The sequence below is a fragment of the Balaenoptera musculus genome, chromosome 13, assembly GCF_009873245.2.
Source record: "Balaenoptera musculus isolate JJ_BM4_2016_0621 chromosome 13, mBalMus1.pri.v3, whole genome shotgun sequence".
NCBI classification, from domain to species: domain Eukaryota; kingdom Metazoa; phylum Chordata; class Mammalia; order Artiodactyla; family Balaenopteridae; genus Balaenoptera; species Balaenoptera musculus.
Window position 1 is genome coordinate 27,711,741 of NC_045797.1, and position 1,153,433 is coordinate 28,865,173.

The 1,153,433-nt window shown below is 39.5% G+C and overlaps 2 protein-coding genes and 2 pseudogenes across 3 annotated transcripts; 2 read left to right on the forward strand and 2 right to left on the reverse strand.

The window, feature by feature from the left end:
• The first annotated feature begins 45,345 nt into the window (after window positions 1–45,345).
• Window positions 45,346–760,191, forward strand: EXOC6B (exocyst complex component 6B). Of its 2 annotated transcripts, XM_036873122.1 has the most exons (22): window positions 45,346–45,645; window positions 138,994–139,159; window positions 143,307–143,354; window positions 145,028–145,118; window positions 145,231–145,276; window positions 158,067–158,271; window positions 319,098–319,274; window positions 341,705–341,773; window positions 399,245–399,328; window positions 399,683–399,729; window positions 401,093–401,213; window positions 414,571–414,642; window positions 415,344–415,441; window positions 417,042–417,147; window positions 418,015–418,124; window positions 448,383–448,494; window positions 463,510–463,644; window positions 477,364–477,543; window positions 561,477–561,618; window positions 589,367–589,440; window positions 752,263–752,375; window positions 756,807–760,191. In XM_036873122.1, exons 1-22 carry the CDS (start codon window positions 45,533–45,535, stop codon window positions 756,931–756,933), a joined length of 2,436 nt encoding a protein of 811 aa, XP_036729017.1. In that variant the 5' UTR covers window positions 45,346–45,532; the 3' UTR covers window positions 756,934–760,191. The 2 variants fall into 2 exon arrangements, with proteins under 2 accessions (XP_036729017.1, XP_036729019.1); XM_036873124.1 differs by lacking the exons at window positions 752,263–752,375; window positions 756,807–760,191 and adding an exon at window positions 626,249–626,421 and having other exon boundaries at window positions 45,361–45,645.
• LOC118905988 lies at window positions 108,851–110,166 on the reverse strand (annotated as a pseudogene).
• Window positions 172,515–173,877, reverse strand: LOC118905989 (annotated as a pseudogene).
• Window positions 760,192–786,315: 26,124 nt separating the features above from the next.
• Window positions 786,316–806,781, forward strand: LOC118906118 (cytochrome P450 26B1). Its single transcript, XM_036873416.1, has 7 exons — window positions 786,316–786,455; window positions 787,528–787,932; window positions 791,434–791,658; window positions 800,468–800,743; window positions 801,015–801,170; window positions 802,635–802,919; window positions 803,302–806,781. Exons 2-7 carry the CDS (start codon window positions 787,729–787,731, stop codon window positions 803,692–803,694), a joined length of 1,539 nt encoding a protein of 512 aa, XP_036729311.1. The 5' UTR covers window positions 786,316–786,455; window positions 787,528–787,728; the 3' UTR covers window positions 803,695–806,781.
• Window positions 806,782–1,153,433: the final 346,652 nt, after the last annotated feature.

Sequence of the window (1,153,433 nt, forward strand, 5' to 3'; positions counted from 1 at the left end):
AAATAAATTTTAAGCCAAAAAATTAAATGTGCCTATATTCGCAGGAGCAATTCCCTTTGAAAATGCTAGCCACTGTGACTCAGGGAGCCCCTCCAGCCCTGTCTCCTGTTTGCTGCTTTGAATACTTGGGCTCTTGTAGGGTCTTCCCACCTCCTTCAGGCGTCTGTTTCTCTCTCCCTTCCACTTCCTTCCCTTGGGCGTTAGGGTTGGGTGGGTAGGCGGGTTGGGGTTGGGTCTTGCTCCTGTCTCTGCTGCCTTGGTTCCTGCCATCTCCACCTGTCTGGGAAGGGGGAATCAGATATTTACAAACAGGGGCTATTACCACTTTTCCGGTGCCTACAGCGTGTGTGGAGTTGTTAGGGGAAACACTGACTGAAACCGCCCGCCCTGGACAAGCAAGATAGTAGCCACTTGCATGAGTTCTCTCACAACAGGAGGTCCTGGTAAGGAACACAGAACTAACAAGCTACCACCAACTGGAAGAATTCCGGAAAGGTCAAAAGGAGAAAGGAGGGACTTCCCTGGTGGGCCAGTGGGTAAGACTCTGCACTCCCAACACAGGGGGCCCGGGTTCGATCCCTGGTCAGGGAACTAGATCCCACATGTATGCCGCAACTAAGGAATCCGCATGCCACAACAAAGATCCCGCGTGCCACAACTAAGACCCGGTGCAGCCAAAATATATAAATAAAATTTAAAAAAAAAAAAAAAAAAAAGGAGAAAGGAGACGCCAGTCCACATGTCCTACCAACCTCCTGGAATCCTTCTCGCTGAAATCCATCTTGGCTGAGTGCTGCACGCGCCACCAGGAAGAACCCCGAGTCAGAATGACTGGCCAGAGACAACCAGGAAACTAATCCCATCACCATAAAACCCAAGACTGCGAGCCATGTGGCAGAGCAGTCCTCCTGGGTTCCCTTACCCTCCTGCTCTCTTCCCGGGCCCCCCTTCCCAATAAAGTCTCTTGCTTTGTCAGGACGAGTGTCCTAGGACAATTCATTTCCGAGTGTTAGACAAGAGCCCACTCTCGGGCTCTGGAAGGGGTCCCCCTTCCAGCAACAGAGCGATGATGAGGAAAACCCCACAGTAACAAGCTTGCACCACAGTGTGAATTACAATATAGAGCAATGTGATGAATGTTTGCTACTCTCTAAGGGCCGAGGTGGGGATTAAAGTTATCTTTTTTGGTAGGGTCGGGGAAAGGCCAGGTGGTGAAGACACAGGCCACCTTATTTTTGGAAACTGGCAAGTGGAAGGTGGTGTCCTCAGTATTCTTGGTGCCCAGTGTCCCAGATCACCCAACAAAGCAGGCGCCATCTAACTGGGCAGATTCTGGGAAGACCGTAGCTCTCTGAGGTGTCCCAGGCAGGTGGAGGATCATTTGCCACAGCGCCATCATCCCAAGCAGGGTTTAAGCCCGGCCTGTCACACCACCACCAGGTGGTGCCAAAGCGCCAGCAGACCTGGTGGATTTGGATCCAGCAGCCTCACACTCGACATGTCGGTAAAGCAGAACCAGACACTGCTCTAGGTCTCTTGAGAAAGGGCCCTCCCTGCCCTCTGCCCGCAGCCCCCAGGGTCGGAACTCCCCTTAAGGGGATATGAACACCCCCTCCCCTTGCAGCCCCCTGTTAGGGATCTGAGATCCAAAAGTGGAGATTCTCTGGGTAGAACAGGGAGGCAGCAAGTCTTGCATAAATGAGTCCAGGCAGCCTGGCAAGGTATCAAGATTGTCAAAGGACTAGAGAACCTGAGAATGCAAAGGTTCCACAAAGGTGGCTGGGAGAGGGCTGGCAGAATGGAAGTGGCCTTGAGGTCTGGGCCAGAAATGTATGTACCAAAACTGCAAAGTGTGGGAAACAGGCCACTAAGCTAATGTCTGCATAGTCTGTGGCAGGTGACAGGCTTGGGAAGGGAAGTCGATGTACATCTCAAGGGATGCCAAAGTGGGCAGGTGATGAACAGAGCATTCAGATGACCCTCCCTTAATGCTACAGAAGTTCCCTCTGACTTAGATGCAACCCCCTGTAAGAAGGTGGGAAGGGGAAAATTATAATTGATTGGGAAAATCCTGAAAAAGCAGAAATGGCTGAGTTTACCTGGAAATGACAAATATTTATGTGTGGTTGGTGGGTTTTTTTTTTTTTCATGGCCATTAGGAGTAATAGATAATTGAAAATAGAGGAAAAGTTCTGTAACATAAAAAGTTACATATTGTTTTACCAAACCTGAATCTGCCTGTGAAATGCATATCAGCTACAAATATTCATAAAAATTGATTGCATAAAAAAAACCTTGGGCTTCCCTGGTGGCGCAGTGGTTGAGAATCCGCCTGCCAATGCAGGGGACACGGGTTCGAGCCCTGGTCTGGGAAGATCCCACATGTCGCGGAGCAGCTGGGCCCGTGAGCCACAATTACTGAGCCTGCGCGTCTGGAGCCTGTGCTCCGTAACAAGAGAGGCCGCGATAGTGAGAGGCCCGCGCACCGTGATGAAGAGTGGCCCATGCTTGCCACAACTAGAGAAAGCCCTCGCACAGAAACGAAGACCCAACACAGCCAAAAATAAATAAATAAATAAATTAATTAATTTAAAAAAAAAAACCTTGATACATTCCAAAAGCAGAAATTGTATAGACTGAATTCTGTAGCCACACTGTAACCAATAAACACATCAAAACAAAACAAGAAAATCCAGCCACTTGGAAATCGTAAAAGGGGGAAAATATCCTAAACAGCACCAGAGTCATAGAGAAATCAAGATGACAATATAAGATTTTTTAGAGAAAGAATAAGTAAGAAAGCACAACATAATAAGTCTAAGTATGTGGACAAAGTTGTGTTTTCGCATATAAATTTGTAGTTTTAAATGCTTTTGTTAGCTGAGAGAGTCAACTAAATATTCCACTTAGAATTTTAGAAAAACAAAAAGTCATTTAAAAAGGAGTAAAGAAATAACTACAGAAATAAATTAATCAGAAAAAAGTACAGAGTTAAGTTTAAAAAAAAACAATAGACAAATTACACTAAGAGAAATGCAAAATACACACCTCCTACTTACCTTGTCCTTCAGAAAACACTGAGCCATCCAAGGGCCCTTTCGTCCCTCCAATTTGCCCACTTTGCCCCTCGAAGGAGAGTCACAGTACACCCTTCCTTGTAGGTTAGAGCTTGCTCCCACAAGGTTTAAAGTAACCTTTAAAATCCCAAAGTTCCCACACCTACAGAGCCCAGCTGAGACAAGGAACAGTCCTCCTGCAGGATGACAGCAGGATGATGGGAGTTTCCAGTTGGAAAGTGCTTACAACTTTGTGTGTGTGTACAAGTGTGTGTGGTTTACTTTCAATTCTAGAATTATTCTAAATTGTTGAATCCAGATAGTCTCTAAGCATCCAATCCCAACACAAAAGTACATTTTTTATGTGTCCCATGACCAGTGATGAACATGCATTATAAACCAAGGATTTTGATCAATTCAAATTGTGCACCCAAAATTTTTTTAAAAAGACTCCCAGAAAGGAACTATCCTGATTTCCTTGGCTACCTATAATCAATCATCTGTAGCAACTGAGCACCATATACTAAGGACTCAGTGCCAAACAATCATTATATCAGCTAACCTCTTATCATGCAGGAGATACTATTATTATTACCATGCAATACATAGGGTTCACGCATGGGTTAAAGTGACTTGCCCTGCATCACATAGCTAGCCCAATGTCAAGCCTAAATGAGGTTTGTATGGCTCTAAAGATACTGGTCTTATCATTATGCTACAAAAAGTATTATAAGTATTTTTATAATAAAAGTACTTTTAAAGTATTTTTCTCTCATGCTTTTAAAAGTGTTTTTTCTCCATTCTTGTTGTATGCATATACAAAATAATATGTATGTCTGCCTCGGACGTTTTGGCCCTAAAATCAGGAGGCCCAGCACAAGAGCTGGGACACCGTGTTGTGGTCTGACCGCCATAAGGTGGCAGCAGAATCTGAAGCTTTTTCACTGACATGCAGTCCAGCCCCTTCTTGCCCTACAGGAATCTGCCCAGGTAGAGGAGCCCTCCTTGCCCTCATTATCCTTTGATCACTAGCCTGGCTTCAAAATTTGCTTTTCATCATCCCACTGCGCTGCTCCTCACAAGTGAGCAAACACAGAACTGGCTTGCATTAAAACACCACTGTTGGACTTCCCTGGTGGTGCAGTGGTTAACAATCCTCCTGCTAATGCAGGGGACACCAGTTCGAGCCCTGGTCCGGAAAGATCCCACATGCCGCGGAGCAACTAAGCCCGTGAGCCACAATTACAGAGCCTGTGCTCTAAAGCCCGTGAGCCACAGCTACTGAAGCCCGTGCACCTAGAGCCCGTGCTCCGCAACAAGAGAAGCCACTGCAATGAGAAGCCTGTGCACTGCATCAAAGAGTAAAGCCTGCGTGCAGCAACGAAGATCCAACGCAGCCAAAAAGAAAAAAAAAAAAAATAGACACCACTGTTGCTAACACACAGTGAATTTTCTGTACTTGAGTCCTATTCAAGATGTAACTTGTATAAAACCAAGGGACTTGGTTTTACCCTGGGACTTCCCTGGTGGTCCAGTGGTTAAGAATCCGCCTTTCAATGCAGGGGGCACAGGTTCAATCCTTAGTCGGGGAACTAAGATCCCATACGCTGCGTGGCACGGCCAAAAAATTTAGAAGATAAATAAATAAAAGAAGCCGTATTGAGGACTGCTAGTCAGAACATCCTTTTAACACACAATGAAGATGAACCTTTGACAGTCCTGTGGAACAGCGAGATTCTGAATTTGAAGGTTCCTGGAGCTGGCACCAGGGGCAGTGGAATGTTCCCCCTCCTCCATCCTTCCCCACTGTGCTCAGTTCTCACCATCTTCATGAAGGCAATGAGCTCTGGCTAGATACAAGTGCCTGTGGCTCTGGAAAAGACTCTCAGGAGTGTAGCCCCAGAAGGAAAAGAAGCCAGAAGGGTCATCTAGACTGTTTCCAAAAAATTCTGCTGCTTCTCCTATGTTCGGTTAGGGCAGAGGGTGAGTCTCCTTGTGGCCCTTTCTCACCCATGGTGCTCTTTCTGACCAGGGCTCCTTTGGGTCTCTGCTTCTGACCACAATGCTCTTCCATAGCTGGGTGAAGCCCCACCCTACAAAGGTCCTTGCTGTCAATGCAACCACCCTCTCGTGACATCTCAGACAAACAGTTGGGAAATTATGCTCTTGCAGTGCAGGCTGGACAGAGAGGGGGTGACCCGACTTTGAAGGAGGGGGGCCTCACTGTGGTAGCCCCTCCTACTACCATCATCTCCCCATAGCTGATGGTCCCAGCCCTTGACAAGCTCTAGGGTTTTTTCCCCTCTGAATTTGACTGTTGAGGGAAATGACCCCAAAAATGTTACATTCATTTAATAGACCCCTTAGTTGGTCTGAAGGATGAAGGGGAGTGAAGAGATAGGTGTTGCAGTGGAGGGAGAAGCACCCCCGGGTAAGGGGCCAGCGTGAGGGACAGCTGAGATGGCTGGAACTTGGACGGTGAGGAGCAAGCAGCGCAAGATAAGATCAGGGGTTGATGGGGTTAAAATTTTTGATCTTTATCATGACAGTGATGGAGAGCCATTCAAGAGTTTGAGAGAGATTAGTGATATAATCTGATGTGTGTTTTCAAAGATTATCTGTCTGCAAAATAATCTGGAGCGGGGTAAGCATGTTAGAAAGATATAGCTGTGGCCTAAGTGAGAGATGATGGTGGCATGAGGGTGGTGGCAGCCTGGATGGAGAGAAGACCTATTTAGAATCTGGGGGGAGAGGAATGAAAGATGCGTTTACAACACAAAGATAAGGTTATTTTCCTGGGACCATGCTTACTCTTCCATACACACTCACACCTACATTTTATACTTTCTCTCCACCTTGGAGGGAAGATTTTCTCTGTCATTCATCTCAGAGGGAGAACTCAGGGACCTGGTGGCTTTGGGTAAGGAGATAAACATACCATAGGAGAGATGAGAAGAGTGAGATCCCAAGGTGTGGGTCACTCTGGGTCAACAAATCTATTCAACTTCGTCTATCCAGGCCCTCCCTAAGAACCCTGGAGAAAAGCTAGCCAGCTGCTTCCCAGGAGACCAAGCAGCTCCCTGAGTCCTGGTCCCTAGAGACAGCAACAGCGGTCATGTGACACACGTAGGCCCCCACCTCCATGTCCCCAAGGACCCGGTGCACCACAGTTGGAAGGAGGTTTGGGAGCAGGACCCAAACCTCCTCACGCAGGGCCTCTTAATTGTCTTGGTGACAGACACAGCTGAGGTGTGGTGTTTTCTTAATTTAGCTCTCCACAAGGGGCTAATCTAGCCCAGCCAGAGGGAAGGGTTTAGGGGGGGCTACAGGCCAAAGGACAGGAAAAGCTGGAAGCCATGGAGGAAGAAGCCAGGTGCCAAGAGAGGGAGGTTGGCCACTGGCTTCCAGGCAATAGAATCGAAAGTAAGAAAGTGCTCAAAAAACAACAGGATGGGGGCATATCAAAAGGACACAGGAACTGACCAGAAGGAGCTCCCAGTGGTCAAAGCTGGAACAATTTGAGCAATAAAATAAATAATATAGTATTGGATTATTATCCAAACATGAAATAAACATACATGTGTTCATAGTGATAAAAATATATGTTTGAATACATAAGTAAATGTGGGCAGGAGAGACATCTTCCCCCCAAAAATTCATTTATCATACGCCAGTTGTCCCTTCTCTAGGAGGCAGAGCTTAGTTCCCCTTCCACACCTGAGGGTGGACTTGACACTGACTGTATGCCAAAGAATAGAGTTTGGAAAGGGAAAAATAGTAACGTTACTATCAGTGGAGGAACCTGGCAAACACTGCCTTAATCATGTGATCAAAGTAAACATCATGGGTGATGTGTGGATTTATATGTCCCCTACTGTGATGCAATGAGAAGCGACTTCACCACTGTGGTATTCTTTCCAGAAACTCATAACCCCAGTCTAGTCATGAGAAAAACATCAGCGAAACCTTAATTGAGTGGTATCCTATGAAATACCTGACCGGTATTGCTCCTCAAAACCACCAAGGTCATGAAAAACAAGGAGAGCCTGAAAAACTGTCACAGATTGAAAAAGACTAAGAGACCTGATGACTAAATGCTATGTGGTGTCCTGGATTGGATTCTGGAGCAGAAAGAGGTCATTAATGGAAAAACCCAGTGAAATCTAAATGAAGTCTGGAGTTTAGTTAGCAGAAATGTCCCAATATTGGTTTCTTAGTTTTGACAATGTACTATGTAATGTAAGATGATAACATTAGGAGAAACTGAAACTGAGTGAGGAATACACAGGAACTCTCTGCACAATTTTCACAATTTTTCTGTAAATCTAAAATTATTCTAAAGTTAAAAGTTTATTAAAAATATGTATCTCAGTACATAGAGAGCTTCTTCATTTGTTTTTACTACTGTATAGTCTCCATTGATGGATTTACTGTAATTTATTTACCCATTTCTCTACTGATGGACATTTAGGTTTTTTCCAATCTGTTTGCTATTACAAACAATGGTACATGAATGATATCACACTTACACATGTGCAACAATATCTGTAGGATGAATTCCTGGAAGTGCTATTGTTAGAATAAAAATATTGGGGAAACAGGAGGGAAGGGGGCAGGGCACAACCTTTAAAAGAATGACATAGCCGTAGGACTTCCCTGGTGGCGCAGTGGTTAAGAATCCGCCTGCCAATGCAGGAGACACTGGTTCGAGCCCTGGTCTGGGAAGATCCCATATGCTGTGGAGCAACTAAGCCTGTGAGCCACAACTACTGAGTCTGCGCTCTAGAGCCCACAAGCCACAACTACAGAAGCCTGTGCCTAGAGCCTGTGCTCTGCAACAAAGAGAAGCCATCGCAATGAGTACCCCACACGCTGCAACTCGGGAAATCCTGCGTATAGCAATGAAGACCCAGTGCAACCAAAAATAAAATAAATAGATTTATTAAAAAAAAAAAAAGAATGACATAGCCACAGTACATGATGAAAATTAGTGAGAACCAACTAGGTCCAAGAAGGTGGAAGATTCAACTTCCAGTAGACCTTGAGCCTCATTCATTGTACGCTCATTGTAATACATTGGCATGCTAAATGACACACCCACATGCTCCATGACAGTTTTGAGGCCAACCATAAAAGGTCAAAAAGTGGGCAGTGACCCAATTCCTGGAAATCCCTGTCCCTTCCCCCAAATAGTTGGAATAATCCTCCCACTCATTAGCCTATGAAATTATCCAGCCCATAAAAACTAACCATGCCATATTTCAAAGCCTCTGAGATGGCCTGCACTCTGCCTGTGGAGTGTTTCTACCAAGCTCTCTCACCTTCCGAGATGGCACACACTCTGTCTGTGGAGTGTGCTTCTCTCTAAATAAATTTGATTTTTACCTATCACTTTGTCTCCAAATTCTTTTGTGATGAAGAAAGAACCTTAAATTCACTGGCAGCGTTGGCACTTGTCATTTTGATCAATACAGTGAAATTGCCTTCTCTAGAGGTTGAACCAATTTATACTCCAGCCAGCAATGTAGGAAATGCCTCTTTCCCCACATCCTCCCAACATTTGTTATAATCAAACCAGCTATAGATCAGAGGTTCCCATAACCCCCTCCTCAATTAATTTGCTAGGGCAGCTCACAGAACTCAGGAAATCAGTCTACTTACTAGATTACCAGTTTGTCGCAAGGGATATTAAAGGATACAAATGAAGAGATACACAGGAGCTTCCACCCCAGTGGAGTTTGGGGTGCACCACCCTCTTGGCACATGGATGCATTCTGGTTCACTAACCTGGAAGCTCTCCAAACCCCATAGTTCAGGTATTTTTATGGAGGTTTCATTAGGTATGATCAATGAAATCATTGGCCATTGGTGATTGAACTGTCTCCAGCCTTTCTGTCCTCCCTGGAGGTCAGAGGGTGGGGCTGAAAGTTCTAACCTTGTAATCACATGCTTGGCTCCTCTGGCTACCAGACTTTATCCTTAGGTTGCCTGGAGAACCTTCTAATAGTCACCTTTTAACATGAACTCAGGTGTGGTTAAAAGAGCTTGTTATGAATAATAAGACATCAATTTCACATTTATGTTTCAGGAACTGAGGACAAAAGACCAAATATTATCACAAAAGATGATGCCATTGTTCCAATCGTTTAGGAAATTCTAAGGATTTTGGGAGCTGTGAGCCAGGAACCATGGTGGAAGACCAAAATGTATATTTATTATAAATCACAATATTACAGGTTTATAATAGTGTGTGGTATGCAGAATAGTGGCCTCCAAAGATGTCCATGTCCTAATCCCTAGAATCTGTGAATGTTATCTTATGTGACAAAAGGGACTTTGTAGATGTTATTAAGGATCTTAGATAGGAGATTGCCCAACATGTCGTAGGTGGGACCAATGTGAAGCTGAAACTGAGCAGGATCCTGTGGAGCCTTCCTGGGTATGAAACCCCCTCTGAGTCTCCCATTTCTTGTCGGTAGGAAAAAGACTTTAGCTTCCTGGGTCTTTTCTGAGTTCCAAAGATCAGGCACACAGGCAGTTACTAATTAGGGAAGTGAGGGAATGCAGAAACAAAGGAAAAGCAGTTAATCAAGAAAGGTAATGACAATAGTTCAGCAATAAGACAGAGTCCTAGTTCCTCCTCAAGGGATATACATAACAATCTGACACAAATCTTCAAGATGTTCTGTAGGAATTAAGACCCCCCCCTCCAACCCATGCAGGTGGAGGATGGTGACATCATGCTGAGCACAAGCACTAGACCCCAGACTAGTTGGAATGAGAAGGTTGATGATTAAGATTCCTGAAACATTACCCTGTTACCTCGCCACCAGCCAACCAGAAGAAAGTCATGTATCCTGCAGCCCTCACCCCAAATGTTGTCTTTGAAAACGCTTCTCTGAAATCCATCAGGTTGTTTGGGGCTTTTGAGCATGAGCTTCCCATTCTCCTTACTTGGTGCCTGCAATAAACGCTGTACTTTCCTTCACCACAATCTGGTGCCAGTAAATTGGCTTTGCTGCCTGGTGGGTGAGTGGACCTAAGTTCAATTCAGTGACTTGACCCAAGTTCAACACGGTGACTTATAAGGGGCTTTATTGTAACAGGGAAGAGCCAATTCTGACTCCATGTTAGATCTGTTTCTTTTACTTTATCCTTTGCTTTTCATTGTTTTTGTTATTATAATCACTGTCTATAGCTGTAAGCATACATAATGGCCTGCCGCAGGGGACCCTGCCCCTCTGCCTGACTGTTAAACTAAAAAACCTTTGTTTAGCTTACAGAGAGACATTTTGATCCTGCCCACCTGTGAATGGCTGCAGAAAGGAAGAAGTTAACACATCCCCTCCTATTTTGCAAGATAAATGGCCTTTTTACTTTACTTCCTCACCTCCTCCCTGTCTCTGTTCTATAAAAGAAACTGGCATCCAGACCCTGATATGGGGACCCTAGTCCACCATCTTCTTGGTCTGCCTGCTTTCCAAATAAAGTTGCTATTCCTTGCCTCAGCACCTCGTCTCCAAATTTATTGGCCTGTCATGTGGCAAGCAGAGCAAGCTTGGTCTTGGTAACAAATTGTGTTTCTACCTTAGGACTTTGCACTCTCTGTACCCTTTGCCTGTACTGCTTCCCCTTCACCCACAATCTTTACATGGCTGGCTTTTTCTTGTCATTCAGAGCTCAGCTTAAGTGTCACTTCCTCAGAGATACCTTCTCTAACGATCAATGTAGAAATTACCTGTGTGGCCTCTATTGTGTCATTCCACTTAAAAATATATTTATTTATTTTTATTGTAAAATATACATAACACAAAATCTACCATTTTAACCATTTTTAAGTGTGTAATTCAGTGACATTAAGCACATTTACATTGTTGTGTAACCTTCACCACCATCCATCTCTAGAACTTTTTCATCTTCTTAAACTCTGTGTCCATCATAAAAAAGGTCTCCATTCCTCCTGCACCCCCAGCCCCTGGCAACCACTATTTAATTTTTGTCTCTATGAATTTGCTTATTTTAGGTACCTCATATAAGTGGAATCATACAACATTTGTCCTTTTGTGTCAGCTTATTTCAGTTATCATGTCTTCAAGTTTCAGCCATGTTGTAGAGCATGTGTCAGAATCCCATTCTTTTTAAGGCTGAATAATATTCATATATATAATATATATATGTTATATATATATATGTAAAACAGATAAATGGAAAAATAAAATGTGATACATTTTGCTTATCCATTCATCTGTTGATGAACATTTGGGTAGGTTCCATCTTTTGGTTAATGTTAATAATGTGGCTATGAACATGGCAAGTATCTGTTTGAGTTCTTGGTTTCAATTCTTTTGGGTATATACCCAGAAGTGGAATTGCTGGGTCATATGGTAATTCTATGCTTAATTTTTTGAGGAAATGTTATACTGGTTTCCACAGTGGCTGCACCATTTTCCATTCCCATCAACAGTCACAAGTGTCCCAATTTCTCTGCATCCACACCAACCCTTGTTATTTTTTGTTTTTTGGTAATAACCATACTAATGTGTGTGAAGTGGTATATTATTCCATTTCAGTTCTCTACATAGCCCTTGTAACTAGCTGAGATTTTATACACACATACATTTTTACCTCCACCAACTATGTTGTAATCTCCATAAGAACAGGGATCTTGTTTACCACTGTACTACCAGCACCTAAGAGTGCCTGGCAAGTAATATGAACAATAACAATAATGACAATAGCTACAACAAATAAAATAGCCAACATTATTATGTGCTAGGCACTGTTTTATAACAATATAACAGTTCTATAGGAGAGGTATTATTATTATTATCCTGATTTTACAGATAGGAAAATTGGGGCACAGGGAATTAAGCAACTTGCTCAAGGTCACACAGTGTCACTTTAGTTGCTCAAAATATATTTTTTGAATAGAAGAGTAAAGGAATGAATGATGGGGAAGGAAGATTTTAGGAAAATAAGTTGGTAGACTATTGTAAAAGTCCTGGCACAAGTTGTTAAACCTTGACTTCTGGTACTAGCAGTGGTGATAGACAAAGGGTGGGCGGACGCAGGCCACTGCGGAAGGAGAATAAATGACAAGTATCATGGTGTAAATGTGTACTCAGGAATGTCTCTCTAATGTACAAGAAAATTAGATTGTCTGGGATAGGCACATAGGTTGTGAGAGGAGGCTTAGAGACAGACCTCAAGGAGGTGAAGGGAAAACTAACCCCAAACACTCCTGATGACACCATACATTTTAGTACTTGGTTATTTTCAATTTAGCACATTGTTGTATTCTGTCTTTGTGAATTTTCCTATTTGATGTAGAGCAGAATAATGTAATCGAGCTTCTACTTTGTCTTTCATTCTTCTGATTTCCTTCTCCCATTCCTAGGGGGCAGTCTGGTTTTGGGTACCATTGCCTCAGAGCCATTTGTATGTCAAGACAGAAATGAAAGTAGTCAGAGGGAAGTTTAAGATCCTTGATGGTTGATACTAGACTACAGAAAGAGGGAGCATGTTAGTGTCTGAAGGGATAAAGCTAAAGTGGAGAGGGCAGAGGGGAAGGAAGAGTTCTGCAAGATTTGGGGGCTAACTTAGAGGTTCTTAAACATGTAAGAGCCCTGTCCCATTGGGGCATCTTGCAGAGGTGGTGAAACAGTAGAAAGGAATAGCACACAGTGCACCCCAGACTCCAGGGTTGCCAGCCCCACAATGCTTCCTAAGGCAAAAGGTGGTCTGGAGACTGTGGAGCTACTTCACAGGTCCCCCAGGGCTGGAACAATGAGCATCTCAGTGCTGCTCCCAGAAGGCCCCCTGGACCTTTGCTCAAGACTGGATTGAGATTGAATTTTCACTAACCAGAAGGTTCAGAATTTGGAAGTAGATTTAATTTGACTGAAGGGAATTAAATTAATACACTATTTCTTGCATACCCAGTTTGTAAAGCAAAATTTATGCCTGCTTTAGGTGTGCTAGTCAGCTTCCCCAAATAGAAGAGACACTCTCTAAATGCAAGGATCACTTTTTATCGTTCATTTGGTCAACAAAGATTTATTGAGCACCTTCTATGTGGTAGGCAGTGATCTAGGTACCAGGTATACATTAAACAATTCAGACATGGTCCTTGCCCCCTTGGATTTACAGCCTAGTGAGGGAGAAAGAAAATAAACAAAGAAACAAACAAACAAGTATATAAGTATAAATTGGAATGAATTCTATGAAGGAAAAGAACAGGGTCTTCATCTTGGTAGCAGAGTATCTAACATAGAAGCCGGCCCCGAAGCCAGCGCTGTCAGGGAGAAGAACTTGATGCAGTAATGTCGCCCATGCATCAGCTCCTCTGCTGGAGCAGCACCTCGACCGAACTCCAAGTCCTCGGGACTGATGCTGCTTTTTGCAATGGACAGACCTGCCAGATATTTTCAGTTTGAACTTTTAATACTCAAACACCATGCCCAAGTCATCAGTCACATTCTGTTTGCTACTCTCTCTGAGGGGTAACTAACCTAAGACTTACTAACTCTGACTCATCCTGCAGGTCTCAAACATAAATTGCAAACCCTGAAGTGGTCAAGGTTTTGGTGTGTTTGAGGGACTGAATGATGGCTGATGGCACTGGAGGGGTTGAACACAGGAAGAACAGGGCAAGATAAAGCTGGGGTAGTCAGGGGGAGGTGTCCTGGGCCATGGTTTAAGTTCGAATTTTTTTCTAAGTGCAATGGAAACAATGTGAGGATTTTAACCTGACGAGTGCCTATCTAATTTTTCTTTTAAACCATATCCCATAGTGCTAAGTATTAGGGGAAATGACTGTCTATTTTGTTGTCTGATGATTCCTTGCCAAATTGAATTAAACTAGGGGTTGGTAGATGGAGGGAAAGAATCCCTTTACGGAGATGGCTTCCTTATGGCTAGCAAAGACCGGGAAGTTAAAAACCCAAAAGTTCAGTGTTGAAGCCCTTTTACGTTTCCAAGCCTGTGAGAGTCAGAGCCTGGAAAATTTGACAAGTTGCTCTAATTTTCTCTTCCGCAACTTTTCAATTTTCCAGTCTGAAAAAACCACTGAGGAGTGTTGTTGTTGTTGTTCTTTTTGGATAATTCACTGTGTTTCCTGATTTATATTGGTGTGTCAGAGATTCCAGGCAGTGTGTGTGTGTGTGTGTGTGTGTGTGTGTGTATAGCAAAGTGCTGAGTGAAGCTTACAGCTTTAGGGGCAGGCAAGTTATGGTGAAAAACAAAAAGGAAAGCTGTCCATACACAGAAAGAGACTTCTGGGCAAAGAAAAGGATCCCCAAAATCATGGTTAAAAGTTGTCTTAGGCAGGGACATGTGGGTCTGAGTTCCTATGAAGCCCCATGGAACCAAGGGTGACGTCAGTGCGATTATGGCCTTTGGGGCCTGGCAGAGTAAGAAGGTGACAACACCGCCCAGGGGATCCAGTGAGCTAAGACTCCAGGGAGGCCTCCTCACAGTCCCCGAAGATGCTGGAGCAGCAAACATGACCAAGGGGACCCGGGGGACTGAGCTGCTTTCATCTGCTGTGCAATTATTATCCTCTTCCTTCATGCTTCCACCAGTATAGAAGCCTACCTCAGCACTGGTGAGGGAGAAAGAAGGAAGGAGCATTGATGCTCTGCTCCCTGTAAATTTTAGACCTTATGGGGAGACGTACTTTTTTCCCTTAAGAGAGCCATCTGCTGGGACAGGTTCCTGCCCACAAGGAGCTCATGGTATAGGTGATGAGACAGACTTGAAAACTAATAAAAGCAATAAAAGAAAGTGTATGAGCTTTGAGGTTAGGCCTGGCTACTAACCTCAGTCTGTCAATTAGTGATTAGCCCTTTGACCTTGGGCAAGTTATTTAACCACACTGGGCTTCAGTTTCTTCATCAATAAAATGGAGACAACAATTTTTGTCCTACAGCAGGGTAACTGTGAAGATGAAATGAGAGAAATTGTATTATGTTCCTGGAACCCAGCAGGTATTAATAAACGGTAGCTGTTATTATTGCCACTACTCAAGGTCACACCGTGTGACAGGGACAATGTAGAGTCATCTATTAATACAAGATAGAGATGTTGACAAAGGATCCATTGTTCGACTGCCTGTGTTAGGAAGGGAAGGCTTCTCTTCACAGAAGAAGGTCACACAAGCTGGATCTTGAAGAATGATTTCAGCAAGTGAGCAAGGAGGAAGAAGGGGAAGTGTATTTCATATAGAAGGAACAGAACTGCATATACAAAAACTGAAAAAAAGGACAAGCAGCTCAGTTCAGTTCAGTTCAGGTCCACTCAAGCTACATGAGCTAAGTGTCTTCTATTCCAAGTTCCAAGCACTTAAAAAAAATTGTTTTATTGGAGTATAGTTGATTTACAATGTTGTGTTCGTTTTACGTGTACAGCAAAGTGAATCAGTCATACATATACATATATCCACTCGTTTTTAGATTATTTTCCCATACAGGCCATTACACAGTATTGAGTAGAGTTCCCTGTACTATACAGCAGGTCCTTATTAGTTATCTATTTTATATAAAGTAGTGTGTATATGTAAATCTCAATCTTCCAGTTTATCCCTCCTCCCCTTACCCCTGGTAACCATAAGTTTGTTTTCTACATCCGTAACTCTATTTCTGTTTTGTAGATAAGTTCATTTGTACCTGTTTTTAAGATCCCACATATAAGCAATATCATATGGTATTTGTCCTTCTCTGTCTGACTTACGTCGCTCAGTATGACAATCTCTAGATCCATCCATATTGCTGTAAATGGCATTATTTCATTCTTTTTGATGACTGAGTAATATTCCATTGTATGTATGTACCACATCGTCTTTATCCATTCCTCTGTTGATGGAGTTTGCTTCCATATCCTGGCTATTGTAAATAGTGTTGCAATGAACACTGGGGTGCATGTATCATTTCAAATTATGGTTTTCTCTGGATATAAGCCCAGGAGTGGGATTGCTGGATCATATGGTAGCTCTATTTTTAGTTTTTTAAGGAACCTCCGTACTGTTCTCCATAGTGGTTGTACCAGTTTACATTCCCACCAACAGTGTAGGAGGGTTCCCTTTTCTCCACATCCTCTCCAGCATTTATTGTTTGTAGATTTTTTTTTAACATCTTTATTGGAGTATAATTGCTTTACAATGGTGTATTAGTTTCTGCTTTATAACAAAGTGAATCAGATATACATATACATATATCCCCATATCTCCTCCCTCTTGTGTCTCCATCCCACCCTCCCATCCCACCCCTCTAGGTGTTCACAAAGCACCGAGCTGATCTCCCTGTGCTATGTGGCTACTTCCCACTAGCTATTTATTTTACATTTGGTAGTGTATATACGTCCATGCCACTCTCTCACTTTGTCCCAGCTTCCCCTTCCCCGTGTCCTCAAGTCCATTCTCTAGTAGGTCTGCGTCTTTATTCCTGTCTTGCCCCTAGGTTCTTCATGACCATTTTTTTTTTTTTTTTTAGATTCCATATATATGTGTTAGCATACGGTATTTGTTTTTCTCTTTCTGACTTACTTCACTCTGTATGACAGACTCTATGTCCATCCACCTCACTACAAATAACTCAGTTTTGTTTCTTTTTATGGCTGAGTAATATTCCATTGTATATATGTGCCACATCTTCTTTATCCATTCATCTGTTGATGGACACATAGGTTGCTTCCATGTCCTGGCTCTTGTAAATAGAGCTGCAATGAACATTGTGGTTCATGACTCTTTTTGAATTATGGTTTTCTCAGGGTATATGCCCAGTAGTGAGATTGCTGGATCGCACGGTAGTTCTATTTTTAGTTTTTTAAGGAAACTCCATACTGTTCTCCATAGTGGCTGTATCAATTTACATTCCCACCAACAGTGCAAGAGTGTTCCCTTTTCTCCACACCCTCTCCAGCATTTATTGTTTGTAGATTTTTTGATGATGGCCATTCGGACAAGTGTGAGATGATATCTCATTGCAGTTTTGATGTGCATTTCTCTAATGATTAATGATGTTGAGCATTCTTTCATGTGTTTGTTGGCAATCTGTATATCTTCTTTGGAGAAATGTCTATTTAGGTCTTCTGCCCATTTTTGGATTGGGTTGTTTGTTTTTTTGATATTGAGCTGCATGTGCTGCTTGTAAATTTTGGAGATTAATCCTTTGTCAGTTGCTTCATTTGCAAATATTTTCTCCCATTCTTTTCATCTTCTTTATGGTTTCCTTTGCTGTGCAAAAGCTTTTAAGTTTCATTAGGTCCCATTTGTTTATTTGTGTTTTTATTTCCATTTCTCTAGGAGCTAGGTCAAAAAGGATCTTGTTGTGATTTATGTCATAGAGTGTTCTGCCTATGTTTTCCTCTAAGAGTTTGATAGTGTCTGGCCTTACATTTAGGTCTTTAATCCATTTGGAGTTTATTTTTGTGTATGGTGTTAGGGAGTGTTCTAATTTCATACTTTTACATGTACCTGTCCAGTTTTCCCAGCACCACTTATTGAAGAGACTGTCTTTTCTCCACTGTATATGCTTGCCTCCTTTATCAAAGATAAGGTGACCGTATGTGCGTGGGTTTATCTCTGGGCTTTCTATCCTGTTCCATTGATCTATATTTCTGTTTTTGTGCCAGTACCAAACTGTCTTGATTACTGTAGCTTTGTAGTATAGTCTGAAGTCAGGGAGCCTGATTCCTCCAGCTCCATTTTTCGTTCTCAAGATTGCTTTGGCTATTCGGGGTCTTTTGTGTTTCCATACAAATTGTGAAATTTTTTGTTCTAGTTCTGTGAAAAATGCCAGTGGTAGTTTGATAGGGATTGCATTGAATCTGTAGATTGCTTTGGGTAGTAGAGTCATTTTCACAATGTTGATTCTTCCAATCCAGGAACATGGTATATCTCTCCATCTATTTGTATCATCTTTAATTTCTTTCATCAGTGTCTTATAATTTTCTGCATACAGGTCTTTTGTCTCCTTAGGTAGGTTTATTCCTAGATATTTTATTCTTTTTGTTGCAATGGTAAACGGGAGTGTTTTCTTAATTTCACTTTCAGATTTTTCGTCATTAGTGTATAGAAATGCAAGAGATTTCTGTGCATTAATTTTGTATCCTGCTACTTTACCAAATTCATTGATTAGCTCTAGGAGTTTTCTGGTAGCATCTTTAGGATTCTCTATGTATAGTATCATGTCATCTGCAAATAGTGACAGCTTTACTTCTTCTTTTCCGATTTGGATTCCTTTTATTTCTTTGTCTTCTCTGATTGCTGTGGCTAACACTTCCAAAACTATGTTGAATAATAGTGGTGAGAGTGGGCAACCTTGTCTTGTTCCTGACCTTAGTGGAAATGGTTTCAGTTTTTCACCATTGAGGACGATGTTGGCTGTGGGTTTGTCATATATGGCCTTTATTATGTTGAGGAAAGTTCCCTCTATGCCTACTTTCTGCAGGGCTTTTATCATAAATGGGTGTTGAATTTTGTCGAAAGCTTTCTCTGCATCTATTGAGATGATCATATGGTTTTTCTCCTTCAATTTGTTAATATGGTGTATCACATTGATTGATTTGCGTATATTGAAGAGTCCTTGCATTCCCGGGATAAACCCCACTTGATCATGGTGTATGATCCTTTTAATGTGCTGTTGGATTCTGTTTGCTAGTATTTTGTTGAGGATTTTTGCATCTATGTTCATCAGTGATATTGGCCTGTAGTTTTCTTTCTTTGTGACATCTTTGTCTGGTTTTGGTATCAGGGTGATGGTGGCCTCGTAGAATGAGTTTGGGAGTGTTCCTCCCTCTGCAATATTTTGGAAGAGTTTGAGAAGGATAGGTGTTAGCTCTTCTCTAAATGTTTGATAGAATTCACCTGTGAAGCCATCTGGTCCTGGGCTTTTGTTTGTTGGAAGGTTTTTAATCACAGTTTCAATTTCAGTGCTTGTGATTGGTCTGTTCATATTTTCTATTTCTTCCTGGTTCAGTCTTGGCAGTTTGTGCATTTCTAAGAATCTGTCCATTTCTTCCAGGTTGTCCATTTTATTGACATATAGTTGCTTTTAGTAATCTCTCATAATCCTTTGTATTTCTGCAGTGTCTGTTGTTACTTCTCCTTTTTCATTTCTAATTCTATTGAATTGAGTCTTCTCCCTTTTTTTCTTGATGAGTCTGGCTAATGGCTTATCAATTTTGTTTATCTTCTCAAAGAACCAGCTTTTAGTTTTATTGATCTTTGCTATTGTTTCCTTCATTTCTTTTTCATGTATTTCTGATCTGATTTTATGACTTCTTTCCTTCTGCTAACTTTGGGGTTTTTTTGTTCTTCTTTCTCTAATTATTTTAGGTGTAAGGTTAGGTTGTTTATTTGAGATGTTTCTTGTTTCTTAAGGTAGGATGGCATTGCTATAAACTTCCCTCTTAGAACTGCTTTTGCTGCATCCCATAGGTTTGGGGTCGTTGTGTTTTCATTGTCATTTCTTACTAGGTATTTTTTTATTTCCTTTTTGATTTCTTCAGTGATCTCTTGGTTATTTAGTAGTGTATTGTTTAGCCTCCATGTGTTTGTATTTTTTACAATTTTTTCCTGTAATTGATATCTAGTCTCATAGCGTTGTGGTCGGAAAAGATACTTGATATGATTTCAATTTTCTTAAATTTACCAAGGCTTGATTTGTGACCCAAGATATGATCTATCCTGGAGAAGGTTCCATGAGCACTTGAGAAGAAAGTGTATTCTGTTGTTTTTGGATGGAATGTCATATAAATATCAATTAAGTCCATCTTGTTTAATGTATCATTTAAAGCTTGTGTTTCCTTATTTATTTTCATTTTGGATGATCTGTCCATTGGTGAAAGTGGGGCGTTAAAGTCCCCTACTATTATCGTGTTACTGTCCATTTCCCCTTTTATGGCTGTTAGTATTTGCCTTATGTATTGAGATGCTCCTGTGTTGGGTTCATAAATATTTTAAATTGTTATATCTTCTTCTTGGATTGATCCCTTGATCATTATGTAGTGTCCTTCTTTGTCTCTTATAATAGTCTTTGTTTTAAAGCCTATTTTGTCTGATATGAGAATTGCTACTCCAGCTTTCTTTTGATTTCCATTTGCATGGAATATCCTTTTCCATCCCCTCACTTTCAGTCTGTATGTGTCCCTAGGTCTGAAGTGGGTCTCTTGTAGACAGCATACATACAGGTCTTGTTTTTGTATCTATTCAGCCAGTCTATGTCTTTTGGTGGGAGCATTTAATCCATTTACATTTAAGGTAATTATCGATATGTATGTTCCTATTACCATTTTCTTAATTGTTTTGGGTTTATTATTGTAGGTCTTTTCCTTCTCTTGTGTTTCCTGCCTAGAGAAGTTCCTTTAGCATTTGTTGTAAAGCTGGTTTGGTGGTTCTGAATTCTCTTAGCTTTTGCTTGTCTGTAAAGCTTTTAATTTCTCTGTCAAATCTGAATGAGATCCTAGCTGGGTAGAGTAATCTTGGTTGTAGATTTTTCTCCTTCATCACTTTAAATATGTCCTGCCACTCCCATCTGGCTTGTAGAATTTCTGCTGAAAGATCCGCTGTTAACCTTATGGGGATTCCCTTGTGTGTTTTTTGTTGCTTTTCCCTTGCTGCTTTTAATATTTTTCTTTGTATTTAATTTTTGATAGTTTGATTAATATGTGTCTTGGCATGTTTCTCCTTGGATTTATCCTGTATGGGACTCTCTGTGCTTCCTGGAGTTGATTGACTGATTCCTTTCCAATATTAGGGAAGTTTTCAGCTATAATCTCTTCAAATATTTTCTCAGTCCCTTTCTTTTTCTCTTCTTCTTTTGGGACCCCTATAATTCGAATCCTGGTGCATTTGATGTTGTCCCAGATGTCTGTGAGACTGTCCTCAATTCTTTTCATTCTTTTTTCTTTATTCTGCTCTGTAGAAGTTGTTTCCACTATTTTATCTTCCAGGTCACTTATCCGTTCTTCTGCCTCAGTTATTCTGCTATTGATCCCTTCTAGAGAATTTTTAATTTCATTTATTGTGTTGTTCATCACTGTTTGTTTGCTCTTTAGATCTTCTAGCTCCTTGTTAAATGTTTCTTGTATTTTCTCCATTGTATTCCCAGGATTTTGGATCATCTTTACTATCATTATTCTGAATTCTTTTTCAGATGGACTGCCTATTTCCTCTTCATTTGTTAGGTCTGGTGGGTTTTTACCTTGCTGCTCCGTCTGCTGTGTGTTTCTCTGTCTTCTCATTTTGCTTAAGTTACTGTGTTTGGGGTCTCTTTTTCGCAGGCTGCAGGTTCGTAGTTCCCATTGTTTTTGGAGTCTGCCCCAAGTGGGTAAGATTGATTCAGTGGGTTGTGTAGGCTTCCTGGTGGATGGGACTAATGACTGTGTTCTGGTGGATGAGCCTGGATCTTGTCTTTCTGGTTGGCAGGTCCACGTTTGGTGTTGTGTTTTTGGGTGTCTGTGACCTTATTATGATTTTAAGCAGCATCTCTGCAAATGGGTGGGATTGTGTTCCTGTCTTGCTTGTTGTTTGGCATAGGGTGTCCAGCACTGTTGCTTGCTGGTTTTTGAGTGAAGCTGGGTCTTGGCATTGAGATTGGGATCTCTGGGAGATTTTCAGCATTTGATATTACGTGGAGCTGGGAGGTCTCTGGTGGACCAATGTCCTGAACTTGGCTCTCCCATCTCAGAGGCCCAGCCCTGATGCCTGGCCGGAGCACCAAGAGCCTGTTATCCACACGGCTCAGAATAAAATGGAGCAAGAAAGAAAGAAAGGAATAAAAAGATAAAATGAAATAAAATAAAGTAAAATAAAGTTACTAAAATAAAAAATAAAATGTAATTATTAAAAAAACTTATAAAGTAAGTAAAAAAAGAAAGAAAGAAAGAAGAGAGCAACCAAACCAAAAAATAAATCCACCAATGATAACAAGTGCTAAAAACTATACTAAAAAAAAGAGAAAAAAAAACCCAAAACGCACAGAGAGAACCCTAGGACAAACGGTAAAAGCAAAGCTATACAGACAAAATCACACACAGAAGCATATACATACACAGTCACATAAAGAGAAAAAGGGGGAAAAAATATATCATTGCTCCCAAAATCCAACACCTCAATTTTGGGATGATTCGTTGTCTGTTCAGGTATTCCACAGATGCAGGGTACATCAAGTTGATTGTGGAGATTTAATCCACTGCTCCTGAGGCTGCTGGGAGATATTTCCCTTTCTCTTCTTTGTTCGCACAGCTCCTGGGGTTCAGCTTTGGATTTGGTCCTGCCTCTGCGTGTAGGTCCCATGAGGGCGTCTGTTCTTTGCTCAGACAAGATGGGGTTAAAGAAGCAGCTGATTAGGGGGCTCCGGCTCACTCAGGCCGGGGGGGAGGGGTATGGAATGCAGGGCACGCCTGCGGCGGCAGAGGCCAACATGATGTTTCACCAGCCTGAGGCGTGATCTTTCACCAGCCTGAGGCGTGCTGTGTTTTCTCTCGGGGAAGTTGTCCCTGAATCACGGGACCCTGGCAGTGGCAGGCTGCACAGGCTCCTGGGAGGGGAGGTGTGGATAGTGACCTGTGCTTGCACACAGGCTTCTTGGTGGCAGCAGCAGCAGCAGCCTTAGCATCTCATGCCCATCTCTGGAGTCCGTGCTGATAGCCGCGGCTCACGCCCATCTCTGGAACTCCTTTCTGCAGTGCTCTTAATCCCCTCTCCTCGCGCACCAGGAAACAAAGAGGCAAGAAAAAGTCTCTTGCCTCTTCAGCAGCTCCAGACCTTTTCCCGGACTCCCTCCCGGCTAGCCGTGGCGCACTAGCCCCCTTCAGGCTGTGTTCATGCAGCCAACCCCAGTCCTCTCCCTGGGATCTGACCGAAGCAGGAGCCTCAGCTCCCAGCCCCGACCTGTCCCTGCGGGTGAGCAGACAAGCCTCTCGGGCTGGCGAGTGCTGGTTTGCACCGATCCTCTGTGCAGGAATCTCTCTGCTTTGCCCTCTGCACCCCTGTTGCTACACTCTCCTCCGTGGCTCCGAACCTTCCCCGCTTCAGCACCCGCAGTCCCCGCCCGCGAAGGGGCTTCCTAGTGTGTGGAAACCTTTCCTCCTTCACAGCTCCCTCCCACTGGTGCAGGTCCTGTCCCTATTCTTTTGTCTCTGTTTTTTATTTTTTCTTTTGCCCTACCCAGGTACGTGGGGAGTTTCTTGCCTTTTGGGAGGTCTGAGGTCTTCTGCCAGCATTTGGTAGGTGTTCTGTAGGGGTTGTTCCACATGTAGATGTATTTGTGATATTTTTTGGGGGAGGAAGGTGATCTCCACATCTTACTCCTCCGCCATCTTGAATCCCCTCCCCCTGTAGATTTTTTTAATGATGGCCATTCTGACAGGTGTGAGAGGATACCTCATTTTAGTTTTGATTTGCATTTCTCTAATAATTAATGATGTTGAGCACCTTTTCATGTGTTTTTAGCCATCTGTCTTCTTTGGAGAAAAGTCTGTTTAGATCTCCTGCCCATTTTTTGATTGGGTTATTTTTTATTATTATTATTTTTTAATTGAGCTGCATGAGCTGTTTGTATATTTTGGAGATTAATCTCTTGTCGGTTGCTTCATTTTCAAATATTTTCTCCCATTCTGAGGACTGTCTTTTCATTTTTTTATGGTTTCTCTGCTGTGCAAAAGCTTTTAAGTTTAATTAAGTCCCATTTGTTTGTTTTTGTTTTTATTTTCATTACTCTAGGAGGCGGATTGAAAAAGATATCACTGCAATTTATGTCAAAGAGTGTTCTGCCTATGTTTTCCTCTAAGAGTTTTATAGTAGCTGGCCTTACATTTAGGTCTTTAATCCATTTTAAATTTATTTTTGCATATGGTGTTAGAGAGTGCTCTAATCTACAGATTCAATGCAGTCCCTATCAAATTACCAATGGCATTTTTCACAGAATTAGAACAAAAATCTTTAGAATTTGTATGGAAACACAAAAGACCACATATAGCCAAAGCAATCTTGAGAAAGAAAAATGGAGCTGGAGGAATCAGGCTTCCTGACTTCAGACTATACTACAAAGCTACAGTAATCAAAACAGTATGGTAGTGGCACAAAAACAGAAATGTACATCAATGCAACTGGATAGAAAGTCTAGAGATAAACCCACACACCTATGGTCACCTAATCTATAACAAAGGAGGCAAGGATATACAATGGAGAAAAGACAGTCTCTTCAATAAGTGGTGTGGGAAAACTGGACAGCTACATGTAAAAGAATGAAGTTAGAACACTACCTAACACCATACACAAAAATAAATCCAAGTGCTTTGCTGAACTGCTGGAGTCCCAGGGGTGAATAATAGTATGAATATTAATACTTATTTTAAGTGCTTTGTATATATTAATTAATTTTAACTCCATGAGGTAGGTACTATTATGTTCCTCACGTTATGGATGAGGAAACTGTGGCATAGAAAGATGAATAATTTGCCAATCACACAGCTAGAAACAGGTAGAGTCAGGATTTTAATCTATACTGTCTGACTCTAGAGTGTCCTAATTACTCTGCTATAAGAGACTGAGTTATCCTGAGGGGAATAAATGGTAAAATCATGTGGTAACTCTTGGGACTGACAAATACACAGGAGGCTGAGAGCTCAAATGGAGGGATGAGATCATATAACAAACACTCGCCATAGGAGAAGGTGACTCTGGAGTTAAGTCTTAAAGAATGAATGTGTTGTTCCTGGTAGAATGAACAACATTAGCAAGAATGGGGGCAATTAGACTGGCAATAATAGTCCTGATATGAGGTGCAAGGACCTGAATTATGTAGGGCAAGGATAGATGCAATAAAGAGAAGTGAACAGATGAGTAAAATTAGCAGGGCTTGGTGGTCTATTGGATGTAAGATATGAGGGGAAAGAAGGAATCTAGAATGACTCCTTAGTTTCTGGTGTGAGCACCTACTGCCATTAACTGAGATGGATTTGAGAAGGAAGAGAGTATAAAATCAGTTTTGAACAAATTGAGTTTGAAGCATGTGGGAGATATTTAAGATCAAATATCTATTCAACAATAATAGTTGGAGGCTTCATTTCCCTACTTTCAATAATGGATAGAACAGCTAGAAATAAGGGAAAAGAAAACTTGAACAACAGCAGAATACACATTTTTCTCAAGTGCACATGGAACACTCTATAAGATAGACTATCAATAAATGTAAGAGGAAATAATACAAGGTATGTTTTCTGTACCGTAATGGAATTAAATTAGAAAATCAATTTGGGAATTCACAAATATGTGAAAATTAGACAGCATATTCTTAATAACCAGTGGGTCAAAAAATCTCATAGGAAATTAGAAAATATTTCAAGATGAAAAGAAATGAAAGCACAACTTACCAAAACTTATGGGTGCAGCTAAAACAGCACTAAGAGGGAAATTTATAGCTATAAATGCCTATATTGGAAATGAAGAAAGTTTTCAAATCAATAACTTGAACTTTCACCTTAAGAAACTAGAAAAAAGAAGAGCAGACTAGATCTAAATCAAGCAGAAGGGAGGAAATAAAACTTAGAGTAGAAATAAATGAAATAGAGAATAGAAAAATGATTGAGACAATCAATAAACCAAAAGTTGGTTCAAACATTCAGTAAAATTGAAAAACTTTTAGCTAGACTGACCTCTCCCCTCCCTGCAAAACAAAGAGAAGTTCCAAATAAAAAAGAATAAAATACTTAAGAATAAATTTAGTAAAAGAAGTGTAAGACTTGTCCATGAAAACTACAAAACGTTGTTGAAAGAAATTTAGAAAGACCTAAATAAATGGAAAGATATCCCATGTTCATGGGTCAGAAAAGTTAAAATTGTTAAGATGGCAATACTCCCCAAATTGAACTATAGATTCACAAATTCCAATGAAAAGCCTAGCTGCCTTTTTTTTTTTTTTCTGCAGAAGTTGACAAGTTTATCCTAAAATTCAGTTAGAAATGTAGGGACTGGAATAGCCAAACAACCTTGAATAAAACAAAGTTGGAGGACTCACTCACCCTTCCTAAAATCAAAATTTATTACAAAGATATAGTAACAAAGACAATGCTGTAGTGTCATAAGGCTGGACCTATGGATCAATGGAATATAATTGAGAGTCTAGAAATAATTTATGGTCAATTGATTTTTAAGAAGAGTGCCAATACAATTCAATAGGGAAAGAATAGTCTTTTTTATACATGGTTCTGGGACAACTGGATAACCACAGACAAAAGAATGAAGTTGGAGCCCTACCTCACACCATTTACAAAAATTAACTCAAACTAGATCCAGACCTAAATAAAAGAGCTAATACTATAAAACTCTTAGATGAAAACATAGGGTAAGTATTTATTACCTTGGGTTAGGCATGGTTGTTAAATATGATATCAGAAGCATGAATAAAAAAAGAATAAATAGATAAATTGGACATCTTTGAAATTAAAAACTTTTGTTCTTCAAAGAACACTATAATGAAAGTGAAAAGACAATCCACAGAATGGGAGAAAATATTTACAAATCATATGTGATAAAGAATTTATATCCAGAATGTATAAAAAACTTTTACAACTCAATAACAACAAAAAAATGTAAATAAACTAATGGAAATATGGGTAAAGGACATGAATAGACATAGCTTTAAAGAAGATGTACAAATGACCAATAAGCACATGAAAAGAAATTCAACATCACTGGTCATTAGGGAAATGTAAATCAAAACCATAACAAGATGCTACTTCACGCCGACTAGGATTGCTAAAACGAAAAAGATATACAAAAACAAATGTTGGCAAGAATATGGAGAAGTTGGAACTCTCATATACTGCTGGTGGGAATGTAACGTGGTGCAAACACTTTGGAAAATAAACTGACAGTTCCTAAAAATGTTAAACATAGGGTTACCATATGACCCAACAACCCTGCTCCTGGGTATATACCCAAGAGAATTGAAAACATATGTCTGCACAAAAACATTTACATAAATGTTCATAGCAGCATTATTCATAATAGTTAAAAAATGGAAACCATCAGATGTTTATCAACTGATGAATGGATAAACACAAGTGGTATGGCTATATAATGGAATATTATTTGGCTAAAAAAAGGGACGAAGTGCTGATATACGCTCCAACATAGATGAACCTTGGAAAAATTATGCTAAGTAAAAAAAGCCAGCCACAAAAGACTACATACTGTATGACTCCATTTATATGAAATGTCCCATTAGGCAAATCTATAGAGGGAGAAAGTAGATTAGTGGTTGTCCAGGGCTGGGGAGGTTTGGGTGAAATGTGGATTATTGCTCATGGGCACAGGGTTTCTGTTTGAGGTGATAAAAATGTTCTAAAATTAATTGTGCTGATTGTTGCACAATTCTTTGAATATACCAAAACCACTGAATCAAGGAATCTGTGAGAGTAAGAAAACTGTTGTTTTATACTGTTTTGTAACATAGCAATAGTAAATGGAACAAAGCAGTTCTAACCTAATAATGTCTTTTATTACCATATTTTTTAATGGAGGTGAGTTGTGGCAATCGTGTGTGTATGTGTGTGTGTGTGTGTGTGTGTGTGTGTAGTGTAGTTTTAGGGATTGAGCAGATTATTGAAGCGGCAAATGATTGCTTAAGAAAATGTGAGAATTGACTAAGGATAGGTAAAAGGCAATTGCGGGGTGAGGGGCAGGCAACTCAGAGATCTTTGCTGAGATTGGTACTTTGGGTTGGTGGCAACAACAGTTTGCATGTTCGCACTCTTTTCTCTAGTTGCCCTTGGCACTTCAGGTATAGGAATGAAGGGTGATTGATTCACAGTTGGGGTTTGTAAGGCAGTACAGTGGACGGACGAGAGCCAGGCATGGAAGAATAGGATGGAAGAATAGGACTGTCAACCTTGCCTCAGGAAGGCTATAAGGAAAGTAGTGTCCTCAGAGGGAAGTCAAAGCTTATTTAAGGCAGGAACTGGCAGGACTGTTCTGGGAAAACGTGAGGGAGTCTGGCTTAAAGTAGAGGTCAGCACTGGGTAAGAATTCTAGAACGGTAAGGGAGTGAGACAGTCTGAGGGTTATGCAATTTGAATAGTAGTCAAGAGTGATTAGGATCGAAAGCAAAGAAGAAATTGTTCTGGTTCTACTCTCTAAATGAAGCTCAGAGAGTAAACTTCTGGAGGCTGATCTCTGACCCAATCATGCTGGCAGAAGACATCCAATCTGTGGGTCACCTTAGGTGCAGCTATTCACCCCAGGTGTCCTTGGCTTTGTCAGGAGTGAGATGGACCTATACAAGTTTATAGGTATTGATTAAATAGTGGGTGGTTTTGTTATCTGTCAGAGGGAAGGTGAGAAAGAGTAAGAGCTGATTTTATCAAGAACTTTAGAAATTTGTTTAAAATATTGAGTTTGAAGCGGTAGGAAGATATTAAACAGCAATATCCAGAAGGTAACCATAAATCTGGGTCTGAAGTTTAGAGGAGAGCATTAGGAGTCAATAGCAGAGATTATATTTGATCCTTGAGGATTAAATGAGATCACTCAGAGAGAGAGTGTGAAAGGAGGTTGAGAAGGGTACCAAGAGGATACATAGAATAAAAAAAATTGGTGAAGAAGATTAAGAAAATGCAAGGACAGTAAGAGTGAGCCAGGAGAGTTAAGTGTCCTACAAACTAATGGAGGAGACACTTTTATGAAGGAAGGTAGGGTGTATTACATAGCTATTGTCTCAATAAAGCTCTGTAACCACCCAACCCAAAAGGCATGGCACACAACAAAAAGTATTTATTTCTCACTTATGAGTTTGTGGTCAGCTGCAGTGGCTCTGTTTCAGGCTGCAGTGTGTAGATTAGCTGGGTAGCTCTGTTCTATATGTCTTTCTTTCTTCCTGGACCAGTGGGCTTTTAAGGCATGCTTTTCTCATAGTCATGCCAGAAAGGCAAGAGGGTAAGCCAACCATGTAAGTACATTTTAAGCCTCTGCTTATCACTTGTTTATCCCATTGGCCAAATCAAGTCCCATGGCTGAGCCCAAAGTCAAGGATCAGGGAAACACACTCTACCTGTAGTGGGAGGAATTGCAAAGTTACATGGAAAAGTGAAGCATTGGGAAGAATAGTGCAATGAACTACATACAAGTATTCAACTAGGCCTGCTCCCTAATATTTTGTGAAGACCTGAGATAAGGGTTTGAAAGGAAGTCTACTCTCCTCTCTTTCTATTTCCTGGCTCCACTCAGCACCTGGGGTCAACATTGTCAAATAACGGATAGAGACCAGGTAGGATGAAGGCTGGAAAAAGTCTTTGGATTTGGCAATTAGAAAGTTTACGATTTCCTTTGAAAAGCTATTTTCCAGGAATGATTCAAGACATTAAGGATAAGGGGGAAGTGGAGAGAAAGAGTGAATGTAAAATACATTTCCAAGTAGTAAAGGAAATGGAGGAACTGGAGTAGCTCAGGGATGCAGGACTGAAGGGAGAGACTTTCTTTTTAATTTTAATTTTTCTTCCAGCTTTATTGAGATATAACATTGTGTAAGCTTAAGGTGTACAAAGTGATGGTTTGATACACTTGTATATTACAAAATGATTACCACCATAGCTTTAACCAGTAACTGAATCATGTCACGTGATTACCATTTCTTTTTTGCCATGAGAACATTTAAAATCTACTCTCTTAGCAACTTTCAGATATACAATATAGTACTATTGTTATCAAGTCCAAGCTCGTTCTGCTCGCCACATGACAGGCTGATACATTGGGAGACAAGGTGTTGGAACAAGGAATAATGACTTTATTCGGAAAAGCCAGCAGACTGAGAAGATGGCAGACTAATGTCTCAAAGAACCATCTTCCCCCAGTCAGAATTTAGGCTTTTTTAATAAAAGAAAAGGGATGGGAGGGGGTGTGGTTGGTTGTTGCAAACTTCTTGGTGCAGAAATCCTTGTTCTTGTAACTGTTCATGTAGGTCAGGTCATGGTCAGGTCACGATGTTCCTGTAAACCTCCAACAAAATAAATGTTATTCTCTGTTCTGCACTTTTTAATCTAAAAGTGTAATACTTTTAAAGGTCATAGCCTTGAGAATAGGCTATCCAGTATATTGCAAGCTATAGGCAGCATTCTTTTGCAAAAGATACAGAGCCAACAAGGCTAAACACAGGTGACAGAAGACAAAGTTTAAAGTAAGGTTAAAATAAAAAGAACAGGTCTAGTGTTGAGTCAGATTTATTCTTCCCTATTACATTATTAATTGTAATCACCATGCTGTACATACTCAGAACTTATTCATCTTATAAACAGCAACTTTGTACCCTTTCACCAACATCACCTCATTTTCCCCATCTCCCATCCCATCTCTGTTTCTATGAATTTTTATGAATTTGGCTTTTTAGATTCCACATATAAGTGATATCATATAGTATTTGTCTTTCTCTGTCTGACTTACTTCGCTTAGCATAATGCCCTCAAGTTTTATCCATGTTGCTGCAAGTGGCAGGAGTTCTTTCTTTCTCATGGCTGAATTATGTATATATATATATAGATAGATATAGGTATAGGTATATATATAATAATATATAGATATAGATATAGATATATCTTCTTTATCCATTCATCTATTTCCAGACACTTAGGTTGCTGTTTCCATGTCTTGGCTATTGTGAACAATGCTGCAAAGAACATGGGAGTGTAGATATCTCTTTGAGATCCTCTTTTTATTTCCTTTGGATAAATACACAAAAGTGGGATTGCTGTATCATATGGTAGTTTTATTTTTAATTTTTTGAGGAACCTCTATACTGTTTTCCTTAAAGGTCATACCAATTTCCATACAAACTAACAGTGCACAAATATTCCCTTTTCGCTACATCCTTGCCAACACTTGTTATTCATTGCCTTTTTAATGATAGAAATTCTAACAGTGTGAAGTTATATCTCATTGTGGTTTTGATTTGCATTTTCCTGATGATTAGTGATGTTGAGTGCCTTTTCATATATCTCTTGGCCATTTGTCTGTCTTCTTTGAAAAAAATGTCTATTCAGAGTGGACTGGCCAATATGACAGAGTAGGAAGACCCTGAGCTCACCTCCTCCCAGATGAGCACAGCAAAATTACAACTATTTATAGAGCAACTATTGAAGAGAGAAACTGGAAGACCAGCAGAAAAGATCTTCTACAACAAAAGATACAAAGAAGGAACCACAATGAGATGGGTAGTAGGGGCAGAGTTATGATCTACTTAAGACTCATACTCCTGGGAGGGTGACCCCAAAATGGGAGGATATTTACAATTGCAGAGGTTCTCCCCAAGGAGTGAGGGGTCCAGGCCCCACATTGGGCTCCCCAGCACAGGGGACCTGCTGTAGGAAGACAAATACCCAGAAAGTTTTGCTTTGGAGGCCAGTGGGGCTTAGTTTTCAGAGAGCCATACAACTGAAGGAAACAGAGACTCCATTCCTAAAGGGTGCACACAAAATCTCACATGCTCTAGGACCCAGGGCAGAAGCAGTAATTTGAAAGAAGCCTGGGCAGACCCACCTGCTTATCTTAGAGAACCTCCTGGAGAGGTAGGAGGCAACTGGAACTCACTCTGGGGACATAGACATTGGTGGCAGCCAATTTGGGGAGCTCATTCTATCATGTGGACACTGGTGCTGGCAAGTGCCATTTTCGGACCCTCCCTCTAGCTTATTAGCTCCAAGCGCCCCGCCCCGCCCACCAGCCTGTCACCACCAGTATTGGGATGCCTCAGACCAAGCAACTAGCAGGCAGGAGACACAGCCCCATCCACTAGCAGGCCTGCTGCCTTAAGTCTCCCTGAGCTGACCACCACCCCATGACTGGGCCCTGTCCACCAGAGGACCCAGGACCTGTCCCCGTACAACAGTGTGCTTGCACTAGCCCCAGAACCCCCAGGGCCCTGTAGCCAGAGGCCCTGGGACCCATCTCCACCCACCAATGGACCAGCACTAGCCCCATGACCAGCCTCACCCACCAGCCTCAGGACCCCTGGGCCTTAGCCCCACCCACCAGTGTGCAGGCACAAGCCCCAGGACCCCTGGGCCCTGGCTCTGCACACCAGCAGGCCAATGCCAGCTCTGGGACATTTTGGGTCCCTCAGCCAGCTGCCCCAGGATCCGGCCCCACCCACCCACCAGTGGGGCTGACACCAGATTTGGGACACATTAGACCCCACAGCCAGCCCTGTTAGGAATTGGCCCTGCCCACCAGCGGGATCTGGGATTTCTAGGGAACTGCAACCAGAGACCTGGAAACATAGATCTACCCACCAGTGAGCTGGCTGGAACCTCCAGATGTCCTTGTTCCTGGCCGTGCCTACCAGCAGGCCAACACCAGCCCTGGGACCTCCCCCCATCCTAAGCCCTGCCCACCAGCCTGCTGAAACCAGCTCTGAGACACTTTGGACCACTCAGCTGGCCAACATCAGATTTGGGAAATACTAGACCCCACAGCCAACCATGACATCTATGCCTACCAGCATGCTGACACTAGATCTGGTACCACCAGTCATGCAACTACCCACTCCAGAACCCAGCTCTGCCTATCAGTGGGCCGCCAGCACCAGTGCTGGGACACCTGGGACCCTTCAGCCAGCAGCTTTATGACCCAGCACTGCCTACCAGTGGCTACCAGCTTTAGCATGATACAAGGTTTGGCAACCAACTGGACTGGGAACTAACCACACCTACCAGACCACTCATAGTAGTCAGCCTACCACAACAGAAACCACACAACTCAAGTAGGGGTCACCCCTAGAGCATATAGCTATGGTGACCAGAGGAGAGTGCACTGCTGGGACACACAGGACATTTCCTACAAAAGACTACTGCTCAAAGGTTGGGAAACATAACCAACTTACCACATACGTAGAGTGAAAACAGCAAATTAGGCAAAATGAGGCAACAGAGGAATATGTTCCAAATGAAGGAACAAGAAAAAAAAACCCAGAAGAAGAACTAAGTGAAGTGGAGATATGTAATCTACCTGATAAAAAGTTCAAGGTAATGATCATGAAGATGTTCAAAGGACTTGGGAGAAGATTGGATGAACAGATTGAGAAGTTAAACGTTTTAAACAAAGAGTTAGAAAACATAAAGAAGAACCAAACAGAGATGAAGAATACAATAACTGAAATGATAAAAGAATCAACTAGAAAGAATCAACAGTAGATCAGATAATACAGAGAAACAGATCAGTGAGCTGGAAAACAGAGTCATAGAGATCACTGAAGCTGAATGGAAAAAAGATAAAGACTAAAAAGAAATGAAGACAGTTTAAGAGACCTCTGAGACAACATCAAGTTTACTAACATTCACATTGCGGGGTCCTAGAAGGGGGAGAGAGAGAGAAAGGGGCAGAGAACATATTTGAAGATACAATAGCTGAAAAATTCCCTAACCTGAGAAAGGAGACAGACATCCAGGTCCAGAAAGTACAGAGAGTCCCCCAAAAATCAACCCAAAGAGGACCAACCAAGATACATTGTAATTAACATGGCAAAAATGAAAGATAAAGAGAGATAAAAGCAGCACGGGAAAAGCAACAAGTTATGTACTAGGGAACTCCCATAAAGCTATCAGTTAAATTTTCAGCAGAAATTCTGCAGGTCAGAAGGGAGTAGTATGATATATTTAAAATGATGAAAGGGAAAAATCTATAATCAAGAATGCTCTACCTGGCAAGAATTCCATTCAGATTCAATGGAAAGATTAAAAGTTTTACAGATGAGCAAAATCTAAAAGAGTTCAGCACCACCAAACCAGACTTACAAGAAATGTTAAAGGGACTTCTCTAAGCAAAAAACAAAAGGCACCAACTAGAAAAATGAAAAGTATGAAAGGTAAAATCTCATTGTAAAGGCAAATACACAGTAAAGGTAGTAAGTCAACCATGTATAAAGCTAGTAGGTAGGTTAAAAGACAAAAGTAGTACAATCATTTATACCTGCAATAAGTAGTTAAGGGATATACAAAACAAAAAGATGTAAAATACAGTGTCAAAGACAATAAACATGGGGGGGGGGAGTAAAAATGAAAGGTTGTTAAAATGTATTTGAAATTAAAAGATCAATAACTTAAAATAATCATGTAGATAGATAAATAGGTATGGATATACATATAGATAAATAGATAGGAAGATAGCTATGTATAAACCTCATGGTAACCACAAACTAAAAATCTATAATAGATACACACACAGGGCTTCTCTGGTGGTGCAGTGGCTGGGAATCCGCCTGCCAATGCAGGGGACACGGGTTTGGGCCCTGGTCTGGGAAGATCCCACATGCCACAGAGCAACAAACCCTGTGAGCCACAACTACTGAAGTCCAGGTGCCTAGAGCTCATGCTCCACAACAAAGAGAAGCCACCACGATGAGAAGCCTGTGCACCGCAACAAAGAGTAGCTCACTCGCTGCAACTAGAGAAAGCCCGTGTGCAGCAACGAAGACCCAATGTAGCCAAAAATAATATAAATTAATTAAAAAAAATAGATACACACACAGATAAAAGAAAGGAATCCAAACATAGCACTAAAGATAGTCATCAAATCACCAGGGAAGAGAACAAAGGAGACAAAAGGAACAAAAAAGGAACTACAAAAACAACCCCAAAACAGTGAAAAAAATGACAATAAGTACATACTTATCAATAATTACTTCAAATGTAAATGGATTAAATGTTCCAATCAGAAGACATAGAGTGGCTGAAGAGATATAAAAACAAGACCCATATATATGCTGCCTACAAAAGACTCACTTCACATCTAAAGACACACACAGACTGAAAGTGAGTTGCTGGAAAAAGGTATTCCATGAAAATGGAAATCAAAAGAAAGGTGGGGTAGCAATACTTATACCAGACAAAATAGACTTTAGCACAAAGACTATAATGAGAGACAAATAAGGACATTACATAATGATCAAGGGATCAATTCAATAAGAAGACATAACAATTGTAAACATATATGCACCAAACATAGGAGCACCTAAATACATAAAGCAAATATTAAGAAACATAAAAGGAGAAATTGACCATAATACAATAATAGTAAGGGATGTTAACACCTCACTTACATCAATGGACAGATAATCCAGACGGAAAATCAGTAAGGAAGCACTGGCTTTAAATGACATATTAGACCATGTTGCTTAGTAGATATATATAGAACATTCCATGCAAAAGCAGCAGAATACACATTCTTTTCAAGTGCTACGGAACATTCTCCAGGATAGATCACATGCTGGGCCACAAAACAAGTCTCAATAAATTTAAGAAAATTGAAATCATATCAAGCATCTTTTGTGACTACAAAGCTATGAGACTAGAAATCAACCATAAGGAAAAAAAGGGGACTTCTCTGGTGGCGCAGTGACTAAGAATCTGCCGGCCAATGCAGGGGATATGGGTTCGATCCCTGGTCTGGGAAGATCCCACATGCTGTGGAGCAACTAAACCCATGTGCCACAGCTACTGAGACTGTGCTCTAGAGCCCACAAGCCACAATTACTGAGTCCACGTGCCACAACTACTGAAGCCCGCATGCCTAGAACCTGTGCTCCGCAACAGGAGAAACCACCACAATGAGAAGGCTGTGCACCGCAATGAAGAGTAGCCCCTGCTGGCCAAAACTAGAGAAAGCTCATGCACAGCAATGAAGACCCAGCACAGCCAAAAATAAATTAATTAATTTATTAAAAAAAAAGAAAAGAAAAACACAAAAAAACACAAAGATGTGGAGGCTAAACACTATGCTACAACCAATGAATCACTGAGGAAATCAAATAGGAAATTAAAAAATACCTGGAGACAAATGAAAATGAAAATGCAATGATCCAAAATCTATGGGATGCAACAAAAGCAGTTCTAAGGGGGAAGTTTATAGTGATACAAGCCTACCAAAGGAAACAAGAAAAATTTCAGATAAATAACCTAACCTTACACCTAAAGGAATTAGAAAGAGAAGAACAAATAAAACCTAATGTTAGTAGCAGGAAAGAAATCATAAAGATCAGAGCAGAAATAAAAGAAACAGAGACTAAAAAAAATAGAAAAGGTTAATGAACCAGACAAAGATATCACAAAAAAAGAAAATTACAGGTCAATATCACTGATGAACATACATTCAAAAATCCTCAACAAAATATTAGCAAACCAAATTAAACAATACATTAAAAGGATCATACCATGATCCAGTGGGATTTATCCCAGGGATGCAAGGATGGTTCAATATCTGCAATGTTAATGTGATATACCACATTAACTATTTGAAAATAAAAATCGTGTATCATCTCAATAGGTGCAGAAAAAGCTTTTGACAAAATTCAACTTGCATTTATGATAAAAACTCTCAACAAAGTGAGTATAGAGGGAACATACCTCAACATAATAAAGGCCATATATGATAAGCCCACAGCTAACATCATGCTCAATGGTGAAAAGTTGAAAGCATTTCCTCTAAGATCAGGAACAAGACTAGGAGGCCCCGTCTCACTACTTTTATTCAACATAGTATTGGAAGTCTTAGCCATAGCAATCACTGTTTGCAGATGACATGATACTATACATAGAACATTCTTAAGACAGTACCAACAAACTACTAGAGCTCATCTATGAATTTGGTAAAGTTGCAGGATAGAAAATTAATATACAGAAATCTGTTGTGTTTCTATACACTAACAACAAACTATCAGAAAGGAAAATTAAGAAAGCAGTCTCTTTTACAATTGCATCACATAGAATAAAATACCTAGGAATAAATCTAACTAAGGTAGTAAAAGACCTGCACTCAAAAAACTGTAAGACACTGGTGAAAGAAATTGAAGACAACACAAACTGATAAAAAGATATATCATGTTCATGGATTGGAATACTTAATAATGCTAAAATGACTGTACTACCCAAGGCAATCTACAGGTTCAATGCAATCCCTATCAAAATACCAACAGCATTTTCCACAGAACTAGAAATAATTATAAAATTTGTATGGAAACACAAAGGACCCCAAATAGCCAAAACAATCTTGAGAAAGAAGAACAAAGCTGGAGATATCATGCGCCCTGATTTTAAACTATACTACAAAGCTGCAGTCATCAAAACCATATGGTACTGGCACAAAAGCAAACACACAGATCAATGGAACTGAATAGAGAGCCCAGAAATGAGCCCAAAGTTATATGGGCAATTAACCTACAATCGAGGATGAAAGAATATACAATGGGTAAATGACATCCTCTTTAATAAATGGTTTTGGGAAAACTGGACAGCTACATGCAAAAGAATCAAACTGGACTACTCTTTCATACCATGAACAAAAATAAATTCAAAATGGATTAGACTTAAATGTAAGACCTGAAACCATAAAACGTCTAGAAGAAAAAACATAGGCAGTACTCCCTTTGACAGCTTACTAATATTTTTTTGATATGTCTCTTCAGGCAAGGGACTCAAAGACAAAAAAAAAAAAAAAAAAAAAAAAAAGAAAAGAAAAAAACAAGTGGGACTAAAAAACTTTTGCACAGCAAAGAAAACTATCAAAAAACCCAAAAGGCCACCTACTGAATGGGAGAAGATATTTGCAAAAGGTATATTAAATAAGGGGTTAATATCCAAAAGATACAAGAAACTCATATAAGTCAACATCAAAAGAACAAACAACTGGATTAAAAAACGTGCAGAGGATCTGAATAGACATTTTTCCAAAGAAGACATACAGATGGCACATGGCCAACAAGCACATGAAAAAATGGTGAACATCACTAGTCATCAAGGAAATCCAAATCAAAACCGCAAATGAAATATCACTTCACACTTGTCAGAATGGCTATTATCAAAAAGACAAGAAATAACATGTGTTGGCAATGGTGTGGAGAAAAGAGAACCATTGTACACTCTGATGGGAATGTAAATTGGTACAGCCACTGTGCAAAACAGTATGTAGATTCCTCAAAAAATCAAAAAATAGCAATTTCACTCCTGGGTATTTATCTGAAGAAAACAAAAACAGTGATTAGAAAAGTTATATGCACACCTATGTTCATTGCAGCATTGTTTACAATAGCCAAGATGTGGCAGAAACCCATGTGCCCATGAATAGATGAATGGATAAAGAAGATGTGGTGTATATATATATATATATATATATGAATAATAAAAAAGACATACACATATATATAATAAACACACACATATATATAATAAAATAGAATGAAATCTTGCCATTTGTGACAACATGGATGGACCTAGAGTATTATGCTAAGTGACATAGGTCAGACAAAGACAAATACTGTATGATTTTACTTATATGTGGAATCTGAAAAATAAAACAAATGAACAAACATAAGAAAACAGAAACAGACTCATAGATACAGAGAAGAAACATGTTGCTGCCAGAGGGGAGGGGTATGAGGGAGGAAAGAAATAGATGAGGGAGATTAAGAGGTACAAACTTCCAGCTGCAAAATAAATGAGTCACAGGTATAAAATGTACAGTGTAGGGAATATAGCCAATAATTTTAGTATGTTTTTATAATGACATAGTGCAACTAGACTTACTGCTGTGATCATTTTGAGAAGTATAAAAACACCAAATCACTATGTTGTTAAACAGGAACTAAAATAGTGTTGTAAATCAATTATACTTCAAAACCAACCAACCAAACAAACTCATATTAAAGGCGATTAGATATGCGGTTCCCAGAAGCAGGGGATAGGGGGAGGGGGAATTGGATGAAGGTTGTCAAATAGTACAAACTTCCAGTTATAAGATAAACAAAAGATATGTAATGTAAAACATAATAAATGTAATTAACATTGCTGTATGTTATATATGAAAGTTGTTAAGAGAGTAAATCCAAGAGTTCTCATCACAAGAAAAAAGTTTTTTTCTTATTTCTTTAATTTTGTATCTATATGGTATGATGGATATTCACTAATCTTATTGTGGTAATCATTTCATGATGAATGTAAGTTAAATCACTATGCTGTACACCTTCAACTTATACAGTGTTGTATGTCCATTATATCTCAATAAAACTGGAAGAAAAAAAGAAAAAATGTCTGTTCAGATCTGCCCATTTTTCAATTGGTTTTTTTAATTGTTTTTTTTGTTTTGTTATTGAGTTGTATGAGTTCTTTATTTTGGATATTAACCCCTTATCAGATATATGATTTGCAAATATTTTCTACCATTTGGTATGTTACCTTTTCATTTCAATGATAGTTTTGTTTTTGTTTTTGTTCTGCTTTTTTTTTTTTCTTTTTTTTCTGGGCAGAGACTTTTTAGTTTGATGTAGTCCCACTAGTTTATTTTTGCTTGTTTTGCTTGCACTTTTGGCACCACATCCAAAAAAAATTGTTACGAAGACCAATTACTCTGTGTTTTCTTCTAGTAGTTTTACAGTTTCTAGTCTTACCTTTAGGTCTTTAATCCATCTTGAGTCAATTTTTGTGTCTGATGTAAGATAAGGGTCCAATTTCATTCTTCTGCATTTGGTTATCCAGTTTGAAAGGAGAGATTTTTATTTGGAAAGACTCAAGCATATGTTTACTGATCAAGATAAAGAAAAGAAGGAATGTCTGAAGCTGTAAGAGGGAAGGTAAATAGTTGTGGGAACTTTTCCCAGAGGTGAAGTTGACTTCAGCAGGTGACAGTGATCCCCATTTCTCTTACACAGGAGATGAGGAGGAATTGGATGAAAAGATGGTGAACAGTAGGGAAGTTGAAGTTTTCATAATGAATGGTCATCATTTCAGTGAAGTGGGAGGCAAATGTCTTTTCTAAGAGCAGGAAGGATAGAAGCAGGTCTAGGATTTTAAGTAGAGAAGAAAGGATTATAAATGGGTGCTGTGAGCGGAAATAGAAGTCAAAGGATGGTTGAACAGCCTTGAGGGTCCAAATGATACTGAGCAACACAAATGTGCTGTGGTGCTAGTTGCCATGGTCACAACCTTTTGTCCCCATGACAGTAGAAGGGGGAGGAATTGACAGTGTTGGTATGATGAAGATCAAGATGTTAAAGGAAGCTAAAGATTTAGAAATGGTTTAGTCAAATTGGTGGCACATGGAGGTATGGAAACATGGGGTGAGTAGCTTCTAACATTTATTCTGCCAAGCCCTGTGCTGGGCCCCTTACATTAAGTATTCTTAATGCTTACAAATGCCTAAGGTAGATATTATAAACTCCATTTTATACCTGAGAAAACTGTAGCTTATGGAAACCACATAACTTACTCAAACTCACCTGCTGATTAATGGAGAAGCCAGGGATCAAACTCAGATCTCTCTGAATTGGAAGCTTGGATAGAAGAAAATTCAGGATAGAAGGGGAAAATGCCAACAGGTTTTATAAAAATCAGAAATGAAGACAAGGATTAGAGTAATGTGTAGGCCCCATGGAAATTAGGCAGAGGAAGAGGTGGATGGAAAGGGGGCACAGAGAGGAATTTCAGAGCTTGTAGTCTTGCCGATAGAGCAATGTTAATAGAATGTAAAGGAAAAAGTGAGGCTGTGAATGCGTTGCCTACGTGGCATGAGGAACATGGTTGGCATAGTTGGGATCCATGAAGTCAAGGTATTGGGTGGGTTATCCATGTTGATGTTGAAGTGCCTCAGGATGATGGCAGAGAATGAGGTGGATAGGGAATCTGTGAGCCAAGCGGTTAAATTTCTGAGGAACATGACCACAGCTCAACCTGGTGCCCTACTTCATCAGGAGGGTTGAGAAATTAGGGGGTCAGAAGAACAGTTCAAACGTGGCAGTGCAGAGAATTGAGAGGCTGTAAATCTACTGAGGCAGGAGATGAAAAATCGGTTCATTTAAAGTGAATAAGGGGAAAGAGGTTGTTCTTTGAAGAGGGCTTCAAAGTGATTTGGAAGGGGTCTGAGAAATGATACAATCCGTTATACTAATGTGGAAGCAGATGCAGAGAAGCAGAATGATTTGCTTAAGTTCACACAATAAATGAGTGGCAATGGAGGGGGTGGGTGGGACAGTATGGTTGAATGGTCAGGAAATAGAGCTTGTAATGAGATTGACTTGAGTTTGAGTATCAGTGTGATCACTTACACTGTGAGGCTTGAGGTATTACCTAATCTCTCAGCTTTCTCATGTGTAAAATGAGATATATAATATCTATAGCAAAGGATTGTTGTAAGGACTTAATGATGAATATGAAGTGCTTACTTTCTGTATCGTGCTTGGCACCAGAAAGTGCCCAATACATTTTAACTACTAAACTGGAACTGAACTAAAGGGCCCCAACTCAGTCTAGTACTTTTCTGGTCATTCCACACTGACCTGACGTTCTATTTAGAGGGGATTCATGTTAGGTCATCTTCATTGGAGTTTCCTATACTAGTCACTCCAAACTCACACACCCTTGCTGGTAAGAACTCATGTGAGATCTCTGGCCTCTGAGGGGGCTAAAAAACCCCTGCTGACAGTGGCAGAAGCTAGTTTAACCACTACTATACATTTCTGGTCTACATACCCGTCTTCTTCCTGTGATGTACAAAAAGCTTTTTGCTGAGTGAGATGCTAAAATTGGTGATTGAAGGGATCTTCTCTCATATATTTCAAGAGATCTTTAGAAATATGGAAGGCTCCAAACTCTCCCTACCTCTATTAAGTCTGTCTGAAATTGTTTAAGCATGAGTAATGAAACAAGGTGAGGACAGCCAGAGGTTATCTAGAAACAGACAGGTTTAGCCACTTGCTCAGTTCCTCGCAAACCAGGACTTGTAACCCATTCTCCTCACTACTGATTTATTTTTAAAATGTGTTTTAAATTAATAACTACAATTAAAAAAAATCAGTACATACATGAGGGAAAGAATTCCAAAAGTGCATACATAGTAAAAATTATCCTCCTCCTACTTCAGGTCTCTTCGTCCCAATCTCTCTCCTGGCTGCCACTACTGTTGACAGTTTCTTGGACATCCTTTCAGAAATATTCTATCTGTGTAGTATTTTATGTATATATAAGCATATATATGAATTTTTTCTTTGTGATTTTTAAAAAAATATTTACTTATTTATTTATTTGGCTGCCCTGGGTCTTAGTTGTGGCACTTGGGATCTTCATTGTGGCATGTGGGATCTTTAGTTGTGGCATGCAGGATCTTTAGTTGCAGCATGTGGGCTCTTAGTTGAGGCATGTGGGATCTAGTTCCCTGACCAGGGATCGAACCCGGGCCCCCTGCATTGGGAGTGTGGAGTCTTAACCTCTGGACCACCAGGGAAGTCCCGTGGTTTTTAAATTGAGGTATAAATGACATACAACATTAGTAATTTCTGGTGTACAACATAATGATTTGATATTTGTATAATTTGTGAAATAAGTGTAGTTAACATCCATCACCATACATAGTTACAGAACTTTTTTTTTCTTGTGGTGAGAATTTTTAAGATCTAGTCACTTAGCTACTTTCAATTATGCGATACAGTATTCTTTTTGGTTTTTTCTTTTTTTTCCAACAAATATATCTGTTCAGTTTTTTATTCAACCAAACAAAAAGATTCTACAATCAATCCCACTTGCATTTTTTTCCTTGAAATATAGTTGATTTACAATGTTGTGTTAATTACTGCTGTACAGCATATATACATTCTTTTTTTAAAAAAATAAATTTATTTATTTATTTATTTATGGCTGTGCTGGGTACTCGTTGCTGTGCGTGGGCTTCCTCTAGTTGCGGCGAGTGGGGGCCACTCTTCGTTGCGGTGCGCGGGCCTCTCACTGTCGTGGCCTCTCCTGCTGCGGAGCACGCGCCCCAGGTATGCAGGCTTCAGTAGTTGTGGCACGTGGGCCCAGCAGTTGTGGCTCGCGGGCTCTAGAGTGGAGGCTCAGTAGCTGTGGTGCACGGGCTCTGCTGCTCCGCGGCATGTGGGATCCTCCCGGGCCAGGGCTTGAACCCATGTCCCCTGCATTGGCAGGCAGACTCCCAACCACTGCGCCACCAGGGAAGCTCTTACATTCTTTTTTTTAATATTCTTTTCCATTATGGTTTATCATAGGATATTGAATATAGTCCTCTGTGCTATACAGTATGACCTTGTTGTTTATCTCCTTTTCTCTTTTTCTTGAAGTATAGTTGATGTACAATATTATATAAGTTTCAGGTGTACAACAAAGTGATTTACAATTTTTAAAGGTTATATCCCATTTATAGTTATTATAAAATATTGGTTATATTCCCTGTGCTGTACAATATATCCTTGTATCTTATTCATTTTATACATAGTAGTTTGTACCTCTTAATCTCCTCCCCCTATCTTGCCCCTCCCCACTTCCCTCTCCCAACTTGTAACCACTAGTTTGTTCTCTATATCTGTGAGTCTGTTTCTTTTTTCTTGTATTCACTAGTTATTTTATTTTTTTAGATTCCACATATAAGTGATACCATACAATATTTGTCTTTCTCTGTCTGACTTATTTCACTTAGCATAATACCCACCAGGTCCATCATCCATGCTGTTGCTAATGGCAACATTTCATTCTTTTTTATGGCTGAGTAGTATTCCATTGTGTGTGTGTGTTTGTGTGTGTGTGTGTGTGGTGTGTGTTTGTGTGTGTGTGTATACCACATCTTCTTTATGCATTCATCTGCTGATGGACACTTAGGTTGCTTGAATTTTTTTTTTTAAATGAAAACATGCTCTATATACTGTTTCATGCATTTTTTTTTCACTCAACCCTACAATTTGAAGACAGTTTCATATCTGAATATAGAGTCTTTTCTCTTTCTCCTTAAAGATTGCATAATTATCCATGGCATAAATTATTTAGCCTCAACTTCCAGTTTGGTTCTTACGTGCCTTTTTTTGTTGATGGCAACACCATTCTCCCGGCTACTCTGCTCCAAACCTTGGAGTAATACCCAACATCCTCCTTCCCCATACCTAGTAAATCATGTCAATTCTGCTCTTACAATGCTTTTCCTACTTGTCCATTCTTTTTCATTCTCATTGCCACTTCCCTGGTTTAGGCCTTAACATTTTCTATAGCATTTTCCTGTCTCCAGATTTTCTATTTCTGTCCACCTTGCACACTTGCTTTAGATCAAGTTTCCTAAGGCCAAGATTTGGTTTGTGTCACTACTCTTCTTAAAAACCTTCAGTGGGGGCTTCCCTGGTGGCGCAGTGGTTGAGGGTCCGCCTGCCGATGCGGGGGACGCGGGTTCGAGCCCTGGTCTGGGAGGATCCCACGTGCCGCGGAGCGGCTGGGCCCGTGAGCCATGATTACTGAGCCTGCGCGTCCGGAGCCTGTGCTCCGCAACAAGAGAGGCCGCGATGGTGGGAGGCCCGGGCACCGCGATGAAGAGTGGCCCCCGCTTGCCGCGGCTGGAGAAAGCCCTCGCACAGAGGCGAAGACCCAACACAGCCATAAATAAATAAATAAATAATTTAAAAAATAAAAAAGATATCTTAAAAAAAAAAACCAAAACACAGCTTTAAAAAAAAAACAAAAAACAAAAAACAAAAACCTTCAGTGGATTCCCAGTCATTGTGTTATATTTTAAAACACAAGCAGTGATCAATAAATATGATTTAAAAATTCTAATCTGGTGCATTTATGAAATGCAGATGCCTGGATAAGAATGTCCATATGTAGGACCTTTGGTCTGTATTAAAAAAAAGGATCCAAGGTGCTTTTGATGCAGTTGGTTGTTGGACCAGTGGAGCCATTAGAATAAAGTACAAATTTCTCTTCCCGGTATTCCTTTTCCAAGATGCTTTTCCAGCCCCATCTCTTGCTACTACTTCTCTACACACCAGTGCAAATGAAGTTTTTGTTGGCTTTCTGGGTGCTCCTCACACCTTCCAATCACATCTTTTAAAAATGTTCCGGCTTAGTCTCTCAATGAATCCTTCGCAGCCAGAAGTGATCGCTGTGCTCGATTCTCTGAACTGGCTTACAGGTACATTATGCCTTACCTCTTAGTTTCGGGTTTCTTAGTTTTGAGCTTTTCCTCCTTGTTAACTTGTAAGATCGCTGTCCGCAGAAACCTAGTTAGTCCTTTCTTAATATTCGTCCCTATAGAGGCTTTTGTACTTTGAGGCAAGGGTCTTAAGAATTTGTAGGTTTAGTGCCATTGCCGGACTTAATCTCCGTTGCGTATGAAGTCGTTAACTGTTCCTGCCTTATAGTGGAGCTTTTAACACGTGTTTGGGGATTCAATGAATAACGTGTGGCACCCTATCTCCCAGAGAACTACAATCCCAGCGGGCATTGCGCGGAACGTCGGCGGACGTGGTGACGCTAGGGGGCGTGCCGCATCTGAGGGAGGGGTCGTCCTGCGGGTAGCAGGAGGCTTAGGAGGCTCTGGAGACTGGGGTGAGAGAGAGGAGAGAGAGAGAGAGAGAGAGCGAGAGAGAGGGAGAGAGAGAGGGAGAGAGAGAGAGCGCGAGCGAGCGAAAGGTGAGCCGAGCTGAAGGAGGGCACGCGCTGCCGGGCACCCCCAGTCTATGGAGCGGGGTAAGATGGCGGAGGCGGAGAGCCTGGAGACAGCGGCGGAGCACGAGCGGATCCTCCGAGAGATCGAGAGCACCGACACGGCCTGCATCGGGCCCACGCTCAGGTACCCTGGGTACCGGGGCCACAGATGGGCGGGCATGGGCGGGACCCGGGGGCAGGCTCCCTCGGGGCTGTGCGCCCGGCCGGCCACCCGCAGGGCCAGCGCCGGCCCCTCCCTTCGGAGAACCAGGCGAGCGACCTCCACCCTCGGCGAGGCGGGTCCCCCTCCGCAGTCCCGCCGTGGGGTCCCTTCCCGACCGTCGGCGCCGGCAGCCCCGTTACTCTGTAGGCTCCTCCTGCCTCCCTCGGGGCTGGGGCAGCCGTCGTTCTCCCTCCGAGGCTAGACCGGCCCGCGCCCGGCAGGTGGTGGCTTTTAGCAGAGCTTCCCCCTGAGTACATCACCCTTCTGCCTCCGACTCAAACCCCGTCCTGCCCTAGACCCAAGTCCTGCTCCTCAGGCAAAACAGAATTCACCCCACGGTCTGTTGCTCGGAAATCAAACTCTTGCCTCAAAATCACAGCCACTTCTCAGAATCGAGTTCTTGAAAATCCTAGGCCTGGAAAGAGGGAAGTTTCCTTCAACCTCTCCTGTGAGCGGGTGCTCGCTGAGCCCTGTCAGGAGGACGACCTCCCCAAATGTGCAGCCTCCTGGTACTCCTCACCGAAGACACGTTATCCCCCCTCCGTTCCCTGTGACCATTACTTTGCCCACACACCCTCATTTTATTTGGAGTTGTCAAAACAAGCCGCCACCCACCTCAACTTATTTAACAAAACTTAGGTACCACTTACTATGTAAAGTGCAAGACATTTATTAAGCGATTTACAAGTATAACTTATTCAAACCGCACAACAGCCCTATTAGGAAGGTACTATTATTGCCCTCATTTTACAGATGAAGCACAGAGAGGTTCAGTGACTTGCCCAAGGTCACAGAGAAAATAAAGTAGGAGAGTCGTGATTCCTGCTCATGCATTTTGGATCCAGAGTCTGCATTCTTAATCTCTGTTTTTCTGCCTCAATTGGGGATCACCATCTACCAGTACTTTATGTTAATTACTCACCAAGCGGAATTTCAAACTACCTTTTTCTTTCCCCTCAGTTTATTAGTGCCCTAGAACTAGCTTATTTTCGTCCTTCCTGTGGCACCTTCTGATCTCCATGCAGCCAACAGAGAGAATTATCTTACCCACCTTGTACAGTCTTGGGTCGCTGTTCCTCCCTTCAAAAAAGTTATTACTCACTGCTTGTTTTTTCGTGGGGAGAGTTGCCTCATGAAAGTGTTTGAAGGAGGGGCAGGCTGGAGACTTGACTCCTCATTTCCACCTGCACAGCTTCCTTCTCCAGGGCATATTGTTAGCACAGTTCTACCAGTGCCATCCCTGGACATGGGACATGACCATCCTTAGTAGTTTGCTTTTTGTCCCTTACTGCATTATGATCATGACCGTCATGCTCCTCTCTTTTCACGTTTTCTTGAGTTCTTAGGGGTGAATGACCCTCATTTCATTATCTTTACTTTTATAAAAACTGAGGACTACTTACTGGTATTCTATATGCATTATTAATGGTTATTCATATTTGGTTTTCATGAAACAAAATGTTATTAGAGTTACTGAGGATGCTGTTTCAGTATTCTACTAAGAAATTTGGCTGCTGAGCTATATAGTTGGCAGCCAAGCAAAGCTCCTGCTGGAACAGTTGGGATTACCAGAGTTTTTAGGAAGGATTCTTCATCAGAACACCATCAATGTTGTCTTGAGTTGGTTGTGGTTTTTAATTGCTGTCGTTCTTGGTTTATAGGATAAATGACTTAATTTAGTGTTATCAATTTAGTTTGTTGTGATTTATTATGTTAGCTCTCCACTGAATAGTAGTTGAATAATAATGCATATTTGTTCAACTGAATTTTGGCCTGTAATTTTCCATTATCTTGTCTGAAGAGTATATATATTATGTTTAAAATACGTTACCCATTCTCCTGCAGATTTGCCTCATTGTTATCACTGAGTTCTTTATTCACTGGAAAGTCAGGTTTTGTTGGGGTAGATGGATTAGGGATCTTTTGTCCTAAGGGGACATGGTAAAAAAAAAAAAAAAGTTTTGAAAACCGCTGCACTATCCTACTACTTTCAGTTGCTTTTCCTGACTCCCTTTTATCATTATTAGGGGCTTTTCATTTTTGGCCTTGTCTGGTCTTTGGTGGATAACCCTAAATTTTACTATCGGACCCAAGATTCAATCACTAGAACATCCTATAATACAAGTAGTATCCGCTGTCTTTGTCTTTAGTCTAGCTTGTTCTTCCCATATTCACAGGGGATGATCTCATCTTTCTTCCTTATTCAATTCAGAGGCAGCAGCATGCACAGACTTGATGTTTCACATCTCATGCTTTACCCTGGGTGCACTTCCATAATCATTATCTCCTGGTTTTCCATCACAGTTATTAAACAGGTTTCATAAAGGCAGTAGGCTCTCTTCCCTAACTTTACCCTTAATTGTAAATCCCAAACTCTATCCCTCTTCATAGTCTTTCCTATTTCTTTTTTTTTTTTAATATTTTTATTCTTGGCTGTGTTGCGTCTTCGTTTCTGTGCAAGGGCCTGCTCCAGTTGCGGGAAGCGGGGGCCACTCTTCATCGCGGTGCGCGGGCCTCTCACTATCGCGGCCTCTCTTGTTGCGGAGCACAGGCTCCAGACGCCCAGGCTCAGTAGCTGTGGCTCACGGGCCCAGTTGCTCCGCGGCACGTGGGATCTTCCCAGACCAGGGCTCGAACCCATGTCCCCTGCATTAGCAGGCAGATTCTCAACCACTGCGCCACCAGGGCAGCCCTCCTATTTCTTTTGAGGTAGCATTTTTAAGGCGCTGGGTTCTTAGCTGTTCCTGAGAAAGGTTTTGTAAGTGAAGAGGAACTAGATAATAATAATTTGTGGTACCAAATTATTCTTCCAGTTTTACCCCTTTTTGTTTGAGGAGCCATAGTGGCTTGACTTTTTCATTATATAACTAACCTTATTTAAGTGAACAGTAAATGCAATGTTAGTTGATTCCCATGTATCATAAGGAGTGCCTTTCCTTACTTACTGTAATTCTGAAAGTCCCAAGCTTATCCATGCATATAGAGGCTGTTGCCTAGCAAATTCTTTTGGGAAAGCAGCCATCTCTTTCTTCTCTGTCTTCATCTCAAAAATTATTTGTTAACTACAAGTCCTGATTTTGCAGATGAGGAAAGAGGCCCATAAGATGTTAGGGCATGTCTTGTTTTTAAAATAATATTGATTCTTGCCTTGTAGTGCTAATACTAAAATAGTGATCACAAATCACTCATGAACAATAGCTTCATATTTTCATTTTTCAAGTCACATTTACATATCTCTAGTCTTCTTTCACATCAGTTATTCAGAATAAGCCATTTCCTCACTTTGCTCTCTGGGTGCTAGCAATTAACATTCAGTCTTAATTGCTATTTAGGATTTTAAAACAGACTTTTAAATTTAACAGTGAAATACATTGCCTTTAAAACAATAGCTTTATTGGGATATAATTCATATACTGTACAGTTCACCCATTTAAACAATACAATTCAGTGTTTTTTTTTAGTGTATTCACAGAGTTGTGTAACAGTCACCATAGTCTAATTTTATTTTATTTATTTATATTTTTTAACATCTTTATTGGAGTATAATTGCTTTACAATGGTGTGTTAGTTTCTGCTTTATAACAGAGTGAATCAGTTATACATATACATGTGTTCCCATATCTCTTCCCTCTTGCGTCTCCCTCCCTCCCACCCTCCCTATCCCACCCCTCTAGGTGTTCACAAAGCACCGAGCTGATCCCCCTGTGCTATGCGGCTGCTTCCCACTAGCTATCTATTTTACGTTTGGTAGTGTATATATGTCCATGCCAATCACTTTGTCACAGCTTACCCTTCCCCCTCCCCGTATCCTCAGGTCCATTCTCTAGTAGGTCTGTGTCTTTATTACCATCCTGCCCCTAGGTTCTTCATGACCTTTTTTTTTCTTAGATTCTATATATATGTGTTAGCATACGTTATTTGTTTTTCTCTTTCTGACTTACTTCACTCTGTATGACAGACTCTAGGTCCATCCACCTCACTACAAATAACTCAATTTCGTTTCTTTTTATGGCTGAGTAATATTCCATTGTATATATGTGCCACATCTTCTTTATGCATTCATCTGTTGATGGACACTTAGGTTGCTTCCATGTCCTGTCTATTGTAAATAGAGCTGCAATGAACATTTTGGTACATGACTCTTTTTGAATTATGGTTTTCTCAGGGTATATGCCCAGTAGTGGGATTGTTGGGTCGTATGGTAGTTCTATTTTTAGTTTTTTAAGGAACCTCCATACTGTTCTCCATAGTGGCTGTATCAATTTACATTCCCACCAACAGTGCAAGAGGGTTCCCTTTTCTCCACACCCTCTCCAGCATTTATTGTTTCTAGATTTTTTGATGATGGCCATTCTGACCGGTGTGAGATGATATCTCATTGTAGTTTTGATTTGCATTTCTCTAATGATTAATGATGTTGAGCATTCTTTCATGTGTTTGTTGGCAATCTGTATATCTTCTTTGGAGAAATGCCTATTTAGGTCTTCTGCCCATTTTTGGATTGGGTTGTTTGTTTTTTTGATATTGAGTTGCATGAGCTGCTTGTAAATTTTGGAGATTAATCCTTTGTCAGTTGCTTCATTTGCAAATATTTTCTCCCATTCTGAGGGTTGTCTTTTGGTCTTGTTTATGGTTTCCTTTGCTGTGCAAAAGCTTTTTAAGTTTCATTCGGTCCCATTTGTTTATTTTTGTTTTTATTTCCATTTCTCTAGGAGGTGGGTCAAAAAGGATCTTGCTGTGATTTATGTCGTAGAGTGTTCTGCCTGTGTTTTCCTCTGAGAGTTTGATAGTGTCTGGCCTTACATTTAGGTCTTTAATCCATTTTGAGTTTATTTTTGTGTATGGTGTTAGGGAGTGTTCTAATTTCATACTTTTACATGTACCTGTCCAGTTTTCCCAGCACCACTTATTGAAGAGGCTGTCTTTTCTCCACTGTATATTCTTGCCTCCTTTATCAAAGATAAGGTGACCATATGTGCGTGGGTTTATCTCTGGGCTTTCTATCCTGTTCCATTGATCTATATTTCTGTTTTTGTGCCAGTACCATAACACAGTCTAATTTTAGAACATTTTCATCACCCCCAAAAGAAACCCCATACCCATTAGCAGTCACTCTTCATTCTGTCCCCCTTCCCAAGGCAGTCACTACTTTCTGTCTTTATGGGTTTGCCTATTCTGTTTACTTTGTATAAATGAATCATACAACATTTTGAGGAACTGCCAAATTGTTTAACAAAATGTCTGTACCATTTTGTATTCCTGCCAGCAATGTGTAAGTGTTCCAGTTTCTCCATATCCTTGTTAGCACTTGTTATTATCTTTTTTATTTTAGCCATCCTAGTGGATATGAAGTTGCATCTCACTGTCATTTTGATTTGCATTTCCCTAATGGTTAATGTTTTCATGTGCTTATTTTTTATTTGTTTATCTTTTTTGGAGCAATGTCTATTGAGATCCTTTGTTCAGTTTTTACTTGGGTTGTCTTTTTATTACTGCGTTGTAAGAGTTCTTTATATATTCTGGATATAAGTCTCTTACCACGAGTAGGATTTGCAAATACTTTCTTCCATTCTTTTGGTTTGTTTTTTCATTTTTCTTGTTGCACAAAAGTTTTAAATTTTGATGTAAGTCCAGTGTATCTAGTTTTTATTTTTTTGCTTGTGCTTTTGGTGTTGTATCTAGGAAACCTTTGCTTTACCCAAGATTATGATGATTTTTTCCTGTTTTTTTCCTGAGTTGGATAATTTTATCTTAACATTAAGGTCTGTGATCCATTTTGAGTTAATTTTGCCTATAGTGTAAGGAAGGGTGTTCAGTTTCATTCTTTTACATGTTGATATGCAGTTGTTCTAGCATCATTTGTTGATTGCCATTTTTCTTACCCAGATATATTTCTGGTTGATTTATCTTGGTCTTTTTACCATTAAATTTATATTCCTTATTTGTAGCAGAAATGTAACCTTCAAGACCCTGTCATTGTGTTTGTTTGACTTTGCTGTTCAGCTTGACGTCCCTTGTTGAGTGCTCTCACCTGGGAAGAAGTTTGCTCTAATGTTTTCAGATAAAGGTTTTCTCTTTTTTAGCTTAATTGCTGCCTTCCATTTCTGAGGTTCTTGTGTTATAAGAATGATGTGATTGCTATATTTGATCTTGGTAAAGCACTTTACTTTAGGGACTGATTCTTGTCTTACCTCATGGAATGGTTTTGTGTTATACTGCTCAGCTTTAAGATTAACATAAGGTGTATTAATGATAGAATCTTATCTATTTGATCTTTTTCACTGTTGAAACATTAAAAAAGCTATTATGTCAACATTATAAAAATTTTGGAAGCTATATTAAGAATTACTTACACTCCTATAACACTGCTGCTGTTGTTTTGGTGCATTTCCTTTTAGACCTTTGCTTTATGTATTTTGTTGTTAAAAAGCTGTATTCTTGGTGTGGTAACAATTTTCTCTCTTGCTTATTTAATTAAATTGTGTGTAAAGCTGCCTCTTACAGAAAAGAAATACGGGGAATATTTTCAAAAGCTGTTTTGCTCAGTGTCATTTGATAATTAAATATGGGGAACTGGCTTCCCCACTTACTAATTCTGTGCCTTTGGCCACATGGGTTTGTTTTCCATCCTCTGCCCTCCCCCATTACCTAAGTTGTACAGAAACCAGTTAATCATAATCCTTGGTTTATGACACTCTCTCATTATTGGTCACCACATGGACCTCTTTAAACAATTAATTAATTGTTTTTATAAGCAATTTACCACCCTAGTAGGCAAATTTTTCTCATCTTTAAAATGGGGATTATACCACCTACATTGCAGGAACAGTATCAAAAAAAAAAAAAAAAGGAGATAAAGCGTTCTTCACTATACCTGCTAGGTAGTAGTAACTCCGATAATGTGAGTCATCTGCCTTTTACCCTTGAGTTTGCTATGTGGACTTAGGTATTTCTGTTTTTGGAGTTATGTTAATTACAAAACTTAGTGTTTGGAGTGGTTCTTGACTTTTTTTTCCCCTTCCACTCATACATCTGAGGGATATAATATTCATCAATAATCAGACCCTGGAAGTGGTTACTTTGATATAGACTGGAGAATGGAGGAGGAGATGGGAAACAATCTTATAAAGGCAGTTTAGGTGACTGATACACTCCCTCCTTGACAATCAGTGAGGGGAAAGACATGATCTCCCATTGCTAATTGCTTAATTTTTAGTAGTAGCTCCCTTCTAAAAATAACATTTTTATATTTTAATTTATAAATGTAAGGTAATGACTTGTAAAAAGATAGAAGAAACAGACAACAAAAAACTTAATCCTACCACCCTGTCACAATCTTATATTTATATATTTCTTTTTATTTATTTATTTATTTATTTATTTATTTATTTATTTATTTATTTATTTTTGGCTGTGTTGGGCCTTCATTTCTGTGCGAGGGCTTCCTCCAGTTGCGGAGAGCGGGGGCCACTCTTCATCGCGGTGCGCGGGCCTCTCATTATGGCGGCCTCTCTTGTTGCGGAGCACAGGCTCCAGACGCGCAGGCTCAGTAGCTGTGGCTCACGGGCCCAGCCGCTCCGCGGCATGTGGGATCCTCCCAGACCAGGGCTCGAACCCGTGTCCCCTGCCTCAGCAGGCAGACTCTCAACCACTGCGCCACCAGGGAAGCCCTATATATTTCTTTTAAACTTTTCCCACATTCGTTTTATTACATTAGAAGAATATTATCATGTGTCTTGCCTTTTCAGTTAACATATTATATACAGTTTTATACATTGTTATATATTATATATTTATATTATTTTGGTGGCTTTATTCATGAATTAATTTATTCATTCATTCTACAAATATTTATGGAACAACTTCTATGTGTCAGGTACTCTTCCAGGCTCTGGGGTACAACAGGGAGCAAAATAGACATGTCCCTGCCCTTTTGGACCTTACATTCTAGTGGAGCACTCACAGAATAAACAAACACATAGATACATAAAATACTAGTGCTACTTAGTTGTTAGTGTTACATATGATGGGGTATTATTTTTGATTAGGTGGTTAGAAAAAGTTATTCTGGCAAAGATTTGAAAAGAGTGAAGGAGCAAGCCATATGGCTCTCTGGGGGAAGTACCTTCCAGACAGCAGGCACAGTGTGAAGACTCAGGAGAAGCATAATGGGAGGTGATGGTAGGAAATTAGTGAGGGTCCAGATAGTGTAGACTAAGAAAGAGACTGATTTTATTTCTAAGTGTTATGGTAAGGTACAAGAGAGTGTTGAGCAGGAAAGTGACATGCTCTAACTTAAGTTAAACAAAGAACATTCTGGCTGCTGTGTGAAGATTGGAGTAAGAGAAGAAACAGGAAAACCAGTCAAGGGATATTTGCAGTAATAAGAACTAAGAGATGGTTGTAGCATGCAGTAAGATGTTGGGGAGGAGATGATGAGAAGTAGTTGGATTTAGAATATATTTTGAAAGCAGAGCCAAAAATATTGAATTAGTTATAGGGGTTAAAAAAAGAGAGGAAGCAAGCATGATTCCAAGGCTCTTGGCCTAAGTAAATGGGTGAATGGTGGTGCCATTTATTAGAATAGAGAATAAAGGGGGAGGAATTTTATTTTTCTTCCTGGCACTTACTATTGCCTGACATATATAATTTTTAATTGTCTCCTCCATTAGAATGTGTTTTCCAGGAGGGGAGGAATTTTGTTCCTTTTGTTTGCTGCTGTATCCTGGGAACCTGAAAGAGTGCCTGGCATACAGTTGGTACTCAATAAATATTGAATGAATAGAAGAATAAAATAATTGTACCATGAACTGTTAATTATTTGGGGGTTAATTAACTGATTTGTAGATTAACTGTCTTAAAAAATATGACTAGACTTTGAGAAAAAATAAAACTGCTGAAAATCTTGAAAACCTCAGCGTGTTGGAAGTGTTTATTTTTGAATTACATATGATTTTAGAGTTCCTCTTTCTCTTCACCAAAAGCGTAATCTAAAATAATTGGCCTCTAATGCCTGTCATTCTTAAATATTTTTGCAGTATTGTTAAAATTTTTCAAATTTAAGCATGATAACTTTAGTGACTAAAATGTTATGATCTAAGTACACATTGTATAAATAAAGCTTAACATGTGGTAATAAGTTAAAATTTTTGTACATTTGGGAAAAAGGGGGTGGATAGTGTTAAATAAGTTTCAATTACAATATGGAATAGGATAATGAATTTTTTGTGGTTTGGTAAATAAAAGTTAGGTTTTATTTTAATAACTTCATTGACTTGTCAAGCAAATTGGAAAAATGAAAAACTGAAAAAGCCCTCTTGTAGCTGATAAGACAGTGCTGGTTTGGTTCAATCAGCAATGGGCTCCAAGTCTGATTTTATTCGAGCTAAATAAACAAAAATTTTCACTGAAGCTCTTCCAGTGGAAGGTTATTCTGGTGTGTTATCTGATCAATTAGATTCAAGCCATAGAAGAATTAGTAGTCACAGAGGGAAATTAAATGGGAGAGTAGCATTTGGCAATCACTCCTATGTTGAATTTGAAGAATTTATTAGTTATCATTAGATCAAATATATAGTGCTGGTGAAACTCATCTGGAAATTTTACCTAGTATAATTCTGAAAATAAAATATCAATGGGTAAATTATCTTTATTTGTATGGGTTTGAAATATTTAAAAAGTGGAAAGAAAATGATATAAACCATAAATCTAGTATTTTTCCCATTCCCTCTATTTCCTCATTTTATTAGTTTGTTGTTTATTCTTTCATTGTATTTTTAATGCAAATATAGGCATATATGATTTTATTTTCTCTTCCCCTTTTACAAAAGAAGTAGTGTACTGTATATGCAGTTCTGTAGCTTACTGTTTTATATTATTTCATCAATATATTTTGGAGATCTGTCCATATCAGTATGCAGAGATTTCCCTTATTCTTTTTTACACCTACATAGTGTAAATATACTATGGTTTATTCAACCAGTTCCCTATTTCTGTATACTTGGGTTATGTCCAGTCTTTTGTTGGACAAAATAATGCAGCAGTGAATAACTTTGAATGTCTGTCATTTCTTATTGGACATTTCATACTGTATCTGTAGGACTGATTCCCAGAAGTGGGATTGCTGGGTAAAATAATGAGTGTACCTGTACTTTGGTAGGTATTACTTTCTACAGGGGTTGTACCATTTTGTTCTCCTAGCTGTCTATGAGATTGCTCATTTCTCCATAGCATTTTCAACAAAGTGTGTTTTAGACTTTTGAGTTTTTGCTACTATGATAATGACATGGTATTTCAGCGTTTTTATTTGTACTGTATGAGTGAGGCTGAACATCTCTTCATATGTGTAAAGGCTGTGTATGTGTGTGTACTGTCTGTCCATGTCCTTTGATTATTTTTCTATAAGGTTGGTATTTTTCTCTTTGATTTGGGAGCATGAGTAAAGAACCTTTGATAATTATGCTTTGCTTAATGCATCAGGAGTGTACAACTAAAATGAGTTGTGACTACTAAAACAAAGAAACTATCGTTTTTATGAATGAAAGTTTCAAACCTGCCTTTCTATTGTTTTAGTTATAAAGGAACATGAATAAACACATTTTAAAAGAATTTAAAAAAAATCTTATAGCAAGAGGCTATGATAATTTGAAATCAGAAGGTTTTTTGGGGGAATGCAGTAACATTATTAGATAATGCTGCTTCACATACAAATATAGTTCTTAGCAAATCAGAGGATGTCAACATTTTAATAAATTCTTTACTTTAAAATGTTACGGTATGTATGTACATGTTTACATAATTTCCAGCATTTACCTAATTAGTATATGAATTAGTTGCCAAAAATTATTGATAAGGACAATTATTTAGTATGGTTTTGGAAGCAGTTTAGAATTTTAGAGGACATTTATGACGTAGCTTTAGTTTGGAATATGATATATATGAATATTGATTAGATCATTGAGGAAAATAAAGATATTTTGATCTTTACATCGTTGGATTTGATAGTTTTTAGTATTCGCTAATGATGTAATAATTTATTTAATCACATACAAAATCAAGCTTCCAGTTGAAAACACTTGAAGAAATAAAATTAGTGAGTAGCTTCTCTATGAAATGTGTGAATCTGGGTTGAGATGCTGAGCAACTGTGACATTTAATATTTGCTTGGGGGAGATAGCAAAAATAATGAGGGGGGGAGGAGTTAGTAAAAACTGAGTTAATAATAAAGCTGAGCTTAAACACTTTGCAACCTGATGTGACTAATAGCTTATTTCTTAGAGGTGTCTGCTATGGCTGTGGGAAAAAAAGAGTAAAGGCTTTTTTTGCAGTGTAGTAGTATCTGCTGGAGTATTTAGAAACAAAGAAGACAGTTTGCTGAGTAGCTGATGTTACATGGACTTTGTTCGAATATTTGAAGTAAGGAGAGGTCAGTTAAGAGATAGACAATGATAATGAAATATGTAATATTTTGGCTATTATAGAAAGCAATTTGTGATGTGTATCTGTAAGTTATATTTATGTTATATTTTACATTCCTAGATGTCCTTGGAATGTTAATGTTTGTCTTTTCAAATTGCGGGTAACTTAGCATTAATATTTCCTTCACATTTTGACTGATTTTTTTGAAGGGTGATTAATTTTGTCTTAAACTCTGTTTTGGGGTATTCCCAGTCTCCTTCCCCTCTTATTCTGGTTGACAATTGACTGTTTCTCTTTCTCTCTCTTTTCTCTGATTTCCTTCCCCTTGCCTTGTAGAAAGGAATTAGATGGTTTCTAAAAATCTATGTGATTTAAAAAAATACATGTAATAGATACATCAAAGGTGGTGAGCAAATTGGGCGAGGGAAAACGAGGTAGGAAAGAGAATATGAAGTCAAGAGTGAGAGCTGTTAAAAGATTATGTTTGTTAAGGTAGGCCATCAGTTTTGGCTCTAGGCTTCTGGCAGCTAGTGCAAAAACGAGATATGCTTTGTTGTTGAGTTATGGTGTAAACTTAAAAAGTAGTTACTTTGGAGAAGCACAGCTATTCTTGGTTCTGAGAACTGTTTCTCCCATATGTCCTCACCAAGAAGGCCCTGTATAATGTAACTTTAATAGCCATATAGTAAATGCAGCAATATGTGACAGGCTGTTTCTTATATTGTCCTTTAGTGAAAGCATATGGCATAAACCAAAGCACAATTTAGTAAAAGCAGTTTCTGCAGGGAGTCAAGGGAATGCAGTTGTCTGCTTGTCTTGGCTTAATCAAGGCATGGATTTTATAATACCTACAGTGGAAGTTGATGGTGCATTATCCCACTTACCCCCTTTTTTGATTATTGATCACTTTGAGAATCTTTTGAATGCTATACACCCTTCCTTAGTAAAATGCATGTGACCAGTCTTCATAATTTCTAGTCTAGAAGAGTGTATGCCTTGCAATGTACTTAGTTAATTCTTCATTACTACTACTTTTAGTAGTCAAGGTTTTGATAACTGACAAGTATCAGTGAGTTTCAAGATTATATTTTTTTGCCTTTCTTTCTGAATGTATCACTTGCATGTGTTCTAGTTAAGTAAGACCTGTATGTGCTTTAAAAGTAAACCAGCTGTGGGTTGGAATATTATTTTTTTATGAAAGTTGAAGAACCTGGATAAGCCACTCTATTCCTTCAAAAGAAGTAGGGTGAGAGAGAGTACTTAAGGATAGGGCCAAGGTTCTTTAGAAGTATTTGGGTTGTGTTCTAGAAAGAAAGAAATGCCATTAAAGCCACCATAATTTTATTCCTAACAGTCTTAAATTTGATGTTAAAGACCAACCCACCTTGGCCATTTAAAAAATTGCCAACAAATAAAGTAACCATAGATGTTTTGTCTGTGTAATTTAGAGTATACTTCCTGGAAAATGTATGCCTTATTAAGGAGGTTATTTACCTGGAATGTCTGGAACCTACCCTGTTCTGGATTTATAATTAAAAAAAAATTGAGATGTATAAGTCTCGAACACAGTGATTGATAAAATAAATTTAAGCGTGTAATATATATTTGCATAACAGTAATTTAGAACTTTAAAACATGCATCGCCCGGTTAAACATCTAAGTGAGCAAGAACTATCACAGTGCAACCAACTAGGTTACCTTAATGTGATTTGTGATGATACATATGGACTAGGACTCTGTTAAAATACATGCCTCCCATTCACAGTCTTGGAGATCATCAGGTTGACATGTATCTTGCACTGTAGTGAATTTACCTTCAGTTACTACTGTGATTTGATAAAAGCAAAAGCAAAAACAATGACAATAACAAACTTTTTAAAAGAACAATTCTATCATTTTTTGGGTATTTAGATGTTTCCAGTGTTTAGGAAGCTGGACAAATGTTCTGTTGTATATTAGATAAGTGACAAGGCCATTTGCCAAAAATGATGATTTGGATTAAAATAAGGCTCTTTTGCATATTTGTTTTTGATTAAAAAGCTGTGGAGTAACACAGGCTTTCAATTTTGATTGTGTTTTATATACTTGGAACATGACAAAGTGGGACGAAAGTGTATCTTTTGGTGCTGTGATTTTGTATAGTGGAGCACTACATCTTGTTGCATGTCAAAACCTTTGCTCTTATTGTTCTCAGTATCTCTATATTTGAAAAAGTGCTTCTTTATGTTTTTTTCCTTGCAAACTGTGGCTTTGTTTCTTTCCTCATATTTGTGCTTGCTTTTTGTATCTCCCTTCTGCTCCTGTGAACATCTAAGCAAGCAAGAATCATCGCAGTGCGACTAACTTTCACTTTCTGGGGAAGCTCTGGTGCCAATAAACAATAACATTTTAAGGGTATTGATATGAAATGTGATCTTACCAAGAAATATGAATGAATAAAAACAGCAGACATTGAGCTTGACTGAATCCATGTTATGAAACATTTTTGGTATGGAGTTTGATTTTAGGAAAGACATGTTTGTATAACACATTAAAAAAAAAAAAGGAGAGAAATAAGGGAGCTAGCCAAACATTTTGTTTTTGATGAGGTAAAGAATTACTTGACATTTGTAAGGGAGAAGTGTACAACAAAGATCTTTTGGCATTGGAATAGCAAAAGAAAGAGGAAAATGAAACGAGAAGAGCTCTGGAAATAGAAAAATAGGCTATTGGAAGCATTTTTAAATGGTAAATGTGGATCTGACTCTATACATTTATTATTTGATTTTTTTAAAATGAAACTTTGCATTTTGAGGTAATTGGAGATTCACTTGTAAGAAATTATACAGAGATCCCTTATACCCTTTACACAGTTTCCTCCACTAGCAGCATCATGAGAAACTGTAGTACAGTATATCAGGACTAAGATATTGACATTGTGACAGTCAAAATACAGAATATTTTCATCACCACAAGCATCCCTCATGTTGCCCTCTTATAAATACAACTATTTTCCTTCTGTCCCTATCTGCTCTTTAGCCCCTGAAAACCACTAAACTGTTCTCCATTTCTATAATTTTTTCATCTCAAGAATGTTATATAAATGGAATCATACAGTATGTAACATTTTGGAATTGGCTTCACTCAATGTAATTTCCTGGAGATTCATCCAAATTGTTGTGGTGTATCAATAGTTTGTTCCTTTTTATTGCAGAATGGTATTCCATGGTATAGCTGTACCACAGTTTTTTAATCATTCACCCCTTAAAGGACATCTGGCTTGTTTCCAGTTTTTGGCTATTAAAATGAAACTGCTATAAATAGTTCTGTAAAGGTTTTTGTGCGAACAGACATTTTCACTTCTCTTGGGTATATAGCTAGTGGTGGAATTGCTGGGTCATAATGGTAACTCTGTGTTTAACTTTTTGAAGAACTACTAAACTTGTTTTCTAAAGTGGTGGTACCATTTTACGTTCCCACCAGCAATGTAGGCGGGTTCCAGTTTTTCCAGATCCTTGCTAGCATTTGGTATCACTATTTTTTATTTTAGCCATTCTGATGCAGGTGTAGTAGTAATGCTGAATATCTTTTCATGTACTTACTTGCCATATGTATATCTACTTAGTTGAATTGCTTCTTCATGTGTTTTGCCCAATTTCTAATTGGATTTTTTTAACTGTTGAGTTTTGAAAATTCTTTATATTTCTAGATACTAGTCCTTTATTGGATGTGTGGCTTGTAGACATTTTCTCCCACTCTGTGGCTTGTCTTTTCACCCTCTTAACAGAGGTCCATTACAGATCAGAAGTTTTTTATTTTGATGAAGTCCAAGTTACCAATTTTTCTTTGTATGGAACATGTTTTTGATGTCAATTCTAAGAACTCTTTGCCTAGCCCTAGATCTTGAGGATTTTCCCTGGTGATTTTTTTTATCCTAAAAGTTCATAGTTTTACAAAAATGAAAAGTCTGTGATTCATTTAAAAAAAATCATTTATTTAATTTATTTTATTTTTGGCTGCGTTGGGTTTTCGTTGCTGCATGCAGGCTTTCTCTAGTTGTGGCGAGAGGGGGCTACTCTTCATTGCGGTGTGCGGGCTTCTCATTGCGGTGGCTTCCCTTGTTGCGGAGCACGGGCTCTAGGCACTCAGGCTTCAATAGTTGCAGCACGCGGGCTTGGTAGTTGTGGCTCACGGGCTCTAGAGTGCAGGCTCAGTAGTTGTGGCGCACGGGCTTAGTTGCTCCGTGGCATGTGGGATCTTCCCGGACCAGGGCTCGAACCCATGTGCCCTGCATTGGCAGGTGGATTCTTAACCACTGAGCCACCACGGAAGCCCCTGTGATTCATTTTGAAATGATTTTTGTAATTTTGTAATTTTTGTAAAAGCAATGAGACTTCAAAATTTCTCTCTTCTTTTTTTTTTTTTTTGGCCTATGGATATCCAATTGTTCCACCACCATTTATTGAAAAGGCTGTTTTTCCTCTAATGAACTGCTTTTGCACCTTCGTCAAAAGCCACTTGGGCATATTTGTGTTGGTCTGTCCTGGGGTCTCTCTTTTCTGTTGATCTGTATGTCTATCTCTCTGCCAGTATCACAGTCTTGAATACTGTAACTATATAGAATAAGTCTTGATAATGGGTAGACTGATTCCTCCCACTTTAATCTTTATCAAAATAGTTTTAGCTCATTTAGTTCCTTTGCCTTTCCATATAAATTTTAGAATAATTTTGTTTATATCTACAAAAGTATCTTGCTGAGATTTTGATAGGAGTTGTATTAAACCTGTATATCAATTTGTGGAGAATTGACATCTTTACTTCATGAGTCTTCCAGTCACAAATATGGTATGTTTATCAATTTGTTTAGCTCCCTTTTGATCTCTTTTTATCAGCACTGTGCAGTTTTTTGCCTACAAACTCAGTCCATATTTTGTTAGATTTACACCTCAGTATTTCTTTTTTAAAAAGTGATTGTAAATGGTACTGTATTTTAAATTTTGGTGTCATTATGTTCATTGCTAATATGTAGAAATACAATTAATTTTGGATGTTTATCGTATCTTTGTAACTTTATTAGTCTAGGACTTTTTTGTAGATTTTTCTATGTTGATAATAGTGTCACGTGCAATAGGGACAGTTTTAGTTTTTCTTTCCAATCTGTATGCCTTTTCTTTAACTTTGTTTCACTGGCTAGAACATTCAGGACCTATGTTGAAAAAGACTGGCAAATGTGGACATCTTTACCTTGTTCCGAGTCCCAGAGAAGCATCAGTCTTTCCCCCCATTAAGTATAGTGTTAAGTTATAGGATTTTTGCAAATGCTGTTTATCAAGTTGAGGAAGTTTCCTTATATTCCTATTTTCTGAGAGTTTTATCATGAAAAGTGTTGAATTTGTGTCCAGTGCTTTTAGTGCATTGATTGATATGATCATGTGATTTTTCTTCTTTAGTCATGTGGATTACATTGATGATTTTGAATATTGAAGAGCCTGCCTTCCTGGAATAAAGCTAACTTAGTCATTGTGTATTATTTCTTTTCATACCTTGAATTCTCCTTGCCCATATTTTTCTTAGGATTTTTGTGTTTATTTTTATGAGGATATTGTTCTGTAGTTTTATTATTTATTTATTTGCTTGTCTTGTCTGGTTTTGATGTTAGGGTTGCTTCAGAAAATGAATTGCGAGGTGTTTCCTCCCTTCTTTTCTATTGTTTTCCCTCTTCTATTTTCAAGAAGAGACTTTAGAATTAATTCATAATTAGATTAATTCTGCTTTAAACATTTTGTAGAATTCTCCAATTAACCATCTAGGCCTGGAGATTTATTTTTGGGAGATCTTACAAATTCAGTTCCTTCATAGTTCTAGGGCTATATAATTACTATTTTTCTAGTGGGTGAATTGTGATAATTTGTGATTTTGAAGAATTGGTTTATTTCATCTAAGGTGTCAAATTTATGTCAAAAGAGTTTATAGTTCTCTTTTATTATCCTTTTGATGGCTACAGGGTGGTTGTAGTGATGTCTGTGCTTTCATTCCTTATCTTGAAAATTTGTTAGATATCTGTCAATTTTATTGGTGTTTTCGAAGAATCAGACAATTTCATTGATTTTATGTATTGTTTTTCTGTTTTCTATTATACTGAATTCTACCCTCATCTTATTATTTCCTTCCTGCTGTTTGTTTTTGCTCTGTAGTTTCTTGAGGTGTATGGGGCTTCAAGATTGATTTGAGGTTTTTTTTCTCTTTTCTAATGCTATAAATATCTCTAATGCTACATATCTCTATATTTATAATGCTATAAAATAGCTCTAGTGCTATAAATATCTCTCCCAGCACTGATTTACCTGTGTCCTATAAGTTTTGATATGTTGTATTTTCATATTCATTCAGTTTAGTGTATTTTTGGATTTCCCTTTAGATTTCCTGTTTGACCCGTGAATTATTTAGAAGTGTGTTGTTTAGTTTCCAAGGGTTTGAATATTTCCTGTTATCAGTTTCTAGGTTGATTCCATTGTGAACATAACTGTGTATGATTTCAGTTCTTTTGAATTTGTTGAGGTTTGTGTTATGGCCCACAGTATGGTCTTTCTTGATATATATTCTGTGGACTCTTGAAAAGAATGTATATTCTGTTGGGTAGAGTGTTTTATGAATGTTGATTAGATTCCCATCAGTGATGGTGTTGTATTTTCTGTATCGTTGCTGACTTTCTGTCTCAGTTGTGAGAGAGGGGTGTTGAAGTCTCTTAAGTATAATTGGTGGAATTGTCTATTCTCCTTTCAGATCTGTCCACTTCTGTTTCACATGTTTAGCAACTCTGTTGTTTGGTACATATACATTTAGAATTGCTATGTCTTCTTAGTGGAATGAGCATTTCATTATATAATGACCTTTTTTGTCTCTGGTAATTTGCTATGGAATCTACTTTATCTGATGATAATATAGTTACCCCTGTTTTCCTTTGATTACTGTTTACATGATATATCATTTTCCATTCTTTTATTTTAACCTGCCTATATCATTATATTGAAGTGAATTTCTTGCTTATAGCATACAGGTGTGTTTTTTCATCTATGCTGTCAGTCTCTGTCTGGTGCAATTAGAACATTTGCATTTAATGTAGTTATTGATATGCTAAGTCTTAACTATTGTTTCATTTGTTGTTTCTGTTTATTCTCTCTTTTGTTTTTCTATTTTGTCAAAGTAATTCTTTGAATTACTTGAACATTTTTAGAGAATTCCATTTTGACTTATCTAATGTTTTTGAGTGTACCCTTTTTGGTGGTTTCTCTAGCGTTAGCGTTGTTTTTATTTAACTTCCTGCATTTTTCTAGTGTCATCATTTTCCACTTTGAGTGAAGTATAGAAACCTTACCCCCCTTGGGACTTCCCTGGTGGCACAGTGGTTAAGAATCCGCCTCCCAGTGCAAGGGACATGGGTTCGAGCCCTGGTCCAGAAAGATCCCACATGCCGTGGAGCAACTAAGCCCATGTGCCACGACTACTGAGCCTGTGCTCTAGAGCCTGTGAGCCACAACTACTGAGCCTGTGTGCCACAGCTACTGAAACTCGTGTGCCTAGAGCCTGTGCTCCACAACAAGAGAAGCCACCACAATGAGAAGCCTGTGCACTGCAACGGAGAGTAGCCCCCGCTCACCGCAACTAGAGAAAGCCTGCGTGCAGCAACGAAGACCCAATGCAGCCAAAAATAAAAAATAAATAAATAAATAAAATGTTAATTGTAAAAAAAAAAAGAAACCTTATCTCCCTTATATCCCTTTATTTATCCATATTTTTGCTTACTGTGTCCTTTTTTCCTTTCTGATGTTCCAAGCTTCTTCTTTCTGTCTCCTTTCTTTAAAAAATCATTTCCTTTCCATTAGAAAACATCCTACAGCCATTCTTTAGAGTAGGCATACTGGCAACAAATTCTCTTTACACGGGAATGGCTTAGTTTTCCTTCACATGAGAATGTTTTGATTTCCCCTTCATTCCTAAAGGATATTTCTCCTGGGTGTAGGATTCTGGTTAAAAAGTGCTGTGCTACTTCTTTTTGGCCTCCATGGTTTCTGATGAGAAATTTGCTGTCATTCAAATTATTTTTTCCTTATAGGAAAGATGTCATTTTCCTCTGGCTACTTCAAGATTTTTTCTGTCTTTAGTTTTCAGGAATTTAGTTATGATGTGTCTTGGCTTGGATTTCTTTGGGTTTTTCCTGTTTGGGATTTGCTTATCTTTTTGAATCTGGTAGGTTTATATCCCTTGCCAAATTTGGGAAGTTTTTAGCCATTATTTCTTCAAGTACTTTCTGCCTCACCCTTTTTCTACTCTCCTGGGACTTGGTTCACATGAATGTTAGATTTTTTGGTATAGTCCACAGCCCTTGAGGCTCTGTTCATTTCTTTCAGTTTATTTCTCATGTTGTTCTGATAATGTAATTTCTCCTGTTCTGTCTTTCGTTTCACTGGGTTTTTCCTCTGTCCCTCCACTCTGTTCTTGAGTCCATCCACTGAGTTTTAATTTCAGACATTGTATTTTTCAGTTCTGAACTCTACATTTGGTTGTCATTTCCTGAATTTCTTTGCTGAGGCTCTCTTTTTGTTTCAAGCATGTTCATAATTGTTTGTTGAATCATTTTATAAATGACCACTTTAAAATCTTCATCAGATAATTCTAACTCTCTGTTGTCTCGGTCTTGGCACCTAGTGATTGTCTTTTTTTCATTAGTTTGGCAACTTCTTGGTTCTTGGTATGAAGAATGATTTTTAATTGAAATCTGTACAGTTTTGTATTATGTTATGCGACTCTGGCTCTCATTTAAATCTATTCTTTTAGCTGGCTTTCTCTGACACCACTTTGGCAGGAGAAGATGTGGGTTACTGCTTCATTACTGCTCGGCGGAGGTAGGTGTCCACTTGGCTTCTGTTGACACCTGAGAGGGGCCCCTCATTACTGCTGGAGATGGCAGTTCTGACTCCATACTTGGTCTTTGCTGACACCGTGGTGTGGGAGAGGGGGTTGTAAACATCTGGTGGGGATGAAAGTCCCAGATCCCTTCTTGGCCTTCTCTGACACCCTGACTGAGGTGTTGGGTGCTTTGTTATTATCTGTGAGGGTGGAAGTCTAGGTTTTCTTTCTGCCTGTGGTGATGTGGGTATGGCGGGGCACCCCCCACCCCCACCCCCCGCTGTGGTGTTTATCTTGAATGGAAGGGTGATTGTATAAATATTTTCTGTCTTAGGCTGCCTCTTTTGTCATCTTTTGACTAGAGCGAGCAAGCTTTTTTGGGGCTTTTTTTATTTGCACCTGTTCGTGTTTCTGGGTTGCCCAGTCTCTTCAGTTCCAAGTCTGGGATATGAGGCAAAAAGAAAACAGGGGAAACTCACCATTGTGTCATCCTTTTGTCCTGAGATCCCAAGCCAGTTTGCTTGCCTTCTTTCCACCTTCAGATTTTTTAATTTTGTTTTACATATAATGTCTAGAGTTTTCAGTTATACTTATTGGGAGGGAATAGGAAAAACTATGTCTGCTGCATCTTCCAGAAGTGGAAGTCTTATTATAAGCCTTTTAATTTCAAATCATTTTTCTTTTTATACGTATGGTGCATGCTTATTAGTAAAAATAATATCATGCAATATAGAAGAGTATAAGAAGACACAAGTACATATCTGGCAGAAATCTGTTTCTGAGAAATAACCATCATTAACTTTAGGTGATCATCATTCCAGATCAACAATCACATCACACCAAATATACAAATAGAAGATGAGAAGAAGAAGAAATAATTTTCATGAAAATTGGATATACTATAATGCTATTTCTAATAAAAAGTATTACATTAATTTTACTTGAAAAGGAAACTGAAATGAAACATAGAATTATTGAATTTCAGGTAAATGTATTTTCATCACAAATAATGTTCATTTTTAAAGATCTTTTAAACTTAGAGTAAAAAGTCAGTTTCTATATTTGTGATTAAAAAATTACATTCAATTTTAGGCAGTATTAATTGATTTCCCATTATGGAAGAAAGGAAAATTAGTGCTTTTCTTTTTTCCACAAAGCTTTATTGAGATATAGTTCAACATACTATACAATTTACTCATTTAAACTGTACAATTCAGTGGTTTTAAATATATTCTCAGGCTACATAATTTCTCCAGAGAAAAATCCCCTGATACCTTGTCAGGTGTTTGGCTGCTGGAATACCCATGTATGGGGTGCATGTATAGGGGTCTGACTGTTCTGTATTAAGTCTTTCATTTAATCTGTTTGTTTTCAGTGCTTCCATTATTCTTGGCATTCTAAATCCTGACCTTCTCCATGGTTATGGCTGGTACCCAGACTCCCTTTTGGATTTCATTCCCTTGGCAAATACTCTAGGCTCTTTTTTGTACTATTCTGCTTCATCCTTACTACCTTTTGACAGCTTTTCTTCCAGAAATTTGTTGCTATATCTTGTTAGCTACAGGTTCTTTTCTTGTCCTTTTCCTTTAATAGGGTCTCAGAGGGAGGAGATAAATGCATGTGGTTGTTTCATCACACTGAAATAGAATTCTGGAAGCCAGAGTTAACTCATGCTGGCTCAAGTTGTTATCCTCTAGGCTGGAGCCGGTATACGTCAAATAGTGGATATTCACTAGAGTTTTAAAAATGAAGGAAAAGTCTAAAGAAGATTTTCCATAGCTACTAACTGCCCTGTCCTGTCCCCCATCCCTCATTTTTCAATACTGTTTTCATACGATGTGGTGACCCTCTCCCATTTATGGAACTTTCACTATCTCCTAATTTTCCTTCCACATATTTTCTGTCTTTTTTCCCTCTTCCTTTGTTTTTCACTGCTAGTCATTTCTTATCCAGTGTACCTCAGTTTTCTCTATCCATGATTATGCTGTAGAAGTCTTATTCATATATGTGTCCCAGTGTTTACATTTCTTCTTTTCTTTCATATTTTTGAAACAAACTTTTCAAAAGTTTATGGTTTAAATGGTTTTCCTTTTAAACTTTATTATTTCTATTTTATGTGAAATTATTTTATGTCATATCTGAGTGTGTGACAGCCCCTAGGCAATTCTTTTAAAATTTTCTCTTGTTAATTGAGTAACCTTATGTTCCAGGTACTTTATTATTATTATTTTTTTTACAAGGAGGTTTCGGCCAAAGTTATCTCTTTTTAAAAAATAAATTTATTTATTTATTTTTGGCTGTGTTGGGTCTTTGTTTCTGTGCGAGGGCTTTCTCCAGTTGCGGCGAGCAGGGGCCACTCTTCATTGCGGTGCGCGGGCCTCTCACCGTTGTGGCCTCTCCCGTTGCGGAGCACAGGCTCCAGACGCGCAGGCTCAGCAGTTGTGGCTCACGGGCCCAGTTGCTCTGCGGCATGTGGGATCCTCCCGGACCGGGGCACGAACCCGTGTCCCCTGCATTGGCAGGCGGACTCCCAACCACTGCGCCACCAGGGAAGCCCTTTATTTTTAAACTGTAATGGCTTTTTTTTGGCTGCATTGGGTCTTTGTTGCTGCGTGCGGGCTTTCTCTAGTTGCGGTGAGCGGGGGCTACTCTTCGTTGCAGTGAGCGGGCTTGTCATTGCAGTGGCTTCTCTTGTTGTGGAGCATGGGCTCTAGGCGCGTGGGTTTCAGTTGTTGCAGCATGCAGGCTCAGCAGTTGTGGCATGCGGGCCCTAGAGCATGCGGGCTTCAGTAGTTGTGGTGCATGGGCTCAGTAGTTGTGGCTCATGGGCTCTAGAGCACAGGCTCAGTAATTGTAATGCATGGGCTTAGTTGTTCCACGGCATGTGGGATCTTCCCGGACCAGGGCTCGAACCTGTGTCCCCTGCACTGTCAGGCACATTCTTAACCACCGTGCCACCAGGGAAGTCCTGTAATGGTTTTTAAATATTTTACAATTTTATAAGTTTATTATAAAAAAGTAACATTTTAGAAGTATATAAGTAAACTTCCCTCTCTTCCCCACTTTAAAGTTACCCCTTCAAAGCATTATTAGTAGTTTGATGAGTAGTATTCTAGACTTTTTTCTATGCTTATATAAGCATGTGTATATACATACATTTATATATACATACATAGTCTTATAGTTTTTCTTTTTAGCTGGGAATTACCATATACATTTTGATGCACATCTATTTTTTTCTACTTAACAACATATAAATATGTCAGGTATCTTTATGAATTGAAACTTCTAGCTCTACTTTTGTTCTTTTTAATGACTGCAGAATATTCTGTTGTATGGAGTTACATACTCCTCTCTTGATGGACATTTAGATGGTCTCCTTTTCCCTCCCCACATTGTTCTTACAGAAAATTTTATATTCTCATAAGTATCTATTTACATTTTGATACTGGTATTTCTGTAGGATAGATTCTTAAATGTGGGCTTGCTGAATATAAGCTTTGTAAATTTAAAACTTTGATAGGTACAGCCAATTCTTGCCCTATTCTTTTTTCTTTCCAAATTAATTTACTGTGGAAAATTTAAAACAAAATTGAGACAATAGTACAATAAATTCCTGTGTACCCTTCTCACAGTCTTAACAGTTATCAACACACAACAATCTTGTTTCATCTAATTCTGTCACTGCCTACCCCTTCTCCCCATGGCAACGTTGGCTAATTTTGAAGTAAATCCTAGACATTATATCAATTCATCCATAAACATTCAGAATCAGCTGTATTACTTCTGGAAATTTTTGCTTTAATTTACAAATATTTGCTTCATACGTACGCTCCCAGGAACTTATTTATTAAGTGAATCAGGGACTGCCTGTAGTTGGTCTGAAATTATCCTTTCTGGCAATAATTAGGCAGCAAGGTCAGTTTTCTGAGGTCACACCTAGAACTGTATAATCATATAAGATATAGCTTTTGTTTCCATTCTCTTTGGGGGTGGGGATGGGGAAGGAAAGAAAGGGGAAGAAACGCATACATTCAGCTCAACCAAGAGAGTTTTCAAATTTTTAGGGTATAAGACTAAATAACAATAAAAAAAGTCCTTATTTTTCTCACTGAAAATTATCATCTGATGTTTCAGAAGACTTTGCCTATAGTTCCCAGCTCCTGTGCCAAATTTTAGGAATAGACTCTAAGGACTTTTTTTTTTTGAGCTCATAAATTTTTTACCGAAAGTCTTAAGTAAGGGTCCATAAAAGCCTCATGCAATTGGTATTCTTTCTTATGATTCATTGCATTCATTAAGGATGCTGGCATGTAATTGTAATGGATTATTTAGTGTGTATAATACTAACGGATTATTTAGTAATGTACTGCTTTTTTTTTTTTTTCTTTACTGAGTATGAGCAAAATGTTGTTCTTTAAAATAGTGACTCAGGTCCTACTGTCCAATCAGAAAGACCATTCCTGTGGAGGAGATAAATTGGCAAAGTGGTTCTTAGATAATTCTGGAGGAAGAAAATCTTTCTAAGGCTTTATTTAGCTTGAACTTTTAAATCAGTTGTACAGTATGGGGGCCTGTGACCAGTACTTTGAAGTGGCCTCATTTCAATACACAAAGTTCTGAGAATTTATGAAGCTGGGAAAACAACCTCCCAAAGGTATACCAGATTTAAACTGTCATTGTCTCCATTACCAAATTTGGACAGCATGACCCAGAATTTGCCCTTGTTAACCAGACTTGTTAAAAAAAAAGTCAGAAGTTTATAATAAATTAATTCTTAAAAAAGTTCCCAGGTGTCCTTTTTGTGGTTTTATTTCCTATGTCATTACATAAACTTGGTTGGAAGTTTTACATTTTGCTATCTGGCAGTCTTTGACAAAGTAGGAGGACAAATTCCATGTCAGTTCTAGTTAGTATTTTTTTTTTTTTTTTTTTTTTTGGCTGCACCCTGCGGCATGCGAGATCTTAGTTCCCCAACCAGGGATAGAACCTGCGCCTCCTTCCTTGGGAGTGTGGAGTCTTAACCACTGGACCTCCAGGGAAGTCCCTCAATCAGTTTTAAATAACCACAGTTTGTTGATCGAAGAAGCAGGGAGAAATTTCTCAAGATACTTGAGGCAGAGTTGTAAAAGTAACATTGCATTACAAGTTGCTAGAAAGACTTTGAAAGACTCCCTTGATCCTTTTGGTTTTCCTCAGTTTGCTAGTCTTCTAAGGCCAATCATACATGGAGTTGGCTCTGGAATAGCTCTTTTAAGAGTTAAATGAAGAAGAAATGGTCATCTGTCTGGTCTAGGAGTAAAGTGGGGCTGCAGAATACTGCAAATTGCTGTATACCTGAGCAGATTTACTTCTGGTATTACGGTTTTGCACCATTAGGTTCTGTTCATCAAATAAAAAATTTAAAGAATATTTCATTCAAGTTAGTATGTTGTCACTAAAATAATTAGTTGCTAGTAATCAGACCACTCACTTCTCCGCGGCCTTAGGATGGGCTGTATCATCAGACCTTTGTCTATTGTGGTATTCTTGTTTTTAGAGATATAACAGACAAAATAGGCAGCCAGACCTATTAAAAAAATAGTAAATAAAAATTAAATAGACTCAGAAGCAAATGAAGAATATGAATCTGCAGCAGCATTCTCAAACTAATTTTGCTTTCCTGTGTACTAGAATCCATAGTCAAAGCAGCAGCATCCTGTTTGTTGGAAAAGCAAAGCGTCAGAGAACTACCTGCTGTGCTTTATCTGCTTGAGGCTGGAACCCCAGAGCTATATAGTTTTATCATTAGTTACTTGGAAAGATGAGGTTATAGGTTATGTGTGTAGTGGGGAGACTCCTGTCAGTCTGACCTCTGTCAGCTTTATGGTCAGACCTCTTAAAGATTTATGATTCACTATGGAGGTTCGGATATGGTCTAAATTAGGCTAATTCTTAAGCGTGTTTGCTTTGCACACTTGTGCAGGTTGTATAGTGCATAGCTGGGCCATATCAACGATGATGCCATTTATAGCATATATAATGTAGGTTTATACATTCATTAGGACAGTTTTCCAGCAGATGGCAGGCAAGTATCTTGAAGAGGGGAAAGATACCATATGGACAAATGTAGACCCTATTTTTAAGTATATAAAAATTTCTTGCAAAACTGTAAATGAGAACTCTTTTTTTAAGTTGTATTTATAGATGCAATAATTTTAAGTGCACTGTCCATATATTTAACCCCTCTTTCCTGTATTTATTATTTCTCCCACATTTTCCTTATTTTAATACTGATAGTGTTTTTTTTCCCCCCACTTCTGCTGGAGAAATGAGCTCTTAAGTGAATTTGCTGTGAAAGTGTTTCGGACTTAATTTTGATGTGTTTAGTTTGTTCATAATTAAGTAACTCTGAAGCCTTACTATGGACGTTCTTGACATTTTGAGATGACTTAATGCTTGGATCCTGTTAATAGCTCCATTGTATGTTGAATAAACCTTACATCTTTGCCAGAGGGCTGGGTATTACTCAGTTGTGATTCTATCAGTGTGTGGTCATTTGGGATTCCAAGTCCATTTGTTATTGCTTAGAGTTTTCAGAAGGTTGCCCTGGGTAGCACTAGGCTTTTGATACTATTCACCATCTGGAGCTGTTGTTTCTAATGTTGGGCTTGGAAGTTTTGCTCTGTTTGCAACAGGATTAGTCACAGCTCAGGTGGGATTGCTGCTTCATTTCTGATATTTAGAGTATTTTTCAGGCCTTTATTCCCAAATTTTATCAGCAAGAAGGCTCTCCTGGTGGAGACATCACCTCCCATTTGTTTGGATTTATGTGGCACTAACAATACCAAGAGGTGTTTAAATTGGCCTTTCAGATTGCCAGGTTTTGAGTTCATCTTAAACACTGGTTCTCAAACTGAAGAATGGATCAGAACCAACTGGATACAGATGTGGGCTCCACCCCCCAGATTTTCTAGTTCAGTATGTCTGGAGTGGGGCCTGAGATTTTGCATTTCTAACTAGTTTTAGGTGATGCTGATCAGCTGCTGGTCACTTTGAGAACCACTGCTCTAAGATAAAATTGTCTTATTCTTCTCTAAATTTATAGTACTTAGCATCTGTCATGAAAAGAAATAGGTTCAGGTCTTTGAGAAAACTATCCAAATCTTAGAATTCTATTTTTATAAGATGAAAAAGGATTTTTCTCTCTGATTTTGAAAATAATATATGTATATAGTAAAAAATTCAAACTAAAAAGAAACGTTATAGATAAAAGTAAAAAATACTTCAAATCCCATTATCAATACAGTAAACTAATTTTGGTATACTTCATTCCAGATGTTTTTCAATCCATTCATATACATTTATAATCTCACTTAAAATGATTCAGTTTATACCTGGTATCTTGTAATCTATTTCTAAAATTCAGCAATATACATAGACACAGATGTACATCAAATTCGTATTCCATTATATAGATTGCACAATTTATTTAATCAATGGTAGTGGTAAACATTTAGATTGTTTCCAATTTTCTAGCAGTTATAAGTTTTTATATTACATCTTTGTACGTATGTTTAATCATCTTATGAATTATAAGAAATGGTATTGCTAGGTCAGAGGAGATGTACATTTAAAATTTTGATACATATTGCCAAATTGCCCTCCAGTAAGGTAGTGAATTAACACTTCCAACAAGCTTCCTGGAAGCTGAAATGGTTTTGCCTGGAAACTGAAATGGTTTTAAAGATAGTAACTTACTTTATTCCAATCTTCGTATGGTAGAAAATGTTTTTCCTAAGATGGACAATGTCTATTCTTGGAGCAAATAAAAATTCTAATAGTTCTGGGATTGAGAGTCTTTAGTTTTCCATCCCTTCAAATTTCATCATAGTTCTGATAAGATTACTTAATCTTGGTGAGTGGCAAAACACTGTCCCAGATGTACCTTTATATTCATGATACCTTTATATTCATCCCCTTCTGGGATGACAACTGCATTATTTGTCCTTCATTCAAGTTTTGTTGAAAGTTTCTGAGAAGGACCTTTATTGCAGGGTAGGGACAGTCAACATGGTGCTTTAGGAATTCATCTGGTGACCAGTTAAACAACTAAAAATATCCTGAAACTTTAGGGTGTAAAAGGAAACCTTTAAAATAAAAGTCAAACCATCTTTACAGTGATGTAAAAAAAGTTTTTTTTTTTTGCTAGTTGTCTATTTTTTGACCATGTATTCCTATCAGTAAACAATGAGCACACTTACCCTCTTTAAGTATATTTATTTATAAATTATATGCAAGTACTAAAATATTGTATGTATATATTTTGTAAAACATACACAGAAAAATAGAAATTTAAAAGGATGAGATTAGGATATTGATAGTAAGGATGCTAATGTTTTCTTTCTGTACTTCTATAGAAACTGCTGCTCTCTGCAGGGTTTATTTCTTAAGCATCATTTTCTACAGAGAACAAGGGGCTTCCTGATTTGAGGCATATACCTGAACTGAATTTTTATACCTATCATAATCCTACCAAGCCCAAATACCTATTTTGATATTTTATTCCTGAACCTTATAATGCAATTTATGTTTCTTTAGCTACTTCTGAAAAACTGCAGTTACTTGTAATCACCACAAGTGGAGAATGAGAAGGAAGAGGATTTTATTTGTTCCTTTAGGTAGATGGATTTAAAATCATTGATAGAGCATATGTTACTTTGACTTTAGATCCAGTTCTATTCAGAACCATAGAGTTTATAAAAAGTATTGCAGAAATCATCTCTTCTCATTTCTCTTTATTACCTAAGTTTTAGTGTGGTGGTTTAGAACCCAGTCCCAGACTCTGGAGTTAGACTAGTTGGATTCCATTTCTAGCTCTGTTGCTTATTCACTGTGTGATCTTGGGTGAGTTACTTTCCCTTTTTGTGCCTTACTTTCCTTACCTGTAAAATGGGGCTATAAGAGCATTCATCTTATGAGGGCTATTGTGAGAAATAATGTCTATCTTGTAGTCAGAGCTTCTATTAAATGTTTGCTATTATTACTACTATTGATTCATTATTATTAAATTAACTTCAAAGTAATATGAAAAGGAATATTTAACTTAAAATCAAAACTTGACAAATTCACTTATAAATCTCCCACCAGATATTTTGGTATTTTATGACAGGCAGAATGGCATATCTTTCTGGAGTTCTACTGCTTGGGTTTGAACCCTGGCTTTATTACTTACTAGCTATATCACCTTGGTCAAATCAACTTGTGTTTGCCTCTGGTTATTCATCATTTAAGTGAGTGATAATAATAGTGCCTTAAAGTCATTATAAGAATTAAATGAACTGTTACATGTATAGAGGTTAGAAGAATGCCTGGGTATGATGAGCAATCAATGAAATCTATATATTTTATTCTTTACAGTTACTTGAAAGCATATTTGTAAATTTTAATTTTTAAAGTAAATTGTTTTATAAATTCTTTTAATGTTTTTATATTGTTATATTTATAATTTTTAATGTCTATGTAGTATTCTATAATTTTGTGATACTATGAACCCTAAACAATAATTATTTTGCTTCTTTGTTAGAAGTAAGTTGTTTTGTTTTGCTTGTCGCATTTCTTCAAAAAGAAAAAATTTTTTTTTTTTTTTTTTTTTTTTTTGGCTGTGCCACGTGGCTTGCAGGATCTTAGTTCTCCGACCAGGGATTGAACCCATGCCCCCCTGCAGTAGAAGCGTGGAGTTCTAACCACTGGACCACCAGGGAATTCCCAAGATTATTCTTTCTGTAAACACTTCAAAAATGGTTTCTTTTGGACTTCCCTGGTGGTGCAGGGGTTAAGAATCTGCCTGCCAATGTAGGGGACACGGGTTCAATCCCTGGTCCAGGAAGATCCCACATGCCACGGAGCAACTAAGTCCGTGCACCACAACTACTGAGCCTGTGCTCTAGAGCCCGTGAAGCACGTCTTCTGAGCCCGCGCACCACAACTACTGAAGCCCGAGCACACTGGGGCTCGTGTGCTGCAACTACGGGGCTCGTGTGCTGCAACTACTGAGCCTGCATGCTGCAACTACTGAAGCCCGCATGCCTAGAGCCCATGTTCTGCAACAAGAGAAGCCACTGCAATGAGAAGCCCGTGCACTGCAACGAAGAGTAGCTCCCACTTGCCACAACTAGAGGAAGCCTGTGCGCAACAACGAAGACCCAAAGCAGCCAAAAAAACAACAAAAAAAGTTTCTTCTACGTACATTTTGGCATTAAAATGCAATTTTAAACCTTAATTTAGAACACATTTCAAATGATATTGAATGCTAGGCCAAATGACTGCATAAAATAATACTTGGAAATAAATTAATTGCTGTTATTTTATTACTGTCAACTTTTTCTCATTTACCTAGTTGCATAGGCTTTTATGTTACTGTTGCTGTCCATCAGTATTGCTGCAAGTGGCAACATTTCATTCTTTCTTTATGGCTGAGTAGTATCCTATTGTATATATATGCCACATCTTCTTTATCCATTCATCTGTTGATGGACACTTAGGTTGCTTCCATATCTTGGCAGTCGTAAATACAGTAAGTCCCCTACATACAAATGAGTTCTGCTCCGAGAGCGTGTTCGTAAGTCCAGTTTGTTTGTAAGTCCAACAAAGTTAGCCTAGGTACCCAACTAACACAATAGGCTATATAGTACTGTACTGTAATAGGTTTATAATACTTTTCACACAAATAATACATTAAAAAAACAAAAAATAAAGAAAACATTTTTAATCTTACAGCACAGTACCTTGAAAAGTACAGTAGTACACTACAACAGCTGGCATACAGGGGCTGGCATCGAGTGAATAGGCAAGAAGAGTTACTGACTGGAGGAGGGAGAGTAGGTGGGAGATGGTAGAGCTGAGGGATCGTCAGCAATAGGAGACGGAGGGCAAGCTGCAATTTCACTCACGCCTGACATTGATGGCACAGGTTCTGGTTCCTTGCTGGATTCAGTTCTGTCTGCCCTCTTGAAAAATGATCTAGTGATATCTGGGTAGTAGGTCTTTTTTTCTTGTCATAAATGACATGGTAGCACTGGATTGCATTCTGAACGGCTGCTGCAACCTTCATGTACCGTTCTACGTTCAGGTCCTGTGCCTCAAAAACTAACAGTGCCTCCTCAAATAGAACTAACTTAGTGATTGGACATGCGAACACACGTTCGTGCCTTTGAAAGTTCGCAACTTGAAGGTTAGTATGTAGGGGACTTATTGTAATGCTGCTATGAACATTAGGGTGCATGTATCTTTTCGAATTAGTGTTTTTGTTTTTTTCAGATATATACTCAGGAGTGGAATTGTTGGGTCATATGGTAGTTCTATTTTTAGTTTTTTGAGCAACCTCCATACTGTTTTCCCTAGTGGCTGAACCAATTTACATTCCTACCAACAGTGTACGAGGGTTCCTTTTTCTTCAAATTCTCGCCAACATTTGTTATTTGTAGCACGTTGTTATTTTAAGTCAACATGCTACAGATCTGAGTTTAACTTTTTCAAAGTTAAAAGTATTCAATTTTTATATGCTTTTTTCTTTTGAATTTATGTAAGGTGAATTGATTCATAAATTTGTGATAAAGTTAAGAATTGTAAAAATCATATATACTTATTTTTCTTTGTTCCATAGAGTTACATAAAATGGGATTCTAATCTTTTATGTTTGTCTTTTCCAACAGGTAAATTTTTGGGGTGGAAAATGGCAAAGTTTACTAAGTTTACATCTCTAGAAGTGTTCTTTTAAATTTAATTGTTTGGTTTATAAATGTTTCTTAAATGTCTACTCTGTCAATTACTGTTAGTCCCAAGGGACATGAAGATTTTATATATATATATATATATAAATTAGAGAACATAGTTTATTGGGAATTTCTTTGGCAGATTCTTAAATTGAAAAATTACATTTGAGTAATTTTTTTATAATGTCAGAATTTTTTTTCATGGAAAACAACTGTTCACAAAATATTTTAAATATGGGAAGTAAAATTAGTTTTATCATCCTTTTTGTGGTTAGTTTTTTTCTGTTGGGGTGGGGATAAGGATGAAACAAAATTCTCCATATGCTGAAAATTAACTGAAGCTGGATGATGGGTACATGGTGAGAGATTCAGTTAATCTAGAACTTGAATCAAATGAAATATTGTTTTGGCAGATACAGTATTTTGATCCAGTTTACTATTTCTAGAAAATGTATTGGTCTAATTTGTGGTAAGTTTATTCTTTGTGATTTAGCATTTGACTCAGTTTGTGTTTTGGTAAAATTAATATTTAGTTCTGGATTAACTGAATATTGAGATGAGAAAATAGATTATTAAAAACGAACATGGAAATAATATTACTTAACATTAAGCATGTTTTCTTTTTCTTTTCAATACACAGAATATATTAAGAATTCTTCTGGTGTTTTCTAGGTAATTTTGCATTATGGAAAATTTCAAACATGCACAAAAGTAGAGAGTCTGGTGTAATACTTATCTGTTTAGCTAATAAAGGAAGGTTGAAGGGGGTTTGGCTTAATTTTGCTGGACTGTACAAATGTAAGGGGAGGCAATGCAGGCTATCAACTTGATGGCCTTATCCATAGATAATAAGAGGTAAGATGATAGTTTTAAAATCACTATATAGAGCCAGTTTTACATTTAATAAAGGCAGTGGTGGACTGTAGTATCCTTGAAGCTCATTTTAAACTCTGCATTTCATGTAAGAGAGTAAACTGAGACCCAAAGAGGTGAAGTAAATTGCTTAAGGTCCCAGAGTTTAGTTAGCTGGAGAGTTTGGATTTAAGTTTCTAGTTTCTCTAACCCAAATCTGGTGACTTTTCTTCTTAACTTTGGCTATTGGCAAAGTATATTGTTTTAGCTATACTTTGTATAGCCTTGAGTTTATGATAATTTTTCCTAGTGGTTGCTATGTTGGAATGACTCCTTGAGAGAGTCCTTAGATTTCTGTTTTTTAACTTAGTCTTTTCCCTCCAAATTCATCTCAAACTTAGTCCCGCCTCCTCCTCTAATAAAGGATTCAAATTCTAGACCATTTACCCTTCCTCTGCTTTTGTATTCTTCTATATAGAGACCTTCTCTTATCTTTTCTTGTCTATTACCCACATTGAGCTAAACAGTTTTGGGAAGTTCTTCATGTCTAGCTAGAGTATCTTCCTTTAATGAGGGAATCAGAGAAAAAAGGGACATTTTTGTCAGGACCAGGTATAGCGAGAAACTGAGATATATAAACAGCTCTTCCCTTGTCCCTTCAGATAAACCACCCTTGCTGAGGAAGAGGACAAGACTAATGCTGCTTGATTAGTATGGGAAAGGATGAACCAAAGAAAATGATGGAGTGATCAGTGGTGCTGGTGGCATCAGGCATGATGATACCAGTTTTGGGATTTCCAAAGGAAGCCATTCCTTTGACTCACTTCATTCCTCCCATTGTTTATATCTAAAGTCCCCTCCTACAATTAATTTATCCTCCCAGAAACTTAATTTATGTACTCTATACCTCTTCTCCTTAGGCTCCTTACTGTAGCCTGAGATATATTTGTACATTATTAGACATGCTTTTTTGGGAAGTTGACTCTGCAATGTAGCCTTATTCCCTTTTGGTAAATTATCTCCTCTTTATGGGTGCTCTCCTCCTGTGGTCTAAGTGAAATTGCTTCTGGTTGCAAATTGAGCTAGTTGTGTCCTCTGGCAATAAGAGAGCAGTGGGGATGCCTGGGAGACTTCTTCCTCCAAATCTTGACCATATAGAGTGGCATAGGGATTGTCCTGGTAGAAGGCCTGTATGTACTGGTAGGGGAAGGAAGAGGAATACAGAGACATGAAAGTAGGGGTGAAGAGAGAGATTCATTTGTTAAACAAATAATTATTTAGTGCCTAATACGTGTTCAGGATGGAGAGATGAATAAAATAGGTCCCTGTTCTTGAAGAGCACATTGTCTAGTGGGGAAGAGGATTATGTAAACATCTAATTATGATATAATAAGTATATGTATTTATAAGGGAGGACAGATAAAATAGTAATTAATTCTTTGAAGTAGAGGTATTTTTGAGCTGCACCTGAGATAATGAACTCAAATTATTTTTAAATAAGGAAGCATATTAATTTCCTATGGCTGCTGTAACAAATTACCACAAATTTAAAACAGCACACGTTTATTATCTTATAGCTTCTGTAGTTCAGAAGTGTGACATGAGTCTCACTGAGCTAAAATCAAGGTGTCAGCAGTTCCTTTCTGGGGGCTCCAGGGGAGAGTTCGTTTCCTTGCCTTTTCCTTCTTTTGGAGGCCATCTACATTCCCTGGCTTGTGGCCCCCTTCCTCCATATTCAAAATCAGCAACAGAACCCCTCTCTCTGACCCTGCTTCCATCCTCATACCTCTTTCTCAGAGTCTCATCTTCTTTCTCCCTCTTCCACTTTTCAAAACCCTTATAATTACATTGGGTCCACCTGGATAATACAGGTTAATCACCCTATCTCACAGCTGACTAGCAACTTCAATTCCTCCTTAGCTCCCTTTTGACATGTAGCCTAGTGTATTCATGGGCCTCTTTGGGGGGGGCCATTACACTGCTTACCACAGGAAAGGATAGATTTTATGTCATTCCCCTGTTTAAAAACTTGGTTAACCTATTGCTAACAAAAGAGATTTTTTTGGGGGGGCAGAATCCAAATGTGATGAAATGTATGATTCCTTTCACTATAATAATGATCACATAGAAACTTTGTAATAGTTTTGGGATGGCCTCTTAGAGGGCTAGTCTGGCTTTGAAGGCCTTTTCAGTCTAGCCCTAGTCTAACTCTAGCTCTCCCCTTCCTCCGACCCTATCTCCCAACCCAAGTAATCTTTCTAGCTTAGTGCTTCTCAAACCTGGCTGTACCTCAGAAACATCTGTGAAATGGTATAAAATTATGTATCCAAGACTCAGTCCCTTTCCAGCCGGGGTTGAGAATCACTGATACAGCCACACTGGACTGTTATTCCTGGAGGATTTCATCTTTTTCCTTTATTCCCCTCACCTCCACTGGATAAATTCCTAGTATTTTTTCGAGGCCCAAGTGAGATGGCGCCTCTTCTGTGATGTTTCCCTGACTCAATTCCTATTAGGACTTCTCTGTTATTTCTTTTCACTTAGATTTCACACTTTTTATTATTTGTTATAGCAATTAGCTCATTATGTTTAGTTCACATTTGTTTCCTGAGCAGGTTATGAATTCCTTGCTTCTAGCACCTACTACAGTAAATGAGTCATGTTAGGTACTCAGTGTTTATTTTGATCATTTGTCAAATAAAAGTCACTGAACTCATTCATCTGCTTATGTTTAGGTCATAACATAGCAGTACCTTCTCTAGGAAGTGAATAAAGGAAAGAGATTTATAAAGTGGTAGGAACTGATTAAAGTGTTTTTGATTATTGGTGTACTTTAAATGAATAAACTTTCTTTTTCTGTTTGTAGCTCCGCATCTCATCAAAGTATCTGGGTGACATTCCCCAAATTTCAAAATTACCTTTGGGATTGTTTGACATTGACTCTGGGGAGCTCTGGAGGGAGGATCACCTGCAAACTAGATAATCATTGCAGAGCAGCTGATACTGAGTTAGGTTAAGAGACCCATGTGACTGCCAGTTTGGAGAGTCATGTCATACATATTTAAGATGCCATACACAGAGAAACAGTAGTTTCAAATATGAGCTCCAAATCAAAGGTCAAATGATGGGTTATCTATGTTTTATCAAAATTTAGCCGCTCCTAACAAGGGCAGCTCTACATAGCGTGAGACAGGATTTCTCTGTTTATATCATGGTTAATGAGTATACTGAGCAACATGGCAGTGGTTAGTGGGAGGGCAATTAATTGTTCATAAATTAGTATTCATCTCTCATCCATAATACCAAGGAACACCTCCCTTTTGGAGTGAGATTTAGAGCAGTTCCTGCTGGTACACCATGGCTCCAGTGAAGAGACTGAGGCTGAATTTAGTTTTCTCAGCATTCCTTCTCTTCCATTTTATTAATATGCCTTACATACTATCTACCAACTTTTTGCCCATGTCATATTTGTTGTTCTAGGTACAAATTATTCAGGCATCTTGTTTTCTAGTGTACCTTTTTGTTTCTAGTACATCTTTACCTTCCCAGTGGCAAAAGGGGCTCATCTCCCAGTTGAATTATCCCCCTTTAAAATAGTTTTTTCCTGATGCTCTACCTAATGACTTCCTCTTACATCTCATTGACTTGTTTGTAAGGGTTGTCCTTTCAACCATTTTCCACCTCAAAACCATTCCTACTCTTCAAGGCCCACTTGAGGTGTGTCATCTCTTTTTTCCTGACTCCTTTAGGTAGTTAAGTAGTTCATTTTCTTTGCTTCTAAAGAACATTGTTCGTATCTCTGTTGTGGAATTTATAACATTATTCTTACCTGTCAATTCTTTCTTCCCCTCAAGACTAAACATTTTACCCTTCTGTGAGTTTTATATTTGGAGCCAATGCATCATAGTAATACGTGGGATGGGTGAGGAGTAAGCCTTTATTTTCTAAAGTTACTGTATTATAAATATAGCCTGTTCTTAGGCAGATCAGTTTTAGGAAATAGCATATATGGGTGTTAGGGTCTGAGTTGGATTCTTGAGAAACAGTATGCCCATTTACTGTTTGGAAAGTTTTTGTGTGTTCTTTGTGTACCCTTTGTGTAGGTATGTGTCTGTTTGAAGGTCACTGCCCTAAAGAAAATCTTTTGCATTTACATCAGGTTACATGTTAAGGAAATGGTTGCAGCATCAATGTATATAATAACTAAAACATGGAAATGATTCAGATGTAGAAAAACAGTAGGGTTCTTTGGTAGAACATTATATAGTAATGAAAATGGATGACTCACAGGTAAGGTAGAACAACATGGATTCAGCTCTTTATTTATGTAATATTGAAAGAAGTGGCACAAAAGAATAGTCTTATATTCCATTTGTATAATATTCAAGAATAAGCAAAACTAACCAATATTGTTTATAGGTGCATATGTATATGGTAAAATATAAAGGAGAACAAGGAAATGATTATCACAAAACTCAGGGTAATGGTTACCTTCAGGGCAAGGAATGTGAGGTAGTGATTAGGGAGGGATTCTTGGTAGGGCAAAAGTAATGATTCTAGTGACCAAGTGAATTGGGGCAAATTATCTAACCTTTTAACCTCAGTTTCTTTAACTGTAAACTGGAATACTATAACTACTTTATGAAAGTTGCAAGGATTAAGAGAGATAAACTATATAAAGCAGTTAGCTCAGTGTCTGGCTAATAGTTAACAGTGAATAAACGATAGTATTTTCCTTATTATATTTCTCTCACCATGACTTGAAGTAGATGCTGTAGGCTTTTGGTAGGGAGGATAAAGTTCAAAAAAAGTGGATGGAATTGAAATAAGAAAATCTAGAAATAATGATAAGGACAAGGAAACTATGTTTAGGTGCTACTGCTGCTTTGTGTCATATGTCTTGCTAGTTGGGTACATTATTTAATCTTCAAAATAATCCTGAGACCAAAGGTTCAGTTATAGCAGCCAGAGTTAACCCATATCTTGTGGCTTAGGTGTCATTATTACCATTTTATGTCAGATTGGTTAGGTAACTTTCCCAGGGTTCTACAACTAATAAGTGGTAGAGCTGGGATTTGAATCAAGATTTTTTTCCACTGTGCTGTTATTAATGATTAAATTTGACTTGAAAGTTGACAGAAAATTGTTGGTAGTCTACATTCATTGTACATGTAAATGCTCGCCGAAGTATTTAACGGAGATATATCCTGAGAAAGTTCTACTGAAGAACATTAGATTATATCCATTTCCAGGGAGGGACTCCATTTTTCTATGGCTATGCGGCAGAGTCTGGTTAAACTACTGTAGTTTATTCTGGGCCTCCAGGATTAATTCTCATTTAACAGGGTCCATTCTGGAATGCCAAAACTGGGATTTGAGGAAATTATTTGGAATTTTCAGTGAGTTGAAGATTACAAAGCAAAAACTTACAGGGTTGGTTGCTGAAGAACATCTCATGTTGAATTATTGTGTGCCTCACTGTCTTAGGTGTTTACTGCAGTGAAGCCAGATGTGATGGTGTGCAATCAGATTTACAGTATACTCCAAGGATTGAAAAGATGACGTCATCAAGAATTGCTTATCCTCCACTAGGTACATATCCTTTGGGTATTGACTCCTTCCCAGCTGTGTTTGTTCTCTCATCATTATTATTTCTTAATAAGCATTTATTTAGCCCTTGGTTTTAAATTTATTTTTAATTGGCCTATTTTCAGTTCAAAAAGTATGGTTAGTATTGCTTTCAATTTAAGCAGACAGATAAACTGGCTTTTAAAAACCACCCAGAGAGGTTGCAGTGATATCAATATGTACATCCCCAGCTCCAGATTGCTTTTAGTGGCAATAGTAATCCTCTGATTTTCTAGACTCTTATTTTGTTTTCTGCTGAGAAGTTTTGGATTAAAATGGGCCACTTTTGTCTTGCCTCCTACATTACTTAAGAAAGGAGCTATGAACAGTTTGTTCCCTATATTCAGCTTAAAAAATTCTGGAGACCAGAGTAAGCTGAAAGCATAGCTTTTGGTGGGACTGCTTTGGGTCCCAGAAACTATTTGAGAGACCTTTTTAAAAAAAATTTCTTTATTTCTTTCTTTATTTTTGGCTGTGTTGGGTCTTTTTTTTTTTTTTTTTTTAACATCTTTATTGGAGTATAATTGCTTTACAATTGTGTGTTAGTTTCTGCTTAATAACAAAGTGAATCAGCTGTACATATACATATATCCCCATATCTCCTCCCTCTTGTGTCTCCCTCCCTATCCCACCCCTCTAGGTGGTCACAAAGCACGGAGGTGATCTCCCTGTGCTATGCGGCTGCTTCCCACTATCTATTTTACATTTGGTGGTATATATCAGTCCATGCCACTCTCTCACTTCGTCCCAGCTTACCCTTCTCCCTCCCTGTGTCCTCAAGTCCATTCTCTACACCTGCATCATTATTCCTGTCCTGCTGGTAGGTTCTTCATAACCATTTTCTTTTTTTTTTTAGATTCCATATATATGTGTTAGCATACGGTATTTGTTTTTCTCTTTCTGACTCACTTCACTCTGTATGACAGACTCTAAGTCCATCCACCTCACTATAAATAACTCAGTTTCGTTTCTTTTTATGGCTGAGTAATATTCCATTGTATATATGTGCCACATCTTTTTTTTTTTAATTTATTTTTTTATTTTTTATTTTTTATTTTTTAGTGAACAGGCCCCAAAAATCTCTCTTTTTATTTGGAAATCAAGTTGAACAAATGTTTTTGGAATACTTTTCATACGGTTTACCTCCAAGGTACCTAATACTGTTTTTTTTCTTAAATTTAATTTTATTATTTTTTTTATACAGCAGGTTCTTATTAGTCATCCATTTTATACACATCAGTGTATACATGTCAATCCCAATCGCCCAATTCAGCACACCACCATCCCCACCCCACCGCAGTTTTCCCCCCTTGGTGTCCATATGTCTGTTTTCTACATCTGTGTCTCAACTTGCTCTGCAAACCGGCTCATCTGTACCATTTTTCTAGGTTCCACATACATGCGTTAATATATGATATTTGTTTTTCTCTTTCTGACTTACTTCACTCTGTATGACAGTCGCTAGATCGATCCACGTCTCAGCAAATGACTCAATTTAGTTCCGTTTTATGGCTGAGTAATATTCCATTGTATATATGTACCACAACATCTTTAACCATTCGTCTGTCGATGGGCATTTAGGTTGCTTCCATGACCTGGCTATTGTAAATAGTGCTGCAATGAACATTGGAGTGCATGTGTCTTTTTGAATTATGGTTTCCTCTGGGTATACGCCCAGTAGTGGGATTGCTGGATCATATGGTAAATCTATTTTTAGTTTTTTAAGGAACCTCCATACTGTTCTCCATAGTGGCTGTATCAATTTACATTCCCACCAACAGTGCAGGAGGGTTCCCTTTTCTCCACACCGTCTCCAGCATTTGTTGTTTGTAGATTTTCTGATGATGCCCATTCTAACTGGTGTGAGGTGATACCTCATTGTAGTTTTGATTTGCATTTCTCTAATAATTAGTGATGTTGAGCAGCTTTTCATGTGCTTCTTGGCCATCTGTATGTCTTCTTTGGAGAAATGTCTATTTAGGTCTTCTGCCCATTTTTGGATTGGGTTGTTTGTTTTTTTAATATTGAGCTGCATGAGCTATTTATATATTTTGGAGATTAATCCTTTGTCTGTTGATTCATTTGCAAATATTTTCTTCCATTCCAAGGGTTGTCTTTCGTCTTGTTTGTAGTTACCTTTGCTGTGCAAAAACTTTTATGTTTCATTAGGTCCCATTTGTTTATTTTTGTTTTTATTTCCATTACTCTAGGAGGTGGATCAAAAAAGATCTTGCTGTGATTTATGTCAAAGAGTGTTCTTCCTATGTTTTCCTCTAAGAGTTGTATAGTGTCCGATCTTACATTTAGGTCTCTAATCCATTTTGAGTTTATTTTTGTGTATGGTGTTAGGGAGCGTTCTAATTTCATTCTTCTACATGAAGCTGTCCAGTTCTCCCAGCACCACTTATTGAAGAGACTGTCTTTTCTCCATTGTATATCTTTGCCTCCTTTGTCATAGATTAGTTAACCATAGGTGCGTGGGTTTATCTCTGGGCTTTCTATCCTGTTCCATTGATCTGTATTTCTGTTTTTGTGCCAGTAACATATTGTCTTGATTACTGTAGTTTTGTAGTATAGTCTGAAGTCCGGGAGCCAGATTCCTACAGCTCCGTTTCTTTCCCTCAAGGCCGCTTTGGCTATTCGGGGTCTTTTGTGTCTCCATACAAATTTTAAGATTTTTTGTTCTAGTTCTGTAAAAACTACCATTGGTAATTTGATAGGGATTGCACTGAATCTGTAGGTTGCTTTGAGTAGTATAGTCATTTTCACAATATTGATTCTTCCAATCCAATAACATGGTATATCTCTCCATCTATTTGTATCATCTTTAATTTCTTTCATCAGTGTCTTATAGTTTTCTGCATACAGGTCTTTTGTCTCCCTAGGTAGGTTTTTTCCTAGGTATTTTATTCTTTTTGTTGCAATGGTAAGTGGGAGTGTTTCCTTAATTTCTCTTTCAGATTTTTCATCATTAGTGTACGGGAATGCAGGAGATTTCTGTGCATTAATTTTGTATCCTGCAACTTTACCGAATTCATTGATTAGCTCTAGTAGTTTCCTGGTGGCATCTTTAGGATTCTCCACGTACAGTATCATGTCATCTGCAAACAGTGACAGTTTTACTTCTTCTTTTCCAATTTGTATTCCTTTTATTTCTTTTTCTTCTCTGATTGCTGTGGCTAGGACTTCCAAAACTATGTTGAATAATAGTGGTGAGAGTGGGCAGCCTTGTCTTGTTCCTGATCTTAGTGGAAATGGTTTCAGTTTTTCACCATTGAGGATGATGTTGGCTGTGGGTTTGTCATATATGACCTTTATTATGTTGAGGTAAGTTCCCTCTTTGCCTACTTTCTGGAGGGTTTTTATCATAAATGGGTGTTGAATTTTGTTGAAAGCTTTCTCTGCATATATTGAGATGATCATATGGTTTTTATCCTTTAATTTGCATATATTGAAGAATCCTTGCATTCCTGGGATAAACCCCACTTGATCATGGTGTATGATCCTTTTAATGTGCTACTGGATTCTGTTTGCTAGTATTTTGTTGAGGATTTTTACATGTGTGTTCATCAGTGATATTGGCCTGTAGTTTTCTTTCTTTGTGACATCTTTGTCTGGTTTTGGTATCAGGGTGATGGTGGCTTCATAGAATGTGTTTGGGAGTGTTCCTCTCTCTGCTATATTTTGGAAGAGTTTGAGAAGGATAGGTGTTAGCTCTTCTCTAAATGTTTAATAGAATTCGCCTGTGAAGCCATCTGGTCCTGGGCTTTTGTTTGTTAGAAGATTTTTAATCACAGTTTCAATTTCAGTACTTGTGATTGGTCTGTTTATATTTTCTGTTTCTTCCTGGTTCAGTCTTGGAAGGTTGTGCTTTTCTGAGAATTTGTCCATTTCTTCCAGGTTGTGCATTTTATTGGCATATAGTTGCTTGTAGTAATGTCTCATGATCCTTTGTATTTCTGCAGTGTCCGTTGTTACTTCTCCTTTTTCATTTCTAATTCTATTGATTTGAGTCTTCTCCCTTTTTTCCTGATGAGTCTGGCTAATGGTTTATCAATTTTGTTTATCTTCTCAAAGAACCAGCTTTTTGTTTTATTGATCTTTGGTATTTCCTTCATTTCTGTTTCATTTATTTCTGCTCTGAGCTTTATGATTTCTTTCCTTCTGCTAACTTTGGGGTTTTTTTGTTCTTCTTTCTCTAATTGGTTTAGGTGTAAGGTTAGGTTGTTTATTTGAGATGTTTCTTGTTTCTTGAGGTAGGATTGTATTGCTATAAACTTCCCTCTTAGAACTGCTTTTGCTGCATCCCATAGGTTTTGGGTCATCGTGTTTTCATTGTCATTTGTTTCTAGTTGTTTTTTTGACTTCCTCTTTGATTTCTTCAGTGATCTCTTGGTCATTAAGTAGTGTATTGTTTACCTCCATGTGTTTGTAGTTTGTACAGATTTTTTCCTGTGTTTGATATCTAGTCTCATAGCATTTTGGTCAGAAAAGATACTTGATACGATTTCAGTGTTCTTAAATTTACCAGGGCTTGATTTGTGACCCAAGATATGATCTATCCTGGAGAATGTTCCATGAGCACTTGAGAAGAAAGTGTATTCTGTTGGTTTTGGATGGAATGTCCTATAAATATCAATTAAGTCCATCTTGTTTAATGTGTCATTTAAAGCTTTTGTTTCCGTATTTATTTTCATTTTGGATGATCTGTCCATTGGTGAAAGTGGGGTGTTAAAGTCCCCTACGATGATTGTGTTACTGTCGATTTCCCCTTTAATGGCTGTTAGCATTTGACTTATGTATTGAGGTGCTCCAACGATGGTTGCATAAATACTTACAATTGTTATATCTTCTTCTTGGATTGGTTCCTTGATCATTATGTAGTGTCCTTCTTTGTCTCTTGTAATAGTCTTTATTTTAAAGTCTGTTTTGTCTGATATGAGAATTCTTACTCCAGCTTTCTTTTGATTTCCATTTGCATGGAGTTTCTTTTTCCATCGCCTCACTTTCAGTCTGTATGAGTCCCTAGGTCTGAAGTGGGTCTCTTGTAGACAGCATATATACGGGTCTTGTTTTTATATCATTCAGCCAGTCTGTCTTTTGGTGGGAGCATTTAATCCATTTACGTTTAAGGTAATTATTGATATGTATGTTCCTATTACCATTTTCTTAATTGTTTTGGGTTAGTTATTGTAGGTCTTTTCTTTCTCTTGTGTTTCCTGCCTAGAGAAGTTCCTTTAGCATTTGTTGTAAAGCTGGTTTGGTGGTGCTGAATTCTCTTAGCTTTTGCTTGTGCGTAAAGGTTTTAATTTCCCCATTGAATCTGAATGAGATCCTTGCTAGATAGAGTAATCTTGGTTGTGGGCTTTTCCCTTTCATTACTTTAAATATGTCCTGCCACTCCCTTCTGGCTTGCAGTGTTTCTGCTGAAAGATCCACTGTTAACCTTATGGGGATTCCCTTGTATGTTATTTGTTGTTTTTCCCTTGCTGCTTTTTTTGTTTTTAAACTTTTGGGTTTATTTATTTTATTTATTTATTTATTTATGGCTGTGTTGGGTCTTCGTTTCTGTGCGAGGGCTTTCTCTAGTTGTGGCAAGTGGGGGCCACTCTTCATCGCGGTGCGCGGGCCTCTCACTATCGCGGCCTCTCTTGTTGCGGAGCACAGGCTCCAGACGCGCAAGCTCAGTAGTTGTGGCTCACGGGATTAGTTGCTCCGTGGCATGTGGGATCTTCCCAGACCAGGGCTCGAACCCGTGTCCCCTGCGTTGGCAGGCAGATTCTCAACCACTGCGCCACCAGGGAAGCCCCTCCCTTGCTGCTTTTAATATTTTATTTTTGTATTTAATTTTTGAAAGTTTGATTAATATGTGTCTTGGCATGTTTCTCCTTGGATTTATCCTGTATGGGACTCTCTGTGCTTCCTGGAGTTGACTGACTATTTCCTTTCCAATATTAGGGAAGTTTTCAACTATAATCTCTTCAAATATTTTCTCAGTCCCCTTCTTTTTCTCTTCTTCTTTTGGGACCCCTTTAATTCGAGTGTTGGTGCATTTAATGTTGTCCCACAGGTCTCTAAGACTGTCCTCAATTCTTGTCATTCTTTTTTCTTTATTCTGCTCTGCAGTAGTTATTTCCACTATTTTATCTTCCAGGTCACTTATCCGTTCTTCTGCCTCAGTTATTCTGCTATTGATTCCTTATAGAGAATTTTTAATTCCATTTATTGTGTTGTTCATCATTGTTTGTTTGCTCTTTAGTTCTTCTAGGTCCTTGTTTCTTGTATTTTCTCCATTCTATTTCCAAGATTTTGGATCATCTTTACTATTATTACTCTGAATTCTTTTTCAGGTAGACTACCTGTGTCCTCTTCATTTGTTTGGTCTGGTGGGTGTTTACCTTGCTCCTTCATATGCTGTGTGTTTCTCTGTCTTCTCATTTTGCTTCACTTACTGTGTCTGGGGTTTCCTTTTCGCAGGCGGCAGGTTCATAGTTCCTGTTGTTTTTGTTGCCTGTCCCCAGTGGCTAAGGTTGGTTCAGTGGGTTGTGTAGGCTTCCTGGTGGAGGGGACTGGCGCCTGTGTTTTGGTGGGTGAGGCTGGATCTTATCTTTCTGGTGGGCAGGACTGCATCCGGTGGTGTGTTTTGGGGTGTCTGTGACCTTATTATGATTTTAGGCACCCTCTCTGCTAATGGGTGGGATTGTGTTCCTGTCTTGCTTGTTGTTTGGCATAGGGTGTCCAGCACTGTAGCTTGCTGGTCGTTGAGTGGAGCTGGGTCTTAGTATTGAGATGGAGATCTCTGGGAGAGCTTTTGCCATTTAATATTACGTGGAGCTGGGGGGTCCCTGGTGGACCAATGTCTTGAACTCGGCTCTCCCACCTCAGAGGCACAGGCGTGACACCTGGCCCAAGCACCACACTGGTCAGAAGGAAAGGAAGAAAAAAAGAAAGAAAGAAAAAGGAAGTTATTAAATTAAAAAAAATTATTAAAAAGAAAGAAAAGGACTTCCCTGGTGGCACAGTGGTTGGGAATCCGTCTGCCAATGCAGGGGACACGGGTTCGAGCCCTGGTTCGGGAAGATCCCACATGCTGCGAAGCAGCTGGGCCCATGTGCCACAGCTACTGAGCCTGCGCTCCGGAGCCCATGAGGCACAACTACTGAGCCCATGGCCCACGGCTGCTGAGGCCCGCACGCCTGGAACCCTTGCTCTGCAACGGGAGAGGCCACTGCGGTGGGGGGCCCGCGCACCACAGTGAGGAGTAGCCCCCGCTCTCCTCAGCTGGAGAGGGCCCACGCGCAGCAGTGGAGACCCAATGCAACCAGAAATAAATAATAAATTAATAAATTAATTTAAAAAAATAAAGAAGATAAAAAAAGAACGAAGAGAGCAACCAAACCAAAAAACAAATCCACCAATGATAACAAGCACTAAAAACTATACTAAAAAAAACCCAAACAAACCCCCCAAAACAAAAAAAACGGACAGACCGAACCCTGGACAAATGGTAAAAGCAAAGCTATACAGACAAAATCACACAAAGAAGCATGCACATACACACTCACAAAAAAAGAAAAAGGAAAAAAATATATATATCGTTGCTCCCAAAGTCCTCCGCCTCAATTTTGGGATGATTTGTTGTCTATTCAGGTATTCCACAGATGCAGGGTACATCAAGTTGATTGTGGAGATTTAATCCGGTGCTTCTGAGGCTGCTGGGAGAAATTTCTGTTTCTCTTCTTCGTTCGCACAGCTCCCGGGGTTCAGCTTTGGATTTGGCCCCGCCTCTGCATGTAGGTGGCCTGAGGGCATCTGTTCTTCGCTGAGACAGGATGGGGTTAAAGTAGCAGCTGATTAGGGGTCTCTGGCTCACTCAGGCCGGGGGGGGGGCGGAGGGAGGGGTATGGAATGCAGGGCGAGACTGTGGCCGCAGAGGCCAGTGTGACGTTGCAACAGCCTGAGGTGCGCCGTGTGTTCTCCCCGGGAAGTTGTCCCTGGATCACGGGACCCTGGCAGTGGCGGGCTGCACAGGCTCCTGGGAGGGGAGGTGTGGATAGTGACCTGTGCTTGCACACAGGATTTTTGGTGGCTCCAGCAGCAGCCTCAGCGTTTCTTTCCCATCTCTGGGGTCTGTGCTGACAGCCGTGGTTCGCACCCGTCTCTGGAGCTCGTTTAGGCAGTGCTCTGAATCCCCTCTCCTCGTGCACCCCGAAACAATGGTCTCTTGCCTCTTAGGCAGTTCCAGACTTTTCCCCAGACTCCCTCCCACCTAGCTGTGGCGCACTAGCATCCTTCAGGGTGTGTTCACGCAGCCAACCCCAGTCCTCTCCCTGGCATCTGATCTCCGAAGAAGCCAGAGCCTTAGCTCCCAGCCCTGACCTGTCCCAGCTGGCGGGTGAGCAGACAAGCCTTTTGGGCTGGTGAGTGCTGGTCGGCATCGATCTTCTGTGTGGGAATCTCTCCGCTTTGCCCTCTGCACCCCTGTTGCTGCGCTCTCCTCCATGGCTCCGAAGCTTCCCCCCAGCCAACCCCGTCTCTACCAGTGAAGGGGCTTCCTAGTGTGTGGAAACCTTTCCTCCTTCACAGCTCCCTCCCACTGGTGCAGGTCCTGTCCCTCTTCTTTTGTCTCTGTTTTTTCTTTATTCTTTTGTCCTACCCCGGTACGTGGGGAGTTTCTTGCCTTTTGGGAAGTCTGAGGTCTTCTGCCAGCGTTCAGTAGGTGTTCTGTAGGAGTTGTTCCACATGTAGATGTATTTCTGATGTATTTGTGGGGAGGAAGGCTATCTCCCCGTCTCACTCCTCCGCCATCTTGAAGGTCTCCCTGCGTTGGGTCTTCGTTGCCGCGTGCGGGCTTTCTTTAGTTGTGTCAATTGGGGGCTACTGTTTGTTGCGGTGTGCAGCCTTCTCATTGTGGCAGCTTCTCTTGTTGCGGAGCATGGGCTCTAGGCGCGCGGGCTTCAGTAGTTGTGGCACACGGGCTTAGTTGCTCTGTGGCATGTGGGATCTTCCCGGACCAGGGCTCGAACTCTTGTCCCCTGCATTGGCAGGTGGATTCTTAACCACTGCGCTGCCAGGGAAGCCCAGTGAGAGACCTTTTAATAAGCTAATTATCAAGCTTTAAAAAAAGTTCCCATTTTCACATTATTTTTAGTTTGTTCCCTGTTTAAGAGCATAACGTGGATTAGGTCTCCTTTGAAGTTGAGGTATTGATGGGTACTAAATACACAGTTCTTTTCTTATTTCTATTTAATGGAAAAAAAATCCCTCTTGCTACTTAAAACCTACTTTGTACTTACGTTTTCTACTTACTTTTGCTGCTTACAACTTACTTTTTGTACTGTACAACCATAGAAACTCACTACTTACTGCTTCTACGTAACTGCTTTTTCTTAGGTTTATTTGATTGTACTCAGCATTTTCATTCTTGGATTTAAAAATTAAAAAAATTATCTCAGTAAAGGTTTCTAGTGCTACCTTGGAGTGGAGATGTTATTCATGCTAGAAGCTTGGGAATACACTCACCAGACCAGTCCATTTTAACTGACTGTGTTAGAGCAGATTTATGGCTGCCAGGTGGAAACTCCTTGCCCTAATTAGCCTTCTGCTGTTCCTCTGAGTGTGGCATTCTTAAGGGGGTCTATGAACATCTAGGTCGGTTGGTGTAAGATTTAATCAGGAAAAAATCAGAGAGATTTTGCTTTCTATTAATTAGATGCTATAAACAGTAATTTTTTTTTTCTCTCCCCTGAACTCTGGGAGTGTTAGTGTATGAGTGTGTCAAGTACTGCCCCTCTGTCCTCTGCTGTCCCAGCTTTTTATTCAGAAAAATTCCTAATTTACAGAAAAATAGGCCAATCACCTAGATTCAATAATTAATTATTAACATTTGCCCTTTTTACTTTATCTATACACATTTTCCTTTTTGGCTTTTTATTATATAGTTGAGAGAAAATTCAGGTTGATGTCCACCAGTTAGTAGTTCTGATTTTCACATTATTCCTGAAATGTAGAACATTTTGACTTCTGAGTCAGAAAATGGAATCAGAAAGTGAAGTTTTCTTCTTGATGTTAATCATGATACAAACATTAAACATATAATCACACCTACCTTTTAGGAACTTGGGAGGCACACCTAAAAGGAGGAAGTAGGAGATTGATATCATTAATTTACATTCAGCCCAGAAGATGTTGAGTTGTGGTCAAGAACCCCAGTGTCTCCAAGCTGTGCCTCAGCAAGTTAACCACGCACACCCATGCTAGTCTGTCCTCCAAACTTTTTCATTGTATACTCCCTGGAGGTGGGGATTAAGTAGGGAGGAGTGTAGAAAGAAACTAGCATTTATTGATTGGAGCTAGATATATTATATATCTTAGCTCATTTAATAATAATAGCAATGTTCTTATAGATATTAGCATCCGCATTTTATAGCTGAGGAGACTGAGGTTCAGATAAGTTAAATAATTTGCCCAAAGTCACATACTGGTAGGAAGTAGAGGAGGAGTATTTTTGAATTAAAAAAAAAAAAACACCTGTTATTTTTAGATCACTGTGATGACAGTATATCAGGTACATTTAAATTAGGGATCTCAGGTGAAAAATGGTTCTTTTAACATCTTGTAGTTGGATAAATTATTTGTCTCCCATGATTGGCAGTGTGGGTGGGACTTGTTAATACTGCTTCTTAGGAGATAGTTGACAATGGTCTTAGTTCCTTTGGGATTTCAGGGGACTTGATAGTGCTAAGTGAAGAACTTGTAGTCATGTTTTGTGCTTTTCCTCACCCTGATAAAGAAACAGTGGATCAAAAGTACAATGAGGAATCACCTCACACCAGTCAGAATGGCCATCATCAAAAAATCTACAAACAGTAAATGCTGGAGAGGGTGTGGAGAAAAGGAGGCCCTCTTGCACTGTTGGTGGGAATGTAAATTGATACAGCCACTATGGAGAACAATATGGAGATTCCTTAAAAAACTAAAAATAGAATTACCATATGACCCAGCAGCACGACAACTGGGCATATACCCAGAGAAAACCGTAATTCAGAAAGACACATGCACCCCAATGTTCATTGCAGCGCTATTTACAATAGCCAGGTCATAGAAGCAACCTAAATGCCCAACGACAGATGAATGGATAAAGAAGATGTGGTACATATATACAATGGAATATTACTCAGCCATAAAAAGGAACGAAATTGGGTCATTTGTAGAGACATGGATGGACCTAGAGTCTGTCATACAGAGTGAAGTAAGTCAGAAAGAGAAAAACAAATATTGTGTATTAATGTATATTTGTGGAATCTAAAAAAATGGTATAGAAGATCTAATTTGCAAAGCAGAAATAGAGACACAGACGTAGAGAACAAAGGTGAGGATACCAAGGGGGAAGGGGGGGTGGGATGTATTGGGAGATGGGGATTGACATATATACACTGTTGATACTATGTATAAAATAGGTAACTAACGAGGACCTACTGTATAGTGCACAGAACTCTACTCAATGCTCTGTGGTGACCTAAATGGGAAGGAAATCCAAAAAAGTGGGGATGTATGTATACATATAGCTGAATCAATTTGCTGTATGGTTGAAACTAACACAATATTGTAAAGCAACTATACTCCAATAGAAATTAAAAAAAATTAATTAATAAGGGCCTACATGTAAAGCATACTATGCAATTTAAAATCTTTGCTTATAATAAAGTCCAGTAATTTTTCAAAAAAAAAAAAACAGTGGAAAATTACAAGGTAAACCGGCCTAAATACAGCTGAATTCCACCACATCAGCATTCTCAGAAGAGATGATGCCAAACATGGCACCACGCCCAGAATCAGCCAGGCCCACCCCATTAAAGAGTCTAAATCAGGAATTCAGTGGAGAGGTTGTGACTCATCCCAGGATCCTAGAGAAAAAGCTGATGTTAAGATCTAAGGAAGATGGATGGACCTAGAGTCTGTCATACAGAGTGAAGTAAGTCAGAAAGAGAAAAACAAATACCGTATGCTAACACATGTATATGGAATCTAAAAAAAAAAAAAGGTCATGAAGAACCTAGGGGCAAGACGGGAATAAAGACGCAGACCTACTCGAGAATGGACTTGAGGACACGGGAAAGGGGAAGGGGAAGCTGGGACAAAGTGAGAGAGTGGCATGGACATATATACACTACCAAATGTAAAATAGCTAGCTAGTGGGGGAGATCAGCTCGGTGCTTTGTGACCACCTAGAGGGGTGGGATAGGGAGGGTGGGAGGGAGGGAGACACAAGAGGGAAGAGATATGGGGATATATGTTTATGTATATCTGATTCACTTTGTTATAAAGCAGAAACTAACACACCATTGTAAAGCAATTATACTCCAATAAAGATGTTAAAAAAAAAAAAGTGATCTAAGGAAGAAGCTCAGGCCAAGAATGTGGTTCTTGCTCCGGGCTTTGCCGGTGGTAGCATTAGTAATATGGGGCACTCCTGGTATTCCTGCAGGATGTATGTTGTTAAGAGTCTCCAGTTCCAGAACACTGCTAATATAAATGTTGATGTAAGGTAGTTTGCTAGGCTCATACACAGGCTAAATGACTAGCCTTCACATTCATCTTAATACCTATATTTGTACTAGATATTTTAAATAATAAGAGCAGTTAACATTTATTGAGTACTTACTTTGTGTGGGCCCCATTCTAAGCAGTTTTACACATATTAACTCATTTAATACAACAACCCTACGAGGTAGATAAGGAAACAAGCTCAGAGAGTAATGCAGAGATCATGGTTAGGCAAAAGAACAGGAATTTGAATCTAAGGAGCCTAGCCTAGATCTAGTGTTTTTGCTTTTGACTGCTGTGCTGTATGCAAACCGTTGTGCTATGTTAGAAAAACACTATAAGGTAGGTATTATCTTGTTTTTCTAATAAATTATTTTTTAAGGTCAAGCTTGAATAGGAAAAATGTGAATATCAAGTATTAGGAAATTCTTTTAGTCATGTCTCTCTCTCTTTTTTTTTTTTTTTAATTTTTGGGCATGCTGCGCAGCATGTGGGATCTTAGTTCCCCGACCAGGGATTGAACCCTTTTCCCCTGCATTGGAAGCACAGAGTCTTAACCACTGGACCGCCAGGGAAGTCCCTAGTCATGTCTCTCTTATCTAGCTCAGGTGGCTTGATGAGTCTTCCTTTTAGTCTTTTGAACCTGTAGTGCCAAATCTTAGAAATTAGACTAGTAGTCTCTTTCTGGATCTAAGCTAAAACCTTCTTGAAGTTTGTGTTATAATTAAAAGTAAATTAAAATCTTGAATTGCCCTTAAAACTGTTATGGAAAATAAGAAAGAAAAACACCTTAGAGATTGAGGCATGAAGGCTTTTTAAAGATCTTCTGAGATGAATTCGCAGTCGGTGCTAGTTGAGACAATCACTTTCTAATAACATGTAATATTGTCAGGTAGTTGTTCCTAGAGTTCTTTGTGAGGTATCTTTGTGACCAGATTGCTTCTTTAGTCTCTATAGCTGTTTTCTCTAAGTTCCTATAGTTCATAGGACATAGAACCTAGCATTTAAATAAAGACTAACTCAGTGTTGATGTCATACCTACCTCCCCCTGTCATTGGCCTAATTCAGGCCCTTATGTTTTTCTTGGACAACAGTTTCCTTACTGTTTCTCTGCTGCATTCTTTTTTAGTTTTTCAACAAATATATACTTAATAATGTCTGCTAAGTGTGAGATGCTGTGCTCAGCACTGAACGTATCAGCAGTAAACAAGACAGACATTGTCTTGCCCTAGCAGAATGTATAGTCTACTAATTGGTCAGTCCATTTTCCATACCATTGCCATAAACGTTTTCGAAAATTCAGATCTGATTTTTGCTGGTTCTCTTTTGCCTACCTCAGGCTTTTCATAGTCAAGTTGTAGCATACCATAACAGTTCAAATGACTTGTCCAATGAAGCCATCCTTGATCGCTCCTTAGAAGCAGAAATAATTATTTTCTTAACCTGGTTCCCATAGCCCTTTATAAAAATCCTTATCAGAGTATTTATTATATTTTATTATAGTTGTTTGTATCAGTTTCCTCTAATTGTTTGTGAATTTCTTGAGACCAGCGATAGTATTTTATTTATTATTGTTTTATCCTCAGTGTCAGATACAGACTCTGGAATGTAAGTGCTCCATAAAAGTTTAAAGTATAGTATAGTCTTAGTACTTTCTATCATGTCATGTATGCATGTTTTGTTCCTCCAACTATTAGGTTACAGACTGTCTTATAATTTCTTTGTATTCCTTCTGTTATCTAGGCTGATGCAAAGGACATCCTTAAAAAATATTTACTGATTATTATTAGTCTTTCAGTATCTTCTGCATTGTAGTTCTGTTGTTTAGAAAAGCATTTATTGGTCCCTTGTTTTACAGAATGTCTCACTATATTTAAAAAATCCAAATATTTAATTTAAAGGGGGCTTATTTCTATGATATGCCTATCTTAAGCAACAGCTCATTGATCCTGTGCCTGGTAAGATGGATCTTGCTTGCTTTCTTCTGTTTGTCTACTAGAATACTTAGAGGTAAATTTGTGGTTCACCTTCAGAAAAGATATGATACGCATCTTGTGTATCATCTTCACTTCTGGTCTTATGTTGCTGCCCTTTGTATCGATTATTGCTCTCCTGTTTTTAATTTTATTTAATGTTGTATTGTTTATATCTTTATATGCCACTTTAGATCCTTAAACTAACTAAAAGCCAGACAAAAACCTAGAAACCAGTGGTACTTTCATTTATCCTCCAAGTACTTATTGAATCCTAAGTCCTATGCCTTAAGAGATAAATAATATGTAATACCTATCCCAAGAAAATGGAATTTGTTAATGTAGAAAACACTCGATGTAAGAAAGGTTAGACAAGAGGGCTTTGGGAGGTGATGGGAGGCATAGGGTTTGGAGATTTAGGTGCTTCTGGAGAAGGTGACGTTTGAACTGAATCTTGAGAGATGGCTAGTATTTTGATTGGTAAAAAAGGAGAGATTGGGCATTCTAGTAGGTGGAAACAATAAGTGACCAAGAAAATATAATTTGTGTTATTCATTAGGGTTATCCACCCAAAATTTCTGCTTCTCTTCCCAGTCACATGTTACGATTGCATGTCCTTGCCCCTTGGAAGTTAGGTGTGGCCGTGTAAGTTGCTTTGACCAATGATGTGTGAGCTGAAGTGACCTGAGTCACTTCCAAATAGAAGATTTAAGAATCTGTGCATTCACTATGCTTTCTTTTCCTCTGCCACAGTGATCTGCAGTGCTCTGATTAGCCTGTGGGCCAAATATGGTCTGCCTGTATTTGTAAATAAAGTTTTATTGGAACATAGCCGTCGTGATTTGTTTATGTATTGTCTATGGCTGCTTTTGCACTACAACAGCAAAGTTGAATAGTTGTTACAGAGAGCATATGTCCCATAAAGCTGAATATATTTACTATCTGGCCGTTTATAGAAAAGTCTTGCAGACAACTGCTCTGGATGTTGGCTGCTTAGAATGAGGATTTTGTAGAGCAGAGACTCCTGCTGACCCACAGTGGACATATGCATATGCCATCAGCAAGAAATAAATCTTTATTCACTGATATTTTGGGGTTGTTTGTTATAGTAGTATAATCCAGCCCATCCTGACAGTCAGGCTCTTTATAGGAAAAATATTTCAGTTGCTCACAGAGGAAGAAACCTTATGGCCAGGAGTAGTGTGGAACAAAGATGGATAGGAATGTTAGGGTACTGTTGTGAAAGTACGAGACTGTTAAGCTCAGGTGTTTAGATTTTATTTAGGACCCTCAATATGGAATCAGGACTTAACGATTTTTTTCGAGGGACCGAAGAATAGTATGGTGGGAGCTTTATGGTAAAAAGTTTAATCTGCCAATAGTTATAGAAAGGCTGGAGCATTCGTTGAGTCAGGAATTTGATCTCTGTAAAACAAAAGTCCCTGGAAACTGGACTGACAGTGGTTTAAATGGAGTTTTTTTTTTTTTTAATAAGTTGCAGTGACTTAATTTCGTGTGCCATTAATGCTTAATAGCAACCTCAGATTTTTTGTAATTTGAGCTGTTTATACAAGTGAGGAAGCATCATTGTAAAGGGAGTTGTGATAGTTGAGGGCCAGTTTTTTTATTTCCTTCTTTTTTTCTTTGATTTCCTCTTTTTTAGGTAAAGCAAACACATCAGACACTGCCATCAACTCAGTGAAATTTGGTGTCAGGTAGCCTAAGGTAGTTTAAAGTGGAAAAACAGTCACTTTAGAATTGGGTCTTACTGCATCTCCTGTTACTTCATCTGCTATATATCTGCTGAAGGAAACCTTTTTCAGTTTGCCAAGTTACATGAATGCAGCTGAGAGTATATAGCAGTTCCTCAAGGTTAAAATATAATATTTTAGGGAACTGAATCCTTCAGGTTTCCTAAAGCAGTTTCATCCTACATATATGATGTTTTGAAGATACATAGAAGGAAAAAAAGAACAATAATAACAACAAAAAATGCTGTAGAAAATTCCTGTATAATCAGGTTATTTTGTAAAGTGATGGACAAACTTGTTCTTCTAATCCTTTTTGGCTCTGGTGAAAGAATGTTTTTTTTTTTTACTTGTTTTGATTTTACTGGCATAGGGACCTTTAGAAATTTGGAAAATTCATTGCATTGCAGGCTTGTTTTGTTGTTTATTAAGCTGTTAATTATTCCTTTTCTCTTGGAGTTTATATTTTAATAATACAACATAATACAACATCTCACATATAGACCATTTCTTTAAAAGAAATAAACAGTGCAGAAATATTTTTTTGCCTTTTTATCGAGTATGAAAATAATACATGTTTATATTGCTTGGGACTCTGGTTGCAAGTTATAGAAACTCTATGTGAATTAACTTTAGCAAAACAGTTTAATATATTAGCTTGCTATAAGCAGGCATCAGCAGACACAGGGTGAAGCTGGTATTAGGTAAGACTGCAACATGGGACTCTTGTGTTTTTCTCTTGGCAATGTGTTTTACATTTTTAGCAAATGTTTTCTGTGTAGTTGAAAAATGCATACAATGTGTTTATGTAACGTGTATATTTATAAAGTTATGTGTATTTTGTATTGGGGCAGCAAGTTATGTACATTTCATATATGTATATTATATATTCTTTTTAAAAAAAATAAATTTATTTATTTATTTATCTTTGGCTGCGTTGGGTCTTCGTTGCTGCACGCGGGCTCTCTCTAGTTGTGGTGAGCGGGGGCTACTCTTCGTTGCGGTGCACGGGCTTCTCATGGCAGTGGCATGTCTTGTTGTGGAGCACGGGCTCTAGGTGTGCGAGCTTCAATAGTTGTGGCACGCGGGCTCAGTAGTTGTGGCTTGTGGGCTCTAGAGTGGAGGTTCAGTAGTTGTGGTGCACGGGCTTATTTACTCCACGGCATGCGGGATCTTCCCGGAGCAGGGCTTGAACCCGTGTCCTCTGCATTGGCAGGCAGATTCTTAACTGTTGCGCCACCAGGGAAGTTCCTATATATTCTTTTTTTATGGGCAGATAGAGAAATAGATGAGTGTGGGATTCCATGTCAGTATACTTATACTTTAATCTTGGCTCTGTGACTTGGCAAGTAATTTATCTTATCTGTGAGTCAGTTTCTTTGTATGTAAAATGAAAATAATACTGTTACTCTATATCATGGGATGGCTTTGAAATTAAGCAAGATAATACATACAAAGTGTTTAGAACAGTCCTTTATAAGTAGTGAACATGGACTAAATGTTATTATAAATACTGTAATGTTTATATTATATTATTAATGTACACATGCACTATATATATATATTGTGTTATATATAGATAGATACATATGGATTTTGTATCTTGCTTTTTTCACTAATCTGTTTTCTTTATTATATTTTTGAACTTTAACACCTTTTAGAAAACTCACAAACCTAAAGGAAATAAACTTTGGAGTTCATTGGTGATCTTAACTTTCCTCTGAAACATGGCATTTTTGGAAAACCTTTGCTTGAGCATGCTAGCCTTTAACCCAAAGATGTGATGTGTTCAGAAGGAATAGGAGATGACTAATACCCATGAATGCTTGAAGGTGTTGGCTAGTGAAATTTGTATATCCCTTTCCTGAATTGAAAAGATGACTTTTTGGTATAAACAGACTAAAGATCAACCAGGGACTCTTTATCAGTATATAAAATGACAGTTTTTTCATTACTAGTATGAATCATATTATGACTAGATTTTAAGTCAGTTTTTATTATTGTGCTCTGCAGAATGGCCGATTTGTTATTTGCACTACTTGTGTGGAATTTACTATTGCTGCCTGTTTATATTTTCAGATGTAGCCTGTCGCCCTCCTAAAGATTGCCAGTACTTACAAACTTTTCTTATGGGACTGAGTGGTGATATAATGAATGTGATTTTTTGAATTGTATAATGAAATATATCAACATTTGCAAGACCTGCAAAACCCAGCGAACCAGTATTTTTCAAATGAACAATACCTGATGTTACAAAATCATACATGGGTAAAAGATTCATCAAAGTGTAAGATAGACCAATGAATTTTAATCTAAAACTCATCAAGTTTTGAGGTTGTGTCATAAATTTGTGTGTGTGTGTGTGTGTATATATATATATATATATATATATAAAGTTTTCTGAAAAGGCTTTAAAAATACTTTCTCCCTTTTCCAACTACATATGTACAAGGCTGGGTTTTCTTTATATACTGTAACCAAAACCCCACATTTTAATAGATTTAATGTAGAAGTGGTTATAGAGTCCAGATATCTTCTGCAGACATTAAAGATATTTGCACAAATGCACAAGACTCTTCCAACTATTTTTTATTTGTTTATTTCAGAATATAAAATTATTTTTCATAAAATATTCTTTAACATGTAAATATTATTGGTTGTTAATATTAATGAATTAATATTTTCTAATTTTCAGTTTTAATTTCTAATACAGTAAATATTGATATTTACTGAACCCTAAGTTCTTTAGGGTTCTTAATATTTAATAGTATAAAAATTAAAAACTGTGTTTAAAATGCTGGAGAGCTGATAGTTTGGATGAAAGGAAACTGAAGAAACATGACAGTTGAATGTAATACATGGTCCTGGGCCAGATACTCTCCAGGAGGAAATGAAAACGCTCTAAAGAACATTATTGGGACAGTTGACAGGATTGGAATATGTACTATGGATTAGATTATAATTGTATCGATGTAAATTTCTTGAATTTGATAATTGTAGTTAGATAAGAGAGGAAATACACATTGTAGTTTTTTTTTTAAAATAAATTTATTTATTTATTTTTGGCTGCGTTGGGTCTTCGTTGCTGTGCGAGGGCTTTCTCTAGTTGCGGCAAGCGGGGGCCACTCTTCATCGCGGTGCGCGGGCCTCTCACTATCGCGGCCTCTTCCGTTGCGGAGCACGGGCTCCAGACGCGCAGGCTCAGTAGTTGTGGCTCACGGGCCCAGTTGCTCCGCGGCATGTGGGATCTTCCCAGACCAGGGCTCGAACCCGTGTCCCCTGCATTGGCAGGCAGATTCTCAACCACTGCACCACCAGGGAAGCCCCACATTGTAGTTTTAAGGGTATAATACATGCAACATATTCTAAACATACATGTACATTATGTAGAAGAGAAAGTGATAAAACATGTGGCAAAAACATTACAAATTGGTGAATTCTGCATAACGGCTAAATAGGAGTTCTCTATTATTTGTACAATGTGAAGTTATTTCAAAATAAAAGTGAAAAAATTATGAAGTAATATAATGAATCTCTTAACAGATTTTACAGATTAATTGGTGAGTGTCTTTTTGTGCTTGTGAATGACTGAGAGGTTTTGAGCAGTTGATAAGTGGCTATGTAAGTCCTTTGGAGTTTTCACGGCTTTTTAGAGGACACTCCTTGTGCTCTGCTGCCCCCTAGTGACTTTTGTGCTCATCAGCAGTTCATTCTGCAAGTACAATAAGTTGGGAATTTGGATCACTGTAGTCATCGTTTAAAAATAATTTAGTATCAAGTAAAAGAATTGTTTTGGGGGGGTGGAGGAAGATACTACTGTGAAGATCTCATGATCTGTTTTTTCTTACAATTTTTAAAAAATTATATTTTTGTCCTTGTGTTTCCTTTGAATTGTATCCTCAGTCTCTCTTTTCCCCCCCCCCTCTTTTTTTTTTTTTTAAATTTTATTTATTTATTTATGGCTGTGTTGGGTCTTCGTTTCCGTGCGAGGGCTTTCTCTAGTTGCGGCGAGCGGGGGCCACTCTTCATCGCGGTGCGCGGGCCTCTCACTATCGCAGCCTCTCTTGTTGCGGAGCACAGGCTCCAGACGCGCAGGCTCAGTAATTGTGGCTCACGGGCCCAGTTACTCCGTGGCATGTGGGATCTTCCCAGACCAGGGCTCGAACCCGTGTCCCCTGCATTGGCAGGCAGATTCTCAACCACTGCGCCACCAGGGAAGCCCTGCCCCCCTCTTTTTTGAGGATAGTATTTATTGGTTCCTCATCTGACAGAAACAGTAGAATTTCCTGTATTTTCTTTCCCTCTCTTTTCTGTGACCACACATATTAGTCAATAATATTATCTTAGTGTTTTACTTTATAGTCTTAAAATGTTTAGAATTCTGCTAGCTCATAATCTCTCATTTGCAATTTGAAAATTCCAAAGGCTCTGAACCATTTGTTGTCAAAAGCTGTCTGAATTCATTTGGCAACAAAACTTGATGTGAGTTGATGTGAGATAGTGATAGTCTTTATATTTACCACTTGTGTGAATATTCCTACATTTGCTGGAGAGTTACTAATGTTACTAAACTAAACCCCAAGGGTTTTAGATTAGGGATTGTAGACTTGTACCTGATTTGCTTAGCTTTGACTCCCAGTTATGAGGTATGAAACATCACCAGCTTATACTACTTTCTATCTTTTCTCTCTTCTTTTTATTAGTTGTATAATTTTTACATACTATTGAAAAAATTTTTATTAGAGTTGATTTACAGTGTTGTGTTATCACATACTATTTTTATATACCATATTTTGTCACTCTTAATCTGATCTTTTTGTCTTAGAGTTACAGTTAAATATGTTCCCTTATTACTTCCAGTCTTTTTTGTTGAAGTTTCTCTTGTCATTTAGTTTGGTTGGAGTTTTTCTCTACCAGTTACCTTCAGAAGGACTTATATAAACAATAATTTTTGAGTTATTGTATATTCAGAATGGCTGCTCTGTAGACTGTACATTCAAAGGACAGCTTCATTGAACTTAAAACTTTTGACTCATATTTTGTTTCCCTGAGTATTGTCTTCTGGTGTTCAGTATTGTAGAAAGGTCTGATGGCTGCTGAATTTTCTTTTCCTGATTATTGACTTCTTCTTTTTTTTTCTTTTGCTGTCTTTTGGTTCTTCTTTTTCTAATCTATAGGAATTACTCTAAGGATTACCACATGCATCTTTGACTCATTAAAGTATAATATAAATTAATTCTTTTATCACTTCCTTGACACTACTAGGACCATATAACACTTTATTTTCATTTACCCTTTCCCATCTGTTAATCTATTGCTGTCATGAATTTTAATTTTACATGTCATTTAGTGCCCCCAAGACATTATATTTATTATTTTGTAGAGTCAGTGTTCATTTATGTTAACCCCTTTTTGGTTTCCTGCATTTCTGTGCTTTATTCTGAGATTACTTTCTTTTTGCATGAAGAACTCTCTTTAGCATTTCTTTGAATGCAAGCCTAATACTGACACATTCTCTTATTTTTTTGCTTGTTTGTGTGAAAAGTGTCTTTATTTTACCTTAATTCTTTTGAAATTGTGGTAAAACATACATAACAAAATTTACCATTTTAGCCATCTTTAAGTGTACAGTTTAATGGCATTAAGTATATTCACATTATTGTGCAATCGTCACCATCATCCATCTTCAGAATTTTCGTAATGTTCCCAAACTGAAACTCTGTGCCCATTAAACAATAACTTCTCATTCTCCCCTTTCCCTTCTCCTGGCAGCCACTATTCTACTTCCTGTCTCTATAAATCTGACCCTTCTGAGTACTTCATATATGTGGAGTCATACAGTATTTGTCCTTTTGTGACTGGCTTATTTCACTTAGGATAACGTCTTCAGGGTTCATCCATGTTGTAGCATGTGTCAGAATTTCCTTCTTTTTTTAAGGCTGAATAATATTCCATTGTATGTGTACCACATTTTGTTTATCCATTCATCCTTCAATGAACATTTGAATTGCTTCCTCCTTTTGGCTGTTGTGAATAATGCTGCTATGAACATAGATGTATAAATATTTCTTTGAGTCCCTGATTTCACTTTTTTTGGGTATGTACCCAGAAGTAGAATTGCTGGATTATATGGTAAATTATTTTTAATTTTTTGAGGAACTGCCAAACTGTTTTCCGTAGTGGATGTACCATTTTACATTGCCTGCCTTAATTTTTAAGGGACTTTTTTTTTTTAAACTAGTTTTAGATTCTAGGCTGGCAGTTTATTTTTTTCAGCACTTTACTGTATAATTCAGTTGTTGTTTGACATATATTTCCTGTTAAAAAGTTAGCTCTTTATCTTAACGTTGTTCCTTTAATATTTTTTACTATGTTTTTGGTTTTCTGCAGTTTTACTATGAGGTGCTTAGGTATAGTTTTCTTTGTATTTATCCGGTCGGGTTTGTAGAGCTTGAAACTGTGGATTGATGTCTTTCATTAGTTTCGGGAAATAGTTGACTATGATGTTTTAAATATTGCTATTCCCCCATTATAGAAAGACTAGACCTCTTTCTGCAGAGTCACAAATTTAAAACTATTTTCCTAGTAACACTAAGATATTGTTTTCTTCTTTTACTCACATTCTTGCAGGAGAATATAGTGAAGTACTCCAGAGGCTATATGATATGTGAAGACAGTCATTGTTTTAATGGCTAATGTAATATATGCGTGTGTATTCTTATGTTTAAATTCTTATTCAGCTTTAATTTTTAATGTGATAAATGTCAATAAATATAACCACATGTACAAAAGTTCTTGGGGAACTCCATATTTTTTAAGAGTATGAAAATATCCTTAAGCCAAACAGTTTGAGAACTGCTGGGGTAGGCATTTTGACTCTATCCCATATATTTCATATTTTTTTATAGTCTTCTATATTTTATATATTTTTATTTTCCTCTTTATGCTTTTTTTCTAAATGGGAAGAGTATTCATTTTAATTATGCTCCAAGGTGTTACAGAGCTAGATTAACAAATTTCAGTCAGTATAAAATAGATTTATTATCAATATTCAGTCATAATACAACCCAGGTAAATGAATCATTACTTTATACAAGGCTCAGATGTTTAAAATCTATCTTAACTTTACACATGTACTATAAACTGATAAATACTTAAAATGACAATGCAAGGGAAAATATTATAAAAATACAATTGTTGTAGACCCTTGTATGAAAGTTCTTTAAAGTTCTGCCTTAAGGAATAATACCATGCTGCATATCAGAACCAAAAATAAAGTATTTTCCTTGAGATTATGCTCAGCGATATACTGGATGCACTCTAAAATACCATGCCTGACAAGAATCAAAAGAGACAAGGCCTTCAATAATGTTGAGAGAAAAAAAAAGAGAGAAGAGTAATCAATTGTCATATGCTGATTTCTGCTGGAATGGCCTCTTTAAACAATTTATAGCACTGTGGAAGAACTGAAAAAGAAGGGGACCAGTCTCAGCTTTATATAAAGGATTTCCAAATCAGCACAAACTCAGACAATGTTAAAAGGTACTGTTCCTAGTACTCTCCACTCTTCAACTCTTTTGCATGGACTCCTCATCCTAAGTCCATGTTTCTTCTCTAATTTCTTCCTACGGGCTTACCAAACACACTTTCTGTTTTCTATTATCCAACATACAAACCAAAAGGCATTAAGCAAAACAATATCTGTCAGTCAAGTCAGTTCTAAAGACACCAATTTTGGTTTAGGTATTAATCATGAGATTTACGCATAACCATCCTTCTTCCACACACACTCCCACCTTCCCTTACATATTGACTCCATCCTAAACTGTGAAGCAATATGAAGTTTTAAGATTTTTTTTTTTCCTTCATCAGTGATTTGCCTGTTGCCGAGCTGCTTGGTTGGCAGCAATATCAGGAGCTGTTTGGAATGCTTGGTCAGAATAGATAAGGATGTGATCAGTGAATTACTGTAACCTATCAAAGTGAGCTTCTACAGGCAGACATGAAGAATTTACCTTTAGACTTCTCGCACTCATTTCAGAAGGGAGAAAATGTGTCTTAAAAGGGAAAGGAAAAAGATTAGTTAAAGAAATATAGCAAAATATTAATACTGTAGTAATAGGAAAGGGAATGCTTATAGCCAACCTACATCGTGGGGAAGTTTCTGGCATAAAAATCAAACTTTCTCTCCCATTACTCTTTGCACAAGATTAACAGTTGATTTACATCAAGAGGTGCAGAAAGCCACTAAACACTTTCTTCAAAGGTAGGGAATTTCTTTTTGAAATGAGCATTAGAGAAAGGAGGAAAAGGTAGGGAAAGCTCATTCAAAGAGGTCCTCAAACATGCGTTGTCCCATTGCTATGTACGCTTCCTTTCCATCTGGTGTCATTTGGGCCACCAGCTCTGGCTTCTGGCTCACTTCGCTGTAGGAGAATGGACGGCCAGCCACCATGACAGTGGGGTCGTCTGCTCCTTCCTCAAATTCATCCTCCTCCTCATCCTCTTCCCCATGATGTGCAGCCACAGCTGCCTCACGGGGTGGAGAGTCATTGTCTCACTCACTGGTCTAACTCACAGAGTCACTGCCATTGGCAGTGGTCACAGGAGCAGCTGCCCCCACTGAGCCTGCTGTGGCAGAGGGGGTCTTCTTCTCATGAATGAGCAGTGCTCGCGTGACCTCCTCATTATCATCTGGCCCCGCACGGCCTTCCTTACGCTCCTGAAACGAGTCTGTATCTAAGCTACCTTCCTTCATCTCTTCAGAACTATATGCTCCTTGGAGAGTGCTCTCTCTTAACCAAATAGTTCTCTCTTTGGCAGATTTTCCCTCCAGTGAGGCTCGATGAAGATCGTCTTGGTCATCCATGTTAATGACAACATTCTGAGTGTATAAGTCCTCATAAGAGGGGCCTTGGTGGCCCATGCTTCCTGGTGGTGCCCACCTGCCAGGCCAGCAGCTGCAGCAGCAGTTGCTGCACGGTCCTTGCTCTGTTTCAGGGCTGGTATTTCTGTGGGTTCTGGCTCAAGTATTTCATAGGCCAAGTTCACATCCTCCGTCTCTCAAAGCAAAGCATAAATGGGCTCAGTTTGTTCATTAAACCTTCCCAAAAGTGTGTGTGCATCTTTTTTGGGCATTGCTGATTCATCTTCTTCTACCTCTGTATGGCAGAAAATACAGCAGAAAGTTCCTGTCATGGGATCAAAGAGCTGATTATCTTCTAAATCTGTAAAAGTACTACTGCAGATGGGACATTTGAAGGAGGCCCAGTTGGTGAAATCTCTCTCATCAGTTTCAGTCCTCCTTCTCATGTGGTCCAATTTATATTTTACCACATTAACAAGAGTACGATAATTGATAAAGTAGTGGTTGTGGTGAGTGGTTTTCCCATATGCAGCAGTCTCCACCCTCATTCTGCACTTGATGAATTTGTCTCCCTTTAAATTATTCAAGACTGATCGAAGTTGCTTCTGATCAAACTTGAGCAGCTCCAGCATGTCCTCCTCTTTCACACAGAGGTTTCAGATCAAGATGTCCAAGGCCAAAGCATTCTCAATGCCATAAAATCCCCGGATCACATACTTGGCTAACTGCTTCAATGCTGCAGGAACCTCGGTGAGGACATCTGGATCTGCCATCTTTAGCAGCAAACTTCAACTTTAAATGTACTGGCCAAAGCACATCCTGCATGGGGAGGGCACTGTGCCACATCATTCAGCCTGTTACCTTTGCCTGAAACACCTTAGGGGACCCAGAGCGAATCCTTGAACACGCCCACTACAGCTTCACTCAGCGCCTCCACTACTGGCTTAAACGAGCCATGCCACTTGTGCGACAAAGAGAACGCCCTATTCCTGCGGCCAGCTTTAGAAACCACGTGCTACTTTCCTCTTTATGCTTTAATCTGGATGTTTTCTATTAATTTATCTTCACTAATCTCCTCTTGCTGATAAACCATCTATGGAACTCTTAATTTTAAAAATTACATTTTCACTTCTGAATTTTCTCAATTTTTAAATAGCATAGATTTCAAGGCTCTGGTGAATTTTCCATCTTTCTATTTTGTTCATCTTTTTCCTTTTTTTTTTCCTTATTAATCATAGACATTTCAAAGTCCTTTTTTCATAATTTCAATATCTGGATCATCTGTGGATCTTGATTTTCAGTTATGTGGTCCTCTCCCTTGGCATGCTTGGTAATTTTGGACTGCATGGAGATAAAAAACTCATGGAGGTTCTGGGTAACCTTCTCTTCCGTAAGAGAAGGTTAAACTCCCCCCAACCCCGTCTTTTTCGGTAAGGTGGATAGAGTGGCAGTGATCTGAATCCAGTCAGGGACAGAACTATGGCTATCTCTGGTTCAGTACAGCCTTTTGCTATAGTCCTTCACATTTTCCAAACAGCCTTGGAGTGATGATTAGGGCCCCTTTCCTCAGGTGGACACTGCATTCTAATCTTTACTCCATACCTCAAGACTACCTAAAACTCTGTTCTGCTTCTCAGAGGCTTTTTGCTTGTCGTCTTAGCCTCTTGCCTGCTGTAGGTTAAGAATTCAGTGCATGTATTGAGGGAAAAACAGAAGAGTGTTGTGTTTTTTACCATTTTTCCTCTCTAGGATCTTTACTTCTTGTCTCTAATTTATGTCACTTCAGTGCCACAAAACTGTCAAAAGCTGATTTCTCTACCTCTTCTGCTTGATTCCTATACTGGAAACTTAGCCTCTTGTGTGCAGACTTGGCAAATATCTTGGGAAAAAGTGACTAAAGAATGTTGGCACACCCCTTCTCATTCTTCCCCTGGTCTCCAGCATTTTGTTCCCTTAATTTCTGATCATCTTAGCAGCTCTGTAAGTCAACCAAGAAAGAGCATCAAAAATAGGTATGCAGAAAGCCTGGATAGGTGTCATTTCAGATTGGAGCAGGGGAAATGGGAGCATCAAGAGAGAGTTTTCCAGAAAAAGGTGGGGATTCCAATAAGAAAGGAATGGTAATCTTAGTGTACAACCTGGCTTAAAAGTGAAGAATATTTATATAGTTGAACTAATACAAATGTTGTTTATTGGTTTTAAAGACAAAATACTGGTAAACCATAAAAGACAAGTATGATTCTGGAACAGAATATATATGTTATTAACCCAACCCAGTCAATGTAAAATTCACTTCAGCAGTTGGAAGAAAGTGAGGAAAAGAAATGAAGAGAAAGTAAGGGAGAGCTAATGCCTCACTTTGCACAATTAGGGGGTCAAGGTAGTCATAGATAATGATGTAAGAAATAAAAGCATAAGTATATTATTAAGAAATAAAAGTACAGTATTAAGCATAGTATATTAAATTACAAAAATAACCTTTAGAAAAACTAAAAGTGGTGTAAGTATGTTGAGAGGAGAGGGAGGGAGAATGATATGGTATGATGAGGTAAATCTGCTCTGATTATAGGAGAAAGACAATATCTAAACTGATTTTAAAAAAAGCAATATTATTATATGTTTTACAGATATGGGCTTACCTCCACAAAATTAAGAACCAGAAACATTTTAAAAAGCTCCAAGTGGTTTTCTCTGGAATATTAAAATGGAAATCCAAGAAGCTTAAAGATCCTCAAGCAGGGTAAACACAAGCAACAAAACTACACCAAGGCACCACAAAAGGAATCACAACAATAGCTCAAAAGATGGGAAGGGGGAAATGGAAGTATACTTAATTAATTAGAAAGAAAGCAGGAAAAGAGGAAATCATTTACATTAATATAATTACCTATTTGACTAGGTTTAAGTCTGTTATCTTGCTATTTATTATTCATTTGTCCCATCTGTTCTTTGTCCCTTTTTTTCTCTTTTCTTACTCTCCTTAACTAAATTAGATTAACTGAATATATTTTAGGATTCAATTTTCCCCCACTATTGTCTTATTCAGTATACCTTTTTGTTATATATATATTTTAGTGGTTGCTGTACGGTTTACAATATGCATCTTTAACTTATTACATTTGCTATTGCCTGAATGTTTTGTGTCCCTTCAAAATTCATATGTTGATACCTTACCCCCCCCCCCCCACTCCCCCTGCCAATGTGATGATATTAGGAGGTGGGGCCTTTGGGAGTTAATTAATTCATGAGGAAGTCATGAGAGTGGAGCCCTCTTGAAAGGGATTTGTGCCCTTGTAAGAAGAGACATGAGAGCTTGCTCTCTCTCTCTCTCTCTGTTCTCTGCAATGTGAGGATACAGTGAGAAGATGACTGTCTGGTAAACCAGGAAACTGGCCCTCACCAAATGCTGGATATGCTGTGCTTTGATCTTGGACTTCTCAGCCTGCTGAACTGTGAGAAATAAATTTTTATTAAGCCACTCAGTCTATGTAATTTGTTATAGCAGCCTGAACTGATTAAGACAACAGTTTGCCTTCAAATGATATTATACCTATTCATGTATAACATAAGATCCTTGTAACAGTATACTTTCATTTCCCCCCATTGACCTTTGAGTTATAGTTAGCATGTATTTTACTTCTACATATGTTATGAATTCCACAATTCATTGCTATTATTTTTGCTTTAAACTTTCAGTTATCTTTTAGATAAATTTAAAAAATGATAAAAATCTTTATTTTATCATTTCCTATGCTCTGTATTCCCTTGTATAGATCCATATTTTGACCTGATTTTATTTCTTTTCACCTAAGGAACTTACTTTAATGTTTCTCGTAGTGCAGGCATGCTGGTAACAACTTCTCTAAGATTTTGTCTGAAAAAAAAAATCTTTGTCCTTAGGTTTTGGAGAATATGTTTGCTGGCTATAGAATTCTAGGTCTACAATTTTTCCTTCAGCACTTTGGAGATATCTTTCCATTGTCTTCTTGCTTACATAATTTGGATGACAAATCTGCAGTCATTTTGTTTGTTTGTGTTCTTTTTTCCCTCCTCTGTATCCTTTTAAGTTTTTTTTTCCTCCTTTTTTTTTTTTTAAACATCTTTATTGAAGTATAATTGCCTTACAATGGTGTGTTTGCTTCTGCTTTATAACAGAGTGAATCAGTTATACATATACAATATGTTCCCATTTCTCTTCCCTCTTGCATCTCCCTCCCTCCCACCCTCCCCATCCCACCCCTCTAGGTGGTCACAAAGCACCGAGCTGATCTCCCTGTGCTATGCGGCTGCTTCCCACTAGCTATCTATTTTACATTTGGTAGTGTATATATGTCCATGACACTCTCTTACCCTGTCACATCTCACCCCACCCCCTCCCCATATCCTCAAGTCCATTCTCTAGTAGGTCTGTGTCTTTATTCCCATCTTGCCACTAGGTTCTTCATGGCCTTTTTTTTTTTTTCCCTTAGATTCCGTATATATGTGTTAGCATACTGTATTTGTTTTTCTCTTTCTGACTTACTTCACTCTGTATGACAGACTCTAACTCCATCCACCTCATTACAAATACCTCCATTTCATTTCTTTTTATGGCTGAGTAATATTCCATTGTATATATGTGCCACATCTTCTTTATCCATTCATCTGTCGATGGACATTTAGGTTGCTTCCATGTCCTGGCTATTGTAAATAGAGCTGCAATGAACATTGTGGTACATGACACTTTTTGACCTATGGTTTTCTCAGGGTATATGCCCAGTAGTGGGATTGCTGGGTCGTATGGTAGTTCTATTTGTAGTTTTTTAAGGAACCTCCATACTGTTCTCCATAGTGGCTGTATCAATTTACATTCCCACCATCAGTGCAAGAGTGTTCCCTTTCCTCCACACCCTCTCCAGCATTTATTGTTTCTAGATTTTTTGATGATGGCCATTCTGACCGGTGTGAGATGATATCTCATTGTAGTTTTGATTTGCATTTCTCTAATGATTAATGATGTTGAGCATTCTTTCATGTGTCTGTAGGCCATCTGTATATCTTCTTTGGAGAAAAGTCTATTTAGGTCTTCTGCCCATTTTTGGATTGGGTTGTTTGTTTTTTTGTTATTGAGCTGCATGAGCTGCTTGTAAATCTTGGAGATTAATCCTTTGTCAGTTGCTTCATTTGCAAATATTTTCTCCCATTCTGATGGTTGTCTTTTGGTCTTGTTTATGGTTTCCTTTGCTGTGCAAAAGCTTTTAAGTTTCATTAGGTCCCATTTGTTTATTTGTGTTCTTATTTCCATTTCTCTGGGAGCTGGGTCAAAAAGAATCTTGCTGTGATGTATGTCATAGAGTGTTCTGCCTATGTTTTCCTCTAAGAGTTTGATAGTGTCTGGTCTTACACTTAGGTCTTTAATCCATTTTGAGTTTATTTTTGGGCATGGTGTCAGGGAGTGTTCTAATTTCATACTTTTACATGTACCTGTCCAATTTTCCCAGCACCACTTATTGAAGAGGCTGTCTTTTCTCCACTGTATATGCTTGCCTCCTTTATCAAAGATAAGGTGACCATATGTGTGTGGGTTTATCTCTGGGCTTTCTATCCTGTTCCATTGATCTATATTTCTGTTTTTGTGCCAGTACCAAACTGTCTTGATTACTGAAGCTTTGTAATATAGTCTGAAGTCAGGGAGCCTGATTCCCCCAGCTCCATTTTTCGTTCTCAAGATTGCTTTGGCTATTCGGGGTCTTTTGTGTTTCCATACAAATTGTGAAATTTTTTGTTCTAGTTCTGTGAAAAATGCCAGTGGTAGTTTGATAGGGATTGCATTGAATCTGTAGATTGCTTTGGGTAGTAGAGTCATTTTCACAATGTTGATTCTTCCAATCCAGGAACATGGTATATCTCTCCATCTATTTGTATCATCTTTAATTTCTTTCATCAGTGTCTTATAATTTTCTGCATACAGGTCTTTTGTCTCCTTAGGTAGGTTTATTCCTAGATATTTTATTCTTTTTGTTGCAATGGTAAACGGGAGTGTTTTCTTAATTTCACTTTCAGATTTTTCGTCATTAGTGTATAGAAATGCAAGAGATTTCTGTGCATTAATTTTGTATCCTGCTACTTTACCAAATTCATTGATTAGCTCTAGGAGTTTTCTGGTAGCATCTTTAGGATTCTCTATGTATAGTATCATGTCATCTGCAAATAGTGACAGCTTTACTTCTTCTTTCCGATTTGGATTCCTTTTATTTCTTTGTCTTCTCTGATTGCTGTGGCTAACACTTCCAAAACTATGTTGAATAATAGTGGTGAGAGTGGGCAACCTTGTCTTGTTCCTGATCTTAGTGGAAATGGTTTCAGTTTTTCACCATTGAGGACAATGTTGGCTGTGGGTTTGTCATATATGGCCTTTATTATGTTGAGGAAAGTTCCCTCTATGCCTACTTTCTGCAGGGCTTTTATCATAAATGGGTGTTGAATTTTGTCAAAAGCTTTCTCTGCATCTATTGAGATGATCATATGGTTTTTCTCCTTCAATTTGTTAATATGGTGTATCACATTGATTGATTTGCGTATATTGAAGAATCCTTGCATTCCTGGGATAAACCCCACTTGATCATGGTGTATGATCCTTTTAATGTGCTGTTGGATTCTGTTTGCTAGTATTTTGTTGAGGATTTTTGCATCTATGTTCATCAGTGATATTGGCCTGTAGTTTTCTTTCTTTGTGACATCTTTGTCTGGTTTTGGTATCAGGGTGATGGTGGCCTCGTAGAATGAGTTTGGGAGTGTTCCTCCCTCTGCAATATTTTGGAAGAGTTTGAGAAGGATAGGTGTTAGCTCTTCTCTAAATGTTTGATAGAATTCACCTGTGAAGCCATCTGGTCCTGGGCTTTTGTTTGTTGGAAGGTTTTAATCACAGTTTCAATTTCAGTGCTTGTGATTGGTCTGTTCATATTTTCTATTTCTTCCTGGTTCAGTCTCGGCAGTTTGTGCATTTCTAAGAATCTGTCCATTTCTTCCAGGTTGTCCATTTTATTGGCATAGAGTTGCTTGTAGTAATCTCTCATTATCTTTTGTATTTCTGCAGTGTCAGTGGTTACTTCTCCTTTTTCATTTCTAATTCTATTGATTTGAGTCTTCTCCCTTTTTCTCTTGATGAGTCTGGCTAATGGTTTATCAATTTTGTTTATCTTCTCAAAGAACCAGCTTTTAGTTTCATTGATTTTTGCTATTGTTTCCTTCATTTCTTTTTCATTTATTTCTGACCTGATCTTTATAATTTCTTTCCTTCTGCTAGCTTTGGGGTTTTTTTGTTCTTCTTTCTCTAATTGCTTTAGGTGCAAGGTTAGGTTGTTTATTCGAGATGTTTCCTGTTTCTTGAGGTAGGCTTGTATTGCTATAAACTTCCCTCTTAGCACTGCTTTTGCTGCGTCCCATAGGTTTTGGGTCGTCGTATCTCCATTGTCATTTGTTTCTAGGTATTTTTTGATTTCTCCTTTGATTTCTTCAGTGATCACTTCGTTATTAAGTAGTGTATTGTGTAGCCTCCATGTGTTTGTATTTTTTACAGATCTTTTCCTGTAATTGATATCTAGTCTCATAGCGTTGTGGTCGGAAAAGATACTTGATACTATTTCAATATTCTTAAATTTACCAAGGCTTGATTTGTGACCCAAGATATGATCTATCCTGGAGAATGTTCCATGAGCACTTGAGAAAAATGTGTATTCTGTTGTTTTTGGGTGGAATGCCCTATAAATATCAATTAAGTCCATCTTGTTTAATGTATCATTTAAAGCTTGTGTTTCCTTATTTATTTTCATTTTGGATGATCTGTCCATTGGTGAAAGTGGGGTGTTAAAGTCCCCTACTATGATTGTGTTGCTGTCGATTTCCCCTTTTATGGCTGTTAGTATTTGCCTTATGTATTGAGGTGCTCCTATGTTGGGTGCATAAATATTTACAATTGTTATACCTTCCTCTTGGATCGATCCCTTGATCATTATATAGTGTCCTTCTTTGTCTCTTGTAATAGTCTTTATTTTAAAGTCTATTTTGTCTGATATGAGAATTGCTACTCCAGCTTTCTTTTGATTTCCATTTGCATGGAATATCTTTTTCCATCCCCTCACTTTCAGTCTGTATGTGTCTCTAGGTCTGAAGTGGGTCTCTTGTAGACAGCATATATATGGGTCTTGTGTTTGTATCCATTCAGCCAGCCTGTGTCTTTTGGTGGGAGCATTTAATCCATTTACATTCAAGGTAATTATCGATATGTATGTTCCTATTCCCATTTTCTTAAATGTTTTGGGTTTGTTATTGTAGGTGTTTTCCTTCTCTTGTGTTTCTTGCCTAGAGAAGTTCCTTTAGCATTTGTTGTAAAGCTGGTTTGGTGGTGCTGAACTCTCTCAGCTTTTGCTTGTCTGTAAAGGTTTTAATTTCTCCATCACATATGAATGAGATCCTTGCTGGGTAGAGTAATCTTGGTTGTAGGTTCTTCTCCTTCATCACTTTAAGTATATCCTGCCACTCCCTTCTGGCTTGCAGAGTTTCTGCTGAAAGATCAGATGTTAACCTTATGGGGATTCCCTTGTGTGTTATTTGTTTTTTTTTCCCTTGCTGCCTTTAGTATGTTTTCCTTATATTTAATTTTTGACAGTTTGACTAATATGTGTCTTGGCGTGTTTCTCCTTGGGTTTATCCTGTATGGGACTCTCTGTGCTTCCAGGACTTGATTAACTATTTCCTTTCCCATATTAGGGAAGTTTGCAACTATAATCTCTTCAAATATTTTCTCAGTCCCTTTCTTTTTCTCTTCTTCTTCTGGGACCCCTATAATTCGAATGTTGGTGCGTTTAATGTTGTCCCAGAGGTCTCTGAGACTGTCCTCAGTTCTTTTCATTCTTTTTTCTTTATCCTGCTCTGCAGTAGGTATTTCCACCATTTTATCTTCCAGGTCACTTATCCTTTCTTCTGCCTCAGGTATTCTGCTATTGATCCCATCTAGAGTATTTTTAATTTCATTTATTGTGTTTTTCATCATTGCTTGGTTCCTCTTTAGTTCTTCTACGTCCTTGTTAAATGTTTCTTGCATTTTGTCTATTCTATTTCCAAGATTTTGGATCATCCTTACTATCATTATTCTGAATTCTTTTTCAGGTAGACTACCTATTTCCTCTTCATTTGTTAAGTCTAGTGTGTTTTGACCCTGCTCCTTCATCTGCTGTGTGTTTTTCTGTCGTCTCATTTTGCTTATCTTACTGTGTTTGGGGTCTCCTTATCACAGGTTGCAGGTTCGTAGTTCCCGTTGTTTTTGGTATCTGTCCCCAGTGGCTAAGGTTGGTTCAGTGGGTTGTGTAGGCTTCCTGGTGGAGGGAACTAGTGCCTGAGCTCTGGTGGATGAGGCTGGATCTTGTCTTTCTGGTGGGCACGTCCACGTCTGGTGGTGTATTTTGGGGTGTCTGTGGCCTTATTATGATTTTAGGCAGCCTCTCTGCTAATGGATGGGGCTGTGTTCCTGTCTTGCTAGTTGTTTGGCATAGGGTATTCAGCACTGTAGCTTGCTGGTCATTGAGTGATGCTGGGTCTTGATGTTGAGATGGAGATCTCTGACAGATTTTTGCCGTTTGGTATTACGTGGAGCTGGGAGGTCTCTTGTGGACCAGTGTCCTGAAGTTGGCTCTCCCACCTCCGAGGTATGGCCCTGATGCCTGGCTGAAGCACCAAGAGCCTTTCGTCCACACGGCTCAGAGTAAAAGGGAGAAAAAATAGAAAGAAAGAAAGAAAGAAAGAAAGAGGCTATAATATAGTGAAGTAAAATAAAGCTATTATAAAGCAAAGCTATACAGACAAAATCTCCCCCAGAAGCATATACATATACACTCACAAAAAAAAAGGAAAAGGGGAAAAATTAATATATCCTGCTCCCAAAGTCCACCTCCTGAATTTGGGATGATTCGTTGTCTATTCAGGTATTCAACAGATGCAGGCACATCAAGTTGTTTGTGGAGTTTTAATCCGCTGCTTCTGAGGCTGCTGGGAGAGATTTCCCCTCCTCGTCTCTGTTCGCACAGCTCCTGGGGATCAGCTTTGGATTTGGACCCGCCTCTGCGTGTAGGTCGCCTGAGGGCGTCTCTTCCCCGCCCAGACAGGACGGGGTTAAAGGAGCAGCTGCTTCGGGGGCTCTGGCTCACCCAGGCCACGGGGAGGGAGAGGTACGGAGGAGGCGGGGCGAGCCTGCGGCGTCAGAGGCCGGCGTGATGTTGCACCAGCCTGAGGCGTGCAGTGTGTTCTCCCGGGGAAGTTGTCCCTGGATCACGGGACGCTGGCAGTGGCGGGCTGCACGGGCTCCCGGGAGGGGCGGTGTGGAGAGTGACCTGTGCTCGCACACAGGCTTTTTGGAGGCGGCAGCAGCAGCCCCAGCGTCTCACGCCCGTCTCTGGGGTCCGCGCTGATAGCCGCGGCTCGCACCAGTCTCTGGAGTTCATTTAGGCGGCGCTCTGAATCCCCTCTCCTTGTGCGCCGCGAAACAAAGAGGCAAGAAAAAGTCTCTTGCCTCTTCGGCAGCTGTAGACTTTTTCCCGGTCTCCCTCCCAGCCAGCTGTGGTGCGCTAACCCCTTCAGGCTGTGTTCACGCCGCCAACCCCAGTCCTCTCCCTGCGATCCGACCGAAGCCCGAGCCTCAGCTCCCAGCCCCGCCCACCCCGGCGGCTGAGCAGACAAGCCTCTCGGGCTGGTGAGTGCTGGTCAGCGCCGAGCCTCCGTGCAGGAAGTGCGGGAATCTTTCCGCTTTGCCCTCCACACCCCTGTGGCTGCGCTCTCCTCCGTGGCTCCGAAGCTTCCCCCCTCTGCCACCCGCAGTCTCTGCCCACGAAGGGGCTTCCTAGTGCGTGGAAATCTTTCCTCCTTCACAGCTCCCTCCCACTGGTGCAGGTGCCGTCCCTATTCTTTTGTCTCTGTTATTTCTTTTTTCTTTTGCCCTACCCAAGTACGGGGGGAGTTTCTTGCCTTTTGGGAGGTCTGACGTTTTCTGCCAGCGTTCAGTGGGTGTTCTGTAGGAGCAGTTCCACGTGTAGATGTATTTCTACTGTATCTGTGGGAAGGAAGGTGATCTCCACGTCTTACTCTTCCGCCATCTTCTCCTGTCCCCCTCCTTTTTTTTTTTACTGGTTTTCAGCAACTCCAAGAAGTCTTTTCTGATTAATCCAATTCCACAGCGAACATTATGTTTTTATGATGCTGTACAGATTTAGGTGTACAGATTTAAGTGTACAGATTTAACCATTATATTAATTTCTATACAGATTTATAATTTATAATTACCTTCAATTGTGTTTCCTTGTGCCTTTCTTATTATAGTATGTGCTTCCTCAAAGGGAAACATTCTTGTCTTCATTTTAGTAAATTCTCAATAAATGCTTACTAAGTGAGCCTATGATGGTAAAATGTCCAAACCACCTGGTATAGCCAATTTTCTTAAGTTTCTGAGAAAACAGTTTCTGTTTAACTTGATGTGGTCATTTTATTTTATTATTTGGTTATTTTATTACTTAGTAGTCAAATTTCTCTTGCCTTTTAAAAGTTTATTTCTTCTGGTTTAGTGTATCATGAACATTTTAAAAAATTGCTCCCATTTCCCCTCATTAAGTAAACAATCAAGTTACTCCTTAGATTGGAGAACTGGAGTGTGATAGTGATATTCCATAGCTTTTGGAGAGTGACCTAAACATAACCCTCTGGAGAAGTAATTTACTGGTAAGCAATATTTGTTTCTTCAGTGATGTTTGGGGCCATATTAGATTGTCATTTTGTTGACTGAGAATTGACCTCTGTAGGGTGTCAGATTCTCCAAAGAAGTTATATGATCTAGACCAGATTAACTGATAATATATAACTGATGATAGATAAGTAATGAAAATATGCATTAGGTCTCAGGTAGATATCTAACGAATTATATAACAAACTTTAATCATAGGGTCATTTCTGAAAGGCAGGCAATTTACTTTTCCCAGTTACCCATTGTAAATTACTTAATTCCTTGTATTGAACCAATCATTTGGCTTTAGTGACCTCTGTTTTCAGAAAAATGTCTCTTAACATGTTAAGCTAGTCTGTCTCCAGTCTTTTTTTTTATGGTGTGAGTTTTGGTATCACTCATTCTGTTAAATTTTATTTTGATTGTTTTAGAACCATTTTTCCATGTAAGTCCATATAGATCAAGGTTGTTTCAGATCTTTTTTTATCTTTCAAAGTATTAAAAATAAGATCATTTTAGTGTCATTTATGTAGTTGAACATATATTTTATTTCTTGGTCTAGGTATAAAGTAAATTTATTGACTAGAGTGAATACTAAGATGACTCCATGCAGAAAGAGTTAATGACAGAAGTAAAGTCTTAATCAAAGACAATGACCAGCATTTAAACTAGCCCTATCTTGGAACACAAAGGACTGTATAGCAAGGCTGACTGTGATATGCCAGGGCAATGTTTTGGGAGTATGATCCAAATCATTGGTTCTGGATGCTGACATTTGAAAATGATTTCTTGATGGTGCATATGTGACCTTGGAATTATGAATTGTCTTAGAATTTCTTTTCAAGGGAAGGAAGCATATAAACGGGAGGGTAAACAAATATTTTGTTAATAATTTGCTGTAAAGATGGTTTATTACAGTTTAATATTAAACAGCTCAGGAGGCCTAAAATTTATCTCACTTGGTTCTGACTGGTGTTTCTTGCTGACACATGGTGTGAATCAACTGTCCTTCCAACTTGAAAAAGCAGAGAGCTCGCTGACACAACTCCTTTGTTCTAGGGAATTGTTTCCACTGTGCCTTCAAAAAGGAGGGACATTAAAAGCTTTGGCTCATAGCAAGTTCTCTCCAAGTTGGACACAGTTGGGGGGCTGAATCTTGGCTAAAGAAAGTGGGGTTGGTGATTTCTTTTGTATCCTGGATTTTTTTTTTTTGAAATTGAACATTTACTTTTTCAAGCTTTCTACTTGACCTTATGTGATTAACAGTTCTTCCTTCCCCCTTGAAATGGAACCAGAAAATCTCACATGTGCTGGTGTTTTCCAGGGTTCTCCTTTCATAGGTCCTAGAGTTGCTTGGGTTTCTGCCCTTCCTCATAGTTGAGTTTTCTTTTGTGAAAATATTCATGTACCTACTTAACAAAGCAAAACATGAACATGGAAGGTTTAATGACAAAATTATGTCTCAAAAGATCTCAGAAGACTGGAAAAAGGATTATAATTGTAATAGGTAGTAAGTAGTAGATTCAGAATATCAACTGAATGAGTATAGCAATGTATTATAAAAACAAATTAAAAGATTTTATGTGACTTTAAGCTCAATGTACAGTATGATATAACTGCCAGAAACACTAAAGCATTAGGCTGTTTTAATAAGGCCGAGTAACAAAGTTAAAGGAGATGAGTCTTATTTTCCTGGTTTGACCATGTTTGATCTGAAAATTGCTTATATTTATAGCGTACTTTCTGTGTGCCATGTACTGTTTTGAATGCTTTACTTACATTATGCCATTTAATCTTTACACAGCAACTGTATGAAATGGTTGTTATTATTATCTACATTTTATAGACGTGGAAACTAAAGTATAGAGAAGTTTAATAACTTTCCCAAGGTCACAAAATTAATAACCAACACTTGAATCCAGGAAGTTTGACTTTGAAGCCTGTGCTCTTGACTACTGTACTACACTGACTGTTTTGTTGCATTTTAAGAATGTTGACTACTAGAATGTGTCCAGAGGGTAAAAGCCTGAGTTGAAAGGCTGTATGTAGAATAGTTGAATAATTTGGATTGTTGAGTCTGGAGAAGGGAAAGGAGGGACCAAGAACTCGTTTTTGGTGGTCCTTTGAGGGCAAAAATAAGATAAATGGTGAAAATTATAGGAAGGCAAATTTTATTTTTTATAAGAACTTTGCAACAGCTATTGAAATGGGATTGGTTGCCTTGTAATGAACTTCCCTTTACCAGAGATGTTTCAGTGGAAGCTAGACAAGTATGTGATAGAAATGTTTAAAAAAAATTAAACTTGTATCTGCGAATTAAGGCCAGTCATTTCTGAGGTTCCTTTTTTCTGTACATTTCTGTATTTCCATATTAAAGAGAGATCTTTAAAATGGCCTAGTGTATACTGTCCTTAAGCAAATGCTTCTGTGAAAAAAAGGCACAGTATTGATTCCTAATGGAAACATGGTGTGAGAGGAGGGGTGGATCCTCATTTATTTTCGTCTAAAACATGAAGGGTTTTTTGTAAATAGCTTTATGATATTGGTAGGGAGTTATTTGCATATCATGTTAGTGGTATAGGAAACAACAGAAAATGGCTTACTTTTCCAATTCACAAATCAAGTTACTTAAATCGAGTAATAGATCAGAGGTTCCATGGTAATAACCATTGAGGCTCCCCTCTTCCCCTCCCATTTGAAGGATCATGAAAGAACATTAATTGGTGAGGTTCATTGCTATGTGAGTTTTCAAATAAAAAATTTCGGGGTATCAAATATATGTATGTTTTAAATACATTTTGAAGTTATGATCAGTAATGAGAAGGTTAGAATATAGAAGAGATACTGAATTTTAAAAATTCCAGAATTCCCTGGCAGTCCATTGGTTAGGACTCCACGCTTCCATTGCAGAGGGGCATGGGTTCGATCCCTGCTTGGGGAACTTATATCCCACAAGCTGCGGCAGTGTGACCAAAAAAAAAAAAAAAAATTCCGAGCAGTGGTGATTGCTTCTTGGGTTTGTAGGTGATAGATTGTGAGACGAAATTCTTCTCTATTTTTTTACATAATTGTTTTTGAATAATTATTAAAAACTAGGCCCCAGGTTACTCTGAAGTGTTTGCTCTTGTTTGGTTTTTAATTTTAATTAGTATTTTATTGAGCATCTACTATGAACCAGGTACTATTCTAGACTTTTAAAAATGCACTTCCTTTTTTCAATTATAAAAGCAATACATGTTTAAGAAAATAAAAAGTTAGAAAAGTAGAAAGAAGAAAGTCACAATTGCCTTATTCAAACATGCCATTTGTATTATTTGTATTATTTTGGTGATTTTCTCCTCTGCCTCCTCCCTCTTGTGCTCATCTTCCTCTGTCCCATTTTCCTTTTCTTCCCTCTCATCCTTTTTCTTTCATCTTTTCCTTGATATAACTGTAGCAACCTGGGGAAGGTAGATGTTTTTGTGTACTGGCAATGTCAGAAAGGTTGCTTCATGCATGAAATGATGATAATGGTAACTACTCCAGTAGGATTATTTTTGAGCAATAAGTGAGTTAGTGTATGTAAAATGTTCAGCAGAGGGCTTGGTACATTATTTTTAAAATGCTTATGTTTACTGTTGTAATTTTGAGCTGGATTTATCCTTTAATGTTCCGGGTGATATCAGTATAGTAAGATTTCCTAGACTGAGTTGCTGGGTGGTTGAATGATTGGCCTCTAATTTTCTTTGCTTTTCTTATGAGTTGGTACTATACGTAACTTTCCCCCCTCATGTTCTTGAGCCATCATTACAAACTCAGACTTGCACCTCAAGAGTTTTTTCAAAACCATGATCAGGTATAAATCAACTTAGCTGTTCCATATGATGTGTGGTAGGATTTCTCTGCATACCCCTATGATAACCATTTAATAGAACACTTGATCCAGGTCAAAATAGAGTAATGAAAAGTTGCTAAATAGCAGGACATTTAGCATTGCCCTTTGTTCAGCTCTCCGTGACTGTACATTATTGTGTCTAGTCTGGGTATGAGACTAATGTTTATCATTATGGTACAGAATTCTTGACTACTTTTATGTTCTACCAAATACAAATCTTTAACAGACTCCACCCTGCCCTCCCCCTTAAAAAAAGACAGACTTTGCCAACAAATTTTTTTCTCTCCTTTGAGAGTTAGCTTGGTAATTTGGAGCATATAACCATGATGTTTGGGAGCTGTTTCCATTGTTGCAGTCTGATTGTCCATGGTTTAATCATCAGTAGTTAAGAAGGAAAGCAAAAAATGGCTCCAGGCTGCAGAGTACCATAAAAACTTTCCACCTGGAAGCAATTTTTTTCTAAAAGCCCTTAGGGACTGCTGTCACCCTTCCCCTTCTATTGGCAACAAGGGCCAGAAATACCAGTTCCCTTCAGAGCCAGGTCTTGTTGCAATTTAATCATCTTCCTTTTCCTAGCTTCCAGAGAAGGTTTGAGGAGAGCTAGGGAAATAAATTATTCCCAGACACTTCTACAGTAGATTTCCTTGAACCTTCTAAGTTCCTTCTTCCTCTAATTCCTTCCTTTTCTATTTAGCATTTTAGCTGAAGTACAAATTATTTGCACTGCTAGAACTTGAATTTACTTTTGAAGCAAGAATGTTTATTATTAACTCTAGTGCTTGTCTTTGGAGAAAGTCTAAATGTTGAAACATTTTTGGGCACTGCTTTAGGCCCTTTGTCACTTTATAATGTCTTCTCTGTGGGAGGTGGGCATTGTTCCAGGTGTAAACCCTCAAGGAACTCATGGTCCTGTAGGGAATATAGACATGTAAATAAATCATTACTGTGTAGAGTGCTCAGTGTAGTACCCTTTCAAAAATATGAACAAATAAACATTTCAAAACAAAAGTACCAATTCAGCTTTCCATCAGTGAATGTCATTAGTGGTGGTGCCCATTAATTTCTAGGATATTATTATGCATTTGTTCAAGAACTTTAGGGCAAAACAGGATGATAGTACTTCTGGTGAAATTTACCTCAAATCACACGTGGTTTCATAGGTTCAAGGATGGTTCAGATTTGCACAGTGTCAAAATGAGAGCCAGGTGGTAAATGAGGATACTGTGACTGTAAAGGGGTACCACTTATCTTATATGACTTCTTATCAAGAGGTCTAGGTGTTTTAACAGAATTTGTTTCTTCATTTTTTTAAAATAGAATTTTAAATATATTTCTTAAAAATAGGCTATTACATGCTGTAACAGGTTTTTTTTTTTTTAAACATCTTTATTGGAGTATAATTGCTTTACAATGGTGTGTTAGTTTCTGCTTTATAACAAAATGAATTAGTTATACATATACTTATGTTCCCATATCTCTTCCCGCTTGCATCTCCCTCCCTCCCACCCTCCCTATCCCACCCCTCTAGGTGGTCACAAAGCACCGAGCTGATCCCCCTGTGCTATGCGGCTGCTTCCCACTAGCTATCGATTTTACGTTTGGTAGTGTATGTATGTCCATGCCACTCTCTCACTTTGTCACAGCTTACCCTTCCCCCTCCCCGTGTCCTCAAGTCCATTCTCTAGTAGGCCTGTGTCTTTATTCCCGTCTTGCCCCTAGGTTCTTCATGACCATTTTTTTTTCTCTTAGATTCCATATATATGTGTTAGCATACGGTATTTGTTTTTGTCTTTCTGACTTACTTCACTCTGTATGACAGACTCTGGGTCCATCCACCTCACTACAAATAACTCAATTTCGTTTCTTTTTATGGCTGAGTAATATTCCATTGTATATATGTGCCACATCTTCTTTATCCATTCATCTGTCAGCGGACACTTAGGTTGCTTCCATGTCCTGGCTACTGTAAAAATAGAGCTGTAATGAACATTGTGGTACATGACTCTTTTTGAATTATGGTTTTCTCAGGGTATATGCCCAGGAGTGGGATTGCTGGGTCGTATGGTAGTTCTATTTTTAGTTTTTTAAGGAACTTCCATGCTGTTCTCTATAGTGGCTGTATCAATTTACATTCCCACCAACAGTGCAAGAGGGTTCCCTTTTCTCCACACCCTCTCCAGCATTTATTGTTTGTAGATTTTTTGATGTAACAGGTTTTTAATGTAGTTGAAGTTGGCTTCTTTTGGGAAAAGATGCCTAATATCAGCATATCAGTAAGTAGCAGAAAAGTAACCTTCAGTATGAATATTCAAAGAATGGACTCACAATCCTATTTGATGTAAATGTCTCCAGAGAGTGCAAGCTTAAAGTCTTGCTGGTTTTATGAACAGTTTCTTAGGTTCTGCCTAGTTTGTAAGGAGGGGAGTTTCTATATCAGGGTATAGTAGTTGTAGTAGGAAGAGAGTGTTAGTAGTTTTAGTAGTAGGGGTGTGTTATGAGCTGAATCTTGAAGGATGAGGAGGAATTTCCCAGATAAAGTGATAGTAAGGAGATTGTAGGTAGAGGGACTACATAGCACACTCAAGGAACTTCAAGTAGAGTTGTAGAGTGAGTGTGGGGAGTATTCAGAGATAAATCTGTACATGGAGGGGTCTTACATACTATGCTAGGGACTTTGGACTTGATCCTGAGGCAGGACTTAACCCTAAATTGTGGTATGCGTGTGTTTGTGTGTGTGTTTCATGATCATATTTCATTTAAAGAAGATTACTGTGAGAGAAGTATCGAACATGGATTTTTAGGGAAATAAGGAGAGGGAGGTGAAAACAATTGCTTGGAGGAGAGATAATGACGCAGGGTAAGGCAGTAGCAGAGGAGGATAGAGAGGAAGAAAAGCATAGAAAAGCTATTATGGAATTAGATTGGGAGGCCTTAGTGATTGATTAGTTGGAGGGAGGTGTGAGGTGGAGTGAGGCGTCAAGGTTAACTTATGTATTTCTAGTGTTGGTAACTGGGTGGCTCTGGTTGTTTCAATTGAGATGGTAAATATAGGAGGGATGTGCAGGTTTGGGTAGAAAAGTTAATGATTTTAACCTTTGACATGCACTGTTTTGAGATGTGTTTGAGGATGAATTGTGGTTGAATATTCAGGTTTATAGGATTTGAAGGATATGCTTTGTTATTGATTTGGGAACCAAAGATGTTTAATTAACAGTGAAAGCTGAAGTATTGGTGATATCTCTGAGGGAGTATGAAGAATGAGAAGAGATGAAGTCCAAGCAGGTATTGAGGGCCAGAAGGACGAAGAATTATTGGAGACTGAGAAGGGGAATGTAATAGAAACCCTGGGAGTAGATATTTAAGAAAGAGGAGGTGGTTAGCGATGGCACATACAAAAGAGAAGTCAAGTAAATGATGAACAGAAGAATGAATATTTGATTTGACAATTAGTAGGCTTTTATTGACCTTAGCAAGAATAGGTTCACTGGGGGGATGTGGGTAAGAAACAGGCTACGCTGGATCGAAGAGCAAATCCAATTTGAGGAAATGGAGGCAGTGAGTATAGACTGCTCTTTTAAGAATCTTAACTGTGAAAGGAGAAAGAGGGAAAGACAAAGGATACCAGATTAAAATTATTGGAAGAGAGATTTTAATTTAATAGTACTTCATTTAAAAAACACAAAAAAGCGCCAAGTTATTTTGTTAAGAGGGGACATGTTTTGTTAAGAAAAAGAAGTCAGTAGAGCTGAAACATGAAAAGTACAGACATTTAAAAAAGTATTGATGGGGTACAGGAGAAAGGAGATTTTTAGAACATAGGATTAGTCTTATAAGTAAGGTAGGATGTCTGTTTTATTGAGATAGGAATGCACAAATGTAAGGGTAGATAGAGATATAGATAGACTTGTATATTGGAATGCAGGAAATTAAGAAGATTCATGCCTAATAAGCTTGTATTTTCTTTACGAAATTAGATGGCAAAAGTAAGTTGCTGGATCAAGGTTGGACTTTTAAAGAGAATGGCAGTAGTTTGGAATAAATGTTCTAGTCGTGGAAGAATGAGTTGGTAAAAGACACACCAAATGTTTGGATGCTGCTAACGGTTCATGTATTTGTGTAATTAGCTCCATCAGTGTAAGGTTCTACACACGACTGTAGTTGAGTCATTAAGAGAATGGCAGCCAGTTCTAAATGTTGGTAGATAGAGCTAAATAGAGAAGAGTGCTTTTCCTCTCTTGGGGGACTTCTTTTGGAGAGGCTTATAGGTTTGTCGTTTTATTTTGAGGATAACAACTTCCTGTATCTTTTATCAATTCTGGGAAATCCTCAGCTATTTCTCCGAATATTACGTGTTTGTTTGTTTGTTTGTTTTAATAAATTTATTTATTTATTGTATTTTTGGCTGTATTGGGTCTTCATTGCTGCATGCGGGCTTTCTCTAGTTGCGGCGAGCGGGGCTACTCTTCGTTGCGGTGCTCGGGCTTCTCATTGCGGTGGCTTCTCCTTGTTGTGGAGCATGGGCTCTAGGTGCGCGGACTTCAGTAGTTGTGGCTCGCGGGCTTTGTTGCTTCGAGGCATGTGGGATCTTCCTGGACCAGGGATTGAACCCGTACTCCCTGCATTGGCAGGCAGATGGCAGGCAGATTCTTAACCACTGCGCCACCAGGGAAGCTGTTTGTTATTTTTTACTAGAGCTCCCATTAAACCCATCCTATTCTCCATGTTCTTAACCTTTCTTTAATGTTTCCTGCTATAGGTTGAGTGTTTTGTGTCCCATCAATATTCATATGTTGACATCCTAACCCCCAAGGTGACGGTATTAAGAGGATTAAGAGGTGGGACCTTTGGGGGTGATTATGTCAAGAGAGTGGAGGCTTCATGGACAGGATTAGTTTTCTGGGCCATTATAAAGAGGCTCCAGAGAGTTTGCTTGCCCTTTCTGCCCTGTGAGGATAAAAGTTGGCTGCCCAGAAGAGGGCCCTCACCTGACCATGCTGGCACCCTGATCTCAGACTTCCAGCTCCAGCACTGTGAGAGAGAAATTTTTGTTGTTTGTGTTACCCAATCTGTGGTATTTTGTTATGGCAGCCTGACAGACTAAGACATTTTACATCTTTTGTCTCTGTGCTGCATTTTGTATAAGTTTTACGCATACTTCCTAGTTAAATATTGTCCCTTCCCATTTATTAAATTTTTAAATATCAGTAATTATAGTTTTTATTCAGAAAGTTCTATCTTTTCCAGTGTGTCTGTTTTTGTTTTGGTAATTCCCTCATGTTTCTTTAAACATATTACACGTTTATTTTTAATTTATACATATTTATTTTCAAGCAAATCTGATTCTGTTGTTTTTGTTGATTCTTGTTTATATGCTTTGTTTCCTTGTGTGTTTCATGGTTTTTGATACTTGAGTTCAGCTCAAAGGAATGTTATTATTTGTGAAAATAATTAGAACTATTGTTAAGATGTATTCCTCTAGAGAAGCTTTTCCTTTTTTTCAGTCAGTTTTCTGGGGGCACTAACAACCAGACTTTTAAAATAAATTCTCAATTTGAGATATCTCAGACCACACAGGTAATATTAAGTATGAACATGGGCCCTCCCTTTGGGTGAGAAGGCCAGTTGTGGCTTCAAATTATCCCAGGAGTCCGTCTCCCTGCTTCCCCACCCAAAACAAAGAAGTTTCCTTTCAGCCTCCTTTTATGGGGAAGAATTTTTCTACATCTTTCACTAAGGGTGTAGCCCTTGGGTGTCTTGGCTTTATTCACTTGGAGGCCTCTCATTGGACTCCCAGTCTCTTGTGGGCCCTAGGTTTTGTATCTTGTTCTCTATATAGCTATAAAATAGAAGCATTAGTTATAAGGGATTGGTAGAATCTAGATTCCTGTTCCAGTTTTGTTTTAGCCTCTGGAAATTTTCCTTATTTTCTTTTTTGCTTAGACACGCACTAAAAAAGATTTAGAAACTTAATGCAGCAGTTTTAGAAGTTTAGTAGTAGAAAGGTTTTTCATGGTATATCCAGTCTTACATATTGTTCATGGAACTTTATTCTGTTTTGCCTACTTAGTTCTCCATCATTTTTTAGGATGGAAACTATTCTGATACCTTTTATCCATCCTCCTTTCAGGGTCTTCATTGCTTATAGACTTAAAGAGTCTCAAATTGTTATCATTTTTGGCCATGGGGTGTGAAATTAGACCAGGAATTGAATGTGATGTTTTCAAGTCTGGTTCTTTCTCAGAAAATCAGAAAAGTATGTACGTGTGTGTTTGTTTCGTGCATGTGTGTGTGTATCACAGACACATACATATAGCATACACACTATATAACATACATATATGTGTATATAATGTGTACTTATGTAGGTATATACATACTATACACAACATACACATTTACAAATGACATCACATTTATTATAGTTTGATTTAGTGATTCTGGGAAACTTGGCTGGTCTAATTTTGTTAGACCCACATTAAATCTACATGCATAAGGAGACCAGGACTATTAAGTGTTTCGTTAATACCTGACCCCATTGGTTTGTTTTTCTGTATGAATACCTTTATGATCCCTGTCATTGGAACCATAATGATAATTTTAAGTGTGGAGAATCTGAAGCATTTCTTCAATTAATAGGCAGTCTTTTAAAATATTTTCATAGCTCTTCAGAGTAATTATTTAAATTAAATACTTAAATCTTTTGTAAAGGATCTTGAAGAGTTCTACTAACATACGCTAGATTCAGACACATTATGATGGTGGTAGATAGTAAGTGAATCAGTAGTTTCATTTTGTTCTAACTTTACATGTTTAAGTGTTAAACTTGACACTTTGAATTCCATGCAGTGAAACTGGAGCTAATCTACCAATGTTAATTATAACCCTCTATATACCAACTGTATTAGATTCAATCAGTATCACCAGGCTGTAGATGGAGTATTTCTTTTATTTGGCAGCAGCATCTGAAACCCAACTTTTAGCTGTCAGATTTTATGACCACCACTGAAAGCTACAATGAAATCTTATTGCACTTAATGCAAATTGATACAGAGGCCAAGATGAAGCCACTAACATATCCTGTAGTGCTTTTGTGTCTTCAATTGCCTATGCTGATTAATTGTTCTAACAGTGTGACATTATCATGGTAGTAGTTAGAGCAGTCTCCGTCTCCTTAATTTGGAGTTTTCTTGCTTTCATTAGTTTATTTCCTAATAGTCTGTTGTTGATTTGACTGATGTTTTGTGACAAGGTCCCCTTCTCCACTTTCCTGTGCTATTTAACCAATACCTGGTTTTTAGTAGGCTCTTTGGCTAGGTGCCGTTTGAAACTTCTCTACCCTGTTTTTATCCCTTTGAAAATAGCCATAATGGAAGTGTGGGGTTCCCTTCCTGCCTTGAGGGAGAGTTCCATCACAACTTCTTTTGGTTGCGTGGGCTATCTTAGTGAAGCCAGTTGGATACCTTGGTATTTGCAAAGGTGGGAAAAGGATTTGAATGTATTTGGTCTCCTGTGGCAGTCCAAAAACATTTGGGTGTAGTCTTCAGCTTAGACTTCATCAATTAGCATATGCTTCCCCTGTCATGGATGGTGATACACAGTGATCTACTTTCACGTTTTGCACTCAGAGCATCCAGATTACCATAGTAAGGTCTGAATTAAACTGATAGACAAACTGAAGTAAGGAAGGGAAGGGACTTTAAAATCCTCTTGACCTCCTGCAGTTTCTCTTTCAACATCCTGCTCAAATCTGTTTTTCCACTTTATTTTTAACTTTTGGAATAAACAGCAATACTAATGATGCTTTTATGAAGCTTAATAAGAAGAAAATGTTTCAGGACTAAAACCATGACAGAAGTTAAAAAACATATATATGAAAAAGAAAAGAACAAAAATTCTGGAATGTTTTCTTGGACTAATCAAAAACAAAAGCAAAACGTTCAGTCTTTTGTGTCTTGAAGTTCTCCTTGGTTCTGAAAACATCTCAACAGATAAACTTTGTTTGATATGATACTCTTTTGCATCCATCTTTGAGTCAGTCAGAAACCCACATGTTAGTTTCCTACCCTTCCTTCTCTTTCTCTGTCTTTAGCATACATGGTGGATCTCCTCTGTGCCAGGCTCTGTGCTATGAGCTGGAGATAAAATGGGTAAGACACAGTCTCAACACACAGAAGATTAACATTTTGGTATGGGGAAACTGACAAGTGAATGGGTAATCAGAATATAGTTAAATAGATTCTGTGATGGCATTAATAACAAAGGAGGAACACATAACAGAGTCTATGTGATTAGAGAAGGTTTCCAGAAAAAGTAAGGTGCAAGCTGAGATTTGAAGAGTGAATTGGGAGTTAACTCTTAACTAAGAAGAAAACCAGGAAGAGCAGCAGTCTAGGTCCTGGAAACAGGATTCCTTAGCCATGTTTAGACTTTGACTGGCTGCTGGTTGTTTCTTTGATTTGCCTGCTACCTTTGAAGAATGAACAGTGTTGTGCATTTAGGATACTTTCCTTTGAAAGTAGCAGACTATTGAGACAAAGTGGAAATAGGAAGTTTCCCTAAAAATAGGAAATTTATTAATGCACATAACGTGAAGGCTGGAGATAGGACTGTTTCAGGATTGGTTCATCATCAAGGACCCAGTTGTTTTCCATCTTTCCCCTTTGCAATCCTCAAATTATTGGCAATATCTCCTCTCTTCTCAGGATGGTTGCTGCATCCCTAAGCATTGTACAGGACAATGTCCAAAGTAGGAAAAGCAGTTTCTTTTCCTGCATCCTTCAGGAAAGAAACCTTTCCTTGGATCCTCACTTCCAAACTTCCATTTACTTCCATCAGTGAGTTGTGTCATCTGTTAACTGGTCACTGACAAGGGGAATGGAATTACCATGATTGGTCTAAATTAGTATTTACCCCTTGCAGTAGGATGGAAAGGTGAAATACCAGAACGAATTGGAACTCTTCCAGCAGGAAGAATGGAATAGCTGTTGTGTAGGCACAACAAATAGGCAGCTAACTCATCATAAAGTAGAAGTGTGTGTGTGTGTGTGTGTGTGTGTGTGTCTTTTTAAAAACCACTTAGCTTTGTGTCAGGCTTCACATTGCATTAGTTTTTCCTGTTTTCTTTGGGAGTCAGGCCCAGGTGTATCAGTAACAAGCAATATAATTTTGATTAAGGCATTTAACTTTTCTTGGCTTCAGTTTCCTCCATTGTACAATAAAAGCTTTGTATTCCATCCCCGAGACCTCTTTCAACTCTAACGTTTTAGAGGTCCATGTGACTTTCTTACTTTCCTTTGCTCTAAAAGGAGACAGACTGATGTACTACAGAGAACACTTTCTAGCTGTGTGGATTTGGCAAGTTACTTCATCTTCTTGGGTTTTAGGTTCCTCAGTTATAAAATGGGAGTAATGTCTAATTTATAAGATGCCTAGGATTTAAATGAGATAACACATGCTCATTACATTATTTATTTATTTTCTCTTGACAGATTGGAGCTGATGTAAGTTCTTGCAAGTGATATAATCCTGTAATGATTCAGTACTTGGGAATCATAAATATTTTTGTTGAATAGAATTCCTGCAGTGTTTTATAAATTAAAATCTCTCTCTTAATCTAGGTGGAATGTTCAGAAGTATGTGTCAGATATGGACACTAGGGTAAAACATTTTACTTTTCACAAAAACCTGTGGTTTATTTGGGATTTTTTGGAAATGAGACTCCACAAGGCAGCATTTATGTAGTTGAGTAAAAATGTAGGCTATTAAAAGTTGCTAGTTTCCAAACATATCTTCCTGTTTACCTTTCACTAGGTACCAGAATATTCTTTGGATTATCACAAATAATTAAACCAGTGGTGCAGTTTATTTTGTAGTCTTGTTTAACTGTGACATACCTATGGCACACATGTCAAAAGCATATGTTTTCAAGATCCTGCTTTCTATTAGAAACGGATGTTTAAACATTAGAGTACTTTATATAAAATATAATTTAATAACAAGTTATAAGACTTTGGCTAGCAAGTATTATAGAATATAGTTTTTAGATTTTTAAGCAGCCCCTCTTTGCTTGGTCACATCAAATTTAAGTTTCAAAGCATGTTAGAAATGGGCCATCACTAGATGGCAGTCTTTCTCCAGTTTAATCCATTTATTGTGGGGGAGGGAGACACTGTTCACGTGCAATGTTGATTACCAATATTAGGTTAATTTCAGGAGATCTCTGACTTTTCCAGAATTTAAGACTTGTTTATTTTTGTTTTTAGCATTTTATATCTGATAGCTGATTAGCACTAAGTCTGAGATACACGTGAAATGCTGATGTGAGTTGAACTGTTAGGTACTGATTTATAATTATAATTGCCTTTTCCTGTTAGGCAGTTTGAAACAAAACCTTTAAATCAGTGGTTTTTAACCCTTTGATAACCAGATGAAAACTGTGATGTGTCCCTTAAAAATTACACATATGTGCTTCTGCTTATACTCACAAAATCCACATAAAATCTGGAAATTGTGGTTTTCCAGATGCATACTCATGGAACACAGGTTAATTAAATATAGTCCAAAACTCCTGTTTTAGATATGTGGGTTTTACATTTTATTCTAACTTTTAAAATTCTCAAGATATTCAGGAGGTTCACTATAAATCTTTCATGTTATTCAACATTATTATAATTGAAGAGAATATTAGAATCATAAAGGCCCTAAAATAGGAGAAACAGGTGGGGCCTAGTGATAAGGATGTAGAGAATTCATTAACTTGTTTTGAACTACCTCTCTACACTGTTCTGAAAAATGTATGATCTTTACATTATTGCTGACTGGACTTGAAAGTGGAAGTGAATTGCAGAAATTCAGAGCTAGGCTGATGCTAAAGAGGATTTGTAATGGATTGCTTCCTGTTTTCTAATGAGAAAGCTGAGGGTGAGAGAGATTAACTGAATTGACCAAAGACTCATAGCTAGTTAATTACATTGCTAAACACCAAGGCCACGCAGTCAGGCAGCAAATATCCATTCTTCCTTTCTTTGATTTATACTTTTTTTTATAGAAAGTTCAGGGAGCTAGGATAAATTATGAATTTCTTAACTATGAGATTTTCTTCTCCTTGAGGTTATCTTTTGTCATATTAATGTAGATCTTTGGAGGGAGAAAAATAAGTTTTACATTGTAGAAGGAAGTATATTTACTACCTAACTTAAAAGTATTAATGGGTCAAGATATAACTGAATTTGAAACCAAGAGGCTTGTCTCAGTATTGAATAATAATCTTCTTATACCATTTAGACTGATGAATTTTCCGTGGTTATTCCTCTTCTTCAAATGGCAAGGAATACTGGTGCCTTTACATGGAAATCTTTCTTTTCCTTTCCTTTGGAAGGGGAAAAGTTATGCTTATTTGAGGTTAGTTGAAATGTCAATAGTAGATTCTGTCTTGTGTTTCCCAGTAGCTCTTTTAGGCAAGTGGTTATGCTATAGTATGTCTTAATTGTCAAAGCCGGGATTGTTTATAATTTATTTGAAGATCTTATCCCTTTATTTCAAATGAAGGAGAATGAATCTGGATTGCTCTGGTTTTTCTGAAGTAAGTGTTCAGAATTCTTACCGGAATCCAAACTTGTATATGTAGTTTCTATGGTTACTGCTTGAGTTCTGGGTAGTGGAACTGATCTGCTGAGGAGTGGGTGCTCTCTTATCCACAGGACCAGGGTGGTGATCTGGTACCTACAAATGATTATAGAACCAGAAAATGTTGGTAATGAGCAAATGTATATTTGTTGAATAAATGTCAGAGATCAAAGTGTTCTTAGAGATAATGTTATTCATTTACTCAACGAATGTTTACTCACTGCCTATTACCTGTCTGGCACTGTTTTAGAGGTACAGTGGTGAATATGGCAGACAAAGTTCTTGCCCCTGAGTTTACAATCTAATTGGGATGGGTTGGGGGGAAGATAGTTAACAAACTATGGATGATGAGAAGGAGAAAGTTGCTTGAAGATACAGGGGGTGAGTGTTACTAGTCTAAGAACAGTAAAAACAAAATTCTTGAGGCAGGAAGAGGCTAAAAAAAAAATCCTCTGTAGCAGGAGCATAGAGGATGGAGGAAGGCAAGGCTAGGGGGTGGGACCTAGAGAGAAACAAGGTTAGAGAGATAATCAGAGGTTAGATTATGTGGTATGTTATAGACCATGGTAAGGATTTATGATTTTTATTCCTTTTGTAAAGAGAAGGAATTGGAGCGATTTAAGCAGGAGGCTACATCTGAACTGTTGCTTCATAAAGACCATTTTTACTGCTGTTTGGAGAGTATCTGCATTGGGACAGGGAGTAGAGGGGATGAAGAGTGCAGAACGGAGACTTTTAGGAGGCTATTGCATTGATCCAGTGTGCCGATGATACAGGTTTAGACTAGGGTTTTAGTGGAAATGGTGGGATGGTGGTCAATTTTAAGATATGTTTTGGAGGTTGAGTTGTCAGGACTTACTAATGGATTGGATGGGGTGTATGATGGAAAGAGGTACATGAGGAGTGATTCCTGGATTTGCATTTTTGACTTGGGCAACTGGATAGTGCCATTAGCTGAGATGGAGTAGCTGAGTGGTGGGGAGCTTTTGGGAGAATCAAGTTTGGGAGTGGAGATAGTTTGGTGATAGATGATTTTTTTTTTTTCTGTGTTAAAATTTGAGATGGCTTTTAAAAATCCAATTGGAGTTGTTAAATTATAGCTGAGTATTTGAGTCTAGTGCTCAGGGAAGTGCTCAGAATTGAAGGTATAGATTAGGAAGTCTACCACTGTAATAGTATTATAAAGACATGGGATTAGCTGGCATTTCTTGGTGAGAGAGCATAGGTAGGGAAGAGAAGAGCTTTTACGAATATTTAGAAAAAGAATAGAGGAGGAGGAGCCCAGGAAGGAGATTGAGAAGGCATGTCAGTAAAAGGATGAAAATCACTTAGTGTGGTATCATTGAAGTCTAGAGAAAGCAGTGTTTCAAGAAGGAAGGTATATTTAAACCATAGCAAATGCTGCCTTTAGGTACAGTAGCAGGGATGCTAACTAATGGGGGCTGAGGAAGTAGAAAGAAGTTTTGCTGGGAACGGGAGCAGACAAATGAGATGGTAGCTGGAGGGAAATGTGTAGGTAAGGACAGGTTTCTTAAAGTCATGTTTAAATATCCATGAGAATGACTTAGTAGAGTGGGAGAAATATATAATACAGGATAGGGATAAAAGGGAATAACTGCAGGAGGAAAGTTCTTAGAGACAACAAGAATGACTGACTGTAGATAAGAGCTTGAAATACTTTTTCCATTGTTACAGGAGGGTGGACAGAATAGGAGTTTCAGATGTAAGTAGGTTGGTTGAGGAGAGGAATTTTTTTTTCCTGTGAAGTGCAGCTGAGAGCGAGAGAGAGGGTAGACATTTGAGGAGAGGAGAAGTAAGGTTTTCACACATTTTGGAGACTACAAAGTGATTTTTTGGTGGTGGTATTTGGCGGGATAATTTCATTATTTTTAACTAGCGGTGTCTGGCTGCCCAATTTAAATTTGTCGTCAGATAGCTAAACTGAGTCTAGCAGCACAGTTACGTTATTTCTCTCCAGCAGCGTCAGGTTCTAGGGTATAATCTTGGAGAAAATGTATAGTTAGGTTTATCCAAAATTAAGTTTTTCTAGATTGGTTTAATTGAGAAAGAAAGGTACGGAGGAATTATAATTCAGTCCTTTCATTTTATGATGAGAATTCTGTGATAAATACTGTCAAACACTTACATATTTTTCAGTAAATAAGGAAACAAAATTTTGGATTTTCCTAAAAGAAATACTCATCTAGCTTTGGGGCAACATTAATACAATTGGATTACTCTGTGGTTTATGTAACTTAAATACCTGATTTCCAAATAAATTTGCTTCTGGGTTTGTAATTCTGTTTCTCTTTCTTAGATGTAAATCTGGTATAATCTCCATGCCATTTTTTTTAAAAGGTCTGTCTACGATGGTGAGGAACATGGACGATTCATGGAGAAGCTTGAAACTCGCATCCGCAATCATGACCGAGAAATTGAGAAAATGTGCAACTTTCATTACCAGGGCTTTGTGGACTCTATAACGGAACTGCTGAAAGTAAGAGGAGAAGCCCAGAAACTCAAAGTAAGGAGACTCTAAGACTTGCTTCTCTCTGTCTTGGGGTTTTGATGAACATTAAAAGAGTGGGGAATACATTGCAGGTTACATATTTGTACTAAAAATTTTTGAATAGTAAGAAAGGAGTTTATACTGCAACATAGATAACTGGGATTATGGCTTTTAGCTGGAAAGGATACTGTTTTAAGTTAAAATTTATTTGGGATAACTATGTGTGGATGAGAACCAGTGACAAGAATCAGTTTCTTTCAAACAGAAACTCGGTTGACTCTTCATGTCATCTGTCTGCTTCCTTGCTAGATGAAAGCCATCACTGTTGGATGACAGAATTGCAAGGCATGCCTGTAGAAGTCTTTGCAGCAAGGCAATCTGAGCCAAAGGAAAAAAAAATTAGTGTTAGTTGGGGAGTGTCTTCTACCAAAGCATGAAGGTTCTTTCTTGATATGACAGATTTAAGTTCAGGAAAGAGGCTAACTATATTGGTTTTGTCCCTGGCATAGCAAATTCATGTATCTTGGGTAACTGACTTTGATACAGAAATATTACTGTATTTGATTATGGGATGCTGTCCTAGTGCCCATTGTTACATAATAAACAATATGTACCATATTATCTTTATAAAATTTCCAAAATTTTGAAGTCCAAAACACATTGGGTCCCAAGGTTTCAGATAAGAGTTTATGGACCTGTACAACAACTATCCAATCATCATAAGAAATATAATATTGCCAACAAAATTAAATCTCTCTTTTTTATCCTTCTCAGTGACTCTCTCCACCCTCGCCTCCAAAAGTAACAACTCTTCTGATTTGTTGTTAATGTTCTTTAATGCTTAACTATTATAATTGAAATTAACTTAGATTCCTTTCTCAGTCAATGTACCAAATTTAATTTCAGATGAACTAAAAAGTTAAATGTAAAAAAACCATCAAGGAACTAGTAGAAAATATAGATGAATATTTATGTGATTTTTAGGAGTGAGGGATACATTTCTAAATACAATTCCTAAGCCAGAAAGAAAATATTGATAGGTACGAAAACATTAAAATGAAAGAACTTTCTACATAGAAGTTAAAAGTGTAAAGGTAAATAATAAATAAAAATATTTACAAATACACATGACAAATGATTGATATCCTAACATAGAAAATGTCTACAAATTAATAGGAGAAATATGAACACACTAATAGAAAACTGAGAAATACATGTTAATATACAGTTTACATAAGAAATATAAGGGAACTCTACAATTTAGTATTAAAGGAATGCAAATTTAAACAATAACGTGCCACCTAATAAAATGACAAAGATGAAACAAGTATTAAGATTGGAGATGATACCTATCAACCTGGGAATGCCTGGTTGGAGTGTAGACTGTTACAACTTTTAAGGAGAGCGATTTTATTTATCAATACTGAAAACTCCACATAGTTTTAAGATTTATTCTACAGCTACAGGTGCATATACAGAGATGTTCATGTGATTTTTTATTTTTTAATGGCTAAAACTTTAAAATGTCCCTGAAAGTGATGTGCTAGAGGATTAGTAAAATAAATCATGGTGTATCCATTTAAAAGAGTAATAAACTACAATATATTGTAGAAGGATATCTGACATGGGGAAGCATTAGAAATGTTTGCTTACTGTATAAAGCAGATTAAAAAGTATGAACAATTTGATTCTATTTAAAAAGTTATACCGAGTTTTGGGGAGCTGAAAAGCGTCAGATGGACAGAAGTATCTGAAATATGTGAAAACAAAGATACGGGGCTTCTGCCAGGAGCTGTATGTGCTGTTTGTCCTCACTCAGCCATCCCAGCTTCCCATCCGTCTTCACCTTGGGCTGTTCTTGATGCCTGTATTCCAAAACCTCTCCCTCTGCTCCTCGGGCCCTTTGTCCATGATGGGCAGCGGGGTGCTCTGTGTCTGGTTACTGAAGTAGTCATGTGGTTAAGTACCTGAATATTGCCCATAATGCTCACCATTAACACCTGGGAGACTCTGCTCTAGGGGGCATACATTCAACCTGTGTTAAGAGCCTATGAAACTTAGAAATTCTTGAACTTGAGAAAAGAGTTTAGAAAATGGAAAAGGTTAAGTATTACCTACTGTAAATACTATTTGAACATAACAATGAAAAATCCTACTCTCTCTAGGATGTCCATTACTTCTTTTGATTCACAGTATGTATGTTGGTACGTGTGTGTGTGTATATATACACACACATGCATATATATGTTCTCTGAATCAACAAGTAGCATCCTAGACAGGCAGTATAGATTTCCTCTCATTGTTATGTTCAAATAGTATTGAAATAGTAATTACCTTTCTTATCAGAAGCTTTGGTTAGGCGCCTATGGATGTTTTAGAACTCTGGTTTGCATGAAATCAATTTAGTGGGCCATGATCAGTATTTTTAATAAAAATTGAAATAGAATAAAAAAGGAAACAATAAAGTGTATTACATGTAGTAAGTCTAAACATTGTTTCTTGAAAATTTTGTTTCTCTGTGTTTGTGTGTGTCTGTGTGTGTGCACACACGTGTGCATTCCCTATACTTGTGTACTGGGTTGCAATGTAAAATATATTTCTTACAATGAGTTTGAGGTAAAAAAAATTTCAGAAATGGTATCTTTATAAAGTAAACAAGTTATTTTAGTAGAAACAGTGATGCTGAATTTAGTAGTATTTATGGAAGGTTGAATTTTTTGAAATCTGTTTACACGAAAAAAAATTAATTATTCTTGAACAATGATCACTCAAGGCAACCCACCCCATTTTTATTCACATCGCTTAAAAGCTTTTTCTTGTATTGAGCTGATATTAACCCCATTTTTGAATAACATTCATTTATTGGTTTGAATAATAAACTCTTCAGTCTCACTTATTCTAGACCAAGGATCAGCAAGCTATATCTTGCAAGCCAAATCCAGCTTGCTTCCTAATTTTGTAATAAAGTTTTATTGGAACACAGCAATGCCCGTTCATTTATGTTACGTTTATGGCTGCATTTTTGCTACAATGGCAGTGCATGTGGTAATCTGCTCAGAAAGTGATAGTCCAGGTATAGTGTATAGTGTATAGTTTAGGGCAAAGTTTTCAAAGGTGTGTTCCTGAAAAACTAGTTTCTTGAGATGATCCTCAATAAAAGGATGTTACGTAAAATAAGTTGGAAAACACCGTGTGATATCTCCTTCTTGGGCTTCAGGAAGTCCTGAATAAACTAACCTGTTTAGTGGTATTTCCCATACATATTGATGTGTGTGTGTGTATACAGAGTGCAGAGTACCTTTTAACTACCATTTCTTGGTGTTCCAAGAGACATAATAGGAAATGCTGGGTTAAGGGAGTGTCTTAAAAGCGAAAGGAGTCGCAGTTATTGGTGGAAGTATAGAAAGCCTCTATTAAAGAAAGCTTTAGAAGTTAATATTGCTCATGTTTTGATAATGTTTAAGAAGGTGAGGAAATTACTATTCTATATACTTAATTTTTTTATATCTGTTGATTCTTCAAAAGTGGCTACCAAAATAAGTGGTGCCAGTTCCTTTAAATTATGAACTGTACATAATTTTAAAGCTTGTTCACCTGATTTTGACTGTCTGATGGAGAGATTAATTTAGAAAAATGGGAATGTGGAAGTGTTAGAAACTATTAAGAATTAATAATCCAAAAAATTAAGATAAAAGGTTTTCTAAAATTAGGTAAGTAGAAATATTTGACCTGAGTTAAAAAGTTCAATTTATACTCAAGTTTTCCAGGAATACATTGGTGAAGTGAGGACTATCTATGATAAAATTTGTTCTTTCTACATATAGTAGAGATGGTAAGGTTCTTTGTGGGTTATTTTTTCTATTATATTTTTTCTTTCCTTTCCAAATGAAAGTGTGATCTTTAGTTGTTATGTTATTTTAGTTTGTAATATTTCAAACTGAACATATTTTTTAGTAATTTTTTTTATTGTTCAAAAGGTCATACAAATGTTCAGTAGAAAAGTTGATATAATTTGATCCCAAGAGAACACCACTAAACCAAAATGTGGTGGCATATGGAAACAATCTGAATACCTATTCTTAGTCTTTTCATTTAAAATTTTGATCTTATCCAACTATTATCTAAGTGTTTTTTATGAGTTTAAATTGTCTTCTCTCCACAGAATCAAGTGACGGATACTAATAGAAAACTACAACATGAGGGAAAGGAAGTAAGGCCAGTTTACCTTTTGAAAAAATGTTTTCTGTTTCCTGTCATTCTCTTTGATAACTGTGTTCTTGATTTAGTGGCTTGTAAGACCATAAGCAGCATGTTGGAGGAACTTGGACATTATCATTGCTTCTCCTAATGTTTATCTGAAGTAAATGAATATAGCACTAGAAAGCTTAATGAGAGTACATAGCCTCCTTCCTTAGCTGTGTTTTTAAATCACTTAAGTAGTCATAATATGGCCAATGCTGTTTCCTCTGCCTGGAATGTTCTTTCCCAAATGTTTACCTACTTCAGATCTTTGCTCCTCACATGTTACCTCCTTCATGAGGCCTTTTCTAACCACCTTATTTAGAATTGCAGTCTCACTTTCACCCCTTGTATTCTTTTTACCTTTCCTGCTCTGTTTTTCTCCATTGCACCTATCATGCTTTGATATTATACATTTTTCCTTATATGTTTGTTTTTTGTGTCTCCTTCCATTAGAAATTAAGTTCCATGAGGTCAAGTTTTTTTTTTTTTTTTTTTAACTGCATTGCCATATCCCCTCTACCTACCTAAACAGTGACTGGCACAACATGAATATGCATAAGTATTTGTTAAAAAAAAAAAGAATCTGATTCTGTTAATTGATATACTCATCATTTAAATCATCATAGTTTATAAGATTATTTTACATCCATTTTCTCACTTAATCCTCATGGCAGACCTATGACAAAGTCAGGACTGGTATTATCACTATTTTATTGATTAGGAAACTAAAACAGATGATTTGCTAAAGTTTACATAGTAATTGGCAAGGCTGGGACTAAAACCCAAGTTTTCTGACTTATAGTCTATTACTGTTCTCTGTATCATGTACCTTCCTCATTGCCTAATACTTATTTAGTGTTTAATTTTAATAATCTTTAAGATTAGCCTTTGATCGTCTTATCAGTAACTTAATCAGGACCATTCCCTTTTTTCTTTTTTGCATAGTATCTAAGTAGATAACATTTTTAGGAAAGGGTATGGGATAAATACTATAAGAGGCCATGTAGATTATTGCTTTTTAAAAGTTTGTCTCACATATTTTAAGTTTTTGCAAAGAATGCAGTTTCTTCTAGTTTTACTGTGGTATGACTTCAGATGGAAGACTTTAAAATGCTGTGAGAAGAAGAGTGAGATACTCTTCATTTAACTGGAACTCTTGGAAAAGCCACAACTTCTAACTGTGTGGTTTATTTGTTGAAATACAGATTTAGTTGCAGATTATTTTCAAGATTCATTTGAAGCTGTATAGGAAGGACTGTTTTCCTCTAGGAGTCTAGCACTGATGACAGAAATATAGGATCTTCTTAGAAGATTGATGAAATCATAAATCATGAAGAGTCTGAATAGGGTGTGGAGCAAATCTGCACTTTTTTTCTTTTCTCCTGGATAGCCCCTGAATTTTAAGATTTCATTTCACCTAGCCTTTTCTAGTGTAGTATGTATGCATCTTGGGGAGAAAGTGGGAAACCATACAGGGATGTTTTACTGGTTGAGAAAGGCAGTTCCGTAGTCCACTTGGCAGGTCTTAGTATGAAACTGTCTGGGACTTTCTGATGAATTGAACATAGGGTGGAAAAATGTGAGTGAAAGCTTTTTATTTACAGCTGTTGGCATAATTCAGTTTTTTTCCCTCTTGCTAAGCTGGTAATAGCAATGGAAGAGCTGAAGCAGTGTCGACTACAACAGAGAAATATTTCTGCCACTGTTGATAAATTAATGCTGTGTCTTCCAGGTGAGGAACTGGAAATAGAGTAGAATTCTTGATGCAATTCCTTTAGCTTTAATTAGTCTTTTCACTTTCTCTAAATAATGCTTGTGTGCTCTTTTTCCCCTTCTCTTTCAAGTCCTGGAGATGTATAGCAAACTGAGGGACCAGATGAAAACTAAAAGGTAAGATATTTTTTTGTTGAATACTTTGTATTATCTAAAATTTCTGTTATTTAGAATTTTTTTAAAAGTCCATATTTAGCATAACTTTTCAAAAAATAATTAAGTCCATATAACATCTTCTCTCGCCTTTTGTATATCTATTGATTCATCCTGAGAGTTATTTACATATGCTGATGTATTTTGTCATGTATTATGTTTAATAAAAAACACTACACGCAGTTTGATTTTTAGAAGACCCAGCTTTTTAGGGGGAAAAGCATGTAACTGTTTTAGTGATAGTTAATTTGAGAAACATGCTTTGGTTTAGTATTATAGTAGAAAAAATAGTTACTGGTTTTGCTGGGGTGAATCAGTCAGGGTTCTCCATTGAAATAGAACCAGTGTTGTGTGTGTGTGTGTGTGTGTGTGTGTGTGTGTGCAGAGAGAGAGAGAGAGAGTGATTTTTTTAGCAAATTGGTTCACATGATTATGGAGGTCCAAATCTGCATAGTAGGCTGGTAGGCTGGTGTCAGGGAAGAGTAAATATTGTTGCCTGAGTCTGAAGGCAGTCTGCTGGCAGAATTCCGTCTTCCTCTGGGGAGTTTAGTCTTTTTCCTATCAAGGCCTTTAACTGATTTAATGAGGCCCACCCACATTATGGAGAATATTCATCTTTACTCAGTCTACTGATTTAAGTGCTAATAATCTCATGTAAAATATACCTTCACAGAAATATCCAGAATAATATTTGACCAAATCTCTGGGTACTATGGCCTAACCAAGTTGACATATAAAATTAACCATCACAAGGGGCAAGGTCAAGGTTAAGTTCAGAGGAGTCTTTTCCTGTGTGTTATTTTCATCTGGTTTTATTCCACAGGAAACTTGATAGTGACTCTTTGGCTCTTCTTCCCAAACTAGAGTAAGCACCTCCATCCTCTCTTCCCTGGAGTACCCAGTGGTATGATGGGGGTATGTGAAGCTATAAGATAAACAGGACACATCTTCCTGGAATGTTAATTTTACCTAGTTTTGAGGGAAAAAGTATGGAATTAAAATGTATTTAATACTGAAATAAGATTAAAAATATTGTGAATAAAAATGATAAATTCTCAAGAATTTTAAAGTTAAAGCATGAGGCATCAATATTTTTTGAATTTCTTTTTTTTTTTTTAACTTTGGGTTTATTTATTTATTTATTTTTATGGCTGTGTTGGGTCTTTGTTTCTGTGTGAGGGCTTTCTCTAGTTGTGGCAAGTGGGGGCCATTCTTCATCGCGGTGCGCGGGCCTCTCACTATCGCGGCCTCTCTTGTTGCGGAGCACAGGCTCCAGACGCGCAGGCTCAGTAATTGTGGCTCACGGGCCCAGTTGCTCCGCGGCATGTGGAATCTTCCCAGACCAGGGCTCGAACCCGTATTCTCTGCATTGGCAGGCAGATTCTCAACCACTGCGCCACCAGGGAAGCCTTGAATTTCTTAAGATTATTTCCCAGACTGCCTTCTCCCTGGGAGGATACATTCATATAAGAGAACATAGGTTGAACAGTATGAGAAATTCTGTTCAGTGAGATAGAAAGTAATATTATTTCCCTGATAACCTTTTTGTGAAGTTCTAAAATTATAGAAAATTACAGAGATTAAAAAAAAACTTCAGTATCAACTTCTCTGAATTAACAGATAGCAACAATTCCAGTTTTGATTCATATATATGTAAATATTTATGACATATATATAAACACATATGGACAGAAAGAGGTAAAGATGTACATTTAAAAAAATTATAGATAAAACTCATATCCCCTTCCTCAGTCCTGTCCCTTTCCCTACTCTGTTGGGGAAACTAGTATCATAAATTTGGTGTGTCCTTCTAGTCCATGTTTTTAATATCCATAAATCATATGTTGTATTTTGTGTTTTTAGAAACATTTACATGAATAGTTCTCAGTCCTTGTGTTTTTGAGATTCATTCATTCAATAAAAATGAATTGAGTACTTACTGTGTTGTTAGGCATTGCTATTAGTGCTGGGAATATAGCTCTGAACAAAATAGACAAAAATATCTGCTGTTGTGGGGCTTACGTACTAGTGGAGAGCTTTTTAAAATTTATGTATAGAGATCTAGTTCACTTATTTTAATTGCTGTATAGTAGTCTATTATATGAACAACCCACATTTCTCCTCTTAATTTGAGTGGCTGTCATAAGTACTGTTCACCAGTATTTCTAGCTCAACCTTTTTCTGGCACAAAGAGTAGGTTTATATGTCTTGGGCTCCTTTGAGCTGTATCAACACTGCACACTGAGTTGCCCTCCTATATTGTATCCTCCTTACTCTACTTGGGCTCTAATACCCTGTGTTATGCTTCTGTCTTGCCTGAATGCCCTCCTCATCCCTGTTTGGCTCTGACCCTCCATGCAATGCTGCCTTCCTATACAGACAGTCTTACCCCACTAGGTCCCTTGTATCCCATGCTGGTCCATCTTACCCCTCACCCACCAGTATGAATGCTCTCATTTATTTAGGTCTTCTTTAATATTTTTCAGCAATGTTTTTAGTTTTTAGTGAATAAGTCTTACATATCTTTCGTCATATTTATCCCTAATTATTTTGTATTTTTTGATGCTTATTTTAAGTGGTATTGCTGGGGCTTCCCTGGTGGCCCAGTGGTTAAGACTCTGCCCTTCCAATGCAGGGGGCATGTGTTTGAATTCTGGTCAGGAAACTAAGATCCCACATGCTGCAGTGGCGCAGCCAAAAAATAAAAATAAAAATAAAAAATAAATAAATGGTATTGCTTCTTAAATTTCAATTTTTAGTCATTTATTACTAGTATACTATTAAATTTGTATATTTATCTTGTATTCTGCAACCTTACTAAATCACTTACTAATTCTAGTAGCATTTTTGTGTATTCCATTGGATTTTCTATGTAGCTGATTATCTTGTCTAAAAATAAAGACAGGTATATTTCTTTCTTTCCAATTGGGATGCTTTCTTTTTGGTTTGTTTTTCTTGTTTTATTGAACTGGCTATGTTGAATAGATTATTTCCCAGACTGCCTTCTCCCTGGGAGGATACATTCATATAAGAGAACATAGGTTGAACAGTATGAGAAATTCTGTTCACTGAGATAGAAAGTAATATTATTTCCCTGGTAACCTTTTTGTGAAGTTCTAAAATTATAGAAAATTACAGAGATTAAAAAAAACTTCAGTATCAACTTGTTGAATAGAAGTAGTGAGAGTAGATATCTTTGCCCTGTTCCTGATCTTAGGGGGAAAGCATTTAACCATTAAATCATATATGTTAGATGTAGTCTTTTTGTACATGCCATTTAGAAGGCTGAAGAAGTTCCCTTCTATTTCTAGTTGTTGAAAGTTTCTATCAGGAATGAATATTGTTTTTGTCAAATGCTTTTTCTATGTCAGTGAGATGATCATATGTTTTTTAAAATTTTCTTTTTTAGTTTATTAATATGATAAATTGTATTGAATGTTAAACCAAACTTTCATTCATGGAATAAATCCCACTTGGTCATGGTAAATTATCCTTTTTAATATGATGTGGTATTTGATTTGCTAAAATTTTGTTGAGGAGTTTTGTATCTATGTTCATGAGAAATACTTGTCTGTAGTTTTCTTTTTTGTAATATCTTTGTTTTTGGTATCAGATTAATGCTGGCCTCGTGAATAACTTGGAAAGTTTTCCCTCTTTGGTTTTCCAGAAGAATTTGTGTAGTGTTGGCAATTACCTTCCTTAAATATTTGGTAGAATCTAACAGTGAAACCACTTGGCCCAGGAGATTTGTTTGTTTTTGGTGAGAAAGTTGTTAACTACAAATTTAATTTAAAAAATAAATACACGGCTGTTTGCATTTTGTGTTTCTTGAGTAAATTTTGCTTATTTGTATCTTTCAAATAATTTGTCCATTCATCCAAGTTTTTGAATTCCTTAACAATAGTTATTCATGATATTCCTGTATTATTTTAACAGTGTAGGATCTATAGTGATACTTTCTCTTTCATTGCTTATGTTGATAATTTGTCTTTTCTCTCTTTGTTTCTGTCTCTGTCTCTCTGATTATTTTGGCTAGAGGTTTGTCAATTTTATTATTTTTTTGAAAATAATAATTTAGGTTTTACTGAGCTTTTTTCCTTGTTTTTCTATTTTACTGATTTTCGCTGGTATCTTTAGTATTTCCTTTCTCCTGCTTACTTGGGGTTTAATTTGCTCTTACAAATTGAAGTATAGTTGATATACAATGTTGTGTTAGTTTCAAGTGTACATCAAAGTGATTCAGTTTTATATATATATATATATATATCTCACAATATATATCTCATATTTTCTTTATCCATTCATCTCTTGATGGACACTTGGGTTGCTTCCATGTCTTGGCTATTGTAAATAATTTGCTCTTTTTCTAGCTTTATTAGGTGGAGGCCTAGGGCATTGATTTTGGTTCTGTTTTCTAATGTAGCCATATAAAGCTGTACATTTCTCTCTAAGCAGTGCTTTGACTGCATCTTACATGTTTTATGATGTTGTGGGGGGTTTTTTACATTTATTTCAAATATTTTCTAATTTTTTTTGTAATTTTTAGAATTTCACCGACTATTTAGAAGTTCATTGGTTAATTTCTAAATATTAGGGGATTTCCCAGATTTATCAAAATTGATTTATAATTTCACTTCACTGTGTTCATAAATGTAAAATGTATGATTGCAACCTTTTATATTTTTTGAGACTTGTTTTATGCCCCAGCATATGGTCTGTTTTGGTGAAAATGACATATACACTTCAAAATAATATATATTGTTATTGAGGAGAGCATTCTTTAACTGTCATTTAGATATACTTGGTGTTGTGCAGGTTTTCTCTATCCTTATGATTTTGTATTTGTTATTTGTTGACAGAGGAGTGTTGAAGTTGCCTATTATAACTGGATTTGCATATGTCTTCTTTCTGTTCTTTTAGTTTTTGCTATGTGTATTTTGAAGCTCTCTTATTGGATGCATATACATTAAGCATTGTTGTATCTTCTTGACGAAAGGACCCATTTGTTATTATGGAAGGTTCTTCTTTATCCCTGGTAATATTCTTTTTTTCTGAAATATGTGTTGTTTGGTATTAATGCAGCCAGCCACTGCTGCTTTCTTTTTAATTTTTACATTGTCTGTTTTTAATATCCTTTTTTCTAAAATATTCTTAACAGCTTCATTGAGATACAGTTTACATACTTTTCACTTCATTCATTTAATGTATACAATTCAGTGGCTTTAGTGTAGTCAGAGTTGTGTGACCATCACCACAATCAATTGTAGAATGTTTTTATTCTTCACAAAAGAAATTCTGAGCCCCCTTGCCATCAGCACACAATTTTCTCCCTGCCCCCCTTGCTGGCTACTGGGAACTACTGATTTACTTTCTGTTTCTTCAGATTTGCCTATTCTGGACATTTCATATAAATGGAATATATATCGTTCTTTGTGATTGGCTTCTTTCATTTAACAAAATGTTTCCAAGGTTAATCCATGTTGTACCATATATCAGTACTTCATTTCTTTTTTTAATTAATTAATTAATTAACTAATTAATTTTTGGCTGCGTTGCGTCTTCATTGCTGCGCACGGGCTTTTTCTAGTTGCGGTGAGCGGGGGCTACTCTTCATTGTGGTGTGCGGGCTTCTCATTGCGATGGCTTCTCTGGTTGTGGAGCACAGGCTCTAGGAACGTGGGCTTCAATAGTTGTGGCATGTGGGCTCAGTAGTTGTGGCTTGTGGGCTCTAGAGTACAGAGTAGTTGTGGCGTACGGGCTTAGTTGCTCCGCGGCATGTGGGATCTTCCCAGACCAGGGCTCAAACCTGTGTTCCCTGCACTGGCAGGCGGATTCTTAACCGCTGCGCCACCAGGGAAGTCCCATCTCTTTAATTGCTGAATATTCCACTGTATGGATTTACCACATTTTATTTATCCATTCATTAGTTGATGAGCATTTGGGTTTACAATTTTGGGTTTTTACAAATAATGCTGCTATGCAATTTTGTTTACAGGTTGTTGTATGGACATACGTTTTCATTTCTCTTGGCTATATACACCTAGGAATGAAATTTTGCTGGATCATGGTAACTCTGTTTAACCATTTGAGGAACTGCCAGACTGTTTTCCAAAGCAGCTGTGCCATTTTACCTTCCCCCCAGCAGCATATGAGGATTTGATTTTCTGTACATCCTAGCCAATACTTATTACTGTCTGTCTTTTGATTATGGCCATCTTGGTGGGTGTGAAATGCTATCTCGTTGTTCACCTTCATTTTGAAATATATTTTTGATGGGCATATAATTCTAGGTTTATAGATTCATTAGTTCTTAAGGTATCATTTTTTTGTCTTTTGGCTTATGTAGTTTCTGAGGGAGAAGTATATGAACAGCCTTAACTTTTTTGTCACTCTACTTAATGTGTCTTTTCTTCAGCTGTTTAAAAACTTTTGTCTGTATAATTTGTTCTCAGCAATTTGATTTTGATATGCTTTGGTGTAAATATGTTTGTATGCATGAATATGTGTGTATATTTATACTGCTTGTGGTTTGTTTAGTTGCTTGTTTTTTTTTGAAATTTTCATAAATCTGGAAGATGTTCAGATATTATTTTTCCAAACATTTTTTTTGTCCTTTTTCCATCCTCATTCTGAGACTTCAGTTATATCTATGTTGGACAACTTCACATAATCCCACAGGTGACTTGAGGATCTTCTTTTTCTCCAGTCTTTTTTCTCTTTGCTTTATATGGGATAGATTTTATTGCTGTGTTCTTTCTTTTTCATTGTCTAATCTTTTAATCTCATCCAGTGAAATTTTCATTTCAGATGATATATTTTTCATCGTTAGGAGTTCCATTTGGTTTTTTATGTTTAATTTCTTTTGTTATTTTTGCATCTTTTAAAAATACCTGTAACAGAGCTCTAATTTCTGTTTTTATGTACTTCTTTGCTAGTTCTGTCACTTCTGGTATTTTGGATTTCTCTGAAGATTATTTTGTTTTTCCTAGTTACAGGTCATTTTTTTGGTTCTTATCATGTCTTGTAAGTTTTGATTGGATAATTGTCATTATATTATGTTGTTGAGTGTCTGGATTTTGGGGAGCTTTTTTTTCTTAGAGGGTGTTGGTCTTTGTTTTGGCAAACAGTTTAGTTGATTCCAGATCCACTTGATCCCAATCCCATCAGACCCCGTTTTTAAGCTTTGGGAGGCCCTCCTTCATTCCAGGGGTTGCTCGGAGTAGTATTCATCTACTTTGAAAAGCTCAGAAATCCCCAGGGACTCTTCACTTTGGCTGTTCAGTGTTCAGATGTTTCTCTGTCTTGTCTGAGCTCCTTGAGGTGTTTATCTTACATCTTGCTGCTGTCTTTCTGTCTCTCCTTCCTTGCCTTCTCTCCCTCCCTTCTCTTCCTTCTCTTCCTTCCCTCTCTTCTTTATGCCTGTTCATGCAGAATTTCACTTTTCCTGTGCCTGGCCTAGTACTTAGCAAAGACTCAAGGGAACCCTTATGTAACTTTCTGCATTGCTTCCTTTTTTTTTTTGTTTTTTGGGAATTCTGCTGCACAACCGTAAGGTGCATAAGCTTTCCTGAACTCCTATCTCTGATGCTAAGTCTGCTAAGTTGTTGGGCTCTGTTTGGGTTTTCTCTGACTGTGTCCATGATCTAGAAATCACATTCAGGCAGATAACCCAGATAACTATTTTTTATTTTATTTATTTATTTTTTGGCTGCGTTGGGTCTTTGTTGCTGCGCCCGGGATTTTTCTAGTTGTGGAGAGCAGGGGCTACTCAACGTTGCGGTGCACGGGCTTCTCATTGCAGTGGCTTCTCTTGTTGCGGAGCACGGGCTCTAGACGCATGGGCTTCAGTATTTGTGGCACGGGGGCTCAGCAGTTGTGGCTCACGGGCTCTAGAGCGCTGACTCAGTAGTTGTGGTGCCTGGGTTTTGTTGCTCAGAGGCATGTGGGATCTTCCCAGACCAGGGCTTGAACCCATGTCCCCTGCATTGGCAGGCGGATTCTTAACCACTGTGCCACCAGGGAAGCCCCCCAGATAACTATTAAATTCACCTTGTTTCCCTTTTTTCAGAGATCACAGGTCTGTGTTACTTGATGTTCACTATGTGAAAGCAGTTGTTTTATGTATTTTAGCCAGTATTTTACTTCTTAAGAGTGAGAGTTCATGTCTGTTCTTTGTTATTCCTTAATGGCTGGAAGCCTAGTTATTTTTTTTAAAGCTATAAATACTCATTATACTACTAGGTTTTATGTTCCCTGAGGAAAGATATCTGACCATCTTTCTATCTCTAGCACATAGAAGGGATTAAATATTTCTTAATGATGCTCTTTAATTAGGAAAGACACTAATATTTTCTGTGTGGAAAGCTTTTGTTTTATATTCTTATCATACTCTGAATTTAAAAAATTTCTCATGGGTAGTTGTAATCCACTTTGAAAGATTACTTATTAGAATTTAAAAAAACCATCATTGTGAACGAGTTCCATACCATGACAAAAAAGTACCAAAATTTAATTTGCCTAGAATCAACATTCTTCTTCTCAGGATTGCATTCAACCATGTCTAAGTTATTCTGACCTTAAGTTATCCAATTTTTAGGATTATTTAGACATCTTTTCCTGCCTTATTTAAAAAAATTTTTTACTTTTAATTCATTTACTTTCTTTCTGCTCACATCTCTATTAGGGAGCCTGCATGTGGTGGGGGGAGGGGAAGAGCTAGTACATTTGGCTTTTGATTCAGTTTTAATGTTTAGAGGTTGTCAAGAGTAATGTCAAAATCTTGTTTTAGATTTCCACGGCCCCTGGAAATAGAATTTTTTTCTTTTGGTGTCTGCTGTAGAGGTGTTTAATTGTCTGTCATTCTTTAACCTGTCACTGATATTGAAGTACACTAGAAATTTGAATGAATCTTATTGATCTGTTATAGTTGGAGTATGAGTATGTTAGGGAAAGGACAATGGGGAAATAAAGTAACATTCTTTATTGCCAGAAATCACTGGGTTTTGTACTAATTAGCCTTGAAAAATGTGGAGTTATTTGACAGACCAGATGTTTTCACCATGCAGCCATGTGTCTCATCAGTGAATGTGCCTTGTGTCTGCAGGCAACATTGTTAGATTTTTCTCATTCTATAAACAATGTTCCAAAATATAACTAAACCCTAAAGTGTGTTTATCTTTTTGGCTTAATTTCTAGGTTTATATCCATTCTAAAGTTTCTCTCTAGAGGAAATGCATTTTATTGCACATAGCTCTTCGTACCTAATTGTAGTATAAACACCATTCTGTTTATACTAAACCATGTGAATTTTATTGTTTGTGAGTCTGTAAAATTTTAATAAAAGCAACCATTTCAGATTAAACTATATTTGTAATTTTATTTCTTAATTTAGGGGAAATAAATCTTTCTTCCCTTCATTTATTTGGACTAAGATTTTGATTTTTGGAACACAGGAGGGAAAAACATAAACAAAGAAAACAAGTAAATCCAACCTCTAATCTTTAGTGTTTGTGGTATTACGTGCATTGGAGTAAGAAGAGTTTAAGTATCTCCCATGGAATTCATTCTTAAAACCTAAAATAGAACTATAAGTCTTTTACTTACAGGATCAAAACTGAGTTTTTCCTATACTAAATATATTATGGGAAATGTGGAAATTAGGAAGTTAAAAACATGAAGAAGAAAACTGTTACCCATAATGTTTCTATCCAAAGGAAAGAAAAATCATGGTTAACATTTTTGTATATATTTTCTTATTCATTTTCTGTGTACTTATGTTTGTGTGTGTGCTTGTATTTAGTACTGTGTAGCTCATACATACATACATATTCATAATTTATACATGTATAAGTATTTGCAATTTTGAAAAATGTTATGATCATACTTGTAATTTCAATGTTTTTGAAATAATTTTCACTCAACAATATTGTAAACACTTTGCTGTTTTATTATTCTTTGCATATACATATATACTACATGGATATATCATAATGCATTTAACCAATTCCTTGTTAATAGACTTCTAGATTAGTTTTTTATTTGTTAATATAAATAACTACAGTTCAAGAGGCTTATACATATTTTTGTACATGTAATTTTTTGTGGGGGGGCATGCAACTGTTTAGAATACTTGTTTGGTGAAATTTTTCATTGAAAACATGTATTATTAATATAAATATGTTTACCAGCAGGCTGTGAATTCTCATTTATTAAAATCCATTATTTTTTAAGAAATCGTTGGCAGTTTGAGTGACAAAATTATATTTTTTATTTTCATTTCTTCACATCAGTTCAACTTTTTTTTTTTTCATGTTTGCCTTTTTGGGGGCTCTTTTGTGACTTTTCTTTGTTCAATGCTTAAAAAAAAATCCCTCAGGTTTATATGTTACAACTAATCCTTGCCAGGTTGTTGTTTCCTCTTTATTCTTATTCTCTTTTTATGTATAACTTATTTTGCTTTTACCTGTTCAACTGTATCAATCTTAGTTTTATTTGTTCTCTTATGCTTATGGAAGCTTTCCTACCTATCAGATAAATATTGTCCCTATTATTATTATGAAATGTCCTTCTGTGTTTCCAGCAATATTTGTTGTCTTAAAATCTAATGTGTCTGATATTAATATAGCCATTCCAGCACTTTTATGGTTACTTTTGGGGTATATCTTATTCTAGCTTTTACTTCAGTCTGTTTGTATCTGTGACTCTAAAGTGGGTTTCTTGTAAGCAGCATATAGTTGGATCATGCTTTTTATTTTATTTACTTATTTTTTATTTTATTTTAGCCGCACTGTGCGGCATGCGGGATCTTAGTTCCCCGACCAAGGATTGAACCCATGCCCCCTGCGGTGGAAGCACGGAGCCTTAACCGTTGGAATGCCAGGGAAGTCCCTGGATCATGCTTTTTAAATCCTGTCTGACAGTGTCTGCCTTTTGATTTGCATGCTTATTAGTCCATTTACATTTAATATAATTATTAATATGGTTGGGTTTTGCTCTTTATTTTCTATGTTTCTCATGTCTTTTTTGTTCTTATTTATCTTTTACTCCTTTTTTGTATTAAATATTTTGTAGTATACTATTTTAATTCTTCTGTAAACCTTTTAATGTTGTATTTTTTGAGGTTTTTTTTTAGAGGTTACTCTGTGGATTATAATCTGCTTCTTCATTTGTCACAGTCTACTTCAGGTCATTGCTCATGTAGTTTTGATATAATATATAGACGTAGTTTTGCTTCAACTTAGCTCCATTTCTTCCCTCTTCTTTTGTGCTATTATTGTCATTTATATTATATCTATATATTTTATAAACCCAACAATACGGTGTTATAATCATTGCTTTAAAAAATATTGTCTTTTACTGATAGTAAAAGAAGAAAAGAGAAAAAAACCACATTTATTCAGTCTTTTATATTTAGCATATATTTACTCTTTCCTATGTTCTTCATTTTTTCCCCTCTAATTTCAAGTTACTGTCTGCTATCATTTCCTTTCTGACTTTCTTTAGTGTTTCTTGTAAGGCAGATCTGCTAGCAAGGAATTGTCTTAGTCTTTGTTTATCTGGGAGTATAATTCATTTCATTTTCATTTTTAAAGGCTAGTCATCAGCTAATGATTTGTCCTGGGTGCTCAAAGAAACTTGAGCTGAGAAAGGTGTCTACCCTTTGTTAGTGGACTTGTATGTGGGTTAGGGAGTGCATTCAAAATTCAGGCAAGTTTTCAAGTCTGCTGAGCTTTCATATTCTGCCAAGCCTTCTCCTGTGTGCAGGCCTGCAGTCTCCTAGTCAGCCAGGGATGTGTGGAGTGCTTAGGCCCTTTTAGGTGTCCCCTGCATTTGTGCACAGCTTCTCAGTCAGCTAGGGATATTCAGAGAGCTATCAGGTTATTCTGTGGGTCTCTTATTTCCAGGACTTCCCTGTTAAGTTTTTGGTTAGTCCTCCAGTCTGCTCTTTGTTCCAACCTAGATGAACTTCAGGCCAGTAGAGCTGGAGGTTCCCCCCACTCTCTTCCTTTTTTAAAATGAGTTTGCTACTTTTCCTAACAGCACCACTCCATATAGGATTTTCACCCTCTGCTCCAAATCATGTCAGCCCCTAACGGCAGAGAAGCTGCTGATTTTCCTGACAAGCCATAACCAATGATGGGTGGGGAGAAGGGAGGTGGAGAGGGTGATGGAGGTAGCCCCAGGCAAGAATACCACAGAGTCCCTTTCTATTTAGCAGTTTTCATGAATAAACCCTTCTTAATTTGTTGTTCTCCTTTCCAGAGTCCTTTCCAATTTCCAGAGTCTTGAAATGGTTGTTTGGGTCAGTTTTGTCTAGTTTATATTTGCTTTTTGGGTAGAAGATTTGCTAAGCTCTTCTGTGTGCCATAGTTGGAAGTCTATCCTTGGGTACTTTATTTTATAGGATGATTTTTGTGGCATTGATATGATCATTTTATATTTCCCTTTATTTTTTTTTTCCTAGCAATGGCCTTTATTCTTTATGTAATGAATTTCATTGGTGGATTTTCAAAGTTTTCTGTATTCTTGGGAAAAATCTTTTTTTGATTATAATTTATTAAGTCCTGTAATATATATATTGATTTTTAATAATTTGACATTAATTTTTCCATTGACGTTTTTATTGAAACTTAATCCTGGATTTGTCTTAATGTACAGTGAAAACTAATTCAGGCTAGAAATTTTGCCTGAGGAATGTATCTGTGGCCCTAAAGAAGACTGAGTTGAGCTAAAGGTCATGCAATTCCTTTTATAGGCATTATCCTGCACTGAAAACTCTGGAACATCTAGAGCATACCTATCTGCCTCAAGTAAGCCACTATCGATTCTGCAAGGTGATGGTGGACAATATCCCCAAGCTTCGAGAAGAAATTAAGGATGTTTCTATGTCTGATCTCAAAGACTTTCTGGAGAGTATCCGCAAACATTCAGACAAAATTGGAGAGACTGCCATGAAGCAAGTAGGTCTTGGGTTTATGATAGGTTGGCCAATGACTTTGCAAGTATTCTGTTAAACACAGATTTCTTTTTGCTAGATGTCTTAATTGTTTCTTGTCATTTTAGGGAAGTCCTTCATCTTTATGGGAACACATGATTTTAAAATATCTTTTATTTTCTTAGCAGAGCAATGAATTATTTACTAGTATATTGTTTTGCTCTGTGAATATTCAGTACATACTGATTGATTGTGATGGTTTATATTGGTGCTTTGAAGAGGCTTTTCTATTTTTTGAATACTTTTCTTGACTTTGGGTATGACTTGAAGCCCAAGATTTTTTTTCCCCCAGGATTTTTAAAAGTTCTCTTTCTAGTTAATGAGCTAAATTGTGCTGCAGGTACCTTTGGTTGATTATTTACTATGTAAGCAATATGTCATGTTATATATGAATATTTCTGTAATTGTTATTTCTGATATCAATGGGTATCAATGAAAAAAGGCCTTTTGGGAAATGCTGGGAATTATGATCACAGAAAGGAATTTGTTTATAGCTTATAAATTAACAATGTGTTGAAAGTGTTTCAATTTTTTTCTTTCAATATCTTCCTCTCTAAGTTATGAAAGCCACAAGGAACGTCCAGAATTACTTTGTCGTTATGAATAAAGAACAGTAGTAATTTGCAGTATTACTTGCTCTTTTGAAATTTAAGTCACACTGCTTTTATTAAAATTTCTCAGTATACCTTATGATGTAACCTATAACAATAAGTAGAAGATTCAGCTGTTTATGGAAAGTGTTTTTTGGTTCTATAAACAACTGTGTTCTTGAATAAGTCATTGGTAGTTCTTATTCTGTGAGGAATGAGGGAGTAGGTCATATTTTGGGTCATATTTTTGGTCTCAGCTAGCCTTGGTAATCTTTTAGATATGTCTTTGATTCTGCAAAAGAGATCTGCCTCTTTGGAAATCCCTTTCCTAAGGGAATACACATATTCTTTTCCCATTTCTTCTTTCTTTTTTTTTTTTAATTTTTATTGGAGTATAGTTGATTGACAATGTTGTGTTACCTGTTTTACATTTTTTTAAAAAATTTATTTATGTATTTATCTATTTATGGCTGTGTTGGGTCTTCGTTTCTGCGCGAGGGCTTTCTCCAGTTGCGGCGAGCGGGGGCCACTCTTCATCGCGGTGCGCGGGCCTCTCATTATCGCGGCCTCTCTTGTTGCGGAGCACAGGCTCCAGACGCGCAGGCTCAGTAGTTGTGGCTCACGGGCCCAGCTGCTCCGCGGCATGTGGGATCTTCCCAGACCAGGGCTCGAACCCGTGTCCCCTGCATTGGCAGGCGGACTCCCAACCGCTGCGCCACCAGGGAAGCCCCCCATTTCTTCTTTTAATTTCCTTATTGTTAAACTTTACGAAGTGGAAAGCTTAAAACTAGTTGATGATAAACCCTGATGGAAATAATCATATCATGTCATTTTTTTTAGTGGTGAAGAAACAAAATTAATCATTGAAAATATACTTTTGCCTTGCTGTGTGTATTTTGAGTACAGGAATGAAGGTATCTTGTAAGACAAGTATTGTGGTTGACAAATTTTTACTAATTTTTCAAAATATAGAAGAGTATAGTACAAAGTTGCTTTTCCTAGGCCTTTGCTTGAGAAATTACTTCCTTTTTGGTGAAAGAGAGGATTCCATGAAGAATATTATTATTTCATTTAATGTGAGATTATCTGGTCTCTCCCCTAATTATCTGAAGAAATGAAGGCCTAGGCCAGGGAAGTGATTTGCTCAAGTTCAGACAGCTTGTAAAGGTCAGATTCTGTAGTAGAATTCAGATTAGATTGAGATGAATTTGTCTGCTATGGCACTCAAAATGTGTAAACTGTTAGCTGTTGGCTGTATTTTTGTCATTTAAAGAAATGATGAAGAAACCTTTTGTGAATTCAGGACTTTTTAATGAACTGATAACCCTTTATTCCTCTTATAGCATTTTTCATCTCAAGTATAGCTCTTATTGCATGTATTACTATCCTATGCTATGGTATATATAAGATCATTGACTAAAGATATCTTACACATTTTAAAATCTTCTGTAGTACCTAAAAAGTAAGGAAAGTAGGAGGGAGAGAAACTACCATATACTTTGTACGTAGTAGGTGTTCAGTAAATATTTGTTTGAATTCATGGATGTTAGAAAAGAGGGAGAGGATATGGTTTATTTCTCACTTATGTGAAGCCCAAAATGATGTTTCTGATTTGTGATGGTTTTCTTTGCAATGGTGATTTAAGGAAAGTTTCCATTATATGGCTCTGTCATTTTTAATATGGTTTTGAAGATTGCTGCAAAAGGGGAAAGACCAAAGAGTATTGCATGTGGTAGGGTTTTTAAGGGCTAGGCCCGGATGTGACACATCGTCACTTCTTCTCTGATTTCACTGGCCAGAACTTAGTAACGTGGTCATAGCAACCGGTAAGGGATGCTGGGGAATATAATCTCACTCTGTCTAAGAGAAGAACACAGTTTTGGTGAATAGTAGCTAGTCTCTGGCACAGTCTACCCTTTTGTTCATCAAATATCTCTTCACTCTTTTTTTTTTTTTAATAAATTTATTTATTTATTTATGGCTGTGTTGGGTCTTCGTTGCTGCGTGTGAGCTTTCTCTAGTTGTGGCAAGTGGGGGCTACTCTTTGTTGCGGTGCGTGGGCTTCTCATTGTGGTGGCTTCTCTTGTTGTAGAGCACGGGCTCTAGGCGCACAGGCTCAGTAGTTGTGGCTCGCGGCCTCAGTAGCTGTGGCTCAAGGGCTTAGTTGCTCTGCTGCATGTGGGATCTTCCCGGACCAGGGCTCGAGCCCGTGTCCCCTGCAGTGGCAGGGGGATTCTTAAGCACTGTGCCATCAGGGAATTCCATATCAGTTCACTCTTCCTCTCATCCATAGAACATACTTGTCCCTTCCCTAAGGAATACAACCCAATATTCCATCTAGTTACTACATCCATCTCAAAGTATGATATCTTCCAGGGATGCTCAGTACTCTCCATCAGATCCAGATGTGGCTCTTCAATGGGCTGATGACCAGGAACTAAGATAGGTTATCTGCACCTGTGGCCCTCCCACCCTCAGTATACCATGGAGAAGCTAGAACAGAATAGCTACAACAGAAACTTCCATGTAGAAGAGGGAAGAACAGGAGATGTACAGTATTACCTGCTTCATAGCAAATCATGTAATCCTTTTGGGCCATCATTGGGAAATCTTTCTGCCTCAGTAGTAGGGGAATTTCCTTGTCTAGATGTTGATTCTGTGGAAAGAACTCCTTTGCCCATTGTTCTCCTGGGCTCTTGGCTGCATCTTAGTTTTTCTTTCCCTATTTTTTTCTGTGTACATTTCTGAAGTGTGTGCTGGGGAATATACCTTCGTTTGAAGATTTTTCTCTCTCTCTCTGTAGGTATACATATACATCTACATCTACACTTATATCTACAACCACATTTATATCTGTATATCTTTCAGTGCGTCCTTTCTGCTTCTACAAGTTTAGGAGGCCAAGGGTTGTTTTAAGGTTCTGAACAAAGTTTTATTTAGTACAGATTTGTGGGTTTTTGGCATTATAGTTACCTCAAAACTTAGTAGACCTCTGATCTGTCTCTTTCCAATAGGTTCTATTTAGATACCCACTGTTGTTTTCTAAATGTAATTTTCAGGAATGATTTTTTTTCTTCTTCCCTGTTTGGGGAGGTAGTAGAGTTGGGAGAGCATAACCCTTGCCTCATGTCTCTTTCTTACTTAGGCCCTACTTGGAGGCTATATGAAATAACGGGTAAGAAAACCATACCTGAATCTAATTTTTGCCTCAGGATTAAGTCACTTTGTTCAAGGAGGTCTTCTTTGGACTTAATTGCTCAAACTTTTACCATCTTTTTCTTTTACTATTTGGAATCTATATGTGTTCAGCTTTCTAACCCTCTGAGGCCCAAGTTTCTGGACTTGTGCTATTCCCTGTAATTTCAGTTTTCAAAGTAGGAATTTCTGTGCTCATCGTTTTTGTGTAAAACCTTGCTAAAAGCAGAAAGCAAATGCCAATATACACTATAACTCTCTCTCTACATTCACTTATAGAGCTACAGACCCAGTAGACATGCGGTGTGCCTTTTCATTTATTACAGGTTCCAGTTTTGCCAGCTGTTTTGCCACAATATCACAGGGCTTTTCAGGCCTTTGACTTGCTAAATATATATTCTTGCGGCCTACTGCCTGACCTCTAAACTGATGTCATTTATTTTAGGTTTTTTTGTTATGGCAACACCATTCTTCCAGTGCCAGTGCCTGTTTCCTTAAATAACGATGCCTGTTGTAATAGCTAAGCTCTAAAATCTCACCATAGAAATTTTATTTTTCGCTCATGTGAAGTCCAAAATGGATGTTCCTGGTTGGGTAGCTCTTCTTTAAGTGACTGTGAAGGGTTCCAGGACTCTTCCAACTTGTGGCTCTATCACTTCAACATGTGGCTTTCAGTGTTTCAGCAGTAGAGAAAAAAGTAAATAATGCCTGGAGATTTTTTTTTTTATTGACCAGGCTTGTAAGTGATACATACGACTGCTGCCAACATTACATCAGCAGAAGCTTATACACTACAAGCGAGGAGTGGAAATATAGTCTATCTGTGTGACCAGGAGAAAGAGGAAATAGGTTTGGTGAATACCTAGCTAGTCGGCTACAACCTGCTATTACAGAGCTTAGAAAAATACATATTTCCATGTCTCTTGCCTTTTTTTCTTCACAATTTCATCTCTTTGACATTTCTTCCCCATATGTTTGCCTTCTAATTTACTAATCCAGTTTTTAGCATTGTCTATGTCACTATTCAGAACTTTATCATCATCATCAGTATTAGTTCAGCAACTGCAGTTTTGGCCTTAAAAATGTGTTCTTTTCCTTAAAAAAAATTCTAAGTGGCCTTTAGAATCATACAAGAAAACAGATTTGAAAGTATCACTTAATACTGATAGTTGGTCTGGGTCCTTCTGGAAATTATGTAAATGATTGTGCTTTTTCTTGGTGGACATCTCCCGTTTTCTTCTTCCACTTACCCTATCCTGAGTTGCTGCATTGATCCATGGATGGGCTTTGTCCTTTGTACAATGAAATGATGGAGGCAGTTGGTAGATTGGCTTCTCTTTGGGATATACCAGTTAAACTACCAGAAGGACTCCACCCTAATTAGGGTTTAATGAGCAAATTTGGCTCCAAACTTTTACCTGAGATTATAATCTCAAACCGTTTGTTGTCGAATTTTATCAAGAGATTTGATGCAAAAAATACTATTTGAGGATGATGCAAAAATAGTATTTGAGGATGACCTGAAGGATATGTAGTTTATCCATTTCTCTGTATTCCAAGTATTATATTGTCTCTGGATAAAGCTTTATCTGTAGGAAGCTCTTTGCTTTGATTGCATGTGGTAGGCAGAATTCTAAGATGGTCTCCAGGATTCCTGCCCCCTGGTCTGTGCATCCTGTAAAATCCTCTCCCTTGAGCGTGTGAACCTAATATGTAAGGTGAGAACCTTTAAAAGAGGGTCTAGAGGTCAGATATAAAGTTAGAGAGATTAAAAACTGTAGCAGATGCTTTACTATTGGTCTTGAAGAAACAGAATGCCATGTTTTGGAGGGGGCCACACGGCAGGGAACTGTAGGCAGCCTTGAGTTGCTGAGAGCTATCCCCAGCCGACAGTCAGCAAGAAAATGGGGACCTGAGTCCTACAACCACAAGGAATTGGATTCTGCCAACAGAATGAGTGAACTTAGAAGACTGTGAGCTCCAGATGAAACCACAGACCTGACTGACATCATGATTTCAGCCTGGCGAGACCCTGAGCAGAAGGCCCAGCAAAAACATGTTGAACTCTTGACCCATGGAAACTTAGATAATAATTGTGTGTAGTTTCAAGTCACTAAGTTTATAGTAGTATGTTACACAGCAGTAGAAAACTAATACACTCTATTATTTTGGTCTTGAATAGAATTACTTTTTACTAAACTGTACATTTTTATTTTAATTTTGCCTTTGGGTCTAGGAAACAATGGTATAGTCAGTCTGGTTTAAAAGGTGTCAAGCTAGAAGTTTCTGAGTCTTTCACTTGTCTTCCAATATACAATACCTGGGAAGCTGCAGAAAAGTAAGAAAAATGTATAAGTATGAAAACTAGGATAGAAGTTCAATCATATAGCAGAATCTGAGGAGGAATTTAAAAATCGTCCATTCTACTGTGTTTTACCATATCGAATTTTAAGTCAAGCGGTCTTATTTTACAAAAAAACGTTTCATGTTCCTGTATATATCTTTTTAACATGGTATTGGAATGAAATCATTTAATGGACCCACCTATGAGTCTGCCATGGGAAGTAGAGCCATAGGTAAAGCAAGTAGAAAAACCCTCCCTTTTATCCTATCCCATTTTCTGTGTTGATATTCTTACAGTGTGCTTCCAAAATACTGTGTATGTCTTATTTTGGAATAATCAGTTTAGCTTGAACTGTTTTATAAAAAATGTCTAAAGTAGTTCTTTGTTAATTGTCTGCTGTTTTTTAGTTCTCTTTTTGAAATTGATTTCTGTAATTCACTTGTTATGGAATTGATTTGTGCAGGAGGGAAGTTCTGTATTTGTTACTTTGGTTAGTTTGCCTTAGGCTTTGTGGGACTAAATAACATTTGTAAGGTAAACATTCTTGGCTAGGTTGATTTCTATGTGGGGCCCTTTAACAAAGGGCAGGATTTACTTACTTTTAAAATTCTAACTTGCCTTTGCCAAATTATATAGGTTATATGACTGATGCTTAGAAAAGGAACTGGTTGCTTATAAAAGAAATGGAAGGCTCCCCAGGCATTCTTCTTTTAGTAACTAGTTTTAAAGAAACTGCTCCTTGGGTGAGATTAGCTGTCACCATGGTTCTGTCGGCCCTTGACTTTCTTTGATTAAGTCTTGACTGGAGCAAAATGTGCTGTTTTATTTATTGTGTAGAACATCTTTGACTTAGATCAGGCATAGTACTACCAACTGAGTTCACATAGGCCATGTAATGACTGCCAAGTAAAAGCAGTATTGCTGTTGAAATCTCTTTTGTGCTGGATGCTATGCAAAACTTCCACAGAATATGGCCTTTGGAGTCAAAGAAGTTGATGCTCACTTGTTTTGGTGTTCCTGGATTTACTTTTTATTTTCTTTTCTTCTTGATTTCGGTATTTTTGTGTTTGTACTAATTCTTGCCCCTTATTCTTTGATGATATGGATGGCCTGCGGGTAAGGTGGGGGAATGTGAGAGCTGTGTTATATGGGATTCTTGAGTAGGCAACAATCAGAGTAGCTTATGATAGATAGTACAATTTTAGAATCTGAGCTTATGATAGATAGTACAATTTTAGAATCTGAAGAGGATAGTAGGGATTTAGTTTACTGTTCAGTAATATGATAGTTAACAGAATAGACTTTGGAGTTTGGGTTAGACACCTAGATTTGTCATTTGTTAGCTGTATGACAGTGGGCAAGTTACTAAACATCACATTCAGTCTTCACAACTCTATAGTTGGAATTTTTAATCTTCTTTGCAAAGATGTGGAAATATTTAGGGAAATCAAGTACTTAGCTTAGTCCCAGGCTTATAATACATGTTAAATTAAAAGAAAAAAAAAAAAAAGAACCATCCTAGATGAATGGTGAATGTAAATAGATTCTAAGAGTATGGAGAAGGAGAAGATTAAAATTAGAGTTAAACTTGATGATTGAACTACTTTTAATTTTATTCCTAAAATTCAATTTTCTGTGACAATTTTCAGCCTTGAATTAGATCTCATTTTTAATCATTTTTTTCTCCTTACCATAAAAATTATTTCTATTGTATACACTTCTAAAATATTTTGAACCTGATTTCAGTTAAAAAGATGACAATTAAATTTAAAAGACCAATGACCCTTGATTCATGTTGAGTGAAAGAAGAAAGAGAATTTATTCCTTAAATCTAATTTGACGGCAATATTACAGTTTGCTTTTGAGTTTTCTTCAGGATAAAAAGGAAACTATATGGTGTGTGTATATATAATAAACATATTATTTATTTGCTTTGGCAAAGCAAAGCACACCAGCTTATCAGGAGAAATTTTCTTGTTATTAAATTTTAAGAGAAAATTGTCATATGGGTTCTCAATATAATTTGTGAACATCGATTTTTAGTGTGCTCATCCTAAAATAGACCATTACTTTAGAGGAACAGCAGCTATTGCAATACTTACACCATCTCTCGCAAATATACTACATATATGCATATATATATATGTATATATATATATATATGTATATATATATATATATGTTTCAGTTATTTTAAGATTAAATTCTTTTGAGAATATTCCTTTTACTGAGCCTTGGCTTGTACTAGAAAGCAGTAACACTTAATTTAAAACAATATGGTATCATAAGAATAAACTGCTGAGTAGAACAGAATACAAGTGCAGAAATTGACCCAAATGTATAGTATAAGAATTTAATAAGTGATAAAGGTAGTGTTATACAAGAGGCATAGACACACACAAATTAGTATTATGCCATGTAGGTATAAAGTAACTTTTCCTCAGTAAACCTTATAGGCAGAAAGGTCAGAACAGTGCATGAGAATACCATCTTCCTGTCATTTTGTGGAGGGACCTGATGGGTTCAACTTTGCTGTATAAACAGTGGGACATGCCTCAGGAGAAGGACCCTGCTCTTGTAATATTGATAAGGAAGCTGGGAGAAGGGCAAGAACATCTAGTCAGTATGTACTAGGTGGATCCTTGCTGGTCAGAGAAATGACTTGGCTAGGGGAATTTTATCAATGCCTCTTAGATTAGCTAAAGAGACTTAGTATTCTTCAGATGAGCTGACTCAGTCTACTGAACCAGTTCATTGCTAAGCTTTGAGAATGGGGAAGTAGAGAGCCACTAGGGCCCTCCAAGGTAGCATCTCATGGCACTAGGGAACGCCATTAGCATGATTGCTGCTTTACTTATCTGTCTTCCCAACCAGTTTATGGTCTTTGTAAGGACAGAGGTGTGTTTTTTACCTTTATATCTTCAGCACCTTGCTAGCATAGTGCTTGGTCATAGTAGGTAGTTAATAAATCAATTAATTACTCTTAATTGTGTATTTAATTAAATTTAATGTACCTACAGCTTCACATTTTTCAGGAAAAGCCATCCTTTTTTTAATATTCTAAGGTATATCCTCTTATTCCAATTATATTCTTAAGTATATGAAAGTATTAAAATTGCACTTTGAATGGATTTTGAAACTATCTGAAAATACTGTGGAGGTACTAAGAAGTGATCAAATTAGCTTCTTGTTAAAGATAGTGGGTCGAACACATATATTTCTATCTTCCACCTCTCTAAACTCATAAAAACAACAGCTAAGGGAATTTTTTAAAAAATCACGAGCTCCCAAACATAAAGACTATAGGAGAGCAGGTGATAGCAACATTTTTTGGAAATTGGAAAGTAAAAAGATGTGTGATAATTGTCCTGACATATCCAAGAAAACTCAGTCCTAAACCAGTAGTAGAAGAAACTGAGAACAACACAGTTTTTAGTGTTTTGCAGAACCCCTATGTTTAAGAAATTGCTGGCATCAGGGAAAGGGGGTAAAATTGATGCCCAAACAGAAAGATTGGTTGAATGTCTATTTCAGAACCAGTTAGACATCTGGATTCCTTCCCCAGCTTTTTCCTATCAGTTAACTACCTGATCCCAACTCTAGCTGAAGATCAGAGAACAATAGACACAAACTGAAAACAGTGAAAGTTTATATACTAAATACTGAGATTTATCCTAAATCTCACAGCCCTCTTTTCTGATTTGGTTCCCAGAACCAGGCTTATACCCTTCAGGTGTGAGATTGGAAGGTAATCTGAATACTCTGAATAATATGATTAGCCCAAGAGAAGTATCCTAAAGATATGTCCACTGAGTAGTCCCCAGTAAAAAGGGCAAGTCAGATCACTTTGAAGACCACAGTAGACTAGACTGATGTACATTCAGTCAGCTTTTTAGTTTCCCAATTTAAAATTTGAGCAGATGGCTAAGGATCACCAGATATTTGAGAAAAGATTCTAACATGTAAGTAGAGTCAGAACACGTACAAAGAAGCAACTTGGAGAAGATAGGGACTATGCAAGAAGAGGAAAACCTAAAAGGCAAAACAAACCAAACTATCATCAGTAGCATTAGAAAGATAAGAGAAAATAAATTACATGTAAAAAGCAAGATCAGAATGCTGCACTAAAGGAGAAGTTCAGAGAACAAAAAGAATGTTTAGAAATTAAAAATATGATAGCAGGAAACACTTAAAGGAGGGTTTGGAAAATAAAGTTAAAAAGATATTCCAGAGAGAAGAGTAAAAAGAAAAAGAGATAGAACATGGGCAATAGAAAAGATATAAGAATATTTGGGGGCAGTCTAGGTGATCCAGCATTTGAATACTAAGCATTCTAGAAAAATAAAGCAAAAATGAAGGGAAGGAATTCATCATAGAAATAATATGGGAAAATTTCCCAAAATTCTAAGACATGAACATGCAGATTAAAGGACCCACCAAGTATCCAACAAAAGGGATGAAAAGAGACTTATATCAAGGCATATTGTGAATTTTCAGAAGCCAGAGGACAAAGTGAAAATCCTAAATGTCTTTAGAGGCTAAAAACAGTATCTTAAATGGCTTGGCTATGTGTTGCATTTATACAGTTATAATAATTAAATGCTAAAAGTTAATATAGGTAATTAATCCATTGGTTTATCTCTGTTGTAGAGGGATATGTGAATGGACACTGCACAGATATTTGGTGCTGGTGTGTTAAGAATGTGAAAGAGACCTTAAACTCCCATCTTTCATGGTGGAAAGTCAATAGATAATGCTCAGAACTAAAAAACCCCACAATAGCCAAAAGGCAGAAACAACCCTAGTGTCCATTGATGGATGGATAAACAAAATGTGGTATATACATATAATGGAATATTATTTAGCCTTAAAAAAGGAAATTTGGACACATGCTGCAACATGGATGAACCTTGAAGACATTATGCTAAGTGAAATAAGCCAGGCATGAAAGGACAAATATTGTATAGTTCCACTTATCTGAGGTTCCTGAAGTAGTCAAATTCATAGAGACAGAAGGTAGAACGATGGTTTCCAGGTGCTAGCGGTAAAAGGGATGAGGAGTTAGTGTTTAATGGGTACAGAGTTTCAGCTGGGGAAGATGAAGAAGTTCTGAAGATGGGTGGTGGTGATGGTTGTACAACATGGTGAATGTACCTAATGCCACAGAACTGTACAGTTAAAAATGGTTAAAATGGAAAATTTTATGTCATAAATTTTACCACAATTAAAAAAACCTAAAGAAATAAGCAGTAGCACACATAAGCATGGTATGTAGAGATAAGGATGTAAGCATCAAAAGAGTGGTTGCTTCTGGGGAGCAGGATTTGGGGAGAAAGAGGAGAGGAGAAAATGGTTGTTTCTCATAATAAACTCTTTATGTATAACTTAACTATGCATAGTTTTGCATGTATAACTTAGGGAAGATATATTGAACAAAAAAAAAAAAGAAAAGAAACTTAAGTCAGATTAGGTGTATGTGTATAACATGGGATTTGTTGGTGGACTGGATATGAGGTAGTAAATGTTCCAACTCTCAGGGTACAGAGGAAGCGTTCCCTTATTTAAGGGACTGTTTATACCTATCTATGGCATTATTGATTTTCTTTTCTGCTTTATGTGGGTAATTGAGGAGTCTCCAGTCTTCAGATTCATAGCTGTAACAAGGTGGGAAAGGAATTATGTGTTAGTTGTAAGTTAAACTGAGGTCCATTCAAATCTCTGTTGTGTTGTGTGCCTTATTAAAGAAGTGAACAGATAAATTTGATATAATGGGCAACAAAGCAAATTAGAAAAAATATATAAAAATCTTGAAAGTGATGATAAAGGTTGCAAATTTGTGATAACCAGAATGTTCTCTTTCCCTTGCCTTGAATTCTTAAGTTAAATATTTACCATTGTTCAGAAGAGAATATGAGTTCTTCAGTACCTTCCTTTGGTTGCAAAATGTCACACTACCTCACCCCTGCCACTGTTGCAGGTTCACACTCGTTTCATACTTGGGCATGTGTTCTGGTGAGTGAGTAGTCCCTGTGCTGCTGCAGGAGAAGATGGGGAAAGAGGGTGTTAAAAGAGCAGTGAAGGAAAGTACTGCTGATAGGCTAGCCTACATATAATTTGACTTGGCCTCAGAGTTTTGTGGGAGAGAGCCAGTGTTAACTTTCTGTTAAATTTACAATAAAGGAAAATGACCTACACTATGAAGTTTTTCTTCGGTGGTTCGTACAATAACTGAACTTCATTCCATTACAATATCCTGGGATTTCCTATAGCCTCTAAGTATCATGAGTAATTGTACCACACTAATGTGGAAATGAAGTTCAGGTCACTGAACTCACTTTTGACTTGAACTTGAGACCAGCACTTTAGATCTAACTTATGAGGTGGAAATGAATTGATCTTGTTGACATAAATAAGATGCTACCTGTTTGTTTTTTTATTATATAATTTAGCCTCTGAAATATGCAAGGCTATGAAAGGTTATTTAAAATAATGCCTTAAATATAATATGTAAATATACAGCCTAAGTGCTGTTAAATATTACTATACAGGGGGCCAAGAACAACCACTTTATTGTCTTTATTATCAGATTAAGTTTATTATTATTTTTTTAAAAGCCTTTATTTTCAAAATTTATTTATTTATTTTTCACTGCATTGGGTCTTTGCTGCTGCGCACGGGCTTTCTCTAGTTGGGGTGAGCGGGTGCTACTCTTTGTTGTGGTGAGCGTGCTTCTCATTGCGGTGGCTTCTCTAGTTGCGGAGCAGGGCTTCAGGCATGTGGGCTTCAGTAGTTGTGGTGCGTGGGCTCAGCAGTTGTGGTTTGCGGGCTCTAGAGCGCAGGCTCAGTAGTTGTGGCACATGGGCTTAGTTGTTCCGTGGCATGTGGGATCTTCCTAGACCAGGGCTTGAACCCGTGTCCCCTGCATTGGCAGGCAGATTCTTAACCACTGCACCACCAGGGAAGCCCCAAACCTTTATTTACTTGCTTATTTATTTTTGGCCGCACAGCGCAGCTTGCCCAGGCCCTTGGCAGTAGAAGCGTGGAGTCCTAACCACTGGACCTCCAGGGAATTTCCATTATCAGATTAAGTTTAGATCTGGTCAGACACAGCCTCTCTCTGCCTTTCTAAATGATGAATGGAAGCAAGATGTATTTTCATCTCATTGGAATGAACCATTAAAGTTTATGTTTAATAGGTAGTGATCTCTCATTACAGGTCTGAATGAACTAGTATTCTTTTTTTTTTTTTTGCTTTGTAATCAGTGTATTAAGGAGACATTCATACATTTCAAGAATTGCTTAATTCTGATATCCAGATTTAAGCTTGTGAGCATATGCCTTTAAACATACAATTAAAGCTATTCATAATTTGCTATACTACCAACATTAAATTACAGTTTCTTTGGAGCATAAGTTAAACGGTTTAAAGTAAGCCTGTAATATACCTGCAAAACACCTTCCTAACTCATACATGCAAATTACTTCTTCATGTAAAGGTCTCATCACTCCAGCCTCTAAGTTACCCTGCTCCAGAAGTCACTACTCTAAGGCTTACTGTGGTCCAAAGAGAAGGAAAAAAAAAAAGTAACCAGGACCAATAACTAGATATATTGAAAAAAGATGGCCCAGCAGAAGGGAATGCAGCTCTACAAATGCAAGCCCTCAAGAAGCAGCATGTTATATGATAAACCCCTTCTTTAGAAAGGTATCATTTCTATCACTGATACCACAGGCTAAATTAAATTATATAGCATGCCATCTTCAGGAACAGTTGAGGCAATAGAGTAAATGCAGAGGCATCACAGTGAATCCCACTTAATACCGCTAGACAGACCAACACTTCTCTACAAATTCTTTGACTGCCAGTTAAATACAGTTTTAACTTCATGGCTGAACAATTAAGGGTCATACACTGAAGTCAATACATATACCTGGCATTTCAGTCTAAGCTATTCCATGTACATAGCTGAAATCAGTTACAAAGTATGGCCTAACAAATGCTAGGGGAAATATTTTAAAGTAGTTTTTACAAGTATTAAACTTATCTTGCACACTGAAGTCATCATACATACAGGGCAAAGTCAGCACTTTTATATTGGAGTTTATTCTTCATTTAACTTTTAAAACACTACTATAGTTGAATATTAAAACAAACAATAGCAAGTAGTGAGCATATTATGATTATAGTCCTTCACTCAATCACTACTGCAAATAAAATGCCAGCAGTGAGTGTTATTCACTGGCCCCATTAGGAGGTCTGACACTGAACACCACCCCGAGGATGATGTTCATCATGCTCGTATGCTTCTCCATTGTAATGGCGCTGTCTTTCCTGATTCGGATCAAAGTCCACTAGTTCTACCTGGTCCATTTCATCAGTCTCTTCCACTTCCTTCCTCTCAGGTTGGAGTTTTTCCAGCAAAGAGAGTTGATCAGGGGAGAGAAAGCCATTCTCAGGAAAGTTTACCTTAAATTCATTGATTATGAGACCCCTTTAATATGGTCTACGATAAATTGGCATGCCTTCATTTAGCACACACTTGATATCTCCACGCTCGACAATCTGACCTGGATGAGAAGTGATGACTATGGTGCGGTTGTCAAGAGTAGATATTGGCTTTTGGAAGCCACACAGTACCTCAACCAGCTGTATGTCCACACACATGAAAAGGTCTTCTCCTCGTCGAGTAAAAACAGCATGGTCCTTCTGATCTAAAATGATGATAATATCTCCTGGCTCCAGTCCTGGTTCTTGGTCTCCTTCACCATGGAATGTTATCTTCTGGCCATCTTTCATGCCTTTGTCAATATGAACTTCTAGAATTTTCTTCTCTCAAACTATCTTCCTTCCATTGCAGCTTTTACATCTCTCTTTAGGACTGATCTGCTCCCCATGGCCCCGGCACTCCATGCAGACAGACTGAATTTGCTGAACCATTCCAGGTCCTATTTGATGAATTCTTATTTGCATTCCAGTACCTCGGCGATTGGGACAGCACTTTACTGCTCCTTTCTTAGCACCTCGGCCTTCACATTTGTCACAAATCACATTCTTTTGCAGAGCTAGTTTTCTTGTTGCACCATTATATAAATCTTCTAAGGTTACTGTGAGTTGATGCACAACATTTTTACCTCTCCTTTCTCTTTGCATCCTGCCTCTTCCTCCAAAAAACATATCAAAGATGTCCATGGGAGAGCCCAAACCGCCACCTGCTCCACCTTCTTTAATTGCCTGCTCTCCTCCTTTTCATACAATTCCCTTTTCTTTGCGTAAGAGAGCACTTCGTAAGCTTGAGAAATCTGTTTAAACTTCTCTCCTTCATTTGGATTCTTATCAGGGTGGATACTTCAAGGCCAGTTTCCTGTAAGCCTTTTTCAGTTCTTCTTGGGTGGCATTGGGTTTGACCCCCAAAACATCATAATAAGTGGTTTCTTTCACCATTTTCTACAGCCAGTGAGATGAGTGGGCCGATGCCGGTGTGGGGGGGCGGGAAGGAGCACGTTGCTGTGCGCAGCTCAGGCAGCCGCCATTCCTCCGCCTTTTTGCGGAGCGTTCTTGAACCGGTGTTCTTGTATTATATCTAATTATAAAGTTACTATCTTACTCTGCTTGTGTATGGATGATGTTTTCTCAAGTCAGCTATAACAACTGCATGATTGAAATATGGAATATATATTTTAAAACAAAGACTTGATTCTCTTTTACTTGCATCTCTTTATATGGTTGAGGTCCCCCCCTCCATTTCCTTTCCTTTTTCTTCTCTTATTTTTTTCCTATTTATTTCTCTCTTTTTTTCTCTCTCTCTCTCTTTCTCTTCCTGTTTCCCTCTCTCTTAGTTCTAGAAATCCTGCTTGTAGGACCTGAGAATTCAGCTTCATCTTGAGCAGCCTAACATGCTGACCACCCCAGCTGGGAATCTTTATTTTAAAAAGTCAACCATGACATAAGATCTGAAACCATAATAAAGTTTAAATCAGGTTTGAGAATCATGGTATTTGCTCTCTATTATGTGTATGTTTAGCTGTGTGGATAATGGTTCTTTGGTCTAAAGAACAGTTCCAAGTTTGACATTTTTAAAGGGTTTAAATTCAAGGATAAGAACTCATCAATTCTGGTTCTTCCCAGATCCCAAATTTTCTTGATGTTCTGATATGCTTTCACTATTAATTCTAATTAGATTCTAATATCTAATCTTATATTAACACAGTGAATGTACAAAGCAAACAAGGACACTAAGGACATGTTTTAAAATGGTTGTTAAGTCTTGCATATTTTTACTTAAATGTGATTAATCCTTGGGCCCTGCCTACAGATAGTAATTTATTCTACTGTTTGAACTGCATCTTAAATTTGGCGAATGCTTTCTCACATTTCGTGCTTCTTTACCCTAAGTTTAGATCTGTTTAATATAATTTTATAAAATAGATCTCATAGAGATCTGGTCATTTCAACTGTCTTTTATTTTTTAATGCTTTCATTGGGCTAGCAGGGATCATTAATACCCAAGAAAATTGGTCTCATGTAATTGACTATAAAAATTACTGTAACATTTTATAAGTAGGAGAATTATGAGTTATAAAATGTTATAATCAAAGAGGCATTAGCACCAATCAAAGCTACTTTTACTTTAAAAGATTGAGTTTGATTATATTGGTTATAAGAACACTTAGAGATAGTGGTCTAAGAATGTAGACCCTTAAATAGGAGAAAGGAGACTGGATCCATTGCTGACTGTCTCAAGGACCATAGGCATTTACTTATTATCAACTTGGCTTGCACTAATTGCAGACAAGGAGAGGTGGTGCCTTACCTTATCTTTGTCATGCAGTTATAGTGATAATAGAGAATACAGAGCAGCAGTCAACTGTCTTTGTAATAATTTTTAGAGAAAATTAGCTCATATTCATTCCTAGTCACGTCTTTCTTGTAGAAAAATTTTTTTGTAGTGTCTTCAGTATTAAAGAACATAGGTTTGGAGTCAAGAAAGCTGGGTTGAAACTTCTCACTTATAATGGGCAAAACACTTAATCTAAGCCTTATTTTCCTCTTTTATTAATGTGTCAAATAAGATCATGTATGTAAAGTACTTAGACACACAGTAGGCACTTAATAAATATGGCATTTTTGGATGTTTTTGTTTTGAGATCTATGTGATTTTATCAGGCAAGTAGTCTTCAGTTGGGGTAGCTTGGGTATTGATAGCTTAATACCAGCTGTCTTTCTGCCTCTCCATCTTCTTATTAAATGATTGCAACTACATTTTTTTCATGAGTAGTTTTAAACAAACTGATTTGGGAAAGCATGAGCCACTACTTTTAGAGGGAAAAAAATTTTTTTAACCTGAGGGTTTTCCTTATTTTTTTCAGGCTTCAGTGTTAAGAAATGCAGGGGTTTTGTTTGTTTGTTTTGTTTTTTGTACTATATTGCAATAATTGCTTTAATGTCAGTGAGAAACCAAACCTTACATCTGCTTAAATGGGCAATTCAGACCATAGAAATTAGTGAGACTTAAATGGATATCTTTATTTTGTTGATGGAAATTGTATTTTGGGTTCTTAGTCTTTCTACAGTCTCTTGAAGTAACTTCACTATGCATGTGGTGATTGTGTTTCTCAGTTACTAGATTGAGCTATACTCTGAGCTCAGTGTATTTTCTCATCTCCTGTGCTGATGCTTCTTGGTATGAAGAAGTCAGTTTACTGGTATGCTGTACTTTCCTTTTGACAATTCTAGACGCCTGCCACGTGTGCAGAGTGTAGTGGAGCCAAGTTTGAGGTTTGGACTTAGAGCCCTCCCCAAATCCCCGTGGTGTGCCCTTTGACCTGGGGGATAGTTCTTACTGGCCCTGGAGAAATCCAGTTGAGAATTCCTAGGATTGTTGTGCTCTCAGTGAGTGCTTTATTCTTGTCCTCTGCCAGATGTTTTCTTTACTGAGCAAAAAAACTCCATCAAAATAATGATAAGGGAACTGGTATGTGAGGAAATAAAAAGAAAGGAAGAAAAAGAAATATTCAAACATATTCAGGAGGGCCAGAGATGTGGACCTAAGGATGTTCTAGAACAAGAGGAATCTATTTTCTCACGTCCTTCTAGATCTCCCTGCTAAAAAGTTTTAGCAAGTAAACCTAGAGTAGCTTTAAAATTAAAAATATTTACATACAATATATCTTTTTTTTTTGGTGTCCATAAGTTTTTAAACATGCATAGATTCAGGTAAACACTACCACAAACAGAACAATTGCATCACCTCCCCAAATTCCTTTGTGCTACCCCTTTGTAGTCAAACCTTCTCTCTATTCCTAACCCCTGGCCATTGATCATGAAGTTTATCAAAAGTATAGGTTGGGAAGCACATTGAACAGGTAATGAGGACTACCAGAAACTTCAATTAATTAATTATTGCTAATTATTATCTCACTGATTGAGAATGTGGCATTTCTCTTTTTCCCTCTTGTTTAGGATCTCAACAGAGAAATGTACCCCAAACTAAAAATGCAGAAAAATTAAATTTTTGCAATTGAATAGTGACAGATGACCACCTAAGTTGTTGCTTTTTTAGGTCTATGTGATTCTAAGCTTTAGAGACTTTATGACCTTTGAACCTGACTGTACTGGGATGGATTCTTTCTGTCTTCATTAGGAGGTGAATGGATAAATGACTGCACCAAGATGACTAGGGAATAAAACTTGGACTGGGAAGTAGGGGAAGTGGTTAGATCATTAGAGGTGAATTTTTCACTCATAGACTCTTTTCTTCTGTGTTCTTTGTGAGAGGCTATTGAACAAAGCAGTGGCAAGAGTTTATACTGTGAGCCGGAAGTTTTCAACTGGCTACATTTTATTTGTTTTGAAAGCTTGCAAAAAAGTTGTTTTGTTGACAAGTTCAGGCTACTTTACCTTCCTGACATAATTTTCTAATTGCACATCTACAGCAAATTTAGAACAGCTTTCAATTATTACTTTGTGTGTGCATGCAGAGGAGAAAATGCTCTGCAGATTGGGGCAGTTGTCTGGGGGGAAAGAAAAGGCCTTGTCATGTTGTAGTGCCTACTTGCACGTGTGTGTTTGCTTAAACTCAGAAGTCAGCGAACCATTGAGCCCTCTAGTGTGGTTAGCTATTAAAACAGAACAGTGATAATGGATCTTTATATAAATGTTTAAGTATTTGGAAATTTTTAAAATTGAGAAAATTCTGTTTTACAAATCAGGGTGGGCTGTCAGGGGAGATGATTACATCCTATACCAGTTGAGATGTTAATGAGATTGGGAAGGAAGTAGGGAATTTAAGAGCCCTTATTTTTAAAGTCTTGCAATGCCAACGCTTAAGATGTGTTCTGTGGCACACCACCATAAATCACAGAGGACTCACTTGTAGAATACTAGGTAATAAAAGGGATCTGGGACACTTGTTTGGAGGAGGGGAACCCATAGCTAGGATAGAGTTCAGGAAGTGGAACTAAGATGATAATCATTTACTGGCATTTTCTCGAGGGCGTATGTCTGAATTGGCTTCATCTTTTTGTTCCCATAGAACCTAGCACAGTGCTTTGTACAAACTAGGCATTCAGCAAATTTTTGTTATATTATACATACATACACTTTTTTTTCCTTTGGCAGGGCACTTATGCGTTTAAGGACAGAGAATTTCCATGGATATTGTAAGAGTTTTAATATTTTCCTGGTCGTCTTAGGCTCTTAATTTGCTGATGAAACCTGTAACTGTTATGTTCAATTTTGATATCTCAAGATGCAAATTATCTTTGAAGTACCAGGTGAAATTTTTTCACTTAGGTATAATTTTATCTTGATTCTCCTCCAGTGAACCTTTCTCACTTTTGTATACCAGTGCTTTTTTTTTCCTGGTAAAATATTCATAACATAAAATTTACCTTCTTAAATCATTTTAAAATGTACAGTTTTGTGGCATTAGCCAGTACATTCACACTGTTGTGCAACCATCACCACCATCCATCTTCAGGACTTTTTCATCTTCTAAAACTGAAACCCTGTAACCAGTGAATTAAAAGCTTATGATTTGTGCTCCAGTACTGATTGAACAAATAAAATCTTTTATATAGGTGTTGAGGAACTTGAGATCTCTTTCCAGGGAAGAAAAAAAGGCAAAAAGCAAAACCGGAATTCACACAATAGCTTTTCAATTTAATAAGAAATAGATTGTAGTTCTTGAATTTTATAGATAGGTTTTTCTCTTCTTCAGTTTCCTTAAGAAATTTGTTCCGAAGCAACAACTGGAGTAGCCCTTACTCTCTGAAAGTATTTCTAGTCTGTGTGTGTGTGTGTGTGTGTGTGTGTGTGTGTGTGTGTGTGTATTTTTGTAGTCTTTGTAACTCACAAGACAAATAGAAAGCTATATTTTTACCTTAGGTTTTGTTTTTAGTGTAATTACTTGCTGGCTTGAACTGTGGTGGTCTTAATCTTCTTTTGAGGCTTGTGCCCTTGAGTATGGTGATTTTATTCTGGTGTCAAAGAATTTAAGGATAAGGAGTATCTTTTTTTCGGTACTATAATCTTATTTTTTGACTTAGGCTGAAGTCTGTTATTAATTTGTACCTTTCCCTTACTTCCCATATAAGAAAACAAGCAAATGTCAAAAAATAGTACGGCCTACTTTCCAACAGAATGACTTCAGCTCTCCTCAGTTTGTTAAACATATGAATCTCTTAGCTGCCCTGATGAAGAGGCTGTGGTCTATCTGGGCATGTGTTATGTTTGTCTTTCTTGGTAAGTCTTTAAAGCAGAGTTGGTCTTTTAACAGTGGAGAGGAGAGGTATCTATAGCAGTAGTTCCTAAACATTTTAGGGACATAAACCTTTTGAGAACCCAATGAAAGTCATGAACCCTCGCCTCAGAAAAATTATTGTGTGGACACAAATTTTTCATAAAATGTCAGAGGATTTGAGTACTCTGTGAAATATATCCTTGTGGCAGCCATCTGGACTATTAAGATCCAGTATGAGTATTAGATTCAGTAGTGTATTCTGAGATGCTCCTTTTCTAGTTTCATCATGGTTTGTGAAGAATACATAGTGGAAAAGCTTGAATAAAATTATAACAGTCTCACAGTTCAATTTTACATCATTAGTGAAAATGGATGCTATTTTTACTAACACACTGACAGGTAGATTCAAGATGTTGGTAAACTTTTCTGACTTGCCCAGTTTAGATAGTAGATAGGTGTCTGAGAATACGTTGACCTGTATTGTATACTGTGAAAGTTGGATAAGGTTGTATTTCCAAACTTTGGTTTGCCTGTGATTTCTCGTGTGCTTTTGTTACTTTTTTTTCTTCTTACTTCTGTTGTATGGGTAATACAGAAGAAATAGAGAAGGGCAAAATAACAATGAAAATAAATTTTGACTTGAAATAGCTAGTGATAGCATAATATGAGTAAACTTAAAATGGCATATTCAGTATGACTTAAAATTGGTCATATTCAGTATGACATAAAAAGGCATTTTATAATACTTTGGTGAAGACTCACCTTTTTCTTCATAGAGAAAATACTCCTTTTTTCTGTACCTTAACCGATGTCATAGAGAAACAGGACTTTTAAGCAGAAACTTTCTTGGCTTTCAGCACTCTTACTGCTTAATTATATGTTTCCACCATTCTTTGTTGCTTCAATTCCAGTTTCAGAGGAAGAGGCTATTCCTCCTGTTTAAGACTGTTTCTTCCACTTGTGCTCAGTCTTATTTCTTTGTTCTGTCAAATGTTCCATCTTTCTCTTCCTTCCTTTTTTCTTCAACCTTTCCCTTTCACTGACTCCTTCCACTTTACACTTGACATGCTCAGGTCTCCCTTTCATTGGCTTTACCACTGTAATCCCTCTCCCTGTCCCCAAACCATCCAGTGCTTTTCTTCCGTATTTCCTGTCTTATTGAAAGATATCACTGTTCATCCAAGATAGAGATCTGTGCTGCTAAGGAATTTGATAATTGGGTGGTACTCTAAGTGTAGTAAGTAGCATAGTAAGTAAAATATTGTGGGATGGGGAGGAGTATACATAATGTTGTAAAGTAAAAATGCATTGTATTAGTAAAAGCAGAATATTAGAACTATGGAGATTCTTAGTTCCTGGGATAGTTTGGAGCTTGTAATGTCTGGAAATAGAGGTGGACTAAATAGCTTGATGAGGCTCTTCTTTCAACTTTTACTACATGTACTAGTGCATGACAGCTCACTAAAACTTTTCCAAAAAATTTGACACTCTTATCTTCAAAAGAAATTGAACATTTACACCCAATAGCTGTATATTTGTATTTATAAATTATATATGTATATTAATTTCAGTAGTAATACACATGGTTCTAAACTTTTTTGATTATGGACTGCCTTCAGTAAAACATTTTTGTGTATATATACCTTATATATGTATATGTTATTTATTTATAAGTGGTATACATATGTACTACTCTTATTAGCTACTGTCTCTGGGCAGGATGTATATTTAGGGAGAGAGTCATTGTTAATAATGCATTTAAATCCCCCTTTCAAATAGTCATTTTTATAATTTCAAATTTGGGGTGTTATTTTCGGTCAGATCTGCTTTGATCATCCTTATATTTGCCACATGATATATTTGACAGGGGGCTCTTACCAGGTGTATCAGTTATCTATTGCTCTTAACAAACTACCTCAAAACTTAATGGCTTAAAGATAATACTGATGTATTTTCTTCTTTTTTAAAAATATTTATTGAGTGGCATCATGGTAGAGCTGAGGCTTAGAAAAGAGGTTTGTTCATATTAATTCTTGGCTTTTCTTTTTTTTTTGGCTGTGCCATGCGGCTTGTAGGATCTTAGTTCCCCAACCAGGGATTGAACTTGCGCCATTGGCAGTGAAGGTGTGGAGTCCTAACCACTGGACCACCAGGGAATTCCCTGATGTATTTTTTCTTATGATTCTGTGCATTTGTCTGCTGTCCTCACCTGGAAGTCACTCACGTGGTTAGCTGACAGTTGGTGCCAGCTGTTGTCTTGGTTCTGTACCTGAACTCTTACCCCATAGTGGGCTAAACTGAGCTTCCTCATAGCATGGTGGTCTTCCTCATAGCATTCCTCATAGCATGGGTTCAGACAGAGAAAGAGAGCTGAAGCTGCTGGGCCTCTTAGGACCCAGAGTCCAGAATTTGGCAATGTCCATCACCTTCTGTTAGCCAAAAGCAAGTAACAAAGCCAGTCCACATTGAAGAGCATGGAGAAATGGTCTTTACCTCTTGATAGAAGCAGCAGAGTCACATTGCTAAGGGGCATGCACACAGGGAGGCTTGATTCACTGGGGACCAATATTATAATGGTCTTACCACACCAGGATGAAGACAGATGTTAACCCTATTTATTAGTATTATTTCAAACCACAGTGTATATCTAGGGAAACGTTAAAACCATTTGCCCATTTTCTACAAGTTTAACTAAAACTAGATAATATAGTCTAATTTTATTTAACTGAGCACATGTAGTCTGCAACACATCACAATAAACTGAAAGAAAATCAACAAATGAGGGTATTACTATCAACCACTCTGCACTGTTTTTCCTCAGTATATATATCGTGAATTCCATATATGGTACTTGACTCTTTGTCAGAGAGTGAGGGTGTCAGTGTCATTTCTTAAATCAAATATTAGTAACTTAGTTTCTTTGTTTGTTTTTTAAAGATGAAAACAAATATAAGTACTAATGTATTGTTTTTGCATAACCTTCCAGGTAGACACCACCCCACTCTGGAGACCATCAGTCTAACTGATGTGGAACAGTTAGTGCCACAAATCTGTGCCTGTTAGTGTCCACTCTGATAGACGTCAGTGATTCAGCATGGCAGCCTTGCCACTGTACTAGACTAAGCCTTAAGAGTCCTTCTCAGTGGACTAAGCCAGCAGTGATCTAGGCCACCTTTCACAAATGGATCATAGACGGCACGTGAGATAAAATGTGTTTGTTATTCTGGTTATAAGAGATTAATTGTACTTGTAGAAGAGGTAGAATGTTCATATATTTTGTAGTTGGCATTTGGGAAAGATCTTATCAACAGTATGTGTGTGTTTTTGGGGTTTGTATGAGGAAGTTGGGGAGATAATGGCCTTCCATCTCTGCTTTAGTAATTGTCTCTTTTGTTTAATCATCAATGGTAACTTTCCTTTGGTTTCCATATTCAAAGAAACTTTAATAATATTTTAATATATTGAATATTTTAAACTTATGTTTAGATAGGAGATGAAAACAAGTGTTTATTTCCAATATATGAGGTTTGTTTTAATCCTTTGTTTCTACAAAACTCAGCTCACAGTTGAAGTTTCCTGATGTATGAGAGTTTGCTGATGTGAGTTCTTTAGCTTTTGATATATGATTGTCCTATTGTACTGCTGGAGTTTTGTGCTTTTACTGAAGAGTTTACTGCTTGAAGAGCCTTGTTAAAATTCTGGTGTACTCACAGCTACTTCTCTTAGTGTGCTTTTCTGTGTCCTGGTGACTATGGAGAATGCTTCTTCCATGCAGCCAGCAGGATTAACAAATAGCCAAGCTGAACCTAAAGCATTCAACCTTCTTTCCTGCTTTGACCCCATAACCTGTCTTCTGGTTGGCAGTGTGCTGGTGTTGACAGTTCTCCTGGTTCAGCCAAAGGTGAAAGATAATTGCTTGTGGAGTAGCGGCTGGGATGGTATGTGTTTTTGCAGCAAGCACCCCCACCCCCCGTCCCCAGGCAAAGCTTTGGATCTGGTGCACATTTCAAAGCATGTGTTAAACTTTATGTGATACTGATTAAAATAGAGGGCTCCAGGGTGAATTGGCAGAGCCCCACAACTGCATCTGCCAAATGACATACAGAGAAATGTCTTGCTACAAATGGAAGGGCTGAATTCTATCTCAGCAATATGTAAGCCCTCAGGAGGAAAGGTGACTCTGGGCATGAATACATGCACAGCCTGTGGAGCATCCAGGATTCTTTAGTAACTCCTTTGTTCCTATGGCATTTTAACAGGAAAGAAAGCCTTTTTATTTTCCTTCTCCTTTAAACAACAACAGCAAAATCCATATGGAAATAATAGTTCATATTACCATGTCCTTCAGTTCGCCATTCCCATTGAACATTTTATTAAAAACGTAACTTGGACTAAAGACAGAGGTGGAAGAACTATCTACCTTCTGAAGCTAGATTTATGGGTCTTTGGGATGAGATCTATGAATGTCATTGTTGAAGGAAGCAAACTTTTACAAAGCAGGTAAGTTTGTGTCCAAAGGTTTTTAGGTTCAAGGTCTCCTCAGGATTTCTTTCGAAAAAGAAGTATGTATTTTTATCTTATGCATAGATCAACACTTCCCCAGAGGGAACATAAACAACATTAGTATCTCAGGTCACATTTCCTTAGACATCTTGCCCTACTTTTATGAGTTAGGATAGAGAGACCATCAGTTCTTTAAAGAGATTTAGACATTTTGTTAGGAAAAGGTAAGGAATTTAGAGGAGTAAGAAGGGTAAGTGGCACACATGCAGGAATAAAAAAGGAAGAAGGAGAAAGAATTGAAGAAATCAGTGGAAAGAGGAGGGTGAATAAAGAGATCAGTCAGGCTTCTAATTCATGGGTGAATCAGAGGGAACAAATATTAGGGATTACAAAAGGTGGAGTGGGTATGAAATATCAACAAAAAGTAGCCACAATTATATCGATTTATGGATTTAAATAACCCCACTAGACATTGATGTATTTCATCACATTCATTCCCTGCTCTAGAGAATGAAGAATTGTTGGATCCTTTGCAGTATCCTTTTGCTTTTCAGAATGGCCCAAAAGATGGCTTTGGGGACTTACTATAGGACTTTGTTATCACCCAGGTTATATTTGAGGTGGGGAAGCATAAGTTGAACAACTTCACAGGCAAAGAAAAGCACTGTGTAGAGCAGATCCTGGGTTGGGAAAACAAATACATTTTATTGTTCAGAACTTGCTTTTTATAAACTCTATATAAAAAACAAACACAAAAAAGCAAACACTATACATATGGATATATTTCAGTTTTCCAGGTGAGACCATCAGATCTGTTTTGCTTTTAAGTGTTTTCTATCATGTATTCTATTTCTTTGTTAAATTTTGTCCTCCCCTCCTCCTCATGCTTCTCCTCCTTTGTACTCTTTTGAAACAAGGGTGGAGAATATGCAGGGAACAGAAAGAGAAAATGCTGGCTGTTTGCCTACTATTTTGGAGCTTTTATTGAATTTCATACAGTTTCTTTGTTTTCCTCTGGTATTAAAGCTCAGTGTTTCAGTCATGAAGATACTTATTTCTAAAGAGTATTTTCCACAAAACTTTTGTTTAAGAGTGGTTTGGGGGTGGGAGATTGATAATCTGTTTTTCTCTTTGCTAGAGTTTTGGTAGGGTCAGATAGGATTTGCCCTGAGGATATTAGTATTGACTTCATGTAAAAGAAGTGTGAAACCTAAGATTCCACTTAGCTTCCTCTCCTGGGCTTTTGTAGCATATTTTGCACAGGGAGAAAAATGCAACTGGAATGTAGTTAGCCACCAATCTTAGTGAATGCCACTTCTTTCCAAGGATCATCTTAGAGTTTTTCGTGGGTCAGTTACTAAATGGAAGCTTCATTTTATGTAAAGTAATCTTAATTGATAAAGAATTCGATGGAAACATAAGAGGAAGATTCTACACACTTCTTTGTGTAGTCAAAGTTGTAAAACAGAAGGAAGACTAATAGAAAAGGAATTTGGAACTTGTTAGTAATCACATAGTATTCTCCTTATATAACACATTCATTTCACTATTTTGTGTGTCAAAGATTATCCTTATTTAGAAATATCTCAGAATTTGAATAGTTTTAAAAAAGTCAAGATTAATATCAAGAGCTCTTACCCAGTTCCCACAATTGTATAACGTCGAGATTAATAGCTTTACACTTCATTTATTATTTCAGTCAATAAATACCTATTGAGTGTGTATTAAAAACAAGTCAGCTTAGTTTGTCAGATGGTGATATTTGCTATGCTGAGAAATCAAGCAGGGAAGGGGGAAGGTTTAGCTGTTTATTTTGAGATTGGATAAGGTGTTCTGTCCTTTAGTGTTCTATAGCTACTTAAAAATTAATTTTTGTGTTTTCAAGATTCATTGCCTCTTCACATCAGCCAAAACTCATTATCTTGTTAGAGGTTAGGCTATCTTTGGGGGGCAGCACTTAATGCTTCTGCTTCTTCAGTAGCCCAGATTCTGACTATAAGCAACTATTTTTAAGTAAATCGGGATAAAATTTTGTATTTGTCCGTGTTTTTCATAGTACCTTTGGCTAGTGTAAAGCCAAATACAACAGCAAGTCACCAAATAATAATATTCAATTTTTAAAAAAGAAGTACTTGAAACTTTAAAGAGGTTTTTATGCATTATAAATTTACATATTAGGTGAAAAGTGGATTTGGATGTATTTCCTCTTTTTGTTGTAGTTTTTAGATAGGTTGGTAGACACGTTTATGTTGTACTATTTTATTTCAGGGCTGGAAAGTTTCAAACCAATCAGTCCTTTGGTTGATACTTGCAGTTTTTACTTTTTTACTCTGTAATAGGGTTTTTGAGATGGATTTGTTGAACCCCTTGAAGTGCCTTCAATATCTTGTCCTTGTGTGTGTATGTGCATTATCTTGGTTCCTAACTTTCATGTACTCTCATAGCAGTCTATGTGTCAGTCCAGGTTTAGTCAGAGGAGTAGAACCACTAGGAGAGTACTTACCCAGTTCCCACAATTGCATAAATCAGTCCCTAAGCAGAGCTGTTATCTTTGTGTCTGATGCTGGAGTTTGAAATCCAAAGGGAAGGTAGTCAGGAAGGGAAAGAAGATATAAAATAGGGAAGAGCAAAGACAAGCTGGAACTCACAGGTACGAGCTGGAACCCAGGAGAATGGACTGAAACCCATTAATTCTTGCTGCTTTTGATTTTGATGATCTGCATATACTGTAGGAGAAATGGTGCCCTTCATCTTGGAGCTAAACACACCTGGCCTAGGAGGAGCCGAAGGCAGGTCCGGGGGAAAGTGGAGTAACTGGCAGGTTTGGCTGCTGTCCGGTGCCAACAAGCTTAACTAGCAGATACGTGTAACGTGTGGGAGCTACAGAATGGCTGCTGCTGCCTTTCCACTCCCTACATCTTGCACAGGAATATCTCTTGTGCCTCACCTTAACTAGAACACATAGGGAGGGGAACTGTGGGACATGTAGTTCGGCCTAGCCAAGTCGACTCATTACAACTGTGTCTGTTTCCAGGACAATTAAGAACCATTACTCTATAGCAGGGGTTGGAACTACAGCGTATGGGTGGACCACCTGTTTTTTTAAGTAGAGCTTAATTGGAACACAGCCTTGCTAATTTGTTTACATGTTGCCTACTTTTGTGTTGCCAAGGCAAAGTTGAATAGTTGCAGTAGCCACTGTATGGCCTGCAAAGCCTAAACTATTTACTATCTGGCTCTTTAGGAGCAAGTTTACTGACCCTCATTCTGTGGGAACTAAGAGATTCTTTGGATCCCAGAGGACTCATATCTAGAAACACTTCTCAGAAGCTCTAGAACATTGTATTTATCCCTAGGAAGCCTTGCTAGTTTATATTTTCTTTTTGCAAGCATTCCTGTTAAAATTTTGTTTATCTTTACCCTTGCATTTTTAAGTTGTCTGAAATGTTAATCAGAAATAGAATAAAAGTTATTTATAACATATTATCGATTGACATTCTTTTTAGAGCTCTATACATTTAACTGCATATTCATCATAGTTTTTCTATAAGTCTTATAGCTAAACTGTATTGTGTGTTAATTTTCTTTTTCTTTTAAATGTGATCCCTCAGTTTATAGTTAAATTTCTTAAGGTAGGTGTATTAGTTTCCTAGAGCTGTTGTAACAAAGTAACACAAATAAGGTGGCTTTAAAAAAAACAAATTCTTTCTCTCACAGTTCTGGAGGCTAGATGTCTGAAATCAAGGTGTAGGCAGGGTTGGTTAATTCCTTCTCCAGGACTTAGAGAATCTGTTTCATGCCTCTCCTAGTTTTTGGTAGTTGCCAGAAATCCTTGGCATTCCTTGGCTTGTGGCAGTATAACTCCAATTTCTGCATCCTTCATCACATGGCATTCTCCCTGTGTGTCTGTGTCCCTTTTCCTTTTCTTATAAGGACACCAGTCATATTGGATTAAGGCCCACCCTGATGGTCTCATCTTAACTTGATTATGTCTGCAAAGAGACATTTTCCAAATAAGATTATATTTACAGGTTCTGGGAGTTAGGACTTCAACATGTATTTTGGGGGGACACAATTTAACCCACGACAGTAGAATTTAAGTAGATTGAGTGCCTGGCATGCCCTTCTTAGCAGCTTTCTCCGTATTGTCATGCCACAAGGAAAATGTAGAAATGAGCTCTAAACACCCCAGAAATTTTTAGCATAAGAAACTTTGTACTTTATGAAAAACTGATAAAAACTAAGTAGGTATAACAGGCTCTATATTCAGAAACTCAGGCTAATACAGTACACCCAAAGATGCCAAATTGATTAAAAAGACTGATTCATGATTTGTTACTAGTGTTCGTCAACAAATCAATAGTGGTTAGTCATTGACATTTTCTGTGTGACCATTAAGTACAAGGACTTATATTAGGTACTGTCAAAAGACTCAAAAGAAAGAATCCCTTGAGAACCTTTTCAGGGAAGGTGAATTGATGTATGATCAACTAATAAAACTGTTGAGGCAACTTGGGAATAAAGGAATGATTAGGTTAGTTTAATTTAGAAAATAAGATATTCCTCTTTATTTCTTGTCTCATGGAAATGAAATTACTGGAATATGCATGGGGATATGAAGAAAGCCATTTGTTAATTTGTCATTAGTTAATTATAATGTTGCTCTTCTTGGCTATCATGTACCCAGATGGTACTCACATGATGAAAAGTTTTCTGATGATATGAAACATCTGTTTAGAGGTTACTGTTGACTATTTTCGTGAAGAAGGTCAGTGTTTTTTCCTCCTTTGCCTTAGGCTGTGAGGAAAAGCAACTTCTCTGGGCAGGCTGGCTATAGAACTTGATAATAAACTGATTTGAATTGAAGGTTTAATTCCTGGGTTTTAATAAACCACCTCTGCCCCCCTGTCGCGAAGATTTCAAACTTGTATAACAGGTTGTCTTGGCAGAGTCAGAGCTAGAATGAGAAGTTAGGCAATATTCCCTTGGATGTCTTATATGTGTTTTGGGCAGACATTCTGTTTAAGACTGTCCCAGAAATCTCAGGGACACTTAAGCAGCACCTAGCTATGTCCCCTATTTGTCTGGTACATTATGGACCACATGTGCACAATTGTGCATACTTAAACTGAGATAAGGTGATCAGATTGCAAGGAGAGACATTGGAGCCCCTCAGAGAAACAAGCATGTGCATAAGGATCCTGGCACAGTGAGCCAGACTTTGGCACAGGACCTGAATATTAGAAAGGAGCATTGATCCAACCATTCTGACCTAGTCTTCTTCCTAACCTCGCTCTAGAGCCAAGCAGTTGTATACCTTAGGATATGAAACTTTAAGATTATATCATTAGGATTCCCAGTTCTTGGTACCCATCTTTAAACAAACTAGGCATTAAAAGAGAAGGCATTTCTATAAAGAATAGAGAGACTCCTACCAAGTGGACTGTGAGTGAGAGTATGAGTGGCCACTGAAGTCTAGCCACTTTGATAAGTGAAGTTTTTGAGCCAGTGGGTGTAGAGATATAATATTTTTAGAATAGCCTAGTAGGATACTTCAGTTAATGGGCTTAGGGGACATTCAGATTGCATTTACCTTTCAGAGTTTTAATGTTGCAGCCAAGGTATACTTTTTAGTTTTGGTTACTTAATTGTGAACTAAAGTAATGTACCTTTCTGGCCAGCTGCTCTGGGCTAAAATTCTTAGAGCTGGGAATTGGCATAATGTGAATGTGAAAGTTAGCAGGCAGTATGTTTTGAAAGTTTAAAATGGGTGCCATGAGTTTAGCTTTTAATTTCACCTTAATTTACTTTTGGACCTTAACTTAAATTTGGATCTTAAATTTCACCTTAATTTACTTTTCGACCTAATGTATCACATTGTTGGTTTAGACTCATTTTCTTGTTGGTGAAGTAGGGGTGGTTAATGGTTACCATACAGAGTGATGAGGTTAGTATCATTAACCAAAATAATGTACAGCTTTGACTAGATAATTTTGTAAAAGTGCTTGATAATTTTGGGACCCCTATCACTTACTACTAAGTTATTAGCTTTCTAAAAGACAGTTAAGAAAAGGATTCAAGAGTAAACCTCCAAGAGACAGTGTTTTACGTTGGATAAGATAGTGACACAAATAAGCTCAGTTATCATGATGGATGTAGCAAATGCAGTTGTGCCCTGTTTATATCCCTTTAGACCTTACCCTTTCAGTGTGTGCCTACTGAACCTCCAATTCCAGCACCTGCATTTCTTTGCCTAAGGGTTTTCTTTGGATGCCAGAGACAGGGAATTAAGGCCACTCCCCCCACCCCAACGTCCTTGGTCCCAGTAGCCCTCAATCAATAACTGATGGAAGTTGGTGTGTAAATACCTCAGCTCCCTTGCCCATCAGGTGGGAGGATGGTATAGAATACTTCTGAGGCAAGTATTCTATACTATTTCCAAGTACTCCATGGAATTAAGTTTCAGTTGACCTAACTTGCTTGATAATAGACCCTTTATTGGCTTCTTTCTTTTCATTGTCTCACTTCTTCATGTCCCTACTAATCCTTCCTGGGGTCTTCTCCCAAATAAATTCCTTGGACTGAAAAGCTTGCCTCTGGGGGATCTTAAAATAAGACAATAATCAATAGCAATGAGAAGTCTGGACCCTGTTTCTATACGTACTTAGCAATAAATGTGAGTTTCTAGTAGATCCAAGACAAAGCATACTTACATAGCCACTTAACTCCAACTCCCATTGAAGTTATTCCCTCTTCTGTTCCCCCCACCTGTAGGGTGATCTGGATGGACAGTTTCTCTGGGGAGAAACTTCCTTTGTCAGTATCTTTTGGTGATTTTTTTTTTTTCGGGGGGCGGCTGGTCAAATTATCCCAAGTAGGAGCTTCTAGAATCCTTCTTGCTTGCCAGCATTTTAAGGAGTCTAAGTGGGAGGAAAAGATTGGGGATCTCAACATTTAGCAAGTAAACTCTCATGCTTAATCTCCCATTTTCAGAATGATTCTTATGTTCTCAATTGTGACAGCTATTCCCCAGTCCAGGGACTTTCTAGCCTTTTGCTGTGATGAGGGAAGGATAGGTAGTGCCCAGATGAATTTAGAAAGGGGAATCTGAGAGTCTAATTGCTTCTTAAGCATACTTTCAACTAAGCCTATTCAAGCTTCATTTTCTGCTCTCCCTTCCAGAGATACCTAGTGCTACTGATATGGTGCAAGTCAGGCTGCCACTTGGTTCTCCCCATTACTTGCTTTGTCTGGTTACCAACTGGGCCCTCTACTTTCCAGCTTCCAGCATTTTGTTGCTGTTGGTTCTTCTGTACTCTTTGATTTTTGTAGGTTTATGCCTTTTAAAAAAAAGGCTGTTCAGTTTTATTTTAGTGGAGTTTTGAGGAAGGAGTTTAGCTCAGTGCACATGCTCAACCTGCCATCATAGAAGTTAGTTTTCACTAAAGAAAATATAATAAAAGAAGGCTGTACAGCCAGCAGTATTGAATAAAATGGTAGGTTGTGTATAGTGCCCCAGTAGTTAACAAATTATATATTTCTGAGCATCTGAGGGAAAACATTCCAAGCGATTATTTCTTTTCGGACTGTTCATAAAATGCTCTTGAGTAAGAAAAACACAGAAGTGAAAGTTGGGGAAGAAACTAAGATCTTACGATTTTATTGGCATGGGATATGTATTCTCTATTTGTGTAGGATATTTGTGCTGAGTTTCATTGTTTGGAATGTACTTACGTATATTGTACAGGGCTTCTTTTATAGTCGGAAGAAATGACTATAGCAATAGTACTTATTTACTGTTGCGTATATGAGAAATTCAAAGTCTTTAAACATAAATAACTTAGAAAGTTTGGTTAATTTTATTGATGGGGTGAATAAAGAATTCAGAATCTTGCTTTGGTTACACAGAAGTCTCCAAACAGGTTACACAAAAGTCTCTAATCCTTCATTTCTGAAACCTGGACTTTTTCAGATACTACTCCTTGGCAAAAAAAATCTATGCCATATGCATAAATTGTTTTACTTTAGTAGGATTATCAGATCATAATTGTACTTTCTAAGATACCTGTTGACTAGTAATTTTTCCCTAAGAGAATATCTTTCTCCCATCACCCATGGTATTGTCTGTTTTATTCTATTTTAGGCTATATTAACTCAGTGAATTTTGTATGTGGCATATTAAGTTACAGAATTCTGTGGGTGGTTTTTCTATCATGACTCTTTTGCCTCTTAGACTTAAAAGCCTGAGCCTTCCTCAGGAAACCCACTTTCCAAAACTCCAGCTTCACGTATGATGGAACTTAAAGAAAAACTCTTGGCTGAGTTTGAATGCTGAGAACCAGTTAAGTGGTTTTCTCTGTCTGGAGAAAATTGGAAAAAGGGAATTATTAAGCCCAGCAAATGTAGTTGTTGATGGAAATGCCGACAGACTGGTCCTGCTTGGTGCCACTGTTGTAAGAAGTCAATCAATATTAGATGTATTGTAAGAGCTGCTGCTTATGTACAAGTTGTGTCTTGTAGACCTTGTCACACATAAATAAACCCCTTCAAAAAATGTTAAGTGATCTCTATAAAAAACATTTATTTTGTTCTCCGTCTTAAGCCAAATTCTTGTTGTTTATGGCTTCCTGTACCCAACAGTTCCTGATTGTCTCAAAAAGCAAAACATGTCCTGTGTGGATTAAGCTGCTGAAATGCCTTTCAGGCATTGTTTATGAGTCTGTGCTCTTTATTTTCAGAGAGAAAGTGAATACTTTAATGTCTTCCATATTCCATAAATCTGTCCCATGCTGCAATTCAAAGCTGTGTGTGTTTTTGTTAGAAGGTACTTCTGGTTGTACTTAGGGAAGAAAAGCTGCCTAAGAACGTTAGTGAATATTTGGGTGGTGGTGGCAGACTCCCCTAAAGAGGATTTGTACTGGTTGAAAGTGCTCTTGATTTTTTAGCTCAAGAAAGAAGTCACCAAAGGTGCTGTTACAGTGAGAAGTAGTGTAGAAGCTCGTTGATTGCTTTGCACCAGTGAGTTTCCTGTTTGGCTCATCCTTTGGGACTGGTCTTCCCTCCAGGCAGGCTTGCTGATGTACCACTTTGACTCCACTACTAAGTAGCATATTGAGTGTGCCTGTCTAATGGTCTCAGTAGAGGGAAATTGGACTTTACTTGCCCCCAAATAAGGCTGTCTATCTCTGGAGACTGAGCAAAAAGTAATTTGAGTTGCAGGTCAAAGTTTACTTTTTTCTTAACATTTTATTTTGAAAAATTTCACACATGCAGAAAAGCTGGAAGAATTGTACAGTTAACACCCATATTTACCCACCACCTAGATTCTACAGTTAACATTCTACAATACTTGTTTTGTCATCTATCTGTTATTCCTCAACCCATCACGTCTTTTTTTATGCATTTCAAAGTAAGTTTGAGACATCAGTACGCTTAATCTCTAAATACTTCAGAATGCATAACATTAGCTAGAGTTCAGTATTCATTTGATTATTCTTTTTGAGGTAAATTTAAAATACCATAATATGCACAAATTTGAAGTGAGTTTTTGATAAGTATATCCACCTGTTTAACCTAACCCCTGTCAAGATATAGAACATTACCATCTCCCTAGAAAGTTCTCTCATGCACCTTTCTGTTCGGTCCTCTACTCTTTTCTCCCCAGAGACAACCACTTTTTCCACTGTAGATTACTTTTGCCTGTTGTAGAACTTGATATAAATGGATTCATACAATATGTACTCTTTTATATAAGGCTTCTTTCACATATAATGATTTTGAGATGCATTTATATTGTTACATGTTTAAGTACTTTCTTTTTCATTGCTGAATTTTATTCTTTTACATCAATTGAACAGTGTTTATTCATTCTCCTATGGATGGACGCTCAAGATGTTTCTGTTTTTGGCTATTATGAATAAAGGTACTCTGAACACTCTTATAAGTCTTTTGTGGACATGTTTCATTTCCCAGGGTAAATATACCTGGGAGTGGAATTCTGGGTCACAATTTTATGAGAGACTGCCAAACCTTTTTGCAAAGTGGTTGTTCCATTTTACATTCTATTAATATGTGAAAGTTTCAATTGCTCTACCTCCTTGCTAACATTTGTTGTTGCCAGTCTTTTTAATTTTAGTCATTCTGATGGGTGTATAGTGTTCTCATTGTGTTCAACATTTATTTTTGTTTTAATGTGGGAATGATAAATAAGAGATGGAAGGGACATAAAACCGAATTGTAACAAATTGTACTAGCTTACCTAGTGAATTTTCTGCCCTGCTGTTGGATGTGGATGGAGCTGTGAGTGAAGAAAACACAAAGAACAGTAAGACAGAAAGGTAGAGTGATAAGGCAGGTGACAAAGGACCTGAGGGCTACCAGGGCTGAAGTCACTTCAGGGATTTGGGAAAAAGAATAGTAGTTAGCTTAGAGAGTTAAATTTAGTTGACTTTTTTTTCCAACGTAAAAACATTTTAATTGTTTTGATATCCATGGGAGAGATTACTATTCATTATTTAAAAATTTCATATACTCTATAATGATGTATGTGACCAGGAATGTGAGAATCATTCAAAAATCCCACTACTCACAGGTTATCTTTTGGTGAAAAGATTTTAGATTTTTAATCTATGGATAAATGAGAATCATTTGTGTAATACATATACATGTGAGTATACACATATTTGCAAAAATGAACTTAAGCTATATATACAAACTATATAGCCTTTTCATTCACATCTTAGACATAATGTCCATAAGTATACCAAATCATTTAAAATATTTTATATAGTATTTATATAATTATATAATAACTATACAGTTAAATACTTATTACATAATTATATAAATACCATAATATAACTTTTCCTCTGTTTCTGGACATTGGGTTGTTTCTAATATTTTTAAAGTAGCGTTTTTTGTTTTTTGTTTTTAATGTGCAAAGCTTTATACTAGGCACGGGGTGGGCAAGGTTAAGGAAGGCAGAGAATCGAAAATGAAAAAGACACAGTTCTGCCTTCTAGGAACTCATAAGCCAGTGAAACTGAATCAGATGCTAAAAGCTCTCAAAGTAAGTGTTTTTCTTACTTTGAGTGTGTGGTGGTTTGTGCAAAAACTCTTTAAGTTAGGTTTAATATGACTATTGCTTTTCAGTCCTTTGTTGATATACTTGGGCAGAAAGATTGCCAAATTTTGATAGAGTTTGGTATTCTAAGAAGTATTGTAAACTAGTTGCAGTTAGGAGTAAAAAACTGTTCCTGTGGTTTTCATATGTGGTTCCACAGAACCCTAGAATTGCATGAGAACTTTATGGGGGTTCATTGAAAGAAAGAACAATTTTAGAGGGTGTGTCTTTTCCAGTGTTTACATGTGATCCCACGATAGTATTTGAAGATCTAGGTTATAAAACAATACCACAGAATAGCTTCATAGCCTTTCTACTTTAACTAATATGGAATCAAGATGGATTTCTTCCTTATAGTTTTCTTCGGTAGTTATGTTTATAAAGTCAGAACAAAACCAGTTCAAATATTACTATTTGGTAACTTTGTTACCAGATCACGTAAGTCTTTTAAAATCATTGAGTAAGTGAACAGTTGGTTTTCTCCTGTGCTTTCTCCTTATCTCTTATGGTTACCCTGTGGTTTATTTTCGGGCCCATCATCTCTCCTTTCAAAAGTACTCCAAAACATGTTTTCTTCCAAGAATCTTCTTACAGAGTTTTCTTACAGAAGGGATAGCAAATGAGGTGGAGAAAATAATATAAATAGAAAAACAATAAAATATGTCTAGGAGTTTGTGCATTTCTAACCTTACTACTGTCTGAATTTTATCTGGTTTAAATTGTGATCTTCAACTCCAGGGATCTTGTTTCTTGAATGGAATAAATAATGTCAGCCTGTCCATTTGTGAAAAAGGAATCTTAGGAAGAAAGAGCAGATGGTTGGAGCCATTGTGTTTCTTACCCAGCTGGGAAGAATACTATTTTCAAATGTTATTTCCATTGTGTTTAATACAGCTCAAGGGCCTATTTCCAGCACCTTTTTTATTTGGCCATGTGTTTTGCCCAACTCATTGTGCAAAAAGAACTCTGGTCAAGACTTTGATTATAGGAATTAACCAGGCATTGTGACTAGCAAGATTAGAAGGCTTTGCAGACAAATTGTGTTAGTTTTCTTTTTTTAGATACTCTAGTTTTAGAAATAACTTTATGAACTGAAATTAGGCCATCCTGTTTCATTGCTAGTGGAGAGAAGGGACTTAGAAAGTTGTCATCTTATATGGTGTATGCCTCTGGCAGCAAAAGCATTTTCAATTATTAATGTTGTTTTTAATAAATTAAGAGCTCAATATTGTTTTACTGGTGTATATTAGGAAATCAGTGAACATGTTTTTAGGGGAAATGCCCTTTCTTACCAAACTACACTGCCATCTACTTTTTCTGAGATCTTGAGGCATGGAGCTGGTTTTTAAAGATGGAAACTTGCGTGGCTAACATTTTATATACTTGGTTAAAAGTATAGATTTTATTTAAACATTAGCCCTCTGCTTTGGACAAATGCTTTCATATGCTACTCAATAGATTATCTTATGTCTATGACATACTGGAATTTCTTGTCAAGATTCTTATCAAGAGATTCATTCACTCAACACTAATTGAAAGCCTATATTATATCAGGTTTTGTGCTTGGAATTCAAAGACTTAAAATACATAGCTCTTGCCGCTAAGAAGCTTAAATTTTTTTTTTTTTTGGCCACGCCACGGCTTGTGGGATCTTAGTTCCCTGGCCAGGGATCGAACCTGGGTCCCCTGCAATGGAAGCACAGAGTCCTAACCTTGGGACTGCCAGGGAATTCCCACCCCTAAGAAGCTTAGAACCTAATGAGCATGATAGACTCATCAGTGATTATAGTATGATACCGTGGTGGAGGTGTGCATGTAGGGTTTTGCATACTCAGAGAGGCATCTACATCATACTGAGATAAGTTTTGAGAGTGAATATGAGTTGGTTAGATGAATAAGGGTGAGGTCCTGTTCTAGGCAGAAAAATATCATCTGTTTTAGGGATTGAAGGTTTGTATTCAGAGAACTACGCTGAGGCCTGAGTGAAGGGTATATTTGTGGAAGTGTGTTGAGAGATGAGAACAAAGAGGTATGCTGTAACTAAATCATTATGGGCTTTATATAATAAGTTAAAGGAGTTACAATTTTATTTAAAGCTAATATTGAAGATTTTAAGGACGGTATCAACTTATCAGAGTTGTATGTATAAAGAATTACATGTATAAAAAACCCGCTTGACAGCCATCAGAGAATAGGTTAAAGAATGACCAGCCTGGAGACAGGGAGCCCACACAAAGGATCAATAACCTTGAAGCTAAAGATGAAAAACCATGACTTTTCCCACTGTTTGTTTCTTTTTTTCTGTAATTAGCTTAGTCTAAGGCAGAGAGTGGTGGGCTGAAATGGGGCAGGAATAAGAATGATGTTTGGAAAGGAATGATAACAACAATAGTGATTAAGATTTGAGTGCTTCTTATTTGTCAGATACTGTTCTAATAAACACTTTACATGAATTATTTCATTATCATTTTATTCTTTACAACAACTTGAGGTAGTAGTATATTAATCCCTACTTTACAAATGAGGAAACAGAAGCAGAGACAAAGTTAAAAAACTTACTTGTCTAATGTCACATAGTGAGTGGCAGAGCCAGAATTTGAACCTAGACAGCCACGCTCAGAGCACATATTTTAAAATACTTTTTAAAGTAATTTCAGACTTGAAAAGTTACAGAAGTTGTACAAATAAGTATATATACACTTCATCCAGATTGCCCAAATGTTTTCATTTTACCATATTTGCTCTACCCATCTCTCTCTACATATAATTATACATATTATTAGTTTTTTCCAAACGATTAGTTACAGACATAACTCCTCCTCTAAAAATGCATTCTCTTATATAATATATATATCTCTTATATCTATTCTCTTTTATAATCACATTATCAAAATCAGGGAATTAATATTCATATTATCCAATCTACAAACCTTATTCAATTAAAAAATTTTACAGATCTTATTGGGTTTATTCAGCGATTTCATGAATCAGGCAGCATCCAATCTAGCAGATAGACAGGAGCTCTCTAAAATTTTATAAAAGAAAAACATTTGTTTTGGCCCCAAATCCAGTCCACAATCACCTGTTCAGAGTTTGTGCTCTTAACCTCTATACTGTACAGCCTTCCCACGCGCTGTTCACCATTGCTAGTACTATCAGAATCATTGTCTCCAGCCAAATATTGATTATATTCCATTTTTCTTTTGAAATCTTCTGCCACCATTTATATCAATTCAAAGATTAAATAATATAAAGGTTTTGGTTTTCTCTTTTTCAGAATTTTTTTCTCCAATTATAAATGTAAACTTTACCTTTTCCGTCACTTTCTCCCACATTTTACAGCTTTTATACCATCAGTGAAGTCCCATGAAATTACCAATGTTTTAATGTTAGAAATTTTATTCTTTCTCCTGAACTTCCTTTCTTCTCTCCTTGAAAATACACTTTTAAAAACATAATCTTAACAGATTACAACTAAGAGACCCACATTTCCTTTGTTTACCTTAAAATGTCTTTTTTTTAGAACTGGAATTCTTTTTTTTTTTAATTGAAGTATAGTTAATTTACAGTGTTTTGCCAATCTCTGCTGTACAGCAAATTGACTAAGTTATACACCTATATACATTTTTTTATATTCTTTTCCATTATGGTTTATCACAGGATATTGAATATAGTTCCCTGTGCTATACATTAGGACCTTGTTGTTTATCCATTCTAAATGTAATAGCTTGCATCTACTAACCTCAGACTCCCAGTCCATCCCTCTCCGTCCCCTCCTCACCCTTGGCAATCACAAGTTTGTTCTCTATGTCTGTGAGTCTGCTTTTGTTTTGTAGATAGGTTCATTTGTGCCGTATTTTAGATTCCACATATAAGTGATATCATACAGTATTTATCTTTCTCTTTCTGACTTCACTTAGTATGATGATCTCTAGTTGCATCCATGTTGCTGCACATGGCATTATGTTGTTCTTTTTCATGGCTGAGTAGTATTCCATTACACACACACACACACACACACACACACACACACACACACACACACACACACACCCACATCTTCTTTATCTGTTCATCTGTCAATGGACATTTAGGTAGTTTCCATGTTTTGGCTATTGTGAATAGTGCTGCTATAAGCATAGAGGTGCATGTATCTTTTTGAATTATAGTTTTGTCCGGGTATATTCCCAGGAGTGGGTTGCTGGATCATATGATAATTCTATTTTTAGTTTTCTGAGGAACCTCCGTACTGTCTTCCATAGTGTCTGTACCAAGTTACATTCCCACCAACAGTGTAGGAGGGTTCCCTTTTCTCCACACCCTCTCCAGCATTTGTTATTTGTAGACTTTTTAATGATGGCCATTCTGACTGGTGGTACCTTGTTGTTTTGATTTGCATTTCTTTGAAAGTTAGTGATGTTGAGCATCTTTTCATGTGCCTACTGGAATCTTAATCTGTGGTCCATGATCTGTAGGTCCATTAACCCTCTGCAATATTATATGTATTTGCAAATAACTTCTGGACAGAGTGATCTTACCTTTCATTGGGGTTTTAAAGTAGTTGATAGCCCAGAAAGATTTTAAGAATTGTCCTGTTAGTTTGTTAACTTCTAGAGGAGAGAAATTACATCTTTAGGGTTTTTGTGTGTGTGTGTGTCTTACGAAATCCTAGTAGACAACAAAACAGTAGGACCTAGCAAATTTTAATCAAGTGCACTTTTTGAGAATTCATACTGCATGCCAATTTGATAAGTACACATGCACGTTAGTATATCTATGTTCCTAATTTAAACAGACTGCTATTGTGTATGTTTTAGCTATTAGCCTGCTTCAGTTCCTTAATAAGCAGCCCTTTCTCCTTCTCATTGCCACCTCTTCCAGGGAACCAGTGCCCATCCAGCCACACTGTTTTACTACTGGGCAGTGAAATCAGATTGTACACTAGTGGCAGCAGCATTTATAGGCATTGAAACAGAAATTGGTAATTGTGTTACAAATGTTCAGCAAGCCACATTTCATGACCAGCTTTACAAGAAAAAATTGAAAGTGTGAACAGCTGTTGGTGCATTGCATTTGCATTTCTAAAATTTCAAGTGAAGATAAAACATTAGCAGCTGTGATAGATAGATTCCTGCATTTGACCTAGTGCCTCAGGGTGTATAATACATTGATGTCATCAGGCTGTCAGGGTCCTGGTGAGAAGTATGGAGAGAGGGAGAAACTAAGAGATGAAAATAGGTTTGTTATTCCTTTAAGTTTTTTTTTTTTTTTTTTTAAATCTAGATCGACCTACTGGAATCTAGCAATTCCCATAGTCAGTGAAAGAGCTTTTGATATAGAAATTCCAATAGTTGATTGTTCTCAGACCATGTATGCCTTAAAAATATTAAAGTAGTTATCTCTCTCATGGATTGCCCATTTTAAAATTTTGTCTATTCTGGATTGTATGCCTTTATGAGATTTTAATTCTCCTTTGAATGTGTTTGGGTTTCCTCCTCTGTCTTCACTTAAGGCACTGTTGAGGAACTCTTTTATGAGATCCAAATGCTTGAGGGCAGAATGAAACTTTATTGATGAAATTACTTTAAGCCCACTTCTCATAATATTTATTAATAAATTATATTTTCTTTCTCCTCTAGGAATTATGAAGTAAACTGTCAAGGAATATACCACTGTTTGACTTTTGGGCCCACTGAAGCTCAATGTGTGCTCAATGTGTAATGCTTTGGAGAGGGTCCAGATAAAACTGTTAAACAGGATTAAAAGTGTGAAGAGTAGGCTTGAAGGTGTTGAGTGCCTGAAGCTGTAAAAGAAGGAATTGGGGAGGGGCTGGAAAGGATCAGTTATCAGTGTTATAAGGATCTATTTCTTATAAGTTTGAAGGTACTTAGTTATTCTTTACTGTTGTGCACTCATTGTCCCCACTTTGCTGAACTACAGAAAGGAAGGTGAAGGGTTTGTGCTCTGATAGTTGAGAATCAGGTTAGAGATTAGGGCTGTATGGATTCTGAAACACTGGAATATATTCCAAAAGTTAGCAGATTTTTGGTCCAGGGATATTAATAAGAAAGGTAAATTTAATGTTTTGTCTGGAATGGTTTTATTTTAGAAGATCCTTGAAGATCTTTTAGTCCAAGATTCTATGTATTTTGATATTCTGGTACTAAGACTTCTGGTACTAAGTGGACCTTATGGTAAGAACAGTAAGTCATTTGAATTTTTTTGGTTTGTTTGTTTCTGGCTCATTTGGATCCAAAGCAAAACTCTGATGTGTCATAATGTGGGCTAACTCAGAACTTCTTTGTTTTGGGATTATGTTTTGTTTTGTTTTGGTTTTTTTTTTTTTTTTTTTTTTGTATAGTTCTTTCCCTGTTTGAGAACCACTATAGTTTTGCAGTCAGTGGTAGTATCTTTTTCAGTTGTCTAGGAGGCAGAAGATCTTGTGATCTGATTGTTTCTCAAGAATACAGTTGACATCTGATTAGATAAGGATGCTTTTTCTTGCCTTCCTTTAGTTAGAGCTATTGCCTCTGTTTTGGAAATAGCATTTGGTAGTTCCCCTTTTTACTCTCAACCACTAGACCTGTTAATCTTATTGAAGACTTGAGATTTTATGTGCAGCCTGTGCAGGTAGCCAGATGCCATATGCTGTTAATTTCTGATTCCATGAAGGCCAGATCATACAGCTGGAAATGATTGGAAGGAAAAGCCTGTTCTTTTGTTTAACAAGACAAAGCCTATTGTGTACTCTGCTTCTGATGCTTAAAAGATGTATTTTTTTTTCTTACTGCATAGTATGTAGGGCTAAAAGTTTTGAACTCTTCACTTCAGAAATTACTTTTCCAGACAAAAGAGCAAAACAATGTTTGTTTAAATTGTTCTCTGGAACATGACTGATAGTGTTTACAACATTTCTATGACATTTTGATCCAGTGGGGAGTACTTGGAGAGGTATTTAAAGTGCTTTTCACTAAATCAGATGCTTTGTAGTGTTTGAACCTTTTAAAAAAAATTATTTGAAAGGTTGAGTTGAGAGACAGAAAATGGCCAGGGCATTCTCTAAAGACTAAGAATGGCTTAATCATAAGCAAAGCTAATTTTTTCCCTCAAAAATAGAAAACCTACTTTTTTTTTTAACTAGAATGAGATGAATACATATTGATTCAGAGCTTTGTTTATTCATGTCAGCCCTTTCATAAGGGTTGTTTTCCAGAGTCTACCTTCTAGTCAATGAGAATTTCTTTGGAAAAAGCCATTGAAGGTGTGTGTGTGTGTGTGTGTGTGTGTGTGTGTGTGTGTTTGTGTTTAAATTCTACTGCAGAGGAAGTTATAGCTTGATTCAGGTACCAGGGACATATTAGTAGAACATAGAGGAAAGCACTATGTAGGTGTCTGTATTGAGCCAAAGATAGAGTATACGTAGAGAAATTTGTGTTTTGCACATTGTTTTTTCTGATCCTCATGTTTGACATGTGAGTTGAAGGCATTTAGCTGCTTGAAACTGCCTCAGGGGAGCTTATGAGCTATAAAAATTCCACAACATAAGTATTTAAGTAATTGACTCATTTTGCATAATCAGTTACTTATAGAGAATACCAGCTTTTTTTTTTTCTTTTTTTTAGAATCCCAGCTTTTAATGGTGGATTTTTTAGGACATCAGACTAGTGGAATGTTTAAATGCTATCTTTAAACTGGGAGAGATCATGTTCAGCTTTTAATTTTATTTTATTCTATCTATTTAACTTTTTAATCAGCTATAGATATTTTGCATTATGGAATTCCAGGTATGAAAGTCAAAACAAAGTTCAAAGAACCAGTTAGTGATATGCCCTGATCATATGACATTTATCAATAACACTCCTCAGGATTGGACTATGCTCTGTACATATCTGTATAAATTATGGCAGAGCAAGATATTTTAGTTTTGCCTGTTTTGAGTGGTATATAAAGAAACATGGTCAACCTGATTTTGTAGATGGGATATACAACTGAAGTGGCTATTAACCTAAAGATATGAAAGGAATATATTTAAGCATTCAAATATCATCATTAAACACATTTATTGTTGTGTATTGGGCAATTTAGATAGTTAAATTGACACTGTCTGTTCTCTAGGCCTTTGTAAGCTAAAACAGATAAACATTGTTTAATGTTGGTTTTCAGTCAGATGCACAGCCATTTTAAAGGTACATGAATCATTACTATTGGATAGATATAAGTGATTGAAATAAATGGGCATCTGTAGAAATGCATCTTTGTGTGTACAAGAGTGTGAAAAGTAAGTGAAGAACATTGGACGTTGAGATAACACTGGTTCCAAGGCTATTAATTAATGAAATGCTTTGGGACTCTGCATTTGAAAGAATATTGAAGATGGAGAGCTTGATCGTCTATAAAAGATAGGACTTTCCTAATTATAGAGCAAGATCTGAGAGAAATCTCAGAAGAAGGGTGATGTTGTTGAAGGGAGATTGGGAATATGCTTGATTGATAGAGGTACAAAGGACCAAACTAGGGAAATAGGGAACTGGGTTAACTGGGACTTCCTAGTAAAACTCACTGAAATAAAGGAGTCATAGTTTCATAAAATCAAAGTGGTAAAGGATATCCTTTAAGTCATATAATCTAAACTTTCTGCCAATGCAAAAGTCCTTCTTCAGTATTACTAATGATTGAAGGGAAGTTTTAAATGTTTAAAAAAAAAAAACTCTTTTGGTCAGTCAATAAAGACTTGTTGAGTGTCTGCTATGTGTCAGACACTGTACTATTAATGTAGGTGTGAAGGAAATAGTCTTCTGCTCATGAATTTTACTGTCTAATTGGGTGTTGATGGTGTAGAAAGAATAATCTTTAGGGACTTAAAAACTAAATACATGCTTATAATTTTGTGAGAAGAATTATTTTCTTTTTTTCTTAAATTTATTTATTTTATTTATTTACTTTTGGCTGCGTTGGGTCCTCATTGCTGCGCGCGGGCTTTCTCTAGTTGCGGCGAGTGAAGGTTACTCTTCGTTGTGGTGTGCAGGCTTCTCATTGTGGTGGCTTCTCTTGTTGCAGAGCACGGGCTGTAGGTGCACAGACTTCAGTAGTTGTGGCACGCAGGTTCAGTAGTTGTGGCTTGCAGGCTCTAGAGCGCAGCCTCAGTAGTTGTGGCGCATGGGCTTAGTTGCCCCGCGGCATGTGGGATCTTCCCAGACCAGGGCTCGAATCCCTGTCCCCTGCATTGGCAGGCGGATTCTTAACCACTGCGCCACCAGGGAAGTCCCAAGAAGTATTTTCTTTCCAGTAATAGAGAACTAACTCTAATTACCTTCACCAAAAAAAAGACCAGGGGGAGGAATTTACTGGTGTACATAGTTGAAAGTTCCAGGAATGGATCCACAGATGGATCTAATGTGCTAATTATATCTGCTTTTCTTTGTGATGACTTAAGGAGATTTTTTTCTACCAGGTGGCAAAGATGGCTGCACTCGGTCTTAAACTATGACCAGAAGAATGGGGTACTCTGGCTAGCCAGTGTCATATGGGCACCGCTGGGGTGGGGAAGACAGAGCAAGCATATCACTGACAGTCACTTCATTCATTCCATAAATACCAATACCCTACACTCCAGACCAGTTGAACCTGAATCACTGAGGATGGGGCCAGGGCAATGGTATATTTTAAAAGCTTCTCAACTGATTCTAAGTATCCAGTCTTGATTAATGCTGATGTAGGCCTTGAAAGTTAGTATAAAGACTTACTTTTGAGTGAGAAGGAAGCCCTTGGAGGGTTTTGACCAGGAAAGAATTGATCACTTTTTTGACCCTTGGATACATCACTCTCACTGCTGTGTGGAATATAGACAGAGAGGGTAAAAGTAGAATAAGAAGACCAGGTAGGAGGCAATTTCAATACTGAAGGCATGAGAGGACTGTAGCTTAGATAAGACTATAGTGGTGGAGAAGGCTTATACTCTGGATTTAGTATATTTTGAGTGTAGAACCAGTAGGTGGATTAAGTAGGGTTGTAGCATAGAGAGGTATCACGAATGGCTTTTGTTTTGAATAGCTCAAAGAATGGAATCGCTCTTCACCAAGATGGAGAAGAATGTGGGTGGAGTAGGTTTTTGATGGGGGAGGAGGAGTTGGGAGAGGGAGTCAAGAGTTTGATTTTGGGTATGTTAAGTTTGAGATGCCTGTAAGACTTGCGAGTACACATGTTGAGTAGGGTGATTGGATTTATGAGTCTGCGGTTCAGGAGAGAGGCCTCAGCTTGTAATATAATTTTGAGACTCATCACAGAACTGGATGGAATCACCTAGAAGGGGAAGTGTTGATAAAGAAGACGTCTAAGGACTAAGCACAGGAACCTCTCCAAAACTGAGAGGATGAGGAAAGGAGGTGAAGCTAGCAAAACAGATTAACTATAGCATTCAATAAAGAAGTAGGAGAGCCAGAAGAGATAGGTGTTACAGGTTCTTTTATAATGAAGAAAGTTTTCAGTATGAGGGGAGAGAGAGAAAGTTCCTACAGAGAAATATTGTTGGGCAAATAATAGTGTCATATTATATAGGGTCTTGAATGCCATTTTGAGGAATTTGGGCTTTTTCCTTTAGCCCTATAAAATGTTTATAAACATCAGAGGGGCATGACCACTTTTGTGTTTTGGGTAGGCTTGTCGGTAAGCAGTGTGATGGCCAGGTTAAACGAAAAAGGAGAGACTTGCAGAATTTCAAGGGAGAGGTGATATAGTTTAATGTACTGGTTCAACTCTGTCAGAGCTAATGCTGCCTTTTTATAAGTAATATTTTGTAATGCCCCCTTTACAGTTCTTAAGAAAATAAGTAGATAATATAATCTACCTCTGTACATAATTCAAAAACTAATATAATACCCTAACTGTAATATAAAGGAGAAATAAAAGGAAAGTAACTTATAATAAAATATTATCATAACATAAAAATTGTATTATGATTTAACTTATTGACTTGTAAAGTGTTTTTTTTACAGCCCATCCAGGTGTGCATGAGTGAGTCTGAAGCAGGCACCATTAAGACTGTATAAATTCCTACAGATGTGAATCTGAGCCTGTGTATTTTAAAAAATCTTTATTAAGCAGTTTACTCCAGTGGGGCTCCTACCAGACATCTCTCCATTTTGTCTCTTCTGACACTACAACCTTGAGGAAACAATTAGTAATTGGGAGTTGAGTGTTTATAAAATGAGGGTAGGAAGTATTACTGTGGTGGATCCTGGTCATCCCTCTGTGAGATCTTTGCCTCAGGGATGGGGATCTTATTTTTATCCCAGCAATCTGAAGCTGTTTCCTTTTCTTAGGTCTGTTATATATTGTTTTTATAAAATATTATGGATTCTGGACATGTTTGTAAAAGAATTGCTTAAGATTTGTATAAAGTGTTGTTTATGGATCTTCTAATGAATAAACACAAAAAATTCCATAGGGGAAAAATTATGTATTCTATCTAAAAATGCTTGAAGACATAATGGAATATATTGAAGGCACGATGAAATGGTTAGATACTTGTTAACCTTGTATATTATATCTATAAATGCAGACTCATACCAGCACACTGTGTGTGCAACTTAAATACCATAAGCAACATTACTATTGATGCTTAATTTTCTGAATTAGAGAACAACTCTTTGTGAAGTTCTGGACAAACCACAGAACACAGTTTTCCCTTAATTTACATGGTCATTGCATTTGTGAAAGTTCAGTGTGTATTAAAGCTGTTTAAAACCTTCAAGTTATGGGTTCTGATAACTAATTACGGTTTTTGCTTACATGAATGTGATTGGGACCGCAGACATTCCTTTTGTAGGACTATTTGACACATTCAGAATGTCTAGCATCTCTGACCCTGCTCACTGACGGCCAGTAGTGTCTGGCTATAGTGATAACCAGACCTCCTCCACATATTTCTTAAATGCCTCATCCTCAACACACACACAGCATGGAGATCGCTAGTTTAAGGCATAATAGCATGGTTGATTTCTTTGTGTCTGGTGCTCCTCTTGTTAAAGAACTTTGAGGAGAAAGTTATGGTGAATTATAGTGTCATGTTGGAACTTTTTATGAGTCATCAGGAAATGGTACTGTTTGGTTTGGTGTTTCTATAATTGTATAGATATACAGTTAAATAGTTTCTGATCCCGGGGTTAATGATATATTTATTGTAGTATTAATTCCTCATATTTTTTTTTGAGCTCTGAAACATGTAAAAACAAATTGATGAAAACAGTACCCACTCCCTTTATAAATCAGAATCATTTCTTTGACTTAGTTTTTATCCCTTATTTTATTAAAAATTGAATGGCCTTTATCTTAGATTACAGTTACATTTTGGGTAAGAGAAGCTTGACAATGAACCTCCCACTTGTTTCTTGAGCATTGTGAGGATTTCTTGGCCACTTGCAGTGGTTGGAACTTTTGCCTGCTGCATTGTTCTTGATCACTCATGTTCCCAGGATTTATAACTGTTTTTCTGTATTCGAATAATGTGTGGCTTCTTCTCTTTTTTCTATTTTAAAATAAATTAATAGACTTTATTTTTAAGAGCAGTTTTAGGTTTACTGAAAATTTGAACAGAAAGTACAGAGAGCTCCCATATACTCCGTAAATTCCATCATGCATTAGTGTGGTACTTTTTTTTTTTTTTTTACAATTGATGAGCCAAATTTATACATTATTATTAACTAAAGTCCATAGTTTACATTCGTGTCACTCTTTGTGTTGTATATTCTATGGCTTTTTTCTTTAACAGTATAAATAACACATATATAATGACATGTATCCATCATTCACTATCATACAGAAGAGTTTCACTGCCCTAACAATCTCTTGTGCGCCACCTGTTCATCCCTCTTTCACTCCCTCTTCCAGCCTCTGGTAACCACTGATCTGTTTACTGTCCCCATAGTTTTGCCTTTTCCATAATGTCATGAATTTGGAATCATATAGCAATAAACTTCCCTGTAAGCACTACTTTTTCTGCAGCATACAAATTTTGATAAGTTATATTTTCATTTTCATTTAGTACAAAATATTTTTTAGTTTCTCTTGAGAGTTCCTCTTTGACCCATATGTTATTTAGACGTGTGTTTTTTAATCTCCAATTATTTTGGGATTTTTCCATTTATCTTTCTGTTACTGATTTCTAAAACTCCCTTGTGATGTTCTTTTATAGTCCTCCCCCGAGAGCACTATAGTTTTATCTCTTTGAGAATGTCATATAAATGGTATCATACATATGTACACTTTTGAGACTAGCATATTTCATTCAGCATAATGTCTTTGATATTCATCCAAATTGTTGCGTGTGTCAGTAGTTCACTCCTATTTATTGTTGAATATTACCCCAATTGTATGGATGTACCACAAGTAGTTTAGTCAACTTTTGAAAGAACTTGGGTTGTTTTCATTTTTTAAATAGAGCTGCTATAAACAGTTATGTACAGGATTTTATATGAACATAAGTTTTCTAGGGTAAATCTAGGAAAAATGCTGTAGAATGAGATTGCTGGATTATAGGGTAGGTGTATGTTTAACTGCTTAAGAAATGGTCAAACGGTTTTTAGAATATGCCCCACCAGCAATGTCTGAAAATTCCATTTTCTCTACATCCTCCACAGCACTTGGTATTGTCAGCTCCCCCTGCACCCCACCCCCACCCTCATAAGTCTTAGAAATATAGTGATACGTTATGGTTAAATTTGCCTGTCTGTACTGGCTAATGATCTTGAATATCTTTTCATGACATCCAGGTGATTTTTGTTTTGTTTGGTTTGGTTTGGTGAAGTGTCTGCTCAAATATTTTGCCCATTTTTAAATTGGGTTGTTTGTTTTCTTATTTTGGATTTTGGGAGTTCTTTACGTATTCTGGATACAAGTTCTTTGTCAGATACATGACTTGCAGATATCTTCTCCCAGTCTGTAGCTCGTTTAAAAGTTTTTTTTTTTTTTAACAGTGTGTTTCACACAGCAAAAGTTTTTAATATTGATGAAGTTCAGTTTTTCAGATTAAACAAATGGATCATGATTTTGGTGTCATGTCTAAGAACTCTAGGCCGTGAATATTTTCTTCTATAAAACATTTCATAGTTTTAGGTTTTGCAATTAGGACTATGATTCATTTTTAAGTTTTGTATAGGGTAAAAAGTTCAAAGCTTTTTTTTGGGGGGGGCGGGGTGCATATGAATGTCCAGGAGTTCCAGCACCAGTTGATGAAAAGACTATGTTTTTCTCCAGTGAATTGTTTCTGCACCTTTTTCAAAAGTCAAATGGCCATATTGATATGAGTCTATTTCTGTCATTTCTGTTCCATTGATGTTTGTGTGTATCCCTGCACCGATAATATACTGTCTTGATTACTGTAGCTTTAAAGTAAGTCTTAAAAACCAGGTAGTATAGTTCTTCTCACTTCACTCTTCTTTTTCCAAAATAAAAAAATATTCTAGTTTGCCTTTCTACATAAATTTTAGAATCAGCTTATCTAATAGCTACAAAAAAATCCCACTGGGATTTTAGTTGTAATTGCATTAAATCTGTGGTTCAATTTGGGAAGGATTGGCATCTTTATATTGTTGGCTCTTTTAATACATGGATATGGTATGTCTCTCCATTTATGTAGGTCTACTTTGATTTCTTTTGTTAGCATTTTATAGTTTTCAACATGCAGAGCCTGTATATATTTTGTTAGATTTATACAAGTTACTTCATATTTCCTTTAAGCTATTGTAAGTGATATTAAATTTTTTGTTCTCCAATTATTTATTGATAGTTTATAGAAGTACAGTTGATGTTTGTGTGTTGATATTACATTCTCCAAGCTTGCCAAACGCACTTTTTTGTCGTAGGATTTTTTTTTTTTTAAGGATTCTTTGATGTTTTCTAGGTAGATTATCATGTCACCTGTGAATAGCAACAGTTTTTTTTTTCTTTCTAATCTGTATGCTTTTAATTTCCCATTCTTGTTTTATTGCATTGACTAGGTATTTTTCAGTTCCCTGGCTTTTTTTTTTTAATCCTCTAGCTAGAAAGCTGGGGCTTTTGTTGTGGGACTTCCCCACCTGCCCTCGCATCCTGAGCCAAACAGTGGGAAGACAGAGAGAAAGAAAAAAGCACTGGATTTGGCCCCACCCTCTAAGAACCACAGCTCCACTGTATGGAGGGAAAGGTTCTTCTCGCTTAAGAGTTTTAGCTCCGGTAGGATCTCATTAGTGACCAGTGCCACTATTGTTTAGAAATTGCTTACAGGCTATGGTGGGATGGAGAAAAGAAAGAGAAAAAAGATGGGATATTTCTGTACTCTCTGAACTTTAGGTAGTCCCTTTCCTGTTTCTTGGGCCAAAATCAGAGGGCAGGTCCTGAAGCTTCATGGCCTACTTCCAAGTTTATGGTACATTGAGTTCAGGCTAGGAGATAACAGAAGGAAAAAAAAAAAAAAAGTAAATTTACTGTCAGTTTGGTGGTACTTCAAATTCTGGTCGTCTTCTCCAGTCAGCCTGCTACTATTTACTTTTCAGAGTCCTCAAATAGCTGCTGCATGCCTTCTGTCCATATTTTATAGCTATATTCAAGTAGGAGAGATATGTTTGAATATGTTTACTCCATTTTACCTGGAACTGGACTCCATTAATGGAATTTTACAGAGATTGAGCTAAGCCATCTCTCCTGTGTATAGACTAAATAATCAAGAATGAACAAACTCATGATGTTGCCATAGTTATAACAAAATATTCTGTGATAGATCAATTAATAGGCAAATACATTGATGGAGACAATGTTGTTGTTAGAAGACATTGGATCAGAATAACATTTGTACATTGCTCCTGAGGGGAATTTCAAGGATACTGTAGATAATTCATCTTTGTTGTGCCATTAGGAAGAGCTACGTTTCTGTAATTTTTAAAAAAGATTTATTTATTTATTTTATTTATTTTTGGCTGCGTCGGGTCTTAGTTGTGGCATGCAGGATCTTCGTTGAGGCACACGGGATATTTCGCTGTGGTATGTGGGCTCTTCGTTGTGGTGTGCGGACTTCTCTCTAGTTGTGGCTTGCGGGTTTTCTGTTCTTCTCTAATTGTGGTGCACAGGCTCCAGTGCGCGTGGGCTCTGTAGTTGTGGCGCGTGGGCTTAGTTGCCCCACGGCATGTGGGATCTTAGTTCCCTGACCAGGGATCGAACCCATGTCCCCTGCATTGTAAGGCAGATTCTTTACCACTGGACCAGCAGGGAAGTCCCTATAATTTTTTTTATTAATTAAAGAGAATAGAAAAAGCCTAATTGTCATAAGGCTGAGAAAGGAGAATGTTTTCTGAATACCAGTCTACAAATGTCCCTGGAAGTATGTGCAATAAGTATGTATTGTTAACTATATTCAAGATAATTAAATTATTACAGACATTTTCCTCCCAGCTTTTTGGTTAGATTAGTCATAGGTTTTTTGTGTGTGTAAATTTTAGAATTTTATTTTTTTATACAGCAGGTTCTTATTAGTTATCCATTTTATATTATTTACATATTAGTGAATATATGTCAATCCCAATCTCCCAATTCATCCCACCCTCCCCACCACCACTTTCCCCCCTTGGTGTCCATACGTTTGTTCTCTACATCTGTGTCTCTATTTCTGCCCTGAAGACGGGTTCATCTGTACCATTTTTCTAGGTTCCACATATATGCATTAATATATGACATTTGTTTTTCTCTTTCTGACTTACTTCACTTTGTACGACAGTCTCTAGATCCATCCACATCTCTACAAATGACCCAATCTCATTCCTTTTTATGGCTGAGTAATATTCCATTGTATATATGTACCACATCTTCTTTATCCATTCGTCTGTCGATGGGCATTTAGGTTGCTTCCATGACTTGGCTATTGTAAATAGTGCTGCAATGAACATTGGGGTGCATGTGTCTTTTTGAATTATGGTTTTCTCTGGGTATATGCCCAGTAGTGGGATTGCTGGGTCATATGGTAATTCTAATTTTAGTTTTTTAAGGAACCTCTATACTGTTCTCCATAGTGGCTGTATCAATTTACATTCCCACCAGCAGTGCAAGAGGGTTCCCTTTTCTCCACACCCCCTCTGGCATTGATCCTCTGTAGATTTTCTGATGATGCCTATTCTAACCAGTGAGAGGTGATACCTCATTGTAGTTTTGATTTGCATTTCTCTAATAATTAGTGATGTTGAGCATCTTTTCATGTGCCTCTTGGCCATCTGTATGTCTTCTTTGGAGAAATGTCTATTTAGGTCTTCTGCCCATTTTTTGGTTGGGTTGTTTGTTTTTTTAATATTGAGCTGCATGAGCTGTTTATATATTTTGGAGATTAATCCTTTGTCCGTTGATTCGTTTGCAAATTTTTTCTCCCATTCTGAGGGTTGCCTTTTCGCCTTGTTTGTAGTTTCCTTTGCTTTGCAAAAGCTTTGAAGTTTCATTAGGTCCCATTTGTTTATTTTTGTTTTTATTTCCATTACTCTAGGAGGTGGATCAAAAAAGATCTTGCTGTGATTTATGTCAAAGAGTGTTCTTCCTATGTTTTCCTCTAAGAGTTTTATAGTGTCCGGTCTTACATTTAGGTCTCGAATCCATTTTGAGTTTATTTTTGTGTATGGTGTTAGGGAGTGTTCTAATTTCATTCTTTTCCATGTAGCTGTCCAGTTTTCCTAGCACCACTTATTGAAGAGACTGTCTTTTCTCCACTGTATATCCTTGCCTCCTCTGTCATAGATTAGTTGACCATAGGTGCGTGGGTTTATCTCTGGGCTTTCTATCCTGTTCCATTGATCTGTATTTCTGTTTTTGTACCTGTACAATATTGTCTTGATTACTGTAGCTTTGTAGTATAGTCTGAAGTCAGAGAGTCTGATTCCTCTAGCTCCGTTTTTTCCCCTCAAGACTGCTTTGGCTATTTGGGGTCTTTTGTGTCTCCATGCAAATTTTAAGAATTTTTTTGTTCTAGTTCTGTAAAAAATGCCATTGGTAATTTGATAGGGATTGCACTGAATCTGTAGATTGTTCTAGGTAGTGTAGTCATTTTCATAATATTGATTCTTCCAATCCAAGAACATGGTATATGTTTAAAAATATTTATTTATTTATTTATTTATTTAATTTTTGGCTGCGTCGGGTCATAGTTGTGGCACGCAGGATCTTTCATTGTGGCGCACGGGCTTCTTTCTAATTGTGGCGCATGTGGGCTCTGTAGTTGCGGCACACGGGTTCTCTAGTTGTGCCTCACGTGCTCAGTAGTTGTGGCCCGTGGACTTAGTTGCCCTGTGGCATGTGGGATATTAATTATCTGACCAGGGATTTAACCTGTGTCCCCTGCATTGGAAGGCAGATTCTTAACCACTGGACCACCAGGGAAGTCCCAGTCATAGTTTTAAAGAAATAGGATAGTACTGCCTATCGGCAGACTGAGTTTTAAAAGCTAATCTTTCACTCTTACTCTAAAAAACGTTTACTAAAAGGAGAGAGTGAGATAGTGTATAGTAAAGGAGACCACTGTACCAGTTTATGCTGTGATTGCTCATTTTGGGGTTTGTCCAGACTGATCTACATGGGATAGACCTTTTGCTCTTTTCAGATTGCCCTTTAGTAAGCTGAGGCTTTTAAGAGTTTAACATTACAAATACCTTAGGTTCATTGGCATATGCAGAACAAATGTGAATCAAACACAAAATTGATTCTTTCAAGAATTTTATTTATTGATGTGGTAGTGAAATACTACACTGTTTACAATAGAGAACTAAGTGGGATTTTGGGTATGCTGAGAAGTTGACAGCTTGTGGGTCTTGAACAAAATACTTTCTTTTGTGGGATAAAAGAAGAAAAGATTATGTTCTTGAAATGATTATTTATAAATTATTTGAAATCTTGTTCTGCTTCCAGCTCAAGAGGCTTTTGCCAGCATTGTGGTCACTGCAATAGTGAAATTTTGGATGCAGAAAAAATCTTCACAGAATCTGTTTGCATTTGAGTAACAAGTTAAAGAACCCCTATGTAGGCTCAGGGAAATAAAATATAGTTGTGCTCACAATTCTTTCACTTTATTTTTTATGGTAAAATAATTAGGACTTGGAATTAAAAATTGTAAGAATTCAGTGAAAAGTGAATCATGGGTAGGTGGAAAGGATTTTACTTGTTGTACAGTGGGTAAGAGATTAGCAGTTGCTTCATTGAGGGGATAGAGATCCCATGGAGAGATTTGCTTCTTGTGTGACTTTATCTTCTTTAGATGGGAAGATAATATCTCATTTTAGGTTGTTTTTTGGAATTTGGGCTATAGTCAGAAGACTGCATTGTTTTCATATTGTGTATGTTCCAGTTTGTTTATTAATTTATTGTATGTTTCTGCCTACTTTCAAAAAAAATTTGAGGTACGTTTGGGAAAAGACATAGACCTACAAATACTGGGGTTAAATGAACAGTAATATAGTAATGAAAATGTTGGTGGATAAGGGGCATAATGAAAAGGAAGAGGAAATAATTATACCAGGAAATTGATCTACAGGATCAGCTAAGGTTAAAAAAGTCAACATGGGCTGCATAATTTTCATCATTATCAGATAAAAAGTATAACTTTTTCCCCTGGAAGTTTCTAAGAGAATGGAGAGGGTTTTTTTTTGTTTGTTTGTTTTTAAACTGTATATTACTCTTGATCATTGGGGGAAGGGTACACAGTAACAGTGGTTAAACATAGTAAAGGTATATTTGTGAAAAGAATGAAAATTACTAACTCTTAATAAAAATATATACACTTATTAGAAAGTGTTTTTTTATTTTCTTGCTCTCTCTCTTTCTTGCCCATCAGAATTGTAACCATCAAATGGCCATTCATATAGGAAAGGCAAGCAAAAGCTCTTTCTTGGCTCTAGTACCACAGTGTCAGGGCTATGAAGGCCAAGGAATTAGGTGATGGGGGAAAGGCAGTGGGAGGGAGGGAACATTGCAACTGGAACTGAGTCTTTGCTTTTCCCTGAATGCATTATAATATTTGAAAAAAGAGCTCAGCTATGAAACTAACAATTACAAATTATTTTAACAGACAGAAACAATTTGTTGCACTTTGCCAACAATTTTTTTTTTGGTTCTCCTATATTGTTGAACCTTTATTGGTTTAAAAATTTTCAGTTGATTTTGTATTTTTTTTAAAAACTAGTTTTGCTTTTACTGTGATATATAATTATCTTTGATTTTGTCTGTCTGCTGCTCCTTCCCTCCAGTTATCTCAGGGTACATTGATTCTTTAAAGGTCAAGAACATATCTATATTGGTTCCTGGAAGATGTTTTTGTGTGACCTTCAGTATAGTTTTATAGAGAAAGTTAGAACTAAAGAGTGGGACCGGATAGTTAACCTGCTCTTTAGATATTTTCCAATACTTACTGCCTTATTTTAATTGTACATATTTTTTTCAAATTATGAAAGTAATACTTGTTTAGTGCAGGACATCTGGGAAGTAAATAAAATAAAACTTGCATATAATTAATACTTAGATGTTACCACTGATAATATTCTCGTAGTGTCCTTGTGATTCTTTATACGTCCACCTTTTAAAATCTAGTAGTATATTGTGAACATTTTTTAATGTAAGAAAATATTCTTCAGTAAAAATAGTAGCTAATATTTATTGAGTGCTTTATTTTTCTCATGTAAAATTCTTATGGTAGGCTTAACAGGACTAATGTAATGACTTTAGCCCACAAAATCGTCAGAGACCCAGTCTTTTTCTAGCTTGCTGCTCTGTCATCTGTCAGTGCTACCTCAGGTTGAAGATGACTATCTGAATTCCATTTGTCTTAGCCATATTCCAGCCAGGAGGAGAATTGTTGAAAGTGGCAAAAAAAAAAAAAAAAAGAAAAAAGGAAAGACCTAATGTTGAACAGTCATGGTAATATGGCTAAATAGTTAATAAAATAGATATTGATGTATATTGTTAATTAAAAAATAACAGGTTATAAAATAATACGTGTATATACAGTCGGCCTTCTGATTCAACCAAATTGCAGTTCGAAAGATTTGGGGGGAACAGCCCCAGAAGGTTTCAAAAAAAACCCCTTGAATTTGCTGCACTCTGGCAACTATTTATATAGCATTTACACTGTATTAGGTATTATAAGTAACCTAGAGGTGATTTAAAGTATGGGCATATCTCAGAGATATTGTGGGTTTGGTTCCAGATCACCGCAATAAAGGGAATATCACAATAAAGCAAGCCACACGAATTTCTTGGTTTCCCAGTGCATATAAAAGTTATGTTTACACTATACTGTAGTAAGTGTGCAAATAGCACTGTCTAAAAAAATGTACATACCTTAATTAAAAAATACTTTGTTGCTAAAAATGCTAACTCTCATCTGAGCCTTCAGTGAGTCATAATCTTTGTGCTGGTGGAGGGTCTTGCCTTGATGTTGATGGCTGCTGACTGATCAGGGTAGTGGTTGCTGAATGTTGGGGTGGCTCTGGCAATTTCTTAATGTAAGACAACAATGAAGTTGGCTGCATTGATTGACTTTTCCTTTCATCAACAATTTCTCTGTAGCATGCAGTGCTATTTGATAGCATTTTACCCACAGTAGAACTTCTTTCAAAATTGGAGTCAGTTCTCTCAAAGCTGCTGTTGCTTTATCAGTCAACTAAGTTTATGTAATATTCTAAATCCTTTGAGGTCATTTCAACAATTTACACAACATCTTCACCAGGAGTAGATTCTATCTCAAGAAACTACTTTCTTTGCTCATCTATAAGAACAACTCCTCATCCATTAAAGTTTTATCATGAGATTACAGCAATTCAGTCACATCTTCAGGCTCCACTTCTCATTTTAGTTCTCTTGCTATTTCTACCACATGTGCAGTTCCTTCCTCCCTTCAAAGTTATCCATGAGGGTTGGAATCAACTTCTTCTAAATTCCTGTTAGTGTTGATATTTTGACCTTTTCCCATGAATCAAGAATGTTCTTAATGACATGGAGAATGGTGAACCCTTTCTAGAAAGTTTCAGTTTACTTTGCCGAGATCCATTCGAGGAATCACTATCTATGGCAGCTATAGCCTTACAAAATGTTTCTTAAATAATAAGACTTGAAAGTTGAAATTACTCCTTGATCCGTGGACTGCAGAATGGATGTTATGTTAGCAGGCATGAAAATAATGTGAATGTCGTTGTCCATCTCCATCAGGCCCCTGGGTGACCAGGTGCATTGTCAATGAGCAGTAACATTTTGAAGGAATCTTTTTTTCTGAGCAGTAGGTCTCAACAGCGGGCTAAAAATATTCAGTAAACCGCGTTGTAAACAGAGGTGCTGTCATCAGGCTGTGTTGTTCCATTTATAGAGCACAGGCAGAGCAGATTTATCATATTTCTTAAGGATGCTAGGATTTTCAGAATCCTAGGTAAATGAGCATTGGCTTCAACTTAAAGTCACCAACTGCATTGACCCCTAAGAGAGTCAGCCTGTTCTTTGAAGGTTTGAAGCAGGCACTGACTTCTCCTCTTGAGCTATGAAAGTCCTAGATGGCATCTTCTTCAGTTGTATCTATCCAGACCACTAAAACTTTCTCCATGTCAGCAGTGAGGTTGTTTTGCTTCCTTATCATTTGTGTGTTCACTGGAGTAGCACTTTTAATTTCCTTCAAGAACTTATCCTTTGCATTCACAACTTGGCTAACTGGCACAAGAGGCCTAGCTTTTGGCCTGTTTCAGCTTGTGAGATGCCTTCCTGACTAAGCTTAATCATTTCTAGCTGTTGATTTAAAGTGAGAGACATGCAACTCTTCCTTTTACTTGAACACTTAGAGGTCACTGTAAGGTTATTAATTGGCTTAATTTCAATATTGTTGCATCCCAGGGAATAGGAAGGCCTAAGAAAAGGGAGAAAGGGAATGGCTGATCAGTAGAGCGGCCAGAACACACAGAACTATTAAGTTTGCTGTCTATTATGGGCGCAGTCCATGGTGTCCCCAAACAGTTACAATAGTAATATTATGGATCACTGACCACAGATCAGCATAACAAATATAATAATAATGAAAAAGTTTGAAATATTGCTGGAATTACCAAAATGTGATACAGAGACACAAAGTGAGCAAATGCTATTGGAAAATGGCACGCATAACCTCACTTTGACGCAGGGTTTGCCACAAACCTTCAGTTTGCAAAAAACACATTATCTGCGAAGCACAATAAAGGCATAGCTCAATAAAATGAGGTATGCCTGTATACGGAAGGACGTACATAGGTTTTATGCAAATACTACATCATTTTATATAAGAGACCTGAGCATCCATGAATTGTAGTATATGTAGGGGGTCTTGGAACCAATTCCTCACAGATACCAAGGGACGACTAAATTAGTATATGTATGTATGCAACTGTATTTGTGCGCGCACACACACACACACACACACACACACACACTCACACACAGATTAAAAAGGTCTGGAAGGACGTACACCAAAGTGATAGTAGTAATCTCTGGGTGGCAGTTTTATATATTAAAAAAATTTAAAAACAGTTCTATGATGAACATCCTTGAATGAAGATTTTTTAGTTTCATCAGTAGTGAATGAATGTGGCTGTTTATCTACACTGTTGGCAGACTTTTTTTGTTGTTGAACTATAGTTGATTTACAGTGTCATATTAATTTTTGCTGTACAGCAAAGTAATTCAGCTATACATATGTATACATTTTTAAATGTTCTTTTCCATTATGGTTTATCCCAGGACATTGAATATATCTCCCTGTGCTATACAGTAGGACTTTGTTGTCCATCCATTCTATATGTAATAGTAACCCCAAACTCCCAGGCCATCCCCACCCCCAACCACCCTCCCTCCCCCTTGGCAGCCGCAAGTCTGTTCTCTATGTCTTTGAGTCTGTTTCTGCTTTGTAGACAGGTTCGTGTCATATTTTAGATTCCACATATAAGTGATATCATATGGTATTTGTCTTTCTCTTTCTGACTTACTTCACTTAGTATGATAATCTCTAGTTGCATCCATGTTGCAGCAAATGGCATTATTTTGTTCTTTTTTATGGCTGAGTAGTATTCCATTGTATATATGTACCACATCTTCTTTAGCCATTCATCTGTCGATGGACATTTAGGTTGTTTCCATGTTTTGGCTATTGTGAATAGTCATATTGTGGCACACTGTGAATAGTCATGCTATGAACATAGGGGTGCATGGATCTTTTTGAATTAGAGTTATGTCCAGATATATGCCTAGGAGTGGGATTGCTGGAGCATATGGTAATTCTATTTTTAGTTTTCTGAGGAACCTCTGTACTGTTTTCCATAGTGGTTGCACCAACTTACATCCCTACCAACAGTGTAGGAGGGTTCCTTTTTCTCCATACCCTCTCCAGCATTTGTTATTTGTAGACTTTTTTTTTTTGATCTGACTATTTTTTTAAAAAATTATTTATTTTATTTATTTATTTTTGGCTGTGTTGAGTCTTTGTTGCTGCGCGCGGGCTTTCTCTAGTCGTGGTGAGCTGGGGGGCTACTCTTCGTTGCTGTGCACGGGCTTCTCATTGCAGTGGCTTCTCTTGTTGTGGAGCACAGGCTCTAGGCACGTGGGCTTCAGTTGTTGTGGCGCACAGGCTTCAGTAGTTGTGGCTCATGGGCTCTAGCGTGCAGGCTCAGTAGTTGTGGCACACGGGCTTAGTTGCTCTGCGACATGTGGGATCTTCCTGGACCAGGGCTCGAACCCGTGTCCCTTGCATTGGCAGGTGGATTCTTAACCACTGCACCACCAGGGAAGCCCCTATTTGTAGACTTTTTAATGATGGCCATTCTGACTGGTGTTAGGTGGTATCTCATTATAGTTTTGATTTGCATTTCTCTAATAATTAGTGATGCTGAACATCTTTTCATGTGTCTATTGGCCATTTGTATGTCTTCTTTGGAGAAATGTCTATTTAGGTCCTCTGTTTTTCGATTGGGTTGTTTCTGTTTTTTTAAATAAACTTTTTTATGATATAAGAAGGAAAAATTGATATCTTATTTTTTGACTTGCAATTTTTTGACTATTTTATTTCTTCTTTTGTGAATTGCCCTTTTTTGGTCCCTTAAATTTATCTGTAGGTGTTTTAGTTTTACGTAATCATATTTGATGACCTTTTTGTTTTCTCTTGTGAGATCTTTCTCCATTATGAGATGAAAAAGTTATTCTCCTTTATTTTCTTATGGTATATTTGTTTTAGTATGAGATAGAAACCTGGCATTGTATATTTTCACCAACGTTTATTCATTTATTCCATTTATTAAATAATCTTTTCTTCACTGATTTGAGATACTACCTTTATAATTTTAGGCTGTTTTTGGACTTTCTAGTCTATTCATTTTTTTCTCCTGTCTATTGCACACTATTTTAACTATAATCGCTTTACATATACTCTAACATCTGATATTTTAGCTTCCCTCTCATTATTCTTCAGTTCACAATGATTTTGAGCATTTTCATTTATTTCTTCATTTCCAACATTGTCTTAGAAAACATTGTCACGTTTCATTAGGCCTTTGTTAAAATTTTGAAAAGAATTACCTTATATTTCTAATTTAATTTGTGGATGAACAGACATTTTGCAGTAGAGGCATCACATCCAAGAATATGGTATGTATCTTCATTTATTCTGGACTTTTTTATGTCTATTAAGTTTTATAGACCAAGGTATTATCAGAAAATATGTAAGTTTTAACTGGGAGCCTTTGCAAAATATCTCAAGGATAGTTAACTAGTTCAGTATTACTAAATTAGAGAGGCATTTTCTACATAAAAAAGAAATTTGTAATTTTGGTCATCATGCTTTCAATAATTTTTTGGAATCTATTTTGTTAAATATTTCAGTGTTCATATTCAGACGTTGGATACTAGAGTTTCTCCACGTTGGGGTTCTTATTTTGATTAGTTTTTATATATGGGAGGGCATCTTTGAATACTTTTTCAGTAAGTGTACATGGAATGGAATTTACATGGATGAAAATCTTTTGGAACTATTGTAAAGCTGAAGAATTTTTTTTACCCCTTTTTCTTTCTCTCACAAATAACAACTTTCTTGAAAACAGAATTTTTGTGTCACATGTTTTTTCCACCTCAGGAGGTATTTATTTTCCTCCATTTTCTTACTGCATTTATGGTAGAAGGCTTATATCTGCTTGATTTTTCCTTTTAGCTTGTCTTTAAAAATATCTATAAATGTAAAGAATTAAGAAAAAAAAAGACCCTGGATAGTTTTGAATAAGTTAGCATACAGTTATTTGTAATATGTACTGCTAAATTTTTTATTGACCTTCATATTCCCCAGCTACTGAGGTGATCATAGTTACAGTTATTCCTGCATAAACTTCACTGCTCCTAGTAGTGCTTTGTGTAGAGCAGTTACTAAAATCTACTTAGTTGTTTGAATCATTGATCCAGTAATTCTGGATACTGAGTCAGTAAGAAAACCAGATTTGTTTTTCAAAAGGTAAATATACTTGTAAGTAAAAAAAATGAAGTAACTATTTCTTACTATTTATATGTGGTATTATTTGTTTTCAGTCAATATTCCTGTTCTTTTTTGGAAAGTGTTTAAGGTAGTTCATGTAGAGTAAAACCCAAGAAAACATGTTCAACCTGTTTTTTGCTCAATTAACCTATAAAATCACACAGCCCGCTAACTTGCTGAGAGAGTTTTGTGGTTGGAGCATTTGTGGCTATATTAATATGTGGGTGATAACAGCTGTTGGGAATTATATTTGAGGGCTTTGAATTTAAAATAATCCTGGCAGAAAGTTGGGTGGTCAAGAAAGGTAAAAAAAAAAAAGAAAGAAAGAGGAAGAAAGAAAAAGACAGAAAGAGGAAGGAAATTACTCATCTTTGTGTTCAGCATGTAAATATTTCATGTATTCAGAAAGGAAGAAAAAGCACCTAGTTGTTTAATTTTCATCTCTGGAGGAGTCAAAAATAATAAGACAAAATCAGACAAACTCTATATGTCAGTTTTAAAATCTTATCCCCCCCTCAACCCAAATGAGTGTTGTTAAATCCTTTGGGTTTTTTTCTTCATTAACCTAGCTAATTATAAACATGAGAGAAATTTGGAAACTGACTTCAGTTATATGTGATATATGAACCCTTTGGAAATAAGATAAGACTTGTTAGAAGACAGTTGTTAAAGACTTCTATGTAGATTGAAAGCTGGAAGAAAATCTGATGTCTAAAAGCGTTTTTTAAAAATTAAATGCAGGATGTTGTGCAGTGGTATGTTATCAAAGATAGCCTTACAATCCTTTGGATGTTATTAATACTTAATATCCTTTCAGATTCATTTCTAGCAATGCTACGATCATTGTTTATAAAAGCTTGGAATATCACACTGAAGCACATATATAGGAAGATTTATATTTGATAAAGCCTCTGCCAAATATTAGGCTCAAATGTTAAGTATCAAATCAATAACTTTGCTCAGCCAATTAACGTTATTCCTTCTTTAGAGAGTGTTTATATATTCAGGATTAGGGAGTAAGATCAGATGATTTTTAAAGTGTCTTTCAACTCAGTGTCAGTTGAAAGGTATTGCTCTCACATTGCTTTCTAGAAAAAAGCAGATTATAAAAGACTAAGTAATTTTTCCTTTTCTCTATAGAATTACATACACTTATATGAAATGTTTTATAATTATATATGATATATACATAATATATGTATATACAGGTTCCCCCTACTATCTGAAAATACAGCGTTCCTATGAAACCTTTGTAAACCTAAATGTTATAAAGTGAAGAATATATACTCCGCTTTCTGAAAGTTCACATTATACCACTTTGCTTTTATGAAGGTATGGTAATGGCGTTTTTCCATAAAAGTGAAAATCTTCCGGTTTCTTTTGGTTAGGGAAAATGGGCCCTCCCCTCCCCCGTCCCCACCATCTCTCTGTACACACACACACACACACACACACACACACACACACACACACACTACCCTTTTTCCTTTTCTCACAAATAACAACTTTCTTGAAAATAGAAATTTTGTGTCACATGTTTTTACCACCTCATAATGTATTTATTTTCCTCCATTGTCTTCTTACATTTATGGTAGAAGTCTTATGTCTGCTTGATTTTTCCTTTTAGCTTATCTTTAAAAAACCTATAAATTTAAAGAATTAAAAATTTATAAATTTAAAGAATATGTATACATATATATATATAGCTTATTTTTGTGGAATTTTTTCACTTAGGTAAGCAAGAGATTATAATTAGCTTGTTTGGTGTAGCAACAAATAAGAAAAATTTTATCATTAGGTCGTTGCCGATAATTGCAAAGTTTCACTTGATTAATCAGGAAAAATTATAGGTAGGAAGAATTCTTTTTCTATAGAAACTGTCACTCTGTGTTATAATTTCCCTTAGTTTTCTAACTTTAATATTTGCAGAACAAGCAGTAGCAAGGAGTTGGTAATGGTTGTGTGGTTGCTGGGTAATTTTGTTACTGAACTAAATAAATGTAAGTATGATATCACATTGAAGAGGCTGGCAGGTCCATCACTGGATAATAGGATTTGAACTTATTATAAAGTCAGAACAAACTAGAAAGACACGTAGATGCAAACTTAATAAGAATAGAGAGAAAGGAAATGTGTATAGGCTAGGCATAAGCTATAAGGGATATACAAATTCATTGGTTTATTAAAAGATGATTTCATTATAACTACGTAGGGTTTGTTATAGAATACAAATCCTTAATTTTATGAAATAAGACTATGTACTCTTTCTTTTGTTGTTAACATCTTTATTGGAGTATAATTGCTTTACAATGGTGTGTTAGTTTCTGCTGTATAACAAAGCAAATCAACTATATATATACATACATCCCCAATCTCCTCCCTCTTGCATCTCCCTCCCACCCTCCCTGCCCCACCCCTCTAGGTGGACACAAAGCACCGAGCTGATCTCCCTGTGCTATGTGGCTACTTCCCACTAGCTAGCTATTTTACATTTGGTAGTGTATATTTGTCCATGCCGCTCTTTCACTTTGTCCCAGCTTACCCTTCCCCCCGCCGTGTCCTCAAGTCCATTCTCTATAAGACAGTGTACTCTTTATCATTACCACTGTTCAACATTTAATAGAAATTCGATCACTGCAATAAAAGAATAATATGAAATGAGTTGTGTAAAAAATGAAGAAGGAACAGGATTTTTTAAACTTGCAATGTAATGCCATTTATTCGATACACCCAAGAAAATCAATTGGAAAATGATTTGAACTAGTAACAGAGAGTAGTAACTAGCTGTAAATATGTAAAATTCAATGCTTTACCATATGCAGGAAATAACAGAAAAATAAAATGAGAAAAAAGATGCCATTTACAAGAGCACTGACAAGAACTATGTGTACTCAAGTATATATTTCCTTGGAAAAAATAAGACAATTAAACAAATTAAACTAACAAAGAAGATGCAGAATCTATGTGAAGAGGAGAATAAAACATTATTAAGGGACATAAAATAAGACTTTAATAAATGAAGAGACCATGTTGATGGATGGGAAATCATGAATTAACATAGTTGTAATGAAGATTGTAGTGAAATGTGAAATTCTTTTGGATAAAATGAAAAAGTGATTTCAGAATTCACTTGGTGGAGTAACTACAATCATATTACTGGAATCATATTACTGAATAAGGGTGTATGGCTTTTGTGGTATGTATTTGTGATTTGGTGCTAACATATGAAAATATAATGCTATAACATACAGTAATGACAGAACATAAGACTAGAATAGAAAGTACATAAACAAACCTTAGTACATGTAAGAAGTTGATATATGATAGGAAGCATTTTAAATTACTAGTAGGAAGACTGAAGGAGTTCACTGTGGCACACAGACACTACAAGTGGATTAAAAAAGTAAATATAAAATCCACCAAAGTGGACTTCCCTTGGTGGCACAGTGGTTAAAAATCTGCCTGCCAATGCAGGGGATATGGGTTCGAGCCCTGGTCCAGGAAGATCCCACATGCCGCGGAGCAACTAAGCCTGTGCACCATAGCTACTGAGCCTGCTCTCTGGAGCCCACAAGCCACAACAACTGAGCCTGTGCGCCACAGCTACTGAAGCCTGCGCGCCTAGAACCCATGCTCCGCAACAAAGAGAAGCCACTGCAATGAGAGGCTCACGCACTGCAATGAAGAGTAGCCCCCAGCTCGCCGCAACTAGAGAAGGCCCGCGCCCAGCAACGAAGACCCAACCAACGTGGCCAAAAAAAAAAAAATAATAAATAAATTTATATAAAAAGAAATCCATCAAAGTAATAGACAATATGATTTATTTTTAGTCTTGGGGTCAGAAGGGGCTTCTAAACTTGATACCAGAGAAAGTATAACAATGTTTGGGGAAAATTCAGTAAATTTCATTATAAAATTAAAAACCTGTGTCTTATTTATTAAAATCAAAAGTGAAAGACAAAACACAGACCAGGAGAGAATATTTCATATCGGATGAAGGACTTGTATCCATAATATACAAAGAACTCTTAAAGCTCAACAGTAAAACAACTCAAAAAACTGGCGAAAGAGCTGAACAGACACCTCACCAAAGAAGACATTCACACAGGCAAATTAGCATATGAAAAGATCCTCTACATCATATGTCATTAGGGAATTGCAAAGTAAGACAACAATGAGATACCACTACACACCTAACAGAATGGCCAACATCCGAAACACTGACAACACCAAATGATGTTGGTGATGTGAAGCAACAGGAGTTCTCATTCATTGCTGGTAGGAATACAAAATGGTACAGCCACTTTGGAAGACAGTTTGGCAGTTTCCTATCAAGCTACACGTACTCTTACCATATGATCCAGCAATCTTGCTCCTGGGTATTTACCCAAATGAGTCGAAAACTTGTGCTCGCACAAAAAAACTTGCATGCAAATGTTTATGGCAGCTTTATTCATCCTTGCCAAAAATTGGAAGCAACCAAGTTGTCCTTCAATTGATGAATGGATAAATAAACTTGTGGTACATCCAGACAGTGGAAAACTATTTAGCACCAAAAAGAAATGAACTGTCAAGCCATGAATGGACATGGAGGAACCTTAAATGCATATTGCTAAGGGAATGAAGCCAGTCTGAAAAGGCTACATACATATGGTATGATTCCAACTATATGATATTCTGGACAAGGCAAAACTATGAGGGACAATAAAAAAATCAGGGGTTGGAGCTGGGGGAGAGGATGAATAGGTGGAGCATCGGGGACTTTTAGGATAATGAAACTATTCTGTATGATACTATAATGATGGATACATGACATTATACATTTGTCAAAGCCTACAGAACTGTACAACACAGAGAGTGAAACTTAATGTAATCTTTGGACTTTAGTTAATAATAATTTATCATTATCGGTTCATCAGTTGTAACAAGTGTACCACACCAACTCAAAATGTTAGTTTAAAAAAAAATGCCTAAGAACACTCTTTGACATAAATCACAGCAATATCTTTTTGGACCCGTCTCCTAGAGTAATGGAAATAAAAACAAAAACAAACAAATGGGACCTAATTAAACTTAAAAACTTTTGCACAGCAAAGGAAGCCATAAACAAAGTGAAAAGACAACCTACAGAATGGGAGAAAATATTTGGAAATGATGTGACTGACAAGGGATTAATCTCCAAAATATACAAACAGCTCATACAGTTCAATATCAAAAAAACAACCCAATCAAAAAACGGGCAGAAGATCTAAATAGACATTTCTCCAAAGAAGACATACAGATGGCCAAAAGGCACATGAAAAGATGCTCAACATCACTAATTATTAGAGAAATGCAAATCAGAACTACAGTGAAATATCACCTCACACTGGTCAGAATGGCCATTATAAAAAGTCTACACATAATAAATGCTGGAGAGGGTGTGGAGAAAAAGGAACCCTCTTACACTGTGGTGGGAATTTAAATTGGTATAGCTACTATGGAGAACAGTATGGAGGTTCCTTAAAAAACTAAAAGTAGAGTTGCCATATGATCCAGCAGTCCCATTCCTGGGCATATACCCAGAGAAAATCATAATTTGAAAAGATGTATGCACCTCAGTGTCCATTGCAGCACTGTTTACAATAGCCAGGACGTGGAAGCAACCTAAATGTCCATTGACAGAGGAATGGATAAAGAAGATGTGGTACACATATACAATGGAATATTACTCAGCCATAAAAAAGAATGAAATAATGCCATTTGCAGCAATATGGATGGACCTAGAGATTATTATACTAAGTGAAGTAAGCCAGACAGAGAAAGATAAATATCATATGGTATCACTTATATGTGAAATCTAAAAAAAAAAAGACACAAATTAACTCATATACAAAACAGAAATAAACCCACAGACATAGAAAACAAATTTATGGTTACCAAAGGGGAAAGGGGGGTGAGGGATAAATTAGGAGTTTGGGATTAACAGATACACACTACTGTATGTAAAACAGATAACCAACAAGGACCTACTCTATAGCACAGGGAAATATATGTAATATTTTGTAATAACCTATAAGGGAAAAGAATCTGAAAAAAATAGATGTATATGTATGTATGTATAACTGAATCACTTAGCTGTACACCTGAAACTAACACAACATTGTACATCAATTAACTTCAATAAAAAAATGCCCAAAAAAATGAAAGGCAAAACAACTGGAAAACATTTATATTGTGGAATGTAAAAAAAAATAGTTAATATCTTTAGTTTTAGAGAACTCTATAGACAAAGAGCCTCATAAAATGGGCAAAGAATATGAACAAAAGAAGACAAGTTCAGTAAAAATAATGGAAATGTACTTTAAAGCTCTAATATGATGTTATTTGCCACCTGTGGAATTGGCAGAGATATTCAAAAAGTGATAATGTACCGTGACCAAAATATAGAGAAACAACCTTTTTTAACATATTTCTGATTGGAGGAAGTATCAGTATTAGTGAGTGAAAGAAAATTTGAGGACACACATCAAAGCTTTAAAGCCTTTACCTAGAATTTAAAGGTTGACAGATTATCCCAGTTAAAATGATCAAGGGTGTGTGCAAAGATCTGGTTATAAGGATATACTCTGCCCTGTGTCAGTAAAAATTGGAAACCACCTAAATGTCCCACCATTAAATAAATTATTGTATGTTTATACAGTAGAAAAATATGCTGAAATGGTTTTCTAGACCAGTGATTTTCAAACTTGAATGTGCTTCAGAATTACTAGATCCCCAGAACGCCATCTTCAGAAATTCTGTTTTGGCAGGTCTGGAGTGGGGCCCATGAGTTTGCAGTTGATCAACATCTGCTGGTCTGGGGACCATATTTTGAGAACCACTTTTTAAGAGAAATATTTAAGGAAAGAATACGGATTATAAAAGTGTTTATAATGTGATTCCATTCTTATAAGTGAAGTAAATAACATTCATTTGTAAAACTGTTGAATAATATACAGCAAAATGTTTGCAATGGTTGTTTTGTATGACGGAGATATGGGTGATTATTCTTCTTGCTTTTGTTAATGTATTTTTAAAACTTTACATAATGAAGAAATTTTTAAATGAAAAAATTGAAACAACTTAAAAAACAAAAAGATAAGGTAGAAGAAGACTTAAATTCTTTTCAGGTTCAACATGAGAACTAAAAGCTCAAGCTATAGGTGATTCCTTTCTCCTCTGTCATCTCCCACATGCTATCAGTTGTAAAGATGTATCAATTTTACTTTCTAAATGTTTCTTTAATCTTTCCTTTGTTTGCCATTCCTTCAGCCATTACTTCAATTTGGTCTGTTATAATCTCACTGTTCGGTTTCTGGAATAGACTCCTAATCTGGTTCCCTTCCAATCCGTTCTTTACTCAACAGGCAGAATAATCTTTATAAAATTAAAAACTGAAGCATTAAGCACTTAATGTGTCCTTAGCTGCCAGAGTCAAATCCAGACTCTTAACCTCTCTTGCTTGTCTTTCATAGTTCTCCACCTCTACTTTCCAAACTTTCTGAGCTCCTTTTATTTTAGATCATGTAAGATGTATTTTAGTTTCACCATTCAGGTCTGAATACTTTTTTTTTCCCCCACTATTTTTGGGGCTTATCCTTCCACTTCACCCTTGACTTAACTAACTCCTAGTGACTTCAGCATAAATGTTGTTTCCTCTGGAGAGCTTTTTCTAAGGTGCTTCCTCCACATACTACTTCCTAATTCTACGTTAAGCACTCTTTCTGTGTACTTACATGGGATTCTTATCATAGGACCTTCCACACTGCATTTTAGTTGCCTCTTGTCTGTATTACCCATTTGACTATAAACCTTCAGAGGGTAGGGATCAGTGCCTGGTATAGAGTGGGAGCTTCAGAAATAATTGTTGATGACTGAGTGAATGAATGAATGGATGAAAAATGAAACATGAAGATGAGATGTAGAGATGCATTGATGTATGGGCCATTAAGTATAACTCATGTAACCTGCTCTGGTTAGACTGGAATTCTCTTTACTTCTTTGTGCTACCAGAAGTTAAACTTGGAAAGAATTTGGAGGAGAATTACCCTGATGTTTAAAGAGCTAGAAAGTAGAACCAATGAGGCAAATTTAAAGGAATTAGAAAATTATGAGTAGCCTGAAAGTTAGCAGTATGATCTAAAGCTATATTTAAGTACATGCATGCACAGTTAATTTTCTAAGAATATTGATCAACTATTCTCCACTATTTCATGAGGAAAAATAATTTGATTGATTCTGTAGCAGAATTTAAATTCAATGTATGGGGGAAAACTTAATGACTGCCAGTAAATCCTGGAATTATTTACTATGTGAAGCAATGGGAAGTGCCAACTTTTGTTTTAATTTGTAAAAATCCTTGTAAGTAGAGAAGTATTGTAAAATACTTGTAAAGGTGGTTTCTGGTGTTTAGTTTGTCAGTCAATAAAATACAGATAATCATAGTGCCTCAGATACTATGGAAATTTAAAACTAAAATTTCTCCTCCAAAAAAGCTGTTCAGACTTGAATATTGTTGATACCGAATAGTTTTCTGACTAATCTCTAAGGTAGCCTCACCAATTTCCTCTCAGGATTCAAGAAATTTTAGTCTTAAATCTATGGAGAAAATTCTGTCAAAATCTGAGATGTTAATAATCAATATATTGAGAGCTATTCTGGGGGTAACATGAGCCTAGCAATGTTGACTTGAATGAGTGAGTGATGTGTATCCTATATAATCAGCAGAATGTAAGGTTTCGCTTTCTCTGCAGCTGCAGGAGACATATTTAATTAATACTGAAGCAATTATCTTGACAAGTAAATCAAACTCAATTATATCTCAATTAGAACATTAACATTTTCTCAAATATTGTATGGTTGCCAGATGGTTACACTTTTTTTTTTACCCCCCGACTCCCCTTTTCTTCTTTTAAAGATTGACCTTCCCACTACTGTGTTTATTAGGTATAATCACTCAGTTTTGTTTTCTTATTTGGGGGAGCAGATTTGAAATTTAATATAAGTGTATATCAAAATTCTCTTCCTAGCAATGTGTGGTTTTGTTTTATAGAAATTTGCAAAAGTAACAAATATTCACTTATTTATAAAATTAACAAATTCTAATTATAGATTTTGGATCGCTTAGGAAGAGAGATTTTTAGAAGGTATTTAATTCATACCCTTGCCAGATGCAGCCCAAATTACAACTGGATCTATGTATCACTGTGTCATAGTTATATTTTATCTTCGAGTAGAATGGAATCATAGTTTTTTAAGACTTAATAAGCATAGGCGTCTGATTACAAACTGTAATGTAATGCCCACTAAATAAGAAATTATTGTAACATCTTCTACTAACCAGTTAGTTATACTTATGACAACTGTATCTTCAGAGGTTTTCCTTTCTAGTTCCTTTTCAGAGGTCAACTAAATTTATATCAATTCAGGTCCAGCTATTTTACCTCAGTCTTAAATTTAATTTCTTGCATCTTACTTGGTTGTTCACTCCCAGATAAAAGTGGAAGGTAGTATAGTAGAGGTAGTATTGAATCATGGAACAGAACTGCAGGTTTTGTGATCAGACTACATGAATTCTGAGTCCTGGCTTTCCCACTTCTTAGTAGTGAGGCTTTGGGCAAGTGACTTAACTTCTGTGATCCACAGTTTAAGGTAAAAAACCTAATTTAAAGGATAGTTGAAGGTTTAAAGCAGATAGTGTTTAGTATAATTCCTTGTACATAGTAACACTGAGTAAAAATTGGCTGCTGTTGTTATTATTCATTTACTTAATCATTGGGTTTATTCATTCACTAATACTTGGGTGATACTAGTCTCTAGATAACATTAATTCTTAAATTTAAGGATTCTGGATTTTATTGCTTAGCATATATTTAAGATTTTCAGGAAAGATGAAATACTCTCCTAAATTATTTTCTTGTTTCTGTTTTTGTCACTCTTCTATGCGTTCTCCAAATACTCTACATCAGGTGTGGGCAAATATTTTGTTTCAAGGGCAAGAGAGTAAATACTGATAGTAAATATTTTAGGCTTTGGGGGCCACACAGTGTCTGCCATAAATATATATATTTCTAACTTTTTAGTTTGAAATAAATATAGATTTATAGAAAGTTATAAAGATAATACAGAGAGGTCTCATATACCTTTCACACACTTTCTACAGTGGTTACATCTTACATAATTATATTAATTTCATATTGTAATTTAGCACTTCATATATTGGTGACATTGGTATGTGTGTGTAGAGTTCTGTGTTATTTTATCACATCTATAGATTCCTGTACCTACCACCTCAATCTGCGATCAAGATACAGAATTATCTCATCAATTGCAAAGAACTCCCTCATGCTACTCCTTTATAGTCATGCCCACCTCCTCATCTCACTATCCCTAACCCCTGGAAGTCTCTAATCTGTTTATATTTTTGTCATTTTGAGAATTTTATATGAATAGAATGATATAGCATGTGACTTTTTGGGATTGACTTTTTTCCCTTGTTCTTGAGATATAGTGTTTCATGTTATGATGTACCACAGTTTGTTTATTGTGTGTAGTTTTTGAGGAATTGGTCCATTTCATCTAAGTTGTGTAGAGTTGTTTGTAGTATGGCCTGCATAGTGTGTGGTGATATCCCCCGGTTCCTTCCTGATTTACGTCTTTTCTCTTTGTTTCATTGTCATATTGTTAGAAGTTTGTCAGTTTTACTGATATTTTCAAAGAACCACCTTTTTGTTTCATTGACTTTTCTCTATTATTTTCCTGTTCTCAATTTAGTTGATTTGTGCATTTATCATTATTTTCTTCCTTCTGCTTGTTTTGGGTTTATTTTGCTCTTCTTGTTTCTTGAGCTTAATTTATTTGAGATTGTTCCTCTTTTCTAATGTATACATTTAGTACTATGAATTTCCCCACTACTTTAGCTGTATCCCACAAATTTTGATGCACTTTATTTACATTTTCATTCAGCTCAGTATATTTTTGAATTTCCTTTGAGACTTTCTCTTGACTCTTGTGTTGTTTAGAAGCGTTTTGCTTAGTTTCCAAGGTGTTGGAGATTGATTATTTTCAGAGATCACACCCTGTTTCAGTTCTTTTAAAATTGTTGACATGCGTTTTATGGCCCAGAATATGGTCTGTCTTAGTATATGTTCTGTGAGTACTTGAAAAGAGTGGGTATTCTGCTGTTATTGTGAGGAGTGTTCTATGAATGTCAGTTAGATCTTGTTGGTTGATGACATTTTGAATTCTTCTATATCCTTGCTGATTTCCTTTCTACTTGTTCTATCCGTTGTTGAGATAGGGGTGTTGAATCTCTAGCTATAACTGTGAATTTGTCTGTTTCTCTTTTCCGTTCTATCACATGGTCTCCATTGGCACCGTGCAGGGGTTCCTTATTACTGCCCTGGCTCCCTACTCTGCCTTTTCTGACAGCATCCTTAAATGAGGGAGGAGTTAGAGCACCTCATTATAGTCTGGAGGGGTGGGAGTCTTGGCTCCTCACTAGGCCTTTGATGAGGCAGTGATGAGTGGGGCTGCAGTTTTTTCTGCAGTGTTTGGCTAGGGTAGAGTGGTTACTGTGTAAGTTTTCTTTTTCTGTCTTGGTAGACTGCTCCTTTCCTGGTCCTTTGGCTAGAGACAGGGAACTTTTTGGATTTCTTTTGATCCGCTTTCATTGGCTTTTCCAGGTTGCTGGCTTCCCTAGTATCCAGTATGGTATATGTGATTCAAAATAAAACCCAGGGACCCCACTGCCATGTTGTTTGTTGGCTCCCTAGATGGTCTGCTGCATTCTTTCCTCCTCTCAGAATCTCTATGTAATGTCTAGAACTTATAGCTGTACTTAGTAGCAAGAGTAGGAAAAATACATTTATTCTATCTTACTGGAAGTGGAAGCCTGTTTTTTTTTTTTTTTAACCTTTTAAAGACATTTTTGGGGGGCAGTTTTTGGTTCACAGCAAAACTGAGAGAAAGCTACAGAGATTCCCCATATATGGCGCTGTCACCACATATGTGTAGCCACCTCCATTATCAGCATCCTCCGCCAGAGTGCACATTTGTTTCAACTGATGGACATGTATTAACACATCATAATCACCCAATAGTAGTTCATTAATCACTTTGAACTACTATTACATTATAGTTCACTGTTGGTATTGTACATTCTGTAGATTTGGACAACTGTATAATGATATATATCTACTATTATAGTATCATACAGGATATTTTCACTGCCCTGGAAATCCTCTGTGCTTTGCCTATTCTCCACTCACCCCTGCAACCCTTGGCAACCACTGATCTTTTTATTAACTTCATAACTTTGCCTTTTCCAGAAGAATGTCATATAGTGTAATTGTAAAGTGTGTAGTCTTTTCAGATTGGCTTCTTTCACTTAATAATATAAATTTAAGTTTCCTTCGTGATTTTTCATGACGTGATAGCCCACTTCTTTTTAGTGCTGAATAATGTTCCACTGTCTGGTTGTATCACAGTTTATGTATCCATTCACCTAATGAAGAACATCATGGTTGCTTTCATGTTTTGGCAGTGATAAATAAAGCTGCTGTAAACACTCATGTACGTTTTTGTGTGGACATAAGTTTTCAGCTCCATTGGATAGAAACCAAGGAGTGCAATTGCTGGATTGTATGGTAAGGGTATGTTTAGTCTTGTAAGAAACTGCCGCACTGTCTTCCAAAGTGGCTGTGCCATTTTGTATTCCCATCAGTAATGAATGAAAGTTCCTGTTGCTCCACACCCTTCTCAATATTTGGTGTTGCCAGTGTTCAGGATTTTGGCCATTCTAATAGGTGGGTAGTGGTATCTCATTGTTTTATCGTGTTTTTTTGTACAGTCCTTAAAGACGTTAAAAAACATTCTCAGCTCTAGGACTATATGAAAGACTATGGAGTGAATTTGGGTCGTGGGTTGTAGTTTGCCAATATGATAGCTGCCTCTGTTTCTAAAGTCTCATCTTGAGTCTTTCTCCTGGTTGCTCAGTATATTGCAGCCACTGGATTTTTTTTTAAACCTGCCAATTCTTTCCTGTCTTTGGACCTTCAAACATGCACTTTCTTAATGGGTCTCATTCTTACCTCCATTGTTCCCCTCCATATCTCCTGTTTATCCTTTAGACTTCAGCTTAAATATCATCTTTTAATAGCAATCTTTTTTGACCCTTAGCAGTCTAAGTTAGATTCCCTACACTACTTCATAAAACTTTTCTTTTACAGTGCTTATGACGGTTATTCTAAACTTTTCTTTTATAGTGCTTATGACAGTGTTCTAAACTTTTCTTTTATAGTGCTTATGATGATATCTTATTCTAAATTTTATAAGTGTGACTATTTGTTTAAACCTTGTTTTTATTTTTACAAAATTGTACGTTCTTCGGTGGAACTGAACCCCCCCTCCACCCACCGCCGCCAATCTGTTTTATTCACCACCTTACACTGCCCTTAGAGCAATATTTCAGTGCTTAACCTGGTAGTTGACACTCCAGCAGTTTATTAGGGGGAAGTTGAAATTTTCATTTGACTCAGCTCCAAGATATTGTTCTAGGTGTTTTACCTATGTTTGCTAATTTACTATTTATATAAATCTGTAAGGCAAACATTGTTATTCCTTTTTATAAGTTAGGATGCTGAACTTCTAAGAGCTAAAGACATTTAAGGTTGGAGAGGTAGAACCAAACAGAGTTGGGTGGTAGCCTGAATCCAAACTTATTTTGTTTTTAATTACACCAGCGGTTCTCACTGAGGCCTCAGAATCTTGATGGCAATAGGAAGTGGAGAAGTGATATTAAAATAACAACAACAGCAAAACCAAATGCTGTATGATCCTAACTATTTCCTTCCCCAGTTTGGGGGCAGGAAGACAGGTGGCCAGGAATGTGCTCCTGTGTTTAGAATCCCTGCACCTCCACCTGCTGGCAGACAGAGTACTTTTTGTTAAGTGGCTTAATACTTGGTCTGAGAGACAAATTTTGTGTTTTATAATTTGCTAATGAGGCAGAGTTAAATAAATGCTAAAATAAAAAAGGATATATCAATGGATATACCGAGGAGGGTACAATTCATTCTAGCAGGACAGTTTAAAGAAGTTTGTTCACATCCCATTTCCTTCATTGGGAAGCTAGGGTGTAAATTAAGAAGCTGGTGTCTGGGATTTACTTCCTGGGGGCCGGTTAGTGTAGTCTCTTACTAGATGTAACATTGGGTACTAAGAAGTAGGGGGTAAACTAGTAATGTAAGAGACTACTGTTACTGAATTTTTGCTTATTTTCCTCTAGAATTTTTGTCTCCATGGCTGTGCTTTTAAAAACATATTCTCAATCATACTGTATATGCAGTTGTGTATCTTATTTTATACATTTACTTATAAGTATTTCACGTTGTTTATTCCATGCAAAACTCACTTTCAATGAATGTTTTGTATTCATCTAGAGAGTCATTATGCTATATGTTAATTATTTTTACTAAATGATGGATATTTAGATTATTTTTAGTTTTTTTAATATTAAAATATCAACGATGTGCCCATAGCCTTTTCCATATTAAGATCATTTCATTAAGATAGATTCTGAGAAATGGAATTATTGAGTTAAACAATATAAATATCTTCAAGGTTCTTACTACATATTAAAGAATTGTTTTCTAAATTGATTTTTCTCACTTTATTGGTATTTTCAGAGAGTTTCTGTTTCCTTGTACTCTTGTTGGTAGAGTGTATTATTATTTTTTCAGTATTTTAAAATTTAATAGGCATTGTTTTACTTTGTACTTCTCTAATCACTAGTAAGACTAAACATTTTAACATGTGTTTATCCACTAGTTATATTTCTCTTTTGTGAATTGTGTATTCATTTCCCTTGCTCATTCTTCTATTCTGTTGGGACATAGTACCTAGGTTTTTTGTTTTTGTTTTTTTAAAATCATCAATTTGTGTTTACTCCATATAGTATCTTCTATTCTTTTTTCTTTGGGATTTCTTATTGTTTTTATGTTTGGATATTTATATTTGATCCTATTTTTTTAAATAGTTTTGAGTGTTTTTCTCCCTTAATTTAACTGTTTAATCCATTTGGAATTTATTTTGTTGTGTGGTTACAGTAAAAATTATTGGATAATCCTTATATTCTATTATGAATTTGACTACTGTACATGCCCATGTGTTTGTGCATTAACTTTTACTGGTTTGATGTCAGGAGTTAAACATTACAATTGGATGTAGTGGGGAGTAGAGCAGTAGGGGTTCTATATAATAGTGATATGGGATTATGGATAATTCACCTTTGACCCATTTACGTTACATTGTTTTATACACACACAGATATAGATATGTGCACATACATCCGTAAACACACACACATAATTTTATGCTTTAGAACTCTGAAGGAATATTAACCGTGCTATATTACCTATTCACACTGTGATATATTTTCCATTATAAATAAAAGTTAATTTTTGTAGGATGTTCTGATTAGTGATAGTAATGCAAAGTCATGATGAATGTGCTATTATGTAGTTTGCTATGTTAGGACATCACTTTGGGATTATTTAGTTTCGTTTGGTGATTAGATATGGTGCCAGCATTTCTTCTTTAGGGTTGACTAATATAGCATTATTACTCATATTGCTACCTCCTCCTGAGATTTTCACTTGAGCATTAGAAATTTTTTTCCAGCGCAAAAATACAGTTAATATGCTTTAGGATTGCCATTTCTCCTACTGTAATTGTTTAATTAGCTAGCTTGGGAGTTCTTTCCTCTCTTATTTAGCTTGAGAAGTAATCCTATATTTCCTAACTTCTGACAGCATTATTACTTTCAAAAATGTAAAATGTTTTACTTATTTATTTTTTCTGTTTGGGAAAATATACACACATTTATTGTACAATACAGAAGAGTATGTAAGAGTTTGGTGATCTCAGAATAAGATTTTAGAGGTCACAGTGGAAGGGTTGGGGGAAGAGGTCATGGACATGGATAGGACTAGATTGTACTAGGACAGATATTGCATATTCAGTTAACTCCAGGAATTAAGCAGGTGTGTAAATGAGTATGGTGAGGATTGTGTGATTCTAAGGGGAGTAGCTACTATTAGCTCTAGCTGATTGTTTCAGTGGGGCTCAATGTTACCACACCTTAATCTTTTTTTTTCCCAAGAGATATTGGAAACATGGATGTTGTGTGAATTCTCTTAATTTCTAAATATTGGCAGGTCATACATTTGTGATCTTTCAGGAGATCTAGAGAGCATTTGGGGATGACAGTCTGGAGGGTGATGAATGATTAAAGAAGGTTAGGCTTCATTACTGAGGTAAATAGATGTGTGAGGCATTATAGAATTTGTCCATGAAGCCTATGAAATGATGGTGGGTAATTAGATTTCTTGCTCTGGTCTGGAATCTTTCTTTCTGAATTTGTTGGCTCTTTGAGGCTTGGCCTGATGTAATGATACCATAGCTAAAGGTGCTTCCAAATAAAGGCTTGCAGTCTGGTGAGTCTGAAACACAAGTAAAGAAGCAATTATAACAAAGTACAGTGAATGTTGTAATAGAGGAAGTGCAGGGTGTTTCTGAATCTCAGAAGAGGGATAACTAACCTAGATTTGGGTGATCAAGGAAGACCTCCCATAAAAAGAGGTGTATTCACTGAGACAAAGGAGTTTGATGAAGGTGGGGTGGTAGGTAGGGCCTGTTGTGTGTAGAGGATGGAGTTTACAAAGGCCTGAAGGCTAGAGAAGATGGTGCATTTAGTAACTGGAAAGTAATTCACTTCTTGTAACTATCCCTCATTTTTAACATTGCTTTATATCATTGGCAGTTTAGTTACTGTTTATACACAGTGAAGAACTATGAGTTGAGTAAAAAGACCAATAAATAGATAACTGGTTGAATAAAAAGTGCAGTGATAAATGAATCTGTACAAATAGAAGATGGCTGCTATTGTATAGTAGGGTCCTTTGTGTTGAGTATTGGCTTTTTCATCAGAATAAAGATATAATGAATAGGATGAATATGAGAAACAAGATTCTGAAGGCTCTTTATAGGGTGATGAATCTGGCTTCATCCAATAGAGTAAAATTTTGTCTTGAGTTGAAATTTTATCTTGAGTACGTTGCACTGCTCTTAGATCTATAATAATTAACTGTTAAGAAAAGTATGAGAAAATTTTATAAGCGGTGTGTGTGTGTGTGTAGCAATCTGGTCATTCAAAAAAGTCAGGGATGCATGAGTAGTTTATTACTGAATGAGGGTATTCTGTTTGGAATACCTGGAATGTTATATTCAGCTTTTGGTGCAGCACTCTAATAGGCTACAAGTGAAGCAGAACATCTTCAGGGAAATGGAAAGAGAGTAGCTATCCAACAAAACACTATTGGATATGATGAGTAGTTAAAGGACTAAAAGGTGTTTTTAATTTGGAAAACAGAAAACTTTGGGGGCCATTGATATGGCTTTGTATTTTGAAAGGGTTAATCATGGAAAATTAATTAGAATCATAATGTTTTGGCACCGATAATGGCATTATATCAGATGGATAGAAGCTTTGGGTTTGGGGGAAGATTAGGGTGCAGGAAGAAAGCGAAAGGATGGGAACTGACATTTCATACTTTAAATGTATTACATCATATAATCCTTGTAACACCCTATACGTTAAATATTACTTTAAGAATAATTTAATTTTGTGTATAAACATTTTTATAATATAAAATATTTTTACAAATTTGTTAATTCCACATTTGCATAAAACTACATTAAAAGTTAATCCTCTACATCAAATGGCTTCTACATCCTGCTTTTACAAAACTAGCAAAGAACAACAAATGCATCTACAGGAACACATTTATCACAAAAATACCGCAACACAAAATGAGAAACCGAGGAACCTCAACCTTCTATACACTACATCTTTGTGTTTCTTGTGAGCAGATTTTCCAATCTTGGCATTTTCTGATTACAAGGACCTAAAGCACCGGGGATACGCTATATCATTTTCTTTCCAAAAAAAAAAAGACTTCTGCCAGGCCTTTGCAGAGCACATGCTTCCAAGGTAGCCAAATTATGCATGGCAATTGAATAACATAAGCAGAAGCAACCAATGCTTTTCATTAACAGCTCATGTAAGAGTTTTTATTAGTAACTTTAATGATTTTTTTCTTTGAATATAAAAACATAACATATTCTAAATACTTGAAGCTAGCTCCATCCAAAAGCTTTTTTACCTCAGGAATGATTTCTGTGGATGGAGCACTGGTTGCATAAGAGTGTACAGCATAGTCTGTTAAATTACAAAGGTTCTGCTCTATGAGTGGCAAGTTATTATACAATTGGGCAGTGATCTCTAATGTGGAGATCACATTAAAGGAAGCACTGCTGAAAAGGAGAGTGTTTTTAATATGTGCATTTGTAGGGCCTTAGACTCAATTGGAGAAGGAATTTAGTTTGTAGTTTGCCCTGACTTTTAGTAACCTGAGAAGCAGAGATGAAGAAAGGAACAATTTTGCATGCAGAACAGCTAAAGAGAAATAATAAGACTCTAATTTTTCATTTTGCTTACTAAAAGCCTGTGCATGAATTCTGTCCCCACCCCATCTTCATAATAGCTGAGAGCACAATCTCTCCTTACTCAACTACAAAACATATGATATTCATCTGATACTGCTCTCTTCCTTAAATCTTCAGTCAGCCCACCCTGTGCAGTAGAATACTCCATCAGCCTCATTAAATAGAAATTAAAATTGCTTCTGAATATTAATAAGGCGTAGATCAGAATCATCTTAATTAAGATCATTGCCCAGAAGGGATCAAACGTTAGCCCATGTATTTAAAAGAAACATATTTAAAAATAATATAAAAGCAAAAAAGAGGGTTTCTCCTATTTAAGTAGATTATAGGGTATCAGGAAGAGAAAAAGCTCCTCCTCATACTTAGCACGTTTAATAGTATGTGTAAAGTATTGTGCAAGTTAGATGCCAAAAATTTATTAAAAGGTCATGATGTTGTCTTTAATATTATTATAGTCTACGTGGGAAGACAAAACTATTTTACGTAGAAAGAAACTAAAATGGTAGTATATAAATAGCAAATAAATGTTATAGGCAATGTGTAGTAAAGGTTATCAGTACAGGGAGAGATCACTGTTAGATCTCTCTAACAGTGTTGGTGGAATGGTCAAGGAAAGCTAAATCAGAGAATTCACAGAGTCTCATAGTTTGAAAAGACCCCCAAAATCATCTTGTCTAATAACCCACTTAAGGGTTGACCAATCTACAGTCAGATACCTCTAAAGATTGGAAACTTACCTCTTTGGATGAGGCTAAATCATAAAATATTCCTCAAAATAGATTTGGGAGCTATTATGCCACCTATTTATTATCTTAAGAGGAACTATATACTATTAAGAGTCTTTGGTATTCTCTTTTTTATAACCATTTCGTGTTTATTCTCTTCTTCTCAGCTAGATCAATGCTGAAAAACCCAAACATTTCTATTGTTGAATATGAATGAGTTCGTCTATAAGAATGAATTTAGGATATTTTCATATTCCATCATGCCTTATTTTTTTAAAGTGAAAAAACATGTGTTTTGGAATTTTAAATTATTTTTTTCTAGATTTGGTGAGGTGTTCTGGGAGATGGAGAAAAGTATATCTTTAAATTACTTGATTTATGCAGTAGTCCTGATATAGGAAAGGAAGGGCTACTGTTTAAATTCTGAATGAAGGTGAATTCAGAAGGGAGGGATAGATTAGTAGAAACTTTAGAGAGTAGCCAGAACATGTAAGTTTAGTCTCTGAAACCATGGAAAAGTTATAATTTTGTAAAATCCACAGTAAATTCATTTGAAACCATTGTTTACTGTAAATGATGACCAAATGTGAATTGGAGATGAGGGTATTCCTGAAGTTAGATTTGTAATGGATCTGCTGTGGTGGTCTTGAAGCAACGGAAGGAGAATAGGAATACCCACTGATATTTATACAATTCAGTAAGACTAAGAATCCCAAGAGAATGCATGACATTTGGGATCTTTAACAAGACTGCAGGAATTTGGAGGTAATTGGTATGGCCTGGTGCCTTTCTTGGCATATGTTAGCGAATTATGGGAAAAAAAAAGTTCTTTTTCCAGATGTGTTACATGGGAGAGTTTTTCATGAGCTGCTGGAATGAGGACAATAGGAGAAACAAGAAACTGACGTTTCCTTGCCCTCCTTTGATGGTTAGGAGAGGGGGCCAGTCCCTCTTCGGAGTCTGGAAATAAGTTTTGTGTGAGAGATAACTGAAATTAGTGAACCTAGCAGAGCTATATTTAGGGTTCTGGACATGTACTTGACTATATAATTACAGACAAATATGAAAAGACTGTCTCATTTGAAATTTCATAAGTGAACGAATGTTAAAACAGTCTTTTTTTTAATGTCTCTTTTTATAGAAAAGAAAAACTTTATATGTTCCTGAGCATGGAAAAAGATATGGAAAGACAGACCACCAGGCTGTTATCATTGATTAGGAGGTAGAAGAGTGTAGTGGTTAATGCTGTATGGACTCTGCAGCCAGACAAGCTGTTTCAAATCCTTACTCTGTCACTTACAATATGTGTGACCTTGGGGAAGGTACCTAACCTCTTGGTGTCTGTTTCTTCTTTTATAGGGTTGCTATGAAAATTAAATAAGGTAATACTGTAAAGTACTTAGAATGGTGCCTGGCAAATGGTCAGTACTATATAAATGCTTTTTAAAGTAAAATACAGTAAATAAGATTTTCTGACCTTGATCTAAGGGGAGAAAACATAGAGTTACTCTTTATATCTTCATTCTTCATTTCTACTCAGGACTGAACACAGTATATATATATATATATATATATATATATATTTTAAAATTTATTTATTTATTTATTTATGGCTGTGTTGGGTCTTTGTTTCTGTGCGAGGGCTTTCTCTAGTTGTGGCAAGCGCGGGCCACTCTTCATCGCAGTGCGCGCGGTGTTTCTGTGCGAGGGCTTTCTCTAGTTGTGGCAAGCGTGGGCCACTCTTCATCGCAGTGAGCGCGGGCCTCTCACTATCACGGCCTCTCTTGTTGCGGAGCACAGGCTCCAGACGCGCAGGCTCAGTAATTGTGGCTCACGGGCCCAGTTGCTCCGCGGCATGTGAGATCTTCCCAGACCAGGGCTCGAACCCGTGTCCCCTGCATTGGCAGGCAGATTCTCAACCACTGCGCCACCAGGGAAGCCCTAACACAGTATATTTTTAAGTGATTGTGTCATCGTATTGATGTGCCACAGTTTATTGAGCCATTTCTCTACTATTGGGCATTTAAATTATTTCCAATCTAAATATTAGGGTCAAATGGCTCTTTCAAAGATCTTATAAATATATTACAAAGTTGTAAAAAAATAGGATCTTAATCTGACTTAAATATTCATACAGATATGCTTTTAATTTAAAAGGGGTGGCGTGGGAGGAATTGGGAGATTGGGATTGACACATATACACTATTGATACTGTGAATAAAATAGACAACTGATGGGAACATACTGTATAGCACAGGGAACTCAATGCACTGCGGTGACCTAAAATGGAGGGGAATCCAAAAGGGAGGGGATATATGTATATGTATGGCTGATTCATTTTGCTGAGCAGTAGAAGCTAACACAACATTGTAAAGCAACTATACTCCAATAAAAATTAATTTTAAAAAGCATCTCTGATGCTTTTAATTGAGATTGAGTAAACAAAATCAATTTTTTTTAACCTTAAGAATATCTGATTTTGGGGCTTCCCTGGTGGCGCAGTGGTTGAGAATCTGCCTGCCAATGCAGGGGACACGGGTTCGAGCCCTGGTCTGGGAAGATCCCACATGCCGCGGAGCAACTAGGCCCGTGAGCCACAATTACTGAGCCTGCGCGTCTGGAGCCTGTGCTCCGCAACAAGAAAGGCCGCGACAGTGAGAGGCCCGCGCACTGCGATGAAGAGTGGCCCCCGCTTGCCGCAACTAGAGAAAGCCCTCGCACAGAAACGAAGACCCAACACAGCTAAAAATAATAAATAAATAATAAATAAATAAATTTATAAAAAAAAAAGAATATCTGATTTTATCTTATTCTATCCTATTGAATTTTATTCCCAGAAATGAACTGTGGTTTTTGAGAGAGCCAATGAATTACAAAATTAAGAAAAAATTATAGTTATTTCCTGTGGAAAGTTTTTTTACCTTTTTTGATTCAAAGACTAATGAAGAGGATATATATGAAACAGTAGTGTTGTGCCTCCTTTCTGGACTGTATCCAAATATTTAAGCAGATCATATTTAAATAGTACATTATCACTGTTTCCATTCCTATAAATGAGACAGTAAGATTAGAGCTTTTCCCAAAATTTTGATTTTCTATTTATGAGTCTAGGTGCAAGCGAAAGATAATTTGGCACACAAAACTCAGCCCATAGAATTTGGTTACCCTGAATAATGTTTGCATCTTTATATTAATTAACATTTATTAAACATCAACAGATAATGCCATCTTTATTGATCTCTAGCTTAGACCTCTTTTGACCTTTGGCTTTTTTGACCATTTAAAAAAATCACCCTAATTTCTTTTAGTTAACAAAGAATTTTCACTTTATTTCTTTTGTCCTTTAAAAATTTTATGGAGTTTATATTCATATGCCCCTTAGATTTTTAAAAAACTGAGTCATAAAAACATAAAGTTTGCAGATGAAAAATAATACAGGCAATGAATTATTTAATTCCTTCTATGTGTTTGTTGCTTTCCACATAATTTCATTAACTTCACAGTGACTCTGTGAGGTTGATATTATCTCATTTTTATAAAGGTGAAAACTGAGGCTTTGAAAGTTAAACATTACTTGATCTAAGTCACATACCTGGTAGTTAGTACAGCAAGATTTCAGACCCATCTTAAACTGATATCCCATACTTCTTTCATCATACTAGGTTCTCTAAATATCTAGTATTTTTATTGTTATAATTATTTAAAAATATTTATTGTTTTTTGATCTTTCTTCTTTGAGATTCTTATTATTTGGACACATATGTAGAAGAGACATAGGGAAAAGAAAAGGTTAATGCTACCTGCTTTCTAGGGATATTACTGCTTTTATAGTAGAACAGGGTACTGCTTTATCACATTATGAGTGTTCCTCAGATTTTCTCAGGCTGGAGTCCTTGCTTCTCTCAATCTTCAGTACTTACTGAAATTTGCCTAAAATTTGATATTCTGATATGTTTTTTAGCCACATCATTTATATTTAGTGGTATTTTGCTTTGTTTTGAATCTTAGTTTTTGCCATACTGTTAATGCAACTTTATTCATAAGTGTTTGAACTTATTCCTAAGATTCCTATTGATTATAGAATAGTTACATATTACATAGACCAGCCATCAAGACTGTCCACAGCTTGTCACAGCCTCTCTCTCTTATCTCATTGTCCTTCTCTCCTTTACTCAAATATTCTCTTCCTGCCCAGATTGTCCTGTGAGCATATCAGGACCTCAGCTGGCCTCCTGTATCCTTTGCTTGTAAGTAAAACCTAGCACTATATTCAGATCCCAGTCAATTGCTACCTTCTTCCTATAGGTTTCTTGGTATCTTCAGTTAACTTTCTTAAAATTTTTAAATTTTAAAATAATTATAGAATTACAAAGGTTGCAGGGATAGTTTGAAGAAGTCCTGTGTACCCTTTACCCATTTTCTCCCATTGGTCACATCTTACATAATTATAGCACAGTATTAAAACCAGCAAACTGACAGTGTGTGTGTATGGATGAGTATGTGTCATTTTATCATTTGTGTAGGATGTAGAACTATTCCATCACCACAGAGATCTTCTGGTATCAGTGTTTTATCAATTAAAGTGTAGAAATCTTACCTCTCCATGTCTCTTTACTCTCCCTTGAAGATAATATAGTTGTCTTAAAATTTTCCTCTCTATGTATTGAAATCCCTACCAGACAATACAATATTATATTTTTGCTTTGATCATTGACTATAATTTAGAAAACTCAAGAGGAGTAGGAAAGTCTATTGTACTTACTCATGTTTTTTCTCTTTCTCTTTTTTTCTCCTTCCTCTTTCCTGATGTTCCAAGATTCATTCATTTATCATTTCCTTTCTATTTAAGAATATCCTTTAGGCATTCTTTAGGGTAGGTCTGTGGGTGACAGATTCTCTTAGTTTTCCTTCATCTTTAATGTTTTGAGACATTCTGATGACAATATCTGACATGGTTTTCCCTTAACTTTTTTTTTGCTATTTATTTATTTATCTATTTATTTTTTATTGAGATGTAGTTGATTTACAGTATAAAGTTTCAGGTGTACCACATAGTGATTCACAATTTTTAAAGGTTATATTCCATTTAGTTATTATAAAATATTGGCTGTATTCCCTGTGCTGTACAATATATCCTGTAACTTACTTATTTTCTACATAATAGTTTGTACCTCTTAATCCCCTTCCCCTATCTTGCCCTTCTCCACCATCCCTCTCCTGGCTGGTAACCACTAGATTGTTCTTGATATCTGTGAGTTTGGTTTTTTTTTTTTTTATATATTCACTAGTTTGTTTTATTTTTTAGATTCCACATGTAAGTGTTAGCATATAGTGTTTGTCTTTCTCTGACTTATTTCACTGAGCATAATACCCTCCAAGTTCATCCATGTTGTTGCAGATAGCAAAATTTCATTCATTTTTATGGCTGAGTAGTATTCCACTGTGTGTGTGTATGTGTGTGTGTGTGTGTGTGTGTGTGTGTGAGAGAGAGAGAGAGACAGAGAGAGGGAGAGAGAGAGGGAGACATCTTCTTTTTCCATTCATGTGTTGATGGACACTTAGGTTGCTTCCATATCTTGGCTATTGTAAATAATGCTTCAGTGAACTTTGGGTGCATATATCTTTTCGTTTCCCCTTTACTCTTAAAGGATAATTTCACTGGATATAAAATTTGAGGTTGGCTGTTTTTTTTTTTCAGCACTTGGAAGATATTGTATCATTTCCTTTGTCCTCCATAGTTTCTGATATACGGTAGTATTATTTGAATTGCATTTTGTGTCTCCTGCCAAATATGGGAAGTCTTTAGTCATTATTTCTTTAAATACTTTTCAGCCCCACTATCTTTCTCCTTTCCTCTGGGATTCCAATGCTAAGAATATATTTCCAGGTGTCCCAGGGGCTCTATTTATTTGTTTGTAGTCTATTTTCTCTTTGTTGTATAGGTTGAGTAATTTCTATTGTTTTCTTCTCAGGTTAACTAATTGTTTTTTCCTCTGTCTTCTACATTTAGCCATTGAGCCTATCCATTGAGGCTTTTAAATTTCTTGGTTATTGTAGTTTTTAGTTCTAAAAATGTTTTTAGCTCTCTGTAGTGAGAGGAATGAGGAGAAGTGCATCCTTTTCATGAGTTAGCTTTTGGATAGTACTTTACAGTTGACAGTCCATTTGTTTCAAGCATGTTTATAATTGTTTGTTGAAGCATTTTTATGGCTGCTTCAGAATACTTGTCCAATAGTTCCAACATCTGTGTCATCTTACTTTTGGTGTCTATTGGTTGTCTTTTTTTTTTTAAGTTCAAGTTAAAAGCTTCCTGGTTCTTGATATTATGCATGATTTTTTATTTATTATGTGTGTTTTACATATTATGAGGTTAGATCTTATTTAAATTTTCAATTTTAGCAGATATTTTTAGCTGTGCTGGACTGTTTCAACAGAGAAATTGGTTACATTTTGCTGTCAGTTGTAGTGGAAATTTGGGTTCCCCACTTGGCCTCCTTTGACACCCTGGGAGGAAGAGTGCTTTGTTGCTAATAGAAGAAGGTAGGATTTCAGATTCCCCCCAGGCTTTCACTGACACTTTCTTGGCTGGGAGGGGGAGAGACACCTTGTTAATGTTCCTCAAGTGGCCTGTACTGACCCTGCAGTGGGAGAAGGATTTGTTACCACTGGATGATGGTAAAAGTTCTGACTTTCCCCACTGGGCCTCCTTTGACATTACCTTGTTGGGGTGCAGGAGAGGAACACCTCACTATTACTTTATTGGGGTTGAAGTCTAGGATCCCCTCGTAACCTCCACTGACACCATGGGGAGGGGCCTTGTTACTGCCTGATGAGGGTTGGAGTCTCTTCCCAACTTGGCCTTTTCTGTTGGGGTGGGAGTGGAGTTTGCATTTTTCCCCCAGGGTGTTTGGCTGGAGTGGGATTGTTACTTTCTAAAAGTGTACTGTCTTGCTAGGTTGACCCTTTCCTAGTCCTTTGGCTAGAGAGAAGGGGCTTTTCTTTGACCTTGTCTGCTTTGGTTGGTTTTTCTTGGTTGTTAGTTTCTCTTATACCTGCTCTGGGATATATGAGACCAAAACAAAACAAAAACAAAAATAACAATAACAAAAAAACCCAGGGAACTTAACCTCTGTGATGTTCCTCAGTTTCTGAGGTCCCTAGGCAGTCTTTCTCCTTCTCTGTACCTTTCAGAATCTTCATGTTTGTTTTATACATAATATCCAAAATTTTTAGCTCTACTTATTTGAAGGAATAGGGAGAAGCATGGTCAACTTAATCTTTCATTAGTTAACTTTTGTACATTACTTGCCTTTGGCAAAATACTTTAATATATATCATCTCACTTGATTTCTCATAAGAATTTTATGTGGTATAGCTGTTGGTATTATTATCTACTTTTAATAGATTTAGATTTGGGCTCAGAGGTTTAAAAAGAAATTCAGGAACAGAACTCAGAAACTTAGCAATCCTTGTTCTACATTTCTTTTTCCTCCACTCTACTAGTTTGCTTTCCCGTCACTCCAGTCTATAGCAGTCCTCCTTCATTTGAATGAGAATAGCATTTACTCTCTGATCATTAATTTGGTAACCTTCATGTGATTTTTTTAAATTGAATCTTATTTCTTTACGTATTTGCCTTGACTCCATAATGAGGTTTTAAATTCTTTAAATGAATGATTATCCTCCTGAACCTCATTTCATCTTTGGTTTCTTGTACAATGTCTTGAACATAATTAGTATCTAAAAACATTGCATTAAATGAATAGCTTGTGTCTCCTTCTTATGTTACTGCTTCAGATTGGCTATATTGGTGTCAGTGAGTAGTACATTTTGATTCTTTTGTAGGAGGTGTTGGCAGGAAAGATGGAAGGACTAAAATGCTGTTTTTTGTTGTTTTTTTTTTAAATTAATGTATTTATTTATCTGTCTATTTATTTTTGGCTGCATTGGGTCTTCGTTGCTGCACACGGTCTCTCTCTAGTTGCGGTGAGTGGGGGGGCTACTCTTCGTTGCGGTGCGAGGGCCTCTCACTGCGGTGGCCTCTCTTGTTGCAGAGCACAGGCTCTAGGCGCGCGGGCTTCAGCAGTTGTGGCACGAGGGCTTCTGTAGTTGTGGCTCGTGGGCTCCAGAGCGCAGGCTCAGTAGTTGTGGTGCACGGGCCCAGCCGCTCCATGGCATGTGGGATCCTCCCGGACCAGGGCTCGAACCCGTGTCCCCCGCATTGGCAGGCGGACTCTCAACCACTGCGCCACCAGGGAAGCCCCTAAAATGCTGTTTTTGATAAGGGCAGTTGAATGGAAACAAAGAGTTATGGGCAGAAGTGGACTTCCTTCTTTTCATCTCCATCTCTATCTTCATCTCTATCTATTCCTTTTTTCTTTTTTCCTCTGTCTCTGTCTATCTCTCTCTTTCTTTCTCTTTCCATAACCAGCTTGGTTTGGCATTGTATATTGTTCTTAATAGTCTTGTGCTAGGTACTGCTTAGGGTTTCCTAGTCTCTCTCCCCCTTATGCCCCTCTGGCGCCATGTTTTCTATTCCCCCTTTTCATTGCCTTTCCCATCTTTCCATTATTTTCTCCATGATTTCCTAGTGGTTTAAGCTATTTTAAGAACATTTTAAAAAATATATAGGGCATTTGTCCCCCAAAGGGCTCTACAACCTGGTTTGATGCACTTGTAATAATGTCCAAGTTTTGTCCTTGGCCACTTTTTTGGTTTGTACTGTAGGCTTTCTGCCTAAGGAAACATGAAAACTCTCAGGACTTCAACTGTTATCTATGTATCATTGACTCCTAAATATCTTTGTCTGCTCTGAGCTCTTACCTGAATTCCACTCCTGTTTTCTGACTGCAGGACAGCTTCATCTTGATGAAACTCAAAATGGTACCTAAGACTCAAATTGTCTGAAATTAAACTCATATTCATTCATCCTGTAAGCCTGAACAAAGCCTTCACTTCTCTTTTCTTTCTCATTTGGTAGCTGCACTAACTAGTCTTTCAAGTTAGGGACCTAGACATTCATCTTTCTCTCTCCCTCTTTTTACATGCACTTCATTATTACAGTCTGCCCCACCATTACTACTGCTGCTACTGCCACAGTTGCCAAACCATTTTTCAGTATTCATGCTTTGGCATGTACTATTCTGAGCTCTTTACATGTGTTAACTCATTTAATACTCACAGTACACCTATGAAGTAGGTGCATCCCTATTTTACAGATGAAGAAATTGCCCAAGATCATACAGCTAGAGAGTGGAGGAGCTTGGCAGGTTTTAAACCTCTGCTCTTACCAAGTCTTGAAGATATTTTTTGAATCTTCCACCTCATATCCACCTCTACTACTAATGCCCCAGTTTAGACTCTCATCATCCTAGGTTAACAAACTTTACAGCCTTCTGTTGTTTCCTCCCTCAGGTCCATTCTCTACATAGTCATTAGGATGACAGCACTAAAGAGCAACGTTTTTCAAATAGCAGTAGTTCCCAACACTTGGGAATAATATCCAGGCTTCTTAACCCAGTATCCAAGGCTGTCCATTACTATCTGGTTCCTGTCTAGTTCCTGTTCTTCTCCTGTCACCTCTTGTGTCTCTTTTCATTCTAGCACCTGTAAAATTGATGGTTTCTGAAGTTATTTAGACAGAAACTGGTTATGTGAGCATTCGTTTTTTTAATTCCTTCATGGGCTCCTTTGTCATCCACTGTTGGTGTCCTGCCTTAGCCCATGAATCTTCTTTTTCTGTGTTCTTTCCATTGTACCTTTCCTCATATTCTCTCTTGTGCTTGGTATATTCTTCTCTTTTGGCTGAACAAACCTAGAAGATTCAGTTCCAGGTCACCTCATCTTAGAAACCTTCCCTGAATTCTTTCTCCCATTTCCTCCCTTTGTGGGCTAGTGTGGTACCCTGTACATACCTCTGTCATTGCACTTAGTCTTCAGTGCACTGATTTGTTTTTGTTGGTCTTGCCCACTCAGTTGGACTATTTGAGGGTAAGACCATGTCAGTGATATTGGCATATAGCATTGGCAGAGTGCCTCACACACAATAGGTATTTAATAGACATTTGTGTGTTTGAGCTGAATTGTTATATTCATTTTTATATTTCTAGTATTAGCCACTGTATGTGTCATATACTTGTTGCTGTCTTGGTAGGTGTTACATGCATTCAATTTGTTGGTATGAAGCTGTGAGTTTTTTCATTGCACACAGAAATGACACTAAACAGAAGTACATGTGGGCAAGTTCATTGCTAAAACAGCCCATTTTGAATTGTTTCATTTATTCTTCTAAATATGGAATCAGTAATTTTAAGGTAAGTAAAATACTTTTTATAGTATTTTACTGGAAGCATGGTATATTGGATGTGGTGGTTCACGTCTTGTTTCTGCTTTTCTAAGTGATAGTGGACCAGTAATATGTATCTTTTAACTTTGGTTTTCTCATCTGGAAATGCTGGCAATTAATGTGGATAGTCTCCATGGACCAATGTAAATACATGTGATTGGAAATTGCTAGGCCATCATCAATACTTTTATAAATATTTACCTTTTGTCCTGATCTGTTCTTTGTGTATTCTCTCATACTTTGCTTTTTCTTATGATCACCTGTTCATACCACTGGGTTTCATTAAGGTTTCTTGGGAATTCATTTAGCCTATGTTTTCTTTGGTGATTCTTTCTATTTTCTATACAGGCTAATTCTTGCCCCTTCCCTTGTATTTTTGTTGTTGTTGTTGTTGTCAGTTTTCTCCCTTTGACATTGATGACGTCAGGACTTTATTCCTGTAGTCTAACAATATCCCTACCATATCCTGCCAAATTGTTTTACAGCTCTTTGAATCTGGTCAAATATACCCCCTGCATTTTTGGACACTTGGCAAGTAGAACCCTGAAAAAAACCCTACACATTTGTTACACAGCTGTAATCTACTAGTGTTCGAGGTGCTTTGCATTGACAGTTTAATCCCTGTCACATCTTTATGATTTATATTGGATAGGATGAAAAAAATGACAGGATTAGCCTTGTGCTTACCAAATTTGTCAGTAAGAAGACAAAAAAGTGCTTAGCTTTCATTCTGTGCTTACTCTGCCTTCTTTGAGAGTGACATTATCCAAGAGTGAAATTTTTACCATATTAATTTTTACTGTTTTTGTTTGCAGTCATTTCCAATTCTACTCACACGAGAATATGTGTGAGTCACTATATAATAGAGATTGTGTGTAGATCCTAAGCAGTTTGCACTAACATGTGAAGAAGAAGAATGTTGTGGGTGTATTAGGTTCTAGTTTTGCCCTAGTCTTGCTTGTGACTTTAGTGAAGTCATTTAAACTTCTTGAATGTGTTTTCCCAACCATCACGTGATGTGGTTACCTCCTAGAATAGATCAAAATTATGAGAACTGCCAGCAGAATCAGCAGTTCTGAGAATACTTGCTAAATACTTTGAGAGTGAGAGCCCTGACCTTTTAGATCTTTTAACAGTAGATTCTAGTATAAACCTTTAGGTTCAGTCTTCACCGTCACTTGACTTTGTATTCTATTTACATTTTGCCTTCTTATTCTTTACACTTACCTGCATTTTCTTTACATGATTTTTCTTAGCCCCAGTCTTCTTCTTATGACAACTGACACTAAAATGATTGCTTCTGTGATTTTATCCCCTTCCATGACTATGAGAATATAACATACTCCAGGGGATAAAAAGAAGGAAGACAGGAAGATATCAACCTCTGTTTCACCTTTTATCTCTTGAGAATACCTTAGTTTTAGTAAGTTGCCTACCTGTTTTTTGACCTTTGTTGGTCTTGCATGGAAATGATAAATGCTATGTAACATCTGTAGACAGTTAATTATAAATTTGCACAATATGTTCTTTGGGGTCATGTGTTTTTGGCTTTATAAAAGACAGAAGTAAAATTTATTTTGCATCTAATTTTTTTCTACATCCAGTTTCAGTTGTGGGTATTTGGAATAGTTTGCTACCCACATCTTTTGGTTTTTTATGGGGCTCTTGGCCTAAGAACATTGTGACCATTTCAGTATTCCACTATTTTTTAAAGTGTTCCAAAGGCTACATTATTGGAACTTCCCTTATGTAGAACATAAAAGTGTCATTGTTGTTGTTTTTAAAATTGCAACCATATTTTTTTTTTTATTAAAATCAGTTGCAATTCCAGTGAACAATAAGTCAGAAAATTTTCCAAACATTTGCCTTGAGCTGTTGTTTCTATTTTTAATTTCATGGAAACTAACTTTTTTTCTGATTATAAAAGTAATATATGTTCATTCTAGAGAACTTGGAAAATGTTAAAAGGTACAATGAAGAAATACACATCAATAATGATGTATCAGCCAGAAAGAGATTGTTAGCATTTTAACAGATTTTACTTTTTTGAGAGATATATAAAGACACATATTTATTAAAAACATTGACATCATATTTTTAAATAGACTATTGGACGTAGTTTAGTATTTATATTTTCCATTTGTTATAAAATATATAATGCATTAAAGTGTATAATATATGAAAAAATATATATTATAAATGTATAATATATGAAAATTATAAAACATAGAAATAAGATAAACATCTTTGTCCTGCTCTCCAGCTTAAGATAGATGTTATCAACAAGTTTGAAGCCCTCTGAGTAGATCAATTTCATCATATCCCTGCTTCTTCCTCTACAAGAGATAACTAGTATGCTACATTTTGTGTACATCATTTACCTCTGTTTTTTGTAGTTATGTGTCTAACCATATATACTGTATTATTTACTTTTCCTTGCTTTTGATCCCTACGAAAAGGGTAACATATCTGAGGCTTGCATTTTACACTCAACATTATGTTGCTACAAATCGTCTGTGTCTTTGTGGCTCATTTATTTTCGTTGCTCTATCAAAATATCATGAGGCACTTCACCATTCATCTGAAGGTGGACATTTGAGGATGGTTCAAGTTTGATGACCTCAAAGTAGTATAGTATGGTTTGGTATATAAAATTATATATATAAAGGTTATGTGTGTGTGTATTATATTATAGTGCTTACTATCACTTTTTGTTTTATTTACTTTGAAGCTGTGTTGTTAGGTGTTCGAATCTTATTGTAATATTATTTTTATCTCTGGTAATGATTTTGCCTGATATTTTGTGTGATATTAAAAGAACTATGCTAGTATATATGTATGTATGTATGTATGGTTAGTATTTTTATTATTTTCAGTTTTTTTGAAAATAAGTTTTTAGGTGTCTTTCCTGTGAATAGCATATGGCTGGACTTGTAAAACAATCCAGTTTGATCTATTATCAGTGCTATTTATATTTATTAACAGGGACATTCAGTCCGTTTACATTTAGTCTACTACTAGTACATTCAAAATTTTATCTATCATTTTAATTTGTGTTTTCTGTTTTTTGGCTCTTCTCTGTTTCTTTCTCACCTTTTCTTGCCTCTTTTTGGATTGATTTTTAAAAATCCTTTATTCACTGTCCCTCAATTATCTCTCCCTCTTTGAAAGTTATACACACTTTCTGTTCTTTCAGTGGTTACCCTAGAAATTACAACATACATCCTTAATGAAAATTTAAAGTTAATTAAACTTCTACTTTCCTCCTGGGTAAGGACTTTAGAACACCTAAATTCCGTTTACCTTCCACCTGATTTGTGGTATCATTGTTCTATATTTTAATTTTCTTTTTATTCCTGCTTGACATTGTTATAGTTTCATAAAATAAATGTTAGTTTATATTAGCCTTCCATTTGAGATCACTTACCTTCTGCCTGAAGAATGTCCTTTATAATTTCCATTGATGGAAGTCTGTCTGCAACTAACAGTTTTAGTTTTGTTTTCTGCTGTTCGGCTTGAAATTTATTTCACCCTTAATTTTTTTTAACATCTTTATTGGAGTATAATTGCTTTACAGTGTTGTGTTAGTTTCTGCTGTATAACAAAGTGAATCAACTATATGCATACATATATCTGCATATCCCTTCCCTCTTGCATCTCCCTCCCACCCTCCTTTTCCCACCCCTCTAGGTGGTTGCAAAGCACCGAGCTGATCATGGCACCCTTATTCTTAAAAGTAGAAATGTAATTCTGAGATTGCAGTTATTTTCCTTTAGTACTTTACATATAGTATCTCACTGTCTTCTAGCTTCTTTTTTTGATGGTTTTAAATTAGCTGTCAGTCTGACGCCCACTTTGAATGTAATTTATCTTTTTTCCCCTTGTCTTTAAAATTTTCTTCATGTCTTTGGTTTTCAGCTGCTTCATTGTGAAATGTTTGTGAGTAGATTCCTTTTTATTTATACTGTTTTGATTTTATTGCATGTTTGATTACTGTCTTTCATCAGTTCTGGAAAATTCTCAGCTGTTCTTTTTTAAAATATTTTCCTTGCCTCAATCTCTCTGTTTTCTCTTTCTGGAATTTTAATTAAACACATATTAGATTAATTTCACTCTAAACTCCATGTTTGTTATTTACTCCTCTATATTTTTCATCATTTTTCTCTGACTTGATTGTCTATAATTTCTTCTGATCTTTCTTCCAGTTAATTAATTCTTTCTTCTGCTGTGTCTTATTATCAGTGATATACACTGAATTTAAAATTTGTTTTTTTCCCCCATTTCTAGGATTTCTATTGTTTCCCCAAATGTGGAATCTCCCCTCCTAACAGTTTTCTATTTAAATTTTTTTTTTAATTGAAGTATAGTTGAATTACAATGTTGTTAATTACTGCTGTATAGCAAAGTGACTCAGTTATACATGTTGTTAATTACTGCTCTACAGCAAAGTTATACATATATATGTACATTCTTTTTCATATTCTTTTCCATTATGGTTTATCACAGGATATTGAATACAGTTCCCTGTGCTATATAGTAGGACCTTGTTATTTATCCATTCTGTATATACCAGTTTAATAGTTTTCTATTTTTATATTTTCAACAATTTTATTTTCTTAAAACAGATAAAGAATAGTTGTAATATCTGTGCCTATTAATTCTAATACCTGAAGTCTTTGTGGGTATTTTTCTGCTTGTTCATACTCATGGATCTTGATTTTCTTTTTTGCCTAGTTTCCTTTGACTCTGTCATGGCTATTACCCTTGGAAAAATATGTGTGTGTGTGTGTGTGTGTGTGTGTGTGTGTGTATGTGTATTCCTTGAGGTCTGTCAGGTACCTAGTAGCACTGCCAATAAGGGAGTTTCTTAAACCAAACTCATGTGATCCATCCAGGTATGGGCTTCAAATTCTTGTGAGGCTTTGGCTATGACTACACCTTCCTCAGCATCTTGTTTTTGTTTTCCTTCTCTACTCCCTGACCTAACTCCCTGCCTTTTTTCTGTTGTTGTTGTTAATATTGTGTTCTGCTCTGCACCAAGGTAACTTGCCTTTGACTCCCCTCTGGATGGTAAGGATTTAGTGATCTATCCTTACTTCTAGGGTGTAGTTGTCCTTTGAAGCTCTATGTGGGGAGAATCTTAGATTCTTGGATGGATTTGAGTCTTTCTGCCTTCCTTGCCCTTACAGGCTCCCAAGATGAACCTCAAGTTTCTAGAATTGTAATTGGGAAATGTCTTTAGTTCAAAATCAGTTTGGTGCTCTGGTATTCTCCTTACTTCTCTGGGTATCAAGTTTCTTCTGGAATTTGTCCTGGTGTTTTCACAGTAGCTTATTAACACTTCACTGCTTTTTTACGTGATGTTTTAAATGTTTTAGCTAACATTTACTTGTTTTAAGAAGAAATGTTGGTTTGAGTAACCAAGCTCTCTGGTACTAAAAATAGAATTTCTGTTGTGATTTGTTGTTAGTGCTAACTCAGTTTCTTTGGAACTTTATTTATAGATGCTATAGTCCTTATGAGAAAATTGTATTAGCAGCTGCTTGTGGGGTGAGGGACATTGATTATTTAATTCCAGTGTAAATTAAATTTTCAACTTGGTATTTTTTGAGCCCCAGATCTATATGCAGGCTGTGTAGTGGCCACAAATGCTCAGGGAAAGTCCTCTTCTTATTCCCTGGTCCCCTGCCCATGAATAGTTATTGTGGAAACAGGCATGTGTCCGTGGTATATGATTTTGTGGGATATATATTTCTCTAGGTCACTTGTGATTAAGTGTGTAGCCCTTTGTTGTTACTGCCTTTTTACCGCATCTCCAGTTTAATTCCTTGCCCTGTGTGAGCCAGAGGCTTTCTTTCCTGTCCCCTTTGTGTATTCATTAAAAATGAAGCTCTTGGCCAAGGGTTGGCAAACTTTTTCTGTAAAGGGCCAGATAGAAAATATTTTAGGCTTTGCAGATCATACAGTCTCTGCTGTTGTGATATGAAAGCAGCTGTAGACAATACTTAAATGAATGAGCATAGGTGTGTTGTAAAAAACTTCATTTATGGACACTGAAATTTGAGTTTCATAAATTTTCATTTGTTAAGATTTCTTCTTTTTTATTTTCAACTATTAAAAAATTTAAAAACTATTCTTAGCTTATGACTATAAGCTGGATTTGGCTTGTGGGCCATAGTTTTCCAACCCCTGCTTTAGGCCATTAAGATAGCTTTCCTCCCTGCTGCTCTCATTCCTGGCTCTTTTAGAATTTTTCTCACTTCCAGGAAAGCTTAATATTCATTTTAATATGAAATTTTAAAAGTACATTTTCTGTTTTATCCAGCATTTTAGGTGTTTTGCAGTAGGAACACTTCAGAATATATATCTATATATGGCCGGATTCATGTTTATTTTATCATTTCATATTTAGTAATACATAGTGAAATATGAACAAAAAGGCAAAACATTCCCTATTTGAGATTTTATGACCCTGTCTGATCCTTATTTTACATTATTCCACAATCTCCATACTTATTATTTAATGAATATATAACATTCTTTGTCTTACTGTACTACAGTTTCTTCAATTAACTTCCTTATTTGGGAATTGGGTTTTTTTCCCCTCAGCTATTTGTTTTTGTTGTTGATTGTAACCAAGTAGTATAGCAAATAAAAAAAGTGGAAATAGTTTCTGTCTCCCATCATGGTTCATTTTGTTAAGACAGTTTAAAACACTTAAAGGGAGGAGCTTCTTGAAGAGAAGATCTTATTTTATTCTTTTTTCACTCCAGATGACCTCTGCACAGCAAATGCCTGCTCAATAAAATGTTTTGTTATATAAACACTACTCATTAAGTTAAAGTAAATTGAGAGGTTTAACTCTGATTTTATTGTCATTGTTTTAATAATAAAACAACTCAAGTTGTTTGTCCTTAGCCTTCCCCCAAACAAGGATGGAACAGTTCCTCTTCTACCTATCCCAGGGAACCTAAGCCAGTATTTATTGTGACTTGAAAAATACCAAATACTACTGAGCTGAATGAATTTCTTAAAAGTAGATTTTATTCTCTTTTCAGGACATATAATAAGAAAAATTTGGGTACAGGAATCAGTTCCTTAATGTTTGGATTGTATACATGTGCTCAGAAGAGAAAACTTGAAATAGTGGTGCTCTAAAAAAAGGTGGGGGGGGTTATTTTTGTCTTGTAACACAAAGTAGGGAGGTAGGCAGTTCAGGGCTGTTGCATTTGGGGCCCAGGCTTCTTCTATCTTTCTGCTCAGAAATCCATAACATGTAGCTTTTACCCACATGTTTTCTTCTCATAATTTCATGATGACTGTTCTATTTCCAGTGTAATGTCAGGAAGAAAAGGAAGGGTAAGAGGTAAAGGGGAACACAAACTTAGCTGAGTCTTTACCCTTTTAAAGAGAGTTCCTAGATGATTTTTGTATACAATCAAAATGTAGTTTTTTACCTAAGCACACTGCTATTTTTTAATAAAACTGGAAATCTTTTAGAATGGAAGGAGAGAATTGATCATGGATAGGCAAATGTCAGATCTGCCTCATTTAGGATGATACTTTTGTAGAAACCTCAAAGGAGAGGTCATAGAATTGAAAATTTTACCTTCAGGCGTGTGGTGCTCATCATACTTGGTACACCAAGAAGAGAATTTTTTAAAAACTATTATGTGGAAAATGTATAGATTTCTTTAATTTACTTTGTTCCTTTTTCTATGCATTATTGCCAGTGTTGTTGTGTATACATTTTATAAGATTTAGATATTACTTACACAGTTTTTAATCTTGATTTTCACACTTGAAACATTATTTAGTAAGCTTTTACCACATTGTTAAAATTCCTTTTAAACATTTTTGAAGGTTACACACAGTATCCCGTGATATAGGTGTACCATAATTTGTTTACCAGTTCTCTTGCTATTAAACATTTATTTAGTTAGTTTGATTTTTACTAATGTAATTATAATTTGGGGGAAATAGTTTTAGATTTACAGAAAAGTTTCAAAGATAATACAGAGAGTTCTTGTATGCCCCTCAACCAGTTCCTCCATTGTTAGCATGTTACATTTCTGCTTGTCAAAACTAAGAAACCAGCATGGACACATCACTGTTAACTAAATCCCAGAGTTTATTTGTATTTCACCAGTTTTCCCATTAATGTCCTCTTTCTGTTCATTGATTCAGTTGAGGGTAGCACATTGTTTAGTTGTCCTGTCTCCCCATATTCCTCTGATCTGTGATAATTTCTCACTCTTTCCTTGTTTTTCATGACCTTGGCAGTCTTGACAGTTACTGACTAGGTATCCTGTAGAATGTCCCTCAGTCTGGGTTTGTCTGATATTTTTCTTATAATTAGACTGGGGTTGTGGGTTTGTGGAGAGAATACCACACAAGTCAACTTCCCTTTTTATCTCATCGTATCGGGGAATGTGTGGTATCCACATGGCATCACTGGTGACGTGACCCTTCATCACGTGGATAAGGTGATGTTTGCCAGGTTTCTTCATTGAAGAGTTACAGTTTTTCCCTTTCCTTCCTCTTCTTTGGAAGTGAGTCACTAAGTGTAGCTTACACTTACGGTGGTACTGTGGGGTGGGGTGGGGTGGGGAAGAGCAGATTAAGCTTCACCTTCTGGAAGGAGTATCTACATAAGTTATCTGGAATTCTTCTGTAAGGAAAATTTGTCCCTCTCATTCCCCCATCATTAATTTATTGGTTCAATCCTTTACTTATATCAGCATGGACTCATGTATATTTTATACTTTGAATTGTAATCCAAACGTGTATTATTTATTTAGTTTCTCAAATCATTCTAGTTTAGGTCATTGTAAATTCTTTAAAGGCTGTTTTCTATATCCCTTTGATATACTCCCATTAAAAAATTCTTTTTAGCAGTTTCTTACCTTTTAGTACCACAAGATGCTCCAGTCTCATCTTTTATTTTCCCTGTCTTAGTCCTAGAATCATCCATTGCTCTGGGTAGCCCTGGTTCCTTTTTATTGGAGAATGGCATTTAGAAACCAAGATCTCGTTGCTCATTGCTGCTAGGGTATCATTGCTTCTAGTCCCTCAGTGGAAAGAGTTGCACTGTGTATGTGTGGAACCAATGAATACACACATGTAGATTAAGTTTTATTATGTATTTTAAGTGGTTTGACCATTTTATTATTATGAAATCTACCACTTTATCTCTGGTAAGTAGGCTTTGTCTTGAGATTAATTTTGCCTGATAGTAAGATAGACACACTAGTTATTTTTTAGGATTACTGTTTGTGTGTTGTCTTTTTCCATCTTTTTTTAGTTTATTTTTTTATTGAGATATAGTTGATTTATAAAATTATATAAGTTTCAGTTATTTTAAAATATTGGCTATATTCCCTGTGCTGTATAATATATCCTTGCAGCTTATTTATTATACATAGTAGTTTGTATCTCATAATCCTCTAGCCCTATCTTGCCCCTTCCCCCTTCCTTCTTTCCACTGGTAACCACTAGTTTTCTATATAGATCTGTGAGTCTGTTTCCACATATAAGTGATAACATACAGTATTTGTCTTTCTCTGCCTGACTTATTTCACAAGCATAATACCCTCCAAGTCCATACATGTTGTTGCAAATGGTGAAATTTCATACTTCTATATGACTGAGTGGTATTATATTGTATATATCTACCACATCTTCTTATCTGTTCATCTTGGCTATTGTAAATAATGCTGCTACAAACATTGGGGTGCATGTGTCTTTTCAAATTAGTGTTTTTGTTTTTTTCAGATATATACCCAGGAGTGGAATTGCTGGGTCATTTGGTACTTCTGTTTGTAGTCTCTCTCTCTCTCTCTCTCTCTTTTTTTTTTTTTTGTTTGTTTTTTGGTCGTGCCATGCATCTTGTGGGATCCCAGTTCCCTGACCAGGGATTGAACCAGGGCCCTCAGCAGTGAAAGTGCAGAGTCCCAACCACTGGACTGCCAGGGAATTCCCTTGTAGTCTTTTAAGGAACCTCCATACTGTTTTCCACAGTGGCTGCACCAGTTTACATTCCACCAACAGTGTACAAATGTTTCCTTTTCTCCACAGCCTCACCAGCATTTGTTATTTGTGGTCTTTTTGATGATAGCCGTTCTGACACGTGTGAGGTGATGTCTCATTGTGATTTTGATTTGCGTTTCTCTGATGATTAACGATGTTGAACATCTTTTCATGTGCCTGTTGGCCATTTGTGTGTCTTCTTTGGAAAAATGTCTGTTCAGGTCTCCTGCCCATTTTTCAGTCAGGTTGTTTTTTTGATATTGAGTTGTATGAGGTGTTTTTGTATTTTGGATATTAACCCCTTATTAGTCATATCATTTACAAATATTTTCTCCCATTCAGTAGGTTGTCTTTTTATTTTGTTGGTGGTTTCCTTTGGTGTGTAAAGGCCTTTAATTTAATTTAATTAGGTCCCATTTGTTTATTTTTGCTTTTGTTTTCTTTGCCTTAGGAGAAAGATCCAAAAAAATATTGCTAGGATTTATGTCAATAAAAAATAAAATAAAAGTGTTCTGCCTATGTTTTCATCTAGGTCTTTCATGGTTTCTGGTCTTACATTTAGGTTTATAATCCATTTCGAGTTTATTTTTGTATATGGGGTAAGAGAATGCTCTAATTTCATTCTTTTATATGTACCTGTCCAGTTTTCCCAGCACCACTTATTGAAGAAACTGTTTTTTCTCCATTATGTATTCATGCCTCCTTTGTCATAGATTAGTTGACCATAAATGCATGGGTTTATTTCTGGGCTCTCTATTCTGTTCCATTGGTCTATGTGTCTGTTTTTGTGCCAGTACCACACTGCTTTGATTACTGTGGCTTTGTAGTATAGTCTGAAGTCTGGGAATGTGATACCTCCAGCTCTGTTCTTTCCTAAGATTGTTTTGGCTTCAGGGTCTTTTGTGTTTTCATACAAATATTAAAATTATTTATTCTAGTTCTGTGAAGAATGCCATTGATATTTTGATAGGGATTGCATTGCACCTGTAGAGTGCCTTTGGTAGTATGGTCATTTAAACAATATTCTTCCGATTCATGAACATGGTATATCTTTGCATCAGTTTCTGTCCTCTTCGTTTTCTTTCATCAGTGTCTTACAGTTTTCTAGTACAAGTCTTTTACCTCCTTAGGAAGTTTATTCCTAGGTATTTTATTCTTTCTGATGTGATTGTAAGTGGGATTGTATCCTTAATTTATCTTTCTGATAGTTCATTGTTAGTGTATGAAAATGCAACAGATTTCTGTATATTAATTTTGTATCCTGCAGCTTTACCGAATTCATTGGTGAGCTCTAGTAGTCTTTTGGTAACGTCTTTAGGATTTTCTATGTATAGTTTCATGTAGTTTGCAAACAGTGACAGTTTTACTTCTTCCTTTCCAATTTGACTTCCTTTTACTTCTTATTGTCTGATTGCTATGGCTTCCAAAACTATGTTGAATAAAAGTGGCAAAAGTTGGCATCCTTGTCTTGTTCCTGATGTTAGAGGAAATGCTTTCAGCTTTTCACCATTGAGCATGATGTTAGCTCTGGGCTTATCATATATGACCTGTATTATGTTGAGATATGTTCCCTCTATACCTACTTTCTGGAGAGTTTTTATCATAAATGGATGTTGAATGTTGTCAAAAGCATTTTCTGCATCTATTGATATGATTATATGATTTTTATTTTCAGATTGTTAATGTGGTATATCGTTAACATTGCAGGTATTTAAAACATTTTTTTTATTTGGATATAGTTGATTTACAATGTTGTGTTAGTACATTGCAGATATTGAACCATCCTTGCATCCCTGGGATAAATCCCACTTGATCATGGTGTATGATCTTTTTAGTGTATTGTTGAATTTGGTTTGTTAATAGTTTGTTGAGGATTGTTGATGTATGTTCATCAGTGATATTGGCCTATAATTTTTGTTTTTTGGTGATATCTTTGTCTGGTTTTGATATCAGGGTGATGGTGGCCTTATAGAATGAGTTCAGAAGCATTCCTCCCTCTGCAATTTTCTGGAATAGTTTGAGATGGATAGGTATTAACCCTTCTTTAAATGTTTGGTAGATGTAATCTCAGAAGTACTGGACTTCTGTTTGTTGGAATTTTTGAAAATTTCTGATTCAGTTTCATTTATGGTAACTGGTCTGTTCATATTTTCTATTTCTACCTGTTTCTGTCTTGGGAGACTGTACATTTCTAGGAATTCATTCAGTTCTCTAGGTTCTCCATTTTATTGACATATAGTTGTTCATAGTAATCTCTTATGATCCTTTGTATTTCTGTGGTGTCAGTTGTAACTTCTTTTTCGTTTCTGATTTTATTGATTTAGGCTCTCTCTCTTTTCTTCTTGGTGAGCCTGGCTATAGGTTTATTGATTTTGTTTATCTTTTTAATGAACCAGCTCTTAGTTTCATTGATTCTTTTCTATTGGTTTTTTTTTTTTTTTTTTTAGTAACTTTGAGTTTTGTTCCTTTTTCTTTTTCTAGCTACTTTAGGTGTAATGTTAGACTGTGTATTTGAGATTTTTCTTGTTTCCTGAGGTAAGCTTGTATTGCTATAAACTTCCCTCTTAGAACTGCTTTTACTGTGTCCTGTAGATTTTGGAGCACTATGTTTTTATTTTCATTTGTCTCAAAGTATTTTTTGGTTTCCTCTGATTTTTTTCAGTCATCCATTGATTGTTTAGTAGCAGATTTTTTTAGCTGCCATATGTTTGTGTTCATTGCTTTTTTTTTTTCTCGTAGTTGGTTTCATCTCATAACATTGTGGTTGAAAAAGTTGCTTGATATGATTTCAGTTTTCTTAAATTTAAGGAGGCTCATTTTGTGGCCTAGCATGTGACCTATTCTGGAAAAATGTTCCATATGCATGTTGAAAATAATGTGTATTCTGCTACTTGTGGATGCAGTGTTCCATATACATCTATTAAATCTATCTGATCCAGTGTGTCACTTAAGGGCAGTATTTTCTTATTGATTTTCTGTTTGCGTGATCTGTCCATTGATGTTAGTGGGGTGTTAAAGTCCCCTACTATTATTGTGTTACTGTCAATTTCTCCCTTTATGTCTGTTAATATTTGCTTTATGCATTTAGGTGCCCCTATGTTGGGTGCATATATATTTACAATTGTTATATCTTCTTCTTGAATTGATCCCTTGATTATTATGCAATGGCCTTCTTTGTCTCTTGCAACAGTCTTTGTGTTAAAGTCTATTTTGTCTGATATAAGTATTGCTACACCAGCTTTCTTTTCTTTTCTGTTTGCATGATAAAACCTTTGTCCATACCCTCACTTTCAGTCTGTGTGTCTTTACATCTGAAATAAGTCTGTTGTGGGTAGCATATATGGGTCTTGTTTTTGTATCCATTCAGCCACTCTGTGTCTTTTGATTGGAGCATTTAGTCCATTTACATTTAAAGTAATTATTGATATGTATCTTTTTACTGCCATTTTGTTAATTGCTTTTGTAGTTCTTTTTGGTTCCTTTTCTTCTTCTTTTTGTTTTTTCTCTTGGGATTTGATGACTGTCTTTAGTGTTTTGTTCAGATTCCATTCCCTTTGTGTGTGTGTGTGTGTGTGTGTGTGTGTGTGTGTGTGTATTTGTTATAGATTATTGGTTTTTGATTACTGTGAGATTTTAAGTTGCTGATCTCTTAATTTCAAATGCATTTTAACAGTCCTGCATTTGTAGTCTCCTCCCCTCATGATTGCTGGTTTTTGACATCATATTTTCCATCTAATTGTTTTGTGTATCCCTTATTAACTGCTTGTTGTGGATGTGGATGATCTTACTCCTTTTACCTTCCTACTAGCTTTGTATGTGATTGATTTTCTACCTTACTGTATATTTGCCTGTACTGATGAGCTTTGTTCTTTTGCAATTTTCATGTTTCTAGTTTTGGCCTTTTCTTTTTTGCTTAGAGAAGTCCTTTTAACATTTCTTGTAAAGCTGGTTTGGTGGTGCTGAATTCTTTTAGCTTTTCCTGGTCTGTAAAATTTTGATCTCTCCATGAAATCTGAATGAGAGCCTTGCTGGGTAGAGTATTCCTGGTTGTAGGTTTTTTCATTTCATCAATTTAAATATATTGTGCCACTCTCTTACTGATCTGCAGAGTTTCTGCTGAAAAGTCAGTTGATAGCCTGATGGGAGTTACCTTATACATAACTTGTTGTTTTTCCCTTGCTGCTTTTAATAATCTCTTTATCTTTTACTTTTGCCATTTTAATTAAAATGTGTCTAGGTGTTCTTCCTGGACTTGAATGTCTGTTTCCTTTCCCAGGTTAGGGAAGTTTTCAGCTGTTATGTCTTCAAATATGTTCTCTGCCCCCCCTTTTTTGTCTTTTCTTTCAGGGACTCCTATAATGCAAGTGTTAGTATGCTTGATATTGTCCCAGAGATCTCTTAAACTGTCCTCATTTCTTTTTATTTTTTTTCCTTCTTTCTGTTCAGCATCAGTGATTTCTGCTTCTCTGTCTTCCAGCTCATTGATTGGCTTCTCTGTATTGTTTATTCTACTTTTGATTTCTACTAGTGCATTTTTCATTGCAGTTATTATATTATTCATCTCTGTTTGGTTGCTCTTTATATTTTCCTACTCTTTGTTACAAACTTCTGTCTTCCACTCTGTGTGTCCACTCTTCTCTCGAATTCTTTGGTCATCTTTACGATCATTACCCTAAACTCTTTCTCCAGTAGTTTGGTTATCGCCACTTCTCTTAGTTCTTCTTATGTGGTTTTATCTTGTTCCTTCATTTGGAACATGTTTCTTTCTTGCATCATTTTTGCCTAACTTATTGTTTTATTTCTATGTATTTGGTAGATTGGTTATGTTTCCCAACTGTGGAGGTGTGGTCTTTTGTAGGAGACATCCTGTGTTTATCAGCAGCCCACTTCCCATTGGTCACCACAGTTATATACTCTAGGGATGCCCCCATGTGGGCTGTGTGGGTCCTTCTGTTTTGTGGGACTGACTACTGTGGGTGGTCTGGTGGGCTTGGTTGGCTCCCGGTCTGATTGGTTGCCAGGCCCTGCCTTGTGCAGAGGCTGCTGGCAGCTCATTTGCAGGACTGGGTCATACTACAGCTGGCTGAGGAATTCTGGAACAACCCAGGGCTAGCACTGGCTTACTGGTGGGTGGAGTTGGTGTCCAGGAGATCCCAGGGCTGGTGCCTGCCCACTGGTGGGTGAAGCCAGGCACTGGGGCTAGTGCTGGCCCACTGGCAGGCAGAGTTGGGTACTGGGGTCTGGCTGCAGGGCCCAGGGGTTCCAGAGCTGGTGTCAGACTGCTAGTGGGTGGGACTGGTTCCTGACATAACTGGCTGTGGGGTCCAGGGTTCCTGAATCTGGTGTTGGCCTGATGGTTGGTCAGCTGTGTCCTCAGGTTTTGGGGTTGTAGTTGTCCTGTGGCTGGTGTACTCTTGCTGATGGGTGAGGCTGCTTCTGAGGCTAGAGAAGACATGCTGGTGGGTAGGGCCAGGAATTCTGGGGCTAGTGCCTGCCCACTGGTGTGTGTAGGTGGGTTCTGTGGTCTCTGTCAGCAGGTTCCTGTGGGTCCCAGGTCTAGTGTCTGTGCAGTGGAATACAGGGCCAGTCCTGGGCCCTTCTGTTGGGCACGGGTGGCTGTGGACTCAGGGAGTCTTAAGGCAGCCTCTCTGCTGGTGGATGGAGTTATGTGCCCACCTGCTCAGTTAGTTGCTTGGCCTGAGGTGTCCCAGTACTGGTGTCTATAGGCCATTGGGTGGGCGCGGATCTGGATTCTGAGGCTAATAAGCTAGAGGGAGGATTCTAAAATTGTGCTTGCCAGCACCAATGTCCACATGGTAGAACAAGCTCCACAAAATGGCTGCTGCCACTCTTTTTCCCCAGGGTAAGCTCCAGTTGCCTTCTACCTCTCTGGGAGACTCTCCAAAATCAGCAGGTAGGTCTGACCCAGGCTCCTTTCAAATTACTGCTTCTGCCTTGGGTACTGGAGCATATGAGATTTTGTGTGTGCCTTTTAAGAGTGGTGTCTCTTTCCCTAGCCTTCTGGGGCTCCCAAAAGTAAGCCCTGCTGGCCTTAAAAGCCAAATGTTCTGGAAACTTGTCTTCCTGGTGTAGGACCCCTGGGTTGGGAAGCCTGCTGCGGGGCTTAGATCCCTCACTTTTGGGGAGAACATCTGCAATTGTAATTATTCTCCCGTTTTTGAGTCACCCACTTCAGGGTATGGGACTTGACTATACCGTGACTCTGCCACTCCTGCCCATTTTGTTGTGGTTCCTTCTTTATATCTTTAATTATAGAAGATCTCATCTGATAGGTTCCAATCACTTTCATCAATGGTTGTTTTGGAAGTAGTTGTAATTTTGGTGTGTCATTAGAGGAGGTGAGCTCTGGGTCTTTCTACTCTGCCATCTTGGCTGATCTCTTCTCCGTCTTTTTACTTTAGCCTCCCTGTGTTCTTTTATTTAAAGTGTGTTTCTAGTAGATAGCAAGATTTAGTCATTTTTTCTTTTTTTTGGTAAATCCATTTTGACGGTATCTATCTTTTACATGGTATTCTTATTAGTTCATTTGCATTTATCATAAATCCTTATATGGTTGTGTTTAAAACTTTCAGTTTGTTTCCTCTTTTTAACTTGTCATATCTGTTCTTTACTCATTTTTTCCTCCTTTCTTAACTTCTTTTGGGTCCTTTCAGCATTTTCTAGAAATGCAATTCATCTTCTCAATGGGCTTTTTGGCTGTAGTCTCAATTTTTAGCTATATACCAATTTTTTATTGGTAAGTCTAAAATTTTAATATGTATGTTTCACTTATCATAGCCTATCCCGTATAGTACTAGTTAACAATTTTTATACTTTACAACAGTATAATTCCACTTACCTGCACTCTCATTTTTTTGTACTATAGTTGTATTTTATTCCTACATATTTTACAAATCCCTTAATATGTTATTGCTATATTTCTTTTAAAGCCAATAATCTCTTAAATAAATTTTACAGGAAGTCTTTTATAGTTATCCACCTGTTTAAACTGTTTGGTGCTTTTTTTTGTCCTTCATAACTGGGTTTCCATCAAAGATCATTTTTCTTCATCCTGAAGAACTTAGTTTAATATTTATTATTGTGCAGGTCTTCTGGCAAGTTTCTTTCTGTTTTTACTTGTCTAAGTGTGCATTTATTTCACCTTCATTTAAAAGTGTATTTTTCACTAGATATAAAATTCTAGGTCAATTTAGTTTTTTTCCCCATCACTTTAATCATGTTATTTCATTGTTTTCTGCTTCCGTTGTTTTTGATGAGAAGTCAGTCGTAAATATCGTATAATACTGCTTATATGTGGGATCTAGAAAAATGATACAGATGAAGTTATTTGAAAAGCAGAAACAGAGTCACAGATGTAGAGAACAAACTTATGGTTACCAAGGGAGCAAGGAGGGGTGGGATGAATTGGGAGACAGGGATTGACATATATACACTACTATGTGTAAAATAGGTAACTAATGAGAGAACCTATCGTATAGCACAGGGAACTCTACTCAGTGCTCTATGGTGACCTAATTGCGAAGGAAATCTAAAAAGAGTGGATATATGTGTACGTATAACTGATTCACTTTGTTGCAGAGCACAAACTAACAGAATGTTGTAAAGCAACTATATTCCAATAAAAATTAATTTAAAAAAAGTCAGTTCTATTCTATATGTGTTGTTTTTCTAGCAGTTCTTAATATGTTTTTTATTGTTGAGTTTGTGCAGTGTGCAGGTGAGGGTTTTTGGATGTGTGTGTATGTGTGTGTGTGTGTGTCAGTTTTTTCATTCTTGGGGTTTACGGAGCTTCTTGGATCTCGGGTTTGAAATATTTTCTTAATTTTGGGAAACTTTTATACAGCATCTCTTCACATATTTTTTCTGCTGCATATTTTGTCTCTTTTCTTTCGGGAATCCAGTTATACATCTGTCATGCTGTTAGATGTTGATCATTGGTCTCTGATACTTTTTTTCACCTCTGATAGTTTGTTTGATTTCATTAGTGCTTTCTTCTGTTTCATTCTGTCTGCTTTTAAGACCATCCAATACATTCCTCATTTCAGATACTGTATTTTTCATCACTAAAATTTCTGATTCTTTTTTTTTATTGGAGTAAAATTGCTTTAAAATGTTGTGTTAATTTCTCCTGTACAATGAAGTGAATCAGCTGTATGTATACCTATATCCCCTCCCTCTTGGACCTCCCTCCCCCCATCCCACCCATCTAGATCGTTGCAGAGAACCAAGCTGAGCTTCCTTTGCTTTATAGCATGTTCCCGCTAGCTATCTATTTTATGCATGGTAGTGTATATATGTTAATCCTAATTCCTAGTTTGTCCCACCCTCCCCTTCCCCTGCTGTGTCCACATGTCCGTTCTCTACGTCTTTGTCTCTATTCCTGCCTTACAAATAGGTTCATCTGTACCATTTTTCTAGATTCCACATATATGCGTTTTTTGTTTTTCTTTTTCTGGCTTACTTCACTCTGTATGACAGACTCTAGGTCCATCTACATCTCTAAAAAGGAACCAACTTTGTTCCTTTTTATGGCTGAGTAATATTCCATTGTGTATATGTACCACATCTTCTTTATCCATTCATCTGTTGTTGGACATTTAGGTTGTTTCCATGTCCTGGCCACTGTAAATAGTGCTGCAGTGAACATTGGGGTACATGTGTCCTTTTGAATTATGGTTTTCTCAGGGTATATGCCCAGTAGTGGGATTGCTGGGTCATATGGTAGTTCTATTTTTGGTTCTTTAAGGAACCTCCATACTGTTCTCCACAGTGGCTGTATCAATTTACATTCCCACCAACAGTGCAAGAGGGTTCCCTTTTCTCCACACACCCTCCAGCATTTCTTTTTTCTAGATTTTTTGATGATGGCCATTCTGACCATTGTGAGGTGCTACCTCATTGTAGTTTTGATTTGCATTTCTCTAATAATTAGTGATGTTGAGCATCTTTTCATGTGCCTCTTGGCCATCTGTATGTCTTCTTTGGTGAAATGTCTATTTAAGTCTTCTGTGCATTTTTTAATTGGGTTGTTTGTTTTCTGATATTGAGCTCCATGAGCTGTTTGTATATTTTGGAGATTAATCCTCTGTCCATTGCTTCATTTGCAAATAGTTTCTCCCACTCTGAGGGTTGTCTTTTGGTCTTGTTTATGGTTTCCTTTGCTGTGCAAAAGCTTTTAAGTTTAATTAGGTCCCGTTTGTCTATTTTTATTTTTATTTTCATTACTCTAGGAGGTGGGTCACAAAAGATCTTGCTGTGGTTCATGTCAAAAAGTGTTTTTCCTGTGTTTTCCTCTAAGAGTTTTATAGTTTCTGGTCTTACATTTAGGTCTTTAATCCATTCGGAGTTTGTTTTTGTGTATGGTGTTAAGTTGTGTTCTAATTTCATTCTTTTACATGTAGCTGTCCAGTTTTCCTAGCACCACTTATTGAAGAGGCTACCTTTTCTCCATTGTATGCTCTTGCCTCCTTTGTCATAAATTAGGTGCCCATATGTGCATGGGTTTATCTCTGGGCTTTCTATCCTGTTCCATTGATCTGTATATCTGTTTTTGTGCCAGTACCATACTGTCTTGATTACTGTAGCTTTGTAGTATAGTTTGAAGTTGGGTAGCCTGATTCCTCCAGCTCTGTTTTCCTTTCTCAAGATTGCTTTGGCTATTCGGGGTCTTTTGTGTTTCCATACAAATTGTGAAATTTTTTGTTCTAATTCTGTGAAGAATGCCATTGGTAGTTTGATAGGGATTACACTGAGTCTGTAGATTACTTTGGGTAGTATAGTCATTTTCACAATATTGATTCTTCCAATCTGAGAACATGGTATATTTCTCCATCTGTTTATGTCATCTTTGATTTCTTTCATCAGTGTTGTATAGTTTTCTGAGTACAAGTCTTTTGCCTCCTTAGGTAGGTTTATTCCTAGGTATTTTATTCTTTTTGTTGCAATGGTAAATGGGAGTGTTTCCTTAATTTCTGTTTCTGATTTTTCGTTGTTAGTGTATAGGAATGCCAGAGATTTCTGTGCATCAATTTTGTACCCTGCAACCTTACCAAATTCATTGATTAGTTCTAGTAGTTTTCTGGTGGCATCTTTAGGATTTTCTATGTATAGTGTCATGTCATCTGCAAACAGTGACAGTTTTACTTCTTCTTTTCCAATTTGTATTCCTTTTATTTCTTTTTCTTCTTTGATTGCCATGGCTAGGACTTCCAAAACTATGTTAATAAGAGTGGCAAGAGTGGACATGCTTGTCTTGTTCCTGATCTTAGTGGAAATGCTTTCAGTTTTTCACCATTGACTGTGATATTAGCTGTGGGTTTGTCATATATGGCCTTTATTATGTTGAGGTAGCTTCCCTCTGTGCCCATTTTCTAGAGAGTTTTTATCATAAATGGGTGTTGGATTTTGTCGAAAGCTTTTTCTGCATCTATTGAGATGATCGTATGGTTTTTATTCCTTAATTTGTTAATATGGTGTATTACATTGATTGATTTGCATATATTGAAGAATCCTTGCATTCGTGGGATAAATCCCACTTGATCATGGTGTATGATCCTTTTAATGTGTTGTTGGGGTCTGTTTGCTAGTATTTTGTTCAAGATTTTTGCATCTATGTTCATCAGTGATATTGGTCTGTAACTTTCTTTTTTTGTGATATCTTTGTCTGGTTTTGGTGTCAGGGTAATGGTGGCTTTTTAGAACAAATTTGGGAGGGTTCCTCCCTCTGCAATTTTTTGGAAGAGTTTGAGGAGTATTGGTGTTAGCTCTTCTCTAAATGTTTGATAGAATTTGCCTGTGAAGCCATCTGGTCCTGGACTTTTGTTTGTTGGAGGATTTTAAATCACAGTTTCAATTTCATTACTTGTGAAAGGTCTGTTTATATTTTCTAATTCTTCCTGGTTCAGTCTTGGAAAATTGTACTTTTCCAAGATTTTTTCCTTGTCTTCATGGTTGTCCATTTTATTGGCATATAGTAGTTTGTAGTAGTCTCTTATAATCCTTTGTATTTCTGTGGTGTCAGTTGTGAGTTCTCCTTTTTTATGTCTAATTTTATTGATTTGTGTCCTCTGTCTTTTTTTCTTGATGAGTCTGGCTAAAGGTTTCTGTCTGATTCTTTGTAGAGTTTTCATTTCTCTGCTGAATTTCTTCCAGTCTTCTAAATTCTTTACATATTCGTAGTAGTTATTTTAAAGTTTTTGTCTCCTAATTTGGGCAATTAAGTTATCTATAGGTCTTCTATGTGCGTTAGTTCTCCTGAATGTGAGGTCCTTTTTTCTTTTTCTTTATTCCATGTCTCGTAATTTTTGATTCTTTGCTGTTCTAGCAGGGCTCTAGGATGTAAGAACTGTGAAGCTCTAGATTTCCCTGTGTTTTCCAGTACCATCTGTGTCTTACCACATGTTGCTTACTTAGTTATGTGAGTAACTCTGTGAGCAGAGGTAGGGTGTGAAGTGGTAATTGTATGGATGAGGATAACTAGCTTTGTGTTTGGAACATCTCTAGGTTCCAATCCCTCATATCAGCCTAAGTGTTAATATTAAAAATTTGAGTGGTTTTTCCTTGTTCCAGCAATGTGCCTCTATCTGTGGTAGGCTTATTTCTCTTCTCACCTGTGACCCAGACTTGACAACTTCCCTGCTGAGGATAACGGATGCCATTGTTTCCTAACCTTGAGAAGAGCTTGTCTCTTTCTGGTACTTTGTCCATTTAGATGTTTTTCATCCACATCTCCTGTTTGTTTTTAAAGAAAAAAATACATATTAACTTTTTGGTATGTGTTTTTACTCTTGTTATTGGTATGGTGAAAGCAGTGGTCTTTTGTGGCCTTCTATAGCATAACTAGAATTGAAACTCCTTTTTCTTCTTTGAATTTAGTTTTTAAAAATTTCTTTCAGATTTCACATTGCTTGTAAAAACATTAATGTGCAGGGAAAATAGCCCCAAATCTCATGGCTCCTCTGTGTGTGTGTGTGTGTGTGTGTGTGTGTGTATGTCTATGTATATACAATAAAAAAAGAAATTTATAAAGGCTTTTTGGTTCAATAATGATTTTGAGCATATGTGACTACTTTGGGGAGAAGATATGAGGCTGGGTTTCACAGGAAGAACTAAACCATTAATCTAAGGAATACAAAGATCTTACTCAGTTGTTTCTAATGAATGAAAACTCATTAGTCAGTAAAACTACTCAATGATTTCTAAGATCAAAGATTTTTTACTCCTTACAAGAAGGACTTTCTAGAATTTAATTATCTTTAGTATCTAGAAATCTTGAGACTTTATTGTTTGTCCCTTATTCTCTGCTTTTTACACCTGTTTCCCTTTAATATCTTCTTTGTGATGGTACTGAGTAACTTATTAAGTCCTTAAGGGTTTTAAAAGTTCCTTAAAGCTCTGGGCCTTTTTGTACTAAATATTAATGCTCTACTCTGAGATCCATGAAACTCAAGATTTCAGGGAGAGAATTTTTAGAATCTTTTATATTGTGTTCTGTTTTCATTTATTTAGTACTGTGCTTTCAGGTCTAAATAGCATTGTTTAGTTAATTTAAACTTGTTATTTTTGATGATGCCCTTCTTTCATATTTGCTGAACCTATATAAACTGTCATTTCTTTAAATAATATTCCATTTGTTTTGGCTCTTTTCTGGTAATTAATGTGTTTTGTTCACTTTGAATTGGAAATCTTTTTCTTTCTTTATAGTAAAACTTTCATACTTAGCCTTTTCATTCCATCATCCAACAGTTATGAATATTTCAGTTTTAGGCTTTTGACCACCCACCAGAAAATCTTATGATAGTTCTATCTGATGTCTTTAAAAATTGGATGTGTTGGATGTGACCTGTCAGCTAGCAGGCTAGCTGTCTAACAGTATTGTAACCATGTTTTCTTAGGTTGTCACATTGAATACAATCAAATATTTGGCTTATCATGTGTTGGCTCTTTTTTTAAACATATATATTTCTCTCTTCACAAATGGACATTTTTCCAGCTTTATTGAGGTATAATTGATAAACAGAATTGTAAGATATTTAACGTGTAAAACACGATGATTTGATATACGTACACATTGTGAAAGGATTCCTTCCATCAAGTTAATGAACATATCCATCACCTCACATATTTACTTCTTTTTTTTTCTCATAAGAACATTTAAATTCTACTCTCTTAGCAATTTCAGTTATACAGTGCAATGTTGTCAACTATAGTCATGTTATAAATTAGATCTTCAGACCTTATTCATCTTGTAACTGAAAGTTTGTACCCTTTTAACAACCTCTTCCTATTTCCCCCACCCCCACCATGCAGTCCCTGGCAACCACGTTTCTACTGTCTGTTTCTATGAGTATGATTTTTTGGTTTGTTTTTTAAGTTACACATATAAGTGATACCAACACATGGGCATTTAATTGACTTAGTATGTTTGAAGAATCTTAGAAAAGTTAATTTATATATAAATTTTTATGAAGTTAGAAAAATTTATCATGTTATTAATCATCCAATTACCATGTAAACCTCATTAAAAGGGAAGACTGTTTTTTTTTCCCATCTGTGGACCAGGGAATGACTGACTGCACTCTAAGGTATAACATATATTTTTCAAGCATCCACCTAAAGACTTGGATTGAGCATTATAATGTATTTGTAAAAATGTTGTTAGATCTTGAGAGAGTTTCTAAAACGTAGATGATTTTTAAAAATTGGGTGGGTATAGTCATATTTTCAATAAGTTATGAGACACAAGACTGTCCTAATTATTTGGGGAAATAACTTGAGATTTAGAGTTAGATTTGGTTCAAATCTAATGGTATTTGGGAAATAACTTTTTTATACTGTAACTTGTGTTCAGTCTCTTAATGCTGTTCTGAGAATGGCAATATGTTTAAAATGACATGAGAAGATAATTTCACTGAAATAAATTTTTGTTTTGTTTTGTTATATGTATTAGTCAAGAGGGAGATTTTGTTAAGTTTGATACTTGGAATATTTGGTAGATTAAATCTTGATAACATTAGGTTAAAAGAATGTGAATGTACCATATTTATATTTTTGGGAAGTGATTATCTTCTAAACTTTATATTACAGAATCATCACTAATATTTGGTTTATTTTGGAAGGAGGATGGGTGGAAGGTTTTACTAATATGGAGTAGATTTTTAATGTTTAGTCCATAGGCCTGTCCAATAGTATGTGTGTGTATTTATTTGTGGAATGTGTGTGTATATATGTGTGTGTATATACAGACACACACACACACACACATACACTGGTATTGTATATAAATCCCTTTATCTTAATAGGACACTGAATTTAAATAAGCTTGGTAAATTACCTGATTGAACCCTTGAAAGATTTTGTTTAAAGAGTTGAAAGCACGTAGAATGTTTTGTTTGAAATTTATGTAGATTAAAAATGAGAGCAATAACTGTTGGCCTATCTAGAAAATAAAATTGTATTAATGCATAATAATCTGAAAAATCTTTATTTAGTTCTCTTTTTCTGGTCACTCCACTGATGGCCTGTAGAGGGCATTACATGAATAGTAAATACAGCTTTGTGTTTTCAGTTTTAATCTGAAGTCATTGTACAAGGTGAATAGGTTCTGAGTTATTATTCACATATTCTATGAGATAACATAAATGTCAATATTATTGTCTTTAGTGATATTGGATTGAGATAAAAGATAGTTATGAAACTGTGAATTAATTTAATTACCATGAATTTTTGGTATGGTAATGTTTTTCATTAATCTAGTTTCATCTTTTCTGAGGGCTAAATGAAAAAAGTAGGCTTAAAGGAATTTTGAGAACATATAAATAAAGCTTCCTAAGAGATGTTTGCCTGGAATGGGTTAGTTAATGAATCAGGCTTTTAACATATGTGTACTAGTGTAACCTTTCCTGAAATGCCACCTGAGAGATCCTTCCCACTGAAGAACAACAACAAAAAGAGCAAAGGTTTTTTCTTATTGCAGACATTTTGTGAACTAAAAATGAAAAAAAAACAGTTTAGTTCTTCTTATTTCTGAGACAAGTTAATATGATATAGTGAGAACTAGTAAAAACTTACAATATGCTTTTCCTCTGGCCTAAGAGAACAACTATATAATCAAAATAAGAATGGGAAGAGACTATTAGATGGGACTGGAAGTTGTGAAGCCCTCCCCACTTTCTTTTCACAATATAAATTGATTAAGTGACATGCTTTCTTATCTTGGGGTTTTAGTATTCCTCTCTGTGAGTTGGAGATTAATTGTAACCTTTATAGGTAGTGTTTTGCTTTCAGATTTTATGAGATTCTTAAGTGCATTAAGAGATGCTTGTGTTTTTATACACATATCACTGAATAATTAAATACATAGGGCTACCGCTACTTTTTTTATGGTGTCAATGATTGGGAAATTGAGTAAATGAATTAGTGATTCTGAAAAAATAATTTGTGTAAAGGCTTATCTTTACAGAATGGAAAGACTTTTTTCTTTTTTAATAATTTCTCTCACTCTTTGGTATAATATATGCCAGATTTGGAATTAAATAATTTTAATATAAGATAGCCTGATATGATCAGCAAGAGATGTCCAATTATTATGCACATGAGAATATAGTTGTAATTATTAAGTGTACAGCCATTATTGTTAGTTTGCCTTCAAATCTTGGTTGTGCCACTCTCTGGGATTTGTAATCTATGGTCACTTAAAGAACCTTTCTAAACTTTAGATTCCTCTTCTCTAAAGTGGGAATAACAAAAGTATCTACTTTATATAGAGTTGTTTGTGGTTTAAATAAAATTATCCAAATTATGTGTTTAGTATAATGCCTGGTGTATAAAGAGCGTACATAAACATTTTTATTATCATTATGGGATTCCTGTTTGTAATTATTTTTTAAGGCAAAAAATGATGAAATTTTCCTCATTTTAAGGGTAGAGTGAAAATTTTAAAGTATTTTTGAAGGACCCGAAACCAGAGTTCATTCACAGGTTTTTTTGTAGTGAATTTAAGACTATGAATAACACTAACTCTCATGGGAAAATCTCCAGGCATCTATGAGATCTATTTCAGTAACACTGATTTTGCATTTTGTATTATACTTCTTCCTAAGAAGGTTAGAGTCAGTAAGTCACTTGGGGAATCTAGAAGATCAGTGTGACAGAAACTTACATCAGCACCAAGTGACCAGATGCTAATAAGTCTAAGATTTTTTTTTTTTTCTGGCACAATTAATAATTGTTCAGAAACTATCTTGATGGAACATATAAATGAAAAAAAACATTTTAACATATCAAGAATCTATTCCTGATATTAAGGGGGAAAAAAGTCCAAGACCATAAGGGAAAAATGTAGTGGGTGGGGAAGTCCTTGAAAAGTTGTCAACTTGGGTAAGGGAAATACCAGCATCTCTGTGGTCTTTCAGGAACAAAAAACATCTTTTGCAGAGGGCCTTGTGTTTGAGCCAACATATAAACTGACCTCCATGGCTGGCTGGCTCAACTTCAGGTTTTCCTAGGAGAGTCAGTCAGCATTGCTTCAATGCTTGACAGTGGGCAGCATATCACTTATCAGTGGGAAGCAAGGAAATGATGGTTGAAGCAGGGAATGACTGTTATTTCTCACCAGCAGATAAGTACACATCACTTGCTGAAATGATTCAGCAGTTTAAAGTTGAGAGCTGTGAGACTTTGTGAGTTACCACATTGGAAACATAGGACCCAGGAGGGTCAGCTCCATTGGAATACTTCTGGGATTGCTCTATTCCCTTCTGCTTTGAATCACAGGCTGATGTACAGTTGTAGGCTTTTTCTTCTTTTTCTCCTCACTCCTAACCCTACCCCCAAGTTTCCTTAACTATTTATAACAGAGTATTCTAGCCAGCAGCAGGTAAAACTTTTCAGGTGTGGGGGGACTGAGGGGGGCAGGGGAGGGATGGGAGGAGAAGGAAGTGCTTCATCTATCCCATTGGTGTTTAAGGTACTTCCATCTTTTAAAACTGACATAGTTCTGTTCCACACTCACTCCCTGGAAAAAAACAGGCCTCTTGTCTGGATCTTTTCATTTTAATGATTTCCATGAAAAAGCTTTTACCCAGGCTCTGACATGACTGTCAGAACACACATTTAAATAAATGCGAGACTGCTTTAAAGGCTATTGATATTCCCTGGTGGAAAAGAAAGTGCTTAAAAAAAATCCATCTGTCCATGTACAAGTTAACCCTGACTATTTATTATTATTTCCTTTCTCTCATTCTTCCTCCTTTTTTCTTTCCTCCCTTCTTTCCTCCCTCCCTCCCTTCCTTCCCTCCCTCCCCCTCCTTCCTTCCTTCCTTCCCTCCTTCCTTCCTTCCTTCCTCTCTCTCTTTCTCTCCTCCTTTTCTTCTCCCCTCCCACTTTTTTGGTCAAAGACTCAGTTTAAAGCCAGATCCCTGTTCTCACAAGATTCATGTGTCACCATCTCTTAGAAGGTGTCATTTTTATACATTGATGTCTCTGATTAATTTAATCCATATTCATGGATGTTGAATGGGGAGGAAGAATGCTTAATTTTGATCTAAGGCTGCGTTGCTGTTTAGTCTCTGCAGACTGTTCTTTTTGAATATGGGGCTCATTTCTGTTTGTATGTCTCAGATATGTTAGCAGAAGTCAGTCATCTGTGTGATAAAAAGATGATCTATACAACAGGAATTGTATGTAGTATTTATAATAAAAAACACACTGGGCATTTAAAAAAAAAACACATTGGGCCTGAATTTACTAAGAGTTAGTGGGAATTAAAGTTCCTATCAGAGTGCTATACTATATAAGCAGTCTTTTATATAGCAAATGGGTTCTGAAGTAACAACCAGTTATTTGATAAGATTTTAATTAATTGACAGGCATGAGAATATGGAGCTGTCAACATGTTTTGTCTGTTCTGTTGGTGAGAGAATGTTCTACTTACTATTAACCACTATGTTCATTGTTGCCCTCTCTTCCTCACATGAGGTATGATGGTTTTATTGAACAAACAAGAGATTTAGGCAGGAAGTTCCATAACAAGAAAAAAGTTACTGCTACTGAGAATTTATTCCTGGAAAAGGTAATATAATTATCCAGATTGTATCCATTATAATCATGCTACCTGAACTCACCTAGACATTTATGTCTACTTATAAATACTTATAATTATCTCACAAGTCCTGATTACTTTTCTTGGGGTGACTATTCTAAACTTTTCTCATGTTACTCAATCCCACGACTTTACCTCTATCCTGTATTTCAGCAGGTGATCTTTTACCTAGAAAAGGGAGATGATTAGGTAGAAGTTTAAAAGAGATCTAGGCCATTTCTCAAGTTTCTTTTTTTCTATTTCAAATTCCCTCTGGGTCATCACCCTCCATTTTCTGTTTCAGAGAAAGAAGTGCCTGGCTTCCATAATGAGGCTAATAGCTACAAGCTTTTTGATCTTGCTTCTTCCTGATTTTTCTAAAACATTGTTTCAATAGTATATCCCTCTTCCTTACATTTTCAGTCCCTTAGTTGGCCCTTTTCCCTCTGCCCACAAACTTGGTGTTGTACTTTGTAATAATAATAATTAAAGAATAAAAAAAGAAAATTCTTCTAGTCATGCTTCCCTCTTGAATGAAACTTTAGCTTTATAGTTCTTTTTAATGCTTTAGCAGTGATACTTTTGATGTTTTTCAGTTCAAGTCTATATTTACTGAGGCCTGCATACTGTGTGCTCAGCACAGAGGTGAACGAGTATGGCCTCTGTCTTCTACGAGTTTATGTATATTTCAGTTGGTGAAGAAGAGTACGTCTAGTTATAATATTAAGTGATAGATGCTTTAATAGAGATATGTACTCAGTGCTACAGGAGTTTACCCTGGCATTCACAGTGTGCCCACAACTTGGCTTTTCACTTTTCACAACACTCTTATTGTTGAATATTTGATGACTCTCCCAATGAAGGATAAAGAAATTAATGCTCTTATACTATATTCTTTTTCTTTTCATCTCATTTATTCTTACCTTTTTTGTTTTGGAGGGCATGACTTCTGGTTATAATTATGATTAATTGTTCTTTTTATGTAATATGAAGTTTTAAAATATATTATAATCTTTATGTAATATAAAGCTTCTAATTATAGCAGTTTCATGTTGTCTTATCAATGTGTGGTAAATTATTTAGAGCTAATTCAATTTTAAAAGAATTAGTCTTTCTACTAATCCTTTAATAGCCAACTTCTTCAGTCACAAGTACTTTATTTTAAATCAAGGTTAGTTGCATTTCTAACTTCAAGTTATTACTTGAATAAAAGATATTAATAACTTCCCCTGTTATTAATATCTTTTATTAGTGGGGTATATTTGTTAAAATTGATGAATCAGTATTGATTTTTTTGAGATGTAATTGTGTAAGTTTAAGGTGTACAACGTGTGGACTTGATCCATTTATAATATTGCAGTATGATTACCACCATAGCTTTAGCTAACACCTCTATCATGTCACATAATTATAATTTCTTTTTTTGTGGTGATAACATTTAAGATCTAGTCTCTAAGCAATTTTGAAGTTTATAATATAGTATTGCTGACCATAATCACTGTGCTATGCTCTAGGACTTATTTATCTACTAGTTGCAAGTTTGTACTCTTCTCTTAAACAATATCTCCCCAATTTCCCCCACCCCCAAGCCCCTGGTAACCATTCTATTCTCTGGTTTTATGAATTTAGATTTTAGTTTTTAGATTCCATATATAAGTAATATTATACAGTATTTGTCTTTGTCTGACTTATCTTGCTTAGCAAGGGTTTACCCAAAGGAAATGAAAACAAGATATCAAAAAGATAACTGTACTCCCATGTTTATTACAGGATTTATTCACAGTAGCCAAGATATGAAAACAACTTAAGTGTCTGTCAGTGGATGAATGGATAAAGAAGATGTGGTATGCATGTATATGTGTGTGTGTGTGTGTGTGTGAGTGTGTGTGTATGTGTGTGTATAAATAAAATGGAGTATTATTCAGCCATGAGAAAGAAGGAGATCCTACCATTTGTGACAACATGATATATTATTATTAACTGAGATTTATAAATTAAATTAGGGCTATTCTTTGTGTTGTACAGTTCTATAAGTTTTGAGACATGCGTAATGTCACGTATTCATAATTGTAATATCATACAGAATAGTTCCACCAGGCTAAAAATTTTCTGTGCTTCACAACTATTTATCCCTTCCTCCACCTCCAAATCTCTTCAACCACTGATCTTTTTATTGCCTCCATAGTCTTGTTTTTTCTAGAATGTCATATAATTAGAATCATATGATATGTGGGCTTTCAGACTGGCTTTTTTCACTTGGTAGTATGCCTTTAAGTTTCCTCTGTGTCTTTTCATGGCATGATAGCTCATTACTTTTGATTTTACAATAATATTCCATTGTATGGATGTACCACAGTTTTTTTATCCTTTCACCTATTGAGGGACATCTTGGTTGCTTCCAAGTTTGGGCAGTTATGAATATAGCTGCTATAAACATTTGTGTGTATGTAAATTTTAAACTCTTCTGGGTAAATACCTAGGAGTAAATTCTGGGTGGATCATATGGTAAGACTATATTTAGCTTTGTAAGAAACCACCAAACTGTCTTCCAGAGTGGCTGTACCATTTTACATTACCACCAGCAAGAGATGAGAGATCCTATTGCTCCCCATCTTCACCAGCATTTGGTATTGTCAGTTGTTTTTTTTTTTTTTTTTAATTTTAGCCATAATAGGTCTGTAGTGGTATCTTGTTGTTTTAATCAGCAGCTCTCTAATAACAGATGATGTTGAGCATCCTTTCATATGGTTATTTGTTATCTGTATATATTCTTTGGTGAGGTGTCTATTCAGAACATTTGCTCATTTTTAAGTTGGATTGTTTGTTTTTCTGTTGAGTTCTAAGAGTTCTTTATATATTTTGATACCAATCCTTTTATTAGATATGTGTTCTGCAAAGATTTTCTCCTAATCTATGAGTTATCTTCTTACTCTCTTAACAGGGCCTTTCACAGAGAAGATGTTTTTAATTTTAATGAACTCCAACTTGCCAATTCTTCTTTCATGGATCATGCTTTTGGTATTGTTATCTAAAAAGTTATTACCAAGCCCAAGGTCACCTAGATTTTTCTCTCATCATCTAGTGGTTTTACATTTTTGCATTTTATATTTAGATCTGTGATCCATTTTGATTTTCCTTTTTTTTTTTTTGTGAATGTTATTGAAGTCTGTGTCTATATTCGTTCTTTTTGCATGTGGATGTCCAGTAGTTCTAGTACCATTTGTTGAAATGACTCTCCCTTTTCTATTGAATTACCTTTGTTTTCTTGTCAAAGATCAGTTGACTATATTTGTGTGGGTCTATTTCTGGAATTTATTTTCTGTTCTGTTGATCTGTTGGGTTGGCCAAAAAGTTCCTCTGGTTTTTAAGTAAAAATAAAAGACGTTTTTTATTTTCACCAAGAACTTTATTGAACAACATATTCACCATTTTGTTCCACTGCCTTCTGCCATTTTTCAGGCAACTTCGTAATTCCATCTTTTTTTTCTTTTAATATTCTCTTTTCCCTGACCATCAATTATACCTTTAATTTTAAATAAATAATTAATTAATTAATTAATTAATTTTTGACTGCGTTGGGTCTTCATTGCGGTGTATGGGCTTCTCATTGCGGTGGCTTCTCTTGTTGCGCAGCACGGGCTCTAGGTGCTTGGACTTCAGTAGTTGTGGCATGTGGGATCAGTAGTTATGGCTCGCGGGCTCTAGAGCTCAGACTGAGTAGTTGTGGCACACGGGCTTAGTTGCTCCGCGGCATGTGGGATCTTCCCGGACCAGGGCTCGAACCCGTGTCCCCTGCATTGGCAGGCAGATTCTTAACCACTGCGCCACGAGGGAAGTCCCATAATTCCATCTTCCCAAAAGTTTTTATCTTTTTGAGCAAAGAGCTGTTCTAGGTGCCTTTTACAGTCTTCCAAGGAATTGAAATTGTTTCCATTAAGAGAGTTTTGTAAAGACCTAAATAAATGGAAATCTGAAGGTGCAATTTCTGGTGAGTATGGCGGATGAATCAGAACTTCCCAGCCAAGCTGTAACAGTTTTTTCCTGGTCATCAAAGGAACATGAGTTCTTGCGTTACCATAATGGAAGATTACACATTTTCTGTTGACTAATTCCAGACGCTTTTCGTTGATTGCTGCTTTCAGTTGGTCTAATTGGGAGCAGTACTTGTTGGAATTAATCATTTGGTTTTCTGGTAGGAGCTTATAATAGAGGACTCCCTTCCAATCCCACCATATGCACAACATCACCTTCTTTGGATGAAGATCAGACTTTGGTGTGGTTGGTGGTGCTTCATTTTGCTTGCCCCATGATATCTTGTGTTCCACATTATTGTACAGTATCCACTTTTCATTGCCTGTCACAATTCGTTTTAAAAATGGAACGTTTTCATTAAGTTTAAGTAGAGAATTGCACGTGGAAATACGGTCAAGAAGGTTTTTTTCGCTTATTTGGAACCCAAACATCAAAGTGATGAAAATAACCAAGCTGGTGCAAATGATTTTCAACACTTGATTTGGATATTTTGAGTATGTCGGCTATCTCCTACATGGTATAACGTTGAATGTTCTCAATTAATGTCTCGATTTGATCGCTGTCAACTTCAACTGGTCTACCCGACTGTGGAGCATTGTCCAGCAAGAAATCTACAGCATGAAACTTTGCAGACCACTTTTGACACATTTGATCAGTCACAGCACCTTCTCCATGCACTGCACAAATCTTTTTTTGTGTTTCAGTTGCGTTTTTATCTTTCTTGAAATAATAAAGCATAATATGCCAAAAATGTTGCTTTTTTTCTAACATCTTCAATATTAAAATGGCTACACAAAAATTCACTAATTTTGATAAGTTTTTTTTTTTTAATGCACACTGATACGACATCTGTCACAGTACAATCTAACAAAATTGTTTCGAATGAAGTTAAAGACAACTTAAGCACTACTAGAGCCATCTTATGGAAAAAAAACGAACGAACCTTTTGGCCAACCCAATATTTGTGTGTTCTTTTGCCCATACCACACTGTATTTATCACAGTAGCTTTATACTAAATCTTGAAGTTGGACACTATCAGTCCTCTTATACTGTTCTTTGTCTTCCGTATTATGTTGACTGTTCTGTGTCTTTTGCCTTTCTACAAATTTTAGAACCAGTTTGGTGATATCCACAAAATAACTTGCTGGGATTTTTATTGGTATTGCATTGAATCTATAGAACAAGTGGTAAAGAACTGATACCTTTACAATATTGAATCTTCCTATCAATGAACATGGAATATATCTCCATTTATTTAGATCTTTGATTTCTTTCATCAGAGTTTTGTAGTTTTCCTCCTATAGGTTTTACATAGTTAGATTTATAGCTAAGTATTTCTTTTGGGTGCTAATGTAGGTAGTGTTGTGTTTTAAATTTCTAATTCCAATTGTTCATTTCAGGAATTTATGAAGCAATTAACTTTTGTATATTCACTTCTATCCTGCAACTTTTCTATAATCACTTATCTGTTTTAGGAGGTTTTTTGGTTGTTGTTGGTTCTTTGGAAATTTTTACGTAGACAATCACGTCATCTTCAAACAAAGACAGTTTTATTTCTTCATTCTTAACTTGTATACATTTTATTGCCTTTTCTTGCCATATTGCATTAGGTAGGACTTCCAATATAATGTTGAATAAGAGGGAACATCCTTGCCTCCTTCTTGATCTTAGGAGGAAAGCATATAGTTTCTCAACATTAACTATAATGTGCTATGTAAGTTTTTAATAAACGTTCTTCATTAAGTTTAGGAAGTATGTAATTATGTAATACCCTCTTTATCCTTGATGCTTTTCCTTGTTCTGAAGTCAGCTTTAGAACATAATATAGTTATTTCATTTTTCTTTGGATTAGTGTTAGCATGGTATATCTTTCGCCATTTCTTTACTTTTTTAACCTGTGACTTTATGTTTTAAGTGGGTTTCTTGTAGGTAACATATAGTTGGGTCTTGTTTTTTAATCCATTTTTTGGTCTCTGTATTTTAGTTGGTATATTTAGACCATTCACATTTAAAGTGATTATTGATATAGTTGGCTTAATATCCATCATATTTGTGATTCTTCAATTCATTGCATTTGTTCTTTGTTTGTTTTTTGAAAAACCTTTTCTAATTCTGCTTTCTATAGTTTTGAGTACTTTATAATTCCATTTTCTCTCTTCTCTCAGCAAATAATTATACTTTCTTTAAAATTTATTTTGCTGGTTGCTCTAGCACTTTCAATATACATTTATAATTAATCAAATCCACTTTCAAATAACACTTCACAGGTTGGGCAGATATCTTAAAACAGAGTATTCCTAGGTCCTCCTTCTGTCCCATATATCATCATTGCTTTTGTACATTTCCCTTAACTATTAACTGTAATAACCTAATACATTTAGCTATTATTATAAAATTTTTAAAAATCTTTTTTTAAAATTGAGGTGAAATTCAGATAACAGAATTAACCATTTTAAAGTGAATGATTTAGTGGCATTTAGTACATTCACAATGTTGTGTAACCACCACCTCTGTTTACTTCCAAAACATTTCCATTATCCCAAAAGGAAACCCTGTACCCATTTATTCCTCATTTCACCGTCTCTCTAGCAGATGTGATGTATCATATAATAGGAACTAAGGAAAATGGGATTTTAATGTGAGTGTTTATGTTTATCTGGGTAGGAGTTAGGCTGTATTTAATGTTTGCTATAACTGTAGTTGTCAGAGGCTTCAATTTTTTGTTTTGCTTTTGTTTGACCTTTTGTCTTTGGGTTTCCCTACTTCCTCCTTTTAAAATAGAGTCTTTTTCTTGTAGTTCTCTCAGTTGTAATTCACTGTAAGTACACTGGAGCCCTGTTGATGCGGTGGTAAGGTATTGGGGAAGGGAAGTAGTTTGTAGTTTTATGATTAGATCTCCATTTTTGTTTTGTTTTGTTTTAGATTGGACAAAACCTCTGAGCTGTGACCTTCAGAGTTTCTTAACCTTTCTTTTTAATCCCCTTCTGTGATAAAGCAGGGCTAGAGGGGGCATATTTCAAAATGGTTACTTTTCCATTTCCCCTGTCGTAAGTATGAGGGAATTTTTCTTGGATGTTCTCCATGAGAACCTTGGACAGCTTCTGGAGGTAAAACTCATGGATGTGTAGGGGCCCTCCTATCACCAGGTCCCCAGGAGTTTCAACTCTTAAGCTATCTCAAACCCAGCCTCCAGGAATTCAATTATTATTTAAGTTTTCCTACCAGTTACTGGGTAGGCCTTAGGCACTTCTCCTTCTGATAAGCTGCGATTCTCTGTGTCTACCTCTCTAATTCTTGGGTGGCAGTCTGCCTTGTGACCTCAGTTCTCTAATGGATTTAGAAGAGTAGGTTTGTTTTCTTGTTTTTTAGCTTTTTTCTTGTTATGAGGACAGGAGTGACAACTTCTAAGCTCTTTGCCCTTCAGAGCTGAAACTGGAAGTCTGTTCCATTTTGGCTATTTATATTATCTTTGGAACAGGTCCTTCCTGGGCTTTCTCTCTCCTAACACCCCCTTATCTTTTGTTATTGAGAAGAAGCCTGAGATCTACTTGACTTCTTTTCTTCTTTTGACTTGATAAGATCTTTAGACTTAAACTTTTGGAATCTTACTAAGCTGTTATCTTGGTATTGATTATTTTGGGGGCAACGTGGTAGTTTTCTTTGACGTAGAAATTTAGAACTTTAAATATTTTTTATCCTACAACATTTTTATATTCTACTTGTTTTTTCTCTTAATCTGAAATAGTACTTACCAGTTCGTTAGCATTTCATTGTTAGTTCTTCATATTTATCATCATTTCACTAATTTTTTCATATCTTTGTTATCTTATGTATATGTGTATTTTTCCTTTAATTTATGTCACTTCTCTGCTTCTTCCCCCTAACTTGGTGTATTGCTTCTGGCTTCTAATATGCTTTCAGTTCTGTAATGCTTTTAATATTTTACTCACTTTCTTCCACTAACATTCATCACTCTTAAAAAAAAATATTCTTCTGACATTTTCCCTTTTTTTGGCATGTTGTTTCTCTTCTTTGATCACTTGTTTTGTAGTACTTATGTTTCCTTAATTTCTCTGTTATTGTTTCTTTTACTACATCACATTATTTTTTGAAAAAATTTCTTTTAACAAAATTATTTTTATTTAAAAAATTATATTATTAGCCTATCTTTTGATTTTATGTCTTTCCTTTGGGTTCACTTTAATCCAATTAATGCTTAGTATGAGTCTCTACAAGGGCCTGTCTGATCCTGACTTAACCTTGTCAAAGGGTGCAACATTCAAGGTTTCAGCCATTAAGAAAGGTATACCCAAGGTCATTCCTCCCTGATGGAACTTGACTTTTATTCCTGTTTTCTAATGTTTTCGTATTGCAAAAAGTGCCATTTAGCCAGTCTGTTACCCTTTCAGTATTGATAAATGCTCTCAAAGGAAAAATGGCTGCAGATGTTGGTGTCTCTTCCTTATGCCACTTCCTTTTCCTGGATTCTGGCCTACCTAATAAGTTTTCACCATCATGTTAGCTTTCTGAAGTCTTTAAGCAGATGGCTTTTATATTTTGTTTAGTTATTCTTATCTAAATTATCTAGTTTACCATTGTCTGAAGTGGATATTCCTTTACAGTTGTTTATATCCACATCTGTCTTATAAAATTTTGAGATTGTATATATAAATTATACCTTGATTTTTTTAACTTAACATAATATTAAGAATATTTCTCGGTTACTTCCCTGGCAGTCCAGTGGTTAAGACTCCACACTCCCAATGCAGGGGGCACGGGTTCAATCCCTGGTTGGGGAACTAAGATCCCGCATGCCTCACGGTGTGGCCAAACAAACAAAAAAGAATATTTCTCTGTGTAACTAAATATTCTTTAAAGACATGTCTTTAAAAAATTTATTGAATAATATTTCTTCACATTTGTGTTGTATAATTTCCCATTAGTTTTTCTGATCCAATTCCCTATTAGTAGACATTTTATATTCCCTCTTTTTATTTGCTACATAGTGCTATTTCTAGATTCAAAATTATTTACAGACCCTCTACTTTACACGTTATAAATATAAACTTGGTCATCCTTACTGGGATAGATGTGCTGTGATATGTGCTGTGATAACAAAATTGAATTTTTTGGGGAGGATGCATGGGAACCTTTAATATCTTGAGAAACACCTGGCTTTTAAGTTAAAACTGGAAACAGAAGCTTGTGTAAATGTATAGTTTTACACCTAGCAATAAGAGAACACATGTCGGTCTGATCTTAGGAAGATTTCATAAGTTTCAAATGGGTCTTTGGCCCTGAGCCATTCTTGCTGTCATTTTTTATTAACTTTGTTCTCTTTTTCTTCTTATAGAATGCCTGCTTTTTGTACTATTGATATTTAAAAAAAAATACGATTCCATTTATATTGTAAAATGGTGTCTTAAAATAGTGTGTCTCAGCCCATTAAAAAGACTAATAAAACATCGTAACACAAAATATGCAGTAATTAGAACCACAGAGTTAATCTTAACCCTCTTCTAGCTATTCATAGTAAATCATCTTGCAATGATCATAACAAAACAGCAAATTAATTTGTTTTTTTTTTTGAAACTAGCATTTCTAGCTTCTTTTGTGGGTAAGAATGAGGCATTTAAAATCACATTTGTTAGGTGGACAGTACAAATTGGAAATTTTAATAATGTCATTGAGATTAAATCTTACAGTTTACTACTCAGTTTTTGTGTGACATTTGTATCAGCCTTTTAATTTATTTTCATAAGCTAGATCATATTTGTAATGTTTGGTCTTTCATAGATGGGCTAACTTGCAATTATTGCTATCCTTTTTCCTATGGCACTTTCTTAAGAGTAGGAAGTAGAGATATGTTCTCTCTATTCCATAACACTCTGCCTACTGTGGTTTATCAAAACTAAATGTTGTGGGAAATTGGGTTCAGTTTTTTAATTCATTTTTATGAACTAGTTCATGGTTGTTATGTTTAACAGTCTTTCTTAGGGTGACTAAATTGCAATTATGCTGCTCCTTTTCCTATGGCACTTTTTAAAGAAGTGGGTAGTAGAGATATGCTCTTGCTGTCCTGATATTCTTCGTACCTGCCTAGTGTGGTTCATGAAAAACATATCTTCTATGTTGATAGAAAGCAATTGATAAAGCAAGGAAATGTTATGTTATGGAAGGAAGAAAGAAACTGTTATTTTTCAAATGTCATTTCACATTTTACTGTGTGCCAGTTACAGTGCTAGGGACTCTCACATAAAATGAAGAGAATGATTTGCTTAGAACCTTTGACATTTTAATGAAAACTTTCAAAGTGGTTGAAGCTTAGCTTTGGAAAGTTAATTTGTGTGGTATTTTCTTTGTAATTTTTATTGTTTCCAGCAGATGTGAATCAAGTACAGAATAATAACTTATGTAATTTTTTGCAAATATTCCCATTCTTCATAGATTGGATCTCTTAGTAGCTTTTCTTTAAACAGTCTTTGTGTTAGAAAATGGACTTATGTTTAGTATTTTCATAACTTTCCTATGTATATTATAAACTACAATGTTATCTGTATTATTTTTCCAGATTTGCTTTATTACCAGTCGTTAATACAATGCATAAATTTTAGTAGGACCATAACCAAGTTTTTCCTTCTATGGAGTTTTTCTGTATGGGTAATTGTCTTATATACATTTGCCTCCCCCCATCCTTGGTCTCATTAGCACTCCACATAGCCAATGAATTATATGCAGTAACTTTACTGCAGTCCCAAGATCATGCCCCAAAGTCAAGGTAATTTACAGGATAGGAGAAGCATACCCTGGCTTTCCTAGTAAACCACACTAAAGGTATGGGTTTCCTCTGCTAAAAATTGGCTTCCTTCATCATTCTCCTCTCTTTAGAGGGCAGTTTGGAGTATTGCCCTTCACTTTGATGTGGTCTTTAAATTTCTTCTTTGCATTGGACTTCTTACAGAAGCCTTTATTTGAAACAGAATGTTTAAATCCAAATGTGGGTTTCTAACACATCATTTTTTTTTCATTCAATAGCATGTCAAGTAAGTTATGTTGGATCTGCGAAATCATTTTCTTGATGCAAAGCCATGAGGAGAAGAGCATATGTAGGTAGACATGGGGAAGTAATTCTGGTAACTCAATGCACGTACTTAGAGCAACTTGTTTTTAGACTTCTCTTAATTTTGCTAGGGGAAAATTAATTTTTAGGCAGACAGTATGTCTTACTGGATCTATTGGGTACAAAGTAATTACAGATATACCTTAACATCCTGCTCCTTTCCAAAATGTAAAACTTACTTTTTAAACAAAAGAATAGTTTTCTTTATCTAGACAATGTGCTTAAGTTTTTCAAATTTTCAGTGTATATTATTGAATATTTTCCATTTTGATAGTATTTAAGAAACTCAGAGCACTTTATAATATTTTGTCGAAGAAGATGGAAGGGAGAAAAATTTGCCATTTACTTAGAACTACGATGACTATTTTTGATTCAGATTTTTTAGATATTAATTATTACAGCAGTTATTAACTTTGTATCTTCTACCTTGTCAGAAAGAGTTACGGTACTTAAAAAAACTGATCCCTTTTAACATTTTTTTATTTTCAAAGTCGGATAATTATTTGTTCTATCCCTTTTTTAATGAGTTTATGTTGTTTCAGGTGTTGAAATAATAAATGTATTTATAATTTTCAAGCTAGAATTATCTTTAGAGACTCAAAATTTTCATTTTCTTTTCAGCAAGCAAACCAAAATCATGTTAGGTCATACAAGTAATGAGTAGTGCTTAGAACTACAAGTTACGTCTCATGACTCTGTCCAGTATGTTTTTTTTTTTAGTCATGCCGTTTTGTTGTTTTGTCTTAGTAATTCCTTAATTTTAACTTCCTTGTGAAGAAATCTGTCATGAAAAAAAATTCTTTCTGACAGACAATTCAAAACTGGGACCTAATTGGATTCTTCTTTTTATGATAGGTTACTGCAGAGAGAAAACCCTAATGGTACATTTGAAAGGAAGTATTATACTGGATTGGAATCTTCAATATAATGTTGTTAGAATGAGAAGCATTTGTCCTTTGGGTTCTATTAGTAGTGATATTAGATTTTTTGTTTTTTTAGATTTACCTAACATTTCCTCTCCTCCTACTCCCTACCCTTCTGAGCTCCCTTCTTGCTCTCACCTGTACTCAAACAAATAATAAATAATCATTCGAGTTTGGAAGGGATGAAGAAATATGGTAACAATACTTGCCTTTGAATAAATGACTTGCACCTCAGACATTTTTGAAAGATTGGTATCTCCTCTGTTTCTGAGAGCTCTTGAGACTCTGGATTTTATTACAAATGCATTCCAGAATTTAAAGGTATGGGCAAAGGGCAAGAATTACCTAGTTTCCTAGAAGGAAGACAGTGGGTAAAGATTGATAAAGATATATAAAGAATTTTTATTTTGCTGAAAGGGTGAATCAGTAGAAGAGATAATTTTGGAATAATTCTTCCTGTTCAGGAATAGATCTCAAGTTGCTATTGATTTTACTTTCTACCACTGCAGTTCTTCATTTTATCCTTGTGTTTTTGTTTTCCTTAAGTGGCTTTTGACTGTAAGTATTGTAAGTGGAATAGAAAAAAAGAAGACATTTTCTCCATAAGCCTGTCTAATGTAGAAGAAATGAAAGGTTCATTGAGAATAATAGCTTATTGTCTACTTCGGTGATATAATATGACTGTGCTACCTAGTAACTCTTTCATTGAAATATAATTGACATACAATATTAGTTTCTGGTTTACAACATAGTGATTTGACATTTGTATACATTGCAAAATGAACACCGTAAGTCTGGTTACAATCCAGCACAATAGAAAGTTAATACAATATTAGTGACTATATTCCCCATGCTGTACTTTACATCCCCATGACTTATTTATTTTATAACTGGAAGTTTGTACTTCATGATCCCCCCAACCCTATCCCCAGTCCTTCCTTCCTCCCTCCCTCGCCATGGTAACCACCAATCTGTTCTCTGTAGCTATGAGTTTGGGTTTTGTTTTGCTTTGCTTGTTTTGTTTTTAGATTCCACATATAAGTGAATTCATGTGGTATTGGTTTTTCTCCGTTTTACTTATTCCACTTAGCATAATTTTATCCTCAAGGTCCATCCATATTGTCACAAATGGAAAGATTTTATTCTTTTGCATGGCTGAGTAGTATTCCATTACACACACACACACACACAGACACACACACACACACCCCATATCTTTATCCATTGATGTGTCATCCATCAATGGACACTTAGATTGTTTCGACATCTTGACTATTGTAAATAATGGTGCAATGAACATAGAGATGCATATATCATTTCAAATTATATTTTTATTTTCTTTAGATAAATACCCAGAAGTGGAATTGCTAGATCATACAGTAGATCTATTTTTTAATTTATGAAGAACCTTCATACTGTTTTCCATAGTGGCTGCACCAATTTACATTCCTACCAACAGTGCACGAGGATCCCTTTTCTCCACATTCTTGCCAATGCTTGTTATTTATTGTCTTTTTTATAGTAGCCATTCTGACAGTTGTGAGGTGATATCTCATTGTGGTTTTGCTTTGCATTTCCCTGATGATTAGTGATGTTGAGCATTTTTTCATGCACCTTTTGGCCATCTTTTTGTCTTCTTTGGAAAAATGTCTATTCAGATTCTCTGCCCATTTTTTTTATTGGGCTGCTTTTTGTTGTTGTTGAGATATATGAATTCTTTATGTATTTTGGATGTTAACCTCTATTGGATATATGATTTGCAAATATCTTCTCCCATGCAGTAGGTTGCCTTTTCATTTTGTTGATGGTTTCCTTTCCTATGCAGAAGCCTTTTAATAAATGTAGTCCCATTTATTTATTTTTGCTTTTGTTTCCCTTGCCTTTGGAGTCAGATGCAAAAAAAATCTCTAAGACTGGTGTGAATGAGCTTAGTACTGCCTGTGTTTTCTCCTAGGGGTTTTATAGTTTCAGCTGTTACATTTAAGTCTTTAATCCATTTTTAGTTATTTTTTGTATATGGTATAAGATAGTGGTTCAGTTTCATTCTTTGGTGTGTAGTTGTCCAGTTTTTCCAACACCCTTTATTGAAGGGACTATCCTTTCCCCATTGTATATTCTTGCCTCTTTTGTGTAAATTAATTGACCATATATCCATGGGTGTATTTCTGAGCTCTCTTTTCTGTTCCATTGATCTATGTGTCTGTTTTTTTGCAAATACCATGCTGTTTTTATTATTATAGCTGTGTAGAATAGTTTGAAATCAGGGAGCATGATACCTCCAGCTTTGTTCTTATGTCCCAAATTGCTTTGGCTATTCAGGATATTTTATTGTTCCATACACATTTTGGAATTGTTCTCATTATGTGAAAAATGTCATTGGAGTTTTGATAGGTATTGCATTAAATATGTAGTTTGCTTTGGGGATTATGGACATTTTAACAATATTAATTCTTCTAATCCATGACCATAGAATGATTTTTACTTATTTGTGTTTTCTTCAATTTCTTTCATCAATGTCTTTTAGTTTTCAGATCTTTCACCTTCTTGGTTAAATTCATTTCTAGGTATTTTATTCTTTTTGATGCAATTTTAAATGGGATTGTCTGATTTCTCTTTCTGAGAGTTCATTATTTATGTATAAAAACAACAGATTTTTGAATATTAATTTTGTATCCTGTAGCTTTAGTGAATTCATTTATTAGTTCAAATAGTTTTTTGGTGGACTCTTTAGGTTTTTCTACATATAATATCATGTCATCTGCAAATAGTGACAATTTTGCTTCTTCCTTTTCAACTTGTATGCCTTTTATTTCTTTTTCTTTCCTAATTGCTGTGGCTAGGAGTTCCAATACTATGTTGAATAAAAGTGGGGAGAGTGGGCATCTTTGTCCTGTTCCTGATCTTAGAGGAAAAGCTTTCAGCTTTTCAATGTTGAATATGATGTTAATTGTGGGTTTGTCATATATGGCTTTTATTTTGTGAGGCAAGTATTTTAGTACCATGTTGTTTAATTTCCACATTTTGGTGGTTTTTCCAGTTTTCTTCTTGTAATTTCTATTTTCATACCATTGAGGTCAGAAAAGATACTTGATATAATTTCAGTCTTCTTAAATTTATTGAGACTTGATTTTTGGCCTAACATGTGATTGATCCTGGGAAATGTTCCGTGTGCACTTGAGAAGAATGTGTGTTTTGCTGCTTTTGGATGGAGTGTTCTATATAAATCTGTTATGTCCATCTGATCTAATGTGTCATTTAAGGCTGATATTTTCTTATTGATTTTCTGTCTGGGTGATGTATCCATTGCTGTAAGTGGGGTGTTAAAGTCCCCTACTATTGTTATAGTGCTGTTAATTTTCTCTTTAAGTTCATTAGTATTTGTTTTATATATTTTGTTACTCCTATGTTGGGTGCATACATATTTATAAATATTATATCTTCTTGCTGGATTAACTCCCTTATTGTTACATAGTGCCTCTCTTTTGTTTATTACAGTCTTTGTTTTAGAGTCCATTTTGTCTCATATGAGAATAGCTATACCAGCTTTCTTTTCATTTCCATTTGCATGAATGTGTTTTTCCAACCTTTTACATTCAGTCTGTTTGTGTCCTTATGTGTGAAGTGAGTCTTTTGTAGGCAGCATATAGATGGGGCTTTTTTTTTTGATTGGAGAATTTAGTCCAATTTATGTTTAAAATAATTGTTGATAGGTGTGTACTTATGGCCATTCTGTTATTTGTTTTCTGGCTGTTTTTATAGTTTCTCTCAATTCTTTTCCTCTCTTCCCTTGTGGTTGGTGATTTTCTTTAGTGCTTTGTTTAGATTCCTTTCTCTTTTTTTTTTAAGATAGATGTTTATTGGAGTGTAATTGCTTCACAATACTGTGTTAGTTTCTGTTGCACAACAAAACGAATCAGCCATATGCATACACATGTCCCCATATCCCCTCCCTCTTGAACCTCCCTCCCATCCTCCCTATCCCACCCCTCTAGGTCATCGCAAAGCACCGAGCTGATCTCCCGTGCTATGCTGCTGCTTCCCACCAGCCAACTATTTTACATTCAGTAGTGTATATATGTCGATGCTACTCTCACTTCACCCCAGCTTCGCCCTCCCACCCCATGTCATCAAGTCCATTCTCTATGTCTACCTCTTTTTTCCTGCCCTGCAACTAGGTTCATCAGTACCATTTTTTTTTCACTTTTGGATTCCATATATATGCGTTAGCATACGGTATTTGTTTTGCTCTTTCTAACTTACTTCACTCTGTATGACAGACTCTAGACATCCACCTTACTACAAATAACTCAATTTTGTTTCTTTTTATGGCTGAGTAATATTCCATTGTATATATGTGCCACACTTCTTTATCCATTCATCTGTCGATGGACATTTAGGTTGGTTCCATGTCCTGGCTATTGTAAATAGTGCTGCAGTGAACATTGTTGTGCATGTCTCTTTTTGACTTATGGTTTTCTCAGGGTATATGCCCAGTAGTGGGATTGCTGGGTCATATGGTAGTTCTATTTTTAGTTTTTTAAGGACCCTCCATACTGTTTTCCATAGTGGTTGTATCAATTTACATTCCCACCAACAGTGTAGGAGGGTTCCCTTTTCTCCACACCCTTTCCAGCATTTATTTTTTCTAGCTTTTTTGATAAGGGCCATTCTGACCAGCGTGAGGGGATACCTCACTGTAGTTTTGATTTGCATTTCTCTAATAATTAATGATGTTGAACATCTTTTCATGTGTCTCTTGGCCATCTGTATGTCTTCCTTTGTGAAATGTCTATTTAGGTCTTCCGCCCATTTTTTAACTGGATTGTTTGTTTTTTAGATATTGATCTCCATGAGCTATTTGTATATTTGGGAGATTAATCCTTTGTCATTTCATTTGCAAATATTTTCTCCCATTCTGAGGGTTGTCTTTGGTCTTGTTTATGGTTTCCTTTGCTGTGCAAAAGCTTTTAAGTTTAATTAGGTCCCATTTGTTTATTTTTGTTTTTATTTCTGTTACTCTAGGAGGTGGATCAAAAAAGATCTTGCTGTGGTTTATGTCAAAAAAAGTGTTTTTCCTATGTTTTCCTCTAAAAGTTTTATAGTGTCTAGTTTTACATTGAAGTCTTTAAACCATTTGGAGTTTATTTTTGTGTATGGTGTTAGGTAGTGTTCTAATTTCATTCTTTTACATGTAGCTGTCCAGTTTTCCCAGCACCACTTATTAAAGAGACTCTGTTTTCTCCATTGTATGTTCTTGCCTCCTTTGTCATAAATTAGGTGCCCATATGTGCGTGGGTTTATCTCTGAACATTCTATCCTGTACCATTGGTCTATATTTCTGTTGGTGCCAGTACCACACTGTCTTGATTATTGTAGCTTTGTGGTATAGTTTGAAGTCGGGGAGCCTGATTCCTCCAACTCCGTTTTTCTTTCTCAAGATTGCCTTGGCTATTCGGTGTCTTTTGTGTTTCCATATGAATTGTGAAATTTTTTGTTCTAATTCTGTGAAGAATGCCATTGGTAGTTTGATAGGGATTGCATTGAATCTGTAGATTGCTTTGGGTAGTATAGTCATTTTCACAATATTGATTCTTCCAATCCAAGCACATGGTATATTTCTCCATCTGTTTATGTCATCTTTGATTTCTTTCATCAGTGTGTTATAGTTTTCTGAGTACAAGTTTTCGCCTCCTTAAGTAGATTTATTCCTAGGTATTTTATCCTTTTTGTTGCAATGGTAAATGGGAGTGTTTCCTTAATTTCTGTTTCTGATTTTTCATTGTTAGTGTATAGGAATGCAAGAGATTTCTGTGCATTAATATTGTATCCTGCAACCTTACCAAATTCATTGATTAGTTCTAGTAGTTTTCTGGTGGCATCTTTAGGATTTTCTATGTATAGTGTCATATCATCAGCAAACAGTGACAGTTTTACTTCTTCTTTTCCAATTTGGATTCCTTTTATTTCTTTTTCTTCTCTGATTCCTGTGGCTAGGACTTCCAAATCTATGTTGAATAAGAGTGGCGAGAGTAGATATCCTTGTCTTGTTCCTGATCCTAGTGGAAATGCTTTCAGTTTTTCACCATTGAGTATGATGCTTGCTGTGGGTTTGTCATATATGGCCTTCATTATGTTGAGGTAGGTTCCCTCTATTCCCATTTTCTGGAGAGTTTTTATCATAAATGGGTGTTGAATTTTGTCAAAAGCTTTTTCTGCATCTATTGAAATGGTCATATGGTTTTTATTCCTTAATTTGTTAATATGGTGTATCACATTGATTGATTTGCGTATATTGAAGAATCCTTGCATCCCTGGGATAAATCCCACTTGATCATGGTGTATGATCCTTTTAATGTGCTGTTGGAGTCTGTTTGCTAGTATTTTGTTGAGGATTTTTGCTTCTATTTTCATCAGTGATATTGGTCTGTAATTTTCTTTTTTTGTGATATCTTTTTCTGGTTTTGGTATCTTTGTAGAATGAATTTGGGAGTGTTTCTCCTTCTGCAATTTTTTGGAAGAGTTTAAGGAGAATTGGTGTTAGCTCCTCTCTAAATATTTGATAGAATTCGCCTGTGAAGGCATCTGGTCCTGGACTTTTGTTTGTTGGAAGATTTTTAATTACAGTTTCAATTTCATTACTTGTGAAAGGTCTGTTTATATTTTCTAATTCTTCCTGGTTCAGTCTTGGAAAATTATACCTTTCCAAGAATTTGTGCATTTGTTCGTGGTTGTCCATTTTATTGGCATATAGTTTTTTGTGGTAGTGTCGTATAATCTTTTGTACTTCTGCAGTGTCAGTTGTGATTTCTCCTTTTTCATTTCTAATTTTATTGATTTGTGTCCTCTCCCTTTTTTTCTTGATGAGTCTGGCTAAGGGTTTATTAATTTTGTTTATCTCTCAAAGAACTAGCTTTTAGTTTTATTGACCTTTGCTATTGTTTTCTTCATTTCTGTTTTATTTATTTCTGCTCTGATCTTCATGATTTCTTTCCTTCTACTGACTTTGGGTTTTCTTTGTTCTCTCTCTGGTTGTTTTAAGTGTAGGGTTAGATTGTTTATTTGAGATTTTTCTTGTTTCTAGAGGTGAGATTGAATTGCTATAAACTTCCATCTTAGAACTGCTTTTGCTGCATCCCATAGGTTTTGGGTCGTTGTGTTTTCGTTGTCATTTGTTTCTATGTATTTTTTTATTTTTCTTTGATTTCTTCAGTGATCTCTTGGTTATTTTAGTAGCACACTGTTTAGCTTCCGTGTGTTTGTGTTTTTTACAGTTTTTTTCCTGTAATTAATTTCCAGTCTCATAGCGTCATGGTCAGAAGAGATGCTTGATATGATTTCAATTTTCTTAAATTTTCTGAGGCTTGATTTGTGACCCAAGATGTGATCTATCCTGGAGAATGTTCCATGTGCATTTGAAAAGAAAGTATATTCTGCCACGTTAGGGTGGAATGTTCTGTAAATAGCAATTAGAACTATCTGTTCTATTGTGTCACTTAAAGCTTGTGTTTCCTTATTTATTTTCTGTTTGGATGATCTGTCCATTGTTGTAAGTGGGGTGTTAAAGTCGCCTACTATTATTGTGTTACTGTCGATTTCTGTTTTCATGGTTGTTAGCATTTGCCTTATGTATTGAGGTGCTCCTATGTTGGGTGCATCAACATTTATAATTGTTATATCTTCTTCTTCGATTGATCCTTTGATCATTATGTAGTGTCCCTCCTTATTTCTTGTAACAGTCTTTATTTTAAAGTCTGTTTTATCTGATATGAGTATTGCTACTCCAGCTTTCTTTTGATTTCCATTTGCATGGAATACATTTTTCCATCCCTTCACTTTCAGTCTGCATGTGTCTCTAGGTCTGAAGTGGGTCTCTTGTAGATAGCATATATATGGGTCTTGTTTTTTTATCCATTCAGCCAGTCTGTGTCTTTCGGTTGGGACATTTAATCCATTTACATTCAAGGTTATCGAAATGTTGTTCCTATTACCATTTTCTTAATTGTTTTTGGTTTGTTTTTATAGGTCCTTTTCTTCTCTTGTGTTTTTTTCTTCTCTTGTGTTTCCCCCCTAGAGAAGTTTCTTTACCATTTGTTGTAAAGCTGGTTTGGTGGTGCTGAATTCCCTTAGCTATTGTTTGTCTGAACAGCTTTCGATTTCTCCATCGAATTTGAATGAGATCCTTGCTGGGTAGGGTAGAGTAATCTTGGTTGTAGGTTTTTCTCTTTCATCACTTTAAGTATATCCTGCCACTCCCTTCTAGTCTGTAGATGTTCCACTGAGAAATCAGCTGATAATCTTATGGGTTTACCTTTGTATGTTATTTTTTGTTTTTCTTTTGCTGCTTTTAATGCTTTTTCTTTGAATTTAATTTTTGTTAGTTTGATTAATATGTGTCTTGGTATGTTTTTCCTTGGGTTTATCCTGTACGGGACTCTCTGTGCTTCCTACACGTGGGTGACTATTTCCTTTCCCATGTTAGGGAAGTTTTCCACTATAATTTATATATTTGCTCAGACCCTTTCTTTTTCTCTTCTTCTTCTGGGACCCCTATAATTTGAATGTTGGTGCGTTTCATGTTGTCCCAGAGGTCTCTGAGATTGTCTTCAATTCTTTTCGTTTTTTTTTCTTTATTCTGCTCCTCGGCAGTTATTTCCACCATTTTGTCTTCCAGCTCACTTATTCGTTCTTCTGCTTCTGTTATTCTGTTATTGATTCCTTCTAGTGTATTTTTCATTTCAGTTATTGTGTTGTTCATTTCTGTTTGTTCTTTAGTTCTTCTAGATCTTTGTTAAACATTTCTTCTGTTTTCTCAATCCATGCTTCCATTCTATTTCTGAGATTCTGGATCATCTTTACTATCATTACTCTGAATTCTTTTTCAGGTAGATTGCCTATTTCCTTTCCATTTATTTGGTCTTGTAGGTTTTTACCTTGCTCCTTCATCTGTGACATATTTTTTTTTTTTGCCGTCTCATTTTTTTTTTTTTTTTGAGTGGGATTGTGTTCCTGTTGTACTGTTTGTTTGGCCTGAGGCTTCCAACACTGGAGTTTGTAGGCTATTGGGTAGAGCTGGGTCTTGGTGCTGAGATGAGGAACTCTGTGAGACCTTACTCCGATGACTGTTCCCTGGGGTCTGAGGTTCTCTGTTAGTCCAGTGGTTTGGACTCGGAGCTCCCACTGCAGGAGCTCACACTCGACCTCGTGCTTGCAAATCAAGATCCTGCAAGCCACATGGGGTGGCAATAAAAAAGAAAAAAAACAATAACAAAGTAAAAAATAAGATTAGAGTAGGAAACTAACAGATATGTTAGAGAGAATATAAAAATAAAAATGTAGATGAATCAACAATTGGAAGGTGCATCAGTACCACAATAGTAAAAAAGAGGAGGAGGGAAAAGGATAAAAAAGAAAAGGAGTGGGGGGAAAGCCTTGGCTGTGGAGAGTGGGGGCCTAAGCAAGGGCAAGGTTTGGGTGGTGGGCGGGGCCAATGCTCAGGACCCACAGGGCTGGAAAAGGCTCTGGTGGCTGTGGGGGGTGGAGCTTAGGCTCAAGAAACAGAAGGGGCCCAGGCATGCTCCCCCTCTCCCCCCCCATCTCAGAGGACACGGGACCTCACCTGGGAGCCTAGCAGGCTTTCTGGGCTTGAGTGGGCAGGGCAGACTCCCTCTTTTCCTCTCCTGCTTCTCTGGTCTGGGGTCTGGGAGGGCCCCTCCTGCCTGCCTCTCCTGATCTCCCCAGCCTCCCTGCTATGCCCCCAGGACCCACATGGCCTGGAGGGGGCTTTGGATTGCAGGGGACCAGCCTGGGAGCTCAGCAGGCTCCCCGGGCCCCAGTGAGCAGGGCAGTTGCCCTCTGCTCCTCTCCCGCTCCTCCTGGATGGCCCCTTCCACCTGCCACTCCTGATCTCCCTGACCTCCTGCCTATGCCCCCAGGACCCATGTGGCCTGGATAGGGCTTTGTTGGTGGGGGGACTGGCTTGGGAGCTCAGCAGGCCTCCTGGCCCCTGTGGGACATGTGATCGCCCTCTGCTCCTCTCCCGCTCTTTCCGGAGAGTCTCTCCCACCTGCCTCTCCTGATCTCCCCTGCCTCTCCTGATCTCCCCAGCCTCAGGGACACTGAGCTTGTCTGGCCTCCACTTGTCCTCCCCCGTCGGTCCCTCTTTGTCCTACTGGTTCATTTGGGGTTGGGGATTCTTCCCATCTCCTTAGGGGTTAGAGTCCTCCACCAGTAGCTGGCAGGCTCTCTAGTTGTGGGGAGACACTAACTCCGGGTCTTCCCCCACAACCATCTTGACTCTTCTCTCTTTCTGATTTTTATTTGTGTATTTACTGTAAGTCTTTTCTTTGTAGTTATCATGAGGTTCACATGTATAGCCTATGTATATAACAGCCTATTTTAAGTTGATAGCAACTTAGGTTTGAGTACATTCCACAATTCTACATTTTTTACTACCCTCCACCACATTTTATGTTTTTTTTTTTAAATTTTTATTTATTCATTTATTTATTTATTCATTCATTTATGGCTGTGTTGGGTCTTCGTTTCTGTGCGAAGGCTTTCTCCAGTTGCGGCAAGTGGGGGCCACTCTTCATCGCGGTGCGCGTGCCTCTCACTGTAGCGGCCTCTCTTGTTGCGGAGCACAGGCTCCAGACGCGCAGGCTCAGCAATTGTGGCTCACGGACCTAGTCGCTCCGTGGCATGTGAGATCCTCCCATACCAGGGCTCGAACCCGTGTCCCCTGCATTGGCAGGCAGATTCTCAACCACTGCGCCACCAGGGAAGCCCTATTTTATGTTTTTGATGTCACATTTTACATCTTTTTATTTTGTGTTCCCTTAACACGTTAATGTATTTTAAGCTAATTTTACTTCTTTTATCTTTTAAGCTTCATGGTAGCTTTATAAATGATTGGTCTACCATCTTATATATTTACGCTTTCCCCCGAGATTTTTACTTTCATGAGTTTTCTCGATATTAATTAGTGCCTTTTTTTTCAGCTTAGAGAAGTGTCTGTAACATTTCTTATAAGGCTGGTTTAGTAGAGGCCTCTTTTAGCTTTTGCTTATCTGGAAAACTCTTCATCTTTTCTCCATTTCTGATTAATGACCTTGCCAGATAGAGTATTCTCGGTTGTAAGTTTTTTCATTTCAGCACTTTGAATATGTCGTGCCACTCACTTTTGGCCTGCAAAGTTTCTTCTCAGAAGTCTGCTGATGGCCTTAACTTCTGACATTTTTATTATAATATGTGTTGGTTGGATCTCTTTGGGTTTATCTTATTAGAATTCTCTGGGGTTCCTGGACCTGGATGTCTGTTTCCTTCCCTAAGTTAGGGAAGTGTTCAGCCATTACTTTTTCAAATAGTTTTGCCCTTTCTCTTTCTGTTGTTTTTCTGGGACACCTATATTGCCTATGTTATATTACTTGATTATGTTCCACAGGTCCCTTATTTTTCTTAAAAACATTTTTTTTTTCATCTTACTGCTCTTTCTGTATGAGTTCTATTGCTTTGTCTTCCAGTTCACTGATCTGTTCTTCTATTTCATCTAGCCTGCTGTTGAACCCCTTTAGTGTATTTTTCAGTTCATTTATTGTACTCTTCAGCTCTGTGACTTCTGTTTGGCACTTTCTTATATTTTCTGTCTCTTTGTTTGAAGTTCTCACTGTGTTCATCCATTCTTCTCTTGAGTTAGGTGAGCATGTCTATGACCATTACTTTGAATTATTTTTCAGGTAGATTACTTCTGTATCATTAAGGTTTTTCTCCTGAGGTTTTTGTCTTGTTCTTTCGTTTGGAGCATATTTCTCTGCATCCTCATTTTGCCTGACTCTCTGTATTTGTTTCTTTATATTAGGTGAAACGGATAACTCTCTCAGTCTTGAAGGTGTGGACTTGTGGATGTGATGAACCTTCTTGTTCAACCTTACCTTAGCTGTTCGTTGTCTTTCAAACCTTTGCAATTGTCTGAACTGCCTGATTTATTCTTGATGTGTCCCCATTGATGAGAGTGTACCAAGGCCTGTAAGTGTGTGCCCAGGGGAGGAATATCACTTAGCACCTATTTTCAGGCTGATTGGCAACCAAATCTTCAGGCAGCAGCTTTTAAAGTATGCAAATGTATACATTCCTTTGGGGCCAGAATCGTAATCCCTGCTGGCTACCAGTCCAAGAGATCTGGAACGTGTCCCCTGGGTGACAGTTGCAAAATTCAGGGCTCCAGATGAGTTTATAATCTCCTTTCTGGGAGGTCTTGTTGAGCTATATCATGGCCAGAGGGATGCCCAGGGCTGGTGTCTTTCTGCTTACATTACCTGGGAGTGCCTTCTTATCCCTGGATGTATGTGAAATCTGAAACTTGTCCCTCAGACTGAAGCTCCAGGCTAAGTAAATAGACCTTTTTCACAGGAAGACTGGAGTTGTATTTCAGTTTGCTGTCTGTGTAGTGTCCTGAGAGTGGTGACCTGCCAAGAACTGTCTTTCTGATTGTTACTGTTCTGTGGAGCTCTGTAGCTCCAGTCTCTTTGGCCACCAAGGTCAGGTAATCAAGTAGTGTCCCCTGTGTGGATTGCATGCACCCGCTGGCTTTAGCAAAGGCAGCTAAGAGCTAAAAGGGCTGAGTCATGCTAACCAGCTTCAGAAAAGCAGTGAGAAAATATCTTGACTGTGTGGTACTTGCATATGTTTCTGCAGTGCAGTGGGAGAATGCCTTGTCTGTGGGTGTGTGCCAGTTTTAGGCCAGGAGTGGGAGAATGCCACAATTGCTTCTACTCTCCCATCCGAGCCAGGGAGTAGGGGTGTGCTACAACTGCCCATGCTTTTCAGCTTCAGGAAGGCAACAAAATAGTGCTGTGACCGCTTGCCCCTGCCTGTCTTAGCAAGGTGATGGGAAGGTGCTGTACAAACTTGCCTGCCTGTGCTAGCAGGGTAGGTGGAGAATACAATAATGGCATCTGCCAGTTCCTTTAATTCCAGAGAGAGAGTTTCAAGCATCCCCTGCCCCTCCTGCAGGTGCTTTTAGATTAGTAAATGAGTATCCTTCACATATAGTCCAGGTGCTTTTCAAAGTGCTGTGTTTTTGCTGGGTCTTTGGTGAGTAAGACCATCTGCTAGCCCTTTAAAAGGGGAATCTAGGTTTCCTACAGCACTTTGTGTCCATTGTGTCCCTTTGGTTTTCTAAGCAAGATGTTTTTGGTGCTTGTCTCTCTGGTGCAGATTCCAGGGCTTAAGGTGCTTGATGTGGGGCACCAACCCCTTCCTCCTCCAGGAGAAGCACTGGACTGGTGAGATGCCTTCATCTTGTGTGTTGCTGCACTGAGCTGTGGTTTTTGCCAAGACCATGTCTCTGCCTTTCCTATCCATCTTGATGTGGTTCTTCTATCCTTTATTGTGGAGAAAAAGTTCATCTCATTTTCAGATCTTTTTCATAGGGAAATGATCCATATGTAGCTGTAGATTTGGTGTGTCCACGGGAGGAGGTGAGCTCAGGATCTTCATATGCTGCCAACTTGGACTCCCTGTAATATATTTATTAGGTGTTTACTTTTTAGATCTCCTTTAGTTTGGGTTGACTGAGAGGAGTTATTTATAAGTTATGTGAGTTGTTAAAATTGACCACAGAATAGGTGTAGAGGGATATATGCCTATAATTTTCTCCCCCAATTTTAGCAGTTGTCTTCTGAACCAAAAATAGGTTCCATAAAAGTAATATTTTTTTGCTATAATTTTATTCTTTGTTGTAATGAAAGCCTAGAAGTCAGATGGAAAATTGGCATCTTTGTTGATACCATAGTTATAATTGAAACTATTGGTTCAGTTGAAAAATTGACTGAACCAGTAGTTTAAATTAGAACTATTTCTGGCCCTTTTCAATTGAGATAGGGTGGTCCTTGGAGGAAACCTTGCTTATATATGACTTATCTTTTTTGCGAGACTAGGTCAATAAAATACTAAGCAGCTATACTACTTCCTACCCTAGATTATTTTTCTTCCCAACTTTACTTATATTTTTGATATTTGGGGGTCATTTTTATAATCACCTAAAAATTGACATTGGTAAAGGATGTAAAACTCAAACTGATATGTGGTAAAAAATTGTGGAGAAAAGTTAATGCTATTTTCAAAAATAATGTTAAAGATTATCTTGAAATTTAGTTTATCCATTGACCAGCCTGTCTTAGAATGATGCATAAATGATCTCGAGTGATCTTTTAGTGTGCTAGACATTTAGCAAGCCTACCATAATGCTCCTGTCTTAGGTTATTGGCATTCTAAAAGAATGTTGTATTTGAAAATGACTAAGGGATTCTTGAAATATTATTAACATGGTAGATATTGTCCTTCCAGACATTAGAATATATTATAATGTTTACAATAGTATAAAATCTGTGTAAGAATTCAGGATTAAAATATTGACTACATGTATGTATGTCTCTTAAACCTCTACCAGTATTAAATAAATAAGCACTAATGTCTGAAACACAAATGCCACTTTATGAAAGATACTCTTCTTGATCACTCTGTATTAAAAAAGCAGCTTCTCTTTTCTTCTTTTATAATTGCTAAACTATTTTCCGTTTTCGATGCCATTCATTCATTTATTCATTCATTCTTGAGAATCTGAGTTTCCATCTGGAATCATTTCCCTTCAGCCTGAAGAACTTCCTTTAGCACTTTTATAGTGCAGGTGTGTTGGTCTTAAATTCCCTTAGTTTTCTTTTATCTGAAAATGTTTTCCTCTTGCTTTCATTCCTGTATTAGTTTTCTAGGGCTGCCATAACAAAGCACCACAAACTGGGTGGCTTAATAAAAAAAAAATCTACTATCTCACAGGTCTGGAGGCTACAAGTTCAAAATCAAAGTGTCAGCAGGGTCATGCGCCCTCTGAAACCAGCAGGAGAGAATCCTTCCTTGTGTCTTCCTTTCTTCTGGTGTTTTGCCAGCAATCTTAGCATTCCTTGGCTTGCAGTTGCAGCACTTCAATATATGGCTCCATTATCACCTGATGTTCTCCTGTATGTCTTCTCCTCTTCTTATAAGGGCACCAATCATATTGGATTAAAGGCTCAGCCTGCCGCAGTATAACTTGATCTTGAATACATCTGCAGTGACCCTATTTCCAAATAACGTCACATTCTAAGATGTTTAGAACTTCAACATTTCTTTTTAGGGGACACAGTTCAGCACATAACAATTTCTGAAGGATATTTGCTGGATTTAGAATTCTAGGTCGATAATTTTTCAATTTTATTTTCATTTCTATTGCTTTCTGGCCTCTGTAGTTTCTGATGAGAGATCAATAGTCATTTGTATTGTTTTTCCACAGTATATAATGGGTGTTTTTCTTTCCCCTATGGCTTTCAAATTTTTCTCTTGATCTTTGATTTTCAATAGTTTGACTATGATGTTCCCATTGGGATTCACTGAGCTTCTTGACTCTGGTACTTTATGTCTTTTATAAAATGTGAGAAATTTTCACCCATTGTTCTTTCAGATATTTTTTCTTCACTATATTATTTCTCCTTTTTTTCTAGGACTCTAGTTCTACTTAGGTAGACTTCTTGATATTATCCCCCATATTCCTCAGGCTCTGTTTTTCATGTTTGTTTGTTTTTTTAATCTGTTTTTTTCCTAACTGGATAATTTCTGTTCATATATCTTCAAGTTCACTGACTCTTTTCCTTTGTTATCTCTATTTGACTGTTAAGTGCATTAAATGATGAATTCTTTATTTCAGGTAGTATATTTTTTAGTTCTAGAATCTACATTTGGTTGTTCTACATAGTTTTTATTTCTCTGCTGATATTTACTGTCTTTTCATTAATTCATAATGAGAATGAAGAGGGCATAATAAATCTTTGGCAGAAAGAGAGTGGAGGTGCATCTAATATCAGAGCACCTAAATATGTTAAACAATGCTCACAGCTCTGAAGGGAGAAATAGACAACAATACAGTAATAACAGGGGACTTAAATACCCCACTTTGAACAATGAATAGATCATCTAGACAGAAAATCAGTAAGGAACCATAGGACTTGAACTAAACCTTAGACCAAATGGACTTAAAAAAACATATGCAGATTATTCCACCCAACAGTGGCAGAATACACATTCTTCTCAAGTGCACACAGAACATTCTCCAGGGTAGATTATATATTAGTTCACAAAAGAAGCCTTAGCAAATGTAAGAAGATTGAGATTATATTAAATATGTTTTCCAGTCACAATGGTATGAAACTAGAAGTCAGTAACAGATGGAAAACTAGAAAATTCATAAATGTGTGGAAAGTAAACAACACACTCCTGGACAACCTAGCCATAATGAATCAGGAAGAAATAGGAAATTTGAAAGGATCATTTATGAGTAAGGAGATTGAAACAGTAATCAAAAACCTTCCAACAAAGAAAACCCCTGGACCGGATGATTTCACCAAACATCTGGAGAAGAATTAACATCATTTCTTCTCAAATTCCTCTAAAAATTGAAGAGGAAGGAACACTCCCAGATTTATTTTACAAGGTTAGTCTTACCCTGATACCAAAGCCAGGTAAGGGCACTACTAGAAAAGAAAACTACAGGCCAGTATTCCTGGTAAATAGAGGTGCAACAACTGTCAACAAAGTACCAACAAGCAGAAATCAACCGTATATTAATAGTATCATGCATCATGATCAAGTGTGATTTATTCCTGGGATGCAACAATGGTTCAACATACGCAAATCAATTAATGTGCTATACCACATTAGTAGAAGAAAAGATACAAATTATATGATCATCTCAATAGATGCTGAAAAAGCACTTAACAAAATTTATCATCTTTTCATCAGTAAAACTCTCAACAAATTAGAATAGAATGAATATATCTCAACATAATAGAGGCCATATATGACAAATCCCCAGCTAACGTCATACTCAGTGGGGAAGGCTGAAATCTTTCCCACTAAGATCTGGAAGAAGACAAGAGTACCCACTCTCACCACTCCTATTCAACTGAGTAATGGAAATCCTAGCAAGAGAAATTATTCAAGAAAAAGAAATATAAGGTATCCAAATTGAAAAAGAATAAGTAAAATATTCTCTATTTACAGATGATATGATCTTATATGTAGAAAATCCTAAAGACTCCATAAAAAAACCAGAACTAATAAATAAATACAATAATGTTGCAGGATACAAAATCAATACACAAAATCAGTTGCATTTCTATACACTAACAGTGAACCATCTGTAAAAGAAATAAAACAATCTCATTTATAATAGCATCAAACATAAAAAAATACTTTGGAATAAATGTATCCAAGGAAGTGAAATATCTGTACACTGAAAATTATAAGACATTGATGAAAGAAATTGAAGAAGCACAAATAAATGGAAAGATATCCCATGTTTATGGATCAGAAGAATTAATATTGTTAAAATGTTTATAATACCCGAAGTGACCTACAGATTATATGAAATTCCTATCAAATTTCCAATGGCATTTTTCAAAAAAATAGGAAAAAACATTCTAAAATCTGTATGGAACCACAAAAGACCCTGGATAGAAAAGTGATTCTAAGAAAGAACAAAGCTGGAGGCTTTATTCACAGTAGCCAAGATACAGAAACAACCTAAGTGTTCATTGACAGATAACCGGATAAAGAATATATATCTATATATACCTATATGTATATATCTATATATCTACGTTTCAGCCATGACACAAGGAAATCCTGCCTTTTGCAAAACATGGAATGACCTTGAAGGCATTATGCTAAGTTAAGTAAGTCAGATAGAGAAAGACAAAAACTGCATGGTGTCTCTTAGATGTTGAATTGATAAAACCCAAACTCATAGAAATAGAGAGTAGAATAGTGGTTGCCAGGGACTGGGAGGTGGGGGAAATAAGGAAATGTTGGTCAAAGAATACAAACTTACAGCTATAAGATGAGTAAGTTTTGAAGATCTAATATACAGCATGGTCACTATAATTAACAATACTTTATTATATACTTGAAAGTTGTTAAGAGAGTAGGTCATAAATGTTATCACCACATACAAAAATGATAATTATACGAGGGGATGAAGATACAAGGTAACTTACTCTGGTAGTCATTTTGCAATATATACATGTGTCAAGTCAGCACATTGTTTAATGTTAACTTCTGTATTAATTACATGTCAGTAATATAGCTGGAAGGTAAAAAAAGAAAGTGGAGGGAAGAGTGGTAAATATATATAGTTACCACTATATATAGCAGGGTGTATTAAGCCACAACTGAAAGTATAAACAGGTTCATGTGGAATGGAGGAAGCAGTTCAATACAGACAACTCCAGACAAGCTGAATCTTTGGAGGTGTGAATAATTATACATGATGTGGGTATAAAGCAGTTAATTCCTCTACTTCTCCTCTCCCTTGCATGGAATATTTGTACTTATATTCTTAAGTGGGAGATTGGAAAATTCTTTTCTAGAGAAATTAATAAAGGACTGCCACAAAGTGCCATTTGGATTTCCCCATCAAAGAGGTGATTTCCTTTGTAGAATTCCCTAAAGTGAAGCTTGCTACTTGACAAGTCTTCCTATGCCCATAGACCTTCCTGTAAACTCTTAAGTGGTTTATTATTAAATATGAATGACTGGCCAAGGGTCAATAGATATTTGAGGAAAATATCCAACTAGAAAGAGAGAGATAAAAATACCAATATGAGAAAAGAAGTAACAACAGTAAAAAGTACCTAGATGGAGCAAATAATACAGAAAACAATATGTCAGAAAAATTCATTGGTATCCTCAAAAATTAAAAATTTGGTTTGTTATAGAAAAATATTACAAAGATCATCAGGAGGTGTACCAATGTTTTCTTAGGTCAGTCTCCCAAGGCAATAGAAATAAAAGCAAAAATAAACAAACAGGACCTTATCAAACTTATAGGCTTTGGCACAGCAAAGGAAGCCATAAACAAAACAAAAAATCCTATGGCCTAGGAGACAATGTTTGCACATGATGCAACTGACAAAGGGTTAATTTTCCATATATACAAACAGCTCATACAACTCAATAACAAAAAAACAAACAACCCAATCAAATAATGGGTAGAAGACCTAAATAGCCATTTCTCCAAAGAAGACATATAGACAGCCAGTAGGCACATGAAAAGATGCTCAACATTGCTAATTATTAGAGAAATGCAACAAAACTACAATGAGGTACTACCTCACACCAGTCAGAATGACCATCAACAAATGCTGGAGAGGGTGTAGAGAAAAGGGAACCCTCCTACATTGTTGGTGGGAATGTAAATTGATGCAGCCACTATGGAAAACAGTATGGAGGTTCCTTAAAAAACTAAAAGTAGAGTTGCCATATGGTCCAGCAATCCCACTCCTGGGCATATATCTGGAAAAGACGAAAACTCTGCTTTGAAAAGGTACATGCACCCCAATGTTCATAGCAGCACTATTTACAATAGCCAAGGCATGGAAGCAACGTAAATGTCCATCAACAGATGAATGGATAAAGAAAATGTGGTATATATACACAATGAAATACTACTCAACCATAAAAAAGGAATGAAATAATGCCATTTGCAGCAACATGGATGGACCTAGAGATTATCATACTAAGTGAAGTAAGTCAGAAAGAGAAAGACAAATACTGTATAATATCACTTATATGTGGAATCTAAAATATGACACAAATGAACTTATTTACGAAACAGAAACAGACTCATAGACATTGAAAACAAATTTATGGTTAGCAAAGGGGAAAGGGGATTGGGGAGGGAAAATTAGGAGTTTGGGATTAGCAGATTCAAACTACTATACATAAAATAGATAAACAACAAGGTCCTACTGTATAGCACAGGGAAATATATTCAATATCCTATAATAAACCATAATGGAAAAGAATATGAAAACAAATATATATAAATATGTATAACTGAATCGCTTTGCTGTGCACCAGAAACTAACACAACATTGTAAATCAGCTATACTTCAATTAAAAAAAACAAAGATCATCAGGAGGAATTATATGAGAATTCAGTATCCATTAGGAGTTCTAGACAAGGGGAGAAAATCATCAGAGCATTAATATAAGAAATCTCAGGACTTCCACATGTATTGCTTACTGAGTATAATGAACAAGTTAAAGACCTACACCAAGGTACATCCCCTGAGAAACTGAGAACATATACAGTAAAAGGTTTGAAAATCTTCCAGAGAGAAAAGTAATATATAAAGGAATGAAGATCAATATATCATTGCTTTTTCCACTAGCAATAGGGGGTAATACAGGACAGTAGTGTGAACAATGCCTTCAATAACCTAAGGGAAAATTATTGTCAACCTTGAATTCTATAGTTTATTTGGAGAAGGATTAAAGTCATTTTGAGAATGGAAGAATTCAAGAAATTTAATTCTTAATTCTTAAGAATTATCTGAAGATGTGTGCCAACAAAATGAGAGTCTGGATTAAGTGAAATATAGATATGGAATTATTGAAGCTGAAATGAAAGTAAGTCCCCTCCAGAATGACAGCAGTCCTTATAGGACAGTCAGCCCAGGTTATGCCTTTAGGAATAATAAGGTTTGGATAGAATGTCTATTATGATGAGCTTTTTGGAAAAAATCAAGATTGTTGTAGCTAGAATATTAGAGAATTTTTTAAAAATGTAGGCAATTTGAAACTCCAAGAAAAACAAAAAGCTGTACCAGAAAGGAACTATAATCAAATATGTAATCATTGCATATATACTTGACTCTGTAGCAAGACGGTTTGGTTACATGACATGATGATTAATGTTGATTATTGCTTTTACGTAAAATACTTTGTTGGGAATATAATTTAAGAAGCAGTAGTGTAAGGGAGTCTATATTTTTAAATGATCTAAGTTTTTAACAAAGTAAGGGTATTATTAGAAACGTGGGTATAAAAATATTAACTCTACAGAGCAGGATTGGGGATGGAACAAGGCATAAGGGGGAGTCTACTGTTTTTTATTACAATATTTTCAGTATTATTAGATTTTTTAAACCATGAAATTATATTCATTTTGTAGACATTTAAAATAAAACAAATTGGGAAAAGATAAATTGTACTGTAAAGTTGAGTTGGGGTGAATAATCATTTGAGGGAGTAGTTTTCTTCCTCTAATAAAATAATTAAGGATATCCACATAATTTTAACTCTGGAGTTAGTCTTTGCAGCAGTTATTAAATAGCAAAATATTAGAAGCAATATAAATGTCCTGTAGTAGACTATATTCAAATAAACATCCATTCTTTGAAATGTAGTACGATGCAAATATTAAGTATTTTTATTTGTAGAGAAAGATATTTGTGAAATATTTTTGAGCAAAAAGCAGATTTAAAAACTTAAGTATGATACTTTTTGACATACCAATATAAATGTATTAGCAATTATGCAGATAAATAGAAAATACAGATGAGCAAAAAGAAATCTTTATATATGTACAGAAAATAGGCTGGGTTGTAATTCGTCAAGTAACTGATTATTACTGAATAGAGATTTCAGATTTTTTTTTTCCATTTTTTTCTTTATGTTTGTTTTGTAATTTATTTTACAGTTAACTACAATTAACATTGTGCTTGTGGTGTATATATGTTGACAAAAGAAAAAGATAGTATTTAAAAGGAGCTGGGATTATCCTAATTCACAAGAGAATTCTTTTAACTTTTACTATTGCTTTATACAAATTGTAATACACTATATCTAGTACATCTTGTTGAAATGAATTTTGTTAGTGCAAAGACTTTTTCCCCTCTTTGAAATATAGGTTTAAATATGAACTGGAGACTTTCAAACAGCTAAGGATCTCAGTTATAATGTTGAAGGTGATATAGTGAACACCTTTTTCCATTAAAAAAAATTTCTGTGAATATCATAATCCTAGATTTCTCATTCTACTGATGGAAATTCTTTGGAACCTGATTAAGTTGTATGAAAAACTGTTTGTTTATCCCTCCTTTAAAGTATTACACAAAATACACATATATAATGCATGTATACACCCCTATGGACACTAATATGTAAATAACTTTTTGGATATGGTCTTGATATGTTCTATTTCCTTCATTTTAACTCACTATCCTTATTTTGTTTTTATTTTCTTCGAACAAGATCTGATATTGGAGCTAGTCGCCAAAGAATACTAGTTGCCAGAGCTAGTGCTAATAAACATGAAGAAACCTTTTTGAAATTACAGGTCTTGTAGTTCTTTTGATTGGTGAGAACTGAAGAGGGTAGCTTTGGAGTCTTTATATCTTGGTCTTGCCAGTTATTTTCATGGACATCCTTTGGGCTTCAGATATGGGATCATAATCCTACTTCATTGTATTTTTGTATGGGATGTTATTTTAGCCTTGATTTCCCTGGAGAAACCTGAGAAGTTGGTGTTTGAGTGGCGTATACAAGCATAAGGGTCAGGAAGAGTGAAAAGAAAAATTGTAGAGTCAGTACAGTGGTACATTGTAGGGCATTCTGGTTCCTTAATCCATGAAGGAGCTATATGGAACTCACCATGGGAGGGATGCAATGGGGAGCATTTATCTGTCAGCTCTTTTGGTCAAGGTTTGCCTCACTTCTGGTTTGAGAATCATGAATGCTAAGTAGTTCTGGTGGGATTCCACACTGTGATGTCTGCAAAACCTCTGGGCAGGAAGCTAGAGGTGTAGTGTAAATGCTAGAGCTGGTTTCAGTTTACACTATATGACACTTCCAAGGCTGCCCAGAACAGGTTGCTGATGTTCTACGTGGAATAAGAGCTGAGGCTGAGAGGATCTGAAGTGGAGCACAAGAGGTGTGCAGTACAGATATCTAATACTTGGCATGTAGCACAAATACAAAATTGAATGGCAATGTGAAGCAGTATTAGATGCCATTAATGATTATGTATCTAAGTATTGCTAGATCTTCAATGCTTCCAGAATAGACGGTGAAACAAGATTCCTATCTCATATTCAGAGGGAAGACAGGTGGAACTTAAATTTATAGTGTCTTTTTTTTTTCTTTTGACTTATCTTTTAATTCAAGATAACTTACATGTATTATCTCATTTAATCCTTGTTGCAGTTCTGAGATACATTTTATTAACCTTTTTTTTGTTCAATAGATGGGATGTTGCATTGAAAAGAACCTGCCCATGGTTATGGAATTAATATGTTGCAGAGCTTAGATTTAAAGACCCGTCTTACTCCGAGAAGGTTTTTTTCTTCTTCTTCTTCTTTTTTTCTTTTCTGGTATAGCACCCTGTAATTGAAGTCCATGTAGTTAATTATATCAGGTCTTGAACCTATAAGCCTACACCTCTCTCCCTTTTCAACCGGTTTCTGATTTTCAAGCTCAATTTTATGTATTCTTTTAGTCCACTAGAGGTCAGTATTGGGCTGATAAAGAAAGGAGCCTTTGGCTTTTGATTCACAGAATTTTAACTCTTTGAGTCTTATTGCTAGGAACCCTTGGAAGTTGTAGTCACAACAAAACTTTATTTAATAGCATGTGTAATGACAGTTGTAAAAGTTTTAGTAGCTACATTTTTAGGTGAATAGTTCAGGTTAGGTAACTCTTATGGGTCGCCCCCCCCCCTCACCCCCATCCACCTTCTAACAGGTAGGAGAATATCCAAATCATGTCTTTTACAGATATCCCTCTCTTTTATTGGGCCAAATCTCATTCTTAAACAAGTTTCTTTTGTTATCTTTTGCGTTTATGTAGTAAACATTTATCTGAATTTACTGTGTATGTGTCACTGTATCTGAGCTTGTGGGATTCTAATAATGGTGAAGTATGTTTCTTGTCCTAAAGAAGAGAAGAGTTATACACTGAAGTGCCATACTGTTATTTTTTACTTGGATATCTGACAGGTTTATTGAACTCATCTTCTCTATCCTACCTTCAACTAATTATTTCCACGGTTCCTATTGTTTGGAATGATCCCACCATCTAGTCATAAAGACCAGAATACTTGGAGTTATTTTTATTTCCTTCCCCTCTTCCATGTACTACATTTAAATCAGTAAATTCTGTTGCTTCTGCTTCTTCTGTAGCTGCTGCTACCTTAATTCAAGTCCTCATCATTGTTATTTGGACTCCTTTCATGATCTATATTGGTTTTCCTGTTTCTATTTTTTATCTTCTCCTAGTTGACCATTCCTCCGCTCCTAGGGGATTTGCCTAAATTGTAAAGCTGATCCTGTTCTTCCCCTGCTCACATTCTTCTGTTGTTTCTCCATTGCCTACTAGCTAACCTTGAAACTGCTTTGTATGGCATCTTTAACTTTATCTCTTGTTAGTCCTTCATAACCTATGTTCTTATACAAGATTATTTATTCCTTGTGTGGATAATGTTATTTCACGTGTGGTGGTCTTTTCTCATCCGGTTTCTTTCTTCTGGAATGGTTACCCTTTCTACGTACTTCCCTTTGGAAAAATCATATTCATCTTTTAAGAGCACAGTTTGCTACCTCTTCCTCTGTGAAGTTCCTGACATCCCTATAAGCAGATATGATTACTTTCTCCTTTGTCTAATCACTGCACCTGTATTTATTTCTATCATTATACTCTTTGCACTGAATTTCAGCCACTCAATTGCTTACCTACTTCTTACAATAGAATGATGTGAGGTTCAAAAGTCAGAGAATCCATCTTATTCTTTGTATACCCAAATTCTTTGTATACTCAGCGCAATATCTGGTGCCAAGTAGATATTCAATACATGTTTGACTGAAAGTAGGGATACAGAGAGAAAACACTGTGAGTTAGAACAGTGAGAGGAGGCTTCCTAAAGGAAGAATAATTTTACTTGGGTTTTGGAGGAAAGGTTGGATACAGGCAGGGAGAGGTCATCTAGAAGGGAAATGGCATAAGCAAAGATACAGTAGTGGAAATATTTTTAGTATATTATGAGGTAGATTCTGATCCAAGTAGAAGATTCATGTTGGAGAGTATTGGATAATACATTGGAAAATTAAGTTCAGCTTCCATTATGGTGGAGTCTTAGTGATAAGATTATGGAGTTTGAATTTGTACTTGTTCAAATTGTTTCCCCCAGTTTACCTCATGTTTAATTGGTGTGATGAATGATGTGGTTTAAGAAGAGCCTGGCCGCAATATGCATGGGAATTGTAATGAGAAGGTGATGAGTTCCATTTTAGATATGTTGGAAGTGAAGTGATGGTAGAACACACAGTAGTAATACGAAACTGGAGATATGCTATTGGATCTTGGGAGAGTGGAAAGAGTGGTAGAAGAGTAGGGGCTGAGGAATAAACCTTGCTTAATTTCTGTATATTAGGAAACCAGAGAAGAACATATGTGAGGAATCTTGAGGAGGAGGTGGGTAAATGTGTAAAGATTATTCACAAAGAGAATGAACAACCAAGAAAAAAAAAAAGCCTAAATGCTTTCTAAAGTCTATTTGTTTGCTTGATACCCTTTTACCTCTACTCCAACCTAGGCAGCAGAAATCAGTAGCTGCTTCTTTGGCTCCAAGGTTGTCTTTGGAGGGACAGAATAAATGGTCCTGGTGAGGTGGCTTAGCATGTTAGAAAAGAGCTCTGAAGAGCTTTTATTATTTTTTTTTTTACGGACTTTTAGAGTCGCATGTTAATTTTAATATATATTGCATATATTTACATACTTATATCTACATTTACTCTTCTCCACTTCCTGCCAGTCCCATAATATACATTTTGAATAGATGGTAGTTTTCATTTGCTTCCTAATGGGTAATATCTGAGTATTTATTTCGTTGTTTTACCTGTTTTAGTATTTCCAACTTGGCCAGTTCTTTCTTGGCAGATCTGCCCTGACTGCTCATTTATAGACCGGAGAAGCCTTGATAATTTTGACAGAGGCCCCAGGTTCTCATAGAGACTTGGAATAAAACTTGCCGTGCTCTCATTTCTAGCATAGGGTTTGCTATTTTAATTTGCTGATTTGGCCTAAACTGCTTTGCGCTCCATCAAATTGATTGGTAAACCAGACACACCTAAAAAGAACAAATCATAGATGATCTAAAATTACTTCCATAGGATACTTTCAGATTTGTATCATTTCAAGTATAAATGATAGTACTTAAGTGTGGCTCCTTTTGATTGCTTTTGGTACACTGATAGTATTTTAGTGATTGTGAAGGAAAAATATTTAACTTTGGATTCAATAAAATAAGACCAACTTATGAAAGCTTTTGGTTTTGCTGTACTGAAAGAGAGGATAAAGAGACAAGTGATTACTCTCTAGTTGAGAACTTGCTTTTTTAAATATGAAAGCTTTAGATTTCTAGAGTCCTGGATCCCTTTTTGGGTGGTTTGCATTGGAAGTAAGTGGGGGAGAACTTCTTACTTTTGAGAGGAGTAGAAAGAATGTTCTATCTAATTTGGGGTCTCAAATGCTTGGAGGATATGTATGTCTTGTGTACAAACATAAATGTGCTTGGATACCTTCTCTCTCAGTTTTGTTACTGAAGCCATGTATTTTATGTAAGTCAAACCAAAATATCAACAAGTACTATGCAGAGAAACAAGTTAGTCCATTGATTCAAATCTCTGGAATGTAGATTCTTTTCATTTTCTTGGCAGAAACTAGCTCACATAGTTCAAGTTTTTCTCTGTCTTGTTATAATTGTCTCATTTAACCAGTACCTGGACTAACACCTTATACTGAATATTTATCTAGAATTCCTCAATCTCATTCAGAATATTTGGAGATTCTGATTTTTCTCCTGAACTAATTTCTACTTGTCACTGAGTAGAAATATCATATATTGATTAAGCAATGTATATTCTGGGAGATCACATTTCTTAAGCTTTGTATCTTCGGATGATACTAAGTATTAGTATTATTTCTTCTAAAAAGGAAAGCTCCACTGTGAAATACTTTTGGAATGTGCTGGGTTAAACCATATTAAAGAAGTTTCCTTAAAATAGGACTTCTCCCAGTTTCTATTCTGTTAATGTGCATCGTATATCTACAAGAAGGCTTGTATAACATGCAGTGTTTCCCGTTTATTTGACCACAGAACTCTTTTTTTGGGGAAACATTTTCGGCATGCTTTGAGGGACTGTTGGTATAGTGGGAAGATCACTAATACGGAATTTAGGAGATCACACTTTGGGCTTCTGATTTATCACTTACTAGCCTTGTAGCTTCAAACAAATCCTTTGTCTTCTAGCCTATTTCCTGAGTGGTGACTAAGGTCCCTTTCAGCTCTAATACTTTGGTTTAGCTTCTTTTGTTGAGTCTGTACAGTCACACTTTCTACCTCTTTGGATCTATGGAAACCACACCATCATTTGAGTCTATTTTGTTAACTTGAGGGAATTATACTTTTCTATAAAAGTTTAGAAAAAGAAATGCTTAAAACTCTGTTTTCCACAGACTAAGCTCATGAAATCCTGTTGAATTCATTAGTTCAGATTATTATGATATTTCATTCTCCTGATTAAAATTTATTGGTCTCTTGTATCCACATACGTGTTTCTAAGAGTCTCCTAAGCTTAAAGGCTCCTGTCCCTCTTCTCCCAACCACAGTGGTTCTAGTATAGCACTTATCTTTCAAGAGATAAATATTCAGTCATTTGCACTAATCTCTTGGCTACTTAGGTACAGATCAGTAGATTTCTTTTTTGTGATGACTTAGTGTTTGTATTTGAAAAGTCTCATGATAATATTGACTGATTATCTTTTTTCTATGGAAACTGGGAAAACGAATAAAGATTGGGTAGCTCCAGGGTTAAAAATCTATACATTAATATGTTTGGTTTTATTTCTGGCACTAAAACTTTATGTATTAAGGCATTTTGTTGTGTTTTTTTAAAGATACCAATTAGTTCAAAATTAGAAGTTCTTTGAATGCTTAATTAAGTTCTGTTTCTTTTGTTTCTTTTTTTGTTTATTTGCGTGTATGTGTTTCTATCCTAGGCCCAACAACAAAGAAACCTGGATAACATCATCTTGCAACAACCCAGAATAGGTAGCAAGAGAAAACCTAAGAAAGATGCATATACAATTTTTGATACAGAGATAGGAAGCACTAGCCCCAAGTCTGAACAGGATTCAGGAATTCTGGATGTTGAAGATGAGGAAGATGATGAAGAGGTAACTAACATTTGAACCGGGGAAGTGAACCTGTTGTTACATTTCAATATGGTATGTTTGAGATGTGATGAAGAATTTATCCATATAACATAGCTTGTGTTATCTTCTGGATATTAAATATCATTTTAAATACAAATGTTCCCTGATTTAAGGAAACTGAAGATGTACTAAGATATCTTAGATTAATTCTTTAGACTTTAAATATACTCATCCATTTTTTTTTCTTTTAAGCTTCAGGGTTTGTTGATTGTATACTGACTGGGTACTACATTAAGGGAAGAGTAGAGTTTACCTGACTTAGAGAAAGAGATCTATTGATAGATGATCTCCACTGAAGCTGGAACAAAGTTACTTCAGACGAATAAAAGATGTTACTTTAAACAGTAGGAGTAAACAGAGATTTCTTAGGCTTGAGAAATGTTTCAGATTGAAATTGTAAAAAGGTTCCAGAAAGTTGAGAACACATTTCTGGAGGAAATAAATGTATGAGTGATTCTAGGGTATCTGGGAATTTTGTGATATATCCCTAACCTCTTAGTTCTGTGACACTTTCAGGTAAAGAATAAGATTAAGTGGCTTAACTAGTACATTTTTTTATATGCTTCTTTGTTGTTAGAAATATATTTAATGTGTTTTTAAAAATAAAACTAGTATGACATTTGAGATTTCCAGTTAAAACATTTTTGAACTACTTACCATTTGCATAAACTGGATCAGTTTTTTGCGAGTATAGTGGTTAGGCACATGAGCTTTGCAGACTTACAGACTGCATTCAGATATTGGTTTTGCCATTTTATTTTATTTTACTGTAAAAATTGTCATTAATGATCATATTATTTACTTTTCAAATGCTCACTGACATGTGCAAGGAACCATTTACTCCTGTTCTCAGTAACCTGTTTTATCTTCAAGTATTTGTCTCCTTTTCATTGTTTGATTTCTCCAGATAAAACTGGGTTCAGTGTTTCTTCTCCATCATTGTTCTTTGTTATGCCCTTACTAACCTTCTTACGCTCCTCTCCATGCCAAAACTACAGCCCCAAACTTTTCACTGTCTAACTTTGTAATCTTACGGTAATCTTGATCCCCTGAATATTTTTTTTAGCATTCTCTCTTGCCTGGAATGACTGGTATGGTTGGATATGGATCCACCCTGGAGATCAGATTGTCAGGGATTAGACCCATCACAGATGACAAATTACAGTAATAGTACAAAAAAACATCAGGATCAAGATAAGTCCAGTTAACATTTTAAACTTACATTTTGGGTGCCCATTAAGGAAATTAAATTCTATCAGGCACTATGGCTTAAGGAAACAGAAGTTAAACATTGTCTGTGCCCCTGGATAATAGACACCCCAAAGAGATGGTTATGTGATAAGATGAAAGTATGAAACGTACACAGTTCTCATATATTAGTGAGAACCTTCTGGATATGAGCTACTGTTTATCATTAGCTCACTGAAGATCCTGGGCAAGACCTTTTTAATTTTTGTGCCATATTTCTTCATTGTTTTGTCTTCTGAGGTCCAAAGAGGATGAAGAAAGCACGACTAGTAAAACGTGTTGGGATCCTTCATAAAGGAAGTATTGTAAGAATGTACTTGGAAGTTAACATTTTAAAATGGTTATGTATCCCAAATCAAACAATTCGTATTAGAGATTTGCTGATTGAGCTCTTACAACAAGAATTCAGCACTTTGCTGTCATCTAATGGCATCCTATCTTAAAAAAAAAAATCCTACCTTATATTTATTTACTTCTCAGTTTGAATCTTCTTCAAGTGCACATTCTTAATCTCAAACCTCATGTAGAGAATTATTTATTTAGATGTCTCCAAACTGGTTTCTTGGCATACTTCTTGCATGGTGTGAATAAATTCTTCAGATAAGGTCTTCCGTGACCCACTGTGACGTTCTGACCTTCATTCTTGTCATTCTTCAACAGACCTCATTGAGAGTAGCGTGAATAGTTTTTGAAATATTTTGACTTTTAAACTGTGCCATAGAATCTAGTAGTTCTTAATCTATTTGGAGGTCATTATATTCCTGTGAGAGTTTGATAAAAAATATGGAGCCTTTACCCAGTAAAATCTATGTATATTCACTCACAAAAAGTTCTGCATGAAATTTCAGGGAATTTGTGAAACTCATGTTGCCCTTAGGACCTGAGTTAAGAACCATGTTGTAGAGAAAGTGCTTCTTGAACTTAAATGTGCATAGGAATCACCTTGGAATCATATTTAAATGCAGATTCTGAATCTGCAGGTTGGGGGGGGCAAATCTGAGAATCTACATTTTTAACAAGCCCCCAGGTAAGGATGGTGCTTCTGGACCCTGGGCACCCTTTGAGTTGCAAGGCTGTAGTGGACCATGAGGAAGCATTTTTAGTACATAAAGCAAACAAACTCATGAATGTTTAGGTGTCCTATTGCTTTTTCATTAATATGTCCTAACATTTTTCCAGCAATGAATACAGTACTTGAAGAGAAAGTTATATTTTGTCTTCTAAAATCTGTTGCTTGTAATAGATTACCTGCATTATTTTTTGTGAAATTTTATGATTCTGATTTAATATACTTACGTTTAGGTATTTTTTTCATTCTCTGAAGAACTTTTTGCCCTTTCCTGTGCTTTTAATGGAAGTGTACTTAATACATTCTTTGAGCCAAGTGACATTTGTACATTATTTACTATGTTTTTAGTTTGATAATACTTAATAGTAGACCATAGAATGAGATGGGTAAGGAAAACCAAACACCTAGAAAGTAGCTTTGCACATAGTAAACAGATAATTAGTATATTGTTAAACTGAAATAAAGTTTGTGCCAGAGATGGGAAAAACTTAATAGCCTGGGGAACTGAAGATGAAGTCATAGAAGTGAATTGTCATCTTGGATAAAAAACTGACTACATGTTGAGCTGACTGACAGAGTCAGTCTCTTGATTGCTGAGAAGTGTTTCAGGAAAACTATTCCCCTGTAAATTCTCTTCCTATTTGTATTTTATTTTTGTCTAAACTAATGAAAGGGTTGCCTTAGTTAAGGTAAGTTTCTTTTTAACTTGTCTTATATTAGAGTTGAACTATATAAACTGCTGATATTTGACCATTTTTGATCAACAACTTAATTCAATTGGTTTTCAGTGAAAATATGTATGATATGGGGAATTTTAAAAAATTATTTAAGTTTCAAGTGTACAACATTGTAATTTGAGATCTGTATATACTACAGAGTGATCACTCACCAAATGGTCACATCTGTCACCATACAATTGACCCCCTTAATGCCTTGCACCCATCCCCCAGCCCCCTTCCCCTCTGTTAACCACCAATCTATTCCCTGTAACTGTTTGTTTTTGTTTTATTTATTTGTTTTGTTTCGTTTTAGATTCCACATATGAATGAAATAATACAGTATTTGTCTTTTTACTTCTGACTTATTTCACTTAGCATAATACCCTCAGTTCCATCCATATCATCCCAGATGGCAAGATTTCATTCTTTTTATATAGCTGCATAGTATCATTGTGGGTATATCTGTATCTCTAGATCTGTATCTATACCTTTATCTATACCTATATGCCACATCTTTTTTATCCATTCATCCATTGATGGACACTTAGTTTTTTTCCCTGTCTTGGCTATTATAAATAATGTTCCAGTGAACATAGGGGTGCATATATCTTTTTGAATTAGTGTTTTCATATTCTTTGTATATATACCCAGAAGTGGAATAGCTGGATAATATGGTAGTTCTATTCTTAACTTTCTGAGGAATCTCTGTACTGTTTTCCATAGTGGCTACACCAGTTTACAATCCCACTAACAGTATGTGAGGGTTCCCTTTTCTCCATGTCCTCTCCAACACTTGTTATTTCTTAACTTTTTGTTAAAGCCGTTCTAACAGGTGTGAGGTGGTTACACCTCTTATTGTGGTTTTCATTTGCATTTCTCTAGTAATTAGTGATCTTGAACATCTTTTTATGTGATTTTTGGCCATCTGTATATCTTCTTTATTAAATTGTCTATTCAGATCATTTTCCCATTTTTTAATAGGGCTGTTTGTTTTTTTGTTGTTGAGCTGTATGAGTTCTCTATGTATTTTAGATATTAACCCTTTATTGGATATACGATTTGCAAATATCTTCTCCCATTCAGTAGGTTGCCTTTTTTGTTTTAATGATTATTTCCTTTGCTGTGCAGAAGCTTTTTAGTTTGATATAGTCCCATTTGTTTATTTTTGCTTTTTTTTCCCTTGCTTTTGGAGTCAGATCCAAAAAGATCACTAAACAGAAGTCAGTGAGATTACCACCTATGTTTTCTTCCAGGAATTTTATAGTTTCAAGTCTTATATTCAAGTCTTTAAACCGTTTTGAGCTAATTTTTGTGTATGGTATAAGGTAATGGTTCAGTTTCATTCTTTTGTCTGTAGCTGTCCAATTTTCCCAATACCACTTATTGAAGAGACTGTCCTTTCTCCATTGTATGTTCTTTGCTCCTTCATCATAAATTTATTGTCCACATATGTGTGGATTTTTTTTCCTGGGCTCTTAATTATGTTCCATTGATCTGTGTGTCTGCTTTGGGGCCAGTACCATTCTGTTTTGATTACTATATCTGTGTAGTATAGTTTGAAATCAGGATCATGGTATCTCTGGCTTTGTTGTTTTTCAAGATTGTTTGGGCTATTTGGGATCTTTTGTGGTTCCATACAAATTTTAGAATTATTTGTTCTAGTTCTGTAAAATATTCCATTGGAATTTTGATAGGGATGGCATTGAATCTGTAGATTGTTTTGGGTATTATGAACATTTTAACAATATTAACTCTTCTAATCCGTGAGCATGGAATGTTTTTTCACTTATTTGTGTCTTCTTTAATTTCTTTCATCAGTCTTAGAGTTTTCAGTGTATAGGCCTTTTACCTCCTTGGTTAAATTTATTCCTAGGTATTTTATTCTTTTTGATGTAATTGTAACTTGGATTGTTTTCTTAATTTCTCTTTCTGATATTTCAGTACTATTGTACAAGAAATGCCATAGATTTCTGCATATTGATTTTGTATCCTGGAACTTTGCTGAATTCATTGATTAGTTCTCATGTTTTTCTGGTGGAGTCTTTAGGGGTTTCTATATATAGTGTCATGTCATCTGCAAACAGTAACAGTCTTACCTCTTTTTTTTTTTCTAATTTGGATGCCTTTTATTTCTTTTCCTTGCCTAATTGCTGTGGCTACGGCTTTGAATACTTTTTTGAGTATAAGTGGTGAGAGTGGGCATCCTTGTTTTATTTCTGATCTTAGAGGGAAAGCTTTCAGCTTTTCACTGTTAACTATGGTGTTAGCTGTGGGTCTGTCATATATCACCTTTATTATGTTGAAATATATTCCCTCTATACCCACTTTGAGAGTTTTTATTGTAAATGAATCTTGAATTTTAAAAGCTTTTTCTGCATCTACTGAGATAGTCATATGATTTTTATCCTTCATTTTGTTAATGTGGTATATCACATCAATTGATTTGTGGATGTTGAACTATCCTTGATCCCTGGAGTAAATCCCACTTGATTGTGGTGTATAATCCTTTTAATGTATTGTCAAATTCAGTTTGCTAATATGTTGTTGAGGTTTTTACCTCTATGTCCATAAGAGATATTGGCCTGTAGTTTTCTTTTTGGTGTTGTCCTTGTCTAGTTTTGGAATCAGGGTAATGCTGGCCTCCTAAAAAGTGTTTGGAAGCATTCCCTCCTATTCATTTTTTTGGAGGAGTTTGAGAAGGATAGGTATTAAATCTATTTTGAATATTTGGGATGATTCACCAGTGAAGCCATCTGGTCTAGGCCTTTTGTTTGCTGGGAGGTTTTTGATTACTGATTCAGTCTCCTTACTAGTAAGCAGTCTATTTAACATTTCTATTTTTTCATGATTTAATCTTGGTAGACTGTATGTTTTTAGGAATTTATCTGTTTCTTCTAGGTTGTCCAATTTGTTGGCATATTATTGTTCATAGTATTCTTTTATCATCCTTTGTATTTTTGTGGTATCAGTTTTAACTTCGCTTTCATTTCTGATTTTATTTGAGCCCTCTCACTTTTTTTCTTGCTTAGTCTAAAAGCTTGTCAATTTTGTTTATCTTGTTAAAGAACCAGCTCTTAGTTTCTTTGATCTTTTCTATTGTCTTTTTAGTCTCTATTTCATTTATTTCTGCACTGATCTTATTATTTTCTTCCTTCTACTAACTTTGGGCTTTGTTTGTTCTTCTTTTTTTAGTTCCTTAAAGTGTAAAGTTAGATTTCTCTTGTTTCTTGAAGTAGTCCTGTATTGCTGTTGACTTCCTTCTAAGAACTACATTTGCTGCACCCCACTGATTTTAGTATGTAATATTTCTGTTTTCACTTGTCTCTACATATTTTTTTGATTTCACTTTTGATTTTGTCAGTGACCCACTGGTTGTTTAGTAGCATGTTGTTTAATTTCCACATTTTTGTGGGGTTTTTTTTTTTCAGTTTTCCTCTTGTAATTGATTTCTATTTTCATAGTTTTGTGGCCAGAAAAGATGCTTAATGTGATTTTGGTCGTCTTAAATTTATTGAGACTTGATTTTTGGCCTAACAAGTGATTTATCCTGGAGAATGTTCCATGTGCACTTGAGAAGAATGTGTATTCTGCTGCTTTTAGATGGAGTATTCTGTATAAATCTATTAATTACATCAGATCTAATATGTCATTTAAGGCTGATGTTTTCTTACTGATTTTCTGTCTGGATAGTGTATCTATTGCTATAAGTGGGGTGTCAATGTCTCCTACTATTATTGTATTGCTATTAATTTTCTCTTTAAGTTCGTTAATATTTGCTTTATATATTTTGGTACTTCTATGTTGGGTGCATACATATTTTAAGTGTTGTTTCCGTAGTGTAGTGGTTATCACATTTGCCTCGCACATATTTATAAACATTATATATTCTTGCTGTATTAACCCCCTTATTGTTATGTAGTGCCTCTCTTTGTTTTTTATTACAGTCTTTGTTTTAGAGTCCATTTTGTCACATATGATTATAGCTATACCAGCTTTCTTTTCATTTCCATTTGCATGGAATGTGTTTTTCCATCCTTTTACATCCAGTCTGTTTATGTCCTTACTTATGAAGTGAGTCTTTTGTAGGCAGCATATAGATGGGTCTTGTTTTTTATTTTTGTTTTTTAATCCATTCAGCCACACTGTCTTTTGATTGGAGAATTTAGTCCATTTATGTTTAAAGTAATTATTGATAGGTAGGTACTTATTGCCATTCTGTGATTTGTTTTCTAGCTATTTTTATAGTTTCTCTGTTTCTTTTTCTCTCTTCCATTGTGGTTTGATGATTTTCTTTAGTGCTTTGTTTAGATTCCTTTCTCATTTTCATTTGTGTATTTACTATAAGTTTTTTCTTTGTAGTTATCAGGTTCACATGTATCATCCCATGTATATAACAGTCTATTTTAAGTTGATAGCAACTTAAATTTGAGCACTTTCCACAATTCTACATTTTTTACTATCCCACTACATTTTATGTTTTTGATGTCACATTTAACATCTTTTTATTTTATGTTCCCTTAGCAAATTATTGTATTTTTAGCTAATTTTATTTCTTTTGTCTTTTAAACTTCATGGTAACATTATAAGTGATTGATCTGCTACCTTCTTATTTACCTTTTCCCGTGAGATTTTAATTTTCTTATGTTTTCTCCTTATTAATTAGTGCCTTTTTTTTTCAACTTAGGGAATTCCCTGTAACATTTCTTGTAAGTCCACTTTAGTGGTGATAAACTTCTTTAGCTTTTGCTTATTTGGAAAAATCTTTCTCCTTTAATTCTGAATGATAACCTTGCTGGGTAGAGAATTATTGGTTGGAAAATTTTTCCTTTCAGTAATTTGAATATGTCATGCCATTCACTTATGGCCTGCAGAGTTTCTTCTGAGAAATCTGCTGAAAGCCTTATGAGGTTTTCTTTCTATGCAATAAGTTGCTTTTCTCTTATTGCTGTTAGGATTTTCTCCTAGTCCTTACTTTTACCATTTTAATTGTAATGTGTCTTGGTGTGGTTCTCTTTGGTTTCGCCTTACTTGGAACTCTTTTGGACCTGGATGTCTGTTTCCTTCCCCAGATTAGGGAATTTTTCAGCTATTACTTTTTCAAATAATTTTTCTGACCCTTTCTCTTCTTTTTGCCTTCTGGGACTTCTATAATGTGAATGTTATTCTGCTTGATGTTGTCTCAGAGGTCCCTTAGGTATATTCACTTAAAAAAAATTTTTTTTCTTTTTGCTGCTTTTTCTAGGTGATTTCCATGCTTTTCTTCCAGCTCATTGATTCATTCTTCTTCATCCAATCTGCTGTTGAACCCCTCAAGTGTATTTTGCAGTTGAGTTATAACTGCTGTTTGGTACTTTCTTATATTTTCTGTCTTTTTGTTAAGGATATCACTGTGTTCATTCGTTCCTCTCTTGAGTTTGGTGAGTATGTTTATGACCATTACTTTAAACTGTTTATCAGGTTGGTTGTTTATCTCCGTTTCTTTAAGGTCTTTTTCTGGACATCTGTCTTATTTTTTGGTTTGGAATATGTTCCTTTGTCTCCTCATTTTGCCTGGCTCTCTGTGTTTGTCTATATGTATTAGGTGAAACAGCTGTCTCTCTCAGTTTTAAAAGAGTGTTCTTGTATAAGGTATGATCCTTGGGGCCTGGAAGCACAGTCTTCCCTGGCCACCAGAGCCAGGTGCTCAAGGGTTATCCCTCACGTGGGCTGCACCTGCCCTCCAGCTGTGGTGGGACCTCAGCTGCTTTGTGGGGAGGATGGGGAGTGGTGCACTTGGCCGGCCTGGTTTTGATGTTGGAAATCTGTTTTGAATCTTTATGTCATACTGTGGTATATGCAGATGTTATTGCTTTTCTCTAAGTGTCTAGACAGAACTTACAAAATATTTTTAGAAGTAGTGAACATTTTAGCTTGAGAATATATTAGATTTATCCAAAATATTATTTTTGAAATGTTGGAAGATATAGTACAAAGAACCATTTAAGGTGATATATTATTTTTGAGAAAGGGGACAATAATACCTACTAAGGGTAGGGTCGTTGTGAGGATTGACTGAAGTAATTTATATGATACTTCTGTCATAGTGCTTGGCACATACAATGCTACCAGTATATAATAGTTACTCTTATGGCATTCTGACTGTGTGCTCTTTTTGGAATAAAGGTGAAATATATCTTGATGTAGTTTTTGATGATGTATATTTACATGGAGTGGTGAATACAATCTACTGTAAACAAAAAATCTACTGAAATAAAGCAGTATTGAGTAAGAAGTAGCTTGAAGAAGCAGTACCTATGATTTCTTCTTTGTTTCTAGGTTACTTCAGAGCTTCTGTATTCTTAGAACACTTCATTGGTGTCATATTTCTGGCACTTATCTCTCTTAATTTGTTTACATACTGTTAGTGAGCAGTGGTCACTATGTTATCCACAAAACTCTTAATAGAGTATGGATCAAATAAATGTTTGTTGAACAAATGATCCATGTCAGGTTTAACTCTTAAGATTTTGGTGTCTTTTTTGAAGTATGTAATTAACACGATGGAAGTGCTAATTTAAATACAAATGTCATGTGTTTAATATAAAGCCTTCCGAGATGTCTTTTTTTTATATATATATATTTTAATTTTATTTATTTATTTATGGCTGTGTTGGGTCTTTGTTTCTGTGCGAGGGATTTCTCCAGTTGCGGCAAGCGGGGGCCACTCTTCATCGCGGTGCACGGGCCTCTCACTATCGCGGCCTCTCTTGTTGCGGAGCACAGGTTCCAGACGCGCAGGCTCAGTAATTGTGGCTCACGGGCTTAGTTGCTCTGCGGCATGTGGAATCTTGCCAGACCAGGGCTCGAACCTGTGTCCCCTGCATTGGCAGGCAGATTCTCAACCACTGTGCCACCAGGGAAGCCCCGAGATGTCTTTTTGATTGTGGTACTTTACTAATTTTGAGGTAGCAAGTTGTATTTGTTTGCTAGAGCTGCCATACCAGAGTACCACAGGTTGCATGGCTTAAACAACAGAAATTTATTTTCTCATAGTTCTCGAGGGTGATACTCTCAAGATCAAATTGCCAGCAGGGTTGGTTTATCCTCAGGCCTTTCCTCTTGGCTTGCAAATGGCTACCTTCTTGCTGTGTCCTCACATGGCTTTTTCTCTGCTTGCATGCCCCAGATGTGTCCTCCTCTTCTTTTTTTTTTTTTTTTTTTTTTTTGTATTCACACACACACACACTGTATTTTATTTTTACAAGACATAAATAGACTGACACCAAGCATTGTACATGGATGACCACAACAAAAGCAACAATGATTGCAATTACCAAACATGAAACACACTCATACTATGTCATAATATTGACATTCAGTCCAGTAATCCTCCACTGTAACAGCTCCTTTACTTTGCAGTGAAAATTGATTTGTATATTCTTTGCCTCTGAGTCCTTCTCGGATTTTTTTTTTTTTTAAATTCAGACAGAAAGTCACAAAAATTATACTCATCCTCATCAGTTCACTCAGTCCCATGTAATTAATTTTTTTTTCATCGTGATCTTTTGTTAGCACTTTTATGAGTTCATCAGTTTTTCATTAGAGTTCTGAAAATGCTTATTCATTCTGTTCAGCAGTACAGTCAGTTACCAGAAACCTGTACTTGTCAGAGTCTTTTCCATGAATTTCTTGAAGATGAAACCCTTTTATAGGAACATATTTGCAAAATCATCAGAGTACACCCAGGACTGTCTGTAAATGACAAAAGACTTAAAAATGACCACGGTTAAAGATTTGATGAAAGTTCATAATAATGCAGTTGACAAGAAAATTAGTTATTTCTGAGATATACATTTTAAAGTAATAACTAGGATTATTACTTATAACATTATACCAGAACATATAAGATTTTTAGAAATTTCATGTAATGTCTGAAACATTTATATTAACATATTTCCATACATATTTCCATACAAATACAAATATAAGATTTTTAGAAATTTCATGTAATGTCTGAAACATTTATATTAACATATTTCCATACATATTTCCATACAAATACAAATATAAGATTTTTAGAAATTTCATGTAATGTCTGAAACATTTATATTGTCCTCCTCTTCTTATAGGGACATCAGTCCTATTGTATTAGGGTCCCACCCTTATGACTTTATATTACTTTAATTACTTCCTTAAAGGCCCTATTTTCAAATGCAGTCACTATGGGGGTTAGGGCTTCAATATATGAATTTTGGGGGAGACACGATTCAGTCCATAACAAGGTGATTGTAAAAAAACACAAGATTTGTCTATCGAAAGTGTAAGTTCTGTCAGCTTTTGTGCTGTTGGAGGAAGTCCTATAATTTCTCTAAGCATCTCTTTTCTCACCTAGAAAATAGTGACAATAATTAATTAATGTCAAATTGCTTATTTAAAATTGTGGTTATGATATTTGATCCAAATTTCAAATTGTTTATTGCAGAACTTTCTATTGACTGGAAGGTAACAAAATGAGGGTTATTTCTCAGCAAGTTAAAGTGAAATAAAAGATGCTGTTAGGACTTTAGAGTTTAAATTAGAGGTTGTATATTGGCAGCCCATGGGCCAGAAACAGCTTACAGAATGGTTGTTGGCTTGTACAGTGCTTAAAAGTTTTAAAATTAGTTTCAAACTTTTAAAAGTTAGTTGAATTTACATTAAAAAATCTATATTTCCAACCTAGTCTCTTTCTAAGCATGGTAGTAATATACTAGCCCTGAGCTGCAAGGTTGCTACAAAGGATATGGTTTTTCCACTAAGCCACAATCCCCGTTGTGTCTGCACATTGGATATTGCCATTTATTATCATATTTGTGCAGTTGTTGAGGGAAAGATTACTTTTACTGAGTGTGTATTAAAAAATGGCAAAATGGAAGATACACTGGCAGGACCACATGTTTGGAAAAAAAGATGAGAATATACTCCATTGTAAAAATAAGTAGTAGTCCTAGATATTTCATATACAAAGTATGTCTGTTAAAAGCATACAGTTTAACATGCTGGCCTGCTTTGCTGGTTCCCTGGACCCACTGACCCCTGTCTCCTTTGAGTTTTCCATTTCTATTCTTGATGAAAGCTGGTCTATTAAGGATAAATGTAGTCAAATGAAAAGTAGGTATGTATATTTATAACCAAATGGCAATAAAGACAATTGACAAAGTTGAATGAAAACATTATGACATGCTTAGATATTCTGTTTTGCTTTTCTTATTCCTAGTTTTTGATCTTTTGGGTCTGTCCATTGGCAAAAATTTATTATGGCTCTCATTGATTTAAGATCTTTAAAATTTTTTCATTTTCTGATAGTATAAAGTTCTTGTTTTGAAATTATTTGCCTTAATTATAAAAGTCTACTTGCCTTTTCAGGTCTTCTGGAATTTCTCCTTTATGTGCTCATTGCTTATTCAACTACCACCTTCACTCTGTGCTAAGTTGCTAATAACCCCAACTAGGGAATGTACTCCCCCCCGACTCCTTGTCTAAAATACCAAATTCTACTTTTCCCTCAGGACTAGGTCAATCTCAGCTCTTCTGTAGCATCCTCTGCTTACTTATTTATAAGAATTTTAAATTGCAGTATAAGTGACATATAACATTATATTAGTTTTGGGTATACAATGTAATGATTTGATATTTCTGTGTATTGCAAAATGATCACCACAGTAAGTCTAGTTAATCTATCACCATACATAGCTGCAATGTTTTTTTTTTTTTTGGTGATGAGAACTTTTAAGATCTACTCTCTTAACAACTTTCAAGTATATAATACATTATTATTAACTATAGTTGCCATGCTGTACATTACATGCCATGACATTTATTTTGTAATTGGAAATCTGTACCTTTTGACCCCTTTCACTCATCTTGCCCATCCCCAACTCCCACCTCTAGAGTAATATCCTCTTTAAAAAAGCTTTTTTAAAAGAAATTTTAAATCTTTAGAAAACTTACCAGAGTGGTAAGATGAACGTACATATACCTTCACTTAAATACTTATTAAATTTGGAGATTTTTCTCTCAAAAAATTGATTTTGAAAGTCAATTTTATTCTCCACCCTCTCCCACTGCCCCAGCTAAAGTTGAATCATTTGAAAGAAAGTGGCATATTTCATCCATCATATTTGAACTCTCAATACAGAAACTTCTAGTTTTCTGAGAATGACATCCTTCCACATAACCACAATACAATGGTCACACTCAGGAATTTTAATTTTGATACAATACTACCACTTAATATATAACTTGTATACAAATTTCCCCAGTTATCCCCATAATGTCCCCATAAGTTTTTTTTCTTTCATTTTTTTCTGCAACCACATCTAGATAAGTATCACACATTGCATTTAATTTTTATGTCTATTTATTCTCCTTTAATATCCCTTTATTTAGGTACATCTGGTGCGTCCTCATGATTAGATTCAGGTTAATCATTTTTGGCAGGAATATAACAAAAGTAGTATTATGTTCTTTTCAGTGCATCGTATCAGGATGTACACAATTGGTTAAGGCAGTGTCTACCAGATTTCTCCACTGTAAAGGTGCCTTTCCTCCTTTGTAATTAATAAGTGATCTAGGAGTGATACTTTTAGATCATGCAGCTATCCTGTTCCCTGTTTTTCACCTGTTCGTTTAGAATTCATTGATGGTGTTTTCCTGAATCATGTGTTACTGTGGTGATTATAAAATAGTGATTTTTCTATCTTTATCATTTCATTCACATTGATTAGTTGACATTATTCTATAAAGAACTTTACTTTTCTCCCTTTCTTTTTTTTTTTTGTGTCAGTGTTGTTGCATATATTCTTTTTTATATACAAGTGTTACAGTCCATTCTTGTCTTTCATTCTGATTCTCCAGTTGTTCCAAATTTGGCTAGTGGGAGTCTCATCCATTGTCTTCATCAATTTTTGAGCACTTCCTTTTTTTTCTGGCACAAGATATTCTTGGTCTACTCCAGGTTTTGCCCCAGCCCCCAGTATTATCTATTTTGTCAAAGAGTTCTTGTCCCTTTTACGGGACAGTGATATTTAGAAACTGAGATGTGGGCATTAGGTATGCTCTTTTTGTGGACAGAGTTAAGAAATACACATGCTGTACCAACATAGGCATTTTTATAAATTGTGAGGTAAACCTGATGCTTCTAATTTAAACCTGATAGCATAGTTCTTCCTCTTCTTCTATTCCATATTTGTGTCTCTGAGAATTCTGGTTCCCAGAGTATTAATATATTTACTCATTTGCCTAATCATATAACACAAAATAGTTTCAGAATTTCTATGCATGTGCCACTAAAAGCAGTAAGCTTATTAAGTTCAAGATTTGTTTGCAGTTCTTCTCATCTTACAATACAGTGGAGCTATATAGTTCAGAGTATTTTGTTCAGATGTTTCTTGGCTATTTTATTTTCTCGTGTGTGATTGTTACCAAATTTATATATTCTTAGGTTCATTTGTTTCTTTTTGTGTTATTTTTGGGGTTCCCCATCCTTATTAATTTAATTTTTTTGACTATGTAAAATATGAACATGGTTCAAAAGGCAGAATTATGTAAGAAGATATGTTCAGTGAAATCCCATTTTCCTCTTTATCTCTCCCTTCCTGATCCTACCCACCCTTTGTAAGTAATCAGTATTTTGACTTTGTGTGTGTTTGTGGTGTGTGTACTTACCCTTTCTCATACCTTACACAACATTAATAGCATCATACATATATATTTTTTGTACTTTGTTTTTTCACTTGAAAATATATCCTGAAAATAGTAATTTTCATATCAGTTCATAGAAATCACTCTCATTCTATTTTTACTGCCAAATTGTACTCTATTATTTGAATGAACCATAGCTTATTCAGCCAATTTCCTATATGTAGGCATTTAATGATTTCCAATCTTTTCCTATGAAAGTATAGTGTCTCTACTACATAGCTATTTGAATTAACTTAACAAAATACTGACAAAATCAAGTACTGGCAGGGTGCTGAACAACTTAAATATTGCTGTGAAAATGCAAAATGGTACAGTCAGTTTGGAAAACAGCCTGTTAGTGTATTATAAAGGTGAACATACACTTAGCATATGACCCCAGCGGTCTCACTCCTAGGAATTTACCCATTATATTCACACAATAACCTCTACCTGAATGTTTATAGCAACTTTATTCATACATTGCCAGAAAGTAGAAGCAACCCAAGTGTCCTCCAATGAGTGAAGGGATAAATGAACCGTGGTATATCCATAATTAGAGTATCACTCTGAAATAAAAGAAGTGAACTATAGATACATGAAACAACATAAATGAATCTCAAATGCATTATGCTAAATGAAAGAAGCAAGATTCAAAGACTATATATGGTATGAGTCTATTTATATGACATTCTTGAAAAAGCAAAACTCTAGGGACATAAAATGGATCAGTGTTTGTCAAGGGCTGAGCATTAGGGAACAATTTGACTACAAAGGGGCATGAGGGAAATTTTGGGGGTGGTGGAACACTTTTTTAAAATCTAGATTGTGATAGTGATTACAGGACTATATGGATTTTTTTAGAACATACAGAGTTGTTCACTAGAAAGGATGGATTTTACTGTATGTAAAACACCTTAAAACTTAAAAAACGTTTCATAATAAACCCCAAAACCTGAGAATTGTTTTCCATATAGTTGGAGATGTTTCTTCAGGGTAAGTTTCTAGATTGTTGATTCAAGGGGTAAATGCATATGTAGTTTTGTTAGATAATGTCAAATTCTGCTCCGTAGAGGTTGTAACATTTTCTATACCTCCCCCCTACCAGCAATGTATGAGGTGCCTATTTTCTTATAGCTTCCTTAAGAGACCATTTTGTTAAGTTATTGAATTTTTCCAGTTGCATAAATGAGAAATGGTATAGTTTGAGTTTGCATTCCTTTTACTGTGGGTGAAATGTAGTATCTGATAAGTTTGAGGGCTATTTATTTCTTTTTTCCCCAATAAACTATCTGCTCATGTTTTTTGCCCATTTTTTTCTAATGATTTTGGGTTTTTTTCCCTTCAATTTTTATGATTTCCTTATATATTAGGGATATTAGTTCTTTATCTCTAATATTATAATATTTTCTTCTACCTACTTTTGACCACCTTAACTTTTCCTTCTCTTAGAACTTTTATATTTAATACCATATTCGTGCTAAATTTCCTTTTTGCCTGATAGTTTAGAGTTTCTTAGCATATAGTAGACCATTGTTAAATAAGGACCAGTTGAATTTTTATTTCCGAAGTGTTCAGGTTCAAGCAGAGAATTCTTGAGGGACCCTCATTTAATTTTGGCCACAAGGTTTTTTGCAATGTCTCAGTAAAGAGAAATGCTGATATTTTTCCTGATTTCTTCTGTTTAGTGCAAGTACTTGAGTAAATTAAATGGTAATCTACCGAGGGATTTCTCAGGAAGAATTCTAATAATTTGTGAGAAGCTCAATAGAAAAATACTGTACTTTTTAGGCTAGGGCTCTGGTCAGGGTGTTCTTATATGTTTAAAAGCTTAGAAAATTTTTTATACTTTAGCCAATTCTAGTCACTTAGAATCCTATGCCTTCTATTTTGTGTGTCTGTGGTGTTTAGTCCAGCTTTATTAAAGCTTATGTCCAAATGAATTCTACCCTTCTTTTCTCTGAAATTTGTAAGTCAAGTAGTTCAGAAAAGTACACTGGTAAAAAATGTTTGACGGGTATTTCCTGGCTTCCAAACATAATATGGGCAGTCAAATTTGATCCTCTGAATTCAGAGGCAATGCCCCTTTAGCTAATCATTTGTTGTTTTCTCCTTTGAGAAAAATGCCTGGTGCATTTTAATGACATGAGATCCAACTAATTTTCAGAGATAGGCACCAAGTCCCTAGATTCATTTACCAACACCAAGAAACCAAAATACCAAAATACTGTTTTAAGTGGTAATCAAAAGTATTTTCAAGATGGAGAATGATTCAAATAATTAGTGAGAAACATAACTAAATTCCTTGCAAACTTCTATCATACTCTTTTTGGAAGATCCACCTACTTTAAAAGGGTTCGTAAGAGAAAAATAAATGGCCTGTGTGTGTGTGTGTGTTTGTGTGTCTGTATCTCCTGGGGCAGCTGTGTGAACAACAGAACTAGAGTACCCTAATGCATTTCTGTTTTCATGCACTGTCTTTATCAGCAGCCTAGGTAAATCTCTCTTAGTACATTTGCTACTCTTCTTGAGTGGAAGGAGACAAGCAATGGTTTCTTGTACTCTATTCCCCTTTTCTAATGATGTGCTTACCCAGTAGTAAAGCAGGTAGATTTACCAGGTTGTTACCTACAGATACTCTTTCTCCCTGCCTCCCTTCACTAGTGAGCCTTTAAAGGTAGTGGAAAGAACTAACCTCTAACTCCTTTTTTTTGGAAAATAAATATTAAATGAGTGTATCTGTTAAAACCTGAATGTCATTATTTATTTTAAAATCAAAATCTCCTTTTTTTAATAGCTACTTTATTTATTTATTTATTTATTTTTGTCTGTGTTGGGTCTTCGGTTCGTGCGAGGGCTTTCTCTAGTTACGGCAAGTGGGGGCCACTCTTCATCGCGGTGCGGGGACCGCTCTTCATCGCGGTGCATGGGCCTTTCACTATCGCGGCCCCTCTCGTTGCGGGGCACACGCTCCAGACGCGCAGGCTCAGTAGTTGTGGCTCACGGGCCCAGCTGCTCCGCAGCATGTGGGATCTTCCCAGACCAGGGCTCGAACCCGTGTCCCCTGCATTAGCAGGCAGATTCTCAACCACTGCGCCACCAGGGAAGCCCAAAATCTCCTTTTTTTTAAAAACATTTTCCTTATCATATATGAGACGAACTTACCCACTAACCTTTCCATTTTCAGAAACTTCCTTTGACTTGAACTAAGATGTATTAGAAAAGAAGAAAAACATATAAAAATCAGATCCTGATGTTTTGCAAGAATTTTCATAATCAGAAATACTCATGTTTCTTTTCTTCTTGACATCTAATATTCCCGTTTCTCCTCTGAATCTTTATATCTTCTCTAATGTATATTGTGTACAGAGGTTCAAAAGACTATTTTTTTCAGGGTGCTTTTCATTAATTCTATTTATAAATTTACTTTTCTTACTTTGCAACATCCTCTGTCCGGACTCTTTTTGCCATCTATTTAGTGGCATCATGTGATAGCTAGTGTATTGATGGATATAATGCTATTTAACAGCAAATAGTCTATAGACAATAATTAGGGAGTATTTCTTTGACTGAAGCTGTTAATATTTATCATAGGAATATAAGGTTGAAACAGACAGATTAGCCATATATATTGGTATCTAACAGTACACGATCTCTAGTGGGTATGTGAATGTTTAATTGTCGAACGTAGTTGTTGCCTCCATGACATCTGCCTATGGATGTTGTAGGACAGTCACCTGTAAATTCTTTTAACAGCTTATTATTATCTGTTATTTTAAAATATATCAAAGTTCTTTTAATTTATATAATATTATAATGTGCTCTCAGGCATAGATTTCTTAGGTACATAATCTAAAATTTTACCTACTATTTGCTCCTCCCTGAAAATAAAGAGGTTTGAGCTGGCAGAAGGCGCTCCATTCAGAAACTATATAGGGAATTAGGCAGCTGCTGTCCTTGGTGATGAAATCATTTCATGTGAATTCTTAAGGAAAACAACTAGTTAAAAAAGCGGGATAATCTTAAGTATATTGTTTGTGGCTACTGTTGGTATGAAGATAGATCTATTTGAACTAGAAAAATAGAGACTCCAGTATCTTAATGTCTTGAGTTCCTGACTGCCATGCAGAGGAAATGTTTAACTATTTTAATCATGTTTCTGTATCTCAGAAAGAAAGCCCTTATGAGAGGAAATGACAACGTCCTACCACAAAGTTATCTCTTATCAGTTATAGTCTCAGTCGATAATGATTTGTCAAACTTGGACATGTGTAAAATGCAAGGGCTGTGTTATTTACTTTGGAAAGGAAAAATTAGATGAAGCTGATAAAGACGGAGTCATGGCTTTTGTTAGGAGACAGAAACCATTAGAGGCAGTCATTGTTAGCTTAGGAAAGTGTCCTTGGACCCCTCCCTCTGCCCCAGCTGAAACCTAAACCTGCTTGGATCATTCTTTGCAACTTGAGGGGAGGCAGGGGCAATGGAGGAGAAGAAGAATGAAGACAGCTCTGACAGAGATTTAGCATTTTTTAAATAGGGAGCAAAATGTGGACCTTGAAATAGACTATTTATGTGAGTCAGGAAACATTGCCTTTTGTTCTAGTACTCCTTCCCCACTCCCATTTATTTAGGTTTTTGAAAGTTCATTTCTTATCCTTTCAAACGTGTAGCATTCCTTCACGTACAGTGTATGTTGCTCTCCTCCTTCCACCTTTCTGAAGATGTAAGTGATTCTTTTTCATTAGTGGAAGCAGAGAAAACACATCTAGCTCAAAGCAACATGAGTCAGTGCATGCTTTACATACCTTTCTTCTCACAGTACTCTTCTGGGTTCCTCACAGTGTTCCTAGTGTTCCTCACAGAAGGGAGCATGGAGGAAAAATGATTTCTAAACAGTAGGCTATTTGGAGGGTGGAAATAAAGTTTGCCCCATTCTGCTCCTTCTTGTCTAGATTTCTGTGTACCACTTTCAAAGCAGGAAAGCATGTGCTTAGGAGGACTTAACTGGATTATGATTTCAGAGGCTAAGAAATAGCAGAGCTGGTACTTCCAGGTCAGAGTGCTTTAAACAGTTTGAAGCTGAATATGATGATGTCAAGACAGCCTCATAGAGAATAGGTTTGATAAATATTTGGTGGAGATGACAGGAAAAGCCTTTGTCTCCTCTCTAATTATATTTATTTTTTATTTGACCCAGATAAACCAGTCTTCTCAGAACATTAGTAAAGGGCCCCATTAGGTTATTTGTCACAGATTTCTGGGGAAACTGTCCCCTAATGTGGATGTTCATTCTGTAAGGATGGGTCTGACTTGTGAAAGGGCCAAGGCTCTGTCTGAGCAATGGTTAGAAGCAGTTTCCTTTTGAATGAAACCATGGCTCTGAGTTCAAAGCAAAACAAAATAAATAAACTGCATGAAGAAGAGCATATAAACAAAGTTGTGATGAAATTTGTTATTTAAAATTAGGTAAAGTTTTCTTAAACTTTTTTAAAGTATATATTTCTAAAAAATAACTTTATAATCGTTAATTCTAAATAAAGGGGAAAAGTTTCATTTTCTATACAGATCAAAAAAAATTTTTTTATGCATTTCTTTCTTGTCTTTTTTTCATATGTACATGTAATTTTTAGGTAATTTAAATACTATTGTAAATATAATTTTATGGAAATTTTCGATTGTTTCTTCTTTTGAGATTGTTTTCACTTAGCTCTAATTTTCACTAGTAGGCTCTGGTTTTCTGGAAAAATAAAATAAATTTTCTTGAAATCTCCACTTCAAAGAGGAGCGACTGTAAAAGTGCTTTAATGTTGTGGTCATTTCAAATAAGAATGCCTGAAATGATCACCTGCTGCCTCTTTTTGTGTTAAGATGAAAATGAGTTTCCATTGTACTCTTAAAGTTAGAAATTTTACATGCTTTTTAGTCATACTTTTGTTTACCTACATGGTGCCCATCTGTCCATAAAATGTTTTTCTCAGTAATTTGGCAATGCTCACTAACTTTTTCTTTCTCTTTTTTCTTTTTGGCCGCACCACGCGGCATGTGGGATCTTAGTTCCCCGACCAGGGATCGAACCCACGCCCCCTCCATTGGAAGCGTGGAGTCTTAACCACTGGACCACCAGGGAAGTCCAATGCTTACTAACTTTTCTAAATGCCTTTTTTTTTTTTAAAGGGAAACTATGCTTTGGCCATGGTGTAGGATCTTAAGCACCTTATCATCTTTGGATTCACAAAAAGTTTGTTTTGAGTGCTTATAGAGTGTATACTGTATAGAGTGAGGTTCCCAAACACAGAGATTTAATCTCTACTCTCATGGATGCAAAGCAAATGAACAGAATAGTCAATAAACTTGAACCAATATATAGAGAGGTGTGATGGTTTTGGAGGGAAAAGAAAGTAGGTATTGTACTGTTGAATTGCAGAATGAGTAGGTTTCATTAGGAACAGCGTCTTGATGGAGAATCTGTTCCCTAAAGAAGATACGAGGCTTACTTTATGAAGTAAAAGAAACTGACCTTGTAATCATCAATCAGCCCAACCCAATTTAGATGTGCCTGCTGCCTATATTCTGATGAATGATACAGTTACTAGTGTTACAGTAAAAACTTCAGCTAGATCTTTATTTTGACTACTGTATTTCTTTATGTAATTTTGTCTTTTCTTTTTTGTTTTAGTTTGTTTAATATTTGCTTTCAGTGTTTCCTTTTATTCTTGTTAAATTTCTATGGGTCAACTGGATAGTTTTTTTTTTTCAGATGAGGAAATTGAGGTCAAAGTAAAGTGTGACTTATTCATCGTCACGATTGTAACAAATCAGTTTTAGCACTGTGACTATACTGCAGTTCTTACCTGATGTTTTTTGTTTTACTTTCTCTTTTGATGTCTAGGATTAATCTGTATGCATTGTTCATATTACAATTTGTTGATATTACTCTAGGTTTGGTTTTCCATTCATTATCTTATTTTTAAAAATATAGGGACTTCCCTGGTTGCACAGTGGTTAAGACTCCGAGCTCCCAATGCAGGGGGCCCAGGTTCGATCCCTGGCCAGGGAACTAGATCCCACATGCATGCCGCAACTAAGGAGCCAGTGAGCCGTAACTAAGGAGTCTGCGAACCACAACTAAGGAGCCCGCCGGCTGCAACTAAGACCTGGCGCAACTAACTAACTAAATAAATAAAATTAAAAAAAAATCATCTCCCCCTCTTCCTGGCATATTTCTGTATTTTGATTGCATGCTGACTTAAATATTCACTGATTCTTATGCCCTTCAGAAGTTGCCTGGCAGGCCATTCAAGTGGCAAGGTTTGTTTTTGACCACTGAAACTTAGTTTTTTTATGTAGAGTACCATGTATCTAAGAAGACAAAGTCAAGTTAGCAAAGTCACATTTCCACCTTTTTCTTTTCCTTCTTTTTCCTGCAGCCTCCAAATGTGTCTCTAAAAGCAGATGCAGGACCAGTGACACCTGTTTCTGTTCTGTGTCCCAACCTTGGTGATATCGTCATTGTTTATTAATGCCATAGCTGAAATGCCAAAACTAGGTTTCTGGAAGCATACTTTTTTTTTTTTTTAGCACTTGAGTATTAAAAATGAGTGCAGTTGCTCTTAATAGCCTTGTTTGAATATTTTATGACAATCTTGGTTGTTTTGCAGGTACCTGGGGCCCAAGATTTGGTTGATTTCTCTCCTGTTTATCGATGTCTACACATATATTCTGTCCTGGTGAGTCTTTATCTGGCTCTGCCTAATAAAAATCTATATTGAATTCAAAACTCTGCATTCTCATATTTGATAGTTTTTCTGTTTAGTATTAAGAGTAAGGAATAAGAAACTGTTATTTAAGGAGTATCAATTATTAACAAAATAATTCTTTCTTTTCTTCTTGAATCTTTTATTTATATTTGCCATGTGATACGCTATAGCTAGTAATGTTAATTTCTATCAGTCATCAACAGATTATTAGATTATACCTAGAAATAGTGACGCACAAATTCAGATTTCTATTCTTAATTTAATAATGCAGTTATTTATATAACAATAGCCTATCTTTACATATTAAAATAATATTTATAAAAACTGTTTGCTTTATCATTCCTGATAATTCTTCCTTTGTCATATAACACATATGGGAAGAGGAACCTCTCTGGAGAGAAATATTATGGGTATTAATGGTATTCTAAGAAAGGCTCTTTCTCCTTCTTGGTAGTACACCTACATGCAGACACACAGATACATACAGTCAATAAAAAAATTAAACTATGAAGCTAAAGTATCATCAAAGACAAATTGATGAGAGAAGTCCATTATTGATATATTTTATAGCAAAGTTCAGTGAAACTTCTATCATGTTGTTTTTAGTATATTTGAATATGTCTTATTGCCCAGTGTGTTATCCATTTTCTTTCCTCATATATTTACCATAGTGTCACTTAGTCATTACTCCAGATGGTTTGGGTGGACTTTATGGCCTGAAGTATTTTTGGTGATCTCCAGTAGTTTGAGAAAAGAACTGATAGTTTCTTCTCCTCTCCTCTCCTTCCTCCTCCCACTTCTCCTTGCTCTCTGCTTCCCTCTTTCCCTCTCCCTCTTTTCTCACTCTCTATTCCTTCTCTCCATTTATCATTCTTGCTATATAAAAATGAAGCAAGATATAGATAAAATTGTATCAAGGCATCTAAAATAAGTCACAGTTTCTTTTCAATATCACGTACAGAGAATTAAATAAATTATATACATCTTGGTTTGTGACACACCCTTTTCATCATTTCATACAAGGCCCCTGTTGTATTTTATTTTATCATGTTTTTTCCATTCATCCCATGTCCATAAGCCCATTTGTCTTTCATCCCCAAGTATACTAACTCTAATATGTTTAATATATGATCATGGTTGTGTTTGTGTCCTTGAAAAATATATAGTGACTTCTATATGTATTTGTTTTTAACTTATTCAGATAGTATTGTCTTATGGACCTAGTTCTATTTCTTATATCTTTTGCTTAGCGCTATTTTTAATATCTGTCCTCCTTATAGTCTGTATATCTAGTTCATTGCCTCCCACTTAAACGTGATAGTTAATTGATGGTTTGTATTTACTGTATTTAATTATCTATTACTTTAGTGATAACACTTAAATTGCCTATAATATTTTGCTGTAACAAATAGTACCCTCTTATGGACTGGTGTGTAAGTTTCTATGTTTTCTATACCTAGGCATGAAATTCTTGGGTTATAAGGTATATGTATCAATATAATATTTAATTTCACCAATTTCTAATTTCTGCTAAGCTGATGGATATTGATATCATTTTAATTTGCATTTCTCTGATTACTGGTAACATTATGCTTCTCTCTATAGACCTACTAATCATTTAAGATTTTTCTTCTCTGAATGGACTACTTTTAGTCTTTGTTCAGTTTTTTTTATTGGATTTCTTGTTTTTGTTTGCTGGAAAGAGACATGTCAGAAATTCTTCCAATATTGTAGATATTAACAGTTTAAGATATTACAGATATCTTTTTTCCAGTTTGTCACCAGATTCTAAACTATGTCTGTGTTATCTTTTGTGAAACAGAACTCTTTGATTTTAATATAATCAAGTCAATCAGTATTAACCTTATAATCTGTACTTTTTGATTCTTGTTTTTAAAAAATCCCTCTCTCTTTCAAGATCATAGAGCATTCCTCTTCCATTACCTTTAACATTTTATCATTCACATTTTGATTTTGATCCATCTTGTTTTCACTGCTGTATGTATAGGTATGAGGTAGGGGTCCAACTCAGTTGTTTTCTATGTGATGAATTCAGTTTTATTAATCCCATCTATTACATAATCTGTACATCACTCAGTAATTCCTGGTAGTATATCTGGCATACACTAAATATTCATATTTATGTGAATCTGTTTCTCAGCTCTATAGTTTGTTATATTTGGTTTTGTAATATATCTACATATATAGTAAAAGAAGTACCTTCTCATTTTTCCTCTTTTAAATTGCTTTCACTATTTATAGAACTTTATTTTTCCATATGTATTTTATAGTCAGTTTGAGTTTATAAGAAAAAATTTCTTAGAATATTTGTTTGAATCAATTGAATTTATAGATAAGTTTTGGGAAGAAGTGACCACTTTGTAATGGTAAGTTATCCCATTTGTGGAAGAATAAGATCTACTTTAAAGTTATTTAATTAAGATTTTTTTCTATGTTAATAGTCTTGGGCATTTTTTTTAAGTTAACAACAAAATGCTGATAGTTTTTGTTGCTATTTCCTACCTTATTTTCTAGTATTATTGCTGATATTGAGAAACACTTGATTTTTGTAAGTTAACCTATATCTGGCAACCTGCTCAACTCTTTTGCTAGTTATTGTAGTTTGTCTTTTTGGTTTATGATAGGTTTTCTGTGTAGTTGATCATAATATATGCAGATATTGACTTTGTTTCTTTTCTTCCTAGCCATATATCTCTTTGTTCTTATTGTGCTGTTGTATTGACCAGGATCATCATTACTTTGTTGTTTAGTAAAGTGATAGTGGACATCCTTCTCTGTTTTCCAATTTCAAAGAGAAAGTATCTAAAGTTTCTCCATTAACTTGATGTTTGCAATAGGATTTTGGTAAATATTCTTTATCTAGTTATTACTAGACTTCTTATAATTTTTTATAAAACCATAAATGAGTACTGAATTTTATTGAATTTGTTTTTCAAATATACTGATATAATGCTATGGTTTTATCCTTTAATTCATGAAGGTGATGGATTTCATTGATATTTCTGATATTAAACAATCCTTGCATTCCTTAGATAAATCCAACTTGATGAGGATGTATTACTGCCTTTTTTTTTTAACACCCTGTGGAATTCAACTGCTTTTTGTTTATTTATTTTATTTTTAATCTTTTAATCTGTTTCTGTTTTTGGCCATAGTTTTCTTTTCTTTTCTTTTCTTTTCTTTTTTTTGCATTGTCTTTATGTGGTTTGTAAGTCAGTGTTATTTAAACCTCATTAGAATTGTTGAACATTCTTCCCTTTTTTCTATTTTATAAAATGATTTGTATAAGATAGAAGTTATCTATTTATTGAAAGTTGAGTAGAAATCACATATGCAGTAATACGCATTTTTCCTTTGCCACGTACTTCCCTCTCCTTTCTCCCTTATTATCTTGCTTCCATGCTCCATGATTTTGTTTAGTCTCTTCAATAGTATGTATGGTTAAAGAACCATATTTGCTCATATAAAGTTTTATAAGCCTCATAATTGCAAAATCAAGTGAATATTTCCTCTCAAATAGTGTAAAGTCTTGAAAACGGGTAGTTTATTTAGTATAATGCTATATCCTCAGTACTTACAACAGTACTTAGTGTAGGTACTCAATAAATATTAGTTGACTGAATAGATAAATAAGTGGTACCTAGAGATGGATAAGTCAAGGACTTATGCTTTTACAAAAGTATAATATATCAGGAAAGAAGTTACAACCTTTGAATGACTATAATATGACAGTACTATATCATCACTGTGTGTATGCTAGTTTTTTAAGCTTTATTAAGATTTAATGATATAGAAAATATAACAAATTTTCCTCAATTGAGAACTCTAGTAGTGATTCATAAGAGTACTGAGGTAATTTATTTGCACACTAGTGGTGTTAAGCAAGTCACCCAAACCTTAGCTTTCTCATGTATAAAATGCAATAATAATTACCACTTAGTGCAGTTATAGATATTGTATGAATGGTGCCTATCTCTGGCACATAGTTGGCATTTGATAAATGGTAGTTAATATGGCAAAAATTATGTGTCTCTGATGCTGGTCATTAGACATGTTATTGGTATTTTTCAAAGTATATGACAAAGTGTAGACATGTTGATAGAGGTAGTTTCTGCCATCAACATGCAGAGTTTATCAATTATTTAAAATTCACACATTCTTAAATATACAAAGCCTATATAATCTTAAATTGTGAGGACAAAACAGGGAGACCTTAAACTGCCCACTTCAAAATAAATTCTATACACTGGTATTCAATAATATTGAAATATTTATTGTTCATAAATTTTAAAGCATTGTTTATATGGCAGAAACAGGCCTCTTCCCCCATTCATAACGTTTCTTGAGTTTTGAAGAAACACCCTATCTCAACTAGGGTGATAAGAACTCAGCTCTATTTTTTCTGGAATACATGTTTATTTTTTAGATGTCACTGTTCCATTCCTATAGGGACTTTAAATAAGAACTCAAATATCTCATTTGCTAAAGCGAGGGCCACAGCATGTATAACTTCTAGGGTTGACTTTTCACAGCTTTTTTGGGGCAGTAATTTATTACTTTTCTGTATTTGTTTCCCCATTCTCAAATCACTAATTTGTATTATTGTATAATGAAAGATAGCTACTCATAATATTAATGACAAAGAAATTTAATATAAATATTCATAACATAAATATTTTCTTATTTCCTGATGTACTTAATATTAACATTAGGCTTTAAGAAGAGATTTAGGAGCAGAGAAATGAGGACTGAGGAGAAAGTAAATCTTCTCTCTCTCATTCCTTTCCATTCCTATACTTGTCTCTGCTTCTTTACTCTTCATTCTCTCATCAACCCAGGATATTTATCTTCTGTTCATACCACTACCCTGAATCTGTATCTTACTGGACTTTTCAGCTGCTTTTGACTTTGTTGACAGTTTACCACTTAAAACTCTTAATCCCTTCCTTTTTTCTCAATAACATATCCAGATCTCCAAATCTTGCAAATGTTACCTCTTAAATGTAGTTTTACTTCTTCCTCCCCTATCCTAAAATGATTGCCCTAGTGCAGATTTTCATCAGGATTATTAAAAACAGTCTCCTAAATGTTCTCCCTACCTTGTATCATAACCCCCTCACTTACTTGTCACTGTAGTGTTAATAATCTATCTATCACACAAATCTGACCAATATGCTCTAATTGGTCATCCGTGGAGTAAAATATAGAAGTATAGGAGAAGATACAGCATATGGAAGTACATATCCATGTCTGGTCTGCCATATTTCCTGCTGCTTACCACCTTGCTTTAATGATACTGAACTGCTTGCAGCTCTTTGAATGTACCATGTTATTTCATGCATCTCATCCTTTTTTTCAAGCTAGTCCTTCTGCCTGAATTACTATTCCCATTTCTATTTTACTGATTCATATTTATTTCCTATTTATATCCTCTAGCAAATTTTCCTGATGTTTCACTTTGAGCACAGTGGACCCTCTTCCTCTTTGCACTATTATAGGACTCAGTACTTATTTACATTAGTGCTTACTGTATTATATCATTGTAATTCTAAATAGGCATTATTTTTCCTCAATAGACTATAAGCTTTTTTAGGGCAGGTACCATATTTTATTCATTTTTTTTAGTCCTAGCACTTTGCACTTAGTATTAGTAGTATATAATACTAAATAACTGTTTGTTTTTTATTTTGAAAGATAGCTACCCTCCTTTTGACCTGCAAATGAATCCAGCATTCTAGTCTCAGTCAGTGTTATACAATATCAGAGCTGGGACTTATACAAGGGAAAACAGCTCTATTGGTGTCCAGCGGAAGGATCATAACAGAAGTAACAAAAAGTTCTAATATTTGTCATTTACAATAGTGTTTATCTGAACTTTTGGCCTGGAGGATAACAAGGCACACTTTGAATAAACATGGCAATATTTATTATTTTTAGTGAAACCGACCTTCCATTCACCCCCCTTTTATGGCTGTGCTGCTTATAAATTCCCAAAGGATTATTTGAAAAATCCTACTTATATCTGCCAGCCTTATCAGTAGGGCAGGAGTTCACGTATTGTAACAGGAGGTCAGATTTCGGTCATGGTCTTATAGATGGGGCCAAGCACCTGTAAATTCTTCCTTTGGTGACTAAAGTGAAGTACAATATCAAACAGGCTGTGAGACTTTTCTAGGAAGTGCTGAACTTTGGCAGGAAGGGCAAACTTTGGCAGGAGGAGGGGAGGGAAGAAAGTGAACAAGGGTCAGATAGTGGTTAATTGAGACTTGGTCCTTGATGTAGTAATGCAAATGGAAGTGTGCAGGGCAAAGGTAGGTGTGTTTTATAGAATTGTTTTAAACAACTTATACTGTTTAAATCTTCCTGTACAGTTTGGAAATGGGCAGGTAAGGGACAGGATATGAAGCATTTTACAGTCATTAAAGATAATTTTTTAGGAAGGGAGAAAATAACATAAAGTAAAAATTTTACTGGAAGTGGAATGATGAATAATAATAATCTGAAGTTCTTGTACATAGTGTAGTTGTAGTTAAAAAGATGGATGGACTATCTGTCTAATGAAGACAGAAACCAGTGTGTCTTACAGATTTTTAAAAAACTCTACCCAGTGATGTCAGCCATGTTTATGGGCTCCAAGCCTCGAACTCCAGTCAACTTGGACAAAGATTTGTATGTACTTTAAGCTTCTCTATTTACTATAACATTTTTCTGACTTTTCTCCAAATTTGCTGCTCACTCAGCCTTCTATCACTGAAAGGGTGTATATATGTCCCCTAACAAGGATCTTGGGTATCATTCAGAGATTGGGGGAGCAAACCTGTAAATATAACTGTACCCCTAGTTTGTGCCTCATTTATGATCTTCTTGTGGTATATTGTTGTTAATGATCATCTGCTCATGAACAATTAAAAAAAATTCCCAGATTAAAAAATGTTGACAAATGTACACCTTTGATTTATGTACTTTTCTGCATGTGTGTTATACTATAATGAAAAGTTTACTTTAAAGATTTCTGACATCTTGGGTCTAGGGATAGCTATTATGGCAATATATGGATTTTTTCTTAGTAGGCAGCAACCCCTCAGTATTATATAAATCATCAGAACCTTAGTTTTATCTAATTCTCCTTCAGTCACTAAAGGACGCTGTAAAACAGCCTAACACATAAGGAAAGAAGAATGTTGTTGTTCAGTGAATTCATTATTATAAAGACAATATAATACTGCAAGTACAGTATTACTTTTAAACTTTCTTCAGCAAGAGGCCTCTGAGAATTAGATGAGAGCTGTGACCCCTTTCCGCAGACAAAATGCACGTATATTCATGCACCTGATATTTTGCTTAGAATTTCAGAGGCTTCCCTAACTCCTGAATCTTATCCATAGGCCTAGAAAGAATTCCTCGTCTAAAGGGAACTACAAGCTGAATTAGGTTTCAGGTATCTACTGACTATAGACCTATGCCCCAGAATAGTTTACCCCATTCTGTTTGAGTATCCCCTTTTATAAGCCTCCTAGGGACTCCCTGCCACCTTGTCTTTTTCTTAGATTTGGAAACCTTGCCAAAATCTAAATTTAAAAGCCTATTTCAAAGTGACCTTATTTCTTTGTCATAAATCTTTATTCTCTGGGACCATTATATATGGGCAAGCTGGTGACCTGTTTTTCTGGTAAGAGTAAGTTAGCCTCAGGATCTAAACTAATAGTTTTGTCCCCTGAATTCTTCTACTTAGAAGGGTTCAGAGCAGAGATTTAGAAATAATTATGAGAACTGGAGTTAGTAGTTTATATCCCCGAATATGACTAACTGTGTTAAATTTCAGAATATTTTACCTCTTACTTGCATTTAATAATATCTCTTTTTAAGTACTTGGCTATAATTAGGAGAGGTGAATAAGCAGAAGAGTTAGAATTTACCCACAATTTCTTTACAGTCCTTCATGATTATTGTTGAGGCAGGGGATGGGGAAGGTTGGGTGGGCAGGAATATTCCTGGAACATGTTTCTCCCTTTATAATCTGATATAATCCCTTTGCGATCTATTGGTATGGTCTGTACTGGCAGCTGGGAGAATTTACAAAATCCACGGCCATTAACTACAGATATAACAAGGAAAGGATTTGGAGTGTGGAAAAAGGAAAAGATATTAGCAGTTCTAAGTGACATGAGTTTTCTGAGGTGTTAAGGGAATTACTTAATGAAATTACTTAAAGAACTTTGTGTTAACAATTGGCTATTACATAAAAGTACTTGGGGAATAAATATTTGAAGAGTCTAAGACACTACCGAAGTTTTCAATTAAAGAAAAATGATTAGTTTTGGCATTCTCAAGGTTAGACTTCAAGATCCTTTTGAGTAGTGGTAGTTGAACTGTTGTTTCTTATGCATGTATTTATAATAATATTGTCTTGGATTTTATATAGTACTTTGTCCAGCAGTCTCATAGTGCTATACAAATTTGACTGCATTAAATGAGGAAAGCATCTCACTTGGTAGAGACTAGCCTCACTCCAAATTAGTTCTTTTATTGCTGCCAGAGGTATGGTTTTAGGATTCTTATTTCTGTACTTTTATCAAAAGGCACTTTAGCTCTTTAATAACCAAGTAAATTTAGTAGCAAGAATTGGAACATAGACTTAAAGCAAATCTGAAGGCCTGGGTGTATTTTTGATGGTCAGATTTTTTTTTATTGTTATTGATTTAAAAAATGAGACCCCCTTTAAAAAAACAGCAGAACATCTCGGCTACATCTTGATTTTAAGATAGTTGATTGGCAAATGAAAAAAAAGATTTTCATACATCAACTTCACATAGCTTTTGACAATGCTTCTCACAGACCATTGATCTGGCAGTGCATGCTAATAAATAAATAGAGCTCTGACTGATTTTTTTAGTGTTCGTTAGAATTGTACTTTTACCATAACCTAGTTTTTTTTTTAAAGCTATCCTGATTCTACTTTAAACAGAGACTATTGATTTTTATTAATTTATATAACTGTAGTAAAAATCCATTATTTAAACTCTTTCAGTTTTTTACAAAGACACTTGAATGAACATTTAAATTTTGGTTTGGGTGTAAATACAAGTGGGATCACTTAACTACTCCAATGGTAGAAATTAAGACAAATGAGTAGGGCCTATATGCAAAATTCTAGATGCTTAGAGTTTGTGAATAAGGTGTTTTTTTTTTGTTTTTTTTTTCCTCTTATTTGACATTTCCAAAGATGGTGGTACAGAGAGAGGGAAACATCACTTGATTTTGCTGGTCACATGAAATTGGAAATTTTGGATATAGAATTTCAGCATTGCCAGAGGCAGATAGCTTAATGATCTAGGTCTCCTTAAAGTTGTTTCTGGAGCTGTATTTCTGGGGAACACCACTTTCATCAGTTGATCTGTTTTTTTCTGTTTGAAAAAAAAGGAGGGGAGCCCTACTTCAAATGTCATTGAAGCTGTGTGTACTTTATTTCTGTCTTGAGTTTTTTACAGTTCACAGTAGTATGTTCAAGTATATTCTGAGAAGATCTGCAAAAAATGAACATGTTATTTTTTATTCAAGCAAGCATTTCCTAATACAGTGAAAGATGTAAAGATGATCAGAATGTTTCCTGATCATCAAACTTTTTGATGATCAAAAAGTTTATAATTTAGTGGATCTAGAGAAAATCTCCTTTGTAAGAGACTCTGAAGAGGCCTGTTTTTTTTTTTTTTTTTAAAACTCTATCATGTTTATTTGGGAAATACAAAAAGAAAGATTGAGCTTTTAATCAAAAAGCCTTCCTGAGAACCGTAATTTGAAATGAGTAGGTACTATTTTCAAATCTTTATGCTGTTAGAACAGAGCTAGAAGCTTTCCTGATTGTTTCCATGGTGACCTTGAGTACTTCTGAGCAATAAGAATGTATTTTAAGTATTTTCTTTAGAGATATTTTTTTTTAATGTGGAAAGTTTTGCCCTGAAGTATTTGGTGACTCCTAGTCCATCTTTGACACTTAACAGATTGTCTCATCACTCTCCTGCCATATCTCACTGCCTCCTAGTTTTACTGACCTACCAGTGCCTGGTGAGGTTAGATAGGCATAAACATAGATCATAGAGAAAAGCTGAGGGTGAGATACTTTGTGCACTGCATTGATAAGCACACAGGAAAAGCCATTTATAGTGATAACTTTCCTGTAGTATGGGCTAATGGGCCCTGGTTTGTAGTAGCTGTAATCTAACTTTTTATAATTGTCATATTGCTCTTTTAACCTGGTGACCTTATTACCCATGGGCATACATATCATTTGGCTTTGAATAAAACAAGAGGCAAAAAAAAGCGATTAAAATTTTTTTTTTCTAAATATGCTTGCATTTGTTTTTCAGAATGCTTACTTTGGGAACATTGAACTTCTCAAATGTGCTTACTTTTTTTTAAACAAGAATATCTCACTTAAACAGCTTTAGATACCACAATAATATAACTGTTTTTTAAGCCCTGACAAAATGAACAAGAAATAATTCACTTTCCGTATAATGCCCAGTAATCTTTCTAAACACATTTAAATCATGTCAAAACTGTGCTTTAAATACTTTAATTTCTTACTGTTCTCAGAATAAAGTAAACTTCTTAACTTGGTCTATATAGTTTTCCATATTGTATCCTTGGCTTATCTCTCTTACCTCATTCCTAGTTGCTCCTTCCCTCCTTCCTGCTCATAGTCTATGCTCCAGATGTACAGACCCCAGTGTTCTTTCATAATGATGCTTTTGCACAGGCAGTTCTTTCCTGAAACATACTTCATATTTTCTTTCTTTCTTTTGATGTTTCTTCCTATTAATTATGCCAAATTTCTTCATTGCTATGATCTCTGGATTTGGCATTTACGGTCTTCTCTCCCTCATCTCATGTATCCATCCAGATCTCTTACATCTTTTTCTTCCTTTTCCTTTCTTGGTTGTGACTGCCAGGATTTTTGTTTGTTTTCAGTTTTTAAATTTAAAATTTTAGGGTTTTTTTTGTTTGTTTCTCTAAAATGCCTTCTATACTAGGTACTTAGTTTAATACATTGCCCAATAGTTTTGGATGTTTGTGGGGGGCATAAATAATTGTTGCCGGAACCTTGTGATCTAAGTAAAAGGGCATGTAGGGAAGGAATTTCCTTTTGTTTTATAGGGGAAATTTGGTCATTCATTTATGTAAGCTGCATGTGCCAAAATGATCTTCTAATCAGAAACAAATACTGGAGCTTGTGTTTTTCTGTGGTTGGTTGTAGCAGGTGTAATGAAGAGTTTGTTTTTAACCTATGACGGTAAATGATTTATTTTAAATTGTGGGGGATTTGAAAAGCTGAGTTTGAAACTGAAGTAGATTCTCTAACTTTTTCTGATTCCAAAACTCAGACCACAATCTTGAGGTGAAGTAGTGTAGGACTTTAACACTGGAGTAGAAACTCAAACTCTTTGCCTCTCCACACCTCAGGGTTTCTCAGGGATTCTCAGGGAATGTAAGCAGAATTCATTTTAGTTCCTTTCTTCAGAGTCTTTAACTAGAGCTTCTGGAAATCTCAGAATACTGTGTCATTCCCACCTCATAGAAGGAGCTTAACAAATAATTGTGGAATGAATGAATGAACAAATGAATTGTCAAAATACCTCAAGAAAATACAGTAAAAAATAGAGACCTATAAAAGGACTATAAAATATGCCATAGTCTAAGAAGATTTACTTGTTTTGATTGAGATTAATATAGTTAATTGATTTATTATATAGAGTGTTATTATTTAAGATTTGGGATTTCTTCTTGCCCTGAAACAAAGTATAAGATGTGTTAACATATTTTTTTAGATGTGAAAAATGAGGTCATGTATGATGTTTAATGGTGATGTTTGTAGCAGTTCAGGTTGTATTTGGTTACGTGTAACTAAAACCCAACTATAATGGTTTAAATGAATGCAGAGGTTTTTTTTTTTAATTTTATTTATTTATTTATTTATTTATGGCCGCTTTGGGTCTTCGTTGCTGCACGCGGGCTTTCTCTAGTTGTGGCGAGCGGGGGCTACTCTTCGTTGCAGTGTGCGGGCTTCTCATTGCAGTGGCTTCTCTTGTTGCGGAGCACCGGCTCTAGGCGCGCGGGCTTCAGTAGTTGTGGCATGCGGGCTCAGTAGTTGCGGCTCGCGGGCTCTAGAGCACGGGTTCAGTAGTTGTGGCGCATGGGCCTAGTTGCTCCGCGGCATGTGGGATCTTCCTGGACCAGGGCTTGAACCTGTGTCCCCTGCATTGGCAGGCGGATTCTTAACCACTGCACCACCAGGGAAGCCCAGAGTTTCTTTATATATGACAAGAAGTCCAGATGTAGGCAGTTCATTATTGGTGTGGTGGCTGACACTGTCATCAAAGACTTAGGTTCTTTTAGTTGTTCCAGTCTTCCTTCTTTAGCATGTAGTTAATTTGTCTTCATTCTTGCAAGGTGGATCATTTTCATATTTCAGAAAGAAAGCAGGTGGGAAGGCCAAAGTGCAAAAGCTGCATTCCATCTGTGTCTATTTCTGTTGTCAGGAAAACAGTAACTTCAGTCAAAAAATAAAAGGTTTTGTAAAAATGTTGAATTCTTTCGTAATTTTAAAAACAATTAAAATTAAAAGCCTATTGATTTCTAGTCAACATGGTGTTTTTTTAAAAACTGGGAACAAATCAGATAAGCTTGAATCTAGATCTTGATCTACATACATTACTTAACTTCTCATAGCTTCAATTCCCCATTTAAAAATGCAAATAATAGTGTTTATCTCACAGTGTTTCTGTGAGAATGAAATGAAAGAGTATATGTAAAAACACCTGGCATACTAGCTAAATCTTAAAGAAATATTTCTCCTTCTAACTCATACATGTTCTGCTCACCATCCCCCATCACCAAATTTTTATATTATGAAAAGGACTTTTAAAGAATGCAATGCAGAAGGAGTAAGGGACTAGGAACTAGACTAATGCATGTGTAGACATACATATGCAGATATAAGAAACAATACAAGAAAACCTGTACACTTCCTCCCACAGCCCATCCCCATTTAATGTTACATTTATAAAAATTCTGATCTAGAGATTAAAGGCCATGATACATTAGGGAGAGAAAGACCTTTGTATACCCTTTCTTTTAGTCATCTCTTTTCACAGAAGGGGAAACCTTGGCCTAGGGCAGTTAAATTACTCACCTAAAGTCACCTAGTGGTAAATAGCAGAATTGGAACTAAAAATTCTCTGTCTTGTGTTCTTTACTCCATCACTTTTCATTATCATTAAAGCAGTTAAATTTATCATATTTTGTGTGATGTCCTATTCTAAGCACTTAAAAGTGTTAAGTTAATCAGTATATGATATTGTACCCAAATACAGTATAGAATAGATATATGAACTTTATAAACCTAATTAACCCATGGTTTTTCTTATTCCACTACAGTAACGGACTAGACCTGGTTTCCTGTCAGTAATGATTGCAAATAGGGTTGGAGACGGGAAAGCTTTCTACAATATATTTATTAGTCTATCTTTAAAAGAAAAAAAACTTTTCTTTTTCAGCATTGACTTTGGTATATACTTTAACAGTTCTGTACTCTCAGTTTTTATGTGACTCTGTCAAAATTCTTACTCTGGTTATCTAGAACCATCTTTTGGGAAGGCCTGATGACCACAGTTGTTGTAAGGAAAAGAACAGGATTTTCCTTTCTTAGTAAGGTCAGTTACTTTTCGTCTATAAAAATGGTCTGTTTGCTTCCTAGTTCTTTTTTTTCTTTCTTTCTTGTAATATAAAAAGATGCCATTGAAACCGGTATCTATAATAGAGTGAATAGTCCACACCAGACCACAGTTGGCTGCAACTGGTTTTGGGCTTAAGCTATCAACAGCAACTACTTGTGAGTTTTTTTAAGCTATTTTTCAGGTTTTTAGGAAGGCCTTGAGGACACTTATGCTAAGTTTTAGTTGCATTTGGCCTATTGTCTTTCTAGATTTTCCTACATTATTCAGAAATTCACAAGCATAATTTCTTCCATCAAATGACACAATAAATTGTAGTTGGGCTTTAAAATCTTAATGGAAAATAGAAAAATAGGAAAATTTGTGAGTAAGGGTATTTTCATTGGAGAAAAAGTAGAAAACCATGAATCTATACTAATGGTAAACAGGTATATAAATGAATGAACGATTACATATATACATTAAGTACATACATAAATAGAGAAGAGGGCTGTGATCTTACTCATAGTAGGGTGCTACATGTCGACTTTTGGGAGACAATTATGGGTGTCTTGTATCTCTCTACATCTTGTAAGCAGAGGCACTGACTTTGTTCTGGACCATCTTTTCAAGAATGTGTAGTCAGCGGCTTTATAAGGTAGGGATAATGTCTTTCACCAGAGGAAAAAGCAGGTGTGCTTCCATGTTTGGAAGATTGAGATAGTGTTTTTCTATGGAATAAAGATATTTTGATTCTCTACACTCAGGGTTCCTCACCTTTAGAGCAAACCACTGTGTGTGCAGGTGTCACCTGGACTCTTTTGCATTGCCATGTGGAAATTGGGACTCTGGGAATTGGTGCAAGTATAAATGCTGTTGATGCTAGTAATAAAGTCCTTTGTCTCTGATCCAGGGATCCAGGGTTTTTTTTTGCCTTCTGCTAGCATCCATGAAACTGTGGCATGCTAATTTGTTGGCTTGCAAGTGGGTAAAATCTCAGACTCTGTATGGTTTTTCATTTTGCTGTCATTATAATAAAGACTTATTCAGGCAGGAATCATCAATAGATACTAAATCTAGTGGTGAAATTGGTAAGAAGTAGTTTATTTGTGTGGTCTTAAATTGTCTTCCCAAGATTGCTTATTAATAACAAGACAAAAATTGTAACTGGACACCATCTTTACCAGGTGATCAAAATTAACATCACAATTGAGGATCACTATGTGCCTCTGAATGAGAAGCCCTGAGAGGGATATGGCATTACTTATGTACTATTCTGACCTGGAGTGTATATTATGTGCCTCTGAATGAGAAGCCCTGAGAGGGATATGGCATTACTTATGTACTATTCTGACCTGGAGCATATAACCTGAATCTAACTTATGAGGAAACATCACAGAAACTTAAGCTGAGGAGCATTCTACTATGAAAGAAAGAAAGAGTTGGAGGGAGGGAGGGAGGGAATATTTTTCAAAAATATCAGTCATAAAAGATAAAGACATGCTGAGAAACTCTTTCAGACTAAAGGAAGCTAAAGAGGCATGACAACTAACTAAATGTCCTAGACCTGGGATTGGCAAACATTTTCTCAGAAGGGCCTGACAGTAAATATTTTAGGCTTAGAGGGCCATAGGGTCTCTGTCACAACAACTCAAGTTTACTGTTACAGCTCAAAAGCAGCCAAGACACAATATGTAAGTGAGTGAGAGTGGCTGTATTCTAATAAAACTTTATTTGCATAACAGGTAATGGGATTTGACCCATGGGCCATGGTTTACTGACCCCTGTTCCAGATTGAATCTTGTGCTTGAGGGAAAACATGCTATAAAGAACATTTTTGGGTCCATTGACAAAATTAGAACATGGACAGTAGATTAGGAAAATGTTATATTTTCTAAAATTGATAAATATTCTATTGTTAGAAATTATTCTTATTCTCAGGAAATACACAATGAAGTATTTTAGGAGTAAAGAGATCTGCTGTATATTACATATTTTCAAATGGCTAAGAAAAAAATATATGTAGAAAGAGCACATGATAAAGGATATGGGGCAAAATATTAACAGTAGGTGAATCTGGGTAGAGTATATGGGTTTTTTTATACTATTCTTACAATTTTTCTGTAAATTGAAATTATTGCCAAATAAAAAGTTAAAAGGGTATATGTGTTTATATATGTGAACTTATATGCATGCACATAGCCTGTAGGGAGAGAAAAATATAAAAGATTTGGTAGCTTCTTTATGCTCTCTTGATAGATACCTAAAAAGAGAAATTAACCAAAACATGAATTGAAAATGAAAATCTGTGGTTGATGTAACAAGGGAAGCCAGCAGACATCATCCTTGGCCTAATCTGAATGCACTTAGTTACCAAGCGGCTGTAGTCTAGGGGCCAGAGGCTTTAGTGTGGTCTGAAAATGATGGTGGGAGCCACATTTTCCAGACTGTGAAATACAGGTTACCTTGTTTAGTCAGCACAGTTTAGGTCAAATGTGGTTATGAAAAACAGATGAATTCTGGTGATCAAGTTGTACTTTGACAAATATTCCATTGTTTGAACATGCAGTAATTTCTGAAAAATGTGAAGCAGCCTGGACTGCAGAGATTGAGTTCTCTCTTCTCAACTCCCTTGCCTGCTCACAAAGGTCTTGTCATCATGGGGAGTAAAAATAACAGGGCAGAAGAAGTATGTTAGATACCCACCCCCCCCCCCCCCCCCCTTTTTTCCTTTTCTTTGCTTTACTGGTAAATCAAGCAGTTTTGGGCAGGCTGTTTTGTCAGCTGGAGGTCTTGCCCTACTCTGGGCTTTGGGGACAGCTTTTGTGCTTCAGTTTTATGGATAGTGGTGTGTTCTAGTGATTATGGATAGTGGTGTGTTCTAGTGAATTAAATACTTTGAGTTTATCCCATTAATAGAAAAATGGTATTTGAGGTTTAGTGAGACATTGTTATATTTCACTGGCTTCTCTGGTCATGACCTGGGAGTCATTATTTCATTCAGTGTCTACCCCTAGCTCAAGAGGCTTATCCATAGAGCTCGGTTCCTATAACTTAAGAACTATAGTAATAGCATAACAGGCCAGAGATGCTTGATGCAGAGGATTCCACATAGAATCAAGTCCTCTTTGATGGCTTATTTTTCCATTTATATGCTTGTCTTGTACTTTTTTTGTTGCTTCAGGGTTTTGTCTCACTTTACTCCGTTCATTTATCCATTTAACAAATATTCATTGCATACTTACTGTGTGCAGAGCACATGATCCAGCCTTTTGCCTTTGGGTAGGATTTTCATTTTGGGTGATGTAGACTTGTGCTGTTCAATATGGTAGCCACCAGCCACATGTGGCTGTTGAGCACTTGAAACAATGATAGTCTGAATCAAGATATACGTGTAAAATACATGTCAGATTTCAAAGACTTAGTACAAAAGAAGTGCAAAATATTTTATTAATTTTTATATTGATTACATATTGAAATGATATTTTAGATATATTGGGTTAAGTATATTATTAAATATTAATTATAATATATATTATATCAATAAATTATTAAATTTTATATCACTTTTTTTTACTGTGGCTTATAGAAAATTTAAAAATTGCATATGTGACTAACATTTATGGCTTGTATTATATTTCTTCAAACATTGTTGCTCATCAAATATGAACCCTGAGTATTTTTTTCTCCCGTCTCTTACATGAAGTGATCCTGGTCATTTCTAATATTAGTATGTTTAACATTTTTATATAAAAGACTAATCAGCCACAATTACTATACCCTCATTTTATTTCTTTCAATTTTGATGATGGTCAGTACATCTCAAAAATACCATCAGTTCTTGTCAAATTGGTATGTCATTTATGAATAAATTTGGAATCTTGATGAATGTTTCTGAGCATTTAGATACCTTAATAACAAGCTGACATTTGTAAAAATGATAACTATTGGTCAGAAATCTTGAATGTAGTGTTCTCATGAATTCTGCTAGAACTTTTATATAAGCTACTAAAACCTTAAGGAAAGTTTCCATTGTTGTTGTTTTTTTTTAAATAAATTTATTCATTTATTTATTTATATTTTTGGCTGTGTTGGGTCTTCGTTTCTGCACGAGGGCCCTCTCCAGTTGCGGCGAGCGGGGGCCGCTCTTCATCGCGGTGCGCGGGCCTCTCACTGTCGCGGTCTCTCTTGTTGCGGAGCACAGGCTCCAGACGCGCAGGCTCAGTAGTTGTGGCTCACGGGCCTAGCTGCTCCACGGCATGTGGGATCTTCCCAGACCAGGGCTCGAACCCGTGTCCCCTGCATTGGCAGGCAGATTCTCAACCACTGCGCCACCAGGGAAGCCCCCTCCATTGTTTTTGTTTGTTTTTTTTTAACTATTCTAGCTACAGGGAAGTAAGGTTATGCTAGTTGCATGAGTTGTAAAATATGAAAGAAAGAAGAACTCATCTCTAGTCTTGAACATTTAGTAATTTATAAAATTATAAGTGAGTACAGAATGATGCAGTGCATGTTTAATACTTATTTGTAAAGATTACTTTTTGTTGCTGAAATCCACAGTGCATTCTGCTTTGAGGAGAATAGACTGGGGGAATGTTTTTGATGGCTGCCTGGCTGCATCTTTGGAAATGTTGGTTCTTTCATGGCCTGGGAAGGCTGCCAAGATATAAGTATTTCAGTGCCCTACAGATGGCTTTATTTTTTAGAAGCTTGAAGCTAAATCTTCATTGTATACATTACAATGTATATATACTAGTTTTGGAGCTCTGCAAATGATTGTGGCAGTATTAACATCTTTTGTCATCATAGACCCATGGTTTGGATTTAGTTTGTCTTTCATTAGGTAAGTCATATTTGGTGTTAGTGGCATACATGAATTTGGGAAAGTTTTTAACCTCTCTAAGTCTCAACTGTGGTATAGATACTTTTCAGGGCTGTAGGGACTTCTATGACTTGAGGCCCCAGCAGGGAACAGTTCTGATGAGGAGTGAAGTTGTGGGCAACTTTAAGGGAGGGGAGAAACAAACAAACTTCTGCTGTAGAATTGCTTAAGCAGAGGGTAGAAGCATGGATTTTAGCCAAGAAGAATCATATTCATCTGGAGCTCTACAGTAGGAAGCCAGAATGGGAATTATTACCCTTTTTTTCTCTTTCATTTTTTTTTGTTTTGTTTTGTTACCTGGTATTGACATATCTTTGCAGTGAGCTTACTGGGAAAAAGACCAGTCAGTCTGAGAATATTGTTTTTACTATGTCTTATACATTGAGGATAGACAAAGAAGTATGAGATATATTCTTACATTCAAGAAAAATTGATATACTGGGACTTCCCTGGCAGTCCAGTGGTTAAGAGTCCACGCTTCAAATGCAGGGGGCATGAGTTCAGTCCCTGGTTGGGGAGTTAGCATCCCACATGCCATGTGGTGCAGCCAAAAATAAAATAAAGTGAAATAAATTCCTTAAAAAAAAAGAAAAATTGATATAGACAAGACATGAGATGACTATCAGTATGTACGGAAGTTTTTTAATTTGGTAAAAGGCATCTATGAAAAATCCACTGCAAAGTTCATACATAATGACTAAACTTTACAATGATTCCCAATAAGTCAAGAAGAAGACAAAGACAAATACTAGGGGAAAGATGCCGACTGCCAGCCATCATGATCATTATTCCCAAGGTTCTAGGCCAAGGAAAAAAGATAAAAAAGAGAAGATAGATTTAAAAACTTGTACAACATACCCAATAGCAGTTCTCTAAATCAATTATATCCATCAAGAAACTACAATTGAAAATAAATCAACCCTTTAATAGGTTATATAGAAATTAACCTGAAAAATGTACAAGGCCTTTATGATGAAAGTACTGAATAAATGAAGAGATAGATACTCTTTTAATGGACAGGATATCTGAACATTGTAAAATTGTCAATTTCTCCCTAATTTAATTAGTAAAATTAATGAAATTCCTATAATAATCACAATATAGGAAGTTTGTGGTAACTTTGTGGTCCTTTTTGTAATTCATCAAAGTTGCTGTGCTATATGTATAGACTAGTGGCTTGCTGTCAAGACTTGAGGCCACATTATGATGGCCTCTACCCCACAAAAAGCTCTCCTTTATTTCCACAAGGATACATTTATGAGGGTGTTTATTTTGGCATTGTTTAGGGTAGCAAATAGTGGAGGCAATCTAGGTATTCATCACTAGGGGACTAGATGAGTAAAATTGGTATTTACATATGATTGAATGTAATATGAAACACATACCAAGCATTGTAAATGATGAACAATATATTTTTTTTTTTTTAAAGCACTTTTCTTTTTTATAGCTACTTTATTTATTTATTTTATTTTATTTTTGGCTGTGTTGGGTCTTCGGTTCATGCGAGGGCTTTCTCTAGTTGAGGCAAGTGGGGGCCACTCTTCATCGCGGTGCGGGGACCGCTCTTCATCGCGGTGCGCGGGCCTTTCACTATCGCGGCCCCTCCCGTCGCGGGGCACAGGCTCCAGACGCACAGGCTCAGTAGCTGTGGCTCACGGGCCCAGCTGCTCCGTGGCATGTGGGATCTTCCCAGACCAGGGCTCGAACCCGTGTCCCCTGCATTAGCAGGCAGATTCTCAACCACTGCGCCACCAGGGAAGCCCCAATATTTTTATATAACAATATATTGTAAAGATTTCAGAAATATGGTGCTGGGGATCAGAGTAAGAAACAATATAATTGCTGGCTTAATATTATTTATATAAATTAAAATTAATCCATAAACTAACACTATACATACTTATTTCAAAGACACACTTATGTAAATAACTATAAAAGGTTCATTTGAATGACATGTCATATGTAGTAGGATGGGTGCTTGTGTTGATAAGGGGAATGAAATTAGGAATGGGGTATAAAAGAAAAAAAAATCAAAATGAGTAATACTGCATACTTCAACAGTATGTCTTGAACTGGGGTAGTATTATAAGGTCAGTTCTTTGCAAGTGATGCCCTAATAAAATGCTCTAAACTGCTTCTACCTGAATGTCACATTATCAGAGAAATTCCACTAGCATTTATCAAAAGGCTGCTGGGAATTTCCTGTAGAACTGTTTTACCCTGAAAATCTTGACAAAATTGCCACAAAACGCAGGTGGAAGGTTTTGTATACTTCTTTTACTTTTCTGCAGCTTGAAAACCAGTAGTTCTTTTTAAGGTCATTGATGTATGTGTCAGGCCACACAAAGTTGTTTTCAACTTTGTGAAGCATCAAAATAGAAAAGATTTTGATGCTTACAGCAAAGAGTGTGTACACATCTGTATTCCTACAGTGATTTTTAGTCATCATATATTCTTTAAAGGTCAATCTTTCAAAGGAAAACAAGTATACCAAAAAAATAAGTAACTAATGCTTTAATACAGTCTATTCATTCAACAAATGTTTATTTCGAATATATTTAATTCTTTAAGGGTGAGTTTTAAACCAATTAACACACCAGACTCTGAAGAGGTACATCAGGGATTTCTTGCTTTGAAAAAAAAAAGTTACTTGCTGAAAGTCTCAGCACCTTTCTAAACATAAATGACATTGAGAAGGTCCTTGTTCTTAAAGAGGGAAAGAGATGTAAATGATATGATTAGCAAGTTTTTCTTTTTCTTTTTAAGCTTTTCATCTCTAACCAATGGGTAAAACATTCTTTCACTAAAACAATTTGATGGAAGTTCCCTGAAACCACAATGGACCTGTCTACCTCCCCTGAACTTTAATGTGACTTAGTCTGAAAAGTTTGATTTGGTGGAAGGGAAAGTTTCAGAAGAAAATCTTCATCCATTCATGGAGGGAAAAAAAAAGCTACCCTTATTAGGTTCCTGCAAGTGGAATCTATGGAACTAGACAGAAAAACCTGTATAAAAAAGGGTATATTGCAAACAGTATGAGCCGGTATCAGACAAATTTGTATTGCTATCCATGAACTTTGTAACTTTGGCTTTTAGTTTCCTTATAGGGGAAAGAAAATATACTTTTTTTAAACTGGAGTATAATTGTTTTACAATGTTGTGTTAGTTTCTGCCATACAATGAAGTGAATCAGCTATATGTATAACTATATCCCCTCCCTCTTGGACCTCTCTCCCACCCCACACCCCCCATCCCACCCATCTAGGTCATCACAGAGCACCGAGTTGAGCTTCCTGTGCTTTATAGCATGTTTCCGCTAGCTATCTGTTTTATGCATGGTAGTGTATATATGTCAATTCTAATCTCGCAATTTGTCCCACGCTCCCCTTCCCCGCTGTGTTCACATGTCTGTTCTCTATATCTGCGTTTCTGTTACTGCCCTACAAATAGGTTCATCTGTACCATTTTTCTAGATTTCACATACATGTGTTAATATATGGTATTTGTTTTTCTCTTTCTGGCTTACTTCACTCTGTATGACAGACTCTAGGTCCCTCCACATCTCTACAAATGACCCAACTTCGTTCCTTTTTATGGCTGAGTAATATTCCATTGTATATATGTACCACATCTTCTTTCTCCATTCATCTGTTGTTGGACATTTAGGTTGTTTCCGCGTCCTGGCCACTGTAAATAGTGCTGCTATGAACATTGGGGTACATGTGTCCTTTTGAGTTATGGTTTTCTCAGGGTATATGCCCTGTAGTGGGATTCTAATTCTATTTTATAGTAGTACTAAAAATAGTAGTTCTATTTTTAGTTCTGTAAGGAACCTCCATACTGTTCTCCATAGTGGCTGTATCAATTTACATTCCCACCAGCAGTGCAAGAGGGTTCCCTTTTCTCCACACCCTCTCCAGCGTTTATTGTTTGTAGATTTTTTTGATGATGGTCATTCTGATCAGTGTGAGATGATACCTCATTGTAGTTTTGATTTGCATTTCTCTAATAATTAGTGATGTTGAGCAGCTTTTCATGTGCTGCTTGGCCGTCTGTATGTCTTCTTTGGTGAAACGTCTATTTAGGTCTCCTGCCCATTTCTTAACTGGGTTGTTTGTTTTTTTGATATTGAGCTCCATGATCTGTTTGTATATTTTGGAGATTAATCCTTTGTCAGTTGCTTCATTTGCAAATATTTTCTCCCATTCTGAGGGCTGTCTTTTCATCTTGTTTATGGTTTCCTTTGCTGTGCAAAAGCTTTTAAGTTTCATTAGGTCCCATTTGTTTATTTTTGTTTTTATTTTCATTACTCTAGGAGGTGGGTCAAAAAAGATATTGCTGTGGTTTATGTCAAAGAGTATTTTTCCAGTGTTTTCCTCTAAGAGTTTTATAGTTTCTGGTCTTATGTTTAGGTCTTTAATTCATTTGGAGTTTATTTTTGTGTATGGTGCTAGGTAGTGTTCTAATTTCATTTTTTTACATGTAGCTGTCCAGTTTTCCCAGCACCACTTATTGAAGAGGCTGCCTTTTTTCCATTTATGTTCTTGCCTCCTTTGTCATAAATTAGGTGACCATATGTGCGTCGGTTTATCTCTGGGCTTTCTATCCTCTACCATTGATTGATATTTCTCTTTTTGTGCCAGTACCATACTGTCTTGATTACTGTAGCTTTATAGTATAGTTTGAAGTTGGGGAGCCTGATTCCTCTAGCTCCATTTTTCCTTCTCAAGATTGCTTTGGCTATTCGGGGTCTTCTGTGTTTCCATACAAATTGTAGAATTTTTTGTTCTAATTCTGTGAAGAATGCCATTGGTAATTTAGTAGGGATTGCATTGAATCTGTAGATTGCTTTGGGTAGTACAGTCACGTTCACAATATTGATTCTTCCAATCCAAAAACACGGTATATTTCTCCATCTGCTTATGTCATCTTTGATTTCTTTCATAAGTGTTTTATAGTTTTCTGAGTACAGGTCTTTTGCCTCCTTAGGTAGGTTTATTCCTAGGTATTTTATTCTTTTTGTTGCAATGGTAAATGGGATTATTTCCTTAGTTTCTCTTTCTGATTTTTCATGGTCAGTGTATAGGAATGCCAGAGATTTCTGTGCATTAATTTTGTATCCTGCTACTTTACAAAATTCATTGATTAGCTCTAGTAGTTTTCTGGTGGCATCTTTAGGATTTTCTGTGTATAGTATCATGTCATCTGCAAACAGTGACAGTTTTACTTCTTTTTTTCCAATTTGGATTCCTTTTATTTCTTTTTCTTCTTTGCAATGCTGTGGCTAGGACTTCCAAAACTATGTTGAGTAAGAGTGGCAAGAGTGGATATCCTTGTCTTGTTCCTGATCTTGGTGGAAATGTTTTTAGTTTTTCACCATTGAGAATGATGTTGCTGTGGGTTTGTCATATATGGCCTTTATTATGTTGAGGTAGGTTCCCTTTATGCCCATTTTCTGGAGGGTTTTTATCATAAATGGGTGTTGAATTTTGTCAAAAGCTTTTTCTGCTGTCTTTCTTGCTATCTTGTTTGTCAAAAGCTTTTTTCTGCATCTCATCTATTGAGATGATCGTATGTTTTTTTTTTTAAAATAAATTTATTTTATTTATTTTTGGCTGCGTTGGGTCCTCATACGGTGTGTGGGCTTCTCATTGCGGTGGCTTCTTTTGTTGCAGAGCACGGACTCTAGGCTCATGGGCTTCAGTAGTTGTGGCTCGCAGGCTCTAGAGCACAGGCTCAGTAGTTGTGGTGCACGGGCTTAGCTGCTGCACAGCATGTGGGATCTTCCCGGACCAGGGCTCGAACCCATGTCCCCTGCACTGGCAGGCGGATTCTTAACCACTGTGCAACTGGGGAAGTCCCAATCATATGGTTTCTATTCCTTGAGTTGTTAATATGGTGTATCACATTGATTGATTTGTGTATATTGAAGAATCCTTGCATTGCTGGGACAAATCGTACTTGGTCATGGTGTATGATCCTTTTAATGTGTTGTTGGATTCTGTTTGCTAGTATTTTGTTGAGGAGGTTTGCATCTATTTTCATCAGTGTTATTGGTCTGTAATTTTCTTTTTTTGTGATATCTTTTTCTCGTTTTGGTATCAGGGTGATGGTGGCTTCGTAGAATGGATTTGGGAGTGTTCCGCCCTCTGCAATTTTTTGGAAGAGTTTGGGCAGGATAGGTGTTAGCTCTTTTCTAAATGTTTGATGGAATTTGGCTGTGAAGCCATCTGGTCCTGGACTTTTGTTTGTTGGAAGATTTTTAATTAGTTTCAATTTCATTACTTGTGACAGGCCTGTTTATATTATCTAATTCTTCATGGTTCAGTCTTGGAAAATTGTACCTTTCCAAGAATTTGTCCATTTCTCCGAGGTTGTCCATTTTATTGGCATATAGTTGTTTGTAGTAGTGTCTTATAATCCTTTGTATTTCTGTGGTGTCAGTTGTGATTTCTCCTTTTTCATTTCTAATTTTATTGATTTGTATCCTCTCCCTTTTTTTCTTGATGAGCCTGGCTAAAGGTGTATCAATTTTGTTTATCTTCTCAAAGAACCAACTTTTAGTTTTATTGATCTTTGCTATTGTTTTCTTCATTTCCATTTCATTTATTTCTGCTCTGATCTTCATGATTTCTTTCCTTCTACTGACTTTGGGTTTACTTTGTTCTTTCTCTAGTTGCTTTAGGTGTAACATTAGATTGTTTATTTGAGATTTTTCTTGTTTCTTGAGGTGAGATTGAATTGCCATAAAATTCCCTCTTAGAACTGCTTTTGCTGTGTCCCATAGGTTTTGGATCATCGTGTTTTTGTTGTCATTTGTTTCTAGGTATTTTTAAATTCCTCTTTGATTTCTTCAGGGATCTCTTGGTTATTTAGTAGCGCACTGTTTAGCCTCCATGTATTTGTGTTTTATAGAGTTTTTTTTTTCCTGTAATTGATTTCTAATCTCATAGCGTTGTGGTTAGAAAAGATGCTTGATATGATTTCAATTTTCTTAAATTTTCTGGGGCTTGATTTGTGACCCAAGATGTGATCTATCCTGGAGAATGTTCCGTGTGCACTTGAGAAGAAAGTGTATTCTGCCACTTTCAGGTGGAATGTCCTATAAATATCAATTAAATCTATCTTGTCTGTTGTTTCATTTAAAGCTTGTGTTTCCTTATTTATTTTCATTTTGGATGATCTGTCCATTGGTGAAAGTGGGGTGTTAAAGTCCCCCACTATTATTGTGTTACTGTCGATTTCCCCTTTTATGGTTGTTAGCATTTCCCTTATGTATTGAGGTGCTCCTATGTTGGGTGCATAAACATTTATAGTTGTTAAATCTTCTTTTTGGATTGATTCCTTGATCATCATGTAGTGTCCTTCCTTATCTCTTGTAACAGTCTTTATTTTAAAGTCTATTTTATCTGATATGAGTATTGCTACTCCAGCTTTCTTTTGATTTCCATTTGCATGGGATATCTTTTTCCATTCCCTCATTTTCAGTCTGAATGTGTCCCTAGGTCTGAAGTGGATCTCTTATAGACAGCATATATATGGGTCTAGTTTTTGTATCCATTCAGCAAACCTGTGTCTTTTGGTTGGATCATTTACTCCATTCACGTTTAAGGTAATTATTGATATGTATGTTCCAGTTACCATTTTCTTAATTGTTTTGGGTTCGTTTTTGTAGGTCCTTTTCTTCTCTTGTGTTTCCCACTTAGAGAAGTTCCTTTAGCATTTGTTGTAGAGCTGGTTTGTTGGTGCTGAATTCTCTTAGCTTTTGCTTGTCTGTAAAGCTTTTGATTTCTCTGTCGAATCTGTATGAGATCCTTGCTGGGTAGAGTAATCTTGGTTGTAGGTTTTTCTTTTGCATCACTTTAAGTATATCCTGCCACTCCCGAGTTTCTGCTGAAAAATCAGCTGATAACCTTATGGGAATTCCTTTGTAAGTTATTTTTTGCTGCTTTTAATATTTTTTGTTTGAATTTAATTTTTGTTAGTTTGATTAATATGTGTTTTGGTGTGTTTCTCCGGGTTTATCCTGTATGGGACTCTCTGCGCTTCCTGGACTTGGGTGGCTATTTCCTTTCCCATGTTAGGGAATTTATCCATTATAATCTCTTTGAATATTTTCTCAGACCCTTTCTTTTTCTCTTCTTCTCCTGGGACCCCTATAATTTGAATGTTAGTGCATTTAGTGTTGTCCCAGAGGTCTGTGAGATTGTCTTCAATTCTTTTCATTCTTCTTTTTTTATTCTGCTCCTCGGCAGTTTATTTCCACCATTCTGTCTTCCAGCTCACATGTTCGTTCTCCTGCGTCAGTTATTCTGTTATTGCTTTCTTCTAGTGTATTTTTCATTTCAGTTATTGTGTTGTTCATCTCTGTTTGTTTGTTCTTTATTTCTTCTAGACCTTTGTTAAACATTTCTTGTATTTTCTCGATCCATGCCTCCATTCTATTTCTGAGATTCTGGATCATCTTTACTATCATTACTCTGAATTCCTTTTCAGGTAGGTTGCCTCTTTCCTCTTCATATATTTGGTCTTGTAGGTTTTTACCTTGCTCCTTCATCTGTGACATATTTTTTTGTTGTCTCAATTTTTTTTTTCTTTTTCTTTTTATGGGTGGGATTGTGTTCCTGTCTTACTGGTTGTTTGGTCTAAGGCTTCCAGCATTGGAATTTGTAGGGTGTTGGGTAGAGCTGGGTCTTGGTGCCGAGATGAGGACCTCTGGGAGACCTCACTCTGCTGAATATTCCCTGGGGTCTAAGGTTCTCTGTTGGTCCAGTGGTTCAGACTCAGAGCTCCCACCACAGAAGCTCAGGCCCGACCCCTGCCTTGTGAGCCAAGATCCTGCAAGCTGCACGGAGCAGCCAAAAAAAAGGAGCAGAAACAGTCACAAAGAGTAAGAGATAAAGTAAGATTAAAAACTAACAGGTATGTTATAAAAAATAAAAATATAGATGAAACAACAACCAGAAGGTAAAACAGAGCCACTATAGCAAAAAGGAGGAAAAAGGAAAAGAAAAAAAAGCCAGAAAAGGCCTTGGCTGTGGGGAGTGGGGCTTAGGCAGGGGGTGGGGCTTAAACAGGGGGTGGGGCCTATGCTTAGGACCCACAGGACCGGAAAAGGCCCTGGGGGCGGTCGGGGGTAGGGCTTAGGCTCAGCTCGGCAAGAGGGACCCAGGAGTGTCTCTGGCTTTGGAGGGCAGAGGACCAGGTCCGGGACCCCAGCAGGTTCCCTGGGCCCAAGTGGGCAGGTGAAATGTTAGGCACATTTCCCCCATCCTGTGATTTTGGAAGGTCCCTACCCTTTGGCCTCTCTTCTTCTTCCCCTGCCCTCCTGTCCCCCTAGGACCACGCGGCCAGAGGGGGCCCCAGAAGGCAGGGGACCAAGCCCAGAAGCCCAACAGGCTTCCCAGGGCCGAAGTTGGAGGGGGAAACGTACACAACAATTCTCCTGATCCTCCAGTCCTGGAGTGTCACCCCCCCGTCTGCCTCTCCTCCTCTTCCCCGCCTCGTCCCTCCCTTCTATGCCTCTAGGACCCATGCGGCTGGAGGGTGTCTTGGAGGGCAGAGGACCAGGCCTGGGAGCCCAGCAGGCTCCCTGGGGCCTGAGTGGGTAGGGGAAGTGCTAGGCATGCTCCCCCCTGATCCTCCGATCCTCCGATCCTCCTCCCTGTCTGTCCCTTCTCATCTTCCCTGCTCCATGCCCCTAGGACCAAGCAGCCGGAAGGGGCTCTGGAAGGTGGAAGACCCCAGCAGGCTTCCCGGGGCCCAAGTGGGTGGGGGAAATGCCCGCTGTGCCTCCCCTGATCCTCTGGTCCTGGAGGGTCCCCCCTCCACAGTCCGCCTGTCTTCCTCTTCCCCCCCCCCTCCCTCTCTCCCATGCCCTTAAGACCCACGTGGCCGAAGGGGGCCCCAGAGGGCCGAGGAGCAGGCCCGGGAGCCCAGCAGGCTTCCCAGGGCCCGAGTCGGTAGGGGAAACACCCTCCGCGTCTCCCGTGATCCTCCGATCCCAGAGGACCCCACCCCGTCCACCTCTCCTCTTCTCCCTGCCACCCTCCTATGCCCCTAGGACCAATGTGGCCTGGAGGGGTCCTCGGAGGGCGGAAGACCCACGCCAGAAGCCCAGCAGGCTTCCCGGGGCCCTAGTTGTCGGGGGAAATGCCCGCTGCACCTCCCCTTGTCCTCTGTTCGCAGAAGGTCCCCCCCCCCACCCCTTCGCCTCTCCTCCTCTTCCCCCCTCCTCCCTGCGTCTTACATCTCTAGGACCCATGCAACTGGAGGGGGCCTCCTAGGGTGGAGGACCAGGCCCGAGAGCCCAGCAGCCTTCCCAGGGCCGATTGGGCAGGGGAAGCACTAGCCACACTTCCCCCTGATCCTCTGAGCCCCTGAGGGTCCCTCCAGGCATGGGAACCCCTCCCCTCTCACAGCCACCCCTCAGGGGACCGGTCCTGTCCGGCTTCCACTTCTCCTCCCCCCTTGCTCCTCCCCCCAGTTCCTACCCAGTTGCTTGGGGGTTACTCCCATCTCCTTGGGCGTTGAGGTCCCCCACCAGCGTCTGGCAGGTGCCCTACTTGTGGGGAGACGTGAACTCTGTGTCCTCCCATTCTGCCATCTTGACTTCACCCCTGAAAATATACTTTAAAGAGTTGTTGAGAATAATAAATGAGATAATAAAATTGTTTTTATAAAGCATATAGTAGGTGTAGTGGTTGCTCAGTATATATTAATTCTTTGTAATAAATATTTCTTAAAGCATCTGTAAGCGTGCCTCTTTCATTTCATCAAGTCTTAAATCCAACCCCTACCTCTTCAAGACTCTTAGGTGAAGTTTATTTTTATGAAGTATATAGTTAAAATATACCATCTTTAAGAGAAAATTTTATTATATGCTTTTTAAAACCTGAAGCATAGATTTTTTCAGTTTTCAATTGTTTTTTTTCAAAATAATTAAAAAGATTTCTTTCCTTGTGGCTTCTGTGAAATATCCTTTGTGAAAATGGCAAGAACAGAGGATCCAGTTTAACTTTTAGAGCTATGTCTGTCTTCTCCTCAAACAGTTCTTGCAAGTATGAAAATAGAAAAGGATCAAACTGTAATCCTCATTAGAAGGAAGGATAGTTTTTGTCTTTTTTTTCTCCATTTGACAACATTAGCTGTATCCATAACGTGTTCTACAGTCAGCACCCCAAACTGCTGAGTTCTTTTGAGTTTAGGAGCTTTGTGCTTTTTCCACAGCACTTTCACACACACTATCTCACTTGAGCCTCAACATACCACTCTGACATAAGCAGGTTTTATATTGAGCACCTTATATTGACTTGGTGGTTGAGGAAACTGAAGCTCAGCAAGATTAATTTAGCTGCCCAATGGATCACAGCTCTAGTGATTGGCAAAAATAGGAGCCAAGCTTGTTTTTGAGTTGTATTTGAAACCTCTTATTACTTTTCTGTATTATCAATGTTTCTGTTTCAGGGGCAAAATTTGTGCAGTAAGTAAAAAGACTTTTTCCATAACTATACATTCTGAACATACTACTAAAAATAAACACGTTGGCATTGTTTTGCATTAATATCTGGTCTCTGAAGTTTGAGGAGAAAGAAAAATTTATAAAATTTTTAGTTAAGAAAGCCATGCTCCTGTAATTTATGGAAAAAAACTACTTTGAAAATAATAGTTATGCCCTTCCTTCTAATATTGGCAAAGACCTGGAAATCAGATATAAGGACCTGGAGAAACTCAGTCATATAAACCACATAGGTTTTGACTTAGAAAAAGGACTGGGGTGGAGAGAGAAGATGGACAAAGTATGTTTAGTATTTTGCTCCTTAGATTAGGAGTATTGGCTTATGAGGTACTCTAATAATGTGTTAATGTCGTCATACAAGGTCTCTTTGGGCCTGTCAGGGTTCAGCAACTGTCATGTAAAACTGCAGCCTTGCTGGGGTAGTTCTCCACAGTTCATCCTAAGGGGTTATTTTTAATTAGCAATTATCCTGTGCTCTCTCTCTGCTCTTTACTCTAAACCTGGCTTGGGAAAATCAAGAGGGGAGGGTCAGGTGATAATACTGCTGTTTTAAAAGGATCATTGCCAGCCCTAAGTTAGGCAAAGCCAAACTCACTCTGGACTAGTCTTAGGGTAGATCATCCCTCCTTGAGCTGCCAAATAGCCCTTGATAGTGCCAGGTTATTGTGCAGTTTGTTCCAGTAACAAGCTTCTTTTGGACCCTCCCATTCAGAAAAGAGCAAAAATTTCCCCTCTTTCCAGGCATAGCTTTATTACTCTCTTAAGGGAAACTTTCAGCTATTTGGCTATTTCAAAAGACCTTTTGTTGAAAGTTTCTACAGTGCAGGATGTCTTCTGTTGCCTGAAATCATCCTGTACAGTTTTGTAGAGTTGCATACTTGGTATTTACAGGGAGAAGTCTTCAGATAGCCAGGCACCTTGTCTGTAGTCACAAGTGGTAGATGACAGGGTCCATAAAGTATCTGTTTTATGGTTTTCTTATTGGTACCAGGACAGTGAGTTCCTTTCCAGGTGCCAGCACTGTTACTCTAACTCTGTCGAAATCTAGGCGTAGCACAGGAGCCACTTTTATTCTCACCTATCAACTTTGGAGAAAGCACTTATTTTTTTCTCTTCTTGTGTTCTTTATCTTGGGATCTGAAAGTTTCTATACTTATCATTCCACTGTTGTCTGCTCTAGGCTCTTTCTGCCCTGACCTGGTGGGATCAGTCAGCGGACACTGTGATGGCTCTGATAAAAGGGAACTAAGGAAATATCTTTATTTTTCACCTAAATGTCATTGTTCATTGTTTAAAAAACTTGAAAAATTTGAAGAAACCAAATTACTTGCAATTTCACCACAATTTTGGTATACTTCTTACAGACATTATTCTCTGGACACATTTGATATACTTTTTACATAAATTGAATTATACTATGTGCATTTCTTTATATTTTGCTTCCGCCTCCCCTTAACATACACCATATCACAAATATCTGTACATGTCAATAAATATAGATCCAACATTATTGTTTTTGTTTTCACTATATAGGTTTACTTAATCTAATGTTGTAATTAATCATGACAGTCATGACGGCGATGATGATAATGATGATGGCTACCATTTATTGAGAACTTAGTATGTGCTAGGCATCATATTATATGATTCATGTACACTGTCTTATTTAATCCTCATAGCAATCCTGACAAGTATATATATTAATATCCCTATTTTGCAGGTGAGGCAATTGACACTTAGATTAAATAAATTGCTTAAGATCACAGAGTTAGGAATAAGCCAGGATTCTAACCCATACTGTAAGAATATGAACCCAAGTTCTTTCAACTGTGTACATTTTAAGCATTTTTAAAAAAATCACTGGTCTGATGATTATTAAAGTGAGTTAAAGGGCATACACATTTTAAGCTTCCTGATACTTAATCCCTCAAAACTTCATAACAATTTGCATTCCTTAACAAAAGAATTTAGGAGTGCAGTTTTACCATATTTTCAATAATATTGAGTTTTGTCCTTTTTCTTTTGCTAACTTGGTGGCAGGAAAACAAAGGGTACATTGGTGAATTTCATTTGCATTTAAAAACTCACTATTGATTGTGGACATTTTTCTTTTTCTTTTTTTACAAAATTGTTTTTTTAATTGAAGTATAGTTGATTTACAAAGTTGTGACAGTTTCAGATGTACTGCAAAGTGATTCCATTATACATACAAGTATGTAGATATATACACATATATATTTTCTGTTTTAGATTCTTTTCCATTATAGATTATTATAGGATATTGAGTATAATTCTCTGTGCTGTGCAGAAGTCCTTGTTGTTTATCTATTTTATATATAGCACTGGATATCCTGGATATCTGTTAATCCCAAACTCCCAATTTACTCCCCCCCTTCCCCTTTGGTAACCATAAGTTTGTTTTCTATATCTGTGAGTCTGTTTTGGTTTTGTAAATAAGTTCATTTGTATCTTTTTTAGACTCCACATGTAAGTCATATCATACAGTAGTTGTCTTTCTCTGTCTGACTTACTTCACTTAGTATGATTATCTCCAGATCCATCCATGTTGCCACAAATGGCATTATTTCATTCTTTTTTATGTATGAATAATATTCCATTGTATATATGTATATCACATCTTCTTTATCCATTCCTCTGTCGATGGACATTTAGGTTGCTTCCATGTCTTGGCTATTGTAAATAGTGCCCCTGTGAACATTGGGGTGCATGTATCTTTTTGAAGTAGAGTTTTCTTTGGGTTTATGCCCAAGAGTGGAATTGCTGGATTGTGTGGTAGCTCTATTTTTAGTATTTCAAGGAACCTCCAGATTGTTCTCCATAGTGGCTGCACCAATTTACATTCCCACCAACAGTGTAGGAGGGTTCCTTTTTCTGCACACCTTCTCCAAGATTTATTATGTGTAGACTTTTTGATGATGGCCATACTGACTGGTGTGAAGTGATACTTCATTGTAGTTTTGATTTACACATCTCTAACAATTAGTGATGTTGAACATCTTTTCATGTGCCCATTGGTCATCTGTATGTCTTCTTTGGAGAAATGTCTATTTAGATCTTCAGCCCATATTTTGATTGGGTTGTTTGTTTTTTTGATATTAAGCTATACGAGCTGTTTGCATATTTTGAAAATTAAGCCCTTGTTGGTTACATCATTTGCAAATATTTTCTCCCATTACGAAGGCTGTCTTTGTTTCGGTTTCCTTTGCTGTGCAAAAGCTTTTAAGTTTAATTAGGTGAAGAGGGTCAAGAGGTACAAACTTTCAGTTATAACATAAAAAGTCCTGGGGATGTAATGTACAACATGGTGACTATAGTCAATAATATTGTAGAGCATACTTGAAAGTTGCCAGGAGAGTAAATCCTAAAAATTAAGTTTGTATTGTGATGGATGGTAACTAGACTTATTGTGGTGATCATTTCACAATGTATACTAATATCTAATCATTATGTTGTACACCTGAAACCAACATGATGTTATGTATCAGTTATAGCTCAATAAAAAGCTTTTTTTTTAAAAAAAAAAAAAGATGTGTGGAATTGGCAAAGGGCTAGACAGATCAATGGGACAGAATAGAGAATTCAGAAATAAAAAAATATTTGACCAAGTTGCAGAAGCAATTCAACAAATGGTGCTAGAGCAATTGAACATTCATACATCAAAAAAGTGAACCTTGAGCTACTTCTCACATTTTGTACAAAAAGTAACTCAAAATGGATCATGACTTAAATGTAAAATGCAAAACTGTAAAACTTTTGAGAAAAACAGGAGAAGATTCTCAGACGCTAGAGATAGGCAAAGAGTTCTTAGACTTTACTCCAAAAGCACTTACCACAAAAGAAAAAAATTGATAAATTGGACCTCATCAAAATTAAAAGACCCCATTAAGAGGGTGAAAAGCCAAGTTACAGAGTGGGAGAAAATGTTTGCAAACCGCATATCCAACAAAGGACTAGTATCTAGAATGTATAAAGACTTTTCCAAACTCAACAATAAAAAATAATCCAGTTAGGATATGGACAGAAGACACAAATAATCCACCAGTGCAGATGTACAGATGGCAGATAAGCACATGGGAACATCTTTTGTTTAACATCATTAGTCATTAAAAAGAATTCAGATTAAAGCCACCATGGGCTATCACTACACTCCTATCAGGGTAATGACTACACCAAATACCATTATGATTGCTGGTGGGAACATAATATGGTGCAGTCACTCTGGCAAACAGTTTGGCAGATTAAAAAACTAACCATGCAACTACCATGTGACCCAGCAGTTGCACTCCTGGTCATTTATCCCAGAGAAAAGAGAACTTATTTCAGGTATTTTACATACCTGATAGCAGCTTTATTCATGATAGCACCAAACTATTATATCTGATATATTTCAATAGGTGAATAGTTAAACTGTGGTACATTTATACCATATCAGCATGGCATATTACTCAGCAATACAAAGGAAAGAACTATTGATATATGCAACAACCTGGATGAATCTGCAGAGATTTATACTGAGTGAAATAAGCCAATCTCAAAAGGTTACGTAATGTAAAATTCCATTTATATAACAGTCTTAAAATGACAAAAATTATAGAAATGGAGAACACATTAGTGCTTACCAAAAGTTCAGTAGGAGGTAGGGATGGAGGGAATGGCTATAAAAAGGATGCTTGTGGGATCCTTGTAGTTTTGGAATTGTGCACCTTGACTGACTGTACTGTCAGTGTCCCAGTTGCGATAGTGGACTATAATTTTCTAAGATGTTTACCATTGGAAAACCTGGGTAAAGGAACAAGGGATCTGTCTCTATTATTTCTTTTTATAAATTTATTTTATTTATTTAGTTTTGGCTGCGTTGGGTCTTCTTTGCTGTGCGCGGGCTTTCTCTAGTTGCGGCCATCGGGCGCTACCCTTCGTTGCGGTGCACGGGCTTCTCATCGCGGTGGCTTCTCTTGTTGCAGAGCACGGGCTCTAGGCGCTTGGGCTTCAGTAGTTGTGGCACGCAGGCTCAGTAGTTGTTGCTCGCGGGCTCTAGAGCGCAGGCTCAGTAGTTGTGGCGCACAGGCTTAGTTGCTCCGCGGCATGTGGGATCTTCCCGGCCCAGGGATTGAACCCGTGTCCCATGCATTGGCAGGCAGACTCTCAACCACTGCACCATCAGGGAAGTCCCTGTCTCTATAATTTTTTATAATTGCATGTGAATCTACAATCCTCTCATTATAAAAAGTTTAATTAAAAAATTGGTATTGAAGCAAATTTTATTCAACTTTTAGTTTCCTTTTTTTCTCTTAAGCTATATTCTTACTTTTTCTTTTTTACCAAATATCAGCTGAATATATGTCCATTTTTTTGTTTTTAGATACTCTGCTTGTTTTTCTAAACATCTGAAGTTCAGTATGACAAATTTTTTTTTATTCTTACATTCTAAAGTTGTCTGTTTCTGTACAGTTTCTGTTAATGGGGGAGAAAAGGCATAGATTTATTTATATAGAATTTCCCCAATCCTCACTTAACTATATAAAGGGCTGTTTTAGGGTGTGTGTGTGGCAAATTTGATTTTGAAATGCAAGGAGCAGCCATGTGTCTTTAATAAAACAGCCATTACATACATTTATATATCATAAAAATAACGTGTATAGCTCTTTCAGTTTATAAAGTACTTAGACTGAGCCTCAGATTTTGTGCTTTTCCTGGCATTGACTTCCTTTAATATACATGGGAAGTCACTTAAAAGCTATTTGTCTAGTTCTTCTTGTATAAAATCTTATATTGTATCTTCTGTTAAGCCAGCACTTTCTAGTTACTTATTGTTAATAGTGAGAACTATTAGTTCTCATTGCCTTTCATCTCCATGAAGTGATTGTGTGTAACAACTGTGACATCACGATATTATTTTTATTTACATTTTTAGATGTTACATTTTTCTGTGCGCTCTTTAGTAATTGTTCAGGGGTCCTGTTCATTTTGGAAACATGAAACAGATTAAGAGGTTTAAACTTCTGAATTGTGAAGCACTTCAGCAGTTTAAAAGATTGACAAGTGTGAGTTAGAAGAGGCTTCTAACCATCATAATCAAACCATCATGCTGTATGCCTTAAACTTATACAGAGATGTAAGTCAATTATTTCTCAGTAAAATTGGAAAAAAAAAACATGAAAAAAATTCTCTTGCTAATTGTCTACAAATTGATTAAATCATATTATAATATACAATTAGCATATTATTTGTGCATATAATTGTATGTGCACAGTTATCTGCAGCTTATTCAAGCTAAGGTTTTTCTAACAAAAGGGATACATCTTAAAAGTGAAATCCAGGTCTTTTCCTGATCAATTACCTTAATCAGAGAGGAAGTCTGGGTTTTTGTTCTAGCCAGGTAGGTAGGTTGTAATTTTAAGCAGCTTGCTAAGCATGATTAAGACACCGTTCCCTTTGAGGTTTACCCTTTCACTTCTAAGGTACAACTGTTTATCATCTTGGGTCAAAGGTTATAAAAAGTAGTCATCAATTAAAGCTTTATTGGTTGTAATTGGTAATGCTATGAAAGGAGCCAGCCAAACTGAATCTGATAATAAAAGACTCTTTGTTAAAATATTTAATAAATTAACACTCTCTCATGGAAAGGGGGAAGCTAATTACAAAGCCCAAGATTGTTAATCATAATGTTTACTTTCTTCAAAAGCACAGACTCAACTACTCCATAATCATTAGGCATCAGATTTCTTTCTTTTTCTTTTTTAAAATTCTGCAGACTTGGGTCATTCCCGGAGGGGATGTTCTTTTCTATGGCTCAGGCTTGGGGTATGGCAGAAAGAGGAAATGCCAAGACAAACATAAGTTAAAAGGGGCATCTTAAAAATAAACAGGATTCTGTTAGAACGTCAGACTGCCTGTGCTCTTCAGAAAGGATCAGAAGTTTATGTAGATTTACTTTGTAGGCTAATTGAGTGATATAAAGAATTGGGGCATTTGGAAAGTAATGTTTTTTTTTTTTTTCATAATAAATTATCTACCAGAGCAATTATCCTTTCCTCGTACATAGATTTTTTTTGAGGTGTTTGACAGTGTTGTGGTTCTTGAATTTTAGACGTTTTTCAAAGCCCTAGTATAGGTAAGCGGAGCTGTGGCACATACCACCTTCATGACTCTTGAATGACCTTGCCATGGAAACTCTCTGAATGGGCTTTTACATCTGGGAATCAAATGAATGTTTCTAGATTTAAGCAATAGGGGGCATCTTGGGTTTGTTCTTTACATGTGTTTCCGTAGTCTGATCTTTAGGGCACTTCTAATGAAAGAAAGTCCTGCTTTGGGCCTGCTGTGCAAATTAGCCATATGGTGAAGTGTAATATCCCGTTGAATGTCGTTATGGGGCCCTGTGATATGTGCTCCCCTTTTTGCGTGGAAGCAAATTAAAATGGCCCTTTCAGATTTTTTTTTTTTTTTTTTTTTTTAAAACACTCTGAGTAAACCTGTCTTCACTTGGCTGCTGGGACAGTTAAAAGGGAGTTCTCCAGCTGCAGTCAGGGTGGTGAAATTACAGGCTTTGCCCAAGACCAAATGGAAATATTGCTTCCTGTAGGCAAAGCCGGAAGAACAATGGTGTGTGCTTCCCTCCTTCCATTTCCCTCTTGTCTTTGTGTACTTGTCCTTAGCTGTTTCTCAATCCAAGGGTTACTTTTCTGTTATTGTGATAGATGGGAAGGTCTCTGCCTACTTTCCAGCAGACCTCATATCAATTTCTACCAGGAAAGATACACTAGATGAAGAGCTGTTTAGCCAAATAATGGCGTAGTAAATGTTTAATGAAGAATATACAAGGTCTGTTCCTCTTTCCCTGTTATGTAGACATGTTGCCCATACGAAGTAGTAGTGTCCCAGCCTAAGTTTTTTTTTTTATTTCTATGAAGCTAGACATGTAGATTCCACTAATGTTTGGAGGCATGAGGATCAATAATTGTATGAAATGTTCAGGATATTTGTGTACATAGGATACATTGTTACCTTTTATGAAGGAAAGAAATCCAGGAAAGGTCTTTCATCTGGCCTTCTCTTTTCCCAGGAAGAGCAAGGATCACATGATCCTGACTTATTTGATTACTGGTGCATGTTTGTGACCTAGAGCAGCTAAAATTTGACTTTGAGCTTTGTTAGCAATGAATTTTATCACTTTTATATACAAAAACAAAAGGCTTCACTCATTTGCTCACATTGAGTGGCAACTGTGTTTGTTACCTATGTTTATATTCCGACAAGTGTCTAGACACATGGGGACTTCAAAGTCATCAATTGTGTTTTTATTTTTATTTTTGAACATTTATTCAAAGCCCATGTTTGTTCCAGCATTGGTATGACAGTTTATAGCCTGTGTGTGAAAAAAGGGAGTTGGAACAGTGTTGTGCAGTAAAAGTAGATTATACTGAATTATGATGTTCTAAAAAAGATTTTTGCATGGAAAGGTCAGTGAAAAGAGTATGTATGGTATGATCCTATTTATATATGTGTATATGCACATATGTGTGTAGGTAAAATATCTGTCTATTTAGAATAGAAAAACATTTGTGAGGAGTACACCAAACAGTAAGCAGTAGTTATCTCCAGGTGATGGGGATTATGAATGACTTTTTTTTAAATCGAAGAAGGTTGATTTATAATATTGTGTTAGTTTTAGGTATACAACGTAGAGATTAAAAATTTTTATAGCTTATACTCAATTTAAAGTTGTTACAAAATATTGGCTATATTCCCTGTGCTGTACAATATATCCTCGTAGCTTGTTTATTTTATATATACTGTAGTAGTTTGTACCTCTTAATCCCCACGCCTATCTCTTGCCCCTCCTTCCTTCCCTTTCCCCACTGGTAACCACTAGTTCATTCTGTATATCCGTGAGTCTTTTTCTGTTTTGTTATATTCATTCATTTTATTTTTTAGATTTCACGCATAAGTGATAACATACAGTATTTATCTTCCCTTGTCTAATTCATTTCACTAAGCATAATACTGTCCAGGTCCATTCATGTTGTTGCAAATGGCAGAATTTCATTCTTTCTTATGGCTGAGTAATATGTATATATTGTACATATTGTATATATGTATATACCATATCTTCTTTATCCATTCATCTGTTGATGGACATTTAGGTTGCTTCCATATCTTGGCAATTCCAAATAATGCTGCTGTGAACATTGGGATGCATGTATCTTTTTGTTTTTTTTGTTTTTGTGGGTTTTTTTTTTTAACATCTTTATGGGAGTATAATTGCTTTACAATAGTGTGTTAGTTTCTGCTTTAAAACAAAGTGAATCAGCTATATATATATATACATATATCCCCATATCTCCTCCCCCTTGTGTCTTCCTCTCACCCTCCCTATCCCACCCCTCTAGGTGGTCACAAAGCACCGAGCTGATCTCCCTGTGCTATGTGTCTGCTTCCCACTAGCTATCCAGTTTACATTTGGTAATGTATATATGTCCATGCCACTCTCTCGCTTCGTCCCAGCTTACCCTTCCCCCTCCCTGTGTCCTCAAGTCCATTCTCTACATCTGCGTCTTTATTCCTTTCCTGACTCTAGGTTCTTCAGAACCACTTTTTTTTTTTTTTTAGATTCCATGTATATGTGTTAGCATACGGTATTTGTTTTTCTCTTTCTGACTTACTTCACTCTGTATGACAAACTCTAGGTCCATCCACCTCACTGCAAATAATTCAATTTCATTTCTTTTTATGGCTGAGTAACATTCCATTGTATATATGTGCCACATCTTCTTTATCCATTCATCTGTCGATGGACACTTAGGTTGCTTCCATGTCCTGGCTATTGTAAATAGAGCTGCAGTGAACACTGTGGTACATGACTCTTTTTGAATTATGGTTTTCTCACAGTATGTGCCCAGTAGTGAGATTATTGGGTTGTATGGTAGTTCTATTTTTAGTTTTTTAAGGAACCTCCAAATGTTCTCCATAGTGGCTATATCAATTTACATTCCCACCAACAGTGCAAGAGGGTTCCCTTTTCTCTACACCCTCTCCAGCATTTGTTGTTTGTAGATTTTTTGATGATGGCCATTCTGACTTGTGTGAGGTGATACCTCATTGTAGTTTTGATTTACATTTCTCTAATGATTACTGATGTTGAGGATCCTTTCATGTGCTTGTTGGCAATCTGTATATCTTCTTTGGAGAAATGTCTATTTAGATCTTCTGCCCATTTTTAGATTGAGTTGTTTGTTTTTTTCATATTGAGCTGCATGAGCTGCTTGTAAATTTTGGAGATTAATGCTTTGTCAGTTGCTTCATTTGCAAATATTTTCTCCCATTCTGAGGGTTGTCTTTTCATCTTGTTTATGGTTTCCTTTGCTGTGCAAAAGCTTTTAAGTTTCATTAGGTCCCATTTGTTTATTTTTGTTTTTCTTCCCATTTCTCTAGGAGGTGGGCAAAAAAGGATCTTGCTGTGATTTATGTCATAGAGTGTTCTGCCTATTTTTTCCTCTAAGAGTTTGATAGTGTCTGGCCTTACATTTAGGTCTTTAATCCATTTTGAGTTTATTTTTGTGTATGGTGTTAGGAAGTGTTCTAATTTCATTCTTTTACATGTAGCTGTCCAGTTTTCCCAGCACCATTTATTGAAGAAGCTGTTTTTTCTCCATTGTATATTCTTGCCTCCTTTATCAAAAATAAGGTGACCATATGTGCGTGGGTTTATCTCTGGGCTTTCTATCCTGTTTCATTGATCTATATTTCTGTTTTTGTGCCAGTACCAAACTGTCTTGATTACTGTAGCTTTGTAGTATAATCTGAAGTCAGGGAGCCTGATTTTTCCAGCTCCGTTTTTGTTTCTCAAGGTTGCTTTGGCTATTCAGGGTCTTTTGTGTTTCCATACAAATTGTGAAATTTTTTGTTCTAGTTCTGTGAAAAATGCCATTGGTAATTTGATAGGGATTGCATTGAATCTGTAGATTGCTTTGGGTAGTATAGTCATTTTCACAATGTTGATTCTTCCAATCCAAGAACATGGTATATCTCTCCATCTGTTTGTATCATCTTTAATTTCTTTCATTAGTGTCCTATAATTTTGTGCATACAGGTCTTTTGTCTCCTTGTGTAGGTTTATTCCTAGGTATTTTATTCTTTTTGTTGCAATGGTAAATGGAAGTGTTTCCTTAATTTCACTTTCAGGTTTTTCATCATTAGTGTATAGGAATGCAAGAGATTTCTGTGCATTAATTTTGTATCGTCCAATTTTACCAAATTCATTGATTAGCTCTAGTAGTTTTCTGGTGACATCTTTTGGATTCTATATCTATAGTATCATGTCATATGCAAACAGTGACAGTTTTACTTCTTCTTTTCCAATTTGTATTCCTTTTATTTCTTTTTCTTCTCTGATTGCAGTGGCTAGGACTTCCAAAACTATGCTGAATAATAGTGGTGAGAGTGGACATCCTTGTCTTTTTCCTGATCTTAGAGGAAATGCTTTCAGTTTTTCACCATTGAGAATAATGTTTGCTGTGGGTTTGTCATATATGGCCTTTATTATGTTGAGGTAGCTTTCCTCTGTGCCCACTTTCTGGAGAGTTTTTATCATAAAAGGGTGTTGAATTTTGTCAAAAGCTTTTTCTGCATCTACTGAGGTGATCATATGGTTGTTATTCCTTAATTTGTTAATGTGGTGTATCACATTGATTGATTTGCATATAATGAAGAATCCTTGCATCCCTGGGATAAATCCCACTTGATCATGGTCTATGATCCTTTCAATGTGTTGTTGGATTCTGTTGGCTAGTATTTTGTTGAGGACTTTTGCATCTATATTCATCAGTGATATTGGTCTGTAATTTTCTTTTTTTGTAGTATCTTTGTCTGGTTTTGGTATCAGGGTGATGGTGGCCTCATAGAATGAGTTTGGGAGTGTTCCTTCCTCTGCAATTTTTTGGAAGAGTTTGAGAAGGATGGGTGTTAGCTCTTCTCTAAATGTTTGATAGAATTCACCTGTGAAGCCATCTGGTCCTGGACTTTTGTTTGTTGGAAGAGTTTTAATCACAGTTTCAATTTCATTACTTGTGATTGGTCTGTTCATATTTTCTATTTCTTCCTGGTTCAGTCTTGGAAGGTTATACCTTTCTAAGAATTTGTCCATTTCTTCCAGGTTGTGCATTTTATTGGCATAGAGTTGCTTGTAGTAGTCTCTTAGGATGCTCTGTATTTCTGTGGTGTCTGTTGTAACTTCTCATTTTTCATTTCTAATTTTATTGTTTTGAGTCCTCTCCCTCTGTTTCTTGATGAGTCTGGCTAACGGTTTATCAATTTTGTTTATCTTCTAAGAGAACCAGCTTTTAGTTTTATTGATCTTTGCTATTGTTTTCGTTGTTTCTATTTCATTTATTTCTGCTCTGATCTTTATGATTTCTTTCCTTCTGCTAACTTTGGGTTTTGTTTATTCTTCATTCTCTAGTTCCTTTAGGTGTAAGGTTAGATTGTTTATTTGAGATTTTCCTTGTTTCTTGAGGTAGGCTTGTATAGCTATAGACTTCCCTCTTACAACAACTTTTGCTGCATCCCATAGGTTTTGGATTGTTGTGTTTTCATTGTCATTTGTCTCTAGGTATTTTTTGATTTCCTCTTTGATTTCTTCAGTGATCTCTTGGTTATTTAGTAATGTATTGTTTAGCCTCCATGTGTTTGTGTTTTTTACGTTTTTTTCCCTGTAATTCATTTCTGATCTCATAGCGTTGTGGTCAGAAAAGATGCTTGATATGATTTCAATTTTCTTAAATTTACTGAGGCTTGATTTGTGACCCAAGATGTGATCTATCCTGGAGAATGTTCTGTGCGCACTTGAGAAGAAACTGTAATCTGCTGTTTTTGGATGGAATGTCCTATAAATATCAATTAAATCTATCTGGTGTATTGTGTCATTTAAAGCTTCTGTTTCCTTATTTTCATTTTGGATGATCTGTCCATTGGTGTAAGTGAGGTTTTAAAGTCCCCCACTATTGTGTTACTGTTGATTTCCTCTTTTAGAGATGTTAGCAGTTGCCTTATGTATTGAGGTGCTCCTATGTTGGGTGCATATATATTTATAATTGTTCTATCTTCTTCTTAGATTGATCCCTTCATCATTATGTAATGCCCTTCCTTGTCTCTTTTAACATTCTTTATTTTAAAGTCTATTTTATCTGATATGAGTATTGCTACTCCAGCTTTCTTTTGATTTCCATTTCCATGGAATATCTTTTTCCATCCCCTCAGTCTGAAGTGGGTCTCTTGTAGACAGCATATATATGGGTCTTGTTTTTGTATCCATTCAGGAAGCCTGTGTCTTTTGGAGGTTAGAGCATTTAATCCATAGTCGTTTAAGGTAATTATCGATATGTATGTTTCTGTTACCATTTGCTTAATTGTTTTGGGTTTGTTTTTGTAGGTCCTTTTCTTCTCTTGTGTTTCCCACTTAGAGAAGTTCCTTTAGCATTTGTTTTAGAGCTGGTTTGGTGGTGCTGAATTCTCTTAGCTTTTGCTTGTCTGTAAAGCTTTTGATTTGTCCATCGAATCTGAATGAGATCCTTGCCCAGTAGAGTAGTCTTGGTTGTAGGTTCTTCCCTTTCATCACTTTAAATATGTCATGCCACTCCCTTCTGGCTTGTAGAGTTTCTGCTGAGAAATCAGCTGTTCACCTTATGGGAGTTCCCTTGTATGTTATTTGTCATTTTTTCCTTGCTGCTTTCAATAATTTCTCTTTGTCTTTAGTTTTTGCCAGTTTGATTACTATGTGTCTTGGTGTGTTTCTCCTTGGGTTTATCCTGTATGGGACTCTCTGTGCTTCCTGGACTTGGGTGGCTATTTCCTTTCCCATGTTAGGGAAGTTTTTGACTATAATCTCTTCAAATAATTTCTCTGGTCCTTTCTCTCTCTCTTCTCCTTCTGGGATCCCTATAATATGAATGTTGTTGCATTTAATGTTGTCCCAGAGGTCTCTTAGGCTGTCTTCATTTCTTTTCATTCTTTTTTCTTTATTCTGTTCCTTGGCAGTGAATTCCACCATTCTGTCTTCCAGGTCACTTATCCGTTCTTCTGCCTCAGTTATTCTGCTATTGATTCCTTCTAGTGTAGTTTTCATTTCAGTTATTGTATTTTTCATCTGTTTGTTTGTTCTTTAATTGTTCTAGTTCTTTGTTAAAGGTTTCTTGCATCTTCTTGATCTTTGCCCCCATTCTTTATCCGAGGTCCTGGATCATCTTCACTATCATTATTCTGAATTCTTTTTCTGGAAGGTTGCCTATCTCCACTTCATTTAGTTGTTTTTCAGGGGTTTTATCTTGTTCCTTCATCTGTTACATAGCCCTCTGCCTTTTCATCTTGTCTGTCTTTCTGTGAATGTGGTTTTTGTTCCACAGGAACAAAAGGATTGTAGTACTTCTTGCTTCTGCTGTCTGCCCTCTGGTGGATGAGGCTATCTAAGAGACCTGTGCACGTTTCCTGATGGGAGGGACTGGTGGTGGGTAGAGCTTACTGTTGCTCTGGTGGGCAGAGCTCAGTAAAACTTTAATCCGCTTGACTGCTGATGGGTGGGGCTGGGTTCCCTCCCTGTTGGTTGTTTGGCCTGAGGCAACCCAACACTGGAGCCTACCTGGGCTCTTTGGTGGGGCTAATGACAGACTCTGGGAAGGCTCACACCAAGGAATACTTCCCATAACTTCTGCTGCCATGGTACTTGTCCTCACGGTGAGACACAGCCATCCCCCGCCTCTGCAGGAGAACCCCCAACACTAGCAGGTAGGTCTGGTTCAGTCTCCCCTGTGGTCACTGCTCCTTCCCCTGGGACCCAATGTGCACACTGCTTTGTGTGTGCCCTCCAAGAGTGGAGTGTCTGTTTCCCCCAGTCCTGTATAAGTCCTGCAATCAAATCCCACTAGCCTTCAAAGTCTGATTCTCTAGGAATTTCTTTTCCTGTTACTGGACCCCAGGTTGGGAAGTCTGACGTGGGGCTCAGAACCTTCACTCCAGTGGGTGGATTTCTGTGGTATAAGTGTTCTCCAGTCTGTGAGTCACCCACCCAGCAGTTATGGGATTTGATTTTACTGTGATTGCGCCCCTCCTACCGTCTCATTGTGGCTTCTCCTTTGTTTTTGGATGTAGGGTATCTTTTTTGGTGAGTTCTAGTGTCTTCCTGTTGATGATTGTCCAGCAGCTAATTGTGGTTTTGGTGTTCTCACAAGAGGGAGTGAGAGCACGCCCGTGTACTCCACCATCTTGGTTCAGGGCCACAGTAATTCTGGACTGCCTTGTCTGGTTCCTGAAAAACTGAAATGGTTTCAGTTTTTTACCATTGAGAACGTTGTTGGCTGTGGGTTTGTCATATGTGGCCTTTATTATGTTGAGGTAAGTTTCCTCTATGCCTACTTTCTGGAGGGTTTTTATCATAAATGTGTGTTGAATTTTGTCAAAAGCTTTTTCTGGATCTATTGAGATGATCATATGGATTTTCTCCTTCAATTTGTTAATATGGTGTATCACGTTGATTTGCGTATATTGAAGAATCCTTGCATTCCCGGGTTAAACCCCACTTTGTCATGGTGTATGATCCTTTTAATGTGCTGTTGGATTCTGTTTGCTAGTATTTTGTTCAGGATTTTTGCATCTATGTTCATCAGTGATATTGGCCTGTATTTTTTTTTTCTTTGTGACATATTTGTCTCGTTTTGGTATCAGGGTGATGGTGGCCTCGTAGAATGAGTTTGGGAGTGTTTCTCCCTCTGCTCTATTTTGGAAGAGTTTGAGAAGGATAGATGTTAGCTCTTCTCTAAATATTTGATAGAATTCACCTGTGAAGCCATCTGGTCCTGGGCTTTTGTTTGTTGGAAGATATTTTAATCAGTCTCAATTTCAGTGCTTGTAATTGGTCTGTTCATATTTTCTGTTTCTTTCTGGTTCACTCTCAGAAGGTGGTGCCTTTCTAAGAATTTCTCCATTTCTTCCATGTTGGTCATTTTATTGGCATATAGTTACTTGTAGTAATCTCTCACGATCCTTTGTATTTCTGCAGTGTCAGTTGTTACTTCTCCTTTTTCATTTCTAATTCTATTGATTTGAGTCTTCTCCCTTTTTTTCTTGATGAGTCTGGTTAATGGGTTATCAATTTTGTTTATCTTCTCAAAGAACCAGCTTTTAGTTTTATTGATCTTTGCTATTGTTTCCTTCATTTCTTTTTAATTTATTTCTGCTCTGATCTTTATGATTTCTTTCCTTCTGCTAACTTTGGGGTTTTTTTGTTCTTTCTCTAATTGCTTTAGGTGTAAGGTTAGGTTGTGTATTTGAGATGTTTCTTCTTTCTTAAGGTAGGCTTGTATACCTCTAAACTTCCCTCTTAGAACTGCTTTTGCTGCATCCCATAGGTTTTGGGTCGTCCTGTTTTCATTGTCATTTGTTCCTAGGTATTTTTTTTATTTCCTCTTTGATTTCTTCAGTGATCTCTTGGTTATTAAGTAGTGTGTTGTTTAGCCTCCATGTGTTTGTATTTCTTACAGATTTTTTCCTGTAATTGATATCTAGTCTCATAGCATTGTGCTCGGAAAAGATACTTGATACGATTTCAATTTTCTTCAATTTACCAAGGCTTGATTTGTGACCCAAAGATATGATCTATCCTGGAGAATGTTCCATGAGCACTTTAGAAGAAAGTGTATTCTGTTGTTTTTGGATGGAGTGTCCTATAAATATCAAGTCCAGCTTGTTTAATGTATCATTTAATGTTTGTGTTTCCTGATTTATTTTCATTTTGGATGATCTGTCCTTTGGTGAAAGTGGGGTGTTAAAGTCCCCTACTATTATTGTGCTACTGTCGATTTCCCCTTTTATGGCTGTTAGTGTTTGCCTTATGTATTGAGGTGCTCCTCTGTTGGGTGAATAAATATTTACAGTTGTTATATCTTCTTCTTGGATTGATACCTGATCATTATGTAGTGTCCTTTGTCTCTTGTAATAGTCTTTATTTTAAAGTCTATTTTATCTGATATGAGAATTGCTACTCCAGCTTTCTTTTGATTTCCATTTGCATGGAATATCTTTTTCCATCCCCTCACTTTCAGTCTGTATGTGCCCCTAGGTCTGAAGTGGTTCTGTTGTAGACAGCATATATATGGGTCTTGTTTTTATATCCATTCAGCCAGTCTATGTCTTTTGGTTGGAGCATTTCATCCATTTACATTTAAGGTAATTATTGATTTGTATGTTCCTATTACCATTTTCTTAATTGTTTGGGGTTTGTTATTGTAGGTCTTTTCCTTCTCTTTTTTTTCCTGCCTAGAGAAGTTCCTTTAGCATTTGTTGTAAAGCTGGTTTGTTGGTGCTGAATTCTCTTAGCTTTTGCTTGTCTGTAAAGCTTTTGATTTCCCCATCAGATCTGAATGAGATCCTTGCTGGGTAGAGTAATCTTGGTTGTAGGTTTTTCCCTTTCATCAGTTTAAATGCGTCCTGCCACTCCCTTCTGGCTTGCAGAGTTTCTGCTGAAAGATCAGCTGTTAACCTTACGGGGAATCCCTTGTATGTTATTTGTTGCTTTTCCCTTGCTGCTTTTAATATTTTTTCTTTGTATTTAATTTTTGATAGTTTGATTAATATGTGTCTTGGCATGTTTCTCCTTGGGTGTATCCTGTATTGGACTCCCTGTACTTCCTGGGCTTGATTAACTGTTTCCTTTCCCATATTAGGGATGTTTTCAACTATAATCTCTTCAAATAGTTTCTCATTCCCTTTCTTTTTCTGTTCTTCTTCTGGGACCCCTATAATTTGAATGTTGGTGTGTTTCATGTTGTCCCAGAGGTCTCTGAGACTGTCCTCAATGGTTTTCATTCTTTTTTCTTCTTTGCGGTAGTTATTTCCACTCTTTTATCTTCCAGGTCACTTATCCGTTCTTCTGCCTCAGTTATTCTGCTATTGATTCATTCTAGAGAATTTTCAATTTCATTTATTATGTTGTTCATCGTTGTTTTTTTGCTCTTTAGTTCTTTCAGTTCCTTGTTAAACGTTTCTTGTATTTTCTCCGTTCTTTTTCCAAGATTTTGGATCATCTTTACTATCATTACTCTCAGTTCTTTTTCAGGTAGACTGCCTATTTCCTCTTCATTTGTTTTATCTGGTGGTTTTTTACCTTGCTCCTTCATTTGCTATGTGTTTCTGTGTCTTCTCATTTTGCTTAACATACTGGTTTTGGGGTCTCCTTTTCGCAGGCTGCAGGCTTGTAGTTCCCATTGTTTTTGGTGTTTGCCCCCAGTGGGTAAAGCTGGTTCAGTGGTTTGTGTAGGCTTCCTGGTGGAGGGGACTAGTACCTGTGTTTTGGTGGATGAGGCTGGATTTGTCTTTCTGGTGGGCCAGACCACGTCTGGTGGTGTGTTTTAGGGTATGTGTTATCTTATTATGATTTTAGGCCACCTCTCTGCTAATGGGTGGGGTTGTGTTCCTGTCTTGCTTGTTATTTGGCATAGGGTGTCTAGCAGTGTAGCTTGCTGGTCATTGGATCTGGGTCTTAGCGTTGAAATGGAGATCTCTGGGAAAGCTTTCGCCATTTGATATTACGTGGAGCTGGGAGGTCTCTGGTAGACCAATGTCCTGAACTCGGCTCTCCCACCTCAGAGGCACCAGCCTGACACCCGGCTGGAGCACTAAGACCCTGTCATTCACATGGCTCAGAAGAAAAGGGAGAAAATAAGAAAAAAAGAAAGAAAGAAAAGAAAGTTATTAAAATAAAAAATAAAAAATTATTAAAAATAAAAGAAATTTAAAGGTAATAAAAGAAAGAAAGAAGAGCACAACCAAACCAGAAAATAAATCCACCAATGATAACAAGCACTAAAACTATACTAAAAAAACCCAAAAAACCCAAAAAACCAGACAGAACCCTAGGACAAATGGTAAAAGCAAAGTTATACAGACAAAATCACACAAAGTCTGCAGCCTCATGTTGGGATGATATTCCAGAGATGCAGGTACATCAACTTGATTCTGAGGATTTAATCTGCTGCTCCTGAGGCTCCTGGGAGAAATTTCCCTTTCTCTTCTTTGTTCGCACAGCTCCTGGTGTTCAGCTTTGGATTTGGTCCGCCTGTGTGTGTAGGTCACCTGAGGGTGTCTGTTCTTTGCTCAGACAGGACAGGGTTAAAGGAGCAGCTGATTAGGGGGCTCTGGCACAGTCAGGCCAGGGGGATGGAGGGGTATGGAATGCAGTGCAAGCCTGCAACAGTAGAGCCTGGTGTGACGTTGCACCAGCCTGAGGCACATTGTGTTTTCTCCCGGGGAAGTTGTCCCTGGATCACGGGACTCTGGCAGTGGCTGGCTGCACAGGGTCCCAGGAGGGGACGTGTGAATAGTGACCTGTGCTTGCACACAGGATTCTTGATGGCTGCAGGAGCAGCCTTAGCGTTTCATGCCTGTCTCTGGTGTCTGCGCTGATAGCCGCAGCTCATGCCCGTCTCTGGAACTCGTTTAGGCGGTGCTCTGACTTGCCTCTCCTCATGCACCCTGAAACAATGGCCTCTTGCCTCTTAGGTAGGTCCCAGCTTTTTCCCAGACTCCCTCCTGGTTAGCTGTGGCGCACTAGCCCCCTTCAGGCTGTGTTCACACAGCCAACCCCAGTCCTCTCCCTGGGATCTGACCTCTGAAGCCGAGCCTCAGCTCCCAGCCCCCGGCCGCCCCGGCGGGTGAGCAGACGAGCCTCTCGGGCTGGTGAGTGCTGCTTGGCACCGATCCTCTGTGCGGGTATCTCTCTGCTCTGCCCTCTGCACCCCTGTTGCTGCGCTTTCCTCTGTGGCTCCGAAGCTTCCCCCCCACCAGCCCCCATCTCCGCCAGTGAAGGGGCTCCCTGGTGCATGGAAACTTTTCCTCCTTCACAACTCCCTGCCAGAGGTGCAGATCCTGTCCCTATTCTTTTGTCTCTGTGGTTTTCTTTCTTCTTTTGCCCTACCCAAGTACATGGGGAGTTTCTTGCCTTTTCAGAAATCTGAGGTCTTCTGCCAGCATTCAGTAGGTGTTCTGCAGGAGTTGTTCCACTTGTAGATGTATTTCCGATGTATTTGTGGGGAGGATGGTGATCTCCAGGTCTTACTCCTCTGCTATCTTGAAGGTCTCGTTGCAAACCTAAGTCTTTCTTAACTTTTACTAATATACTTTAGGTGTATTAAAGTCTGAAAGGTTACAATACTCATTGATAAATAAGGCTGATAATTCACGACGTTGTCCGAATTGGAATAAATTTTCTCTACGTTTAGAGCTGATAGAATGGATTGAGAAATCCAGCTGTTGGGTGATGTGTATTTTGCTGTCATCAACAGAGCAAACCTTAAAGGTCAAAAGACAGTTTATCCCTTTTCCATGATATGCCTTCTGGATTGAAAATACAATCCTGAATTGATGAATACGTTGGTTGTTCACCCCTCTACTGCATGGATTCTCCTTTTTAGTGCTACCAGAATGTGGGATGAGGGGAAAGAGAGGGACCTTGACTGGCAACACAGTTCTTTCTGTGCTGGAGAATACTCAAAGTAATAGTGCTGTACAAGAGCACAGATAGGAAAAGCCTACATTATTGTGGTTTTCATTCAGTTTAAGAAGTTCAGAGAGTTCAAACACTGGGAAATGTATGGTAGGAGAATGTTCAGCCATATTTCATGCAAACTTAGTAGGCCTGTTGCTTGCTAGACACTGGCATTAATTTGTGGATGGCCTTTGAAACAGCTTTGGACCTGTTATAAATTGCCACTTCCATAAGGATATTAGATCTATAGCCAGATGAATGGCGAATTGGCCAAAGGCAAACCACAAACCAAGAAGAAAGTACTAGTCTAGAAGGGGCTCCTCTTGTTCTAGATAGAGCAATTGGGAAAATGAAATAATATAAAACAAAATATGAGATCTGAGAAAACATACTGAATAAAATGGGACTGGGACTTTACTGGTGGCGCAGTGGTTAAGAATCCATCTGCCAATGCAGGGGACACGGGTTCGATCCCTGGGCTGGGAAGATCCCACATGCTGTGGAGCAACTAAACCCATGTGCTGCAACTACTGAGTCTGCACTCTAGAGTCCGCGAGCCAGAACTACTGAGCCGGCATGCCACAACTACTGAAGCCCATGCGCCTAAGAGGCCGTGCTCCACAACAAGAGAAGCCACCACAATGAGAAGCCTGCACACTGCAATGAATAGTAACCCCCGTTCACTGCAACTAGAGAAAGCCCTCACGCAGCAGCAAAGACCCAACGCAGCCATAAATAAATAAATAAATAAATAAACAAATAAATTTATTTATTTATTTTAAAAAAGGAACAAGGAACATTATCCTAAAAATTCAGAGGGAACATGATTGTAAAAATAATTTTATAAAGGAACCAAAAGGAAATTTTAGAAAATTGTTTGATATGAGGAAGACATAACCTCTATGAAATAGGAACAAAAGTCTTAAAAGAATAAATAGAGATAGAAAAACAACAGAATGACATGAATAGGAATAATTATAAGGAAGTGATTATTGCATAGCAGATAAAGTGTAAATATAACATAAAAATGATATCTTAAAATATCAATTAATGTTTTACTCATACTTGTAATCAGTTTTCAAACGAATGCATATTGAATGCCAGTCATGTGCCAGACATTGTTCTAGGGGCTGTGAACACAACAAAAAATAAGACAAACAAGAAACTTGTTCTCATGGAGCTTGCATCCTAGTGAAAGGAGTTAGACAATAAACAAATAAACAACATAATGTCAGATGGAGATATGTGCTATGCAAAGAATTAAAAGAGGGTTATATGTTAGGCAGAACATTCCTTTTTAAATCAAGTAGTAGAAAAATCATCTCTAAGTAGTTGACATTAAAAGTTATATATTGATTACAAGAAAGAGCCAGACATGTCCAATATGGAAGTCATTATTATCAGTCTGTCCAAATACATTCGATTCTTATTATTCATGGTAGTTGTATTCTATTGGGTTGGCCTAAAAGTTCGTTCGGCTTTTTCTGTAAGATGTTATGAAAAACCCGAACGAAGTTTTTGGCCAACCCAATATAAACTGTAAATACTTAGTTAATGAATACTGGACCATCGCTGTTAGGAGAAATACAGGGTTAGGTTTCTGTGAGCTTCTGATCACAACATTTTCATCAGCCAATCAGCTCATAACCTTGTTTTACGTGTGTTTCTCGTTAAAGATACCTTACTTAATACCTATTGTTGATTCATTAACATTGAATTCAACACTGTAACTCATACCTGAATGAAGCTCATCTAAAATGTATTTTCTCTGTAAGGTGCATCTTGCCTTCTTGAGCTTAGGTACACGAGATAGCACTTCAGTACTATGTTTGGGGTTCATTTTAAATAGCAAAATCACCAACAAGAAGCACAAAAATGCAAGACACACAGGTGGCTAACAGGTACACGAAAGGGAGCTCTACATCAGGGAAATGCAAATTAAAATCACCATGAGATACCACCTCACCTGTTAGAATGGCTATTATGTAAAAGACAAGAAATAACAAGTGTTGGTGAGGTTGTGGAGGAAAGGGAACCCTCTTGCACTGTTGGTGGGAATGTAAATTGGTTCAGCCACTCTGGAAAACAGTATGGAGGTTCCTCAAAAAATTAAAAATAGAACTACCATATGATCCAGGAATTCCACTTCTGGGCATTTATCCAAAGAAAATAAAAACATTAACTCGAAAAGATAAATGCATCCCCATGTTGCAGTCTGCAATAGCCAAGATATGGAAACAACCTAAGTATCCATCAATAGATGAATGGATAAAGATGTGGTACATATATACACAATGGAATATTATTCAGTCATATAAAGATTTCAAATAAGGAATCTTTCTATTTGTGACAACATGAGTAGACCTTGAGGGCATTATACTAAGTGAAATAAGTCAGACAGGGAAAGACAGATACTCTGTTGTAACTCACTTATATGTGGAATCTAAATAAATGAACAAAATCCATCTGGACCCATAGTTACTGAGAACAGATTGGTGGTTGCCAGAGGCAGGGAGTAGGGGTTGGAGGAATTGGATGAAGGTGGTCAAACGGTACAAACTTTGTTATAAAATAAATAAGTCCTGGGGATGGAATGTACAGCATGGTGACTATAGTTAATAATACTGTATTATATATTTGCAACTTGCTAAGAGAGCAGATCTTAAAAGTTCTCATTACAAGAAAAAAAGTATGTATAACTATGTGGTGATAGATGTTAACTAGACTTATTTTGGTGATCATTTTGCAGTATACACAAATATTGAATCATTAAGTTGTACATCTGAAACTAATATAATGTTATGTCAATTATGCCTCAAATTTTTTAAAAAAGCACAAAAATTTGAAGAATGTGGCACTAGATAGACCATGAAAAGAATAATTGTTTATAGTGTGTGAACTGAAATAAGAAAGAAGAGTGTTGCTTTGTTCGGCCTCAGCTAGGAACATGTGCATCGGGCAACGCAAAATTTTCCCCACGCTGTGTATGTCCTTGAATGACTATGAAAGTGCCATGAGTATTGATTTTGAGGCTACACATAAATTTTAGCCGGTAGGCAAATTTGCAAATTAGGAAACCATGGGTAATAATCAACTGTATTTCCTTCTGATTCCTGTCTCATTAAATGACACCACCAACCAATCTAGTTAACTAGGTTAGAAACCTCACATCAGCCTTCTTTCCTTCATGTCCTTTACCACATATATCCAATTGGCTTATGCCTCCTAAATATATGTCAGATTCTGACTGATCTTTTTGTAGCTAATTTTCCCTTCCTTTATTCTACTCACAATATTACAACTTCCAGGTGTCTAAAACTAGAGTTGAAGTCCAAATGTCTTAACACGATTTACAAAGTCCTCCAGCCTCGTCTCTTGTCATCCCTCTCCTTTACACCCTGAAGTTCCAGCCATGAAGAACGTCTTCCAATTCATGGGATGTGTGGTACCTTTTTTCTTTGAACCTCTGTCTCTACAAGGAACATTTTTTTTTCCTTTCTGTTTACCTGGCTTATTCTTCTGAGTCATTCTTCAATTATGAGTATAAATGTCATTTTTTTCCTGAGAATCTTTTTCTAACATTCCTCCCACCCTCTAAGTGCACGTGCACACACGCATACACACACACACTCAGACATACATCCCACTTCAATCCATAGGATTCTAATATAATTTTAATAGGATTTTAATATAATTGCTTGTTTAATTTCTAGTCTTCCGCCATAGACTATAAATTCAGTGAGGAGATTCTCAGTGTCTATCACATGGTGAGCACTTTATATACACTGTGACTAATTTTTCTGTGACATTGTGTGTATTAATTCATTAATTATTATACAGCCTTTGTAGCACTGTCATACTAATGACATAAAATGAAAGAACAGCTTTTCGTTTGCCTGCCTATTGTTTTATATCTATTTGTTTATACCTTCAGTAGCTTGTGAGGCGGCTTTTTTGGTTTGTGTTTTGTTTTGTTTTTTCATTTGAGTGATTAAAGGAGCTTGAGGCTGAAGTGGCAGAACTCTATAGTTCATTGTCTATTGACCTATTTGTGAATAGGCAGGCACTTCATCATTTACTAAACTGGATTGGTCAGACCTCTATTTCTCAAATTTCTCCTATAAGCATTGAGTTGACAAAATTGGCAACGGAAATAGAATAATCAGAGGTGAATTTATTTAGCACCCACTAGGGAAAATCTAGCTCATTTTTGTAAATGGGGAAGCCAGACCTATTAGATAAATTGGTCTTTTCTTATGTTTTAATTTTATTGAAAAAGCAAAATGTATATACTTTAGAATTAAGTAGAGGTTCATGACTTGGTTTTTATATAGAATTTCATCTTGTTTATTTTCTATCATTTACAACAAATAATTAAGTTAATATAGTGTGTTCTAATTGGAAGGCTTTCCCTAAATTCTCAGCTAAGTGTATCTTGGCTAGAAGGCATGTTGAAAGTGTAACGTCACACTAAAATAATAAAGGGCCTTTAGGGCTGTTAACCTTAAAATGAAAAGCCATTCAGTGTGTATAGAATGTAATTGACATTTAATAATACCTCTATGCTGTGAAATGCTGACAAGTGGGAAACAGCTTTAACAAACTAACAGGCAGTTTCCACTTTTTATTTCTTAAATAGAATTATTTGCTACCTCACTAACTTATAGACTAAGAAAGCCTTGAAATAGCTGTCTTAATGTTTGTTTTCATTTTTTAGGCAGAAAAATTCAGGTATGTACAGTTATAATAACTTTAGTGTTTTAAAACCTTTGTTTTTAAGCTACCCCAGGGGTCATCAAACCATGATTTATGGGCCAAATCCAGCCTACTGCCTGTTTCTGTATGACCTGTGTGAACTTTTACATTTTTAAATGGTTGGTATTCATAAAAAAAATTATAAGAGGAGTAATATTTCATGACAGGTGAAAATGATATGAAATTCTAATTTCAGTTTTCACAAATAAGGTTTTATTGGAACACAGCCACACTCATTTATGTATTGTCTATGGCTCCTTTTGCACTACAGCAGCAGAGTTGAGTAGTTGCATCAGAGACTGGATGGCTCACCAAAGCCTATTTACTATCCTGCCCATTATGGAAAACATTTGCCAACGCCTGAGCTACACTACTGAGGCTGCATGATGTAGTACCTTAAACAGTTTTCCTGGTTTAGGGATCTAACAAAGAAGTCATGTTGAGTAAAATTCTTCAGACTTTTGGGAAGGTGAAGAAAACTGAACCAGGTATTTCATGGAGTTTATGTTCACATGGGCTGGGCTTTCTGTTTCATCACTGATTTCATCTTACTTATGTTTTAAATAAGTACTTGCGTAGTGGTTATTATTTATCAGGTACTATTCTAAAAGCTTTATAACTCTTCTAAATCCTTATTACAACCATGTGAGTTTGGCATCTCTACAAATGAGTAAACCATAGCACATCTGTTAGTGAAAGGTAAAGAGTTAAATAGTGGAAGTTAAAATAATGAAAGGGAAGTTATATAGCTAGTCATATGAGTTATACAGCTAGTAAGGGGCAGAGCCATGGTTTGAATAAAATCATTTGGTTTTAAAATCAGTATTCTTAACCACTGTGTAATGCTGTCTCTCCCTTTCTACTCTTGTTTATTTAGAAAAGTCTTGGGTTGAGAGTAGAGTTTAATAATGGGGAGCACCATGTTTTAAAAGCTTTGAGCTTATATCAGTTTCCTACGGCTGCTATAATCAAGTACCACAAACTGGGTGGCTTAAAATAAGAGAAATTTGTTCTGTCACAGTTTTGGAGACTAGAAATCCAAAATCAGGATAACAGAAGGCCATCCTCCCTCTCAGATTCTGGGTAGAATCCTTCCTTGCCTCTCTCTAGCTTCTGGTGGTGGCCAGCAGTCCTTGGTGTTCCTTGGCTTGCAGCTGCATCAGTCCCATCTCTGCTTGTGGCACCATATGGTGTTCTCCCTGTGTTTCTGCCTTCATATAGCATTTTCCTCTTCTTATGAAGACACCAGTTATATTCGATTAAGGGTCACCCTACTGTAGTATGACTGCATCTTAATTTAACTAATTACATCTGTAATGACCCTATTTCTAAATAGGTTCATGTTGTGAGGTCCTGGGAAGGACATGAATTTTGAGAGGACACTACTCAAGCCTAGTTATAGAGCTCATGAGTTAGCTCTTGTTCTCTAGAGCACCTTTTAGTTTAAGCCCAGAAACCCTAAATGAAAAGTAGAAACTGTGAGCTAAGACTTTTCAGGGCTTTGTTTCTTCCTTTTTGGTATTAATCTTGTGCTAGATTATATTCTGTCTGAGAAGACTGACTTAATGTTCTCAGCTCCTGCCTTTTTCCTGCCTCCCTTTGGCCTTTTGGTCATGATTTATTTGAGACTAGTTTTTATTCTGGAATGTTCTGTGAGTTTTTTTTTTTAAGAACCATTTTCTAAACTATTGTTATAACCTATGAGACTGTTGGTTTGTCTTTCTTGTGAATTTGTGATAATTGATTCAGAAACCAGCTTTGGTGTGTTGGAGGCTGAGTTCTGGTAGTTTCCTCTTAAGAATTTTTTGTATCCATCTCTATTGGTATTTGTAAGTAAGGTTCAATAAGTGGTAATAGTTATTTTTATTTTTCCGAAGATTATCAGTGTTAAAATAGCAGATTTTGAGAAATGTGGGGCTGCCTCAATTCCTGACCTGGGAATTTACCATGAAATACTAGAGTAATTGGTCCAAATGTATCAACCCATTTCCTTTTGTTTGTTTTACAGGGTGCCCGGGAAACATTTGAGAACTACTACCGAAAACAGAGGCGAAAACAGGCTCGTTTGGTGCTCCAGCCTCCTTCTAACATGGTAGGATCACCACCTTTACTTTTCTCCCTTTTTCACTTTTCTTCTCTGGTATCTTTTAATTATTTTCCATTTGGGCTTCCCCCCACCCCCACCCCAAACTGGGACCACTGGATGTGACTTGCATTAAGAAAGTAGCAACTAACATCTGTTGCTTGCTATGTGTCAGACATTGTTCTAAGTACTAGATATGTATTGTCTCATTTCATCCTCACTGTAATCCTATAAGGTAGGTACTATTATTATATTTACTTTATAGTCTTTGGAATTGAGCCTTAAGAAATTAATTAACTGATTTTAACTGTCTTAATGTGTCAAAACAGAAACAATAACTTTTTTCTCTTTGCTTTGTTGCAGCATGAAACTTTAGATGGCTACAGGAAGTATTTTAATCAAATTGTAGGGTGGGTATATGTGTGTTTGTGTGTGTGTTTTAAATTTATACACTTTCAATAGTTTATACACTTTTTGTGAGACTTGGAAAAGTATATCAAGTGTTCTTTGGGAAATTTTTTTTCTTTTCTTTTCTAAATTCTTAAGACAAGATTTGTTTTGAATATCTGATGATTTTAAAGGAATGTCTATTCGTTTCACAGAATTATGTTGGGGAACATAATTCTATATTGTTGGGGAATCCTTTTTATGGATAAAGGGAGAAAAATATTGAATTGTAGTCTTATTATATGTGATGTTCTGTTTTTTCATTATTGTTAAGAGGGAACCAAATAATCAGTAAAAGTTGGCAAGTTTTTTTCTAAAAGGGCCAAATAATAAAGTATTTTAGGCTCAGCAGGCCATACGGTTTCTGTTAGAACTATTCAGCTTTGTTGCGGTACGAAAGCAGCTATAGACAATATGTAAATGAAAGACAATGGCTGTGTTCCAATAAAACACTGTTTATAAAAACAAGCAGTGGGCCAGATTTGTTCCATGGACTGTATAGCTTGCCATCCTCATCTGGAGTATATATACTAGTATGGAATTGCAGTTCCCAAATAAACATCCCAAATATAGGCAGCTTATTTTAATTGCAAAATAGTGACTTCGCAGTTAAAAAAAAAGGGAAATAAGTTGGATTGTTCCGTGAAATTTCTTTTTTTTTCCAAGTTTAGATTGTTGCAATGTAATTGATACCTTTGATTAAAATGTGTCATAACAATTCCCTATTTAAAGAATTGTTTTAATTAGTATGAATATTTAGGCAAGAAAGCTGAAGATACATTTTAGATGCATAAAAATTAAGAAGCCACAGAAGAATGTTAAAAAATATGTGTGTATTTTTTTTTTTACCTTTGTAAGATATCTTTTCAACACTTTGATGAGAAAGTTTATATAAGGGGAATTATTTCGGTATTTTGTGTGTTGGATTCTTAAAAAAGATGCGTGCTTTAACTTTCATTGTCTCTTTAGAGTCTATTAGTTTTTAAAAATCTATTAACGGGCTGTTGATTTTAATGTAGTGAAATTAGCCTTCTTTACCTATAAACATTTTTCTTCCCTTTTAAATTTCTAGATAACATGGTTAACATTTAATAGGAATGTAACTCCAATTTCTGTAGAAGTTGTTAAGATGATATCATGATCAGAGGTATAATTCCAAGTCTAAGAAATCTGATTTTGTTTGTGATACCAAACAGCTTTCTTTAAGAAAAAATGACTAGTATTAACTTCCAATTTGATGGCATCTCTTAATGTTTGTCATCCCCTGATGATAGTAGTCAAACTGTAATTTCTGACAGCTGTGCTTTCTTTTCTCCTCAATCTTAGCTTTTTTGTGGTTGAAGATCACATTTTACATACAACCCAGGGCTTAGTAAATAGAGCCTACATTGATGAACTGTGGGAAATGGCACTTTCAAAAACCATCGCAGCACTCCGCACTCACTCGGTATGTAAGAAGCACAAGAGAAGTTCTTACTTCAAGCTAATTATCTATATGCTATTCAGTCTTCTACTGCTTTAAAATCATCATATGTGTATCGTTTGAAATCACCCATTTGGAGTCATCTTCTTCAAAGATATATGGAAGTAGTCACTTCAAACTGCATGTTCTCTAACACTAAGCCCACTTTTGTGAATGCTCTTTGCAATAAGAAAACAGCAGCTAACATTTTGTGATTGCTGTCTATGTCTCAGGCATTGTTATTATATTGTTATTGTGTACTGCATATATATTTCATCCTCACTTCATCCCTATAAGGCAGGTGCTGTTGTTATATTTACCCTGTAGTCTGGGGAACTGAACCTCAGAGAGGTTAAGTAACCAGCCTGATGTCACCCAGTAAGTGGTGGAGATTGGATTCAAACCTCGACGGTATGACTGCAGAGCCCATGTTCTTAGCCACTACTCCATATTGCCTTCATAATGCCTATTAATACTGATTTGGAGTTCACAGATTTATTCTTACTCTACAACATTTCAGTAAGTTGCTTAATTATGAGTTCCCATGATCTATTGATATATTTTATGATAGCATCAATTGTTGATGATAATCTACTTTATTACAAGCAGAGAATGCTGGCTCTGAATTATTCATTCATTCAGCATTTCTTGAACAAGGATTACATGTTGGCAGTGGGAATACAAGAATGAATAATAATAAAGTCTTTGCTCTCAGAGAGTTATATTTTAATTGGGGAGATTCCCAATAAACAAATAAATAGGAATATCAGACAGTGATAATGCAATGCAGACAATTAAAATAGAGTGATAGATTAGGGCAACAAGGTGCCTGCTTTTGACTGGTTGATCTGAAGTGGCATTCTGAGATCTAAATATCAAGGAGTAACTATTTGTGTAAAGATCAATTAAAAGATCATTCCAGGTGAAAGGAACAGTAGTACAAGGACTTTGAGGTACTCTTATGTCTGAAGTGTTTGAGGAATAATAGTGAGGAGTTAAGAATAGAAGATAATTTGGTATTTAAAAAATTTCAAGAAATGGCTCTAGTATACATCTAGTTATGCTAGCTAGAAACTTAAAACTCATTCATAACCCTTCAACTCTCTTTATCTAGTCATTAGCAAGTGTTCTAGAGTAAATACCATGTGTAAAATCTATAATTGAAGGGAGTGTAGCCATTTTAGGAAACTGAAAGATGTCCCGAGTGTTAGAACATAAACATAGAAAGCTAGGCAACTAAGGTAGGAAGTGAGAATAAAGAAGTAGGTAGGTGTCATATTATTTAGGACCTGTTTGACCCTTTAAGCAGTGGGTTGAGTGAGTATGTGTGTGTTGGGGGCAGGAGTAGGGTAAATTGGAGTGAGAAAGTCAGATTTCTATTTTTAAAAGATTGTTCTGGCTAAATTACAGATGAGGGATGAGAATGAATGTGGGGAGAACAGTTAGTAGGCTAGTCTAGTATTGCAGACAAGAGATGATGATTGCTGGACCAAGGTGATAGTAGATATAGAGAGATGTGGATGAGTTTGAGAGATTTTTAGGAAGTAAGATTAATTATACTTTCTGATGGATTAATATACAAGAGGTAAGGTTGAAAGAAGTATCAAGGTAATGCCTAGGTTTATAGTTTCCTTCCTTGGATGATAGTGTTGGTTTTGATGGTTTGGAGTGGGGAAGTCGTAAGTTACCTTTGGCTGTGATTACTTTGAGATACTTTTTGTGCTATTCAAGTAGTAGGGTCTAGGAGATTGATCTATGTATGAGTTTGAAACCAAAGAGGGTATGTCGTTATTGAATGTGTTGCAAATATTTTTCTCCTTTTATTTTTGTTGGTGGTTTCTTCTTTAGTATTTAAAATGTTAAACGTTTATGTATCTAATTATATTTATCTTATTTTAAAATTTCTCCCATTACTTATATGTGTCCAAGGACTTGATCTGACATTTTTACCATTAATATGCTTGTGTCATAATAAAGTCTGGAACATTTAAAAATATTTTTAAAAAGTTCTGCCTGTTCTGAGACTAAAAAACAGTCTCTTAACTGTTTCATGGCTTGATTTTTACACATTTATGTAGTGACTACCACCTATTCTTATTGTCATTTAGGGTATGATTAAAGATCTCATTTTATTTTTTTTTGCAATAGTATATCCATTGTCCTAGGATCATTTTTTAAATGCTTTACTTTCCTCCATCGCATGGCGTGCTCTTACATAAAAAAATTGTACAAAGATAACATGGTTATTAAAAGATAGTTAGGAAATATTGATTATTAATAGTAACGAGTTTGGCCATGATCCCTGGCATGATTATTATTAGCTTTCTTATATGTAAATTTCAAGACCCCTTTTTCTGTGTATGAATACATGATATACAATATATATTTTAAGTAAAACATCCTGTATTTTTCATTTAATATCTAATGAATTTGTATTAGTTTTAATGTGCATTTGTATAATATTCCATTTTTAGGAATGTACCATTTTAAAAAATTAATTCACTTGATACACTTTTTTAAAAAGTTTTTTTAGGCTGTTATAAACATTGAAGTAAATATTTTTATTAACATATCCTTGCACATTAATTATACTTAGGATAAATTCTTAGATGTGAATTTAGTGAGTTAAAGGATCTGTATGTTTCTGAGGCTCTGGATGTATATTGCTAATTTGCTATACAAAAAGATTGAACCATTTAGCATCACTAAGCATCATCTGTTAGAATTCCTATTTCCCTATTCCTTTTATTCCGCAGAAAGTTAAGTTTAAAAACAAAAAGTCATTCCCAATATAATAATAATGTCAGAAATTATATGTCAGAAATTAATGTTTTTCTTTAATACTGATATTAAAAATCTCTTCACATCTTTTTAGTTATTTGTATATCTTCTTAGAATTTCCTGTTCCTATGCATTGCCTTTATTTTGTATTTTAATCGTTTTATTTTATATTTATTAGTAACACATGGATGTTAATGTTTAACATTAACTTTAATCTGAATGTTAATCTCTAGTCTGATATATAGGTCGTAAATATTTCCTTAGTTTCATGTGTTTCTAACCTTTGATTTTCTTTTCCATGGCTTTACAGACGTTTAAAATTTTTAATGGAGTTAAATTTATTGATCTTTAACCTTACTATTTATGTCTTCCTTATTCCAAATAAATGTAATTATTTGTCTATATTTAATTTTAGTATTTCTGTAGTTACTTGTTTAACATATAATTCACAAACTAAAAGTTTATTTTAGTGTTGTGTGTGAGGTTGGACTTTATTTTGAAAATGACTCATCACCTCCAATAACATTATTGTGATAATCTGTTGTTTTATTCAGCTCAGGTTACCATAATGAAATATATAGATTGGGTAGCTTAAACAACAGAAATTTATTTTCTCACAGTTCCAGAGGCTGAAAGTCTGAGATCAGGGTGCCATCATGGTTGGTTTCTGGTAAGGACCCTCCTGGGTTTCAGATGATCACATTCTCATTGTGTCCTCACATGGCCCTTCCTCAGCATGTATTCTATTGTCTTCTCCTTTTATAAGGACACCAGTCCCATCAGATTAGGACCTTACCCATATGACTTCATTTGACTTTAATTATCTCTCCAAGGCTTCTTCTCCAAACAAGGCTACACTGGCACTAGGGCTTCAACATAGAATTTCAGGAGGAATGCAGCATTCAGTTCATAAATGTCTGTCCTTTCCCAACCTATTTTGAAGGCCGCCTTTATCATAATATGTTATATAAATACTAAGATCTGTTTCTAGGCTCTGATTCCTGCCCGCCCCCTTCCTTCTCTCTATATGTCTTGAACCAGTACAACATTGTTTTGATTATTACATCTGATATAGTATGCTTTAATTTCTTATACAACATATATGTCCTATAAAATCCTCTTTTTAAAATATACTATGTATCTCCTTATTATTCTTCTAGGTTAATTTGAGAATCACTTTGTCACATCCCTTCCACCTCTTACCTCCCCCTAAAACTGACCTATAGTGTTAGTATGCAGTAAATCTGCAAATTTAAATGGAGATAATTGACATATTTCAGCATCTGGTATTTTTCAACAGGAATATATGTATTTTTCTCACTTATTTGCTTTTATATCTTTTGGTAAAATATTTTATGTGCTCCCTATCTAAGTCCTATTTTTGGTATTTTATAGTTTATTTCAGGTAGTATTTTGAGGAAGGTTTGTTTCTGATTCATATTTATTAACTAGTATTACTGTCATTCTATGGGAGAGAAGTCCTTGATTTTGGTTGTTTATTTTATATCTGTCCATTTCCCTGATTTCACCAATTTTATTTTTTTCCTGGGAAAAGGTGTTTCTCTTTTAGAAAACTTAGATTTCTTCCAAACAATTTCTTTTTTTAAAGCAGTGATTTTTCACATTTGAGAATGTGACAAATCGATAGGAGTCTCTCAGCAGGAAAATATACTCTTTTCCTCATCATGCAACCATACTTATTGTCATGAAGAATAGGACATTTTACAATGTGCTGATTAAAGTGTATATCTATGGAGAAAATTAATGGAATGTTTCCTTGTAGATCTACTGTATATTCTTTTGAACTGAAGAATAAATGACAAAAATACCTTTAAAAAAATAGTTTAGCATCAGTCTACAGAGGCAGAAAGAAATTAGTGGTCTCCTAGGGCTGGGAGTGGATACGAGGAATAAGCAGGTGATAGCTTAAGGGGCAGGGTTTCTCTTTGAAATGAAGAAAATGTTCTAAAATTGTCTGTGGTTATGTTTGCACATATCTGCAAAAATATAAAAAAAACTAAAAACTGTTGAATTACATACTTTAAATGGGTGAGTAGTATGGTATGGGAATTGTATTTCAACAGAACCATTAAAATAGAACTCAACATCACATACATTTACTCACTGAACCATTTTTATCCATTATGAGACAAAGTAGTTGATGCCACAGATACCAATTCTATTTTATGACACTATTTATTGTGTTACATTATCAGCAAGAAAGAAAAATAAGAACAACCTAAACATCAAAACAAATCTCAAAAGGAAACATTATATCTGAGTGGTTATTTTTTGTAAAAAATCTGTATATTTTTCTAACTTTCTGTGTCACTAATTAAAACTTTTTATATTTTCTGATTGAATTATCAGTCATTGCATAAATCGGAAACATTTTGAAAGATATAATATTCTCAATGCTGATTTCAAAACATGATAAAAATCTTATGCAATCTTATACAATCCATCTCACTTAGAATTCAAATTTAGTAGTACCTGTATATTAAAAGAATAATATGCTAATACAAAGAATTCATATCAGGAATGGTTTAATATTAGAAGATCTGTTAATATAATTGCTAGTATGACTGCCAATAAAATGATAAACAAATCATCTGATAATACTAGAAAGGTATTTTTTTACAATTTAAAATTATGGAGCAATGTAATTTGTGTGGCCAGAATTCCTCATGTTTTGTAGCTATCAAATATTGGACATTTTTTCTTATTATGTGATAGGCAGACAAGAGTGTGTACTGTAATAGTGGGTTTTGTGTGTGTGTGTGTGATCGATTGTTTTTAACATCTTTATTGGAGTATAATTGCTTTACAATGGTATGTTAGTTTCTGCTTTATAACGAAGTGAATCAGCTATACATATATATGGAATCTAAAAAAAAAAAAGGTTATGAAGAACCTTGGGGCAGGACAGGGATAAAGACACAGACGTAGAGAATGGACTTGAGGACATGGGGAGTGGGAAAGGTAAGCTGGGACGAAGTGAGAGAGTGGCATGGACATATATATACTACCAAATGTAAAATAGATAGCTAGTGGGAAGCAGCCGCATAGCACAGGGAGATCAGCTCGGTGCTTTGTAATAGTGGTTTTATACACATCCACATCCATACCCATCCCCCCACACACACACATATTTTAAATTTCTTTGAGTCAAAGGGTGTACTAAGCATATATGTCGTGTAGCTCTCTAACCAAATTGCTATTGAAATAACATGTAAGAAAAACTAAAAAGAGAAACACTGCAAAGTACCTCTATAGGCCAGAAGTTTTGAAAAATTTCTTTGAATTTAGAAAACAGATGGAATCAGAATAATGACTCAACCTGAGAAAAGAAAATATTACATTAAATGTGGTGTAGAGGTTATTGTCAAAGTAGGAAACATTGTTCCAAATGGAATCTAGGAACACTCTAAATTCAGTCAACAAATGTTATGAGCAGGAATGAGGGTGGGAGAAATCTTAAGGGAAATTATTTAGAGGTCTACCTTCTAAAAATCTTGGCTAGAGAGCAGGTTACCCAATTCCTTTGGCCAACCTTACCATCAACATAAAGAGACGACAGCATGATTAGCGAAGTTCTCTAGTACTACTTTTTGAGCAAGGTGATTCATCCACCCACCTACAAAGAGCCTGTAGTCAGTTTTTGGAAAACAGACTTAAAAGCTGCAGAGGGTGAAACCCATACCAGTTATACATACTAATCAATCTAGTCCTTCATTTCTAAACATAAGCAAATGCCGAGTCGTAGAATATTTGAGGAAAACCAATTACATCAAATAGAAGACAATAATAAACAAATTGCATAGCTATTCTTTAGCAAATACAAATAACTCATGGACTAGGAGATAAATTTATAAAGTAATAATTATTTCTCATTTTAGGAATATAGGAAGCTAGGTCATTCATAGCAGCTGTTCAGCTTGAAACAACTAAAAGTACTACTTTATGTACTGCATATAAGATGTTGTTTAAGTCTAGAGTGCTTAGTAAGGTTATTAAGGAATTACCAGGCCAAATCCAGGGGAGATTGAGAGTCCAGAGGTCCAGAAAGATAGACTTAAACACTTAAGCTGCATTTGCCTTGAGGTTACTTGTTAGTCCAGGCAATTTGTACTCAGATTTGATAGTCTCTTGGGCCTATCTGGGGTGGAGAGTCTAATATGGTGCCCTCCCCCACATTAAGCTGGAAAGAACTATTCTTTTCAGGTTAAGATTGAATCAGAAGTGAATAAAAAAGCAGTCAAAATTCTTCCCTTAAAGAAATCTTTAGGTCTAGGGAGTTTTTTCTTGAATTCCTATCTTACATACACTCTTGGAGAATGGAAAAGAGGAAACACCAACTCATTTTATGAGGTGTGTGTAATCTTGATAATGAAGCCAGATGAGGATAGTACAAGAACTCATAAACTCATAAATATACAGGCTCATTCATAAATATAGATCAGAAATCTTAAATAAAATATTAGAAAACAGAATTCAGCAGTTTACAAAGAACATTAATATGTTGAGTTTATCATAGCAAATGCAAGCTTAGTTCAATATTACAAAGTCTATTAATATAATGTAATGAATTAATAGATTAAAGGACAAAAATTATGTAATCATTTCAATAGATACAGAAAAACATTTTAAAAACCACACCATAAATTCATGGTAAAATCTCTTAGTAAATTGAAAACATACAAGAATTTCTTTAAACTGATAAAAATCTATCCTCAAAAACTTATAATAAGTATCATATTTAATTACCATCACTCCTATTTTGTATTGTATTTGAAGTTGTACTTAGTGTTGTAAAGATAGAAACATAAATAAATTAAAAAATACACCTTTGAAAGGAAGAAACAAAGTTGTCATTTTTGCAGATGATATATTTTTGTACATTGAAAATTCAAAGAATTTACAGAAAATTTATTACAATTAATGGAAGAGGTTAGCATGTTCTCTGATACAAAATCATTATGCAAAATTAATTGTCATTTTATAAACCAGGAATAAAAGTTGAAAAGTTAAAATTTTTAAAAGATAAAATTGATACAATAGCATACATTAAAAGTAGTGGAAATATATCTAGCAAAATGTGTTCAAGACCTCCATGGAGAAAGTTCTAAAATGTTTTTGAGAGATGAAAAGGAATTAAAGAGGACCTAAATAAAATTGAAATAGCATGTTCATTGATTGGAAGAGTTATTATTGTAGATATCTGTTTTCTTAAAATTGATCTATAAATTTAATTCAGTGGCAGTCAAAAATCTCAATAATCTTATTTTTGGGAGGATGAGTACCTTTGCAATCTGATTGTAATATTTATAAGCCAGTACAAAAGCCAGGAACAGCTAAGAGACTCCTTAAGACTGAGATAAGGTAGGTGGGTTTTCTCTACTGGATATCAAGACTTAATTTAGAAATCTTATTAAATGAGTACCAGACACTCCAGTACTGTCATTGGATAGATAATGAAACAGAATATAGGGCCTCCAAAAAAGATCTTTGATATTTATAAAAGAGATAGTATTGCAGGTCAGTGGGTAGAGAACAGACATTTCAATGAATAGTACTAGGACAATTGACTATCAGTATGGGGGAAATAATATACCAAAAAATGAGTTTCAGGTTGATAAAATATCAAAATGTAAAATGTAAGGCCATAAATCTTTCAGAAGATAGTATAAGAGAATATCTTTATGATTTAGGATAGGGAAGGAATTCCTAACTAAAAAACCAAAGGCACTAACCATAAAGGAAAAGATTCATACATTAAATATTAAGCTACTTTAAAACTGTAAGAAAAAAACAATAAAACGAAAGATAGTAGATAAAATAAGCTATATGATGAGAAATGATGTTTTCAACACAAAATCAGCAAAGAACTAACATAAAATATATAAAAATTTCACTATTCATCATGACAATAGAGACAGACATCTCAATAGAAAAAACAAGAAAAAGATTTAAAGAGGTACTTCACTAAGGAAGGAATTCACTTGGCTGAGAAACATGAAAGGTGCTCAACTTTAGTGCATCATTGAAATGCAAATTAAAACCAAATGAGATAACATTATGTAAGAATTAATAACACAAATGTTGATAAGGATATGAAGTATTCAGAACCCCTTTGAAAAAAATTAGCATCATCTTTTAAAATTGAAGATCCTCATGAACCAGAAATTCTTTTCCTAACTATATTCCCTTGAGAAACTTGCCCTAATGCACCATAATACACATGCAAGAATATTCATTCCAGCATTGTTGAATTTTCAAAATTAGAAATGACTTAAATGTCCATTGGTGATAAAATGAACAATCTGGGTTAAACTCCTAACATGGAATATTATACAACATGAAAATGCCCACACTATAGCTATATACAGTAGAATGGATGAATTTCACAAGTATAATGTTGAATTATAAAAGCAAGACAGAAAATTATACACACAGATTTTTTCCACTCACATAACATTGAGAAAGAAAATATTGAGTAAGGCTGAGTATTTAGATGGTTACAAAGCAATGAAATTAAGAGAATGAACTGGCAGGCATATGTGATAAAGGCCTGGTACTGAAAATATATAGAGAACTCTTAACACTCAACAGTAAGAAAAAAATTAAAAAACGGGCCCAATTAAAAAACAGACAAAAGTTCTGAACAGATACCTCACCAAAGAAGATATTCAAATGGCAGGAAAGCATACAAAAGATGCTTGACAACATATGTCCTCAGGGAATTACAAATTAAAACAAAAATGAGCTACCACCACACACCCATTAGAATGGCTAAAATACTGACAACACCAAATGCTGAAGAGAATGTGGAACAGCAGGAACTCTCATTGTTGATGGGACTGGAAAATGGTACAGCCAGCTTAGAAGAGAGTTTGGCAGTTTCTACAAAATGAAACATTCTCTTATTATATGATCCAGCAAGTACACTCTAGGTGTTTGCCAAATGAGTTGAAAACTTATGTTAACACAGAAACCTGCCTACTCATGTTTATAACAGCTTATTCATAATAGCCAAAACGTGGAAGCAACCAAGATGTCCTTTAGTAGGTGAATGGATAAACAAACTCTGGTACATTCTTATAATTGAATATTTATTCAGTGGCAAAAAAGAAATGGTCTATCAATCCACAAAAAGACATAGAGGAAAGTTAAATGCATATTGCTAAGTAAAAGAACCCAATCTGAGAAGGCTATATACTTATATGATTCCAACTATATGACATTCTGGACAAGGCAAAATTATGGAGACAGTAAAAAGATCAGAGTTGCCAGGATTTGGGAGAGGGGTGGAGGGATGAATAAGTGGAAGACGGAATTTTTAGAACAGTGAAACTATTCTCTACGATATTGTAATGGTGGAATATGTCATTATACATATGTTAAAACCCATAGATTATATAACACAAAGAGTAAACTCTACTGTAAACTATGGACTTCAGTTACTAACAGTGTGTCAGTATTGGTTCATCAACTGTACCAAATGTTACCACACTAATGCAAGATGTTATAATAAGGGAATCTGTGCATGAATTTCTGTGTGAAGGGTTATATGGGAACTCTGTACTTTCTGCTCAATTTATCTGTAAATGCAAAACTGCTCTAAAAAATAAAGTTTATTAAGTTAAAAAATACAAAGAAGCAAAAAATGAAGGAAAGACATGGAAATGATTATCATAAATGTCATGATAATGTTTTCCTGAGTGGAGAGGAAAGAAGTTGTTTTGGAGCTTCTGGCATGCTGGTGCTATTTAGTTTTGTTTGCCTGGTAAAATTGTACATATAGGTTATATTTATTATTTTCTTTATGTATACTATATTCACAATTTTAGAAAACGTGGTAAGGAGGAAAAGGAAGGAAGCAAGCCACAGAAGGATAGAAATCAAAGATAAACATTGCTTTCTTGGAAATTTATGACTACCATAATAGAGAAATTTAATTCAAAGATTAAATAGATAAAACTGCATATCATTCTGTGATCAGGAAGACAAAATCAAATATATATCCCAAAATATAGAGTGAAGACACAAAAAGATGGAAAATATGAATGGAAAGTTAAGGAACATGGATAATTGATGTAGATTTTTGGTTGTATCTAATAGGAATTTAGAAAGAAAGTACAGTCACAAAGCAGGGGACTGAAGTAATTAAATAAAAGAGGGAAATTTCTCTGCATTAAAGAAAGACTAGATTATTACAGTTGAAAGGATGCATTTTTTTTGGTCAGGCAGGGTAAATTAGGGCAGACAGTTTTCTCGCATCTGAAATTGTGTATTGTAGTTTGAGTGCAAAAGAAAAGCATTTCCAAACACATGAGGGTTCAAAGTTTACTTTTCACCCATCCTGTCTTACTGGTGTTTTACCAAAAATGAAAAAGAAATTCTAAATACAAGATGGGATGGGAGTAAATAAATGTGTGCAAAAATGAGAGTAAAACTCCTAGATAAATTTAAATAACTGATTGTTTGATTATTTGTAAAGTTTATGCTATTAAGAATCCCTAAAAGAGGAGAAGCTTAATGTTTAAAACATTTTTTAGATGAAAACCCCAGATTATTTCAAATAAACAGTGGGCAGGGCTTCCCTGTTGGTGCAGTGGTTGAGAATCCACCTGCCAATGCAGGGGACACGGGTTCGAGCCCTGGTCTGGGAAGATCCCACGTGCCGCGGAGCAGCTGGGCCCGTGAGCCACAACTACTGAGCCTGCGCGTCTGGAGCTTGTGCTCTGCAACAAGAGAGGCCACGATAGTGAGAGGCCCGCACACCACGATGAAGAGTGGCCCCTGCTCGCGGCAGCTAGAGGAAAGCCCTTGCACAGAAATGAAGACCCAACACAGCCAAAAATAAATAAATAAATAAATTTATTAAAAAAACAAAAAAAAAAAACCAGTGGGCAGAAAGTATATAACTTATTAATAACCAGTATAAGATAATTTGAGGGGCTTCCCTGGTGGCGCAGTGGTTGGGAATCCGCCTGCCAATGCAGGGGACACGGGTTCGAGCCCTGGTCTGGGAGGATCCCACATGCCGCGGAGCAACTGGGCCCGTGAGCCACAACTACTGAGCCTGCGCATCTGGAGCCTGTGCTCCACAACAAGAGAGGCCGCGATAATGAGAGGCCCGCGCACCGCGATGAAGAGTGGCCCCCGCTTGCCACAACTAGAGAAAGCCCTCGCACAGAAATGAAGACCCAACACAGCCAAAAACAAAAATAAATAAATAAATAAATAAAAATTAAAAAAACTTTATAAAAAAAAAAAAAGATAATTTGAAAAAACTGATCCAATGAAAAACAGGAAAGGATACAAAAAAGAAAGAAGAAATCATTGAAAATAGAAAACTTAAAATAAGATGGCTAGAATAGGTCCAAATTTGTAAGTATTCATGAGAAATGCCAGAGTTGGAAAGTATTATAGTTTGGTTACTAAGAGAGATTCATACATTAAGATTACACAGAAAGATTGAAAATAAAGAATGGGGAGCAAAAAGGACAATATTCTTCAAGAAAATTGGATTGGAGTTAAAGACCATTAAATGGGAGAAGAGAGGAACATTTGTTTTGATATTATTTTTAACCCACCAAAAAGACAATAACCCATTTACTGGGGACAAGCAAGCATCAGTATGTATATAAACAAAAACTGTTAAGTGGTAGGAAAAGAAACCAAGGGACCACACCATTGTGGGAGAATTCAACACTCCTCCTTCAGGAACTGAGCAATTAAGTAGAGGGCAAGTAATCAAACTATAATTAAGAGAATTTGAATATCAAAATCACTGAAAAATAGTGCCATATACATCTTTGTAGCTTGCCCACAGAAGGTATCGCCTGTGTCATTTCAGTTTTCAAATTTGTTGATAAGAGATTATACATGGACTTTATTTGTAATTTGTATTTTCCTCTGTATTTATGTTTGGTTTTGTATTCTTTGTATAGTTTTGTTTTCTCTTTGTTGTTTAATTGGACTTACCTGTGATTTGTCTATTTTATTGATTTTATGTTTAACTTGAGCTTTTGGTTTCATTGATCAAATCTTTCATGTCTTCTCTATGTCATTAATGTCTGCTTTTTATTTTATCAGTTTTGTTCTCTCACTTACTTATGGTTTATTTTGGCTTTTTTGGCCTAGCTTCATGAGTTGAGTGCTTAGTTTGTTTATTTTAAATCTTTTATGTTTTCTAATGTTCACATATAAAGATGTAATTTGTTTTTAAAATGGCGTTAGCTGCATTCCATAGGTTTTGATATGAACTATTTCATTGCTGTTCATTTTAAAATACTCTGCAATATCAATTTTGATTTCTTCTTTAACCAAACAGTTATTTAGAAGTGTGTTTTTAAATTTCCAAGTGTTAAAAATGTAGATCATGGATTATTGGAGTCTTTACTCACTCTTCCCTGGCTGAATCTGGTGTTACTTTAAACCAGGAAGGTTTTCCAGAGAGCCTTTACCAGGTGCAGCATTAAGCAGTTGAGTAAATCAAAATTTACTTTTATTTTTAATAAACGTGTTTTTCCTCATTGTCTTTTATTTCCTTTAGTCTTACTGCTCTGATCCAAACCTCGTGTTAGATTTGAAGAACCTCATTGTGCTTTTTGCTGACACACTTCAGGTTTGTGGTTTATGTTTACACAGACTTATCTAGATGAGTGTTTCATCAGCTCTAAATCATTTCATTATCTATCTAAGCTTGAGTAAGTAACTTTTAGTTTTTAGTTGTGTTTCTTCTTTTCCTAGAGCTAGATCTTTTTATGTCTTTGTAGCATTTCCTGGTCATCACCTTGACCGTTTATGTTCTCATCAATTGTTCTCATACCCCTTTTTTTCTCCAGGCAAATCAATTAATTGAACTCACTACCTTAGTTCTTCAAAATGTCCTTAATTCAGATATAATGTCTGAGTGATTTTGGAGTTTCTTAATTACTATTTTAAATAATGAACCACATATTATATCCAATAGAATAGCATTAGAAGTGGGTGAGATTGGTAGCATTCTCATTTTCTCTCCCTATTCCTGAAGGTTGCTAAGAGTTACAGAAGGAGTTGTAGGGAAAAGTTAGCTGACATTTATACCCAGTGTATATTAATTTTAATGTTCATCTTTTAATTTTTTTCTGACTGGCTTATATTGGTATATATCTTTTAATTCTTGAGAATGAACACTAGATATTAGGTGGGAATGAAAGATTTTTCTTATCATGATTTTATTTAAATTGTTGGCCAAAGAACAAAAATATCTTTCCGTGCCTAATCTCTCATGTTGCTTAAAAAAATCACCTTATGAAATGAAGCTATTTTCTTATTTTGTTTCAGGTGTATGGTTTTCCTGTAAATCAGCTTTTTGACATGCTGTTAGAAATCAGAGATCAATATAGTGAAACTTTGCTAAAGAAGTGGTCAGGTATTTTCAGGTGAGAAATTGTCTATAGTTTGTGTGTGTGTGTGCGCGTGTGCGCGTGCACGTGTGTGCATGCATGTACACACGTCTTTATACATAAAGTTTTTCAGATGTAATAAGCAACAAATATATTTGGCTTATTTTTTCTAGCTCTGATCCCAGTTATGATTAAGAATTCAAGTAAGGTGTAGTGGTGTCCCAAATAAAGTTCCCGAGATATCCAGTCTCAGTATATTAGTACCTACTATGTGAGGAGTCCCCAGATCCCATTTTGGCTTTTTTGTTTCCATGAATGAGTGTCATATACCTTGGTTCATACCAACCAGATCACCTTGTGTCTTCTTAATCTGTTCTTTGATTTTCTCTTTGAGGATCATGCCCAGTCTATGTCTCACTTGTAAGGTAGTGGCTTTTGAGCCCTTTCGAGTAATTTAGTTTTTTTGGAACTTTTTTGAAGACTCACTCATGTGATTCCTCATCTTCTTTCTTCTCTTATACCCAGAGAAGAGATCTATTACAATCCAGTATGTGAAGCATATTATTTAAATAGTTACTGCAACATGCATACAACAATAAGAAAATTATTGTATTACACCTCCACCTACAAATGTTTCCTTGCTCTGTTTTCCTGGCACACAACTCATGTCAGCTCACTTGTTTCTTCTCCTTTTGAACCTTTACTCCTTAAAGTGATCTTTCTGCTTACTGTAAGACCTCTTCCCCAAATCAGCTTACTCTACTTTCAGGTTCTTATAGCTTTAAGATATTACATTGTCCCTTTAATCTTACTCTTCACATTTTATGAACATGTCTCTGATAATCATGTAGTGCAACTCATTTATATATTAATATAAACATTTGTGTTTCTAAAAGCCCGGTTTATTAATGATACAGTTTTATTTAGAGGAGGATTATCTCTTGAAAATTAGTAACGTGATATATCCATGGTTTTAAGAGCATCTGATTTGATGCCTTCAGTAAATTTCTTTTTTGATTTTGGTAGTATGGTTTTTGCTTTTAGAGAACCCCCAGTCCAGTTAAGGAGGCGGAACCTATGGATGAAGAAAAAGTCATTCTTAATATAGAGCAGTAGATGAAGTAAATGAACATAATTTGGATTTATTATAGAACTTGCTTTTCCTCATCTGCCAGTTTTGAAAGTTAGATCTAGTACAGAATTAAAGAACATAATCAAAAATGTCTTATTTTTTAAAAAAAGCAAATAAAACCTCTTTGCCTTCTCCAGAGCTCACATTCTTTTATTATTTACTTCTCACTTGCCTTAAGGCTTCAACATGTTGCCTTAAAATTTTCTCTCTGACCTGTAAATCTCAAATACTGTGAGGTCATGTTTATAATTGTGTTCCATTTGTTTTAGAATGTAATTTTCCTTCTGTCTTTTTTTTTTTTTTTTAAAGATGTCCTTACCTCAGACCAAATAGCTGTATTGTAAAAGGAATAGATTAGGGACTGGGAAACATTTATTTTGGGTTGTGGTGGATATACAACTCTTGGAGCTCACCTGAAAATTATTTGTGATCACTATAGTGATTAACTAACCCTTCTTTCCTTTTTCCCTCCTCCCTTCCTTTCTTCTTTTATTTTCTTTATAGAAACATACTTGATTCTGACAACTACAGTCCTATACCAGTAACAAGTGAAGAGATATATAAAAAGGTGGTAGGACAATTCCCATTCCAAGATACAGAGCTGGAAAAGGTAAGGAACACTTTAAAATAAACTTCTCTGATTTGGCATCCCCTTAAAGCTTTCTTTGTATCAGTCTCATTAAAGGCATAACTTCTAACTCAATGGGTTAGAAATCTAAAACACCTTCAAAGGATGATTTTTGGGCTTAGAAGGGCTTAGAAGAACAGAAGTTCCTGTTTGGGGAATTAGTAAATGGCTTTGGGGTATTGTCACCTCTGAAGTGTTTGGGGGATTTCTGGAAGTGTTCCATTTTGGCTTACACTTTCAAATACTTGCTTTTATTATACTATTAGGACATTTTATCCCCAAAACATACAGTAGAATTTACCATGCTACATAACTGTATTGGTTTTGACAGTGCATTGAGTCATGTATGTACTACTACAATAATGATACAGAACAGTTCCATGATTCCAAAAAATTCCCTCATGCTACACCTTCTTAATCAGTTCCTTCTCTAACCCCCAGCCTTTGCCAACCACCAGTCTTGTTGCTATCCATCACTTTTGCCTTTTCTAGAATGCCTAATAAATGGAATCATATAGTATGTAACCTTTTGAGACTGGCTTCTTTCACTGAACATAATGCTTTTGAGATTCATCTAAGTTGTTGCATGTATCAATAATTCATTAGTTTTTATTGCTGAATATGTATCACAATTTATTTATCAGGTTTTGGAGGGCATTTGAATTATTGTTTATTTAATCTTATTCTTTTTAGTATCAGAAAACTTTCACAAATTTTTTTTTTAATTTGAGGTTGTTAAGCAGGCAGTTCACAGTGTGGAAGAAAGTTTCTTTTGCATTTTAATTAATTCGTAAGTATTCTCAATGTATGTTGGTTTGTGACTTGGCTTTCATTAATTCTTGCTTACAGCAACCATTTCCAAAAAAGTTTCCATTCTCTGAATTTGTGCCAAAAGTTTACAACCAAATTAAAGAATTTATCTACGCCTGTCTGAAGTTTTCAGAAGATCTTCATCTAAGGTATAGTATGAAACAATGGAAATACAACAGATAGTGAGATTATGGCTCCATATACGTAAATATTCTGGAATAATTTTGATGTTCCCTTAGCTCTTATTTTGAAAGTCTTAATATTAGCCCTTTACAGTGTGGCACTGCTATATTTATATGGTCATGGTGAAAAAGAAAGTTGGAAACTCTTGAATAATTTCTTTTTGTTTATATTATTTACTTTATTCTCTGCTATTTTCTTTACAGATTTGCATTTCAACACTTTCTATCTAGTCAGAATTCACTAGAAAAGAGTAGTATAATATACTAGTTTTTACATTCTGTTTGATGAAATTTTAAGGCCTGTAGGGGAGTAGCATGTAAAATTCTTTGGAAATACCATTCTTTCCAAATATTCTCTGGACTTGTTAAAGGAATTCGTATCTCCTTTAAGTTTAATTATTTCACTAACGTATATTGAGCCTATTTATATACCAGATGCATCCTGCTTTTTGGGGATGCAGAATTAACAGACACAGTTTTTTGCCCTTAGATATCATCAGTATTTACTGAGGATAATAGACATGAAAATAGACAGTTAAAATATACCATGGTGAGTGTTGTAATATATATAGTGTGCTTGCAAAACACTGAGAAGAACACTTAATTCATCTTAAAGAATTTGAGGGAGAATGATTGGCTTTTTAAAGGAGCCTCCTCCTCTCAGTATCACCGTTTGCCCATATTGGAAATCCGAGAATCATTTTCAACTCCTATTTTCTATTAATAACTTTTTCTTAAAAATAAAGTTTCAGATATTGGTCTAAATTTTTATAAACCCTTCATGAATATGTTATTACATCTATAAAACTCAAAATAATACTTATCTATGAGGTACTAGGGAGCATACGCCATTGTTACAGAGGAGGAATGTGAGGCAAAGAGAGATTAAGTAACTTCATGAAGGTCACACAGGGAGTAAGTATTGAAGCCAGGATTCAAATCCAATCAGCATCAGCATCAACAAAATAATTACTGCCATGTTTATAAACCTTTTTCTTTGGCGGTCATATTATGAAGTATTTTACATGCATTATCTCAGGTATTTATAATATTTCTTTGAGGTAAGCACTAATTATTACAATTTAACAAATGAGGGCAGTACTCATTTGTAAATGAGCCTCTCTAAATCTAATTGAGGACAAAATTACATCGATTTCTTTTTTCAGTTTTTTTTTTTTTTTCCTTTAAACTTTTCTCTTCCCAGTATGGCTGGTTTAATTCTTGTTGTAGTCATATTTGTCTTGGACTATTTAAGTAGTCTCCTAATTGTTCTTTTACCTCTAACTTTACTTTCCCAACCATCTGTCCTTTCATTTTCCTTATTCTATTCTGTATGTCCCCTAGAGTAAGTTTTCTAAAATCAAATCTTATCATTTAACTTTATTCTTCTCACCTTTGCAGGGATTTCTCACGGCATACAGGATAAAGTTCTCATGGCATACTCTAGCCTGACATATTTGTCTATCTGCCTCCTCCCCCATTCCTTGACCTAGTCCCCTGTACCTTTTCCAGATTCATATCTCAGGGTAATTTCCCTGTCACCCCATGCTTCAGTCATACCAGTCTATTTGCTATTTTCTGATCATAACATGCTATTTTTTTATCTCTCTTAATTTGCTCATGACTTTCTCTCTACTTGAAATTATTTCTTCTCTTCTGAAGCTTATGACTCACTTCTAACCATCCTCCAAGATTCAATTTAAATATCATGTGCTGAATGAAGCTTTTTGACCACTTCCACCCCTAATAGAGTTGATCTGCTGACTCCTTTGTGCTACTTCAGTAATCTCTGAATACTGTCATTATAGCTCATCTTAGATTTTATTGCTCTATTGTATCTATCTATGCGTTTCTGTGTGTGCTAGACTATAAGCTCCTTTGTTTATTTATTTGTTTTATTCATCATGCATTGTGAGTACTCTATTATTTGTGAGATGGTGCTTGGTAGTAAGGACATTAAGATGCTGAAAATCCATGTCTTTGAAGAGTACCTACTGTAACTGAGGAACTGTGCAATTATTATTAAGTGTTGGGATGAAAATATACAGGAATAAAATAAGAACCAAGTCTGAGACAAATTGAGGATGTAAGAAAAGGCCTCTTGAAGGGTAGAAACATTTTAAGTTTTGTTCAGCACAATATCCTCTGCACCCAGCTTAGTAAATTTTAAAGGAAGGAAGGGAGGGAGGGAGGAAGGGAGGAAGGAAGGAAGGAAGGAAGAAACAGGAAAGAAAGAAGGAAAGAAAGAAGGAAGTGAGTGGAATGTATGGTATGCCACACAACTCTGAAAATAGACAATTGGAAAATAGTTTTGGTAACTTGCTTGATAGCCATTCTTACTAAGTAAAAAAATGAAACACGGGGTTTGTGTAATTAATTAGTTCTTTTCTCTGAAAATGAGATTGATTTCATAGAAATGTTCTTTTGGAAATGAGATTATCTTTGGAAATTATAAACCAAAACTTTTTTACCCTTCAATGACCACCATCAAATTACTTAGTACCAGAGAATGGTCTCTAAGGTACTTTTTGGTACGTTACTGTATGTAAATTATTACAAGTTCATTGCATAATGACTTTTTCTATCCTTTTTTGGAGGAAAGGTAATATGGTAAAGGGATAATCTAAGTAAATTGTTCAGAAGTCTTTTTACTGCTTAAATATATTAAGTTTTTGCCTGAAAACTCCTTTGATATGTTTAACATTGACAGTTTAAAAGAAATATTCAGTTTGGCGGGGGTTGGTTTAGAGCTGCCTTTTACTCTTCAATTGCTGTTTATCTTATTTCCTGAGCTACATTTACATTATAACCTGGAGTGACAGAAATCACTTTGGCAATCGTAGCTGTCATTGTGGGGAGATTATAATATGAGGTGTAAGACATAATATGAATAAAAACAGTTAATTTTCTTAAACACAAGGCTCTCAAAACAAGAAAAACTGCTGTATTGAGATTCTTATGGGGACTTCCCTGGTGGCGCAGTGGTTAAGAATCCGCCTGCCAATGCCGGGGGCATGGGTTCGAGCCCTGGTCCGGGAAGATCACACATGCCGTGGAGCAGCTAAGCCCATGTGCCACAACTACTGAGCCTGTGCTCTAGAGCCCGCGAGCCACAACTACTGAGCCCACATGCCACAACTACTGAAGCCCATGTGCCTAGAACCCGTGCTTCACAACAAGAGAAGCCACTGCAATGAGAAGCCCATGCACCGCAACGAAGAATAGCCCCCGCTCGCCACAGAGAAAGCCCGTGCACAGCAACAAAGACCCAACGCAGCCAAAAATAAATAAATAAATTTATAAGAAAAAGAGAGATTCTTATGAAGCTTTAAGCATAATTATTCTCTTAAATCAAACTTTAATTTTTTTTCCTAGCAAGAATTTTGTCTTTTACATTGAACAGAGGATACTGAGAAAGATTACAGATATTGAATACATATGTAATTGTATGAATTCTGAGGATACAAAATTTATTTGAAAGTTTATTTTAAAAACAGCAAATAAATGGCATTTCTATGGTAAAATAATGTTCTATCATTTGCACTTGACTTAAAAAATAGAATACACATATGTATATGCACATACAGATCTTTTTTTTAAGTTATAAAATTAGATCTCTGTAAAGGACTTGAGAGATATAGAATAGCACATAGAAGAAAAATGTCAATGACCCAAAAGTCTACCACATTAATAACCACCCTTTCTATATGAGAATTTCTTTCTTTTTTCTTTTTTTTTTCATTCTTTCTTCCTTGTGAATACATGCACAGCACTTTTTTTTTTTTTAAAGCTAATTGCTATGAGATACTTCTACTTATGTCTACAGTATAGAAAGCTGGAAAGAGTATCGCTTCTTCCCAAACAAAACAGATAAACTACAAAATGAAAACTTTTCTGGAACCCATTAAAGAGCTGAAGTTATGGAGTGACCAGATACCTGGAAATCCAAGTTGAGAGTAGCCCCTCTCAGGAGAGAGTGACAGGATTCCCTGACTCCCTCGTTTGTGGCGGAGCAAAGAAGAAAGGCATAGCTATCACACAGGTGAGAAAGAGGAAATCAACTAAAGACTTAATGGATCGGTAACATCTTATTTGGAGCTAAGATCCAGGAGGAATTTAACTCATATGTCCTTTTCCATGGACCTCCACTGAGTGCTCATGAGAAAGACTGGGAGCTGGGTAAGAGATCAGAGAAAGCCATCAATGATGTTACAGGCATAGAGGATGGGATCCGCCACTGCTTTGAGAAAGGCATGAAGACCCACCCCCCCCTAGTTTGGACCCTTCACTCATGTAGACCAAAAACTTTGTGACACTGGGGGATGGGCAGCAAACTCTGTCTTTCTGCAGAACACAGGTAAAGACCCATTGTTAAAACCGTGGAGAAGGTAAAAGAAAAAAAGCCTTTCAATCCTTGGGAGAAGGAGAGAAAATAGTCCTGGGCTCAGGATCTTATACCAGTACCATTAGAGGTCTTCTAATACTAGGAGAGGGCAGAAAATTTCTGCACTAGACCCACCACATATACAAGGCAGAGTTTGGCTGCCACTGGAAGGAAGGGCAAGGATGTTGAGCAAGCTCCATCCCTTAGCATCAGGACACATGACCAGTCTAAAACTGAAGCTGGCCAGGACAGCAGAGTAAGTCCTTTGATCTCCACTAATAGTCCAGTAAGAACTAAGTAACAAGTGGCAGCAATCTACCACTAGGTGATGGGCAAGAATGTAGGGAAAGAGAGATCAATTCTGTATTGTAGGCATGTAGGTATAGCTGAAAAATGTGGATGATGCAGAAACTTTTTGAAAAACCTGCTAGGACCCCAGTAATCACACACAGGCCAATGCTATCATTAGAAAAATTGAAATCTGTGAAGCACTGAAGGTAATCATAGCAACAATAGAACCCATATCCAGTTCAACTACTTATACTAATGGCCCGACAGAAGGAGAGAGATACAGGAGCACCTCAATACGTGAGGCAAATGCTAACAGCCATAAAAGAAGAAATTGACAGTAACACAATAGTAGTGGGGGACTTCAACACCACACTTACATCAATGGACAGATCAGACAGAAAATCAATAGGGAAACAGGTCTTAAGTGACACATTAGATGGACTTACTTGATATTTATAGAGCATTCCATCTGAAAGCAGCAGAATACACATTCTTTTTAAGTACACATGGAAAATTCTCCAGAATAGACCACGTGCTGGGCCATAAAACAAGCCTTGTGAAATTTAAGAAAATTGAAATCATATCAAGCATGTTCTCTGACCATAATGCTATGACATTAGAAATCAACTACAAGAAAAAAAAAAACTGTAAAAAACACAAACACGTGAAGCCTAAACAATATGCTACTGAGTAGCCAATGGATCACTGGAAAAATCAAAGAGGAAATCAAAAAATACCTAGAGACAAATGAAAATGTAAACAAGACAATCCAAAACCTATGGGATGCAGCAAAAGCAGTTCTAAGAGGTAAGTTCATAGCAATACTGTCTTACCTCATAAAACAAGACAAATCCCAAATAAACAACCTGATCTTAAATCTAAAGCAACTACAGAAAGAAGAAAAACAAAACTCAAAGTTAGCAGAAGGAAAGAAATCATAAAGATCAGAGCATAAATAAATGAAATAGAAATGAAGGAAACAATAGAAAAGATCAATGAAACTAAAAGCCAGTTCTTTCAAAAGGTAAATAAAATTGATAAACCTTTAGCCAGACTCATCAGGAAAAAAAGGGAGAGGGCTGAAATCAATAAATAAGAAATGAAATCAATAAATTAGAAATGAAAAAAGGAGAAGTTACAACTGCCACCACTGAAATACAAAGGATCATAAGAGACTACTACAGTCAACTGTATGCCAACAAAACGGACAACCTAGAAGAAATAGACAAACTCTTAGAAAGGTACAGTCTCCCAAAACTGAACCAGGAAGAAATAGAAAACAAGAACAGACCAACCAAGCAATGAAATTGAAACTGTGATTAACAAACTCCTGACAAACAAAAGTCCAGGACCAGATGGCTTCAGAGGAGAATTCTATCAATCATTGAGAGAAGAGTTAACATCTATCCTTCTGAAACTGTTTCAGAAAATTGCAGAGGAAGGAACACTTCCAAGCTCATTCTGTGAGTCCACCATCACCCTGATACCAAAACCAGAGAAAAATAGCACCAAAAAGAAGAGAAAATTACGGGCCAATATCATTGATGAACATAGATGCAAAAATCCTGAACAAAATACTAGCAGTCCAAGTCCAACAATACATTAAAAGGCTCATACAGCGTGATCAAGTGGGACTTATCCCAGGGATGCCAGGATTTCTCAATATCCACATATCTATCAATGTGATATAGCACATTAACAAATTGAAGAATAAAACCCATGTGATCATCTCAATAGATGCAGAAAAAGCTTTTGACAAAATTCATCACCCATTTATGATAAAAACTTTACAGAAAGTGGAGATAGAGGGAACCTACCGCAACATAATAAAGGGCATATATGACAAACCCACAGCTAACATCGTACTCAATGGTGAAAAATGGAAAGCATTTCTTCTAAGATCAGAAACAAGACAAGAATGTCTGCTCTCACCACTTTTATTCAACATAGTTTTGGAAGTCTTAGCCACAGCAATCAGAGAAGAAAAAGAAATAAAAGAATCCAAACTGGAAAAGAAGTAAAACTGTCACTATTTGCAGATGACATGTTACTGTACATACAGAATCTTAAAGATGCTACCAGAAAACTACTAGAGCTCATCAGTGAATTCGGTAAAGTTGCAGGATACAAAATTAACATACATAAATCTGTTGCATTTCTATACGTTAACAATGAAATATCAGAAAGAGAAATTAAGGAAGCAATGCCATTTACCATCGCATCAGAAAGAATAAAATACCTAGGAATAAACCTATGTAAGGAGGCAAAAGACCTGTATTCCAAAAACTATAATATGCTGATGAAAGAAATAGAAGATGACACAAACAGCTGGAAAGATATACCATGTTCTTGGATTAGAAGAATCAACATTATCCAAATGACTATACTATCCAAGGTAATCTACATATTCAATGCAATCCCTATCAAATTACCTATGGCATTTTTCGCAGATCTAGAACAAAAAATCTTAAAATTTGTATGGAAACACAAAAGACCCTGAATAGCCAAAACAATCTTGAGAAAGAAAAGTGGAGCTGGAGGAATGAGGCCCACTGACTTTAGAGTATACTATAAAGCTACAGTAATTGAATCAGTATGGTACTGGCACAAAGCCAGACTTATAGATCAGTGGAACAGGATAGAAATCCTAGAAATAAACCCACACACCTATGGCCAATTAATCTACGACAAAGGCGGCAAGATTATACAATGGAGGAAAGACAGTCTCTTCAATAAATGGTGCTGGGAAAACTGGACAGCTACATGTAAAAAAAAAATAAAATTAGAATATTCTTTAATACCATGCACAAAAATAAACTCAAAATGGATAAAAGACCTAAATGTAAGACTGGATACTATAAAACCCTTAGAGGAAAACATAGGCAGAATACTCTTTGACATAAATCACAGCAATATCTTTTTGGATTCACCTCCTAGAGTAATGAAAATAACAAAAATAAACAAATGGGACCTAATTAAACTTAAAGGCTTTTGCATAGCAAATAAACCATAAACAAAATGAAACGACAACCCACAGAATGGGAGAAAATATTTGCAAATGATGCAACCAACATAGGATTAATTTCCAAAATATACAAACAGTTCATGCAGCTCAATATCAAAAAAACAACCCCATGATAAAATGGGCAGAAGATCTAAATAGACATTTCTCTAAAGAAGACATACAGATGGCCGAAAAGCAGATGAAAAGATGCTTAACATCACTAATTATTAGAGAAATGCAAATCAAATCTACAAGGAGATATCACCTCACACTGGTTAGAAAGACCATCATCAAAAAGTCTACAAACAACAAATGCTAGAGAGGGTGTGGAGAAAAGGGAACCCTCCTACGTTGTTGGTGGGAATGTACATTGATACAGCCATTGTGGAGAACAGTATGGAGGTTCCTAAAAAAACTTAAAATAGAGTTACCATATGACCCAGCAATCCCACTCCTGGGCATATATCCGGAGAAAACCATACTTCGAAAAGGTTCATATACCCCACTGTTCATTGCAGCACTATTTACAGTAGCCAAGACATAGTAGCAACCTAAATGTTCATCTACAGAGGTGTGGATAGAGAAGATGTGGTACATATGGAATATTACTCAGCCATAAAAAATAATGAAATAATGCTATTTGCAGCAACATGGATGGACCTAGAGATTATGAAGTCAGACAGAGAAAGGCAAATATCATATGATATCATTTGTATGTGGAATCTAAAAAACTATTCAAATGAACTTATTTACAGAACAGAAAAAGACTCACAGGCTTAAAAAACAAAGTTATGGCTACCAGAGGGGGAAGGTGGGGGGCAGGAGGGAGAAATTAGGTGGTTGAGATTAACATATACACACTACTATATATAAAATAGGTAATAAGGACCTACTGTATAGCACAGGGAAATCTAGTCAATACTGTGTAATAACCTATAAGGTAAAAGAATCCGGAAAAGAATAGATACACATATATGTATAACTAAATCACTTTGCTGTACACCTGAAACTAACACAACATTGTAAGTCAAATATATTACAATAAAAAATAAAAAATAAAGTGAGAATGATGCTGCCCTGGTGGGCCCCCTCCCCTCCCTTCATGTGTGTTAACAATGGAGCTTCTATTATCAAACTTCGGCTTCATCCTGTGCACACACGTGGTTGCGGCTCAGACCACACTCCAGCCCCTTTAGGGTATCTCTGCGCAGCCTACCCCAGTCCTCTTCCTGGGTCTCTCTGTTAAATCTGGATATTCAACACCCAGGCATCGCACACACCTGCTGGTGTGTGCACATCTCTTTTGGGGAGTGCAGGGAGGTGGCCAGGACCACCTGTCATGGTCTCTCTATGTTCTGCCTGCTGCCAGCTGGCTGCTACACTCTTCTCTGAGCCTATGCCATGCCCTTTCTGTTCCTGCTGATCTCCCAGCTGGTGAAGGGGGTGCCCCAGGTGAGGAAACCTTTCCCATTTTACAGCTTCCTTCCAGAGATGCACGTTCCTTTTTTCCCTTTCCTCCTACACTGTTACGTTACATGGTCATCTTTCTTGTAGTTCTGATTACAGAAGGTCTTTTGCCAGAGTTCAGCAGATATTCTGTGAGAATTGTTCCACATGTCAATGTATTTTTGATGTATTTATGGGAGGAGGTGAACTCTACATCCTTTTATTCCACCATCTTGATCTCCTCTCCCAATCATATATGATTTTTATTCTTCAGTTTGTTAATGTGGTATATCACACTGAGTAATTTGCAGATGTTGAGGTATCCTTGCATCCCTGGGGTAAATATCACTTGATGATGGAGTATGATTGTTTTAATATATTATTGAATTCAGTTTGCTAATATTTTGATGAATATTTTTGGATCTGTGTTCATCAGTGAAATTAGCCTGTAATTTTGTGGGGGTTTTTTTGTGTCTTTGTCTTGTTTCGGTATCAGGGTTATGCTGTCCTCATAGAATGATTTCGGAAGTGTTTCTTCCTTTTCAATTTTTTTGACTAGTTAGAGAAGGATAGGTGTTAATTCTTTTAAAATGTTTGTTAGAGTTTATCTGTGAAGCCATCTGGTTCTGCACTTTTGTTTGTAGGGGGCTTTCTTTAAATTATTGATTCAGTTTCTTTATTTGTAATCAGTCTGTTCATACTTCTATTTATTCTTGATTCACTCTTGGGAGATTGTACATTTCTAGGAATCTGTCCATTTCTTGCAAGTTGTTCATTTTATTGCTGTGTAAGTTTTTGTAGTAGTCTCTTATGATCCTTTTAATTTCTGTGGTGTTGGTTGTAAGATTTCCTCTTTCATTTCTGATTTTATTTATTTGTGCCTTCTCACCTTTTATTCTAATGAATCTGGCTGATGGTGTATTGATTTTGTCTTTTCAAAGGAGCAACTCTTAAGTTTTATTGATTGTTTTTTAGTGTCTATTTTATTTATTTCTGCTCTAATCTTTATTATTTCTTTCCTTCTGCTTACTTTGGGTTTTATTTATTCATCTTTTTCTAGTTTCTTTAGGTGTAAGGTTAGGTTGCTTATTTGAATTTTTCTTATTTCATGAGATAGGCTTTCATTGCTATAAACTTCCCTCTTAGAACTGCTTTTACTGCATCCAATGGATTTTCGATTGTTTTGGTTTTGTTTCCATTTGTTTCTAGGCATTTTTTGATTTCTTTCCTCATTTCTTCAGTGATCCATTGAATTTTTAGTAGCATATGGTTTAGTCTTTAGGTGTTTGTGTTCTTTTGCATTTTATTTTCTTGTACTTGATTTCTAGTCTCATACCATTGTTATTAGAAAAGATTCTTTTTTTTTTTATAAATTTATTTATTTATTTTTGGCTGTGTTGGGTCTTCGTTTCTGTGCGAGGGCTGTCTCTAGTTGCGGTGAGCGGGGGCCACTCTTTATTGCGGTGCATGGGCCTCTCACTATCGCGGCCTCTCTTGTTGCAGAGCACAGGCTCCAGACGTGCAGGCTCAGTAGTTGTGGTTCACGGGCCCAGTTGCTCCGCGGCATGTGGGATCTTCCCAGACCAAGGCTTGAACCCATGTCCCCTGCATTGGCAGGCAGATTCTTAACCACTGCGCCACCAGGGAAGCCCCCAGAAAAGATTCTTGACATGATTTCAGCCTTCTTAAATTTACTGAGACTTGTTTTGTGGCCTAGCATGTGATTTATCTTAGAGAATGTTTCATGTGCAATTGAAAAGAATGTGTATTCTCCTTTTGGATGGAATGTTCTAAATATATCTATGAAGTGCAACTGATCCAATGTGTTGTTTAAGCTAAGTGGTTCCTTATTGATTTTGTCTTGATGATCTGTCCGTTGATGTGGAGTGTTCATGTCCCCTATTATTATTATTGTTTAATATTTGCTTTATGTATTTATATGCTCCTACGTTGCGTGCATATGTATTGAGAATTTTAAAATCTTGCTAGATTGACCCCTTTGTCATTATATAATGTTCTTTGTTTTTTGTTACCATCTTTATTTTACAGTCTGTCTTGTCTGATTTGTGTTGCTACCCCAGTTTTCGTTTCCATTTGCAGAGAATATTTTTTCCATTCTCTCATTTTCATTCTGTGTGTGTCTTTAGATCTGAAGTTAGCCTCTTGTAGGTGCCATATATATGCACCTTGCTTTTTTTTTAATCCATTAATTCACTCTGTGTTTTTTTATTGGTAAGTTTAGTTCATTTACATTTATGGTAATTAGTGGTAGGTTTGTATTCACTGCGTTTTTTTTGGTTTTCTGGTTGTTTTTATAGTTTTTTATTGTTGTTGTTTCTTCCTTCTTTTGCTCTATTCCCTGTGATTTGATGACTAGCGTTAGTGTTATGTTTGGATTCCTTTATATTTTTTTGCCTGTGTGTCTATCATAGGTTTTTGGTTTGTAGTTTCCATGAGATTCATATGTGACTACACACACACACACACACACACACACACACACACACACACAGACACGATTATTTTAAGTTGAACATCTCTCACGTTTGAATGCATTCTAATAACCCTGCATTTTTCCTCTCCTCCACATTTAATGTTTAGGCATCATATTTTATATCTTTTTGTTTTGTGTATCCGTTCACTACTTATTGTGGATATAGACGATATTTACTACTTTTGTCTCTTAATCTTCCTATGAGCTTTATAAGTGATTGATCTACTGAATTTACTGTATGTATGCCTTTATTAATGAGAGTTTTTCTTTAATAATTTTCATGTTTCTAATTGTGGTCTTTTCTTTCCTGCTTAAAGAAGTCCCTTTACTGTTTCTCCTAAAGCAATTTTAATGGTCCTGAAGTCTTTTAGCTCTTGCTTATCTATGAAACTCTTCATTTCTCCTTCAAATCTGAATTATAGCCTTGCCAGGTACAGTATTCTTTGTTGTAGGTTTTTTCATTTCAGCACTTTGAATATATCATCACTCCCTTCTGGCTTGCAAAGTTTCTGCTAAAAACATCAGCTTATGGTCTTATACTAATTCTCTTGTAATAACTACTTGCTTTTCTTTTGCTTCTTTTAGTAATGTCTCTTTAACTTTTCCCATTTTAATTATGATATGTCTTGGTGTGGTCCTCTTTAAGTTCATCTTTTTTGGGACTCTCTGTGTTTCCTGGATCTGGATTTAGGTTTCCTTTTCCAAGTTAGGGAAATTTTCACCTATTATTTCTTCAAATAAATTCCCTGCCTTTTTCTCTCTCTCTTTCCACTCTGGGACCCCTATAATGCAAATGTTAGTATGCTTTATTTGTCCCAGATGTCTATTATACTCAATTTTTGAGAATTCTTTTTTCTTTTTTTCCTGTTCATTTTGGGTGCTATTACTGTCTTCCAGTTCACTGGTTTGTTCTTCTGTATTATCTAATTCACTGTTGATTCCTTGCATTGTATTTTTTATTTCAGTTATTTTATTCTTCAGTTCTTCATATTTTTTTAACTCTTTATTAAATCTCTAACTGTGTGTTCATCCATTCTCCTTCAGTGTTGGTTTAGCATCTTTATGACCATTACCTTGCACTCTTTGTTGTGTAGATTGCTTGAGATAAGCACTTTGCTTTTTTTTGTTCTTCTGAGGTTTTGTCTTGTTCCTTTCTTTGGAACACATTACTGTGTCTCCTCAATTTGTCTTATTATCTCTGTTTATTTTTGTACATTAGGTGGGTTGGTTACATTCCCAATCTTATAGTGGCCTCACGTAGGGGACTTCCTGTGGGGCCCAGCAGCACACTCCCATGTGGTCACTTGAGATATATGCTCTAGGGCAGCCCCCTGTGTGGACTAAGTGGACCCTTCTCATGCAGCTGACTGCTGTGGGTACTCTGTCAGGAAAGGCTGACCCCTGGCACAGTTGGCTGCTAGGCCCTGCCTTGTCTAGTGGCTGCTGGCTTGTGATGGACTGTGCTAGGTTCTGGCAATGCTAGCTGTATGGCCTGGGATCTTACAGGGCTGGTGCTGACCTATTGGTAGCCAGGCCTGGTTCCTGGTGTCAGTGGCTGCTCAGCTTAGGGGTCTTGGGACTAGCGCCAGCCTACTGGTTGGTGGAGTGGCATCCTGAGGCAGCTGGCTGTTTGGCCCCAGGGGTCCCTAGACTGGTTGGCTGGTGGGTGGGGTAGTGTCTCAGTGCAGCTCTCTTGAGGACTCCATGGCCCATGGACTGGTGCTGGTTTGATGTTGGGCATAAGCCCCCAGGGATAATAAGTTAGAGGGAGGAGTCCAAAATGGTGCTTGCCAGTACCAATGTATTTGTGGTACAACATGCTTCCAAATATGGCTCCTGCCAGTGTCTCAGTTCCCAGAGGGAGTCCCAGTTGCCTCCTTCCTCTTTGGGAGATTCTGCAAGATCAGCAAGTGGGTCTGACCAGGTTCCTTTCAAATTTCTGCCTCTGCACTGGGCCTTGGAGCATGAGAGACTTTGTGTGTGCCATTTAAGAGTGAAGTCTCTGTTTTCTATAGCCCTCTAGCTCTCCCATACACAAGCCTCACTGGCCTTAAATGAGACATTCTGGGGGATCATATTCTAAGTGCAGGACCTCCAGACTTGGGAGCCCAATGTGGGGCTTAGACCCTTTGCCTCTTTGAGAGATCCTCTGCACTTGTGATTATTTTCTCATTTGTGGGTTGCCTCCCTGTGGTTGTGTGTCTTGACTATACCAAGTCTCTGTCCCTCCTGCCTGTCTCACTGTGGTTTCTTCTTTATATCTTTAGTTGTGGCAGATCTTTTCTGTTAGTCTTTAGGAAGTTCTCATAGATAGTTGCTTTATATATAGTTATAATTTTGGTGGGCTTTTGCAAGGATGTATCCTCAGGGTCTCCCCACTCTACCATCTTGGACCCTCTATTCTTTTTGATACTATTCTAAATGATATTGTTTTCTTAAATTTCTTTTTTGTATAGTTTCTTGTTAGTGAGTAAAATCTCAACAGACTTTTGTATATTGATTTTGTATCATTCATCTTTACTGCACTTGTTTATCATTTCTGATATTGTTTTGGTGGAGTCTTTAAGGTTTTCTATATACAAGATCATGTTATCTGCAAACAAAGACAACTTTTTCCTTTCTCTATTGCATACCTTTTATTTACTATTCTTGTCTAATTGCTCTGGCTAGGACTTCTGAATTCTGGCTAATGACTCTGGCTAGGACTTCTGAATAGAAGTGGTAAGAGTACACACCTTTGTCTTTTTCTGATTTTAGAAGACAATATTTCAGTTTTTCTTTGTTGAATGTGTTGTTAGCTGTGAGCTTGTCATATATGGCCTTTATCATGTTGAGGTATGTTCTTCTGTATCTAATGTTTTGAGAGTTCTTACCTTGCAAGGATGTTGAATTTTGTCAAATGCTTTTTCTGCATCTATTTAGATGGTAATAGGATTAAAAAATATTTTAAATTTTAATGTGAATTTTCCAATTTTCCTTTTGTTATTTCTCATTTCATACCATTGTGGTTGGAAAAGAGACTTGTTAAGATTTCAGTCTTCTTAAATTTCTTAAAACTTGTTTTGTGGCCCAACATATAATATATCCTGGACATTGTTTCTTCTATGCTTTAGAAGAATATGTGTTCTGCTGCTGTTGGTTTAAATGTTCTGTGTATGTCTGTGAACTTTATTTGATGTCAACTACTTTCTTACCGATTTTCTATCTTGATTATCTATTGATTAAAGTAGAATATTGAAGTCCTGTACCATTAATATAATGCTGTTTATTTTTCCCTACAGTTCTTTTAGTATTTGCTTTATATATTAGGTGCTCCAATGTTGGGTGCTTAAATATGTACAGTTCTTATATCCCCTTGATTAATTAATCCCTTTATCATTAATTAGTGATCTTCTTTGTCTCTTGTGACCAATTGTGAGTGAAAGTGTATATTGTTCCATATAAGTATAGTGATTCCTGCTCTCTTTTGGTTACCATTCACATGGAGTATGTTTTTCTGTCCCTTCACTTCAGTCTATATGTGTTGTTAAAAATAAGGAAAGTCTTTTGTAAGCAGCATATTGTTGAATCCTGTTTTTTTATCCATTAGCAATGATGTGTAGTTAGGTTGGAGAATCTAATCCACCTACATTTAAAGTAATTATTGATAGAGAAGAAGTAATTATTGCCATTTTGTTAATTGTTTTCTCATTGTTTTGTATTTTCTTTGTTCCTTTCTTGCTGTCTTCCTTGTAGGTTTGTTGATTTTTTGAAGTATGCTTTGATTCCTTTTCTTTAACATTAGTTTGGCTTCTTGAGGTTTTTTTGTTTGTTTGTTTTTACTGTGAGGTTTATATGAGGCATCTTAAAAAGTCTCTTTTAAGCTGATAACAACTTAGCTTCAATTGAATCCAATAACTCTACCCCTTTTCTCCCTCCCAACACATTTTGAGCTATTGATAACATTCTGTACATTTTTTGGTAATATGTATCCGTTAACAGACTATTTTACATATAATCATTTTTAATATTTTTGTCTCTTAACTTTTACAGTGGATTTCAAACTGACTTATGTACCACCATTACAGTGTTATGCTCTTATGAATTTGTGTATTTTCTTTTACCAGTGTGTTTTACACATTCATACATTTACATGTTGTTACTTTGCCTTTTAAAATTTCAATTTGAAGAACTCCCTTTAGCATTTCATATAAGGTATGTGTATTGGTGATGAAAATCCTCCACTTCTGTTTGGGAAAATATTAGCTTTCATTTTTTTCTTAAAGACAGCTTTGATGGATATACCATTTTGGTTTGGCTGTTTTTTTCTTTAAGTTCTTTGAGTATATAATCCCACTGCTTCCTTAGCTGCAGTGTTGCACGTATTCTCTTGCTTCTTTCAGTATTCTCTTTTTGTCTTTGACTTTTGATAATTTCATTATAATACTTTTGGCTGTAATCTTCCTTTGGTTGATCTTGCTTGAGGTCCTTTAAGCTTTATGTATCTGTATGTCCATATTCCTACCAAAATTTGGGAGGTTTCCAGCTATAATTTCTTTCTTTCTTTTTTTTTTAACATCTTTATTGGAGTATAACTGCTTTACAATGGTGTGTTAGTTTCTGCTTTATAACAAAGTGAATCAGCTATACATATACATATATCCCCATATCCCCTCCCTCTTGCATCTCCCTCTCACCCTCCCTACCCCACCCCTCTAGGTGGTCACAAAGCACCAAGCTGATCTCCCTGTGCTATGTGGCTGCTTTCCACTAGCTATCCGTTTCACATTTGGTAGCATTTATAACTCCATGCCACTCTCTCACTTCGTCCCAGCTTACCCTTCCAACTCCCCATGTCCTCAAGTCCATTCTCTACATCGCTGTCGTTATTCCTGTCCTGCCCCTAGGTTCTTCAGAACCACTTTTTTTTTTTTTTTAGATTCCATAAATATGTGTTACCATAGGGTATTTGTTTTTCACTTTCTGACTGACTTCACTCTCTATGACAGACTCTGGGTCCATCCACCTCACTACAGATAACTCAATTGTGTTTCTTTTTATGGCTGAGTAATATTCCATTGTATATATGTGCCACATCTGTATCCATTCATCTGTTGATGGACACTTAGGTTGCTTCCATGTCCTGGCTGTTGTAAATAATGCTGCAATAAACATTGTGGTACATGACTCTTTTTGAATTATGGTTTTCTCAGGGTATATGCCCAGTAGTGGGATTGCTGGGTCGTATGGCAGTTCTATTTTTAGTTTTTTAAGGAACCTCCATACTGTTCTCCATAAGGGCTGTATCAATTTACATTCCCACCAACAGTGCAAGAGGGTTCCCTTTTCTCCACACCGTCTCCAGCATTTATTGTCTGTAGATTTTTTGATGATGGCCATTCTGACTGGTGTGAGATGATATCTCATTGTAGTTTTCATTTGCATTTCTCTAATGATTAGTTATGTTGAGCATCCTTTCATGTGTTTGTTGGCCATCTGTATATCTTTGCAGAAATGTCTACTTAGGTCTTCTGCCCATTTTTGGATTAGGTTGTTTGATATTGAGCTGTATGAGCTGCTTGTAAATTTTGGAGACTAATCCTTTGTCAGTTGCTTCATTTGCAAATATTTTCTCCCATTCTGAGGGTTGTCTTTTCGTCTTGTTTATGGTTTCCTTTCCTGTGCAAAAGGTTTTAAGTTTCATTAGGTCCCATTTGTTTATTTTTCTTTTTATTTCCATTTCTCTAGGAGGTAAGTCAAAAAGGATCTTGCTGTGATTTATGTCATAGAGTGTTCTGCATATGTTTCCTCTAAGAGTTTTATAGTGTCTGGTCTTCCATTTAGGTCTTTAATCCATTTTGAGTTTATTTTGGTATACGGTATTAGGGAGTGTTCTAATTTCATTCTTTACATGTAGCTGTCCAGTTTTCCCAGCACCACTTATTGAAGAGGCTGTCTTTTCTCCATTGTATGTTCTTGCCTCCTTTATCAAAGATAAGGTGACCATATGTGCGTGGGTTTATCTCTGGGCTTTCTATCCTGTTCCATTGATCTATATTTCTGTTTTTGTGCCAGTACCATACTGTCTTCATTACTGTAGGTTTGTAGTATAGTCTGAATTCTGGGAGTGTGATTCCTCCAGCTCCATTTTTCTTTCTCAAGATTGCTTTGGATATTTGGGGTCTTTTGTGTTTCGATACAAATTGTGAAATTTTTTGTTCCAGTTCTGTGAAAAATGCCATTGGTAGTTTGATAGGGATTGTATTGAATCTGTAGATTGCCTTGGGTAGTTTAGTCATTTTCACAATGTTGATTCTTCCAATCCAAGAACATGGTATATCTCTCCATCTGCTTGTATCATCTTTAACTTCTTTCATCAATGTCTTATATTTTTCTGCATACAGGTCTTTTGTCTCCTTATGTAGGTTTGTTCCTAGGTATTTTATTCTTTTTCTTGCAATAGTAAATGTGAGTGTTTCCTAAATTTCACTTTCAGATTTTTCGTCATTAGTGTATAGGAATGCAAGAGATTTCTGTGCATTAATTTTGTATCCTGCTACTTTATCAAATTCATTGATTAGCTCTAGTAGTTTTCTGGTAGCATCTTTAAGATTCTCTATGTATAGTATCATGTCACATGCAAACAGTGCCAGCTTTACTTCTTCTCTTCCGATTTGGATTCCTTTTATTTCTTTTTCTTCTCTGATTGCTGTGGCTAAAACTTCCAAAAATATGTTGAATAATAGTGGTGAGAGTGGACAACCTTGTCTTGTTCCTGATTTTACTGGAAATGGTTTCAGTTTTTCACCATAGGGGATGATGTTGGCTGTGGGTTTGTCTTATATGGCCTTTATTATGTTGAGTAAGTTCCCTCTATGCCTACTTTCTGGAGGGTTTTTATCATAAATGGGTGTTAAATTTTGTCAAAAGCTTTTTCTACATCTATTGAGAGATCATATGCTTTTTCTCCTTCAATTTGTTAATATGGTTTATCACATTGACTGATTTGCGTATATTGAAGAATCCTTGCATTCCCTGGTTAAACCCCACTTGGTCATGGTGTATGATCCTTTTAATATGCTGTTGGATTGTTTGCTAGTATTTTGTTGAGGATTTTTGCATCTGTCTTCATCAGTGATATTGGCCTGTAGTTTTCTTTCTTTGTGACATCTTTGTCTGGTTTTGGTATCAGGGTAATGGTGGACTTGTAGAATGAGTTTGGGAGTGTTCCTCCCTCTGCTCTATTTTGGAAGAGTTTGAGTGCTCTTTAAATATTTGGTAAAATTCGCCTCTGATGCTCTCTTGTCCTGGGCTTTTGTTTGTTGGAGGGTTTTTAATCATAGTCTCAATTGCAGTTCTTGTGATAGGTCTGTGTATATTTTCTATTTCTTCCTGGTTCAGTCTCGGAAGGTTGTGCTTTTCTAAGAATTTGTCAGTTTCTTCCAGGTTGTCCATTTTATTAACCTATAGTTGCTTGTAGTAATCTCTCATGATCCTTTGTATTTCTGCAGTGTCAGTTGCTACTTCTCCTTTTTCATTTCTAATTCTATTGATTTTAGTCTTCTCACCTTTTTTTCTTGATGAGTCTGGCTAATGGTTTATCAATTTTGTTTATCTTCTCAAAGAACCAGCTTTTAGTTTTACTGGTCTTTGCTGTTGTTTCCTTCATTTCTGTTTCATTTATTTCTGATCTGAACTTTATGATTTCTTTCCTTCTGCTGACTTTGGGGGTTTTTGGTTCTTCTTTCTCTAATTGCTTTAGGTGTAAGGTTAGGTTGTTCATTTGAGATGTTTCTTGTTTCTTGATGTAGGATTGTATTGCTATAAACTTCCCTCTTAGAACTGCTTTTGCTGCATCCCATAGGTTTTTGGTTGTCGTGTTTTCATTGTCACTTGTTTCTAGGTATTTTTTTATTTCCTCTTTGATTTCTTCAGTGATCTCTTGTTTTTAAAGTAGTATATTATTTAGCCTCCTTGTGTTTGTAGTTTTTACAGACTTTTTCCTGTAATTGATATCTAGGCTCATAGCATTGTGGTTGGAAAAGGTACTTGATACGATTTCAATTTTCTTAACTTTACCAAGGCTTGATTTGTGACCCAAGATATGATCTAGCCTGGAGAATGTTCCATGAGCACTTGAGAAGAAAGTGTATTCTGTTGTTTTTCGATGGAATGTCCTATAAATATCAATTAAGTCCATCTTGTTTAATGTGTCATTTAAAGCTTGTGTTTCCTTACTTATTTTCATTTTGGATGATCTGTCCCTTGGTGAAAGTGTGGTGTTAAAGTCCCCTCCTATTATTGTGTTAGTGTTGATTTCCCCTTTTATGGCTGTTAGCATTTGCCTTATGTGTTGAGGTGTTCCTATGTTGGGTGCATAAATATTTACAATTGTTATATCTTCTTCTTGGATTGATCCCTTGATCATTATGTAGTGTCCTTCTTTGTCTCTTTTAATAGTCTTTATTTTAAAGTCTACTTTGTCTGATTTGAAAATTGCTACTCCAGCTTTCTTTTGATTTCCTTTTGTATGAAGTATCTTTTTCCATCCCCTCACTTTCAGTCTGTATGTGTCCCTAGGTCTGAAGTGGGTCTCTTGTAGACAGCATATATATGGGTCTTGTTTTTATATTCATTCAGCTAGTCTATGTGTTTTGGTTGGAGCATTTAATCCATTTACATTTAAGGTAGTTATCGATATATATGTTCCTATTACCATTTTCTTAATTGTTTTGGGTTTGTTATTGTACGTCTTCTCCTTCTTTTGTGTTTCCTGCCTAGAGAAGTTCCTGTTGCCTTTGTTGTAAAGCTGGTTTGGTGGTGCTGAATTTCTTAACTTTTGTTTGTCTGTAAAGATTTAATTTCTCCGTTGAATCTGAATGAGATTCATGCTGGGTAGAGTAATCTTGGTTGTAGGTTTTTCCCTTTCATCACTTTAAATATGTCCTGGCACTCCCTTCTGGCTTGCAGAGTTTCTGCTGAAAGATCAGCTGGTAACCTTATGGGGATTCCCTTGTATGTTATTCGTTCTTTTTGCTTTGCTGCTTTTAGTATTTTTTCTTTGCATTTAATTTTTGACAGTTTGATTAATATGTGTTTTGGCATTTTTCTTCTTGGAGTTATCCTATATGGGACTCTCTGCGCTTCCTGGACTTGACTGACCATTTCCTTTCCCATATTAGGGAAGTTTTCAACTATAATCTCTTCAAATTTTTTCTCGGTCCCTTTCTTTTTCTCTTCTTCTTCGAATGTTGGTGCATTTAATGTTGTCCCAGAGGTCTCTAAGAGTGTCCTCAATGCTTTTCATTCTTTTTTCTTTATTCTGCTCTGCAGTAGTTATTTCCAGTATTTTTTCTTCCAGGTCTCTTATCAATTCTTCTACCTCAGTTATTCTGCTATTGATTCCTTCTAGAGAATTTTTAATTTCATTTATTGTGTTGTTCATCATTGTTTGTTTGCTCTTTAGTTCTTCTAGTTCCTTGTTAAACGTTTCTTGTTTGTTCTCTATTCTGTTTTGAAGATTTTGGATCATCTTTAGTATCATTACTCTCAGTTCTTTTTCAGGTAGACTGCCTATTTCCTCTTCGTTTGTTTGGTCTGGTTGGTTTTTACCTTGCCCCTTCATCTGCTATGTGTTTCTCTGTCTTCTCATTTTGCTTAACTTACTGTGTTTGGGATCTCCTTTTCGCAGGCTGCAGGTTCGTACTTCCCCTTGTTTTTGGTGTCTTCCCCCAGTGGCTAAGGTTGGTTAAGTGGGTTGTGTAGGCTTCCTGGTGGAGGGGACTAGTGCCTGTGTTCTGGTGCATGGGGCTGGATCTTGTCTTTCTGGTGGGCAGAACCATGTCCAGTGGTGTGTTTTAGTGTGTCTGTGACCGTATTATGATTTTAGGCAGCCTCTGTGCTAATGGGTGGGGTTGTGTTCCTGTTTCCCTAGTTGTTTGGCATAGGTTGGCAGCAGTTTAGCTTGCTGGTCGTTGAGTGGAGCTGGGTCTTCACGTTGAGATGGAGATCTCTGGGAGAGCTTTCGCCATTTGATGTTACATGGAGCTGGGAGGTCTCTGGTGGACCAATGTCCTGAACTCGGCTCTCCTTCCTCAGAGGCTCAGGCCTGTCACCCGGCTGGAGCACCAAGACCCTGTCAGCCACATGGCTCAGAAGAAAAGAGAGAAAAAAAGAAAGAAACAAAAAATAAAAATAAAGTAATTAAAATAGAAAGTAATTATTAAAAGTAAAAAAAGTTAAAAATTAATTAAAAAAAGAAATGAAGAAGAGAGCAACGAAACCAAAAAAGAAATCCACCAATGATAACAAGTGCTAAAAATTATACCCAAAAAAAAAAAAAAAAAAAGGACAGACAGAACCCTAGGACAAATGGTAAAAGCAAAGCTGTACAGAGAAAGTCAAACAAAGAAGCACAGACATACACACTCACAAAAAGGGGAAAAGGAAAAAACTATATATACCTATATATATAAAAAAAAAAGAAGTGAGCAACCAAATCAATAAACAAATATACAAATGAAAATAAACTCTAAATACTAAACTAAGATAAACATAAAACTAGAAACAAATTAGATACAGAAAGCAAACCCCAAGTCTACAGTTGCTCCCAAAGTCCACCGCCTCAGTTTTGGGATGATACGTTGTCTATTCAGGTATTCCACAGAGGCAGGTTACATCAAGTTGACTGTGGAGATTTAATCTGCTGCTCCTGAGGCTGCTGGGAGAGATTTCCCTTTCTCTTCTTTGTTCGCACAGCTCCTGATGTTCAGCTTTGGATTTGGCCCTGCCTCTGCATGTAGGTCCCCTGACAGCGTCTGTTCCTCACCCAGACAGGACGGGGTTAAAGGAGCTGATTAGGTGGTTCTGGCTCACTCAGGCCGGGGGAAGGGAGGGGTACAGAATGCAGGGCAAGCCTGTGGCGGCAGAGTCCAGCATGACGTTGCAACAACCAGAGGCACGCCATGTGTTCTCCCGGGGAAGTTGTGCCTGGATCATGGGACCCGGGCAGTGGCAGGCTGCACAGGGTCCTGGGAGGGGAGGTGTGGAGAGTGACCTGTGCTTGCACACAGGCTTCTTGGTGGCTGCAGCAGCATCCTTAGCGTTTCATGCCCATCTCTGGTGTCTGCGTGGCTCGCGCCCATCTCTGGAGCTCATTTAGGCAGTGCTCTGACTCGCCTCTCCTCGTGCACCTCGAAACAATGGTCTCTTGGCTCTTAGACAGGTCCAGACTTTTTTCCGGACTCCCTCCTGGCTAGCTGTGGCGCACTAGCCCCCTTCAGGCTGTGTTCATGCAGCCAATCCTAGTCCTCTCCTTGGCATCTGACCTCCAAAGCCAGAGCCTCAGCTCCCAGCCCCCACCCATCCCGGCAGGTGAGCAGAGAAGCCTCTCTGTCTGGTGAGTGCTGGTTGGCATCGATACTCTGTGCGGGAATCTCTCTGCTTTGTCCTCTGCACCCCTGTTGCTGTGCTTCCGTGGCTCTGAAGCTTCCCTGCTGCCAGCCCCCGTCTCCGCCAGTGAAGGGGCTTCCTAGTGTGTGGAAACTTTTCCTCCTTCACAGCTCCCTCCCAGAGGTGCAGTTCCCATCCCTTTTGTCTCTGTTTTTTCTTTTTTCTTTTGCCCTACCAAGGTATGTGGGGAGTTTCTTGCCTTTTGGGAAGTCTGAGGTCTTCTACCAGCATTCAGTAGGTGTTTTGTAAGAGTTGTTCCACATGTAGATGTATTTCTGATGTATTTGTGGGGAGGAAGGTGATCTCCACGTCTTACTCCCCCACCATCTTGAAGGTCTCCCCCAGCTATAATTTCGTTAAGTAATCTTTTTCTTTTTCTTTCTTCTTTTTCTAGGATTCCCATAATGTGTATATTTGTTTTTTTAATGGGAATCAATATGTCCCTATGCTTTCTTTACTTATTTTTTCTCTTTGCTCCTCTTTCTGATATCAAATGGCCTGTCTTCTAATTCCCTGATTCTTTCTTCTGCATGACTTAGTCTACTCTTGAAGCTCTCTGTTGAATTTTTCAGTTCTATCATTGTATACTTCAGCTCCAGGATTTCAGTTTGGTTCTTTTTTATGGTTTCTATATCTTTATTAACCTTCTCTTTTTGTTCATGCATAGTGTTCCAGATTTAATTTTCTTGTCTTTCTGTGTTTTCTTGCATATTATTGAGCTTAAGATGATATTTCAAATTCTTTGTCGGACAGTTTGTATGTCTCAGTTTCTTTGGGATTCATTACTAGAACATTATTTGTTTGGTGGTGTCAGGTGGTTTGTCAAGTCTTTGTGATCCGTGTAGCTTTGTGTTGATGGCTCTGCCTTTGTGCTTGTCTTTGGGGGCATGGAGTTATGTGTCTCCCCCCAGGTCCCTGGGTGGCAGGACTATTCCTATACCATGCCTGAAAGGGTCTGGAGTGAAAACACAGGACCACTTCAGGTTTCATAATTAGAATGACTGATAGATTGCAGCTCTGCAATTGAATTGAGGGATTCATCTGGGGGTGCTTATGGGGATTCCTCCTGGTGCGTTTCTGGGCAAATAGGGTTTCTCTTGGACCATAGTTGGGAGTGTTTGGGGCCAGATTCCAGAGACACTTCAAGATCCACAGTGAGACTGAGGTCAGTGGGCCTATCTCTAGGGGCATATACGAGCGTGTCTCCTGCTGGATCCCTGGGCAGGCAAGACTGCCTGCCATCCATGGCTACAAGGGGCTGGAGCGAGGTCATGGGGGCACTTCAACATCTATGGTCAGATTTGAGGTTGGCAGCCCTACCTCCAGGTGCATGGAAGGGTATGTGGCCCAGCAGGTCCCTGAGTGGACTGGAATACTCCTGGACTGTGGCTATGTGAACATGGGCTCAAGTTACAGGGATTTTTTTTAGTATTTGCAATCAGACTGAGGTTGGAGAACTTGCCTAGGTTCATGGACAGGCATGTCTCTGCCCAGTCATAGGCAGGCAGGCTTGGCAGCTAATAGGGTCTGGAGTTGGGTCATGGAACAATTCAGTGTTTACAGGTAGAACTGAGTTTGGTGGGCCTATTACCCAAGGTACAGGTTGGCATGACTGTTACCGCATCCTTTGGCAAATGGTGATGATGGAAAGGCCAAACAGGCCATGTCCATAGGCAGTCAGGGGCCAGAGTCGGTTCCTGTGTCTGTAGCTGGGACTGTGGTTAGCAAGTGTGCCACCTGAATGAGTTTGGGCTTGCCTTCTGAAAGCAACCCTCCTTGGTCTTGGGCTCTGCCGGATTTTACAGTCTTCTTTCTTGAATCCGAAGTTCTACAAGAGTACTTTTGTCTCTGCTTGGCTGCCAAACTATTGTTGCTGAGAAGGGATATATGTGCAGGACTTCCTGTTCTGCCATTTCTAATGTCACACCTCTATTTTTAATTGCTCTTAAAGAAAATTGCTTGTGTAAAGGAAAAATAGTAACAGTGTCTAGTAAAGGAAAAGTAAATGTAAAAGTAAATGTATGATAATAATAGGACAAATGATATGAGAGAGGAATTTGATTTACTGTTTAAGGTTTTTACATTATACATGAAGTGGTATATTATTTGAAAATATATTGTTATATTCTCTCTCTATATATAGTATAACGTATAGCAACCACTGAAAAAATGGTCAAAAAAAACATGAAACAGGTGAAAGTGAGGATAAAAAGGAATCATAAAAAGAACACTCAATCTAAAAACAGTCAACAAAAGAGTTAAATGGGATATAGAACAGGTGGAACAAACAGAAATCAACTAGCAAGATGGTAAATTTAAATCCAATTACAACAGTGTTCCATGTACACTTGAATAGAATGTATATTCTGTAGTTGTTGAGTGTTGTATTCTCTGAATGACAGATTAAGTTTGTTAATAGTATTGTACAAATTTTCTGTATCCTTCCCTTTTTAGGTCTACTTTTTCTGTCAATTACTGAGGAGTGTTAAACTATCCAGCTATGATTGTAGATTTGTCTATTTTTTTTTTTTTGTGATCTCTCAAGTTTGCTTCATTTATTTTGAATATATCTTTTTAAGTTCATACACAGTTTGATTGTTATATCTTCTTATTGTATTCATCCTTTTAATTTTGTGAAATGTCCCTCTATCTGTGTTAAAAATTAAAATAGTGTCTTATTTGCCTAATATTAATATAACCATTACTTTCTTTTATGGTATACGTTTGTCTGTTCTATTACTTATAACCTTTTCTTCTTTTTTTTATCATGTTATTTTCAAATAATTTCAACATTAAAGAAGAATTTCAAAAATGTGATGAACTGAAAGCTTTTTCCCAAAATTCTCCAATTTTTGACTTTTTGCCATGTTTGCTTTATTACTTCCTCCCTCTCTCTTTGTCTGTCTCTCTGTATGTATCTGTGTGTGTGTGTGTGTGTCTGTGTGTGTGTGTACTATTTTAATCCCTTATGGTTTATGTTAATTTTGATTAACTATTTAAGATGTTGTCTGTTTTCTCCATATAGTTACAATTTTTCCTTTTGTAATAAGTAATATTTGTGTTGAAATACGTTGAGACCATGTATTTATTTTGTTAGTTACCAGATGTCCTTCACTTCTTTCCCTCTTATACTATTCATTAGTGATTCTTGCCTGAAATCAGTTTTTTTCTCTGATAATCATTAATATATGATTTTAACTAATTTATGATTTTTTTATTCCTTTTATATGTATTACTTGGCATTCCATATTAAGGATTCCTTCCCCATTATCAATCTATATAGCTAGCTAGCTAGCTACCTACCTACCTATCATTTCCTATTATCATATCAGATTCATGGATTCTTTTACTTCATTCAGTTGGGTTATTCCCTTAATGACCTTATTCATTTTGATACTCAAATTGTCCCAGATGTAGCTAGTGTGAGCCACTTCAAGCTGGCTCCTGTGCCTTGTTGATGTGTTCTTATCACTTTGGGGACATTTCCTAACTTAACCACGATATTATTCATTTTTTCAAGGAGCTTAGTTCTTTTTAGTGCTGAGTGGCATATTGACAGTAAGATCTAGCCATGTTCCTTGTATTTAAATGTGTGTCATTTTGAATCAACAAGTACTTGGGTACTGGTTTTTTATTCATTCTGCCTAATTGGAATGTTTATTACATTACATTAATGTATTTAGTGATTTGGTTGGATTTAAGCCTTTCATCTTGCTGTTGTTTTTCTATTTGTTCCATTCATTTTTGTTTTGCTCTTTTTTTTTCCTGTTTTCCTTCCTTCTTCTCGATTAAGTTTTTTTTAGTATTATGATTTAGTTTCCCTATTGGCTTACTGGAGTATAACTTTTAGTTTTATTTATTATCTGTTTGTCTGTTTGCTCTGGGAATTACAGTGTGTATCCTTAACTTATCACAGTTACATGTAATTTAAGAATCTTACAGCAGTATAGTGTAATTTATCTTTTCACTTCCTTTTCTGATATTGTTGGTATATACTTACTTATACACTTGTTTTTAAACACTAAAATATGTTATTGTTTGTGTTTGAACATTTGATAGTATTTTAAAATTCAAGAAAGAAAAGTAGTTCATTATATTTATCCACATATTTGCTATTTCCAGGCCTTCTCCTTCTTTCTTACAGATCTGTGTTACCCTTTGGTATCATTTTCCTTCAGTGTGAAGAATTTCTTCTAGCTATTCTTTTAGTGTGTATCTGCTGGTTTTAGATTTTCTTAGCTTTTGTTTGTCTAAATATATTTTTTCATCTGTTTTCAAAAATATATTTTTTAAGATGTAGAATTCTAGGCTGACAGTCCTCCCTTTCCCCACACTTTAAAGATGTTATTCCTCTGTTTGCTTTCATTGTTTCTGAAGAGAAATAAGCCATTATTCTTGTTCCTCTAACTGTATTGCCTTTTTTCTCTGGTTGCCTTTAAGATTTTCTCTTTGTCTTTGCATTTTGCAATTTGACTGTGATTTTCCTTTGTGAAGTTTTATTTGCACTAATTGTGTTGGGGTTTTGCTAAACTTCTGAGATCTGTGGGTTGAGATCTTTTATTAGGTTTGGAGATGATGTTGCCAATTTATCCTTAAATATGTCTCTTTTCTCATTTCTTCCTCTTCTGCAATTCCTAGCTACTTGATGTATCATTCAGATTTCATCATTACTTGAGTGAACTGAATGTGAGTCTCAGTTTTTATTAGTTTCAAATTACTTCTGATTTCAATTCTACAAATGCTATGGTAGAAGTCTTTTTGTCTTTAAGACTCTGAAATTCCAAAGCTTTTATCCAGGGGCTTATCTTTTATTTTAACAGGATTTGAGTTGGGCTGGGTTTCAGGTTTAGTTAGTTTTTACTCTCCGTTGGGTTGAATTCGAGTAGAGCCTTGGAATCTGAATCCCTTTCAAAATTTGCAAGACTTCTCTCTGATTTCTAGCATTACCCCCACCATTTCTTATGGAACAGAATTCTTATAGGGGAGAGTTGTTGGGTCAGTATATTTATTTTTGTTTGGGGGCTCTTCCAAGATTCCAATCTGTAATAGCAGCCCACACTGTTAAGGGGTTGGATGATTTTTTTTTTGTCCCACCAAAGTCTCTCAGCCTATGAGTATTTCACTCCCTCATCTATGTGTACCCAGATTAGGCAATTGGCCTTAGATATGAAAGTAGCTGGTACTCTTTGCTTATCTTTCAAGGACTTTATCCCAGTGTGCAATTTAATTCAGTTTTACATTTTTTGTGTTCATTATACTTCATTAACATTAAAGGAATATACAGCTTTTAGCTTAGATCTAGCTTTCTTGTGCTTTTGAAGGTAGTAACAGTTTTTCTCGATCTTCTACATCATATCCAAGAATGGAACTTCTACTAGATCTTCATAAAGCATAATAGAAATAAGTAATAAGTAGAGATGCCAGGAGAGTGATTAATATCAGGAGCACCAGATTATTTTGGACAGCTGTGTTAATCACTTTTATAGCAACCTGTACTTATTCATAACTCATATTACAATTGATATGATATAATTATGAGTTTAACATATGAATGTAGGAACCATGACTATTTCTTCACCACTGTAATTTCAATATTGCATCAACACAATGCCTAGCACCTTATATATTTTTGGAATGAAGTTTTAAATTCAGTAATAGTTTTTGAAAGGGTAGCAATAGGCCAGAGGTTATTGTTCAATTAAATATATCCTTACATGGACCCTGTAAAAATATTTTGAGGTATCTTTTTTTCTAACTGAATTTCCTAACTGAATTCCTTGCATTCTGGTAGTCTTATTTATTTCTAATATTTTTGTCTTCCACATGGTATGACAATGTAGCTAGCCTGTATATTTAGTATTTTAAGATTTTTAATTGAACTATACTAAGCCTCTGATTTTATTCTGTAGAAAGAGAAATCAATGAGATAAAATTTGTGACCATTGTTCACAAGCAATAAATTATTGAAAAAGAACTGCTCACAAATCTTTATTTACATTTATTTCTTGATAAAGAAGTATCATTACAATACTGACTTTATTATTGAAGAAATATTTGTCTCAAAAGGGTATCTTTTATAGAAAGCCATCTTGGGTGATGCTTTCAGGGGCTTATGAAGGATGTATAGGTCTAGAATTTCATTTGTTGGTTGCAAGATTGTTGTTTTCTTTTTTAAACTTTGCATATAAAGATAGCTTTGGAATCATTTTTTTAACGTTTAGTTTCCTTTACTGAATAGAAAATGTCATTATTGATCATTTTTGGAATAGTAAGGGTTATAAAACATTTAGGCAGAATTAAACTACTGGTTTAGTTTCAAAGTCAGTGGTTACCAGTGAGGAGAGGGGAGAGAGGAGGGGCAAGATAGCGGCAGAGGATTAAGAAGTACAAACTACTATGTATAAAACAAATAAGTTACAAGGATATATTATATAGTACAGGGAATATAGCGCAATATTTTATAACTTTAAATGGAGTATAATCTTTAAAGTTTTTGATTCATTATGTTGTGCACCTGAAAGTTATAAAATCTTGTAAATCAATTTTTTAAAAGTCCAAAAGTAACTATTGGCTTGAAACATTCATTTTGGAATGAGAGCTAAATAGACATTATTTGAAAGATGATGACATAGGAGCAGAGATATCTTTTTTTTTTTTTTTAGGGACCTTTGTCAGCTAATTGTGCAGAAAGTCTACAAAGAGATCAGGTTGAAAAATTATAAATATTAACTGCGAAGGAACTTGAATGTATGGGAGAAATAATGGTTTCAGAATGCAGAATCATGTTAGAGAACTCTGTCCTGAGATGCAGTATAGCATAGTGTTTAAATGCTGTAGCCTTTAGAGCTACACTGCCTGTATTAAAATCCTTTTTTGCTATCTACTCACTGTGTGACCTTCAGCAAGTTACTAAACTTCTCTTTACCTTCATTTCCTCATCTGTAAAGTAGAGATAATACTAAAACTAATTCATATGGTTATTATGAAGGTTAAATGAATTTTTATACATTAAAATACTTGGAATCTAATTTCTGATATACAATAAATGTTATTTCTTGTTGCCATTATTATTATTATCATTATTATTATTATTACTATGAGTACCACTGGCACCTTGTTTGTTTGCAGAATAATCTTCCTACCTGGTATGATTGACTCTTGACATTTCCTTTTCAGTTCAACTGAAGTTGATGACATGATTCGTAAATCTACAAACCTGTTGCTAACTAGGACTCTGAGCAGCTCTCTGCAGAATGTCATTAAAAGGAAGAATATTGGACTTACTGAGGTAAAGCTGCCCTTATTGGAGGCAGCCAAGGCAATTTGTGAACAGATGTCCTAAGCTCTGGGGCTTGTGTGTGAATTAATTATAATTTTCTATGTGCTCTATCATGTTCTTTCTGATGGACTCATGGTGAAAGTGCAAAATAAATTCCTTGTGTTTTTCATTCAGTGCCTTGGAGAAATCCATTATTTTTTGGAAAAGTCACTTTTTTTCTCTCTCTCATTGTCTTCTCTAGTTTAACTGGTTTGAGGTTGTGGGGTTAAATTTGTATTATTTGCCATTCATTACGTAAAAAAATTGTTAGTTGGAGAATAGAGTCAACGTCAGTGTCCTATTTAAAATAATGGCAGTTCAAATACAACATACAGCATGAAATCACATTTTGCCTATATAAGTCATTGATGCCAGGGATATTGGCATTCATAGTCACTGGTTAGTGTTAGATTTTGTTTTTGAGATACATCACATGTATGAGTGGTAAATTACTCTTTATTAGCATGTAAGTCTGGGGATTTGGGATTGAGGAAATGTGAGAGAAAGGCAGTCGTTACATTTCTGTGGAAGCTTACACAATCTCACAAAGGGTGGAGGGTTATTGTACATAGGTTGAGAACAGTATCTTGGCAAACTGAAGATCTGACGCATTGGCGTAAGTCCTATAATTTAGAAAGATGCGACATTTCCCTTCTCTTAGAAACCCAGGTTTGTATGGGAGCCTCAACCTCCCATTTTATGGAAATTAGAGTGCCAGGTGTGAGAGAGCTTGGAGGAATTTTCTTCAGAGGTGAAGGGAAGGGCTGTTGGTCATCTGTTTTTAGAGGTGGTATAGTTTCAAAGTCAGTTGGTCTAGGAAAAATTGACATTTTCAGATATACATTATCAAGGATGAACGTCAGTAAGTGGTTAACAATACTGACCCATAGATAAGTACAGCTGGAAGCCAGGTGAACATCTATTTCTGATTTTGGAATGATTGTTTCTTTCCCTGTGTTAAGATTTAAAAACACTGTTATTATAATTTACAAATATTGTATTATAATGTGGGACATTGGCAGTGATTGAATTCTACTTATAACCAACTTTTTTTTTACAATTTAAAGTCACATTCAACATTATTTGGACAATCCCCTCATTTTGCAGAGCTTCGTTTCTCTTGCCTGGTATAGAAATATTAGGCATTGCCATTATGTGTCTGATAATAGGCTAACTTCTTTTGTAATCAGGAATGCTACAGAAAAGCAAAGTTGGATTGAAAATTTGGAAGTCCTTATGCTTTTGTAGATTATTCTGTTCTCCTTTTCTGAATCCCAAGTAGGACAGAAACTTATTTTGTGAACTACCTCTACATTAAAACTCTTGATATAATTCTTCTTAGGCCATTTGATTTATCAATCTCTTAAAAGCCATTTTATTTAATTAATTTATTTGTATTGAAGTATAGTTGATTTACAATATTGTGTTAGTTTCAGGTGTACAAAAATAAATCCGTTTTAAACAAGTAGCATAGCAGGAACATGGTGTGATAGAAAGAGCTTTGGACACAGAAGACTCTGGAATTTAGTTGTGACTATGCCGTTGATTTACTGTAGCATCTTAAAAGAAGACCTAACTCCTCAGTTCTTCAGTTTTCCTGACTCCATTGTCCATTTCAAAGGCACTGTACAGATCAAGTAACAATAGGAAGAAGCAGTAGGAGCTTATCAAGAAGTACTGTGTCATAGTTCTTGACATCATTTCAGTGAATGCTAAATGTTATTCCTAAGTCACTGGATCTTTTTCGGCAAAAATACTTTTGTTATCAAAATCTTTACATATGAATGAAGGAACATCCACACATGTTTATTTATTTTGGCTATGATGGTGGTGTGTACCTGTATAGACACATACAAAACCAGTGATTTTTTTCATCACCAACCAGTAAATCTTTGATTAACTATATTATTCACCTTTTATGAAAGGGAGGACATTATATCCTTCTTTATAGGTAACTAAAGTGATTTCACATCTGGAATCATCATCAGTAATAGGTAGCGTTTGTGGAACAATTTATATTCTTCAGTGTCCATTCACAGATAATCATCTTATTTATTACAATAACATTTGAAAAAGGCTGGGCATATGTTATTATTCCCATTTTATAGAAGGTGTAATTAAAGTTCAAGGAGAATGCCCAAGCTAGCAAAATGATAGAAATGAGACCTAAGTTCAGGTTATTTTTTTCCCCAAACTTACCCACTTTTACTATAGTGTACTACTTTCCATATTGATTTAATTATTGCATCATAACAAAGATAGAGATTTTTACAGGCGGTCCATGGTAACATGGAAATTGTTCTAGTTAGAGGTGATTTTGTAACAGGAGCAGATATCCACTCAAATGATAAAAGTATTATAAGCACTCAAAACTCACAGAATCCTATTTCTGGTTACCGGGTAAACAATTCTTTTAGTATTTAAAAGTTTGTATAAGCTAATATCTTTCTGCCTGTCTTGATTTGAGGTTATATGGTATCTTATCTCTTATTTTTTCTGTCCATATGCTCTATTCTTTTATCTCTTTCCCTCTATATACTGGCTTTCATGCTTTTCTCATGGCTTCCTTCCCCATGTTAAGCCAACTCTACATTACCTTTCAGTTCTAGCACCTACTGTAACTTGAATGCCTTGTATTCTCAGACCCTAAGTGATGATCTCTAGTTCAGTCAACAGACACAGCTGTTTTCCTAGGGCTGCTTCTTCCAGGTCTGTGAGAAGAAGGTCAGTCAAGAGTCTATGTTCTAAAGCAGACTTCCCAGGTTCCAGTTCTGGTTCTCCCCTTAATAAATGTGTTCTTGGGCAGATTGCTTGGCTTTATGTGTAAAATGGGGACAATAGTAGCATGTATTTCATAGGATTGTTGTGAAGATTAAATGAACATGTAAAGTGCTTAGAATAGTGCCTGGTTCATTGCAAATACTCAGTGCATATTGCCTGTTACTAAGAAAGAGGTCTGGGCAGGTAAACAGTGGTTGTTAGGGCTAGTATAGAAATGGAGTTTTTCAAATAAGAGAAGTCAGAAGATTAGAACAAGATGTCCTGTTAATTAACTTTACAATATTTATTGAGTGCCTACTATGTGACAGGTACTGATCTAAGTCTTAAGAATAAATAAGTAAACAACAAGAACATCAACAAAAGAGATTCTTGCTTATATTCTAGTGGCAGAAAACAGGTAATAAATGGTACAGAAAATAAATAAGTAAATCATCTAGTATGATGAAAGGTCGTGAATGCTATGGAGAAAGAGAAAGAACCTGGGTTAAGGAAATCAGCAGTCTGGTGGAGGTTCAAGGTTGGTCTTATTAAAAAGAGCAACATCTTGACAGTAAGTTATTATTGAAGGGGAAAGAGCATTCTTGACAGAAGTTAGAACTAGAGCAAAGGTCTGAAGGTAGTTAAGTTATTGGCAAGTTTAGGGAATAATAAGGAAGCTGAGGTAGCTGGAATAGAGTGAGTAAGGGGGAGAGAAACAGTAGATTAGGTCAGAGAGGTACCAGGGGTTCATGGTAGGCCATTATAAAGAGTTTGGCTTTTATTTTGTATGAAATGGGAGCCATGGCAGGATTTTGATTAGTGGCATCATCTGACATATTCAAAAAGGATCACATTGACTATGGTATTGAGAATAAACTGTAGGGTATAAGCAGGGAGACCAGTTAGGAAGCTATGACAGTAATCCAGCAAGACTTGATGGAAACTTGGGTGATAGAGGTGGTGACAAGTGGTCCTATTTGGACTGTAGAGCCAGCATAGTTTCTTGATGGTTAAAAGTAAAGGAAGCAAGAAAGTGAGGAATTGAAGATAACCCCTCAATTTTTTTTATCTGATCAACTAGAAGGCTGCATATACCATGTGCTATGATGGCAAAAACTTCAATTAGAGCTAAATTTGGGGTGGAGGAAGATTGGGAATTTGGTTTTGGACATATTCAATTTGTAGTGTCTATTAGACATACAGTTTGAGATACTGAGTTAACAGTTGTATATATGGGTTTAGAGTTTGAGAAGGCGGTTCGGCCGGGAGATAAAAAGTTGGGAGCATAAAAATGATATTTATAACCACCTGACTGGATACTATTGCTAAGGGAATTTGTAAAAGTGGAGAAAAGGGTAAAGAATTGAACCCTTGGGGGACTTCCCTGGTGGTCCAGTGGTTAGGAATCCACCTTCCAATGCAGGGGATGTGGGTTCGATTCCTGTGGTCGTGGAACTAAGATCCCACATGCTGCAGGGCAACTGAGCCTGCACACCACAACTAGAGAGCCTGCACACCTCAATTAATGAGCCCACGCGCTCTGGAGCCTGCACGCCACAACTAGAGAGAAGCCTGCGTGCCGCAATGAAAGATCCTGCATGCTGCAACTAAGACCCAATGCAGACAAAAATAAATAAATAATTTTTTTTTTTTTTAAAGAATTGAACCCTTGGGCTCTTTCATATTAAGAAGCCAGGGGAAAAGAGGAACCTGGAATGGAGTTGGGAAGGAGCTACTAGAGAAGTAAGAAACAGCAACAACAACAACAAAAAATAAAAACAGAAACACTAGAGTATGGTGTCCTGGAAGCCAAGTGAAGAAAGTATATCAAGAAGGAAGGAGTGGACAATTATGATAAATATTGGGGATACATCAAGTAAACTGAAGATTAAGAATTACCATTGGACTTAGCAACTTGGAGTAAGATGATGACCTTGATAAGAGCATTTTTAATAGAATGATGGTAGGAAACTCCTGATGGAGTAGGTTTAAAAGAGAATGAGTCCTACACAGAAGAATTTCAAACAATTTACATGGATATTAGCCCTTCCAGGGTTGGAGCTTAGCTTCCCACCCCTTGTGTGTATGTTGTTCTTAGTGACTTACTTCCCAAAAGCAGAGTGTGGAAGGAGGGAAAAAGTTACTTTACAGTGAAGAAACATGACAAACACTATTTCAGTCAGGTGATCAAGGTTAACATCATCAGTGATAAGTTGTGTTGATGGCATGTACCTTTGATATGATGTGATGAGAAGGCATTTCACCTCTGTGGTCTTCCTTGCAAACCCATGACCTTAGTCTAACCATGAGAAAAACGTTAAACAAACCCAAATTGAAGGACATTCTACAAAATACCTAACCAGTACTCCTCAAAACTTCATGGTCATCATAAACAAGCAAAGTGTGAGAAACTGTCACAGACCAGAGGAGGCTAAGGAGATAGGACAAATAAATGTAATGTGATATCTTAGATGGGCTCCTGAAAACAGTTAAGAACATCAGGGGAAAACTAGTGACACCTGAATAAGGTGTGTTGTTCAGTTAATAGTAATGTACTGATGTTTGTTCCTTAGTTATGGCAAGCATACCATAGTAATGTAAGATGTAAACAGTAGGGGGAACTGGGTGTGGTTTGTTTGGGAACTGTTTGCATCTATTTTGTAAATATAAAACTTTTTAAAATAAAGCATTTATTTATATTAAAAATTTTAAAGAATGGGGAGAGAGGAATTGGCAACTGTATATAAGACAACTCTTTCAGGGAATTTTGTTACAGAGGTTAAGTAAGGAAATGAGGTCGTAGCTGGCAGGCGAGGTCGGTTAATTAAAAGCTTTTTTTTTAATAGGAGAAGTTTAATAGGAGAAGCATGTTATTTATGATGAGAATGATGCAATAGAAAGCAAAAAGCTGATGATGTAGGAGAAAGGGGGAAATCTCTGGAGTACTGTGCTTAAGTAGGAGAGAGAGTTTAGAATCTCATGCACAATTAAAGAGATTGGTTTTAGGTAGTGTAAAGTTCACCTCTGGTAACAGATGAGAATCAAGAGTATGTGGATGCAGATGGTGGTGGTTGTGAATATGTTACGGTGTCGCTCTCCAAACGCTCAGTTTTCCCAGTGAAAGAAAGGTCTTCAGCTAAAAGTGGAGACAAATGTTGGGTTTAAGGTATCTCTGGAGAAGAGACGGTATCTCTGGGTGTTTGGAAAAGAGAATTAGTTCATGACCGATGATGTGATTAATTCATAGCATTAAGTGCCCCCTTTGGCTAGTGGATATAAATTAAAGTGAGACTAGCCAGCATGGTTATATATTTTCTTAAGCCATATAAGCCACTTTTAGCTGGATCTATAATATAGTAGTAAGTCCATATCAATAATAGCTCCCATGAATTTGGTATATTTAACACTCAATACTTTATTCCTTATATTAGTATTTATATTTAATTATTTATAAAATATTTATTATTTCCTTGATATGACATTGATATTATTATTTCAATTTTAAGGTGATGAAAGACAGTAACTTTGCTTAAGGCCACTCAACCAGTAAGTAGTTTGCAAATGAGATTGGAGATAAATTTTGAAATACATTTTCTTTTAAAAATAAGATCAAAAAGTCTGCAATTAATCAATGCTGGAGAGAGTGTGGAGAAAAAGGAACCCTCCTACACCGTTGGTGGGAATATAAATTGGTACAGCACTATGGAGAACAGTATGGAGGTTCCTTAAAAAACTAAAAATAGAGCTACCATATGATCCTGCAATCCCAATCCTGGACATACATCCAGAGAAAACCATACTTTGAAAAGATATGTGCACCCCAGTGTTTACAGCAGCACTATTTACAATAGCCCACACATGGAAGCAAACTAGATGTCCATCAACAGATGAATGGATAAAGAAGATGTGGTATATTTATACAACAGAATATTACTCAGCCATAAAAAGAATGAAATAATGCCATTTGCAGCAACAAGGATGGACCTAGTGATTATCATACTACGTGAAGGAAGTCAGACAAAGGCAGATATCATATGATATCACTTATATGTGGAATCTAAAAAATGATGCAAATGAACTTACTTACAAAATAGAAACAGACTCACAGACTTAGAAACTTATGGTTACCAGAGGGGAAAGTTGAGGGGGAGGGATAAATTAGGAGATTGGGATTAACATATACACACTACTATATATAGAATAGATAATCAACAAGGACCTGCTGTATAGCACAGGGAACTCTACTCAATACTCTGTAATAACCTATCAATATATGGGAAAAGAATCTGAAAAAAATATATATAATATGTAAAACTTAATCACTTTGCTGTATACCTGAAACTAATACAACATTGTATATCAACTATAATTAAAAAAAAAAAGATTTGAAGTAAGTTTTAAAATAAGATTTCTTTTTTTCTAAACCTTTGCTTTTTCACTACACTAATTTAAAAATGATATCATGGAGAGAAAGGAAATAAACCACTAGTTTATTAATCTCAGAATATCAGAGAATTAGTTAAATTTGGAAGAAGGTTTATGATGAATCAAAGGATACTCTGTTTTTTTGTGAAGGATGTATTGATAGAAAGCCTTAAAATATAAATTAGATTTAAAAGAATTTATTTATTACAGATGATAGCAGTATACCTTCACTTAAGTCCCTACTCAACTGTTATTTCCTTAAGGAGCCCTCCTTGACCACCCTGTCTCAAAATAGCTCAGATCTAACATCCCCTTGTAACTCTTTATCCTGCCTTCTATTTCCAGTGCTTATTACCACCTGCCATCATACTATATGTTTATATGTGTATGTGTTTACTGTAATATCCATGAAGCCAGGGACTTTGTCTTGTGTATAACTGTGGACAGCTCTATCCCAGTTCCATGGCACATAGGAGTTATTAATTAATGAAAGAGAGAAGAAAGAAAGAAAAAAAGAAAGTAGGTAGGTAGGTTCTTAGGGCAAAGTTAAAGAAATTTAGAGGTCCTGGTAGTGATACCATATTGAATACTTATACTTTTATGAGTATAATAATGCCCCAGGAGACCTGAATAAATGACCAATGATTTGTATTCACCCTTTGTTTTTATTATAGTCTGGATTGATGACCATATGGCTCTGTCCTGTGTTATTTATCTCCCACATACCATTTTTCTTCATCCCCAATTGTTAACAGCAGTGATATTGCTAATATTATGTTAAAACATTTTATACATAAGTCTTTTCAAATATAAGCTCTGTACTAGACCATTGAATTTGAAACCAGGAGTTCCAAGTATTTTAGCAGTTTATGTATTTGCCTTGGAGAGGGTATAAAATGAGTAGCTGACACAGCTTTTTATACCCTTGCTGGGGTGAAATGGAGATAAAATTCCTTGAAGTCTTATGGATAGCTTATTTTTGTAAATGAGAACCAAGGCTGTTATTTAGTTCTTCATCTTCCTGCAAATCACTATTTGAGAGGCATTGATGGTGTGGAGAGGAGTCATTTTCTTGGTTTGGATTAGTCCATTTGGAGCTTCAATGTACTAAATTCTCTGATTTGGGAAACAAGATAATATTGATCCTAATTACAAGTAGATGTGTATACCCCCGAAGTAATTTATAATTGGGAATGGACACCTAAATTCGTGGAATTTAGGGCTTAGTTTTGAAGTATTGAAGAAGATGAAGTCTTTTTTTTCCCTGGAGTTGGTCAAGAATATGAATATCTTCTGTGATCATGGTTCAGACTCTGCTGCGGTAATCGGAGCAGGGTTGGAAAAGAAGTGACTTCCACAGTCTAATCTGTGCCTTCCTTATTAGATTCTCTCTGATACTAGGAAGTAAAGACAGAAAAAATTTCTGCTTCTTAATGGTTTTTAGCCTAAGTGACTTCTGTCATTTAGCTGTGAGAGGTGTTTGTTTGCTTTATAGTGTTTTCTTTTCTTCTGGACAAGTTTCATAGAACTCCACTTTATATAAGATATAACCAACATCTTAATACATTGTTAGTTCCATGTCCTTGAAACAATAAGGACAGTTTGGCTGGCTACAGTGATATATTTTTGTAAGAGAGGGGGAAGTAGGGGTTAAAAATATCAAAGGAGCTCAAACTCTGATGGAAGTTGATACTTGAAATTGCTTCATTTCACCCTTAAGTTCAAAATTACTCTCAAAGCATCTGGCTTCACATTTGTAAATGCCGTTTTAAGGATTTTGGTTAGCTGTCATTTGGGAGTAGAGATCACTTAGACCTCATTAACAGACAATATTCCCTTTGAAAATGACATGGTATCTACTGTAATCCTAGAGTGTTTTAATAGTCTATTCTATGCTCAGCAATGAAACATTTCAAAAGTGACTGACAGCCAATTGATGTAATTCATGGTGATCTTTTGTGTTGACAGATCTTTAAAAAGTCGTGGGAAATTACTACTGTACCCAGTGAAGCCGCCTCTTTATTTTTTTTTTTAACTGCCAATATCCTGCAAAACACGACAATTTTCTCTTTGACTGCCACTGTTTTTTATTTCTATAACATGACACGATTCCTCCTTATTATTAGGATTTCTTTTGATAGATAGAATGTGTTCCCTATAGGTAATGCTCATTTTAAAATAGAAAATTTTCAGTTCCCCAAATTAACTCTCTTCCTTTTCTGGCTTCCCTATCACGACAACCTTGCCACTAGCCACCTTCCCACTCATGAAGAAGAGTGACTTAATGTAGACAATTTAAATTTTTAAATTTAAATTTAAATTTTAAAAATTTTGTCCTCCTCTGAAGGAGAAACATGTTGAAAGGAAGAAGGTGAGGAAAGGAATTGCTTATTTTGGTGGGTGTTTTTTCCTAGAGCACTCTAAAGTTAAAAAGCTGATGTTTTGGGTAATTTTATAGGTGATGGAATTTGTGTCCAAAACTCAAAGTCTCTAAATTCAAACTATTTTTTTTTAACATCTTTATTGGGGTATAACTGCTTTACAATGTTGTGTTAGTTTCCGCTGTATAGCAAAGTGAATCAGCTATGTGTATACATATATCCCCATATCCCCTCCCTCTTGCGTCTCCCTCTCACCCTCCCTATCCCACCCTGCTAGGTGGTCACAAAGCACCCAGCTGATCTCCCTGTGCTATATAGCTGCTTCCCAAGAGCTATCTATTTTACATTTGGTAGTGTATATATGTAAATACTACTCTCTCACTTCTTCCCAGCTTACCCTTCTCCCTCCCTGTGTCCTCAAGTCCATTCTCTACGTCTCCTACTTTATTCCCATCCTGCCCCTAGGTTCATCAGAACCATTTTTTTAAAATTTTAGATTCCATATATATGTGTTAGCATATGATATTTGTTTTTCTCTTCCTGACTTACTTCACTCTGAATGACAGACTCTAGGTCCATCCACCTCACTCCAAATAACTCAATTTCGTTTCTTTTTATGGCTGAGTAATATTCCATTGTACATATCTCCACATCTTCTTTATCCATTCATCTGTCGATGGACACTTAAGTTGCTTCCATGTCCTGGCTATTGTAAATAATGCTGCAATGAATATTGTGGTACATGACTTTTTTTGAATTATGGTTTTCTCAGGTATATGCCCAGGAGTGGGATTGCTGGGTCATATGGTAGTTCTACTTTTAGTTTTTTAAGGAACCTCCATACTGTTCTCCATAGTGGCTGTATCAATCTACATTCCCACCAACAGTGCAAGAGGGTTCCCTTTTCTCCACACCCTCTCCAGCATTTCTTGTTTGTAGATTTTTTAATGATGGCTATTCTGACTGGTGTGAGGTGATACCTCATTGTAGTTTTCATTTGCATTTCTCTAATGATTAATGGTGTTGAGCATTCTTTCATGTGTTTGTTGAGAATATGTTATATCTTCTTTGGAGAAATGTCTATTTAGGTCTTCTGCCCATTTTTGGATTGGGTTGTTTGTTTTTTTAATATTGAGCTGCATGAGCTGTTTATATATTTTGGAGATTAATCCTTTGTCCGTTGATTCATTTGCAAATATTTTCTCCCATTCTGAGGGCTGTCTTTTCGTCTTGTTTATGGTTTCCTTTGCTGTGCAAAAGCTTTTAAGTTTCATTAGGTCCCATTTGTTTATTTTTGTTTTTATATCCATTTCTCTAAGAGGTGGCCCTAAAAAGATCTTGCTGTGATTTATGTCAAAGAGTGTTCTTCCTATGTTTTCCTCTAAGAGTTTGATAGTGTCTGGCCTTACATTTAGGTTTTTAATCCATTTTGAGTTTATTTTTGTGTATGGTGTTAGGAAGTGTTCTAATTTCATTCTTTTACACGTAGCTGTCCAGTTTTCCCAGCACCACTTACTGAAGAGGCTGTATTTTCTCTATTGTATCTTCTTGCCTCCTTTATCAAATATAAGGTGACCATATGTGCGTGGGGTTACCTCTGGGCTTTCTATCCTGTTCCATTGATCTATATTTCTGTTTTTGTGCCAATACCATACTGTCTTGATTACTGTAGCTTTGTAATATAGTCTGAACTCAGGGAACCTGATTCCTCCAGCTCCGTTTTTGTTTCTCAAGATTGCTTTGGCTATTCGGGGTCTTTTGTGTTTCCATACAAACTGTGAAATTTTTTGTTCTAGTTCTGTGAAAAATGCCATTGGTAGTTTGATAGGGAATGCACTGAATCTGTTGATTGCTTTGGTAGTAGAGTCATTTTCACAATGTTGATTCTTCCAATCCAAGAACATGGTATATCTCTCCATCTATTTGTATCATATTTAATTTCTTTCATCAGTGTCTTATAGTTTTCTGCATGCAGGTCTTTTGTCTCCTTTTGTAGGTTTATTCCTAGGTATTTTATTCTTTTTGTTGCAGTGGTAAATGGGAGTGTTTTCTTAATTTCTCTTTCAAATTTTTCATCATTGGTGTATAGGAAAGCAAGACATTTCTGTGCATTAATTTTGTATCCTGCTACTCTACCAAATTCATTGATTAGCTCTAGTGGTCTTCTGGTTGCATCTTTAGGATTCTCTGTGTATAGTACCATGTCATCTGCAACAGTGACGTTTTACTTTTTTTCTGAATTGGATTCCTTTTATTTCTTTGTCTTCTCTGATTGCTGTGGCTAACACTTCCAAAACTATGTTGAATAATAGTGGTGAGAGTGGGCAACCTTGTCTTGTTCCTGATCTTAGAGGAAATGCTTTCAGTTTTTTACCATTCAGAACGATGTTGGCTGTGGTTTTGTCATATATGGTCTTTATTATGTTGAGGTAGGTTCCCTCTATGCCACTCTCTAGAGTTTTTTTTTTATCATAAATGGGTGTTGAATTTTGTCAAAAGCTTTTTCTGCATCTATTGAGATGATCATATGGTTTTTCTCCTCTAATTTGTTAATATGTTTTATCACATTGATTAATTTGTGTATATTGAAGAATCCTTGCATTCATTCCTGGGATAAACCCCACTTGATCATGGTGTAGGATCCTTTTAATGTGTTGTTGGATCCTGTTTGCTAGTATTTTGTTGAGGATATTTGGATGTATGTTCATCATTGATATTGGCCTGCAGTTTTCTTCTTTTGTGACATCTGTGTCTGGTTTTGGTATCAGGGTGATGGTGGCCTTGTAGAATGAGTTTCAGCGTGTTCCGCCCTCTGCTCTATTTTGGAAGAGTTTGAGAAGGATAGGTGTTAGCTCTTCTCTAAATGTTTGATAGAATTCGCCTGTGAAGCCATCTGGTCCTGGGCTTTTGTTTGTTGCAAGATTTTTCATCACAGTTTCAATTTCAGTGCTTTTGATTGGTCTGTTTATATTTTCTATTTCTTCCTGTTTCAGTCTTGGAATGTTGTGCTTTTCTAAGAATTTGTCCATTTCTTCCAGATTGTCCATTTTATTAGCTTATAGTTGCTTGCAGTAATCTCTCATGATCCTTTGTATTTCTGCAGTGTCAGTGGTTACTTCTCCTTTTTCATTTCTAATTCTGTTGATTTGAGTCTTCTTTTTTTTCTTGATAAGGCTGGCTAATGGTTTATCAATTTTGTTTATCTTCTCAAAGAACCAGCTTTTAGTTTTACTGATCTTTGCTGCTGTTTCCTTCATTTCTTTTTAATTTACTTCTGATCTGACCTTTATGATTTCTTTCCTTCTGCTAACCTTGGGAGTTTTTTTGTTCTTCTTTCTCTAATTGCTTTAGGTGTAAGGTTAGCTTGTTTATTTGAGATGTTTCTTGTTTTTTGTGGTAGGATTGTATTGCTATGAACTTCCCTCTTAGAACTGCTTTTGCTGCATCCCATAGGTTTTGGGTCATCGTATTATCATTGTCATTTGTTCTAGGTATATTTTTGATTTCCTCTTTTATTTCTTCAGTGATCTCTTGGTTATTAAATAGTGTATTGTTTAGCGTCCATGTGTTTGTATTCTTTACAGATTTTTTCCTGTAATTGATATCCAGTCTCATAGTGTTGTGGTCGGAAAAGATACCTGATATGATTTCAATTTTCTTAAATTTACCAAGGCCTGATTTGTGACCTAAGATATGATCTATCCTGGAGAATGTTCCATGAGCACTTGAGAAAAAAGTGTATTCTGTTGTTTTTGGATGGAATGTCATATAAGTATCAATTAAGTCCAACTTGTTTAATGTTATTTAAAGCTTATGTTTCCTTATTTATTTTCATTTTGGATGATCTGTCCATTGGTGACAGTGGGGTGTTAAAGCCCCCTGCTATTACTGTGTTACTGTTGATTTCCCCTTTTATGGCTGTCAGCATTTGCCTTATGTATTGAGATGCTCCTATGTTGGGTGCATTAATATTTACAATGTTATATCTTCTTCTTGGATTCATACCTTGATCATTTTGTAGTGTCCTTCTTTGTCTCTTGTAATAGTCTTTATTTTAAAGTCTATTTTGTCTGATATGAGAATTGCTACTCCAGCTTTCTTTTTATTTCCATTTGCATGGAATATCTTTTTCCATCCCTTCCCTTTCAGTCTGTATGTGTCCTTAGGTCTGAAGTGGGTCTCTTGTAGGCAGCTTATGTATAGGTTTTGTTTTTGTATCCATTCAGTCAGTCTATGTCTTTTGGTTGGAGCATTTAATCCATTTACATTTAAGGTAATTATCAATATGTGTGTTCCTATTACCATTTTCTTAGTTGTTTGGGGGTTTTTTTGTAGGTCTTTTCCTTCTCTTTTGTTTCCTGCCTAGAGAAGTTCCTTTAGCATTTGTTGTAAAGCTGGTTTGGTGGTGCTGAATTCTCTTAACTTTTGCTTGTCTGTAAAGGGTTTAATTTCTCCATTGAATCTGAATGAGGTCCATAACTTGAAGGTTGATTACTTGGATTTGAATCCCAGTTTTAATGTTACATGATCTAGAGTAAATCAGTTCATTTTTTCTTTTTTCTCTTGTAGTAGAATGGAAGTAATAATTATGCCCACTTAACTTACTTCTTCAGGTTGCTGGGAGGACGATCTTAGAAAATGAATTGTGCAGTGCTTTACAGGCTTTAATTCTACACAGACAGTAGTATTCTTCCTTATCCTCCTCTCAAAGTAATTTATAGATGACTTTTTATCTTACCAGTATTGCCTTGTTTAAGGATCTCCTCTGTAAGAAAAGGAAATAGTATTAACAAAAGAATATTTAACTTTCATAATAATTCTGTGATTTAGAAATTATTGTTAACATTTTACAGGTAAAGAAAGAGGCTTAGAGAAGTTAAGTAACTTTCTCAATATCAATAATTTTGTAAGTAGTTGCTCCCTGGTTTCTCTGACTTCAGTGCTCATGTTTTTTTCTTTCACAAACTAATGTAGTTTGTTAATATACTGCAACCTGTTCCAACATTCCTGTGTTCATCATGCCTAATTTTGAAACGTCTTGACATTTCAGTCATTCTTGTTTTTTTAATTGGAGTTCATTTATTTCATGCATTTGGCAATTATTTATTGCCAGGTACTATGCTAAACACTATCAGTTTTTGATCTTAGCCTAGTCTTTATTTTGAATAGAAGAAAACAAGTTTAAAATAGTGAAAATTGCTCCTATATTAGGGGGAAATATAAGATGCTTTGGGAAGTCAGGGGAATCTTCACAGAGGAAGTGATACCTAAGCCTGTGCTCTAACATTAACTTTTTATAGAATACAGATGGCCTCTGCCATTATGCCTTTTGTTTTTCTTGTACCAGAAGATTCATATTGAGCCATTCATCCTAGGGTGAATAGTCAAATTACTCTTACATGTTCTTGTTATTTTCCAGCTTGTCCAGATTATTATCAATACAACACACTTGGAGAAATCCTGTAAGTACTTGGAAGAATTCATCACCAATATCACTAATGTGCTTCCAGAGACAGTCCACACCACCAAGCTCTATGGCACCACGACTTTTAAGGTGAGAAAGCCCTACATTACTGTAGAAGTGCTTCTGGTGTGCTGGGGCATTCTACCTAACACGGCTTTGTTTCTCCCATAAGTCATACATGGTCTTCGAAATAAGTCCTTATGATTTCCTTAGGAAAGCAAATACCAATGCTAATTTTGGGGTGTTTAAACTAAAAACAGTCTACAGCTGTGTCCACTAAATCTTCCTTATATTTCATTCATGAAAATTACTATTTCCTCAGTTGACCACCTGACAGTCAAGTATTTTTAAATATGGTCTAGAAAAGAGTGGTTGCAGCTGAAATCAACAGCAGATTAAAATTTTTAATTTAGCTATCCTTTCTTTTCTGTGTCCTGGGTCCAGTTTTTTTTCTTTTAACTTTACATTTTAGTGAGGAATTTCTGTCCCTTGCTATTGTAGTTAGCAATTTTATAATCATCTTACAAGGCCACAGGACTAGTTTTGATGCAGTGTTGGATTAAATGGAAAAAATGACACTCTTATAGAGCAAAAGAAGAATTGATGGTAGATGAGTTTCTGGAGAGTAAAGAGCCTTAAGAAACTCATTCATATTGCTATGTGAGCTTTAAATAAATATTAAGCAGAAAGAGTAACAGGGCAATATCTTAAACTAAAATGGTAGATTCTGACATAATGAGCAACATGTATGCTTTGGGAGTTTGTTATTGTTGTTATTGTTTGATTATTTTAGTTCTGAAACAAATCTATGTCACTCTTTTGAAATCTAGAAGTTGTTAATTAGATATGAAGCGGTAGAGTTGAAATCATGATTTATGTTTATGGTATCTCCTTTTTTCAATCATTTTGTTCTCTTTTCCTATTTATTGGTACCTTCCCTTGAGAATGGATTTAAGAGAAGAAATCCAGTTTGATTCATATTGCTTATTATATTTTATGACATATAAAAATTGTTGGTATGATCTGCTCTTTTTTCTGTTCCAAGAAAAAAAATATGAAAGATCCTGGCCAAAGCAATCTTGAGACAGAAGAACAAAGCTAGAAGCATCACACTTCCTGATTTCAAATTATATTATAAAGCTATAGTAATCAAAACGGTATGGTATTGGCATACAGACAGATACATAGATCAGTGGAACAGATTGGAGAACCCAGTAATAAATGCATGCATATATTGTCAATTAATTTATGACAAAGGGGCCAAGAATATACAATGAGGACAGGATAGTCTTTTCAATAAAAGCAAGTCAAAACTGCAGTGAGATAATATCTGAGATAAACACATGTTAGAATGGCTATCATCAAAAATATAAGAGATAACATATACTGGCAAGGATGTGGAGAAAAGGGAACCTTGTACACTGTTGGTGGGAATGTAAGCTGGTACAGCCACTGTGGAAAACAGTATGGAGCTTCCTCAATAAATTAAAAAGAGAACTACTGTGTGATCTGGCAATTCTGCTTCTGAGTGTGTATTGAAAGGAATTGAAATCATTATCTTGAAGAGTTATGTATAATTCCATGTTCACTGCAGAATTAATCATAGTAGCCAAGATATGGAAACAGCCTAAGTGTCCATCAACAGATAAATGGATAAAGAAAATGTTATATACATATTCTCCATGTATGTATCCATATATATGTGTGTATGTGTGTATATAGATGTATATATGAATATTATTCACTCATGAAAAATGAGGAAATCCTGCCATTTGAATATTAAAAATAATTCAAACTCATAGAAACAGAGAGTAGAAAAGTGGTTGCAGGTAGTACTGGGAGAGTGGGTTTGGCAATAGAGACAAGTTGGTAAAAGGGCTACAGACTTTCAGCTATAAGAGGAATAAGGTCTGAGGATCTAATGTAAAACATGGTTTCTATAGTTGATAATACTGTATTGTATAATATTTGCTAAGAGGATAGAACTTAAATGTTCTTACTAAAAAAAAAAGATAAATATGTGAGGTGATGAATGTGTTAAATAACTAGATGATAGAAAAGAAATCCTTTCACAATATATTTGAATATCAAATCACCACAATATGTATTTTAAATGTCTTATAATTTTATTTTCAATTGTACCTCAGTGAAGCTGAAAAAATGGAAAAAATGAGATGTGTAACAACAAGATATTCTTTATGTTTATGATTAGGTTAGCTGCTAGATGAGTTACACATTCATGATGTGACCATGGGTTGTTTCAAATTCCCTATAAAATTACTTACAACAGAATTAATTATGCATGATATTATGTTGGTATCTTTACTTGTAAACTTTTCAGTGATGTCTCCTTGTAGTAATACTGATACACTTTTAGTGAGGGAAAGACTTATTTCATAAAGAGGCCCCAATTATTAGTATGAAAATATGACAAGAGCTTTAAGAATTTCAGGATGACCTTCCTTAGATAGTTTAATAGGATAGTTTAATAAGTACTCTTAATATTAGCATTATTATGGAGCATGGGTAATAATTTTATCAAAAATATTTCTACATGATTTCTACATGTGGAAGCCAAAATTTCTCTAGGAAAGAAAATGAGGGAGATGCTTATAGTTAAGTGTTCAATAGAAAATAGGAGTTAGAGAGTTAGAATGTGATGTTCGTTTATACTTGTTTATCCTATGGGGAATATGTAATATGTACTGCTATTCTTCCCCTAATCCATCTCAATTTTCTTATTTCAAGGGCTTTTCAAATTATGGTCAGAAATCCTCCCAAAGGGTGGCTTGTGTATTTTGTTGTTCCAGCATTAAAATTGCTGAGGGAAAATTAAAGGCAGACAGGAAGCCATAGAGGTTGAGCAGCCAGTTAAATACTTAGTAAAGGAGAAGTTCTGGAGACCACTAAAGGTCATGTTGACAGTGCTTATTGGAAACACTGATTGCTTAAAACACTTTGAAAGTTTATTTTTACCAGGACTGTTTCAGACCAGCTAACCCAGAACTCAGTATAAACATGGCAATTATAACAGCTACATATTGTGTATTTTCCTAAGCTACTGTTTCCAGAAAACTTTCACTTGCAGATGGAAACCTTAATGCTGAAAAAGGGGCAAAAACAATCAGAAGGTCTTCAAGGTATTTTCTTGCAGAATTCCTTCTTGTTTCTACCATATGTGACCTAATCAAGCTGGTATCCTTAGCTTTCCTTGTTTATAAGAATTCCCTTACTTACAAAATAGAATGAAGGTATTTATTAATTTACCCCATCACAAATATTGCTTGTGTACCTACTATAAAATATGGAAGAGAAATTACTTAGTCCTTGGATTTAGAGTCTGTAATCTACGGGGAAGACAGACACTGTAAGTTCTATAAAGAACTGTGCAAAAAATGCTGGCATAATATAATAAATACATTAAATCTCTCACTGATTCTCCAGGTTTTTATAAAACATCTGCTACATACCAGGCAATAAACCAGTCTCCTGACTTTACACAGCATATATTCTAGTGAGGGTGATAGATGATACACAAACAAAAAATTTAATATAATGTCAGGTAGTGGTAAGAGCTAGGAAGAAAAATAAATGACCTGAATGAAATAAGAAATTGAATCACTTGGATTTCTGATAGATAAGCAGTCCAGTCAGAGGTAACAATATGGTAGAAGGTATTGGTGTATTCAAGGTGATCAGTATGCAAGGGGGTCAGTCTGGCAGTGATGTATTTATCATTGGTTCGGGTGGTAAGAGACAAGATTGTCAGGAGTCATATGACTTCTGGACTTGTAGGCCCCAGTAAATACTTTCTATTTTATTTTGAAATGAAATGTGAGGTCATTAGAAGATTGGAAATGGTGGTGATAACCTGATTTATGATGGGTAACACTAGTTGCTATGTGGAAAATATACTATAGGTCAGTAAGAGTGGAAGAAGGGAATCCAATTTAAAGGTCATTGGAGTAGTCTAGGTAAGAGATAATGGTCACTTGCACTACAGTGGTAGGGTTGGAACTGGTAAGAAATATTTTTGAAGATAGAGATGGCAAGTTTTATTGCTAGATTAGGTATGAGGTTATAAGAGAAAGAATGGAGTCAAGGATAATTCCAAGATACTTAAACTAAGCAAACTGGATTAACTAAGATGGGGAGCAGCGAGAAAATAACAGTTTTGTGGAGTGGCAGTAGTAGGATCAAGATTTCCATTTTTCACGTATTAAGCTTGAGGTATTTATTAGTCATTTATCATAGAGATTAAATTGACAGGATAAAGTCATAGCTGGATATAAAAATTTAGAATTCATAAGTGTAAAGATGGTATTTTATGCCATGGAGCTGGCTTTCTTCTGGGAATTTAATATAGATAGAGAAAAGGTGTGAGGATTGAGCTCCAAGGGAAATCAACATTGACAGGTCTAGAAGAAGAGGTGAGTGGTACTTATCTCAGCTGTGAGACCTTCAGGGAGGACTTACCAGAAAAGGCCCAGTAGGAGGTGTCCAGCAGGAATATCTTGGGACCAGCAGGAGGTGTCCAGGTGGAGAAAGGATGAGGAGGGAGTAAGGGACATTTTTAGGTGAGGCAACTTCATGTAAAAAGATGAAATAATAAAATAAAATCATACTTCTTTGGTGTAGAATAAGGGTAGCAATGACATAGAGAAGTAGGTAAATATCAATTTGTGAAGCACTTTGTTTTATAATGATAGATAATTTGGACTTTATCCTACTAAAGTCTTTGAGAGGCTTCAAGCAAGGGTGTGTTGCAATTTTAAAAATAATCATTTACTTTGCCTAATTAGAAGGAAGGAAGGAAGGAATGAAAAAGGATGGAATGCAGGAAAGGAAGGAGAAAAGAAAGAAGAAAGGAAGGAATAAATAAATCACAATTACTTGAAATTCATAATCAGAGGAAATGAAATACCCAGAATACTTTGTATAACTCTGTGCTAATAAATTTGATGATCTATAGGAAAATATGTGATTAAAAAAGTGATTCAAAAAGATAAAGAGAACTTCCCTGGTGGCGCAGTGGATAAAACTCGGCACTCCCAATGCAGGGGGCCCGGGTTCAATCCCTGGTCAGGGAACTAGATCCCAGGTGCATGCCACAACTAAGGGTTTGCATGCCACAACTAAGGAGCCTGTGTGCTGCAACTAAGGAGCCGGTGAGCCACAACTAAGGAGCCATGAGCCGCAACTAAGGAGCCCACGTGCTGCAACTAAGACCTGGTGCAACCAACTAAATAAATAAATATTAAAAAAAGAAAAGATAAAGAAAACTGACATAACTATGAACAAGTTATTAAAAACTTCTTAAAACTGGGGAAGATTCACATGATTTTACCAGTGAATTCATTTAGGCTTTCATGAAACAGATAATTTCTGTATAATTTAAACTACTCCATACCATAGAGAAAAATGGAAAATATCTCAGTTAATTTTTGTGAAGTCAACATAACAACGACTCAAAAACTGAAAAAAAAAAAAAAAAGGTTCTGAAGACCCTAGGGGCAGGACAGAAATAAAGACGCAGACATAGAGAATGGACTTGAGGACATGGGGAGGGGGAAGGGTAAGCTGGGATGAAGTGAGAGAGTGGCACGGACATATATACACTACCAAATGTAAAATAGATAGCTAGTGGGAAGCAGCCGCATAGCACAGGGAGATAAGCTCAGAGCTTTGTGTCCACCTAGAGGGGTGGGATAGGGAGGGTGGGAGGGAGATGCAAGAGGGAGGAGATATGGGGATATATGTATATGTACAGCTGATTCACTTTGTTGTAAAGCAGAAACTAACACACCATCGTAAAGCAATTATACTCCAATAAAGATGTTAAAAAAAAAGATAATAGCAATTGATAAGATAAATATTAGAGCAACAGAAAAAGAGAGATTTGGTCATAAAATGAGGTTAGCTAATATTTAATAAGCTCATGATTCCCTCAGCTGTGCCAGGCTCTTTATGAAAGTTATTAGATTTAATGAATGTGTTAAAACTATGGAAAAAAATATAGTAGCTGAAATTAAGTTTAAAAAGAAAACTAGAGAAACCGTAAAATCCCTGAACAATTAAAGACAAATATTGTTGTAAAAATCATAAATAATAAAATATCAAACAAAATCCGGAAGTGCATAGAAAGCAGGGATAAAGTAATGTTAAGAATGCAAGGATGATTAGTATTAGAAAGTTGTTTAAAATTATTCACTACTGTAATAGATCAGGTGAGAAAAAATGCATGAGTATTTAAAAAGATACTAAAAAGGTATTTTATGTAAGGCCACATCTCTTCCTGATAAAATCTCTTAGTAAACCCCTCTATCAGTAATTGACAGATCCAGGAGGCAGAAAATTAGTAAGGATATTGTTGAACTGAATGGTGCTATCAATCAGCTAGATCAAATTGACATTTATAGAATACTTCATCTAACAACAGCGTAATACATATTCTTCTCAAGCTCATAAGAACATTCACCAAGACAGACCATGTTTTGGGTATTAAAGCACATCTTAAAAAATTTTAAAGAATAAAAATCATATAAAGCTTGCTCTCAGACCAAATGGAATTAAACCCTGGAAATAAATAACAGAAAGATAGCTAGAAAATACCCAAATATTTGGAGATTAACCAGCACACTTCAGAAAAACACTTGGGTCAAAGAAAAGTTTCAAGAGAAATTAAACAGTACTAAATTAAAGTATAACTTACTAAAATTTGTGGCATCAGTGAAAGCACTGCTTATAGGGAAATTTATAGCATTAATTGCCTAAATTCCAAAAGAAGAAATTTCACGATCAGTAATCTAAGCTTCTACCTTAGGAAACTAGGGAAAGAAGAGCAAATTAAATCCAAAATAATCAAAAGAAAAGAAAAATTAGAGCAGAAATAATTGAAAACAGAAAAGCAAAGGAGAAAACCAATGAAACCAAACATGGGTTTTTAGAAAGATCAATAAAATTGATAAACTTTGAGTTAGGCTGACCAATAATAAAAGAGAGAAGACACAAATTACTAATATCATAAATGAAAAAGAGGCCATCACTACTGATTCCATGGACATTAAAAGATTAATAAGGGCATATTATGAACAACTCTATATCCACGAATTAACAACCTACATAAATTGAACCAATTTTTTCAAAGACACAATTTACCAGAACTCACACAAGGAGTAATTATCTAAATAGCCTTATATCTGTTGAAGAAATTGAATCAATAATTAATGGCTTTTGAAAACAGAAAACACCAGGCCCAGTTGAAAGAAGTTGAACAAGACACAAGTAAATGGAAAGATATTCAATGTTCATTTATTGGAAGAATTAATATTGTTAAAATGTCCAAGCTACCCAAAGTGAACTACAGATTCAATGCAATCCCTATCAAAATGGTACTTTTTTTACAGAAATTGAAAACAAAAATATTATAATTTGTATGGAACCACAAAAGACTCTGAAAATCCAAAGCAATCTTGAGAAAGAACAAAGCTGGAAACAACACACTTCCTGATTTCAAATTATAAAGCTATCGTAATGAAAACAGTATGGTATTGGCCTACAAACAGACACATAGATAAATGGAATAGATTGGAGATCCCAGAAGTAAGCCTATAAATATATGGTCGATTAATTTATGACAAAGGGGCCAAGAATATACAATGAGGAAAGGATAGTTTCTTAAATAAGTGGTTTTGGTGAAACTGGACAGCCACATGCAAAAGAATGAAACTGGATCTCTGTCTTATACCATAGACACAAATCAACTCAAAATGGATTGGAGACTTGAATGTAAGACTGAATCCATAACACTCCTAGAAGAAAACATAGGGGGTAACTTCTTTGACATTGGTCTTGGAGGTGATTTTTTGGAGTTGACACCAAAAGCGAAGGCAATAAAATCAAGAATAAACAAGTGGGACTTCAGCAAACTAAAATCTTTTTGTACAACAAAGAAACCATCAACAGAATGAAAAAGCAACCAATGGAATGGGAGAAAATATTTGCAAATCATGTATCTGGTAAGGGGTTAATATCCAAAAAATACAAAGAACTCATACAACTCAATAGCAAAAAACAATCTGATTAAAAAATGGGCAGAGTAACTGAATAGACATTTTTCCAAAGAAGACATACGAATGGGCAACATGTAAATGAAAAGATGTTCAACATCACAAATTTTTAAGGAAATGCAAATCAAAACTACAATGAGATATTACCTTACATGTTAGAGTGGTATCATCAAAAAGATAAGAGATAGGGTATATATCCAGAGAAAATTCTAATTTGAAAATATACATGCACCCCAGTGTTCATAGTGCACTATTTACAATAGACAAGACATGGAAGCAAGCTAAATGTCCATCAACAGATCAATGGTTAAAGAAGATGTGGTATATATATATACAATGGAATACTACTCAGCCATAAAAAAGAACGAAATAATGCCATTTGCAGCAACATGGATGGATCTAGAGATTATCATACTAAGTAAAGTAAATCAGACAGAGAAAGACAAATGCCATATATCACTTATATGTGGAATCCAAAATATGATACAAATGAACTTATTTACAAAACAGAAGTAGACCCACAGACATAGGAAACAAACTTATGGTTACCAAGGGGGAAAGGGGATGGGGGAAGGATAAATTAGGAGTTTGGGATTAGCAGATACAAACTAGTATATATAAAATAGATAAATAAAAAAGTCCTACTGTATATTACAGGGAACTATATTCAATATCTTGTAATAAACCGTAATGGAAAAGAATATATATGTGTGTGTGTGTGTGTGTGTGTGTGTGTATGTGTGTGTGTGTGTGTGTGTATATATATATATATATATATATATATACACACATATAAAATATATGTATAGCTGTACTTTGCTGTACACCAGAAACTAACTTAACATTGTAAATCGACTATACTTCTATTAAAAAAAAAGACACAAGAGATAACAAATGCTGGCAAGGATGTGGAGAAAAGGGAACCCTTGTGTACTGTTGGTGGGAATGTAAGCTGGTACAGCCACTATGGAAAACAGTATGGCGGTTCCTCAAGAAATTAAAAATAGAACTACCATATGATCCAGCAATTCTACTTCTGGGTGTATATTCAAAGGAATCAATATCTTGAAGAGTTATGTATACTTTCACATTCATTACAGCATTAATCAAAATAGTCAAGATATGCAAAAAACCTAAGTGTCTATTAATGGATGAATAGCTAAATTATACACACCCATACACACACACACCCCATACACACAGTGGAATATTATTCAGCCATTAAAAAAAGAAGAAAATCCTGGTCAGTTGCAAAAACATGGATGAACCTAGAAGGCATTATGCAAAATGAAATAAACCAGACAGACAAATACTTCATGGTATCATTTATATGTGGAATCTAACAAAAAAAGTTGAACTCATAGAAACAAAGAGTAGAAAAATTATTGCCAGGGCTGGGGGGTGAAGAAATAGAGGTTGATAAAAGGATACAAACTTTCAATTGTAAGATGAATAGTCTGAGCATCTAGTATATAACAATGTGACTATAGTTGATTACACTATTGTATAAATGATAATTGCTAAGAGAGTAGAACTTCAATGTTCTCACCAAAACAAACAAAAAAAAGTTAATATGTGAGGTGATAGCTGTGTTAATTAACTTGATGTGGGGAATCCTTCTGCAGTGTATATATTTAGTCATTATGTTTTTCATTTTGAATATCTTACAACTTGTCAGTTATATGCTAATTAAACTGAAAGAAATTCTACCTAATATTTAAGGATGAAATTTCACCACTTCTCTATAATATTTTCCAGGAAATAGAAGCAGAGAGAATACTACGTAACTCACTGTATGAGGCCAGCATTACCATAATACCAGCCAGACATCGCAGGAAAGGAAAACTACAGACTAATATTTCTCATGAACTTAGATACAGAATCCTCAACAAAATATTATGACATTGAATCCAACAATGTATCAGAATTATACACTACCACCAAACGGGTCTGCAAGACTTATTCAACATCAAAAATCAAGTATTGTAATTCATCACATTAATGGGCTAAAGAAGAACAATTATAGAATCATATTAATAGATATAGAAAATGCATTTGACAAAATCCAGCACCTATTCATGATAAAAACCTCTCAGCTAACTATAATAGAAGGGGAACATCCTCAACTTGGTAAAGAACATCTACAAAAGTCCTACAAATAACATCATACCTGATAGTGAGAAACTAGAAACTTTCCTGCTAAAATCATGAAAAAGGCCGGGATGTCCTTTTATACCACTCTTATTCAACATTCAGTAAGCCATGAAATAAAAGATTTACAGACTGGGAAGATAGAAATAAAACTGACTTAGTTTACAGACGACATGATTGTCTAAGTAGAAAATATGAAAGAATTAACAATAACAAAAATACTGCTGGAAGTAATAAACGAATGTAGTAAGGTTCAGCATATAAAATTGATATACAAGTTACTTGCTTTATCATTATACCAGTAACAAATAACTGGAATTTGTAATTAAAAACATAATGCTATTTACATTAACATTGAAAAAAGAGAGAAATAGGTATAAATCTAACAAGATAAACAAGATCTACGTGAGAAAACCTGTAAAACTGTGATAAAAAGTAATCAAAGAAGTAAGATCTAAATAAGTGGAGATATGTTCCTTATTCGTGGATAAGAAGACTCAATATTTTATCAAGATATCAGTTCTTTTCAACTTAATCTAAAGATTCAGTCCCAGTCCAAATTCCAGCAACTTATTTTGTGGATATTGACATATTGTTTCCGAAGTTTATATGGAGAGGCAAAACACCCAGAATAGTCAACACAATATTGACGGAGAACAATGTTGGAGAACTGACACTACCTGACTTCAAGACTTACTATAAAGCTACAGTAATCAAGACAGTGTGGTATTCGCAAAAAAAAAAAAAAGATAATTAGGTCAAGGGAACAACATAGGAGCCCAGAAATAGACTCTCGCAAATATAGTCAACTGATTGTTGACATGCAGTAAACTCAGTTTAATGGAGAAATGAAAGTCTTTTCAATAAATGTTGTTGAAACAACTCGACGTCCACCTGCAAAAAAGAAAAAAAAAATGAACCTAGACACAGATGTTACACTTTAAAATTGAGTTAAAAATTTGAGTTTGAGTTAAACTCAAAAAAATTTGAGTTAATTGAGTTAAAAATTAACTCAAAAGGGATCACAGACTTACATATGAAACACAGCACTATAAAACTCTTAGAAGATAACATAAGGGAAAATGTTGGTGACCTTGGGTTTGGCTATGACTTAAGGTACACCAACCAGAACACGATCCATCACAGAAAATACTGATAAGATGGACTTCATTAAAATGAAAAACTTCTGCTGTCGAAAAGACACTGTTAAAAGAATGAAAAGAAGGAGAAAATGTTTGTAAAATGCATATCTAATAAAGGACTTATATCCAAAATATACAAAGAATGGGTAAAAGTCAACAATAAGAAAATTAAAAAGTGGGTTTAACGTGGGTTCACTTTAAAAATGGGCAAAAGATCCGAATAGATACCACACCAAAGGATGGAGAGGGAGTTATAAGTTAAAACAACAATGAGATACCTTTGTACAACTCTTAAAAAGGCTAAAACTGAAAACACTGACAACAAATGCTGGAGCAGTAGCAGCTCTCATTCATTGCTGGTGCTAATACAAAATGGTAATGTTATTTTGAAAGACAATTTGTCAGTTTCTTACAAGGCTAAACAGAAATAGTCTTCCCATGCAATTCACCGGTCATGCTTCTTGGTAACTATCCAAGTGAATTGAAATGTTAAGCTACACAAAAACTTACACGTAAATCATTACAGCAGCATTATTCATAATTGACTACACTCAGAAGCTATCAAGATGTCCTTCAATAGGTAAATGGATAAACAAACTATGATACATCCTGACAATGGAATATTATTCAGTGATGAAAAGGAATGAACTGTCAAGCCATAGAAAGACATGGAGGAAAATTAACTGCACATTGCTAAGTAAAATAAGCCAATCAGCTACATACATGGTTCCCAGTATAAGACATTGTAGAAAGGCAAAGTTCTGGAGAAAGTAAAAAGATGGTTTGTTTCCAGGATTTGGGGGATGAGCAAAGGAGGGCTGGATAGAGCAGAGTGGATTTTTATGGCAAGAAAAACTATTCTGTACAATTCTGTAATAGTGAATACATGACATTATCCATCTGTAAGTACCCATGGAACTGTACAACACAATAGTAAACCCTGATGCAAACTGTGAACTTTAGTTAATAATAAAATATCAATATCGGTTCATCTATTGTAACAAATGTTCCACACTAATGCAAGGTTTTTTAAATAGGGGAAACAGTGGGAGGGGGATGGTGGGCAGTATCTGCAAATGCTCTGTACTTTCTGCTCAATTTTTCTTTAAGCCCAGATTTCTAGAAAAAATGTTTATTTATTAAAAGAAAACTTAGTAAGATGGGAATTCAAGGCCAGTATTAAATTATCATACAAGTAAGTAAATATGTAAGCAGAGAAATGCTCTTAGAACTGTGTTCATATAAGTAAACATAGTCAATGCCTATATTATAGTATGTAAATACCTGTAAAATTATGCAGCCATTAAAAAGGTGAAAATGGAGAGGAGGGTATGAGTTCGAGTAAAATTTTGGGGTTAGAATTTATAGGACACCGTGACTATGAAGGAATGAATGGAATCCAATATGTTGCTTAAATCTCTGCCTTGGCCTGAAATGAACAGGAGAAGAGTGGGAATTATGATTATTCTCATCCTGGACTTACAGTATTCAAAGTTTCTGTGAGCCATAATGCAGGAAACAATCAGAAATATGGGTCTTTAACAAGAAAGGGTTTGGACAGATATAGTGGAAGCCATAGGAGGTGATGAAATCATCCAGCGAAAGTGAGAGGATTAGAGGCCAGAAAAGTAAAAGTAAAACTATGTCCTGAAAGCCAACAGAGAACAGGGTAAGCTCAGACTGAAAAATGGATACTGGATATGTTAGCCTGGCAGTCATGGATTACCCTGGACCAATCCATGTTGATGCGTTGTTAGATTGCAGCATAGACTATTTTGTCCTAAAAATGTTTTTCTTGGAGCTTTAGTCCCATAACACTTCTTAGAGCCTTTTATATGCCAGTGTAAATCAAGGCTCTTTTAAACTGGGTTTCTCAGACTTAATTGATCTAGGAACTTTTTTGCTGTCATTTAAGCATTTTTCAGGACTATTGTTAATTAGAGCCTATTTTAGGAAATGTGTGCCAATCTTTGAAGAAACTTGATTATAAAGACTCTAGAAAGGTAGGATAGTAACTAGTGAGAACATACAGCATTAAATTAGAAACTTCAGGATACTTAAAATAAGCAAAGTGAAGAGACTAGCGACTATAAGAGAGGTTGATATTGCAGGAAGGGAGGTTCTTGGAATCCCAGAAGAGAAGAAAGAGAATAGGATCCTGAGAATGAGTGTAGTTTGGAACATAGGTAAGAAGGTACAAAGGATGCAGATAGCTGAGGGCAGTGAAGGCAGTTTCTCTATTTGGTGAATCAATATAATAATTTGTCTTGCAGTTACAAAATAGAAAGGACTCTACTGAGCTTTTGAAAACAAGAAAAATTAATGGAGACTGTGATATTACTTGATATTCTAAATTATGTTACTTAGTTTGAGATGTCTCCAAGCAGAGATTTCTGCTTTGCTTATACTGGAATTTTGAATGGTCATTCAAATTTCATATTTCACAGGATGCCAGACATGCAGCTGAAGAAGAGATTTATACCAACTTAAACCAGAAGATTGACCAGTTTCTACAGCTGGCTGACTATGACTGGATGACAGGAGATTTGGGCAACAAAGCTAGTGATTACCTAGTAGACCTCATTGCCTTTCTACGTAGCACCTTTGCTGTCTTCACACACCTTCCTGTAAGTGACCATTGCTTTTACTTTGTCCATCATATAGAAAAAAGGGTTCTTAAAATCTAGATTGGTGAAATATGTTTGTTTCTGCTTTAACTAGCCAGGAAGCTGTGGATATACAAGCTCACACTATAATTATCATCCCTTAACAAGATTTAAAGACCTCTTTCATCATTTTTTTGTTGACATTTGCACTTTGTTTATTCTGGAAATGGTTCCTAATATTATGTCTACTTATATCCCTCCTAACTTCAAGGTAATTAGTAGAAACATAATGAATGCCTTGGTAGAAGTAGAATAGAAAATTAGGAATTAGAATTTTAGATATGTATTTTTAAATTCTAGAATGTCCATTTAAAGCTTTTTATATCCTCAAATTCTCTGGTGAAATTCTCCATCATTTTTCCAATTTGTCTATCTTTTCTCTATTTTCTTGAACATATTTATCACAGACTTTTAAAAATTGAAGTATAGTTGATTTACAATATTATATTAGGGACTTCCCTGGCAGTCCAGTGGTTACGACTCTGCTCCCAATTCAGGGGACATGGGTTCGATCCCTCGTCAGGGAACTAAAATACCGAATGCCTCACGGTGCAGCCAAAAAAAAAAAAAGTCACAATATTATATTAGTTTCAGGTGTACAGCATAGTGATTTAGTATTTTTACAGATTTTACTCCATTAAAAGTTATTATGAGATAATGGCTATAATTCCATGTGCTATATGATATATCCTTGTTGCTTATCTATTTTATACATAGTAGTTTTGTATCTCTTAATCCCTTTCTCCTGTCTTGTCCCTCCCTCTTTCCCTCTTTTCTATTGTTTCTTGATCTCTATTTTATTTATTTCCTCTCTAATCTTTATTATTTCCTTCCTTCTGATGACTTTGGCCTTTGTTTGTCTTTTTCTAATTTCTTTAAGTGGTTGGTTAGATACTTTATTTGAGGCTTTACTTATTTCTTGAGGAAGGCCTGTATTGCTATAAACTTCCCCCTTAGAACTGCTTTTGCTGCATCTCATAGATTTTGGAGTGTTGTGTTTCCTTTTTCCTTTGTCTCAATGTATTTTCTGATTTCCTCTTTGATTTCTTCATTGACCAGTTGGTTTTGTAGTAGCATGTTGTTTAGTCTCCACATGTTCATGCTTTTCCCATTTTTCTTCCTGTAATTGAGTTCTAATTTTATACCATTGTAGTGGGGGGAAATGCTTGATATAATATCTATCTCCTTAAATTTGTTCAGCCTTATTTTGTGGCCCAGCATGTGATCTGTCCTGGAGAATGTTCCATGTGCACTTGAAAGGAATGTGTATTCTGCTGTTTTTGGATGAAATGTCCTGTAGATATCTTTTAAGTTTAACTGTTCAAGTGTGTCATTTAAGACCACTGTTATATGATTGATTTTCTGTCTGGATGATATGTTCATTGATGTAAGTGAGGTATGAAAGTTCCCTATTGTTATGGTATTATTGTCAATTTCTCCCTTTATGTCTGTGAATATTTGCTTTATATATTTAGGTGCCCCTGTATTGGGTGTACATACTAATGAGTGTAATATCCTTGTCTTGTATTGATCCCCTTATCATTGTATAATGCCCTTCTTTGTCTTTTGTGATAGCCTTTGTTTGAAAGTCTATTTTGTCTGAAGTGAGTATTGTTACCCTGGCTTTCTTATTGTTCCTGTTTGCGTAAAATATCTTTTTTCATTGCCTCACCTTCTTTATGTATGTGAGTTTCTTAGGCAACATATAGAAGGGTCTTGTTTTTTCATTTAATCAGCCACCCTGTGTCCTTTGAGTGAGCATTTGTCCATTGATATTTAAAGTAATTATTAATAGGTATGTACTTATTGCCATTTTGTCACTTGTTTTCTGCTTGTTCATGTAGTTCTTCTCTGTTCATTTTTTCTTCTCTTTGTTTCTTCCCTTGTGGTTTTGTTGATTTTCTTTAGTAGTATATACCAGAGAACTCCTAGATGTTTTCATTTTTTACAATTTGCTCTTTTCTTTTGCTGCTCTGATTGGGTGATTTACATTATTCTACCAGATCACTTATGCATTCTTCTGTATCACTTAGTTTGCTATTCATTCCTCCTAGTGTGCTTTTAATTTCAGCTGTTGAATTCTTCATTTCTGATTGGGTCTTTTAAAATATTTTCTAGTTTCTTATTAAAGTTATTAGCGTGTAGATAGATTCTTTCCCCTAATTCAGTTAACATTTTTTATAACCAGTGGTTTGAATTCTTTTTCAGGTAAATTGTTTATTTATGTATCATTATTTTTTCAGCTGTTTTTTCTTGCTCTTTCAATTGAGAACAGTTCTTCTGCCATTGCCTTTTGCTTAACTTTCTCTGTTTCTATGAGTTTTGGTGAAACAGTTACCTATTGTGGTCTTGAAGGGGTGTTCTTATGTGGCAGCATCCCTATGTGTGCCCAGTGCCTTTGGTGGGAGAGCTGGATTTGGTGTGGAAACAAGTCACATCTTCCCTCAGGATGTGCTGGTAGCTATCAGCTTGGTAGGGAGTGGGGCTAGAGATGGAGGAGCTAGAGCTGGCACCAGGTGTGAAGTGGGACTTCCCCTCTGCTCAGTGGCCATGACCACCCTATGAGGGGTGGGGTCTGATCCCAAATTCCTGGAGCAGAAGCCCTGAGGGTCTGGCCTGGGCCAGCTCTGTTCCCTTTAACTGTGTGTTTCCCCCTTTTTCCACACTGGGAGGCTTGCCCAAGTGGTGGGAAGTGCTGAAGTAAGTTGGGTCCATGGGGTCTCTTGGCCTGTGTTGATTGCACACAGAGGTTCAAGCTGTCTATGATATGCTGCCTGTATAGGTTCCCACAATTGTTTCCCTCACAGCTGATCACTGCCCCCATCCCTGCTGCCCCTGCCCTGTTGTGGAGCCACACTATAGAGCTGTTGTTGTCTATGTGGACTTTCAGTATCAGGAGTTGAGCTATGCTCGAGTGCTGCCATCAGAGATTTGGGCTTCTTGTGATGTTCTGCTTGAGTAAGCATTAACATTGACCCCAATCCCACCCAGCCTCCGCCCGAAGACCAGGTTGTCTCTGCGTCCCAAGATCAAGTTTTCTCCCTGGTCATGACCACCCCAGATTTAATGCCCTGCTGCGACATGGAGTGAGCAGCACTGGTGCATCGGCTCGGCTCAGGCTGAGGCATGCACTGAGGCAGTTGTGGGAAACCTGGCAGCCACTAGAGCAGAACTCTTTCCACCCTGCCTTGAGGGCAACCCAGCACTCATGTGCTCTTCATGAGCAGCGTTCAGGCTTCCCACTGCCCCCCTGTTAGTCCCAGTGGTCCTCCAACCAACCAAGGAGGCTTGTCTCTCCTGCACAGGACCCCAGACTTGGGCATCCAATCTGTGGCTCTCACCACTCACTCCCCAGGGCAGGTGTCCACCCATGTATTCTTCCTGTTACTCTGAGTCACCTCCCAGGAACACAGGGCCAAACCCAATCGCTTTCTTCCCATCCTGCCTGATTACCTGCGTATCTTTCTTACAGCCTTGTTTGTACAGGATTCCTTCTGCCAGTTTCCAGTTAGTTTTCGGTGAGAACTGTTCGACATGTAGATGTATTTTGACGTGTTCATGGGGAGATGTGAGCTCCATGTCCTCTTAATCCACTATCCTGATCCTCCTCCTCTACAGTTCTTTTAAAGACATTTATTAATGCCTGTGTGTAGTTCACCTACATATTGGTTTGATTTGTTTCTGAAGTTTTGTTTTTTTGGGGTTTTTTTTTTTGTTGTTTTCAGTTATATGGTCCTATCTCTTCCTACCATTTTTTGGTATATATTAGACATTGTTTTTAAAATATGTAGAGGTTCCAAATGATATCACCTGCCACCAGAATCAGTTCATCCTTTCCCTTACTAAGTAGCTAGAATGAGTGGGTGGGTTGTGGTTTGAGCCTTATCATCTTAATCCAATCATGGATTGATCCGGGTTGAGCTTGGGTTGCAGTTGTAATGTACCTTTGGTTGACCTTTTTTTAATTTAATTGTATTGTATTTTTTTCACATCTTTATTGGAGTATAATTGCTTTACAATGGTGTGTTAGTTTCTGCTGTATAACAAAGTGAATCAGCTATACATATACATATATCCCCATATCTCTTCGCTCTTGCGTCTCCCTCCCTCCAACCCTCCCTATCCCACTCCTCTAGGGGGTCACAAAGCACTGAGCTGATCTCCCTGTGCTATGTGGCTGCTTCCCACTAGCTATCGGCTTTACATTTGGTAGTGTGTATATGTCCATGCCACTCTCTCACTTTGTCCCAGCTTCCCCTTCCCCTTCCCCATGTCTTCAAGTCCATTCTCTAGTAGGTCTGCGTCTTTATTCCTGTCTTGCCCCTAGGTTCTTCATGACTTTTTTTTTTTTTTAGATTCCATATATATGTGTTAGCATACGGTATTTGTTTTTCTCTTTCTGACTTACTTCACTCTGTATGACAGACTCTAAGTCCATCCACCTCACTACAAATAACTCAATTTCATTTCTTTTTATGGCTGAGTAATATTCCATTGTATATATGTGCCACATCTTCTTTATCCATTCATCTGTCGATGGACACTTAGGTTGCTTCCATGTCCTGGCTATTGTAAATAGAACTACAATGAACATTGTGGTACATGACTCTTTTTGAATTATGGTTTTCTCAGGTATATGCCCAGGAGTGGGATTGCTAGGTCGTATGGTAGTTCTATTTTTAGTTTTTTAAGGAACCTCCATACTGTTCTCCATAGTGGCTGTATCAATTTACATTCCCACCAACAGTGCAAGAGGGTTCCCTTTTCTCCACACCCTCTCCAGCATTTATTGTTTCTAGATTTTTTTAAGATGGCCATTCTGACTGATGTGAGGTGATATCTCATTGTAGTTTTGATTTGCATTTCTCTAATGATTAATGGTGTTGATCATTCTTTCATGTGTTTGTTGGGAATATGTATATCTTCTTTGGAGAAATGTCTCTTTAGGTCTTCTGCACATTTTTGGATTGGGTTGTTTGTTTTTTTAATATTGAGCTGCATGAGCTGTTTATATATTTTGGAGATTAATCCTTTGTCCATTGATTCATTTGCAAATATTTTCTCCCATTCTAAGGGTTGTCTTTTCGTCTTGTTTATGGTTTCCTTTGCTGTGCAAGAGCTTTTACGTTTCATTAGGTCCCATTTGTTTATCTTTATTTCCATTTCTCTAGGAGGTGGGTCAAAAAGGATCTTGCTGTGATTTATGTCATAGAGTGTTCTCCCTATGTTTTCCTCTAAGACTTTTATAGCATCTGGCCTTACATTTAGGTCTTTAATCCATTTTGAGTTTATTTTTGTGTATGGTGTTAGGGAGTGTTCTAATTTCATTTTTTTACATGTAGCTGTCCAGTTTTCCCAGCACCACTTACTTATTGAAGGGGCTTTCTTTTCTCCATTGTATACCCTTGCCTCCTTTATCAAAAATAAGGTGACTATATGTGTGAGGGTTTATCTCTGGGCTTTCTGTCCTGTTCCATTGATCTATATTTCTGTTTTTATGCCAGTACCATACTGTCTTGATTACTGTAGCTTTGTGGTATAGTCTGAAGTCCAGGAGCCTGATTCCTCCAGCTCCGTTTTTCTTTCTCAAGATTGCTTTGGCTATTCAGGGTCTTTTGTGTTTCCATACAAATTGTGAAATTTTTTGTTCTAGTTCTGTGAAAAATGCCAGTGGCAGTTTGATAGGGATTGCACTGAATCTGTAGATTGCTTTGGGCAGTAGAGTCATTTTCACAATGTTGAGTCTTCCAATCCAAGAACATGGTATATCTCTCCATCTGTTTGTATCATCTTTAATTTCTTTCATCAGTGTTTTATAGTTTGCTGAGTACAGGTGTTTTGTCTCCTTAGGTAGGTGTATTCCTAGGTATTTTATTCTTTTTGTTGCAATGGTAAATGGGAGTGTTTTCTTAATTTCACTTTCAGATTTTTCATCATTAGTATTTGGAATGCAAGAGATTTCTGTGCATTAATTTTGTATCCTGCTACTTCAGCAAATTCATTGATTAGCTCTAGTAGTCTTCTGGTAGGATCTTTAGGATCCTCTATGTATAGTATCACGTCATCTGCAAACAGTGACAGCTTTACTTCTTCTTTTCCAGTTTGGATTCCTTTTATTTCTTCTTCTTCTCTGATTGCTGTGGCTAAAACTTCCAAAACAATGTTGAATAATAGTGGTGAGAGTGGGCAACCTTGTCTTGTTCCTGATCTTAGTGGAAATGGTTTCAGGTTTTCACCACTGAGGATGATTTTGGCTGTGGGTTTGTCATATATGGCCTTTATTATGTTGAGGTAAGTTCCCTCTATGCCTACTTTCTGGAGGGTTTTTATCATAAATGGGTGTTGAATTTTGTCAAAAGCTTTTTCTGCATCTGTTGAGAAGATCATGTGGTTTTTATTCTTCAATTTGTTAATATGGTGTATCACATTGATTAATTTGCGTATATTGAAGAATCCTTGCATTCCTGGGATAAACCCCACTTGAACATGGTGTATGATCCTTTTAATGTGCTGTTGGATTCTGTTTGCCAGTATTTTGTTGAGGATTTTTGCATCTATGTTCATCAGTGATATTGGCCTGTAGTTTTCTTTCTTTGTGACATCTTTGTCTGGTTTTGGTTATCAGGGTGATGGTGGCCTCATAGGATAAGTTTGGGAGTGTTTCTCTCTCTGCTGTATTTTGGAAGAGTTTGAGAAGGATAGGTGTTAACTCTTCTCTAAATGTTTGATAGAATTCGCCTGAGAAGACATCTGGTCCTGGGCTTTTGTTTGGTAGATTTTTAATCACAGTTTCAAGTTCAGTGCTTGTGATTGGTCTGTTTATATTTTCTATTTCTTCCTGGTTCAGTCTTGGAAGGTTGTGCTTTTCTAAGAATTTGTCCATTTTTTCCATGTTGTCCATTTTATTGGCATATAGTTGCTTGTAGTAATCTCTCATGATCTTTTGTATTTCTGCAGTGTCAGTTGTTACTTCTCCTTTTTCATTTCTAATTCTGTTGATTTCAGTCTTCTCCCTTTTTTTCTTGATGAGTCTGGCTAATGGTTTATCAATTTTGTTTATCTTCTCAAAGAACCAGCTTTTAGTTTTATTGATCTTTGCTATTGTTTCCTTCATTTCTTTTTCATGTATTTCTGATCTGATCTTTATGATTTCTTTCCTTCTGCTAACGTTGGGGGCTTTTTGTTCTTTCTCTAATTGCTTTAGGTGTAAGGTTAGGTTGTTTATTTGAGATGTTTCTTGTTTCTTAGGGTAGGATTGTATTGCTATAAACTTCCCTCTTAGAACTGCTTTTGCTGCATCCCACAGGTTTTGGGTTATCATGTTTTCATTGTCATTTGTCTCTAGGTATTTTTTGATTTCCCCTTTTATTTCTTCAGTGATCTCTTGGTTATTAAGTAGTGTATTTTTTGGCCTCCATGTGTTTGTATCTTTTACAGATTTTTTCCTGTAATTGATATCTAGTCTCATAGTGTTGTGGTCAGAAAAGATACTTGATACAAATTCATATTTCTTAAATTTACCAAGGCTTGATTTGTGACCCAAGATATGATCTATCCTGGAGAATGTTCCATGAGCACTTTAGAAGAAAGTGTATTCTGTTGTTTTTGGATGGAGTGTCCTATAAATATCAAGTCCATCTTGTTTAATGTATCATTTAAGGTTTGTGTTTCCTTATTTATTTTCATTTTGGATGATCTGTCCATTGGTGAAAGTGGGGTGTTAAAGTCCCCTACTATTATTGTGTCAGTTTCCCCTTTTATGGTTATTAGCATTTCCCTTATGTATTGAGGTGCTCCTATGTTGGGTGCATAAATATTTACAATTGTTATATCCTCTTCGTCGATTGACCCCTTGGTCATTATGTAGTTTCCTTTGTCTCTTGTAATAGTCATTGTTTTAAAGTCTATTTTATCTGATATGAGAATTGCTACTCCAGCTTTCTTTTGATTTCCATTTCCATGGAATATCTTTTTCCATCCCCTCACTTTCAGTCTGTATGTGTCCCTAGGCCTGAGGTGGGTCTCTTGTAGACAGCATATATATGCTTCTTGTTTTTGTATCCATTCAGCCAGTCTATGTCTTTTGGTTGGAGCATTTAATCCATTTGCGTTTAAGGTAATTATCAATATGTATGTTCCTATTAGCATTTTCTTAATTGTTTTGAATTTGTTATTTTAGGTCTTTTCCTTCTCTTTTTTTTTCCTGCCTAGAGAAGTTCCTTTAGCATTTGTTGTAAAGCTGGTTTGGTGGTGCTGAATTCTCTTAGCTTTTGCTTGTCTGTAAAGGTTTTAATTTCTCCGTCAAATCTGAATGAGATCCTTGCTGGGTAGAGTAATCTTGGTTGTAGGTTTTTCCCTTTCATCACCTTAAATATGTCCTGCCACTCCCTTCTGACTTGCAGAGTTTCTGCTGAAAGATCAGCTGTTAACCTTATGGGGATTCCCTTGTGTGTTATTTGTTGATTTTCCCTTGCTGGTCTTAATATTTTTTCTTTGTATTTAATTTTTGATAGTTTGATTAATATGTGGCTTGGAATGTTTCTCCTTGGATTTATCCTGTATGGGACTCTCTGTGCTTCCTGGACTTGATTAACTATTTCCTTTCCCATATTAGGGAAGTTTTCAAATATAATCTCTTCAAATATTTTCTCAGTCCCTTTCTTTTTCTCCTCATCTTCTGGGACCCCTATAATTAGAATGTTGGTGCATTTAATATTGCCCCATAGTTCTCTGAGACTGTCCTTAATTCTTTTCATTTTTTTTTCTTTATTCTGCTCTGCAGTAGTTATTTCCACTATTTTATCTTCCAGGTCACTTATCCGTTCTTCTGCCTCAGTTATTCTGCTATTGATTCCTTGTAGAGAATTTTTAATTACATTTATTGTGTTGTTCATCATTGTTTGTTTGCTCTCTAGTTCTTCTAGGTCCTTGTTAAACGTTTCTTGTATTTTCTGTATTCTATTTCCAAGATTTTGGATCATCTTTACTATCATTATTCTGAATTCTTTTTCAGTTGGACTGCCTATTTCCTCTTCATTTGTTTGGTCTGGTGGGTTTTTACCTTGCTCCTTCATCTGCTGTGTGTTTCTCTGTCTTCTTATTTTGCTTAAGTTACTGTGTTTGGGATCTCCTTTTTGCAGGCTGCAGGTTTGTAGTTCTCTTGGTTTCGGTGTCTGCCCCCAGTGGCTAAGGTTGGTTCAGTGGGTTGTGTAGGCTTCCTGGTGGAGGGGAGTAGTGCCTGTGTTCTGGTGAATGAGGCTGGATCTTGTCTTTCTGGTGGGCAAGTCCACATCCGGTGGTGTGTTTTCGGGTTTCTGTGACCTTATTATGATTTTAGGCAGCCTCTGTGGTAATGGGTGGGGTTGTGTTGTTTCTTGCTAGTTTCTTGGCATGGGGTGTGCAGCACTGTAGCTTGCTGGTGATTGAGTGGAGCTGGGTCTTGGCGTTGAGATGGGGATCTCTGGGAGATTTTCACCGTTTGATATTACGTGGAGCTGGGAGGTCTCTGGTGGACCAATGTCCTGAACTTGGCTCTCCCATCTCAGAGGCACAGGCCTGACGCCCGGCTGGAGCACCAAACCCTGTCAGCCACATTGCTCAGAAGAAAAGGGAGGAAAAAAGAAAGAAAAAATTAAATAAAATAAAGTTATTAAAATAAAAAATGGAAAATAATTATTAAAAATTAAAAAAAAGAAAGAACAAACGAAGAGAGCAACCAAACCAAAAAACAAATCCACCAATGATAACAAGTGCTAAAAACTTTACTAAAGAAAAAAAAAAATACGGACAGACAGAACCCTATGACAAATGGTAGAAGCAAAGCTATAGAGACAAAATCACACACAGATGCATACCCATACACACTCACAAAAAGAGAGAAAGGAAAAATATATATATTTATCGTTGCTCCCAACATCCACCATCTCAATTTGGGATGATTCATTGTCTATTCAGGTATTCCACAGATGCAGGTACATCAAGTTGATTGTGGAGATTTAATCCACTGCTCCTGAGGCTGCTAGGAGAGATTTCCCTTTCTCTTCTTTGTTCACACAGCTCCCGGGGTTCAGCTTTGGATTTGGCCCTGCCTTTGTGTGTAGGTCTCCTGAGGGCATCTGTTCTTCGCTCAGACAGGACGGGGTTAAAGTAGCAGCTGATTAGGGGGCTCTGGCTCACTCAGGCCGGGGGGAGGGAGCGGTACGGAGGAGGCGGGGCGAGCCTGCGGCAGCAGAGGCAGGCGTGATGTTGCACCAACCTGAGGCGCTCCGTGTGTTCTCCCGGGGAAGTTGTCCCTGGATCACGGGACCCTGTCAGTGGCGGGCTGCACAGGCTCCCGGGAGGGGAGGTGTGGAGAGTGACCTGTGTTTGCACACAGGCTTTTTGCTGGCTGCAGCAGCAGCCTTAGCACCTCGTGCCCGTCTCTGGTGTCCACGCTGATAGCTGCAGCTCGTGCCCGTCTCTGGAGCTCGTTTAGGCAGTGCTCTTAATACCCTCTCCTCACGCCCCACGAAATAAAGTGGCAAGAAAAAGTCTCTTGCCTCTTCGGCAGTTCCAGACCTTTTCCCGGACACACTTCCAGCTAGCTGTGGTGAACTATCCCCCTTCAGGCTGTGTTCACGCAGCCAACCCCAGTTCTCTCCCTGCAATCTGACCTCCAAAGCCCGAGCCTCAGCTCCCAGCACCCACCCACCCCGGCGGGTGAGCAGACGAGCCTCTCGGGCTGGTGAGTGCTGGTCGGCACCGATCCTCCGTGTGGGAATCTCAACGCTTTTCCCTCCGCACCCCTGTGGCTGCGCTCTCCTCCGTGGCTCCGAAGCTTCCCCCCTCCGCCACCCCCGTCTCTGCCAGTGAAGGGGCTTCCTAGTGTGTGGAAACTTTTTCCTCCTTCACAGCTCCCTCCCACTGGTGCAGGTCCCGTCCCTATTCTTTTGTCTCTGTTATTTCTTTTTTCTTTTGCCCTACCCAGGTACGTGGGGAGTTTCTTGCCTTTTGGGCTGTCTGAGTTCTTCTGCAAGCATTCAGTAGGTGTTCTGTAGGAGTTGTTCCACATGTAGATGTATTTCTGATGTATTTGTGGGGAGGAAGGTGATCTCCACTTCTTACTCTTCTGCAATCTTGAAGGTCTCTTCTGGTTTACCTTTGTTGCTGGGATGTGGTTCTTCTGAGCTTTTAATGTGAGCCTGGCACATTATTGTCTCTTCAGTACTGAGAGGACTATGGAAATTTCTCCTTTTCAGATAAACTTATCTCTTCAGCCTCCTGCTTTTTTCAATTTTAGAATTTGGCAAATATTTTGAGTAGAAGTCTTACCCATATCAGCCATTGCCCACAGGAAAAAATGTGGTTAGAGACTGTCAATATCAATTCATTACTCCCTGAAGAGCTTTCAAGTTTCTACCTGAGATTCTCATGAATCCTCCCACTAGTGAGTCTTTTTTTCTCAAACACTGTGAGACTGCAGTAAATCTTACTTTGCTTTTGAAAGGTTTTGGCTTAGACCTTTATTTTCCTCAGCTGTGTAGCTTTAGAATTCAGAAAATGTCTTGAGGAGAAAGCTGGCTCTGAGATCTCTAATTTTGGCACTTCAGCCCCATGGAAGCAACAAAAATTCAGTGATTTTTTTTTTTCACCCTGGTAGCTACTCTCTGCCTGGACCTAACCCAGATTCTCAGTCTGTTTCTGTTCCTAGGTTTGCCAAATGCCTCCAGGGACAGCTTCAGATCCTCAGCTCACCTTTAACAGGTCTGCCTTCTTTGCAATTTTATTCCCTTTAGTTTTCATTGCTTCCCAGCCTTCTGGTGTCTTTAAATATACGTTTTCTCTAATTTTTTTTTACTACCTTTCCTAGTTTTTGGTGGGAGTATTGGCCTGTAGAAAACTAGGTCATTTCCTCAAGCTTCATCTTGATACCAAAGCCAGAGAAAGTAGCACAAAAGACAAAACTTACAAACTAATCTCACAGTTATGGATGAAAACAAATTTAGCAAGTCAATTCCAAAATATTTTAATAAGAAAGTAATTTAGCATTAGTATGTAGGATTTATTTTAGAAATACAAGGATGGTTTGATATTTAACAATCTAATAATATAATTTATCACAGTACTAGGTGAAGGAGATAAAGTATATGAACATCTTTATATATTCTAAAAAGACATTGTATAACATCCAGCCTGCATTTCTGATTTTTAAAAAAAGTTACTAAAATACAAGCAATATAATATTTCAGTAACATGATAAAGAGCATCTATGTGAAATTCAGCAGCCACCATAGACTTAGCAGTGGAAACTAAAAACATTTATTTGCATCAAATTCAGAAGAATGGTGAAGATTGTTCTCACCACTGCTTTAGAAGTTCTATCAAATAGCTATGGTAAAAAAGAGAATAAATTACAAATATTACAGTGAGCCATGTATCTTATCATTATTCATAGATTATTATTGTGTGGTTGGAAAACTCAAGAAAATCAACTGAAAAATAATTAGGACCAATAAGACTTTTGGTTACATGGTACACTTAGAAAACAAATCACCTTCTCTTATGTTAGCAAACCCTTATGGAAAGTATTGCCTTAAAAGTGCCCTCTTTGCTATTGAGGCATAAGGTATAAGATCTCTGTGAGTATACTTAACAAGTAATGTATAACACAAATGTGAAAAACATGTCACAGAGTAATTTAAAAGATACTTCATTATGTACAAATATATGCATATTATGTTCAAATATATGTGTTCTAGGATGAGAATATTTCATATTGTAGAGAGTTTCTCTGAAATTAATCTAACTGCAATGAATATCAAGTGAATTTGATGGTGGTGGGTTATCTTAACAAAATAATTCTACAATTCATTCAGAGACAAAATTGGAAAATATTTGCCAAAAAAATATGAAAAAGAAAATTAATGAGTGTGGTCTTTTCAAATATAGAAATGTTATTATTAACCAAAATAACTTAATATTCTTCTTACACTGGAATAGACTGGTAGATTAAAGGAATAGTTAAATACAAAATGTATAAATATTTCAAAGTATAAGTAAGAATTTAGTATATGATAAAGATGGCATTTAGCAATTGCTGTTACCAGTACTATCTGCTCATTTGGGTAAAAAGAATATTAACTCTATCTCATATATCAAAATGAATTCTAGATCAAATTTGTATTCATATTTTTATAAGAAAGAAATTATGGGGAAACCAATAAAAATATTAGCAAATATTTCTATAATCTGAAAGTGACTCACCATCATAAGGATGACACCAAAGACTGAAATCATTAAGGAAAAGGTTAATAATTTGGCTACAAAAAATGATTTTTAATCATTTAGGTTTAATGCACCTAAATGGTATTAAGAAAATAGAGTGTAAGATTATCAGTAAAAACAATTACGATAAATATTCCCAGAGGTTAATATCTATAATGTATAACAAAATCACACATTCTTTCAAATTTAATAAGAAGAAGACACAACTTGATGAAAAAGTTTACAAAAGTTGTATTAAGGCAGTCAGAAGACAAGAAAAATAAAAGACTAGTGATAACATGAACCAAACATGTAATTCTAGTAATAAGATATATATAAATGTTGTGGGGTATTTTTGCCTATAAACTTGCCGAAAGTAAATAAGAAAACGATAACATTCAATATTTATGATTAATATTTCAGGAAATCGCTCTCCTGATACATTGCTGGTAGGTGTGTAAATGGGTATAGTCTTCTTAGTGGTTAGTTTTTCAATATCTCTCATATATCTTTTAAAATTTGTTCACCTTTTACCCTGCAATCACATGTATAGAAATCTAACTGAAGTAATCATGGGTGTATTATAAAATTCAGATATAAATATCTTCATCATAGTGTTATCTTTTGTATAGTAAAGAGTTGGGAATAAATTAAAAGTCCAATAACAGATGTATTAGCTAAATAAAGTATTATATAGTCACATAATGTGATGTCAATCATTCACTAAATTAATTTAGATGATATTTATTCATTTAAAAATATGTTATTCATCTCTTAATTTGGAAAGCAGATTGCTTTTCAAACTGGTTGGAGGCAAGGTGAAGTTCAGTGATGCTCTTGATTTTAATCCCCACATCACTCATCACCTTGTTCTTTTTTTTTTTTTTAATTTATTTATTTATTGGCTGTATCGGGTCTTAGTTGTGGCACTAGGGCTCCAGAGTGCGTGGGCTCTTTAGTTGTGGCACTCGGGCTTAGTTGCCCGGCGGCAGGTGGGATCTTAGTTCACTGACCAGGGATCAAACCGTCCCCTGCATTGCAAGATGGATTCTTAACCAGTGGACCACCAGGGAAGTCCCCATCACCTTGTTCTTAAATAAAGAAGCCTGGGACCTAAGAAAATAAAAAAGGGAATTCCCTGGCTGTCCAGTTGTTAGGACTCAGCACTTTTCACTGCCAGGGCCCGGTTTCAATCCCTGGTCAGGGAACTAAGATCCTGCAAGCCACTTGGCATGGCCAAAATAAAAAGAAAAAACAACCCAAAACTCTTAACAATATGATCTCATTTTTATTAATATAGATATAGGAGCATTATTCATCTATATTATATATAGTAAAAATCTAGAATTAAATACTCCCTGATTTAACTGTACTCATCTTTAGTCTGTAATTTTTCCCTTTTGTTTATCTGTGTTAAAAATATTTTTTCCTGTCATGAAATATTTATAATCCTCGGTTGGGAGAAGGTGACGTTTAGAATCATTCTCTATCTCAAGATTATTTTGTCTTTGATAATTAATTTATATTAAAAAAACCACTTTTATTGATGAAAGATTTTTTTACATGTGTTTCATATTTTGAAAGGAAAATGGGCAGTAGTATTTTGGTCATTCTGTCTCCCCCAGCATTGTACAGTTATTTGAGTGAGTAAGATTTTGGAGTATCATAAGGTAAAAATGCAATACTGCAAGTCAAAACCATCCTGTATAGGTGTTCTCAATATTCAAATTTCTTGTTTTTTTATTTCTCTATTCTTAAAATATGAAAACAACCCTCATACTAAGTGTTACTGTTCATACATGTCATATAATATAGTGGTTCCTATATATACAGGAGCTATCATATGTCAGTACCATACTTACTTTAACATCCAGGCAATTTAGAAGTAGTACTCTGAGTTAAACTCATGTTTGTCTAACTCCAGATACATGCTTTTTCCACCTATAGTGATGTGATCTTTGTTCCAGGGTTATATTGTAAGTAATTAGTTGAGGGTGTTTTTCTTTTCTTTTTTTGTTTATTCTAAGCTGCCATAGCTACCTAAATACTATACAGTAACCTCTCAGTGTAGATTGCGCTGATCCTACCATTCATAATCACCTTACCACTTACCATTCAGAATTGAAGTCGGAGGTAATTCACAGCCCTGAATCCTCAGTATGGCTTTCATAATTGCCATGTTTTTGTCTTGTCTAATATAGAGATGTCTTTCTGAAGCCACACGTTCAAAAAGTAGTCATATTCACCAACTATTGTATTCATTAGAATCAAATTAGTATGATTTCTAAAACTGTCCCTTGTTCTGGTTTTCCATAGGGAGCAAAATAGATGACTCAGCATTTATGTTCACATTCCCCAGCATGCTAGATAAATTCTTCATGGAACTTCATTTTAGTAAAATGTATTAGCAAAACAGAGCTGTGTCTAAAATTCACTCTTGTACATTATTAGCGAAAGATGAGAGAGGAAGGAGCTAGCTATTTCTGAGAAAGAACCAGACTCATTTGTCTTTTAATAAATATAAATACTTCTTTTCATTTAAAAAATCCCCTAGCAATAGTGACTCTCTGTCAAAGAGGATTGAATGATAGGAAATAGGGATATGGAAAGAACTGTAAAGAAAAAAGCAAAGACTGTCTCGTTCTCTTACATTTTGAAATCCCCGGTTTTTCTTACTTCTCAGGGATGTTTTGTCACCACAATAGCAACAAAGCTAAAGGGGTATGTTAATGTCTCTGTGTGTGTGTGTGTGTTTGTGTGTGTGTGTGTGTGTGTGTGTGAGAGAGAGAGATGATATCCTAGATTACACTTTATTAGACAGTGAATGATTAGGGGAAAATTATTGAAATTTGTGACTATTTTCCCCTTGAAGTTTTGGTGACCAAGGTAGCTTAGCTCTTTTCATGAGGCACCCACAAATCTTTGTAATAATAAGATTTCCACAGTTAGACTTCTAAAATGTTGGCTGTATCCTTTGAATTAACAGATGAGGTAAGCACACAAGCATTTTATCAGGCTCCAATTGTATAATTTACAGTTGCATGCATAGCTATTCATTTTGCATGCTCAGCATAAGAACATACTTTTGAGAGTTTATCCTTGTTATTCTGATAATTATCTTTCAGAAATGCTTGAGAGAGAGGAAGTACTGTCTCAAGTAACAGACCCAGAGGAGGGAATCTTGAGTTAGTTTCCTTTGTCTGCTGTTACTGTTAATTTATATGACCTGGGGCAAGATCTCTCTTAACCCACCTTGTTTGGCCTTAGTTTCTTTGTCTGAAAACACAGTGATACCTGTCCTTGGTCATCGTTCCTGGGCAGTTACTTGATGGCTTATGTTTAAGGGAAAGTTATTTTCTACATACAAGTTCTTGAAATTTTTCCTGTCTAAAAACCCTTTAAAAACAGACATTTCTGGTGGCACACCATTTAATTCTGTGAACTGCTGCCATCTCAAGACTAACCAAATGATTCTGCTATTTAGAAACTGTCAGTGACTTCCATTAAGTACAAAATCTGCCCTGTAACCATCAAGACTTTCCATAATATGACCCCCAAGCTACCTTTTTGTCTTTGTCTCAGTTTTCTATTAGCCCAAGACTGAAGTGTTGCCCAAGTATTGCTTGGGCTAATAGAAATACTTTTTTCGTGCTTCCGTCTACTTTTACTGCTTCTGCCCCTTACCTGTATCTGTTGAAATCTTACCCATCCTTCAAGGCTCATTTCAAATCCCACACCTTCCATGAAGTCTTCTCCAGTTCACTTAACCAGATGTGGCATCTTCCTTTTTTGTGGCACTTCTTTTATGGCACTAGATTAATTCGGTCTTGGGTGGGTTGTGTCCTTCATTTGTGTGCTTACTTCAAGAAATGGGAGGGTGGTAATTAAGATGTATGTGTGCCAGATGCTTTACTTGTGTTATATGTCATCCAGTTAATGAAGACTCAAAATGCCTCAATCAGATAAGGTTTACATTTTAGTAATGAGAACATGAACTCAGGGAAGTAATGTACTTTGTAAGAGACAGAGCATATAGGTCAGGGTCAGGATTTAAACAGATTTATTTGAATTTAAAACTTTTCCGTTTTACCATCTTACCTACTAGATTGATTGCCAGCTGTAGGGCTGAACTCTGGATAGATGGAGACTTTGTCTTATTCATCTCTATCTCTGTGTACAGTTCAGCATCTCCCATGAAATGGTGCACAGTAAGTTTTTGTAGAGTTCTTGTTTTGAATTATAAAATAAGTGAATTCCTACCTGGGGATCAAAAACCATTTTTGGATCATATACATTATTAAAAGTAGTCATTTAATTATTAAAAATAAAAGTCATAAACTATTATTCTGAGATAAGGACCAAAGGTTTGTTTGGGTTAAAATTCTAAATTGGTCTTTTTCCTTCCATATTCTCTCTCGCATAAAGAATAAAGAAGGTAATTGTTTTTCAAGTGACAGAATTTTAATTATAAAAATGCCTTGCATTTGTGTATTACTTTATAATATTTAAACTTCTTTTGCATATTCTCATTGTCTCATTTGGTTTTTTAAACAACCTCTATGATGTATGAATAGTTATTATTTTTCCTTGTGGACAGATATGGAAACTGAGACCTACAGTGGTCTTGCGGAAGGTCAGAAAATGAATCATTAGTAGTAGGGGTAAATCTTAGGTTTTTTTACTCTGGGTCATGCTTTTCCACCATATAAAACTGTCTCTCAATATTTAATAATAGCTACTATCTTCTGAGTACATATCATGTACCAGGTACTATATTAAGCATGTTTTCTGTGTGTGTGTGTGTGTGTTTGTGCGTATGAATTTGTTGCAAGGAATAAATGAGAATGTACGTATATATCATATGTGTGTGTATATATATATATGTGTAGACATGTATTTTTTTCCTCTGTTGGAGCAAAAATTACAGATTTACTGATGATTTCTCTGTCTACTGAGAAATTGTTCCCTTTTTCTTTGCTGTTAAGATTTTGGTTATTTGAGCTGCGTAGAGTACTTTGAAATAAAAAAAATTAGCTCATTATTAGTGTGGTATTGGAGTTGTGAGTTTAGTTAGTCACTTACATCCCTTAGGAGTTTCATATTTCTACAGAGTTATCTTTGTATGAGCTATTACTTAGCACTTTTCCCCCATAAAACTACTATTAGCAATAGCCACAGCCATTCTTTCCGGTAGTATTCAGCCAGTAGTCCTTTGCCCCTTTAATGATATTGATCGTTGGATTATCTCCTGCTCTTATAATTGTTAAATAAAAGGGTAAGAAAGTTTGAGTCCAAATACTAATCCTTCTAATTCTTTATTTGGTGATGAGATAAAGTAGAAAATAAGGAGAATCTAGAGCTTAAAGGAGTATAATATCCTACAACTTTAACGCTCCATATCTGATATGCTGTTTAAGAGTCAGAGATACCAGTGAGAACATCTTGGATACTGCTGTATCTGACCATCTTAATATCTTGGATACCTTTATAAAATGGAAAGGAGGCTGCTCTGGTTTTTCTCATTGGTGCTGGGGTAATGGGAAACTGGATATTTTCTGAGGACAAAACAATTATTTCTATATTGCTTATAAGAGCAAATAATTAAAAACAACCTTAATTGTATAACAGGTAAATGGTTATATAAACTATAATACTGTTGCTCAATGAACTATTATGCATTTATTAAATGAATTTTATGAATATCAAATAACATTGCAAAATATTTATAATATAATGTTAAATGAAAGAAGCAGAATGAAAATTTTGTAAGCATAATGATTACAAGTGTGTAAAACTCTAAAAACATGTTAAAGTTCAGAAGGAACTATGTTAAATGTAAATATTTGTGTTTGTAGTAAGGCTTCCTAATCTTTTTCAAATTGTGGGTATTTTATAATTTTTTGTTATTGGTATTTTAAAAAATATTTAAACATTTGCTATATTAAGAAAAATCCTGAGATATCATAGCTCCTCTTCCAGTTCATATTTGCCTTTGCTCATACAACAGTGAAAGAAAAAAAAATCCACATTTTAAAGTTTATTTATGTTCTGGTCTTCTTCATTTAGCTCATTTCAGTCTGCAAATTAACCCCTTTTTACAGATTAAATTTAGGTATAGACAGTAAATCATTGCCTAAGATCATACAAGTAATACATGGTAGAACAGAGAGGCCTCTTATGCTGAAGCCCATGATCTTTTGCTATAGTAAATGAGTTGCTTTTTACTAAAATTTCAGACTAAAGAAGATGTTTGGAATATGTAAGGATGCTGTAGAGTTGAGGTATCCTAGTAAAGTTCTAGGCAAGAGGACTGAGAAGCATGATCAAGATTAGATCAGGGATAATAAATCATAACTGAGGACAACTGAGGGTATGTGGTTGTTAAAGGAAGAGCATAAGGCAGAGTTTCTCTTTATGCCAATGTATTTCCAGATGTGTACTCCAGAAACACTGGTGTCTGTCATGCCCTCTTTTCATCAATTTTTAGTGATTTCGTACGCCTTCTAGTGTAACTCTTGTCCATACTACGTATATTTCCCATAATTCCTTTACATAAACCCTTTGACTTCAGCCAAGTATATCTGTTCATTGTTCCTAAACATACTATGCTTATTCCTGGCTGTAGATTTTTGTTTATACTTTTCTTTCTCCTTGGAAGCCCTTCTCATCTCACTTTAAAATATTTCCTTCCTTTGAAATACAATTCAAAGCCTATTTTCCCCACGAAGTCTTTCAGGACTGGTCCCCTTCCTCTCCAGAGGGAGGAAAATCCCAAGGGTTTGACTTTCTTGTAAACATGTATAGATCTTATTATGTCCATTCTCTATTTGAAATTTAAGATATATTATCTTTAATTATTACGTTTTCTATATATTCCCATTATCATCAACTCAGATTACAAGTTCTTTGAAAGAAAATGTCTTAGACTTTTTAATATATCGAACACTGAGTAAGTATCCAGTGAATATCATGAAGAGATTGGATATGTCTAACAGGGACATCATGTATGTGACAGTGACCTCCAACTCAAATGACTGTTCGCCATCACATGACATCTTTTCTGATTACAGCTCTTTATTACAAATTTATTTTGCTTTACAATTCCATTTCATAAGAATGAGGTTGGGAAAGCAGTGAAAATGTATTTATCCAAGTTCCCAAGGAAGAAAGTACTGCTGCTTAGGAATATTGCAGTTAGGTCATTATAAACTACATTTTTACTTCTTTGACAAGATGGTAAATTTGAGCCTGCCATTTGGTGCCCAGATACTCTAGCACATCTAGTGCACATACTATGGGGTGAGGAGTTCACAGTTAAATTAACAGGAATCTGGCACATGCCACTGTTCTGCAGTACTTTCATGGTGTTTTACAGCCACAGTTTTAATATGGTTTAGTAAGTACTTGAACTTCTCCAGACAAATAACACACATTATTGGAAATCAGACACAGTGCATACTTGCCCCTGGGGACTCCTCCTACTTTGAATTAGGAATTGCAGGCTTGTTGCTTTTTAGCTCCCTGGTTGTAGATGAGGTCCAGGCTCTTGTTAGGGAAAAACTACCATCTTGAAAAATTATTTTTGTGACATACATACACACACACAAAGCCAAAAAAATGAATTTTCTACCCTGAAATGCTTCCCTGAATGTATTACAATATATTTTAAAAATATAACATAATGCATTTCTGATTATGTTAAGAATATCTACTTGTTCTTTTCATTTCGTTTAGGATAATTTGATTGCCCTTACAATATTCCTGCAAATGAATTATTTACTACCTTTGTTCCAAGATGGAGACTTTTTTCAACACTTACAGTGACAGTCAAACTAACAAAGTGAGGAAGTTTTATGTCGTGTCTTTGAATATGAGTGTTTTGTTTTGGTGAATTGCTAGTTTTTGTTTTTATTTTAAGTTTCATTGTTTTGTATCTTGATAACTCCTTTGGAAGGTAGTCTTAGGATCAAGAGCTGACGAGGACCTGAAAATGGGAAGCTGTCTTTCAATAGACAAACAGGCCCCAACTCTACAGACTCAAGGAGTCTAACATGAACCCTTTGTGAAGGTAGTTTTCTTCTATGCCTGTTTCTCCTATATGTGAATATAGATCCAACTGGAACTGTGTAAAATCTAAGGATTGTTCTCTAGAACTGTATTTTTGGTGCCATGTTGACCATGTCTATATTTCTGCTGTTGTAAAACAGACACAGTGACCCCTATAGCTCATTGTTTTATGTAAGAGGCCCTTGAAGATATGTGTTTTTTTTTTAAATACTCCATCCTTGAGAAAAGGAAATAAGTTTATTTACTTATTTTTAATTGAAGAATAACAAACATAGAAAAGTAAACAAATCATAAGTACATAGTTTGATGAATTTTCACAAAGTAGACATACCTGTGTCATCAGCACGAAGACCAAGAAACAGAATATTACCAGTTTCCCAGAAGACCCTTCTAGCCTTTCCCCTGTCAAATCTTCACCTTTCTCCCTGTGGGTAATCTTTATCTGTACTTCTAATACTATAGCTTGGTTTTGCCTATTTGTGGAATGATACAAATTCCATTCTTTTGTGTCATATGTATTCTTTTGTGTCATTTCTTAGGCTCACCATAATTAATCTGTGATAACTAGCATTTGTTCATTCTTATTCCTATATAATATTCCATTATATGAATATGCCATAATTTGTTATCTGTTCTAAAGTTTTTAGACATTTGAGTTGTTTCCAGTTTTTGGTTATTAGAAATAGTGTTGCTTTGAAACTTCTTGTTTATGTATTTTGGTGAACATATTTCTTTTGAGTACCTACTTAGGAGTGAAATTGCTGTGTCATAGTGTATGAAAATGTTCAGTTTCCTGCCAAACAATTTTCCAAAGAATTATACGATCTATATTTAGGTTTATTTGTCTTTATCATTTTAATCTTTCTATTGGATATATATTGGTATTGCATTGATATTTCATTTGAAATTGAACAACATTTCACATGCTCATTGGCCACTTGTATATACTTGTATATACTTCTTTGTGAAGTGTCTGTTCAAGTCTATTGCCCGTTTTTTAACTGGGTTATCTGCCTTTTTATTAAAGATTTTCTGTTCAGGATATATTTAGTTAAGCAGCTGTGGTATGTTAATGGCAAAAGGAACTTTGCAGATATGATTAAGCTAAGGTTCCTGAGTTAGGGAGATTATTTTGTAATATCTGGATGGACCCAGTGTAATCTCAAGGGTCCTTATAAGAGGGAGGTAGGTGTGTCAGAGTCAGAAAGGGAGATGTAATGATGGAAGCAAATGTCAGAGTGATATAGCCAGGAGCCGGGAAACGTGGGCAGCTTCTAGAAGCTGAAAAAAGCAAGGAACAGATTTTTTCCTAGAGCCTCCAGAAGGAAGTTGCCTTAATTTTAGCCCTATAAAGCCTATTTTGGACTTCGGACCCCCAGAACTGTAAGAAACCACTAAGTTTGTACTGATTTGCTACAGGAGCAATAGGAAGCTAAAACAGCTGTACTCAAACTTTTGGTCTTCAGACTCCTTTTTATTGAGGAATCCAAAGAGCTTTTGTGTATGCTCTTCATATCTATCAATATTTATCATATTTGAAATTAATACTGAGAAATTTAAAAATATTTATCTGTTTATTTTAAAATAACAACAATACACCTATTATTGTTAATGTGAATAATATATTTTTCAAGAAAATAATTCTGTTTTCCAAAACCAAAGAAATTTAGTGAGAGGAATGACATTGCTTTTTTTTTTAATATATAACTTTAATGTCTGGCTTAATAGAAAACAATTGGATATCACAAATCTACTTCTTCATCAGTCTATTGTGATACATTGTTCTGGTGGAAGTATATGAGAAAATCTAGCCTCATAGATACGTTGAGTAAAGGAGTACTTTAACAGCCTTTTTCAGATAATTTTTTATATTTTTTGATACTATAGCAGAACTTGACATATAATAGTTTCTTATAGGTTAGTTGCAATGTAGAATCTGAAACCTTATCAATGAATTTTTCATATTCTGTAACCTTAGAGTTCATTGGTCTGTTTTGTACTTTGAATAGATCTTTTACCCATGCATGATTTTGTAGCATCATGCATTGTTCATTTAGAAAATATTGGTCCACTGAGTTGTCCAGATCTTCCAAATGTTGACATATTTTAGTATATAATATAAAAAAATCACACTCAATATTATTACTACCAGTCTCATTTAAAAAGTCTTTAAGTACTGGTGAGCTATATCGTGATGGCAGATACTACTTTTTCAAAATTCAAAATTTTGCTTGTAAGCTTGAATTGTGTCTTTGGCAACTAATACTGTCAGTTGTTTTCTTTTAAGTGGCAGACTCATTCTGATCATTTTCAAGAAAATGCCTACCAAAAACCCAAGTCTGAATAACCATAATTTGTCTGTCAGCTATTTTTTCAAGTGAGAAGGATGTTCCATGAAAAAGGGAGCTAGTTCAGCTTGCAACTGAAACTATCATGCAAATGCTTTTCTTTATCATACTTCAGTATGCAGCATAAATATTTTATGCATACTTACCAGTTTGTCACAGAATATAAAAGAGACGTACGTACTCAAGGGTTGAGATTTAATAAAATTAATAACTTTTACTGCTTCTTCAAGGACATTCTTACACGAAACTGGCATTTGTTTTATTGTGCATGCCTTGCATTGAAGAATACAAGAATTACCAGTACAGTTTGGTGCCATGCCATTAATGCCATTAATTCATGTTAAGGCACCATTTGTTTTGCCCATCATTACTTTTGCAAATGTCAACACAAGGGACATGTCATCAGTGCAGATTTCAACATGGTGAAAAAAGCAAATAGCATGTTAATGTTATTGTGAAAATTGTTTTGAATTTGTGGATCCTTGAGAGAGTCTGAAAGACTCCCAGGCATCTACAGATTACACTTCGAGAGCTACTATTCTAGTTATTAGTCTTTTATACCTGTACTGCAAATATTTTCTTCCAGTTTTTGGCTTGCCTTTTCACTCTCTTAATGATGTCTTTTGATGGTACGTATTGCCCTTTGAGAAGTATACATTTCTTTTTAAATATAATTTTCAAAATTAAACCTTTTTTCTCCCTAAGGGATTGAAGTATTGGTCATGGCAAGTTGTTCATGTTATCATTTCCCTATTCTACTTCTCTGTGCCACATCTCTGATTCCTAGTCTCTCTGTTTTCTTGGTGATATTGAGTTTTCCATTTTGTACTGTTGATGTGTGTGATCTCTGCTTCTTATAGGTCTGCATTCTTTAATTATATGTATTTACTATATTTTACTTTATGGTTCAAACAGGTAACCTGAAGCATTCATGATATTAACTGGTAGATTGGAGAGGAAAACGGAAAGATTATAAAATCATATCTCAAAGATTTATGTGAAGTTAGGTTCCTCTAGATCACAGATAGTTTTTCATTAACAGTTGTAGGCCTGCAGAAGTTTTATTTCAGGTAGTGATTTATTCAGGATTATCCTAAAACCATGAAAACTTTTATGGAGTAAATAATAATATTGCTTAACATGTGGTAAACATTTAATAAGTATTAACTATAAAGTTTGTAATAAATAATACTAAATCTTATGTAATAGATGTAACATATTATTATTATTAAAACTTTAAAATTCTTCTATAGTATGTATATAAGAAACATTCATTAATTTGACATTATTGAAGGAATAGTGTTGATATGCTACCTTGTCATAAAGGAAATATGAAAGGTCAGTTACTGAGGGGACATTTAATTGTGATCTTTCTTTAGGGTTTCCCTTTCCTTTAACAGTGGTCCATAGGGATACATCCAGTGGTTTTTGTTTATCTCTTTACCTTCCTCATGGAACCTGGACTCCCATGTGTGGGACAGGGACTGAGTCTAATGAACATAAGCTTTATAGCATGTTGAGTTTCAATAGTTCAGCTCTGATCTTAGTTCATGGCTCCAGTCTACTGCAAATGATATGGCAATGATTAGCCCTAATCATACCTATTCTACGATATTGAGGGAAGATTGCTACACCTGGCATGATTTTATTACTGATGCTAACTGTGGAGAGTCATGAGGAACATCTAGTAATCTTCTGTCTGATTCAGTGAATTCCTCTATTTTACATAGTATTTGATCTGCTTTTGAGTAAAAACTACCACTACCCAAAACTACCAAACCACAATGTCTTTATGGATAACTCACAAATATTTACTTTTCTTATGACTTACCTTCACTCTGTTTTGCCATGAGTTAATAAGTAATCTCTCTCACTGTTTAGTTCATTTACTTTTTAAATATCATGTGAAAGTCCCATGATTAACTTTTAATATGTTTATACCGTCTACAGTATATGATCTGTGCCTTTGAAGGCCCTCTGGTAAACGTGCTTTTTCTGATTTCATGGAACCTGAGTAGATATTTGGCTCAGTTGCTTCTATCCAAAAGCCTGGGAGGCACTCTGAGAAAGTGATCTTGTCCAAATACCAGAGTTTAGCTTCTTTTTCCTCTTTACTTCAGATTTCTCTGCAGTCCGTTTTACCCTCTCTATACTAACAAGGTATGTGAATACTGAGGAACCTGCCACAATTTTCTGGAGTTTATTATTTTTCCAAAGGATAGACTTTCACATTGTTTTGGAAATAAAGCAGTTTATAGCTTGCTGCTATGAATATTGTTCCTGACTCTTACCAGTAATTTGCTGCCTTTTTATTTTAGAATAAAATTTGGATAACCTCTGTTTCCTCTTCTAGAAATGGGAAATCCAAATGCTGGAAAAAGTGGTTGTATGGAAGATAGATTAGACCTGTTTTGAATGGATCTAAAAAGTAGAAGTTAGAGAGAAGTAAGTTAAATAGAGCATGAACTAGTTAATTCATGGTCAGCATTAAAATAGAGGATAGTATTTTTATGGGACACTTACTGTAAAGGCAGTGCATGCATAGGACAGAGTGCTGGACTAGGACTCTGAGTCTTCCAACCCTGAGATTCCTGTGCTTCTACCTCTATGTGCTGGAACCACAAATGAGGACTAACTTGGTGTATAATTTATCATGGTGTCTGTATAATGTTTAGAGGTCATCCAACCCAATAACTTGAAAAGCATATTAGAAATTATACTAATAGCAAAGATAAATTTTGATTGACCTGAATTTGGAATCACTTTTACCTTATATTTCTTGTATTACTCTTATTTAGTTATTAAATACTTATATTTGATCCAACATAGTTATAGAACTTCATATTGGGAGGGATCTCTTCTAAAGCTTCATTATAATTCTGTCCTCCAATAACTGCAATGGAAAAATGCTATAAGACAAATTGGAAAGTGAAGTGAGGAACATAAACACCAAAGGTAAAGGACTGAGAACATAATTTACAGTTTACTGCTCTGGTGTAAGATTTCCAAAATCTATATAATGTAAGCTGAGGATTATTTTCCTTTTAGACTTAAGTATAAGTGAAACAATAGACTTGAAATTGTATGCTTTTCTCTTATTTCATTTTTGGCACTATGGAATGTCATATGACCTTTTCAAATTTGTGAATATATAAAAGAATGCTGATGACACTTACTCGCCTCAAAGTCCTTAGCCACCTTCCCAGATGCAGTTTTGACAATCACAGTTTCCCTTCCAGTACTGGGCAGAGCTTATCCTGAAGTGAACTGATCCGTGGTTAGTCTTCTGTCCAGAAGTTCTAAGACAACAGTGAATTCAATATTTATGAAGAACTTAGATTTGAGCAGTTTAGATGTGAACATATTATTGATTTAGCCAGGTGCTCCAAATCAAGGGAATTGTTTTTATAGCACAACATATTGTCATTTTGCTAATTTTTATATTCTACTTTCATTTTATATTTACCCCATTATTTTAGTTGTCTAGGATGATATGTTAGGTGTAACATTTTGTTCTTTTATTCTATGATCCCAAAATAAAAATCCTTTTGTTAATTGAGAATCAATGATAATAGATGTCTAAACTTTTCTCCCACAAGTTCTTGTTTTAAATATACCTCGGGGACTTCCCTGGCAGTCCAGTGGTTAAGACTCTGCACTTCCACTGCAGGGGCCGCAGGTTCCATCCCTGGTCAGAGAAATAAGATGCTACATGTTGTGCAGCGTGGTCAAAAAAATAAAAATAAATAAATAAATAAATAGATAAATAAACCTTAAGTGAAAATGCATTAAATAAACAGATATTGAAAATATGTTGAAAATGTAGAAAATATATTCGTTGTCTCTTTGAAAGTTGTTACCTATATCATCATGAGTTGATTTTGCAAACGGTTGCCTAATCACAATTTGAATACCAGTTAGTTAAATTAATAGAGAATGGGGTCAGCGTAGGGCCCAGTGGCTGGAGGCCAGGCTCACCACACACACTGCTCTCTTTTGAAAGGGTAAGAAAAAGAAGGGAGAGAAACTATAGGAATCTACATCAGTCTAAACTGAACCCATAATGTCTCCAACGTCTGCCTGTTCATACTTTAATTGATTAAAATTTCAAAAAAGGACCAGAAAGCAGAACAAACATAGAGTATGGGAATATTAGCCAGACAAAAGCACAGAAGAATGGAATGAAAGACAAAGAATTATAAAATAAACAGTTTGAGAGCAGAAGCAAGAAGAACTACAGTCCTGCAGCCTGTGGAACAAAAACCACATTCACAGAAAGATAGACAAGATGAAAAGGCACAGGGCTATGCACCAGCTGAAGGAACAAGATAAAAACCCCAGAAAAACAATTAAATGAAGTGGAGATAGGCAACCTTCCAGAAAAAGAATAATGATAGTGAAGATGATCCAGGACCTTGGAAAAAGAATAGAGGCAAAGGTCGAGAAGATGCAAGAAATGTTTAACAAAGAACTAGAAGAATTAAAGAACAAACAAACACAGATGAACAATACAATAACTGAAATGAAAACTACACTAGAAGGAATAAATAGCAGAATAACTGAGGCAGAAGAACGGATAAGTGACCTGGAAGACAGAATGGTGGAATTCACTGCCACAGAACAGAATAAAGAAAAAAGAATGAAAAGAAATGAAGACAGCCAAAGAGACCCCTGGGACAACATTAAATGCAACAACATTCGCATTATAGGGGTCCCAGAAGGAGAAGGGAGAGAGAAAGGATCTGAGAAAATATTTGAAGACATTATAGTCGAAAACTTTCCTAACATGGGAAAGGAAATAGCCACCCAAGTCCAGGAAGCACAGAGAGTCCCATACAGGATAAACCCAAGGAGAAACACGCTGAGACACATAGTCATCAAATTGGCAAAAATTAAAGACAAATAAAAATTATTGAAAGCAGCAAGGGAAAAATGACAAATAACATACAAGGGAACTCCCATAAGGTTAACAGCTGATTTCTCAGCAGAAAATCTACAAGCCAGAAGGGAGTGGCATGACATATTTAAAGTGATGAAAGGGAAGAACCTACAACCAGGATTACTCTACTGGGCAAGGATCTCATTCAGATTCAATGGAGAAATCAAAAGCTTTACAGACAAGCAAAACCTAAGAGAATTCAGCACCACCAAACCAGCTCTACGACAAATGCTAAAGGAACTTCTCTAAGTGGGAAACACAAGAGAAGAAAAGGACCTACAAAAACAAACCTGAAACAATTAAGAAAATGGTAATAGGAACATACATATTGATAATTACCTTAAACGTGAATGGATTAAATGCCCCAACCAAAAGACATAGACTGGCTGAATGGATACAAAAACAAGACAATGCTGTCTACAAGAGACCCACTTCAGACCTAGGGGCACATACAGGCTGAAAGTGAGGGGATGGAAAAAGATATTCCATGCAAATGGAAATCAAAAGAAAGCTGGAGTAGCAATAATCATATCAGATAAAATAGACTTTAAAATAAAGAATGTTACAAGAGACAAGGAAGGAGACTACATAATGATCAAGGGAACAATCCAAGAAGAAGATCGAACAATTATAAATATATATGCACCCAACATAGGAGCACCTCAATACATAAGGCAACTGCTAACAGCTATAAATGAGGAAATCAACAGTAACACAATAATAGTGGGGGATTTTAACACCTCACTTACACCAATGGACAGATCATCCAAAATGAAAATAAATAAGGAAACAGAAGCTTTAAATAACACAATACACCAGATAGATTTAATTGCTATTTATAGGACATTCCATCCAAAAACAGCAGATTACACTTTCTTCTCAAGTGCACACAGAACATTCTCCAGGATAGATCACATCCTGGGTCACAAATGAAGCCTCAGTAAATTTAAGAAAATTGAAATCATATCAAACATCTTTTCTGACCACAATGCTATGAGATTAGAAATCAATTACACGGAAAAAAACGTAAAAAACACAAACACATGAAGGCTACACAATACGTTACTAAATAACCAAGAGATCACTGAAGAAATCAAAGAGGAAATCAAAAAATACCTAGAGACAAATGACAATGAAAACATGATGATCCAAAACCTATGAGATGCAGCAAAAGCAGTTCTAAGAGAGAAGTTTATAGCAATACAAGCCTACCTGAAGACACAAGAAAAATCTCAAATAAACAATCTAACCTTACACCTAAAGGATCTAGAGAAAGAAGAACAAACAAAACCCAAAGTTATGAGAAGGAAAGAAATGATAAAGATCAGAGTAGAAATAAATGAAATAGAAATAAAGAAAACAATAGCAAAGATCAATAAAACTAAAAGCTGGTTCTTTGAGAAGGTAAAACAAATTGATAAACCATTAGCCAGACTCATCAAGAAAAAGAGGGAGAGGACTCACATCAATAAAATTAGAAATGAAAAAGGAAAAGTTACGACAGACACCGCAGAAATACAAAGCATCCTAAGAGACTACTACAAGCAACTCTATGCCAATAAAATGGACAAGCTGGAAGAAATGAACAAATTCTTAGAAAGGTATAACCTTCCAAGACTGAACCAGGAAAAAATAGAAAATATGAACAAACCAATCACAAGTAATGAAATTGAAACTGATTAAAAATCTTCCAGCAAACAAAAGTCCAGGACCAGATGGCTTCACAGGTGAATTCTATCAAACATTTAGAGAAGAGCTAACACCTATCCTTCTCAAACTCTTCCAAAAAAAAGCAGATGAAGGAACACTCCCAAACTCATACTATGAGGCCACCATCACCCTCATACCAAAACCAGACAAAGATACTACAAAAAAAGAAAATTACAGACCAATATCACTGATGAATATAGATGCAAAAATCCTCAACAAAATACTAGCAAACAGAATCCAACAACACATTGGAAAGATCATACACCATGATCAAGTGGGATTTATGCCAGGGATGCAAGGCTTCTTCAATATACGCAAATCAATCAATGTGATACACCATATTAACAAATTGAAGAATAAAAACCGTATGATCATCTCAAAAGATGCAGAAAAAGCTTTTGACAAAATTCAACACCCATTTCTGATAAAAACTCTCCAGAAAGTGGGCATAGAGGGAACCTACCTCAACATAATAAAGGCTATATATGACAAACCCACAGCAAACATCATTCTCATTAATGAAAAACTGAAAGCATTTCGTCTAAGATCAGGAACAAGACAAGGATGTCCACTCTCACCACTATTATTCAACATAGTTTTGGAAGTCCTAGCCACGGCAATCAGAGAAGAAAAAGAAATAAAAGGAATACAAATTGGAAAAGAAGAAATAAAACTGTGACTGTTTGCAGATGACATGATACTGTACATAGAGAATCCCAAAGATACTACCAGAAAACTACTAGAGCTAATCAATGAATTTGGTAAAGTTGCAGGATACAAAATTAATGCACAGAAATCTCTTGCATTCCTATACACTAATGATGAAAAATCTGAAAGAGAAATTAAGGAAACTCTCCCATTTACCATTGCAACAACAAGAATAAAATACCTATGAATAAACTTACCTAGGGAGACAAAGGACCTGTATGCAGAAAACTGTAAGACACTGATGAAAGAAATTAAAGATGATACCAACAGATGGAGAGATATACCATGTTCTTGGATTGGAAGAATCAATATTGTGAAAATGACTGTACTACCCAAAGCAATCTACAGATTCAATGCAATACCTATCAAATTACCAATGGCATTTTTTACAGAACTAGAAGAAAAAGTCTTAAAATTTGTATGGGGACACAAAAGACCCTGAATAGCCAAAGCAGTATTGAGAAACAAAAACGGAGCTGGAGGAATCTGACTCCCTGACTTCAGACTATATTACAAAGCTACAGTAATCAAGACAATATGATACTGGCACAAAAACAGAGATATAGATCATTGGAACAGGATAGAAAGTCCAGAGATCAACCCACGCACCTATGGTCAAGTAATCTATGACAAAGGAGGCAAAGATATACAATGGAGAAAAGATAGTCTCTTCAATAAGTGGTGCTGGGAAAACTGGACAGCTATATGTAAAAGAATGAAATTAGAACACTCCCTAACACCATACACTAAAATAAACTCGAAATGGATTAGAGACCTAACTGCAAGACCAAACACTGTAAAACTCTTAGAGGAAAACACAGGAAGAACATTCTTTGACATAAATCACAGCAAGATCTTTTTTGATCCACCTCCTAGAGTAATGGAAATAAAAACAAAAATAAAAAATGGGACGTACTGAAGCTTAAAAGCTTTTGCAAAGCAAAGGAAACTACAAACAAGATGAAAAGACAACTTTCAGAATGGGAGAAAATATTTGCAAACGAATCAATGGACAAAGGACTAATCTCCAAAATATATAAACAGTTCATGCAGCTCAATATTAAAAAAACAAACAACCCAATCCAAAAATAGTCAGAAGACCTAAATAGACATCTCTCCAAAGAAGATATACAGATGGCCAAGAAGCACATGAAAAGCTGCTCAACATCACTAATTATTAGAGAAATGCAAATCAAAACTGTAATGAGGTTTCACCTCACACCAGTTAGAATGGGCATCATCAGAAAATCTAGAAACAACAAATGCTGGAGAGGGTCTGGAGAAAAGGGAACCCTCTTGCACTGTTGGTGGGAATGTAAATTGATACAGCCAGTATGGAGAACAGTCTGGAGGTTCCTTAAAAAAATAAAAATAGAACTACCATATGACCCAGCAATCCCACTACTGGGCCTATACCCTGAGAAAACCATAATTCAAAAAGACACATGCACCCCAATGTTCATTGCAGCACTATTTACAATAGCCAGGTCATGGAAGCAACCTAAATGCCCATCGACAGACGAATGGATAAAGAAGATGTGGTACATATATACAATGGCATATTACTCAGCCATAAAAAGGAACGAAATTGGGTCATTTGTAGAGACGTGGATGAATCTAGAGACTGTCATACAAAGTGAAGTAAGTCAGAAAGAGAAAAACAAATATCGTATATTAACGCATATATGTGGAACCTAGAAAAATGGTACCGATGAACCGGTTTGCAGGGCAGAAATTGATACACGTGTAGAGAACAAACGTATGGACACCAAAGGGGGAAAGCGGTGGGGTGTGGTGGTGGTGGTGCTGTGATGAATTGGGAGATGGGGATTGACATATGTACACTATTTTTAAAATGGATAACTAATAAGAACTTGCTGTATAAAAAAATAAATAAAATTCAATAAAAATAAAATAAAATTTTTTAAAAATACAGAATGGATGTATTCTTCTGTAGCTAAAGTTAGACAAACATAACTATTTTTTAAAAAGATGAGGATCCAAAAAATTAGGTACAGTTTCATATATTGTATAATCTTGTAGAAGATAAAGGAAAAGGCAACCTTACTTGTGTGTTAGACGTTGAGAATACAGCAAAATAGTAAGTGTCTTTTTTAATGTAGCAGCCTCTGTCTTTTCATATTACTATAGTATCTAGCCTGGTATTTAGCATATTTCATTTCACAGAGATAGGAAAATGAATTTCAAAGGCCTTAAGTGACTTAGTCAAGCTATCATAATTGCTTAATGGCTAACAAAAAAAAAATAAAACCCAGATCTCCTGATTGTTACTCCAGAACTCTTTTTAGGTATTATACTGCTTCTAAGATTTTTTTCAGCTGTGATATGTGTGTGTATTCACACATATGTGGGTATGTACGTGCATGTATGTATACATGAAGAGAATATGTATATAATATGTGCATATATGTAGTATATGTATGTGTGTTTATGTATATAGATATATGATAGATAGATAGATAGATAGATAGATAGGGTCTAGGTGAAAGGAAAATAACTGATATGTTAAGTCCCCTGCAAGTAAACACTTTATGTATTCTTGGAGTGGTAACTTCAAAACCTTTTACCTCCATTTTCTGATTAAAAATAGATGTGATGTTCAGCAATCATTCAAATGAGTTCTTTGAACCCCTACTATGTGAAAGGCACGACACAGGTATTTTAATAATGATAGGTCAATGTAAGATGTGATCAGTGCCCTAAGAGTGATACAGATAAAGCACAATGGAAGTCCAAGGAGACTTTAGCTGAGAAAGAGGAAGTTTGGGAATTATAAAGAAAATGCCATCTGCAGTAGGTCTTGAAGAATACTTAGAAAAGGTCTTTTAAGATAGAAGTAACCCCATAAAGAATGTAATAATGACTGAAAGCTTGGGGTCTGTGTGGGAAATAATGAGTATTTTGATATTTCCTGAGCTTAGGTTATGTAAAGGAAAACAGCAGGGAAAAATAAATCAGTAAAGCCAATGTCCAGGTTGTGGAAGACCCCAGCTAGCAAGTAAAGGAAAAATGGAGAATCACTGATAGGTTTTGAATAAGAAAGTGTTAAAACCATAGCTTTGTTTCTGGAAAATTAATTTGATAGCAGGAAATAGGGTTGGAGGTGGAACAGATTATGCATAGGAAAACTAATTAAGTGTTAGTTGCAGGGACTTCCCTGGTGGTGCAGTGGTTAAGAATCTGCCTGCCAATGCAGGTGACACAGGTTCGAGCCCTGGTCCGGGAAGATCCCACATGCTGCGGAGCAACTCAGCCCATGCCCCACAACTACTGAAGCCCATGCACCTAGAGCCCTTGCTCTGCAACAAGAGAAGCCACTGCAATGAGAAGCCCGCGCACCCCAACGAAGAGTAGCCCCCGCTTGCTGCAAGTAGAGAAAGCCTGCACAGCAACGAAGGCCCAACACAGCCAAAAATAAATAAATAAATTTAAAAAAAAAAGAGTTAGTTGCAGAATGTCCTCCTAGTACATCTAGTTTAGACTGAAGAGTGTTTGATTTGACAGAACAGAAATGAAGAGAGAATTAGTAACAGAGATATTATGGAGGTAGAATTAATATAAGTGGATAATGAGTGGATGTGTTGAGCAAGAGGAGAGTTATAGATGACTGAAAGCTTTGATCCAGGAGTTGAGATGGTGACAGTATCAATAAGATAGATAACCTATAAAGAAGAGCAGTTTTCGGACTAGGTGATGAATTTATATTTGGACATAACAGTGAGGTCGTTTAATATGTACTTATTCTTAGGATTGCAGTGTTATGCTTATGGCATTTTGTAAAATATTTGGAATAGACAGACCTAAATGGTTCCTTTTACTGATATGATTCTATGTCTTTCAACTATGTCCTTTTACAGAAAAGCTAGTGGAGAGGTTATTGCCTTGTACTTAATGAAAGCATATTTCTGATATTGAAATTTCTTAAATGTGTTCACTCTGTAGGATGTGAGTAGCATCTATATTTTATATATTGTTGGTGGTAGATTATATAGCCAGAATTACTAACCTTTGTCATTATGATTCCAGGGATCTTTTTTCACTTACAAGAGATGGAATAGGATTCCAGATCAGAATAGCACTCAAGGCTCTCATTTTTATTTTAGAAAAAGAAATATCTTAAATGAGGCCAAATGCAAAAACAGAAAGAGTTAAGTGAAAATGTTTTAATTTATAGATTTTACAATAATCTTTATATTGCTATATCTTGGAAATAAGCCTTTTGAGGTTGTTTCTCCCCAAACAGATCTTATTTATTTAACAAAAACATATACACCTACAGTATACACCAACTGTTCTAAGTTACTTTACAAATATTAATTGTTTTAGAACCCTGTGAGATTGGTAGCATTTTACTCATTTAATGGATGAGGAAACTAAAGCATAGAGAACTTAATTAAATTGCCCAAGGTCACACAGCTGGTAAGTGGAAGAGGTAGGATTTTGCTCCTCTAGTTCCTGAGTAGAAGCATCACCAACCTTTTACAGAATTAACCTAGTGTTTCTTAATAACCGATGTTTCTCTAGACAACATTGTGGAAGTTAAATAAAATTAGGCTTTAGAAAACATTTTAAGAGAAAATTCTGGCCCGTTGACTCTGTGTTTGTATACTTGCTTCAGATATCCATGTAGCAAAACTCTAAACTGTGATCTTTGTCCAAAGAAGACATACAGATGGCCAACAGGCACATGAAAAGATGCTCAATATAGCTAATTATTAGAGAAATGCAAATCAAGACTACAATGAGGTATCACCTCACACCAGTCAAAATGGCTATCATCAAAAAGTCTACAAATAATAAATCCTGGAGAGAGTGTGGAGAAAAAGGAACCATCCTGCACTGTTGGTAGGAATGTAAATTTGTGCAGCCACTATGGAAAACAGTATGTAGGTTCCTTAAAAACTACACACGCATATACACAGACACACACACACACAGACACACAAAATGGAACATTACTTAGCCATTAAAAAAGAATGAAATGTTGCCATTTGCAGCAACATGGATGGACCTAGAGGCTATCATACTAAGTGAAGTAAGTCAGACAGAGAAAGACAGATATTATATGATATCACCTATATGTGGAATCCAAAATATAATACAAATGAATCTATATACAAGATAGAAACATACTCACAGGCATAGAAGACAAACTTATGGTTCCTAGAGGGGAAAGGGAGGGGGGGAGATAAATCAAGAATATGGGATTAACAGATAAAAACTACTATATGTAAAGTAGATAAGCAACAAGGATTTACTGTATAGCACAGGGAATTATATTCAATATCTTGTAATAACCTATAATGGAAAATATTCTTAAAAACGATACATAACTTAATCACTTTGCCATACACCTGAAACTGACACAGTATTGTAAATCAACTATACTTCAATAAAAAAAAACAACAACTTGGATTTGAAGTGATAATGAGAAGAGAATGCATTAAATGTGAGTTGAAGGTGATTTCTAAAAGAGTAAGGAAAAAAGTATATATACTGGTCTATAAGAACATATCTTTCTAAATATTGATAACTATAGACCCAAATTTCAGAATTATCATATTCTTCCCTCCGGTGTTTTTCCAATCAAGTTTTAATATATCTTCATAGTCTAATGCCTTAGATAAATTACTAATAATGCAATTCTAATTCAATTACCTTTCCTTTGCATAGTTTAGTCTATTTTATTATTATGTGCATAACTTTAGAATAACATGAGCTCCTAGAATTTGAAATTTAGCTCAACGAATATTTATTGAACACCTGATATGTGCTCAGTGATATGCTGTGCTGCCTGGTAAAAAAGACGAAATCTCTTTTCCAAGGAAGAATATAGTGTAATGATTTGAGTATTGCTGATTTAACTGCACAGGATGCATTTGAAATCCAGTAATCCTAAAGATGCCCTTTAAGAGTAATTCATCACTAAGATAAGCTGATATCAGTAAATAAAGAGGTTTACTTGAGGTTTAATTATTTGCCCTCACTAAAGATCTAGGTAAGAGCACAACCTGATCCTGTTTCTGTTCTTACAGCCACATCAGAAAAGAGCAACTCCTTAATTCCATGTCCAGTATTGGTAGAGGTAATGTGCAGTAAAATTTAAAGGACTAAGCTAGTCATCAAAATAATTATTTAAAATTTATTATGAAATTGTTGGTGAAACTTATTTGAAGCCATGATAATAATTCTGGAAAAGTATGTGCAAAGTGAGAGCTTCTGTACTAGGTAAGAGTACTCAATAACTGAAAAATGGTATTGTGGTCTTCTTAATGCTCTAGGAAGTTAAATCAGGCAGGCCGAACTATTTGATCTTTTGGTCTCTACTATGATTTATGATTATAATAGTACACGACACCTGACAAGACAGATTTTAGTATCCCTCTTTTACAGTGGAGGAACTTAGGACCCTTATGGTTAAGTACCTTGTTCCCATAGCCATGAATTGGTTGGCCCCCAAATCAGTCTCAAATCTCTGGCTCTAAAGTTTGTTCTCTTAAGTGCACAATGTATTATAGTTCTCATTGGCAGGATTGGCATTATTGGCAGTTCAGTTTCTTTGAATAGTTTTACCAAAAGAGAAATTCAGGATTTCTTTTTGCTTTTTAAATTTTCCCTTTAATTAAGATTATTCATTTCGTTCAGTGGACGTTGGTTGCTAGTGAAATGATATCTAAGTGCGTTACAAAGTTAAACTTCCCTTTGGTGTAACTTTTCAAGACTAAGGAGTTTCTGTAGGTTCTATTTTCCATTTACATCTTTTTTTCTCAGACTTTATCATAAAGAGTATTCAAGACTTGTAGGGAGAAACATCTCTTCCATCCATACACTTGGAAGCAAAGACCAACTTTATAGATGAGCAGAAGATGTTGACTACATCAACAGTTTATTTTTGCTTTCTTATGAAACTCTACAGGTAATAAGATGAAGAAATTTAACCTGATCTCAGGGGAGTGTGTGTGTGTGTGTGTGTGTGTGTGTGTGTGGTTTTTAAAGCAATCATATCATAACATACTTCTAAATAAATTTTGTCCTTCATTATAGTCTTCTTGGAAAGCTATTACAGTTTTCTCCAAAACAATATATTTAGAGACACTTTGTGAATCGTGTCATTTTGTAATTATTATCCCAAAGAGTGTTATTCAATTTAGTTATTTCTTCATCCATGAAATATTTGTTAAATACCTATAGATTGCAAGGAACCATGCTTAAGTGATCTCCCATCTTATTCTTCAGTCTTGGTTCTAAACCACGGCACTATTGACATTTTGGGCTGGGTAATTCTTTGCTAAGGGGGCTGTGCACTGTGGGATGTTTTACAGTATCCCTGGCCTCTACCCATTAGATGCCAGTAGTCCCCCTGCCAATATTGTGATATCCAAAAATGTTTCCAGATGTTGCCAGATGTCCCTGGAGAGCAAAATCATTCAAAGGGGAATCTCTGCTCTAATGTCTGAATTAAAAATTAAAAAGGAAAAAACAAAAAAAACACAGACAGTGAGTAACTGCTACCACTGAAGATGAAAAAAGCAATGGCCATGAAAACTGTTCTAAAAGACAAGTTTCAGGAACACTGGGAGAATGATTAGCACTATTGTATAACCTCCTGTCATTACCTAAGTTCTGAAACGTTTATTAAAATAACTAGACCACTTTATGCTTATATTGTATCATTACTTGTCCTCGATGCTTTATTCATTTCTCCTAATGTGGCCTGTTTGCTTTTAATCAGACTTGTTTAATCATCTAAAACAATCTTTAACTTAAAAAATGTTTTAGTTATCTTCCAATATCTTCATTTTTTTTAATCTGCCTTTTCCATTTTGGGTAAGGGCAGGAATAGTCCACTGAAAACAATTGGGTGCTCATTTGACAGAAAGTACCAGAATTTTTCTAGGCATCAAATGTAAAGACATCAGGATATGTGACTCCATGATGATTTTTAGAAAAGTTCTTAGAATGATGACAGTGTCATTGGAACCAAACAAAAACTAAAAATAACTTTTTCTTGTTGTTGTTTGCTTGTGCTCTTAAAGGTACGAAATTGTATTAGAACACTCTAAATCAGCATAAAATTCAAATATAATTACCACTAATTACAAAGACCTATTATTTGATATCCTTAAATCTGGCTTCATCAACTTTTATGTGAAATCATCTGAAATTTATGTGAAAATTGAAATTTGAGAGTTCTAGGAAAGATGGCTGATTGAGCTGATTGCCCTACCTGAAACACTCTGAAATGGACATAAAGAAGCAAAAATAGAGATGTAAGCTTCAGCTATAGATGAAACTATAGGAGTAACCTTAGCCCCATTCTATTTATTGCAAAGACTATTTTCTAGATATTAACTTAGAGATAGGAGCATTACGGATACAAGTGGCAAATACCAAATTGGGGCTGATTTTCATACTTCAGAATATGAGATGACAGGGGGGTGAAGCTGTTAGAGGGTCCTGCTATACTGTGTTTTTCTCAACATAACTTCCTTTTGTAGAAAAATCCTTCCACTTGTGCTGCTAGCTCTGAAATAGATAATGGCTAAAATCTGAACTACCCACATGTAATCAATTCAGGACAAGAGAGTTATCCAATTTGATAAGAAAGTATTTGGAGACAAAATATTTGAGGTTAGGTCATCTCTACTAGATTCACTCTTTTCTACCAACCTCTCACCCCTTTCCAGGGCATATAAAGGAGTGAACACAGACATTATAGCCAATCAATTTCTAGCTTTCCAGCTCAGAGTATAAAGTATGTCTTAAAAAATGACTGAGAAGCAGAAGAATCCAACCATGCTAATCCACGCTAATCATAATAAATAGCAGATAGAACCAAATTGCTCCTCTTCTTAGCTAAATGACAGGCACAGCTTAGAACCTGTATATGAGTGCTACCAAACATAAATAAAATACATGGAACATAAAAGGCAAATGAGGAATATATTTTGAAAGAATTACCTCAGGAAACTAAAGAACACTTAAAGAAAAAATAATTTTCAACATTCTCAAGGGGATAAAAGTGACCATAACTCTATGATAAGAGATCAAAGAAGAGATTTAAGAGATTAAGATACAGATAAAAGGACACCAAAGTTAGATTAAAAGAGAGCAGGCAGAGGGGGATGGGTAAAACTATAAAAATAATTAAAACCACATTAGATACAGGAAGATGTAGAATGAATGATGCAGCAGATGGACTTAATGACTTAAAGGAAATGCTTGAGAAAAATCACACAAAATGCAGTGAGAAAGATTAAAAACTATTAGTGGAAATTTACTGATACAGAAGGGAAAAAATCATCCCTGAAATAAAGGACCTCAACCTACAGGTTGAAAGAGTTTACTAAATACCAGGAAAAAGTAATAAAGACAGACTTCTCCCGGTAACTTTTAAGATTAAAAAAATTCCTTAAATGTTACTATAGTAAATAAAAAAAGACACCTTTTTAAAGTTGGCCTCATATTTTTTTCTCATACCCCAAATGACACTGTAATAATGTCTATAGAATGTTGAAGAAAAAAAAAAGACAATTTAAAAAGTAAGAATTTGCAACCTTTATGAACCCTTTCTAAAAATTTACTTGGAAGATAAATCAAAAGAAGAAATCCATAAATGGTAAAATTATCTTATAGAAAGACTGGTGGTGAACATGTTAAACACAGAATCAAACAGACTTGGAAAAAAGGAATGAAATGTTTGAAATCTTAAATAGAAGATATATAATTTAGAAATAATTTGATGATAGTTAACAGGGATTAAAAGTTCAGAAAGAGCCAGCAAAATGGAGTTTTTTTGGGGCGTGGGGTTGAAAACAAAGGTCATATTAACATGCTAATTACTTCATCATTCCTAGGGGAGTTTATTTTTGAAGTATATAAATGGAAAAATGTGACTTCAGCATACTAGTGTATGTCATCAGTTGTAAAGAACTTTTTTTTTTTTTTTACATTTTAACATTTCTGGAATTGGAATATATCACCTAATCAACAGTGACTTAACAGTTATAATTGGCACCATATTTTCTTTCATTGTCATTTTAAAATAACAATGCATCTTATAGTTATTGACATTTTTGAGTGCATTAAATATATATTTTAAACATTAAAGTCATCACTAATGGAACTAAAACTGACAATTTTTTGTACTATTTAAATTAATGATTAAAGGGAATAAGGGGAATAAGAGAATTAGTAAAATACAGACCAGGGCTTCCCTGGTGGCACAGTGGTTAAGAATCTGCCTGCCAATGCAGGGGACATGGGGTTCGAGCCCTGGCCCGGGAAGATCCCACATGCCTCGGAGCAGCTAAGCCCATGCACCACAACTACTGAGCCTGCGCTCTAGAGCCCGTGCACTGCAACTACTGAGCCCATGTGCTGCAACTACTGAAACCCATGTGCCTAGAGCCTGTGCTCCACAACAAGAGAAACCTCCACAATTAGAAGCCCTCGCACCGCAACGAAGAGTAGCCCCTGCTCGCCACAACTTGAGAAAGCCCATGTGCAGCAACGAAGACCCCATACAGCCAAAAATAAATAAATACATTTATTAAAAATAAAACAAAATAAAATACAGACCATAAAACAAAAGATTGAAAACAAAAGAAATGCTGATAAAGGAGACAATAGAAAAAAATAATAGTTGAGAGCTCCTTCTATGGAGTCACACTGACTTGTGTTCAGTTTGCAAAGTCAGTCAAATTATCTGTGTAATAACAACATGGACAATTAGAAAATTTTCTATTAAACAATTCTATGATTGTAAAAGAAATCAAAAATATAACTTCAGAATATTTTAAAACTAGTGATAATAAAAGCAAAATATCTCATAGCCGATGAGCTACAATTAGAAGCATTCTTCAAGGAAAATTCATAACCTGTTTCCAGTTTTAATCTAGCAGGAGTTCAAAATGAATATTTTTTAAGAAAATCAGAAACAAAAGGAAAGCAACAGGAACTAATTAATAATGACAAAACCATTAATTAATTAAATATCAATTGAATTGATAGATTTAATAGCTTTTTCGTTGATAATGTAAAAGTCATCAGTCTAAAGTTGAGGAAATGAAGAAAGCCCAAAATATTCAAAATTATAAAAGTAAGAATTGGGAGAAAATTGAATGCTGCAACTTTGCACAAATCTGTCTACAAATTTGAAATTTTAGTTGAAAATAGATGATTTTCTGGGAAATTTTAAGCAAATTTAAAAGGAGATAGAATATTTAAACAGAAAAAAAAAAAACCCATAATGGTAAGAATAAAGCTGTTCTAAAGAACAGCTTATACCTCTTAATTAAAATGCCTTCTAGATGGCTTTGTGGGTGAATTGTCCTTAACTATCAAGGAACAGATAATATTAATGCTGTTTAAACTGTCCTTGATCATAGAGATGGAAGGCATAATTAACAATTACATTTATGAGACAACGTAATATTGATACAAAAACATGATGTTGAAAAGCAAAAAGAATCTGCAAGTCCACATCACACAATATTGATGAAAATAATCTTTAAAAATTTAGCAAATGCAATACAGTGCTGTATTAAAGCAACATAGGCCATGGCCGAATAAGAGTCATTCTAGGATGCAGTGTTCAGTATAATTTTCAGACTATACTGAAAAAAAAGATTAAATTTTTGGATACCTAAAAACACTTGATATAATTGAATATTCGTTTCTATATAAAACCCTTAGATTTTATATATTTCCATGGATGGATAAATGATACCTTAAAATAAATGTGTGTGTTTAATACAAGACAAACACTATTATTAAATGTTTTTTTTCTCTGGAGGTGCTAGCTAAAGCAATTATGTAATAGCAACAAATTTAAATATTGGGAAAAGAAGAGGTAAAATTATTACTACTTGCTGATTATATGGTCCAGAATCTGGACTACCATGAGGCTTACCTAAGGAACAATTGATTAGAAACAAAAAATTACATAAATTAATAAATACATTAATTTGTAGTTTTCCTATGAATAAACCAAAACTTACAAAATGTAAGGGTGAAAGGATTGCATTAGTAAACGGCGACAAAAATATTGGAACATTTAGTAATAAACATGGAATATGTGAATAATATATTAGGGAATTTATAAAACTCTGCTGAGTATCATAAAATAGTCTTTTCATATGTGGTAAGATTTTTGTAAAAATGTCAGTTATCCAGTAATCCACTACAGTTCAATAAAAATTCTAGTGGGAATTGCATTGGAACTTATACTTATGTAAAATTTATTTGGAAGAAAGAATGTGAGAAAAGGAATGATCAGTAGAATTCTAAGAAAGAAAATAAGGGAGAACACAATTTTCGTACCTAATCTGGAAGGTTAGAGTCATTCAAACATTAAGCACTTGCAAGGACATGAATGTATAGTTCCTTGAAGTAGAGTAGATAATCCGGAAATAGATCCAACACTACTCGGGAATTTAATATATGATAGAGATATCTCAGATCACTGGGAATAAGGATGGACTATGGAATAAATGTTGTAACAACCAAGTTAAGATGGGGAAAAATTGATTCCTTTCACTGCCCTTACACCATAGATTTAAATATATGTTTTAAAAAGTCTTAACAGTACTAGAAGAAAATGGAGTGGAGATTTTCTCAGCATGGAACAAAACTCAGGGGCCATAAAGAAATGTCTGTTAAATTTGATTATGAAAACTCAGTACTTCTCTGTCAAAATTACCGTAATCAGTCAGAAGTCTGGTAGGGACAGACAGGGCTAATTTCCTAAAAAACAAAATGCTCGTATATATTAAGAGCATGTAATATTAAGAGCATATAAGATGCTTTTACATATTAAATTATAATATTACCAATAAAAATGTACAAGATCGGCTTCCGTGGTGGCGTAGTGGTTAAGAATCCGCCTGCCAATGCAGGGGACACGGGTTCAAGCCCTGGTCCAGGAAAATCCCACATGCCGCAGAGCAACTAAGCCCATGCACCACAACTACCGAGCCTGCGCTCTAGAGCCCGCGAGCCACAACTACTGAGCCTGCGTGCCACAACTACTGAAGCTCGCATGCCTAGAGCCCATGCTCTGCAACAAGAGAAGCCACCTCAATGAGAAGCCTGCACACCTCAACAAAAAGAGTAGCCCCTGGCTTGCCACAACTAGAGAAAGCCCACACACAGCAATGAAGACCCAATGCAGCCAAAAATAAATAAATAAATTTGTTAAAAAAATATTTCTAACAGAATATGTGTAATTCCAAAAAGTTAGTTCCAATTCAACCCTAATATTATTTAAAAAAAAAAGTACAAGATCAAGATATACCAGGTATACATATCCAAATATTTTTAACCCTCCAATCCCATAAAATAGTAAAGCAGATATGTATTTTAATGCAAATAAATTAATAACAGTGCAAGGAAACAAGAAAGAATGTTATTGGCATACCAAATATTAAGGGATTTTTGAAATATATAAAAAATATATGAGATTATTTAGAGAAAGAATACTGGAGTAAACCATCCTGTAAAGGTCAGGTAGGAAATCACTCTGGTTCCAGTCTGCCAAGCTCAGAGCCAGCATGTTGTCTCTTTATTCTCTTATATTCCTGCTGACTAACTCAATTCTAGGGCAATTAGGATAAGGGTACTGAGAACAATCTAAGCAGAAGGCTCCCTGGATTTCTGCAGACTCCAGCCTATTTATATAGTGCTCTAGGAGAGAAAGTCTGTGGTTCCTCCTCTGCACTGATGTTAGTGAGTAGAACTGGCAAGATAACATGGATATCTAACTTCATGGCATCCATGGTAGTACTTCCCAGAAGCTATCTTGAGTTATCAGGATAAGCTTAACACTTTTACACATAAATCAGATTCTTTTCCTTCATGTCTTTATTTTTTTCAGTGGCATGACCCTGCTCTCAAACTATGGTTAAAAAGAACATATTTGGCCCAGTTTTCATGTAGTTTATTTCATGCTTTTTTCTCATTGCCATGGTGTGGGGTCTATTGCCAGGGCAACTGCGAATGGAATTATATGCCATGCATCTTTTACTAACACTTTTAACTCCCCTTTGTGTAATTTCTGTTCCCCTAGCTATCCTCATGCATGTGGTTAAAAGGGTTCAAATCGTTTCAAGGTTCTGACAGCATTTTCTAGTAGTCATACTCTCGACTCTCTCCAGAGGGTCTGGTTTTCTTTCCACAAGATTTGTCTCACCTTCAGAATTCTTCCAAATTTACTGATGACTTCTTAATGTCTTACCCTTTTCCCATAATAGATATCTTTTTTAAATTAATTATTTCTACTCAACACAGTTAATACAAGTAAGAAATGAGCTCTGGGACAATTGTCAGTGTAATTTTTTTTTTTTTTGGTGAGCAGTTGACCCATTGACCCCTAACCCTTTTTCACTTCTATCCAGTGGGCAACTGAGAAGTGCTCTGTGTGTGTAACAAAGTGTGTGTGGCAACCACAGCTGACTTGACAAGGCAATTCCTATGTAGATACTGCCCCTTAAAGAGGGATGGGCATCACTAACAGCCACAATATAAACTGCCAATACTCTTCCCAGAAGCATGTCCATCCTGTACCACACTCACTGAGGGTGTATTGCTGTAGATATAACCTACATTAACAGAAAGATAAATGGATTCTTAGATACAAAGCTGAACAGACAAATCAAACCAATAATTGAGGAAACCAACAATATGAAAGATAGGCATGAAATGACAAAGAGAAGAACTAACATCTGACTTAGAAAAACTTCCAAAAATAAGTTTAACTAAATCCTCAGAGAAATTCAAAAGGAGGGAAAATTTAAAAATTAAAAATATGCTAAGTGAATTTTTTAAAACCTCATTATACTAGCTAAATAGAATAGGCACAGCTGAAGAAAAATTATTTTGAAATTAGACTTCTATTACATCTGAAATAGTATTACAGTGGCATAGCAAAATAAAGACACTGTTGGATGTGGAAGAACTTTAGCTTTCCATCTTTCTTGGAAATCACTCAAAAGTATATATCAGCAAAATTAAACTTAAATCCAGGTAAGATCAGTGAGCAAAGAAACCAATATAATATATATTTAAAACTAAATGATATTTTATGTATATAGTAAAAGACAAATGTCAAATAATCTCAACATACAGCAGATACTAGGCAGGAGAAAGTATCCTAAGTCAGAGAAAGTATCCTAAGATTTTTGTCTTATTCTGCTGGAGACTGTTGATATTGATTAACTCTAGATACTAACTGAAATACCTTTTAAAAAAATGTTTAAAAACGTTCAGGGTAGCAATTTAAAATACTAAAACAAATATAACAGCATATGTAATACATATTATATATGCATATAATATAAACAAGTATAACAGCAGAAGGAAAACCAGAAACAGGAAAACTTGACCAGTGTATATTCAGAGAAGAAAAAAAGAAAGAATAATAAAAGAGAAAGTGTGAGAAGTCCTAGCCACGGCAATCAGAGAAGAAAAAAAAATAAAAAGAATTCAAATTGGAAAGGAAGTAAAACTGCCACAGTTTGCAGATGACAGGATACTATACATAGAAAATCCTAAAGATGCTACCAGAAAACTACTAGAGCTCATCAATGAATTTGGTAAAGTTGCAGGATACAAAATTAATACACAGAAATCTCTTGCATTCCTATACAATAACAATGAAAGATCAGAAAGACAGATTAAGGAAACAATCCCATATACCATCGCATCAAAAAGAATAAAATACCTAGGAATAAACTACCTAAAAAGGCAAAAGACCTGTACTCAAAAAACTATTCTACGCTGATGAAAGTAATCAGATATGACACAAACAGATGGAAGGATATACCATGTTCTTGGATTGGAAGAATCAATATTGTGAAAATGACTGTACTACCCAAGGCAATCTACAGATTCAGTGCAATCCCTATCAAAGTACCAAGGACATTTTTCACAGAAGTAGAGCAAAAAATTTTTAACATTTATATGGAATCACAAAAGACCCTGAATAGTGAAAGTAATCTTGAGAAAGAAAAACGGAGCTGGAGGGATCAGGCTTCCTGACTTCAGACTATACTACGAAGATACAGTAATCAAAACAGTATGGTACTGGCACAAAAACAGAAATATAGATCAATGGATAGGAAAGAAAGCCCAGAAATAAACTCACGCCCCTTTGGTGAATTAATCTATGACAAGGGAGGCAAGAATATAAAATGAAGAAAAGACAGTCTCTTCAGTAAGTGGTGCTGGGACAACTGGACAGCTTTCATGTAAAAGAATGAAATGAGAACAGTCCCTAACACCATACACAAAAATAAACTAGAAATGGGTCAAAAACCTAAATATAAGGCTGGACAATATAAAACTCTTGGAGTAAAACATAGGCAGAACACTCTTTGACATAAATCGTGGCAATATCTTTTATGATCCACTTCCAAGAGTAATGAAAATAAAAACAAAAGTAAACAATTGGGACCTAATTAAACATAAAAGCTTCTGCAAAGCAAAGGAAAACCATCAACAAAATGAAAAGACAGCCCACAGAATGGGCGAAAATATTTGCAAATGATGCGACTGACAAGGGATTAATCTCCAAAATATACAAACAGCTCATGCAGCTCAATATCAAAAAAACAAACAACCCAATCAAAAAATGGGTGGAAGATCTAAATAGACAGTTCTCTAAAGATGACATATAGATGGCCAAAAAGCACATGAAAAGATGCTCAACATCACTAATTATCAGAGAAATGTAAATCAAAACCACAATGAGGTATCACCTCACACCAGTCAGAATGGCTGTCATCAAAAAGTCTACAAACAATAAACGCTGGAGACAGTGTGGAGAAAAGGGAACCCTCCTACACTGTTGGTGGGAATGTAAATTGGTACAATCACTATGGAGAACAGTATGGAGGTTTCTTAAAAAACAAAATACAGCTACCATATGGTCCAGCAATCCCACTCCTGGGCATATATCTGGAGAAAACCATAATCCAGGAGGATACATTCACCCCAGTGTTCATTGTAACACTGTTTACAGTAGTCTAGACATGGAAGCAACCTAAGTTTCCATCAGTACATGACTGGATAAAGATGTGGTACATATATACAATGGAATATTACTCAGCTGTGAAAAAGAATGAAATAATGCCATTTGTAGCAACATGGATGGACCTAGCAATTATCATACTATGTGAAGTAAGTCAGACAAAGACAAATAATGATTTCACTCATATGTGGAATCTATTTAAAAGAAATGATATAAATGAACTTATTTACAAAACAGAAGCTGACTTGTAGATATCAAAAACAAACATACGGTTACCAAACAGGACACGTCGGCAGGAGGATTAATCAGGCACTTGGGTTGAATACACACATACTACTATATATAAGAAAGATAACCAACAAGGACCTACTGTATAGCACAGGAAACTCTTCCCAATATTCTGTGATAACCTACCTATATGAGAAAAGAATCCAATAAAGAAGGAATATAGTAGTGAGGTGGATGGACCTAGAGTCTGTCATACAGATTGAAGTAAGTCAGAAAGAGAAAAACAAATACCGTATGCTAACACATATATATGGAATCTAAAAAAAAAAAAAAATGATTCTGAAGAACCTAGGAGCAGGACAGGAATAAAGACGCAGACGTAGAGAATGGACTTGAGGACACGAGGATGGGGAAGGGTAAGCTGGGATGAAGTGAGAGAGTGGCATGGACATAAATACACTACCAAATGTAAAATAGCTAGCTAGTGGGAACCAGCCACATAGCACAGGGAGATCAGCTCAGTGCTTTGTGACCACCTAGAGGGGTGGGATAGGGAGGATGGGAGGGAGACGCAAGAGGGAGGAGATATGGGGATATATGTATATGTAGCTGATACACTTTGTTATAAAGCAGAAACTAACACACCATTGTAAAGCAATTATACTCCAATAACAATGTTAAAAAAAAAAATGTGATCCATCCATACCATGGTATATTACTCAACCATAAAAAGGAATGATGTACTGATAAAAAAAAAAAAAAGAAAGAATACATGTATATGTATTACTGAATCACATTGCTGTACCCATGAAACTAACACAACATTGTAAATCAACTATACTCCAGTAAAATTAAAATATTAAAAAAATTAAACTTCATTACTAATTTTTAAAAAAGAGAAAATGTGAAATAAGATAATAGTAATAAGTCCAAAATGCATTAAAGATCACACTAAATGTGAAAATAGTGAAATTTCCTTTCAACATAGAGGTTATCAGATTTACTTTATACAAAAATTTGGCTTTGTGTTGTTTACGAGAGATACTACCAATAAAATAAAATAGAACGATATAAAATAAATGTGAGAAGTAGTCGAGGCTGGTGCTAAGACAAAGCATATTAACATTATATGGTTAGCAGACATTTTGTCCTTTCCCAAATGTTCATACAACATCAGGTCCATGCCAAAAGGTCCGTGATATTTTGTCCTATTCAAAATCATTTGGCATGCTTATGGGTGTTTTGGATAGGATCATACTTCAAGGACCTTTTGGCATGGACCAAATGTCTTATGGACATTTTGGACAAAACCAGATGTCCTGCAAGGCATTATATAAAATAGAACTTAAGGCAGACAACCTCAAAATTAGATAAAAGAGGTATGTAACGTACTTTAATTCTACCAAATCCTTGGATCATTACTATTGTTTGTCCTTTAGAGCAGCAGTTCTCAAACTTTCTGGTTTCAGGAACTATTTATACTCCTAAAAATTATCAGGGAACCCAAAGAACTTTTGCTTATTTTTGTTGTATGTATTGATACATGCCATATTAGAAATTGTCTTAGACATCTTTTGTGGTATTTTATTTTAAAAGAGCAATAATAAATCCAATGTGTTAACATAAATAACATTTTAGTGAAAAATTACTATTTTCTAAGCAAAAATTTACTCTTGAGTAGCACTATTTTACACTTTTGCAAATCCCTTTACTTTCTGGCTTAAGAGAAGACAGCTGAATTCTTATACATACTTCTACATTCAGTCTGTTGTGTTACATTGTTTTAGTAGATTGTATTATTTTCAGTTATTCAGTTCCCTTCCCTGTGTCAGGCTTGGCCATGTGACTTGCTTTGGCTAGTGAAATAAATACCTTATATTACTTTTCAGAAGAAGCTTTAAGAGCCATTTTGTGGTTCTTCATCACTCTTTTCCCTCTGCTGTGTGCATAGAATGTCCTAAAGAGTAGCTGCTTCATTTCCAACTTTGTTCTAAAATAAAAATATCATGAAGCAGAGCAATTGATCCTCGGCCAACAATAATTGAGGGAGGATTAAACTTTGGTTGTAAGACACTGAGATTTAGCGGTTATTTTGTTATTGTATCATAACTGAGTATAAGGTGACCGATACAGAAATTGATAACTGAATGAGATACTGCTGTAATAAACACACATACAAAAATACCTAAAATAAATGACATTGACTTTGGGACTAGGCAAAAGGTGATTCTCAGGATAAAACTTCTGGTGAAGTTGTCCCTTGAGATAACTGGAAATCAGATAATGTACCAGATGAGTATGTAATATTGATACCGACCAGGGTTCTTGGCCTTCCCCCATCAATAGAAATTGACTAGAAGCCAGACGAGAAATTCAGGCAAGGCTTTATTGCGGCCCCTGCTGCAGCAGCGGGGAGTGAGAACAAACGACAGGTTCCCTTGCTCGCTTGCTCACTGAGAGGGGGAAGCTTGGTCCTTACATGGGGTGAGGGTAGGGGTGTGCCCAGGGGCCGGGCTGCAGGGGTGGCTTAGGTGTTTGGCCCACCCCTTAGGTGGTGTTGTGTGCAGGGGACATGCTCAGTACCCTGCTTTTGTTCCCAACACCCTGTGTTTGCTCCTGGCTCTTCAGAAGTGGCAGTTGGGTTTTTGGTCTCTTTGTATCTTTTGTCCAGAATTTGCCCCAGCTGCTGCACGCATGCAGTTATTTTTAGTCCCATATAGTTTCTTTGTATTTTTTTTGCTCGAGGAGAGGTTTGTCCAGGTGTAAGCATTGCAGCACTGCAGCAAATGGTCCCGGGTTCCAGCCTGTCTCAATATTGAGCAAAGAGTTTGGGAAACAAAATTCTGACCAATATTCTTTGGTTGCTATTGGCTTCATCTGATTACAAAATAGAGATGAGCTCAGGAAAGAATTGGCCTGTTTATAATCAGAGTTTAAAGGGAATGGGGAGAATCTAGAAATTTCAAGAATTGAAGGGTCAAAATACATAACTTTCTCATTTTCAACTGGTACTATATATAATTGAAAAGTTATTTGAATGGACAGAAGCCTATTATATTTCAGCCATCTATCAAAGACCACATGAGGGCTAAAAGCAGCATATTTTTTAAAAAACCTTAGATTCAATTAAAGTAGGTACCCAGTAAATTGTTCCATTTGATTGAAATGGCTCAGAAGGGAAAAAAAGCACTGGGTGTGTGGTTATCCCATAGAAACTTGCTGACCTCAAGGAACTTGTAATTAAGTCTAGAGTAAGAGGTATATCCTTAAAAGATTTGTGAGCCTGGCTATTGGCCTAACAAGATGACTGCAATTAAATAAATAACTAAGATTTTGAGAGTGTTGTACTGCCAAATGAACCAGTAGGTTCTACTAAAAGAGACTGTGATTGTTCATGACTTGTGTGCCTCCTACCTTCTGTGAATGGGAAGTAGCTTGAGAAAGCTGCTCAACCACCAAGGCAGTAGTAGTGAAGCATAGTCTTCAATACCTTATCTGTAGATCTAATGAGGATCAAGGAAAATGAATGACCTCCTAGAGGGCAGAGCCAGCAGCCTCAGAAAACAGTGAATTAGGAAGTTACCCCAAGAACGTAAAACCAGGGCCCAAGTAAGGAATGTTTGCTACTTCCAGGGCAAGCGTCCCTCGCAACTTCAGAATTCATATGAATAACTGCATATGACTACCTGTGTCCAACGTAATGTGAACAGAAGGGATGGATGTCACCTCCAAGCAGAACCGTTAGAAGCATTACCTTGTTCTGCCATGGCTGTCTTCCCTTTGCCATGAAGTTAGCATGTCCCAGAAAGGGGCTGCTTCTTCAGCCTGATCCCCAGCTGACATGTAACATGAGTAAAAAACAAATCTTTGTAGTTGTCAGCCACAGAGATTTGGGAGTTATTTGTTATTGCAGCATAACCTAGTATAAGCTGTCTGACAAACCAGTATTGGTTGAAGTTTTTGTGTTTACTGCTAGAATCCTGAAGATGCTAAGACTCCAAAATCTCCTAGAAATCGCTTTTTCTCTGTACTTTACTAACGGAAGATAGAGAGTAAAAACTATTACTGCTACTTGGCACTGTTTCATATATACCATGTATACTATTGTTATTTTTTTATGGTTCCAATCTCCTACTTGCTTAAGGTCAGAAGGCTGACCTTGCTTTAAGGCTACTTGTCATAAGGTCAGAAATTTCACTTTGTGCTACCTATTCCTTCTCATTAGTGGCGTGACGCCGTGTTCTGCAAGTTTTATTCAATTAGATTTTATACTGGCATGGTTAATTCTAGAAACTGTGATCTACATTTGTTTATCATACTTTGGACACGTAAGAGACAGTGAGTTGTAGAAGCTGTCTATGATTGATTACAGTCAAAAAACACACGGAAATGTCTCCATACTTTTCAAACTACAGCGTCAGTACATTTTGAAGAGTTTTCAGGATCCTCTTCACACATAGTTTTTGTTTTTTGTACCCTGAGAAGACTTTGCTACTTTCCCCCACTGCTTTTTCTTGCCACAGCTACAGTGATTTGGCCTTTGATCAGTGTATTCTTTGGAGGACCCCAGGCTCAGCATCTTTTTCCTTTCTGTTTGCTCTTTGACTTGTATGCTTTCAGAACTCCGTAGCTGAGTTTGGAAGATTGGGGCAAAAGCTGCAGACAGGAAATTTGTTTTCTTTAATTTAGCTGAATTGTAGAGCCTTAAGGTTCATTATCTTTCCTCACTTCAAAATATGAATGAATACCTGAGTTTTAAGAATCTTTCAGGGTTGCTACAGCCATTGATTATGTTTCATAATAGAAAGATATATAAAAACACAGCATGTTCATATCCTTTACGAAAACATTTTCACCAAGTGAGTGAGAGGGGAGTGTTTATTATCAGGCTAATTCAGCCAAGGCTGTGGACATGGAGTCTTAAATTAGGCCAGGAAAAAAGGACTGTCATAAAAGTTAGATTGTAGTATATGTATAACTGATTCACTTTGTTATAAAGCAGAACCTAACACACCATTGTAAAGCAATTATACTCCAATAAAGATGTTAAAAAAAATTTAGATTGTAATCTAATAAATTGTCTGACTATTGATTCTCTGCTAACCAAAGCATCTTGAATTGAGGTAAGTATGAGCAGAGCTGGGCAATTTCAATGAGCTGGTAAATTTTTATAGACTTGAAGATTTGGGATTTATCTTGGGATTTATCTTAAGTCTGTCAGACTGACTTGAATTGAACTTGGGTGCCCAAGATGTTGGCACAAAAAATAACTAAGCAAAGCTATGTGAAGGTCATTAATTTCTAAAGTTTAACAAATTGACACTGAGTGCATCTGGTCTTGAAAGGCTGTTCTCTGAGTATATTAATATCCCTGCCTAGAGGGCCTCTGTCAATATTGTGTGGAATTGGTAGGGTTCTTTGTCTTCATGTCACATTAGCTAACTGGGGTCAAGCGCTCAAATTTGAAAGTAATTTTTTTTTCAGTTTTGGGTAAGTATTTATAAAACTGTTTTTTTGGACGACTCATAATTAGTTAAACTATTCATATAGTTGTAAAGGAAACATTTATTTTTCAAGGGTTTTTGGAAAGCATTATATGGTTGATTCATTGTTTTTTGACATCATTAACAATTCTGTTATGGAATTTAAAAAAATAATTTGTAGAATGCTCAGTCCAGAGCCTTTGAGTTCTCTTAATGTCAGGGAAAGGACACCAAGAGATCTTAAAAAACTGGCTTGCTTATAAATTAGAGATGATGGAGGTCTGGAACTCCTCTTAGCTTGATGAACTAAAGCTAAAATATAAAAAAATAATATACTCTCCTTCATATATGAATGTCATTAATGGTCTACCATGTGTAACATGCATTTTGTTGATTTTCTCAATAGAGATAGAAAACAAGGAATGGGAATGTTTAGTAGGTTATTCAAATCAATTGTGCCTGTAAAAAAAGGCTTGAGAATTTAAGTTGACTACAAATTCAGGTTTAGTAAGCAAGATGATCTACCAAAAAGCTAAACCGTTCTAAGATTTTGTTATAGAAGAATATTACCTAACAGTTTTCAAAATGTGGTACCTGGAACAGCAGTGTCAGCATTTTGTTAAAAATGAATGATCTCAGGCCCCATCCCAGACATACAGAATCAGAAACTTGGCTTTTGCCCTAGCAATGGGTATTTTAATAAGTCCTCCAGGGAATCCTGACGTATGCTAAAGTTTAAGAACTACTGATCTAGAACAAAATCCTCTCTGATGCTGATCAGAGCATTTCTGGATCAATTATTTTGCTTTTATTTTGTAGTCTAAAAAAGATGCTGACCAGCTGGAGTCTTCTAAAAGAAAATGCTGTGGTATAGAAAGGACTAGAAACTAAATCCTATAGGGATATTTGAAAAAGATGTTTGTTTATTTAGCCTAGAGAAAAGATAGCTTAGAGGCTTGAGGCATATAATTGTGGCCTTCAGTTAGCTAAAGGGCTGTCTTAGCTCCAGAAGGTAAGACTTAGCTGAAAAAACATGACAAAAGTTTTATCTGATGTCTCTGTGATTTAGTGACCTTCACGTCTCTGGAGGCATTTGTGTAAGTTCTACACACGCTCTTAAGGGCAGTGCTGTAGTAGTCATTTGTGAAGTGTTTTGAATCAGATGCTACTAACTAAGGTCTTTTCTATGCTTAGTATATATCTATGACTTGCACCAAGTTACCATATTCTCAGTGAGCTTCTGGTTATTACCTAGAGCAGTATTCTCAGATTTAAGTGATGTATGAACCCCTCTTATCTGAAAATGTTACTATTTCACCTCTGTTCGTCTCTAGCTAGACTTAGAATTATGAATTAAACCTTATTTTTCTTCTGCCTATTGAAGATATTATTTCACTGTCTTCCAGCCTCTTGCTGCTGTCAGTCTTATTTACTGTTCCTTTGTAGGCAGTTTGTCTTTTCTTTCTTGTTACTTGTAAGATTTTTATCTTTTTATATCTCTGACATATTCTGGGTAATTCCTCAGATCTGTCTTATGGTCCAATCTATTGTTTGTATAGTCTATCATTTTAAATTTCAGTGACAGTATTTTTCTAGTAGTCCTATTTTGTTCTTTTTCATATCTGTCTGTTCCATAGTGTTCTGTTATTTTGTAATGATTTGAATTTCTTTTGTCTTGTTTGTCACCTTAAACATAGGTATTTTATTTTAACTTCCAAAAAGTTCTTTTATCTCAGGTCTCTGCCTATTGCTTTTTATTCTTTTTGATCTTTAGACTCTACCTCATGAAAAATCAGTTCTTTATGCAGTTTTTAATTTTGACTGTGAGCTTATCTTTAACATGAATTGTTCTTCCGTGGGAACTCATGTTTCTTAGATTATAAAAGTGTCCATATTGAGCTCTTTTACAATTGTTTTTCCTGGTTTTCTCAGAGGTTTTACTGATCTAGGACCAGTTTTTTTGTTCATATTTTAGCTTAGGGCTTCCTGTACTACATTTGTATTGTAAATTCTAACAGCACATCAACACTTGGATTTTGATTTCTCATGGGAGACTATTTTTTTCCCAATACCAAGTGCACAGGTAAAACGAAGCTTCCATGTCACTTTAATCTGATTCTGTTTCACTGAAAGTATAGCCTTTTTGAGGTCTCAAAAGTATGCACGTGCTGTGGACTGAATATTTGTGTCCCCGTAAAATACATATGTTGAAATCTAAACTCCAATGTGATGGTATTTGGAGGTGGGCCTTTGGGAGGTAATTAGGAATGAAGGTGGAGCCGTCATGAATAATGGGTTAGTGCCCTTGTAAGAAGAGACCAGAGAGCTAGCTTGCTCTCTGCTCACCATTTGAGGATGCAATGAAATTGGCAGTCTGCAACTTGGCAAAGGGTTCTCACCAGAACCCAATCATACTGGCACCCTGATCTTGGACTTCCAGTCTCCAGAGCTGTGAGAAATAAATTTCTGATGTTTACAAGCCACCCAGTCTATGGTACTTTGTTGTAGCAATCTGAGGCGACTAAGCAGGAGCCTAGTTTATATCCCTGTTCCTTCTGCAGAACCCAAGGCCTATCCCTGTGCTGATATTAAAACTCAATATGTAGCTGTTAGGTAATTCTGGCCTTATGTCCTCCTGAGATCAGGGCAACAAAATACTAGCAGAGTAAATCCAACAGAATATTGAAAGTTTCATGCACCTTGACCAACTGGGATCTTACCTGGGAATGCAATAGTGGTTCAGTGTAAGAGGGTCAATCATTGTAGTATAATACACTACATTAATAGAATGAAGCAAAAATGCCACATGATCATCTCAATTCTTGCAGAAAAGTGATTCGACAAAATACAACACCTTTTTGTGGGGAAAAAAAAACAATCAGAAAACTAGGAATAGAGGGGAACATCCTCAATATGATAAAGAGCATTTATGAAAATTCCACAGCTAGCATCATACTCAATGGTGAATGACTAAAAGCTTTCTTCCTAAGAGCAGGATCAAGACAAGAATCCCTGCTTTCACTCTTGCTGTTCAACATTAACCTGCAAGTTCTAGCCAGATCAGCTAGATGAGAAAATAAATAAATAAAAGCCATCCAAATTGTAAAGGAAGAAGGTAAAGTATCTCTATCAACAGATGACATGGTTCTCTATATAGAAAAACCAAAGAATTCACAACAAAATCAGCAAAGTTTTAGGGTACGTGATAAACACACAAAAACCGGTTTTGTCTCTATACACTCACAGTGAACAATCCAAAAAGGAAAGCAAGAAAGCAATTCCATTTACAATATGTCTTTAAATATTTCACCCTTAGTATGGTATTTTCTATATTTCTGCAGCTGTTGGTTGCTTGAATTTTGGTAGGTACACTTATCAGATTAATACATTTCCTGATATTCGAAGATTATGAATAGTTGTTATCATCAGTTGTTATTGAATTCTTCACTTTCTTTTCTTACATTTATTGAAAAAAAGTATGTGATTTTTTCCCCTTTATTCTGTTATAAGATGAATTACAATGAATGACTGTTGCAATCCTGGAATAAACTGATTGTGATACATTTTTATCTGAAACTAGGTTTCATTTGCTAATATTTTGTTTAGAATTTTGTTTCTATATTCATGTGAGAGATTGCCCTATGCTTCTTCCCTGTAATGTCTTTATCAGACTTTGGTATTAAAGTTATTCTGCCTCACAGAACAAGTTAGGAAATGCTTTATTATCTGGAAGTATTTGTGTAAGATAGGTGTTATTTGTTTCTTTACTGTTGGAAGATTCAGGGAAGCCACCTGGGCCTTTGCTTTCAAGGAAAGTTTGATTAGGTGTAAAATTTTTAATTACAGTATCAATGTATTTTACATGTTAAGGCTATTCAGATTTTCTTCTTGTGTCAATTTTGGTAAGTTGTGTTATTTATTCATTTCATCTACCTTGTTAATTTTATTGGTGTTTATTTGTTAATAATATACTCTTTTTAATGTCAGTATTTATAGTGATGTCCTGTTTTTCAACATTACTGATACTGTTGAGGCCTTAAATCCTCTTGATATTATTTATGCCAACCATTAAGTTGTTTATAACTTGATTTATGCTTTCAAAAGCCAACTTGTGGTTTTGTCAGTTTTCTCTATTGTGTATTTTTCCATTTCATTTATATTTGTTCTTATTTTTATGATTTCCTATTGATATATTTTAAAATACAATTTCCTATTTTTTCTTAGGTTTTTGAGATGGGTTCTTAGATGATCAACGTACAGCCTTTTAAAACCTATATATGTTTATGGCTGTAAATCTTATAAACATATCTTTAGTTACATTCCTCAAATTTTGATACATTATATTTTTATCCTAGTTTAGCTCAGAGTATTTTTTAGTTTACATTGTGATTTATTTCTTGGCCAATAGATTATTTGCTTGATTTTCAATTTTTGTTGTTGTTGCTGTTGGGAGGGGATTTCTTTTTTTGGCGTCTTTTTTCAAAAATCCATTTCTAGTTTAATTCTAGTATGGCCAGTGACCAAAATCTATATTAAATTTTAATACTATCAAATTCATAGGGATTTATGCTATGACCCATTACTTATATGAGCACTTGAGACACATGTATATTCTGCAGTTGTTAGGTGCTGCATTATTTTATATATGACAATTACGTTAAGTTTTTTCATTGTGACATTTGAATATTCTATATTCTTCTGGTTTATTTGGATTAATCTTTTTTTAGTTCTGTTATTTTTCTTTAATATTTTTGAAGCTTGTAAGTACATATAAATTTAGATTTATTATATCTTTTCGTTGAATTAACCCTTTTATCTCTGGGGATATTTTCGTACCTTATAATCTTTTTCTGATGTTTGCTAAGGTACACAAACTTTCTTTTAATTTTTACATAGTGTATCTTTTTCCATCTCTGTGTCGTTACTTAAAGGTGCATCTCTTTCAAGTAGCATATTATGTATGTATTGTTATGTATTTTAAAAAATTATTTTGACAATTTTTCTTTAAATTGTACTGTTTATTAGACATACTTCTAATATGATTACTGTAGCATTTCTGTTTAAATTTACTACCTTGCTTTTTGGCTTCTATTTGTCCCATCTGTTTTTTGTTTCTACATTTTCTTCTTTGTCTTCTTTTGATTTAATCAATTCTTATTATTCTGTTGTACTCCTATATTAACTTGTCACATAAGTTTATTATTTTTAGTTGTTTCTCAAGAGATCACAACATGCATTTAAAAAATTGTTTAGGAACTTCCCTGGTGGTCCAGTGGTTAAGACTTCGCTGTCCAGTGCAGGGGGTGCAGGTTCAATCCCTGGTCAGGGAGCTAAGATTCCCACATGGATTGCAGCCAAAAAACCAAAACATAAAACAGAAGCAATATTGTAACAAATTCAATAAAGACTTTAAAAATGGTACACTTTAAAAAAAATCTTTAAAATAAATAAATAAATAATTCTTTAAATGTACTACAAATAAGTAATTTTGCCAGTGCCTGAATAGTGCAAGAATGTTGTAATACTACTATTCCATTACCTTCCTTCTGCCTTTTGTGCTACTGTTGTCATGTATGTTAATTTTACATTTATTTCAAAACTTTTAAAACGTTATTATTTACAGTCTATGCACTAACCTCATTTTAAATTTCTTTTTGTAGTATCTTACTTCCCTCTTGGTATTATTTATGTCCTAGGGAATTCCCTTTAGTATTTTTTGTCTGTGTGGCTTTACTGGTAGCAAATTCTCTTATTTTTGTGTGTCAAAAGTTTTTTTATTTTTTCTTCATTCTTGATTCTTTTTAATTAATTTTTATTTGGGTATAGTTGGTTTACAGTGTTCTGTTAGTTTCTGCTTTGCAGCAAAATGAATCGGTTATACGTATACATATATCCACTCTTTTTTAGATTTCCTTCCCATTTAGGTCATCACAGAGCACTGAGTAGAGTTCCCTGTTCTATACAATAGGTTCTCATTAGTTATCTATTTCATACACAGTAGTGTATATATGTCAGTCACAATCTCCCAGTTCATCCCACCCCTCACCCACCTTGGTAACCATAAGTTTGTTCTCTACATCTGTGACTCCATTTCTGCTTTGCAAATAAGTTCATCTGTACCATTTTTCTGGATCCACATATAAGCAATAGTATACAATATTTGTTTTTCTCTTCCTGGCTTACTTCACTCTAGGTCCATCCACATCTCTGCAAATGGCACTATTTCATTCCTTTTTATGGCTGAGTAATATTTCATTGTATATATGTACCACATCTTCTTTATCCATTCCTCTGTTGATGGACATTTAGGTTGCTTCCATATCCTGGCTATTGCAGATAGTACTGCAATGAACATCAGGGTGCATGCATCCTTTTGAATTCTGGTTTTCTCCAGATATATGCCTAGGATAGGAGTGGAATTTGCTGGATCATATGGTAGCTGTATTTTTAGTTTTTTTTAAGGAACCTCCATACTGTTTTCCATAGTGGCTGTACCAATTTACATTCCTACCAACAGTGTAGGAGGGTTCCCTTTACTCCACACCCTCTCTAGCATTTATCGTTTGTAGATTTTTTGATGGTGGCCATTCTGACCGGTGTGAGGTGATAGCTCATTGTAGTTTTTTTAAAATAAATTTATTTATTTATTTATTTATTTTTGGCTGTGTTGGGTCTTCGTTTCTGTGCGAGGGCTTTCTCTAGTTGCGGCGAGCGGGGGCCACTCTTTTTTTTGTTTTTTGTTTTTTGTTTTTTTTTTTTGGGGGGGGCCACACTTCATCACAGTGCGCGGGCCTCTCACTGTCGCGGCCTCTCTTGTTGCGGAGCACAGGCTCCAGACACACAGGCTCAGTAGTTGTGGCTCACGGGCCTAGTTGCTCCGCGGCATGTGGGATCTTCCCAGACCAGGGCTCGAACCCGTGTCCCCTGCATTGGCAGGCAGATTCTCAACCACTGTGCCACCAGGGAAGCCCTCATTGTAGTTTTGATTTGCATTTCTCTAATAATTAGTGATGTTGCACATCTTTTCATTTGTTTGTTGGCCATCTGTATCTCTTCTTTGGAGAAACCAAATTGGAAAAGAAAAAGTAAAACTGTCAATGTTTGCAGATGACATGGTACTATACATAGAAAATCCTAAAGATGCTACCAGAAAACCACTAGAGCTCATCAATGAATTTGGTAAAGTTGCAGGATACAAAATTAATACACAGAAATCTCTTGCATTCCTGTACAATAACAATGAAAGATCAGAAAGACAGATTAAGGAGACACTCCCATTTATCATTGCATCAAAAAGAATAAAATACCTAGGAATAAACTACCTAAGAAGGCAAAAGACCTGTACTCCAAAAACTATAAGATACTGATGAAAGAAATCAAAGATGACACAAACAGATGGAGAGATATACCATGTTCTTGGATTGGAAGAATCAATATTGTGAAAATGACTGTACTACCCAAGGCAGTCTACAGATTCAGTGCAATCCCTATCAAATTACCAAAGGCATTTTTTGCAGAATTAGAGCAAAAATTTTTACAATTTGTATGGAAACACAAAAGACCCTGAATAGCAAAAGCAATCTTGAGAAAGAAGAACAGAGCTGGAAGAATCAGGCTCCCTGACTTCAGACTATACTGCAAAGCTACAGTCATCAAAGCAGTATGGTACTGGCACAAAAAACAGAAATATAGATCAGTGGAACAAGATAGAAAGTCCAGAGATAAACCCACACACCTATGGCCACCTAATCTGTGAAAAAGGAGGCAAGAATATAAAATGGAGAAAAGACAGCCTCTTCAATAAGTGGTGCTGGGAAAACCGGACAGCTACATGTAAAAGAATGAAATTAGAACAGTCCCTGACACCACACACGAAAATAAACTCAAAATGGATTAAAGACCTAAATGTAAGCCCGGATACTATAAAATCCTTAGAGGAAAACATAGGCAGAACACTCTTTGGCATAAATCATAGCAAGATCTTTATCGATTCACTGCATATAGTAATGAAAATAAAAACAAAAATAGACAAATGGGACCTAATTAAACTTAAAAGCTTTTTCACAGCAAAGGGAACCATAAACAAGACAAAAAGCCAACCTTCAGAATGGGAGAAAATATTTGCAAATGAAGCAACTGACAAGGGACTAATTTCCAAAATATACGAACAGCTCATGTACTCAATATCAAGAAAACAAACAACCTAATCAAAAAATGGGTGGAAGACCTAAATTGAAGGATTTTTTTAAATTTTAGGTTGCCACTTGTTCCCACCTCATCCCCCAAACCCACCCCCAGCAATTTAAAGTGGTAATCCAGTTATCTTCTTACATCAGTCATTGCTATTGAAACGTCAGCTGTCAATATTATTGTTGCTATAATTTTTTTCCTCTAGCTACTTTTATTATTTCTTTTTGTCTTTACTTTTCTGCATTTGTATTAAGATGCTTGGATGTGCGATTCTTCTTATTTATTTTGTTTGACATTCATAGAGCTTCTTGGATCTGGAGCTTAATGTTATTCATTAGTTTTGGAAAATTCCCAGCCAATATCCCATCAGCTATTTCTGCCCCTTTCTCTCTCTCTTTACTTTCTTTCAGGGACTTTAGTTAAACACATATTTTATCTTTTACTGTGTTTTATATGTTCTTACAATATTTTCAGTCTTTTACATCTGACTTTCTATCTGTGCTTGAGTCTGAATATTTTCTTTGGACCTATCTTCCAGTGTTCCAGTCCTCTCTTATGCTATGTCTAATATGTCATTAAAAACATCTTTTGGGTTCTTAATTTCAGAAATTGTGGTTTTTGGTTGTAGAATTTCATTGATTTTATACTTATAGAACTCAAGTCTCTAGTGAAATTCTCTATCTTGTTACCAATTTTGTAAACATATTAAATTATTTTGTGTGATATTTACAATATCTGAATCACATTTTTAAATTGAACTATAGTTGATTTCCACTGAATCATATTTTTTATCTGGTTTCACCTCACCACCTTCCATGATATATTTCTTTCTTTTCTCATCTCTGATAATTTTGTCTATTGAATACAGAAAATCATCTATAAATTTTTTTTATAGTTCTAGATCATGTACTCTCCCTGCAAAGTAAGATATCCTTAAGGCTTTGTAAAGATTGATCTATTTCTGGTTTACACTGAGTCATAGGGCATAGTTCTGCTGGGATCTCAGCTTGAATCCTGGGCTTTTTACCATGGTCCTTCCTCCTTGGTAGAACCTGATCTCTAATTTTCTGCCCAGCTTTGCGAGTCTGCTTAAATTCTGCTTAGCTTTCTCAACTCTTAGCAGGTGCTTCCTTATTGTTGTTTCTGTTTCATACCTCATATTTCATTTAGGATTAAGTAAAAGCAAACAATATAAAGAATATTCTTATTTCTCTACAATGCATTGTACTCCAGCATCATTTTATGTCCTAATTTTGACTGCCTTTGCTGGGGAGAAGACCTGGAGGTGAGAGTACTGAACTCCATTATTCTTTGATTCCACATTATTGAAAGGGTCCTAGTTTCTTCTCAGCTTCCATGGCCTGTGATGGAAATAAGAAAATTCCCTGAGGGGAAGAAACATTCGAGAAATTCCAGGTCACCTCATGTTTAACTTCTGCCTTTTGTTTCCCTAAATTCTTATGTTTTTGATTGCTCTTTGATGCTTTCAAACAGCTCTCTTTCTTTTGTTTTGTTTCTGTTATTTTATCAAGTTTTACAGTGGGTCTTGGTGGGAGGATTTGTTTTATATAAGCTGCATTGTCAATGAAGGCTCTTTAAGTCTCTTTTTGTCTGTAGGTAGTCTACCTTTTTTTTAAAAATTATTTATTTATTTTTGGCTGTGTTGGGTCTTCGTTTCTGTGCGAGTGCTTTCTCCAGTTGCAGCAAGCGGGGGCCACTCTTCATCGCGGTGCGAGGGCCTCTCACTATCACGGCCTCTCTTGTTGTGGAGCACAGGCTCCAGATGTGCAGGCTCAGTAGTTGTGGCTCATGGGCCCAGTTGCTCTGTGGCATGTGGGATCTTCCCAGACCAGGGCTCGAACCCGTGTCCCCTGCATCGGCAGGCAGATTCTCAACCACTGCGCCACCACGGAAGCCCCTACCTTTTTTTTTTAATGCTTTGCCAATTATTTGTTAAAGAAACTAAGTTATTTGTTTTATAAGATTTCCAATAATGCATTCCTGTCATGTCACTTAACATGTTCCTGTGTGCTCTGTATTTCCTTTAAACAGATGGTTAGATATAGATGTAACTTTGACAGAAATTCTTTATAGATATTTGTGTGTATTTCTAATTGCACTGAATTTGGAGACTCATGTCTGGTTTTTCTCTGTTTTTGTAATGTTAAAATTAATCCATGGGTTCAATTTTATTTTAATTTGCATTTGTGTCTTTTGGTAAATGTATGTTTTTAACTTTTTAAGATACTGACAGTGGTTTTTGAAAGTAGCTATACAATTTTATGTTCCCCAAACCAATGTATGAGAGTTCCAGTTGCTCAAAATTCCTATCAACATTTGGTATTGTCATTTTTTTGTTGTTAATTTTAGTCACCCTAATGAATATATACTGGCATTTCCTTGTGGTTTTATCATTTCTCTAATACCTAATATGCTGAGCATTTTTCATGTGCTCAGTGGCTATTCATATATCTTCTTTTGTCCCTGTTCAAATCTTTACCCCATATTTTATTTCCTTCCAGTTTTATTGATATATAATTGACATACAACACTGTATAAGTTTAAGGTATACAGTGTAATGATTTGACTTACATAAATCATGAAATGATGACCACAATAAGTTTAATGAACATCCATCATCTCATATAGTTACAAAATAAAAGAAAAAGAAAAAATGTTTTTTCCTTTTGATACGAACTCTTAGGATTTACTCTAACAACATTCATATATAACATAGCAGTGTTAATTATATATTTATCAGGTACATTATATTCCTTGTACTTATTTATCTTATAACTAGGAGTCTGTACCTTTTGACAACGTTCATCCAGTTCTCCCTCCCCATAACCCTTATGTGGATAAGAATCTGATCTCTTTTTCTATGAATTTATTTGTTTTTGATGTGTATTTGACCTACTGTACTCTGTTAGTTAGTGGTATGTAACATAATGATTTGATATTTCTATACATTTCAAAATGACCACCACAGTAAGTCAAGTTACCATCTGTCACCATACGTTACATAATTATTGACTATATTCCCCATACTGTACATTTCTTACCTGTGCATCATTTATTTTATAACTGGAAGTTTGTACCTCTTAATTTCCCTCATCTACTTCTCTTATCCTCCCACCGTCCTTCCCCATATTTTAAATTAATTTATTTTTCTAATTATTAAGTTATACGAATATTTTATATATACCAGTTCTATTCCAGTTTTATATATGGTGAGTCCTTGCCTTTTTATTGTGTCCTATCTAAGAAATCTTCTATTCCAAGTTCTAGAAATTTTTCTCCTACATTTTTTTTCTAGAAGATTTATAACTAACTTTTTGGGTTTACATATAAGATCCATTTAGATATTTACTTTTGTATAACATTGACAAAACAGTTGAGGTTTATTTTTAGCTATGTGGTTATCTACTTGCTCAAGCATTAATTATGAAAAATCCTTTAGGATTTCATTGGAAATTATCAGTTAGAAGACATATTTCCTGACCATGATGTACAAAGTTCAATATATATATATATATTTTAAATCCATATTGTTGCATTATTATTCAGACCTCACTTATCATTGTAATTTTTCTGCTTGATCTGTCAGTCTCAGTATATTTTGTTAAGACCTTTTACTATCATTGTGCTACCCATGTTTATTGGTATTTTCTCTTATCTACAATTTTTTTCTTTATGTATTTTCATACAATTTATATGTTGTCTTAGGGCTTGTGGTAGTCAGATCTTTGCAGAATCCTAGTAGGAAATGACTCTTTTGTTTAATAACTTTTGCCTTGAATTTGAGCTTATCTATTATTAATATGTTACTGTCTCTTCTTTTGTATTTGCTTTTCTCTTTTATGCCCTTACCCATTATTTTGTCAGTTTCATCAGTTTTTTGTCTTGTCTTTCTTTGTCTTTTAATAAGATAATTTAAAGAATATACAAGTATTGTGCTGTTTATTGGCTGTAACTGTGTTATTTTGTTTTGCTCTTTCTCTCTTTAATGTTTCTTTTGTTTCCTTTGTTCTGCTTCATATGCCATATTTTTTAGTTTTGCAAATCCCCAGAGCTTTGAAGGACATAAGTCCTTTAATTTTTTTCAAAGTGTTCTTCAACTTATAATTCTCTAAGCATTGGAATTAAGCATGCAAAGTTTTATTAGTGACATAGTAAATAAGTGGTTTATAACACATTTTTATTCTCACTCTTCCTCTCCTATATTTTTAAATATATTAAGTTGTTTTAGATCAAGAGTGTTATTATTACAGTATTGTTTTCTCTGTTATATGTCTTTTATCAACAGTAAACACTGAAACTTATATTTAGTTTTAAGACAGTTATTAAACTCATCTCACTTTTAATTAACTTCCATGCTTTAGACCATGGCTTTTACGGTGTATTCCTTCAAGTAAAGATATTTGTTTATATTTTATGAGGCCTTTCTTATGTATTTCATAATGCTTCTCCCCTTTTAGCTTGATTAAAAATTTTTTATGTTACATTTTTCCTTTCAATACTCCGTACATTTTGTTTCACTGTCATCTAGGTTTTAGTGTTGCAGTAGAGCAATCTAATTTTGTTCTTTGGTTATCAACCCAACTTTTCTGCCTGAATATTTGTACTATTTTGTAAATTTTTTCCTCTGATATGTTGATTATTCTTGGTGTTTAATTTTTTTCTTGGCTCCCCTTTACAAACATCAGTTGACCTGGTATTAACTTAATCTTCTGTCTTCAAATTGATCACCTTCTCTATTATGATTTTTAGCTTCATACTAGTTTTCCAAGTTCTGGGAAATTTTTTCATGTTTGTTTTTCAAATAACTTGGGTAATTTTTCACAGCATAAATCCTAAACTTATTTTCTCTCATTTGGATCTTAAACTAATTACTATGCTTTTGGGTTTTCTTAATGACTCTTATCTTATTCATCTCCCTTTATATTTCTAACTGACTTTTTGATTTATCATGCTATCATTTCACCTCACATTATTTTCTCCTTATTATTTTATGCTTCTCTCTTTTTTTTTAATGTAGATTTGTCCATTTTTATTTATTTATTTATTTTTAACATCTTTATTGGAGTATAATTGCTTTACAATGGTGTGTTAGTTTCTGCTTTATAACAAAGTGAATCAGTTATACATATACATATGTCCCCATATCTCTTCCCTCTTGCATCTCCCTCCCTCTCACCCTCCCTATCCCACCCCTCTAGGTGGTCGATGCTTCTCTTTTAATGGAAATGGTTTATTTTATACTCTAGCTGATGATGCCAAAGAGTTTTTTGAAAAAATTTTTATCAATCCTCTAATATACAATTTTCTGAGCCTTGATAATTCTCCTAATCTTTTGGATGTTGTATTAGTCAGGGTTCTCCAGAGAAATAGAACCAATAAGATATGTGTATATATATCTAAGAGATTTATTATGAGGGATATGCTCATGCAGTTATGGAGGTTGGGGAGTCCCAAGATTTACCATGGCAAGCTCGAGACTCAAAGTCGGTATAAGTTCCTGACTGAAAGATGGCATGCTGAAGATCCAATAAGAGCCATGATTCAGTTTGAGTCTGAAAACTGGAGAGACTGATGTGCAAACTCACGGCAGTTAGGCAGAAAGAATTCCCTCTTACAGGTGGATAGCCTTTTTTTTCTATTCAGTCCTTCAACTGATTGGATGAGGCCCACCCACAATAGGGAGGGCAATCTGTTTTACTTAGTCTGCTGATTTAAACATTAATCTCACCCAAAAATACTCTTACAGACACATCCAGTATAATGTTTGACCAAATATCTGTACAGCCCATGACCCAGTCAAGTTGACACATGAAATTAACCATTGCAGATTTTGTGCCCTTTCCTTTGTTTTGCAGTATTTTTACTTGGGTTGTGTGCTAATTTTTTACTTTCCTCCTTACTTGACCTCAGATATAGAAGTCCTTTACACACTGTATACTTGTCAAAAAACAAGGTAAGTAGGTATCCTTTTATCCTTTTCATTTGGTTATAAGTTATCAATAATAACAGCTAACCAACTTCAGTGGTTTGAATACCTAAGAGTGTACTTCCTCATATAATAACAACTCCAGAAATGATAATGGCTTAAAGGCTCAGGAATAGCAGGTCTTTGCCTTTCTCTTGACCTTTTCCTCAAGGTTCCAAGGTAGCTGCTAGAATTCTAGCTATCACATCCACATTTAGACAGCAGAAAGAAGGAAAGATCAGGCCAGAGGGCTTCTTGAAGACATTTCTACTTTTAATTCATTTGCCTTCCACATCTGACAAGAGGCTGAGTGATTAATTATCCTAACTGTTTATATTGCCAAGTATCATTTTGTTAAGGTAGAAGGGAGCATGGATAATGAGTAGGCAACTAACATATTCTGCAGTTATATTTTTTCTTCAGTGGCGGCATCTTCTTCCTGTCACCAATGTTTGGTTCTCTGAAAATTTTCTGAACTTGTGGAATACAATGTGAATGATCAATATCTAGCATGTCCTGTTATAGAGATCCTTCAGTTCTTGTTCTTACTTTGCTCAAGGAACTTTACTCTGAGATCACATTCCATTCCACTAGTTTTTTTTTTTTTCAACCAAACTTTATGCCATTGCCAAGATTTGCAGCTTCTGATTAAATAAGAAAGTAACCAGGCAGCAGGTAATAGGTGAGGGACTCAGTAGGAATAGGGAGAACCACATTCTAACTTAATGGCTAGGCATAGCAAAGTATAAAGAGGAACAGCTGCCTAGTTCTGTATTAGGCAATGCTCAGGGTCTCTGAGAGCAAGGGATAGATGTTAGAGGACTTTACAAGAATGCTTGATGTCTTATATTCTGAATTTCTAAGAGGCTTTTCTTAAGTCGTCTTCTGCCTTCTACTTAGGATAACTTCATCTCTGGGTTTGTCAGTCTTGGTTTTGGCATTATTGTGGCTTTTCATCTTTTTCTGGGTCTTTACTATTGGAAGTGTTTGTAAAAAGCTATATTGAGGGGCTGTTAGCCAGGCAACCTTTATTCAGTGGGTATTTATTTTAATAGCCATTTGGTTTCATTACCTCTTAATGAGTTCTTTGATAGCAAGTTCCTTAATTAACAAGCCAGTCTTTCAGGTTTCCTCTTCTCTAATTGTTAACATATTTTGGTGCTTTCACACAGATACACTATGATGAAAAGTTTCCTCTTTTATAGCTCCTGTAGGGCCATCCAGAAGGGAAAAAGACAGGGATGGGAAGAATATGCAGCATGTTTCCTTGAGATATAAATGGTTTAAGAGCATTTATCCTCCCAAACTGAGACATAGTCTTACTTTATGCTCAATTTCCTGCAATATGAGTAACTCAGAGTGAATTTCTAGCTGTATGAAAGTTGATTTAGTCCAGCTCACATTAGAATTTGTATGTTGAATTTTTATATAACCACTTTCCAAGAAATGTGGCACACTCAATTCTGCCTGGGACCCAAATAAATTTTCCTTGAACTATGGGCAGTGCTCCTCAAAATGACAGGAATATTTTATAATAAAGTACCTACCATTCATTGAGCCTCTACTATGTGCCAGACACTGTATAGGGCTCTATATTATATTATTTATAGCATACATTTTCTGCAAAGTTGATGTCATTATATTCATTTTACTCATGAGGAAGCTGAGTCTAACCAAGATTAAACAACTTTCCTAATGGTCACTTAAGTGATAGGGCCAGGATTTGAGCCTAAGTTAATATGAACCAAAGTTCTTTATCTATGTCTCACTTCTACTCTAGTCCTATCTTGCTTTCACTACCACTTACCATATAATGGATATGATGGTTCATGCACTGTTCTCCCAATAGTGAGGTTAATTACAGAGCTAATTAAATTCTTGTAAAGAAGATCTTAAATTATTTTCCTCAGAGAAACCTAAGGTTTTAAATATTCTGAAATGAAGCATTGAAATGAAGCAATTTGTTATTGGCACAAAATAAAGAACCAGAGTACCTACAGGATATGTTAGCTCAAAAAAGCAAAAAAGAAACTCAGGCTAATGAGGTGTTTGGGTGGAGAAATGCTCTTATTTAGGGTATTGACCAGTTAGAGAACTGAGTAATAAGTTGTATGTGGAAGTTAAAAGCGACTGGCTGGCAGACAGTCAGGCGTCTGTAGCATTGTGTTTTGTAAACTTTCTCCTATGGCTGTGGTGTGTTTTTTCCAAGCCCACTTAATTTTTTATGAGGTTTGTAAAGGTCTTGAATAAACAATTGAGATTATAGAGGTTTTCCTGGAAGCTTTGGTTAATATTTTAATATGTTCTGCTTTGTCACATTGTTAAATAGCTTATTGGAAGGTTTGGAAAAGAGGGTTTCTTTTTTATTTTTCCTATTTTTCTTTTTCTCTCCCTCTCTTTTTTTGTTCTAGTAGTTAAATATCAAAATTGGATGTAGTTTTTAGCTGACTCCTGCTCTTCTTTTTATTTTAACTTTATACCTCTGCAAATCACCCTTGGATTGGGAATTCAGCATCTGGGAGGCCTCCACTTAAAATGCACTTCAAGTGAAATTACAGTTTAGAGCGTATATCTTGAAACTAAGCCAGTGACTGTAAATGTATGTAGTAAGAGAGGACTCTGGAAAGGGAGAGGGAATTGGATAGGGTCAGAAAACAGGAACTAATAGAACTTTGGAGATTACCTCATCATGACCTTTTGCTCATTAATATTTGAATCTGATTCTTTGGCATCTTGGTTGCAGTCCGGTGAAATGTCAAGCATGGCAAAGACTGAATGCCCTTAAAGATATTTCTGTGTTAATGAGATGACTTGATGAAGTTGACCTTTAACCCGAATAGCAGTTGAGAAAAGGGAAAGGAAAAGTTCTTATTTCTCATTCTGAGGACTTTTTATTCTATGGACGTTTGCATAGTAATAATTGTTGTTGTTTGTAGAGTACTGTATATTACCTCATTTCAAATTGGAAGCCACTTAAATAATTCCATGTTGTTGTTGTTGGGATGCAATGAAGGTCACCCAGCAAATCCTACCACTTTTGTGAAGACTTCTCTGATTATTTTGGCCTCATAAGCTTTTCTTCTAAAATCATTTAGTAGTTAGAGTTTATTCTGCTCTGTTTAACACTTAATTGCATGTTCTCCTTGATTTGCTATAGAATAGGAATACACTTTCCACTTTTTTCATGACAGAATTTTTGGTTTAAAAGAAGAAAATCATGTGACTCTATAAAATGCATAAATGGTTAGAAAATATTATGCCCTCATGAAATACTTACATTTTAAGCAAGTATACCCAATGTCTTTTTCTACTGTTTTTCATATTCAGGATCATTGGAATAAAAATTATAATAATCATATGACATTTACTGAATACTTAATATAAGACAGGTACTGAGGTAAATACTACATAGGAATTATTTTTATTTAACCATTATAAAAGTCCTATTTTACAGATGATGAAATTGAGACAAAGGTTAAAGTTAGTGTTCTGGGGCATTGTATTTAATGTGTATGTTGATTTTCATTAAACCACATGTCTGTACTTTCTCCATTTACGTTTATATATTTTTCTTTCTTTTGCTCTGACACTGTTTTGGTCTATGGCAGTAGAACATACAAGTTAAGATTTTTACTGGTGATGGTATTGTTGTTTTGTAATGGGCATGTACTGATTATTGGCTATATCCATTATCCCTTGTTGTAAATTTGAGTTCAAAAGACGCATATATGTATGCATTTTCTTTATAAAGCAAAAATGATTGCCAGGCTGATAAAGGAAATCTAGACTAGGGCATATAAAATTATTGGCTGGAAAGAAATTCTTTAAATGGCTGTTACAGTTTTTTTCTGCTTGATATGTATTGTTAAATGAAGGTTGTTTTGGGGTTCTAGTTGTGATGCCATAGCTAGTATCAGACTTATACTCTAGTCATAAACAATTATAAAAACTGGACAAAATATAAAATCAGGTATTGTCAAAAGAATGACTCAATGCTTGGGATGCCAATAAGAATAGGTTGTAGAGAAACAGAATACCAAAGAAGAAAGAAACACAGAAGAAGGACCAACCTCCCCCTGCCCCTGCCAGTGTCTTTATAAAATTCCCTTTCAGTCCTTGGCCAATTTCTAAGCTTCATATGAATAGGGCACACTATGGGGCTTTAGAAGACATCAGTTGCTGAGATATTGATAGATGAACAAATATTCTAGAAGTTGCACAGCAGAGACATTGCACATTGGACAGAGACCTGATGAACATTGTGGCCTTTCAGTTTAAATATCAGTAAAGCCGTTTTCAGGGATTAAGGACAAGATCCTAAGAGTAAGGGCAAAACCACTGTAACTTTTAAAACAAGCCTGACAAAATCAGTATGATCCACTAATAATTTAACTGCCCACCTAAACAAAACTCAAAACGCTACTGAGGAAGATAAGATAATCTAGAGCCTCTATAGCATCTTATCTACAATGTTTGGCATATAAAACAAAATTTCTTAACATGATAATAAGCAGAAAAAACTGAACTATAATCAAAAGTTAAAACAGTCAGTAGAAGCAGATCATTAGATAATCCAGATATTTATGCTAGCAAACAGTGATTTCAAAATTACTATGATTAATATGTTAAAGAGGAAAGAATGGACAAAATACCAAAAAAAATTATTTGTACAGATATTAAGAAGCAAATGTGTATTCTAGAATAGCAAAATACAAAACCTGTAATGAAGAACTCATTAGGTGAAATTTTAAAAATGCATTAAATGGGTTTAGCAACGAACTCAACAAAGCAGAAGTCAAGATTAGTAAACTCAAAGATCTATAAAAAAAATCTAAACTTAAACACAGAGAGAAAAAATAATAAAAATTTTAATTTTAAAAATGACAAGGAGCATAAAAGAGAGACGGAACGTAGTTGAAAGGTGTAACATATGTGTCTTTGGAGTGTCAGAAGGAGAGGAGAGAATGAAAATGTTACAGAAGCACTACTTAAAGAAATAATGCTTGAGCATTTTCTATATCTGAAGAATTGCATCAATCCACAGATTTTGGAAGCTTGACAAGCACTGGGATCCCGCTGAGTCTTTGGCTGAATACTAACTGTTCATGTTTAGGGTGAAAAATCCATGAGGTCAGGCAAAAAACAACTTCCAGGGCACAGAAGCTGAGCACAATTGCCAGAATTCACAGAAGGAAAGGAGATGTTCAAGTTCCAACTTGTAAGACGGGAAAGACCCCACTGAACTCCTGAAGCATTCAGTAGAGCTGCCAGAAGAGTGGCTAGTAGAGGGTTCTAAAGTATCATTTATACTGGGCCTGAAGTAACTAGAGAAAAGATGATTCTAATCCCTACATAAAAGTGCATGCCAACAAACCTCAAAATTTCAAACTGAAACAAAAGTAATGGAATTGTTTGCCACAACAAAAGTCAACACTCTTTAAGGAAATTCAGCAAGATAGAGACTGCAATAGGTTAAAGATGCATATTATAAAGCCTAGAGTAACACTACATGTATAAAACAAGGAGCTGTAGCTAATAAGCCAAAAGTGGAGTTAAATAGATTCATAAAAATATTCAGTTAATTCAAAAGAAGGCAGAAAAATAGGAAAATGGGAGAGCAGATTAGATGAAAACAAAACTGAGATCAAGGTAATAGACTTAAATCCAACCAAAACAATAAATTGTTTCTATAATTTATATTATATAAACACTCTGAATAAATGGCAGAGATTGACTATTCTGGATGAATGAAATTATTCAACTATATTCTGCCTATAAGAAACTCACTTTAAATTATAACGACACAGATAGGTTAAAAGTAACAGGAAGGAATAAAGATATGCCAAGTAAACAATAGTCATAATAAAGTTGAGTTTCTGTATTAATATCAGGTAAAGTAAATCTCAGAAGAAGGAATATTCTAGGGATAAAGGTTGACATTTCATAGCGATAAAATGGCCAATTCATCAAGAATATATTACAATCTTAACTGTGTCTGCACTCAGCATTGGATCTTTAAAATGCATGAACAAAAAACAACTGAGGACTGCAAAGATAGACAAATTCACAATCACAGTTAGCTATTTTAACACTCCTTCGGTAACTGATAAAACAAGTAGAATACCAGTAAGGATACTGAAGACTTGAACAGCAATATCAAACCATTTGACTTAATTGGCATTTATAGGACAGTCCACCACCAACAGCAGCCTTGTTTTTTCCAGTGTAAATGGAACATTCACTAAGCTAGAGCATATTCTGGACCATAAAAGAAGTCTCAATAAATTTAAAAGGAGTAAAATCATATTGGCTATTTTGCCATCCACAACAGAAATAAATTGAAAATTAATAATAGACACATTTATATAGACATAGTGCATCATCTTTTTTTAATTTGATGCTGGATTTGATTTGCTATTATTATGTTAAATTTTAGTGTGTGTTTATGTGAGATACTGGTCTATAGTTTTCTGTTCTTCTTTTGTCTTTGCCTTTTATTTTGTTATCTGGGTAGTGTTGATTTCATAAAATAAGTTTAGAAATGTTTTCTCCCCCATCTCTTTTGTGAAGGATTTTGTTTAGAATTGGTTTAATTTCTTCCATAAATATTCAATAGAATTTACTAGGGAATAATCAGGGACTAGAGTTTCTTTGCAGGAAGGTTTTAAAATACAAATTCAGTTTCTTTATTAGAAATAAGTTTATTCAATGTGTATGTTTGTGTGTGTGTGTCTGTGTGTGTGTGTACATGTGATCAACTCAATAGATGCAGAGGAAGCATTTAATTGTCATGAAAAAAACTATCAGCAGACTAATCTAGTCTTATCTAATCTGATAAAGCATATCTATGAAAAACCTACCGCTGATATTTTACCTAATGGCAAAAGACTGAAATTTTTACCCCAAAGGCAAGTATGTTTGCTCTTACCATTTCAATTCAGCGTCCTATTGGAGCTGGTTAGTGCAATATGGCAAGTAAAAGGAATAAAAAGCATGATACTTGAAAGGGGAAAGAATTAAACTTTATTCTTTTTTTAAAAGGTAACACTGGGTTTTTTTTATTCTTACAAAATATTTATTGAAAAAATAAGGAAACCACAAGAAAAAGACTTACAAATTGGACTACATAAAAAACTAAAATTTCTGCATTACAAAATACACAGTACACAAAATGAAAAAAAAAATAAAGCTACAAAGTCAAAGAAGGCTTGCAGTACATAAAGCCAACCAAGAAACAAAACAAAACAAAAAAAAAAACAAACCAAAAAAACCCCCACTGTTGTCTATGTAGAAAATCCTAAGAGATCTACAAAAAAAAGATATTAGAACTAATAGTTTAGCAAGATCAAAGAATACAAAGTCACTATGCAAAAAGCAATTCTATTTCTATTTACTAATAATGAAATAATTAGAATCTGACATTTAAAAAATCAATATAATTTAAATAGCATCAAAAAACAGGGAGTACTTTGTAACAAGCAAAATATGTGCAAAACTTGTACATTCAAAACTACAAAACATTGTTAACAAAATTAAAGATCTAACTAAATGGAAAAGTATACTATATTTATGGACTCAATATTGTTAAAATGTCAGTTCTCCCAAGACTAATCTATGGCAGCTCTTCACCAGGCTTCTGGGTGAGAATTAAGCCTTAATGCTCTAAGGCATCCATTATATATAATAAATTAACATTTCTTATATTCATGTAAAATCATACTATCTATACCAACCTTGAGGGAATGATTGTAGATGTTAACAAGCTGATTTTAAGATCTATATGAAAATTCAAAGGGCTTAAAATAGTTAAGACTATCATGAAAAAAAAGAATAATGTTGGAGAACTTTATGCTGCCTGATTTCTATATCTACTCTAAAGCTTTGGCTATTAAGACAGTGAAGTGTTGGCATAAAATTAGACAAAAAGATCAATGCACTAGAATGGGGAGTCTCAAAATAGACCCACACCTATGTGGTCACTTGATTTTCAACAAAGGTGCCTATGCAATGCAGTGGGAGAAGGATGAGTCTTCTCAATAGATGTGTTCAAGCAATCCAGTATTTGAATTGAAAAGAAAATTAATCTTGACATCTACCCTACACTATAAATTAAGATGGATTATAGAGCTAAATGTGAAAACTAACACAGTAAATTGTCTAAAAAATGTGTGAGAATATCTTCAAGACTTTGACATAGGCAAAGATTTCTTAGACAAGTCACAAAGGGCATGAGCCATGAAAAGAAAAGTTGATACATTGTACTTTATCAAAATTATACATTTCTGATCCTCAAAAAACACCATTAAGGAAGCAAAAAGGTAAGCCACAGAACATGTGAGAGTATTTGCAATACATGTATGTGACAAAGCAGTCATCCAGAAAAGACAAATATCTTGTACAAATCTCTAAGGAAATGTTAGAGAGTCTGCACTTTGACCTACTCCCAACATGGACAATAAACTTGAACAGGTACTTTACAAAAGAGGATATCCATTTGCCCAATAGGCACATGAAAATATGCTTTTAACAGAATTATGCATAAGGGAATATAAATTGAAACTGCAGTAAGATGCCACTATACTCTGGTAAAATAGCAGGAATTAAAAAGACTTATAGGGGCTTCCCTGGCGGCACAGTGGTTAACAATCCACCTGCCAATGCAGGGGACACGGGTTTGATCCCTGGTCCAGGAAGATCCCACATGCCACGGAGCAACTAAGCCTGTGTGCCACAACTACTGAGCCTGCACTCTAGAGCCCGCGAGCCACAACTACTGAGCCCACGTGCCACAACTACTGAAGCCCGCATGCTCTAGGGCCTGCATGCCACAACTACCGAGCCTGTGCTCTTGAGCCCTTGTGCCACAACTACTGAAGCCCACGTGCTGTAGGGCCCTCATGCTGCAACTACTGAGCCCGCGTGCTGCAACAACTGAAGCCTGTGCTCTACAACAAGAGAAGCCTAGAGCACATGCTCCACAGCAACAGAAGCCACCACAATGAGAAGGCCGCACAACGCAACGAAGAGTAGCCCTCACTCACTGCAACTAGAGAAAGCACGCACACAGCAACGAAGACCCAACGCAGCCAAAAATAAATTAAAAAAAAAAAGACTTATAATACCAAGTATAGGAGAAGATATGGAACAACTCTCATACATTGCTGGTGGGAGTATGAAATGGTATTATCACTCTGAAATTTTGGCAGTTTCTAATAAAATTAAGCATAGAACTACTCTGTGATCCAGCAGTTTCAATCCTAGGTATTTTTCCAAGGAAAATAAATAGTTCCACTTAAAGACTATTCATAACAGCACCCAATAGAAATAACCCAAATAGATATCAATAGGAAAAATGAATAAACAAATTGTGATTTATTCATACTTCTCAGCAATAGAAAAGAAGAAACTATGGATACATGCAGCAACATGGATGAATCTCAAAAACATAGTGAGCAAAAGAAGCTAAGCGTAAAAGAGGACACTACTGTAGGGTTCTTTTTATATGAAGTTCAAGAAAGAGGCAAAACAAATCTATGGGGCTGTAAGTCAGAAAAGTTACCTCATGGTGTGGGTGGATCTACTGATTTGAAAGGGGCATGAGGAACTTTCAGGTTTATGGAAATATTTCCTATCTTGATGGCAGTTTTATAGGTTTTTACATATGTAAAGGTCATCAAGCTGTATATTCTTAAGAGCTCCATATGTACTGTTCGTAATTATACCGCAATAAAAGCATGCATAGCAAAAAGTGTTTTTAAAAAGATTTCTGTGTTTCTTGAAAAATGACTGAATAGGAAAAGGAAACAAGTGGTTAAGTCTGAGAACCAGGTTTATGGCATCTGTTACATTCCTCCTCTGACACCTCCTTCCATCTACATCCTGAGTATGTACTTCCAGTTTTCTTTTGACTATGCTTTTTCCTTCGAGCTTCTTAATTTTTTCATGACAGATTAAGTAGGGATTGTTTACCTTTATTTACTTTTTGTTATGTTTTTCTTATTTTTGATTTATTAGAGGTTCACCGTCTCATTGTAGGCTCTACTAAAGTCATCAAATAATACCAAATATCTTGCCCAGGATATATTAACTATCATCCTTGGGCTTCATTTTCTTTAGCTGTTAGGGAACATTTGTTTGTCTAAAATAGGGATTTGTGAATCTTTTAATGAGTGGATGTTTGTGTAGATTCTCTAATTTGAATTTAAGAATGTTCTTTAAGTAGGATTGTAATCCTTCCTAAGACATGGATACAGTTGTGGGAAAATCAACTTGGAGAGGATATGTGATTTTTAAGGTTGTTTAGGTATAAAGATAAAGTAAGACTTTGTCATAGGGTTTCTGCAGCACATGGGAACCAAAGTTCCAAGCATGGGTCCCAGATAACAGGAACATATGGGAAGATCCAGAACTCTATCCTCTGAATGTGGCTTATTTAATGTCCATCCTAAGTAAATAGGAGGCTTAGTACTATGGGAATGAAGTGGCCTCACCCATAGCCATGGGATATTGAGGAAAAAGGAACAAGACAGCTTCCTTGTTCAATGAAGGAAGGGGCAGGCCAAAGAAACTGTCCACAGTAGTGGTCAGGGTAGAAGGTTAAGGAATTAGAGGTATAGGTACACAGAAAGAACGAGCAATTTATAGGGTGGCTTTACTTTACTCTGAGTGGTTCTTACTTGCCTTGCTAGATCAGTTTCTGTGTCTGAACTTTTCTCCATTTCATGGTGAAATAACTCATTAAATAACTAAAGAAAGATAAAATTTGACACACCAAAATGTAAGCAAGGGAGTGTTACTCAGAAAGCAGAGGAGAAATTCGGTGTGAAAAAACAGCTGTCTTTCCTGGCTCTCTTTAAGCATTCCTTACTTTGAAACTTGTTAAGATTATCCAGAGAAAGAGAAATTTGGCTTTGACCACTGAAGTCATTTAGTTAAGATTCTTGACGATCTGGAACTCAGATCTGATCCCAGTAGGTTGACAGAGAGCTGTGGTTGGAGTCCATTCTAAATATCTGCTGTGAATCCAGCGTTCTTTTGATGCTTCCTTAGATGGAGAAGGGAGAAAAAAAAATGTTTTCTTCTTGTCCTCTTCATTCCCTTACCCAAAGTCTCAAAGCAACAGAAGGACAATGTAGCAGCTACCCCAAGGCCTTTTACTGGGAGGCAGGATCAAATGATTGTTAAGAGCCTTTGGAATTTGACAAGGCTGGATTCACATCCTAGGTCCACGACTTACAAGGTATATTCATATGGCTTAACCTCTCTGTTCTTATCTATAAATAGAGGGTTAAATACCTCATGGGGTTCTTGTGAGAATTATGCGAGAAAATATTTTCAAAACATTTGGCACATAGTCAATGCTCAATAAATGGAAGCAGCTGCTCTGGTGATGGTGGTAGAGTTTGTCGTGATACTGAGGATGATAACGCTTTCTCTAAGCTCTTCACCTCTGCTCACTTGTATTTAGTACTATGACATAACACTTAGTACTGTGTAATTGAAGTATGCAGTAATTGAAAGTAATGATACTGAGCTTTCTGTATTTCTTTGAAGAAGGAATTTGTAAGATTCTTATTTGTCTTAATTGTGTTTAATTGTGTTTTTGTGTAAGAAACAATGGATGATATCTCCCTCTGTGAAGAAGAGAATGAGATACCTCCAAGGCATAAAGTTGGGCGGCAGTGTGTACCTACTTTGCAGTCTAGAGCTATGCTTCATTTAGATATACCAAAATAAAAATGCCATAGTTTCTTTCCTTGCAAATCATGTACTTTTCAAGGAAACGTAAATGCATGAAATGGCAGTGCAGTAAATCATCTAGTGCAAAGTTTTACGGTACAAGTTAAGACAGTAAATAGAGAATAGGAGGTAGATGGAATAATTCAAATTAGAGGATATGAATCTGGGTATATTTTTGAAGTAAATGAGTTGATTTCGTTACCAAAGAGCTACATGGTGAAAATCAAAGAAGTATTTTCATAGATCTTGACTCATGCCCGGTGATGGTTCTCACTGTGGTCATAAGCCTGACTTTGAATTAACAACATGAATTTAGTCACCAATGTACTCTTCTTCCCTTCCCAAAACTTTTTATAAAAAGGTATTTTAACAGGCTTGAGAAGTAGTATGAATTATTTAAGTGCTTTGGTAGTTGACTTTCAGTTCATTTAGTTGATATTTATTGGCTGTCTTGGAATACAGAAATATTGTAGCTGCATTAAGAGGCAGTATGATGTTGCCTGTAGAGCTAGTTGTAAGGTCTTGTGACTCAAATCTCCCTGCATCCCAGGTTCCTCATATGTTCAAAATATGATGATAATACTTAGGTCATTTTTCATCTTGTCTGGCATTCTGTTTCTATTTCTTGTGTAGTCTCTGTACACTGAGGCTATCATAGCTTCATAAGATATAACTTACTTGTGATTATCACTGATTTGAAACTGTTTCTGGAGGTATACGCAAAGGCAGTTTTGGTCATTTAGGTTTTGGTCAGTTTAGGTTTTGTTCCAAATTCTTACCCTGTCCTAGAGATTGGCAGTTTGTTCCTAGAAAGAATCTGCTCCATGAAGAGGGTGAAACCACCAATTTTTATTGCTTAGTGTGTTGATTGTTATTGCCTGGGTCTCTGTTTATCCTTTCTTAGAAAATCTGTGGATACCATGGTAGTAATGGAAACCAGAAGTGAAAAAGAGAATGGATAGCAGACTGTGAATTAACAAAGCTCCAAAGTGCTTTCTAGAATTAGAAAAATATTTAACAATGAAAATATACATTTCTGCAATTATCACTGTGTTTGGAAATAAAGAATTAGCTTGAGGGGAAGTAGGGTGGAAAGTGATTGGAGGACAGTTAAGTAACTCAGTATGTTAGGGTAGTATAACATATGATCATGTATAAGTGCCTTTGGCTCTATTGATTGATATATATTGATATAGACTTGTTTCATGTTAAAGTTAATAAGCTGCTTAATATTTTGAGATGAATAATGAGTCTGAAGTGTCAACTGACTTACACTAAATTACACTTCTAATGAGTGGTAGAGATAAAAATTCAAACTTGGGACTTTCTGACTGTGAGCTATCTTATTTTCATTTTATTAGGCCAGCTTCGTTTCTCCTTGGCAATCTGTTTTGACCACTGGAAACAAGCCTTTCAAATGCTGTCTTCTCAGCCTCCAGCTTAATTGGGCTTTTAGCTCTTTGATTTTTACAACATCTCCATGTTCAGTTTGTTAGGACCTTTAAGTCTTGGCCTTGGCCTGGATAATTATGCTGGACCACAGTTAAAAAGCATGCCCCAGCAGATACTCAGTATTTGAAGAGTTGGCTCCTGAACTACAACTGTCTTACCTGTTTGGACCTAGTTTTTATGTCTTGGATAACCTGTTAACCCTGTTATTATCTGGATCTGTTTTTGCCCAGCTGTTTCAGTATAAGACAGTATAAGATTTAGTGTTGCTTTTTAGGTGATGATTTACTGGAAAGATACAGATTTAGGATTGGGTAGAAGTAACAAATAGCTGTATGACTTTGTCTAAATTTCTTAACCTTGCGGAGAACCTTAGTTTATTCATCTACAGGAAAGGAATAATACCAACTTCTTGGGTTGATTGTGAGAATTAAGTGAAATAACATAAGATGTCAGCTGCCTAAGTATAGCACATCTTGGGCATATAGTAGTGTCCAAGAGACAGTAGTTTCTTTCCCTTTTCTCTGCCTTCTGATCTGCAGTGTTGTCTCTGGACATCTGCTCTAGTCTATCCTCATTTCTTCACTGCACGCCCACTCTCATTGTTGAAAAGCCATAGGGCTTCTCACAACTTTGATCTGCCCCCTCTGATTCTTCTCATGGGGCAGAGCCTGACAATTACGTTAAACTCTATGGCTCCTTGGTGATACCTGTTCCAGGTCTCCAGTGGGTTTAGTTGAAAGCATGCCATTTAATATGGATTTCTTTTACGTAACTTTTCTCTTTAGGATTCTTTATGCTTCCATTGCCTCGTTCCGACTTGGTCTCTACGGTATTCCCTACTTAAGTATTTCCATTTGTTGTGTTAAATCACCCACAGAGTGTGGGTCTTCAGAACCTACAAACAGAACCATAGAGGAGAAACATTTTTAGAATGTGTAATATAATAAGTCATTGTTTATTACTCTGTTATTTTTATTCTATAAAATAATATTTTAGTCAAATAAAAATTTAGAAGATATTCAATCTCACAAAATAATCAAAGACATAACAATCATAAAGTATCTCTTGTTTAATTGGTAGAAGAATTTGTAATAGTACTCAGTGCTGGTGATTATGCAATTAAGTGATACTCTAGGAAATATCTAGGAACATTGTAAATCAGAATATACCATAGGCAAAGCAGTTTATAGTTAGATATTTGGAAATCTGGCTTCCACCTGTGTTCCTCTTCATGTATACACATGTGCATTATGAATCACAATACATTGATACCCCTCATTCTGGTAGATTTGAGAAATAATCTTAAAGGAATTATCCAAAGTATATAAAAAGTCATGCAAATTTTAAAATTCATTCTGGTATTATTTGTTATATGTTTTTCCATTTAAAGCCTGCTAACTTTCGTGGAAGGCCCTGGCCCAGTGAAACGTATGAAAAATATATATATTAAAAAACTATAGTCAGAATCTGGCATTTTCATGAAGACCGACATTACTCTATGACCTACTCTGTTTATAATAGCGAAAGAAAAAAAAAAAGAAACAACCTAAATCTCCAACAACAGAAGAATGGACAAATAAATTCTGGTATACTCCTAAAATGGAATACTGTGGAATAATTAAAGGAATAAACTACAACCACATGTATTTCATTTATAAACATTCACATTCATAACATTGAACCAAAAACGCAAGTTGTAGAAGGACATCCTTTGTAATACAGAAAGTTTCAAATACATAAAATAGTAAAAATATTGTTTCTTATTATATACTTGTCATATAGTATTTTTATAATACAAATGGTATACTCAACACAAGAAACGGTCACCTCTGGGGAGAAGGAATAAAATGATTTAAGGAGGTCATATAAGGGCTTTAACTATATTTGTAATGTTTAGTATATACATAAGTGTTCATCATATAATTCTACATATCTTTCTGAATGACAAGTATTTCATGACTTCAAAAAAGAAGGATCCACTGACTAATATGAGGACTCAGACTTTTTCAAACTTATCCTGTTTTTCAGACTAGATGATAACAAAAATAAAATGGATATATATCTGGGGAAGAAATGGATATATCTTTCATGATGTATAACTTAGACCTGGAACTAAGATATAATTCACTAGTGTAAAGTGAATCTTTTAAAGAAGATGGTAAAATACTAATTTTAATATCAGTATTTAAAAAATTAGCTTAGAGTGTGTGTTCATAAACCTCAGTGTTTATTTTTTAAGAAAACAAAATTTATCCTTTTAATTATTTTTTTCAGAAAACCATTTTGTTTTAAACCATTCTTTTCATTTTATATGTGTTAAATCATAAAGTAGTAAACACTTTGGTTTCAAGATAAGTTAGGAATTGTTTACATTCGCTTTTTAAGAATTATGGTATTTTTAGAAGGGACTCTTTGAAATTTATTCTCTGTGGAAACATTCCTTCTCAGTTTAATTAAGATTTTGAATATTGTTAATCTATTGTTGATTTAGGAAGAAAGCACATCGTAAATAAATAGCTGGTCTTTATGAATTTTAGCTGAGTGTTATACTGACATGACTGATGGTAATGGAGCTAAATATTTAAGATGTTTGCCATGAGGTGCTATTAATTTCAAAGTTATTTGAATGCAAGGGTTATCATGATGGAGAAAACCTTTAAAGAAATTGCTAACTGAAAAATAAATGATTTTAATTTTCGTTGGAATTTCATTTTAATCCATCAGCCTTATGATTTACATTCTTGTATTTCAGGGAAAGGTGGCCCAGACAGCATGTATGTCAGCTTGCAAGCATTTAGCCACGTCCTTGATGCAACTTTTGCTGGAAGCTGAAGTAAGGCAGCTCACCTTGGGAGCATTACAGCAGTTCAACTTGGATGTCAGAGAATGTGAACGTAAGACAGTAAACCATCTCTTTGCTTATTTTGTTATACCTGCATATTCACTTCTGTGGAAAAAAAAGTTTTAGGTCTGTGGGGTTTTGGTCCTAATGGAGTCAAAGAGTACTAGAAATAAGAGTCTGTCACCAAGCTAATTTGAACACCCAAGAGTGCCTAGGCCCGTATGTAGAGCAAAGAAGATCCCTGGCATGGAAGTTTGCAGTCTAGAGGGGGATACAAGGCAGACATGCATTTAATACACACCAAAGAAAACCTGATTAGTTCAAAGACTTCAAAAGAATGCAGCTCTCAACCATTTCCTTTTTATGTTGTATTTGAAAACTAGTTTTTCATCTTATCTGCAAACTCTTCTTAGTCTAAAGAACGAATGGAGTATGCATTTATCAGTCAGAAATGCTTTCTATGACAGGTAGAAACAGAAAACCTTAGACAGAGTGGTTAAACTAAATAGGTTTTATTTTTCTCAGAGGCAGTGAGTTGCTGTATTAATTTAGTTGCTCAGTGATGTGATCAAGGACCCAGGCTCTTTTGTTCCCTCTCTTCTGTCATACTTAGAATTTTCCTCCTCATACATATTATAGTCAGGAGGGACTCACATTCAGTGCAGGAGGGAGGTGCCAGCATCACCTATTTTTTTATTAAAAAAATTAAAATCTTTTCAGTAAACCCGTAACAAACTTCCCTGTGTGTCTCATTGGTCAAAATATAGTTGTGTGGTTGCCTCCAGCTCTCAGGGAGACTGGGAGATTGAGTATGTGGCAAAGAGAAAGAGGAGCATCATTATTGACATAGTTGATTGATCATGAATTGTCTACTTGGAATTAAACACAAAATCAGGCTCTGGTTAGCAAGGAAGAAGGAACAAATGAAGAGTGTTGCGGTGTTCATTGTGCCATCAGTGAGAAATGAAAATGAACAAAAATATGACTCCTGGCAACTTTTTTCTGATTCTAGGAAAATTAAAATAGTGGAAAATTACATGAGTCTGCTAATACTTCTGCCCCACCTTTTAATTTTTTTACTGTTTATTGGTTTCCCTTGGTTGACTTTTTTTTTTTTTTTTCTGGCCACACCACACAGCTTGCAGGATCTTAGTTCTCTGACCAGGGATTGAACCTGGGCCCCCTGCAGTGGAAGCACGGAGTCCTAACCACTGTACTGCCAGGGAATTCTCCCGCTTGGTTGACTTTTGATGGCTGGAAATTAAGGCTTAATTGGCTATGCTATTTTTAATTAATTAATTAATTAATTAATTAAGACTTCCAGTTCCAGCCATCACAGAGTAACAGGTATCAAGGTCACCCTTCTGCCATAAACAGCTATAAAACTGGATAAACTGTATGAAACAACTTTTTTCATGCATTAGACAGCAGCACAAGGCTATGATCCTTCAGAGGGGACATGTACAAGGTAAGTTTGACATTTACTCTTGTTTTCTGTCTGGGGGCACTATCCAAACACAGCACAGGAAAGTAGAGCCCGAATAAAAAGCAGTGTTTTGCACAGAAACCCCCCCCAGAAATTGGCTTATAGGGCTGTTGAGGCAGCTTAGGTTTGTGGAGAAAGGTACCTGAGAGCAAGGAGTTGTTTAAAGAAGTTGCTCCAGAAATCTGCATTGGAGAGCCCTTGAGTCTTTGATCAAAAACCAAGTTGCCATGTGTGGTGTGAAACTCTGGGAGACTTAGCGGAGAATAGCCACTGAGGATCTGTGAGCTGAATAGGAATGCCAGTGGTCCCAGAGTGCTAGGAAACACTGGAATTCTGACCAACCAGAGCGGAGAGACCACCTTAACATATTGTGCATTCAGTAATACCCCAGAAGGTTAGGCATTAGAATGCTATTCAAGCTCTAGAGTAAGAGCTAATCTTGAGCCACCCTAATAAAGTCTAATAAGACTTGACAAGATAAAGGTAATCTGCCAGTAAAATAACTGCCTGCCAAAACACTCAACAATCTTTGAAGGAAGAGGAACATGAAAAAGTTTTCAGATTCTCAACCATATAGCATCTACAATTTCACATCAAAAAACTAAAATTCGACATACAAAGAAGTAGGAAAATATGACCCATAACAGAAGAAAAAATGAACAATAGAAATAAACCCACTGATTATACAAATGTTGAAAATAGTGGACAGGGCCTTTAAAAAACTGAATATAAATATATTCAATAACTTAAAGGAAAAAATGGATATAATGCATGACTAGAGGAAATTTTTTCCAAGTTTGATTAAAAAAAGTATTAACTCACTGATTCAAAAAGCTCAACAAATCTTTAGCAAGATAAACATATAGCCACACCCAGGCACATTATGGTCAGATTGCTAAAAATAACAGCAATAAAAGAGAAAATCTTAATAGCAGAAGAAAAGACACATTACATAATAAAGAGCAATGATAAGAATTACTGCTTATTTCTTATCAGAAACAGTGCAAACCAGAAGGCAGTAGAGGAACATCTTTAAAATCCTGAAAGAAAGAAAAAAAAAAATGCCTGTTAACCTTAACCTGAAAACTCTTTATCTTGTGAAAAATATCCTTCAAACATAACGGTAAAATATAGACATTTTCAAATAAACAGAAGTTGAGAAAATTTGTCACCAGAAGATCTATACCACAACACATTTAAAAGGTAGTTTTTCAAGTTGAAAGGAAATTATACTAGATGTCAACCCAGCTCTACAGTGCAGATTACATTGTTCAAAGATGTCTACCACAATATCTCTTTTCCTAGAATCTTGACACTACCTTATTAAGAACTGACATCTATTAGAGGGAAATGCACAGTATTGTATGCATATTCAAAATTATTTAATTGAAAAAAAAAAGAATCAACCTCTAATTTCCCTTCTCTTGAATCTGGGCAAGCTTGTGACTTGATTGTAACCAATAGAATGTGGCAGAAGTGGCCTTTGTAACTTCTGTGGCTGGATCATAAAAGACAGTGCAGCCTCCGTCTCCTTAGTTAGCTGCTGTATAAAAAGTCCCACTACCCTGAAGCCTCCATGCTGTGAGGAAGCCTAAACCAGCTCACTTGGAGAGACCACATGGAGGAGCTCTGATACGTAACATTTAAAATTTTATGCTGTTGGTACTGTATTTTGTTGCATTCCTTTAAATAGTGCTAGGTTTTGTTCTGACCTGGATTTACTGTACTTGGCTGGATCCTTTCAAGGTTTGCTTTTTCGTTTATATTGGGTCTAGAGCAGCCTTTCGTCTAGGTCCTATTTAAATCCCAAATCTAAAGCAATGCCATTTTGAAGGATTCTAGGCCGTGCCCCAGGTATCTGAAGATCTTTCAACTCTGGCTGATGGAAACCCAAAGTATGCCCAGCTCTGTAAGAGCTCCACAAATTATTCTGCCTATTCCTCTCTGGTGATTCTTTCCCCAGCCTTGGGTAGTTTCTTCTCATACATGCACAGATTAGTACTCAGCCAGATATTCAGTGGGAGTCTTTTGTAGTTTTCCTTTTGCAGCTCCCTCCATCTAGTCATTGGCCCTGCAAATACTAGCTGCCTTGGCATTCTGGACTATGATCTCTGACTTTTCAACTCAGACTGCCATGCTGTGTTTGTGTTCCTTCCCTTTGTCCGCTATGTATCACACCCCGGAAACTGCTGCTAGATATGCTCACCTGGTTTGTTTTCTTTCTTTCAGGGATCACAGCCCTGCACTGATTGTTGTCTAATATCTAAAACCATTCTTTCAGATGCTTTTTCCAGTTTTTCTTTTTTTTTTCCAGTGGGAAGATGTCTTCTTCCTATTACTCCATCATGAAATTAAGTGAATTCCATCATGGAATTAAGTGAATTCCATCATGGAATTAAATGAATATCTTTTCAAGGTTTTTCTTTTTTTATAAATTTATTTTATTTATATATTTTTGGCTGCATTGGGTCTTCGTTGCTGCGCGCGGGCTTTCTCTAGTTGCGGTGAGTGGGGGCTACTCTTTGTTGCGGTGCGCGGGCTTCTCATTGAGGTGGCTTGTCTTGTTGTAGAGCACGGGCTTTAGGCACACGGGCTTCAGTAGTTGTGGCCCATGGGCTCTAGAGCTCAGGCTCAGTAGTTGTGGTGCACGGGCTTAGTTGCTCTGCAGTATGTGGGAATCTTCCTGGACCAGCGCTCGAACCCGTGTCCCCTGCCTTGGCTGGCCGGTTCTTAACCACTGCGCCATGAGGGAAGCCCAAGGTTTTTCTTTTTTAATTTTATTTTTTATAGAAGTAATACCTGCTCTTTGTGGAAATTTTTGGGGAAAAAAGTACAAAAAAATTATGATCTCATCATTCAGAAATAAGTACAATTCCAGGGCTTCCCTGGTGGCGCAGTGGTTGGGAGTCCGCCTGCCATTGCAGGGGACACGGGCTCGAGCCTTGGTCCGGGAAGATCCCACATGCCGCGGAGCAGCTGGGCCCGTGTGCCGCGGCTGCTGAGCCTGCACTCTAGAGCCGGCGAGCCACAGCTGCTGGGCCTGTGTGCCACAACTGCTGAAGCCCATGCACCTGGAGCCTGTGGTCCGCAGCAAGAGAGGCCACCGCAGTGAGAGGCCCGTGCACCACAATGAAGAGTAGCCCCCGCTCACCTCTACTTGAGAGAGCCCGCGCACAGCAGCCAGAACCCAACACAGCCAAAAATAAATAAATAAATTAATTAAAAAAAAAAAAAACTGGGATCTGAGATTTAAAAAAAAAAGAAGAAATAAGTACAATTCCAGGGATTACATCCAGACATGATAACATCCAGCAGCCACAGAATTGTTTCTAGAAGCCATCCACTGGATTCCTTGCATCTAGTTAGCCAGAATTGTTTTACATGGCTCTGTCTTAACCAATTACTTCCCAGGAGAATGAAAACATAATGATTGGCTAAAGCAGTCAAGATTGATTCTTAATGTTGAATACGAAGTCATCATTTTCTGAGTCTTGAGGAATAGTAGAACCTCATTCTGATATAAATAAAAGGGAGAAAAAGGCTTTGGGGTAGGTGACCAACCAATACCAATGGTTGAACAGCAAAGCCTGATGAATGATTGGGAATAACTCGATCAAAATGACTGCATTTTTGATAGAGCTGAAAGGTAAAGAGGGATGGAGGGTAATAAGCTACAATATATGGGCCTTGAGGAAGAGGAGTAATGGTCTGAGAGAAGCACCAATGAATAAGGAAAATGCCCATCTTATAGCCGGATCCTGAAGTACATTTTTTGTAGAAGAATGAACAGCTTCTATTTTAGAGAACTATAGGCGAATTGGTATCCTTAGCAGAGAGCCAGCTTTCAGTTAAGACTAAGAGGTAGAGAGATCATTTAATGGAAAGATGGAAACTATGAAAATAGTTTGTTAACTATGGCAGAGGGGTTCCAGAGAGCCAGTGTCTTGCCTGAAAAGCCATTCAATATTTGTAATAGCCTTTCAGACTTAGGATCAGCTTGACGCTAACATTTGTGAGGCATGGCAGTGCCTCTAATAACCATATTACCACTGAAATTTTTTCCCCATATATTTAGAGCCACCAAGGTTCATTGATTTAGAATTTAATGTTTCATTTCTGATTGGCATTAATTTGTCTGTCAAAAAACTTTCCATGGACATTTATTTTAATTTAAAAGAAAGAATTCTATGTCTTTTGCTATACCATCCCCCTCATTTTCTTCTTTACATGCTCAGTGGTCTATAAAAAATCTTAAAGAAACGGTACATAAGATTCACATAACTATACAGAGGCGTATAAAAGCAGCCCCAAATGACAAGATAATTAACACTTACATCTTTCTACCCAGTGGTGTGTACGTGAGGTATTTTTGCTATTGTCTGTGAGTCATTGGAAGAACTGTGTATAGGTCCTGAAAGAAATAAAACTTTGGACAAGATAGAATGTGAATGTATCTTGAGTGTTTGACTCTGAGGCCTGGGATGCCACTTTGTTAGATCCCAAATACATACAGGAATTATATGCATGCAAGCCTGAGATAATCAGCTAGTATAGTGTAGTCATTAAGAACACAGATTTGAGAGTCAGCTCAATCAGATGTTCAAGTCACCACTTCTTTTTAGTGTGACCATATATAAATTATTTAACCTCTCACAGCCCCATTTATGAAATAGGAATAATAATAGAACCTAATATTACAGGAATGGGGTCAGAATTAAATGAGATAATGCATAAAAGGGTTTATTTCATGGCTGGCAAAACATTAAATATGCAATAAGGAGTAGCTTCTCCTGTTGTTATCATTATCAGCAGCAGCAACAACAGCAGTAATAAATATCCAGCAACTCTCAGAAGGTCTTTTGCAGACCACGCAGACCTTTGTCTGTAGTTTGTGAATCAGTTAGGTTTGGAGATGCCCTTTTATTCAATGTAAGTTTTGCTTTTTGTAGTTATCTGTTGAACTTCTGTAGTTTTTCTGAAAGTTATCATCCAGAACTGATGATGTTCTAATTCTCAGCCTATGCTTTTGCAAGAAATCAATTAGTTAGCTCAGATGTTTACTAGAGATGGTAACTACTGCTTTGGATGCCACTATCTAATAGGAGTGTTGTTGATTCTTACTGACAGGCTAATCAAACCAAGTACCTTTATGGTGAAGATTATTAGGATTTAGGAGATATGAAGAAAATATTCCTTTCCCTTTAAAAATTGACAGTGACCTCTGGGTATTTCTGCTCTATATGAATTTCTTCTTATATCTCCATATGTTCGTATATCTTATATTTGGTTTTGGGTATTGGAACACTGGATCCCGACACAGAAACTGGATTTTAAATACTAGCAGGTCTTGATGACCTAATACTTACCTCCTTGATCAGACCTGGGCTACTGTAGCATTCATGTACTAGGATGTTCAGTCTGTGTCTGGATTTGGAATTTCCAAACCTTTTTCTTTGTATATTCTAAAAATAAGGAGGTCTAGGTTCATATTCCAGCTCACCTACTTGTTAACAGCGCTAATTCAGTAATCTGTTCATTTATTCAACAAATATATGTGGAGCCCCTACCCCTACTTTGCATGGTACTACATGCAAAGTACCATGCTGGAAGCTTGAGAAAAAATGGGAAACCACTGACGTTAAATAGGAGAGTGACTTGATTAGATTTGTGCTTTTGGAAGGAACTCTGCAGTTTATCAGGGGCCTCAGAGATCAGTTATAAGGCTGTTGCAGTAATCCATGATGGAGATGATTTGGAAGCTTCAGCATATTTATGCTTCATAGTTCAAGCCATTGGAGTGAATAAATCAACTCATCTACCCTCCCTGAGTCCATCAGTGAACTAGAAATATTAATCCCTGCTATAGTTTTCTCACAGTATTGTTATGAAGTCAAATAAGATACTATGCATAAAATCATTTGTAAACAGCCATGGAAATTTTATTTATTGCAGTTATCATTTCTTTATACATATGCTTTCATGTGTTTTTGTCTTGTTTTCTTTCCCACTTCCATTGTTATATGGTTTATAATGTTAAATATTTCAGTTTTTAGTTGTCTTCTCAGGTTCCTATATTATTCAAAAGATTGGCATATTAAAAATATAATAAATTAATCCAAATCCAGGGGACATTTGGTTGTGAGGAAATGCAGCAGCAATTGCATCTTTTAAAATTTAGTGTAATCCATCTTTTCGCAGGGCCCATCGCCTTTTGCACAGAATAGACCGAGTCCCTGTACAGAAAGGTAATAGAATGCATCTTGCCAAATTCTCAGTTCTTTGATGGTCAAGTTAATCTGAGCTTGGGAACAAGGACTCCAAAGCCTTCCATTTCACCCTTCTTACCATAATAGCCCTTACTTTACAGGTCAGGAAACCAATGTGGAGAATCCGCCTAAACTCAGGATTTAATGAAACAACTTTAGAGTAGATTCATGATCTCACTGAGCCTGCTATGATATAAAATATTAGCAGAACACCATTTGTCACTTAACTCCATAGACCCCACTCTAACTGAAAGATCAGATTGCTTTCTGCATCCCTAGAGAAGTAGTTTTAGCTCAAGGCTAAAAAAAAAAGTCAGGATCTAATAGTCCAGGACTGAAAAGTTTGAATTTTCCATCTCTTAGTATATATTCACTAAAAGAAATGGCTGCAAGTTCCCTTGTGTGGTATAGCAGGCTCTCCTCTGACTCAGGTGTGAGATGTTTTAGCAGATCTTAATCGGGCAAACCTTAACAGGCTTGCTTATGATTTTGCACTGGGGCTTCTGAACTAAGGAATCTTTGTAAAGCCATCTCTCTGAACCTTAAGTACCAGGCCCAAACACCCGCTATTTGGGGTAACTGTATTCACTTATTTTTATTTTCTCCATTACTTGAGCCCAGCTATCCTTGACTCTCCACGTCCATATAGTTAATTATCCACCATTGGTCACTCCCCACAAGAGTCTGTCTTAAGCCTTCAGGCATTCCTTTACCAATCTCTTCCTGATGTGAGGGAGACAGAAGAGAAGTGAGTCCTCAGGACCCTGGTCAGAAGCATAAGGGAAACAACTGTGACAGGTCTTACTATCATTCTTCTCTTGCAGCCTTTGAAGTTTACATTTTACAAAAGGAGTTTTGGTCCTTAATAACTAAGCCAGTACTAAACCCAAACTGCATCAGCCTACCAAACAAACTGTTAAAGTGACTACCAGCTCGTACATTAAATCAAGCCTCTCCAATGAGATGCCCAATAGTAATTAATTTGTCATTCAAAATTATGTTTAGTCATTCTTGAATAACTAGTACAAAATGTGTATCCACACAGGTTTGTTTTTTTTTTTTTTTCTTGCGATTCCTTAGAAAACTCTTACATTCCCTTCTGAGTATAATTCTTTTCTCCCCTACTCTTATTTTGCATATCACCCTTGAGCCCATGTTGTGTTTAGGTCCTAGTCACAGGACAAGATTCAATGAGGGATAGAGTAGGGCAGAGTGCTACCCTTCTCTGGCAAGGGAGATACAATAGAAAGCATTCTGGAGAAGGCTGAGGGATCAAGGTTTCACAATTTCGCTTAGCACCCTTGCATTTATCAAGGAAATATGGTAAAAGTATGAAGACAGCTGGTGTATCAGTTCATAGATCAGTTTGTGCTCTTGATTTTCAGCTCACCCAGCTATCCAGCTGCAGACAGAAGGGGATTATTATAGTAGTGCCTCACGATGGTTCTGTGTTTTCTTGGATTTTTGAGCTATGCATTCTAGCGAGGACCAGAGTGCCCCATTTTCATTGTAAGTTGCCCAGTGTTATTAAAAGCTTTCACATGAAAGCTTTCCATATTCTTCAGTTTCTTTAAATTGAGCAATGGCAGGACAACCTAGTCCTCCAGAGTTTCACCCTCAATGGGAACTTGTTCCCGGGTGACTTAAGATAATACCTTAATTATGAGCTTGGCTGCCACATTCCATAGACTGTTGACTTCTCATCCTGGGAAATGAAAGGATGCCTTAATGCCCTTTTCCCTGCCATCACCTGTTAACAAGTTCCAAATATAATACATTTCCTCTAAAGTCTTTGTTTTGCCAGCTCAATCCCTAATAATCTGTCTTAATTAAATTATGTTTATTTGCAAGGAACAAAAATTTATTCAAAACAGTTCAAGAAAAGAGGAGGACTTATTTTGAATATATGGATTTCATAGGATCCAAGAAAAAGGTAAACAGCAGATCATGTCTGCACACTCCTGTCTCCTTAGCCTCTAGCACAGTGCCTGACATATGGTACTTGCTTAATAAATATTTGTTGAATGAATAAAAATGACTCAGTTAGCAACTACCTAAGTTTCTGGATCTTTTTGGTCAGCTCTGAAGATGGAAGGGAGTAGAAGTAGGAAGTGGCTTGGGATGGAAGTCATGTGATATGAATAGCAAGACAACCAGGGATGTAGTTGGAATCCTAAGGAATACTCTCTTAGGAGGATGTACAATTGGCAACTTGAGTACACATATCCTACCACCAACTTCTATGGATTATCAAGCCATTCTTGCCACCAACAGTCAATTCTCAATATATCATCTGTATAATATATAATAATTAAAATCAGAGGTAATAAAAACAGATTGACCTTTGAAACCAATCTGTTTCTATCATCTCTGATTTTTGTTATTATATATTGTATTTAGTAGTTTGGGCATACTTTATTCCTCTTCTTAACCTCAGTATCTTTATTTATAAAATGAAGTTACAATTATACTATCTCACAGACTTGTTGAGATGATTAAGTGAGTAACACATAACAAATGCTCAGTAACTGCTAGCTGCCATCCTCATTGTCAAGTGTCATTATCATCATCAGAAAGAGTACTAAGCTGGAAGGAAAGTTGTATTATAACCTCAGTTTTGCCACCAACTTTCTGTGTGATCTTGGGAATTCATCAAACCTGTTTGGGCTTTGGGCTTCTCATTTATATTATGGGAACACTTGGCTAGATGATTTCTGAGTTTCCATTTAGTTCTAAGACATTACAGTTTATCATGGGAGGGAAGATAGTGTGGATATTTTCATGTGTATGGAAAGTTGTTTTAAGAATTAAATGAGATAATGCATATGAAATGCTTTACAGATCCTAATACACATATATTTGTAACCACTAGTAAATATTAAATATGTTTATTATAGTTTTAATTATAGTTATGTATGATAACATGTTCATCAGGGACTTAGAGTATATAGAAGCAGAAAGCAGGCTTTGAGTGATTGCCATCAGGGGCACATAAATTTAATGAACATTGGAATAGGGTCGGTAATTTTTTTTCTCAAAGAAACTTTCTATATAATTGTTCTCCGAATCTGCTTTATGGTATTTACTTTTGGATAATATTAGTTTAGGAAGAAAGCAAGCTGTCTAGTGAAGACCTAAAGCACTATAGTATCCTGTAGAAATGTCAGTGTGGTTGTGGATAAGATCAGGGTTGCCATGATGAAACGTGTTACTTAAGCAGTCCTGAATTTCAGAAGAGTCTAAAGAGTATGAATACATTTCTTTTGGAAACTTAGTTATTAGGACATGAGTACTAATATAGTACTGATATGACAGATAGATTTAAAGAAGACACATGGGCTTTCTGTGAGATTTACTTCAATCTTAGAAATGTTACATTGATGTAGCAACTGGTATCATTACATACTGTGGGATTCTTGTGAAAAGTTTCGAGTTTAAATACTTCCTTTCCCATTAAAGTATATATTTTATATTTTATCAGAACGACACTTTTCAAACTGTACCTTAATTATCTTAATTGTACCTCTGCAAGTCTTAAAAAGAGAGCCATTTTAAGAATATGGGGTTTGAAGAGAGACAAATGGAAAAAGTTTGAGCCCAGTAAAATTTTAAAGCTCATCTCCCTAGGTTATATCAAAACAACAGATGCTTCCTTCGTTTGAGGATATGTAATGCCTGAAGATGCAAATTTCCTGTTGTAGACTACTGAAGGACATTTTGTGTGTTTCAGTATCATTGATTTCAGATCCCTTAGCATCTATCCTCAGCCTCATCTTTCTGAATTATAATTTTAAAACAAGCTTTCCCGTTCTGCCTTCTTCCATCTGAGAAACATTAAGGTAAAAAGATTGATGATAGACTTCGAGTTTGTATGCAGAAAAATAAACTTGCTTCCTATAATTTGCAGTGTTCTGCACATGTGAAAATCTAAGGATAATTAGTTATGATTGCTTTAATGTGATGGAGACGATCACTTGTTCTATGAGACAAGCTCTATGGCTAATGAATTTTGTCTTTTGGTTGATTGACTGGTTAATGGAATCAGAAAAAAGATTTTTTGTTTCTTCTGTACAAAAATGCTTTCATTCTCTACTGGAAATAGATACAGGGATTTGGGTAGCCAGTCTTTGTTAGAGCACATCCTTCTTTATTTATTTTATCATTTGTTTTCCCCTTTTCTCAGTTATGTTCTGTATTCTTGTTTCTAATTCTCATATTGATTCAATATTTGCAGTGAAACTTACAAATTTGCAAGGGAGAATCATTAAGTTGGCAATTATGTATGTATATATATTATATATAGTTATAGTTATCAACATTTCATTCATTCTCTTCATTCCTTGTTTTCTCTGCAAGACCTGGAACACTGTAGATATTCTATACAAGAAACCAGATTTAAAACTCAAGTGCAGTGGGAATTTGTAGGATGAAAATAGAGGCCATAGTCTGGTACTTTCTCAGGCACACAGCTCTCAGTCAATCTATGCAAAAGCTTCCCCAGAAACTTCTGGACTGTATGGCTTTGTCTCTCTCCCACTTCCCAGGCCCTTACCAGTTCTTTTTAAAAGCAGGATTGAGGGCTTCCCTAGTGGCGCAGTGGTTAAGAATCTGCCTGCCAATGCAGGGGACACGGGTTCAATCCCTGCTCCAGGAAGATCCCACATGCCGTGGAGCAACTAAGCCCATGCGCCACAGCTACTGAGCCTGCACTCGAGAGCCCGTGAGCCACAACTACTGAAGCCCTCACGCCTAGAGCCCGTGCTCTGCAACAAGAGAAGCCACGACAATGAGAAGCCCACGCACTGCAACGAAGACCCAATACAGCCAAAAAAATAAATAAATAAATAAATAAATAAATAAATAAATTACTTAAAAAAAAAAAAAAAGCAGGATTGAGCTTGGATTCTCAGGTGTGGGAAGAAAACAAACTGCAGCTATCTTCCTTCTGTCAAAAATAGGCAGTACAAAGCCCTGCTTTGTTTGCTGTTGTCATGCTAGGTGCTATGCTAGGTGCTATGCTATTATGCTATGTTATTATGATGTGCCTTTCTTAGCCATGAAAAGCCCAAACAGAGGGCTTCCGTGCCATTTAAATGGCCATGTCACTTCTCTTTGACTGTGGATGATGGACCCTGTACCCTCTGGAAGGACTTTTCTCAGACATGGGTCAGTGAGTAGTGCCCACTCAGCAGTTATTTTGGTTTATGAGCTGAAGTTCTTTGAATTCCAGGAGATAAGGTGGTCATTGTCTCTCTGAACCCATTGCCAGACACCCAGTCATTTGATAGTAGGTGCTGCCAACCTGAGCAGTGAAGGCAGGCAACCTGCTCTTCCTCACCATGGCCTAAGATGCCATCCTTGTCAAGCGAATGGAGATAGATCATGCTGCTCTCACCTTGTTATATATCACTGTCAAACCCTGCTATTGGCTTCCAGAGATCGGCCAACAGAGACAAAGTACTTTTTCTGGTAGCAAATGTTACCTTGGATTGTTTGTGAGGCATTTAAGTGATGAGCAAGTACAAGGACCTGCTACGTGAAGAATCATAATACCCAGTTAAGCTTCTTTATCTGTGGCAAACCTCCCAATACCCTAAATTCTGTTTGGCTGTTCAGTAAATGCGGTACTTATCCCAGCTCTAAATAAGGACAGTGACTGATTCCTCTTAGAAACTGTTTAGATTTTTCTTCCTAGCTTTATTTCAAGGGATATTTTGGTGGGGGGGGGGGGTTGGAGGTGGTAGCAGGAAATTTAACTTAAACAACTGGTAGTTTCCAAAAGTCCATTTTCCTGCTGTATAATTTTGAAAAGGAGAGGAACAGATTTTTTTTTTAAGTGATATTCCAAACTTGGTGCTCCTTCCCTCTTTTCCTACATTTTCTATTTTAGCTGTTTCAGGTTTCATTCCTTATTTTTTCTCAACTTTGAGACCTTACACACTTTGGAAGTTTCAGGGACTTAGAAAGATTAAGAAATGCCATTTCAAAGAAGAAAAAGTTTAAAAATATATTGTGGTTATTGCTGTTTTCCTATTACTTAACCCTGGTTCCAGACTCGGTAAAAAGACTTCCTAAAGTTAAAGGAGTATGTTATAACAATTTCATAATCTCCAAAGCCTTTTTACTATTCCTTTATTAGAAACTTTATAAAACAATTATTTAAAAATTTTCATTAATCCTCATGATTTGCTTGAAAACACCCAGAAGCATTTTCATGGAGAAATGAGCCCATTGAAACGATAGCTTGTCTTAATCATTGCAAACCAGAGACCTCGCCTCACCATTAGCACCAGAGCAGCATATGGCCATCTCTTTCTGCTGTATCAGCTAGCTACAAACATCACGTCAGCTGAAAATTATTTCTTTAGCCCCGCTACCTTATTCCATCAAGCCATTTGCACCTCCCTTTTACTCACATAGGCTAAAATCCTAATGTTTGTAGTAAGCCAGACTCTCCCAGGAATATCTGATGCATTCACTGCTCTTGTCTCCAAGTGTTTACACTGGGACATTTTATACATCTTATATTTTCTTTGGCCCTCACTTCATGTCTTTGAGGCTGAGGCCAGTAAACTATTTATTTTAACTGGGCCATTTTATAGGGTATAAACCAGGAAATCATATTAAATACCATGTCTATTTAAAAATTATTATAATAGTTGAAAGTTGACAGACTTCTACTCAGGCCTACAAGAAATTCCTGTAACATTCTAGCCATCTGCTGCCTTTAGGTGGAACAGTACCTTATACATCTCAAAAAACTGACTAAAGTCCTAATTTTTATGAGACATTTTAAAAGAAATAAATTTCAGTCCTTTCCATTATTACCTGCTCTAATATTTCAGCAGTTAACAATTCTGATTTGAGTTCTGTTGTTTTAATTAAATCATCTATCTAGTTTACTTTTTGTATTACAAATTTTAGAAATTTATCCTTTCTCTCTTCCTCCCTTTTATGTGCGTGTGTGTGTGTACGAGAGAGAGAGGGAGAGAGAGAGAGAGAGAGAGAGGAGAGAGAGACCACAAAATCCCCTTAGCATTCCCAATTTCATGTTTCTAAGATTGGAATTTAGAAAATGTGAGGAAAATATCATTGCCAACACTTGCATTTAGAAAAGCTGAAGTTTTCAGAAACTAGTGAGTCAATTTATAGAATTGTTAAAGTCTTACCTATAATGTTCTATAATGATGGTTGATCTATATTTTACTTCTATTTTCTACTCCTTTCCTGGGAGGAGAAGGTGGTGTATGGTGGGGTCTCTGGTGGGATAATGTACACTTGTATGGGTGAATTGAGGCCTATGTCTTTGTCATTGTTTGATCACTAAGTAGCTGTGAATTTGGACAACACACTTAATCTCTTTCAAAATCTTTTTACTCATTTGTTATACGTGAGTGGTTTGGACTAGGGCATCCCATTGGACTACATGGCTAGGGATTAGCCATTCGAGTAGGATGAGGTAGGTTGGGAAGGGTGTTCTGACAAAGGCAAGTATTTGTATAAATTCTGGGAGGAAATAAAGAACATGGCATATTAGGGAACTAAAACTAGTTCATTATGACTAGAGAATAGGGTGAAATGAAGTGGGGTAGCCAGAAGGAAATGTGGAGATACAATCACTGTTAGTGGATCCAAAGCAGATTTTAGAGAGTACTTTTAATGGAAGTAGGGTGATAGACCAGATTGCTGAGAGTTGAGGAATGAATGGAAGATAAAGAAGCTGAATCAGTGCTTGTAAAAGACTCAGAAATTGACATGGAAAGAGAGGAAAGAAAAGCTTGTTTATTTAATTGCCTCTCTTAAGCCTAATAATTGGGACTGTTTAACTGTAAATGACACCAAATATTTTATATGATGCAACCAAGAATAGGAGAAAAATAACACTTTATTTTCTTTGTGGGTATCAGTAAAATTTGCCTGGTAATCTTTCTCTTCTTTTTGTCTTTCTCTGCCCTTTCTTCCTGAATGATGTGCCTTTCTGAAAAATTCAAGACTCCTCAGTTTTTCACCACATCCCAGCAGTCACATGGCTTAAGGCCTGCCCTTCCCCTCTGACTCACAGGAATCTCTTTGTCAGCTGTCTGCCTGTCAATGGATGGAAACAAGGTGTAGCATCAGCTCCTGCCCAGGCAATTAACCAGGGAAAAGGATGAGGTTCTGTACTCTTCTGTAGAAAAGCATTTTTGAGGGCTTTTAAACATTTTAAAGACAAGAGCGCTTTTAATACTTGAGATGCTCATTTATCTCCTATACTTCCTAGTAGTTAAGATATTCCTTTAAAAGCACCAGTTTATCATGGAAAGAAGTTGCTTAGGTACCTTAAGAAACAACTATTTTCATTTCCTTTTTCTCCAACTAACCTAAATTCTCTTAAAACACTAATCTCCCCCTCTCTTACCAGCGCCTAGGAGTTAAAAATGCCTAATGCTTCCTCTAGCGTTCCTGTTGTGTCTGCAGTCAATTCCCTGATCTTGTAACTATCAGCTTAAGGTCTCAGGTTTCACTGACAGAGATTCTCTTTTTCTCCTTCTTTTGTTTTTGTTTGTTTTAGGGGAAAAAAAGAAAAGGGAAAACACACCCCAAACTGAGCTCTTAGTGGCAAAGTTTATATTCTCTAGTAAGATAGATCCTAAGTTTAGATCTTGACCTCTGAAAGTAAATTCATTAGTCTGTGTAACCATAATGGCAGACCAGTATTTATGTTCATATTGATCTTTCACAAACATTTTTTTTTTTTTTTTTTTAATTTTATTTATTTATTTATTTTTGCTGTGTGGGGTCTTCGTTTCTGTGCGAGGGCTTTCTCCAGTTGCGGCAAGCGGGGGAGCCACTCTTCATCACGGTGCGCGGGCCTCTCACTATCGCGGCCTCTCTTGTTGTGGAGCACAGGCTCCAGACGCGCAGGCTCAGTAATTGTGGCTCACGGGCCTAGTTGCTCCGTGGCATGTGGGATCTTCCCAGACCAGGGCTCGAACCCGTGTCCCCTGCATCGGCAGGCAGATTCTCAACCGCTGCGCCACCAGGGAAGCCGCCTCACAAACATTTAACATGGATGTGGATCATTGTTTTAATACTTTACTATATTATAATTCCATTGAGGGGGTGGAATTCCCAACTAATACTAGAATAATTATATGAAGCAAAGCTAGAGAATATAGAAAATATCTTTCTCTGGGCAAGATGTACAGAACTTTTTATTTTGCCATATCAAAAATGATCTCTCATAATGAAGACTTGCTTTAGTGTAATATCTTTAAATTTTTTGATTCATTTAAGAAGTGACCATGTAGGCAAAAAAAAAGCATATTATTATTTTACTGTATCCAATTCCAGTAAATTTCACATTAATTATGCTGGGACACATCTGGCTATAACCTAGATATTAAAATGGACTCAATATCAAGTTGTAATTTGCTTGATCGGGATTGGACCTTGTGTTCCAACAACAGTTTTCCAACACCAACTGGGTGTTCCGCAATTTAATCCAGTTCTAACACTAACTACCTGGAGTTAGTGCAGACTCCACAGGGTAAGGGGTCAGTCCCACAAGACTGTCCCTCTTCAGGCATCAGCCACAAGCCACAGGTGACCTCAAGCCACTCGCACTTCTTCCTAGCTGACTACAGATTTGGGGCTCATCACATCCCCTTTCAGTACAGTAATTCACTAGAAAAACTCACATAACTCACCAAAAATGCCGTACTTATGATTACAGTTTTATTATAAAAGCTGTAACTCAGCAACAGCCAAATGGAAGAGATGCATAGGACAGGATCCTGGGGAGGAGGGGGGCAGAACAGAGTTTCCATGACCTGTCCTTAAGGATTCCAGGCATGTGAACCTTCCAGCACATCAGCATGTTCACCCATCAGGAATTCCTGATCCACTGAGCTTCAGTGTCCAGAGTTTTTATATGGGGGTTTCTTTACATAGGCATGATTGAATAAATAATTGGCCACATGATTGAAATCAATCACCTTCCCCTCCCCTCCCTGGAGATTGGGGGTGGGGCTGAAAGTTTCAAACCTCTGGTCACAGGCTTGGTCTTTCTGGCTTGTCCAGCCCCTCCCTTAAAACTACGTAAGGGCCCACAGGAGTCATTTCAGCATAAACTTAGGTATGGTCAAAAGGAGCTCATTGTGAATTGCTCAGGAACTTTCCTATTGCTCAGTACCTTTCAAGGGTATTTGAAATACCCTTGAAATAATAGATTTAGAGGGATTAGGTTCTATCTGGTTCACTGAGTTACCTTTTTTGCTTTTTAATTTTTTCTTCTGTAAAAGTCCATAGCTCCTCTATGTCAGGAGCTGGGACCAAAGACCAGATATATTCCTTGTTATGTAATAGACCTCAAGAGTATATTTGATTCAGTCGCATAGCTTTAAGCAAGTGAAATATTCTTAATTTCATTTTACAGAGGAGACATCTGGCACTAAAAACTTATATGATTGGCACAAGGTCACATAAGTAAATTCTAGAAAGGATTGGAATCCCAGTTACCTTAGCTTATGATATATCCATTTTCTGTGGACATCCATCAGCTTAGACTATGAGACTCAGTTTTCCTGGCAAATTGTGAGACTATCCACGAAATGTATACCAAAGAAGCATTAACTATCTGCTTTCAGTTTAGAAAGAATCATAATTGACTTTTAAAAAAATCTAGCTCTTTTAGCTTGGGAAACATCCTATGTGGAACCTACCTTAATCATTTCTCTTTCAGTATTTTTCATAGCTTTGTGTGACATACCTCCACCCTGTTCAAGAGCACTGGCAGTGTCTTGATACTTTTCCTTTTAATGAGTCAGCATTTGTTTTGTATTGTATACTTACAAAACATTTTGCAGTTATAGATCAGGATTGCTACTGGTATCACTTGCTGGGGAAATTGAGAGCCAGAGAGCTTTGTCCAGAAACATATGCTGCTCAACTATTATTATTTTTTAAAAATTATGCCCGAATCATTCCAAAAATGATTTGAGACCAGTTTCAGTAGGATAAGTTGAAAACAATAATAAATTAGATATAAGAAAAGAAAATGGGATGAAGAGAAGAAAGGTAAGAATACTAGCATAAGAATTAATAGAGAGGTAATATAAAAGTTTATTGACAGGCACAGTGAAGAGCATACAAAGTATATAGCTCTCTCAGAGGTTGACCTATTTTTAAAATATGGGCTGAATAGAAGACATTGTGTGGTATCAGGAACATTTGCTTCAATCCTAATTTCATAGCCAATGTAAAAATGGAATTCATATTGTTATGAATTTGGGGAGTGCTCTTTCCTTGTCATTTCAAAGTCTGAAATCATTCTTTTCACATTTCGTTTTAGTTTTCATTCTTTACAGTCAACATCATCTAAAGCTGTGCTGTCCAGTACTATAGTTACCCGCCACAAGTGGCTGTTAGAGCATTTGACATGCAGCTCAGAAATGAGTTGTGCTCTAAGTGTAAAATACATCCTGGATTTTGAAAAAAACCTCATGAAAAAATTTTAAAATACTAATTTTATGTTGAAATTAATATATTTTAGGTATATTGGGTAAAACAAGATATACTATTACTAATTTTAAAATTAATTTTTGTTTTCTTAACCGGTCTACTAAAAATTCTAAAATTACACATGCAGCTCACACTTCTATTTGGACAGTGCTTTTCTAGAGAATTGATTTTCACCGTTACGTTAAATGCCCTACAGAATCCTTCTCAATGTAAAATTTCAGATAGCTTAGCTCTGAGTCTCTGTTCGTACAGCAGAATAATCAGTGCTGAACAAACACATGGATAAGATTAAGTCCTTGAAAGCAGAGTAAAAATATCAAGGATACAAAGTTACTACTTCAGAACACAAGTCTTTCTCATCTCTCAGGAAACCCACGCCTTTCATGGCAGATCCTCAGTTTTCTTACAGATGCACAGAAGCACTGCTGATTGCTAATTGGGAGAGGCTTCTTTTCACTATAGTTTTAAAAGATCTATTATGAAATTGGCCCTTATTTTGCAAAATTGCAAAGCATTTGGGAACTTCAGAGGAACATTGTGGCGTTACACAGATCTATATATTTTTATGATTTTATTCTCTAACTAAATGAAAAAGACACAGATACACACATATATACATATGTGTGTGTGTGTGTGTGTGTGTGTGTGTGTGTGTATATATATATATATATATATATAAATGGAACATGTAGAGTGAATATTTGCTTTTAGACATTCTAGATCAGGGATGCATATTGAAATAATAGAAAGACAGATTTAGAGGGATTAGGTTCTATCTGGTTCACTAACTTACCTTTTTTGCTTTTTAATTTTTTCTTCTGTGAAAGTCCTCAGTAATTACAAATGCTCCTTTCAGCTTTAGGATTCTAGGTTGTAAACGCAAGTCCTAGGACATCTTGTGCTATGTTTTTGGTGATTATTTGTGGAATATTAAGGGAAAGTCCAATGCCATGTGGCATGACATTGTTCTGTCACTTGTTATGGTCTTGGCTTTCCTTAACCTTCTTCCTCTGCAATGCAAAAGATACTCTGTTTAATTTGGTGAATACAGCTAAAGTATTCTTATCCACATTTAAAATATTATTTCCTTAAACAAAGAACAGTACCCAGTGGCCTCCTGGACTCCATGACATGGTAGGAATTTATGTCATCTCCTTCTTTTAAATCTCGAATAAAATTGTTTTCTAATTTGCTTTGCTAGATTCAACCAATTAATTTCATTAAACTGTTTACAGATTTTTCTTATATGTTAGATACGTTAGGCAAGGCATAGAAATCAGCTTCTCCAGTTTTCTAGGTTTATTCCACATAAGACAGCTACTCTCTCCAGGGGAATGTATATTGTCATTGACACCAGTCACTGCCAGTACCTGAACCCTCATTTCCTCTCAGTGGTACAGTACAAGGGACAGCCAGATGGAGACTGATTGGCTTATTTACTCAGCATCATCATGAAAGTTCTTCATGCTTGTGGCCATTTCCTAGCTTATAGGGGATTAATCCCTTACTAATTAAAAAGCTATGTCTATCTGTCCTAGTTTTCAGTTGTCTTTTAGAGCAAAAGGAGTTAGGAGAATTAAACTTTGAAAACAATTTATAAATCTGTTTAGAGTACTGGTTTGGCATTTGCTATCAGACTTTGTTATTATCAGTTTTAATCATATTTCTCACACGGAAACTCAGAATAGGTTAGTTAGACCGTACTTTTCTCTGCCCTTCTTGAGGTAGGAGATATAGTGAGTCACCTATTTAAAATATGTAAAAACAAAGAAAAATTTACATCACAGAATTATACCCTAGATAGTTAAAGGTAACTATTTTTTATGATCACGTGTTCATACAAGTACACTTATACAAGTATAGTCAGCTGAATCTCCAAGGAACTTTTCCCTCCCACCAGTCCTCCCTCCCTTTTTCTGTCTCCTTGATAGCTCTCTCCTTAGTACTTACTTCCTTATGTTCTGGCTGACCTTTCTCTGACCAGCAGAGCCTCCAATGGAGTCCCTGTGGAGTCCATCAACTCTTCTCTGTAATTAGCTTAGTGGAGCCACTGTGAAGTGATGCAAGAAGGTTTTAGCTTCCCCAGAGCCACACTTTGTAGTCTAGCATATTCCTTATCTGTTGCTCCAGGGACCCAGATACCAGGAAACCATTATATTAATACAGCAACAGCAGCTCTTATTTTTGTAATCCCACAAAAACCACATGTGACCTGACATGATCTTAAGATATAAACAAGTGCCCAACATACTTTGGGCTCCAGAGGACTGACTTTTCTTTCTTACCTGACATTTTGGCCAAAAACCAAACCCTTAATCCATTCAGTGAAGGCTGGTGATGCTCTCTTATCCACTGTCTGACCTGGAACTTCTCTGGGAGCAATAGTATATGATACTAACCAGGAACCTCTGGTTAAAATTTTGCCCACTACCTTTTCAACGTTCTCTTATTTGAGCAAATTAACTTTTCCTCGAAGAATTGCTATTTTACCTGTTTCCCAGATATTGTACTAGTTTTGATTTTCTGAAATAAATTTTACCTTGCTCATCTCCTTTGAAAATTATTCTTGTTCTACGGACAATTTGCAAAGATTCAGAAGAATTACTTTTATATTCTGTTTCCCACAGCTTGCTTTTGATAAATTCTCAAATGTCCTGTCTAGATATACAGATTACAGACTCAGGCAGTCTTTTTTTTTTTTTTTTGAGAGTTATGTTTTATTTGGTGACCTTACTGAGAACTAAAGCCCGGGAGACACCTCTCAGATAGAATTGTTCCAAAGAGGTAAAGGGAGGAGTCAGGGTATATAGGAATTTTTTGCTGGAAACAAACAAACAAACATGGAGTCAAACATCAATAGATTATAGCTAATCACAAAAAGCAGACATCTCAAATTAATGATTTTAGTGCTTGTCTAGGTATGGAAAGATGCAAGAGTCTGGACTCACAGAAATTATTCCTTTGATATGCATCTTAACTGTCTAGGGCCAGTATCCTGTTTTTCTTCATCCTGAAATCTCTTCAGGGCACACTGTCTAGGGTGGATGCAATGGTTGGTGGCTTGATGGTGGGTAACATTCATTGTTTACCAGAATGGCAGGCAACATTCTTGTTTACTGAAATAGCAGGCAACGTTTTTGTACCACACCAGTGTTAAAACTTAAAAGTCCTGTATCCTGGGAACCCTACATGCAAGTAGGGGCAAAAAAAAAAAAAAAGAGTGAGACGAACACATAAGTCAAGCTTTTCCAGGTCCTCACCAGCCAACTTCACCTATAACCTTTTATTTTTTTAATTTATTTATTTTTTTAACATCTTTATTGGAGTATAATTGCTTTACAATGGTGTGTTAGTTGCTGCTGTATAACAAAGTGAGTCAGCTATACGTATACATATATCCCCATATCCCCTCCCTCTTGCATCTCCCTTCCACCCTCCCTATCCCACCGCTCTAGGTGGTCACAAAGCACCGAGCTGATCTCCCTGTGCTATGCGGCTGCTTCCCACTAGCTATCTATTTTACGTTTGGTAGTGTATATATGTCCATGCCACTCTCTCACTTCGTCCCAGCTTACCCTTCCCCCTCCCTATAACCTTTTAACCTTTCTGAGTTTCATTCACTTCCCTCTTCTCTCTCAAGGCCTTGAACTCTGAAAAACCAGAGTACTTTTCTCTGGCTGTAAGGCAGTCATTTTGATACCTCAAAGCCCCTTCTAACTCTGACTCTCCCATTTTATTCTAATTAGGGTTCTATGCTCTTTATAAAATTTATATTTTGTTTTCCTCAGCCAAATATGAATGTACCAGATAATTTTTAAGTTGATTTAAACATGTTTTTTCTCCCCCCATCTAAGCGGCAGTTAATTTTAAGACCAGCCTTCAAGCAGCATAGAAAACATTTTGAAATTAGTGGAATCCCTCCTTTTTCTACTTTGGCAATTTTATTTCATTATAATATGAAGATTATTAGAAATGTAAAACTATAGGATACTTTTGAGAAATTAATATTGGTTTAAAAACAATTGCCACACCTCATCGATTTTAGTGTGTATGAGAGTGTGAAGGAATGTTGGATATTTAAGTGAGGGGTTTTTTCTTTCCCTCTTTATACCTTTATACCTCTTATTTTCTTTCCCTCTTTATACCTTCACTTAACAATATGCCTTTTTTCCTATAACTTTGTACACCTCCTTTTAATTTTTTTAAAATGAAAATGTATCTCATTAAAAGATTTTTCACATTTGCACGTTGGATCTTGGAGGCAGGCCCCGATCCCAGCTTCAACTCTTGTCCATACTGTGATTGGACGAGGGCAGGGAAGAGCTGCTGGGGAGAGCCGAGCTGTCTGAAGGATGGTTGGGTGCTGGTCAGGGGCTCCACTAACCTGAGCAAGTTTTCCAAGAGGAAGCTCTCTTGCCAGCCTCATTGGGACCTTGATTCAGTCCCCACATAACATAAGATAGTCAAAGGTAGGATTTGGTTCTGTGTTAAGTGGAGGGCCACTCTGCCGAACTCCAGCCTTTGGAAACTTTGGCACTGGCTTCAGCCACTTAGAGACTGAAAACATACCACAGACCTTGGAATCCAGAGACAAGTCCAGAAAGAGACTTTTTCACTGTGCCCCATATATCCATTGGTTCCACTTGACCACTAGTAGAGACATGTACTCCTTTTTATGATGTCAAAAGACGGAAAGTTTTTATTCATGATTCTAAAGGAAAGCTTCTGTGTGTACATATAATCAGTTTGTATATGTGTCAGCAGACTTGGGGCTCCTCGTCCCCCTCCCATGTGTAGTTTTCCTTCTCTCTATCAAGCAGCCTCTTATGACATGGGTGTGCAGATCAATCTCAGTTGGCTATAATTCTAAATCTTGAACAAGTTATAGCTCTTATTACTAGAGAAAATAGCACTAAATAATTTTGAGGGGTGTGTGTGTGTGTGTGTGTGTGTGTGTGTGTGTGTGCTTCTATTTCCTTTTCTCTGATTATAAAAGTGGTCTCATTTTTAAAGTTTATAAAATGTAAAGAATAATAAAATCCCTTGTAATCTTCCTCTCTCTAACAGCCTCAGTTAACATTATGAAATAAATGCTTACTGTCGTGTTTTCTATTCATATTGTATTTTACATAGTTGACGTCAGACTAAATACAAACTTTAAAAAAATATTCACACTTTCTTACGCTATTAACATTTTTCATATGTGGAAAAAATTGACTCTAGAAGAACAGTCATGTTTTAAAGGAAATAATTGAATCACAAAATTATGGGAGATCTATTTCATGCATTTATTGATTTCTCAAATAATACCGGTGAAAATTACTGTGCTGTGCCTAATACACTAGTAATTAGTCATATGAGCTTCCTTTAGGTGAAGCACTTAAATATTTGCCTCTAAATTTTCAATACCAACTCACTAACTCATAACTGAATAGTAGCTGAATTTCTTCTACTGTTTTGTCCTGGATATAGAATAGTGTCTCTTGACCTTTGTTTGGTCACCAACCCTCTGAGAAGTCAATAAAAGATATGAACCTTCTTCACAGAGAAACACATATTCCCACAAAAAACTAATTGTAATGATAATCAATGATGATATGCCAGGCACTCTGCCAACTGCTTTACATAGTTGTTTCACTTAATCCTCGTAGCAGCACTATAAGGAATATGCTGTTACCCTTATTTTTGAGATGAAGACATTGAAGCTTTAAGGAGATTAAGTAGTTTGCACATGGCCTTAGAGCTAGTAACTGGAGCTCAAACTGATTTTTATGACCCAAAGCCCATCTCCTCAATCATTGGGCATCTAATTTTAGGGAGCTCGTAAATTCCTAAAGCCTACTTATTGATACTCAGGTTAAAGGTGCCCTACTATTGCAATCCAAAGATTTTCACTGGCAGTAAAGAATATGTGTAATTAGTTAATCTTGTTATTTCTGTAAATTAATATGTAAGTATTTGTTGGACATCTACTGTTTTTAATTCTTGCTACGTTCTGTGATATGGTCCTTATCCCTAAGGACTTTCCTGCCTACGTGGGAAGACAAGAATTACATATGTAAAACAATGAGAAAAAAAATGTATATATGAAGTTGAATATATAATAATTAAACATTTCCATAAGCTATACCCAAAAATTAATCTCTTTACTCTGTCACACATGATATAATTTTCATTCCCTGATTTATAAAAGGAAAATCAAATCTAAAAGGCCACCATGTCCTCTGGGAACCTGGAAGATTCAGTGTGTCATAAAATGAGGTCTATAAAGTACAGCTCTGACTAAATATGTATCACATCCAGATTCCTGAGTGGTTTCATCAGCATCATGTCAACCCCAGGGGGCATGCCCAATAAGGAGGTTCAAGAATGTGTAGCCACCTCTCAAGCATGCAAACCATGTGTCATAGGGCAATCCTGCTGAACTGAACATGTGTAGGGCAGCAGAACACCGTGATAGTTGCTGCATCTTGACTCAAGCAGGGTTCCTGCTGACAGAGAGGACTTCAGATGATGCAGCATAGCTGTTATGTCATACGGGAGCAACAGTGATAATCTACCAACCTTGGATGAAACTCCCAGGCATGGGAAGCTTATTTAAGCTGACCATCTGACAATCAAGACTCAAAGAGTGGCTGTGGCTGTAATTCAAAGGACTGCTTTCTACAGGAGCATAGTATGGGAAAGTTGTACTTGTAATTGAGCAGTGGCCATATACAAGGTTATCACAGATAATGGCTATTGTAAGATATGAAGGATGGATTCTGTCAAGCTTTTATTAACATGGCTCTCATCATGTATTTGTATAGTCTTAGAACTTTACTCTTTTAAAACTTTAATCATTTGGGCTATACATATGATAGAATTCATTTATAAATGGCATATAAATTTTCTTTCCAAAGTAAATAGAAACTTAATGTGCTAATCATTCTATATAGTTTATCTCCTTCCATTTGAGTCATTTTTATTTAAAATCTCTAGAATAAGAATATTTTGTGTTACAGTTGTACAACACTTTGTGCTCTATACAATTCGTTTCATAACTTGTTTTAAATTTCATTTCACATAATGTTTTTGTGTTCCCTTCAACTTGCGTTGTTAACATTATTTTTTAAGGTAGGTCAAGGATTTTATGAAAACCTAGTAGAAATTTCCTAGATGGAAAATATTTTTAAAGAACAGAAATTCCTGTCATTGTTCATAAATCATCATTTGAATCTATGCAGCTACTAGTTGTTTGAAGTAATTTTCCAGACATATATGCAGATATCTTGATGGATTTTATTTAATTTCAAAAGAATAATATGATACCAACTTTCTATAATTTCTTTAATTCATTCCTGAAGAAAAATATAATTGAAAGGAAAACATTCCTTTTCATATTTGCTTTGAGCAGATACTTGAGTTGTTTTTGAGGTAAATAGTAGATTGATGTTAAATGTTTATCATGCTTTGGCTTCACAGAGAGAATTCAAGGCATAGTTAGTAACTGTCCAACTTTTGAATTTGCTCTGTATGTTTGTGTGTGTGTGTGTGTGTGTGTGTTTTGTGTGTATGTAGGGGCTTAAACAAGACCTTTTGATTGCATAATAAGCAGGGCTTAGGGACAATAAAATTTGACATTCTTAACTGTTACTAGTACTTGTCCCTATAGCCCTGTGCAGTTATCTTCTTATTAACAATGTAGAAGCCAGAGTCATAAACTGAGCATGTACCCAAGGCGCTACTGTAAATTGCAAATAGCATTCATGTGGTCTCTTTGACCTAAGACTAAATTTGGGTAGAGGGAAGAGAAAAAAGAATTTTTGAGAGTGGAATAGAAGTAGAAGTCAAGAACAAAGAATACACTAGAAGGATGGACATGTACAAATGTTTCCTAAGTTTTTGCAGTGAGATTTATTTAGATGGGTCTTTTCATATCTGCAATACTCTTTTACTGAAGAGCCAAGCGCTAGATTGGGGCAGCCTCTGCTGCTGGTGTGTGTGTCTGTGTGAGTGTGTGTCTGTGTGTGTGTTGACGATAATGCACTCATGAGATAATACAAATAATCAGTGAGGGAATAATTAATGATGTGGCAGGGAATATTTTTTGATAAATGCTTGGGGAATGAGGTGACAGGCGTGAAATTCGAAAATTCCTTCAGCGATCTAAAATATAAATAGCTTTCGGAACTGAAAAGAGTTTCACAGCTGAAGATTTTATTGTGTTGAGAGGAAAAACTTTTTTCTCTCCCCCACTCCCTCCTCCTTTGCAAGTTGTTTGTCCATTCACAAAACAAATACTCTGAAGCCCAGCGCGGCTCATGGGAATAAATTTCAGGTCGAATTAGTACAGTTTCCTTGCTGTCAGGATTCTGGAATTAATGGTGTTTTGATGACACGAATTTTGAAGGGCAAACAAAGAAGCTGAAGGGAGAGAGACATGACTCCTTAGAAGCTTGGTCCTCCTCTCCCCCAGCCTCTCTTGTCTTCCCTGTCATCCGTCTGCCAATCTCCCTGTCCATGGTTAGTTAAAGGCGCTTTTTATCCTCTTTTCTTTCCCACAGAGTTTGCCAGATCCGGCCCGGTGCCTGGGTTCCAGGAGGACACGCTGCAGTTGGCCTTCATCGACTTGAGACAAGTAAGTCTTTGTGTTTTTGTTTTTTGTTTTTCTTTTAAGATGTGTGACTGAAGACCATCAGGTCTTAAGGAAAAGGGGAGGGGAGGGGGATTGGCGTTGGCGATTCACACTGGAGACCTAAGGGTTTTTCCCTGTGTTTGAGGCCACCTCTTTTATTTAGCTATCTGGGATCCTTAGCTATGGTGGAGTTAAAGGTTTTGTGGGTGGAAGGGAAGGCAGGAGGTGGGAGGAGAGACCCAGAATGTAGAGGGACTCAAGTGACCCTCAAGTGATGTGACCCATTGTGCTATAGTTGGCTTCTGCAGACACAGCAAAAAGATAGCTCAGCAAACCAGTGCTAAGCAGGTGCACTGATGCAGAGACTGCCTGCCCAGAGGACTTTTGTTTGCAGATAATGAGGGCAGTAGCATTTAAGAAAAATGAAATATTTTACATTCTGGATTGTTGGTTTGGTTTGTTGACTTTTTTCTGTTGCCTTAAGTCTTCCCATCCCCTCCTTTGTAGAACGCGGTCAGCCATGAGTGACTAAGTGGTCATTTTAGATAATTAGCAAAGGCCCTGACCAGTCATGCTAACCTGACAGGCAACCCTACTAAAGTAATGTGTTGAAAGCCGGTACTTAGGTGTACCTGAGCTTTGCAAGCCCATTAGATAGAAAGAGTCGTGCTATAGAGCTGTTGCTTGCAGATTGAAAAGGGTGGGTTGGTAGGCCTTGGTGGATGGGGTATAGAGGAGCAGTATGGGCGGGGGCCGAAAGAGGGAGAGAGTTAACTGGGCTCTGTCATCTCTTCACTCTGAAGATGGATGGGGTTGGATAGAAAGTGTGAATGAAGTAAGAATCAATGACTGATGCTTCTCTCCTATTAAAACAATCTTTTTTTTTTTTGTCTGTTTTTTAAAAGGGGGCTGGCTTTGTTTCTCCTGCCATAATGATGCAGTGCCTCTTGTTTTCAGAGCTGACAAAGTTTGCATTCTGAGAACTTTTAGATGCCCAGGGTATTTCTTAAAGCTGTAGGACCCCTTGTATTGGTAGTCTCCTTACCACTGTGACTCGATTCATGCTAGAACAGCTTTTAACCCATAATGGATGGCCTGAGCTACCCCTGAATCCTTGTGGATGGGTGGTGTAATCTGTCATCTGATGACAATTCTGGAAAGCCCTGTTAAGCAGAAAACAGAAAATTGTGTCTCTATAGACCCGCCAAAGTTTGAGGATTCAGGCCGCGTCCCAGAAACGTGTGTCAACTTAATATTTAGGAGTTGAGGTGGGGGTTCTCTTGCACATAAAGTCTTTCCCAGCATGGTCCCAAATGCAGCTGAGTATCTCTTTCCACACTTAACACCTTCCACCTGTGGATTCAGCAACTCAACCGAGATGTTCAGGTTTTAACCCCTTGGCTGATGTAAACCTGAAAGATGGGAATTTTGCTTTATGGTTTTGTGGAGTGGTATCTGCTTGACTTTCCCAGCACTGTTTCTTCTCAGAGACTTCTGAGCCAATTGGCGTTTCTTGGAAAGCAGAAATTGAATTTCATTGGGAAAACACATCCAAGGAAAAATTTTTCCCTTCTCACCCTTCATGGAAAGGAAGTGTGGTCATTCTCTCGAGTTTGTGGTTTCGGTCCCTATGGAAAGCAACTAGTGTTCACAGAAAACGTTAACTAAGGGAGTAAGTTAGAAAACACAGCCGAAATAAGGTGGATCTGAGCTGGGGATGAATGCTCAAGTACTTGTGAGCTCTCAGTGAGCACTGTTGCTTATGCTTAAGTTCCTATTTTCTGTTACATTTTTGTTCTCAGAGTTCCTATTATGGAGTTTTAGTAGTAGAAACCAAAACTCCAAAATTTCACTGAATCATGAAGGAATATGCCTCTTCCTATTGAATCTATCACTTAATTTCTATTTATGTCTGTCTCTATTAAAGCAGCTTAAATTTTTCTTAGATCATTTGAAAAACTTGCCTGGCTCATTATTAGCAGGCCTCAGGTAGGTTGAATCAGTGTGACAAAAATGATCTTTCCACATCCCGTGCTGAAAATATTTATCTCTTTGCAGTTCATCTTAGTCATTCTCATAACTTAAAGTGACCATCATTTTTAAAGTGAGCAGCTTATGAACTATAAGAGATGTGCCGATTATAATAGAAAGTCTGGAAGTGTGGTTTCAAAGGAGATATCTTGACCTCAAATGAGACATGATTAGGTGTCCTTGAGTATGTGTCCTTTTGCCTCTACTCTTTGGAATCCTAAAATAGAGTTATGGAATTTGGGGGCTGGGTGCTAATCTTAAAAATCATGTAGTATAACCTTTGGCTTGATACTTGGAATCCCTGTACAGCACCCTAGACTGTGCTTGAATATTCTCCTTGAAGAGAACTTGCTTCCCCAAAGCAGCAGGGTCCACCTCAAGACAATCTGATTATAAGAAAGGTATTTCTGAAGTTGGCTAAAATATGTCTCACTTAACTTTGACCCTTTCACTCTTTGTATTTTTATTAATGCACTCCAGTTTGGGGGACAGCCTTTCTATCCTGAATTATTGAGTTTCCATCTGCTAGTAATTGAATCTTTTTCACATGTAGCATTGTTACTCATTCCATATCTAGTCTTTATGTGGTTGATTTTATACACCACAATTGAAGACTTCACTCTCTTTGGTCTGCGTTTTCCTTCTAGACATTCTATTAACAAACCAGATTTTAATCATTCTTATTTATTTAGCCTGTCTAAACCTTTTAAGGTCCTGACTCAGTTATCCACCTTACTACCTGATTTAACCATTATGCCCTTTATAAGTCAAAGATAACAATATTAATCAGGAATGGCCGAAGTTAAAGGAAGAAGTTAAAGTTAAGGCAAGTTATAGGATACATACACGCACCCATGCAAAAAGGGGATTTGTCCCCAGTTCAGTGCAGCAAGGATATTCTTTTACTGTCATTGAGTGTATTTTCTTCACTGGTTTATGAATATATTCATTCTGATCATGCTTTCATGTTCTTTTGCTTTACAGTGTTTCAGGCTCTATCAATTGAATGATAATTTTTAAAATATTCAAAACATGGAATATTTGATGAACTCATCTCTGTATAGACTATAATAGCAGAGTGTCATTTAAAAGCCATAGAATTTTATTAGGAAGCAAATTAGATGTGGATAGCAAAACTATTCATCCTTTCTGAGCCGTCCTGTCTATTCTAATTTTTCTACTTCTTAAGGAAAAAAGTGAAATGACATTTTGAATACACAGGCTTTCATGATATTTTACACTTTTATAGCACGTCAAAGTTAAAGTATATTTACCTACATACCTCATTTGTCAGGTTTCTGGGTTTAGAAAGCCAGCTGTTAATGTGAATTAGTGCAAATCAAAATCTTCTTCTCTGCCACTTTATAATTTCTATATTCCCAAGCTCATAGAAGTGCGATTGCAGTACAACTTCACATTCATGTATCAAATATATGTGCATATTTCTATGAAAATCCAAATTTGGGTTAATGCTAAATCTTGAGAAGGACAACTTAAAGGCTCACTTATTAACTATCTTGAAGTAGCATTTATATTCCAAGTACTAATAATTGCTGGCCCTTAATGGTTCATAATTGAGAATAACAACACAAGGCCAATAGTAGATCCTCAGTAGTTATTTGATTCTTAAGCAGTACTATGGTTTGTATTTTCTTCTATTGTTAAACATTAAGTAAATTATGCTGATGAACACCAGAATTTGAACTTCAGATGATGATTTTCGTTTCAGTTTATCAAACTCTGAGTGCCTACTGTGAACAAAGCACAACTTAGGTGTTGTGGGAATACACAAATGAATATAATACAGGCTCTGCCCTCCCGTAACAAAGAGGTGAACAGCAAATACTTGATTCTAATATAAGGCACACTATGATTAAGTATTTCATTGGAAAGCTAAAACAATTGTGTATGTTTCAGCTATTTCAGCAGCTTTTGCTGCATAACAAATCACCCCAAAACATATTGGCTTAAAACAAGAACCATTTATTTAGTTCAAGTTTCTACAGATTGGATAGGTTCAGCTGAGCTCACTCATACTTTGAGATCAGCTGCTGGATCGGCTCTGGACTGCCTGATGTAGCATGCCTTAGCTAAGCCGACTCTTTTCTGCTCCATGTGATCTCTCACTAACCAACAGCCCAATCCAGGCTTAGTCACATGGCCTCCTGGCAGGGTTCCAGGAGAGCAAGAGGAAATGTGAAAACCTCTTGAGGCCTATGCTTGAAATATCACTTCTTCCACATTCTGTTGGCTAGAGCTAGTCACAAGGCCAGCCCAAATTCAAGGAATGGGAGAATAGACTCCAACTTACACTCTAGTTGGAATATAAGACTTTTATATAATCATGTGAAATATACAATGCAAATCAGGAGCAAGATTGAATCTCTTAAGTGCAGAAAATGGCCATGAAGTACAGAGGTCTTTGTAGGCCTGAGTAGTTATAAAATATTTCATGGAAAATGTGGAGAGTTAAACTGAGAGGAAGTTAGATGTTGATGAGGGGTAAAGGTATTTCAAACATAGAGAAGAGCTGGATTTAAGTTTTGTTTGTAAAACTGTGTGTGCGTGTTTGTATGCATGTCTGTGTGTGTGTGTGTGTGTGTGTATGTGTGTGTGTATTGACTTAACCAGGATCTAGACTGTTTTGCCACCTTTAAGTATTAAACTAATCGCTTTAAATCCCCTTTTCTTAATTTCTCTTCTTTGTTCTTTGCTTTTACTTTTCAACTTCTTCATGGACTTCTTTTTTATGTTCTGTATCTCCTCATCAAATGCTGCTTATTACAGGCTACCCTGAAACACTTCACATTTCTGTTATTCCATTCATTGTGAGAGAATCTTAACTTCCCCAGATAATTATTACATTATTTATTTAATTTTTAGCTGTTCACCTTCCATGTCTGACCAGCAGGAAGAGGTTTGAATATGTTCTTTAGAAACGTTTCTGTTCCTTGGCACCGACTGTTTTTTACTTCCAATATACGTAAGGTTTTATAAAGCTGAATGAATTAGGTTGTGACGTTGCATCAGATCTCCTGAATGGAGCTTGTTGGCAACAACTCTTATACAGCAAAGCCATCCCAAGATATCTGTGGCTTTTTTTAGATTGAGTTGGTGACATTCCCTCTAGGCCACTTATTCCCCAATTTCTAAACCTTCAGTCTAAAGTAAACGCAGTGCATTTCCATTGCAGGCACTTAAACTGCCTTAAAAACAACTATAGAACCTAAGAGAAATAATTGTATATTTCTTTGGAGACGTTGAACAAATTCTGATGTTATGCCTGTTAGAGGTATATAGGTAAAATCAGTATTTTCAGTTAGTCAACATCAGGTAGGGAAACCTGAGAACCACTCAAGAATCTGACTATGTAGACCTCCCCTTTTATTTCCCCTCCTATCTTGATCCTATTCAATAAAATTTTGGTTTTTGAATACAATTGCCTTCCCTTCTTTTTGCCGTACCTCCAAGTCTGATGAACAATATTCCCATTAAGAGGAACATGTCCCCTTTGCGTGACTGCTGTTGGCGCTTATGGAAAAAAATCTTAACTTTGCTTATATTTTAGCCTCAGTAGAACATCCATTTATATCAAAAACTGATTTTGTCTGATATGGCACATATCAAAATGAGGCTCAATAGAATTTCTTTTATAATATTTCACCCTAACCAGACTAAACAACCCCTAACTAGGCGATTACATAGGAGGCTGGGGTGGGGGTAGGGCAGGCCCACATAAAAGGCCTCAGGGATCAGTCTTCATCACAACCCTTAAGCTATATTAAACTGGAAGAAAGCCATCCCCCACATGTACTTCTTAGTAGGGAGGGGTGGTGGCCTGTAGTTTTCCCAGGTATTTACTGAGCCGTTGTCAGTGAGTCATGGTGAAGAAGGGAGGTGTGGGTGTAGGTAGTAGGGGAAAGTTTTTAAGAAAGGATATTCTTGGTGGAGGAAAATATAGTGGTACGTGAAGCCTCTAGTAGTGAAGTGTGTGGATCAGTAATGTCAGTAGAAATACTCTCCAGGTGCTCAGCTGAAATATTTTGTTGATCTTGAATAATGGCCTATAAAACTGGGAGTCATCTGCACCAGAGTTAGTAATCAAACAGTTTGATAACTCATGAAGTTGGAAGATGTCATTTCTATAACTGATGTTAATGGTGGGGTTAGAAGGAATGGTTTAAGCCATAAAGCACATTATCTTGGAAAAGATTATCTGCACAACTGATATGGTAGCATATATAACATGTATATGTGGGTAGGTGTCATTTCCGAAATGAAATCTGGGGTTATCATATCCCAAAGGCATTTGTTGATTAGAAGAGGATGTAGTAATATTAATATATTAGAATTCCTGCACAAATCTCTGCTGATACAGAGCCACTAAAAGTTCCTGCAGACTATGGGCCATGTCTTGACATAGGCACAGCAAGCCCTTGAATGTAGGTATAGACCTCCTTAATCAGGAAGTATTCATTCATTCATTCAACACTATGCCTAGCACTGTTAGAGTGGGTACAGTGGTATAGAGGGTATAGTGTAGTGAATAAAATATGGTCCCTGCCCTTGTGGAGCTTACATTCTGGTGTAGTTTGCCCATGCTTGTAACATAGGCCTTTTTAACATTCTGCCCTTCCCAAAATCTCTCTTCAGGTGGCCCTGGTGCTTTGAGGGAATGCTTCTTTGTCTAGATTTTTATTTTTTGTACTGATGCTCTATTAGTCAGTTTTAGGGAAAGCTGCAGAATTTTCTGGAAAGATCCCCAGGACAAGGCCAAATGTGCTGTATACTGATAAGCAGGCTTTCAGAAAAGAACGTTTAGCTATGGTTGGCAGCCTGGCATAAATAAGATGGTCAAATTGAAATACTTCCTTTCCAAAGGTAGTCCTTTGGTTTTTGAAATCAGGTTTTTCTGGTTGCATTAACAAAATTGTTTTGCCCAAGTTGTTTTGACAGACACTTATAACCTTCACAGTGATACCTCTAACCTTAAAGGAAGTTCTGACAGCAAATAATTCCTATTGCCAAGTAGAAGAGAGCTAACACCTTTGGGTCTGGTTTTGTAAAATAATAAGAAGAAAATTGGGAACATTTCTGAGAATAGATTCCACTGAGCTAGACCTTTGACCTCATATAAGCCAACACTAGATCAGCATACACAAGGATGGGGCACAGGTGAATAAGGTCTTCAGCTATGGGGTGTGGCTGCAGCTTCTGCACATCAGATATATCCCCTTACTTTGCTTGGGACGTTATTAACTAGAGCCATCACAGAAAATTTATAGAAGGAATTGCCAGTAATATGTAACACATTCTGGGATTTACTGAGTGTTTTTGGTTGATTGGAGGAGAATTTATTCTAGAACTGCTGAGACTTTGTCTCACCTATACCAGCCTCTTAACTGGGGAGGAGGTGTGTGTCTGGAAATGCTGAATCATTAATGACAGGGTCTTTAAACTGAATTAATGGCGGATATGTGGAAATAAGCAATGGGTGAAGAACCTTCAGTTAGAGGGGTTGTGGACAATCTTTTGGGTAGCAGGAGACAAAACACCAGGCTTTTGATGTATTTTCCCATGAATAATGCATTGGATTTGGCCTTTCGCTCATGGGCCTCCCAGGCTAAGACTAGCCATTGTTACTGGCAGCCCATATTGGTACAGTCCTGGGTTAGTTGGCTAATCTAATCTAAAGCTTGGTCAACAGAATTGTCCACCACTTCCTACTTTAAACTGGAGGCAGAGAGATCTGCCACCTAGAGATTCCACCAGAGTATAGAACAGCCTTTCCAGTAGTGGCTAGAAGGACCTTTTCCAGGAGTGTGAGTCTAGTCTGTGACAACCCTGCTACCCCTTTGGTCCAGTAAAACAGCTATAACTTTTAATGGGGGCATGGTGCCAGCATCACTCCAGATAGCCTCATAGTAAAGTCTCTCAGTTCAGAGGCTAGAGTTGCATTCCATTTCAACTCTTGTGTGAAGAGCTAATAAGCGTAGCATAGTAAGCAACCTGGTTATTTCTACCTTAGCTCATAGACAGCATTTGTGATCCTCATGCTAAATAATAAAAGACCTAGGTAGTCTGTGAGACCAGCTGCTAGGCTAGCCTGAGCCACTTCACTGCTCTCTGCTTTCCCAAGAAGCCAAGCCTCAGAAACTCAGGAGGTTTCTTTCTTACTTCCAACACAGCATGGATATGCATACCCATAAACCTGGAATTTGTGAATTTCTTAGATAATCACATCTTCAAGAGAAAGGACAGGAAAGTCATCACCAATGAATTTCCCTGGGAGTAGCAGTGGAATCAGAGGCTGTTGTGGTAGTGCTGGCTGAGTTAAAGCCTAGTGGGTTCCGAACACAAATCTCATCTGCATTAACTACACTGTCTAGTGTCCTATTAGAGGACACTCATAGGCCAAAGAAAGGACCGTAGAGCCAGGCCTTGGAACTAATTTCTGACAAGTGTATCCTACTGATAGCCGCTGGAGGGCAGCAGAGAGTGACAACAAAGGGCTAGATTTAGGGAATTGGGGCATATTTCAGTTTGCCAAGAAAGAAGCCCCCCATAGCTGTAAGAGAATTAGCTATCTGGGAGCCACCATTACAAGCATAGGTGCCTGGGGAACAAGGAACAAAAAGAGTATCCAGAACCCTGATCTGAAGGTTAAAACCCTCCTACTAGGCAAATTCAGAAACCAGTAAAGAAATGAGGTAGAACAAACTATGAAAAGGGAACCAGACAGCATCAGTAAAGATAGGGAACCAAAAGAACTAAAGTGTCAAGTCCCAAGGGGGCAAGCAAAGATGGAACAGGAACCAAACGAAAGAAAGAACTACAGTGGGAAGCAAGCCAGAGTGAGTGAGTTGAGGAGGCAAAGGGACAATCCAGAAAGACTGATTCTGAGGCAGCCATACCCAGGAAGGAGTCTTTCTGTAGGACACCTATCAGCAAGCAGGGAGCTACAAAGGAGCCAGTTTCATACACAATCACACAGCTATATCAATGGGATGCTTATCTCTTAAAGTAGTTCCTCCTTGATTAGCCAGGATTATTTCGTTCTTGGTCTTTCTTCATTTCAGGAGCAAAATAACTCATTGCAAATATGGAGAGAGAGAGAGATGATATGGCATTTTAAGATGTGACTAAGGGATTCTTAACACATGAAATGAAATTAAACTTGGGCTTGAAGCCCTTCTGGATATCATTGGTGTCAAAGGACAGCTCAGTTTCCTAGAATAGCTTCTGATATTGTCTTTTGATATTTTACACTGTAACATTTGCTAAGAATATCCAGTGGAAAAGAAAAACTGGCTCTGGTGACTAGTTATATAGGCAAGATCCCAATCAATCCAAGGATTTAGGATCTGTTCCCAGTAGGTTAGCAGAGAGCTGTTTGGAGTCGCTTCTAATTGCTGTGTAAGCAGTTTTCCAAACCCCTTAAGGATGGAGAAAGAAAACTCTTTTTTGGCCTATTAAACTTCTAGTGTCTCCCTTCTTTGTCTCAACTCCTTAAGCATCAGGAAAATGGGACTCCTGTACCTGCAAATTCCAGTAAATATTTAATGCTTACTCCAGGATTATAAGTCTTATAAGCTATAAAATCTTTATTTTTATAGACTAAGAAATGTTTCCAGTAGGTTAGTTCATAAATATAACAGGTGAATGACTAAATAAATTATGCTATACCCATATAAAGAAATATCACTCATCAATAAAAAGAATAAACTATTGATACATCCAGTTCTCGAATTTATGTAAAATTCCAGAAAGGGAATTTCATATAGCATAATGTTTTAAGATTCATCCATGGACAGATTCAGTGCAATCCCTATCAAATTACCAATGGCATTTTTTACAGAACTAGAACAAAAAATCTTAAAATTTGTATGGAGACACAAAAGACCCCGAATAGCCAAAGCAGTCTTGAGGGGAAAAAACGGAGCTGGAGGATTCAGACTCCCTGACTTAAGACTATACTACAAAGCTATAGTAATCAAGACAATATAGTACTGGCACAAAAACAGAAATATAGATCAATGGAACAGGATAGAAAGCCCAGAGATAAACCCACACACCTATGGTCAGCTAATCTATGAAAAAGGAGGCAAGGATATACAAAGGAGAAAAGACAGTCTCTTCAATAAGTGGTGCTGGGAGAACTGGACAGCTTTCATGTAAAAGAATGAAATTAGAACACTCCCGAACACCATACACAAAAATAAACTCAAAATGGATTCAAGACCTAAATGTAAGACCAGACACTATAAAACTCTTAGAGGAAAACATAGGAAGAACACTCTTTGACATAAATCACAGCAAGATCTTTTTTGATCCACCTCCTAGAGTAATGGAAATAAAAACAAAAATAAACGAATGGGATCTAATGAAACTTAAAAGCTTTTGCACAGCAAAGGAAACCATAAACAAGATGAAAAGACAACCCTCAGAATGGGAGAAAATATTTGCAAATGAATCAACGGACAAAGGATTAATCTCCAAAATATATAAACAGTTCATACAGCTCAATATTAAAAAAACAAACAACCCAATCAAGAAATGGGCAGAAGACCTAAATAGACATTTCTCCAAAGAAGACATACAGATGGCCAAGAAGCACATGAAAAGCTGCTCAACATCACTAATTATTAGAGAAATACAAATCAAAACTACAATGAGGTATCACCTCTCACCAGTTAGAATGGGCATCATCAGAAAATCTACAAACAACAAATGCTGGAGAGGGTGTGGAGAAAAGGGAACCCTCTTGCACTGTTGGTGGGAATGTAAATTGATACAGCCACTATGGAGAACAGTATGGAGGTTCATTAAAAAAACAAAAATAAAATTACCATATGACCCAGCAATCCTACTACTGGGCATATACCCTAAGAAAACCATAATTCAGAAAGACACATGCACCCCAATGTTCATTGCAGCACTATTTACAGTAGCCAGGTCATGGAAGCAACCTAAATGCCCATCGACAGCCGAATGGATAAAGAAGATGTGGTACACATATACAATGGAATATTACTCAACCATAAAAAGGAATGAAATTGGGTCATTTGTAGAGACATGGATGCATCTAGAGACTGTCATACAGAGTGAAGTAAGTCAGAAAGAGAAAAACAAATATCGTATATTAAGGCATATATGTGGAACCTAGAAAATGATACAGATGAACCGGTTTGCAGAGCAGAAATTGAGACACAGAAGTAGAGAAAAAACATGGACACCAAGGGGGGAAAGCGGCAAGGGGTGGGGGTGGTGGTGTGATGAATTGGGAGTTTGGGATTGACATGTATACACTGATGTGTATAAAATGGATGACTAATAAGAAAATAAATAAATAAATAAATAAACATACACAGGTTAAAAAAAAAGATTCATCCATGGTATTGGATGTATCAGTAGTTCATTCCTTTTTATTGATGAGTGATATTCTTTATATGGATATATCATACTTTATTTGGTCATTCACCTGCTATATTTATGAACATTCTGTTGTTTCCAATTTCGTACTATTATGAATAAGGCTAATGAACATACATGTACAAGTGCTTGTGTAGATATATTGATATGTTTTTATTTCTCTTGAGTAATACTAGGAGTGGAATTGTTGAAGTATACATTTAACTTTTTTTTTGTTTTAATGTCAAACTATTTTCCAAAGTGGTTGTACCATTTTCCATACCTGTCAGCAGTGAATGAGAGTTTCAGTTGTTCCACATTCTCTTCAACACTTGGTGTGACAGTCTTTTATTTGTTTGTTGGTTTGTTGAAGCATAATTAACATATACTAAAATTCATCCTTCTTAGATATACAGCTCTGTAAATTTTTACAAACCTGTGCAGTTGTGTAACTACCACCCAAATCAACATGCAGAATGCTTCCATTACTCAGAAAATTCCTTTATGCCTCTTTGCAGTGAGTCTCCTCTTCCTACTCCCAGCTCCTGGCAATGACTGTTCTGATCTCTGATGCTACAATTTTGTCATTTAAATGGAATAATACATATAAATGGAACCATACTCTTCATTTTGGCCTCTTTCACTTAGCATGATGCTTTTGAGATTCATTCATATTGTTGCATATATTAGTAGTTTCTTCATTTTTATTGCAGAATAATATTCCATTATGGGGATAATTTGTTGACTCATTCACCAGTCGATGAATATTTGGATTGTTCCCAGTTTGGGGATATCATGAAAAAAAAGCCACAATAAAGATTTGTGTAAAGGTTTTTATGTGGACATATGTTTTCATTTCTCTAGAGTACTTAGGAGTGGGATTACTGAGTCATATGGTAAGTATATTTTTAACTTTATAAGAAACTATCAAACTGTTTTCAAAGTGGCTTTACCATTTTACATTTTCACCAGCGATATATGAGAGTTGCAGTTGCTCTGCACCCTTGCTAATATTTGGTGTTGTCAATTTTCTTTTCATTTTTACCATTTTAGTAGGTATGTTGTAGTATCTTGTGGTGGTTTTAATTTGCATTCATGTAATGACTGTTGATGCTGAACATTATTTTTTGTGCTTATTTGACATCTGTATCTCTTCTTTTGTGAAGTGTTTGTTCAAATCCTTCATCCAGTTTTAAAAATAATTATTATTGAGTTGTAAAAGATTTTTATATATTCTGATTAACAGTTCACTATTAGATATGTGTTTGGCAACATTTTCCCCCTAGTCTGTAGCTTTTAATTTTCTTAATAGTATTTCTCTAAAAGTTTGAGTGTTTCATCTTAATAAAATGCAGTTCTCAGTGACATCATTTTTTTCTTTCATGGCTCCTGCTCCATGTGTCCTATGTTAAGAAATTTTTGCCTAACTCAAAGTCACAAAGATTATCTCCTATTTTTCTTCTAGGACTGTTATATATAGTGTTAGGTTTTTTTACATTTCATCTCTGTTGACACATTTTGAGTTAATTTTTCAATATAATGTACAATATGGTCAAGGTTCATATTTTTATATAGAATGTATAGTTGTTCCAGCACCATTTGTTAAAAAGATTATGTATTTTTATTGATTTGCTTTGACACCTTTATCAAAAATCAACTGACTATATATGTATTGTTCTATTTCTGGATTCTATACTTTGTTCCGTTGATCTGTGTGTCTATCCTTTTGCTATGTCTTGATCTTACTTTTATATTAAGTCTTGAAATCAGGTACTATGGTATGAGTCCTCTAACTGTTTTTTCTTTTTCAAAATTGTTTATTTATTCTAGGTCCTTTACCTATATATTTTAGAATCAGCTTGTCAATTGCTACAAAAAAAACCTTCATGGAATTTTGACTAGGATTTTATCAAATTCATAGATCACTTTGGAGAGAATTGGCATTCTGACAATATTGAGTCTTCTAATCCATGTACATAGTCTATCTCTCCATTTATTTATGTCTTTGATTTCTTTTATCAGTGCTTTGTAGTTTTACAGCAAATCTTGCAAATATTTTGTTAGAATTAATCTTCAGCAAATATTTTGTTAGAATTAATCAGAGTATTTCATGTGCATTTTAAATGCTATTGTTTTTATGTCAGTTTTTAATTGTTCATTGCTAGTGTACAGAAACACAATTGGTTTTTTTATGTTGAACTTGAATCTCAAACTTTCTGAACTCATTTATTAGATCTAGTAATATTTTATACATTCTTTGGGATTTTCTAGGTAGACAGTTATGACATCTGTGAATAAAGAGAGTTTTACTTCTGCCTTTCCAATGTAGATGCCTTCTGTTTCTTGCCTTGTTGCACCAGGACCTCCAGTACAATGTTAAATAGAAGTGCTGAGAGCAGATATCCTTGCTTATTCCTGATCTTAATGGGAAAGTATTCGATCTTACACCATTAAATATAATAATAGGTGTAAGTTTTTTATGCTCTTCATCAGTTGAGGAAGTTTCTTTTAATTCTTTTATTTATTTATTTATGTATTTTTTATTTAATTTATGGCTGTGTTGGGTCTTCGTTTCTGTGCGAGGGCTTTCTCTAGTTGTGGCAAGCGGGGGCCACTCTTCATCGCGGTGCGTGGGCCTCTCACTGTCGCGGCCTCTCTTGTTGCGGAGCACAGGCTCCAGACGCGCAGGCTCAGTAATTGTGGCTCACGGGCCTAGCTGCTCTGTGGCATGTGGGATCTTCCCAGACCAGGGCTCGAACCCGTGTCCCCTGCATTAGCAGGCAGATTCTCAACCACTGCACCACTAGGGAAACCCTCTTTTAATTCTTAATTTGCTTAGAGTTTTTATTATGAATGGTACATCAGTTTTATATCCCATCATTTAATTAGCCAGTATTATTTTTGAACTTACAAGTTATTTCTAATGTTTTCTTTTTATATTTAAATTATAATATATGTGTTCATACTTAAAGCCCTTTTTTTAATCTGAATTTTTCCTTAAGGTAATTACTTTATGTAAGAGTTAAAAAAAAATTTTTATGGCTTTTAAATGTATTGTTGGTTCCTATAACAAAGGGTTATTATACCAACTTAAAGTATACCTTGCAGTGTATTCGTGCACTAGTTTTACAGCAGCCTCACCAACATTGAATCTATAAATTATAAATTTTAAGTGTTTGGTTAATACGATAGGTATAAGAGGGTACCTTTATCTTTTTATTCCATGTCTTTTTTTTGCTACACATTAAAAAAAATTGAGTAGCCCATGAACATCAGTAAGGGCATGAATTTGTCAATGTCTGGTTTTCAGTTCTCATTGCCCTGTCCTGTGATAGGTTTTTTGCAATCTGATTTGATGCCTCTCTAATTTAACTTTAGCTTATTACAATCTAGTAAGAAATACAAGACTGATATTTATAAAAGTTAACTACTAGTAAAAAGTAGCATATGTTTAAGTGACAAATTAAGTATTGTGCAAGCATTGCATGAGTTTGAAAGAGGGAGACATTGCTGAGCCATTAGAAGTGATGATTCTTGCCTTTCTGGTTAATGCGTCAGTAGGAGCTGATTTTGTTTCTTTTGTTTATTAGGTTTATAAAAGCATTCTGTGACCAAAACATTTGAGATTCATTCTTCATGGTGTCTCTAAAATTGTGTGTGAAATTTAATTCCCTGCTAATAATAAAAAATGTTCAAACCATTGTTTGTCTCCAGTGTTACTATAGAAAAAGCAAATTAGCCTGCTATTGGCTAGAAGAGCTAAGGTGTGAGGTCTCTATTTTCCAGAGTATGCTAAAAAAATATGCTCTAGAGACTTAATCTGAAGATTGAGGTGTGGGTGTTCACCTAAGCTAAACATCAATCAGAAAGAGGCCTCCCAAATTCTTCCCAGAGTTCTGATGCTTTGGGCCTAATGAAGACAAGTAGCAGGTTCTCTACAGCAATGTTCTGGCTGCCTTAAAAGCTACTGCTAGTATAGTCTGTAGTATTCTGTGACTTGGCACCACAAGAGACTTGGAGAGACAATGGGGAGAAAGTGGTTCTCAGAAGCTACTGGTACACCAAGGCTATATTACAAAGGACTTTCTCAGGCAATAGTAAATTAGCAACATCACTGAAAGTGAATGTGTGTTATGAGGCAAGGGGAGACATATCGTTCTTTTTAGAGTGTATACTGCTAATCATTTGTCAATACAGCATTTGTAGTGTGTGTGCTTCCCTGTTCTAAATCCAAGTGTGATTAGAGTTCCATATGATGCTCTTAATTTTTCCTTCCCTTATAACCTCTGATAGAAATCATTAAAAGAGAGAAGGTGGTTTTACATGTGTTTTCTCTGGAATGCCACCTTGCTACATCTATCTATCTGTGTGAATCTCTTTTCTTTCCCCGTCTGTTTGATGAAATGATAGTGAAAGAAGACAGTTAATTTCACTGGAGGAGGTAATGATAGGCTTGGGGAATGGGGAAGGCGAATGGAAGTGGATAGTGGGTATGTTCATGGTTCTTTCTATTAAGTATGAAACTATTTTATTCTTCTTCTCTTGATCTGTCTTATGCTACTACCATTGAGAATCTTTTATTTCTTTTCTTTCATTCTGCTACCTACTGATTTTTAAAAACACAATTATGATTATGTCACTTACCTGCTTAAAAAGCCTGAGAGCTCTCTGTTGCCCAGTGAACAAAGGACAAACTCCTAGCAAAGCAAGTCTGGTCCCAGCTTTTCGCTCTCATCTCCTTTTCCTGTCATTTTTCCCCCTGTAACCTCTACCAGGACCACTCTTTACACCTCCCTGATCCAAAAACTGGACAAGCTTTAGGCCCCCTCTGCCTGTCACAGAGTGCTCTCCCTTGATAAAGTGACAAACTCCTTCCCTTCCTAAACTGCTTGGCTCAAATGTCATCTCTTTTATAAATTCTTCCCAACCTCCTCAGACAGATTTAATTGTTCCCCCTTTGGATCCCTGACATTTTATATGTCCCTTCATTACTAATTCCTTTGTAATTACTTGTTTAATCATCTGCCTTCCCCATTAGATTCTGAGTTCACCAAGGGCAGGATCCCTGTTTCATTTATCCTCAAATTCCCCCTCCTCCAGTGGGTAACATAGTTCCTATTAGGTATTATGCTTTCATAACTACTTTCTGAATGCATTGACTTAATATTGTTTTGTGTCATTTCAGAAGTAAATGGAATTAGATTGAATTTCTGAATAATATTTGTACTCAAACTCCCTTAAATAAATAGTGTTCATTATTTTCCTCCCACACCATGCTCTTCATTTTCACTTTAATCTTGTTAAATGAAGTGCAGAGGTCACAACCCTGAGGAAAGGAAGGACCAAATATGGGGAAAGGGAACTTAGCTGGTAGTCCCTGTACCCTAGCATAGGGAGGACATTCTATAGTGAGAGTCATGAGGGAAGCCTACCTAGGAACAGCACCATGCAGCTAGACGGTTCATGCTGAAAAGGAAAATAGCTCCTCACCTGGTAAATTAGTCTCACTGCTTCAACAGGAGATAACTTCTCAGATGAAACACTTGGTCATATTCTTCCAACCCTGGTGAGCACCTGGGTTCAAGTATCAGGTGTTCCCTTTTTATTTCTGTGCCCAGATGGGGACCATTTTTCTTAATGCATGTGCACCCTTAGAGTTCATCCAGCATTTCATTCTTGTTATATCTGTCTGAGATGCATGTATCCCACCTAACTGAGCTCCAAAATTATGCAGAATGTCAGTCCAAACTCTGAAACCAATTTAAGATGTTGAAATCTTTTTTAGAATGACTTCTAGTTTACAAATAATTCCTGCTGAGGCAGTTAGGAATTTTGAATGAAAGTGATTAATGCGTTGAAAATGTAACATGGCCTTATTCTCCATGCCAGAAATATACTTATCTTCATCCTGTATAAATAATAAAAAAAAAAACTCTTAATGTGTTATATCCTATTATAATTTAAAATGTTCTAAAACTAAGTTCCTGCCTGTTCCTTCTGCAGTCTTCTTCACCTCAATTAATGGCAATTCTGGTCTTTCTTCTAGGAATAGAAATCTTGAAGTCATCCTTGACTCCTTTCTTTCTCTCACTTCCCGCATCCAGTCTGTCAGCAAGCTGTGTTTTCTCTCCCTTCAAAATATATCCAAAAACCAGATACCTGTAGTGCTTGCTCCTTTATCCTCCTCAGGTCTTTATGCAAGTCATTTAAAGTTCACCTTTTCATAGAGGCCTTTCCTATTTAAGGTTGTAATTTCACTCTCCCACTACCCCTGCCACCCCACCACCAAACCAAAACCAAAGCAAAACTCTATCCTTTTCCCTGTTTCATTTTTCTCTGAACAATTTAGTATCTTCTAGTATATTATATATCTTACATATCTTATTTAATTTGTTTTCCCTCCACTAGAAAATGATTTCATGGGGGTAGAGATTTTGCCCTTTTTGTGAACAACTTTATTCTTAGTGCCTAGAACAATTCCTAGCATATGGTAGGCCTTCAGGAAGTATTGTTGAAGGAAAAAAATGTAATCTCTACATGTTTGCCTTAGTTTTAAGTATTTACAGGTTAATAGCCTTTTAGACATGAATTGTTCTACAAAGCAACCTGATATACACCATTAAAAGTAGGGATTTCAGAAAGTTTTTAATCAGCAGTTTAAAAGTGTGTTGTACATAGTGGACTCTATACCTTTCAATGAAGTAGAAAAAGGATATTTCCTAAAAGTGTGTTTTACATATTGGACTCTATACCTTTCAATGAAGTAGAAAAAGGATATTTCCTAAAAGTGTTCTTGGTTGTGGATTTCTTTGTTTCATAATATAGACTGATAGATACCTGCTGATAAATGTCTCTCTCTAATCACATACTACCCAGATGTTGGTGATGATGATGATATTAAGTCTGGAGAGGTAGACTGTGAGCCAGGTGCCACAGTTTCTGATCACAAGTTGGCAGTGAGACTTAAGGCAACCCAGCTTATCAAGAAATGCAGAAGTCAGTTAAAAATGGTCAGAGGAAGTCAACAGAACATGTTGGGGAGCCGTGTTTTGGTAAATGGAAAATTGAGTCCTGATTGCAAAAGCGTGTTGTGACTTTTACAGAGGGCTTTTAATGTTACGCAGGGGCAGAGTAACCTCTTTTTCCAGCAGAGTACAGTAGAGTATGATGAGATATGGAGAGTTTGGGAAATCAGAGGATACCAGGTGAATGTGACACGCTGGATAATGAGTGTGAATACACCAAGGAGAGAGAGGCATCGAGGTAGTCCAAATACAGTACTTTGTATAACAACAACAGCAAGAGATATTTTAACTGTGTAACCTACAATTAGAATCTATAAATTCAGTAGCTCATCCTGAGAAGTGGCAGAGAAATCTGAAATAAGATATTCAAGGCTATTTAGTCCCTTTGTGGCTTTCTTCACATCCTTTTTCTTCATCTCCTTTCTCAATACAGTTTTTCGTGTCTGGAGGGCTTTAGGCCCACAGAAACCCAGAGAAAGGAGGGTGATCTGTGGAAGATCTAGCCTGCTGAAATCTCCCACTTCTTTTACAAAAGGCAACTGGCAACAGCTCACTATCCTTAAGTGGCAAGTTGCCTGGACAGGGATGGTAGGATTTAATTGTTAAATCTGTGACTGGCTAATTGCATAGATGCTTGGGTTGGGTGGCCTACATAGGCCGACTCCTTAAAATGTGGGTTTTTTGGGTTTTTTTTAATTTCCCAGTCTGGAACGGAAGAAAAGAGCTGTGGTTTTATGTTAGTTGTATCCTGTAGCGTGCTGGGGAGCATAAGTTTCAGAGATTTCTTTATTGTGGCTCCCGCTTTTCATGAGGTAGTAGAACTAAAAAAATCTTGGCAAAAATCAGAGGTGGCAGAGGTGAAACTATTCACCTTTTTTCCTACTTCCTCTTTCCCACTTTCGTTCCCTAGAATCTAGTGGTAATTTTACATTCATACACACACCTCAAAATCTCTTATGCAGAGCTATTGAGTTTTGAGTTGTGTACTGTCTCCTGGTCTTCAAGGCATGCTGGCCCCTGGGAGCGACCTAGAGTTCATTGGTTTTCATAAGTCATCCCCTAGTACATTTGAAAAGATGTTGTTTAGCCTCAGAGGTCATAGAACTGAGTTTCCAGTAGAGCGAGGCTAGAATTGCTCACAGTGTTAAAGCATGGTGAGTGGCAGTGCTTCACCCACATTTTTGTCGTCCTCACTGAGGTCCCAGAATAAAGTGGCTGAGAAAAGAATCCATTTGGCAATTGATAGTAGAGCCACCCCCTATGGACCATCCCAGGATGTAGAATATTGAAGGGGAAGTCAGGATATCTGTGATGTTGCCAGCAACTAGGTTATTTTGGAAAAGTACCTTCCTTGTATTTTAATTTCCCCAATGTAAAATGAAAAGATTAGGTTAATCTTCACGTTCTGTTTGATCTCTTGTGTCCTGTGATTTTGGATCATCCTTACTAGCTTTAAATTTACCCTCTTCAAGATGGTTTCTTCCTTAACTTCTTATATGTACTTGCTTAGAATTCCTATATGCCTATATTTCAATTTTAGAAGATAGCATGTATTTAATAGGAAGCTTTTTGGCTTTACTGTCACTGATGATCCTCAGCTTATAACACAGGATCCACTGAAATCTTTTAGTTAAATTAATACTTATCAATCCACAAGTCTGTATCTCATAGAACTTATTGACTCAGTTGGGGGGAAAAAGTATTGACACCAGGAGATTCCCTGCTTAGTTTCTCCTTTTGAAAACCTGAGGTCAGGATCTTCCTTGCCAGCAGTGGAATCTGCCATCAAGGTACTGCAGTTTTCCACAGCTACCTTGCTTTAGGGAGTTTTAGCATGATCTATTATTCTATTGCCTGGAGCAAGATGTTCCTGGAAAAGAGGTCTCGGAATGTTCAGCCAATTTAGCAATTCATTGGCTCAGTGTTCTGAGATATTTCAGGATATTATGTGCAGAATTGAAATTTGTCTGGTCACTGCCCAAGAATCAGCACTTTTAACGATGGCTGGATTAGGAGGTAAAAGACTGGGCAAAAGAGCTTTGAGAGAATTGTTTCCAAGTTAAAAGAGGAAATCAGTAAGTCAAGAGCAGGCAGAACTTCACACAAGAATCTTTAAGATACCTCTGGATCTTCCTCTTCGATTGCTTCTTCTCAGGCTCTTTTTTTCAGGGGGCGGGAGTGGGGGGGGTTTCTTTTCTTCTGCCTATCCCTTAATATTGTACTTCAAGGGCTCTACCAGTCTTCTGTTCTATCAGTTCTGTTAGTCCTCTGTTCTCCTTACTCTGTATATTTACCTAGCTGAGGAAAAAATACAAGGGTGTGTGTGTGTGTGTGTGTGTGTGTGTGTGTGTGTGTGTGTGTGTGTACAGCAGAATAAATGCCCTGTTCCCCCCAAGATGTCCACATATTAATCCCTGTGACCTGTCCATGCTACCTTTAGGACAAAAGAGATTTCACAGATGTTGTGTTGTTAAGGACCTTGAGCAGATTATCCTGGAATTATCTGGGTGAGTCGAATCTAATCCTGTGAGTCCTTAAAAGCAGAAGAGAGAGGCGGAAGAGTGGGTCAGAGAGACAAGATGGAAGGAAAAAGAGAAATTCAAAGTGTGAGAGGGATTTGACCAACCTTGTTGGTTTAGAAGGTGGAAGAATGAGGCCATGAGCAAAAGAGTACAGGTGGCCTCCAGAGGCTAGGAGTGACTAGGAATAGCTGACAGCCAGCAAGGAAAGGGGGATCTCAGTCCCATAACCACAAGAAGCTGAATTCTGTCAACAACCTAAATGGGCAAGGAAACCAGTCCTCCCCTCGAGGCTCCAGAAAGGAATGCAGCCCTGCCAACACCTTGATTTTTGTTGGTGGAAACCCGTGTTGTACTTCTGACCTATAGAACTATAAGATACTAAATTTGTGTTGCTTAGGCCACTAAATTTGTGGCACTCTATTATGGAGGCAATAGAAAACTAATACAACATGCATTCCCTCTTTTGTTGCCAAAATCAAAAACTTTATATTATGCTATTTAATAATGAAATGCAGTAAAGTAGAGAAAAAAGAGTATGGTCTGTACAATTAGACAAAGCTGGATTTGAATCTTGCCTCTATCATATCCTACTGAATGACTTTGAGAAATTCCCCTTTTGAACTTTTTTTTTTTTTTCTCTAGAAAATGGCCCAATACCAACTAGGTCAGAGAGAGGGAGAATGAGAGTAAGAGCAAGAGAGAGAGAGGGGGAGAAGGAACTGAAAGAGCACACATACAATGCCTGGCATATGGTAGTAAGTTGATAATTATAGTGATTAATATAATAAAAATTAAAGCCGACATTGACATATTTTAGCTATCAAAAGAAGCACCATAGTTAAATATGATATCAAAGAAACAAGCAACGAAAGAAAAATAGGTAAATTAGACTTCATCAGAATTAAAACTTTTTTGTTTCAAAAGACACTATCAAGAAAGTAAAAAACAACCTATGCAATGGAAGATAATATTTGCAAATCTTATATCTGCTAAGGGACTAGTATCCAGAATATATCAAAGAATTTACAACTTAACAATAAAAAAAAAAACCAATTTTAGAATGGGCAAAGGATTTAAATAGATATTTCTCCAAAGAAGGTATACAAATGACCAATAAGCACCTGAGAAGATGCTCAACATCATTAACCATTAGGGAAATGTAAATTAAAAACCACAATGCAATGTTACTCTGTACCCACTGGATAACTTTAATCAATAAAATGGAAAATAACAAATGTTGGTGAGGATATAGAGAAATTAGAACCTTGTACATTGCTGGTGGGAATGTAAAATGGTGCTACCTCTGTGGAAAACAGTTTGGTGGTTCCTGAAATCTTTTAGTTAAATTAATACTTATCAATCCACAAGTCTGTATCTCATAGAACTTATTGACTCAGTTGGGGGGAAAAAGTATTGACACCAGGAGATTCCCTGATTAGTTTCTCCTTTTGAAAACCTGAGGTCAGGATTTTTAAAAAGTTAAAAAGAATTACCATATGACCCAGCAATTCCATTCCTGAGTACATACCCAAAATAATTGAAAACAGGTGTTTAAACAAAAACTTGTACTGATTATGCATAGCAGCAATATCACCATAGCCAAAAGGGGAAGCAACCCAAATGCCCATCTACTGATGAACGGATAAACAAATGTGTTATATATACAATGGAATATTATTCGGCCATGAAAAGGAATGAAGTACTGATACTGGTACAACATGGAGGGGCTTTGAAAACATTATGCTAAGTGAAAGAAGTCAGATGCAATAGGTCACAAAGTGTATGATTCCATGTATATGAAATATCCCAAATAGCCAAATTCATAGAGATAGAAAGCAAAAGGAACTAGGCAGGAACCAAAAATGTAAGGATGCATGTTCAGACTAATTTTCAATAACTCCACATTTTAGTGAGGGGTATATAATGAGAGGTTCACTTGAAGGCAAAGTTTCTGAAGAGATTAGAAGATTATCATCAAGTTGGCGCCAAATGGTGGGAGCCAAACGAATCCCCTATAGTAGCCAAATCATCTTCTCCTCCTTCCAACTTCTCTTTCCCATCTCCCTGTTTTTCGTCCCTCTTTTCTCCTATAAAAATCATTAGGTGGCCGTTTAGGATCAATCACAGAAGCAGAGAAAAATGAAAGCAGGAAAACTTCAGGGCAGTTTTGTGATGCTGTAGAAAAGCAACATCGCCTCTTAGTCAAAGGGAGTCTTGGTCTGTTAGGGCTGCCATAACAAAAATATCACAGACGGATCACTTAAACAACAATTTCTTTCTTTTTTTTTTTTAAATTGCAGCAGCTAATACTTATTGAGCATTTGCTTTGTGCCAAATACTCTTGAGTGCTTTATATACATTGCCTCCTCTACAGGCTGTTAGTATGTCTCATCTTATAGGAAACAGCATACAGAGATTAAGCAACTTGTCCAACATCAGTCAGTGCTCAAAACAGGCTAGTTGAGCGCTTTCAAATTTATCTCAGTTGTTTTCTTACCAGTACGTACCTTATAAGTATTTTCAATTGGTATTAAATTTCTTGAGTAAGAGGCATTTTCCTTAGCTTGATGCCAATTGTTTGTTCTCACTCAGGGCCCTCCTGGGTTGTAATATATTTGTACTAGTAAGAGCTTAATCAGTGCAATTCATCTAACTTCAAATTGAAATTATTTCAACCTGTTTTTAGTGACAACTTTAGTAGATTAGATTATTGTACAATAGGTTCTGTAGTCTTAAAACACAAATTACTTGTGTTTTTAGAAAATGAACTTCAAGTGTTTTTTCCTTTGGTTATATCTAATTTATGACCAATTTTCTCTCTCCTTTTTTAAAAACATTTTATGTCACTTTCTTGATCAGAATCCTCCAGTGGTTTCCCATTGCACTTAAAATCAAGTTGCAGTTTCTTAACAAGGCTAACACGATGTCTTTTTTTATTATTAATTGTTATTGTAGTGTGGTTGCTTTACAGTGTTGTGTTAGCCTCCACTGCACAACAAAATGAATCAGCCATGCACATACAGATATCCCCTCCCTTTTGGACTTCCCTCCCATTTAGGTTACCACAGTGCCTTAGGTAGAGTTCCCAGACATTTATTTCTTACAGTTCTGAAGTCTGGGAAGTCCAGTATCAAGGCATTGGCAGCTTTGGTGTCTGGTGAGAGCCTGCTTCCTAGTTCATAGATGGTCGTCTTCTTGGTGTGTCCTCACATGGCAGAAGGAATGAGGGAGCTGTCTATAAGGGCACTAATCCCATTTAATGAGGCCTCCACCATCGTGACCTAATTGTTTTCCAAAGGCCCCATTTCCCAGTACCATCACATCAGGGGTTAGGATGAATTGACAGGGAGACGCAAAACATTCAGTCTGTAATGTAAGGTTATTCTTTGATTCCCCATGATTCTGCTTGAGGTGACTTATTTCCTAAGGTTTTTTATTACTTTTCTTTCAGATTTGCCATCTTTTTATGTTAGTAGAAATTATTTTTTTCTAATGACAATAAAAGCAATTTGATTTACGTACTTCCCTTATACATTTAAAGTCATCATTTTCATTTAAATGACAGAAACCACCTTTCTTTTCCTACTAATAAAAAATAAAAGAAGTAGACAAAAATTTTTAACTAAAATAGTTTTAGATGTTATGAAGAACTTCCCGCCTATTAGGATGGGGAAAGTAATAATGTTGGGATATCAGGAACTTCCCTAGAAATGTACATATATAGAGGCTGTCGTCAGCCATGAATAAACTAGGAGATCTCTTCTTGGCCCAGAATGCTGGCCCAGGTTTTTATTTACTTAACTTACTTTATAACTTCTAGCTGCCTAATGAGAAATTTAAAAATAACATGATAGTAGTGCCAGACACTAAGTATTTCATGTGCATTAACTCCTTTATTTCTTATAATACCTCTGTGAGGTGGATACTCCTGTTATTCTCACTGTACAGATTTGCTTTTGGTAGCAGAAGTTGATCAGTTAGAAACATTGTTTTACTTTAATGTGTTCCTTGTTACTTACCTGTTCCATAGCCATCCCATTACTTATTTATTCCATAGCTGTCCCTCTTTTACCTTTGTAGATCTCTTTGTTTAGGCTTTCAGTGTATCTACAATAAATGAGAGTTGATTTTGAAAGTTATAATGCCATAAAACATGAGAATCCAGGGATGAGATGTTTAAAGAGATGCTCCACTGTCGCGGAAAGGAGGTGGTGTTTGGGGTTGATAGTTCTGGTTGGGCGTATGCCAGGGGACACATGGGTATTTCCTGGAGACTTTAGGATTATTTGGACATAATAAAGCAAGTGGAAAAAGCAGAAAATATTTAGGTGTTGTGATCTTTGCTGGGTTTTCCTTCTTTGAAGTCTCTGCAGAGGAGATTTCTTCACTTCAAAGTATTTAAAGGACTTAACTTATTCAATTTTATAAGTCTTTCCAATGAGTCAACTATTTTAACTCAGCATTTCTGATGAATTTTAAACAATGGACTCTAGAAGTCCGTATGACTATGTTTTTGTGATGTGTGATTGCCTCTTCTAATTTATATTCTATCGTATAAACATATTTATAATGTTTTATGTTACAGTATTAAGGAGTATTTGCCAGACACAGACTTTACTAAGTTTGCTCTTTGTATTACATGTTGATATAAATCCACTGAACTCTTAATTGAGTGTAAGATGCTATGCTAAACTTTGGGTGGAAGAGATACATAAGAACTGGTCCTTATCCTCGGTTTATACTCTAGTAGGGAGACAGTATATACAGTATCAAGTTCTCAAACTCCTGAGGTAAAGAATGCCTGCTTACTGCTCACCTGAAAAAAGGGTCTTTGCTTTTCTAGAGTTTTCTGCAGTTTACCAGAGGGATCAGACATTCAATAAGTAATTTTGAATAAGGTGAGCTGGATAGTGAGGGAGCTCTAAATTAGTGGTGGACTTCAGTGACATTTAAGAGTAGCTCCATAAAATTTAGCTGGGAGAGGGAGTGGCAGTCCCAAGGTGCATGCATTTGAAGACCCCAAAGTAGGAGAGAATGAGATATACATGGCCAGATGTTCCAGAACCATATAGAGCAAGTTAGGATTTTTGGACTGTATCATAAAAGTAATGGGAGACCATTAAAGATGTTAAGAAAGGGATATAATGAGACTTGAGTTTTGTTTTGTTTTTTAAAAACATCTTTATTGGAGTATAATTGCTTTACAATGGTGTGTTAGTTTCTCCTTTATAACAAAGTGAATCAGTTATACATATGCATATGTCCCCATATCTCTTCCTTCTTGTCTCTCCCTCCCTCCCTCCCTCCCTCCCTATCCCACCCCTCTAGGTGGTCACAAAGCACCAAACTGATCTCCCTGTGCTATGCGTCTCCTTCCCACTAGCTATCTATTTTACGTTTGGTTGTGTATATGTGTCCATGCCACTCTCTCACTTTGTCCCAGCTTCCCCTTCCCCCTCCCCGTATCCTCAAGTCCATTCTCTAGTAGGTCTGCGAGATCTGAGTTTTTAAAAGGTTGTTCTGATTGCAATGTGGAGGAGTTGAAGGAGGGCTTGACAGACTTGGGAAAACAAACTAGGAGGTTCCTTAGTTTATTATGTGGGATAAATTTGATCCTAAAATGTGTGCTAAAGTGAGCACCTAAAAAAGCAACATGAGAGGAATCTCATTTATAAACATAGATGTAAATATCTTAAATAAAATCAAATTCAGTTTTAATAGCATTATCTAGAAATTCATAACTAGTAATTAGGAACCATTATCACATTTTCCCAGAATTATAGAGATTGAGAGCATATGGAAACTCACTACCAGTTACAAGAGAAGACTAGGATTTTTGGAGATGTAGGCTTAGACGTAATTGAGTAAATTGCCATTCTTTTTGGAGAGGAATTTAGCAGTATACAATGAAGATCATAAAATGACCACTATTTTTGACCTAAAAATACTCTTTATTTTCATAAAATTACACAAAGGGGGTAAAAGAGAAGTACTGTTATACATAAGATATTTGTAGCTGCACCATCAATATTTTTAATAAAGAAAAATGAGAAACTGTAAATATCTAACAGTTGAGGAGTTAAACTGTTGTGTGTTAATCAAAATTGAATATTGTAACTAAAATCACAAAATTATGGACTGTGTTAGTGCACGTGAGGGGAATAATACACGTAAAATGTACAACAAAGTAATGTTTAAAAAATCAGAAAATGGCACATCCATAATGATACAATTGTATAAAATGTATTTTTTAATAGTAAACATAGGAAACATTTATGTCATTTATGTTTCTTAGACTCAGTTCTGTTAACTGTGAAATGAGGATATTGGATTATAAAGGTATACATTTTCTTTTTATTTCTGATCTATGAATTATTTACCCCCTTTTTTGTAAATATATTTAAGTGGGCAATATATATGAATATATCTTGAGATATGTCTTAATATGAGTCAGCCTATTTGGGGTAGGAAAAGTTCTTCCTTTCCTTCAGCTGGGCCTGCTCTTCCCAAGAGGAAAAACATTCAGAATTTTTAGGTCTTTGGGACCATGCTGCTTGCTCCACCTTTTGGAATAGAAGAACAAGACAGGAGGCCCCAGTCATGTGCTATATATATATAAATTGGAACAGATTTCTGAACCCTAGAAATATAATCCTTTTATTTCACTGGCTTCTTGAGATAGTTTGAATCTAATCAGCTGGTGTTCAGAGTTTTAACAAACCTAAATTAATTTGAAGAATCAGTAGAAATTAGTTTCCTAAAAATTAGGAGCATAATAATATATTGAAACTTGCTATTTATTAGAGCAGACAAGTAATTTGGTGGAATACATTAGAGGGAAGCTTTGTGTAACTATATGCTGGAAGTATCTTCTTGTAGATCCTTCATGTTGAACACAGAATCTATCTATCTTAGCACTGTAATCCACTTAACGCTGCAGTCTTAGGTGGATAATTTGACTATATAATTTTAGTATTCACATGAACACAGTTAACATTCCATGAAGACAAATCCCCTAACCTTTCTTCATAGGGTTCAAAAGGAACAACTATATAAAGCATATAACTTGATCAAACATTGGAGAGGAACAAAAAAACATCATACACATACCTACAAACACGCACTCAGACACTCACTCTTACACCATATATTTTTTCAACTTAATTGTTTTAGGCATTCCCACGAAATCATTCCCCCACTAGCCTCAGAGCCGAAGCTAACCTGGCATTCACCTACATAAACTTAGCAGTATAACTCTGAACAAGTTCATAACCTTTCTGTGCTTCAATTTCTTCACTTGTAAAATACACATAATAACAGTAGCTACCTCATATGCTTGTTGTCACGATTAAATAAGCTAATCCATGCAGAGTGCTTAGCATACTACTTGTCATATGATAAACATTCAATAAATGTTTGTAATTTGTAGTTGTTCTGTTCAGAAACTCCTTCATCCTTTAGATATATGCACACATTGGGTTTATTGAAAGAAAAAAATGTATGATGCATCTGCTCCCAGCCTCTCTACCAGGTGCCTCTGAACGCCTACTTTTCTTAAGAAACCTTGTTCTCAATCTCAGCTGCCTGATATTGACCCAAATAACCTAGGCCCAGTCTTACTGAATTTGTTCCTTGTTGTCTAGGGGCCCTTGCAACTTAAAAGCTGTCAAGTTCCAAAACAGTAGTTTCCCATTTTGGGGAAAGGAGGTTAATTATAATAGAACTGATGTGACCAAAAGTGAGGGTCCTGTTGAGTGCAGAGCTGACTAACCTTTTCATATCACAAAAAGGATTTTGTATTAGAGGGTTCATCTTCAAGTTGACTTTCTGCTATGTAAAGTTCACTCCATCTACTCCATTCTATTTAGTTTAGCATGACTTTTGAGAGCCCTACTTACTGACAGGCTAGAAAGAGGTGGGTGGTAGGCAACAGACAGATCATCACATAACACTGAAAGGTATGTGTTTGTTTTAATTTTACTGCATTAGAAAAGTGAGAAGTTACCTAATTTGTCCTAGTTTGGATCAGCTGGATTTATGTCTTCTGCATCTCTCAGAAGCAGCAGTCTAGAACTCAAGGAGTGCTATGGCAAACTAGGGAATGAGATAACACTCTTTGCCCACGATGAAGTGAGGCGTAACTGTTCTAGAGGTATGGTAGGTATTTTATTCTTTGTTTTGGTATTTTATTTTAATCTGGATATTTTTAATTTGGAGATAAAGGATCAATTTCTTGGTTACTGAACCTGATATTTCCACTACATATTTGATCATAAATATTTCCCCAAAATTATTGCTCGGAACTGCTTCCCACCCCCACCCTTGCCCAATACTCAGTTTTGGACCCGAATCACAAAGAAAACTTCCTGGGTGAGGAGGCAGTGACTTTGTCTTTGTTGCCGTCTCCTTAGTGGAAGGAATGTACATGAATGAATAGCTTTTGTTATCTTGTTTTATATTCATATTTTTATATTTTCTTGCTATTTTGCTTGTTTCCTCTCTTCTGCTCTTTGGCCTACTATGTTTTCATTGTTTTTTATTTTCTCTAGTAAACAGAAGATATGTGTTATACTTTTATTTCTACTAATTTTTAGTTTTACCATACTTAATTTTATTTTCTCATTCATGTATGAGACATTATCTATTTATTCCTGCTCCTCTCCCATCTGAATAAATAAGCATGATTTTTCTTCTCCTAGTCGTTTCCCTCAACCTTGCTTTTGCTATTGATACTTGTATATATACTACAGTAGTATACATATAGTAGTATCCCGATATATAAAATATATATATTGTCAGTAAGAAACCTGGAGAGAGGAGGGGTAGGTAAGTGACAATTGCTTAGTGAGAGAACTAGAAAGTTTAAACGGGAGATGACAATACAGTATGAGAAATGCTATAAAAGGAAATCAGGGCACACAGTACACACCTAACCTGAATTAGGGATGGGAGTCCTTTCAGGAATTAGTGTTGGCATTCGTGTCCTGTTTTATAGTTATATTTATAGCAATTTTTAGATTTAATATGTTTGACTGATTTCTGTGTTCATTATCAGAACACAGACCACATTGACAACATGATTTTTCCATTCATGAATTCTTGGTAGACTAGCGGGTGTCTTTGCGTAATATTTTCAGGAGTAGATTGAAGTAGATTTTGTATGTATTTATTTACTTGAAAATCTCTCTTTTTTAATGTCACATGGAAATAACAACTTGAAGAGAATAAATTTCCTGGGTCATATCCTTTTTTCCTCTTGGACATTGCTTTGTGGCCAGCCTGATTTTTGTTACTTGGTAATTTACCTCTTTTGCTGCCCACATATTTATAAGTTTATTTCCTTATCCTTGAAATTTAACAGATTCCCCAGGATATATATCTAGGTATTGATCTCTTTTCATTAAGTTTGCTAGTTATATGGTGAATCTTTCTACTCTGTATGCTTAGGTCTTTGCACTGCTCAATTTTTTTTCTATTTTATTAATTTATTTTCTATGCTCTTGTCTTCTTCATAGATTTGAATAATCTATATGTCATCAAAACTTTATATTCACTATTATGTTCTTCCTTCTGTCCTTTCCTCTGCTTTCAGAGGAAACATCTCCAACCAAATGGTTAAATCTATCGGGTTTTTCTATTTTCAATATTGATTCTACACTTCACTTTGTAGGGCAGATTGTAGTTTTACTTGCATTTTTATTTCTTTACCATCTCTTGTATCATCTACCTCATTTTAGAATTCCATGAAACTAATACTCTTTCTGTTGTGTTCTGTATTTTTATTTTTCAACTCTTTCCCACAGAGACTCTATCATTCCTTGAAATCTATTGAAAACATTAAAATTTTCTTCTGTGCTAAAGTTTATTTCTATAGTTTACTTTCTTTTTATTATAAACTCCATGTGTATTCTGTTAAGTTACCAAATTTTTCCATGTCTTGCATGTTTCTTTTCTTCCTTTTCCTTAAAACTATGTACCTAGCTCTGAAAAGAAAGGTCTATTTGGATCTATTATTTGCTTGTGAACAGGTTGTCACATAATTACCAAAGCATGGTCTGCACACTTCTCATCCAGGAATTGTTAGAAATGTAGAATCTCTTGCCCTACTCTGGACTTACTTAAACACGATACTCAGGTGATTGATATACATATTAAAGTTTAAAAAGCACCAATCTACATTAATGCTATTAGAATACGTATAATCTCAAGTTTCAGGGATGATTGATAGAAGCATCACCTAGACCCATTTGATTAACTGCTTGATTATTTTTATATAGGGAAGCAATCTGTAGTTCTCCTTTTGCTATAAAAATTGGGGGAGGAGCAGGAATCAATAACCTACAGAATACACTACTCTCATGGGCTTTCCAGGCTCATCTCCTTCTTGTTGACAACTTTTCACTCAGAGGTAAAGCTGTACCCCTTTGCTCTTTCAGCCTCAAACTATGTTGTATTCCTGGTGTAGAAGAGGAAATACTTTTATTTTATACCCTCAGGTTCTGTTTGGCGGCCTACAAATTAAACTGACAAAAGACAGACTAACAGGAGAAAAGGCATTAACTTTTAATATTTTTACATACATGGAGGCTTCACAGAAAAGAATTGAAAACCCAAAGAAGCAGCTAGATTCAGTGTCTTATATACCATTTTAACAAAGGGTGATAAGTTGTGGAGAAGTGACTAGATAAAGGAAACCCCTTTGGGTTTGGGATCCTAGGGGTGGTGAATTGAGGGACAATGATTGGGAAATGTATGATAGTTAAGGGTTGTTTAGCAAGGTTTGTTACGCAGACTCATCTGGTGTCATATCTGGTCTTCTGGGTATGGGAGAGGGGGGACACCTTTACAAATGGAAATTTATGTCATCTTTACAAAGGAAAATTTATGCCCTGCTCTTAGGCTGAAAGTGGGAGGGCAGAGTGTTATTCCTGTGTAAGCTGTTTCTCATTTGCCTTCAGCTCAAAACAATCCTAAATAATACTAAAGTGGCATGTTTTGGAATGGCATATTCTGATCCCCTTCATTGGGAATCATAGTCTTGAAATGCCCTTGTCCATGCTTTAAGGCCGTATCCATGCTTTGAATATTGTGAATCCTTCCTGACAAATAAGTGTCTTAGTTTCTAATCAGGTTGAAACTTGTCATCACTTACTGTAGTTTCATGAGAATTTTAACGTGAAGCTGAGGAAGGGCAAATAGGGCATTGTTAACATTCCCATTGTTGTCTGAGGAGTCCTCACTATAAAAATGCAGGAGCCAGATGGTCATTTTTGAGAATGCTGCATGGAGAATTCCTCACTGATGGAAGATTGCATGGGTGACTTTGAGCTATCCTCCCACCCAAACATATTATCATTTGGTGGTCCTTTTGTTGCATGTACTCCAGTTTATATACCTCTCCCTAACATGGAATCAAGTGACAATGTGTAAAGGCATACATCTTACAGTGTTAGACTATAAATACTGTTTTACTTTAATATTTTGACCTTCTTAGAGAGATTGGGCTCAGTCCTTTTTTAATCATTTAAAGTGTTGAATCATTTCTAGTGTTTAGTTTATAATTTACACACATTACCTTAATTTATATCTCCATGTTACTCTTGTGAGTCACATTTTACAATTAAACTAAAATGTGGCCAAAGAGATTAAGCAACTTGTTTAACATAATTTAGCTGATAATTTCAGAACCTCAACTACTTACTGGCTGTGTAACCTTCTCAAGTGACTAACCTCTTTATTTTTCAATTTCCTCATTTATAAAAAGGGCATTGTACCTTACTGCAAATAGTTCTTGTGAGGATTGAGCATGTCAATGTGCGTCAAAGCGTCTAGCATAGTGTCTGGTAAATAGTAAATATTCATTAACTGTTTATTTTTTCCCTTTTCTGCAGTTGTGGTTTCCCAGGCATACTTTGTGCCTTTCTGGTTTCATGTTTCTATTCTCTCTTCTCTCTTTGTCACTAATCTCAATCCATTGAAAAGGCACCCATTTAATTTAGACTAAGGAAATAATCACACAACTGCACAAAGCTGTATGTACCAAGAAGTTTGTCACAGTATTGTTTATAATGACAAACATTTGGAGTAATTTGATTAAATTTTAATTTAGTTAAATTAAAATTTGATTTATTAAATCCAAGTTTGGATTAAATTATTGAATCAAAATTTGATTTCTTTAATCTGATTAAATAAATTATGATACATATATACCATATGGTATGGTATGGTACATACCTCAGATGTAATGATTAAGTGAGTTGATATTTATAAAGCACTTAGAACAGTGTTTGGTACATAGTAATCACTATGCTTTTATAAAATGGTAAACTGAAATCACAGAATGTGATGCACTTGTTAAAAATGATTTTTTTAAATCTACTTTTATTTATATTCAAATTGGTCACAATATATTGTTAAGACAGAAAATAGATCATAACACAGTTATCTATGATGTCACTTTAAAAGGTCTGGAGAGATATATTAAAAATATTTGTTAAAAAGTGCAGAGCCAGAAATACAGCCTGATTTTTCTAACGCCCGACTTCCTTGGCAATAAGTCAGAATTGGGTTAGATATGACCTTGGGAGATTTATTTAATGGTGATGAGTTTTAAGGATTTTACCTCAGCTCCTCTGAGTCCATGTGGCTGTCAAAGTAGATTCTTATGGGCCTTGTTTTTATTCTGATTGAGTAAGAGTGATGAGATTCGAGAGCTCAAACTGATTAGGGCTGCTTACTTGGAATTAAGGAGCCTTGGGGTTAGAGGACAAGTGGCAACTTGCTTAACTCACCTTACGTGGGCGTGTTCAGATATAACTAACAGATTTCCTTAAAGGGGAAACTGTCAGAATCTCCTTTCTATGAGAATGCTATCTGGGGAGACTAATTCCAGTTATCCCTCATGGGGTTGTTGTGAGGATTAAATGAATTAATATATTTAAAGCACTTAGAAGAATACCTAGCATATAGTAAGCACTATATATATTTCTTGATGCTTGTGTGATTTTTTTTGAGCCATGCAGTATTTAAATGGAGCAGAAGTTCTAGTGAAGTATCTGTCACCCTATGACTACTGTCACTCAACCAAAAGACAGGGAGAAATGATGGTTTTTTTCTCAGCATTTTTGACTAAATATAAATATGTATATATATATTTGAAAGGAGGAAACAAAGGTGTCCTTATTAACAGAGTGTATCATCATCAGCCTAAACATTTCAAGTGAATTGATTGAAAAATAATATGCTAATAAAAAATGGTCAGCAAGATGGTCAGACATAAAATTAATATACTAAGACAAATAGCTTTCCTATATAATGGAAAATACCAGTAGAGGGGAAAAAAATCCCATTTATAATAAGAACAGAATCCAGGGGATATGGGGATATATGTATACGTATAGCTGATTCACTTTGTTGTAGAGCAGAAACTAACACAACATTGTAAAGCAATTATACTCCAATGAAGATATATTTTTAAAAAACAGAATCCATAAAAATCCTGAGGAATAAACCTAATTAGAAATGTACAGCATCTGTAGGGAAAATATTATAAAATTTTGCTGAAGGACAAAAAAGAAGAATAAATGGAGAGACACAGCGTGTTCCTGGATTGGAAGATCTAGGAATTTTGTCAATATTTTTGTCAGTACTTTCTCCTTGAAACTAATCAGGAGATAATTTCAGTGGAATATTAAGCAAAGACCCTGTGGAATTTTTTAATGAAACTTGATAGACTGATTCTCAACCTTATCCTGAAGATAAAATGTATGAGAATAGCCAAAAAATTTGGAATAATAGCTTATCATCTTTGAATTCTTACTATGTGTTAGGTACTGATTTAAGTACTTTATATATCTTTCCTTTTTTAATCCTACCAGTAATAAAATGTAGGAACTATTGGTATCACCATTTTTCAGATCATATCTACCGGAAAAGTACAGAGAGATTGAGTAACTTGCCCAAGGTCACCCAACTAGTAAATGACAGAGCTGAGATTTCAGTAGTCTGATTCTAGCCCCTGTTCGACCACCACACTACTGCTTGTATACTAAGGGAGTACTTTCACTACTTGATATCAAAACGTCATATAAAGCTATAAATTAAAAATTATGATTTTGTGCAAGAATAAAGTTAGCACAATAGAATGAAATAGGTCCATGGGAATTTAACTTATTTATGATAAAGGGGCAATTTAAAATCAATCAGAAAAATGTTGGTAAATGGTACTGAGACAACTCATTATCTCTTTGGGGAAAACCTTAAGTTAAATCCCTGCTTCATACCATTCCCAAAAATAAATCCCAAATGTATTAAAGGCCTAAACGTAAAAGGTATTTAAGAAAAATGGGAGAATATTTTTATATGCTCAAGGTGGGAAAAGACTTTCTAACTGAAATACAAAATCTAAAGCCATAAAATAAAAGATTGACAAGATTTAAGACTAATACGGCAGAAGACAGTGTAAACAAAGTTCAATCACAATCTGAGAGAATAATGGCAATATCTATAATGAAACAATGATTAATATCCAGAATATATTTAAAACTCTGTGGACTCAATTAGAAAAAAATGCTAACAACCTAGTAAAAATGATCAAAGGATAATCAACAGGCAGTACTTAAAATAAGAACTAAAAGTCCCCCCACCCCAAATGAAGATACTTACCTTCATTATTAATGGAAACTAAATAATGAAGTATCATTTTTTGATTATCAGATTAGAAAAAAGATTTAATTTATAATATCTAGCATTTCAGAAAGGAGTGAAGAAACTGATCCTATTTGAAGCTGTAAATTAGGGTATAAATTGGTGCCGCATGTTTGAGAACAGTTTTGGAAGTAACTATCAGTATTTTATTTCATCTTATTTATTTTTTTAAACACTTTTCAATCTCCCATTTTTAAAAAAATTTTATTTAATTAATTAATTTTTTTTGGCTGTGTCGGGTCTTAGTTGTAGCACTCAGGATCTTCGTTGAGGCCCACGGGATCTTTCGTTGTGGCAGGCGGGCTTCTCTCTAGCTGTGGCGTGCAGGTTTTCTCTTCTCTAGTTGTGGCGCAGGCTCCAGAGTGCATGGGCTCTGTAGTTTGCAGCACGCAGGCTCTCTGGTTGAGGCGCACGAGCTCAATAGTTGTGGCACGCGGGCTTAGTAACCCCGCGGCATGTGGGATCTTAGTTCCCTGACCAGGGATGGAACGTGCGTCCCCTGCATTGCAAGGTGGATTCTTTACCGCTGGACCACCAAGTCCCAGCTATCAGTATTTTAAATTACACCTTCTATTTGGTCTCTAGTAATTTTACCTCTAAGAATCTATTCTAAAGAGATACTGTCATGTATCCAAGAATATAAGTATAAATTATTCATTAAAGTATTCTGTGTAAGAGTGAGAAATTAGAACAAATATCCATTAGTAGAAGAATGGTTAAATTATGAGCCATTTCTAATTGGGATATTATACATCCCTTGAAAAAGTTGAGGCAGTCATATATATACTGGCATGAAAAGATCTCCAAGACATAACCAAGTTTAAAAAGATAAGTCACCAAACAATACTTATAGTAAAATCCCATCTACACCTAAAAATCTGTTTATATTGTGCATATTTATATATGTTAACAGTTAAATTATCCTTTCATCTTGAGGAAGGGAGAAAAGGGAGAATTTCAACTTTTACTTGATATCCTTCTTTAAACTTTGGAGAATTTGTTCACATATTCCTTGCATACTTTTTCAAAATGCAATTAAGTATAGAGGATAAATTTAGAGGTGGAAAATTTCTGTAGAATAATTTTGTTCATCTCTTTTCTTTCTTTTTTCTGCAGGTGTATTCTCTGTAGAATAGTACGAAAAGAACAGTCTTTCACATGACTGCAAACCGTGTTCCTCAGGGAATTTAGTTCACAAGTAGGAACTTAGGAAAAAACTTAGGAAAAATAAACATTCTGTTTATCCTGCCTTTTCCTTTGCCTAATTTCATCCCATTACACGTAGTTAAAGTCTCTTGAGATGTTTTACTCTTCTCTCCTCCTTGATAGTCACGTTTTAAATACCTGGAGAATCGTCATATGATCATGTCATTTCTATTTCCATTTTAAAAGCATTACTGTACACATATCTTTTTTTTAATGTTGTATTTTACTTATTTATTTTCTATACAGCACATTCTTATTAGTTATCTGTTTTATACATATTAGTGTATACATGCCAATCCCAACCTCCCAATTCATCCCACCCCCCATCCTCCCCGCCACCTTCCACCCTTGGTGTCCATACGTTTGTTCTCTATATCTGTGTCTCTATTTCTGCCTTGCAAATCGGTTCATCTGTACCATTTTTCTAGATTCCACATATATGCGTTAATATACGATATTTGTTTTTCTCTTTCTGACTTACTTCACTCTGTATGACAGTCTCTAGATGCATCCACGTCTCTACAAATGACCCAATTTCGTTCTTTTTTATGGCTGAGTAATATTCCATGGTATATATGTACCACATCTTCTTTATCCATTCGTCTGTCGATGGGCATTTAGGTTGCTTCCGTGACCTGGCTATTGTAAATAGTGCTGCAATGAACATTGGGGTGCATGTGTCTTTTTGAATTATGGTTTTCTCTGGGTATATGCCCAGTAGTGAGATTGCTGGGTCATGTGGTAATTCTATTTTTGGTTTTTTAAGGAACCTCCGTACTGTTCTCCATAGTGGCTGTATCAATTTATATTCCTACCAGCAGTGCAAGAGGGTTCCTTTTCTCCACACCCTCTTCAGCATTTGTTGTTTGTAGATCTTCTGATGATGCCCATTCTAACTGGTGTGAGGTGATACCTCATTGTAGTTTTGATTTGCATTTCTGTAATAATTAGTGATGCTGAACATCTTTTTATGTGCCTCTTGACCATCTGTATGTCTTCGTTGGAGAAATGTCTATTTAGGTCTTCTGCCCATTTCTTGATTGGGTTGTTTGTTTTTTTAATTATGAGCTGCACGAGCTGTTTATATATTTTGGAGATTAATCCTTTGTCCATTGATTCATTTGCAAATATTTTCTCCCATTTTGAGGGTTGTCTTTTCATCTTGTTTGTAGTTTCCTTTGCTGTGCAAAAGCTTTTAAGTTTCATTAGGTCCCATTTGTTTATTTTTGTTTTTATTTCCATCACTCTAGGAGATGGATCAAAAAAGATCTTGCTGTGATTTATGTCAAAGAGTGTTCTTCCTCTGTTTTCCTCTAAGAGTTTTATAGTGTCCGGTCTTACATTTAGGTCTCGAATCCATTTTGAGTTTATTTTTGTGTATGGTGTTAGGGAGTGTTCTAATTTCATTCTTTTACATGTAGCTGTCCAGTTTTCCCAGCACCACTTACTGAAGAGACTGTCTTTTCTCCATTGTATATCCTTGCCTCCTCTGTCATAGATTAGTTGACCGTAGGTGCGTGGGTTTATCTCTGGGCTTTCTATCCTGTTCCGTTGATCTATATTTCTGTTTTTGTGCCAGTACCATATTGTCTTGATTATTGTAGCTTTGTAGTATAGTGTACACATATCTTTTATCATGAAATACCTAGAGCACTTTTTGGGAACAGACAAAATAGGTAAATAACCATAATAAATCATGATATCTTCATCTGTCTGCTCTACTCTCATCTACTATTTAAAGAGGCCCTCAGTAAACACTGAATGAATCATCTTTAAATATTTAGGGGACTGTCTTGAACTCCCCTTCTTCCCTGTCCATGTGTGCTATAAAGAGAACAGTGATATTGTTATTAGAAAGGTCAAGGAAATTTGACCTTATGGTTTTGGCAACTCAGAAAGCTTTTCCACTGGAAAAATCTGAAAGACACATGTTTCTTCTCCCCCAAGCATATCAAGGTATCATTTCAGCTAGCTCAAGCTATATTACATTAGAAACTTCCCGTTTTATATTAGAAACTGCCAGAATGAATATAATCTTATATTCAGCACTTCAGTAGTACATACTCATTTATTCTGGAGCAAATCTATTTTATTTAATATATTTTTACTTAATATCATGTAAAATTGAGACATACATGTTCAGGATTCTGTTATGATTCTCTTTCTGTGTACCCTTGGACAAACCCGTAACTACTCTAATCCTTCAGTTCTTCATCTTTTTTTTTTTTTTTTAATTTTATTTATTTATTTATGGCTGTGTTGGGTCTTCATTTCTTTTTTTTTTTAACATCTTTATTGGAGTATAATTGCTTTACAATGGTGTGTTTGTTTCTGCTTTATAACAAAGTGAATCAGTTATACATGTACATATGTTCCCATATCTCTTCCCTCTTGCATCTCCCTCCCTCCTACCCTCCCTATCCCCCCCCCCAGGTGGTCACAAAGCACAGAGCTGATCTCCCTGTGCTATGCGGTTGCTTCCCACTGGCTGTCTATTTTACGTTTGGTAGTGTATATATGTCCATGCCAGAAAGGGTCTTCGTTTCTGTGCGAGGGCTTTCTCCAGTTGCGGCAAGCGGGGGCCACTCTTCATCGCGGTGCGCAGGCCTCTCACTGTCGCGGCCTCTCTTGTTGCGGAGCACAGGCTCCAGACGCACAGGCTCAGTAATTGTGGCTCACGGGCCTAGTTGCTCCGCGGCATGTGGGATCTTCCCAGACCAGGGCTCGAACCCGTGTCCCCTGCATTGGCAGGCAGACTCTCAACCACTGCGCCACCAGGGAAGCCCAGTTCTTCATCTTTAAGAGGAGATCTTTGTATTTATTTTGCAGAGAAATTATGAAGCATAATTCTTATTACGAAGACTCCTTATAAAGATTTAACTTCTACCTTCTCCTTTATACAATATCTTTCGCTATATTCTAGAAAAAATACATACTGTAAGTCTGCTTTTCTCTTCTTAATTTGTTTTATGTTCAGGCATCTAATCTCTTAAAATAAATATACTAGAAGTGACTTCAAAATGTCATCTGCTCTAATAATTGGGTAAGCAGATGCTTCAAAAACCCAGGACAGTCATCTTTTCTCTTTTTTAAAAACCTAGGAAGATGCAAACTTCACATCTTTCCTTTTTCAGTCGTTTAGCATGAGACCCCTGAGATTGAGGAAGTAGTTCTTTAAGCCCTGTCCCAGTTCTTACTGTTTTAATAAACACTTACTGTGGTGCTCCTTGACCATAGAGAACAGCTCAGTATCTACTCATATGAACACTCCTTAGACTTAATGGACAATTTTAACTTACCCCTTAATCGTTTCTATCAGTTATCTTCTGCTGCATAACAAATTACTCCAAACTTAGTGACATGAAATAACACATTTTTTTGTCTTACAGTTTCTGGGGGTCAGGAATGAGTGTGGCTTATCTGGGTGCTCTGGCTCACAAAGCTGCAGTCATTTCAAGGCTCTGTTGGGAAAGATTTACTTCCTTGCTTACTTAGTAGTTGGTTATCGGAGGATCCATTTCCTTATAGGTTGTTGGACTGAGACCTCAGTTCCTCAAGAGCTGTTGGCCACAGACCTTCTTTAGTTCCTTGCCACATGGTCCTGTCCCTAGAGCATCTCACAACATGGCAGCTTGCTTCATCAGAGCAAGCAAGTGAATGGGTAAGAGAGTATGATAGCAAGATGGAAGTCAGTCTTTTGGAACCTAATCACAGAATCCCCTCTCTTTTCCCATATTCTACATTTTTATTCTAGTCTGGGTTTAAGGAAGTACTAATAACCTACCTGCTGACATGACCAGACACATGACAGCAAATATCCAGTTGTTTCTTATCAAAAACAAAAAATTTCACCTCTAGATGTAGAGATTTAAGAAGTATACCAATTTGTAGTCAGCCGAATTCACACCTAGGGCCAGGATTCAAACTAGGGATTGATTCAGCAAATCACCTGACAGAACCTTGAAACCAAATATTCCTCATGTCTTCCTCTTTCCTCTAGACCTAAAAGGTTGGATAAAAGATAAACCGAGACACACGTGTCTGAAAGTAATACAGAAACTCATGTAGATGATGAAACATCTTCACTTTCAAACTAGATCAAAACACGTTGAAAGCTAGGCTTCTTTCTCTCCTACAGAAAGTTATCACCTGTAATGACCACCTGTAATGAGCCAGGCAGTCACCATTGGAGCACTGTTACCATTGGAACACTGTTAGCATTGGAAGATGTACATATGAAACAAGAAAGCAAATCAGATCAGTTTTGGTAAGGAAGGGGGCTTCTTGAGGAACAAAGCAAGGGAATCTCTTTCTCTCTCGGTCATACTGAAGTTTACCTATCTTAGAAAATTAGGGTGACAGTTTATTAGGTGGGAGGGAATGGTTTTCACTGTCTTTGAGAAAATAGATGCTGCAGTCTCATGGTAACTTTATTCCAGTATTTTCAACCCTTCACTTGAAACCTGTTTCTTGTTACTCTGGCCTTGATTGAGCTCACATGCCATTCGAAACTATTATTGCATTAATTTTGGATCACAATTGGAAATGGACACACATACCACTGTATATACCTAAACAGGTACATACACTTAGGGAATTTTCCTCTCATCCTTTCTTCTCAAGGTTCAATTTTCCCCAACTTCATTAGCCTCTCCTAGAATCTGTGTTCTATCTCTTAAACCTTGTGGCTTAAGGCATTCTTTGAATTTTTAGTGTAGTCTTTTTCTACCTCTGTGGTTCTGACAGCCTTAATTTCAGGTATTTTTACAGATATTTCATATAAAAGTTAGTTTTGTTTTTTGTTTGCAATCCATTTTATCCAGTCTCTCACTCTAATCCCTCTTTTTTTTTTTTGATTAATAGAGAGGGATTACAGGATTACATTTTTATAATATAGGTCCTAGACATCCCCTCAAATATATAAATAGGTAGTACAAATATATAGAGAGAAATATGTACATAGATATAAACACCTAATAAGAATTTTATTCTGGCAGATCTGCTATAAATTTAGGAGAGATGAAAAAAGAGACAAACCAAGGATATCTGCTCTGAAAATCAAGAGTTTCCTTGTACTTTTTTTAAATGGTATTTTGAAACTCAGAGGAGTTGTCCTGGCTGTGCATCCAGTTGCAGTGAACACTGGTCCCACTAGATTGTGATGCATCTTTCTCTGGATTTATTAGGAGTCCCAAAGCTCTGCTTTCCTGGTAACTGACTCCTTATCTCTCCCCCTTTCTCCTCCTACCATCTGGAAGACATACATCTCCTGATATAATTTCAATTCCAATTTCTTTCTTACAGTTCCGATTTGGTGAAAATGAGAACCCCACCCATTAGAATCATTGAAAGCTTCATACATATCATTATACTGCAAGATGCGTGCAACTCTTTCTGTATTCCTTTTCCAGTCAAGTTCAGGAAGCAGACAGGATTGAAGTTATTGCTCTTCATTCTGTATACCAGTCTGGGTTTGTCATACTCATAAAGAATCACAGAACCTTTAGGGTTCACCCTAAAGTAAAGCCCTGTTGTTTCTACAGTCATCAGAATGGGACTTGGGACAGACTCTTAGGCCTGCTTTTATTTTACAGAAAAACCAAGTTTTCTACTGATAGAATGAGCATGTCAAAAGAAATTAAGCAGACTCTCAGAGATTATGTGCTTTATAGAGAGCATATTTGGTCATTCAGGTTTTAAAATACTCATTGAAGCTATGGTTTTACTTTTTTAAAAAATCACAGTAAATAATGACAACATCTACTAGACTTACGGTCCAGTCTCTATTATAAGAGAAACAGGAGAGTGGAGAGCATAGAGCTGTGCCTCTCATTTCACGTACTATCATCTGACATTAGAGGAAGGTTGAACTCAACTAGACTGGTCCCACACCTTTTCTCTGTAGCAAGAGTTGGCAATCTGTGGCCCACTGCCTGTTTTTAGAAATAAAGTTTTATGGGAACACAGCCATACTCACTCATTTGCCTACTGTCTGTGGCTACTTTCACACTGCAATGGCAGAATTGAGGACTTGATACAGAGACTAAATATATGGCCCACAAAATCTAAAACATTTACTATCTGGCCCTTTACAAAAAAGGTTTGCCACCTCCTGCTCTACAGTATTAAATGCAAGAAAGTGAAAATCTTTACAAACTGGTAAAGGAAAAAAGTCTCTATAATAATAATCAAGTTCATGTTTTTTTTTTTAACATCTTTATTGGAGTATCATTGCTTTACAATGGTGTGTTAGTTTCTTCTTTATAACAAAGTGAATCAGCTATACATATACATATATCCCCATATCTCCTCCCTCTTGCGTCTCCCTCCCACCCTCCCTATCCCACCCCTCTAGGTGGTCACAAAACACGGAGCTGATCTCCCTGTGCTATGCGGCTGCTTCTCTCTAGCTATCTATTTTACATTTGGTAGTGTGTATATGTCCATGCCACTCTCTCACTTTGTCCCAGCTTACCCTTCCCACTCCCCGTGTCCTCATGTTCATGTTTTTGATCAATAGAAATATGTGTGTTTTTTTTTAAGTAAGAGGATGTGATTGTGTAAAAGGACTAGTAGGGAACATTAAAGTATTTTTAAGCATGAAGTCTGAATAAATTTTGAGAGACATTTTTAATATTTAAGATATTTTTATATGTAAATACTTAAAAATACTTTAAGAAACTGGGTCTGGAATCCCTAATAATATCAATCATACTGGGAGAAGAAGAGTAGGGTTAATAAATGCTCTTTTATTCTTGACACTGATAATTATGTTTACATTTAAAAAATTGAATTGAGACTGTATACATTCTAAATCATTAGCGAAAACTAAAGAAAATTTCTGTGTAGCAAAGGAAACAACAAAGAAGAAAACAAAGCAGAGAGCACAAAAACAGATAATACAAGACCAAACATACTCATTATGATAATAAATGTAAATAGATTAAATGTCCCTACTAAAAGGCTCAGACTGGCTTTTTTAAAATATCCAGATATCAAAAAGTAACTTGGAGATGTTAAAAGACAAATAAAAGGCAAAAATTCAAGCAAATACAATTGAACGGAAAGTGTAAGTTGTAGTATTAAAATTGTTTAACTTGTTAGGAGTTAGTATATTGATTTTTACTTGAAGAAATTTAAGTGCAACTGCATTTAATTTCACTGAACGTTGTTACTGAGTTATTGATGAAGCAAAATTGATCAGGCCTATCATTGTAGTAAACATGTAAATACTCTCTGGAGGTTATAGTATATTAGCTTTTGGGTTAGTGCATAAATGTGTGAAGGAATAAGAAAGTCTAGTAAAGAGCAGCAGAATATACCCAAGTTTCTGAGGAAGGAAAGTCAGACACAGGTGATTATTGCCTATCCTCAACATGTGCCTTCCTAATTCTGAACGCCTTGAAATGAGAGCCACATTGGTCAGAATTCTAGAGCTAAGCAATTGTTAACAGATTCTCAATGGTCTGTTTCTATTGTGAAGAGTCAAACTGAGGACAGGAGAAGAGAATGACTCTAATGTTAACTTTGGAGAGTAAACAATAAATCATTCAATTTTTAGGTCTTGTCTCCCCATACAAATCATTTTCTCTTTCTATTTATCTCTTTTTTTCATCTCAGCACTCTTATGAAAGTTATTCAGGCTTGTCCTTCATATCTATTATTTAAATTGCTGAAGTTATGATCATTACTACCTTTAATATTTATTGAAATTCTACTATTGCATTTTTTTTGCATTGTTTCCACTATCTCCCTTATCATGACTACTTTCATTGTGGACTTCTGCTTCCTTGCATTGTATTAAGAATGCAAATTAGTTTTTAAAATTTCTTTCTGGTTTCTATATTAAATCTTTTTTAGAAATATGCCTTTTCTCTTGAACTTCAGAATGATAGTCCCTTCTGTGATCCTAGAGTATTCTTCCATAGTTTTTTTTCCCCCTGATTATCCATCATGGAAGGAATATTTAGATACATTCTGTATATCAACAGACAAGATACGTAGTTCACTATGGTCCTGTTTACTTGGGTTTGTTTGCCATATAGTATCCCAAGAAATATCAGGAAAGAAAATTCATGCTCTTGTATCTAAGTTAGGAGTCAGCACAGTAGCATGTATTTTAAGTCTAGAGGAAAAAAAAATGTTGACTCATAGGCCACATCACCATAAGTCATTTCTAGGCCAAAAGCTCAAATGCCAGACTTTCAGTTTTAAAAATCAGACACCTGTTTACCCTGTTCTTGAGTGTGATTAGCCTCATCTCAGACCCATAGCTGGAGAACACATTGATATACACAGTTCCTATCCAAGTACCTCCCCATTAGCAATTATTCATCAAATGCAACATGAATGGTTTATCATAAGCCTATACCCACATTGTCTCTTTCTCTGACATTAACCAGAAGATGAAGGAAAATGCATTGCCCCAATATGTCCTCTTACTGGGATCTTTAATCTGTACCCACATTGTGACTCCATAATGCTTTGCATCACTCAAGTCCTATTGCCTTCTGCCATGTTATAAAAGCACAAGTACTAGGTAGGGGCTGAGAAAAAGGATATCCAGCTTTGCGCACCTCAGGAGGCAGCAACTGGTAAATGAACTGCTGGGAATCATGCAGCACAATTGGATCTCTCATGTATACGTTACTGGTGGGAATATAAAAATGGTACTGTCACTCTGGAAAACAGCCTAGCAGTTTCTTATAAAATTAAATATATACTTACCATAGAAACCAGCAATCACACTCCTGGGCATTTGTCCTAAAGAAGTGAAAACATGTTTACAAAAAAACCTGTACATGAATGTTCACAGCAGCTTTATTTGTAATAACCAAAAACTGGAAATGTACTTCCAATGTACAATCCAAATGTACTTCAAAGAATGAATAGATAAACAATCTGTGATACATCTATACAATGGAATACCACTTGACAGTAAAAAGGACTGATCTATTAATATATATTCAAAAGCTAGGATGGCTCTTGAGGGCATTATGCCAAGTAAAAAATAAAAGCCAATCTCAAAAGGTTATATACTGTAGAATTCCACTTATATAACATTCCCTAAGTGACAAAGTTACAGTGATGGAGAACAAATCAGTGGTTGCCAGAGGTTGGGGCTGGGAATAGGGTAAGGTTTGACTTGTGAGAAGTAAAACAAAGGAGTTCCTTAATGGTGATGGAACAGTTTTGCATTCTTTACACAAATCTCCATGTGATAAATTTTTATGCAACTGTATACAACATACACACATACAAGTGCATATAAAACACATGTATATGAGAATGTGTGTAAAAACTGGTGAAATCCAAATAAGGTCTACACCTGAATTCATGGTATTACACCAGAGTCAGTTTCCCGGGTTTGACAAAGTATTCTGGTTATATACGGTATTATCATTGGGGTAAGCTTGTTGAAAGGTTTATGGAAACCCTTTGTATTATTTTTGAAACTTTTCATGAGTCTATTACAAAATTTTAAAATTATGTTTTAAAACAAGCAACAAGTATGCAACAGAGCGATGTCCACCCAATTTTCATAATTGGTATAGACCAGTAGTTTTCAAACCTGGGAGATCATCAGATTCATGTAAAGTGCTTTATAAAAAAAGTATTCACTTCTGGACAACTCCCCCTGCCCCCATCCCCAACACCAGACCTATGAATCAGGATCTCTAGAAATGGAGCCAAGGAATCTGTATTTGCAGAAAATTGGCCAGTGTTGGAAAACAGTGTTATAGAGCCTGGTTTCTGAGCCAGGGGTAGGTCTATTCTGTATGAGCCCTGGATTGTGATTCTCAATTCTGCTCTAGTCTTGTTAGTTTGAAAATCCTTCTGAATTTTGGCAATAGTTTAACCATTCATTTTAGATTTTAACATTGTTAAGAGTTTTTACTTTTTTCAGAGTTTTTATAACCATTTCAATGGGAAGTGTCTTGAGGCTGTGTCTTTAGCTACTAATCAGTTGGCAGTTTAAACCAGAAGCAGGGCAGTAGTACTTTTATAGATGGTCCCTGTCTTTGCCTTATCCACATGTGAATGGTGACTTGCTTCCAGCTTTCGCCAGTTAGGCTACAGAGTTCTACTTTACTTGATCAGATTTTCACATTGATGTGGCATCAGCATAAATCATGTTTCCCCCAAGATTGGCTAGTGAGTGGAAGACAGCCAAGGCACACCACAGTGAAGACATCAGTTAGGAAAATTACATCCAAAACCTGAAAGCGGCTGTCACTGAAGTTTTTGTTTATGAAAATTGGAAAAGTTCTCCCCTCTCAGCCACTGATATCCCTGATTTATTGTTTCTTCACTGAAAATTATCCAAAGATGTTTTCAGACATTAGCTGGTGAAAGCCAAATTTACTGAAGGTGGAGGAAGATGTAAAGAACCATTATATTTGTGAATTTCTCAGTCAGACATGGCAACCTTTTAATAGCTAGAGTTGACCAGATTCTTTTTGTGCATGTAAAAAAAAAATCATTTGAGGAGCTATAATATGACCCATAGTGCTAGAAGGGACAGATATGCTGTAGTGCAAAGAATTCTGGCCCAATAATCAGGACACTTGAGTGTTTACCCTGACTCTGCCACTAACTAAAACTGTATTCTTAGTTGATTGCTTAACTACTCTGGGTCTTGATTTCCTTATCTGTAAAATTTGGGGGTAGACATTAGATCCAAATCTACTTATATGATGTGTTGTTTGAAATTTTTAATTTTGAATATTAAAAACCGATTTTTTAAAATTTTAAGCTGTGTTTCTAAATAAAATAAGAAAAGCTATTTCATGCTAGTAAGTGCAAGTATTTCTCAAAAATAAATGTCACCATGATAACCTTAAATCCTAATAAATACAGAGTCAAATTGAATTAAACACATTTCCTCTTTTTAAATATCAGTTTTTAAAAGACTAAGAATATTTTCAGGTACATTATAAGGAGTTTGATCAATGAATGCAACTACAAGTTTAAGATCATATTTCAGACTTATTTGCAAAATTATAATCATTTTTATAGTCTATATATTTTTATTTTTTCAGTATTTCTCATGTTTTCTGCCTTTAACAAACAATCTATTATGGGCAAAAATTAAGCAATATATGAGTGTATTAGTCAGACTTCTCCAGAGAAACAGAACCAGTAAGGTGTATGTGTATGTATGTGTATATACTTATTTACTTACTTATTATAATGAATTAGCTCACGTGATTATGGAAGCTGGCATGTGTCCCAAGATCTGCAGTCAGCAGGCTGGAGACACAGGTATAGTTCCATAAAGATGTTAACAGGCTTGAGACCCAAAAAGCTGATGTTTCCATTTCAGTCCAAAGGCCAGAAAAGACTGATGTCCCAGCTCAAGGCAGGTAGACAGGAGTTTCCTCTTATTTGCAGGAGGGTCAGCCTTTTCTGTTCTATTCAGTTCCTCACCTGACTGGATAGGGCCCACTCACATCAGGGAGAGCAATCTGCTTTAGTAAGTCTGTCGATTAAATGTTGATATTTATCCAGAAATACTCCCACAGACAAACCCAGAGTAATGTTTGACCATATGTCTGACGCAGTCAAATTGACACATAAAATTAACCATCACAATGAGTAAAAATGAAGACATTCTCAAATTTTATGATGGTAAAAATACACACACACACACACATACACACTCAGATATCACAGAACCTAGCTGTGTTCAGCTGAGGGGAAAACCAGCCAAGTGACTGGATCATGAACACAGTCTTCTGAATGCCTTCGGCTGCTACTCATGACTTACTCTACACCCACTTAGAGGATCTCAAGCAATACAGATTTAAAGGAAGAAAGTTTACAGATGAACTTATTTACCAAACAGAAATAGAGTTACAGATGTAGAAAACAAACTTATGGTTACCAGAGGGGAGAGCGGGGTGGTGGGGAAGGGATAAACTGGGAGACTGAGATTGACAAATACACACTACTATATCTAAAATAGATAACTAATAAGGACCTACTGTATAGCACAGGGAACTCTTCTCAATACTCTATAATGACCTATATGGGAAAAGAATCTAAAAAAGAGTGGATATATGTATGTGTATAACTGATACACTTTGCTGTACAGCAGAAACTAACACAACATTGTAAATCAACTATACTCCAATAAAAATTTTTTAAAAAGACAAACAATTCACATCTACTTCTTAATAAATTCTACCTGTGAAGAAAAAAAATAAAGGAGGAAAGTTTAAGTATTCCTTTTATTGACATTTTAAAGTAAAGGTTATTGTAGAACACAAAAAGCTATAAATCATAATTATGCAACTTGATGTGTTTTTGTAAAGTGAATGCGCCCATGAAACCCAGATAAAAAAATAAAACATTACTAACATACCCTGAAGTTCCCATTATACCTGCTCCCAGTCCCTAATACCTCCCATCTGATAGTAATCGCTCTGCTTATTTCTATAAGCATTGAAGAGTCTGACCTGTTTATGAGATTCATCTAAACTGTTGCATGAAGCAATAGTTTATTCTTTCTCATTGCTGTAAAGCATTCCATTATACAAATATGCCACAATTTATTCATTCCTGTTTGATTGTTGATGGACATTAGGGATATTTCTTGGTTCGGGTTTTTACAAAGAGTGCTGCCTTGAACAGTCTTGTAGATGCATTTTGATGTGCCCATTTCTGTTAGAAATATACCTAGGGTTGGAATTGCTGGTCGTATGTTAGGATATGTATGTCAGCTTTAGTAGATACCACTAGTTTTGCAACGTGATTGTAATCAGTTTACACTAAGAGTGATGATAGTTCAACTTGCTCCCACAGCTTCAACAACACATGGTATTGTATTCTTTCTAATTTTAGCCATTCTGGTGGGTGTGTACTGCTATTTCATTGTGAGTTTATTTTGTATAATATTATAATATATTGTATAACATGATAATTTGTATTGTTTCCCTAATACTAATGATATTGAGCAACCTCTTCATATGTTAATTAGCCATTTTGATATCTTCTTTTGTGGAGGGCTACTTCAACTATCTTGCCCAATTTTCTGTTGGATTTCCTTTCTTATAATGGCCTTTTGGGGTTTTGATATCAAGGTTATGCCAATCTACTAAAAATAGTTGGGAAGTTTTCCCTCATTTTCTTTCCTAAGAAGAATTTGTGTAAGATTAGTATTATTTATTTTTTTCCTTCAGTGTTATAAAGATTTCACCAGTGAAATCATATGGACCAGGAAATTTCTTTCTGAGAAACTTATTATAGACTCAACTTCTTTAATACACAAGTGACTAGTCAGATCTTCTATTTATTCTTATGTCAATTTTGGAAAATTGTGTTTTTCTAGGAATTTGTCTGTTTCATCTAAATTTCCTAATATATTGGCATAAGGTTGTTCATAATATTCTCTCATTATATTTTTAATATCTGTAGGATCTTTAGTTATATGCCCCTTTTCATTCTGAGTACTGGTAATTTGTGCCTTCTCTCTATTCTTCTTGATAATTGTTGATGCAGAGTTTTGTCATTTTTAGTAGTCTTTTCAAAGAGCCATTTTTGGCTTTATTGATTCCACTTTTCATATGTATTCTACTTCTCTTATTCTGTTATGAGCAGTACAAGCAGCAGCAGTTTGCTATTCTTTAACTTCTTGAGATGCATATTTAGATCTACCTTCTTTCTTCTTCAGTTTTTCTTCTTTTTAAGGTATTCATTTAGGGCAATAAAGTTCCCTTGAGACACCTTTGTCCCAGAGATCTTGATACATAATATTTTCATTAACATTTAGCTCAAAATATTTTCTAATTTCCATTTTTATTGCTTCTTTGACACATGAGTTATTTAGTAGGGCATTATTTTCCATTTTTAGATTTCCTAGCTGTCTTTTTGTTATTGATTTCTACCTTGATTCTACTGTGGTCAGAGAACATAATAGAATGACTTCTAGTCCTATGAAATTTGTTGAGACCTGACATTTGGTTCAGTGTTTGATCAATGTTGGTAAATATTCTACATGCCCTTTAAAAATGTGTGTGTGTTTACAGTTACTGGCTCTAGTGTTCTATAGACATCAATTAGATCAAATTTGTTCATCATAATGGGTAAATCTTCTATATTTCTACTGATTTTTTTATTTTATTCTAATTGTTCTGTCAGTTCTTGAGAGTTTTGTTCACCTCTCCAATTATTATTGTGGATTTATTTCTTTTAGTCCTGTCCATTTTTCCTTCAAGTATATTGAAGCATATATTACTGGGGACATATAATTTAAGATTGTTGCATCTTCTTGTTAGATTGACTTTTAACATTGTAATATGTCCCCCTGTATCTCTAATAATGCTCTTTGTCTTAAAGTCTACTTTGTCTGATATTAACATAGGCACATCAGCTTTCTTTTTGGCTAGTATTTGCATGGTACATATTTTTTCATCAGTTTACTTCAACTTTTCAAGATTAGGTTTAAGTGTGCTTTAATAAGTGGCATGTAGAATGTTTGTTCTAACAAATTTTGCTTTTTAATTGGAGTATTTCGTTAATTTGCATTTCAATTAATTAGTGATATATTGGGATTTATACATAGCATTTTACTTCTTGTTTTCTCTTTTTGCCCTCTCTTGGTTTTTTATTTTTTCATGTTTTCCTTCTTTCTTGCCTTTTAAAAATTAATTATATTTTATTATTCTACTTTTTTTCTCTATTAGCTTGTTTGTTATAGTCTCTAAGTGGTTCCTCTAAACACTACAAAAGGTACCTTTGACTTATTAAGAGTCTGATATAACTTAAATCCCACAAAAATGCTAGAACTTAAAACAACTTTAATTTACTCCATTCCTACTTTTTTATTTTTGCTATCATTTTAACTTCACAAATATTTTAAATCCAAAGGAACATTAGTATTATTACTGATAACATTTGTTTATATGTATCTACATATTTAACCTTTTGTTTCTTTACACATTCTTTTTAATATATCTTTTAGTGTAGGTGTGCTGATAATAAATTATCTCAGCTTTCGTTTGTCTTGAAATGTTTTTTTTTTTTTGTTTTTTGGGGGGTTTTTTGCCTTCATTACTCAAGAATATTTTTACTGGGTAATGAATTTTAAGTTGCCGGTTATTTTCTTTTAACACGTCAGTGTGCAGTTCCATTGTTTGCTGATTTCCATCATGTTTCTTGATGGAGTCAAGTGTAAGTCATGTAGCTACTCCTTTGAAGATTTGTCTTTGGTTTTGACAATTTTACTCTAACGTGCATGGTGGGGTTTCCTTTGTATTTTTCCTCTATGGAGTTTAAAATTCCTCTTGAATCTGTAACTATGTGTCTTTATAAGTTTAGAAATTTTGCAGCTCTTATCTCTTCAAATTTTCCTTCCCCTGTTCTCTAGCTCCTGCTTTTTAGGACTCCAGAGACTCATATTTTGGCTCTTTTCACTATGTCCCATATGTTCTATCTTTTAGCTTCAGTCTATGAATTTGCTTCAATCTAGATATTTTGTACTCACTACTATTCCAATTTATTAATCTTCTCTTCATCTATGTACAATCTGTTCTTCAATCCACTACTATATTCTTAATTTTAGTTATTTTTCAATGCTAGAATTTCTTCTTTTTTTAAATATTTCAATTGTATGGTGAAATTCTGCATTTTCTCCTCTATTTTATTGTACATGTTATTCACAGTTATTTTAAGCCCCTCTCTGATTTTGTTCACCTGTAGGACTGTTTCTATTGTCTAGTTTTCTCTTACTCCTGTTCTTGGCAAATCTAAATTTTTATTGAATCCCAGTCATTGTGCATGAAAAAATGTTAGTGGTTCTGGATGATGATATTCTACTCCAGAGATTCATCTTGTCTTTTGGCAGGTATCTAGAGTGTGAGGGACATCACCATGATCCATTCATAAACTTTGCAGACTTCTGTTTGGGATGCAGTTTTTATGAGGTTCAGCCTATGCTTTGTTCATATCTACCATTATAGGTATTGCTCTTTGTGTCCCAACTGAGAGCCTATGACATTTTAGTCAGGCCCCTCCTAGGCGGGACCTAAACTCTAATTTTTATTTCCTCAGCACCAAAAGTCTGTAGAAAACTCTTTTCTACTTCTCAGCCATTATCTGTTTGGCTTCCCAGCCCCCTGCCTTCTACAGCTTAGCATCAGCACATGCCAGTAGGTTCACTTTTCTGTCCCTCGCTTCCCTCTGCCATCTTGATTACTTAAATTCTTTCTCCCTTGGTAGCACCAGACTTCGGTTTTCATCTTTCCAGCCCTGTGAGTTTGCCGGAAGTTCTCCTGGCTTCTCTGCCTTTCTCCCAACACCAAGAACCTGGTATACAGAATTTTGGATTCATCTCAAAGAACTTCTTTTTCTTCCAGATCTTGTCATCTGGATACCTCAGTAGTCAGCTGATGCTTTTTTTATAATTTAGCTTCTGGCTTTTCTAAATTGTTTTTGGCAGAAGTTTTGGTCTGCTTCAAGTTTACTTCATTATACTCAAAAACCTGTTATTGATTTAAAATAGAAATTCTTAGTGATGCCATTACCACCTTGAACACTTTGAAGCCTCAGGGGTTCCCAGCCGTGTCTATGACTAAATGATCTCTGAGGTATATTTAATTTTAACTTCCAATGATTCTTTCATGTAAACGTCATGGACTTTAATGGTGTATGGGAAATGGTCATTTCTTTTTGCTTAATTCTAACATCTGTTTTATCTTGGGGTACTTTATTAGAATAAGGGTTATGAGCACAAGAAATGTGAATAGAAAGAAAAAATAGTGAGTTTCCATGGTTGAAACATATTTGAATTAATTTGTGAACCAGTCATAGGCAATGAAGGCTCCCCAAAAAAGATTATGGGATGGAATAGGGAAATAGAAGTACAAAAAGGAACGTCAGGATATGTTCTTTGAATCTATCTCATAAAAAATTGCTGTGTTCTAATGCCATTTTTTTAAAGTACAGAAAGGAGAAAATAGCAAAATTGAACTCGAATGACAAGATGAAATTAATGATGACCAGAGGTTGTAATGACTAGGACCCTATGCAGATTAAGTACTTGATACGTGCTTGCTATGAGACAAATGAAAAATGTACTTTTAGGAAGCATCGCTTGGTTCAGTAAAGCAGGATTTTGTTTTTGTTGTTGTCATTGTTGTTGATAAGATGTTGTTCCCCAGTCATCTGACTGTTTCTCGATGACTAGTACCTTTAGAAAAGTTATCTATTTTGCTAGTTCACTAATGTTGATCCAGAGGGAAAGGGTAAGTTTAGCTTAGCTAAAGTTCCTTTGTCATCAGAACTTTAAGGGGAATAAAAAATGGCTTCCAGCTCAGAATTATATTTTATCACATACAAAAAGCAATTCTTTAGCATTTGAACCCTTATATAATTTTTGTGTGGATCAAGGTCCAGATTTTCTAAGCCACCAGGTCCCTTACCCTAGCTGTCTTGACTCTGATCTAAAGGACTGGGTCAGATTATCCCTGAGGGGAATCTAAAAATGTGACTTTGTGACTCCAGAAAGTTTGGCAGAGGAATAATTAACTAAAGGAACAGATCTTAACACTGGTAATAGGCCTATGACTTCTTCACTTCTGAGAATATCTAGACTCTGTTCTACTTCCAGGTCAGTCCTGATTCAGGTATAAAAGAAAGAAAGAGAGGGATTTCCCTGGCAGTCCAGGTGGTTAAGACTCTGTGCTTCCACTGTAGGGGGCACGGGTTCGATCCCTGGTCGGAATGGGAAAGATGTGGGGATTGAAATGAAAGTCCTTTTCATATCATGGAGCAACTATTAGTATGATTTCCCTACAAAGTAAATGTGCTCTGCTTGCCTTCTTAATCTTAGTAATATTCTGAATCCAGTTCAATTTGATATATCCTGAGGCTTACTTTGGAACAAACCCAGAGCTCTGGGTCCCTCCACCTCCATCGCACAACTTTAATCCCCTAAAGCTAACTTGTACCCTGAGCCCCTTGGGTATTAAGATACAAATTGCCTGGATGTTCACCTTATGGCAGTTGATTTACAAAGTCACAATACATTTCTTTCGTATCTCTCTTTTTACTCTTGGCGTACATAGGATCCCGCACAGGATCCTGAATCAGTTATATACCAGGAACAGTGCTTGATATTGTCATAAATATTATCTTTTATATCTCGAAAATAATCTTGTGAGGTAGCAATTATTATCCTACTTACAGAGGTGAGAAAACAAATACTCAAGGTGCTCTCAAGCAGTATCTTACTGCTGTGAAGTAACAATCTTAAATTCGGGCTCCAGTGTTCTAACTGCAAGTTCAGTGCTCTTTTTAGAAACGCAAAGGATATCAGTAAATACTTGGTTGATTGTTGACTAAGAAGGAACAATTTTCCTAAAATAAAAGGCAGACTTCAAATGACTTCCTTGCTTCAGTTTAACACTCATTACCTCCTTTTGAATGCCAGGCAAGGGAAATGATTAGTTTGATTATTGCCATTTATAAATGGGAAAGTTGAGACCAAATAAGCTTTATTGAAGGCCTCAACTTTCAGTTGTCATTCTACATTTCTCATTAAGGAAAGCTGAGATGTGTGGCAGTTGTCACCTTGTTTGAAGGTGAGATGGAGTGTTTCAGTGATGAAGAGAGTCTGATATGGTGACTTGGATTTCTGGGTGAATACGGAGTGAGGGAGGCGGGAGATATCATTTCTGTCCCCTTAAAACATGTTCTGCACAGAAAATAATTTTTTCCAGTCTGAGGCAAGCATTGTAGTGCAACATTATTAAACATTTAGGATGAGCTGGGTATTGTGGGGGGTATAATAATAAACAAGCCAAAGCTCTGGTCTTCAAGAGGTAGTCATTTAATGGAAAAAAAAAAGTTCTGACATGATCATTCATATAGTTCTGAGTTAATTAAGTTTGAGGAAATAATTTGCCACTTACAAATACCTACTTTCTAATTTCTACCAACACCAAGTCTTAGTAGCTTTTAAGCTGTATTGCGTGGCAGCTAATGGTTCTGTTGAGCTCCCTCGGTTGTGATTCTGTGCTGTGATGGTAGAAGTTGGGGAAATGGGAGGAGGTAGACAGGCTGAGCTGATAGGTTCCTGGGTGGTTTATCCTAAATTTGCCTAAGCAGCTTTGATATATGTTTCGTATTTTGGGCTTCTTCGTAAGATTCATTTGGGAGAAGTAAACAGGCTCTGCAACTAAAAAATTTAAATCATATTGCTATGCAACAATAACAAAACATTCAGGCCCTCTGGTGGGGCACTCGTCTAAATTCTTTGTGGTCCTGCAGCAACCAGAAATTACCTCCCTCATTTGAAAAGCAGTATTGAGATAATCTGCGGTTAAGTTTTGAGAGTGAACAGTGTTGTTTCACCACCCACTTATTTGCCAAGAAAGGATCCTCTGAAGAGGGAATGAGTGAACATTATAGAAATTGTCCTTTCATTTTGTCAAAAGGGATTGACAAGATAGATCAAGCTGTAAGAAAGCAGATGCAGCCCAGCCAAGTGGGATCTAAATGCCAGGGAAGACTTCTCTTAAACAATTTGAGGCAAAGTACCATGCAACTAATAATTGTTTCAAGGGGAATAAATGGCCAAGAATGAAATATGCTAGTGGAGTCTCTACTTATTTTTTGTCTCTCCAAGACAGTTCATAGTATGAACAATAAACACTAAGCAGTTCAGTCATTTAGATAGTTTGAAAAAATAAAAGAATTAAAACAAAACAAACAAAAAATGGCTAAGTTCTGTGAAATGGAAAATGAGATTTCCATGCAGATGACTGATGAGTTATGCATAAAGCATTCCTGAGCAAAAGCTTTGGGGCCACTTGTTTGTTTGTTTGTTTTTTTAATAAGTTATATATTTTAATTTTTATTTATTTATTTATTTTTGGCTGTGTTGGGTCTTCGTTTCTGTGCGAGGGCTTTCTGTAGTTGCGGCAAGTGGGGACCACTCTTCATCGCGGTGCGCGGGCCTCTCACCATCGCGGCCTCTCTTGCTGCGGAGCACAGGCTCCAGACGCGCAGGCTCAGCAATTGTGGCTCACGGGCCCAGTCGCTCCACGGCATGTGGGTTCCTCCCAGACCAGGGCTCGAACCCGTGTCCCCTGCATTGGCAGGCAGATTCTCAACCACTGCGCCACCAGGGAAGCCCTGGGGCCACTTGTTTTTGGTTTGGTTTGGTTTGGTTTGGTTTGGTTTGGTTTTTAAGTAGGAAAATGGGTCAGTTGGTCTTATAAAACATTCCCACAAAACTTGTCATTCTGACATGTGGTACAATATAGGCAGCAGAGATAAGAAAAATCACATCTGAAATGACTCCTCTCATTGATGTTACCTGGGCTCCTTCAACCTGATTTGTAAGAAAAAGAGCGCTTGTCTGTAGAAAACATTTATCCCTCTGAAAACTTCCTTTTCTGTTCCTACTCACTGAGGAAGCAAAAGGAAATCAGCATCTGTCCCAGTTGCCTTCAATGCAGAATCAAGCTTCCACTGTTGTGATCACTTAAGAATGAAAATACAAGGCTGCTTTTGAGCCAGTTTTGTTTCTGGCAGTGATGTAATCATTAAGGAAATATCTAGAAACTCCTGTAAGGCTCCACCGCAAAAGTGCAGGGCCTTCCCCAACGAGCCAGAATCAGCTAAGATGGCCATTGGTAGCAAACGTCTCAAAACTCCAGAAGGCAGGAGCCATAGCTCTGCTTCCCTTTTCTACCCTCTCCCTTCCTTATCCCCCACTCCCTTCTACCTTCATAGCTACTAAATGCTCCCTCTGGAATGTTTGAAGGTGAAGATTTAGGTTTGGGCAACCTGTTAAAAATATGAATTGTTACCATGAACTCTAAGTGGCCTTTCAGCTTTGCTGACAGAAATTTACTCCATGTAGACAACCCCCTACCCCCAAAAAAAAAATAAAGCAGGTAAGGTCATTTGGAGTTGAAACAAGCATGCAGTCGGTGTGTTTGAAAATGAAATTATAATTAACCTGCTGATGGCTGTGAGGTGTTACCTTGAACTCTGTGTGGCCTCTTGGCACAGCGGCTGAACTTGTTTTATTGAATACCCAGAGACCTGAACAGGTGAAATCAGGATATGTCCAGGGCCAACTGTGCTTTTAGAAAGAAGGTTATGTCTCTTTTAGTGCCCGTTGTAAGAGAGTTGAGGATTGATTGAGCAGCACTAATCAGAAAATAAAAATGAGTTTTGACCATCCATGTCTATGTGAAACGTAAAATTGGTTACAACTGCTGAGGAAAATGACTTGCCCACTTGGTGAATTGATTCCTGAAGTGATCAAAGATTACTAAGCCTGATAGTGGCCTAGGAAGATTATTGCAATTTGGAAATCATATATTATCTACATGTTTAGGAAAACATTGTAATTACCAGCTGAGAGCTATGAAGTGTTGCTCGAAGTCCAAGTAGCCTGTTGACACATGGTCTGGACAACTTTATGGAACTATTCAAAATGAGGTAGGTAAAATTATACAGCAGTAACTTAGCATTGTTAAGGACAAGGAGGGATGGTGAGGTCATTTATGGTGTTGAACGAATGAGTCAGAGATAAACTTTAACTCTCTCTTGTCCATGAAATATTATTTTAAAGGAAGTGTGCAGCTTACTGCCTTATATAATCAACAAAATTGAATAATGGTACTGCAGTTGTCAAGTATGTCCTAGGTTAAGGGAATACCATAAACAATTGATTTATTGACAGAGTTGGTTATAAGGTATACCTTGTCATGCCTTTAAACTGGCAAGAAATCCATCTCATCCCTTGTCACACTGAGTAAAACCGAACTGCATTATTTTGTTACTTCTGTCTTCACATCTCTTCCCTCTCATTATACAATATCAGTGCATGGTAAAGTCACATTTTATAAAAGCAAAAATTGGGGGATCCTCCTTGTTTTGGCTGAGAGTACCTATTGTTAGACTAAACAAAGTGTTTGGTTCATTTTGTGCTTTTGACAGACTGGCTAGAATGAATGCTCTTGTTGGTTTATTAAACAAAGAGTAATAATCCAAAATGGGGTTTTATTACTGGGTGGAATTACTCATTCATGGAATGATCCAATTGTTCACATCTCTGCCTAGTTTAAGCAATAAAGTATAGGTAACATGGAGGTTTTCCTATTTCAAAAGAAGTTTCAGTTAGGACACATATAAAAACACTCTTGGCCTTCCCAACTTTTTTTTTAGTAGGAGCCTATGTTATATACTCTTGTATTTCTTATAGAATACTTAAATGAAGAAGAAACTTCACAAGGTACAAACCAGTGATCCAGGCTCATCTCAACTTAATGCATTTCACTTGGTTGGTGATTAAGGTTCAACATTGCTAACAGACCAGAAGGATCTATCTTTTTGAAAGAAAATGCTTTGTATTTGCCCGGTGTGTTTAATCTCAATCCAGTGCACAAACTTTAGAAATAGAGTAAACCCTCTACCATAGTTCTAGGTAGGATCATGCCAGCTCAGTGTGAACAGAGGTTGACTGCCTCACTGTCCACAGTGCTCGACTGCCTAGTCCCACTTTGGGGTGCCATATAGATTTTGATGGACTTTGGTGTAACTTGAAATACCTGCCTAAATGTATAAGGCCTCAGATAATTGTACTCCTCTTGTTTTCCCCAACAGTCTGATAGGTGTTCTCCAGTTCACAGGTGCATCATGTTTCTATCCTGTATTCAGAAGCATCACACTTTACTTGTGCTATTTCTGCAATCTGGGGTGCTCACCCTATCCTAGCTTCAACTGCACCTGTCTGCCTGCCTTCTCCGTGAAGCCCTTCCTTATCATCCCATTCCAACCTCTGAACGCTTATATTGATTTTCTATAGCACTCATAATGGTGGCAGATACAGGGCAAAACTTACGCAAGTGTCCACACTAATATCAGCACTTATAAACTTTATCATAGTTATTTTACATATTTGTCTCAATGACTCCTCTGCTTTTGCGTGGTAGCCCCTCCCTTCCAATTATTGCCAAAGTGACCTTTCTAAAATACAAATGTGATGGATCATTCTTCTGGATCTGCCCATCACCTGCAGGGAAGAAAGAGAAAGCCCAGAGAAAGCCCTTGCATATAACTGTCTTTTTAGGCCAGCTCCTACCTGCCTTTCCAGCTGTGTCTTCTACCATTCTGTTGGTATACCCACACAAAATTTGTTGCCATTCACCCAACATGACATAGCAAAGTGTCTTCCTTTTAGCTAGGCACTTATACCCCTGGCAAACATTTACTCAGCTTTTAAGACTCAGATGTTTCCTCCCCTTGGAAACTTTCCCTGACTCTCGCAGGCAGGGACTGGCCTGCTCTCTGCACCTCCTTAACACCTTACACAATGCTCTGATACAGCGTATCTTACTCTACTGTATTTATTTTCCTATATGTCTCCTCTACTAGCTGTGCACTGTTTAATTAAGATAGAAACTGTTGCCTTCCTCGTTTTTATATCCTTACCCCGGTTCCTGGCACATAGCAGCTGTTCAGTAGATGTTTGTCAAATGAATGAATGAATGAATGAATGGATGAACGAATGAACTTTTTTTAAATGAAAATTTTTAAAAAGCCAAGTAATCTCCAATGAGAGAGATGCTTTAAATTAAAGTATTTTATATCTATAAATGTCCTTCTTTTATGTCAATATATGAACTACTTGCTAAGGGGCCTGGGTACACACGCTCTATTGTATTTCAGCAGAGAATCCAGTCCCTTGAAATGTGTCTTGGCCGTGAATACTTTGATTGGAGAAAGTCTTCTAGTTTGAGTGGAAGTGATTATTGCCATTGTTGTTGATCACACTTAGATTGCAAAGTAGGTCAGATAGGTGTAAGGACAATTTGACTGTAACGAGAAGGGTAGAGTCTTTAGTCTCATCTTTTACCTTCTGTTTAATGCAATGTGAGCTTCAAAAAATGAACACTGTTCCTTAGTGTTTTGCAATATTTTCAGCCAAGGCCTTAACAGGAGGGAATTAGTCAATATTCCCACCTGCTTTGTAATTATTCTCCAGTAAGACCCAAGCAATGGCCAATTCTATCCAAAATTAGCATAAAAGAACAATGCCACTAACATCCTATTCAGGGCCAACCACAGGGCTTCCCCATCAGCCAACCCTCAGCCCCCAGATCTGAAAGCACAAACTTGAAATTTGATCTTGTGTTTCTTTTTCTGTCACTGAGACTTAGTTCTACCCGCCAGGGCTCTCTAAGCAGGTAAGAGAAGCAGCTTAGGAATAAATAGTGAGAACTGCCATTTTACAGAAGAGTAAAACAAGGCATGCCAAGGTCATGTAGTTTGTGAAATGATGTTGGGAAGGTTCAGGTACAGGTCAGTGCAGTGCTGAGGAAAGCACCCAGGTATCCTTGACAGATACCTTGGCTGAACACCTGACACTTCCACCCTGGGCAGTTTAACTTGTGCCAGTGATCCCATGGATTTTCTGAATGAATTACCGTAATTGGATTTAATTCAGGAGGGGGATGTTTCCTGTACACACCAAACAAGCTGCATACTGGATTGTTTTGCCTAGATGACAGGGAAGAAGAAACCCAACAGGAAATATATCTTTGCAAATTAGAAAAAGTTGATGCGCTAAGTCCTGCAAACATTGGGCACTTATCCAAAGTGAACTCCTAGTGACCCCCTGGCACCTTGGCTCACCTCACCATACTTCATAGCCAGAAGCATACCAGGTGGATTCCCGTTCTTACCTCCCTGATAAGGCAGCAGGACCTTGCCGCACCCATACTCACATCCAGTCTCCTTCCCTGCTTCCCCTGACCCCAGGTCTGTTAGAAATCCACGGTGATAATGCTATTGAGGTACAGGCTATAAACCATATCAGTATGTACGTAAGTAGAGGGAGGGGAAATGGGGAGGAAAAAGCACAAAAGGCAAATGGAGAGTTCAGCTTCACCTCTAGGTGACCTTGGCAGCATGTGGAGTAGAAGGGAAATTGCCAGGAACTTGCAGTCTTTTGTTGAGCATTGTTTTGACTTGGCTTTGCTACAGAGCAACTTTGGGGGACTGGGGCAAAAAATAGGTCATTGTGAACTGCAGGTGCAGTTTTGATCTTGAACTATAATCTGTTGCAGTATATGTGCAAACCCAGAAGTATTTATCAAGATGAAAATGATGCTTTTCCTCATAGGTACACAGACCACTTTACATTATAATAACACCAACAACATAAGTGGGTTTTTTCCCCCCAAAATGGAAGGATAAAGTGGCATTCTCTCCTTCCCTCCCCCTGCCCCTCTCCCTCCCTTTTTCTCTCCCTCCCTCCCTTCCTCCCTCAATCTGTCTCTCTACCTCTCTCACCTTCTCTCACTCCCTCCTTCCTTCAGCCCCTCCTTTGATAGACTATGCTTCTCTGTTGTGAAAAACCTCATTTGACAAACCAACTCTTGACTCTCAAGGTTCCCTCCTCAGGAGATACTGATTAATGTAGGCAGACTCACTCAAAGATTCAGTGACAGGCAAGATATTCAGAAGGCTGGGATTTTAACTCTTACTCCCAAACAGTCAGCGTTCACCATGATCTTTGCCTACTTAATTTAGACTCTTGAGAGTATGCACGCCAGTGTTCAGAAAGAACATATCCCAACGAATGAAAGGAAGAGAGTTTTAAAACCCTTACTCTTGGCCTCAATCATGTCACTTAATCCCTCCCACCATCTGTTTCCTCATTTTCTAAACGTAATAGGAAACATGTCAAAGCACCTGGCTGCTAAAATGATAGGCACTGTCTCTGGATGAAGAGGAAAATCTGGAGAGTATTGCTCGAGCAATTTTGTACTTGAGAATTACTAAAAAACATTGCTGGGTTGCTGATTTCTTCCTTCCAAAAGTATTCTGTACACACAAAGACGATTAAGAGAGCAGAGGTTTAAATTTCAGCAAGAAATACTTAGATTAGCCTAGAAATGCCCTGCCACCTATTTGTTTAGGGAAGGAGCCATTTAGGTGAGGCTTAATACCAAGAAAGTAACTTTTATTCATTTTCTGATCACTGAGACTTTTGAAGATTAATAACTAGAGGAAAATAGGTACCTGCTACTGATACTTTTTGGGCAAAGTTGGATTCATTGACAGGAAATGTTGTTGAGAAATGTAAACAGCTAAGAAAAGCAGTTTTATTATGTTTTCGACAGTGGCTTGTGATGTGTTCTGGATAACGCGGGCGGGAAGGTGGAAAAGGAAGGATAGGTAGACAGATGGACTCCTTTGGACGTTTCTTCAAATTTTGTGATGTAATATGTTTGAAGAGCTCAAACTTTTTTAGGTTTTTATTCTGAACCTTTATTGATATTTGGAGGAAAGAGGTGTAGAGTATTCTCCCTTTTCAGGAGGAAAGCGAGACTTGGAGCAGACAGATAACTTAGGACAATCTGTTGGCCTTCATTTGGGATTCCTCCCCTGTAATTCAGGGCGGGATCCCCTGAGACCAGTAGGCTGCTTAGAAAGAGTACCAGCCGCCATCACCTTCCAGTGCCCCAGAATTTTGTCCACCCAGGGGACTCAGCTGCTGCCAACAGAAAGTATCACATTTCTGTGATCTCTGGAATCCAGGTTCCCAGAGGGAGCAGTGATCCAGAGTAGCTACCTACCAGCTACACCTCTGTTGTTCTAGAAGGCTAAAATTCCCAGGCCTGGATTCTGCTAAACTGGAATAGTGACTCTCAGTGATGATGGGTGGGTGTTGGGGGTTGGGGCACATCTAGAAGACTTCCTGTCTCTGGTCACCACCTCACATCCTATACTTACTTATTCACCCCTTCGTATCTCCCACTATTATGATGGAAACCTCTCATATTCATCATGTATGTAAAATTAATAAAAGAATGGTTAACTTTAAAAAGCCCATATATAGCAATAAATGGTTCCTCATCCCTTTCATTTTCACTGACCATTCTTTGAATATTTCCTATGTGCTAGGCAAAAACTAAGCAGTGTATTCATACATTAGCTCAGAAAATTTTCCAAAAACTATGTGAGATAAGAATTATTATTTCCATTTTATAGATGAGGAAACTGAAGCTCAAAAAGGTTAAGCGGTGTAGCTAAAGTCACACTTTGTGGCCGAACCGGGAGTTGAGCCCAGATCTGTCTGGTGTCAAAGCTACTTAATTGTTATGCTATTCTGCCTCCTCTTGCCAATGACCTTGCCTAGAACTAGTATAGCTGAATGGCTGGCCCATGTCTGAAGTAGCAATGTTCATTCAGATAGCCATGAACTCTCCACCTTTAAGTTTCAGAGGAAACATTAAACGGTGTTAAGTTTTTACTTATGTTTAGAATTCCTGACATCCCACAGATGCATTTTTCCATACCTCAAAGTAAACACAGTCAAGTGATTGGCCCCTTTGAGACCTAATTTTTTAAAGAAATTTAAATATAACAAATACTATATCCCCACTATCCAGACTTGAAAATTATCATTTTTGTTTGTTTGTTTCATCTTTATTTTTATTTAAAAGTTTATACAATTGGTAAGAAATAGAAAAAGAAAGGAAAAATAGTTAAATGAAAATAAATAAGAGAAAGCAAAACATTGTAGCATAGATAACATCCTACTTGATACCGAGGCAAGCCCATTCCTGCCATGAATTTGGCATTTATCCTTTCAGTTTTTTTAAAAAATATTTTTAAGCCATTTATGAGTATCTGTGTATTATATGTAATGTTGCTTTGTGTGTTTTCTAAGTTAATGGATGTAGATCACGCTGTGTATCATTCTGCAACATTTTTTTCATTCAGTAGTATTTTCAGAATTTCTTCATGCAAATAGTGAGATCTAATTGGTTCCTTTTATCTGTTATGTAGTATTCCATTAATTGCTATGCCATATTTTATTTTCCATTCTGCTATTGATGAACATTTCAATTGTTTCCATTTTATTATTTTTTTTTCCAAATAGTATTTCATGGAACATTCTTATTTGTTTCCTTGTGCATACATATGTGTGTTTCTTGAGAGTTTATACCTAAAAGCATACCGAGAAGTAAAATGACTAGCTCATTGAGTTGTCTTGTCTTGATGCACATGAGATTTTTATATTTTGAGATGAACCCAAGTGAAACCATCAGTGTGTGTTTACAGTAAGAGAAGAAAGGTGGGGATAGTGTCAATGTAGAGTGTAGAAACGAGAGACTCTGGCTCCTATGGCTGTCTATAGCATTGTTCCCATTCAACACGTAATGTCAGTCTTCAGCTCTGTAGGCAGGAGAGATCAACGTGGTTCAGTGGATTATATATGTCATCTTTATTGGTACATTATCCCTTCTTTATACACTTGGGGATAGGCCCATTCCTTAATTCAGAAAAAGGAAATAAAATGTTTTATGCCCCAAATTCAAACATCAGCCAGCTCTGTGGTGTTCTAAGCAAACTGCTTTCAGGATCTTCATAATATTCCAACTGTCCGTCAGAATGCTTTATTGTGGTGCCTGCAACAGAACCTGAAAGAGAGAATTCCCCTTTGCAGGAGTGGCTGAGAAAGGCAAGATTGTGCATTGCCTGGGCATTCTGCTGCATTTATAAAGTATTTATTTACTTTATTTAGTGGCTGTGGCTATGACTTTATCTTCTTCTAGCTCATTTTCCAGCGTAACATGATAAGACCACTCCTGCCATTATGATTTACCATGCAGTAAACAATGAGGGCTTTTGGATTGCGTTTTATAGAATTGCTTTATTCTGCTCTCCTTCCAACCCCTTTGGGAAACAATTGACGATTGATGTTTCTCTTTTGGATTTCTCAAAGTGAATTCAACATTCCTAGATTTGGTTTCTATTTGTTATTCAGCTTGTAAAATCCATCACTTTGGGGATAAGAATGGCTTGTGTCCAGCGTAATAGCTTTTTGCTTACTAGTCTACCTGGTGACAGGAGGGGAAGCACAACAGGGCTTGCCCTGGCCCTATCTCTATTGTTCTTTTCATATTCTACTTCAGCCATAGCAGTGCCCCACTCCCAAACGAACAAGGACTGAGTGTCACTTTTGACCATGGAGCATAGTCTCTTCACAGCAGCCCATCTTCAGTCATAGGAAGTTCAGGTATATCAGAGTTAAAGTACTGCAGACCTGACCATACTGGGATATGCAGGCCAAGTCTGACACTGGCTGCTCTCCTCCTGTTAACCGGCTCTGGCAGCCTGTTCTACATACCTGCTCGTCCTAGGGACCAGTTAATTTCATAAGGCAAGTTTATTCCACTGATAGAAGAAGAGCAGTTTCTGGATCTTTTGTGTTCAGAGGCTTTCATGTAATTTTCAATCTGAAGTCAAATGTAAATTAATGCCAATTTAAAATTATCCCCCAACTTTGGATCTTGCTTTCAGAGGAAGAGCTTCAGTATAGGTGTGTTTATATTTTATGCATCCATTTTTTTCTCATATCAGCATAGCTTGTTTATTGTCTGCATGTTTGTCTTTTTAACATTAGTTGCTGAGTTCCTTAAGGCAGGCCTCATTCTCTTTTTTGTGAGTTTCAATTCTCAATGCCTTTTGTCTTGTTGATTTGCAGTAAGTATATATTGAATTAATTCCATATGTATTTTGAGGGATGAATTCAGAACTTATGGGAGGTAGGAAAGATAAAAAGAAAGCACATAAGCCAAAACCCAACCAGTATGCAACAGAATGCTATTTTGCCCAATGCTCTCAAACTTAATTTTAACTACTACCCCAGAGGTAATATACATCATTTCATTCTGCACCTTTGGTATATATATTTTATGTTCAAAATTCTGATTAAAAGGTGAGTATAGTTTATATCCCAGGACTTCACCTATTACCACCTGGGCCAATATTTAATTGTCTTGAATTTCTTTATGATTTGTCTTTAATGTCGGGGGGTAAGTGTTGGGATTTCAGTTGGGAGGTGCAGGAAACCCATCTGGGCTGCACTGGACCTCTGAAACAAAGACCAGGGGTTGCTCACTCAGATGCTCTGATCCTCTGCTAGTAGATCCTTTAAGACCTCTATCCAGAGAGGTTAAGTAAGACTACATTTTCTTTTCCTTTGTGGACAGGAGTGAAGACCCAAGTAAGGAAATTAAACTGGCCTAGAAGAAGGAGGTTCTTGATCCTAAGACTCATTGTTTTCCATTCATTCCTTTTGTCATCACAAAAACTCTGTTATCCATGTTGAAGAAACATATTTTTTCTGTCCAACAGGTTATTTTCAATGTGATATATGGAAAGAATTCTGACCTAAGAATAAATAGATTCATTTCCTATTTCTATCTCTGCCACTACCTTCTTGAGTAAATGGGAACAAGTAATCTAACCTTTCTTGTCAATTGTCATTGGAGGCAGTTAGCTGTGATAATAGCCCATACCTAAGGCATTGCATTTGATTTGGAGTACCACATTTTAAGCAGGACACTGGTAAAGTACATTTAGAAGAAAAAATTAATCAGGTTATCAAGAGATCTGGAAAACCTGTTTAAAGAACTGTGGATATTTCAACCTGGAAAAGAGAAGACTCAGGAAATTTATGATACCCAGTTTCAAATATATGAGGACCTAACTTGAAGAGAACTATGAGTAGACTTACTTCTGTTTTGCTAACTAGGACCCATGATTGGAAGTTAAAGGGAAGCAGATTTCCTCTCAGAGAAAAACTTGTCAACAGCTAGAGAGCTCAAAAATTGTAGCAGACCACATTTCCTATAACTTGAGGCATGCAAGCAGAAAACAGATTCACATTTATAAGGGCTGTTTTGTATTGGGTAGCAAATTATACTAAATGATTGCCAAGGTCCCTTCGCAAGCTAAAAGTCTATGGTTTTGTGAGTAGACAAAGTCAAACTCCTTCCACCCTTCACTTCTATCACCCTAAAAGATCCATATGTTTTAACAAACTTTTCTTGAAATCATGAGAAGAATAGATAAGGCATGTTGTTTTATTACTTTTGAATCTGGCAGAACTTCTCAGTCTCTGATATGATCACATGTTCCCTGGAGGGGGTGCTCCAAGCTTGTTCTTCCTCTGCTTGGTCTCCCTCCCTCCAAGCACATCTGCCACGTTTTTTTTTTTTTTTCTTCTTCTTCTTCTTAGTGATTTTTGTATTTCTTTGAATCTTTACAGGTGGTAGCAATTTTGGTTCATCTGACTTGATGGTATGAAATTCTAAATAGTTGGGGGTCATTTGGAGTGATTACTTTTTTCTTTGTATTCTGGGAGCCTGAGGGAGTGTATTTGGAGCTGTGTTAGTTTATAGTCCTTGTCAACATAAACTCTTTATTCATCTTCACATCTCTCTGAAGAACAGACAGGAGGTTCATGATATCACAGATGTCATGCAGCAGACACATACAGAATCAAGCAGAACTGTAGTAGTCTCTAAACTGGATAAATTTAGTAACTTATATTTTTAAGTCAGTGTTTTAGGGAAGAAAAATCTATAGATTATCACCAGATAGAAAGTAAGACTTCGGTTTTGGTGGACAGCGTCTCTAATAGGAAATTTGTTGGAATATGCTCTTGCATGTGGGAATATCTTCACCTCACCATCCCCCCAAGGATTAAGTTACCGAGAATTGCAGCTATTACAAGGAAATTGCCAAGATCTTCTCTGTTCTCTTATCAAATTATCTGGATGGCTGGATTTTTCTTTTTTTTTTTTTTTACTTCCCCCACTCCCCTTTCTGAAATCTGCTGGAGCCCACATTTTATATGAGATTCTTTCCCATTACACTTTCCGGGTGTTTGAAATCCTGTCTAGATTATTGGCCATGGGGCAGGGAAAGGGAATCTTTGAACTTGATCTCTGTGGCAACATATTTTAAAACAATCTCTTCCAACTTCACAGAGGTTGTGCTAGCGACCCTCTGCTCACAATTGTTGCTTCACATACTCAAAACTGGATATGATTTCTGTTATCCTACAGACTTGCTCCAAAGCAAATTTTCAAAAGTAGATTGCCATTCTTTCATAATGCCCCAATCAGGCTTACCTCACCCTACGATATCGATGAAAGCCCATGGACCCCAGCATTCCCCTTGGATATACACACACAGTTCAATTTCCCTTCATAATTCTACATTTCTTTAAGGTATAATTAAAGGTACTGCTTTATTATTATCTATAAACTTTATTAGCTGTAAACTTAAGGGGGATCTCAAACACTGCTACTCTTCTGAAGACAAAGGAATCCAGAATGTCATACTGGGGTGACACTAGCTGGAGCTAAATTGTTCAGTAAAAAATGGGTTGATTAGAGCAACCAGAATGCTCCTACATTGTTGATGGGAATGTAAAATGATATTCACTTTGGAAAATGGTTTGGCACTTTCTTATGAAAGTAAACATGTACCTACCTTATAACCCAGCAATTCCAATCCCCCAGGTATTTATCCAAGATGAAAACATATGTCCACAAAAAGACTTTAAAAAGAATGCTCATAGCAACTGTATTCGTAATTGTAAAAACTTGAAACATCCCAAGTGTCCATCAATAGGAGAGTGAATAAACTGTAGTATAGTCAAGCGATGGAATATCATTCTTCAGTAAAAAGGAACTGCTGATACTTACAACAACATGGGTGCACTTCCAAAAGATGATACTGACTGAAAGAAATCTTATGCAAAAGAGAACATATTTGCATGCTGTTGTTTATGTGAAATTCCACAATAGGTGACTATCTACTTTACAGTATTCATGGATCAAGCAATACTAATAAGGTGGGAAAAAAATCAAAACAGTGGTTACCTCTGAGAGGTAGGGACTGAGTGATGGAAATATTCTACCTTAATAGGGATTGGAGTTACACAGGTGTTTGTATTTGTCAGAACTCATCTAAACTGTACACTTAAGATTTGTGCATTTCATTATTTGTAAATTTTATCTCATAAAAAAAAGTAGAATTGTAAACAAATATCGAACTCTAATTAATGACATGCATGATGAAATTGTCTACAACTTACTTTGAAACACACCAAATAAAGAATAATTGATGAATATGTGTATGATAAAACAACTATAATAAAATGTAAATTGTAAAATTTAGGGGATGGGTATATAGTTGTTCATTGTTAAATTGTTTCAACTTTTCTGTATGTTTGAAAATTTTTATAAAATGTTGTTAGGGATAGTTGAGAAACATTAATAGACACAATGACAAGAAAAGCCAAGCTTAAAATATTCAGTGGAGTAATTACTGTCTCAGTCTGTATATATTAGGGCCTTCTAATACTATTATTATTATTATTATTATTATTATTATTATTATTATATTCACTCATTCACTTATTCAACAAGCATTCGTAGAGTACCCACTCTGCATCAAGCCCTGGTCTAATTGCTGGTAACACCAGAATAAAAGAAACATAAACCCTGCCCTTAAAGAGCTCACAGTCTAATAGGGGAGATAAGAGATGCTTCCATGCTGTTCATACTTAACTTTCTAAAAGAAAAACATCTTTGTTTCCTTGTTTCTTTGTCTTAGTAGTCTGAGAATTTAAAAATAAATAATTGAAAGAATGCTAGGCCATTTAGGTTTAAAGAATGCATAAGTACCATTTTTTTTTTTTTAGATTCCAAGACGTACACATAGAGAATGGACTTGAGAACACGGAGTTGGGGGGGATGGGAAGGGGAAGCTGGAGCAAAGTGACATATATGTGGCATGGACATATATACACTACCAAATGTAAAATAGTTAGCTAGTGCAAAGCACAGGGAGATCAGCTCGGTGCTTTTCGACGACCCAGAGGGGTAGGATAGGGAGGGTGGGAGGGAGGCTCAAGGCGGGGGCGGGGGGAACATGGAGATATATGTATGCATATGGCTGATTCACTTTGTTGTACAACAGAAACTAACACAGTATTGTGAAGCAATTATACTCCAATAAAGATCTATTAAAAAAAAAAAGAATGCATAAGAATCTAATCAAAGTAGGATTTTAGTTGTAAAGTACTTAAAGACTCTAAAGGTGAAATCTAGTGAGTGAACCAACCTCCTCCTGAAAATCTCAGGATAGAAGTTCCCAGAGGGTGTCCATTTTGTAGGACTTAACACAGAACCATGGGAAGTGTCCCAGTTGCCTGAATGAGATATTTCTGTGCCCATTTAACTTTAACTCTTCAAAGAGACTGGAGTTGTAGGAATCAGAATGCTGTCTGGGATGATGTGATTCCTCCCCATCAGCCTCATACTGTCCTGTGACTGTGTAGGTTTTGGTGACTAGCCCAGCCCTGGAAAATGGGATGGTTGGAACAAACAGAAGAAGTAACTCCTGCTTTGATCTTCCTCAAGATAAGGAGGCATCCATGTTTCATTGATCTTTCTAGGTCTTCCTAATTCTGCAAAATTCACAAATCCTGTGATCTTCTGTAGCTGACAGACACGTTAATTCAGGCTCTGTATGTTAACAGGCCTTGTTAACACATGGTATTCAGCAAATGGTAAACATCAGAATAATACATTTCCTTCCTTGTTGACTTAATGACCAGGGATTCATAGTGATTTTTCATTCTGCTAAGATTGGGGTCACTCAGGATCAACGAGTTTTAATGATTAAATTTAGGCTCTAATACAAATGTAATTTTTCCATACCTACTATTGCAGTTAGACATTAAGTTCAGGAGAAAAAAAAAAAAATGTTAAACTTGAGAGCCAAGAAGATAACTCAAGCCTGGGTTTGAAAACAAACAAACAAAACCATATTTAGTCAAACTTGGCCTTTTTTCTAAGAAGGAAGATGTGTTTTATTTTCTTTTTTTAAAGCCGTGTGACTTCTGAAAGATGGAAAAGATTTTGTGAATATTTTTCTCAGATGCGACAAATCCACGTTGGCAGTACCAGCTTATATACAGACACTTTGAACAATACCTGTTTCACTTGGCCCGTGTTGTGTCACATATGTGCTTTCCCTTTGCAGAGAGAAAATACATAGTCATTTTGTTCACAGAACATGATGAGATGGGACAGGAGGGAGTCAGCCTAGGGACAGTGACGACTTATGCAGAACAAAGGATATTAAGGGTTACTTTAGGCCCAAATTCCACGCCCCTGGAACCTGGAATAAATAGGTTCCAGATACTCGCTTTTACATTCAGCCTCTTTATGTTCACAGAAACACACAGTCCACACCATCCGTATATTTTAAGTGTTGAAAACGATGAGAATAGGTCTCTAATCCAATATAAAATTTAGCACTAGAAGGGATTTAATAATCATGTCTCCCTGTGATTCCCAAACTTGGTGGTCTTTAATTATGGGAACTTTTAAAAGATAGATAGATTTCAGAGCTGCAGTGATTCTGAGTTAGCAGGTTGGACAGGGGTGGTGTGATAAGGGCTGAGAGTCTATAGTCTTATGTAAGCTTCGCGCGTGATTCAGTTGATCAGCCAGTTTTGAACTGTATTCACCAGTACTCAGCATCCTCATTCTCAGTGTTTCAAATAGGCAACTAATGCCCAGAGAAGTTATGACTTGTCCAGAGTCCCACAGCTAAAGCCAGAACTAGAACTCCAGTCTCCTAATTTTCATTCCAGTGCCTTTTCACTCTACCTTGAAGCAACAGTTGCAGAGACCATCTGTTTCATGCTTTTTCTTTAAACTGAAATCACTTAAGTTCTTTAAACTTTAGTTACCTTATCTGCAGAATGTTATCTTATTTGCTGTATTAGTTTCCTGTGGCTGCTATAACAAATTACCACAAACTTGGTGGCTTAAAGCAACAGAAATTTATTTTTTAACATTTCTGGAGGCCAGAATTCCAAAATCAAATGTCAGAAGGTTCATGCTCTCTCCAAAGCCTATAGGGGAGAATCCTTCCTTGCCTCTTCCAGCTTCTGGTAGTTCCAGGGGTTCCTTAGCTTGTGGCTTGCATTACTCCAATTTTTGCCTTTGTGTTAACATGGCCTCTCTTCTTCTCCCCATGTCTTCTCCTCTTTTGTCTCTCATAAGGATAATTGCCATTGGATTTAAGGCTCATCTGTTTAATCCAGGAATGATGTTTTCTTAAGACCTTTAACTAAGTTACATCTGCCAAGATCCTTTTTCCAATTATGGTCACATTCACAGGCACTAGAGATTAGGACCTGGACATATCTTTTTGTGGATCATCATTTAACCCACTAAATTTCACCTTCTGGCTTTAAAAACTTCAAATCCATCCCACCTGTAAAACACATTCACCCTACTCCAACATCTCCAAAAGATCAACCCATTACAACATTTACTCTAGGTCTGAAATCTCATTTAAATATTATCAGCTCAAAAGTCCCAAATTTCATCATCTAAATCATCTGTGTCAGATGTGGGTGAGAATCTGGGTTGAGACATGCTGGAGCAAAACTCCTATCTATGGCTCTATGAACGTAGAAAATAAGTTGTTTCCAAAATACTGTGGTGGGACAGGCACATGATAAACATTTCCATTCCAAAAAGAATACCAAAATTAGGAAATTTACTGTTAGGAAAGTGTGCTCTTGGGAAAAAGACAAGGGTGTGCCTGGATAACCTTTTGCTGAAGAGATTCTGTATGTGACTCATTGATCCATTCAACCATCTCAGCAGAAGCCAGAAATAGAAATGGGTTAACCAGGAAAGATCTGTGGTGGGCCCTCTTTTTTAATGGTATTTCACCTCTGGCTAGTGGGTATAAATCTAGATTGAGCCAGTGTTAATTAAGAGTAGATGAGTTGCATGTTTTTTTGTGAAAATAATCTCTCCCCACCAGTCCCCCATAACCAAAACACACACACACACACACACACACACACACACGCACTCACGCACACAGGATTGAGCAAGAAGAAAGAATGTCTACATAAGGCAACAGTGACAGACATTTCATCCTTATTTATATAAATGCAATTAAATAAAACTGTATAACTTCCAAAAATAGCTAAAACCCCTTCTGTGGCTCCAATGCCCTTCTCCCCTTTCCTGTGCCCTAATTTTACTCAGGAGTTATCAGATTGAGAGATAATACAACACGTTTACAGGGTGATGGGATTAATAAAGAGGGAAGAGTTGATTCTAGAGAGAAAGAGGGGATAATTGCAGGAACAAAGCTTTTTAGTAGACAAAAAAGAGTGGGATTAGTGTGCAAGTGAAGGAGCAAGGATAGTTCGTTCATTATAACAGAGGAAGAAGCAGAAGGTATGGATACGGATGCAAGTGCTAATAGATTTGGTGGTGTTAAAATGGTATAAACAAAAATAGTTGTCTAATGTTGATGTTGATCAGGTGTGAAATTATTTAAGCTTTACATTTGCTAAAGGTTAAATGAAAAGTCAGATTTTATTTCAGTTATAGCTGTGTTAATCATGATTATGCTTAATGAATAAAGTTACAAAAGAGTAGAACTGAGGAAATGCTAAGTCAAGTGTTCGTCACACCCAATGACCAGTATATTTATACATTTCTCTGTAGGGAGTATCACAACATGGGTAAAGTATATTTTCCTGAGACCCAGTTATCTCAAGTGATTTTGAAGTTGTGGTTTCAAACCTCATCCACGTCATTTGTCCTACTTAGAAAAATTAAAATTAAAATGCTATCCTCAAACTTACACATATATCTCATTAACTAACCTCTTGACACTTCTAACCATCTTGCACGTGCATATCTTTAGTTTCAAATGAATAACAGTGGGAATGGATTTGGTTCATATCTATGCTTACCACTGGAGAAATAACCCAGTTCACATTTGACAGCAGGTATGTCATCGTCATACTTACTCCTTTCGTATAAGGCATTTAAACTAACTACTTCTTTAGATTATTAGACTCTGGTGAAGAACAAATTTTGTTACCTAAACATAAATTCCCATGTACACTTTGACCCATTCTTTGTGCCTAGAAAACCTATTCTAAGAGGTTAGTTTATGATGAAAGGCTTGGAATCCAAGTAGGAAAAGTTCATCAAAGAATAAGATCAGGAACAAGCATGCGAAGGATTAAGTAGATGGGTGAGGTGGAGGGGGAAGGCAAGTATGAAGGCACCGGCAATATCAAATAGAAAGTAAGCATGTGAAATAATGAAGACCCATGCTTCTTTCATCTTCAGAAAACAAATTGAAATTGAGTTTTTAATAAGTGATAAGAGGAAAAGGAACCATAAAATTTCCCCCAAATCATAATAGATTTAAAACCAAATAAATGTGTTCGCTTACAAAAATCTGACTTTTGCGGAGTATGCGCGTATCTAGACAGTGTTGTCAAGATCAGAAAGGTATCAATCTGTTTGGTCCAACATAATAGAGACTGTATAGGGGCAACACATTCTGACTTTGATTGCCATGCTTATACAAGAATTTAGAGACTGCTTTTATCCCCAGAATTATAAAAACTGATGGAAGCTTGATCATCAATCTTTTTACTCTGTCATTTAAGCTTTATGTTACTTTGTGAATGAAAGATTTCCTTGAAATAACTCATGGAGTAGAACATTCATTAATTCAACAAAGCATTTTTGGATACTTAGTATATGCCAGACAGTAAGGATTTGGTAGTAAACAAGCTAAGTCAAATCATTATTTTCAGGAAGCTTACATTCTAAATAATATCAATCAAAATTGATCTTACTCACTCTTGATGTTTAACCTAAATAACTTGCTACGGCTATTATATTAGGTTGAGCCATATAAAACCACCAATGGTCAGTGAAAACACCAATTTCATGCAGCTTAACCAGCTATTAATTGGGTGAATGCCTACCTACCATACCAAAGAAGGTATGCATTTTTTCCGTGCCATTAACATAGCTTTATTTATTTAAACTTTTGTTTATTTAAATTTATTTAAGCTTTATTTATTTATTTAAATAGCATTATTTCTATAGACTAGAAATGGTTGTAAGAAATAAGTTAAGCCATTGGCTAATAGTCGACCCACTTAAATTTATTTGTATTTTCAGCAAGCATTTATTGAGCACCTTCTCTGTGCCAGGCATTCTTTCATGAGGCAGGTATACAATGCTGAACAAGACAGACAATCCCCACTCTGTTTACAAGCTGATGGAAAGAGACAAACAAATGACCATACAAATAAACAATAAATTATCAGGTAGTGATAAGTTTTATGGTGAAAATAAACCATATACATTTGAATTTGATGCTGATATAAGAAATATCCATTTGGAAAAAATTTTACAAATCTTTTATAAAATTAAAGTCAGAAACCCTGTATACTTTTTTTTTTTTTTTTTTTTTTTTTTTTTATGGCTGTGTTGGGTCTTCGTTTCTGTGCGAGGGCTTTCTCTAGTTGTGGCAAGCAGGGGCCACTCTTCATCGCGGTGCGCGGGCCTCTCACCATCGCGGCCTCTCTTGTTGCGGAGCACAGGCTCCAGACGCGCAGGCTCAGTAGTTGTGGCTCACGAGCCCAGTTGCTCCGCGGCATGTGGGATCCTCCCAGACCAGGGCTCGAACCCGTGTGCCCTGCACTGGCAGGCAGACTCTCAACCACTGCGCCACCAGGGAAGCCCAGAAACCCTGTATACTTTTTTGTCCACCATGCAAAAAAATTTCTCTCCTAGAATTCAATACCATGAAAATGTTTGACTGTTCAGATGAACTCTACTGAAACTAGAAATTCAGTGTGTTTCTCTTTTTGTTTGGCAGCTAAGAAGCCAGTAAAGCTGTTTAGTTCTCCATTACAGTGATAAATTTACCCAGATTCCCAGTTCATCTTTCTTTCTCTCCTATTTTTAAATTTTTTAAATCTAACTCTTTTCTATGTATCTTATATCTATTTTAAAATTTTATTATATTTTTATTATTTCTGTTATTCTATTATTTATAATATATTTACTATATTCATAGTATATTTTTATTATTTCTACTATTACCTTTCTTATTTCTACTTTTTCTTATTTTCTATTGCTTTTTTAAATCATCTTATTTTGTAATCTGTATGTTTTAATATTGCAGGCAACCTTATGTCCTTTTTGGTAGTAGGTAAGGTATGAATAATAATTTAACTAGCTCTTAATACACAACACCTTTTCATTTATTCTATAAATACCCTTAGATGAACCTACACTGCATATGGCACATGGTATAAATTGAGCCAACTTTAAACTAAAATGCCTCTGCCTACAAAGAGCTTAAAATTCAGCAAATCCAGATATAACTGTTATTTCTTAAGTGTCTCTAAGTGCTGTTTACAATAAAATGATGATTTATCAAACCTAGATCCTGCCTTCAAAGGTGGTCAATCTGGTTGGTAAATAAGAACAGAAATCTAAGATTAAAGTAACTGAAAGTATAGTACCAATATCTGCCATGGGATATAGAATTATAATAATAAAAAAGTTCTAACACATTTTTAGTTGTTGTCATTGTTTTTGTGTTATCTAAGTAGTTCAGAGTCTGACAGAGGGGGTCAGGTAATATGGAGAAATGCTTCCCAGAGGTTTAGAGAACAGGCCAGTATCCCAGGGCCAGTGGCAAGCATAGCCACCAATAGACTCACTCTCTGATTTGATTATGTATTATTATAGAATCTTTGATGAAAGACTCTTCAGGAAAAATTAGTCCATCTCCCATTCTCCAGGCATCCTCTACCTACACCATAAAAAAGATAGATGACAACCTTTCTAAATCCCCAAGATTCTTAAGAAAGAGATCCAAGTTTAGATTCAAAGCATCTTAATATGCATTCTAAACTTTTTCATAGGATGAATCAAAACAAATCATTGACCAAAAGTATCAACTTTGACAAAACTACTAGCCATCCTTCCCCTCTCTCCCCCCAAAAAGAATCTCATCTATGAGCCAATCATCATGTTCTGATAAATTTGCAAATTTCCCATATTTGCCTTCCAAGACAGCTGTAGAAAAGGAGATGGGAGTTTACATGAGTAGTTACAGTCACAAACTTAAGCCTGCCAAAAAGTGTCTCAATTTCATAGCAGATCTAAGAGGGAGGATTTTGACATCTGGATGGAACTGGAAAGGCCAGAGGCACACCATCAGGTCAGCACAGTATATTATCCTTGGGAAACCCTGGAAGAAGAGCTAGAGGAAGATTAGAAACTTTTAAAACACACTGAGCAAACAACAGCATTTGTATGATAATGATAGCATCCTCAAGTGTCCTTGTTTTCTCAGACAGTAGCCTGTGCTGAATTTTTTCCCCTACTACTTCAGGGGAATCCTTCAAAGAGTTCTGGCTTCTCACAGGAGGGGTCATAATTCCCTATCTTGTACACATGGTAGTATCAGTAGTACAACTCCTGGTATCTGCCCATGTCTTGCCTTTCCACTTCATTCCTGAGACAGGGATAAGATTGACCAAATAACTACCCCACAGAACAGAATCTGTTTCGTTAATTAAAAAATATTTATCAGACACATTCTCTTCATCTTCTTGATGACATCTTCTTGATGTTTGCCTTACAGCCCAGAGTCTTACCTTCTGCATTTTTAGGTAGCAGTTTTTGCTACCCTCTTCTAGAAATGTGTGTTTGGTACCATGTGGGCCACTTTCCTTTGTAAGTAAATAACTGTTAAATTGTTCCCATGGAGAACTATGTTGTGGAAACTCAAAAACCTCAACAAAACAGGTTTTTAGAAGGTCATATCTTTCAGCTCCCTGCTTTCATAGATTTACAATGGAAAATGATCTCAGAGAAATGTTGTTCAGTCTCTTACCCAGTATTTCAGATCTGTTTAACTCTGTCTCCAGGAATAGGGTATCAACTGCTTCCTAAATTAACCAATTCCAGAACGTCAAATCAGTCAGTCAGTCAGTCAACTAGTCCTGAGTACCTACTGCTAGCCACTATAGATATAACAATGAGAGCTACAGGCCCTGCCTTCATGGAGCTTACATGCTAGAAAATAAAACAGGCAATATGTGATGAATATGACAAACGCTATAAAAGCAGAAGTGTAAATTATAGAAGTATAATTTATAATTACCTAGCCTAATCTGGAGGAGTTGGAAATGGCCTGTATGAAAAAGAGACATCTAAACTGAGTCTTCAGAATGAAGGGTGACATAGACTGGTGCGTATGAGGAGCTAAAATAATGCAGTATCTTTCGAGCTTAGTGAGATGGATAGATGATGAATTTATAGACAGCGTATGGGTCATGGCTTTGTAGATCATGTTAAATTTTTAAAATTAAAAAAATTTTATCCGAAAAGCAGTAAGCCCTTGATGAGTTTTAAGCAAGGCACTGATGTAATACGATTTAAAAAAAAAAATCACTCTAACTACAAATTGGGGAAATAAAGAATAATGTGGGATGGTGGTGGGATGAATTGGCAGATTGGGATTGACATATATACACTAATATGTATTAAATAGATAACTAATAAGAACCTGCTGTATAAATAAATAAATAAAATTTTTAAAAAATTTAAAACTTAAAAAAAAAAGGAAAAAATGTAAGACACCAATCTGGAGGTTTTTGCAGTAGGTCAAATGTGAAAGAAAGCAAGAAAGAAAAAAGAAGGAAGGGAGGAAGGGAGGAAGGAAGGAAAGAAGGAAGAAGGAAGGGAGAGAAGGAGGGAGGGAGGGAAGGAAGGAAAAGGAGGGGAGGGGCGGGGGAAGGGAAGGAAAGAAAGAAAGAGGGAGGAAGGGAGGAAGGAAGGAAAGCTTCAACTGCTATAATAGCAATAGGTAAAGAAAAGTCGGTGGATTAGAAAGAAGTAGAATTGACAATATTTAGTGAAAGACTCAGAAGCAGGGAAGAAGAATCAAGGATGATGTATAGTGTATAAACCGTGAGTTCTGAGAAGGCTCTATTTTGTTTGTTAAGATGTGTTTAGTTTTTGTTGTATCCTTAGTATGTAGCATATATGAGGTATTTAAATAATGTTTGAATGAATAAATGAACACATGATCATACATCCAGGATTCTAATTTGAGCAATTGGATTAAGGGTGATGCTATTTATTTAGATAAGGAACAGAAAAGGAGGAAAATATTTAAGGAGAATGCGAGTTTGATTCCTTGATTGTTCGTATTTAATTATTAAAAAGAGATATGGTAGATATAAAACAGAAATATTTCACCTTTTAAAAAATGAAGGCCATTTTTTAGAGTTTTATTTTTATAGAAAAATTGATTAGAAAGTACAGAGTTCCCACGTGCCTCCTTCTCTCCTCTCCCTGCCATAGCTTCCTCTATTATTTACATCTTGTGTTAGTATGGTACGTTTGTTAAAATTGATGGACGAATATGAATACATTATGATTAACCTAGTTTACGTTAGGGTTCTCTTTGCATTGAACATTCTATGGGTTTGACAAATGTATAATGACATGTATGCATCATTATATGTTATACAGAATAGTTTTCCTGCCCTAAAAATCTCCTGTGCTCCACCTGTTTTTTCCTTTCCTCCCTCCATCCGAACCACTGGCAACCGATTTGTTAACTGTCTCCATAGTTTTGCTTTTTCCAGAATGTCATACAGTTGGATTCATACAGCATGTGGACTTTCCAGATTGGATTTCTTCGCTTAGCAATATGCTTTCAAAGTTGCTCCATGTCTTTTTGTGGCTTGATACCCCATTTATTTGTATCATTGAATAATATTCCACTGTATGGATGTACCACTGTATGTTTGTCCATTCACCTATTGAAGGACACCTAGGTTGCTTCCGAGTTTTGGCAATTATGAATAAAACTCCTATAAACATTCATGTATAGGCTTTTGTATAGACGTAAGTTTTCAACTCATTTGAGTAAACACCAAGGAGCAAAATTGCTGTATTGTATCCTAAGATTATGTTTAGTTTTGCGAGAAACAAACTGTTTTCTAAAGTGGCTATATGATTTAGCATTCGCAGCAGCCATAAATGAGAGTCCTTATTGCTCCACATCTTGTCAGAGTTTTAGATTTTAGCCATTGTAATAGGTGTATAGGAACATACCTTGTTTTATTGTGCTCTGATTTATTGTGCTTCACAAACACTGACCTTTTTGTATTTTGAAAGTTTGTGGCAACCTGCATCAAGCAGGTCTGTCACTGCCATTTTGCACAGCATTTGTTCATTTCATGTCTCTGTCATATTTTGGTAATTCTAGCAATATTTCAAACTTTCGCATTATTATTCTTTTTATGGTGATCTGTGATCAGTGATCTTTGATGTTACTACTATAACTTGCTAAAGGTTCAGATGATGGTTAGCATTTTTTAGCAATAGAGTACTTTTAAATTAAGGTATGTACATTGGGTTTTTTAGACATAATGCTATTGCACACTTAACAGACTACAGTATAGTGTAAACATAATTTTTATATGCACTGGGAAACCAAAGAATTTTTGTGACTCACTTTATTGTGATATTTGCTTTATTGCAGTAGTCTAGAACCAACCCCACATATCTCCGAAGTATGCCTGTATTGGTGTCTCATTATTGTTTTAATTTGCAATTCTCTGATGACATATGATGTATAGCATCATTTTATATGCTAATTTTCCATCTGTTTATCTTCTTCGGTCAGGTGTCTGTTCATTTCTTTTGTCCATTTTTAAATTAGGTTGATGGTTTTCTTATTGTTGAGTTTTAAGAGCTCTTCATATACTTTATTTTTTTTCTTTTTTCTTTTATTTATTTATTTATTTTTGCATATACTTTAGATATAAGTCCTTTATCAGATACGTGTTTTGCAAATATTTACCCCAATATGTGGTTTATATTTTCATTCTCTTAAAAATGTCTTTTGCAGGGCTGAAACATTTAATTTTAATGAAGTGCAGCTTATCAATCATGCTTTTGCCATTGTATCTAAAAAGACACTGGCAAACCCAAAGTCACTTAGATTTTCTACTATATTATATCTTCTAGGAATTTTATAGTTTTGCATTTTACACTTCGGTCTATAATCTATGCAAATTAATTTTTATAGAGTAGAGGGTGTAAAATTTGTGTCTAGATTAATTCTCTTTCATGTGGATATCAAGTTATTCTAGCAACATTTGTTAAGAAGACTAACCTTTCTTTGTTAAATTGTCTTTGCTTCTTTCTCAAAGATCAGATGACTATATTTATGTGGGTTTATTTCTGGGCTCTTTATTTCGTTGCATTGATCTATTATACTTGGGCATTCTTTTCTGATACCACACTGTCTTGTTTATTATAGTGTTAAAATAAGTTTTGAAGTCAGGTAATGTCAATCCTCCGACTTTGTTCTTCTTTACTATTATGTTGGGTATTCTGGGGCTTTTCTATCTCCTATACACTTTAGAATCAGTTGATTGATATCCACAAAATAACTTGCAAGAATTTGACTGGGATTACACTGAATCTATAGATCAACTTGAGAAGAACTGACATCTTGGCAATATTGAGTCTTTCTGTCCATGAACACGGAATATCTCTACATTATTTATATCTTCTTAGCTTTCTTTCATCAGAGTTTTATAGTTTTTCTTATTCAAATCTTGTACATGTTTTGTTACATTCATATGTACGTATTTCACTTTTGGAGTGCTAATGTAATTGTAAGTGTAATGTATTGTATTTTTACTTTCAAATTTTAATTCATCATTTCTGGTATATTAGGGGAAAAAATTGACTTTTAATTAGCCCTGTACCTACAACCTTGCTATACAATTGCTTATTAGTTCCTATAATACTGATTTATTATTCCTTTATTCCCAGTTTTATTGAGATATAATTGATGTAAAACATTGTATAAGTTTAAGATGTGTGATATGATGATTTGATATGCATATATATTGTGAAATGATTACCACAATAAGGTTAGTTAACACATATATCACCTCGCATAGTTACTATTTTTTTGTGAGTGTGGTGAGAACACTTAAGCTCTACCCTGTAAGCAACTTTCAAGTATACAATACAATATTGTTTACTATAAGTACCATGCTGTACATTACATATCCAGAATTCTTTCATGCTATAACTGGAAGTTTGTACCCATGACCAACATCTTCCCATTTCTCTCACCCTCCAACCCCTGGTAACCACCAATCTACTCTCTGTTTCTATGAGTTAGGCTTTTTTAGATTCCACATATAGGTGAGGTCATACATTATTTGTCTTTCTCTGTCTGACTCACTTCATTTAGCATAAAGCCCTTAAGGTTCATCCATATTGTCATAAGTGGTAGTATTTCCTTCTTGTTTATGGCTGAATGATATTCCATTGTGTATATGTGTATATATATATATATATATATATATATACACCACATTTTCTTTATCCAGTCATCAATTGACAGACACTTAGGTTATTTCCATGTCTTGACCATAGGAAATGATGCTGCAGTGAACATTGGGATGCAGATATTTTTTCAAGATAGTGGTTTCATTTCCTGTGGGTATATACCCAGAGTGGGGTAACTAGATTGTATGGTAGTTCTATTTTTATTTTTTTGAAGAACCTCCATACTCTTTTCCATAGTGACTGTACCAATTTACATTGCCACCAAAAGTACACAAGGGTTCTCTTTTCTCCATGTCTTTGCCAGTACTTGTTATCACTTATCTTTTGGATAATAGCCATTCTAGCAGGTGTGAGATGATATCTCACTGTGGTTTTGATTTGAATTTCCAGATGATTAGTGATGTTGAGCACCTTTTCATGTACCTGTTCGCTATTTATAAATCTTTAGAAAAATGTCTATTCATGTATTTTGCCCATTTTTTAATGAGTTTTTTGTTTGTTTTTGTTTTTGCTATTTTTTGGTATTTTTTAATGAGTTTTTTGTTTGTTTTTGTTTTTGCTATTGAGTTGTATGAGTTTCTTATGTGTGTCAGAAATGAACCCCTTATCATATATATGGTATGCAAATATTTCCTCCCATTCCATAAGTTGCCTTTTCATTTTATTGATTGTTTCTGTGTTGTACAGAAGCTTTTTAATTTGCTGTTGTCCCACTTGTTTATTTTCACTTTTGTTGCTTGTGGTTTTGGTGTCATACCCAAAAAAGCTTTGCCACAACCACTGTCAAGGAGTTTTCTCCCTAGGTCCTTTCTAGTTTTATGGTTTCAGGTCTTACATTTATGCCTTTAATCAATTCAAGTTAATTTTTGTGAGTGGTGTAAGATAGGAGTCCAATTTCATTCTTCTGCATGTAAATATCCAGTTTACCCAGCACTGGTTATGAAAAGACTTCCCTTTCCTCATTGAGTATTCTTGGCACCTTTGTCAAATATTAGTTGACCACATGCGCATGGGTTTATTTCTGGGCTCTTGATTCTGTTCCATTAGTTTATGTATCTGTTTTAATGCCAGTACCATACTGTTTTGATTACTGTAGTTCTGTAATATAGCTTGAATCAGGAAGTGTGATACCTCCAGCTTTTTTCTTCTTTCTCAAGATGACTTTGGCTATTCAGGTCTTTTATACTCATGCAGATTTGGGGATTTTTTTTTTCCTCTGACAAAATGCCATTGGAATTTTGATAGGGATCTCATTGAATCTATAGATGGCTTTGGGTAGTACAGACATTTTAACAATATTAATTTTTCTGATTAATGAACATGGGTTGGCTTTCCATTTATTTGTGTCTTCTTCAGTTTCTTTCATCAATGTCTTATAGTTTTAATGCTCTTGTAAATGGGATTGTTTTCTTTATATCTTTTTCAGATACTTTGTTATTCCTTTATAGAAACACAACTGACTTTTGTATGTTGATTTTGTATGCTGCAACTTTACTGAATTCATTTTCTTGTTCTAAGTCTTTTGGTGGACTCTAGGATTTTCTATTTTACCAGTGAAACCATCTGGTCCTGGGCTTGTTAGGAGATCTTGAGTACTGATTCAGTCTCCTTATTTGTTACTGGTCTGTTCAGATTTTCTATTCTTCATGATTCAGTCTTGATATATTGTATGTGTCTAGGAACTTACTCATTTTTCTATGTTGTCCAATTTAATGGCATATAACATAGTGGTCCTTATGATCCTTTGTATTTGTGTGGTATCAGTTTTAATGTCTCCTCTTTCATTTATAATTTTATTTATTTGAATTTGCTTTTTTTCTTCATTAGTCTAGCTAAAGGTTTGTCAGTTTTGGTTATCTTTTCAGAAAACCAACTCTTAGTTTCACTGATCTTTTCTAGTATTTTCCTATTATTTATTTCACTAATTTCTGCTCTAATCTTTATTATTTTCTTCCTTCTGCTAACTTTGAGCTTGTTTTTTCTTCATTTTCTGGTTCCTTATTATGCCATGTTAAATTATTTATTTGAAGTCTTTCTCTTTTCTTAATGTAAGCACTTATAGCTATAAACTTTCCTCTTAGAACTGCTTTTGCTACATATCATAAATCTTTGTATGTTGTTTCCATTATCATTTGTCTCAAGATATTTTCTGATTTCACTTTTGATTTTTTTCTTTGATCCATTGGTTGTTGAGGAGTGTGTTGCTTAGTTTCCATTTATTTGTGAATTTTCCAACTTTCCTTCTGTTATTGAATTTTAGTTTTACCATTGTGATTGGAAAAGATACTTGATATAATTTCTGTCTTCTTAAATTTGCTGAGACTTGGCTTATGGCCTAATGTATGATCTAACCTGGAGAATGTTCCATGTGCGCTTGAGAAAAATGTGTACTCTGCTCCTATTGGAAAAATGTTCTGTATATGTCTGTTAGTTTCATTTGGTCTGTAGTGTTCTTCAAATCCACTCTTTCCTTATGGATTTTCTATCTGGATGATATCCATTATTGAGAGTAGAGTATTAAAATCCCCTACTCTTATTGTATTGCTGTTTATTTCCCCTTTTAAGTCTGTTAGTATTTACTTTACATATACATATTTAGCTGCTCCAGTGTTGGGTGAATAAAATTTACAATTGTTATATCTTATTGATGAATCGACTCCTTTATCATATATAATGACCTTATCTGTCACCTGTGACCATTTTTAGCTTAAAGCCTATTTGTCTATTTTATCTAAGTACCTCTGGTCTCTTTTGGTTACCTTTTACTTGGGATATCTTTTTTCATCCCTTCACTTACAGCCCATGTGGGTCTTTCAAGATAAAGTGAATGTCTTGTAGGCAGTGTATTGTTGGATCTTGTTTTGTTATTCATACAGCCATTCTGTGTCTTTTGATTGGATACTTTAATCCATTTACATTTAAAATAATTATTAGTAGATAAGGACTTACTATTGCCATTTTGTCAATCGTTTCCCAACTGTTTTTGTAGTTCCTTTGCTCCTTTTTTCCTTACTACATTTTTCCTTTGTGATTTGATGACTTTTTGTGGCAGTATACTTTGATTCTTTTACCTTAATTTTTATGTATATAATGCAGGTTTTTCCTTTGTGGTTATATAAATTATCTTATAGTTATAATGTCCCAATTTAAGCTGATAACAACTTACATTTGATAGCATACAGAAACTCTGTACTTTTACTTCTCCAGCCCTTATATTTTAGGTTATTGATGTTAGCATTTACATCTTGTTTATATTATTTATCCAATAACAAATTATTAGAGTAATAGTTATTTTAGTACTTTTTAAACTAGAGTTAAATGCTATTTACACACCATAATTACAATATCAGAGAGTCGACTTTGACTATATATTTACCTTTATCAGTGAATTTAAACATTCCTATGTTTTGTTTTTGTTGATTAGAGTCTTTTCATTTTAGCTTGAAGAATTACCTATTTCTTATAAAGGTGATCTAGTGGTAATGAACTCCCTTAGCTTTTGTTGTTTGGGAAAGTCTTTATCTCTTCTTCATTTCTGAAAGACAGTTTTGTCAAGGATAGTACTGTTGCTTGACAATTTTTTCTTTCATATTTTGAATACATCATCACACTCTCTCCATGGCTGCCGGATTTCTGCTGAAGGAATCCACTCATAGTCTTATGGAGTCTCCCTTTTTTTTTTTTTAAATTTATTTCTTTATTCATTTATTTTTTTGGCTGTATTGGGTCTTTGTTGCTGCACACGGGCTTTCTCTAGTTGCAGTGAGTGGGGGCTACTCTTCATTGCAGTGCACAGGTTTCTTACTGCTGTGGCTTCCCTTGTTGCAGAGCATGGGCTCTAGGCACGTGGGCTTCAGTAGTTGTGGCACATGGGCTCAGTAGTTGTGGCTCACAGGCTCTAGAGCGCACGCTCAGTAGTTGTGGCACACAGGCTTAGTTCCTCCATGGCACGTGGGATCTTCCCAGACCAGGGCTTGAACCCATGTCCCCTGCATTGGCAGGCAGATTCTTAACCACTGCACCGCCAGGGAAGTCCCTGGAGTCTTGCTTATATGTGACAAGTTGCTTTTCTCTTGCTGCCTTCAAATTTCTTTTTTTGGTCTTAACTTCTGACAATTTAATTATGTGTCTCATTATATCCTTTTCTGGTTCAACCTATTTGGGGACTTTGGGGCCTTATGAATCTAAATGCCCATTTCTTTCCCCAAGTTTTGGATGTTTTCAGCCATTTCAGTCCCTTTCTCTTTCTCCTCTCCCAGTATCCACATAATGCATATATTGTTTGGTGGTTTTGTTTTGGCCTTGCATGTAGGATCTTAGTTCCCCAACCAGAGATTGAACCTTTTCCCCCTGCTTTGGAAGCACGGAGTCTTAACCTCTGGACCACCAGGGAAGTCCCTATTGTTTGTTTTAATGGTATTCTGTAAGTCCTGTAGGCCTTCTTTACAATTTTTGGTTTTTTTTCTTGCTCCTTTGACTATTTAATTTTAAATGATCTGGCTTTGAGTTCACTGATTCTTTCTTCTTGGTCCACACTAGCTTGGTCCAGTGTGCTAGTGAAGCTCTACTAAATTCTTCAGTTCAGTCATTGCATTCTTCACTGATTTCTGTTTTGTTTCTTTTTTATGGCTTCTTTTTCTTTGTTGTACTTTTCCTTTTGTTCATACAGTGTTTTCCTAATTTTTTAGTTGTCTATCTGTTTGTTCTTATAGTTTACTGAATTTTTTAGAAGATTATTCTGAATTCTTTGTTAGACAGTTCATAGATCCTCATTTCTTTAGGGTCAATTATTGGAGCTTATTATTTTTCTTTGGTGGTGTCATGTTTACCTGATTCTTGGTGATCCTTGTATCCTTGTGTTGGCATACGTACATTTGAGAAAGTGGTCTCCTCCTCCATACTTTACGTGTTCACTTTTCTGTGAAAAGGCCTTCACCAGTCAGCTCAGCTTGGCGTTCTGGACAGGTCGTCTGATAGCATTTGTGAGCAGGCTAGGCTTGATTTTGAGGTCTGCAGTTGGGTGGAGCCTCTACCCATGCTCTATGATTTCAGGGGAGGCGGGCCACTGCCTGGGATCCATGATTGAGAGGGTCTTCTGGCTGTGCTCCACATTCAATCAAAGCCACTATCTGTGCTCACTGGTTGGGAGGAGCTGTGCTCTGTGGTCAGATGGAGCCAGTAGCTAGACTTGTAGTTAACTGTGGTTGGACAGGGAAACAGGCTGTGCTCCCTGGTAGGGCAGCACCACTAGCTGGACACGGTGATTAGGCAGGGCTGCATTCTGTGCTCTGCAGTCATTCCTGGCCTCAGGCTGTGCTCCCTGTCCAGGTGGTGTCACAGGCTGAAGGGCCACAGGGAGGGCTTCACAATAGAGCAGTGCTTCAGGCTGTGGTCCGTGATCAGGTGAGGCTGCAGTCTGTGCACTAAAATTGGGCAGAGCTGCAGGCTGGTTCCATTATTGGAAGGGCTGTTGACTGTGCTCCACTGTTGGATGAGGTTAAGGCTGCACCCGCTGGTCAGGCAAGGACTCCAGCTATATATTGCAGCTGGGTGAGGATAGAGACTGTGCTCCATGGTCAAGCAGTGTTGCTGCCCAGGTTCTCTGATCAGGTCGAACTGCAGGCTGTGCATGATTGGGTGAATCACTGGCTCATCTCCCTGCCTGAGTAAGGCTGTAGTCTGCTCAGCAATTGGGTGGGGCCATAGGCTGGCCTTCAAGGCTCCCCAGGATCACTCTTCAGCATCCCTGGTCAGGTAGGCCAAAGGACAGCTGGTTTTCCTCTTTCCCCAAGAGGAGCTGTAGGATTTGCTCTTTGGCTGCCTGGGATCTCTGGCAAGGCTTCCTGTTTGGGCAGGGCTGAGACTATACTCAGAACTTGGGTGGAGCTGTTGACTTGCTTTCCTGTCCAGGCAGTGCTGTCTAAAGGGCTCCACAGCCTGTACGATTCATTTACTGGGGACTAAAACCAGGCAGAAATGCCAGTTGAGCTCCCTGGCCAGACAGAGCCACCAGCACAGCTATGCAAATAGGCAGAGTCACTGGCTGGAATCTCTGCTGAGTGCTGCCACTGCCAATAGGAACATGATCTGCCAAGATCAAACTGCTGGCTGCTTTAAGCTACACCCTCTTCTTCCTCTATATCTGATTCCCCCATAGTCCCCCCTCCCAGATTCCCCAGGTGGGGTAACACCCAAGGGGGGTCTTGTGGGAATCGTCCATCAGTGCTGGGGAAACTGGATGTCCATCTTGGGCTCTCTTTTTCCCACTGGGGAAACCAAAGGTCCAGGCAGGCCCTCTCAGGGTGGCACTGTGCCAGCCTGTGGCGGGAGGGTGATGCAGTCAAACTGAGACCACTCCCCTTACTCTTTTACTGCAGTCCTTCTTTGTCTCTGTGTCCAAGGGGTTCTTCACCCTTACCTTGGGGTCTGGGATTTTCACAAAGGTGTCTTGTCTTTGCATATTTGCCACTTGTCTTTACGTGAGGGAGCTAAAGTCAGAGACCACCTATTTTGCTGACCTTTTATTATTCTCTTAATGTCAATGGTATCAGTAATGGTAACCTCACTTTCATTTCTTTTTTCTTTTAATTTTTATTTTATATTGGACTATAGTTGATTTACAATGTTGAGTTAGTTTCAGGTGTACAGCAATGTGATTCAGTTATACATATACATATATCTATTCTTTTTCAAATTATTTTCCCATTATTATTAATAGGTTATCACAGAATATTGAGCAGAGTTCTCTGTGCTATACAGTAGGTCCTTGTTGGTTATCTATTTAAATATAGTAGTGTGTGTATATCAATCCCAAACTCCCAAATTATCCCTCCCCCTCACCTTTCCCCTTTGGAAACCATAAGTTTGTTTTCTAAGTCTGAGTCTGTTTCTGTTTTATGAATAAGCTCGTTTGTATCACTTTTTTTAGATTCTGCATATAAGCAATATCATATGATATTTGTCTTTCTCTGTCTGACTTACTTCATTTAGTAGGATAATCTCCAGGTCCATCCATGTTGCTGCAAATGACATTATTTCATTCTTTTTAATGACTGAGTAATACTCCATTGTATATATGTACCATGTCTTCTTTATCCATTCATCTGTCTATAGACATTTAGGTTGCTTCCATGTCTTGGCTATTGTAAACAGCACTGCAATGAACAATGGGGTGCATGAGTCCTTTTGAACCATGGTTTTCTCTGGATATATGCCCAGAAGTAGGATGGCTGGATCATATGGTAGCTATATTTTTAGTTTTTTAAGGAACTTCTGTACCATTCTCCATAGTGGCTGTACCAATTTACATTCCCACCAACAGTGTAGGAGGGTTCCCTTTTCTCCACACCCTCTCCAGTATTTCTTGTTTGTAGACTTTCTGATGATGGCCATTCTGACTGGTGTGAGCTGATGTCTCATTGTAGTTTTGAATTGCATTTCTCTAATAATTAATGATGTTGAGCAGCTTGTCATGTGCCTCTTGACCCCCTGTATGTCTTTCATGTCTGATAATAGCAATTTGTGTCTTCAATCTTTTTTTCTTGCCTGGCTAGAGGTTTATCAATTTTATTGATCTTTTTAAAGAACCAAGTTTTCATTACTTTATATATTGTTTTCAATTTTATTGGTTTCTTTTCCTAAATTTTATTATTTCTTTTTTTCTGCTTATTTCAGATTTAATATGCTCTTGTTTTTCCAGTTTCCTTTGGTGGAAGTTTTGATTATTAATTTTAGTTGTTTCTTCTTTTCTAATATCCTCATTCAGTGCTATAAATTTCCCTCTGAGAACTACTGTCACTGAATCCCACAAATTTTTAAAAGTTGTATTTTCCTTTAATTCAAAATATTAAATTTCTCTTGAGACCTCTTCTTTGAGTAGTGTTATTTAGAAATGTGTTATTTACTCTCCAAGTATTTGGGGATTTTTCGGCCATCTTTCTGTTTTGGGTATGTTGTTTTTGATATCTAGTATGGTCTTGAAGCACTCTTTGTATGATTTCTATTTTTCTAAATTTGTTAAGATATATGTTTTATGGCCCAGACTGTGGTCAATATTAGTGAGTGTTCTATATGACCTTGAGAAGGTAATCTGTTCTGCTCTTGTTGGACGAATTTTTCTGTAAATACAAATTAGATCCACTTGATTGATGGTGCTGTTCAGTTCAACTATTTTCTTACTGATTTTCTGGCTGCTGGATCTGTCAATACCATTAGAGGTATGTTGAAGTTTCCAGTTATAATAGTGGATTTGTCTGTTTCTTCTTGTAGTTATATCAGTTTTTGGCAAACATATTTTATGCTCTGTTATTTGACACATATGTACTAAGGATTGCTATGTCTTTTGGAGAACTGACCTCTTTATCATTATGCAATGCCCTCTTTATTCTTTTTTTTTTTTAATTGAAGTATGAAGTATAGTTGATTTCACAAAATAAGTTCATTTGTATCATCTTTTTAGATTCCATAAATAAATGATATCATGCTGACTTGCTTCACTTAGTATGATAATCTCTAGTTCCAGCCATGTTGCTGCAAATGACATTATTTCATTCTTTTTATGGCTGAGTAATATTCCATTGTGTGTGTGTGTGTGTGTGTGTGTGTGTGTGTGTGTGTGTGTGTGTGTGTGTGTATCACATCTTCTCTATCCAGTCATCTGTCCAGGGACACTTAGGTTGCTTCCATGTCTTGACTATTGTAAATAGTGCTGCTGTGAACATTGGGGTGCATGAATCTTTTTGAATTAGAGTTTTCATCTTTTTCAGATATATGCCCAGGAATGGGATTGCTGGATCATATGGCAACTCTATTTTTAGTTTTCTGAGGAACCTCCATACTGTTTTCCATAGTGGCTGTACCAACTTACATTCCCACCAACAGTGTAGCAGGGTTCATCTTCTCCACACCCTCTCCAGCATTTATTATTTGTAGACGTTTTGATGATGGCCCTTCTGCCCAGTGTGAGGTGATACCTCATTGTAGTTTTGATTTGCATTTCTCTAATAATTAGCGATGTTGAGCATCTTTTCATGTGTGTTGGCCATCTGTATGTCTTCTTTGGAGAAATGTCTATTTAGGTCTTCCACCCATTTTTTGATTGGGTTGTTTGTTTTTTTATATTGAGTTGTATGACTTGTTTGTATATTTTGAAAATTAAGCCCTTGTCAGTCATTTGCAAATATTTTCTCCCATTCCGTAGCTTGTCTTTTCATTTTGTTTGTGGTTTACTTTGCTGTGCAAAAGCTTTTAAGTTTGATTAGGTCTCATTTGTTTATTTTTGCTTTTATTTCTTTTGCTTTGGGAGACTGACCTAAGAAAACATTTCTACAATTTCTGTCAGAGAATATTTTGCCTATGTTCTCTTCTAGGAGTTCTATGGTGTTGTGTCTTATATTTAAGTCTTTAATCCATTTTGAATTTATTTTTGTGTATGGTGTGAGAGAGTGGTCTAACTTTGTTGATTTACATGTGGCTGTCTAACTTTGCCAACACCATTTGCTGAAGAGACTGTCTTTTCTCCATTGTATATTCTTGCCTCCTTTATTGAAGATTAATTGACCATAGGTGTGTGGGTTTATTTCTGGGCACTTACTCTGTTTCATTAATGCATATGTCTGTTTTTGTGCCAATACCATGCTGTTTTGATTACTGTAGCTTTGTAGTATTGTCTGAAGTCTGGAAGGGTTATGACTCTAGCTTTGTTCTTTTTCCTTAGGTTTGCTTTGGCAATACTGGGTCTTTTGTGGTTCCATATAAATTTTAGGATTATTTTTCTAGTTCTGTGAAAAATGCCCTGGGTAATTTGATAAGGATTGTGTTAAATCTGTAGATTGCTTTGAATGACCTCTTCATTCTTGATAATTTTCCTTGACTCTGAAGTCTACTTTGTCTGAAATTAATATGTTTTATGCCGTCTCTTTACTTTTAATCTGTCTGTGTCTATATTTAAAGTGAGTTTCTTATAGATAATATATATTTGCATCTTTTAAATTCATACACTCTGTTAATCTCTACCTTTTAATTGATATTTAGGTCATTTACATTTGAAATGATTATTGATAGAGTAATATCTGCCATATCTGTTGGTGTTTTCTACTGATTGCCCTTGTTCTGTGTTTGTTTTTTATTTTTATTTTTGCATTTTTTTCCCTCTCTTTCTGCCTTCTGTGGTTGTAATTGAACATTTTAAAGATTCTTTTTTTTTCTCCTGTCTTATCATATCAATTATACTACTTTTTTTAGTGGTTGCCCTAGAGTTTGAAATATAAATTTACTATGACTCCAAGTCCATTTTCAAATAAGTGTCCCTTCATGGGTAGTGCAAGTACATCATAACAAAGTATTCTCAATTTTCCCCACCTGTTTCTTGTAACATTTCTTTTTTTTAAATTTAATTATTTATTTTAATTAATTATTTGTTTATTTATTTATTTATGGCTGTGTTGGGTCTTCGTTTCTGTGTGAGGGCTTTCTCTAGTTGCGGCAAGCGGAGGCCACTCTTCATCGCGGTGCGCGGGCCTCTCACTATCGCGGCCTCTCTTGTTGCGGAGCACAGGCTCCAGACGCGCAGGCTCAGTAATTGTGGCTCACGGGCCCAGTTGCTCCGCGGCACGTGGGATCCTCCCAGACCAGGGCTCGAACCCGTGTCCCCCGCATTGGCAGGCAGACTCTCAACCACTGCGCCACCAGGGAAACCCTCTTGTAACATTTCTGTCAATTTATTTCACTTACCCATAAGGTATATGATGTTGCTATTACTGTTTTGAACAAACTGTTAGATCAGTTAAGGTTAAGAAAATAGATTTTATATTACCTTAATTTATTCATTTTCTAATGCTCTTTATTTAGAGCTGATTTTCTGATGTATATAATTTTCTTCCTTTTAAGAACTTCTTTTAAAATATCTTGCAAAGCAGGACTACTGGCAACAAATTCCTTCCATTTTTATCTTTCTGAGAAAGTCTTTATTTCTCCTTCATTTTTTGAAGGCCAGTTGAACTGTGTACAGGATTCTAGGTTGGTGGGTTTTTTCTTTCAATGCTTTAAATATTTCATTCTACTCTCTTCTTGCTTGCATGGTTTTTTTTTTTTTTTTTAAGAAGTTCAAAATATTTCTTGTCCATGTTCCTCTATAGGTAAGATGTTTTTTCCTCTGACTTTTTTCAAGATTTTCTCTTTGTCTTTGATTGTTTGCAGTTTCAATATATGCCTAAGTGTGGTTTTTAGATATTTATCCTGCAGGTGTTCTCTGAGCTTCCTGTATCTGTGGTTTGATGTCTGTCTTTAATTGTGGAAAATTCTCATCACTGTTACTTCAAATATTTCTTCTCTTCCTTCTTCCTTTTCCTTCTGGTGGTCCCATTACACATATGTTACACCTTTTGTAATTGTCCCACAGTTCTGTGATACCGGAACCCCCACCCCACTTTCTGAAAGTTCATATTACACCACTTTGCTTTTACAAAAGACCTACATTAGAACCTGTTTTCGCTAACCAAAATGAATCCAAAGGGAATTTTTGGTTTTACAAATTAAAAAACTGTTACCATACTAACATAGGTCTTTCATAAAAGTAAAGTGGCATGATGCGAACTTTTGGCAAGCATGGGACAAGTCTTCACTTTATGCCATTTTGGCTTATAAAAGTTTTCATAGGAATGCTCTGCTTTCAGATAGTGGGAGAGACCTGTATTCTGTTCTTTTTCATTTTTTTCTCTTTACATTTCAATTTTGAAAGTTTCTATTGACATTTCTTCAAGCTCACTGATTCTTTCCTCAGCGTATCCAGTATAGGGGTGAGCACATCAAAGGCATTCTTCATTTCTGCTCCAAAGGGCTTTTGATTTCTAGCATTTCCTTTTGATTTTTTCTCAGAGTTCTTATCTCTCTGCTTACATTACCCATCTGCTCGTACATGTTGTCTACTTTCTCACTAGCGCCTTTAGCATCCTAATCATAGTAGTTTTATTCCCTGTCTGATAATTTCAACATTTCTGTCATATGAGTCTGTTTCTGGTGCTTGTTCTGTCTCTTCATCTGTCTGTGTGGTATGCCTTTCAGTATGCCTTGTAATTTTTTTGTTGTAAGCCAGACATTATGTACAGGGCAAAATAAACTGAGGTAATATGCCTTTAGTGTCAGGTTTTATGAGGTTTTATCCTATCTGGATAGGAGTTAGGTTGTGTTTACTATTTGCTTTAGGTGTGTCAGAGGCTAAAATTTTCTCTGGTGTCCTTGTTTTTGTCTCCCTTGTCTTTGGTTTTCCCTAGAAACTTTTTTTTAAATAACACCTGAGATATGTTGTTCATTCAGTTATATTCCTCTTTTATTATGAAGGAGCTCTATTGATATGGTCATAAAGTGTGGGGAGAGGGGAAGTGTTCTATAGTCATGGAGTTTTGTCTTAGTCTTTTAGTGAGCCTTTGCTCTTGGGATATTACCTTCAGAAGCACATCTCAGCTCTCCCCACCCACTTTGATGGAACAGGAAGGCTAGAGAGGGCTGGAGTCCAGTATTTTCCTTCCCTCAGGCTGGAAGGAAAAGCTTGGAACAGTCTGGAGCATTTCCTTTCCCCAGGATTGTTAGGCTTTGATAAAACCCCAGTTAGGTTCTTACAAAATAGTTTTTCTTGAGAGCAAGCCTTGCTAAGAACAGAATGCTCTAGGAGTATTTCAAAATGACTACTGAAAATAGCTACAAGGTTTCTTTCTGGACTGATGAAAAATGTTCTAAAAGTGATTGTGGTGCTTGGTGCACAGTTATGTGAACATCCTAAAGACCATTGAGTTGTACACTTTAAGTGGGGGAATTTTATGGTGTGTGAGTTTTATCTTAGCTAAACTGTTAAAAATAAATGTTTCCTCAAGTCCAAAAGTGAGAGAAATTTTTGTTTCCTTCTTTCTTTGGCCTTGGCTTTCTCCTGCCTCTTCTCCACCCACACTTCAAGCCAGTAGCCTCCAAGGAGCACTCAGTTTACAGCCCCTGCTGCCACAATGTCAAATTCTGTAGAAATATGTTATGCAGAGCAGAAATCAAAAAGTCATAGTATGTGAAGTCCGACACAAACTGGCAATTGCACAGACACTTAGAGGTTAGGCAGGGGGTGAGGGTAAGAAGAAGGACAAGCTGACTCTGGAACGTGTTTAAATTAAAACAAGCCATGTAGCTTGTTTTATATTGTCTGCTAGAGGCTTTACTTCATTTATACTCAAGTTTCCAGTTTTTGTGTGTTTTGTTCATAATCTACAAGTTGAGTTCTTTGCATATTTTTATTATGCATATCTATTGACTCTTTGTGCCCCTGTAGTATTTGCCCTCTTTTTCTAGGAAACATGTATGACTGAAATTTGTATGCTTATATTTTCAACTTCATGATTGTATTCTTGGAGAGCGAAGTGTATTTGGCCAATGATAAAAATATTGATCAGAAGTAAAGGAGATAGAGTCTCAATTACCAGCTGCCTGTCACACAGCACACATGCTTTCCTAGTTTGGTCTTGGCATTTACTCATCTTAGTGATATATTTAACTTTAGGAGCTTAACAGTTTCCATTTCCACTACTTAACAAAATGCCTAACCCCTCTTAATGTGCTCCATAAATATTTATGAATTAATGAATTAGTGAATGAGCTACCTGGATAGCCTCTACCTAGTACTGATGCTTCCACTGTCTTCTTTTCTCTGGGCCACTATGCCTTTTTCATTTCCAAGCCCACCTTTCTGCCTTGAAGTCTCAGGAAATATTGACTCTCTTTAGAGTTTATAGCCATGTCATCTGTCTACCCTGCAAGTAGAAAATCATTCTGGAAGAAAAGAAAAACATGATTTCTACTCTTCTGTGTCTAAATATGAGACTAGTCATCTGCTGTTGATAGTGACCAGAGACAGCATTGACTTTGCCAAAGAGCAGTGGAATCACCTGAAATTGTATAGGAGAAATGGAGATCCTTGTGGTCTCCTGAATTTTGATGTCACTGTTTGCTGGCAATTCCAGTGTATATCTGTTTGCACTAGATGTGGCTAAATGACAGTTAAGTCAAAAGTTGCCAGGAAAGTAACTACATCTTACAAGACTCTTCTGCTGGCTGAGTCACAGAAATCCCAGCCACTTTGCCTGTGGAATAGCATCACTAACTGATTGAGTCATCATGGGCCAAACATGTCAAAACAATTCAAGGACAGGGACAATGCTGGTATGAAGTTTCCAGGGCATTCTGCAGAACCTAAGAATACTTGAATTTGTTGGTAGCTGTCTTGCAGGAAAGTGTGTTGAAAGTTACATTGTATTTGAAAGCCAAATATTTAGTGATTTTAGAAGTCTAAGTTCAAGACAGTACTGACAAGTCAGTGCCAGGATGTGATTTACTTCCCCTTGCCCTCAAAATAGTGTATACAGAGAGTTATTTTCCAAGCTCAGAGAAAACCAGGATTCTGAATATTTCAAACCATTTCATCTCCTCTCGTGTATGGAGTAGCCTAATATTACAGACCTATTCTCCAACTGCCATGTGCCTACAAACATAAGTCAATACCAGCTATGCTGGTAAGCAAGCAATGGTACTGAAGGGATCAGATACTTTGATTTGCCAAGAGGCTGCCTGATCTGGTCAAGAGAGAAGCATTCTTAGTTCATTTGGGTTCAGCTCGAGAATCTAAGGGAAGTTAAGTTAACTCTTCTAGATGTTAATTTTCATTTCCATAAAATGTAAGTAGGAATCCTTTCTTCTCAGGAATGGTCAGAAACGGTTAATACAGCATTTCTTAGATGTTTTAAGCTCTGTCATCAACTGATATCTGTTAAGCACTTTTGTATGGCTGTGTTTACAGTCCTCTTGATGAGGGAGGCAAAATATACCTGTAAAAAGATAAGCCACAATACAAGGTGGTGTATGATAAATGCCAAGTAAGTGGTACAAGCATTGGGAAGAAGAGGTGATAGCAAAGGCTGCAATGGTGTAGAAAGACTGCCTGGAGAGACCAAGGGCCTTAACCATGCAGCAAGGGGGAAGAGAAGGACTGTGCTGTAGAAAGGAGGACAACATATCCAAAAAGCATGGTTGGGAAGGAGGGCTGGAGTAAAGGAAGTTATAAACCGAAAGCCCCATACACCTGTGAAGTGAGATTATCCTTATGTTTCACTCCGTTTCTAGATAGCACCATTTAGAAGCCATAGTTATCAATTCTGCCTAAATTTCCTAGTCCCTTTTGTTTAATAAACAAAATATGGTTCCACAGTCATTTGATCTTTTGAGGTTCTTGGTTCCATTGTCCTTTTTTAAGGGTATCATATTTAGTAAGGTTTATTTCCCTGAGTATAAAAGTAATACATGTTTATTATAGAAAGTTTGAAAAATATGTTTACCCATGTTTCATAGGAGCATTACATTCTTATCAGTTGTAGCTCTTCATATAGTAATTACTTCTTTGTCATATATACTGAAGACATTTTCCATGGTTTCTTTGCCTTTTATTTTTGTTTTTTATGTACATATATTAAAGCTGTAAATTTGTATGTAGTAATATGTAATTTCTCTTATTTTATTCTTCAAAAGTCCTTCCACGATCAGAAGTAAGACTAATACCTCCATTTCTTCTTTATTGTTCCATTTTAAAAATATTATATTGTAAATGCATCTAGAATTTATTTTGGGGAAAGGTCTGAAATTAGGATTTTATTTATTTTTGTTTCATGCGGTTAATTTTCCCAGCACCATTGTTGATTAATCCATTTCCCCAGATTTGGCAATCCTGTAATCCTGTGTTTTAAATTTACAGTGCTGTCTACTTAAAGAGTGTGTGTGTGTGTGTGTGTGTGTGTGTGTGTGTGTGTGTGTGTGTGTGTGTGTGTGCTGTTTTCATGGAAGATAGGAAGTTGGGAAAATCTTCCACCATGTTAAACCAGAACTAGGTTCTATTTTCGGTGGGAACTTTTAAATCAAACATTCTCAGTGGGTTTGATTTTGTCAAATCAATGTTATTCTTTATCTCCAGCCGTCCTCATTGATGGGAAAAGATTTTAACTGTTTCTGTATTGACTCCTTTTTTTTAACCTTTATTCTCTGGCACATACCTGTAAGGCCTTTTTCTTAGGAATATGTCATTTTTATTCCTGCTTTCATTCATAGTGCCTTTTGCCTGAAAGGCCCTCTTTCTAGTCGTCTCCCAGCCTCAATACCCAGATCAGATCCTAATTCTTCCAGGTAGGTTTGTTTGGTCCTCTGAACTCCAGTAGCACTGATAATCTATATGTAACAATTGAACCCTTTCATTCATTTTATCCCATATGTAAATCTTGTTTTACCAGATATTGTAAGCTTCTTGCAGAGACTATTTCTTATCTTCCTTAATACCTAGCGCTGAGATTTTCTTTTAATCTCACTTAAATATATGGATCAGGTCAACAGCTAAAATATTAGAATGCAGAGAATCCATTGTTATGTATTTGCCACCCTCTCTGCCAGCATCTCACACACCTAGTATCAGGGTCTCTATAAGACCAAGGCAAAATAAATTACTTTCCCCACTTGACACGAGAAAGAAAGAATTGTAATGCAGAAAAGTACCATCGGTTACTTAAAGACATCACTCAGAAGTAAGACCTCCCAAATTCAGTCCTTTTGTCTTTCTACTAGCTACTTTTGTCTTTCTACTAGCTACTAGCTACCTTTCGAAAGCTACTTTGTTGCCAAATAATTTTTAAAATTTAGCTTGTATTTGTCAAAGTATGTTCAACAGAACCATAGTTCCATAGCATGCTAGTAAGTGTCTTGCAATGAAAGAGTTCCATAGTAAATAAATTCAGGACATGCTGAGTTAAACAAATTTCAAATGGGCTTCTTTACAGCAGAAATTCTCAGAATCCTTAATATGGTACTTAACATAGTGAGTCAAACTTACTGCCTGCAGAACTCTTTTTTTTCCACAAAGAATCTGTGAACATACTTGGGGAAATAGTGCTGTTCTATTCCTTTCTCTCTGCACTCACCCTTTTCTTTCCTGCTTCTTATATTCCTTTTTTGGTTTTCTGTCTAGGGTATATTGTACAGTAAGGTGATCCTGCCATTATAAGGTGCTTTGAGATGGGGATGCCTGTCAGAAGGAATCTCTTGTCTTGATATAATTACATGTACTACCACAAAAATAGCCAAAGCTTTATCATTTTAAGGAATGTTATTAAGTGGCATGTGGTATCTATTGCTTTGAAACAGACAGCTTTTCTAAAAGAAATGTTTTGAGTTAGTGTACCAAAATTTACCAGTTTGAATCTTTGTTGGGAATTTAGATGATGTATCATTTTTGCTATTGCAAGTGACTCTATAATATACATCTTCATGCAGTATTAACTATAGAAGAATGAAAATGGAACAGATATTTGAATTTGTGAATTGTCTCTCTCCTCCTTTCTTCCCTTTGTGTGGTGCTGTGCAGCCTCCATTGGGGAACTCCCTGCCTTGACCCCTCTGATAAATACCTGATTTCTTCCAGGCCTGGAAAGAGATGTCTTGCTTATCATTATAGACCATAAATTGTTGGACTAAACTTGTCCTGTTGTCAGAAAGATTGCAAATGGCAGGCTGATTCTGGTTGCTCCGTTTCTGCCAACTTGAATCTTTCTAACCTGTAATCTCCACTTGCTTCCCCCTTTGCTTGATGCTGCTTCCTCTAAACTCTCCCATCACTGTCAGAGTTCGATCTTCTTCAGGATGTCCCAATAGTACTTCAAATGCAGTACAGCCTAAATTTCATGCTTTATTTTTCCTTTTTTCTCCATTCCTTCTCCCCTTTAATGGCATCACTACCCAATCCATCACTCAAACTAAAAAAATCTTAAATTTATCCTTGATTCCTCTGTTTCTCCCACTTACTACTCATTCTCCTGGGTATAGGGTAAATTTTCAAGTGACGTCAACGCTATGCCCTTACCACATCTCAAACCAGTTGTTTACTCTGTATCTCTATTACTTCTAACCCCAATTAAAGCTCTTTCAACTTATCACTTTCTTCATTATTTCTTCAGTGTAGTCCATCCTCCACAATGGAGTAGAATGACCAAAGTTATCAACTCCACACTTAGATCTACCTTTGATCACTTCCCTTTGTCTAAATGATAAAATCCAAACTTCCTTCTCCTGTATAAAATCCAAACTTGCTGACTCTAGTCTACCTTCACAGCCTCTTTTCTACCTTTTCCCTCTCATCCTATGTATGCTTCAATCAGACTTTCACCCTGAATGTCTTGCTTGTTCATATCTTTTTACCTTTACAAACAATGATCCTCCACCAGCAAGACTCTTTTTGTTGGCGTGATGAATACTATTAGTGAGCAACATTACTTATGTAATGCTGAAATGACCAAGTTGTTTTTCTAAGTTGAGTAAAATTATTAGCTTCCTGATGAAAGATTGTCTTGTTTAAAAAATAAATACAGGCAGCTTCAAGTTATTTATGATTTTATTGCACTGATTCCAAGAACATGGTAGTTTTTGAGGTTTGCTTAAGAGCATCTTTGTGATCTGTTTTTGTAAACACCCGACACGTACTCGAAAAGAATGTGTATTTTCTAATAAATAAATGCAGGGTTACATATCCAGTGAATCAAACTTAATAATTGTGCTATTCAAATTATCTGCATCTTTACTAATTTGTATAAAACCTGCTTTATCCAATTACCAACAGAAGAGTGTTAAAACCTCCCTCTATTATTGTGGTGTATCATTTTATTCTTAATAATAGTGTCAGTTTTTATTCTGTATATTTTGTTGTATATTCTGAGACTGTGCTCTGGGTATATAAAAGTTTAGAAATTTTATGTCTTGGTGAATTATTCTTTTACCAGTATATAGTGACCCTCTTTATTCCTAAATATTGCTTTTTTGTCTTATAGTCTATACTGCACCTACTTTCTCTTTTGTTTTTAGTATCTGCTCAGTATGTCTTTTTCCATTGCTTGACTTTGAACTTCCTGTGTCCTCATAGTTATTTTTAGATTTATCTCTTATGAGCAGCATACAGTTGTATTTGCTTATTAATACATGAAAACTTCTATCTTTTAACTGATTAATTTAGATCATTGCAATCACATTTTTGTATCTAACATCTTATTTGTGCTATTTACCATGCCTTTGCTTTGTTTCTTTTTGTTTTTATCTTTTCCTGCTTTCTATTTTTTATATTTTGGTTTTAAAATGTTAGCATTACAAATATGAATTTATAGACTGCAGATATTTTTTAAACTATTTTACACCTGGAATCACTTTCAGTCTTTGACACACATATCAAGGATTATATCTTTTTTTGCTTTTATGTAATGGCTGTCAATTCTACTGCTTCGTATTTACTTGACAAATACACTGACAATTTGCTTCTAGTTAAGAAGGCAGAAAAATCCGTAATTTCAAGATATTCGTTTTTCCTTTTGCCATTATTTATTTGAATGACAGAGATGTCAAATTTAATATAATCAACACCACTTGGCTATTTACATAATTTGAATACCAATTCACTGATGTACCTAGTCTGCTGACTTATTGAATGAAGTTAGTCCCTTTGCAGTTGCTACCAGAATGACAGTGCTTTGGTGATGGTATTAAGAGCTAATCAAAGTGAACATAAAACCTAAATTCATATTTTTTCTTTAAAACGTGAGAACCAACTGACAAAGGATTAATCTCGAAAATTTACAAGCAGCTCATGCAGCTCAATATCAGAAAAACAAACAACCCAATCCACAAATGGGCAGAAGACCTAAATAGGCATTTCTCCAAAGAAGATATACAGATTGCCAACAAACACATGAAAGAATGCTCAACATCCTTAATCATTAGAGAAATGCAAGTCAAAACTACGATGAGATATCATCTCACACCGGTCAGAATGGCCATCATCAAAAAATCTACAAACAATAAATGCTGGAGAGGGTGTGGAGAGAAGGGAACCCTCTTGCACTGTTGGTGGGAATGTAAATTGATACAGCCACTATGGAGAACAGTATGGAGGTTCCTTAAAAAACTAAAAATAGAACTACCATACGACGCAGCAATCCCACTGCTGGGCATATACCCTGAGAAAACCATAATTCAAAAAGAGTCATGAACCGCAATGTTCATTGCAGCTCTATTTCCAATAGCCAGGATATGGAAGCAACCTAAGTGTCCATCGACAGATGAATGGATAAAGAAGATGTGGCACATATGTACAATGGAATATTACTCAGCCATAAAAAGAAAAGAAATTGAGTTATTTGTAGTGAGGTGGATGGACCTAGAGTCTGTCATACAGAGTGAAGTAAGTCAGAAAGAGAAAAATACCGTATGCTAACACACATATATGGAATCTAAAAAAAAAAAAAAGGTCATGAAGAACCTAGGGGCAGGACGGGAATAAAGATGCAGACCTACTAGAAAATGGACTTGAGGACATGGGGAGGGAGAAGGGTAAGCTGGGACAAAGTGAGAGAGTGGCATGTACATATATACACGACCAAATGTAAAGCCAATAGCTAGTGGGAAGCAGCCGCATAGCACAGGGAGATCAGCTTGGTGCTTTGTGACCACCTAGAGGGGTAGGATAGGGAGGGTGGGAGGGAGGGAGACGCAAGAGGGAAGAGATATGGGGATATATGTATATGTATAGCTGATTCACTTTGTTATAAAGCAGAAACTAACACACCATTGTAAAGCAATTATACTCCAATACAGATGTTTAAAAAAAAGATATTTATATTATTTATTTACTTTTTATAAATTTATTTATTTATTTATTTATTTACTTTTGGCCGCATTGGGTCTTCGTTGCTGCGCGCGGGCTTTCTCTAGTTGCGGCGAGCGGGGCTACTCTTTGTTGCGGCACGCAGGCGTCTCATTGCGGTGGCTTCTCTTATTGCGGAGCACGGCTCTAGGCGCACGGGCTTCAGTAGTTGTGGCACGTGGGCTCAGTAGTTGTGGCTCACGGGCTTGGTTGCTCCACGACATGTGGGATCTTCCAGGACCAGGGCTCAAACCGGTGTCCCCTGCATTGGCAGGCGGATTCTTAACCACTGCACCACCAGGGAAGTCCCAAGATCAAGATATTTTAAAGGGATGTTATAGAAAAAGGAATAATTCAGTAACTCACACATTCAGAGATGCACCTTTACTCTCCAGCAACACCAGGCTACCTCTAGTTCCTTTCATGGATAGTGCTGTTTCCCCTTCCATGTCTTTGCTTATACTACCCTCTTCCCCTGCTGAGATGTCCTTCACCTTTCCCCTGTTTTTTATGTAAAATTTTGGGGGAAATATTTTAGATTTACAGAAAAGTTGCAAAGATAATACAGAGAGTTCCTGTATGCCTTTCACCCAGTTTCCCCTAATGTTAACATCTTTTCTCTTACCATTGTACATTTGTCACAACTAAGAAATCAACATTGGCACATTATTATTAACTAACTATAGACTTTATTCAAATTTCATCAGTTTTTCCACTAATGTCCTTTTTCTATTTCAGGATCCAATCCAGGATACTACATTGCATTTAGTCATCCTATCTCCTCAGACTCTCTGCCTTCTATTTGATTGTTTTTTTAAATCTCCTTTCCCTCTTTTTCCCTTTAGTCTGATGGTTTTGCATTCTATTTCTGTTCTTTTAGAACTTTCCAACACACCATGTTTCCTGGGATATGGAGAGACTGTCACATATGTTGCTGTGGTGGTATAAATTGGTACAACTTATAAGGAGGGAATATAGTGTGTATATCTTTTAATCCAGCAGTTCCCCTCCAATGACTCAGTCCTACAGATTTATATACTTGTACACATGTACTAGGTTATTTACTACATCATTATTTATAATTGTTTAATAGGATACTAATGAAGAAGTTTTATATACTGATAGGAAATGATACCCAATATATTGTTAAGTGGGGACGGGGAAGCAAAATTCAGAACAGTGTATTTAATATGCTTTGATAAAAGGTTTCCTTATTCCTACTAGATTTGTTTTCTGGCCTGCCCTTTCACTAAGGTTCAGCCCGTGAGGAGTCTTCTCTTTTCACAGCAATCTCAGTTCTAACCAGGCTGCATGGACAGGTCCAAGTTATTGTCTCCAGTCCCCATGTGGGCTTGAAAACCCAAGCTTCAGGCACTTCCCTGCCTGCTAGGACAACCAAGTGAATTTTTCATTACTCCCTGTTTTTGATAATGACTTTTTACATCAATGTAAAAAACTACTCTATCACCTAGGAATATGAAAATTAAATAAAGAATAATATATGCAAAGAATTTAGCTCAATACCTGACCCAAAGTACCCAATAAACATTAACTATTGTTGTTGAGTTGCTTTTTCTAGTTTTCTGTGTGCTGTCAGACTTGCTACTGCTATTTAGATTGATAATGCGGATCACCAGACATTAATCTAAAAAAATCCTTATTTAGGCTTTTGCACTCTGAAAAGATTTGGAGCTTAAACAAACTGAAAAAAGGAGAGAAATTAAACTAGAAAGTGGCTGTGTTTATAAACAAGCAGTCTTGAAACACAAGACCATTGTGGTAATTGGAATGGTCTGTATCCCAGAGTGTCCTGCTTAATAGATGCAGAGCTCACCAACTAGCTGGGAAAAGGCAGAGCACTGTGTTTACCCCCAAGGTGGTCAGATGGGGCAAATCTGAATACCTAAGCAAGCTCCACAATTACTCTCTACCCAGAAACTTACCGTGGCCCTCACCATCTAAATGTTTACATTAAGGATTCTGTTATCCTGAAGTGTTGCAGGATTCTGGCTCTTAAAAAAAAAAACGAAAAACAAAAAACAAAAAACAGGCATCTACTAGATCTGAGAACATTTTCTCTCTTTATAAATGTATTTAATAATAAAATAGAAACACATGTTCTCTTTCCAAATACCATGTTAATTCAAAAAAGGCCTTTTCATTAGATGATATATACACAAGGGCTAAAGATTACAAAGGAAAAAAATTAAATTGTAAACTATACAAGGATGCTTAGGAGAAGACCTTAACAGCGTCAGTAATCAAAGATGCTATCCCATCTGCTTGCTCTGTTTGCAATCTGACATTCATGGGGAGTACTGTCTAGGGAGAGCCTGAAATGGTTTCATAATCTGTAACCGCAAAGGGATGACTCAGATCTTTATCTTTTATAAACTGCACTCATAACTTGGTGCTTTACTCACTTTCCCAAAGTCTAAATGTTTGGTCCAATGATTTAAAACAAGTTGAAGGCATCTCTTTGTTTTGGGTTTTTTTTTTTTCCCCACTGCATTTTCTGAATAGTGGTTTCTCAGTGGCTATTAGCTATTGCAATCCGTTAACCCTCATAACTTTCTCTGCCTATGGGGCTCTTTCTATCGTCTCACAAAATTAGAGTGGTGCCTGGTGACCAAGGAAAAGACAGTGGTGTTCTTTGCCAGGAGGGATGCAGGGCAGAGGAGATGGACCTTAGACATACTGAACACAGAAGCTGCTGCCACCACACATTTTCTGTGCTGGTGACTCACACAGAAAGCAGCTAGTCTCTGAAGAGAGAGTGAGTGTAGTGCAAGGTCTCACATGAAAGTAAGTGTCTCTTCTCCTCTTAGTGTCTTAGCCACCAGCCTCATCTTATTGGTTGAGTTATTAAGGAATGGTAAATACGTGAGGGGACCCCTAGCATGAAAGTCCCCTCTGCCCAATTAGGGTTCTGAGTAGCTTGTGATGAGATATTTGAAGTGTTGTACATATGTTCAGTAATATACACAACTCATTGTGCAATAATAGCATTTTCCAAGAGAATTACTCATGTAGTCCAGGGGACCCCATGACCTCTCTCTGACATAGGCCAGAATCAGATACTTCTGAGAAAGCTACTAGGTGCGCCCAGAAGGACTCAGTTACAAAATACTCTATCACAAGAAGAAAGGCTGTGTGCTCTGCGTGACTCCCCAGCTGATAATCAGCTCAGTTTCTAGCCTAGGGCTGTTTGTTTGTTTGTTTTTGAGATTCTGTAACTAGGTACAGTGCTACTCAAATATATCGTAAAGTTTTTATATTGAAAATGATTAAGAGGCTTCTTGAATAAATTGTCCAATGCCTTAAAAATATAATTATTACATAGTTGTTCTCATGTCTACACAGAAATATTTCCTCCCATACTTTAAGGCCTACCTTTCCTGTAGAAAGGTTTCTCTGATAAATTCTGGACACAAAGATGGCCTTTTGAACTTTTCTCATATACGGCATTTCCCTACTGCAGTGAGTAGGTGTTTGTCAGCTTGGGATATAGCACTTGCCTCTCTTTTTTTAGGTCTGACTCTGTTTTCCAGTGGCAATCACAGAATTCTCTGTGTCTTATAGGACTTGTTATTCAAGTGCCCAGAACACACCAGGTAGTGGGGTCCAGACAACAAAAGGACAGAAGTTGTAAATGTTTAAAAGAAATACCATCTTCTTTGGCTATTTCATTAGTGAATCTCCCAGGTTCTGAGAAGCTCTTAATGACTTGTCTCATTATTGTGAGAATACCGGCTGTTTCTCAGTTATTCTGGATCTCTGCTCAGTTACCCCTTGCCTTTTCCTTCATATCCCTTGCCTTTGCCCAGCCTCACCTCCCCAGCTTGACCCTCTTACCAGCTGGTTAGTTCATAAGGGTTTCCCCAAAACCAAGGAGAAGACAGGTAAAAGAAGGCAGTCACAGAGTATTTATGGGTTTCAGATACATATGTCAAATAGGATGTGTTTTCAGACATCTTCTGGGCCGAAACGCTGAGTTGATTACAGTGACACTCAAAAGAAGGTAGCCTCTGCCCTTAAGTACTTTAAAAGTAAGTTATTTTTAGAGGTTCATTCGTTCATTTATTCAATAAGTATTTGCTGAGCCTCTGCTGTGTGCCAGGCACTTGAGATATATCAGTGAACAAAACAGACCAAGATTTCTGACCTCATGGAGCTTACAATTTAGGATAGAGGAGTGAGGAAATAAATAAGGAGAATAATTAATCAACTGTATACTTGCAGGTGGGTAATAAAGATTGCGGAAAGAATAAGAAAGTAGAACAAGGGAAAGGGGGTTGAGACTATGGAGATTTGGAGAGACAGGTCACAGTATTAAATAAGAAAGGGTAAGCCTCCTTGAGGGTGAGATTTGAGCAACACCTTGAGGGAGGTGATATAATTAGCTAAGCAGGTACCTGAGAGAAGAGCAGTGTTCCAGGTGACGGGAGAGCCATGATTTATCATTTAAAATTTGCAGGCATTTTTAAATTTGGCAATTTGTTGTAGATTGTTTTATTCTTCATTTTCAAATGAAGAAACTGGATATACCAGCTGAATATCAGCTCTGGCTTAAAGCAACCGTCAGTTGAGGTAGATTTTAGACAGAGGCCATTGTCTTGGTTTTACAGATTGGGAAAAGTAAAACACATAAAGGAAAGGGGAACTAAATTCCTTAGAGTCATGAAACTGAGCAACATGGAACAGGCCACAATCTTTTAGATTAGCAGTGCACTAATATGTCATCACAGGGTTTGTCTTCCTTGGGGCTTAGAGATTTCTTTCCTTGTAAATTGATTTCAGATATTTTCTTTGATATATTAAATTGTCCTCAGTTTCCCTATGTGATATGATGTACTTACACTTGTTATAAAGCAAGTTAAATGAATTTCAATGAAGAGGGGAAAACTATAGCATGGAGACCCTAGACATAAGTCTGGTCATTTCTTAGCAACATTGCCACACGGTACATGCTTTGAGTGCCCTGGAAATTATTAGGATGTTTTCTTAGAGGTCAGAGTGCCCATCTGGAAGGTCTGTAGGGAATCTGCTTGTGATCATCTCTGCTGCCCCAGGGGGCATGAAGAGCCAGCCCTCCTCTGGTATTTTCTCACCGTCTTGGCTGGTTAGCGAGCAGACATCTGCTTTGGTTCAAGTGAGGAGGGCCAGCAGAGAGAGGACTTGCAAGGAGCAGGGCCATCACCTAGGAGCAGTTTAGAAAGAGCTGGGTGTATTCCCTAAGCTCAGTCCAGTTTATATACTTTGTAGACCCTGGAAAGTATGAGCACTCACAGATAAATTCATCTCATTTCCACGCTTGGGTACCTAATGGAGCCTTAACTTTCATCAGAGTTTATTAAAACATATATGTAACACTTGGAATCTCCAAAACCCTTTACAATTATTTATTGGCTAATTAAGCCCTGCAGCTTCCCTGGGAAGCAAGTTGGTACTTTCATCCCCATTTTAGAGATTAGACACGAATAGGTTAAGTGGCTTACCTGAGGCTGTACCGTGAGTCAGGTCCCCAGTCATTCCACAGTACGTGAGCCAGTATTCAACCATGGCCCCACCAGCACAAATCACTTAACCTCTCTGAGTCTTAGTTTTTCATGTTATGTATGAGATACTAATGATCTTCGTCCTACCCATTCCAAAGAATGACTGTGAAAATAAAATGAGGCAAACTGAAAGTGCTGTAATGCTCGTTATAATGAGGTAATGGATTAAGGCGGAAGGAATCAGCAACCTCATTATTTAATATTTAGGGAGTGCTACTTGTTTGGGGCCAGAGTGGAAAAAATGGAAAAAGAGATAACCTATCGCTGACCCTTTAACAAAACTGAGTCCTTCTGCTTGTTTGACTCAGATTAGATTAGAGTAGGGAAGAGAAGAAAAACAAAAAGTAGTAAACTAAAGATTAAAAGAGTGAGTAATGCTAGGAGGAGAGAAACGAAAGAGGTAAAATTGCGAGTCTTCCCAAGATTAGCAATAAACCGCTAATCTCGACCTAAGAATCATTATCTGAATTCCAGCAGTATTGCAGCAGACAGGGAGAAGCTTCAAATTCCAGAGCAGAGGATGCTAGCTGGATTCTGCTGTCCAAACCATTGGTCTGTGTCCCAGATCTGGTAATGATCTTTCAAGATCATGTAGTCCTGCACTCTCTCCCTCCCAACCCGCTCCCCACCCCACTCCCTCCTGCAACTGCCCGAGCCAAGCTTTAGAAAATGAGACCATTGCTTGGTTGTCAGTATCCACGCACTGGCTGACCACTTGATGATCGCAGCTGGCGTTCCCTTCAGCCCTCTCTAGTCTGGCCTTGAGAATTCCAGACCAGCCCTTTCTTTCAGTATCATCACTGGCGAATGCCAGTGCCTCTTGTTGCCGGTATAAAGCAAGGCCCCCAGATACAAGCAATTGCAGGTACAGTCAAGTTGCTAAAACAGCCTTCTTTTCATTCCCTCTGGGTTTTTTGTTTGTTTGTTTGTTTTAAAGTTGGGCCATATAAGAGTAGAATTGAAGGCTTAAGGAAATATAAAAACTGGAGTAAGTGGTGAGGGATAAATGCAAAAGAAGAGGTCCTGGGAACAGATAAAAACTCAGCAAGGTGATGAACGGTGTTGGAGGACAGTGGACAAATAAATCATTACTGATCGGGTTAATTTGTTTTGGATGAAAATGCATACACACATGCATTTGTGCACGTACACTCACACATACGCCATGTTATGAGACCTTTGTTAGGTGGCCTCCTTATTCTAGGTTAAGTCCCTAGAAATTAAGTAGGATCGAAGAATTCATTCATATCCATAAAAGCTAAAGTGTAAAATGTCTTTATGCTTAGGATTAAAGCTCTATAGCTACTAGAGCAGGAAGCAACCTGAAAAATTCGCCTTGCTGAGGAGCTGAACACTAAGTAGCCCTTCTATAAGCCTCACTGAGCACATCCACAAATAACAAACCCATTTATGAGGTGTTTTCTTGGTTGACACAAGGCACACAATATTTCTCCTCTGAGTGCACACCGACTTGTTAATGGCAAAAGTTTGTACCTTCATCGTTCCTAGTAGCATGCATTTTCCTTTTCCAAAGAGTCCTTCAGTGATTTAGAACAAATTACTTAACCTCTCTGGCCTCATTCTCTTTATCTGTAAAGTGGGCTTATTAATAAACCCTGCCTCATAGGGTTGTTTTGAGGATAATTAAAATGATATATAAAGGTGCTTAACACAGTGTCTGGCACATAGTAGCCATATTAACACTTAGCACTTACTGAATGCCTGCTGTCTGCTAGGTCCTTTTCAAGGCAGTTGAGGCACAAAGAAAATAAAGCATAACCAAGGAGCCTTCAAGATGCTCGTACTCTCTTCAATTCCTGGAAATTCCTAATTACAAATGCCTGATATCAGTCCCTTGAAGCAGACCCAATGTGCCTAAGCACTCAGGCACCCATACTCACGTGATTGTCTCGTATCTCTTTCCCCATCTTCCACTCTTCTGTCTGGCCTCTTGAAGTCAAGTTCCCTCTATCCTGCTTTGAACAAGGAATACCCCTACGGTAGAAGACTGTGTCTTGGCCACTAGGTCAGAATCTCCCCGGTTGGGGGATGTTTCCTTCCTCCACTGCAGGCACCTGGTACATCGTGAGTCTTGCACACAGTGAGCTCTCTGAATGTAAAAGGAGCTCACCCACTGCTTTTACAGCAGCTCCATTTTGTAGCTGAGGGACTATATGCAGCAGAGATGGTCAATACCTTCATTCCACGCCACTGAGTTTGGAAGTCCAACTCGGGCAGCCATGCTATACCAACTTCTTGATCCTCCTGTGTGTTTGTTGTATGCTCGTTCCTTATCCTGATCTGAGTAAAGAAAGAGAAAGTAGCCAGGAGGGAGGGACTGAGGTTTAGGTACCAGAGCTGCATCATGTTTTTAATCCTTAACTTCTCATGACCTGCAAATATTGGTATTATCCAAGGCGTGCCTGCGGTGGGAAAACAGGGTATAATAGTGGGATTCTACGGAGGCACACAATGTACACCGTTAATCCCCAAAGCTAGGCCTATAGGAGCAGAGAGAGACACGTCAGTTCAGGCCACCTTCTTCCCTTACCTCATTTGCTACAGCTTTTCTTCATGGTCTCCCTGCTGCCAGCCTTACTGTCCGCTGGATGATATTTTCCATGCTGCTGTCAGATGGGAGTCATCTCTTGCTGCTCAAAGATCCCATAACCGTAGTTCTCTCTTCCGACAGTTATTGCTTTCTACCTTGTATGTAGAACTGTGTGTGAGTATCCTGTCTTCGCCAGATTAGAAGGTTATAAGGTCACTGTGCTGCAATATCTTTCCCTCCTTTGACTGTCAGGGTTCTTTCATTTATGAGCTGTGCGGTCTATAGTAGTCTATGGAATCAATTGCCTCTATTTAAATCCTGGCCCTGCCACATGCTAGCTGTCTGATCATGAGTAAGTTACTTTTCAGTGCCTCAGTTTCCTCATTTATAAGAAGAAGATGATAATAGACTCTTGTAGAGCTACTAAAGATCAAATAAGGAGATCCATGAACAATACCTGGCATATAGTTAATAGTCTATAAATGTAAGCTGCTGCTACTACTACTCTACTACTACTACTACTACTACTACTACTAGTAGTAGTAGTAGTAGTAGTAGTAGTAGTAGTACTAGTCAGATGACAGTGTTTTTCTTCAGGGCTTCTGAGTTTCTGTGCTTGCTTCTAAGGTGACGACCTTCCCTTAAAGAAGACTCATTCTTGGTCATGGGTAAGAGTGCCTGCTACGGTACCAGCTCAAAAAAGCAGAATCTGTCCTTACTTAACTCTGTATTCTTTACAGTGCTGTGGAAATAGATGCTAATTAATGTCTTAAGATTTATTTTTCCAATTTTAAAGCTAATAAATACTCATTAAATAAACTTAGAAAATGTAAGGTATGATTCAGAAAGAAAAAATATTACCCGTTGTTTTACCACACAGAGATAATCCCTGTAAATATTTCGGTGTATCTTCTTTCCTCACTAATATGTAATATGTAGAATTGAGCTCATTCTGTATATATAATTTTATATGCTGGTTTTTATATACCGACTATTTTAAGAACATTTTCTCCTATATTTTTACAAACATAACTAAAATTGTCATGGTTGTACTGTAAATTACATTAACATTCCCTTATTGTTGAATGTTGCCAATTTTAAGTTATAATGAATAAAATCTGTAATGATCATTTTGGTATATAATGCTTTTTTAAAAGCATGTCAGGTGATTTAGTACTATAAGCTATCAAGAATAAAATGATGGCTTCAGAGAATATCAGTGACAGTATACGAAATGTCAATTTTCGTTTTCAGCATCCATTTTCTTCCCTTTTTTGAAAAAAGTTGAGACAACATTTGGTCAACTCCATGCTTCTTACTTTCCAGTAGTCCTTAAGCATCTGGATGTTCAAAAAATAAAATTAAAGGTGAGGAGGCGTCTGCAGAGGACTGGCCTGGCAGGTATATCAGTCTGAGCAGGATGAGAAGGCTGTCTGTTTGGAGGGTGGCCTGGCGCAAGGACCCAGGGTGCAGGAGGGTGAGGAAGGCCTCCCCACAGAGAGTGGCCTGGGGTGGCCTGTCGGAGCCCACACAGGGTGAGGCAGGAGTGTATGCATGGAGGCACTCTGGCTCCAGGTGTCAGAACCCATGTGAGCAGGGGAAGCACACGCTTGGAGGAGTGGCGTGGCATGGGCAATCAGAGCACAGGGGCAGCATAAGGGAGTCCGAGCCAAACCCAAAAAGGAGGGTATCCACGTGAGGGAGAAGGTAGAAACTCATTATATAAAGGGACATTGATTAAATAAGTGAATACATTAAGGGTAATGAAAGCCAGTTTCTAACTGTCAGAGAAGGGGTTTACAGATATGGAAAGGGAAAAAAGTCAAATGAACCCTATGGTGTGAACTCATGGGTTTTTATTATAGATAAATATAGAAATAAATATAGAAGTAAATAAGTATATGTGTGATGTATACGTACATAGGAACATATATAATACGTATGTTCCCTTAGTTGGTCTGGGAACAGTAATACCCCCATGACAATGAGCAAGCATGTCTAGTGCTATATCTTGGCTTCTCAATATAATTTACTAAAAGGAACCAGCGCATTTTGGACAAATGACTGTTTCCTGGGAAAGTACAAGATGAGCCTACAACATCTTTTTGTACCAGAAATCAGGTGCTCAAAGAATGATGGGGATATGTCAGAATGATACAGAAGCCAGCCTGACGGGGCCACCACTGGCTAAATTGGGGATAATTTGAGCACCAAAATAAATTATTAGAGTAGCAAATTATATTGAAAAGATAAGAAATCACAAGTCAATACAGATACAAATAAAAAACTGAATACATTGAAAGTTTGATGAGGAATGGGATATTTCTGTAATTTCAAATTATGTATCTCCCCACAAAATACTTATTAGTTAAGAGGGAGAAACTATGCCATCATCAGTAACAGGGCAGTTTGAAATCACGTGCCGCTAGATAGGATGCACTGAGGAAAAAAGCAAGATCACTGGTATAATATTATTGCCAAAAATGAATCTTCTGAATCTAATCACAGGAGAACATCAGACAAATCCAAATTGAGAGACATTCTATAAAGTAACTTATCTGTAATCTTCGAAAGTGTCATGGTCATGAAAGTCAAGTAAAGTCAAGGAACTAACAGTTCCAAATTCAAGGAGTCTAAATAAATGACAATTAAATGCAACTTGTAATTCTCAGCTGGATGCTTCCGTTCTAAAAGACAGTGAGACAACTGGTGAAACTTGGGTGGGATTTGAGGATTAGATGATAGTAACCTATCATTGTAATTTTCTGAATTTGATAGTTGTGCTTATGTAGAATAATGTCCTTGTTTATAGGAAATATATGTTAAAGTATTTGCTAGAGATAGGGCATCAGATTGGCATTTTACTCTCAAATCGTTCAGGAAATTAAAAAAAATTTTTTTTGTACTGTACTTCCAACTTTTCTGTAAGCTTGTGATTATTTCAAAGTGTAAAATATTTAATTAATTCAAAAAGGGGAAAAATAAAGCAGAATCAAAAATTATATGAAAACCAAAATAAATTAACCTAATTGTATCTTAAATTGATAACATAACCATGTAGAACAAATAATAATTTCAAATTACTTTTGAAAACAGTTCTGTTCTTTCCACAAAAGGACTGCAAAAAATCATTTAAATTTTACTCATAAGTTCATTATAGTTGGTAATACTGATGTTATACTTTGAATCAATTTTATGTATATTATAGGTAAACAACTTAATAGATTAATGTTATTAGGAATAAAGATTTTTACTAAAAGAAAGAAACTAATTTAAAATAAGTAATAGAGACTTGAGGGCTGAACGGTGCTCTGATGAGGTGTCTTTCCTACATATTTAATGAATAATCCTATTTAATGTATTCCTGTACAACACTATTTACATTATATCAGAACTTAAGAAAAATAGAACATTTTCCCAGTTCACTTTATGAAATTAGCCTAATTCTAAAAGTTACATTTCCAAACACACACACAAAAAAGCAAACTATCATTTTTAATTAGAACATGGATTTCTTTTAATCTCAAATAAAATACTACTGAGTGAATTCAACAGCATTTTAAAAGAATAATCTATTTTGACCAAATGAGATTTATCTGAGAAACACAAGGATATTTCACATTATCACATTATCAGTAGATGATACTGTTACTTACTTCTTCACTAAGTAAGAAAACAAGAGGGGCTTCCCTGGTGGCTCAGTGGTTGAGAATCTGCCTGCCAATGCAGGGCACACGGGTTCGAGCCCTGGTCTGGGAAGATCCCACATGCCGCGGAGCAAATAGGCCCGTGAGCCACAACTGCTGAGCCTGCGCGTCTGGAGCCTGTGCTCCGCAACGGGAAAGGCCGCGATGGTGAGAGGCCCGCGCACCGCGATGAAGAGTGGCCCCCACTTGCCGCAACTGGAGAAAGCCCTCGCATAGAAATGAAGACCCAACACAGCCAAAAATAATAAATAAATAAATAAATAAATAAAAATTAAAAAAAAAAAAAAAAAAAAAAAGAAAACAAGAATGCCCACTGTCACCAGTATCATGGTACTATATATTCTGGTTAATGAATGTGACAAGCAGAAATAAGAGGCAAGGAAAAGAAAACAAAATTGTCCTCAATTATAAACAATATAATTGTCTGCTAATAAAACATAAGAATAAATTGAAAACTAATTGAAGTTTGATGAGAACTTATAAAGCAGAGTTGAAATACAAGTAACAGACTAGAAGAAAATGTGTTCAATATCTGTAATTGACAGGTTAATATCCAGAATATATAAAGTGCTCTCACTAATCAATAGGAAAAAGTCCTCAGAAAAGTGTGCAACAGACGTGAACAGGAAAGTCACAAAATAAGAAGCCAAGAAGTATATGAGGTCCCTCATAATCGAGAAAGTAAAAATAAAAACAATGATAACATTTCTCTCTATCAAATTAGCAAATTTTTTTAAAGACAAATAATATTTAATCCTGGAAAAGATACAGAGACTGGCTTTCACATTCGCTGCTACTTGGAGTGTAAATTGGCACAACTTTTATGTTGTCCTTTTTTAAAATTATTATTGAGGTATATTTTACATACAGCAAAATTTAATCTTTGTACCGTACAGTTCTGGCAAGAACTTAGGGTCATGTAACCACCACCATAATCAAGATATAGAACAGTTCCATCACCCTAAAGAATTATTTCATCTGCTTTGTAGTCAAACCCTTTCTCTTCCCACCCCCACTTCCAACACCTAGCTTCTGAAAATCACTGCTCTGTTTTCTGTCCCTGTATTTGTACCTTTTCCAGAATGTTATATAAATGGAATTATACATGCAGCCCCTATGGAAAACAGTATGGAGGTTCCTCAAAAACTAAAAATAGAGTTGCCATATGATCCAGGAGTCCCACTTCTGGGCCTATGAGTGGACAATATTATAATTCGAAAAGATACATGCACTCCTATGTTCATAGCAGCACTATTTACAATAGCCAAAGCATGGAAGCAACCTAAATGTCCATCAATAGATGAATGGATAAAGAAAATGTGGTATGTATATATGTATATATATACATACACGAGCATATATACACGTATATATATGTGTGTGTATGTGTATGTGTGTGTATATATATGTATATATACATACATACACAATGCAATACTACTCAGCCATAAAAAAAGAATGAAATAATGCCATTTTGCAGCAACATGGATGGAGCTAGAGATTATCATACTAAGTAAAGTAAGTCAGAAGAGAAAGACAAATACCATATGATATCACTTATATGTGGAATTTAAATTATGACACAAATGAACTTATTTATGAAACAGAAACAGACCCACAGATATAGTGACCAGACTTGTGGTTGCCAAGGAGGAGGAGGGGTGGTGGAGGGATGGATTGGGAGTTTGGAGTTAGCAGATGCAAACTATTATATATAGAATGGATAAACAACAAAGTCCTACTGTATAGCATGGGGAACTATATTCAATATCCTATAATAAACCATAATGGAAAAGAACAAAAAGGAATTATACACTATGGAGCTTTTTCAGTCTGGCTTCTTTCACTTGCATATGCATTTGAAATTCATCCATATTGTAACATGTATCTGTAGTTCATGCCTTTTGTTGCTGGGCAGTATTCCATTGTATGGGTGTACCACTGTCTGTTTATCCACTCATCAGTTAAAGGAAATCTGGATTGTGTCCAGTTTTTTGCAATTATGAATAAAGCCATTTTAAGCATTCAGGTACAGGTTTTGCTCTGAAAATAAGTTTTCATTTAGCTTTTATAAATACCTAAGAGTAGGATTTGTATGTATGAATTGTATGTTAAGCCTTAACGAGAAATTGCAAAGGTGTTTTCCGAAATGGATGTACAATTTTGTTTTTAATTTGAGCTATTCTAATAGGTGTGTAGTGATCTTACTGTGGCTTTAATTTATATTTCCCGAATGACTAAAGATGCTGAGCATCTTTTCATGTGCTTATTGTCATCTGTGTACCTTCTTAGGTGAAATGTCCATTTCACCTTTTTCTCATTTTAAAAATCGGGTTGTTTTTCTTATTATTGAGTTTTGAAAGGTCTTTTTTTAATTCTGGATACAAGTCCTTTATCATACATATGATTTGAAAATATTTTCTCCCAGTCAGTGGCTGTTTTTTCATTCTCCTTTGAAGAGCAGAGGTTCCTAATTTTGTTGAAGTGTAATTTATCAATTTTTAAATTTTATGGATTATGCACTTTGTATTATATCTAAGAAATCTTTGTTTAAGCCAAGGTCACAAAGATTTTCTTCTAGAAGTTTTGTTGTTTTAGATTTTATGTTTAGGCATTATGCTCCATTTTGAGTTAATTTTTGTACATGGTGTAATGTATAGATTGGAATTTTCTCTCTTTTTTTTTGTATGCATCTGTGGTGGGCTGAATGGTGGTCCCCAAAAAGATATGTCCATGTCCTAACCCCCAGAACTGTGAAAGTTACTTTATGAGGCAACAGATGTGTTTAGGTTAAGAATTTTGAGAGGAAGTGTTTATCCTGTATTATCCAGGTGGGCCCTAAATGCAATCACATGTATCCTTATAAGAGAGGGGCAGAGGGATTTTTTTTTTGAAACACACAAAGAGGAGGAGGTATTTTGACCACAGCAGCAGAGATTGGAGTGATGTACCCATAGGCCAATGAATACCTGGAGCCACCAGAAGCTGGAAGAGGCAAGGAACAGATTCTCCTCTAGAACCTTCAGAGGGAATACAGCCCTGCCAACACCTTGATTTTGGACTTCTGGTCTACAGAACTGAGAAGGAATAAATTTTTGTTGTTTTAAGCCACTCAGTTTGTGGTAATTTATTACAGTAGTCATAGGAAACTAATATAGTGACTCTCCAATTCTTCCAGCAGCGTTTGTTGAGAAAGCTTTCCTTTCTCTATTGAATTGCCTTTGCACTTTTATCAAAAACCAATGACCACACACGTATGTGTTGGGTCTGTTTCTGGACTTTCTATTCTGGTCTACTGACCTGTATGTCTGTAATTTCACTAATACTACTAATACTACTTTGTCATGATCACTGTAGCTTTATAATAAGTTTTGAAAATAGGTAGCGTGAATCTTCCAATTTTGTTATTTTTCAAAATAGCTTTGGCTTTTCTAGTTTCTTTGCTTTTCTATATAAATTTTAGAATCAGCTTGTCAATTTCTACTGAAAAGTTCCTGCTGGAACGTTAATTGGAAATGTGTTTAATCTACAGTTTGGGAAAATTTGACATCTTACCAACCTTGAGTCCTCCAATCCATGAGCACAATATATCTCTACATTTGTTTGGGTCTTCTTTGATTTCTTTCATCATTTTGTAGTTTTCATCATACAGATCTGGCACCTAAGTATTTCATGGTTTTTGGTGTTGTTTTTTAATAAATTTACTTCAATTTCCAATTGTTTATTGCTAGTATACAGCAGTAGGGTGGATCTTTGTGTATAGTGATCTTGTATCCTGTGATCTTACTGAACTTAGTTATTACTACTAATAGCTTTTTTGTAGATTTTGGGGAGATTTTCTATGTAGATAATCTTATCATATGTGAGTAGTGCTTTTTCTCCCTTTCTCTCTTTCTTTCTCTCGTTCTCGCCTTGCGGCTATCTTGGTAGGGCGTGAGGGCTCTCGTTGCTGGCGGCGGGCGGACCAGGCCGGCTGTTCTTCGGCAGAAGGGATTGATACCTACTTATTTCTCTCCGTGCGGAGTACTTGGAGTGAGCTTATTTCTCATTCTAATGAGCTCGTTTCTCTCTCTTTTCTCTCTCTCTTCTCTTTTTTCTCTCTCTCTCTTCTTCTCTCTTTTTTCTCTCTCTTCTCTCTCTCTCGTTTTTTTTTTTTTTCTCTTCTTTATATCTCTCTATTTTTTCTCTATCTCTCTTTCTCTCTTTTTTTGTTCTCTCTTTCTCTCTCTCCTTTCCGCTATCGCTCTATCGCTCTTCTCTATTTCCTCGCGCTTATCTTTTTTTATCTCGCTCTCTTTTCTCTCTTTTTTCTCTCTTCTCTCGATTTCTCTCTCTATAGTTCTCTTTCTCTCTCTCCTCTTCCTTCCTTCCTTCCTTTCTTCCCCTATTGCCTTGCCAGAACCTCCACTACAGTGTCGAAGAGAACTGTAGGAGTGGCCATCAGAGCGGCCATCCTTATTCTAGGTCTTCGCTTTGTGCTTCATCTCAGAGTGTCTCTCCTCCAGCAGTTTACTGCAGGCATTGTGCAGGCATTGGTTATTCGTTGTTTGCTAGCTTGGTGATGGTGGTGGAGGTGTTCACATTTTCTGTTCTCAGTAATCCTGTCCCTCCCTCAGCAGTAAGGGATCTCTAATGATCTTGGACACAAGACCTTTTTTCTGTCTCTACCCCATGGATACAGGGTGGGTTTTTTTTTTTTTTCTGTTCCCTTCCCCCAGCTGTACTAGATCTCCTGTGCCCTGAATGCTGCCCTTCCTTTCCTAAACAGCTTAAGGCTTTTGCTTTGTAGTGGAGAAAGGGTAGAAGCACCTAGGGCAGGGCTTTGTTCCTTTCTTGAAGTGGCTACTACACATCTTCCCCAGGCCTCCACCATGAAAGAAGCCTTTTCTAGTCTCTCCTGTTCTGCTCCCAATCTCCCTTGAGTGGTGAGGTCTGTGAGAAAGAGTCTCCTAAATTCCTCTTGTGTATATTGCTCCCAGAGGTTCTATACTCTCCTGCTAGTACACACTCAGCCTTTAAGAATGTGTTAACAATTTTAGCTGACTTCTCACCAGCTTGCCTGGCACCCAGCATCTGCTCCAGGTAAGTAAATGCTCATGTTCATGTCCCCCATCTGCTTGAAGGTGCCTGTCTTTCTTTAGGTTTCAGGTGAGTTGGTTCTGCAACCTCAGCTGTCTGATAGGTTCAAGAGTTGTTCCTTCCTTCGAAGTTTTTAACTCTGCTTTGATTTTCTTGGTTATTTTTATGTAGTATAAGGGTTTCTTTCTTGGAAGTTAAGTTTAGTTAATAAGCACTGTGTTTAGTAGGGGAGTAAGATGTGTTGCATAGGTAATGTGAGGCAGAAGATACATCTGCTTTGGCCTTCTTGGTTACTGGGTGATGGTAGGGTGGTAAATCAAAGAGACATGATGGAACCTGTGCCCAGCCCACGGCAATCCCGGAGTGAAACAAGATTTCTCCTCCATAACATCTTACCTCAGAGGAGAAACATGATACTCTAAGACTTATTAACTTGAACATCTGTGCCTTCTTTCTGTGCCCAGCCAGGCCAGAGAGGTGCTCTTGAGTACGCAAGTGGGAAGAAGATGAGATTATTTGGCCTTCTCTCACTATTCAGCAAGAGGAGATATGTGATGTCCTCATGAGTAGCTCTTGCTCCCCATTTCCAGTGTAAGCCAGACTCCTGTGATTAATGTGATAGGGCATTCACTAATGCTTTTAAAAGATGGATCATTGTGAAAAGGCCCAACCCTGTTTGCTGCATTTCCTCCCTAAAAGCAGTCAGTCTTGACAGAAGCTATGCGAGTCATCCTGTCTCCCATTAACAATGACCTCAACTGTTTGTTTTAAAGAGTTCACAACCCCAAAGCAAAATTTTCACATACAAAAACATAGCATGAACCAAACCCTTTGGGAAAACTTCTCCTGAGCCCTAAGCCTGTGCTTCTGTTCATTAAATCAAATCAACCCTTTATAGTAGGTGGGACTCTTCCACCTGTGGCATTGGTATGATCTTAAAGAAGGAAGCCTGCAAGTGGCCTCCTCTCCATGTGCCTGATGCAGTCTAACTGCACATCAGCTGATGAGTGGAAAGTATGGCTAGCAGGAAGGAAATAGAAGAGACGATTCCATGGAAGCAGGGTTGATTGGCTAGGGAATCTTATTCAGAAACAGACCCTGAAAAGGGGTTTGGGCTACCACAGTGGTATGTGGTAACAAATGGTCATCAGGGATGGTATTTGTGAGCACATCCTGTGCCCTGGGCACCAGTAGCGATTCTCAATAATAGCAAATGACTCATTCTTGACTTAAGTTTTCCACAGAAGGAAGAGGCTCTAGGAGGTAGTGGGCAAAAGAGCATTATTGGAGCCCCTTTTTGAGCAAGAATGAAGAGTTTCTGTTTCAAGGGCTACCAGCCTACAGAGAAAAGTCAATTTTCCCTTGAAGGCTTCCTTTCAGTAAGTGCCATTCAGAAATCCTAACAAGACTTACTATAGAGAATCTAAGGGAGTTTATTCCTCCTTTTCCCCCATGTTCAGTGGATTGTTAAAACCAGAAGGGTGAATTTGAGGCTTCAAACTCTCTCTGAGTTCCCAAAACTGTGACTATCTAACCTGTTCCTAGAATTTATCTAGGAGGGAGATTTCCACCTGTTTTGATTATCTTTTGCTAACGTTAACCAGCTACCCCAAATTTAGTGACTTCGGTAAACAATCATTTTATTTGTTCACCATTGTGTAGGTCAAAGATTTGGCCAGGGCTCAGCTGGGCAGTTCTTCTGCTTTACATGGTATTAGCTAGTGTCTTTCATGAGGTTGCAATCAGATGGCAGCTGGGGTTGGAGTACCGGGATGGCCTCACTCACAAGTGTGGTGCCTTGGGAGAGCTGGCTAGGAGGCTAGGATGTCTCTCTACTTCTTCACATGGATAGCTTAACCTTCTTTACATGGCAACTGGATTCCAAGAATGAGTATTCCAAGTGGTGAAGGGGAAGCTATGATCTCTTAAGGCCCAACTACAGAAGGTACATATATAGCATCACTTATGGTAGTCTTTTGATGAAAACAAGTCCTAGGGCTAACCCGTATTCAAAGGGAGAAGAATAGACTCCACTTCTTCATGCGGGAGTGGAAAGGTTACTATGCAAAAGAGCACATGGCATGGGAGATATTGTTGCAACCATCTTTTGAAACACAATCTACTACACCACCTAACGCTCTCCTTCCAGTGCCTCAGATTCTGCTCTGGCAAGAATTGTTTTGTATTTAACCAAAGCATTGTGTACTGCAATTGGCATTCATGCTTTTTTGTTCACTTTATACTGGAGATGGAGAAGATAGGAGTCATTATCCCTTCATACGTCCCTGAAAGGCTGATTATCCAATAGGCTTGAACTCTGCTTAAGTAAGATTAGGAGTTGTGAGGAAAATCTTGGAAGGAAACTAGATGCAAATTCTTGGTTCATTTTCCCCATTATTTAAGTCAAATGCATTTTTATTATTATTAAGTTAAAGGTGTTTTATTATCCACACAGGGATTTTCAGTTCAGTTAATATGCTTGATACTGACATTTAATTATTTTATTACCCTATTCTTTTATCCCTTCTCAGGACCAGCGACTCCAAGTCCTCTTTTATAGGGCTATTATTTTCTAGGGCTATTCTATTCCTGTGTGTGTTAGAAATTGGGTTTATCTCTGTGATATGTTAGTAATTAAAGCAAATCTCTACAACAAGCCATAAAACGGCCTGCCCTGCCCCAAGAAACTGGAACTATGGAGAAGACTAAGAGCTGAATCAGACAAAGATAAAAAGCTGTGTTGGTAGCTGATACATCCACCCCATTACACCCTTTGAAACAGTTTCTGCTCCCTACATCTAGACATGCTTCAGGTCTCCCTGTGGGCAAAAATGCCACCTTTCTACAAAGAGAGGCACCAACCTAGGCCAGACAACTACCTTTGAAACAGCACTCATTTGACTCAGCATTCTTGGGCCAAAGGGAGAAACATATTCCAAAGCAATGGAGCCTTTTTTTTTTTTTTCCACCTCAACACACCTAAGGGATTCCACACACTCCTATCAGTGGTAGAGACTCATTAGGGCAGTGAAGGGCTTTGTGGTTTGGGAAAAGTCTACCATTGAGAATCACTGAGATAAAACTTTAAACAGTTTAAGGTAACACTGGATGGCAGAGAAAGCCAAGCCAAAGGAACAGGTCAACCAAACTGATACACAACCTCCTAAATCCTTCACAAAGCCTCTGAGGTTAACAAAACAAAAAATACTTTTATCCAAAATCACACTGGTTTCATAGTAATCCCTGATTATGCCACCTGACCACATGATAAATTTACAGTGAGAAGTGGGGAGTTGGGTAATCAAAAATCATCCATAAGTCTGCACATCACCTTCTAGTAACCTTGCGATGCGTGATGCCTCATTCAGATCTCCATAAAACCTGACCTATGGTGGGTGTGGTGTAATGTTCCATCTTAAGCAGCGACCAGGTTTGTTTCTCTTATGGCTTTGCACTCTTTGGTGCATATGGTAGGCATTCATTATAGGTCTTCATTAACGAGTAGATGAGAAAATGAATGCATGTGTGGAAATAACTCTGCCAACCTTAGTCCTGACCTTGTACCTGACTTCTCTAAAGGCTTTACTTTCCCTGGCAGTACAGCTTTAGCAGAAGAGGAAGGCTCAATTTCCCACCTCAGTCTCTCATTGGTGAATACGGCATATTTAAAGGGCCCTTAGAAATCAATGAGCCCCCAAACTTCATTTTACAGATGGGGAAATTGAGTCCAGAAATATTATGACTTTTCCCAGCATCACCTGTCAGTACATCTGTAACTGAATCTCTGCAAGGGGGGCATGTAAACTGGTCCACAGAGGACTGAGTCTTAGAGGTCGCAGGTGCCCGGGCATTTGGTGCAGACAGGACACATTTCAGGTAGAGAGGGAGGAGAGTAAAACTGCTAACCCTTTCCTGGATCAGCTTTGGCGAGAGGATACTGCGGCTGCCTCGGGAGGATGAGAGGCGGTGTATTTGCCTTCTACAGACACAATTTGACTCGGCCTGCTGCTGTCTTTCTTAATCAGCACCCTCAAATAAGTGCTCAGTGAAAACACTTGGAGAAAAAGCCCTTGTAAACTAGTGTTGCTATCTTGTAACTCAGCTATAATATCAAAGATTTCATGGCTGAATGCCCTCTCTCGGTCAGCAAATGGCTGATAGGGGTACAGGCCACAGGGTTTCTCTGGGGATGTGTGCATGCTTTGCTGAGGAAACAAGCCTCACCACTGTAGACCTGTATCACCACCCACCAAAAATCCCAGTCTCATTAGAAGTGCAAACCAAGCTCCCGTGGGCACTGTCCCCAGAGAAGCAGCGTACGCTGACTTGCTACGTGAGGCATACCCCCTCTGGGATGGCTGCCAGAAAACTGCACAACCTTATGGAAATTGTAATGACTCAGGGGCCCTTTGGGGAAGGTAGATGTCCCGGGAAACATCTGGTCCCTTAGCTTTGAAATAGATGGCAGGTCAGGAGAGAGGGGAATTCATTCTATAAATAGTTATTGGATGTCTACCACGTGTCAGGCACTGTTCTAGGAAATGGGTATGTGGTATGAACCAAATAGTGGTACTGTCCACTGCTCTTTCTTCTAAACCTGTGGTGATCCACACCTTCCTGCACACCTGTATGCTCACTGTATTCAGCATTAATGGAAAATTAACAATATGCCAGCCATAAAAATAGTATTTTTATTGACTTCAATATGTTGGTCTGGATCCCCAATTGAATTGTAGCCTCCTTGAGGGCAGAGGTGGTATCATCTTTGTCCTATGTAGTCCTCATAGCATTTCACATGATGGTTAAGTGCAGAGAAAATATTCAAAGGGTGATTAACTAGATCCCTAAAAAATAATATCTGTAGACAACCAAAGAGAATTAGGGAGGAGGCTGATAGCAAGCAAAAGTTGAGGACCCAAAGGAGATGGCACCTCCAGATACCCACCAAAAGAAAGCTTTACTACTTACAGTAGTTTTTTAAAATGTAAGTCTGCATAATCCATGCATAACAGCATCATGAGGTGCATCATATTTGAATGTGAAGAGCAGTCATAAAATACGTTATCAATGAAGACCAAAATTAAATACCATATATATATATTTTTTAATTAATTAATTTATTTATTTTTGGCTGTGTTGGGTCTTCGTTTCTGTGCGAGGGCTTTCTCTCCTTTCGGCGAGCGGGAGCCACTCTTCATCGCAGTGCGCGGGCCTCTCACTATCGCGGCCTCTCTTGTTGCGGAGCACAGGCTCCAGACGCGCAGGCTCAGTAGTTGTGGCTCACGGGCCTAGTTGCTCCGCGGCATGTGGGATCTTCCCAGACCAGGGCTCGAACCCGTGTCCCCTGCATTGGCAGGCAGATTCTCAACCACTGCGCCACCAGGGAAGCCCAATACCATATATTTTAAGAAAGAAGGATTGCCTTGATTATGGCCATTGTATTCAGGTGCTCACAATTATATTTTCAGTGCACTTGTCTTGATTTTAACACTCAAGACACAGGTTATAGCACTCATGCTCTAATGCAGACCTAAGTCTTTACTTCAGCAAATACTGTAATGATCAGAAATGTAACTAGAGCCCAGTTTTTAAACGAGCCACTTGTTCTTTTCTGCTACGAGCTTAAGTCTGCATCGGGTCTTTGGCTGAAACACATATAGCTATTAGCAGGGGAGGGTGCTAAGATGGAGATATTTCGAGAGGTCCTGAAGACACCAGGCTGAGCTTTGCTTCTTTAGAACCTGAAAAATTAAGAAAGAAGGGCTTTGGGAGGAGCAGGGAGCAGCAGGAGAGAAGCAACAAAGGAACTTTCACTTGTTAAATTCTAGTAAATGCTCACCCTTGATGAAGGGAGAGACAACTAAGTAAGCTAAAATATTTCAAGCTACTTCAGGAAACAAGATTGTATCTTTTTTAACTCCTTGCCTGTGTGTCCCTTTGATATATGAGTTACTGTGGAACAGAGAGAAATAGCTGTGGTTGTAAGATAAGATCCAAAGAGAAGACGATTCTGAATGCCTGATTAGTGGCAGTGAAAGGTAAGAGAACCCTAGAGAGCTTTTGATGTGAGGTGTAGGGCGCAGGCACCCCGAGCCTGTAGCATTATGAGGTGCAGGGCTGGGTCTTAAGATCTAGAAAACTGAGTTAAGAGGAGACTTGGCATCCATTTTATTTTGTAACTTAATCATCCCTCAGTTGTCGCAGTTGGAAAGTATGAGTTTTCATAGCCAATAACTTATTACTGTGGAAATGTATTGTTTTTACTACAAAATGAGAATATATTTGAAAATATTTTACAAATTATAAAGCACTATATAAATGCAAGTTAGTACTCTCCTTCCAAAATGTTCCAGGTACTTTCAATGGGTTCTCTGGATTTTCAGTACATTTATATGATTTAGGAATTAGGGCAAGGAAGCATGGGCTCTTATGGTAGATAAGAATCATTGAGGTCCCTAAAGCTTTTCATTCATCTAGGCTCTATTCAGGTATTTCCATTCAAAAACACTCTGATACATGTTAATGGGAGAGTAAATTGATACACCATTCTGGAGGGCAGTTTATCAATGGATATCAAAAGCTGTGACTGAGAATTCTGCTCCCAGGAATTTATCATCAAGTATCATCATCAACATCATTATGGTTAACGTTTGTCATGCATTTACTGTGTGAAAGGCACTGTTCTAAGTGCTTTGCATGAATTAACTCATTCAGTCCTCACAGCAATGCTATGATATGTGCTATTATTATCCCTGTTACATAGATAATGAAACTGGATTATAGAGAAGTTATATAACTTGCCCAAGGTCACAAAGCTGGTAAGTGGAAGAGCTAGCAATCTAAGTTAGGCTGTCTAGATCCAGAGTCAACACTTTTAACCACTGTACTATATTGTAACTTGTGTTTTTTCCTAAGGAAACAATAGAAGAAATGCACAAAGATGTATATTCAAGTATTTCATCAAGGCATTGAGTAATATAGGAAAGGATTGGGGGGAACCCAAAATAGCTACCAGCAAGGCATTTGTTCAACTTAGTATGGTGTATGGCCATTAAAAACAGATACTTTGGTGTCTTTAAAATGATTACGTTCATCTATATAAGTTCTCTTACATGTAAAAGATGTCTGTGCTGTATTAGTAAAAAAAATCAGCTTTTGAAAGTACGTATAATTTGCTCTATTTTGGTGAGAAAAAAGTCTTTAAGGCTAGATACCAAATCACTGACAATTATTATCCCTCAGAGATGAGATTATGGATGATAGTTTTTCCAGTATGCTTTTTTGAGTTAAAGAAGTTTGTCTTCAATTTTTTTGCAGAGAGCATTTTTTGTTTTTATGAAGAAATACACAGTAAAGCTACATCATTTGGGGAAAAAATTATACTCAAAAGCAGTAGGTCTCATTCTACTCTCACATACACATCCCTTACACCCTCCTCTCCAGCACATTCCACTGACGAACAACTCCCTTCATTAGAAAGTGTTTCCTCATTTTGTACATTGAGTTTTTTGTTGGTTTCTGGGGGCTTAGTCACAAATGTATTGAGGCCCCACTGTGTGTCCCTTGATGTATTAGGCATTGTGGATCTCAGGCTGTAAAGAATTGACTTTCTATTCTGGGAGATTTTATCTCCCTTAGGTTTGGGTTTCTCTCTGTATCAACATCTGGTTTACTGACATAATCAACTGTTCAGTTGTGAGGGACAAACAGTTGGAAGAATAGAAAAATATGTGATACAGTGCTTCCTGTACACCATAAACAATACGTACAAGTGGAGTTCAGAGAAAGGATAAATCTAAGAAGCCGATAGCAGTATTCAAGCTTTCCTAAAGGAGATAAGGACTTAAGCAGGATCTTAAAGGATAGTAGGAAAAGGAGGAGGACATTTTACTGAATCTTACCGGCGTGAACTTTTGCATGTTTCCTTCCTGGTTCTAAGATTCTACTCTCATATTTAAAGATGCATTGAATCAAATAAACCTGGGTTCAAATTCTGACTTCTTCATTAGCAGTGAGCTTTTGAGCAGTTGCTTAATTGCTCTGTGCCTCAATTTCCTTATCTTTAAAATGGGCCTGGTAAGAGTATCTTCCTCTTAGAATAACACTAAGTGCAACAGTGCCCAAAAAGCATTTAATATAGTGCCTGGCCCACTTTCAGCTCTCAACAAACGTAACTTTTATTATGCTTCCCACCCCCTCATCCCCCAGTTTCCACCCAACGGTCTAATTTCATATTTTCTATCTCTTGGCACAGATTTATTTGCCTTTCTTCCTCTCAGGTTTGCCTTTTCAGTTCCTAGCTGCCCTGTTGAGTCTGTCTCATTGCCCTTGGCTGGTATCTGTGTGTTGTGCAACTGTTTGCCTGATTTCAGACTGTCGGCTTCAGTACAGCCCCCTGCTTGCTCACTCCACTTTCCTGTGATTCTCATATCCCAGCCTCCGTATGTTCAGACCCCTGGACTCACCACCAAACACAGACCTTGAATTGAGAGGCAGGAACCTATTTTCTTTCTTCTCCAAGTCCAGCCTAAAGCTTTGGACACCAGTTGCCCCCTGGGAACAGATGATGACTTCAGAACTCCCATGCCAAACTTAAATATCCCCAATACTGTCCTGGCTCCATGGCCCATTTCACTTCCCCACTCAGCTCTGTGTGTCAGAGGCAACGCCAAAGCATTTCCGAAGCCCTCATTCTTCTTACAAGCAGAGAGAGATCTTGCCTAGAGCAGAAGTTGAGCTAAGGCGTCAGCTGCTTTTCTCCTGTGATGGACCCTGCGCTTTGCTGCTTTTATGGTCAAGGCCTTGCCAACCGTAGAAACAATGAGCCTCTTTAGCACCCCTGTCTCTGCTGTAGGGTAACCAGAGACAGAACAACTCCTTTCCAAAGGTGAATTTGCTGGCCAGAGCCTCTCGCCTCAGTCTGGGCTTCCTGACCACTTTTTACAATTCTTTTGGATCAAATAGAGTACTCCATGGCCTTTTCTGATTATAGAGGTCTCATTGTTTGATGGTTAGCACAAGCCTTTTGCAAGCATATCTTGGCTTTGGAATCCTAGAGGCCAAACTTTACTTCAGTGGAATATCCATTTTGTTCTTACTTTAAGCATGAAACAGTGAATCATAGAAACAAATGTTCTTGGGTCATCTGGTCAGCCTCCCGGGTACAGCTACAGGGTGTTTCCTCTAGAGTACGATCTAGTCTTTGTACAGTCGCCGTTTAAACATCCCAGATGTTAGGGCATCCTCATCTCTCATAGCAGCTCAAAGAACAAAACAAGCAGTGTTTTCTTGCAGGCTTCTTTCTCCTGCCTGCTGCCCTGTCAGCTTGCCCCATACTTTATAGCAAACCCAAGGAAGAGCATCTATGTCTCACAGGCAGAAGTATGACTTCAGGGATACCCTTCACGACGAGCCAGAGCAAGGGTACAACAGGTTCGTGTTCACCTGCAAACTTGCAGATTGCCTGGAAGTGGGACCAAGAGCAAATCATCTATTCTGTTGAGTTGGGGGCTTTTGAGTCTTCTAGAGCTTTAATTTCTCTCACATGGCCACATTTCTTTCCCCTTCTTTCTGGGACACCTATGCAATGTTTTCTCCTTTGTTCAGAGCTGTGAAAAGGAACTGTTTGTTTGACTATGAGTTTCCCTTTTTTTAACTCCCTCCACCCTAAACCCATAGCTCTCTTCCTCTCCCAAAGAAGAAAGAGGAAAGCAAGCCACAATAATACTTCTGTAAATTTATGGCCACTCTGTAATGTTTAATCACAGCTACGTGACTGGGGGCTTCAGAGCAGGCGTACAAGTTCAGCGCAAGGTGAATCTTGTCTGAGATAATCTGAAAGTTCATTCAGAGGTGAGGGCAGCAGCCTCTTGCAGACGGGTGAGGTTAACAGGAGGTCACCTGCTTTTTTTTTCTTCTGGTCTTCTCCCGTTTAATGTGTAAACAAAGGGAAAATGTAACTCCCAATGAACTTGGCATATGTTGTGCTCACGCTAATCTTGGCCTGGCCAACTGTAAACAGTCCAATATCCTGTAGCTGAGTCTTTCCACCCATTCTCCGCCTTTTGGAGAGCATGAAGAAACACCAACAGAAAGCAGACACTAGCACCTAGTGGAGGCAGAGTCCGGTGCCCCCAGAGAGCCACCAGGGGCCCAGGGGAGGCCCTGGAGAAGACCGCAGACCAAGGTGTTTGCTGTGATGCATTCAGGGCCTCCAGCACTCTGGCCTCTTGTGATGCTTTCTGACAACCATCAGTCAGCATGCATTTATTGAGCTTCTTTTCTGCCCCACTACACAGTGCTAAACACTAAGAAGACAAACACGGATGAGCCCTAAGGTGCTTTCAGGCTGAAAGGCGAGAGTACCTATGATCTGGCCCTAGAGGTAGGAGGATGAAGGAGGGGACTTTGCTGGTATCCAGAGAAAGCTGACGACAGTTTCTGGACAGAACCCTGTCAGAAGTTCCCCTCCATTGTAGGACTGTGTTTGGTTTCCATCCCATTTGCAGACATGTCTCCAGGCCAGGGAATTCCAGAAGCTTACAGAGGCGGTATATGTGGGCAGTATGGGGGCCCGTAGTCTGAGCATCAACAGCTTTTGGTAGAGCAGTGGCTGCTTGATGATTTGTGACCAACTCTCATTTGCCATAAGCCCAATTCCCTGGGAGTCCAGAGCCTCTGGGCCAGTGCAAATATGCTTGAGGAACATACCTCTGCTGTACCCTCTTGGAATGTGGGAGTGTATTTAGTATTCCAGTATCCAGAGCAGGAATTAATAATTAGTGAATTATCTGTGGCAAGTGTTAAACCTCAAACCAGCTTTTAGAACCCCTTACTCATTTGAGGAGTATTTAGGGAATGTGGACTTTCCCAGCTTTCAGCCAACATAGGACCATTTTAGTAGTATGAGGTAGTAAGGAGGTCCTGAGCCGCCAAGAAGATACAGTCTTCAGCTGTGAAATTCCCTTTGTACTGTGCTTGGTACCACTCTGTGACCAGGAAATAGAAAGCTCTTTAACTACACTTGATGCTGAGTATTTCATAGCTAACATGGGCCCAGACCTGTGCCAGGTAGAAGCAGAGAGAAAGATCCTGTCCTTAAGGAACTTATAACCTCCCTGAGGAAGCAAGACAAAAATAATAATAATAATTAGGAGTTTAAGATAGGCTTTGGTACTATCAAGTGAGATATTATACCTGGAGCACCTAATAATAATTAGGAGTTTAAGATGGGCTATGATACTACCAAATGAAATATTGTGATGAAGCCTTCTTAAGGATCTCTTTAGAAAGGGAAGGATCTGGATAGGACAAAGAGAAAAGGGGAGGTATTCCAAATCAGAGAACAGCATGAAGGCATTGTGAGGGCAGAAATGAGTTGGTCAGCTTCATTGTCATTTTCTTCTTCTCCTTCTTTCATCATTGTCATCATCATAACTAATATTTGCTGAGCATTTACTATGTGCCAGGCACTATGCTGAGTACTTTAGCAAGGTAGGTATTATTATTTCCACTTTAATGAGAGGCTGGTATCTTCCCCGGGGCCATAGAAGTGAGAAACAGTGAAAATTCTGAACTATAGCTCCTAGGCAGAATGACTTGGATTTGCCTTAACACCACTCATCTTTATAACTCTGGAGATTTCCTAACCCCCTTCCCTCTGCCCCCAGCCCAGTGTTGTAAAGTGTTTGTTTTTGAGATCCACAAAGGGGACAGGAGAAGGTGTTAAGAAACTTTAGCTGTTAAAGAGGACACTTTCAAGTCAGGAAAGGGGTTAGTCCATGGAGAGGACTAGTTAAGGGGTGACAAGATGATGGTGATTTGCCAATGCACTGTGATATCTCTTTTGGGGTTATTTTCTTATAGGCATGGGAAAGATCTCAGGTAAAAGAGTAGATTGTTTTTCCCACAGCTTGCCCAGGCTGTTTAAAATGTGGGTGGTCCCCTCCGAAAAACCATTGCTTATGATCTGGCCCTTGAAGGAACTCTGCTCCCAGGGAACAAGCCACATGGACAAATGCTAATCTGGAGAATGTCCATCTGCCCCTGGCTCACAGAGAATATGGACTTGATGGCCCTGGGGTCAGGAGAAGAGAGTTGCAGCTTGAATGAAAGCCAGGGGCTCCGGCCAATGTTACATTGAAGCAGAAGTCAGACAATTGTTGTTGCTTTAAAGTTCATGAAGGGTAATGTTTAGTTGCTTTTTAAAAATGTCTTTGAATAGTAATGATACCCTGTGATAAGAGTGTTATTAACTATAACAATGTGAAATGTTCAAGTGGTTTCACATACTATATCTCTTTTCATACCTTTATGCAATAAATTGAAGAAGCTGTTTTTTTAACAAATTCACATCAGTGATTGAGTCACTGAGTCAAAAAACCATGATGATTTGTTTGAGACCTCACAACAAGCCACACTATATCCCAGAGATGATAAACACAAAGATCTAGTGTTGGATAAAGGCTCCTATGCCATCAAGGACTTAAAGACGTTATTACTCTGGCCATGCAAGGAATCAGAAGACTGAGTTTATCTTTGCAAAAATAAAAGAAGAAATTTTTCCATTCGAGGATCTCTGAGAATGACACCAAACTCTCCCACAAGGAGGCTTCTTTCTTCTCCTAATTTCTCCTTCCCACCCAACTCAAACACTAGCTAATGGGCATTCAGATGCTCCAAGTTCAAGGAGATAGAGGATAATGGCTATGGAAGCAGAGTTTGCCATTCTCTACCATCCCAGGTCAACCTCAAATATCTTTGAAAATCCTGTGGAGACTTCCTGATCCATTCCCAAAGGCTCAGAAAGGGATGTAACTTCCTGACATTACTATTCAGAGAAGAAATATTTTGTGTTTTTCTTAATTCTAGTCAGAGTGGGCGTGCTTCTTTCTTTATTCCTCTGCATGTTTTTTCTCAAGGAGAGATGGAGATCCTTTTAGTTATCTCTTTAAGAGTCTTGACCTGGACTGAGTTTCCTCTGTGCCACTTGCCGTGGTATCAGATTCAGAGGGTATTTAAGTCGGCCCATTACGTGACCTGACATTTTTACATCATTTCAGATATGCATGGTGGTATGGATGGACTGATACTCCTTTCTCACCATACTCACCTAGAATGCTGCCTATTCCCTGGGTACAGGCAAGCCACTGCAGGGATTCCCTATCAGCCAGAAACACAATTGTGCAAATTCTCATCATTTAATGAATTTGATAAATACAGTGTAGTATATTTAAGTACACTTATCAGTGGAGAATACTGTTTAGCAGTCAAAATCAATGAACTAGGTTTACGTGGATCAACGTGGATAGATCTTGAAAACAATATTGAATGAAAAAAGCAAGTTGCAGAATGTTGTGTACAATATTATAATATATATGTAAAATAAAACACAAAACATTACCATTTCGCTAGCAAAAGCATAAAAACATGTAGGAGATACATAACCAAATCACGATAGTGGTCTGTCTCCTCCAAGAAGGCAGAAGGGAGGGGGATTTCACCTTTATTTATAATGTTTTATTTCTTAAAAACAAAGGGAGGATCTAAAATAAATTAAATGCTAACAAATTGTTAACATTTGTTCACTAGGGCTAAGATGGACTTTATATTCTTTTCTTTTTTTTGAAAGTAACTTTTTTTTTTAAATTTATTTATTTATTTTTGGCTGTGTTGGGTCCTCGTTTCTGTGCGAGGGCTTTCTCCAGTTGCGGCAAGCGGGGGCCACTCTTCATCGCGGTGCGCGGGCCTCTCACTATCGCAGCTTCTCTTGTTGCGGAGCACAGGCTCCAGACGCGCAGGCTCAGTAGTTGTGGCTCACGGGCCCAGTTGCTCCGCAGCATGTGGGATCTTCCCAGACCAGGGCTCGAACCCGTGTCCCCTGCATCGGCAGGCAGACTCTCAACCACTGCGCCACCAGGGAAGCCCTATATTCTTTTTTACTTTATTTTTTTAATTAAAAAAAAGAAAAAAGCCTCTCTTTCCTTCTCCTTCACCTCTCTAGGCATCTGACTTGCATTCTGTTCTCATAGATTTTGGTTCTTCACCAGCTGGTTAAATTGCACCACATAGTAGAAAGAAAAGTGGGCTAGGAGTCAAGGGCTTATGTTCTAATCCCACATCCATTCATAGTAGCTTTGCGTGTGATCATGAAATCTTTCTGGACCTCAGCTTCCTCCTCTGTAAGATGAAAGGACGATCCTATTCTCTGCGATTCCTCACAGTTTGCCATTTTAGCAGGCTCATTCCTGCTAAGTGATGAGAATTACTCTCTCTGTCCTGTAGCTGTTTACTTCCTGATAAGGAATTATCTAGATTTAGAATCTCAGAGCTGGAAGGGACATTAATGTCGTTGGCCATCAGTAAGTGTGACTTTTAGAGGAATCCTACTTAGTAGTAGGACTGTCTGCTAGTGGTAGATCCAGGGCCACAGTGCTAGGCGTCTGTCTCTTATTTTGGCAGTGTGAAAGCCCTTCAAAAGCCAAAGGAATACATCTAAAGCTGGCAAAGGAAAGCAGGGTGGCTAAAGGTATGTTTACTAACCAAGAGGCAGATAATATAGAACAAACCAAAAAGGTTTGGGATCCTGAGTGTTTTTAAAATGCCAGGCATAATTCAGGCAAAAATTGTTCCTCCTTCAGAGGAAAATTCTGAGAAGTAACTTTGTGACAGTTTCTGACATGAGGACAGTTTTAGAAGGAGATTCTGTTAGAAAAAGGAAGGCCATTCATGGTTGTTGGGGACGGGGGTGGAAATGGAGGTGGAGAAGAGGCTCTCTAGGGTTTAGATCATTTCTGAGATTCCCCTGTCTCTCTCAGCCTTAACTGACTTTAGTCACATTGAAACCTGCCACAGGCCCCTGGCCAGCCTGACCCTCTTACCTGTAAAACTCACAGTGAGCAAGGACGAAGGGAAAAGCAGGGCGTGTATTTCCCTCCTCCATAGCTTAAGCAAAAGGCAGGTGTGAGAACTCAGAGACATATTGATTCGTCTGCTTTTGTTTGGAATGAGAATGGTTATAGGAAGCACCTGCTTGATTCATTCATTTGTATTACTTGCCTGGTCCCTGGAGGAAACCGATTTTGAAAACTCTGCTTTGTGATCACCGTTTCGTCTTCCCTGTCCCCCTCCAACACTCAGCCAGCCTTCAGTCCTTCAGTTGGACCCCATAAAGTCAGTAGCCATCCTGTCGTCCTATTACTGCCATCTTAGTCTAGATCCTCATTACCTCAGATCTTCCTGCCTGAAAATTTTCTCAAGTCCATTTAGCTTACTAACAAATTGCTACTGAAATGTTACCACTCCCCATGGCATATAAATTTTTAAAAAAATCCTCATAAGGGCAGTCAGCATTCTTTGTAGTCTAACTCAGCTACTGCCCCTTCAGTCTTCCCACTCCTGGCCCTCTATATGCCACCTCTGCTCGTCCAAGTTGTATACCAACAGGCCTTTGAGAGAAGCCCAAAAGGGAAAAGAGGGGAAGGCCCCATCTTGGGGGTCAGACTATCCTGGGTCTAAGTCTTGACTCTATCACTTACTGAATATGTTCCTTTTGGTCCATTCTTTTAACCTTTCGGGGCCCTCATTTCTTCATCTGTAAAACAGAGATACTAACCTCTTAGGCTGTCGATTTTCCTGGAAATTAAATGAAATAGATGAGTAAGTTGCCTGGCCCAGCAGAGTATCTGTCACGTAGTAGGTGTTCAAGAAATGTCCCATTCCTTCTTCCCTTGAGCACATCTCAGCTACCCCTCTTTCTGCACCTTGGCTTCCACTAGTCTCTGTTTCCTTCCGTCCTCTTCTCTGTTTCATCTAAATTGTGCCCATCCTTTTGAAAGACTAGAACTTGAAATCTTTGGGGCCTCTCCCATCTTTCCTTGTCCTGAATGCATCTTGCACTCACTTCCCCACGGCCCTTCATTTGGCTCTTAAGGGCAAGTGCCATGCTCAAAGCACTTTTTATCGAATTTCTTTAATTCCACCTATTTCCAAAATGGCCTTGAGGCGACTCATTAAAATGGTACATAAAATATAATTAGGAAAATAGAATTGAAAGGAAGGAAAGAAATTTAATGAAAAGGGAACCAGCAAATATTTACACCAACCCCATGGGGCTGAGTCTCTAGCCTTCCTAGGAGCTAGTGTTTACTTAACACAGTCTTTGGGAGGCGGAAACCTTTTGAAGTTTGGAGCTTATAGAGGGGAAACAAACAAACAAAAAGCAACCCTTGGTGGTTGAGAACCATTTATCATCGAATACCTCTTTAACTGGTCTATTGATTAGTTCCAAAATTTGACAGCGGAATCTGAGTTGCAATTTTACTCAGTCTCCAACCCCTCACGCACAGAACAAAATAGATTTTAAATGCATATCTGACTGGGCTAAGGGTCTTAAGAAGTTAGCCATCTAGCGCTGAGCCTTTTGTCCAGATGCATGCTCATTTCCCAGGCCGTGGAGATTCTAGCTTTTTCTAAACTTATCCAGGGTATAAGGATGTTCCCTGCTTAACTATCCTTTTGATGTCAGATATTTTTTCTTATGCCGATCATGAAGTTCCTGGACTGTAATTTGTAATGACTCATATAAGACAAGACGACTAATGTTTCTAATTTATCCATTTACAAAAGAGAACCCAAACCATTTTCATTATGAATTTGTGATCGTTTTTCCTGCAGATTATCTAACCAGTGTCTCCAAACTTTTTTGATTGGCCACTACTGATGACAAAGAAATATTGAGGACTCACCCCTAATATATGTATATATATAACAATTTATTAACAAATTGTTAATAAATAAAATTGCCCTCCTCTGCCCCTCCCCTGGGCAACTCAAACAAATAATCTAAAAACAATACTCACCGTAGCTCTACTTCTAATCTCATTATTGGCAATTAGCCTAGCCTATGAATGAACTCAAAAGGGACTAGAATGAACTGAATATGGTATTTAGTTTCAAACAAAACAAATGATTTCGACTCATTAGATTGTGACTAAACTCATAACTACCAAGTGTCTTTAGTGTACACAAATATTATTATAGCTTTCACAATATCCCTTGTAGGACTGCTAATATATCGATCCCACTTAATGCCCTCACTACTATGTCTAGAAGGCATAATATTATCACTATTCATCATGGCAACCCTAATAATCCTAAACTCACACTTCACCTTAGCCAGCATAATAGCAATCATCCTATTGGTGTTCGCAGGCTGCGAAGCCACACTCAGATTATCCTTGCTAGTAATAGTATCAAATACGTATGGCACTGACTACGTACAAAACCTTTATCTCCTCCAATGCTAAAATTTATCATCCCTACGATTATACTAATACCCCTGACTTGATTATCAAAAAATAATATAATTTGAATTAATGCTACAACCCATAGCCTGCTGATTAGCCTCACAAGCCTGCTTCTTCTTAACCAGTTTAATAGCCTTAATTTCTCATTAATCTTCTTTTCCGACTCCCTATCTACACCACTACTGCTCTTGACAATGTACTCCTACCTCTGATATTAATATCCAGTCAGTCTCACCTGCTCAAAGAATCGCTGAGCTGAAAAAAACCATACATCACTATACTAATCATATTACAAACATTTTTAATCATAACACTTACCACCACAGAAGTAATTCTGTTTTACATTATATTCGAGGCCACACTAGTTCCTACACTCATCATCATCACTCGATGTGGTAACCAAACAGAACGCCTCAATTCAGGGCTCTATTTTCTATTCTATACACTAGTCGGATCACTTCCACTGCTAGTGGCATTAGTATATATCCAAAACACCACAGGCTCTCTGAATTTCCTAGTACTCCAATACTGAACCCAAGCATTACCCAACTCCTGATCCAACGTCTTTATATGACTAGCCTGCATAATAGCCTTTACGGTAAAATTACCCTTCTATGGCCTCCACCTTTGACTACCCAAAGCACACGTAGAAGCCCCTATCGCAGGCTCTATAGTCCTTGCAGCCGTATTACTAAAACGCGGGGGCTACAGCATACTACGAATTACAGCGATACTCAACCCCCTGACAGAATTCGTAGCATACCCTTTTCTTATGCTTTCCTTATGAGGAATAATCATAACCAGTTCAATTTGTCTATGCCAGACAGACCTAAAATCACTTATCGCATATTCTTCTGTCAGCTACATAGCACTTGTTATTGCAGCTCTTCTCATCCAGACTCCTTGAAGTACATAGGAGCCACCGCTTTAATAATCGCCCATGGCCACACATCATCTATATTATTCTGCCTAGCAAACTCAAACTACGAGCGACTCCATAGCCAAACTATAATCTTAGCCTGAGACCTACAAACTTTCCTCCCACTAATAGCCACTCGATGACTACTGGCAAACCTGACAAACTTAGCCTTACCCCCAACTATTAATCTAATCAGAGAACTGTTCGTAGTTATAACAACCTTCTCATGATCAAATTTTACCATTATCTTAATAGGAACTGATGTAATTACAGCCCTGTATTCTTTTTTTTTTAACATATTTATTGGAGTGTAATTGCGATACAATGTTGTGTTAGTTTCTGCTGTATAACAAAGTGAATCAGCTATACGTATACATATATCCCCATATCCCCTCCCTCTTGCATCTCCCTCCCACCCTCCCTATCCCACCCCTCGAGGTGGTCACAAAGCACCGAGCTGATCTCCCTGTGCTATGCGGCCGCTTCCCACTAGCTATCTATTTTACATTTGGTAGTGTATATATGTCCATGCCACTCTCTCACTTTGTCCCAGCTTACCCTTCCCCCTCCCTGTATCCTCAAGTCCATTCCCTAGTAGGTCTGCGTCTTTATTCCCGTCTTGCCCCTAGGTTCTTCATGACCATTTTTTTTTTTTTTTTTAGATTCCATATATATGTGTTAGCATACAGTATTTGTTTTTCTCTTTCTGACTTACTTCACTCTGTATGACAGACTCTAGGTCCATCACCTCACTACAAATAACTCAATTTCATTTCTTTTTATGGCTGAGTAATATTCCATTGTATATATGTGCCACATCTTCTTTATCCATTCATCTGTCGATGGACACTTAGGTTGCTTCCATATCCTGGCTATTGTAAATAGTTCCGCCCTATATTCTATATATATACTAATTCCGACACAACTCAGTAAATACACACACCATATTAATAATATTACACCCTCTTGCACATGAGAAAATGCCCTTATAACCCTCCACATTCTACCCCTCCTACTCTTGTCACTAAATCCCAAAATCATCCTAGGCCCCCTGTATTGTAAATATAGTTTTAAAAAAACACTAGATTGTGAATCTAGTAACAGAAGACTGAGACTTCTTATTTACTGAGAAAGTATTGCAAGAACTGCTAATTCATGCCCCCATGCCTAACAGTAGGGCTTTTTCAGGCTTTTAAAGGATAGTAGTTATCCATTGGTCTTAGGAGCCAAAAAATTAGTGCAACTCCAAGTAAAAGTAATAGACCTATTTTCCTCTTTTGCTCTGGTCACACTGCTTATACTAATCATCCCAATTATAATAACTAACACAGATTTCTACAAAAGCAACAAATATCCATCATATGTAAAAAATACTGTCTCATATGCTTTTATTACCAGCCTAGTTCCAACAATAATATTCTGCCACACAGGCCAAGAAATAATTATTTCAAACTGACATTGAATCACTGTCCAAACCCTTAAATTAACACTTAGCTTCAAAATAGATTACTTCTCAATAATATTCGTACCAGTAGCATTATTTGTTACATGGTCCATTATGGAGTTCTCACTATGGTACATACACTTAGACCCTTACATTAATCAGTTCTTCAAGTACCTGCTCCTCTTCCTCATCACCATGTTAATCCTTGTTACTGCCAATAACCTCTTCCAACTTTTTATTGGTTGGGAGGGGGTTGGAATTATATCCTTCCTGCTTATTGGGTGGTGATATGGCGAGCAGACGCAAACACAGCTGCTCTCCAAGCAATCCTATATAACCGCATTGGGGATATCAGGTTCATTATATCAATAGCATGATTCCTGTTTAACTCAAACACATGAGACCTGCAACAAACTTTTATACTCGACCTAAATCCCTCAAACCCTCCCCCTTGTAGGACTCATACTAGCTGAAGCCAGAAAATCAGCCCAATTTGGACTTCACCCTTGACTCCCCTCAGCAATAGAGGGCCCCACCCCTGTATCAGCCCTGCTCCACTCAAGCACAATAGTTGTGGCAGGGGTCTTCCTACTTATTCGATTTTACCCTTTAACAGGAAACAACAAACTTATTCAAGCAATAGCGCTGTGTTTAGGAGCCCTTACCACCCTATTCACACCTGTATGTGCTCTCACCCAAAATGACATTAAAAAAAGTATTGCTTTCTCCACTTCAAGCCAATTAGGCCTAATAATGGTAACAATCGGCATCAACCAACCCTATCTAGCATTCTTACACTTCTGCACACATGCTTTTTTTAAGGCCATACTATTCATATGATCTGGATCCATTATTCACAGCCTGAACGACAAACAAGATATTCGAAAAATAGGAGACCTATTCAAGGCTATATATACCTTTCACCACAACAACCCTTATTCTCGGGTGTCTGGCATTGACAGGAATGCCTTTCCTCACCGGCTTCTATTCTAAAGACTTGATCATTGAAGCCGCTAACACGTCTTATGCTAACGCCTGAGCCCTGTTAATAACTCTAATTGCCACCTCCCTCACAGCTGTCTATAGTACCTGAATTGTCTTCTTCACACTGTTAGGACAACCTCGCCTCTCTCCCCTAAGCTCTATCAATGAAAACAACCCCCTTTAATTAACTCCATCAAACGCCTGCTAATTGGAAGTGTCTTTGCCGGATTCATTATCTCCAACAACATCCCCCCAACCACAGTCCCCCTAATAACCATACCCTTACATCTGGAACTAACTGCCCTTGCAGTAACCATCCTAGGCTTCATATTGGCACTCAACATTAACCTGAACACACAAAACTTGAAATTTATCTACCCCTCAAATACCCTTAAATTCTCTAGTCTCTTAGGATATTTCCCCACCATCATGCATCGCCTACCTCCTTACCTAAACCTATCAATGAGCCAAAAATCAGCATCCTCCCTTTTGGACTTAATCCGACTAGAAAACATTTTACCAAAAACCACATCCCTTATTCAACTTAAGTTCCCCAAACTAATCTCAAGCGAAAAAGGCCTTATCAGACTATACTTCCTATCATTCCTTGTTACTCTCACCTTTAGCATGCTTTTATTTAATTACCACGAGTAATCTCCATAATAACCACCACACCAATAAGCAGTGACCAACCGGTAACAATCACCAACCAGGTACCATAACTATATAACGCCGTATTAGATACTGAACAGCTATGAAAGAATAGTCCTACACACACCCTTCTCCCCACCTCAGTTTAAGAAACAGAACATTATTATTACCTTTGGAAGTCTGCTTGTGTGTATGCCCATGTGCGTGTACATACTCATGTTACTATCATTAATTTTTCAAGGCACAATATGTACTTAAGCTAAGTAAAGTTCATTGTTCACAATAGTGGATGCAAATCATGTTTTAAATAGCCTTTTTATAATTTCAAGTTTGGAGGACTACTTTATCAAATCTAATTAGTCATCATTGTTTTTACTGTGTAATGTGGATGACAAAGAGCTTGCACATGATACGGAGACTTGTAAGTTCTGCCATTTTCTTAATGTTTGCTCATACTTACATTGTTAATATTGTCTTCAATTAATGGTGTCTTTGCAGGGGTATTTTTATTTTATTTATTTATTTATTTTATTGGAGTATAATTGCTTTAATTGCAGGGGTATTTTTAAACCACTTATTTATTTTGGCCAGAGAGGGAGGGAGGGTAGTTTAGTTAAAACTCAGTAGTATAGTCCCTAGTCCGCTTACCCAGCAATCTTTAGCAAATCACAATATCCCGAAAGGAAACTGGCCCACGGCTCCCACCTCCTTCTCCTATCACATCTATGGCAGCAGCTCCATCCCAAACCAACACCTGCCTGCCTCCCTGCTTCCCCACCCCAACAAGGGGCAACTCAGTCAGCCCAGGGCAGAGGTCTCCCATCCTCCCCTTGAACATATATGTATAGTATGGTTATTATCACCCTGCAGCAGGATAGATGCTGTCATCAATGAGAAATGGCCTTATAGGACAGTCTGTGACACAATGGAATGCTTGGTGTTCGATTTTTTAAATTTTGGAAATCTTCCCTCAGACACCAACTGATGACAGTGGGAGAGTCTTAAGCCTCCCTATTTTTCTTTTTCTCTTTACCAGAGTAGTCTCAGAGGTGAAAAGTTTAGATAGCAAACCTATAAACCCACATTTATGAGGCAAATAAATATTTTTCAGAGCGACATCCCCTTTCAGGCGGAGCTGCCGATGTGCAATTGGTCTCTGATAAAGAGCTGAATGAAGCTTCCACCCACCTGGCAGCTGGGCTGGAGGGAAATCAGGGAACAGCACAGCCACTGCTTACCCTTTGCCTGCCTGTACTCAGCCAAGGTGAAAAAGAGGAGAAGGGCAGAGCTTTCTGGGAGGCCCCAGTGCCAGCCTATGGAGTGGCCATTGTTGCAAAACTCAGGTATAAGCCAGATCCCTTTAACCTATAGAGATCCAGAGAAATTTGGAACCTCTCCCCACCCCAGTTTCATAGCCTGTGGAATATCCAAAGGCCTCTTTCAGATTTCTGTGAATCCCTAGACCTCCAGTCTTCTTGTTTCCTGGGCTCCCCTTTCCACGGTGTAGTTTTTCAGCTTTCTAGGTGTGAAACTCAGACTTTCTGAGTTCAGAGGGGGAAAATAAATCATTCACCCAACAATTAAGAACAGTAGATTTATCTAAAGAATGGGATTGAGGGCATGTCTTTTTAGGGATTTATATCACATACTACACAGCAAACAGCTTTGAAAAAGTCACTTATCAGGACTTCCGTGGTGGCGCAGTGGTTAAGAATCCACCTGCCAATGCAGGGGACATGGGTTCGAGCCCTGGTCCGGGAAGATCCCACATGCTATGGAGCAACAAAGCCCGTATACCGCAACTACTGAGCCTGCGCTCTGGATCCCGCAAGCCACAACTGCTGAGCCCACGTGCCACAACTCCTGAAGCCCGCATGCCTAGAGCCCGTGCTCTGCAACAAGAGAAGCCACCACAATTAAAAGCCCAAGCACCACAACGAACAGTAGCCCCCGCTCGCCGCAACTAGAGAAAGCCCGCGCACAGCAACAAAGACCCAATGCAGCCAAAAATAAATAAATAAATAAATTTATTTTTTTAAAAAGTCACTTATCAGACATCCCAGATCTCCAAAGATGTTTGGGGCCATAATAGCAATAGGAATTCCCTTCTTAACCCTTCTCATACATGTTAGTTAAGTCTCCTCTCTTTAGATTAGCTCCCTGCCTCTCAAGAACCAGAGTAACAAATTCCATCCCCCTTCTCTACCATATGTCTTGGCACTTTGGGGATCTTACAGAGCAAGATATTTCCCCCAAACACGTTTCTCTATTCTAAAAGAATTCCGATGCCTGATGTTAAGATAATGAAGTTTTTGCCATCTCATTATAATCAGAATGGTCTCCTTGAAACCATTTTCTTTCCTTCTTTAATTTAGTGGCTATTAGACATTTTACATCTGAGAGAATTTCAGACCACACTGCCCTCCCTGGCCTGCATCTAGAGGCAAACTTTTTCTGTAAAGGACTAGATAGTGAATATTTTAGGTTTTTCAGGCTATAATGGTCTCTGTCACAACTACTTAACTCAGCTGTTATGGCACATAAACAGTCATAGATGATACGTCAACCAATGAGCATGGCTGTGTTCCAATACTTTATTTACAAAAACAAGTGGTGGCTGTAGTTTTCCTGCCCATGATCTAGAAGAAAGCACATAGCAGCTTTGCTGAAAACAAGTGGAGAAGCCTCCAGGCTAAAATTCAATCTCCTTAGCTTGTTAACATATGAGGCCATTTATCATTTGCTTCATTTGTACTGCTTATTCTTAAGGCAGTCCCCACCTACCTGACTCAAGCTTAGATGCCCTTCTTCTGAACTTTCTTTGCACCCTGTTAGAGTACATCTCAGAGCGCTCACATCACTCTGTATCTGTTATTTACTAGACTGAGTTCCTCAAGACTGGAGATGTCTTATTCATCCTTTTATGTGCCTAGAAGAATGCCTGATACATTGTTGGTACTCAGTTTGTGTTTGTTAAAATAATTGCTGCTTTCTCTTTCCTGTGTTTGCCCAGATTTCTGTGTCAGGAAGTGCTCCTGAGGATATGTGGGAGGCAGACAGATGGTCTTCTCTGAATGAGAGTGACCCAGCACCAGGGACAAGGCGTTGGGGGAACCTTGGGCAATAAACACAAATGAGTCATTAGTCAAGTCCATGCCTTTTGGTGGACTTCCCACAATTGTCCTCTTGATCTGTCCTCAGCTATTGATAGGAGCTGTTATGTTTCCATATCCGAATGAGAAAAACAGATTTGGTGACTTATCTGGGGTCACGCTGTCAGTCAGGGGACCCCCAGCCTGAGGGTCTTTTTGCTGTGCTAAACTGCCTCTTAAAAGGCACCTGTGCATTAGTGTTTATGAAAAATACTTTATAATGATGCGATTGGTTTCATCCTGTCAAAGACTGGGAGCGGACCAAAAAAAAAAACAATCTCCTGGCTTAGTGTTCTGTATGTTTACTGTTCTCTTAAGTAAGTAAGTAGACTGTACTTTACATGGTAGCTGTGTTCTGAAGAGGTAGCATATTTAGAATTTTGTCATTTAGATTATATGTTAAGTGTTCCAGAGGAGCATTTTATTTGAAATCGTTTTGCCATCTAACCTGTTTAACATGAAGATTTCTTCTGGAATGTATATAAAGTGCAAATTCAGATTTCCGTAAATCAGGTTTACTTCAAGGACATACCTACTTTGGGAACACAATTCTCTACAGGACTCAGTGTGCCTGTTCAAAAGAAAACATGTAAAGAAAATCACCCCTGGGGGAAAGAGGTATGGCTATTGTCATGTGTCTTTGTGTCTGTCTGTGTGTACCTTCGCTCCTATGGTCCTTTGCTTCCCATGGAATCTTTAAGAGGTGGCTCTCCCTAACATGAGGTAGGCCCCATGCTGCCCGCTAGGAGCCAGCCCAGATGACTGCTTGAAGCCAAACATCTGGTGAATTCCCATTCACTAGTCATAGGATCTTCCCCTGGGACCTTAGAACCAAATATCCAGGGCTGGGTTCCCACTCGTCTGTCATGGCTATTATCACTCCTGTTTGATGTTTCCTTCTTCCTCAGACGACCTTCCTTCTAGTGCTGGTCAGAAGGACCCTAGGTTTGGTCTATTTGGAAAGTTTGTTGCGAGAAACACAAATTATAAGTCCATCCCACCATCTATCCAATGTTGTTCCTATAACATTGTCAGTTTACCTACTTTAATTCTATGTAACATGTTTTTACTGACTACCTGCTAGTAATCTAGCCCTGCTAGTAATCTAGGCCCATGCTGTAGAGTAGTCGAAGGAGAAAACATGATCCCCATCCTTGGGAAGCTCCCAGTCTACATGGGTGATGAGGCTCACATCTCAGGAATTAGTGGTAAAGGCGAGAATATATAAAACACTTCTCCTCACCAAAAGTAAGCATGATATGAACTGTTTTGGTAACAAATACTAGTCTAGTAGTGGGAACAAGCCGGGCATTCTTCACCAGTCTTTTCATTTTTACTTTCTGAGTTCTGTGGGTAATCCTTTCTGCCTATGAGAACACAGGGGCACCCTCAGGATCATTTGCTTGCATATTAACCTATAATTCTCCTTTACCTGTGAACAACTCATCCATTTGAAATCACTTCCACATCTTCTGTTGGAGAAGTATGTATGTTGATATGCATGAACAAGGATCAACGGAGTCCTACTTTATCTTAGTATCTCCTTTCGAAGGTATTTCCTAGAAGTTTGCAATTGTTCTGCTATTCTAATGCTATCTGCACTCTGTCCAGTTAACTCACTCTCTGGTCTTGGACTAGTTTTCACTTTGACTCATTTGGATTTTGCTAGTCTTTCTTAGCTACCATTGCAAAAAAGAAAATTTGTTCAGAAGTTTGACCTAGCCTTAGGCAAGTACCTTACCCAAAGGCTGAATCCATGAAGATTTTGAAAAATAAACAGCTGTGGCGTCTTGGGGAATGTAAGCCATCAAGCCATCTCTACCACTTGTCTACTTTGTGATTTTCAGCAATTTGCTCATCCTTTCTGGGTCTTTGTCCTTCCCACTCCCCCACCCGCATGAAATCAGAATTGTAATTTGAGTCCTATTAAGCCATGAGCATGTTCTGAAATAACAGAAATATATTAGAGACGGCTTTAGAACTGCCAAAGCCCTAGTTAGAAGTCATATAGATAAAAGTCATAGAGGAGGCCAAAAAAAAAAAAAAGAAAACAGATATTCCATCATAGTAGCTTGTTTAGTATAACCTGATTCAAATGTCTTTCCTTGTCCTATCTTTTCCCACTTGTACACATTTTTGTGTAACCAATAATCACATAATTTACAATTTTTATTAACCTATGTAGTTTATAAGATGTCACATCAACTACTACATGAGTTTAATTCTCCTGTTCCGATAAATACCATAAACAAATAACTCTGTGTTTGAGGTCAAAGCATCATTAATGATTGGTTCAGTTTGCTTTTGATTGAAGTAGCCATAACATTTATCAGTATGTTCTACTCTGAAAATATCTAACAACACTCCTCTTCCACCAGTTAAATGATAAAATGCCCCCAAACATAATGTCTGATGTGTCCCTTGAAAATGACTTATCTAGTTTACAAAAACCGCATGTATATGAATAAATCACGAATACAATCATTAATAAGGAATTAGCATCTTTTGGAATGAGTTCTAGGATTACGGTTAAGTGAAAAAAGCAGAAGTGCAAAAGAGTATCTATTGCATGCTACCCTTCAGGTGAGAAAGAAGAGGATATAAGAAAATTCACATGTATCTTCTCATTTGTACAAAAGAAGTAAAAGAGGGATAAACCAGAACCCTGCGAAGGGTCAAAAGGAAAGATGTAGAAAGAAATGGGGAGAATAGAACAGCTTAGTTGGGATGAGGAGGGAATGATACTTCTGAGTATACTTTTTTATGTAGCTCTGACTCATTCCCCAAAATACATGATTTAAACCAACCAGAATGTGGTGGGGTGGGGGTCCAAATTGAACACAAGCAGTGAAAAATAAATCTACACTGAAAGGAGTGAGGAAGAAAAGAACTAACCTAAGTAATTTAAAAACCACTATTCTGACTGACATAAAGAATCCTAAAGATGCTACCAGAAACCTACTAGAGCTAATCAATGAATTTGGTAAAGTAGCAGGATACAAAATTAATGCACAGAAATCTCTTGCATTCCTATACAATAATGATGAAAAATCTGAAAGAGAAATTAAAGAAACACTCCCATTTACCATTGCAACAAAAAGAATAAAATACCTAGATATAAACCTCCCTAGGGAGACAAAAGACCTGTATGCAGAAAACTGTGAGACATTGATGAAAGAAATTAAAGATGATGAGATTGGTTCAAGACGGCGGAGTAGAAGGACATGTGCTCACTCCCTCTTGCGAGAGCACCAGAATCACAACTAACTGCTGGACAATCATCGACAGGAAGACACTGGAACTCACCAAAAAAGATAGCCCACATCCAAAGACAAAGGAGAAGCCACAATGAGATGGTAGGAGGGGCGCAATCACAATAAAATCAAATTCCATAACTGCTGGGTGGGTGACTCACAAACTGGAGAACACTTATACCACAGAAATCCACCCACTGGAGTGAAGGTTCTGAGCCCCATGTCAGGCTTCCCAACCTGGGGGTCTGGCAATGGGAGGAGGAATTCCCAGAGAATCAGACTTTGAAGGCTAGTGGGATTTGCTTGCAGGACTTCGACAGGACTGGGGGAAACAGAGACTACACTCTTGGAGGGCACACACAAAGTAGTGTGCACATCAGGACCCAGGGGAAGGAGCAGTGACCCCATAGGAGACTGAACCAGACCTACCTGCTAGTGTTGGAGGGTCTTCTGCAGAGGTGGGGGATGGCTGTGGCTCACCGTGAGGACAAGGACACTGGCAGCAGAAGTTCTGGGAAGTACTTCTTGGTGTGAGCCCTCCCAGAGTCTGCCAATAGCCCCACCAAAGAGCCAGGTAGGCTCCAGTGTTGGGTCACCTCAGGCCAAACAACCAACAGGGAGAGAACCCAGCCCCACCCATCAGCAGACAAGCAGATTAAAGTATTACTGAGCTCTGCCCCCCAGAGCAACACCCAGCTCTACCCACCACCAGTCCCTCCCATCAGGAAACTTGCACAAGCCTCTTACATAGCCTTATCCACCAAAGGGCAGACAGCAGAAGCAAGAAGAACTACAATCCTGCAGCCTGTGGAACAAAAACCACATTCACAGAAAGACAGACAAGATGAAAAGGCAGAGGGCTATGTACCAGATGAAGGAACAAGATAAAACCCCAGAAAAAAAAAACTGAATGAAGTGGAGATAGGCAACCTTCCAGGAAAAGAATTCAGAATAATGATAGTGAAGATGATCCAGGACCTCGGAAAAAGAATGGAGGCAAAGATCGAGAAGATGCAAGAAATCTTTAACAAAGACCTAGAACAATTAAAGAACAAACACCTAGAAGAATTAAAGAACAAACAAACTGAGACGAACAATACAATAACTGAAATGAAAACTACACTAGAAGGAATCAATAGCAGAATAACTGAGGCAGAAGAACGGATAAGTGACCTGGAAGACAGAATGGTGGAATTCACTGCTGCAGAACAGAATAAAGAAAAAAGAATGGAAAGGAATGAAGACAGCCTAAGAGACCTCTGGGACAACATTAAATGCAACAACATTCACATTATAGGGGTCCCAGAAGGAGAAGAAAGAGAGAAAAGACCCGAGAAAATATTTGAAGAGATTATAGTTGAAAATTTCCCTAACATAGGAAGAGAAATAGCAACCCAAGTCCAGGAAGCGCAGAGAGTCCCATTCAGGATAAACCCAAGGAGAAACACACTGAGACACATAGTCATCAAATTGACAAAAATTAAAGACAAAGAAAAATTATTGAAAGCAACAAGGGAAAAATGACAAATAACATACAAGGGAACTCCTATAAGCTTAACAGCTGATTTCTCAGCAGAAACTCTACAAGCCAGAAGGGAGTGGCATGATATATTTTAAATGATGAAAGGGAAGAACCTACAACTAAGATTACTCTACCCGGCAAGGATCTCATTCAGATTCGACGGAGAAATCAAAAGCTTTACAGACAATCAAAAGCTAAGAGAATTTAGCACCACCAAACCAGGTCTATAACAAATGCTAAAAGAAGTACTCTAAATGGGAAACACAAGAGGAGAAAAGGACCTACAAAAACAAACCCATAACACTTAAGAAAATGGTAATAGGAACATACATATGGTTAATTACCTTAAACGTGAAGGGATTAAATACTCCAGTCAAAAGACACAGGCTCCCTGTATGGATACAAAAACAAGACCCATATATATGCTGTCTGCAAGAGACCCACTTCAGACCTAGGGACACATACAGACTGAAAGTGAGAGGATGCAAAAAGATATTCCATGCAAATGGAAATCAAAAGAAAGCTGGAGTAGCAATACTCATACCAGATAAAATAGACTTTAAAATAAAGAATGTTACAAGAGGCAAGGAAGGACACTACAAAATGATCAAGGGATCAATCCAAGAAGAAGATAGAACAATTATAAATATATATGCACCCAACATAGGAGCACCTCAATACATAAGGCACCTGCTAACAGCTATAAAAGAGGAAATTGACAGTAACATAGTAATAGTGGGGGACTTGAACACCTCACTTACACCAACGGGCAGATCATCCAAAATGAAAATAAGGAAACAAAAGCTTTAAATGACACATTAAACAAGATGGACTTAATTGCTATTTATAGGAAATTCCATCCAAAAACAGCAGATTACACTTTCTTCTCAAGTGCACACAGAACATTCTCCAAGATAGATCACATCTTGTGTCACAAATCAATCCTCAGTAAATTTAAGAAAATTGAAATCATATCAAGCATCTTTTCTGACCACAACGCTATGAGATTAGAAATCAATTACAGGGGGAAAAAACGTAAAAAACACAAACACATGGAGGCTAAACAATACGTTACTAAATAACCAAGAGATCACTGAAGAAATCAAAGAGGAAGTCAAGAAATACCTAGAGACAAATTACAACAAAAACACGATGATCCAAAACCTATGGGATGCAGCAAAAGCAGTTCTAAGAGGGAAGTTTATAGCAATACAAGCCTACCTGAAGACACAAGAAAAATCTCAAATAAACAATCTAACCTTACACCTAAAGGAACTAGAGAAAGAAGAACAAACAAAACCCAAAGTTAGTAGAAGGAAAGAAATAATAAAGATCAGAGCAGAAATAAATGAAATAGAAACAAAGAAAACCATGGCAAAGATCAGTAAAACTAAAAGCTGATTCTTTGAGAAGATAAACAAAATTGATAAACCATTAGCCAGACTCATCAAGAAAAAGAGGGAGAGGACTCAAATCAATAAAATTAGAAATGAAAAAGGAGAAGTTACAACAGACACCGCAGAAATACAGAGCATCCTAAGAGACTACTACAAGCAACTCTATGCCAATAAAATGGACAACCTGGAAGAAATGGACAAATTCTTAGAAAGGTATAACCTTCCAAGACTGAACCAGGAAGAAATAGAAAATATGAACAGACCAATCACAAGTAATGAAATTGAAACTGTGATTAAAACTCTTCCAACAAACAAAAGTCCAGGACCAGATGGCTTCACAGGTGAATTCTATCAAACATTTAGAGAAGAGCTAACACCCATCCTTCTCAAACTCTTCCAAAAAATTGCAGAGGAAGGTACACTCCCAAACTCGTTCTATGAGGCCACCATCACCCTCATACCAAAACCAGACAAAGATACTACAAAAAAAGAAAATTACAGACCAATATCACTGATGAATATAGATGGAAAAATCCTCAACAAAATACTAGCCAGCAGAATCCAGCAACACATTAAAAGGATCATAGACCATGATCAAGTGGGATTTATCCCAGGGATGCAAGTATTCTTCAATATATGCAAATCAATCAATGTGATACACCATATTAACAAACTGAAGAATAAAAACCATATGATCGTCTCAATAGATGAAGAAAAACCTTTTGACAAAATTCAACACCGATTTATGACAACACTCTCCAGAAAGTGGACACAGAGGGAACCTACCTCAACATAATAGAGGCCATATACGACAAACCCACAGCCAACATCATTCTCAATGGTGAAAAACTGAAAGCATCTCCTCTAAGATCAGGAACAAGACAAGGATGTCCACTCTCGCCACTATTATTCAACATAGATTTGGAAGTCCTAGCAACAGCATTCAGAGAAGAAAAAGAAATAAAGGAATACAAATTGGAAAAGAAGAAGTAAAACTGTCACTGTTTGCAGATGACATCTCTATACTATACATAGAGAATCCTAAAGATGCCACCAGGAAACTACTAGAGCTAATCAATGAATTTTGTAAAGAAGCAGTATACAAAATTAATGCACAGAAATCTCTTGCATTCCTATACACTAATGATGAAAAACCTGAAAGAGAAATTAAGGAAACACTCCCATTTACCACTGCAACAGAAAGAATAAAATACCTGGGAATAAACCTACCTAAGGAGACAAAAGACCTGTATGCAGAAAACTATAAGACGTTGATGAAAGAAATTAAAGATGATACCAACAGATGGAGAGATATACCATGTTCTTGGATTGGAAGAATCAATATTGTGAAAATGACTATACTACCCAAAGCAATCTACAGATTCAATGCAATCCCTATCAAATTACCAATGGCATTTTTTACAGAACTAGAACAAAAAATCTTAAAATTTGTATGGGGACACAAAAGACCCCAAAAAGCCAAAGCAGTCTTGAGGGAAAAAAACGGAGCTGGAGGAATCTGACTCCCTGACTTCAGACTGTACTACAAAGCTACAGTAATCAAGACAGTATGGTACTGGCAGAAGAACAGAAATATAGATCAATGAAACAGGATCGAAAGCCCAGAGATAAACGCACGCACCTATGGTCAACTCATCTATGACAAAGTAGGCAAGGATATACAATGGAGAAAAGACAGTCTCTTCAATAACTGGTGCTGAGAAAACTGGACAGCTACATGTAAAAGAATGAAATTAGAACACTCCCTAACACCATACACAAAAATAAACTCAAAATGGATTAGACACCTAAATGGAAGACCGGGCACTGTAATACTCTTAGAGGAAAACATAGGAAGAACTCTCTTTGACATAAATCACAGCAAGATCCGTTTTGATCCACATTTATTAATGGAAATAAAAACAAAAATAAACAAATGGGACCTAATGAAACTTAAAAGCTTTTGCAAAGCAAAGGAAACCACAAACAAGACGAAAAGACAAACCTTAGAATGGGAGAAAATATTTGCGAACGAATCAGCAGACAAAGGATTAATCTCCAAAATATATAAACAGCTCATGCAGCTCAATATCAAAAGAACAAACGACCCAATCAAAAAATGGGCAGAAGACCTAGATAGACATTTTTCCAAAGAAGATATACAGATGGCCAAGAAGCACATGAAAAGCTGCTCAACATCACTGATCATTAGAGAAATGCAACTCAAAACTACAGTGAGGTATCACCTCACACCGGTCAGAATGGGCATCATCAGAAAATCTACAAACAACAAATGCTGGAGAGGGTGTGGAGAAAAGGGAACCCTCTTGCACTGTTGGTGGGAATGTAAATTGATACGGCCACTATGGAGAACAGTATGGAGGTTCCTCAAAAAACTAAAAATAGAACTACCATACGACCCAGCAATCCCACTACTGGGCATACACCCTGAGAAAACCAGAGTTCAAAAAGAGTCATGTACCACAATGTTCACTGCAGCTCTATTTCCAATAGCCAGGACATGGAAGCAACCTAAGTGTCCATCGACAGATGAATGGATAAAGAAGATGTGGTACATATATACAATGGAATATTACTCAGCCATAAAAAGGAACAAAATTGAATTATTTGTAGTGAGGTGGATGGACCTAGAGACTGGCATACAGAGTGAAGTAAGTCAGAAAGAGAAGAACAAATACTGTATGCTAACACATATATATGGAATCTTAAAGAAAAAAAATTGTTCTGAAGAACCTGGGGGCAGGACAGGAATATAGACCCAGACATAGAGAATGGACTTGAGGACACAGAGAGGGGGAAGGGTAAGCTGGGATGAAGTGAGAGAGTGGCATGGACATATATACACTACCAAATGTAAAATAGATAGCTAGTGGGAAGCAGCCGTATAGCACAGGGAGATCAACTCAGTGCTTTGTGACCACCTAGAGGGGTGGGATAGGGAGGGTGGGAGAGAAATGCCAGAGGGAGGAGATATGGGGATTATATGTATATGTATAGCTGATTCACTTTGTTATACAGCAGAAACTAACCATTGTAAAGCAAATATACTCCAATAAAGATATAAATAAATAAATAAATAAAATTAAAAAAATAAAAACCAGTATTCTGACTGGAAATTGTAAGGCTAAAGACAAAAAAGAACTGTATGAAAATACTATACTCTAGTTAGTAAACTTGTTTTTCTCACATGGGTATGGATTAGCAATTCTGAAACTACTTCATACTGCACTAGAATTGAACCAATAAGTAAAATATAATGAGAGCCAGGTTTGTCATTGTCAGAGAAAGATGTGATAAATAAGGAAAGAGGGAAGGAGAGAATGAATCCTCTGGTGTTTGACTGGAATCATGGACATCAAATATGAACTCATGATTTTAAAATATATTCACAAAAGATATAGATGTGTTAATAAACATACATATATTTCTTAGCTCTGTCCACTGAGAGGGCCTAGAGGCAATAACATCTCAATAGAAATGAGCATGCTTCGGTGCTTTGTGACCACCTAGAGGGGTGGGACAGGGAGGGTGGGAGGGAGGGAGATGCAAGAGGGAAGAGGTATGGGAACATATGTATATGTATAACTGATTCACTTTGTTATAAAGCAGAAACTAAAACACCATCGTAAAGCAATTATACTCCAATAAAAATGTTAAAAAAAAAAGAAAAAAGAAAAGAAATGAGCATGCTAAGTGCTCAGATCTTGGTTTCTAAAAACCATTCCCCAAAACAAAGAACTAGAGCTCCTTGGAGAAGTAACTGGTTCCAGAGCAAGGGCAGGGAAAGTGCAAGATGAGCTTGGAACATTTTACAGTGTCAGCAAGTAAGGAATTCTTCAAGAAAGGATAGGGACAGGTGGAAAATACACCAGAGAGCTAGTCTGAAGGCGTCCCTAGTGGCCAAAGCCAGAATAATTTGAACAACAATATGAATAATGATTGTATTAGATTATAACCCATGAAATAAAATAAATATCTGTGAGGTCATACTGATATAAATAATTGGACAAATAAATAAATGGAGGAAAAGGGACAGCACTTTTCCTTACAGGAGAATTCCATTTAATAACTACATGTATTAAAATTATTAATATTATCAATATTAATAATAACTATTGTAGGCAGGACCCACCAATGGATGTTAAAGTTAGTGGACAAAAGTTTGAGGAGAAACAGGATATTTGCATAGTATTAAAGTATATCTCCCATAAGAAATGTATTAATTATTTACAAAGGTAAAAGTAATAACTTTGCAGTAGAGAAACTCACCACCTTAACCAAATGATCAATAATGAGATATGTGGGCATCATATATACCTGATACGATGCACTGAGAAGGGGGCAGTATCACTCCTTTTCTATAGTATTTTTGCAAAAAAAAAAAAAACCTCAATCCAGAGTTTCTTTTTTTTTTTTTTATAAATTTATTTATTTATTTATTTATTTATTTATGGCTGTGTTGGGTCTTCGTTTCTGTGCGAGGGCTTCCTCTAGTTGTGGCAAGCGGGGGCCACTCTTCATCGCGGTGCGCGGGCCTCTCACTATCGAGGCCTCTCTTGTTGCCGAGCACAGGCTCCAGACACGCAGGCTCAGTAGTTGTGGCTCACGGGCCTAGTTGCTCCGCGGCATGTGGGATCTTCCCAGACCAGGGCTCGAACCCGTTTCCCCTACATTGGCAGGCAGATTCTCAACCACTGCGCCACCAGGGAAGCCCCAATCCAGTTTCTTAACCTCGACACTGTTGCCACTTGGGGCTGGTAATCTGTCGTGGGGCTGTCTTGAGCACTGTAGCATGTGTAGCAGCGTTCCTGGCTTCTACTGACTCGACGCCAGCAGCACCACCACCACTACCATCACCCAGCCTTGTTACAACCCAGAATGTCTCAGACATTGTCAGATGTCCCATGGGAGGCAAGATCTCCCCTAGTTGAAAACTACTGCCTCAATCTAGCCATAAACAAATATTGGGCAGACCCAGATTAAGGGACATTCTGCAAAATAAATGACTGGGGACTTCCACAGCGGTCCAGTGGTTAAGACTCCACACTTCCACTGCAGGGAACACAGGTTTGATCCCTGGTCGGAGAACTAAGATCCCGCATGCAGCGTGGCACAGCCAAAGGAAAAAAAAAAAATTTAAATGACTGAAAGTAAAGTGTAAGTATCAAGGTCTTGAAAGATAAGAATGAGGAACTATAACGCACTGGAAGAGTCTCAGGAGGCATGATGATTAAATGAAATGTGGGATACTGGATTGGATCAGAAAAAGGACATTAGTAGAAAATCTGGTGAAAATGGAATGAAACCATAGTTTAGTTAATAGTATTGTACAAATGTTGATTTCTTGGTTCTGATCATTGTAATATGATGTGGACATTAGAGAAGCTGGGTGAAGGGTATAGAGGAACTGTCTTAAACTATTTTTGCAACTTGTATGTAAGTCTAAAATTATTTCAAAATAAAAATTTTTTTTAAATTTTTTAAAAAACAAAATCCGCCACTGATGTTAATAAAATGCAGGCAAAGTTCCATATTTGACTCTATGACAGAGATATAATTGTAACGTATTTGTTATCGCTGAGATGATTGTCATCACCTTTAAGACATTGTCTGATAATCAAAGTAAACTTAAACCCAGTGCACGTGTGTGTGTGTTTTGAACCACAATTTATATTTGCTCTTTAAATTTTGTTATAAGTGGAAAAACTTGCAAAACGTTCGGTTGATAGTTCAAAAAGAAGAAGAATATGTCACTTAATAGCATTTAACTTATTTGGCTTGGATTACAGTTATTTATGTTTTTCTTTTACAATATTCTATGTGAGGGAGAACCACATATTTTAATATCACTTGAAAGGCCAACCCCTGTCCTTGCATATATTAGATGCTTTTAAAAACACTTGCTGAATTCAGTGGGTTTATATCTTCATTAAGCACATCCAAGATAAGCAAATATGTTTTATTATTCATGTTTCAAATCCTGTGAGTAAATGGAAGGGGTCACTTCACTTGAACTTTTTAAATTTAAGAAGGTTATAATTTTTATGCAACTCTTAAGAAATATAAATAGAATGAACATAGTGCAGGCCCACAGTGTGGTTCTGCAAATTCAATCAGAAGTCATCACATGCAGAATCAAGAATTTTAACGCTGTCCTGACGCAGAAGTAAGAGCTTATCAAAAGCCAACTACATGGAAACCCACTAACTAACGAGGATACGTGGTGATGAGAAAAATGAACTATCCTTGTGGTTGTGTTAGCAAGTTGCTCCAGTTCATCCAGGCTCACCAAGCCTTACCAGCCAAACCAGACCCTTGGCTATGGACTCTCCTGACCAGACCAGGACACAGGGCCCATGTGTACACTGATCTTCTCTTATAATGAGACTGATGTTATAGGTGCTTCCTTGTGCACATACACCACTTAACACTATTCCAGGCACACTGTCATCACTTAACGCTTGACTGAAGTCACAAACTAATCCCAAAACATAGTGTGGATGGAATACTGGAGGTACAGAAGGCCATATGAAGTGGTACTTGAGATACAGGTTTAGACAATACCCAGATGCACCATTAAACACTAAATCATGTTACAGTCTTTGTGATGACAAAGGGAATGTCTCATTGTGGTGCTAGTATTTGAGTTATCTTCTATTTCTGACAAGTATGAATGGTTTCCCATTTGTGAAAATGATGTAAAGTATTGTTTAAAAAATTTTTATGACCAAAATATGAATCAATACAAACAAAAATGTTAAGTTAATAATAACACATGTGGCATGAGGATGTGGTAAAAACTGCAAAAGTGATACTCAATAAAGTTTGAGGAATAGTGATCTTAAGTTTGGTCTCCCACCTTTGATGCTCCTCTTTTTTCTTCTTCTCCATCCACCACCTACTTATAAACATCAAGAAGTAAGATGCCTTAAAATGCATATATAGTATGCTACTTTCTGTGAAAGAAAGAGGAGGGAATAAGAAAGCATACGTGTATCTGCTCATCTTTACAAATAGAAACATAGGAAGGACAAATCCGAAAACAATGGAGTTGGGTACCTATAAGGCATGGTAGGAATTGGGGTGAAAGGGATACAACAAGGGAAAGAGTGACACTTTTCTGAGTTAACATTTTTGTATTGTTTTGACTTTTGGAAGCATGTTAATGTCCTACATATGTAAAAAATTAAGTTAAGAAGGATGGGAGGGAGGAGCCTAAAACTAAAAGCAAATGGAAACAAATGAACCCAGTTGTATTTAGATGAATACCATAACCAAACTGAAGGGAAAATTTAAAAAGGACTAATCCAAGTGGCTTATGAGCATAGGCTTTGATTATACACAATCAGGTTGGGAGAGGAAATTGCAAACAAATCTCAAACTCTTTTTAGCAGGCTTTTTTTTTTTTTTTTTGTAGTGGTATATACAAACAATTCTGAACTGATTTTAGATATATTATAGGATTGAGCAAATTAGTGAATGAGATGATGTTGTTGAGAGCCAGGATTCTCACTGTGGAAGAAAGCACATGTATATATGGAATAGAGGAAGGCAAAAAAGAACTCTGTGAGAATGATTAGAATTGGAGGTATTGGTGTAAACTCATGATTTCTAAAATGTGTGTGCATAGATGCTTATATAAGTACACATGTATGTATGTATGTATATGTGTGCACGTGTATATGTGGATTACATGCATATATTTCCTAGCTCTGTCCGCTGAGAGGGCTTTACTCCCCATAGATTGTCCCCAAGTAGCAATGAGGACACCTAGCACCCAAATCTTGATCTCTAATAACTTTCCCACTAAAAGAAACCAGGGCTGTTCAGAGAAATGGCTGATTTCAGAGCTGGGCATGGTAGATACAAGATGAACCTGCAACACCTTATTATGCCAGAAAGTAAGGAAGTCCTGAAAAAAAAAAAATCATGGGGGCATGTCACAAGGACACAGGCTCTAGCTTGACAGATCTCCCACTTGCCAAACCTGGGACAATTTGAGCATCAAAGTAATTAGGTATAGTAATGAATATAACCCATTGAAAAAATGGAAACCCATGAATCCATACCAATAATAAAATAGATAAATTAATGGGGGAGAAGGAGAGAGCACTTGCTTATGGTAGAATGCTGAGTGACAACTGATAAACGTGGAGGGAAGGATAGAATTGGAATGTCATCAGTGTGAGACCATCATAGTAAAGACCAAAGTGAAGAAGAATCCTCAATAGATGCTAAATCTAAGGGGAAATTTTAACCAGGAGCAGTATATTCACATGGTCTTAAATTGTCTCCTCAATTGCTTCCTAGTTGCAAAAGAAAATATAATACCTAGACGGTGGAGAAATCAGACAACGTCTTGACTGGGTGATCCAAATTAATATCACCAATGAGAGCCAAATGAACACTGTATATTGTATACCTCCAGATGTGATACCCTGAGGAGGACATAACATCACATGTAATACTCTGGCCAGAAATGCATGTCCTATATCTTATAAGCATTAGAAAAACCAAAACTAAGGGGGGAAAAAGGAGACAGGGAACTTTTGAAGAGTTGACATCCTTCAAAACTGTCAATATCATATAAGAAAGAGACAGACTGTGGAAATAGTCCAGATTAAAGTAGGCTCAGTAGATAATTAAATGTAATACCTAATCCTAAATAAACAAAAAGGCTATGCAGGATATTATTGGGTCAATTTATAAAATTAGGGTATAGACAGTATCAATATTAAATTTATTAAAGTTAAAAACCATACTGTGATTATGAGAATAGCCCTAATTCTTAGGAACACTGAAATACTGGGTGATAAAGGGCCATGATATATGTAATTTACTCTCAAGAGACTCCAAAAAGAAATACTGTGTGTGCAAAGAAAGAAAGAGAGAGAGAACACAAATGATGGAGCGTATGGGGTAAAATGTTGACAATGCATGGATCTGGGAGGAGGGTATATGGTGCTCCTTATACTACGTCTATTCTTAGAACTTTCTCATAAATTGAAAATTATTTCCAAATGAAAAATTTTTTAAATAAAAAAGAATGTGATCATTAGTGATGACTGAATGTTCTGCATCCTTGAGAGAGACTTTATCGAGATTTAACAAGGCCATTGCATGCAGAGAGCTAGGCTGAGAGAGCCTGGTTCACCTTTGAAAATCATAGTCTGGAGACCAAAGTGCTGTATTGATAAACAGGCCTGCCGGTTTTCTTGTTCTCTTATTCTAACACTGTTTCTAAGGACTCAAGTGGAACTGCACCCCAAGGCAGTTAACTTAGTTAAGTCCCACCCAGACTCTAGTATGTGTCCGTCTGTCTCAGAGGAGGCTATCAGACCTAGGTACAGGCCACTGAAAAGAACTGTAGAAAGCAACACAGACCCAGAGTGTAAGCTACAGGCTTATACTGGTTGAGCTTAATAGAGTTTGTGTAGCTTCCATGCCCGGAGTGGGATAAATTAGGTAGCTTGTCATCCCAGAGCTCTTAGTCTCAGTACTGGCATTGAGAGACTTTGGCAAGAATTTAAAAATAGAAAACCTTAGAGCTAAGTTATGAACTGCCCTCCACGCCTCACTGGTGATTTACCCAGGTTTCATCAGCCCAAAAGACATGGTGTTCTTTGCAGTAAATCAGCAAATACTGATACCATTAATTCCATCACTGAAATTAGGAATTTGATAGTAGAGAAGGTAGTTTTATTAAATGCATATATATGTCCACATCTGAAAAGTAATACCTGAAATAGCTTTAAGAAATCATGATTTCATGTTTTTCCAATTAAACTTATTTGTTTTTCTTTCACCTTTCTTTTGTTAGCTCCCTAGCATGCAAACAGTAGAAGGTTTTTTAAATTTTCTGAGAAAAAATTTTAATTAAGAAAATGCTATCTTTTTCATAGTTTTTTTCCTTGGGATTTGGGGGAAAGCGTAATCATATTTGTAGAAGACCTTTAGAACAAGGGACACGCCAAGTGTCTGTCATGCTTCCTAGGAGGAACTGTCTTGACGGGTCTTTGGACACTATAGGATAGAAATACTAAGATTAGAATAGGAAGTCAAGGAAATATTTCTTCTAAAGGAGAGCTCTGCAAGGCCTGGGGACAGCAAAAGGAAGTGGTAGGAGCCCTTTAACTTGCCAACTAAAATAGGCATGACCTAAAAGAGACCTGAGAGGGCCTCTTGGGACCATGCTGACCCAGGCCAACCAACGTGTCTGTCTCTCTCCCCCTCTCCTCTCTTCTTTAGCGTCCCTTTCTTGGCTGAGGGTGTAGGGGCTTTTCTCTGTTTTAGCAAAATTTTGGGGACTTCAGCCAATTCCCATCCTGTCTGAGGAAGTTCCTAACAGCCATTCTAAGAGAGTGGATAGAAGAGGAAGCTTGGCCAAGTAGGGCAAGGCCCACACTGCCCATTTGCCCAGCTGGGCAGTGAAGACAGACAAGGGAAGAAGGTGTGCCTAAGAGCCCAGGCTCTGGCATTGGATTGACTCTAGGCCTCTCTTTGTTCTGCACAGAGTGATAGCCATATACAATCTTCATCAACTGTTATCTCTTGGAAAGGGAGAAGTAGAGAAATGTCTTGAGTCCAAAAGCACTTATATGTATCTCATTGCTAGAAAGCCAGCTTGAAGGCCCTTCTTCTATGTAATGATGTGAGTCTGGGATGGTGACCCCTCTAGAAGTTTATAGAGGGAAGCTAACACCTCCCCTTTCATCACCCCTACCTTTGAAAGGCACTGATTCCATTTTTCTTTTTTAGCTTTATTCAGTTACAATTTTTAAATATTTATTAGAGTGATACCTGAGGCTAAAGCTGGCTGGGAAAGAAAGCCTTTGACAAAAATGTATTTAGTTAACAGGTTTCCATCTGTTCAACTAGTGTCCACATAGGTGTAGTATATTGCCTCATGTAAATATTGCATGGCCCGTTTATGCCTTGGTTCAGTGTTTCTGTGTTGTCTGTGTGTCTGGTTTGTTTCTGGCATGTGCACGTGTCTATATCAACGGAGTAATTTGGGCAAAGTCAACGCAGCAAGTCATGAAACTCGTACTTGAACCCAGACCTTCGAACCTGAAAGCTCATATAGTTGCATATGTGGCACTGGACACATCCACCTTTATTTGTTCATTGTTGAATTCTGAGCTCCTAGAATGGTGCTTGGCACATGGAAGGCATTTCACGAGTATTTATTAAGCGAATAAGTGGTCATTATGATAGTCTTGTGTTTTGATTCAGTCCAATGTTAGTTTCATTACAGGCCTGCCTCTGAGAGCTGTCTGCTAACGGCATGTTCTCTTAGCAACATTACAGTGCTTATGGAAGAGATGACTCTGCCTTATAGTGATTACTCATTTATTTCCTTAATTGCAATACAGTCTATAGCCATTCTTTCTCTTACTATATTTTTAATTTTATTTTTCAAGTCTACTATAGATGGTAGTGAAGGATGCTAGGGGTTTCTGCGATCCTGATTTGTCTTATCTGTCTGATGAATTACTGGGGTGGGGGTTTGGATATTTTACAGCTTTTAGATCTCTTCCTCCAGTGGGATTGGTCAACCTACCTTGCTGACTATGGTCAGCCCACCTGCAAGTACCTCCGGGTAAACCCTGTGACAGCTCTGACCCTGCTTGAGAAGTGAGTACCCATCCAGTGGTCTGTGTCGGGGGGTGGGGAAATGGGGATGGCGGGTTGGTATAGAGGATAATTTTCTCTTTGCCAATACCTTGAAAAGACCGCAAAGAGGCCCCATTCTTAAAGTCGCCATAGGTGCTCTCAGCAGTCTCCATCATTGGATTTGGCAGGCCAGTCTTCCTCTTGTAGCCTCTTAATTCCTGAGCCTTGACAAGCTAGGGCAAGTATGGGTCAGCTGGGCTCTGACATTACCTCAGAGCTTACCTAGAGATGACAAGAGGAGAAAGGAAGATGCCTTAGTTTGGGGCTCAGTTCAGCCTGGTGAACAGAGTGAGCCTGGCCCCAGCCATCTGGGGTATGATGATGGATGGAGAACAGCCCCACAGAACAGATGGCTTCTGGTTCCTAGCAGAGAAGCTCCTGAAATTACTGAAACCTTCACCTGCCCCTCCAAGCCCCGCCCCTGCCAGATGGAGCTTTACTGTGCTGACTGTCCCAAGAAAGCTGTGTTGGAGGTGCCTAATTCTTGCCTTAGGCAGTCACTGGCCCGCACAAGTCCTGCTACAGGGCTGTAGCATCTCTGACGGAGAGATGCTTCCACTGAGATTGAGTTAGCCAGCTCCGGAACATCTCACTAACCAATACGTCACCCAGATGCTGGAATCCGCTATTCATTGTAGCCTGGCTCTGGCTTTAGCTTACCTAGTTGAGAGCTGGCAGACCAGAGACTAAGGCCCATGTAGAAGGGAAGCTTTTTCTTGTCATCGAACTAGATAACCGCTGGCCTCTTAGAAGCTTCCTAGGAGAGTGCCTTGCATCTCGACAGTGTAGCAAGTCTACGTATATAGCCAGCCAAGCAGGTCTCAAATCCTAGCAAGGCAAGGATCAGAGTCCAGGAGGCCAGAGTGGAGCCTTAGACAGAAGCAGAGGCTGAGGTGTACCTTCCTACTGTGCAACATAACAGGGGAGAGAAGGGGAGGAGGCAGAGGTGTGTGTTTGGAGCCAAGAAACTAAGAGCCCAGAGTGGACTTTCTCCAGATCAAGACAGAGACTGATGTTTCCATTTTGACTTTGTTTCCCATGGTTCTCTCTCCCAATGACCTTCTTCCCTAGGATATCTAGAGAGTAAGTATATTATTCACTTGGGCCTTTTCCATCGCTTTGAGGCAAGTCCTTCTGGTCTCCTCATTGACACTAATGACTACACTAATATCCCTACCCTGTGAGTTGTCCCCACCCTGACATACTAATCTACTAAACCAGTCTGGTGCCAACTGGCTGACCGCCTCCTCTCTCCTTGGTCCTTAGAGTGACCCTTGGCTTACCAATTCCTTTGGGGCTGGGAGTGGTAACAGGGATTTTCCCCCATCGGTGCCAGGTGAAGGGTTGTTCCCACCCAGCTTCCTGGCACGCTCAGTACTCTTGCTGGCCCAGGGCCTAGCCCTGACTAGCCCTGGCAATTCAGCCCTGACACAAGGGAGCTCCTCAGCACTCTCCCCTCCCTCCCAGTGGTGAGGCCCATGGCTTTAAGATCTCCCATCGAAGACTCTTTATTAGAGGCAAGGCCTCATCCCAGAGTTCTCAGTACCCAGCTGAAATGGCTTTTGAGTTGGTGCTTACATGTCATCGAAGACTCTTTATTAGAGGCAAGGCCTCATCCCAGAGTTCTCAGTACCCAGCTGAAATGGCTTTTGAGTTGGTGCTTACATGTCATCGAAGACTCTTTATTAGAGGCAAGGCCTCATCCCAGAGTTCTCAGTACCCAGCTGAAATGGCTTTTGAGTTGGTGCTTACATGTCATCGAAGACTCTTTATTAGAGGCAAGGCCTCATCCCAGAGTTCTCAGTACCCAGCTGAAATGGCTTTTGAGTTGGTGCTTAGATGTCATATTCATTATGTGTCTAAATGGGCTCTAGGATTCCCTTTGGCCAGGTGCCTCTCAACCGTTCTTTACTCCTCTGTTCCTGAGACTCTCTAGATCCAAGAAGTACTGTCTTATCTACTTCCTATGGATCAACAATAGGCTAAAATAATCAGCCTCTCGGTAGCATTCTGGAGGCCTAGCCGGTAATAAAGCCATGTGCTTAGCCCGAGCGATCAGCGGGGTTTAAAAGCTCCCTTCCAAACACAACAGGGCCAAAGGCCACCCAGATCACTAAAATCTGTATTTCCCAGCCTCATAGGAATCAATCCCTTTATCTGACCCATTCCTGCTTTCCCCTTGACACTCTCTCCTTTGCAGCCTGACACTTCTTAGCAGGGTGAGACATGGAAAGACCCAAAGACCTGATGAGGACATTTCAGGAAAGAGAAGGGGCCCCCGTTCATTGAGAGGTGGCCGTAGCCAAAGTAGATCCAGATCCTAGGCTTACAGAATGCAGTGGGGCGTGGGGAGGGCTCTCCTTTGGTTTTAGAGCGTTCCAGGGTACAAACCAGCATGCCACCATCAGCCCTCAGGGCACTTGAGTTTCTCTTTCAAGTAATCCCAACTCCAGGTCTTAATGGCTAAAACATCCTGGCCTCTGGGGCCTAGAGACCACCCTCTTTTTCCCTTTCTCCTACCTTATTTCTGGAACTTCCCTATGGGAGCTGAAAGCTGGCTCTGGCTGCCTGTCTCTGGGCTGCTTTGAGGAGTCATGAAACTAATGATCACATAGGATGTTAAATTAAATGTCCTATAAAGGTAGGAAGTGTTTTTATTCCCTTATTATTTCTTTTTGTTTTGCTTTGTGTTGGTTTTCTTTAGATTTATAGTATATCCAGAAAAGGTGAAGGAGCTGTTCTCTGGGGTAAATAACCCTAAATCAAGCCAGTTCCACAAACATAATTGTGCAGTTAATGTTTAAGGGACCAAATACAATAATCATCATAGCCTTGGGGACCTTTGTGCTTTCTTTACAACCTAAACCTCTAAACCTCTGTCATCTCTCCTTCTTCCACCCATCCAAGCACAGGCCTCCACATGTGGGTGGTTGTACCTTATACACGGTGTCTAAGCATGCTTGATGAGTAATTCCAGGCTGAAGGCCCTAAAGCTTAGGTCAGAGAGAGAAGTCTCAATTCGTTTGTGGCTGTCACCGTCAGCCAGAGCCATAAAGCAATGGTGCTCATTAGAACCTCCCTACATGTGGATATAAATGTCCTTATGGGCTCTCTGGCCTTTTGACCCACTGGCCTCTAGTCTGTCCCTCTGCACAGGGCCACCCCACAGGAAAAAAAAAAAAATGGGCCAGGATTGGCCAAAGGCCCTGGGAAGTCTGCCTGAGAGCAGTTTACTCCCCAGTGCCAGGTTCCTTCCGTCCCCTCTCCTAGCCTATCTCCGTGCAGGCCAGGGGACTGTGAAGTCAGAGAGCTGGCCAAGTTCCCGGGGGATGGTGGAGAGGAGCCGCCTGGCCCAAGGAGAAATGAGTCTGGGCAGTGTCCTTAATTCTCTACCATTGGAACTATCCGTGGGCTGGAGGTCCAGTGTGCAGAGGCTGGGGCCAGAGTTAGCCATCACCAACAGATGTCAGGGGCTGTGGGCCCTTTTCGGGGAAAAACAGATTCCTGGCATCTATCACAGTGGCTTAGTCGGGTTTGGGGGCTGCTCTGGCAACCTCAGCCTGGCCTTGACTTTCTCCCTCCATGCTTCCCGGTTAGGTCTCTCCATCTGGTGGAATTGGTGGCCAGAACTGCCCATGGTTTGTGCTCTAGGAATATGCCGTCTCTGGAGTTTTAGCATGAGCCAGTTAGAAAGTTTTCCAAAGGTCAAGATCTGAAGACATAGCAGCCGTTGAGAACTTAGGGGCTTCTCTTGCCTAAAGCCCCGGTTGGCTCAGCCTTTTGGCACCTGCTTTCCTCAGCACCATGCCCTCTTACCACCTCACTGCCCCTGAGCCCCTACCCCGAGGCAAAGGAAAAGAGATCGGTCAAGCCCTTGGTTTTGTTAGCGGTGGGATAGACTAACCAGATAGAGTAGGGTTTGGAAATGCACAGTGGCTTTCAGTTACTCATGTTCTTTTGGAATTGCTAGTTAAGAGCATCGTTCTGCTTTACCTTTCAAATACCAGCTGTAAGGTCCCAGCAGGATGTAGTAGGTTTATGAGGTGATGAGAAGACCTTAGACATTCTCTGGGGTCCTGTTGACCATCAGGGCTGTAGTAGGTGCCAGATACCTACAACAGAGGCATACCTGGGCGTAGAAGGGAAGGAAGTAGGTAGGATGGGTATGGATGAGGAGGTGATTGGCCATGGCTGGCTCTTGACCGTTCTCCAAAGGTGACTGAAGTGGGGAGGGCTTTGGGTGCCAGGAGGGCAGCTTCGTGAACAGTAGGTGAGTATGCGCCTGACAATGGAAGTGTTCTGGACTCTCTCAACTCCGGGTGCTGGTTAAGACACGCTAGCCCCCATTGCCGCCTCAAACACTTTGCTCTCTTTCTTCCCTTGTCTGTTTAGGATGAAGGACACTAGCCGCAAGAACAACATGTTTGCACAGTTTCGGAAAAATGAGCGAGACAAGCAGAAATTGATTGACACTGTGGCCAAGCAACTCCGGGGGCTCATCAGCAGCCACCACTCATGAAGGCGGGCCTCGGGCCCCCAGAGGCTGCTGGCTGCAGCCCCAGCGTCCGGGCCGCAGCGCTGGCTGGCCCTGCATTTGTGCATTCTTCTTCAAAGAGAGCAAATGTATTTTTTTAATAACCTATGTACAGTATTCGCATAACATTTCCCTATAGTAAAAGAGGCACAAGGGTAAGCCAGTCCACGAGCTGTTGCTAGGCTGGGCTTCAGGGGAAGTCATACTACACTGTCTGTATTTTCCTAGAGATGGCGGTGTCATCGATCCAGTATGATAAACCACCTTTCATCCGTGGCTCTAGAGCTTAGATCTGGGGCTCAGAAACTATACAAACAAAATGGGTACTTGGCACTGGGAGGTAAGGTGAGTAGGCAGAAGGATAATGAATTACATCCTGTTCACTCCTAGGTGCCCCATTCACCGTGTAGGTGAGGCCGATTCTTCCTGATGCAAGGAAAGGGCCTGGAAAACATTACTACTTAGTCTATCAAAGACCAGCACACAGTTCTGGAGGTTCATCTGTTCAGTCCACTGACTTTCACTGACCGGTGAACAAGCGTGCTGTGTGGCAAGATGACGGCTTCGCTCCAGTCCCCCCAAGGATGGCATTTTTTAGCCTAGATCTGACCCAATGCTTTTCCTTCTAAGTTTTCTGGGGCACGGTAGAGCTGAGTATGCAGCGGGAAGAATTGGACCTCATGACTAACTATAGGCTGCCCCACACCACGAGGAGATCTTGAAAGCCAGTGCAAATGGAATCAGAGCCCCAGCCCTTCCCCATTCCTCTCATGGCCTTCTTTCAGGGTCAGGGTACTTGGTTCAGGGCATAGGTCAACAATTATTCCATAGACAGACAGAGAGTCTCAGACTTGACCTCTTCCAGCAGTGTCATTGGGATAGTCAGATTCCAGAAGCCTGAAAATGGCCCTTACTTTACCCTTAGGTAAAACCTTGGAATCATTCCTTTGTGTTTCAAAGCCAACTTTCTGGCCACCATCTTTAAAGGAAATGTCATCAGCTCTGTACTGTGGGGACAGCTCTGACTGGACTGGATGCCTTTAGGGATGGAACCACTGTCACCGTGAAGCAGAGCGGGTCAGCCGTGGCTAGTGGTTTGTTACCCATGGCACAGCTGCCCCTCACTAAGTCATGTCCTGGGTGAGAAGCTCCTCTTGCTCAAGCCCAAAGCTTCCATCCCCTTTTGAGGTCCCCATAGCTATCTTTTGGCTTCATCTGAGCAAGATTGCCTATAGTCCTATCCCTCAGGCTCTGGAGTTTGCAGAGGAGCCTGGACCAGCTAGCTTGGAGGCTGTGTCCTCTGTCCCAAATGGGCTCCCGAGACTTAATGCAAGGGCTTCGCTATGAGGTCAGTCAGAGGAATCTGCCCTTTAAGGCACTTCAGGAAGATGCTACCAAGGCTACTGGCAAGAGTAAAATCGTGAGTCACCAAACAATGACAAATAAGCCACACGGTCATTTCCAGCTTGGGTTAGTGGAAGGAAAGACTCATCAGACAGAAGTCTTCACTCCCTTTGTCAGCTGCTGATTTGCTTCTAGGGAAGGCAGTGCTTCCTTTTTCACTCCCCCCGCCCCCGCAAATATTGTATCACAACTTGAAAACCATGGGGAAGAAAATATGCACACCGACACGCGGGCTTCCTCAAAGCTGGGGACCAGGCTGTGTGTGGACTCTGCAGAAGCCTCCTGAGGTCCATCCTAGGGGCTACGCGGTTTGCCCGGGGTCTCAGAATGAGGTTCAGAGATGAGTGCTGCCACCCAGAACCTCCATAGCCAAGGAAAGGCAGGGGTCCATGGGAATGAGACCCAAAATGCCATCTCTCAGGCTCTGGACTTTATTAGAAAAGAACGAGAAATGACCACACTAATCCCATTGCTTCAGAAGGGCCCCAAACACCCTCCTTCACTACATGCCAGTTTACAGCAAGATCTCTTCCGCTTTGAGCGCTGAGACTTTTTGAAGTGGAATGGAGAGAACCTTAAGCATATCACAATATTTTTCAACTGTTATCATTGCTGGCTTGGTCGCAAACCTGTACCCTGGAGAAACAGTGCTATAGAAGAGAAAGTGAACAGCGTGGAGGAACTGGGGTTACTCTGCCCCTTGCACACAGAGGTCCCTCTACGGAAAACGTTTATTCAAGCCCAAGACTCATAGGGTGGATCCTTTGCCAGATCCCTTCTTCCCTCTCGGTCTGCCTCAGCCTTCCCTAACGAAACCAACATGCAGCTACTGAGTTGTCTGTGGGGACACACTCTTGGTGAGCAGGGAAAGGTAAAAAAACAGGGACCAGCAATGTCCAAGCTGTTTGAACTGGTGAAGTAGGAGTTTTCAGTTTTCTCTATAGGCCTCTAGCTGCGCCCGCCCTTGCGAGGACTTGTGCAAAGCATGGGTGTCCATGCCCCTCAGACTCCTGACATCTGGGCTCAAATGCCCAGAGATGTAGAAGTGCCCTGGAGGCCTCAGTAAGAGGCGAGAACATGGGTGCCTGGAGGTCTTTCCGTCTTCTAGTTGGCTGAGTTCTTCGGAAAACCAGGTCCATATTCCTGAAGGGACAGTCAGGTTTGGGACCCTAGTGGGTTTCAGTAGTAATTTAGGCAGCTGGTATAGTTTTAACGTATCTCATAGCAAAATCTCTTTGAGTAGACTGTAAATGAAGCTGTTGGGGGTGGGGAAGAACAGGACCTGGAAATTGGAAACAACAGAGAGTCCCCACCGGTAAAGGGAATATACAGGCTTACGGGGAGCAGTCCCCAGTATTTTCGTTGTCTCCCAGGCCTCCAAGTCAGCCTGCACACTTGACAAGTGCTTGCTCAGCAAATCCCAGACCCAAGGCCCTTTATCCCCAAGATTGGCGTTGCCCATGGCTTTCCCCATGAGGCCTCCAGGTACACTCCCTGGGGCCTGCTGCAGAAATCCCCCTCACCGTAGCCTCGCTTCTCCCAAGACTGTGCACCTGGCTGCTTCCATTGCCTCTTTTTTTTTTTCTTTCTTTTGCCTGAGTTTGCAGTTACTTTTCACTAATGTGTTGGAAATGGCCTTTTTATTTTGCACATTTATGGGGGAGATTTAGGAAAGTCCATTTTTACCTCTAAAGGGAACTTTGTTCTTTAAAACCAGTAAAGCTACTGATACAGATGGGCCTCATGGTTAGTAGAAAACCTCTTATGTGGAAAGAGCATGTTTATTCCTCCTGTACGTTTTCCTCTTTTAACCGCTATTAAATAAGAGCGCCTATGCACCTGTTCAAAAGCCATGGTGTTGTCTCACGGTGTTTCGTTCTCCCGCCCCTTTTGCACACTGCAGCCATGGTTGGTGATCTGGAGGATGGCAATTGCACCCCTTGAGCCGGACTGATGACTAGAGCGGGCAGAAGCCTGGTGGGGAGGGGAAAGCCTGCCTGCCAGACGAGGCAAGGAGTCGAACTGTGGCCTTGGAAACATTCCAGACTACTGGGCTACAGGCTGTCCTGTCTATACAGTTTAGACTGGCATCGTCACCATCATCAAGAGGAATAACCCTCGACGTGCCTGGTTTGTGGGGAGTACCGGGCTAGGCAACTGGGGGCTCAGTGTGTCTTGAAAACCAGCCCTGCCGTGGAAAGGCTCCTGGTTAAGATGGAGCCAGGAGGGATTATCTAGAGGAAGGAGCGAAATGAGGCGGCCTTAGAGATCGGTGGCGGAGAGGGACGGGCGTCACGGTCTGGTGTAGGAACGGGTCTGGTCAGGGAAGACAGCACAGGGAAATCAGGATGTTAATTAGCTGGGCCTTGAAGGAGTTAAATTCAACATGGTGCCGACCACATTAGAGTGAAAAGTTGGCACAAGTCTGGTGTGTACTGGGAGGAGAGTGGGGACCTGGTAGGCATATCTGAAACCATGGTGAGTAAGGCCTGAAACGTCTGTGTAACAGCACCCAGCCTTCTTGGCCCCGAGGCTGGCATGGAAGCCATGGGAATAGGCTGGAGAGAGTTTCTTCAGTTAACAAGTCTGACTATTGCAACTGGGCTTTGGCGCCTGAGAGACCTGGGCTTCAACTCCTGCTGTGCCACTTACTAGCTGGATGACCCCTGAACAATTAACTCCCTAAATCTCATAATCCTCAGTGAAAGCAGAACCTAGTGCCTGATTTACAGGCTTGCTGTGAAGTGTAAATGACCTATGCATGGCCGATAAGCCTAGCCAGTTCCTACCACAGCACATGAACTCTTTCAGGCCTTTCCCTCCTTCCCCTCAAATTCCACAACATGCTGTAGTTGAGCATTGGACAGAAGTGTCCAGAGCTGCTCTGCCTCCTGGCTTCCACTCCCCAAGCCCATCTCAGGCTTAATGGTACTGAGGCCCCTCGAGCACCTGTGTAGACGCAGAGGAACAAGCCCTTCACATCAGACAGCCAGTTGCCCGGCTCAGAGCAGAGCCAGTCCTTCGGGTAGAATCTGCCTCTCAATTCCACCTGGAACCTTCTCTGCCAAAATGTATTCCTCCTTTTAGAATTCAGGAGTTCTTGATCAGAAGTCCATGAACCCTTGGAGTGTGTGTGTGTGTGTGTGGTGTGTGTGTGTGGTGTGTGTGTGTGTGTGTGTGTGTGTGTGTGAATACACGTACAGGCGCACAGGCTTGCATCCACTCATTTTTCTGGCTAGAAGGTACATGGCTTTCATCAATGTCTAAGGAAGATTCAGGACTGAAATCCTGAATAATAACCAAATAAATCCCTTTGGAAGTATAGATCTCCCTGTGAGGAAAAGCCAGATGCTCTGAGCAGTTACCCCCTCTCCCTGCCTCGTAGAGTTCTGGCAGGAGATTTTTCAAGACCTGCAGCCCTGCCGCCTGCCCCCCCCCCCCCCCGCCGCTTCCAGGAGCCCTCACACGATCCCCAGGTCACACCTAAAGACCAGTACAACCACCGTTCCTAAGCTTGATCTCCCCAAACCAGTTCAAGGTACTGAGGGAGGCACGAGGACCCTCTACTTCTAAGAATACACAGACTTCCACCTGGTTGAGGGGATCGCAGACCAGAGGGTCCAGTATAGAGGCTTGGGCTGTCAAAGCCAAACTGAACCCAACTCACCCCCGAATGTTTCCCACAGCTTCTGAGTCAGCACTGGTGAGTACAATGTCTTGCCCAAGGCCTTGTCCAGAGAGGGCTCTGCGGGGAACCAAACCAAACCAGGGACAGATGTGAAGCCGTCACCAGCTTGCCCCTTGTCTCATCTGCTCACCAGGCAGATGAGGATGGGGAATGGCTAGTGGGAGATAAGGGGAGGGAGGAGAAAAAGTGCCAGACCCTTTCCCCGGAGGCCTCAGCTTTGAATTTAATGGACAATATTTGCTGGGAATGAGAGAGACTCCAGGCCCAAGAGACCAGAAGACAAAGGCTCTTGAGGAAGTGCAGGGAGGAGGAGGGGAGCGGTGGGGGCCAGGCATTGTGCGGGGGGCACCACCCCTCTATCTGCTTCCATCGCTGCTGGGGTTAGGGTTACCCTGCATTTGGGGCCCCAGCTGCTCTGTGGGGTCTGTGACGTCAGCTGTTGTGATGTTAATGCAGGGGCCTCACACAGGGTTACCCCTTCACCAGCCAGCCCACATCGGCTCCTGGATTCCAGCTCCTATTCCCTCAGGGAGGGGGCAGTCTGTGGGCCCAGAACTGAGCCCAAGACAACAGCCCCCCTCCCAGTCTGAGCCCGCTGCTAAGGGTACCTTCCAAGCCCAAGCTGTGACCTTCCTCTCTCCAAAGCTCCAGAAAAGGAATGAAATCTGAACATTGAGACGCTTTTCTGGCCCTAAACAATCCTTCCATTCTCTAGGCTCAATGATGGGTCTATTTCCTCCTATAAATGGGTCTCGTAATCTTCAACTTTTACCTTTGCTTCTAAGGGTAATTAATTGTATCTCCCTGTTGTTCTCCTCACACACTCCCCTCTCTGTTACAAGGCTCAGGTTAAGCTGGGTGGATGGCTTTTCTTTCTTTCTATTCCACGGAGTGCATATTTTTAAAGCTGATGGAGTAACGCCCTGCCCTCTCCAGTGAACCTTTTTTCCAGAGAAGACTGCTGGGGAAACACCACTTCCATGGGCACAGGAAAGGGGCCTCAGACTGCCCAGCTATAGGTTTTTCAGATTTCTGAGCAACCATTTCACTTTTTTTTCCCCCAGGTATGTTTCCAAGGTTTTAGGGAAGGCATTTTCAGGTACCACTCAGGAGCAAAGTGGAGGGGTTAAGTGGTGATCTGGACACTGGAGACAAAGGGAGGCAAAGATGGGCATGGGAGAAAGTAAAAGACCAAAGGGTCAGAGTCTCTTTTTTTCCCAGGATGAGGAAAAACAGTAAGGCCTCAAGTGCAGGGCAGCTTGAGGGCATCAAGTTAGGAAGGGTGAAGATAGGGCCCATCCAGGGCAGCTGGCAGAGAAGCTGCTTTGGGGAAGCAGGTCCTACAGGCAGTAAGTTGAACCACAGAGAGACTGATGGTTTCTAGTGTCTGAGTACCTGTCTGGTGCCCCTGCGCTGCAAAGGCAGGAAAGACATCACACGCCTGTCTGAAACCCCTGCAGCACCTTGCCCAGCCAATGGCACATGGGCACTCAGGACCACATCGACCACACTTGGTAGTGATTTGCTACCAAGGGAGGGGACTGTGCAAGCAGCACTCCTTGCTAGGAGGAATATTTTGTCACTGACGTTCTTTAGAAAGCATATGGTGGTAATAAAAAGCAAACCAACGTTAAGCCAGTTTTATTATCGTGTAAAATTCTCTGCAAATATGTACCACTCCACTCTTGGTATGCCATGGAATAAGGAACAGGTTGAAAACAGATTGAGTAAGGTGAGAAATCAAAGTAGCAGTTTAATTCCTGATGGGCAGAATGTGGTCCTGGTGGTGGTGGTGAATGTGTGTGTACATGTATATGTACGTGTGTATGCAGGTATCTGACAGAACTACTGGAGGATTTCCCTGCTGAGCCCTAATCCCATATTCCACATATAATCACTGCTAACAGGATGGTGATGTTCTTTCAGATCACCTTACTACATATATACTGACTTTTTTCATTAAAAGAATTATAATTATAGTGTATTAAATTACAGGGTTTTTTCCACACAATGTATCTTAAACATCTTTCGTAGCAACATATAGGACACCTTATCCTTTGTGAAGCCCATAAGTATTTCCATTGCATTGTATGTACCTTGAGTTTATTTAATTGTGAATTGATGGATATTTAGGATGTTTCCAGTATTTCACAATTACAAACAATATGTCAAGACATTTGTATACATCTTTGCCTTCTTGCTTAGGTATTTCTATAGCATAAAATTTCAGGAGTGGAATTGATTGGTTGAAGCCTATAAATATTATAAATATTAATGAAAATTGTCTTACTCTCTTGAAATCTATCCACGTGTGCACAAGGAGACATGTATAAGATTGTTCACTCTATCATTGTTTGTAACGATGAAAAGTTAGAAATAACCTAAATGTCCACCAAGGAGAGAATAGATAAATTGTGATATATTCATCTAATAGAATACTATACAGCAGTTAAAATGAGCTATAGCTACATGTGTCAGCATGAATACATCTTTAAAAAGTTGTTGAGTAAAAAAGCAAGTTGAAGAATGATAGCAGTGCAATACAATTTAAACTTTGAAAACATGCAGGAGAATGATAAACACCAAGTTCCCTCTGCAGAGAGAACAAAATAAGGTTCACTGGGGTACAGAGGGTTTTTTTTTTTTTTACTTTATAAAGTCTAATTTCTTTTTTAAAAATCTGAAATGAACATGGCAAAATGTTGAAATGTTTTTAACAAATAGATTTGTAGTCTACATAATGGTCTCAACCTTTTTAGTGGCTGCATAGTATTCCATGGTGGGACTACCCCTTAATTTAGCCATTTCCTTATTATTATTTAACTTGCTTTCACTTACTAATTACAACCAAAACTGCTGAATCAAGCACCTTTGATATCTTTTTGCATATGTACAAACATTTCTATAAGATTCCTAGTAATTCCTAGGAGCGGAATTATTAGGTAAAGGGTATACATTTTATATTTTGCTAGACGATGCCAACTGTCTCTCAAAAAGGCTGTACTAATTTATATTCTCACCAACAACATAGGAGATTGCCCATTTCCCAGCACCCTCAGTGAGACTGTCAAACTGGAGTTGGGAGAAATGGTTTATTAATTTGCAATTGCCAATTTCTGTTAGGCTGAATCATCTTTTCATGTCTCATTAGCCATTTATAGTATTCTCAAGAAATTGCCTGTTGATACTTTTATCAGTTTGAAGTATGTTCAGCTACAAGTAATTGAAAATGGACTATGAGTACGGTAAAGAATAAGGTAGGGTTTTTTTGTTGTTCTTTATTTGGTTTGGTGTTTTGTTTTGTTTTGACATAAGAAGAATTCTGGAGGTTTAAGCACAAGCAATACAGGACTAGAGCATCTGAGGAGCAGAGACCCAGGCACCTTCTATCTTCCTGTTCTGTCATCCTTAGCATGCTTATCACTTCACAGGCACAGGGCAGCTGCATCACCTCCAGACATCACATCCACTTTCCAAGCAGGAGGAAGAAGGAAAAACAAAGAGATAAAGGCCTGTGCAGGTCAAATCTGTCCCTTTCTTAGAAGCCTGTGATTTTCATCTTTCTTTAGGTTTGAATATTTATTACCCTAAAATTATGTATTCTCAGAATTATTTAAATTTAAATTGCTATTTAACACTATCCCTTTATATTACCTCCACTTACATCTTTTTTTTTTTTTTTTTTTTTTAATTTGGCTGTGCTGGGTCTTAGTTGCAGCATGCGGGATCTAGTTCCCTGACCAGGGATCGAACCCAGGCCCCCTGCATTGGGAGCACAGAGTCTTAACAACTGGACCACCAGGGAAGTCCCAACCTCCAGTTACATCTTACTGGCCAGAACTGAATCACATGGCCACCCCTAAGCCAGTCATGGCCAGACTATGATGTCTGGTTTAGAGCAATGAGGGTTCATTCCCTGTAAGCTCCAAGAGAGCAAGGGGTTCTGTTCACAGCTTTATCCTCACTGCCTAGAAGACTTTCTGCCACATAGAATATGTTCAATAAATTTTGCTGAATCAACTAACTGTATGCATGAATGAAAAGATAAATGAAGCTGGGATAGGGGCGGGAGATCAAGGAATCTGGACCACTATTTGAGCCAATCTGAGTCCCGATAGCAGGGAAGTCATGGGGAATGAATGCTGTCAGGAGAGGGAGTCTGTCATAATATCCTCAACCCACTGATCCAATTGATGCTAATTACCTTTTTGTTTGTTATATATGAGCAAATATTTTCTCCCAGACTTTCACTCATTTTTTAAACTTAATTTTTGAATAATTTTAAGTTTACAGAAAAGTTGCAAAGTGGTACAGAGTTCTATATCCCTCACCCAGATTCCTCCATTAACATATTACCATGTGCATTTGTGAAAATTTTTAAAACCAACAGAGTTCCTTAGTCTCCTCTGGTCCGTGACAGTTTCTCAGTCTTGTCTTTCATGTCCTTAACCGCTTTGAGGAGTACTGGTCAAGTATTTTGTTAGAACATCCTTCAGTTTGTGTTCCTCTGATGTTTTTCTCTTGATTAGACTGGGGTTATGGGTCTTTTGAGCGAATACCACACAGCTGAAGTGTTCTTCCCATTATATGTCAGAGGTTACATGATGTCCATGTGACATCACTAATGATGTGAACCTTGATCACTTGGGTAAGGCAGTGCCTGCTAGGTTTCCCCACAGTAAAGTTACTATTTATCCCTTTCCATATTCTATTAGAAGCAAGTCACTAATTACAGCCCACACTTAAGATGGTGACAGGGAGAGGTGGGGTGTTAAGCTTTACCTTCTAGAAAGGGTATCTAAATAAATTCTTTGGAATTCTTCTAAAAGGAATTTTTGTCTCTTCATCCTCATGTATTAATTTAAATCATTTATTTATATCAGTGTGAACTCATGTACAAGTTTTTGCACCAGTTTTAGGCTTTTTTTATTTTTTGTAACTTCTTGTTGTGATATAATTCACACAACATAAAATTCACCATTTCAAAGTGTACAATTCAATGTATGTTTGTATTCTCCCAATGTTGTGCAGCCATCACTGTCTAGTTTCAGAATATTTCCATCACCCCAAAAGAAATGCTGTATTTATTAACAATCACTTCCAATTCCCCTCTTTCCCTATCCCCTGAATCTACTTTCTTTCTCTATTAATTTGCCCATTCTGGACATTTCATATAAATGGAATAGTAATATGTGTCCTTTTGTGTCTGGTTTCTTTCACTTAGCATAATGTTTTCAAGGTTTATCCATGTTGTAGCATGTATCAATACTTCATTCCCTTTATGACTAAATAATATTCCATTGTATAGATATACCACATTTTGTTTATCCATTCATCTGTTGATGGACTTTTGTGCATCAACGAATGGACGATAAGTCCAAAAAATGAACAAATAACTTGTTTCCACTTTGGGGTTATTATGAACAATGCCGTTATGATCATTAGTGTACAATTTTGTTTGAACATGTGTTTTTAATTCTCTAGGTCCATACCTAGACGAACTGCTAGGTCTCTATGTTTAACTTTTTGAGGAACTGCCAAACTGTTTTCCAAAGTGGCAGCATTATTTACAGTCCCACCAGGAATGTATGAGGGTTCAAATTTCATCACATCTTTGCCAACACTTGCTATTTTCTGGTTTGGTTTTTTTTTTTTTTTTTAAATAATTGCCATCCTGGTGGGTATGAAGTGCTATCTCATTGCAGTTTTAATGTTCATTTCCCTAATGACTAACGACGTTGAGAATCTTTCCATGTGCTTATTAGTCATTTGTATATTATCTTTGGAGAAATGTCTATTTCTTTGTTCCTTTTAAAATTGGGTCATTTGTCTTTTGTTTTTGAGTTATAAGAGTTTTTCATATATTCTGGGTACTAGACCCTTATCATATTGCAAATCATTCAATGGAAAAACTCATTTGATGCAAAAAAGTTTTAAATTTTGATGAAGTCCAAATTTATCTTTTGTTTTTGTTGTTGCTTGTGCTTTTTGTGTGATAGCTAACAGTCTAAGAAACTGTTGCTTATTTTTAGTTTTTTAAGGAACCTCCATACTGTTCTCCATAGTGGCTGTACCAATTTACATTCCCACCAACAGTGCAGGAGGGTTCCCTTCTCTCCACACCCTCTCCAGCATTTATTTTTTGTGGATTTTTTGATGATAGCCATTTTGACTGGTGTGAGGTGATATCTCATTGTAGTTTTGATCTGCATTTCTCTAATAATTAGCAATGTTGAACATCTTTTCATGTGCCTCTTTACCATCTGTATGTCTTCTTTGGAGAAACGTCTATTTAGATCTTCCGCCCATTTTTCGATTGGGTTGGTTGTTTTGATGATATTAAGCCACATGAGATGTTTGTAAATTTTGGAAACTAATTCTTTGTTGGTCACATCATTTGCAAATATTTTCTCCCAGTCTGTGGGTTGTCTTTTCGTTTTGTTTATGGTTTCCTTTGCTGTGCAAAAGCTTTGGAGTTTAATTAGGTTCCATTTGTTTTTGATTTCATTTCCATTACTCTGGGAGACAGCTCAAAAAAGATATTGCTGTGATTTATGTCAGAAAGGGTTCTGCCTATGTTTTCATCTAAGAGTTTTATAGTGTCCAGTCTGACATTTAGGTCTTTAATCCATTTTGAGCTTATCTTTGTGTATGGTGTTAAAGAATGTTCTAATTTCATTTTTTTACATGTAGCTATCCAGTTTTCCCAGCACCATTTATTGAAGAGACTGTCTTTCCCCCATTGTACAGTCTTGCCTCCTCCTTTGTCGTAGATTAATTGACCATAGGTGCTTGGGTTTATTTCTGGGCTTTCTATCCTGTTCCATTGATCTATATTTCTATTTTTGTGCCAGTACCATACTGTTTTGATGACTATAGCTTTGTAGGTATAGTCTGAAGTAAGGGAGCCTGATTCCTTCAGCTCTGTTTTTCTTTCTCGAGATTGCTTTGGTTATTCGAAGTCTGATCCTGCAACCCCACTCCTGGGCATATATCTGGATAAAAACATGGTCCAAAAGGATACATGCACACCAATGTTCATTGCAGCACTGTTTACAATAGCCAAGACATGGAAGCAACCTAAATGTCCTTTGACAGAGGAATGGATAAAGAAGACATGGTACATATATACAATGGCCATTAAAAAGAATGAAATAATGCCATTTGCAGCAACATGCATGGACCAAGAGATTGTCATACTGAGTGAAAAAGTATTTCTCTTTCTCAGACTGAGAAAGAGAAATATCGTATGATATCACTTATATGCGGAATCCAAAAAGAAATGATACAAATGAACTTATTTACAAAATAGAAACAGACTTACAGACTTAGAGAATGAACTTATGGTTACTGGGGGGAAGGGTGGGTGGGGGGGGAAGTTAGGGAGTTTGGGATTGACATGTACACACTGCTATGTTTAAAACAGATAACCAATAAGGACCTATTGTATAGCACAGGGAACCCTGCTCAATATTATGTAACAACCTGAATGGGAAAGGAATTTGAAAAAGAATGGATACATGTATATGTATAACTGAATCACTTTGCTGTATACCTGAAACTATCACAACATTGTTAATCAACTATACTCCAATATAAAATAAAAAGTTTTTTAAAAAAGAAAAGAAAATTGATTCTTATACATTGGGAAAAAAGAGAAACTCTTGCTTAGTCCAAAGTCATGAAAATTTATGCCTTTATTCCAAGAATGTTTTAATTTTAGCTCTTATATTTAGGTTTTTGATGATCCATTTTGATTTGGATTTTTTTATGTGGTATAAGTTAGGGGGTCCAAGTTCATTCTTCTACATGTGGATATCCAGTTGTCCCATCACATTTGTTGAAAAGACTATTCTTTTCCCATGGAATAGTCTTGGCACCCTTGTTAAAATCAATTGACTGTAGATGCATGAGTTTATTTCTAGACTCTCAGTGCTGTTCCATTGATTATATATCTATCCTTTGGATTTATATATTTATTTTATCTTTTGTGTTATAATCCAGTGCTATATTATTTCTTTTATTGCTCAGATTATTCCACGTTTGGTAATTGGGAGCTCTTTCAGGTTGGCTCCAGCGTACCTTTGATAAACCCCCATTCTTTTGTTAAAAACATTTCCTTGCTTTATAAAACTACACGATGTTTTAAGATTATCTTGTCCTTTCCATGTTCCAGCCCTAGAATTAACCAGTTCTTCATGGAGCCCTGGTTCCTTTTATGAGAGAATGATATTTAGAAACCAAGATCTGGGTGCTTGGTGTGCTCATTGCTATGGAGATGTCATCTTTTTGGCTCTCAGCATTCACAGCTACATACTTTATTATGTATGATAACCCATATATACACACATATCTATAATTGTTCCTGTATCTATACATCTATGTGTATATGTGTGTATGGTATGATACATATATCACTGGACAAAGGTTCAGTGAGAACCTGGCTCCCGCCATCTACCAGCCATTTACTTATTTATTCAACCCCAGTACACAGTTTCAGAATTGTTAACCCATACGCTCACTTTCGTCTATTTTTAATTGTTTATACTAGCTTTCCTCATACAGAATTTTGAAATTTGATATAGTTTGTCAGTCCTTTCCTTTAACCTAGAAAGGCTTTCCTACCCACCACCCACCCCCATATTATAAAAATAGTTTTGTTTTACATTTAGATATTCAACCTTTCTGGACTTTATTTTGCGGTTATATAAGATGCTGATCTTACCTTTTTTTTTTTCTCTCAAATGGCTATCTGAAGGTCTGAAACACATAGTATTGGTCAATCCTTTTCTCACTGATTTGCAATGCATGGGTCTATTCCTAGACTCAATATTCTACTGGTCTATTTGTCTATTTCTGTGCCAATAGGAAACATTTTAGTTTTTGTAAACTTAAAATATGTTCTGATATCTAGTAGGGAAAGTCTTCCATCACTGACCTTCTCCAAAAATTTCTTGGCTCTTCTTGTATGTTTATTCTCACAGATGAGCTTTAGAATTATTTTGTGAAGTTTTATTTTTTTAAATCCCATGGGGATTTTGATTGGGATTACACTGAATTTATTCAATTTTGGAGAAACTGACTCCCAACATGGTGAGTCTCTGTTTAAGTCTTCTTTTATGTCTTACATAAAGTTTTAGGTTTTCTTCCTGTAACTATTGCATTATTCATGAATTCACATTATTTGCATTACTCACATAAATCCACATGAATATTCATATTATTCATTACATATTTTAAGTTAAAATTTCAATTTTATTAATGCTAACATTCAAGAAAGCTATTGATTATATATTTGTCATGTGTCTGAACAAGTTACTGCATGCTTATATTAGATCAAATAGGTTTTCAGTTGATTCTCTGGGATATGCTATTGTAGGCAGTCCTAATATCTGTAGATAATGACAATTTCCCATTCCTTTGTAAATCAAAAACTGTTTATTGGTGGGGGAATGAAACACACAAATCACTAAGCAAACCTAATCAAAGAAAAACAATGTAAAAAAGTACAGATACTATCTTGATTTCTAAACAAGATTAGGAATCAGAAAATGGAAACTACCACAGAAAAGGAAGTTTAAATAATAGTTTAAATATAGGTAATGTTGAGAATAATCTATGTAATTTTGTGGAAATAAGTCCATAAACCTAAAGAAAGATGGCTGATGCTTCTAGAAAAATATATGTTACCAAGATTGACCCAGGAAGCGAGAGTATTTATAAGAGTATTTATACTCATAATTTTTATTTACCTTGCATGTCTGATTTTTTTCTTCATTTAATTAGCTAAGACAACCAGACAGTGTTGAATATTAGTGGTAATGGTAAGAATTTGTCTCTTTTCTTTAATCAAAATGCTTCTAATGTTTAGTTATTAAATATGAGGTTTGCTATAGGCTTATAAAGTTGAGGGAGTTTTCTTCTATTCTTAGCTTACTATTAGCTTTTACAAGAAAATTAGTGTTGAACTTTACTAAATGCTTTTTTCAGCATTTTCCTTCACCTATTCATATAGTGAAGTCCTAATGTTGGAACATCTTTTTGGTTCATTTATGGGTTCAACCATAAATTGGTCATGATGTATTATTATTTTGATGAACTTCTGAATTTTATTTAGTAGCACCTAATTTAGGATTTTTGTATAAATATTCATAAGTAAGATTCGTCTGTACTAACACTGTGTTTGTGCTGCCTTCAAAATGTTTGTTTTGGTACTCAGGAAGAATTTTTTTTTGAGAGAGATCTTTTTTTTTTTTTTGCTTTAGTGTATCAAGGGTTATCTGTTCCTTGACATAACTTGTAAAATTAACTTCATCTGGGGTAGGTGGAAGTAGCTAGAGTGCTGGTCATTGAGGTTTGTGATTCCTATGAGCCATCAGATGAGTGTGGATGGGGAGAAGCAGTTAGGGTGGGAAGTAACCTGAGAAAATAGGTTAACAGCAGACTTAGTTTGTATATATTGTCTCTAAACAAACTCTTAACCATCCTGAAGATTCCTCTACTCCGAGGACAGTGGAAATGGGGACAGAGATGAGGAGTAGATTCAGGAACCCACATGGAAGGTGAACAAATTGACTTTGGTTGACTAAACAGCCAGGGAGGTGGGAGATGTCAAGTTAATGTCTCCTTGATTTATTGTAAAAAAATGACAGGGTTGCTGGAGGGTTGGTTTTAGGGAAGATGAGGAATTCAGTTTGGGACATATCCTTCAGAAGCTTGATGAAGGAAAGAGATTGGGCACAGAGTGCTGTCCAATGGTGAATGTAATCCTCACAACTAATTTACCTCTGATGTACAGATCAGTAAACTGGAGACCTGGAAAGATTGAGTTCTTCAAGGTCTTTTAATTCTGACAGTCATGTTCTTTCCAATGCATGCTTTATAAGGTATCAGCCCAGAGTTTATTGGCATCAAGGGAAAGTCTTTTCAGGCTAAGAGAGATATTGGCTTGGTCACAGGCAGAAGGAAAGAAATGTTTAGAAATGGCTAGAATAAAGTTGCTTGAAGTGAGTGAGGTCCTGGAGTACATAAGACAGGACTTATTCAGAGAAAACACTTTTTGAGAGCACAGACACTGGGACCATGAAGAGCAAGAGTGCACAGTTTCTGTACTTGATATAATTTTAATCTATTAAGAAAAACGAGCATGTTGTGAATTGCCTGATTTCCCAGTTCCCACTGATATAGCCCACCCCTCCTTCACTCTTCTTCCTCCCTCTTTCCAATGGTTCCAAAAGGCAGGAACCACATCTGCCTTGATGGCCAAGGTAGAGGGTGGTGTGTGAATGAGAAAGAGAGAAAGGATTACAGTGAGATGATAAACGTTTGGGTACAATGTACAGAATGTTCTGGAGCACCAAGGAAAGGGTAACAAACTGGAAAACTCCAAACAAATAATATGATACTTGAATTGGGTTTTAAAAGATAATTAGGAGGGACATCCCTGGTGGCGCAGTGGTTAAGAATCCGCCTGCCAATGCAGGGGACATGGGTTCGAGCCCTGGTCCGGGAAGATCCCACATGCCGCAGAGTAACTAAGCCCGTGCACCACAACTACTGAGCCTGCGCTCTAGAGCCCGCGTGCCACAACTACTGAAGCCCACATGCCTAGAGCCTGTGCTCTGAAACAAGAGAAGCCACTGCAAGAGAAGCCCGCACACCACAACGACCCTACTCGCCACAACTAGAGGAAGCCCACGTGCAGCAACGAAGACCCAACACAACCATAAATAAATAAATAAATAAATTCATTTAAAAAACAAAAGAAAAAGATAAGTAGGAGTTTACCAGTCAATGAGAGGAGGATATTTAAAGCAGAAGGCTATTCAAAACAGTGGTAACTGGTATGTGTACAGGCTTAGGTTACTTTATACCGATCAGACTGGCAAAATTAGAAAGTGGAATAATGCAAGTGTTGTTTACGATGAGGGGAACCAGGCATCTTTGTTCACAGCTGATGAATGTGGACCAGTGCAGCCTTTCTGGAGTCACACAGCAGAACTTTTAACTTAAAAATGCACCTCCCGTAGGACCCTGTAGGCTCATTCCTGGTTAAACGCCCAGAGAAAATGACATTCACTGCATAATGTTTGTAGAAATAGGGAGTTGGAGGAAATCTAGGTGTCCGGGGTAAAATGTGGTAGATACATATTTTGGAATATTTTACAGCAGTCAGAGTGACAAACTAGAAGTACATAAAGCAACATAAACAGATATCAAAGACAGTGCTACATGTTTAAAAACCCAAAACAAACAAGGTCTATACTGCAAGATCTTTTATGTTAGTTAAAAATGCATACATACCAAAGATAGCACTATTTTCAAAGATGCACACACATCACCTGCGCATATACCACCACGATGGATTGCGGGTCTGGAGGTCAGGGCGGGGGATCAAGACTAGGGCTGGGGGTCAAAGGGGAAAGGGAAATGAGTGAAGCCTGCACTGACTGAAATATACAGGAACTGACGCATATGATGATCAGTTTCCTGCCCCTAAAGTCCAAATAAAGGACCTAGAAGTGTAAAAGTGTATGTCACGCTTTTGCCACAGAAGAGGCTGGGTGAGTTGGAGGGAGCCCCAGAGCTGAGGCTGGGGGAGGGGCTGGAGTCAGAGTGACAGCCCGGGCCCCATCCTGAGGGCAACAGGGAGCTGCTGACAGCTTTTAAGGAGAAAGAACATTTGCTTTAAAAGGTCCCCTCTGGTGACCTAGAGGAAAGATTGGAGACAGTGCAGTGTTTAGAAGACCACTTTAAAATGACAGGAGAAAGACACAGAGATCAGAACTAATGTGGGTAGGTGGGGTAGCAAGACCGTGGGTGGTCTGGCGTGAGTGCCATCTCGGGGCCCCTGTGGGAACCCACGCCAGACCACCTCCTTTTTGAATGGAAGCAGCCATTGGCTTCCCTCCTTTCAGGAGAGCAGCTGGGAGGCCAGAGTTAACATTGTATCTCCTCTCCTAGTCCCATTCCCTCCTGCATCTCTGTCTACCCTGACACAGAAAGCCGGAGACTCAAGTGCCAAGTCCAGCTCTTCCCTCTGGTTCCAGAAGTGACCTTGGACAGGTCACAGCTTCTCTCTGGGCCTCACTTCCCCTCTCGCTTTTCCAGTCTGCATTTTCTTTGGTTCCATATTATTTCCCTAGTAATAATAGCCCTCAACAAGGAAATCTTGCCCCCTCTTGAAATTCCCCCCAAGGTGTCTCAAAAGTCCTGACATCCTCCTTAATCTCCCAGCTCCTCTGCCCCGCCCTGGTGAGGAGGAGCTACAAATTGGTATTACAATGGCCCTGCTGATCGCATTATGGGTGTCTAATGCAATATGCCCTCGTGAGGACCATCCATCAGAGCAGAGCCCCTCCCCAAGTCCCTGCCATCCCCAGTCACATTAGTCAGGCAGCCCATTCATCACTACCACGCACCTCCATGGAGACCGGCCTAGACAGCTGAGGGGCCGAATCAGATTTATGGGGAGGAATCGTGGAAAAAATCAGCCCCATCCATCTCCCAGACACTGAGGAGGGAGTCCTGTGTCCCCACTCCCTCCAAGGCTCCTTAGGGAAACGGGTACTAATGGAGAAGCTCAGCCAAGTTGCTTTTGTCTTCCTGAAGGCCCATTCCTGAGCGCCAGGGTTGCCTAGCACCGCCCTAGAACTAGCTTCTCGAGGAGTTCATAATTTTTGGAGCAAAGGCCCCGCCAGGACTGGGACACAGTGCCCAGAGTCAGCCCAACTTCTGAGAATCCAGGGAATTCATTCAAGGGGGTCCCGGGTTGGGTTAACTGCTGTGAGCGAAGGATGGGGAGCCGTAGGCACTAAGCCCAGCTCAGGGATGGGGCCAGGCCCAGGGTCAACATCTCAGGGAAGGTGATTGCACCCAGGCCTTCCATCTGGGACGAGGCCTTGCTCGGGGCTCATTTCAGCTCTGCCCGGCCAGACAGGGCCACTCTCCTGGGCGCGGAAGTGACTGAGAGGATTGAGGATGGAGTGGACCAGGAAGGGGAACAACTGCCTTTCAAGTCCCAGGATTTGTGAAACCTGAAGCTTGTATGACTTAGCGGAGCCTCTTGAGGAAAATAATGCAAAGTATGAATTGCCAGGGCTTTGGAAGGAGACTGTACAAGTGAGAAATCCCAAAGTTTTGGCTTCCTTGGCTTTACCTTGAATCTGTCCCAGCTCTGAGCCCAAAATGTCACAACTGCCAATTGCCCAGTAAGGCAAGACTTCTTCTCCCCATTCTTATAAGAAAATTGAGCCTGAGACGTGAAGTGACTTGGCCAAGACTGTACAGCTGATGAATGGCAGGACTGACTCCCTGACCTGTGCTAGCGTTGGCTGGTCCTATGGAGGGCGGGGCGGGGCCTCCTTTCCAGGCCATCGTCAAGCTGTAGACGGGGTGTGCCCTCTGCCCTCGGCTGCTCTCTACCCCAGTGCTGCAGCTGCCCTGGGGATCCTGACGAGGGACCAGTCACAGGGACAGGGGGCTGGAAGAAATCCTCGTACCGTTAAGCCCTGAGGGATCAGTGATGGGTGCTCTGAGCTCGGGGCTGCCCCTGCCCTACAGTAGCTATTCTTGCGTCCCCTAAATTGACCAGGGTGCCATCGGAGCTGGGTCCCGGTAGAGGGAGCTCAGGGGCTGAACAGCACTGGAAGCCTGGATCTTGGGCCCAGGCAGAGGGCCATGAAGGGTCCTTTTTATGTTCGCGTAGCCTTCTCTGAGAAGCCTGCCCCACCCCACCCCAAGTCTCATCCCCCAGGCTGCCCTCACTCCACCCGGGCTCCGGTGATCTGCCTCTTATCCAGCAGGCCAAGCCAGTCACTGCTCATCTGGGTACTAAGGTGCTGAGAAGACTGGGTGGCCCTCCTCCTGCCGGGCCAGAGGCTCCAAGGCCCTGAAGCTCCACCCTGAACCAGCTTGTGGAGAATGGGGAGGGGTCTGAGCATGCTTGGGGTCGGCGGGAGGTGTGGAACGTGCGAGTCTCCATGAGCACATATGAATGCACAAGGAGCATCTGTGAGAATAAGAATGTGTGTGTCCACCCAAGAGAGGAAGCACTGCAAATGTTTCCCTGCTCATTTGCTCTCCATGTGATGATTGTGCTGGGTAACTTCCCCACAGCTGCCACTTGCCCCTGAGGGCAACGCCATGCCTTGTCTCCCCTCAGAGGGCAGGCCTAGCCTAGGGCTGTCTGAGCTGCCGCTTTCTTTTTTTTTTTTAAATAAATAAATTTATTTATTTATTTATTTTTGGCTGTGTTGGGTCTTCATTTCTGTGCAAGGGCTTTCTCTAGTTGTGGCGAGCGGGGGCCACTCTTCATCGCGGTGCACGGGCCTCTCACTATCGCGGCCTCCCTTGTTGTGGAGCACAGGCTCCAGACGCGCAGGCTCAGTAATTGTGGCTCACGGGCCCAGGTGCTCCGCGGCATGTGGGATCTTCCCAGACCAGGGCTCGAACCCGTGTCCCCTGCATTGGCAGGCGAATTCTCAACCACTGCACCACCAGGGAAGCCCCTGCCGCTTTCTTAACTAGCGTGTGGAGACCTTACCTAAGTACCTCCATCCTCCTCCCCTTCCCTCAGCAGTCTCTCACCCTTCTCTCCTGGGTTCCCCCAGCCCAGGCCCCTCCAGGCCGGCTCTGCACCCCTGCTTGCTCCTCCAGCACGTGGACTTTCCTGGATGGGTCAGGAGAGTGCGTGGGAAGAGAGTCCATCCCTCTCTCTTCATTGCCCGGTTTTCTTCCCATGCTTTCTCCGTTCCCCATGCCCACATGGGGTTTCAGCGTGACCAGTCCGTCCACTAGGTTTGGCCCTCCTTCTGACCTCACTGGATGCTCACACTCCCAGATCCCACAGCGGCCCCCTTTCTGTCTCAGCCCTGAGCACAGAGCAGGAGGCTGCAGAGTCAGGCTGTGTTCTCCAGGAACCCACAGTCTGCTGGAGCACACAGTGCAGTGAGGGAGTTCTACTTGGACATGCAGCCCGGGGGGAGCCTCAGTCTGGGGCAGGCAAGACCCAGACCCGCTTAGGAGGTGCCCCTAAAAGTGTTATGTCACCATAGGACATGGTGAAAAGCTCTGTGAAATAGATGGTTTTATATACAAGTGTAAGATGCCAAAATGAACTCAGCAGCTGGATAAAGAATCCTACCGATGGAAGTTCATAGGTCAGGAAGCTGTGTGTGTGTGTGTGTGTGTCCCTGGGCTAGGCAGGGGTGAAATTACTAACCTGAGTTCCTTGGTAACCCTGAGATTCTAAGTGCTGAGGGGAAACAAAGAAATAGGATAATCAGTCTCAGGTGAGGTTAACTAAGACATGAGTTTTGGCCAAAGAAAAGAGGTCCCTATTTCCCAGACTCCTTTTCCTCCTCTTGTGCCTTAAATGTTGGTGTTCCTTGGGGCTCTATCCTAGGCCCACTTCTCTTTCTGTGTAGGCTTCTCTACTCTCCTGTCTTCCTTTAGCACCTGAATGCCGATGATGTTTAAATCGCCTCTAACAGCCCACCAGAAAGCTCCATTTGAATATCCCTTAGTTATCCAGGACCTTCCAGGGTAAAGCCAAACTCATCACCTTGTCCCCTAAGCCTCACTCTCCTGAACTTCTACTCAATAGGTAATCCTGCCATGCTCCCAGCTACCCAGCCTGAAATCTTAAGCCCCTCCTCCCTCCCCACCAAATCAGTTGCCAAATATGTCACCTTTTTTTACTGGAACTCTAAACACTTCTAAAATATGTCCACTTTTCTCCATCCTCACTGCTGCCAGCTTGGTTTTGTCCTTAGTGTACTGGCTAAGAGCTCAGACTAATCCGGATTCCCTGGGTTTGAATTCTAGAGGAGATTAAATCTAACACCCAAAATGCAGCAGGATTCACTTGGGCAAGTTGTCAAATCACTTGGAGCCTCAGATTCTTCCTCTGTAGAGTGGGAATATAGTATCTACCTCCTGGGGTTGATGTGAGGATTAAATGAAATAATATATGTGAAGTGCTTTCAAAAGCGCCAGACACATAGGAAGTGCTATTATTACTGTGATATTGTTATCACTATTGTTACTACTGTTATTGTTCCTGAGTTATCACCAGTCTCCTAACAGGAATCCCTGCCTCAACCCTCATTCCCTTCTAATCCATTCACCACACTGAAGAAGTATCCGAGGCTCAAACAGGGAAAGCGCAGTGCTCACGGTAATGAGTGGCGGCGCAGATTTGGGGCCCAGGTCTCATAGATTCCAGAGCCATTGTCTTCGCTATAAGCCACTCTGCCTATTTGCTGTGAGTATGATGAATGAATGGATTTGGAATAGCAGGACATCGAGGAAGGAATGAAACCAATGGAGGAAAAACTAAAGAGAGCCTCAGAGGAGCTACAGATTTTCCATACAGAAGGGATTTCAGGGTGGCAATCTAGTTGCAGGGGGTGGGAGACCAGGGGACTTGTATTGAAGCTTGCTTTGAAGAGGAAGCATAGAGCTTTGCTGATGGAAATAATGTGTAGGAGGGGCCCAGGTCCTCCCAAGAATCTCCTGGTACCTCAGAGTGGTCAGGCTCAGGCAGTGAGGACCAGGTGAAATCCTGAAGGGATCACAGGCACGTGCTAGAAGAGCCTTGGCCGTCAGAACAATCTGGACCACAGGGCATCTTACTGGGAGTTCCTCCTCTGATCTTTGGCCACCCCAGGAGCGTCTGGGGAGGAAACCGATGAAAGCTGCAGCATCTGCAACTGAGTTAGCTTGGAGCTGGGGTGGATGGTGGTGAATAGGTGTGAGAAGAGAGGTGGGGGGCGTTCAGGTGGGCAGCCCCACAGCCTCCCTGCTCTGCATCTCCTCCGTCTCCTTCTCCTGAGAGAGTCAGCAGGAGCCATGGTCTCATGCAAGAGGGAGGGATTTGGACTCGGGGGTGGGGAGCTCTGCCAACTAGCTTCTCAGGTTAGCTCTGCTCTCTGAGCTTTCTGAGCAGGGCTGCCAGTCAGTCGGCCGGCCTGCCTGCCTGCTGGGTGGCTTCTGGACCAAAGCCAGCTGGGAATGGAAGGCTGGGTAGGGGTGGACTTGTTTCAGGCACTGTCTCAGAACTCTGGATAAGGGGATATTCTTCCTGACTCGTTCGTCTGCATCTGTGGCTGGGAACTTGGGTTGCTGCCCTCCCCATTATCCCCAAAGAATGAAAACCTTTGGGAAAGCAGTCCAATGACCCCATGTACTTTGCTTCAGGCCCCAAACTGCCTTGACAGTTCATCCTTCTCCATCTAGCAATCTTCAGAGCTCAGGTGCAAGGCAGAACTTTGGCAAGGAAAAGCCTGCCCCATCCCTGTCCCAACCAGACCCCAGCAGAGAAGCTGGCTGCACAGGCTGAGACTGGTGGTGGGGGGGGGACAGAGGGCACTGTACCTCTTTGAGTGACTTCTCTGAGAAGGCTTCCCTGGCATGGGGGGCTGGGAAGGGCAGCCCTGGAGGGAGGAAGCAGTGCTCCAGCTTGTCTGACTCAGCCCATGTGAAAAGGAACAGCGTTCCTTTTAAAAATCAACAATCTTGCAATTTCTAGGCTCCCTGGGATTTTTGCAGCTGAGGTTGAGGGGTGGGGGAAACGGTTTACAACACCAAAGAACATGAAGGCAAATTCACTCAGAGCTACCCGACCACATCCCCGCCTTTGACATCGGTGTTTTACCTTCCACAAAAGCCCTGGGTTCTCTGTCATGCCTTTCTTTTTTCTTCCTGGATCTCTAATTGTCAAGCCTTCAAGAAAATGCACTTCAGTCCTTTGTCACTGAGTGTAATTTGATAAACTGAGCAGAAACACATTGCTCTCCCCATCCTTTCAAAAACTGTTACCGCCAGAGAAAGAGGATGAGGGAAAGAGAGCTGAGGTCTTTGAATGGAAGTTTAAGCACGAGCGCACGCGTGAGCGCGCGCGCGCGCATGCACACACACACACACACACACACACACACACACACACACACACAGAGTCTCATGCACATACCAGGACATGGAGTTGCCTGGGATGGGAGGAGGTGGCATCCCAGATTCCTGTGCGTGGGGCCTGGCCCTGGGGTCCTGGGGCGGATGCCCTCCCAGCTCCTAGCGACTCCCCTAGTTGCAGGCCTGGTTGCAACCGCCCAGTGGGCGGTGCCAGGGCAGGTTTCAGGCTATAAAGGGCTCTTGGCTCCCCGGGCCTGAGGGAACGCAGTCGCTGCGGCAGTGTCCCTGCCAGCCAGAGCCAGCTTGGGGCACTGCCGGTGTCCCATCGCCACCGGCCAGCCTACTCTTTTCCAGGCAGTGCCGACTTGGACACTGCCAGCTGCGTTCCTCGTCCCTACCTCGTTCTCTCCATCGGCAAGTCCCTTTTGGGGTTGCTTTCGTGTGGGTTGGGTGTGGGATGGGAGGAAGGGGACTGGGTGTGGGAGCTCTGACAGGGGAGGGTGCGGGTATTTTCATTTCTCTGAAAAAATTCCTTCTGGGGCAAGTGTCTGAAGCTGCGATTTCTGAGATGGAGGTACGGGGTGAGGCTTGTTCCATATTCAGGCAAAGGAGAAAGCCCCAGAGTTCTTTCCTGAGGGTCTCCCCCTTCCCAGGGCCGCAAGGGGGTGGGTGGGTGAGGGGCTCGGCCCCGGCTGTGGGTCTCTGAGCAGCTGGGAGTGAGGAGTGAGGAGTCGGGCTGTGCCTGCATGTGGCCCTGCCAGGTACAGACGCTTGGATGGGGGCTGTCATGGATAGAGCCAAACGGAAACAAAAAAAGTCTAAAGAGCCAATGATGAGAGGATACTGGGGGTGGGGTGGGAGCAAGTCACACTAGGGGACAAAGAAGAAGAAGAAGGAGACCTTTAAGAAATAACTAACTAGCATCCAGAATCGAGCTCTGCTTCCGAAGCACCACCGATAGCAGGACGGCGGCTCCAAATGGGCCGGCGGGCCGGGACGCGGCAGGTGGTGGTTTTGAAGGGGCCAGAAGGTGTTCCAGACAACAGCCACGGAGCCCTCGAAGCTGCAAGGCGGGGGCCGGAGGAGAGCTTAGCCTCTGGGGGCTCTAGAAAGGCAGCATCCGTGGCCCTGCGGTCATTTCCAAGCCGAGTTGGGTTAAGTCCTCACCCCCCGACCGGCATGGACAGCGGGGGACCCAGCCCCTCTCAGAATCGCCAAGGCACAGTCAGGGACTGTCCTCTAAACTGTCCTTGAAGATTGGTCACCAGAGGGGCACTGCCAGCCTCGCAGTGCCCGATCTGGAGGGAGGGCACAGCGTGGGAGAAGGGCACACAGACCTCAGGATGAATATCTGGGGCCACAGCTGGGATGGCCAGGGCCGAAGGGGCTCTGCTAATCTGCTGGGGTAGCAGTTTCTGCTCGAGTTCTGGAGAAGCAGTGGCGGAGCATGTCTGAGCGGGACCTGGTGGCACAGGGTAAGCCCTCTCCCCCACTGCCCCTCAGGAAGAAACAGAACGTTGCTTCCCCACTGGACTTGAAATTTTTCAGGCAAAGGGTCCCGCCACTGGCAGGTGTGTATGGAGAGGCCTCAGAATGAAATGGGGACCAGCCTGAGGCCCTGGGGAGGATGAAGAGGAGCTGAGAGCTGATTTCCAAGGGTTCTTTGGTGCCAGCAAGGCAGGACAGGGCAGCTTCATCCCTCGGGCTAGACTACCATGGGCCCAACGGGAGGCCGGCAGGACCCTGCAACCTCTGTTAGAGCCCTGAACACCAGCCCTGTTTCCTGCCCGCAGCCTCCTGGTCTCTGCGCTGGCCGCTGGCCACCCCTACTTTTATCCTGGCCTTTTGCTCCTTTCCATTTGGCTATGGTTGGAGGAAGCAGAGGTAGTTTTAGGGGAAAGGAAGTAAATAAGGCATCAATTGAAAAAATTCAGGGCCCCAACTATGCAAAATTAAGTGTAAAACTAATAGCTCCCCCCGTTGTCAGCTTTAATGGTCAGAAGCATGGACGTTAAACAAAGGGGCAGCTGCCACGTGGGACAGGATCTCACGTCTCATGGGGCAGCGTGCTTGATGGGGGAGAGGGAATAGGGCAATGCAATGGGGATGGGGATGGGGACTCTGGGCCTCAGTTTTTTCATCAGTACAAAAACTAGGATGTAAATCTAATGTCTAAAAATAGCGTTACCTCACAGGGCTGTGTGGAGATGAAATAAAATAGTAGCTGTAGAAGAGATGTGTTGGCCCTACAGGGCTGCACACATGTAAGGGATTTGGAAAGTGCAATGTCTTTATTCTGTTGGGCATAGAAAGGCTGGGATACTCCTGGGGAGCTCTGTGCCTCTACGAGGAGCAGATTTGTCCCCATTGATGGGTGTTTCCTGAGCCCGGGAAGAGGGCACAGAGGCTGTGCCTTGCCCCATCGGCTACATATTCCAAGAGTGTCTGAGGCCTGCCCTCTGTATTCTCCCAGCCCCTCTGCCAAGCACCGTAAAGTTCATCCAGGCAGAGCTCCACTTGAACCAGCATTCCCATGCCTGATCCCCCAGTCTGTTCTGACTGATTTCAAGGTACCTGTAAGGCTACAGGGACATGGGAGGCAAGCTGTGAACCAAGGCTTCAGGGCACTTCAGGCAATAGCTGAAGGCCCATGGAAAAAGGTTGTAGTTGGAGCAGGGGGTGGGAGGGAGATATTCTGTCCTACAGTCCAGTCCTGCTCCCAGAGCCTCACAGGTTGCGCTGTGCCCCATCTCTGGGGAGTCCGCAAGGGGCCAGCCATACTCCTCTTGCCAAAGGCAGGGTTGGATGATGCTTGAGAAGACTAGGGTTCAGTCTGGGGTCAGGGACAGGGTCACTCTATGACCAGGATTAAGGGTCAACCTGGGATTAGGCTCAGGGGTCTGTTTTAGGTCAGGGTTATGGGTCAGACTGAGGTCTGGATCAGGGCTTGGTCTGGGACCAAAGTCAGAAGTCCAAGTGAAGCGGATGAAGGAATGTCCTCGGATGGAATCTCACTGGTGAAGTTGGTTGCTGACCCTTCTCTGTCCTAGCCCCGCTCTTATCAAGGCTGCTCCACAGCCCTAAGATTCCTACTCTCCCCAGCACCTCAGGCAATGTAGAGAATTACAATACCATGGCTTCTTTTCTTTTTTTTCTTAAGTACTCTTTGGGATTTGAGAAGAGAGATGGTTCCAATCAGGAAATCCAGCGACTACTGCTGCGAAGCCATGCTGTCCCTATGGACATTCCCCAGGACTCCACTTGGTGGCTGGGCCATAAGAACCCAGAATGACTCCCCCAGGGCCCCTCCCAACTCCCACCTGAACAGGAAGAGAGGATGAAAGTGCCCAAAAGCCAACAGTGAAGTAGGAGAGGGGGAGGGGAAGACAATGGTTCGTGGAGACTTCTGGGGCTGTGATCCCTGCAGAGCAGACACCTCCTGTGGTCTCTTGAGGTTGGAGGCAGGTGTTGTGTGAACTTGTTGACAATGATTCTCTAAGTGTCCGTGCCTGCGTCTTCCTGTGTGTGTGTGTGTGTGTGTGTGTGTGCGTGCTCGTGCGTGCCTGTGCTCTCTCAGTATTTGCCTGTGCATCTATTTGCATCTCTATAAGGCTGTGTGTCCATCCTTTCAGAGGTTGATGTCTCCACACATGGGTTCCCCAGGGTCACCTTGCCTATTCTGCCATCCCGGAGGAGTGCTGTGTCTGGGGGTCAGGCTATATTCTTAGGGCTCTTCAAAACAGCAGAGCCTCAACAATCTCCCCCAGCCCCACTCTTGCCCAGTTTCACCCACCACCCCCCGACAAAGGGAACGGTGTGGTTTTTTGGTCTCGTGGCTCCTGGGTACCCAATCCAGAGTTGACTGTCCTGTGAAACCTCCCTGTTGTGAGGATGTGCCCCAGCTCTCTATTTCTGGGGTCACAGCGGTCCTGACGGGGACTTTGTGAGGGTCTGGGCCCCAAGCCGCCTGAGGTGGAAGTCTGAGGGCACTGAGGCAGGAGTGGAGTCACTTAGGGGCCTGCCAGCAGGCCCTTTAGGGCTGATCTTCCCTGTGAATGGAGACAGAGGGAAGGGGGGAGCAGGAATTGCCTCCCCCTGAATCTGTAGTGCTACGACTGTCCACCAGGTGGGGTCCCAGGGCAGAGAGTGAGAGTCGAGATGACCCAGCGCTAGAAGCAAGAGAGCTTTTAAATCTCCGCCCGCCACATCAACCTCGGAAGGGCTCACACGGGGAGGGACAGCACAGATGCTCGCCCCTTAGACACACACACGTTCTCTTCTGGTGAACTCTAAAATAGAACTCGTATTGGATGCAGGGGAGGTGTTAAAAGAGGAATCTAATTTCGTTTACACACACGCCATCCTAACTGAAGGTTAGGTCTTCTGTTCTGGGAGTGCAAGAGTGAACGACGGAGAAAAGGGGGCTGGGGGGAAACAGGACGCGCGGGAGAGGGCGAGCCAGACACCAGCTAGACCGTGTCGGGGTTGGCACGCGTAGCTCCATGTATCACAGACACGCAGGAGGAGAGGCCAGATGACAGGCGGATGCACGACGCACAGACACACATACAGCACCAGAGAGAACACACAAACCCGCACACACGCCACACAGCTCCACAGACGTCGGGCCGACCCGGGGACACACTCGCGCGCGCACACAGTTGCGGCCCCGGGCCACACGCACACCTCGCACAGGCACGCGCGCTGGGCCCTCAGCGGCCGCCTGGGAGAAGGTGGCCGCGCTCACCTGGCGTGTTTATTTACTAATTTATCAATGAACGCTTGTACCCGACTCCTCCCGCCTCCGGGTGCCGGAGCCGCAGCATTTGTCCTCTTCTCGGGACATTCACCGGACCAGCATCGGGGTTCCTCCGACGCAGCGGGGGGGCGGGGGGGGACGGAGGGGACAACAAATTAGGGGGTCTCGAGGTGCCCGAAAGGAAGGCTGCAGCGTCAGCTGCCCGGGACGCGGACGGGGAGAGGGGAACTTCGGGGTCCTGTAGGGTAAGAGACGTATGGGGGGGAGGTGAAGGGACCTTGGCCTCCGAGGTTTGAGGATGTCCAGATCCGGGATGGGGGACCCCCGGCTAGGAGAGATTGGGAGTGGCAAATGAGAGGATTGAGGGGTTCCGGGAGATAGGAGCCAGCGGGGTCCCACGGGATAGGAGCTGGAGACCCTAAGCACAGGTTCAGGGGCTTTTGGCGCCTCTCAGTCGAGGGGCAGTCCGCCTGAGACCTCAGCTGCTGGGGCGACGGCCCACGCGGGACTGCCTGGGATGCGAGAAGGGGGCCGGGGCCTGACAGGGAGGAAAAGAGGGAGGGAAGTAGCCTAGCAGCCAAGCGGGCACCGTGCGAGCGCACACCGTGTGTGTGTGTGTGTGTGTGTGTGTGTGTGTGTGTGTGTCTCATCTCGTCCGTCTGTAGGTGCCGGGCTCAGCGAGACGCCGGCGAGAAGGAAGAGGAGGCGAGAGGTGAACTGAGTTTGATCCTGCGGCGGCTACAAGTGGGTCCGGGGCGGGCGGCGGGCTGCGGGCCGCGGGCGGCCTGGGCGGGGCTGGAGGCCGGCGGGCGCTCACACGCTCCGGCCGCCGGCCTCTCACCACGCCTCCGGCTTCGAGAGCGCGGCGGAGGTGGGGGTGGGGGTGGGAGTGGGGGGTGCTGGCGGAGCGCCCACGGCGCAGCCTCCCGGCTCTATATAAACACACGCATCGCCTGGCTCTCAGAGGCACAAATTCACATTGAGAGAAGCTTTTAAAACCATCAGCCCTGAAATCCTGCCTCCTGCTTTTTCCCTTCTTTCATTCCTTTTGCCTTCCTTTCTTTGCCCACCCCCCCCTTTCTTCTCCCAGCAGCAACTCCTGAGCCGAGAGACTGCGTCCCGGGACGGACTGCCTTTTCTTAATTGATACAATAGCCCAGCTCGGGTTTTCACCTCCTCCCCCAACCCCACCCCACCTCACCCCTCCCGCCCGCCGCCGCCTCCGCCGCCCCAGCGCCCGCCCGGGGCTCTGTCGCCGGCTGCGTCCCGTCCGGGCCGCGGTCCGCCGGCTCCGCACCCGCGCCCGCCGCGCCGCCTCGCCCGCCGCGCCCGCCTCGGGGGTGCAGCGGCGGCTCTGGGGCTCCGGCGCGCCGCCCGGGGCAGCACAGGGGCGCTGGGCTCGGCCTCTCCACTCGCCTCAGCCGGGGAGCCTTCCCTCTCGCACCCAAAGTTTCTGGGTTCGTTGGAATTTGGGGATTCAGGATTTTTTCCTTTTTTTTTTTAACCTAGGAATTTGAGGGGAAAACTTTTGACAAATCGATCGCACTTTCTCTCCGCTAGTTCTCTGTCCCCCCCCCCCCTTTTTTTCCCCCAAGCAGGGGAAGGGGCTTACGAGAGAGGCTCCCGCTGGACAAAGTTTTCCAAAGTTTTCCGAGTGTGATGGTTGCGGGGAGAGCTAATCCACCAGCTTGATTCACGGCTTCGTCTCACCACCCCTCCAGCAGCCCCTAAGCCCGCTATAAGGGAACAAACAAACAAACAAACAAACAAAGTTACACTCCGAGTCGCCTCGTGTCTCCTCTCTCTCTTCTTTTAGGCGATTTCCCCCCCACTGTCTCCGCTCCCTTCGCAGCCTCCACTTCCCTTCCCTCGGCCCCTTGCTCCTTTTCTGTTTCGGCCGGAGGTGCCAGGACCCCCGGCAGCAGCCTCCCCTCCCCCGCCGCTCCCGTCCCTTCTCGTCTGGCCCTCCCCTCCCCCGCCGCGGCCAGCACAGCCAATCCCCCGAGCGGCCGCCAACATGCTCTTTGAAGGCTTGGAGCTGGTGTCGGCGCTGGCCACCCTCGCCGCGTGCCTGGTGTCGGTGACGCTGCTGCTGGCCGTGTCGCAGCAGCTGTGGCAGCTGCGCTGGGCTGCCACCCGCGACAAAAGCTGCAAGCTGCCCATCCCTAAGGGCTCCATGGGCTTCCCGCTCATCGGAGAGACCGGCCACTGGCTGCTACAGGTAAGGGCGCTCTCGCTCCGTTGCTCTCCAGGGTCCGCTAGCGGCGAGCACCAGGCGGATGGAGCCGCGGGCCGGCCAGGGGGCGCCGGGAGCCTGAAGGCACGGGTCCCCGCCCCGCCCCTTCCCTCCTCTCTGCCTGAGCCGCCCGGGCTTCCCCTGCCCGCCTGCGGAGTGGTTCCGAGCCCGCTGGCGCCGGGTGCGCAGGTTCAAGGGGCTGTAAGAGAGGTTCCCGAATCCGCGAGGGCTCCCAAGACCGACTTTTTCCAGTCGCGAGCGACTCAACAGGGGTGCGTCGAGCGTCCTGGGGGCTCCCCGCGCAGCGCGAGCCGGAGGGGGCATCCAGTCGTGAGCCGCTTTCGCCTCCCCTTCGCGCTCCAGGCCCCAGTCACCGTCGACTTCCCGGGCTTTGGCGGTGTCACTGGGACCCGAAAACTGAGTCAGGGAAAGAAAGAGTGGGCCAGTGGCAGCCAGGATTGCCCCTTTCAGACCCGGGCTGTGTTCCCGCCGCGTCACCGGCCACGCCAGGTACTATAGCACCGTTCTACGGTCTGAGAAAGTGTGTGTGTTTTGTGGTGGGGGAGGAAGGAGGTAACCCAAGGGAAACGAGAAGCCTGAGACCCGAGGTTTCTCGGCTTTCGGAGAAAAGGGTCTATTTACTTACTGGGTGGGGACAGTCTAGCAGGGGAGAGTAACTTGGGAGAGGTGTGTGTGAGACCCATAGAGTGCGTTTGTGTTTGTTGTGAGACGCCACACAACCCGCACTGCTGGTGATAATGGGGGTGGGCGCGTCGGGGACCAGACCCAGGTACGTAATGGGGAGATGAACCTGGAATTAACATCCTCAAGTGCTAGATAATCGCTTTTGCAATTCGATACACAGCAGGTTTTTCTTTGGGGAGGGGGTCCTCTGGGTGAACCGCGGAAGGTGTGTTGTGTGGGCGTGTGCACGCGTGTTTGTCCGGCAGATGCTGTTAGGAGTTAGCAGAAGGTTGGCTGTACTGAAACAGACAGCCTCGGCCCGGGAAAGCGGAGGCGGGAGGTGAACGCAGAGACCTGTGAGTTTAGAAGTGCGAAAGCTTGGCTTGAAATTAACAGACGCGTGTAATCCGCGTGCACACACACATACACCCTGCGCAGCCCCGCCCCGCCCCGCGCCAATTGACAGCAGAGCTGGGGCGGGAGGGGCACGCGAGGTTCCTCTGCCCTGCGGTCTTCCCAAGTCCCGGAATCAGCCCAGCTCTTTGGGGGCCTGTTCGTGCAACAAGGTGGGGTTCATTTCAACCAATGGGACCTCCCCTCGCCCCGCTGCCGTAAAGAAATCCCCAGAGCCTCTCCCGTGCCAACACACTTAAAGGGTTAACTGCAGCGGTGGTCTAGGCTTTTGGCCGAGAATTTAGGAAATAAAATATATTCACAGGGGCGTCGGCCCCTGCCGTATTAGAGCCAATCTGCAGAATTCGCGGTCTGTCACCGCCCCCCCTTCCTCACCGCCCCCACCCCACCCCACCCCCGCCACCTACGTCCCCTGACCTTTTCTCCGAATCCCACAAGGGCCTCTGGGGCTCCGCGTCCGACCCGCACGTAAGATGGGGAGGGGGAAGCAGGCCTGCGCCGCCCCATCCGTTCGCCCCCGGGGCCCTTGACTCTGAGGTGAGAAGGAAATGGGAGACGCGTGTAGAGAAGCACTGAAGGGGTTAATGGGAGTCCTCTGAATCCCAGCTTTATTTTTTCGGAGTCATTTATCAGATTTTACGGGGGGACCTCCAAGGGCTCTCCGTTTCCACCGTGCGCCATCTAAACAGAGCCCAGGGCTAAAAATACAACATTTTTGTATAAATTGGACTCGCGGCTCGAGCGGCCGCCCCTATGAAAGTCCTCTTTGTGAAGACCGTGGAAACGGCGGACAAATAACTCTTTATTAATGCCACAAAAAACGCACTTTAATTATAGTTAGGCAGATCAGAGGCGGGGGAGGGGGTGCCGCGGGAGAAAGGCGGCGGCGACCTCGGAAAATTCACAACCCAACTTTTGTGTCGAAAGAAAAGAAAAACAGAGGAAACGCAGGAGAGGAGAGTCAGAAGTAGTGAGAGAGACCGGTACAGCAGACCGAGGGAGGGAACCCCGCTCTCTGCCCCCTTTTGTCGCACCTCCACCCTCGCCCTGATTTCTCTTAAAGGGGTAGACGCCGTCTAGAACCGCGGCAGGGTGGCGGGAGTTCTCCCCGACCCGCCAACTTGGGAGTGGGGCGGTGTCCCCCGCGGCCCAGGCCCCCTCCTGGAGGCGCGGGCGCTCCGGGCTCGCTCTCTGTCGCGCGCCCGGGCCGGAGGCACACGTGGAAAAGTGATTAGGGCTCCGGGTTCTGCAGAGTCACTTTTCGGCAGGGCTGGGGTGTGTACACATCTAACTGGCGAATGCTTTTCCGTGGAAGAAGGGAAAGTGAGGAGGGGGACCAACCCGGGAAAAGAGGAAGCGGAGCGTCCCTTCGGGGAGTGCATGACCCCGCAGGTCTGGAGCCGGCATCCGCAAGTCTGCAGGCGGGCAGGCGGGACAGCCTGACAGGTGGCGCCCCTCCCCTTCTCACCGGCTGTTGCCCCGGCCGGAGAAGGGTTAATGCGGGGTGGGGTGGCGAGCTACGACGTCAAAGGTGAGCGGGACGCCCCTGCTCCCGCCCTTCGGAGGTCCCCTCTGTTTCCGGTACCCGCGTGGGGCCGACACAGCCAGCTCCTCCGAGCGCCGGGCCCGGGCCGGGGCCTGGCTCCGCTCCGCTCGCGCCGCCGCCGCCGCCGGGGATCCGGTTACCTGCGACGGCGGCCCCGCCCAGCCCTACCCCGCCCCGCGGGAAGCGCCTTCCTCCGCTCTCGCGTCCCGAACTCCAGGGCGGCGACGAAAGTCCTCCTCAGTTATTTCCAGGGCATATTGCATTAGGAAAATCGCGGCTCCCGGCCCGTGACTCTACCCTGCGGAGCCCTCAGAGGGCCGCCGGGTCCCTTCGCGGCCCACACCAGCGAACGGAGGAAACCCCAACCCCCATCTGTAGTGATTGCCTCCGGGCACCGACCGCTCGCCGCTATAAATAATCTTTGGCCTGCGGCCACCCCGCGGGGTCTCGCCAGCCCGTGGCCGGGAGCCTGGAAATATTTATTCCGAGAGTCTCCCGAGCGCGAGGCGGGGGAGGGGGGAGGCGGAGGTTCTAGCTTCTGGTCCCGCAGTCCAGGATATCTTTTCCCTCCCGCAAGTCATTACTAAAAAACAACCTCCCAGGGGGGGTGCCCTGGGCCTCTCGCCCCCTTGATTTATTTATTATCCTCTAGGCCCCAGTTCTTAGGCATGCTGTGAAAAATAAAACTTACGTGCGTGCATGCGTGTGTGTGTGTGGGGTTAGGGGACTGGTGCCCCGGGTGGGATCCTCCGCCCCTCCCCCGCGGGCCCTCGAGGCTGGGCCTCCCGGGTGTCCCATCTGGAGATGTGGGCCCTGAGAAAGTTTTTGCGTGGCACCCGCAGGGTTCTGGCTTCCAGTCGTCGCGGAGGGAGAAGTATGGCAACGTGTTCAAGACGCACTTGCTCGGGCGGCCGCTAATCCGCGTGACGGGCGCGGAGAATGTACGCAAGATCCTCATGGGCGAGCACCACCTCGTGAGCACCGAGTGGCCACGTAGCACACGCATGCTGCTGGGCCCGAACACGGTGGCCAACTCCATCGGCGATATCCACCGCAACAAGCGCAAGGTAAGAACTCTAGGCCAAGAGCCCCGCAACCGTGCTCTGATCCTCTTCTCCCGTGTACCACCCTCGGGGTAAGGAGTTCTCGGAGACCCGGGGACGTCCCTACCAGAATCCGCGCCCCCATTTGCACACCATGTGGGAGGATCCCGAAGCTCCTTGCCTAGACGGCTGCGATCCCAGATCCAGGGCCTGTACAGGCCTCTTCCGGGTCTGCCCTCTTGCTGAGCTACCGCGCCGTGCGCACTACCAGGCCCAACGGGTGGCTAATTGGGGGTTGGTTTGGACAACTTTAACATGCGGCGACAGGGGCGTCCAACGCCTGTCATCGTCGTGTTGCACAAACCTGGAAAAAAGAGAGGGCGGACGGTGGCCAGCGCTCCTCCTTTTCGTCCCCTGGAATTCCGAGGACTGGAAGCGGATCGTTCTAAAATCACACCTAGCTTCCCGGCCACAGGTTGCTTAAGGGCGACGCGGGCAGGCGCGGGGGCTGGGGGCACCTTGTGGGCAGCGGTTGCTGGGCCTTGCCTGGGAGGAGTGAGGTGAAATTTGGGCCACTGCGCGCACCGGTCTGGACAGAGGGGGAAGGGCGAGGGGTGGGAGAACTTCGGCGAGCCGAGGCGCGGCGGGGGATCAAAGCGCACCTACCCCCTCCCATAAAGAGGAAGAGAAAGTGGGTGTTTATCCTGTGGATTTCCCGAGCGCCTGGAAGAGGCGCGGAGGAGGCGAGCCAGCGCGCAAGGGGCAAGCCTCCCCGCCCCCTCCCAGGGCAGCGCCGCCGCTGTGGCTCAGAGCGCGGGCGGCACGTGCTGTTTGAACTGCAGTAACCCGAAAGCTGAGCCGTCGGCGGGCGGGGCGCCGGCCCGCCGGCTTAAAGCGGCCGCGACTGGGGTGGGGGGGTGGGGAGGTGGGGAGGGGCATCGCTGCACGACCTCCCCTCCCTTCACTTTTTCCATTGGGTCAGAGGACTCACCCGGTTTGAAACCTAAGGGAAAGGGAGAGGCAGCCTCTGATCTCCGGGAAAAGTGGCAGAGCCTGGGAGACAGGAGAGGGCCTTGGTGGGGCAGCCCCCTCCTCCGGACGTCTGTGTGTGAACAGAGGAGTTCATCCTGTAGAATCTGTCGTCTTCCGAACTGCCTGCGAAGAGTAGTTCTCCGTGACAGACAAAAGGAGGAAAAATCAGAGGGGACTGGTCAGCACGTACACAACCCCCGCCTCCACCCCCCCTCCGCTAAAGCACGTATTTCAGGGGCTGGGAAAGGGGCTCCTGAAGCAGTCTTCCCATCTGCTTCACTAGAGCAGGAAGCAGCTAACAGAGCCCGGGGGCAGATGGGGAGGGTTCTTGGGAGTGGCTGGGAGGGGGCCGTAGGCTCAGGAATGGGGGCTCTTCAAATATGCCGAACACTCCTTTTTTTTCTTAGTCTTTGTGACTCCACCAAAAGCGTATTTCAAAGAGTTAGGAGAGAGCCTGAGCCTCAGAAACCCAGCTCCAAAGAATGTGGCTGCTTCCTCGTTTTATCTTTATAAAGACTTTGACAAGAAAGCAATTACTGTTCCCTTCTCAGGGAAGAGGAGCCCGAGGCTTGGAGAGATTCAGGGACTTGAACCAGGTCGGGAAAGGAAGAAAAGGCAGGGCAGGGCCTGCAACACAGGCATCCGTGGGAAGAGTTGTTTCTAAGCCACCAAGTAGAGCCCTCCTCAGCCCTGCCCACCTGGGGCTGCCAGAAGCTGAGGGTCAGGGTGGAGGTGGGGAGGGAGTGCTGGGAGGAAGAAGGCTTGGTCAGGACCTGAGTGTGAGACCCTGGGGGTGCAGAGGGCTTTGGGGAGAGGCTGTTGCCCTGCAGTTCCGTGCACCCTCTGCCTGCCTTGGCTTTGGGCCTCCAGGTGGGGAGGGCCCTCCTGGAAAGCCCCAAGGTTTTGGCTTACATCATCCATTTGGGAGGAGGCAGGGAGGAGGGGGGGAGCACAGATGAATGCTGCTGGAGGAATACACAGGGAAGGAAGCTGGAGTGAGGGACAGGGTGAGGGGGGTGGGACCTGGGTGGGGCCAGAAAGGAGGACCACAGATGAGACATAGATAGTCTCCCTCTCCAGGCACCCTTGCCCTCTAGCACCTTGCGGGTAAGGGAGCAGCCAGAAACCAACTCATCCTGACAGAGGCTTGGGAACCCAAAGCAGGGCCATCTCTCTGTGTACTAGCTGTGTGCTTGCTGTGTGGCATGTGTGTGGGTCCTATGTTAAATGGGCAGATGAGAACGTCCTTCCCCCGCCAAATCTCTAATCGATGTTCCATAAACTTTAGTTTACTGAGTTAAGTAGCAGGCCTTAGGTTAGATACAAGCATAGAAGCTGGAAACTTGGTCCTTGCCCTTAAGAAGTAGAATCTAGCTGGAGGGATGAGAAGAGAATACTCGGAGACACACATGTTGGTCCTGGAGAGAATGACCAGTCTGCTGGACCCAATGCCTGGTGGACCCAACTTCGCCAGGGTGGGGACTGCCCTGTGCCACGCACGCTGCCTTAGCCAGCCCACACTGCAAGCAGGGACCTGGCTGGAGAGCGGGCTGCTGGGCCAGGCCCAGCCTGGTTAGGATGTACTTGCAGGAAGTGGGGGCCAGGTGTGCTGAGGCCCTGCTGGCGGGGAACTAGGACCGTCACTATTTCCACTGGGACTGGTACCCCACCCCTTCTCTGGAGGTCTGACCAGATGTGCTGGGAAGGGGTTCCTCACAGCCATCACCGCACTCCAGGTGTTTGTCCAGGCTGCCCTGGTGGTCTAGGGCCAAGAGGGGTAGGGTTGCCAGGGAGAACGTCCAGAATACCTTGCCCACTCTTAACAGAATCCTCTCTGGAAGCCAGGCCTGTGTCCCTATAGCTGCGACCTCAGATTCTGTCCCTCCTCCTTTGTTACCCCTCTCCTACCTGGGGTTGGGAGGTCTCTGGTTCATGGGGGAGGGACTGCATCTCTCTTTGTATGCAAAGAAGCTGAGTATTGCCCTGGAAGGGTGGATGGAGTCTGATAGGGAAGATGTGGGGGGAGGGTTACCAGAGAAGGGGGGTGGGTTGTCGTGGGTAGTTCTGGAAGCATCCAGTGCCCAACCCCACACACCAGGATCAGACATTTCCTCTTTTCCTTTGGAGACAGGGCTGGGCCTCTTTGCACCAAAGGGCCAGCATCTTCAGGGCATTTCAGGCAGTGGCCTTGAGATTCTGTCAGAGAACTTGGAGTGCATCCCAAGGATGAACTTAGCTTTGGGACTCTGGACTGGAGAGACCCTAGGAGTGGTCTTCTTGCCCCTCCTACCCTGGCCCCTGGCTTCAGGGACTTCTGTGCCCGTGGCTGAGGTGGGGGAACAGCTCCAGACGTTTTGGGGATAGCAATTAAGAAGCCCGGCCTGCCCAGCCACCAATCCTCACTGACTTGGCCTTTGGGCCCCGTCCTGGGTCGGGGTGGAGCTCAGGCTCAGGGTTACCGCACTCGCCTCAGAAATCCTCTGTATGCTGGGGTTTATGTCGGGATGGAGAGGCCAGGAGGTGCCTCAGCAGGAGGGCAGAGCCAAGAGGGCCCATGGTCGTGGGGTCCTGGGGGAGGCCAGCTCAGACTGGCTCCAGGTGGCCTTTGAACCACTGCACAGCCTCTGGCCTCAAAGTCATGTCTGCCAGGCTCAGCTCAGGGCAGAAGTTTCCACCTGTGTGGGCTGGGAAGGCGGTGGCATGGCCGGGCACCCCTGCTACTGGGAGCTCTGTCCCCGCCCCCTGGCAGAGGCACGGAGCCTTTGTGCTGCTAGCCGAGGTCCTTCACCAAAAGTTACTGTAGCATCAGGGGCCGCTGAGGGGGCAGGTGGCAGGAGCGGATGTCTCTGAAGGTCAGCGGGGGAGGGTGCCCACGGCCAGCCGCCAGGGCGCCTGGGAGTGGGCTCCTCCCTCTGTGTGCCCTTGTGTCAGGCAGGGGTGAGTGGTGTGGGCCCTCCCTTCCACCTCCCTCCCTCCTCCCAGCGCAGGGTGGGGTCCAAGGCTGTGATGCTGTGATGCTCGCTCTCGCAGCCTTGGGAGACAGTTGTGGCCTTGGCTGGAAGTGGGGAGGCTTGGCTGGGGTCTGCTCTGGCCCTGATCCCTCTAAGCCAGTTGTCGTATCTGTTCCAGGTTCCTGGGGCTGAAGGGCGGGGGTGCTGTGCCTCCAGGGGCTGACAGAGTAGCCGAAACAGCTGGCCTTACCCTTAGAATAAATCTGGGCCCTAGAGGAGCGTCCCCTTCTAGCTCTTAGATACATCCAGAGCCCCCAGGACTTGTAGAGGGTGGCTCAGCGGGGTTTGGATTGGTGGGAGGTAGGGTGTTCAGGGACCCTGGTGAGTGTGGCCAGTTGCGCCCCGGACTGTGACCTTGGGAAAGCCCTTCCTTCTTTGGACCTCAGCTTTCTAAGGGGGTTTTTCTGTGGTTGGAGGAGGGATAGGAGGGTCTGGACAGAACTCAGAGCCCGGCAGGTGTGTGCCAAGTGCTGCTCTCCCCTCATCCACCGTGTGCTTTTGTCGTGTGTAGAAGGGTTGGGGGCACAGTCAGAGCTGGACTTGAGTGGGGGACAGATACTCTGTGCCCGCAGATGCTGGGGACCCAGGAGGGGCATACCCAGGCTGGGGGGTCTGGCCAGCCCCTCCCAGTCAGAGGGGCCGAGTGGGCACTGGCTCCGGAGGCGGCCAGGGTGCAGTGGAGGTTCAGTGGAAATGCCAGGCAGCTGAGAGATGACGTCCTTTCTTGTCCTCCCCCTACTTGAGCATAAAGTACGCACCTTGGCCTCACCCCTGTGCTGTTCGGACAGCTGCCTCGGCGGCTGCCCGCCCTCTGTTATTCTTTCCACTCCGCAGGCCGCGGCTCCGGTGGCTTGGCGGGGTGGCCTGCCTAGGCCCCCACCCTCCCGGGCAGCCGCCTCCATTCCTCCCGGTCTGAGTCACTGGACCGGGGAGTGGGTCCCCTCTCCGGCTCTTCCCGCTTCTGAGGCTGCCTTCCTTCTCTCCATCCATCCACAGCCGCCAGTTGAGAAGGGGAGGTTATCTGGCTGAGCGGGTCAGCGTGCAGGGTCATGGGGGTCCAGTGAACGACTCCCCTCCCAGGGCCGCTGGGTAAGAGGCAGGAGTGGGGAGGGAGGTCTGGGGGTGTGGGGGAGACATTTGTAGGAACAATTATACGGAATTTGAGCCTTGACAAGCCCCCTGGTGGTCCCCCCAGACCCTGGTTGTGGATTCAGCTTTTATTACAGGGAGAGCGAGAACCCGGGAGGTGGGCTCTTGAGCCAACTGCATTGTTGGGAAAACCCGTAGAGGTTGGGGGAGGGTTTCCAAGCACATCCTTCAAGGCCAGAGCCCATCCTGCTCCGTGTCTGTGCCTGGAGTTCCCAGGTCTCCCGTGCCCTTCCGCCCTGCTCTCCCCAGCGCCAACCCTGATGGGATGTCCATACCTGCGGCTCCCTGTGCAGGGCTCTGCCCGAGCCAGGCTGGTTCCCGGTGACCTTTGTCCAGCATTCTTGGCTCAGTTGTGGGAATTCCGAGGGAAGCCCCAGAGGGAAACAAAGCAGCCCTGGCTCCTGCTGCAACTGCGGTCAGGCCGTGGGCTCTGGGGCCGCTGGGAACCCTTCCCCTCTTCACAATGAGCTGCTCCGCCAGTGCCTTCCCCTGTGCCCAAGTCCCGACCCTGACCGCCCCCACGTGCCCAGGCCTTCCTGTGCCCTGGGTAGCACCTCCGCCTCCTCCTGGCCTTTGTGGTGGGCGGTGGTTTCTGGGCTGCCCTGGCTTTGGGAAGTGCCCGCGTTGTTAACCCTGGGCACGGTCCCAGAGATGAGGCCCTGGAGTTTCCCGGCGCCTGGGAGGCTCTGATGCCTGTGGAACAGCTGGGCGGGAGGCAGGGGCATGGACTTGGTGACCACCGAGCAAAGCCCCTTGAGCCTGGAGTGCCCTCAATCTGCCTTTGCTCGGCTTCTCAATTGGGTAGTTTCTCTACCTCTGGGGGCCTCTGAGGAGAATCATGGGACAGCCAGGAGGAAAGGGACCCCAGAGCATCCAGTGAGACTCCTGTTTGGGTCAAGATAAGAGCCCTGGTCGTGGCTGCAATTCTTTCAAAAGCCCCACCCCGGGGGCCCTGCAGGTGCAGGCTTCCTGGGGTCATTTCAGCTCCTGGCCTTGCTCAGGGCCCCCTCCCACCTAAAGGTCAGGTGTGGACCCCCTGCCCTTGGAGTCGCTCTGCCCAGTCCCAGGTCCCCTTGGGTCCTTCCTGCTCTCCGTGGCCCCCAAGGCTGGAGAAGGAACGATTCAGCCGGCCATCGCTAGAGGGCGCAGGGAATGTAACCTTTGGGACAGACAGGGCAAGGCTTGTCCCTGGGTCCTGTCTGGCCACTCCTCGGGGTGCAGTGGGGTCCCTCAGAGCTCCCCCTTTGGTAACCTTGGGATGGCCCCTCCTGAGCCACCGTAGCCCATACGAGGTATGTGAGTGGGGGCCTGGCAGGCACTTACACCAGGTGACTGATGCGGTGCCAGATTCTGGGCTTCTTCGAGGGGATAGCGTCTACTTAGGGACACACGGATATTGGTGTTCGTGTGATCTGTACATTGAAAGGAACCACAGAGATCACCTGGTTCAACCTTACCACTTTACAGATGAGGAAACCGTGAGGCCGCGAGGTGACTTGGCCATGATCCCACAGTAAGTTGGTGGATGATCTGGGAATAAAACTCAGGTTTCTGGGTGCCCAGCCTGCCTTTTCTCACCACCCACTGCATCTTAGGAGCCTAGCTGGCTTTGACTTCGGCTGGTCCTGGTCGGCATGGGCCTCTGCTTGATTCCCCCTCCACATGCCCACCTTTGGGCCCAGGTCTCCTGTGTGCTGGGGGCCCTGACCAGCCCCTGCTACGTTCCCTCCAGGGCAGTGCCCTTGACTGTGCCCTGGGTTGGCTGGCTCTGGCCAGACGTGGCCCCCCTGCCCCTGGCCCCCCTACCTCCAGCCTCCCCACCGGCGCCTGGCAGCCACGGAGTTATCATTCCTGCATCCCTCATGAGCCTGCTTGGCTCCCACGGACCACTTACTGCTCCTTCTGTGGGCTCTTTGCTGTTTCGTAAGGGCCCCTAGTAGGCCAGTGATGGGCTCTGGGGCAGGGCCCCACTCCTACCCATAAAACTCCTAGACCAAGAGTGGAACCTGGCATCCTAAGGACACTAAGGTCCAGGGGGGCGGGGCTGAGGCAGAGAGCACCCCTGGGGGGAGGTGGCCCTGGAAATTCCCCGGGGCCCTCACAACTGAGCAAGGTGTGAGTGACCTGACCAGGCCTGGGCTGCCCCTGGCCACCTCCCCTCATCCTTCTACATTTCAGCTGTCCCTTAGCAGCAGGAGCAGCCCCAAACAGTGCTGGCTTTTCTGCCCCTCACCAGCCTCCTTCCCTCCCTCCCTCTGCCCACCGGGAATTTCGGAATGAAAGTGCTATTGTGAACGCCTGGCTGGGCCACTGAAGGGCCAGCACTGTTATTTCTGCAAACCAGCCCTCCCATTAGCCATGCAGGGCTGAGGCCAGGAAAATGTTACCTTTTCCTCCTTGAGCTGACTGCAGGGGAAATTCTCACATTTACAGTTTGTGCGGTGGTTGTGTTTGGGGGCAGGAGGGGAGGGTGGGCGCGTGTGTGTGGTTTGCGTGGGGCTGATGGGGGTGCGGCTAGAGGAATACTTGTCTCCTTCCTCTGCGCTGCCCCCCCTCCTCTGCCTTCCCCAGTGAACTTTCCCTTGGCCCCGGTGGGGGCACCCCCTTCTGCTCTGGACTCTGGGGGTCAAGGCTAGAAATTGTTGGCTGCCCGTGTGACCCACCGGCCAACAGTAAATAAACTAACATCTTACCCTCTCCTGTACACCCCGGGCAGCAGCGTGAAACTGTGCGCAGGGGCATCTGGGTGAGGAGGGGGCAGGGGGGCTGAGGAACTTGCTCAGGAATCAGGAGGACAGCAAGCAAGGGAGGTGGAAACAGGGACTCACTGGCTGCTTAAAATGGACCGGGAAGATGCGGGAAATTAAAAGGCCTTCTGTTTGGCTTTCTGATCTTTTGAGGTGGGAAGCCTTGCCCCCATCCCTGTGCCTCCAGACCCGGCCACACTGAAGACATTTGGATGGCCCAGTTAACAAACTCCCCATGATCTCTGCCCAGTAGGTATTTCCCAGGGAGTGAGAGCAGTCTTGGGTCTCAGGAAGTCCTGCTTGCAGTCTAGCCTTGGACTCTCTTGTTCTCCCATCAGTGGAGTAAAAGAGCCACCTACTGCTTTCCACCTCTTCCTTGTCCAGTCCATTCACCTGTGTTCTGTTCCTCCTGGGCACGTCTGCCCCGTGGCCTGGGCATTCGGGAATGGCCCCTGCAGTGGAGGGACAGCCTCCCCTCCAGCCCTGCCCAGCGCCCTCTTGTGTCGCCCCCCACTCTGGTATGGCCACATCGCCTGCAGACCTGTTGGCAGCTGGACTGCCCAGTCCTCGGGCTTTGCCGTTATTTGGAGCACATGATCTTCTGGGGTTTCAGCAAGGAATGACAGCTCAGGTCACCCTGTGAGTGATGTTGAATGTCCCGACTTTATGAACTGTGTTTTAATCCTGTCCTTCCCCTGCCTCCCCTCCAAGACGTGGGCAGTAGGAGGGGGGTTCAGAGTAGAGGAGCCAGCAGAGGGACTGTGTCTGGAGACGGAAAGGCTTGAGCTTGGTCAGGGTAAGGACCTGGAGTTCTCCTTGATCACGGTCATGGGAACGGTGCTTCATTTGGGCCGAGCGGGCAGGCCAGAGTCCATCTGACCCTCTGCCTTCCAGGTCTTCTCCAAGATCTTCAGCCACGAGGCCCTGGAGAGCTACCTGCCCAAGATCCAGCTGGTGATCCAGGACACACTCCGTGCCTGGAGCAGCCACCCCGAGGCCATCAACGTGTACCAGGAGGCACAGAAGCTCACCTTCCGCATGGCCATCCGGGTGCTGCTGGGCTTCAGCATCCCCGAGGAGGACCTCGGGCACCTCTTTGAGGTCTACCAGCAGTTTGTGGAGAACGTCTTCTCCCTGCCTGTCGACTTGCCCTTTAGTGGCTACCGGCGGGTGAGCACCCAGGGCCTGGGAGGAGAGGAGATGGGCATCCGTGAGCCCACCCTGAGGGAGGGGCAGCTGACTGCTAAGATGGTCACTGGTCACACAGACAGGGGGGAGGTTTCAGCGGGAGGGTGAGGTGGAGCCTTCACCCGGGGTCTCTGCTGCTTAGATGGGAAACTCTCAGAAGAGTCCCCACCCCGCCCTGCCCGGCCTTGGGAGGAGGCCCTCCGTGACCCTGCCCTTCCCCTTGGGTAACCAGATGGCCTCCTCCCCGCCTCAGGGCATTCAGGCGCGACAGACCCTACAGAAGGGCCTGGAAAAGGCGATCCGGGAGAAGCTGCAGTGCACGCAGGGCAAGGACTACTCAGACGCACTGGACATCCTCATCGAGAGCAGCAAGGAGCACGGGGAGGAGATGACCATGCAGGAGCTGAAGGTGGGGCACCCCTCCCCACCCACCTCAGGCGGCACAGACGCCTGCGCTCCGTGCTGGGGCTGCTCAGGGTGGAAGCACCCACACGGGTGGGGCCGCCCCTGCGCTCCCTGCGGCTTGCCCTGCACCCAGTCCTGGTGGTGAGCGGTCCTCACAGCAGCTGGGCCCCACTCGCTCCATCCCACCCACAGTCCCGTCCACCATGTTGGAAAAGATACCGAAAACTGGTTCTTAGGAACCCTGAACAGACGCGGCGTCCGCAGCATCGTTGACCCCCTCACTCTCCCCAGCCAGCCCCCCACCCCAGTATTCACTATTTCAGTGCATTTCGTGCTCACAGTAGCCCTAGGAGGTCACCTAGGGAAATGCGGGCCCAGAAGGAGAAGCCACTTGCAGGAGGGCAGCCTCAGCCCCTGGGGAAGAGCAGCCTTTTCAAGTGGGTGACGCTTGACACTCTCCCAGCCTGCCTGGCACTGGCTGTGCCCAGTCGGGCTGCTGACCCCAAGACTGTCCACACTGGGCTCCAGGAAGGGCTTCCTGCCTGCCCTTTCTTAGGGTGGGTGTTCCACCTGAGGAGGGAGCATTAGTTCGTCCTCGTCTACACTCTGCCACCCACGTGCTTGCCAGGTGCCTGTGGACACTTCACTGCCAACTGCTCTGTCCCTACTGTCTCTGCTTCCCTGTAGTCTAGCTCCAGTTTTTTTTTTTTTTTTCCTCATGAGCCAGGAAGGACCCCAAAGACTTTCCCATTTCATAAGAAGTTTTGTGACTTGTAGGTGGTGCCATGGCAAGTAAAGGACCTGTTCTTTCACTCCCCTCTCTGGGCTCAGCATCCACATTTGTAAAATGCAGGGCTTGGAATAAGATAACTTGGTGGGGCCTTTCTGTGGGGCACCACTGCTCCCCAGAGGACCCTGGAGGGGCTCTAAGTCTTCTGGGGACCACCTTCCCTCAGCCTTCTCACTGCAGTCCCATCCCAGGTCCTCGTGGGTATGACCCCAGACCGCTTTCCCAGCCCCTCAGCTCTCTTGACCACCTACCGGATGTCCTTCTCCCGGGGAGGGAGGAAGGAGCTGGGGCTGCCAGTCCGGAGGCCCAGGTTGGGACCCTGCACCTCACCCCCACTCGCCCGCACACTGCCTGCTCCTTGGGCTCCGCTCTCTTTCTGCTGTGAGCTCACTGCCCTCATCAGGGCTGCTGAGGCCGGCCCTGGAATCCGGCGGTGAGTGAGAAGCAGCCCTTCCCCAAGGGACTTTTAGGCTCGTGCTTCTGCCCAGCCAGGGGACTGGACCCGTGACCTGTGTCCCTCGTGGCCCAAATGCCTCAGCAACGTGAGGCTCAGAGGAAGCAGCAGGGCCCAGCTAGATGACCCCGGGGCCTGGGGGACACCGGCAGAGAGGGGCTGCCCCCAGGCTGGGGCCACCAGGCCGAAGCCAGGTTGCAAGCGGTGCCTCTTTGCCGCTGCAGGACGGGACGCTGGAGCTCATCTTCGCCGCCTACGCCACCACCGCCAGCGCCAGCACCTCGCTCATCATGCAGCTGCTGAAGCACCCGGCCGTGCTGGAGAAGCTGCGGGAGGAGCTGCGGGCCCAGGGCATCCTGCACAGTGGCGGCTGCCCCTGCGAGGGCACGCTGCGCCTCAGCACGCTCAGCGGGCTGCACTACCTGGACTGCGTCATCAAGGAGGTCATGCGCCTGTTCACGCCCGTCTCCGGGGGCTACCGCACCGTGCTGCAGACCTTCGAGCTCGACGTGAGGCTGGGCCCGTGCGCCGTGGGGTGGGGGGTTGGCCGACGGGAAAGACCAGCTCCCCGTGGGGTCCCTCAGCCTCGTGGGGAGACGGTGCTTGCTTTCAGGGTGCTTTCAGGCTGACGGGAGGGACCCCGCAGGGACCCTGCCCCAGAGGCTGGGTCAGGTGCAGCCCAGCTGGGTGTGCTGTGAAGCTGCATGGGGACATGTATAAGTAGGTGGACTGACATGCCAAAAGGGGAGGCTGGCCAGGCCCCCGGGGACCACAGTGGGGTGCCTCCAGGAACATCTGGGTGGGGGCTGGCAGGCAGAAGGTCCTGGGTCCTCTCAGACCTCCTCTGGTTCTCACCACCGCATCCCACCCCTGCCCCCGCCTTGCCTCCAGGGTTTTCAGATCCCCAAAGGCTGGAGTGTCATGTACAGCATCCGGGACACGCATGACACGGCGCCCGTGTTCAAGGACGTGAACGTCTTCGACCCTGATCGCTTCGGTCAGGCGCGGAGCGAGGACAAGGACGGCCGCTTCCATTACCTCCCTTTCGGTGGTGGTGTCCGGACCTGCCTGGGCAAGCACCTGGCCAAGCTGTTCCTGAAGGTGCTGGCGGTGGAGCTGGCCAGCACCAGCCGCTTCGAGCTGGCCACCCGGACCTTCCCCCGCATCACCTTGGTCCCCGTCCTGCACCCTGTGGATGGCCTCAGTGTCAAGTTCTTTGGCCTAGACTCCAACCAGAACAAGATCTTGCCGGAGACGGAGGCCATGCTGAGCGCCACGGTCTAGGGTGCCGGGCCTCGGGGCGGGAGGCGACGGAAGGGCAGAAACCTGTGTGCGGGACGGGGCTGGAGCCCGGGGAAGAGGGAGGGCCCCCCCCCAGGCCTTGCCCTCCCCTCTTCCCCTCCCTGGCAAACCTGCCCCAAGTCAAAAGGGCTCTCCGGGGTCGGGCTCTCCCCCTGGCCCCTGCTTCTCTCTAGTCTCTCCAGTTCCCAACAGCTTAGCTCCCCCGGGAAAGGGCCTGGCCCCGCCACCCCGCATGCCCATCACAGTGTTAGATGTCGGCTGTGCTGCAGCCTTTGCTCGTGATGTTCTGAACTGGTCTCTCCCCTCCCTTTTCTTTTGGATTCTTTTCGTGTGAGGTCAGGTGGTTGACATGGGGGGAGGGAGGAAAAGAGGTGCCCCCTTTGGCCCTCTCTTCAGCACCCCCTCCCCTCCTGCCTCGGCTCAGATGGGACGAGTGCCCCTCCCGGTGTGGTCACCAGCGCCCGCGGGGAACAGCATCCTGGGTAATAGAACACCCGTCACCCTCGGCAGGGCGGGGCCAGGCTGTAACCAGCCTGGAGGCCCACCCCTTGCCGTTTAGGACATTTGAAATTACCTATTGCTGCTACTTTTTCTCTCTTCTGACCTGAGGGCAAAGGAGCCCCAGGCCCTGTCCTCCCAGCATCCTCCCTGGTGGCCCTGGGCGCGCGCACTGACACCCGCACCTTTCTGCCAGGCGGCCTGGAGCCCGCCCTGCTCCCGATTACACATACACCCAAGGCCCTCGGCTCATGGATGGCCTTCCCCCCACCCCCATATTTATTCACAATATAACCGAATCTTGGTGTTACTGGGACTGGAACAAGTATCTCCTCCGTCCCCTGGCCTCCATCCCAGCTGTCCCCGGCAGGACTTCTGCAAGTGACCCAGCCACCGCCCCTCCCCCCCGCCTCCCCCCGCCGGCCTAGGGTCGAGCAGCTCCCCCAGGCGCCAGACCTTCTGTGGGTTCAACCTCAGAGCCTCACTCCCGAGGTGAAATCCAGCACATCTGCCTTTGTCCCCTGGTGGGGATGGGGAAACGGCCCACCGCCTCCCTGCCTCCCTGCTCTGTCAGAAACCTTGATCACCGGGGATTTGGAGGCTGCTGCCGTGTCCCACTCGGTCACTGTTCACCCCAGTGCCCTCCACTCTGGCTAGTGAGTATAGGGAAGGATACGGGTTCTTTCTTCTGACGGGGAGCCAGGGCCTCCGTCGTCCCTCCCTCAACCCTCACCCTTTGCCCTTTGCCCTTGGAAAGGTGTCCTTGAAGTCCCTTCCCCCCTCTATGCCACTGTCTGCTTAGCCCTTCTCAGGGGTGCGGGGACCAGGTGAAAGCAAGGGGAGGTGAGTGCAGAAGGCAGCCCTTCCTCAGAGCTGACTCGGGCCCTCTGCTTGGTCTTGAGGCAGCTGAGGAGGGCGCTGCAGGGAGAGCTGAGGAGGAGGGTACGTGTGATTTGTCAGAAGTGATTTGGTTGAAAACCGGCTGGCCAGGGGATGAAAGAAGAGCAGCTCCTGCCACTGGCATTTTGAGTGTTGGCAATTAGGGATGCCTCCCGGGGATGGTTTGGGGCCTTTGGTGAGTCTCTAAGTGGTTTTGTCTGTTTTCAAGTTTTTCTTTGCTTTTCGTGTTTCTCTGTTGGCTTTTGATGTTATAAAAGCGGTGAATCCCCTTTAGGAGAAAATCAAAAACACACAGAAGAGGAATGCGGGACGTCGATTCCCCGGTTGCCTCTCCGTAGCAGTGACCACTGCGGGCAGCTCAGTGCCCCCCCCAGTGGTGTTCAGTGGGCAGGCGGCAGCCCCCCACTGCCGCCCCCATGCACACCTGCCTTGTGGTGGGCTTTACAGGAATGGCTCGTGCCTGCGGACTGTCCTGTCACCCCCATTCTCAACTGTTTCATTTGGTTCCTACCTTTTCACTGTTAAAAGGCAAGTGTGGCACAGACGTTATTGGCAAAAATTGACATTAAAAAAATGAGTAATATCTCTCAACCTCCCCCACCCCACCGCCCCATTCTGAAAAACAGGCAAAAATGTGTAAAGACTCATCAAAGCTTGAAAATAGCTGCATGGTGCACCAGAATCTGTTACCTACAAAAAAGCCCGGTGTCTGGAAGGTTCATGCTCCTCTAAGCTGACCCAGCTTGCCCTGAACCAAATGTCTTTGACTAAATATCGAGGATTGCTGTAAGTGCAGCTTCGGACAGGAAGCCTGCCAGGCCTGGCCCCGGCGAGGGGCAGGGAGCTGGAGGGCTGCGGGACACCTCAGTGACCTTTGGTTTGGGTGACCAGCCTGGGAGGGGCAGAGAAGGCAAGGCTGAGGGGATCCCTGTGAGGGAGGGAAGAAGGATCATTTGCCCCGCTGGGTCTCAAAGGCAATAAGAAGAGAACTGAAGAAAGCTCTTGACTGGCTGACAGGAGGGTTCCAATGTTGAGACTCACCCATGTCTCCTCTTTACATCCATCCGTGTCTGTGTGCTAGTGTGTAGGTTTTATAGAGGTAGCATTAGATGGGTGATGTGTTCTCACTTACCATTCCTACTATTGTAACTTGACATTGAAAAGACAAAACCCCACAAAACTCTTCCCGCCATGGGCTTGCAGATTGAAGCACTTTCAATGTTGGGCGCTGGCATTTGTGTTCTGGTCACCATCCTGACCCTGCCCAGATCGCTATAATATAATTTTATACACAAAACTTGTTTTTTCATAAATGTTATAATTTTGTGTCTGTCTTTATAAACTATTATAAGTACTATTTTTGTTATAATTCAAAATAGATATTTAGTATAAAGTTTTTGCTGTTAAATATTTGTTATTTAGTAAAATATGAATTTTTTCCTCTATTGTAAACATGGTTCAAAATGTTAATATGTTTTTATCACAGTTGTTTTAATATTGAAAAAGCACTTGTGTGTTTTGTTTTGATATGAAACTGGTGCCGTGTGAGTGTTTTTGCTGTCGTGGTTTTAATCTGTATATAATATTCCATGTTGCATATTAAAAAAAGTTGTGCATTTTGTGATTTTGGAAATACTCCTTGTGGCTCTTTTATAGGCTTCTACAATAAACCTTGAGGACTCACCCTCGTTTGGCTCTCTGGTCTCTGCCTTCCCAGCTCCATGAAAGGGTCCTCCCGTCCACCCACCTTCCCTTCAACAACACCCAGTCCCACCTGTCAGGCAGGAAGTCCTTCCCCGCAGTGTTTGCCCTGCGGGGCCAGCCCCCATTGCCTGCATGAAAGCACACAGAGGTCCGTGACTGTATCCCGGGAGCAGTAGGTTCCCTGGGGAGGGGAGGATGTACCTGGAGGGCCACCGTCCCCAGAGGCCTGTTGCAGCACGGGGCAGCTGGGGGCTGGGTCCCTGGCCGTGTGGCTGGGCCTGGCTGGGCCAGGTGTCTCGGTCCTGGACACGGCAAGCAGAGCACTGCAGAGTCCATTTGTTGACACGAGTGAGGACACGTCCACAGCCACGTGGCACACAGGAGAGCAGAATTCAGTTCTCCCGACTCCCAGCCTCATGCGCCGTGAGGCACTTCTCAGAGCCTGTTTCATGGGTGCTGCAGGAGCAAATGGATTCTGGGATCAAATCAGTCTGGGGAAGGGCTTAAACAGCGCTGGGCAGATTCCTTCACTGTGGGACTGCTCAGGACCTTGAGCCTGGGGTTGGGCATGCTGAGGGACTGAACGGTGCAGAGCTCAGAGGTTGCAGGGCTCCCTGAGCCCACTTGACGACGGAATCCATGTCCTCTTTGCCCATTCTCACACTCTGTGAAAAGCCGCTCTGCAGTCTGACTGTCCCAGAAGCCCATAGGTGACCCAGCAAAGGACGTCGTCCACTGCCAGACAAGGAATGTCCAGGGCGGTCCCCAGAACCTAGGGTGGGGAGGGAGGGCAGTGAGTGGCGGAGCCGTGGCCCCTGGAGCTGCACCAGGAACTGGGGGCCCCGGCCCTGGCAAGGGCAAGGCCTCATAATGCCCACGCTGGTCTCAACCCCTGTCTTGCCAGGTCCCCTCCCCAAGCCCCCACTGAGCCAGCCTGAAAAAGGCCATTTTGTGGCTCCAGTGTTTCTTTCTTTCTTTTTTTTTTTTTAAATTAATTAATTAATTTATTTATTTTTGGTTGTGTTGGGTCTTCGTTTCTGTGCGAGGGCTTTCTCCAGTTCCGGCGAGCGGGGGCCACTCTTCATCGCGATGCACGGGCCTCTCACTGTCGCGGCCTCTCTTGTTGCAGAGCACAGGCTCCAGACGCGCAGGCTCAGTAGTTGTGGCTCACGGGCCCAGTTGCTCCGCGGCATGTGGGATCCTCCCAGACCAGGGCTCGAACCCATGTCCCCTGCATTGGCAGGCAGATTCTTAACCACTGCGCCACCAGGGAAGCCCCTCCAGTGTTTCTTTTTGATACACTCAGTCAGACCCAACCTCGGCCCAGATACATCCCAGGACACAGGGCCTCTCTCAAAGAGCCTGGCACCCAGAGGGGCATCACCAGCATCTCCTGAACAGTGCCATTGGGTGGTCTGCTCAACCTGTCCTTTTCCCTGTGCCATCTTTCTGCCTCACCTGACCCTCCCCAGCGCAGGTCTCTGCTCCCCGAGCCTTAATCTCCACCCTGGGGAGGGGAGAGCAAGATGATCTCCTGTTTTGCATCAGTTGAAGCAGAGTCTCAGCGTAGCAGGGAACTTCTCACAGCCACACAGAAGCAGAGGCTGGTCCTGGGCCAGAACGGGGGCCACCTGCCCTGCACAGCACATGCCCCACCAAGGCGGATCCCTCCGATGGAGGTCTCCAGGGTCAGCAAGAAGCAGCAACGGACACCCCCAGCTTCCCCTGGGAAACGTGCCAGTGGAAGGTAGTAGTTTTTCAGAGTGTAAATTCCATCTCTCCCAGTGGAATGTCCTGTGTGGCAGCAGAGGTGAAGGAAGCGTGGTCCTTGGGCTGCCCTTGGTCTGACCGCCCTGCCAAGGGGTGGGAGGGCCCAGCGGGGCGGGTGGCTGGCTTGTCATCACCCAGTCTGTCCTTGCCTCTCCCCCGTAGGCCCAGCGGGTCGGTGACGTCCCCCACACGGCTGCCTGCCCTCGGGATCTCCTGGCCTGGAAGGAGAACACAGGCCGCTGTGGACAGGCCTACACGGCCGCTGTTTGCCCAGGGGCTGGGGCGCCAGTTTGGAGGGAACTCACAGACCGCACATTCTGCCACCTCCCAACACTTTTCCAAAACAGCCTGGCCTTGGTTGGGCCTGGCTTCCTGGGGTGGTCGGGGGCTGGGAGCCAGGAACAGGGCAGGGGAAAGCAGGGCCTCAGGGCCAGCAGAGTGAGGTGACCAGGTGAGAGCAGAGCCAGCACTCTGCCAGAGCCAGCCGCTCAGCTCTGATGGGCCTTGGTGGGGAAGGAGAGAGAGGGAGGAGGGCTGCGTGGATCTGTGTTGGGGGCTAAAGGAAAACAAACCTGACCTGCCTGAGTCCTCAGGCTGTGCCAGCCGGGCTCTGTTCCTCACAGAGACTCTGGAGCACTGAGCATGGTGGGGAGGCGGTGATGGCGACGCAGCAGGCTGGGACCCGGCTTCAGCTGCTCATCTCCCGCCCCACTTCCCTTTCACCAGATCGGTCTGCCCCAAGGTTTGGCCTCCACTGGCCTCACCCAACCCCAGGCACTGTGGCCTCCCAGGACACACTTATTCCAGGCCCAGCAACCTTGGTCTTCCCATAAGAAGAATGCCTCCCCTCAACCCCCCAAGCCCTGGTGTCTAGCACTTTGGTCCCCTCCAACTGATACCCCATTCTGCACAGCAGGCGAGTGACAGGTGAGCCCACTAAGACTTCCATGGGAGTGTGGCACTGTGACACCACCCTTGGAAGCAGCTGGGCCTGCCCTGGGGGCTGTCGCAGGCACAGTGGGGGATCCTTGGCTGGCGGTAGCCATGTGGCCGGATTGCTGGCCCACGTGAGGGCATCAGGCTCCCTGGGAGTGAACGTAGGTAGTCTGGGAAGCAGATGTGCCTGGGCAGGGCCCACCTACTTGGCTACAGTCCCCTCCTTCCTGGCTTGTTGGCACCCAGAAAAGCCCTTCTTGCCTTGCCTGATGTAGACTTGACTTTTGTTTCTTAGACTTGTCATTTTGGTGAGTCCTTCCTTCCCACAGCTTCTTCTTCTGGGACTCAGGCTTAGATTCCCTCTGAGTGTAATGTTTTGTAGAACACATTGTGAGTGGTGCCGCCAGAGCTATGCAGCCGAGAATGCATCACTCTGAGCCCATAACTGCAGCAGTCACATGGCAACCCCCTGCAAGGACTCTGATTGGTCCAATTTGAGTCACACGCGGGAAGCAGGATGGCTGCCTCTGATTGGTTGCCCTGGGGTGGGGGCAGAGAGGTGGCATATGATTGGCAGCCCAAGGAGGAGATGTGAGGGACTCGTTGGAGGGGACAGATGGAAGTGAAGTTTACCCTAGAACCAGCCAAGGAGGGAGGGAAAGGAACTAGCAATATGGGATAAGATTGGGGCTGCTGAAGTGATGTGCCAGGAGGGTAGAAGGAGGATGGATGATGAATGATATTTCAAGAGAAGAGAAGGTCTTAAGTGGAAGACGTGGCCACTTCTGGTGAGGATGTTTGCATTACTATGATGTCAACTCCTCCTCCATCAGAATAATGTCTGCCATGCTTCCAAGGGCTTTGTGTGACTGCGCATGTGTGTGCTTTATTTTGAAATAATTATAGAGTCACAGGAAGTTGCAAAGATAGTACAAGAGAGGTCCCATGTACCCTTCATCCAATTTCTCCCAATGGCTTCTTACATAATTATAGTACAATATCAAAACAAGAAAATTGACACTGGCACAATGTTTATGTATAGTTTGATGCCATTTTATCACACCTGTAGATTTGTATAATCATCACTGAAATCAAGATACAGAATTATTCCATCACCACAAAGATCTCACTTATGCTTTACAGTCACTTGCTACCTCCCCGCCACTCCCTACTCTTCCTAACCCCTGGCAACCACTAATTTTCCATGTCTATAATTTTGTCATTTCAAGAAGGTTATATAAGTGTAATCATTCAGTGTGTGGTCTTCGGGGATTTTTTTTCACATAGCATAATGCCCTGAAGAGCCATCTGAGTTATTGCATACATCAGTAGTTTGTTTCTTTTTGTTGCTGAGTAGTATTCCATTGTATAGATGTACCACAGTCTATTTAACCATTCACTCATTGAAGGATATTTGGGTTGTTTCCAGTTTGGGGCTATTACAAATATTATGTTGAGGCAACTTCCTTCTATTCCTAGTTTGTTGAGTGTTTTTACAATGAAAGGGTGTTGAATCTTGTTAAATGCTTTTTCAGCATCAGTTGAGATGATACTGTCATTTCCCCACAGTCATTCTGTTGACGAGATGTATTACATTGATTGAATTTTATATGTTGAACCATCCTTGCATTCTAGGAATAACCCCCACTTGATCATAGTGTATAATCCTCTTAATGTGCTATTGAATTCTGTTTGCTAGTATTTTGTTGTGATTTTTACTTCCATATTCATCAGGGATATTGATCTGTAGTTTTCTTTCCTTGTAGTGTCTTTGTCTGACTGTAGTATCAGGGTTATGCTGGCCTCATAGAATGAGTTTAGAAATGTTCTCATCTCTTTAATTTTGGGGAAAGGTTTGAAGAGTATTGGTGTTAGTTATTCTCTAAACATGTGGTAGAGTTTATCAATGAAGTCATGTAGTCCTGGACTTTTCTTTGTTGGGAGGTGATTTACTAATATTTTATGGGGGATTTTTGCATCTATGTTTATGATAATATTTAGTAGTTTTCTTTTTTTGTATTGTCTCTGTCTGATTTTAGTTTCAGGATAATGGCCTAATAAATTTTTTAGGAGGTATTCTCTCCTAGTTTTTGGAAGAGATTGTGTAAAACTGGTGTTGATTCATCTTTTTTCTTTTAATAGATCTTTATTGAAGCACAATTGCTCCACAATACTGTGCCAGTCCCCATTGCAAAACAGAGTGAATCAGCCACATGTACACATTTGTCCCCACCCCACCCCTGTCCCGAGCCTACCTCATCCTCCCCCTCCCACCCCTCCAGGCCATCGCAAAGCACCGAGCCCATCCCCCCATGCCTCACTGCTGCCTCCTACCAGCCAACCACCCCACATCTGGTAGTGTACACATGTCCACGCCACTCCCACTTCACCCCAGCTTCCCACTCCCACCCCGTGTCCTCAAGTCAATTCTCTGTGGCTACCTCTTTATTCCTGCCCTGCCTCTAGGTTCATCAGTACCATTTTTTTTTTTTAGATTCCATATATATGTGTTAGCATATGGTATTTGTTTTTCTCTTTCTGACTTACTTCACTCTGTAGTAAAGTACAGACTCTAGGTCCATCCACCTCAATACAAATAACTCAATTTCATTTCTTTTTATGGCTGAGTAATATTCCATTGTATATATGTGCCACATCTTCTTTATCCATTCATCTGATGGACATTTAGGTTGGTTCCACGTCCTGGCTATTGTAAATAGTGCTGCAGTGAACATTGTGGTGCATGTCTCTTTTTGAATTATGGTTTTCTCAGGGTATATGCCCAGTAGTGGGATTGTTGGGTCATATGGTAGTTCTAGTTTAAGTTTTTTAAGGAGCCTCCATACTGTTTTCCATAGTGGTTTTATCAATTTACATTCCCACCAACAGTGCAGGAGGGTTCACTTTTCACCACACACTTTCCAGCATTTATTGTTTCTAGCTTTTTTGATAATGGCCATTCTGACCGATGTGAGGTGGTACCTCATTGTAGTTTTGATTTGCATTTCTCTAATAATTAGTGATGTTGAGCATCTTTTCATGTGCCTCTTGGCCATCTGTACTGTATGTCTTCATTTGTGAAATGTCTGTTTAAGTCTTCCACCCATTTTTTAACTGGATTGTTTGTTTTTTTGATATTGAGCTCCATGAACTGTTTGTATATTTTAGAGATTAATCCTTTGTCTGTTGTTTCATTCGCAAATATTTTCTCCCACTCTGAGGGCTGTCTTTTTGTCTTGTTTATGGTTTCCTTTGCTGTGCAAAAGCTTTTAAGTTTAATTAAGTCCCATTTGCTTATTTTTGTTTTTATTTCTGATACTCTAGGAGGTGGGTCAAAAAAGATCTTGCTGTGGTTTATGTCAAAGAGTGTTTTTCCTCTAAAAGTTTTATAGTGTCTGGTCTTACATTTAATTCTTTAATCCATTTGTAGTTTATTTTTGTGTATGGTGTTAGGGAGTGTTCTAATTTCATTCTTTTACACGTAGCTGTCCAGTTTTCCCAGCACCACTTATTGAAGAGGCTGTCTTTTCTCCATTGTATATTCTTGCCTCCTTTGGAGTAAATTAGGTGCCCATATGTGCATGGGTTTATCTATGGGCTTTCTATCCTGTACCATTGATCTATATTTCTGTTTTTGTGCCAGTACCATACTGTCTTGATTACTGTAGCTTTGTGGTATAGTTTGAAGTCGGGGAGCCTGATTCCTCCAACTCCGTTTTTCTTTCTCAAGATTGCTTTGCCTATTTGGGGTCTTTTGTGTTTCCATACGAATTGTAAGATTTTTTTGTTCTAATTCTGTGAAGAATGCCATTGGTAGTTTGATAGGGATTGCATTGAATCTGTAGATTGCTTTGGGTAATATAGTCGTTTTCACAATATTGATTCTTCCAATCCAAGAACATATTTCTCCATCTGTTTATGTCATCTTTGATTTCTTTCATCAGTGTTTTATAGTTTTCTGAGTACAAGTCTTTTGCTTCCATAGTCAGGTTTATTCTTAGGTATTTTATTCTTTTTTTTGCAATGGTAAATGGGAGTGTTTCCTTAATTTCTCTTTCTGATTTTTCATTGTTGGTGTATAGGAATGCCAGAGATTTCTGTGCATTAATTTAGTATCCTGCAACCTTACCAAATTCATTGATTAGTTCTAGTAGTTTTCTGGTGGCATCTTTAGGATTTTCTATGTGTAGTATCATGTCATCGGCATATAGTGACAGTTTCACTTCTTCTTTTCCAATTTGTATTCCTTTTATTTCTTTTTCTTCTCTGATTGCTTGGCTAGGTCTTCCAAAACTATGTTGAATAAGAGTGGTGAGGGTGGATATCCTTGTCTTGTTCCTGATCCTAGTGGAAATGCTTTTGGTTTTACCACCATTGAGTATGATGCTTGTTACGGGTTTGTGATATATGGCCTTTATTATGTTGAGGTAGGTTGCCTCTATGCCCATTTTCTGGGGAGTTTTAATCATAAATGGATGTTGAATTTTACCAAAAGCTTTTTCTGCATCTATTGAGATGATCATATGGTTTTTATTACTTAATTTGTTAATGTGGTGTATCACATTGATTGAGTTGCATATATTGAAGAATTCCTGCATCCCTGGGATAAATCCCACTTGATCATGGTGTATGATCCTTTTATGTGCTGTTGGATTAGTCCCTCCTTATCTCTTGTAACAGTCTTTATTTTAAAGTCTATTTTATCTGATACAAGTATTTCTACTCCAGCTTTCTTTTGATTTCCATTTGCATGGAATAACTTTTTCCATCCCTTCACTTTCAGTCTGTATGTGTCCCTAGGTCTGAAGTGGGTCTCTTGTAGACAGCATATATATGGGTCTTGTTTTTGTATCCATTCAGCCAGTCTGTGTCTTTTGGTTGGGGCATTTATTTAATCCATTTACATTCAAGGTTATTATCAATATGTATATTCCTATTACCTTTTTCTTAATTGTTTGATTCATCTTTAACTGTTTGGTAGAGTTTTCCAGTGAAACCGTCTGGGCCTGGGCATTTCTGTTTTGGAAGAACTAGTGAATTCAATTTCTTTAATGGTTATAGGACTATTTTAGATGATCGATTTCATTTTAGTTGAGTTTTAGTAGTTTATGGTTTGAGAAACTTGCCCATTTCTTCCAAGTTGTTGAATTTGTGGGTGTAAAGTTATTTATAGCATTCCCTTATTATCTTTAAAATGGCTTCAGGATTTGTAGTGATATCTGCTGTTTCATCCCCAATATTGGTGATTTGTGACTTCTCTCTTTTTATTTTTGTAAGTTTTTGTCAATTTTATTGATTTTTTCAAAGAAGAGGCTTTTGGTTTCATTGATTTTCTTTATTATTTTCCTGTTTCAATTTCATTGATTTCTACTTTTCTCATATTTTAAAGATATTTTTTAATACTTCTTTCTTCCAATTTTATTGAGGGATAATTGACATACAGCACTGTATAAGTTTAAGGTGTACAAAATAATAATTTGACTTATATAAAACATGAAGTTACTATTACAATAAGTTTAGTGAACATCCACCTTCTCATATAGACACAAAATTAAAGAAATAGAAAAACATTTTTTTCTTATAATGGAAGTCTTACGATTTACTCTCTTAACTTTTCTATATAACATACAACAGTGTTAATTATATTAATCATGTTGTACGTTGCATCCCTAGTACTTATTTATTTTGGAATTGGAAGTTTGTACCTTTTGACTGCCTTCATCAATTCCCCCTCCCCCCATCCCCTGCCTCTGGTAACCACATATCTGATGTATTTTAATATGAGTTTGTTTGTTTGGTTGATTTTGAAGTATAATTGATTTATAACACTATGTTAGTTCCTGTTTAAACAATATAGTGATTTGGTGTTTTTATACATTTCAAAATGATCACCACTAGTGAGTCTAGTTGCACTATGTCATTATAAAAAGATACTACAAAGTTATTGACTATATTCCCCACACTTTACATTTTATACCCATGATCTTTATTTTGCAACTGAAAGTTTGTACCTCTTAATCTCCCTCATCGATTTCTTTCCTCCCCGTACTCCCCTCCCCTCTGGCAATCACCTATTTCTTCTCTGTATTGATAACTCTGTTTCTGTTTTGTTATGTTTGTTCATTTGTTTTGTTTTTAGATTCTATATATAAGTGAAAATATACAGTATTTGTCTTTGTCTGACATATTTCGCTTAGCATAATACCCTCTAGGTCCATCCATGCTGTTGCAAATGAAAGATTTCATTCTTATTTATGGCTGAGTAATATTCCATTATATACGCATACATAATATTGCATATAAAATATATATGTGTATATGTATGTATATATATATATAAAACACATCTTCTTTATTCATTCCTCCATTGATGGGAACTTGGGTTGCTTCTGTATCTTGACTCTTGTAAATAATGCTACAATGATCATTGGGGTGTATATATCTTTTCTATTTAGTGTTTTTGTTTTCCTCACATAAATGCCCAGGAGTGGAATTGCTAGATCATATGGTAGTTCTAGTTTTAATTTTTTGAGGAATCTCCATGCTGTGTTCAATAGTGGCTGCACAAATTTATATTTCCACAAACAATGTATGGGGGTTCCCTTTTGTCCACATCCTCACTAACCTTTTTTATTTGTTGTGTTCTTGATAATAGTCATTCTGAGAGGTGTGAGGTAATATATCATTGTGGTTTTGATTTGCATTTCCTGGATGATTAGTGATGTTGAGCATCTTTTCATGTGCCTGTTGGCCATCAGTATGTCTTCTTTGGAAAAATGCCCATTCAGGTCCTCTACCCATTTTTTATTCATTTTGGTTTTTGTTTTGTTTTGTTTTTGTTTGTTTGTTTGTTTGTTTTGAATTGAGCTCTTTGAGTTCTTTGTACATTTTGGGTATTAACCCCTTATAAGATATATCATTTGCAAATATCTACCCCATTTAGTAGATGACCTTTTAATTTTTTTTTTAATATTTATCTCTTTATTTATTTGGTTGCATGGGGTCTTAGTTGTGGCAGGCGGGCTGCTTAGTTGTGGCTCACCAGCTCCTTAGTTGCAGCATGTGGGATCCTTAGTTGTGGCATGTGAACTCTTAGTTGCGGCATGCATGTGGGATCTAATTGTCTGACCAGGGATCAAACCCAGACCCCCTGCATTGGGAGCACAGAGTCTTATCCACTGCGCCGCCAGGGAAGTCCCTGGGCTTTTAATTTTGTTGATGGTTTCCTTCACTGTGCAAAAGCTTTTTAGTCTGATCTAGTCCCATTGGTTTATTTTTGCTTTAGTTTCCCTTGCCTGAGGAGACATATCCAAAAGACTATTACTAAGAGTCATGTCAAAGAGCATACTGTCTATGTTTTCTTCCAGAAGTTTTATGGTTTCAGGTTTTATATTTGTTTTTAACCCATTTTGAATTTATTTTTGTGCATGGTGTGAGAAAGTAGCCCAGTTTGATTCTTTTACGTGTACCTGTCCAGTTTTCCTGATGCCATTTATTGAAAAGGCTGTCTTTTCCTCATTGTATATTCTTGCATCCTTTGTCATAGATTCATTGACCATATAAGTGTTCGTTCATTTCCTGTTTTTCTATTCTGTACCATTGAATTTTGTGTCTGCTTTTGTGCCAGTACCACATTGTTTTGATGACTGTAGCTTTGTAGTATAGTTTGAAATCGAGGAGTGTGATACCTCCATCTTTGGTTTGCTTTCTCAAGATTGTTTTGGCTATTGGGGGTCTTTTGTGTTTTCACACAAATTTTAGAATTATTTGTTCTAGTTCTGTTAAAAATGCCACTGGTACATTGATAGAAATTGCATGGACTCTGTAGATTGCCTTGGGTAGTATGGTCATTTTAACAATATTAATTCTTTCAATTCATGAACACAGTACATCTTTCCATCTGTTTGTGTTGTCTTCAATTCCTTTCATCAGTGTCTTATAGTTTTCTGAGTACAGGTCTTTTACCTCCTTACTTAGATTTATTCCTGGGTATTTTATTCTTTGTGATGTGATAGTAAAAGGGACTGTTTCTTAATTTCTTTTTCTGATCATTTGTTGTTAGTGTATACAAATGCAAAAGATTTCTGTATATTAATTTTTTATCCTCCAACTTTACAGAATTCATTGATGAGCTCTAGTAGTTTTTTGGTGGCATGCTGAGAATTTTCTATGTATAGTATCATGTCATCTGCAACCAGTGACAGCTTTACTTCTTCCTTTCCAATCTGGTTTCCTTTTATTCTTTTTATTGTCAGATTGCTGTGGCTAGGAAGTCCAATAATATATTGAATAAAAGTGGCCAGAGTGGGCATCCTTGTCTTGTTCCTGATCTTAGAGGAAATGCTTGCAGCCTTCCACCATTGAGTATGATATTATCTGGGGGCTTATCATATATGACCTTTATTATGTTGATATATGTTCTCTCTATACCTACTTTGTGGAGAGTTTTTATCATAAATGAATGCTGAATTTTGGCAAAAGTTTTTCTGCATCTACTGAGATGATCTTATGATTTTTATTCTCAATTTTTTAATGTGATTTATCACATTGATTGATTTGTGGATATTGAACCATCCTTATACCACTTTATCATGGTGTATGATCCTGTTAGTGTGTTACTGAATTTGATTTGCTAATGTTTTGTTGAGGATTTTTGCATCTATGTTATCAGTGATATTGGCCTGTAATTTTCTTTTTTTGTGATATCTTTGTCTGATTTTGGTATCAGAGTGATGTTGGTGTTGCAGAATGAGTTCAGAAGCATTCCTTCCTCTGTGATTTTTTGGAATAGTTTGAGAAGGATAGGTGTTGACTCTTCTCTAAATGTTTGGTAGAATTCACCTGTGAAGTCATCTGGTCCTGGACTTTTGTCTTTTGGGAGTTGCTTTATTACTGATTCAACTTCATGCCTTGTAATTGGTCTGTTCATATTCTCTATTTCTTCCTGGTTCAGACTTGGAAGATGGTACATGGCTAGGAATTTGTCCATTTCTTCTAGGTTGCCCATTTTATTGGCATATATTTGTATGTAGTAATCTATTATGATTCTTTGTAAACTTCTCCTTTTTCATTTCTGATTTTTTTTTTTTGATTTGGGACCTTTCTCTTTTTTTCTTGATGAATCTGGCTAAAGGCTTATCAATTTTGTTTATCTTTTCAGAGGACCAGCTCTTAGTTTCATTGATAATTTTCATTGTTTCTTTAGTCTCTATTTCATTTATTTCTGCTCTGATCTTTAGGATTTCTTTCCTTCTGATAACTTTGGGTTATGTTTGTTCTTGTTTTTCTAGTTCCTTTAGGTGTAAGCCTAGGTTGTTTATTTGAGATTTTTCTTACTTTTTGAGGGAGGCTTGTATCGCTGTAAACTTCCTTCTTAGAATTGCTTTTGCTGCATCCCATAGATTTTGGATCACTGACTTTTTATTTTCATTTCTCTCCAGGTATTTTTTAAAAATTCCTCTTTGATTCCCTCAGTGATCCATTGGCTGTTTAGTAGCATATTGTTTAGCCTCCATGTGTTTGTGTTTTTTTGCAGTTTTTTCTTACAGATGATTTCTATTCTCATAGCATTGTGGTCAGAAATGATGCTTGATTTGATTTTTCAGTTTTCTTAAATTTACTGAGACTTGTTTTGTGGCCTAGCCTGTGATCTATCCTGGAGAATGTTCCACGTGCACTTGAAAAGAATGTGTATTCTGCTACTTTGGGATGGAATGTTCTATACATATCTATTAGGTTGAACTGATCTAATGTGTCATTTAAGGCCCCTGTTTCCCTACTGATTTTCTGTCTGAATGATGTGTCCATTGATGTAAGTGGGGTGTTAAAGTCCCCTACTATTATGTGTTACTGTTGATTTCTTCCTTTATGCCTAATAACATTTGCCTTATATATTGAGGTGCTCCTATGTTGGGGGCATATATATTTACAGTTTATATATTTATATTTCCTTCTGGGATTGATCCCTTAATCATTATGTAAGGTCCTACTTTGTCTTTTGTTACAGTCTTTCTTTTAAAGTCTATTTTGCCTGATATAAGTATTGCTACCCTGGCTTTTTTTTCATTTCCATCTGCATGGAATACCTTTTTCCATTCCTTCACTTTCAGTGTGTGTGTGTGTGTGCGTGTCTTTAGACCTGAAGTGAGTCTCTTGTAGGCAGTATATATCTGGTCTTGTTTTTGTATCCATTCAGCCACTCTATGCCTTTTGATTGGAGCATTTAGTTATTTAAATTTAAAGTAATTATTGTTAGGTATGTATTTATCGACATTTTGTTCATTGTTTTCTGGTTGTTTTTGTATGTCTTTTTTGTTCTTTTCTTTATCTTTTGTTGTCTTCCCTTGTGATCTGCTGACTATTTTTAGTGTTATGTTTGTATTCCTTTCTCTTTTCTGTGTGTGTAACTGTTATAGATTTTTTGGTTTGTGGTTACCGTGAGGCTTACATCTATCTATCTATCTACCTATCTATCTATCTATCTATCTATCTATCTATCTATCTATCTATCTATCTATCTATCTATCATCTATCTATGATTATTTTATGTTGCTGATCTTTAAAGTTCAAATGCATTCACCCCTGCATTTTTACTCCCTCCTCCCACATTTACTGTTTTTGATATTATATTTTGCATCCTTTTGTTTTGTGCATCCCTTAACTGCTTATTGCTGATATAGATGATATTACTACTTCTGTTTTTAACCTTCCTACTAGCCATATATGTGGTTGATTTCCTACCTTTACTATATGTTTGCCTTTACCAATGAGCTTTTTCCTGTCATTATTTTCATGTTTCTTTTCTTTTTCACTTAGAGAAGCCCCTTTAACAATTCTTGTAAAGCTGATTGGGTGGTACTGAACTCTTTGAGCTTTTGCTTCTCTGTAAAACTTTTGATCTCTCCATCAAATCTGAGTGAAAGCCTTGCTGGATAGAGTATTCTTGGTTGTAGGTTTTTCCCTTTCAACACTTTATTGTGCCACTCTCTCTGGCCTACAGAGTTTCTGCTGAAATGTCAGCTGTAAGCCTTATGGGATTTCCTTTGTATGGAACTTGTTGCTTTTTCATTGCTGCTTTTAATGTTCTCTATTTATCTTTAATTTTTTCCATGTTAATTACAATGTGTCTTGGTGTGGTCCTCTTTGGGTTGATCCTGTTTGGTACTCTCTATACTTCCTGGACATGGATGTCTTTTTCCTTTCCCAGTTTAGGGATGTTTTCAGCTATTATTTCCTCAAAACGTTCTCTGCCTCTTCTCTCTCTTTTCTTCTTCTTGAACTCCCATAATGTTAATGTTAATAGGCTTGTTGTTGTCCCAGAGGTCTTTTAAACTGTCCTCATTTCTTTTTATTAAAAAAACTTTTTTTCTGTTCAGCTTCAGTGATTTCCACTACTCTGTCTTCCAGCTTGCTGTTCTGTTCCTCTGTATCATCTAGTCTACTGTTGACTCCTTCTAGTGTGTTTTTCATTTCAGTGATTGTATACAGTACTTCATCTCTGTTTGGTTCTTTATATTTCGTAACTCTTTTAAAATTTCTAACTCTCACTGTTCATCCAATCTTCTCTCAAGTTCTTTGAATATCTTTATGATCAGTACCTTGAACTCTTTATCCTGCAGATAGCCTATCTCCACTTCACTTAGTTTTTCTTCTGGGGTCTTATCTTTTTTTTTTTTTTAAATTGAAGTATAGTTAATTTACAATGTTGTGTTGGTTTCTGGTATACAGCAAAGTGATTCAGATATATATCTTTATCTATATCTACATATCTATTTATATTCTTTTTCATATTTTCCATTATATTTTATTACAAGATATTGAATATAGTTCCCTGTGCTATACAGTAGGACCTTGTTGTTTATCTATTTTATATATAGTAGTTTGTATCTGCTAATCCCAAACTCCTAATTTACCCCTCCCCCCATTTTTCCCCTTTGGTAACCATAAGTTTGTTTTCTATGTCTGTGAGTGTGTTTCTGTTTTGTAAATAAGTTCATTTGTATCATACTTTAGATTCAACATATAAGTGATATCATATGATATTTGTCTTTGTTTGACTTATTTCACTTAATATGATAATCTCTAGGTCCATTCATGTTGCTGCAAATGGTATTATTTCATTTTTATTTTATGCCTGAGTAGTATTCCATTGTATATATATATATATATATACCACATCTTCTTTATCCATTTATTTAGGTTGCTTCCATGTTTTGGCTATTGTAAATAGTGCTGCTATGAATATTGGGGTGATGTATATTTTCAAATTAGAGTTCTTCTCCAGATACATGCCCAGGAGTGGGATTGCTCGATCATATGGTAACTCTATTTTTAGTTTTTTTAAGGAACCTCCATATTGTTCTCTATAGTGGGTGCACCAATTTACTGTCCCACCAACAGTGTAGGAGGGTTGTTCTGGGGTTTTATCTTATTCCTTCATTTGGAACATATTCCTCTGTTGCCTCCTTTTGCCTCATTTGATGCTTTTATTTCTATGTATTTGTTAGGTTGGTTATATTTTCCGACCTTGGAGTAGTGGCCTTGTGTAGGAGACACCATATGCATCCCAGCAGCACACTCCTCTCTGGTCATCAGAGCTATATGCTCTATGGTGACCCTATGTGGGTTCCATGGGTCCTTCTGTTGTGGCAGGTTGACTACTGTTGGTAATCTGTAGGCATAGCTGGCCCCTGGTCTGGTTGGTTGCCAGGCCCCACCTTGTGTGGAGGCTGCTGGCCTCTGGTTATTAGGGCTGTGTCACTAGGCAGCTGACTACAGAACCCCAGCTGGTCCTGGGGCTAGTGATGGCCCACTGGTGGGTTGAGCCTTGTTCTGGAGTGCACGGTTGCAGGGTCAGAGGTCCTGGATCTAGTCTTGGCCTGCTGGTGGGTTGCTCTGGTTCCTGACCCAGCTGGCTGTGGGATCCAGGGTGCCCTAAAGCTGGTGTTGTCCTGCTGGTGAATGGGCTGGATCCTGGGGCTTATGCTGAGGCACTGGTTTTTGGAGCTGAATTCTGGGCCCTGTGGTGGACAGGGCCAGCTCCTGGGGCTAGTGCCAGTGCACTTGTGGGTGGTGCGATCCTGGGGCAGCTGGGGGCTCAGGAGGTCCTAAGGCAGCCAGCCTGCTGGTGGGTGGATCTGTGTCTCTGCCTGGCTAATTGCTTGCCCTGAGGTGTCCCAGTTCTGGCTCCAAAGGGCTGTTGGGTGGGGCCAGGTTCCAGTGCTAATAAGCCAGAAGGAGGATTCCAAAGTGGTACTTGCCAGCACCAGTGTCCATGTGGCAGAACGAGCTCCCCAAAATTGTTGTTGCCAGTGTCTCTGTCCCCGGGGTGAGCTCCAGTTGCCTTCTACCTCTCTGGAAGGCTAAGATCAGCAGGTGAGGCTTACCCTGGCTCCTTTCAAATTACCCCTTCTATCCTGGGTCCTAGAGCTTGTGAGATTTTGTGTGTGCTCTTTAAGAGTGGGGTCTTGTCTTCCCAGTGCAAGATCCCTGGGCTGGGGAGCCTGATATTGAGCTTGACCACTCACTCTTTGGGGGAGAACCTCTGCAATTGTAATTATCCTCACTTTTTTGGGTGACCCACCAGGGCTATTTGTCTTGACTATACCATGTCTCTGCCCCTCTTGCCCATCTCATTCTGGTTCCTTCTTTACATATTTAGTTGTAGAAGAGCTTTTCTTCTAGTTTTCTAGTTTTCCTCATCAATAGTTGCTCTGTAAAGAGTTGTAATTTTGGTGTACCTGTGGGAGGAAGTGAGCTCAGGGTCTTCCTACTCCACCATCTTGGCCACTCTTTCTCTACTTTTCTCTTTATTATTTCTTTCCTTCTGCTTGCTTTGGATATCTTTTGCTCTTCTTTTTCTAGTTTCTTGAATAGGAATTTAGATTGTTGATTTGAGGCCTGTCTTCTTTTCTAATGTATTCTTTAGTGGTATAATTTTCCCTCTCAGCACTGCTTTAGCTGCATCCTACATATTTTGATACGTCATATTTTTATTTGCATTCAGTCCTATCTATTTTTTATTTCCTTAAGATTTTCCCTTTGACCCTTGGATTATTTAGAAGTGTATTGTTTACTTACCAAGTGCTTAGACTTTTTTCTATTGGTTTTTGTTTCTGCTTTGATTCCATTATGGTTAGAGAACATATTCTGTATGATTTCAATTCTTTTATATTTGTTGAAGTTTGTTTCATGGCCTAGGGTATGGCCTTTTTGGTGAAAAGTATGTGTATTTTGCTGTTTTTGAGTGGAGTATTTTATACATCTCAAACAGAACTTGTTGAGTGATTGGGTTGTTCAGATTTTCTATATTGTTGTTGATTTTCTCTTTAGTAGTTCTAATAGTTGCTGAGAGGGTTTTGTTTTAAAGTCCCCAACTATCATCATGGACTTGTTTATTTCTCTTTTCAGTTCTATACATTTTTGTTTTATCGAATTTGAAGCTTTGTTGTTTGGTGCATACACGTTTAAGATTATTATTGCTTCTGGTATATTGATCCTTTAATTATTATGTAATGTCTTTTTTTTCTAATAATTTTCTTTACTCTAAAGTGTACTTTATCTGATGTTAATATAACCACTCCTGCTTTTTAAAAAATTAATGTTTGTGTAGCATATAGCATATATAACCCCTCCCTCTTGAGCCTCCCTCCCACAACCCCCATCCCACACCTCTAGATCATCACAGAGCACAGAGCTGAGCTCCCTGTGCTATACAGCAGCTTCACACTAGCTATCTATTTTACACATGGTAGTTTATATATGTCAGGGTGAAGTGTAGGAAAGGTATCTGAATGTGCTCAGAAATGTTTTGTCCTAGGCTCGCACACACACACAATGTACTTATGAATAAAATGAATGTATCCCCCACAACAATCCAAAGAATTGGGTTATTCTTCTTTCACAAATGAGGAAATTGATACCTGGAAAGGCTGAGTAACTTGTCTAAGGACAACAGAAGTGGCCTTCTGCCAACAGTGGAACAACCTTGCTTCCTTTTGAAGAGTGACCCTAGGAAACAGAACATAGAGGGATTCAGCAGGGGATTTATTAATTGGGGGTGGGAGGTGGTGAGTAGGGAGAGGAAGCAAAGAAAACCTCAGGAGCATTCTGCAGAGGCCACCATTAAGGGCAAGTGGCTGGCATGGTTTCCATGGTGATAGATAGCCACTCCTGCCACAAAACCTCATCCTCGTCTAGGCAGAGAACCTGATTTGATGATTTCACTCAAGCTGTGGAATCAGAGCCACTCAATCCTGTGTCAGCTCAGGGAACTGCCTCTAGAAAAATACTTTTTATTTTAGTAGGTCATTATTAACGATTCTTCTTTCTTATCTCAGAAATGTTCTCCTGCTCAGTGATGTGCTGAGTGAATGAGTGTTTTCTGAAATTTTCCATATCCTTCAGATTTGGTTCATGTGAAAAAGAGTTGAGAAGGTGGAAAATTTCCTTGACCTATACTGAAATGTGCATCACCAATTGTCTCTATATACGTGAATCTGTGATGTGCTGTTTTCTCCTTAACATCCAATAGTAGTTTTGATGTCAGATGGTGGTTTGGTTCAATTCCCAGACCCATCCCTCCCTAGTTCTATGATTTGGAGCAAGTTAATAAACCTCCCAGAGTTTCAGTTTTCTTATCTATATTGTGGGATATGATGCTAATACTTGTTTCATAATGATAAAATAGACATAAAGTGCTTAACACACAGCCAAAAGCTAAATAAATTATTAATCTCAAAAAAATTAATGTTTGTGTAGTATTTTACTTTTTCAACTATTTTACATTCAATCTAATTATGTCATTGAATTTGAAGTCAGCACCTTGTAAACAATATATAGTTGGTTTTTTTTTTTCATTCACTCTTCCAAGCTCTGTCTTTTAATTGGTGTATTTAGATCATTTACATTAAAGGTAATTATTGATATGTTGGGGTGTAAGTCTGCCATTTTATTATTTGTTTTCTGTTTGTTTACTCTGTTTCTCATTTCTTTGTTTCTCTTTTGCTGCCTTCCTGTAGGGACTTGGACGTTTTAAAAGAACTCCATCTCGATTTATGTATAGTGTTTTTGACTGTATTTCTTTATGGTTTGCATTTCTTTTGGTTGCTCTGGGTATTATAATATATATGCCACTTATCAAAGTCTGCTGATATCAACATTTTAATACTTTGAGTGAAGCATAGATTAATTCTATTTAAGTCTATTTAAGTCCTTTTACCTAGCTCACTTTTAAATATTTCTGTCTTGGGTTTCAGATGGTGTTATAATTTTTTTTTTTAAAATATGAATTGTAAAGTCTGCAGTGGGTATATAGGTGTTCAAATTTTCCAGATTTTATGTTTTTGGTTTTGTTTTTTCTAAAATTTATTATTTATTATTTATATTTTTGGCTGTGTTGGTTCTTCGTTTCTGTGCAAGGGCTTTCTCCAGTTGCGGCAAGTGGGGGCCACTCTTCATCGTGGCACGTGGGCCTCTCACTATCGCGGCCTCTCTTGTTGCGGAGCACAGGCTCCAGACGCTCAGGCTCAGTAGTTGTGGCTCACGGGCCCAGTTGCTCCGCGTCATGTGGGATCTTCCCAGACCAGGGCTCGAACCCGTGTCCCCTGCATTGGCAGGCGGATTCTCAACCACTGCGCCACCAGGGAAGCCCTGGTGTTATAATTTTTGTTTCAGTCATAAAATATGGTTTATAAAGCTTATAAGGAGAGAATAGTTTGTTGTATGTACACATATTTATTTTCTTTCTATTGCTTTATTTTCCTTCCTGATGCTCCAAGATTCTTCATTATATCATATCCTTTCCATTTGGACAAATTCCTTTTGCCATTCTTTAAGGCTAGCCTTAAATTCTCTTTTTATTCATATAAGAATGTGTATTTCTCCTTCATTCCTGAAGGATAGTTTTACCCAATGCAGAATTCACAGTTGATAGTTCTCTTATTTTTGCATTTGAAACATATTATGCCACTTCCTTCTGCTCTCAATGGTTTCAGATGAGAAATTTGTTATTCAAGTTGGTGTTCCCTTACAGTTAATGTGTCATTTCTATTTGCCAATTTCACGATTCTCCCCTCATCTTTAGTTTTCACAAATTTAATTATGATGTATCTTGGCATGGATTTCTTTTGAATTTATCCTTTGGTGTTCATTCAGCTTTTTTGATCTGTGGGCTTTTGCCAAATTTGGGATTTCAGCCATTATTTCTTTGAGAACTTTTTCAGCATTTCCCCTCCTCTTCTGCTTCTTGGATGACAATTGTATGAATGTTGGGTCTTTTGTCATTTTCACATAGATCCCTGAAGCTCTGTTCATTTATTTATTTATTTTCTTTAGTCTTTTTTCTATCTGTTGTTCAGACTGGCTAAATTCTATTATTCTGTCCTCAAGTTCACTGATTCTTTCCTCTCTCATCTCCATTCTACTATTTTGCCTATCCAGTAAGTTTTTTTTAAAAAAACTTCTGTTATTATTATTTTTCAGTTCTATAATTTCTGTTTTCTTCTTTGTTATAGTGTCTATTTATTGGCTGAAATTTTCTATTTTTTTCATTTGTTTCAAGATAATTTATAATTGTTTGTTGAAGCAACTAACGCTTTAAAACTTTTGCCAAGTAATTAATCTTATTGTGGGCATGTTGATTGTCTTTCCTCATTCAAATTGTGATTTCCCTGACTCTTGGTATGATGGGTGATTTTTTTTTTTATTCTATCCTGTATGTTTTGGCTATTATGTTAGGAGACTCTGGGTTTTATACAAATTTTTAATTTCAGTACTCAGTCACCCTGTTTAGGTTTAGCACAAAAGTCTCGGCTTACTTTTATGAGCTGTAGTTTCAATGAAAATTTAATTTTCAGAGTTATTGTGGTCTACTTAGTTTATCTAGTGCTAGTGAGTTTACCACTGGTCTTTCTGGTGCTGCTTGAGAGGGCAGACTGGGTTGCCCGTTGCTTCTATTTGGGAGAAGGGTGTCTCCAGCCTGCAGGGATAAATTGCTCTTCCAGGGCTGGGCACTTGTGACAGGTTAGTCCCTGCCTTGAGCAAAGGAGAGCATTTCCCAGGCTGGGTGTCAGCTGTGAGGGAGTGGGGAGCATCAGGCTTGCAAGATAAGGGTACTTCCCAGATTGGGTGCTTGTCTTTCTTATTGTAGCTATATGAGCCTTAAACTTGGGTAGAATGATTTCTTCCACATTATTCTTCCTTTTCAACATTGTTTTAGCTATTCCAATTCTTTTGCCTTTTGATACAAAATTTAGAATAATCTTATATATATCTACAAAAATTCTTGCTAGGATTTTGATAGGAATTTCATTAAATTTATATATCAATGTAAGGATAATTGACATCTTGGCAGTCCAAGGTCAAGATGGGGAGGAATGGGGGAAGGGACAGATGGAAACTAATGTTATCCCAGAGGAAGAAGAAGGAGCTAGCAAGACAGCGAGTGGGCTGGGAATAAGAAATGACATTTTAAGGGTAGAGAAGCTCTAAGATGAAGCTGCTGTTGCACCATGTGAAGTTGTTGAGTTATTATGATGTCAAATTTTCCTCCTTCAAAATTAAGTCTACTACATGCCAAGGGCTTTGTGTGGCTCTGTGTATGTGTGTGTATTTTTAAAAATTAAAGCAGAACTGAGTTTCACATCTGGGTCCCTGAATACAGAGGTGTTAAGATGCATAGAGACAGGAGTCCAGCGTCCAAGGTCAGAGGGTAGGCAGAATGTATGCCCCTGGAGATCCCAGGGCTTGTCACTTGTACAGTCAGTGAGGATGGGAGATGCTGAGTTATTTTTCCCTATCTCTTAAGAGCAGAGGAGCCTAGCTGACATCTTTGGTTTGCTCCCATTCTGCTCTAAAAACAAGCAGAATTGGAAATTCGCCCAATAGTCCTCTACGAGTTTAAAGAGTGAATGGGGAAACAGAGGGTGAAATTAAGTCAGATGTGGCAGAATGATTTCTATTAGGGACAGAAAGGGCCAATGGATGAGTGTGGATTGTGAAAAAGCCCTGGTCTCCTCACCTCTTCTCAGACAGGCAAGGTCAACCCTTCCTATAGAGAGAATTTACCTCAGAAGTTGCCTCCGCAAATGCTTTCTCGTTCCCATGTTCACTTTTTTCACTCTCCACTTCAGGATTTAGAACCAGTTTCCCATCCCCTTGAAGGGATGAGAGATTAGAGAAAAAAGAGGAGGAGTTTGAACCAACCCAGTCCCATCCCTACCACCACTCCCAACTAAACTTCCAGACCACCTGTCCTACCCAAAGGCACCTACATCCCAAGTAAAGCCCCACGAGGCCAGATCTTAATTTCATTAAAAAATTGGGATATCTTTTGGAGCTGGTTGCAAGAATAAAAAATCATCCTCAAGTTTAAGCATCTTCTGCTGTTTCCACCCTGCTTGGGGGTTAGAAGATGCATCAACCCCCTCTGTGAGGGCTGTCACCTGGCAACCCCTCCCAAGGTATTCAGACCAACAGATGCCAAGCTTGCCCCATGGACTTGAGACATAACCCACACACCTTTGCCTGCCATGAGCTAGGTGTCTCTTTAGTAATTTCATCATTCAAATCATAACTCATGAATAACTCAATACCCCAGTTAGCACAGGGGTTGGTTATAAAAAGCATTACAAATTTCTAAATGCAAATATATGCTCTTCAGCCAGCCAATATGACTTCAGGGCCCGTAGGTAGAAACAGTGCTGGCTCAGAGGAGAGCAGGGTCCAGACAACACTGCCCAGAACTCTCCCTTCTGCTTCCTTCTCCCCGTCCCCCTGTCAACCTTCAGGGCAAGTCCAGAGCAGGTGGCCTGTGGGGAGTGGAGAATGTGCAGAAACCCGGCCCCATCCACGGGCACCCAGTCACTCTGATTCTGGGCAGGCAGTCCTGGGAAGATTGATGTAGTGTGGAGAGAGGCTGAACAAATATTTGCCGAGTATAGAAAAGGCCCAGAAGTGGAGATGAGCAGGCAGGGAGCCCTAACGACAGGGAGCTCAGTGGATGTCACCAGCCTACCTGATCCTTCCTGGCTTCCGGGGGCATATGACACAGGACACCCCCTCCCTTGCATTTCAAAGGGCTGAGCGAATCAGTGCCACAGGAGGGGTCGCTCCTGCCACCCTTGGACTGAGGAGGTGTGGCGTAGCTCCCTGGGCACACCGAGAAGGCCCAGCTTTCTGGCAGGATCCCCAGTGCTCCCAGCTGCTGTGTAGGTGAGCAGCCGCCCCCGTGTGCCCAGGACATTCCTGGATTTAGCACTGAAAGTCCTGTGTCCCAGGAAACCCTTCAGTCCTGGGCAAATGGGGACAGTTTTTTTTACCTGATTTCTGTGAGTGGCTGTGAAAGTCATTTCTAACCCACTTGGGGGGCAGCCCTGAACACCCTGTCTGGCGCGCACAGGTTGGGTGCAACTTAGAGGACTTCTGGAGGAGGAAGGGTATTGAGTGTGATGGAAAGTGCCCCTTCCAATCAGCTGCCTTCTAAAGCAGGGGTCAGAGCATCCCCACCTGGGACACATTCCTGGGGAATCCACACCCAGTCTGCACCCATTCTAACCCAACCTCCCACCTCCTGGAAAGGCAGGCAGATCCTGCCCACCTGTCACCAGGACACCAGGAGGCCAGGTGCTCTCTTCCACAGCCTCATGGGTTTTCCTTGGGAAGCAGCTACTGCTGGTTTCACCTCCCTGCCTCTGTACCTCCTGACACCACTCCTCCTGAACTTCCATGCTGGGACGTGCTGAGGTCACCCAGGCAGGAGGAATGGCTAAAATCTGGCAGCTGCAGAATGGCTCTCTGATGTCCTCACAGGCAAAAATGTCAAGGGTCCCAAGAGACCTCGCAGACCAGTGAAGTGTGTCTCCTCCCTCCCTTTTGCCTGTAAGGAATTCAATGCCAAAGTCACTTGACAGTTAGCACTGGAATTACCATCCAGCATGCTGCATCCTTGGCTTTCTGTGCAGTCCCCGTTGTCCCTGATCTGGGCAGATGCACAGGTGTCTTCTCTGCATCAAGGACCCAGAGCTAAAAGCCACATCTACCGTAACCACTGGGGGCCATGCCTTAGGGGTTTGAACTGCAGAGCCCCGACAGTGAGAGAACTCAGGGTCTGTTCCAGGGGCGCCTCCCCCAGCCTCTCCCTGTGCTGGGTGCTGGAGGAGGTTGAACAGTAGCTACACTGGTGTTTGATTTATTAATGTTTTCTACTCTATACACTTATATATTTCTGTGTGCTATTTCCGTTGGTCTGGTGTAGTTCACACACACAAAACTTAAAATTCAAAAGAACATGAGATTTGTCCCAGGTAAGAGATACAAGGGAAGTGAGGAGCAGGGCATGGGACGACGTCCTTCTGAGGACGGCCACCCTGCCTGGAGGCACCTGGGCCAAGATGCTGTGGGGTGGCAGGCAGCCTGGTGGGAGAGAGACCCTGCAGGTCCCGCAGGCTCTGCCAGGATGGCTGTTGCCATCTCCAGGCCCTTGGTTAGAATGGAGGACGAAGCCGCATGCAACTCCTTTCTGCCTTGCATGACCCTGAGAACGTGCTCCTGGATGGGCAAACTGGAGCAGAAAAAGCGCTGTGTTGCGGGCCCAGAGTGACCAGGAACAATGGCCTCAGACAGCCCTGAGCTCCGAGCCCCACCCCACACTGCATTTGCGGAACAGATTTCTAACCCGGGGTTCATGGACGGCTGCAGAGGCCTTTCCAACCCTGGTATTATAGTTACAATGTTTGTATGATGTGCCTTCTTAGAGGTGAGAGGTCATAGCTTCCAGAGCTTCTCAAGGTGCTCCAGATCTAGAGAGAGGTTAAGAATTAGTGCTCTACATTGACGTCAGGAAGAGTAAAACAAGAAGAGACTATCTTTATTCATTTTCTTCTATGTCCCAGGCCCCATTCTCTCTTTTCTCAGACGAGGAAACTGAGGCTTAGAGTGCTACGAGATTTGTCCAGGTTCCCACAGCTGGAAAGTTGGAGTCCTCAGACAGAGGCTATTTCTTGGGGTTTTCTGCTGGCGAGGGGAGGAGCGGGGTGGGCCCCAGTGTGCAGCTCGCAGGAAGCCCGGGGCCTCTCCCTGCTCAGCGTGCGAACGCAGAAGTTGGGATGGCCGCCCGATGGGCCTGGGGTACTCGTGCAGAGACTCCACATCGGTGCAAAAGCTGTCAGGCGTGGCCTCCTCCCTGCCCTCCGTATGGTGGCAGAGAAGGGGCTGAACGAAGGGACAAGTAGGCCCCTCTGAGGGCTCTGAGATAGCGGGGGGAAGAACAGCTCCATGCAGCTCCTTCTCTGGCCTTTAAGGGGCTCTGGGGAAGGGGGTGACCCTGGGGAACTCCTCGGAGTGGCAGGCTGGGATCTGCACCTGGGAGGTTGGGAAGGGTGATGTGAACACAGAGAAGAGTCAGGACATGTGTGGGCTCAAACAGGAGAAATAGCATAAGGTTTGTCCTGAGGGGCCAAACCGACAGCATTAATACAGGGTGGGAGAAGCTGATGAGGCACACATTCTTAAGAAAACGACCTGGGGGTCAGGGCTGGCCCCAAGCTGGCAGTGAGCAGCACTTAGAGAGAGCTGGTTGTGGGGTGGGGCCCATGACAGGGTGTGGAAGTGTTGAGAGCCAGGAAGTGATCTTTCCTCGGTGCTCAGCATCAACCCCACCCTCCCTGGAGTATCCCGTCCTCTGAAGGGCAGGCTGATGTCTGGCCTGGAGTTGGGGGACCACTGGGTGGGTCTAATGCCCGTGCGTGGAAAGTGGGTGCCCGTCTCTGTCCTTCAGACTTTGCTCACACGCTCAGCCTCTCAGACTGAGGAGGGGTGTGGGAGAAGGAGTGAGTGAGGAGGGACGCGGAGGGTCCCACGGGGCTGGGTCTGGAGGGTGCCCTGTGTCAGGAGCCTGCCCTTGGTGCCGCCCTTTCCCGACACTTTCACTGCCTCCTGTCTGTCAGTCCCCTGTCTGTCAGTTAGCAGGCTGAGTCAGAGATGCTCTGGGGGTGGGGGCCGCCTGCCAAAGGCTTGACTCACTGAGGATGGCTGACTGATTTCCCCACCTCTGCGTCTCCCTGTCCCAACACGCCGAGGGGTGAGGGCTGGGGGAGAGCACCGCATCTCTCTCCCGGGCGGCTCCTCCCACAGCAAGGGGCACTGGGCTTCTGTCCCGCACAGGGCCACCCCCTGCCACCGGGACCCCAAACTGCTGGCAAGGCCCTCCCGCGTGGCCTTCTGCCCACTCCTGAGCCTGACACAGATCGCGCACATGCTCAGAACACCCCTGGTGACCAGAAGAGTGATGCCCTCTTCGCTGCTGGCTGCAAATGACACTCAAGCCCTCCCCAGTCCACACAGGATCGTGTAGACCCCCGGCTTCCTCAATTCCACAAGATGGGAAACGCTCGTTTGTGTGCCTTGGTCCAAAAAGACATTTTCCTAACATCCTACTTAGTCCCATCATTAGTTCTGATTTCACATTTTATTTAAATGGGAAACAGCTCACTAAGTTGCAAGCTAAGGAGACAAGTCGAATGAAAGGTCTGGGCAGGGAGTGAGCCCAGAGCGTACGTGCTACGGAGCAGCTCTGCAGAGCAGGCTGCATTTCTGCAGTGGGGGCCTGGGGCTCCCGGCTGAGGCCCGCCAGCTGTGCTCAAACGCCACCCGGTCCCTGGGAGGCGTGGGCACCGTGCCCTGGCCCTGCACCTATGCTCTGAGCTGCAGAAAGGGCCTGTCTAGGACCGAGGGCCTCATCATGTTGAAGCTGAGGCTGCAGGGCCACAGGAGCTGCGTGGTGGACTGAGGTGGGTGAGGGCTGCAGTGACAGCTGACGCGTGAAGGTCCAGGCGCACAGCATCCTGTTTGTTAGGGCCTCTTTCATTTACAAGCAACAAGAAATAGGACCCACTGGCTCCCAGAGCTGCCAAGTCCAGCTCAGGCACACTGGTCCTGGGGTTCAAATGCAATCCCCCATCTGATTGTCTGTGTCTGGCTCCATTCTGAGTGAGCAGGGGGCAGGTTGGCCATGGACTGCCCCATCCACGCACCCCCGGTGGAAGGAGAGCTCTCTCTCTGTTCATACGACAATGCCAAGGAAGGCTCTGGCTGTGGGCAGGGTCCGAGTACGCAGTTGGGGTCACATGCTTGCCCCTGTGGGGTGATGGTGGGAGAGTGATAGTCAGTCCTGCCGTGAGTGCCTGGAGGGAGAGAGGAGCTTCCCAGATGACCACGAGGAGGGTGGGAAGCATGCCCCCTCCAGCCCCCCGGGAGGCTTGGCTTGCGGTGCACATGGGCATTTGCAGCTCTGACCCTTTCTAGCTGTGTGACTGAGTGAGTCCTGACCTGTTGCGAGGCTAACGGTTCGGGGAGATAATAGACCTGAGGGGACTTCGTGGGAGACAGTAGCAGAACTGCTGTCTCAGTAACAAAGAGAATTTCAAGCCAATCCCAGGCAGACAACCTCCCACAGGGAAAACTTTTCCCCTGTGACCAGCAAACAGAGACCTGTGATCAAGCCGCACACACTTGCTGGGTCTCCTGGAGGAGGTGACTGTGGGGAGCTTCCAGCCCCGGGGCCAGCAGGGTATTTGGGTCCTTGTCACTCACCTCATTTGGGGGCTGCAGGGCCAGATGTGGTGTCTGGGAGAAGGACTACAGCTGTGGGGCTCCTAGGCTGCCTGGTCAGGATTCCATCCGCACTGGGTAATGCAGCTCTGTGCCCCATCCACCTTCTTGCGGAACTAACCTCTCAGCCCTGAGCTGAGGCTAGTTTTGGGGGCCCTGTAGGAGGCCAGCTCCCTTTCTGGGAGACCAGGCCACAGAATTCATTTCCAATAAGATAACTCTCACCTCTCACCTCCCTCCCTTGGCCCGGCCACAAACCACCAGGTCCTGCACAATCATCTTCCAAACACCCGCCAGTTGCAGATAGAGTGCAGTTGGTGTGGCAGGGATGCCACGGGCCGTGTCAGCCAACGAATGGGGTCAAACCCAGCACAGCTGCTGGAGGCCTGGCGTTAGAACACCCTGAAGCTTTCCTACAGACTGAACACTTGACACTGGGGAGTGTCTGATGGTGACACTGCATCCTGCAGCCGTGGAGAAGGCCTCACGCCTGAGGAGTGGACACGGCACCCCCTCCAGAAAGCTTCAAAAACGCCTCCACACCACGGCTCCCCACATTTCCGTTCCGGGTTGGCCTGATGCTGCACTCACCCCATGGTCTACAGAGCGGAACTCGTGACTTTCACCTCTCCCCCAACCCACCCTTGGTTCTGACCTTTTCAGCCTTTTCTGAACTAACAGGACACTTAGCTCCAGGGGACGTCCCCTGCTCCGCCCCCTCCCCTGCGACTTCTTTCCGTGCCCATATGGGAATCTGCCCTCGAGTTGGCCTCCGCTGGTACTGCTGTCTGAGCGCTGTGTGTGGCCCTGTCTTCTCAAGGAGAACAAGGCCTCTTTAGTGACCCTGGTCACTAAAGTCACTTCGTCACTTGTCAGTGACCCTGGCACTCTGTAAACGTCTAACAAGTAGAGACCATGAGGTTAAAATAGATGTGAGCTTCATTTGGTCCAAACTTTCCACTTGACAGATGAAGTAACTGAGGTCCAGGGAGGAAGAGCGATGTGCCCTTAACCAGCCAGCAGCTGAGGCTGGAACTGTTTGTGAGACGTGACTGTCTTGGGTCTCAGGCCAGTGTCTATCCACCCGCCAGTGCCGCCCAGGGTACTGATTCAGTGAATGAGTCCCCTCGGAACCAGCCACTTGAAGGGATCAAATACAAATTCTCAGACTTTCTTGCGCATGTCAGAACAGGTCATTTTGAGAAATGCTCAATAAGCAAACATGTATTATTCAGGATTCTTTCAGTTGCAAGCGACAGAAGCCCCACTCAAACTAGCTTACACACAAGAAGGAATTTACTGCCTCCTGTTCAAGGCAGTCCAGGGAGGTGCTAACCAAGAGGTGTCAGGCTGGTGCCAATCTGGACGGACAGAGGGGCTGCCTGAGACTGAGGACCAGCTAATGCAGCTCCTCCTGGGGAAGGGGGTGGGGATTCCTGGCAAAGGGAGGGGCTGCAGCCTGTGAGACTTGTAGGGGGAGTTGGGGGGCGAAGAGAGTGAATGCTTAGTTGCTGAGTCTAGAAGGAGCTCTCAGTGTAACGTCCTGGGTCATGAAGCTGTGAGAATCTTTTCTTTTTGATTTGTTACATTGTGAGGTATTTCTTACATATTGAAGAGCATTAAAGAATAACAATAAAGCAAATACTGTGGAACCACCACTCAGGATGAGAAAATGAACTCTGCCAGGTCTGGTACCAATCCAGTGAAACTCACCTCAATTGCACACTATTCCCTTTCCATCCTCTTCAATTTTGAGCATATTATTCTGTTTCCTACCTTGGAATGTAGCCTTAAGCAAAACAATATCTCGTCTTGCCTACCATCTTGTAAATAGAATAATTTTTCTTTTACTCGTTTCTTTTGCTCCATGTTATGAATTTTGAGATTCCACAAAATTATGTTGATATGTGGAGTTGTGGTTAATTTCTTTCACTACTGTATAATATTCCATTATATATTTAAACATACTTTGATTTATCTATCCATTCTACAGTGGATTGTGTTTCCATGTTTTTTTCTCCATAGGCAGTGCTACTATGAATGTTCATGTGGCCCGATGAACAAATTCCAGAGTTTCTTTAGAAATAGGTTGTAGGATACATGAGTGGGAGTGTTCAGCTTTACAAGATGATGTCAAGACTGTTTCCCAAAGTTTGTTCTTCCTGTGTGGTTGTTCACTCCTGATACTGTCCTAAAGCTTCCATCAAGAACATAGTCTAAACTCTATGGTCTGATGAGTTAATTTGATAGAGATTAATGGTTTCATGGCAGGAAAGAGGGCATTTGGCTCTTGAATGCCTTGCAATGTGAACTTGCTGGGGCCTGTAGCAGTCCCTTGGAGACTTAACGTAGTTTCCAGGGAGATCTATACAAACAAGAAAGAAGACCATCACTGTGACCTCATGGCTGGCAGAGATGATAAAAAGGAGGGCTGGGGAGCTTGCTGGCTCTAATGTTTGGGAGGTGGGAGAGGCCCTTGCTAACACTGGCATTCAAATATGCCCATACAGAAAGCCCTTCTGCACAGTGAGGAAGCACCTGGCACCAGGCTTACTAAACCATAGAAACTTCTGTATTCATCAAGAACAAATAGATCTCTTGACAGGAAAAGTAAAGTTCCAGCAGAGCTCAACCTTTCTCTTCTCCCTCCAGTAGGATGAAAGTGTTGAACAGAGACCCACATGCTTTCTGGCACAACCTGTCTCAAACTCCAATACTGGGTAAGTGGAGGGAAAGTAACATTTATTGAAATGACTGAATAGTTCAAAAGAAGGGGACTGTATCAGTTATGTATGGCTGCTTAACAAATTATCCTAAAACTTAGTAGTGTCAAACAACAATAAACACTTACTATCTCTCAAAATTTCTGTGGGTCAGGAGTTTGGGAGAGACATGGAGGGGTGGTTCTGGCCTGGGGACTGTCATGAGGGTGGTCCTCCAACATGTTGATTGGGCTACTGTCATCTGAAGGCTTGTTGGGTTGGGATGGTCTGCTTCCAAGGTAGCTCACTCACACAGCTGACAAGTTGGCACTGGCTACTGTTGGCAGGACTCCTTATTTCTTTTCCAGGTGGACCTCTCCCCAGGGTTGCTTGGGTGTCCTCATGACATGATGGTGGGCTTCCTCTGGAGTGAGAGATCCCAGAGCACAAGGAGGAAATCACAATGCCTTTATAACCTAACCTCAAAAGTCACACACCATAATGTCTGCATGGTAGTGAGACACCATTGCTCTCACAGGTCACCCTGGTTCACTGTGCAGGAGGAACACAGAAGGGTAGGAATAGCAGGAGGTGGGGCTCTTTGGGAGACTTTTTGGAGGGTGGTTAGACCAAGGAAACTGAACAAATATTCTCCTGTGGAGCAGAGTGACTGCAAGAAACAGGAGAAAAAAAACCAAAATGAAATGAAATAAAATACTATATCTCTCTTTATAGTTTCTACAATTTTCATTGCACCTGTGAGAAAAGAGTAATTACAATTACAAAAATTTCTTTTATATGAAAAATCACTAATATAAAATTATAAGATGTGAATAGTATAAAAACAAATAATATTAGAAAACTAGCTTGAAAATTTCTATTAAATACCAGAGGAAAAGTCTAAAGAGATGAAGGAAAACATAAGCGACATAGAGAATACAGGTGATACAACATTTGTATAATCGGAAGATGAAGAGAACAAAGAAGAAGGAGAAAAAAAGATTCATTCTTTCATCCATTTGTCATTCATTCAACATATATTTATTGAGTCTATTAGGAGCCAGCTATAGTGGAGATTTTTTTATACTCATTTAAAGTTTCTAGTTAAGACAGAGAAAGACAAATACTATATAATCTCACTTATATGTGAAATAAACAACAACAGCAACAACAACCAAATTCATAGAAAACGATTTGGTTACCAGAGGTGGGGGTGGTCAAAAGGTACAAATTTTCTGTTATAAGATAAATAATCACTGGGGATGTAATGTAGAACATGATGACTACAGTTAACACTGCTGTATGGTATATTTGAAAGTTGCAAAGAGAGTAGATCTTAAAAGATCTCATCACAAGAAAAAAACATTTTCTCTTTCTCTCTTTTCTTGGCAATTATGTGAAGTGATGGCTGTTCACTAAACTTACCGTGGTAATCATTTCACAATATATGTAAATCAGGTCATTATAATGTACATTTTAAACTTATAGAGTGCTGTATGTTAATTATGTCTTAATAAAACTGAACAGAAAAAAATCCAAAAAACGTTCTAGTTAAAGATTTTGTTTAATTATTTTCTGTAATCTATGATTTCTATAATCAAAGAAATAATAGAAGAAATTTTCTCTGATGTGAAGGAAGGTGTAAGCCATCAGATTTAATGGCTGAAATTAATGTAAAGCGACACATGCATACTTGTATCTTTATAAAATCTCAAGTTTCAAGGACAAAGGAAAAATCTTTTCATTTTTTAGGAAAGAAAGAGTTTACCTACATAGAAGAAATGGGCTTGTCCCAGACTTTACTAAGTTAACTCTAAATTCTAGAAGACCATGAAGCAATATTTGCTGAATTTTTAGAATCAACAAATGTGAAGAATTCTTTAAGTAACTATGATGTCATTCATACATGGGTCAAGAGAAAGACATTCTCAGACATGTAAGGACTCACATAATCTGCCTGAAAAATAATGCCCCAAAAGGTCCACCAATCAACCGAGAAATGAGTCAAAATAAAGAACCCAAGAATGGAAGAGGTGGTACAAAAGAAACAACCATGAGTAATTAAGCCAGTAAAGAATAGTTAATGTCTAAATCATTGTTTGGAACATGGTTATGAAACCAAATACAAATGTCAAAAGTAATTCTTGAAGGGAAAGAAACGTAAATCCCAACTATATAATTGTTCTGACAAAAATTTAAGATGACGGAAAAGCAAAGAAGGAAGTGCCCTAAATTTCTCAACCAATTTCATTGTGGTTATAGATATTGTTTAATTCTTGAAATTGGTAGAATTTTTTGTTTTAAATATTTTGTTTTATTCTATATGTACATAACTTTCAAATTATTACAGAAAAGCAAGCCAAGAGAAATTGATCAACTAAGCAAAATTCAGAAAAAAGAAACAGCAAGGAAATAAAGCAAGCACAAAATAATATGACAAAAACAATGCCAAACATAAAAGTTTCATTCAAATATGAATGTATGAAATTCTACTATTAATAGTTGAAAACTTTTAGATTGTATAAAAAAATTAAAGTATTCTGTTTATCAGAAACATACGATGTTATGGAAAAGTGAAAACTAAATGAATGTGAAAGTATTATACTCAGGAAATGCAAACCAAAAAAAAAGCAGAAGTAGCGATATTGAAAGTATATGAGGTAAAATTCAAGAGAAAATGCAAATAAGAGAGTGTTAATATTGATCAAAGTGTCAATCCACAATAAAGATACATGGCAAAACTTTTATGAACCAAATAACATCTCATTAAAAAATAGAAAGCAAAAACTATTACAAAAGAAGAAATTCACAAATCCATTGTATTAGTGGAAGTTTAAAACATATGAATCCCTGTATTTGACAAATTGAGGGAACTAAAAAGAGTTGTAGAGAAATTGAATACCATGCATATAACAGTAAAGGGGAAAAGTGGAGACTCCTGAGGTTTTGTTTGAATAGTGCAGAATCACCTTCTAAGGCTGCTCTGCTCCCTTCAGAATCTAGGCTTCATCCTCAGCCTAGCCCAAGATTTTATTCTGGGATTAAATCACACTCTTGCCTCAGTGCCTTTACACCAGCTTTCCCTTAGTTTGGAATAACCAGGCCTCTGCCTCACCCATACTTACCTGACTCATCCTCACTGCATTTTCTTGAAAGCTAGAAAGTCACCTCCTCAAAGAGGCCTTCCTTGTCTCTTCATGGTAGGATTTTCCCTGCTGGCTCTAAGCTATCACTATGTTCTCATCCTGCTTTCTTTGTTTATTTTCTGCACATAAAATTATCACTACTTGACATTACTTTATTATATAAGCATTTGGTTTGTTCACTTTTATATCCCCAGTACTAGAACTCTGGCACACAATAGTATTGGCTCAGTAGTATAATTCATAAGTGAATGAAGTTCCAAATATAGAAAATTTTAAACTTCTGCATGTTCTTTGTGTTGCTATAAATCAGTGGTTCTTGACTAGAGGTGGTTTTGCACCCACCCCACCCGGGAACATTTGGTAACTCCAGGGGATATTTTTGGTTGTCACAACTTGGTAAGGGTATTGCTACCTGCCAGCAGCTAGTGGGTAAAAACTGGGGATGCTGCTGAAATCCTACAATGCACAGGAAAGCTCCCACCACAAAGGATTACCTGGCCCCAAATAATACTGTGGAGGTTGGGAAACTCAGCTATTAGAGCCATTATTGCCTTCTTTGTTCAGGAAGATACCTTCTTAGGATTTAAAAAATTGTAAATATGTAATAAGGTTAAAAATCAGTTTTAAGTGTTTGCAAGAGGTTAGGGGGTAGAGAGAGATGAATAGGCTGAGTGCAGAGGACTTTTAAGGGGTGAAACTACTCTGTGTGATAGTCGTGAATACACGTCATTACACTTCTGTCAAAACTGTACAATGCCAAGAGTGAACCCTAATGTAAAGTATGGACTTTGGGTGATGATAATGTGTCAGTGTAGATTCACCTTTTGTGTGGGATATTGATGCTGGGGGAAGCTGTGCATGTGCAGGGGCAGGAGGTAGGTGGGAAAATGCTATACCTTCAGCTCAATATTGCTGTGAATCTAAAACTGCTCTAAAAAATAAAGCCTATATAAAAAAAGCAGAGTTTTTCCAAGGCACATAGGTATTCCAGCTCTTTGATGTTCAAATCGTGGTCTTCAGATCAGATACACCGATGTTACCTGGGAACCAGCTTGTTAGAAATGCAGACTCTGGATCCCAGGCCACACCTGCTGAACGAGGACCTGCCGTTTAACCTCAACCTGGACCCGGCACAAGCACACTTGACTTTGAGAAGCACTGGGCCAGGACCCCCATTCCCATTCTTGGCTGTTCGTTGGAACCACCTGGAGAGCTTTTAAAAATCCCAATGGCCAGGCCACACTCCGCGCCGATTAAATGAGAAGCTGGGGGCTGGGGCCCAGGTATTAGCATTTTTAAAAACACCTCAGATGATTTCAGTGTGCACCCAAGTGGTGAACGACTGCAGAGACCATATGCAGAAGTGACAAAAGACTTAGTAAGAAACTGGTTTTGTGACTTGGGCCCTTTATAAAACCACCGTGTAAGGGCCAGGTGGTTGGGGTTAGAGAGGATTTGAGAGGGAGGGTCTCCTTGGAGAATGTGGGCATGAGTGAGCCTCAGTCTCCCCCAAACCTCAGGGCCTGGGAGAGCTTGGTCTGCGTGTCCTGGATGTGGGGGTGCAGTGGACTGGGGTCTGACAGCTGCCTGAGCAGAGGCTGAGCTGGCAGGGCAGAGGGACATTGGCCACACGGGGCCCGAGGTGGCTTCCACCGAGGGCTGGTCTGGGGCTGCCCGTTTCTCATGGACCAGGGTGAGGTTGGTTGTTGAGAGCTCACCAACTGGCCTAAGGGCTGTGGGTCCTTCTAGTGACAGTGAAATGGGAACGGGCCAAGGGAGAAAATGCATCTCCCCCTTCAAAGCAAGTGCAGCAGGGGGTTCCTGCGGAGGTGCACACTCAGAAAGTCATCTTTAAATCACAGAGTGTAAAGCCATTTTGTAACAGTACCTGTCAGGTGGAAACTCTTCTAACACCCATCTCCTTACTCCTTCTTCCTCTTCCCCCTCCCAAGACCCCCAGCCCTGGAGGGGCAGATGCCATAGCTACCGGCCAGGGGAGGTAGAGGAGTGCCAGGCAGTGAAAGAGAAAACAAGTCTTATGCCCAATGCCCACCCCCAGTTGCCCCCTAGAGACACCCCCCTCACCCACATAGGGGAGAAAATCAAAATCAGGTTTGAGGATTTTATCCTCACTCAGGGGCCTGGATGCTTCGAATTTAGTCACTATTTGGGACTTCAAGCAATTTTTATTATCTGAAAGTGAGATAGAGAAAAAAAAAATAATGCTCCAATTTTTAACCCAAGGGTTGGGGATAAAATAACACCGCTCACTGAATAAAGCTTAAAGGGCTGATGATGGGAGACAGGAGTAAAGGAGCCTTCTGATGCCACTGTATGATCCAGGCCCAGTGTGCGGGCTATAGAAGAGGGCTAGATCCTTCCACATAATTGGGCAATGAAGAAGAGAAGGAAGGGTCTTGGGGTGAGGGGCAAAGAGAGAGAGGACTGGGAGAAGGGACTCGGAGAGCCAGGCAAGGGCACGGCCTTGTCCCCGAGAGATGTGGACCAGGGGCCCTGCAGTGCCGGCACGTCCCAATGTGCCGCTCTGAGAGTCTGTGCGGGTCACACATGTGCACGTCTGGATGTCTAGACCCGTATCACTGCGCTTTGTCTTTTTCTAAGCAAGACAAAGCAGTTAAGCCAAGGGTAATTAGGTTCTCTTTTCTTTGAGTTTGTGTCAGGATTAAATGACTCCTCTCTCCCCTCAACCCGCCCCCTCCCCTCCCCTGTCACACTTGGGAGAGAAGGGTCGGTAAGGAACAGGCCCGTTCTCAGCGAGTCTGGCTGGTTCCAATGACACCTTGTGGCTCCACTTGGCCCCTCTGCCTTTTCCCGTTCAATAAATAGGCAAAATTGGGACCCCAAGCAGCCAAACAATGCTCCTAGAGGGGACCCCCCCACCCTCACCTGCCCCAAGTGTCCGGAAGGAGAGCTTCCAGGCCACGCTGGGTCTTGCCTCGAGGGGGGAAAGGAGGACAGGGTGGGGTGATCTTGCCATCCCTTCCTGTGCCTTTGCCATCCACAGATCCACACCCTTGGTCTCTTTTCCTCTTTCTGAAGGAGCTGGTTTGATTGGCCCGGGGTGGGGGGTGCGGAATTTAAAGTCATGTTTTCTCCATCCTTCCAGCTTGCTCAAGGGTCATCTGAGAGGATCCTACAAGCAGGATATACATTCTCTTCAAACACTGTTGAGAACATTTTCAAAAACTGTTCTTATGCCAGGTCACAAACACATTATCAGTAACCTCTAAAATGTACAAATTGTACAGGTCTCACTCTCTGACCAGAATTAAGAAAACTAGAAATTAAAAGCCATATGATAAACAAACAACAAAAGCACTGAACCACTTGGGAAATTAAACATCACTTTTGGAAGTCACTCTTGGGTCGAAGAGGGGGATACAGACATCCATAACGGGCAGTAGAGAACATAATGATCATGATGACCGCACACAGAAATAAATGAGCCAAACATTTATTTCCAGATGCCAGAAAGAGAGAAAAGCAAACTACCACCACCATCACCACCACAACCCAAAGAAACAAGAAGGAGAAGCTAATAACAAAACCCCCAGAAATTAATGAATTAGAAAATGGGAAACATAAATTGATAAATGCATTCAGAGTCTGGCTCTTTTAAAAGACCAATGATTTAGAGAAACCATTGGCAAGGCTAATCAAGAAAAGGAAAATGTGATCATGCAGAAATGAGAATTGGTATGCAGTAAACGAAAAATATAGAGGAACAGGTTTTATGACTTTATGCTAATAAACTTGAAAATCTCAGTGAAGTGGATGGCTTTCTGGGAAAATAAAAATGATCAAATTTGACAGAAGAAGTGATAGAAAAGCTGTATAGATGAATAATCCTGGAAGAAGCTGAAAAAGATGTCCAAAAAAGTATTAAACCCAGACCATTTCAGAGGTGAATCAAGGAACAGATCATCTCTCTGCTGTTTAAATAGGGTTAACACGTGGAAAAAAATAGGTAGCTTCCCAAGTCATTTTAGTAAGTCAGTGTTGCCCCAACACAAAAGCCAACCAGTCAGAAAGGTAAAAGAGAAACTGCAGCCCAATGTCACAAATATAGAAACAAAATATTAGAAAATCGAATGCAACCAAATGTGTAAAATAACAATTCACTATTATACCAGCAGGGCTAACATTAGCAAAGCAAATGTTATTCAATATCAGGAAATCTCTTAATGTGATCAATTATGTTAGTAGATCAAGGAGAAAAACCACATTATCGCTGTCTTAAGAGCTTAGGTTTTGAAATCAGAAAGACTGAGTACAAATCCTGCCTTTTTTCACTTCCTAACTGTGGACCTTGGGCACTTTCCCTATCTTCAAGTTTGGAAAATAATGTCTAAAGTCAGGGACATGTACAGATTAAATTAAATAATGAATATAAAACTCTTGGCACACAGCTGGACACATAATCAGGGCTCAGTAAATGAGAGTTTTAGAAAAATTCCAAGACTTTGTCATCCATTCCTGGTGATGTTTTGTAAATAAAACAAGAATGGAATAACACTCCTTCTGTATTACAAAGATAGTCTCTCTCAAACCAAAGCAACAGCATAATTAACTGTGAAAACATTAGTGACATCCAGTTAAGCTCAGGAACAAGATAAGGATGCCTTTACCTTTCCACTACTATTAATGTTCTGGAAGTTCTAGCAATGGGATTAAACAAGAGGATAAAATAAGAGTCACAAATATTCCCAAGGCGGAAGCATTATCATCCTCATTTTCAGGGGATATGATTTTTTTGTAATTTGAACCTCTCAAAAAAAATCAATGGAAAAAGTCATGGAGCTAAGTAATGAGTTTAGTAGGGTAGCAGTCACAAAATACAGAAACAGAGATGTAAAACCGATACCTTTTTTATGATAATGAGCAAGCCGTTAGAACATATCATGGAAATATATTGCATTTACAGCAGCAACAAAAGTCATGGGAATTAACTCAACAAGAAATGGACAAGATTTATGCAAAGAAAAGAAAAAAATTTTAGAGAGAAACTCAAAATGAGACAAAAGGAGAGACACTCTTTTCCAAGAAGAATCAACAATATAAGTTTTCAGTTGTCCCAATGACGCTATAAATAAATTCCAATCAAAATCTCAACGAGGTTTTTTTCTTAGGGAAATCTTGACAAAATTATTCTAACTTTCTCTGGAAGACTAGAAGTGTGAAGAGGGAAATGTTGCAGGAGAGCAAGGTGGATGGACTTGCCCTACCAGATATTGAATAAAATTAAAGACTCCAACAATTAAAACAGATTCACTGGTAAATAAAAACAGACAGATGGATTCATGCGACAGACTAGGAAGGCAGGAACAGATCCAAGTGTGCATGAGAATTTATTATTGATTATGGAGGTATTTTGTAGACCAGTCAATAAACAAATCTCAGCTTCTACTTATGTATATTTTTATTTTTGACTTTTTGTTTTGAAAAGATTTCAAATTTTTAGAAAAGGTGCAAGAATAGTACAATAAATTCCATTATCCTTCAAGATGATTCACCAATTGTTAGCATTTTACAATCGCTTATAACTTTATGCTAATAAACTTTGAAATCTTATGAATTCAAATCCTGGCTTTTTTCCACTTCTTGACTGTGGAATTTACTCACACACACACAATTTTTTTTTTTTAACAACAGAGTAAGTTTCAGACAATATGTACACGTTATCCTTAAATACTTCAGTGAGATTTTCCAAAGAATAAGGGCATTCTCTTATGCAACCACAACACAATGATCAAATTCAAAATATTTAACATTGAGAAAATACTATATCTAATGCTTAGTCCATATTCAAATTTTGCTAAGTTTCCCGTTAATATCCTTGACAGACATTCCCCTTCCTCTATCCAGGACTGGAATCTGGAATCATTCATTATATTTAGCTGTCATGTCTTTAGTTCCCTTTAATCTGGAATAATTCCTCAGCCTTTCTTTGTCTTTCATGTTACTGATATTTTTGAAACATACAGACCAGTAGTTTTGAAGAATCTCCCTCCATTTCTGTATATCCAGTACTTCATAATTAGAATCAAGTTATGCATTTGTGTGGGAGCACTGCACAAGGCATGTTGTGTCCTTCTTGGTGCCACACTCTGGGAGACACACTATGTAGGTTTTTCCATTATTGGTGATGTCAACTTGGATTGATCACTTGGTTAAGTAGTGGTTAATAGATTTCTCCACTGTGAAGTTACTCTATTTCCGTCTGTGATTAATACAAAATCTATGAGAGGCTACTTTGAGGCTGTGTGAACATCTATTACCCATTTTGCCTAAATTAGTTGTTGCTAGGATTGTTGTAAGGTGGTGGTTTTCTAACTCTGTTATTCCTTCTGTATTTATTAGTTGGCCCTTTATTGTACAGAAGAGCTTTCTCTCCCTGCTTTTCTCCCTCCCTCTCTTTTCTCTTCCGTCTTTCCTCCTCTCTTTCTTCCCATCAATATGGACTCATGGATTCTTATGTTACTCAATGGACCATCATCCATTACCGTCATTATTCATTTTGATGCTGAAATTACCCCATATTCGGCCAGTGGGTCCTTTGGCCTTGTGAACAATTCCCATCATTTGTAAAGCTCTCCTTTGCTTTCTGGCACAACAAGATGTTCCAGGCTCATTTTGTACTTTCTCTGCTCCAGACTTGGAGTCAGCCATTTCTCTAAGGAACTTTGGTTCTTTTTCTTGGGAACTGGTATTGAGAAATAAAGATCTGGGCATAATTAAATGTAAAAAGTTAAATCATGAAAGAACCATAGATGAAGAGTTATATAATCTTTGGGTGAGAAAGAACTTTTAAATATAGTATCAAAGGCAAAACTCATAGATTTAACTGTGTACAAATATAGGAACTTCTCTAGGAAATCATCATAAACAAAATATTGAGAGGTCCAAGGCTCATTCCTTGAATTTCTTCTCTTCTCTTTCCACATTCCTTCCCTTGGTGATTTCATTTGATGTTATGGCTTTAAGGACTATTATGTTCTGGTACTTAGCAAATTTGCATCTCCAGCCTGGACCTCACTTCTGGACCCCAGACTTGTGTGCTCAACTGCACGTTCAGCATCTTCACTTAGATGTCCACTATGGATCCCAAATGTCTCTACCCCTTCCCAGCTTACTCATACCACATCATCCCTCCATCAGAACCGCCACCCCCACCACCCGCCCGCCACCGCCTGTAGCTCTCATAACACTTGGAAAAGAAGCCCAAGTCCTTATAATGGCCTCCACAGCTCAACATCATTGGTTCTTAACTCTGGCTGCATGTTAGAATCATCTGGAAACTTTAAAAGAAGTAGAGAAGCCTGGAGCAGGGCCAATTAAATGAGAATCTCTGAGAGTGGGGTGTGGGCATTGGGAGCGTAGGAAAGCCCTCAGGGTCCTAATGTGCAGATGGAGCGGAGAACTCCTGCCCTACACAATCTGCCCCATTACCTCTTTGTCTTCATCTCCTACAACTTCTCCTTTCTCCCTTTACTCACTCCATTCCAACTGAACTGGCTTTTTCTCTGTTCTTGAATACATCAGGAATGCTCCTACCTCAGGGCCTTTGCACAGGCTGTTTCCTCCTGCCTGGAACTTCTTTCCTCAGACATCTGAATGGCTTGTCTGCCTCATTTCCTTGTAGTCTTGCCCTGACTTGAAGACATGCCCTTCTCACGAAGATCTCTTCCTTGTTTAGAGTTACCATCCCTATCTCCCTGCCGGCATGCTTTGTCCTCTTCCCTGCTTTATGTTTTTTTCCTTAGCACCTCAATAATCTGACATTTTATGTATGTATTTATGTATTTATTGTATATCTCACTCCTCTAGAGCAGAGGTTAGCAAACTACAGCATGTGGGTCAAATTCAGCCGAGCGTGTGTTTTTACAGGCCAGCACTGTAAGCTATGAAGACCTAGTCAGAGCACCCGCCTGCACCCATTTTCCCCTCAGCCTCTAGGGACTGCCTCCCTGTCCAACCTCCCAGGCTCCCAGGACCCTCTGGTTGCCATCTCTGTGCCGTGGGCAACTGCCAGGCACTGACTGGTGGAACCTCAGTCCAGGAGACAGAGACCCAGCCAGCAGCCTCCTCTCTAAACAGCTGCTCTGGTTGAGATGGCAGGCTTTCCTGGAAAAGCAAAGTGCCTTGGTGTTTGTTTGGTTGTCCCTGGGACAGAGGGTGAAACTGCCCATTGCAGCTGCACCTCCCTCCTGCCTGCCCCCCCCCACCCCCCTGCCTTGGGATAGTCACTCCTCTTCCCAAGAATGTCTGCAATGGATGGCCACCAGTGCAAATTGTGCCCATCACCCCAGCAACTGAGGTGGGGCAGGGAGGAGTGGGAGTTTTCTCTCTTGTTACATAAGTACCTACCTCGAATTTGCCTACTGACCTAAAGTATTTAGTATTCTCTGGTCCTTTTACAGAAAAAGTTTATGGACTTTGCTTAAGCTTCATGAAGTCATGTTTTTTTAATCTTATTTTGTTCAATGATGATTTTTCTGTATCTAATAGGATGCTTGGCACACAGTAGGTACTCAACAAATATTTAATAGATGAATACAAACCAAATGATAAACTAGAAAAATATAATTTATAGAACTATATTAAATATTATATATAACAAAAAGCCTTAAAATATAAAGAGCCAGCATATATCATTAAGAAAAACATTAACATACTAAGAGAAAATCAGGTAAAGACAAGAAGACAAAGGTTCACAAAGTAGAAATACAAAGACCAGTAAACATGTGAAAACTTTAACACCAATCAAATAAATCCAAAATAGAAAAGGATAAATTTCATTTATCAGGCTGGCAAAAACTAAAACAATGGAAATACCTGGTTTTAGGAAGGCTGTTTGAACTGGTTAGTGTATTAATTTCTGGGTAATGAGATTATGGATGTATTTTTTTTTCTCTTTATCTTATATGAATTTTTGAAGGTTTTACACTGAGCACATATTACTTAAGTAATGATCTAGAAAGTTATTAAAGAACAAGTGGAGTTGCTGGGACAGCTAGATATCTATATGGAAAGAATAAATCTCGATCCTTACCTCTCATAAAAATTAACTCTAAATGGGTCATGGACCTAAATGTTAGAGGTAAAATAATAATGTTTCTAGAAAATAACAGGAGAAAATATTTGTGACATTGGCTTAGGTAAAGATTTCTGAAACAGAACACAACAAACATGAATCATAAAAGAAAACTGATAAAATGAATTTTATGAAAATTACAAAGTTTTGCTTTTCTAAAGACAACACTAAGAAAATGAAAAGGCAAGCCACAGAATGTAAGAATATATTTACTAAACATATGTCTGACCCAGGACTTGTATACAGAATATTTAAAGAACTCTTACAACACAATAAAAAGACAAATAGCCCAATTTAAAAGTGAGCAAAATATTTGCAGAGACATTTCACCGAAGGAGACACATGAATGACCAATAAGCACATGAAAATATGCTTGACATCACTAGTCTTCAGTGAGATGCAAATTAAACTCACAGTGAGAGACCACTATATGATGCCTGCTTGAATTAAATTAAAAAGATTGACCATACCAAGCATTGTTGAGGACAATCAACTAGCAATCTGATTTATTACTTTGGAATGTAAGGTGGTACACCCACTTTGGAAAACAGTATTGTCCACCTTATCATACCACCTAACAATCCCACTCCTAGATAGTTACCCAAGAGAAAGAATATTTGTCCACTGACATACTTGTATGTGAATGTTCACAGCAGCATTATTCATACATGACCCAAACTGGAAAGAGCCCAAGTGTTCATTGACTGGAAAATGGGTAAAAAATTGTTGCATTTCCATACAGTGAACTTAGCAATAAAAAGAACAAAATAGTGATATACACACAACAGCACGAATGAATCTCAAAAGCATTATGCTAAGTAAAAGAAGTAAAGCATAAAAGGCTACCTACTATGTGAGTCCATTTATGTGAAGTTCTAGAAAAGGCAAGATTATAGTGACAGAAAGTAGATCAATGGCTGCCTGAACCTGTGGGGCTATTGGAAGGGACTAATACAGAGAGATACCAGGAAACTTTTTAGGGTGATGAAAATGCTTTATATTTTGATTGTGACAGTGGTTACATGACTGTATATAATTTCCCAAACTCATCAAACTTTACACTTAAAATGAATATTAATGAGTATAAATTATAACCTAAAAAGGCTGATTTAAAAAATCACAGGGAAAAAAGTAGAAAAATAATAGGAAGGACATTCAAAAAAGAGGGAATGCAAAGAGATCTTCTACTCATCCTCAGAGTGGGAGGGGATCACTGGAACCTGAGGGATATTGTGTCCTAAGACAGAGAACACAGTGTTTTTGGTAAGAAAAGAGGTCTTAAGAGTAATGCTTAAATTAAAGCTGTCAGCCTTGGCCATACCTCACCACCGTAATTCTCAAGAAAAATGCTGGCCTAGACAGAATTTTCCCCATTCAAGGGTGAATAATAAACAGAAAGGAATCATCAAGAAAATTGGTACAACAGAGAAAGGAGAAAAGACACATAAAAGTAGAAAGCTGATGAAGAATGCATATTGGAAAAAAAAATTACTTCAGGAAACAGAGGAGCATTTCAGAAAAATACTATGTCCATGATCTCAAAGAAATTAATGAGAACATGAACTCTTAAGGGGGAAATGGAAGGAAGAGAAGAGATAAAAGAGATTGAAGAAGCAACTTGAAGACAATGGAGAGAGATTAAAAAGTGAGCCAATAAAGATAAAAAAATAGAAATGTAAGATAATAATAAGTGTGTTAGAAACATAAAAACCTTATTGGCAATCACAAAAATTGAGCATACTTTTGAAATCAGAGTAAGATGCATAGTAGAAAAATATGAGAAAGATCTCATAAAATGAAATGGGAAGAACAAATAGAAAAAAATAGGTTAAATGTTCAGGATATACCAAAGAACTCCAGCATGTATGCAATTGTTGTTCCATTAGGAGTGATAGAGTAAATGGAGGAGAAAAAAGTTCAAAAGTAAATGAAAACTGTCCTATAAAGGAAGACCTGAATGTACAGTTTGAAAGGGCATGTTTATGTTCCAGAAAGAACATATCCTAGTGAAGTAATTAGGTATTAAAGTTAAAGAAAGAATCACATGGGCATCCAGGAAGAAAAAGCAAGTCACTCAAGGGAGGAAACAATATCAGCTGGCCTCAGCCTTATCCCCAGTGACATTCAGTAGCAAAAGAGAGTGGAGCAATGTCTCTAGATTTCTGAAGGACATATGATCCAACAAGTTTTCACTCAGCCAAACTGTCACTCAAGTCTACAGGCAACAGTCATTCACAAACCTGAAAATATGCCAGGACCTTTGCATCCTGTACTTCTCGAAAAACTACCTGGGGATGGAATCCAGTTAATCAAAGGACGAATCTAAATAAAGAACCCTGGAATGAAGACACCCTTATATTAAATGGCGGGTGATGAATCTTTAATAATAAATTTATGTGTAGAACTATTATGTTTATATTATAAATATAATGTTGAAAATGTAAAAACTCTTTTTGTAAGGCACTGAAATTTTGAGATTGCTCATTACTGCAGGCTAAACTAGCACAAGCTAATTGATACACCAATATTGGTCTAATGAACCAGAGTTTATTTGAATGAGAGACTGAGAGGATTTCTGGGAAAGAATATGTCCTAAGATTAGAAAGATCTTGGTTTGTCTTGGAGAGGCTAAGGGAGTCTAATATAGGGTGATGTCTGTTACTTAAATACGTTCTTGACCACATCCCATTAATTCATATCTTATCCTTGGGGGAGAGAGAGCTACAGTGCAAGTAAAAGCAAAATATCTGTTTCACTAAAAATCGAAAAGACATTGTGGCCAGAACAATTAGCTTTGAGATTCTCTCCCACACTGTAACATGATGGGGGAAGATAGAGTCTGTCTCAATGACCTGACCCTCTGGTGGCTTTGCATCTTGACGGTTCCCTGTGCCCACTGGGAAGTGCTGTATGTAGGAACCATGTTCAGGAGTAGAGATCAGAGCCCAGTGGGAAATGGCAGTAGTACACTGTTTGTTAGGGTGTGTTGGATGGTGTTAGATTGTGGATCTGGCCTGTACAGAGGACGTAGCGATGATGGTTTCAGTTGTAGTTAACAGGATTGTTAACAATAGAAACAATAAAGGGAATTCATAGGCTGAGTATATGGAAATGTCCAGCAATGCAGTGAGATGAAGGCAGTTTGATCCAGAAGTCTAAGGATGTCACTGAGGACTTGATTTCTTTCCATCTCTCTGTTTTATTTCCATGAGATCAACTTCATCCTTCAAATGGGTCCCCTTGTGTTTGCAAGATGGCTATACCTCCAGTTTCTCGGTTGACACACACAAGCAGGTGGGAAAACAAAATCACTGAATACAGCCCTCGATCTTCATTCTTTTGTTGTTGTTGTTGTTGCTGTTGTTTTGTCGCTGCGTGGCACGTGGGATCTTATTAGTTCTCTGACCAGGGATCGAATCTTTGCCCCCTGCAGTGGAGCCCAGAGTCTTAACCACTGGACCCAGGGAAGTCTCTCTAATTTTCTTTTTTTTTTTTTAATTTTCTTTCTTTCTTTTTTTTACATAACAGGTTCTTATTACTTATCTATTATATATATATTAGTATATATAAGTCAATCCCATTAGATCTTCATTCTAATTGGACCAGTTTAGGTCATTTATCCAAACTAATAATGTAAAGGGAATGACATTATGTAATTGGCTTAGACCAGCAGTTCTCAACCAAGGGCAATTTTCCCCCCAGAAGATATTTGGCAATGTCTGAAGGCATTTTATCACAAGTGGTGTGTGTGTATGTGACTGGCATCTAGTGGATAAGGGCCAGATATGCTGCTAAACATCCTACAATGCATAGGCCAGCCCCACACCCCACTGCAAACAAAGAATTATCTGGGCCAAAATGTCCACAGTGCTGAGGTTGAAAAACACTGGCTTGGACCAATCAGGATCCCCTTTAGAGTTGAGATGGGGTCAGGACCTTCAAACTGCCTGGCAGGTACACGCAGGAAGGATGAAGTGGCTGCTGAGAAGGCAGTGTGATATCCTCCACCAGGGCTGATGAACCTCTAGGTGGCAAATGGACTTGTGTGTTGACATGGGTAAGGCACTCCTGGGGCCTCCCAGGAATACTTGGAGTGGAGATTGTAAGATGCCAAATTCTTGTATAATGTGGACCAGAGAAATCAGGGTTATTGTCAATAGGTTGACTTCATTTGTTCCCAGAGGCTAGTGAGATCTTGGCCAGCCCAGGTTACACAACTGTAGGATTTTGGAATAAGACCTGGAGGCCTGGGTACCATTACCTGCTTGAATTGGGGGGAAGGTCTAGGGATGAGGTCTGGGGCAGAGCAGGAGCTGTAGAAGTGGGCAGCTTCAGAACGTGAGGGCTGCAGGCCCGGCCAGAGATGGTCATCTCCTCCCAAAGATGATAAGTATCCCTTGAGAGATGTTAAAAAGGGGAATGATGGCCGGGCTTGCATTTTATAAAAATTACACCTTGTGTGGAGGAAGAGTTAGATTGAGGGTGGACATGGGGTGGGCAGGATGGTCTCCAGTTAGGAGACCACAGCAGCATCCAGGGTGAGGCCAGATGACACATGGTACCAAGAAGGAGGTGGAGAGGAGGACATGGGTTTGAGAGTCCCTAGGAGAAGGCAGTTATAGGATCTGGAGATGTGATGAATAAAGGATGTAAGGGAAAGGGGGTAGTCAAGAATATCTCCCACATTTCTGACCAAAACTGCTGGTTGGGTGATGGAACCACCAACAGATGAAGCACAGAGGAGGGGCTGGGGAGCTGGCATGGGGAGGAGATGGTAGGTTGGGTGTTGAATCTGTTGGGTTTGAGGGCCTTGTGGGATTTGGATCTGGAGCTCAGGAGGGCTAGAAAAAGAGAGAGCCTGAGGGAGGCCCAGGAGGAAAATCAGAGAGGGAGAGACACTTGGGAGAAGCAGGGAGTTACCAAGTATCAGACACTACCAGGAAATCATGTACGATAAGGTCTGAAAGCGTCTATTGAATTTAGCACCAGGAGGCTGCTGGCGACCTTGGGAACCAGTTTTTCTGCAGTGATAGCGGCGGAAGTCAGATTGCAAAGCCCTGGGGAGAGGATGCGAGGTGAGGAGATAGAGGGGGTGAATCCAGACCCCTCTAAGGAGAAGGTTGATCGGGAAGGGAGCAAAAGGAGATGGTGGCAGGAGGAAGGGAAAATCGGACAGACAGAAAATTCAGAAAAACCACTGCTTCTATTAAATTTAAAAACCAAATAATTAAGAACAGTTAACAGACAGTGAGCTAAATTGCATTAATAAAGGACTTCCACTGAAGGAAAAAAAAAGTGAGTGTTAATACAAACTTTAAAAAAAAAAAATCAATGCTTTTAGGCCAATATGTTTAGCTTTTGTTAAGTAATCTGATCTTTTCTTATTATAAAAGCAATGCAGAGAGCAGTCTCCTGGGTTCCAGTACCCTGCTGCTCTCTGCTTGAGCGTCCCTTTCCAATAAATTCTTTTGCTTTATCATTAAAAAAAAAAAAGAAAAAAAAAAGCAATACATGTTACTTAAAACTCTAATTTAAATTTTAATAGCAAAATTAAGTTAATCATATCATTTTACACTAAATATAATTTACGGATATATGAAATACATATACATTTATTATATATTAAATCATTTTATAATTTATGTAACTGTTTCTCTCTTAGTGAAGTTATTTTTGTTTATCACGATGGTCAGAACTTTCATGCTGAGGGGAAGTGGAGGGGAAGAGAGAATGAGATGCCCTGTTCCAAGTTCACAGTCCCCCTAAGACCTTGAAGTATCCTGTTCCGACTCAGGGACCCCTTTAATTTCCCACATATTTGAGGAAGAGATAACTAAGGTCGAGGGATAAGCAAGCTCTTGCCAGCGGAAGTCACCATCCTTCTCCAATGCCCAACGCCTCCCTCCCACCTTCCAAGTGAGATCATTTTCTGGAACTTTATTACGTCTGCTTTACGTCCATGTTTCAAAATGTGCAGTGGCAATACACTGAAAACCTATAGTAGTCGTTTCGTCGTGTGAGGCGGAGGAGTTTGGACTTGACCTTACAAAATGAGTGAGAAATAGGCTCCTATGCTAACCACCCCCTGGTGTAAGCAGGCCTCCTCCTGCTGCCCCTGGCCTGAATCTTTCCTCCCCTTTGGTGAATGATCCAGAATGAATGCAAATGTTCCATTCCACCACTGCCCTTGTGAACCAATGACTCAAATGATACCCAACCATCGCCTCAGGGTAATCAATCCATGTGCCCATATCCTGTTCTAAGTGGGGGTCAGGACCGCAGGCCCAGAGACAGCCGCACGATTGCACAACTCCAAGTCGTCATGGACGCTGGGAGGGGATCAGGAAGCCTGGCCCAATGCCATTCTGAATTTAAAAACTGAAGAGAAGATGGATTACGGCAGAAGGTATCGTGCCCAAGTTGGCTCCTTGACTGGATGGGTGAAAAAGAAAGTGGTCAGTGCCAGGAACCGCCCTGTCTCTGCTAGAAAAACCTGTGAAACACCTTCACGTTCATTATTGATGGATTATGAATTAAAAGGATGGGGCAGGTGTGTCTATTTTACCCAAAGTTTCTCAGGTCACCCCTGTGGGCCAAATGGTGATCCAGGGGCTAGGATGACCTAGGCCTTCTCTGACCCTGCCTCTTTCCTCCCTTTACAGCTGAGACCTGGTGGATGTCCAGCTACCTAGAAGGTTGATTCAGGAATAAATCCCAACCAGGGTTTTGGGCAATGTAAGGAGCTCAGTGTGGAATTGGTTAAGTCAGTACAGTTACCTCTTATTTTCAGCCTTGCTCTGACCTAAAGCCTCAGATCCAGAGATTAGGGATGGCCTTGAACTCCATCTAACAGAGGGTCCCTCTTGTCCCTGAGCCCTTTCAGGAGCTCTGGTCTATCCAAGTGTTGGGTCTGTGTCTGCTGCATCCCCTCTTCCCAGAGAACCACAGGCTATGCCGTCTGGCCTGCCAGGATTGCCATTACCGTCTGAGCCTCAGTCCTCTCTCTGGCCCCTCTGGCCCCTCTTGCCAGGCCTCTCCAAAGCTGACCCTGCCTTGGCAGTATCCGCTGCCAGTCTGCTCTCTTTCCGCTGGCCCAAGCTCACTTCCTGCCCCCATGCCAGCTGTGTGTCCCGAGCAATCGACTGCTCCACATCATGTTTTGTTTCTGATCCTAGCGTTCCCACAGCCGGCAAGCCTCACGCTCCTGTTCCCACAGGTTGGAGCCAGAAGCGCTAGTCTGTGGAACTCCAGGTGGCTGCCATGCCCACTGCCCCCTTGTGAAGAGAGTGGCCTTGGGCATCTGCTTGCAAGTGAATGCTGGGTGTTGTGGTCTGGGACTTTGCTCCTCTCTGCCCACAGTGAGTTGGCCCAGGAATTAGGACTTGAGCCCAGGGAAGCCATTTTTTGGCTGGATGCCGGTGAGACTAACATCCCATGAACTAGCCCAGCCCGGTGGTAAGACTTTGCACATAGGGCTGTTCCATGTTGGACAGGGACCAGCTGGCTCCACCAGATCTTCTCTCTTGGGAATTTTGAAAGTGAAATAACTCATAGAAGTCAGGCAGTGAAAAGAAGAAACAAAGGCAGAAGAAGGGCAGAAGGTCTGCCTGCTTCTGAGATGGGGGAAGACACACTCTGCAGCCGTGTTGAGCATTCCTGGGTACCAGATATCAGTCTGGTTCCCCGACCTGGGAGCGCAACATGGCTGAGCCCCGGCTGGGGCAGGTTTTTCTCACTTCGCCGTCTCCCAAGGTTGACCTGAGCCAAGCTTTGGTCTTACCCAGCCTCTCCAGGAGTGAATGGCCACACCTAGAGAGTGTTAATTGAAGAAATGATTGAGGTCAGATGGAGGGAGTTTTCAGCAGAATGTCCTGGCTTGTTACTGATTCTAGTAGCTAAAGAGATGAAGACATAGGTGACGTGCTTATCAAATGAGTGTGTGACTCAGGATTGAGAGGGATGGCGAATGGGTATCAGGGTCAAAGATCAAAGAGACTTAGTGTCAGGCTGGAGAGATGGGCCAAATCCAATGTGATGACACTCAAAGGACAAATAGGAACTGCTCCCTTCACCCGCCTTGTAGCACTACAGCTCTTTAAAAATACTTGGCATGTCTCACTGGCTGCAGGAAAGTAGCCCAGAGTGAGGGAGTTGCCCCAAAGGGAAACCAAAATGTTTGAATCCTACAATAATGAGAGTATGGTCTCTTGTTCAACCTCCAGCCGGGGCAAAATGTCATGAGGCCCCATGGGCTATTCTAGTAGTGGGTGGAACTTTCCATGGGAGGGGTAAAGGGGCTGATGGTGCCCAGGGCATCACCTTAATCTTTCCTTCTTAATCTTTCCTTCCTTCTTAACCCTTCCTTTCTAAACCTTCCTCCTTCCCTCCCTTTCTTCCTCCCTCCTTCCCTCCCTTCCTTCCTTCTCTTCTTCCTTTATCGAACACTGACTGAACACCTCTTGTCTGGCATCATGGTAGGTATTTGGCCTCACAGGAGAACAAAGAGGCCAAAGAAGTTTTACAGAGAAGCTTGTATCTGGAGAAATGAGTAGGAGTTTCGTTTAGTCAAGCAGATTTAGGAGCAGGTAGGGGGGCGGAGAAAAATCATCCCGATTTGAGAGAATGGTGAGAAGTTTAAAGTGGCTGGAGGTTGGGGAATGGAGGAAGAGAAGTTGTGATTCCCACAGTGGAAGACATTATATATGCTGCCTCAAGGACTGTGGCTTTTATCCTGAGGTTGATTATTAAGAGTTTTTAAGCAGGGACGACACAACCAAATCTGAGATTAGAAAGCTCTCTCTGGTGGCAGGATGGAAGATGGTCTAGAGAAGAAAAAGATCGAGGGCAGGTAATCCAGTTACCCAGAATGGCAGCCTTCCTTCTCTCGCAGGCAGAAACCACCCCCTGGCAAAGGACTAAAAATGTCAGACACTCACTTTCCCAGCCTCCTTTACAGCTAGATGTGGGCATGTGACCTGGATTGGCCAATGGAACCCAAGGGAATACTCCTGGGGATGGGTTTCTGGGGAAGAAAATTCTTCCCTGATAAAAAGAGAAAGTTGAGGTGGAAAATGTCTTCTTTGCCTTTAGACTTTGCCTTGTGCGAATGTGGTGTTGGATTCCGTGGCTATTGTCTTACACACTTCAGGGGAAAGCCACGGAATCAAGGCACAGCTGACCCCAATCCCTAACATCTGGGCGGCTGAGTTAGCCAGTCCTGGTTGTCTGCCTCTTGGCTACCTGTTGTGGAATAGTTGAGGCTAACATTTTTTGAGAGGTCTCCCAAGAACTTTACATGTATTGATTCTTTAATTTTTTATAATAACCTCATAGGGAAATTAAAGAAACTATATATATATTATATATATATGATATATATAAATCTATACATGTTACATATATTATATATAATATATAGTTATATATAGTTATATATATTATATATAATCTATACATGTTATGTATATTATATATAATATATATTATATATAGTTATATATATTATATATAATCTATACATGTTATGTATATTATATATAACATATATTATATATATAGCTATATATATATTATGTATATAATCTATACATGTTATATATATTATATATATAATATATATATATATAATCTATGCATGTAACACATGTAGGTTATTACCCATACCTTACAGATGAGGAAATGGATACACAGAGGACCAAAGTGACTTGGGCACAGAGAATGCAACAGCTACTGCATAAAGGAACCAGTATTCAGCATCTTACTTGGTTAAGCCTCTATGAGCTGGGCACCTTGTAACTGACGGGCGGAGGCATCCTGACTGTTGGAGGAGCCACTGCTGTGGTCTAGGAAAGAGAGGGTCAGGTGAGCCGGGGTACTGGCTCTGGCATGGGAAGAGAAGATGGATGAGAGAGACATTTGAGGCGTAGACGGTCAGCTGTAGTGCCCCATTGGGTGTGGGAAGTGAGGGAGAGGAAGGAGTGAAGAAACTTCCTGAGTGCATGGTGAGGTTGTGGGGTGACAGGGAAGGAAGGGTCTCTGGAGGAAGAGGAATTTGGTTGGGAACTGTCAAGGGGAGTGTCACTTTGGAGTTGTCAGGTAGCACTGGGGGTCCAGCAGGCCCTCAGAAACTCTCGTGTGAGAGGAGAGCTGGAGCTCTAGGTCTGGGAGCTGTTGACACAGGCAGGGAGCTAAGCCGTGCGGAGTGAAGTTGTGCAGAATCGAAGGTTTGGAGGCGGTGTGGTTCCTTGGGATGAACTATCTTCTCACCTTCTCCCCTGCTGTGCCTCTTCTCCCCTCTCCTCCTCCTGCTCCTGTCCATGAGGGCTGCAGGGGCTTGAGGGAACCAGCCGGCCCACAGTGGTGCTAGGAATGGAGCCTGGACAAAGGGCAGCTTCCTCTGGGCAGCCTTCCTAGGTTGGTGGGGAGCTGGTGGGCTCCCACACAGCTTACAGCTTGCCCAGTGGCCTCGCTCCCCAGTAATTGGCCTGATTGCCTCGTGTCATCATTTTCATTGATGCTCACTCTTACCTTGGCCTTTGTGTATAGCGGGCGAGTGTCTGTCTGTGAAGATGCCTTTCTCTGCCGAGACTGGGCCCTCCTTTCTCCCGGAGGCACACTCTGGGAGGGAGGTGGTCTTGGGGGATGGCGGGCTGGGAAGCCCCCAGGGGTTTACTGGGGCTCCAGGGCAGAGTTCCCATGAGGAGGTATCAAGAGGGGACTTCAGGGAGGTGAGATGTCCTTCCAGGGCTGTGGGGTTCCTGAGTCCCACCTTCTGCCTCCAAAGCCTGAGGCTTGGCTGAGTTCCACACTTCTGCAGCTGTCCTGGCTTGGGGGAGCCCTTGCTGCTCCAGACCCCCAGGTACCTGCCTAGGGGAAGCCTTCGAGGGGGCAGCCCTGCTGGGTTACCCAGCTCTGGGGCTGCCAGCCCCTCCTGCCTCTCAGTCTGCATCCTCTTTCAAGGAAGAAGGAAGTCCTTGGGGCCACTTCCCTCTGTGGGCAGCGGTACCTTGTGCAGAATAAATCCTGCTCCAGGATAGGCCCTGGAGCCAGGCTGCTTGGGTTCAAATTCTAGCTGTGGAGGTGCCAGCAGGACAACTTCCGGGCACGTTTTTTAACCTCTCTGAACTTCCGTTTCCATTTGTAAAATGGGGCTAATAATGGTACCCACTGCATGACTTTAACGTAAGGATTTTTTTTTTTCAAACATCTTTATTGAAGTATAATTGCTTTACAATGGTGTGTTAGTTTCTGCTTTATAACAAAGTGAATCAGTTACACATATACACACGTTCCCATATCTCCTCCCTCCCGCATCTCCCTCCCTCCCACCCTCCCCATCCCACCCCCCCCAGGCGGTCACAAAGCACCGAGCTGATCTCCCTGTGCTATGCGGCTGCTTCCCACTAGCTATCGATTTTACATTTGGTAGTGTATATATGTCCATGACACTCTTTCACCCTGTCACATCTCACCCCTCCGCCTCCCCATATCCTCAAGTCCATTCTTTAGTAGGTCTGTGTCTTTATTCCCATCTTGCCACTAGGTTCTTCATGACTTTTTTTTTTTTTTCCTTAGATTCCATATATATGTGTTAGCATACTGTATTTGTTTTTCTCTTTCTGACTTACTTCGCTCTGTATGACAGACTCTAACTCCATCCACCTCATTACAAATACCTCCATTTCATTTCTTTTTATGGCTGAGTAATATTCCATTGTATATATGTGCCACATCTTCTTTATCTATTCATCCGATGATGGACACTTAGGTTGCTTCCATGTCCTGGCTATTGTAAATAGAGCTGCAATGAACATTTTGGTACATGACTCTTTTTGAATTATGGTTTTCTCAGGGTATATGCCCAGTAGTGGGATTGCTGGGTCGTATGGTAGTTCTATTTTTAGTTTTTTAAGGAACCTCCATACTGTTCTCCACAGTGGCTGTATCAATTTACATTCCCACCAACAGTGCAAGAGTGTTCCCTTTTCTCCACATCCTCTCCAGCATTTATTGTTTGTAGATTTTTTGATGATGGCCATTCCGACTGGTGTGAGATGATGCCTCATTGTAGTTTTGATTTTCATTTCTCTAATGACTAATGATGTTGAGCATTCTTTCATGTGTCTGTTGGCTAACGTAAGGATTTAAATGAGATGATCCACGAGCCTGGCGCTGTGGTGTTTTGTTCCTTGGTGTCCTTGTCAGCGGCAGCCCTGCCCCCTGCCTGCTCCAGGCACCCTCCATCCTGGGGGAGCGGACAGACAGGAGACAGCTCCGGCTGAGGCAGGCTGTGCGTGTGTCCAAGAGCAGCTGATCCGTGAAGCGGAGCCTGGAATTCCCTACACTCATCTGCCCGATCCCAAATGGAAACAAATACAAAGCCTCTCTATAAACAAAGACGGCGTCTTAAAAGGAGAACAAACCAACGAGCCGGTCTGAACTGGAACTGAACCTCTGGGTTTTCTATCTAAATCGAACACCGCCCCCCCCAGCCCCAGACCTGACTGTCCTCCAGGCCTGGACGCCGGTGGCCGGTGCACCTCCTCCCACAGCCCAGCCACGTGCCGGGAACTCTCCAGCTGTGGGAACTTCTTCCAGAGGCTTCTCTTACAGTGCCAGCCAGCTGGGAGGGGAGATGATGAGGCCCTTGCCCCTTGAGGGACTGAGTTTAGTGGACACGTTCTCCCCGACCCAGGACACGCGAGGCTGAGGGCTCCCATGCTCCACGCACCCCCAACCCCCGCCCCAGCACCCATCTCGGAAGCAGAGGTCGTCATGGACGAACAACGATAGCGTTTTTGTCTGGTCTTGGCGTCACCTTTCTTTCACCTTCCCTGGGGCACACGTGTTGCTTCCGCCCACCTCCCAGCTCCAGACCTCCCCACCCCAAGGCTCACAAGGCCTGTCTCCCACCTTCACAACCTGTGCCACCACTTGTGTCCCTGCCGACCCTTCTTCACTGGCCCATCCCAGCTCCAGCCTGTCTCCCTCACATCGCACAGCTGCAGGGCGCTCCTCAGGCACTGAGTCACTGGACCCGCAGGCGTTTACTGGCCGCTGCAAAGGGCCAGCCTCCGAGCAGTACCTGCGAAAGTCGTGGCCTCTTCTCCCCGCCGGCCCCCTTCCCCAAACAGCTCTGACTGCATGGCTGTCCCCACGCGGCCCCATCTCCAAGAGGAGAAAATCAGGGTCCTTAGCAGGCGTCCGACACTCTTCACAATCTTTCTTAATTTTCATTTCGAATTCCTGCTTCCCTATATGCCACCCATCTTCCGAGCCCGGCACACACCCTCTTCCAACCATCAAGCTCCCCTAGCACCCTCAAGGGGTGACAGGTAGTGGGCTTGTGCAGTCACTGCTTCCAAATCTGGCTGTTTTATGTCCATGCCTCTGCTCAAGATTCTCAAAGTGTGGCCTTCTCGCACCTCTCCCCGCCCCCGCCCCCTTCCTCACATGGGACTCTCCCGGGAGATGGCGGTAGACAAGCAGACTGCAGGGTTCCCGCAGGGCCCCCAAACCCCATAGACTCAGACTCCCTGGAGTCACCTCTTAGGCCAGCTGCCCTGGTGGTGTTCTGGTTCTTGCTGACCTTTGAGGAGCCCTGTGGACACTGAGGGAGACTGAAGGCTGGTGAGGGACTGTCCCTCTTGGCTCCACCCTTCCCACAAAGCCCAGCACAAAAGGAACTCGAGGAAAATCATGTTCCATAGGAGGCCTGACCCTCCACGGGTTGGCCTGCCTGCAGGTGGGGACACTCATGTCAGCAGTGACCTAGGAGGGGCCTTACACAGGAGGGAACCTCAAAATACCAGTTTCCTTCATTAAAGGGAGGGGAGAAGACGGACAAGAGGGCTTTCAGGCCAGGGTCCATGCTGGGAGCTCCCACCCTCGTGATGTCCCCAACCTGATGGGTAAAGGACACAGCCCCCATCCTGGGGTGCAAACTGGAGGACGCACCCATGAATCAATTTCTTCTGAGAAGGTGACAAGTGTGGGGTCTCAGGAGGGAGGGAGCAGCTGCCCAGTGATTCCTGAGGCGCTCCTGATCGTGGCCGACTCATCCTCCAAGCCAACCATCATTGTGTGTGAACAGGTGTAATTGCACACCCTCATTGCACCCTGCACCCTAAAGGGAGGCTGCAGCCAAGCAGGTGTGAGGTGGTCCCCATGCCACTCAGGCCTGACACGAGGATGACGCTGGCCTTCTGTCCTCCAACTGGTTTCTGACATCCAGCAGCCCAGGCTCCACGGGGCCACCGCTCCCTGCCTCCCCTCTCCCTCGAGGCCTGGCTCGCTCTAACCCTGTTGTCAGCAGTCCATCAGGGCCACCGTGGGCACAGGCAGCTCTCAGAGCAGCAGAAACAGAACGATGCATGACTCAGAGTTCCACGTTTCTGTTGTGGGTTCTAATTTTAGGCCATTGTTCCATTCCTCTCTTCGACTTTCCCAGAATTCTAACGGGTGGGGACAGGCCACCTTGCCAAGATGGAGACCAAGGAGGCGATGGGGTACAGGACCCAGAGGTGGGACTGAGGCACTTGCTCTGGGGGCTGGGCTGAGAGCGGGCTGTGAAGAAAGATGACCCTTAGGGCGAAGGGTCTCTGCCACCCTCCAGAGAGCAACGTGAGGGTGGGGAAACTGGGGGCTCTGATCCTTGTGACCTCTCTGTGATTACTCGGAGAGGCCATCTGAGCTAAAGGGAGGGAGACCTGGAAACCCCAGAGCTCTGAGTTGCTTGGGTTTGCAGGCGAGTCAAAAGCCCCACAAATCTCAGAGAGACGGCAGGCTCGTGCACTGGTGTACGAGCTGGGTGTGCCTGTGCTTCATGCGTTCCGTGGTTGCAGTGTGGGCTGAAGAATAGCTCCATGGCCCCTGGCTTTCCTCACCGCATCCAAAGAGGGACCGGCAACTGCCTTGCTTACCGGCGGTCCAGGCGTGAGGTGCACACTGGGTGTGGGCCCTCACTGCCAGGAACCATCCAGGCACTCTTTCCTTCCTGGGCTCTCAGCATCAGTGTTGATTATGGAGGGTACACAGAGAGCCGGTTTGGAGTCTGACTGCCTCGTATTCTTGTGTTTCTGGAACGCTTTTCAGAGCCCACATTTCCCCTGAGCAGAATGTGGTGTGTGATTCAGAGCTCCTCGCAGTCTGATACGTGTGTGTGTGAGAGAGTGTGCATGTGTGTGTGTGAGAGAGTGTGCATGTGTGTGTGTGAGAGAGTGTGCATGTGTGTGCGAGCACGCACGTGCATGCCAGCGCCGTAAACTCCCTCCCTGAATAGCCATGGTCCTTCCTGGAAACCAGCTGTGAGCTGGGATGAGAACCACCTCACCTGACCTCCCCTCACCTTTCTGCTCCTCACTTCCTCCGAGGTGATTACTTCGGTGCAAGCAGGTGGAGAGAACAGGGGTGGGAATCCAGGACCCCTTGCATCCGGCTCCAACCCTGGACTGGTTGTGTGGCCCTGGGCAGTTTCTTGTTCACCCTGGCATATGTTCGCCCAGAAACTGGAGCCCTGCCTGCCCTTCCTTTCCTCCTCAGAGAACTTGGGACGGTGGAAGGGCTCTGAAGGGAGCTGTGGGTCCCACTGTGTGTGGCTCTTGGCCCTGCGAGGGTGTCACTGGCAAATGAAGATGGCACTTCTCCTCCCTTGCTGACTCAGGCAGGGGACACAGCAGGCTGGGTGCCTAGAACCCCACGAGGGTTCAGGGGCTGGCACCCCCTTCCACATCCTTCCTGCTTTCTTCCCCTGAGTCCCCTGCCCCTTCACCCCTCATTCAAGGAGCCTCTTTTGGCCCACATGACTTCTGGACTCCTCCACCAGCTGTGCCCCCCTCATCCCTTCCCACTTTAGGGCTTATTTTCTCCCAATTCAGCGCTCCTTTTCCTTACCCCACTTTCTTTCCCTCAAGATCAGAAATATTTATTCTGTCTCTTCCCCTGCAAATTCCCTGTGCCCACTAATGTCAACACAAACCTTGTCTTCATTAGCTCCAGTCCACAAAAGCTTTTTGCACTTATCCTGGCCCTGAGTGGTCTGCCCCAGTAAATTATCGCCATGTAACGAACAACCCCCTAACTTAAGAGGCGAAAGACAGCCACTGTTTTATTACATGTCACAATTTTGTGGGTCAGGCATTTGGATGGGGCTCAGCTGGACAATCCTGCTCCTCGTGATGTCAATTAAAATCACTCAACAGTCCTTAGATGGTGAAAGGGCTGGTCTGCAAGATCTAGGATGCTTCACTCTGACGTCTGGTACTCCCAGTTGACTTTTCCCGGAGTGAGTGTTCCAAGAGGCCTGGATGGAAGCTGCCAGGCGAAGTTCAGCTGGGGCTCTCACCTGGGGCACTTACAGGTGACCTCTCCAGCATGGTGGTCTCAAGGGTAGGCATTCTGGGTGACAGCCTCAGCTGAGCCAGCCCACATTCAGGAGGAGGGATTAGACTCCACTCTCAATGAGGGGACTAGCGAAGACTTTCAAGCCATCTTTCATTTACCAGAACATCTTTCAAAGTCTTGAGCTGAGACCTCTCACTTTGCCCTTGCAGGTGAGCTTTGTAACTCTTTCTTAGGTCCTGGATGGTCTTGACTTTCCCAGCTGGGCTGTGCACTCTTCTAGGGAGGGAGGAGGGGGAGGTCTTGGCCAGATGCTGCAGGCAGAGGCTACACCCAGCAGATGTTTAACAAAGACAGCAGGAGGGGCCCCCAGGAGCTGGAAGATGAGTTGTACAGGTCGAGCATCATGTCGATGACACGTATTATCCATGAGCTGCCCTCCAAATACCAGGTACAAGGATGGGACCATGAAATCCTAGCTCAGAGGACTTGTCAGGGAGCAGGGATGTGGGGCTCCAGGAAGATGAGGCAACAACCATCTGGTCAAAGTGGGCAGGGCTAGTGCTGTCCCGATGACGGCAGTTCTCACGCACAGGCTCTTGCCTGCTGCAGATTTGAAGCTGGCTGACTCAAATCAGACTGAAGCTTGTCATTTCCACCTGCTTCCGCAGCATGGAGCTGTGAGGCATGAAGCGTCAGTGCACAGGCTCTGGAAGCACAACGCCTACATTCAAAACCCTGATCTACCACCTGGACGAAGTTGCTGCATCTCCCAGAAGCTCAGGTTCCTTTTCTTTAAGATAGAACAGTTAATAGCACCCATCTCATCATGCTGTTGCAAGGATTTAATAAGATAATGAAGGTTAGCCTCTGTCATTACTGTCAGTATTGTCCTCAATCATTAGGTTCCAACCAGGAGGAGAAGAAAAAGAAAATTTTCGGGAAAATTAATAATTGCAGAGAGAAAAACCATTAATTAAAACACATAGGGCTTCCCTGGTGGTGCAGTGGTTGAGAATCTGCCTGCCAATGCAGGGGACATGGGTTCGAGCCCTGGTCTGGGAAGATCCCACATGCCACAGAGCAACTGGGCCCGTGAGCCGCAATTACTGAGCCTGCGCTTCTGGAGCCTGTGCTCCGCAACTAGAGAGGCCGCGATAGTGAGAGGCCCGCACACCGCGATGAAGAGTGGCCCCCACTTGCCGCAACTAGAGAAAGCCCTCGCACAGAAACAAAGACCCAACACAGCTAAAAATAAAATAAATAAATAAATAAATTAATTTAAAAAAACACATAAAGAGAAAATAATTTATGACAATTTATATGGCTACAGTACTAGTTCATTTACAATATGCCTTCACAAATGTCAGCACCTTACCTAAACCTGTGTTTTAGTTTGATAAAGTTATATATGTACATGGTTGAAAAAGTCTAGTAGTTCCACCTCTCCCCTCCTCTGAGTCCCACTTCCCAGAGAGAGTCATTTTTAACTTTTTCAGTGACATTAGTCTCCATATTTTTTTTTTTATAAATTTTTTTTTTTTTTAATTTTTATTTTATTATTTATTTATTTATTTATGGCTGTGTTGGGTCTTCGTTTCTGTGCCAGGGCCTTCTCCAGTTGCAGCAAGCGGGGGCCACTCTTCATCGCAGTGCGCGGGCCTCTCACTATCGTGGCCTCTCTTGTTGCGGAGCACAGGCTCCAGACGCGCAGGCTCAGTAATTGTGGCTCACGGGCCCAGTTGCTCCGTGGCATGTGGGATCTTCCCAGACCAGGGCTCGAACCCGTGTCCCCTGCATTGGCAGGCAGATTCTCAACCACTGCGCCACCAGGGAAGCCCAGTCTCCATATTTTTAAGTCTCATACTTACTATATCTTTTTGGTTGAACTAATATTTAATCTTGACATTTTGACCATTTAATCCATTCTTCACAGTTGAGCCATGTAGTGTACTATGATTACATTTCCTTTCTTGTGCAACTTTTGTTTTCTCTGAGGTCAATAACTGTCCATTTTCGGTTGCTTGGTTTCTATACCTATCACTTAGTAATCCCTTAACTCTCCAAAGGAAGTGAAATATCCTCTCAATATGTTCAGACATATTGTAACTAACACTGCTAATCAATCAACTCCATTTTATTCTTGTCCACATTCTTCATCATATGTTGGTGATCCTTGGTTGTCTGCTCATATTTAAGAATGGGGCACTAAAAATTTACTTGAAAACTATGTGCATGGGTGAAGGTTTTGACTATAGGTGATAGTCTAGGGCAAACTTTCTGGGCTGATTTGTTGGGGGGTACCACTGAATGTCAGTATCTGCAGGTCTTTTCTCCTGGGCTAGTTGGTTTAATCAAAAAGGGATCCACCGTCTCTTGCCCAAGGGTGGGAGTAGTGCCTAAATCTTGCTGCAGGAGTGTGGGAGCTGAGTTAGGGGAATGGACTGCATGCCCTCTTCACTTAATTCCCCTATTTACAGCTTGGAGTCCTCCCCCTGATCCTTGGCTTCTCCCTGTGCTTCTGAATTCAGAGCTTCTCCGTTTCAGTCTCTCTAGAGAGGTAAACTCTAGTCTTCTGCCAGGATGGGAGAGAGTACTGGGGGTCTAATTACCCCTCATAAAGACTTTTAATCAAACCTCCTATTTTCAGCCTCAGCTGCACCCTCTATTTAAAAGGTACCTGGTACTTCCAATTCTTAGATTTTTCAGGGACACTGAAGCCCAGTTAGCCTATCATTGGTCTTTCTCAACAATTTGTTTGAGTTTCAGCTTTCCGGAGCCTATTGTCAGTTACCATTTGGTTATCCACTTTTCACCTTCCAATATTTTGTGACTGTTTTCTAGTCTCTTTGTCTTTGTGGGCTTGTACCTAAAAATTATTCACTTTTATTTTAGTGGGACTTCCAGAGAGAGTGGCTCAGTCTGCCGTGTTTAACTGGAAGTCCCAGGGGGCATTACTTAGTCACTTTATAATGAGAAAACTCAAGCTCACAACAGACGTGAGCTGTGTAAAGACACAAAAACAGTAAAGGGACTTGAACCCAGATCAGGTTCTAAATCTTGCGCTATTTCTTGACACACCCTTCGGTCATTCTTCTAATGATCATTTATCATAAGACAATTTTGTGCAGCAGGATCTGCTGAAGGTTCAAGGGGGTAATGGAAGGAGGGCTACATCACAGGGTATATAACTCAACATTGAGTATTAGATGTTTTAATACACAGTTCTTCCCACAACTGGGAATTTATTACTGACTACTTCTTTTCCTTTGGCCCCCAAGCTACTCCCCACTCAGGTCTTCTTTCCTCTCTCTATTTCTCTCCATATTCCAGGTGACTTCATTCTCCCTTTCTCAAGTTACCCATGAAAACTCAAAATTTCTCTCACAATATTCTGCACAACAATTTAGCTATTTCTTCTGTATTCTTTCCATGCCATGGAAGTAGCAGGAAGATAGGGAATGAGGAAGAATTCATTCTGACTAAATAAAAATTCCATTGTATTAGTTAGGGTAAAAGGGTAAATTTCTGGAAAAAAAGAATCCAAAATTATATGACTGAAAACAATTTATTTCTCTTGTGTTGGGGTAGTTGGTGGAGGTCTATGCTCCATTCAGTCTTTCAGGGAATCAGGCTGATGGCAGCTCTGCCAACTTGAGCATTGGTTTCCAAGGATGTTCTAGTCCTTGTCATCTCAGCTGAAGGACTATGGAGAAATGAATGAGCAGGGCCCTCACCTACCCCATCCTCCTGGGCAACTGGAAGCCACATCTTAACCAAAAACTAGCAGAATGAAAGCAAAGAAAAAAATCTTTTTATCCAGGACTAAAAATTTGAATAGGATCCAATACCTAAACTATTGCTGACAGGCTATATTGTAAGTCCTAATCCTGGACAAATATATATATCTTCTGTATGGGCAAACAAAAGTCACCAGATGCATGAATAAATTCAGCAGCTCTAAGCAAGTGATTCACTGAGAAAGATAAGAAAATATATAAGAAAATATGAAACAAATGTATTCCTTTGAACCCTATTTTAAAAAGAAACTGTCTATATATTTCCAGTGAGATGAAGGAGGAGTCTGAAATAAGGATCCAGCAGTAATTGAACCTCTCTTTGGGATTTTTAGTTGTTAATCAATACATTTTCTTTTCCGGCAGGATCCAGGATCTGGGTGCAGATACCATCTTCTGTCATCCCTCAGCTCTGCAGTTACTTTGGGCTGGCTTCTTTCTCAGGTAGGCTGTCTGCATGGTGGCCCAAACGGCCATTAATAGCTCTGAGACTTTGCTTTTATAATAGTTCCAGCAAAACCAATCTCATTGGCCTGGCATTGGTCAATGCCCATTACTGTACCTATTATATGGCCAAGGAATTGCCATGCTTTTATTGTCATATATCTGTTCACCCCTGGGATCTGGGGATAGAGTCATCTCCATCCAGCCCACATGAATGGAGAATGAGGAAGAGGAGGTTCCTTAAAGGAAGAGATGGGTGATCGGCCACCAGAAACAATTGTTCACTTACCCAACCTAATTACTGTTCAGGTGGAAGACAACACAGAGACATTCTTAGATGTGCTTGGATTCATCTATCACCACTTCTGAAAAGTTGTTTGAAGAAATATAACTGAGAAATGAATCAAAACAAGAGCTCCAATATGGAAGATGTACTATAAAAAAATGGTGGCAAGCAATGCAACTGTAAAACTTAGAGTTAATGTATATATTATTGCTAGTAACATAGTTAGAAATTTAATAAAATGAGAAAAAATTCTTTAGCGAGCTAACCAAAGTGAAAAGAAATTTGTAGTAATAATTGACACCAAAAAGCCTCTGGTTATTCCAATGAATATCCTCAGATTAGGTTAAATCAGGAAGGGAGATAGATGTGAAGTAGGAAAGAATAAGAGCAAACTTGAACCCATCAGGACAGACAGGAACATGTGTCTGTCTCTCACTGCTCTAGTAAGCTGGCATCAACTGTAGGTGCAACAGAGTCAGAATTCTGAGGGGCAGGAAGAGATCCAGTGGAGCTGAGGGCCTGGCTGCTGACCGCACCAAGGTCAGCCAGCAGGTATGCAGCATTTGTGAACTGCAATAGTACCTGGCCTTACACTGACCTTTGGTGTAAAACAAATGACTGCTCCATCACTTCTGCCTTCCAAATCCCATGTAAATTTCCTTTGGAGCCCATTCTAACCCACAATTATATAAGGAAATGAATTCTGTGAAATGCAGTTCTTCCAGCTTAGCTAAGTGGTCAGAGTACAAAGCCATCACCATAACTAAATAAAAGCAAATGAAAGCAAAATGTATTCAACAGTTAACTCAAAAACTTAGAGAAGAGTAATAAAACAAACCTAATGAAAGTAAAAGGAAAAAATTAATAAAGACAAAAGCAAAACTTAATGAATTAGGAAATGAAGACTCAATAGATTTATTAAACAAACCAAAGTGGTTATTTGTGCAAAGGCTAATAAAATAAGAAAATCTTAACAGTGCTAATAAAGCAAAAAAGAGCACACAATGTGTTATGAATGAGAAATAGCATAAAACCCTGGAAAGAGTGACATAAAAAAAAGTACAGCAATATACAATTGGAAATTCAAACTTAAAACACCAGTTTCAAGAGCATTAAAACCTTAAAATAATCAAGGATAAATATAACAAATTATGAGCAAGACATGTACACTGAAAATTACAAAACCTTGCTGAGAAATTAAATACAACTGAAATAAAAAGAAAGATATACCATGTTCATGAATTGGAAGACTTAATATTGTTAAGATTTCAGTTGTCCCCCCAGTTTTCTATAGATTCAAAACAATCCAAATAAAAATTCCAGAAAGCTTTTATTTTTTGGAGGGGAGGAGTAGAAATTAACAAGCTGATTCTAAAATTTATATAGAAATGCAAAAGGTCTAGAATACCCAAAACAATTTGGTAAAAAAGGACGAAGTTATAGGACTTAAATTATTTGATTTCATGTAAATTATTTGATTTCATGAGCGTAAAGCAACAGGAATCAAGATAGTGTGGTATTGGTGTGAAGACAGATCAATGGAACATATATAGCCATTTTCTACACAGGTGCTAAGGTAATTCAATGGGGATACTTTCTTCAACGTATGGAACTGAAACAATTGGATATCCGTATGTAAAAAAGTGAAACTTGATCCTTACCTCACATCATAAAAAGTGAACATTTAATAGATTATAGACCTAAATGTAAGAGCTAAAACTCTAAATCTTCTAAAGGAAAACAAGAAAACCCTTGTGTTGTTGGGTTAGGCAGATTTCTTAGGACTCAAAAAGCACAAAGTGTAAATTTAAAAAATGAATTTCATCAAAATAAGCGGTCTTGCTATTTGAAAGACCTGCTGAGAAATTGGAAGATTGGGAGAAAATATTTGCAAACATATCTGTTATGTAAATAATTCTATACATTAATAATAAGAAGGCAAACAACTGAATAAAAAGTGAGTAGAAGATTTGAATAAAGACTTCACTATTAAAGATATGGAATGGCAAAAAGCACATGAAAAGATGCTCAACATCATGAGTATTCAGGAATAATATACATTAAAACCACAATGAGATATCTCTATGCACTTCCTAAAATTAAAAAGACTGATCATAACAAGTGTTGGCAAGGATGTGAAACAACAGGAACTCTCATATATTGCTGATGGGAATGTGAATTTCTTATAAATTTAAAATATATCCCAGAAATCCCATTCTTATTTATCCAAGAGGAATGAACAATGTGCCCACACCTAGATTTGTACACAGAGGTTTATACAGCAGCTTTATTTGTAATAGCCTCTGAATTGGTTTCCTGAGGCTGCTCTAACAAATTGCCACAAACGTGATTCCTTAAGACAACATAAATTTATTCTCTCACAGTTCTGGAGGCCAGATGTCCAAACAGTTCACTGGAATATAATCAAAGTATAAACATGGCCATAATCATTTTGGAGACTATAGGGGAGAACACAGTTCTTGCCTCTTTCAGCTTCTAGAGGCTGCTGGCATTCCTTGGCTTGTATCACTCCAACATCTTCAAATTTCTCCCTGCTCAGTCTGCACATTACCCTCTCTGCTGTGTGTTGCAAATCTGCCTCACTCTTACAAAGATACATGGGATTGCATTTAGGGCCCACCCTGGTAATCCAGGATAATCTTCCCATCCCAAGATCCTTTACTTGATCACATCTGCAAAGATGCTTTTGTAACGTTTACAGGTTCTAGGGATTAGTATGTGAATATCTTTTAGAGGGCCATTTTTTCAGCCATAGCCTCAAACTGGAAATAATCCAAATTTTCATCAACTGATGAACGGATAAATACATTTTGGTATATCCATACAATAGGTTACTATTCACCAATAAAAAGAGCCAAACTCCTAATATATGCATGCATGAATCTCAAAAACTTGCTAAGAAAATGAAATCAAATATAAAACACAAATTTTATCTGATTCCATTCCTACAAAATTCTAGGAAAGGCACAGTTACAGTGATAGAAATCAAAGCAGTAGTTGTATGGGGGAGAGGCTGGAAGAGGGTATTGACTGTGAAGGGGCAAGAGGGAACTTTTTTGGCATGATGGAAATACTCTGTATTTTTGGTGGAGGTTACAAGAACGCATTCATTTGTTAAAACCCACTGAACTGGACACTTACAATGGGTGAGTTTTTAAATGTAAATCACACTTCAATAAAGCTAATATTAAAAAGGAAAGACTAAAAGGCTGAGAAATTTGAAAATCTAGTTGAATTGGTTGAGTTTTAGGGAAAATATAACTAAAATAGAGTCAAGAAGAAAAAGAAAGTCTGAATAGAGCAATAAACATGGAATAAATCAAGAAGTTTGCGAAGAACTTTGCCCCTTTCTGCCATATCAACTAAACTGAACCATAGGAACAGAAGGTAGACCTGCTTGCTGGTGATTTATTTCAAACCTCAGAGAATTTCTTTTTTTTTTTGACTGTCAGTTTTATTGCATTATCAGCTGTTTTCTTGTGTTTACATTGTGCTGAGTACAATGCTTGAAAAAGTTTTCCTTTTAGAAAGTGAAAAAAATAGGTATCGAGTTAAACCTGGAGGTTAATTTTGTTCAACAAATGTCTATATATTCCATCATCCAACTATAAGGCAACAAGCAGCAATCAGAGAGATATGTACTCCAGGAAGAATCAGGGTAGTGTTCTGTAGTCCAGTTAAATGTTGTCTCACACATTTCTCCCCTCAGACGCCTTACTTAGGACTGGTGAATTAATGATAGGAAGAAAAATAAATGTCTTGTTTAATTTTTAAGTTAAGAGGACTGTTACCTATTGAAGTCTTTATTTTATTGGAGTATAACTGCTTGACAATATTTTGTTAGTTTCTGCTGTACAATGAAGTGAATCAGCTATATGTATTCCTATATCCCCTCCCTCTTGGACCTCCCTCCCCCATCCCACCCATCACAGAGCACTGAGCTGAGCTCCCTGTGCTTTATAGCAGGTTCCCACTAGCTATCTATTTTACAGATGGTAGTGTATTTATGTCATACCTAATCTCCCAATTCATCCCACCCTCTCCTTCCCGCCCATATATATATGAACCACATCTTCTTTATCCATTCATCTGTTGATGGACATTTAATAGCCACGTCCTGGCTATTGTAAATAGTGCTGCAGTGAACACTGGGGTACATGTGACATTTTGAATCGTTTTTCTCGGGGTATATGTCCAGGAGTGGGATTGCTGGGTCATATGGTAGTTCTATTTTTCATTTTCTCCACAGTAGCCATGTAAATTTACATTCCCACCAACAGTGCAAGAGGGTTCCCTTTTCTCCACACCCTCTCCAGCATTTATTGTTTGTAGATTTTTGATGATGGCCATTCTGACTGATGTGAGGTGATGCCTCATTGTAGTTTTGATTTGCATTTCTCTGTGATGTTGAGCATCTTTTCATGTGCCTCTTGGCCATCTGCACGTCTTCTTTGGTGAAATGTCTATTTAGGTCTTCTGCGCATTTTTTGATTGGGTTGTTTGTTTTTTGATATTGAGCTGCATGAGCTGTTTGTATATTTTGGAGATTAATCCTTTGTCCATTGCTTTGTTTGCAAATATTTTCTCCCATTCTGAGGGTTGTCTTCTCGTCTTGTTTAAAGTTTCCTTTGCTGTGCAAACGATTTTTTAATTAGATCCCATTTGTTTATTTGTTTTTACTTTCATTACTTTAGGAGGTGGGTCAAAAAGGATCTTGCTGTGGTTTGTGTCAAAGAGTGTTTTTCCTCTGTTTTTCTCTAAGAGTTTTATAGTGTCTGGTTTTACATTTAGGTCTTTAATCCATTTTGAGTTTTTTTTGTGTGTGGCGTTAGGTGGTCTAATTTCATTCTTTTACATGTAGCTGACCAGTTTTCCCAACACAACTTATTGAAGAGGCTGTCTTTTCTCCATTTTATGTTCTTGCCTCCTTTGTCATAAATTAGGGGACAATATGTGTGTGGGTTTATCTCTGGGCTTTCTATCCTGTTCCATTGACCTATATTTCTATTTTTGTGCCAGTACCATATTATCTTGATTACTGTAGTTTTGTAGTATATTTTGAAGTTGGGGAGCCTGATTCCTCCAGCTCCGTTTTTCTTTCTCAAGATTGCTTTGGCTATTCAGGGTCTTTTGTGTTTCCATACAAACCGTAAATTTTTTTGTTCTAATTCTGTGAAGAATGCCATTGGTAATTTGATAGAGATTACATTGAACCTGTAGATTGCTTTGGGTAGTATAGCTGTTTTCACAAAATTGATTCTTCCAATCTCCAATTGATGGAGAAACAGATATTTCTCCATCTGTTTATGTCATCTTTGATTTCTTTCATTAGTGTTTTATAGTTTTCTGAGTACAGGTCTTTTGCCTCCTTACATACATTTATTCCTAGGTACTTTATTCTTTTTGTTGTGATGGTAAATGGGATTTTTTCCTTAATTTCTCTTTCTGATCTTTTGTTATTAGTGTATAGGAATGTAAGAGATTTCTGTGCATTAATTTTGTATCCTGCAACCTTACCAAATTCATTGATTAGTTATAATAGTTTTCTGGTGGCATCTTTGGGGTTTTCTATGTATACGATCATGTCATCTGCAAACAGTGACATGATTTGGATTTGGATTCTTTCCAATTTGGATTCCTTTGATTTGTTTTTGTTCTCTGATTACCATGGTTAAGGCTTCCAAAACTATGATGAATAACAGTAACAAGAGTGGACATCCTTGTCTTGTCCCTAATCTTAGAGGAAATGCTTTCAGTTTTTCACCATTGAGGAGGATGTTTGCTGTGGATTTGTCATATATGGCCTTTATTATGTTGAGGTAGGTTCCCTCTATGCCCACTTTCAGGAGAGTTTTAATCATAAATTGTTGTTGAATTTTGTCAAAAGTGTTTTCTGCATCTATTGAGATGATCATATGGTTTTTATTTTTTAATTTGTTAATATGGTGTATCACATTGATTGATTTGCATATATTGAAGAATTCTTGTATCCCTGGGATAAATCCCACTTGATTATAGTGTATGATCTTTTTAATGTGTTGTTGGATTCTTTTTTTTTTTTTTTTTTAACATTTTTGTTGGAGTATAATTGTTTTACAATGGTGTGTTAGTTTCTGCATTATAACAAAGTGAATCAGTTATACATATACATATATCCCCATATCTCTTGCCTCTTGTGTCTCCTTCCCTCCCACGCTCCCTATCCCACCTTTCTAGCTGGTCACAAAGCATCGAGCTGATCTCCCTGTGCTATGTGACTGCTTCCCACTAGTTATCTATTTTACATTTGGTAGTGTATATATGTCCATATATACACTACCACTCTCTCACTTTGTCCCAGCTTACCCTTCCCCCTCCCCATGTCCTCAAGTCCATTCTCTAGTAGGTCTGCGTCTTTATTCCCATCTTGCCCCTAGGTTCTTCATGACCATTTTATTTATTTATTTATTTTTGGATTCCATATATATGTGTTAGCATCGGTATTTGTTTTTCTCTTTCTGACTTACTTCACTCTGTATGACAAACTCTAGGTCCATCCACCTCACTACAAATAACTCAATTTTGTTTATTTTTATGGCTGAGTAATATTCCATTGTATATATGCGCCACATCTTCTTTATCCATTCATCTGTCGATGGACACTTAGGCTGCTTCCATGTTCTGGCTATTGTAAATAGAGTTGCAATGAACATTGTGGTACATGACTCTTTTTGAATTATGGTTTTCTCAGGTTATACACCCAGTAGTGGGATTGCTGGGTCGTATGGTAGTTCTATTTTTAGTTTTTTAAGCAACCTCCATACTGTTCTCCATAGTGGTTGTATCAATTTACATTCCCACCAACAGTGTATGAGGGTTCCCTTTTCTCCTGTGTTGTTGGATTCTGTTTGCTAGTATTTTGTTGAGGATTTTTGCATCTATCTTCATCAGTGATATTGGTCTGTAATTTTCGTTTTTTGTGGTATCTTTGTCTGGTTTTGGTATCAGGGTGATGGTGGCCTCATAGAATGAGTTTGGGAGTGTTCCTCCCTCCACAATTTTTTGGAAGAGCTTGAGATAGATAGGTGTTAACTCTTCTCTAAATGTTTGATAGAACTCGCCTGTGAAGCCATCTGGTCCTGGACTTTTGTTTGTTGGAAGATTTTTAATTACAGTTTCAATTTCATTACTTGTGATTGGTTTGTTTATATATTCTAATTGTTCCTGGTTCAGTCTTGGAAAGTTGTACCTTTCCAAGAATTTGTCCTTTTCTTCCAGGTTGTCCATTTTATTGGCATAGAGTTGCTTGTAGTAGTCTCTTAGGATCCTTTGTATTTCTGTGGTGTCAGCTGTAATTTCTCCTTTTTCATTTCTAATTTTATTGATTTGAGTCCTCTCCCTTTTTTTCTTGATGAGTCTGGCTAAAGGTTTATCAATTTTGTTTATCTTCTCAAAGAACCAACTTTTAGTTTTATTGAACTTTGCTATTGTTTTCTTCATTTCTATTTCATGTATTTCTGCTCTGATCTTTATGATTTCTTTCCTTCTACTAACTTTGTGTTTTCTTTGTTCTTATTTTTGTAGTTGCTTTATGTGTAAAGTTAGATTGTTTATTTGAGATGTTTCTTGAGGTGAGATTGAATTGCTATAAACTTCCCTCTTAGAACTGCTTTTGCTGCATCCCATAGGTTTTGGATTCTGGTGTTTTTGTTGTCATTTGTTTCTAGGTATTTTTAAATTTCCTCTTTGATTTCTCCTGTGATCTCTTCATTATTTAGCAGTGCACTGTTTAGCCTCCATGCATTTGTGTTTTTTACAGTTTTTTTTCCCCTGTAATTGGTCTCTAATATCATAGCATTGTGGTCAGAAAAGATGTTTGATACGATTTCAATTTTCTTAAATTTTCCAAGGCTTGATTTGTGACCCAAGATGTGATCCATCCTGGAGAATGTTCCGTGTGCACTTGAGAAGAAAGTGTATTCTTCTGCTTTCGGATGGAATGTCCCCTAAACTGTACCATAGGAACAGAAGGTAGACCTGCTTGCTGGTGATTTATTTCAAACCCAGGAGAATTTCTATGCAACTTAAATTGCTCTAGTGAATAAATAAAGAAGAAAAGCTTTCCATTTGTTTAATGAAATTTGTTTAACCTTAATACAAAACCTTATAAAACAGCACAAAACAGAAAGCTACTAAATAATATGCACTTGAATACAACATTAATAATACATTAGCAAATCAAGTACATTCCTGTGTGAGAAGAATAACACTACTAAATTAGAGTTCATTCAAGACATACATGGTAAATTTGAGGAACTAAACAAAATAGATAGAGATTAACTTTGGACTTTTGCTTCCAACCCCACCCTCTCCAAGTCCCCAGGACAGATTATTTTTATCTGGTGGGAAGGGAGGGGGGAGCTCCTCACAGTGCTTGCTGTTTCTTTCTGGTGGTGCAAAGGGTGAATGAAGCCCAGCCCCAAAGAATTGTTTTGTGGGAGTGGGTAGTGATTGAGATGGATTTCTGGTGCCTTCCCTTTTCACCACAGGTCTCTTCCACACTTACCCCATCAGCTCTTTGGGACTCACATAGACAGAGGTCTGGCCTTCTCTCAGTTGCACTGACTCACAGAGCCAGCAACATCCCCAGCAGAAAATGAGCTGAGGTCCAAATAATACAGTTTAGAATCATAGCCATTCCAAACAAAAAATATCACACAACTGGAGTACAGTTTCCTTCAGAAGGAGAAATATTAGAACAGACAGATGAACAATTTAGAATTAGAGTAATAAACTAAAAGTGATAGGGGAAGATATTAGCAATATCTAATATCTTAGAATAAGAATAAGGAAACATAAACAAAGACCAAGCAGAAATATTAGTATGAAAAATATGGTAGTTAAAATAAATAATAGAACAGTTCAGATAAATAGCAGACAGGATCTATGTGGAGGGGATGCATTAGTAATGTGGAAGACTAAACTGAGATCATCTTAAAGAAGAGGAAAAGACAAAGAAATAAAAAATATGAAATATGAAATGAAAAGGCAAGAAAATAAAGTTGAAGTACTAACATCCAGGTAATAGAGGTGCCATAAAGAGAAAAAAATGGAGAGGAAGACATATTAGAAGAAATAATGATGATAAAGTTTCCAGAGTTAACTAGAGGGAAAAGAGGAGGATAAGAAGGAGGAAGAGAAAGAGGAAGGGGAAGGGGAGAAGAAGAGAAAGAGAAGGCAGAGGAGAAGAAAGGCTTTTGATTGAAAGATACTGCAGAGAATAGATAGGGAAGACAGAATGGGAATGTGCAATTTAAGAACAGCAACGTCTAAGAGAAAATTCTAAAAGTTTCCAGAGAGAAAGAATAGTTCACACACAAAAGAACAAGAGTTAGATTGACCATAAGAGATTTTTCAAATAAGCACTATATACAGGAAGTCATGAGTATCATTTAAAAAATATTAGAAGGAAAGAATTTAGACTCCGTAATTTTATATTTAGCCAAGACATTTACATAAGAGGGCATGACAGAAATATTCTTAGTCCCATAAAGCTTCAGAAGGTTTGTCACTGACGAACCACACTGACAAAAAATCCACACTGACAGCTGTTTTGGATGAAATATATAATGAGGAAATGCAAACCCAGATTTGGCTACCATATTGAACAGCAAAAGTGTAGATCCTTGCTATTCAAAGTATGGTGTTTGAACCAGCATCGGCATCACCAGAGGGCTTGTTAGAAAAACTCAAGTCCCACCCTTAACATCCAGAATCAGAATGTGCCTTTTAATGAGAATCCTAGATGCCTTGAGAGTTTGAGAAACACAGATCTAGATACATCAATATGATTGGGGTTAGGATGGAGGGAAAACTAAGGGAATGTAAAAATGTGCTAAAATTCTTATCAAATTAGAGGGTAAATGATTGAAAAGAAGCATTAAAAAGTAAGACAACTGAAAAATTAAGATGGTTAAAACTAATCCAAATATATAAAAATAATTATAATAAATGTGAATGGACTTAACTAACAAGTTAAAAAGAAAATATTGACAGATGGGATTTAAAAATCCAGATGTATGTTATTTACAAGACATACTTAAAAAGCTAAGTACAAGCCCAAGTTAATAGTAAAAGGAAAGAAAAAGATATATTGGCAAATATTAACCTAAACACAATTGTTATAGCTCTATTACTATCAAATAAGACTGACTTTAAGGCAAGGGGCATGACTAGGGATGGATAGAGCACTACATTATGTAATGATAAAGTGTTCATTTTTGCTAAGGAGACATAGCAGTTTTAAACATGTATGCATCTAACAAAATAACCTCAAATATCTATATAAAGCAAAAACCAATAAATAACACAGAGGTGATAAATCTACCACCATACTAGGAAATCTCAACTTTCTCAATTGTGTCAGCAAGGATATAAAATATATGAATAATAGAAATGATTAGCTTTACCTAATGGGCATTTATGAAATTCTGAATACAAAAATTAGAGAGTACACATTTTTCTCAAGCACATCAGAAATATTTACAGTTTCAAATAATAGATATAACTCAGAACATTATCTCTGACCACAGCATACTTAATTTTGAAGTGAGTAATCAAAAGATAAATAAGAAACCTTACATATCTGGAAACTTCAAAAATATACTGCTAGTCAGCCCATGGATCAAGAAAAAAATCATAATAGAAAGTAAAAATACCTAAATCTTAAAGATTGTGACAACACTAAATATCAGACCTTGTGGAACTTAAAAAAAATATAGCCTTAAATATGTATATAAGAAAACAAGACAGCCTCAAAGTTAATGAGCTATGTGTCTACCTTAAGAAGGTAGGGGAAAAAAACAATAGAATAAAACAAAAGGAAGGAGAAACAGATAAACATAAGAAGAAAAAATCAAGAAATAAGAAAAAAAAATGCAGTAAAGAATATCAACAAAACCAAAAGTTGGATCTTTGAATGACTCATAAGACAGACAAATCTCTATTAAGACTAAACAAAAAAAAAAGGAAAAGACACATATAAACACATACTATGAATGTAAAGGGAGGAATAACTTCACATAGAGATTTAAAGATAAGAGGATACTATCAGCAACTATATGCCAACAATTTTGAATATGTAGACAAAATAGGCAAATTCCTAGAAAATTACAACTGAAAGTGCTGCCTAAAATGAATTAAAACAAGGCATCAGTCCCAGATGGTTTTACAGATGAGTTCTACAACACTTTCAAAGAACTAATCATTCCATTTTATACAACATTCATGTAGCAGAAAAAGAAGGAATGTAACTTATTCTATGAGGACTGTACTACCCTGATACCAGAGCCAAACAAAGATATATTGAGGAAGGAAAAAAAAGGGAAAAAGGGAAGGAAACAAAGAAGGAAGGAAGGAAAGAAGGAAGAAAAAAAAGGAGGGAGGGAGAAAGGGAAGAAAGACTATAGGCCCATTTCACTCAAGGGTATAGATGCAAATATCCTAACAAAATATTTTCAAATAGAGTCCAAAAGAATCCAATAGTGTTTTAAAAAGGTTAACACACCACGACTAAGATGAGTTTATTCTAGATGAGCAAAATGGTTTAATATTTTAAAACTCATAAACATTAACAGATTAAAAGGAAAAACTGCATAGTCATTCTAAAAGTGGTAAAAGAAGTTATTTGACAAAACTCATTCATGATTAAAACACTTAATTAACTCAGGAGTAGAATGGAAATTTATAAACGTTGTAAAGAGTACTTATGAAAAGTCCCCAAAATGGGGAAATGATTTCATTTATAATCAGGAACAAGATGCCAACAATATCACCACCATTCATCATTTTACTGGATGACCTAGTCAGTTCAATAAGGCAAGAAATAGAGATTAGAGGTATAAGGATTGGAAAAGAGAAATTAAAATCATCATTATTTGTAGATGATCATGTAGTTACATAAAAACACCAGAGAAGTCTACAGACATGTAATTAACAGAAAAGATTCTAGCAAGATGAGTGAGCATAACAAGAATAAACACAGGGCTTCCCTGGTGGTGCAGTGGTTGAGAATCCGCCTGCCAATGCAGGGGACATGGGTTCGAGCCCTGGTCTGGGAAGATCCCACATGCCGCAGAGCAACTGGGCCCTTGAGCCGCAATTACTGAGCCTGTGCGTCTGGAGCCTGTGCTCCGCAACAAGAGAGGCCGCGATAGTGAGAGGCCCGCACACCGCAATGAAGAGTGGCCCCGCTTGCCACAACTAGAGAAAGCCCTCGCACAGACACGAAGGCCCAACACAGCGAAAAATAAATAAAAAATAAATTAATTTTAAAAAAAAACCCAAAACTTGCTTCCTTTAAAAAAAAAAAAAGAATAAACACAAATCAGTTACATTTTTACATAGCAGCAGCAAACTAGAAAACACAGTTAAAGACATCATTTAAAATATCATCAGAGAATGTCAATTATCTAACGGACGGTGTATAAGACTTCTACAGGGAAAATTATAACACTTTACTAAGAGAATTTTAAAAGGTATAAATATATGGAGAGATATATTCAAGGGTAAGAAAACAATAGAGTGAAGCTGTCAATTCTCCCTAAATTAATTTACAGATGTAAGGCAATTCCAATCAAAGTTCTAACATGTGTGGAACTTGAGTACAAGAAAGACGTGGCATATCACATAAGCAAAGAAGTGAACATAGCTGGAAGATAGTGGTTATCCATGTGGAAGAAGATGAAATTGTAATCCTGCTTTTCACCATGTACAGAAATCAACTCTAAGTGAACTGAAGAATTACGCTTTAATATCCAAAATCTAAGACTCCTAGTAGAAAAATATTTTTAAACAAGATACAAAAATGTCAACTCTAAGGGAAAGATTGATAGATTCGTATATATTAAAATTAAGAACTTGGTGCTGGAACAAATAGATATCCTTCACAAAAATTAACTCAAAATGGATCACAGACCTAAATGTATAATGCAAAACCATAAAACTCCTAGAAGATAACATGGGAGAAAACCTAGATGATGTTGGGTATGGTGATGACTTTTAGATATAACACCAAAGGCATGATCCATGAAAGAAATAATTGATAGGATGGACTTCATTAAAATTAAAAACTTTTGCTTTGCGAAAGACAATGTCAAGAGAATGAGAAGACAGGCCACAGACTGAGAGAAAATATTTGTAAAAGACACATCAGATAAAGAACTCTTATCCAAAATATACAAAAAACTCTTGAAACTCAGTAATAAGAAAATAAACAACCTGATTAAAAAACAGGCCAAAGACCTTAACAGACACCTCACCAAAGAAGATATACACATGGCAAATAAGCATATGAAAAGATGCTCCACATCATATGTCTTTGAGGAGATGCAAATTAAAACAGTAATGAGATACCACTACACACCTATTAGAATGGCCAATACCACTGACAATACCAAATATTGGTGAGGATGTAGAGCAGCAGGAACTCTCATTCCTTGCTGGTGGGAATGCAAAGTGGTTCAGCCACTTTGGAAGACAGTTTGGTAATTTCTTACAAAACTAAACATAATCTTACTAAACATTCCAGCAATCATGTTCCTTGGTACAAATGAGTTGAAAACTTATGTCTACACAAAAATCTGCACATGAATGTTTGTGGTAGCTTTATTAATAATAATGCAAAACTTTGAAGCAACCAAGATGTCTTTCAGTAGGTGAATGGATAAACTGTGATACATTCAGACAATGGAATATTATTCAGCACTAAAAAGAAATAGCCATCAGGCCCTGAAAAGACATGGAGGAAATTTAAATGCATATTACTAAGTGAAAAAAGCCAATCTGAAAAGGCTATAGACATATGGTTCCAATTCTATGATATTCTGGCAAAGGCAAAACTATTGGCACTGTAAAAAGATCAGTGGTTACTAGAGGTTGGGGGTGGGGGAGGAGGGATGAACAGGCAGAACACAGAGGATTTGTAGGGCAGTGAAAATAGTCCGTATGATACCATAATGGTAGATACACACCATTATATGTTTATCAAAACCCATAGAATGTGCAATAGCAAGAGTAAACACTAGTGTATATTGTGGATTTTGGATGATTATGATATGTCAATGTAGGTTCATCGATTGTAACAAATGGACCACTCTGGTAGGGAATGCTAATAATGGGGAGGCTATGCATTTGTGGGGGGATGGGGTATATGGGAAATCCCTGTACCTTCCCCTTAATTTCGCTGTAAACCAAAAACTGCTGATAAAAAAAAAGTCTTAGAAAAAGAGAGAAATTAAAACAATATGGCAAAATTTTTAAGAATTAAGAATTTTAGCTCTCTAAAGGACTTTTAGGGAGTTCCCCGGCAGTCCAGTGGTTAAGACTTCGCCTTTCAATGCAGGGGGTGTGAGTTCGATCCCTGGTTGGGGAGCTAAGATCCCACATGCCTTGTGGCCAAAAAACCCAAACCCAAACAACAAAAGCAATACTGTAACAAATTCAATAAAGAGTTTAAAAATGCTCCACATCAAAAAAATCTTTAAAAAAAAGACTTTTAAAAGAAAGTCAATCTAGAAACTGAGAGAAGATCTTTGCAATATCTACAGATGATAATGAATTTGTATCAAGAATATATAAAGAACTCTTACAAAATAGTAAGAAAAGCACATATAACCCAACAGAAAATTGTCCAGAGATATGTGGAGACATTTCACAGAAGAGGAAACACATATCACCCACAAATAGATGAGGAGATGCTCAACATCATTAGTGATAAGAAAATGCCAATTAACACTACAATGAGACAGCATTTAATACCCATCTAACTGGCAAAAATGAAAAAGTCTGACAATATCAAAAGTTGGAGTGGATATGATTCCAGATGATCTCTTTCTTATACATTGCCAGTAGGAATTTAAATTGATATAACCACGGTGGAACACAATTTGGGATGACCTCCTAAAGTTTATCATCTCTTTTGTGCCAGCAATTCTACTCTTAGGTATATACCCAAGAGAAATTTGCACATGTACAACAAGAAGCACCCACAAGAATGTTCATAGCAGCAATGTTCACAATAGCAAAAATCTGGCAATTAAAGTGCCCATCAATGGAAGAGTGAATGATTAAACTGAGATATTTGCATGATAAAGAAGTACATGGCAGACAAGACAAATGTACTAACATGATACACAACCATATGGATGAATCTTAGTAGTATAATATTAAGTGAAAATGTAAGCCCTAAAAGATTACACTTTTTTTAACTAAAATAAAAATATGTACAATTTTAATGAATATATATGCAACAAAATTATACAAAAAGAAAAGTTTAAAAAATGATGAATCCATGATTATGAATGATGATTAACTAGAGTTGGGACAGGAAGGGGAATAAGATAGAGGGAAACCATGTAGTTAGACGCAGGTTATTCTCAAGTTCCAAGCTTTTGTTTTGGATATTGGGTTCACAGATGCTTATTTAATTATTAGAACTAAGTAACCAACTAAGTAACTAATTTACTACCCATTTCAATTATTTATTGTTACATAACAAGCCACTCCAAGGTTAATGGCTTAACAGAACATTTGTTATTATCATGCCTCATGATTCTCTGTGTCGAGAATTTAGACAGTGCACAGAGGAGCTTGTCTTTGTTCCACAATGGCTGGGTCTGTTGGGACGAGTCCAACAGCAGGGGGCTGGAACACTGAAGGGCTGGCCAGGCATTTCTCTCTTTATCTCCATGGGGCTAGGCTTTCTCATAGCATGGCAGCCCCAAGGTAGTTGGACTTCTTACATGGCGGCTGAGGACTCTAGAGTGACTAGGTGGAAGTTGCAAACCTTCCTGTGATGTTGCCTCAGAAATCAAGAGAAAGGGAGGAATAGACTCCATATCCCTTCACCTCTGGAGAGGCAGGAAGGATGAAGAAGAGAGGAGTTGATGGCAACCATCTTTACATAAAAGCCAATGGGAAGACTGTATCATACATAGATCTATTCTCCCCAAAATAACCTATTAATTTGATATGAGTCTCATCAAAACTCAAAGTTCTAAAATTTACACAAAGATTCAGCATGAAAAATGTTCTAAAGTTTAGGCAAAGATTCAATAAGAAAGAACAGTCAAGAACATTATAAAAAAGAGGAGTAATGAGAAGATACTTTTCCTACAAGGTATAAAATATATTCTTGGGGAGATGGAAGTGGGGAGGAGCAATATAGGGATAGGGGATTAAGAGGTACAAACTATTCTGTATAAAATAAGCTACAAGGATATATTGTACAACACAGGGAATATAGCCAATATTTTATAATAACTAAAAATGGAGTATAACCTTTAAAAATTGTGAATCACTGCATTGTACCCCTGTAACTTATATAATATTATACATCAACTATATTTCAGTTAAAATAAATTAAAGCATAAAAGTGGAAGTAAATAGAAAGTCCAAACCCAGACAGGTGTTTATAGGGATTTAGTATAAGGCAGAGATGAGATTTATTTCAGTAAGGAAAGGACAGGCTATCTGATAAATGGTACCTGCATAATTGGCTTCTTTTATTAAGAAAAAAATATGGTTGGATTCTCTTCCTTATTCCTTACTTTAAAATAAATTTCATGTTGAATACACATTTAAATGAAAAAATTAAAAGAGAATATAGATCATATGATAGTTCTATTTTTAGTTTTTTAAGGAACCTCCATACTGTTCTCCATAGCGGCTCTATCAACTTACATTCCCACCAACCTAAGTGTCCATCGACAGATGAATGGATAAAGAAGATGTGGGACATATATACAATGGAATATTACTCAGCCATAAAAAGAAACGAAATTGAGTTATTTGTAGTGAGGTGGATGGACCTAGAGTCTATCATACGGAGTGAAGTAAGTCAGAAAGAGAAAAACAAATACCATATGCTAACACATATATATGGAATCTAAAAAAAAAAACAACTGGTTCTGATGAACCTAGGGGCAGAACAGGAATAAAGACGCAGACCTAGAGAATGGACTTGAGGACACAGGGAGGGGGAAGGGTAAGCTGGGACGAAGTGAGAGAGTAGCATTGACATATATACATCACCAAATGTAAAATAGATAGCTAGTGGGAAGCAGCCGCATAGCACCTACTGGGGTGGGATAGGGAGGGTAGGATGGAGACTCAAGAGGGAGGGGATATGGGAATATATGTATACATATAGCTGATTCACTTTGTTATACAGCAAAAACTAGCACAACATTGCTTTACAATTATATGCCAATAAAGATGTTAAATAAAAAGAGAATATAGAATATTATTTTTACTGTTTCAGAATGGGGAAGACTTTCTACTCTTGACAGCAAAAGCAATAAAGTTAAGATACCGATAGATTTGACTACATAGAAAGTACAAATTCATGCTGTAAAAATTATTATTCTGAAACAATGAAAAACTAAAGATATCAAAGTGGAATTTTTTGCAAAAGTACATGAAGAGTTAATATTCTCTATGTAAAGAACTCTTAAAAATCAGTAAGAACATGAATAGCCTAACTGTAAAAAATGGCAAATTACACAAGCAATTTACAAAGGAGACAATACATATATGAAAAAAGTTGATATTCTTTAAAAAATGCAAAATGAGATATCTTTCTCCCCCTATTAGATTGGCAAAGATTAAAAGGAGTAAAACTGCACAATGCTTATCAGAGTATAAAGAAATAGTCACTTTCATACCCCACTGGTTTGAGTATAAATTAGACTTTCCTGGAGGGCATTTTGACCATCTCTACCAAAAGCCTTAAAATGCAAGCAAGCCTTCTGGCAAAGTAATTTCACTTCTGGGAAGGAATTTATTCTAAGCAGATAATTGGAGAGCTTCAAGTTAAACATGGCGGATTGAAAAAAAATGGATTTAACCCTGCCCCTCTCCTGAAACCCCACTAGACTGATACAAAGTTAAAAGAGAAGTGTAAAGTAACAAGGAGATGACAGTGGGATAGAGTTGTCAACATAACTCTGGAAGATGAAAATGGATGAATGAGCAGAGAATGGCAAATTGAACACATGCGTTTAATTTTGCTCTCTTCCAAAAATCCCACTAAAGCTACAGTAAAGGGATTGTTTAAAAAGGCTTGAACCCACAATGGTGGGGAGAATGGGAGAGGAGAAAAGAGGAACACAATTTTGTACGATAGAAAGTTGGTGGATGAGTCATAATTTACTTGGTGAACCTGAGAAAGCTGAAAACTCACCTGGTTTATACCACAGAATCTTCAAAGGACACACGAATTGGAGGCCCCAGTTCCTCTGGAAGGAAGTGGGGGAAGGAATGTGTGTGACTAACATAGGGAAGACTGTTTGAAAGCTACTTAAGATCCCTATTCCCCCTCTTCAACTCTGTGTCACTGAGTTCCTGCCTCTCCCCTACCCCAGCAGGTGACTGGAGGTTTATTCTCCCTGGAGAAGGCTGTTTGCATTTCTTTTTTTTTTTTAAATTAAATAATTTGTTTGTTTGTTTATTTATTTACTTATTTATTTATTTTTGGCTGTGTTGGGTCTTCTTTTCTGTGCGTGGGCTTTCTCTAGTTGTGGCAAGCGGGGGCTACTCTTCGTTGCAGTGCACGGGCTTCTCATTGCAGTGGCTTCTCTTGTCGCAGAACACAGGCTCTAGGTGTGCGGGCTTCAGTAGTTGTGGTGTGCAGGCTCAGTAGTTGTGGCTCACAGGCTCTAGAGCTCAGGCTCAGTAGTTGTGACACATGGGCTTAGTTGCTCCGCGGCATGTGGGATCTTCCTGGACCAGGGATTGAACCCATGTCCCCTGCAGTGGCAGGCGGATTCTTAACCACTGAACCACCAGGGAAGTCCCTGTTTGCATTCCTTGACCTGTGGCCATGTCATGCCAGTCTCTGCCTGCATGGTCACATTGCCTCCTCCTCTTCTGTGTCAGTCTTTCTCTGCATAAGGACACTTATGATGGCATTTGGGGCCCACTTGAATAACCCAGGGTTATAACCTCATTTCAAAATCCTTGAGTTAATCTCACCTGCAAAGACCCTTTTTCCAAATCAGTTAACATTTATAGGTTCCAGGAATTAGGATGCAAATATCTTTTAGGGGACCATTTTTCAGCCTGCCAAATATGTTAAATTAAATTTATTGATTTTCAAATGTTAAACCAGCTTTCCATTTCTGAGATAAACCCTACTTTGATTATACTGTATTACCCTTTCTGAAAATACATCGTTGGATTCAATTTACTAAAAATTTTAATAGATGTTTTCTAGGTCAAATATAATGAATATCACGAAGGACATTTGTCTAAAACTTTTTGTACTTCCTGTTAGGTTTAGATATCATGGTTGTGATGTCAGTTTTCACTTCATGTATTTTGAATAACTAGTTTTTGGTTTCACTGATTTTTCTTTATTGTTTTTCTACTTCCCTTTTTAAAATTGATTTCTGTTCTTTATTATCTCCTTCCCTTTTTTTTACTTGGGTTTAATTTGCTTTCTGTTTATTTGTTTCTTTTAGTTTCTTAAGCTTAAACCATTAGTTTGCAACCATTTCCCACTTTGCTCCCCCCCATATATTAGCATTTAATGCTACAAATTTCTCTCAAAGCACTGCTTTACTTGTAACCTATTTATTTTGACTGACTTTATTTTCACTTTTATTTCATTCAAAATATGCTTTTATTTTGCTTGTGAATTCTTTGAAGCATAGGTTATTTAGAACTGTTATTTAATATCCAAATATTTGGAAATTTCCCAGTATTTTTCTGTTACTGATTTATAGTTTAATTCTGTGTGGTAAGAGAACTTTATTTGCATGATTTCAATACTCTTAAATTTATTGAGACTGTTTTATGGTCCAGCATATAGTCTATTTTGGTAAAAGCTCCACATGTCCTTGAAAAGAATTTGTATTTTGCTATAGTTAGATGGTGTGATCTATAAATGTCAGTTAAATCAGATTAGTTGACTTAAGTCAAGTCTTCCATATTCTTACTAATTTTCTACTTGTTCTATTCAATTACTGAATGAGGACTGTTGAAAAATTATAATTATTTCTTCTTTCAGTTATAAGCTTTTACTTCATCTATTTTGAATCTCTATTATTAGATGCATACACATTTAAGATTGTTATGTCCTCTTGATGAATTTATTCTTTTATTCTGTCTTTAGCCCTGGTAATATTCCTGTTATGAAGTCTACTGTATATGATATTAAGAGAGCTACTCTAGCATTCTTAGGAATAATGTTTGCAAGATACATCTTTTTCATTATTTTACTTTTAACCTATCTGTGTCTTTGTGTTTAAAGTGGGTTTCTTGAAGAGAATATATTGTTGGGTCTTGCTTTGAAAGAAAAATCAAATCTGACAGTCTCTGCCTTTTAACTTGTGTGCACAGACCATTTATATTTAGTGTACATTTAAATATTTTTCAGCTTAAATATACCAACTTCCTCCTTGTTTTCTTTTAATTCCAATGCTATTTGTTCCTTTTTTCCTCTTTCCTTCCTTCTCTGGATTAAATTTAAAATTTAAAATTTTATCTCCAGTTGGCTTATTACTCTACCTCTTTGTTTTATTTTTCAGTTATTGCTCTATGGTTTGCTATAAACATCTTTAACTTATATTATAATTACATTATAGTCTAATTAAAATAATATATAACATCACATATAGTTGTAGGAAACTTAAAATAGTATATTTTCATTTCCCTCTCCATCCTTTATATTAATTTTCCTTGTACATATTTGTAAACTGCATAATAGATTGTTATTATTTTTACTTTAAATAGTCTATCATCTTCTAAAGAGATTCAAATGTGACTTTTAACATTTCTAGTGCTCTTTATTCTTTCTGTGGGCCCATTTTTCTGTCTGGATTCATTTTCCTTCTGCCATATGATCTTCCTTTAACTTTTCTTATAGTGCAGGTCTGATGGCAATAAATTCTCTCAGCTTTTGCCTGAAAAACTTCTTTATTTTCTTTTCAGTTTTGAAAATATTTTTCTCTTCCTTTTTTTTTTTTTTTTTTTGGCCATGTCACATGGCTTGCAGGATCTTAGTTCCTTCACCCGGGATTGAACCTGGGCCCCAGCAGTGAAAGTGCAGAGTCCTAATCACTGGACCACCAGGGAATTCCCGAAAAAATTTTTTTGAGTAAAAATTCTAGGTTGACAGATTTTTCTTTTGTTCAGGACTTTAATTATATCTCACCTTTGTTTTCCGTCTTGCATAGCTTCTAATAAGAAGTCAGTAAGCTGGTAAAATCATAGAGCCCATTTTGTTTGTTTCCCTTCTCTCAGTTATTAAAGTCCTGTGCAACTTATTCCAATGTCAAAAAACCATTATTATATATATATATTTTTCTGGTTTTCCGATTGTGTAAAGTGAGAGAGTAAATCTTGTCACTGTTACTAAATGTTGGCTAGAAGCTGAACTCTACTGTTATGATCATTTTTAAGTTTCTATTATGATTTCTTTTTGAATCATTATTTAGAAACGTGCTTCTACAATAATCATAGTTTTGTTATTGAGTTCTCATTGAATTGCATTGTGATGAGAGATTGTGGTTTGAAATTATAGCAATTTTTTGAAATGTGTTAAAGCTTGCTTTATGTCTTGGTGTGTGGTTAACTTTGTAAATTATTCATGTGTGCTTAAGAAGTATGTGTATTTTCTTTCTTTCTTTCTTTCTTTTTTCTTTCCCAATTAAGCATTTATATGAAGGAGATTGATTCTCCTCCCCCTCAAAGAACCTGTTTGAAGCAGGGGCTGCTGGGGGAAGTAATGTCTCCAAGGAGGGGCAGTAGCAGTTGTGGGGTGGGGTGGGGGCTTGCAGTGGAGTGACTCCCCTCTGTGCCTGGGCCCCAGCCAGCACCTGGTCAGCACCCCCTTCCCACGCCAAGCCCCACAGAGGGGCCACTGCTGACTGGTCATGACACCTGCAGTGTTCCTGTTGTCAGGGCTCCTGTGTTGGCTGCCAAGTCCGTGTCTTGAGTGATTTACCTGCGAGATCAGTCGTGTGCACCTCACTGAGGTTTATTTGGCAGAAGGGGTGCATGAGGGTCTGGCAGAAGAGGGTGAACAGGCTGGTTATGCCCTGGAGCTGTCCTTGCAGACTCCAGGGGACAGTGGCAGGGTCTCCTCCTTGGCGGGTTTTGGGTGTTGATGTGGAGGTCTGGTAACTGGTGGTCCTCAGTGCCCTGCTCTGTCAACCTGTCCACACTACATGCCTCCTCCCCGCAGCCCTGCCCAGCCCCTGCTCAGAGCTCCCACTCCGAAAATCCTTGAATAAGTTGGCACCCTTGTACAAAGGCTGGGGCAGGCGGGTGTGTGTGTGTGTGTGTTTGTGTGTGTGTGTGTGTGTGTGTTTACTCACAAATGCCATCTGAACGGCTCTCTGCGTGTGGCTCCAGGAGCAGACTCCAGACTCCACTTACAGCGGTGGCATCCTGCAACTCCCTGCCTTTTATAAACCTCAGGGGTGGGGACCCTCCTGTCTGCCCTTCTGTAGGTCTGGCTTTCTGAAATGATGATGCATGTGACCCCCAGCAATGCACCCACCCCCCCGTCAGCCTGGTAGGTGGGAACTGCAGCCCCGCCCGCCAAGCACGTTGCTCTGATGCTCAGAGCACCCTGGGGCTCCCTGTTGGCTGCCTGTGGGCAGTCGCTCCCCATGTGGGTCGGTCCCCATGATTCTCTCACACTCGCCTTCACATCCACACCTGCGATCTATCTGGAGCCAGCTTTTTATAAAGACCAGCCTTCTCTCCCCAGTGATGAGCCATGTCCCCAGCACGTGTCCCCTGGTCGTTGGTCACTGGTCCCCTTTGGAGCCCACGAGTCCCCAGGCCTGTTCAGGGTGACCTTGCTCCTTCGTTGGCAGAGCTGGCCTGTCACTTATGTTATCGTAGTGACCACGGCTTTGGGGTTATCTCCATGCTGGGGGAGCAAGTGCTTTCTCTTTGCTCTTTTTCACTTCACGTCCCCATTCCTGGGCCTTTATTCCTCCACGGGCCAATTTAGGAGGAGTTTCCTAAAAAAAAGCCTGCTGCACTTTGGATTTGCATGACATTGACCTAGACACTAACTTGGAGACTTTTGTCAGCTGTGCTGTCCTGACTGTGGCACTTTCTCCATTCTGTTGCTCATCTGCATCCTTCCGTGGAGTCTCAAGAAGGTCACGCGCACATCTGCTCTTTGGTACTTAACTCCTGGCTTTGGCTGCTGTTGTGAGCGGTGTCTTACTTTCTGCTTATTATTGCCAGTGTGGAGTCTTATTATGATTTCTGTAGGTTTATCTTGTGACCCATTAGTTCCAGTGGTTCTTGTGTTGATTTGGTTACACTTTCTACGAAGACAGTCACATTATTCACGAATGACGAGGGTCTTATCTCTTCCTTTCCAATCCTTACACCTCTGACTTCATTTTTTTTGTCCTGCACATTTCCTGGGACTTTCAAGATTATGTTCAACAGAGTAGTGACAAGGGACATTCTTGATTTACTTCTGATCTTGAAGAGATTGTGTCTTAGATTTCTCTCTCTTTTTTTTCATTCTTCTTTTTTTCACATCTTTATTGGAGTATAATTGCTTCACAAAGTTGTGTCAATTTCTGCCGTACCTCAAAGTGAATCAGCTATATGTATACATATATCCCCATATCCCCTCTCTTGAGCCTCCATCCCACCCTCCTTATCCCATCCCTCTAGGTCCTCACAAAGCATCGAATTGATCTCCCTGAGCTATGCAGCAGCTTCCCACTAACTATCCGTTTTACATTTGGTAGTGTATATATGTCAATGCTACTCTCTCACTTCATCCCAGCTTCCCCTTTCCACCCCATCCCGTGTCCTCAAGTCTGTTCTCTACATCTGCATCTTTATTCCTGCCCTGCCACAGGTTCATCAGTACCGATTTTTTAGTTTCCATATATATGCATTAGCATATGGCGTTTTTCTCTTTCTGACTTACTTCACTCTGTGTGACAGACTCTAGGTCCATCCACCTCACTACAAATAATTCAATTTCATTCCCTTTTTATGGCTGAGTAATATTCCATTCTATATATGTGCCACATCTTCTTTATCCATTCATCTGTTGATGGACATTTAGGTTGCTTCCATGTCCTGGCTATTGTAAATAGTGCTGCAATGAAAATGGTGGTACATGTATTTTTTGAATTATGGTTTTCTCAGGGTATATGCCCAGGAGTGGGATTGCTGGGTCATATGGTAGTTCTATTTTTAGTTTTTAAAGGAATCTCCATACTGTTCTCCATAGTGTTTGTATCAATTCACATTCCCAGCAACAGTGCAGGAGGGTTCCCTTTTCTCCACACCTTCTCCAGCATTTCTTTTTTCTAGATTTTTTGATGATGGCCATTCTGACCAGTGTTAGATGATACCTCATTGTGGTTTTGATTTGCATTTCTCTAATGATTAGTGATGTTGAGCATCTTTTCATGTATTTGTTGGCCATCTGTATGTCTTCTATGGAGAAATGTCTATTTAGGTCTTCTGCCTATTTTTGGATTGAGTTGTTTGTTTTTGTGATATTGAGCTGCATGAGCTGCTTGTATATTTTGGAGATTAATCCTTTGTCCATTGCTTCATTTGCAAATATTTTCTCCCATTCTGAGGGTTGTCTCTTCATCTTGTTTACAGTTTCCTTTGCTGTGCAGAAGCTTTTAAGTTTCATTAGGTCCCATTTGTTTATTTTTATTTCCATTGCTCTAGGAGGTGGGTCATAGATGATCTTGCTGTGATTTATGTCATGGAGTGTTCTGTCCATGTTTTCCTCTAAGAGTTTTATAGTGTCTGACCTTACATTTAGGTCTTTAATCCATTTTGAGTTTATTTTTCTGTATGGTATGAGGGAGTGTTCTAATTTCATTCTTTCACATGTAGGTGTCCAGTTTTCCCAGCACCACTTATTGAAGAGGCTGTCTTTTCTCCATTGTATATTCTTGCCTCCTATGTCATAGATTAGTTGACCATATGTGTGTGGGTTTATCTCTGGACTTTCTATCCTGTACCATTGATTGATATTTCTATTTTTGTGCCAGTACCATACTGTCTTGATTACTATAGCTTTGTAGTATAGTCTGAAGTCAGGGAGCCTGATTCCTCCAGTTCTGTTTTTCTTTCTCAGGATTGCTTTGGCTATTCAGAGTCTTTTGTGTTTCCATAAAAATTGTAAAATTTTTTGTTCTAATTCTGTGAAAAATGCCATTGGTAATTTGATAGGGATTGCATTGAACCTGTAGATTGCTTTGGGTAGTACTGTCATTTTCACAATGTTGATTCCTCCAATCCAGTAGCATGGTATATCTCTCCATCTGATTATGTCATCTTTGATTTCTTTCATCAGTGTTTTATAATTTCCTGAGTACAGGTTTTTTGCTTCCTTAGGTAGGTTTATTCCTAGGTATTTTATTGGTTTTGTTGCAATGGTAAATGGGATTGTTTTCTGATCTTTTGTTGTTAGCATATAGGAATGCAAGAGATTTCTGTGCATTAATTATGTATCCTGCAACCTTACCAAATTCATTGATTAGTTCTAGTAGTTTTCTGGTGGCATCTTTGGGGTTTTCTATGTATAGGATCATGTCATCAGCAAACAGGGACAGATTTACTTCTTCTTTTCCAATTTGTATTCATTTTATTTCTTTTTCTTCTCTGATTGCTGTGGCTAGGACTTCCAATACTGTGTTGAACATTAGTGGCAAGAGTGGGCACCCTTGTCTCATTCCTGATCTTAGAGGAAGTGCTTTCAGAGTTTTACCATTGAGAATGATGTTTGCTGTGGGTTTGTCATATATGGCTTTTATTATGTTGAGGTAGGTTCCCTCTATGCCCATTTTCTGGAGAGCTTTTATCATAAATGGGTGATGAATTTTGTCAAAAGCTTTTTCTGCATCTATTGAGATGATCATATGGTTTTTTTCTTTAACTTGTTAATATGGTATATCACATTGATTGTTTTGTGTATATTGAAGAATTCTTGCATCCCTGGGATAAATTCCAGTTGATCATGTTTTATGGTCCTTTTAAAGTGTTTTTGGATTCTGTTTGCTAGTATTTTGTTGAGGATTTTTGCATCTATGTTCATCAGTGATATTGGTCTATAAATTTCTTTTTTTGTGATATCTTTGTCTGGTTTGGGTATCAGGGTGATGGTGGCCTTGTAGAACGAGTTTGGGTGTATTCCTTTGTCTGCAATTTTTTGGAAGAGTTTGAGAAACATTGATGTTAGCTCTTCTCTAAATGTTTGATAGAATTCGCCTGTGCAGCCATCTGGTCCTGGACTTTTGTTTGTTGGAAGATTTTAAATTACAGTTTCAATTTCATTACCTGTGATTGATCTATTTATGTTTTCTAATTCTTCCTGGTTCAGTCTTGGAAAGTTGTACCTTTCCAAGAATTTGTCCATTTCTTCCAGGTTGTCCATTTTATTGGCACAGAATTGCTTGTAGTAGTCTCTTAGGATCCTTTGTATTGCTGTGGTGTTGGTTGTAATTTCTCCTTTTTCATTTCTAATTTTATTGTTTTGAGTCCTCTCCCTTTTTTTCTTGATGAGTCTGGCTAAAGGTTTATCAATTTTGTTTATCTTCTCAAAGAATCAACTTTTAGTTTTATTGATCTTTGCTATTTGTCTCTTCATTTCTATTTCATTTATTTCTGCTCTGATCTTTAGGATTTCTTCTTTCTACTAACTTTGTGTTTTCTTTGTTCTTCTTTTTGTAGTTGCTTTAGGTGTAAGGTTAAATTGTTTATTTGAGATGTTTCTTGTTTCTTGTGGTGAGATTGAATTGCTATAAACTTCCCTCTTAGAACTGCTTTTGCTGCATCCCATAGGTTTTGAATCGTCGTGTGTTTGTTGTCATTTGTTTCTAGGTATTTTTTAATTTCTTCTTTGATTTCTTCAGTGATCTCTTGGTTATTTAGTAGTGCAATATTTAGCATCCATGTTTTTGTGTTTTTAAAGTTTTTTTCCTGTAATTGATTTCTAATCTCACAGCATTATGGTTGGAAAAGATACTTGATATGATTTCAATTTTCTTAAATTTTCCAAGGCTAATCATTACCCAAGATATGATCTATTCTGGAGAATGTTCCATGCGCACCTGAGAAGAAAGTGTATTCTTCCACTTTTGGGTGGAATGTCCTAAAAATATCAGTTAAGTCTATCTGGTCTATTGTGTCATTTAAAGCTTGTGTTTCCTTATTTATTTTCTGTCTGGATGATCTGTCTCTCAGTGTAAGTGAGGTGCTAAAGTCCACCACTATTAATTGTGTTACTGTCATTTTCTCCTTTTATGGCTGTTAGCATTTGCCTTATGTATTGAGGTGCTACTGTATTGGGTGCATAAATATTTGTAATTGTTATATTTTCTTGGATTGATCCCTTGATCATTATGTAGTGTCCATCCTTATCTCTTGTAACAGTCTTTATTTTAATGTCTATTTTATCTGATATGAGTATTGTTACTCCAGCTTTCTTGTGATTTCCATTTGCATGGCATATCTTTTTCCATCCCCTTACTTTAGTCTGTATGTGTCCCTAGGTCTGAAGTGGGTTTCTTGTAGATAGCATATATAAGGGTCTTGTTTTTGTATCCACTCAGCCAATCTGTGTCTTTTGGTTGGAGCATTTAATCCATTTACATTCAAGGTGATTATCAATATGTATGTTCCTATTACCATTTTCTTAATTGATATGGGTTTGTTTTTGTGGATCTTCTTGTGTTTCCCACTTAGAGAAGTTCCTTTAGCATTTGTTGTAAAGCTGGTTTTGTGGTGCTGAATTCTTGTAGCTTTTTCTTGTCTGTAAATGTTTTGATTTCTCCATTGAATATGAATGAGATCCTTGCTGGGTAGAGTAATCTTGGTTGTAGGTTTTTCCCTTTCATCACTTAAAATATATCCTGCCACTCCCTTCTGGCCTGTAGAGTTTTTGCTGAGGAATCAGCTGATAACCTTATGGGGATTCCCTTCTGTGTTATTTTTTGCTTTTCCCTTGCTGCTTTTAACATTTTTTTCTCTGAACTTAATTTTTGTTAGTTTGATTAATATGTGTCTTGGTGTGTTTCTCCTAAGGTTTATCCTGTATGGGACTCTCTGCACTTCCTTGATTTGAATGGCTATTTCCTTTCCCATGTTAGGGAAGTTTTTAACTATAATTTCTCCAAATATTTTCTCAGACCCTTTCTCTTTCTCTTCTTCTTCTGGGACCCCTATAATTTGAATGTTGGTGCTTTTAATGTTGTCCCAGAGGTCTCTGAGACAGTCTTCAATTCTTTTCATTCTTTTTTCTTTATTCTGCTCTGTGGCAGTTATTTCCACTATTTAATCTTCCAGCTCACTTATCTGTTCTTCTGCCTTAGTTATTCTGCTATTGCTTCCTTCTAGAGCATTTTAAATTTCAGTTATTGTGTTGTTCATCACTGTTTGTTTGCTCTTTAGTTCTTCTAGGTCCTTGTTAAACATTTCTTGTATTTTCTCCATTCTTGTTCCGAGATTTTGGATCATCTTTACTATCATTACTCTGAATTCTTTTTCAGGTAGGTTGCCTATTTCTTATTCATTTATTTGGTCTTTTAGGTTTTTACCTTGCTCCTTCTTCTGTAACATAATTTTTTGTCATTTCAATTTTTTTTTTTTGATGGGTGGGGATGTATTCCTGTCTTACTGGTTGTTTGGCCTGAGGTGTCTAGCACTGGAGTTTGCAGGCAGTTGGGTAGAGCTGGGTTTGGTGCCGAGATCAGGACCTCTTGGAGACCTCACTCTGATAAATATTCCCTGGGGTCTGATGTTCTCTGTTAGTCCAGCAGTCTGCACTCAGCTCTCCCACCACAGGAGCTCAGGCCCAACCCCTGGCCTGGGAACCAAGGTCCCACAAGCCATGCAGCATGGCAAAAGAAAAGAAAAAAAGGAGCAGTACAATAACAAAATATAAAAAATAATATAAAATCAGAAAGATAAAAACTATATTCGAAAAAATAAAAATGTAATTGAAACAACTGCAGTAAGGTGAAACAAAACCACAACAGGAAAAAGAAAGAAAGAAAGAAAAAAAAAGGAACAAGTCAAAAGGAAAAGAACAATAACAAAGTATAAAGAATAAAACATGATTAGAAAAATAAAAGATTTATTAGAAAAAATAAAAATATAAATGAATCAACAACAACAAGGTAAACCAGAACACCAACCTAAAGAAGAAGAAAAAAAAAAAAAGGCTGGAAAAACCCTTGGGTATGGGGGGCAGATCTTAGGTGTGGGGTGAAACTTAGGCAGGGGTGGGGTTTAGAGTGGAGCAGGGCCTAGGCTCAGCACCCACACAGCCAGAAAAGACTTTGGGGGCAGGCCTATGCAGGCGACATTCAAGCATGGGGCAGGGCCTAGGCTTAGGACCTGTGCAGAAGGGGAGAGGCAGCATGTCCAGCGGGGGGCCTTCAGAGTGTGTAGTTCTGGAGTTTGGAGGTAAGGCCCTGGGTGAGGGTGAGTGGGTGGAGTTTAAGCCCAGCATGGTTGAAGGGGGTCTCAGAGGGGGTCTCTGAGTGCTAAGTGCCACCTGTAGAGTTAGGGACCTGGGTGTGGTGTAGGGGCGGGGCTTGGGCTCTGTGCGGCAGGAGGAAGGATCCAAGGGCCAAGGATTAGGCCCAGGAGCCCAACAGGCTCCCCGGTGCCCAAGTGGGCAGGGAAAGTACTGGCGGCTCCCCCATCCATTCCTCCGCCTCCCCAAGGGTCTCCCCTGTCACCGCTGGACCCCTAACCATGGGTGGGTTCTGCCGGGTGTAGGAACTCCTCCCCTCCCCCAGCCACCCCTCAACGGTGCTGGTCCTATAGGTCCGTCATTTACTTTTGCTCCCCCTTCCCTCCCTCCCACTCCCTCAGGATCTGCGTGGCTGGAGGGGGCCTTGGTGGGCAGAGGATCAGGCCCAGGATCTCAGCAGGCTCCTGGGGGCCCAAGTGAGCAGGGGAAATGCTGGCTACACTCCCTTTTGATCCTCTGTCCTCCCAATGGTCCTCCCTTTCCCCCTCTGGGCGTGGGATCCCTTCCCCTCCCCCAGCTGCCCCTCAGGGTGGTCCTGTCCCACCTCCAATTCTCCTCCCCCCTCACTCCCCCCCCAACATCCTACCCAGTCACTGAGGGTTCCTCCCATCCCCTTAGGTTCCGTGGTCCCCCACCAGTGTCTGGTAGGTGCCCTAGTTTTGTGGAGATGTGAATTCCACGTCCTCCTAGTCTGCCATCTTGACTCTGCACCCTGTATTTTCTGATTGTAGTGAGAATATCCACTAAACAAAACTACCATAGTGAATTGTTCAAATGCCATGTATCATTATTGATTTTTATTTTCCTTTATCCATATGTACTTGAGTAAACTGTGTTGAAATTTTTCATTATAATGGTGAATTTGTCCCTGGGTCTAGTACCTATTCTAATAAGTATAGACAAGTTAATAATTATTGTATCTTCCCAGTACATTAAACTTTTCCTCATTATGAAGTGATTCTTTTTATCCTTGATAATGCTTCTCATCTTAACATTTGTCTTTTATAGATAGCTGGCTACCTATCTTTGTAAGTATTTGCTTACAGTATCTTTTCTTATCCTTTGACTTTCAGACTCTCTGTCTTTATGTTTTATGTGTGTCATTCTAAACAACACATAGATAAAATTTTTAAGTCTAAACTGACCATATACATCTTTTAACTATTGATGTAAGTCTATGCTACTTTATTTCTCTTTACTTTTTTTAAAAAATATTGAGTTTTGGTTGGTTTGCTTGTTTTTCTATTGTAGTGCCAAAATTGGCATTTGCCCTCAGGATAACTTTTTCTTTCACATTTGTTTATGTTTCACCTCTCCTAGCTTCCTTTTCTTTTTCAAGTTTTATTTATTTATTTATTTTTGATTCTTTTTGTTCGCTCTTGGATTTATTTTAAACCAAGCTGTAGATTTCATTTTATTTTTAAATACCTGGAAATTATGATTCAGTATGATTCAGTAATCCCCAGGGATGGGATTAATAGGGTTTTTTAAAACTAATATATGACACAGAAAATCCTTCAGCTGATGCATAAGCCATTGATCTGGAAGAACTGTGGATTATTTATTGATAAATAATATAAAGAAAAGTAATTATAATTACCACTGAATATCATGTGAAGCAACTAATAAAGATGTTTTGAGGTTTTTAGTTGAATGACTTGGCAGACAAAGTAAATTCAAAGGCAAATGAAAGAACTTGGGTTCTTTGCTTCCATAGTCTTTTTAATGTGAGTTACAAAAATCTTTGCCTGGATTGGAAGACTTAATATTGTCAAGATGTCAACACTACCCAAAATGTTCTCTAAACTCAATGGGTCCCTATCAAAATCCCAGTGAAGTTTTCTGCAGAAATAGAAAATACCATCCTAAAATGTATATGAAATCACAAGCGACCCTGAGTAGTCCACAATTCTGATAAAGAAGAACAAAGTTGGAGGTCTCACATCTTTGTGATTGCAAAACTTACTACAAAGCTACAGTAGTCCAAATAGTGTGGTACTGCTATAAAGACAGACATGTATACCAATGGAATAGAATATACAGCCCAGAAATAAACCCTTGTATATATGGTCAAATGGTTTTCAACAGAATGCCAAGATTATGCAATGGGGAAATGTCAGTGTTTTCAACAAATGGTGTTGGGAAAACTGGATATCCACATGCAAAAGAATGAAGTTGGACCCTTACCTTACACAGTATACACAAATTAATTCAAAATGGATCAAAGATCTAAAGGTAAGAGCTAAAACTATAAAACTTAGAAGAAAGCATTGAGTAAAATCTACATGACATTGATTTGATAATGATTTTTTGAATATGACACCAAAAGCACAGGCAATAGAAGAAAAAAACAGACAAATTGGACTTCATAAAAATCAAAAACTTTTATGCATCAAAGGGCACTATTAGCATAGTGAAAAGACAACCAGTGGAATGGGAGAAAATATTTGCAAATCATATCTCTGATAAGGGACTAATATTCAAAATATATAAAGAATTTCTATAATTCAAAACCAAAAAACAGGGACTTCCCTGGTGGCGCAGTGGTTAAGAATCCACCTGCCAATGCAGGGGACACGGGTTCGAGCCCTGGCCCGGGAAGATCCCACATGCCGCGGAGCAACTAAGCCTGTGAGCCACAACTACTGAGCCCACGTGCCACAACTACTGAAGCCCGTGCACCTAGACCCTGTGCTCCACAACAAGAGAAGCCACCGCAGTGAGAAGCCTGTGTACCGCAAAAAAGAGTAGCCCCCACTTGCTGCAACTAGAGAAAGCCCATGCACAGCAATGAAGACCCAATGCAGCCAAAAATAAATAAATAAATAAATAAATTATAAAAAACAAATAATTAATTCTACTAAAAAACAGGCAAAAGATTTTAATAGACATTTCTTCAAAGAAGATATACAAATGGCCAATAAGCACATGAGAAGATGCTCAACATCATTAATCATCAGAGAAATGCAAAACAAAATCTCAATGAGATATCACTTCACACCCATTAGGATGGCTACTATAACAACAATAACAACAGCAACAACAACAACAATCCAGAAAATTACAAGCATTGGTAACGATGTGGAGAAACTGGGATATCTGTCCATTCCTGGTGGGATATAAAATGATGCAGTTGCTATGGAGAACAGTATGTGGTGCCTCAAAAAATTGTACATAGAATTAGCATAGTCTAGCAATTTCACTCTGAGGTATATACCCAAAAGAACTGAAAGTAGAAACTCAAACAGATATTTATACCTCTATGTTCATAGCATCATTATTCACAGTTGCCAAAAGGTGAAAACAACCCAAGTGTCCATCAACAGATGAATGGATAAACAAAATGTGGTATATACACACAATGGAATATTAAAAAGGAAGGAAATTCTGACATGTGCTACAATATGGATGAATCTTGAAAACATTATGCTAAGTGAAAAAAAGCCAATCACAAAAGAACAAATACTATATGGTTCCACTTATATGAGGTACCCAGTGGAGTGAAATTCATAGAAACAGAAAGTAGAATGGTAGTGGCCAAGGGCTGGAGGAAGGAAGGAATCAGGAATTGTTGTTTAATGGGTACAGAGTTTCAGTTTTGGGAAATGAAAACAGTTCTGGAGTTGGATGGTGGTTATGACTGCGTAACAGTGTGACTGTACTTAAAGCCACTGAATTGTACAGTTAATGATGGTTACATGGTGAGTTTTGTGTTATGCATATTTTACCACAATAAAAAAACCCAGCATTTTGCATTGGACCAGGAGAGATTTCTCACTAAAAAAAAATCTATGCTCATCCCCATTGAAGACCAATTAAATCAGATTCTGGGATATCACTATATATATATTTTAAATCTCTACCAGTGATTCTAATGTAAAGCCAGTATTGAGGACATTTGACCTGACTTAAAGATCTCAATGATGGAAGAATGTTTTCCTGACTTTATTTTTTTTCCCTTATGTTTTTGAGTTTGGTTATAAACTATAAATTGTATTTAAGGTAATTTTTCTAGTATCTGGCTATGTTTTAGTAGGAGGAACCTTTAAAATATAAATTTAGAATTTTATACCCAGCCAAACTATTCATCAATCTGGAGGGTAGAATAAAGGCAATTCAGACACGTAACCTCTCAAAAATTTTATCTCCTATTCTTTCTGAAGAAACTACAGGAGGTTGTATTCCAACAAAATAAGAGACTAAGCTAAGAAAATGAAAACAGTGGAACTAGGAACTAGGCTAGCCAACATAAGAGAGAAGCAAAGTGAATTCACAAGATGATGATGAAAGAAATATGAGAAAAAAATAAGTATTAGGTGGTGTAGAAGTACATACAGTGGTATGAAGTGCTTGAGAGCCAGACCAGATGAGAACAACAAGGTAAATAACTACTTGAGGTGTTGACCTTATTTGGAAAGGTTTCATGGTTCTGTCAGAGAGTTTGAGAAGAATTAGCAAAAAGTATCGATAAAGTGAGGTAAATTAAAAATTGAGGCAGTTATTAACTCCAGGAAGAACTGAAAATTTTACAGGAAAGAAAATGTAATCATAGTATACTACATGGCTCAGATTTAAGAATGTTGTAATTTAACTCTATTGGAAGATCAAGAAGAGGGGAATTGTTTGTGTGTGGCAGTATAAGCAATCTCTTCTCATCTCCCGTAGTAGGAAGTAAATAGATGATGTTTAAACTTGGTTAATTAAGAACGTAGAATATAAAAAAATTATTTATATGTATGCAGTTAAAAACCACTAAAGGAACTGTGAATGTCTTGGCGGAGGGGGAAGAGTGAGACAGGGCATTGCTGGTTTTCATTATGAGATTTTTTGACTTTTAAAATTATGTTCAGGATATTCCTCTGATTGGTGAGATGTTTTTCAAGTACACAAGTGCATAAAGATGTATTGTAAGGATGTTCATCTCAGCATTGCTTATGGTAGTGGAAAAATTACTATCTACTTGGGGAGATAATTTGAGTGTATATCTTACATGCAATCATTCTGCCAAGGAAGATAACAGTTGAAGAAGACAATAGAAGGAATGTTTGTGATTAGTGGCCAGATGGATTATTAAGTTACATGGCTGCAGGATTTCAGAAGAGGGAGAGAGCCTTCTGGCTGCGATTGGTTTTGGGAAGATGATATCTGTGTTTGGCTGTTAAGATGGGACTCAGAGAGCTCTGAAACTGGGGCAGGGGGTTATCAAGGGCCCAGAAGAAGGCAGGAGCCCAGGGTCAGGAAAGAGTGGGCACACCTGCTTGGCAGGTTGGGGAGGGGATGGTGAGGAGGAGAAGAGACTCAGTTGTGTAGGGCGTTAAGGCCACGCTGGAGAACAAGGGCTGTGAATGGCTGGTGCAGTCTTTTCCCATATGCAGCCAAGTGTCATTCCCACCAAGCCCTGCAAGTGGGGTTCTCTGTGGTGTCTCTCCAGAAACAGCTACATGCTCTTTTCCTCTACCTCTGAGATCAAACATGCAGTTTTGAAGTGGCCGGTGGCCAAGATTAGGCTCAGTGAAGGTGGAGGAGTTGGGACTAGGGTATGTCTGGGGACAGGTTTAGTGGTGTGTCTGTGGCCAGGGTTAAAGTTCAGTCTGAGGCCAGGTCTAGGGTTCAGTCTGTGATCAGTGTTAGGGTTTGTCAGCAGATGCTGGTTTCTGACTGGATCCCGTTTTTTCCCATGTCAAGAAATGTTGCTTAATTTCACGGGTGAAATGCAAATTTTAGCCAGCTATTCTTTTCAAAGCCTTTCAGCCTCTGCCCCTTCTTCTGGCTTTTTGTCTCCCTCTTACCATACCACACATACAGGCATCTCTCCCAGACCTCCGCAGGCCCAGCTGTCACTAAGTCTCAACGCACTACCTCCCCCTGTTCTCATTAGCTGGGGTCCAAGCCCTCAGGCAGCGGATGCCTGGCCTGTGGTGTGAGGAAGGGGCTGCAGGGTGGGAGGTGGTGGTGTTGCTTTGGTCTCCTGCAAGAGGTGGCTGGGCTCCCTGTCCTCCTGCCCACCTCACCCTAACCAGCGGCCAGTGGCTCCTCTCCCCTCATCATGCTGGGTTGTCTACCTTACTCAGTGCCCGGGAATCCTGGCCCACACGGTGCCTGGGTGCTTTCGAGGCAGGTTACTGAAACTTCTATCCCAGCTTTCTTTTCATTCCTGATCCTTCCCCCAACTGCCATGGTCTCAGTCGGGCCACTCCCTTTCCTTGTCCCCAGTAGACACCTGAGTCAGGCCTTGGAGGAGGATTCCCCATCCAGCCCAGCTCAGCCCTCTGGGTGAGGGACTGTCCCTTGGCTAGGTCGGGGTGGAGTGGAGGTATGATGGAGGGGGCCATGGGACAGGGCAATATCTCCTTGACTCACTGCCACCCCCCTGGGTGTATGCGTCCCTGGCATCTGGTCCTCGGCTGCCTTCCAATTTGACTGCCTTCTTCCTGGCCTTCATGCTTCAACATGCAGGAGTTTCAGGAGTGGCTTTGAGGGTGCAGAGCCCAGCCTGGCACTGAGGCAGCAGGGAGGGAGGGGCACACGCTCTGGCTGCCCTTCTGTCTCTCTCAGCTTCTGTTGGCCTTCCTCTCTGTTGTCTCTGCTCTCTTTTTGTCCCTGCCCCACCCAGGCCCTGGCCTCTTCCTGTCTCCGCTTGCCCCTCTCCTCTTTCCCTGACCTGTCTGTCTGTCCCTGTCACTGTCTTGCTCCTGTCCCATATCTCTGCCTCCATCCCTGGCTGGGTTCCAGCCCTCATCTTGTTGCTCCTCCCTTTTTCTGTCTGCATCTCTTGCTCGCAGACTTTTCACTCCATCATCACAGATTGGAGGGGCAAGTCTCATCCTTAATTACTTGGCAACAGAGACATATGACAAATACCTGTTGGTGATGATCGTAATTTGAGGGAGAGACCCTTCCCCTAACCTCCCCCGACCCAATGATCCCCATATAGGAAACTTCATCACCTATTCACTTCTTGGAGCTAAGGAATTCAAAACCACAGAATGTTCTCTGATCTCCTACCAGGCACGTACCAGCACTCTGCTGGGGGCTGGAATGTGTTAGTAAAACAGGTCTTCATCCTCCAAGAGTTTACAACAGAGTAGATGTGACGGTGGAGGCAAGAACGCAAATGATGAAAAAAGGAATAACAATCTGAGATGAAAGTAATCATTGAAGGCAATAACTGGGGGCTCTAGTGGAACGTGCAGGCATATCTCCCCTACTGTTTTGAGGACTAAGCAGTCATCATGGGCTGAGGGAGCTGTGCAAATCCTTCCAGAGCCTGTGAGTGCTGGGTGGGATTCACAGATGAAGTGAATGCATGTGGGGAGTGAGGTAACCATTCCAGGGTGGGAAACGTGAACAATGGTGCAGAGGTAATAGTGGACATGAGGCCAGGGTCCTGGGAGGTTAGCCTGCTGAGACCTTGGTGTTGGTGCTTGTGAACAAATGGGGAAAAATTGAGAGGCCACTTGAGCCCAGATAGTGGACTCGGACTTGACCCATTGGGCAGTAGGGAGGCAAGGTGGCTTCTTGAGCACAGGGGCTGATGGGCCTCAAGTGACCATCAGGAAGCAACTCCAGGCTGCTGTGTGCATCCTGCTTCCTCCCTCGACCCACAAGCACCACAGGGCTTGGACCAGGGACATTATCCATGTCCACAAAGGCAGCTGTGCAGATCCTGGTCTCCACTGAGGACCAAACTCAAGGCCACAGCACCTGTCTCCAGTGGCAGGGATGAGGACCGCTGGGCATATGCCCAGGCAGGTCAGGGAAAGTTGTGATGGCTGTGTCCCCTGTGCTGATGATCTTAAGTGGCTTCCCCGGTGCCTAGAATAAAGCTTAGAATCTGTGCAGGGGTCGCAGGCCCCACCTGGCCTGGAGCTTGTGTCCTGTAGTGTCTCCCCATGGTGGGGTCCTCTCACATGCTTAGACTGTCTCCCCACGCACCATCTCTCAGCCCACTCCTTCCCGCCAGGGGCTTCCACATGGAGGCCTGCCTTGCCCACTTCAGATGAGGTTTGGTACTGCCCCTGTGTCACACTTAGGGAGCCCTGGCTCCTCCGTGGTGGGGGGCCTGACCGCTAACTGGTGCCTATAAAGCACTTGGAAACATAAAGGATGACACCAGCGAGGAATGCAGCTTCTAATCGCAGTGTATCTTGAGTCAGAGGAGGAAATGGGGAGGGGAAAGTCCCGAGAAGCTTCTGGACGGTCTCCTTTCCATTTTCAGGAGATCTGCCCCTTCAGGGTCTGCACCCAGGGGGAGGGTCCCAGGAGACCCTCTTTCCAGGAAGCACCCCTTAGCAGTGCCCCGGTCATGGTTGCTTCTGTCCCTCGGGATGAGGTAGAGTACAGGGTCAGGAGACCCAGGCTCTGATTTCTAGAATGGCTGTGAGGTCATTAAAAGACACATCTTGTATCTGCAAACCCACGGTGACAAGTAACTGAAGGCCAGCCTTAAAGCAGCTTAAACAAGAGGGTTTATCTTCTCACACAGCAGGGAGTCCAGATGTAGAGTGATCCCAGACCAGCGGACCTAGCAGGCCAACTGTCCCTCAACCCTCAGGGATCTGGGACCTCTCATCCTTCCTCTGCCTAAAGCAGCTGTTACAGTGTCTCCCTCAGGGTGGTAAATAGTAAAATGGTATCTCGCTTTTCAACAGTGAGAAAACTTTCCCTTATACCCCTCCCTCCCAGGTCCTATTGACTAAGATTGGGTGACACACTCAGGCCAGGGGAGTGAGACCCTGTCATCAGCCTGCACCACTGGCTCTGAGGCAGGCCATGGCACGTTGTGGTTGTCCTGGTGATGGGGGTGCTATGGTATTTGGAGGGGCGTGGCTGGAGATGGCCTGCCACACATGGGATGGTTTGCATCCTCCAGGACTTTTGACTGTCATACAAGCCATTCATGAAGGTGAAAAACCTTACTTTTATTATACAAGCATAGGCCCTAACTCCATGTTATAGAAGTGTTCTTGCCCAAAACTTACCACATAAATTGTGGGAAAATTCTCCATGGTTTAGAGCCGCCCACCACTTTGGAAGATTCCAAAGCCCGGGTGAGGCTGCATGGGGCACGAGTGACCGCTGCCCCTCAGGTCACTGCCTTTGCCGCTGTCCCAGTGCATCCTCTGGGGTGGTCCTACTTGACCATGTAACATATCAAAACAATCATCTTATTAGAAATTGCTTTTCTTGTATTCCTCCTTTATGTTAGGTATGGCATTGTGTTGATTTTTTTCTTTGAAACTATATTATCTATGGATTTCACTTCAGGATAGGGAGGGGGCTGGCTCAAAAAGTCTGCTATCAAAAGCGGGTGTAGGGTTTGAGAGGGTTGTGAGCCACTGCCTTAGGCTAATAGAGTTCGTCCCTGGGGCCAAGAGGGGGCATCCTCCTTGGGCACCTGGGATGATAAACTTCAGGACAAAATTGGGGGTTCCCAGCAACAGAGCCTTCTGTGGGGTGGGGTAGAAAGTCAGGTGGGAAGTTACACTTATCCCAAGGCCGGGGTGGGCCTCAATTTGCTCATCTGTGAAATAGGTTGTTAATTTCAGCTCTGCTCACCTCCTCCCTTGTGAGACTCTAATGCAGGGAACTGTGAACTTTCCTGGAGAGGGGCAAAGTGCTGTTGACTAGGAGGGTCCCGCTGTGTCTTTATGGACCCCTGTTCATGCCCTCAGGAGCCCAGGTCCTCCCAATCCCATATTTTAGCCCCAGAATCATTAACACCATTAACAACAAACAGAAAGCCTGTTACCAGACATAGAGAACAAACTTGTGGTCGCAAAAGGGGAGGGGTATAGGGGAGGGATGGAGTGGGAGCTTGGGATTAGCAGATGTAAACCAGTATATATAGAATGGATAAACAACAAGGTCCTACTGTATAGCACAGGGAACTATATTCAATATCCTGTGATAAACCATAATGGAAAAGAATATGAAAAAGGATATATATATATGTATAACTGAATCACTGTGCTGTACACCAGAAACACAGCACTGTAAATCAAGTATACTGCAATAAAAAAATAATTGATTCATAAAAAAAGAAAATACAGAAAAAGATAAGTGAAAGACAAAAAAAAAAAAAAAGATTGTTACCAAAGCATCCCACCAATCCACCAAAACGTGGTGTTTCTTAACCCATCTCCCCAGGAGGCTAGCACATTCCATTGGACTGCCCCTCCCAGGGCAGGACTGCGTGCGGATGGGCCCTGTGTTCCATAGGAAAGAAACAAATGGAGATGGTGAAATTCCAGGCATCAGGAAGTGTGGAGATGGGGCAAGTGCTGTTGCCTGGCATCCACCCTGCTCGCCTGGAATTCACTCCTGGAGACTTAGACGCTGCCTCTCAGTTTCTTCCAGGAGGCGGGGGTAGGAGGGGTAATGGGGGTGATGGGTGGGGGGGGGGGGGCGCGGGGAGAGCTTTGGCAAAGCTGCAGCTTGTTTGAGTCGGGTGGGGTGGGGTCAGTCTCAGCCTTACAGGCATATAGTGGTTAAGAGCAAGGCCGACCACCTGGGTTTAAAACCAACGCCTGGATTGAAATGCCGGAGCCACATTTTAAGCACTCTGTGCCTCAGTTTCCTCATCTATAAATGGTATAGTAACATATCATTGGGTTAAAAGAAACAATGTATATAAAGCTTTAGAACTGTGTCTGGCACAGTGTGATCTTGCCATTAGCTGACTTGTTGCTGACGCATGAAGTTCTGGGGCTGAGAGCGGCGTGCTGCTGGGGTACCCCTACCCTTTGCTGGGCCCAGTAGCTGTAGTCCTAGGCATCATGACTCACAGGTAGTCTGGGGGAGCTGCCTCGGAACCTCTGCTTCCGCTCCCAGGCCCGGGGTGGCTGGGCCCAGGGGATGACCTCAGCCAGGAGGAATGGGGAGTCTATAGGGCTGCCTCCCCCTGGGGCCCTCCCCACTCCGCCTTGTGCCTGCTCCTAGTAGCTGACCCACAGGCAGCAGGTCCCCAGGGCTCACCCCAGCCACTCACTGTGGCCTCTCCATCCAGACCCAGTGCATGGGACCCCTCGGCCCCTCCCTTCTGCAGCCAACCCCAGTCTCAAATGCACCATTGACTTTGACCACTAGCTGATACCTCAAGCCTGCTTCTGACTGATGTGTGACTCTGAGCTTTGACTGACCTCTGACTCTGGACACAAACTGACTCCTGGGCTCAGACAATCCCAGTTCTGGTCTTTGGCTGAGCTCTGGCCTGGCTACAGACTGACCCATCTCCCAGGCATGGAAGGTAGTCAGGGGGCTTCTGGGGCGGCGTCCTTCTCTTGTCACCACTTGTCCTTCCCTCATGATCCTGGTTTCTGGGCTGGGGTGCTCCATCTGCCTGGCAGTCTGACTCCCTAAAGGCGGGCAGTGCCTGCCTGACCCCCCTTACTGGGAGTGATCACCTGGAGAAGGGGCCTTGGCCTGGGAGGAAAGAAGCTGGCTTTGTCACTTCAGTCCACTTCTCAGTGATGCCCACCAAGGAACATTCTTCCTCCTGCCCCTTCTGACTACAGCTCCCAGATGGAAGGGACCAACCTTTCCCCACGCCCCCTCCCCTTGTCAGCCCAGGGGTTCCCTAAGAGCAGTGACAGAGCTCCCCGATTGGACCAGTTTTCTTAAGGAAGAACTATGTCTCTTCCATCAGACTGGGGTATCCCCCAAAGCTGGAGTTGTGTCTCAATCACCTGAGGGGGGGGGTCCCCAAGAAGAGGATAAGAACAGCTTGAGTGCTGGAGTTGTATATACTTGGATTCAAATTTTGACATCGTTCATTAGCATGTGTCCTTGGACCAGTCTCTTAACCTGTCTGAGCTCAGTTTCTTCACCTGCAGAATGGGGCCAGTGACATTACTTACCTCTTAGAGTTGCGAGGATTAAATGAGATGAGCTTCAGGAAGCTCTGGGCATAGTGTCTGGCACTTGTAAGCGCTCTGCAGATGTCAGAAGTCATGGATGTTGTATTGCCGTCTTGTTAGGGGTTCCGCAAAGGCAGGTAGGCTCCGCGAAGCTGAGATCTTTGCCCTCCACCACTCAACCCAGGTTGTCACTGGGGAGGGATCAGATGGCAGTGTCTGGGCTGGCCTCCCCTGCTACCTGCAGGGGCTCTGGGACTGCAGAGCTTGGTCCAGCCTCTCCGTAAAGCTCCTCTCTGCCCTTCACCCTAAGAAGGCTTCTCCTCCTTGGCTTCACCCCTCTACATCTACTCATCCTTTTTGGGTTGCTGGCCCAGCCCGGTCTCTCCAGGAAGCCTCCTGGGTTGGTGTCTTCCAGGGCCCAGCTCTCTAAGGCTAAGTCACAAAAGCCAGGGCTGATCGTCCACTGCTGATGGCCTTGCCATGATCCTTGGCTGCCTGATTCTCCAGAGACAGTGAGGATCTGGGGCCAAGCCTGCCCTTCCCACCATGGACCCTAGGACAGGGCAGGGGTAGAGGTGGGGTGAGTCGTCTGAACATGAGCCACTGCGCTGGGGACATCTCTGTAGCACTTGTGACCCAAATAAGTACCCAAACTGTCCTTGGGAGGGTTTGGGGTTGTTTTCTCTCTCTTTTCAATTAAGCAAATCAATTAAGTCATTTTGAATCACTTCAGTTGGCCACTTGGGGCTTTCTCCTTAGTGAAGCCTGATTCATTAAGACAACAGGACAGGTGCCAAGGTCAGCCATGACTTCATGAGCTTGGGGCATACTTCCTGTGGGCAGGCCGGGGGGTCCTGCCCACAGACCATTACTCAGGAGAGAGAAAAGCAAGGCAGGCACCCCATGCATGCCCCATGACTGAACTCTGGGGAAAAGACCAAGAAAACAAGGATGTGCTTGATGCCCTATGGGGTCACTTGGCCAAGGCAAGGTGTGAACTCAGGTTGCCCCAGAGACTGGGGCATCCATTTTTTCAATCAGCCACGAACATTCTTCAGTGGTCTTCTAGATGCAGGTTTGGGGGGAAGATTTAAAAAAATGGTTCTATGACTCCTGGAGACTCCCTCTTTACCTTGGCTGTTGGGGACTTGAGATATTAATTTAATCCTTAATCACAATGATCTGTGTCACCCTCTATGTGTGACATATTTGTGTCTTTTTCCTCTTGAATTTTTATTTATTATTATTATTTGTTAGTAGCAGCATAGTAGAATGCATGTATTTTATTGTAAGCTACGTTGTGTCCTCTCTGGAAGTAAGTAGAATATAAATGGAAACTCAAATAGTGGGCTCCAGAGGAGCCCACAGACCATTGAGGGGGACTCGTGGGAACATCTTGTATATTTTCTTCTCGGTTGGAGGCAATCTCAAGCTAAAGGGTGTGGATAAAGTGAATTTTCTGGGGCCTGAGGACTTGGAAACAAATTTCAGCTACAGCCTCTGGTTGGGGTGAGGAGGCCCTTGGCCCAAACCACGGCTCCCTGTGGAGGGAAAGTGGTCCAGGTTTAGGGCTGCAAGCCCTGACTTTTGACCCCAGCTCCACCTTTCTCTGGCAGTGGCAGCTCCTCTTGCCCCAGTGGGCCTCTGTTTACCTGGCTGTTAAGTGGGTACGATGGGGGGCCCGACTTTGGCTTTCATGGGGCTCCTCCAAGGCTCCCCTGGGCCAGTGGGTGATTTGAACAATTTCTCTGGTCAGGACTGGTTTACACACTGCCCTTGCTGCTCAGAGAAGGAACGGGGAGGGTTTGCTCAGACTTCAGGGCTAGAAAGGCTCCCTACTCCTAGCTCCTAGAGGAGGAATCCATGTGTTATAAGAATGGCTGCTTCCGTTGCCAGAAAGACCTGCTCCCCACCTGAGGTCTAGTGTCCCCTGGCCACTGCCTCTTCCACCGGCCTGGATCCCTCTGTGTCACATTCCCAGCATCCCGTGGTGACCCCGCGCATGTGTCATAGCTGCCCATCTCCCTTGGAGCGGCAGCTGGCTTCTCAGCTTGGGGGTGCCCGCCTGAGGCTCTGAACAGGAGAAGCCTGCTGAGTGAGCCAACGTGAGCTTCCAGGGGCATCTCTAACCTGGAGATGCACTGAGTGGGCCCTGAGCCACCTGCCTCCCAATGATTCTGTGCAGATGACATCATGGGCATCACCAGTCAGCATTTACTGAGCACACGTCACATGCCACCTGCTGAGCTGAACACCTCCTTTAATCCACACAACAATCCTAGGAGTCAGGTACCATTATTAGCTTCATTTCACAAATGGGGAAACTGAGGCACAAAGAGGTTGTGTCACACAGTTAGGAAATCGTGAATTACCAAAGTTCTCTTAACCATTACAGTCTACAGACTCTCAGTCGTTCATTCCACAAGTGTTTCCTGAGTGCATACCACGTGTCAGGTGGTAAGGATCCATTAATGAATGAACCAGACTAGAAGCCCTGCCCACCTGCAAGTGACATTCCAGAGGGGGAAGAAAGACAATAAACAATAGACACTGGTAGACAAGTAAATGATCTAATAGTTAGAAGGTAACAAGTGGTATGGGGAAAATAAAGGAGAGTAAAGGGGACTAAGGAGAGAGGGAGTGGGGAGAGGGAGTGTTGCAGTTGAAGTGGAATGGCCAAGGAAGGCCTCATTTCTGGGAAGACGTAAAGGAGGTGAGGGAGGGAGCCCCATGGCTCCCTGGGAGAAAGACACGTGTGGGCCCTGCGAGTGAGCCTGGCAGCAGGGGGCCAAGTGTGGCCGGAGGGAGGCTGAGGGGCATGAGGAGACAGAGAGAATGGGGGACCCGGACCCTGTGTGCAGGCCCCTGATGGTCATTGTAAGGCCTTTTATTTATTTATTTTTTCCCAAAACCAAATTGGTTTTATTATAAGAATAGGAGGATGGCTGCATCATTAGGGTTTTGGTTTCTACTTTGAGAATAATGGGCAACCTTTGAAGAGTTCTCGGCACAGAGGGACCCGGTCTGACTTCACGTTTACAAAGGGCCCTCTGACTACAGAGGGGAGAGCTGATGGCAGGGTTTCAAGGGCTGGACTCCAGCAGTCGTCCAGGGGAGACCCCAGGGCTTGGTCTGGCAAGGGAGGAGAGGTGCGGTGAGAAACAGTGGGATTCTGGATCTAATTTGAAGGTGGACAAAGGATTTGCCACTGAATTGGATGTGGATGGGAGGGAACAAGAGGCGTCAAAATGTGTGGCCTGAACAACTGGTAGGATGAGTTACCATCTACCCAGATACAGGGTGGAGAAGCTCTTTTGGGGTTTGGGGGATGATCCAGAGTTCAGTCTTGGGCGTATTGAGTTTGGGCTGCTTATCGTGCATCCCAGGCAGAGCTGTTGAGCAGGCAGCTGGACCTATGGGTCTGGAGTCCGGGGAGAGGCCTCGTCTCCGGGCGTCCCAGCACCAGAGCTTAGGGGTTGCTGAGGACCAGGAGCAGGGGGAGGTCAGGCCACGCAGTAGGCAAGGAGCAGGGCTGAGACTGGCACCCCATGCTATCCCTGGGGAAAAGGAGCCCCTGCATCCGCCGCCTCCCAGCGATGCAGCCAGGGCAGGAGAGTGCTGTGGCTGGCTGAGCCCGCCATGCCCTGCAACAGAGAAGGGAACTGAGGCCCACGTGCCTTGCCTGGCCCGGCGAGGACGGGCGGCAGAGCTGGACCCCAGGCCTCCCTGACGCAGGGTTCAGAGATCTGTGCGTCACAAGATAGCACTCGTGGAAGCGCCCTGACAGGTCTGGAATGTGGGAGTGAGTGTGGTGCTGATTATTTGCCCCATTGGCTGGCCAGGGGTGCCTTTCAGCAGGATTGCCCTCTCACCCAGTGAGCTCTGGGGACCGGCTCAAGCTCCTCCTGCTGGGAGAGGGCCGGGCCCCTGGGTGGGGGCCTCACGCTCAATCCCTGCCTCCTCATTCATTCCAGCTCTCCTGGCGGCCTGAGTCACTTTCTTTCCAGGTGAGCACTGCTGCCTGTTTGGCAAATCCCCGGATCCCAGGGGGAGCAGCGGGAACTAGAGCCCAGGTTGGTCCTGTGTGAGGGAGGGAGCCACCCACACCTGCCCCAGATCCCTGCCCCAGCCTGGAATTCACTCACTTGTCTCGCTCTCCACCCAGCCAGTGAATCCTGAGTAAGCATCTCTGTTCAGGTGCTCCATATTGTGCACGTTACAAGCCACTTTCAAATGGTCCCGTTTTGCAGATGAGAAGACCAAGGCTCAGAGAAAGGAAAAGGCTGGTTCAAGAGCGCCCAGCTAGTTCGTACGAGAGCCAGGGTCCAGCCCCGCCTTGTCTGACTTCATGAGCTTTTCTGTTTACAGTCACTACTGTCGCCAAGCCTGGCTGCCATTTTCCAAGTCTTGGCCCCAGTTCTCCGCTCTGGGAGGCACACTGTGACCTTGGGGAAATCTGTCGATTGGCCTTGTACTTCGGGTGATGGAAGAAGGAGACAGGGGCCAGTGAGGAACAGCCTCCTGGATGACTGTGCAGCAGGGGCTGGACAGTGGCTGTGGGAGAAATCCTGGTGGGTGGGAGCTTAGCAGCAGCTCTGCGGAAGCAATCAGAACATCAGAGGAGAAGCCAGCTGACAGAAGGCATTCTGGGGAGGGAAATAGCCAGAGGAATGGAATGAAGTGTGTTCAGGGGCCAGGATCATAGGGTGTGTGTATGGGGTGGGGGAAGGTCAAATTGCAGACGTTTCTGAATGCCTATGGAACACTCTGGGCAGTACTGGTGAGGGGCTAAAGCACCTCTTCTCCCAGGAAGTCTTCCTGTGTAAACTGTTCTGGTTCCTCTGCCCCAGCCGGCTCTCCTTCCTTCCCTGGCATAGCCTGTACTGCAGAAGGAAAGCACGAAACTTCCTGGGTCATGCCCTCTCTCCCAGGAAGCAGGGCATGGGGCAGCTCACAGGGTACCCACATTACTGATAGAAACCAGAGACATTCCCAAGAAGGATCAAAGCTCCAAAGGAGGACAGGTGGACCGTGTTTTAGTTGAGGTGTATCCAGAAGTCTTCTCTCCAAAGAGCCCCAACCAAATGTTATGGTGCCTGGAATTCAAGCAGTGAAGATTCACCATTTTGGACAAAGGCACACCCCCTTATCATAGGCAGATTTCCTGAAGAAGAGTGTCATTGTTCCCATCACTACGAACGCCACAATTTAACACTTTCCTCCCTGGGTGGGTGGCGAGGGTGGGATGGGGGGGGCAGAGAGGAGGAGGGCGGCCTGAGAACCCCACAGGAAGGCCGGGTGGTAGAGGCACCTCGGGCCACTTCACACCTGTGCTGTGGGAGGACCGGGTCCATTTGGAGTCTTCACAATAATCCATCCCCACGTTTTACCGATGCCCCGGCAGCTAGGTCAACTTTTGCCCTCCTTCAATAAGACTCTTGGTGGGTGTTGGTCTTCCTTGTTATAGGTGGGTGTAGGAGCTGATTTAGGGGGACTGAGAAGGGGGCTCTTGGAGCCCAGTGCCCCTTAGCAGGCAAAGCCTAATTCAGGGAAAGCAAACCTGAGCCAGTCTGTAGAGGGCACAAAAGAGTCAAGCTGTAAAATGATGCCATCTCAGGTTTCCGCCTATGACCCCATCCATAACTGCCCGATGCAAATTAGCTCCACTCCCACTGAAATGGACAGTGCCCTTGAGCAGAATTAAGAAAACATTAATGCCAACCTGTCTTGACGGTGTATTTCTGCAGTAAGTATGCACATGTTGCGTGATGCATTTACATGCCACACCTCTCGCGTAAACCCAGAGTCAAAGCTGCAATCAGCCAAAATCTTGCAACCAAACAATGTATGGTGCATATGACACTGCTTTTTGGGAAGGAGGGATTTGTTTTATTATATAAAGTTAAAGCTTTTGACATGACCCTCAAAAGCAGGTCTGGTTTAGAAAAAGGAAGTCTGAGAACTTGAGGAACGTAGCCAGTGGATGACCATGAACCAGAATAAAAATAATGTTTAAATGTATTGTGAATAAGGCTTAGTAATGATAGGCATAAGGTTAAGAGTGTGCTTAATAGTGGTCAGTTATAAATAATAGTAAGATTGTGAAATAGAGGCAGTTCCAAGTAAATTAAAATGTATTACATTTACCACAAATAGTTGATTCCTTGTTTTGAACATAAAGAAAAAAGTATGTAATTTACATTAACTGAAGATCTGTATCTTCAGTTCCACTGACTAAAACTGAACAAAAATATGTTTAATGGTTTATTGGGACATGAAATTATTAGCTTTCTTGCATTGACTGAGTGCCTTGTTCTTCCCTTATGCGAATGGCTGGTGGCACAGAGGCTGCTTATGGGGTATTTGGGAATGTTGGTGCTACAAATTTGTGATATAATAATACATGTGCTCCTTATTAGTGCTTTAAATAATAAGATCTAGCAGCAGGCTTAAGAATTATTGCAGTTTCAGTGTAATGATGAGCATTTATGATAATTGAGAATATTTTCCCAACCAGTGCGATCTGAAAATACCTGAGTTCTATTGGTGACCAAGTCACAGGTACTTTTGTTTTCTTCTGTGGTGTGTGGCCTATAAGCATAATTAAAAGAGAGTTCAGTTAGGGGTTAGTGAAGGTGTAATTCCCCCCACCCCTGACCCAATTCCCAAACCCTCTACATTCAATCCATGGATTCCCAAGGGGTCTAGGGACCCCAGCGTAAGGATCCTGGCCTCTGAAACTCCACCTCCGTCCCAGCCCATCGGGCACAAGCCTGGAGAGTGAGGTTCCGGGGCTGAACTCCCCTCTGACTCTTCCTTTGTGCTGATGTCTTGTCTACTCCTGTGTCCCGCCTCCCCACACCCTCCCCTGGTGCCTGCTACTCATGGCTCCCTGCTTCGCCCCCATCTGCCTGCCTGCACGTCCCCTCCGCCTTGGGGCGTCCTGCCTGGCCTGCCGGCTTCTCATTGGTTCTCTGCATGGCAGCCAGGCGGATGGCAAGATGCAAAGTTCATCATGTCACCCTCTGCTTCAAATCCCTCAGCGGGGCTTCCCTGGTGGCGCAGTGGTTGAGAATCTGCCTGCCAATGCAGGGGACACGGGTTCGAGCCCTGGTCTGGGAGGATCCCACATGCCGCGGAGCAACTAGGCCCGTGAGCCACAATTACTGAGCCTGCGCGTCTGGAGCCTGTGCTCCGCAACAAGAGAGGCCGCGACAGTGAGAGGCCCGGGCACCACGATGAAGAGTGGCCCCCGCTCGCCACAACTAGAGAAAGCCCTCGCACAGAAACGAAGACCCAACGCAGCCAAAAATAAATAAATTAATTAATTTATAAAAAAAAAAAAAAAAAATCCCTCAGCGGCTTCCGAGCACACTGAGGGTAGGAAAAAGAGGCAGGCCTTGGCTCCCAGGGCCCAGCCCCGCTGTCTCCACCCGCACCAATCTCATCTCCCACCGGCCGTGTTCACTTCTTGACTCAGGCTGGGTGCCCATCCGTCTGACCTTGGCTCTAGCTGCTCCCTCTGCCTGGGGTGCTCCTTGCTCAGACGTGACTTTCTCCAGGAACACTTCCTGCTCTCTGCTATGCCCCTGTTCCACACTGGCTGCTCTGCTCAGTGCCAGATTATTATAACGTGATTTTACCTCTCACCTGGGGGATGGGTGGAGGGCCTTCAACGTGACAAGGGAGGCACTGGGGGCATCGAACCACCTGGGAGGACCGAGCGGCCCTGGGAGGACCCTGGCTCGAGGCTTGTGCTGACCGCAGGGGCTAACGCAGCACTGGGAACCCGGGCCCATAGACCTGCGGTGTAGTGGGGAGAAAGGCTGCCCTCCCCATGGGCGACTCCCACTGTGTGGGCTCTCTTTGCACCGTGGTCTTTGGTCTCAAGCCCCTAATGCAGTTGCAATTTTCCTTTTCTTTGTTGGAGATCATCTCCGCATCCAGACTGTAAGTTCTGAGGAGGCCCAGACGGTGTCCGTGCCTGGGCCCTCACCTGTGCCCGGCACGCAGTGGAGTTCACCAGTTACTACTGACCTCCGTTCCTGGCAGGCGGTCAGGAAGAGCCTGCGGACGCCTCTTCAGAACCCGCACACTCCCAGCTGGGCTTACTCAATGTTTCCCCGCCCACCGGCTAGGTCATGGCTTACTCGTCTTGCAGGAGGGTTGCCAGTGACTCAGACCCGGCGTGGCGGGGCCTGGCTCTGAGGGAGCTCCCCGGAGACCCGGTAGGTGCTCAGGAAACGTGTGCCGAGTTGAGTGTCAGCCAAGCTTGGAGGCAGAGGGTTGGGCAGGATGGCCTGGTTGGAGGAGGGTGGCCCCTCAGAGGATGGGACAGACAGGACAGGTGCCCAAGGTCAGGGTTCGATTCAGGGTCAGCTGACGGGGCCCAGCTCAGGGGAAGGTGCTGGGGAGCCCGGGGGGTTCCATGCCCTGTGATCTGGGCTGGGTGCTCCAGATAGGATCCTGGCACACCCCCAGTGGCCTGTCCCCACCTGCTCCTGGGGCAGGGGCAGCAGGTGGGGCCCACTTATCTCCAACCAGGCCAGCAGGTGGAGCTGGCCGGGCTCTGGGGAGATGGCAATCAGCTGGCGCTCCTCAGTGGAAAATCATCTCATTGCACAGCCCCTTACTGGGAACGGGAACAGAAAGAACCTGGGAGACACGGGGGCAGAGGGCCACCACCGGGTGTTGGGGTCTGTGGAAGATGCTCAGACTCCTTTCAAACTAGAGGCAGGTGGGTCTCCTCTCTGCAGGACACACAGGTGGGCAGTGGTCAGACTGGCTCAGTCCTGGGCTGTGTAGATCTTGGCCTTCTGGGGTCTTGGAAAGCAATTGCAGCCTCCTTCTAGGCCCTTGGGGGAGGGTTCTCTAAAATCACCTCTAATCAGTAGTCTTGGACCAACTTCAGTTACAGTCTCCTGAGGTGTGACAGCACCCTTGGCCAGGGCCAGCTTGGGGGCTGAGTGCTTGGGATAATTTTTTATGGGGGCTGGGGCTGCTGGCTTCCTTATGTTCAGGGTGGGCAGGCTGAAGAATGTCCACATCACTTACTAGTTAATCTGCTTCAACACAAAGACTTTTACATGACATGTGTGCATATACTCAGAGCATATGCTTTCCCACACATATCCACAAATGAAGACATGCTCTTGAGTGACCACAGACGTAATCAGGCTCCCGTGCACCAGTGCAGAGACTCAGTGCAGTGGTACATGCATATACCAGTCTCCACGTGTAGGATCAGTGCCCCAGTCCTGTTTGGGAAGGTGGGTGGTCATGCAGATCTCCTTCCAGCCTCTTTTCTATGCGCTTAAAAACCATACTTACAGGTGAACTGTTTGTACAATTTTGTAGCTCATGTCATGAAACACTTTTTATAAGCATCGCTTTAAATCATTGCATGATCTACTGTCACATGGGCGGACCATGATTTATTAAAACCAATTCCCTATTATTGAACAAGTAAGTCGTTTTCAGTTTTTTCACAAGACTGTGCATAAATCTCTATCCACCTAACAGACAATTTCCTTGGGCTGAATTCCCACAAGTCACAATACTGTCAAAGGGTAAGACTTTTTTCCCCATTTTTATTGAGATATAAATGATGTATAAAAGTAAGACTTTTTTTACAGGCCTTTGATAAATGTTGTCAAATTTACCGAAATGATCAATTTATATGCCCATTAGCAGTGCTCATTTTCTCACTCCCTTGCCAAGCCTAGATACTTTTATTTCAAAAACTATTTATTTCAAGTGCAAAATTGTTTTTTGTCATTCTTTTAGTTTGCATTTGTGGATTATTAATGATTACAAACATTTTTACATGTTTGTTAGTCATTTATACTTCCACTTTTTTCTGTTTAGGTCCTTTTACCATTTATCTATTTTGACCCTAGCTTTTTTTTTTTTTCACATTGATTTGTAAGAACTCTGTATATGAAGGACATAACTCTCCCTTACTGGCCATATTTATTTCAAATATTGTTCCATGTTTCCTACTTGATTTTATATTTTGCTTATTTTTTTTTTTGACACAGAGAAGACATACAATCTAAGCAATCAAAGTTATAATGTTTTTCTTCAGAACTGCTCCATTCAGTTTTAAGAACGCTCTTGCCTATTCTAGCTGTTGATTATCACTTCTGTTCTCTTCCTGTGTATGTGTGGCTTCATTTTACATACAGCTCTAAAATCATTTGGGAAATAAGGAAGAGATGACATTATCTCTGCCCCCAAGGAGCTTGCAGGGGACAGAGGAGAGGGAGTACCAGCTTGTGTTATCACTGCTTTCATCTGTTCAGATATGCAGATAAGGGTTCAGTGAAAGGAAAAGGAAGCTACATGGAGGAGATGGGACTTTACTCAAGGTTGCACTGGGCTGAGAGAGGCTTTATTTATTTATCAAACACATACCTAGGATTATCATGTGCCAGGCATTGTTTTAGTGCTTTATAAATTTTAACTGATTCAATGCTTATAATAATTTAGAATGATTATCTTACTATTAATATCCCCATTTTATAGATTAGAAAACTGAGCCCCAAAGAGTATAAATACCTTACCCAAGATAGTGTATGGAAGGGTCAGGATTGGAACTCATGAAGTCTGGTCGGGTTGGAGGGAAGCAGGGCTACTTAAGACTAAGGGACTGGAATGTTCAAAGGAAGAATTTAGACCAGCAGTTGGCTAGCAGTTGGTAAACTTTTCCTGTAAGGGGCCAAATAGTAAATATTTAGACTTTGCAGGCCAAGCTGGAAAACTGAGGATATTATAGGTACTTATATAACTAGAGAGAAAACAAATTCCCACAAATTTTTATTGATGAAATTATATATAATAATAATAATAATAATAGAGTACAATTTAAAAAAATAATACAGGTCTACAAATGTGAAAAATGGAGTATTTTTGGAGAGATATACCATTTTGCTCAATTGGGATTTTTAAAAAAAAAATATTTATTTATTTTTATTTATTTATTTTCTTGGCTGCATCAGGTCTGAGATGTGGCACGCGGGATCTTTGTTGCGGTGCTTGGGTTTTTCTCTAGTTGCGGCACACGAACTCAGTAGTTGTGGCGCGAGGGCTTAGGTCCCCTGCAGCATGTGGGATCTTAATTCCCCGACCAGGGATCGAACCTGTGTCGCCTGCATTGGAAGGTGGATTCTTTACCACTGGACCACCAGGGAAGTCCCCAACTGGGATTTAAAGTTAGTGGTCCCAGTCATCTGACTGATTGCGAATGTTCGTCTGTAAAAGCCACTCTCAGCTTGTGGAGCCTTAGGAACACAGACTTGGCCTTGCACGTTGTCAGCTGACCTCAGTGTGGACCTGTTGCTGTAGGGCTGAGCTGCATTGAGAAATGATGGATGCCCTTGTGAAGCCGTGCACCAGCTACTGCTGGGGTCCAGGGGTCCACCTCAGGGTAGGGCAGTGTAGGTGGGGAGGCAGGACAGATTTGCTAGACTTTTCTGAGGTGGGCTCCCAGGTGACTACCTGTGGGGGGAGGGTCCCACAGACAAGGTGGGGTGGTGGGCATGACCTGGCATAGGGAAGCACAGTCCTGCCCACCGAGTCAGCAGTACCCTAGCACCTGCCTTCTCTCAGATGGCTCAGAAGAGCCCATCCGGAAGCCTTGGCTCAGGGCCGGTACACCAAAGAAGACGAGGACATTGCTCCTGCCATAGTGCGTGGGGGGCCGTGCTGTGCAGTGGAGCCGTGCTGTGCAGGGGTGGGGGGGTGCTGTGCGGTGGGGACGTGCTGTGCGGGGGGCGGGGGTGGCCGTGCTGTGCCGGGGTGGGGGGACCGTGCTGTGCGTGGGGGCCGTGCTGTGCGTGGGGGCTGTGCTGTGCGAGGGGGCGCGTGCTGTGCGGGGGGGGGGGGGGCCGTGCTGTGCTGGGGGGACGTGCTGTGCGGGGGTGGGAGGGGGCCGTGCTGTGCGGGGCGGGGGGGCCGTGCTGTGCTGGGGGGACGTGCTGTGCGGGGCTGGGAGGGGGCCGTGCTGTGCGGGGGGGACCGTGCTGTGCAAGGGGGCGCGTGCTGTGCGGGGGGGGGGGAGGGGGCCGTGCTGTGCGGGGGGGACGTGCTGTGCGGGGGTGGGAGGGGGCCGTGCTGTGCGGGGGGGACCGTGCTGTGCGAGGGGGCGCGTGCTGTGCGGGGGGGGCCGTGCTGTGTGGGGGGCGCCGTGCTGTGCGGCGCGGGGGGCGTGCTGTGCGGGGACGTGCTGCTGCCGGGCACCAGGAGGGCCCTGAAGCCAGAAACAGTCTCCATGTCGCTCCACCTGGCTCTGACTGCAGAGCCACCTCTCTCGGGCTCCAGCGTTGCCCCTTCAGACGCCTTTCACAGGATGGCGGGAGAGCCAGACCTTCCCTTTCAGGGCGGATGAGGGGAGGGGCTGTCTGGTGGATGAGAGACTATTGCTGAAATGGGGGGAGGAACACAGAAAGGGAATGTGAGGCCGTCACCTCCGCGGCCACAGTTCTGACTGAGGCAGGTCCCACTGTTGGGAAAGGCTGTGTGACTTCTCTCCCTGATACCTCCTCGAGGAGCACAAGCCTGCCCCCTCCTGTGCCCTGTGTCGGGGGCGGAAGGTGGCCACTTACTGCGGCTGGGCTCTGTAATTAAGTCTGTAGCAAGGGGCAGCGGTTAGGACAGATCTCATCCCAAAGCTCTTGTTGTCAGTGGGCTTAAATGCAGACAGCTGGCTTGCGAAACGCTCCTGGGAAATCATCACGGGTGAGCCCAAGCTGCGCCAGATGCAAAGGAGCCTGAGGGACAGACACAGGGTGCCTCAGCTGTAGGTGCGGTCACCCCTCGTGTCCTCAGGTCCAGAGGGGCCTCAGAGAGCAGGGTTAGAGGGCTGAGGGCCAGGGAAGGGGTGGTTCGGGCCCACGGTGGTCAGCACTGGGCTGAGTGTCACTCCCCATGCGCAGGCCAGTCCTTAACCTTGACCTCAGAGTGACCCTGTTCTAGCCTGACTAACCCTTGACCTTGGCCTCAGACAGAGCTTTAATCCGCCTCCCTCTCCAGACTGACTTTGAGCCCTTATTCAGCTTACAAAGCAAGCATTCTTTATTCCAAGGGAGATTGGGCACAGCAGTGTGGCAGCTCCATATGGATCCAGAGGGACTCAGCCCACAGCCTGAGCCTTAATGCCTGGAGGGTGGGCCACGGACAGGTCTGGAAGGTCACTGGACTGAAAATCGGGCCCAGCCTTCTCGCCCGGCTCCCGCTCAGCTGGATGACTCTCGGCAACTCCCTTAACCAAAGTGAGGTCTGGGTACTCAGAGAGATGCACTCATCTGTCCAGTGGCTATAACTATACCCCAGTATCTGCTTTTGCCATCGCTTGTAGTAGGTGTGAATGTTCAATAGGGAGAAGTGGAAGTGATTTGGAAACCATAGAGCATTATGATACAAACTTGTAGTATTAAAATGAGAAGGATTGCTTGCGTAGACTGCCTGCCATCAATCAGTCTGTACTCTGTGCTTCCAAACCCTGCTACATATGGTAGCTTGGTTATATGTTCCTTTCCCCTAAAATTTTCTACTCTTTCCATTCTTTTTCCTTTTACTATTCATTGAGAAAAGTTCCAAACATACTCAGAAGTAAATAGTTTAATGAACTCTTTATGTGGTGGCCAAGAGAGCGTGCTCTACTGCAGGTGTCTTAATTGACCTGGGGTCCAAATGCTGGGCTCTAGTGGGGCAGGGGCTGCACCTCCCCACGGCCGGACCCTGCTAGCATGGCAGGTACACTAAGGCCACCCCGTCCTGGGAGATCTGGGCTCCTGTGCTGGCGACTTCAGCTTTGTGCAACTGTCCTCAGACTCCAAGTCAGCCCTGAAGTCTCAGATGCACCTCCCCAGTCTCTCTCCTCCCTCCTTCATTCAGGGGCAGACTTGCATTTATCAATAGAATGACGGCTCTCCCAGCCTTTCTGCCCCTTCTCTATTCTCTTTCTCACAGGTATTTCCTCTAATAAAATAAAAACTTTTAATCCCATCTTGGAGGACATGGACTGACAGACCTGATATTGCATACATCCGTCCTCCAAGGTCAACAGTTATCAATATTTTCCCACATTTGCTTCATCTCCTCTTTCCTCATCCTTTATCCCCCCAATGAAGTGATTTACAGCAAATCCCAGACAAAATGCCATCTCACTCTTAGAAGAGTTATTGCTCATTATTCACGAATTCTGAATTTGCAAGTTCACCTACTGCTAAATTTTATTTGTAAGGCCAAAATCAACACTGCTGTGCTTTTGTGGTCATTCACAGAGTGGTCAAAAATCTGAGTTGCCAGCTGTCCTCAGCTGAGGTCAAACAAGCCAATGTTCTGCCTTTTTGTTTTTTGTCTGTTCCAGCTTTATTGAGATATAATTGACATATAACGTTGCGTAAGTTTAAGGTGTACAAGGTGTTGATCTGATAAACTTATATTGCAAAATGATTACAGCCATAACATTAGCTAATACCTCCATCACATCACATAATTACCATTTTCTTTTTTGTGGGGAGAACATTTAAGATCTACTCTCTTAACAATTTGTTCTGCCATAGCAAGCGGCCTTTACACAGTCTGTCTGGCGCCACATTTTTTGCATTTTTGTGCCTTTTTTTTTGGTGATTTTTCTGTTTCAAATGGTCCCCAAGCATAGTGCTGAAGTGCTGTCTAGTGTTTTTGAGCTCAAAAGGGCTATGGTGTGCCTTGGGGAGAAAACGTGTGTTAGATAAGCTTTATTTAGGCTTATGAATTATTCACGTTCATGAATTATAGTGCTATTGGACAAATTCAATGTTAATGAATAAACAATATATATTAAATAAGGTGTCTTTAAACAGAAACACACATAAAACAAGGCTACGTATTGATCAATTGATGAAACTGTGACCAGAAACTCACAGGAACCTAACCTTGTGTATCCCCTGAGAACAATGGTTTAGTATTCAATAATTCAGTGTTTTGGTGACTTTATATAACTTCCAAAGATAATGAAAACCAACTGTTAATGTATAACGAACATTTCCTTACAGGACCACAATGTCATTATCACACCTAACAAAATTAACACTTGTTCCTTGGTAGCATTTAATAGCCCATTATCGAACTGCTTCAACTGTCTCAAAAATGTCTTTTTATGGTTCATTTATTCATACTGGGCAGGATCCAAACAAGAGCCACATTTCATATTTGGTTGTTATTATTTTTAAGTTTTTTTGAATCTAGAGCATTTCTCCCTCCCCTTTTAATGTTTTTTTTTTCCATGCCACTGACTTGTTGAAGAAACCAGGTCAGTTGTCCTGTGAAATGTCCCACATTCTGTATTCTGTCTGTTTGCCTCCTTCTGGTATCATTTATCATATATTTTGTGGCAATGGAATTTATTTCTAGAGGATTCTATTACTGGTGGGGCCAAGGTATGAAAGGTGAATGGTGAGAGTTGGGGATGGAAGTTAGGGTTGTACTGAAGAGGGTGACATTAGGGTTGGGTTGGGTTGGAGTTTGAATTCAGGGCAGAGTTACATTTGGCAGGACGATCCAGTGGTTAGCAAAGACTCAGAACTCAGGATTTCTGGGTACAAATTGTGCTCTGCCACTTAATAGATATTGACCTTGAACAAGTTATGTAACCTCTCTGTGTCTTAGTTTCCTCATTTGTAAAATGAGGATAACAAGAATCCTTACCTCACAGGGTTGTTGTGGGGTTTAAATGAGTTACTATATGTAAAGCACTTGGATTGGTGCCTGGAACATGGTGATTGCTACATAAGTGTTTGCTATTCTATTGTTATTGGGGTTAGACTGGGGGTTGGGGCTGGCTTAGTTGCAGGGTAAGGGTGATTTCTAGTTCATGATTCTACCCAGTACTGGAGGTTCCACCTCATGGTCAGAGAGGTTTGGGGGTGGGGAGTGTCAGGACCACCCCTGCTTGGATGGCCTTCCTTCACTCCCTGTCTGGATACCAGTTTGGGATTAAATGGGGTGCCGGCGGGGCTCCATCTCACTTTCCCTTGGAAGCCTTCCCATTCCATAACCAGTTCCGACCCTGACCCTTCTCCTTCCTTGCTCGTGTGCCAACAGGGTGGTGGATGTTCTTTGATCCACCACAGTCCTGAGTGGGGTTTTAGAAGGGTGGGGGGAAATAGGCCTTGGCCTCTAACTCACTTCTGAGAAGGAAATTTTGCAGGGTGAGGACACTTGTGTGGACATTTGGATCAGTTGCATGGAGCTATAATGGAGACGGGCTAATACAATTCTAACTCAAGAATAAGACAGATCATACAGTGGCCACTCGAGGTGTTGGTGGATATGGGTGTAGTATTCATCTATCCATCTATATGTCAACCGTCCATTCATCCATCCATCCATCCATCTGCTTATTCGTCTATTCATCCATCCATCCATCTCCACAGCAAACACCAGACACCCACTCTGAGTCAGGCACGTCCTCCTGGCACTCAAGCAGCTCATTGTCTAGAGAAGAACGCAGTGTATTTAATGACTACATGCTGCGCTAGTGGAGGAATGTACAATATGTGAAGAGATTTCTGGAGAGGGTGGAACCATCTATGGCTGGGGCCAGGGGCTAGAAAGGAGGCCTCCTCCTTCCTACCTTGGACCTGATTCTTCTGCCCTGGTGGCAATTCCTGTCCTAGGGCTGGGTCCAGTGGCAGGCTAATTCTTCAGTTTTCCTTGTTCTAAATCACTGGGTTCAACTTGAGAAGAGAACTGTTCCTTCTGGGAAGGAATTTTGGAGTTGCCAAATCAATCCACCATGCCTGGCCAGGCATCCTGGGGTCATAGCCAACGTCTCTGAAGATAGGCTCTCTTCCTCATGAAGGCTCCCTGGGGAGATGTCCAGGCTACATGGACACAGTGTCCAGGCTACCTCCACCCACGGGGCTGGCAAGGCCATGGACACAGTAGTGCTGCCCCAGTTTGGAGCCGCTTCCTTACTTGGGGCAGTGGACAGCAAGCCAGAAGCCCCTCTTGTGCCCTTCTACTCTGCTGCCCCTTCCCTCCCCCAGCCTACCTCCTGGCCGTTGGCTTAGGTCTGTTATTAATGGCTCTCAATCTTGAGTATCCTGATAGGGAATATTTTGCCTCTAACTAATGGCAGGCCCCAGAATCAGAGTGCAGGAAATGTGATTCCCCCAAATAAGACCAGGCTCCCCAAAGCTGCTGCATGGTACAGGCCGTCTTTGCCATTGGCCTGGGGGGTCAGATGGCAGGGGCTGTGTCTGCTCCACCAGCCTAGGGCAGGGGAAAAGGCCCCGCCCTTCGTGTCTCCCCAGCTCCAGAGCAGCAGCAAGCCCATGGAGCCTCGCAGACTGGCCTGTTTATGGGAGGAACCTGGCCAGGGCCTGAGGTGGTTTCAGCACACTCTCCCTCCCTCCATCTGTCTGACTAATGCTTCCATCTGCAAGTCCCAGGTGAGAGACGGCCGTGTCTCCCGCGGCTGCCCCAGCGAGGGGCCGTGTTTGCGGTGTAACCGCCTGATGGCATCACAGAGGGTGGTTTGGGTGAGCTGTCTCTTGGGAGTGTCTGCCCGTTGTCTGCCTCAGCCCCAGCCCGGACCCCACACCAGCCTCTGCCTGAGCTCATTGCATTATTCATAGAACCATAGGCCCAGCACCCCTGCCCCCAGCGCTGGGAGACCCCTCCCTGGTTGATGCTGGTGTGTGTTTCAGGGTAGGGGGTCCTCTCTGCACATCTTCTTGAACTAGCCCCAGGATTTCTCCTCTGACATGTCCCTTAGTAGAAGCTCTGCAGACATAATTGCTGCCAGGGTGTCTCTGGAGATGGGAGGCCTTGTTTCCATCTTCCGGCTCACAGAGAATCCCAGCAATGAGCCCTGAGGTCTGGCTCCCCATTCCTGAATGGCCCCTAAATACCTTTTCCTGTACCAGTGGGTTCCCAGCTCCTTATTCGGGGAGATTTTTTTCTCTGCTCCCCCCAGCTGAAGAGGGCCTCTTCCTGGCCCCAAGTCCCTTCCACAGTAAGAGAAGACAAGGGACGATGCCATCAACAGAACTTGGTTCCCAGCCTGGCTCAACCCTTACCACCAGCTGTGTGAACCACCACCACCAACCCACCTCTCCCACTGTGCCTTAGTTTCCTAAGCTATAAAATGGGAATAATAGTAAGAAGAGTCCCTTTGGGGTCAAAAGAGATCATGTGTGCAAAAGTGTTGGATGCAGGACTCCAATTCTTAATGTTCTTCCTCTCCCTGACTCTGTCCCTGCAATCCTGTATTCCCCAGGGACTGTCTCCTGAGCAGCAATCATGCACAGAGTGTATCAGAGCAGAAACGAAAACACAAGAAGTAATGGAGGGAGAAGAACCCCACCCTATAGGATCCTCTGAGCTGATGGGAGAGATATACTCTCTGGCAGGGGAGCTGTGTGTATGTGTGTGTGTGTGTGTGTGTGTGTGTGTGTGTGTGTGTGTGTGTGTGTGTGTTGGGGGCATTGTCCAAGCGCCCAGATACATGTATCTAGGTTAGACCAATGACTGTAGTATCTTTTTAGCAGGCAAGACCAATCAGCAAATTCATTAAGTTCCTGTTTTTGTTTTTGTTTGTTTTAACATCTTTATTGGAGGATAACTGCTTTACAATGGTGTGTTAGTTTCTGCTTTATAACAAAGTGAATCAGCTATACGTAAGCATGTATCCCCATATCTCCTCCCTCTTGCGACTCCCTCCCACCCTCCCTACCCCGCCCCTCTAGGTGGTCACACAGCACCGAGCTGAAAGTTCCTGTCTGCCATCAATTGTCAAAGCTAATAATTTGATTTAACCAAGCTGGTTATCATCATTAAAAATCATTAGTTCCCATACTCAAATGTTCCTGTGTTTGCATTTTCATAATTATGTTGACATTTTACAACTTGCATTTCAAGGGAGTCCTGCGCTCAAACTCCTCTTCCACCCCAGCCCACAAGGCTCTCTGTGTTGACCTCCTCAGCCTGGGGGCTGTGTTAGTGTTGGCGGACAGTGGGGAGCAAGACAGGCCTGGCTGTCCTTTGCTTTGCATCCATCACGTGCTGCCTCTGGTGTCCTGGATGGTCTGTGCCCTTCTGTCTGTGGGCAGGGCCAAGGTCAGCCTGACGTCCAGCTTCAGGAACATCCAGGTGCCCGGTTGCCTAACTGAGTCTCTTGCAAGTGGGACAGCCCTCAACACAGCCTCTCAAGGTCACCATTGATCAACACGCCCACCATTAACTAGGGGAAGGGAGGCCCTCAGTCCCCCTTCAGGGAAGAGGAAGCAACCAGTGTTTGTTGAGCACCCACAGCTGCCAGGTGCTGGCATCCAGGTTCCTTCTTTAATGCCTCCAGGAGTGTATCAGCCTATCCGTTTTACAGAGGATGAAACTCAGACTTGGGGAAGTTAAGTAACTTACCCAAGTTCACATGGCCAGGAAGAGTGTCGGTTCTGGGCCTGCACTCCAAGTCTGTGCCTTTTCACCCCATCCTTCCTTCCTTCCCAAGAGAAAGGTAAACGCAGCCCCGGGTGCTCCTTATTCCTGCCTCCCTAAGGTTCCAGTGCTGGCTTCACTGGCTCCATTGGGAGGAATGGGAGCCGACATCGCACTCCACGAGGGTGGGTCTCAAGGACACCGGCCTTCCCCCAACGCCCTGTGATTTTCCCTTGTATCACAGGTCCTGGCCTGGCCCAGGAGGCATCTGAGTCCTAAAGAGTCTTGTGCATTTTGGGTCCTGGGCAAAAGAGTGCCTCACCTGCCTTCAAACCCCCTGCAGCCCACAGGCAGGCTATGCTCAGGGGAACTGGAGCCCACCATCTGTCCTCCCACCTCTCTTGGCTGGTGCCCTGGCGGGTTTTCCTAGATGCCCAGCCCCCTGGAGCGAGGGCCAGGGTCTGGGCCGGGAAAGTGTGGAGACGGCACAGCCTGGGAAGGCTCCAGATGCAGCAGAGGAGGCCGGCTTTGTAATAACAGCCACCGGAGCTGACACCCATTGAGCATCGGCCGTGTGCCCAGGCCCCGTTCTAAGCACCTTGCCACCGAGAGGCAGGAAGTTGTGCCTCCTGGAGCCTCGGCCTTCCCATCTCCTGTTCCCGCCCGGAGATGTGTGCCCTGTGGGAGCAGAGAGCTCTGAGCTTGGATTTCTGGGCACCGTGGACGCAGCCTGCCTTTGTCCCGGACTGTTAAGCAGGGGGGCTGTGTCTCCCAGGGTCTCCCTTGCTGGCCCCGCGAGTTGGGGCAAGTCTGAGCCTGGAGGAAGGAAGGGCCCTTTCCCAAGGGTGGCATGAGGGCCCAGCCCCACACAGCCTCCCCCGCTCGCCCCCTTCCCTCCCTGTGTGCCCTGCTTCCTTTTCCTGTGTCCTGGCTTCCTCCCCACTTCTCTCTCCTCACCCCCTCTCTGACTTGCTTGGCCCAGGCCTCACCTGGGGGTGCCATTCCCAAGGACACCCCTGCAGCCCCAGGTGCAGGAGACCAGGGCCCCCTCCCCTCACACAGCACAACATGGTCCCTCCCTGGGACCCCGGACCCTCCCGCCTGCTGTTCTTTTCCTCGCCTCCGGCCTTCTCCTCCCCTCTCTGCAGTCTCCTCTCTTTCCCCTGCCTCTCCCTTCCTGCCTCCCCATGCCTGGGAGCTGTCTCCGTGAGTGTGAACACCTTTCAGCCCTGTTCTGCACCTCCCATCTCACGGTCCTGTCTCCCGCTGCCCCCCCATCACCCCCAGACCTGAGATGGGAGCCTCCTCTACACTTGAGAGAGACAGAAGCTTCTAGAATCTAATGAAAGGAGACCAAGGGCCTGGATGGAGGCCTTGGGTCTTGGACTTTCGGAGGAGCCAGGGGAGCCCAGCAGAGGAGACAAATTTTGCTCAGAAACCCAAGAGAGCCTGTGGTATGTTCTTTGGCATGTGTCCCTAAGGGAAATCTCCTGCTCTCTTTGAGGACAGAATTGACCTTTTAAAAAAAGTTTAAAGTGATCGCGACCCAGATGGTGAGTGAGGTGAGTTAGAAAGGACCCTGTAGGGTGGGAACCTGGGCCTGGTGATACAGAAAGACTGCTTTTGCGTGCCTTGTTGGATCAGGTCTGCTCTCTGGGAGACGGTTGGCCCCGCCTGTCCTCTGGAGCTCACGTCCAGGGGACGGGCTACCTGAGGGCTGCCGGGAGTGCTTCTGGGTATGACAGAGAGCAATGCAGTTCCTAGGGAGAAGGCAGATTGAGATGTGGGAATTCTTCTTGAAAGCGTTTGCCGCTGGGACGTGAAGGATTGGGAGCCATGGTGCTAGGGAAGGAGGCCTGGGGCCCACTGGGTTTGTGTTCCAGCGTCGCCACTTTCTGTGTAACCTTGACCATGTGACTCTCTGGGGCTTGGTCTTCTCATCTTTAAACTGGGAATAATGTTCAGACCCATCTCATAGTGTTTGTGTGAGGCTTAGCAACTGAAGGGGCTCAAGACATTTTTGCTTTAAAAAAGGACATTTCTGGGCTTCCCTGGTGGCGCAGTGGTTGAGAATCCGCCTGCCAATGCAGGGGACACGGGTTCGAGCCCTGGTCTGGGAAGATCCCACATGCCGTGGAGCGGCTGGGCCCGTGAGCCACAATTACTGAGCCTGCGCGTCTGGAGCCTGTGCTCCGCAACAAGAGAGGCCGCGATAGTGAGAGGCCCGCGCACCGCGATGAAGAGTGGCCCCCGCTCGCCACAACTAGAGAAAGCCCTCGCACAGAAACGAAGACCCAACACAGCCATAAATAAATAAATAAATTTTTTTTTTTAAAAAGGGCATTTCTAAAAAGTGTCCCATTTCGAAAACATTTTTAAGTGAAGCCTGAACGCCTCCCAAGCAATTACACAAGAGTCCAACCGTCCTTTGCTGTGCCCAAATGGAAAAGCTAGATTCTACTTCATCTCTGCCACTCCCCTGCTGTGTGCCCATCTGTAAGATGAGGAAGCTGTAAAAGATGTTTCTCAGTTCCTGCAGGTTTGACATTATTTCCTCAAGAATCCAGTGTCACTGTTTTTTTTTTTTTTTTTTTTTTGTCACTGGCCCATGGCAGTGGGAACAGTCAGATGGGGGCTGGGTGGGGGGAGGTGGTGGGTGAGAAGAAGGCCTCCTTCCAAGAGCCTGGATCCAGGAAAAAGAGACCAGATAGGAGAAATCTGGTCTTGAGTCAACTTCTAGAAGGAATAGGGTCCATGCCTGCCCTGGGGCCCCAAACCCAAATATTTGGAGGCTTCTGCAGCTGGGGTATGGTAGGGGTGAGTCACCCAGAAGGGGAAAAAAGAGGGAAAACATTCCTCTTGTCTTCCTCGCTTCCCCATCCTGGGCTCGCGAGCCGGGGGGCTGAGCAGGATCAAAGCCACACACACCCCCCAAGAGACAGACATGGGCATACTTAGTCCCCAGGCCCGGGGGAGCGGGGAGGGCGGAACACGAGGTGGGGAGGCTATTTCAGGATGTAGCAACGAGAATACTCACACCTCCCTCCCTACCACCTTGCAGTGGCTTTAATGAGCTCCTGGCAAAGCTATGCCCCTTTAAACAGATCACGTCTATCCATGTCAGGAAGAAAGCATTATTAATAAGTTGCCCTGGGCACCTGGTGATGATTGTGAGCAGTGGTGAGCCAGGGTACACGAGGGCACTGCAACTTGAAAGGGAACGTTTTCCAAAGGGAGATGATAGGTCTTGATAATTGTTATAATAACAGCTCAGCGGGCCTGCGTTGGTTCCTTTCATCCTGTGAGGTCATAAAAGGCTTTCTCTACCAGGGAAAGGACAGGGCCTCCACCCACCACAAACACCCTCTTGCCCGCACTCACCCAGCTGGGGATTTGCCCAGCTGTTATTTCTGAGCTGGGAAAACTTTGGGATTGTTAAAACGAGGTGAGCTTATCATGCCTGTGTGCGCCATTCTCTCCGGATGGGAGTGGAAATTCCACTTGTCAAGTAGGTTCTAGAGTCCTCTGCCAGGAAGCCTGGTCCATTATACTGGCCGGGTTGCCCCTGTTGCCTCGCACACAAACTTGGAGTGTGTTGGTAGTTGACTGTTTGCTGCGGGAGTGACCACAGATGCATGGCTGATTTACTTTCCTCTTCTCCTCAAGTGTGCTTACACTTGGAGAGTTGACAGTTGTGTCCTGAGGATGGAAGGGTTAACACAACTCTGACTTACATCTTTGTTGGGCTCTGAGCATCTCTGTAAGGCTCTACCAGTGACCACTTCGCAGGGCCAGCAGCCAAAGGGTGGGCTGGAAATCAGAGAGCCAATGATTCATGTATAGATGTTGTCCAGACCGCACATTTATTTAAGGCTCTTGGTCCTCTGTCTGTTTTCTTTTACGATGGTCTGAGATGGTGAGATGACAAGAGCATGGCCTAGTGTGTGCCAACCTGAGACCATGGGACCGTGGGGGCCCCCTCGCCCCACTAATTCCTATGCGGAGGAGGTGGCCACATTCATGGTCACTTGGTCCGGAAGATGATGGTGGTCACCTCCACTTTGCTCCTGCCTCTGCTCTGGTTCGAAGCTGCCTGCCCTATGTGTGGCCTCTTCCCAGCCCTCAGGCCTGGCCAGGCCCCCTCCTCAGTCCTTCATAAAGGCCCCTCTGGGGTCTTTGGTCCCAAGATATTGGCCTTGCTGAGTAACCACAACCTTCCCTGGGAGCCTAGTGGAAACACACATCCCGGGCTTTCCTGTGAACCTTGATTCAATGTTCAACCCTTTGTTATGCGCTGGGCCACGTTTAGAATTTGGGAAAATGGCCCCTTGATCTTCTTCCACGCCAGACTTCATCGCTTCAGCACTTAGATGCTGTGTGGCACCACGGATGTTTTCACATTATGTTCTGTTCTCTTGTTTGACTGCACAGACCTGGGCACAGAATGGGCTTCTGGGAAATGCTGTTGAGATTGAATGGAGGATATCTGAAGATGGGCAGGTGTGTAGAGAGCTTAGGAACAAGGGTTCAAACTCTGATCCTGCCACTTGGGCAAGTTATTTGCCTTTGCTGCTTAGTTTCTTCAACTGTATAATGGGGATAAAACACGTACGTCATAGGATTGTGAGGAGATGAAATGAGTTAATGCAGGAAGAACATTTAGAGCAGTGCCTGGACCATGGACTGTCAGCTGTGGTAGTAATCATCCTTATTTTTATTATTGTAAAAGTGGAGGAGCTAAACTCTGACCTTTCCAAGTCCCACTCCCCAGAACCAGGGCTCCGTGATTCACAGGTGTGGAGCGGGCTACCAGCCACCAGCAGACAAGGATCTCGTTAAAGCCTCTGAGACCATCCTTAACTCTCAGTGAGCTTCAGGCTTCCCCTGTCAGGCAGTTCCCCTTAGGTCAGACTTCTAGCCTGCATGCTACAGCCAAACCACACCTCTCTGCCTCCCTCGTGCTTCATGTAGAGAAGGAGGAAGGCCCAGTTTCCCAGGCTACGAGGTATCCCAGTAACCAGAGTCCAAAAGGTGGGGATGATGCCAGTGTAGTTCCTGGGCATGGCAGCCTGCTAGCCCAATACCTGTGGCCCCAGTTCCTTGGATCCAGCCCTTAGAACAAGAGTAGCCACTTAGACACCCAAATGGAGTGCCCATAAAGGCTTTCTGTACAAATCCTCACTGTATCCACCCCTCACCCCAGAGCAGCCTCTGACTGCAAGGGAACACAGAACACAGATGTTCTGTCACCATGACTTTCCCTCCATCACCTATGACGCAAGGAAGGTATGTTCTCCCAAACATCAGTTCACCGTCCACACAGGTGCCACTGCAAAGGGTGTTCTCTTCTCTCTGTGCTGACTCCTATCCATCCTTCACAGCTTGCTCACATGTCACCTTCCCCAGGAAGCCTTCTCTGACCCCTTTTGTCCATACCACGCTCTCCCTCTCTGAGTTCCTCTGGCCCTTGGCATTGATATGAGATAAGCCAAAGGTTCATCAGAGCCTATACCACCCTCCCACCCTATGCCTCTGTGACAGCTGAAGTCTGTGGCCAGGATGAAGTGACAGGACATCACAAAATTTCTTCAGAAGCCAAGAAACAGACCCGCAATCCCGCCCTTGGGGAGGTGGATCTTCCCCTGCACAAGGCTGTAATGGAGCCCTGGCCACAGCTGCTTCTGAAAGGAGGGGAAGAGTCATCGGACCTCACTTTGAACGTGCCGTGAGATGCGTACAGGATTCAAAGTTAAGGGCCGGGGCAGGAGAGGACAGGCTGGCCTCCCTCAGTGTTGGATTTGGAGGTCAAGTGCCAAGAGATAGCTATCTGGGAAGCACCAGTGTCTCAGTAAAGACTGCTTTGCAGCTGGTGCACCCTCGTCCTGCAGCCCTGATGCTCTTTGGATCTCCCTTTGCCCCTGTTGCTGTCTCTCGGTCTCTGTGCCACTGTTCCTCGGCCTTCTCTTAAGGCAGGCTCACACAGGCGCCTGGACCGACCATCCTCACACATCAGCAGAGGAGTGTGGAGACCCAGCCTTGGCACAAAGCGGCTTCTGCTCAACACCCCCCTGCCCAACCCCCGCCAGACTCCCATCTAACATCAGCACACCGCCAAGGCAAAGACTGGCCAGTTGGCCCCCAGTATCCGTTTTCCAGGCAGGCACCGGCAAAGTCCTGAGCCTGAAATGCCAACCTGCCATGGTTCCCCACACTCTGGATTATGCTGGAGTGGAGCCCCCCTGGCTCAGAGGTTACTTTTTTTGTCTGATATTATCTACAAATGGAAAAGAGAGAAAATAAACTGCCTTCCAGAAGAGAGAAATGAGGGGGTCCAAGACAGGAAACGACCTTGACCCAGTGTCAGCCTCTGGGGTGGCCGAGCTCTGACCTCTGCTTCTCCTGCCACGGCTCTGACTCGGCAGCTGCAGGGAGCGAAGGAACCACGTTAGGTAACTGGGCAGGGTGCTGGGATAGTGGGGGAGAAAGGGGTGGCCCAAAAGTCAAAAAAGACCAGGAGAGGTGCATCCGGGACAAGAGCGCCACCCTGAGGCAAGACTCCGCTCCCAGACCCAGGCGTCTCTCTTTGCGTCCTGGCTGGACACACCTCGCCTCTCTCTGGGGAATCTCCTTCCCCTCAGTTTTCACACACAATGGTTGGCAGACTCTGACATTTATCTTCATCACTGTGTTTAAGGTGAATGGCATCTGTCACATTCCTTCCTGGCTGGCTTTGTTGTGGGGCGATTTCCCACTCCCTAATGACAGGTGGGAAATCAGGACCTCTGGGCACTCAGGACCTCTGGGCAGCCTCGCCATCCCTGAGGGATCTGGTTCCCACAGCAGCTGTCTCTATTCCCGGGATCTTAATTAAGATCCTCTGTAATGATGGCAGGGGACTCCTCCCGCGACTACCTCCTTGCTTTTCCGGGTCTCTCAGGCTCCCGCTCTCCATCCCTTTCCCAGCTCCCACAGGCTCCGCTCCCCGCCCTGATGTGAGGAGACGAGGGCACAGCTTTTCCTGAGGGTTTTGGGGGTTCATGCAAGGGTTTTGGGAATGTTTAGACATTCCAGTGATGCTTGAGTGCAACATAATAATAACATGCAAGATAGTTTTAATGCCTGTGCCCTAGAGAAACTGTAAAATTGCAATGTAACCCAGAGCCTGGTGCACAAACGGAACTCATTACAAGTGGGGTTTTCATGAGTGAAATGAATGAAAAGATTAGCGTGGGGGTGCGTTTAGTACTGAACACAAAATGTGGACATTTGGGGCAGAACACTTCTGGTTTTCTGACCGGAAGTCGTCTTAGATTCCAAGCCTCTCTTTGCGAGCTAAGCGCTTGCATTCATCAAGTCCGAGACATGGGGGTCTGGTCACGATGGGGGTGTGCTGGGGCCAAGGCCACGCAGTGGGGACAGCACTGGCCCAGGCCCTGCCATCCCAGCTTCTGTCCCGGTTCTGCCCTGACTTCACTTTTCTGGCCTCCGTCTTCTGGCCTGCAAACCGGGGCTCTCAACCCCAATTGCACAGGTAGATTGTGAAGCAACGACCAGACCCTGCCTGTAAAAATGTCCGGCAAGAGCCATTCCGGGTTGATACAAGTTAAAGGTGGGCCTCGGCGTCTCCATCTGGAGGAAGAAGGGACTGGCCATTCGAGGACTCCGGGGCCTTGGCCTGGGCTGCAGCCGCGTGGAGCCCCGCACGGGCCTCGGCCCGCTCGCAGGCTTCTCCCTGGCCCAGGGCCCCTGCTCCTCTCTCCCCTCAGGGTCCTTCCTCCTCCCGCCCTCTTCCAGGCAGCCTTCCTGCCCCCACCTCCCACTGCGATCCGATGCTTAACCTGTTCCTTCAGACCCGCATGGGGTCTACCTCACTCAGCCGCATCTCGTATCTCCGAGTACATTACTACTTTCCTAACGGAAGTTCTGGACTCGTATGACGAACACTGAGGCCAGAAGGACCTAGGACTCATTCAGGTCAACTCTTTTATGGTAAAGGCTGAGAATAGGCTCTCAAAGGTTAAAGGTCAGGGCCAAGGCCATCCAGAGGGTCAGCTGTCCAGGCTGGAAGGAATTGATGTCCAGCCCTACACTCTTCCCGGAAGACCTAGTAGCCAGGACTCATACAGGGAGGCACGGACACGTGGGAGGTGGAGGGGGGTATGTGTGTGTGAGTGAGAATCCCCATCATCCCCCGATTCTGACCGAGTCTTGCACTTTGCCCGGCTCTGATCGAGGCATGGACGCTCTGCGTAGGAACACTCAGCTTGTTTCCCCCCCACCTCTCTGAGCCTCAGTGCTCCCAGCTGTAAAGTGAAGGGTTGCAATAGGAAAACTCTTGAGTTGCCTCTGGCTGGGTCATTCCCTGGCACCATGAAGTGAAACAGGAGATGTGGTGGCAATCGTGTCCCAAAGACCGCCCTAGCCCGCCCTCTTGCCTTGGCCGCCCTCACACACCCCTGTCCACTGTGCGCTCCAGTGGCCCTGAGGGAGGCTGACCTGTCCTGAAAGGCGGCTGGCTTTGGGTGGGGGTGGTGAGTTGCAGGCTGGGAGCCTGGAGTTTTGAGCTCTGTCGCCCACCTGAACACTCACTTGTAGCATAGCTGTGAGAAAACCATGGGATGATTTTTGAGCCTGATTATTTGCAAAATTGAGATAACAATTAGCCTCCAATCACCCACCTCCTTGTGGTTGTGGGGCAGATCAGGAGATCTCCTGCCCTGCCAGTAAGGGGCTATTATGACTAACCCCAAAATGCCAGCGAAAGAGTGAGAAGGTGGAGAGAGTGCTGTCAGGTCAAACCCAGAGGACAGAGGGGGCTGGAGGGATAGCTGAGAGGGGGAGGGCCGAGCCCCCATAGGGGCCGATTCTGCACAAGGCATTGGAGGTTGAAAGGCGGCTCTGGCAGAGCCAGGAAGCTGAAAGGTGGCCATGAGTGAGCCCGGGGCTTCCTAGGGCTCCAGATACATCAGACTTAGGCTGGTGAATGTGCTCAATATTTGTGGATTTGACAGAATGTTTTAATCGTGTCAAGAAAGATTTAGTGAAGACGCTAGAAGGACTGCCAACCCGTTTCTTTGACCTGGTCCCAGAGCTGAGAGCTTGGTTTTGGGAGCTGGGGCTCTGAGGGGTGTGGAGGTCTGGCAGGCTTGGAGCCTGCCCTGCCATTCAGGTCTTCCTGGAACTCTTCACCCAGAGCTTGGTTTTTATTTGCCTAGTGCCTTCCTTCACGGGAACTCAGAGGAGGGGGGCACTTTGATATCTTGGAAACTTTCAACATCCAGGGGAGGCTGGGAGGTGACTGGGATCCTTATCAAGGGTGTGGCCCAGGCCTGGGGAGGGGCCATCCCATCTCTGTTCAAACTCCTGGCAGCCCATAGTCTAGATTTTCTGGGGCAGCTTGATTTCAGCATTCAGACCCAGGAGACATCTGGCCCTGCTATCTAATTGTTGCCAGAAAGAAAGACCTCAGATCAAATATTTTATTAGCAAAATCATTATTTTTGGTGCTATCCCTGGCCTTTTAACATCAGTGAATCATCCCACACAGGTCTCCTCCAAGCTTCCTTGGGTTGCACTTCACGAATGGTTTATCTTGGAAGGTTTAGCAGGAAGGAGACTTCTCAAAACTACGCATCCAGTAGACTTCACTGACACACAAAAAAAGCAGGTTGATGTTTAGCTGGCTCTGCTTTAACATGTTCCCAGGCTCAAGTCACTTGCAACATATTTCATTGAGTCCATCATTATTTTCTGGGCCTCTTTGATTTTCACAAGAAGATGTCCAACCTTCCCCAGTTTGACATCTGGCGGCTCACTGGGTCTTATACAAAATTTTGTCACCTGGAAGGGCTTCAGGGAAGGCCAGTCATGAGAACGTAAAGTCCCCACTGTCTGCCTGAATCTGGCCCAGAGACACTTTCCTTCAAAAGCATTTTAGGGATCTGCAGACAACACCCTCCATCATTTGCTCTGACATCTACCGCTGGACAAAGTCAGATCATCAGGAACTTGTGTAGCTGTACCGAACCTCACATCCCTAGCCCCTCAAATAACTGCATTTCACATTAGGCAGACTCTCCTATGCCCCGCTGACGAATGTAAGAAACAAAGCTGACAGCGTGCCTGTTGCAAAGACGCCTCTGAGTGCTTTGCCCATTGTCTTATCCGTTGTCCTCTTTGTGTGTGTGTGTGTGTGTGTGTGTGTGTGTGTGTGTTGGGGGCGGAGGGGAGAGATTAAGGAGACATTTCTTTCTGTTCTCTGGTACATCAGGAATGCTGGTGTTTCTCCTAGGCAAGTAGTTTGCTTTAATCTTGAGGATCCTGGGAATTGTGCAGCTGATCGTGTTTCATCTTGGCACTGGCTGTTAGAAGTTTTAGAGCCAAATTTGTGGCCCACCCCTAGCAAATGGATCAAAGTTTATGGTATGTTTATTTTGTATTAGTCCCATCCTTGGCTCCATTTTATGGCTTTACCCTTGCTTTTTCATTTTTTTCTTTCTCACCTGCTTCTAATTTATGTCATCTCACTGAATTTTATGCATCTTTATAAGCTGCCTTAAATCCTTTTGTGAAACAAAGAGGTATATACACAAACAGACAAACAAACAAATGAATATCCCCCATCACTAGACAACATACCTTAATTTTTGATTTGGGAAATCAGGTCCATAAAGCTCCAGCTGTCCCCAGAGCGGCCATTCTTCCACAAGGCCGGCCAAACAGATCAACTGTGAACAAAGCTCAGCATCTACTATCCAAGGGATGGAGAGAAAAAAGCGAAAAAATAACAACACAAAATCAGGTGATGCTAAGGGCTGTGATGAAGATAAAGCAGGGCAGGGGGACTAGGGGACAGACAGCCTGGCGAGGGGTGATCTCACTGAGAGGAGATTTTTTTTTTTTAACATCTTTATTAGAGTATAATTGCTTTACAATGGTGTGTCAGTTTCTGCTTTATAACAAAGTGAATCAGTTATACATATACATATGTCCCCATATCTCTTCCCTCTTGCATCTCCTTCCCTCCCACCCTCCCTATCCCACCCCGCTAGGTGGTCACAAAGCACCGAGCTGATCCCCCTGTGCTATGCGGCTACTTCCCACTAGCTATCTATTTTACGTTTGGTAGTGTATATATGTGAGAGGAGATTTTTGAGCCGAGCTCAAGGAAGAGATGGAGGTACTCGGGGTGTCCATGGTGGAAGAGCATCCCAGGCTGAGGGACTGGTTAGTGCAAAGCTTGGTGGCAAGCTGAGAATGTTGAAGGGACTCAAGAAGCCTGGTGTGCCCGGAGCTGACCAGTGAGGAGAGTGGCAGGAGATGAGCAGCAGGTCCTTGACCCCAGGCCACAATAAAGACTTGATAATCTTCTGAGAGGAGGAGTCTTTGATGGGTTTGGGCAAAAGTGTGGCATGTTCTGACTTAAGTTTCAGCACAACTACCGTGACAACCAGGGCAAGGATGAAGCAGGGAGAGGAGTTAGGAGAACACTGCGGTCCAGACAAGAGCTGATGAGTGTTTGAACTACAATAGCAGCAAGAGAAGAGGTAAAAAGTGTTCTGATTCTGGATCTTTCTCCACACTGTATCACCAAACTAGAAATCTGTATTGTCTACTTTCTTTGTCTACATGTCCTCGTCCTTTTCGTTCTCAAACAGTGTGAGCCAGCTGCTGCTCCCAGCCCCTCACAGGTCGTTAAGAACTCCTCCGCATGACGGTCACTCCGGGGTCCTCGCTTCTTTTGCTTCCACGACCCACCTCTCCTGTATCTCCTCCCACCTGGCACAGGCTTCTCTTGTACCACTCACCCCTTTCAGCTTGGTGCTTCAGAAGGTTTTGTCTTTGTCCTTCTTACCTGCAAAAATTGCTACATAATTTGCAGGGCCCAGTGCAAAATGAAAACGTGGGACACCTACTTTGAAAATTAAGAGATCCAAGATGGCGACAGCAGAGCATTAAACCAAGCATGGTGCCCTTCTGAGCACAGGGCTCTGTGTGGTCACACACCATGAAGCCAGCCTTGCTCACTCTGCGTGTTCCCAGGACAATCCCATCCATGTTGCCATTAACTATCACACACACTAATGACTCCCAGATACATCTTCTTTCTTGGGCTCCGGACCCAACTGTTGGCCCAACCTATTGTCACTCTACAGGCAACTTAAAAGCAGTAAGTTCAAGGGTAAACTCATTAACTTCCCCCCAAACCAGCTTCTCCTCTTGTATTCTCTATCTTGATGAATAGAAACATAATCCTCTGAGTTGCCCAAACCAGAAATCTCTGAGTCATCCCTGGCTCTACCCTCTGCCTTACCCCCATATCCAACAGGTCTCCAGGTTCGAGTGATTATAGTTCCCTATTATCTCTGGAATCCATCTCGTGCTGTCAGTGTCTGGGGCCACTGCCCTAGTTCAGATGCTCAGAAGCTCCTGCTTCCCTTCCTCTGGTGCAGTTGTTTCCTCCCCACCTCTTTCTTCTTAGTGTCCATACAACCTCCTCCACCCTGTCATCACAGTGATGTTTCTAAAACACAAAACTGAATTACCTCACTCCCTTTTCTACAACTCCCAGACCCTCCAGAACAAAGTTCAAACTCTTTGGCATCATATGCCAGCTCTTCGGGATCTGGCTTCTGCTAACCAGCGTCTTCCAACCCTGACCCAGGCCACACCCATCCAACCGGCCAATGATGTCAATGGTCCAGCTATTCCTGTCTCCCCATGATGGGCTATGAACTTTCATACGGCTTACCTTTGTACATCCTTGTCTCCCAGCCCGGTGCCCACTCCCTAGCTCCCTCTGAGTGCTGTACTCCTTCTGGACCATCATGAAGCAGCTCCAGGATGGCACTTCTAACCTCCCAAAGAGGCACTGAAATGACCAATGAGAGACCATTGAGAGATGGTGACCAATGAGAGCAAGAGTTAGGAAAAGTCCATAGCAGCACTGATAAACAGAGGAGGCTGCTATGAAAAGAGAAGACATTCATAGAAATATCTGGAAGAAATGAAGCAGATAGTGTCAGGTTGGAGGGTCAGCTGATCAGCACACAGGTGAGTATGCATTATAGGTGAAGAAATTGCCCCTGAAAGTGAGAGGAGTGGCCTTCCCTACAAAACTTCGAAGTACCCAGTGCTTGCAGCAACAGGGTCAGCAAACAGGGGTGTGTGGCGGGACAGTCTTGCTGGCAAATTGAAAGGGCATGACTGGAAACTGGGTCACTTCTCCATGGTGAGAGTGGTGGATTCATTTTACGTGTGTTCCTTACCATGTCTCAGTGTGGACTGAAGAATAAAGTGGATGTGGCAGGGCTACAGTACCACAAACTCTGAGCAGTACCACAAATATGGAGAATTGAAAGGAATCTGAAAGAAAGTGAAATCCCCTAAAGCACCCACAGTAGCAACTCCTTTCCTTCTTCCTGTTGACATCAATGTCTTTGCTAAAGACACGTGTGCCCTGAAGTTCTCTCAGTAGGAGGACAGGAAGCTATCATCAAAAACCTGATGGTCTTCCAGGGCTGCTCAGAGCTCTTCATCCCAGCTGTTGGCCAAAGCACTCTATAGCCCCCAGGCTACATACCACTTGAGGATGAGGTTGGGAACTGTTACGGCCATGAGCCTTTTACTGAGAACTCTGGCCTGCTGCTCTGTTCTTTGCCCACCCAGCCTGAAAGGAAACCATTGTGGTCCAAGTCAGGCCCCACCCCAGGCAGACCCCACCTCTGAAGCCTGGCAGCCATCACTCACCTACCTTTACTAGAGGAAATGATGGTGACCTGGAAATCTATACCAGCCCAACTGATGTTCATAGGTGAGAGACAAAGAAAAGCATTTCTAGAGCAGAGAAGTCAAAATACCTGCATGCCCTTTCTGAAAGGGCAAGGCAGAGGGGTTGAGGAGAAACAAAACAGAAAATGAATCAGAGAAAAATAAATACAGGTAAAGGAAGAGCCAGGATGTAAGAAATAGTGTAATCCAAATGAATGTGTTAGTAATGAGATTTGGAAATTTAATGCAAGTATTACGGAAGGATTATAAGAAGAAGAAAAACATAAGTGTAAAAATCTGGGAAGTAGGGAAACACAGGAAAGAAATTTTAAAAAGCATATTCAAATTTTCATTTTGTTTTTTGAGACACTGTTTATTAAGGTGCATATTTTATTCAGATTTATTTGTTAAAATTTAGAGATAACAAATTATAAGATAGTAATAGGATGTAGGACTTTGAAACTACTGCAGAATAAAAGGAACCAAAAATTTATACAGTAAAACTTAAGAAAGGAAAATAGAACTTATTAATAAATACAAACTAGAAGATAAAATATCAGGAATGAGATCAAACATAGAAATGACAATAAGTGTAACTAAGTTAAATTCTCTATTTACAGAAAAAAAAATCTTAGATTGGTTGTAGAAGCCAAATCCAGTATTGTGCTGTCTATAAGAGAAACATGTAAACCAAACTGATACAAAATGTGAAAAATAATGATGTGGATAAAGATATATTGGGAAATGAATGTGCACTGGAAAGAGAGAGAGAGAGAGAGAGGGAATTAGGAAAAGGATTAGAAGCAGGGATGGCAATATCAGTATCAGAGTAAATAAATTCAGGGCAAAAAATTAGATTGGAAAAAATGGAATAATTTATATTTATAAAAGGTATAGGACTTCCCTGGTGGCGCAGTGGTTAAGAATCTGCCTGCAAATGCAGGGGACAAGGGTTTGAGCCCTGGTCCAGGAAGATTCCACATGTCGTGGAGCAACTAAGCCCATGCACCACAACTACTGAGCCTGCGCTCTAGAGCCTATGAGCCACAACTACTGAAGCTTGCGTGCCTAGAGCCTGTGCTCCACAACAAGAGAAGCCACCTCAATGAGAAGCCCGTGCACTGCAACAAAGAGTAACCCCCACTCGACGCAACTAGAGAAAAGCCTGTGCGCAGCAATGAAGACCCAATGCAGCCAAAAGTAAATAAATAAATTTATTTTTAAAAAGTATAATCAATGAAAATATCCAATATTAATGAAACTTTGTGCTTTGAAAGCTAAGTATAAAAAGGTATAAACTGCTAGAAATGCAAGAATTTAATGAAATCATAGCCATAGTGGGAGGTGCCAGTACATCTCTGTCAGAATTGGACAGACGTTCAAAAGGATTTAGATAACACAATTAATTTGATTTAATGTATGTAATAGAACTTTATACCCAATATATAGAAAAGCATCTTTTCAAATACCTGTGAATCATTTACAAAAATTAACCATATATAAGTACATAAAAACATCTCAATAAATTTCCAAAACTGTCCACAGTGCAATAAAACTAGGAATAACTGTTAAAAACCAAAAAGTTTTCTAAAAATGGAATCACTTAGAAACAATTTTAAAATTATTTTCTATTGAAAAATTAATAACAAAGAAAACAATATATCAAAACTTATGAGGTGAAGCCAAAGCTGCCCTCAGAGTAGAATTCATTGCCTTAATTATTTTATTAAAAATAAAAGATTGAAAGGGACTGCTTGAGAGTTTTGTTTCAGAAACTAGAAAAGAAACAACAAAACATCAAAAGAAAGTAGGAGGAAGAAATTGAAGCATTAGAAAGAAAAGAAAAAAAGACTTGATATAGAAAGCCAAAACAAAACTCTATTGATTTACCCTGTCAGTAAATATTTATTGTGTGCCAAAATTGTGCCAGGTACTGCACAAAACCCCTGGGGATCCCGAGACGAACACTGCAGATGTGGTTACTATTCTTGAGGAATTTCTTTGAAAAGTTTTATAAAATAGAAAAAAACTCTTTCAAGACAGGCAAGAAAAGAAAAGGAAAGGGTGAAAAAGAATACAAATACACAATTTTATAAATAAGAAAGTGGATATAATTACATATATGGAGGAAAAACTTTTTAAAGTTAGTGTCATGTATAGATTTATGTCTGTAAAGTTGAAATTCTATATGAAATGGGCACTTTTCATGACAAATATAAATAGCAAAATTAGTTCAAGAGAAGACAGAAGACCTAAAAATATCAATAAGCACAGAAGAAAGTGTAAAGGTAATAAAATATGTAACCTCAGGCCAGATGGTTTTACAAGTGAGTGCTATCAGATCTCCAAAGAGCAAATATTTCTTATCTATACTTAGAGATAAAGCCCTTCCAGAACAATTTTATGAGACTCATTGAACCCTAATGCTAAAATCTGACAAAGATAACACCAAAATATGAACCAATTTATGGAAGTGTAAAAATCCTAAATAAATCATTGGAAATTTCAATATATCAATATAACTTTTAAAAGAGAAAAATACCAAGCTTAATTATTCCAGACATTCAAGGCTGATTCAGTGTTAAACAATTCATTAATTTATGTTAATAGATTAAGGAAAAAATCACGATGATCTCAATAGATGGCAGAATGTTATTTGTCAAAAGTTAAACTCTGGTCTTGATGAAAACTCCTTGTAAGCCAGGTGGGCTTCCTGAATACCAACAACAACCTGTTAGAAAATAAAATGTTTAAAAAAAAACACAACTCATTCAAAGAGCATGCTTAACTACAAAATATCTAGTAACAAATTTGATAAGAAATGCATATGATTTATATGAAACAAATTATATACTTTTTAAAAAGGATATAGAAGAAATTTGAATTAATAAATGGAGAGAAACAATAAGTTTTTGGATGGGTAGATTTAATTGTGTAAAAATGTCAATTCTTCCCAAATTTCTCTGTTAATTTAATTTAATTCCAATAAAAAACCCAATGTGATTTTAACATTTGAACATGGCAAATCAATTGTAGTTTTGTAAAAAAAATAAATAAATAAAGAGAGAGAGAAAGAGAGAATTTGTTTTATGAGCTATCAGAAAGTACTATAAAATACAGTAATAAAAATTGTATGACAGAGATACAGAACAAGAAAATGATTAATCAAAGAGAATAAAGAGTGTAAAAATAGATGGATGTACATACACATATAAAAAGAACTAAGTATTTGAAGTACACAAAAAGGTTGCAATCATATTAATAGAGGAAGAATCTTTTAAATAAATGGTGTCAGAATATGTAGATACCCATTTGAAAAAAATATGGTGTCTATAGCTTCTTGACACCATACGCAAAAATAAATTTTATTAAGTAATTAAATGTAAAGCATCTTACCATTAAAATATTGGAGAGTACTTGCATAATTTTTCCATTTGTAACACCTCTCTAAGCATAACTTAAAACCTAAAAGTTATAAAATGAAACAATGTCAGATTTTATTAAACTTTTATGTCCAGTGAAAGACCTAAATAGACTTTAAAAGACAAATGCAAAACTGGAAATAACATTTGTAATATATATACCAGAAAAAATCATTAATAATCACAATACATAAAGAATTTTTAAAAAATATTGATAACTCAGAAAAAAGGGGAAAGATTATGAAAAGCAATTCATAGAAATCAATAAATATAAGAAAAGATGCTCAAAGAAATTCAAATTAAAATTTATCAGTTTGATAGGAAAGATTAAGAGTATTGATGCGAATTGTTAAGGAGACTAAGTTTGCAATGTCTGTCCCTTTTAGTCAGCAATTCCATTTCTGAGAACTAAAAAGTTATATATAAGGATGTTTATATGTATGGTTTGAAATAATGAAAAATTGGAAACAACTTGAAGGTTCATCAACTGGGGACTAATTAAATTAATTATGGTCAATTCAAGTGCCAAATTGTGCAAATGTGTACAAGAAAGGTGAGGAATTGGGAGGGAAAACCTGGCAGCAACATAGTTGAACATCATATGCCTAATTCTGTTACCCAGAGACCATAATCCACTTGGATACTAGGATAGAACTTGGAGATCTAGATTTAACACTTTTTTTTGAAGATGAGGAATCTGATCCTTACAAATGTTTGTCCATCTTCTATTTGATAGACCTTGAGTGGAAACCCTGGTAAAGCATACTTCCCTAGGTAAAGCAAATCTGACTCTCTGAAACCTACTTGTCATCAGAGAGTAGCTGAGGAGACTGGGAATGATGGATGGGAGTCAAAGGAGACAGAGTTCAGTGTAACGAACAAAATCTTTAAGATTGACTGAAGGTGCCCTGGTGGGATGACTGCTGGGAAGCACTGTAGAAGGAATGTAGACGTTATTTGTGGAAGTTGATTAATTGAACATCAAGCCTTGAGATCTCATGATTCTGTGGTTCCACTCATTGGATTCAGTTTTGTCCTTTGGAGAAACACAGATTTAGCCTGATCTCTCTCTCTTTAACGCCCTTTAGGTAACTGTAGAGCACTCTCCAGTTCACTTCTCGTGTTTTCTTCTTCAGGCTCTATGTCTCCAGTTCCTTTTTTTTAAACTATTTTTCATATATTATGACTTATTGACTCTTCTTCCTCCTGTCCAACTTCTTTTGGTCTTTTTTTTTTTTTTATCTTAAACTATGGAACCTAGAATTTAACCAAGAATTCCAGCTATGGTCTAATACAGAATACAGTGAGATTTTTTACTTTCCTTACTTGGGACATACAGCTCCTGTTTGTAAAGTCCTAAGCTACTTCTTCAACTGCCATTTTGCATAGCTGGGTCATACCAGACTCACAGAATTGTTGCTCTAATGTATAGTGAATTTACGTACTGCACAACTCTAGGGGGCTCTATTTACAACAGATTGTAGATTTATATATTTCTTATAATAATTTCCAGCAGATGGCAGTAAAGTGTCTGAGGAAGGGGTGCCTTTTCTAATTCATACAGAGACCTTCTATGGGCTAGCAATGACCCTGGATCATAGTCAATGAAAGCAATAGATATTTTTAATATGAGTATACAGTCTTTATGGCAGACTCCCCAATATTCACCTCTTCCCTTCTTCCTTCCTAACAAACCACAGGTTTGTTCACATATCCACCCCTCTCTCATGTGACTTTCGGGAAGGCAATCCCTCAACTCCACCAGGTGAAGATTACTCTAAATCAGAGTTTCTTAGGACTATGGACATTTATGCCAGATAATTCTTTTTGTGGAGGCTATACTTTGCAGGATGTTTAACAACATCCTTGACCTCTCTCTCCCCACTAAATACCAGTAGCACACACCATCCCCCCAGCTGTGACAACCAAAAATGTCTCCAGACATTGTCAAATATTCCCTGGGGGAAACTACCCCCATCCCCACCCCCATTGGTTGAGAACCACTTTACTTTCAGTGAAGTAAAACTTTCACACCTGCAGATACTTTTCCTCTGTTTCTTTGTTATAGGAGATGATAAATTGCCTTATCCATCTTGAACATGTATTTTTGTTACATGCAGCCCAAAGCATGCCCATCTAATACAAGGAATTACTACTAACTCATGTCAACTCTTCCTGTGCTTATATTATTGCTTTTTTGTTACCAAAATGAAAAACTTTTCACTGCTTCCATTCACTTTGTTAGTGTTAGCTTTAGTCTAAGTTCCACTCTATCCAGAGACTTTGGAATCTCAGTTTCATCATCTAATTATTAGTTATTCCTCCCAGTTTGGCATTCTTTGCAAATCTGATAAACGTCATAAATACTCTTGTCTGAGTTGCTGATTAAAAATATTTTATCAACATCCTTTAGGTATTGTTGTTTAGCCAGATACACATTTACCTAATGTATCGTAGCCAACTCACATTTCTTTATCTCCTATACTAAAATTTCCAGAGAGGCTTTGTCAGATGGCTCACTAAAGCAAGGAGGAGCCATGCTCATACTGTTGTCTAACTCATAAATCAAATAACCAAGTGGAAATCAATGAGGTTATTTTGTGTGAGCTATTCATTACTTGAGAACCCATGTTTATGCATAGCAATTCAGAGTACGGAATCTGTTTATTAGTCCATTCTGGTGTTTTGCTGGTAAGAGGTGTCACACTCATCAGTCTGCAATTCCCACATGCCATCTATCTTTCCTACATGAAAAATATTCAACATCTGTTGGTCTCCTGTTTCGTGGTCATCTCTAGTTTTCTAAGAGCTCTCAAACATTATCAACCATGGTTCTATAATTACATTTGCAATGGTATTTGTTGTTCTGAGACTTAATTCATCTAATACATGAATTCATTTAAAGTTACCTCTTGTGTAAAAGATATTAAATAAAGGAGCTTATACACTTAACCAATACCACAGATGCAAAGGAGTGTCTACTAAACACAGTGCTGATGGGCCTGATTAATTAATACCATAAAGAGTTGTCAGGCTCCACCTCTGTATCCAAAACAAATAGGATGTTTGGTAAACTAAGGGGAAAAGAGAACCCTTGGAGAGCCCCTTGGGCATGAGAAAGGACTCTGTTGAGAAAGGAAAATAGAAAGAAATGAATCAAGCTGGCAACTTCCACTGAGTTGGATTGAATTCCTTTCTCCCCTTCTGGCTGACCAATCCCTTCCCCCAACTTACTCCTGCAGCCTCCAGAGAGACCTTGTTGATAGGAAACTGCAATGACAGCAGGGCCCACTTAGCTGTCAGGAGTGAGCATCTGCAGCAGATGCCAGCCCTGGGGGATGAGCCAGACTGGGCAGAAATAACAATGTTGAGAAGTGGACCAAAGGGACCACACTCAGCGGTTCCCCTTGACAGTAGGGGAATGGAGGTCTCATCACAGAGCTATCTATAAGAACGATGGAGGGACATGGACTTATCAGTCTGTACCAGGAGAATGTCATGGTACCCACAGTCTGCTTATGGACAAGGAGTGAATCTTCAGTGACTCTCCTCCCCTGCCTGGGCTCTCACTCCTTACCTGTAGGTTGCAGTTAAGGGGGCTGGAGCCAGACTGATTAGGTTCAAATACTGGATCTCCAAATTATCAGCTATGAGACCTTGGGCAAACCACCTAACCTCTCTGAGTTTCACTCTTCTTGTTGGAGAACAAGGGGGCACGCTTGGTATGGTGCCTAACACACAGAATGCAGGGATGTTAACAACTATCACTTTTAGACCATCCGCTTTGGAAACTTCCTCCTTGCAGAGGTTTCCTCCCTTGAGGGAAGAGAAGGCCAAGACATTCAAAGCTTGATCCTCAAACTGAGAGTTGGTCCTGGGGTTTACATAGTCCTGGTAAGGAGGGTCGAAGCTTCAAGTGATTTTCTTTGTTGCTAGAGGTGGGTTCTTGGATTCATTACTGGGCAATAGCCCTGTGATTAAGCAAAGCAAAGGGAATGGATTTCCAAAGAGCTAAGTATCTGCATAACAATGTTAACAGGCTACCTTGAACAAGAGTGATGGAGGTGGGGAGGGGTGGTTAGAGTTGCACCTCTGCAGAAACACTTAAAGAAATGCCTCTTTCACAACTACTGGATTAGGCTGTCTTTCTTGGTATAATATTGCTTGTTCTCAGGAGGCATTTTTTGGAGGAGACCCTGAAGATGACAGAAAGCCTGTACAAGTCTGGTCAACACTTGTTGCTGGAGAAGAGAAGAAAGGAGTGGTTTAGGGTTGGCTTAGACTTTTGATAGCTCACAGATGGTATTTTTCAAGACTAAATAAGTTGGAGTCTGGGAAATGTCTTGATTTGTAACTTTGGTTTCAGATATCTTTTATAGGTCAAAGGGCAAGATCATATCCTTGTGGGTTGGGTTGGGCTTTTCTTGAAGGAAGCTGATTTCTCATTGTCATTCATTCTTGTAAAAGGTTAATCACAGGACTGAAAAATAAGACCTTGGAAGGTGGGTCCGAGACCTGAGTGAAGGAAAACTGCCTCCTGGCTGCAGGCCTTGGGATATGACTCAGTTGGATCTTGGGTTGGGCCATCATGCTCAAGGCCACTTCCTTTGGGGTAGACCTAGTAACAGGTAGCAGATGGGGGCAAGGCTCGGAGTCTGACCTCTACCCGAGCGAGGAGGGCAAATATCAAGAGAAAGAGGAGGGCAGTAGTGGGTCCCTGTGAAGGGGCCTGGGCCTGTTGACTCAGGGTAACCATCACTAACATTCAGTATAAACCCTTTGTGCAGCAATCCTGCCTGTCATAGCCTACCCCTCAGCCAGCCTGTGTTAGGTTCTATATCAACAGAGGAATGGCAGGAGTGTTCGTCTCATACTTGGGGAAGAGTTGGTTCCAGGAGAGCAGGAGCATCTTGAGGGAAGCTGATCTTGAACCTACAAAGGCAACATTCAGAAGAACAAGCAGTGTTCCGGAGCCAGATGATGCCTGGAGGTGGGAAGAACTCAGGAGGCATTTGGAGAACTCGCCAATATTCCCCAGAAAGTCCAGGCAGAGCTGGGGAGGGACAGTAGCTTAGAGTTCTATGAATCAGGGATTAAGGGGAAGTATAGCATGTATGGCTTCCTGAACTTGTAAAGCCTGGGATGTCAGGGAATGCAACCATGTCACCTTCTGGCTGCATGGCTTCGTGCAAGTTACTTATCCTTCCAAGTCTGTTTCTTCATCAGGGAAATGGGAATAATAACACTGACTACCTCATAGGATTCTTGTGAAAATTTAATGAGCTACAGTAATAACCCAATTCATAGTAACTATTGATACTAACCCCAGGAGTGCTGGGAAAGGGGGATTAGTGCACTAAGCAAAAAGCCATTACAACTAATTGACAGGAGAATTCATATAAGGTATATATAGATAGAACTGTTGCTCAGGGAAGAGGTGCTCTCAGTTCATCACTGACTCAGAGATGAGAAAGTAGCCCTGACCTAGGAATCTGAAGAGAGTTTCTGAAGACCCATTTGTACATCAGTTAGGAATCTGATGTACAAATGGGTCTTCAGAAACTCTCTTCAGCTGAAAACCAACAGACCTGGGTCCTGCAGTAGCATCTCAAGGCCTTGAATCTCACCGTCCCTAAGCAAAAATCTACTCGCTGAGGCCCAGAGATGATTCAAAGGAGATTGCTAACCCAGAAAACTCTGCTGGAAATGGGTGTGGAGGATTCAGTACCAAGCTGCCTCAACCCATTCTTCTCAAGTTCAACTTTGGCAGAGGCAAAAGAACAAGAATTTTGCCATAATTCTACCTGGATCCCTCAGTGGACAGTCAGCCATGCCTGTATTGAGGTGATTTGATAATGAGCTTCATGCTGACCCAGAAACTATTCCCAGCCCTTCCTTGTCAGCCTCCCTGTCCAGCTACTTGTAGCCAAGTTCCCTGTGGTCTTCCCTTGAGCATTCTGGCTCCAGCCACCGGGCCCTGCTCTCTACCCCCAGAGCTGTTCCCTCCCAGGCTTGGTGCCTTCTCTCATGGGATTACTGTTTTCTGGAAGTTTCTGCACACCTGCACCACCAACTAGGCTGAATTAGGAGTGAAGTGCCCCTCCCCGGCACTCCATTAGTCCATCATGCTTAGCGCTGTCATATCGTTCTATGTAGTCACTGACTTTCTGGTCTCTTCTCCAGTTGGAATGTTTGTTGCTTTGGGAGAATGGGCCATGTCTTCTTCCTTTGTTTGTTCCTATTTCTAGCTCAGTGATTATTCCTATTTCTAGCATAGTAAGCACTCTTTAAACATGTGCTGAATAAATTCTTGAGCATATGAAATGAACTCAAGTATAGAGAAGTCAAACTAGAAAAGGCATTCATTAATAAATCTGCTCAAGCATTGATTGAGCACCTAGTGTTTGCCAGACACTCCTCCAGACACTGGAGACACAGTGGTAAACACTAGACCCAAGCCCTGCCTCAGAGCATGCAAATTCCAGTCAGTGTGGAGACCTGGAGGTAAGTGAGCAGATGGGATGCTCTCAGTTGGCAATGTGTGCTATGAAAAAAAATGAAGCAAGGAGGGCTTCCCTGGTGGCGCAGTGGTTGAGAGTCTGCCTGCCGGTGCAGGGGACACGGGTTCGGGCCCTGGTCTGGGAAGATCCCACGTGCCGCGGAGCGACTGGGCCCGTGAGCCACAATTGCTGAGCCTGCGCGTCTGGAGCCTGTGCTCCGCAACGGGAGAGGCCACGATAGTGAGAGGCCCGCGCACCGCGATGAAGAGTGGCCCCCGCTTGCCGCAACTGGAGAGGGCCCTCGCGCGGAGGCAAAGACCCAACACAGCCATAAATAAATGAATAAATAAATAAATAAAATTTAAAAAAAAAAAAAATGAAGCAAGGAAAGGTGGGGCAAGCCCTAATTATTACACTGAACATTTTCAAGACATTTTAAGTAAAAATGTATTAAACATTAAATAAAAATAAAAAAGAAGATAAACCGTTCAATCATATTTAGAAGAAAATATTGGAGTTCATAACCCAGGATTAAGTTTTTTTAAATGTCTGAAATGATTAGAAACATGGAAGATGCAAAAGAACTAATTTATTTATTCTTTCATAAAATGACTACAAAGTTATTATTTGGTCTTTGTCTTTTAAAGTTATTTAATTTCTTTGGGCATATACACAGGTAAGTTTACAAAAAAGCATGAGTGTGTTGCTTTTGTTTCCCTTTTCTGTTTGGCATCTCTTTCCCATCTCTTTCCCCCTCCCTCTATAATAGCACTCTAATCCATGTTAGTGAACTAGTATGTAATCTGTATTTTTCTGTATGCAAATATGATGATTTACATATGCATACACATACACACAGTCATATACATAATAAGAGCTTTTTTGTTTCTCTGTAATTTTTTATACAAATATAAAAAGGAAATATATTTACCCTTTTCTACATCTTGCTCAATAAAACCTCATGTAAATCTCTCTACGGCAAAAGGTATATTTCTAATCCTATTTTTAAAAAACAGCTGCATAATATTCCATGGTATGGCCCAATCATATTTTCTCAGCTATTCCCCTATTTATAGGCATTAATTTTGCTTCCAGTTTTTCTTGCACAATAACAAAGCTGCAATAAATGCCCTTGAATATATGTCCTTATATACACTAATGCTCTTAATGTTATGGTCAGATTCCCAGCATTAAGAGTACTAGGTTATTGGTATATATATATATATATATATATATATAGTTTAATTTCATAGGTTGCTTTTCATAACAGCTGTAACTTTTCATATTGCCATCAGCAATATGTTAGAGTTCCTTTTCCTCCACATGTCCTCTAGGAATAGATGTTGAATGAAGTGACATTTCAATATTACTTTAATCTGTGTTTCTCTGTCTACTGGTGATATAGATTTTGTATTTGGGTTTTAGTAATTCAATGAATATCATTTTTAAGTAAACTTTTTATAGAAGCACAACATGTGCACAGAAAAGTACACAAACCCTTGTGTGCAGCTCAGTGAACAAATCCTTAAAACCAGCATCCAGGTCAAAAAATAGAACATTACCAGCTCCCCAAAAGTCCTTTCATGACCCCTACCAGTCACTAGCTCCTCCACCTCCAAGGGGAATCACTATTCTGACTTTTATCACCATAGATTATTTTTGTTTATTTTTGAAATTTATATAAGTGAATCACATAGTCTATACTCTTGCCCAATATTATTTTGTGAGATCCATACTGTCACATGAAGCAGTAAATCTTTTACTCTCTTTGCTATAAAGATTTACATTATGTAAATACAGCACCATTTATCTGTTCAACTGTTGATGAACATTTGGGTTGTTTCCAGCTTTAACTATTATGAATGTTGCTGCCATAAGCATTTTGGTATGTCATGATATCCTGTTGATATATATCTAGCAATGGAATTACTGGGCCATAGATATATCCATGTGTTCACTTTTAGGAAATACCAGCAAGGATCTACTGCCAAAGACCACTGCCAAAAACGATTCTTACGAATTCACACTACCCCAGTAGTGTTTGAGAGTTCTAGGTCCTCTATATCTTTGCAAGCATTTTTATCTTTATAACTTTAGCCTGTTGGGTGTGTTTTTAATTTACATTTTCCTTATGACTAATGATACAGCACACATTTTCATGTTTATTGACCATTTAGATAATCCTTTTTTTGGGACATGCCTATTCAAGTCTTTTGTTCTTTTCTCTAGTCATTTACCTGTCTTTCATGATTTACAAGACCTCTGTATATATTCTGGAAAAATGTTTTTTTCTTCTTTGTCAGATATCTGCATTTTAATGTCTCCTCCCATTTTGCTGCTTGTCTTTTCTTTCCCTTAATGATGTCTTTTGATGAATAGAAGTTCTTAATATTAATGTAGTCTGATTTACCTTTTTTTTTCCTACTGTACTTAGTGCTTTTTGTGTACTGTTTAGGAAATCTTTGCCTACCCCAATATCATGAAGACATTCTCCTGTGCTATCATCTAGAAAAATGTTTCTCAACCTTTTTTTCCATCCTTTTGATGAATAGACTCTAAGGTGGTCCCTATAATCCCCACCTCCCAGTATTTATGCCCTTGTGTAATCCCCGCCTCTTGAGTGTGGGAGGGACCTGTGACTTGCTTCTAGCCAATAGAGAACAGCAAAGGTGATGGGCTGTCACTTCCACCATTATGTTACCAAAGATTGCTAGGGGACTCTGCTTTGCTGATTTTGAAGAAGCTTCCATATTGTAAGCTTCCCAAGGAACTGAGAGTATACTCTAGATGACAGCCAGGAAGAATTTGAAGTCTTCAGTCCCAAAACCTGCAAATAACTGAGTTCTGCCAATAACCTTGTGAGCTTGGACGTGGATCCTTCCCCTAGGCAAATTTTCAGATGAACTGGTTCTGGTCAATGCCTTAGTTGCACTCTTTGGGGACCCATCTAAGCCATACCCAGACTCCTGGCCCACAAAAACTGTGACAGACTTGTGGCTTTAAGCCACTGTGTTTGTGGTAATATTGTTTTGCAGCGATATATAACTAAAATATCACACCTCCAAAGGAGATCTCTTTGACATTTTCTTTTCCTAATCACTAACCACCCCTCCACTGTGCAACTTTAATACTATAAATATACTATACATCTGTTTATGTACTCTATGTATATCTGTATTTTATACATAAAAAGAGTAAGATTTTTTTCACCCCCAGAGAACTATTTTCAACCCCCTGGGGGCTATATCGCTTTTGTTGACAATGCATAAGATGGTGTTGGCAAATTAAAGCCTACCACCAGTTTTGAAAATAAAGTTTTATTTAACACAGCCATGCATGTGCATTAACATATTGACTGTCGCTGCTTTTGTGCTGCAATAGCAGAGTTGAGTAGCTGCAACAGAGACCATATAGCCTGCAAAGCATTGAGTATTTACCATCTAACTATAGAAAATATTTGCCAACCACTGCTCTAGAAATTTCATAATTTTACCTTTCACATTTAGATCTATGATCCACCTGGAATTTAATTTTTGACAATGATATTAGGTAAAGGTCAAGACTCTTTTTATTTTCCATGTGGATTTCCAGCTACCCAACATTATTTACTGAAAAGCCATCCTTTCCCCACTGCATGGTAGTGTCACCTTTGTCTAAGTCAATGACTGTGTATATGTGGGTCTCTGTGTGTGGGGGACATAGTTTGGAGACAACTGATATCTTTACAATATTGAGCTTTCTAATTGTTGACATGGTATATACTTCCATTTATTTAAATCTTTTAAAATTTTCTCAATGGTATTTCTATTTTTCTTGTAGAGGTCTTATACCTATTTTATTAGATTAATCCTGGATATTTGATCAGTCATAAGTAGTATCATATAGTCATTTCTACTCTTTAATTGTATGCTGCTAGTATATGAAGGTACAATTGCTTTTCCTATATTAATTTTGTTTTTAGAGACTTTGTTAAATCCATTACTAATTGTAATAGTTTACCTGCAAATTATTGCTGATTTTCTATGAGCATAATCATGTCATCTGTGAATAATGGCATTTTTATTTCTTCTTTTGTAATTTTCAAATCTTTTAATTTATTTTTATTTTCTTGCCTTAACTCATTGACTAAAATCATTAATAAACATTAACTAGAAGTAATAGCAGATATCTTTGTCTTATTCCGGGTCTCAGTTGGGAAAACTTTCAATATTTCATCATTAAGTATGATGTTTGCGTAAGCCTTTTGTTGATACTATTCATCAGATTAAGGAAGTTTCCTTCTACTCCTAGTTACTAACAGTTTTTATTTATTTATTTTATCATGAATATGTATATTAAGCTTTATAATTTTTTTCTACATCTACTGAGATAATCATTTTATTTTTCTTATCAGTTATAATTAATGTAGTGAATTACATTGCTTGAGTTTTTGAATGTTAAACTAACCTTTCACCTTGCATTCTTGGAATAAACCCACCTTGGTTTTTTATACACATCACTGGATTCACTTTGCTATAATTTCTTTATTTTTTTGCATCTATCTTCATAAAACAACTTGGGAAGTGCTTATTCTTTTTTTTCTTTTTCATTCTTTGGAACAGTTTGTAAAACATTGGTGTTAATTCTTCCTTAAATGTTTGGTGAAAACTTCTGGATTAGAGCTTTCTTTGTGGGAAGTTTTCAAATTGCAGATTCAATGTTTAAAATATATGCAGTACTATTCAGATGTTCTGTTTCTTATCTAGCAAGTTGTTTGTTTAATTGAAATTAAATATTTTTGGCATAAAATTGTTAAAAATATGAACTCATTAGCTCTTTAATGCCTATAGAAGTTGTAATAAACTACCATTTTCATTACTGAATTAGTCATTTGTGTGCCTCAAGTTTTTATAGGTAAGTTCTGCTAAGGTTTTATTAATTTTTATTAGACTTTTGAAAGAAAGAACTCTTGTTTATTTTCTCTATTGTATGATTTTTCTCTTTCACTGATTTCTGCTTTCTTTTTTATTTTTAAGTTGAAGTATAGTTGATTTACAATATCATGTTAGTTTCAGGTACACAGAACAGTGTATAATATATGTGTGCGTGTGTGTGTATGTATATATATATATATATATATATATATATATATATATATATATATATATATATATATATATACACATTCCTTTTCAGATTCTTTTCCCTTATAGGTTATTACAAAATATTGAGTATAGTTCCTTGTGCTATACAGTAATTCCTTGTTGGTTATCTATTTTATATATAGTAATGTGTATATGTTAATACCAACCTCCTAATTTATCCCTCCCCCTACTCTCATCTTGATATTTCTTTAAGAAATTTTTTTGTACTTAATCTTCTTTTCTCTCCTAAGTGCTTGAAATGGTTACTTAGTCCTTTAATTTTCCTCCTTTCTTCTTTTTTAATATATACATTAAAATTATCAATTTCCCTTGAAGCCCAATTTTAGCTGCATCCCACAGAAATTCAGTTAATTTTTTCCCCTAATTTTCAATGTTACTTCTTTTTTGATCTATCAATTATTTAGATGCATATAACTCAATTTCACAATTTTTTTTCTACCTTTTTGTTATTGATTTTTAACTTAACTCCACTATGATCCAGAACATACTCTGTCTTATTCTATTTTTTGAAATTTGTTGAGGCCTGCTTTAGGGCCTAGCATTTTTGGAAAATATTCCAAATGTGAATTCTGAATTTCTTTGGTACAGTGGACTCCAAGTTTATTAATGACATTATTCAATTTTTCTAAATCCTTATTGATTTTTATCTGCTTGTTCCATGAGTTACTGAGAGAGGCCTGTTAAAATTTCCAACTTACAGTTGGAGTTGTTTATTTCAATTTTTGCCTTACATATTTGGTTGCTAATTATTGGATGTTTACAAATTTAGAATTGTTATATCTTACTGCCATATTGACACTTTAATCATTATGAAATGTGTGTCTGGTAGTGCTCTTTGCCTTAAAGTCTATTTTTTTCTGTTATTCATATAGCTACAACAACTTTCTTTTGGGTAACTTGCATGGTATATCATTTTACACCATTTTACTTTCAATATTCCTTTGTCTTTATACTTAAGCTCTGAACTTGTCTCTTGTAAGAAACATGTTGCTATTGTTGCTGCTGCTGCTGTTTTAATTTGGCTTTATAATCTTTAACTTTTGATTAGAGTTTTTAGTCCATTTACATTTGCTCTAATTTTTGGTATACTGGGATATATATCTACCATGTCTCTATTTGTTTTCTATTCATACCTATTGTTCTGCCCTTGTTTACTCAATTTTATTATCTTCTTTGCATTAAACAAGTGTTTTTTAAAAATTCTAGTTTCTCTTTAGCTTATTGGATATACAACCTTTTATTATTCTCTTAGCAAATATGAAACCAGCAAGCATACAGAAGATTACTATATATATTATTATCATTGCCTATTTCAGACAATGTAAGGGCTCTAAAGACCTCCCCATAAAGCTTTTGTTTTATTACTCCCATTTGTTTTAATTTCACATATGTTTTATATCCCACAAGACTTTATTATTACTGTTATATGGGTTAATATTATTGAGATTAATCCCAATATTTACTCCTTTGAAGGTAATGTGTCTTTCTACTTGGAAGCTTTTAAGATTTTATCTTTGATTTTCATTCTTAACAGTTTTACTAAGATATGCATAGGTGTGTTTTTCTTGGTAGTTACCTTTCTTGCAGTTCATAATGATTCTTAAGTCTTTTTCATCAGTTTTCTTCCAATAGTGCTTCTGCTCCATTCTCTTTCTCCTCTCCTTCTGGGTCTCTAATTACATACATGTTATATCTTTTCACTAGGTTCCATATGTCCTTTATACTCTTTTCAGTATTTTCTATCCCTTTTCTCTCTCCATGATTTAATCCAGACTTTTCTACTCACATATATTTCATTGTACTAATCCTCTTTTAAGCTTGGCTCAATCCACTTATAAACACATCTATTGAGTTTTTAATTTCAGTTACTGTGTTTTTCCATTTTGATGTTTTCTTTGAAATGTATGTAGCTACAATAAGATAACTGAAACATAAAAGGGGAGGGTAAAGAGCTCTATCTGGTGGTAATGTTTCTATGTTCCACTTAAAATGGTAAAATACTGAATCTAAGAGGACTGTGAAAAGTTGTGTGTTTATTAGATCCCTGCATGAACCACTAAAGAAACAACACACACAGATATATTCGAAGCAAAATAGGTGCATTAAAAAGAAATACTGAAAAATGTTCAAATAATTCAAAAAAAATAGGAAAGGGACAGAGGAACAAAAATTTGGGGAATAAACAGAAAACAAATTATAAACTTTAAATTAATCCCAACATAGCAATATTTATGTTAAATGTAAATGGTCTAAATACACTAATAGAAACACAGAGATTGTAAAAATAGATTTAAAACCATATGCAGTATAAAAATATTCATTTCAAATGCAATAATATAAGTTAAAATTATAAATAACATAGCATAATAATGAATAGGCAATATATAAATATATAAGTATATAAATATATAGATAAATATATAAATAATAAATAAATAGTATAATAATGTAGGTTAAAAGTAGAAAGATAGAAAAGAAATGCCATGTAAACACCAATCAAAAGAAAGTTGGAGTTGTTTTAATAGTATCATGAGAGGTAGACTTCAGAATAAAAGTTACCAGAGATTAAGAGCAACCTTGCATAATGATAAAAGGGCAAATTCATTAAGAAGACATACCAATCCTAAATGTATATGTATTTAAAAACAGAGCTTCAAATACAGGAAGCAGAAACTAATGGAACTGAAATGAGAAATTGACAAATTCAAAATTATAATTAAATTACTCTTCTCTGAGTAATTGATAGAACTGGGAGGTAGAAAATCAGCACAGAACTGAACAACACCATCAACTGTATTTAATTAACAACTATAGAACACTTCACCCAGCAATATCAGAATTCATATTCTCTCTTTTTTAAAAAATGGAAATATAGTTGATGTAAAATACTATGTTAGTTTCAGCTGTACAACATAGTGATTCAACGTTTAAATACATTATGAAATGGTCACAATAAGTCAAGTATCCATCTGTCCCCATACAAACTTATTACAGTCTTATTGACCATAATTCTAATGCTGTTTATTATATCCCAATGACTTATTTATTTTATAACCGGAAGTCTGTACCTCTTAATCTCCTTCACCTATTTAGCCCAACCTCCCAATCCTCCTCCCCTCTGCCAACCACTTATCTTATTCTCTGTATCCATGAGTCTGTTTTCATTTTGTTTTGTTTGTTCATTTGTTTTGTTTTCTAGATTCCGCATATAAGTGAGATAATACAGTATTTGTCTTTCTCTGTCTGACTTATTTCACTTAGCATGATACACTCCAAATCCATCCATGTTGTTGCAACTGTTGATAGACATTTATGTTGCTTCCATGTTTAATATTTTGAGGACAATCCATACTTTTTTCCATTGTTGCTGCATTTGCAATTTGGAATTACAATCCTACCAACAATGCATAAGGGTTCCCTTTTCTCTACATCCTTGGCAACACTTGTAATTTGTTGTCCTTTTATGCTGGCCATTCTAACAGATGTGACGTGATATTTCATTATGGTTTTGATTTGCATTTCCCTGATGATTAGAGATGTTGAGCATCTCTTTATGTGTCTGCTGGCCATCTGTATGTCTTCTTTGGAAAAATGTCTTTTCAGGTCCTCTGCTCATTTTTTTAAAAACATCTTTATTGGAATATAGTTGCTTTACAATGGTGTGTTAGTTTCTGCTGTATAACAAAGTGAATCAGCTATATGTGTACATATATCCCCATATCTCCTCCCTCTTGTGTCTCCCTCCTACCCTTCCTATCCCACCCCTCTAGGTGGACACAAAGCACCAAGCTGATCTTGCTGTGCAATGTTGCTCCTCTGCTCATTTTTAATTGATTTTTTTGCTATTGATTTATATGAGTTTTATATATTTTCTATATTAACCTCCTATCTAATATTAATATATTGCTTACACACCTCAATCTTTTCTGATTCAGTAGGCTGCCTTTTCATTTGTCAATGATTTCTTTTGCTGTGCTAAGCTTTGTAGTTTTATGTACTCTTATTTGTTTATTTTAGCTTTTGTTTCCCTTGCCTGAGGAGACAGAACCAAAAAAATATTGCTAAGGCTTATGTCAAAGAGTGTACTACCTATATTTTCTTCTAGATGTTTTATGGTTTTAGGTCTTACATTTAAGTCTCTTTAATTCATTTTGTGTTTATTTTTGCATATGGTGTGAGAAAGTAGTCCAGTTTCATTCTTTTGCATGTAGTTGTCCAGTTTTCACAACACCACTTATTGAAGAGGCTCTCTTTCCCCTGTTGTATATTCTTGCCTCCTTTGTCATAGATTAATTGATCATATAATCATGGGTTTACTTCTGAGATCTCTATTCTGTTCCATTCTATTCTATTGATCTAAGTGTCTGTTTTTGTGCCAGTAACCCTACCGTTTTGATGATGGTAGTTTTGTAGTATAGTTTGAAATCAGGGAGCATGATTCTCCAGCTATGTTCTTCTTTTTCAAGATTGCTTTGGCTAATTGGGGTCTTTTGTCATTCCATACCTTTAGTATTATTTGTTCTAGTTCTGTGAAATATGCCATTGGTATTTTGCTTAGGATTGCATTTAGTCTGTAAATTACCTTGAGCGGTATAGACATTTTAACAGTATTAATTCTTCCAATCCATGGGCATGGTATACCTCACCATTTGTTTGTGTCATCTTCAGTTTCTTTCATCACTGTTATTATTTTCAGAGAACAGGTCTTTTCCTTCCTTGGATAAATTTATTCCTATGTATTTTATTCTTTTTGATGCAATTGTAAGTGAGATTTTCTTAATTTCTCTTTCCGAGAGTTCATTGTTAGTGTTTAGAAACTCAACAGATTTCTGTATAGTAATTTTGTGTCCTACAACTTTATTGAATTCATTTATTAGTTCTAATAGTTTATTGGTGGAGTTTTTAGGATTTTCTACATATAGTATCATGTCATCTGCAAACAGTGACAGTTTTATGTCTTCTTTTCCAATTTGGATTCCTTTTATTTCTTTTTCTTGTCTGATTGCTGTAGCTAAGGCTTCCATTATTATGTTGAATAAAAGTGGTGAGAATGGGCATCCTTGTCTTGTTCCTGATCTTAGAGGAAATGCTTTTAGCTTTTCACCATTGAATATGATATTAACTGAAGGCTTGTCATATATGGTCTTTATTATGTTTATGTATGTTCCCTCTATAGCCACATTGTTGAGAGTTTTTATCATAAATGGATGTTGAATTTTGTCAAATGCTTTTTGTGCATCTGCTGAGATGATCACAAGGTTTTATTCTTCATTTTGTTAATGTGGTGTATCACGTTGATTGATTTGCAAATATTGAACCATCCTTGGGATTAATCCCACTTGATTATGATATGTTATCCTTTTAATGTATTGTTGGATTTGGTTTGCCAATATTTTGTTGAGGATTTTTGGATCCATGTTCATTAGAGATATTGGCCTGTAATTTTCTTTCTTTTTACTTTTTTGATGTCTTTGTCTGGTTTCAGTATGAAGGTGACACTAGTCACATAGAATGAGTTTGGAAGAATTCTTTCCTCTTCAATATTTTTTTGAAGAGTTGGAGAAGAATAGGCATTAACTCTTCTTTTTAAATGTTTGGTAGAATTCAACTGTGAAACTATCTGGTCCTGGACTTTGGTTTGCTGGGGTTTTTTAAATTACTTATTCAATTTTATTACTACCAATTGGTCTGTTCAGATTTTCTATTTATTCTTGTTTAGTCTTGGAAGACTGTATGTTTCTAGGAATTTATTTATTTCTTCTAGGTTGTACAACTCATTGGCATATAATCATTTGTAGTAATCTCTTAGGATACCCTGTACTTTTGTGGCACCAGTTGTAACTTCTCTTTCATTTTTTGATTTTATTTATTTGAGCCCCCTCTCTGTCTTTTCATTAGTCTGACTAAAGCTTTATCAATTGTATTTATCTTTTCAAAGAAGCAGCTCTTAGTTTCATTGATCTTTTCTATTTTTTAAAATCTCTATTCCATTTATTTTCACTCTGATCTTTATTATTTCCTTCCTTCTTACTAACTTTGGGATTTGTTTACTCTTCTTTTCCTAGTTCCTTTAGGTGTAAGATTACATTGTTTATTTTAGATTTTACTTGTTTCCTGAGGTAAGTCTGTATCATTATAAACTTCCTGCTTATAATTGTTTTTACTGCATCTCATAGATTTTAAGATGTCATGTTTCCATTTTCTTTCATCTTAAGGTATTTTTTATTCCTCTTTCATTTCTTCAGTGACCCATTGGTTGTTTAGTATCATATTGTTTAGACTCCCCATGTTTGTGTTTTTTCCAACTTTTTTTCTTGTAGTTGATTTCTAGTCTCATACCTTTGTCATCAGAAAAGATGCTTGATTTGATTTCAATCTTCAAATTTATTAAGACTTGTTTTGTGGCCTAGCATGTGATCTATACTGGAGAGTGTTCTTTTGGCACCTGAAAAAATATGGGGGACCTTCAAGATGGCAGAAGAGTAAGATGTGATCACCTTCCTCCTCACAAATACATCAAAACTACATCTACATGTGGAACAACTCCTACAGAACACCTACTGAATGCTGGCAGAAGACCTCAGATTCCCCAAAGGCAAGAAACTCCCCACGTGCCTGGGTAGGGCAAAAGAAAAAAGAAAAAACAGAGACAAAAGGATAGGGACGGGACCTACACCTTGGGGAGGGAGCTGTGAAGGAGGAAAAGTTTCCACACACTAGGAAACCCCTTCACTGGCAGAGACGGGGGGTGGTGGGGGCGGGGGAAACTTCGGAGCCATGAAGGAGAGCACAGCAACAGCGGTGCAGAGGGCAAAGCAGAGAGATTCCTGCACAGAGGATCGGTGCCGACCAGCACTCACCAGCTTGAGAGGCTTGTCTGCTCACCCATTGGGGCGGGTAGGGGCTGGGAGCTGAGGCTCGGGGTTCAGAGGTCAGATCCCAGGGAGAGGACTGGGGCTGACTGTGTGAACACAGCCTGAAGGGGCTGGTGCACCACAGATATCTGGGAGGGAATCCAGGAAAATGTCTGGAACTGCCTAAGAGGCAGGAGACCATTGTTTCAGAGTGCGTAAGGAGAGGGGACTCAGAGCACCGCCTAAACGAGCTTCAGAGATGGGTGTGAGCCGTGGCTATTAGCGTGGACACCAGAGATGGGCATGAAATGCTAAAGCTGCTGCTAGAGCCACCAAGAAGCCTGTGTGCAAGCACAGGTCACTATCCACACGTCCTCTCCCAGGAACCTGTGCAACCCGCCACTGCCAGGGTCCCGTGATCCAGGGACAACTTCCCTGGGAGAACACATGGTGCACCTCAGGATGTTGCAACGTCACACTGGTCTCTGCTGCTGCAGGCTCGCCCCGCATTCCTTATCCCTCCCTCCCCCCACCCTGAGTGAGCCAGAGCTCCCTAATCAGCCGCTCCTTTAACCCCGTCCTATCTGGGCAGGGAAGAGATGCCCTCAGGCGACCTACACACAGAGGTGGGGCCAAATCCAAAGCTGAGCCCCAGGAGCTGTGCAAACAAGGAAGAGAAAGAGAAATTTCTCCATGTAGCCTCAGGAGCAACGGATTAAATCTCCACAATCAACTTGATGTGCCCTGCATCTGTGGAATACCTGAATAGACAATGAATCATCCCAAAACTGAGGCAACGGACTTTGGGAGCAATTGTAGACTTGGGGTTTGCTTTCTGCATCTAATTTGTTTCTGGTTTTATGTTTATCTTAGTTTAGTATTTAGAGCTTATTATCATTGGTAGATATGTTTATTAATTTGCTTGCTCTCTTCCTTTTATTTTATATATATATATATATATATATATATATATATTCTCCTATTTCTCTTTTTGTGAGTGTGGATGTGTATGCTTCTTTGTGTGATTTTGTCTGTATAGCTTTGCTTTTACCATTTGTCCTAGGGTTCTGTCTGTCTTTTTTTTTTTTTTTTCTATAGTTTTTAGTGCTTGTTATCATTGGTGGAATTGTTTTTTGGTTTGCTTGCTCTCTTCTTTCTTTCTTTCTTTTTTTAAATTACTTTTTTATTTTTAATAATTTTTTATTTTAATAACTTTATTTTATTGTATTGTATTTTTCTTCTGTTTTTTCTTTCTTTCTTTTTCTCCTTTTTCTTCTGAGCCGTGTGGCTGACAGGGTCTTGGTGCTCCAGCGGGTGTTAGGCCTGAGCCTCTGAGGTGGGGAAGGTGAGTTCAGGACATTGGTCCACAAGAGACCTCCCAGCCCCACATAATATCAAACAGCGAAAGCTCTCCCAGAGACCTCCGTCTCAAGGCTAAGACCCAGCTCCTCTCAACGACCAGCAAGCTATAGTGCTGGACACCCTATGCCAAACAACTAGCAAGACAGGAACACAACCTCACCCATTAGCAGAGAGGCTGCCTAAAATCATAATAAGTTCACAGACACCTCAAAACACACCACCAGATGCGGTCCTGCCCACCACAAAGACAAGATCCAGTCTCATCCACCAGAACACAGGCACCAGTCCCCTCCACCAAGAAACCTACACAACCCACTGAACCAATATTACCCACTAGGGGCAGACACCAAAAACAACAGGAACTACAAACCTGCAGGCTACGAAAAGGAGACCCCAAACACAGTACGTTAATCAAAATGAGATGACAGAGAAACACAGTAGATGAAGGAGCAAGGTAGAAACCCACCAGACCAAACGAATGAAGAGTAAATAAGCAGTCTACCTGAAAAAGAATTCAGAGTAATGATAGTAAAGATGATCCAAAATCTTGTAAATAGAATGGAAAAAATACGAGAAACATTTAACAAGGACCTAGAAGAACTAAAGAGCAAACAAACAATGATGAACAACACAATAAAAGAAATTAAAAATCCTCTAGAAGGAATCAATAACAGAATAACTGAGGCAAAAGAACGGATAAGTGACCTGGAAGATAAAATAGTGGAAATAACTACTGCAGAGTAGAATAAAGAAAAAAGAATGAAAAGAATTGAGGACAGTCTCAGAACTCTGGGGCAATATTAAATGCACCAACATTCTAATTATAGGGGTCCCAGAAGAAGAAGAGAAAAAAAAGGGACTGAGAAAATACTTGAAGAGATTATAGTTGAAAACTTCCCTAATATAGGAAAGGAAATAGTAAATCAAGTCCAGGAAGTGCAGAGAGTCCCATACAGGATAAATCCACGGAGAAACATGCCAAGACACATATTAATCAAACTATCAAAAATTAAATACAAAGAAAAAATATTAAAAGCAACAAGGGAAAAACAACAAATAACGTACAAGCGAATCCCCATAAGGTTAACAGCTGATCTTTCAGCAGAAACTCTGCAAGCCAGAAGGGAGTTGCAAGACATATTTAAAGTGATGAAAGGGAAAAACCTACAACCAAGATTACTCTACCCAGCAAGGATCTCATTCAGATTCGACAGAGAAAATAAAAACTTTACAAACAAGCAAAACCTAAGAGAATTCAGCACCACCAAACCAGCTTTACCACAAATGCTAAAGGAACTTCTCTAGGCAGGAAACACAAGAGAAGGTAAAGACCTACAATAATAAACTGAAAACAATTAAGAAAATGGTAATAGGAACATATATATCCAAAACTACCTTAAATGTAAATGGATTAAATGCTCCAACCAAAAGACATAGACTAGCTGAATGAATACAAAAACAAGACCCATATATATGCTGTCTACAAGAGATCCACTTCAGACCTAGTGATACAGACTGAAAGTGAGGGGATGGAAAAAGATACTTCATGCAAATGGAAAAAAAAAGAAAGCTGGAGTAGCAATTTTCAAATCAGACAAAGTAGACTTTAAAATAAAGACTATTACAAGAGACAAAGAAGGACACTGCATAATGATCAAGGGATCAATCCAAGAAGAAGATATAACAATTGTAAATATTTATTCACCCAACATAGGAACACCACAACACATAAGGCAAATGCTAACAGCCATAAAAGGGGAAATCGACACTAACACAATAATAGTAGGGGACTTTAACACCTCACTTACACCAATGGACAGATCATCCAAAATGAAAATAAATAAGGAAACACAAGTTTTAAATGACATATTAAACAAGATGGACTTAATTGATATTTATTGGACATTCCATCCAAAAACAACAGAATACACTTTTTTTCTCAAGTGTTCATGGAACATTCTCCAGGATAGATCATATATTGGGTCACAAATCAACCCTTGGTAAATTTAAGAAAATTGAAAACGTATCAAGTATCTTTTCCTAGCACAACACTATGAGACTAGATATCAGTTACAGGAAAAAAAAATCTCTAAAAAATACAAACACATGGAGGCTAAACAATGCATTACTAAATAACCAAGAGATAACTGAAGAAATCAAAGAGGAAATAAAAAAATACCTAGAAAGAAATGACAGTGAAAACATGATGACCAAAATCCTATGGGATGCAGCAAAAGCAGTTCTAAGAGGGAAGTTTATAGCAATAAATCCTACCTCAAGAAACAAGAAACATCTCAAATAAACACCCTAACCTTACACCTAAAGCAATTAGAGAAAGAAGAACAAAAAACTCCAAAGTTAGCAGAAGGAAAGAAATAATAAAGATCAGATCAGAAATAAATGAAACAGAAATGAAGGGAACAGATCAATAAAACTAAAAGCTGGTTCTTTGAGAAGATAAATAAAATTGATAAACCATTAGTAAGACTCATCAAGAAAAAAAGGGAGAAGACTCAAATCAATAGAATTAGAAATGAAAAAGGAGAAATAACTGACACTGCAGAAATACAAAGGATCATGAGAGATGCCTACAAGCAACTCTATGCCAATAAAATGGACAACCTGGAAGAAATGGACAAATTCTTACAAAAGCACAACCTTCCAAGACTGAACCAGGAAGAAATAGAAAATATAAACAGACCAATCACAAGCACTGAAATTGAAACTCTGATTAGAAATCGTCCAACAAACAAAAGCCCAGGACCAGATGGATTCACAGGTGAATTCTATCAAACATTTAGAATAGAGCTAACACGCATCCTGTTCAAACTCTTCCAAAATATAGCAGAGGGAGGAACACTCTCAAACTCATTCTACGAGGCCACCATCACCCTGATACCAAAACCAGACAAAGATGTCACACACCAAAAAACTACAGGCCAATATCACTGATGAACATAGATGCAAAAATCCTCAACAAAATACTAGCAAACAGAATCCAGCAGCACATTAAAAGGATCATACACCATGATCAAGTGGGGTTTATCCTAGGAATGCAAGGATTCTTCAATATACGCAAATCTATCAATGTGATACACCATATTATCAAATTGAAGAATAAAAACCATATGATCATCTCAATAGATGCAGAAAAAGCTTTCAACAAAATTCATTACCTGTTTATTATAAAAACCCTCCAGAAAGTAGGCATAGAGGGAAATTACCTCAACATAATAAAAGCCATATATAACAAACCCACAGCCAGCAGCATTCTCAATGGTGAAAAACTGAAACCATTTCCACTAAGATCAGAAACAAGACAAGGCTGTCCACTCTCACCACTATTATTCAACATAGTTTTGGAAGTTTTAGCCACAGCAATCAGAGAAGAAAAAGAAACAAAAGGAATCCAAACCGGAAAAGAAAAAGTAAAACTGTCACTGTTTGCAATTGACATGATACTATATATAAAGAATCCTAAAGATGCTACCAGAAAACTACTAGAGCTAATCAATGAATTTGGTAGAGTAGCTGGATACAAAATTAATGCATAGAAATCTCTGGCATTCCTATACACCAACAACAAAATATCAGAAAGAGAAATTAAGGAAACACTCCCATTTACCATTGCAACAAAAAGAATAAAAAGCTAGGAATAAACCTACCTAAGGAGACAAAAGACCTGTGTGCAGAAAACTATAAGACACTGATGAAAGAAATTAAAGATGATACAAACAGATGGAGAGACATACCATGTTCTTAGATTGGAAGAATCAACATTGTGAAAATGACTATACTACCCAAAGCAATCTCCAGATTCAATGCAATCCCTATCAAACTACCAATGGCATTTTTCACAGAACTAGAACAAAAAATTTCACAATTTGTATGGAAACACTAAAGACCCTGAATAGCCAAAGCAATCTTGAGAAAGAAAAACGGATCTGGAGGAATCAGGTTCCCTGACTTCAAACTATGCTACAAAGCTACAGTAATCAAGACAGTATGGTACTGGCACAAAAACAGAAATATAAATCAATGGAACAGGATAGAAAGCCCAGAGATATAAACCCACCCACATATGGTCACCTTATCCTTGGTAAAGGAGGCAAGAATATACAATGGAGATAAGACAGCCTCTTCAATAAATGGTGCTGGGAAAACTGGACAGCTACATGTTAAAAAATGAAGCTAGAACACTCCTTAACACCATACACAAAAATAAACTGAAAATGGATTAAAGACCTAAATGTAAGGCCAGACACTAAAAAACTCTTAGAGGAAAACATAGGCAGGACACTCTATGACATAAATCACAGCAAGATCCTTTGTGACCCACCACTTAGAGAAATGGAAAGAAAAACAAAAATAAACAAATGGGACCTAATGAAACTTAAAAGCTTTTGCACAGCAATGGAAACCATAAAGAATACCAAAAGACAACCCTCAGAATGGGAGAAAATATTTGCAAATGAAGCAACGGACAAAGGATTAATCTCCAAAATATATAAGCAGCTCATGCAGCTCAATATCAGACAAACAAACAACCCAATCCAAAAATGGGCAGAAGACCTAAATAGACATTTCTCCAAAGAGCACATACAGATGGCCAAGAAGCACATGAAAATCTGCTCAACATTACTAATTATTAGAGAAATGCAAATCAAAACTACAGTGAGGTATCACCTCACACCAGTTAGAATGGGCATCATCAGAAAATCTACAAACAATAAATGCTGGAGAGGGTGTGGAGAAAAGGGAACCCTCTTGCACTGTTGGTGGGAATGTGAATTGATATAGACACTATGGAGAACAGTATGGAGGTTCCTTAAAAACTAAAAATAGAACTACCATACGACCCTGGAATACCCCTACTGGGCATGTATCCTGAGAAAACCATAATTCAAAAAGAGTCATGTACCACAATGTTCAGTGCAGCTCTATTTACAATAGCCAGGACATGGAAGCAACCTAAGTGTCCATTGACAGATGAATGGATAAAGAAGATGTAGCACATATATACAGTGGAATATTACTCAGCCATAAAAAGAAACAAAATTGAGTTATTTGTAGTGAGGTGGACGGACCTAGAGACTGTCATACAGAGTGAAGTAAGTCACGAGGAGAAAAACAAATACTGTATGCTAACACATATATATGGAATAAAAAAAAATGGTTCTGAAGAACCTAAGGGCAGGACAGGAATAAAGATACAGACGTAGAGAATGGACTTGAGGACATGGGGAGGGGGAAGGGTAAGCTGGCACAAAGTGAGACAGTGGCATGGACATATATACACTGCCAAATGTAAAATAGATATCTAGTGGGAAGCAGCTGCATAGCACAGGGAGATTAGCTCGGTGCTTTGTGTCCACCTAGACGGATGGGATGGGGAGGGTGGGAGGGAGACGCAAGAGGGAAGATATATGGGGATATATGTATATGTATAGCTGATTCACTTTGTTATAAAGCAGAAACTAACACACCATTGTAAAGCAATTATACTCCAATAAAGATGGTTTTAAAAAAATAAAGATAATATATGACCATGCTTTAAAAATAATATATGTATTCTACTAGCTTTGGATGGAATGTTTTATATTCAGCTGTTAAGCCCATCTGGTTTAATGTGTCATTAAGGCCAGTGTTTCCTTCTTGATTTTCTGTCTGGATGATCTGTCCATTGATTTACCAATGGGATGTTATAGTCCTTTACTATTACTGTATTACTGTCAGTTTCTACCTTTATGTTTGTTAATATTTGCTTTTTGTATTTAGGTGCTCCTATGTTGGGTGCATATATATTTGCAAGTGTTATATCTTCTTGTTGCAGTGACTCCTTTATCACTATGTAATATCCTTCTTTGTCTCTTGTTACAGTCTTTGTCTTAAAGTTCATTTTGTGTGATACAAGTATTGCTACTCCAGCTTTCTTTTCATTTCCATTTGCGTGGAATATCTATTTTCAATCCCTCAATTTCAGTCTGTGTGTGTCTTTAAACCTAAAGTGAGAGTCTTGTAGGTAGCACTATATTTGGGTCTTGTTTTTTCCATTTGGCCACTCTAAGTCTTTGACTGGAGCATTTGGTTCATTTACATTTAAAGTAATTATTGATATGTATGTACTTATTGCCATTTTGTTTGTTGTTTTCTGGTTATTTTTGTAGTTCTCTGTTCCTTTCTTCTTCTCTTGCTCTCTTTTCTTGAGATTTGATGACTAGTTTTAGTGTTATGTTTGGATTCTTTTTCTTTATTTTTTGTGTGTCTCTTAATAGGTTTTTGGTTACCATGAGGTTAATAGATAACAACATATATATGTGTGTGTGTGTGTGTGTGTGTGTGTGTGTGTGTGTGTCTATTTAAAGTTGATGATCTCTCAAGTTTAAACTCATTCTAACAATTCTACAATTTTACTCTACCCTCTCCACATTTTTTGTTTTTGATGTCATAGTTTGAATCTTTTTATTTTATATATACCTTAACTGCTTATTGTAGTTATAGATGATTTTACTACTTTTCTCTTTTAACCTTCCTACTAGCTTTATAAGTTGTTGATCCACGACCTTTACTTTATGTTTACCTTTACTGGTAAGGTTTCTCCTTTCATAATTTTATTTCTAGTTGTGGCTTTTTCTTTTCTAATTGAAGAAGTTCCTTTTTAGTTTCTTGTAAGGCCAGTTTGGTGGTAACAATATTTTCTAGCTTTTGTTTCTCTGTATAACTCTTTTTTTAAATCTTTTCTTCAACTCTAAATAATAACATTGCCAGGTAGAATATTCATGGGAGCAGGATTTTTTTCTTTTCAGCGCTTTGAATATATCATGCCACTCTTTTCTGGCCTGCAAAGTTTCTGCTGAAAAGTCATCTGATGTTCTTATGAAAGTTCACTTGTATGTAACTAGTTCTATTTCTCTTGCTGATTTTAAGATTCTCTATCTTTAACTTTTTGCCATTTTAATTATAATGTGCCTTGGTGAGGACCTCTTTTGGTTCATCTTGTTTAGGACTTGCTTCCTGGACCTGGATGTCTGTTTCCTTCCCCAGTTTAGGGAAGTTTTCAGCAATTATTTCTCTACACATTTCCCTCTCTCTCTTCTCCTTCTGGGACCCCTATAGTGCAAAGTATGCTTAGTATGCTTGATGTTGTCACACAGCTCTTTTAAGCTATACTCATTTTTAAAAATTCTTTTTTCCTTTTTCTGTTCAGACAGGATAATTTCCACCACTCTGTCTTCCAGATTGTTGCCTCCATTCTTCTTTATCATCTAATCTACTGTTGATTCCTAGTGTATTTTTTATTTCAATTATTTTATTCTTCAGCTCTGATTGGTTCTTTTCTATATTTTCCAGTTTTTTGTTGAAATTCTCACTGTGTTCATCCTTTCTTCCCTCAAGTTCAGTGAGCCCTTTACAATCATTACATTGAACTCTTTATCAGGTACATTGCTTATCTCCATTTCATGTCATTTAGTTATTTTCTGGGGTTTTGTCTTGTTCTTTCATTGGACAGATATTTCGCCATTTCCTCATTTTGCTTAATTCTCTGTATTTATTTCTATGTATTGGGTAGGTACATTATGTCTCCCGATCTTGGAGAAGTGACCTTATGTAGGAGACATACATAAATGGTCCAGGAGTATTCTCCTCTCTGGCCACCAGAGTTAGATGCTCCAGGACTATGCTCTATGTGAGTTGCCTGTGCCCTTCTGTTATGGTGGGGCTGAGAGCTGTAGGTGTGCTGGTAGATAGGGCTGGCCTCTAGCCCAGCTGGCTGTGAAGATCTGTGTCATGTGGTTGCTGTAAGCCTGCTGGTGGGTAGGGCATACCCTAGTGTTAATAGGCTAGATGGAGGATTCCAAAATGGTATTTGCCAGTGCTGGTCTCAGCACAATAGAATGGGATTCAAAAAATGGCTGCTGCCAGCATCTCTGTCCCCAGGGGGAGTTCCCACTGCCTGCAGCCTCTATTGGAGGCTCTCCAAGATCAGCAAGTGGGTCTGACCCAGACACCTTTCAAAATCCTGCATCTACAATGGGACTCAAAGCATGTGAGATTTTGTGCATTCCCTTTAAGAGCAGAGTCTTTGTTTCCTGTAGCCTTCTGGCTCTTCCAAACATAAACCCTGCTGGTTTTCAAAGCCAGATGTTGTTTTCCTGGAACCCCGGGCTGGCAAGCCTAATGTGGGGCTTGGACCCCTTGCTCCTTGGGAAGGAACTCTGTGGTTGTGATATGCTTCCAATTTGTGGATAGCCAACCCAGAGGTATGGGTCCTGACTAGACTGAATCTCCACCCCTCCTATCCATCTTGCTGTTGCTCCTTTTTTATATCTTCTGTTGTGGAAAATCTTTTCTGCTAGTCTTCAGATTGTTCTCATAGATAGTTGCTCTGCACACAGTTGTAATTTTGGTGTGTCCATGAAAGGAGGTGAGTACAGGGACTTTCTACTCCACCATCTTGATCCTACCCTCTGAGTTCACATTCTTTTCAAGTGTTCATGTAATGTGCACCAAGATATACCTATTCTGTGTGATATAATGTCTTAACAAATATAAAAGAATCGAGATCATACAAAGTATGTTGTCTGACAATAATGGAATGTACTAGAAATCAATAATAGAAGGATAACAGGAAATTTTCTGAATTCATGGGCATTTAACATTATACTTCTAAATAATACTTGGGTCAAATAAAAAGTCTCAGGGAGGGCTTCCCTGGTGGCGCAGTGGTTGAGAATCTGCCTGCTAATGCAGGGGACACGGGTTCGAGCCCTGGTCTGGGAAGATCCCACATGCCACGGAGCAGCTGGGCCCGTGAGCCACAACTACTGAGCCTGCGCGTCTGGAGCCTGTGCCCCGCAACGGGAGGGGCCGCGATAGTGAAAGGCCCGCGCACCGCGATGAAGAGCGGTCCCCGCACCGCGATGAAGAGTGGCCCCCACTTGCCGCAACTAGAGAAAGCCCTCGCACAGAAACGAAGACCCAACACAGCCAAAAATAAATAAATAAATAAATTAAGTAGCTATAAAATTAAAAAAAAAAAAAAAAAAGTCTCAGGGATATCAGAAAATATTTTGAAATGAACAAAAATGAAAATATAACCTAGCAATTTGTAGAATGCAGCTAAAGCAGTGTTGAGAGGGAAATTCATTATATTATATGCTTATATTGATATTACAAAAGAAGAAAGTTCTCATATCAATAATCTAGTCTTATGAATTTAAGAACAAAAACAAATTAAAGGAAAATAAGCCTAATGTAAACAGAAATAAAGACATTATAAAGCTAAGAACAGATATCAATGAAATTTACAACAACAAAAATCGGTTGAACCAAAATCTGGTTCTTTAAAAAGATCAATAAAATTGATGAAGTTAATAAGAATATCAACAAGATTTACAAAGAAAAAAGATAGAAGACAAGTTACTGATATCAGTGATGAAAAGGGTACAACTATAGACCTTACAGTCATCAAAAGGAAAATAGGAAATAACTCTAAACACATGCATTTAATAACTTTAATGAAATAAACAAAGTCCTTGAAAATCAAAAGCTACCAAAATCCAACCAAGATTAAATAGGTAATATGAAGATTTCTATAACTATTACATGAATTGAGTTTTAGTCTAGGACATTCTAGAAAAGAAATCCCTAGGCCCAAATAATTTAGCTAGTGAAGTCTACTAAATGTTTAGAGAAGAAATAACACTAATTTTAAACAATCAATTCCAGAAAGTAGAAGAGGCAGAAATACTTTCCAACTTATTTTATGATGTTGGCATTACCATGATACCAAAACTAATGAAAGAACCCCCTACCCCTACCCCCCAAAAATAGAAAACTATAAATTAATATTCTTCATGAACATAGAGGCAAAAAATCTTTAACAAAGAATTAGCAAACTGAATCCAGAAATGCATAAAAAGAATAATATACCAAGGTCAAATTGGGTTTATCCCAGGGAATTTATATTTGTTCAGTATTCGGAAATCAATCAGTGTAATCTACCACATTGACAGTCTAAATAAGAAAAATTATATGATCACATCAATTGATACAAAAAAGCATTTGATAAAATTCAACATCCTTTCATGATAAAAACTCTCAGCAAACTAGGATTAGAAGTGAACTTTCTTAACCTAATAAAGGTAATCTACAGAAAACCTACAGCTAACATTTCACTTAATAATGAAAAACTGAATGTTTCCCCCCATGATCAGAGACAAGGCAAGAAGGTTCACTCTCATCACTCCTACCGAATAATCTACTAAAAGTCCTAGCCAGTGCAGTAAAGCCATAAAGATAAATAAAAGCCTTACCAATAGAGAAAGAAGAAATAAAAGTCTCTCTATTCACAGATGACACAGAAAATCTCAAGGAATCCAAAGAAAAACTTCTAGAACTAATAAATGAGTTAGCAAGGATGGAGGATACTAAGTCAACACATAATTTATATTTCATATATACTAGCAATAACTAATTGTAAACTATTGGAACTGGAAATTAAAAAAAAAAACACAATAGTTCAAAAAATAAAACAAATCTTACAACACATGTACAGAATTTGAAAACTACAAAATATTGATGGAAGAAACAAAAATGTTCTAAAAAAATTGGAAAAACATACTATGTCCACGGATTGGTAGACTTAACAAAGTAAGGGTATCAATTTTCTCTAAATTGATTTATAGATTTAATACAATTCCAATCAATATCCCATTCAGATAATTTTGTAGACATAGACAAGCTAGCTCTAAAATTTTTATAAACTTCATACCATATACAAAAATTAACTCAAATGTATCAAAAGTTAAATGTAAGATCTAAAACTTTAAAAACTGTTAGGAAAATATAGGGATAAATTTTTATGACCTTGGATTTGTCAAAGGAGTCATATATGACACCACAAACATGAGTAACAAAAGAAAGTATAGATAAATTGGACTGCAACAAAATTAAAAACTTTTGTGCATCAAAGGATACTATCAAGAAAGTGAAAAGGCAACCCACAGAATGGGGGAAAATATGTACAACACATATACCTGATAAGGGTCTAGTTTCCAGAATACATAAAAACTCCTACAACTTAATAATAAAAGGACAAATAGCTCAATTTAAAAATGGGCAAAGGATCTGAATGGACATTTCCCTAAGGAAGATATACAAATGACCAATTAAACACATGAAAAGGTGCTCAGCATCACTAGGTATTAGGGAAACACAAATCAAAACCACAATGAGATTCTACTTCACATGTACTAGTAAGACTACAATCAAAAAGTCCTATACTTACAAGTGTGGGCAAGGATGTGGTGAAATTGGAACCCTCACTGACTGCTGGTGGAAATGTAAAATGGTGCAGCCTCTTTGTAAAACATTTTGGCAACTCCTCAATAAATTAAACATAGAGTTACCATATGACCCTGTAAGTCCACTCCTAAGTATATACCCAGGAGAAATGAAAACGTATACACAAATGTTCATAGTAGCATTATTCACAATAGAACAAAGGAGAGAACAAACGAAACGTCCATCAACTGATCCAAACTGATGAATGGATAAACAAAATGTGGTATATCCATGCAATGGTATATTATTCAGTTACCAAAAGGAATGAAGTATTGATACATGCTCCAACATGGATGGACCATGAACACTAAGTGAAAAAAGCCAGCCACAAAGGACCACATATTATACGATTTCATCCATATGAAAGTTCAGAACAGCAAAATCTCTAGAGACAGAAAGTAGATTTGTCTAGGTTGCTTAGGGCTGGGATAATAGATAAAAAATAGGGATTTCATTTTGGGGTTATAAAAAATGTTCTAAAATTGACTGTGGTGATGGTTGCACCTATATGTGAATATACTAAAACAATTGAATTGTATATGCAAAATGAGTGAATTTAAGTGATCAGGAAATTATATCTCAATAAAGCTGTTAAACATTTATATGGAAAACAAAGGAACTAGAGAATAGCCAGAACAATTTTGAAAAAAAAGAATAAAGTTGGAGGAATCACACTACCTAATATTAAAATTTACTATAAAAATTTGAAATTTACTAAAGCTACAGAAATCAATAGTGTGAAATGAATGAAGTGGTAGACACATAAATCAATGACACAATGGAGAGTCTAGAAATCACACACACGAATGTGGCCAATTGCTATTATTGTGTGTGGTAAAATACACGTAACATAAAATTTACCATTTAAATCATTTTAAAGGGTACAGTTTATGGACATTTAATACATTCACAGTGTTATGTAACCATCACTACTGTCTAGTTCCAGAACAATTTAATCACCTCAAAAAGAAACTCTGTTCCCATTAAACAGTCATTCTTCATTCCCCTCTGTCCCCAGGCCCTGTCAATCACTAATCTGATTTCTGTCTTTATGGATTTGCTTATTCTGGATATTTCATATAAATGGAATGATACAATATTTAGCTTTTTGAGTCAGACTTCTTTTACTTAACATAATGTTTTCAAGGTTTATCTATGTTGGAGCATGTATCAGTACTTCATTCCTTTTGATGACTGAATAATATATTGTCATACGGATATACCACATTTTGTTTATTCATTCATCAGTTAATGGATATTTCCACCTTTTGGCTATTGTGAATAGTGCTGCTATGAACCTTTGTGTACAAGTTTTTTTTGAACATCTGCTTTCAAATCTTTTGGATATATACCTGGAAATGGAATTGCTGTGTCACATGATAATTCTATGTTTAATTTATTGAGGAACTGACAAACTGTTTTACATAGTTGCTGTAACATTGTACATGTCCACCATCAGTCAATGAGGGTTCTAATTTCTCCACATCCTCACCAATACATATTACTTTCCAGTTTTATTTTGTTTTATTATGGGCACCCTAGTTTGGGACTGAAGTGGAATCTCATTGTGGTTTTGATTTGCTTTTGCCAAATGACTAGTGATGTTGAGCATGTTTCCATGTGTTCATAGGCCATTTGTGTATCTTCCTTAGAGAAATGTCTATTCAGATCCTTTGCCCATTTTTAAATTGGACAGTCTTTTTATTATTGAGTAGTAAGAGTTTTTTTTATGTATGCTGGATACCAGACCCTTATCAGATATATGTTTTGTAAATACTTCCCCTCCTTCCAATTCTGTGGGTTGCCTTTTCACTTTCTGGATAGTGTCCTTTGATACAGAAAAGTTTTAAATTTTGTTACAGTCCAATTTATTTTTTGTTCTATTGCTTCTGCTTTGTTGTCATATCTATGAAACCAACGTCATAGAGATTTACAACCATCTTCTAAGAATTCTACAGTTTTAGCTCTTACATTTATATATATTTAGGTCTTTGGTCCATTTTGTGTTAATTTTTATATATGGTGTGTGGTTGGTAAATTGATTTTTGACAAAGGTGCAAAAGCACTTCAATGATGAAAGGACAGTCTTTTCAATTAATGGTTTGTAACAACTGGATATTCATATGCAAAAAATGAACCTCAACCTATACCCCATACCTTTACCTTAGGAGAGAGAAGACCATAGATTAGCTTAAAAAGAAATTTAGAGAGAACACTACCGTCCAGAGTTGTTTGGGGGTCAAATGGCAAATCAATGGAGAAGGGGTCATTCTCTTCCTTTTTACATAAAACCCAGCAAAGCTTTGTTATCCCAAGGGCTGGAAGGTTTGGTAGCACATGGAACATGCACGTTGGCCTGGATAATGGGGGCTCATGCTGGACAATAGCAGTGACAACTTGACTATTTTTAGAGATGGGCTAATTTCATAGTACACCACACAAAGTGCTGGTCCAAAGCAGCCCTCTGAAGGTAAGCCCAGGAAAGTACAAATGTGGAGCCCTCATTAAGTAATAATGACAACCTAATGATACCCAGGAACTGGATACATTTACTAATCCAATTCATTTTCTTACAATCCTTGAGAAGTATTGAAACAATCCAAAGTTTCTACAATTCTTTTCTGCTGTTGCTCGCCAACATTTAGAGAGAAATGGGAATCCCATTGGGGAATGTCATTTTCTCTGAATTAAGGGAGTTGTAAGGATGGTGCCTGGCAATGGAATGAGAATTATAAATGTCTGACTCTGTGCATGATGTATCTTGGTCTTTCTTTGACAATAGGAGGCTGAAGTTCTTACATTTCCTATTACTCATAAATCCCCAAGGCTGAGGGCTCTTGGCCATTCCTCAGAACTGAAGAATGAATTCCAGTTGTAAACAACAGTTGCTGTGATGACAAGATGTTATGGTTTATCTATTTGCTTCTCAAAAGCACACAGAATATGAGGCAACTAAGGTCTTTACATAAGCTTGCTCTTGGTCCAGTTGGGAGTCTCTTTTCTGTCCACTCATCTTCAATAGAGCAATGCGAAGGGAACCTGGGCTTTGGAGTCAGATAGATACACCCTGTTTCAAACCTCAATCTAGTCAGTGCTTTAGCTGTGTGACAGTGAACAAGTTTCTTAAGCTAACTGAACCTCAGTCTCCTCATGAGTAACAATGTGAATAATAGCACGCATTTCGCAGAATTGTTGGGAGCAAATATAGGTGGAAAGATAGAGAAGGTGCTCAGAAAATGTTAATCTCTCTTCTCTTTTCCTCTTTAAATGAATGACTGAAATTCTGCTCTTTGATATCTGTAGCAGTTAGGAATTAACGTTGGTGTAACACCCCAAGTAACAGTGACTTAAATTTAAGAGAGAAGTTTATGTCTTTCTCATCTAGTGTCTGGAGATAAGCAATCCAGGTGGTCTAGGAACCCCATTGCTCCAGCATCCCCGTGGTCCAGGGCGACTCCACATCCATACTGCAGACAGCAGGGTGGAGGAATGGGAAAGAAGGCTCATGCTCCTTCCTTCAGGGAAATAAACACTATTGCCTACATCATTTCCCTGCACATCCTAGTGACCAGATCTTAGTCCCATGGCCACCTTAGCTATAAAGAAGGCTGGGAAATGTCAGCCATATGCCCAGGTGATAATTGAGGTTCTATTATTGTAGAGGGAAGGGAAATGGGTATTAGGGGACAGCTTACAGCCTCTGTCCAGTGTCTATACACTTTTCTCTTACTCTTGTCACACAGTTGAAAATTTTAAGCATAAGTGCAAGCTATGTCAATAATAAGTAAAACCAAAATTAATCTTACACAATTAGAAAATGCATAGACTAAATTATATTAGAAAAACATGTAAACAAGAAATCAGAAAAAGGAGAGTTAAAGACAGAATGATGAAAGGTCAGTTTCTATTGATGAGAGTTAAAACACATAGGGACTTCTTAACAGTGTGGAGTCTTTGTGCTGGACACCTTCTGTGTTGCCCTCTGGACCCACTCTTCATCTCCTTGCTGCTCTGAGGCCCAGGAGACAGACCTGTAGGAGCCACATTTACAGCTCCCTTGCCCTTTGCTTGCACCTGAGTTTGGCCAACAGAGAACATCAGCAGGAGATTGAGGGGAGGTTGGAGGCTGCGACTGGGTGCCCAGAAGCCTTCCTGCAAGGGTGCCACAGGTTGTCTCTGTCCCTCCCCTGAGCCCACATTTCCCACAGGGGAGCTTATTCCATATGGTGCTCCCTATTTCCAGGTTCCCATATCAGCTCTCACCCTTGCCCCTTCCAGCCTGAGGAAGATAATGGTCTCCTGATGTTTCTAGCCCTAGGGTGCTGTACTACCACTTTGGTTTCACTGCCCCAGAACCACACCTTTGCATATAGTCTCTTTATTAAACACTTAGAGTGGGCCATCTCTTTCCTTTTAGAACCCAATCGATGCTTAATGCTCCAAACACTATAGCATCAAAAGGCACAAAGCAAAACCTATTGTACAATTGTAGAAAGAGACTTATAAAAGCAAACTTTCTTGAGATATTTTTAACCAACCACTATCCGTCTAAACAGTTTAAGCAGCAATGTAAAATTTGCATCTTAGATAAAAGAATATGTACTATTTTCAAATGCCCGATTTAGAACATTGAACAATATCTCCAATAAATATGGCAAAAAGTTACTGTTCTTAAAATATAAAGAGCTTTGAAACAAAGTTATGAAAGGTTAATAAACACATTTAAAATTTTTAACATGGCTGGTAATTAAAATATGCAAATTAAAGCAATGAGGTGTCTTTTTTAGCCTAACAAATTAACAAAGATTGAAAAAAATAGTGCTTGCAAGAGTGTGATATGACACTGTTATTCACAGCTGGTGGGAGTATGAACTGATAAAAGTTTTCTAGAAAGAAATCTGTCCTCTATGTATCAAGAGCCTTATAAAGATTCATAGTCTTTCAACCAGTAATTCCACTTCTAGAAATTTATTATAAAGAAATAATAAACAATACAGATGTGTTTATGGATGCATAGCACACATTATTTATAAGAGCAATATAGGAATAGCCTAGATAATTGACAATAGTTGATGGTTACTTTAAGTTATATCTATGGAAAAATACAGAGACATTAAACTAGGGTTTTTTAAAAAAATAAATGAAATAGGACAATAACCCCCAAATAATATTAACTTATCATAAAGGGACATAAAACTGTAGAAACAGTTTGATTCTTACGTTTAAAATATACATAAAAGTATTAACAGTGTTCATACAAGTAGTGAATTACAGATAATTTTACATCTCTCTCCACTTTTCTGCATGTTCCAGTTGTTCTACACTGAGTCTGTATTACTTTCATCACACTGTGTATGTATGTATGTATGTATGTATGTATGTATTTATTTATTTATGGCTGTGTTGGGTCTTTGTTCCTGTGCGAGGGCTTTCTCTAGTTGCGGCAAGCGGGGGCTACCCTTCATCGCGGTGCGCGGACCTCTCACTATCGCGGCCTCTCTTGTTGCGGAGCACAGGCTCCAGACGCGCAGGCTCAGTAATTGTGGCCCACGGACCCAGCTGCCCCGCGGCATGTGGGATCCTCCCAGACCAGGGCCCGAACCCGTGTCCTCTGCATTGGCAGGCAGATTCTCAACCACTGCGCCACCAGGGAAGCCCCACACTGTGTATTTTTAAAGGAGCAGCAAAATTGTGAAAGGCCCAAGCTACTTAAGAAGTAAGTCATTTTCACACACTGTAATGTTTCAGGAGCCCAAGTGATACTGAGGTAGAGCATACCCTTTCCACCTTCTCTGCTCCACACCGAGTGCACCATCTTGGAAAGGCGCATTCTTCTCACCCTGGAAGAGATTTGGAGCTATCTTAGTCCAATTCAAATTGAATGCTCTAATGTAACAATTCCAGAGCCCTCGGAGTCCCCACAGTTTAACATTGCAATAGCCCTTTGCACGCTTCCCTCTGGAAGCTGTCTTATCCATCTTCATATTCTCAACACCCATCCCTTGGCAGGTGCAGAAGTTTTGGACTCGGAATAGAGAGACCAGGGTTCTACCTTTGGTTCTGCTAGCAAAAGCTGTGTGAGCTTGAAGAGAACCTTGAACCTATCTGGGTCTCAATTACCTCATCAATAAGAGGAAGGAGTGACTTCGATGGGGTCCAAAATTCCTTCCAGCTCTAACATCTTTTAATTTTCTGATTCTAAATTCTACATCTGTAGGCTGAATCAGTCAGAGCTCAGGTCCTAAACCTGCCTGCCCAGCATTTCCAGTTGTATGTCCCAACATGATCTCAATCTCAAAAACTCTGAAACCAGTCATCATTTCCCCCCACAACATGGTATTTTTTGTTTCTGCCAATGTGACCATTGTTCTTCCAGACACCAAGACTCAAATATTTGGAATCATTTTTAACTGCTTACATGTTTTTATCACATATGTTCAAGTGATCACCAATTACCACTCTCTTTTCCTTAAAAAATTCTTGTAGTCATCCTGGTTTGGGCTCTTACCGCCATGTGTTAAGATCAATCTAGGTCTATCTATCTCAATCTCTATCTCCGTTTTTCGTATATATCTACATTGATAGTTGTATCTGTACTTGTGTCTACACCTACATCTACATTTATATCATCTGTATCCCCAGTCTCTGCCTTAAGTTTCAGGCCCGTATCTTCAAATATATACTGAAAATGTCTACCTGGCTTTCTCTCAGGCAACCCAAACTCATTATCCTCTCCTCAAATGCCTACTTCTCCTCTTGTGTTACATGTCTTGAGTGGAGTTGTCACCATGCACTGGATTTCCCAAGCTATAACCTTGGACATAACCTTAACTCCCCCTCTAATCCCATTCGTTCTATCTCAGAAATGGTTCTCAAACCTTCCCCTACTCCCTTGAACGTACCTCCTCAAATTGCCCTAGGTCAGGCTTTTGTTATCTCTCACTGAACTACTGCAACAGTCTCTTAACAAAATCCCTGCCGCAATTCTCAGCCTACCCGATTCTTTACATTGATGTTAGAGAGTTCTTTTCAGGGCACTAAACCCACTTAGTGCATTCACTGCTTGGCAACTTTCAAGGTTCACCCTTTTCCTATGGGATCAAATCCAAATGTTTTAACATAGCCTGAAATGACAAAATGATAAGAAGAAGGTGTCCTAAGGTGGGTAGGAGGTGTTTAGAAATTATTTCAAATGGTAAAGCTCCCAAGGAAATTTTCTCATGAACCCAGATAAAATAAGAGGTAAACAAAGATGGAGACCTGGTGCATCCAAGGAAAATCAGATTTCATAAAGAACTCAGGCTTGAAAAAAAAATGCAAAATGCTAACTTAGGTATTGGTCTCTAGTGGGAGGACCAGGCTTCTATCTGATTTTCTCCTTCTTTCTCCCTCCTACGATGAGGATGCTCAAGGTTGAAGGTTGGTCCACGGGACCAGAGGCGTGGTCTGCTTTCTCTCCTGAATTCAGTGATGACTTACTTTCACGGGGATGGCAAGTTGGGTAAACCTGGTGATGCTCCCACTGCTGACGTGGTCCTCCTGGATCACTGCTGACCTGGGTTCTAGGGCCACCACCCTCTTTATTGTGCACCCTCCTCTTCTTCCCCGGGGCAGGAGTGCTTAGGATTGCCCTTCCTCACATGGCAACAGCTCCAGGATCTGAGACTGGGCTCAGCTGGAGAGGAGAAAGTCACCCAGGGTAGCCAAGGGAGAACTGGCTCAGCCTTGCACTGGAGTCTGGATGAAGTCCCCACTGGAAACAAAGGTATCCTTTGCTTAATTTTGTCTCCTGTGTTTATTTTCCCTTTGGGGGAGTCTGGGGAATGCTTGCTGTTGAAAGCCACATTTGGGACCCCATATCTGTGCCACTTATGTCTCTCCATATATCCATCAGTACTTCATTCTGATACAACTCAAAACCCTCATGATTACTTTGTGTCAGGCAAAGCACGAGGAATAAGGAAGGGATAGGAACACGTTTTCTAGCAGATGGTATCTGGGAACAGATGACAAAGAGAAGACAGGTCAGTCAACTCCTACTGAAAGGAAAAATTGGCTTTCTCTGCCCAAGACAGAGATCTTCATTCTCGGAAGTATAGAACAAATGTGGTTAGGAAGGAATGTGAATATAAAAATAGAAGTAGGTGGTAAGAGAGCAATTTATTGCTTTTGAAAAATATTTAATGGTAAGTTTTTTAACTTTAAAGAACAGTTTGAAACTGAAATGTAGAAAGAAGGAAAGCCACTGCTAGTCCCACCAGCCAGAAATGAACTTTATTATTATTATTATTTTTACTATTTATTCAATCAGTTTATTACCACAAACAAGCAAATAAGCAAACAGATCCATTACCATCCAAACAATTTTTAAAGGCCTCCACAATAGATCTACATAAAGTAAGCTGTTAAAACAGACCTATACAAAGAAGGCTGCCAAACTGATGCAAAGCAAGTTCAAAATAATGATATTAACATACTAAGGAAAAACCTCAAATCTAAAAGGATCCAGATTATATTATCTCAGAACAGCAAGAGACTCTGTTATTTTTATTTGCCAATATTTATACGAATATTATGTACCAAATAATCATGTTTTAGTTATATCTTCATCCAAAGGCATGCAAGTCCCTATACGCTTAAAGCACATTATGTGCCTTAGACTCATCTTTGAGAAGGATGGATATGTAGTACAGAGGTTGGCATTGTCACAACTCAGTGGCTTGGTGCCAGAATCTGTAACAACACTGCCTAGCAACTTCCCCATATCACAAATAATACAACAATGTAGTGGTGGTTTGAGGAGGGCAAGACAGAATAAAAATTTACATAAAATAAATGACATTATAAGGGACAAATATTCATCTATTTAATATACTATGCTAAAGTGCATTAAAGATTTTCATAAGCCAATAAAAATGTAAATGCAATATAACGAATTCTGATGACTAGAAAGCCTTTTATTGTCTGATACTTGTACGTTCTTTTATATACAGTCATCTTTGTGTGTTTTATTTATTTATTTATTTATTATTTTATTTATTTATTTTTTTCACACACACACACACTGTATTTTATTTTTACAAGAGGTAAATAAGCTGACACCAAGCATTGTAAATGGATGACCACAACAAAACCAACAATGATTGCAATTACCAAACATGAAACACTCACAATATGTCATAATATTGACATTCAGTCCAGTAATCCTCCACTGTAACAGCTCCTTTACTTTGCAGTGAAAATTGATTTGTATATTTTTTGCCTCTGAGTCCTTGTGGGATTTTTTTTTAATTCAAACAGAAAGTCACAAAAATTATAACCATCCTCATCAGTTCACTCAGTCCCATGTAATTAATTTTTTTTTTCATCTTGATCTTTTGTTAGCACTTTTATGAATTCATCAGTATTCCATTAGAGTTCTGAAAATGCTTATTCATTCAGTTCAGCAGTATAGTCAGTTACCAGAAACCTGTACTTCTCAGAGTCTTTTTCATGAATTCCTTTAAGATGAAACCCTTTTATAGGAACATTTTTGCAAAAGCATCAGAGTACACCCAGAACTGTCTGTAAATGACAAAAGACTTAAAAATGACCACAGTTAAAGATTTGATGAAAGTTCATAATAATGCAATTGACAAGGAAATTTAGTTATTTCTGAGATATACATTTTAAAGTAATAACTAGAATTATGACTTATAACATTATACCAGAACATATAAGATTTTTAGAAATTTCATGTAACATTTGAAACATTTATATTAACATATTTCCAAACAAATAACCCAAAGAAAGTTTAGCATTAGTTGCTTTTTGTTTGTTTGTTTGTTTGTTTTAAATTAAGGTATGTACATTGCTCTTTTGTTTATTTATTTATTTATTTATTTATTTAATTTATGTGTGTGTTGGGTCTTCGCTTCTGCGCGAGGGCTCTCTCCAGTCACAGCAAGTGGGGGCCACTCCTCATCGCGGTGCGCAGGCCTCTCACCATCGCGGCCTCTCCGGTTGCAGGGCACAGGCTCCAGACGCGCAGGCTCAGTAATTGTGGCTCACGGACCCAGTTGCTCCGCGGCATGTGGGATCCTCCCAGACCAGGGTTCGAACCCGTGTCCCCTGCATTGGCAGGCAGATTCTCAACCACTGCGCCACCAGGGAAGCCCTGTTTGTTTTTTTATACTGCAGGTTCTTATTAGTCATCCATCTTATACACATCAGTGTATACATGTCAATCCCAATCGCCCAATTCAGCACACCACCATCCCCACCCCACCGCGGTTTTCCCCCTTGGTGTCCATACGCTGGTTCTCTACATCTGTGTCTCAACTTCTGCCCTGCAAACCGGTTCATCTGTACCATTTTTCTAGGTTCCACATACATGCGTTAATATATGATATTTGTTTTTCTCTTTCTGATTACTTCACTTTGTATGACAGTCTCTAGATCCATCCACGTCTCAACAAATGACTCAATTTTGTTCCTTTTTATGGCTGAGTAATATTCCATTGTATACATGTACCACATCTTCTTTATCCATTCGTCTGTCGATGGGCATTTAGGTTGCTTCCATGACCTGGCTATTGTAAATAGTGCTGCAATGAATTTGGGGTGCATGTGTCTTTTTGAAATATGGTTTTCTCTGGGTGTATGCCCAGTAGTGGGATTGCTGGGTCATATGGTAATTCTATTTTTAGTTTTTTAAGGAACCTCCATACTGTTCTCCATAGGGGCTGTATCAATTTACATTCCCACCAACAGTGCAAGAGTGTTCCCTTTTCTCCACACCTTCTCCAGCATTTGTTGTTTGTAGATTTTCTGCTGATATCCATTCTAACTGGTGTGAGGTGATACCTCATTGTAGTTTTGATTTGCATTTATCTAACAATTAGTGATGGTGAGCAGCTTTTCATGTGCCATCTGTATGTCCTCTTTGGAGAAATGTCTATTTAAGTCTTCTGCCCATTTTTGGATTGGGTTGTTTGTTTCTTTAATATTGAGCTGCATGAGCTGTTTATATATTTTGGAGATTAATCCTTTGTCTGTTGATTCGTTTGCAAATATTTTCTCCCATTCTGAGGGTTGTCTTTTGGTCTTGTTTATGGTTTCCTTTGCTGTGCAAAAGCTTTGAAGTTTCATTAGGTCCCATTTGTTTATTTTTGTTTTTATTTCCTTTACTCTAGGAGGTGGATCAAAAAAGATCTTGCTGTGATTTATGTCGAAGAGTGTTCTTCCAATGTTTTCCTCTAAACGTTTTATAGTGTCCAATCTGACATTTAGGTCTCGAATCCATTTTGAGTTTATTTTTGTGTATGGTGTTAGGGAGTGTTCTAATTTCATTCTTTTACATGTAGCTGTCCAGTTTTCCCAGCACCACTTATTGAAGAGACTGTCTTTTCTCCATTGTATATCTTTGCCTCCTTTGTCATAGGTTAGTTGACCATAGGTGCGTGGGTTTATCTCTGGGCTTTCTATCTTGTTCCATTGATCTATGTTTCTGTTTTTGTGCCGGTACCATATTGTCTTGATTACTGTAGCTTTGTAGTATAGTCTGAAGTCAGGGAGTCTGATTCCTCCAGCTCCGTTTTTTTCCCTCAAGACTGCTTTGGCTATTTGGGGTCTATTGTGTCTCCATACAAATTTTAAGATGATTTGTTCTAGTTCCGTAAAAAATGCCATTGGTAATTTGATAGGTTTTGCATTGAATCTGTAGATTGCTTTGGGTAGTAGAGTCATTTTCACAATATTGATCTCTCCATCCGTTGGTATCATCTTTAATTTCTTTCATCAGTGTCTTATAGTTTTCTGCATACAGGTCATTTGTCTCCCTAGGTAGGTTTATTCCTAGGTATTTTTTTCTTTTGTTGCAATGGTAAATGGGAGTGTTTCCATAATTTCTCTTTCAAATTTTTCATCATTAGTGTATAGGAATGCAAGAGATTTCTGTGCATTAATTTTGTATCCTGCAACTTTACCAAATTCATTGATTACCTCTAGTAGTTTTCTGGTGGCATTTTTAGGATTCTCTATGTATAGTATCATGTCATCTGAAAACAGTGACAGTTTTACTTCTTCTTTTCCAATTTGTATTCCTTTTATTTCTTTTTCTTCTCTGATTTCCGTGGCTAGGACTTCCAAAAGTATATTGAATAATAGTGGTGTGAGTGGACATCCTTGTCTCGTTCCTGATCTTAGAGGAAATGCTTTCAGTTTTTCACCATTGAGAATGATGTTTGCTGTGGGTTTGTCATATATGGGCTTTATTATGTTGAAGTAGGTTCCCTCTACGCCCACTTTCTGGAGAGTTTTTATCATAAATGGGTGTTGAATTTTGTCAAAAGCTTTTCCTGCATCTATTGAGATAATCATATGGTTTTTATTCTTCAATTTGTTAATATGGTGTATCACATTAATTGATTTGCGTATATTGAAGAATCCTTGCATCCCTGGCATAAATCCCACTTGATCATGGTCTATGATCCTTTTAATGTGTTGTTGGATTCTTTTGGTTAGTATTTTGTTGAGGATTTTTGCATCTATATTCATCAGTGATATTGGTCTGTAATTTTCTTTTTTTGTAGTATCTTTGTCTGGTTTTGGTATCAGGGTGATGGTGGCCTCATAGAATGAGTTTGGGAGTGTTCCTTCCTCTGCAATTTTTTGGAAGAGTTTGAGAAGGCTGGGTGTTAGCTCTTCTCTAAATGTTTGATAGAATTCACCCGTGAAGCCATCTGATCCTGGACTTTTGTTTGTTGGAAGAGTTTTAATCACAGTTTCAATTTCATTACTTGTGATTGGTCTATTCATACTTTCTGTTTCTTCCTGGTTCAGTCTTGGAAGGTTATACCTTTCTAAGAATTTGTCCATTTCTTCCAGGTTGTCCCATTTTATTGGCATAGAGTTGCTTGTAGTAGTCTCTTAGGATGCTTTGTATTTCTGCGGTGTCTGTTGTAACTTCTCCTTTTGCATTTCTAATTTTATTGATTTGAGTCCTCTCCCTCTTTTTCTTGATGAGTCTGGCTAATGGTTTATCAATTTTGTTTATCTTCTCAAAGAACCAGCTTTTAGTTTTATTGATCTTTGCTATTGCTTTCTTTGTTTCTATTTCATTTATTTCTGCTCTGATCTTTATGATTTCTTTCCTTCTGCTAACTTTGGGTTTTGTTTGTTCTTCTTTCTCTAGTTCCTTTAGGTGTAAGGTTAGATGGTTTAGTTGAGATTTTTCTTGTTTCTTGAGGTAGGCTTGTAAAGCTATAAACTTCCCTCTTAGAACTGCTTTTGCTGCATCCCATAGGTTTTGGATCGTCGTGTTTTCATTGTCATTTATCTCTAGGTATTTTTTGATTTCCTCTTTGATTTCTTCAGCGATCTCTTGCTTATTTAGTAACGTATTGTTTAGCCTCCATGTGTTTGTGTTTTTTACGTTTTTTTCCCTGTATTCATTTCTACTCTCATAGCCTTGTGGTTAGAAAAGATGCTTGATATGATTTCAATTTTCTTAAATTTACTGAGGCTTGATTTGTGACCCAAGATATGATCTATCCTGGAGAATGTTCTGTGCGCACTTGAGAAGAAAGTGTAATCTTCTGGTTTTGGATTGAATGTCCTATAAATATCAATTAAATCTATCTGGTCTATTGTGTCATTTAAAGCTTCTGTTTCCTTATTTATTTTCATTTTGGATGATCTGTCCATTGGTGTAAGTGAGGTGTTAAAGTTCCCCACTATTATTGCGTTACTGTCAATTTCCTCTTTTAGAGCTGTTAGCATTTGCCTTATGTGTTGTGGTGTTCCTATGTTGGGTGAATAAATATTTACAATTGTTCTATCTTCTTCTTGGATTGATCCTTTGATCATTATGTAGTGTCCTTCCTTGTCTCTTGTAACATTCTTTATTTTAAAGTCTATTTTATCTGATATGAGTACTCCAGCTTTCTTTTGATTTCCATTTGCATGGAATATCTTTTTCCATCCCCTCACTTTCACTCTGTATGTGTCCCTAGGTCTGAAGTGGGTCTCTTGTAGACAGCATATATATAGGTCTTGTTTTTGTATCCATTCAGCAAGCCTGTGTCTTTGGTTGGAGCATTTAATTCATTCACGTTTAAGGTAATTTTCGATATGTATGTTCCTATGACCATTTTCTTAATTGTTTTGGGTTTGTTTTTGTAGGTCTTTTTCTTCTCTTGTGTTTCCCACTTAGAGAAGTTCCTTTAGCATTTTTTGTGGAGCTGGTTTGGTGGTGCTGAATTCTCTTAGCTTTTGCTTGTCTGTAAAGCTTTTGATTTCTCCATCGACTCTGAATGAGATCCTTGCCAGGTAGAGTAATCTCGGTTGTAGGTTCTTCCCTTTCATCACTTTAAGTATATCATGCCACTCCCTTCTGGCTTGTAGAGTTTCTGCTGAGAAATCCACTGTTAACCTTATGGGAGTTCCCTTGTATGTTATTTTCTGTTTTTCCCTTGCTGCTTGCAATAATTTTTCTTTGTCTTTAATTTTTGCCAGTTTGATTACTATGTGTCTCGGCATGTTTCTCCTTGGGTTTATCCTGTATGGAACTCGCTGTGCTTCCTGGACTTGGGTGACTATTTCCTTTCCCATGTTAGGGGAGTTTTCTCCTATAATCTCTTCAAGTAATTTCTCTGGTCCTTTCTCTCTCTCTTCTTCTGGGACCCCTATAATGCGAATGTTGTTGTGATTAATGTTGTCCCAGAGGTCTCTTAGGCTGTCTTCATTTCTTTTCATTCTTTTTTCTTTATTCTGTTCCACAGCAGTGTATTCCACCATTCTGTCTTCCAGGTCACTTATCCATTCTTCTGCCTCAGTTATTCTGCTATTGATTCCTTCTAGTGTAGTTTTCATTTCAGTTATTGTATTGTTCATCTCTGTTTGTTTGTTCTTTAATTCTTCTAGGTATTTGTTAAACATTTCCTGCATCTTCTCAATCTTTGCCTCCATTCTTTTTCCGAGGTCCTGGATCATCTTCACTATCATTATTCTGAATTCTTTTTCTGGAAGGTTGCCTATCTCCACTTCATTTAGTTGTTTTTCTGGGGGTTTATCTTGTTCCTTCATCTGGTACATAGGCCTCTGCCTTTTCATCTTCTCTATCTTTCTGTGAATGTGGTTTTTGTTCCACAGGCTGCAGGATTGTAGTTCTTGCTTCTGCTGTCTGCCCTCTGGTGGATGAGGCTATCTAAGAGGCTTGATGGGAGGGACTGGTGGTGGGTAGAGCTGACTGTTGCTCTGGTGGGCAGAGCTCAGTAAAACTTTAATCCACTTGAATGTTGATGGGTGGGGCTGGATTCCCTCCCTGTTGGTTGTTTGGCCTGAGGCAATCCAACACTGGAGCCTACCTGGGCTCTTTTGTGGGGCTAATGACAGACTCTGGGAGGGTTCACACCAAGGAGTACTTACCAGAACTTCTGCTGCCAGTGTCCTTGTCCTCACAGTGAGACACAGCCACCCCCCACCTCTGCAGGAGAACCCCCAACACTAGCAGGTAGGTCTGGTTCAGTCTCCCCTGGGGTCACTGCTCCATCCCCTGGGTCCCGATGCGCACACTACTCTGTGTGTGCCCTCCAAGAGTGGAGTCTCTGTTTCCCCCAGTCCTGTCAAAGTCCTGCAATCAATTCCCACTAGGCTTCAAAGTCTGATTCTCTAGGATTTCCTCCTTCCGTTGCCAGACCCCCAGGTTGGCAAGCCTGACGTGGGGCTCAGGACCTTCACTCCAGTGGGTGGACTTCTGTGGTATAAGTGTTCTACAGTCTGTGAGTCACCCACCCAGCATTCATAGGCTTTGATTTTACTGTGATTGCGCCCCTCCTACCGTCTTGTTGTGGCTTCTCCTTTGCTTTGGATGTGGGGTATCTTTTTTGGTGAGTTCCAGTGTCTTCCTGTCGATGATTGTCCAGCAGGTAGTTGTGATTCTGGTGTTCTCTCAAGAGGGAGTGAGAGCACGTCCTTCTACTCCGCCATCTTGGTTCCTCCCCAGAAATGAACTTTATTAACAATTATTCACAAGTTCCTCCCATACCCCCACTTTTACTTTAACTGTGCATACATTTTTCTTCTACTTATTTTACAAACTGCAGTCTTCAAATACACAAAATTTTGTATTCTTTTTACAGGGACATTACAGAATAGTCATCTTTATGTTTTATTGCACAGCTCTTGTAAATGTTTGTTAGTTCGACGAATGCTCATCAAATAATTGTGATGCCCAGGTATGGGCCAATCACAACGAGGCCTCTTCCCTCATGGCGTTCACGGTTGAGTGAGGCCAAGGCACGAGGACATCAAGCCTGCAGATGCCTGAGTTTGAGACAAGGGCAAAGAGAGGAAAATACAGGATCTGGGGGAGCACGTATGAGGAGCCCAGATGTCTGTTGGGCGGGTGTCACAGAAGCTTCCTGGAGGAAGGGTTAGACTTGGCCAGGAAATGAAGGTGAAGGAAAAAGTGTGTCCGGGGGTCTGGGAGAGAGCGAGAGCATGAGAGAGTGGAGGAAGTTTGATCTATGGAGCATGTGGAGAGCTGGGGTGTGAGCACAGGATGGGGGCAGGTTCCAGAAGAGGGATAAGAAAGAGAGGGGGCCCGTTGTGGGAGCGGAGGCAAGATGGGCCCTGTCAGCTTTGCCCAGGAGTCTGAACCCTGTTGGAAGGCAGTGGGGAGCAGAAAGGGCTTTCAGAAAGGGAGTGACAGGTTAGGGCTGCACTGTAGAAAGACTGCTTAGTCTGTACCGTGACGGACACACTGGGACAAGATGAGAGTCCAGTCAGGGAGATGGCCTAGGACACGTGGCAGTACTCCAGGTGAGAGCCGATGGATCTCTGAACCCGTCTTCTCTCCTTCCAGCCCTGCTCTCCACCAGGTGTAGAGGAAACAGCCTTCCACAGGCTTCTCCACTGACTTTCTTTGGGACCCACTCCTGGCTGGCTTCAGGGGGCTCTTAGGTGACTTTCTTCTGATCTTCCCCTTTAGGACTTCTGCTTTCCTAGCTTTCCCCCACACATTTGTAGTGTCTTATTCCTATAATATATACCCCATTTCTTAATGCTCACAGCGTCTCTGCCTCCTGACCTATCCCTCACAGATGCCGCCCGCTTGGCCCCCAATCATGCCGGCCCATGACTCTGTTGGCACTTATCCTGCATGGAGTGGCCTTGTCTGCTTGTACACTGTTTGTCTCTGCTACACCGTGAAGTGCCCAAGAGCCGGGTCTTGATCTGTTTTGTTCCTGAGAACAGTTCCTGGTCCATGGTCGGTGAGTAATCTGTTTGAGTGAGTGAGTGTACAGGTGCAAAGCTCAGGGGAGACCTCTGGGCTGTAGATGGAGATTCTAGTCACCGAGGCCATGCCAGTGAATGAGATCACCCCGGGGAGAGTGTGGAGTGAGAAAGGAAAAGGAGGAGAGTCAAAACCAGAATTCTAAAAAGGGCCCATGATGGAGAATGAGGAGACGCAGCCAGAAGTAAGAGTCAGTTCAGGGGCGCTGTGCCGAGACAGGCAGGGGAAAGAGCGTGGTGAGCTGGAGAGGTGGGGCCACGTGCTGCTGAAATTGGATTTAGCAATAAGGAAGCCTTTGGCTGCTTGGAGACAGAAGTTTCAGGAAAGTGGTGGGGACAGAAGCCACACTACTATGGATTGAGGAGAGAGTAAGGGTGCGGAAGGAAAGCCTGCAAGTGTGTGTACTTCCAGGAAGTCGCTGTGGACAGAAGAAGGGAGTGAGAATGGCAGCTGGTGCTGTGTAGCTTTAACATGGCAGGTGCTTGACCATCATAAATGCCGATGGCGGGGGGCAAATAGAGAGCAAGAGATTAAATCATGGAGGAGCGCAGGGGTGCTAATTGCAAGAGGGATGTCCCCGAGGAGGCAGGAGGAGACACCTGTGTGACTCTCACTGGGGATGGAACCCAGAGGGGGCAGAGGCTTGGACCAGACAGCTCCCCCATGTTAACTCGAGGGGAGGACCAAGGGAGCCCTGTACATCTGGGGATAGGAGATCCAGGGATTTCCATTCCGCTGCTTCTCCTCACGGGGAGGTGGGAGCCAAGGGCATCTGTTCCACGGGCTGGGCAGTGGAGGGATAAATGATTTTGGCTCCCGTCCCATTAGTACACTGAATTCTTACTAAGGAGGGCACCTCCTGGGGCCAGAAGGCCACTGGTCCCTCAAGTAGGCCCTGAAAGTGTTAATTCCCATCTGGAGTCTTTGACTAAGAAGAGTTTCCCCTTCTTTAGGAAAAGACCATTTCTTAAGCTCTTCTGAGCCTCCTCCCCACACTTCCTCCGGGGACAGCCGAGGGCCCAGCCTGCCCTCCTGCCCAGTGCAGTCCCTGAAGAGGACAGTATTCTCACAGATGGACCCTGTTCTAAGGAGGCCCCTATAAGAAGACTCCAGCTCTTTAAACTGGGGGCAATAAAAGAATTTGCCGAGAGGGTCTTTGAAGTAATGACCTCCCTAGTTAGTGCCTTGAAACATATTTTTACATCTTGGAGGAGAGATTATGGGCTGGGGGCCCCGAGAGCTGTGGGAGGGCAAAGACCCCGAGGGTGGCAGAGCCTGGCTTCTGTCCAGAGGCCCCAGCAGGCGAGCCGAGGCTGCTGGTCGGGGAGGGCCCTGTGGCCTGGGGTGTCAGCTGCACAGAATTCTAAGCCCAGCTCCTGGGCAAAGCGAGATTCATCTGGATTAGACCTGTTTATTCTCCACATACCCAGCCCAGCCGGGCCCTGTGTGGGGCCCAGGCCAGCTGAAGCTGTGTGGAGTGGCCCCTTTCCCTGTGCCCCATAGGAACGAGCAGGGTGTGGGCAGAGGACGGTGAGGGGTGAGGACAGGAGTGCAGAGAGGAGAGAGAGGGGAGATGGGTCCAGAGGGAGGCTGACCCATGTGGTCGTAAGCATCTTTAGCATGATTTTTTAAATTGTCTCATTTTCCCATCCATTCATTCATTCCCCAAATCTTTATTGAGCACCTACTATATGCCAGGCTTATTGCTGAGTGAAATAAGCTTGGTCCTGGCCCCACGGAGCTTACGTTCTGTGGGAGAGACAGACCATAAACAAATAGGTGTGCCAATGTGTAATGAGGGACCGTGAAAGAGCTACAGAGAGGAGCTCTCATAAATGTGAGTCATGAGAGCATGTAACAGGGACCCTGAAGGGTGGAGAGTGCAGTGGTTGGGATTCTGGGGAAACCATCTTTGAGCTGGGACCTGACGCCTAAGTGGGCGTTCAACAGGGTTGTGTAGGATTTGAAGCCGAGGGAACATCATGTGAAAAGGCCCTCAGGAGTCAGAAGTGGGCTGTTCTAGGAAGCAGAAGACCATCAGGATAGCAGGACACAGAGATGGGGTGTGGGGTGTCGAGGGGAATGAGATTAGGGAGGTTGGCAGGGGCCAGAACATGCAGGGCCTTGTGGGTGGCAGTAAAGGGTTTGGATTTTATTCTGGGCATAAATTGGAAGCTCTTGGCTGCCATTCAGTGGACGGCAGAGGTTTGGTGTGGAGGTCTCCTCCAGGCAATGATGTGGCCCTTCTGGTCAGGAAATAGAAACAGAAGTCCACACCACCACTCCCAGCCTTCCCTTCCATTGGATTTCTCTCCACCCAGGAATGTCCCCAGGGAACAGCTAGAAACAGAGGGACACCCGGCTTCTCCCTGCTCTGGACTCTCAGGCTTCCCCGCAGGATTGTGCCATTGCCTGCAGAAGGACGCCAGGTGTGGTGAAGGGCCGTCCTCCTCTGGTCTTAAGGATGTACAGACTGACGTGGGAGCAGGTGGGAGCTCTGCAGCTCCCACGGGGCATTCAAGATGCCAGAAATGCTTCAACCAGAGGCCTCAAGTGCCTCCCACCTGCATCTTTGGTGAATCCTTATTGTGAACCAGATGCTGCAGAAGGGAAAAAAACAGACAAGATGTGTGTGTGTGTGTGTGTGTGTGTGTGAAAAGAGGCTCAGAAATGCAATGTGATTTCTTTGGAGTCCTCTCAGCAGATTGGCCCACGTCAACATTAGGAATCTTGTATGGTGCTGGAATGCCGGATGAATGGGCGGGGTGCCGGGTGAAGAGACAGGGGGCAGGGCCAGCAGTTCTGAGGCTGCTGTGGTCTAGGAGGGAAATAGTCAGGTATGATTATGGGGGAGGCAGGAAGGTTGGGGAGGAGTAGAGGCTGGGGCGCTGCCAGCAGAGGCCCCAGCAGGACTTGTTGAGAGGCTGTGTGTGTGTGCTTGTGCACGTGTGTGTGCATGGGTGGTGGTGCTGGTGTGAATCTCAAAGGATTCCCAGCCCACTTCCGGCTCCTGAGGACCTTTACACATGCTGTTCCCTTGGCTTCAAATCCTCCACCACCCTGGTGAATGCCCACTTAGGAGTCAGGTCCCAGCTCAAAGATGGCCAGCGACACTCTTAGATGACCGTGGCATTCGGTCCAGGTTGGGGTGCAGGGTGTGGATCACTTTGGCCAGGCCCACGCTGAGGTGCTGAGCAGACCCTCAGCTCGGGAAGCCAAGTGGAGAATTGGAGAGTTAAGCCTAGAACCCAAAACGGAGGAGCTCTGGGGTTAACTAGCTTCCGGTACGAGTTCATCACCAATTAACAGATTATTCTCTAAGCAAAATGCTGCCTCTATGAATTCCCACACTTCCCAGTCAAACCCTGCCACCCCAGTTATTGAATTCTGACTTGTCATCCCGGAGGTCCACCCCACCCTTGACTATCAGTAATGACAGCATTAGTTCATCCTTCATTCTCTACACCTCTACCTCCTCTTCCAACTCTGGGTGGAAACATACAGGGAAACTCACCTCTCAGTCCCCATCTGACTTATCTCCTGAGCTTCCCCAAGGTTCCATGGCAACCCCGAGGCAAATCGCATGGCCCAGTCATCTGAGTTCTCACTGACATTTTTGCTCATGTGTTTGGCCCGTCCTGGTGCTCCTGCTGGGATGTCCACCCTTCTCCTGGCTTATCTCAGCTTTCCCAGGGGGGGCAGCCAACAATTCCTGTAGGTTGAAAACCACAAGGCTGTGTGAACCCTGCCCATTTCCCAAGCCCCGTCCCTAGTTTCACCCCCTCCGGGGACTCTCCCATGATTACTCTTCAGCCAGCTCCCCCTACGAGGCCAGCAAGGTGCCAACTCTGTATTATATGGGTTGCTTGGACTGCATGTGGCATTTGCCCAGCAAGCTAGAACTTGGTCCTCTTCTGCCTGCTTTTGATGCTCCCTGCTCATGTCGTGCAGGTGGGCTGTGCTAATCTGACTAGCCCGGAAATCCGGCCTCTGGGGAAGCAACAGCTTCGCTCTGAAATCTCAGTAGCGTCACACGATGCAAGTTTATTTCTTACTGATGCTGAGGGTCTGTGTCCCCTGTGGGCCACCGAGAGGCTCTGCTGCTTTCTCACTTGAGGATCTGGGCCGATGGTGACCTGAAATCTTGGAGCTTCACCACCTAGGATGATGTTGTCCAATAGAACTTTCTGCAAGGGCGGGGATGTCCTGGATGTGCTGTGCAAGGCCATCTCTGCCCACCACATGTGACTATCAAGAACTTGAAATGTGGCTAGTGTGACTAAGAAACAGAATTTGAAATTTCACTTAGTTACAACTGATGTAAATTGCCACACGTGGCTAGTTGCTACCCCATTTGGCAGTGCAGATCTGTACTATGAGGTCTCCGTGTTCACCTCCCAGGTGTCAGGAAGAGAGAGTATGTGGAGGATCGTGCCTGCCCTTCTATGCTCAGCCAAGAATTCGTCCTTGGTCAGAGCTGGACTCCAGGCCCACCTGACTGCAAGTCTTCTAGAAAATGTGGGGGAGCCCATGAATATTCAGAGAGCAAGAAATAGCTTTGCCACGGAACTCTTCTAAGTGCAGTTGAAACTGCCCGAGGCTAAGATGCATGCAACTTTGGGGGTAAGGGAGCAGATTGAGGTGGTCTGGATGGAGGAGGAAGGGCAGGGGTGGACTGAGATAGTGCAGAGGGGTTGTAGCTTAGAGATGCAGAGACAGGCCCAGAGAGGGCAAGGAGTACACACAGGCAGGCTGGAGTCTCGAAGTCTTGGCTCAGGGAAGAGGGGAGGGGGAAGGCGCGATGTTCTACCTGCCCTTGCGGAACAACAGCCCTGGCTGAGAAGCATCTAGCCTTCCATTCTGTGTCCCTGGGAAGGGAAGAGCTCAGAGCTGCCAAAGGCCTGTTCTCAAAGCCCTTGGATGGAAAGGGCCCCACAGGGCTTTCAGTTTTCAAATGGCCTTGGCTCTCTCCCCCTGAGGTGATTCACTGAGCTGCCTGCTGAGAGATGAACAGATGAACAGCAGGGCAAGAGCCCAGCATGAGGTCATCTGGGCCACACTTCCCGCCTGACCCTGGCCCTGGGGCCAAGTTCAGGGAGTTTCCCAAGGCCAGTGAGGAAAGGGGTCATGCCCCGACTACTGCGGAGCTCCAGCCACTGCGAAGGGGATGGAGGTGGGCGGGGTAGGTGCTGTTGGGGTCAGGGCCCAAGAGCCGTGAAATGGATCTCAGCTGGGGTAGGAAACTGAGACCCAGAGAGAGGCCCCAAGACACTCAGGAAGTTAGCAGTGGAAGGCCCTTTGCACCGCACATGAAGGACCCCCCGAAGCAGTGTTGCCCAGATTTCATCCTCACCGTCTCCAGGTTGGTGCCTATTCCAGCTGTTTCTGTTTTTCCTAGAGACCCACATAACCCAGGCTCTGTCCACTTCTGATTTAAATCTTTGCTGCTGTTGGAACCCATTTCTTTTCCTCTCATCCCCCCCAGGACAGATGGCAAAGCTCCAGATGGCAGAGAAAGACCAATGTGAGCAAAGGAAATGGAGCCAGGGAAGTTAGCCTCTGCTTCCACTGACCAGGTGGACACAAATCTGTAGTTTCAAAAGAAAACTACAGTTGGAGAAATTCTTCACTTTACAAGCTACTGCTCATTTTAGAGCAGACTTTGCCATAGGTTTCCATTAAGGCAAAGACTTCCTGGTGTATTTTGTGTGGAATTTGATTCACAAACCGTCTAATTTCATCAGCAAAATGTTATTAACCATTACCATCTATAAGGCACCAAAGGTTTTTAAAAATATGGCATCTCATCAAAGTCAGGCCTGCCTGTGGGTTCCTCAAGCTTCAGGGAACCCCAAATCAATTTGGACTATGCGGGCCTCCAATCTGTCCAGATTGGGAGAATTTAACCCCCATTTCATAAAGGGAAAATGGATGTTGGAGTAAAGAATTAGAGCCAAGACCAGGGAAACTGTCAGGCCTCTACCGTGCAGCGGAGGGAGTGCTGGGAATCTGGTCTTTGCCGAGCTTCTCCTTGCCCGCATCCTCCCACCTATTCCCATGTGTCCTGCGGGCTGGGCGCTGCCTAACTAAGTGATTAGCTCCCATTGTGCCAGAGGCCAGTGTACATTCCAGAAGCAAACTCTCTTCCCCTCTTTCTAAATGCTGTTCAGAAAGCCCAAACCTCAGCCCAATCTGACCTGCCCTCTGCTGGTTCGTGGCAGACGGTATTTTCCAGAGAGTTCCAAATATCTCTGATCCACCTGTTCTACAGCGTGACCATGCCATGCCCCCATGGAGGGTGGAGTCTAATTCCGCTTGCCTTGTTTCTTATTCCTTCCCCCTTGATTGTTTGAACGACAGAGCACAGTGGAAGTGGTGCTTCTGAGTCTGGGTCAGGGAAGGTGACGCAACTTCTGCCCATTTTCCGTAACTTGGGGCTCATGGAAGAAATCCAGACACCTTGAGGCCGGCCACCATGCTATGAGAAAGGCAAGCCACGTGGAGAGGCCACATGCAGGTGCTCTGGCCAATGGTCATGGCCCAGGTGCCGGACTTGTGACTGAGGAGCCTTCAGATGATTCCGGTCTGCAGCCGCAGAGCCGCTCCCAGCCTTGGGTTCTACCCAGCTGAACCCCAGACAGCGTGGAGCAGAGACTAACCATCCCCACCAGGTCTTTCCAATTCCCAGCCCACAGAGTCTGCGAGCATAATAAATGGTTGTTTTGAGCTGCAAAGTTATGGGGTCATTTGCTCCATGGCCATAATAACCGAAAGATACCTCGTTCTCTTCCGTAGCACTCGGTGCAATGGTAATTAATGAACCCACTATCAGGAGATTCCTTCTTGACTGCCTTTCCCATTCAACTCCGAGTTCCAGGAAGACAAGGGATGCTGTCAGGCCCATCACTATACTCCTCGGGAGTTGGCCACAGAGACGCTCAGTGAATACTTAATGGATGACTGATCTTAATACTGTCCTCAGACTGACCCCTAAACCTGACCTCAGAATGACTCTGGCCCTGAATTCAGACTGACTTTAACCCTGGCCACAGACCAACCCCTAATTCTGGCATCGAAGACCTAAGCCTGGCCACAGCCTGAGCACAGCCTCTCGCTCTGGTGCCTGACCACTAAGCCCAGCTTCAGACTGACCCTTAAACTTGACCTCAGAATGACCCCTGGCCTCGCCATGGCCCAGATGGGCTGGCCCCAGCCTGGGTCTCCTGGCTCGCCTCTCCCCGCGTCCCACCTCTATGTTCCTGCCGCATGGCCCTCCTTTCAGTCGCTTCAAGGAGTAAAGCTCCCTCGGGTGTCAGCACCCCAGCGTACACTCGGCCCTGCCAGGAACACTCTTTCCCTGCTAACTCTGCTCTTTCTTTCAATCTTGCCTAAATGTCACTTCCTTTAGGATCAGCTAATTTAAATGAGACCTTTATACATAGAATTAAGTAGATTGCCCAATGGCCGGGGGTGGTAGAGATGTGTGTGCTATTTGTTCCATCTATTAACTATTTATACATTAAAAAATAAAAAATAAAAAAAATAAATGAGACCCCTTTATAAATGCTGTTAGCATTCTCACACTTTATAACTGTAGATGTGTTTGCTATCTGCTTGATGTCTTTCTGTTCCTAGAGAACGGACTCCTTCCGTGAGTACAGGGACCACATTTGTTTTACTCACCACTCCACACACAGTATACCCAGCGGGGCGCCTGACCTACCAAGGGGCTCCTGATCAATTGTGAGATGACTGAATGAACCAATGACCGGGTACCCCATCTTCCAGGAAGCCATCCCTGTGGCCCTCCCGGCCCTGGCGGGGCTCCTGGTCTTTCCTGCGCTCTCCCCAGGCCCCATGAACGACGTGGGAGCACTCAGCCAGGAGCTGGGTGATTTTCCTGTCTCTCCCACCAGTGTGTGGCCTCCTCCAGCCCCGGGCCCAGCCTCTCCCCTTGGCAGCTCCAGCACGCACAGGCCCGGGCAGCTCAATAAATGTTGGTTGAACTGTTGAACTAAACCAGTCCTTCTCTCCAGCCTCCTTTCTGGCCTCAGCTGTCGACTGATTCACGTGAGGGGCCATCAGGAGCAGCGCTTCAAACAGAGAAGAGACGAACGAAGAAGCCGAGAAATCGGCAGTAGGAGACAGGCGGAGACATCCATCTCCTCCTGCCCTCTGTCCTCATCGCCATCCCCCTGAGGGCTGCAGGCAGTCAAAAGTTCAGGCTCCACGTTTTCTGGAAGAGGGAGGGAAATCTGTGTGGGGGGGATAAAAAAAAGTCCCCAAACTCAAATCACGCACACAGAACAACAAGTCATAAAACAGAACACCACTGGGAGAAGATGGGGTCACATGGTGGGAATCTGGATTGCAAGGGGCGGGGGGTGGGCGGCACTTGAGAAAACGCAGCCTGCTCAATGGGAACCAGATGGGCTGCGTGTTCTTAAATAGAATCCCAGACTTGCAGCGCTGGCGGGAGCCGGGCCGGGGGGCTTTCCCCTTGGCCCCTTCGTGGGCAGAGGGGACGTGGAGACACAGGGAGACGGTGGCAGGGCCCGAGGCTGCGACAGAGCTGCATCTAGACCCCGGCTCCTGGCTCCGGGTCAGGGCTCCACTCACCCTGCCACGCTGTCTCCCAGCCTTTTGCCAGGATCTCCAAATTAGAAGCATATCGAGAAGCAATACTATTTCCCCCTTTTCTGGTCTTTCTTCGAATTCCTTCTCTTTGCAGTATAATTTTAGAGGTGCCAGGAAGTCCTCCTTGTTCCAGTATCCCTGTTCCCGCCCCCACCCCATCAACAGAACACACGACAAGACCTGTGACGGACCCTGGGGGGCAGGGGCTCTACAGCTCTCTGCTCACGAAATCTTCCCAACGCCTGCGAGGGAGGTGTTGGTCTCTCAGTTCAGCAGGATGGGAGGGAGGATGGGGTCAGATATGTCTTTTTGCCTTTTATTGACCACTTAAGATTTAGTATCTTAACCAGAGATCCTTGCGGCAAAAAAAGCAAAAGTAAAGCCGTCCCTGCAGAAGCCACCGTGTGAAGACACGAAAGTGGCCTTGCATTCCCTTTCCTCCCTGACCTCTCCTCCCAGGACAAAGGCATCGCTGGTCTCTTTCCCCCTGAGAAACAGACTCTAGCAGTAACCTCCTCGGGGCGCTGCATGTGGCCCTGTGCCCCGAACAGCTCCAGGGGCACCATTTAATGATGTGAATGACAGCGCCGGCCCCCTGCTGAGCCTTCCTGATGCCCACCCAGGCAGGAGGCAGGACCTCAGGCCTCCTCAGGGCATGCTGAGGAATCCCTGCTCCTCTGGGAACTCAGAGAAGTCTGTGTCTCCTCATAGGAGGGATAAAAAATTAGGCATCCACTTAAACATTTGAAATCTTTCCCCTCTGGGTCGCCCTGGGGCTGGAAACCCTTCCTTTTTAATCCTTCCAGGGGTGAGAATGTCACTAAAAACCAGTCACTCAGTCACCCAACCAGTGGTGACCAGCACCTTGCAGTGTGCTCCTGAATTGTAGGTGAACGAGCTGCGGACGCGGGGAGGGTGTCCTGACCGAGTAAGAGCCAGAGCAGAAAGGCCAGGGGGGGAAAGGGCTGGAATACGTGGGGGCTGATGCCGTGGCCGTAGCACAGGGAGCGGGGAGGAGGGCAGCGGGAGAATCAGGAGGTGTGAGCTTGAAGCAGGGACTGACCCGAGAAGGGTCTGGAAGGCCGTGGCCAGGAGTCTGGTTTCTATTTGTAGCGTGGTGGGGAAACCTTTGAAAGGCTGTAAGCAGGGAAGTGGCATGACTGCCACTTTTGCCGCATCTCTCTGGCTGGAGTGGATTAGAGGGAAGAGAAGTGGAGCGGAGCATCGAGAGAGGAGACTATTTCAGGGGTCCAGGGGGGGAAGAAGTTGGCCTGGACAAGGGCACTGTCAGTTAGACGGAGAGAAGTGGATGGATTTGAATATAGGTTGGAGAAAGACTCCTGGAGTCCTTGTGGGATTGGATGTGGGTGTGAGGGGCGACGAGGGTCCTAACTTTGGAGCCTGTATAAGCAGCGTAGCTGGAGGGGTCATTCGCCGGGACAGGAAGTTTGCCTCCTTTCCTAACCCCCCGTCCCTGACTGCTGCAACCCGTGACTCCAGCAAGTGAGTCACACGTGCTGTGGCCTCTCTCTGCTCCCTTCCTTGCAAAACAGATGGCGAGAGAAGGAAGAAGGCCAAGCCTCCGCGGCTGTGATTGTACTTTCCACTTTTAGCTCAGCAGTTGGGAGCCCATGGCCTTGCCATTCCTTGCCTCCCACTCCTGGTTCTCCCAGCTCTGCTCTAAATCAAATTCGCCTCAGAATTATTTGCTGAGCACCTGCTGTGGCTCAGCCACATAAAGGCACTGTGGGCTAAATAGGAGAAGGAGCACATGGGGTCCAGCCATTATGGCGTGGGGACAGCCAGGGGCAGGGGCAGAGAAGGGCCCGAGCAGCCAGGGAGGCCTTCCTGGAGGAGGCAGGTGTTTGGCTTGGCATGAGGGATGGCTACAAGCTGGGTGGTAGAGAGACCAGGAGGGGAATCCCCACGAAATTACTTTCATGGGAGAGAAAAAGAGTCCTAGAAAGCTGCGGACACTTATTTGAGGTCAAACAGTGGGAATTGGAGGAAGAGTCAGCGGTTCGGATGAGCCCCTGAGGCAGGGACAGGCCGACACCAGCTGCATGGTTTTCTCTCTCCCTCTGTCTCTCTGTCTCTCTGTCTCTCTGTCTGTCTCTCTCTCACACGTACGTACACACGCACGCACATACCCACATGCATACTCCCAGGAGGCCACTCCTGATCTCTCACCTCCGGCTTATTTCTCCCCCCTCCCTGATGGGGTGGAAAGGAGGAAGGAGACGGGCCATCATTTGTCCACTTCCCTGCCTCACCATCCCAGACCACCCCCAGAGAGCCAGCTAAGAGGCTTTTGAAGACAGCCATTTGCTGACCTTCTGTTCTGAACTGCCCCACATGGCAGGTCAGCTTGTCCATGCCTCTAGAAAGCTCCAGAGGTTCTCAAGGTGTGGACCCCAGATCACCAGCATCAACATCAACCTGGGAACTTGTTAGAAACGAACATTCTCGGGCCCTGCCCCAGACCTGCTGAATCGGAAACTCTGAGGGTGGGGCCTCAGAATCTGTGTTTTCACAAATCCTCCCCCGGGGAATCGGGGGCATGCTCAAGTTTAAGAACCTCACTGTCCTGGGACAAAACTTCCCCAGAAAGCAGAGATGTATCTCTTCTGCTGCTGCCCCTGAGAGGAAGCTCCCACTCGGCCCCTCCAGGGTCTAACCCTGCTCCTCCCCAGAAGTCGTTTCCGCCCATATGGACTCTTTAGTTCTTCAAGTTTACGGCCCACTCCCACCCGACCCGGGGCTGTGGGAGTGAAGGCCAGGTGGCTGCATCTGCCGCCTTCTCACCCTCCCACCCCACCCAGCCTGTTCTGCCACAGTCATGCAGTGTCCTCAGGGAAGCCAGAGTCATCCATGGAGAACATTCTAGGCAGCAGAATAAGTGGGTTGGCTTGTGAAAAGGGAGGGGGGGTACCCCAATGGCCCTGTTCCAGTTCAGTTTACCTGGCTCCCACTTCTTCCCCAGGACACTCTCCCTCGCAGAGGGCCGACACCAAGCCATTGGCATGATGCTTGGCTCCTGTAGATTAAAGATGAAAGGCTGGTGTGCATTGCAGACAAAATCATTTGTCTGCTGGCTGCTTCCTAGGATGGGGCAGTTTCATTGCCCCCAGGGAGCTCATACGACAATGTTACCTCCAACCAGGGGCCCCTGTTTCCTTTAAAACTACAAGCAGGGATCACCCACTGAACAGTTACTCCTTTGTGGAGCTCCTGTTTGGTGGGGCTCTTGGCTGAGCCCTGCGGAAGGCACTGGCTGGGGATGGGGGGGTCTTTGGTGCTGTACTGGGCAGGGCCGGAGAGAAGTGGGCACGAGCCAAGCAGGCAGAGAAGGCTGTGTGGGTGAGCACGCACGGTCCAGCCAGCCCCTGTTGGCAGAAGGGAGAACCAGGGGGTCTAGCCCCAGCTCCATTACCAATAGACTGAGTGGCCCTGGGGGAGTCAGCTTCTTCAGGCCTCAGTTTACTTGACAGACAAATGGGAACAATACTAGCTCTGTCCCGCGCCAGGACCATCATGATATCCAAATGAGCTAGTGTCTAAAATGACCTTGAAAATATTGATACATAAAGCAAGGCATCGTATTCACAACAAGGTCATTGCCTCTTCCATGCAGGCTAAGACTGCGGCTTTCCCATGTTTTATATTCCCCAGGGCACCTGATCCCACCTGTGGCAGGTGGGCAATCAGTACTTGTTGAATGGATGAAATAGAAGACACGGTCCCTGTCTCCATGGAATTGAAGATCTAGCTGGTGGACGGTGGTGGGGATGAAAACACACAGTGGAAGAAAATTAAGAAGAGTAGAGAGGCCCGTGTCAGCTCTGACATCTCTAATTTAGAATTTGTTGATGCTTTCGCAGGGCCAGAGAGGAATTGGACCCTGCTGATTGGAACGTGCGCTGAGCAAACTCCTAGTGGGAACGAGATAATAATAACAGGAGCTCCCGGGCCTCCGAGTGCGGGTTGTGTTCCAGATGGCAGAGGGAGCTCCGTGCCCTTCGGCAACACCCAGTTGCAAGGGAGCAGTTAGCAGGCCAATCACAAGTGAACTCTGACCTCATCTCTGAAGGAGCCAGCACCTCTCCTTGACCATGTTTTGTTAATGGCCGTTCAGGGTGACTTCATGTATTTAAGGAACATAAAATTTTATTTTGTTAAGACTAGACCATTACTGGCCTCCCTCTGCCTCCGCCCAAGCATCTCAGATCCATTCACAGTTTTCAAATAGACTTGGTGACGAGGAGCCTGCAAACCATTCTATCTCATCTTCCCCGGAGGAGGGGACATGGGCTCCCTTGGCAGCAATCAGGGAGGCTCGTGGGCCTGGCAGAGAGCTCTTGTCTCTTGGGACTTGAGCCAGCCACTGGCCCTTTCTGGGCTACAGTTGCCCCAATAAAATGAGGAGGTTGGATCAAATGAACCTCAAGGTAGGTGCCTGTTGCACTGGACTCCCTTGTTCTTGGCTGAGGATTGCCCAGCCCTGGAGCAGTGTGGGGACACAATGGCTGCTCTCCTGGCCACTGCCTCCTCCTGCCCGGTGCTCTGGCCGGGAGGCGATGTGGGCTCCACGGGCTAGAGGCAGAGGTGGCCCGGGTTGTTTTGTCCATCCTTCTTGGTCCCAGATGCTTGCGCCAGGCTCCTAGTGGAACGGGCCTCCGACGGGAGGAGTGTCCAGATAAGCCCTGCCAACAGGGGTGGGAGAGAGCACAGGCAAACGCATGAGCACTCGTGTGGCAGCGGGAAGGTGAGAGCTCAGGTCCCTGCTGGAGAGAGGGGGCCATGGGTAGTGTGGAGATACGGTAAAGGGATGGGGTGTGAAGGCTTTCGGCTCTAGGGAGAGGGGCTCAGTCTTAACTGGTAAGAGGGAGTCATGGCTGGCTGTGATCGAGGTCCTGTGCACTGGTCTGCAGCCATTCCAGTGAGACAGGCTAGAGCCCACAGGCTCTGGGTGGGAGACCTGGGGGAATGGCTGGCTGCAGAGGTTCAGCCCCAAGGGCTGCGGGGCAGACAGTAGACTAGCAGAGCTGGAAATCCTTCTAAGGTCAGAATTGCTAACTAGGGGCAGTGAGAGGGGCCCTGGAGAGACCCCTTGGACCATAAATATCTCAGATAATAGAGATTCAGTAACCCCTGACCCCAGCCCGAGTCCCACAAGGCATCTACATCTCTACTGAATCCTCACACAGCCTTCAACACTGCCGTTATTATCCTCATCTTGTGAATGAAAAACCCAAAACCGGAGGAACTGGCAACATAGCTGGAGGTCACAGGCTGGGAAGGGTCTGAGGCCGGTTTTGGAACTCCGCCTGTCTGACTCCAGAGCCCCTGCTCTATCCATAGTACTACCCGCCCCCCCCCCATGCCTGGAATGGCCCCCACCTCCAGGCCCAGAGCTGGCATGGAGATCGGGCTCCTAGGGAAGGTGCAGGCACCCGCTGGGCACAGGGTCTTGTCTCACACCCCAGCCCTGGAGGGCAGCTGGGCCTGATCGCTGGAGGGGGTGGGTGTGGTCCTGGCAGACTCCACTGTGGAGTTTCTGGGTCTAAGTGGCAGGGGAAGGCTGGGTGACATCCTGCCCTAAACACGCCCCGTGCTTTCTGCCCTTCATGCCCTTATTCGGACACTTTTTTCTGCCAGTACCGCCACTTTCTGGCTGAGCTTCCGGTCAAGTCTCCTCACATATCTTCACGCCTCCATTTCCTCATCAATAAACTGGGGCTAATAACAGTATAGTGTGGTTGTGAGCGAATAAATGGAACGATATAGGCTGAAGTAAGTGGACTGCTTCACTCGGGTAAGCCTTATCTGCAGACTTCTTCCCATTGCCCCTTGTTCACCTGCTACGCATTCCACTCATCTTTCAAAGCCCAGTGTAAATGCCTCTCATCCCTCTTGGCAGAATCTGTTTCCCTGATTTCTGTCCTGCTAGAAGCTTGGTAACAGCTTTACTGCATGATTTATCATGGTCTGGCTGTAATCAGTTGACGATATGTCTGTCCTTCCAGACAGTGAGCCCCCGAGGGCAGGGGCTGTACTCACCTCATTTGTTTGCTTCTCCCTGGCTCAGGAGGGGACAGCTGTTAGGACGGCTCTCAGCAGTCCCCAGACACGTGCCCTCCGGCCATACCCACTCGGGCTCCCTCCTTCTCTCAAAGGAGAGGCCTCTAGTCTCAACACCCGGCTTCCTTAAGGCCTCCTCATCTCTCAGCCTCCACGACCTGCTTCCTGACTCCCAGGCCACCTGTGACCCCAACTGCTATTCTTTATTTTGCTGACTCCTTCAGTGCCTGATAATGCAGAGACCACCGCCTTTATCTAGAAATGAATTTCTCCTTTCGGCGGTGTCATTACTTTCCTAGGTTTTTCCTTGTTCCAGCCGGTCTTTCTCTCTATCCTTCATAACAAAGATGGATATTCATAACACTTCAAAGTGATTCCAACTCAAGGCAGTTCTGAGAAAGGTCACCCTCCATGGACCTTCCACGTGGCTGTCCTCCTACCATGTCTGCATGTGCTTCTGCTTTTCTGCTGTCAAATTAACAGTTCTAGATGAGCTGACAGCAAATACAATCACACTGAGCCATCAACATAGAGTGAAAGACAATGTCAATGTGTTTATATCCACAGAACGGCAGAGATGCTAATGTGTTCTCCAAACCTCACTTCCTCTGCCTCCTGGACCAGGCATCTCCCACTTCCCTTGCAGGGACTAAATTCTGGCCAATGGGATAAGAGCAGAAGTGATAGAGGGCACTCCAGGCCTGGCCCTGAGAACCTCCCCTACAATATTCCATCCTGGCTGGATATCGAGAGTCCAGCAGAGAGCTCTGGAATTATGGAGTTGACAGATTCCGGGTCCCTGGATCACAATAGGAGGAGAGTCACCCAATCAGCAATACTTGCATTGGATTGCTACAGTAGAGAGAAACAAACTCTAATTTATGTTAAGCCATTTCAACTTGGGTTACCCTACCCTGATTACTACAACCCCAAGAGTACTTATGCAGCTTGCACAGATATATATATATCAAGAATATAAGTATAAATAGCTAAGGAAATCAAGATGGGGGCAAAACAGATTATGGAGGTAAGATGAAGTCGAGGGTAAAAGGAAGTTGACAAGGTCTAGAGGTCTAGAGACAAAGGCTCTGAGCAGGTAGCTTCCAAGTGAGTTAACTCCAAGGCCAATGCATATATGAAAAGATGTTCCTGAGTAATTAGGGAAATTCAGTTTAAAGAAAGAATGACATAATCACTCCTCCTTCGAGGAAATACAAAATTCCTCATCTTGGCAAAAACTAAACATTGTGATGATACCCAGTGTTGGTGAAGAGAGGGAGAAACAGGAACTCTGGGTCTCTTGATGGGCAAGTTAATAACTCCAACCTCCTTAGATAATAATTTGACAATATCTAGTAAAGTTGAAGATGAGCACCTCTATAGAAACTCTCACACATGAGCAACTGATACAGAAGGGATGCTAATTTGCCTCTGAGCTTCCTACCAGCCAACGCAAAGAGGAGCAGATGATTAACTACAAGATTCTCAATGCCCATATAATAATAAAAGGCTCTGGGTTTTTGGCCATGAAGTTGGAGAAAATTTTCTCCCCTGAATTGCTCCAGCAATTCAATGTGGAGCAATGTGTACTTTAATAGACAAGATCTTGTGCAACCTTCCCATAATAAATAGTAAATTGCATACAACTTACTAAGTTTCAAAGCACATATACAGTAATATGAAACTTACTATTGATTATAGGAATGAAATTCAAGCTGAGGCCCAAAAGACAATTCAGTAACAGCAGTTATAGGAGAGTTCAAAGCCATGTGGTCCAAGTATGAGCTCTCCTGTGGCTTAGGATAGCCTGGCTTCATTCAAGAATAAGATACTTAATATCACCAGGAACCCTCCCTCCCTGCCCCCATGATGACTATTTCTCCAAAGCAAGCTTTTGAATAGAGCTGAGTAACAGAGAGTTCAGGTTACAATATCAGGCAAGCAACCAGAGTGAAAATATCCTCTACTATTGATTTAAGGCATGACTATGAGCTTTGTTGATGACATAAGCAAGAAAATGGCTGTCTTTTCATGAAAATGAAGGAGTCCTCACTGGGAACAGTATCTGGATAGACAGGCCCCAAACCCAGAGGTGTGTAGAGGGGGTATAGGTAAATAAGGGAAAATTATATCAAGAAATCACATAACTGCAAGCTATGACTGGTTCTTGGTCACAGACTTTTGACAGGAGCTTCCTTGTGGCCTAAAGGAAAATGAACAGGGACCGTACGCAGTTCTATCTTACATTGCGTCTCTGTGGGAGTTCATTGACATTTGTTCTGAAAGGTCCAGGTCATGGTCCAAGTGCCCAGTTTTGTGGTTCATGAGCAAAGCTGGGAGCCCCTGGAGGAGTGAGTACTTGCCTTGCCCCTTAGCGCAGTCTTTCTGGTGATCATGGCAAAAGCCACACACCTGAACCAAATGTTTGGTTCAGAGCAAGGAGGGGCCTCGAAATCAGTCCTCCTTTATCCCATTTTGCAAAGGGACTCTCTCTGTCAGATGGTTACTCCTGGGACTCCCAGTGTAGTAGGGTGGTCAGAGAGGTTCTCAGGACATACCTGAGCCTTACTAAAACCACACAATTGGCTCCAAAGTGATTCCTGTCTAGGAGTTAAAGGCCAGGACTGTGGGACCCAAACTGGGAAGAGGATGCATGGTTTTCAGCTATTGCCTGTGTTGGGTAGAATAGTGTGACGGGCATCAATGAGGGGATCATTGTCATCCCAGATTTGAAGCTTACAGAAGAGGATCTTCCACCTCTTGCTAAGCTTGAAAGCAGCTGGCTGCTAGGGCTGATACTTAAAGCAGAGGAGCTGCCCCTTCAGTGGCGACCCAAGACCCTGCTTTGGGTTCAGCCTTTAGTACCTACCCAGGAAACGGAATAGACAGTTTGCAGGAATTTGGACCCATAGCTTAGGGCAAAAGTTTAAGAGCTCTGAGAGCAAAGAGACCCTTCAGTTGCATTCCTCAGCTCTTGGAGGCAATCTCTTTTTTTTTTTTTAAACATCTTTATTGGAGTATAATTGCTTTACAATGGTGTGTTAGTTTCTGCTTTATAACAAAGTGAATCAGTTATACATATACATATGTTCCCATATCTCTTCCCTCTTGTGTCTCCCTCCCTCCCACCCTCCCTATCCCACCCCTCTAGGTGGTCACAAAGCACAGAGCTGATCTCCCTGTGCTATGAGGTTGCTTCCCACTAGCTATCTATTTTACGTTTGGTAGTGTATATATGTCCATGCCACTCTCTCACTTTGTCACAGCTTACCCTTCCCCCTCCCCATATCCTCAAGTCCATTCTCTAGTAGGTCTGTGTCTTTATTCCCGTTTTACCACTAGGTTCTTCATGACCTTTCTTTTTTTCTTCTTAGATTCCATATATATGTGTTAGCATACTGTATTTGTTTTTCTCTTTCTGACTTACTTCACTCTGTATGACAGACTCTAACTCCATCCACCTCACTACAAATAACTCAACCTAAGTGTCCATCATCGGATGAATGGATAAAGAAGATGTGGCACATATATAAATGGAATATTACTCAGCCATAAAAAGAAACGAAATTGAGTTATTTGTAGGAGGCAATCTTTAATCAATGACGTCGCCACGTGAAAAGGATGATTTTGGGCTCCACCCAGATGCCTTTTGCGGTTCTTTGTGCCCATCCCCCAGCTCTTGTGAGCTTCACTCCTAAGAGTTTGCACCTTTGAAGGCTACTGTTGGGTCACTAGAGCCACTTCACCTAGACTCCTGGAGATCTAGAAATGCTGAGTTTCTATCCCCCTGGGGCAGACTGAAGCTACTGCCTAATTGCTGGAGGAATATGGCAGCCCAGTCTCCTTATCTCTGTGGGGAGAAACTCTGTGATGTAATGTATGCCCCAGAGCTCCTTGCAGGATCAGGTAGAGCCTGGGACTTCACCTGAAATCACACTGTTACTGAGCGTCTCCCCATCTCTGTCCTGCTTCCCCCACTTCCTTCGTTGGTTTCTCCTGGGAACATTTCCTTGATGAATCACTCGTACATGAATCCCCATCTCAGGTTCCGCTCCTGGGAGACAGCAGGTCCACTAAGGGGGCTTTCTGGGGCCTGATGCAGAATGGAGGAGGAGACCTGGGTCTGCACTGACTTGTCCCCCGACACCTCATTCCTCTCACTCTGCCTGGGTCAAGGGCAGCAGGGTCCTGGGGTCTCTATTCATTGTTAGCCTTTCATGATGCAGCCAAGGACCTCCTCCAAGACCTGTGACAACTGGCTGGATGTCGAGGCTTTTGAGAAATGTGTTGCTCATCAAGTGACTGAGATGCAGTGCTTTCTGACCTCCTCCACCTTGCTCCTCCGGGGCTGCCCTTGTAGGCTTGCCAGGGGACTTCTGGCTTCCCAGAGAACCTCGTAAAACAAGAATTTTATAGCCAGAGTCTCTGCTGTCCAGATCAGGGAAGTCAGACAGACATCAAGCAGCCCCACTGGTGCTGTGTGGCCACAGGGAAAGCACCACCAAGAGACGCGGCACTGGCTATGCGTCCACCCCTCAGACCTCAGGGTGGTCCCAACACCCCCCAATGTCTTCACAACCGCCTGACTGAACCTGTCCAGGTTCCCCAGAGTTTATCTGAGGCCACCTATGTGCAGAGGGAGTTTGCGGGTAGACAGGCTCCCTTTTGGAACCCTCTAGAACGCCCATGTCACAGATATGGCAGTTGCATCATCAAAGACACCAGCCCTTTGGCTGAACTGCGAGCCCATTTCCCATCAACGTGTGTGATGGGCTGTGTTGAGCAATAATGTGTCAGTTGGATCAGATGGCCCCCTTCAGTCACGATGACTTTCCCAGAGGTGTGGCCCATGGAGAGGCAGTCTTCGAAGACAGCTTGCCTGCAGATGGGGCCCAGCCCGGGCCTATTTGCCAGTATTCCTGGTATCCAGGTCACTTCCAATTAGCACGGCAATCAGTAGTGGGCTGGATGGGGAAGCTGGGACCCCGCGCCAGAGGAGCCTCCCCTGAGTCGCCACAAAGGAACACAGATGGTGAAACTGGTCCTGTACGGCTCAATCAGGTGCCTGATATTCTCCAGGGGCAAGGCAGCCGGCCTCCAGCAGGCCACCTTGTCAGCCGTTGGCCGGTAAAAGCCAAAAATCCAGGGTTCTTCCAAAGAGCATCAGCTTGGAAAGAAGGGCCTGGGGCTCCACATGGAGCTCCTCCCACATTCTAACCCCGCCCACTCCCTGCCCTTCCCCCAGCTGGGCACAGCCCTCCATCTCACGTCCAGAAGCACCTTCCCTCCCGTCTCCGAGGAAAAGTGTCTAGCACGCTCTCCAAGGCTGCAGACGGCTTCTGCTCTGAGAACCAGCCCTCTGGTGACTTCTCTGAGACCACGTCCCAGCACTTAGTTTTGTGATCCCATGTCAGCTATTGTTCAGCCTGTGATGTTAATCCCATCCTCTGAGTGACACACAGGACTGGCCCGCTCCACCTGCCGCTGAGGTCTGGCCTCTGCTCTGTCCCCTCATGCCACAAAGGCCATCCACGTCCTCTGCAACCAGAGACGGAGGCATCTCCGTTGTCAGCGTGTTGTTCTCTCTCAGCCTAGGAGGCTGTTGGTCATGTCCCCCTTCTTGACACCACCTTCGCTGTCCCCCCTCCCCCTGGCCGTGCCTTCTCCAGTCTTTTGCAGGCCCTTCGTCCTCTGCCCGTGGCCTGGGCCCCTCTCTCCTCACTCTTCTCACGCTCCCTGGACACTTATGGCTGGGCTGTTGCCTGGCGCCAGTGACCATCTCTGTGCCGGTGACCCCCGTGCTCCTTCCTGATGGTGTCCCTGCTGGACATCTCCCTGCGAATGCAGCAAAGTCTTGGCCAGCTCACTTGCCCCACACTAAACCCATCTTATCCCCACTTTCCCCCAAACCTGCTCTTCCTTACTAAACTCATCACGTTTGCACCCACCTGCTCCTTTTCCCCCAACACTCCCCATCACAGCCAACAGCATAACCGGCTCTGCAGGCGCTCGTGCCAGAAACTGGAGCACCACCCCGCCCCTTGCCCTTTCACTCCTTGGCCCTGTTGGGTTTCTCTACACGTGACTTGTTAGTTCTGTCTCTTGTCTCTGTGGCCAGGGCCTAGGCTCGGCTCATACCTCATCATCTCCTTCCAGCCCCCTCCTGGAGTGCTCTTGCCTTGGACTGCCAGGAGCAGGAGGGAGAATGAGGGCAGGGCTGGGGATGGGCCACAGGCCTAGCTCCTTGCCAGGGGGATCTGAAGCCATATGGCTGGACCTAGGTTAAGGTCTGTCAAGAGTGACGGGAGCCTTCCCTTGTTGGCTGTGTGTGTCCAGAAGCCTCTCACCCAGGCAGACTCAGTCCTGGGGTGCATCTTCACTCCACGGCCACGCAAAGCTCCATCTGTAGGGACTTGTCTGGTGGGTGGAGGAGGGGGCGGAAGTCCCCCAGCTGTGACCTCATATGGACGTGCACCGCCTGCACCGGCGCTCCAGCAGCCCCTGTGCCCCCCCACGGCGTGGAAAGCTCTGCTCTGCCCACCCCAGGACAGCAGCCCCTCAGCAACACAGCCCCCTCCCCAGACCATCGTCTCCTAGCCCAGCCACTCTGGAGTCTCCAAATTGATTGTTTTAAAAATTCTGAACCACCCTGGTCCAACCACCAAATGTCTGACTTGGGAAAAAGCCTCTTCTGCACCCTCACTCCCAAATGAGCAAAACTGGGACCTCAGGCGTGTAATGAGACCCCCTGGACCCTCAGAGGGGCTGCCTGTGGTGGTTTATCTCGGGGAAACTGCCTTGCTTCCCTCAAACCCTCTGACTTGGTGCAAAGGCAGGGCACTCCCAGGAATTCTTCATTTCTCTGGGGCAGATGCCGCTACAGGCTGAGAAGTCCCATAGGTTTATCAGCAGCTATGACTAGCCCTGTGGAGAAAATGGACTGTGGCCTGAGGGGTGTGTGTGTGTCAGGGGGAGACATGGAAAGGCAGGGTGAGCACCCCTGGGGACGTGCAGGCTGAGGGAAGTGCTGTGTGGACACATGGGGGCCCCTGGGAAGTCGGGGTACTGGAGAGAATCCCTGGGCCTGGCTGGCTTTGGGAACCCAGCGTGGTGGCCTGGGGGAGGGGTGGAGGCCGGTGGGAGAGAGGCTTTCAGACTTTCAGGGAACGTAAATTTTACCCCCGGCTACTTTCTCTGGGATTTATTTCTCGGTGAACTTGAGACTTTGCCTAATTACGTTTGGGTCTCTTTCAAAGCACATAAATTGCATCCAGTTCTTCTGCCTCCTTCTTAGGAATAAATTGTCCCTGTGCAAGGAGGGGTCTGGGGGAGAGAGTGAGACTTTATTAATTCGACACAGAACTCTGTTCCCCTGCCCTCCCCTCTGCCCCCTGTTGAATAATAAAATAATGAAGATTTGACTTGGACCAGGATGTGTGGATAAATATATTGGTGACATGAATGGGAATGGATTTACTACATAAACAGGAGACTTCATCAATTTAAACCTGGCCTCCTTTCAATGGGCATAAATTACATTTTCTTTTCCTACCAGTTGCTGTTGTTTTTTTTTTTTTTAAGAAACTGGATTTATCGGAATTGAGATTTCAGTAATTTATTTCATGAAGCCTCATGCTTCCTCTTTCTGCCCAACTCATTAAAGACAGGTTTTCTTCCAGCCACCCTTCTCGGGTCTCCCCCACCTCAGGCCCAGAGCAGCTCTGCGGCCTGCTGGGAGTTCGTGGTGAGCGGTGGCCTGCAGTGTGGGCTGTCTCGTTGGGCCTTGAGAGACGTTCATGCCTCTACTCCCTCTAGAGCAATTCAATCCACTTTAAGAAGGTTGCTGCAACAGGGCGTCCAGCCCAGAAGCAGAAGAAGGTCCCTTTCCAGGCCCCGAGGAGGGCCTAGGATGACCTCGGCTTATCCTAGGATGGGTCAGCAGGCAATGGCAGAGAGATTCTGCCAACAGGATTGCTGTAAGAGGTTTGGGTGTGCTTGGCCAGGAGTCCCAGGTGAGGTGGGGTGGGAGGGGCTCAGAGAGTGCTAGAAGCTTCCATCAAAGACCAGTGGCAGAATGCTCATGGCACAAGAATTGATTTCAGGGTCCAATTTATCTAGACTCCCTTCGTTCCCCTCCTTCCCCTTCTTCTGCTGCTTTCTCTTAGCAAAATGGGGATTCAGAGCAGCAGTAGTCAAAATGTTTGGTTGGAGCAGGAAAGGTAGCTTGAAACTGTCTTAGAGTAGACCATGTGGCCTTTGGAGTCTGACTTGGCTTTTCCTGTATCTTTGCTGGCATGTCAAGGTTACTTCCAGCCTGGGAATTGCATGTACGGAGCCTCCTATCTGCCTTGCCCCAGGAATCTCCCCTCCAGCTTCGTGCTGAAAGTCTTGAATATTCTCAATGACTTAAAGTGCTAAGAAACTCACTATGTTGACACTCCTCAGATATACGGATGGCAAAGAAGTGTGGCTGCCATCTTATTTAGAGAACCTAAAGAAGACAATGACGAACTCAGGGGGGTGACTTATGGGGGGCATTTGGGGCACTGCAAGAACCAGCCAGTGAGAGATTCCTGTTCACTGACCCTTCCTGACCCTCGAGTCCCACGTGGCAATGGGAAGGGCGCTGCCTCAGCAATGGTGGCCCGGTGGGGGCTTAGGGAGGAGGGGAGAGGGACGGAAGACACCACCACCACCCAAACCCTCACCCCCAACTCCCGACCCACCCTCTTCCCCAGCCCCTGGATGGGCAGGGGGGCCAGTGGCGGCTCTGCAAGCTGTCATTCACCAGGCCTGCTGTCTCGTGCAGGTGTTTCTAATAAGGGCTCCTTCAGGCTTGCTTCATCCAGGAGGATGTTTACAAGAAGGTCTGATGAGAAATTGTCTCCAAATGCTGTCTTGTAAGCAAGACGTTAAGAAGGGATGGGGGTTAGTGCCTCAGGCTGTAAGCAAGCAGGGCTCCTGGAATGGGGCCTGGCCAGCGTGCCCTCCACCCCCAGTCCTCTTGGCCAGGACTGGCAGGCTGGGGCCTGGGCAGGTCTGGGCCCACTGCCAAGGGTGCTGAGTGCCATGGGGGTTGGGTTTCAATAAACAAAAGCCATAATGTTGGAAGAGCCTCTACCCTAAACAGAGACTGGGGCATCCCAATATTACTACCCAAGCCCTAAGGCCTTTTCTCTGACCCTGTGATCTTTCTTCAGCCCCTCCTCCACAGGTCTTGAGCAGGCAATCACGGGTTTTATTACCATCAGAATGAACAATCCACACATCATTAAGGAACATCTTTTTGGAGAAGCCCAGAGAAGGAGGGGAGGTATGCTGTATCCAAGCCTTCACACACAGAATCTTCTAGTGTGATTAAACCCTCTGGGAAGAAGGTAGGGGATGTGCAGCAGAGGTGGCAAACTTATTCTGTAAGGGCTGGAGAGTAAATATTTTTGGCTTTGGACCCCATATCATTTCTGCTGCAACTACTCAAGTCTGTCACAGTTGGGTGAAGGCAGCCGTAGCCAACAGGTAATTGAGAGGACATGGCTGGATCTGATCCAACTGTAGTAGTTTGCTGACCCCTGACATATAGGATCAAATGAGTCCCAGGGAGGTGAAGTGATCAGCTGAGATCACACAGCTTGTGGGCAAGTGAGCAGGACAGTCACCCAGGCTCCTGACCCCTCACCCAGCAGGCTGCACAGACTGCCGTGACCCAACTCGGTGTAGTGCCTGAGATGGTTCCCTGGTGACCCAAACTTGGCATAGGGAATCATAGCTCATGGAAGAGGTCAGTGTGCTCAAAGTTGGAGTGGAAGTTGAGACTTAGTCAAGTTAAACATACATACAAATAATAGGAGGAATGTAGCTGCTGGTCTCAGTGTTCCTGGGTAAGAACTGCTGGTACCTTCCCTGGGTCATGGAGCTAGGTCATAAGGAGAGCATCAAGGTCCCAGGTCTAGGCGCTGCTGCCCACAGGAGTCTGGAGGTGGTACTCCCTCCCTGAGTACCATCTCTGGGTGTGCTGCTTATGTAGAGTCACAGGCTCCACGGGGCCAGGTTGTATTAGAGAATAGGGTACAATTGAACCTGGGTGGTCTCTGTGAAGATGGAATTGCAGGTCCCTTCAGGTGTGAGGTTGAAGGGCACAGAGGGAGGCTGGGCTGGCAGTGTTCTGTGGTGGGTTGGTGTGTGTACAGGATTTGAAGGCCCCGTGAGGCTGGGGGTTCAGTGCGGTTGGGGTAACCAGTGAATAGTGAACAGTGGGTAGGCTTGAGGTTGCTATCAGAGTGCCCTCTGTCTCTGTGGAGGGCGGTGAGGTTTGGCACGGGGTGTTCAGCTCCCAGCCAGGTTGGGGGTTAGTGTAGTGTTTGGCTCTGGGGTCAGCATGTCTTTGCTGGCTTGGGCTGGTGGTAAGAGCACGGAGGGAGTGTGAGAGTCAGTGTACGCTTGGGACATGGTCACTTTGAGGTTAAGTCAAAGTCACTCTTTGTTGGGGCTGAGAGTGAGGTGAAGATCTGTGGTTAAGGATAAGGCCTTGTTTGGGGGTCAGAGTGCCCGGTTTTGGGGTAGCTGGGACTGAGGTCTTTGGTTGAGGTTCATGGCTGGAATTGAGGTCACTGGTTGAAGATCATGAGGTCAGTGAGTGCTCAGCTTGGGCTGTCTATGCCGGTGGCTCTAACTGGACGGGTGGGCATCCGTGTGGGGCTTGAGATGGGAGTGACAGGCAGTGATTGGGACTGGGGGTCAGCTTGTGGTTGGAAAGCTGGCTCTGTGTCTTGTTGAGTTGAGAGGGTTAGTGCATGTGCTGTGTGGGACTGGGGAGCTGGTGTGTATTAGGGATTGGAGCGCCATGTGTGGGACTGAGTTCAGAGATAAATGTGTGGCTGGGCTACCTATTCCAGTGTGGTTGTGTCTGTGGGTCAGTGTGTAGGGAAGGGATGGAACCGAGGCATCCATGTGTGGTTGGCATTAGGGGCTCAGCATAGTTTGGGGTCAGTCGTAGTAGAGGATTCAAGATATAGTTGGCCTTGCAGTGTGTGGGTCTTTGCAAGTTGTCTTACCAGATTGGAGGATCAAGGTGCAGGCAGCTTTGGGTGGTCAGTGGGGGTTGGGAACCGGTTGGGCATTTTGAGGTTCAGATAGAGAAGTCAGGATGTGGAGGAAATTGGGGATGGGGATGGATGAATGGTCTCCGGGGAAGACTCCCAGAGGAAGGGAACCCCGTAAGCAGAGGTCCCAAGGCTGCGTTGGCATCAGCTGGTGACTTGGGCGGTGGGTTCCACATGCAGTGGGGTTTAGAGGTCAGCTGGTCAGCATGTGATGATGAGGGAGAGAAAGAGTCATAGGAGCTGGTGGAAAGAGTGTATTTGGAGAGTCAGTGCCTTGTTTGGGGTGGAGAGTTCTCGGTGTGGACTTTTGAAACTGAGCTTCTTAGAGCATGCAGAAATAAATAAATTTATTTACTGTAATAAATTCTACTGTTGCCCTGCCCATACCCCCTTGGTACTCACCGTTCCTTATATGCTGATTGCTTTTTGCACCTGCAACTCTGCCTGGGCACATGTTCTGGCTGTGCGAGCAGGTTTCTTCCTCACCATGCAGGTGCCCTCAGTGACAGCCCAACACATGACGGGCAGGAAATGGTGGAGAAATACCCCGGCTTTGGGTCCTCAGCAGGACTGAGCCCCTTTCCTAAAGAGTCCCTTGCTCATTAATCCCCCCTGTATGGGCTCCCTTCCCTGCCCTGGCTCATGGCTTACGTGCCCACTCGCCTATGGAGCTTCCTGGGATCACAGCCCAAGTAAACAACTTGCCCTCATATCCTTGTCTTGGGTTTGCTTCTGGGGAACCCAACCTAAGAGGAACATTTTTATAATAAAGCTAACGAAGATATGTTATGGAGCATGAATTCCACATGGCTTTTCAAGATAAAGCAAAACCCATGATAGGGAGTGCATGCTCCTGGCATTGGGGGCCCCCTCTCTCACCTCACCAATAGGGTCTCTAATTGGCTGGAAGCCAGAGGACAAGGTGGGGGGGGCACGATGCAGTCCCTAGAGACCAGCCTCCTGGGCACAGGCAGCGCAGAGAAGGGTGGGGCGGGAATCTGGGTGAGGACTGGAAAGTACTGAGCAGAGTGGTGTCCTTGAGCTTGGGGGTGGGGGTCGGCATGTGGCTGGGGTGCGGTAAGGTTGCTGGTGAGATTCCTCTTCTGTTTCTTCTATTATAGGGTCAGTGGCGGACTGAGGTGGCTCAGCTTGATGATCAGTTACGTTGTGGGGGGGGTCTGTGTCCTGATGACTTTGTGGGGATCGATATGCAGTTGCTGTGGGGTGACCAGTTTTGAGCATTATATGGTGAGTGGACAATCAAAGCACGCTCAGGATCGGGGCGATCAGCAAGTTACTTAAGTCAGGAGTTGACAATTGTCATGAATTTTGCTGGTGGGAAGGCTGTGAAATTTGGGAGTACAGGGAGTCATTGGATTTGGGGGTCAATGTTTGAAGCAGTCAAGGTAGAGATCTAGATTTATCCAAGGGGTCTGTGAGCACGGCTACCAATCATATAGCACCTTTGTGTGGGTTTTAAAAATGCCCCACTCTGGGCACATGTAGCCCTGCCCCAGGGGACAGGTGTGACGGACAGAATGCATGTGGATTTCAGCCCTCAATTCTGTCTGCGTGGGTGCCTCCGGGCAGTGACCAACCTGCGAGATTCCACACATCAGCCTTAGGGTTGGTTGGGGGTCTCTGAGCTAGGGATCCCCACTGACCCCAGCATCCTCCAGCCCCTCCCCAGCGTCTCCTCCAGCTGTCCTGATCTTCCAGAGGAGGCTGAGCAGGTTTCTGCAGTGTGAGCCCCTGCGCCCTGTGAGGCTTGGGAGCTGGCTTCCTGGAGTGAGGGTCAGGGTCAGAGTTCAAGTCCTGGCCACGTCGTATATGTGTCAGAATGAGCAATGCCTTTTTAGGTCACATATACTTTGGACTTCAACACTGCTTTATGTAGGCCGTAAAATTAATAGGTGGGAACGAGATTTATGGGCCCCACTGGGCTGTTCTTTGCTTGTTAGGTTAAACACACTGATTTCCTGGTACAAAAGTGCTTGTTAAAATAATCTCCCCTAGCATGTTCAGAGGGGACATATCTGTCTTGTTTGGGGGAGGTGGGGAGAAGACCACGGTGCCCCATCCCTGCCTCCCGAATGGCCCACCTGTCATGGCCTCCCCCAGCCCCAGCTGTGTGTGTGATGGAATGAATGATGATGTTTCTGGGTGGGGGCGGGCGAGGGAGGGAATGTGCCTCTGTGCAGATAACGCCAGAGCCAGACATGCACTCCCATCACCCCCCAACCCTGAAGAGCCCTAGTCTTTGTTCCTGCCACAGCTTGAGAAGGAAGGCTAGAAGCAAGGGACATGGTGTTGTTGGAGCGGACAGAGGATGTCCGCTTCTGAAGATTCGAACGTCAGAAATGGAAGCAGAGAGAAGGAGAGGCGGGCCCTGCTGCCTGAGCACCTCTCTACTTCTTCCAGCTGAAGTAGCCTCAGGTGGCACCGTGCTCGCAGGCATATGGGGCTCGACTCTGCATCTCTGCCCGCTGTCCTTCATCTCCCACAATGCCCCGGGGTGGGCCTCCTCCGAATGCCTCAACTACCCCAGGGAGTGGAGACTGTCTTACCATCTCCTGCCCTGATGGGGTATCCTTCTCCCCCTGGGGGTATGATGGTGGGGGTCACAGGTAGAGTGGATTATGCAGAGTGTGTAGGGAGCTTCTGACAGGTCCAGGTTGCTGACAGATGTGCAGGGCAGAGCTGGGAGGTGGGCCTGGGCCGAGCTTGAGTGGGCCTGATCCAGGTGAGGGCAAGACAGTGCTGTGCAATGCTGCGGGACGCATCTGTGGTGCAGAAGAAGGGCCCAGGCTGAGCCAACACAAGGCTGGTGTTTGACCCTTAGGTGGCCCACAAGATGCTCGTTGAACAATGGCCTGCTGACTGGAGCACTCTTAGTCCTCCACTTCCTTGTAGAGTCTGGCTCACTGTGAGACCCTCTGAAGATCACATTTCCCAACCCTGGCATCATGGAGCAGAGGGGCGCTCCCCGAGTTCTCTTCCCACCCGCTGGGAACCAAAGCCTCCTGTCAGTCAACTGCTCCACCTGGGAAACTCATCTCATGGCCCCTACTCTGGACTCCCCTTGCCTTTCGTGTTTGACATTTGTGGTTATTTCAGTAAAGCACACAGGCCACATTATGCCTGATTCTTCTCCCATTTGACCCTATGAGGTCTGTATTACACCTAATTATAGACAGATAAAAAAAACTGAAGGCCGGGGACATCTGTCAACGTACCAAGGCCACCCCCCAGTGAGCAGAGGAGCCGGACTTGAGCCAGGTCTGAGGACTCGGTCAATGCCCGGCCCCTTAGGGGCTGCCCACCTCCATCATCCCAGGGCATCAGAGAGCTCCCAGAGTGGGATACCATCTAGATCACTTTTGGGTCTCTAGCCCCCACCACAATACTTAATGCATGATGGAAATTCAGGATAAGCTGTGGATTGAGGCACATATTACATCTGTACAGAGTTTAGGTCTGGATCTGGAGTTAGGCTGCCTGGGTAAGAATCATGGTTCCAGTACTTCCTGGCTCGGTGGCTTTGAACAAGTTACTAAACCCTTCTCATGTGTAAAATGAGGCTAATGAGAGTACTTGCCTCATTGAATTGTTGTGAAGTTTCAGTGAGATGCTCTGTATAAAACATTTATGACAATGCCTGGCACATAGTAAGAGCTCAGTAATTCCTCTTTCTATCATGGTCCTCACTTGTCACCTTCTTGTTCTGAAATACTGCCACCTGCTGGTAGGCTTCTGGTGCAACCACCATGTACCATCAGTGCCCAGAGCAGCTGAGCGCCCCACTGGCAGTGCCCTGGATTCCTCCATTTGGACCATCCTCCTCCCCTCCACAGTAAGCCCTGCTCCTCTTCTTCTTGCAGATGCTGTGTAACAGCACCTCCTTCTGGGAGCTTCCTTGATTATCAGCCCTGCACGCTGGGGAGCACAGAGCCATCTCCAGCTTTTCCCCTCAGTCTGCCCATCCTATATTTCTTTGGTTGCATGGATTTTAGAGCCAGACAGATGTGGATTTTGACCCTGGTGTCAACACCTAGTAGCTGGTGACATGGAGTAAATGACTGAAACTCTCTGAGCTTCATGATTAAAGGACCCCCCGCCACCATAAAGGGTTACTACTGTCACTATTCATCTTCTACCCCCTTGTCTCATTCAGCCTCTGGTGTCCCCCCTCAGGTCCCCACAGGGCACCACGTGCCTCCTGGTTCCCAATTGCACATACCCTCGTGGCAGGTTCTGAAGACTTTTCCCTGCCGGTAGCCAAAGGGGAAAGGGAGCAACGTGCACACAGAGAAGGAGATTATTGTAAAAGTTACAGCCCATCGTGAGGGTGACACAAAAGGACCCAGTCCCCACTCTCTCGGTTCTGTTCTCATTCCCATGTGTTTCATCGTAGGTCTTGCTTGGAGGGGGCCCAGCCTTCCTTGTGTCTCCTGACCACACCCCATGCTCTCCCAAAGCAGCAAGCCAGAGGAGCTTGGCTTACTGCAAATCCTTCTGGAGGGGATCTGTAAACATGGGGGTTGGACCACAAAGTTCTCTGAGGTCTCTCCTAGCTCTGGCATGCTTTGCGTTTGAGACAACCATTTTTGGCTGAATGACTCCCAAGTGTCTGCTTGGGAGAACTTGCCTTTGTACGAGTAATTGACACTGAGTACCACCCACATTGACCCAAAAGGAACCTGCTGGGCCTGAAGGTGGTAAGTAGGTGTTGTTCTCTTGATGGAAGACAGTCTCTTTGTTCAAATCCAATACATGCAGGTATGAGGCTGAGAAATAATGGGAGAGACAGGCCGGGGCAACAAGGCACATTGCTTCTTCCTCATCACTTACTCTGAGATGGGCACAGTGCCCACGGTGATGGACGCCCCACGCAGGGCCTTTTGCCCCAAAATGTGCTTTCTGCACCTGGAATCTCACTATTTGTGTCCTTCCTTTGGGTTCTCCTCTACAAGCTCATCTCAAACCCAGCCTTACCCCAGAAAGGACGACATATTTGGTGCCCCTCCCCAGGCCATGTGAGTTTCCCAGACCCTTGCAGGCAGCCTGAGAGCTCCCAAAGAAATGGAAGGCGGTGGGGAAGGGCTCCAAGGGGGCCAGGCTGGGGAGCGCCATTCAGACAGCCCTCGTCGCGGTGGTACAGAGCCTGCGCACAGGCCTGGTGGATTAGAAGGGGTGTTTGGTGAGCCCATAACCAGCCCGCAGCGGCGGGAGCTCTGCTCAGAATTTGTAGACCATCCAGTGGTCTCTTTCAAAACAGGATTTTGATGAGTTAAGTGTAAATGAATCAGAAACACATGGGTTGGATTTCCCTCCAAATGCAGTGGGGTTTGAATACAGCTCAGGGAGGGAAGGGCGGGGGGTGGGGGTGTCTGGGGAAGAAAGACGTGGCTTAATCAGACAGGTCTTTTCTTTTTCAGTTACCATTTGCCACCACTGCCCCAGGGCTCCCTGGCCTCCACCGTCTCCCCTACCCCACCCCCAGGAGTGGGAGGCCTGGACCTTTGCTGTCTGTGCTCAGCGGAAGATCCAGGGCCAGCCCTGCCGGCGTCAGACTCAGGGAGAACTGCATGCTCCCAGCCTCCCTCCGGCGGCCATCCAGGATGCCTGGCAGAAGAAGCTGGAAGGCTTTTCTCTGGAGACAGTGTTTTGCTGCTCATCCTAGACTTCTGAGCTGGGTGACCCGGGCGGGAGGGCAGAGCCGGGGAGTGTGCAAGGCCCTCATCAGGGTAGCCCCCTGGGACTCACAGGGACTAGACCCCCCCTCTTACAATGTGGTGTCTCATGAGGAGGCAACTTCTCAGGCAAGACTGTGTCTTCATCTATTTAAGTCACATGTATTATTTTACTTTTTTATGAACATCACTTTTTGGGTGTAAATCTTAAAAGCACAGAAAAGCAAAATGAAATAAAAGCTACCTGTAACCACCCCCCCCAAGAGGTGACTTTGTTAACATTTTGGTACAGCTGCTTCCAGGCCCATATTTTATGCTTTTAAAAAAAAAATACAGATTCAGAGTCATGCAGGATGGAGACAGTAAAGTGTACTGGTTAGAACTGGGGTCTAGACTAGACTACCTGGGTTCAAATCCAAACTCCACCATTTGCTGCATGTTATATCACTTTTCCTAAACTTCAGGTCCCGCATCTCAAATTGATAACAACCACAACAACAACAATAATAATATGGTAGTTGCCAGGATTGAGTGGGAGAGCATACATAAAGCATTTAGAGGAGTCCCAGTGCATAGTAGCCACTCAATAGTTGTTAGCTATTAGTGTTTCTATTTTGTATCCTGTCTTTTCCTCTTATATGTATGACATCAACATCTCCATATGTCATTAATATTCTCTATGACATGATTGAATGGCTGTATTCTTGTCATATGTTATTTGACCAACGTTTTCCTTTAAACATCTGTTATAAATAACACTGTGATGAACATCCTTCTGCATTCTAAGAGAGCACAAGCTTGAGTCTGATTTGTTCTCACACAAGTTTATTTTTGCATAAGTTAATTTGCATGAAGAAAATTAACTTGGAGAATATTTATGCTTATGAACTTGGAGGAGATATTGGAGATTTCTAATCCCTATAGTTTTGCCTTTTCTAGAATGTCAAATAAATAGAATCTTATTGTATGCATTGCTTTGTGTCTGGCTTCTTTCACTTTGCATAATGCTTTTAAGATTCATTCATGTTGGTGCATCTATCAATACTGCATTTCTTTCTATTGCCATGTAGTATTCCATTATATGGGTATAATATAATTTACTTATCCATTTATTAGTTGATAAACTTTTGGATTATTTCCAATTTGGGCCTTTTTTTTTTTTTTTAGATTTTATGGAAGTATAGTTGATTTACAATGTTGTGTTAATTTCTCCTGTACAGCAAAGTGACTCATACATATATATATATGTATTCTTTTCCATTATGGTTTATCACAGGATATTGAATATAGTTTCCTGGGCTATACAGTAGGACCTTGCTGTTTATCCATCCTATATATAATAGTATGCCTCTGCTAATCCCAAACTCCAATTCCTTTCCTCCCCTACCCCCCGCCCCTTGGCAACCACAAGTCTGTTCTCTATATCTGTGAGTCTGTTTTTGTTTTGTAGCTATGTTGATTTGCATTGTATTTTAGATTCCACATATAAGTGATATCATATGGTATTTGTCTTTCTCTTTCTGACTTACTTTGCTTAATATGATAATCTCTAGGTTCATCCATGTTGCTGCAAATGACAATATTTCATTCTTTTTGATGGCTGAGTAATATTCCATTGTGTGTGTGTGTTTGTGTGTGTGTGTGTAAATATCACATCTTCTTTATCCATTCATCTGTCAATGGACATTTAGGTCGTTTCCATGTCTTGGCTATTGTAAATAGTGCTGCTATGAACATAGGGGTGCATGTATCTTTTTGAATTATAGTTTTTTTCTGGGTATATGCCCAGGAGTGGGATTGCTGGATCATATGGCAACTCTAGTTTTAGTTTTCTGAGGAACCTCCATACTGTTTTCCATAGTGGCTGCACCAATTTATATTCCCACCAATAGTGTAAGAAGGTTCCAATATGACCTATTATAAATAAAGCTCCTAAAAATTTACATTCCAGTCATTGGGTAGACATGTGTTTTCATTCTTCTTGGGTAAATTCCTAGGAATAGAATTTCTGAGTCATGTATAATAGTAAATGTATCTTTAACTTTATAAGAAACTGCCAAACGTTTTTCTCAGAGGCTGTATTATTCTGCATTTCCACCATCAATGGTTGAGACTTCTGATTAATCATATTCCTCAGCAGCACTTGGAATTATCAGTTTTTAAAATTTTAGCCATTCTAATAGGAATGTAGTGGTATCATATCGTGCTTTTAATTTACATTTTCCTAACCATTAATAATGTTGAGCCTCTTTTCATGTGCTCATTTGCTATCCATATATGTTCTTTGTTTAAGAGTTTAAGTCATTTGTACATTTTTTAATTGGGTTAATTGTTTCCCTATTATTAAGTTGTAAGGATTCCTTATATATTCTAGATACAAATTCTTTTTTGTATATGTGTTTTGAAAATATTTTCTAACAATCTGTGTCCTGGCTTTTCATTTCCTTAAGTGTGCCTTTTGAAGAGCAGAATTTTTTAATTTGATAAAGTCTAACTCATTTATTTTTTTCTTTTATGAATTGTACTTTTTAAGTCATAGTTAAAAAACTTTGCTCAACCCAAAGCCACAAAGATTTCCTCCAAAGTTTTTTTCCAGAAGTTTTACAGTTTTATAATTTACATTTAGGTCTATGATACATTTTGAGTTAATTTTTATATGGAGTGAGGTATGGATTGAAGTCAGTTATTTTGCATGTGGATGTCTAATTGTTTCAGCACCATTTGTTGAAAAGGCTAACCTTTTTCTAATGAATTGTTTTTAATCCTTTGTTAAAAATCAGTTAACCATATTTGTGAGGGTGTATTTCTTGACTCTGTTCTGTTCTGTTGATCTTAGTGTCTATCTTTTCACCAATACAACTATCTTGATTACTGTAGCTTTATATTAAGTTTTGAAATCAGATAGTATGAGTTTTTCAACTTTCTTTTTCAAAATTATTTTGGCTATTCTAGTTCCTTTGCTTTTCCATATAGAAGCATGTAAAAGTTATGTTTACATTATATTGTAGTCTAAGTTATGTGTACACTATACTGTCATATGCAATAGCATTATGTCTAAACAAACAATGTGCATACCTTCATTTTAAAATACTTTGTTGCTAAAAACTGTTCATCATCATCTGAGCCTTCAGCAAGTCATTATCTTTTCGCTGGTGGAGCGTCTTGCCTCGATGTTGACGATGTTGACGGCTGCTGACTGATCAGGGTGGTGGTTGCTGAAGGTTGGGGTGGCTGTGGCAATTTCTTTGTGTGTGTGTGTGTGGCAATTTCTTAAAATAAGACAATAATGAAGTTTGCCACATCAATTGACTCTTCCTTTCATGAACAATTTCTCTGTAGTATGCATTGCTGTCTGATAGCATTTTACCCGCAGTAGAACTTCTTTCAAAATTAGAGTCAATCTTCTCAAACCTGCCATTGCTTTATCAATCAGCTAAGTCTATGTAATATTCTAAATCCTTTGCTGTCATTTCAAGTCTTTAGAGCATCTTCACCAGGAGTAGATTTCCTCTCAAGAAACCACTTTCTTTGCTCATCGATAAGAAGCAACTCCTCATCCATGAAAAGTTTTATCATGAGATTATAACAATTCAGTCACATCTTCAGGCTCCACTTCTAATTCTAGTTCTCTTGCTATTTCTACCACATCTACAGTTGCTTCCTCCACGGAAGTCTTGAACCCCTCAAAGTCACCTGTGAATGCTGGAATCAACTTCTTCCAAATTCCTGTTAATGTTGGTATTTTTACCTTGTCCCATGAATCACAGATGTTCTTAATGACATCTAGAATGGTGAACCCTTTCCAGAAGGCTTTCAATTTACTTTGCCCAGATCCATCCAAGGAATCACTATCTATGGCAGCTAGAGCCTTACGAAATGTATTTCTTAAATAATAAGGCTTGAAAGTCAAAATTACCCCTTGATCTATGGACTGCAAAATGGATGTAGTGTTAGCAGGCGTAAAAAGATTAATCTATTGTACATCTCAATCAGATCTCTTGGGTGGCCAGGTACATTATTAATGAACAGTAATATTTTGAAAGGAATCTTTTTTTCTGACCAGTAGGTCTCAACAATGGGCTTAAAATATCCAGTAAACCACGTTGTAAACAAATTTTCTTTCATCCAGGCTTTGTTATTCTATTTCTAGAGCACAGACAGAGTAGATTAGCAAAATTCTTAAGGGCCATGGGATTTTCCAAATGGTAAATGAGCATTGGCTTCAACTTAAAATCACCAGCTGCATTAACCCCCAACAAGAGTGTCAGTCTGTCCTTTGAAGCTTTGAAGCTAGGCATTTACTTCTCTGTAGGTATGAAAGTCCTACCTGGCCTCTTCTTCCAATACAAGGATGTTTCGTCTACATTGAAAATCTGTTGTTTAGTGTACCACCTTCGTTAATTATCTTAGCTGGATATTCTGGATAACTTGCTGCAGCTTCTACACCAGCACTTGCTGCTTCCCCTTGCACTTTTATATTATGGTGATGTTTTCTTTCCTTAAACCTCATGAACCAACCTCTGCTAGTTTCAAACTTTTCTTCTGCAGCTTCCTCACTTCTCTCAGTCTTTACAGAATTGAAGAGAGTTAGGGCCTTCTCTGGATTAGGCTGTGGCCTAAGGGAATGTTGTAGCTGGTTCAATCTTCTATCCAGACACAAAAATTTTATCCATATCAGCAATAAATCTGTCTCACTTTCTTATTATTCATGTGCTCACTGGAGGAGCACTTTTAGTTTCCTGTAGGAACTTTTCCTTTGCATTCACAACTTGGCTAACTGGTTGGTGGAAGAGGTCTAGCTTTTGGCCTGTCTCAGCTTTTGACATGCCTTCCTCACTAAGCTTAATCATTTCTAGCTTTGATTTAAAGTGAGAGACATGTGATTCTTCCCTTCACTTGAACACTTAGAGACCATTGTAGGGTTATCAATTGACCTAATCTCAATATTGTTGTGTCTCAGAGGATAAGGGAGGCTCAGGAGAGGGAGAGAGATGGGGGAACAGTCAATTGGTGCAGCAGTAAGAACACATACAACATTTATCGATTAAGTTCACTGTCTTGTATGGGTGTGGTTCATGGCACCCCAAAACAGTTATAATAGTGACATCAAAGATCACTGATTACAGATCACCATAACAAATACAATCATAATGGAAACGTTTGAAATATTGCAAGAATTACCAAAATGCAACAGAGACACTAAGTGAGCAAATGCTATTGGAAAAATGGCACTGATACACCTGCTCAGTGCAGGTATATCAGTGCCACAAACATGCAATTGGTTAAAAAATGCAGTATCTGCAAAGCACAATAAAGCAAAGTGCAATTGAAAAAGGTATGCCTGTAAAATTTAAGGTTAGCTTGCTAATTTCTACCAAAAACTTACTGGGATTTCTATTGGGATTTCATTGAAACTATAAATACAGGGAACAAGTCCTCCCCACCCCAGTATTTCTATTTGATTTTTTTAATCGTTTTCATCTCTATGTTTAAATTCCCCATCTGTTTAAGCATGCTTTTTCCACTAGATCCTTTAATGAATTAATCAGTTATTTTAAGGTTCCTATTTGATCATTCTAACATCTGGGTCATCTCTTGGTCTGGTCCTGTTGACTGCCTTATCTCTTAATTTTTGATAGCTTTTTAAAGTGTATCGTGTAATTTTTTGTTTAATGTTGGACACGGTGTGTAGTAAAATAGCAGAGACTGAGATAAATAGTACATTTGCCCTGAAATGGACATGACTCTTTTTCTGTGAGACCATTTGTGTGTGTGTGTGTGTCAGGGGAAGTTGTTGAGTTAATCTAGTCAATATTTGAACTGGGTTTGAGTATTGCTGTTGCTATAGTTATCTTCACAATATCACATCTTGCAAATTCCTCTAGCAGTGGGTCACTGTTACTTGTGCAACCACCCCTTTCTTCTACCCTCTGCCAAAAGGAAATAGTTTGTGTGTTCCATTTCTCCTCAAATGGGCTTTATACTCTTTGAAATCTAGTTCATGTGGTAGCCTGTGACCTCAGCTCTCTGATGGGTTCAGGCAAACTGATAATTCTCTAGATTATCTGGCTTTTCTTAAACCATTTTTATGAGGGGAAACAGTGTTCCCTTGTGATTTTCTGAATCTTAAGAGAAAGCAGATTTTTCTTGCCTTTTCATGCCTATCTAGATGATCATTGTGTTTTCTCCTTTTGCCTAAGGATGCAGTAAATTATATTAATGTAATTCCTATTAAATCATGTCTACATTATTTTAATAATGCCCATTGCCTCGTGTTATATTATTCTTTTACTGTAGTACTAGATTTGATTTTCTAGTGTTGTTAAGTAATTTAGTTTTGTTAGTTTATTTCTTGTGTTTTTGTATCATGATTATCTACATTTATAAAATCAACTGTGATCTTTTATATCTTTTTCTATTCTCTGTCAAAGTTTATGTAGCATTTAAATCCTCAATTCTATGAACATTTGAGTGATAAAACATTCAGGTCATTGCACCATTTTTGGAAGTAGTTCTATATCAACCTTCTCAATTTGTTCCTTAATTATTGGTCTTTTAAGGCTTTATATTTCTTTAATTCCTTGTGGCAATTTGTATTTCCCAAGAAAATAATTTACCTTATTGAATGCTTTAAGTGTAGACTTGACTGAGTTTGTAACCCTTGGATTAGCATGAGAAGGAAAGAGAGCCTAGAAAGAGGGTCTAGGAGCACCAATATTCAAGATCAGAGGAGGAAGAAGTATTAGAAAGGAGTGTAAGAAGGAACATCCTGAGAAAGAGGGAAGAGCAGGAGGCCTGGAAACAAAGGAAGAGAAATTTCTCAAGATTGACAGTAATCAAGCTGGGCTCATATTTCTTTGCCATGTTACATAGCAGAAGAAATTAAAAGCAATCTATCCAGAATTTTTAAAGGAAAAGTTGAGATTCAAGAATTCTATATGCAAGGTAAGGTGCCATTAGTGTATTAAGGCAATAGAAATAAATTCTCAGTTATATACATATTAAGGAAAAATACCACACAACTACATTTTCCAGAAAAAAACCTACTTAAAAAGATAAACCAGCTAACAAGGAGATAAAACAAGAGTTCACAAATGGGTAAGTCATGATATAAAAGAAACTGGTGATAATTGAAGTAATGTGGACACAAAACAGTCTAAATTATTGTCGTTATTTTTTTGAAGCAGACTGCTTTCTTAGTTGTATTTTTAAAAGATAAAAATGTAAAAACAATAATGACAATGATAAAACTGAGGTAAAAATATCAAATCATTTTGACAAAAATTGAGAGGAGGTATTTAAGGGAAGTCTGACGTAAACATATACCAGTTCTTTATCTTTCATAAGGTGACCTTAATAGATATTCTTTTTAAATATACATTTTATTGGGGTATAGTTTACTATGGTAAAACACACACATTTTAAGTATATGGACAAATGAGTTTTGTCAAATATATACAACAATGTGACCACCACTGTAGAAAAGATATAGGACATTTTATTTGCCCTAGAAGGTCTACTTGTGTCCCTTCCCAGTTAATCACTGCCTTCCACCCCACCGTGACCTCAGGAAACCATTAATTTGTTTTCTATCTCTCTAGATTAATTTTCCTAGAGTTTAATATAAATGGAATCATGTAGTATATACTCTTTTACACCTGGCTTCTTTTCTTCAGTATAATTAATAAGCTTTGACATCAAATATTGTAAGTTCTCCAACTTTGTTCTATTTTTTCAAAATCATTTTATCTATCCTACTTCCTTAACATTTTCATGTAAATTTTAGAATCAGCTTGTGAACTTCTATTTTAAAAGGCTACTGGAATTTTGATTGAATTTCCTGTTGAATCTATATTGATTTAGGCAGAATATGCATCTTAATGATCTTGAGTTTTCCAATACATGAATATGACCTGTCTTTATTCACTTACTTAAACTTTCTTTAATTTTTCTCAGCAGTGTTTTATATATTTTAATTCTATGTCTAAATGCTTCATATTTTTATGGTAATGTAAATGGTATTTTTTAAACATCTTTATTGGAGTGTAATTGCTTTACAATGGTGTGTTAGTTTCTGCTGTATAACAAAGTGAATCAGCTATATGCATACATATATCCCCATATCCCCTACTTCTTGTGTCTCCCTCCCACCATCCCTGTCCCACCCCTCTAGGTGGACACAAAGCACCGAGCTGATCTCCCTGTGCTATGCGGCTGCTTCCCACTAGCTATCTATTTTACATTTGGTAGTGTATATATGTCCATGCCACTCTCTCACTTCATCCCAGCTTACCCTTCCCCCTCCCCGTGTCCTCAAGTCCATTCTCTACATCTGCATATTTTTTCCTGTCCTGCCCATAGGTTCTTCAAACCCTTTTTTTCTTTTTAGATTCCATATATATGTGTTAGCATACGGTATTTGTTTTTCTCTTTCTGACTTACTTCACTCTGTATGACAGTCTATACGTCCATCCACCTCACTGCAAATAACTCAGTTTCGTTTCTTTATATGGCTGAGAAACATTCCACTGTATATATGTGCCACATCTTCTTTATCCATTCATCTGTCGATGGACACTTAGATTGCTTCCATGTCCTGGCTATTGTAAATAGTGCTACAATGAACATTGTAGTACATGTATCTTTTTGAATTATGGTTTTCTCAGGGTATATGCCCCGTGGTGGGATTGCTGGGTCATATGGTAGTTCTATTTTTAGTTTTTTAAGCAACCTCCATACTGTTCTCCATAGTGACTGTATCAATTTACATTCCCACCAACAGTGCAACAGGGTTCCCTTTTCTCCACACCCTCTCCAGCGTTTATTGTTTGTAGATTTTTTGATGATGGCCATTCTGACTGGTCTGAGGTGATATCTCATTGTACATTTGATTTGCATTTCTCTAATGATTAGTGATGTTGAGCATCCTTTCATGTGTTTGTTGGCAATCTGTATATCTTCTTTGGAGAAATCTCTATTTAGATCTTCTGCCCATTTTTTGATTGGGTTGCTTGTTTTTTTGATATTCAGCTGCATGAGCTGTTTGTATATTTTGGTGATTAATGCTTTGTCAGTTGCTTCGTTTACAAATATTTTCTCCCATTCTGAGGGTTGTCTTTTGGTATTCTTTATGGTTTCCATTGCTGTGCAAAAGCTTTTAAGTTTCATTAGGTCCCATTTGTTTATTTTTGTTTTTCTTTCCATTTCTCTAAGTGGTGGATCACAAAGGATCTTGCTGTGATTTATGTCATAGAGTGTCCTGCCTATGTTTTCCTCTAAGATTTTTTTAGTGTCTGGCCTTACATTTAGGTCTTTAATCCATTTTCAGTTTATTTTTGTGTATGGTGTTAAGGAGTGTTCTAGCTTCATTTTTTAACATGTAGCTGTCCAGTTTTCCCAGCACCATTTATTGAAGAGGCTGTCTTTTCTCCATTGTATATTCTTGCCTCCTTTACCAAGGATAAGGTGACCATATGTGGGTGGGTTTATATCTCTGGGCTTTCTATCCTGTTCCATTGATTTATATTTCTGTTTTTGTGCCAGTACCATACTGTCTTGATTACTGTAGCTTTGTAGCATAGTCTGAAGTCAGGGAACCTGATTCCTCCAGATCCGTTTTTCTTTCTCAAGATTGCTTTGGCTATTCAGGGTCTTTAGTGTTTCCATACAAATTGTGAAATTTTTTGTTCTAGTTCTGTAAAAAATGCCATTGGTAGTTTGATAGGGATTGCACTGAATCTGGAGATTGCTTTGGGTAGTGTAGTCATTTTCACAATGTTGATTCTTCCAATCTAAGAACATGGTATATCTCTCCATCTGTTTGTATCATCTTTAATTTCTTTCATCAGTGTCTTATAGTTTTCTGCACACAGGTCTTTTGTCTCCTTAGGTAGGTTTATTCCTAGGTATTTTATTCTTTTTGTTGCAATGGTAAATGGGAGTGTTTCCTTAATTTCTCTTTATGATTTTTCATTGTTGTTGTATAGGAGTGCCAGAGATTTCTGTGCATTAATTTTGTATCCTGCTACTCTACCAAATTCATTGATTAGCTCTTGGAGTTTTCTGGTAGCAGCCTTAGGATTCTCTATGTATAGTATTATGCCATCTGCAAACAGTGACAGTTTTACTTCTTCTTTTCCAATTTGGATTCCTTTTGTTTCTTTTTCTTCTCTGATTGCTGTGGCTAAAACTTCCATAACTATGTTGAATAATAGTGGTGAGAGTGGGCAACCTTGTCTTGTTTCTGATCTTAGTGGAAATGGTTTCAGTTTTTCACCATTGAGAATGCTGCTGGCTGTGGGTTTGTCATATATGGTCTTTATTATGTTGAGGTAAGTTCCCTCTATGCCTACTTTTTACAGGGTTTTTTTTTTATCATAAATAGGTGTTGAATTTTGTCAGAAGATTTTTCTGCATCTATTGAGATGATTATACGGTTTTTATCCTTCAGTTTGTTAAAAATCAATGGTGTATCACATTGATTGATTTCTGTATATTGAAGAATCCTTGCACTCCTGGGATAAACCCCACTTGATCATGGTGTATAATCCTTTTAATGTGCTGTTGGATTCTGTTTGCTAGTATTTTGTTGAGGATTTTTGCATCTGTGTTCATCAGTGATATTGGCCTGTAGTTTTCTTTTTTTGTGATATCTTTGTCTGGTTTTGGTATCAGGGTGATAGTGGCCTTGTAGAATGAGTTTGGGAGTTTTCCTCCCTCTGCTATATTTTGGAAGAGTTTGAGAAAGATAGATGTTAACTCTTCTCTAAATGTTTGATAGAATTCATCTGTGAAACCATCTGGTCCTGGAATTTTTTTTTTTTAATATTCCTTAATTTAATTTAATTTTATTTATTTATTTATTTATTTTTAACATCTTTATTGGAGTATAATTGCTTTACAATGGTGTGTTAGTTTCTGCTTTATAACAAAGTGAATCAGTTATACATATACATATGTCCCCCTATCTCTTCCCTCTTGCGTCTCCCTCCCTCCCACCGTCCCTATTCCACCCCTCTATGTGGCCACAAAGCACCAAGCTGATCTCCCTGTGCTATGTGGCTGCCTCCCACTAGCTATCTATTTTATGTTTGGTAGTGTATATATGTCCATGCCACTCTCTCACTTTGTCCCAGCTTACCCTTCCCCCTCCCCATTTCCTCAAGTCCATTCTCTAGTAGGTCTGTGTCTTTATTCCCATCTTGCCCCTAGGTTCTTCCTGACCATATTTTTTTTTTAAGATTCTATATATATATGTGTTAGCATACTGTATTTGTTTTTCTCATTCTGACTTACTTCACTCTGTATGACAGACTCTAGGTCCATCCACCTCCCTACAAATAACTCAATTTCGTTTCTTTTTATGGCTGAGTAATATTCCATTGTATATATGTGCCACATCTTCTTTTTTTTTAACATCTTTATTAGAGTGTAATTGCTTTACAGTGGTGTGTCAGTTTCTGCTTTATAACAAAGTGAATCAGTTATACATATACATATGTTCCCATTTCTCTTCCCTCTTGCATCTCCCTCCCTCCCACCCTCCCTATCTCATCCCTCTAGCTGGTCACAAAGCACAGAGCTGATCTCCCTGTGCTATGTGGCTGCTTCCCACTACCTATCTACTTTACATTTGGTAGTGTATACATGTCTATGTCACTGTCTCACTTTGTCCCAGCTTACCCTTCCCCCTCCCCGTATCCTCAAGTCCATTCTCTAGTAGGTCTGTATCTTTATTCCTGTCTTGCCCCTATAGCCTCTTCTGACCATTTTCTTTTTCTTTTTTTTTTTAGATTCCATATGTATGTGTTAGCATACAGTATTTGTTTTGCTCTTTCTGACTTACTTCACTCTATATGACAGTCTCTAGGTCCATCCATCTCGCTACAAATAACTCAGTTTCGTTCCCTTTTATGGCTGAGTAATATTCCATTGTATATATGTGACATATCTTCTTTATCCATTCATCTGTTGATGGAAACTTAGGTTGCTTCCATGTCCTGGCTATTGTAAATAGAGGTGCAATGAACATTTTGGTACACGACTCTTTTTGAATTATGGTTTTCTTTTGTTTGTTGGAAGATTTCTAATCACAGTTTCAGTTTCAGTGCTTGTGATTGGTCTGTTTATATTTTATATTTCTTCCTGGTTCAGTCTCTGAAGGTTGTGCTTTTCTAAGAATTTGTCCATTTCTTCTAGGTTATCCATCTTCTTGGAATAGAGTTGCTTGTAGTAGTCTCTTAGGATCCTTTTTATTTCTGTGGTGTCGGTTGTAATTTCTCCTTTTTCATTTCTAATTTTATTGCTTTGAGTCCTCTCCCTTTTTTTCTTGATGACACTGGCTAATGGTTTATCAATTTTGATTATCTTCTCAAAGAACCAGCTTTTAGTTTTATTGATCTTTGCTATTGTTTCCTTCATTTCTTTTTCATTTATTTCTGACCTGATCTTTATGATTTCTTTCCTTCTGCTAGCTTTGGGGTTTTTTTGTTCTTCTTTCTCTAATTGCTTTAGGTGTAAGGTTAGGTTGTTTATTTGAGATGTTTCTTCTTTCTTGAGATAGGATTGTATTGCTATAAACTTCCCTCTTGGAACTGCTTTTGCTGCATCCCATAGGTTTTGGGTCATTGTGTTTTCATTGTCATTTGTTTCTAGGTATTTTTTTGATTTCCTCTTTGATTTCTTCAGTGATCTCTTGGTTATTAAGTAGTGTATTGTTTATCTCCATGTGTTTGTATTTTTCACAGATTTTTCCCTGTAATTGATATCTAGTCTCATAGCGTTGTGGTTGGAAAAGATACTTGTTACGATTTCAATTTTCTTAAATTTACCAAGGTTTGATTTGTGACCCAAGATATGATCTATCCTGGAGAATGTTCCATGGGTACTTGAGAAGAAAGTGTATTCTGTTGTTTTTGGATGGAATGTCCTATAAATATCAATTAAGTCCATCTTGTTTAACGTATCATTTAAAACTTTTGTTTCCTTATTTATTTTCATTTTGGGTGATCTGTCCATTGGTGAAAGTGGGGTGTTAAAGTCCCCTACTATGATTGTATTACTGTCGAATTCCCCTTTTATGGTTGTTAGCATTTGCCTTATGTATTGAGGTGCTCCTATGTTGGGTGCAGAAATATTTACAATTGTTATATATTCTCTGATATGGGAATTTCTTTGCCAGCCTTCTTTTGCTTTCCATTTGCATGGAATATCTTTTTCCATCCCCTCACTTTCAGTCTGTATGTGTCCCTAGGTCTGAAGTGGGTCCCTTGTAGACAGCATATATATTGGTCTTGTTTTCGTATCTATTCAGCCAGTCTAGGTCTTTCGGTTGGAGCATTTAATCCATTTACATTTAAGGTAGTTATTGATATGTATGTTCCTGTTACCATTTTCTTAATTGTTTTGGGTTTGTTATTGTAGGTCTTTTCCTTCTCTTGTGTTTCCTCCCGAGAGAAGTTCCTTTAGCATTTGTTGTAAAGCTGGTTTGGTGGTGCTGAATTCTCTTAGCTTTTGCTTGCCTGTAAAGGTTTTAATTTCCCTGTCAAATCTGAATGAGATCCTTTCTGGGTAGAGTAATCTTGGTTGTCGGTTTTTCCCTTTCATCACTTTAAATATGTCCTGCCACTCCCTTCTGGCTTGTAGAGTTTCTGCTGAAAGGTCAGCTGTTAACCTTATGGGGAGTCCCTTGTATGTTAATTGTTGCTTTTCCCTTGCTGCTTTTAATATGTTTCTTTGTATTTAATTTTTGATAGTTTGACTAATATGTGTCTTGGCTTTGTTTCTCCTTGGATTTATCCTGTATGAGACTCTCTATGCTTCCTGGACTTGATTGACTATTTCCTTTCCCATATCAGGGAAGTTTTCAACTATAATCTCTTCAAATATTTTCTCAGTCCTTTTTTTTTTCTCTTCTTCTTCTGGGACCCCAATAATTCGAATATTGGTGCGTTTAAGGTTGTCCCAGAGGTCTCTGAGACTGTCCTCAATTCGTTTCATTGTTTTTTCTTTATTCTGCTCTGTGGTAGTTAGTTCCACTATTTTATCTTCCAGGTCATACGTTCTTCTGCCTCAGTTTTTCTGCTATTGATTCCTTCTAGAGAATTTTAAATTTCATTTATTGTGTTGTTCATCACTGTTTGTTTGCTCTTTAGCTCTTCTAGGTTGTTGTTAAACGTTTCTTGTATTTTCTCCATTTTATTTCCAAGATTTTGGATCATCTTTACTATCATTATTCTGAATTCTTTTTCATGTAGACTGCCTATTTCCTCTTCATTTGTTTGGTCTGGTGGGTTTTTATCTTGCTCCCTCATCTGCTGCATATTTCTCTGTCTTCTCATTTTGTTTAACTTACTGTGTTTGGGGTCTTCTTTTCACAGGCTGCAGGTTCGTAGTTCCCGTTATTTTTCGTGTCTACCTCCAGTGGCTAAGGTTGGTTCAGTGGGTTGTGTAGGCTTCCTGGTAGAGGGGACTGGTGTCTGTGTTCTGGTTGATGAGGCTGGATCTTGTGTTTCTGGTGGGCAGGACTGGATCTGGTGGTGTGTTTTCAGGTGTCTGTGAACTTATTATGATTTTAGGCAGCCCCTCTCTGCTAATGGGTGGGGTTGTGTTTCTATCTTCCTAGTTGTTTGGCATAGGGTGTCCAGCACTGTTGCTTGTTGGTTGTTGAGTGGAGCTTGGTCTTAGCATTGCGATGGAGATCTCTAGGAGAGGTTTCACCATTTGATATTACTTGGGGCCCAGAAGTCTCTGGTGAACCTATGTCCTGAGCTTGTCTCTCCCACCTCAGAGGCTCAGGCCTGACACCTCGCCGGAGCACCAAGACCCCGTCAGCCACTCGGCTCAGATGAAAAGGGAGAAAAGAACGAAAAAAAATTAAAATAAATAAAAAAGTTATTAAAATAAAAAAAATTGTTAAAAATAAAAAAGTAATAAAAAAAGAAGGAAGAGAGCAACCACCAATGATAACAAATGTGAAAACTATACTTAAAAAAAAAAAGAAAAACAGATACACAGAATCCTAGGAAAAATGGTAAAAACAAAGCTATACAGACAAAATCACACCAAAAGGCATGCATATACACACTCAGAAAAAGAGAAAAAGGAAAAAATATATATATATGCATATAAAATGGAAGAGAGCAACCAAATCAATAAACAAATCTACCAATGATAATAAGCTCTAAATATTAAACTAAACTAAACCTAAAACCAGAAACAGATTAGATATAGAAAGCTAACCCTAAGTCTACAGTTGCTCCCAAAGTCCACTGCCTCAATTTTGTGATGATTCGTTGTCTATTCAGGTATTCCACAGGTGCAGGCTACATCAAGTTGATTGTGGAGATTTAATATACTGCTCCTGAGGCTGCTGGGAGAAATTTCCCTTTCTCTTCTTTGTTCTCACAGCTCCTGGGGCTCAGCTTTGGATTCGGCCCTGCCTCTGCATGGAGGTCACCTGAGGGCATCTGTTCCCTGCCCAGACAGGACTGGGTTAAAGTAGCAGCTGATTAGGGGGCTCTGGCTCACTCAGGCCAGGGGGAGGGAGGGGTACATGTGGATAGTGATCTGTGCTTGCACACAGGATTCTTGGTGGCTGCAGTAGCAGCCTTAACATCTCATGTTCATCTCTGGTGTCCGCGCTGATAGCCACGGCTCGTTCCTGTGTCTGGAGCTCGTTTAGGCAGTGCTCTGAATCCCCTCTCCTCGTGCACCCTGAAACAATGGTCTCTTGCCTCTTAGGCAGTTCCAGACATTTTCCTGGATTCCCTCCCAGATATCTGTGGTGTACTAGCCCCCTTCAGGCTGTGTTCACGCAGTCAGACCCAGTCCTCTCCCTGGGATCTGACCTCCGAAGCCCGAGCCTCAGCTCCCAGCCCCCACCCGCCCCAGTAGATAAGCTTCTCAAGCTGGTGAGTGCTGGTCAGCACCAATCCTCTGGGTGGGAGTCTCTCCGCTTTGCCCTCTGCACCCCTATTGCTGTGCTCTCCTTTGTGGCTCCAAAGCTTCCCCATCCTGCCACCCCCCATCTCCACCAGTGAAGGCGTTTCCTAGTGTGTGGAAACTTTTCCTCCTTCACAGCTCCCTCCCCGAGGTGCAGGTCCTGTCCCTATTCTTTTGTCTCTGTTTTTTCTTTTTTCTTTTGCCCTACCCAGGTACGTGGGGTGTTTCTTGCCTTTTTGGAAATCTGAGGTCTTCTGCCAGCGTTCAGTAGGTGTTCTGTAGGAGTTGTTTCACATGTAGATGTATTTCTGATGTATTTGTGGAGAGGAAGGTGATCTCCACGTCTTACTCCTCAGCCATTTTGAATGCCCCTCTAAATGGTATTTTTAAATGTTTAATTTCTAGTAATTCCTTGCTAGTATATAAAAATAAAGTGTGTATTTGTTTATTGACAATTTATTCTGTAACATTTGTAAATTTAATTATTCATTTCAGTAGGATTTTTGTAGATTGATTCCTTATTTTATTAACCTAAACATGTCATCTGTAAATAGAGTTTAACTAATACTTGTCAAAATTATATCCCTTTGTTTCTTTTTCTTGCCTTATTGTACTTGCTAGGATTTCTAGCAAAATGTTAAATATGAGGGGTGAAATTGAATATCTTTGCATTGTTTCCCATGTTAGATGGCAAGTATTGTCATTGCTAAGTATTATGTAAGATATAGGGTTTTTTTAGTTTCAGGTTCACAGCAAAATTAAGAGGAACATAAAGAGATGTCATGTACCACCTACACCCCTCACATGTGCAGTCCACCCCATTATAAACATCTCCTATGAGAATGGTACATTTGTTACAACTGATGAACCTACACTGACCCATCATAATTACCTAAAGTCCATAGTTTACATTAGGATTCACTCTTGGTGGTTTACATTTGAGAGGTTTGGACAAATGCATAATAACATATATTCATCATTATACTATAATACAGAATATTTTCACTGCCCTAAAAATCCTCTGTGCTCTGCCTATTCATCTCCCCAACCCATGGCAACCACTGATTCTTTTTTTCTCCATAGTTTTGCTATTTCCATTTCCATAATGTTATGTAGTTGGAATCATACAGTGTGTTGCATTTTCAGATTAGCTTATTTCATTTAGTAATATGCATTTAAGCTTTCTCCATGTCTTTCATGGCTTGATAGCTTATTTCTTTAGTGCTGTATATTGTTCCATTGTCTAGGGGTACCACAGTTTTTTATCCATTCACCTACTGAAGGACATCTTGGTTACTTCCAAGTTTTGGCAATTATGAATAAAGCTTCTATAAACATTCATGTGCAGGGTTTTGTGTGCAAGGTTTCAGCTCATTGGAGTAAACACTAAGGAGTGCAGTTTCTGGGTTGTATGATGAGAGTTATTTAATTTTGTAAGAAACTGCTAAGCTATCTTTCAAAGTGGCTGTGCCATTTTGAATTCCCATCATAAATAAATAAGAGTTCCTGTTGCTCCACATCTTAACCAGCATTTGATGTTGTCAGTGTTCTGACTTTTGGCCTTTGTAGTAGGTGTGTAGTGGTATCTCATTGCTTTAATTTGCATTTACCTGGTGACATATGATATGGAGCATCTTTTCATGTGCTTATTTTCTATCTGTGTATCTTCTTTTGTGAAGTGTTTGTTAAGGTCTTTGGCCCATTTTTTAATTGGGTTCTTTGTTTTCTTATTGTTTTAAGAATTCTTTGTGTGTTTTGTATAATAGTTCTTTATCAAATGTGTCTTTTATGAATAATTTCTCCCAGTCTGTGGTTTGTCTTTTCATTCTCTTGACAGTGATTTTTCACAAAGAAGACATTTTTAATTTTAATGAAGCCAGCTTATCAGTTATTTGTCTTGTGAATTGTGCCTTTGGTGTTTTATGTAAAGAGTAAGTGCTATACCCAATGTCATCTACGTTTTCTCCCTTGTTATTTCCTAGGAGTTTTATAGTTTTGTTTTATGCTTATGTTTATGATCCATTTTGAGTTAATTTTTGTGAAGGATTTAATATCTGTGTCTAGATTCTTTTTTTCTTTTTTCATGTGGATGCCCAGTTTTTCCAGCACCATTTGCTGAAAAGACTATCTTTAACCCATTGCATTGCCCTTTCTTCTGTGTCAAAGATCAGTTGACTATGTCAGTTGGGGTCTATTTCTGGACTCTCTATTCTGTTTCATTCATTTGTCTATTCTTCTGCCAATACCACATGTCTTGATTACTGTAGCTTTATAGTAAGTCTCCATGCAGTAGCATCAGTCCTCCAATTTTGCTCTCCAATATTGTGTTGGCTGTTCTGGGTATTTTGCCTATCCATATAAACTTTAGAAGTAGTCTGTTGCTATCCACAAAGTAACTTCCTGGGATTTTGATTGAGATTGCATTGAATCTATAGATCAAGTTGGAAAGAACAGACATCTTGACAATATTGAGTCTTCCTATCCATGAACATTGAATATCTCTCTATTTATTTAGTTTTAAAGTTTTGTTCATCAGAGTTTTGCTGTTTTCCTCATATGGATCTTATACATATTTTGCTAGATTTATATCCAAACATTTAAGTTTTTGGAGTGTTAATGTAAATGGTATTGTGTTTTTAATTTCAAATTTCACTTGTTCATTGCTGGTATATAGGAAAGCAATGGAATTTTTTATGTTAACTTTGTATCCTACAACCTTGCTATAATCACTTACTAGTTCCAGGATTTTTTTGTTGTTGTTGATTCCTTCAGACTTTCTATATAGACTATCATGTCATCTGTGAACAAACAGTTATATTTCTTTCTTCTCAATCTGTATGCTCTTCCCCACCCTTTTCTTATCTTATTGCATTATCTAGTACTTTCAGTATGATGCTGAAAAGAAGTGGTGAGTGGGGCATTCTTGCCTTGTTCCTGATCCTAATGTGAAACCTTCCAGTTTCTCACCACTAAGTATAATGCTAGATGTAGGTTTTTTGTTTGTTTTTTGTAGATATTCTTTATCAAGTTGAGGAAGTTCCCCTCTATTCCTAGCTTACTGAGAGTTTTTATCATGAATGGTGTTGAATTTTGTCACATGCTTTTCCTGCATCTATTGACATGATCATGTGATTTTTCTTTTTTAGTCTGTTGATGTGATGGATTACATAATTGATTTTTGAATGCTGAACCAGCCTTGTATACCTACATAAATCCCACTTGGTCAAGGTGTACCATTCTTTTTATATATTGTTGAATTTTATTTGCTAAAATTTTTTTGAGAATTTTTGCACTATGCTCTTGAGAGATATTGGCCTGTAATAATCTCCTTCTTCTCCTTCTTCTTCTCCTCCTCCTCTCCTCTCTCCTCCTCCTCTCTCCTTCTTCTTCTTCTTCTTCTTCTTCTGCTTTGCTTCTGCTTCTGCTTCTGCTTCTGCTTCTGCTTCTGCTTCTGCTCCTTCTCTTCTCCTTCCCCTTCCCCTTCCTTTCCTTCTCCTTCTCTTCTTCTTCCTCTTCTCTTCTCTCCTCTTCTTCTTCGTATGTCTTTGTCTGGTTTTGGTATTAGGGTAATTCTGGCCTCATTGAATGAGTTCTGAAATATTTCTTCTGCCTCTATCCTCTGAAAGACATTGTAGAGAATAGGTATACTTTCCTCCTTAAAATGTGTAGTAGAATTCACCAATGAACCCATTTAGACATAGTGCTTTGTTTTAAAAAGTTGTTAATTATTGATTCAATTTCTTTAGTTTATATAGGCATATTTAGATGTCTATTTCTTCTTGTGTGAGTTTGGTAAATTGTGTCTATCAAGGAATTGGTACATTTATCTAGGTTATCAAATTTTTGGGCATAGAATTATTCATAGATTCCTTTATTATATTTTTAATGTCTATAGGACCTGTAGTGATGTCCTTTTTCATTTCCGATTTTTAGTAATTTTGTCCTCTCTCCTTTTTCCTTAATTAGCCTGGCCAGAGACTTACTGATTCTATTGATCTTTTTCAAAGAACCAGCTTTTGGTTTTCTTTTATTCTCTCTATTGATGTCGTGTTTTAATTTCATTGACTCCTGCTCTAAATGTTAGTATTCTTTTCTTCTGCTTACTTTTGATTTAGTTTGTTCTTCTTTTTCTATTTTGCTAAGGTGGAAACTGAGATTATTTATTTTAGATCTTTCTTCTTCCTAATACATATTTAATGCTATAAGTATTCCTCTAAATGTACTGCTTTCACTGTTTTCCACAAATTTTGATAACTAGTGTTTTTATTTTCATTTAGTTCAAAATATTTTCAAATTTCACTTGAGATTTCTTCTTTGACCCACGTGTTATTTAGAAGTATGTATTCCCAAAATACCCAATGTATTTTGGGGTTTTCTAATTATCTTTCTTTTATTAATTGCTAGTTTAATTTCCTTGTGGTCTGAGAGCAGCCATTGTATAACTTCTATCCTTTTAAATATGTTAAGGTGTGTCTTATGGCCAAAAATGTGGTCTATCTTGGTGAATGTTCCATAAACTCTTAAAAAGAATGCTTATTCTGCATTGATGTATGTCCTTACTATAATTTCAATTAGGTCATGTTGCTCAATAGTGATGTTCAACTTTCCTATATACTTCCTGACTTTCTGTCTACTTGGTTTTTTTAAATTGAGGAATAATTGAAAAGTATAATTGTACGTATTTAAAGTGTACTATGTGATGATTTGATACACACATGCATTATGAAATGATTGCCAGTATCAAGTTAATTAACACTTCCATCACCTCACATAGTTAACTCTTTTTGTTTGTGTAGTGAAAATACTTAAGATCTACTCTCAGTAACTTTCATGTATATGATACTATATTATTAACTGTAGTCACCATGATATACATTAGATCCTCAGAACTTATTCTTCTTAAAATTAAAAATGTGTGCCCTTTAATTTACCCACTTAATTTCCCCCTACCTCAGGACTTGGTAACAACCATTCTATTCTGTTTCTATAAAACTGACTTTTTTATAAAAGATTCCACATATAAATGATACAACACAGTATTTATTTATCTGTCTGACTTATTTCACTGACATAATGCCCTCCACATTAATCCATGTTGTTACAAATGGCAGGATTTCCCTTCTTCTTTATGGCTTAATTATATATTGTTTCCATATCTTGGCTATTGTGAATAATGTTGCAGTGAACATGGGTATGTAGATATCTCTTTGAGATACTGATTTCAATTCCTTTGGATATATACCCAGGAGTGGGATTGCTGGGATCATATGGTAGTTCAATTTTTACTTTTTTTGAGGAACTGCCATATTGTTTTCCATAATGATTGTACCAATTTACATTCCCACCAACAATGTATGAGTTCCCTTTTTTCCACATCCTTACAAACATTTGTTATTTCTTCTTTTTTAGAAAATTGCCATTTTAACATGTGTAAGGTGATATTGTGATTTTGATTTACATTTCCCTCATGATTAGTTATGTTGAGCAGCCTTTCATATACCTCTTTGTCATTCATGTGTCTTCTTTGGAAAAATGTCTATTTAGCTTATTTTCTGATTTTTAAGTTGGATTATTTGCTTTTTGCTATTGTGTTTTATGAGTTCTTTATATATTTTAGATATTAACCATTTACCAGGTATATGGCTTATGAATATTTTCTCCCAATCTGTATGTTATCTTTTCAATTTATTGATTGTTTCCTTTGCTGTGCAGAAGCTCTGTAGTTTGATGTAGTTCCACTTGTTTGTTCTAGCTTTTGTTGCTTGTGCTTATGGTGTTTTATGCAAAAAATCATTGCCAAGTCCAATGTCAAGGTTCTTTTCCCTATGTTTTCTTCTCAGAGTTTTATGGTTTCAGGCCTTACACTGAAGTCTTTTATCTATTTCAAGTTAATTTTTCTGAGTGATGTAAGATAGGTGTCCAGTTAGTCTTTTGCATTTGGATATCCAACTTTCCCAGCACAATTTATTGCAGACACTATCCTTTCTCCATATGTGTTCTTGATGTCCTTGCCAAAAATTAGTTGACTGTATATATGTGGGCTTATGACTGGGCTCTCTATTCTGTTCCACTCGTCTATGTGCCTATTTGTATGCCAGTTCCATACTGTTTTGATAACTAGCTTTGCAATACAGCTTGAAATCAGGAAGTGTGATACTTCCAGCTTTGTTATTCTTTCTCAGGATTGCCTCAGCTATTTGGGGTCTTTCGTAGTTCTGTACCAATTTTAGGATAGTTTTTAACTATTTCTGTGAAAAATGTCATTGGAATTTTGATAGGTATTGCATTGAATCTGTAGATTGCTTTTGGTAGTATGGACATTTTCACAATATTAATTCTTCCAATCCGAGAACACGGTATATTGTTCCATTTATTTGTATTGTCTTCAGTCTCTTTCATCAATGTCTTATAGTTTTCAGTGTACTTCTTGATTAACTTTATTCTTAAGTATTTTATTGTTTTTGATGCTGTTGTGAGATTGCTTTATTAATTTCTCTTTCAAATAGTTTGTTGTTGGTGTATAGAAACACAATTGATTCCTATATGTTGATTTTGTATCCTGCAAATTTGAGAACTTTTTTTATTGAATATATTAGATCTAACAGTTTTTGGTGGTGCCTTTACGATTTTCTGTATATAAGAATGTGTCACCTGCAAACAGAGATAATCTTACTTATTCCTTTCCAATTTAGATGCCTATTATTCCTTATTCTTGCTTAATTGCTCTGGCTGGAACTTCTAGTACTGTTGACTAGAAATGGTCAGTGTGGGCATTCTTGAATTGTTCCTGATCTTAGAGGAAAGACTTTTAACTTTTCACTATTGAGTATGATGTTAGCTGTGGCCTTGTTATATAAGGCCTTTATTATGTTGAGGAGCATTTCTTATATACCTAATTTGTTGAGAGTTTTTATCACTAAAAGAGTTGAATTTTGTCAAGTGCTTTTTCTGCATCTATTGAAATGATCATGTTATTTAATTCTTCATTCTGTTAATGTGGGTGTTCACATTATGACTTGCCATTATGTTAAACCACCCTTACATGTCAGGATGAATCCCACTTGATCATGGTGTATGATCCTTTTACTATGCTCTTGAATTTGGTTTGCTAGCATTTTGTTGGAATTTTACATCTGTGTTCATCAGGGATATTGGCCTGTAATTTTATTTTCTTGTCGTATCCTGGCTTTAGTAGCAGGGTAATGCTGGCCTCATAAAATGAGTTTGCAAGTGTTCCTTCCTCCTCAGTATTTTGGAAGAGTTTGAGAAGGATTGGTATTAATTATTCTTTAAATGTTTGGTAGAATTCACCTGTGAAGTCACCTGGTCCTGAGCTTTTATTTGTTGGGAGATTTTTCATTACTAGTTAAATCTCCTTGCTCATTATTGATCTATCCAGTTTTTCTATTACCTCAAGCTTACATCTTGGTAAGTTGTGTTTTTCTAGGAATTTATCCATTTTCTGTAAGTTTTCTAATTTATTGACATATAATTTTTCTTACTAGTTTCTATCATCTTTGTATTTCTGTGGTATCAGTGTAATGTCTCCTCTTTCATTTATAATGTTATTAATCTGAGTCATCTTCTTTTTTCTTAGTCTGGCTAAAGGTTTTGTCAGTTTTGTTTATCTTTTTTTTAAAAAACAGCTCTTAGTCTTTTGTTGATCTTTTCCATTGTCATTCTAGTTCTAATTTATTAATTTCTTTTTTTTTTTTTTTTTTTTTTTTTTTTTTTTTTTTTTATTCACACACACACACACTGTATTTTATTTTTACAAGACATAAATAGACTGACACCAAGCATTGTACATGGATGACCACAACAAAAGCAACAATGATTGCAATTACCAAACATGAAACACACTCATACTATGTCATAATATTGACATTCAGTCCAGTAATCCTCCACTGTAACAGCTCCTTTACTTTGCAGTGAAAATTGATTTGTATATTCTTTGCCTCTGAGTCCTTGTGGGATTTTTTTTTTTTTAAATTCAGACAGAAAGTCACAAAAATTATACTCATCCTCATCAGTTCACTCAGTCCCATATAATTAATTTTTTTTTCATCTTGATCTTTGTTAGCACTTTTATGAGTTCATCAGTTTTTCATTAGAGTTCTGAAAATGCTTATTCATTCAGTTCAGCAGTACAGTCAGTTACCAGAAACCTGTACTTGTCAGAGTCTTTTCCATGAATTTCTTGAAGATGAAACCCTTTTATAGGAACATATTTGCAAAATCATCAGAGTACACCCAGAACTGTCTGTAAATGACAAAAGACTTAAAAATGACCACGGTTAAAGATTTGATGAAAGTTCATAATAATGCAGTTGACAAGAAAATTAGTTATTTCTGAGATATACATTTTAAAGTAATAACTAGGATTATTACTTATAACATTATACCAGAACATATAAGATTTTAGAAATTTCATGTAATGTCTGAAACATTTATATTAACATATTTCCATACATATTTCCATACAAATACAAATATAAGATTTTTAGAAATTTCATGTAATGTCTGAAACATTTATATTAACATATTTCCATACATATTTCCATACAAATACAAATATAAGATTTTTAGAAATTTCATGTAATGTCTGAAACATTTATATTAACATATTTCCATACAAATAACCCAATGAAAGTTTAGTATTAGTTGTTTTGTTTGTTTTTTTATACTGCAGGTTCTTATTAGGCATCAGTTTTATACACATCAGTGTATACATGTCAATCCCAATTGCCCAATTCAGCACACCACCATCCCCACCTCACCGCAGTTTTCCCCCCTTGGTGTCCATATGACCATTCTCTACATTTGTGTCTCAACTTCTGCCCTGCAAACTGGCTCATCTGTACCATTTTTCTAGGTTCCGCATACATGCATTAATATACGATATTTGTTTTTCTCTTTCTGACTTACTTCACTCTGTATGACAGTCTCTAGATCCATCCATGTCTCAACAAATGACTCAATTTCGTTCCTTTTTATGGCTGAGTAATATTCCATTGTATATATGTACCACAACTTCTTTATCCATTCGTCTGTTGATGGGCATTTAGGTTGCTTCCATGACCTGGCTATTGTAAATAGTGCTGCAATGAACATTCGGGTGCATGTGTCTTTTTGAATTACGGTTTTCTCTGGGTATATGCCCAGTAGTGGGATTGCTGGGTCATATGGTAATTCTATTTTTAGTTTTTTAAGGAACCTCCATATTGTTCTCCATAGTGGCTGTATCAATTTACATTCCCACCAACAGTGCAAGAGGGTTCCCTTTTCTCCACACCCTCTCCAGCATTTGTTGTTTGTAGATTTTCTGATGATGCCCATTCTAACAGGAGTGAGGTGATACCTCATTGTAGTTTTGATTTGCATTTCTCTAATAATTAGTGATGTTGAGCATCTTTTCATGTGCTTCGTGGCCATCTGTATGTCTTCTTTGGAGAAATGTCTATTTAGGTCTTCTGCCCATTTTTGGATTGGGGTGTTTGTTTCTTTGATATTGAGCTGAATGAGCTGTTTATATATTTTGGAGATTAATCCTTTGTCCGTTGATTCATTTGCAAATATTTTCTCCCATTCTGAGGGTTGTCTTTTCGTCTTGTTTATGGTTTCCTTTGCTGTGCAAAAGCTTTGAAGTTTCATTAGGTCCCATTTGTTTATTTTTGTTTTTATTTCCATTACTCTAGGAGGTGGATCAAAAAAGATCTTGCTGTGATTTATGTCAAAGAGTGTTCTTCCTATGTTTTCCTCTAAGAGTTTTATAGTGTCCAGTCTTATATTTAGGTCTCTAATCCATTTTGAGTTTATTTTTGTGTATGGTGTTAGGGAGTATTCTAATTTCATTCTTTTACATGTAGCTGTCCAGTTTTCCCAGCACCACTTATTGAAGAGACTGTCTTTTCTCCATTGTATATCTTTGCCTCCTTTGTCATAGATTAGTTGACCATAGGTGCGTGGGTTAATCTCTGGGCTTTCTATCTTGTTCCATTGATCTATGTTTCTGTTTTTGTGCCAGTACCATACTGTCTTGATTACTGTAGCTTTGTAGTATAGTCTGAAGTCAGGGAGTCTGATTCCTCCAGCTCCATTTTTTTCCCTCAAGACTGCTTTGGCTATTCGGGGTCTTTTGTGTCTCCATACAAATTTTAAGATGATTTGTTCTAGCTCCGTAAAAAATGCCATTGGTAATTTGATAGGGATTGCATTGAATCTGTAGATTGCTTTGGGTAGTATACTCATTTTCACAATGTTGATTCTTCCAATCCAAGAACATGGTATATCTCTCCATCTGTTGGTATCATCTTTAATTTCTTTCATCAGTGTCTTATAGTTTTCTGCATACAGGTCTTTCGTCTCCCTAGGTAGGTTTATTCCTAGGTATTTTATTCTTTTTGTTGCAATGGTAAATGGGAGTGTTTCCATAATTTCTCTTTCAGATTTTTCATCATTAGTGTATAGGAATGCAAGAGATTTCTGTGCATTAATTTTGTATCCTGCAACTTTACCATATTCATTAATCAGCTCTAGCAGTTTTCTGGTGGCAGTTTTAGGATTCTCTATGTATAGTATCATGTCATCCGCAAACAGTGACAGTTTTACTTCTTCTTTTCCAATTTGTATTCCTTTTATTTCTTTTTCTTCTCTGATTGCCGTGGCTAGGACTTCCAGAACTATGTTGAATAATAGTGGTGAGAGTGGACATCCTTGTCTCGTTCCTGATCTTAGAGGAAATGCTTTCAGTTTTTCACCATTGAGAATGATGTTTGCTGTGGGTTTGTCATATATGGCCTTTATTATGTTGAGGTAGGTTCCCTCTATGCCCACTTTCTGGAGAGTTTTTATCAGAAATGGGTGTTGAATTTTGTCAAAAGCTTTTTCTGCATCTATTGAGATGATCATATGGTTTTTATTCTTCAATTTGTTAATATGGTGTATCACATTGATTGATTTGCGTATATTGAAGAATCCTTGCATCCCTGGGATAAATCCCACTTGATCGTGGTGTATGATCCTTTTAATGTGTTGCTGGATTCTGTTTGCTAGTATTTTGTTGAGGATTTTTGCATCTATATTCATCAGTGATATTGGTCTGTAATTTTCTTTTTTTGTAGTGTCTTTGTCTGGTTTTGGTATCAGGGTGATGGTGGCCTCATAGAATGAGTTTGGGAGTGTTCCTTCCTCTGCAATTTTTTGGAAGAGTTTGAGAAGGATGGGTGTTAGCTCTTCTCTAAATGTTTGATAGAATTCACCTGTGAAGCCATCTGGTCCTGGACTTTTGTTTGTTGGAAGATTTTTAATCACAGTTTCAATTTCATTACTTGTGATTGGTCTGTTCATATTTTCTGTTTCTTCCTGATTCAGTCTGGGAAGGTTATACCTTTCTAAGAATTTGTCCATTTCTTCCAGGTTGTCCATTTTATTGGCATAAAGTTGCTTGTAGTAGTCTCTTAGGATGCTTTGTATTTCTGCGGTGTCTGTTGTAACTTCTCCTTTTTCATTTCTGATTTATTGATTTGAGTCCTCTCCCTCTTTTTCTTGATGAGTCTGGCTAATGGCTTATCAATTTTGTTTATCTTCTCAAAGAACCAACTTTTAGTTTTATTGATCTTTGCTATTGTTTTCTTTGTTTCTATTTCATTTATTTCTGCTCTGATCTTTATGATTTCTTTCCTTCTGCTAACTTTGGGTTTTGTTTGTTCTTCTTTCTCTAGTTTCTTTAGGTGTAAGGTTAGATTGTTTACTTGAGATTTTTCTTGTTTCTTTAGGTAGGCTTGTATAGCTATAAACTTCCCTCTTAGAACCGCTTTTGCTGCATCCCATAGGTTTTGGGTCGTCGTGTTTTCATTGTCATTTGTCTCTAGGTATTTTTTGATTTCCTCTTTGATTTCTTCAGTGATCTCTTGGTTATTTAGTAACGTATTGTTTAGCCTCCATGTGTTTGTCCTTTTTACGTTTTTTTCCCTGTAATTCATTTCTAATCTCATAGCGTTGTGGTCAGAAAAGATGCTTGATATGATTTCAATTTTCTTAAATTTACTGAGGCTTGATTTGTGACCCAAGATGTGATCTATCCTGGAGAATGTTCCGTGCGCACTTGAGAAGAACGTGTAATCTGCTGTTTTTGGATGGAATGTCCTATATATATCAATTAAATCTATCTGGTCTATTGTGTCATTTAAAGCTTCTGTTTCCTTATTTATTTTCATTTTGGATGATCTGTCCATTGGTGTAAGTGAGGTGTTAAAGTCCCCCACTATTATTGTGTTACTGTCGATTTCCTCTTTTATAGCTGTTAGCAGTTGCCTTATGTATTGAGGTGCTCCTATGTTGGGTGCATATATATTTATAATTGTTATATCTTCTTCTTGGATTGATCCCTGGATCATTATGTAGTGTCCTTCCTTGTCTCTTGTAACATTCTTTATTTTAAAGTCTATTTATCTGATATGAGTATAGCTACTCCAGCTTTCTTTTGATTTCCATTTGCATGGAATATCTTTTTCCATCCCCTCACTTTCAGTCTGTATGTGTCCCTAGGTCTAAAGTGGGTCTCTTGTAGACAGCATATATATGGGTCTTGTTTTTGTATCCATTCAGCCAGTCTATGTCTTTTGGTTGGGGCATTTAATCCATTCACGTTTAAGGTAATTATCGATATGTATGTTCCTATGACCATTTTCTTAATTGTTTTGGGTTTGTTTTTGTAGGTCCTTTTCTTCTCTTGTGTTTCCCACTTAGAGAAGTTCCTTTAGCATTTGTTGTAGAGCTGGTTTGGTGGTGCTGAATTCTCTTAGCTTTTGCTTGTCTGCAAAGCTTTTGATTTCTCCATCAAATCTAAATGAGATCCTTGCCGGGTAGAGTAATCTTGGTTGTAGGTTCTTCCCTTTCATCACTTTAAGTATATCATGCCACTCCCTTCTGGCTTGCAGAGTTTCTGCTGAGAAATCAGCTGTTAACCTTATGGGAGTTCCCTTGTATGTTATTTGTCGTTTTTCCCTTGCTGCTTTCAATAATTTTTCTTTGTCTTTAATTTTTGCCACTTTGATTACTATGTGTCTCGGCGTGTTTCTCCTTGGGTTTATTCTGTATGGGACTCTCTGCGCTTCCTGGACTTGGGTGGCTATTTCCTTTCCCATGTTAGGGAAGTTTTCGACTATAATCTCTTCAAATATTTTCTCTGGTCCTTTCTCTCTCTCTTCTCCTTCTGGGACCCCTATAATGCGAATGTTGTTGCGTTTAATGTTGTCCCAGAGGTCTCTTAGGCTGTCTTCATTTCTTTTCATTCTTTTTTCTTTAGTCTGTTCTGCAGCAGTGAATTCCACCATTCTGTCTTCCAGGTCACTTATCCGTTCTTCTGCCTCAGTTATTCTGCTATTGATTCCTTCTAGTGTAGTTTTCATTTCAGTTATTGTATTGGTGATCTCTGTTTGTTTGTTCTTTAATTCTTCTAGGTCTTTGTTAATCATTTCTTGCATCTTCTCAATCTTTGCCTCCATTCTTATTCCGAGGTCCTGGATCATCTTCACTATCATTATTCTGAATTCTTTTTCTGGAAGGTTGCCTATCTCCACTTCATTTAGTTGTTTTTCTGGGGTTTTTTCTTGTTCCTTCATCTGGTACATAGCCCTCTGCCTTTTCATCTTCTCTATCTTTCTGTAACTGTGGTTTTTGGTCCACAGGCTGCAGGATCGTAGTTTTTCTTGCTTCTGTTGTCTGCCCTCTGGTGGTTGAGGCTATCTAAGAGGCTTGATGGGAGGCTCTGGTGGTGGGTAGAGCTGACTGTTGCTGTGGCGGTCAGAGCTCAGTAAAACCTTAATCCACTTGACTGTTGATGGGTGGGGCTGGGTTCCCTCCCTGTTGCTGTGGCGGTCAGAGCTCAGTAAAACCTTAATCCACTTGACTGTTGATGGGTGGGGCTGGGTTCCCTCCCTGTTGGTTGTTTTGCCTGAGGCAACCCAACACTGGAGCCTACCGGTGCTCTTTGGTGGGGTTCAATGGCAGACTCTGGGAGGGCTCACGCCAAGGAGAACTTCCCAGAGCCTCTGCTGCCAGTGTCCTTATCCCCACGGTGAAACAGAGCCACCACTCGCCTCTGCAGGAGACCCCCCAACACCAGCAGGTAGGTCGGTTCAGTCTCCCCCAGGGTCACTGCTCCTTCCCCTGGGTCCCGATGCACACATTACTTTGTGTGTGCCCTCCAAGAGTGGGGTCTCTGTTTCCCCCAGTCCTGTCAAAGTCCTGCAATCAATTCCCACTAGGCTTCAAAGTCTGATTCTCTAGGAATTCCTCCTCCCGTTGCCGGACCCCCAGGTTGGGAAGCCTGACGTGGGGCTCAGAACCTTCACTCCAGTGGGTGGAATTCTGTGGTATAAGTGTTCGCCAGTCTGTGAGTCACCCACCCAGCAGTTATGGGATTTGATTTTACTCTGATTGCGCCCCTCCTACCGTCTCACTGTGGTTTCTCCTCTGTCCTTGGACGCGGGGTATCCTCCTTGGTGAAGTCCAGGGTCTTCCTGTCAATGATTGTCCAGCAGCCAGTGGTGATTCTGGTGCTCTCGCAAGAGGGAGTGAGAGCACGTCCTTGTACTCCGCCATCTTGGTTAATCTCCCTTTCTTGCATTTTGGCTGGTCAGTCTAATTTATTAATTTCTGCTCTAACTTTACTATTTCCTTTCCTCTTCTAACTTTCAGTTAGTTTTTCTTCCTTTTTTAGTTTCTTGAGATTGTAAGTTTAGTTTGTAAGTTTAAGATCTTACTTTTTCTTAATTAAACGTTTGTTGGTGCAAACTTTCCTCTTGGAACTACTTTTGCTGTATCCCCCAAATTTTTGGTATGTTGTGTTTCCATTTTTGTTTTTCTCAAGATATTTTAAAATTTCTCTTTTGATTTCTTCTTTGACCCATTGGTTGTTCAGAAGTGTATTGTGAAATTTCCAGATATTCGTGAATTTTCCTCCTGTTACTGATTTCTAGTTTTATACCATTGTGTTTAGAATAGATACTTGATATGATTTCAATATTTTTAAATTTGTTGAAACTTGTTTTGTGACTTAATATATGATTTATCCTGGAGTATGTTTCACGTGGGTTTGAGAAGAGTGTGTTCTGCTGCCATTGGTTGAAATGTTCTCTATATGTCCATTTGGTATAAAGTTTAGTTCAAATACATTGATTTTCTGTCTGGATGATCTATCTGAAGTGGGGTATTGAAGTCCCCTAATATTATTTCATTGTTGTCTACTTTTGTCTTTAGATCCATTAATAACTTTTTAATAATTTTCTGGGAAATTCTTTTTCTCTCTTTCATTTCTGAAGGACAACTTTGCTGGGTAAAGTATATTTGGTGGACAGGTTTTTTTCTTGGTCACTTTGAGTATACCATCCCACACTCTCCTGGCCTGCAACGTTTCTGTTGAGAAATTTGCTGATAGCCTTATTGGAATTTCCTTGTATGTGATGGGTCTTTTTTCTCTTGTTGCTTTCAAATTTCTCTTTGTCTTTGATTTTTGAGACCTTGATTATAATGTGTCTCAGTGAAGATCTCTTTGGGTTAAACTCTTTGGGAATCTTTGAGCTTCATGTCCCCTGAGGACCATATCTCTTCCCAGATTTAGGAAGTTTTTAGCCATTATTTATTTAAATAAGCTTTCCTACATCTCTTATCCTTCTGGGACTCCAATAATGCATATATTGTTTTGTTTGATGGTACCTCATAATTCATGTATGTTTTCTTTACTCTTTTTAATTCTAAATTATTTTTTCTCTGACTGGATAATATCAAGAGATCTGTCTTCGAGTTCACAGATTGTTTCTTTTGCCTGGTTGAGCTTGTTGTTAAAGCTCTCTATTGCGTTCTTCATTTCATTTATTGTATTTCTCAGCACCAGAACTTGTTTGATTCTTTTTATGATTTCTATCTCATTGTTGAACTTTTCATTTTATTCAGGCTCAGAGCAGGAGTGGCTGGGGTAGTAATAGTGGGACAAAGCAAGGGGTTGGGGGTGGGGCACAGAGAAACAGCAGTTTCATTTCCATATATGGTGAGGTGTTGTAGCATCCTGATCCTCAAGAGCAGGGCACAGAACCAACTGGGACCCCTGGGGGCAGGTCTCACCTCAGCAACAGCCCTGGTCCCTGGGAAGAGATGCAGTGACAGGAACTCCGAGCAGCTTCATCAACTGGGATCAGTGCTGGCAAAGACTGTAGAAGGACTCAGTACCAAAGGCTGCAAATGTCCACAAGGTGAGACTGGCTGGGATTTCCCCCTCTTCTTTCCCCTATGGAGCGAAATGCCTCTAAGGGTATCGCTCTTGGCTGTGAGCAGCTCTGAAATATGAGACGCAGTAATGCAGGTACAATGATTGCTATATTTTCTATGTGACTATACTCAATTTTTGAGTTCTTCAGGGTTTTGCCTGATGGTTCTTTGTAGTATAGAGCTTTCCCTGAGATATTTTCATCAGTTTGTAGTTGTTTCCTTATTGGCTTTATGGGAGGAGATGAGCATTGGGACTCTTTGCCCTCCATTTTGCTGATGTCACCCTCTTTATTCTTTCATTTACTGAGAAAGGCATGTTCAAGATTATAATTAGTTATGGATTACTCTATTTTTCCATTCATCTCTGTCAGCTTTGGCTTCATTTATTTATTTATTTATTTATTATTTTCTTTTAATAAATTTATTTATTCATTTATATTTATTTTTGGCTGTGTTGGGTCTTCATTTCTGTGTGAGGGCTTTCTCCAGTTGTGGCGAGTGGGGGCCACTCTTCATTGTGGTGTGCGGGCCTCTCACCATCGCGGCCTCTCCCGTTGCAGAGCACAGGCTCCAGATGCACAGGCTCAGTAGTTGTGGCTCACGGGCTTAGTCGCTCCATGGCATGTGGGATCTTCCCAGACCAGGGCTCGAACCTGTGTCCCCTGCATTGGCAGGCAGATTCTTAACCACTGCACCACCAGGGAAGCCCTGGCTTCATTTATTTTGATGCTGTGTTATTGGTCACCAGAACATTTAGGATTATCAAATCTTTTTGATGAATTAGCTTTTCATCATTTTGAAATGTCCTTTTTTATGTCTGATAATATTACTTGTTATTGAGTTAACCTTGTTATTAAAATAGCTAATCCAGCTTTCTTATGATTAATGTATGTATGGCATGTATCTTTTCATTCATTTACTTTTCAACTATTGGTAAATTTATATATATATTTTTCACATCTTTATTGGAGTATAAATGCTTTCCAATGTTGTATTAGTTTCTGCTGTACAACAAAGTGAATCAGCTATATGTATACATATATCTCCATATCCCCGTCCTCTTGAGCCTCCCTTCCACCCTCCCTATCCCATCCCTCTAGGTCATCACAAAGCATCAAGTTGATCTCCTTGTGTTATGCAGCAACTTCCCACTAGTCATCCATTTTACATTTGGTAGTGTATAAATGTCAATGCTACTCTGTCACTTCATCCCAGCTTCCCCTTACCACCCTGTGCCCTCAAGTCCATTCTCTATGTCTGTGTCTTTATTCCTGCTCTGCCACTAGGTTCATCAGTACTGCTTTTTTAAATTCCATATATATGAGTTAACATACGGTATTTGTTTTTCTCTTTCTAACTTACTTCACTCTGTATGACAGATTCTAAGTCCATCCACCTCACTACAAATAACTCAATTTCGTTCCTTTTTATGGCTGAGTAATATTCCATTGTATATATGTGCCACATCTTTTTTGTCCATTCATCTGTTGGTGGGCATTTAGGTTGTTCCCACATCCTGGCTATTGTAAAGAGTGCTGCAATGAATATTGTGGTACATGTATTTTTTGAATTATGGTTTCCTCAGGGTATATGCCCAGTAGTGGGATTGCTGGGTCATATGGTAGTGCTATTTTTAGTTTTTTAAGGAACCTCCATACTGTTCTCCGTAGTGGTTGTATCAATTCACATTCCCACCAACAGTGCCGGAAGGTTCCCTTTTCTCCACACCCTCTCCAGCATTTCTTGTTTCTAGATTTTTTGATCATAGCCATTCTGACTGGTGTGAGGTGATACCTCACTGTCATTTTGATTTGCATTTCTCTAATGATTAGTGATATTGAGCACCTTTTCACATATTTATTGGCCATCTGTATGTCTTCTTTGGAGAAATGTCTATTTAGGTCTTCTGCCCATTTTTGGATTGGGTTGCTTCTTTTTTTGATATTCAGCTGCATGAGCTGCTTGTATATTTTGGAGATTAATGCTTTGTCAGTTAGTTCGTTTGCAAATATTTTCTCCCATTCTGAGGGTTGTCTTTTCATCTTGTTTATGGTTTCCTTTGCTGTGCAAAAGTGTTTAAGTTTCATTAGGTCCCATTTGTTTATTTTTGTTTTTATTTCCTTTACTATAGGAGGTGGATCACAAAGGATCTTGCTGTGATTTATGTCATAGAGGGTTCTGTCCATGTTTTCCTGTAAGAGTTTTATAGTGTCTGGCCTTACATTTAGGTCTTTAATCCATTTTGAGTTTATTTTTGTGTATGGTGTTAGGGAGTGTTCTAATTTCATTCTTTTACATGTATCTATCCATTTTTCCCAGCACCACTTATTGAAGAGTCTGTCTTTTCTCCATTGCATATTCTTGCCTCCTTGTCAAAGATAAGGTGACCATATGTGCGTGGGTTTATGTCTGGGCTTTATATCCTGTTCCATTGACCTATATTTCTGTTTTTGTGCCAGTACCATACTGTCTTGATTACTGTAGCTTTGTAATATAGTCTGAAGTCAGGGAGCCTGATTGCTCCAGTTCCGTTTTTCTTTCTCAAGATTGCTTTGGCTATTCAGGGTCTTTTGTGTTTCCATACAAATTGTAAAATTTCTTTCTCTAGTTCTGTGAAAAATGCCATTGGTAATTTGATAGGGATTGCATTGAACCTGTAGATTGCCTTGGGTAGTATAGTCATTTTCACAACATTGATTCTTCCAATCCAGGAGCATGGTATATTTCTCCATCTGTTTATGTTATCTTTGATTTCCTTCATCAGTGTTTTATAATTTCCTGAGTACAGGTTTTTTGCTTCCTTAGGTAGGTTTATTCCTAGGTATTTTATTCTTTTCGTTGCAATGGCAAATGGGATTTTTTCCTTAATTTCTATTTCTGAACTTTTGTTGTTAGTGTATAGGAATGCAAGAGATTTCTGTGCATTAATTTTGTATCCTGCAACCTTACTAAATTGATTGATTAGTTCTAGTAGTTTTTTGGTGGCATCTTTAGGATTTTCTATATATAGGATCATGTCATCAGCAAACAGTGACAGTTTTACTTCTTCTTTTCCAATTTGTATTCATTTTATTTCTTTTTCTTCTCTGATTGCCATGGCTAGGACTTCAAATACTATATTGAACAATAGTGGCAAGAGTGGGCAACCTTGTCTTGTTCCTGATCTTAGAGGAAAAGCTTTCAGTTTTTTTACCATTGAGAATGATATTTGCTGTGGGTTTGTTGTATATGGCTTTCATTATTTTGAGGTAGGTTCCCTCTCTTCTCACTTTCTGGAGAGTGTTTTAAAATCATAAATGGGTGTTAAATTTTGTCAAAAGCTTTTTCTGCCTCTATTGAGATGATCATATGGTTTTTATTGTTTAATTTGTTAATACGGTATATCACATTGATTGTTTTGCGTATATTGAAGAATCCTTGCATCCCTGGGATAAATCCCACTTGATCATGGTGTATGATCCTTTTAATGTGTTGTTGGATTCTGTTTGCTAGTATTTTGTTGAGTATTTTTGCATCTATGTTCATCAGTGATGTTGGTCTGTATTTTTCTTTTTTTGTGTGATATCTTTGTCTGGTTTTGGTATCAGGGTGATGGTGGCCTTGTAGAACGAATTTGGGAGTGTTCCTGCCTCTGCAATTTTTTGGAAGAGTTTGAGAAGAATAAGTGTTTAACTCTTCTCTAAATGTTTGATAGAATTCGCCTGTGAAGCCATCTAGTCCTGGACTCTTGTTTGTTGGAAAACTTTTAATTACAGTTTCAATTTCATTACCTGTGATTGGTCTGTTTATATTTTCTAATTCTTCCTGGTTCAATCCTGGAAGGTTGTACCTTTCCAAGATCTTGTCCATTTCTTCCAGGTTGTCCATTTTGTTGGCATATAGTTGCTTGTAGTAGTCTCTTATGATCTTTTGTATTTCTGCAGTGTTAGTTGTAATCTCTCCTTTTTCATTTCTGATTTTATTGATTTGAGTCCTCTCCCTTTTTTTCTTGATGAGTCTGGCTAAAGTTTTATGAATTTTGTTTATCGTCTCAAAGAACCAACTTTTAGTTTTATTGATCTTTGCTATTGTTTTCTTCATTTCTATTTCGTTTATCTCTGCTCTGATCTTTATGATTCCTTTCCTTCTACTAACTTTGTGTTTTCTTTGTTCTTCTTTTTCTAGTTACTTTAGGTGTAAGGTTAGATTGTTTATTTGAGATGTTTCTTGTTTCTTGAGGTGAGCTTGCATTGTATGAACTTCCCTCTTAGAACTGTTTTTTTTGTGTGTCCCATAGGTTTTGGATCATTGTGTTTTCCTTGTCATTTGTTTCTAGGTACTTTTTAATTTCTTCAGTAATCTCTTGGTTATTTAGCAGTGCACTGTTTAGCCTCCATGTATTTGTATTTTTTCAGGGTTTTTTCTGTAATTGATATCTAATCTCATAGCATTGTGGTCAGAAAAGATGCTTGATACGATTTCAGTTTTCTTAAATTTACCGAGACTTGATTTGTGACCCAAGATGTGATCTATTTTGGAGGACGTTCCATGTGCACTTGAGAAGAAAGTACATTCTTCTGCTTTCGGGTGGAATGTCCTAAAAATATCAATTAAGTCTATCTGGTCTATTGTGTCATTTAAAGCTTGTGTTTCCTAGTTTATTTGCTGTCTAGATGATCTGTCTATTGGTGTAAGTTGGGTGTTAATGTCCCCCACTATTATTGTGGTACTGTCAATTTCTCCTTTTATGGCTGTTAGCATTTGTCTTATGTATTGAGATGCTCTTATGTTGGGTGCATAAATATTTATAATTGTTATGTTTTCTTCTTGGATTGATCCTTTGATCATTATGTAGTGTCCTTCCTTATCTCTTGTAACAGTCTTTATTTTAAAGTCTATTTTATCTGATATGAGTATAGCTACTCCAGCTTTCTTTTGATTTCCATTTGTATGGAATATCTTTTTCCATCCCCTCACTTTCAGTCTGTATGTGTCCCTAGGTCTGAAGTGGGTTTCTTGTAGACACCATATATAAGGGTCTTGTTTTTGTATCCATTCAGCCAGTCTGTGTCTTTTGGTTGGAGCATTTAATCCATTTACATTCAAGGTGATTATCGATATGTATGTTCCTATGACCATTTTCTTAATTGTCTTGGGTTTGTTTTTGTGGGTCTTTTTCTTCTCTTGTGTTTCCTGCTTAGAGAAGTTCCTTTAGCATTTGTTGTAAAGCTGGTTTGGTGGTGCTGAATTCTCATAGTTTTTGCTTATCTGTAAACCTTTTGATTTCTCCATCGAATCTGAGTAAGGTCCTTGCCAGGTAGAGTAATCTTGGTTGTAGGTTTTTCCCTTTCATCACTTTAAATACAACCTGCTACTCCCTTCTGGCTTGCAGAGTTTCTGCTGAAAGATCAGCTATTAACCTTATGGGGATTCCCTTGTATATTATTCCTTGCTTTTCCCTTGCTGCTTTTAATATTTTTTCTTTGTATTTAATTTTTGATAGTTTGATTAATATGTGTCTCAGCGTGTTTCTCTTTGGTTTTATCCTGTATGGGACTCTGCCCTTCCTGGATTTGATTGACTATTTCCTTTCCCATGTTAGTGAAGTTTTTGACTGTTAACTCTTCAAATATTTTCTCAGACCCTTTCTTTTTCTCTTCTTCTTCTGGCAGCCCTATAATTCGAATGTTGGTGAGTTTAACATTGTCCCAGTGGTCTCTGAGACTGTCCTCAATTCTTTCCATTCTTTTTTCTGTATTCTGCTCTGCAGTAGTTATTTCCACTCTTTTATCTTCCAGGTCACTTATCTGTTCTTCTGCCTCAGTTATTCTGCTATTGATTCCTTCTAGAATATTTTTAATTTCAGTTATTGTGTTGTTCATCACTGTTTGTTTGCTCTTTGTTAGATCTTTGTAGATCCTTTTTAAACATTTCTTGTATTTTCTCCATTCTGTTTCCGAGATTTTGGATCATCTTTACTATCATTACTCTGAATTCTTTCTCATGTAGGTTGCCTATTTTGTCTTCATTCATTTGATCTCATAGGTTTTTACATTGCTCCTTTGTCTGTAACATATATTTTTGTCTTTCATTTTTTTTTTTTGATGGGTGGGGCTGTATTCCTGTCTTACTTGTTGTTTGGCCTGAGGCATCCAGCACTGGAGTTTGCAGGCAGTTATGTAGAACTGGGTCGTGGTCTCAAGATGAGGACCTCTGGGAGGCCTCACTCTGATTAATATTCCCTGGGTCCTGTTAGTCCAGCAGTTTGGACTCAGTGTTCCCACAACAGGAGCACGGGCCTGACATCTGGCCTGGGAATCAAGATTCCACAAGCTGCTTGGTGTGGTGAAAGAAAAAAAAGAAAAAATGGAGCAGTACAATAACAAAGAATCCAAAATAAAATAAAATTAGAAAGATAAAAAATATATTAGAAAATATAAAAATATAATTGAAAAGAACTGCAACAAGGTAAAACAAAACCACAACAGAAAAAAGAAAAAAAAAAGGGTTGGGGGGAACAATCCAAAAGGAGCAGAACAATAACAAAGTATAAAGAATTTTTTAAAAGTAGAAGAATAAAAGATTTATTAGAAAAAATAAAAATATAAATGAATCAACAACAACAAGGTAAAACAGAACCCCCACATAAAAGAAAAGAAAAAAAAAAAAGTCTGTGGCTACAGGGTATGGAGTTTAGGCAGAGAGTGGAACTTATGCAGGTGTGGGCTTAGAGTGGGGTGGGTCCTAGGTGTGGGAGGGTGACGTTTGAACATGGGGCAGGGCCTAGACTCAGAACCCACACAGCCAGAAAAGCCCTTGGAGTTGGGGCCTAGGCAGGCCCAACATTAAAGCGTGGGGTGGGGCATCTGCTTAGGACATGTGCAGAAGGGGAGAGGCAGCACATGTGGAAAGTGGAGTTCCAGAGTTTGGAAGTAAGGCACTGGGTGAAGGTGTGTGGGTGGTGTTTAGGCCCAGCGTGGTTAAAGGGGGTCTCAGAGGGGGTCTCCGAGTGTAGCGGTAGGGCCCTGGGTGAGGGTGTAGGGGCAGGGCTTGGGCTCTGCATGGTAGGAGGGAGGCTCCGAGGGCAGAGTATTAGGCCCAGGGGCCCAACAGGCTTCCCAATGCCTAAGTGGACAGGGAAAGTGCTGGTCGTGTTCCCTTCCATTCCTCTTTTTCCCTCCCCCAGGATCTCCCCCATTCCCACTGGACCCCTAACCGTGGTTGGGTCTGGCTGGGTGTAGGAACTCCTCCCCTACCTCAGCCACCCCTCAGGGGTGCCGGTCCAGTAGGTCTGGCCTTTACTTTTGCTCCCCCATCCCTCCTTCCCATTCCCTCAGGACCCACGTGGCTGGAGGGGGCCTCAGTGGACAGAAGATCAGGCCCAGGATCTCAGCAGGCTCCCGGGAGCCTAAGTGGACAGGTAAAACCTGGTCACACTCCCTTTTGCTCCTCTGCTCTCCCAATGTCCCCCAATTTCCCCCTTCAGGCGTGGGATCCCTTCCCCTCCCCCAGCCGCCCCTCAGGGGTGCTGGTCCCATCCTGCCTCCACTTCTCCTCCCCCCTCACTCCCCCCCACACCCCACATGCTACCCAGTTGCTGGGGGTTCCTCCCATCCCCTTAGGTGTCTGTGGTCCCCCACCAGTGCCTGGTAGGTGCCCTAGTTGTGCAGAGACGCAAATTCTGCGTCCTCCTAGTCTGCAATCTTGACTCTGCCCCTGGTAAATTTATATTTTAAATGATTTAGAGCATATGGTTGGAATTTGCTTTTTTATCTAGACTGAAATTTTCTGCCTTTTTTTGGAATTGTGTAGATTAGAGGTCAGCAAATTATATTCTGTGGACCAAATATGGCTGTACCATTCAGTTTCATATTGTCTATCACTGCTTTTGCATGTTGACTAGCTGTGACAAAGACTGTATGGCCCACAAAAGCCTAAAATACTTACAATCTGGCCCTTTACAGAAAATGTTTACCAAACTCTGGTTTTGACCATTTACATTGAATGTGATTATCAGTACAGTTGTATATAATTCCACCATCTTACTGTTTGTTTTCTTTTTGTCCCATTTATACTTTTTGTCTTCTTTTGAGTTAATTCTTTTTTATAATTCTATTTTGGCTCCACTATGATTCTTTAGCTATACTTCTTTGTTTTATTTTTAGAAATTGCTCTAGTTTTTTTTTTATGTATCTCTTTAAGTAATCACAGTCCACCTTCAGATACCATTATACTGTTTTATGCATTACATAAAACCTTACAACATACTTCCACTCTCCCCATTCTTTGTTGTTATTGGCATACATTTTACCTCCTAATAGGTTATAAACCCCACATTTCATTTTTATTGTTTTCAAACAATCAATTATATTTTAAAGAAATTTATTTTTTCCTTCCAGTTTTATTGAGATATAATTGATATACAGTACTGTATAAATTTAAGGTATATAGCATAATAAGTTGACTTACATGCATCAAGAAATTATTATCACAATGAGTTTAGTGAGCATCCATCATCTCATATAGATACAAAATTAAAGAAATAGAAAAAATATTCCTTATGATGAGAACGCTTAGGATTTACTCCCTTAACTTTCATATATAACATATAGCAGTTTTAATTATATTTATCATGTTGTAATTTCATCCCTAGCACTTATTTATCTTAAAACTGGAAGTTTGTACCTTTTGACTGCCTTTATCCAATCCCCCCCCACACCCCCCACCTCTGGTAACAAGTCTGATCTCTTTTTTTATGAGTTTTTTGTTTTTGAAGTATAATTGACCTGCAACACTATGTTGTTTCTTGTTACACAACATAGTGATTCAATATTTCTATACATTTCAAAATGATGACCACGATGAGTAGTTACGATATGCCACCACACAGAGATATTACAGTTACTGGTTATATTCCCCACACTATACATTCCATACCCATGACTCAATTATTTTGCAACTGGAGTTTGTAATATCCTAACCTAGGGTTAGGTTACCCTAACCCTAACCCTAACCCCTTAATCCAATCTACCTCACCTTTTTTTCCCTCCCCCACTCACTGCACCTCTGGCAACCACCTGTTTGTTTTCTGTATCTGTAATTCTGTCTGTTTTGTTATGTTTTTCATTTGTTTTGCCTTTTAGATTCCACATATAAGTAAAATCATACAGTATTTGTCTTTCTCTGCCTGACTTATTTCATGTAGCATATACCCTCTAGGTCCATGCAAGTTGTTACAAGATTTCATTTGTTTTTATGACTAATATTCCATATATATATATATATATATAAAACACATCTTCTTTATCCATTTATCTATTGATGAGCATTTAGGTTGCTTCCATATCTTGACTATTGTAAATAATGCTACAATGAGCATAGGGGTGCATATATCTTTTCTAATTAGTGTTTTTGTTTTCTTTGGATAAATATTCAGGAGTGGAATTGCTGGATTATATGGTAGTTCTATTTTTAATTTTTGAAGGACTCTCAATAGTGTTTTCCATAGTGGATGCACCTATTTACATTCCCCCCAACAGTGCATGATGTTTTTCTTTTCTCCACATCCTCGCCAACACTTGTTTTTTGTAGTCTTTTTGAAAACAGTCATTCTGACAGGTGTGAGGTGATATCTCATTGTAGTTTTGATTTGCATTTCCCTGATGATTAGTGATACTGAGCATCTTTTCATGTGCCTGTTGGCCACCTGTATGTCTTCTTTAGAAAAATGTCTATTCATATCCTCTGCCCATTTTAAAATCAGGTTGTTTGTTTTTTGATGTTGAGTTGTATGAATTTTTTGTGTATTTTGGATATTAACCCCTTAACAGGTATATTATTTGCAAATATCTTCTCCCATTTAGTGGGCTACTTTTTGTTTTGTTTTGTTCACTGTGAAAAAGCTTTTTAGTTTGATGTAGTCCCATTTGTTTATTTTTTATTTTGTTTCTCTTCCCTGAGGAGACATATCAAAAAAAAATGTTACTAAGATTGGGCTTCCCTGGTGGTGCAGTGGTTGAGAATCTGCCTGCCAATGCAGGGGACACGGGTTCGAGCCCTGGCCTGGGAAGATCCCACATGCCGCGGAGCAACTAGGCCCGTGAGCCACAATTACTGAGCATGCGCGTCTGGAGCCTGTGCTCCACGATAGTGAGAGGCCCGCGCACCGCGATGAAGAGTGGCCCCCGCTTGCCACAACTAGAGAAAGCCCTCGCACAGAAATGAAGACCCAACACAGCCATAAATAAATAAATTAATTAAAAAAAAATGTTACTAAGATTGATGTCAAAAAGACTACTGCCAATATTTTTTTCTTAAAGTTTTATGGTTTCAGGTCTTACATTTAAATCTTTAATCCATTTGTAATTTAATTTTGTGCATGATGTGAAAGAGAAGACCAGTTTGATTCTTTTGCATATAGCTGTCTATTTCCCCCAACACCATTTCTTCAAGGGGATGTCTTTTTTCATTGTATATTCTTTCCTCCTTTGTCATAGATTAATTGCCCATATAAGTGTGGGTTCATTTCTGAGTTCTCTCTTCTGTTTCATACATCTGTGTGTCTGTGTTTGTGCCAGTACCATATTGCTTTGATGACTGCAGCTTTGTAGTAAAGCTTGAAACCAGGAAGCATGATACCTCCACCCTTGTTCTTTCTCAAGATTTTTTTGGCTATTCAGAATCTTTTATATTTCCATACAAATTTTAGTTGCTTTGAATCTGTAGGTTGCCTTGGGTAGTATGGTCATTTTAACAATATCAATTCTTCCAATCCATGAACACGGTATATTTTTCCATCTGTTTGTGTCGACTTCAATTTCTTTCAATAGTATCTTATAGTTTTCTGAGTACAAGTCTTTTACCTCCTTAGTTAGCTTTATTCCTAGGTATTTTATTCTTTTTGATGCAATTGGAAATGGATTACTTTCTTAATTTCTCTTTCTGGTAGTTCATTGTTAGTGTTTAGAAATGCAACAGATTTCTGTATACTAATTTTGTATCCTGCAACTTTACCAAATTCACTGATGCATTCTAGTAGTATTTTGGTAGCATCTTTAAGATTTTCCATGTATATTATTATATCATCTGCAAACAGTGACAGTTTTACTTCTTCCTTTCCAATTTGGGTTTCTTTTATTTTTTCTTCTTGTCTGATTACTATGGCTAGGACTTCCAATACTTTGTTGAATAAAAGTGGTGAGATTAGGCATCCTGGTCTTGCTCCTGATCTTAGAGAAAATGCTTTCAGCTTTTCAATGTTGAGTATGATGTTAGCTGTGGGCTTCTCATATATGGCCTTTATTATGTTGAGGTATATTCTCTCTATACCCACTTTGTTGAGAGTTATCATAAATGGATGTTGAATTTTGTCAAAAGTTTTTTCTGCATCTATTGAAATAATCATGTTCTTTACTCTTCATTTAATTAATGAAGTGTATCACATTGATTTATTTGCAGATATTGAACCATCCTTGCATCCCTGAGATAAATCCAACTTTATCATGGTGTATGATCCTATTGATGTATTGTTGGATCTGTTCTGCTAATGTTTTGTTGAGGATTTTTGGATCTATGTTCATCAATGATATTTTCTTTTTTGTGATTATTTTTTTCCCTCTGGTTTTGGTATCAGGGTGATGCTGGCCTCAGAGAATGAGTTCAAAAAGTGTTCCTTCCTCTGCAATTTTTTGGAAAAGTTTAAAAAGGATAGGTGTTAACTCTTCTCTAAATGTTTGGTAGAATTCACCTATGAAGCCTTCTGATACCAGATTTTGTTTGTTGGGAGTTTTTAAAATTATTGAATAAATTTCATAACTGGTAATTCATCTGTTCATATTCTCTATTTCTTCCTGGTTCAGTATTGGGAGATTGTAAATCTCTAGGAATTTGTCCGTTTCTTTAAGGTTGTCCATGTTATTGGTGTATAATTGTTCATAGTAATCTCTTATGATCTTTTGTATTTCATAGTGTAAGTTGTAAATTCTCCTGTAATTTTATTCTGATTTTAATTGATTTGAGCCCTCTTTCTTTTTTCATTAGGAGTCTGCCTAAAGGTTTATCAGTTTTGATAATCTTTTAGAAACAGCTCTTGGTTTCATTGATTCTTTCTTTCTTTCTTTCTTTCTTTCTTTCCTTTTTTCTTTTAGTCTCTATTTCATTTACTTCTGCTTCGAGTTTTATGATTTCTTTCCTTCTACTAACTTTGGATTTTGTTTGTTCTTTTCCTAGTTCCTTTAGGTGTAAAGTTAGATTGTTTATTTGAGATTTTTCTTCTTTCCTAAGGTAGGCTAGTATCACTATAAACTTCCCTCTTAAAACTACTTTTGTTGCATCCCATAGATTTTGGATTGTTGTGTTTTTGTTTTCATTTGTCTCCAGGTATTTTTTGAATTCCTCTCGGATTTCATCACTGAACCATTTGTTGTTTAGTAACATATTGTTTAGCCTCCACACATTTGTAGTTTTTGCAGTTGTTTTTTTTTTTCTTATAGTTGATTTCTACTCTCATAGTGTTGTGGTCAGAAAAGATGCTTGATATGATTTCAGTTTTCTTAAGTTTACTGATATTTCTTTTATGAACTAGCATGTGATCTAACCTGGAGAATGTTCCATGTACACTTGAAAAGAATGTGTATTCTGCTGCTTTTGGATGGAAGTTCTATACGTATCTATTAAGTCTATGGTTTAACGTGTCATTTAAGGCCAATGTTTCCTTGCTGATTTTCTGTCTGAATGATATGTACATTGATGTTAGTGAGGTATTAAAGTCCCCTACTATTATTGTGTTACTGTCAATTTATCCCTTTATGCCTGTTAATATTTGCTTTATGAATTTAGGTGCTTCTATGTTGGGTGCATATATATTTAACAACTGTTATGTCTTCTTGTTGAATTGATCCCTTGATCATTATGTAATGTCCTTCTTTATCTCTTGTTTTTGTTTTAAAGTCTATTTTGTCTGATATAAGTATTGTTATCCCATCTTTCTTTTGATTTCCATTTGCATGGAACAGTTTTTTCCATCCCTTCACTTTCAGTCTGTGTGTGTCTTTAGATCTGAAGTGAGTCTCTTGTAGGCAGCATATATATAGATCTTGTTTGTGTATCCACTCACCCACTCTATGTCTTTTGAATGGAGCATTTAGTCCATTTACATTTAAAGTAATTATTGATAGATAGGTACTTATTGCCATTTTGTTAATTGTTTTGGGGTTGTTTTTATAGTACTTTTTTGTTCCTTTCTTCTTTTGCTCCCTTCCCTTCTGATTTGATGACTATCTTTAGTGTTATGTTTGAATTCCTTTCTCTTTTTTGTGTGTTTATCTATTACAGATTTTTGGTTTGTGGTTACCATGAGGTTTATACATAGTGATCTATATAGAAATGTGATTATTTTAAGTTGCTAATCTCTTAAGTTCAAACACATTTTAATAACCCTGCATTTTTACTCCTCCTCAACCATGTTTACTGTTTCTGACATCATATTTTATATTTTTTGTTTTGTGTATCCCTTTACTTGTTGTGGATATAGATGATTTTACTACTTTTGTCTTTTAACCTTCCTATTAGCTTTACACATGGTCGATTTACTACCTTTACTGTATATTTCCTTTAACAATGAGATTTTTCCTTTTGTAACTTTCATATTTCTTGTGGCCTTTTCTTTCTCATTTAGAGAAGTTCTTTTAATATTTCTTGTAAAGTTGGTTTTGTGATGCTGAAGTCTTTTAGCTTTTGCTTGCCGGTAAAGCTTTTGATCTCTCCATCAAATCTGAATGAGAACCTAGCTGGCTAGGGTATTCTTGATTATAGGTTTTTCCATTTCATCACTTTAAATATATAGTGCCACTCCCTTCTGTCCTGCAGAGTTTCTGAAAAGTCAGCTGATAGCCTTATAAGAGTTTGCTTGTATGGAACTTGTTGCTTTCTCCTTGCTGTTTTTAATATTCTTTTAAAAAATATCTTTAATTTTTGCCATTTTAATTACAATGTGTCTTGGTGTGGTCATTTTTGGGTTGATCCTGTTTGAGACTCTCTTTGCTTCCTGGACCTGGATGCTTGTTTCCTTTCCCAGGTTAGGGAAGTTTTTGGCTGTTATGTCTTCAAATGTGTTCTCTACCCCTTTCTCTCTCTCTTCTTCTTCTACTGGGATCCTGATAATGCAAATGTTAGTACATTTGATGTTGTCCTAGAGGTTTCTTTGTCCTCATTTTTTAAAATTATTTTTTCTTTGTTCTGTTCAGCATCAGTAATTTCCTCTACTCTGTCTTCCAGCTCACTGATCCATTCCTCTGTATCATCTAATCTACTCTTGATTCCTTCTAGTGTATTTTTCATTTCAGTGATTTATTCTTCATCTCTGTTTGGTTCTTCTTTATATTTTCTAACTGTTTGTTTAAAACTTTTATATTGTTGCTCTGTTCATCCAATCTTTTCCTGAGTCCTTTGACCATCTTTATGACCATTACCTTAAACACTTTATCAGGTAGATTGCTTATATCCACTTCACTTAGTTGTTCTTCTGGGGTTTTATCTTGTTCCTTCGTTTGGAACATATTCCTCTGTCACATCATTTTGCCTAGCTGTTATTATTTCTATGTATTTGGTAAGATGGTTATTTTTCCCAACCTTGTAGAAGTAGCCTTTGTAGGAGATGTCTTATGCACCCCAGCAGCAAACTCCCTCTGGTCACCAGAGCTCTATGCATAGGGTTGCCCACCATGCACACTGCATGGGTCCTTTTGTTGTTGTGGGTTGACTGCTATGAGTGATCTGGGAGGCATGGGTGGCCCCCAGTCCAGTTGGTTGCCAGGCCCTGGCTTGTGAAGAGGCTACTTGCTCTGGTGGGTGGGGCTGGGTCATAAGGTGTCTGGCTGTGGAGGCCAGGGTGTCCTGGGGCTAGTGCTGGCCCACTGGTGGGGAGAGCCATGTTCCAGGGTGAGTGGTTGCAGAGCCAGGTGTTCTGGCTCTAGTGTTGGCCTGCTGGTGTGTAGGGCCAGTTCCTGAGGTGGCTGGCTGCAGGGTCCAGGGTGTCCCAAAGCTGGTGACAGCCCTCTGGTGTGTGGGGCTGGATCCTGGGGCAGCTGGCTGAGGGATAAAATGAGTCCCAGGGCTGGTGCTGGCCTGCTGGTGGGCAGAGCTATGTTCCAGGGTCTCTGACTGCAGGGCCCTGGAGATCTCAGAGCTGGTGTGTTAGCCAATTAGTGGGCAGGGCCAGGACCCAGGTGAGCCTAGGGCTAATGCCTGCCCACTGGTGGATGAAGCTGTTCTTACAGCTAGTGCTAGCCCACTGGTGTGTGGGGTCAGGCCCCAGGTTCTCTGGCTGCAGGGCCCCGGGGGTCCCAGGGCTAGTGCCCATGCACTGGTGTGTGGGGCCAGGTGTTGGGCCCTCTAGTGGATAGGGCTAAGTCCCAGGGCAGCTACTGGCTCAGGGTGTCTTAAGCATCCAGTCTGCCTGTGAATAGGGCTGTGTCCCCACTTGGCTAGCTGCTTGGATCTGAGGCATCCCGGTACTGGTGGATGGGGCTGGGTCCAGGCACAAATAAGCTAGTGGGAGATTCCAACGTGGTGTTTACCAGCACCAATGTCTTCATAGTAGAACGAGCTCACAAAAATGGCTGCCCCAGTGCCTATGTCCCCAGGCTGAGCTCCAGTTGCTTCTGCCTCTCCTCCTGCCTCTTCTTCCATATGACCTGGGGTCCCTTCAAATTACTGCCTCTGCCCTGGGTCCCAGAGTGTGTTGGATTTTGTATGTGCCCCTTAAGAGTGTAATCTCTATTTCCCACAACTCTCTGGCTCTCCCAAAAGTAAGCCTCACTGGCTTTCAAAGACAAACTTTCTGAGGACTCATCTTCCCAATGCAGGACCCCCAGCCTTGAGAGCCTGATGTGACGTTCAGACCCCCTCACTCCTTGGGGAGAACTTCTGCATTTGTAATTATCTTCCTATTTGTGTGTCACCCACCTGAGGGTATGAGGTTTGGCTATGCCATGTCTCTGTCCCATCTACCAGCCTCACTGTGGTCCCTTCTTTATATCTTTAGTTGTAAAAGATCTTTTCTACTAGTCTTCTGGTCTTTCTCATCAATAGTTGTTCTGTAAATAGTTGTAATTTTGGTATGCCCATGGGAGGACGTGAGCTCAGGGTCTTCTACTCTGCCAGGTTGGCCACTGCCCCTAAAGAAATTTAAAATAAGAAAAAAATATTTTATATTTATATCCTTTTCAGTGTTGTTCATTCTTTTGTATAGATCCCAATTTTCATCTGGTATCATTTTCCTTCCACTTGAACTACTTCTTTCTACACTCCTATAATGAAGTATATAAATAATGAATTATCTCAGCTTTTGTCTGAAAAAGGTTTAATTGTACTTACAATTTTAAAATGAATATTCACTGAATTTAGAATTCTAGTTTTACACTTTGTCTCAGTACTTTAAAGATGTCATTTTTGTTTTCTGGCTTGAAAAGTCTTTGATGACAGGTCTGTGATTATACACTTATCCTTGTCTGTATATAATGTATCTTTTTTCACTTGATACCTTTAAGATTTTCTCTTCAACATCACTTTTTAGAAATTTTATAATGGTTTTCTCTTTCTGTTAATCTTTTGTGGGGTGTGTTAAATTTGGGCGTGGTCTGTGGGTTTATAATTTTCATCAAATTTGGAAATTTTTTAGTTATAATAGCCTCAAATACTTTTCTGCCCCTCTCCTTTTTCCTTTGAGATTTTAATAGCATATGGGCAAGTTATGCCCTTGATTCCTTGATATTATCTCACACATCACTAAGGCTCTATACCCTGCCCCCTATCTTTTTTCTCTCTCTGCTTCATTTGTATAGTTTCCAATGCTGTATCTTCAAGTTTGACAATTTTTCTTTGCTGGTTCTAATATGCTGTTAATCTCATTCAGGAAAATTTTCATTTCAAATGTTCCATTTGAAATATATCATCTATCTATCTATCTATTCCATTTCTTTAAATTCTTGAGCATATTCATAATATCTGTTTAAGCATCCATCATCTATACCATCTGAATCTCTTTCTATTGAGTGGTTTTTTTTTCCTGGTTATGGATCACATTTTATATTGGAGGCTTCCCTGGACATTGTCAATGATGCATTCTTGAGAGTTGGGATTTTGTTGCCTTCCTCTAAAGAGCATTGGGCTTTGTTGTAGTAAGCTGTGAAATTCCTAGTGGCTTAGCTCATCCTTTCAAGACTTGTTTTAAGCATTTTTCTGATGAGCCTTTAATCTAGGTTTAGTCCTACTATTAATGTGTGAGCCTTCTTATGTTCTCTGCTCTACATGTACAACAAGGACTCTTCCAGTCCTGTCTGATATCTTAAAATTGTTCAGCATATGACTCCCTGATTATTCCTTTCCCACCCTCATGGAACTTTACTCTATGCATAATCATCTTAGTATTCATCAAAAATACAGAGGACCCTCTGTATGCAAATTTCTCAAGCTCTTTTCTAAATAGCTTACTCCATCTGGGAATTCTTCTCAGCACTCAGCTGCCTCAGACTCCCTTAACTCAAATCTCTGTTTCCTCAATCTAGTGAGACTGCCATACACCACTTGGGATACCCCTCCCTCTTCTGTGGTCCAGAAGGTACCTCCAGGCAGAAGCCAGTGCAATCAGAGGGGTCTCCTTATTTGTTCCCCACCTCCCCAGGACCACAGTCTTGAGCTGCCTGTTGTCCAACATCTGAAAGCAGTTGTTTCATATATTTTTCTAGTTTCTAGTTGTTTAAAAGGTGGGAGGTAAGTCCTATCCCTGTTAATCCATCACCACTGGAAGTGGAAGAGTAGGTACTCTTTTCCTTCTTGACTTGGATAATTATAGAACTATAGACTTAAATTAGTTGCAGAAATTATCTTTGTTGATTTTTTCTGATATTTACCAAATATTACCAAAACACAGAAGTTATGACAAAGATAATAACCACTGTTAATATTTTGACATGTGTCTTCACAACTACTCTCTATATTTGGTGACACTAATAGATATGGGTTTATAACTTTAACTTTGTAGTGGATGACAAAGCCTTGGTAATTAAGCAAAATAAAAATCAGTAGTATAAATCTTGGAATAGAGTTAGAAATGTTATCATTATTTACAGATAATATGATTGATTGTCTATTTAGAAAACTCAAGAAAATTAAATATGACTAGAGATGGTAAGATTTTGCAAAAAGAAGATTTTTTTATATGCCAGTATTAACTAATTAGAAAATATAATGGGAAAAAGATCTTGATTACAATAGCAACAAATGTAAGTGATGTCACATATATATGTAAAACTCAAAGCTCACTTGAATTTTTAATCAGTAAGAATATTGTGTTCTAATTTGGGAATATTTAGTACTGGAAAGTTGTCTATTTCCCACAAATTAAGCTATAAATTGTTTGTAATCCTCACCAAAATCCATATGGCAAAATGATTAGAACTAGGCAAAATTATTCTAAAAATCACTGAAAAAATAAAGTTTGAGAAGATCCAGAGGGGGATTGAAGAAGGAGAGTAATGAAATGGGAGTTTCCCTACCAGATATTAAAATGTATAATAAAGTTATAATAATCACAATCATATGGAACTAGTGCAGGAATAGGCAAAACAGGTCAGTGGAGTAAAAGACAAAGCCCAGAAAAAGTCCAAAAATATTCAAGAAAATATTGCAAGTTAAAAGTGGCATTTTAAGTCAGTAAGGAATGGATGAATTTATTTAATAAATAAATTTGAATTTACTATCTAATGTATTTTGGGACAGGGAATAATTTATGTCAGAATAAACCCAGGTAGATTAAAGGCTTAAATGTATTGGGTTCGCCAAAAAGTTCATTTGGTTTTAAGTAAAAATAAAAGACACATTTTCCATTTTCACCAAGAACTTTACTGAAAACTTATTCACTCACCTAACAAACTTTTTGGCCAATGCAATAAAATATTAAGCTTATCAAGGGGATGGGAAATAGGCACTCTCATATATTTTTGGTGGAGAGCAATTTGTATAACTCTTTGGAGGACAATTTGGCAATACCTACTAAATAATAAATAAAGGGATGCTCATACACATCAACACCACAATTCCTCTTCTGTTAATTCATCTGGTACTTTGTATAGATATACACAAATAAATATCCTTGGACAAGAATACTAACGGCAGCATTATTTATGACAGTGTAACAAAATATTAGGACACAACTCTTCTTGGCTCAGAACACCAAAGTGAATGTGCCATATACCCTGCCCTCTCCATAAATTAGCAATGGAATTTGGCCAAGAATCTGTTCAATGATTCTTGGACTGCTCAGCCACATCAAGGATGAAAACAAGGTCTGAGACTACAAGGGCGGGGCATTTCAGGAGGGGATTCTTTAGAGGGAAATGTTGCCTTTCTGGGTCTTCACTGACATTTGGGGGACCAGTGAGGGAGGCTACTGTCAAGACTAGGAAGGGGGGTTTTAAGGAACCTCTCAGGGAGCTTCAAGAGGCTTTGCCAGCAGCGGGAGACACAGAAGACCAGTGCCTGGCCCAGGGTTGGGGGTACTAAAGTGGCCTGGGGCCAGGGGCTGACATTCCCAAGAAATTCAGAAGTCAGAGAAGGTCTGCCTTGTGGCTTTGGTGGTGAAGCCCTGAAATCATCACTGTGTTGGGATCAGAGATTGTTAGGATAAGGGATACATAAATGTTTCCAAGGCCAGATATGGGCCATGTGCCAAAGAGAGCACCAGCATGGGGTTCCCCTGAGTCTGGTTTAGTAGAGCTGCCCAGAAAGCCAAGGGAGAACAAGGGTGGCAATACCTCCATATGTTCACACCAAGGAAGGAGTCCCAAGGGATCATTAGGGACAGGCCAGGAGAACTGCAGGGAAGACAGGCCTTCTAGGGAACCTCCAACAACCCCCCAAAGCTCACCAAGAGAAAGAGGCAGCAAGAGCCATCTGCTAGGGGCAGAGAACTCAAAATTACCCCGCCAAATGGTAACAACCATCTCATTCCTTCACCTTTCCTTGTCCATTTACCCCTACCCCCATCTTGACTCTCATGGGGAGTAAAACAGCAACTAGTGGGGGGAGGGGTGATGAAAGGAAGAGAAGCAAATGGACCAAGGTCCCTACTCCACTGAAGGCTTACTAACACTGTCAAGTTCAGGGAGTTGGCTCATTACATGGGAATAGATATTATAATTTCTGAGTTGAGGCTGTGTTTGACCAAAAATGAAAACCCATAAGAACTTCCAGTGTTTTCAAATAAACACAGGAAATGTTAACCTAAAGAAATACTTTTAAAGGAATGATGGAAGAAAAAAAAATAAAGTTTTATTTTGGTTAGGTCATGAGACATGCTTGTTCAATATACCAGTTACAGCAGTAAAACACTGGGAAAACTTAAAGGTCCACCAGAAAGGGCTGGATAGGTACACTGATGTGTCCATTATACTAAGATATTATGTTATTGTTAAAAATAATGAGGAAGATATTTATGCACTGATAAGGAATGATCTCCAATTAATGCATTCAGTGGGGACAAAAGGAAAGTATAGAACACTTTAGGGAGTGTGCTACTCTAAGTGGGAAAAGAGGGTGGAGGGAACATAAAGTATATATATGGTTTATGCTAGAATATCTCAGGAAAGTTACCTAAGAAACTGGTCACACAATTTTCTTCTGAAGAAGACAAGTTGGATACTGGGGAACAGATATGGAAGGGACATCAACTTTCTACCATGTGCATTTATAAATAAATTGTAGAATTGTGAAAGCACTAGAAAAAAAAAACAGATGGTTATTTATCCAAATAAAACCTGGGTAATTTCATAGTTCAGTCTTACAGTTAAACAGAATCTATACAGAAAAATAGAACTGAAAAGAGTTTAAACCTTACTCTTGAGTAAACACCAATGGGCTGTAGTGACAGTATGTGCCTGTGTGAGAGAAGCACATATTTAATGAACCACAAAACATTTAAAAAATGCTCTCCCCATCTCTGCCATTCTCTATGTTCTCCACATGTACAACAGCTGGTAGCTACAAAATTTGGTATTTGTTCCACTCAAACTCCCAATCAAAATTCATTTAGAAACTGAGAATGCATGGCTCAATTCTCCCACTCCTTCTCTTCTGTGGATATACATTTTTCTTTTGCTAGAATCCTCTTTCCTAGGTAAGAGTCTCCAACCCCTCTTCTAGGTCCTTCTGGTTCTGCAGCTCTTTCTACCAAGTATTTGTAGATATAACAAAAGATCAGGGATCTAAGCAGACACAGAATATTCTTTGGCATGGAAGAAGGTAGGGAAGCTATCAAATATTCAAAAATTCTCCCTATGACATTTTTGTAATCTTGAGGTGGGGCACACTTTCCCAAATATAAGACTAAATATAAAGGGGGAAAATATTATACTTAACTATACTTCAAAAACAACTTTTGAAAAAACCTGATACAGGTACTCTTTTGATCATGTATCAAGACATTATAAAGGTATAATTAACATAATGTGTTGGTGGTGTAAGGATTGACAAGAAGACCAGTGTAATATAACAGAGAGCACAGAAACAGATGCACTCATATATAGAAAGTTAATATGACAAAAAGCGCAATAACAAACCAGTGGCAAAAGGGTGAGTGATTTAACAAATGGTGCTGGAATAGTAGGTTATCCATATGGAAAAAAAATTAGATCCCTACCTCACATCATATTTAAAAAACCACAAAACTCCAGGTAGATCAAATATAAAAAGCAAAAGTGTTTAACTTTTAGAAGAAAATGTAGGACACTATCATTATGATCTTTGGATAGGGAAAGCCAAATTTAAAACACACACACACACACACCCCAAACCCTGAAGAAAAAGATTGATAGTAAGATTACATTAAAGTTTAAGATTTTTCTCAACAGAGACATTATACAGATTTACTAAGCCAACCACCAACTGTAAAACAATCTGCAACAGGTAAAACTATAAAGGAATACTACAATTTAATTAGAAAAATAAATAGAAGAATGGACAAAATATGTGAGGATTTACAGAAGAGGGAACCCCAATGTCCAAAAAATGTGTGCAAAGTTAACCAAATTGACTCAGGATCAAGAAAATGTAAAAATATACAGTGAGATAACCCTTTTTATCCATAATATTTACAAGAATTAAAAGTCTGATAATACTATGAGTTGGAGTAGAGAAACAATATCCAGGAGAGAGTAAAATGGCACCATTGCTTGGGAGAGCTATTTGTCACCATCTAGGGAATCTGAAAACATGCACACCAGCTACCAAGGCAGTCCACATCTTGGCATGTATGTGGAGAAACTCTTGCACATGCGCACAAGAGCCACATGCAATAATATTCAATGAAATGTTGTTCTTATAATGAAATTTTAGAAGGAAAACCCTAAATGCCATACAATAAAAAGATGGATAAATTGTGATCTATTTATAAAATATAATACTATGCCTCCATTAAAATGAATGAATTACAGCTGTATATTTCAATACAAATACATTTTTAAAGCACAGTGTTCACCAGAAGCAAATTACAGGACACCTACAGTACAATTTCATTCATGTAAAGTTTCAAAACATAAAACGTGCAGAACAATGTCACTTACATCGTTTATGGACACACACCTGTAGCAGTGCTATTAAAACATGTATGAGCATAATATATTAAAAAAATAAGTTAGTGATTAGATTTGGAGAAAGAGGAAGGGGGATGCAATTATGGAAAGGAACAGAGAGTACATCAAGTGTAATAGGAATGTTTTGTTGCTTTAAAAAATCTAAGGCAAATTGCCAAGTTGTTATTTCATAAGGCCACGTGAAAGAATACACAGGTATTATGTCATATTTCTATATTTCATAATGCAAACTGTAAAAATATTTGCAAAATATGTGACAAAAAAGGGGTTTGTACTTTTATATATATGGAATGCTTAAAATTCAATAACAAAATTACTCAATCACCCCTCTAGAAATCTAAATCTAAACAAACTATGTAAGTATGCAGGTCTTAAACTATGATATAAAGACATAAAGCAATATAACATTATGTTGTAGATATATTTTCCTGAAAATACTTTGATGATATAGAAAGTTTAAAATTCACATTACAAATAGTGTCTATTTTATATCTATAAATTCATTTATGGTTTTATATAGATAGACATACACATAAACATATATATATATTTCCATAGAAAGCAGTCTAAAACAAAAATACATGAAAGTGTTAAGTAGGCAGTTACAATTCAGGGGTTGAATTTTTTAAAAATTTTCTAACATTTGTGCTATGCTTGTATATTACTTGCATGTGAAAAGGAAACAAAACTAACACAAGGCAAGAATGTGCTCTTCCTCTGAATCTTGAGGGTGATGCTCTCCTCCTTGTTGGTCTAAATATTGGAGAGGAAGAGAAATTATCATTATTTAAGAATATTACAGTTTGCCTAAGAAAATCAAAGAGAATCAATTAGAAAAGTATTAAAACAGTAGGAGTAGGGGCTTCCCTGGTGGCGCAGTGGTTGAGAATCTGCCTGCCAATGCAGGGGACACGGATTCGAGCCCTGGTCTGGGAAGATCCCACATGCCGCGGAGCAACTAGGCCCGTGAGCCACAATTACTGAGCCTGCGCGTCTGGAGCCTGTGCCCCGCAACAAGAGAGGCTGCGATAGTGAGAGGCCCACGCACCGCAATGAAGAGTGGCCCCCACTTGCCGCAACTAAAGAAAGCCCTCGCACAGAAACGAAGACCCAACACAGCCATAAATAAATAAATAAATAAATAAATAAATAAATAAATAAATAAATAAATAAATAAATAAATAAATAAATAAATAAATAAATAAATAAAATTAAAAAAAAAAACCAAAACAAAAACAAAACTCTATAATGAACTTGAAAAAAAAAAAAAAACAGTAGGAGTGGATAGTGGCTTGATGAAAAACGGATATACAAATCCCAATGGATTTCTTATATACCAAAATAACCAGCTAGGAAACATAATGAAGAAAAATATATCCCCAATAGCAACAAAACCCATAACATCTAGGAATAAGCTTAATAAGCATAGTGGGACCTATGTGAAAACACACACACACACACACAATATTTACTCATATATACCATCTACGCACCTAGCCATATCCAAAAAGAACTTTAAATGAGATTTTCATAAATAGATATTTTGGAAGAACTGACATCAATATATTTAACACATCCCAATCAAAATCTCAGTGTGATTTTAGAAGGTGGAGCAATTGTCACATTTAAAATTACAAACAATTGTAAAATTATCCTGAAAGAATAAACTCATGACAATATCAAAAAAGAAGAAAAAGGAAAAGAGACTTGTACTCTCAGATATTAGAATCTACTTTAGATATATAATAATCAAAATAATGTGGCTGGGGTCCAGAACAGAATAGAAAGTTCAGAAACCAATCCAATTAAGCGGTAGAATTTAATACATATGTAAAGTTGTCATTTCAAATCAGTAGAAAAATAATTCTTTAAAAAAAATAATGTTAGGGCCATTGATGAAACATTGGTGAAAAGTGAAATTAGATCTCTATCTCACAAGGTATATTAAAATAAACTCCAGTTATATTAAATAATTAAGAGTAAAGTTTGAAATCATAGATTACCTAGAATAAAATCTAGGTATTTATCTCATCTCAGGATTTAGAAGGCTTTTCTAAAAACACTCACAAGAGCAGAATCCACAAAGGAAGACACTATTCGATTTACCACATAAGAAAACATTAACACGTTAACAAAAACACCATTTTCACAGGTGGGTTCTGAGACGGAGCGTGTAGGAAGTCTACTAGCAGTGTTCTTGACGATATCACATGTGCCAGCAGGACTGAGCAGTGAGAGGCTGAACTGTGTTGCATCTCAGTGAAGGTTATACTGACCCCATAGGGAGCTCTGTAGCTGGGATGGCCCTTCAGAGTTGTCCCAAGTTGGGGAAAGGGGCCTGGCCTTTACATCCTTAGATGTGAGCTCCTCCAGGAATGGGGCTTTGCGGTGGTTTAAAAATATGTTCACGAATTATTTAACATTCATCCCTTTGAAAGGTGGAGCCTACTTCCCCTCCCTTTGAACAAGGGCTAGACTTAGCGAGTCACTTCTAACAAATAGAATGTGGCAAAAGTGATGACAAGACCAGGTCATAACAGGCATTGTGGCTTCTTCTTGGACGTCCACTGAAGGAAGAAAAGCTGCCATGTTGTGAGGATGCTCAAGCAGCCCCAAGGAGAAGCCCACATAGTGAGAAACCAAGGCCTCCTGCCCACAGCCGTTCTAGTGAGTCACCTTTACAAGCTGATCCTCTGGCCCCAGTCAGGTCTTCAGATGTCTGCAGCTTTGGTCACATCTTGACTGCCACCTTGTGAGGGACCCTAAGACAGAACCACAAGCTAAGTGGCTCCCAAGTTCCTGACCCACAGAAAGTATAAATGTTTTAAGCTCCCATGTTTTGGAGTAGTTTATTATGTAGAATCAAATAAATATTGCACCTGTGATCTTGGGCAAGGTGGCTCTGAGAGCTGATAGCTGAGGGTTTTTTGCTGGCAGCATTCTCTGCAACTGGGAGATTAAGCCCTACAGTCCTAAAGGGAGACCTGGGTGGTGCATCACAATGTCAACTCCAACCATAACGAAAACACACAGCCAAAAGACAAACTGGGTTTAAATAGGTGTGTGGAATCCAAATATTAACTCCTGGTCCTCCTGGGCATCTTGATGGGTTGGGTTTGTCAGTTCAGGGGCCGAAGGTGTAGCCGGCTCTGATGTCCTCTGACTTCAAGGCTTGAGATAGTCATTTCATGTCAACCAGGATGCAGAATTCAGACCAAAAGAACCATATGTACACCAAATATTACCCAGTGGACTTCTCTGAGGGTCATGGAGAGGGGTCATATTCTGGAATCCACCCACGTTTTTCCCTCACCCACAATGCCTCTTCTCTCACTTCCATCTCCCCTTCTCACCCTACATCCCAGAATTCTTCTAGCTCCAAATTCTTCTCCTTCTGTCTTGCAGAGCATTTCATCTCTTCTGTACCCTGTCTTATCTCAAAAGCAAAAATACCACAATCCTTCCAGAAGCTCAGCAAAGCTGAAACCACCATCCACCAGGACCCTCCAACATTACAGGGCAGTTGGTTTCCACTACATTTGTAACAAATGACAGACAAAGGGTCAATATCTTTAATATTAAAAAAATAGGTCTCACTTGAACATGTATTGTGTGCCAAATATTATTTAAACACCTTACATAGATTTTCTCACTTAATCCTCTCAACAGCCCTATGAAGGTAGTACTATTATTACCCCCATTTTATGTACAGAGAACCTGAGGCACAAATAAGTTAAATAACTCATCCAAGGTTACACAGCTAATGAACAAGTGAGACAAGATTTGAACCCATGCAGGTTGCCTGCAGAGTACTTTCTCTTAACCACTGTGCAATATCATCTCCTGAATACATTTACTGCTAGGGAATTATACTTGAGCTGCAAGAATGAGAATCTTGAACAAAAAGGCAAACAGTCAAAGAGAGAGCACAAATGTGAGAGTACCTTTACCAATCACTAAGAAAAGATGAAATATTTTGATAGAAAAAATGAGCAAAAATATAAACAGGCAGTTTACAAGAGAAAAACATACAAATGACCCTCGTGTTCTTTGAGCATAAAGCAGCAGCAAATAGGAGGGATTCAGGACAAGGATTCAAGTGTCAGAGAAGGCTTTATGAGGAACAGATGATGTGTCGCCATTGTGTGTTTCAGGCTGAGGGCTGTTAAGGGTCCATGTGGAAGACCGTTCAGAACAAGGATAGCCCTTGAAATGCGCCAGCCCTTCTGAGGGCAATGGGAGACCCCAGCTGTTCCGTCCCCCAGCAAAAGGCCATGGAGCTTCATCGCCCCCTTGGAGGCCAGACTGGGTCTGCAGAAACCCATAGAATATGGGGCACTGAGGGCTGTCAGGAGGGCTCAGGCCCATACCTGCCTTGTGAGATCCTGGTCAGGTGAGTATCTGCTCCTCTTGAATACTTGCTCTGCCACTTACCAGCTACATGACCTTGGCTGGCCACTTCCCTCTTTGGGCCTCAGTTTCCACATTAGTAAAATGGGCTCATAATAGTAATATCTATCTCATAGAGCTATTGTGAGAATGCAATGGGCTAATTAATATGAAGCACTTAAAACAGTTGCTGGCACATACTAAGTGTCCAAAAACGTTAATTAATATTTGAAACTCTATTTTATGCTTCACTCATTTACAAGCTATTTCTGAAAAAGACACAAAGCACATTCCTGTCCCTAGCAGCCCTTCTCCCAGAGCTCAGCTGTCAGTCAAGAAACTTAACCATGTTTAGCCATCCTGGGCCTACCTCCTGTCATTCTGTTTTCTCAAAGAAGAGGCCGATTTAATCCGAAACACCCCAACTGTGCTGTAGTCGGTGATGGTTTGACCTGGGGTGTTGATGGAGCCTCTGTGTGTGGGGCCCGGGGACCTTCCACATCCATAGGGGCTGCTCCATGGGCAGGAATGTGGGGTGAAGAGGCTGGCTCCCCTAGAGCCGGGTTCACACAGGTTAGGCCCAGAGGCGGCTCCTGGGCCGGGGCGGGGGGTGGCAGACAGGGGTTGGGGGCATGGGTTCTGAGGCAGCTTCATCCTCAAGGAGAGCAAGTGTTTCAAGGAAGGGCCACACAAAGCAAACGTCCTGACTTGGTTATTCCATTCTGCCTGGACCAAGCTGGGGGAGAATCCTAGTTCTATCACTTAATAGCTGATTTGACCTTGGGCACGTAAGTCACACTTCCAGAGTTTGTTTCCTTACAATTGAAGTGAAGGTAACACCTATCGCTGGAACTAAATATGATAACATGTTTTAGTCAAACCTTGCCACACGGTACAGGCTAGTAGGCCCTCAACGAGTTTTCAGTAAGCATCATGTCTCTGTCCTCTTCAAGACTAGCTGGGCTGTGGCCTCAATATCAGAAACAAAGCTTCCTCCTTTTGTGCCTAGTACAGCTCGGACTTCACAACATTTGGTTTTTAATGCTCTCATTGTAAGCCTTCCACCAGACACTGTACCCTGGAGCAGGATGAGCTCTTTCAACCTCTTCATTTTACAGAAAAGAGATCTGAGGCCCGGAAAGGCCAATCCAAGACCACAGGACAGAGCCATGACCAGAACCTAAGCCTGGGGCCTCCCGGGCCAGAGCGCCTTCTCCTGGGGGCCCTGGGTACATTCCTCACTGTGTCTTCCCCTCCATCTTTCCACCCCAAGCAGGCACTGGCTTTCATCAACACTCACTGAGCTTGTGCATGGGAGGGGAGGCTGGAACACAGCCAGGAGCATGAAGTGGGGAGGGGGGAAGGAGTCATTCATCGGGAGGCCAAGGCCAGGCCCTGAAGCAGGTGTCAGGACAGGGGGGGTGGGCAACAGCCAGTCTCAAACCCTCAAAGCAAGACTACAAGATACTTACGTGGTCAGAGGTCAGCAGTCTTGGCCAGTAAAGTCTGACATTTGGGTGCAGGGCCAAGGGAAGTGTGGCTTGGAGCTGTGGGACTCCCTGCCCGGGCCCAGGACCGCACCTGGCTGTGCTCCTCCTCCGGGGCCTGGTTTCTTCTGCACTCTAACCCCGACGAGGGGCTGAAAGACAGAAATGGCATTAGAACTGGGAACTTAGGGCTCACCTAGATATTTGAAACATTTAGTTCCAACCTTTCTTGGGATCCATTCTATCTTCTCTATTCCCTCCCTCTTCTTTTGCTAATCCCTCCAAGGGCCAATCATGATGAAGGGTGTAAGTAGTCCATTCGTCAGCCCATCACAGTGTCCGAAAAGCCACTGTGGGTACTTCCTTCCCTTGGAGCCACTATTCCTCCAGTTGGTGCCTGGACACCTCTGCACTCCTCTCTATGGATTCAAACTCCAGCAGGTCCTCAATACAACTAAATCCTGCTTCATCAAAGAATCCACCTTCAAATGCTTCCCTGATCTTGCCCCATTTTAAGAGTGCATTAAACTCATTGCTCCACGTGGCACTGGGCGGTGGAACCAGATTTCCCTGATTAACCAGGGCAGCAGGGCCACTTCCTAGGTGTACCAGCCGCAACTCCTCCCTCTCTTCCCTCACACTGGAGCTGAACACGGGGCTCAGAGACAAGAGGGATGGGACCTGGGGTGCTGGTTAAAAATTCAGAGTCCCAGGCTTCCCCGGTGGCACAGTGGTTAAGAACCTGCCTGCCAATGCAGGGGACACAGGCTCGAGCCCTGGTCCGGGAAGATCCCACATGCCATGGAGCAACTAAGCCCGTGTGCCACAACTACTGAGCCTGTGCTCTAGAGCCTGTGACCCACAACTACTGAGCCTGTGGACCACAACTATTGAAGCCCATGCACATAGAGCCTGCGCTCCACAAAAAGAGAAGCCACCGCAATGAGCAGCCCGCCCACCGCAACGAAGAGTAGCCCCTGCTTGCCGCAACTAGAGAAAGCCCGCACGCAGTAACGAAGACCCAATGCAGCCAAAAATAAGTAATAAATTAACTAATTAAAAAAAAATTCAGAGTCCCAAGCTCTGCTCTGGACTTAACTGAATCAGTCACTGGGCAGGGTGCCAGGGAATCCACTTTGACAACAAGCCCCTTGGGTGATGACCACACCCATTTAGGCTTTAGAACCTGTGAGGGGGTCACAATATACCCCCCTCCTCACCTCATGCGTCACATGAGTCAGAAGCCTCGAGGGAACCCTTATTCTGGGTGGGGTGAAGAGGAGGGCCTGGGAAAGGTTGTGGAAGGAGCAAAGAGAGAAAGAGGTGAAGACAGTCACGGGCCCCTCCGAAGCATCCAAGGCCCGGGGGCCTGCATGGTCTCCAGAGGAAACGGGGCTGCCCTGGAGGCTGCCAGAGCCCTGCAAGGAGGGGACAGAGGCTGCCTCCCGCCTTTGGGGGCCGCCCTTTGCTTCTCCCCCGGGAGGCGAGAGAGAGAGGCTTTCAGGCACCAACGGAATCCTTTGGGCGGCCCCTGGCTGACCAGGCTGGCCACAGATGAGGGGGCTCAGGAAGGAGAGTGAATTAAAGGGGACTGAGTCAGGGACAGATCTGCGAGGAGGATGGCATCGTCCCCCACTTCTCTGGAGACCCAAGGAAATGAGTCAGATAGAAGAGAACGTTTTTGAACGTAAAGGAGGAACAGCTTGGCTAGCGTCAAGGAGAGACGGGCCGGATCCTGGTCCTGCGTGGATTAGACTTTTGCTCTCGGGAGGCAGGGAGCCTCTTCGATCCCCTCCAAGCACAAGGTCAGAGGGGTCCTGTCCGGGTGAGCAGAGAAAAGACGAGCTGTAGACCTGGAGAGCCTGCAGACCAGCCCGGCTTCCGAAGCCCCTTCCCCCAACCCCGTGTTCATGTTTGGAAAGACTCTGATGCTGACAAGTGGTTCCAGACATGTGGCCCCGGCTGGGCTGGCAGCTGGCTACCCTCTTGTCCTTCCCCGGAGCACGCTGTGGACAAGATCAGAGATGATGGGGAGGCCCAGACACAGCTGTGGGAACCATCAGAGAGCAGAACCAGAGCACGGAGGGGTGTCTACTCCCAGGTCCCGCGTCCATCCTCGGCCTGGCCACCAGCCTTGTCCAACACACTCATTTATGGGGGCAGTTTAGAATAGCAACAGGAGGAACCGAGGAGAGGAAGGGGCTGTACGCTGGGACACTCAGGGAAGGCTTTATGGAATAGGGGATGAAACTGGGCCTTGAAGTACTAGCCGGGTGTGATGGATGGATGGATGGAACTGCTTTTTTTTTTTTTTCCAGATTCTTATAAAACAGCCCTTCAAAAGCCACCCTCGTTGCGTCACTGTGTCCTTATTCCCCATAGGCCTTTCTGTGTTGCCCAGAAGTCCTGGCTGTGCTTGGGTGGAAGGGACGTTGGGGGAGACTGTGCTTCTGAGCAGGCCTCAGTCTTGTGTTTGGGTCCATGGACGTGAGGGCCTCTGGGGAAGACAAGGGGACAGGGAGGAGGGACTTTTCCAGAACAGAATGTGGCTCTCTTCCTCCCCACTCACCCTGCGAGGCCTTGCTCCTGGCAGATGGCTGGCAGGCACTGACTGGTGCCCTGCTGTTCCTGGCCTGCGCTCCCAGGCAGGGGGCATGACGATAGGGTTTCCCCCATGCTGTGCGCCAGGACCTGGCCTGCGCTTGACGGTGCCTGGTGCTTGTGGCTGTGCGGACCTGGGCGTGAAGGTGACTCTCTATTGCAGCAGCAGGGAGGAGGCCAGGCTGAGGCGGGAGACCACCCCTCTCCCCCTACTCCCCAGGGCAGCGCTGGGGCGGGGCTCCCCCGGCACGGCATGCCCTCCTTCCTCCTGAGGAGACTCATGGGTGTGTCAGTGGCTTGATGAGAACGGGCTGAGCATGTCTCAGGAGTTGCCAACCCTCATGCGTTGGATCCATGACCACATCCTGCCCCTGAATTCAGACCCTAACTGACCTCACCTGACCCTGACTCTGTCTTCAGACTGGTGCCTGGGGCCGGGGCCAGGGGGCTGGCTGGGCATAACCAGTGGTAATATTACACATCCCTTCCCCCATGCTGGGCACTGTTCTAAGCAGGTTCTATGGATTCATTTATTTAAATCCACGCGACAACTCATCAAGGTTAAGTACCACTATCTGGGAGGCACCGAGAAGATTCCACAGTGAGCAGGCGGTGAGGCTGGGGTTTGAGCTCTGGCACCCGAGGCTGGCACCTACCCACGATGGTGGGGAGGAAGGGAAAGGCAGCACTTCTGTTGGCCTGACGGGTGGTCAAGTGCCTCGTCTTCCTTGCTAGATGACAGCACATTTATGTTCTTACCCAAGAGCTGACAGAAGAGGGGCAGAGCGAAGTTGGAAATGCTCGGCTCCCAATCCTGGTCTCTGGGCCTCACGTGACCCCACACCCTCCCTGGGAGCATTGGAGTCATTCTCCAATGATTCATTCTCGGATGAGTCATTCTAGACCCTTGGGTATCTGTCCCAACTTCCTGCTCACCCAAACCTGGCCCTTGACATCCATCCATTCATTCATTAAGCATTATTGCGTGCTCAGCTCTGTGCTAGAAATGGGGGTGACACAGTGATGGATAGGGTTCCGTTGTGCCATCACACTCTGATGGGGCAACGTTTACATCAATCAATCTATCTATCTATCATCTATGTCTTTATGTATCTATCATCTATGTATCTATGTATGTATCTTCAGTAAGTCCCCTACATATGAACGAGTTCCATTCCAAGAGTCCAATTTGTTCATAAGTCCAACGAAGTTAGCCTAGGTACCCAACTAACACAATCGGCTATATAGTACTGTACTGTAATAGGTTTATAATACTTTTCACACAAATAATACATAAAAAACAAACACAAAAAATAAAGAAAACGTTTTTAATCTTACAGCACAGTACCCTGAAAAGTACAGTAGTACAGTACAACAGCTGGCATACAGGGGCTGGCATCGAGTGACTAGGCAAGAAGAGTTACTGACTGGAGGAGGGAGAGGAGGTGGGAGACGGTAGAGCTGAGGGATCGTCAGCAATAGGAGACGGAGGGCAAGCTGCAATTTCACTCACGCCTGACATTGATGGCACAGGTTCCAGTTCCTTGCTGGATTCAGTTCTATCTACCCTCTTGAAAAAACCATCCAGTGATGTCTGGGTAGTAGCTCTTTTTTTTCTTGTCATAGATGACACGGTGGCACTGGATTGCATTCTGAACGGCTGCTGCAACCTTCGTGTATCATTCTACGTTCAGGTCCTGTGCCTCAAAAACTAACAGTGCCTCCTCAAATAAAGAAAATCCCCTCACCATTTCCTGTGTCGTGAATCTCTTCAGGTCTTCAGTTACTACTTCTTCCTCTTGTCTCTCTTCGTCTTTTCTCTGGGCCTCCAATTCCGTCAGGTCTTCGTTAGTAAGCTCCTGTTGTTGCACAGCAAGGAGCTCAGTGAAGTCATCCTCTTGCAGATCTAGCTTGCAATAAAGATACTGTACTACTTTACTCTATACAGTACTGTACAGCAAAGTACACTAAAGCACAACCACTTGTAGAGGATGCACGCACGTAACAATGTACGCTAGACACTTGAACTAACTTACATGATTGGGCATACGAACGCACATTCGCATCTTTGAAAGTTCACAACTTGAAGTTTCATATGCGGGGGACCTACTGTATGTGTCTATTAATCTATCCATCATCTAAGTATCTACAAATCATCTATGTATCTATCATCTATCTGCCTACCTAGCATCTATATATGTATATATATATATATATGTATGCCTCTATCTATCAGACACAGTGAACACAGCAGAGCATCATGGAGGGGAGAGCTGCTTGGGAAAAGTTTCCTGAGAGGAAGAGGTACCTTAGCTCAGTCTTGAAGGAGATGCGGGAGTTAGCCAGTCACAGGCTTGGGGCCATGGGCAGTTCAGGAGGGGGCTGCAGACCAGAGACTTAGGGCCAGGCAGCAGGGCAGGGATAACTCAAGAGCTGCCGTTTGGAAAGCAGGGTGTGAGGGGAGCGGAAGGAGAGAAGCTGCAGAGCTAAGTGTGGCTAGCCACTGGGAGGGCCTTAGAGAACATTCTGGAACATGCTTCCCCAGGCTGAGACAACTGGCCCCCTCCAGTGTTGTTCGGGAGAGTCTCCAAGATCCTCTCCTGGCCATGAGCTCCCCCGGCAGCCCGCCGGCCTCTGTGAATGGCTGTCCTTGCTGAGGGGCCTGTGGGCTGCACCCCTGCTTCAGGAGTCCCTCAGGTGCTCCAGGTGGTTTTCCCGGGAAAGGCTGCCTGGGAGCCCTGAGGATGCTGAGCATTTTGGCAAGAAGGTGCCAGGCTGCTGGGTGACCCACCTGTCTGGTTGAAAAGACCCCTTTCAGCTAAACCGCAGGTGGCAACCTCTGTTTGCTGCTGGCTGAGCCTTCAGGCTCATCACAAAATCCGTGGACCACGATGGTGGCCTGTTTTGCTCAGCCAGCTAGAGTGAGGGGACCATCCGTGCGTGGAGGAGCCAGGGGCAGTATTTCAGGGGTATTTTCAGTTCCTCTGCTATGAGGAAGTGTCCGTTTCAGCAGAGCATGTTGTCCTTAGGAATAGCTAAGGGACTAGAGGGAGACAAAAGCAGCAATCCCTTTAGGCTGCATTCACCACCCTCAAGGAGAGGCCTTCGAATGTTAAGAATCAGTATCTTTACGAATGGATAAAGAAGATGTTGTATATGGGAATTCCCTGGTGGTCCAGTGGTTAGGACTCTGTGCTCGCACTGCCCAGGGCCCAGGTTCAACCTCGAACTAAGATCCCACAAGCCTCACAACATGGCCAAAAAAAAAAAAAAAAAGATAGGGAATACTACTCAGCCTTAAAAAAGGATGAAATAATTCCATCTGCAGCAACATGGATGGTCCTAGAGATTATCATACAAGTGAAGGAAGTCAGAAAGAGAAAGACAAATATCATATGATATCACTTACATGTGGAATCTAAAATATGATACAAATGAACTTATTTACAAAATAGAAACAGACTCACAGACAAAAAACAAACTTACAGTTACCGAAGGGGAAACGGAGTGGGGGATGGATAAATTGGGAGTTTGGGGTTAGCAGATACAAACGACTATGTATAAGTTAGATAAACAACAAGGTCCTACTGTATAGCACAGGGAACTGTATTCAATATCCTGTAATAGACCATAATGGAAAAGAAAAAAAGAATCAGTATCTTTATAAAAATTAGTATTTTTAGCAGGAGATTCTGATGATACTTCCTTAAAGCTGCAGAGGAGGAGGCATCTGAGAAGAGAGAAAAGGAGAGGAGAGGGAGGGAAAGAAGGGAGGGGCAGAGGAGAAAGGCAGGGCCTTCCTGGGTACCAGACAGTCTTATTTTTGTAGGTCCCACCCCAGAGTGTATAAAAGAATGAAAATGCACCCGCATCCCACATTAAATAGAATTATTTTGCTATAAAATACTTGGAAAGAATTTTTATAATTTCGCTTTTGAAATTATTTGGCTGAAGTTTACGCGTTTAGTTTACGATTGGCTCCGACTTCCCAGCCCTCATCACGCATACTCAGGAATCTGAACAAGGCAAGAGAATCAAAAGTACAAATTGTTTTCAAATGGAGGGAGGTTTTCATGATACCAGATTGGACAATTAATGACGTTTGTACTCATTTAAAATTTATTATTTCCAATTTTGCTCTTTTGTATTTTGGAGCGACTTCACCTTTCCCAGCTCGCAACATTTTGATGGGTAGTATATGGGTCCCATATACTTGACTTTGTAGGGTTTGCTTTACCGTGAAGTGTTTACAGTAAAGCTGTGCTGGGGAGGGGGAAGGGGAGACTGAGCTCCCTATTGGGGGGTTGCTGGGGTAGCCTCTTCCAGCTGGTCCTTCCTCCAGCTGCCCTTCCTGTTAGGCCAGAGCTCAGCCACTAGACCAGGCAAGGGAGAGGCGCCTCGGGAAACCTGGGTCAGCCTGGGTCAAGCTGTCACACCCAATTGTGGACCTGGGGCTAGGGGAACCTCATCCCAGGCAGGGAAACTTCTGAGGCCACCTGGGGCCAGGCCATGGGGCGCCTGTACTTTGTAACTTGGATTTCTGGTAACTAGCCCTGGGGGACAGAGGAGGAGAACAGAAAGCCACTTGACGGCCTCCTGCTTTCAGTCATGACAGGGGTTTTATGATCTGAGAGGTGAACTGGGGAGCAGGCACAGACATTTTAATCTTGATCCTAACATACTGAACGAAAACGCAGGCAAACCGTTTGGGTTTGGGTTTAAAAAAAAAAATTTTTTTTTAGAACAGAAAAAGAAAGAAAACTCCAAGCTCACTTCAGGTAATGGTGCTGGGATTTTGCAGCCTTCCAGGCAGAGGTGGGGTTGTCTCCGACTCCAGAGAGCTCCCTGGAGGAAACCCTGCAGTTCGGTGGCAGTGACCTGACGAGAGACAGATGCTCTGGGGATCCTATCTCTGGGGCCCAGTTCTGGGCCCCAGAAGCCCTGCTGTGGTTCTGCAGGGTGCAGGCGGCTGTGCCCGACTTCCACCCACCGCAGGATGGCGGGGGCTCCCTCCCTGGCGGAGTGCGGCTGAGGGAAATCACATTAGCAAATGAGGTGTCGTGATTGATGGGGTCTCTTCTGGACGTCAGGATGATGAATGCGCTGCAAGAGTGGGCCTGACCACAGGATGGGGGCCATGAGGGGACCACACCCAGCAGGCCCGTCGCTCAGGGACTCTGTGCTAACATGGGGTAGGGACACAGGGCATGTTGAATGAATGGTCCGTTGATGAGAACTTCAGTACGGTCAGCACCGTGTGGAGGGCTGGATGTTGTCAACTGTTTTCTGAGGCACCAGAATCCGATGGATGAGTGAGCCCCTGATCTTGCAGTCCCTCGGATTGCTCTGAAGCCCTCTTCCGTTTTGCCAAGCTCCCTCCACAGGCACCCTTCCCCCTCATGCCTCCCACACAGACCATGTGTTTAGGCAAAGTGATGCTTAGGTGCCATCATAAATTAACCCCTAAATTTCAGTGGCCTCACTCACGGGTGGTTTTTGGCTCACTTACATGGCAGTCCAACGTGGGCGTTCCTGGCTGGCCCTGTGACTTTCCTCCAGGTGGTGATTCGGGGACCCTGGCTTCTTCCATCTTGTGGTCTCATCATCTCCCAGTGCCTCGAGGCCTCTCGTATGTCCAGCGGACCGGCAGCATGTGGAGAAATCACACGTGCCTTTTGAAACCCCTTAGCTGGGAAGTGATCATTTCTACACGATTGGTGACAATTAGTCACACAGCGTATAGTATGTCTGGATGAAAGGAGGGCTGGTGACATTCCTCACTGGGCAGTTGATTGCCAGGAAAAAAAAAACAACAACAACTCTGTTCTACAGAGAGGAACAATGCAGAGTGAGCCATCTCACCATGCGTTCCTCAGAGGCCTTCATCCTTGCCATCCTCCTCCTCGTTATCCAAATAGCTAACACACACACACTCGCGCACACACACACACTCGCACTATGTTCTGGTCATTGCTCTCCGTTCTTTGCATATTTTAAATCTTGTAATTCTCACAACAACCCAATGAGCAGATACTACTCTATCCCATTGTTTCCAAGATGCACAATTTTTTTTCACACTCTAGCCTCTCTGAAATCAAAACATAGTCAATGGCATCTTTCGATCACTGTCAATCAGGCAGCAGTCCTGGTGGCTGTGTGTGGAAAACCTTCCTCTGACACTCTCTGAAAAGATCAGGAGAGTTCCAGCATCTACAGATTTGGAAACTGGTGCCCAGGCAGGTTTAGTAACTTGCCCAAAGTCACACAGTCAATGAGTGGTGAAGCTGAGGTTTGCAGCCTGGCATCCCCCTCCTCTCTGCTTCCAATGGATTGAAAGACTTGTTCTGGGGAACCAGCCACATTTAACAACTCTCTCTCCCAGACCTTTCCTTGGAGCCTTCTACGGAGGGTGAAGGAGAAGTATTTCTCCATGTCCAAGATCAGGGCCCCCAAAACTGGCAGAAGCTCGGTCCTTGCCAGAGTGATGGGACTCCAGTTACAAGGACATCTGCTGAAGCCAGGATGCCTGTTACATTCTTGTCTGGCAAATAATTTAATCTTTCAAAAAGCAACAAGTGGAACCAGCAGGATACACCAAATTCTGATTAACTAAGAGGCATGCAGTGGTGAACCGAAAGTGATAGAAACCTGGGAAGAAAAGGACTTTATCATCCTGGCAGTGGCAATGTCACAGGAAGGGAGTAGTGGGCAAAACCAGTTATGTAGGGTGGACCTTGAGAAAGTAGATAGTTTTCAAATAGAGAAAATATAGTGGCCCCAAGAAGATGACTCAGAAGATCAATGTGGCCCCTTGAAAAACTCAAAACAAAAAAAGAAAAACAAAAACTATCACCAACAGCAACAACAAGGAATAAGATGGTGGGAGAAAGGGAGTTCAGCATATTGCTAGAATAAAAACAAACACCTCCCCCATATTTACTCAGGTCAGATGGTACAAAGTGTGTCAGGACCACCCCAGCCAGAAAGTGTCAAAGCTGAAAAGGGCCTTTGATGAGAGAGATGGCTGAACGTTTGCCTCCTAAGAACATTCTGGTCTTGCTTGGAGAGAGAGCATCCGTGGGAACTGTCCGCACGTAGGAGCAGCAACCTGAGGCCCGGAGAGGTGGGAGCTACACTGGCCCAGGTGAGCTGGGTTTCAGCTCTGGGAGAAATTGCTGCGAGCAAACCCCTTGATAAGAGGAGGAAAGATGAAGATCAGAGATGGATGAAGATTATCCTGATCTTCCAGATGGAATTTGGAAGATGGAGACAGTGAAGCCAGCCCAGCAACAGACGGCAGCAGGTCATGATTATAAATGGTTGGCGGAGCTGGTCAGACCCGCCCAGTGCAGCCCCTTGGGCTCTGAGTCCCGCCCAGCTCTGCCCCCACCCCTGCTGCAGGGTTGGTGCTGCCCTGCCAGCCACGCTCACGTGGGCACCACCCGGTGGCACCTAACCCTAACCTCCCACTCCCCACAGAGTGCTCCGGGGCTGACCCCAGGAACCTTCTAGATACCCTCCCGTGCGGAATGGGAAGTGCAGGAGAGCGAGCTCCCAGGGGTGAAACTGGAGCTGATGGGTGTTCCCACTTCCCCCCACAGACAAGCAGCCGCGAAGTGCATTTCATACGGCTCCGTGGTCAGCCCCGGGGAGCCCAGCGGCCAGCAGTGGTGGAGGTCAGCTCCCTCCCACCCACTTCATTCCCTGTCCCTCCCTCCTGCTCCCTGGGCACAGTCCTCAATAAGAGGACTTTTAACCTTTATCTCAGAAGCTGCTTTCTGTAGTGTTCTGGAAAGTGTGGAAAACAGAGAGGTTGAGTCACTCACAGTTCTATCTCCCTGACCCAAGTTCTACAATATTGCAAAGACCCTCATGTGTGCACATCGTTTTACATATTTACCCTCATGGGGTGCACGTAATTTTATAGATTGTTTCTCTGAGTTCACACTATCTCTAAATTTTCCCCCCTTTGTTACCACATATGTTTTTAAAAAATTATTATTATTTTAACGGTGCCAATGCTTTCCCACGGAGAGGATGTATCACAATCGACTGCCATTTTCCTGCATCTGGGCTCTTAGATCACAGCTGTTAATATTGTGGTGGGGTTATCAGGTCTAAGAATTCGAACAACTTCATGGTTCTTGATACATAGTGATAAAATAAAGAGATGTCTTTGACAGCCTATAAGAGAGAGCAAAATGCCTCGGAGCCAGCGGCACTTTGCGAAGAGCAAATAAAACCTGGCAGAACCCGTTCTCCCTTCAGGCGTGGGTACCAGAGACCAGGGGAATTCGGTATACTTCATTGTTTCAGCTTGCACGGCCTCTGGTCATATTTTGTGGACAAAATGGATGAGGATACAGATAGGATGAGAGACGGCTAAATTATCATCCCTCCGTTCCATTGGTTAAAAAGCTGATGTCCATAAGCAGGGAGATTTTTGGTGGCCTGCTTTGTTCAGCATTTTTGTCACGGAACATGGGTGAAGAAGCAGATTGCCCTTGTGTCACAATCATGGATGAAACAACTCTAAGAGGGGTGAACAATACACTGAGTTAAAAGACAAGACTTGAATAGATCTTGAGAAGTTAGAAGGAGGCACTATAACTCAGCAGGATGAAATGTTACATAAGGCATTTAGTTCAAAAAATCAACTGCATATGGACAGGATGGGGGAAGCCCTGCCTTACTTAATAGCTGTTCATGTGAAACAGACCCAGAGACTACAGTTGACCTCAAGCTCAATATGAATCATCTGTGCTGTGTGGCTGCCAAGGAGACTAATATAATCTTGGGCCACGTTAAGAGAAGTATAATATTAAGACCAGGGGAGGGGGCGTTCCCACCAGGCTCTGATTAATCAGACCACACTGGGAACATCGAGTCAAGTTCTCTAAGTCGGTTTCTCAGTGGAACACTGACAAATTCATTCCTTCATAAAGCATTTGTTGAATGCCTCCTCCACGCCCTACACTGTGCTAGATGCAGAGGATACACAGATAAATGAGACATCCTCCTGGCACACACGGAGGTCACAACCTGGTGATATCGGTAGCGTTCAGGTTTCACGTAACATTTAATAATTTATGAAGCAAAACTTAGAAAGCAGAAATATATTCTGTCTGCTGTGCTTAGGATCCTTTAAATGTTCTCAGGAATCACAGGGATGTCACACACACACACATTCAAACACACACACTCACAGCACTGTAGTGGTCTTCATTTGAGGTGGAAAGTTAATACTGACACCCTCTTCTCTATCTACCCTCCCATCCAGCGCTGTTTGGTCCAACTATCATGTTGTAGATTCCTCTCACCCTGGCTTTGAGCTGGAGCACCCTTAGGGTTCCAGTATGAGTTTGCTACGGTAGGGGTGCTAAATTGGCCTCCAGAGTCAATCCATTGAGAATGCTTTCCTGTACCGTAGAGGCAGGAAAGCTAAAAACTGCATTTCCTAGACTCCCTTAAAGCTAAGATTCTGGATGCAAATTATGTTTTGCCAACTGGACGCGGGATTTGAAAGGTGGAATTACAGCAAGTGCCATCATCCCACTACCTCAGCTCTTGCTTTGGGCAAGCGTAATCGGGACCGGCAATGTCCCAGTGTCCTGTGATACCAGTGAGAATGGCCTGCACTCTGGTCACCACATCACAGGAGTGACTGGGGAACTGATCACTGCTTCCCGCACTTGGGGACCCAGGCTGGCAAAGAAACTAGAATGTGGAGAATGTGGGTCACTGTGACAAGGGAAAAAAGAATACGGAAAATTACACAACAGCACTTAAAGCTTCCACTAGGAGGTGACACATAAGTTATTGAGTCACGAGATCACTTAACTCTGGGAGGCAGAGAAGGCTAATCTGACATGTGGCTGGGAGAGAAGTGGAAATATTTGGTGAAACCCTAATGACCAGCACACCAGTCATCAACTTCCTGAACACTGAGGTGCAGATGTGGTGTGGCCGGGGGGGGACTTCCGGGTCCCAATCCCACAGCAGCCTTGCCACCCTGGTTGTGGCAGACTACAAGCTCCCCCTGGCCACATCCAGGAAGGATTTCTCAGAAAGTCAGCCTTGATGCTGTTCCTCCAACCCCTCCAGTGGTTTTATAATCGCCTAACTACCTGTGTTCAGTCCCTTTCTGCTTAACATAGCTGTGGTGTCATCTATTTCCTACTGAACCCTGATTGACACAAGACGCCTGCATCCCCTGCCCTGGCCTCTGAGACCGCCACCCTCAGCACCGCCCTCCATTCACCCTGAGAGCAGTCTTGTGAGGCTGGAAGGGAGGTATTGTCAGCTCCTTGTTTACTGAGGAAAAAGTGAGGCCCATGAAACTCAAATAACTCATCCAAGGTCACAGAATCAGACTGTGGCAGAGCTGGGTCACAAACCATTGAACCACATGTCCAAACCACATCATGCAGAGAAGCACATCACAAGGAGAGGACCTGTGAGGTCTAGACACAAGGAAGGTTAAAGACAATTTAGGGAGAGTGGTAGGCAAAAGAGTTGACTTAAAATACTTAAAGTGGTACTGAAGCAGACTGCATTTTCCAAAAAGTGGTCACAGCAACATTTCCAGTCCCACATGCTCTTCCTGAACCTTGCTGCTACCCCATCAGGAAATGGAGTCCATTTCCCTCTCCCCTTGAACCTGGGCGGGCCTTAATGACTGTCTTGGTGGTCAGAATGGGATGATAGTGATGCTTCATGGCGGCTGAAGTTGGGCCATAAAAGTTCATACAGTTTCCACCAGGCCCTTTTAGAGTGTTCTCCCTTAGAGCCAAGCCGCCATGCTGTGTGGAAGCCTAGCACATGGAAAGGCCACCTAGATGTTCCCTAGCTGACGGGCTCTGCTAAGGTCCCAGTCAACAGCCAACATCAGCCAACAGACCTGTGAGGGAATGGGCCTGGGAACAGTTCTACTCTCCAGCCTCTGACCCAACCCAATGAATGCCACGTGAGGCAGAGATGAACCTTGCCCACTGTGTCTTGCCAGAATTTCGGATTCGTGAGCAAAATACATGTCATTTTAAAGTTATTAAGTTTTGTTACATAGCGATTGATAGCCCGGACAAGTGCCCAAGAAGAAGTCCATTTATTCTACATAGCTGTTCCCTTACGGGGTTAAAAATTTCTAAGTAGCTACAGCCTGGCTTTCTTTGTTGGGTCCTGGAAGTTCAGAGGTGACTAGGATACCCTCCCTCACCTCAAGCTTCCTGCAGTTTTGTAGGGGAGACGTATGGGCAGTGAGGTCATGACAACCTGCTGACACAAAAGCACATTCAGCTAGCTCTGATTGGGTGAGTAAATAAAAGTTTCACAGAGAAAATAACACCCTGGGCTGGTCTCAGTCTGAATCGGAGTTCTGTGAAAATGGAGTGAGGACACCATTCCAGCAGAGGGAACAGCAAGTGCAAGAGCCTGGAGGTGTGACTAGACTGGGACATCCAGGGAACAGAGAGAGAAACACTCAGCACAGTGAAATCAGAGTTGAGGAGAATCAGCAGGACATGGTCACCATGATCCTGGCAGGGGCAAGCGACCAAAGAGACTTTGGAAAGAGAGCTGAGGTGATTATTAGAACTTCTGGCAAAAGAAACTATTTGCTGAGATGAGAAAATTTAAAGGAAGAGTGATTTGGGAAGGAGTTGGTGAGTTTGTTAATGGGTTTGTTGACTGTGAGGTGTGTGTTAGAATGATTTCAGCTAAAGGGAACAAAATACGTAACCGGAAGTGGTTTAGAATAAAGATGTGTGTTTATTCATGTAGCAATAAGCCCAGAGATCCCAGGGTTAGGTCATTGGTTCAGTCATATAATCAATGATGCAAGATTCATCTTTACTTTTGGTCTGCAACCTCAGCACATCAGGTTTGTTCCCTCGTGGTCACAAAGTGGATGCTGGATGTCTAGGCACGACCTCTGGAGGCTAACTTCTGGCCAAGAAAGAGCAGAGTTTTCATTCGTGAGCCTATTTTAGTAGAGAGAACAACTTTCCCAGAAGCCTCTAGGTCCACTGATCGGGATGAGGTCATATGTCCATCTCCTAGCTGCAAGGGAGGCTGGGAGAACAACCACATGGCCTTTACAGCCCCTCTGTGGGAGGTGGGTTTTGACAGAGAAAAGTGGGCAGTGAGGGAAGAATGGCTGTTGGGGAAGTTCCAGCCAGGTCTACCTGTGGAGCGCTCAGGTAGAGATGCCAAGCAGACAGTCACGTATGCAAGTCTGACATTCAGGAGAGCACTCCACGTTGGAGATTTTAAAGATAATGTTGGTATGTATGTTTTTCTAAGATTTGTTAAATGCTGTGCTAGGCACCTTACATAATTTTTCCCTTAACTTCCTGATACCCTAGGGGAACTTGAATGCCTGGGCACTGGAGGCTCTTTAAAACCACCTGTTTTCCTGTGTGGAGTGGATGAGAAAGTTCTTTGAGGCGCCCAGCACTCCCATAGGGTCTCTCCTCAATTTTCTCTGAATGGGTGGGTGTGAACAGCCCCTCTCATTCCTGTGTCGTATGGGAGGGCAGAGCCTGATCTAGTGAAATTCTGGAGACAGCAAAAGGGAAGCCTTTGAGTCTGGGTGAAGTTCTTGGGGGAACAGCTGAGCCCTGGACCCATGAGGAGACCTGGAGCCCAAATGCAAAGAACTGTGCTTTCCCAGGGATTTGGGCATCAGAGAAACAGCTACGGTGCTGGGCCAAGGGAGAAAGCAGAGACTGAACCAGGGAGAGAGGTATGAGAGTGTGTTCCCCTCTTGCTGAGGACAAGCTGAGTTGAGGCAGGGGGGTGGATTTCTCATTCCCCTGAGGTCTCTCTCCGCATGGCAGCTGCCCGTGGTGGGGAAACCTGCTGGCCAGGCTGTTGAAGGGAAGGGACTAAAGGACATGGTAAAGAGAAAGAGCTTTCATCCTGGGCTTTGGAAGTGACCCCAGTGGGTGGTGGCCACAGAATGTTACCTGGAGAAGTAGCCTCTAAGGAAGTAGGATTTTTAAATGGACTTGGAATTATATCATGGGTTCTTCTAGTCTCACCTGAGGCTGAGTCCTAAGCTCACATCAGTGGAAGGAGCTCAGTCTGGGTAGGGCCTATGGCAGAAGCCAGAGACCCTGGAGAACATTCATAGTGAGAGCACTGCCAGGGAGCTCAGGAACTGTGTAGGGTCTAGCATTGATGACTGAACCCCAGCTAGCATCCTGATGGCTGTGGAGAGACAGTGGTGCCCACCAGCATGACACCTGCCCCACAACTGTCTCCGCCCCCTTGCAGGGAAGCAGGACCATGGGGCTAGTTCTGACCAATGCATTGGTGACCTGTCTCATCACCCGCCCTGTGAATGTCTTCTGATGAGATGACAGAGCCCCAGGTCAAAGTAGCCTACAACAAGAGTGGAAGATAGTTGCCCTGAAACGTCCAGCTGTAGAATTTTAGCGACAGAAAAATAAGCCTTTTCTGTATGAAGATTTGGGGCTGTTTGTTACTGCAGTATAACATCACATGTTTTTACCAATACACAGTATGTGCTCGATACCCATCCATTTAAATTATAGCTACTGACTGGTTATATGACCTTGGGCCAGTCCCTTCCTCTCTAGACCTCAGTTTCTCCATCTAAAAACTGGGAGTAGTTACACTTGCTTTATTTATAGGATCGTTTCAAGGACTGAATGTGACAGCACTTGGCTCATTATTAGACACATACAAATCTTGTTCATTTCACTTCCGCTTCCATGAATGAGACATAAAGAGGTAGGAGGCAAGGACCCTGACCTGTAGGGTGTCCAGTTTCACTCATGGCACAAAGTGAGATGGACGGTGTGACTCCCTGCAGGTGGGGAATGATATTCCCTGAGAATCGGCTGAAGGTAGGGCTGGAGCTTCTGTTCAAGTTTTTCAGAAGGTGGGTTTTAAAAGTGAGGATGAGGGCTTCCCTGGTGGCGCAGTGGTTGAGAATCTGCCTGCTAATGCAGGGGACACGGGTTCGAGCCCTGGTCTGGGAAGATCCCACATGCCACGGAGCGGCTGGGCCCGTGAGCCACAACTACTGAGCCTGCGCGTCTGGAGCCTGTGCCCCGCAACGGGAGGGGCCGCGATAGTGAAAGGCCCGCGCACCGCGATGAAGAGCGGTCCCCGCACCGCGATGAAGAGTGGCCCCCACTTGCCGCAACTAGAGAAAGCCCTCGCACGAACCGAAGACCCAGCACAACCAAAAATAAATAAATAAATAAAAATAAAAGTAGCTAAAAGGAGGAGGAAATTATAAAAAAAAAAAAAAAAAAAAAAAAAAAAGTGAGGATGAAATAAGGTCTGCCCCTCCTGATTTGGCGGGGCTCCCCAAGCCTCTTCTTCCCCATCTCAAAAATGGGTCTAACTCAAGAGGTCTTCCTAAGTGGTGCCCGTTTTGATCCTTTGCCCTCCCATCTCTCCAAGTTTCCTCCAGGAGGGAAGTCAGTGGTTCATGGCTGTCCCAGCTGCTCATGTCGTTCTGGAAGTCCATCCCAAAATGTGAGGGAGCGTTCCAGGAGAACTCTGCCAGCCCCGGGTCCTCTTCCCTGACGGGGCTCTGGAAATCTTGGCTCTGAGGCTGCTGCTTTTTCTGTGTGTCCAGCTGTGGGCACGGAGACTAAGGAGTGGCAGGCAACAGCTTGACCCGTCCCTGGTGGGAGAGGGGTACTAGCGGGGTGGGCTGTGAGCTGGGTAGAGGTGAGGGGGTCCCAGGGCTAGGCTGAGGAAGGGAGAGGCTGTCCTACAGGGTCAAGGGCGGGCCCATAGCCCACCTCCATGTGCCCAGGGGCATCTGAATGATTCTGGAAACAAAACCCTTGGGTTCAAGTTCCTTTCTGTGTGGCCCTGAACAAATCACTTATGACTCCTCTGTTGCCACCACTGGGAAACGGAGCACACACCTGTCTCACAGGCCATGTAGTAAAGGACCGTGCAGTGCTGTATGTTCAGCAGTAGATAAAGCCTGACGTCTGGCGGGGCGTCCCACTGGGAAGGGCAGCCCTGAGCTGGGGATGAGGACTGGAGACAGCTGACCGACGACCCTGGCGAGGACTGCGGGGCTGGATTCTGAGGCTGCAGGGAAGCAGGGGGCAGGAGACAGGGGCCACTGGCTGCTTTGGCACCAGGCATCCCTTCCTCACATCCCACTTGGCCTTGGAAAGCAGCAGGGCTGGCCTCCCTCCCCAGCTGTTCCTCATGCTGCAGATAAATTGTTTCCGCCTGAGTTGCCTCCCCCTCCCCCAGTCCTCTTCCTGTTGCAACACCTCGGCTGGGCAGTGAACACCGGCCTTATCTGTCTCCACCACGTACCTGGCTTCCTGCCATCACAGGCTCACCCTCCTCCAGCCCAGCGCTGGCCAGATGTGCCCGTGGTTTTCCCAGCTGTTCCCTTGACCCCTGAGTCAAAGCTTTCTGTATCAAGTGATTGCCCTTGGCCCTCCCCACCCTCTCCCTTGCCCTCCCCCCTTATTATGAGGGCAGGAACTGAGAGGGTCCCGGGCTGCCTTTTCATTGCAGTTTTCTCTCTCACCCCAGCTCCTAGCAGCCTCTGTAGACTCCAGCATTTGGCAACAATATAAAAGATGCCCATCATGTCTTCATTGTGCCCCCAGCACGCTGCTTCCCAGATTCTCAGGGCTGGTCTCCCCCACCAGGTGTCCAGGCCCTCCAAGTGCTCCAGAATCCTCCCGACTGGGAGAAGACAATCTGACAAGCCCACCCAGATGAGGTGCTCCAGACCTAGCCCCTCATCCCTCCCAGGTGCCATGTTCCTTTTAGGCTCTCCACATGGCCTCATCTTCCCTAGGGAGGGTTACTTCCACTTCTCCTGCCCTGGTCCTGGCCCCATCCAAGCATCCTGGCCCCAGGCCCATCCACAGCCCTTCTTCCAGGGCGAAAGGGGCTTCTCTTCTTTCCTGATCTCCAGGGGTGCTAAGGGGCAGTCCTGGTTTTGGATAGGACAGGAACAGGGCCCTTTTCTGGCCTGGGTGGGAGTTTGGAGATGGTGGTCCAGCCTTTCCAGGCCTCCATGTCCTGACCTTACCATCAGAACACAGCTCCATGGCTGCCCACTTCCCTGGCAGATGGCAAGGATACCCATATCTGTCTCTTCAGATGACCCAACAGGACACTGATGGATACTCCCAGGCCTCTCTCTCTCTGTGACACACACACACACACACACGTTGGAAGGTCGGGAGGAAAAGTAGGGAAGCATCACACCTAACCCTCTAGTAGCAGCATTTTAAACACACATTTGACACAACTGTGGTTAAGAGCATGATGAAAAGACCACCTGGAGAAACTGTGAAAAGATCCTTCTGCTAGAATTCAGTGGAAACCTGAGTGCCAGCCTGAGTGAAGGAGAAGACTTCCTCCCAGACGTCAGGGTCACCTGGGCTCCTGTCCCTGAGGTTCAGAACGTGGCGGGCTTCTGCTCTGCACCGAGCCTCTCCAGAACTCACCCTTGTTTAGTTGCAGGTCCTCTGTCACCCCTCATATCTCTTCCCTACGGCCCTGGAGATCTTTCCACCCCTCACGGCTGTCCCATCCCCCACAGGTCCTGGTACCAGGACTGATGGCACAGGGTGGGTGAGCTGATTAGAGGAAAGGACAGCTAGAAAAAGGAACTTGGAAATCATCCTTGTCACCTCTCTTTTTATAAAGGGATGTAATTGAGGCCCAAAGGTAGTGGCTGATGGTGACAGTAGCAAAGATGTACTGAATATTTGCTGTGTACCAGACCGTGAGCTGAGCATTTCACATCTATTACCTCATTTAATCCTCACAACAATCCCCTGAGAAAAGTACTTTCATTACCCCTGTTCTACAGACCTGAAAACGGCGTCTTGGTAAGGTTAAATGCCTTGAGTCAGGGCACCCAGCTACTAAGTGTTAGAAGAAAGATTCTGACCCAGGTTAGTTCAGTGCTTTAACCACAAGCTGTATTGCCTTTGGTGTAGAAAAGGGATTTGGGAAGCAATTGGTCCAAAGTCACACAACAAATTTGGGGTGCAGCTGGCCCCCCCACCCAGGTTGCCATCACTTGCTGCCCATCCTTAGGGGTCAGGTCCTTGGTGAACAATTGCTGTGATGAGGACAGGGCCAGACCTGGCCTGAAGGCCTCCTGCTGGCCCTGGGCCTCGTCCTTTCCCTCTCGGACCCCAGCTCAGCTGGCCTCTGGGAGAACATCTAAACTGGGAGGCCCTGGGAGCTGAACTCTTCACAGGGACCTGGTCAAGATCACAGGTGAGCTGGAGGCAGAAGCTAACACCCGGACCAGCCCCTCCCCACCCTGGCTCCAACTTCTGACCCTGCTCCAATGGACCAGGCCTTCCCAAGGTGACGTCAGCTCCAAGAGTATTTTGGTGGTCAAGGCTTGATGACAAGTCCCAACAAGTCCTCTTTGAGGGCTTAAGATTAGCACAGGGACCTCAGCTATGATTCAGGGAGGTGACTGAGGTCAGGTTAGCCTGGATCCCATTACCGCTTTCCTCTGATTCACCAGTGGGAAAAAAAAAAGGTCCAAGTCTTTTCCCTGGCTGCCATCTTCCTCCCTCCTCCCTCCTTCCTTCCTCCCTCCCCCTCTGCTTCTAACCAGCTGGGCTGTGCAGAGCAGGGACGGGCCCCCATTTCTCAGCCTCAGAGCCTGGGCTACGAACAGTGACTGGGGATTCCCTTCTTTGGGGTCCACTCTGATGTTCCCCAAACCTTCTCTCATTTTATCCATCCTCCCCAGTCTCCCCAACATTCATCCAAATGGCTTAAGCATACCTTCCTGCTTCACAGGGAAACCCCAGGTCAGGTGGTGTCCCGGCGCAGCCAGCTCTGCCCACTCCCTCCTGTGACTGTTCAGATTTCACCGAAACTTTGGAGGTGTGATGGCCTTAATGCAAGCATAAGAGATGCACCATTTATGTGTTTCATGTCACTTTCACAACCTTAAGTCCACAAAGGGGTCAGCACCCTGTGAATTAGCTGTGTGTGTGTGTGTGTGTGTGTGTGTGTGTGTGTGTGTGTGTGTGTGTGTGTGTTTAGAGGGAACTCGGGAAGTGCAGGTCTGGATATCCCATAGGGATCCCAGGGCCCTGCCTTCAGAAATCCCAGATCAGGGCTGGCAGAATTCATTTTCCCCATCTATAAGATGGGCGTTTGGACTTGATGACCTGTCAGCGTCTCTGCTTGCACTCTGGCTTTTCCAGTTCCAGCTACTTTTCAAATGCATTGCCTCCTGGACACAGCGTCAGCTTGTCTGGAATAGATATCCTATTCATAAACTCCCTTCCCAATCTGCAACCTGGAAGCATCTGTGAGGGTGGAGCAAAGGCCACCCAACATCCCTGGTCAACACTGCCCTCTGTAGAGGGCAGGAGAGGAGAAGCAGGAGGAAAGGAGAGGTTGATTTCTTGTGAAACTGTGAGATTTCTGCCAACAACCATAAGAGGCGATCCCTGGCCTTGCCCCAGCTGCCCTCAGACTTTGACTCTGGTTGGATCTGTCCTCAAAGTCTTCAAAGTCTCCAAAGGAATAGGAGATGTGGTGATCACCATGACATTCCCTTTTCCCTCTCTCCTCGTCTTCCCTGAGAACGTTGGGGACGTGGCCCCCGTGGAGCTATGAATCATGAATGGAATAGGCTGCAGGACCTGGGGCCTGGAACACACGACTTTGTGGACACCCATGGAGACACTATGGAAAAGGAATGACCCAGTCCCTCCCCAGAACTGGAGAAGTGAACCAGGGGCATGAGGGAGCAGGCCTTTGGAAAGCTGTCCTCCAGGGAGGCGGGAGAGCGAGGGGTGACGGGGGGCATAGGCCTGGGCGGGGAGAATGGATACCTGCTCCTGCCCCTTGCCTGGCACTGGGCAAAGCTGGAGGCAGGCCGGGAGAGCTGAGAGCCGTCTCTGCAGCTGCAGCCTCCCTGGGACAGCCTGCCCTCCCTGGAGCCCAGAGGTTAATTAGACAAAACAACAAGTCCAGGAGGAAAAGCAGAGCAGTATAGCTTTCAAACGCTGCAGCCCTAGCGGGCACAGCAGATGACAGCTCTACAGATCCACAGAGGATGGGAACAGCTGCTGCAGCTGGTCAGGGGCTCATCCCATGGAGTGAGGCTGGTGGCCATTGCTGGGACTTGAGCTGGGAGGGCACAAGAAGCCATGGGGGCAGGGAGTGGGGTAGGCGGAAGAGGCCTTCAGGTAGTATCAGGGGTAAGAGGGAGTGCCATGTAGAAGGAAGGATGATATGGGAACCGTGGATCCAGAAGGAAGGTCAAGGGACTATGGCCTGTCAAGACAAATCCACTCCCCGGGCTCTCCTCACCCAGGGACAGGGGTCTCTGCAGCCCCCAGTCACCAGGTGCTGGGGAAACCAATCCTCAGGATGCGTGGCAGGGGCCAGCCTTGGTGGGTGGCTGCACCCTACAAAAGCCAGGCTGAGCCGGGGTGCAAGGCAGACTGTGTACCGGGGAAGCGAGGCCACACACGGGGTGGGCTCGAGCCAGGGCAAGAGGTTACTTCTCTGGCTCAGCCCCAGGCCTCAGGGCAGGTCTGGCTGTGCTGCCCAGGGACACCCCATGTGTGGGGAGCAAGCTGGCCTGCCCAGAAGAGCCCAGCACAGGCTGCATCCTTCTGCCTTCATTCCTGTTGCCCCCAGGGACTGGCGGGGCCAGGCCAGCTCATTCCAGCTGACAGCCCTCGGCAAAGGACGCCTCCCCACCCCGCTCCTGCGCCGGCCCTGCCTTGTTTACACTGCCGCTCCAGACCTGAACGTGGCAGGATGCAGGGGAAAGCTTTGAGGGGTGCCTCATAGCACCGCCTAGGAGGAAACCCACCCCTCAGCCCACTCCCAGAGTCACAGACTCTCTCTCTTCCAGTGAGGAGGACGACAGGTGGGGGTGGGGGAGGGGGGTGTCCCTACAAACCCGTGCATCCTTACCCCTGCTTCTGATGGGCTGGTACCAGGGTGGGCACATGGGTACTGGACCCGAGGGACAGTTGCAATGACAGAGGCCTCTCTGACATCTGAAGGAAATCTCTGGGACTCCACTGTCACGTTCTAACCTCATCTCCGTACCCCCTTCATGACAGGAGCTCCCCGTGGCTTTGTAGACATGACCAACCCATCCATCCATCCATTAATAAACTCATCTGACATCCTGCTTCTCCTTTTTCTTACCCTGGTTCCCTTCACACTGAACTTCCTTAGTACCTTTTGTTCTGTGAAGCTTCTGGACCTTGACACAAGCTGTATCCTACACGTGGGACACCCCACCCCGACCCAAGGCCTCTTTGCCTAGCAAGCCCCTACTTGCCTGTCCAGTCTCGGCTCAGATGTGACCTTTCCCAGGAAGTCTTCATGGGCCGTGTGCTCTTCCTCTGTGCTCCCACAGCCCCCTGGGCTTCTCATGTTATAGCATCTTTCATGCTGTGCTGTCATTGCCAAGATGAACAAATGGACTCTTTACTGCGTGCCTCTGCATGTGAGCCCTCTGCAGGGTGCTGGGGACAGGGGTGAAGAAGTACCAGCCCGTCCATCCCCGCAGTTTACAGGGAGAGGCAAATACCTAAACTAGTATCAGAAAGTGACGACCTCCTTCACGCTTGGGGTTGACTGTCAGCAACTTCTGCTTCAGCTTTATCATCATCTCCATGATCACCACTACCATCTTTTTTTCAAACAGCTTTACTGAGGTATAACTGATGTCTAATAAGTAGACCTATTTAAGGCCCACAGTTGGACCTTTTCTGACAAACGCATACACTGGTGAAACCATCACCATATTCAAGATAATGAACACCTCCATCCTCTTCAAAAGTTTCCTCCTGCCCCTTATTGTCCCTCCTCCAGCTCCTCCCAGCCCCCTCCCTGGCCCTGGGCAACCCCTGCTCTGCCTTCTGTCACTATGGATTTGTTTGCATTTTCTAGATTTTTATATAAATGGAATCCTACAGCATGTGCTCTTTTTTGGCCTGGCTTCTTTCACTCAGTATAATTCTCTTGAGATTCGTCCAAGCTGCGGCATGAATCAATAGTTCTTTCCTTTTTACTGCTGACTAGTGTTCCACTGGATGGATTTACCAGGAGTTGTTTATCCACACACCTGTTGACGGGTATTTGGGCTGTCTCTAGCTTGCAGCTACTCCAGATAAAGCTGCCCAACCTCTGTGCCGGGGTGGCCGTACAAGCCCTTGTGTGGACGGTTGCTTTCATCTCTCTTATCACTGCCTTCGTGCACGGACTCCTCCAGTGTTCGGGTGGGCTTCCTGGTCAGGAAGACATCCTGGGAAGGCGGGGTGCATGGAGCAAAGAGAAGTGAGCACAAGCCTGACCGGCTAAGGCCTTGTCACAGGTCCCCAGAGGCAGTGAGGGGAGGACCTGGCTGCCTGGGAGGTGCCAGCTCTCACACAGCCCACACGTCCCATTAGGGCTCCTGACCGGTCTTTACCAGCGTCGCTGTCTCCACACAGCTGATTATAGAAAAAAGTTTTAGAGGCTTCCTCACTCACACCCTGTTTAGAACAGAGAAGTATCTACCAGCACATTCTATTCCCACTGGGGTAGGGGACAGGAAATGTCCTTTCCTCCCCACAACTGGTTCCTTTCTTTCTTAAGTGTACATACACACACACACCACACACCACACACACACACACACCACACACCACACACACACCCAGAGTCCTCTGTAACCCATGCAGAAACAGAGGGGCTCGGGGTCGCGGGGCTGGAAGGTAGGAGGTCGCTCAGAGCCCAGAGGTGGGCCTCCTGGCAGAGGTGGTGCAGTTGCCTTAAGGGCTCGTGCCCTCGCCTGGGGCTAGCTGCTCTGGCCTGAGCCCAGGTGACAGCGGGACTGCTGCAGGAGCGGCCGATATGGAGGAATTTGAAAAACCCCATCAGTATCGGAGCTGCTTTAAACACTGCAGCTTCATCCCCTCCCTCTGGACCTCAGGCCCAGCATTTCTTTGTCCCCAAACCTCCCACTTGGGTGTTCCCTGCTTTCTGCCCGAAGTTGAGGGTCACCACATGGACAGGCGGTCTTCAAACCCACTCTCTCCCCAGCTCACTCTGCCACAGGCCACCCCCTCCCTTCACCTCAGGGCCTCCCCCTCTTCAAAGTGAGGTGTCTTCTCCCAAGGCCTTTCTCACTTTGTCCTCCTTTAAAAAGGTCCTTTGATCAGCTCAAGTCCCTCCCTCAACCTGAACTGCCAACCAGTTCTTTTTCCCAAGGCCTGTGACCTGAAGCGATCCCCTCGCACAGCCTCAGGGGGAAGAGAATAAGATTGTCAGCATCTCAGAGACTGCTTCAGTTTCCCTGGAACTGTGCTGGGCCCCAGGTGGGGGACTCACCTTTCAGTTGCTGCCGGGATTGGGCTGTGGTGTTAGAATAAGGGACACAGAGTCACCAGGACTTGAGGAAGTGAGAAGAGCCAGGAGCAAGCTGTTGCCATGTCTTTCCCGTTGGAGTGGGTCCCCAGGAGCCAGGAAAGGGGCAGAGTGGGGGGCTAGAACCCAAGGGCCCTCCCTTCCTGCTGGGTGCTCATCCCGCCCTCACGTCAAGCCCACACATTTTAATAAACACTCCCCCACACTTAGCATGGGGCATTGTTGCCTGAGGGCCAGAGAAAGACAAATCAGTGGGGGGGGCGGTGGAGAAAGCCATGTGTGAGGGCATCACAGAGAAACGGTCAGAATGGGTAAAATACAATAACTGGTGTGTCTAATCCCAAATACAGAGGACACAGTCTGAGAGCCCAGCCAAGGAGGAGGGCCCTGCAGTCCCTGGGGCTGCACGGATGGACGAGCCCGGGTGGGAGCTGGCCCAGAAGAGCAGGCGAGTGGTGGGAGGGCAAAGCTCGGCTCCCTCAAAGGGCTCCAGACTGGGCCCCGGGCCAAGCTGTCCAGCTCCCTCTCAGCAGCACTGCCGCCTCAGCCTCCTCTTCCTTGAGCTTTGATCCTCTGGGGGCCCCTCTCCGGGAAATCCGGGGGGGTCAGCATGGAGTCACGTGTGGGCACTGACACTTCCCCTTTCCTCTTTGAGGTTGGTGTCAGGTCTTTATTGGGAGATGACCATCCCGGGCCCGGCTGCAGCCCCGCACCCTGCCTCTCAGCCACTCATACCATCCAGCCACCTGCAGCCTCCAAGACCCTTCGGGTGGGGAGGTGAGGATGTGATGATACGGAGATATCATTGCTTTCCGCTATGGATACCCTGGTGGCAGAGGTTGGGGTGCTGATTATAGTATCTGGTCATGGGTCCTGACGTGTGTGTGCATGTATGTTTGTAGCAGCATCACCTTGGGAGCTTATTAAAAGTACATATGCCCAGGTCCCACGCTGGAAAGAGTCAGAACGCCCAGGACATGTTGTAAGGAGGTATGTTCATATTTTTAACATTCACCAGCTGATCCTGATGTCCTTCACACGGCCCCACCTTCCCCCAAGTGGAAAACAAAGAGGTTGGAGGACAAGAGAGGTTCACAATCTGGCCATCTGTCCTTCCCCATCCAGGCAGCCCTGAGCAGCCCCGGACACTCCAGCCTCCTCTGGACCTTCCAGAGGCGTGGAGGCCACTGGGTTTCACTTTCCTCACCTTTGGCTTCAGGGTCATCAGACCCACCCTGGCAAGGGCTCCATCAAAGTGGGCCTTCTCCCCTCTCAGGTGCACAGTCTTGGTCCTATGCGCTTCTCTTCTGCTTGTTTCTCACTCACATCTTGTAAACCCCACAGCTTTGGACTCTGTAATTGGTGTTCCTGTTTCAGGTCAAATTTGAGCCACTTTTTTTCAAAAGCTTTTTTTTGCATTTAAAAAAAAAATTATGTTTTAGATCCTCCTTCCAACTATTCTAGATCAATATCTTCCTTCTTCCCCAAACTCTTTACTCCCCTTGCTCCAGGACCCTTCCCTCTTAGGACAGCGGTGATGGTTTGAAGCCTCTACACCCACCATCTCCAATGCCCCCCATTCTGTGCTCGCCCCCACTGCAACAACCACCGTCAATACCATCTCCCTGGTTTTCATCACCTCCACCATCACTGCCACTGCCACCATCACTGCTCCCTTAATTACCAATACCACAAACACTATTATGCCTGCCCTCATTTCCTTTATAAAATCTGCCTGGGCCTGGACTGACATCCTATCCTGACCTTCACGAGAGCCTGACTTAGCTTCATGGTTGATGCCTCCATCTTGCTATGACTGCTCTTGTCTAGGAATTTGCAGGGGCTTCCCAGTCTGCTGAGGGCGATGACATCTCCCAGGGACCCCAGACCCCTGGGGGGGAGATGTACTCTCAAGGGCTGCACACTGGAGAAGATCCTTCATTGATTAACCACACTGATGGAGACCCCTGAGGGAGATAACCTCTTAAGGAACCTCTAGACTGATGGAAGCGGAGTCTCCAGACAAGGTGGAAGAATTTCCTCAGGGATTCTCAGATTGCTGGGGGAGGCATTTCCAAGGGAAGTTCCCTCCCCATACTGATGGGAGAGTCTTTTAGAGAGCCATCTTCTGACTGAGGTGGACTCCTTAGGGAGGCCTTTGACTAACGGATAAAGACCATACCCTCAGGGAGGTCAGAGGCTGCTGACAGGTGCAGAAGGACCCTGAGGAATGGACGTGCTTTACTGAGGCTCTCATTTGAGAAAACAGAGCTAAGATGCATACCAAAAGCTATAGTAAAAAGTGCCAAGGAGCACAGTGGAATGGCCCTGGGCCTGCTGCAGCTGCCACATCAGGGTGGCCACCTGGTAAGGCCTCCTGGAGAAGGTGGTTCTGGGCTGAGTGAGCCCCTTGTGGGTCCCGTCCCAGGGCTCTGGCTCCCTCAGCAATGACCCCACCCATGGCCATCCTGGGAGTGGCTGAAGGGTACGTGCCGGACTTGCATTCTTTCCATGGCTACTCCCCCTGCCCTGCCCTGGCAGCCCCAAGTGCAAACTCAGAGCCCAGGGACACTTGAGGCCAGGACTGTGTGGAGAGGTGCCCTTGGCCAAAGCCAGTGGCAAGTCCGCTTCCCCCAGGGGTGAGGGAAGGTGACCTGGGAGTCCAGGTGCCTGACGATGAGCTGGACGCTGATCAGGAGACACCATCATTTGGGGGCTTTTCCTATCGTGACATTCAGCTGTGTTCAGCCACTCCCTTGTCCCTCAAGATTTCAAGTTTCTTCTTCAAAGTCTCACGAGAAGCTTATTCCCTCCAGGAGATCATCGCTGGTTTTTTCCCTTAGACAGCAGAGCCCAAAGTATCATGGGGTCACTTATTCTGCTTAGAGTCATTCTGTTGCCCAGTTACAGAATAACTCCAACTCTGACCTCAGTCAAAGCCTTGAGCTTGACCTCATACTGACCCTAACGCTGACTGTGGACTGAATCGAACCCTAACCAAAGGTAGACCCTAACCCTGGACTGAACCTCAACGCCCAACTCTATCTGCTGGCTTTCAGAAAAAGCCATTGGTTTCTAAGGAAAACCAACTAAGAAATTATGGAGGCCAGACTCAGCCTCTCTGCGGTAGTTATCGTTTTCACACACAATAACTGCTTCCACAAAAATGTGTGTGTGTGTATGTGCGTGTGTGCGCCTGTCTGTGTCTCTGTGTGTGTCCTTTATTCTATTTAGAATTCCTTTCATCACAATTTCACCCCATCTTCTCCAGGGAACGGAGGAAATAGGAAATGGATCTCGGGTTACAAGGGGAGGAATTCTCTGCAAAGCCTGGAGTTCAAAGGAGGCCCGCGGCCACCTTGTGGGGCCCGGATGTCACTGCATCAGCTGCATCTCCCTCCTGTGCTCAGGGGTGAGCTGGCAATTTGAGTGGTGATGTGAGTGGGAGGCAGCCACTAGGACATGTCAGACCTTTGGAGCTTCTGTCTGTCACCTCAGACAGTGACCAGAATGAATGAAACCCTCCTCAATTCATCTCTCCTCCCCCTCCTCACTCCACAGCCACAGCGTCCTTGGGTGGCTCTCCTCTGCCCCCCTCTCTTTCCGCATCATCTCATTCTCTCTCCATCTCTCTCCCTCTCATTCTCCTTCTCTCTCTTATTTTCTTATTTCCAGTCTCTCTCTACTTTTCTCACATCATCTTTCTTTTTTCTCATCCAATTTCTCTGTGTCCCTCTTTTGGTCCCTTCCCCTTTCTTTTCTCAACAAAATATTAAGCATCCCATACCTGTTTGCAAAGTTTAGTTTCACCTGACGTTATAGGGCTCCACAAGCTGATGCAAGTGTAAGTCTTGCCTCTTTAACCAGAAATCTGAGCTGTACTTTTTCTTCTCTTTTCCACAGCAGAGTTTGGCTCACTGCAAAATCCAAAAATACCAGACTGAGGGAGGCCTTGGAAATTCAACACTCTCGTTTCACAAAGGAATAAATTTGAGACACCATAAGAAGATGGATATTTCCTTGGGCAGCCTAACCCATTAATGGTGGAGTTAGAAGCCTGACCAGTACCCTACCCCCATTAAGACTGTGCCTTTTCCTCTTTAGGGAAATGTCTCTGGTCCCTCCATACCTATTGGTTTTAACTGAATTTGACGTAATTCCCTTGGACTGGTCAACGATATAAGACTATAATATCTGATGATCTTCAGAGACATGAAGACATGTCTAGAACTGTGCGATCAGATTCCCAATATGGGAAAGGGAGGATGAGACCACATGAGCTGATTCAGAGGGAAATAGCAGGATGATGAGACTTGGTCCAAATTTATGGAGATCTGACTTTGATGACAGTTAGCTAGATGGATGAATGAATGGACCAACCAACTGAGGTCTGAATAAGATAATGATATGAGCACAGATGTCTCATCTGCCTTACCAACCACTCACATTACCCGAGATTGTCACTGAAATGATCAAAATATTAGAAATGTGGAAATAGGAAATGTGCAGGATCACTGGTAATACAGAAGAGTACCACTCACATCCAGAAAATCAAGGGGGTTTTGTGTGAATGTGAATTGAAGGACAGCAGCAAAACCAATCTGCAGCAGCCCCACCTGGGAAGCAGCACCCTTATAAGGAAGTGAGGAGAAGAAAGCCTGCAGACCTTACAACCACGCCCTCATTTGAGGGATGAGGGTTATAGGAGAGGAGGTCTGAGAGCAGAGAAGGCAAACACCACGTGAATTCCCTCCATACTACAGAGCAGTGGCCTGGGTAAGAAGCGCTGGGGGGCTCCTGGTTTTGAGTGGCAGCAACCTCCCACAGAAAGCCTGCAGGGGAGTAGAGTTTGCCTCTGGTAAAGCAGGCAATGATCCATGGAAGGAGGCTGGGTCCAGCTATGGTTTACAACTGGTATGAAGGCCAGACCTAACAGGAAAACAGACGTAGGAAACAGCTTCCCCAAACACTGAGCCAGGGTCCCAGACACACAATTCCTTGCTAGGAGCACTCACAGCTCTGCCCCTCTTCCACTCTGAATTGATTGTGTAAATTATTGCCAGCCACATCTCCAACTTAAGATCTTGCAGAAGGATTTGTATAGCAACCCAAAAAAGTGACAGGAACTAAGAACAATCCACAGATTGGTTGTAATGGCTGGGCAAACACCAGATCTTATTGATTTGTCCTCAAGAGGAAACCAAAGAAGACACCATGGGCCAAAGAGATTCTGCAAAATAAAGCACCACAATCAAGACACAGATGACAAATAAGCTTTTGTCAAATACTTAGTAAGGAAATAAAAGAACTGTTGGGAAATAGCTGCTTTGTGTTCTCACATAATTCAAGAAAATGTGAACTCTATGAAAAAAGAGATAGCAGATGAGAAGATAAAATATTAGACTGAGATGAAAAGGGATAAGACTAAGAGTTTAAGAGAAAAGAGGGGTTTGATGATGGGGAAAGAGAGTAAGGAAACTAGAAAGGCCATAAAGAATTGAAATCTTCATTAGAAGTGGAAAGGAGTATTTGACATTGAAGAAAATAGAATTAATAATGTGAAGGATATTTGAGAAATTTTCTCAGAATGCCAAGTAAAAGAATAAGAAGATAGAATGATCAAAAGAGAACATGGATTTTTGTGGCTAGGAAGACTCAATATTGTCAAGAGATCAGTTCTTTCCAACTTGATCTATATCCCAACCAAAATCCAAGCAAGTTGTTTTGTGGATGTTGACAAATTGATTGTAAAGTTGATATGGAGAGGCAAAGGACCCAGATTAGCCAACACAACATTGAAGGAGAAGAACAAAGTTGGAGGATTGACAGTACCTGACATCAAGACTTACTATAAAGCTACAGTAATCAAGTCAGTGTGGTATTGGTAAAAGAATAGACAGGTAGATCACTGGAACAGAATAGAGAGCCCAGAAATAGAGCCCCATCAATATAGTTAACTGATCTTTTATAAAGGAGCAAAGGCAATACAATGGAACAAAGACAGTCTTTTCAACAAACGGTGTTGAATAACTGGATATGCACAAGCTAAAAATGAATCAGATACAGATCTTCAATTTTCACAAATATGAGCTCAAAACTGACTATAGACCTAAATGTAAAAATGCAAAACTATAAACCTCCAAGAAGATAGCATAAGAGAAAAACTAGATGACTGGAGTTTGATAATGACATTTTTTAGCTACAACATCAAAGTCACGATCCATGAAAAGAATTATCGATAATCTGGACTTCACTGAAATCAAAAACTTCTGCTTGGGAAAGACACCGTCAAGAGAATGAAAAGAAAACCACAGACTAGGAGAAAATATTTGCAAAAGACACATCTGATAAAGAACTGTTTTCCAAAACACACAAAGAACTCTTAAAACTCAAAACTAAGAAAATTAACAACTCAATTAAAAAATGGGCAAAATACCTGAACAGACACCTCACCAAAGAAGATATGCAGATGGAAAATAAGCATATGAAATAATGTTCCACATCATATGTCATCAGGGAAATGCAAATGAAAACAACAAGATATCACTACACACCTAACAGAATGGCAAAAATCTAGAACACTTACAGCACCAAAATGATGGAGAGGATGTGGAGCAACAGGAACTCTCGTTCATTGTTGGTGAGAATGCAAAATGGTACAGCCACTTTGGAAAACAGCTTAACAGTTTCTTACAAAAATAAAAATCCTCTCACCATATGACCAGCAATTGTGTTCCTTGGTATTTACCCAAATGAGTTGAAAAATTATGTCCACACAAAAACCTGCATGTGAATGCTTAGAGCAACTTTATTCATAATTGCCCAAACTTGGAAGCAACCAAGATGTCCTTCAGTAGGTGAATGGATAAACTGTGGTACAGTTTATAATATTCCAGACAATGGAATATTATACAGTGTTAAAAAGAAATAAACTATCAAGCCATGAAAAGACATGGCTAAACTTTAAATGCATATTACTAAGTGAAAGAAGCTAATCTGAAAAGGTTATAGACTGTATGATTCCAACTACATGACATTCTAGAAAAGGCAAAACTATGGAGACAGTAGAAAGATCAGTGGTTGCTGAGGTTATCCTGGAAGGAGGGTTGAATAGGAGCACAGAGGATTTTTAGGGCAGTGAAACTATTCTACGATACGGTATAATAGTATGATACTATAATGGTGGATAGATGTCATTACACATTTGTCAAAACTCATCGAATATGCAATACCAAGGGTTATATGGGAATTCTCTGTACTTTCTGCTCACTTTTCCTCTGAACCTAAAACTGCTCTGAAAAATAAAGTCTACTTAAAAGAAAGAGAAAGAAAGAGAACAGGGCATTGTGGAAGGAAAGAACAGGGTCCAATGTGCAGGAAATTAATTGATAATCCTGAGGAAGAAATCAGAACCAAGGAAACCCATTATAACAACAACAGACAACAACACTTTCCTGAGTTGAAGAAAGATCTGAAAAGGAATCAACACATTGGATATATGCCCGGTGAAATTTTCAAAATTCAAAGATGAAGAACATCATGATAAAAAAGAAAATAGGTTACTTACAAAAGAAGAAAAGTCAACTTTGGACTTCTTTTCTGTTTAATGCAAAAAATAAGAAAGTGAGTTCTTATGGACCTTTAAGAGAGAAAATGTGATCGGAAACACAAAACCAGCTAAGTTGCCATTTATGTGTACAGGACATTGTCAGATATGAAAGTTCAGAGTATTGCATCCATGTACCCTTCCTAGATGATAAATATATATATATATAGTTTTATATATCATATATTTATTTTAAGTGTATATAAGATATAATCCACCTGAAGATATAATCCAACAAATAAAGAACTCAAGAAAGGAGACGGTGTAGCGTAGGACTGAGAGTGAGCACTATTAAATATAGACTTGGATCTAAGTAATCATGGTTAATATGGTGTAAAAAAAAATGACTGCCTGTGTCCAAGATTGGAGAGAAGATCTGGGACCTAGGTGGCCATTTCTATGTACAGCTTCTAGTCTAGATCCATTAATTCTTTGACCAGAAAGAATTCCCTAAGCCATTAATGTGCTACTTTGATGTAAGTGGTGTTTACATAAGGATAGCCAAATGTAAAAATTCATTAAGCTGTAATAGGTACTTACGATTTGTGCATTTAATCGTGTATAAGTTATACCTCCATTAAAAATAAACAAAATGAAAAGACAAAAAATCCACTGATATTGAAAGCATTGGAATTTCCACTGCCAGGAAGAAATGCCATTAAATGGGTGCCCTTTAGGGCGCCCTTGAGCTGTCCACGTGACATCTTTGTGCAAGTTAGAAAATGACACCTCAAGATCCTTTACTTCCATCTCCTAAAAATGGTAGCAATAAACATACGCGTCTTTGATGACTCTGATTAAATCACACCCCCTTAGCGATGGTGCACTTGTGCAGTGCACAAGCTACCCAGTCTTACGGTTTAGCCTTGGCTGCCCTGCTTCCTTCAGCACTTCCTCCACAGCCTCTGCCTCTGCCGCAAGTGAGAGCCAACTGCTACTGGGCTATTTTCTTGCCTGGCGGGCAGGGTTTATTGACCCTGGTCCATTCTTTCCTAGCAAGCCTAACTTCTAGAGAAATATGGTAGATTTCTCTGCACGAGGAAAGCTTGCCATAGGACTCGCCATAAGTCTGGCATAAGATTCCGGACCACAACTGCCAGCGATGAGTGCCTGACCACCACCTCTTACAACTGCTCAGAAGTCTCTTGTCTTTTCCTAAATCTACCCCCACAGATACAAGCGCCTGCTGGTAAGTAGGGGGTGAGCCTGTCGTTGGTCACCCCTCTCCTGTTTGTGACCAGGCACCCTAACAGAGGAAGCAAACCAATGGACCTAGTTTCCACAGGACCCCTGGACTTGTTTGGGAAGCCTGCTGACCAGAAGTGGTCACTCCCACACCCCCTCCCCCAGTTCCTCAGGGCTTCCCTAGTGCCACCTGCCCCCACCATACTGTTTTGTCTGTCCCCAAAGGGCGGCCAATGCCTCCACCTTCCCTTTCTCTTTCTGAATGAATCACACTAATGACGAGAATTTGAGGGCACCTTTATTCTCGTGAGCTGTAGGATTTTGTAGCGTTTGCTTCCCCTGACAGGTTCTCATCATAGAATGTATTTATTTGTTTATTTATTCATCTCAAGAATAAATGAGATTAACAAGCTTTAACAGCTTTCCATTGTAAAGAAGTCAGTGGCACGAAAATTCGTGTGCACCTTTCCCTAAAGGTGAATCTTACAAATTGTAACAAATCATGCATTAAGACTGACAAAATTCTTGTGAGAAATTGCCCCAAACTGTGCCAGTTTGTTTGATGTCACTACTACAGAACACAGGGAGACTTGTTCATTGCCCTCAAATGAGATAATAGAGTTACGATGGATGCTCACCATGGCCAATAATTGCAGGCCCCAGAGAAGTTATAAAAAGGGTCAGAGCACCTCCCCACTTTGAAGCAAATGGCCAGTCTGTGCAAAATCGTCTGCATCTGTCTGGTCCCACAAAACTTCAGGGTCGAAGAGATCTACTTAGACCTTATTTGGAAGAGGGAAGGGAGGAAGGCCAAGAGGGAGGAAAGCGTGCCAGAAAGTGGCTGTGGTGACACCTAGGTATAAGGAACACTTGGGGTAACCAATGACGGAGGCGTTTTTTGTTGTCACAACCTAGGGAGGCGGGTTGCTCCTGACATCTAGTGCGTGGAGGCTGGAGAGGCTGCTAAGTGTCCCACACTGCACAGGACTGCCCCCTCCCCCAGGAATTATCCAGCCTAAAATATAAGTAGTGTTGATGTTGAAAGACTCTGTTTCGAAAGACCAAAATTAAGTTTAGCTCACAGAATGCGGTCGCCACTGACGAAGGCCAGCACCAAAGCTCCCCTCGACTCCCTGTGGTCTAATCATGCAGTCTCTCCCCCTTAGCACCTGACGGCGTGGCTCCACACAGAGTCTGTTGTGTCCCAACATATGTGTGGAGGCCTCTTCTCCTTCCTGTTGGTTGTGGTCAGAAACCTTAAGGGCATTCCAGCACCTTCCCACATCACCACATGTCCATTCAAGGGCTGGCAGGCCTTGTGCCGGCCTCCGATGGAAAGGCGTTTGCGTCTTTGAGACTGTTTTTACTCCTACTGTCTGACTGACCTATCAGACTTTCTCTCAGTCTGAGCTCTCTGTCTCTGAAGCAAGCACCGCAAAGTGATAACCACAGCCCAAAGTCCTTCCCCGCGACCCTCTGGGTTTGCCAATCCCCACACATGGCCCTGGTTTCCTCAGGGCCTACTAATCTATTAGGCATGGGAGACACAGTGCCAGGGCTCATGGTAATTTTAGGGGCTCATGGAAATATTTTGATTTTATCTACTTTTAAAATCAAAAGAAAACATAATATAATAATAACGACATATAATCATTGAATTAATCTTTATACCTATACCAATGCAGTTATAAAATATAATTTTATATATATGTGTGTATATATATATACATATGTATGTATATATATAACGGAGGAAGAGGCACACGAAGGCAACAGTTCCCGGGATTCATGAAAGTCACATGGGGCCCGAGGTTTCTAGAAGCACATACCCTCTGCCACAGCCCCAGGGTCAGTGAAGCATGTCAGCAGGATCATGAAAGCTAAAGGAAATCTGGCAGGGATCTCCCTTCCCCTTCCAGGAAAGACTCTAATTTTTAAAGAAATGTTTATCTACCAAGGCCTACACTTTTCACCAGGGAATCTGTTTGACTTACTTTAGTGCGTTGACATAACCCTGCATGACCTCGGTTCTCTGTCTGAGACACCAGTGTCAGAGGAAGCTGCCCCCACAGGTTGTAAATTAAGCTCAGAGAGCTTCCTGGCTTCCCTTCAACTTTAAGACAGATTCAAGGGCCCTGGGCAGCTCACATGGGCTAGTCCCTCCTCCAGGCACCAAGTGTCCGAGAGTTTGGCTTTGTAGTAAGGATACATTCTTGGATGATGATTTAATTTGTGCCATGTCTGGGTGTTGCTGTTACCGAGTTGCACTGCAAGACGGTTCAATAAATCAAGAGATGATTTGTTGGGGCAAGGAAGAGTGACTTTAATTTGGAAAGCCAGCAGACTGAGAAGATGGTGGAATAGTGTCCTGCAGAACCATCTTACCTGACTTAGAGTTCAAGCTTCTTTTATACTAAAAGGGGAGGGAGTGTGGCTGGTTGTTGCAGACTTCTTGGTGTGGAATCCTTTGTTCTTGCCTGTGTCCATGTAGGTCTGGTCAGGGTGTTCCTATAAACCTCCAACAAGACAAATGTTATTCTCCGTTCTGCAACGGAAAAGTATTATAGCTTTAAAGGTTAGAGCTTTGCGAATGGGCTATCCTGTATATTTCAGGCTATAGGCAACATTCTTTTAGTTATTAACTTGTAGCAAAAGCAATAAAATACAAAGATTAAAGTAAAAGAAAGAGATCCAATATGGGATCAGTTGTGTTCTTCCTTATTACACTGCCCTTAGTGTTAAAAACCCTGGGCAAATCTCCAAAGTGTGCCCAGATATGAGCTGTCTTCCCCAGATAGTGTCTCTTTTCTCTCCATACCAATTTGAAGCCAGCTGGGGGGAAAAGCAAGGAAATATAGTGCACATAGCAAATGAAAGCTAAAATAATGTGGAACAGAGCCCCAAGAGGAATTATAAACAACATGAATGAAGTATGGCTATCTATGATAACAAATATATGACAATAAATCCAATTATATGCCAGTCACAAAAGACACACTTATACCAAAGTGGCACAGAAGATTTAGAAGTAATAGCATAAGCAGAAGGATGCCAAACAAATGAGGAAAGAGGAAAAAAGCAAAAGCCACAGGAGTATGAAACAAAGCAATTAAATTGGACAAAAGTTCACTTGATAAATGCTAAAGGATACATCTACTTCAGTATTCATAAACCTTTATGCACAATTAACACACTGTTGAACTTGAAAAGGCAAGATCTGCTAAATACTTAAGGAGAGATTGATAGGAACAGGGCCTTATGGGAGATTTAACATATCCATGTCACCATTGAACTAATGAAATAATTGCAAAAGCAAGAGCATAGAGCGTCTGGATGACAAAACTAATAAAGTAGGATTAACATGCTTATAAACCTCACATCCTACAAACAGAACACACCTCCCATTCAAGCATTCATAATACATTAAAAAATGATCACTTTTTTTGGCCACAAAAAATGCTTCAAAACAAAATCCTCAAAGTAGAAACTGTACAGACCACATTCTCTAACAACATTGCAATAAAACTCTATATTAATAACAAAAATTGAAACAAAAAAATGCAACTACTTAGGAATTTATATGCAGGCTCCTGAATAACTCTTGGGACAAAAAGAAAACCAATTCCACAATGATAAATTTTTAAAGAAATAATGACAAAGAGAAAGTCAATATATCCAACTTTATACATGCCACATGGTCACTATCATACCAAAAAAAGTCATGGCAAAAGGATAGAAATAAAATGCATCAAAGTATTAACAATGTTTGTCTTGGAGACAACATTAGGAGCTGGGGACCATATGCTGTTTCCTCGTTTTATATTCCCAACACCTGGGAGGTAAGAATTAATGCCCACATTTACAGATGAGAAAAACAAGGTTCAGAGTATATGACGCTTTGGAAAACATCGCATGTTTAATGAACACAGAGTCAGGATTAAGAGCAGGTCTGATGCTACACACCCAAGTACTCTTTCTTCTACCACACTTCCCTGAACTGGGGCCTAGTTTTCTCCGAGTAAAGCTAGGAGGCCACAGATGGTTTCTGAGAGAACCCTCCAGCTCAGCCCTGAACCAAAAGAGGAGGCAACATAGCCCTGTTTTGTTTCCACTCTGGCTGAGAAGATAAGGTTTTCAACCTGGAAGAACTCACCTGGAGGGGAACATGAATCATATGGGTAGGGGTACAAAAACCAATCTTATCAGAGGCACCACCTGTATGTGTTGGCACAGCGCATGTGACAGGTGGGCATCAGGGACGTGGAGAACAAGTGGCCATCTGCCATCTGAGAGCTAAAAGAGAGGAGCTGGCACATCTTCCAAGTCACGCAAGAGCCTTGTGGAACCTCAGAGGGTTGAAGGAAACAACCAGAGCTTGCCTTGGCAGTTGGATGGGAGCAGAGAGGGGAGGGAGCTTCAGCTGGACCAGTGATGTGGACAAAGGCTTAGGAAGTGACATGAGCACAACGCTGACTGTTCACAGCCCTGAGTGGAGTTAAGGTTGATTGTGCTTTCACTTCGCTGGAAAGGCAGACATTCGGATTCTCTTGTTTTGGGTAAGGCTGTGCTCTCACCGTCACAGGAATCTCAGCTCACCTCCTACCCACCTTCTTGAAGACACCTGCAAAGAATGCAGTGTCTCTCACTTCCCCACACTCTCCTCTTCTTTCAAACATCTTCCCCACATTTCACATCCCATGGTGCTTTAGATAGTGTTCATGTTTGAGGCACACTTTCAAAAAATGAAATTTTTGGCAACACATTTGATGGGATTAAAAGATTCAGAACATCCTGCGACCAAGTTGGTGGCTGAGGGTGGAGCTGTGTGGGTGCCTGTGGCCTAGAACCCAGTCCTTAGGGCCACTGTATGGCCTGGGCCTTGTACTTCAGAGGTGGGACCTCCCCTGCCCTCATATCTTCCCGGCTGCTTTTGAAGAACCTAGATAGGGACCCCACCTACTCCATCAGATGGTGATGCCCCAGGGCAGGGCCTGTGACTCCATCATCTGGGGCCCCCTGTGGAGGCGTGTGGTCTGTATTCTCCCACACTCTTTGGCCTGCTTTCACCCACAGCTCCCTGACATTTTGGAGAAAAGGACTTAGCATTGCAGCTCCCCGACCAGGAAGGCAGGAACATTAGTTTGACGGAATGTTAGAGATCCTCTCACCCAGCATTTCCCAACCACCGGTCCACGGACAGGCACAGGGCCAGGGCAGATTTTTACTGGTCTGCACAATTTTTCCTCCCCCACGTTTCTTTCCTCCTAAACCTTACAAACAGAAGTACATCTGAGTGGCTCCAGCCTCTGCAGACATAGCAAGGAGTCTGCCTGGGGCTCCCCGGGGCTGTGGCACTTGTGTGCCGTTGTTGCCTTGGTCTTGAGCCTAAAGCCTGTCTTTTCCTCCAGTGTGTCAAGCACAAGTCAAGGTCCACCTCACCTGAAGGGTTTGCATAAGCTGTTCCCTCTGCCGGAGACACCCTCTCCCCTTCTCTGCTGGGCAAACTCCTATTCCCCTGGCACCACCTCTCGTGGGAATCTTCTCTTGACCGGCCACCCTCCTCTGAGGCTCAGCTGGGTAACCCTGTTCTGTGAACCCCCAGTGCACTACCCACCCCTCTAACTGCACACGTACATGCACACAACTCAGCCGCTGTGACTGTGTAGGTCTAGTTTCTCTGTCTTCCTCAGCAGATGTGAGCTCCTTAAGAGCAGCAACCTGGGCTCCTCCATCACTGAGTTCTCAGGACCTGGCATGGTGCCTGGCATCTGGTGGGTGCCTAGGAAAAAGTTCACTCAGCAAATGAGTGGGTGGATGGATGGATGGATGGATGGAGAGATGGATGCTTGAAAAAGGGTCTGGACTTTGTTATTTATGCTCCAATGGGATGGGGGAGGGAGCAAGAGATTCTGGCTAAGACCCAGTCAGAATGGTATGTCCACCCCCTTCTCCCCACCGCATGCTAGATGAAAGGTGCATCCTGCATCACAGTTGAAAGGTTTGAGGATCACATGTTTGTGATTCCCTCTCCTTTGTCCTCTTCGAGAGGGTGTGATGGCAGCAGGAGGATCCAGAGGAGAATTCAGAATCCGCCTCTTAGTGTCTGGGGCGTCCAAAAGTGGCCCTCTTGATGACTGTGGTCTCAACATCCAGAACAGTGTGTGTGTGTGTGTGTTTGTGTTTGTGTGATGGCAAGCTGTATGGGGCAGGAGAGGACCTAAGGCCATCTTTCCTGCCAAGCTGGCTTCAGGCTTCTGTCAACACTTAATCATCCCTCCCTGCTGGCCAGTCCACCTGATTGGCTGTTTCCTCTGCTGAGACCCCTCTCACTGCAGGGTGGGTAGCCACTGTTGGAGGCTCGGGATGCAGATCACACACATGAACACACATGTATTCACACACACACACACACACACACACACCCTCACTCGTTCACATACACACAGGCGTACACTCTTACACGCACTCATATGCTCACACACGTGTACCTTCTGTTTCTAATCAACTGGGAGTTGAATGCGGATCAAAGCCCAGAGTCAGAATCCCAATAATTCCCAAGTGCAGCATTCCCTGGTGTGGTTGGATCAGAAGAAGAGTGGCGTGTCTTACCTCTCACCTGCAGTGACCTGACCTCTGGCTGAGAGGTCCAGAGGACATCAGGCTCTCACAACAGCCTCCCTTCATCTGACCACAGCGCTGGAAGGAATCGCTCCACGGAGGACACAGCCTGATTACCGAGCATCATGTTTTTAGTTTTCTTATAGCTTTACTGAGGTACATCTTCATGCCAGAAAATTCACTTGTAATGCAACGTCATCAATGATTTTAGTAAATTCATTTAGAGTTGTGCAATCGCTACCACAACCCAGTTTTGGAAGATTCCCATCACCCCCCATCAAGTTTCTCAGGTTGGGGAACTTCCCCTCTCTTCCTAGTTTGTTGAGCATTTTCATCACAAATGGGAGCACCTTGTTTGGGGGGACTAATGAGGTTCTTAGTCATTTATATCTTAGTGTAGATTAATTTAATGCAGTGCTTTTATAAATTCATTTAATTCATTAAGCAATGATCTAGTACTGTTTCTACCACTGTCAAGGGTGGTGAGAGTCTGACGTCCTCTGGGCCCCTCAGCCAGGGGTTGGGTTGTTCTCCAGTGGCTCTGCCTCAACTCAGGTGAGCGGCAGGACATCGTGCTCTGCTCCCTGATTCAGTGACATCAGGGAATCCCACACTTGGGAACAGAGCCCATTCCCCAATAGCTGCAGTTCTGTAGAGACAATATAATAGTTACTCAATCACCATGATGCATTCTGGAAAGCATTTAGTGGGTTAATAAAGGTGCAAAATGACAGGGTGCTGTGAAATTTAGAGGGTGGAAAGCTTTTTTGGGGGAAGGGAGAGGGCAGTGGAGTGTGAAAGGTTCTGAGGGTGGAGTGTTGGGAACCAGGGGTCAGAGAGTGAGAAAGGGGGGCCAGGAAGTGTGATGGGGGATGCCAAGCTCACTGGGACATTGTGGTGTCCCAGAGCTCCTCCTGTGGGGCCAGCCCAGACATGTCCCCTGCTTTCTCGGGGGCCTCAGATGCTCCAGGTACTTTGGCCAGCTCTCATGGACAGTAATGCCTACTCAAGAGGAGGCAGGGCTGAAGACTCACCCAAGCCCAGACCAAGGTAAGATCTGCCTTAGACACTGTCACAGGGGCGATGTGGTCATCTTCCTCTGCGATGACCTGACAAGACCCACGGCCATGGCTCCAGAGAAGCCCCCAGCCAAGCCAGCTAATCCTCCCCTCTTTCTTCCCTCAGTTCTCTCTCCTTCCAGGACTTGGTTCCATCGCATTTTTTTTTTTTCTGCTATCCCTTGCCCCCACCCCTGCTCTCATTTCCTCTTTGCACAGTGCAAGGGAATTTCGGCTGGAACAGCCCATAGTGTGTGGTGGGCCTGAGGGGGCATCCAGAGGTCGCTGGAGCTGGGAGGGCCTCAGGCGGGGGCTGAGCAATGTGTCACTGCCAGGGCTTGGCAAGGGCTGCAGCCCTGGGGGGTTGGGAGCAAGGGAGGCCCAGGAGGTGGGAGGCAGAGGCAGAGGCCTGGAGCCTGCCAGAGGAGAAGACCTGAGGTGGGGTGGGGAGGCCCTTTGAGCTTGGGAGGGAGATTCTTGCCAGCCACTTCCTGTCCAAGCTCCCAGGGTCTTTGGTAGGGTCTCCTGGCTTGAGAGGTACCAACCTAGCCAAGAATTCTTCTTTAAAAAAAAAAAAAAAAATCACTAAATTAAATAATAAAGGGACTGTGTCTATCTCTATTTCCATGTAGCCAAGTCTGAGCCTCGGCTGATCCTGGAAGCCAACCAGGTATGTGGAAAGAGGAAAAAGCAACAGCCAAAGAAAATGAAACGATGCCTTGAGGGCCAGATGGAGGCCGTGGGCAGGGATCTGCAGGAGGCCCTGGGCTAGGGGGCCAAGGAAAAGGGGGTCCTGTCTGGCCTCAGAGCAGGGGGTGAAGGCAAGTTGGAGGTTGGTCTCCCCACAGTGGGCTGCTTGGAGATCGTCAGCAGGAGGTTAGAGACATGGGTGACCTGAGCATGGATGGAGATTCCTAAGGTTCCTTGAGGAACCCCCGGGGAGCAGGAGGGCTCTAAGTCTGGTGGAGGGCAGAAGGGAGAAGATGGTGACCGGCCTAGTGGGAGGAGGGGTGTTACTCGGTGCTTGGACCTGCTTCCCAGCCTTGTGTCCCTGTTCCTTCTAGCCTAGAGCTCACTTTGGCCCTCACCCCCATCTCCCTGTGCATGAGTCTCCCCCTGAGGAACACCAGGCCTGGATCCCAAGAAGGAATATATGGTGGCGGGCAGCGGGGAGGAGCAGTGAGTCTGCCCTATTGACTTTTCTGAAAAGGAGGAGGAGACACACCCAGAGCTCCTCTGCTTTTAACTGCCTCTCTCATTCATCCCCCTCTCTCCATGCCCATGCTTCTGGCTGGTGTGGGAGCCCTGAAATACCACAAAGGCAAAGCCCCCTAACCAATCCTGCTGGCTGTACCCCAGGCCCCCTTAAAGCCACTCCCCACATCACAGCTAGAGTCCTCTTCCTCCCCTCAGATACTAATACCTGCCTTGCATTAAAACTCATCGGTGTTTTTCCTCATCTCTCAGGATAGAGGTCAAGTTCCGAAGTGCGTCCCCAAAGGTCCTACCTGATGGGTGCCTCCCTCCCACTCCAACACCATGTCCTGACATCTCCACCTTGCCCGTGTTCCTGTACCCACTTCATACCACTCACAGTTCCCTGAGTGTTCCGCACTCTCCCTGCCCCCACACTGACTGCCCCTCTGCCAGGGTAGTACCCTCCGCCATGAACCTGATTAACGCCTCTCATCCCAGCACCAAGGACAGCACCTGGCACCAAGCAGGTGTCAATGAATAATGATGAATGAATGAATCTTTCAGACTGTGCCCTCCCTCCCTTCCCTCAGGCCAGATTAGGCACCTCTAGCTGGGTTAGGCTTCCCTACTTTTAACACATTATATTGAAATATCCTGACCACTTATGCAGATGAGAGGATTTTAGCATCTTCATTGAGGTACTCTCTTATTCCGGTATTTATTTTCATCCCATGACTTTCTCTTATTGAAGCTAGATTGTGAGCCATGCTCACAGGAAAGGCTGCTTCAGTAGAAAAGCAGAAATAGACATTAGAGAATTCAAAGCATAGACCCTGAGAGGATGGAAGAAGTGATGAGTGCAGGTAGGATGCCCCAGAGTAAAGCAAAGGGAGTGCGAGTGAGACATGAGGAGAGGAGTGTGCCCTGAACAGAAGGAAGGCTCTGAACCCAGAGGAACTGTGTGTCTGGTGGTGGGTGGGGCGGTGGGGGTGTTAAGCATCTGGAAATGCCTGGTCCTTTGGTAAGCAACATTCATCACCAACAGCAGGCAGCCATGTGGGAGTCAAGTTGGTACAACCTCAAGCTCCCTGATCTCTACTTGAGTGGACCTCCTAGGATGTCCCTGGTGTCTGGGCAGCACTTGCTATGGGCAGCAGCCAGAATGCTGTCTATTGATCATCCAGAGAAAGGGAAGCCTCTTTCTGTGCTCTGTGTCCTCAGGCCCCATCCAACTCATGCAAGGTGGATCCCCACCAACACTGCAATATCCCAGGGATGTGGGGCTTTGAAAGGGATGCAGGAATGGGATGCTGGGGAAGGAAATCTCACACCCATTTCACACCTGAAAGAACAGAGCCCAGTCAAGATGCTCCTTCACACAGGACACTAGGGAAGAATGCATAGCCCTGTTACACTCATCTCTCTTCCACACTAGGCCAGGAGCCTGGGGTCACCTGCATCCCCAGCTCTTAGCATACTCCCTGGCACATTGTAGCTTCTAAATAAATCTGAGGCAGATATTCTCCTTCTTTTCCTTACTAACGGAACCTCAAATCTGTTCAGGGAAGCAGTGTGATGTATTAAAAGTATTCAGCTTCCTAGAATCCCTTGCAGCTAGGGTCATGCTAAGACAATGTTCTGGATAATAAAACATAAGGTGATAATATAATATATATAATATAAAATATGTAGTGGGTGGCACTTCTGGGAAAGCTTATTGAAGGGGCAGACTCAATGGACATGTTCCTTTTCAGCTTTTGTCCTTCACCCTTTTGTCTCTCTCCCTGCCTGGAACACGGACGTGATGTTCAGAGGTACAGGAACCAGTTTGAAACAATGAGAACAAATGTTATACACTAAGGATAGCAAAGCAGAATGGTAGCGAAAGCATGCGTCTCTAATAGCATGTTGGAGGCCAGACTCTGCCATCCCTGGATTGCCTATCTTTGAACTTCTTGGTACTGAGCATGTCAGTTAGCAACTGCCACAAGAGTGCTGCATAAAAAATCATCCCAAAGTCAATGGCTTAAAAAAACCCATCATTCATCCTTACCCATGCTCTGAGGATCAACTGGTGTTGGCTCTAAGCCATAGTTGTGTCAACTCCATGCGCATCTCATCCTACTAAAGCTAGCACTTAAGCCAGAGCATATCTTCCCATAATGACAGTAGAATAACAAGGGGACAAGCTCAACTGTGCAAGCACATTTCAAGTCTCTATTTGCATCACATTTGCTAACATCCCATTAGCCAAAACAAGTCACGTAGAGGAGCCCACACAGTTGAGGGCTGGCAAACTATACTTCTTGTGGGAGGAGCCACAAATTCACATGGCAAAGGGCATGGCTATAGTGAGGAGTGAAAATTGGAGCCGATAATCAGAAAATACTAGCTGAATAAATAAATGTTGAGTGTCTATTATACGTCAGGCACCACTTTGGTGCTTTATGTTCATTAATAATTAATTCATTCATTCATTAGTCTCCTTTGCAACAACGGATGTGAAGCACGTTTTATTATATTTACTTTGTAGATTTAAAAATCTGTTTCTCAAGGAGGTTAATATATCACTTGTGAAAGTCTAGGGCAGGGTCTCAGCCCTGGTTCTGACCATGCTGAAGCCTGTCCTCACCCATTACATCATGTGTCCTTTCTTTTCTCCTAGAGTCTTCTGAGAAAGAAAGGGTGTCTGACTTGGGGGAAACCAGCACTGGAAAGAACGTCAGCTAGGTAACTTGTCACTACGTATCTGACTGTAGGCCAGGTAGACTCCAAGGTATGGGTGGAAGATGGGCAAATAAGCCTCTGAGAATCCAGACTGTGTTGGTTGCAAGCAACAGTAACTTAGTTTGGCTGATTTAAGCAGAGAAAGTCTATTCAGTGTTTCCCAGAATTGTCCAGAGGTGGAAAGACAGGCTCAGAAGACGGGGTGGGGAGCGGGGAAGGCTGAAAAGCCAGAGAGCAGCCCAAAGCATGCTGCAAAGGGGTCCTAACACCTGCTGTTCTGCACGCTAGCACCACAACCGCCACTGCTGCTGCCACCCCTCAAAACTGGAGGCTGCTGCTGCAGCCACCACCAGAATAATTCTACCCTACCCTGGGTTTCGAGTCCAGGCAGGGTGCCTCCAATAGGCCCAGGTCAGATGCCCAGGTCCCAGCTGCACAGAAAATAAGTATCTAGCTCCAGCATCTGTAGTAAGAGATGGGACCTGTCTTGCACCAGGACTCATTCAGTTCGGGATTCCTCCAAGCACAGGAAAAGGGTTCAGAGGCTAAGAAGCAAAAACAAAAAAAAAGAATAAATGTCCCTCCACAGGCTCAGCCAGCAACCAGCAGCTACTGCAGTCAGTGAGTCTATGAAAGAGAGACAGGCCTGGCCCTGGGGTTCCCACCCCTGTTCATACACCTCAGGGTGGGGGTGGGGCAGTGGTGAGGCAGTGATGCCCAGAGCTGGACCTGAGCATCCTGGCCTCCAGCCCTGGAGGGGGTGGGGGGGAATCTCTGACGCTTTTCCTGCCCTCAAGGGCATCCAGGTAAAGAAAAGTCTCACCTACAGGGAACTTGAGAACAGCACAGGGCAAGTGATGGGTCTCAGGCTTTAAGAGTTGTGAAGATTTCAGAGAAGGGATTGGGGATGTCGGGGAGGTGTTGGGCACTGAGCTGGGCCTTGGAAGAAGGTGGAGGGTTCGGGATGGGGGATGAGGAGGACATGCTGCTGTGAGGGGTTTGTGGGCAAGCGGAGGTCCCTGTCCCTTCTCCATCTCCTGCTGAGCTCTGCCAGTATGTCCTAGGCTGGCCAGCTTTCTCCAGGTTTGGGGGCAAGGGAGGATAGTGGTAACCTGCATTCAGACCTGAGCCCAGATAACCATGACGTTCATATCTAGAAGCCCTCTAGGTGCTGGGCTGAGCGGGGACTTCAGATCCTCGTCCTGCCTCTTCTCACTTAGACCAAGTTACTTCATATCTCTGAGCCTCAATGTCCCCATCCTTAAAGTAAGCAAACTAGCGGTGCCTCCATCATGGGTCTGCTGTGAGAATTGCAGTGAGGGACCAAATGTAAAGTGCTTAGAACATTGTCTGCACATAAAAGCCCTGTATAAGAGTTAGCCATGTGCTTCCCTGGTGGTGCAGTGGTTGAGAGTCTGCCTGCCAGTGCAGGGGACACGGGTTCGAGCCCTGGTCTGGGAAGATCCCACATGCCGCGGAGCAACTGGGCCCGTGAGCCACAACTACTGAGCCTGCGTGTCTGGAGCCTGTGCTCCGCAACAAGAGAGGCCGCAATGGTGGGAGGCCCGTGCACTGCGATGAAGAGTGGCCCCCGCTTGCCGCAGCTAGAGAAAGCCCTAGCGCAGAAACTAAGACCCAACATGGCAATCAATCAATCAATCAATCAATCAATCAATCTTAAAAAAAAAAAAAAGAAGAGTTAGCCATGCTGCTACTGCTGACGACAAAGACGATGCAATGAAGACCCTAGCGTGCAGGTAAGGCCCAGAGTGGGCCCCCAATAAATGCTTTCTCCTTCCCTTTCTCTTTGATTTCAGTGCCTTCTCTCCCTCCCAATGTGCAGTGTCCTCAGGGCTGCCCCTCCCCAGGAACAGGACTTGCTCTGGTCATGACCACCCCTCGGATCTCTGAGCCTATAATGAAGGGTACGTGGAGGAGTGGGGGAAGGGTGCACATCCTCACCTCCTTTCACGTCCTGAGAAGCCCAGCAGAGGCTCTGCTTCCCCGGTTTAGCCCCAGCCTCCCGGCTCCCCAGGACTGCGCCAGCGCTCTGCACGCCCTGCTAGGTCTAAGCTCCTGGTGGGTGTGCTCCTTACCTCGACTGGGAGCTCCCTGGGGAGGAGGACATGCTTGTTACCAGGCTGGGCCCGGGGCTGGGGCTGGTGGCTGGTCCTCAGGACAGTGGAGGTCACTAACCACAGCCTTCCCAAGCATGGGTCTCCCCACCCTGCTCCCCTCCTCTCTACCTCCATGAACCCCACGGGAGAAGGGGAGAAGGGGCTGGGGGCAGCAAGGGGCACACTGTGTCTCATCCCACCATGGAGGCTTAGAGGAACTTCAGGAGCCCTTGCCCTGTAAAAGCACCAGAGCGGGGCTGGCTGGACTCCCTGAGCCTCTGCAAAGGCCCCGTCCTCTGACAGCCCCAGGCAGGCTTGGACCCCAAGTTCTGGGGTCAGTGTCTGGACACTTTGCACCCTCCGGTCCCGCAGATCCAGGGCCTGGGCTGCCCCGTTGCTGAGCAAGCCTGGGGCAGCCCTGGCCGCCTCCTCACCCCCCTCCTCGCCTCCCCGTCCTCAGCACAGAAGCCCCCGTCAGGGATCACTGCAAAGCACCACGTGGAGATCTAATCTGGGGCGGGGGCACCGTGCTGAGGCGGGGTGGAAGGGGTCGAAGAGAGGAGGAAATTAATGATTAAATAATGGGTTCCAAATGTAGCGGCTCTGAGTGAGATCCCCAGCCGCAAGCCGGCGGGCTGCACGCTCTCGGCCCGGCTCCAGGAGCCCCGAGGAGGCCTGAGCAGGCAGCGGAGACGCTGGTGGCTGCAGCAGGAGGGCGGCTCCCCCCAGGTCTGGTCAAACGGTCCCGGCCCGGACGCAGGGTCAGCATGGTGCCTGTGGGGCCCTGGTGATTCCTGATGACAGGTGGGAGCCCTGCCACTTGGAGTGAGGCCACCAAGCAGAGCAGGGCCCTTGCAGGGGACACAGCAGTGGTGACTGGGCCAGGCAGGAAGAAGTCTTGGCTGGCAGCTTAGCCGGGGCTGCAGCCACTCTTGGCCTCTATGCCTGGCACCTCCCACCCCCACTTCATTCCATGCCTTCATCGTCCTGGGTACCCTGAGCCTCAGCTCTGCCTAGAGGAGGCCCCTGCCATGAGTCCAAGGGGAGGGGACGTGCCCCCCAGCCCAGACCATCACTCCCACCCTAAGCCTTCCCCTATGATCGCACCCCCTCCCTATGTCTTACTAGGATGCTCGCCCCTTACATGGAAGAGGCAGTCCCCACGCTGAAGCTCTGGTCTTGTCTAGAGCAAATTCTTTCTCTTTATGCCTCAGTTTCCCTTTGAACACTAAGGGCTGGGGTTCCTCTATAGCACTGCCCTGGGAACTAGGACCCTTTTATATGCTTTTCCTGACCGGCGTAAACCCCTTAAGGGCAGGGAAGGCGTGTGAGCCAGCAGCCCTGGACTCCCTGGGTTTCTGCTGGAGAATACTGCTTTGTACCCTCATCACACCTCCTGCCCCTGGCGGGATGGCCCAGGCCTGAGAAGCCCGGGACAAGCATCTTGGCCCCAGGGCTCCTTTCCCCCTCCTCTGGAACCCTGCTTGGAGCCTGAAATTTTCCACACTGAGACTTTGGCTGCAGACACTGGAACTTTTGCAATTTCCTGACTTGAAAACTGCTCCCCCACCCCTGCGCCCTCCACCACATCCCCGCAGGTCTTACGGGGTGGTCACTTCAGCAGGGGCTCAGAGACCAGACTGTCGGGAGCGTAACACTACGTCTTCAACTGTGACACTGCAAAGCGCACCCTTCAGCTAGAAGCTCCCATCACCCGCCTGTCTCCCCGAGGGCCTCCCAGGAGAACCATAGGTTTAAAGACCCAGGAGAGTAGAGATCAGTGGGGCAAGAAGGAAACCAATCTCCAGGTAAATGCGCTAGAGTGATGGGAATAGAATTTCTCTGCATAACACCAACAATACAGAACAGATTTACTCTGGAGTTTGGGGCCACTGCTAACTTCCAAGACCACGTGAGGGAATACTGAAGAATATCTGGACCTGGGAAGGTGACACCCCGAAGAGCGCTGGGTTCAGAACCTGGGACCAGGCCAGCACTTGAGAAAAACTGGAAGCCAGGAGCCCAAGCCTGCTCCCCACAGGCTCGTGCTGCTGCAGGCTTCACAGGTGGCCCCCGCCTGCCTCAGAATGATGCTTGTGGCCAGGGGCAGCTGCCAAGCTGATGGGCACCCTCAGGAGTCTGCAGGTAAGAGCCGAGAGAGAGCACTTCCTATACGCTTTGCCCCGCGGTGCTAGGCCCTGTGCTTTCTCTGCCCACACAGCTCTCCTGAGTGTTTCCTGTGTCGTCGGGGGGCTGACGGCCAGAGCCAGGCCAAGGCCTGCCATGGCCCCTGTCACACCCCGCCACGCTCTGGGACACCCATTTCGGGCCACCTTTGTGTGCTTCCATTCTCTACTACTCTGGAAAGGCAGGCCAAATAAACACCAGGCCGAATAAGACTGAGGCCTTCCTCTCCCCGGGTCCCCCCAACACCACCTCATCCAAGATACACACCCTCTGGGATTGCGCGTGCAGAAGAATTTTAATAAAAACAAGCAATTCAGAAGGTCTGGCGGGGCAAGAAGGCTGGCCGGCCCCGTAGACTCGGTGCTATTCCTGGCCTGGGAGACCAAGAGGCTCTCCTAGGAACAGGAGCTCCCAAGACAAATATGGAGCAACAAGCAGGCTTTGTCTTCTCCCTTTGAAGATGGAGTGTCCAGGCTGGGATTTGGCCACACAGGAGGAGAAGGGAGGGCCTGGGAGGAAGGGGGGTAAGCGGAGGTGGTCAGGGCTGACAGTGGTGCGTGTTCGGGGCTCAGGTCCTCCGGGAAGTTCCCTGAGGGTGGGCATTTAGGAAGCTTGAGAGGAAGGCATTTTCCTTGGCTTGGCCACCTCTCTGGCCTCACGCCGTCCCCTCACTCAACACCCCCCCACACACACATCTCGATCAGGTAGGTGCCTGCTGTCCCCAGCATGAAAATCAGTCGTGAAGGGCCCCCAAGCCACGGCACAGACAGGACGAAAACAAAATTCAAAAACAAAACTGAAAACTTTTCATCCCTTGGTCCTGAAAAGATGGATTTTTTCCAAAAGGAATTTAATTAAAGACAGAAAAAGACCAACATAAACCAAGAAATCACACACACATGTGAAAAGGGTCTTGACAGCCCTGGAGTCCTGGCCTAAGAGCAGGGAAGTTTGGGCACAGGGTTCCAGGACCCCCAGAAGCTGGGCCTGTGGAGTCAAACCTCATCTGCAGCTGTTTCAGAAGGCCCGGGGGCTCTCAGCCTTTCTTACAGTGTGAGCCAGGCAGTCTGGTGGCCCCAATCAGGGAAGCTCGGGTCTTGGCCCCGCCTAATATCCATCCAGACCAATGGTCAGAACCCAAGCTTACACCTTGGGACACAGCCTCTCACAGCCCCTTTTTCAGGGCAATGAATGTTGATACTCCCTGGTCCTGCATGGTCATGGTTCAGGCCCCTCCCTGAAATCTCCCCCTTTCTGACCCAACCCCAGTTCTTTCAGATTTTGACCTTGTGTTGTCTCCTTTCAAAGCCCTCACCTCACCCCTCAACCTGTTTTTCGCTCGGACTGGTGGCTTCTCCCTGTAACCAGGATGCAGGATTCCCACGGCTGCAGTGCTGGCCCTGCCTTGGGGAGATGCTGTCCTGATTCAGCCTCACCCTGGGCTCTTTTATCTGGGCACGACCCCTCCCGACAGCCCTCATCCAGGTTTACCAGGGCCCCAAAGAGAAGTTTAATGAATGACTGAATAAATGAGTGGTGAACAGTAAATTCCTATTCAATCTTCACACACGAAGATCTTTACCCAATGCCCAGGCAGAGTCACTCACTCCATAGTAACCCCTTATTCATAACTCTTATCACACACTTACCACATCAATGTTCAATAATACATTATTAGTTAAGCCAATATTGCATGCTGATTCTCTCCAGGACTTGTTTACCTTTGCATCTTCCTAACATCTAAAACAATGCCTGGGACATAGCAGATGCTCAATAAATGTCTATGAAATTCCTGATTGTGATATAACTTTGAGTTTTCTCAACCTGGGCCGTGAGCCTCTTTCCACCTTTTGCATCCATCCGTACCTCTTACATCTAAGCTCTCCCTCTTTCCTTTCTTTTCCATGATCATTCAAGATTCTCCAGGAAGCATTTCTCTTGGGATTCTAGGCTGTAAATACCTCTGTTCTCTGTGAGCTTCCCAAGGGAAGTGACCTTACCTTCTATGCCGGTGTCCCACATCATAGTACCATGCCTGGTACTCAATAAGTAACTGTTGAACAAATAGAGAAGGACTGACCAAATGCCTGAATTAATGAATGAATATTTTTTCTCAGAGCTTTTAGAAATCTCTCTAGCTATATAGTCACTATTCATCAGGATTCCTCTCACGTTCAACTTTCTAATTAATTTCTTCTTGCTGATCAGAACTAAATCTAAAACAGTATTTATTCCATTTCTCCCAGTTGCTTCAAAGACCTTCTGGAAGATGGCTCTTCTATCCTCTCTCCCCTTCCCACCCCCTACCCCCAGAAAGGATATTGGGCTCAGCTTGGTAACAGTCAGAACAGGCCAGGTCATGATACAGTAACAAATAGCCCTAAAATATCAGTGACTTAAATAGCAAAGGTCTGGGCAACTCTCCAGGGCAAGCAATGGTCTTCCTTCCATGTAACGTCTTAATGTTGCTCTTTCGTATCAATGGTGCTTCCACAGTCACCACAACAACGGGAGAGAGACCTGGAGAGTTGAACACAGCCAATTTAATTTTCCACCAGAAGGGGTGCACATTCTTTCTGCTCACATTTCACTGGCCAAAGCAAGTCATGTGACCACTCTTAATTTATAGGTGGTGGGGAAGTTCAATCCCTCATGTACCTAGAAGGTGAAGAGACCAGATATTGGGGGACAGTGGGGATCCCTGCCACACCAGAATCGGGGTCAAACTCCGGCCTGTCGAGGCCGTTAAAGGTTCATTCTGTGGCCAAGGAGAGGAGATGAGAAGCAGAACAATGGGAATGACCCCACCCTAGAGCTGAACTGGGGCTTGGACAGCTCAGTCACTCTAATTACCATACCAGTCACTTCCTAGGATTTCTGCCAGGAACTTTGCCAGGAGCACTGAGTAATCACAGCTTCACAGTCAGCACTAGGGAAAACTGTCCAACTTCTCTTAGGCCTGTGGTTTTCAAGTCAGGTCTGTGGAATTGAGGCCTGGGACCTGAGGCCTGAGATGCCTATCCCAGGGGGCCTCTCATCCAAACCTCTTCCCTGTCAAGGGGATGATCCAGGAAGGGTGAGTGGAAGGAGATGGTTTGCTGGGTTGGGTCACCCACCACAGCTCCACCTCTGTAGCAGCCCTTCCTAGCCTCCACTCCTCCCTCCTTCCCCACACACTCCTGCATCTAGTGATGCCTCTTCCCCTCTTGCTTTCTTGGCCAAACCCCGTGGTCTGAGTCCTAAGGTGCAGTCTAGTGGCAGGGCCGGAGAGAGGAGTTCTGGTCTCTCATTAAAATGTAGAAAGAAGGAGGAGGAAGAGGAAGTGGACAAGTAAATACATAATATCATTTCTGGGGGTGATAAGGGGACACGGTGGTGTTGGGGGGAGTGCCTGATGAAGACCCAGGGTCCTTATGAGGAGATGGAATCAGAGCAGAGACCTAAGGGATGGCAGGGAGCCAGGGTGGCCTGAGTAAGGGACATGGAAGGAGAGATGAGCCTTTCCCAAGAGAAGGGTCTCCTCTGCCTCTGACCCCAGGGTTAGGGGAAGGATTTAGGGAGAAGGTTCGGCACCGGTGGGGGAAGACAGTAAGCATGTCTCCTTCCTGTGGTAAAGATGTCTTCTTCCCTTGTTTCTATCACAAGTGTCTTAGAGCAGGTGACCAACACTGCCTTGTTAAATTGATTTTCAATAATGTTCTTTCTGGTGCCTCAATTTGAAGCCATGCAGCTTCCACCTAGCTCTGGGTTTAGTGGGTGGAGTTGTCAGGGACAATTCTTCAAAAGCCTGACAAGCTTCTTTATTCCATGCTGCTCCTTGTCTGCCTCCTTCTAACACTGCTTATCATTATAGAACTTGAACATTTCTGCAGAATTCCCATTTCCCACCCTGAGCAGGCTGGGCAAGAGCTGCCTGAGGTCATTGTCTCTGGGGTGGGTAGGAAGGCATCCCAGCCAAATATTGGCCCAAGGCCTGGCCTTCTGGTTCTTCTGGACTTGCTCCCATCTCCTTGGTAAACTCTGACACATTCCAAACCTGCTTCAGGGCCAGGGCCTCTGCAGTTCTGGCTGAGGTGCATGCAGATGAGTTTGGGGTATTCGTTGTAAGGAGTGTATTGTTTGTACGAGCCCAGCCTACAGGAGGGTGGAGGGCAGCATTGAGGGTCTGAAATACTCCCTCCATTCAGAATGGTTCCCAGCCCCAATGGACACCCAGGCCTGTCCTGGAGGGACGGAGAGGAAAGGACCAGAATGAGTCGGGGACAACACAGAGGTAAAGATTGGGGTAATAACAGAACAGACATTCAGGAAGTGCCTGATGTAAGGGGTCAGGACACTAAGGAGGCTGGGTCCTGCTATCTAGGCTCTGGAGGAGCCATAGGCTCCCAGGAGAGGCACTGGTTCACTAAGAATAAGTGCTGATGGGCAGACAAGTGCCCAGGGCGTAGGGCTCTGTGTGCTACTGGCCTGGAGAAACCTCGTGAGGCTGCAGTAGTAAAGTGGGGCCTACCTGGGACAGAAAGTAAAACTGACATGCTCAGGTTGTGGCAGGATTCTTTAAGGTTCATTTTTTGCTTTTTTAAGATAAATCTTCCCCTTCTTCTCCACCCTTGACTCTCAGATTCACCTGTCTCATTTTGGCTTTCTGGAGCCATTTCTTTGTCACTGACCTTTATCTGTGCCTTCCCAGGCTGACCTTCACATCACTAAGGACTCCGCACCCCCTGCCTCTCTTCTCTGGGTGTTCTCCTCATATGGCTTCAATAGTACCCCTGCACCCCCAAGCCTGTGATAAGAGTCCAGCATCCTCCTTCTGACATACAGGATGCACCATGAGTAGGGCCCAGCTTACTTCTCTGTAGCCTCCAAAGCCTCTATTAAAATGCCATTTCCTCATCCTTGATGGGCAGGAGCTAAACCATTGCTGGGGAAAGAGTTAAAGGCCAGCTTGGCCCTCCAGGAGCCAAGTGTGCCGAGAGAGGCACAGACCACATGCATCCTAATTGGAGTTTCCCAGAAGCAGAACCTGAGACAAGGATTTAAGTGAGGTAGTTTATTTGAGAGGTATTGAATGGGCCAAAATATTCGTTCGGGTTTCCCGAATGATCTTTTTGGCCAATCCAATATTTCCAGAAAATACCAGTATTGGAGTGGAGGCATGAGACATGGAATGGAGGGCGGTCAATGGGTGCCCTAACAAGCTAGCTACCACTGTGGACAACTAGAGTCTAATTCCACTGGGGATTCTCTGGGGCCCAACATAAGGCACTCAATTCAGTTATTTTACCCAAGAGTAAGGGATCTGGATATTTTATTGGTAGAGAGCTATTTTCAGGGAGTGTTAATACCCCAATACTTCTAGCCTGCTACACAGAGAACAAAGCTGCTGGTAAACAGAGAAACCCCACAGGAAAATAAATGTGAGCACTGTTGGTTGGAAGTTGAGCCAGAATGCACTAAAATGGAAAGGGCAAAAGGATATGTGCAGTGACAGCATCTGTTACAATGTACTAAGGAGTTTGTTTAAAGGAGACAGAGATCAGGAATGGCTCATCTAAGAGTTAAATCTGAGGTGGAATTTGAAAATTGGGTAAGGTTTGAAAACCAAAAACAAGGAAAGGGGAATAGCAAGAATAAGGTCATGGAAGCAAGACCACAGGAAGAGTGGAATCTTAGAATGAGTTATGGGCTAAGAAATTTTGTTAGGTGATGTTCAAGCCATGGAAGGTATGGGAAGACCAGAGATCTATGCATGAATGGGAACTGATGGAGTGTTTTCTCTGATGGGATCAAGGCAGGTTTTAGGAGGAAGTAGAGGTTTGGGTACATTGAATTTGAGGTCTCTGTGAGTCATCCAGTGGAAACATCTGGTAAGTGGTTGCACATAGGGATCTGAAGCTGGGGTAAGAGGACCAAGCTGGAGACAGAAATTTGAGAGTCACCTGCTTAGAGGTAGAAGTCAAAGCCATGAGATTGGTGAGACCATCAGGAAGAGAAGAGAGTAAGGGAAGGATCAAGGAGAATGTGAGGGAAAGTGGGAAAATACTTACACTCTGGAAGTGGAAAGGAAGAAGAGATGTAAATCAAAGAAGCAAATGAAGAATCAGCCAAACTCAAGAAGCCAAAGAAGGAAGTCCTCTAACAAGGAGTCAAGGAACAGTAACAAATTCTGCCAAAAATCAAGGTGGATAAGGGCCATAGGTGTAGCAGATAGGAGGTTCACTGGAGACCAGATAAGAAGTGGTCTTGGGGTACAATGGGAGGGGAAGTCTGGTAGTAAAGAGAACCAAATAGGGGTCATAATCCACCAATCTTTCAAGAAACTCTGTTTTGTGATTAAGTTGAGAATGAGGGCATTAGCTGATGGGAAGCACCGAAAATAGAAGGTATGTTTTTTAAGATGGAAGGAGGTAGCATTTTTAATGCATATTAAAATATATATATAATGAAAGAAAGCTTGAACTGTGGCATCTATCAAACTTAGGATTAAGGCCTGTCTCTGAAACTTACCAGCTGTGTAACTTTGAGAAAATTACTTAACGTCTCTAAGCCTTTGTTTCCTCATCTGTAAAAATGAGGATAATAATACTTGTCTTAATGGTTGCTCTGAGAATTAAACAGGGTTATGCTCAGCAGAAAGCCTAAGTTATCTTCAAAAGCATTAAGTTTCTATTTGTCCATTTTTCCATTACGTGAAAGAAGTTGGTTGGGTTTCCACCAAGGTCAGAGGATATGTTTTGAATGGTCTCATAATATTAGGGGTTTCTAAAATTCAGGAATTAAGAAGCTCAGGTTTGAATGCTCACGTAGAACCAGGATAGATATGTCCCCTAAAGTTATGGAATTGGAATTTTTTTAATATTGATTGATTGATTGATTTGGCTGCATCAGGTCTTAGTTGTGGCATATGGGATCTTTGTTGCAGCATGCGGGCTCTTCGCTGTGGCATATGGGTTTCTCTAGTTGTGGTGCACAGGCTTCTCTCTAGTTGTGGTGCGCAGGCTCCAGAGCATGCGGGCTCAGTAGTTGCAGTGTGTGGGCTTAGTTGCCCCATGGCATGTGAGATCTTAGTTCCCCAACCAGGGATCGAACCCACATCCCCTGCATTGAAAGGCAGATTCTTAACCACTGGACCACCAGGGAAGTCCCAGGGAGTTGGAATTTATCATTCTTCATAATGCCAAGATCATGGGATGTACCCTTAGTACAACAGTAGAATAGAATGACATTTACCTATTTTCTCCATCTATGATCTAGTTGTAGAGAAAAATTAACCTCTGAAAATGCTTAATCATTCACCTGCCTTTATGCAAGTTGGGGCTTCATTCACTCCTTGAATGATCCTCCTGAAAAGCAGTTCTATCCCATCAAAATCCCTAGGATGCCTGGCAGAAGCAAACACAAAATCCTTGAAGAGCAAGTACTCAACCCAGATAGCACTAGATTCTTATAAATAAAGACTCTGAAGATGGAACTCAGAAAGAAAAAATTCTGTCATTAACAAGAGTTAGTAAACAAAACAAGTATTTGGATTAGACTCTTAAGAATTCAGATAACAGATACTGTAAAATATCTATCCAATAGATACTGTAAAATAAACATTTTAATTATTAAAGACAAAAAATTAAATATATGACAAAAAACAAAAATTCTCTCTAAAAAAGATCAGATGACCTTGAAAAAAAACAAGTACCTGGCTTGTATCTTCTAGAAACAAAAAATAGAATCATTAAAATTAAAAACTCAATGGATAAGCACATTAAACACAGCTGAAGAGAGGATTAGTAAACTGGAAGACAGTTCTGAGAATATTACCCAAATTGCAGGACAGAAAGAAACACAAATGGAAGATATGAATGAGAGTTTAAGAAATGTGGAGGGTAGAATGAGAAAATACTACATGTTTCTAATAGAGGTTTCTGAATGGGAAAACAGAGAGTGGGAGAGAGGCAACATCTGAAGATAATGGCTAGGAACTTTCCATGTTCTTGATGAAAGACATGACTTACATTCAGGAAATAAAATCTAAAAAGAAATCCAGATCTAGACATATCATAGTGAAATTACACAACCCAAAAAATAATGAGGAAATATTGAAAGTAGCCAGAGGAAAGAGACAGATTACTCAAAAAGGAACAGCATTTAAATGGACAGCAGACTTTTCATCAACAACAACAGATGTCAGTTAACAATTGGATCACCTTCAAAGTAATGAGGGTAATTGTCAACTATGATTCCATACCCAGCTAATGTATAATTAAAAAGTGAGAATAAAATATTTTTAAAAGGACAAAGGAAGTATACTATTCACAGGCTCTCACAGAAAAAAACTACAGAAGAGTGTTTTTCAGGAGAAAAGAAATTAAACCCACAAGTTAGTAATGGGATATGAGAAACTATATTGATCAAAGAAATTGATCAACATGTAGGTAGATCTAAACAAGAATTTATTCTATAAAATAATAATTATTGTGATGATTAACTTTGGGAATAATGGAACTGAAATATTGGAAAATTATATGTTAATAAAAGTTAAGGCATGCTTGATCCTCATACTGTGGAAAGAGAGTAGATAGGTTGATAGAGAGTACATAGGTTGAGAGTAGATAGGTTGACTTTGTTATGTAATAATGTAAAAAAAATAAGTCCCATAAAAACAGAAATAAATATGTATCTTCCAAATAAGCTAAATGTGTATCTGCCACCTTTGGGCTGCCTACACTTAGGCTTCTCTCTTGGGAGAAAGTAAACAGGTTTTTGTTTAAGATGTTGAAGTTGGATCTCTAGCAGGCCCTGCCAAATCTAATATTAACTGGTATAACTGTTGAATAATATTTCTCCACCAATATACCATAAGATCCAACTTGGAAGGGACAATTTCTATCTTGTCCCTTCCTATATTTTGGAACTTGGTGCAGTGCTTGTACAAATTAGATTTATGTGAAGAAGGGAGGGAAGGTAGAAGGAAGAAACGGAGGGGAAAAGGAAGGCTCTCTATAGATTCTTAACTCTCTGGATAATCATAAAGAATGTTTATTAATGAATCAGCATCAGCCTGAAGAAGGATTTTAGTGTTCAATCTATACTTAACATTTTTATCAATAATTTAGATGAGAATAAAGACTTGATGCATTCAGTTTGACAGATGCTATAAATATTAATAGGAATAACAAATATATTAGGTGATAGAATCAGGACAAAAATTCTTCACTGGCTGTGGTAGGCAGAATAATGTGCCTCCCCCCACCCCAGAAATGTTCAAGTACTATTCCCTGGAACCTGTGTATATGTTACCTTACATGGCAAAAGGTACTTTGCAGATGTGATTACATTAAATACCTTGAGAAGGGGAAATTATTCTGGTTTATCTGGGTGGGCCCAATGTAATGATAAAACTCCTTCAGATTCAGAGACGGAGATGTGCTAACAGAAACAGAGGCAAGAGAAGTTTGAAGATGCTGTGCTTCTGGCTTTAAAGATGGAAGGAGGGGGCTTCCCTGGTGGCGCAGTGGTTAGGAATCCGCCTGTCAATGCAAGGGACACAGGTTCGTGCCCCGGTCCGGGAAGATCCCACATGCCACGGAGCAGCTAGGCCCGTGAGCCACACTACTGAACCTCCGTATCTGGAGCCTGTGCTCCGCAACGGGAGAGGCCGCAACAGTGAGAGGTCCGCGCACCGCAATGAAGAGTGGACCCCACTTGCCGCAACTGGAGAAAGCCCTTGCACAGAAATGAAGACCCAACACAGCCAAAAATAAATAAATAAATAAATAAATTTATTTTTAAAAAAAGAAAGATGGAAGAAGGGATGGTGAGCCAAGGAATGTGGGAAACCTCTAGAAACTAGAAAAGACAAGGAAACTGATTTTATCCTAGAGCCTCCACACCTTGATTTTAGCCCAGTGAAGCCTATTTGGGACTTCTGCTCTCTAGAACTATTAGATATAAATTTTTATTGTTTTAAGACACTGAGCTTGTGATAATTTGCTATAGCAGCTAAAGGAAACGACTGTATTTGCTGGAAGTATAAGACGGTCTAACAAAATATTTTAAAATATAGATTCAATGCAAAATTTTATACTGAGATCAAAGAAAACAACCAAATCCAGATTGCCAGGATATAGGAAAACACTTTATAACATGTAAAGAGCCTACAAAATTTAATTGACTACAAGCTCAGTAGAAAACAAAGAGATGCAAAAAAAAGTGTGGGCTTGGAATGGAGAAATAGAAGTTCCATGTCATCATTGAGAAGGGTCCTAAGGCTCCACATCATCACTGATGCACAGTGTTCAGCCATGGGTTCAACACTTTAAAAAGGATATTGACACACAGAAAGGACATCTAGATGGGAGAGAGATCTAGAATCATGTTTAAAAGGGAGGTAGACAGTGTATTCAAGATGGCGGAGGATTAAGACATGGAGATCACCTTCCTCCACACAAATACATCAGAAATACATCTACATGTGGAACAGCTCCCACAGAACACCTACTGAACTCTGGTAGAAGACCTCAGACTTCCAAAAAGGCAAGAAACTCCCCACGTACCTGGGTAGGGCAAAAGAAAAAAGAAAAAACAGAGACAAAAGAATAGGGATGGGACCTGCACCTCGGGGAGGGAGCTCTGAAGGAGGAAAAGTTTCCACACACTAGGAAACCCTTTCACTGGTGAAGACAGGGAGTGGCGGGCTGGGGAAGCTTTGGAGCCACGAAGGAGAGCACAACAATAGGGGTGCAGAGGGTAAAGCAGAGAGATTCCTGCACAGAGGATCAGTGCCGACCAGCACTCATCAGCCTGAGAAGCTTATCTACTCACCGCCGGGGCGGGCGGGGGCTGGGAGCTGAGGCTCAGGCTTCGGAGGTCAGATCCCAGGGAGAGGACTGGGGTTGGCTGGGTGAACACAGCCTGAAGGGGGTTAGTGCACCACAGCTAGCCGGGAGGGGGTCCGGGAAAAAGTCTGGAACTGCCTAAGAGGCAAGAGACCATTGTTTCGGGGTGTGCAAAGAGAGGGGATTCAGAGCACCGCCTAAATGAGCTCCAGAGACAGGCACAAGCCGCGGCTATCAGCGCGGACACCAGAGATGGGCATGAAATGCTAAGGCTGCTGCTGCAGCCACCAAGAAGCCTGTGTGCAAGCACAGGTCACTATCCACACCTCCCCTCCCGGGAGCCTGTGAAGGCCACCACAGCCAGGGTCCTGTAATCCAGGGACAACTTCCCCGGGAGAACACACAGCACACCTCAGGCTGTTCTAACGTCACGCTGGCCTCTGCCGCTGCAGGCTCACCCCGCATTCTGTACCCCTCCTTCCCCCTGGCCTGAGTGAGCCAGAGCCCCCTAATCAGCTGCTCCTTTAACCCCATCCTGTCTGAGCGAAGACACCCTCAGGCGACCTACATGCAGAGGCAGGGCCAAATCCAAAGCTGAACCCCAGGAGCTGTGCGAACAAAGAAGAGAAAGGGAAATTTCTCCCAACAGCCTCAGGATCAGCGGATTAAATCTCCACAATCAACTTGATGTAACCTGCATCCCAAAATTGAGGTGGTGGACTTTGCGAGCAACTGTAGACTTGGGGTTTGCTGTATGCGACTGACTGGTTTCTGGTTTTATGTTTATCTTAGTTTAGTATTTAGAGTTTATTATCATTGGTGGATTTGTTTATTGATTTGGTTTCTCTCTTCCTTTTTATATATATATATATACAGAGAGAGAGATATTTTTTTCCTTTTCTCTTTTTGTGAGTGTCTATGTGTATGTTTCTTGGTGTGATAGTTCTGTATAGCTTTGCTTTTACCATTTTTCCTAGGGTTCTATCTGTCCTTTTTTTGTTCTTGTTTTTGTTTTTAATATAGTTTTTAGCACTTGTTATCATTGGTGGATTTGTTTTTTGGTTTGATTGCTCTCGTCTTTCTTTCTTTCTTTCTATATTTTTTATTACATTAAAATTTGTTTTATTTTTAATATTTTTTTATTTTTTATTTTAATAACTTTATTTCTTTTTATTTTATTTTTTTCTTTCTTTGTCTCTTTTTTTCTCCCTTTTCTTCTGAGCCATGTGGCTGACAGGGTCTTGGTGCTCTGGCCGGGTGTCAGGCCTGTGCCTCTGAGGTGGGAGAGCCGAGTTCAGGACATTGGTCCACCAGAGTCCTCCCACCTCCACGTAATATCAAATAGTGAAAGCTCTCCCAGAGAGCTCCATCTCAACACTAAGACCAAGCTCCATTCAACAACCAGGAAGCTACAGTGCTGGACACCCAATCCCAAACAACTAGCAAGACAGGAACACAACCCCACACATTAGCAGAGAGGCTGCCTAAAATCATAATAAGGTCACAGACACCACAAAACACACCACCAAACGTGGTCCTGCCCCGAGAAAGACAAGATCCAGCATCATCCACCAGAACACAGGCTCCAGTCCCCTCCACCAGGAAGCCTACACAACCCACTGAACCAACCTTAGCCACTGGAGGTAGACACCAAAAACAATAGGAACTATGAACCTTCAGCCTGAGAAAAGGAGACCCCAAACACAGAAAGTTAAGCAAAATGAGAAGACAGAGAAACACAAAACAGATGAAGGAGCAAGGTAAAAACCCACCAGACCAAATGAATGAAGAGGAAATAGGCAGTCTATCTGAAAAAGAATTAAGAGTAATAATAGTAAAGATGATCCCAAATCTTGGAAATAGAATGGAGAAAATATAAGAAACGTTTAACAAGGACCTAGAAGAACTAAAGAGCAAAGAAATAATGATGACAACAAAATAAATGAAATTAAACATTCTCTAGAAGGAATCAATAGCAGAATAACTGAGGTAGAAGAACGGATAAGTGACCTAGAAGATAAAATAGTGGAAATAACTACTGCAGAGCAGAATAAAGAAAAAAATAATGAAAAGATTTGAGGACAGTCTTAGAGACCTCTGGGACAACATTAAATGCACCAATATTCGAATTATAGGGGTCCCAGAAGAAGAGAAAAAGAAAGGGACTGAGATAATATTTGAAGAGATTATAGTTGAAAACTTCCCTAATATGAGAAAGGAAATAGTCAATCAAGTCCAGGAAGCACAGAGAGTCCCATACAGGATAAATCCAAGGAGAAACATGCCAAGACACATATTAATCAAACTATCAAAAATTAAATACAAAGAAAAAATATTAAAAGCAGCAAGGGAAAAACAACAAATAACATACAAGGGAATCCCCATAAGGTTAACAGCTGATCTTTCAGCAGAAACTCTGCAAGCCAGAAGGGAGTTGCAAGACATATTTAAAGTGATGGAAAAGAAAAACCTACAACCAAGATTACTCTACCCAGCAAGGATCTCATTCAGATTCGACAGAGAAAATAAAACCTTTACAAACAAGCAAAACCTAAGAGAATTCAGCACCACAAAACCAGCTTTACCACAAATGCTAAAGGAACTTCTCTAGGCAGGAAACACAAGAGAAGGTAAAGACCTACAATAACAAACCCAAAACAATTAAGAGAAAGGTAATAGGACCATACATATCGATAATTACCTTAAATGTAAATGGATTAAATGCTCCCACCAAAAGACATAGACTGCCTTAATGGATACAAAAACAAGACCCGTATGTATGCTGTCTACAAGAGACCCACTTCAGACCTAGGGATATGTGCAGACTGAAAGTGAGTGGATGAAAAAGACATTCCATGCAAATGGAAATCAAAAGAAAGCTGGAGTAGCAATTCTCATATCAGACAAAATAGACTTTAAAATAAAGACTATTACAAGAGACAAAGAAGGACACTACATCATGATCAAGGGATCAATCCAAGAAGAAGATATAACAATTGTAAATATTTATTCACCATACATAGGAGCACCTCAATACATAAGGGAAATGCTCACAACCATAAAAGGGGAAACTGACAGTAACACAGTCATAGTAGGGAACTTTAACACCACACTTTCACCAATGGACAGATCATCCAAAATGAAAATAAATAAGGAAACACAAGGTTTAAATGACACATTAAACAAAATGGACTTAATTGATATTTATAGGACATTCCATCCAAAAACAACAGAATACACTTTCTTCTCAAGTGCTCATGAAACATTCTCCAGGATAAATCATATCTTAGGTCACAAATCAAGCCTTGGTAAATTTAAGAAAATTGAAATCGTATCAAGTATCTTTTCCGACCACAATGCTATGAGACTAGATATCAATTACAGGAAAAAATCTGTGAAAAACAAACACATGGAGGCTAAACAATACACTACTTAATAACCAAGAGATCACTGAAGAAATCAGAGGAAATCAGAAAATACCTGGAAACAAATGACAATGAAAAAACGATGACCCCAAACCCATGGGATGCAGCAAAAGCAGTTCTAAGAGGGAAGTTTATAGCAATACAATCCTACCTTAAGAAACAAGAAACATCTCAAATAAACAAGCAAACCTTACACCTAAAACAATTAGAGAAGGAAGAACAAAAAAACCCCAAAGTTAGCATAAAGAAAGAAATCATAAAGATCAGATCAGAAATAAATGAAAAAGAAATGAAGGAAACAATAGCAAAGATCAAAAACACTAAAAGCTGGTTCTTTGAGAAGATAAACAAAATTGATACACCATTAGCCAGACCCATCAAGAAATAAAGGGAGAAGACTCAAATCAATAGGATTAGAAATGAAAAGGGAGAAGTAACAACAGACACTGTAGAAATACAAAGGATCATGAGAGATTACTACAAGCAACTATATGCTAATTAAATGGACAACCTGGAAGAAATGGACACATTCTTAGAAAAGCACAACCTTCTGAGACTGAACGAGGAAGAAATAGAAAATATAAACAGACCAATCACAAGCACTGAAATGGAGACTGTGATTAAAAATCTTCCAACAAAGAAAAGTCCAGGACCAGATGGCTTCACAGGTGAATTCTATCAAGCATTATGGAAAAGCTAACACCTATCCTTCTCAAATTCTTCAAAAATATAGCAGAGGAAGAAACACTCCCAAACTCACTCTACAAGGCCACCATCACCCTGATATGAAAAC

Bases quoted from the DNA above. Each gene is read 5' to 3' on its own strand.
- EXOC6B (XM_036873122.1), top strand. From the start codon at position 45,533: ATGGAGCGGGGTAAGATGGCGGAGGCGGAGAGCCTGGAGACAGCGGCG. The intron at 401,214-414,570 runs GTATGTAAGAAG...TATTTCCTTTAG, and splicing joins CAGCACTCCGCACTCACTCG to TCTTACTGCTCTGATCCAAA. The intron at 561,619-589,366 runs GTAAGACAGTAA...TCTTTCCCACAG, and splicing joins GGATGTCAGAGAATGTGAAC to AGTTTGCCAGATCCGGCCCG.
- LOC118906118 (XM_036873416.1), top strand. From the start codon at position 787,729: ATGCTCTTTGAAGGCTTGGAGCTGGTGTCGGCGCTGGCCACCCTCGCC. The intron at 787,933-791,433 runs GTAAGGGCGCTC...TGGCACCCGCAG, and splicing joins CCGGCCACTGGCTGCTACAG to GGTTCTGGCTTCCAGTCGTC. The intron at 802,920-803,301 runs GTGAGGCTGGGC...CCTTGCCTCCAG, and splicing joins TGCAGACCTTCGAGCTCGAC to GGTTTTCAGATCCCCAAAGG.